We start from the raw sequence: 1,153,433 nt of genomic DNA, 5'->3' as shown, positions 1-1,153,433 counted from the left end.
ATTTTGATACATCCAGTGTCACTCACACGGTAAATACGCATCTAAAGACACCTCTCAAGCCAAAATCCATCAAGCCGTTTAGGCTGTAGAGCGTGCCAAACAATTATACAAACATACATACACACATACTCTCGAAAAAAAAACATAATCCTCCTTCTGGCGCAGTCAGGTAAAAAAAAGTAATTTAAAAAACTAAAAAACCCGACTGCGTTTCTTTATAATATTAAAATGAAAAAACCCGCAAGAAAGTAATCGTAAATTTAAGCAGTCGGGACCCATTCTAAATATAAAGACTACGTGAGAGCACATACGGCTTGCTTTCTAGAATGGGTCCCGACTGCATAAATTTTACGATGACTTTCTTGTTTTAGGGCATTTTAATATTCCTAAAGAAACGCAGTCGGGTTTTTTAGTTTTTTAAATTACTTTTTTTATTTATTTATTTTTAGTTTTATTATTTTTTTATTTATTTATTTTTAGTTTTATTATTTTTTTATTTTGATATATCTAGTGTCACTCTGACAGTAAATACGAATCAAGTACGTTCCCGCTATAAAGCGGTAAATCCATCGAGTCGTTCAGGCTAGAGAATGAGCAATATTCGAATTTGGCGCCAAAAATCCGCGCATTTTGTTTTTTTATTATTTTTATTATCCAGTGTCACTCTCGCAGTAAATACCAATCTAACGGCACAATTCAAGTCAAAATCCGTCAAGCCATTTAGGCACGAGAGTGAGAAATATTCGAATTTGGCGCCAAAAATCCGCCATTTTGTTTTTTTTTTAATTTTCGACGGTCCAGTGTCCTCTCACGGAGTAATTACGAATCTAACGACACCTCTCAAGTAAAATCCATCAAGCCGTTTAGGCTGCAGATTCCCGCGTGCCAAACAATTATACATACATACATACATACATACATACATTCATACATACATACATACATTCGAAAAACATAACCCTCCTTCTGGCGCACGTCGGGTAAAAACACTTGCGTTGTCTTTCAAAAGGTCCTCTAAGTACTACGGGGATAAAATTGACGGCGCTTATGTTCACCCATCTCATGTTTAACTAAAAATCACACAATACATGTAATTTAATGGAGAAAAGCTCTACTAATTTTAAGTCACAGAGTCTACATGACTCGAAACTAGTAGAGATTTTCTTTCCATTAATTTACCTGAGTTTTAGTTAATTTAGTACCTACGTCTCACGATAGTTATCATAAAATAACCCTCCTTCTGGCGCAGTCGTAAATAGTTAAATACATCTCAAGTTTACTTACAAATACAACATCCATATGACCTGTAGCCCTCCCGGCTTTCCATAATTCATTTGTATCTTGTTGGGGTTCACAATGCGATTGTTCTCGTGTAGATTGCCCTGCATTATGCCTTGGCCTTCCAGCTTGAACTTCTCCACCAGTGCTGCTATCTGGTGGTTGGATTCTATAAACCTTTCCCGTGATCTTCGGTCCACCGTTGATAGACATACTGCGGGAAAGAAAAAGTTATTGAACCATTTTAAAATTAGATGATGACATTTAAGGTACGCGTCCACATGCCCGCATCGTACGCATCGCACGCACCGCACGCAACGGATTTTAGTTTGTCTTGTATAGAAACTCATACGACTGCGTCCACTGATCCGCATCGTACGCATCGCGTCATCAATGCCTACATGCGATGCGTACTGATGACGTTATACGGAATGCGTACGATGCGAGCCTATGGACGCCTTTAGACGTCTTTGAATTACTTTTAACCGACGTCAAAAAAGAGGTGGTTTCCATGTCGTTAATCCTTTTCTGCCTAACTATAGCTTCACAAAAACCACAGAAAATATACGAAGGGACAGACAGACATGACGAATCTATAAGGGTTCCGTTTTGTGCCATTTGGCTACGGAACCCTAAAAATACTTACAATAATACATCAATGGGTTCTCCAGCTGCGGGCATGGAAAGCCAATGCTGCCGAAGTAGTCCAGGAGGTTTCTTGTAGGACCAGCGTATACCACGTCTCCGAGACATAGGTACACGACGCGGTCCAGAAATGGGAAGACATCTGCAATATTGAGTTCGGTTAAAAGGTTTATGAATTAACTGCCTTCTTTATCAGGGAGAACTACACACATTTTTTAAGGAGGGAATAATCATCAGTTACTTCTCCCGCCTTGGGCGAGGTGAGAGGGAGTGTCAGACTCTTACTGACTAAAAACCACTCCGATCCTACTCATACCCTTCGAGCCGGAGCCTCGGTAAATCCGTTAAGTAGTCCGCAGCTCCGTATTCTTGTGTACAAATTATGTTGTCAAATAATTAACTTTAATTAATGGCGAGGAGACAGAATGACCGAACCTTCTCCGTGTGAGAACAGGTTTTTGGTCAGCAGTGGCCACATATAAGCTGATGATGTGATGTGAATGGTGAGGAGACCAAACGTAATTGTACCAAGCGTGATCAGAACCCTCAATATCATGTGTAGGTTACAACAACTGTTAACAATACGTATGTTATCTAGTACTAGTACCAAGTAGGTAGGTACAAAAGGTATCAAAGTACAATGACCCGATGGCATAATTATGAAATACGGCAGTGAAATGATATTTCGACATATTGTACCTACAGCTGTTGTAAATGTAAATGTTTTCAGTAAGTGGCATAATGGAAACATATGAATAAAATGAGGCGTATACTATAGTACATAGAGTATACCACATGTTATTAGCATCATAATGAACGAACTGAGTGAAATATATGCGATGTAGAACATGACAGATTTATTTTAAGTAGAAAATATGTTTGTAGGTACCTATGTACGTGAACCATTGGGAATTTTATCGAGTAGCAGTAAGCAATGGATTTTTAACCACTTGTATGTCGGTATATAAGACACAATAGAAAACACATTGTGTCTCGCGTAGATCTGCGTTCCGACAGACAACGGGTTAATTTAACTTATTATGTTGTACTTATTATGGTTGTAAGATATGAACGAGATAATGTTATCTCGGGGAGGGAAAACATAATGTAGAATATTAAAGTTATCACCCATCAATAGGGTAGATGACTAATTTTTAATTTAATGTCCGTCTTGTAGATTATTTTAAAACATTAGACACGTATTTTTTATTTTCTTAGGGAAGCAAATACTTTCGAAGATATATTGATTGGAAATAACGCGTGACGTCGGTTCTAGGTACGTTTTATATGAAGAAATGTTGTATTTGCTTTTATGTCTAGGTAAACTAAAGGCGATACGATACCTAACAACAATGATGAACTAAGTAATGTTGTTTACATAATTACATTTATGTTTACAAATTCGAAGGTAGGGACATAGTAAAAGTTTATTGTTTACATTTGAGTTCCTATTAAATTTTTATTATTTATTGTGGATTTTTTAAAAGTGTTACAAACAATCAATGAGTATGGTTTATAAGTGTTATTTACTTAGGTAATCTTAGAAAATAGTAACTATCAACTGACTGAAGACCGCAGCTAAAGATTGGGCTAAACTTTTCTAATTTGGTAGTGATTAGTTCCTATGCATCGGAGATCACATCCTGCTTCTTATAGTCACATCTATGACGGTTATTTCGACTAGTCATAGATCCAAAAACGGAGGTCAAGGAGGAGGAGCTGCGGACTGCTTAGCGGATTACCAGGACTCCGGCTCCAAAACCAAGAGTAGAAAAGGAGTGATTTTTAGTCAGTCTTGTCTTGCCCAAGGCGTGAGAAGTAATTGGATGATTTTCCCCCCTCAAAAAAAGTACGTAAAATATGTATTTACATTCTGCAAAATCTAGTTTTTACCTGAACCAATTGGAAATACCGGAAACGTATACATGGTGCATTAGTCAATTGCACAGCCCATGCGCCAATATATGTACCGTACCTATATACAATACATGTAATATAAGGTAGGTACTGACCTGATCTAGGCTTCTCCATGGTGAGTATGATGTCGGTACCGTACTTCTTCGCAGCATTAGAGAGTATTGATATCACCAGGTACGTGTTCAGCGGATCCAGGTCCCAGGTCGGTTCGTCAAGCAGTAAAATTACTGGAAAAGAGTTCAGAAACATTTTAAAGTTAGCTAATCTCCCCCTTTTTTTCTCGGGAGCAAAGAGGTCTTATGAATGAGTTTATTTCACTTAATTACAAAGGGACATTTCGGTCTAGATCTGATTAAGATAAAAATAATGCTTGTTATAAAGTAATTACAAAGACAAGGATAGAAGACATCAAGGTGTCACTTACTCGGATCCCTGATTAGTTGAACACCAATAACCAATCTTCTGTATTCACTCTTTGTGAGATTCGTCACGCATTTGTGAGCAACCTGAGAACATCAATGTTTCTTTGTTATAAAGAACCTAAATTGTACCTATCTTTGTTAATCCTATGAATAACTAGGACTTACGTTAGACAGAGCTAGATCAGCCATTACTTGTTTCACTTTCGATGATTTCAAATATCCTGAAACCTGGAACAGAAACATTACTTTACAATTAAGTAATTTTTATTTGACGCACGTTAACCGCGTCGCTAATTTCTGTGGTCGTGTTAATTGATTGCTTTGGAGATTTCTGTTCTCTGTTAGATTCTTCTTCTTCACTTAACTGTCTAATATCCAATTGATAGATACCTACTATTTCTTTAAATAAAAGACTAAGATTTTCTCCTGTGTCGTGGATGCGTTTACAAACATACAATTTCACATGACACTCAGACTTGAAACAACCCGCTCAGCCACGGTACCAACCGTGTAGTCATTATCATCAAGTGGAACTTTTTTAACGCGAACTAATAAGAAAATTATTTTATTGTAACTTTCGTGAGACATACTAAATTAATTATTATGTTATCGGCTTACTCACGTATTTGTTTGACGAGGAACTCGACTAGTTTCAAGCCATGCTAGAGGCTCATATTTATGAGCAGCATTCCGCGACATACGACGCGTCGTGTGTTTTAATAATTAATTTAGAAAATTATTTATTCAAACTTTTGTCACAACTTATTGTACTTTAAAGTTACTTTACCTTAGTGAGTGACAAGCTGAGCGTCTGCTGCACACTCAGCCCTGGCAACAGGCGTGTGTTGTGTCGCACCAGCGCGCAGGTGCTGTTGAAGTGGTCAGCCTCCAGCGGCACTCCCTCCAGCAATATGTGGCCTTAAAGTTACCTTACCTTAGTGAGTGACAAGCTGAGTGTCTGCTGCACACTCAGCCCTGGCAACAGTCGTGTGTTGTGTCGCACCAGCGCGCAGGTGCTGTTGAAGTGGTCAGCCTCCAGCGGCACTCCCTCCAGCAAGATGTGGCCTTTCGAGGGCACGCGGCGAGCTATCACGTCCAGGAGGGCTCGTTTGCCACTGCCTAGAGGTTTATGGTACCATTTTAGTACACCATTTTGGGATAGTAAAGTGGAAATGAGAAATAGGGATATTATACGTAATATCACGTATTTATTGCCCGAAGGAAAACTAGGGACGTAATACTAATTGTAACACCCATTTTTCACAATTAATGTACCTACATATTTGTTCAATTAAATATTTTTCTCTTGGTGTCTTCGTGGTAAATATTGAGAATTATAGAAAGTAGAAAAAGTCTAAGTCAAAGTCAAAACATTTATTTCAATAAATCCTAAATTAGGCATTTTTGAAACGTCAAATTATTTTAAGGCAACGGCATATACATTATAGGTACCTATTATGTTATTCATTATTATATTATTTGTATTTACATATTTATTTGCCCCACTCGACCGTTGGTAGACTAGTAATTATGAATAATGGTTTCGTTATTCTTAAAATTTCTTGCATGTTCTTTTTCGTATTAGAGCGAGTTAAAAAGTAAATAAAACTATTTAATCTTTTACCTTTTGATCCCAATATGGCAGTGACCTCCCCACTGTGTGTCGTGAAGGAGACATCTTTCAGGATGACTCCAGTCTTCACACCACCAGTCAGCCGCTGGAAAAAGCTGCCAGGCTCGACCTAAATGTAAACAAATAAAAACTATAATTTGAATATAAACCAAGAATAAAAAACATTTTTGTTATAATTGTATTTCTTATGTATTTATTAATAAACGATACTAAAGTTTAAATAAAGTTATGGAATATATTATTAGTCCGTAATAATAAAACCATGTCTTTTTATAATTAAATATTTAAAAATGTATTAAACAAGTATGATAAATAAATATATGATAATAATAAACCAACAAAAAATACATCTTAAGTATTAGATTCCCATTTTTCTTACACAAAAATCAAAAAATCATGAAGTATTTATTACTAACATTATAAAAACATAACAATAAACACGACATTATTCATACGGAACCTTCAATTCGTGAGTGTAAGTTACACTTGATCCATTTTAGGTATTCCAAGCCCGTAGTGCAAAAGACTTCAACGCATCTTTACAAGACGTTTTACATTAACCCATAATATTTAAAACGGTATCTTATTTGACAGGCATAAATTGCCCAAATAACAGAAATGTTTCACGTAATTTGCTCAAACAAAAAAAAAGGTAAGTCATTAAAGAAATTATAGTCATCATTAATTAACGATCTTATTTCATTAATTAAAAAAAATAAGTCAAAATTAATTCTCTGTCAAACTTAGAAGGTAACTTCTATATTAAAGTCACTAAACAACTAAGTCACAACTGTTGCGCTTGCGTATGCGACCTAACCATTAAAACAATAGAGAAAACAAAACAAACCTGTCCCGAATGGAAAACATTACACAACTCCAAAGTATAATCACTTCCGATCATTTTTGAACTTTAAAATCTTTAATTTTCAATTAAAAACACAAACAAATGCATCTCAGAGCGACACAGCCTCCTCGTTGGTGAGATGCAGCAAACTAACCAAACTGCAGTTAACTTCAAACTAAACTTAACAGTTAGCGACGTTGCCAGACTTATCTGTTGCTAACTTCACTTCTATGTTTGCACTTGATTTTTAGAACGAGTATTTATTGTTTGTAAATTGAACTTTGTGTTAAAGACGGTATGGTTTACTTTTGATTGGCTGTTTTAAAACATGTCTGTTAAGGCGAAGGCTTCAAAGTATCCCGTTGTACATATCGCTGTGCTTAGGAAGGTGGTAGAAGTATTGTTAAAAAATAAACTGAAAGAAAAAGAACTAAAGTGCTTGCGTTTATTGTCAACTTAACCATGATTAAGTATCTGATGTAAATAGGATTTATCAGTAATCCTGTGACTTCTATAAGAGGTTGGAAATTCGAAATATTCTGAAATTCATATTTGCGTAGGTTTATTTGTAATGTTTCATCAAGTACCAACTCAATTATAGTAGTAGTAGCCCCAGTAAGAGTATCTTTTTTTGGTGACCAAATATCATTCAGGTAGATTCGATTCTTTTCGTCACCTTTTATTGTTCCGAAACACATCGCCTTAACAATGAAAGCCTCATTTTTCCACATAATTTCTACGCATGGTTGCCGCACTTACTCACCGTGAACCTCAGAAAGGCTAAAGACTATTTCCATCCCTCTCGCACTCGCAACAAAACCTGATATGAAGGCGAGACACCCACGCAATACTACCTTCTTTATGTTGATGCATTCCAATGATTAGTTGTCTCGTTCTTTTCACCTGAGTGAGGCGGGGTGTGAGAGAGAGGGGGCGACTTGCGCAGTGTCACTGACTCAGTACGAGTCCGCACGGTCGTATAGTCGCTGGTAACTCGCAGAAATAACAAACTAATAAAGAAACGAGGTCTGTTATCGAAACGAACGAATATAATACGATAAAGCAACTGTAATAACATTTAGAAAAATTAAATGTTTTTTTTTATTGTATCGTGAGTTTAAGTTTAGTGTCAATTTGTTTTGTGCTCAGTGATTCTGTGTTCAGTTTGAAGTGTTGCGCCGGAGTCCCGTTGGCCGTGTTACCGGTAAGCTCAATGAAAATGTTCAAAGTTTTTAACTTTTTATATCTAACTTGTACATCTTAATATGTGCGAGTTAATTGGGAACCTTGTCTCTGTTATGATTCTTAATATGAATAAGGAAATCATGACTTCTCAGTCACGAGAGAACGATTAAGACGATGGTGTTAGTTGAACTATGAACATGTTTGCTCAGCAGAACATTAATACATTTAGCACTGAAGTTATTCGTCATCATTTTTTGTTTTAATAAACTAGTTCTACTGAAACAGTATGAGTTATAACTTATAATATTTTTCTCAATTAACACGTAGCTGCGGTCTTCATAAACATTATTTTACCATACGATTTGGTTTTGTTTTTTAATCGCACGCCCTCAATACAAGCAGTTGTTGATCCAACCATCAATGTTTGCAACAAAAAGTTTCGATCACAGCGATAGTTTAGTTCGGAATGAGGCCATTCTGAGGCCTCAATGAGCCGTTAAAGCCACGGATTATCTTAAATCAATTCTTCACAAACATTAATTGCTGTTGGATACTTGCAAAATTGCAGCTCACAAAGAAATCTCTGTCCTACTATTCTGGATTATTTAGAAACCCATGACGGTACAGTCGGCTATCTGAATTAAATATTCATTATAACTATTGTGCAAAGTTTATTAAAAATTGATTCAAACTACGACAACGTTTTGTTTAGTAAAATTGGTTCTGTCACAATAATTTCTGAGGCACTAGCTTCAAACATTTTATTCTTTGAAACCTTGCCTGGACTACCACAAATAATTCAAGACCAAAATTACGCAAATCGGTCCAGTCGTTCTCCAGTTTTTATACAGAGATTAGTTATCAACAACAATAACTAATCTTGTCACTGCGTAAAACGATACATTTATGAGAGGATCTTAGAAACGTTGACAAAACTCTAAAGCCTAAGAATTTTATTTTTAAACATTTATTCACTATTTACATATCAACCTTTACATCAAAAATCGCCAATCTTTATAACAGTTTGTTGACGATAGAAATAATTTCTACCTCCATCGAATAAAGATGTCACTATAATAGTCCAATTTACTTTAAACAAAAAAAAAATCCGTTCATATTTACTGAACACAAAAAAAAAAATCAACTTGACGTTTCTCATGATTCGATATAGCCGAAATATATTTGAAACAATGGTTAGATGTTAACGAACTGTAATCGCGGGCGCAGGTGAGTCAACGTTCGCCGTGCGGGCAAAGTGTGGCGCTAGTGTCGTATTATGTCTCAGACAGACACTGACCTCATCATTTTGATATTTATCTTAACTTTGTCTATACTATATTATATATCCTTTAAACTTTTTGTACATTAAATAAAGGCTAGTGGACCTAACGTCTCTAACAGTCAATCTTAGGGTGAGTCAGAGAAGCGTAATAGTTTTGAGCAAAGGATCGATTACTGACTCAAAAAATGTTAGGATACGGCAAGAGAAGTTGGTTAAAATATGTAGATTAGAGTCATCAAAGATTTTTTATGATTTAAAGCGGTAAACATGCAGATGGATCACTTGATGGTAGTAATCGCTCCCGATTATAGACACCTGAATCACCAGAGGCGTTACAAGTGCGTTGCTGGTCTTTTGGGGGTTAGGAATTTAAGGGTTGTTGGGAAATCGGGGATTGGGAAGATTGGGAAGGGAGGCAATTGGGCCTCCGGTAACCTCACCCACACAACGAAACACAACGCAAGCGTTGTTTCACGTTAGTTTTCTGTGAGGCCGTGGTATCACTCCAGTCGAGCCGGCCCATTCGTATCGAAGCTTTTCCACACTTGGTCACTAATAATCCAAAGTTTTCTTAAAGGTGAAATAATTCTGAGACAAAATATTAGTGCTAAACTGTCAATTAGTTACGATGATCTTAGCTTACTTCAAATAGAAGATGGGAACTTAAAATCTTGAATGAAACGAGGTTATAGGTTAGTATTACGGATACAAAAGTAATTTGATGCGTCATTCAAACAATTATTCTATGCTATTATACTTTATTTGTAGCGTTTAACGTTTTTTTAAAGTCTTAAGACCTTAATTCGCTCGGTCGGTTTGACGCGGCTAGCGTGCAAAATGATTGTAGATATAAATTACATTTGAAAGAATAAACGTTTAGAAGCAATTAAGCAATGTTAAATTCGCGTGTGTCGCGGAATGCTGCTTATGAATATGAGCCTCTAGCATGGCTTGAAACTAGTCGAGTTCCTAGTCAAACAGTTACGTGAGAAAGACGATAACATACCTAATAATGAATTTTAAAGTTATCATAATATTACAAAGATCAATCAATGGTGCAAATAAACTGTTTTTCTTTCTTAATTTAATAACGATCATTAACATAATTAGGCACTTAATTTTTAAACAATACCGAGTGAACTGTCGAACCAGATACATTTAGACTACGAATAGAATGATATAGATAGTCAACGTACAATTTCCAATAAGGAAAAAGTTATTTCAAATAAATCGAATTGATCGATAAGCCAAACCAATTGCAATCAAACGAAATAAAAGCAAACACATGTTTGCTTTTAAGTCTAAGTCTAAGTAAGTAAGGTTAAGTCAATCTATTTGATACGTTTACATAAACGTACCATTACTTATTCCTACTATTGAACCTACATAATTATAACAATGTAAGTATCTGGGCCGTCTGCGTATTACCAAACTAACACCAGACTGACCTTAAAAAATTAGTTAATTCTTCAAATTAATATTTAGAACTAACTCCTCGGTCTGTTTCGAACATCGTGAGCTAAGATCCAATTAAATGTGGTTGCCCCCGCGACAGACCATGACTGACCATGTTCATAATTCTTATAATTTTTCACTTACAATGTTAGATCTGGTAGGAACATACGTATGTATGTACTTAAGTATGTATTGGCAAACATTTTATTCTGTACTGTACTGTTTCTCTACTACTTTTCTGCTATGCGTCAATTACTTTTTATGGACAGCAACAGTAGACTCGGGAGGGCTAGCCAAAGGCTTCAAACTCTTCAGTCGTATTTAAGTGTGGGAGAGCCATGCTTCGGCATGAATGGGCCAGCTCGATCGGAGCGATACAACCTCACAGAAAACCGATGTGAAACAACGCTTGCACTGTGTTTCGTTATGTGTGTTTTTCGGAGGTCCTATTACCCCCTTCCCAATCACTGATTCCCCAACAACCCTTAAATTCTTAACCCACAAAAGGCCGGCAACGCACTTGTAATGTCTCTAGTGTTTCGGGTGTCCATGGGCAGCGGTGATCACTTACCATCAGGTGATACATCTGCTCGTTTACTGGCTTATACCATAAAGAAAGTCTACGACTTTTTACTAATAAAAATCAAACCAAGGAGGTAAATGAAATGCAACTTGCACTCCTAGCAAAAAGGATTTCAGTCACTGTATTAGTATTCATGGAAAAAGTTAAGTGTAACGATTAGAAGGCCTTAATTGACATTAGTTTCAACGGTAACCTGAACTTGCAAGTATGAAAGACACAACAAAATCGCATAATTCTTAGAGACATTGAACATGAGTAGACACCTACCTACCTACGTACCTACATATATTCAACGAAAACGGTAACGCGAACCGAGTTCACAAACAACCAACACTATTGCATTTGACAACATAATTATGGCAGAACTTCATGCATTTATATGTATGTCTTTTTTTTTGAGGGGCGAAAATCATCGGACTAAAAACCACCCCGTTCCTTCTCCTGCTTTGAGCCGGAGCCCCGGTAACCTTTTACGTTGTCCGGAGCTCCGGATCGGGCATGCATTTATATGTCTAACTTACCGCCGTACTCAGAGTAATTTAATGGTTACTTAATCCAGTCCTTAACGATTGTTTTCGATACAAAATCTTTACTAAGGAATAGTTAAGTAACCATTAAATGTCTCTGAGTGTTTTTTTTTTTTTTTTTTTATTCGACAAAAACTAATGCTTGACTACATCCCACCTGATGGTAAGTAGTGATGTAATCGTTGATGGTGAGGCGCACTAGTTTCTTAAGAGTATAATTTGGCAGTTAGTATAATTTCGCGTTAAGTTATTATGCCGCATTTGAGCAATGAACTCATTCGCTCCACTTGTGTTATCTAATGGGTAACTAGCACAATATGTGCATACAAAATGTACTTCTAAAACCAAAGGTATTGCAGCTGTTATTTAGGTTAACAGATGGATGAAATGTTCTGTTTTGAAAGAATGTGGTTTTTGTGTCGAAAGATTGGATTTTATTTTTCAAAATATTAAAGTTTGCTCTCATGTCGCTTCAGTACTTGTACCAATGTGACTTTTTCCGAATTATACCTATGTACTTTCTAAAATTATTTAGACACCACTGACACACAGTGAAGGAAAACATCGTGAGGAAACCTGGGCTTACAATTTCTAATTATAAGTTTGAAATCGCCAACCCGCATTGAGAAATTGCAAACCTTTTGCATACGAGAAGAGGCATTTAGAGGCCACGTATAGGCTGTTGATGTCATAGATGTGCTCTCAGTTTTCATTCGCTTGTTACTGTCCACCGATAGACATATAATATCTTCCCAATAGATGGAACCAATAAGCTCCATTTTCATTTTTTAGCAGCTATAAATTGACCTATTTAACATTATCAAAAACAGCACAATTCAATACCGATTGTACCAAAATATTCGTACCAATTTATCCAGCCTGCCTACCTATACCATGTTTTAAACAGTAGCCATTTAGAATCGCATATTCAAAACTGTAGTCCGTAACGATAGCACAGTGAGTAAGTAGCGTCTACTTTCTACAGGCTGTCAGTGTGACATGTTATGTATGGAACCTGCAATCATGGCTTCAGTCCCGCTACCCATTACCTGCCATTACCAACCACTATCTTACGTAAAATGCGATACGCTACACCAGAGCTTCCCAACCTTTTCTTTGTCACGGACCGCTATTATATTATGCTAGTAAAGTTAGGGTACAATTTAACGCTTGTTATCCTCGAAGGGATAGGCAGAGTTGTACATAAAGGCGCGTAATGCCGCTATACAATGTACGCCCACTTTTCACCATTTGTGTTATAAGACCCGTGTAGGGTGAGCCCTATACCTTAAAGTTAAGGTATGGACAACTATTACTACTATTACTTTTTTATGTCGTATCACTAACATTTTTGGAGTCGTGGAGTTCATTTTCATAAACATGGAACTTTTGAATTATAGGAATTAGTTGCTCCTCTCAGTTGTCTCCTTTGATAGAAATTTAATTGGAGCTTAACCTTGTACATTGGAAAGAGGTGACAACACATCTTATGTTTGTTTTTTCATTTCCCGGACAATATTTTGCCTTCAGCGGCCCGACAGTTGGGAACCGCTGCCCAACACTTTAAGATTTGTAACTTGTAAGGCATCTTCACTATTGCCATGTTTCCTAATACAACGATTTGTTTTGAAAATTACCAAACATAACATACTGCCGATTGGTATTTCCTTTGTGAGATTGTGTTATTGGAGCTTGTTTGTGGTAATTAGAACGCAGTTTTAGGAGTCAGGATTGTTTAGTTTAATTCATCACATTGATTTGTTTAGTGCCCAAATATTCTGTTATGTCATATCTCATATGATATATTATCATAATATAAATACACAATAGCTTCTATTCTTAATTGTGACCTTTCAAATTTATTGAGTATAATATTGGAGCAAAAATGTGCTTTGTTTTTTTTTATTTGTTTTAGTAATTACCTCATGGCACAATTCAAGGCTCCGTGCTATCACTGATTGTGAGATTGTGGATTTGTCTCCAGTTCAGTAGTAAATGTATTAATGTGTAGAGTTTTATAAATTAATGAGTAGAAAGCTTCTAGTTTCCTAACCCCTGAGAAAGATTTATTTAAAACTAGCTGGCTTGGCAAATATCGTTCTGCCTTCAACATTTAAAAGTAGAAAAAATAAGTCTTTTTACCCGACTGCGCCAGAAGGAGGGTTATGTTTTTCTATATTTTTTTTGTATAAATACTTTAACAAACATCATCTATTTTGGTAAAATCGTTTAGAAGTTATACGCGTACCTACATTTAGCGATTCATTTTTATTTACATTGATACATATTTACTAAACTGTTTCTGTCAAAACATGACTAATACTATAAACTTATATATACGAGAAATCGCATAGATTATGACACTGTTTATCTCATGTTCTTCGTCTAACAACCTCGGACCGGGTCAGATCCGTACATAACAATATAATAAATTTATATTATATACGTAAACTTGACTGCGAGCAACCGGACTAACTAGCTTTCCAAGGTAGAGAAGAAAGCGTCCTTTATAACTGAAGAACTCGCATTAGGAGTTAAATATGCGTAATATTATATTTTCCTTATTAATTTCTAATACTTCATTATTAGATTTTTAAATAACTATAATCTATTATATAAAAATAAGTCGGGTTTTCCTTCCTGACGCTATAACTCCAGAACGCACGAACCACAATTTTGCATTCGTTGGAAACTTCTCGGGCTCCGTGAGGTTTATAGCAAAGAAAACTGGAAAAATTAAAGAGAATGAATACAGGGAAAATCAGTGGTGGCGAAACGGAGTTCGCCGACTTTGCTAGTTAGATTTAAAAATGTCAAAAGATCATTAACCCCGGTCATGACATCTGTCAAAAAAAGAAATGGCAGTGTATAATATAGTGTTAGGTAGATATTTTTTTGGAAACATGGTATCAGGCAACAGTCTCTCATCTATTAAAAATAGTTTAACTTATCTAATTTAATAGTAACAGTTAACTAAGGTACTTATTACGAAATAAGCAGTAATAATACTTAACACAACGAAGACAAATAGCTTTCTTTCAAAGAAGGAAAGTGTTGAAGTGTCGTGAACACGAAGGGTCGGGGTTACAATTGTTGTCGTTATAATTATGCGAATTCGTGATAACTAGTCGTGTCTATTGACTTAGGGACTAAGCACACTTAAAAGAACTGTAACATAAAAGCTAACAAGATAAATTAAAGAGTGTCTTAACGCCAATTTTAATGAATTAATTAATGAGTCTCAATCCAAAATCTTTCTCTCATTGAACATATTTCAAAATTCTAGATCGCTTCAGTGATTTCAGTCTAAGATTGGATAATAATCGTTTCGGTTGTGGGAAAAACCACGTCGTTCAGAATGTTAATTCTTTATTTTTATTAGTAAACTAGCTGACCTGGCAAACGTCATACCTACTGCCCTAATATTTTTATCACCTTTTAAACCTTCTGCGAACTTCCACAAATAATTCAAGACCAATATGAACCAAATCAGTCCAGTCGTTTTCGAGTTTTAGTGAGATTAACGAAGATAAATTATTTTTTATGTAAAAGAAGATTTATTGAAAATTTACCTACTTACTTTGAACTACATCGCGATAAATGGAACATCGGATAAGTAGATTGTATTCCCCTTTCGTTAAGCCCACGCAAGGAAAACGGAATAGTATTTATTTTCCGACAGGTCTAACGGGTTCAGCCAAGAATAGTTTATCTAGCACTTGTATTTGAATTGTGGAGGGAATAGATAGTATTGTAGACTTTATAAAATACTAGTTCGCCCGACAAACTTCGTACTACCTCAACATTTTTTTTTCTTACCTAAGTCCTTCCCTGGACTTTCACAAATAATTCAAGACCAAAATTCAATTTATTTTTATATAACCATATGTAGCATTTGCAGTATCCATATTCCATGCCTTTTTGATCCTCTACGGGGTTGGCTTGGGTGAAACTGGGCATTTAAATAATGTACCAACTCTTACCACCCGTTAGGCCATGAGTGTCATGTGAAGAGTTGAGCTTATTGCCTATCGTGTTCATTATATACTAAAAAAACTGAAAAGACCCATAATATTTTGTAATTATTGCTATCCAAGTATCTGTATCTATAGACAAAGGTGCAATGGTCAGTCTATCTTGATATATTGCCAAGAATGACAATTTTCTTTAAAGACTTTCGTAAAGAAAGTTGGAATTTTCAATGGTTAGAGAAATATAAAGTGACAATTATATGAGCGAGTGTACCTTTACTGGTTGTTCAACAAGAACCTGATGATAAAGCAAGTCATTGACCCGCTTAGCAAAGCATGTTCTATTGTACGGCGATATCTTATGTGTTTGTGTGAGTACTAGGTATACCTAGGTAACCTAGTTTACCTACGTTGTGCATAAAAATACGTGTTGCGGAATATATACTTTGTAGGCTTTTGCTAGTTGATATTGAGTGTGTTTTGTTTATAGTGTATTTGGAAATGAGATTTAAGGGTGAAAATTGCTTGGAAGTCATTTTTGGTCTGGTTTACACTACATGTCTAAGCCGAGTGGACTTCGCACCATAATTTTGTCGTTTAGCAAAATATTAAGGAACAGCTTAGTTAAAGTTTTCTTTGTATAAATATTATAGGTAACCGCGTGAGTTTATTATACAGTATACACAATCAAAAATAACTAAATGTTTTTTAAGATCATATTTCAAGAAAAACCAATGAGTCATCAATACATGTTTTTGATTGTAAGACGCATACCATTCCTATTTTAGGCATACAAGGTTTATAATGTAGCTTACAAATTATGGAAATAGATTATTTAATATTAGGATTTGTATCATTATTTAAACTGGTGGTAAGGTTAATGTAATAGGTAGGTATATCTATCAATGATCTGACAACAATAGGGCTGTATTTGGTCCTTTTTTCGCTTATAAATCGACTGCACTTTTTCCTATTTTAAATAATACATATAAAATACAAAAACCTGAAAACCATTTTCATGTATCTAATTTTGAAGCACTATGAATTATCTCGTAAATATTTTTTGCGAACCTTTTTACCTAATGATGGCGTCACATCACATAGGCACCACCTACTGATAACAATTATTATGAGGTAAGTCCTACAAATTGTGAATAACCGTGAACTCCATACAGCCGCGCAGGCGCTGCCACAAACCAGCCAATGATGCGTACTCTTACGCAACTCCATTGTTTGTTGGCAATTTATTATTTTGCGCATCCGAGGTCGCGCATCTAGGTGACTGCAATCGATGATCGATCGTATCTTGCTGCGAATAAATCACAATTTCTATTAGTTAACACGCCAATATAATATATGACATCGATCCGTTTGTTTTTATTGTTGAAGTTGAAGAAAGGTTACCATTGTGAACTGATGTTGTAAGGCCGCGGTCAATCGATGGATGGATATAAGTTTTTTTTTATTTATTAGAGTCCATTGTTGGGATTGTCTTTTCGAAATTGTGTCATCAGTTGTACATACATAAAGTTGTTTTTTCAATAACAACATCAACATCTCTTGGACTGCTAAGATACAAGCAGTGGACTGCTACTGGTATAGGCTTCTTTATAAAGAGGTTTGCCATGTCTTCATGCTTAGCAAGCGGACTGGAGGTCGCTGTCGCCCAATCTCTGTCAAATGTGCAGTTCCTTTTAGTCTCGTCTTAGAGTAGGGGTGGTGACTGGTGATAAATGTACTCTGACGTTACCACGCTGCTGTCTGACTTCCAAAGATGAATAAACGTCTGGCCTTTTTGTGCTATGTATACTTTTATTTTATTTTATTTTTGATCAATTATCTAATGTTAATTATTTTTGTAACGGTGCAAATAAATTGTTTTTCTTTCTTTCTTTCTATACATAAGTAACCGTCCGACAATCGTCTACATAATATAATGTCATTGAACTTATCTATTAATCTTAAAATAGCCATATCGACATGTGTATAGATAGTCTTCTCTATATCATTCCCTATAATCTTAGAAGTAAGTACGTAGCAAAAGACTTTGATTACAGATGTATCCGAGTATGTAATCATTAAGCTATCATGTGTTCATTAGCGGTGGCATTGACACCGGAGACGTGGGATGATGGCATCATTGCGTCATACACGAGCTACTGAGCTACTGGGACAGTGGCCTTGCTGCTTTTTTATTTGTGGTCTTAAGATGCTATAGTATGTATAAGGATAATATAAGTTTTGTGGTTTCTGCACAATAAATAAATATCAATATATGTAGTAGTATGAGTATAGGCTTCCCGGTGACTCAATCAACTCTGTCTGTCAAATCTTCTTTTCCGCATACTTTGTTCCGACAATAAATAAGGGTTTTTCCAGTCGTTTCATTCAACGTTATAAAGTCCAAATGTTAGTTCTAAAAATGTAGGTATAGTTTTATTTTATTAGTACTTGAAAGTTTATCTTTTACGCTACAAACACTAGTTACAATCACAATACTCGATGACTCAGGATTTTCATCCAATGTCTTCTTTCGAGAAGGAGTGTCAGACTCTCACTGACTAAAAACCACCCTGTTCCTACTCCTGCTTTTCGAGCCGGAGCATCGGTAACCTGCTAGGCAATCCGCAGCTCCGGAATGACTCAGTGGTTAGAATTTCGAATGCAACACGTAAAACTGTATTTAACATATTATTCCTAGCATGCTCAAATCTCGTGACAAAACGATTTATAAAAATTAAAAGCCAATTTTGTATATGACAGACAAACGATATTGATATTCAAATTAAAATGCGTAATGTCCTAAAACGGAAACTGACGCCCATATGAACGCATCCACTAACATCCGCTGCACGAACGGACAGACATACCGACTCTCTAATTTGTTATTACGGACGTTTTGTGAAAACTCAACGATTTTACGGTTCATTTCACTATTATAACAGAAAATAAACAATGAACGTACGGAATATTAATTCGGTTACTCGGGCTTGGTGATAGCAACTAATGTTTGTAATTTTTCTATTTTGTTTGATTTCTTCCTATGATGTTAAAATTAAATAATAGCTAAGTTCTAGCTGCTATCGTTCGGCTTATTTAAGTATTTGAAAGCTTGATCTTGGGACTATTTATGGGATTTTATTTTTAGAATGTCTTTGCTTTAACAAATTCAGAAAGTTGTGTGTATGTATCAGTTACAATATTAGATTATGCAATCGAAAGTAGTTACTATAAAATCTCCACTATATGTATCAGGTACAAATTACAATATAGGATTATGCAATCGAAAGTAGTTACTATAAAATCTCCACAAAGTATCTAACATCTACAAAACAAAATAGCACCTTAATTTATAGCACTTAAGATAGACTTTCAGGAAACCGATAGTCTAAAAGCGATATGGCGAAATTGCTATCGTTTTTCGTCTCCACAATACCGGTGATTTGCATATAAGCGAACGGGATTTATAGCGGGAACTACCAAATGGCGCCTAATAACAAGATGGTTCTCACAATAAATTGTGTACATCACATAGTGATAGCATTTTGTCTCCGAACGCAGTTAGGGAGTTTAACCACTATTTGTACTTGGCTATGCTATATTTTTGCTTAAACACTTAAATTTTTTTGATCAATTATAATGATGTCCGTTTCTATCCTCTACTTAGTAGGGCAGCTGATCTACTAGAGCCTGCTGGACATAGAACGCTCATAGCACGTCAATAAGCTTGATCTTCATTACCAACAACTTTATAGATCGACCCACAGTAATATTACAATTATATCCATGGATCTATCATTCAAACTCAGTAGAGTGTTTTTGTATAGAATACTTATAAATTGACCACACTTGCACTGATAAATCAAATCGCTATTAAGAAAACTGAGGAAATGAAATAAAAAATATATTTTCTCCTAAGCTACGCTTTATTTTAGACTCCACCTTAGCAACGAATTCTCGCACGTTTGTAACATAGTCCCTAGCGAAACAATGGACCATAAAACCGGTTAAGTAATTCGATACAATTTATTAAAAGTTGGGAGTTACTCCATTTTGAAATTTGTACAATGACCGCCAATATTGACGTGAGGTTAGGGACGTGAATTTTGTAATTTTGATTGTGTGTGGAAGGTGAAATAAGAGTACGTTTGATTGCCATTTTGCGGTTAAGTTGTGGATACTGTCGTGCTGTAATATGTCTGTTTAAGCCTCGACCTAGACATGAAATCATTGCCTATATCTCGAAGGAATTGACATATAATTGTACATGTATATTGTACAATATACTACCATACTAAGGACACTAATAACTTTGCTTCTGTAAAAGTTGCGATGCCAAAAACCTTGCACTATTTTGGGGTACGTAAAAAATACGCTCAATAAAAGAGATATTTAATTGGAGTCTTTTAAAAGTGCTGATTATTGAGAAGGCCTCTTGATTATAGGTATGCACAGATTACCTTGTACGACATAAGTTATTTCTAACATTCTCACCTGTGCATCAGACCTGAACACCTAGTCGTAGCATTACGCTAAACGTTTGCTGCATTCTACTTAATTGTTAGTTAACACAATTGCACTTTACGCAACTTCAGAACCAAGGCTTACTGAAGATTAGTATCGCCTATTTTTGTTTTTAAATAGGTACAAATTAATATAATTTACAACGTGTGTTTCACAATGCAGGATAGTTTCCTAGCTTGGTACGTTACATGCGCAAGAGTGCCGGCGAACGGAACGGGCGCCATTGTTTTACATTTTTATCGGAACAGTGATCCGATGTGGATTAGTGTCGATGCCAAACCGATCCACGTTCTATTTTAACTTTTGATCTATGCCAATGATAAGTTGAATTATTGTGGATAGAATTTCTCTAAATGCGTATACAGGAGAAAATTTTCATTAGTCGCTATTTGATAGCACATCTGCCGTTTCCAAGTAAGGAATATTGGACGAAGAATAATGTCGCTGATGTAAGCATGTATCAAATCGCTTAAGAAATGCTTGAGCGTCTATGTGACGAGAGGTGTATTTATTCTTCTTGCGTCTGGCCTTTTCCCAAAATTGAATTATTGGTTACTTACTACACTGTGTTTAAACCATTAGTCAAGTTATTTTGACAAAGTTTTTGTACTTGTATTGCATCAAACAATTTTTGTTTCTCTTTGCGATTGGTATTTAATGTACATATTTTGTCATTGAAGTGTTATAGCTTGACCTTTACTTATACGTCCTATCAGCTGTCAATGTACGTGTCTAGAATATTTATCAAACAGGTGATGATAGCCTATAATTACGTAGTGGACACCACTCTGACATTGAGTAAGGTCGTGTTACCAAATAATTGCGCGCCATAAAAATATTAATATGGCGTCCACTTCCACAGACAAACGTGCGTTTGTTTTTTTTATCCTGTTTGTTTATTGTTGTCTATGGTTTGGTTATTAAGGACCTTTTCCGAAATCGGATTGCGTCCTTGCATTCATTTGGAATGCAAATGCCGTAGCATTAAACAAATTAAATAAATTACCACTTTATAAGGTTAATCTAGATTCCGCCTACAATCAATAAAATGTCGTTAGCCATTTAATATATGATTTATGGGGTCAGATATTTTCAAGAATTCGGCCCTCCACATAATGTCAAGGTTCCAATTCAGCAAAATTCGATCCAAAATTAAATGCAATGTTGATTGACCGCGACGAAAGCAGAGAGCTATAAAATGGCGGCTGTTATTCAATTTTAACTACTTTTGCTCCTTGAGAAATCGTAACTATTATCTAAACGTAATTAATTTGATACCTAATATCTAAGATCTGTCCATTTTCGTAATAAACTAGATAAAATACTAATGAATGAAGATTAAAAGCAATCTTCACAAATGAATGAATTTGTATTTTTTATAAATACGCTTTAGATTCATTACCAATTCAATTTCAAGCGATTCTATTGGCATTGGAATTTCTATTTTTTATTTCAAAATTCGAACTCTAAGCACGTTAGCGTTGTCTACGTTAAAAGAGGTTGCACTCTGTGATTTCACCTTAACGTCTATTCGTATTCCGTTTAATTGGCATCTCGCCGATCGTTCCGGACGCTTTCTTTGGTCGCATCAAGGTTACATTGCTCTCACCCGCGACGAGCTCAGCTGTTCTTGTGTTTTGTATGCCTGATGGAGCGCGTCGCACGTCCCCCTTTTAACTTTCGAACATCACAGCTTAGGGTATACAGCCAATACAGTCGGCTGTATGTTCTAGGATCGTTGCCAGTCTTACGTAGAATAAAAAGTAAAAAATATTCTTCATGGATTTTTGGCGCCAAATTTAAAGAAGTTTGACATTCTCGTTTTGAAAATTTCACTAAAATGTAGAATTTAAACGATAAGATAAAAAAAAAAATGTCATTCGGATGATATCAAGAGAGAGAAAGCCTGCATTCTTCGTTCCAAAAACGCGCAATGAACATAAAATATGAGAAATCCGAGAAATCCTGAACTCTAAAACTGGTTTGGTGTGATTTCGTTGATTACTTACTACCATAATGAAAGACATGGTCAATTTAAATGCCAAATGTAATTATAATTGCCATATTTAATAGGCAGTTATGCAAAAAAAACTTGTGTATAATAAAACTATTCAAACATTAACACCTTAATTTTTATTTTTAAATTGTAGAATTGATTAGCATCAGGTCAAAGACTTGAATGAGTGTTTGTTATTGATATCAACAGAAATAAAAGTAATACGAATAATTTATATACAAAGCAAGATCAAGTTATGTCACCTGCTTTTTTATTATTATGAGCTTATATTTGTAGTTATTTACTGCATACAATGATCTCATCATGCAAGCATTTAATGTGTTAAACCTTTAAATAGATATAATAGACTATATTTTTTCGTGTGTAGAAATTTATTTAATTTATATTATTATGTTGCATTAGACCTACGTTCTTTAATGGCAAATGTAATATGTGAAATAAATAAATAAATGATGTCGAAAACGAACAGCACTTGTTATTACGCAATAATTTACCCTAGGAGGCGCCACTGTCGCAAATGCTCGATTTACCGTGAAATTGTAAACATAACGCAATCTTTGATCCAAGTAATAGTGGCTACATATTAAGCATTGGTTGGTTGTCACATAATATAACTGTGCATTACGGATCACTTACCGTCGCAATCCATATGACGCAAATCTATATATTAATACGTGATGCAAAAACTTTGGACCACTTTTTACGATAATTGCGCGGACGTAGGAGCATAAAATTTAGTACACTAATAGTTTATGTGTAGGAGAAGTGCATAGCGCTAATATTTTTCAAAAATAATGCTTATAAAGTACATTAAATCAATAAATAAAACATTACACACACATGCATAGTATCTGATCGTATTTGACAAAATGTCATAATTGACAGACATTGCGATGATATTCTCACGTCTCATATGAAAAGAGTTTTAATAAAGAGGTTGAATTAAATAAAAATTATCCTTCAACGTACGTTAAGTGGTATTGTAAATTAAATCATATATGGTCGAATTTCGGCCACTAGGCGACCACTAGTTATATGAAATGTGTGTTATTTCTCACTGAACTTTGCAATTATGGTGGTCTGTATTCTGTTTACAGTTCTAATGTCCCGTACAAAACGGAACTTAGGTTTGAAGAAATATGTACTAGGAATTTACAATGTAAGTACCTAGTAGGTATGTAGATTGTAGTTGTATTTTTTTATTATACAGGGTGTAAACGGAACGGTCCGAACGAACGAATCCAATGTTTGTTTTATGTAATAAAAGTTGTAATCAACTGCTTAAGCCTGATGTTGCATGAATAACAGGAAAAAAATAACGATTCAAATTAAAAATACAACCAAAATATTGTTATCTTATATGACAAAATAAAAAAATACGTGTCTAATATTTTTTCATCACCTAACTGACGGACTCCTAAATAAATATTTTTTTAATTTTTATACCCCGTCATCATCCCTATTGTGTCTTTGTGTAAAAGAATAATAAAATGCCATCGTTACCTCCTAGTTCTCGGGTTTGTATTGGTAAGTATTCAATTGCTAGGTAATAGGCTGCATTAGAACCTTTGTGTCTAATCGGTCGTGTAAATAACCTTTACGGTCGATTCAATCGGGGGTCGGTTGGATGACGATGTCCATTGTCCAATTACTTCTTAGTATTATGTGGAAAAAGGAGGAAAACTTGATAGATACCTATTGACTAGAATTTTAACACTATCAGGTAAATTAACGGCACAGGTTTTAACAAACATGACTAACTCGCGAGAGAGTCATTTAATGGTTACTTAACCCAGTCCTTAGCAATTGTTTTCCATACAAAATCGTTACTAAGGAATAGTTTAAGTAAGCATTAAATGAATCTGAGTGTGGCAGTTAAGGTATTTGTAAGGTATGACTAATTTGTTTTGAATGTTGCACTGTCCAATTTTCCTCCAAAAAGTCATTTGGATGAAATACTTGGACCAATAACATCATTGTAAGCGAAAGCTAAACTTGAGGTCTAGGTAGACAATGGATTAAAAATAAGGCATGGTCTGGAGGCCGTCTAAACCTTGCAAGTGTCAGAGGATCTGGTTGATGACAAAGAAATCTTTGGAGATTAATAACAATCAGGTCGAAATACATAATGCAATAAAATAAATGGAAACTATAATTTTCTTTTCTTCTCCTCTAACAATATTTTCTGATTTATTTCGTTGTGGGATCCAAGACAGTCATTCATTTCCCTGAGACGCGCCAAACTTCAGTGTTCCGGTGTTTTCATGGTTGTATCTACTGTAGATCCTGGCTAACAGGAGTTGCAGCGGTATGAGAGGAGCTTGTCCCATAAAAAAATCAATAAATGATTCAGAGTCTGAAACAGTATAAAAGAAACCAAATATTTAAGAGTATGAACTCTATGAAGATAATTTAGTTATAACTATGTATCTACAAAATTATCAATGTTAAAAATGTTGCTGGGGTGAGTGTTCACCGTGTTTTAGTTTACGGCCTGATAATTATGATAATTGTAAATGCAAGGTCCCAGCTTATATTAACATGGCCACAGAATTCCATTTCATTTCATACTAGCTTCTGCTCTGGGCTTCGCCCGCATTCTCGTAGAATCATAATTATATAGTAGACTATGTGTTATTCCACTCCTGTTCCTAATTTCATACCGATCTCTTCAACTATTTTGAGGTGATTGAATAAGAAACATAAACAAAAACACACCAACATTCGCAGAAGGAGAAGTAAAATAAAGTATTGTAATGTATTTGCAGCTATTTAAAGGAAAATTCATAGTATGAAAAGAAATTGGATTTTTTGCCTATAAACTGTTGTATAAAAGATCCAACGTTTGTCCAGAGTCACAAAGTCTATAATAAAACGTATCATAACTAGAAAAATTAGCATCTAAACAACATCACCCGTTGCGTGAACAATAAAAACAAAATTTGACTCACACGAGTAATTACATTTTACAGCTAAGTTGGTTTAGGCTAGAGTACACGAAAACTGGGCTAATCAGAACAATGTGGACAGTAGAATGATGGCGTCGACAAACATTCAACAGTTACCGTAAGATAACGGATGATATCTTAACCTTTTCATTTCCCAACTGCGAAACGAATCTGACTCGGTACAACGTTATAAACTAGAGCATAAACATGTCAATCGACAACTAGTTTTGGGATGAGACAGATTAAACCAGCTTGACATCGGTGATCCAACTTTTTACTGTATACAATTAAAGGTTTTTGCTTTGGAGCAAGAAATTTAATCCCCCAGCTACAAAATTGATATCTAATTCTCAGTTTGTAAATCTATTTTTGGGACGATTTGAGGAAAATCCGATATCTATAAAAGAAGATTGATAACAGTTAAGTGCAACGTTATATGAAGCTCAAAAAATTGGTAGGTATTCTGAAGAGGCAAGAAATTTGAGGAAAAGCTGTTTAGACCGTTAATGCAAACGAAAAAATAGTATTTTGTAATGACTAAAACTTCTCAGAAAAGATTGCATAAAGCGATATTATAAATTGTTATTATGTAATAATTTATAATAATTTATGATGTGATATTATAAATTGTTATTAATTCTAATGCTGATCCCTTATAAATTGGCAAAATGTACTTATATTTTACAAAAAACAAATGCGCCGATTGTAATAAATAACAAAAATGTCAACGTCAACAAGACAATAGTCAATACAAATTAAATTGCAATGTGATTACAACACACAAAACAAATATTACAATGATATAATTATGCCAACAAGAAGAGGGCAATTACTGCGTTTGTTGATGTCAATTAACCTAACGCCTAACACCTTTTAATTTATTGACTTAACAACTTTTTGATTGGACTGTAAAATACTTTAAAAGACTGACTTAAAATATAACTTTATGCCATTTACGCCATGTTAGTTAGACAGAAGTAAACTAGTGAACATACACACTATCTACTCTTCTTCAGTTTTTACCGACTTCACAAAAAGGAGGAGGTACTATGTTCGGCTGTTTGTATGTTTTTTTTTTTTTTGTATGTTTGTTCATCGAATACTCCGTCAATTGTCGACGGATTTTCAAAATTCTTTTTTGTTCGTAAGTAGATAGTTCTGAGGTGGTCCCATTGTCACCAAGTTAGGATCTGATGATGGGATATTAGAGAAATCGAGGGAACTCCTCAAATATTATAGGGAACTATATAGTGATTTTGGTATATTCATCTAGAATTGAAGCATTTACAGTCAAAAAGTCACCTTTGAAGAGGTGGAACTGATGAAGAAGACCAGAAATGGCCAATGGAACTTCATACTCACATAGAAATCACAATAAAGTTATACTCCGTCAATTGTCGACGGATTTTCAAAATTCTTTTTTTGTTCGAAAGTAGATAGTTCTGAGGTGGTCCCATTGTCACCAAGTTAGGATCTGATGATGGGATCTTAGAGAAATCGAGGGAACTCCTCAAATATTATAGGGAACTATATAGTGATTTTGGTATATTCATCTAGAATTGAAGCATTTACAGTCAAAAAGTAACCTTTGAAGAGGAACTGATGAAGAAGACCAGAAATGGCCAATGGAACTTCATACTCACATAGAAATCACAATAAAGTTAATTAAATGACTGTGACAATACTAATAAATAAAGTAGTTATTGAGATAGAGAATTTTAACCGACTTTTTTTAAGTGTGAAATAAAATACTTTTTACAAAAAAATAAACCGACTTCACTAAAAAAGTTAAAAATAACTTTAATTTCGGAAGTCGGTGTAACAAACAAATAATACCGAGAAACACCGACTTCCGAAATTAAAGTTATTTTTAACTTTTTTAGTGAAGTCGGTTTATGTCAGGAACCTATCCTATGTGATACCGGATAAATGAACCGGCCTATAGGCGGGAGCAGTCATTCGATTATTTTCTCCCATTAAAAAAGACGGGTCATTATTCCAGATTTCGTGCTATTAACATGATTTCTTCATGAAAAACTGAATATAAGTCCAGTCGCATTTGCAACCAGTCGACCGATGCGCCACTATCTTTACTTTGACTAGCAATAAATATCTTGGAAAGAAACGGAAAAATATTATCTTTGATTTGCATCTTTAAGAATGGACATGGAATAGTAATTTCTACACACAATGTAGTATGTATGTAGATTATTATTGCTGTTATCCCACGAAGTTTGAACGAAATGTAGTTTTTTGTGCGACAACACTATGTACAGTGGTAGAGCTAATTGCCTTAGTCGATCGGTTTTATGAGCGAACAAGCGGATGTCGACGGAACGAACTATTAATTGCTGTTTTTCTATTAGTTTTCTTATGTTTTGTGTTTTTATTTTAACGTTAGATATTGGTAACATTGCTTGGTACAGTTTTGAGAATGAATACAAGAGTTACGAGACTTAATAACCGACATATAAGCGTTCGTAGACCAGACATCCTTACATTTTTTACAAAGAAACGTGGTTTCTTTAAAATCATAGTTTTTCCACCAGAAGAAAAATAAGGAAATGTGAATAATGTTCTTATATCCGCATAGCATACCTATTTAAAGTACTTTGAAATGTTAAAAAATTCGTTACATTTTAATTGTAACTATTTGATTAAGGAAATGAACTGACATTTTTTGCATTCAAAGTGACTACGGCTTTGTTTTCAAAGAATACTAAACAACTAGGTATTTTAGTAATTTTTGATCTATTAATTAATTTAGACTAAAATATTTCTGCCGGGAAATTCCCTTCCTCTTAATACGTACAATGAACTATATCTATGAATCATCATAAGCAAACCAGCTATCCAACAAAAAAGTCATATTAAAATTGGTTCATCCGTTAAAGAGTTGCTACGTTACCATACATGCAGAGACTTTTAAAGTTATATTTTTTATCGTTTCAGGAGCTTTATATTCCTCATGAAACCTTTAGGTCATATGAACACTGAATAGTTCTTTACATTTAGAGGGGAAAAATCATCAAATGTCTTCTTCTCTCCCACCTTGGGTGAGGCGGAAGGGAGTGTCAGACTCTTACTGACTAAAAACGACCTCATTGTTACTCCTGCTCCTAGCTGGAGCCCCGGTGAACCGCCAGGTTCCAGGCCCAGCCAGTTTTTTGGAATAACATGAACCGTACATTTGGATACTTAAATGTTCTATTTCGACTGCCTCTTTGGTCAAGTGGTCGCAAGTGCGATTATTGTCAAATTATTACTGGGATTTTTTCAGTAGCAGCACGGATGTAGTAGTAGCAGTATATGCCAATAGGATATATTATATGAGACTTATAACACAAATGGTGAAAAATGGGTGAACATTGTACATGGTATAGCGGCATTACGTCTCGTAAAGAGCACATTTGCCTACCCCTTCGGGGATAAAAGAAAAGGCGTAACGTTGCGTTGCTTTGTTGCTATTTACTTAATTGATACACTACGGGTCTAAATGGGAACATAGGAAGTTCACAAGAGACTTTCGTTCAATATGACAGCAGTGTCACGTAGTGCGGTAAACGACCTCGTTTCGTATCCGATCCGATGCGATCGAGTAACATCGCACGTTCGACGTAACATCTTCATTGTGATTTTCTCATGACACTGATCGGCCGCTTGGCGCACGTGTCGTTTTTAGGAGACCTACTTTATTTATTTACGAGTAGTTGTTCAATGAACGTGTATTGAACTTTGGAGCAATTTTTACCTTTTGTGTATCTTTAGGTTGCTTTTAATTCATGTATCGGATGGATACAGGTAAAGTTTAATTTTGATGGAAACTATCATTTTTTTTTATTTACTCTTTTGATTTATTTTATAATATCTTCTGATTTATTTCGTTGCGGGATCCAAGACAGTCTTTCATGTCCTTGGAACGCGCCGGACTTCAGTGTTCCGGTGTTTTCATGGTTGTATCTACTGTACTAGCTTACAGGAGTTGCAGCGATTTTAGGAGGTTGTGGCGGGCTTAAAAAGATTGAATATAATAATTATTTTTGAGTTATGTTAGTGTCTCTACTGTAGTCCATAAGCCACTAGAGTTTTCTTAAAGCTTAAAATTAATATAGAGAAATCGTTTATGTTTTGGTATCCGGGTTTCGTTTTCCGTTTTATTAGTCTCATAGTCGGTGAAAGTATTATTTTGGAATTCGTTTCGTTTTCGAAAATTATTTTTTAATTGCTGCTGTTTTGTATGATGTAGGATTGATACTTGTTCTACTAAAGAAATCTACCTTTTTTCTCACCTTTTAAATCTTCCCTGGACAAAAATAATTCAAGACCTAAATTATCCCAATCGGTCCTGTCGTTCTTGAGTTTTAGCGAGACTAAGGAACGGCATTTAGATATACAAGTGTAATAAGTAAAGTATTGAATAACAGTTAGCTTAAATATAACAAGCACACCAAATGTCATACATACCTACAGTTTTATCAGAGTTCGTTTACCCTTACCAATATACCACACACACCGTTATAAAACATCTTTCTATACAACTTTACTTAAATAACATCTTCTATATGTATATCTAACAAGACAATATAAAAAGTCAATTTGATTTGATGAATCATCACTTTATGGTGTCATGATGGTTGCTAACTTACTATACGAGAGGAGACGTGTGAACGCGATGCATATCGGGTTCGATTCTTATGCTAATAACATTCACACGAGGTTATACACGGTCAAGGTAACTGTGTCACTAATCGACGCACATTTCTAATGGTTCCTTAATATTGTTTTAATTGGTGATTCGATTAAAGAAGTCTTTAAACATGAGATTGGCCTTTACATTGTCTTGTAGAGTTCCTAAGTAAATACACATACACATATCCGGAGCTGCGGACTACCTAGCGGGTTTACCAAGGTTTCGGCTCGACAAGCAGGAGTAGGCGAACGGGGTGGTTTTTAGTCAGTAAGAGTCTGATACTCCCTCTCGCCTTCTCCAGAGCGGGAGAAGTCATTGGATAATTTTCCACGCTGAAAAAAATAAGTTAATATACATCTAAATATCCTTTTGATTTGGTCTTTGTTCAATTATATTGAGTTAGATATTTAACTATCTTAAATTTTCAGGCATGATTGTTACAGTATATTTCTTTCAGACATACATTTGTTATGTCTGATAAAGAATGTTGTGTCTAACAAATGAATCATCATGTTTTCTGGTTTGATTGACCATGTAAAAGGGGTCGACCACTTAAGAAATTGACCGTGTTCAGCGAAAACCAGCTGATCTGAGTCCGTGATATGAAAATGTCAAGTTAAGTAAATAATCAGGTTATTTAAAATAGACAGGTTTATTACGTAATGATGTAATTGGAGGAAAATATATAATTAACTTTTGCAGTCATATAATCTTAAATTCTTGCTTAATTTATGTTTTTTCCTTTAGTATTGCACTCACTTAGTATACTATACACTTGATAAATATTATTGTCATTAACAACCTACTATAATCTCACTCAAACCAGTTTTTTTCGAAACAAAAATACCACTCTTGGACATGGTGAAATTAAAACGTATACATCCATTCTGGAGCTGCGGACTACCTAAGTAGGCTTACCGGGGCTCCGGCTCCAAGGGGGTGGTTTTTAGTCAGTAAGGGTCTGAGACTCCCTTTTGCATTGTCCAAGGTGGGATATTGGAACGCGGGCGAAGCCGTTGGCAGAATCTAGTAAATTAAGAAAAAAAAAACAGTAACCATATTCGTGACCACTACAAAAATCTAATCATTTATTTAAAACTATTCCAACCTCGTACAATTGCTCTCAATCATTGTCATCAACCGAATAAAAGCGCAAGTTGCACATGCATATGTATGCGTGAGTTTATTTACTTTTCAAATCGAAGACATTTTTCTTCTGTTCCACGATTGCTAGCCACTAATACTCCAATTACGTTAAAAGCGGCAATCGTGTTGTTTATTCATCCGGAGCTAATCGGCGCTGTTCGTAAGCGCCGTCGTGCGCTCCTATTTGCAACCCGCTACATGAGTCTAAGATGGTCTTTAGAATTGTATTAATATCTTTTGAGGCATATTTTTGAAGGGAGAAAATTATACAATGTCTTCTTCCGCCTTCTTCCGGTAAGGCGAAATGTATTAATATCTTTTGATGCATATTTTTTGAGGGGGGAATATCATCCAATGGCTTCTCTATGGAGTGTTAGACTCTTATTGACTAAACATCACTTCGCTCCTACTTCTACTCATCGAGCCAGAGCCTTGGTGACCCGCTTGGCAGTCCGCAGCTCCGGTTTATTATCTTTTGAGACCTGTAATTATTTTTTTGTAATTTTTATACTAAAGTAGTTTATTTTAAAAATTTCGAACTAGGTAATAAAAGATCCTGTTCACACAAATCACATAGTGATGTGAACGATGGTTGCACGCTGCAGTCACAATATGATGTTGCACAAACCTCTTTGATTGTAATCTTGACCCACATAATGGAGTATAATTTTAATTATCGCCAATGTGCAAATTTTACTCGACTGAACACCGCGTGCCGTGTCGACGACTCTTGCGCATAACGTAAATAGTTTTATTGTTGCAATTTATTCGCATCATTTTACATTATTTATTAAATTAGTTAAATAAATGTGTTAGTATAGTCTTCATTATTTTTATTTTAAACTTTGTTTAGAGTAGTTGCCACGTTATCGTTTCGTCCTTGGTTTTTTTTAAGAAATATAACTGCCGGTAAATGTGCAGACGGATCACCTAATGGTAAGCAATCGCCGCCGCCCATGTCACTTGAGAGAGGCTTCTTTAACCAGAGGCGTTACAAGTACGTTACCGGTCTTTCAAGGGTTGTTGGGGAGTCGGGAATTGGGAACCTTGGTACAGCAAAGGCAATTTAGGCTTCAAATAGTTCCCGAGGATTCGTTAATCAAGGTGCCTAGACAAAAAAGATTATTAATGTTTGTGTACAGAATCACTTGTGAACATATATTGATTGAAGTATATGTCTACTTAAATATCCTAGTGTTCATATAAGGATCGAAGCACAATAGAATAACTTAAAATAACCATTACGTAGGTGTATTAACGTTTGTAACTACGATGCGGGCGCATAATTGTAGAATAAATGTATTTACTAAGCCAATAGGTAATCACCTACATACCTATATAGCACCTATTAAAAACACAGTATGTCTGAACCAATGTTAACAGTGCCTATTTTGCCTTGTTTCGTGACGGACACTCGTTTAGTCCACTTTCGGACCCTCGGCCGCTAAAAAAGATTTGCTTATTGGTGAGGCCGTGAGCCTATATCAGCCTGTAGCATTGCTAACCACAGATAGAATAACATAGGTTCTATATAAAATACTAACTGATACCCACTGGCGGCCCGCGGCTTCGCTCGCTTGAATTACGGATTTTGTGACTAATAAAAGTCCAGTTGGAATCGGTCCAGCCATTTCATAAATTAGTTGAAACAAATAGACAGACAGACAAACATAGTAAAATAAATATTTTGGTGTATGTATCGCATGTATTATTCAAATGCATGTAAACAGATACTCCAATCTCATTTATTAGTCTAGGTATCAAAATTCTAACTTATAATTGTACAGACAAATAGGTAGGTTGTATGTCAATTGAAACTGACTATAAATCTTTATAAAGATCAAAAAACAGTCTTCGGTTATTTACGAAATAATTGCAAAGACATTAATGATCAGATCGGTAACATACTAACAGTTTTTCAGCTAGTATTCTCGTGCAAGTGAATCAATATGTCGTTCTATATCGTGACTAGTCGCCGTTTGATGCCCGACTGCTCCATTTGAGTGATTTGCTGTACACATTGATGATTTTATGTTCTAATTGTAAACATTACGAGATTAAACGGTGTGATTAAAAGGAGGTTGTGTTTTGAATATAAAATGTAACTTTCTTGGTGATTGAGTGGTTTATTGATGTTTGTTGGAAAGACCATTTAAATAATGGTTAAGCTATTTATTATTAGATATATAACTGCGAAAAGTTAATCCCTATCTACAAGGGTACGTTCTTTGAGATTCATTACAGAATAGGCGAAAATGGGTATTAATAGACGATAAAAAGACTGATGACTGTTTATGTAGCGAAAGAAATATGTAAGATAAGTAGCAATAGGCGTTTCATTGTCTCTGCCAACCCCCATGGGAGAAAGGCGTGAGGTTATGTATGTATGTAATAAACAACCAAGTATTGGAATAATAATGCGTGTTTCATTATCAAATATATGTACATACTAATACGATGCGATTGCAGTTTTGATATCATCTGCACTGTAAGTTCAGTCAAGTCGTATTGGTAAACTAATTTATAGATTTACATTCAGTACCTGCTCAAAGAGATATCGATATCTCGATTGGAAGTAAACCGATTAATTGAATAAATTAATTAAATTACAAGTGAAATTTCACTGATTTTCCATTGCTTCAGTGGTCAAGTAATCGCAAGCGCGACTGATGGGGGAGAATCGGTTTCATTTTCAAAAACTCTTAGTTTGTATTAGTATCTAGCACAGAATTTGTAATAGTGTCCGGCAATAGACATTTTTCTTGAGGAGAGAAAATCATCCTTTACTTCTCTCATCTTGGGCGAGACAAACCACCCCGTGTCAATCTTACTGGCTAAAAACCAAGCCGGAACCCCGGTAACCCGCTAGATAGTCCACAGGCAATAGGCTCATGTCGTATATCTAAATAACGCAGTTGATCAACTTATTTTTCTTCAGCAAGAATCTACAGTGGAGATTTTGATACTAGTATTGGAACTTAAAACGGGATATTTACCATGTTTTTCAATTTCATGTTTCCGATATTTCGGCACTGTTGCAAGCACCATGATCACGGATAAACTCAAAAAGACAGATTTTGATGGTCTACCTACACTTAGATATAATTCTCCGGTACTTTGAATAAGCAATTATAAAGTAAAAGGTTATGTCGTCAGCACATTGAAGATAAAGAAATGTTGTAACAGCCTCCCAATAAATTGGTTCAACGATTATCCAATGACAATCAATCATTCAGTCTATGACAGAAGATTAATCTCATTTTCATAGGCAGACCGGTTGACGTAGGTATGGCACGTTGATTGATAAATCTAATGTCTTCTTGCTCAATCTAAATGCTATTTGCGTATGAATATTCGTATTGTGAAATAATATTTTAGTAATAGTTCACAATAGTGGTGCGTTTTAATTATTCATTTAATGACAGCTATTTCGTGTAGTTAGCATTTATCATCATGTTTTTGCAAGAATAAATTAGCATAGTTGTAAGCTTTAAGTGGTGCTTATCTGATTTGGTGTCGATTACAGAGTAAATAACTGATTGATAATGTCAGTTTGTATGACGATGATGATTGTTTGGTGTTGAACTCAAAAACTGCTGAGTGGATTTAGATTTTTTTATATTTAAGCCTGCAGACGAGCAGACGACTCACCTGATGGTAAGCATTAAGCAATCGCCGCCGCCCATGGACACCCGAAACACCAGAGGCGTTATAAGTGTGTTACCGGCTTTTTTGAGGGTTAGTAATGTAAGGGTTTTGATGAAGTTCGACATAAATATTAGTCAATATTAACTTAAAAATATGATGTGTATTATGATATGTTTGAAAGTATTTATTGTTATGTAGCGCGAGTATATTTATTTATATCTTTTTAATTCCTATAAGAATTTGCATTGTGTTTTAACTATGTAGGTAACTAGTACCTACATAATAATTAATTCCTAGCTTTACATAATAAACTAATGAATGTCAAACAGTAAACATTACAAATTAATAATCAATATAAATACAATAGCGAGATTAGATGTTATACTACATTATAATATTAAAGAGTTACTTATTGAATAAAATATTATTTTACAACAACACTTGGTTTCTGCACGACTGCCTCGTTAGTCGAGTGGTCGTAAGTGCGACGGCCGCACAAGGGGTCTCGGTTTCGATTTCCGGGTCAGGCAAAGTGCTGCTGAGTTTTTCGAAAAAAAAATTTCAGTCGTAGCACGAAGTTTGAAATTGTGCCCAATATATGGCTATAAGCTCACCCTCTATTACATAGAACTTATAACAAAAAGTAGGTGTACATTGTATAGCGGCATTACGTGCTGTAATGTGCACCTCTGATTACCTCTTCGGGTATAAAAGGTGTGACGTTATTTCGATGATTCAGTCAGACTGACTCAGAATCAGAATTTTCAACCATATATATCTTTATCTTTATCTTTACGATCACAATATTTCAGTCCTTTGGTCAATTTACTTTGGAATTTAGCTCAAGAGTCCAAGAGTCCGACATTCTTTAGTAAAGTAGACTAGATCATGTTGTTAGGGCATGAAATCACAAGACACGGTTCCGAGATGGCAATTTGCTTTGGCGAACGCTGAATCAACCTCTTTAATCTTTGTTGAGTAAACACTCTTGTTTATTATTAGGAAAATGACTTTGGTGTGTAGTTTATACTGTGATTGGATTATTTAGAATTGATACTATGAGCTTTAGTGTGCTTTTAAGTCAATTATTGATCGTAGTAAAATGAATTGAGTTACATATCTTTGACACTATATACAACATAAGACTTTTTATAAATTAAAATCAAACTATAAAATTTCGTGTAATGTAAAAAAACGATTTTCTTTAGGTGGAAATAGTACAATATCGTGTATCGTAAAGTAGGTAGGTATAACTTTTGGGCATTAGACGAGTTAAATAAACTTCTAGGTCCAGTAGTTTTGGATGTAAGTTGTCAGTCAGTCAGACAGTCAATCACTCAGTAATGTATGAGTTTTATATACATGTAACTGGAAAATATCAACAACCATAAGTTTATAAATTTCCTAGGGAAATTATACATAGAAAGTTTCAGTTTTGAATGTTTTATAGCGTTCCATGTGTTTATTATGTAGTTAAATACTTTATCTATTTTATTTATATTAAAATTGATTTACAATAGCTTCGCTTTACAAGGAAATTGCGTACACAATTTACATTATACTAGTCCCATTAAGTTCAACACGAATTAGAATTTTACTAAAAGAAATAGAAAATCCAGTTTCCTGTCACTTTCTTAACAAAAAGGAAAGTGGTAAAATATGCATAGTTTTGTGTTTTACGGTAGAAAACTTAGGTGTGTAGTAATAGTAGGCTGTTGACGTAATACATAAGGCTTGTTTGAGGATTAGTTCCACGCTGGGATAAGAACTTCGTAAGTCGTAAGTACAATCGCGTACTCATACGCGTGACCATTACGAATTCATTGATTATATGTAACTCTGACTGCTTTCACGAAATTATCGATTTCCTTTCCCTGTGCCTTGTTTTGTTTTATGCTTTTACCTAACTAAACCTTTCTTTTGTTTTCTTTGCAGATTTTTCGATTTGGATGTTCTCTCTGCTGTTCTGAAATGTGAGTACTTACCTTTTTGATAAGAGATTTCTATTCCTTGACAAAAAAAGGAAATAAATGCGGTTAAAAACATAAGGATTTTGAATTAGATTCTAGATAAAGTAAAATTGGATTTAATAGATCTTTTGCAAAATAGCGCAGAGCCTAGAATTGTACCCGGTCTAAGGCGATATGTTTGTCCCTATTATATTGAAACTCATATCAAGCAATGGTTTATTAACTGCACGTCTCTATCTAAATAAAAAATATGATTAATTATTATGCCAGGATATGGCAATAGGCTCACCCCTATTACATGGGACTTATAACACAAATGGTGAAAAGTAGGTGTACATTGTATAGCGGCATTACGTGCCGTAATGTGCACCTCTGTCTACCATTCGGGGATAAAAAGGCGTGACGTTGTGTGTAGTTGTGTATTAATTATTATGCTATCACGTAACTGTTTAATGATGAACTCGACTGAGACTCATATAACGCAGCGACAGTCGCACTACTGAGTAAGCCGATAACATAATAATTAATTTAGTATGTCTCACGAAAGTTATAATAAATAAAAATAAGATATTTTAAAAGTTTAAAACTAGAAACTAAAGAAGAGAGTTTCCAATAAATCTATTAACTTTTACTTGCAATAAAAGTGATTAAATTATTTACATTCACAAACAAGACGTTTAACAAGATATTAGTTATGTTTAGCTGACTAGGCATGAGAGCTCATTTTATGTGCATTTATGGACGATGAAATGACGTTTAAAAGCAGGTTTATTTTACTGACTATTACTTGCATAGTCATATACGTTTTAAAGCTGATTAGTTGAAATAGAAAACAAGCACTTGGCTGGGCTCATATTATAAGTATATAAGATATTTCTTTATAGCAATTACCATACCTATTGAAAAGATTTGGCTGCTGATATCAATAAACTATGTTTTGACATTAATAAAATTGACATCGCGCAGCGTAGGTACTCTGCTTATGATCAAGAATTCCTCTGGGCCTCGAAACTAGTAGAGCTTTTTCTCCAGATATTTACGGGAGTAAACCTTGATTTTTAGTTAATGTAGTGTGTCTCACAATAGTTATTAGGAAAAAATATGTCTTTAAATTACTAGAAAAGATCCAAGACGCTTACTAATGGATAGTTAATTTAAATAAATACTTAACATTACAAATGCAACATGGACGCTGCAATCCAATCAAGCTTTACAATATAAATTCTTAAGATAAATCCTATACAATAAAACTATGTAGCACTTAACTCATTAATCTAAATAGCCATCAGTACAAAGAAATTTAATTACATATATACTTTCTTATATCCATTAACAGATTGCTATGCGTAAAATAATAATACCCCAGTATTTAATGCCGTAGTAAATCTCACGAGAAGTGAGATAATTGTATCGATTATCGATTTATCGTTCAATCGAGAATCGAGTAGTGCACTCGAGTGTGACGTTACGTTTTGTAGGAAGTGATCAAGTGAGCGAGTTTGCAATGGATCGCTTGTGTTCAGGAAGGAAATTGGTGAACTATGTAATTATGTGTTACGAAGTTCATTCTGTGATTGTGAATGAGATAATAAGTAACGGTTTTTATTTACCCGTAAAAAGATGGTCATTTATCAGAGCATCGTGCTTAGATTTAGTAAGATCAAAAGAGTTTTGTCAAACCATGGGCACATGGGCAGCCATTGCCTGGGACTCTGAGGAAAATGTATTGTGATCGATCCTAATTTGTATAAAAAAATCTAGTTTTCATAGTCTTCATCATCTATGTTTTTTTGGCCTTTACTATAATATACTTTTCACTGCGTTTGAATAAACAAAACAATAGCCACTAAATTCTCCTTTTAGTCAGTTTAGTTTTATTACAACTATCGTGAGACATACTACATATTATTTAAAACACATGTACATGGTTACTCATGTAAATTAATGGAGAAAAGCTCTACTAGTTTCGAGTCATAGAGGGACTCTTCATTATGAGCAGCGTGCGTAGGCTGCGCGATGTCGGCGCGTTTATTAGATTAACTTTTAGATTAGTTATTTTTCTGTTGAAACGGAATAAAATTGCCTGCCTTTTATCTACTGATAAATAAAACATCTGTTTTTAATTGACACATTACGAGACACAGACGGTGTCAGATATTTAGTAATAACGATAGATATCACAACTTTTACTTTCACATGGAATTTGCTTATGTTTGTAACATTCACGAAGAAAGTTCTTGTTTTTAATATGTTTTAGAAATATTTTAACACAGGCCGATTTTCTTAATAGTAGCTATAGATAGAGGAGATATGTAGGTACATAAGCAATCCAGGTCAGAATCGGTTAATCAGAGTAGGTACCGAACGCGTAAAGCAAACTCGTACTAAGGTTGCTGAGGTTCTGGTTTCGTTATATTATATTTCAATTGCATTTATTGAGATTTTTACTATAAATTGTACCACAGAAATTATGGAGTCCGGAAAAATGTTGGAAGAACGTAAGTAATTGGCAAAGAGAGGGTATACATATTAAATTAATAGACATTTGTCCTATGTCCGCCTCATATTATGGGGAACCGTTTTATTCTGTAATTTTCATGTTTACAGTTAAACAGCTTGTAAAAATCTAGAGTATCTAATCTAAGATCTCTTAAAAGATCAACATCAAAATATAAACAGTTACTTCTGAGATAACATTTTACAAACATATTAGTAAAGCTGATAGGCGGACAAAGCGAAAGTTTTCTGAATAAAATATCTGGTTTTATGTGCATATGTAAACTTGTTGGTTAGCCAGGAGGTCAGGGTCGATGACCGTACGAGTTTCCCCGGATTTGTCCTGGATTGTATCGGCAGTAGTTATTGCAGTAGTATATATCTTAACCACTGAGTTCTAATGTATGCAGCTCTCGCTCTCGCATTCTGTAAGCTGTTTTGAATTCTAGAGGAATTGTTATTGGTATGGAGAAATGCATACGATTTTACGTTCAAATATTTTGTTTTTTTTTTGTGACTGGGTTAGTCTACTTTTTTTTATTTATTCAGTTACATCAAATAAAGAAAGCCCATATTAACATACTATACTAAAACATTTAAAATACTAAAAATAAATACATAATTATGCATTTAATTATTTAATCTTCTATCTAATGAAAACAGTGTCTTTGTAAGTAGCTGTAAACTGCTGTTTTTTTTTTAATTTTCGGCTGCAGCGTAGAGTCTGCCAATGTTCCTAGTTTTGAAAATGCATTTACCTCCTATTTGTCCTTAATGGTTCACATAAATATACCTGTCTCTAACTTTTAAAGTTCCTAGATTACTTAATTACTCATAACCCTAACCGAATAGATCCTTTGGACTAGAACCTTACTGAAACCTTAATACAAATATAGTAGCATGTGGCAATTCACCAGTCGCACCACACAAAAACTGGTTGACCCATTCCAATCGCAGAATGGAACTTGAAATTTAGCAAAAACCAAGTGAATGAATCGATTTGGCAATATTTAATTTCAGCCTTATCGATTGTCACTCGATGATCAAGCTTTTTAAATCGAATGAAAGCGAATCAGACAACGATTACTGCTTGTAACGTAATGACTAATGACGATTCTTTACGATTATTTTCTTTCTAATAATTTTACCGATCGATCAGCTCGTTCTGTCGTAAAAGTTAATAAGACAATTTATTTTATTGTGATTGTGACACAGCTCGATATAATCATGTTACAAGATTGTTTTGCAAAATGATTCGACAATGTTTATTGTTTTTTGGTATTACAACGTTATTTAAGTACTGGGATAGTGTTTTATGCTTTCTATCTTTTTAACCCAACTTGAATCTTCATTTCGAATATCTCTCTCTCTCTCTCACACACACTCTCTCACTCACTCACTCTCTCACTCACTCACTCACTCTCGCTCTCTCTCTCTCCTCTCTCTCTCTCTCTCTCTCTCTCTCTCTCTTTTCTTTTGTTTCTCTCTCTCTCTCACACACACACACACCCACACACACTGCTAACCATGAACATAGGACATTAAGTCCAGTAGGACTTGTAGAATGTTACCAGAAGGTTAATAACATTTCACAATAACGATTTTTCGCACAATTCCATCAACTTTATCTAACCGATTTCCTATACATGTATGAGAATTAGCTAGACATTGTGTCGGTGGCAGACTGGTAGACTAATAGGCTTAGAAAGCCCGCGAATCGACCCACTTGTGTAAATACATTCCTTACACTCACGTTGGAACACCGTTAGGTAATCAGTGTAATTTGGTAATTACTAGGGATGTTAAGGAGATCCGTAATTGTAACCAAAAGTATTGGACATTCTGGATAAAAATCGGTATAATCGGTAACCGAATTCTGAATAAATTAAGGTTTTAATTACGGTTGGAGTCTAAACGTAACTTGCAAATATTTGTTTTCGTTTTTTAGTCATTAAATTCTTCAAAACTCCAAAATTTTTAAATAAAATTATTCCACACTAATGTCTTATCCGCAACAATTTCAAATCCATAACCGAAACCCACACAACACTATTCCTATACTCGAAACCAGAACCGAAATGCCATTCACATCCCTAACACGTAATTACAAGGCTCCTTGAAGTTTTTATTAGAATCCGCGGAACTGATAGTTAAGTTTCCTAACCGTTGATTAAGCCGTTACTGGTTCGCGTGACTGCGCCCATAGATAATCGTATAGGATTTAACTTTGTGGGGTCAAAAGTGTCAGATTTCAAAATGGCCATAGGATAACAGTTAGAAATTAGAAGGTTTGTGATTGGTAGCCAGTTAACGTAATTGTTGGACCTTTCTCTCTAATATTTTCTGTATCATTTTGAAATGTTTATTGGTAACTACGCTTGGGAGCAGTATAGTATAGATAGGGTTTATCTTTTCCATTTCTTGATAAATATTTTCTGATACAAGTATACTATTCATTAGTAACGTAATTCATTACGTTTAAAATTAGACTATAGTTATAAATATAATAGGCTTTCTTTTAAAATTATAGGGGTTCTTCAAAATGAAAAGAAAAGCTAGTGGTTGCGTTTCTTTGCCTTCTTAAGTACAGTTTAGGTTTGTATTTTGTTACTGGATAGTTTTACTATGATATAATAGCTTCTGTTTTATTTAAACGCAGAGTGAACATGTCTTAAGAAAGTATTGAAACTAAAGTATCTACCGCGTTTTTTTTATTGAACATAACACTATTTATTACACGAATATATCGGTATTTTGGTCAATGTCTATAGACACCAATAGACCAATTTAAGCATGTCTACGTTAGCAACTACACCTGTAGCTATTTTAGTAAGTATTACCTAAGTCTAAGTAGCCAATTCTAACTAGGGCAAAGCCAATAAAATACTTAAGTACCTACTTAAAGTAAGCACGTATTTGACTTTAAAACGAAGCAAGTTCTCAAGGAAAACGAAGGGAAATCGATAACAGATGGAAATTAGCGTAAATGTTCAACATTTGCCTATATTTTAGGTTACACCCAACAATTAGGCAAAGTTCAGAAGTCTGTCTGAACATAATTCACAGTAATAACAAGTATTAATGGAAGGAAGTGGCAATTTGGTTGTATATTAATTTCTAGATACGTTTCCTTTCATTGATAGTGTCCGGTACGGCAATGGCGACATTCCTTCAAAATGAATAATATTTTCGCTTGTGCAATACTATTGAGAATAAGGTGTTCAAGTTTTAGACGGTAGCGGTTCGACATTATTATATTTTGGTTGGTAATTGAACATGAATTATTGGAAACCGCAAACAGTTCTCTCGTTATGTGTGTAACCTTGACTTAATTTCAGTAAGTGTGGATTAAAGCTTCGCACTGAATAGGTTTTTTACAAGATTATTTTCTAGGTAATAGTATCTAACAAGATTAGTTTCTTCTCTTTGTTGTGTTTTTCTTAATTCCGAGTTCCCTAAAGTCATTATTCTGAACGCTATGCCTTAAATTCTTTGTTTTATTTTTTAAACGGGGTTTTAACCTGTGTCGTGGGTGCGTTTACAAATATACAAATTCACATGCACATGACACCCAGACCCGAAACAACAATTTGTGGATCACACAAAGAGTTGCTCCGTGCGAGAAATGAACTCGCTTCGAATCGAAGTCTGGGCGGTGTAGACGACAGTGGGGCCTTAACTCAAAATGGGTAGGTAAAAGTTAAAAAGAATAAATAAATCAAATATTTAGGTATATCCGCTATCGGTTTATTTATTAAAGCTATGTAATGGAATGAATGGCAGTCAGACATGGTTAGGCGCTCCTTTGCATATGCAAATACTAATATGCCGTGCATATGAAAGTGAAATCATATGCTAATGATCACTTTGCAATCAGGAGAAATTCAATAAATAAAAAAGCCCATATTCTGTATATTTTAACGCAGAAAGAAATTAAAAAAATGTTGAAAGTTGAATGATGTGTTTAAAATTCAATTAACTTTTCAAATAATCTCATTAGTTACATCAGATTTGTTTTTCATTTATTTATTTAAATTCATAATAATATGTATCTAGATAATTTTTTTTAATAACATTAAATTAAACACGAGCATCTATAATTATTGTAGGAGAGCTATGCTTCTTCGGCTCAACCGTAGTGTTACCACGGCCTCACAGAAAACGTATAACGTCCCTATACCCGATTACAACCTTTAAATTCCTAACCCCCAAAAGGCCGGCAACGCACTTGTAACGCATCTGATATTTCGGTTGTCCATGGGTGGCGGTGATTGCTGACCATAATGTGATCCGTCTGCTTAGCCATGATTTTGATTTCAGCCATGATCGTCCCACTGGCCTCCCTACTTTCCTTCCACTCCTCTCTGTTTAAAGCTTTTTTGCGGCCAATCCTTGTCATAGCTGACGACTTCGTCCCGCCGTCACTTTTACCGGCTTAACCATAAAAAATAAAAATAAAGCTCGCCCTCAATTTTCACGACCTTCAATCTTGGAAGTCCACATCAGCACAGCTGGCCGAATTGATGACCATGTCATAATTTTAATATCATTGTTTTTAAATTAGATAGATGGCTAATGTTATTTTAATTCAAGTGTTCCTATCGTGCGAACTGTTGACAATGGTAGTAATACCATGGATTTCTAACGGTCGTGCTTTTGTAAGCAATTTTACATTGCACTGTAGCACTGTAGCCTCCATCTTTTTCGCATTTGTTGATTCATTATGTCGTTACGGGTCTTTCAATATTTCCTTGGTTGTTACTTGTTATTGTAGGGTTGCCATTTTGAGATAGGTACAGTTACTAGTGCTTCTTTTTTTAACGTTGATAAGTCTGCGTTTGGCTTCCAACTTGCTTACTACCAGAACGGCGAACCGAAGATGTGGCCGAAGATGGAGTGCATAGAGCTTCTAGCTTCATTTGTATTTTTTTCTTTTTCTCACTGTGTTAAATACCTATTAATTTTGAGCTGAAACTAGGTGTACTCTCTGGTAAACTAGGCATGTTTCTTAGTCATGAAATGCTATTAGATTTATACCAATCTATGTCAATATTAATATCTATACTCAATTTAAACACAGTTACAGTACTTGTAATAATTTCAGAGATACTTGGGTCAATCATATATATTTTAGATTTTTCGTAAGTCCACTTAGATTGTGTCGAAATTTCGTACTATCGAAATCAGGGGTTCCCAACCATTTTCTGGTCAAGGACCATTTTTTTATAAAGTAATCTGAGGGCTTAGTACGAGTTTGTTTTACGTTAACGAGATCGAAACGAGGGCGTGTTCGTCGCTCTGATTGGTAGGTTCATTTGAGTCGGCAAACGTAAGTAAACTCGTACTAAGGGTACTGTTCATTTTATTATTAGGTAGTACTAAAGTAGAGCTAGGCTCTAGTTTCATAAATCTGTTTTAAGATAAAGTAAGCTAATATTTGTGTCTACATGATGTAAACTGCAAAGCCATATCTCACACGGCGCATGCGACGCTCTGTAAAATGACTTCATAACTGAGTAAGCTAGTATGTGTCATTGCAAATAATGTATGTTTCTTATAATGGGAATACTTACTTACTTATTACAACCATTTATTTTTGTCTCTTAAAATCTAGTACTTATTGACAAAATGTTAGAACATTTCGTTTGAGAAATAGGTACTTAGAAATAGTCGATCTGTCTAGTGTGATGTGCTCATGTAGGTAACTATAAAATTATGCATGTGATTTGCCATAGGCAATAGGCATAAGTACAAAGACCTTAGGACTTTATAGTCTAGGATTTATGAAATAAATGTAATCAAAATGATTTCCACAGTTCCGCTACCGTAGGTACCTATATATTTTTCTACAATGTTGTTGTGGCATACAGGTGTAGTAGAAATACATAATCGACTGTCATTTGTGGTGTCGCTTAAATTTTATATCATGTATAAACCTCGTTCTGTTACCACACAAAAAGCCGATTTAATGGATTTACGAACATTTGAAACAATAAGTGTTAGAAAACTCAATCTAGATGAAATCTCTCAAGCAAACAATCAATCTCACTTCGTTCCACTTATCAGCAATCTTTTCTTTTTAATAAAGACGAAGCGACGTGCCAACACATTGCTTGCTAGAAATGAGTTCAACCTTAACGCTCATTTCGACCGGTGTGAAGAACAAAGTAGATTAAAAAATAACGCACTTAAATATGGCGTTAGTGTGGAAAATAACAACAGAAGATAAACAGTATAAGCACTGGTTAAACAACGATAAGACAAAATAATTCGCAGAAAACCTTAAAGATTTAATGCCTTGCCTTAAGACAGTCGGCTATTCACTGTTATTTTTGTGATGAACATTAAATAAGTAAATAAAATTAAAAAGTTAAAGAAAAAATTACCAAGAATGTGATAGAACCTCAAAATAGGACAAGATAATGATAACTAACGCTAATTTTGTTTAAGATAAAGTTCATAATATCTACTAGAATATACCTTCTACATTAATAACATACCAGTAACAAATGCAATGGGTATTCGGTGAAATAACGGTATAAAGTTTAGCCGGTATATTACATGAGTCAGCTGAGCAGCGTGGCCTGTTATGCGGGCATGCCTTCATATCTCTGCAATTATAACGCAGAGGGCGTTCGTGTCACTTTGAAGCGACCACGTGTGCTGTGATTTTTAAGACAAGTTACAAAATTAATGCTTATGAATTACTATATTGGTGGTATACGCTAATTATTATTGTACTAATAGGTACCTATGCAGAAATTGCAATGTATTATTGTACTAGTAGTATGTACTAATAGGTACCTACCTGTGCAGAAATTGCAATGTACGCGGTTAAAAGTTTAACGCTAATAAGTATGGTTTGATAAAAATATAGTTCAGCTGAGTCCGTTTCCAGCAGTGCTAAGCTATGTACCAATAAATATGATTGGTGGAAGCCAAAAGCATCTACAGCAACAACGTAGCACAGCTCATCTCTGATGGAAAAAAACCCTAAATCTTCCCAACTAGCTAATACCTGGTAAAAAATGTGGTTGTGTCTTACCTAAGCTTTATTTATTTACTCAGGAAATACCAAGAATATCTTTATGCTTAGTTCGAAACGGATGACTCAAAAGGACTTTGAAAATACATAAATTAGGTATTCTGCCCACTTAACAGTCTCGTCATTGGAACAGTGCTACAGTAAGAGTGTTGGCATTGAAAGGATTTCTTCTTTCTAAACGACACAAAATTATAAGTATCGGCTGTGGCGAATAAACATGTTTGAATTTTTAAAGTGAATGCCTAGATGATCAAGTGATTGTCTATTTCAATCTCAATATTATGAATCGGAGCACTCAGTCTATCAATCAGCTCTGCGTGTGGTAGTAGGCGTTCCTACTCCCTATTATTTTTTACTAATGAAAAATACATAGGTTTTTTATATATCATCATTATTTATTTATCATGAAAATATATTTGTGAGCACAAATAGAATAAAATTATGATAAATATAGCGATGATGAACATGATCTCATGTTCCATGATTGATGACACACACACAGACACAAATACTCCTATAAAGTACTTATGCATAAGTGAAGTGAACGGTTTTGAAACATAACCGAATTCTCGAAAAGCATCGCGAGTAACGATCGAAACCTTAGAAGTTAAAAACCGGAACAGTTACGAATTATATCGGATGTTATGTTCTAATTTATTCAATAGTTGCGCGTGCGCAGGTAACGCGTAACGTAATGCGACTTACTCGGTACAATTTGTAACTGTAGTCGATAATTGCGTATTACTATTGTTGTATGATTTTTTTTATTGTTACTTAAGTATATCTTCTTAATCGGAATATGTTTTACCGTTTTTCGTTGTGGTTCTGTACAGTACATTATATAGGTACCGTTTGTATGGATCATCATTTACTTATGGGGCATGGAGATACCGTAGCAGCAATCATTTCTCGGTTATCAGTAATTTTAATCAAAAACCTTTAAATATACCGTAGACAAGGCAAAAGGGAAAAATAACAAATGCCCGAATACTGAAAACACTCAATTTTAAGTTGTACATATTTAAGTATCGTGCTATCTCTAAGAATGTGTTGTGACAGAACTATTCTAGAGAGTATGTTCAAATTGAGTGGTTTTAGAGTATCGGGATATTAGAGTCGCATATTTCTTTTTATAGTATAAGCCGGTATACGAGCAGACTGATGGCCTGATGGTAAACATTCGTCACCGCCTATGAAAATCTGAAACAATACAGTCTTTACAAGCGCGTTGCCGGTCTTTTGGGTGTTAGAAATTTAAGGGTTTTTGGGGAAGCACAGATTGGAAAGAAGGGTAATTGGGCCTCCGCTTACCTCACTCACATATAACCAACAATTCCTATTTAACGAAATTGAAAGAGATCTATTCCACTAACTTTTAAATTAATTAACATAAACTAGATACCACAACGACATATTAAAGTCATTAAAAATAACATTTATATATCTAACGAGCATATAAGTTGAATGCGGTTCCCATGATAAGTTCAAGTTTAACAGTAACGTGCGTAGGCGCATTACAATTCATACAATAATGGAAACATATTGCCATAGCGGTACTAGGTGTCTCGTGACTGAACAGCAAGATATGTCATGACTATTGTCGATAACTCGTGACATTTTACACCTCAAGCTGTATTGCTGGGTAAATAATAATTTAACTTAGGTAAGTACCTACGAGAATGCGGAATCTTAGTGTTCTAGATCCTTATTCTTTGTGATATTTATGGTAGTCTTTGCCCCTGGTTCTGATTAGATCACAGATGTTGTTTTCACGTTCCGTTATTCCATTCAATTCGATAAAAATAAAAATTTTGATACTTCATTCATGTAATGTTTTTTATTAGTATTAGCTAACGTCAAGTAAAATCGTCGACGTTCGTCATAAAGCCGCAAGCTTGAAGTGGAACTGGCCTGGTCACGTCTGCCGCATGTCAAACGAGCGGTGGGCAAAACTCACCACTGAGTAGAGCCCGTTTAACGTCCACGGACGTCGCGGCAGTCCCAAATGGAGATGGCGGGATGAACTCGACTTGTATGACAAAGACTGACCGCTAAAAACTTTAAACAGAGAGGAGCATATGGGATAGCCTTTGCCCTGCAATGGGACGATCATAGCCGAAATCTTAAATCGCGAATAATCTTGAATCTTTGTACCAATAATAATTAAAATCGGTTCACGGTTAATCATTAAAATCATTTACGGTATGTCGGTTAATCATTAAAATCATTCACGATATGTCCCTTACTACGTAGTGTAAAACTAAAAATGTTTCCCCGTTCTGCAAAAAAACAACCGTAATAATGACTACACACGAATAAATATAGCAGACAGTTACACGATAAATCTAGACTTCTCATTTAATACCTAGATTTGTTTCTTGCGAGAATCGAAACGGGCTGACTGGATGGAAACAGGCAATCAATCTTCTAGCCACGAGCCGGCCTCTATCACCATTAACAATGGTATTTTAATGACACAGGCCTAAGTCTAGCTAGTATAGGGTCGTTTTGACATCTCTTGATTAAACCCCACACGTTTATTACTTAGAATGCAGTGCCGTTTTAAATCAATAGAACTTAAAACGGGATATTTACCTACCATGTTTATTAGTTTTTGTGAGTTTCCGATATTTCGGCATTGTTGCAAGCGCCATGATCACGGATGGACTGATAAACATGGTAAATATCCCGTTTTAAGCTTTAATGATATTACTAGTGTTTTAAATCCACCGATCTGCTTTTTAAGTTTTAAAAAATCGAATTGTACCTGTTCTAACTTAATATTAAAAATTATACCCTTCCTAAAATCTAGTCCGGTCAAAAGAGGCAATATTCGATTACTCATCAAATATTGCCTCTTACTCTTTGCATTGAAAACCATTAACTAAACAACTTAAGATTACTTAAAAGGAATCTTATGAAGTACGATGTTGTTTGCAGTTATATTTGTTTACTTGTCTTTAATACAAACCCCAGCTCAAAAAGGCCAGAAGATGGAATCTCTTCAATCTCAACCATAATCAAAGCTCACGAAATCAATTTGTCTCAATTTTCTATCCTTTGTTTGTGCAATTTCTGCGACGAAGAGTGGCTACGTGCAATAGAGTACGGCGCGCGACGGGTCAGCGACCCCATGCGCCCAGTTCGCATGCCATCCCGGGTAAAAATAGCCCCTGTTCCAAGCCTCTATAGCCTTCATACACGCATTGCCCATTTACTTGAGAACAGAGAAATTTGCGTACAACATTGAAGGCGTAATAGAGAATGCGTGCGCAAGAGTCACGCACTGACGTTTTGTGCGCACCGGATTACCTATTTGCTTGACAATGTATGTCAGATGTAGATTATCATGGCGTCAGTCAGCTATTTCTCAATGTCTGCAGTGCACAATTATCGCGCAAACAATAAAACAACAAGAACTATGCTTACGATATGGAATTTAACGATTTCCATAATGTCGATCTTATTATGTTAATTCGTATTACCTATAAGGCGAATGGAATTTGCGTTGTAATGCTACAGAAGATGATTTGCTGGAGAAATAACTTCGCTGGCGTCTGCCTACGCTTTGAATCCTGGCAATATTTCATAGTGCCTAGGCACTCAGACGCAGGCGCCACTCTTTATACAATCAAGTCCTAACAATGCAAAGGTCTAATGCGATTTATTACTCTGCACTTATAGCGCTGACTCAGGAGACCATAGTAATGTTCCAAAGTCTATATGTAGTATTTTTGCAGTACATTCAAATTGTTACATTTCGCAATAAAACGACAAACTAAGTACTAATTGGTCACGCAAATGTTGTAAGTGTTAACTAAAATCTTTAGGAATTTAGAGGACGTAAGTTATGTAATGTGGGTGGCGCCTGCGCATACTGATACTGCTACTTATTAAGTTAACGACTTCTTCGCACAGAATGTTAATTTCACACAACCTTGACTTATTTTATTTGAAAACAATGCTTTATTATTATTTCTAGACAACTTACAATATATACACGACAATACTTAGAATATATGTTATAGACACGACAATATAATGAAAGAAGTTGAGACAAGAGATTTAGGTAAACACAGACGTATTTAAACAGATGTTTTAAATTATGGTGAATTTAGAAAAAGACAATTTGTGAGATTTAAACATGTTGCTAATAATTTCTTCGTCCGTTTTTCTCTTTTTTGTTTTGTAACGCGATGGAAAAACCTCTACCTCGTCGAGGATACGACGGGGACTGTGACTGTGATCCGGTTTACCCTTGCGGATTCACCAGACCCGACAGGCTAGCATTAGCGACCGTGGGAGGCTGCTTCGCTTCCTCGAGTCGCGCGTGTGGAACATTACGCTAACACCTGCTTTCGCCTAGTCCGTTTTTCGCTTAGCTATCTCATCTTTTACTTACTTTTAGCGGCAATCGAGTTAAAGATAAACGCAATAAGCGTTACGGCTTCCAAGTTAATATTTTTATTTTTTATATTTCCAACTTGACTCCAATGTTCTGCCAACCGGCAGTTATAAAAAATAATTGAATGAACGCATACCTACTGCATGAGTTATCGCGTGACATTTCAAAGGTTCCACCAGTAGAACAGAGGATGGAAGGTCGTGTATGTAATACTCAATTACTTGTAATTAACATACAAAGGGATATCTTGATCCACACCCACAACAACCAACCTTCAGGCTTAATCATCCGTTGCCTACCACCTACCACTTACCACAAATTGAGAAGATAGTCGTATCTCCTACAATTAACTATCATAATACTTATTTCGACATGCAAAGACGTCTACATTTTTAATATAAAAGCTTGCAAGAATCAAGGAGCATAAAAGTCCTAAATAAGGCCTTAATAAACTTGTACAAAGTAGGCAGGCTACTTAACATTTACTTGGTAAGATCACCTATTACGCATGCGTCGGTAGCATACACTACAGATAAGATCATGCTACATAATAACTACATACAAAAAGGATATGTGCATGAAGGCTTTAATCTTTGAATTACTCAAGATGGAAACTATGCAGATTGCTTTAGGAAGATAGAATCAAATAAAGGATTAGATGACTAAATCTGAATGTATAATGAAGCTAGTTTTTATTGCAGTCATTGGGCAGTCACTGACGCGAATTGTGAGGTATACCTACACACAGAGTGTAGCAGGAGTAGGTATAATTCCTATAGGTACTTTGCCTAACATTTTATTATTACTTCTAAATTTTTTACCATCATTTATAAAAGAGCGAATCCTTTTTAAAACCAAACTAACCGCCGTACTCAGAGTCATTTAATGGTTACTTAACCAAGTCTTTAGCAATTGTTTTCGATACAAAATCTTTACTAAGAAATAGTTTAAGTAATCATTAAATGACTCTGAGTGCGGCAGTAAACAATTTCTTACAAACCTCACACAAAACATTACCCGGAATCTGAACAAAATAAATGAAGACGAATCGCTGAACTGATGTAGAATTACCGAACAGCTATTAATAAAATATGGCGTTGGTTCCCCTTCGTTATCTCCGTCATTATTTATCCCATACAATATGTGAGAGGCGGCATTACTCAATGCAATGTTCATCAATAAAACCGGCTGCAATTATCATAAAGACACGCAACTTCTTACAGGCAAAGCGTCAAGTAACACGCATCACGCTATCTAACTAGGTGAGGGCCTATCTAGTTACTTCCGAAATGACACTTGAAAGACAATGAGCTATGGTAATGGTAGTCGTGGTACCGGTTCTAATGATATTACCTATGTTACAATAGTAGTAAAGCTGATGATGGTGATTGTGATGAAATCATTGAGGCGGATCAGAGCTAATTAAATTGCAAATATGACGCTAATCTCCGTAACTGGACCTTTGAAGATTATAGTAATATCGTGTCTGATGCTTTCACGCTCGACAACACGTTAAAAAAGAAAAACAACTAGTGTTTTGATTCGAAATGCTATGTTCCAAAGTATTTCCCGACTGCTTCAAGTTTTTGCTCGTCTATGAAGTTGTCATTCCAATTAAAGCTAGAATAGACGAGAATAATAAATCATGTTAGTTAACACTGTTCAATTAACAGAATCTTCGTAATTATGGAACAATGAGCCGTGCTAGGGGTCCCACGGTTTGTTAATGGTTCTATTTACTGCCACATAATCGATGTCTAGTTCAAGGCATGGGGCTTATGTGATATATTATGCATGGCGTTAGTTCCCGTGAGATGCACTTTCTTGGATAAAATATTAAAACTTCTCTTCTTGAGAGATTTTCGGTCTTTCTGCTCTTTGACAATCGAACATTTTCGCTAGACTTGAGCACAAACAATTTAACTAATGACGACGATGTGGGCACCCCATGGTAATGCAGTAACGCGGAAGTGCAAAACTATGCACAATGATTTACCAATGACCTTGCACACCACTATGTCCACGTTAAAATTACATCACACCGTATATTAACAAAATTGAATTAAAAAAAAAAACAAATGCTCGTTGACATGTTCATACATTTCGCAACTTTCGACAATGAGATGGGTAGATTGGTTGTCGCGCGTGCGTCCGGTCGACTAGTCAACTGGTCGGTTGGTGATGCAACGTAGTACGGCCTTTGATTCGCCATGCCACCAGCCAGACAGTTTTGTACGGGATATGGCCAATGTCGATCACTGTTGGGAAATGGCATGTGAACTGAACATGCCAATACTGTTATGTACTGTTGTATTATAGTAGATGTATATAGAGGTCTTTTAGAAAATAGAACGAAATCAGTACAGAAACAAATCGATTGAACAGATTCTTTATGAGTTCAGAATTCAGATGATCCTGTAGAAAATATGGTTTCGTAGGTCTTTATAGAAATAATTAACGGAGTTATATCTTTTGTTTCAGATGCAATCACGTTGAATGATCATGTGTAAACTGGAGAAAGAATACAACATCACACTGGAATGACACAGGTAACTAAACTACGAGTACTTCTAGAGAAAGATTATTTTTGATCCTTCTATGACTCGTAATATCAAATCTTTGGGAATTACTGGTCGCAATTCCAATAACCTATCTATCTATACATTTGCCTACTAGAAATAGAATTTTGACACATTTTGTATGGAGCTTATGTCAAAATACTATCTCTAGTAGGCAAATCTACCGATAGATTCTATGTTTTGCCAGTTAAACTACCAAATTAAGGAATTGGCAGAATAAAAGGGGGTGCCCATGTCTACTGCCCATCCCTTACCTCCCCTACATGACATGGTCTCATTTGTGAACACCCTAATGAAGATTTTTTAACAACCTTTTTTTCGAATCCAGGTACAATAGAGGCAAAAAATGTCACAGTCGGCGCTGGGTCTCGGTGGGGAGCGGAGGTACTCCGTGCCATCCAACCCGCTGATGCACGACCATCGAGGGATGCACTCAGAAGATCTGCACGCGTGGTCGATATACAGGTGAATATTTGCGCTTTATGATACTTGGAGTTCAAGGTTCGCACTTTCTGTTTTAATAAACTTCGACAAAACTGTCGAAGTAGATTTCCTTCAGCACAGCTCAAGTGTCTTCAGCTTCATGTCAGTATTTTCCTCGCCAAACGTAAGGGTTATTTGGACGTTTGACTATATGTATACCTATACTACTATCAGATACTATCAGTAGGAAGTAGGACTTGTGGCTTAGGGCATTAAGGTGGAAGTCATTTCTTTGCCATGCAAAGTATCTTACCTTGTATGGCAAAGAAATACTTATCTCTTATTAGACTATTCACTGATCGTGCGTATGTTACCACCCACGAAGGCAATTTTCGCTATAAAATAAAGCCGTAGGCGATGATTGTAGTATTTGGGTAGTTCTTCAGAGACAAAATTTTCGATGTCTTTGGGAATATTTTTAAAACCAACAAACAAAACGGTATGTAATATTTTTTTTAGTATAGTTTAGCTATATCAGTTACTAGGACAAATAATATTTTTTTAATAATTGCAGTCTAGGTACAAAATATAATTTTTTAAAGCTTGTTCTTCTGATTCATATGGTGTGTCCGTTTGCCATTTTCCGGAACAAAGTAGTCGATTTCGCATTTTCCCTTTGATACTTCAATACAAATTATAATTCCATCGAAAGGAGATGAGTTGTCCTCTTCAAAAAAAAATATGCAGTCGTTATAACTATGTTAGTATGATTATAAATAAATAAATAAGAAGTGTCCGGCGTATAATACTGATTAATATGGCGTAAGCTACGAATGACCATACTTTGTCGGGTATTAATAATGAGAGTCTGGCTTCCTGTGCGGAGGGAAACCAGGCGTACAACGGACAAGCTAGGAGGCGGACGTGCGGCTGGTTGGCTTAGATCCAGGTGTTACTAAGGTAAATATCTGATTCATCTGTGTTTGGTTTACATGGCATCCTGATTACAATGCCTATTTTATAAAATTTACTTTACAGTTTTAAAACTTCAATCTATGTTTCGTGTGAAGCTTTTTGGTTATACATTCGTGTAGAAAAATGATAAGAATGAAGTCTGTATATACGATGAGTTATGCATGATTGTAAGCAAAATCCTGATTCATCTGTGCCTGATTCGTATGGTCAAAACCGCATATGAATCATAAAATAATGCTCTTGTTGCGTTGTCCATTTTTTTACTAGTCTTATTTTTAAATTAACTTAGCTATAAATGTTATAGCTACAATTTAAAAACTTTTTTTTGAGGAATGTAATTAATATGAGTCTGAAATTGCTAATCCGCCCTGAGCAAGCGTGATGATGAATGCTCGTGACTTCTCTGTGCGAAAGTATTCGAAAATGGTATGCTAACAATTAAAATAAATACAGAGCTTATTTACATACAATTTTCAATTGTTCAACAGATTCATCTGTAATAATTTCTGATTCATCTGGGCAGAAAATATTTCAAACGTCGATATCTCGAAAACTATTTTTTTAAAACGAGTCCCTCATTCGAATATACGTTATTTGGTATAACTATTTTCATATGAACACGTGTTACAGATCTTAAAGTGGAATTAAATTTTGGCCATATGAATCAGTCGAAGAATCAAATTTCGAAGAACTACCCATTTATGGTACGGCTCTGAATCACGGAAATCATCTTATTATATAGTATGCAAATAGCATGCACGCAGTTTACACATTTGCCGATGAAAGTGCGAATGGAGAAGGTTCAAGCCGTATGGATCGTACATACCTATTTTAGGAAAATAAATATGGCAGTCATGTAAGATATCCCCAAATTCATGGTGGAAAAGTACGATTTATAATGAATAGTTAATGTTTAATATCATAAATAGCCAAATTCATGCAAAGATGAAGTTCAGGGTCGTTACAGTTGAAAATCCCACTTCAATTCGTACTACGCATAAAATGTTGACCGCGTAAACCAGTAACAAATATAGTATGGCCGTCTGGCGTGAGAACTATGGCACTAACATAGATAATGAGCTCGATAAGCTATTGTTTTTAATAAAAGACCGTAAAACAAAAACATTGTTGTGTTTTAGGCAAAACCTGAATTCGGACTTCACTGACAGTGCGTTGGGCAGCACGGACAAGAGCCCCCTGCCATATGGGAACTTCCAGCTCAGGGATACCACCGTGCAGTCCATACTGTCACACCCTCGATATGGACCCAAGTAAGTACATTTTATACACTGAGTTCATTAGATTTTTACAAGCTGACTTTTGGGCACGAAAATATTTGGAGTTTTGGGATAACCCTCATCACAATTTTGCGTAAAATTGTGTACATAACTTGGCGAATCCAAGTTATGTTAATTTTTTTTATATATATTACCTAGTGTCGATTTATTAGCTGTTGTATTCATTATGAAGACGATATAAATGTCTGTCTACACATGTTGCATAACATAATTTACACGGCAAATATTATTGTGGCATATCGCGTTACTTTTAACTATTGTAGAACATACAACCAGTATTGTTTTGCTATTAAAATTTCCATTAAATCGATGGCTCATAAAAAATGATTGTAACATACAATATAGCAGTTTCATTGCAATATCGGCCTCGCTGTTAATGAAATTTATGTCACGGTGTTTGCCTTACCTTGTCCTATAGAACCTTTGTACTTTGTCACCAGATCGGCACTCGGCTCCAATATGTATACGTACCTGAAGTTCGGGCTTCCTCGGGTATTTCCGCCGAACCACAACGGGTCGCAGCGCTCAGGGACCCCTAAACCGAAGACTTCTATCGGGAGTGGCATGAAACCTGTGCCTAGGTAAGCTATAAAAAAATCTTTAATTTTCATGGATCTTGCAGATTCTATTGCCTGATTCCCGAATGACAAAGCAGTAGTGTTTATGAAGGGCCATATAATATGGTGTAATGCAATAGGAGTAAGACAGGAATCAAGCCCATTTATCTCTATCAAATATCAAAGAAGTTAATAGTAACTTATTAAGTAATATTTCATATAAAGAGAGTGCAATCAATACTTATTTCACAGGATCCAAAGACAGAGTAGAGGAATGCGCGAGACATCGTCAGGTTACGACAGTTCGGACAACGAGACGACCACAAACTACAAATACAGTCGCAAGTACCGGTCGGACCCCGACTTTAGGATGCAGAACGTGCACCCATCTTTACAGGTTCGCACTTTCTCTTTTTATTACAAGTTGATGATTCAAGCATTTCGGTTAAACCCGTAGCCAGGGTGACAAGGTCATTTACCCTGCGTTTATTTACTGATGATTCATTCGACGATTTAATGGTAGCTTCTGTTCGAATTCATTGATACTTTCACCATTTGTGAAATGATCAAAATAGCTGTTAATGTATAGAAACTATACGCCACCACTTTTTGTCCTACAGCAGTAAGTAGAAGATATCACAGAAATCATCTTATTGAACCCATTGGGCGAGTTCTTGTAGCCAACAACCGAATAAAAAACCAAAAGATTTTATTAAGAAACGAAACTCATTTTCCATTTTTATCTCCCTTCCAGCCGAACACAGGAGTTCCAGTAGTAGCTATGCAGCAGGCTGGCATCCGTGGAGACGGTCAATGGACGAACTCCAGACATAAATCAGTCAGTGAAGCCAATCTCCTAGGCATTGATGCCCGACCCCAACATCGGTCCCACTATAGCAATAGAAGAAACAGTGTAGCCGATTATGTTCCTGATGGAGACCACCAAAGGTAAGAAAACTACCTTAACTTCAAGCCCTTATGACACATTTTGGAATGACGCCTTAATATGTAGGTTGAATTTCCATGTGGAAATGTTGTTTACATGACCTGCTTTTAGTCCGAGTTCGTATTTGTACAAGACAAAGTTACAGAAAACTTGTTGTAAAACGTAACCTAAGTTATTGTTTGCCTATTCCGAAACTAAATTTTTAGGCACAATTACCCGACTGATGCTAATATCGAATCTTCTTTATTCCAGCTACCTGATGTCACCTTCCCACTTGGGCGGTCGGATGTCGAAGGCAGGCAGTCATATGTCTATAGCTCAGTCCAGAAAACACTCCACACTGAGACCAGGGGACCATCTAGACGGTTACACGCACTCGGCGTATATTTACCCTAATTATTACGTGAGTATTTTATAAAGTCATCATACTTGTTAAGCCTGAACCATAGTTCAGTTTTGAGTCCAAATCCACTGATTTGGTGATAATTTCCGTAAATGATGAAAGTTTCTTTTAAGACTACCACTTTTACTATTTATGTTCAAGCATGTTATTAACTAGAGAAAAAAATCTGTTTCAGGTAAACAGTTTAGAAATCACAGCACCGGAGAACAAGTCAACTCTACTGGTGTCTGGTCTGAGTTTCGAAGTGAAGTCTGGAGAAATATTAGCGGTTCTAGCAACATCTCACCATGAGGCCACTGGACTACTTGATGTGCTAGCTGGTGTGCGAAAGGTTTGACAATTATTTTTGTATTGTCGCACTTACGGTCTTATTATTACTAATCATAATTTTTACCACATTTTATAAAGCAATGTTGCTTCAACGTTTCGTCTTCTTCTCCAGAAACTAACAGGCGACATAGTCCTCAATGGTCAACCAGTTGCTTCCTCAACTCTTCGAAAGGTCGCGGCATACGTTCGTAAAGACACGTCTCTTTGTGCCTCCATGACAGTTGAACATACTCTGAAGTTCCACGCAGCTTTGAGAAGACCAAGGAATAATGGGCAGGTTAAGATGGATGATAGAGATCGGGTATGTACCCTTTGTTATTTTCGGACTTATCTAGGTAATTGTCATTATACTGTTCCCAGACTGTTCTTGTAAAAAGCTCAAAGGGTGAAACGTGTTCAACTTGTTTCAGCTGTCCTGATACAGTCATCTAAATACTTTGATAACCTTCAAAACATTTTCCAGCTTAATCATTACTCGTAAATGTTTCCAGATTAATCTACTAATAGAAGAACTAGGGCTAGAGCAAGTTCGAGATACGAACGTAGGTCGCCTGACTCGATCAGAAATCCGTCGCCTCAACGTCGCGTGCCAGCTGCTCCTAGACATGGCCATATTAATTTTAGACCAGCCGACCAAGGAGATGGACATATTTGACACTTTCTTCCTGGTAGAATACTTGAGGAACTGGGCCAGTACTGGTAGAGTTGTCATCATGTCACTGCATCCTCCGACTTATGAGATCTTTGCTATGCTCACTAAAGTAAGTGCCTTCCTTTTATGGTTTTATTCTCCTGAATTTAAGCGGTTTCTTACGTGTTATGTTTGTTTCAGGTGGTGTTAATATCAGCCGGTAGAACGATGTTCAGCGGGTACAGAAGGGATATGTTGCCATATTTTGCTTCCATCGATTATCCCTGCCCAGCTTTCAAGAATCCTTCAGATTATTACTGTATGTCATTTCCATTATTCAAAATATTTTATAAGAAATCAGTTTTACGTGATTTCTAAAACTGTTCATCCTTTTTAGTGGATCTGGTGACGCTGGACGACTTGTCAGCCGCGGCCATGTTGGAATCATCGGGTCGTATCTCTGCACTGGCCAATGTATTCGCTGGTGCACAAGCGCCGCCAGACCCGCCGCCGCCTGTGCCTCTACCTGCACCATTAGTTCGGCCTAATGTGCTTGTACAGGCTGGAGCACTTATAGAGTGAGTTCATAGATTTAGAACATTTAAGTGCCATCAGAAAACTGTTGAAGGAAAATCCTCCACTAACGTAGGTCACCAGTGACCTGCGCGGCAGTTAGCGTGTTTATAGAATGGAAATGGTCTGAGAATCTTTTCATTAGCTTTATAAGGCACAATTCTAAATCGACGTTGTTTTCATGTTTCAGAAAAAGTTTACTGTTCACTCAAGCTACAACGTTATCGAATGTGATAACTCGGATACTATTGGCAGCCATTATGTCTTTGATCACCGGTGCTGTGTTCTGGGATCTCCCGGCTACAGATTCTAAGGTATCTTATCCATTTTAAGCCATACCATAACTTTAGGCTTCGGAGAGTTCTGAATCTTTCAATACCAAACCTTAATAATTTTTTGAAGAGGTCGTGCACAGTGGTAGAAAACTAGCTGATAAATCACTAATCTAAGCAAAATCTTCTTATAAACCTGAACCCTAATCTTTCTTTGCAGCTTACACAGAACGACCGAGTAGGCTTCCATTACACAGTAATGTGCATGACCGTGTGGCCGATCCTGTTGTGGCTGAGTGCGAGAGAAGCCAGCTCAATGCGACACCATGTAGAGAGAGACATCGCTGTCGGACTGTACTCCAGAACTGTGTTCATACTTTTTGATGTAAGTTCTTCTTATTGAATAAAGTAGGAAAACAATTTGTCAATTCTTCTAGATTAGCTATCACTGAAGAGAAAGAAACATCTCTTACTAATTGTAGCAGAATTGATATAAACCGAAATTACATGAACAATAAGAAGAGAACTTCTTTTTTAAGCTCTAGTAATGGAAGATTAAGACAAGTTGCATAAATAAAAGCAATCAAAGACGGAGACCTGAGCAGATAATTATAATTTGCAAAGAAATATGTGTAAAGTCATAGAGTTACAAAGTTATAGTAGGTATCGTAGTGTTTATTATGTTCTTTCTTATTTTGCAGCAATTCCTGGAGTTATGGTCGGCGGGTGTGACGTGGCTAGCGTATTTGGTGCCAAGCTACGCCATGAGTGGGCTGTACGCACAATCTCCCGCCTCCTTCGACGGATTTTATTTATACTTAGGCAAGTTTCTTCTTTAGATTTCACAAAATCTAGGTATTCTGAAGACTTCATCTGGAGATACATTTATTTATTTATCTTGGGTAGTTTTCAGAATATGAATAAACCGTAACTTCTCTGCTTTCTTTCTCTATATCCAGAAGGAATACTAAACAATATAATTTATAAAATTCCAGGTTACATGCTGCTTTATCTGATAAGCATACAAATGTTGTGTCGAGCGACAATATTCCTTGTGCCAATGGAGAAGACTGCCGCAGTCATATCAGGGTTCTGCCTCTTGCTCAGCACCCTTGTCAACGGCGTGATGATACATAGTAGAGACCTGCCGGATTACGTCACGTGGCTGCAGATCGTGTCGCCTTCTAGGTGGACCCTGCCAGAACTATTGGGAAGGGAGCTCAATGAAGTGGCGCTGAGGAGCAGTATTAGTAATAGGTGTAATAATAAACAGGTGAGATATTACTGCTTATTTTTTATCTAAGTGTGTGTGTTTCTTTTGTGGCTTTTTATCTTCTGTCATGAGAATCCCCAACTTATTGAGTCACTTTGATAGGTTGCAGCTATTAAAAACTTTCTTCAGAAACGATACAGAATGAATTTATTCCTTGAAGAGGTTCTTGTTCAGCATTATACGTCTACTGACTTATGACTCTTTTAAAACTCTCTGCTTTGTTTCCAGGGACCATACAAGGACATAATAGTACAATCACCGTGCCCTCCTCCGAACGGCACTCAAGTACTCTCCAACTATGAGTATCTCCGTTCCAACCATCTTTGGGAATGGACTGATGACACCTTCCTCATTTCCCTAGCGATATTCTACGGAGTATTTGCCTTCGTAGCTCTAGTAGCTTTTGTTGCTGATTGTACTAAATACACTAAAAGAAAAGATCGAGTTTCCCGAAAAGGGCATAAAGTCAGTGTGAATACTCCTTGATAAACCACTAAATCATCGAGACTTGACAGATTTTGGAGCAACTGTTGTTGGGATGCGAAAAACAGATGGCGCTGTTCATCTTATAAAGCGCCATGTTTTTATTGCATTGTAACACTGGATAAAGATTCCATCTTTAGTTAGGAAATTGGGTAGTATATTCGGATTGTATTGTATCGTTGCATGGGAGGATGAGACAAAAATTATAAGACTATGGTATATAAAAAAATGTATTTTAAAAAACACATTTGTATAAAACTGGTGAATACTACGTTTTCGTTTTGGGGATGTCGTTCTATCTAAGGGCGATTTATTTGGATGGTTTGTATTAAGGAATATAAAAGTCGAACAATGTACAAAAGTATGAATTGTCATAATAAAATTATGTAATTAGGTAAATTCAACTTTAAGGGTTGAAGCAAAAGGCTGACTATAGGTCTTCCGTCCATATAGATGTATGTAATATTTTAAGACATTGATTATCCTTATACATATGATTATAATCTCTAGTACTATTATTTCTAGTGGGGTGAATAGGACCTAAGGGCTAATATTTAGGATTTTTAAACCGAATGTAGGGAAAAATGTGTCCACATACATATATCTGAATGCAATGTATCAGTATGAATGACTAAACTTTGCACTAAATAACTACTTGTACTATTTCTATTCACCCCATTATTTTTGTACTTATATTTCAATACAGAAATGAGGTTATCTACCAAGTAATCCATTTCTACAAAGCTTTCTCTTCTCTACCTCTTATTAGTAGAAAAGTATAATAAGCAGTAACTGGCAACACCTATTTAACTAGTTATTTTTCTAATATGGCAATGTTGCTACATGTTTGGAAGATAATTGCGTGCCTTGTACATAATCATTATGTTAGATTATTAAATGCATAATAAACAAATAATTCAATTCATATTTAGATTATATTTTAAGTTAATATGTTTAAACAATGGTGCAGTTTAGTATGATAATATTGCATAGTCTGATGCGGTAAGTAACCGCCCAAGGATTTTCCAATAAGGTTCAATTTTCCGTGCACAAATTATAACAAAAATGTTTAGTTAAACCAAGTTAAACCCACTGATACATGTTACCCCGGTTCATTGAAAAAACGATTTTGTGTTCATATGGAAATTGATCGAGAAAATGTAGATAAGATTTTATTTGATTAATAATTATTATTTTAAGTGATTATAAACATTTTGTTCACTAAGGTCTTTCCTTAGGCCTTTTGGTCAAATTAGTTTTAAAGTGAAGCCATATCACTTAATTTTAAATATTACTCTTAAGTTACCTTAGCGTCAAACTATACATACTACATATAATATTAAATAATAATAATAAAAGAATAGTAATTTAATGATTTTATTCGTTTTATTTCATGATCCTCTATTTCTTCAACTTGTATAAAAAAAGTATAACAATTGATTTATAGAATAATAAATTTAAATTATAATATTTAAGTATAAAAATAAGATAAATTATTATTTGAACACAATATTTTTTAACAAATCTTACACTATACTAGATTTTGTCTATACAATTTTTGTTAGAGTAACGAATTTTTTTATTAAAAAAAGATAAGAATGCATGATTAGTTATAAAAATTGGTTTCTAAAAACTTATGAAGAAAAATATAACAATGTATAAACATTTGATGATAACATTAAAGCACAATTTCCTTTGTTAATTGGGGACGGTAATTACAAACTGTATTGCTTACCTACATCCAGTCACGCAGTCATTTTCAATGAGGTAGTTATTGCAAATTGGTCCTTATTGACCTGACAAATGATTTATGCTTTGTTCGTATGAAAGAGTTCGTGGTATCGTTTGCAGATTTCACATACACAAGGGGTTATTTTAGTTTTGAAATGGTTTTTTCTTTTGTCCTGTGTACTAGCGTTCGTGTATCTATCATAGTCGATGTATCTGCTTTCTAGGGTAGTCTTCTTCTGTTTTTCTTCCTCATGACGGTTGGAGTACGGCTTCTCTGTGCTGCTCATTGATCTGGAAAATTATATTAATGTGATTGGATTAAAGAAAAAACATAATTAACTTGCTATTTTAGAATATTTAAAGTACTTTTATCTTTACTTTAACTTTATCAATATAGGAACTTGAGTATTACTTCTAGAGTGATTTTTTCTATTTTATTCTACAAGTATGAAACTGTAGGTACTTATGCTTATCTGTAACTAAGTAGGTACCTACCTATTCTACTTTAGGTAATTTAACGATGAAATGCTATTCACTATAGAGTACAATAAGTCAAAAATCAAAATATCAAAGTTATACCTTTAGAAAAATAAGTCTTCAAACTTGTAACTGAGGGCTTAGTACGAGTTTGTTTTACGTTTAACAAGATCTAAGTGTCAACGCGTTCAGCACTCTGATTTGCCAGCTCCATTGAACCAACCAATCAGAGGGCGGAACGCGGTTTGTTAAGCACAATATTTGAGAACGAAGGACTAGACCAAGTCGGCGAATTTCTTTTTCGCTGAGCCAAATCCAGAACATTATCTATCGTTCTAGCTAACTTACTTACAAGTTTCAAACAAATGCACACTACACTACTACGTGTAGATCTACAAGATATACTACTATTAACCAAAATTACTAAATACCTACAGTTACCTAATATATCAAGCCTTCACCTTAACGTATAGTCATCGTAAGACTCGCTATCATTACTACCAGTCTTAGTAAACGGTTTGTTTATCCACGTGTCCGTATTTTGTACATTGTACACACAATACTCGCGGCGAGGCGAGCGGCTGCGACGTTGCGACTTCTGATAAGGGCAGTTCATCATACCAGTTTTCGGTATTGGACTATAAAGTATGAAAGGTTTTTAGTAGGGCGTAGATACTGCTATATGTCATATTAGCTTTATGAAAGACTTATGGGTCCCTAATTAATAGCGGTTAGGACCCCAAGGTCTCCTAGTTATGATATATATAATAACTAAGAAGAATATTTCCTCCATTCTATTTCCCCATTGCTTTGGAAATATATGAAATAACAATTCTAGTATTTCATAACTTATGTCCGAATACTCAAACGATACTCAATTTTAAGACGCTCTCAAAACTAGTTCTGTCCCTATATTTTTTTTATAAAATGACAGAGATAGCACGATATTTAAGTACAACTTAAAATTGAGTAACATTTCAGTATTAGGACGTTAGTCTATTTAAAAAAATCTCCCCTATAAACATTTTTCTTTAACCATTTTTGTTTGTAAGTAAAAACATGCGTTACGTTACGTACACAGGACAGTCACAAGCAGTCATATAGTCCGCATCGTTCTGCATGAGGCTGCAGCATGACTTCGAGCCCGAGGATCCAGACCGTGACCCTGACCGTAAAGGTCCTGATGGCGCCCGCGCGTGTTTGAAACATTTGTTCCTGTAAAGTATTTTCTAGTGAGTTTGTTTACAGAACGAAGAAATAGATAGGTAGCTATGAAAAAAATGGATAGATTATGGTGAAATATCGAATTGATAACAACAAGCTTTATCTTATTGGCAAGACAATAAAAATATTAAGGTAGGTATATAAAATTTCTTTTTATATTTCTTTTAGTAATAACTAACTTTTAATTAATAACTTCTTTTAATATACCTAAACCTTTTTCCTAAGTCTGAAAAATACTAAGCTGGAAACCGCATCAAAATCGGTTCAGCCAAACGCGAAATAATCGAGTACAAACATACATGATACAGTCATATAGGTCAAACTGAGAACATTGTTTCCTTCTTTATTTTTTAAAATGTACCTACTGAAACCAATCCACCTGGATTGGTTGCATTGGTGGTTGGTTGGTTGGATTGGTGGATGTGTTGCAACACATTCAGATAAGTATGGCACCAATGACGTGGCGGAAAAACAGTAAATGATAGGGGCAAATCTAAACCCCAAGTATGTTCTATCGTGTTTGTTAGATTTTGAACTTTATTGTTTCGATAGAAAGTCGAAAATCCAATAAAAATGACAGATTGGAGTACTACTGTAAAAGGACATGATTAATTATTATCGTACGAGCTCACCTATGGTACCGGGCAGAATGGCAGACCTGCCTCTGTCGGGCGGTCTCGTCGCGAGGCGAACAATGACAGGCTACCTTCAGCGAGGAAGGCGCTGTGTGCGACTGGTTCCACACCTCGTCTATACGCACTTTTGTTGCTATCTCGATTTTGGGGGATAGTATACCCTGAAAAATAGGATTAGGTAACATTGATTGCATTTATTGTTCTTTTTATCTTCCTTATTACATGAGTCTTATAACACAAATTATGAAAAGTGGGTGTACATTGTACAGTGGCATTACGTGTCGTAATGTAACTCCTACCTACTCTTTTAGTTATAAAAGGCGTGACGTTACGTGATTTTTTTTATATCTGAGACTTAAATTATTCAGAATATGTTTTACAGGAAACAACAGGCATAATAATTTAAGCACAATATACACAAAAAGAACTTCAAAATTTAATTTTACATTTGGTACTTCTGTGTCTTGAAGGAAAATATTATTATTATAATAAAGCGTTTTATATACACATTATATATAAACCGTTATAGAAATAAAGAAAGGGAACTCACAGGGAAGTCCTTAGCCCTCCTCATGAGCAGATCCACTCCATCGTTGGAGCACATGTTGGGTGGGAAGAGCACATCATTCAAAGCGCCCAGGTACTGAGCCAGGATCACACACTCACTAGAAGCACAGTCATCACACCATTGCACCAGCTCACAGTATATTGTTTCTTCTTCTGAAAATTAAAAAAAAATGTTAATAATATATATCCTCTGGTCTTCTCCTGTTTCTCAGTGCCTAGACTTAAGTCTTGGATCTAGAAGATTCTAAAGCAGGGCAAAACAAAAGTATGTACCATTTGAAATCAAATAAAAAAGAAATTGTTCAAGGGTTTGTCTATAATGTAAGTACCTGCAGATAAGTTTTGCAGGATAGTTACATTCTTTTGACGTGACTGTTTGCATGTTTGTAATGACCCAACAATAATACCTTAGTACTTATGAAGAAATGTTTGCAATATTTTTGTAAAAATATTTAATTTAGTGATAATATAGATTATTTTTGCCATCCAATATTTATATTTATTTTGTTTAAGCAGAACCTATGCAATGTTGAAACTATGATGACTTTTATTGATAAAAAAATATAAATAGAAGCTTAGCAAATATAACTATTTACAACTTACATTCTTATCCGTGTTTAACAGACAGGTAACTAATACAATACTAACTTATATAATACTTACTTAACAAACAGCAAATGTTATTCAATGCGCAAGATTCTTGAAATCTTTTGCGGAAGTAGAAGATGTCTTTGAATAGGAGCGGGAAGATGGGAGGCAGCAGACAGGTCTGGTAGCTGGTGCCCAGCGCAAACACTGTGAGGGACACACGGCCATCTTGGCATAACCACACTCCTGGACATGATACCTGGTTAGAAAGAAATAAAAGTTTGCCATTAGAAAATATGAAAGAAACAAAACTCATTTAATTATCTGGCACTAATATTAAATTATCTCTTAGAATAAGATTTTATCTCTTCTTCTTATAATTTTTTGCTCTTGAAGAACAATGTCTTCTATGTTGAGTTAAATAGAAGTACACTGTCAAACTAAACATGAACTAGCTTTACTAAACAAATACTGTTTACTATTCTTAGAAATAGAATGGTCTAATTGGAAAATTAAGACTTTTCATTACAATATTATAAAACTAATGAAACAAACTTTATGAGGTCAAGGTCATAGTCAAAATTACGTAGGTAGTTACTATAAACTTAAGTGACATAAATAAAAATGCAAGTAGATATTTCAATTAAATTAGAAATTAAGTAAAAGTATGAAAAAGATAACTTTATTAGAAGCTTTTAAATAATTTACCCTCTGTACATCTATTTCCACTGTTAACTCGATAATTTTTGGCATGTTGCAGCATCACATTGCCGATTATCTAGCTTCCACTACACACTCATGATTAAACACTTAATTTTAGACCAAATACTGTCATAATGAACGAATTTCCCAACTGAAACTACTATCCAAACTTAATCTAATGTTTACATTTATGTAAACAAATAGGGCGAAATCAGAGCAATCAAAATGACAGTATATCTTTTTGATAGGTCTAAAACTTCATAAATTATTAGCACAACCAATGAAATCATATCATGTGAAAGCAGCGTACATAAAACACCAATCCCGTTACGCTGAATTTGTTACCATGACAACAGTATATAATGACAGATACTCATATCTGTCATCTCTAATTCATAGTCGTTCAGAAATATTGTATTAAAAAATATATAGCGAGGGATTAATTAAGAATTTGATTGATGTATGTTTAAAATCTTATCTTACTTTAAAGTAGAAATTAAAATGTTATAATTAAAATCTATTATTGAAATCAAATATGGTCAAACTTTGGCGCGCGTAAAATAACAAACCTTCATAATTTTGTCAGTGTCAGACTGTCAGATGTCAAGCCATCATGAAAACTGAACTGAGTCTGACTGAAAGTTTTCAGCGCATTTTTATCAAGTATTCAAAAAAGGTTATCTAAAATGACTAAAGTACCGTCTGTTATTCATTGGTTTAGATTAGATTTACGAATTCATGATAATCTTGCGCTACGTAATGCAATTAATGAAGTAAGTTATTCAAATAATCAGTCACGGTTGGAGCTTTTCGTGTGTGCTTTTTGAATCAACTATTTAGTTTACCTGGTATTTTACTTCAGCTCCTTGTTTTACCATTAACTATTTGCTTTATACGCTTCAAATGATGAATCACTAATACCTTTAAATAATAATTCGCTTCAAGGTCAAATGTGCTCTTTATAATCTAGGTAGGTACCTATCTTTTTAATATTATGTATCAATTTTCTTTTTTTAGGCTGAAAACCGTAAACACCATTTAAGACCAGTATACTTTTTGGATCCTGAAATTAAAAATAAGATAGGAATTAACAGATTAAGATTTTTAGTACAAAGCCTTCAAGATCTTGATAATAACTTGAAGAAATTGAATTCCCGCCTATATGTAATCAGAGGAAATGCTGTGGAAGAGTTAATTAAGCTATTTAAGAAATGGCAAGTTAAATATTTAACCTGCCAAGTTGATATTGATCCAATCTATGTGAAGCAAGATGAGGAAATTGACAAGATTGCTGAAAAGAATGACATATTTGTGGTCCGAAGAGTCCAGCACACTGTCTATGATGTCCACAGTGTATTGAAAAAGAACAATGGAAATGTCCCCATGACATATCAAAAGTTCCTCTCATTAGTACAGGATATGCAAGTAAAAGAATGTATTGAAATAACGAAAACAATATCTGATCACTGCAACCCAAAAGATTCTGACTCCAAAAAATATGATGTTCCAACTTTTGAAGAGCTTGATATTGATGAATCCACTATGGAGCCCTTGAAATATCCAGGTGGTGAAACAGAAGGTTTAAAAAGATTGGACATGTATATGGCTCGAAAGCAGTGGGTGTGCAAGTTTGAAAAGCCAAATTCATCACCAAACAGCTTAGAACCAAGTACCACAGTTTTGAGCCCATACATCAGTCATGGGTGCTTGTCATCCAAACTGTTTTACCACAAACTAAAGGAAGCACTAAGTGGCATGCGTCACACAGAACCCCCTGTGTCTTTGATGGGGCAATTAATGTGGAGAGAATTCTACTACACTGCTGGAGCAGGCACTGAAAACTTTGATAAGATGGTTGGAAATGCAGTATGTACCCAAATCCCTTGGGGTACAAATGAAGAGCACTTGAAAGCATGGGCAGAAGGTAGAACAGGATACCCATTTGTTGATGCCATAATGCGTCAACTTAAACAAGAAGGATGGATACATCATTTGGCACGCCATATGGTTGCTTGCTTCCTTACAAGAGGAGATTTATGGATTTCTTGGGAAGAAGGAGCCAAAGTATTTGAAGACTACCTATTGGACTATGATTGGTCATTGAATGCTGGTAATTGGATGTGGCTCTCAGCTTCTGCCTTCTTTTATAAATTCTTCAGAGTTTACAGTCCAGTAGCATTTGGTAAGAAAACTGACAAAGAAGGTCTGTATATAAAAAAGTATGTACCAGAATTGAAAAAATATCCTACTGCTTTTATATATGAGCCTTGGAAGGCACCTAAAAGTGTTCAAATGGCAGCTGGTTGCATAATTGGGCAGGATTACCCTAAAAGAATAGTTGATCATGACAAAGTGCATAAGGATAACTGCCAAAAGATGTCGGCTGCTTATAAATTAAATAAAGAGAGGAAAGCTTTAAAAAGACCATTGACATAGACTTCACTGAAGTTGTAGGTACTCAGATTTAATCTCAGTTGATAACACACTCATAATTGTTAATCTCAGTACATAGATCTAATGTTTTACTTTTCAAGTTTGTAATTTTAAGTAATATTTAAGTTAAACTGTTTGATATACGTGTTGCCTTAATTGAACTACCTCGAATATTGTTATTTTGAACTGTAATATTGTTGTTAATTAATGTCTTTATACAATATTAATAAATGATTGCATTTTTTTATAATATTTTTATTTTTAAATCATACTTGTGTAGCAGTATCAAAACGTGATGTCATGAATATTGTCATGTCATGCTTAAGTGTCAACGTCAACAATGACATGTCATGTTCCTTTATTGTTAGTTGAATTTTCGCTTTGTTTTTCTAATTTTCGCTGAAAATTAATATAGTTTTTCATGAGAAAATATAGAAGAATGAGATCTGCGAATAAGGGCAATGCCCTGAACATAATGGTTTTAGGCCTCGGGACATAATACTTGGGTAAGTTGGTAAATTCAGCTGATATTTACATTTAAATTTCTTATTCTGTTTATAAACATGAATAATATCATACGTTTATCTTATTAAAATATTTATTTCATTCACTATTTCATGTGATTGTATAAAGTAAACATTTTTACTTACATTTATCTAGCAGGCACCACTTCTTGATACGCCCACTTTCGCACATAAAATCACTCGTCAGTAGATAAGGCCGATACCTTATACCTATTAGTTGATTGTTCTACATAATCTAGTAATATTTTCCCGCCGTAAATGTGCACTTGTACCACTTGTATTTCACAAGGATTAGGTAAAATGAAACTGGATGGTAGCATTTTAGTTAATAAAAAATGTTTTTAAATTATTATAATCTTTTCCCATAATTAATAACAATGGTCACATTCTGTCAGAGAAATTTTGTTTTGAATATTTTACTTCTACTTTGGTTTTATATAAGGTAATTGATTTTTTAAAATTAAAAACATGATTGAGGAATTTATCTGGCACTGGAGGTATGTTCAGTTTTACAAACATCCTTACATCATTAGTTCAAAGGATACCTAATAATTGAGAAGACATTAGGTTTTTATAAATTTATATTCAAAACCAATGTTCAGAGTTCAATGGTTTATAAATCTGTCACCACTACACCACACTGGCAGTGGCAGTATAGTCAACAACACTGTATTTGAGACTCAATTGCCAATAAGAAAAACAACCAATATTTTTTATATATTTCCCACACTTTTTTAAAGCATAATAAATTAGTATATTACATTCACATACTATGCTATCTACCTATGCTTTAAATTAAAAAAAATATGTAGTGGTTTAGTACTGACTAACATTAAATTGACTTTATAAGTATAAAAAAGTCAATAACTATCTGGTGTATTGACACAACATAAAGGGCAATGCCTCAAAATAACTAGAGCAGTATTTAGTTACCTATTTGTTACAAATTGTTACTCCCAGTTCTATAATTAGTCTCATTTGTTGGTATCTCTAAGTCTAAGTATATATTTTGATGTCTGTTTATGTTTTTGACCTATTGGAGAAATGACCAATAAATATCCACAGACGAAAGATGCCACATGTCTTTGGCCCAACACAAACAAAGTATTGTTTTGTCAGGAAAGAGGTGTTGAACTTTTAAAAAAAGTAAATATTGTTTTAGTTTACTTTGTTTATAAATGATAGAGGGGTGTGTTTGTAGGTATATATTGGGATAGATAACATAATCTTTAATTCAGTGAAAGTATTTGTTTTTAATTAAATTCTTATCTATTATTACCCTAGGTCAGAAGAAACTTAATTAGGGATTTTCTTTTTATTATTTGACTTGGAGTTTACCAGTATACATACATACAAACATAGTTACATAACTATATGCCTGTCTCCCATGGGGGTAGGCAGAGACAATTGAATGCCAATTGCTATGAACCTTACATACTTGTCTATTCACTGTTAAATATTGTATAAAATAAATATAAATATTGAAAAACAAAATATTTATTTTAACAAAAATTGTAACTATTGAACAAAATTAAAATTAATAAGCTAAAATTGTAAAGTCATTGTATGCTAAAGGGCATGATAAGAGTTTAGGGGTTATAATTAGAATTAAGATAAGGTACTGGCCTCACATCAAGAACAATTCAAATTGAGTCATCCATAGGTATTTACTCTGCATATCACAGCCCAATCTTAATGAGGTCTATGGAGTCTGAAGTTCAATACTGGTTAAAGCCTCCACAGATTTTTGTATAATTCGAACTATAGTATAGTTTGTAATTTCTGTGTTATCAGCTTGCCAAGTTTATTTGATATTATATAGTTTAGTACTGAAAGATTTATAATCATGTCAACTTCGGTAGGTATACGATTTTAGGCCCTGAGGAATGTAGTTATGGACCTATGTTAAGTTCGATTCTAATAGTTCGCTTCTTCTTTCGCTTTCTTGTCTTGTACAAAAGACTTGATTCATTCGAATACACTCCGAAAACCAAAATGTGGGTTAAAAAATAATTGAATATGAACGTACCTATTTATATTCGCTGATCACTCAAGTAAAAGTATCCAAGCGACCATTAGGTACTCCGTTTTACCGATTCAGAAAGTTTTCCCATTGGCTTTCCTGTAGTTTTCCATAGCTCCAAACTTTCCACTTAGTTTTGAAGATGTTCTGTCGAAAATAAACACGTCCTAGTTTCGCAAGAAACGTTGCAACATGTTGTAATTTTCTATGCGATAGAAATAACTGATGTTGCTTGTCATTCATTCGCGTAAACAAATAGGTACTTACATATCTTTTAGGAAAAATGATAAAATGTCTTCTCCCGCCTTAGGATCCCTCTCCTAGGGACAGATTCTTCCTGACTGGAAACCATTCCGTTCCTAAGCCCAGTTTCCACCGCGAGCGGAACGGACCCATTAATGACTTCGTTAACCTCGCAAGCGCAAACTGCATACTTGTATTTCCACCAACAAATAGTCGGACGGAAAGAGCCGAGCGTGTAGAAAGAGTAGAAATGAGCTCGCTCGAGAAGTTAAATGAGTGACTCTTTCTGGGTGGAAATATAAACCTTATTTTACTACAAAAAGAATGCGTTTCGCTTAAGCATTTCCTGAGCCATGTTCTGAAATGTAATGCGTTCTGAAACATTCTATTCAGGCAATCTGAAAGGTAATGCGTTCATTACCTTTTCACGGTGGAAACAGGGCTCTACTTATGCTTCAAACCGGGGCTCCATTATTCCGCAAGGTCTTCCGCAGCCCCGGGTAAATAAATACCTACGTGGGCAACTAGGCATTTATTATAGTTTTTGAAAACGAAATAGGCGTAAATAGCAGATGTAAAAATTTCTGTGGCGGTTGTCATTGTTTCCCATTCGTTCACGCTACGTTTAATGACTTAAAATCCAAGGTTAATTGCGTCAAGTTATGCTTAATGTAAAAATAGGATGTTGTATAGTATGGGAATCTGTTAGTTATGATAATCCTAAGACTGACGGCAAATGTTAAGGAATATGGGTGCATTTAAGTGTAGTTGTAAGATGTGCTGTCTCTCCCTCCCTTCCTCAGTGAAAAACGTCTGTGAAATTGACAAACACATCGCAAGGAAAACCAATCAAAGCCTGTTTATCATTGAAATAAAAATAAATGATTCATTCAATTATGCTATTAAACAAATGTTTGCTTTGGTTCTGTTCAAATATGTGAATAAAATTCATTACGGATTGGCCTACTAAATCCATATTTGTTTGCCAATAAGATTCATTAAGGATGACGCACACGTTTTCACAGACGTTAATTTAGCATAAAAATGTATAGGGTTTGTTCAAATTAATTTCCACGACACCTTAAACCAGAGGTTTCTAGGGTCCAGGAAAACCTCCAGAGAGTCCCACAGGCGAAAGGAGGGTCTACTTTGACATGTCCAAAAAATGGGTGTTTACAATTCCTAACCGGGGTCCACGAAAATTTATCTGGTTTCAATAATGATCCTTTATTAGATTTCTTACATACAGCCATATTCATACAATAAAAAGTGTTTGACTATGTAAAGTTGTTGATATGTTTATTATGACCTTAAATCTAAATAGATAATTGCCCAAATATTTATCTCCTATTTTCTAAATACCTACCTAACTAAAATTCTCCACCAATACTCCAAAAGTGTGTCTATAAAACACTCCTATACAAAATCCATCCACAAACTAAAACAAATAAGTATTCGAAAGTGCATAGAAGTCAAATGCAATAACCTCACAAGTACCTCATTCCTCTCACTTGACTGGTCGTCTGACCCGGCTATCGGTGACGAATAGGAAGACCACTCCTTAACGATCTGACAATTGTCCAATTGTGCGAACACCCGAACTCTCTAATCTATGCCATAATAGGATAACAGCTTGCAAATTACCTCCTGTAGGAATGCTTAGATTGATAGATGGATAGACAGCGTAACGAGGAGAGATTGTGGCCTGCATTGTCTAATAGACTAATCTGTTCTGTACATGGACACTGGTTTGTTTATGTCTGTCTGGACTTGTGATACTTTTTCCTCTTCTATCTTGGGGTCTTTCCATTGTCAAATGTCCTTATAATATACTATAAGGCCATTTGACAATGGAAAGACCACATAATATACTATGTGGTCATTAATTCAGGCCTCTTAAGAATATTCATCTCAGTAGATAGGTAGCTAAACATCCCGACATACTCGTATGAATTGAATTGATTTAATGGGCATGTAGGTTTTCCTTCCCTATTCTCTATGTATATGAATTAAAGAACAATTCTTTATGAATTAAGTCATCTACATAAAAAAACCCAGAGAAAATAACAATGTTTAACATTAGAGATGACTTGTAGTTTCTCATGTGACTAGGTACCTATGTCCTAAGTATTTTTGCTTGATGACTTAATTTGTACTTACTGTAAACACAAAGGTTATAGACACTTGTGCACTTACGAAATACCTATTGGAAATTGGCACCATAGAGGTCTTAAATCGTTTTGAATTTACTGCCGTTTTCAGTCATTTAATGGTTACTCAAGCACTTCTTTTTTAAGCGGGAAAATCATCCAATGATTTCTCTCGCCAGGGCGAAGCGAGAGGGAGTTTCAGATTCTTACTGACTACCTAAAAGTCCCGATAAACCCGTAGTCCGCAGCTCCGGATTATGGAATGCCTTGGCAATTGTTTTCGGAACAAAATTGTTACTAACTAAAGAATAGTTTAAGAAACCATTAAATGTTTCGGATTATGGCAGTTAGTCTTATTTTGGAAATCAATTAGTCATTTTGGTTTTTTGTTGGGTGTGTCCTAAAATAACTAAGTCTGTTTATACAATTATTGTAGGATTAGAATCAGTGATTTTATAGAAATTGTACCAATGTATCTAGATCTTCGAAGTACCTAGTTAGTGAGACGCCCCTAGACCCATGTAAATCTATTTAATATACCTACTCCACGAATTCCTCAGTTCTATAAATTGTACAAAGAACTGAAAGTTTAGAGAAAATAGTATCAAAGTAAATAGTACAATAGTAAATACTATAAGTAAGTAAGTATACTAGTACTATTACTAATAGTAAGTAATAGTATAATAGTAAATAAATTTAATTTTAAAAGATTTTCCGATACTTTGTTTCAGATGATGTGACTTTCAATACAAATGGAAATAATATCAACCATGCAACCGGCTGTCTTCAAAAACAACTTCTGTATTAAATGGTAAGTGTCTGACGATATACAACTTACTCATTTATTTTGAAAATAAACCCCAGTTTACTCATATCGAGCTAAAAAATTGGTATCTCATGTGTTATATCAAGTATTTTTCATACATGTACTACTGACTAGACTGCCTCGTTGGTCGAGTGGTCGTAAGTGCGACTGTTGGACAAGGGGTCTCGGGCTCGATTCCCGGGTCGGCTTTTTTTTTTTTTTGTTTGGATGTGTTTATAAACATACAACTTCACAGGCACATCACACCCAGACCCGACAATTTGTGGATCAAACAAAGAGTTGCTCCGTGCGGGAATCGAACCCGCTACCCGTTGCGCGGCAGCCAGTTGGCCAGGCCACCGCACCAACCGTGCAGTCAAAATATCTCTGTAGTAGCACGAAGTCTGGAACAGTGCCCAGTATATGGCAATAGACTCACCCCAAGAAATGTGGGTGTACACTGTACATTGTATACCCTTTTTGGGATAAAACGCGAGACGTTGCTTTATTTTTCATGTATCAGCCACGTGCTTGTGCTCGTGAGTCAATGATCATAACCTAACGTAAAGATAATATAGACATGTATACGTTACAAGGCACTTATCTAAGAAGTTATTGCAAGTAATCTTCGTTATTGTAAATAATAACATATCACTTAAAAACTATATCTATTAAACTCATTAACTTGACCATGATTTGCATTTATTGTCTGTCGTATCGGCCGTATACCGAAACGACATTTAATATTTAAGCTGGCTTTAGGACTCATTCTGTCTCTGTTGTTTCAATAAATTTTATAGAAATGGAAATACTTTAATATTGATACTTAGCGGTGTTTGAGTGTTTGGCCGTATTTTTGATAAGTTTGCGTAAATATTGGACGTTTGTATTTTTCATTCAGTAATTGTCATCGATATTAATAGTTTGGATTTTTATGGTCCTTCGAGTCGAATTTTGATATCTACACTAAGTTTAGTCTTCAACATCCCCTTTTTTGCATGTTAAAACTGTCTGATTTTTAGCGAAATTTACTAGGCATTTTCTACAATATGGACAATTTAAATCACCAAGGAAAGTTCTTATTAATGTTGATTTTGTCTTCCTTTTAGGCGATACACGGTTTCTTAATAATGACTTTCGATTGCATGTAGACTGTAGCACTGTAGGAGAACCATCAGATGGTGTGTTTACTTGAGGTATTCAGGAACTAAGTAGGCCCAATTCCCCCATCCCAATCTTCCTAATCCCCGATTCCCCAACAATCCTTAAACTAATCCCCAAAAGGTCGGTAACGCACTTGTAACACCTCTGCTCTGGTGTTTCAAGTGTCCATGGACGACGACCATTGGTTACCATCAGGTGATACGTCTGCTCTATTACCGGCGTGTTCCATAAAAAAAAGTAGTTGAATTACCTTGATAACCACATCAATGGCAATTTCAAGATTAATGACTTTGAATTAATGAATAGAATGACTAAAAGAGTAATAAAAAACAACGTTGATAATATTGTTACAATACGTGCCACAAGCCACAATCTGGCCCGAACGAGATTCGATCCGAATGACTTGACATTTCTTAATCAATATGTACTTGACATCTTGGGGTTATTGTATTCTTTGGGTTAATGAGACAAATACAAAAATAACTATCGAATTGTATTCTTTTATTTTTTTAGAGGAGGTAGCTATGTAGGCTGTATTAGAATTTGTCTAATTATTTGCAAGTTCTATGCCTTGAAGTCATTTTTTATTTCTGAGATTGACAAAGTTTTAGATATTTTAGCTAAAAGCAAACACATTTGTAATTACTGGATCAAAAATCCCAAGTCTATTCAATATGCATATTGCATGCAAACATGATATAACAGGTGGCGTGTAGATTACACAACTATTAAGATTTTCCTCGTAAAATACAGTCTTTCAGTGTTTTGTCTTTCCTCAATCTTTTGAAATGCGTGCAAATATTTTCCTCTGCATATTAAACCACCCTTTCATGCATAATGATGACATTCATTATTCTTTATGATGCAACAGCTAATTTTTTCAATGCGCGTGCGCTTGTCGTCATTTACCATAGCCGATTGGCCGGGCTGATATAGAAGTGCATCGAACGCTCCGTTTCACTTTTAATAAACACGCATTGCACCGTGCTCTGATATGCGTATGGAGAAAGCCGATTTGTTTTACTCGAGACCTTGCTCTTGTTCTGTCACCCTTGCGTTGTTTCTGACTAAGTATTTTAACTTCTTAACGTATTTTGCGGAAAATGATTACAAAGAAAGAAGTGTTATTTTGTTATCTTGGCGAGAAAATAAAATAGCTCTTCTTTCATGCTCATGCTCAGACAATAAAATAATCAGCTAGAAGATGTCCACTGCGACTGAGCAAATATAAAAAAGTTTACTATAATTTCCACTGATAGTCCCTAAATATAATATACAAATATTATATTTAGGAATACAATACTACAACTATCTCTGTCATACAACACATTGATTTTCTTCTTTGCCCTCTCTCGCCTTCCTCCAAAATAATACCCATAAAAAAGTCCAAAGAAGACTTCCTAATTAAGTTAAATGACAATACAAAATAAATATATACAAACCAGTTTGTTACATCAGGGGGTCAAATATTATCGGAATAATGATTTCGCGGGGACCATGCTCGTTAGATAAAAATACCGTGAGAGACATGTAAAAAATTGTGTTAATCACGTATTTGTTCCGTATATTATTTTATCGAAGTAACTACTAATTTATTTTGTAATTAATCAGATTTATTCTTGTGCAAGTCTTATTTTACGATTTTCTCTAATTAAAAAAAATACAATATATTACACAAAAAGTATAGCAAAAAGGAATTTCAGGAAAACCCTATGTTAGTGGTAGTTGAAATCCATTTAATTTTTTTGGGGCAAACCTCATCTTTTTTCGCAAGGAAGTGTCGCACGCTAAAGTTAATGGCCCTTTACTTATTAACTGAATTCTTTACTAGTGATCTCTAAATTAAGACCAAAGCAAACTTCTAATCAAGAGAGTAGGTATTTGTTAAAAAATAATCAAAAAGTCACAATTACTTCAATTCTGCACACGAGCTACTTGATACCCGTGACATAAATGTTATCTTTTTCACACGATTCAATCTATTACTGAGAGCTTATCAAGTAGCGTACACAGTAAACACTAGAAAATAAAATGATGACGAAATTGCAATAAGTGATGAAATCAATAAACGCCATGTCATGGAAACTGACGTCATACCAGTGTTCTATGATGTTACAACTATAACGCCTAATTATGGAGCTGTAAAAATATCCGAGTCATTCTTGCAGTATCTTGCCGTAGATATTTCTATATCATCGTTATCATTAAGATTGTCAGCAGTTTTCTTGTCAGCACATCCTTATTGATTACTAGCTTCTGCCAGCGGCTTCGCCCGCGTTTCCGTGGGTTAAAAAGTATCCTATTTGGTATTCTAGACCATAATTTTAATAAGCCGTTTTCACGAGATTGAGTAACAAACATAAACACATTAACTCACAAACTTTCGCGTTAATAATATTAGTAAGATGGCCTTGTTAATTTTTTTCGAAATCCATGTCGATCGAAAATGATAAACATGTTTTTTTTCAAAAATGATCCTAGTTGTAATATACAATTGTTCTATCATTAATAGCTATTCAGTAACCCATTGATATCAAAGAGCAAACGTTAGCGCTTAAAATACTCAACGAAAATATTCGTTTTTGATAGCATCTAGTTTTTTGACAATGTAGAAAAAAATATATAGCTACTGACGCGTCTTGAAAACTTCTCCAGATATTCATCGTTTCATAAAAACATATGAGTTTTGATCTATTTCTATTAATTTACCTACCCATTGTCTATTTGACTTCCACAAACAAGGATAATTTCTGTACCTACACGTCTCATTTTCCTTTCGTTTTCTTGGTAAGCGTCTAATTTGAAAGCATTTATACTTCAGTTAATTCCATATGTCTTTGTTACATGTCCAATTAATTATGTTAGGTACTATTCTTTCCTTAAGAAGTTTTCCTCACTATTGGGAGGTAAATGTCTATATCTTGGCGCCCCGTTTTTCCAACGGGCTGTGTAGGCAATTATAATTTATGACCTAGTATTACTGGGTTGTTTAGCTCGATCATTTAATAATATATGCAGTATTATTTACATTTCAATTAGATAGGTATTTGTCTTACATTGGTGCGCGCCGATACAGGTGTAAGTTTTTTTCATACTGAAATGCAAGAACCGTTATATTTCTTATTGTGGAGATTAAAAGATAACTGTAAAACTGTAATAGACTTCTTCATGGTCTTTTGATCCTTATATAATTACAGTAAGTGGTTGCAGGTAAAACATACATATTTATTTTGTTTATTTTCACTGGCTGTAGGTATGTGTTAAATGTAATGATCATACAAACTTGCGGTTAAGTGCAAAGAAAAATATTAAATAGGTTTGTGGTTTTGATAGGTGTCTTGAATTTGAAAACTAAACCATATTTTTTCTTATAAGTACTTATAGTGTTTTTATGTGTTTTGCCTATAAAAAGGTAACATAGACACTTTATAAGTTTTCCTTAATTTAAGACGTCATCTCAGCCAGGTTTGTGAATGGCACAAAAAACCAGTGACGGTTTTTTTGACATAAGTTACGAATCCAGATTGGCGGGTTGCCGATATGTTTTCCTTAGTTGGTTGTCGAACTGCAACCGTGAATGACGTAGCAAAATATTGTATGGCATTACTCACTCGGCTATTCAGTAGATAGTGTGACTGACTCCTACACCTGACTTGCACAGAAATGCCCGACTCTCATTGATATAATTACGCTGCCGCCAACACAACCTGTTATCATTCAGCGTTGAATCGCCGCAGCGGACGCGCGCTCCGCCATATTCAATTCTTTTTCCGAATTTCGAATAACTTGTCAATTTTAGCGCCTATTTATTTAAAAAATATATTCTTTCTTTTTTTGCTTTAGTGAAGTGTTGTGTGCCAGTGAGCTCGATCGGTTTTATTGTTTCCTTTTGAACGGTAAGTTTTTATTAATATTTTATTTATTTATTTATGCGAAATTGTTTATTGTTTATTTAAATTAAAATAGGCATCAACTTATTTTAAATAGAAAAAAATCTTGAGTTTTTGCACTCAAGATTTCGAAACTCAAGAAAACGAAAACTTGTCTTATAAAATAAAAAATACCGTTATTTTAAACGTCAATTAATTTGCCTAGAGCCTAATTTTAGTTGTAAAACCCATAGTTAAAATAAAGTAAATGGTAACCGTGACTTAGACACAGCGTAATTATTTATTATTCTGATTAAACTTATGCACATATCATTGAGATACTTGCACATTTTTTTTTTACTTTTACTGCCCAAACTAGGGAAATAGAAACTAATGCAAATAAATATAAAGCTTAATACAATGTACTAAGTTTACTATTTCATTATTGTAGTGTAAATAACACTTATCAAGCAGGTAAATAAATACTGTCGTTTCTAAACGATATTATTTAATTGTACCCGCAAGATAATGCGATTATACTTAGGTATAATAATATTTTTATTATAAGTAATCAAGAGATTTCTTAAATAATAAAATTTTACTGCCTAGACTTTATAAATGCCAAAGTCACGTGTAAGAATTATCTCTTTTTTACCGACTACAGTTTTTTTTAATTAAAGACAGCTATGGATTATGCCCATGATCATAACTTTAGGAAAATGGTTAATATGCGATCTCTTTTTTGCCACCCGTCTCGGCCGTTAACTGTTACAGACATTTGAATTATTTAATATACAACCTTCATGCTTATTATTTTTCTCAGTGGTTAGGCAGGCGTCTAACTTTAAAATTATGTACTTTTTCCATGATCCTGCGTTTTGTTTTGTTTAGTTTTTGTATTAGATGTTTGGGCAGCAATTTTTAGTATACAATTAATTTTTAAATTAAAGAGTCGTAGTGTTATTTCTTGGTGGACTAGCCGTTTTTGTCATACAAACTTGCAAACATAAAGAACGCAACAAAAAAAAAAAGGAATCGTCTCGTTTTCGTGTGGTCATTCGTTTTGACGATTATTTTTTTAATACAGTCACCGAAAATCATGTGTGTACCTAATAATACATGCATAATTGAATGTATTTTTTTTCAGTCGTGACTGACCGAGCTAATGTTACTTGCATTATATACAACTAATAGTACTCATTATACAGAGTGTAACATTTTTATAAAACGTGTTTCAAAAGTGCGCAGTCTAGTGACGTATAAATTAAAATGTAACTAAACAATGTATTAAAGAATTATTAATGAAACATTGTACTCTGATACGATAGATTTGCGTACTTCAGTGATATTTAAATATTAATGATACTAGATTATATGCTTATGTATAATGCTTTTTTTTTGTGTGGCCAAAATCATTCAATGATTTCTTGATTGAAGTCTTGGGCGAAGCGAGAGGTAGTGTTAGATTCTTACTGACTAAAAACCACCCCGTTCCTACTGCTTTTCGAGCCGGAGCACCGGTAACCTGCTAGGCAGTCCGCAGCGGGTCGGCTATGTGCAATGCTTTCGATCTGATTATTTGCACTCTACTGTATTGCAGTGGCTTTGATCTACTTCTATAGGTATTGTATGTATTTACGTGGATTAAAAATAAAATGATATAAATTTCTTGGGTGTGTCGGTGGTTAAGAATTCGATATGTACTTAGTACTTAATAGAATTGAACAGTTCGTTTAAACAACTTTGGAAATTATAACGAATTCACAAAAATCGAATTCTGCATTTGATAACCTAATTCTTAATAATGAAGGTTAGATTATCATAACCTTGTTTAGTAAAAAAGAGATAGTAATTTAAAATAATGTGACGTGTTTTATAATCATTAAATTAAACGCTTTTGGACTGAAGGACCATTTTTTTTAAACACGGACTGTCTCCTTATTTTCTAATATTAATAAAGTTGTTTAAGCTCACACGTATAAGTAATGAGAATTAAAACCTTAGTAACTTAGCCATTAAGTTTTAATTAACTCGTGCGGAAATATATTTATTTATTATGCAAGTTCGTTGATCTAAAAGCCGTAACCGTGACCGTTTAGAAGGAGATTTTACGAATAAAATTATTTTTGAATATTGTACTTAATAATAGGAATTATGATAACTGTAAAACTTCTTTATTGCACCTATAACATATTCTTCTACCAATAAAACTAAAGTTAGTTTTTGTTCTTTGAAAAAAGTTTAATAGTACCTAAGTATATGGTCGACAAAACATTCGAGATGCCTCACTTAAGCTTTGTTGATTATCAAGCACCAATCAAGCGGCCCAAAATCGGCTAGTATAAAATAGTTCAATTCCCTAGAAGAGTCGGAGAATGACACTTCTACGAACACAGGCAAGCTTCTAGTTCTCAATATTAATAATTTATCACCTAAAGCAATATTACCAATACAGTGTAGTGCAATATTAAAGAAAGATTACACTTGGGGACGTTGTGAAATGGTCGCAGTGTATCGATTTCACGCGTATACACTAGCGTGTCACTTCACGTGTAACTAGATAGGGTCAGTCATTATTACAACCGACTTTCTGAGTGTTTCATGTCTTATGTCCGAATACTCAAACGCTACTCAATTTTAAGACGCTCTCAAAACTAGTTCTGTTCCTATCAATTCTTTATAAAATGACAGAGATAGCACGATGTTTAAGTACAACTTAAAATTGAGTAGCATTTCAGTATTTGGGCGTTATTCGTCTAATGGCAGTTCTTTTTGTAGGTTTAGAATAATCCTGTATTGTCTCAGAAAGTAATTTAATCTCAAATCGCTGGATCGATAACTGTTTTTAAAACAAATTTAAAAAAAAATTCTTCATTCAAAGATTTTTCATAGGTTGTGGCAGTTGGCCGGTTGAATATATATTTTTATTTGGAATAAGCGTTGAGAAGACAATCGTTTGATTTCATACGTCGGTAAACAATAGTAGTGTTGTTATTAGATTTGGTTTATCAACGTACACCATAACTGTCTTTTTTCATTCATTCTTCCCAAGATTTACTAAACAAACAAACACCTGTAGATATGCGTAATGCGTATTATGATGATTTTCACACAAAACGCAGTGAGTCTTTTAGTTTAGTTCAGAATGTCCTCAAAAATCCCATGAGTTATGTTGCATGCGCAAAAGACCAGCTCATTCGAAAAGTCATACTACCACGGATTTTTTTGGAAAATACTTTCTTTTTACCCATATTGAATCTTCCTTAACAGTCATAGCTGTCATCAGATGACTGATGACGTTGGTCCTTAGGAAAACCCTTTTATGAATGAAAACTGAGCTAAGCGAAGAAGGAAATATGTGTTTATTTTGTCTATCTTATGCATTGTTATTTCCCAATACGTAATGAATGGAACCTCAATCAATGAAACTATGAATAAGGATCGTGGAGGAAGGAAAATGTTTTATTAGTTATTGTTTTTCGTTCATAACCGCAAGACGAAAGATGAGAGTGATCACGGAAGGTAATATAGTAATTAATTTCTGTTTGCTGATGATTATATCCCTGAATCATTAGGGATGAAGGTAACTGTTCAACATGCGTAGCATTTACGTATCAATTGTCTTGGTTTTGAAGATCTGAATCACAGTTTTTGCTTTTAGATACCTAAGTATATAGCTTCATTTCTTCCTCTTTTCTTTTGTCTATCTATCGTCCCTAATTCGTTCAAGAATCGCATTTGTGACTCCTCTAGTGTTGCGGGTGTCCATGGGCGGCGCTGATCGCTTACCATCAGGTGCCCCTTTGCTCGTTGCCCCACTATTCCACAAAAAAAAAAATATCTTGAAGTGAAACATTCTTTCATTCTTCTATAGTACCAAAGTTCATTGTCCAATTTTCTTTTATTTACAATTGATACCTACATATTACAGTACCTAACAAGGTCAATGTGCCGTAATATTTGAAAACATAGCTTTATCTATAGTATTTGAATGCATGACAGTACGGATTACAACTGATAGTAGACTTGAAGGGCCACTTCAGCTATCATGCTCTTGACTGTAGCAGATTATTATATTAGGACATTGTAAGACTACATTTAGGGTTGGACTGTGACATGATGTGCTTACTTTATCAATACAAATGTAATGAAATATTGTATGTTTATTTATTTATTTATACAGGATAACCAACAGCTGCACATAGTCTTAGGATAGTGTAGATTAGTTGTTGGTTATATCGTTTTCGTTTTGGGTATTGCAAAATGACGTAAGATAATTATGAAGATGATGATTATTTGATCAATAGGATAGGCCTATGACATCAGTAGGTATATGAAGTTTTCTATTGTCTAAATGATCTAATCTTTAGTGTATCGCTAGGAGATTTAAAAAAGAATTTGATCCGTTCTAAAACAAAATTTTAGATTAAACATGCAACTGTTTGGACTATAAATAAGTACCCAAGGTTGTCTAGACCGGTAGCACGATCAGTTATAGCGTTCTTTAGTTAGACTGAGCATTTTGCAAATTCCTAAAGCAATAAAACTTACTGGAAACTCAGAAATCCTTTTCAAAGCTTTTGTCTTAAAAGGTATATGCAATACACGTACGTTTAAGTAAACACTTAAACTTCCCTTTCTAATACTTATTCGGAATAAAACTGCTCTAGAAATCTTTTGAATTGGCAAAGTTGGAAAGTTTGATCGTCATTTTTACTTTGAAATGCTAGACTTATTTGACGACAAAGATGGATTTACTTGAGTTTAAACTTTTTACTTTTCATCGAGAAGTCATAGAATTGTCTTCATCTTTAAGCTATAGGGCACTAAATATTCGCGTTCTCAGTATCCATATAACTGCATAACTGGTGAAAACTAGTTTGACTAAGAATTCCTGTCTAACTCCAGTGAGTTAGGGACGTGATGTTATGTTAACTTTTATAGTTATGTTTTAGAACATAATTCAATAGCAACGTAAACGTCTCAGTTATATTTAGACTGGCCACCGAACTGACCCGGGTCGTAAAACCTCGCTCACACTGAATACCTTTGAGGTAGGCCAAGTCCAGCACATATTCACAAAATATTATAACCCTTATAACTATAATATACTATGTCTCATAAAATATGCTGTTTATAGTCCACTAAAACTAATATGCAATCCAAATTTATGCAGCTGCGTGACTGGACTAACTGTTCTAAGTAACACTGCCAAAACCTTGGTATATTGTGGTATGTATCAATAAAATATATGACCTAGGATGTACGGGAATATTTCCGTGTCGCCATTACATAAATTACTTTGTATTAGTTCCGTTTAGTACACTAATATTGTTGTTACATTGTTAAAGCAAAATATTTTGTTGGTCCTTTTGGTTTGGTTGGTATTTATTTTGGTCCTTTAATACGGTTATGTGAATAATTGCATTAGCATCCTAAAATTATCATTAGAAAAGGCTCCTGGATACGGTGGGCATTTGATAAATGGAGATTTGGAGAAAACGCGATCTTCCTTGTCCAATTCTTCAAAAAAAACAATGTGTAGTGTATTATGTTATATCTACTATACTACTTAAAGCATTCAATGAGCCTATTGGTGAAATATCCAACAAAGACCGGATTCTATGAATTTGTAAATATGTGGAATTCAACCGGTTATCTTATTATGTATTATCATAACATGTCAACAGATACTTTGTTGCAACATCCTATTAATAGATTGTTGCTATTAGCATTCTATCCTTCATCTTCAATATTGTTATTGGTAATAACAATAACAGATTTACTCTGATTATACCAATAAAGTAAATAGCAACAATTCGCCATTGAACACGTCAGTGAAGCAGTGTTTTGCAAAACATTAGGATCCAATTTATATGTAACAATCGTTGCTTGTACAAAAGGACCATTTTCCTAAAGGACTTCTTCTTGTTCTCTATTCATATCCCTAGTATTTCTTACGTGCTAAAACATACCATAATACAATGGTAATTAACGGTATGATCAACCATTCACCAGTTATTTAGGAAACCCCATTTCCTATTGCGATCAGGTCCTTATCTCCTCATTGGGTTGCAAGACCAACAAGGTAGTATTCTACTCCATTATTAATAGTCCACGTGACTTGCATCAGAAAACCTTTTATTTATTGTATAACATTACTAAAGTAATCTTAATCACGTACCAACCTTATTACATGGAAACATACATACATATACTATGTGCAGGTACGTAGTGCAAGAAAGTTTGTATGTCAATAGAAAGTCTACAGTTTTGTGCTTTAGCGACGATGCTAATTTGTCTTATCAATAAGCAGCTGTATGTATGTACGCTTCACTTGTTAAATTATTACTACAGCATGGCACATGGTCCTTGGTTCCATCAAAGATCTACACATCATTCACACATTGTTAGTAAAATTCTCGTTAGTAGCATAATGGGATATAGAATTGCATTTGGTGTACTGCAAAAGGATTGAAACCATTCATAGACTCGGTTATTTTACCAAGGATGTGAAGTTGTACAGTAGGTACAACATTGAGAAATTAAAGATTAGTTACCTAGTTCAAGTTTATAAAAGAAGAATGTGTGAATAGATGATGACGTATGCTAAGTGATACTGACTTAAGATACCCCATTTCGTCTGGCAAATAATAGATTTTTTATCAGTCATCTTGTTAGCAAATATTTTGATAACATTTAAACTTTTCTTACGCACGTATCGGCGTTTATCTAGTATCTTTTTTTTGTGTTATAAAACTTCCGCTAAATCTCAGATAATGGCGACCTATTTGTTAATCAGTGAGTATTATTAGTTTGTTTCCGTACCTACTGCGTCTTTGAAAGTTAGTGGTCCTTTGAGTACTAAATTTGAGTAGGCTTCTGTAGCAGGTTATGGTGCTATAGTTGACTTTTACATGTAAATACTGTAGATATTTATTGTAATGAAAATCAGAGCAGTTTGAGGAGTTTCTTTATTAATTTGTGATACCTACAACCTACATAACATTGATGCTTTGTTAACCAAGTATTAACACAAAAAGGTGCAGTTTCAGTATCCCTTATCTTATCATTTTGCATATTTCAAGTAAGAAAAATCTAATCTTACTAGATATTTTTATAAAACTTGGTTTAAAGGTTAGGTTATCATACAATAGAAAATATTTTGGCTAAGATTATTTAAAAATATTACTAACTGATTAAAAATAGTATACAAATCTTATAGGTCATCAGCATTTAGTTAAAAATATTATTATATTTTTTCAGATAAGTGAATGATTATCTCGGATTGAACACTAACTAGGTCAAAATAGATTACTGCGTATTTTTAAAACCTATATCTTATATACGGAGTTTCAAAACTTACTCAAAATTAATGTGTATATACGGAGTTACAAAATTACTTGACATGAATGTCCCTTAATAAATTGAGTTTGATTTAATTATGCTTATTAGACACGCTTTATTACTCGAATCCCATGAAAAAATTAGGAAATTGTGAAAAGAACTATAACTTCAGTTTTCAGTTTCCGTTCAGCTGTGTGATTGTTTTGTGAATACCGGTTACATGCGAACTTATGTTTGAAAACAACTGAAAAAATTCTAATGTGGCTCATTGTTGCTTAGTTAGTTTTGTGTAATCAGTGTAGTATTGTGTATCGCTTGCTGCGCATGAGTTTACATTTTTTGCTTGAGTTTTTCGGTTTGGAAGTTAGAATTTTTTGTGTCGTATTTTTCGGTAACGGTGAAAAAATATTATTTCTGTAAGTTATATTTATTATTTTTTTATTCACCTTTTTGAATGGTTCCTTGTTGCTGTTGAAGATATTAAAATATTTCTTATATTGTAAACTAAAGATATAATAATTAAATAGATATCATTACGGAAAAAAATAAGTTTAGGTACTCGCAATTTGTGTCAACGACACAATAAACGTTTAAAAAATTATATTATTGCAACTATTTTTTATAACTTCCTTACGCGTAATAAAAATGTCAATAAATATTTAATGCTACTAAATATATTTCAGTTAGAAAGCGTAAATGTAACATGTCCGTGAAAAGTCATCCGTAATAAAATACAGTTAGTTAGTGAAAACTTGCTCGACTAGTATTTAATCTCAGTTAGTATTTAACTCGCCGAGGCGGCGGATAGAACGTAAAATAAATCATTATACTTACTAACATTTAATTAAACCGTTTTTATGTTCATTAACCAACTTTCCTTCATCACTGCTAATTGGTTGTCTAAGGAAAAACTTAACGTGCTCACTGTGTACAGTCAGCTAGAAAAATATCATACTGTATGTGTCTTCCAGGATTTTGGTATAGATTGTCATTTTCAAAATATTCTAATAATTTCATAACATGAATATTTTCTAAGGCATACATAATACATACATAACTTCACACCTGTCTCCCATGGGGGTAGGCAGAAACAATGAAACGCCATTTGCTACGATTCTTGCACACCGCTTTCGCTTCATCAACAGTCATCATTTTCCAATGTTCCACAGAAAATATTATTTTAACATGAAAATACTTTTTTTGTTCAATTGCAAATAAAGAATAGGGTAAATACCAAGCAATACAACTCAATAACAATACTCGTATCATACTAAGCAAACACAGACTTACACAAAAAAGAAAATACTTTAAAAATTGATTATCGTGTATATGTTACGGTAAATCATTAATTGAAAATACACGTTTTGGTAAATGTGAATAATCGATCGAAATTTATCACTTTTAGTAGTGATTATTAATAATTCACGACACATATTGGTGAAAGTAATAAAATAAATATAAACCCTATGTTTTTTGACCAGCATGTATTTATTTATAATATTAAACACCGTCTTACGATTATATTAATTAGGTCACACAAACAAGGTTACTTGTAGCTTTAAACCGAAAGGACAACAAATTCACATATTCTGCGCGTAAGTGCGGCTCTTCGGACGGCAAGTAGGGGTAGCGCCACCCGACCAGAACCAGACCTGTGTGTGCAGCGCGTAGTTCTGAAAGAGCCATTTCCACCACAGATGGGGCCCAGTAGGGCTGATGCCTGATCCGGAGCTGCGGACTTCATAGCGGGTTTACCGGGGCTTCGAAAATCAGGAGTAAGAACGGGGTGGTTTTTAGTTAGTAAAACTCTGACACTTTCTCGCCACGCCAAAAAGGGCACATTTATCACAAAATTAACAATAAAATTTTTTTAAAATCAAATTTCATGAAACTTATGCAATAAGTCTATAGTGGTATAAAATTGTAACAAAAATAAAATTAAACAATTATTGTTTCATTAACAAAATCAACACGAATTCTAAAAGCAATCATCAATAATCACATTTGGTTTGCCTGTAAATCTCCTGTAGCACCTATAAATGCAACAAATTAAAAATTTAAAACTATTATCATAGAATTCAACAAATATTTGTTGTGTAAGTACAATATAATTGCCTTTTAAATTGAAATAAATACCAACCAATACAACTCAATAACAGTATCATACTAAGCAAACACAGACTTAAACAAAAAAAGAAAATACTAAAAATTGATTATCGTGTATATAATAACATATCATTATGTAATTCCACGTACTTGATACATGTCGTTATGGAATATAATGAGCTGTTTCAAGGTTGAACTCGTTTCAGTTCGCCAATTTACTTGGAAACAGTTGGAAAGCTGTCCCGTCTAGCCGGTACACTTGGTATCAGCGTTAAATTGTAAGCAAGAGTAATATTTAATTACTATAGTCATGGCTTAATAATAATGAATTTCTTTGTATTTTGTGTGTTAGAAATCAAAACATAAATTAAAATGTGAGTTAACAAAACGAATGGTTTATAATTACAATGTTTTCAATAGCGTTATACGTTTTTGCGATCATGTGTGTATGTATGTGTGCGCAATAGAACGCAATGCACAGAATAGAACGAATGAATTCACATGTGACCGCCTCGCTTATACTCCATGAACCTTTCACGTGAAAGAAAATAGATTACTAACCTTAATCGAGTCGATCACAATACATTTGTTTTATGTTAATTGGTTGCCGCATATTTTACTATTGTTATACCTAATTTATAATGTACTCCGGTATACTTTGTGTACATATACTAGGTATAATGTACAAAGTTAACTACACTGTCTCATGGGACAGTTATCATTGTTAGTAATTAATACTCGTAGGTTCACATTTAAAAATCAATTTCCTTTAGCTTACTGACTATCTGGTGCTATGATTTACCTTAGCAAATATGCGTAGAACGATCATACATGCTATGAATGACCGTATATTAGTAAATTGGATGATAAGAGCCTATTCGTAGTCAGTGTTACAAAATACGACTGTCTGTTACTTACATTACCTATTAGCCTAGTTGTGTCAGAGTTGAATTTACTTTTAAATGAACATAAAACGATACACTTTACAAACTATAACGTAATTTTGACTGGAGATGTTGTGCGTGACTGTACTTTTTGAGAGTGATAGCAAAAAAATGCAATTTGAGTCCGGACTGCAGCCTGTAATGGCGGCTAATAACGAGGAGTTGATTTAATTTGAAATCCAATGACGTCATCGGAATTTTGGACACTGGACAGCGTGTGACATTTACTTTCTTTGTTGCAAGAGACGCCATAAATGTTATTATGAGCCAATATGCAACGTCTTACGGTGCGTTTCGTTATAGAATATTTGCCAAAAAGGTTCTTATTTATTTGCGATGCACGACTTTGTTAAAGAGCCAAATTTTCAAAGTAAGTGTTTTATGATAATTCGATTAGTTTGACAGAGACGTTTGCCGACAATTTTATCTTGATATTGATTATAGAAAATACAGTATTCAAGGTTATTGGTATCCGTATTAAATATGGTAACGTGAAGTAGATCACAATCATTTGTTATCTGACATCTTCCAATTCAGTATAATAAGATTATTGTCCCAGTGTCCTTGTCTTCTTCCGATGTACCTACTTAAGTCTGACCTTTATCACGTTCCACTGTTAAGAAACCACTTCTGTCCTAACATACTGTACACCAACTGCGAAAAATCTATAAAAACGTATGAATTAGTCAATTCCCTTGAATAATTCTAACTGTTTAACATAAAATTATCATTCATGAATACTTTTTCTATACTATTTTACTTGAGGGAAAGGTGATGAACTTACTGTCTTCGTAATAGTGGGACGGAAATGTATTAATATGTAGATTTAGTATCTTTTACGCCGTAGCTTGTGTTACGTCATTGTTCAGTAAAAGTAACAAAAACTATTGATTTGTTTCGAAGACCGTCCTTTCTCTGCCCAGTTTTAGACGTGAAGAATATTTGCAATCACAGTTTTTTATATGTACTTACATCATGTTCATGACATGTCATAATTGAAAGCACCATTTGGTAACTAACATTTGATGATGACTGTACTTTTCATATTTAATGATTGACGAAGTGTAGACAAGATTATTATAAATGTCGTGTATCTTAAAATAAATGATGTCTTATTTGTTTTGTGTCAAATAAATGATTTAATATACTCACGTGTAACACGTGTGAAAAACTGACATAGTACTATCATAATTTTAGTAAAATATTATGTACTGGCTTCTGCCAGCGGATTCTCCTATTTATTAATTTATGTACACAGCATACAACACAATATTCAAGGTGTCACAATATTCACAATAAATGGACAATAATAAGTATGTATTGAATGGCGGGAGTCACGTAGATAAATAAAATATTGACAATAAATAAAATGGAAGACAATCACTTTACAAATGTTATGATTAATTTTTCTATACAAAAGCAGAATGAAGACATTTCTCATAGAAAACTTGACACCTGTTTACATGTTGTTTATAGTGTATTTTTATTTATTTATGAATCGTAAATTGAACGTTACTCTTGGTAACAACAGTTGCAGTCGTTTTAATGAGTAAGTAGTCAACTCGGACCACATACCTACGGCCCATTTGGGACGAGTTGCAGAAAATAAAATAAAATAATATTTTTAGTGGTCAACTCGTCCCACGTCACTACCACAACGAGATAAGGTACAGTCAGTAGCAAAAGGGTTAGTGTGGAAATAATAAAGTTCTATTACTTTGTTGAAAGCAAGAGATTTTCTAGGAACTTCATTCTATCTATGTTATTATTTACTTCATAAGTGACCGCCATGACCATTGTTTAAGCCACACATGTTTACTATTCTTCGTACGTTTGGATAATACATGAATTTGTGCGATTGCTAAAAAAAATTTAGGTACTTAATCAATTATTTAACCGACACTTAAAAAAGAGATTCTTACTTCGTCAGGATTTTTTAATATGAAATAATCTATGAACAAAACGAAAGTAAAGAAAAAAACTATAAAAAAATATTTTTAATCTTGTGTTGCTAACTGTACCAAACATTGATAAAGTTAAAAAATCCATACAAAAAAAAAGTGGGACGAGTTGACCACTAAAAACTTAATTTATTTTTAATTTCCCCAACTCGTCCCAAATGGGCCGTAGGCATGTGGTCCGAGTTGACTACTTACTCGTTTTAATGAATAACTCAATAACGTGTTGAGTACTAAGTCATTTAATGATTACTTGAACTATTCCTTAGTGACAATTTTGTATGGTAAACAACTGCTAAGGGATGTACCTAAAACAACTCATGCGATTATTCTTTCAAAGATGAAAACAACAAGGTTTTTGACGTAATTGTCATTCCATCTCCATTCAACTGGTAATTTGTTATGTAAATGAGTTTATTATTACACTTAATAACGCGTAAAAATATGGTCAATGTAATACATATGACGTCTTTGTTACGCACTTGAATTAGTAGATTATGCAAATCGTCTAAAAATAATATTTAAGATATTGATAAAAATATTATTTCGAGTTTGTTTTGACACCTGAAACACCAGAGGCGTTACAGGTGCATTGTCGACGTTTTGGGGGTTAGGAATTTAAGGGTTGTTGGGGAATCGGGGATTGCGAAGATTAGGAAGGGTACGAAGGGGGTTAATTGGGCCTCCGGTAACCTCACTCATACAACGCAACCGTTGTTTCACGTTGGTTTTGTATGAGGCCGTGGTTTCACTCCAATCGAGCCGGCCCATTCCTGCCAAACCATGGATCTCCAAAACTTTAAATTGTTCAGATTTTGTATCAAAAGTGAAGTACTGTTGCGTACATTGCAACATGTATCTTAATTTTAGCTTGATCTACATAATTTTGGGTCAAACGTTTTCAGTTACATTGTACCTATTGTGTTTCAAATAAGGGTCAACCACGAACCGTATGTCGTACAATTTTGTCACCCAACATTGTCTATGATTTAAAACCAGTTAGAAGTTCCAGTTGCCACCTTTAATCATTCATTGATCGATTAGGTAGTGTGAACGGATTTCTGTAGTGAAATAAATTAACTATTGAGCAAAAATATTTTGTAATATTAATGAATGGTGAAATGAACGGATATTCATTTGAATATTTTTATTTTTACCAATAAAACGAAATGTTTATTTATTATGTTTTGTAATCTTGATTAATGAATAAAATTTTATGCTTTTTATTATAAAGATTGCCTATGTTTATCGTTTTAAATATGCAACTAACCTTACCTTTAATACTTACCAATCATCAAGTGCAATTTTACATCGGCCGTGGAAGTTATATGTTTAGACGATGACTCATTCAATAGACGCTTTTAGGATTTCAGAACGATTATAGCGATACTAACATATATTTATTTTTAAACATTGATATAAAGCGGTTACTAAACCATTCGTATACCAGAAGAACATACTATCGTAGAACATATAAGTCTAATCAGCGAAATGTTGCGAAAGCAGCTTTCATTCATGACCGTGTCACTCGCTTCCCTACAGTGCATACGACTTCACATCGAACTATACAATCCAGTATATCTTGGTCTCGCTATATAACGATCTTTCCACGCATTCAACGGTCAGTTTGTACTGGTTTTATAAGCTTGATGTGTAGTGTATACAGTCGACAACAGCGTATAGTATAAAATTATATATATATTTTTTTTATTCTTATCATACGATTTGAAATAGTTTATGTGCGTGCTTTAATGGTTTTAGTTCAGATATGTGAAATGCAGTGATTATCGATATACGTCTTATTAACTCTTTATTTTCGGTTCGTTTTTAAAAAAATAGCTCGGTAGTGCTTAGTTTTAATTATGAGTGTTTCTAAATAGCCTTGAGACTATAAAATTTTTAATTATTATTCGACAGAGAGTAATCTTGATCTTTATACGGATTGGTCGCATTACATTACTGAGATCAAGTTAAACAGCATTGCAGTAATTTAATTACCTTACTTAAGAGAGCTCCAAGAGCACATTGCAAAAACCAATTTCCTATCACGTTATATGTCAAAATCTTCGCCAAGACTATAGGTACAGGCAATAGTAGTTAGCCAAATGTTTGTAATAAATAAACTAATCAATGTTAACACTTTTCCTTTCACATGTATAAATTGTTAGCAACTTTTATGTCATAAAACTACGTTAATGCATTTCTATTAACGAAATGAATTAGTGTCTTGAAAATAACATTGGATTTCGAATAATGTTATTCATGAGTAAGATTGTCTTTGAAGTATAGAAATCTAATATGCTTAGGTATTATCGTATTTAAAATCAATGAACTGTAAGATTCAATTTCCTTTGTACGTTTTACGACTATATGGTTGATTATTGCTTATCAAAAGCGAATGTAATTTATTTTTGCATGGTGCATGTGATTTGTAATACTGTAAATCTTAGTAAAATGGTTAATATACTAAGATTAAATTAGGATTCCTCAAAAACATGTAGGAATTAAAGCTGTTTGGTACCACAGTAATTTAAAATTTAAATTAAGTTAATCCTAATGATTTATAGGCTTCCCATTAATATTGTTTTCTTTAAAAATATTTTAATAATAATATGCGAAGCCTTGTTGACTCAAGTGTGAGCTTTATAAAAAGCGTTGAGGTCATTAACACCTATTTATATTATGCCTATACAAAGCTAATATAAAACTGACTCATAATATAACCTGACCTTGTATACTGGTTATTTATTTACTAAAATAACTTAAATACTTGTACAATACTCCTAATATGATTCATTAAAGTATTTGTGAAGATAAATAAATGTTTGTCACTCTTGAACTCGAAAACTGCTGACGAGATTTTGGTGAAATTTCGCAAATAGATAGGCTTGTATTTTTCTCCCAGAATAATTACGTATTGCAACGAAATGTGAATTATTATTTGTATTAGGCATTATTGTTTTCCTCATAAGTATGAAAGCAATTAACGAAATATATGTCAATGAGAATGTATTTTATCTGTACAAATTGTTGTGTGTTGACACATAACATATGTTCATACATACATATACGATTGTATATGTGTAGCAAGTAATAAAACCTGCATTAAGTACTCAGTTATTCCAAAGTCATAAGGTAAGTTATGACTTTTTAATTAAGTAATCGGAACGTAAGAGTTAATTGAAAGAAATGTTTACTTACCTACTACTTTCTTTCTTTTTACTTCTTTCATTCGTTGTTACATCAAATATCTAATTCTATAAGATTTACCAATTAATTTCTATGATTAAATACATCAAAATCGGGTCAGTTGTAGCAACTCACAGTGCAAATCATGATTTATTTAGATAGTTCAACAAATATGATTAAAAGTAATGAAAATTGAATTCTAAACCATAACACATTAAACGCCATGGGGGAACAAAAGTGACCGACACTAGCAGAAGATTTGCTTTGAACAGATCTTTGTTGGTCTTGGCCTTATGTATGTTGTCAAGTACTTCTTTACAAATCACATAATTACGGAAACAGTTTAGTTCAGTAAAAACATAGCATTTTTATATGTTTTTCTGTCGTTTTAAATCATCGTTGTTAAAAGACCATTGACTGTGATTTCCGACTACTTGGGTATGCAAAAACGGTTGAGAGACTTTTATGTACATTTTCTGAGCTGTTATAAAAAGTATAGGTATAAAGAACTTTATTCAAAATGAGGTGCTAAAAATGTTAATGTAAACAGATTCGTTAGTCGACTTAGTCTATCTAATCTATTCTCTTCTAACAATTCCTGGAACCCTGAAGAAACTGCATCTGCCTAGTTCTTTACGGTATTAAATTCTCCATTTGTGTTACATTTATTTCATTACACCAAGGTTTGGGAAACCTTGCTCTACTCTAATCAACTAAGAGTATGCTATTCAAGTATGCAATACTCTTTCGTCTATATGTCACTGTAAACAAGTTTAATACGTAATTACGTACTTTCAATTTTATGTATCGTTTAATGTCGTCACTATACACAGCAAGTCATACTTGTTTTGTGCATTGAAACACTCGAGTTTTGGATAAGGGATCGTAAAATTAAAGGTTGTAATTGATAGAATGACTCAATTCAAACACCACGTTTCTCGTAAATAGTTTAAAAACATCTGTCCATAGAATGAAAATATTATTGAAACAAGTTCGAAGACTTAGACGTAATCGCATGTTTTTAGAAAATAAGATGATATGATATGAATGATCTTGCATCACTGATTTATCTTTATTACGTATGTCAATAAAAATAGAAACTTCATAAGTCAGTGTTGTGTGATAGGATCAGTTCGCTTTGGTCCTTCGGTACAAGTGCATTGCAAATCTGTTGATCACTTAACAATTTTTTTTTAATAAGTTTATTTTTACCTTTAGTTATTTTAGATGGGTATTTCCACTAGTTATAAAATTAACTCTAATTGACTTTCTAGTAATTAGGTAATTAATTATTTTACTATCGATAAAGTGGTATGATAATCTATACGTAAACGTGTGATAAGCAAAAATCTTAGATATGAATGTTATTCTTTTTATCGCTGTTTAAAACTGGACAGTTTACTTTGCGAAGCGGTTGTTAATGTACGAATTGTTGTGAAGTTTTTTTGCTTTGCTTTTTAGTTTAGTGTGTTGTATGTTGAACCGGATTTGTAGTCGGTCGATGTGTACTATTGTGGACTATTGTTTTGTGCTGATTTTACTCGCGTATTCACATCGTGTGGTTGTTTAAAACTTCTGGTAAGGTGTTTTCTTTATTGGTACAAGCAAGCTCTTCCTTGTTTTTAGATATTTGATTTTGGACTGTATTACTGATTAGATAGGTTGAAAATTATCTAAGACATAAGATTTTGGTAGCCAGTTTTGCTTGCATTTGTATATTACGTATATAGAATTCAAATTGAATTTCTTCATTATAATAGAATTCCTTCTTGTGCTTTCTTAAATTCACTTATTCATTTGTTTCTGTGATTTCGTTCTGTGCCTCACGGTTATCAATAAGGATATTATCTTGAATCTCGGAACTGATTTTAATATCGCCTTTATCCTTGTACGCTTTACCGTACCTATTCGTTACTAAGAAATCGTTCTTAACTGACGATATGGAACATTTACTTTTTGATAGCGTGCATTAAAATTAATACTGACGAATGACTGGTGTTATGGAGATTATGTTATGTAAGTCTGCCTTTCATATACTTAGTCACTTTTGTATTATATGCCTGTATATAGTTTCTAGTCATTACTTTTACTTATACTAGACTAGCAGACGACTTGTATTTTGGCGTTAAAATTGTTATACAGGACTATCAACTCTATAGAAATAATTTTCATTTCCCTGTGTTTCTTCCAAATTACTTGGGATCAGCCCTATGTCTTCTTCCATTATTCAACTGTCGTCACCTCCCAATGTCCCTTTTTTGTCTTAATTATCTTTCCTCACACGTCCTCATCTGTTTTTATATGACCTCTTCTGTTTCATCTTCATTTAAATTCGCTTTAACTAATACGTAATATTGGTACGAACTCAGACGGTCACAACTGTGCAAATTCTGATCTTCATTAAAACATAACTGTTCCTCATTGCTCCATTAATATGTGATGTGATCGAGTAATTTAGATAACATGAACGTTCTTACTGTATAGCCATTGGTATGCGGCCATCTACTTGTGATCCTTAGACACAGTAATTCAGCTTTATCAATGCAATCGGTTGCCAAGATAATTTTAACGATGCCATTTATGCTAGTGATTACTTACTGCTTACTACATACGGACTACTGTTTTATTTCGCTTATCTGTAATTGATAGCATTTATGAAGGCTACCTTGGTAGACAAAGTTTGAGTCAAGAAATCAGTGTCTAAAAGAGATCTTTGATTTACAAAGTTTAGGTTATGTATTTGGCAGAAAGTTGACGCAAAAATAAACGTCGCTCAAATACTGTTGTCCACTTGTTAAGTGGTAAACGAAACAAATATTTTAGTATCGTAAATGGGTTACAAAGTAACGGTAGACTGTTTTTATAAGTATGCGTCTCTTTAGCATTCATGAGTTGAACGGCTGCGCTGTCTCGCGATTCTATTAGCCTTGTACATCATGTTTACAACGGTAATTAGTGTCAAATTAAATTGATAAAATTGCATATGTTAGGCTACTGTTAATCATCTAATTTCGTTCGTGAGCTCGTTTCAAAATTATTGGAAAAACGATTGATTGAAGGTTTATGCACTTTTGATACGCAAAAGTTTGTGCTAGATTCATTTTAAAAGAAACAATAACATAAATATTTGATACAAATATTTGTTTTGCTAGACATTATGACCAACATTGGCCTTTCTTTAAATATTCGTAATTGGCTTCAGAGCCCCATATTCCTTTACATACCAGACTATGTACTTAAGAAAGTAAGCTGTAGAGTTTCCAATAAATAAATAAATTACATACGTACTTACTTAATTTCAACCAATGACCAAGTTAGAACAACAGGTTGTGAGGCTACACTTTTTGCTATTTACACATCGACCATACTGTGGTCTGTAAAACGAATAATATCCAAACTGGTTTATTAGTTCGTTAAATGGCTTAGACTGTCTCCAAGGTTGGTATCAATTGTTGGTAATGGATCGCCAATTGTTGCCAACGAAGCGTGCATTTCCTTGCGATTATGTATGTACCTCTTTTTTAGCTAGATTTCAAACGAGAGATTTTGAGCTTGATTCCTCAGATCCGATTCATTTTCGGTTTAAGAAAATTCTTACTAATAGCACGGGCTCTAAAATTGGAGTCTTTGAATAGCTAGAGGTTAGTTTTTATTAGTTATTTGGGATTTAAACCACAACTGGTGAAACATGGCTGTTGCATCTGATGAGAATTTAAAACTAACTTGAGAAAAGGATATTCTTTCTCTTAATACATTGTGATGTTGTGTTAAGATGAGGATAAGACAAGATGATGATGGAAATCAGATTCCGGTTGTCAGTAGACATTGAGGTCAATGTGCTGTTTTCCTTTTATGATATAGGAGCTACCTATGTTCTACATAGTGCGGCGGCCATATTACCGTGCCACAGAGTAAAAACTCATGTGCACTGACCTCCTTACTGATCTGATCTCAATGAAGATAATCTCTTTCCATGAGTGTTTCTAACAATTATGGAATTTTTAAATAATTATACTTAAGTTCTTCTGATGAATGTTGAAAGTAATTTTGTCATAATATTATTTTAATATATTTTTCATGTTATGATTCCAATATGCGTGAAGCATATTCCATATTAAATTACTTGGGAAATGATATCCATATTAAATAGGGCGCATTTTCTGAAAGTTGTTTATAGTTTATCGAGCCAACATTAATTACTAAATATATACTATCATATATTTTGATCGAATCTTATCAGTTTATTTTAATGGCTTCGTATAATAGCTACAGATGTGAATCTAATCTAAATTAAAGCTATTGAATATCCGCACTGATAATGTAATCATATAATCGGTAAATAATTGCAATCGTTTTTGATATATAACCTTGAGAATTTTGTATAAATTAAACCTTATTTTAGTCTAAATATGATAGGTATTGAGTTATTTAGTTTAGTTTGAAAAACATCGGGCATTCATATACCATTTCCCAAGTACAAATAAGTATAAATAGCTACATAACTCAGTGTTGTATAATTAATTATATAGTTACAACTGTTAGAAAGATAATAATAATTCAATATTGAAATACTGTTTGTTTTTTAATTATATTTACTTGTAAACGTAATAAAACTTAATTAACTATTGTCATGTCATTATGGCGAGAAATGTACAAGAGAAAAGTCAATTAATTATACTGATACAGAATATACATACATAGATATATAGAAATAGGTATGTCTCGTCTTGACAGTTGTCCTTACAATGGCCTTAGCACACAAAGACTTTAGAATTTAAAGTAACACACACATGTTTCCTCGACTTGTTTCTTGATAAACATTGACATAGAATTTGGGCTTTTATCTATGTATGTGAGTTAATTGAAATTAATGCTTTGACTTTGACTTTGAATTGGTGAAAAACAGTAGCAGTAGGAACACTATTTTTTTAGGAACTAGCTAGTATCTAGTCCGGAGCTGCGGACTACTTAGCGGGTTTTACAGGCTCCGGCTTGAAAAGTAGGAGTAGAAACGGGGTGGTTTTTAGTCAGTAAGAGTCTGATACTCCCTGTCGCCTCGCTTAAGTCATAGGATGATTCCCCCCCTCCCCCCCCCTAAATGAAAAAAATAAAGCTAGTATGTAGTGAAAAATTTTCCTTGATCCTTATGTGTGTTCAACTGTAATGGAAAATACACAATAATCTCCATGGCGACACACAATGTCACGTATATGTAGCAGTTAATGTGTCATTCTATTGTGCATTACAGTAATAATACGTTTATAATACAACATACAATACAACCTTCATGGTCCGCTTACTATAGGGAAACCCCTGTACCATAATATTATGCTGGCGCCACACACGTGCGCACTTGTTTATTTACATAAGTGTTCATATTGAGTGCCACGGATTTTTGGTACTAAGTTGTCCGTGCTACACAAAGTGAACAATTATGTGAACAAAGTTCGCACATGTGTGGCGCTGGCATTAAATACTCCACTACTTTAATTTGACAGATTTTAAGAATGCTTGTCAAAATAACACCATGCCTATTCTAATGGTGTAAACACTTCCTTATCTCAAATAACATAGTGGAAAGGTTTCAAGGTGATGGACTTTGATATTTATTTATAGTCAAAGTAATCATAAAAAATGCCATTGGAATTTTGAATGAAAAATTAAGGAAAATCGTCGGTATTCTGCTGTAGATAATTACTCATTTTGTTTCTTTCTTCAATGCCTTTTAACTATGCATTAAACTAAAGATTTAGAAGACTGTTTTTAAATTAAATTAAATTAGATTTGGTTTGGTTACGTTTAATAGCCGATGAAAATAACCGTTTGTCATTTTAACATTGCTATTCGTACTATGACTTACAAAGGAGCAAGGCTGTGTTACATTTTTGTTATTGATCGCATACTAAACATTGGCAGTGAAAACGTATGGAGAGGTCGACGGCTTTTTGTGGCCGAGAATTCGTATCACTAGAAATTAAGTAGTGACCTAGTAGAGATAGAATCTAAGACTTTGCATGTGTTAATAGTCACCTACAGGGTTTTAGTGATGTAAAAATCCCACAATCCCTAGCTAGACTTCGTCCCTAAATGCTGGCCGTCTTTTGAAAATCCCGCCATCTAGTCCAATGGTAATCTAGACCTAGTTTTCTCCGGAGCTGCGGACTACCTAACGGATTTAGCTCCTGGTTCTGGCTCGAAAAAAAAGCAATAGGAACGAGCTGGTTTTTAGTCAGTAAGAGTCTGACACTCCCTCTCGCCTTGCCCAAGGCGGGAGAGGTCATTAGATGATTTTCTCCCTAAAAAAGACCTAGTATTCTAGTGATACTTTAGCATGATACAAACTAAGATATTTTTTTAATTTATTAGACAGATAAGTAGAAAACATTTTTATACGTCAAGTCTGCATTTGAGAATCATTTCCGGGTCAAGTTTGTTGTGATTGCGATTTCGAAAATAACTTCGAGAGTGGGGATTTGTGTTTACCCACTATGCAGTAGTAGGTATGCCCCCTATTAGATACTTGGCACTGCTCATTCTTGTGGTGAAATGTAGGTTTGTTGTGCGTCTATACATTTGTCCTTAACCTACAGAGACACTGGCAGTAGGTTACGTGTTGTTTATAAAAATCTAAGCACTTATATCTTAGTTATTGTTTGTAGTTTTATCTGATAATGAAGACCATAACATTTCAAAGCTTCATTAACAAATCCACGCGGTTTTGGCGTAAAAACAAAATCATTTGCCTTTACGGTATTTGTGTGTCTATGTATACTAAATAAATATATTTCACGAATTTCTACACCCAAGACACTATCTTAAAACATAATCCTTGTTAGAATGTAACTAGCCGGAATGCAATCACGTTCACACACATAAAACAACGATTGGTTAAGTTTCAATTTTCTTTGCCTAAGTAAATGCAGTTGTTAACCGTTTTATCGGTAAATCTATTATTTTTATTACATTTATGCTGATTTTATTGCAATACTACATCTCTTGTTGAAACCGCTGTGATTAACGTGGTATGTATGTAGAAGATTATATTTTTTCTATCACATTTAGGTACATACCTAGATAGTTTTTGGGTTTCATTTAAGTTAAAGACATTTTAATAAAGAACATCGGGCATTTTTGTATGGGACACTTACCTACGGCGAACAAAAATAAAATTAGGTACGGTGGATAGGCAATTAAATCTAGTTCACAATGGTATAGTTCCCATTTCTGTGGGTCGTGGCAATAAGGAGAAAATGGACATTTAAAAAATATTTATAAATGTTTTTGGGCAATAATTGAAGAGGAAAAAGGGAATCAAAAATAATTAAAACAACATATTTTTCTCTTAACTTTTGGCGAAGGACTGCGATGATGATGACGAAGGACTGCGATGTAGTAAGATAAGCTAGCTACCTGCGCGAGCGCAACATATGTATACCAGTTTTAGGACTATGGGCGAGAGTGAGAACGAAACATGCACATCAACTTGACGGATTTAGTCTGATTGGGTTTACAAAAATACCACGGAGTGATATTTTAACTTACTGAGCGGTCGTTTAGTAATTAGGAAAAATAGTCAACTTAAAGTATCATTTTAATTTTACTAATTATTTCCATTTTCCCATTTTTGTGAATCAAAATAACTACACAATATTAAATATGATTGCAAACACTATCATTTAAAAATATTTTGGTTTATGTTCGCGACTTTTAAAAAATCGGGTAAAAAACGCCCGATGTCCTTTGACTGTAAAAATGTCACTGAAAAATGCTTACATTGATTATTTCTTTCTGCCTTCAATGAAACGAATGTTAATTAGTTTTTCTTTCAACTTAGCCGGTCTAATAGTGTTTGTAGTTTGTGTTTAGAGTCCTTGTTAGTTTGGAATTATAAATAATCTTATTCTTTTTTATGTACCTAATTGAATAGTATTATGTTTAACAGTGATTGATATATTTTACGATTAATAATTGTGTTTAACATCCGTCCGTTTGAACAATTAATTATAATCACTTAAATTTTTATATTTTTGTTTGATATTTATATTACCTACATGTTAATGATTCTATTGTTTAACTCAAACAATATTAAAATATGATAACTTTCTAATGTTTCTAATGTCATAACTTATATGTTTTATGTTTGGACAACAATATTTATTCTTAGATTGCTTACGCAATTGTTCGGAATTTATATAAGTTAGGTGTCAAATCGTATTTTTTGTTTTTATAGTAGGTACTTTTAGACGAAGTAATTATTAAAAATCTACTCTTAGTATCTATTAATAGAGGGGACTATTATTCTAACATGTTTGCATGCATAATTGGAAATTACTGTTAGAGCTAATAAATCAAGTTATTACATGATTTTTAATTAAGAACAAGGTTTTATCTTGTAATTATGGGCCCTGGGCCTTGTAGAACATGCTTCAGTCACGATCACCATCGAGATACCATGTTTAACCATCAATCTACTTTAATAGTAATTTTAACCTTATCCATTTCGCAATAAGATTGGTTTTTGGTAGTTTAGTGCGTTGCTTTTGCTATCTGCCTTACATGCATACGTAACCTCACGTCTGTCTCCCATGGGGGTAGGTAGAGATAATGGAACACCAATTGCTACGATTCTTACCCACCTCTTTCGCTTTATCAACAGTCATCAGTCTTTTCATGCATGCTCGTCGGTTAAAGGTACTTTTAATTTAGCCCTTCTTTAATATATCACCAATCTGGTTTCGATATGTTCGCTCCATTCATATCCGCCTTGTATATTTCTTTCGTAAATCTCCTTTCTGCTATCTGTCTTACCTTCTTTAATACACTTTTTACCTTATCCATATCCGAATAAAGTTAGTTTTGGGTGCGTAGTTATTTTCAAGTTTAATGAATACAATCAATGCGTTTAGTTATCGTTCGATAACTGTTTTATTGCTAATTGGTAGTTTGTACCAGTATGTACCACGTGTTATATACACTTATATAGGGTGTCCCTGAAGTCGACGTCCAACAGGCACCAGATGATCGGCAAGGTTCCAAATGTTATCAGAAAAATATAAAAAAATCTAAGTCCTATAGTTTTTAAATTACAGTGACTTATGTGCTACCCACGAAAAAGTACACCCTGTGCCAGTCTTTTGACTCTTGTTGCTACAAATCTTTATTTTTTCGTCTGCAGTCTTCCTTACATTACCCTGAATAGTGCTCCAGTAATATGGAATCATAAATTCTTAGCCAACTGCTTTAGATTGGAAAATATTGTTAGTTTTAGAGGAACCAAATACTCTGAATAAAATTTTCACCTTACTTTAAGTGACTGTACTGAATAAATTATGTATGGCGCTAGTAATGGCAAATTTCACCAAAGTTGGCGCATTTAATAAGGATTATAAAATGGTATAGCACTTTGCAAATTATTTCTTAAATTCGACACAAAAAAGATTTTTCAACGAAACTCCGTTTCGATGAATTTATTTGAACTTGCTAAAAATTCTTTTAGTGTACTCAAATCATACGTTACAACCTCGTATGCACTAGACAACACTTTGCACGCGATTTGTTATCATCATGTTGAAAATCAGCGAGGATCTCTTGTCAAACAACATTGTCTGTTTACCCGTGATTTCGCTTGCAGCATTCGTCGGCAATATTACTAGACTTACTAGAGGAACTGATGTTGTGTATCATGTTTCACTAAATAATATTGAATGATTGCAATATGATGTTCATAGTGCATCAAACACATTATCGAATGTGTAGTAAAATCAAAAGGAACGGACGCGGCAGATTCGTGTACACAGCATATCGACGCGGTAGTGGTATGGTGTACATGAGCCCTTACGCACAATTACTCGTCATATCCCTATCAAAAAAAAAAAAAAAAAAATTGGTGTATCCTCCGATTAAAGTGTGTGTTACGTGTTCATGCCTTGTGATCAAATGCGGGATGAAGCATCAAATATTCTTTAGTTTGTCGAGAAAGAGTTATTTGCACCGTTACAAGGAATTGCAGGTAAAGCAAAAAATAATTTAAAAAATAAATAATCAACACGGCGCAAAAAAGCCAGTGCTCAGCTAAAATGCCGAAGCCCGAGTACGATGGCTCGAGATGCACAACACCAGTTCGTCTAGCGATAATATTGCCGACGAATGCTGCAAGCGAAATCACGGGTAAACAGACAATATTGTTTGACAAGAGATCCTCGCTGATTTTCAACATGATGATAACAAATCGCGTGCAAAGTGTTGTCTAGTGCATACGAGGTTGTAACGTATGATTTGAGTACACTAGAAGAATTTTTAGCAAGTTCAAATAAATTCATCGAAACGGAGTTTCGTTGAAAAATCTTTTTTTGTGTCGAATTTAAGAAATAATTTGCAAAGTGCTATACCATTTTATAATCCTTATTAAATGCGCCAACTTTGGTGAAATTTGCCACTACTAGCGCCATACATAATTTATTCAGTACAGTCACTTAAAGTAAGGTGAAAATTTTATTCAGAGTATTTGGTTCCTCTAAAACTAACAATATTTTCCAATCTAAAGCAGTTGGCTAAGAATTTATGATTCCATATTACTGGAGCACTATTCAGGATAATGTAAGGAAGACTGCAGACGAAAAAATAAAGATTTGTAGCAACAAGAGTCAAAAGACTTGCACAGGGTGTACATTTTCGTGGGTAGCACATAAGTTACTGTAATTTAAAAACTATAGGACTTAGATTTTTTTTTATATTTTTCTGATAACATTTGGAACCTTGCCGATCATCTGGTGCCTGTTGGACGTCGACTTCAGGGACACCCTGTATATGTATGTATGTATGAACTTATTTACAGCTATTCGTATAACATCCAGCGTTCATATAATGCTTGTTTAATCTAATACATAGTTAAATAGCAATGGTTTCATTGAGTTTGTTAAAGGCAGTTTCATTGATGATTGTTATTTAATAGCATAGTATAATGTTACGTCTTTTATTCTATGAATGGGTAGGTAGAGGTGCACTTGATATACAACGTAACACTGACTTTTGACCAGATATATCGTGCCTCTAACTAAGGCTTATACTGTACAATGTTAAAATATGTTAAAAACCTATCATTTATTTTGGTGTATGCCTTGTTGGTTCTTAAATAAATAATGACCCAACAAACATTTAAGACGTCGAGTAGACGTTTTGGTAACAACTTAATGTTATTTAGTCTAGTCGTATAAACGTCATAAGGACGTTTACTCGACGGCATTTGGGCCCATTTTATATAACTTAAGGCGCTAAGAGTTTCGTATAACAGTCATATAAACACCTAATTAGTCGCATAGTAGTCATATACGCGTCGGCGATTTGACTACATGTCGTGTAGTGGTAGCTGGTGCGACGTGTATTCGACTTAATGTCACAAATATGATTTTTATATGATGTAATCGGTATGTAATGGTCGATTAAAGATTATATTAAGAACGAATATTATAAAATATTATTTTAATGGAGTAGTGTTTTTGACAGCGGTATTTATTTTGTTTTTTTTTCTTGTTATTTGAGGTGATAAAACCATTCCATCAGTTGTAAACCATTGGGCAATCAAGTTTACTGATTAATGTGAAGTTAGTTTTTAACAAATTTTTAATGCGCCTTCAAAATTTTAATGTTATCACATATTTTTATGAATAATTTACTATGTGACTGCGTTATATGACAACTATATAACTTCCCGACCAATAAGCTGCGAGTTCATTGTAAATAATTTGATTTAAAAATGGTGGAAGTGGTATACAAGGTGATTATAAACCTTTAACATGACTATTAATTATATAGCAGTCGTATTATCATGTTTGTGATACTTTAGGACGTGTAGAGGTCGTTCTTAAGACTAATATTCGACTTATATGTGATGGTTACTAATACTACGTTTAAACAACAATTGTCCGTATAGCAGTCGTGTAAAAGGTAATTATATGACAAAATTGTCAGTATTACGACGTTTATACTTACTACGAAAACGTTTACACGACGAAACAGTTGTGTATGTAAGTTATAAAGATGTCGTCGTAGACACTATTATACGATGATTGTATAAAAAAGTCGTAATAACGTCTATATGACATTATAATACGACCAAAAATGTATATGACTATTCGGTCAGATAAGGTACCAGTACACGACGAAGAGTTATAAAAACTACTGTAAAATAACTTTAATACGACTCAAAGTTATATAAATGTTTGATTATATGACAAAAATGTTTGCTGGGGAGACTCATGTAATATTGAGTGAGTCTAAAGCTATATGTATACTTGGAAAAAACCTCAACAACAGTTTTCCTTACCGAACCAAGGAATCCTGGACCCCTTTGCTCGGTAATCGCACTTGTGACCACCCGAGGCAATTCTTATATTTACTAGTTCTAAAAATATATGTCATTGTTTACCTATCCTTGTTATCGTAACAATGTTTATTTTTAATTCCCTTAATGACAGGTTGCATAGCGACCGAAGTCAAACAAATAGTAATAAATTACCAAATACATAGTTATTTGATATACAAGTAGATATAGTAAGTTATTACTTGGCAGATAACATAGTAAGTTTGTCTAGTTAATGACATAGCACTTGTTCTAGTAAAAAATAAATGTTCTGTTCATAATATAGTGTAGAAAGTAAATCGTCATTAATAGAATAGAATTAGGCGTTACTTTGCGGTAATCCATGCTACACTTTACGTCTATAAAAAGAATTGAATCTAATAATCTAATGTATTGTTAATGTAAATCGTCATTAGTTCAGCTATTTTTGAGATAACCAGTTCTATATTTAGTATAAGTTAAATCTTTTGTGTCTGTATTATGTAGGTATCTATGTGTGATACAAAAACGATATGTGAGTTATTTTTCTTGCCTCTATGTCCGGGTTATTTTTATTTCAATTGAAAATGAAAAGCATTTAATTTTTTATGTTTAAAAATCTAATTATAATATATCTGTAATTATATTATTTGCCTAAGGACTTGTAAACTTGAACACACATAAAGTTTACTTATCGCATATTGGAAATCTGGGTATTGTGTTTATATTGTTGTTGTTTATTTTTCTTTTATCTTATTTATATTTAAAGTACACCTGACAGTATTGCCTGCCTCATTAATACATTTCGTGATACAATTATACTTTGTAAGTAGCAAGTCGAGTAGGGAGGTAATCAAAAAGTACAATCAACGAAATTATCCGTATCCAACGTATGTACACGTACAGGGATAAGCATCCGGCTGCGTGAACATACTGAGCGTGTTTAAAGTACTTTTTGCTTTGTTTGTTGTTGTCCTTCCTTAAATTTTATATATTGCTAGGTTTTACTCGCTTATGGACCACATCAAAATCAGAAATTTCGGTTAAGTGTGCATAACTAACTAAACTGATAAACGGTGAAGGAAAACATCGTGAGGAAATTTCTAATTATAAATTTCATATGGCCAACTCGCATTGAGCAAGCATGGTGATCAAACCTTCTCCGTGTGGGAAGAGGCCTTTGGCCAGCAGTAACTACTTATAGGCTGATAAAGTGATGTGTCTAATAGCATAACTGACAGACAGGCAAAGTCATTTTTGCGTTAATATTAGAATGAAGTATTGAGCATTCAATTTCTATGATGTCTATTTAATGCATGTGTACCTAAACCTTTTGCTACCTGTACTCAACGGTTACTGGTTAGCCTTCAAAATACTTGTACATTTGTCTCGGGAGACTAGTTCGTGTAATAACTCATGTTTAGTAAGACGTGTTGATTACATTCCATTTTAATATACCTAATAAAATCGAGGATAAAATAAGTAATAAATATTCTAGTAAGGAAGTTTATGATACAGCGCTTTACTAACCACCGTACTCAGAGTCATTTAATGGTTACTTAACCCAGTCCTTAGCAATTGTTTTCGATACAAAATCGTTACTAAGGAATAGTTTAAGTAATCATTAAATAACTCTTGAGTACGGCAGTTTATAATATTTAAATTACGAGTTTCTATGAAAGTTTTGGCATTATACGTCAGATGTCAATTTCATTTGACGTTTGTTGTTTTATTGGTGTTTTTAATCTGTGCCAATACGTTTTTAGAAGGTAATAAAGTTATGTAATCGAATGTTTTGTTTTGTTTTTACAGTTTCTTCATAAAATTTTACTGTTTTGATTAGGAAGTTTATTGCATCGAACAGTTTTACATAACACGTTTTCATTGTGTTTGGTATTTCAGTATTTCATATACAAATGTTTGTTTTTATTTGAATAGTGGAATGAAATACTTTTTGTATGGTTTCTTAATATTTTACATAACCAGTTTTTCTACTTCGGCGTTCAGTATTTTAATATTGTTTGTTTAAATTAAAACAAGGAAATAGGCTCATCGTGTTACATGGGACTTACAACACAAGTAGTGAAAAGTGGGTGTACATTGTACAGTAGCATTACGTGCCATAATGTGCCTACCCCTTCGGGGATAAAAGGCGTGACGTTGTTGTTGTAAAACAAGGAAATAATTTACATTGTTCTAAAAAACCGAATCAATTTGTTTTGATAATATTACATATGTGACCTAATGATTACAGATTGTTTATTAACAATGTCTTTCTTTTGTCCACAGATAAACAAACAGACAGAATAAAGATGGCTGGTGTTGCAACAGTATTGAAGCCGCGCGGCGTCGCGTGCGCATCTTCTAGTCATAGATTAAGCCTGTGTTTTGTTTTTGTTTTATTATTAGGTAAGTTGATGTAACTATTGTTTGATTGAGTTATAAAAATAAGTCGGTTAAAATTAATAATATGTAACGTGAATAGTTTTTACGTAGTAGAGAGCTTTCAAAGTAGGTATTATAATTATTGTGTTTAAATCTATTTAACAGGATTAACCGATGCATTTTGAAAATATCGTGTTCCCATATTAATAAATGATTTTGGCTTTCCAGGTATCCCAAGTGCACATTCCCAGTTAGAAAAGCTGTATATAAGTGAAACGGATCTCAACATCCTCGTGGATGACACGCATCTCATGAAACTGATACAAATGTAAGTACATACACATATATTGCTGTTTACTTAATTGTCACATACATAGGAACAATTGTTTACTTGATTGTCACATCCTTAGGTATAAACATTATGATGAGCCTGTATCAGTCTGCCTATACCTCACCTATGGCATGCCACTCATATCGATGCTGCCAGTCATTTTGCGAATGTCCCCCAAAATATTGTACATAGTAAAATTAGCCTCTCTTTGTAGAGGTTTCTGTGGCCAATCCTTTTAATAGGCATCGAGTTCAAGAGTGGAAAGAGGGTAGGGAGGCCTTTGCCCTGCAGTGGGAGGACCATGGCTGAATCTAAATAATAATAAAATTAGTCTTCTGTTTTTATGAATTTTGATAGTACTAACAAAACATACAAAAATCTTTCCAGTGGACAATACAATGAGAGTCTACAAGTGACTGCGAACATCCAACACCCGGACATCGTGCAGTTTGTCCCCCAAACTATAGACATTCCAGGGTCTAAAGAACCGAACACTACAGTGAAGATCACATACGATATCTGCGCATACGCAAAGAGTCCAGGACATTCTGAGGTCACATTCAATGTGACACCAGCTGGTTATGTCAAGTAAGTATTGAAAGTACCAAAAATTGGTGTTTTGTCCCTTTGTGAGTTTTCTTAGTTCGATTGTACTTTAAGTGACACAGAGATTACACATATCACATTATATGCAAACCAACTGCACATTAGTCTGAATCAATACCCTATAAATAATTCACTATAACATGAATTCAATACATAGCTTTAATAGAGTTTTGTCCAAATACTCAAACGCTATTCAATTTTAAAACACTCTCAAAGCTAGTTTTGTCCTTATCAATTCTTTATAAAATTACAGAGATAGCATGATATTTAAGTACAACTTAAAATTGGGTAGCTTTTCAGTATTCGGGCGTTAATGTCATTAAAAAATTCTCCAAAAATGTCTCAAGCACGATGAGTAATATAAGCCCCGCCCTCCCCTGTACAAATGTGGTAACCATGACATTCGCCGATTGTACCTCAAGCCATAACCTCTAACCTCTTCCAGCATGGACACAGTGTTCCTCCGAATCACAGTGATGCACTCCCACGCAATCAACGTAATCTCCTACATCATGGGCTGGATCTACTTCGCGGCCTGGTCGGTTTCGTTCTACCCTCAAATCTACATCAACTTTAAGAGGAAGAGCGTCGTTGGACTAAACTTCGACTTCTTAGCCCTGAACATCATGGGTTTCACTATGTATTCCTTGTTTAACTGCGGTCTTTACTTCTCTAAGGATATTCAGGTATGTTCGTGTTTATTTGTCATTAACATTAGAACTTAAAACGGGATATTTACCATGTTTATTTATGTCTATGAGTTTCCGATATTTCGGCACTGTTGCAAGCGCCATGATCACGGATGAACTGATAAAATATAATATCCCGTCTTAAGTTCTAATGTTAGTGTTAGTGACCATGTCAGTTTAAAAACTTTATTTGTCATTGTTGTTTTTAATCTTAAGTCAAAAAAGAATTTGGTCCTCTAGATTTTGATAGAAGATATTGAAGTTAATTTTTCGCTTTAAATAATATTTAAGCTTTTACCTAAGTTTCCTAGTTTTATTTCTTTCTGGCCTTATTCCATGTTACTCTGGGTATTAATAAGTTTATTTGATCTATAGAAAATGTTCCTAATTGTTGTTCCTATACCCTGTTTCAGAGTGAGTACTTCGCCCGTCACCCTCGCGGCCTGAACCCGGTACAGCTGAACGATGTGTTCTTCTCACTGCACGCCGCATTCGCCACACTCATCACCATCACTCAGTGCTTCATCTATGAGGTGAGTAATAGCGTAATTTTATTATAAATTTCGTAAGACGTACTGAATTAATTATTGTGTTATCGGCTTACTCACGCAACTGTTTGACGAGGAACTCGACTAGTTTCAAGCCATGTTAGAGGCTCATATTCATGAGCAGCATTCTGCGACACACGACTCATGCTGCTGCTTTGAGCCTCTTAACAAAGTGATAATTTATATTTGAATAATTCTTAACACTTGAATAAACCAAACTTTAATAGTAGCCCGACTCTAAGGTAGCTTTCACATCATTTCTAAATAATGGACAGAAAGCAGTGGCTTTATAATAAATGCATAATACTTATTTCTTCCTTATTTCTTATACAAAGAATCTATGGAACATAGATCTACGCGATTTCTACGTCATTTCTATTGTGTCTCATATAGGAACCGATAGCCAAGAGATTAAAGTACATATTATCCTAAAAATATACCAAAATATCAGCCGAGACACGTCCACTGCTGAACAAAAGCCTCCCACTTAGTCCTCCACGTAGAACGACTCTCGGCTGATGATGATGATGATACCAGAATATTGTTTCGGGTCTGGGTGTCATGTGCATGTGAACTTGTATGTTTGTAAAACGCACCCACGACACAGGAGAAAATCCTACAGTAAGGCAACGTTTTTGAAAAAAAAAGCACCGCCTTTGTGCACTTTCATCCTATAAGATGTTAACTTATTCTTAATTTATTTAAAGGTGTACAATAAAGGTTATTTATTATTTATCTCCCTCATTCCAGCGCGAAGACCAGCGAGTCTCGACGACAGGCCGCAGCATTCTCGGCGTGTTCACAGCGGTGGTGATAGTCTCGGCCGGAGTCGGCGCCGCCGGCAAACTCGCGTGGCTCGACTTCCTCTACTACTGCAGCTACATCAAGCTCTCCATCACGCTCATTAAATACGTACCACAGGTTAGTACTTGTTATCATTTCTTACTTCAAATATTCTCTACTTAAAATGTTTCGACTGTTGCTTTTTTTTCCCGAATAAGTCGGTAAACGAACAGACGGATCGCCTGATGGTAAACAATCGCCGCCGCCTATGGACACTTGAAACACCAGAGGCATTACAAGTGCGTTGCCGGCCTTTTGGGGGTAAGGAATTTAAGGGTTGTTGGGGAATCGGGGATTGGGAAGATTGGGAAGGCGGGTAATTGGGCCTCCGGTTTCCTACACTCATACAAGGAAACACAACGTAAGCTTTGTTTCACGTCGCTGTTTTCGACCTTTAATTCCTGAATTATAATGTAATTTCTTAGTAACAGAATTTCGCAGGTAATTTTGTAAAATAGTTTGTGACTTTTGAGCCATGATAGAAAGCAATCTTGCCTGTTTTTGGTCCGCTTCTTATTGGGAAGCCAATTTGTTAATTATACTAGTCACAGAATCGACTGATAAGATTTGGATTTGGACTAAATCACTTTGAGTTAAAATTTCGACAAAGAGAGCTACTAATAATAATTAATACTTACAATTTATTCCTTTATTTCCAGGCTTACATGAACTACAAACGCAAATCAACAGTCGGCTGGAGCATCGGCAACATTTTCCTAGACTTCGTGGGTGGTTCCCTGTCCATATTACAGATGGCGCTGAACGCGTACAACTATAACGACTGGATCTCTTTCTTCGGCGACGCGACCAAATTCGGCCTCGGCTTGTTCAGTCTTGTCTTCGATATATTCTTCATTCTACAACACTACGTGTTCTATAGGTACGTACGTTTTTAAATTGTTTGTTTTTTTTTTTTTTAATTTATAGGAGTTGTCGTGTTTCATTTTTATTTTAATTTTGTTTTTTTTTTGGAGTTTGAGAGTGAGCTTCTTATTTTTTTTAATTTAATGGTTTTTTAAAGTTTGAAGTGTGTTCTATTTACTTTTTCTATCCCTATCTTTTTTAATTTTTCTTTTCTTATTGTTCTTTTCTTATTTTGCTTTATACTTTTGGATTTAGATTTTGAACGAAATACTGATTATTACTGACAAAATGTTTAAGTGTTGTGTTGTTTATGTTGATCAAGTAACTAAAAAAATATTAATTATTTCGTTCAAATTCTTTGTTCATATTGGGAATCTCATCTAAATTGGTGTAATCATTTACTATAATTATTCATTCATGACAAAAAAGAAATACACACGACAACTCCTTTCAATTCTTGTTCTACGGTGCTTACTAACAAGATGTAATGTGGAATGGAACTCTATGACTTTCTTATTCCTCAACATCTTACGCGGTGGTGGTTCGAACTAACATTATTTACTAAGCGTCTTGTTTTCACTAACGCTAAAACATTAACTCACTTCTTGATACGTCTATCTTCCGTTTATAATTAAAAACAAAACTTCAAGAAGGGCGAATATTCAGAAGAAATGTCACTTAAACTGGACCAGAAAGAGATAGAAATACACTTGGCAACTCAATGAAAGAAGCAAGAAAGAGACGCAAAGATAGTTTCAAGAAACATAATGAAGATGGCGCTTTCCTCAAATTGAAGAAATGGTGAAATACAAGAAAAGGCTACAAGAAAAACGTCATATAAAGGAAGACAGACAAGAAGAAGAGACGTACAAAACTGATCATCGAAACAAAATCAGTGTAATAACGAAAAACCAACTCATCCGACAAACATCAACTTCAAATTAAAACTAAAATATTTTTTTGTAATCAAAAAACTCACACAACAAAGCGATTACAAAAACATTTTCATAAAACATCATCGGGAACCATTTCGCTTTACGCTTTCGGCACGACATTATGGGAATCAAAATGGCGGACTTTTGACGCAATGATGAAGGAACGTTTTTTGTGGTATATAATTTCAGAGAGGGCAAAGAGTTTGTGAGGGTTAACAGTAGTGACGAAGGGTCGGAGTTGTCGAGCAGTAGCGAGGGGAGGGAGTATTTTGTTTTGGTCCACGATTGGTATGTATAAGGCTATTTTAACACACGCTGTATATCTTTACTTTCTTGGTACCTTGGTACAATGGCTTGGTGTAGAGTAGATTAGTGAGGTGGCGAACTATTGTCGATACAATTTATTTTAAATATTTTTAAATAAAAATAATTTTATTCCTTGCTGAAAAATAAACTATAATTTTAGTAATCTGACAAATTAGATATCAATAAAACATTGAGTAAAGTCGAAATTAATACTTTGACATTGATTTCGATAGTAATGTTTTTCTGTTGATTTAGTTGAATAACAGATACTTAAAAGACTCGCCACCTTAGCCGTATTTCTAAGCCCCCGGCCAGCTTTTTACCTTTTCTTCCTATATTTTAGGCACGCCGACGAGAAAAAGTATGATCTGGACGTCAAAGCGTGATGAAGACCATCTACCCAGGACCTGTTCCACACACTAATTTAGACCTAATTATAACTCCAGTAAGATTTAATTTTGAACTACAACATTCAGATCGTTGCTGATGTCTGATTCTAGCTTTATTTGAATATTTTCTGTTTTAGTAATTTAAGTTTTAAAGTAATTATGTTAAGTAATGCAATGCTTTAACTTTAACTTCTATCAATTTGACAGATTATATAGTTCGATTCCATGATTAATTTATAAATAACTTGCGATCAGTATTCATCCGGTTATTTAAAATAACAGTTCAATTATTTCCAATATTTTTAAGAAAATTCCAAATTTGTTTTTAAATGTTGCCATTTGTCTACATTTTTGTAATCTGTCACTGCCATAATCTGTATTTTGAACTTGGGATACCATTAAGCAATGCAAAAGTAATTTAGGTTATAGTATATTTATTTAATCGAATCCAAGACATTGAATGTTTGAATAATAATTATTAGTAGTTAAGATACTTTGCCCAACAGAATATTATTACTATTTACTGTTTAAAATGTTATAAACAGACTGATTTTTATTGTATTTAGAGCATTTATGATATTCGCGCGGGACTATTACGTATTGTGTTATTATTTTCGTGATTATATTAATAGTCCTATCCAATCTTATGAAGATTAAAAGATTTAAACAACCAAATTGTAAAAGAAAGCATGTTTAAAAAATATGCGTACACGCACTTTAATTCGATTTTAATTTTTAAACATAAATAACAGTGCTCGACCTTTTAATATTCGTAAGTGATATGAGAAAAATAATGTTGAAAACTAAAAATTTTATTTACTTTTTTTTTTTAATAATGATATTTTATTTTGTTAAATGACAAAGTCATTAATCGTTTCAAGGATCTGTGATGACAACACATTTTATATTAAAATGTGAAATGATAAATATCACTGCTGTTTTTGATTGCCATCCTTAAAATAAGTATCGATATATCCCATCCCTATCCTTTATCGACATGCAAACAACACTATGTAACATGAAAATTTTGTTTATAATCTCAGTTCTATAGTTTATGTACGATTGCAATAAGTTTATAGTATAGAGTATAGTTAATTTAAGGTTTTGTTTATGGTATTTAATAAATTAATCTTGGTTTGGCTGTGTTTCTATTTTTATACCCTGACTTGAACTGAAATTACCAACACAACACAATACAATTGAGACTCATAGCATTACTGTTGAACATTTTAAATCACACTCATAACTCATAACATTGCTCATTGCCAGCATTTGGAAGCTTCCTACTTCTTCAAACTATAGTAAAATGAACTTATTGAATACGATATAGTGAACAGTAAATGAATTTGAGATGAAGGATTGCCGAGAGAGAAAGAGATACCTTATAGAATTTTTGATACATTGCCTGTGGTCACCTACAAAATAGCCTGTGGGTTCAAATCCCACGAATTATTACATGAATAGTGCTTTTATCAAGCTGAGGTAGCACTTATAATGTATGCAGACTGCAGATTATTAGGCAGATACAATGATAGATGACTATAACAACTACGTATAATATAGTTAAAAATATGCAAATAAACAGTCTTACCAAACAAATGACACGGATTCTTATTTAGATTAGAGAATCAATATACACAATATATTATAACAACACGATGCTATATTTAAATAATTTAGACAAATAAATATTAGGATAACGTCACGACTCTCAGTACATTAGAAGGGTGAACGTACGATATTGATATGACATGTCCTAAAGTTAGATAAAAATAAAAATATTAAGATACTGTCAAAGAAAAACGATGATATAAGGAGAAAACTGATGTTATCTACAATCAAGGTTGACATATGTCCTTGGTAGTTAGAATATGCGTGTAGTGATAGCTACTGTTACTAAAATAAGTACAAAAAGAGCTGTTTATGATTATTAAAAGAAAGGTAAATACTAAATAGCTCGTCTGCAATTTGAAGATGTATTATGGTATTTTGATGTGAGTTCGAGAGAGCAGCGTCAATGTCTTATTACCAGTTGATATAGTTCGACTACATTCGAGGTAGCGGTTGCCAGGCATACTCCTGAGCTAGCACGAGCCTCAACAGGACGACTTGTTAGGTCCGACCGTCAACAGGTCCTAAGTCAAAGGTTACTAACTTAAACACGTAACTTACATACTTAAACACTCTTGCCTCAGCGTCGTGTCATCCTTTGCTATCTGAGATCTTCTGGTCCAGCTTGACTCTGCAGGAGTCATTGATACATTTCTCTTACAACTGCCGATGGACGATTCGGTGCCATAAGAGCAAACAGAACTGTTTACAACCTATGTTTACAAAAATGATTTCATTTTCATTTTAAACTAGATTCAATAATATCCGAACGTTACTGCACATATTGACGGGGCGACGGAACGTAATGAAGTAGTGTAATGACACCCTCATTGATGAATATTACTGAATCTGTTACGGCCATAGAATTGAGAATTTTAAGTATAATAATAAGATTTTATAACCAAAAAGGAGGAGGTCCTCACTTGTTTGAATGTTTTTTTTTTTTTGTATCAAATTAATAGAAATGTTATCTGAGGTCAATGTCATTAAACATTCTTATGTAAACTGTCGATACAAACACAAATTAATTAAGTATAGGTTTATTAAATTTCGAATCAAGTAAATAAATTCATGCAGAATTTACCTTAGCGTATAAGATTACAATTAATCTAATTAAAATGACTACTAAAACGCCACAATGGCGAATTTTTTACAAAGAGTATGACGAACACAATTTCTATAATTCCACAGTCAACACACACACGTTTTCTCCATCAAAAGTTATCCTTTAGATTCCCCACAAATTATACTGAAATTGCAATACAAATTACAATACGTGTATGATAATTAACTTAATAAAATAACTATAAACCATAAATTCATATACCCAATTTCCTATCACCAGGGAGGCTCGGTACATTCTACTACCTGGAGCTACCTCAACAGAAGACCTAACTCATGAAGACCAGGAGCAGCCATCAGAGGAACCCTACCAAGGCGCTCCGGCGTAACCTCAGGAGAAAACACTCGGACATACTCCTATCTCTTTCACTATCACCAAGAAGTGCTAAGGTGTGAGAGAGAAAGAAGATGGTGCCTATACGAGGTATGGAGATTTTCCTTAAATGGAGAATTTGATGATGAATGGAGAAGGACGGTGTTCTTATTGGTGGGAAAAGATCACCACCCCCAAGATTTATATTATGCGGGAATGTGGGATATATAACATAGCTCAGAAAAGTGGGTGTTATATCTTAATATACTACATATTTGATGCTAAAAGAGGTAATGTAATGTTATAATGAGAGGGTAGAAACATGATGGGTATTTGAGGATTGTACCCAAATGTCTAGATAATCTAAATAAAGATTGGAAGGCAATAATGAAACGCGGAAACTAGTTGAAATGTAAACTCCGAATTAAATAAACAGTAAATTAAATTAAAATAAACATGAATGCGTGGTTTATAGACACGCGTATCGTCAACGATAAAAGTCAGCAGTTTTTAAATTATAATGTTCGTACATTTTTTCTTTCTTTTAATAAATAAAGTTGTTTCGATAGTAATGTAAGCTAGTAACTGATATGATACGGCTACAAACACCGTTCGTCAACCACTAACTATTAAAAATATATTTCAATTGTTAAGCCTTTCACTGCCAACAAAAAACTGTTAAGGCTATTCCACTAGCGTCGGTCAGCATTATCCGACATGGCCTCTAATGTGTTAAATGTTTAGAATAACAATAATTTCTGCGATGAAAGAAGGAAATGCTCATAAGGTCATGTATCGTAATAAAAGTGATAATCCCAATGTCCTCATCTTCATAACAGACCCACTATTTAAAACTTCATTGCTGATCTAAATAATTTTTCGGAGAAATTACAATTAGGTAATCTATCTTACAAAGAAACACCTCAGTAACAATGCAGTACTTATTCAAATTATCATTATATGGCTTATCTTATAAACTATAATTTCAACTAAAACCTCTTTTAATAAAAACGCCTTCAAAGTGATACAAATAAAACAATACCTTCACACAGAACTTAGTGATAAATGAGTGAAGTGTGAATGAACAATGGAAAATGTGACTTATGCTCCAAGTGATAAGTGTGCAAATGAAGTGGAGACAAGACAATAAAACGTGCGATGTTTTTTTTTATTGAAATAAGGATTTAATTTTAATGTAGGCTTAGTTTAATGTTTATTGTATTTACTCTGGGATCAACATATGTGGCAATTTAATATATGTAGGTAATAATTATGTGTAAGCAATGTATTATGGGCTAACAATTATTTTTAATGTGTTTAATAATAATAATGGATCTTATTACTTTTTGTTTATACTGTATTAATTAATATATTTGACATGTATTTTGTTAAAATGGTGATGATCTGTAGTCTGTATTTAAGTAGCATTTTAATTTTGATTATGGCACAGGTTTCAAATATTTTTCAATATCAACGAAGGAGTTGTTTCTTAACAAAACATACAAAAGCTTTCGCATTTATAATATTAGTAGGATTGAATTTTTAGATTTTGACATTATCAGTAAATGTATTGGTGCTCCAATTAATTGTATAACTGCCACTGCCAACTCAGATACATTTAATGATTACTTAAAATATTGCTTAGTAAAGATTTTGTCCCAGAAACAGTTGCTAAGGACTGGGTTAAGTAACCATTGAACGACTAGGGAAACTAATAAAAAGTGCTCAATAGGTAAATCGACGTCTTCATAAACCTGTGTCTTACTATACTTATAACAAAATATAATCAATTGTATTTATACTCTTTAGTTTAGTATAGATGTAGTCCTAGTGTGTATTTAATTGTAATCGTATTGTTATTTAATGTATTTCTAGTTATAATATTATGTAACATGATCTGTGAGGACTTTGTGGACGATTTATTACTTTCCTTAGAACGATTTTATAAAGGCTGGTAACACACTTGTCACGTGATTTATCTACTGGTTTGCCCCCATCCCGTCTAAAATTTTCTTAATTTTTTCTACTTTTTGATAATTTTCATTTATTATAACATACAAACTTGGGCGAAATCAACAAAATAATTTACATCTGTTAAGTCCCTACGCCTTGTCTATGTCCTAGACATATAAATGATTCACCAAACGACATAACTCGAGATGATACAAAGCCATAATCTTACGCAATACAGATCAGGATCATGTTGCATTCATTTATTAATTGTTATACATATTGTGATTGTAATACATTCCACTGTTTATATCGTCTGTATTATCTACTTTACAAATACAGTTCATTTAAATATTTTCTGAATAAAAACAACAGAAGAAATTACAATCAGTATCAGAAAGGAGAGCAGAAAACGTTTGATTTGGTGGTCTTGGTATTCTTTCATGGATAATGAACCTTATTATAATATGTTAAAGGTTGAAAATCTATTGAAGGCGTCTGACATGACAGAGAATTGTATCAACAGTCCGTAATAGTTCACTTCTGGGCTATGGATCTCCTTTACATAGAAGGGATGTCATAATAACATAATCAACCTTATTGCAAAATGACAAGGTTGAAAATCTATTGAAGGTGGTGTGACAGAGTCTTGTATCAACAGTCCACTTCTGGGCTATGGACCTCCTTTATGTAGAATGCCGTAATCTTCATGCTTAGCAGGTTGGTTGGGAGATCGCAGCTTTAATGGGTTAGGTTTATCTGAGAACCCTCTGTCCAGTACTCTTAGTAGAAGTTAAAGTAATCGAAACGAGAACGCGTTCGGTGCTCTGATTGGTTGGTTTATTTGAGCCGGACAATCAGAGCACCGAACGCGTTCTTGTTTGAATTAACACGGATAGAAAAATCCCAACGAACAACAGTTGGGCAGAAAGCCCGCCAAGCACGATCACCTCGCCTGGTCGGAGGATTCTCCTTTTCTTAGGGAACTTTACTCTCTGTTCCCTAAATTTTAAACGTAAAGCAAACTCGTACTAAGGGTACTGTATAAGTAATGTATTCTACCCTACAAGTAAATGTATTTATAAATATGTAATTTTGGTATTAAATAATCAAATTATAATCCTTGTTTAGATATAAGTAGACAATGTTTGAAGCAATATTTTATCTTATGTCAATGTGCAGTGTAATCACATTTGTTTAACTCATACATTTTTATATTTAAATATTTAACCTGACAATTATGAAAGCAATACTTAATTAAAGATATGTACTTGTGTTATCATTGTATGTTGTATGTCTAGATGTAAGGTGATGGCAGTGTAATTTGTATTTTGTAATAAATTGTAACTTGTAACTGTTTTTTTTTTTATTTGGAAAGTGGCCCTTGTCATAACGTCACGCTTTTAATCCCCAAAGGGGTGGGCAGTGGTGCACATTATGGCACGTAATTCCGCTGTATAATGTACATTTCACAATTTATGTTGTAAGTCCCATGTATATCCCATATGTCCCAATAGGTGGTGAGCCTATTGCCATATATCGGGCACATTTCTAGACTCCGTGCTTACTACTGATGTAATACTTCGCCTGACCCGGGAATCGAATCCGAGACCCCTTGCCCGGTCCTTGCTATAGTTATATTTGTGTACTTTGGTCACATTTGTTAGATGATTAGATGATTTATATAGCCTGTATAAATTCATAGCAAGAAGAAAGCTAGTTTTTAAGGTATGTGTAGGTAGACTTTGGTATTGCAGATAGCCTACGATAATTACCTTCGTTAGATAAACTCTCACGTGTGAAAAAGACTTACCTATTACCTATTACTGACTATAATTATGCTACCGCAGTGTAATAAAAAAAGCAGCTACAAACATGTCAATATCTGATCACTAAGCAAACACTACGTAATTCAACGACCGACACAGTCACGTGGTAGACCCTGTGTTTGCCCACAGATAACAAACTCATTGCTTGGAAGCTCAGTCATGTGACGGACTATCACAGAGGAAATATCGCTAATGTAATTTATTATGCAGTAAAGCTATTTATTAATATTACTAGTACCACGAACTTAAGTGAAATGCACATTAAGTTGGTACCTTTTTAAGTGATTTTAAACTTTGTGTGTTTGTTGTCAAAGTTGATTTTTGGTTGATTAAAACGGTCTATTGTTTTTTGTACTACGAACTTTACACGTAGTGACTACTTTTAAGGGATTTTTAACTTAAATTATCTTGTTTTAAAGTCGGTTTCTGTATGGTTAGGGCTTGTTCATGATGATGAATGCAGATTTTGTACTATTTAATGGTATGCGGGCTAATTATTAAGTTGTAAACGCCAAGGGCTTGTAGTAAAAATAATAATAAACACCGTAGATGTGTGTTATTCTCTGATAAGCACAGATAAGTGTGAAATTATGCTTGATTCTGATGTTATGGAGCGACAAACAAGTAGATTGTCCCACAGACGAAGTAACAGGAAGAGGTGTCACATATGCGTTATCGGTCTAACTCCTGAATACTGAAACGCTACTCAATTATACCGGCAACGCACCTGTGACTCCTCTGGTGTTGCGGGTGTCCACGGGCGGCGCTGATCGCTTACCATCACTTGTTTGCTCGTTTGCCTCCTATTCCATAAAAAAAAAATGTAATAGTTCAAAGCCCGAGTAAATAGGTTGCTTATGGGCAGACGTGCTCTATCGTAGGTCGCATCATCAGGCGAGATAGCGGCCAAACATCGACCCATCAAATGTAAAAAAATGCACATAAATATAGTTCTATCTCTGTCTTTTATACATAATTTGTAGTGACAGAACTATTCTTTAGAGCGTCTTAAAATTTAGTGACGTTTGAGTATTCGACCATAAGCCATCTTATTCCTGCTTCAGTTTATCTTTCATATTTAAAATCAAATATTTTTTACTTAATCTAAATGATAAGAATCACAAGACAGCCTCGAGACATCACAAAATAAATACCCAAATATTGTTTATAACCTCAAACTGTAGATCATGAGGACAAACGTCCTCAAATTGCAATGAGTGCGCAAGGATTATTATACAGCCTGATTTTTTTAACACTTTCCAAAAATTATTTTCAAGTTCAGCATTCCATTTTTGAAGCAAAGAAAACATTTTACAAAAAAAGATGCTGACTTTATAAAAACATTAAAACGATCAAAATGACTTTTTTATTAATATAATAGTTTATTTCTTATTTAACACCAACCTCTGAAATAAAAGTCATTTTGACCGTTTTAGTGTCTTCTGTGAAGCCAGTAATATTTTTATTTAAAAATGCAATGTTTGAACGATACTCCTACTCAAAAAATTTTGGAAAGTGATAAAAAAATCACGCTGTATTTAGTTTGTCTAAATCAGCAGAGTGAGAGTAAATAATGGTGTAACGATATAATAATAACTTCTTTATCATTCAAAGGTTCAACAAGAATATGTTTAAAGGACACTTTTACTCAGGCATTCACCCTTTATTTTTGTAAAGTACTAGCTGACCGACCCAGCTTCGCATGGGTGCTGTTTTGGCGACTTTCCCGATTTATATGCCATTTATTTCATTGTATGTTTCGGACATGTAGGAAGGATGTATGTAAGAAGTATACAGAGCCGATATGAATGGGACCGTCAGTTGAGAACGCCCTTGACCACCGCAGATGGGGCCCAGTAGAGCAGCTGCCTGATCCGGAGCTGCGGACTACCTAGCCGTGTTTACCGGTTCGAAAGCAGGAGTAGGAACGGGGTGGTTTTTAGTCAGTAAGAGTCTGACACTCTCTCTCTCTCGCCTCGCCCAAGGCGGGAGAAGTCATTGGATGATTTTCTACATTAAAAAAAAGACGGACAGCGGACCAGATTAGCGATGTATTAAAAAAGTAAAAAAAGTGCCAAATTAAAAGTACCTTTAACCGACGAGCATGCATGAAAAGACAGATGACTGTTGATGAAGCGAAAGAAGTTTGTTCCACCTGATCTGCAGCTACAGGTCTGCCTAGTGCTTTTCTGTCTAATATAGGTACCTACATAAAAAAACCACAATAGGTTAAAGAATTCACTCTCACTTTAAGAGTGGCATATAATTGCACACAAAATTAAAAATAATGCAACGTAATACTGACTTAAGTACCCATACTTATCCTTAATTATCCATAGTAATGTTAATTACAGGTAATCAGTTCAGAAGGTTAGTATGTTAACGTAACAAATGAACAAACAAACTCTATATTTTATAACTATATAGTTGTGTGTAGTGGGTTGACTGACATTCCAAGAAGACGCATCCAATGATTTCAAGATATCTATATTTAAAATAGTGAAATAAAAATACCGTTGTGTTGCGACTTGCGACCCACTTATTTGCAGTCTGGACAATATTAGAATTTTATTGTCGTCACGATGCATCGACACGTTGCCTGTTATTTTAAGAATGTCATAAATATACCATGTGCTAATGTCAATCTCCAATCCGACTAACCAGTACAGAAATTATGGCAAACGGCTCTTATTTAGAGCAGGGCCCATAGTCCAATATGAGACTGAATTGAGCTGGAGTAGACTTTGACTGACTATGTACTTCTGTAATTATTTCATACATTCCTACATCATACCGACTTGCCACAGTAAATTTTGAGGTACAACTCAATCTTGGTATGTATCTAAGCTATGAATGAAAGTTGTGAAATGTATTACATTCCAAATTTTCATAATAACTATCGTGAGACACACTAAATTAACTAAAAAATCACGTTTGACTCACGTATATTAATGGAGAAAAAGCTCTACTAGTTTCGATTCACAGAGGATTCATTCACTTTTCATCATAAGCGTCGTGCGCTGATGCGGCTTATGGCTGCGCGACGTCGCCGCATCTTTTTTAGTTAAATTCCTAATTTCATTCTATGATACATAGGTACAGGTACAAAAATCCTCCAGTTATCTAACATGAAATATCTTCAAACATCTGTTTAATGAACTAACAGACAGTCGGAACACCAATATCTAGTTGGCGCGTCTCCAAAATAATCAGGAATCAAACACACCTACTCACGTAAAGCTATACAAAACCAGTTTATCTTGACCTCGCTTTGTATGATCTTTCCGCAGAATTAACAGTCAGTTTATACTGGTTATGTATAGCCTGGTGTGTTTAAAATGGAATAAACATCATAAATTCATGGAACAACAAGCAAGCATGGTGTTCATAATGCTATCTATAGACGACCATGGCTTTGGCCTTTCTGTAATCGTAGTACAAATAGCAGCATATCAAAGTACCCTTATATATCCCACCTCTACATTCAATTTCCAACCTTATTGCAAAATTGTAAAGTTGGAATTGCTGTAAAGATAGTGGATAGTTTTGGATAGAATGATGTGCGATTGTTTGTATGTTTTTCTATTAATTGGAAAGTAATTGCTGTTACGGGTAATAGTGGTGGTTTTATTGACGTAATGCTCTTGTTCTAGTGAAGTATTTTATTATCTGTGCAGTTTGTAATGTGTAAGGTTGCTGGGTAAATAATTGGTAGATATGTGATAGGGATAATGGAAGAATAACGTTAAGTAAAGTAAAATAACAATCATAGGTAAGTACGCAAGTATTTTAATATGTATATTCTGACAGTTGGTCCTAATTTTTTTGACCCCAAGGTGGGAAGTCCTCATGGAGTCGGACTGAAACGGACTGTCAGACTCTTACTGACTAAAACCCACACCGGTGTTCCGTCTTACGGGTTCGATGTAAACGAAATTCTTCCGCAGAACAGTTGGTCCCTTAAACCAAAAAATCGCCATCAGTTAACACACTAAATTAATCTTTAAACCTTTAGATTTGCCTTACGTAATTTATTAAGAACAATATAGGACTTAAGTGTAGATGTTAAGTTTGTGATGTATTCCGTTGTTTATTGTATTTTAGGTTTCCAATGAAGATGAAGTTCACTATGTGGTAAAACCCTCTTTAATAAATAAGGTAAGTACCTAATAAAAATAACAACACAGGTAAGTACGTACAGAAAATTCTCACATACTCAATTTGAACAAACATTTCAGTATCTATTTGTTGTCAAGTCGTTTTGAAGCTCCTTTTGACATTCGTAATAACTTCTAGGAACTCAAACATACTCGTAACTATATACCTAATATTAATAACATAATAATATGTTTAAATAACAAGTAATTTTCACTAGTGTCGTCACATGTCAACTAAACAAATATTGTTTGTGTGCGTCCTCGATTTACACCCTCACATGATGATAGTGTCAGTCGCTAACCTTACTAAGGGCTAGGATACACTGCGGTTAAACTGCAACGGTTTTTAACCACATTTTTTTTTGTGGGGGGAAAATCATCCAATGACTTCTCCCGTCTTGAGTGAGGCGGGAGGGAGTGTCAGACTCTTACTGACTAAAAACCACCCCGTTCCTTCTCCTGGTTTGAGCCGGAGCCCCGGTAACCTTTTACGTTGTCCGCAGCTCCGGGTTTTTGACCACCTAGGTTTTTGAAACGAGATTTTTTATTTTCACATTTATACAAATTACAGCTTATTTTTTATGAAGGGGGAAAATCATCCAATTACTTCTCTCGCCTTGAGCGAGACAAGAGGGAGTGTCAGACTCTTACTGACTAAAAACCACCCCGTTCCTACTCCTGCTTTTCGAACCGGAGCCCTGGTAAACCCGCTAGGTAGTCCGCAGCTCCGGATCAAGACAAATTACAGTTAAAATAAAGAATTATCTATGTAACAATGATTAAATGGAGGCCAATTACAAGTTTTCACATATATGTAGATAAGTGGGTATTATGATTGCAGACAGTAAAATCTTTAATATGTTCGACATAACAGTTAGCAATACAAAAAAAAATCAGTAGCAAAAAATTAAATAAATGATTTTCGAGTCATTTTTCAGGCTACGGATTTTTAACCTGTAAAGTGTTACAAAATTTGTAACCTATTCAGAACTTAGTAGTGGGTAGATTTAGAGTCGAAATTTGTGTGAGCTTATAACCATGGTGAGTGCTTTTCAAGCGGTTTTGCGGTTAGAGCGGTTTTCACAATCTCGGGAAAAAACCGCAGTGTGGCTTTAGCCTGACTTAAGTACACGTATGACGGTATGAGGTATCACTTATGTTATACATAGCCATACTAAACCAACCATTGTTGATCACAGACTTGTAAATGAATATTGCAAGTAAATAATTTATGAATTTCACGACACGACTTATATATGTTTGCTTATCACATAATATCGTGTCACGCCTCTTTTACCTCGACAGAGGTTGGTGTTATCGTCATCAGCTTGTTTTCGTCCACCATTGGATATCTGAGTAACATGATAGAAAGCAGGTGACTGTAGTCTTCGGACGTCTAACTGCCAATTTCAATCATCATCGTCATTATATCAGCCATAAGACGTCCACTGCTGAACATAGGCCTCCCCCAATTTCAATAACCAATCTTAATTCAAAATCTTTAGATCAATCTTCATTTTTTGACAGAAACTCTATAGAACTAATGACATAAGGCGATCTTAATCTAAAGATTTTGGGATTGAGATTATTGAAATCGGCACTCATACACCAGATAATATTAGTCAAAATCAAAGCATTTATTTCAATTAGTCAATTTAATTAGGCAATTTTGGTACTACAAAACCATCTTGTGCAGAAAACAAAAAATATAAAAATACAATATTTTCAGTCACTTTTATTAAGAGTTTCCTGTTATAACTAAGAGTTAAGCTATTATGTAATTGTAAAACAAAATTTGGTGAAATAATGCTCACGACGGAAAATAGACATACAAGACTTTAAACCTAATTAAAGTAACGCCTATATACCTAGATACCTAAGTCCTTAGTACATAGTAAACTTTATTACCCAATGGCCATCATTTCGAGGCAAACAAAACTATTACACATTGCACTTAAAATGCCTTGAATGATTAGCAATGACAAATGAAAATACAAATAAATTAGTAGTTCCATTTATTAGTTTTTCATTGATTGGTAAATGGTCTGTTTCTTCATCTTGTACTTATCCCAACTTACTTTGCGATTACAGGCAAACTAAGAAAAAAGGTAGTAAGAAAAAAATTACCGGTATCTATTTATTTGGCACTATGAAGTGAGTTCTCGTTATAGATACATACAATAAGATTATTGTAATACGCTAGACTTATGTAAATGAATTACATGAGGTACAAAATAATTGACTTAGGTAATAAAAACCTCATTACGAATAATATGTAGAACTTTCTTTAATTTCATGAATGGCTACGGACTACGGGCTACGGTCAACAAGTTGTCAATATTCGTAGGTGCTACGGTCAAGGTTCGACCTGCTACGCCGTAGCAACGCGACCACTTGTTGATACAACGTCAGAGCCTCAAGTGACGTAGGACTACGAGATTTTTTTATTTGGAAAATTGGGCAAACATATTGTTTAAAAAGTATGTGAAACGTAAAAAATATTCTACATGTCATATTTATTAGTTCCACCTGCCCTACAAGAGTGAATGACTGAATAATCTAATAATAACTTTGATCTAAAATTACAATCTCATTGGCAACGTTTTGCTAGCTGACACTGACATTAAACTTTATCAAGGTATCCTTCACATTTGTAATGTACCTTTGAAGAAAATCAAGTTTAAAATCATATGTAAATAGGTAAGCAAGATGGCGTACGTAGTATTCTTGTTTAGATAAAATGTCATATGAAATACTATTTGTTGTTTATTTACCGTGTTCTTGAAAGTGCATGACAAAGGTTTCTGTCCGTTTCCAGTCTGGTTAATTAAAGATCTCGACGTCGAGCTTTGTGTCGCGAAGAAAATAGTGATAAATCGCGGGAAAAACTCATTTCTCACCAGTACGCGCGCAAACGCCGGCCAGCGCGCACGCGTCCATAGATAATATAATAAAATGCGCGGCAAAACAGTCGAAACTTAGCTCGAATTAAGTGCCTTTAAGTTTTATAGACAAATAATGTGATAGTAATTAATAAGTGAAATTATTTCCTGTGATACTGTGTACAGATACTTTTATTTAATAGACAAAGTGAAATTATACTACAATGGCGGACGAGAAGTGAGTATTTTTGTGTTATTTTTAATATTATTACGGGATCATTGACCCTATTTCTTTCTAATTTTGAATTTGGGCTGTAAATAAATTTATTTTGGAAAATATTTGGCACGGTTGTATCCAAGGTATTTGCTGTTAATTTTAAAATATTTTCTATAATTATTACGTTTCGAGTTTCTGGTCGTATCGTCGGGTAGAATGCGTAAACTCACGTATCTATTGCAGCGATAATTCCTCGTCGTATAGCTACCTACGTAGGTATACTTACTGGGTTCTGATACGTAAATAAACATGCCAACTCCGGTATTTATTGGTTTATAGTAAATCTATGTATAGTTACATAACTTTGTAGGTATATAAGATAGAAATTAATTATTATGTAAAATTAAAGATAGAAATTGAATTGTGATAAAACTTACTTGATTATACGATATTGTTTTTGCCAATAAAAAAAAATGTTATAGTTTTTTCTTATATGTGTCATATTCTCCATTTAACTAAATAAACTATACTTTTTTTTTACCAATGAATATCAAAAACTATTCAGTTACAGTCAAAAATGTATGATGTAACCAAACACATTATTTGTACATGTGTACATATTATTTGTGGATGTGTGTATAACATATACAAATATAGTCACAGAGACTCAAAAAATATATATTTGTAGGTATAATAAATTATTTTGATAAGAATACCGTTAACCATGAATAGACCACACACATTGTAATTACGTAAATTGTATTTCTTTTTTAAATACAAATTCCATTTTCGTCCTCATTTGAGTATCTACAGTCACTTTTATAGAAAAAATTGATAAAGTGAAATTCTGTAAAATTGATAAATTAATTTAGAGCCAGCTAAGTTGGTACCAATTAGGAATGTAGTTAGATGATAAACTGTATTTATTTCTGCAATAGGGCTACGAATAGCACAATAGCACGCCGAAATAAAAAAAAAACGAAACTATAGTAGGCCGACTATTCCTATTTTATTACTATGAGACGAAACACCGAAATACACTTATAAACTTGGAGGTTATCTAATACATATATAAAATTTCCATGTCACAATGTTAGTTCCCGTACTCCTCCAAAACGGCTTTGCCGATTTTTACCAAATTTTATTTTTATATGCGTATTCAGTAGGTCTGAGAATCAACTCTGAGTTGTTTACCCTTAAAATTAGTTTTTATATTTTATATAATTTATAAGGCAAAACAACGTTTGCCAGGTCATCTAGTAATGGTATAATATTACAATTTATATTCTCTAAGCATAAAATAATTTAGTAGATATCAAAATTTATTTAAATCCTATCTAGGTACTAAAGGTAACCTCCTTATCTAAGTAGGTAAACTAAACACGAGCACTATTAAAATAGACACTCGTGCGCATCCACATTCTTGCATAATTTTAATATTATTTATAAATTAATTCTATCCTAATTTCCTAAGCTTGTTTCTTTCTGATTCTTTTAGAAATTGATATTTGAGGTTTTATAGGATTGTATGGTTTGTTTTTTCTTTTTTAAATGTCATGCAAGAATATAATTTAGGCACTAGGTATCTGCTTTGTGATAGTCACATGATCTTGTGCATAAAATACCTGTCTTTCACAATGTCTGATCAAGTCTCTGTTAGTCTTAATTAATGGATCTCATCACATCAAACGAATGACGAATGGCACGGTTGGCGCGGTGGCTGGCTTAAATCATATTTTTTTTAAATGTCAACAAATAAAGGAGTCTGTCAGTCGGTCTGTCAGTGAAGCTAGATGTTCCTTGTATTTTGACTTTGGAAGTCTACGTACAAATAAGAATGAAGTCGGGTAATTAAAGAAGCAGTCCTTCCCTACCATGTATTTGTGTCCTATATTCATATGCACCGTGCATTAGCATGCAAAACTCGCATGATTGCACTTATCAGCCATTATCACGTATAAATAAAACAGTTCACGCTGTTCTAGTCTGTGTGTAGTGATAATTGTGTTGTATAAATTAATCATAGTATGCTGTTTGTAATGAAGTACCTCATTATTTCCAAACTACATGGTTGTTCGTGAATTTTGTGGTTTTTATCGTGGTTTTTGGTATATATCGTGTATGGTATATTAATATATTTTTATAAACACTATCGTGAGATATACTGAATTAAATAAAACATCACGGTTCACTCACGTACATTAATGGAGAAAAGCTCTGCTTTACCATGAGCAGCTTGCGCAGACGCGGCGACATCGCTCATCCTACTAGTAAAGCTTTTCTCCATTTATTGTACGTGGGTAAACCGTGAATTTTAGTCGAAGTAAAATAATTTTGTGAAACCTTACACCATGCTACAATTATATCCTTTTTACAAGCATAAAATCACAGCCTCGTAATACCAACCTGTAAATGATTTAATCAAATATTTCGGTCGGGAAAGGAACTCGCGAGCGACTCATTGCACAGCAACTTGTTGCCGAGCTACAGTCAAATCCGCTCAACGACTAGCAGCATAGGTGTGACCGTTTTATAAGACTGCCAATAGATCATTTACTATGTAATTTATTAGACAGCTACTATTAATTTTATACATTACCTACACCACAGTGGGCAGATCTTCAAATATTTTAAAAATACATACGACATACTTCGTAAAATGCAATTATCTATGAAATATTGCAATTTGACGTTGAGTAATGTTCTAATTACTTATTAGGTGCTACTAATGAAGTTAATATGATTTGGAGATGTATGATATAACTGTCACCCCATTTCATCTCCATGCGAGAAACGTCGGTGATGATTTTCCACCTTAATTTTATGCTATTATACTATAAACTCTAAGAAGGTTTAAGGTAAGCGTCCACAGACCCGCATCGTACGCATCGCACGCATTTCGTATGACGTCATCAGTACGCATCGCATGGAAGCATTGCCGATGATGCGGTCCGTACGATGCGGATCAGTGGACGAAGTTGTATGAGTTTTTATACAAGACAAACTAAAATCCGAACTTGCGATGCGTACGATACGAGCCTGTGGACGCTTACCTTTAATCAATCTCGTTACAACTTTTTGGAATATTCTATGAAGTTCAACAAGAGTTTGTACGAAAATAAAACATGTTTTTAGTAAAATAGTGCTACATATATTACGGTGTAATAAATTACGTTGCTACTGATAGTAGTAAGAAATTATCCCTACCGACTTGTCCTCGAAAATATACTGGAAGCGTATCTCACCGTGAGTAATGATAATGTGTCGACGACTTTTAACTTACTGATAAGTTACATCGACCCGCCCAAGGCCTGGCTATTTTAAACCCTTTTTCTCGGAGGTTAATTAAGGTTCTACATGTTAGGACATTGAATACATTAGGGATTGTAGTCGTTTTTCATTCTTCATCATAATTGCAAACGTTTAAATTATATTTAATAACATTTCCTTTCATAAACTTGGCGTGATTTTTAAAGCTATATACGAGTATATCTAATTTGTCCATAAAGATTTGAGAGTACACTACGAACTATTCAAATTGGACTACCAGTTACAATTTCAACGTACATTAATGGAGAAAAGCTCTACTAGTTTCGAGTCACAGATTGACTCTTCATCATGAGCAGCGTGCGCACACGCGGCAACGTCGCACAACCTACTGTTTTCTACATTAATGTGTACAGTAAATCGTGGTTTTCAGTCACGATAATTGTTATAAAAATTCCAACATACAATTTAAGAAAACAAACTTTTTTTTTAGTAAACTACTGTGACATAAATTACAGTAGATAAAACAATTAAATTATATAATACACGTGAATTTTTGAACAGTGTAAACAACTAAGAGATTACCTAATAATTTCTGCAAAGTAACATAATATTGTTTTTGAACACACACAGTGTGAACTATGGCCGTCTTATCACTATATGTGTCAAATTGATAACTTGGATAGTGACACAATGTACAATCATCCACTGTTAGTTTGTGTGTCTATCTATTTCTTTGTAACTCCTAAACGGATGTGCCAATTTTGATGCGGTTTACGTTATAGGTAATTTTGTTATCTTGGGTGATTTTATTAATGAGTTCTGGCCTTGGACGATATATTTTGTTTTGATTTACATAGTAACTCGTGTGTTGTGTGAAATTGATGCAATACCAATGTGATTAGAAGTCATTATCTATTCTATCAAAAGAGATAAGGCATTATTACTATACGTAGTAGACTTTCCACACGTGGTTTATGTTTTGTGTTTTGATTTTGTTTCCTCCATGTTCCTGGATTATTGTCCATTAATGGACCGTTTAAAAGTACTTACGTAAATTAATTCTTGAAATGATGATGAATTAGCTAAAGTACCATCCTTTAGGTGAAAAATTCCCGGACTGCGGACTACCTAGCGGGTTTACCGGGGCTCCGTCTCGACAAGCAGGAGTAGGAACAAGGTGGTTTTTAGTCAGTAAGAGTCTGACACTCCCTCTCGCCTCGTCCTGGCGAGAGAAGCCATTGGATCATTTCCCCCCTTAAAAAAGGTGAAAAATTCTCATAAAGCCCCATTCTCTAGAAAACGAAGTACAGGTTCTTTCAGACTCCAACAGACTACCAAATCAACCCTTACTGAATTTAGTTTGTGTCGGAAATATCAGGTTGTCGACCGACTCACGTGCGTCTGCGCCACTGAATGAGACGAGACCTGGCTTCAAGCCATGAGCCTTCACCTTGCTAGCACTCTTGGCACAACCCTGCTATGAGCTATGTACCGGTAATTTTAAACTCACGTGTTTTCATACAAAAAATTAAATGTAGGTGGCGAGAATGCGCAAATAATTTTGAAATGTCGCTACACACAATCTGTTTTAAACTTGAATTTGTCAAATGTCTAGAACAGTGTTCGAAGTTTATTATTAAACTTCTTCTTCGCTCTCACACTCTTGATAAAGTTGTCGTAGGCGTGTCATTGTGGAGTTGAATACTTAGTGGGTTTACCAGGGTTCCAGCTCGAAAAGCAGGAGTAGGAATGAGATGGATTTTAGTCAGTAAGATTGATGACACTCCCTCTTGCCTCGCCCAAAGCGGGAGAAGTCATTGGATGATTTTCCCCCATCAAAAAAAGGCGTGTCATTGGGAGTAGCACTTTCTCTAGCATTAACTGTGTATCCATGGAGCAGGTCCATCGAGGGCAGTTTTGATTTGGTCAGTACAAAGCACTGATGACCTACCGCATTATTTTACCCACTTCCAATGTTATATATGACTAAAAATATAGATTTTAATAGGTTGATCTCGTGTATACTTGATATAAATAAATATTAAGGTACATACATTTCAGCAGCTTCTAAAAAGAAGCAGCTTCTTCAGTAGCAGTTAAAAGCTTTATAATGTGTTAATGTAAAAAGTTTGTTGTTTACTGGCAACCTAAAATAAATCTTAAATATATGTTGCAAAGAATTTCTTTTTCTCAGAGTGACGGCAATTTTTATTTCTTAAAATCATTTGGCTGATATATGTAGGTGTGTAGTTGGATGACGCAGGTCATTGATCGACTGATGTTGCGCACAGTCGAGGACATTTATGATAAGCTGGAATTTATTATTGGCAGTGAAACGTAATATTACGATTATTTTCTTTAGAGCATTTCTAGGTACAATCGACAAAATTGGTGGTCGACCATCATTAGGTGATATTCGCTTGCACTTGACGCGAGCGGTTACAAGGAAAATGCTCGGTAGAGAAAGGGTTTGCCACAAGATTTTGTTCAAAAAGTGTACTACCGTTAATTTTGCCGATGGTAGGTACATGGCAGTAGTTAAACTACTCACTTTAAAGAATTATGTTCTCGATCTTTTTATAGGACAAATTCGGCTCTCTCATACAAAAACAACATTTATTACATTTTTTTTATGGAACGCGCCTTTAATCGATCGGACGTATCACCTGATGGTAAGTAATCGCCGCCGCCCATGGACACTTGAAACACCAGAGGGGTTACAAGTGCGTATTACAACATAATCTATATATTAATACGTGATGCAAAAACTTCATATTCCTTTTTACGAAAATTGCGTGGACGTAGGAGCATAAAATTTGGTACACTTATAGTTTATGTGTAGGAGAAATACAGAACGCTAATATTTTTCAATAATAATACTTATAAAGTACATTAAATCAATAAATAAAACATTACACACACATGCATAGTATCTGATCGTATTTGACAAAACATCAAAATTGACAGCCATTGCGATGATATTCTCACGTCTCATATGAAAAGAGGTTTTTCATTGAAGGAGGTTTGGTTATTCATGATGCGTTATATAAAAGAGTTTGTTTGAGTTTGAGTTAAATAAAAATTATCATTGAACGTATGTTAAGTGGTATTGTAAATTAAATCGTATATGGTCGAATTTCGGCCACTAGGCGACCACTAGTACTAAAAATTATACGTCGCGTTTCCTTTACTACAAATTTCTTGCGAATTATTCATGAATAAAATTACAAGCATACCACTATGAATGAGTATACACATACCAAAAATACTTTAACGGTGGAATACTTCAATCTAATTTTACTTCAAACTGTACTAGACCATCCGTCAACACTATCTTACTTACGCATACTCATATGTAAACAATATTAATCATAGTATATAATATAGAATGGTATATGATATACAAGTGCTCGAGTAACCGCCTTGTTGGTCGAGTGGTCGCAAGTGCGACTACCAGACAAAAATTTTACCCAGTATATGGCAATAGGCTCACCCCCTATTACATGGGACTTATAACAGAAATGGTGAAAAGTGAATGTACATTGTATAGCGGCATTGTGTGGCATTTACGTCTTCACAGATTAGAATGGATACGGGCCTTGTTGATCAAGTGGTTTAAGCACAAGTTTTGAGCGATTGGCCTCAGTTTTAATTCTCTGATTGGGAAAACTATCGCCAAAATGTTTGGTTTAAAAATCTGTTTCTGTGCCAATTTTTACCCAGATCCTTCCAGCCGTTTAGAAAGAATTGACTGACAAAAATCTATAAAAACTTTTGCACTCTTATAGATAGTTACCTATATACAATGTATAATATAATATACAAGTACGTAACGATTACCTAATCGACAGACTTGTTATATTGATTAATGACGAGAGTATTATGAATACTTTCAAGTACTCTTTCTGATAGGGCTTTTTCGGAGTGACGCAGTTTGCGCATCGATTAGGCGGTTAGGATATAAAACTTGTAAGTATCACCGTTCGAGGAACAAGCAATCTTTTAAAAAAGTTGTTTTGTTACGATGGAACTGTTCAATGTTTCCAAAAATTACACTTTATATTATGATAATGACACTTAACTTTTCTTAAACGTTTCAAATTGTATTGTAGTTTTCATCTTTATATACCTCTTAAACTATATGTGTGGAGCCTTTTAATTAGTTATCTGTTATTATTGTATATTAGTATTAATTTGTTTGTTAGTCTGTAAGCCTTTGGTAAAATGACATAAATCAATAAAATTAAGTGGTTTATCAGACAAAAATAACCTTACCCAACTTACACGTTTTTATATAATAACTTACTTTTTATTTGAACAAAAACAATACTTGCCTATACGAGAAATAGAAGGTTTTAATATTGTGTTAAGCTACATCTATAGGTATTGGTATTAATAAAAGTTTTACGGATTTTGAAAACGTTTTCGTAAAATTCTAGACCTACTCCTCTTTTGCACACCATTGAACTTGATCTAGCTTTTCCTATCCAACAGACAATTTTGCCAGATATTTTAAGGATAACATCACTCCACACAGCTGGAAATAAACAAATATATCCATATTTCACTAAAGTCACGCGAGTTAGCGTAAATTCGCGCCAATTCCCTACGTTTGTACTAAGATTGTACGTTCCCAGTAGTGTTGCCAAACGGCAAAATGTGAGGTTTATTTATGTTTTGTTATCATGCGTTAGTGGCGTGTCCAGTGATGTCCTGGCAACGTTGAAATGTGATTAATCAGATTTGAATTTCGAACCGCAGTCATTTATAGATTTTTATGAAGAAACTAGCAAACCCGGCGAAGTTCGTTTCGTCACCAATGATTTTCCCGGTTTTCCTATCTTTCTCTTGATTTTTTCTTGAATTTTCTTTGCTACAATCCTCACGGAGCCCGTGAGCTGCAAAATGGTGGAAATCGGTTCGTGCGTTCAGGAGTTATAGCGTCAGGAAGGACCGACTTATTTTTATATTATAGATTGGTTCTATTCTATTATAATTATTTATTAGGTCTATTTTGAAATTTACAAACGTAATTCGCTTCGAACCTCAAGCATTAATTATTTTATTTAAAGAACTTTCTTTTTACATCTCTGTAATGAAAAATATTATGATGATGAAGGCATCATCTTCATCTTTGTACAATATTTTTAAAGACTATCTTATGTTTATTTTCATCTAATGAGCGATGAACACATAATTCTCAGAAACACTTTTTTAAAAAGCATGTCATTCACGCTGCATTTCTTTCTAGCAGAAAATTGCCAACATTTGCACATGGGCGCCTAAGGTTTTTTAAAAAAACAATATGACATTGAAATTAAAAATAACTCAACAGACGGGAACCGAAGCCAACACCCACACGACAGACACACACCCCTTCATTTGTCCACAGACACAAAAACTCGGAAAAAATTCAATCATTCATCACATGTTGGCACCAACATTTTGTATAGCAAGCGAAATATTCCTGAGCGCCAACATTGGCCCCAACATTTTGGCCAACCAGGGTAACAAGAAACTGGCTTATATAACCAAAGTGGGTGTGGCGTTTATTTCAGTTATACAAACGAAGCCAACCAAAATAATTGTTTTGTATGACGTAGAACCGGTAATGAGAAATGAGATGTAGTGCCAAACGTAATTAGAGCCACGTTAAAATGTTTGACATTGAGAAAAAATCTGTATTCCGATGTTTATGTAACTGAAGTATAAGCCTTTACTTCAGTTGATATTTTTATGTAAAATATTGAGTTTTTGTAGCAACAGTATTGTAAGATTTTGTGCATTGTGTACATTGTAGTCTTTCAACAAGGCTTCTGGGCAATGTTTGCTAGCTGTTTCCTTTGAACATTCTAGCAGACTTTCAATCTGATGAGTTGAGTTGATAAATTGCTACAATCTTGTGGTTTTTTCTACGTCACTAAACCAGGATCTCGATCATTACTAGTTCTTATTCTCTTCACAAAAGTAGCATCAGTATTATAAGTATTTATGTTTTGTAAGTTCCTACTTGTATGTCGTACTTTTATCGTGGCTTGACTTGGCCACTGTGAAGAACGGTATTACAGTATTATGTTACTCGTTCCTTTCCATACCATCTTTAGAAACCTTAATTTTTATTTTCACCAGAGTTCAACAAACAACCTTTTTTAGCGTTGCAAATCATTCAATGACTTCTCCCGCTTTGGGCGATGCGAGAGGGAGTGTCAGACTCTTACTGATTAACCACCTCGTTCCTACTTCTGCTTTTCGAGCCGGAGCCTCGGTAATCCGCTAGGTAGTCTGCAACTCCAACAAACAACCTTAGCCAATAATTCAAAATTTATTTATTACCTCAAACTGAGGTGTACATTGTATTTCACAAATCTATTTGGACGTAAAACAATTTAGTTTTCGTTTGGCTTGACGCCACAGGAAGACATTAATACATGGATAATTTCCAGCTTTGTAAGTCCACCCACGTCACTATTTGTGATGAAAATCAAAATGGCTGACTCCCTTGTTCTTAGAAACTGGCGTTTAATGGACCATTGTCCAGTCGTTTTCTTTTTTAAGTCTTTGACTGCCAATAGAAAACTGTTGAAGGCAAATCCTCCGCTGACGTCGGTCACCGGTGACCACCACGGCCTTCAATGTGTCAAAGAGCTTTGGTTTTACTCACAGAATGTATAAAGAAGGTGTAATAAAGTTCTCTAGTTTATGTATTGACGTAGATAGGAGAGTTATTGGTATATAAATCAAATTGATACCCGAATTTGCGAGTGAAATTGTCAGTTTTGTGTAAAGCCATAGCTTTCATTGATAAAAGTATTAAATAAGCGCTTTGTTAATCTCGATGTTTGTTGTGATATGCACCTGCATTTCATTACTGTTAGAGTTAGTAGAAGTTTTTAATTTTTTTTTAGAGTTTGGTTTTTGTTTTTAAAATAAACGTTGCGACACTAGGATTTTCTCCTGTGTCGTGCGTACAAACATACGAGTTCAAATACGTATAAAACACTCAGACCCGAAGCAATAATTTGTGGATCACACAAAGAGTTGCTCCGTGCGGGAATCGAACCTGATACCCGTTGCACGGCATCCAATATTGTTGCCCAACTGCCCAAATGACTGACTGTATAAAACATGTGTTTAGGTTACCTATAGGACTTTGACGACTGCTTGATTACCTAAGATATATAATTTGTTACTATTGTTGAATAACCTATACAGTGTTTGGCGCGAATTTAAGTAATTCTTACTAGAAATGTCCAATTCATTCTTCAAAACTCTTTTCTTTCTAACGTTTCACCCACCGAACGCTATCTATCTATCACAATAAACAATCGTGCAACCACAGAACAGAATATCATTCTTGCTATCACGATACAATTATCCACCATTCTAGATATGCAATGAGGAGATATCACCATCATTCGGTAAGACCATGTCGTTCACATGAGCAGCGGGTGGTAAATACGCCTGCAATGTCTTAATCTTATGTCAATACCTGACACTATCTTATCAAAAAATTCCTGTTAATATAATGTTTAGAACTGTCAATGTTTAGTTTTTTTTCTCTATACCTATACCTAATGTTGCTAAGTGGTTCAGATAAATGATACGATCTTAAGTGGAGGAATGTTTTCTCTTTACTTCAAAAGACTTTATCGCTATTATATCTTTGTTATGTCATGTCGAGAAATGATGGAGATTCCGTTTCTATTTTTGGTGTTTTATCAGTACATACATTAGATTTAAGATGGTTTTCCACCAGAGATATGCTGTGTAGCTATGCTGCGAACATGTTATAGTTCAACTGTGAAACAATGTGACCGTTTCCACTGATACTAAGCAATGTAGCTGTGCGAGGAAGATGTGCAGCTCGAGTATGCGATGTATCGATAGTAGGGAAGCCACTCACAGCACTTTCCATATAAAAAACATAGCTTAGGTGAGTCCGTTTCCACCAGTGCTATGCTATGTGTACCAATGAATATGATTGGTGAAAGCCAAATGCATCCACAGCAACGTAGCATAGCACATCTCTGATGGAAAAGCACCTTGAGGTGGTTAATGTTGGGTCTTTTTAATTTCACAATTATCCCCTGCCGCTATGAAACTATGTGCCAATTTAAGGATAGTCTGTTTCTCTTTGTAGTGGAAGTATGAATAAAATAATTGTAAACTTTTGCTCACTATGTCGAGAGTAACTAAGCCTACATTTCCGTTGACTGTAAATAAAATTTGACTTGAAATATTGTAAGATAAACATTTCGAAAGATACACATTTATGGTTATTCAGATCAAACGTAACAACTGCACGTGGCTAACGTATTGACTAGCAATACATAATAATCCTTTACTTAAGACGTTGTTTACGTTGGACCGGTTCCCTAGACGCTGTTTACAAACAGATTATTCTAATGCACTTTATAACTAAGTATTCTACATATTTATACAATCAAGTGTAATGAATAGTTTTACATACGATTACTCATCGAGCTATACAAAACCAGTTTATCTTGATCTCGCTTTTAATTTTCTTTCCAAAATCGTGAAAATTCTATAGATATCTTGAGAACATGTTAATAGCTGGGCAAACAGACATTTTACCACAAAATCGCTAGCAATATATTTGTTTCTAATATTTAGGTACAGTACACGAAAACTTTGGCATTCGTCTCCATTTCTCAGTAAATAAATATAGTACCCACTTACTCTGCCCAAAGTAACGAGTACTTCGTTATATTTAGACCGAACTCATATTAAAATGTAAAACCGAAGTGCATAATATTTACCAACGAATATAAATATTTGTAGCACGGAACTAAATGGCAAGAAGTACTTCAGGAAATACCTAAACGTCTAGTAAATAACTAGTGAAGGAAACTTGGGGTGACATTCAATTTATTTAGTTCTGCTTTTATTATTTCAGGAAAGTAATGTTGTGCAACTTTTTTGTTATTAACTAGCTTCCGCCTGCGACTCCGTCCGCGCGGATGTCGGTCTTCGCGTGGATGTTTTATTTCTCCATTTTGTGTAGAGTAACTAAGGATACCTTTTATTTGTTATACTAATTGTTAGTCATAAAGCAAAGCAAGAAGCCGCGTACATCAGTTAGTCCAGTATAAATCTAAACTAGACACAGATATAGTTATATACCTATACTTACCTAGATAATTATGTTTCTATTGAAAAGTGTGCTTTAATTTAGGCTCTTAATGCGGTTCGATGTGTAATAAAAATATGACTAGGATCTAAAAAGATAGTAAACCATATTCAACTTCTCTCCTCAATCACCAACACACATTTTGTCAGTAATCCAACAGTCTTTAACTACATTAAACTTGGCAATTGAATGCGAATTCTTGTTCGGCACGTGAATTCATCAAGTGCTGACGTTTTATTGCTATTTCAAATGCGTCTTACGGTATTAGGTACCTACGTAAAGGCAATCTCTTTGAGCTCTTACCCAAAGTCGACTGGTTATAGGTATATCTGAAACTTTCAGTAAATAGTTCACGGTTTCAGGGTCGCTTCAAAAATACGCTGGGCCGACATCCTAACGTTGTATTGCTTCTAAAATTACACACGACTTCGGATTTATGGATAAGATTCCTTTTCAGTGAGAGCATTTATGTTTATTTAATTTTGATTTCTAGTATGAGCGAATAAGCAATATTAGTATATTAATATTAGTTTTCATTGCTGAATGTACCTAGTAAGAATGACAAGAGGCAAGTGTATTGAGAATTTTATAAACAAATATCACTTTCTTAAAATTTCAGATTGTAGGTATGTATTTGCATTCTCTAAAATGAAAATACTCACGTAACTATTTGATGAGGAACTCGACTAATTTCAAGCCAGGCTAGAGGCTCATATTTGCTTGTCAAACAGTTACGTGAGTAAGCCGATAACATGATAATTTATTTAGTATATCTCACGAAAGTTATAATATAATTAATGAAAATCTTATAAGTATCTAATATTCATTATTTTCTTATTTATTACTAGAATATTTTCCTATCGATATCATAAAATTTAATGTACTAAACAAAAAAGATAGTCGTATTCTAATATTGACAGAATACAACGCGCCCTAAACATTACATTGCCCTGTTTACATTAAACGTATATAATATATTTACTCAATCCAGTGTTCGTAGAAATATGACAATATACTGGCATAGGTGCTATATCATGTCATATGAACAGTTTCTACGTAATCGGTGAGTGTATACGAGTATGTGTAGTGTTAGGTGGCACTTTTATTTTTATACGACAAGTGATAAATTGACTTTTTGACGTTGACACTGAATAAATGGATGAAAAATATTGCAAAACTTTAAAATGTGGACGTGTATATAAATACGTGTTTTACGTTTTAAAGCATTCACTGCCGAAAGAAAACTGTTGAAGTCAAATAGTCTGTTAAGGGTTGGTCACCAGTAACCGACGTGGCAGTTAACGTGTTAAAAGTTTGATTTTGACTTCTCCTAACGAAAATAAATGCTAAAACAAATTCATGATTGGGCCTAAAAAGTTCATAAAAAAGTAAAGCATATAAATAATAAATTTATTTATTGAATTTGTTGAATGGCTATAGAAATTGTATTAGGTAACTATCTCAGAAGAAAAAAAATATACAAAACTGAAATATTTCATTTACCAAAAGCACTACAGAAGTCATAACGTGATTGCTACCAAAGCTTACTGCAAAGGACCTAAAAACTTCGCCAAAACAAAATGAAAATGATACAAAAGTAATTAAAACTAATTAAATAGTTGTAGACGCGTGTTTCCATTTGCCAACACACGATAAGTGCCACATGACAGGAGATAAAGATGACGTATTTCTAACCGCGCATTGTTCGGTAAATAGACGAACATTATCATAAGATGAACCGCCATTTATGTCCTTGTGCAGTGTCTAGAAAAACGGACGGATAACACAAATGAACAGGCTTATTCTGTTATAGATAACACGTGTCATTGTGGTTTGTATTTTCTGCAGGAATGGCAGAAGAATTCACTTATTATTCAGCTTAGAAAACAATTTTTGATGACATATCTTAATTATTGTTTGTCAGATTTAGGTGAAGAACACTTCTTATTCTTCTCGGAGTAGTCCATTAGGAAAAGCCAACCTTTACATTTTATAAAAATAATTTGGACGTGTAAAATTGTTCTTCTATATGTAGCCTACATATAAAAATAAACTCATTATTTAACTTAATTTCATGAGAACACATTTTTTTTTATTTTTAACTACAAAAAGCCGACAATGGACTAGTAGTAGTAACTTCTCTGATGTAGTTACTGTCCATGAGCGAAAAATGAAAGCAAATGTAAAAAATATAACACAAGTTAAGCTTATAATTTCTTTCAACGTACCGTATGTATTTCAACAGAATTCTTTCATTCTATGATGCAATATTTATGATTTCTCCTGTTATCGTGTGTAAATTTATACTCTTACATACATACATCCACGAGTGATGAGTTAGTCATAAAGTACGCACGTGCTAAGTTTGTTACTAATTCGTCATTGGCTGCATTAATGACGTACGATGGTATACGCTGCGTCATTGGTCTAAAAGCTTCACGATTCTAATGTGGATCTTGGATAGTCGCTACGTAAATATACAGATCGGTTTCAGACATCGATAAAATAAATGTTGGTTAACGACTGTTACATAATTTTATGGCTGGCATTGCTTCTTTTATTTCCTGGAAGAAAATGTAACATTTGGCTTTGGCAATTATTATCTCCGACGTTCAAAGCGACTTTCTACAAGATTTGTTACTTTAATATTATTATATAGTAGGTATTAACCTCGTGATATAGCTGAGAAGCTTATAGCTATGTGTGATGATGATATACTAGGCCGATTACAAGTTTAATATCTTCATTAATAAGAACTTAAAAACATATTTTAAAATCGAAAACAGAAAATCGATCTTACCCAGTAATCAGTTTGAGAGTGTCTAAAGCCCTTATGACCAACGGGGATCAATAAATATTTTGAAATATGTTACAAGCATTGCGCAAACATCGTTCCCTAACTTCGCTGAAAGACTTGTGAAATAAACTTGAAATTTTCGTCACACTTAATATTACGAAATTGTAATATGAATTGTACAGAAACTGTACTTTATATTACAATATACAAGTTCTTCAATAGCGATTTGTAAAAATATTAGTGAAATTATTGAATCCTATGGAATAATCACTATTATGAAAATATATTTTGTTTTTTTTTTTTTAATTAGTAAAGTCCTTTTCAGGTATAGTGAGATCAGGAAATTATGGATTCATTTTTATATGGAGGATATTATAGATTCCAGTTCAAATTGAATAGGGACTCATACATAGCTCAGCTATACAAAATAAAGTAGAGCATCATTGCTACGCGAAAGCGGTACAAAGTTTACTGGGTCAGCTAGTTACAATATACATTTTTAAACTGACATGGTCACTAATAAAAATATTAGAACTTGAAACGGGATATTTGCCATGTTTATTTATATGTTTGAGTTTCCGATATTTCAGCACTGTTGCAAGCAATCACTGTCCGGATGTCGGTTCATCCCGTCTTAAGCTCTAATGATAACATACAATACATTTTGCCTATTAGTTTTTAACACATTTTCCTAATATGTCATCATTCAGAAACATGTAAGTAAACATACATATAAATATAATGAACAAAACGAACCTACTTACTAGCAAAATAGAAGGAAATGTTCTATTGCTCTATGCATTAGCTTTGACTTAATTGAACAGATTATTATTGCAATAGTCTAGTGTCTATACAGACAATATCTTATGCAAATAAAGTTGTATCACGTGAGCATTCAATAATAAAGTCGTGTGATTCCATTTCGTGCGACGACGTAACAACTTAACACTTGTAAACAAACACACAAACATTGGACAAGTATGTGTTATTAGAGTAGGGTTGATGTATAATTTTTATTTTAATGGTTGTCTTGTAGATTTTTTAAAATATAAGAAACATATTTTTTATTTTCTTACGCAAACACATACTTTCGAAGACATATATCGGTTTGAAATATCGCGTGACGTTACTTCTAGGTACAGTTTAAACGTAGAAATGACGTATTTGCTCCCACTCCTAAACTTTGATTCGTTTTATTCGAATATTGTAAAGTTATATGACACAATAAAAAAATACGTGTCTAATATTTTTTCATTATCTAACTGACGGATTCAATAGATTTTTTATTTTCATACCCCGTCATCATTCCTGTTGCACAATTTGTAACATTGGCACAAAATTTGCAACCAACGTTTGATCAATGGCATATTTTTTAACTGTGACGTCGTATTACTTTTTACATTTTGACAAATAGAATTTTGCTGTCGTACTTTTTTTTGAGATATTATTTTTAGCTAAGAAATAAATTTGCAATATAACATTGGCACAAGATTGGCAACCAACGTTGGTACAATGGCATTTTTAAACAGTGACGTCGTATTACTTTTTACATTTTGACAAATAGAATTTTTCTGTCGTACTTCTGTTTTTTCTGAGATATTATTTTTAGCTAAGAAATAAATTTGCAATATAACATTGGCACAAGATTGGTACAATGGCACATTTTTAAACGGTGACGTCAAATGACTTTTTTGCAATTTGACAGCTACAGAATATATCTTTCGTTTTTTTTTCAGACTAAAATAATTTGTTTATGTAAGTCGTAGTTAAAATAGTTTTTTTCAGATTTTCAGCTAACCAACTGTTATACTTGTGGTAGGTGCTAGCTTTTCATGACAAGACAAAAGTTATAAAATGATGAATTTGACGTTTTTTCTTACTTGACATTTTTGCATACTTAGTTAAAATTTAGAGTTTACTCGACACCGGAGCTATGGACTACCTAGCGGGTTTACCAGTGCTCCGGCTAGAAAAGCAGGGGTAGGAACGGGGTAGTTTTTAGTCAGTAAGAGTCTGACACTCTCTCTCACCTCGCCCAAGGCGGGAGAAGTCATTGGATGATTTACCCCCTCATAAAAAGGTGCTAGCTTCTATGACAAGACTAAAGTAAATTAAAATGATGAATTTGAGCGTTTCTTCATAGTTTTACTGCGGTATTTAGCTAAAATCTACAATTTTTTCGATACCTAAGCAAAATGTTTACCTATTTATTTTTTATTTAGGAGCAGCTTGACAGGACCTAATCTGACGAATTTCCCTAACGAGATGACAGGCTACGGCACTTTGTAAGTGACTAGTATTAAGCGGGTGTCGTTTCTGTTTACACGGGATTTTTTATCTGTGTTGGCCATAGACGCGTTGTCAAGTCTGTTTTATTTATGTTCATTGGTCTTTGAAAATATGTCTCATACCTATTTATATTTTGAGAACATATTTTTTTTGTTGTTACCATCAAGTATATTTATATATTTTTAAGTGTATAAGCTGTAGAGATGGGGGACGTGCTTTATTTATTTGGTATTCAGTTGTTACATATAATATTACAGGTATCTTATATATGAAAGTAGAAGGTATATGCCTATATGGGTTTGTACCATATTTTGGTTTGGTTTATACTCGTGTTATTTGGTGTTTAGGCAAAACGCCTTTTTGTGAATTGGGATTTATGAAAATGGTGTTGTATTGATGATAAGATATTCATTTGTTTCTGTATGAATTTTGGTCATGCATTTAGGTGGTTGCCGTATTTATTTATATTTTGGCATGATTACATTGGGTTGTGCTTTCTATCGGTGAAGGTCATTGGTGAAATTTTATGTTGATTTTATTGGTTTTCGTCCTAAATAAGATTTTATATAACAACGGTAAGTTCGTTACAATCTGGTTTGAATATGAATGGATCGTTTAAAACTGTCCGTTTGGTTGTAATCGGAAGTTTGAGCCACTCCTTCGATTCCCCGGTCAGTATAATTGCGCAGCTAATTAGGACAATTGGAAGCAGTTTCGACAGTCAGTCGGTTCCGTTCTTTGATGATGGTGATGACAGCGAGGTAGGTACGTATTGTCTTACAACAGTTTTTATTTGGATGCATTTGAACTATGAATATCTAGACGTGTCAAAAAGAAAAGTAATTAACTCTCGTCCGCTGATTATTTCTTTTTTTAAAAAAAAAACGATTGAGTTCCCACTTATATGTTTACAAAAATCTAAAAAAAATATTAAAGTATTTTGATAGTTTAGGATAGTTCAATGTGTTGGTATAGCTGGAGTGTATTCATAATTATAGATAGATTTGTTCTGACATACACATTTTTACATCTCATCTTTACATACAAATAATTTGGAAGGTCAGTCCTAATAAAAAACACAGTAATAAATGTATCTGAAGGAGATAATATTTCTTTACTGTATGAATGTCATTATAAACGTTCTATTTACTTTAACTTTCGAAACTAGAGCGATATGACGAGGTGGTAAATATTGTAAATAAGAAGTGTGTCAGGGACATCAGATATGTATAGGTACGCGGTACGGCATTAGCATGTCTTAAGATTTCTTCAAAAATAATTCCAATGTACTCTCGAAGATTACTCTACCCTTAATATGAATTTGCTTTACGTTTAAAGTAATCGAAACTAGAGCGCGTTCGGCGCTCTTATTGGTTGGTTGATTCATGTCAGCCAATCAGAGTGCCGCAGGCGCTCTCGTTTCGTTTTTTGTTCAACGTAAAGCAAACACGTACTAGGGAGACTGCATTTGGAAACGAACAGGGTACTGTTTCCCACGGTAAAAATCCTCTTGATGTTTTTATCGCCACAAAATCTGGAGAAAACGAATTCATGGTAGATGTCCCACCCACTCGCACGAAGCGTTTCGCTTCAAGCGTCCTTGTGCGAACTGCTAAGGAGTGGAATTCTTTGCCGGAGACTGTGTTTCCTGATGGGTAGATCCTGGGTGTCTTCAAGGCCCGAGTGAATAGCTTGCTCATGGGGAGACGTGTTCTATCGTGGGCCGCATCATCACTTACCACCAGGCGAGATAGCGGCCGAACGTCGACACATCATACATAAAAAAAAGAACAACTTGACCTTGAACATTGAAATTCGAAATTGGACAGTGACTTTTAGCCCTATTTAACCAATGACTCAAACAAGGGTACTTAGCAATCAATTTAACATAATATGACATTTAAATTGACATGCACGTTTACTTAAACACCTCAGGAATTCGTGTGCAGCATCTATTAAGGACGACATTGGTTTTATCGCTCAAAGGGTCTTGCATCGTCCTCACGTTGCACGAATTGATTCAATACCTAGATAAAGGTAACGGTAAAATCTGTACTAATATTATGTATAGTGAGGAAAGATTTGTAAGTAAGTAAGTATGTTTGTAAGGAATTGGTTCAATAAGTGTTGGTTTGATTTTAAGAATTATTTCACGTTTTTAATGCTTCCTACATAATCACTGATTACTTAATATAGCCTATTTTATCTACCCTTGTGAAGGACGATCACGTTTTGTTATTGCCACAGAAGTAAGCTAAAGTAAACTTGATACAAACGCCCATTTTTCATCAGTTATGTTAAGAGTTCTATGACAGGAGTCTTATGTGATAGGGAGAGAGCTTATTGCCATTCACTGGACGCGATCTCAGGCTCCATGCGAAAAACTTTCAAACACCCAAAAGTCTACAATTATAAATTACATTACATTAGAATTGAATCTGGGAGCCCTGCCTCAATACTGTTTGCGACCACCGACCTGTAAGGTAGTATGACCTTAAAATAAATCGACATAAAACTCGTCCTTCCCGAATGTTTCAAAGTCTGAATCTTGGAGCCTATTTTTATTATAAGTAATTGAAATTATTCGCTGTGATCGAAGTCGATCCAGAAACATCCATGACATACAATCGGGTAATAAAATTCGCAAACAAGTATTTATTATTCTCTAAGAATGAAGGAAAATCCTTTATTTAAGTGTAAGTGGCGTCATTGGTAGAAACTGCAAATTACTTCATGTATTCGTGATGGACGCATTTTAATCAAATTCGTACTCATTGAAATGTTTCACTGCCTCGTTATACAATAGTCGCCGGAGAAGAGGTCTGGGGTTCGATTTCCGGGTCGGACAAAGTATTGCAGGACTATTTTCGGTTATACGAAAATTTCTCAGTAGTAGCGCGGAGTTCGGAAATGGTTCCCGGTATATGGCAATAGGTTCAACCCCTATTACATGGGACTCACAGCATAAATTGTAAAAAGTGGATGTGCATTGTACAGTGCCATTATATTATTTGGACGTCTGCCTACCTATTGGGGGATAAAAGGCGAGACGATATGATATAATAATATTTTTACAGTTCAGTTATGATTTCCAAATGTGAAGTAAGTGCGTCGAATTCAAAAAACACCCAAGTTCTTTCACTTAATAATGGTAATGGTACTAACGACCACACACAATAACAAGATGGTTGATCATGGTTGAGATAGCAACCTAACATTTAATGACTTCGATATATTTAGCCTATGACGTCACTGCTAACCCCCACAGGGCTCCGTGGGTGGCCAATAAGACCCTTCAGGAACGTTTATTCGGTAGCCAACACTCAATTTAGTGAGTTTGCTATTTTTTTAACACGCTTTTATTAGCTTGGGTTGTAGTTATACAAGTATATGTTGTCATGTATGTGAGAAATCACGTTTGACGAGATAACTGGACTAGTTTCAAAACATGCTCGGGACTCATAGGCATGCGCGTAAAATAGCTTATTGAGTAAACTTTTTATATGGAAAAGTGCGCTATGGATGCGTGTTATGAATATGTGCTATGGATGGCTATCCTACTATCGGTATATCGCATACTCGAGTTGCGCATTTTCCTCGCACTGCTACTCTGCGGTGGCGCATCTTCATAGTCTATCTTACTCGCACAGCTACATAGCTTAGTACAGTCGCAACGGTCACATAGTTTCATAGCTTAGTTATCACATATTCGTAGCATAGCTACATTCCACATCTTAGGTAGAAAAGCGCCCTATACATGAATTATTCATTACTTCTATCGATATCATATAAAAAGGAATGCTAAATCGATTACAATAAATTAAAAAGTGAACCAACTCGATAACTTAGGTATTACTACCGTTCACACATGTATCTTGATAAACAATTTACCTACTTATACAACAAAAATACATGAAGTGCATAAAATTACCGTTCAATAGCAATTATCTCATAAACAAGTCGTTTGTTGTTAAGTTTACAATATTTACGATAATTGCAGGTCTTGTATAGTGTTGATTAAGTCAACATAACATAGACTAGTGTGAATTGATAGTGTTTACTTAAGACTCAAATAGACTAGCGTGCATTAAACATCTTATGAAAGAAATATAATTGTAAGTTAAGTTATTAAAAAGTATACTTGAGGATATGTCTTGTTCCTTCCTTAATTTATTCAAAATTCTATTTAAAAATTCTTCCTTTTTCTACACGGAATGTATATACATCTATTATACGTTACTTGAGCAAAAACATAACTGACAGATTATAGTTTTCTGGTCGATGATGGGACAAGTGCCTTTAAGTAGGGTTAGGGTCTTGCCTATAAATGTACTTGTGTCTTCTTTTTCCATTCACCCCTATTGTAATAGCTGTACTTATTATCTCAGTTTTGGACGAAATATGAAATCATTTAAAAGCAATCAGTTACAGTACAAAATACAAGCATTGAAACTACTTTTGCTAAGTGTCCAATGGCTCCCACTTTAAGTTAGAAAGTTACAAGGAAAGCATTACCATTGGTATCTGAGGGTTAAAGTAATAAGAAGTAATGAGGTCAAAAAGTCCCCGATATCTGTTAGATAACCCTAAGTACACAAAGGTCTTTAAGCAACAAGTGAATGATATAATATCGACAAGTCATGTGAGAACTTTTCTTAACATAATGTATAGGGAAGTTGTGTTGTGTTTTCAAATTGATAAAGCGCATAGACATGTGATTAATGTTGTCTTGTTCATTTGTTAGCGCATAGCATGTATCTTATCTATTGCATTAATTATCTCTATAATAGTATCGAAACTAAACAGTCTAGGAAGTAAATTCTTGTACTGCGGTATACTTGTAACCAACATATATGGATTATTCTAGCTTTTTAAATAAAATCTGGACACATAATTTCAAAAATCGACCTAATACGACGCCCTTTAGTGGTCATTTCACAAAAAATTGTCATCAATTTACAATCTACTTACTTACGCATATTTTCTTTTCAGACAACCTCACCCAATACAACTTCATACAATATAATATATTTCAATCGAACCTCTCTTTTCCAGGAAAGACTCCGTACCATTCATCAAGAATGGACTACAAGGTACCATCACGAAGACTCCAATACCTGAGAAGCCCGGCAAGCCTGGAAGGGGCAAAGCCCTGAGGCAGGTGGTGGCATCCTTCATCGCCAACCTGGGTACCATCAATACTGGCATGGCGTTTGGATTCTCCGCTACCTCTCTACCGCAGTTGAAAAGCCCGGACTCCTTTATTCATATTAATAACGATCAAGCCAGTTGGATAGGTAAGGATTTTTTTGTGTTTTTGTAAAATAAGATAGATTTTTGTGTACGTATGCAACAGACCCGCATCGTCCGCATCGCATGGATCGCACGCATTCCGTATGACGTCATCAGTACTGCTGATGATGCGGTCCGTCAGATGCGGATCAGTAGACGCAATTGTATGAGTTTTGTTTACAACACAAACTAAAATCGGGCCTATAGACACTTACCTTAACCACAACTGCGCCTTTTGTTTTGGAATTGATAAAAGTCGGTTGTATTGTTCCTTTTTCGAATTCTTAAGGAAACGTTCTTCTTCTCAATTTGATCATGTGTTAATTATTGTTCTATGCCTTAATGAAGACAAGACAGATCACAAGATTTACCACTTCTAAAGTAAATTTTAGCGCAAATCTCCCGAGATATCCATACCTGTCAAACCAAAGATGACTGATCTAAGAAAATTCGCTTAAAATAGTGACGCGGAAGTTATTTTGCGATGTACGTAGGCATAGTTATGTTATATAATTAGTTACATTTACTCTTATCACATTTCCAAGTACCTCTCATCTTCTGTTATCTTGGGATTATACTCTGTAAACATAAAGAGATAAATTACATTAGACAAGTTTGTTGGCATGCTCGTTTTGTATTTTTTATCTTTTACCAAGATTGCTATTTGTAAACTCGGGTTTTTAGAGGTTAAGGGCATTTGCACTTCAGTTTTGTTAGTTATAATGAGTTTGTTAGTTTAATTTTGTTTGATTGTTTGTACGCAAGTTGCTATATGTCTTGTAATCATCATACAATCGTCAATTGAAGGAACTTGTTTCTAAGCAATGTCTTGCATATATTATGTATTGTCTTGTAATCGTCAATTATTGAGGGAACCGTGCCTATGACGTGCGGTTACGTGGACAATAAGCCTTAACGAAACGGTTGGTTATAAAACATTTGTATGAATTGTGTTAATACAATACTTACCATCAAGCGAGATAGCGGCCAAACGTCAAAATAATTGTCGTGGTGACCCACTCTCATGCATGAGAAGCGCCCGCTTCTATGTTCTCTCTCCTATGTTCCGCTTCTCTGTCTAGGTTCGAAACCTACTAACGGCAAGTACTAATGTGACTTTTTCCGAATTATTTATACGTAAGATTATTTAGACACCACTGACAAACGATGAAGGAACATGGTAAGGAAACCTGGGCTTATAATTTATAATTATAAGTTTGAAATCGCCAACCCGATTAACCGACTTGGTATTACATGGATCTCAAACTTTTGACGGTAGAAAGACTGAGCTGCGTTGGGTTTTTTACAGGATGTTTTTGATGGGATCTCAAACCTTTGGTCAGCAGTGGCCACTTATAGGCTGTTCATGAGTGTTAATAAAAAGCTTCTTTACTCTGTTTCTCCTACTAATTTTAGTTTTATTTCTTATTTATTAAAGTTTATTTTTAATTTGTTACAGCCAGTTTAAGTGCAGCCGGTACGCCGATAGGATGTATCGTCAGTGGATACCTCATGGACAACATTGGACGCCGAAGGACTCTCATCATCACGGAAATACCGCTCATATTCGGATGGCTTATGCTTGCTTTTGCGCAGAACGTTCCTATGTTGTATATTGGTAAGTAGGTGTTATTAGTTTTTGACGCTGTATTGTTGTTACATATGTTCCTACATATATGTATATACAATAGGTAAATGAGCAAATAATGTATCAGAGATATTGTTCGTTGCTCGTTCTTCTCCATTCGAAGCAACACTTTGGAACGAACGCCTAGCTTCACTGACGGACAGACTGACTGACAATTCAATTTGACGTCTCAAAAGTGCCTAATTTAGGATTAATTGAAATAAATGCTTTGACTTTGACTTTATGCTGGCCTTTCATCAAGTAAGCCAAATTGATAGAAGTAAAAATATAACAATACATAAAGGCTTTAAAATTGATTTTACCATTGTATACATACACTCTTCACGCCTGTCTTTCATTGGGTAGGCAAAAACAAAACAAACGCCAATTAACCAATTTGGCATGAGTCCATTAACAAAAAGAAAATATACAATAAACATTTTAAAGATTGAAAACCATTGAATTTTCGGTTTGTTTAATTTTCATTATAAAACATACAGTCATTTATTTCAAATGACAGGCTTACTGGCAGGTCGTAAATATGTAGGTAGGTAGCTTCATAGCTATGCTATATATGAATTAAAGGGCAACTTTTAAAGCATCTTTATTTTATTAAAAAATTTGTGATACATACTAAATTAATCATTATGTTGATCGGCTTACTCGCGTAACTGATTGACGAGGTATTCGACTAATTTCAAGCCATGTTAGAGGCTCATATTCATGAGTAACATTCTTCGACACACGACGCAGCAAACTGTCACGATGCTACTCATTGTCTTTATTCATGTATCCTAGGTACGACACCAATTTTCAGTTTATAGAAATCTCTAAGTTTATTTTTTTAGACTTCATAGGATGGTGCTCGGCCATTAATTAATTACTACGAGTATGATGGAAAAGTGTATGTTTGTAAACGCACTGACGACAAATAAGAATATGTTTCGATATTTTAAATGTCTCGTGGAGAAAAATCCATTTCAATTTCTAACCATCATCATTAACATTACAGGCAGGTTGATGATCGGCTTCGGTTCTGGCATGGTGGGCGCTCCAGCTCGAGTCTACACGTGTGAAGTGTCCCAGCCACATCTTAGAGGAATGCTCGGCGCTCTCGCTTCTGTCGGCGTGTCTACCGGAGTTCTGATACAGGTTAGTTGCTTTACTGGTTCCTTCCTTAACCAGTAACATTACATCCTTAACTTATATTGTTGTATGGTGATTTATATAATGAAATAGTGGGATAAACGAGCAGATGGGGCGCTTCCCATTGTCATCACAACAACTGAAGACCAACAACGTATTTTTAATTCTTCTGGGCGTGACTAGAATCCATTTCCGATCCATTGACGTGTAAAAGTGATCGACATTGATATTTTAAAAATTTCTTACTCAAGAGTAAAATCGCAAATGTAACAACTCAAGAGTTGTAAAAGGACATGGCTAAACCAAAGTATGGACGTCGTAACCCGTACAAATAAATATTGAATAAATATGGTACCTAGCAATAAATAAAGCCGCATAATTAAAGATTGATATTTTGTAGTTAAGAAGGTCCAGAAACTTGGCATATCTGCGCAATCCTGAAAATAAAGTAGCGCTCCTACGTCAAACAACGTTACAAAAACTTCAAAATATAACATTGCTCTGAACTTTTCCAAGGCGTTTTGAGGTACCTAAGCCGAAAGTTATTTATATATGAGGTAGATAGGTAAACAGTTCTGCTTATACTAGATAATGAACACAAAGTAACCAAGGACAGACACAAAATATATAGTAAGATTGTGCAATCTTATACAAAATATATATTTTGTGTCGATCAAAACATTTACAATTATTTGGTTTCAGAAAAAAGTCATTATATTACCGTTATTAAAAATTGATGTTCGTTTAATTATTTCGAATTGATTTTCGGGGAAACTAATGTCCTAATAATAGCTTGCAGTACTTACTTCCGTGTTTTCATGTCAAACCACAACAGAAAAAAAACAATTATGAAACTTATTTTTGTTAATTTTTGTTCACCAAGTTATAAGAATTAGTTAAACACAAAATAATTCATAAGTGAATATTTAAATGATACGGGTTAGCGTGAAATTCGTATTCTTGTTATTATGCCTGGGTCAGTCATTTAGCCATCTCCTTTGTACCCATTGTTATTATTCTGTGCCATTGCATCAGTATATTAAATAAACTAAATGATATTGAGTTTGGCTTTATGTTCCGTACTACTACGGTACGTATGCTATTTTAACAGCTAAGATTAGGGTTGTGTATTTTGAAAATTAATGATTATTGAATTAAAATTGATTTCAAGAGTAAACTCCCTGGTGTGTACTTGGGTATTAGGGTCATACTGCGAAACATAGCGTAATCGTTGCTACACTCCAGTTTTCTATGAGACTGTGGTATGCCAGGTCAATCAAATTAGACTGTCACGTGTCTGATTTGTCTGAAGTTAGACTGTACCTAGCTGAAAATAGGACTAGTCCTTCACACATACATACCTAAATGCGTATTCACTAGTCTATAATAATGTTGATTTGCATATAGGAACCGATTCATTTGCGATTCGCGAATCACGCACTCTAATTGCGTCCTAACGATTTCAATCACATGACCATCGGAAGTGCGGCCTTCAGATAATGGATCGTGAGTTCGATGTCCGCATCACGCTAAAAAGTCACATTTTTCCTAGTTACGCAATATATCATAATTAATCTTAATCAAGTGTCAACCGTAGTTTGCTAAATTGCCTAACATTATTATTTTATTATATTTATAGGTACATTACACATAGTGCTTTAATATTTTCCTATTTCCTGATTTGGAATGTGCCTTGACATAGCTGTTTAATTATTTTTTAAGAGAAACTGAAGTTTAATTATCGTTTATTTATATTTATTTGTATACTTTCGGAAAACTCAAGCTAAATCGTATAAATAGAAGGTCAGGCATTATGGATTGTGCATACCCTGGTGGTGGTGGCCTGATCGTATTTACCAAAATGCGTTTCGTGCGGTGGCCATGTTACTTTTGATATAAATTATCATACGTATCTAAACCATTCAACCGGACATTCATTAGCTTTATTTGAAAAATAGGTTTCCTAATGTGTGTGGCACGATTTTCACAAATAGGTTCTGATTTTCATACCTATTTATCTATACTGGTTAAAATTAACAAAGTGTTAAAAGATATTGATAAAATCTAGTTTTCATGTAATGATAATAAAATTAAGATTAGACATAGAATTGCCAAAATTATAAATCCTTCTTTGGTTATTATAATCTTGATACATTTTGTATTGATCTTTAGAAGCCAAATCTGCGAACATAGCACATAGATTATTGAAATTAATTTTTTGTAGTAAATTCTAACGATAGATAGATTATGTTATAATAGATATACATACTGAGTAAGAAGGAAATCATGAAACCATTAGTCGAAACGTGACTGAACGTAATTAGTGGAACGTAGGAGTATAGAAATTGGCTGCTTTCCATTTTCCTCTTGGAATCGATGGTTCCCATTTGTCATTGAAGATGATCTATCATTTTTGACAGATGTTTCGAGTGTTCAATAGCCTGGAAATCTGAAAATTCGTTTAAGAAGATACATTTTTAATTCTTGCGAATGTTTTTGATAGAATTTTGTCACTCCATGTGCCTAATCTTATCCAATATAGAAGTTTAAAAGGTATTCATTACCAAAAATAGAAGGAATTTTTTTTTACCATCAACAAACAAACTCGTAATTTTTTCCAACTTAAGCTAAAATAGGCGTCTTTATGGCATTGCGATTTTTACCAACCTATAACTGGTATCTAACTGTAAAAGTAGGAGTTAGTTACGATGCTCTCTCACACTAAGTAGTTAAGTAAGTCTTACTTAAGAAAATTAGGAAAGAGGTTTAAGGAGGCAAGGCCCTAAGTCACGTGAAAACTCCACACGATATTTTAACGGACAAAAACGACAACAAATGGTATCATTGAAAACATTGACGCTATCAATCATTGGTACCTCACGCCTCCGTGACGGAGGTTGTCATTTGTGGTTAGCGCCATATTGAAATGTTGGTTTTGTAAAATTAGAACTGTCGCTTTATAACAAACATGGCAATAACACCGGTATTAGTTGGGCAAACATTTGACCAACGTTGGCTATAATATTGGTTGATACGTCATAGTTGTGTACTATATTATGTGTTCAAATAAACAAAATCATTATGAACACAGTACATATATTACAAAGACTATTATGCAAAAATAAGCGATCCCTGATATTTACCAGTCTACCACTTACTGCCGTACTCAGAGTCATTTAATGGTTACCTACTTAAACTATACCATCGATACGATTTTATACCGAAAATAATCGGCAACTTTTTTAAGTCAAAATAATTTATGTCGTCTTTTCAATACATTTGATGACCCACTTAATTTTAGAATTTTTCAAGCTAACTTTCCAGAAATAAGTCTGCTATTTGGCGTAAAAATCTGATGACGTCTTAACGCACTATCTCATACAAAATTCATATAAAATATCGTTTTTACGTTTCGAACCGTTACCGTTCTCACAAACACTAGTAGGAAACTAGTAAAAATGCTAAGGACTGAGTTAAGGTCCATTAAATGACTCTGAGTACGGTGAATACAGTTATTCTAATATAAATAATGATTTATCATTTCTCTCTTTCTTCCAGTACGTGATAGGCAGTGTGACGTCATGGAATATTCTAGCAGGAATCAGTGCCACGATACCAATCCTCTCACTCCTGGGAATGCTGCTCCTCCCAGAGACTCCCAACTACCTCCTACAGCAAAACAAGAGGGAGAGGGCCGAAAGTTCCCTCACCAAACTGAGAGGCTCCACCTGCAATCTGGAAGATGAAATCCAAAAGATGATCGCGTTTAAAGAGAAGAACCATGTTGAACCGTAAGTTATTGTTATAATAGGTATATTATTTTAGTTATTATTTAGTAATTATTAGGTAATATTTTCGTTTAAATCCTAGGTTATGGAATTTGTTACATTTCGTAAATTGGATTAATCATAGTTGAATTAGTTAATACAGGCTAGGGTTTTACCCAACTGTCTTTATTCGTGCCGAAGCATGGATCTCCCACACTTAAAATATTATCTCCTTCCCTACATGTGACGTGCATTTCCACCTTGCTTTTCACGATATGAAGTACCACCGTTATAGTACTGCAGTTAAATATTTATAGTATTTTGATAAACAGTTTTCTACTTGTAGGCACATCTTTGTTTTTCCACTTCGAGACTGTAAATAGCAGTATGTAATGATATGAATAAACAAACAGAGTATATTTTTAGTCATGCAAAGAACTGTTTTATATGTTTAGCGATATTATAAATAATATTTTGCTTTTGCTTGAAAACAGAGGACCGTTTGTGGAAGTGCTAAGTTAATTATAACATTACTTTTAGAAAACTGCTGAAGACGTTACATCAGATGAAAATTATCCACAATTCTTTTTAAGCACTTTAGAATTGCACTCGCAGTTAATAGTAATATTTTTCTTGGATCTTAGACTTCTTATAGATATTGGTCAATCATCACACTAAGATTTCAAATGTGAAAGTTTGTTTGGATGTTTGTCCAACAATGACGCTGAAACTACTGAACGGATTTTTTGAAATTTGGTATACAGACAGGGTATGATCTGACTTGGGCGATAGGATTTTTATTCTACAGGAACGTGGACAAAGCCGCTAGCAGAAGCTAGTTTAAAATATCATTTTACTATCGTATTTTCTTAATTGTAACGATCGGAAGCGCTAGATATGTTACATAAATAATACCTTTTCATTGAAGGTAGGAAATACATTATTTTCCCTACGTAAGGGCATTTATATTATTATTTACTGAGCGTAGGTAATTGCCAGTGAGAATATAAATATTGATGAGGTATTTTCTTTGCAGTGTAAGTAAATAGAGTCACGATGCGCATTTGTTTAGATATAACATAAAGTCTTGTAATGTTAAGGTTTTGTAATTCGTAGCTATAGGTAATGTATGAGTTACACACAGTCTTACGAGTTCTTGTATTTATACTTCCTTGACAAATTATAATCACAGATGATGCGCCGCCGCAAAGTAGCTGTATGTGGAATTTGCGCAGCTCGAGTATGCGATGTATCGATAGTAGGGAAGCCATTCATAGAACGCATCTTTCCATATAAAAATATTACTTAGCCGACTCCGTTTCCACCAGTGCTAAGCTATGTGTTGAGATTATTGGAAGCCAAACGCATCTACAGCAACGTAGCAAAGCACATCTCTGGTAGAAAATTGCCCTTATGGCGTGGCGTCTAGAAAATCATTGTTAGAAACTATTAGTTGTATTTGTTTAAAGTTTTCGAATGTACTAATGCGGTGTTAACAATTACAGGTTGAAGGGATTCCGTGAAATAGTCAAAGCCTTGTTGTCTCCGTCCACGCTGAAACCGTTCACGATCCTGGCGATCTACTTCTTCGTGTACCAGTGGTGTGGAGTCAACACCATCACTTTCTACGCCATCGAAGTTTTTGAAGTAAGTCATTATCAATATCAAACATCGTACCAACTAGATGATGTTCAATACGGTACTAGATATAAACCTCCCCAATGCCTTCTTGATTGGCCTTGCTTACTTTTGATTCGCTTAAGATTCAATTTTACAATTTCCAATTAGCTGATAATAGATCAGCTAAATCGCTAACAAAATAGACATATAGCGGACCAGATTGGTGATATATTTAAGAAGAGCTAAATTAAAAGTACCTTCAACAGACGAGCATGCATGAAAAGACTGATGACTGTTGATGAAGTGAAAGAGGTGTGTAAGATTCGTAGCAATTAGCGTTCCATTGTCTCTGTGACGGGTATGAGGTTATGTATGTATGTATCGCTAGCAAAAATAATCGATAATATTGCACTCTTGTAGTTTTATTGCTACAGTGAGTGTTTATCTTGCTTTCAACGTTACCTTCTTAGTTGAACCGAACTCTCTATCTTCCCCATGAGGTCTCCAAAATCTACATTACCAACCAAATATATTTACATCTGCACTCTGCAGTTACTTAAAGTGTATCTATAATTTTGTATAATTTTTCCCAGGCATCAGGTGCGATGGCGAACAAGAACTGGCTGGCTATCTCCATGGGTATTGTGCGTGTCATATTCACTGTCATCGGCTGTATACTCTGCAGGAAATGTGGCAGAAGAGTGCTTACCTTCGTCTCTGGTAAGTTTTAAATAGAATTGTTAGAGTTTGAAGTTATTTCCAAAAGATCCTTTGAACAAAAGATTTCTCGTAACTTTAAGTAGCAATTTTATTATTTTATTGATCTAATTGTCAGGCAATTTGGTAAGTAAAGTAATCTATTATGCCGAAGAGTTGGCCTGGTGATCTGTAATGTAAGATTCACCTACAACAGGCTCTTGACAGTCTATTGTTCAGTCAAGTTTATTGTATCCTAATTGTTTGCTCTACATTGTTAGGTGATAATGAGAGAAATAAATAGGTAAATACGGTATTTGTAGTAAAAATATTTCATGCTTTATTTTTTAACTAGCTACTTCCGCGCGGTTTCACCCGCTCTGCTTGGCTCCTATTGGTCATAGCGTGATGTTTTATAGCCTATAGCCTTCCTCAATTAATGCACTATTCAACACAAAAAGAATTATTCAAATCGGACCAGTAGTTCAGGAGATTAGCGATCAGTTCAAACAAACTCTTCAACTTTATAATATTAGTATATGTAGATAGATACAAGCACAGTATCCGTCACATTTTAAGATAAAATAACATCAACAGCTAAACATATTTATAACTTAATGTTCTCCTTATGTCTTCTTTCGTAGCTCTTATTAATAATCACCTCCCTACATTCCAGCGTTCGGTTGCGGCGTGACGATGATCATCCTGTCGGTGTACATGTACTTCATCAAGTTCTGGAAGGACCACGACATGCCTCCGCAGTACTCCTGGGTGCCGGTCGCCAGCATCTTCCTCTTCGTCATCTTCTGCACGCTCGGATACCTGATCATACCCTGGGTCATGATTGGTGAAGTTTATCCTACGCAGGTGAATATGATCATTAGATATTAGTTTGGTGTTTGCTACCTACTATGCATCAAACTTACATAAGATATTAATTGAAATGTCTGTTTCGTTTTTTGGGAAAATCGGACTCTATTCCAAAGATAGGCAAATATGCATATGCATAGGAAATTGAGTTAACTAATTGATTAATCAATTACCATATCTCTAATTTAGTAATGAAAAGTGATTATTACATTTGATATTATTTGCATAGACTTTTTAACAATTTAGCATTAGTGGAGTGCCTGGAGCATTCAAAACCGTAAAACCTCGGATTAGAGTTACAGTGAATGAATTAATATGATCGATGTGGGATATTGTTTTTTAAACTATAAATTGCAATGTTTACCCAAAAATTTTTTGTGCACTCCATTTTTTTTATTGTTTAAACAAATTATTATAAAAAATTAATGTTTGACCATATATTTTCACTTTAAACAGTATTTTTTTTTATTTATATGTTAACTGCCTCGTTGGTCGAGTGGTCGCAAGTGCGACTGCCGAACAAGGGGTCTCGGGTTCGATTCCCGGGTCGGGCAAAGTATTACTGGGACTTTATTCGGATTTTCGAAAATGTCTAAGTTGTAGCACGGAGTCTGGAATTGTGTCCAGGATATGGCAATAGGCTCACTCCCTATTACATGGGACTTTAACACAAAATGGTGAAAAGTGGGTGTACATTGTATAGCGGCATTACGTGCCGTAATGTGCACCTCTGCCTACCCCTTCGGGGATAAAAGGCGTGACGATGTGTGTGTGTGTGTGTGTGTGTGTTATATGTTAAATCTTACCTGAGTAGACATATAGGAACATTTTTCCAAGATACCTGTGTATAAAAATAGCAGTATCTCGAACAGGTAGAAAAACGTGGAGGGGAGAGCGGAGCGACAGCTGCTATGTACAATGGAACTTCTTGGCCAGTTTAATTATAAATGAAACGCACTCTATTGTGTACATTGAAAAAAATACGGTAATTAATTATGACTAATGAAAAGAAAAAAAATATTTGTACAAAATCTGTTTATTTAAATATATTACATTGTTGTCTACATCAAATATTTTCTTCTACTTCATCTATCTGTATAATAGGTGAAGTATTGGAACAACTATTTCCGCTGCACTGTAAACATGATACACTGCAGTATAAACTACACTCGCGAGCAACCAAATCGACTCAACCTACATGTGCATTGTGCGCATTCGAAGATGTTTTCTTAAAAATATACTGAATTGTTTTTAAAAACCGATATACCATTAGAAAGCTTACATCTTCAGCTTTATATTGGTACCATTATTATAAAAATTGTATCAGTACTTTTTAAAATATTTAACTTAATTCAGCGGACTAGAGTATTTGCTCACTACGACTCCAACAAGTTATAACACAAACTACCCCTATAAAACCTCCACATTAAGGTTAACTTTATCTGTGGCTTATCGAAAGTTAATCGTACACATCTCCGCAAAAACGCTTCATATTATTTCCAAAGATTTTGAATACGACACCAGAAGAAGCCGCTCAAGTCGTTGCTCTACTGGAACAAGGACTAAGTCAGCGAAGAGTTGCTGCTCATCTGAGTTTGAGCCAATCTGCAGTATCAAGAGGGTACAGGTAGTATCAAGATACTAGTGCCTTCAATCGAAGACCAAGAATAAGGCGCCACCGGTCCACCTCGGAGAGCGTTTTATTATTTCAACTTCAATACGAAATCGTCACTTAACCGGTGTCGATGTTCAACAGGAACTCAGAAGAGTTCGAAGAGTGGCTGTCAGCGAGTGGACAGTACGGAGATGGTTGAAGGAAGCCAATCTCACCCCTAAACGGCCTACCACAGGCCCGAAATTGACGACCCGCCATCGGCAAGCGCGCATTCAATTTGCCCGAGAACACCTCGATTGGAGCATGTAGGTTGAGTCGATTTGGTTGCTCGCGAGTGTAGTTTATACTGCAGTGTATCATGTTTACAGTGCAGCGGAAATAGTTGTTCCAATACTTCACCTATTGTACAGATAGATGAAAATATTTGATGTAGACAACAATGTAATATATTTAAATAAACAGATTTTGTACAAATATTTTTTTTTTCTTTTCATTAGTCATAATTAATTACCGTATTTTTTTCAATGTACACAATAGAGTGCGTTTCATTTATAATTAAACTGGCCAAGAAGTTCCATTGTACATAGCAGCTGTCGCTCCGCTCTCCCCTCCACGTTTTTCTACCTGTTCGAGATACTGCTATTTTTATACACAGGTATCTTGGAAAAATGTTCCTATATGTCTACTCAGGTAAGATTTAACATATAAATAAAAAAAAATACTGTTTAAAGTGAAAATATATGGTCAAACATTAATTTTTTATAATAATTTGTTTAAACAATAAAAAAAATGGAGTGCACAAAAAATTTTTGGGTAAACATTGCAATTTATAGTTTAAAAAACAATATCCCACATCGATCATATTAATTCATTCACTGTAACTCTAATCCGAGGTGAAAACCCCCAGGCGCTCCACTACATGTAAAAATCCCGGAGCCGCGGCTCCGACTAGAAAAGCAGGAGAAGGAACGGGATGTTTTTTAGTCAATTAGCCTTACCCAAGGCGGGAGAAGTCATAAGATGAGTTCAAACAAAACGAGTAAAAATATAAATTTAAGGATAGACGTCTATTACAGAAAGACAAAAGACTACGACGATACAACAATTTTACCATTAAATTTTCTTTTAATAATGAACTAAAATATGAACCGTTCATATTATTTCCAGGTCCGTGGTATAGTGGGCGGTATGACGACGTGCGTGGCCCACATGTCTGTGTTCTCCGTGGTGAAGACGTTCCCCTTCCTCAAGAGCCAGCTGAACGACTACGGAGTTTTCGGCCTTTACGGAACCATGTCTCTACTCGGTAAGCCATTGTGTAATATTAATAGGCATATTTGCAAATACCAAAAAGAGCTTGATATGTGAAAAGATTATTTAGTCTTTTACTTTTTATAATTAAGTTATCGGATTGCACGGTTGCCGTGTGGCTGAGCTAGCCGACTACCGCGTAACGTGTAGCGGGTTCGATTCCCGCACAGTGCAACTGTTTGTGTGATCCACAAGTTATTATTTGGACTCTGAGTGTCATGGTGAACTTGATTGTTTGTGTCGTGCCACAACACAGCGTTATTAAAAAAAAACACCCACCAATTGTGCAATCATATACCTAGAAAACTTCCTCAACTTTTGATGCGAATTAAAGTTCTGAAACTCATTTAATATTCTCATTCTAATTTGTCCCTTCTATTACTTTACAGCGATAATATACTTCTACTTCTACCTTCCTGAGACCAAAGGGAGAACTTTACAAGAAATAGAAGACTACTTTAGCGGCAGAACTAAGTCCTTGACGAGACGTAACACGCAGTGCGAAGGAGCGTGATCGAGTGATTGGAATGTGATGTGATGTGATGTGATGAAGAATGAGGTCTGATTGTGATACATGTGGTGTGAATTGAATGAGCTTACAATCTCGATAGTCATTTGTAAAGTTACCACTCTAAGGTTGTATATTGGTTACATCAAGAAGCTGGCTCTTTTTGAGTAAAACTGATATTGCTATAGTTTTTGTGAGCTCGTCAATTCATACGTACTGTGAATAGTGTGCAATTGATGCTATAAAATAATAATTAAATGTACATAAAGAAGCTATTTTGGAGTTACACATTAATAATACTGTGTGCTGCATAACTACATATAAAAATATAAGAAGACATTATAAACCATATCGTTTTATAATAACCGTAGATGGCAGCACTATAGCTTGTCCCAATTTACTACTGTCAAACTAAAAGTCAAATTAACACCTGTCAATGTCAAAAGTTGAAATTAAAAAAAAAAACAGAGGAACAAGCTATTATGACGTCATCGATGAAAACAAGTTATTGTCTCGTACAATAGATCTTACCAATTTTATAAAGAAGAAGACATGTTTTTAAGTACAATTTTTATGACACGGTACGAATATCGCAACAAGCAACTATATTTGGTATGCACTAAACGATAGAGTTGAATATTGTCTGAATCCTAAAGATACTGAGATACAGAGTGCCTTTGATCGAGGCATTTTATTTACTTAACTGTTGTTTGTGTTATTAATTTGTTGACTTATGAGAAGATTTAAGGCCTATTTTCACGTGATTTTATCAAAAAAAAAATAAAGAAAAAGTTAAGTTTTTCACAATATTTCGAAAACACTTAGTAAAAATCCGCGTTGTATTAAGCTTTTTGTTGTTCATTTTCCTGATATAATTTCCAACGGTTTTTTGTTCATAAATGTTCCATTATTTATTACATCAATCAAATGAAAAAAAATATACTGTTATTATTATTACCACTGGAATGAACTAAAATAATAATTATTATTTATGATACGGTCATTACATTTTTCAAGAAATAAAAAAAATAAGATAACATGTAAATAATTACGTGAAAAAAGGTTTTAAATATTGTGATACGAGAGTGAAGTGTTAGTTGTAAGTATGTTGTATATTTTGTGAAAGTATTATACTGTAGTCTGTTTGTATGTAATAAGTATAGAATAAATATTTTTGTAGATATTGTATAAGTACGTATAAATGTGCCATTTTTATTAATGTTTTCATCACAAATATCGAGTCAGAAACTGAAATTGTGATACACAGACAACGATTCACAACGAAAATCTTGAAAAAAGTGTACATAATACATATTAAGAATTTTATATATGTATATTATTATGACATAAATTATTACAAAAATTGTTGTCGTCTTAAAACAATTTCATTTTATTTTTACAAAAAAAAAATAATAATGATTGACGTTACCATTTTTCGTTGTTGCAAACAATAATAATGCATTTTATTTATTAAATAACATAAAAAATACCTAATAATTTATTATTTTTAATGAAATTAATAGTGAAGCATTTTGTGATAGTGATTTAGAATAGTCCTAGAATAAATGTTAAAAAAAATGTTGAACATATCTGATTTAATAAAAATAAATAAAAATATTTCGTGTTTTACTGTTTTCTGTCCTACTAAGAAGTTGTGATTTCTGATTTTTAAACAGTATTGGCAAAAAAGAGAAATTATTATTGTAACCCCCTACTATAGGTTCAAGAATGCCCACTTTCACTGATAGGCAATAATAGGGTGAATAAAAAATATAATTAATAAAGATTAGTGTTGTCCTTGGAAAATTAAAAATCTTGCAATATCTCAAAATCAGGAGGTTTTAGCAAAAACTAAAGAGTAGCAGTGCGACTATCGAGTCTTCGTGTGTCGCGGAATTCTGCTCATGAATGAGTCTCTAGCATGGCTAGAAACTAGTCGAGATCCTCATCAAATTAGGTACTAGGTACGTAAGCTGCAAAACATAATAATTAATTTATTAGGTCTAACGAAAGTTATAATATAAACTCTTAAAGAATAAACTTAAAGATTTTTCTAAAGAGTTCTCATTTCCCTGTATTTCTAGGATAAGAATATTTCTTCTTTGATATTCAATTGCAGCTAATTAACATATAACATTCAGTTAATTCATTTATCGTTAGGCTGTTTCGAGAACTTGTAGTAAGAGTAAAATCATTATCGGAACTGATAACGGTCGTAAAACCTTCACTGACTAATGTTTGTTAGTAGAAGGAAGTCATGAAATTGGTTCTGTTGTTCCACTTACTCCTATTTGTGTGTAGTTCATTACAATCGTGGAAACCAGGTACGTTTAGCAGAATTACATACTTAAATAAACATTAAAAATTAAAAGAAAATTGAATATAAGTAATTTGTTTTTAAAAATATACATTATTTTCAAAATGTCAGTTCAAAAGATATGTTTCAAAATAGATTTTATGTATACAGAAACGTATTGGTACAATTACGATTGGATAGTGAAATTAGTCCTTTTTTAAGGGGGAAAATAATCCAATAACTTCTCCCGAGTTGAGAGGGAGTCTCAGACTCTTACTGACTAAAAGTCACCCTGTTTCTACTCTTACTCTTTGAGTCTGAGCCCCGGTGAACCTGCTGGGTAGTCCGCTATGGGCCAGTTAAGTTAGTCCTTAGTAAATACATTAAAAATCATTTTAATAGGTCATTTAACATTATGGCATTGCCAATCTAACAAACACTATTAAATTAATAACAACTATATAATATACAATTATACATCTTCATGCAAAACAAAGAAGGATGCTAGAGTTTCTATGACGTAAAAATAGCATTTGGCTAATGATAAAACTACCATGTTTAACAAAGAATAACTCTGAACGGACTAAGATTTGGAACTTGGCGCCATAGTAACTTTTATTCAGCTCAAAATTACCTATCCAATGATGTAACACACATAGCTATTGGAAGGTGGGACCAGAATTTGCATCCTCCTTTTACTAACATCTACAAAATATACACAGGTGGGGAGAGACGCCTATTGAGCGATGGCGTTGAGTTCAATCAGATTTCTCGATCAGCACTCCTGAAGATCCTCGGGGACGTCGAAGAGAATATACATCACAAGCTGCAGAAGAAAAATCTGAAGCCAACCTTCACTGCGACCTTCGCCAATAACCCTTACACAAAACCACATATTTATCCCAAGTATAATAAACTAAACTAAACGCTTTTCTAATAGTTTTTAAACTGATCAGAACCGATCTTTGATTTTTATCATAATCATCTGTGAACAATTGGTTTGCTGATGTGTCGTCTCCCGATTCATGATCCTCATTCATAGATATTTTTCGCAGCTAAATTGCTACACACATTATTACCTTAAAGCATTCAGGACAAATTGTATTTAGTGTTAATAAAAGGTAGGTACAGGCCCCTGATTATGAACAATATTTTTTATAAATAAAATATGTTAAACTGAGTAGACTTGTTTTTTTTCCTACAATAGTAAACTTATGACTTTTAGTTCTATATTCCATATATCTACATATGAGTATGTGCTATTTGACGAGACATTCAAAATGGTAAACCGACAATAGTTATTATTAATATTATATAATTCAACCCCTTTTCCCTTCTATCTATCCAACTTTATATACCAACTTCTTCATAGACAATTTTATGTAATGTGATTATTCCGTTTTATACTTCATTGAAATGTCAGAAAGACTTGATGTTAATATATTTTACAAACATTTGTGTTAGAAGATACCTATTACATAAAAACATGATACTGAACTACAACTGGACAAGAAACATATAATTTATAAAGTTACTCGAGACAAACTGAGTTAGTATTGTCTTAAACGACATGGTACATGCGAAAACCCGAGTAAATGTACTCATATGGCATGGTATTTTCCTATAAGTTATTGAATAATATTCAACCGGTTATAATATAATGCTTAAAGAAAATAATAAAGAAGTAAGGACGAGTGTTGCAAACATAAACATAAGATTAGATCCAGGGTTCTGGACGAAGACCTCACAAATTCAGTTGTTCTATGGAGTCTGGGTGAATTTGTGCCACCTTGGTATTGGACTGGCTTACGGATTTCCGTCTGTTCAAGTACCTCAGCTGTTCGCTGCAGATTCCGATATAAAAATCACGAGGAGTGAGGGCTCTTGGATAGGTGAGATGTTATCAAAATGCTTTTTTGTAGTATTTTGAAGATCGATATACAATTTTGTAAAGGTCGCATTAGTTATTTGGTTTCAAATCTTTCTTCTTTAAAGGCCCCTAATTCTTCTTCATCGTCACTTTACTGAAGTCTTAATTAACGCTATGTTTCAGCCAGTGTGTTCACTCTATGCTCCCCTATTGGGTGTTTGATCAGCGGCTATGTAGCCGATTGGCTCGGTCGCCGAGTCATGATCATCGTCTGCCAAGCCCCTATATGTGCGGGATGGTTGTACACTGGCTTTGCTAAAAGTCCGAAGCAAGTTATTATAGGTTAGATTCTTTTAAACTGTTGATCAGAGTTTCGCATCAGCAACGTCACGCCTTCTATCCCCGTAGGGGTAGGCAAAGGTGCTCATTACTACAGGTAATGCCGTTATACAATGTACACCACTTTTCACCATTTGTGTTATAAGTCCCATGTAATAGGGTGTGAGTCTATTGCCATATACTGGACTCAATTCCAGACTCCGTGCCACAACTGAGAAATTTTCGAGAAAAAAGTCCAGTAATACTTTGCCCGACCCGGGAATCGAACCCGAGACCCCTTGTTCGGCAGTCGCACTTGCGTCCTCTCGAGCAACGAGGCAGTCAGTTTCGTATCAGTTGAGTGAAAGGCGTAGAAGGCTATTTTAAGGTACAGTACAGATTCAATTATTGATTCAAATTTAGTTAGTGATATTGCAATAATTATAGGACGGGCATTAACAGGATTTGGATGCGGTCTGGCCATGGGGCCGCCGAGGATATATTGCACAGAAATGTCTTTACCCAACATGCGTGGAGTTATTGGAGCCTTTTCCACAGTGGGCGTATCCATTGGTATTACTCTACAGGTATTCATTTATACTGCATTATATACCTACTTTTCTTCTAACACGTCTCAAATACATGTACCACACCATGTCACATCACAATAATACTATATTTTATTATAAAATGTGAATAATATTAACGATTTGTCTTTCGAAAAATATAAAATCCTATCTTCTATACAATAAAGCTAATATAATAAAGCCGTAGAGTTTGTTTGAACGCACTAATCTCCGGAACGACTGGTCTAAATTGAATAATTATTTCTGTGTTGAATAGTGCATTTATTGAGGAAGGCTTATAAGCTATAAAATATCACGCTATGACCAATAGAAGCCAAGTAGAGCGGGTGAAATCGCGCGGAAGTAGCTAGTGTTTAATATAAGATCCTCTATTTTAGGCTGGACTGGGAAAATATCTGAATTGGCCTGTACTCTGCTACATTTGCTCTGTATACACAGTGATAGTATTCGTGTTATTCTTATTTCTACCTGAGACACCGTATTTTGTGCTGAAAACTAAAACTTTGGCTGACGCTCGAGCCACACTCGCACACTTCAGGGCACGGGACTATGATTTTGATAAAGAAATGGATCAATTAAGAAAATTTAAGGAGGGTAACGACATTCGTAAGTAGGTTGTAAGTTCTTTTTGCTTATTTTTATTACATTATGTGGATCTTAAATATTACTTCGTTCTAGATGTAGTGCGTATGTGAAATACAGTGTTTGTCAACACAATACTGAAAAAAATCCTAGGGTGGTCTGTGAATTCATTATTGAATTAAAATTAAAATAAATAAATCGAAAGGACCATTGATTGATTTTCAATAATCTAGCCACTATGACCACTGAATCATTGGAGTCTTCAATAATCTGTCTTTCACACCTTCTATCACTCTTCCCGATTCAAGGTCTTGTCGACACTTTAGTATACATCTACTACTACTACTATACTCTCTTGTTATACATTTTTCAGAATAAGTGGTCGTGAGCGTCTAGCAATGTTGTTCACACAATCGGCATACAAGCCCTTCAGTGTGATTGTGACGTATATCTTCATCTCCCAGATTACTGGCACATCTGGAGTCATGATATGGGCTGTGGAAATGTTAACGGTAAGGTTACCAAACCAAAGGTATTGAAATTTGACGATTCAGCGGTTGATTGGTAGGTTAACATTAGTTATATCATCCAGAAAACGACCATTGCTGAATATAGTTCCCTTCAGTAACTTTCAGATCGGCCGGTAGTAATCAATCTACATTTAGCGACTTCCTACGTGCAAACTCTTGGCATAGCTCAGCACATTAGCAAGCTGAAGACGCAGTCGGTGAAAAAAATTTTTTTTTTTGAGTGGCCAAAATCCTCCTCCTTGGCCGAGGCGAGAGGAAGTGTCAGACTCTTACTGTCTAAAAACGACCCCATCCTACTCCAGCTTTTCGAGCCGGAGTCCGCAGCACCGGGTCGGGGGTGGAGAACATAGGTTACAAAATAAACACACCTATTATTGAACAATATATGGTCAACACTATTGTAAAGTTTAGTTATAATAAAATTTTGGTTTTAGGTGGCGAAGTCCTCAATCGATGTGAATACTGGTAATTTTCTAATGACCCTCACCAGATTGTTTGTAAACATTCTCACTTCGATTCTCCTTTTCAAAGTCGGGAGAAAGCCCCTGGCGCAGACATCAGGTATTTTTTTATTCTTTTATCGTTTAGTAGGAAACCAAATAACTTGGTAAACCAAATTGTTAAAAAGCAGCTCTCCTCTGGTGTTGCGGGTGTCCATGGGTGACCCTAATTGCTTACCATCAGGTGACACGACAGCTCCTTTACCACCTATTCCATAAAAAAAATGCAAGATTTATTTTAATGTTTTTTACGCTTTTCACTGCCAACAAAAAAACTGTTAAAGGCTTATTCCTCCACTAGTGCCGTACAACGTTGTCGTCTAATGTATTAAGGGGGAAAATGATCAATGACTTCTCCAACCTTGGGCGAAGCGAGATTGTCAGCCATTTACTGACTAAAACCACCCCGTTCCTACTCCTGCTTTTCGACCCGGAGCCCCGATTACCCGCTAAGCTCCGGTTATTTTAAGGTTTAACTTGCAATTTTATGAACTTCCAGCAGTGGGCGTTGCAGTGACCAGTTTGGTTATAGCAATTTATACATCTACTCATACTGAGCCAAGCATGCCTCCCCAAATATTATTCATGAGTTACATGGCTTTTGCTAGCGTCGGATACTACATGTTACCGTTTCTCATGGCTTCTGAAATATACCCTTTACAGGTGAGTTTGTTTCTACATAGGGATGATGACGGTTTAAAAATTAGAAATGTATTTAGTCCGTCAGTTGGGTAATGAACAAATATTAGACACTTATTTTATTTTTATTTTGTCATGTAATATAGCAATACTTAGATAAAATGAATCAAAGTTTAGAAGTAGGGGCAAATACGTCATTTCTACGTAAGTATAATGTTGTTATAAGTTTCTACTATACCCTATGCGCTGTAACAAGGTGCGGCTGACAGATGCCTGTATGACGTTGACGTCTCTCTTTAGGGATGGACATTAGAAAAATCTTTTTTTATCGCTATCGATACTCGCAGCATACATTTAATTCTCTTTCATTTTTTTTATTAAATATGTGTGTTATTTAGTCGTGCAGTGTAACTACGTGTATATATGTTACAGCCAAAGTAATAAATCTTGATATTATATATACTGTCTAGCAATTATATATAACGACTACTCAATTTAGATAAAGTGATAAATGACACAAAATTAATCACATTAACTAGCAATTTTATATACTATCTTCGTAGACTTGGATAATGTAATAAAACGAGCAGCATGCAAGCAAACATGCAGCATGCGAGCAAACATGCAGCATGTATCAGGCAGGGTTTCTGTCATGGCTCCGGCGCTGCGGGCCTCCGGCGGCCCCACGCGTGCTAATCGTCGCAGACGGCTTTCGCTCACCACCGCAGCTTCGGCTTGTTGGCCGGCTTCGCCGGCCAGCCTCAGCCACGGTGGCTCGCTAGCAGCCTCCTGCTCCTCAGCCCGCGGGCCGCCTCGGTCCTACGCGCCTACGCGATTTTAAATTACACTCTAGGGGTAGGACAAACAAGACTACGTGGAGTCGGTTTTGTAGCAATTCGGTTCTGTCACTAACTTTTGTTGCACAGCATATTAAATTTTTAACCGACATTATTATTTAATTGTTACAGGAACTTATAGCAAATTAGTTTGATCGAAATTATGTATAGGGCACTACAAGTTCACTACCACCATTTCCTACATAAGTCATTAGGCCTACTAACGTTATGCGACTCTATTTATGCCAAAACAAATTAGTCTTTGATCTTAAAGACTAATTTTTATCCTTACAAGTTATTCTTACTAGTAAGAGTCTTGTGACATTTTGAGTTACACATGTATTATTACTTTGACTAACTTGGACTTCCTATTATGAATAATGTCCAGATAAAGTGATTAATTTATTACATTGTCTAGTGAATTTGGTAATTATATACAATTATTAATAATGACCAGTCATTATGAATAATTGCTATTTAATCACTCTGACTGTAACATATACTTGTCAAAATAAATATTTTATGACCGAGCCCTGAGGTGTTTCAGAGTTTCAGTTTTACAGATTTTTAGGATTTATTTATTGTTAGGATGGGTGTTCCGCAGGGGTCAATTCTCGGCCCGTTTCTCTTTCTTATCTATATTAATGATTTACCTTACCTTGTGAAGGATAACCATGGGATAGTACTGTTTGCTGATGATACATCTTTATTGTTTAAACTCAAACGTGGACAATTAGTCAGTGATCATGTAAATAGTGCTCTCTCAAAAATAGTACGCTGGTTTGGTGCCAATAATTTGTTACTTAATGAATCAAAAACTAAATGCATTAGATTCACAACACCAAATGTTAGACATGTGAAAACCAGCGTGCTAATCAAGGGCGAGGAGTTGGACCCTGTAGATTCAACTGTCTTTTTAGGTATAACCCTGGACGCTAAGCTACAGTGGGCTCCACACGTAGATAAGTTATCGAAAAGGCTCAGCTCTGCAGCATATGCCGTTAAAAAAATTAGAAATTTGACCGATGTAAATACAGCGCGATTAGTATACTTTAGTTATTTTCATAGTATCATGTCATATGGTATTCTCCTGTGGGGAAATGCTGCTGACATTCAGTCTGTCTTTGTGCTGCAGAAAAGAGCCATTCGATCAATTTATAATCTTAGTCCGAGGCACTCTCTTAGGGAATTTTTTAAAGAAATTAATATATTGACTGTTCCCTCTCAATACATTTATGAAAATGTAGTGTATGCTCACAAAAACATTAATTTATTCAAAAAGTATTGTGATATACATAATATAAACACTAGAAGTAAAAACAAATATATAGTTCCCACTACTAGACTTAAGAAAATAAGTGGTTCGTTCAGATGTCAATGTATACGCTTTTACAATAAAATTCCCAGCGATATTCAAAGTTTGAGCCTGAATAAATTTAAAAATGTTATTAAAGAAAAACTGTATAGTAAAGCTTTTTATAAAATTAAAGACTACTTAGATGATAGTCAGGCTTGGGAGTGAGCCGTTATAATGTCCACACAGGTCATGTTGACATGTTTGTAACACAAGTTACATTTTTATACAATTTGACATGATATACATTAATATCATTCGATATTTTTTATTTTTATTTTTAACATATTATTTTTAAAATTGGTTGTCTGAGGACCGTGTGAGAGTTTGCTTAGTTATTTCACTTTTAGTTAATTATATTCTGACAGTGTGAGCATTTACGAGACCTACCCAAATGTTCTTTTGGTTGGTAATGTTCGTCGGATCATTCAGCAACAGCCGTTAGCTGAGCTGATTGTAAACTGACACATGCGTACGGCCTTCTGAACAGGTCCGCTCATACTGTTGTGGTTCTTTCCTCTAAAGACCACTACAGAACCAACTTGCACGGTTCTCTCACATTATCCTCTATTTCATTGTCTGGACTTTAAAAGAGACTATGACCTCTGAGTTTGTTTCGGCATTTCTTCTCAGAGTAGTCAGATAGGAAATGCCGGCCTCATCTAGCTATTTGAAATATTGACGTGTAAAAGTGTTATTTTATGACCTATTTACAGAAATAAATATCATTTATCATTTATTTATCAGAACCGTGAAGAATATAAGTGTATATTAGTTTGTATATGTTACTAAAGCAACCACGATCTTTCAGATTAAGTACCACCACGCATTAATAAAGGCGCCGGAAATGTCTACTACATATTTGTGCTCAGATAAAGTCACTGTGGTTCGGGCAGAGAGAGCCGCGTCTACAGTAGATTTACCCACATAATTAAAGGTTTTTTAAGAGTGATAATTGAACGACGCACGATTTTCGTTTTTTATTCTAAAAAAACATCGACTACCTATCCATCGTAGCAGTACATCCCATCACTAAACACGACTATGGCTTTACGTTATACGCATAACATTTTACTTTATTTTTCATTTCATTAGATTTTATTTAAAGACTAGAACATTCCGGTTGGATTTAATTTAATTAACTACACTTCCGAATTATTTAACATAATACGAATGTGATACAGTTAAAATACTAAGGCATAATTTTTAAATCGCAGCAACTTTCAAGAGTGATACGAAACGTTACTGAATCTGTCAGCCGCACCTTGTTAGAGCGCATAGGGTATAAGTAAAATGCACCGAGAAGTGACGTCACGCGATATTTCAAATCGACATATCTTCGAAAGTATTTGTTTCCGTAAAAAAATGAAATATTTAGGTACGTGTCTAATGTTTTGAAATAATCTACAAGGCGGACATTAATTAAAATTAATCATCTACACTGTTATTATCTAAAATGTTTGATAGTTCTTGGGTTAATAATTTGTTTAAATAATACAGGTTCGTGGAATACTCGCTGGTTTAACAGTATTTGTTGCCGGTCTCTTGATATCTGGCAGCATCAAACTCACCCCCACCTTGTTGGATAGTATCGGCCTCAGCTATACGATGGTGATCTTTGGGATCTGTTCCTTGATCGGTAAGCAGTACATTGTCATTAGTTCTAGTTCCTATAATTTTATTTGCGTGAGAGTTTATAAAAAGTGTACGTGCATATATGGTAAAATATAAAGTACTATAATTTTTAGTTCAAACCTTATACATATAAAAAGGATATAGTATTAAAATACGGTTAGCGAGCTGATGATGATAAGATACATTTTTATTTTTGTCTATGCACAGTGAATTGGTATACAAATTCAACATCCACTGTTTACTTACAGGTGTCATCTACATATATTTAGTTTTGCCAGAAACAAAAAATTTAACGTTACAAGAAATTGAGGAATATTATAACAAACGCCGTCCGACATTGACTTCTCAGAGAAGATTGGAAACCATAGCGGACCTTGAAGCTCAAAGCAAAACAAATATAAAATTAGTTGAAAGAAAATCAACTTAAACGTACAAACAAGATAAATAGGAAGTCCTAATGAAGACTAGATTAAAACCTAAAGAGATACAAAGTGTATTACTGAACTTAAGCTTGATTCTGATAGTGAAGATGATGATAGACCTTCCAACAGATTACAAAAACAAGCGCAAATTCTGGTCTGAAAAGTGAAAAATTACCCAAAAGCAGTTAAAAGGAGTAGTAGAAAAGTTCAACTATAAAGAGCCAATAAGCAAACAAATAGCGCGAATAATTAATAAAATAAAAGTATTAAGTAATCTCGGTAAGGCAAACCATGTAAATACAAAAATCACAATAGAAGACAACATTACTGAAGTTACTAAAACTTAGGGTGCTCTCTCTCTGGTGGAAAAGCAGCCTAAGAATTGTATGGAATTGCTTTCGCTGTAGTGCCTTCCAACAGGATGAATACAATATGCTATTTTAAGATATTCTTTCTTGTTAGTTCTGTCACAAGAAATAACATCATGAGATTTGTATTAGACATTGTTTATTTTTCATTTATTTCCATCGTAAGTTATTAATAAGTGATAGGTGAGGTTTATCGCTTTCGGGATAACCCAGTACAGACTAATGCCCGGTTTACATTATTCCAGTCCAGCGATCCAGTCCAGTACTGGATTGCTTACTGGACTGGATCTGTTACGTCTACATTATTCCAGTTATTTAGAAGCCGTTGAAGTGTGAACACTACAGTGACAATGATTTCAAGAAGAGATCAGTTTCGAAAATGTTTTAAACGTGCTCAATCACTCTTGCTACAAGAAGTTATTAATGAGGTTGATAAGGAACTAAAAAAAGGAACGGATTTGGGTGAGAAATTGGATCAGCGAAAGAGATAAAAAAGGAGGGTCAGTAATGCTTTTGCAACAACTGAAGGTAGAAAATCCCAATGAATATAGACTGGCACTGAGAATGACAGCAGAAAACTTTGAAGAACTGTTATCATTAGTTTCTATTAATATCCAGCGTAAGAATACGTTGTTCAGAGATGCTATACCCGCAAAAATAAAATTAGAAGTCACTCTTTCTTTTTTAACTACTGGAGATAGTTACAGAAGCCTCAGTCGTATGTTTCGATTGCCAAAACCAACTATTTCAAAAATTATCTCTGTATATAGAGACAAACTTTATAGTTTCGTCTTCAGATAACTTATTCACCATTGTTAAATCCTTTTTCTTCGCAAAAAAAGTCCGCAAAAACAACCAACACGTGTGTACTTCGTCAGCACTGGAATGGCACTGGATTGGCCGTCTACATTATTCCAGTTGCACTGGATTGATCGCACTGGACCGAAAAGTAGACGCTGATTCAGTTCATTCCAGTGCCGGTTTACATTTTTCCAGTAAGCAAACCAGTACTGGACTGGATCGCTGGACTGGAATAATGTAAACCGGGCATAAACCTTACCATATTTTTTATGTAATGGATTATTATATAAATGTCACCGGTTTAATAGACAATTTTGACGTTGCACCTTTTTTAAACGACCTTCTTGGTTATATCTATGCTTCTCCTATACTTATTACTGTTTGATCTATGCTATAAAGAAAAATGTCAGAAAGGTTTGACATTTTGACATTTTTACAAATTAAAGAAATTGTTTGCTTAATGAAAGTTAAACTAAAAAGCCAAACTAAAAGTCGGTTAATTTTTTTTCTGAGAGTTGTGTGTTGTATTGTGCGATAAAAATTATATTTAAAAGTCCCGATATGATCATTATTTAAATTACAATAACAATGAACAATTTAAAATAAATGCTTGAAGAAAATGAAGACAGTTTTAGAGAAAGAGATTAAATTGGATCCTGGATTTTGGACGAAGACGTCACAAATCCAATTGTTCTATGGACTTTGGGTGAATTTGTGCCACCTGGGTGTTGGTCTGGCGTTTGGCTTACCGTCCGTTCAGGTGCCACAGCTGTCGGCAGGAGACTCCTTCATAAAAGTCACGAGAAATGAGGCTTCTTGGATAGGTGAGATATACTCCAGCTTTTTTATTACGTACGTTACATTAGGTATTGTCAACATTAAACTTCGCGTTAGTACTTATTTAGTTTCTTCAACTTTTGGTGCATTTTCTTGGTGAATTATAAATAAGCACTTGTACGAGAACCAGACTTTTCAATATACAAATTATACATCCTCAAAAAACCACACTTACACAGTAAGCCATGTTGATTTTGTAGCAAAATAAGTTAATAAACAAAATGTTAGCTGTATGTTACCTTTCTCATGACTGACAGACTCGCTGTATTTATTTCTAGCTAATTGTTACCGTATAACTGCAAGTTAAATAACTTTAAAACTCCATTATTTCAAATGATCATATTGGCCCTTACCAGGTTTCAAATCCTCCTTTCATATTAATGTTTTAATTAGTCCCAGTCCCTGTATGTACTTGCTATAACATGTTTCAGCCAGTGTGTTCACTCTATTCTCCCCTATTGGCTGTTTGATCAGCGGCTATGTGACCGACTGGCTCGGTCGCCGATTTATGATCATCGTCTGCCAAGCTCCTATATGCGTGGGCTGGTTGTGCACTGGCTTTGCTAATAGTCCCAAACAAGTTATTATTGGTGAGTGTATAGTCATTTATTCGTTTCAGAAAGTAATTTCATAAATTTAAGTCAGGTTTCCAATAACAATAATAATAAGCCTTTTTTTATTCAGATCCCTTGAGTGTAACATTGAATTCTTAAACTACTATTAGCCTAATATCTGTTGATTCGTAACCTTGACTACACCTGTTTGCCAATCGGCAAAAGCCTCCTCCAAGGGCTTCTAATTGAGAAGATTGATAACCAAATATTTTAAAATTATAGGAAGGGCAATAATAGGAATTGGAAGCGGCATGGCTATGACACCGCCGAGAATATTTGCCTCTGAGATATCTTTACCCAATATGCGTGGAGTTATTGGGTGCTTCTCTACATTGGCCATTTCCATCGGTATAACTATACAGGTATATATAACATCTCTTTAAATAGCAATTATTATACTCTGCAAGATGGAAGAGTATGATAGTTCAATTTACTAAATCACTACCCTTATTCTACCTGCGGTCAGGTTATACCCATCAGGGAACACAGACTCCGGCAAGGAGTTCCACTCCCTAGCAGTTCGCACAAGGAAGCTTGAAGCGAAACGCTTCGTGCGAGTGGGTGGGATATCTACCATGAAGCGGTGACGCCTCGCCGATTGTCTTGTGGTTCGATGATGAAAAGGACTAGGGGGAATCAAGTTGTGCAATTCCCCCGCACACTCTCCGAAATGTATCCGGTAAAAAACGGAAAGGCTTGCGACCTTGCGCCTGTGTTCAAGGCTTTGAAGCCGGGCCTCCACAAGCGCATCATCGTTGATGAGCTTCTTGGCACGCCTTTCAATGTGTTCGAGCGCATCTAGCTGGCATTTAGCCGAGCCGTCCCAAAGGTGAGAACAGTACTCCATACATGACCGAACCTGCGCTTGGTACAGGCTCAGCAGTTGTTTCGGTGTGAAGTACCGTCTCACCTTCGAGAGGATACCCAACTTCCTACCAGCCAGATGCGCCTTCGACTCTATATAAGAGCCGAAGTTTAGCGTTGGCGATAGAGTTACGCCCAGAAGCTCTAGATGATCCGATATTGGAACGGATACATTTCGGAAAGTAGGAGCCAGCGGAAATTGACTCCGTTTGGCAGAGAATAGACACGCCTGGGTTTTGGTAGCGTTGAACTTGACCAAGTTGGCGTCACCCCAATCGGAGACCGCCTTCAAGGACGAGTTCAACCGTTCGACCATGGATTCTCTTAGAGACTGGATCTGTGTTCCGCTAGTCCGCGCATCGGACACATACCTTTCAACAACTGTGCTGTCATCTGCATACCCAAAGATACCGGGCTTAAGCAGGTCGTTGATGTGCAGCAAAAAGAGCGTTGCTGAAAGTACTGACCCCTGAGGGACTCCGGCGTTGATACCAAATTGGTCAGACGAGCAGCCATCGATGACTACTCGAATTGACCGATCCCTCAGGAAGTCTGCAATCCATCTGCACAGATCAGCGGGAAGTCCATATGCAGGAAGCTTGCCGATAAGGCTGTCGTGCCAAACCCTGTCAAAGGCCTTCGATATATCGAGTGAGACCGCTATTGCCTCCCCGTGCTTCTCTATGGCCTCGCTCCAAATGTGGGTGGCATACGCAAGAAGGTCCCCAGTGGATCGGTTGTGGCGAAACCCATACTGCTGATCGCTGAGGAGGTCGTTACCTTCAAGGTATGCCAGGAGCCTGTTGTTAAGTACACGTTCCATACTCTTACAGAGTATGGACGTGACTGAGATTGGTCGGTAATTGTTAGGGTCGGCACGACTACCTTTTTGGGCACAGGCTGCACGTTGGCCAGCTTCCATGCAACCGGCACTTGACCAGTCTCCAAGGAAAGTCGAAACAGGCGTGTCAGGATTGGAGACAACTCAGGCGCACAGGTTTTTAAAACCACGGCCGGGATTCCGTCGGGGCCACTGGCCTTGTTCACGTCGAGATTACGCAACGTCTTATACACCTCCTTCTGTCGGATGCGAATTTTCGACATTTTCGTCTCGCATACGTTATTTAGAGAAGGAGGTATAGCGCCACCAGTATCAAGACGTGAAGATTCCGCAAATAGAGAAGCAAACAGGTTTGCCTTCTCTACCGCGGTGTGTGCCAGCGTCCCGTTAGGCCCCAGGAGAGGTGGGAGTGAAGGACGGCAGAAGTTCGATTCAACCGCCTTGGCCAGGGACCAGAATGCTTTACTACCCGCTGGGTAAGAAGCCAGTTTGTTCCCTATTCGGCCAATGTGGTTGAACCGGGCCATCCGTAATGCCTTTTTGCATGACTTGGCAGCCCGGTTATAGGCTCTCTTCCTCTGAAGAGTGTCGTCAGCCCTACGACGCCTGGCATCCGCCCATGCCAAGTATGCCGCATGCTTTCGCGCTTCAGCACGTCTGCAGTCGGCATCGAACCATGGACGAGTCCCACCGAAAGATGTCGCGTCCGAGAATGGAATGTAGTATTCCATGCCCTGACGCAACACCCCTGTTATGGCATCCGCACAAGCTGACGGGTCTTCAGTAGAGAAGCAGACAGGCCGCCAAGGATAGGATGCAAAAAAGGATCGCATCCCATCCCAATCTGCTGACTTGTACCGCCACATCCGCCGAGATCCTCTGGGACAAGGATCCGGTGGGGAGTACGTGGATACGGATTTCACCAGACAGTGGTCAGAGCTACCCAAGGGTGAAGATACTGACACCGAGTAGCTGTCTGGATCAGTTGTCAGCAGAAGGTCTAGGCAGTTGGCAGTGTGCGAGTCGACATCGGGCACCCTTGTGGCCTCCTGGACCAGCTGGGTCAGGCCAAGCGTTAGCGCAAGCTTACGCATTTCCCTCCCAGCATGGTCAGTGCACTGGTATGGGAACAGCCACTCCTGGTGATGGGCGTTAAAGTCCCCCAGTAACACCAACTGGGCCGAAGGGTACCTCTGCCGAGCCGCATCCGCCGTCTCCACAAGGTGCTGCGCTAATCTGGTCGTCTCCAAATCTCCGCTGTGCGACCGGTAGACACAGGCATAGAGGATTTTCTCTATGCCTGTGTCCACCAGTATCCACAAGGTTGAAAAACTGGGGTCCTCAAAGTTTCGGAGACGCCGGTAACAGACGCCGTCTTGGACGTATAGGCATACGCCTGCACGGGGAACGAAATTGTGCTCCAGGGAAAAGCCTGGGTAGTTCAGGTATGATACGTCCGACGGACATCTGATCTGGGTCTCCGAGAGAAACAAGAGCGTTGGGTTCTCGGTCTCCAGATGGTGATGGACCGCATTGAGATTTGAGTGCAAGCCTCGGATGTTGGAGAGGTGCACTTTGAGGGAGAGGAGTGCAGCCGCTGTTGAACCCTTTTCTTAGCTCTCGTTTTCATAATCGTAAATAAGTTGCTGAGAGAATGGTAGTGAAATGTTTCCCCACACAGGCGACCCCCAGACGCGCACCGCAGTTGGCTACACCATTGGGAGGCCAGCCTGGAGACTGCGGGGACGCCCGAGCCCCCCCACGTAAATCCATCGGGCCCTCTCTTCCGGTCGCCAACCGGCACGATGGCGTATACGTGGGATTTTTCGCTAGATGGCGGGGCAGCCTTTCACGTGTGGCTAGCACGCTAATTGGGCCCCCAACTATCTGCGGTCGGCCAGCGGTGCACCGTGCCTCGGATCCCGCTACCCTCCGCGACTGGCCACCCGATGCAGCCACACCAGCGCGCGCCAGATCGGTCTACCCATAGTGGAACAAACACTTCGACCCATCCTCTCGTACGGCGTCACCGAGCATCGTGGCGGAACACGGCTAGGCCGCTTGGCGACACGGTTTTGCTCGGTGGGTGGTTATAATGCCGACGGCCGAAACCTACCACCTGAGTGTCACCTGTTTAGCACCACCCAGAGGCCACGTGTAGGGGTTCAGTTTTTTAAGGGTGCTCTCCTACGGACGAGGGTGACTCAGCCTCCAAAAGAAATGGAACAAATAACAGAATATAAGGAGGATATGGATATTCGTACGTATGTTATACTTTCATCGTAATTTTGTAAATGAAAATAATCATGTCCTTACTTTTGACTTATACTTTTTACTTTGGTAAGAGATTTTTTATGAAATAAGCTGGTAATAAGTAATAAGCTGGACACTTGCAACACCAGAGGCGTTACAAGGACTTTGCCGGCCTTTTGGTGGGTTAGGAATTTAAGGATTGTTGGGGAATCGGGAATTGGAAAGATTGGAAAGGGAATTTGGCCTCCGGTAACTTCACTCACAAAACGAAAGCGTTGTTTCACGTCCGTTTTCTGTGAGTTGTGTTATCATTCCAGATTTGTCGGCCCATTTGTGTTGAAGAATTATAATGGTAACACTGCATCACAGGTTAGATGCATTCGTCAACACACAGTTTTATACATTTTTCAGAATAAGCGCTCGTGATCGTCTTACACTGTTGTTAACACGTTCGTCCTGCATGCCGTTCAGTGTAATTGTGGTGTTTTTATTTTTCACCCAGATCACAGGCACTTCTAGTGTCATGATATGGGCTGTGGAAATGTTGACGGTAATATATTGATGTCTTGTTGGTTAGTTACTCGTAAATGAGAGGAAAATGTTTTGTGAAATTGGGAAATGGCAGCCAAATTAAATAAACGAATAATTAATGCGCTAAAAATTAATGAGACAGCGTACCTTTTAAAATGTGCTAGCTGAAAGGGGAATGATCAAGTCACATAGCTTAAACCTACGTTCATATAGACGTAAGCTAAAGGATGACTCCCAATGATGATGATCCAATAGCAACCACGTACTTAAAGTCGTGCCTTCCGATAGGTGAACCGACAATATCGTCAGAATCCCTTTAAAGGTCAGTTGATTCAAGTAGCGAGTTTTCGTTTGCAATAGAAGACTATTCATAAGTGACCATGGTGCTGGTGATAATGATGATGATACAAAATAGAGACCTACTAAAACTATCGTTAGGTTAATGTTTTTTTCTCAGAAATCGAATTCGTCAATAGACCCGCATACCGGTAACTTTCTAATGAACCTCACTAGATTGGCCGCGATTACTCTCACTTCAATACTACTCTTCAGAGTTGGGCGAAGGCCTTTGGCACTGATATCAGGTAATACATTTTATTTAACATCTGGTAGTATTTATTTTCATTATTTCAATTTTGTAGAAACATTTCCTAAGAAATAATTTGGACGACTTCGTTTTTAATATCTTTGGTTCCATAAGTTTGAGAACATAATTTATTACTTTCCAGCTTTAGGAGTAGCGGCAGTTTGTTTTGCTATAGCAATGTATATATATACTCCTAAAGGTCCTAGCTTGGTTCCACTAATATTGTTCATGTCTTATATGGTTTTTGCTAGTTTCGGATACTTCTCGCTACCTTTTCTAATGGCTGCTGAATTATTTCCTTTACAAGTAAGTTTGCTTCTTCATTTATGCCCCACAATAAACAAAGGTTATTGCCCAAAAAGAGTATATAGAGTCAAAGTAATTTAAGTTTATTTTTGAAATATAATAATTTTTTACAGTAGGTCGGTAGACAAACGTATCAATACCTGGTTTTGGGCCTGGGCGAGCGTTGTTCGCCGCTATAGTGAGATATTTTGGCTTGCTTAAGAAAACTGAAGTATCCAAATTTCTCATCAAAATTGCGTTCTAATTCATAGCCCCGCTTGATTTAACATGTAAGATAATACATACACATATTAATTTTGTTTTTTTTTATTTTAGAATAGGGGTTTACTTGGTGGTATTACAACAACTATTGGTAGTCTCTTTATATTTGTTAGCCTCAAAACAACTCCCTATTTGTTGGATAATATCGGCCTTGCTTATACGATGGTCATTTTTGGCATCTCCTCCTTACTGGGTAAGTAACACGTTATCATTCGAGTGTTTTTGCTATTTATATTTTGTAAGAGAATATTAAATATGTACCTAATATCTTTTTTAACATATTATTATTATTTAGTAATTCGTTGAACGATAATCAAAATCTGTAGATATATATGTAACATCTGATTTTGACTTACAGGTCTCATGTTTCTATACATGTTTTTACCAGAAACAAAGAATTTGACGTTGCAGGAAATCGAAGCGTATTATAGCAGTTTAAGCCCAACCTTGGTTTCTCAGAGAGAAAATATTACCATTCATGAGGCTCAAAGTAATATCAGCAATAAATTACAAGACAATGCAAAGAAAACTAAAACAGCACCTTCTACTGCTGATGTGATCGATTTGGCAAAAACGATTTACAAAATAGATGCAAAAGAGAAACCAGGCAGACCAAGACAACATAAAAAATCCCCTGCAGTACACAAGGACAATGCTGATAATCAAGATGTACCAAGACCCAGTGTAGATAGTGTACTGCTTCAAAAAATTCAAAGCCTCGCAAGAACAGTTAAAGGTCGTAGAAAGAAAGGTTCTAAAGAAAATACCGAAACACTCGATAATAGTAACGGAACACCTACCGAGCCACCACTTGCTATTGGGGAAAGCAAATTGGAAGATATATCAGAAGATCAGAAACCAGGGACGAGCAAAGATTTAGAAAAGACATCAAATAGAAAGAATCAAAGCAATGACAGTAGTGATAGTGAGATAAGTTACCGATATAAAAAGGAAACGAGAGAGAAGAAGACAGACCCGAAATAAGACTATATCGGGCAATATGAACACCGATTTTTCTTTAGACAATTATGACATTAGACAATTATGGAAGGTAGCAAGATTTATGAGCTACACGATTTTATATCCGAGCGAAAAACAGAAATAATCACATAAGCTGCCGTACTCGCAGACATTTAATGATTACTTAAACTATTATTTAGTTACGGTTTTGTTTCGAAAACAATTGCTAAGGACTGGGTTAAGTAACCTTAATGGTTGAAATGACTCTGAGTACGGCCGAAAATCTACCAACAATAATGAGGAAACTAGTAGAATCTATTATAAGCGAGTTTTGATACAAATAGCTTTGAGATTTAAATATTCATTGTTTAAGTTTTTTGGTGTATTTTTGTGTTTGATGTAAATATTTTTTAATCAGATTATTTTTATGATTGCGTTTGGATGTTAAGTTACCAGCAATAGAAATTATACAAAAAATGTTTGAAGGTTAAATAAAAATACGCATTATTTTGTAATATCATATTGTATATTGTACTTTTATTTTCCTCAAACTATACATATAATACATTTTATGGAAGATAATTAGAGATTAAAGTATAGGATAAAAGATTATAATTATAAAATTTTTTTTTATTAAATATTTCATGGGACGTTAGCAATAGCTTCGAGAACCTTCTCGATAATGTCGATTCCCTGTTTGTACATATCTATGTGTATTCTTTCGTTGTGGGCATGCAGTAGCATGGGAGTTTCCAAAATTGGGGAGAAGTTGATGGCTGGAATACCCTGACGGCGCACGTGACGCGCGTCTGTGGCACCCGGGCATATGACACACTTCATCGTGTATCCCCTAAAATTAAGTGACATTGTAACATACCGAACCTTCATAGGTCATCTGTTTAGTGAATATTTCTGCATATTCCTATCAACGGTTTCATAAAAGCAAATTAATATTATTACTCTTATCAAGCATAGCAACACTCAGAATCATTTAATGGTTACTTAAGCCAGTCCTTAATAATTGTTTTCGATACAAAATCGTTGCTAAGGAATAGTTAAAGTAATCATTAAATGTCTCTGATGCGACAATCAAAGATGCTACTTACATGTCAGTAACCACTTTTTTCATGACATCCCAGAAGGGGACGCTGCCATCTATTTTCGTATTTTTGACTTGTGGGTTCTTGACCACGTATTCGAAGGTTACTCCATCTCCTGCTTCTTTGCACCATCTTGATATCTGTACAAATATACATAAAATATGGTTATTATGAGTCAAACCTTTGTCCCCCGCCCCCATTCCCAATCTTCTCAATTCCTGATTCTCCAACAATCCTTAAATTCGTAACACCCAAAAGGACGGCAACGCACTTCTAATGCCTCTGGTGTTTCGGATGTCCATGTGCGGCGGTGATTGCTTACCATCAGGTGATCCGTCTGCTCGTTTACCAGCTTATACAAAAAAACAATATTTCTGATTTAACGCTTCCAATCAACCGATTTTGATGAAAGTTAACGGTGGAAGCCTCCAGTTTAACTGTGGACGAGGTATGGCTGATACGATGAATTTCAGAATCGCTGAGACTTTGCCTGATCTAAAAATAATAATTAAAATGATCATATCAGAACTTCAGAAGCTTCTTACCATATCATCAAATTCATCATGGTCGACGTCAGGAGCTATTCTTATATCAAATGACACTGTTACGTTTTCAGGGAGCACATTTATCTGGACACCACCCTGAAACAAACATTTTAATACAGATGTAAGACTATTAGTAGTAGCACGGAGTCTGGATATGTGCCCAGTATATGGCAATAGACTCACACCCTATTATATGAGACTTATAACACAAATTGTGAAAAGTGGGTGTACATTATATAGCGTCATTACGTGCCTTAATATGCACCTCTGCCTATTCCTTTAGGGATAAAAGGCGTGACGTTGCACCATCCTCCTAAAGAACTTTTTTCGCTGTTCCTATGTAAAAATAAACGAAACTTACCGATAGTTGTGTCAAGTTGATTGTGGTAATGTCTCCGACCCAGGTGCCGTTGTCCATCTTTCTTTTCTCCTCAGCACGAAGCGTCATGAACTTGTCTATAATGTAATGCAACTGCAAAAATAAAACACTACAGCATGCCGAGGAGATAGCAAGAGTAGAGGATTTAAGGGAAAATTTGGTACTTGAATTAAGATGAATTATTAAGTGCACTTATGAATACGCACTTAGAAGTAGCGGAGTGGAGAAATGGATTATTACCAATAGAATTGATCAAAATCTCCGCTTCTTTTTAGTGGACAGATTTTATGCAAGCCTATTGGTTAATATTTTGATCTGAATGATAACATACTTGACTTGCTGGCATCCTAGACTATTTCTCCTAGATTGTTTCTCATAGCACATTTCTAGCCTTATTACTTATTTTCTAGCCTTACATACAGCCACAGGTATTGTCAAAGAATCAGAATACTGCAATCTACTGACCTTTTCACCAGCAGTGTTAGGGATGAGCAGAGATCCATGTCCGGGGTCGCCGCGACACGTCACTACAATCTCTGTAATAAAATATAATGTGGGAACCCACTGTCATCAACTTGCAAAAATTATGTAAGCTTCGATTGCGTTGGATTTACTTCTTTTCCCACGTAAAGACTTTGATCGGGTTTAAGTGTAGGTTTCGGTCTTTTCGTACTATCTTCTATAGATCCTGTCTTACAGGAGTTACAGCGATTTTTAGAGGTAGTGGCGGGTTTATGCCAATTAAAAATTGTTACTGGAAACTTAATCTGAATCTCTAAGCCTTCCAATGGTGAAAGAAAATTTCAAGGTCACGCTTGTCGATTTATTTCTTGATTTTGAAATTACAATAGTCTGGTGTTTTGGTGTCTTGTTCCCCTATAATAACACCTACGAGATGCTGTGTGATTGTGTGTTTATATCTATGGTGGGTACAATGTAAGTGTACCTATAGTTTTAGTTGAGTACCTATTAAGTTACGTAAACTAGATTAGTGTCTTATGTAAAAACTAGTCTTTTAATTGCTTCTTTTCTCACATAAACGCGACAATTAGCTGAGGCGCAGTTACAAAACTTATCATACAAAGAGTGAAGTTTCACAAACAGGAACTCAATCTAGGGTCTATGTGCTTACTACATAGATGTTATCTAAAGTTATTATGTATTTCACACACTCGGGTCAGTATAATATTGTCAGACAGAGCGTAGACACTGATTGGTATCTAGGAAAATAACTAAGGCGACATAACACATGTGTAAAATTCTTCTTTAAGGTGTTGACATTTGTGAAAGATTAGATTTGATCTAGGGTCTGATTTATTATTTCTGAATGAGAGTAGGTCAAAGTTTGGAGTTAGATTAGAACCTAAAATAGAAAAAGAAGCATAATCACATGTTGGTTTTATTTTAGCTGCTTTAAATAACTTCAAAGTTTTATTTTTACTAAATATTAAAAAATGTAAACTTACGTCTTGACGTCCTTTCTCCATAAAATACCAAAATTTCCTTTGGATCCAAATTGGGACCACTCTCGTCTAATTCGAAACCAATGTTGAGTTTTTTAAACTCTGGAGATTCTGAGAAGACCCGCATCCCGTCTACACTACCTGTTTCCTCGTCTGTAGAAAAATAATTCGTTTTATTGAAATTTATTAGTTATGAAATACCTAGGTATTTCGAGTGAGTGAGAGCATGAAAAAGAAGGGTTCTCTAGACAAACATAATGTTGACCAAATAGGTGACTTTTAACCCGTGGTCCGTGGTGTGCTAGAACGTAGATCTACGTACAATGTATTTTCTATTGTGTCTCTCATAAAGCTAAAGCCAAATAAACATACATCAAGGAGTATTCTAGCAATTTTAGAGATTGATAAAGCAAGAATCTAATAGTAGAATCGAACGCTCTAAAATTACATTAGACTCCTTTAGATATAGTTAGAGCAATTATGAGGTACTGAGATTTACGTTGTGTTCATAATAATAGAATAAAACTACAGTTAGTGTTCTGTGCTACAGTTTCCTTTTTGTCAAGAAACAAGAATTAATATTATATCTATAAAATATACATGAAAATTCTACTAACCAGGCACAAAAGATACGTGAACAGTTCTCTTCAGCCTAACTCCAGCAGTTTTGAGTCTCCTGACAGCTTCTAGATGCATCATGCCTATACCCTTCATGTCCAAGGTACCTCTTCCATAAATGAAGCCATCTTCTGTCACAACGGCATCGAATGGAGGGTGGGTCCAATGTTCCTTGAAAAGCATAGTTTTATTTCATTCGAATTTTCTCCAAAGTTTGTTTGTTTAGGGTCAATCTCCAAAACGGTCGTATTTGTGTGATCGCTCTGGTGCTTTCAGATATATATATATTTTATGGTAATTACCATTATTACCATATTATAAGTACCATTATATATCAATAATATTATTAGGTGTACTTATAAGGAGTTGGTTGTGTATGTTAAACATGCATTCATTTCGAGATAAGAACAATCTTTTTTTAATGATTTATTAACAGCGAACGGATTTTATTTATACATATTATTTTCTTCTTAATCGATATATTTAGCATGATCAATGATGAGCGTAATTAAGAACAATAAATTCTCTGAACATTTTAATTGATTCTTTAGCCATTGATTTACAACTAACGTGAGATGGTATTTCATATAAGAAAGGGCGGCAAACGAGCGTATGTACATAGCACTTGATGGTAAGCAATTGTGTAATGTTTGTTTATTTATAGATACTACTGTAATTTATTTTTAGTTCTATGTCTTGGCAATCGTGCCGGTTCTAAATTAATCTTTCTTTCTTTCAATTGGCGCATACCGCAGTAAGAATAGAAATACCAGAAGAATTGCAAGAAAAATTGGAAGTGTGGCTAGTATTTTTGAGGGGTGAGGTAATATTGAGCCTCCATTGTCTCACATACGGAGCTGCGGACTACCTAGCGTGTTTACCGGGGCTTCAGCTCGACAAGCAGGAGTAGGACGGGGTGGTTTTTAGTCAGTAAGAGTCTGACACTCCCTCTACCATGCCCAGGGCGGGAGAAGACATTGGATGATTTCCCCCCTTCAAAAAACAACGTAAGGTTAACTGCTAGATTAATTATTAGTTCCATAGCAACTCCAGAATAAAGAATGTTTTAATGTTATTACGTATTTACGTAAATACACACTTATCTAAATATAATAATAGGTTTATAACCTATTCATTTTAATACATCCTATTGAAGGCCGTGTGTACTCCGTTATCAATGTGGTTTTATGAGGTAGCAATATTAGGATTACTACGTCTAGATAAACGTGTCAATGTTTATCTTAAACAATACGTTATTATGTAAAGATGTTCATAAAATATATCGTTTTAGTGTTATTTTTTTTTAAAGTTACCCCGCACTAGTATTTTCTCCTGTATCGTGGGTGCGTTTACAAACATACGCATGACACCCAGACCAGAAACAACAATTTGTGGATCACACAAAGAATTGCTCCGTAAGGGAATCGAACCCACGACATGTACCACGGCAGCCGGTTGCCAAGCCACCACGCCAACCGTGCAGTACTTACAAGTAATGCAACCATGTAATACCATATTCATAATACGGGTTTGAAGTAACAACATAACTAGGTCGGTACATTAAAATTTTAAACTAAAACATGATTTTTAAGGCATCGTAGTGAATTTTATAGAGAAACTAACGTTTTCTGTACATAGGTCGTTCACTTTAAGTTCGTTAAGCACCACCTACAATGCCTGGTGACCGGATCTGGTACAGCAAACGCGAAGATTTTTTAAAATGTCTTGCTAAAATTAGGCTCATGTCATAGTCATATTATCATAACAATCTTCTTACATCTCCTTTTTGGAAAATAAAATACTTGAGACAATTAAAAATAAAAAACTCACTTCATAAACAGGAACGACATCCATATGTGAGTTCAAAAGGATGGAAGGTAGCTCTGGTTGTTCCCCCTCCCATGTTATCACCACCACCGGCTTTTTCGGTACCAACTCGTACACAACGACGGGCAAATCCAAATCATTCGCTTGTTTCTTCAGGAATTTTACACAATCGTCTATAAATAAAAGAAGACTAGAATAAGATAAAATAAAATACCATAAAAAACTAAAAACCATCAAGCGGTTCTCACTGTAGAAAAAAAAACTTGTAGGTACAGAGGAGGACAGATCCGCCTGATCATTTTAAAATAAAATTTTATTAAAATTTTATTTATTTATTTATGTTACGGCTATTAGCAACGGCTAATAGCCGTAACCCATAAATGTCCCATCAAATAGAAGAGTGATAACGTCGCAGCTTAGTAACACGTGGAATCCCTTTTGTCAGTTTACGATGTTGTTCAGCTACCACCACCCTGCCTCATTCGCCAATTCAAGGTCACTGGTGAGGCATCTCATTAGGTGCAAGCCAACATTAAATCAGTGGTGGTCAGGCGCATGTGACTACCATTGTACCTACTTCGGTAACTATTATTAAAATTAAAATTTCAAACATAGACTTGGGTCAAAATTATGTTTAAGAGGCCTCTTTTCAAACTGTTTTAAATAAATTATGTATATTTATCATTTTTATCGTGTGAATTTAAGAAGCTATTCATAGATAGGCACACGGAGATGGAATTATAATATTATCTAGGTATACTTTAATCCTACAGAACAATAAACTGAAATTATTGATGAAATGTGATCAATAATTTCAGTTGATTTGGATACTTCGCGAATTAAACAAAAAAATATTTTGTGAATTACTAAATCATTATCCAACTTGGATACGATAACAAAAACAAAACAAAAACTTTGGATACCGCACATAATATTACGTAAATAGTTTATAAGTAGATGTTTCTCTCACCATAATCAATATCAGGATGAACGCTTGGAATTCTCAAATATTCCCTGAATCTCTGGATAACCTCATCGTTGTCCCATTTAGAACACATTTCCCGCGGAATTATATTTTTTTCCTTTTTCAAACGTAGAACGCGCGTTTCGTTCTCTATGCCAAACGACACTAAACGAGTTTGTATTATGTTTTATGTTATCTGTGAATAATTTTGTCTCGCGACAAGTTTGATTAGCACTTAGGTATTTTATCTCGACTGTTAGGAGTGAGTTTGAATTCAGATATTATTATCATTAGAGATGAGATTTATCATATTTGTTGTTCAGTTAGATAGTTAATGCTAGGCGCACGCAAGTTTACACAGACAGTTTATATTGTGCAGTGTGCAATATAACTTTGTTGCATTTTTTTATAAATTTTGCTGCAGACTTATCTAGATTGTATGTGAATTATGACATTATTTTAAACAATAAAGGGATATAGCTTATCTACTAACAATAAAAATATTTTTCGAAATGGATCGTTTTATCTGTGGTACTTTAAGCTCTTTTTGACATTTGAATATTTTTCATTACATTCCAATGGTAGGGGTTGCCGAGATTTTTGTGGAAATAGTCTCTGCGTAATTATAGTATCTACATATAACATAAATTAATAGTATTAGTAAAGCCAGTTCATTGATCTTTAGAGCAAGCCTAATGTATCTAGATTCTAGAAATGTAGGTCATCATATCCAGTATTTCACATACTAGTATGGAGGTACTGGGTACCTGTTTTAAGTAGATATGTTCTGTGTGATATTTATTCATGCAATTTGGCCAATCAGTTTTGGAGTTTTGCACATGTCTAACTACATAATATTGCATTAATTAATTGTTATTTGCACTTATTTATAGCATCCATCGCCGATATATGATTGGTGACGTAGCGTAAAGTCATTGGAAGTGCATATTTATTACGATACGATATATTTTTATTATTCTTTATTGAACTGAATTGCTGCAAAATATACACGTCTGTTTGTATCGGGTATCGCGGTGTTTCCATAGTACCTTTCCAGCCAAATGTTGATTTATATTGCACATGGTAAATATAAACTCAGTTATCATATATTATTATCTTTATTGAATACTAGCTGATGCCCGCAGCTTTGCTTGCGTGGATTACGGACTTTGTCGCTGACCTATGAAATGTCAACTCCTATTTTCACACCTTTCTGTTTCATTGATCAAAATAATTGTCTCTGTCTCATGTTATAGTCAAACCCAACAAAACGGTTCAGCTATTCTCGAGATTTGCACTTAGCAACACATTTAGTGATTCATTTTTATATTCAAGATATAATAAGTAGCAATTTAAGGTACTTACCTACCTATTGATACTTTTTGGGAAGTAACTACAATACATCAATTTTATTGTTATTCACAGAACAAGCAGGTAGGTACAAAACTATTTCATTAATAATCACAGAAATACTAAATCCTTATATATCTATAATTTTAATAATATATCTTATATGCGATGTGGTAGAAGCGCCTGAAGTATATCAAATAGTTTAAAGTCACACGACTATCATTTGCTCCTATATTTGATCGTCTTGTTCAAAAGCATTAACTAGTTAGTTTGTTTTTTTTAACTGGCTTTAAGCTAAACTTGTTACCTACTATCTATAATGTTACTATTCTGTTCAGTCCAACTTACTTAATATGCAATTCAACAGTAGTCCTTTAACAGGACGAAACTCGAAACAAAAATAAATACAATAATAGACGTACAGAAAAGTTTTTTTTATCATAACTTGTCGTAACTAATTGTAAAAATAACTTTTGAGGAGAATAAAATTAAATAAATGTACTTAGACATTTATTTATTTTTAGTGAAGTATACTAATTCCAAACAAGTTTTATTCAAGAAGCGGTAAATTATCATGCTTGTTAATATTATCAATATGTTACGCAAGTGGCCATCTTAATCGATTTTCTCACCTTGTTAAGATTACTGTAAATCAGTAACCAGAAATACAATGCTTTAACTATTATGTAAAAGCAGTTAGAATTTATTATTCAATCAATTATGTGTTTAAATAAATATTATAACGGTTTTCACCAAGTTTTCTAGGCGGTTAGCATATAAACTGAATTTGAGCGTTCGAGACATAACTGTCAGTGTTAGGTAAGTAATCAAAATGTATGAAATAAATTCAAAATTAATTACAGTCATTAATTTAGAAACTCAGTAATAACAGAGTCTAGACTAATACGCGATATGTAGCAATTCTAAACTGCAGTTAAAATAGCACTCATAGAGCGCGACTTATGTCAGCTTACAACATAGAATGAATGAAACGGAACGCAGCGCAGAAATCGGCGCGAAACCCTCCTACGCGGGCCTTTCAAAAATCGTCACATTCGCGAGTTACGTTCCATACCGCGACCGGCCGCGCACCTTTCGCCGCACGCCGTTAACACTGGCTAAATAGAAAAAAAAATACATTTCGAATTTCGAACAAAACATAACAAGCTCGGTTTAAAAAAAAATCAAGAGCGATTTTTGATAACCCATTTTATTTAGTTTAAATATTTTTTATTAATTAAAAATAATTTTGTGTTTGTGAAAATGGTTCGCAAAATCAGTGGACTTCTGTGTTGCCTCTGCGTTTTCGGTATTTCGTTAAGTGACAGCGCTATATCAGCTGATTCTGTAAGTATACAATAATTAATTAACATAATGAACGAATAAAAAAAAACTTAGATATTACAATGTTCATAATTCTTTCACTAAACAGTGCAAAAATGCAATCAAATTGATTGACTTGTGAATGTAATTAAATTGCAATAACTTTCATTGTAACATTGATAAATGCAGGAAGTTAATTTAGTACATTAACTTACATAAGATTATATATGTACAGTTAGCTTAATAGGTTAATGTAAAAAAATGCTGTTTCCTAAAAGAAAATTGTATATGATTTTGGATGAATTTTATAATGGCTGATTAAGTTGCTTAGCTTTACTGAAACATTTCGTAAGACGAATTCGTCAAATTAGCATTCAATCAAACTGACAAAATATTAATTAGATTCTATGATAAAATCATTTTACTAACAGAACTATAATATGTAACAAAGAAATCAATTTACTTTTTTGTTGTTCTAAATTCAAATTGAGTTTTTACCGGCCATGATTTGCGATGACATGACAGTTTGTCTAATAAGGTTTTAATCTCCGTATGTGATTTAGATACTTAAGATATTTAAACCTGTAAGACTGACCTTACTTTGGCAAAGCTGCTCTAGTTACTAGCCCGGCCTTGAGTATTGAATGTAACTTGTCATACTGGTGGACACTATGTATTATTATTTATTTAGATTAAGGTCCTATATATTCTTATTAAGTTTTTATTTTCCTTGTGTGTATAGATAATTGGTCTAACTCTAGTCTAGAATGTGATTGTTAGTATTTTTTTATTTATCTTCCTATAGGTACCTATACTACGCCTTACGTAAATAAAATGACATTTTATGCAAGAATAGATTTACAAATCCTTGCTTTATAATGCCTATGTACCTATAATAGCTATTGTATGGACCCAGTGATTCATATGCAATACTCATTCAAAGGTACATAGGTACTATGTATGTAGTTAACACGTACATTACATAAACCTTGACTGGATTAGACCTGATTAGTTTCACAATTAGGCTTTGCAGGATCTAATATGGAGGCCTTAATTATGATCTTGTAATTAATATGTTATTTAGTATCTATACTTAATTCAGAACTTAAAGTAGCTATTAAAAGTTTGAAGTAATGAATGATGATTTGGTAACTTATTTACTAGAAGGGCCTTTTCTCGATAAGGTACTGATTTTACGGGAATGCGTGTACAATTAAACTATTTATTCCAAGAAATCTCAGCTATATTTTTATAATAACTATCGTGAGACATACTAAATTAAGGGGGGCATTAATCACGGAGGTGTAGGCTGCACGACGTCACACACTGCTCACGATGAGCAGTGCCTCTGTGACTCGAAATTAGTAGAGCTTTTCTCCATTAATTTACACGAGCAAACCATTATTTTTACTTAAATCTCAACTAGTTAACCTACAGAAATAAAAGTAAAAACCTACGTATTCATTCACAGCTTACTAGATTCAATCTAGCTACATTCAAATACATTAACTACTAAACACTGAATCATAAATTCAGATACCCGTTTAATTAGCTATAAAATTGAAGGAAACATGTGTAGGTAATGCAACCTGCAGGTAGCAAGGCAAGCGTTGACCAATATGAAGTGGATCAGGTGCCTTCAACAATTAGTGCGTGGAGCAGGGAAAGTGTTCAGTCAACGGTGTACGTTATGGCGTATGCTAATTATGGAGCACTCATTCACCATGAGTCCGAGTCTACTATTTAACATGGCTGCTATTCCGACATAATTCCATAGGTGTTGTGTTGTGACTTGTCATTGTGGATATGGTTGCTTCATAATTCTCATAGTTTTATTGTTACATTTGCGTAAATGAAGGACTTACATAAATATATTAGGTTTTAATTTGAGTAAATCCACTTTGATTTGAAGGACCTATAAACTCAAATTTCGAATGGATTGTTTTTTTTTCTTTATTTAATTCGGAACTTTTATACATATGTAATTGTATATGCCGATTCCAATGAACTACTAATTAATTTAAGAAGCGGTTGCGATGAATTATTTAGAAGAACACCTTAGTTATGTGAGAATAGAATTCTAAATAGAAGAACTTTTTAACATTTTTTAGTGTTTAAGTTTCGATTTTAAAGACTTTTTGGTTTCGATTCCTATTTTAGAGCGATGCTGTTATCTCAGCAAGATCATTTTCATCTTGAAACAGTTTCAAAATTAGAAAGCAATATTTTTAAAGAAACAATAGATGAATGTTACAGATACGATGTTACTATAATAGTAAGAATAATCCATTTTGATATGCTTTCACATTGAAACGGATTAACCAGTTACAATCATAATTGCAGCGTATAATGGTTGTGTCTTTACTTTCTTTGTTACAGACAATTTTGTATAGAGCTTCAGTAATTTAAGAAACTGGATATTTAAATGCGAACTTTTTGAACACAATCACGCAATTATAATTTCTCTTTTGGCAACGTTTTTTGTTTTCAAAGATAAAGATAATTTGATATTTGGTATCAGATCTTTAGTTTCGGTCGATAAAAAATGTTTTTTTTTTCTTGAGCACATTTCGATCTTAGAACCACCTAACACAAAATGTACCTGTTAGAAAAGAATAGTATAACATAGTTTTATAATAGGTAACCGAAATCATACTTAATATACATTTTTCTATTCACCCTTTTAACACCTACAAAACACAATCTGACTACGAATCTAGAACAGTTTATCACGATCATATCAGTTACAGTGACTGGGTTCAAGCGAAACATTATGTTATTAGTGTGTCCACCATTTTGTGTAATATCCTATTTATCATAGTTATTATATTTTATGAAACTATGCGATTAACATTTCTTGGTCATTAGAAACTTTCGTAAGGCTTACAAAGTTAGCTTGTGGTTTAAAAAATAAACTTTAAGTAACAGATGTTTTGGTATAATTTCAAATGCATCTTGAATGTGATGTAGGTGGCAAGACTATTTTAATAAAAGTTAAGTAAGGATGGATTTCGTTACTAATAAAATTCGCTTTGCTTCAGTAATCTATATTACTTAATTATTAATTTACACACGTCATTTTAATGGTTTTACACAACGTTTATAATTATGTTCTGTTACTAACACAGCCATACCTAATAACTTGCAACTGAAAATTAAATATCCCACTATGTTTATATATACTCACAGGTCTCACAGAAAACCGACGTGAAACAACGCTTGCGTTCTGTTTCGTTGTGTAAGTGAGGTTACCGGAGACCCAATTACCGCCCAATACCGACAATCCCCAATACCCCAATAACGCTCAAATTCCTAACCTCCAAAAGGCTGGCATCGCACTTGTAAAGCCTCTGGTGTTTCGGGTGTCCATGGGCGGTGGCGATTGCTTACCATCAGGTGATCCATCTGTTCGTTTACCGGCTTATACCATAAATAAAATATTACTTTCATTAGCTTTGTACTAACACGTTTAGGAACAGATAATAAAAGAGAAATTACAGTTCCAAAAGATTATAAGATAAAAAGAGATTGACACCCTTTAAAAAGTTCGATGTACGATTACATAAACGTAGCTTGAATGCGGCGGTTGCCATAATACCGACTCCATAAAGCAAGTTGTGAATCAATTACTTTCAAACCACAAACTAGATGACTTATGCAGTCAACAAACATTCGTATGAAATAATAATAAAATTACATAATGTACCTTTAGTTAGGTTTTTAATTTCTAGCCCGTTACAACGTACGCGTTCCCATTTGTCCCGTTTTCAAAAAGATTTCGGGAAATTCTTGGATAAAAAGTTGGACCCTATGTTCGTCTCCTGATTCTAGGCTACCTCCTGACCAATTTTCAGCTTAATTAACTCAGCCGTTCTTGAGTTATAAATAGAGTAACTAAGATTTAAAGATACATTTGAATATTATTAGCATTATCTTGCAGTCATTCCATCAGTCAGTCAGTCAGTTTGTCAGCAGAGCTAGATCTGTTTAAACATACTGGATAGTTTGAAGGTTTGTTTGAAGTAACAAATTTCTCACTCTAACCGGAACACAAGTCTTTTAATGCATTTTACAAGGTTCAAATGACATAATTCTATTATAGACGTAATAGCAATGAAAATCATAAGTATTCTGTCAACGGCGAAATGTTTGACATCTCTGTCTTGAAGACAACAGCAATTTTCCGCTCATAATAAGATACAGATTTTATTATTATCGAGAAAAGCTAGTAATAGTACAAGTACCAAGATTAGTACGTGCTTAGTATAATTTTGCATACACAATTAGTATGACTATGTACCTTGTTATTTGTTATGCAGAATAGATTAATTGATTAATGTAATCAAATACAAAGTAGATATAGATAGATCTTCCATATACAGGAAAAACGTACCTAAGTATGTGGCAAAATAATCAGTCCAGTATTGGATCTCTACATAAGAAGGTTTGCCATAATCTCCTGGTGGTTAAATTTTAAATCACCACAATGTCTAAATAACTAATCACGACATGGCTAAATTTCATCTTTGACCACATGGTTCATTTCTGATTAACCACATCATCTATTTTCCGAAGGTGTAGTTACGTTCTGCAGTAATGTTTAATCCAGCTTCTTTTTTTAAGAAGATAAATTATTATACGCCGTTTTGGCTCATATAATACTCGTACGAAGGCTAAAACAAATGTCTTAACATACATATTGACCGACAAACATGCCTCGCTAACATTGAGTCCAGCCATCACTCATAGTAACAAATAAAGACAAATGGGGTGCCTACTGCCCTCGTCACTCTTACCTAGGAACTACACTCGTCAAAGCAAATATCACTGTCACTCCTTACGAAAATGATGATGAAGAGAATCAAGGTATGTGGAACAAAATGTAGGTCAAGTTGTTTGTTTAGACAAATTATAAAACGTCTACAGAATTTGTTGTCAACCTTCTTTTGTAAAGAAGTTCTAAAGATAGTACAATAGTGGCTTGGTTTATACATCTTTTGACCATAATTATCTTACAGTTCTAAAGTATATCTACTTCTGTAATATTTATTTTATCAATGATTTACCATACCAATCGTCACTAGATAAGTTAGAAGATTCATCTTATTGGTCTTTTTTGTCCCAAATAAAGTTTACCAACTTCAAACTTAATGCTTCCCACTTTATAAAAGAGTATACTTAATATGAGTAGCATAAGGTTTAAAAATGTCTTTAAGTCCGTCACTGCGACCCACACAATGCCTTATAAAGTGAACAGATAGACTACTTAGCAAGGCCGCGCCCACTCGACTTGCGGTGACTGATTCACATACATCTTTTGTTAGGGAATTTACACCAAAATGTTATCTTGAGAATTGTGGAGTTTTGAATTTGATGAAATATCTTTTAGGATTGTTTGTTTCATTCCCTTCATGTGTAGGAATGATGTATGAAATGTATTGAACTATGTTTTTAAAAGTTATAATTTTTTGTCAATCCATTATAGCTTAGTTGATAGTCTTGTTCCAAAGTAATCGAAAGCTTCTAAACCTATATTTAAGTAAATGCACCACTCAACTACTCAATAGGGTAGTTTCCCAACTATTGTTTTAATATCCGTCCGGTAGATTAATTTAAAACATTAGACACGTATTTTTTCTTCTATTACAGAATACAATTTTCAGAATAGATTTTAGATAATTCCATTTTACACGCTCTACAATCAAGATAACATTTCGCATTCTTCAATGTTTCGCCTTGAATAAACTTGCAATAACAAATAAAATAGCGTTACTCAAGTAATACTTGTACTGCTCAGTGTTCTATCGGTCGTCACGGAAAATTTTGCAAGAGACAAAGTTACGATCGCATAAGTTGCACATAGTAAGTGCAGCTAGCGATGTGTACAGCATAATTTAACTATTTTTTTTAAATACCCTTCACAGTTTGTGAAACTGAAACAACTTTGAGATGTCAATCTTCTTTTATTTTGCCTTTTTCCAAACATATTGAGGTCAGTATAGCAATTTCCTAAACTACTTCACTAGCTGTTCATTCCTAAGGGATATTAAACTATCGGTATGAAAATCCATGCATCCTAGGTACGGTTTAACTTATCGTTAATCATAATTATCTAATCTAGTAAAGATATTTTGTAAAGGCAGTAAGTAAAGCATCATTATATCAATTTCAAAGTCATTACGTTTAACATGGAATGTTAAGCTTTATTTAATAACTTTCATATTATTACTTATATATTATTTATTCTCTGCCCTATCGTGTTGTTGGAGCGTGATGTCGGTTTACAATAAGGACTCCACAAAAAAGTCCGTATTGCGTGCCTTAGACTATTTGTATTATTAATGATTTGTATCAAATAATAGAACGTCGTCACGTCAAATAATAACGTCACGCCTTTTAATCCCCGAAGGGGTAGGCAGAGGTGCACATTATTGCACATAATGCCAATGTACACTCACATTTCACAATTATTTATGTAGTAAGGTCCCATGTAATTGGTGAAGAGCCCATTGCCATATACCGGGCACATTTCCAGACTCCGTGCTACCACTGAGAAATTTTCGAAAAACCGAAAAAAGCCCAGTAATACTTCGCCCGACCCAGGAATCGAACCCGAAACCCCTTGCCCGGCAATCGCACTTGCAACCACTCGGCCAACGAGGCAGTCAAATAATAGAACCTACCGATAAAAAGTAGACCGTACCTAAGTACTTCATATAATATTGACAACCATGTAAAAAATGGCTGCTATTGCCATTTGCACCGATGTTCCGCCAGTTACATAAGCTGACGCCGGTGTTGCGCGCGCAATTGGACTCAAGTTGAACTTATTGGCTAAGAGCTAGAGTTCACAATCTTGCATCATGAGACTGCATAGTTAAACGGAGTTAGGCAATTAGGACTTAAGACTGGTACTGAACTTTGGATGGTTTCATCTCATGGCTAGATGTTGCTTATAGTTAAAATTTCATGGTGAGATGTATTTTTTCCTCATTGTAATTGTTATTCAGGTTGACTTGGTAAGAGTAGAAACCTTGCGATAACCTAGAGCAAAAATCCTCTATGTCTCGTACACTGGTTATCGCTTGATTTAAAACTTTGAAATCCGACAATTTTGGTTCAATATATCAACCGTGAGTACTGACAATGTGTCCTACTTTAGAAGTTAGATCAAAATAATTAGAATACGTAGATCTATGTTAAGTCAAAGAGATGAATCTTGAAGTGACAACAAAAGCTAAATTAAACAGCTATCAATTAAATATGTCCGAGACGTCAGACGTCTTTGAGTACAGCTGTCTAAATAAATCGATCACCACATCACCAAGTGCATGTTTCTCGGTCGGGCGAAACACATAATTACCTTCAAACGAATCAAGTAATCAAGTTTCCCTCAATTCTAAGATTGCTATTAACTTTCCACCAGCATTTAATAGCAAATTACACTTTTAACTGATCATAAAACAGACTTTCTATCCGACTTATAAGGGCAGGCTCAAACTGGTCAATGTCTTGAGACCTCATATCGTCATCGTTTCGCCTACATACGTTCGTCTAATACCTTGAATATTCATACATGGTCTTAGTGACGTAAATATGAATAGTTATAGCTAGTTGGCAATCGTATGTTTGGCTGCTTTGGTAATTGATAAGATTATGAATAGTGAAGTTAATTTGACGAAATATAGCGTATTCTGTATTCCTATAGCCTCAGTCTAGCCCCTCGATGGTTTCTTTTGTTTTCATATAATCTTTATCTTATTTCGAATTTGATCACGTAGATTTTTATAAAACCTAAGATCTACTATGTTAGCGGCTTGGAATGGTTTTAGCTTGAGTACCTCTCTGATCTCTCTATTTGACGGTAGGTTCTCCTAGTTGCTTTGCCTAATAAATACCCAGTTGATTAGTCCATGTTTAGTTTAAAATGTATGACGAGCTTGACCCAAATAAGACCACATTTCTCACATAATCCATTAATGTTTTGACAAAGATCTGTATCTATTCATAACCGCATTCTCACGCTACATACAATATGCAGTATTCATTAGCAACTCTCATATAATATAGTGTTCCATTATGATATATGATGCAACCTACGAACCAAACGTTTGTCCTCAGAAATCTACACAACCTAGAGATAATTTCGAAAGATCTCATTTGTAAACTAATCATATTATAATTGTATTATTTACTTTATGAAGAAACTCTTAACTTCCAGTTTTTTTGAAGTCGGCTTAGATTGCGAAAAGTTTGTCAATGCGAAATGACATTTGTTTCGAAATTACAGGAGTTATGGATTGCTTTGCTTTGGAAATAGTTGGAGAACTGTTAATGCTTGTCAAGGTCAAATATGTTTGTGATGGTATTATTATGGAGGGCCCGAGTTAGGCCACACATGCTTATGTTTCATGTTTATTTATTTATTGTATGTAATACCCTTTTCTGTGGTAATACATATGTTGCGACAGCTATGTAACCGTCCCATGCAATATGAATATGGGCTTAAGTCTTTATCGGACCCTTGAATTGAATCGAAACTAACTATCATTCGATGAATAGGACAAAAAATCTGTTTGCTAATTATTTTCAGTTACAATCAAATAGTTCACAGTTTTTGTTTCGTGAAGACAAATCCAAGCATAATCTTCAATAACCCAATAAAATTAGTCTCGCCTATATGCACCAGTAGTTTGAACGTGACATTGACGAGTAATGCAGTGTGACGATACCTTAACATTGTATTTCTTATTTGAACGTTATTCAATCTAATAATTTTTTAAAGGTCAACCTGACGTCTTGTATTGTTCTCCATGATATCAATTTATTGTTTTTTATTAATACAAAGTCAAAGTCAAAGTCAAAGTCAAAATTATTTATTTCAATTAGACCAGGAAGGCACTTTTGAACGTCAAAGCAAATATAATAATATTAATAACGTCAGTCTGTCGGTCAGTCCTCTAGTGAAGCTATTTGCTCGTTCCAAAGTGTAGATTCCTATGGAGAAGAACGAGCAAGAAACTCCATAGGTTACTCTTTTCCAATCAGATTCACAATACAATTCATGGTTACATTGTTTCGATTGCTTCAACTATGTGAGAACAATGTAAAACTAATATCTAGTCAAAGTGATAGAAAAGAAAATAACCCTGAGGACAACAATCTTAATGCAGTCTGGAGCTGACCAGTCCCAGTTGACAGCGCCCGTTCACGAACATGACACGTACACCAGCACCGCCCAACTCAACCATGTTGCAGGGAATCGAGCGATCCAATGCCCGTGCCACCGCCAATGAGACCTTTGAGTGAGCATGACAACTCCAAGCTGACACAAGTGCATTCTACTAGTCTAATACAGTTTTAGCTAATTACAGGGCTCTCACATTTACAATGATTGTATCTAATTTAACAGAACAAATTGAAATAACATGGTTTTATTATTACATTATTGGAATTACTTTATTTTTCGTTACTGTGGAGCTGGACCAGCCTGCCTCCAAGCATTTTTATCCTCTATATATCATTCAGGATACGTAATAAGGTCCAAGTGTTTAGCATCTTTCAATCGAGGGTGGAGTGGACAGTGTCATTCATTTATTGCCAAAATCAAGATAATTGTAGAATTATTCCTAATCAATTAAAACGTGGTTTCTTTTATTAAAAAAAGGTTTGCTATACCAAATGCTTTAATGTTGCCCTAATTATATGCTCCACACAAAATATCCTTATTTTATTTTACCTAATCAAAGATCTAAGATGCATCATTTCAAATGTTTTCACGTTTGTTAACCAAATAGGCCAATTACAATAATTCAACGAACATGAGAAGCATCAAAGCCTAAACATTAAGGTTACCTACACTCAAAAACTCCCACGTAAAGAAATCCTTGACACTAACTCCGTGAATAAAACAAATAGTCATTCAATATCCGATTAGTAAGATCTATTGTTTCTGATTGTTAGAACAATAGTTAAAAGTCCAAATAGTTTCGGTACATTACGGCACGAGTTGTCACTGTGGCCAATCTTCCGTCACAATGTTTACAAATGTTGCACCGTGCAAGATTATTGTATAGTCGGATGTGAAATCTATATTGGAGGAAGTCAAGCTGCATTGAACGACAAATAAAAAGCAATAGGCTCACGCATTGTTCTCATAAATATTATGGTAAAAACTGGGTGTACATTGTAGAGCAAGTTTGCATTATTTAGCCGTAATGTGCATGTGCACGTAAAGTACCCCTTAGGGGATGAAAGGCGTGACGTTGTGTGTGTGATAAAAAGCATTGTTCTAAAGAATGCTAATTTGATTAATATAGAGCAAGTTTGATATTCAGGTATTAGTAAAAAGTAAAGTAAAAGAACATTGTATCTGTATTCATTTCCAAAGCAATTCTGTACCACGCTGTAATAACTTAAATAAAACTCTTAAAGAATAAGGATAGAGCAACCATATGCAGGTCACTGCCAACCAGCCGATCTGGAAGTTATTGGGGAGGTCTATGTTCAGCAGTGGATGGCTGATACATATACATACATATCGTCACGCCTTTAATCCCCGAAGGTAGGCAGAGGTGCACATTATGGCACGTAATGTCACTGAACAATGTACACCCACTTTTCACAATTTTTGTTGTATGTCCCATGTAAGCCGTAGGTGGTGAGCCTATTGCCACATGGTTGATATGAAGGAGTTAATTTAGGTTAAATAATGGTTTAGTACCAATCAGAATTTCAGAACATATAATAGCAAGACTTTCTTAACCAAAACAGTTTTTAAACCAAAATCTAGAACGAAATTAGACGAATTACTTTATCGAATTAATGTATGCGTGCTCGTCAAACCATATGCGTCATGCTTTCTACCAAACTAATGGAAATGTGAAAGTAAAACAAAACCATCTGAATAATGTCTTTGTTTCGACTGGCTGTTGATGAAATCTTTACATACTTCTTAATTGATGACTATACTTACATACTTACATGTAAAACTAAAGGTATATTTTTGGGGGTCTACTATCAATAAAACATAATGAATTAAGAATGCTATAGAAAGACACGGGGTCGGCTGTGGCAATAAGGTTTAAAACATTTATGGCCGTTGATTTTGATTGATTTTTAAGATAGCCCTAATTCACGAATTTACATATTTTTAAAATCACTCTGGTCATATTTTCCCATAAAAAGTGCGTAGTCAGGTGTTAGTAACCTATCGTAGGAACAATGGAGGCATGACGCTTTTCCATCACAATTGTGGGTGCTGAGTGAAAGTGTTCCCATGTGTAGCAAGTGTATGTACCTATGAGTATACTCGCAGCAACTACGCATAGATAAGGTGTGTAGTGTCGTCCATTTGATGGCATACGATAAAACCACGTCATTTTACTCAGGAAGTTGTAAACACTGATTTAAAGTTTATTCAAGAGAACATTCGGATCTTTGCATTGGTTTTGTCATGCTTATGCTTTCCTAAGCCTGCTATTATTCGACTGTAGAAATGGTTCTTTTACAATCAACCGTCTCCAAAAAAGGATCTTATTGTTATTATGTGTACTAGGAATTAATGACGTAACAGGCAGTTTATTGACTCATCGCAGTATCCGCATTGTAATGCAAAACATTCATAGTACATGAAATCATGAAGTTTAAGGACGAACGCCGAGAATTTCATATACCTACAGGCATTGCGTGAAGTTATAAAAACACAATGAGGAACTTCATCTACCAATATATTTCTTTGCTAAGTTGTTACCCCTTTTGTTTCCAGGAGTCAAGATGCCGCAACCCGCCTACAGCGCCACAGAAGATAGAGCGGGTGATCACTCTGTGTCAGGATGAAATAAAACTGTCGATACTCAGAGGTAAGGCATTTCATTCATCACTTCAGATTTCACAACTCATCTAATTCATTCAGAAAGTAAACAAGGGTTCGTTTGCTTAAATGATAACCTCTTCAGTGTTAAGGAATATACTAGACTGAATTTTATTATTATATTATTATGTATAGGTAACATCATGGTACTACAAAATGATTGAGTGGACCATAATTCAAGTTCCTAATAGCCAGAAAAAAAGAAAAATGTCGATACCTAACAAAGAAACTATATTGATCAAAATGTCAAAGTTAGACCTTATAGTGCTTACATAGGTATATAACAATGGTAGGAAGCTTTAATAGATACATAACATAACATAGAAGAGACTGTCTAGCCAGGTCAATTGTTTTTGTTAAATGTCACTATGCCAAAAGCCAAAAATGATGCTGCACTAGGTTCTTATATGTAATTTGGGATGACCTAAGAACAATTTTTATTACACCTGAGGCATTGTAAAGATTGCATTGTTTGCACGCATGATAAACAAATTAAACTTAAGAGAGCAATTTAAAATAACAATCAAGTTTACATAGTTGTAACCGAAATATTTCTCACATCTATATATAAATACGTGATGCAAAAACTTTGGACCGCTATTTACGAAAATTGCGCGGACGTAGGAGCATAAAATTTGGTACACTTATAGTTTATGTGTAGGAGAAGTGAAGAACGCTAATATTTTTCAAAAATAATACTTTTAAAGTACATTAAATCAATAAATAAAACATTACACACACATGCTCACTTCTGATCGTATTTGACAAAACGTCAAAATCGATAGACATTGCGATGATATTGACGTCTCATATGAATAGAGTTTTATAAAAGAGTTTGTTTGAGTTTGAGTTTAATAAAAATTATCCTTGAACGTATGTTAAGTGGTATTGTAAATTAAATCGTATATGGTTGAATTTCAACCACTAGGCGACCACTAGTTGTATTAAAACCTTGTGGCTCACAATGCACTCGTAACATTTTTAAAGCTTCCACGTAATGCCGGTGAAGGGAAGATCAAGTAATCGGTACAACAAAGTGTTTATGAGTATGCAGGTTTTACAGTATCCTCAACTTTAACCTATACATGCAAACCTACATGTTTTTTTTTTTACTTTATAAAAAGTATAGGTTGCAATGCAACAGGAAGCATTAATTGAAAAACTTAGGCTTAGGTGTTAGGTAATTATCAAAATGGTAGCAAACTAGGAAACCAACCAAAAAATAAAGGAATGGGTTTTAAGGTGGTAAAATTACTAAAAGGAACAAGCCCTGGTCGGTAACGAAAGCTGAACAGAACTAAGTGCCCAAGTAGAGGTACAAGAGTTGAGAATCTTTAGTGTACAAATATCTTGTTTTTTAAACTCAACAATTAAACTGTCATCGATATCCAAATTAACACTTCCGAATGTCAGAATTATTTAATTTAAGTACGTAATAAAAATTCATGCTTCCTTTACATTTATGATCCGTTGTAAACGCAAGCTACTCGACTATCAAAACTCGATCAGTCGCGGTCACGCGTTGTCAAGGTCGCGAGTAAGTGAAAGTAAACGCTCACTATACGTAACAAGATCAGACGTATATAAACGACATATGGTTCACTTTTATAATATTTTATATTAATAAATAACTCGTTAGGGGATGACGGTAGAGTACAATAGATTTGTAATCTTCCTACGGATGTTATAAGACTAAGGGATCACATATTTGACCAAGACTGGGCACTGGGCAGCAGTGTTCTCTAATAAACCTTGATGATCCCTGTAAGCTCTGATTTTCAACCCAGCTAAGCGTGAATATTATAGAAATCCTTTCTTTTGTATAAAAGGCCTATATTTCAGTAAAGGGCTCTCATTGACTGATTATGTAATAACGTATATTCGTAAGTACGTTACTATAAAAAATATACCTGCAAAAAACTTGCCAATTCGAAAGGGGTGTGGTTGTGGTACATAATTTTGTTCAAGTGACATAATATCTGATTGACATGTACTTTATTATTGGTTAAAGGGCCAGTTCGAAAGTTATCTTTAAATAGAGAGAAAAGAAGAACTCAGGTTTCGTAAAGAATTTTTTAAGCGTTTCTTTTGTAAACGATTAATTATTATGGATTTAATACAGTAATTTAGAGAAAGGACCTATTAGTTTCGATTATGCAAGTGTTTAAGTAGCCTTCTTATCTGAGCCGAAATAAAAAAGTATAACGCTAAGTACCTACCTTAGCAAAAGACAAAGTACTTATATGTATGTAAACTGTTACAGAAATAGTAATCCACAAACACAAATCACATAGTACCTATGTATGTTTAAATGTAAACAAAAAGAAAGAAAAGCACTTTCTACATACATAGCTCTATGCTCCGTTCAATACAACAATTTGAATGCTCTTTTGTGCAAGTAAGCGCGCTAGTCGACTGCTAATGATTTCGTTCAATTTGTTCTCTCTTACTGATACAGCTAGCATTGCATTGTTATGTGACCTCGGTTAATTATTGTAATGTTTCCATTTAGTAAGTCTTTTGTAGTTTTCGCGTAAACATTTAGACGTGTTAAGCTTCGTTGGCTTTATGGTTAATATACGGTGTAATATGGTTTGCTAGACCCGCAAGAATATGAAAAAAAAACCTTAATGATAGTATATTTAAGAAAATTGGTTGGTTACTTCGAACAAATAATAATTTTTAACTTTTGTGATGACGGGGGAAATCTTCAAAAGGCGCCTAGCTTTTTTGGGCAAAAATCGAAAGAATGTGGGATCCTTACCTCACTAAAACTTCCCCGGTGACCTATTGGTGATCACCTATTGGAGGCACTGGGTTCTGTAAAGACTACTCCAGAACACCCACGGTGCATCGCGTTTTACGGAGACGCGTATCTTAATTGCTAATATTTTTTACCTAAGTACAAAAAGTTTATAATAAAATGTTAGTTCGCAGCGGAAACAAAATCAATTCATAAACCAATCTACTCGTGTCACATAGATGAATTATTAATTTATTACGAAAATAATCTACTTTGCATTATACATATAATGAATGAATGCATAAAATTAACGTTAACATTTGAATTAGATCAAATTAAATTAGCTAGTTGGTGACCTCATCTGAAATTAACAGATACATTCTAAAGGTTATGTTTTCAAGACCAAATTAAATGCACATACAAGGAACTGTTCTGAAAACCTTGATATTTATATGTATAATGCCTATGTAGAATCGTGTGCACTTAGGTTTTTTTAAAGTACCTATGAATTCGGATTTAATAAACGCTTATTAGGCAATCTTTGGAAGCTCATTATTATAATAGAATTAAAAAATGAAGCTTGACTTTACTTCCTGAATTTAATTTGGAGATCGTGCAAAATCAGTTATAAGGTTAATAATATAAATGAGGTGTTTGTTAAAGGTGCTTTATACTTCATAAAAAGTAATATTTTACTGGATGACACATTTTTGGACAAAAATAAAAGTGACACCATTTTATGGATTTACTGTAACATTTCCTTATTTTACCATCAAACAACATACGGGAAAAAACTCTACGAAAATCTAGAATTTTAAATAAGCATCATGATATCATCCAAAGAATCCTAAATTACCTGTGTCCAATGTAAAGCATTGTTTGACAAAGTAAAACAGGGCTAATACCCTATAAAATTGAGGTTAAACTTGCTTAACGGTATTAGTTGAAATCTGTAAGCCAACCTACTTAGTTGTAACGTCCTCAATGCATATTGACTAGTATTGCAATAACAAAAGATGAATTTGTTTGCGTAGTAATGTGAAAATCGTTGAAAATTGTTTAGTAGGTAAACATATTACACATTTTCCGAGGTTACGATTATAGAATAACCGTTACATATAAATATCTGTAACTAGCTTTTGCCGACGGGCTCGCTCCCGTTTCTGTGGGAAAATTGATAAAAATCTCATCACCCACGTCAGCCCTTACCCTGTACGTATACCAAATTTCATGAAAATCTTTCAGTAGTTTCAGCGTGCTTGACGGACAGACATCAAAACAAACTTTCATATTTATAATATTAAGTGTGATAATTTTAAGTACTTTTTAAATTCCGCAAGATGTACCGATAATACAGGTACATAGTCGCGTTGCGTAAATACAATGTGATAGGGGTGGGACTTCTAACCCGTTAAGGCTGAGTACTACATCTAATTTTATCGACAAAATACATAAAATGGGTCGTTGAACACCCAATTGAAAATATTGAAAAATAGCGATTTTTTCGGTAAAAATATTACAGAAATGTTTTTTTTCTCACCAAACCATTATGAAACAGATGAAAAAATGTAATGAATTAGTTAGCCAAGGTTATTAGCTACCGTTTGTCGTTTTTTTTTTGTTTCTATGATACATACAACCTTTGATATCGCATATAGTAAAAAAAATATTAAAACAGCTGCTGTTGAGCTCGCGTTCTGTAGTATAAAACATAATTTTTAGCGGGAAGGGGTTCAACTCCCCATTTTATTTTTTTTGTCGATAAAATTAGATGTAGTACTCAGCCTTAACGGGTTAGAAGTCTCACCCCTATCACATTGTATAAGGATGTCTTTGGTTATACTCGGGTATAATTTCATGCTCAACTGGGATATCAAACACAAGGCTTGTCAGTTATTGATTTTGATGTCATAGACCTGCTTTTAAGCTTCTGTTGTCTGCACTTAGATTATGCTGCGTTGGCTCATATTTACTTCAGTATTTTCTTGGCAAAAGACAGAACTTATTAGGAATGATTTACGCATTATATAATTGCAACGGTTATTAAAATGAGTGCTAAAATCTTTGTTGGTAATATTAAAAGAGAACGGACACTATTGCCAAAATACACGAAATTTGACTTCTGCCATTTAGTTTGCAAGACAACATTGTGTGGGCACGTCATCAGCTATATATGGAAGGTTGGAGACCATAACTGTATACCCTGAGATCATGTTCTGACTCATGTCTGTATTCTAAACGAAAAATGGCTATACATTGCAAATAATCGCCAACTTTATGACATATTATCTACCAGACAACAATATCTGCTATGCAAAAAACCACCTTCCTCAGTTTGAAATACAGGCGTTTTTAACAATTGAGTAATATACAAGGTTTTTAAAATCACCTGGACTAATACTTACTTGAAGTGGTTTGAAAGATGAACAATAAGCTCTTCAAGAGCTCTAGGAGTGTAATATTTGGAGTTATAGATAAACAATTTATTTGAGTAAAATTTCTGCCCATTGACCGTATAAGAGTTCTATACGGACCATACGTATTTGTATAGAGAATAATGTAAATAAAATAATGTTGTATTCACCAGTTTCATAAAAAAAACTAAGATTTATTTACACTATTTTTACTTCAATGTTCACGCGGCCTCTTTTTCCACATAGAATCGGGTCCTATATGGAGACCACTACCAAAAATACAAGACGTACAAACCAGACTATAACAGTACCTGAATATTTCCGAAACACCGCAAACCGATTCCTTGTAATCATTAACTCTCCTCATAATTAATTGACCGATCTCATTAGTACGGACATCACACGAAATTTTAATGTCGCAACATTGCGTGAACTGAATCGGAGGTCAACAAATGCGTACACGCATGACTGACCAAAAATGGCGACAGTCGTCCAGTACCGCGACATTTTGGCATTACTTTGCGTTATTAACGTTTAATCGTCTTATGTAATAAACCCATAATTTTATGCTATTAAAATTACCAAAAAACATAATCGAAATTCCCAGAAGAAAAGGAATTTCGTCACAGAATTTTAACGGTTTATTCGGGTTTGCCTGGCGAAAGGTCAATTCTTTTATGATAAAATAAACGTTTAAATATAATTTGTTAAAGACCCAGAAACATTTACGTGTATGTCAAAGAGCTACAAATAAAATTATTTTGCTGAAAAGTGGAGCTTATGCCTTTATGTCTGAGGATATTTTTATTTTGAAAACTAATTATTGACCTTCACATTATTATCATCATTAGTATAATAAAAAATAAATAGACAAATAATAAAATACGTGTAATATACGGAACGATAGTGAGAGTATCATATTCAACTTGTAATTGTAATTTGGCTTACATAACAGTCGGTTGATCAAAGAAAATCTTTTACCAAAACCTGTTTTCTTTTATACATATATCAAGTTTTTAAACAGTTACACATAATTTCACGTAATAAATTCGAATGAGAAGCCACCCTGAACAAAAATTTCCATATTGTTTCGAAATTAGCAAATGGCAAGGAAATGCATTTGCATAAACATATATGTATTACAATAACTTATTAAAATTAATATGTTTATATTATGTCTGACCTTCGTCTACTTACATAAAATTATCTTTTAAGATTTACATTTTTTCAATGCGTATTTTACATACGCTCATACAAAATATCGAATATGAATTTAACATTCAATATTAATAGAAAATAGATTTATGTTAAACCGTGAACACAGACCAATAAACAAACAATAAATAAGTCATTCTACACATAACTGTCTCAATTCCAGAGCAAGGGTCTGTTCTCATGGAATAAGAAAGGGCAATGATCACCACGTATTGTAAAGTCAAAGCTAAATCATTTATTTAAGTACAATTAAGAAGGCAATTTGAAATTAAAACAAGCAAGTTATAAAGAAGAAAGTTTTGGTGTCGGATGGTTCTTTAATCAATCTATTTGCACGTTTCAAAACATACATAGATTTATATGGCGATGTAAATAAATAAACCAATAAAATACAGAAATAACTAAAATAATTCACAGAAACCAAAGGAAGTTTCACCATTATAAACTACAGGAAACTATACTAATTATAAATCTAGAATCTAAATGTACGAATGCACGTAAGATACTATCACATCGAATCTTCATTAACATATTCAATTTCCTAATGTTGAGATCTGTAGATAGTTAATTCCATTGGCCTATAAACGAACAACATTCTAAAGTATCGGTATGTGCAGTTAGGTACTGGCTGACCCATATAAAGTGTTGCGCTTGGGCATTGCGTAAGTCGCAGGCGCAGGTTGCAGCAAGCCGCTAGGACATGCGATGTTCACTCGACTGTACCTGGCCACGGATTTACGAAATTAACTTGCAATTGCAGAGACAGTTGGTTCGTTGCGTGTTATGTACTTAAAGGTATATAAAATACTTGTGTGTGATATTTTATTTAGACATTTTAGTCTACAAGTCGTATGGTGACTTCAAAGTATAATGTAAAGGCGTACGATGACGCTAGTAAAAAAAAGTAGATAAGGTACATTTATCAACATTTATAGTCGCAAGTATCGTAAGAGCCAATAATGGTAATAAAGATTTCAGAGACCCCGCAGCATACTTTGATAAATGAGAATCTTGCCATCACCAGCCTGTCTACCAAGCGTAGCGATCTCGGAGCTGCGGACTACCTAGCGGGTTTACCGGGGCTCCGGCTCGTAGGGCAGGAGTAGGAACGGGGTGGTTTTTAGTCAGTAAGAGTCTGACACTCCCTCTCGTCTCACCCAAGACAGGAGACTGATGATTTTCTACCCTTAAAAAAGCGTAGCGATTGCGTATAGCGTATTGGGCTTACACTCCAATAGTAGACTGTCCCTGACTATTAGTGATTAGTACATTTGAAAATTAGTTGATCCCTCCAATTTTAGTGAACAATCTAGAATGTGTTACGTAGGTAATACTGGTAATAAAACTAGGGAATGCTGCAACACTTTCAAAACTGCAGGCGGTTGACGTTACTAACCGCAAACTGTAATTTATAGTTTGACTTCGTTAACGTTATTATGCTATTATGCTAGCTTTAAAATATATATAAGCATACTATTTTATATTGAAAGCTACTGATTTAAGTTTATCAACTATATGATATACCTACTTATGCATAGAACAGTGTTAGTAACAATCATAAAATAATATCTTCGTGAATTGTTTAACCCGATTTTAACCACGTTGCGATCGTTGAGAGAAGTAATTTTAGTTGATAATAATACTAACATGTAGCAAGCTAAAAATACTTTGTTATTAACTTTAATGTTAGTAGCATCTTAAATAAATCCATTATTTTTCTTAATTTAATTTGCAGTTGACCTCAATTTGATTTGATGATCCACGATAACTGGTTTACTAATATATTGCATAAAACTCACATTCTCTGAGATTTATACTTCACAAATAAATGCCAACCACTATAATAGATGGGTAATAAATACCGAGTGAATACGAATTATGTATCCATTTTGAGTATTTTTTTGAAAAGTCGCCCATCTCTACCAACCACTAATGGAAATATTTTGTACACTATATTTTAAAGTATATAAGTATAAGTAGGTAGGTAAATACAAGAAGTACTAGTATCTAGAAGGAAGCTTGCGGTAATCGAATTTCCTCCAATAAGCAGGATATTGTAACATAGATAATTGCCCGATCGTTATGAGTTTACCAACTCATATTCAGTAGGTACCCACGGCAATTACTATATGATTTGCATTACTCAACGTAATTGCTTAATTGATCCTGTTGTGATTGAAGATCTTTAATTTGATAATTATGTGTATAGACTCAACTGTTTAAATAAGAAACTACCGTGAGATATAATTAAATTAATTAATAATAACACATTGAACGCCGTGGTGGTCACCGGTGACCGACGTTTATAGCGGAGGATTTGCCTTCATCAGTTTTCAGTTGGCAGTTAAAGACTTAATTATTGCCATTTAACGTAGTAATGCTGGCTTTTGGGCACCCTACCTCACGACACTGATGAGTATAATTAGGCAGATTGTACGGGTTACTCACGTAACTAGTTATCCTAATTTAAGTTTTTAGGCATAGAGTTGAAACACATAGAAATTTTGAATTTACTCTGTATCTATTTAGGCCAAAAGTATGTATATTATATACAAACCAACAAGGTAGTCATATGTAGGTGTAGCACTTTTCTAACTTAAGTATCCTACCACTCCTAGACTGAGCTAGAAAAACATGTAATACCAAGTCCCATTTACGAGACCTTAATTAGATAATTGAAATGCTAGTTAAACATTGCAATAGCCACTCAATGTAGAATGCTGTTATGATATTTTTTATTACTTTCACATGATTTATGTGGTACTGGTACCTAATAAATAAATAGATAGAGAATAGAAAATAAATAGATAATAATAAATTTTGGTCTCAATTTCCTGGTTAGTATATTAATTTACCAACTTAGGTAAATAATAAAGCTGAAAAATTTGCATGAACAAAGCAAAGACTATGAATGCATTAACTAAAAATAATATTTACTGACCTTTTCATTTCTAAATCAGATGTACCTGTTAAATAATAAATTATCAAGATCAGACGTGGAGTCATTCGAAGAACAATTTTTAAAAACAATCTGTAAAGAACACTAGATAAAACCTAAAGCAACTCTGTTCACCCAAAAACCTCAAATCTATGTATCCAGATATATCTAAAGTACTTGATACCTATCGAAAGTGAGCGTTGGTTTGGATCGTGACCTGCCTGGCCTACATACAACACGCTTCAATACTAACGCAATTTACCAGTTTCTACGATTATGGACCTTCCTTATGAAGTAAGATGCGTTTAGCGACATTTTAATTAAATGATTTCTAGTTCTCAGACGATAGACACTATATTAAATTGGTTAAAATCTTGGAAAGGTCAGAAAGTAATTCCTAATGAAGTGATTTTGGACCAATCGTCAGCGTTAGTAGGAGCCACGATCAAAAAGAAACTTATATTTTTTAAATGGTATCAAGACAAATTAGATCGCGAAAATCTACTAAGATTGAGATTGAACCAGTTTATCGTCAAACCTGTTGATTTTATAGATATAGAATTAAAAGAACTTTTTTGAAAATCAGCTCGTGCGGACACGAAAAAATTAACAATGAAAATGCATAAACCTGTTCCACTATTGTTAAATGAAACAAAAAACGGGCATAAAATATATTAAAATTTCCAATAGCAGAAAGGACATAAATAAATTACCACTAGATGAACGAGTACTGAAATTTACCCATATTATCAAAGCAAAACTACATGAAAGTTCAATCTGATGATCTTTAAATGCTACTTAGTTGTTAAGTTCATACTAAAGGTTCATAGCAGTTCACATGTAGTACATTAAGTTTATTTTAACTAACCAATCTCTTATTATGCTATTTCAGAGGCGTTGGACGTGATCAAAGAAGAACACACGATGCCTGCACAGAGACGGCGTGACAAGAGAGAGGTGCCTTTCACGCACGATGAGAAGAGAATTGCTGGGGTAAGTTCCTAATATCACATCGACTTTTTTTATGCGAGCGGACGTATCACCTGATGGTAAGCAATCGCCGCCGCCCATGTACACTTGAAACACCAGAGGCGTTACAAGTGCGTTGCCGGCTTTTGGGGTTAGGAATTTAAGTGTTGTTGTTCGGGAATCGGGGATTGGGAAGGGGGGAATTGGGCCTCCGGTAACCTCACTCACACAACGAAACACAACACAAGCGTTGTTTCACGTCGGTTTTCTGTGACGCCGTGGTATTACTCCGGTCGAGCCGGCCCATTCGTGCCGAAGTATGGCTCTCCCACACTTCAAAAAAACGACTTATAGGCACTCTAACAGACCTCTTCTTTTTTATGGGGGAAAATCATCCAATGTCTTCTCTCGCTTTGGGCGAGGCGAGAGAGAGTGTCAGACTCTAACTGACTAAAAACCACCCCGTTCGTACTCCTGCTTTTCGAGCCGGAGCCCCGGTAAACCCGCTAGGTAATCCGCAGCTCTGGAGCATACTACTCCTAAGATCACTCCTTTCTTGAATTTATTAGCCACACTTCATCGACAGTTATTCCGCTGACTTTGTTTCCTTAAAAGAGAGGATTTTGAGGTCCTTAGATTTCCCTTTAAAAGGACCATTAACTTACATCAAACGATACAGCAAACACTGGGCATCCACAAAATACCGCGACGCATCAAAAATGGCTTCTAGTAAAAATGCAGTTTATAAAAACCAATCCTTTAATAAATTTTATTCAACATGCAACAAAACGACTTCCTTCCTTCCAAGATTTGCAATGAACGGACATAAACTTCAGTGAACGGATTTAAATGAGCGTATTTATTTTCTCTTTTCAACCAAAACCTGTTTATGACCAAAACGATGCAGTTTTTGATACTCAACCACTTAAACTGTTTATTTATATAAGTTATGAGTTCATGTAGTCGGTATAAACTCGGAGCATAACAAGCAAATTTTTAATTATACATTTTTATTTTATAGGGATTTAATTTACATGTGTGTATTTAATGTACAGTCGGGAATCGTGAGTCCGAATCCCGCTTATTTCATTTGTGTAAACCTTATTGGCAATTATACATTTTATGCTGCAATCTTTTAATTTATTAGATATAATTTTTAACTTTTCCACCTAGGAGAACCGTGCTCTCCTGCCAGCCTCACAGAAACCTATCATGAAACAATCCTTGTGTTATGTTTCGACGTATGAATAGTTATAGACCAGGTGTCCCATCCGTCTACTCAAAAAAACCTATTACTTTTATTAACCAGTGTAACTAATGGTTTATTTTTCTCAATTCCAGTGTCTGCTGCAGTGTGTGTACCGGAAAGTGAAAGCTGTGAGTATTAACCCACTGTCCTATTGCATTACACTGTTCTATTTATCTAACTGCTAATTCGTTTACAACCAGCCTACTGATTCATTCGTAGGGTTGTGCAAAAATTGTTGGTAATTTACGTATAGTACGTAAAAGTCAAATGTAAATTAGTAGCATTTTCAAAGAATAAAAGAATTGTACATAGCTATTTAGTATTAAGAACCGTAACCATTTTCCCAAAGGGAAAAATAATAAACCAAGTTAGCTAGGGAAAATTAATAAAGCTCGTTTTAGTATCTACGAGTATCTATTTTCTATTCTATCGGTACAGTGAAATACAATGTCTACAATGAAATATGAATAAGAATCTATTCAAACAATAAATCAGTCAATAACAAAAAGGATGTTCTCAAGCATCTCACAATAATTACATAACGAATTCACGCGGTGATAAAATATATAAGAAAATGAATAATTAATTATCCAAGACTAGTCCCAATTTTCACACCTAATTCTCAGCAACTCTGATTAACATAGAGACATCACTTTTTCTAGAACAAGACATGTCGATGTATTGAACTTTCTGTTGCGCCATTATAGTTTTTATTTAGCTTGTCGTCAAGAGAAAACTCATATTGTTCGTCGTGGATTCTAGGTTTAAGGCACACTTCAATTGAAGAGTTGACATGTTCCACTTTTAGTTCTGTGATAGAAAATATGGTGTTATTGAGCAAATCGTGACTTATAGAGTTCGATAATCAAGTTGAATATTTGATCATGTTATTATTGTAAACAATTAATACCGGCCTAAGCTCCTGTTACAAAGTAATTAAAATAATGTACTATTGCGTACATCACAAATTACCCTTAAAAAGATGCGCTTACGTATATTATTATAAGAAAAACTCCAACCCATAATAAATAAAATCTGCAACGCAGCATAAAATTAACCCAACAATGTAAAAAGTATTTAGTGGAATACGTAATAATTAGTAACCATCAAGCCAAGTCATTAAAATCAGAACATTATAAAGCACCCAGTGCTCATACCGAACACATTAAACCACCAGTAAGTCAAACAGAACATTATGAAGGGAAATAAATAAAAACATATAAAATCTGCGGTTAATGTTAAGTTAGGCGGCTATTCCCATTACCTACGAGGTCGACCCTACTCGTAAAGAAAAAATAAAATAATTTTTAAATCGAGTTTTAATGCTTTATAGTTTCTGTCACGAACTGATTGCTCCAATTTGTTAACTATAAAACATGAGGGTAAAGTCGTAAATTTGAAAAAGAAAAATTCGTAGCTTATTTATTATACTTGAAATCCTTTGAACAAGAATATTACGCCCATAAAAGCCTTCGGGACACGTAGTAGTTTGTATTTTATTTGTGTTATGTTCAAAAGTCGGTATTGAATTTAATTGTCGGCTTCGAGCCCATCAGTATCTGCTTGTCATACTTTTTTTCCATATAAATTTCTTTTGTATGAAATATTTTATTACAAGAATTACACTAGTTAGGCGTACACAATAAAATTTCGAACGACTCGCCGTGAATTGGTTTCAATAAATGTTATTTTTATCCTTCCAGTAATAATTGTAATTTTATTGCTTAAGTGGACTAGGCTTTAACTGGGATTTTTTGAATTCGGCTTTATGAGAAGGAAAATGTTGCCAATAAATCTTGCACCCAGCATGCTTACAATTCACAACCCTTATTATATTACTTCATGAACTTTGAATACCAATATAGTACATAAGTAGTAACTAATAACATTTCATAAGACTGAAAATAACCAATAACGATTACTTAATTTTAATTTATTTCTACAGACTATCCAGAATTTTCGCTATGATTCTATTAGGTTGCTATCGAGGAAAGAAAAAGCTATGATTCCAATTATTAACAGGTAAGTTTTGTAGACTTTTAACTATGGTTCTATTAGCTTGCTATTGAGGAAAGAAAAAAGCTATGATTCTATTAATAATAACCGGACAGTTAGATAGTCACTCTTGCAACTACATCTATACATATAATAAAATCGTAGAAAAGTGCTGTCTGTACATTGAAAATAAAAATAAAAAAAATAGCAGGGGTTATTGTTATGTCGATGTCGAACCCAAAAATGTAATTAACTTTTTTTTTGTCTGTTTGTCTGTTTGTCTGTTTGTCTGTTCGTCTGTGCGCGCTAATCTCAGAAACGGCTGATCCGAGTTGGATGCGGTTTTCACGAATATATTGTGGGATGCTTAAATTTACATTTAGTGTTTGTTTCATGTCAATCGGTTCATAAATAAAAAAGTTATGTCAAATTAAAGAATCACGTCGAACATTCTATGCTTATACCATTAATCTCCGCAACTATTTGACGGATTTGGTTGAAATTTGGTACAGATATAGTTTAGAACCTTAGAAAGGACATAGGATAGTTACATTCATTTGGTTGGGTATCGGTCGAGCGCTTCGGTACTATCGTAAAAGAAGTGTATTATCAGTCGTATGATTATTTGTCTGTAGTGGTCCTGCTGTTTCGTATACCTATTCTAAATAAATTGGTTTCGTTGTATTTGTCAATTAATAAGTTTATTTGTTGGGTTTTCCTGGTTTTCTGGTTAAATTATTTAACGTAGGTTTAGTTAGATATCGATTATTAGTAGTTACTGTAGTTAGTTTTTTTAATAAAATTGTAAGTCTAATTTATTAATTAATTAGATAGATTAGATTTAAGTCGTTTCTTTTAAATTATTTAGTTTAAGCTTGGTTATTATAGCATAGAGGATAGGTTGTAATATAATTTCTTTTTTTAGGGTTCCGTAGCCAAATGGCAAAAAACGGAACCCTTATAGATTCGTCATGTCTGTCTGTCTGTCCGTGCGTCCGTATGTCACAGCCATTTATTTCCGAAACTGTTGGGCCTACATAGTTGAAACTTTGTATGATGATGTATATCGTTAACCGCTATTCGAATTTTGAATAAAAATGAATAAATTTAAAAATTAAAGGGGGCACTCCATACATGGAACTGATTAAAAAAAAATTTTTTTCAGCTAACATATCCGTGATGGGTGTCTATGGATAGTTCTTTAAAAAAGACATTAAGGTTCCTAAAACCACTTTTCGTAAAAATCAATCGTTGGAAAGTTAGACGCTTCCAAAGTGGAAAAATGAGTGTCCCCCCCTCTAACTTTTAAAATAAGAGAGTGAGAAAACTAAAAAAATATATATGCTGTAGATTTCAATAGAAACTAACAACGAAAATTGGTTTGAACAAGATATCATTATTAGTTTTTAAGAAATAAAACATTTTCAAAAACCGCAAATATAACTTTGTCGTTCATACAAACACTATGTAAAACCAAGTTATTTTACAACTTTTATATTATGTCATCTACTTGCTGCTACGGAACCCTTCATGGGCGAGTCCGACTCGCACTTGGCAATTCGTAGCTTTCTTTAGTTTTAAGTTAGTTTTCATGTTAAGTTCGGAAAGATTATAATTTTTTTTTAGTTTAAGTCCGTTTTTAAACTATTTTTTTCAATGCCATAAGTGAGTATACATCTATTAAATTCAAACGCAGAGCTCATTATGTTGATTTTGGAAGAGTTCCCTGGAATATCTTCTACATCTCATTTTTGAAGAGATTCCGCGAGATCGGGAACTATGTGGTTAAAACCAAAAATTTGCCGGAAGTCACTATTCCACGCGAACGAAGTCGCGGGCAAAAGCTAGTGACGAATAAAATTCTAATATTAAACAATTTTCTATTGCCATATTTCCAGGTGGACGGCTACGGTTTCCCGACCCTGGAAGGTCTGGTGGGCCTGTACTCGGACGGCGTGAACGAGCGCGGCTACTTCATGGCGGTCCTGGAAGCCTCACGCGAGTGCCTCATGAAGAACCACGACAAATTCTCCAGGACTGTTCCTATGGGTAATGATTTTGGACTAGTTATAATCTATGGGCCTTCTACTTCTTATCTTTTTTATAATATCATAGAAATTGCAGTTCGTAAAGTTCAGGTTTATCATAGAGCACTGCTATCCGGTCCGTAAAGCTAATGCAAAGAGGGGATGCTATAATGTGATGCAAAGAGGAGATACTATAATGTGATATGGAAAATAGAGAAGGAGGTTGTTTGTAATATCCTCCTGCGCTACCCCTAAAGTATCACGCATTTTGTTGAAGAGAAATCCAGTTATGAGATCTCCTTTTTGGATTTACTTCATGATTAGTCTACCATGATAACCTCTGTCAAACATAGTGCATTAGTTAGCTCTTACGTTAGCCACGGGAAGTCAAGGGGCGATGACAAAATGTATTCTATATAACAACCACATGACTGCTTTTTTTATATTTTTGTTTATTTTACATGTTTATTTTTATTTTTACATGTTTATTTTTATTTTTACATATCTATTTTTATTTTTACATGTTTATTTTTGTTTTTACAGACAACGGTCGTAACTGCGATGTCTCCTTCGACATATTCGAGTGTATCTCGGACCGTATCGGCGAATACTGTGGAACCTCCGGCCTCTAACCGAATAACTACTAAATGTCCTAATTAAACTGTCGATGTAGGTTTAGCTAATTAATTAACAGATGCAATAATATTTTTAAATGTTTTTTTTTCGTATTCTTTTTCGTTCATGTCTATTGGACTTGGTCTATCACTGCCATGTTTATTATATTTTTAAATGATTTCGATTTAAACATTATAGCTGTCCAGATTTTTGTAAAATTTAATGTAAATCTTTTTATTTTTTATTTGAATGTATAGTCTAGTTCCTTCTATATTTGCGAAAAAAAATGTCTTCAATATAATATATTATAAATACAATCCTACATAAGTTACCAACCCGAGACAAACCATTAGAATAAGTTTATGTACATAGAGTTATTAACTAAACTAAAATGTGATGCTCAATAATTTTAGCTGTAAGGTAGCTCCATAGATTTTTCAAAGAACACTTTCTATATAGCACAGTGACTACTATTGAGTAGTTATGATTTTTATATTTTTATTGCAAGAATTATCTTTACAATTTTAAAAAATAATTTCAAGAAACTCAAATGTGTATCTACTTTACGTCTTAAATTAGCTGATCCTTAACGAACTGATAGATTTAACATAGCTTTAAGTTTTATATAATAAAGTTCTGTATATATCTATGTGTTGCGAGTTTTATTTCAATATTTTAAAAAATATAAACCATGTTTCACATAGTATCACTTTTTACTTGATGTGTATTAAGGTATTTTATTGGATTATGGTATATTTTATACTGGAGGTAGAACCTTACCACTAATACTATTACTATTTTTCATGAAACTCAGATTTTATTATTTATAAAAATAGTGACTTTCGGATTTAGTTAGTGTTCCTCTCTTTTGTTTCCACTAATATAAGTTTAATTTGAGCTGTAATTTGTTGAAGAAAGGCGCAGTCTTGTGTATTTTTCATTTCGCGGACCATTTTTTGTTTTCTAAGACGGTGGTCTTTGGTTGGGAACCACTGCTTCAAATTTGCCATAATCTAAAATAATTCCACATAAGTGAGATTGTTGTCTTACGAGAGTCAACAACAATTACCTGTGACAGTACACTGCAGGACTATATGGACCTTCACTATATGAGAAAACCGGTACTCAGATTGCAATAAATACAATCTTCATTTTGTTCTTCTAAACTTTTAACAAAGGTAGAACACATTTACTTTTTAGTATTGGTCAACGTTATACATTTTATTCGGGAATTGTAAAATGGCACGTGGCTACGAGACATTGTTAAATAACGCCTGTTGAAATGTTTATAGCAAACTGCAATGGAGTGACACTATTCAATTCATAATATGATAAAAATATTGGTAGGTTGGTACATCATGACTTGATGTTGGCCTTTAATATTTATATAATTACATTAATTTGATCGGATGTTTTAAGTTTGTAAGTTCTAAGTTCTATCTAAAAAACTAGAGAAAACCTACAGTACTTTTGAATCAGCAGTCATGATAACCTTACCTTAAAGATATAACCAAAACCTACACTGAAGTTTGCACTAGCAGTCTGGGAATCGCACAAGGATGCTATTTTTTTATTAAAATATATTTTTTTTATTAATAAATATATTTTTTAATAAAAAAATAGCATCCAATGAGTGATATTATCACTCATTTAGTTCTTAGTAACGAAAGCCATACCAAAACTTTTTGGATAACAGATTCTATAATACCCAATATCAGTTAGATACAATCATAATATGATTTAGCATATAGGTACATAATTTTGATATTGAGTTAACGTTTAATGTTTACAAAAAATCTTTTAGATTGCGAACCCTATTGTAAAATAAGGCAATACAAGCAAACTACATCTTACATTATTTTAGAGGTAAAAGTACATATTTGAGGATATGTAAAAAGATAAAACTTTTAAACAAATTTCAGTGAAATTGGCTATAATTATATAGACACGTCTGAAATAGCACCTAAGCTTGTCCTGCGTAATTGGGATAAAAATGAGACAGGTAATTTTTTCGGCAAAGCTAGAAGCTAGTAAGACAATATAAGTGTATGTGCATCATGGAACATAGTTAACATAAAGTAAACAGGCAACTTTAATTGTAAATAAAGGTAACTTCCACGTATTAAAATAAAATTAAAATATTCCCTCACAATATCTCATTGTTACGATGGTGTTTTAAAAGATCATCAGAAGATACGAATCAGTTAATGTGATGAGGATGTAAGCGGTTACTGAAGGCAAAGAATTATATTTTACGTAACTAGTATATCACCTTTAATTAGAATTAAGATAATATTTCAAAACAAGCCACTAATAACCATAATTTGTATCCCACGAGTTTTTGTTTCCTGATTCAATAAAATTTGACTTTATCAGCTTAGAAATATCTATTGCGTGTAAAAATATAAATTATTGTTAGGCTAGTAATGCTGAGACCGTGAGAGAGCTGCAAGACTGAGCAATTAGCCGGCTGAGCCTTATGGCCAGTTTTAAACAATGACATTTGAATGTTGGACTCCTGAAACCGTAGATTGTGCAATACTGTCTGGTTATTTTTAGACTAAGTGGTTTTAGGTTTTCATATCGATTGTACAGATTTAAGAAATTAAAACATTTTCTTAGAAATGTAATCGGCATAGCGACCGCCACAGCTTTAATGTCCCAATGAAGAGCGTGAATGCCGTAGATATACTCTAAGGGAAGGTTGGGTTAGTTCCTCCTCCTTTTTACTAACATTGCAGTACTCTAATGAAAGTCAATATAGAATTCGAGAATCGAAACGAAAGGCAATTAGGTAGTCTCCAAACAAACAACATGTTAATTAAACTGATGACGTCGATACTGCTCAAAACCTAGACAAAATGCAACTCCTAAACCCGCAACCAGCGCCAACACTTTATACATAGGAAAAACCTACATTTATGATAATTAACAAACGCAAAAGGTGAACCTTATCAAGTTTGTACAATTGAATTTTGTATAAGCAGATTCGGTTGAGGACGTGGGACATACAGACAGACACAATGACTGATAGTGATCATCAATTTTACCCAAGCGTCGTGTTCCATGCATTATTACTAGGAAACGTGTATATTATGTATATATGCTGATTGAGTAACTAACACTTCAAACAAGAATTCGTTTTATTTTTAATGATGAGGGGAAATATTTAATGTAAATGCTTTTGTCGCTGACGTTCCTGGTACGACCTTTTCGGTTTTTAATTAGTACTTATATTTTGTGTGTGTAATGAAAATATTGTAGATGTATTTTTAAGACTAAGCAAGAGACTACAAATCACATCACGTCAGTAGAATATACGTCACCCATCTTATTAGGGATGATTTAGGGACATCCCTCCCCATGTTTTCATTAAATTGGAATTGGAATGGAATCAGAAATTGGATTTTTGTAATTATTTATACCAAAGACTCTATAAAAGACTTTAGATTCAAACAGATTTTTTCTTTAACTAATTAATTACCGGAACTAACATACATCTTAAAGAATAACAGTTAATGAGTCACATGTATGTTTCAGAGAACTCATTACGAAAACACTTAATTTTTTACAGCAAACTCAACAGGATCCTGTAAATCGCTATCAGCGCCATCTTTCAAGGAAGTTATGTAAATAAAAACATATCATGCAACGGAAGTCCTAGGAAATAAACAGTAGTAATATTAGAACAAAACATACTGATCACAAGATAGTTAATCAAAAAAGTTATATGCACGTGTAATGAATTGTTTCATGTCTTGAGCATGGGTGGTATCTCTATTGATTACTTCATAGTGTAAGCTTCAATACCACGTATATCGTTGTACATAGCACCACTTTCGACAAAAAATTAATATATAGGTGATATGAACATTAATTCATGTTATAGATATGTTTTGATTGATTGCCAACTTTCGATTGATCACTGATTAGTTATTCGGTATTCACATCACTGTCATCGCTAGATTTTGTACGATTTTCTCTTATCTTTTTCTTTAATCCGAAATATATCTATTACGTATTGGTTCATGTAACTGTATGTTGTTATAAATAAATAAATTGATGACTAAATCAAACACAATCAAAAGGCCACTATTACCAAAATAATTCCTAGCTTAGAAAATTTACAACTGGACAATAAAAAAGGCAATCTTTGACCTATTTTCAAATTTAATCAACTTTCAATAAAACGAAGGTCTTGTAAAATTTCTCAACATGATTGAATATCGGCTGAGTTGAGGAGGACGGAGGTCGTAGGGCACAATGGCCAGTACCGAAGGGCATCTCCCATCTTCACGGTGGGCGCGCACCGGCGCCCGCGCAACATTACCGTCCACCCGCAGCTGTCAAAACGAATGCTAAAGTTAGGAGGGTACTTATTACTGAGTCTGATTGTTTATGGCAGTATATATAATTTAAAATGGTTAATGCTAAATTGAATGTGTTCAGTAGTGGAAGAATACTAATAGAAGACGATGACAAAAAGCCTAACACTAACAAAAGACAACTTAAAACATCGTTCTTAAAATAATCGCAACCAGAGTTAAACTAATTTTCAAGACACAGCAAAACCATGAAGCATTTTAGTTAGGAGTTCAGATTAAAGTAGAATTACATATAGCTAGAATACAGTAGTATTATATTTAAAAGAATAGATAATATTATAATAGATACAGGAAATACGGTAGCTGAGAAAATAAGATCCAAATATTCCTTATTTCCTTCTAAGCGTCCAAATGTATAATTGCAGGAAATAGTTTAAGGTACTCGTAGGTAGTCGGTGATACTCACTGCAGTCATAAAATGCCGATAGACTTTTGTTAAGCAAATGCCTCTTCTCGCATAGAGAAAAGGTTTGAGCATTAATCACCACGATTTCAAACTTATAAAGGCTTCCTTATATTGTTTTCCTTCACCGTCTCTAAACCATGGTGTCTTAACAATCTTAGAAAGTACATATAACTCGGAAACGGCCATATTGATACTAGCCGTTGGTAGTTTTCGAACCTGGGCCACCACGACACAGTATCAGTAGATTATAGTATCTGACTAATTTCATCCAAAAAAGTGTTAAACACAATAATCATCCTAATTACAGATTCCAGACTATTTATCTGTTTAGTCCATTCTCGGACCCTCGGCCCCCAAAAATGTAAAATTGCATCTTCATTTAAAAAGCTTTTCCTAAACAATCAAAGACAAGAAAAACCAGGTCAAAAAGGTTAAAAGAATTTCAATATCAGATCCACGGTGAGCACCGGAGCGTTCAGCACCTGATTTAACATTGAATGGAGGGTAGCACACAAGGATGTTGCCAAACTGCTCCGAATATGATGGTGTATTAACGATATACTCCACAACTCCTACTCACTACTGCCCATTGTGTGAACACCATACATTGTTTTTGTTAAGTTTATGAAGGAGAATGTTTTAATTGAATGCCTCGTTAGTAAGTACTGATTGAGAGGTCTAATTCCGATATGAGGTTGGTCAGTAAGAGGTGTCAGGTTCAGGGTGTTTTTGGTTTGTGTAGTGTTCTGTAAATAAGAGTAAATACTTTTTTGTGGTGTAAAAATCACCCTTTGGCTTCTTCCGTCTTGGATAAGGCGCGAGAGTGTCAGACTCTTACTGACCAAAATTACCCCGTTCTTACTCCTCTTTGAACCGGAACCCCAGTTAACCCGTTAGAGTTGTCCGCAGCTCCGGATAAAAGCTTGAGACTTGGGATCTGGAATTATTATTACCTATATATATTAAAAGTTTGGCATTTTGGTTAAAAAGCGATATGTTTATATTATCCACAGTCCAGTATTTGAGTTTTACATTTTATCATTTGTCTTATAACAATTGAACTAAACGCACGAGTAATTAGTTTATCTCTACTTTAGATTGTATCCGGTTAAGTGAGAACTAACTATGGTCTTTGATTGTTGGGTTTTCCGAGCAAATCTATTCACGTTTTACATCTGTTTATAAAATCACAAATTTGAAGTAGTTACAATTTAAATATCTACTATTTATTAAAATAATGAAAAAAGGTGAAATTTTTCCTTCAGACCCTATAATATTTTGCGGTTGTAATAGCTTTCCTGATAAGCTTTATACTTTTATATGATGTGATGATAAACGCATTGAACAATTTGTCGTTATACTAAAGTGAGGTTAAATAATGGTTCGTTTTTAAAAATGTGCCTTTATTGTGGACTAACAAGCCAAAGCTTCCACCTTAATTATCGCAACTGACCAGCAAATCGCCATTGTGCTGCTACCTATCATTATAAATCTTCGGGGCAAACCAAACTTATATATCGCACAAAACAATAGTACGGGTGGAAGGACACATGCAAATGCGATGCTAAAAACCAGTGTAACTTGAGCTACGGAGATTAAAAGTAGTTGGAACAATTAGGTGTAGCATGTGAGGTCAAGTTAAATGTTCGCTTCACAAGTCAGCGAGTACAATTCGACACTATAATCCGAGATGATCGCACCGGAACGAGCATCAGAGAGACTGTTCGCATTGTAGCACGAGAATTATGAGAACTCTTGGTGAAATACGAAACTGACTTTTTATTATGAGATTTGAGACTAATTTAATAATAGAATCAAAATTTAAACTCACTTTACAAAATACTGATTTTCAAATTAACGAAACAGTATGATTTCCAAATTCATATACTGAAATCTACTTTAATCATTGACTAGTTAAAACCTGAAACGCAGTAGCGCCAAGAAGCGCAGCATCTTATCCGACATCTCGTGTTACATTGTAACCACAGCTAACAAAGGTCTCTCATCAGAATTAGACATTTATTACAGCATTGTGCTACATCCACAAGGCTCGTCGGACAGGGAAGTGAAACAAACGCCGGACGCTAATATTAATTAAGTCGATAATGAATAGAGACCATTGGCGATGGTCCCAGTATGCGTCCTTGAGGTATGCGCTAAAATTGCCGGTTATAGGGAAAGAAGAATAGAAGGAAATGCATACATTTTACATAATATAACTTCTACTTAATTTTACAATAGAACTTTGACCTTAAACACTTAATTAGGTAGAAGAAACACATATTTCAAAATGGTTGAACAGTTTCAAAAGCCTTACACAATTCGAAAAACATTTCCACAGGGAATGGGATACCAATCTTACAAGTACTGCGGTATCTGATTTAAACGATCACACATATACATACATAGGTAACTGTATAATGTCTGCAAGTGTCACTAATTAACTAAAATGTAAATAATGTTCATTGTTAGCATAGATGGAGTTATTGTCTGAATGAATGCCAGTCTGTAAGAACATTTAAAGCTTGAGAACTTAGGTTATGCCAACAGTTATTCTGGATACACATGCGTTTGTACGTTTAGTATTTAAGTAGTCTCTGTAAGTTAGAAGATTTATAAAGAACAGAGTATTCTAATATTTTTAAACTTTAGTTTCCTGATAATTACAATTATGAGTTTTGATGAAGCAAATTTTAAAAATGTTTACTGAGGTACTTTCTTTTCTAAATCCGTCCATTAGAGTTTAGTTTAGAGTTCCGTCGATATGATTCATGAAAAAAAATATTATGTTTTAATATTCTAAAATCTTTTTAATATCTTAATGTAAAGTAGTACACATTTATTATATTTCTGAGTATCTAAAACTGACCTCAATCTGGTCTGAAAAATCAGTTTTTTGTTTCAGTTATACAGTTGTACTTGTGTTAGTTAAAGAATTTAATGGTCTATTATGAATTTATATTACACTGATAACCAGACCATTAGTGCATTGTCTGGTTCGTAAGTTTAACAGTTTAAATGACTTTGAAATATCATTCTGTGATACCAATCTATGTACATTACACATGTTACCATTTTTAAAAAGTCTAGATTTTGTTTCTAATTAAAGCTTTAAATGGAAGTTGCATACGAACGATGAAAATCTAAAATGTTTTATCTAATTTTTTAAGTATAGTTAATATTTTTTTTAGTCCACAAGCCCCAAATGATTAAACAATAAGTATGTCGTTTAAAGGATGAAAATAAAATTCTCTACGACTTTTATTTTCCCGATTAAAAAACAAGCTGTGAAATGGACCATTTTTATCCAAATTCTTATTGACCATCGCCAACTTACTTAAGACTTAAAATTAATTAAAGAAATATAAAAAGGTATTACATACAATGTAACATACAATATACATGATACATCATACAATTAAACCTCACACTACATAATTATAACGTTTTTATCTGATCTCTTCAGTTTTATAGTTCTAAGTTAATAACTACAATTTGAGCAGATATTATAATGGTCGTAAATGATTTGTTCCTGGTTAGCAGCAGAGGATATGGCTACTGTACCTCTCGTTGTTGCATCTTGTTTAGGATTTAGTACACTGCAAGCTGTGTTTGTGAAAATTATAGCCACTGGTCCTATTGTCCGCGCTTGTGTTCGGCTTTTTTAAGTTGAACCTATAGATATTATGAAGTAAGGTCTTTAATTGGTATGTTAATACTTCATTGTATAGACATTGTATCATTAAAGTAATCATATTTTTTGAAGTCTCAGTGCCAAATTTTATTATGATCAATAAAATGTACATACAAGCAATTTACCAGTTTTATTGAAAAGCATACTCTGGTATTGGTCTTTTGGTTTTATTCAACTGTTTGAAAAGTAGTCCCATGCAAAGAGAAAATCATATTACACAGAAGAAAAATAATAGAAATGTTAGCCGCACCTGGAGGCTATGTATACGTCGCTTCGCCAAGCTACAACTTATAGCCTTCACTACGCCACAAGCCTAATATTAATAACAATGACGTCCGGTCGTTTTCGCGCGGTAAGCCTCCTCGGGACGCTCAATTTTACCGCCATATATAAGTGCTAGCACGTTTTTTACCTCCATAGTTACCCCGAATTTGAACGAATCAACATATAGTGTGTGATGCAATAGTAATATAATAATCAGTGAAAATGTATTGGACCTACAGCTGTGTGTTGTTAGTGTGTTTGTGTGGAGTCAGGACTCAGGTTATACCGGGAAAGGCGCGCGCCAGTGACGGAGATTATAATAGCGTGAATCCCGATGGATCTTTTGATTTTGGGTAATTATTTTTGGACTGATTTATATTTTTTTTATAGATGTGTTTTATTCCAATATTAGATTTTGTTTAATGTTTTAGGTACAACTTAAAACAATTGGTGATTTAAGTGCCAAAATCTTCTTAATCCTTCCTAAATTTTTACTTCTAATAATAATAAAATTATATTCCATGTTTTTATGAAGACATATTTATAATGTAGACTAAGTAAAAATTTTTTTTTTTCATCTTAATAAAACGTTAAGTTTTATGATTGGCACGACAAAATATTTTTAAACTGCGTTTTAAATTTTCGAAATTGGAGTCACATACTTTCTTACGATCATTTAAAAATATAATTCCATTTATACTATAGATAAAACTATTAAACCTCCAATACCAGAATAGTTTACAAACTTTCATCTCATACCTTCTTAAAGACAAAAATCATCACAACAGACTAAAACAAAAAGAAGCAAAATAGGTACAAAACGAAAAATTATCAAACGCATCCAAGGATACCCAAACAGTCTATTGTCAGTTGGTTTAAGTTTTTTAGCCACAAATCGTTGTAGACAAAGAGTTGGAGGTCGCTATGTGAATGATATCTGATTTATCTGATCGTAGGTACGCCAACAAGGACCGAGGAGCTAGCTACCATTTAGCACACGCCAACACTAATGGAGTAGTTGGAGGGAGATTCGGAGCCAAGGACCCTGCCACTGACACTGTCAAGGAGACTGTTTACACTGCTGGTCCTAGGGGGTAAGTTAATTGTGTTGAAGATAAGTCTTTATTGGGTGTATCTCTTAGTATACAAAGTCAGGGTAATGAAGCCAAGTCTTTATTGCGTGTAGCTGAAGAGGTATATTAAGTCAAAATTAATACAGTTATTTCAAGACCCTTTAAAAAATCAAAAAGGTAAAAATATCTGCTGGTTATCGATCTATCTGTTGGTTAGACTCCTAGTGAAACTTCTCAAGTAGGTATTCGTTTTTTAGTATTAAGTGAGCTTTGTAATTATGAATTGACTTCAGTTTCATGACATATTCAACTTTTTTGTAACATATTATTGAATTTAAAAGCATGTAGTGAAAGTAAGAAAACCGTTCGTTTGTCGTGACGGAGCAGAATTAGATCTTACGGTTCTAGCTTCTCTTTAATCATTTTTATTATTTTGCTTAAAATTTATATCTCACAGGACCAATACCGCCAGAAACATTATAGTAGATTTATTAAACCTTTTGGATCGTTCTTCTGTATCATTATTTTACCTAATTATACCATAAACATCAATCGTGGTATTATTGTTTTCTCCGCCATAACACTTTTACTGTACAGATTCCGCGCAAAAGGTCCGAACGTACACAGACAGATGGATCTAGACCAACGACCCCGGGGGAACATCGGAAACAAGGACGACCCCTACTTTGACCCCAACGAAGACCCCAGCTACTCGTTCAAGATCGACACAAGGACTTACACGAAGAATGAGAATGCTGACAGCAGGGGTGATGTTACAGGTTTGTAAAGAATATTATACTACCATTGATTTATTCATCATTCTTTTCCTTTATCGTGATTACAATTTGTGGTAGTGCGATTACAGTTATATTTGCTTTGACGTTATTAAGTGCCCTTCCGGTCTACTTGAAAATAATTTTGACTTTAACAATGCATTATTAATGACTTTGTGATGTTGAAGCTATCAAACGTATTGATACTCCATGACAAACTCGCAATCTGTCCATGTTATTATTATTACGAGGCAAGAAGCCAACAGAATTAAATCTTACATAACTACTCATTTAACTCGTCTTCAGTCTCATCTCATTTCTCACACGATATTTATGTATGACAGCAGCTATCAAACAAAATTTCTATTGTCTAAAAATACAGAAAATCCGTTAACTACACAAATCTCTTTTGACCTTAGTTTCGGAAGTAATTTGCAAATATATGTGTCTATTATCATGTCTAGCTTTTAAACACAAAACATTAGAAAATACCTTGAACAGGATGTTTTAAAGTATACCTAATTAAAAACCATAGCTTGAAAATGTTCAGATGCTTTTGTCTTAAAAAGTTGGTACCTAAGTGCATACAATTTGCATAATTGCCAACTGGAAGTTATTGTCAGTAAATGAGCCGAACTGTTAACTTTAAAGTCTGAAGAGTCAGACTTTGAGTGAGTGTGAGTTACCTATGCATATAACGTATGCTTTGAAAAAAGACAAGCATTAGACAAAGTCGCTTTCCCAGATAATATATTGAGAACCAGACTGTCAATATATAGCCGAACTACTGAACTATAGGCAGTTCAGTAGTTCGGCTAAATTCTAAATTCTACCGCCGCGCAGTCTTATTTAAATCATACAACCAAGAGTTTCGAGAATGAATAATTTCCAAAAGTTGGGATCACTAACGAACTAACCGAATAACTGCTACTTATTTTAAACAGAAATCAAAACAATATTCAAAGGTTAATACGATGGTCAACAAAATTACAGTATTACAAAAGGTTGTCCCATTCTACCATTTTAAAATTAAACAAATTCTACTTACCAGGTCACTATTCCTTCGTCGACGATGTGGGAGAAAGACACGAGGTCTCCTACATAGCAGGAAGAGACACTGGTTTCCACGTATCATCAGCTCACCCCGATAATCCTAGTATTATCGGGTCTCCTTTCCATAGAGTCCCTCTTGTCAGGGGAGAGACTAAGGCCAGGGGAAGGACTGCCGTGCAAAGAGGAAGGGATGGATCTTATAGGTATGTTTTATTTTATTATTATAGTGTAATATAGAGGTATACTTACCTACTACATTTTTCTCAGATAGCTCAATAGAAGAGAGAAAGCAATCTTATGTGGTCTTTACATAGTATTGAAGTCGTCCTTAGTCCATGGGTGGCAACTTTTGACTTTTAATGATTTGTTTCGGGATTGACACTGTTCTTAATTAGGTAGACTATATTTAATCCAATGTTTTATTCTAATGAATTTACGAAAAGCGATAGGTAGAATATGGCAGGGTAAATTAGAGCAGCTGCTACACTTGTCTAGTTTTTTATCATTTCTGGTTGTCACGTTTAGTAGAAATGCTACCTATGTTTAGAATAGTAGGACAAATTAAATACTTTCGAGAATATTTAACACTAGCTACTTCCGCGCGGTATCACCCGCTCTGCTTGGCTCCTATTGGTCATAGATTGATGTTTTATAGCCTGTAGCCTTCCTCGATAAATGCACTATTCAACACAAAAAGAATTATTCAAATCGGACCAGTAGTTCCGGAGATTAGCGCGTTCAAACAAACAAACAATCAATCAAACAAACTCTTCAGCTTTATAATATTAGTATAGATAAAGCGATTAGCCAGAAAAGGGCTTAATTTCGAAATGTGCGTGTTACTGTTCATATCATTATTTCACCAGGTTCATATCAGCGGGTCCCGACCAGAGGAGGACGGAAAGCAGTGATTCTCAGGGCAATGTCAGAGGATCTTACACATTCTTAGACGATAAGGGTGTTCAGAGGTACGTATCTTTAAGCAAATAAGCTTATTCGTCAAATATACCGTTACTGTTTCTAATAACCAATTCTCTCGTCTTAAAATTGACGCTATTTTTCTATCATCTCAACAGGACTGTAAACTACATAGCGGGTCCCGGCATTGGCTACCGTATAGTGAAGAACAGCAACGACCCGTACATTCCTCCCTACTTCCCCACCATCCCCAGTCCCTACGACCCTGAGTTTATCAACGCTGGCTCCAAGTATGGCGCTGGAAGTCCACCTGCTGCTTCTTCGGATGATGTTTTCAAAGGTAAAGTGCTTTTAAAAGAAATTATATTTTATTTCTTTCTTTCTATCTATGTAACAACACAACAGTAAATGATAGCTACGTAGAGTGTTGTAGATGAAGAAAAAGTTGCCAATTTCATCGTCATTATCTTAAAGTCTTAACTACTCTAAAGTAACAATGATAGCGGTTTAATAAAATCATATTTTCAGGTCCTGACGGCACAGCCGCCTCTGGTCACGTAAAACCACCTCCATTCCCAGTCAGTGAGTCAGACAGAAACAGCAACACAGCCCCAGCATCAGGACCAGCTCCTCCCGAGCCTAGTTCTGACGACAATAGCGAACCCCAGTATAACCCACCACCGAACTTCAGCCAAAACGCAGGAGCTGATGATGGAACTTTCGTAGACGAAGACTCATCACCTACAGGACCATTTGGACCTCCGCAGCCGACCAAAGGACCAGGTGATGAATAGCACCGGCAATGATTGATGTTAGTGATCTTGTTTATACATTGTAATATAAATAATCCCACTCGAATTCGCCGCCTCCGTCCGCGGCGCTAAGGACCAACTTTTTCATAGTTGGTCCTTTTGCCAGCGTTAGTAGGATGGCGCATGGTTCGAGTGGTTGCATCGACTTTTTTGATCAAAACTTTTTACGGAATTTTCATTTAGTAGGTTATCTTGTAATTAGAAAATTCTGTCGAAAATTTTGATTCTTGGTTGCCAATAATCTTACTAGTTAAATTAGAAGTTAAGTTTAATTGCATTATTGAAATAATAAAACCAAAATCCAAAAAGTCGATCGTAATCAGGTGACACAAGATCACGAGTTTCAATCCGCTTGCGACGCCTGATGATGCACTCGAATATTATTTATTATATTTGCTTGAACGCAATAAATATTATTCACAACCAATTTGGTTTTTATTACACCAACACCTTACGGCACGCAGCACATACAGCACCGATCGTATACTAAACAAGGAAATTTGAAATTATTGAACAATTGCAGGCAAACCGGGCCGACCGGGCCGCCCGGGCCGACCGACCAGCAAACCTTATAGGCCGACGAAGAAACCGTATGTGCCACTAAAACCTTTCCAGACACCAAATGACATAAGCGACGAACTAGTACACGAGGAACATGATCATAACACACCCGAGTTCGGAGTAGGCTTCAATATAAACCGCCATAAGCCCGGCACTACCATCATTAGGAATTTAGGAAGGGATTACTTCGGTGTCCCTCCTGGGGTCTCGGTCAGGGCTCATGTCCAAAGCATTGACTTGTATCCATTCGGCTCTAAGCCCATATCGCCTGCTGAAGCTTTAGAAAACGACCAGACGTAACACTATCGAACATGACACGGTTTCTCTACATACAAGTATTATTTAAACCTGTAAGGAATGTAATTTAAGTAATAAAGTTATCTATAGACTGTGTAGTGTTTCATTTCACACATATTAACATACTAACACCACCACAAACAATACATTACAATCTAAAAATGAAACGATACTCGAAAGATTTTTTAAAAATTTTATTCGAACAACACGACTGTAATAACAAAATGCAAAATAGTAACTGTTACAAGGAGTCGGGTTGTATGTATGTGTGTGTGCGTGACGTCATCCCATGCCCCACTCCTAGCCACCTCGTACCATAACGATAATATAAGAATTATGCAAATAGGTGTAACAAAGTTAACAAGAATAGGATATAATTGGAAGGGTTAAATTTGGCAATCTCAAGTAGTGAAATATCAACAGGAAAGATAATTGTGGATAAAATAATTTATACTAAATAGATATATTTATTTTTTATATTAAGTACCTAACTACTCGATTGTGAAATTTATCAAACAATGTCTAGATAATATTCATTACGTTTTTCCTTAATAATTTCAAAAATGTATACAATTAAGTATTATTGGTTACAGCTCGCTAGGATATTTAAATAAATTATATATTAACGTGTAAATATGGTAAGATTTCTTTAATAAATAATTTACTATAGTTTAAATACGTATAGAGAATAATTTAAACGAACTAGTCTTAAACAAAGGTAAGGACTAATAACTAAAGTGTGCGAATTCAAAGACTACCAACATCTTCTCAACCCACATATTCCAACTGTGCTTATATGAGAACATAATATAGGGCACCATTTTATTTGTAGGCAAATAAATTCTTTGTTGGATTGTAAATAAATTTTGATAGCCACTGCCAATTTGGGTAAAGTACAGGAAATCATCACGAGTCAGCTCATTTGTTTTAGAGGGCCTCTGTTTACTTATTATTGATTTACCAACCAGCAGCAATAAAATTAACTATACTAACATCGCACCATATACAGAATACCTATAGGTATTATTCTCATACGGTTGCCCATGTAATTTTTATTTACCACTAGTACAGAAATAAAACAGGTCCTTTATCAATTCTCATACAAGCACTTAATATAGATTTGCGAGTCACAAAGCAATGTTCGAGTCCTACCATACTCCAAACTTCGCCATCGAAATTTTATAATAACTAACTATTGGCTACAACAGACGATGTCTAGCTATTATTCTTTAAAAGACCTAGAGAAGACCGTAAGACCATTGTGTAATTACAAACATAATAGAACAGTATCACTTATTGAAACTTAAACAATTAAATATCATAAATAACTACAGTAAATAAACTTTAATAAACAGAAGCTTTGCTCCTGGACCTTAACGCTAGGGATGTATATAAAAATCTATTTATATAGATAGAAAAACATTACATAGAAAAAGATTAAAGGCAAATTAGCAAATCACGAGAAGAAGCCATCATTGAGCGAATAATTTTATGTGCGTGCTTACGATTACAAGGGCTATATACAAAGAATTTTAGACCGAATTTACAAGGCCTTAAAAGTCACAATACCTTCCGACGCTTCACACAAATCCAGTACCTTAGTAGAGACATGTACAGAATGTCTTTTATCAAGTCACCTACCTACATTTTACTCGTAGCAAGATAGGATTCTACAGATGAAACATTAGACCTTAAAGTGCAAAGCTACAGAGTTCAAAAATCTACCTTTACGACGTCAATATAAGATTCATATTAGTCCTTCATACATTGGGCCCAAGGCTTTAAAATGTAATCTAGGCGCTATATTTGGTCGAATATTTTCATCCGTAGAACTACACAACGTTATACTTATAGAACTATTGAACTATATCTATCCTTGTCATCTAACTAATGTCAAGAAGAGATAGATATTAAATTACAGTTTTTTACATAGCTTACATGCGCTTATATTTATGAATCAGATCTGATGATTTTATTTGCATTCTAAATCATAGGACTAACTCGCTATAACTTTTTAGGTGTTAAACAAAGTCACGTTTATCTCAACGTGATTTAACGATGATTCCGTTCTATCGTTATCGTTATATTACATTTGCCACGATACGTTTTCTCAACTCACTTATATTTCTTTGAATGTAACCCCGTCCATATGTCCTTCGATGTAATTCATTACAAAATCATTTACGTATATTAACGATACTAGTATTTATTCGACTAATGTACCTATTTAATATATTATGGTACTAAATGTTACCATGGACTGAAAAATGCTTGTTTCACATTAATTTCACAGCCAATATTTAACCTACCGCTTTATTATTTAATATTCCATTGTTTAGATAAGATTTTTAGCAAATTATCAAGCTGAAGCTACTTAAATATATATATAAAGAATAAGCTAGGGTAAATAAGCTATACGTATTATATAGAATTGTTTTTAATATAGCTTAAATAACTAGATTTTGGGGATTAAACAAACATTTTCTGAAATAATATAAATAATAAATAACACCTAAACTTATCAGATCACCGACCGGTCAATCAATATCATATTAAAAATTAAAATAAATCAGTACTAACGTTCTAATTCCAAAACGCGATATTTTCAAGACAACTTAAACTTACTTAAAACTGAAATAAATAACCAATTATAACTTTAAAAATATTTGGGGAAATTAGTAGGTACTTTATAGACATGTTAGCTACTAAACACACAGCTTATTTAATAAAATTTAATTAAAAACAAACTGGCAACATTATGCAGTCAAACGAACAAGCCTCTGGTCAACTAACTAAACTAGACTATTTGTGCAATTTTTAATTTTCATTAATGCTTAAAATTAAGAGCAATATTTAACAAAAATTGTATTGACATTGGCTTTATATACATCAAAAATAAACACGAAAACGTTTAAAATTCATCCAAAGACAACAATTATAAATTGTACAATTTCTAAAATTAATCCATGGACACTATTTTTTATCTGTATTCCCGCCATTTTGTCTAACTCTAAATGTCAAAATACTGAAAACAAAATTACTGTACAATTTTTATTTTTGTCTGTTTTTAAATTATTTTTCAAACTCAATAATTCGAACTACATTGAATATTAGTTAAAAGACTAGATTTCATAAAACTATGTTAAAAAATAAAACATCCCCTGAATTTTTTGAATATCTAATACATTGGCACCCAAGTATTGTGTTAGTGTATTGCACAATTTCAAACCTAAACCTTCAACTCATTTTTAGTACCTTAAATAATAAATACGAATAAAATTAGGAAACAATTTACTGAGCGAAATTTTAAAATTATACTAGTTATTTTAAAGAAGGAAATTTGCTAACATTGAAAAATCCTACGAAGAACCATTTTTTTCTTTTCGTTTTGTAAATTTTACTAAGTCAAATAGATAAGGCAAGAAGTAATATATTCACTTTGGTTTTTAAGGGACATTGAAACTTGGTCCTTTTGTACGGACACATTAGGCTTTATGAAAACAACAATTTCTGTACCTATTTCTATACAACCAACTTTATAATACAAACAAAAGTGTACAAACTGCTTCAGTGTGGATGTCAACACGTTGATGACATTATTTATTACGTCAAAAAATAAAAATATATGTGTCAAAAGCTCCTTACGTATTCAAATGTCTTACAAATTAAAATAAAACGGCATCATCACATCATAAAAAGAACGCTGTCAAATGGAACGCAAATTTAAATAAATAATTATCAATTTAAATATTCAACGGGCTACATCTCACACGAGTAAGCAATTTGAAATTATTTATCAACAAGCTTATTATTTTTTTATTTATCCCTAATGAACCGAAGGACCGCGCCTTATCGTTTAGGACCAAGACGCGTGACGTTGAGCCAATATTACGTGATTTTCATCTTCTTGCTAGTTTCCTCCAACATGTCCTTTATTTTCGAGAGAGGAGAACGTTTGTCATCAGCTCCACCTCCCTTACCTCCTAGGTTACTCGGCAAATGAATGTGAAGAGGGTCGCGGAGACGATTGAGGTCTTTTTCTAGTTTCGCTATCTGTAATCATTGGATTGTTATGTTAACAGCTTAATTAACAAAGAATTTTATTTTGAGTTAAGAAATCCCTAGTCATCCATTTTATTTTACGTGGGCTAATTAGGCAATTGTTCTTCAAAAGAATGTCAGAACAAAAGGACTTATCGTCCGTAAGATTAAAGACTAATTAGCTAAAGTCGCTCACCTCATCCTTAAGACTGTTGTAATGATTAATGTCGAGTCCAATCTTTTTCGCTTTTTTGTGCAGAGTCAACAGGTGCTGTCTGTCTTTAACATCAGGTAAAACGTATTCCTGAAATTAAAATGATAAAATGTTGTGTCAAATTAAAGCAGAAATTTCATGAAACGAACCAAAAACGACCGCTAGTAGACAGTATATAGATACTCGAAATACGGAGATTCAAAACATATACTGCATACGGTATGCAGCATACCATTATAGTGTGACACGTAATGTTGGAAATAAGAAGCACTTTCAGCTATTTACTTCAGATACGATACCACTTTTGATGAACACGTAATGTCGGAAATAATAATTATTATATTTCTTATTTAAAAGACCTCACCTGTTTAGTCAAAACGAAGTAGGCGTAAGCGGCCATTGCAGTGCCATAGGTGACGAAGTACGTGACAGGCTCCATGATGTCCCAAGAATACTCCCACCAGGTCAGACGAGCTAGCACACCAAACTGCACGCCCATTAATCCAAGACCCACCCACGTGAGGGCTGATGTACGACGTGTAGTTTCCACCTCGAGGCTCATACGTTTCTGGAAATTATGGAGGAAATTGTGATGAGTCTGGTAAAATTGGTGGGTAATGTTTTTGGTAAGAAAATACTAAAAAAGAAGTTTAAATGATTATATTTAAAACTTTGAAAATGAAATGATAAGTTTTAGATTGGATTTAAAAAAGGGAAAATAAAAGAGAATTGAAAAGACTTAGTGGGAAAGGTGAACATAACTAGATTCACACATTAACAAAATATTTATAAATTAAAATAAATATAATATTTTGAATATGGTCTATTTTAGGAATGGGAAACTTTCGTGAAAACCTATTGTTAAAGTGACTTGTGAGGTAAATTGTTTATAACTGATCGAATCATTTCTTAAATGGAACATTAAAAAACATTTTTTTAATGTTAAATGGGCCGACGTTTGGCCGCTATCTCGCCTGATGGTAAGTGATGATGCGGCCTACGATGGAGCACGTCTGCCCATACGACGAAGTTTGATAAAGCATTTTAAAAGGAAATAAATCAAAGAAGGAGGAAGCTCATAGATTCAAGAGAACCATTCATGAAGCTCTGACTAACCAAAGACCTTACCTCCTCCAAGGGCTGCAGCTCAGTGGACAGTTTCTCCAGCTGTGCCTTCAACTCCCGCTCCTTACGTATCTGGTGTTCTCGAACGTTCAGCGCTTCATACAGCTGGTTCACTAAGTTCCGCACGTCGCTTAACCGCGTAACCTCCTCTTGGCTTAGGCGCTCCTGGTAACAAAGAAAATGCCAATGACAAAATGGACTTTACAGTTATAGAATAATATTAAAACTTAAAAGTTTTCCAGCTTACACACGCAACTGTTTGATGAGGAACTCGACTAGTTAATAACTAACAGTCAAAATGTTAATATAATTTACTTAGCATTTTACGATCAAACAACCTTAGGTACTTTATGAATGCACTCTATTTCAAACAACTAAAAGTAGCAACGAAATATGTCCAGCTTGGTATCATCCTCAGATATTCTATTTACAGAAATAGAGACTAACATTTTCGCGTGTCATGTACAATTTTGGGAGAACCGTTAAGCTCTTGTCTCATCTAATTCGGCTTTTCTTAATATTTGAGCTAGAAACACGAGCTAGTCTTGTCCAGTCATATCTTGACTTTTTCAGTTAAATAATTCTAGAAGAACGTGCCTTTGGTAGTATCAAGTTGCAATTTCGGACTTAGTGTGAGCCAAACTTTTTTATACAATTTGTCCTTTAATATAATTTTATTAAGTATAAAAAAAATATTGAGTATTTAGCGAGATTGCTATAAAATCTCGATCGTACACTAAACAAATACTTAAAAATAGTAGACGTACAGTGTAATAAATAAATGTGTTTGCTTTCCAGAGTCGGACGATACTAATTAAATGTAATAAAAAACAAGTAAATAATTGCATCCGACGTTTACGAGCTTTCTAAGGCAAATACATTACAAATTAAAAGCTTGAGATTCCTGTTTGTATAGGAAGAGTATTGTAACGTAAGTTTAAAAGTTAATTACTGGATTTTAAAATAAGAAATAGGATGGAAGTAAGTACCAGTTACTGTATAATAAAAAAAAACAATGTAAAATGAATTGTTTAACAGAAAGTTAGAGTGCGGAACTAAGGACCAATATGTCAATTTTGAAGACATTTAATATTTTATAAATACGTTTGAATTTAACCAGACCAAACAGATCTATGTTTGTTCTCGATTAATACATAATGATCAAATAAATAGAAAATGCGAACAGAAGGACCAGTTTTCAAAATTGTTTTAACTAGAAAGATTATGTTTCACTGCAAAAAAAATTATAAAAACTAATTCTCTAAAACAATTTTCTGTCATCTACATTCATACATACATTTAATTCAATTAGTGGGATTTATAAAATGGACTAGGTTTTCGTGTTTTTTTCCTCGTTTTTTGTGACGCGCAAAAGAGGCTTAACACCAATTTGATATGGATTCAATTCAACAGAACTGGGCATGTTATCGCCGCATGTGATACACAGATTGCATTGAAACGTCGACTAATAAAACAAAAAGGTTTGATTCCAATCAAATCTGAATTCATAGCTGGTATGTTATTGGCACTTTTTTGATATAAAACGTAAACCAATAACATTTTTTTCACAAGGGAATGGCTTGACAGATTTTTCATGATTTTTTAATTCACAAATTACATAATATTGGAAAAAGCAAAAACCTGACACTATACGAAGTTCATTCAGACCTTTTAATATACGATACATTCCGACACTCACAAAAATTAACTACAAACTCCTCAAGATTACCTGTTTAGACTTTAGCTATGCAAATTGAATCAGGTATAATGCATTAAGTGTTCACTAAGTAAGCACTAAATCCTTGAATTTGTTGTTGCTCTAACGTCTTATGTTAGCCCAGGTAAGATATATTTACACATCTGAATTCTGAACATATTATGTAGGGTGAAGATAGTGTTAGTTATTTTGTTATTAAAAGGCTTCAATTTGGTAATACTAAAGTATTATTGTGATTAGAAAATTCTTTCAGAATTTGTTTTCTGTATTCGTTGAAACACATTTTCCAGAACAAAAATAGCCTCACTTTCAATTTAAACGAACGAGCACTTCCCAATCTTTAAAACATGTGATATTTATGACGTTTGAAGGAAAAGAGACGTCCGTTAAATAATCACGCTCCATAAAAGTTTATAGGTTTCGAGAAAACCTGGATCTTCATGGTTTATAGATGTTGGACGCCCCATCAATCCCTTCGAGGCGATAAAATTTAAATATTTATGTACACGTCTAAACATACCTATAAGGTTTTTTATGTACCTTTATATACCTATAGGAAAATTTTATAAAACTTTTTTTTGAAAAATTAGGGAACCGTCTTCAATCTTCTTTGCCGCCTCCATTTTTTAATTCAGGTAATATTCCTAAAACCTTCTCCTAAGTTCAGCCAAGAGATAATCATGCACAAACATACAGGTCAAACTGAGAACCTTCTTTTTTGAAGTCGGTTAAAAAGACAACCTGTTATAAACATTACAATGAATAACTGGTTTTTAAAAGGCAGGTGTGCAGAAGTATAATCAAATGAAACTTCAATACTTTTGGACATCCTAGAAAAATCTAGTTAACTAGTTTTTATTCCGTTCCATATACCTATCTAATCCAGGTTCTTTTCCAAGTATACAGGTTGTCATCAAAAATCACAAGAGCGTAGGATCTAATAACGGCAAAATCCCCAATAGCAATATGCATAACCAAGCCAAAATAAGTCTTAAAGCCATTTCCTTTAAAACCCTGTACCATTTTGGTGGAAAGATCAGGTGACATTGTGTTCTGTCTTAGAACCGCTGTGTTTCTCCGTGTAATTTGTTTCGTAAGCCCAAAAATCGCCTTACATTTTGAGAGCTTATGAGGTTTTCCTTTCCTTGAATTAAATTGAATTTTAAGTAAAGCATTTTTAATAATTGAATTTTAAATAATGGCGATACATGGTTATCATTACCTGCTCTGCATCATTAGAATTTCGAATGATAAATGCTTTAGAGTCAGTTGCATCTTGAGATTGGATCAAAAGGTAACTTCAAAGGTAAAAATACAATTGAACGATATAGACGGTGACAAAATTTATTAAAAAATTACCGTACTTAAAGAAATCTGTTTCATAAACACACTCTCGTATTAACATCCTAAGACATCATTCACATCACATAATCCTTCAACTCACACCAAAATTACACATACATCTAAGATAACACGTGGATAACACGGAGGAAAAATCTCGCCATCAATTTACAAACAGGGGGATTGTTTCATTTTATGAAATACCGTCGCGTCGACGTGTAAACACAATGCCTGAGAATTGTTTACATGTCAACGTTATTAAATCTTGAGTGTTTCTGATTACACGAACGCGACGCTGCCTGTTTGAATTTTACGAACGGCTTTAAAATTGAGGTCCAGGACGTGTTGTTTAGGATTTTGATGAGTATTTTGTTAATTTCCACACGTCAGTAAAAGGGTCTTTTCATAAATTATATCATGCTTCTATTCCCTCAGGGATGAAACAGGGATGAGGCTGTGGGTACGCGTATACCAGTTTTGTTATAATAACGACGTTATGAGAGATACACTTTTTTGCAACTAAATTTAGGAGACTTCAACTAAAAACAATGACTAGATTGACAATTTAGATGCGAACTTTAACAAAAGCCTTCCCTTTCAAGATTATAGCCAAGACGTCATAATAATTAGGAAGCTAGAACTTCTAAACCCTACAAACATTTTGTTTTTGTAAAATAACCTTTTAAAAAGATTTTTAAACAATAACTTTTAATTTTGAACTTGATATTAAACCGACCAACCACTTCCCTTAACTCAGTAAAACTCAATGCATATTCTATGGCTGCTTAAAATGTCCATAATGATCGCAGTCTCTCCGAATTCAACCCTTCTTGTGGGAAATGTTAAGAGGCTATCAAATGCCACCATTATAGAACGATCAAGTATTCATAGTGCTTCCAAAATGAGTGTTTGCGAGTTTTAAGAATACTCTTTATCTTTTAAGAGTGCTGATTTCAAATAGATATTTAGTAAGATTAGGGTTTATGGACATGCCAGTTACCTCTACATCTCAGATTTCTGATCGCTCTGTCATATGTAAAATGAAACCTTACATCCACATATTTCCATCCCAAACTTTTCCCAACTGAAACCAAAATTTTCAAACACCTTAACGAACTTTCCTAAAATAAAATAGATGAAGGAAAATTCCCCGATACAACAAAGTAGGAAGTTGCAAGCCACGAAACCTCGAAATACACAGGTATACGAGTAAAATTTTACTAGTAAGCTTTAAACTAGTACAAATTGAGCATAGTAAAGCAAGTCGTATACTAACTTTCTTTATGTTTTCGCTACTTTGTTGGTTCAAATATTCAGGAAGAAGTACTTTGTTACCGTGATACCACAGCCTAACAGCTCACCCCTCTTCCCAATTCCTGATTCCCCAACAACCTTTAAATTCCTAACCTCCAAAAGGCCGGCAACACAGTTGTAACGCGTCTGGTAATTCGGGTGTCCTCGAACGGCGGCGATTGCTTAACACCAGGTGATCCGTCTGCTCATTTATCGTAAAAAAGTAAGATTGGTGAGTAAGATAATGTACTTTTTCTATAGGTTTAATTTAACCTTTTTTAATAGACGCTCTAATGTTTTAATACAATTTAAACTCTACTCTTTTTGTAACACAGTTCAGAATTTATTGGAGAAACGTGACAGATTTAGTCTGTACCTAGAGTTTATTTTAAAGCAAAACTCGTTAAAAGCAGACTCATTAACGGCAGCAGGTGACAATGAAAGGACTATTAGTCTGCCTTTTGCTGTTGTTTTTTATGAACTCTCGAGTCTGTGAGTTCGTTGCTACGTAATTTTTAATTTATAGGTTTTGCTAGACTGGTTTTGTATGCAAGGGAGGTAAGGACCTAGTTTTACTAAACCTTGTTTATGAAAGTTTAAAAGTGGTTTTGTTTTGTTAGACTATTACTACAATGTACATACGAGCAACAATTCTAAACATGAGCTAAACATTTCGATAAATTAAATTACAACAGATTAATCAGTACTTGACTGATTTATTCGTCGGTTTGTGACCACAAATGAATTTATAATCTATCAACTAATGACCATTAGCCGCTGATTACCTATAAATTTACTACTCGGATTATTTGGTTCTAATATAATTTAGATAGACAATTTGAATAATATTTATTTGTTATTAAAACCTATATTTAATATTTTATCCCGTTGAGCTTCCTAATGTTTTACCTTTTTAAATCTATATGACATTAGGTCTCCATCATTCGAGTAGAAAGAGTAAACATTGTTTTGTCTATCCTTGTCATTTTGTCCGTGACGTCACTGACATGTCATTTGTTTTGTACATTTTCCTTTTATTCCTGTCATTGTGATGTCATTGATGTGTCATTTGATTTCTAATATCGACAATTTTCCAGCAACCAATTTTTATTTGCTATTTTTGTCATTTTGGATCTGACGTCAGTGACGTATCATTTGTTTTTTAACATACGTTTAGACAGTTTACAGTAATTTCAGACAAAGTTACATAAAGTCCCTTATGGTGCCTACACTAGTTAAGTAACAATTAAAATTTCAACTGACTCGGAGCTGTTTACTAATGAGATTACGTAGTTTCCGTGCACTTGTAATTAGCGGGGCTCAGCTTATGTCTGTTATGTAGTAACCAGCTCGGAAACTTTCATGTTTATGGTGTTTTTGGGTCATGAACTTACAGTTAGGTACGACTGGATTTTTGGTTGTGAAATTATGAAGAAGAAATATAATGCCACTATTCTTACTAAAATTGCAATTATTTCACTTTATATTATTACGACTTCAGTAAAATGTAGAATAGTCATAACATTTAACATTTTTGTAACATGACACAGAAAAACAAAATATGCAACTTTTACTCTATTATTTAATTAATCACTTTGGACTAGCTAGCGACTAAAATAATATTAAAATTCTAATAATTTAAAGAACAATTTACACAAAATAGAACCACACATACAAAAACCAACCTTAAACTTTTAACAATAAAGTCTTTATCAAAGTAACACACCACATGCGGTCGTGTTTGCTTTAGATCTAAGGGTAGGTTCAGATGACAAGCGCTCAACGCGCGTTTTGATAACGCGCGTTTACAACTACATACATTTTATTCAGGCCGTACACATGCTAACGCGCGTTTTAGTAACGCGCGCGTTCAACGCTGCGCTAGCGCTCGACTGTTGTCAGCGCGCGTCAACGCCGCTTTGAGATCATTGGTTTTCTATGTTTCCGTTCAGTTGAACGCGCGCTTTCGACGCGGATAGACGTATTTTAGGGTTCGTCAAGTTCGTCCGAAAATCGTCCGAAATGGAAACCGAAGCTTTTAATACGGAATTATACTGCTACGAGTTCATCGTTTATGAGAGTCAGTAAGTCATCAAATGACTTGATGGACATTCTGAAGTAGTTAAAGAATTTGGGCTCAAATTGCCTTAACTTAGGATATAAAATAATGTACTGGCTTTCAGTCAGCCTGGTTGACAAAATTGGGTGAACCCAATATCTCCGTCTTCTGTTGTGTCGTTTCTGCCGTCTGTATAAAATCACCGATAAAACTGTTTCTACGTCCATCTTCGACAAATGTAGAACTCAAACTGGCCGCAACAACGCGCGTTTAACGCCTGACAAGCGTGCACCATGTGAACACTATACAAAAATTCAACGCGCGTTCAACGCGCGCTGAGCGCTTGTCATCTGAACCTACCCTAAGGGGAGTCGTCAAGATGTTCAGCTCAGTATCGAAGCAAGACTTACTTAGTTACATTTACTTTGAGGTCCCTAAGGAGCAATGTTTAGATATTGACTGTCACCTGTAGAGAAGACTAGGGAACGAATATTATGCATTCTATTTTAGTTGAAAACAAATGTTTTTTGTCAAAGAAATGTTACGCAACAAAATAACGACAAGAGATAGTCGACATCGTCGTGGTAAGTTGGCCTATCCGTGACGAAGCATGGTCATGCCACGTGTTACCTATCACTTGAAGTATCTACATAAAAAGGTGCTGATAAACTTAAGCATTCGTTTAGTTGTAGTGGTCAATTCTTGCGAATGTGACAGAAAAATCATGAGGGCGTTTTGACGAGCATTCTATCGAGCGCTCTAGCGAACACTCCAGCATTGTTTAGCTAGGCTCACTATTCAGTTCGATAAATTTAAAAAAAAACGGCGAGTGGTCATGTTCTAAGTCAATGCTCAAGTCCACCAGCATGTTTATAAGCACTGTATTAAATATAAATTGAGTAGGTACACAGGTACACAGTTGAGATACTACACTCTGACATGTAATAACTACCTACAAAGTGACTTAACCACTAATTAAGGCTTCGCGAGAATTGGTTTATTGGCAAATTGGGAAACCATTTCAGTAAGGCCTGTTTGTAATATTAATTTGTGAAGAATGATTTACAGGAAAAGTTTGGTTTTAATATTACCTATATCGAAATTGGTTTTACAGAAACTCTCAATGCTTAATTAAATTAGAATCGTGATGTTTTTAATTAGAATAGGAGAATATTGAAGTATTTTACTAATATTGTGGATTGAATAGCCTCTGTGTTATTCGTTTATAATTACTCGTTAACAAGTAATTATACTGACGATATATGAATAACTACTTCACACTCACACATCAAACATATAACCTAAAACGCTGTAAATTTTATAAAATATAAAACGTCCTAAGGTAAATATTTTGTACATTTATAGATGTCATATCATACTCGTATTTATGGCGACAGAAAATGCAAATTTCAATAGTTTTATGGCATGTAATTTTGTGAAGTAGTCATACATTACGTCTGTAGGAACCGAAGCTCAAGTAGTGCTTTAAAAGTAGTAGTGGGTTATTTACACTAGTAACAACTAGTGTAAGAGCGAAAAGCTTGAAAACTGAAGACCGGATTTTTGCACAATTGTCATCATTTTTAAAGAGGTTTATAGAAAAATTATAATACATAAGACGCAATAAGCACAGCTACGAGTAATTGATAAAACAATAAATTCAGAATGTATCAATAAACTCAGCATTTATAACGATTATTGCCTGACCCAGCCATCGGTACAAAAGAGCCAATAAGTAATTAATAATGTGACACCCAATTACCCAATTAATTAAGGTACCTACACATTCAGCAACATTTTATTGCACGCTATAAATTATCACTTACGAGTTCAATCCAAAAATGATCCATTAAATTAAAAAGAACCTTGAACCAAGCCTTGTTAAGTTTATTTTTCTTTGAAACCAGAATGTGTCTACTTAAAACTGAAACTCTTGGAAATCTCAATCAATATTGAAAGTAAATGTTTTCTTTGAAAGTTTAACTATTTTCTTGGATAATGCAATATATATGTATGTATATGTTTACCAACTTAAATTATGCATTCCAGTTCTAAGGTCGTATAGCAAAACTAGTATTAATTTCCCGGGAGGTTTTACCAGCGTCATAGCACGACGCTAGATTTTCTTTAAGAAGAAAATGAGCTGACATATCATTCATTTATTAAAATTAAACTTGCAGTTTGTAAAATTAGCATGTTAAAATTAAAAAAAGATTACATTATTAAAATAAAAAAATACTTTTGTTTTGTGTATTTATTTTATTTAGAAAACATGTAAACGAGCCTTACTTCGATTTTATATACTTAAAAGACTTTGTATCTCGGGCAAGATTATCACTACATAGTATAAAACAAAGTCGCTATTTTTGTCTGTTTGTTTATCTGTATGCTTAAATCTTTAAAACTACGCAACGGTTTTTGATGCGGTTTTTTGTAATAGGTAGAGTGATTCAAGAGGAAGGGTTATATGTATAATACATGCATATTAATATATCACCAATGCACCCATGCGAAGCTGGGGCGGGGTCGCCAGTAGGTAACATGATGTTAACCTATACCCATGATAATGCGGCTTACGATTCATCACCTTTAAAAATACAAGTTACAATTCAATTACATTATACCTAAATTATACACCAACAGTTTGCTATTAGTAACAACAGTGTGTGTATGCTTCTGGCATTGATTAAACCTTCAATCTCTGTAACTAACACGTATCGTCACAACACGTCTGCTCTCGTCAAGCGCCAATGTAGCAGTGCAGGTGACAGCCGGATTAGCTGACGACTTAACTCGATCATCGAGAGATGTACCGACCGATTACATTTCCCACCATCCGTTAGTTAGATCAGTTTGGGAAGTGTAGTAACTGAATATGGATGTGAGATTTGCGAATAGTGAGTATGAGTGTATCTTTGTCTTAAAGCAATTTGGTTGAGTATTGAATAGATTTTTATTAAGTTATCTCAGTTCTTTGTCCTTCGCGAGTAGTTGATTATCAAATAACTAGAATAGATTTTTTATAGTCACAAAGGTACTACTCCTGTCCTAAAGCAATTGAAATGAACACTGTTTCCACATATCGCAGTCAAACACATAAACAAGGTTAATTAAAAATCCCTGTTCACTGCATATTTGCAAAAAGCAGTTTAAAAATCCCGCCCACTGCTACTTTTGGCTTTTACCTTGGAAACAAAATAGAAAAACTAAAACAAAGGTGACCAGGGACAATTACAGGCAGTACTTAAGCAAACTAATTACACCCATTGGCCCAGTGGGTCGGTAATGTAGTATAAACTAATTGGTGTGCACAGTGGGGGAAATTTGTGTGAGATTGCAAATAACACTATTTATGATAATATTTTATTGTACCTATTATACTTTCTTATTTATGTCACGATCACTATTGCACATCAACAAGGATACCATCAAAGGAAGAAAATCACAAAAATAATCGTACAGATTATTTTTGTGATTTTCTTCCTTTCTTTTTTAAACGATGGTGGTACTGGTTAAGTAATTAGTAACTCAGGTTTTGTTACAGAACACAACAGAAATAAAAAAGTACAATACAATAATATATTATCATTAATAATATCAAGAGTATCAATCAATAATGCTCGATTTTAAAACTAACCCGTGAACAAAACCTAGTTTATAGTAATGCTTTACAAACGTAATAGTTATATGTATATGTATTCCATAAATAAAGAAAATGACTTGTTTTTCGCCCAAAAACCGTACCGTGAACAAAACCTAGTTTATAGTAATGCTTTACAAACGTAATAGTCATATGTATATGTATTCCATAAATAAAGAAAATGACTTGTTTTTCGCCCAAAAACCGTAAAGGGGTGATAATCTGTTTTCACAGTCCCTAACGTTACAGGCCCGGCTGATTTAGAGTCGCAAATAAGCAAATATATTATTACAATATATACGTATATATTATAATATTACTTGACATAGTACGTATGTTTATATTATTATTTAAAATATAGCATTAAGTAGAGGAAAACGTTCAGAGAACAACATTATAGCTGGAAATCTCACACAAAAATGTACAAAATCTTGTTTGATTGGCATTTGATAAAGCTTTTCTATAAAACCCTACTTACACTTCCTATAAAAATAACTTCATTTAAATATAAAATTATGTCCTTCTTACTGTAATAGTATTGATTTACTATGACAATGCAACCATTGAAAAGGCTATAATTTGCCAAATCAGAACACTGCACCAAACTGCTCGGTACCCAAACTTCCATTTCTATAAGGATCTCTTATTTAACACACTTTCCCTTAATATTATACACTATTAATCCTAGTAATGGATTCCTTCCTGTCCACTACATTTTATTAAGAGGAGACATTATACAACCCCGGTATTTATTATCCGGTAGTAAAGGTTTTATGTAGTACTTTGCTAGGTATATACGCAAGATTGTCTTTGTGTTAAAGTAGATTTATAAGGTCCCTTTTTCTATTTGGTTACACTGCGACCGCAGGGAGATATTTCACTTTTTTTTCCACGAAAAGAGACCATTGGCCCATTGGGAACTTTTTCTGGTGTTATTTATTTGGTGTTTAGTACACCAAATTGTTTTAAGACTGACGTATTTTATTTTTGATCTGTTCGACTTTTTCATTTGGTTTTGATTAGATAACGATAGAGTTCAAACTGAGATGAAATGCGAACTGAATGTTTTTAAATTATGTCCAACTTTGATAAGTTCGATTAAAACTTTTCAGTCATTACCCAAAGAAGCATTAACAGAGTTTTTACTACTCGTATACTTTGGTATCAATAAATTATTTATCTTGCCCTGTTCACCATTAGCGTAATAAAGCTGGAAATGGTTCACCATAACTTTCCAGAATTATTTTTTGTGCACATTCCATGCAAAAGTGCCTCCAAACAAAATTGTACTTATTAGAAGAATATTCGCCTATTAACCTTCCATGCTGTGTGTGAGTAAATAAATGAATGTCATAAATATCAGAATTTTGCAAAAGAACATTACCTCATGTAACTTGACAACAACTTATTATCCAAAAGAATGATGACCGACAAAAACAATTAACAAATGGTTTCCTCTACAATTAATCAAGATTGTGTTTCTGTCAGAGATTATATTTGAGGTCCACAAAACAAAACGAGCTCAAAGTATTTCTGTTATTTGCTTATCAAGATGACAGCCCACACTGTATTATGACGTCACTCCATTTTCACCTAGGACTATTTTCGTCCCGTAAATTAGATTTTTGTTTGACTTTTTTCTAAGAGTATTTTCTATCAGGAAGCAATTTTCCTGGTTTATTTGCTCAGATAACATTTTTATAGAGTTTCGCAAGATTTTGTAGGTGTATTAAATTGGATAATGTTTTAATTTAGTTTATGCTAGAGATCGTTTATCAGGATTAACGTTCAACGAGATTAAATAATCAAAGTGTCACTAAACTTGTTTTATGGGACTACGTATATCTTCTATTACGTTAAGAGACTACTAGAAATATATAGCTCAGGCTACATGAATAGATATACTTTTTCTCAAGACACTCAAACACCTTTCAATCTTGACGTTGATTTTTTAATTTAAACTAACACTATATTTACCCACATCACTAAGCGCCTATTTCACATAAGTACCCGATAAACTATTATGTGACAGATATTTCATACAAACTACGTTCTTAATTCAATTTTATCTAGGTCATAGCAGCTATCCAGACATTGTGAAACGGGTCCTAAGACTGGCCGAAGCTAAAGACACAAATACACACCACAAGAAGACTAACCAAAACGTCTCATCTGGTATACTATACTCTAATCACACATACAGTATGTTAACTAACAGAGGGCGTTCCTGTTAACCCGCAATAGTATAGCATCCATACATACTAATAAAAATAAATAAATTAAAAAAATTAAAAAACCCGACTGCATAAAAAACACTTTAAATAAAAACTGAAAAGTAAAAAACAAGCTTAGTCTAAAAGTGTAGACAGCAATGCTATTACCACAAAATTAAATAATTTCATAATCAATACACAAAAAATAATAATCTTATGCGAATCATAATTGAGTGCAACAGTCGGGACCCATATTGAATGATTTTAGTCTAGTTTATTTAATGGGTCCCGACTGTTACACTCAATTTTATTATGTTTCGCATAAGATTATTATTTTTTGTGTATTGATTATGAAATTATTTAATTTTGTGGTAATAGCATTGCTATCTACACTTTACATATTACAAGATACACATATTATAATATTACAAGATACGCGCGAAAAACATAACCCTGCCTTGGCAGTCGGGTAAAAAAAAATATTACCATTCAAAAACAAAACAATTCATTTTTTTTAAATATTAAAATATTCACCAAAAATGTTAAATCGATACGTAAATGTGCACGCGTAGTTGAAGGAAGGCAACGTTGCAATTTATTGCTTATTTTTCTATGCTAATATTTTTATTTTAATCTATTAATGATATAAATTAACGAGTTTAAAGGAACGCCCTCTGTTAGTTAACACACTGTATAATCCGAAACTGGATTACACCAAATCTACGTACTACATTCCATAATCTAAGCACACACGACTGAGTGAGGACTATGGCGGCTAATCGAACTGGTATTGAATGATGGCCTTCCGGCTAAGGAGTGTCCACATGCGAGGAGATGGCTCGATGCCAAGCGTCAATTAGATCACTTGACAAACAATGTGTAGGTACTTAAGCGAATAGTTAATTAAATTGTATTGGATTTTGCTTTGTTTTGTAGGGATTTATACAAATACTTTATTTGATACTTCAGTTTACCGTTCACTTGAAAAGATAAGTTTCGAAAAGAAATACTTTTACCTATCTAAAACACATTGTCATTTTACTTCAGTGCATTTTTGAGAAGAAAAGTTTAATTTGTATTTAAGAGTAATTATTAAAATATACTATCCACGTATAAAACTTTTTCGATTTACATATCGAATACGTTTAGAAGGTTAAATCTAGTATTAGAAGATCAAAATACAAGACCAAAATCACGATCTACATTCTATCAAGCTTCACGAAATCAATTTTCCTACACGTCTGTCTGCTTGTAACGCTCCTTACCTAAGACCTATGGTCAGTAACACAACAACAGTGAAGTTAGGCACGTTCAGTGTACAGGAAGCAAACATTTACTGACCATTAAGGTACACAGTCTCTGACAGACTAAGGTGACTTCCAAAACCACGATCCTACTAAATATCAATTTAGTTACAATGTCCGGGGTACATAAATCAGTCATCTATCTGATGATTAACAGACTTCATGAAACTATAGAGCAAAATCAAATTTTAGATTATAAAAATTCAATGACTTTTCTTTGTTTTCCAAAACTGTCATAAGTGTCATAATCGTGTGCGTTTTATTTATCTGTTCCTTTGGCGTCAAATCAATAGTTTCTTTATTTTAGAAACATGTTTTTTTTTATATAAGTAAGTTTTTTAACTAACCTGTGCCGGCGTCTTGACATAGTACTCTGTATCGTTAATGATGAGTCGGAAGTCGCTCTCCAGCAGAGCCTCGATGGTGTCGCTCGCAGCGATGCGCACGCGCTCGTCCGCCGCCAGCGCAGTCGCGCGCTCCACTCCACGGTCCTCAGCCTTCACCTGGGTTTGAATAATATTGTTAAGGCATTGGTTCGATTTGTGCACGAACTGTGTATGTGATGTAATTATAGTGTGAATAACAAAAATCTCTTCAGAAATAAACTAATGACATTAATACGATAGGTAAAAAATTAAACCATAATTGCACCGCTTCGGGAAATAAAAAGCCTAACAACTGTAATGCACTTACAGTAATCACAACACACTTAACACCCTTACTAGGCGTATAACATAGTAAGTTTATATGCCCAACACAGCGATATGCAAATAGTGCCACGAGTAGGGGAGGAAGCCAATTATGTCGAGAGTGACTGCTAAGGGTCTGTGATGTCAACATCAACTCAGAAGGTATTTGTAGGAATCCCGTTGGCATTAAACGTATTTAATGGGTATTTAGAACTCATATTGATTTTGAGCTAAATAGCATATTTGACTGCATAATTGGCGCAGTAGCTAGGCAACCGGCTGATGCGAAATATGTCGGTTCCATTCTCGCAGGGAACAACTTAACAAAAAAAGCATATTTGCAGTTTTTAGTAGTCATAGTAAGTACCTCCAGGACCAGGCAAGTACGTTACCAGATTTTAAAGGGTTTAGGCCTTGAATCTCATAGTAATGAGACTGGTCTACTTAACGCAAAACATCTTTAAATTGGGCATAATTTCCATGTAGTGAGAATTCACGATTCAAAGAACTAAATACTGTTATCAGCAATCTCGTTAGTCAGTCAGTTAGTCCAATAATCTCAAAAATAATATGATGAATGGGAACTGCATTGTGGTTGGAACATAGCCAACTAACTAAGGCAATCATTTTGCGATATTTCCGTCATAAATTAATCATAGCTGTAAAGGTGGACTAGCCACTGTGGCCGTCCACCTGTTGATGGTTGAGAATAAATTGACTAACAATGGAATGAAGTAGTTTATTAGAAATCAAAATGTAGAATTTAGTACCAAATGTTATCGAATTTTGCTTTATCTTTTGATGTTATACAGTTTTCCAATTAGTCACATTAGTTAGAGCTGTAGACGTCACAGATTTTACATTCTAGATTGGCCAGTTGGATGCGACTAACATCAATGAATTTTATTAATCCTATGTTGATCATTCATATCGATATATCTATAATTTCACATGTCATGTGTGAACGTCATAATGGATAGTCAATGAGACTGCCTTCCGAACAAATAATAAGCTTTGAACAATTTCATAAGATCTTGATCGTTGAAGCTATAAGACAGAAAACCACTCTAAAGTACCAATCTACACCACCTATTCAAAACTGAACTCTATAATTTAACCAAAAGAAAGAAATTTCCAATTAGAAACAAAGTCGCCTCACCTGTTCTAATAGATCGCCGACAGTTTGCGAGACGGGACGGAGTGTGAAGCGGCATCGCTCGCGCCGCGACGGCAGTGGTATGGTGAGTACCGGCAAACCGCGCCGGTACGTTACTGTCACCTCTGTAACAATGGAAGGACGGTCTTAAATAAGCATAGAACGTATTTAAGTGTATGGATTCAAAAATAGGTATTTAGTCTCATAGTATTTTTGTGCAAGTCAGCGTAGTTGATTGCACAATTGACGCAGTAGCTAGGCTGATGCGAAATATGTCGGTTCCATTCTCGCAGGGAACAACTTTACGAAAAAGGCATTTTTGTAATATTTGGTAGACATAGTACCACCAACACCAGGCAAGTACGTTTCTAAAGGGTTTGGCAGCGGTATGGTGAGTACCGGCAAACCGCGTCGGTACGTTACTGTCACCTCTGTAACAATGGAAGGACGGTCTTAAATAAATTATACAGTTAAAATATTGTATACTTAAATACAAGAGGTTTTGGTGCTTAGTTATACGAGTAATAAAAGATTATTTTTAAATAAGGCTTGACTTTAACAGTCTAATTATAATAACTGTTAAAAGACCTTACGATCGTGATATAATCGTTCTTTCTACATTCATAATAATATGAAGTTTAAATATTCTTTAGATAATTATTCTTCAAAATTATCATTAACCAAAACAGAAACCCTATCTATTTCTCTGCTTTGAGGTCTCATTACCTCAGGAGATTATATAATAACCTTATCAGAGGACTCAGTTTAATGAATCAAGACAAAAATAATACAATTTCCAAAATAATTAATTTTAGCTTTCCAACATCTTGATTGAGTTTAGTAACACACATGCAAGCCGCAGGTCCAGCCTGACTATCACAAAACTGGAGCAGTACCTAACATTGAATAGTCTTTCGCATCTTCAATGCTGTTCAAACATCTTCAGGTCAGCCGGAGTATGAAGCACCCTCAGGCTTATTGCTGTCTTTGTCTGCCAGCTCCTACACTTCTCGTAAGTGTGAGGTGAATGGCAACCGAGACGACTCTTTAAATCTACTTCTTAAGTCTAAGGAATGTGGTTGAAGTTCCATTAGCAAGAAGTGCCATCAATTTAAGGATTGAAGAATAAATAAAGTATTTGGATTTTTATGAAGAGTTCTTGAAAAAGGTGATGTAAAAAAAGGTTAAAGTGACTTGGGAACATCTATCAAACGATAAATAAGTAAGTGATATAAGAATCCTACAATTTATTGTAATTAGGTCAATGCTTATTATACCACTTTACTACGAGACAGCGATCAAATGAAAACTAATACAAAAGAGTTTGACAACCCCACTCGTAGCGTCACAGTTCTTTCATTGTCAAAAATATTTTAAATATAAATGTAAATAGGGTCAAACGAAGCCTTTCTATTGTAAGCCCTAAATAGGATGAAAAACTGAATTAAAGAGGTGCCGAACTGAAACTCATTTACACTTGAAACGGCTGAAAAGCGGAACTTTTGCACTTCATTCCTCCTCGGTTCAGTTTTCCACAAAACCTTGATGTTGAATTGTTCAGTACCTACCCACGGGAGTTTACAGGATAAAGCTTTTGGGAAACAAATTGCATTTTCCTTGGTTTACTTGTCTTTAAGCTCTTCTTTTTTGTTCTGTGGCGACACAGACAGAAGTCGCACACAGATATCGACGAGTAAAATCAATGGATGACGTCACAAATATCCTGCATCGCACATACGAAGTTTACATGCGAAATAACACGGATAGAAAATCCCAACGAACAACAGTTGGGCAGAAAGCCCGCCAGGCTGATCACCTCGCCTGGTCGGAGGATCCTCCTTTTCTTAGGGAACTTTACTCTCGGTTCCCTAAAGTGGTGACCCCGACGTGATTGAAAGCAACCTTCACGGAGCAGATCAGCACCGTCATATTTATCGCCATCTCCCTCACCCATCACTTCTCCGCTGAGCGGTAATCAAGTCGCAGCCAACCAGCATCCTCGGCCTCATCAGGGACCACCACACGCTACATCGAAGATATGCAGCCTGGTTCTTCCCTACGGCCTCATCAGCGTCTAGGCACAGCACTCTCTGCACACGGTCTGAGGACGCCTTCCTCCCGTCAACGCAGACGCCAGCCACTACGCACCTACCCTCGCAGCATCTATTCCCCGACTCACCGTGGGACACTGCGAGCTTTCACTACTCCGACTCACTGGAGTATCGCCCTGCACCGCGCACCACCCGACTCATTGGGCATTCAGCGGCACAGTTCCGACTCATTGGAACTAGGGAATTTCTACACTGGCTCTGGCACCGCTCATCTCAAGCATCGACAGCCGTCTCAACAGAATCGACCTCCGGTCTTGGGGGGGAGTGATGTGGCGACACATTGACAAGTAACAAGTGACAGATGACAGAAGTCGCACACAGACTATCGACGAGCAAAATCAATGGATGACGTCACAAATATCCTGCATCGCACATACGAAGTTTACATGCGAAATAACACGGATAGAAAATCCCAACGAACAACAGTTGGGCAGAAAGCCCGCCAGGCTGATCACCTCGCCTGGTCGGAGGATCCTCCTTTTCTTAGGGAACTTTACTCTCGGTTCCCTAAAGTTCTATGCAGGATAGTTCTAGTCTATTCAATTGAGCAAAGGTTGGGAATAATAATATTTAAAACAAAATATTTGAGTAACCAACCATGACACCTAGTCATCTATACTGGTGGATGCACCAATCAATAGTACCGGTTTTTCCACGCAAATATATTAAGGAAAGCAAAAAATTTTGACTCACAGAGGGACTGTATTATACCTATAATCTAAAAAGTACTAGATAGACTAAAACTGTAGGATCACCCATAACTTCGAACGTTTTACTAAAAGAATCTAACTGTATTATTCAAGTAGCAAGATGGACAAGATAAATTTACGACTTCACTAGAGAAATACATAAATTACACTTTTCTTAAGATAAATAGCATAGCAATGTATGTTATTATATCAAAAGGAAAATCAAATTTACGACTTACGAACAATTTTTTTATTAGAACAGTCTTGTCATAACACTACTGATATGGTGCGGAGTGGTCTAAAGTAAAGTAAATTGTTTCATTATACGCAGACGGACGCAACCTGATTGTCTGCACGCTCCACTTATCAAGTACAATCGTCTACAAAAGTGTTTTATTTAGTGTCTTAATTAATTTCTTTATAATTATTGTCTTATTAAACAACCGCATTTTATTTTGTTAGTCAATCTTCATAATTCACAAAAATAAAAATGGATGATTTATTACTAAAGCAATAATTTATTCTAATAAACTTGAAAACAATAGAAGAAGCCCTATGTTGTGACCAGGCCTTTTAAGCAAATAAACGACAGGCACAACAATTAATTATTTCTCCTTTCACCTCACAATGAGAATTGCCATCCCTAAGCCACGAAACCAACTGTTGCGTGACGTCAGAATTTAATATTTATGAAATATTAACATTTTAGTCTGTCTCCGAACTCCGACGACACAACTAAGGAGTATTCATAACCTCACAACGAAAACAAAATCTGTTTTAAAAGTTATGATTTATTAACAAAATAACGTGATAAATTTTCTTAAACACAACTCATAAAACATATGCTGTCTCTTTCTATCAACCTGTCAAAACAATAGGTGAATTTGTATGAACAATTTTGCACGCAACTGTACAAAATACTTTGTTAAACTTTCAAGTAGATTAATCGTTAGAAAGAGACGTACAATACTTGTGGGTTAAGTTGCGAGCGACAGCGGGTTACTTAAGTTTTAAGAAGTAATTATAATATTTCCACTGAGAACATTTTACGTAAGCGCATAATTTGTAAAATTAATTTCTGAAGTAACTCATCTGCTAATGTTTGGAGCGCGGTGTTAAGAACATCTAGAAATAATATTCTGATGTTACATGAAACTTCGGTGTGAAATGTAGTGAATTTGTAATTTAAATGGAGGCTGGATAATATATGACACACATTTTCTTGTGACATTAAACTTCAGTCTTTACGTATTTCACCGAAAAGATATGGTATATTTCTAAATTACCATAAATCAATGACTTTGTATCTACTTAAACTTTGAGTTTTCAAAACAGGACACCATGAAAACTCCACTAAATACAATGTAACCCATAAAGCAGTGACAAGTCCCTTTAATAAGTTATTAACTCGCCACAGGTGGTCGGTATGCCACGCACTCCAGTTTACTTTGCAGGATAACATTTTAATATTTCGCACGACATGGCACATTAACAATGCATTTTACCATAGGGGAGGGAAGATGTATAGGCCTCCTATTTTCTACCAATTTTACGTGATAAAAGCTACTTTAGTTATTTAACAACTGGCAAAACAATAGGCATAGTAATCAAGTACAGGATACAACTAACACTAAACTTATAATTATAGTAAATTGTGGATGGTACCATAATGAAAACGTGCATAATTTTTACCCGACTGCGCCAGAAGGAGGGTTATGTTTCTTAAAAGATAGAAAGTGAATGATCAGAGATATAACCCCGTGGTCAATGCCACCCATAGACATCTACAACGCCAGAGGAGTTACAAGCGTGTTCCTGTTAGCCTTTTAAATTAAGCGCCCAGTAAAATTCAATTAGGTAACAAATAGTATTTACAGTTAAATAAAGCTGGTATTGTATATTAAACCAATATAATGTATGTATGTACAAATTGTACACAGATTGAACCCATTAATTAAATTAAGACATTGCAAATTACGACGGATTTACGCATTACCACACACCGCGGAGATCGTAATTGCAATTAAGATAAGTTAATTACTTTATTATAGACAGCTGCAGATATACCACATACAGGCGTGGATACTTACTTTGTATGTCAGAAAGTAGGTAACCAGTCAGTGAAATTCGAAGACATTTATGGATTCCAATTTTTTACAGACTAACTCACACAACGGCTACTTATTGCTCATTATTTTAATCGTTACAAATTCAACTGATAATAATTTCAGTGTATTGATTACAATTTTTTTTAAGTTTATTGACATATGATGAATCAATACTTTTCTCTATTTTCAAAGTTTTCAAACATATTAAAGGTTTATTCTGCAAAAAAAACTCAAAAGAGTGAGTCAGAAAATAATAATGATTACCTACTATATTTTCTGCGCACATTTTTCTTTCCCGCTGCTTTCCCATAACTTGCGTCCCATTTCATTAGCTATGCGCGTACGCAGCATAAAGCGACGCCCGCGCAGTGGGCAGACGTTGTAATTGCCCTGTCACTTTCCTAATTATCATCACGTTGTCCAGCCGTTTCTCTCCAATGTTTGATTTATAGATATCACTTTTGCATGCGACGCTACTTTTTATAACCTTCGTTTTATTTATCTAATAACATTTTTAATTAATATTGTACTTTTATAAATGTACATTACACATGTATACCATCGAAACAGAGTAGAATAGATTTGACACCACTTCCTAATCTTACCGTGGCTGTCGTAAGCACCGACCAATGGATAACATATTTAACATAGACCGGTCTACTAGTGCTCACGGATAAACCCGTTCTATTTAAACTGCAATCTCCAACCCCTATGCCAAATGTGGAGATTATGACAAACCCTTCCTTTGTAGATGTCAGTTTAGTTTTACTCTTAAACTCTAACGTGTTCTGGATTTACGATTAAGATTGTACTGTTTTTATAATTGAAATGTATTTAAATTACGTGTCACATGCAATGCATTAAATTTGTGTTAATAAATATGTTTGTTTGACAACATAGTTAGCGTTTTGCATACAGAAATTAATCGTGGCGATGAATATTTCAATTATCGCTGTTGTTTGGTTAATCAGACACGCTACTCATGTACGTATGTTCATCGCTGAAATGTTTAAAATTGTGACCGTAATGAGAATATTGTTAAGTGAGGTGACTAACAGTAAAGTAGAATACATTGGACACTTCGCAATAGCCGATTAAGGGACCATATAATTTAACAGAGACACATATTAAACAGAATAACACCCTTTGATAAAATTCAAACCTTCTTTGACAGAGATGGCAAACCATTAAGTAACAACAACAAACATCTTTAAAAAAAATGTTTCTTTTTTGATGAGCTCGTTAAATATTATTTTGATGAAACCAACAAAAATATTCTTTTTTTGTTGACTCAAAATTCTTGCTGAACTGGTATCTGTGTTAAATATTTGTGTAACTCTGAATTTTTAATGTTATTCATATCTGAAAATAACGACAGGCATAAGAAAGATATTGTGATCAATGGCGAAACGTGCCTGAAATATTGTGCTGCGTGCCATCATGACACGCGTGCCAATGGTTATGATTTCCAGCCCACCTACTGGTACCTAAGCATGGTGATTTTTTTTTTTTTGAGGGGGGAGAAAATCATCCTATGATTTCTCCCGCCTTGGGCAAGGCGAGAGGGAGTGTCAGACTCTTACTGACTAAAAAACCACCCCGTTCCTTCTCCTGCTTTTCGAGCCGGAGCCCCGGTAAACCCGCTAGGTAGTCCGCAGCTCTGGATCAGGCATCAGCCCTACTGGGCCCCATCTAAGCATGGTGATACAATGTGATGACCAACCCTCATATGAAGAGGGAGCATATAATCAGTGGACTGTCGCGAACTGTTGATGATGATGCTGAATTAATTAATTTCAGTTCGCTTTGTGTTTCGACAGATACATTAAATTTATCGTTTCAAACTAACCACAGAACCATTTAACAAATCGATTTGCGTTCATACATTTGTGTTGTGACATAATATCCACGAATTTGACACGTTAATCCTTTGTTGTCATGTTGACGTCGTATTTTCATAAAACTCTCTCAAATGAGCAATTTATTCGCTTTTTAGAATCCCTCCTGGAAACAGCTTATGGCAACGTAATCAGCTTTTGTCTTTTCGCGCTTGCGGAAAGCAGGTCAATACTAATCAATTGTTTTAAAGCAAGCCCGAGTAACTCTTGCGATATATAATTAACTAGCTACTTCCGCGCGGTTTCACCCGCTCTGCTCAGTTCCTATTAATCGTAGCGTTATGTTTTATAGCCTATAACCTTCCTCGATAAATGCACTATTCAACACAAAAAGAATTATTCAAATCGGACCAGTAGTTCTGGAGATTAGCGCGTTCAAACAAACAAACAATCAAACAAACAAACTCTTCAGCTTTATAATATTAGTATAGATAATCACCACAAAAAACCAAACTAAACTAGTTCCTCGTCTTTACTTCTTCGTCACCTTTCATCCCATATGACACCCATATCAACTTATACAAATCGATCTTTACTTTAATCTATCTCCATTCTTTACACAAGGTCATTTCAGCAAGAAATCCCTGACTTAGAAAAGGCCTCGAATAGCTTTCCGATCCCCCTCGCCCCCATGCTCATGGTACAAATTGACTTCATTTATCATTATTTGTCAATCCCACCTCGGTTGGAGTACATTGGAATAAATCATTCGGAAAAATATGGGGTTTTATGGGACTTGTTGATGATGCAGAAAAGAGGATTTTGCTACTTCATGATTAATGAGTCCTTACTTTGGTATTATTTTTCATATATCACCATAGCATAATATCATGTCTTTTAATCAATATTGAAGGGTAAGCCTTCACGTATACAATATACTGATGGGTAGTATTTAAGAACAAAAAGTATTTATCTTTACAAATTGAAAACGAGTGGTTAATGACGCTTACAATATATTAGCATTTTATATGAAAACTATAAAATCTGCTATTTACTGGAGCAAATCAATTAGGTTTACGGTTATAAGCTAAATCTAGAACACGGAAGCTATCGACAGAATGAAATTCAGCTACGAAATATACCGTACATAAATCCACGTATGATACAGTAGCTCTGGCGATATTACACTTTGAGACACCACACCACAAAAATAATTAACTTCTTCCGTCATTAAAATAAAGTTTGCACTCGGCATGAACTTTGCTATGTTTTACAATGGACCATGAGTTCGGAACATACCTAGCTCAGACCACCACAGATGGGGCCCAATAGGGCTGATGCCTGATCCGGAGCTGCGGACTACCTTGCGGGTTTACCGGGGCTCCGGCTCGAAAAGCAGGAGAAGGAACGGGGTGGTTTTTAGTCAGTAAGAGTCTGACACTCCCTCTCGCCTCGCCCAAGGCGAGAAAAGTCATTGGATGATTTTCCCCCTCAAAAAAAAAAAAAACATACCTAGCTATCTATCTATCTATCTATCTATCATTAAGAAAAAAGTAATAGTCTTTCTTTGTAATCAACACAAAGAAGATTTAATACAACTGTAGGTATATCTTAAACATGTATTACTAGACCAGGAACCATTAGCACGCGTGCTATTGATGGCAGGCAGCACAATATTTTGGGAACGTCATTAATCACAAATTTCTATCCTATTCCAGTCGCTATTTTCAGATATGATTAACAATAAAGATTCAGAATTACACAAATGACTCAGCACGAGTTTTGCATAACTAACTACCAAAAAAAAGATGATAAATGTCACGTGACAGATGACAGAAGTGGCACATAGACGATCGACGGACAAATCAACGGATGACGTCGTAAATCCTACATCGCATATGTTACAAGAATGATTGGGCAGAAAGCCCGCCAGACACAATCATCCCGCCTGGTCAGAGGATTCTCCTTTTCCTATCTTTGGGCAAGGGAACTTCACTCACTGTTCCTTAAAGTACATAATTATTGTATTTTTAAGTATATTTTATTATGCATCCATATACATAATTGGGAGAATTATTTAAAAACATGGTTTTTGCAGTAACGGTAACTTATATACTTGTCAAACCGTACTAAATCAAAAACGCCAAAAGTGTACTTAAGTAAAAAACTTCAAGCGATACAAATTATGTAAATATTGTAGACGCTTATTTTAAGTCAGATACTTAAACAGTAACCAGTAATTTTAATATTATTTGTTTCTGTAATATAAATTGTCAACTTGACAATACAGTAACTCGACTGAACTACTCGCTTACAATACCGAACTTAAACGAACCTCCCAATTCCAGTGTTCGCAAAATGAATGTATTTTGTATAGTCATTTTTATATATTTATTTATAACACTCTAAAATTATATTTTTAAACATTACTTATAAAAATAAAAAACAAAATAACATTTAAAAATATAAAAATAGGAGCCGACCAGTAGCGGGAGCATGGTCCAAGCTACCGGTGGTTAGGGCTCCAAAGACAGAAACCTCCTCACAATACGTGCCGTTTCGAGGAGTACTGCCTTCTGCATCAGGCCCTTGATCCATCCGCCTAACCCCAGCCTCCTAAGGTGGTTGTCGAGGCTGTTGGGTATTAATCCGTTGGCCGACACGACTATCGGCACAACGATAGCCGAATCCACATTCCACATGTCGACAACCTCGTGAGCCAAGTCAAGATATTTTATTTGTTTATCTTTTTCAGCTTTCACGAGGTTCTCGTCATGAGGGATGGTGATATCGATTATCATCGTGCGGCGCGCTTGTCGGTCTATCACCACTATATCAGGTTTATTGGCTACAATAGTCCTGTCAGTGATGATAGATCGATCCCAGTACAACGTGATATGGCCGTTTTCGAGAACTGGATCGGGCGCATACTTGTAGTATGGAACCTCAAACTCAACAAGTTGGTAGTGCAAAGCAAGTTGCTGGTGGATAATCTTGGCCACCTGATTATGTCTATGCAAATATTCACCATTAGCCAAACGACCACAACCAGAAATTATATGTCTTATGGATTCACCAGGACTATGACATGCCCGACATATGTCATATGTATAGTCATTATTATTTTACTTTGTATTTTAATGAGGTTTGTGTGTAGAGAACATGTTTTACTGAGAAATGTTGAGTACTTGGGTACAAATCGAATAATTGGGAAAACGAATCAATATACCGTTTGGGATTTGTTTTAAAACAAATAAACTCGAAATATGACCGCAAAGGACTGAAATATTACATTTTAATATACTTCGCCCTTTCATTAAAAGGTTAGTAGACGAAATGTACCTTTTACATTCAGTTTAATTATATTTCGTAGTTCGAGCAATTTATATTTACTGATTGCATTGCACGGTTGGCGCGGTGGCTGGGCAGCCGGGTAAAGTGTGCGGGTTCGATATCAGCACGTAGCAACTCTTTGTGTGATCCACGAATTGTTGTTTGGAGTCTGGGTGTCATGTGTATGTGAAATTGTATGTTTGTAAACGCACCCTCGACACAGGAGAAAATCATTGTGTGGGGCAAAGTTTAAAAAAAAAAATATTATGTATCGGTATTTAAGGTATCTATTCCAAAAATACACAATCTATAACACTGATTATATTATTATAGAAAAGCAAAACAAAAGCTATAGTTTATCACAACACCACACAAAAAGCGTTTAATTAAAATCGCTAATGAGAGAGCGTGTTAATAAAATTAATTCCCTAATACAAAATCAATTAGGAACAACAAAGGCTTAGGCTTAATACGTAATCGTTAGGTATTGTGTGTGGATTATTGCCCTAATACTGCCGGTATCCATAATACATGAGAGGGAGCGTGGTAATCCAGATCCGTATTCCATATCCATCCATATTCCATACTAATGTCATAAATGCACATATTGTACCTAAAGGGTCGGGCAAAGTGTCATTAGGATTTTCTTCTGTTTTTCTAATAAATAAAGAATCTGCAATTTTTCCTATTGCACTGGTGAAAAGTGGGTGCTTTGTATATTGTGATTTGTGAATGTGCACCTCAGTTCCTCCTTACGGGGCTGAAAGGGCGTGAATTCATTTATGTATAAAAAAAATACGAAAGTCTGTGTGAATAGATGTGTGTTACTCAATCTCGCTAAGGCATGTAAACGAATTTGGTTTCAATTTACCACAGATACGGATTATAGTGTTAAGCACATGATTTTTACTTATATTACCTACCCGAGGTATAATTTTCAACTTGCGGACAAAGCTGAAAGTAGAAGCAAGTATTATCATAAAATATATGCCACACAGCTACACCAATGGTACATTGCTTGACAGCTCTTATAGCCATAATTGGGTATGGAAATAAGTTCTGATTCCTGGAAATAACTGGTTCTATTTATGCTGTTCGGAATTATCTTATTATTTTTGTTGATATTAAAATATGCGTGGATTTTACTTACAGATTTTTTTCTTCTTTGATGACGGTGTTTCATACCATTCCCCGACACCACACGACAAAAAAAAACATTGTGATCCGCCATTTTTAGAGCGTCACAACAGATAATTAAGTAAATATATTTTACAAAATAAGTAAACCAACCGAAAACATACGTACGTACATAAATAAGCCAAGAACCGCCTAATCCGTGTTTTGTATTAAAACATTCAACTTGACATTACATCTTGGATAAGAATCTAGAATCTGGCTTATGTGAATTTTAAGTAAACGTCTTAAACTAAATCCGTAAAGTTACATTCACAGTACATAAAGCTCAGTAACTTATATTTTAGGGATGGGACAAGTTATCATATTCCCTGGAATTTGACAAGGTACCTTCGTCACTGTCGCCATGTTTATGACGTCAATGGACATTCGTTTAAAGCGAAATATCCGACACTGAGCCTATCTTGTCGATTGTCCGGTTAGTAGTTTAACAAGACAGCTTTTCCGGGGACCTGTTACAAGCAGGGACTATAAGGGTCAGGATAAGGTTACCCAATTTAATTATAAGTGGTTTATTATTTAGAAGGCAGGTTTACAATTTGAATCCTTTACTTATTTTGAATTATGTTGAAACTTGAACTATTTTGCTTAGTGTTCAACATTGTAGGAAAACAGTTTTCATTTACGTAGTAAATACATAAATCATCCCACTTTCCGCACTTTGTCAAAAACTCCCTGTTACACCGACTGACTAATGAATGTTCGTGCATTCAATAACGTTACAACTTCATTCCGAGTCGACCCCGGGACCCCGGGAATTTACTTATCCGCTTCACGGGAATGAAAAATGTCCGGCATTCCGTCACGTGCCGGGAACTCGACCAAACTGAGTTTAAATTAAAAATTGCGATCCGTTTAACAATCTACTTATAGGATATTTCTTGTAGTTTGCGTGTGATGACATGAAAAGTAATTTATTACGCCCAGATTAACAATTATCTTTTTATGATGATTTTCATGTAGAACGTCAACGTTGTTATAAATGGTCCAATGAATATTAAGATGACATTAACATAATTACCATTAATGTCATGCATGAAAATCTTCATAAATACATTGAATTTAAGTATATCTTCGCTAAATCCAAACATGTATGCAAATGTATCACGATAATCGATGAGCTTGTAGCGTCACCGTCTAGCCAGGGTTCTATTTTTAGCATAAGTATAATATTGTTTGGGTTATTTATTTACAGTTTTTCAGTAATAACCCAAAACCTCTAAATCAAACCGAATTATTGATAATGCATAATAAATAACAACTTTATGTATGTAATTCAAATAAACATCACATAGGTACATTATACAGCACCCAACCCTAACACAAGGTGGTTATAATTTACAAAGGTTCGAATGAAATAAAGCCAATCCCGGACTCGCACAATACGCGGGAACATCACTTTCTACCGCACCTTTTATGTGCATTGTTGAACAAACTCGTAAATCTTTTGAAGTTTTATGAAGTATGACTTTAACAGTGAAAGGAAGAAATTTTTCGGTAATTTCGGTTAATCAAAGTCAAGTTTGGAGGTATTTCAGCTGAATAGAATGTTACACAACTTTTATTATCTGAAAATTTACTTAAATTTACTAGTGGGCCACTACTTTGTTGGTGATTGTCATTGCAAACGATGTGACTGATTTATTATCTCTTAAAATGCACAAAATATGATTTTTCTTTTTCACAAATATTCTTCGCTATGTACTACAGTGGTACTAAGGACATCTGTCATAACAATAAAATATTCCCTGATATAATCGTTGCTATTTTTAAAACTTACGATATTATGCACCCTGTTCATATTCTGATTTGAAAGTCAAAACACCACATTAGTAGTGTGACCTAGTGGGGTGCGGTATTCCGTATTATTCGCCATCAACATTTACATATTTTATAGCTTTACGCATTCTCTGTTAGGTAAAATAGAAAATGGTAACATGAAAATCACTAAATACAAAGTTTGAAGAAAAAAAATATATAGACACCCCTGCAAGTGTCACCAAATATAGGGTTCATACAAGGATTATCCGGCTCCATAAATATTATTATTTTAAAAGGCAAAGCTATTCTTAAATGCCAGACACTACTTTAGATTTAAAATTGAAATCCTTAAACCCTATTTGTTCGAACAAAGAATCTAGCTACGTTTGCACACTATAAATGCAACACTTTAAACCAACGTAAATTGAGATTTATTAAGAAAAAAAAAGAATGGAGATTGATTGTCAATCAGATGACATTTTCCATAACCTTTTAATGCATTGAGTCCAACATTTATGATGAGAATATTCTCACACCTATATCTAAATGAACATCTACGTTAATGTGCCTAGAGATTTCCAATCGTGGCAGGCAAGATGCACATAATTTACTGTTCGATAGATCAATCATAGATCATCTTAGTCAGCGGATAATAAAGTCAAGTTTCACTCAGTTCTTTTAACACATTGCTCGTAAATTAAAAAATGTATAAAATATCTTGCGATAAAAAACGAGTACAAGTCTTTGTAACTACATTTTAATCTTGCTTATGCTTTCACTGGACGTAAAGACTATATTGTGTAAACACCCAACATATTTTCTTAAAACAACAAATATCAACTACTGCCAAAAACCATTGTAATTCCAAAAGTTCCTAGAAATCAAAAGAGAATCACCAACACAACAGCGGTTAAAGCATTCCGGAACTGAATGTATAACAAATCCGTTGTAAGTGGTCGTTGGTTACCCATTAAGTATGGGTCTCGCTCTACTGCCTCTTGTTTCACCCATAAGGTTAATCAGTCACCATGGCGGACCATGCGGTCAGTCAGTGGTTCCTTCCGATGCGACGTTTCCATCGGGAAAACAAATGCGCGTGTAATTAGAAGAAACGAGAGCGAAGCGATTTCCGAGGCGGATCGCGCAACAATTAGTAGCCCGTTGAAGACTGAACGTAAGGTAGAAGATAATAGCGGGTTTAGTTTTGGTGAAATTTTGGATTATATGTATTTATTAAGATATCTTCAGTTTTACGTAATTAATAGACCTTAGTAAATTAGAAGCGTAATTGTTTTAAATACACCGAAAACTAAGATATTTTACATTCCACAGTCATCATTAAGTATGATATTCAGGTCTGCTGTAAATTTAAATTTAATAAAATTTACACTAAGTCTCAAAAAGGAAATTCCCACGAAAAATATCAACACATCCCTTATAAACCAAGTCTAAATACTCGCCATAAGCTTCTAACATAAACTAATTAACAATAACGTAGATTGGACGCGTGCGGTGCGCATGCGACGGTACGCTTCACATTCGCGCCGCGAGCCGCCCGGGCAATACGTTGCGGGCTATCGTAAGCACCACGGCACCCTGAACCTTCCACCTTGAACCTCTCCATACCAAACAGTACCACGCGCTTGATAGCCTAATAACAATAAAGTAAGAAGTCTTCAGTAAAAAAGTCATCGTCACTGTTCTAGTGTGGGGTGTCGTTGGTGGCGTGTGTCATCAGTGACGGTGTGTGTTGTGGAATGGGGTAGCGATGGGGGCGGGACATAGCGCTGAGGGCGACGGCGGCGCGTACGCAAGCGACCCGCCCGCCCATGACCGGCGTAAGACACATAGTAGGAGGCGGAGGTGAGTTCACATACTATATCAACCAAAAATATATTTCGTTATGTAAGTACTGTAGATGCTTAATTATAGCATAACATTTCAGACAATTTATTATCTGCAAGATAGGAGACCAGTAATACGCTACTTAGGTAGTTACCGGAACGGTAATGCGATCTAATACGATAGTTTCATTTAACAAAATTGATCTCCATAGATGGCGCTGGGATCGAATTTGATCACCCTAAAGTTACTTTATGCAACAAATACAAGTGTATATTATCTTTAAAATCATGAAGTTTCTTCACAAATATATACCGTAATAGTTACTTTATTTACTCCATAGATATAACGGTCCTAAAGTCGTAAACATAGTTGTTTATAAAAATACCTACATTAAAAGACTTGAAACAAGTGAAAGAATTCAGTTTTAATTGAAGAAGCAATTATACGCGAGACTTTTAACTGGAGAAAAGATAGTTGGCATTACTGTAAAGTTATTTTAGTCGTAGGTACTTTTATAGACAGCGGAGGTGGTTAATTAAAAAGACGATCTTACAAATAACGCAGTTTCTATGACTCTCAAAGTACCTTATATTAGAATAGGTACATAAAATATCACTGATATTTCTGTAACTAATGGCTGGTTAGACCTTGTTTCTGGCTAGCTACGAATTTAAATTTGAAAATGGAATTTAATATCTATGACCTTTTCAGCCAGTTAAAATAATAGGGAGCAATGAAACTGGCCCTTAATGTCCCAAAAGAGAGAGACAACATTTTCTATGTAAGATTGTAAGTAATGTATTACAGAAATGAATTCAGTATGATACATTTGATTCACAATTCAGATAAAAATAATAAGTGATTATTCCACTATACTTACATTGTTAAAGAGATGCACTGTGAAAGTTAACAGTAACGTCTGCACCAACAAGCCTGATAATAAAGATCATCCACTAGATGAATTGGCATTATAATTATTTCAAGTACTTTGTAACTAAGATGATTCTGGAATCTTTAATTAGTTTTAAACCATGACACAGTACCTTTAAAGTTGTTTTTCAAAAATCAACATCTGAATTATTTAAATCTTCTGTCAAAATAAGCACGTCAGATCTGATTGGTTGATTGAATAATTTAACAACCAATCGCAGGCATGTGATTCATTTGACGAGTCGTTTATTTGGTTTACAAAATCTTTTGGCATTTACAACGTGAATGAATAATTAATTTCATGTACACATAATTACATATTGATTGATTGATCTGAAAACTTCTAACTACATATGAATAGTTTATGTTCCTAAGAACAATGCTTTTGCAACATTGATATATTATAGCCTAACATAATGAGAAACGAAACAACTTTAAAGTAAAATTATTTAATACATCATCTTTATAGCGTTCTTACCTAATCCCACGATGGATCAAAGTAGATATCAAAAGCATAAAATATCTTTCAAAATAAGTAGCTAATAATCGTTGATTAACTATGCCTACGACTTTTATTATTGTTGCAATATTTTTTATTATCTATGAAACTTACAACATAGTAATTTCCAAATGTTGTAAAATATCTACCACAAACAAAAGAGCGTGAAACTATTTACGCGTTCTTGACGTCCGTATTAAGATTTAAGATAGAAGACTGGACAATAAATCACAATTAAATACTCTAAATATTAAGCACGAATGTTCAAATTAGCGTGGCAAGTTTCATTACGGTAAATTATTAACAGATTGGTCTTCAATCATGCTTTCGTAAATATAGCTGGTGGAATGTGAAACGGTGCAAATGTGTCCAGTAATAACTCGGTGATGTAAACAAAACAGGACATTATTAGTTAAACATTAAAGTTTTGTTTAGTATGTAGGTGTTGGTGGTGGTTACGTTTGTTGTTTTAAAGCTGGGATCAATATTTTGTCGAGAATGTTCGTTTCTAATGTAGTTTCTATGATGCAGCTTTGATCTCAAAAAAGAGTATTAAGAACCAGAATATATCAAAGAAATCAATCAATACAAGCCAGTTGTAGTTGATACTATATTTTTTTTTAAGTTAACCTTTTTTATACGTACGTACCTGCATTTTTATATTTTTCTACATATTAAATCTTAAATAGCTTACGATTTCCATACAAATGCAGTTTGTAAGAGATCAGTCAAACCAAACAAAAAAAAATATTATTGGGCTAAACAATGAATATTATTTTCCTTTTATGGTTTCTATAAAAGACACAACATTCCATTCATAACTTTAGGTTGACAAACAACACAAAAAGTTTGCCCTAAGCAACAACAATCGTGCAATCCGGCCGCCATCTTGAAAAACATTATGTAAGTCAAGTTTAGCAATAAATCATTAATACACAACTTGACAGGTCAAGGATAGTGTCTGGAGTCGGTCTAGACCTTATTATTAGCACTGGAAACTTGCCAAATCATTATTTAGATATTTTGCTACATCAATGGTAAGGGATAAAGTGATCTAAGGTAGAGGGGTTAAGAATCAAAATTCTTTGTATTAAATTGGGGTTGATGAAGGGTGAAGAATGTGGTTGGTGGTGATAAGTTATTTTATTGTTAGGAAGTACTGTTATCTGTTACATGACTATGTCAAGGAATTGTTATCAATGAAGATGCACAATTGAACACATACGTACCAATTCTTCACCAACTGAAAATAACAAACAACGATACCTTTCTAAAAATACATACATTCAATTGATTCAAAATGCTCTCTCTACAAGCCATAATCTGTTCTCCGTTTCCTCATGTAAACATACATGATCGGCTATCTACCAAACCAATAAATTTTTATCCAACTTGCTTTAGTTAGTCCAATCAATACATTTAAAAGTTTTCATATAAAATAATAACTAATAACACACCTTCAAGCACAATATTTGGCGAGGTTATCAGGGAGTCACCCCCGAGACTCGCCTCGAAGGTACATTACGTATTCACCGAGTTACCAGCGAATTTAATTAAGTAGCCAAAACTGTTCGTAATTTGATATAAATAAAATATCTGAGGTGATGAATTTTAACTAGTTTTCGTTTTTGATAATTGGTATTTTTTTTTAGTTTGTGTATGTTGTACCTATGTATAATACCATTATTGAGAGCGGATCAAATAACTGTTTCAGTATAAATATAAAATGGGACAAGTAAAAGACAATAACAAACTGGAATATGCATTTTCAAAAATAAGTGGTGGTTCAAAATGAATACTTATAAGATATCTATATAAAACCTATAGGTAAGTTGGTTGTTATCCAGTGCATGGATGCGCTGCTAATTTATTTTAGTCAAAATTGGATTAGATGGACTTTTGTCTACCAAAGTTAGACATTTATAAAAAGTTCGAGGGCCAAAACTCTCATAATGACAAGAAAAATACGATAACAATAACCAAATAAAAAGTTACACACAATTTAATGACAAAACTTGTCAAGAACAGGAAAAATAATAAAAGAACGATTATTAAAAAAATAATTAAGGAGTGAAAACTTTGTCGTAATCCGGAACGCTAACTTCCTTACAGTTTCCGCGAAGCTCTTTCATTAATGAGAAAAAAAAAAACGAGAGATTTTGTGAATTTTGCCCCCAGGATGCAAAAAATGGACACAAACTTTATCCTTAATATCAGATGCACGGCCATTATAAAGTTAATTTAGGATCGTAATAGCCCATAAGAACTTCTAAAGTAGTAACATTTCCGCAGATAAAAATAATAAACGAAAGAATATGTAGAGATAAAGGATGTGCTAATGCAAAATATAGGTCATTTTAATTTAATGAGCTTCTAAACAAATAGTCACTTAAATACATATATATCGGTTAATTGAATTTTAACATTACTAACCACTTCCTATAGGTCTATGAGTCTCATCTCCGTATCAATAAGGGTTAGGCCATAATCTTCACGCTTAGCAGGCGACTTAGATCTCGAACTTTAAAAGCACCAGATTCACTAAGAAGCGCTACTATACTCGGTCTCTGTCAAATGTGCAGTCCTTTAATTGGTTATTACTGAACCCGTGGGAAGAGTAGCGCTGGAGACAAATATATACCCTGTGAAGTTTATACATGACACGAATCTTTAACTTAAGACATACCTAATCGAAAATTTTCAAATCCAACCAAAAATCCCACCTATTATTTTTAAGATGACAATAAAAAGAGACATTAGCAACTATGCGGAATGTAATAAGTTCCTAGTAATGTTGTAACTGTAGCAGTTACATGCACATGTTCCGAGCTGGTTACTTCAAGTTTCGTCATTAAGACCTAAATGTCAGGAATTGTTTCTAGATTCTGTGTTTCTGGTGTTTGTGTTATCATATGCATATGTTTCTCTGAAACGTGTTCCAACCAATGTTACTTCCTTGAACAGTACGGTATGTATAATTGTCAGTTTCATTTCAGGTGTAACCATTGTATACTTGAGCAGTATCCTTACATAAAAACTATTGAATGTCATGGAAATACGCATTAAAATAAGTGTACATCAAGCCAATATGAGAATGGACAAGACGTTGCATGTCTCTAAAAAATCAAAAGTCAAGCACACAGTCTTAAGAAAAAATATCTACACTATACCGAAGTAATAAGCTAATGTACCTGTCACATAACTGAACAGACACATTTATGCAACTAAATATTTAAAATACATCAAATGATTGGTTGCATTTACTTGCATACAGTACAGATAAAATCTGTTTATTCATGGAAAATTTGCGTGTTGTCTGGTCGTGAGTATATTTTCACAACAGTGTGTACTTTTTTAAAGTTATTTGCGCATAAACAGTGAATAAATTATCGATGAATTATTTACTTGTTATTTTATTAGATACTTGTCTGTTTGTTACTAAACTGACTGCCTTTTTGCTTTAAGGCGTGGCTTCGATCCTTCTATAAAAACTTATATCCTACAATAATCCTTTGATTGAATGAAAAATAAAAGCAACATACATACACATTTTTAAGGACTACAAGGAGTGCAACTAAAAATAAATGCTTGTGCCAATTTTCATTTGTAAATGGTACTTAACTTTTACGTTTATTTTAGTTTACAAATATCCTCATGATTACTATCGTCTAAAATTCTATACGTAAAATGTGAAACTTGTACGACCTAGTACTCAAAAACAAATAACTTATCCAAAACCGCCATACCTGAAACCAGCCGTCTACTAACCTATTAAATACCATCTATAAGACAAAATAAACATTATAATCATTACTACGGACTGCTCAGCAATTTTGTTCAATAAACGCTTCCTCATAAAAATTATGGTAGAATCATCATCGGAGCGTACAGTCTACACTCAAGAGATCTATGCAATCTTAACGAACGTCCAGCCAGATGTGCACGCGCACCGGTATAGTAACAATTGGAGCATAGCCTAACTGAACGTGTGTTCACACCGTTATCAACGTTTTTTAGCTATCAATATGGAAAATGCTACCGTATATAGTAATTATAGTTGAACTTTCTAGTGTTAATTGTGATTTAATTGGTGTTTTTAAAGTTGTCATGCTTGTAATGGGTTGTTGAAAAAGTAAGTGGTTTTTTTTAGGTTGTCCTCACATTAGGATTGTCTTATGTGTTGTGAGTGCGCTTACAAACATACAAATACATCCCAACCAGACCCAGAACAACGATCACACAAAGAGTTGTTCCGTGCGGGAATCAAATCAGAACGTATCTGAAAACACTCTAACATGGTTCTATTGATTTGTCTAATATCAGTATTAAACTTGAGGTTGTGGTGTACATATGCCAGAAAAACACTTTGAGGTTTCAGAATGCCTTGACTTATTTATAGCCGATTTCACCAATCTGAATTAAATTTAAAAAACCGTACAGCTAAGGTGGGTAACATGTAACGACATTATCATCACTCTATAAGTGACATCAAACAGCACATGTAAGAAGTTAGTTTAGGTGCTACGTCACGCTAAGTAAATTTTAGTTAAGCCACGTTTAAGGGTTTAAGGGTTGGTTGGTAAAAAAGGGCATTAATGTCCCATTCCCATCTAGTTGGCGCAAAGAGTATTTATTCCTCCTTCATCACGACTTATCTAGGACGTTTTAGAAAAGTGTGCTTCAATCATATTTCCTATAAGGCAACATTACTAAGATTTTATCTGGTGAAACATAATGAGTAATTACACCAAATCCACGTGCTATCGACATCTCATGATAACCTCGTAAATTGTGCCTTAGGTAGTACTATTTATGAGCTTCTTTCCAATACTCATAAATGTTACCTATTTATATTTTATCTTCGGAATCGGTGACCAATATATATTTATTAATATCTGTTATGAGAAAAATTATTGCTTTTTCATCATAGGCAGGTCAGGTAATAAAACATTTTGTATAGATAAATGTCTTGTCTCTTCTTTGAGCTGCAATATTGGATGTCATCACAATTTTGTTATAAAACTTAACTACTAAGTTATGAATTTTCTATATAACATAATAACGCATTAAATTCCTAAGGGAATTAATTATCCATGACTTTAATTTCTAAGTATTTTATCATGGAAAATATTCCAACACATCACTTTGATGGTAAATTTGATGTCAGCAAGTAAGTAAACTATTAAGTTTACCATCAAAAACTCATAAGCGTTAGGTGATGACGTCACATTTAATAACGAGAGAGAAAGAGAGCAATAGAAATTTCTGGAAGGACAAACAAGTCAGTTCATAACTTCAGTGTGGCGCGCTGTCATTTCATATTTGAAGGAATGCTCTCACAAGCGTATGTAGGTATTGCGTTCGTTGTTATATCTATTTTGCTGACAAAAATGCGTTAACTTTTAGCGTATGGTGATACTGTGTCTAGTAATCTAGACACACGGCAGTTGTTACCTATTTTGCTGACAAAAATGCCTCAACTTTTAGCGTATGGTGATACTGTTTCTAGTAATTTTATTAAACATCTAGCACTTAGGTGCTAGAAACTAACAACAATAGCCTGTGCCAGTCCACCGCTGGCCTATGAGCCTCCTATACCTAATAGGGTTTACCATAACCTCAACGATTGGAAGGCAGAAGGCAGAATTTAGAAGAGCGCACTTAGTCCTTTTCAATTTAAGTCCCATAATTGGTTTTTACCACAACCGCAAGTCATACATATATTGAAGAAACGTTTCTTGAAAACTGCCTTTCCCAATTAACATCTAATTTCCACCACCCCTCTTAACATCAATAAGTCTTCACTCAAAGAATTAAGTTAGACATAACATGGCGCCAAGTATGAGGTACTGTTTGAAAATGATGGGCAGAGAGTGTGACGGAACCCACATACATAATAAGTGAGTGCGATAGCGCCTCGACAACCACCGAGTAATATTAACAACATCAGAGAAACATCTTAGATAATAAATATTATGTTTCTAAAGAAATGAGGTGTGGATAACAGAAAAGTGATGACTGTTTTTTTTTATGTTTTGCTGTGTTTTGTGATAAGAGAACGATGACTGTTTTGTTTATTTGTCTCCTGTGCTTTAAGTATTTGATTTGGTTTTTGTGCTATTCCTAGACTTTTTTTAGGGGGAGAATCATCCACTAACTTCTCTCGCCTTACGCGAGGCGAGAGGAAGTGTCAGACTCTTACTGACAAAAAACCACCCCATTCCTACTCCTGCTTTTGAAGCCGGAACCCCGATAAACCCGCTAGGTAGTCCGCTATTCCTAGACTTAGACTTGATTCTAATCAATACTGAATTGTTGACAACCTTCTTGCGTGTTTTCCATATTAACTATTAACTCTAGCTCCTTAGTAAAGCGTGAGAATGTCAGTGTTTCCGTTATTTCCTTACAATGCCAGTTTATCTAGTCGATATGTTACTGTCAAAACAAAATATAGAATGTTTGTCACATCCCTACTAAAAGGTGCTCGAAAATCTATTTTAAAAATAGTATGAAAACGTGTACAATGTTATGACCATTCCTTATACAAATTCAAATTAAATTACCATAAAACATATCGTCACAAATAAGTACCGTGTAAAAGAAAATGGAAGAAAAATTACGGCTAGGGAGGAAAACTTCACCATTATTTCACATTACCGCGTTGTAATTTAAAAACCTTGTAATGTAAGACCTCGTCAGCAATTTGCGAGCTATGAAATACTCGTAAAGGAAAAACATAAATTCTTATAAATCCTAGTCATTACAGTAATTGTGACAAATGATCCCATCAGATGTGTATGCGTGGGTATATTTTGTTACCATTACAGTTTTCTTTAAATGAAACGTTGTACATATTTTTGCTACAAATGTAATTCATAAACCCAAGATTTTATAGGCTTTGTTCCAAATAGAATAATCAATGTAAAACAATTATTTCAGCCTTTTATACGCTTTTGGTTTTGTTAGGCGGCTAATACGTTTTGAGCTTAAGTATAATATAAGTTTACTAATGACTCGTACTACTTAAAATCTTTAACCCACTTTGATATCATTAGAATAATTACACTTTGAGTAGGTAATTAAACAGTGAACGTCACCATATCTGAATGCCCTTTCTTATACCCTTCCATAATTATTATAATGACCTATTATTACGCCCTGGAAACCCTGTATAACTGGAAGATAAAGTATTAAGCTTGATAATACTTCATCGCAAATCCCTGGCGTCTTCCAATCCCGGTTGGATAAAGTAGGATCTCACCGTGAAAATACCGACAAAATCCAAGTGTCACTGCATCGTGCACTTTTTGGCATAAAAGTTAAAGACCATTTTTCAAATTATTATTGTTATGCTGCATTTATTTTGTTTCTATTTTGGATATAACGAGGTGAATAGAAGCGTAGATGTATATTGCTGCATTATTTCAGATTTATATTTCTTTTGATAGATTTAAGAAGATGTCATGTATGTATAGTTTCAAACATATGCTAATTAGTCATAAAATCAACTTAACACACAATTTACCTTAAAACGGAACCCAAATCAATGAAGAAGCGATAGCACATCAAAACCAACTTCCTATCTTTCATCACAACAAAACTGACTTTTCACTTCTTGCACAGATAATAATTAAAATGGTGGTCGCGGGCAGGTGCTTAATTAATTGTTTTTGCGTACGGTACGCATCTAAGTCCGCTGACTCGGCTGCTAACTCTACATGGAGCTAGGTCCGTTTGTGAGCGGAGCTTCTAACATAAATGGCTGATCTGGGTATGTGGAGCACATTGTAAATTGCATGCTTGATAACAGCAAAAGTAGATCATTATAAAACATTAAATGGATAACAAAGACAGTTTATTCCGTTAACATACTTGTGATAACAGCACAAAACAAACAAATAAAAAAAAAGAAAGAAAAAGACAAAAGTTTTTAACGCTTTATTAACTGCGAACTTAAACAAAAGCACCTTAAGCAAAGTCACATAATTACGATATACCCAAAAAACACTGTTTACCTCTCAAAGAGTTACATAACAACGAACAAAAACCCGCTACCCGCTATCAACATAACCTTGCCCGCTCAATATTATGAGTAAAAAAGCGTTCAGCGAAGCGTGGTCGCCTCTCTCGCGTTTCTCCACACCACATATTTCTTGATGACATACATGTAATGTTAAATCGCTTCACGCTACGCGGGTAGAGGCAATATCGGATCTTTATCGAAACTAAGATAAGTCAAGTTTTCACTTGCACTCATGTTACAGGGCATATTGCCTGTATATGTCACTCAAACTGGAATTTATTACACTCATGATATTTTTCATGAAAATTCTTTTGGTGAACCGTTGTTGTTGTCTGTCGAAGAATATATTGAATATTTTTACATGGACGTTCCAGTCTTGACGAGAAATTGAGAAGAAAATGCAGAAAAATGGTTCAGTGACCCTCAAAAGATCAACGAAAACAATTTCCACACGAAATCTTTTTAGGTCTACTATAATTTATGTTTCAAAGTACCATTTCTACGACATTCTACGCCGAATTGTACAAAGCAATCGATAGCACCAACCTACAGTCAACAAATACATAAAGAAATGTATATTTCATTAGTATATATCGTGGAGGCACACACATACACACACGTATTCATCACGACACGATATTACAGTTACATTTATGCTAATTCGCCATTCTAATTGTTTCTATAAACAGCCCACTGTTTTCACTTTCAAAACGTAACAACTTCGTACATATAAGATTGATATTGACCCTTATGTAAATATTGTATATACTAGCTTCTTCCAGTAGCTTCTTCCTAGTTCCGGTGGAATAAAAAGTAGGTGATAGGTATCACACAAAGGTAAGTCAAGTGTCTGTATACCAAATTTCATTAAAATCCGTTCAGTAGTTTCAGTGTGATTAACGGACAAACATCCAAACAAACAAACTTTCACATTTATAATATTAGTGTGATGTAGATACTATCTCTTCTTGCAGTATGCCTATCCCTACTCTTGCCACGGGTTTCGTTACATCTAACTAAGAGACTACACATTTGACAGAGACTGACAGCAGCTGATGGGCCAAAGAATTTGTTATCCTTTTTCAGTTTTAGTTCTGTACGCAAACAAAGTTCTTCTTATACTTATACTACAACTAAAAGCAAAAATTTCTTACTTAAGGGAGGTAGGGGAGGAATGGGCACTTTTTCACAATTTAATGCATAAAAAGTCAGATTTTGTAGATAATCTACATTTATTGCCACTTTCTATTGCTCCATACTTTTGGCTAGATATCTTATAAAGAACTTTCTTATAATAATAATCAGTCTCCTAATTAGAAGGTTTTTTTTTTTTTTTTTTTTTTACATTTAATGGGTCGACGTTTGACCGCTATCTCACCTCATGGTAAGTGATGATGCGGTGGAGCACGTCTGCCCATAAGCAACCTATTCACTCGGGCCTTGAAGACACCCAGGTTATACCCATCAGGGAACACAGACTCCGGCAAGGAGTTCCACTCCCTAGCAGTTCGCACAAGGAAGCTTGAAGCGAAACGCTTCGTGCGAGTGGGTGGGATATCTACCATGAAGCGGTGACGCCTCGCCGATTGTCTTGTGGTTCGATGATGAAAAGGACTAGGGGAATCAAGTTGTGCAATTCCCCCGCACACTCTCCGAAATGTATCCGGTAAAAAACGGAAAGGCTTGCGACCTTGCGCCTGTGTTCAAGGCTTTGAAGCCGGGCCTCCACAAGCGCATCATCGTTGATGAGCTTCTTGGCACGCCTTTCAATGTGTTCGAGCGCATCTAGCTGGCATTTAGCCGAGCCGTCCCAAAGGTGAGAACAGTACTCCATACATGACCGAACCTGCGCTTGGTACAGGCTCAGCAGTTGTTTCGGTGTGAAGTACCGTCTCACCTTCGAGAGGATACCCAACTTCCTACCAGCCAGATGCGCCTTCGACTCTATATAAGAGCCGAAGTTTAGCGTTGGCGATAGAGTTACGCCCAGAAGCTCTAGATGATCCGATATTGGAACGGATACATTTCGGAAAGTAGGAGCCAGCGGAAATTGACTCCGTTTGGCAGAGAATAGACACGCCTGGGTTTTGGTAGCGTTGAACTTGACCAAGTTGGCGTCACCCCAATCGGAGACCGCCTTCAAGGACGAGTTCAACCGTTCGACCATGGATTCTCTTAGAGACTGGATCTGTGTTCCGCTAGTCCGCGCATCGGACACATACCTTTCAACAACTGTGCTGTCATCTGCATACCCAAAGATACCGGGCTTAAGCAGGTCGTTGATGTGCAGCAAAAAGAGCGTTGCTGAAAGTACTGACCCCTGAGGGACTCCGGCGTTGATACCAAATTGGTCAGACGAGCAGCCATCGATGACTACTCGAATTGACCGATCCCTCAGGAAGTCTGCAATCCATCTGCACAGATCAGCGGGAAGTCCATATGCAGGAAGCTTGCCGATAAGGCTGTCGTGCCAAACCCTGTCAAAGGCCTTCGATATATCGAGTGAGACCGCTATTGCCTCCCCGTGCTTCTCTATGGCCTCGCTCCAAATGTGGGTGGCATACGCAAGAAGGTCCCCAGTGGATCGGTTGTGGCGAAACCCATACTGCTGATCGCTGAGGAGGTCGTTACCTTCAAGGTTTGCCAGGAGCCTGTTGTTAAGTACACGTTCCATACTCTTACAGAGTATGGACGTGACTGAGATTGGTCGGTAATTGTTAGGGTCGGCACGACTACCTTTTTTGGGCACAGGCTGCACGTTGGCCAGCTTCCATGCAACCGGCACTTGACCAGTCTCCAAGGAAAGTCGAAACAGGCGTGTCAGGATTGGAGACAACTCAGGCGCACAGGTTTTTAAAACCACGGCCGGGATTCCGTCGGGGCCACTGGCCTTGTTCACGTCGAGATTACGCAACGTCTTATACACCTCCTTCTGTCGGATGCGAATTTTCGACATTTTCGTCTCGCATACGTTATTTAGAGAAGGAGGTATAGCGCCACCAGTATCAAGACGTGAAGATTCCGCAAATAGAGAAGCAAACAGGTTTGCCTTCTCTACCGCGGTGTGTGCCAGCGTCCCGTTAGGCCCCAGGAGAGGTGGGAGTGAAGGACGGCAGAAGTTCGATTCAACCGCCTTGGCCAGGGACCAGAATGCTTTACTACCCGCTGGGTAAGAAGCCAGTTTGTTCCCTATTCGGCCAATGTGGTTGAACCGGGCCATCCGTAATGCCTTTTAGCATGACTTGGCAGCCCGGTTATAGGCTCTCTTCCTCTGAAGAGTGTCGTCAGCCCTACGACGCCTGGCATCCGCCCATGCCAAGTATGCCGCATGCTTTCGCGCTTCAGCACGTCTGCAGTCGGCATCGAACCATGGACGAGTCCCACCGAAAGATGTCGCGTCCGAGAATGGAATGTAGTATTCCATGCCCTGACGCAACACCCCTGTTATGGCATCCGCACAAGCTGACGGGTCTTCAGTAGAGAAGCAGACAGGCCGCCAAGGATAGGATGCAAAAAAGGATCGCATCCCATCCCAATCTGCTGACTTGTACCGCCACATCCGCCGAGATCCTCTGGGACAAGGATCCGGTGGGGAGTACGTGGATACGGATTTCACCAGACAGTGGTCAGAGCTACCCAAGGGTGAAGATACTGACACCGAGTAGCTGTCTGGATCAGTTGTCAGCAGAAGGTCTAGGCAGTTGGCAGTGTGCGAGTCGACATCGGGCACCCTTGTGGCCTCCTGGACCAGCTGGGTCAGGCCAAGCGTTAGCGCAAGCTTACGCATTTCCCTCCCAGCATGGTCAGTGCACTGGTATGGGAACAGCCACTCCTGGTGATGGGCGTTAAAGTCCCCCAGTAACACCAACTGGGCCGAAGGGTACCTCTGCCGAGCCGCATCCGCCGTCTCCACAAGGTGCTGCGCTAATCTGGTCGTCTCCAAATCTCCGCTGTGCGACCGGTAGACACAGGCATAGAGGATTTTCTCTATGCCTGTGTCCACCAGTATCCACAAGGTTGAAAAACTGGGGTCCTCAAAGTTTCGGAGACGCCGGTAACAGACGCCGTCTTGGACGTATAGGCATACGCCTGCACGGGGAACGAAATTGTGCTCCAGGGAAAAGCCTGGGTAGTTCAGGTATGATACGTCCGACGGACATCTGATCTGGGTCTCCGAGAGAAACAAGAGCGTTGGGTTCTCGGTCTCCAGATGGTGATGGACCGCATTGAGATTTGAGTGCAAGCCTCGGATGTTGGAGAGGTGCACTTTGAGGGAGAGGAGTGCAGCCGCTGTTGAACCCTTTTCTTAGCTCTCGTTTTCATAATCGTAAATAAGTTGCTGAGAGAATGGTAGTGAAATGTTTCCCCACACAGGCGACCCCCAGACGCGCACCGCAGTTGGCTACACCATTGGGAGGCCAGCCTGGAGACTGCGGGGACGCCCGAGCCCCCACGTAAATCCATCGGGCCCTCTCTTCCGGTCGCCAACCGGCACGATGGCGTATAGGTGGGATTTTTCGCTAGATGGCGGGGCAGCCTTTCACGTGTGGCTAGCACGCTAATTGGGCCCCCAACTATCTGCGGTCGGCCAGCGGTGCACCGTGCCTCGGATCCCGCTACCCTCCGCGACTGGCCACCCGATGCAGCCACACCAGCGCGCGCCAGATCGGTCTACCCATAGTGGAACAAACACTTCGACCCATCCTCTCGTACGGCGTCACCGAGCATCGTGGCGGAACACGGCTAGGCCGCTTGGCGACACGGTTTTGCTCGGTGGGTGGTTATAATGCCGACGGCCGAAACCTACCACCTGAGGAAAATATAAAATTAAGTCAAAAGTGCCCAAGGCTCCCTATGGTAGGGAGCATTGGGCACACCCGGTGGGAGGCTTGGGCATGGCCTGTAAAACACTTAACATCTATAATAGACTCCAAAAATATACGTAATAACAACAAAAAAAAACATCTTAAATATATCACGACTTATCTTAAATTAGTTATAACCCATAAAGGCTTATATTTATATTTATCAGCTGTTGTTTTTATTTTTGATCCTTTTGATACCTCTTCTATGGCTCGTAATATCAAATCTTTGGGAATTTCTCGTCGTAAACCTTTCTTTTGAATCTTTCTGTAATTAAAAATATTTCAAATAGTTTAATTAAAGCAGGTAATTATAATTTTCAAAAGACCTCCTATACGCAATATAAAGAAGAGAGCATTGGACATGCCCAAACACATCCGAATGCCCATTGCTCCCTCTGTACACATTTTCAACACAATTATGGGCATTTTTTTTTTGTTTAGATATTGAAACGTGAATTTTAGTTTAATTTATTAGTTAGTAAATATACAATAAAAATATAATAAAAAATACACATACCTTTCGTTACTTTTCTCTGTATTACGATCCGAATCCACAACAAAATATTTACTTTTACGAGCGCATAATCTTCAAATGTGTTTGTGTTTGACAACTGACGGTAATAACAGATAGTCTATGGATGAATAGTTTTGCCAGACGGTAAAGTAAACTACCAAATTAAGAAAAAAGAAAAACCTATGACAGGATCAGAATAAAAGGGGGGTGCCCATGTCTCCCGACTGCCCATCCCTCCCCTACCTCCCCTACTCTTTTTAAACTAATCGTAAAAATTCTTTACGACACACACACTTGTTTTCTATGTCAACATTATATAAATGTCGGCCCTTAATGCAGCAATAAGGAACAAACCTAACCTTTATATTTAGCCACCATTTTACACACATACATAATACAAATTGTTGTATTTTCACATGGTTTCCTATAAGATAAGATGTGAGATATGTCTCTCACTGCCGTTTCGTAAGACGCGATTAAAAGATAATATCGGTATAAGCGCACATTTGAAGCACATCGAGTGAAAACGAGTGTTTCTCTTGTACTATAGGGATTATATGATTTAATCTTACATGTGTAGCTAAAGTACTTCTTTTACATAACAATGTGTTTCTTTTAAATGCATTCTCGCTACTTCGGTGCAAGTTGTCTCGGGTTTCTAGATAGACTGAAGTAGGTATTTGGCTTTTCGGAAAATTCAGTTATAGTAAGAGATCTAGAAAACTGCTGTTTAAATAATATGGCAAATGACTCACCCTCTATTACAAAAACCTCACAATCTAACTAGGGAAAAGTGATTAAAACTTAACAAATGCGTTAGGTATGGGGACACAAAAAACCGTAATACTTTTCAAAATGTTACAGAACAACCATCTTTAAAAAAAGACAAAAAGACACAAATCTCTGACTTTCATAATACGCTTAACATAGGGGTTATATCCAAACACATCCAAGTCTACCTACAATATAATAACTTGTTGAGTCTGTTGCGAGCCGGATTAAAATGACATTTGAATGTATTCACCAACCCAACCATTTCCGACCCCTTTGAACACGCCAACTTGACCATATTACCTTGACACGAAACCCTTATGTGAATGTGATTCAGCGAATTAATTCCAATTAAATACATGGACGATGATATAGCAAGGTCGTAATTCATAATCGTGAGTATTTTAGGTTTTAAAGGGAATACAATTGTAGCTATACCGAATTTTGTCCAGTCAGGGTTTTTGTTCCATACGAGTATCATCTACATCGTCATCATAATCAGCTGCTTATTATCCACTGAACTGGGTTTCTGTTCCATTATAATATAGAAAAAATATTGCATACAACAAGTGCAACTCTGTTGCCATTAAGAAGTACAAAATCTGGAAGCTACTACTAACCTGATTGTTCACAATGGAAATTTTCAACAAACTTGCTCGTTAATTATTATGTTATCGGCTTACTCACGTAATTATTTGACGAGGAATTCGACTAGTTTCAAGCCATGCTAATTAATAATAATTAATTTAGTATGTCTCACGAAAATTACAATAAAACTTGCTAGTGATTACGATGAATACTAGAATACTAAAATACAGTTTTAGCAGGGCAATAATAACACAAAGGGCAGTAGAAATACCTAAACAATTAGTGCGTAGTCAAAAACACAAAGTCACCAAGAGGTTATCCTGTCTTGTTGAACTTGACATAAAAACAAAAAAGTAATTAAGAAACTGCTGAGCAAAGCGTGCTATTAAATTAGCTTGAGCCCGAGTAACAAGTGGGGTCGCGGGTCGCGGTCATACGATGTCGGCCATTTAATAAAACAATGCGAAAAATATCACAGAAGATTTATATTGTTTTTAAAGCTTTTATTATAATTGGAGTGCAAATTAAAATATGTTTAACATGCGTACGATATAAAGGCTATTTTTATTTAATTTTATGTTGTCTTTTTATTTGCATGCCGTTAAAAAGGGTGTATTTTAAACAGTATTCCTATAGTTACCTCAGTGTTTCCACGATCCGTAATACATTTTGGCCTCCGATCCGATAATTTACAATTATATGAGGCCCTTCGCGGTATGTATGATTAGTTGTCATTTAGTCAATGTCTATTCTTGTTCTAAAAGTTCTATTACACCACCTATTAGAAAAATCTTTGGCAGTTAACCTTCTGTAGTGATTACTATACGTAACCGATTTGAAACATCTCCCGTATCTGACCTTTGCAAATTAACGTTATGTGCGGCTGTGGCGAATCATAAATGTATCCCTGACGTAGTCTTAAGCATTGTGTGTAGGGAGCAACATGTGGCCCAAAAGGGGGATATATTCAGAATAGAGGGAAAGGGATCACATAACGACATACAATATTAACATACATTAATTTTTAAACTGACTATCAGTGTGTATAAGTAAGAATAAAAACTGCTATGGCGATGATGACGATTTTCTTCTTGTCTAAGTTAATACCTACGTTCCTTTTCCTATTTTGTCTAATTATTTCCCTAATGCTAAGCGCTTTCAAGCAGGTTTGCCGATCACTTTTCCGTTTGTATCAGTTATATCACAATTTACCAGTCGCCGCATTTTTCTCGTTACAAACATAGGAAAAGTAACTGCAATGTGGACATGCAGGAAATAATAGACACTAAAGTATTTAGAAACCTTGTTATTCACTTTGGCTAATGACCAAAGAATGTTCTGGAGTTCATAATGGCGTTTGATGAATTGCCGCCAAAAACGTGGAACTATCAATGGCCACTTCATGTTATTTATGGAATCCTTTAGCAGAGCATCCATTATCCGTGCAGGTAGATATGAAAGTAATATATTTCCATATTTCATAGGAATTCATAGGAAGGAATTTCTGGGGTTGATTTAACAGGGTTTCTCAAATGGTACAAATCATGTAAGGATTCATATCGGAGCCTTTGTGTGAGGTAAGTAATAAAGTGTTCGAGATAAGGGTTCGTTTTGAATCATTTACCGCAGATAGGTAGTTAATGGACAGCAATAATAATAGTGTGGGTGTAAATTGTAGTGTTAAAATAAAATCAATAAAATATTTCCTACACATGAGCTATAAAACCCCACGTTGCAAATTCAACTTTATCCCCAGCACTAATTAAATTTAAAATGGAACAACCTGCAATGCCATGTTCGACTCAAATACTGGATAAAATATCTCAAAGAATCCGTTTATTTAGACGTACTAACACGTGTAGAAAGACTTGAGAAACATCTCTTTCTTAGTGGTTTGTTTGAAGAGGATTATCCAACTTAATCACAGCACTGAACTGTGGGATTAACCCTTTGGCACGTACTTTCGAGTTTCAAGGGCCATTAATTAATTGGACTTGGGAACTGATGGAAGCATAGGGTGCTGAAAACTTTAAATGTTCTTCGGTATCTAGTAGTTTGAATGATGTGTTTAGTTAGTAAATTACACATGTCTGTTCGGAAAGTGTTGCAAAAAATCTTTCTTCAAAAGTACTTATGTCACTTAAGTATCTAATTCTTTCGCTGATATCCTTTGTTGTGTTAATTTTTTAAACACAATTCACTGCTTAAAGAGTGACGAACTGGCAGCATGATGTTACGACAACCGTGGTTGGAAGCCAATATTTTAGGTAGAAATGAGCCAACAACCCAAAATTCCACAATGAAACAAATAATAAAGCAAAACATAATAAAGCAAAAATAAAAAATATCACACTTGAAAAATGGGGTATAATTAAAGAATAACAGAGAATAACGATACGTGTAATGGAGGAAGTGGAAAGCAATCAACCGTCACAAACAACAGTAGCTACCCATCATACATTGTTTTGGATACACCACAAAGGGCCACTGATTAGAAGCAGCGAAGATCGTAACGATATATCTATAATACCTACCTGTTTATTTTTATTGCCTACTGATATTGTAGAAATGTTCATAAAACATTCGTTGATAGAAACTTGATTATCATGTATGTCCCATTTTATCACGTCAATACGATTTGTTCCTTTAAACTTTTCGCGACAACGATAAAATAGCAGTACTACTACTTAACCTTAAAGAATCTGTACGTACTCCACTAGCTTCAATGCTAGTATATTATCACCAGATATTCAAATTAAGGGTAGGTAACTATCTACCTTAAACTAGACTTTAAAGTTTGAAAGAGTCTACTAATCAACCGCGTGCCAGTAGCGTAACAATACCATTCGAGACCTATGGCAAATAAGTTCGGATAAGACCCTCTTTCCAATATAAAAAAAAGATTACTTCTTTAGGGAGAACACGAAGTAAAGTTCTCGAAGAAAAAGAGGATCCTTCGACGCGATCGTGCCTGGCAGACTTTCTACTCAACATTTAATTTTGTTCCTTGGAATTTTCTATGAATATTTATTCGCATTCGTATGCAAACTTCACTCATTGTCGACGTCATCCGTTAATTTGTTCGTCGAACGTCTATGTCCGATTTCTGTCATGTCACTTGCCGTGTGTCGCCACGGTTCAGATAAGAATTTCTGACGTACCCTTTCCTCCTTCAGAGCTGCAGTTACGCCACTACACGTGACACACTGCGCATCCATTAGAATGATATCTAGGTACTTTTCTTTACCTATAACCTAAAAACAATAACACAGCCTAATTCCACTTGCTATGTACATAGTCTATTACACACATAGTCACATACCAACCTACTCAGGTCGTTCACACATATCCATTCCTATAATCCAAGTGAGCTGTTATCAAAGGGTCGTGTGGAACCCTGTTATTACGACCATCGTTTGTCATTCGATCGGTACCACAGGCATACTAATTACTACTCAGCTGTAATGTATGGTGCTATTCAACCAGATAACAGATATTATCTTGTTGCTTTAGACGTATGGTAATGGCTACCTATTTATGTTGGTTCAGATAAATGGGGATGTTCTGATAAGTAAGAACCTTATGCTTTTGCTAAATTCCGGAGCTTAAATAGGCTTTAGCTTCTCACACGTTTAATTTGACTTGAATCAACGGTTGGTAGTACATATTTCTTTAATATTATTATCTTTTAAAAAATGTACTAGGTATTTTTTTTTACCCCTTACTCAACCACGGAGATTACTCCATCATCATCATACGTATGTAAAGAACTAAATGAAAAAAAAAACAAAAATAAATATATACATATTTACACATTACATTTACATTAAGGTATACTAACTATATACAAGTTCCTACTACATTCCTAAATATTATAAAAACTAACATTTTTTGCAGAACTTCCAATACCATAGTTTCCAGTTACGAGCCGGCACAGCTTCATTCATTCGATTGTAAAACGAAACACGTAGCCATTTTTTCCGATCAAAAAGAGATATAAAAGGTTGCTTTTATCTTCAAAAAAATACTCAATTCTATGAATTTAGCGTAAAAATATTTATAAACAAAAAAATATTTTTCGTCTCAAATAATTTTGTAAATCTGTATCCACGGGGACTTGGTTTAAGCAAATTCCTTTCATTTTTTGTATGTTCGTTAAAACAGCAAGAAAAATAAACTCGAAAATATTTTTATAAAATATTAAGAACTAATGAGGTCACCGGTGATTATTCTAATTCTCGAAATAGAAGCCTTGGTACTTTGTACCTAGGCTTCAAATTAAAGGAAATGTAAAACAAAATATTTGCTCAAAAGACTTGGGTAGGCGACAAATTGATCATTGAAATATTTCAGGCGCTTCTTTAGAAAATGTTTGCTGAATTTTCGAGGTATTTTAATATTATACGTAATTAAGAACTAAGAAAACCATTTAAATAGGTATATTTAGTAAGAAAATGTTCGTCAAACAAATTTTAATTTTGTTTTTACCTGAAGACCTAACAAGAGTTTACAAGATGTTTTCAGACATTCTATTTATGGAAAAATTGTTCTAAGATATTTTTCTATCACTTCTGTTTAATATTATTATGTTAATGATAGTAAAACGACCATAGTCTGGATAAGGGCGTTATTTTTGGTAACCAGGAAATCTTTACAGTATTAAATTAATGAAAAACAAAAGCAACCCAGAATAAAGTAATGAATGACGTTTAATAATGTTGAAACCAAATGATTTCGTCTATCAAATATTTATTAAAACTTTATAAATTAAAATGTCAGTTTCGAAAAATATTTGCCTAAAAATCAATTACGGCATGTCAACGTTAACAGAAACTGGAAACCACCGAAACTAATTTCACGTGGAAAAAGTTAGTCTAGGTAACTCTAACTTGAAAAAAGACGAAAAAAGATTTTTAAATTGGACTGTTAAAACTAGCGCAATTCGGAACTTCCATTAACTGGTGACCGGCGCCACATATTCGAGTACATAGTACGACTAGATAGACATATTTGTGCATATTCGAAAATGGTGGAAGACCAATCCTCATTTAAATGTTTTTTTTTTTTTAAAACGTTGCCCCACACTAGGATTTTCTCCTGTGTCGTGGGTGCGTTTACAAACATACTAGTTCACATACACATGTATACTGCAAATAGCTTGTTTTCGTCCACTTTTGTCCACTGCTGGACATAGGCCTCTCCAATGGCACGCCACTGAGCTCGATCTTCAGCTCTACGCATCCAACCACTACCAGCCACCTTGCGGATATTGTCACTCCACCTAGCTGGAGGGCGCTCGTGTTTATTCAGTTTGTTGTATTACCTAACTTTACTAAGAGCAGATTGTGGTTATAGTTCCTTACAGTTTTGTAGTTGGTCTTCAAGATGACTTACCTGTAACAAAAGACAGAACACATTATTAAACAAGAAAACAAAAACAAGACAAATAGAAACTACTATATAATCGGTAAACTTTTAAGATAATCGAGTTTAGTCAGAAAAAATAAAAAAAAAATTAATGAAAACATACAATAATAGTCCGACCATATATTAAGGTACATTAAAGTAGCATACACTTAATAAATGAAAAGTCACTTGAATTATATATAAACCGCAAAATCTGGGCAGGGCCTCACATCTATAAATAGACATTTCAATATTCAGGCTAGTCTTTGTATCAAAGAATCCATACTAAAAGGAAATGAAAGATGGACTATTTATCCGAGACTAATTAGTTTAGCCCGATCAACTGTCCCGAACACTCAGCCGCCATGCTTTGTTCATCTCACTGAGCTAACAGTCTATTAATTGCCACTCGCCTTGTTTAGCAAAAGGTTATTGAGTGTGGGAATTTCTTTATCTTTTTGGTTCAATAATTCGATATGTGATATATTTGGTTTTTACTATTACGGAGGCAAATATTGTACTAACTGCTTTAAAAACTTGTCTTAAATAATAAATTTCTTACGACACATATTATTAATAAGGCTTTCATCAAGATTGCGATTTCATTCTATGATCTTGAAGTTCAAAAGAGGGATGACTGTCGATGAAGCAAAAGATCTAAGAGAGTTATGAATGTATGTATGATCTTGAAGCCATAAGCTATGTTAAATAACACGCCAAATATGTACTTTACTCAATTATGTACTCACTTAATAAGTCTAACTTAGTCTAACATTATCATAATCCATAATCCACTTTAATGAATTCGGTAATTAATTTAAATAATCGATAGGTAACGCTGAGGAAACTGACGGAAATTGAGAAGATTACATACATAGCTCAAACCTTGAGCCCGTTGGTCTTAAAGCGAAACGTAACCATAACGTAACAACATAAGTTAACGATAAACAAACAAAAATATTAGAGTTTGAAATGTAAACACAGAACAGACTAGCCCGTAATGGTTTGATCTGCAAACAATTCTACGTAGGAAATTGTGGAATCGAATAAGCAAAGCCTTTGGGAATACTCCATGATTAAAGTCTTATTGAAATTGTCAATTTATTCTCTACTTTTCGAAGATTTGATAAACTTGGATTAACCTGATTCGTTCTTGGAAGGTTTATATATATCAACTTTTCATTCGGAATCTCGAGTAAATTATTCGAATTCCCTGGAAATTTCGGACATCGTAGGATCCGACTTCTAAGGAGTAATCAGTCGCTACAATAATGCAAAACCCGAGCCTTTTCTAATATTTTCTCGAGGATCTGAAAGAGATCGCCTTAGGGAATCATTTGAGGAACATTTATATACAGAAATTGGGTGGAGGCAAATCTAAAAAATATTTCGAAGATTTTCCTTTTTGGTGGGTAAAGCTATAATCAAATTTTAATGTTAGCTCGTGGTCGGGTAGTTAAGATGTGTATCGGTTGTATTAACGATCTCATTATAAAACGAGTGTTTGCATAAAAACACGGTCGCGGTTGTTTATGTGGTTAGCGGTCGACTTTTCTGGAATTCAAATGTTACTGTTATTGTAGATTTTATTTTCTTACGTGCAAGATTCAGGTCTAAAGTACCTTATTTTTCAGATTTTTACTGCCGCACTCAGAGATTTAATGATTACTCAAACTATTCCTTAGTAATGATTTTGTATCGAAAACAATTGCTGATTCTCTGATTAAATGACTGAGTACGGCGGTTACTTTTTATAGTTTCATGTTGCAAAGCGTAAATTTTGCCTCACTTTTCATAAATCTTTGTATAATATATGTGCTCACGTTATATAAAAACTAAAATCAATTCCCGCTTATCTCCTCAAAACGACTGTTAAGTTGATTTTCATCGCACACCACACTAACGACGGGAGCTATAAATCACGTCTTTGCATAGAAATTGAACTAACGCTCAGGCGATAGCTTAATGTTCTCAACCGTTCATAAATTACAACTGAATCTGATGAAAAAAATAATATTTTCACAAAAATATGTCACAAAACTTGAAATATGGAATGGACAGTTTATTTTCAATAAATAACGACTGTGTAATGGCTATAAAAACTACTGAGCTTGCTATCATTTTCCGAACTCAACAAAACTACTAAAATTGTTTAACAACATGAAATTGGCATTTGTAGTCGATATATCATTTACACCATTATTGCATGGAAAGTCTGTATCTATCATTTGCTTTAATAACATTGTATGTCACCTAAATTGGTCATTAGAACGTCTACAACTGCCAATAGATAAGATCAAACGGATGATATCAACACGCCTAATAACCTCACTGCATCTAACAAGCTTTTATAAAATAATTATGTACTAACACTACGTTTTGCAACGATAACAACAATAATAATTGCAGCATGTATGCAACTAACACTGTTGGTAACTAACTTACAATGTCGTATGTTCATACTGTGCCTCTACTATAAGTTTAAAGCAATAGTATTTCTCGATACTCGATAGCGGAGACGTAATTTTTTTCTATGGCAAGCAGCGCCTCTACTGGTAATTTAGCGAACTAGAATTTGCCATACAAAATATTAAACTTATGGTAGAGGTAAAAAAGTTTATATCGTTATCGCATACAGCGCCTCTAGTGGTCACTTACAGAACTAACATTAGCAAAACAAAAAATTACGTCGTCGCTAGCGAGTATCGACAAGCATACGATTACTGCCTTTAAACACGTGGTAGAGGTACTGAAGTTCCGACAAGTTTAACAATAATCTTCTCAGCGTGTTATGAACCCGCCGTACACTGGCGTTCAAAATCCCTACCTGACGTATATCTGTCGACATACTGGGTCGTTAATCTGAACGACAGTGTACCCCGCATGTAAAAGGACAACTCTAGACATATTCCAAATACAACCATTTGTCAAAGTATGAGAGGTGAATTTCGATTGCTGTCGGGTCCTGTATTGTGTGACGAAGGTTGGGATAAAATGAGTAGTGTTACATTTTCTGTATGCATAGCTACATGGTGTTGTTTTTCTTAGTAAGCCACATATGTTTTATTCTAGAAGAATAGTACACAGTTTGGATAAATAGCTTGCAACATTCCTTGCAATATTTTTGCCCCTGCTCTATCATGTACACTATGAAATTGTCCCTAATATGCACAAGCTTACTTAAGCTTCACAAGATGCCAGTAAGACGATCAAACTTTACTTAACACTGACAGCGTACGAGAAACTTCACGAATAACATTATTAAATTGTACGTAACAATATCACGTGCAAAACAAATTTGTGGGAGTATAAATATTACGGCACTATCTTTATAATGTATTAATTCATAATTATAAAAAAGTTATAGACACTTAAATGTTAAAACGTTTTTAAAAACTTGGTGTCAACAAGAAAAAACTTAAAATACTTTTAAAACAGGTGTGCACAAAAGAAGTTACCACATGTACCTACTTACTTTTTGTTTTGGATGTAACATAAACACCCTGCAAAAATCGGGATCCTGTAAAAACTGGACAGCCGTGTGAAAGGGCCGTAAGTGGTGTACGTTACCTCCATGTAACTTGTCATGTAACAGTAAATATTGTCTATTGAAATCTGAACGACCTTCATATTAGACAGATGCTTAACCTTCACCATGAAGTTACCGGCTAATTATATTTTACACTACTAACCGGCGCACTCAGAGTCATTTAATGGTTACTTAACCCTGTCCTTAGCAATCGTTTTCGATACAAAATCGTTACTAAGGAATAGTTTAAGTAATCATTAAATGTCTCTGAGTGCGGCAGTATATCTTATATGAATTTGTGCAAAATAGCACCTGATCCTATTTTACATATATTTCATGATCACTCATTGACCCTAACTGTCACTTACATGAACCGCAAAGCAATAACTAATCAAGAGCTAATTAAATACTCCCTACAAGTTCGAGTTCGCTAATAAAATAATAAAACTTCCTTACAGCAGCTGAATATTCATGAAACGTACCTACTTATAACTCGACAACGTACTCTGAATAATTAAATAAATAATCCACGTATCTTATGAAATTTTATATGTAATTAATTAATTTTAGTATCTAAGGGTAACGTTTATTAAGTACCTTTTGTTATCTATTAAATATATTATGTATCTTTAATGCTTAATATTAAATTAATGGTCTATTAAAGGGTACTAAGATATCATTCGTTATTACTCCTGTTATAAGAGATACCTATTGTAAAATACTGAGCATAATTTCTGACTATTTGTAGCAATTCAATGAAAAAACATGAGAAATTTGTGTTTCCTTTCCCACTTATCGGACGAAAAATGAACGTGACTACAGAGTAATTGTATACACATGTTATGTATAGACTCAAGTGACGCCAATTCAGGTATAAATAAAATGTTTTCCGAAATCCATCTGAAAACACAGCACTACGTAATTAAAATCTTAACCCTCAAAAAGCCACGGGATTATTGGAACAGCAAAAGCCACGCCATGAATTAATTGAAAAGGGTAAAATGTCTTACTGGTTTCCCTCTAATTTGAAATAAGCGAGGTAATTTAAAATTCGAAGGAGAGTTTAAAATTTGAAACTTTTTGATTAATATAACTTGCAAGGTTCTGTTAGTTTTCTGGTTGTATTTTTTTAAAATATTGGTAATATTTCGCTATAACCATTCCTTTCTGATCTTTTAAGGTTGATTAAATAAAGCAGTATTTACATAGAACGACCGAAAATGTAATGAAAAATGAGAGGGCATTATAGAACTTCCAAAGACTTCCAATCTAATTAAGATGAACTTTAACATACAAATATTTCAAAAACCTTTTAACAAAACAACATAGGAGATTCTGTAATAAAAGCAGCAGTCCAAAACCTGTGTTCCTATATTTCTTTAATGTTCTGAATTAAAATACCTTTCGGTTCAGTAAATAGTGATTTTCAAGCGGTTGTCTGGTACCCATAGATTGACTAGAACACCGCTCTGCCCTCAGGGAACCGCGTCGTGTGTAGAATAATAAGTACCTCTAATGTTTTTGCTTTTACTTCCAGATCAGGAAATGAAGTTTTTAGATAAACGTCTATAAAAACACTGCAGTACTTTTAGTCCTGGCAGCACTTTAAGCCTTTATAACGATTATAAAGTGAGGTGCACTCTTTATTAATGAACTTAATCTTAATTTATTGTTACTTTATAACGAACTTAAACTTATGAAAAAACGGGAAATAAACCGATACTAAGCTTATCCCGAAGTTAGTCGATTTCGCATTTGAATTACAATATGTGTGCTCCAGTGTCTTGTGTAGGAACATCAGCAAAGTGGAGACGTTCCTCTAACAAGAACGCCAAAAATGAAGCCCTAAATTAAAACATTACTCATTAGGCATCAGAATAAAATTCAGCTAAACGGCTAAATGGCCGAACCATCCAACAAAAGTCGTGTAAAAACAAAAATTTGGTTCAACGTGGCGGGAGAGAGGTTGAAATACGACACAGGAAGTGCGTACCGAGGCCCCGCCCAATTTCCGCATTGCGTCTCCAGTACCCACAGATGGGTCATAAACAGAACATTAAAATTATGTGTGCGTTGTCTCAAAATTAACTAAAATAATGTAAATCAACTATATTTATACCTACAAATATTTATTATGAGTGTATACTATTGACGTACTCGGTAATTTCTATATTTTAATTATTCGTTTTAATAATATTTAAATATAAACATCTTTTAAGTACCCCTCCGTGGACCGTTTTCAAACGGGGTTTCAAACTTCATGATCAAAATTAAAATATAATGATTTATAAATATTAATACATCACCTCTTTTATACGTTACTCATACAATCAAAAAACATTTTTCCACTGTTATACAATTTTTAAACAAAATTTCTTCAAATTATGATACATAAACAATTTGTTATTAGTACTGCGACCCCTTCCGTGGTCCAAACATATTTAATGTTTGAAGTCTCAATATTTGGAACGCAGCCTAAATTATTTATTTAATCTGGTAACATTCCAATCGCTGTCAGTTTGAGTATAACTTGAATTCGGTGTGCGTCCGCTCCGTCAATAAAAAAACGTAAATCGCTTAAATCAAAGATTATTTCAGTGTAATATAAAAGATCGTTGCGACTTTTCTGTGACTTCGATACTACGGTAAGTGTTTAATCAATTATCATGAAAATGTATTAACAACAATTGTTATGGGCCGCCATTTTTAAGAACATTGCATTTTAAATTCTAACCTAAAATTGTGACGTGTTTTTTCGCATGATTTGATTGGTTTTCCCTTCCGTGGACAAACTTTTCCGTAGACAGTCACTTCCGTGGACGTAGTCTTTTCTGTGGACATTGACACGGAAAAGACTGTGTCCACAGAAGTGACATCTATTAAAACTAAAAATTGATTTTTGCAAACAAATCTTATGTTAAACAGCTAAAGCACGGGTTTTTGTTACTTATCTTTGCATTGTATATTATGCTATGTATATATAATATATGTATATTTATTGTAATGTTTATTATGGGACTTTTTTAGGTACTAATATTGTGTTGCATTAACGTATTGTGCCTTTTTTAATGCTTGGCTTGGTGTGTACATGGCTCATTATCATTGTTTCAGTAAACTAAAATGCCTAGAAACAATAGACTGAAGAATCTTACTGATGAAGAAAAAAAAATAAGACGGCGAAAACAAAAAAAATTAAGTATGCGTCGAGCGCGGGCTAAGTTAACTGAAGCTGCTGTTGAAGAGATACGCAAAAAAGATAGAGAAAGGTACCATAAGAAAAAGGATAGAGGGGATATCAAAACTATTGATCAGTATACACCAAGACAGCAGCGTCAAATTAGAAAAATGTGGCGCGAAAAATCGAAGAAACGGCGAGAATTATTAAAGATGCGAAAAACTTTAAACGCACGCATACAAGAAGATACGCCACCACCTAGTCCATCTTCATCATTCTCGCGAGTTGAATCTGGACGTGCAGTAGCTGCCCGAAACAAAAGAGCAAGAAAAGCTGAAAATGAGGCTTTAAAGAAAAAGGTACTTCAGATGGGGAAAGTAATTAAAAAGTATAGAATGAGAATACGAAGATTAGAAGAAAGAAAAAAGAAAGCGTCGAAGTCGAGTTCTGAAAATAAAGCCTTGAAAACGGATATCAGGAAAGCTGTGCATGATTTTTTAATAGATGATGAATATACTAGATTAACTGCAGGTAAAAATGAAACAATAACTAGGAAAAAAAGCAAACGGCAAATTCGTTTATTAAATGACACACTTTTAAACTTACACATAATATTTAAACGCAAAACTGGATTTAATATTTCTTATCAGACTTTTAGAAGATATCGACCTTTTTGGGTTCTGTTTCCAAAAGCAGTATCACGAAACACCTGTCTGTGTACGTTACACGAAAATAATGATCAAATAATTCGATCACTTCAAAAATCTAAAGTTGTTTCTTACGGATCTGCTTCCGATGCTATTAAGGTATTGTGTTGTAGTAATACTCTGACTCCTAAATGTTTAGAGAGAGGGTGTCAGAGCTGTCTTAATAAGAAACTAGTTTTTAATAATTTTAACGAAAACGATTATATAACTTATGATAGATGGGTTACAAAAGATGTTGATGTAATTATTAAAGGTGCACAGAAAAAATGCAAGAAATGTTTTAAAGAAACTGTTAAAACTACGATAGGTGCTCTCGTAAAGTTACTTCATACAAATTTACCAGTATTCATGCAACATGTGGCTAATATGATTCATCAAATAAGATCAATACAAACATTTAAACAACAATTAACGTCTTCTAAGGGTCTTTTGCATATAGATTTTTCTGAAAATTATACATGTAAATATAGCGCTGAGGTTCAGTCGGCTCATTTTGGTGGCTCTAAGCCTCAATTGTCTCTTCATACTTGCGTTTATTATAGCGTGGCTGAATTTCCGAATGATGGTTTTCAAACTACGTCCATGTGCTCTATTTCAAAAAATTTGCGCCATGATCCTGTTATGATCTGTGCCCACCTTAAACCGATCCTACAGCGAATTAAAGAAATTAATCCAAATTTAACAGAACTACATATTTTGAGTGATGGCCCAACAACCCAATACCGAAACAAAACTATGTTTTTTTTAATTGTTAATTTCATTAGTCGAGAATTAAATGATGTGACCGATATTGTTTGGCACTACAGTGAAAAAGGGCATGGCAAAGGTGCTCCAGACGGAGTAGGTGGCTGTGTCAAAAGGCTGTGTGATAGTTCAGTTGCGATGGGAAGAGATGTCTCTGACTATGACTCACTTCTGGCATGTTTAAAACAGAATTGTAAAGGTATAGAGATTTACGGTATAGGCGATCCAAATGTTCAAGACATTCAAGAAATGGTCGACAAGAATACGATGAAAGCTTATAAAGGGACATTTAAGATTCATCAACTTTCTTGGAATCGAAATGAACCAAATATTTTACATGTAAGGAGGCTTAGTTGTCTGTCTTGTGCAACAAATGCTGTTTGTCCACATTATGAAATTGGCCAGATAAAGGTTCCGTCCGATATTGGACAATCACATAGTCCGTTGAGTATTGCTGACGCAATGGACGTATCTCCGAGAAGTGACGACACAGCCAATGCTTCTACAATAACTTATAGGTCAAATCAGGTTACACCTGAAGAAGGTACTTCTCATAATTACCCATTACGTCCAAAGAAAAGATTTTTCCTGTCAGACTCTGATGATTCCGATGTAAGTTTTACTCTCCCATTACGTGTCAATAAAAGACCTAGGTTTCGATCGAGCTCTGATGACTCTGATGTAATTTTTAGTCCACGCGATCGTCAGCCATTATCCACAGACAACAGTGGTGAAGGCGACTTCATTGTACGACCTCAGCAGTCTCAAAAACCTTTCGTCGATCCCTACTCTGATAGTGACGATGATGAATAAAAAAATCATATTATTCTAACGTGTTACAATTAATGACGCTTGTAACATATTAGAATATAGATTAGTATTTTTTTACGATCCCAATATTTCCCAGTTATGTTTATCCCATTATTTTATGTTTAGTTTGGTTGATATATTATGTTTGATTTAAGTCAACCGAAAATAAAATCCCTTCTGTGGACATAAATTCATTATTTTTTAAAACGACAGGATTGTTTATTTTTATGACATTATTAATGTAGAGATGATTAACACAACCAAATTGTTGTAATTTTAAGAAAACTTGTTTTTTTTAGTTTAGCTTTGTTTAGCCAAAGTACAACTTTTGTCTTTTCTGTTGATTTCGTAGTCTTTGCTGTGGACAGTTATAAATTAAAATATTGAATAATTTAGTCAGATCCAAGTTTTGATCTTTGATAATATTTTTAGTATGATTATTTTATGTTTCTACAAAATAAATGCTGATTAGAACCAAACAAATATGACTTTGTTTTATTTTTATTTTTGAAACCCAAGTTTGTTTATGACCCAGATATCTTATGAGCCTCATCTGATAATTATTGAGATGATAGCAGATAATTATCTTTAAAAAACAAAGCTTAAGTTTCCTTTTAGTTTAATAGCTAAGTCATTATAATATTCTGAAAAGTGTTTTTAATAAATCTTGTTCGGTTTTCAATGTATTTTTCCATACTAGAGTGAGCCAAAGTTTTTAAGATTTTTATTGTATAGTTACTAATTCAATGCAAGAAACAAACTCTTTGCCATCATAAGTCAGGTTACAATTGAGTAGAGTAGCAGTAATTAAAAATCAGTACACCTCTGTCGACCCCTTTGTCGTTAAATACGCCGTGTAATTTACCAGTGTTAGCAGTTTACGAGTATTGAGTAATAATACATACACTATTATGTATTCATCGATTTGTACGTAGATAAAGTATTTATACAGTGGTTCAACGAATGACCAAGCCAAGGACAATCGATCCGAATGAAGGCCAATGGCAATTATTAACATGTGCAAACGCACAATGGGGAATACATTTCCATAATTAGTATCTAATCCATTTTTACAACTAACTTTACGGTCAAATCTACGACTGTTACAATTTCAATATGTTGTTGCGCAAACAACAATTAAAATGTGTCATTGTGCAAATTTTTCGGTTATATAATATAGAACAGAGTCTGAAATTGAGCAATAACTCATTAATAAATTGGCTTGATAACAAATAAAAATTAAGGATGTGCAAACACTTAGAGAATTAGAAGGCGTGATCTTATGTGCAAAAAGCCATGGTATTATGCAAAGTTAAAAATAGAATTCAGAAATAGAAATGTCCCACAAATTGAACAGAACATAGCAACACTAATACAGCTTCGGGTGCCGACTGCCGATGTAACACGAATGCAAAATGCCTGGTATTGGACGATTGCTAAATGGAAACGGGAATGGTTTGATAATCGCACTGATTTGATCCGGATAGCTAGCTTCCATTGCTGATTTAGTAGATAAATAGACAGTACAGGAAAATTTACGTCTGTGTATATTTATAGCATAAATTATCTACATTTTGTGTTTAACTAGTTCCAAATTGTCTAATTTATTCCAACTAGCTTCTGCTAGCAGCTTCGTCTGCGTCCCCATGGCTTGAAAAATAACCTATATGTTATTTCAGACCAAAATCGACTCCTGTTTCAAAATCTCCAATCCATTGAGCAGTTCAGCCGTTGTGACGTAATTAACTAACAAATATACACACAAGCTTCCGCATTTATAATATTAGGTAGATAGAGCTTTAAAAGATGGGCAACATTAGGTACAATTAAAGACTTCACCCTATCCAAATGATTGAAACAATAACATCGTCCGTTACAATAAAATTGTTCGTTTCATAGACATTTACGTGTAGGTGTATTGTACAGCAATATTTTCTTTCCGCATATATTCGCCCTCGGTATTGGGAAGTTAATTGAGAATTCATTAAATTAACCGACTGTGGATTGATGTTCGTTTCGCTAACCATTTATTTTCATAGAACTATTAAGAAATTGTGTGCTTATGGAGACGTTAAATTAAACTTTATTTGTAGTAAATAGAACCGAAATTCCAAAATCACTTTAATACTTTTTATTAGAAGATTAAATGCACTGACCGCTTTCGTGTGTCCGTCAGCTCGTAAATTAAAACATTACACACTAAACTAAACCTAAAATAGTAGTGCACTAAAAATAAATGAGCGACGTTAGTGCAAAGTGTCAGTGCGTGCCATACATATTACTAATCCACCAATGAAATATTTGCACATACAAGTAATCCACCAATGAAATATCTGCACATACTAGTAATCCACCAATGAAATATTTGCACAGACCCGTTAGAGGCCTTTCACAAAAAATGCCTTTTAGGTTCGTTGACGATGTCATTATTTCCCTCTTACACGTCCAGCAGTGGCCTTTATTTTTTTAAACTGAATATATGAGCATTTAAGATATTTCACCATGTAAAGATAAAAAATATGCTTCCAAATTGGTGCTGGTTTTTCTTTCCAACTTTCTGTCTGTATCCAAGTGACTTTTGTATTTCCTCTAACAAGTACTTGCTTGCTTGATTATTATCTATTATATAAAAATAAGTCGAGTTTCTTCCTGACGCTATAACTCGAGAACGCACGAACCGATTTCCACGGTTTTGCATTCTTTGGAAAGGTCTCGGACTCCGTGAGGTTTGTAGTAAAGAAAATTAAAGAGAAATGCAGAAAAACCGGGAAAATCATTGGTAGCGAAACGGAGTATGCCGAGTTTGCTAGTGACTAATAATTTAATCCAAAATATTTGAGTAGAGCCCAAGTGGCTTAAGGTCATCGTAACCATAATCTTGTTCTCAGTAGAACTTAAAACGCGGGTACATCTTTCAGTACAAATTACGGAAAAGAAACAAAAATTAGATTCCCAAAAACATCTGGGCCCTATACATAAAGTTTATATTTGTTGGTCGTGGTGAAGTTTGCTTGTTACTGAAACCTTCAGAGTTTGGGCGACAAGCGTTACAATATTGATGGGGACTTCAATAATGCATGTCTATGGATGGAGTTACTCGTTGTTTGTGTTTGTTCCAACATAGTCTGAGGTTGACAACCTTTTTTAGCCATTTAAAGTGACGTTTTAATGAAGTAATTCACTATTAGGTTAGTAGGGAAATAGGTTTTTCTAAAACATATACTTATACACATGTTTTTACCAAGTAACAAATAGGCTTTTATCCGCCTTTGAATAGGTTGTTGTGCATTCATTGGTTGGCATCACATGGTCTATGGTCTACAAAATAAATTCAAAGCGTTGTACTATTTTTTTATAAACAAAAACCACACGCTTCAGTTTTTTGGGGAAAACCTCTGCAAGTAACACATTGTATACAAAGTATGTATGTGGCATAAAACTCGTCCCATAGTAACATATGATTGATAACATAATGAACAAAAACATGTACCTAGCTGTCTTTTTATCAACCCGCTTTCCACGAAGGTGTGGGCGTATGAACGTAATATAAACAAAAAATATGAGCCAAAAGTAACATACTGGTTTTAAAATACCACGAGACTATCCTCAGAGCCTCTCTGAACATTGTATATAATTATAATAGAATATAACACACAAAGTTATGTAATTTACCTTTGTTAGGGACCCTTTGTTACGTGTTCACTCAGAGGGTTAGCAGTGTGTCGAGTTTAGACGCTAAATGTTAACGCGGTTTAGGGTTTTACTGCTTTATTTTATTAGCAAAAAGCTTTGAACTATCGTTGTTATTAAATTTTGTAAACGGCCTCGAGATCTTGCCTTATAAATTATGAAACATGGTTCGGTTTTTGCGTAACGTAAAAGGGATGAGGATGAGAGTGTTTATAGTATACTAGAAAAAAATAATTTGGAAGATTCTATAATTGTCATTCTACAGACTGGCATAAGCAAATAAATATAACTAAAAATCTCTACTACTAATATCAAGTCTCAAGTACTACTCTAATACTAATCTCTACTACTAATCTCTACTGCTAATCTCTACTGCTAATCTCTACTACTAATCTCTACTACTATTCTCTACTGCTAATCTCTACTACTAATCTCTACTACTATTCTCTACTGCTAATCTCTAATACTAATCTCTACTACTAATATACTACTATTAATATACTCAAAAGCTTTCAACACAAGAAACAACGATACAACTAGCTTATCTTCATACACTTCTCATCTTATTCAACCGCATTATTCTACATTTGTGAGTGAACTAACAGCTGTTGCTAAAGCAAGTCGCAAAGTTGGGTGGAGTGTCAAATAGTTCCAACTCTTGAGCTAACTAAGAATAAGGAAATGCTTGGAGTTGCATTATAATGTGGTATACACAAGATCATGTACGTTTTACATTCAAGTGGTACCGATGTTTAATTCAAATAACTTTTATAATACTCTTACTTAGTTCTTGCTAATAGCAATAGACGGAAAGGACTGACACTAGACAGTGTTGTTTTTAAGTGTTTGACTACCAATAGAAAACTGTTGAAGGCAAATCCTCCGCTAACGTCGGTCACCGGTGACCCTCGTGGCGTTTAAAGTGTTAAGACGATCTATGAGACACTTACTTGAGAAAGTGCATCTCATACAAAAGCTTATCTACAAAATTAAAATACTTTCTACTGCATTTTATTCACCACTTCTTGCATTAAATCTCATATTTAGTTGAAACAGAAAAATTTGCTTAAAAAGAGTGAAGCCGCGGGCAAAAATGAAAGTCTCACTAAGTTATACTAATTTAGGAAGTTCGTAAATTACCATTCATTACAGCGTCTCTTGATTGATTGCCTTTTCTTATGGAACTTTGAAAAAACTTCCACTCGAAATATCTTTATGGAATTAATTCAAGTTGATTGTGATCCCACATTTATTACTGCAGTGATAAAATATTTGCTGCAAATATACATATTATATTATAAAAATAAAATCTGAACCATTTATCTTCGGAGCTACTGGTTAGAGCAGAGCGGGTGAAACCGCACGGGAAAGTGTAAGGTAAAATCACAGGAAAAATGTAGGAGCTGTAATTAACACAACACCCATTTATTGCCAGTTAAAATAGTCCAATGGATCAGGTACGCGCCTTTACTCGTGTACTGTGCGTAATTCGATACTGCACTATTACGTGAATTTACATAAACTGAATAAACTGATGAGGAGGGAGGCCTTTGTTCAGCAGTGGACGTCTCTCGGCTGATGATGATGATGATGAACAAACTGATCGATACTAATTTTAATACATACCTTTAATACATATATTCTTAAATAATTTTTATTATCTTTGTCAAGTCCTAGTTATTCCTGGCAAAGCCTTAATATGGGACGCAGTTTCCAAGGTTTTGGCGAATAGAATGGCGTACGCAATGCAGAGTTCACGACCTCAATGCGTTCGACGCAGCAAAACCTATTTACACAGACATAGATAAATATAGGACTTGTATTGTGATGCCAAAAACCAATATTTTAAGCACTAAACAAATATACGAATTTTTTTTTTACTTTTGATAAGTCGACGTTTGGCTGCTATCTCGCCCGATGGTAAGTGATGATGCGGTTTCCGATAGAACACGAATATGAATATGAGAAGTATCACATCCAAATATTTATTACCAAGCCTCTAAAGATTTAATGATATTGAATAAGCAACTCAACTTAGTATGTCTCACGATAGTTATTATAAAAATAAGAAACTTGTAAACAAAATACTCAATAACATGATCATGGCCATTTATAAATATTGAAGTGTAAGTCATGTTGTAAGTGCCATTTTATTCAATTTCTTGCCATCATCGTACACAAACCCAGATCGGGAGCCATTACTGCGTATTTAGAATACGAGAAACTCGATAATAATAATAATATTTTTCTCAACGACATCGTAAAAGAAAACTGTTTTGATTCCTCACTTATCTTTATTATTTTGTTTTTAGGTGCTTAATCTCCTTCAAAAACTTTCATAAAATGTGATTAATGCAATTTTTCTTTACACAATTCACTAGAGAATGCATATAAATCACTTAGCGACGACATTAAAAAAAAGATTGCATTTGTCTCTTTTTTGTGTAAATTCCTTTCTGTAGACGACCACGGACTTCGAGGAATATCTTTGGCATAATATCAAAGAAATTTTTTCATAGCAATGGACCGTGGAGAATTTTTCTAGTCAATTTGACAAAGTGCATTTTAGCCACGATCTCATTATCAACAGCAAAAATACCATTTTACTATCCAATAAAATTCTTGCGTTTGGGTAGTTTCATAGGTCAATATACATTAATTGTTTTGACTTTTTGATACAAACAAGTCGTACATAACTCTTCATTTCCATCCACATTCATCTACATCTAGGTGTATTCTTTCCGATTTTATCATGTTTATACTTTTCCATTCAGGTAATACATTCTTGATTAGTTCCATAGCCTGATATTCACGTTTCAGTACCAACAACAGCAATAAAAGTTTTTACGACGCTACTCAGAGTTCGAGTTCAGAACTAGAAGACTGTCAAGATGTCAAGAAGAACCCATACATATGTAAATTACGAACCTTTCCTCTTTTCCTGATAATCCACATATAAAGAAGGGATTGGAAGTTAATTTGATGTTATTTATACTCAGTCGAACTTCTTTCTACAAACAAGAAGTATACAAAGCGGGTAAAAACAGACAAAATTGCCAAGTACATGATATACGGGCGAGGCAGCAAATCGAACTGAGCCGAGGCAAATAAAATATTCATCCGAGTTGCGAACGTTCAAGCTTGCGTACTTTTTTAGAACCTACGTACAGACGAACTCAGTTGGCTATAAATTACATAGAATAATTCTAAAACAGACACACACATCGAAACATAACCAAATCTACATGTTGTATTTTTTATATTCGTATAGGATATGACATATTATAGTACATTTAGTGTTGAAAAATGCTATTAAGTGCGCTACAAAGTGTACATTACTTCTATTGATTAGCTGAGAACTCTACATGTAAAAAACTAGCTGTTGACGTCGATGTTGTACACTAAAATATCGACTTTAAATTCGATATTCTTATTCGAAAATATCATCATTGCGCTGCGTAAAATATTAAATAACCAGACACGTGTATGAAACTGTGAAATAAATAATGAAAGTCTATTTTATTCGTGTACAATAATGTCATCGACTGTACTTACATATTTTATTGAGGACCCTGCTCACATACTTACTTAGTTTCACTCACACGACCAAGTTTACTGTTCGAACAATCATTATTATGACAACTTTTTAACTTGACAGTATAAAGTTCGCTACCTGTTTATATTTGTAAGTTATCTCTGAGGTTAAGTGAATTTATTGAAAAGATTTGGCTTAAATGGAAAATCCTAAAATCTATCCCTATTGGTAATTGAATAATTTGATATTTCTTCCATACTTTAGCTAGTAGAAGTGGTATAAGCTATAAATACTTTGTATTAACTTTTCAAAACGGTTCTTAATAATCGTTGTACTGTTAAATAACCTTTTAACGCAGTAATACCCTGAACAATTTTTCACCCGATACAAAATAGACCCATACAATTCTCTTGTCACATATCATAGAGTTGAAAGGGACAATCGTGCGAGTGCGGAGTGCCGTACACAACCCAAACACATAAATCTTCTGCGTTAGTACAGACTTGGCCATAAATCCTCCAGGATTTTCAAACTATCGTCCGTTTGGTCATAAAAACGACGTTTCCTTTAATCAAATAATTCTCTGTGAAATGGAAATTAAAATATATTACCATTCGGGTGGACTTCGTTTTTATGGATGGAGGAATGGTTACTATCTCTGTTTCGGAAGCTTTTCTTGCATTTAGCTGTAAATTATATATGCCATGAATACTGGAAATGTAGTACAATGGATATCCAATATGATTAAAACGGTTTTGTGGGGCTTAGTATATTGTAATGTAATCTATATGGAAATTGAATAAATAAATAATAATTGACGTTGTTTCCGTCATCATATTATTCACGTTATATTATTTGATGTATTCAATGGCAATAATTCATCATCGAATGTTCAGATCATGCATTTATAAAAAAAAAATGGTAATAAAAAAATATAAACTAATAAAATTAACACTGACAGACGGTATAACGGTCGGATCCGCACCTACAATATTTAAACCTGAAAATAGGACATGAATTTTGATTTTATTTCCTAGAATATACAGCATGAAACCATTTGCCAACGGGGAGAAGATATGTATGTACGTACAGTTAGAAATAAAAGTCATTTGCGCTAAAACTTCGGCCATTTTTGTCACAACCACGTGATAAAGTCGGCTAGTGTTGTAACATTGTATTTATGGTATGGCGTCACAAAACGATATTTCAAAAAACTTTTAATTCTTTTACATTTAAAGGAGAAATACTCGTACATGAAAACGTATACCTTATTTTGCGATACATACATATATTTGGCAATATTCGTAGGTATATATGACAATTTTGATGAACGCTTGTTTGTATTTTTTTTCTAAGTAAGACATTTTTATTGTAAATATGATAGATAAATAAATAAATAAATATTAATTATTATCTTTACTATCGAGAAATTAACATAGACAGTACAATTCCGACCCTTTTTTAAGGTGGGAAAATCATTCAAGGAGTTCTCCCGTTATGGGCAAGGTGAGAGGGAGTGTCAGACTCTTACTGACTAAAAACCACCCCGTTCCTACTACTGTTTGTCGAGCCGGAGTAAAGCCGTTAGGTAGTTCGCAGCTCCGGATCAGACAATTCCGACCCTTAGCTTGAATATATGGACTTTTCTGTATACGTGTTTTTCTACTAGGTTTTGTGTATCCAGTGGCCTTCATTAATTTGTGAGCGACACCGACTTTTATCACGGTAATGGTCAATTAATTCTGCTTAGCTGTTGTAATATTAAATGATTGCAGACTGTAGCGTGCAAGAGGCCGTAATAACAAAATATATTGATGCATAAGATTGTAATATAAACTATGTATACACTTCCATTTTAAGCTATACACAAAAAATATTTACTAAAATATCTTATAAAAAGATAGTTATTTTGTCTTAATTTAAATTAAATCATAACACAACTTCTTAATACTCGTCACTTATTGTAATATTACTCAAGTGAACCTCCGCCATGACAGCTGTCAAAAAGCGCGGCAATATATGAAATGTCACTGTCATGTCACTTTAGCGCGCTGATCTAGTGTACGTTACTCTATGGCAGGAGTTTATTGTGTGATTGTATACAAGTTCCTTGGTGAATGTCTGCTCATTTTACGCTTGTCAACATTGACACAATCTAAGTTGTTCGCGACTCGTTACAAGTTTAAAGCCTCTTCTTGTAAGTTATGATATTGAAACTTAGACAACATGTAGGTAGGTACGAACATGGTGACATAAATATTTTATTTTACATGTAAGTAATAAAAGTTTGATTTGAATCATATTTTGTAGATATTGAACTGGATAATGATGTTGTCATTCTATATTTATTTTTTATTTATTTTAGTTTATTTTGTTAATTCTACAATTAGTTGATATGATGATGATTGATGAACAGAAATATTTCAGTAATCTATACATATAATAAAATCGTAGAAAAGTGCTGTCTGTACATTGAAAATAAAAATAAAAAAAATGGCAGGGGTTATTGTTATGTCGATGTCGAACCCAAAAATGTAATTAACTTTTTTTTTGCAACTGTTTGTCTGTTTGTCTGTTTGTCTGTTCGTCTGTGCGCGCTAATCTCAGAAACGGCTGATCCGAGTTGGATGCGGTTTTCACGAATATATTGTGGGATGCTTAAATTTACATTTAGTGTTTGTTTCATGTCAATCGGTTCATAAATAAAAAAGTTATGTCAAATTAAAGAATCACGTCGAACATTCTATGCTTATACCATTAATCTCCGCAACTATTTGACGGATTTGGTTGAAATTTGGTACAGATATAGTTTAGAACCTTAGAAAGGACATAGATATATTTTTATTTCAAAAATCAAAAAATAAAAATAAGAAATAAATTATTTATAAATAATTCTATGTCGATCGTTACACGACTTCGGTTCATGTTATTGTTTTAATTCATCGAAAAAAGTAAATAAATAGTAAAAAGGTATGAAAAAAATAATATCAATATAATAAAACATTTAGTACAAAGAAAATGCTCTAACGGAGTATAGATAATTCTATGTCGATCGTTACACGACTTCGGTTCATGTTATTGTTTTAATTCATCGAAAAAAGTAAATAAATAGTAAAAAGGTATGAAAAAAATATTATCAATATAATTAAACTTTTAGTACAAAGAAAATGCCCGAACGGAGTATAAATAAATAATCCAAGTTGTCTTTATCCTCGATAGATCGAAATAGATCGTGCTATGGTTTCGTTACATTCATTTGGTTGGGTATCGGCCGAGGCTTCGGTACTATCGTAGAAAAAGTGTATTATCAGTCGTATGATTATTTGTCTGTAGTGGTCCTGACTGTTTCATATTCTAAATTGGTTTCGTTGTATTTGTCAATTAATAAGTTTATTTGTTGGGTTTTCCTGGTTTTTTGGTTAAACTATTTAACGTAGGTTTAGTTTGATATCGATTATTAGTAGTTACTGTAGTTAGTTTTTTTAATAAAATTGTAAGTCTAATTTATTTAATTAGATTAGATTTAAGTCGTTTCTGATAAATTATTTAGTTTAAGCTTGGTTATTATAGCCCGAGGATAGGTTGTAATATAGTTTCTTTTTTAATTGTTATAAATTCGTAATTCTCCTTTCTTTAGTTTTAAGTTAGTTTAAGTCCGTTTTTAAACATATTTTTTCAATGCCTAAGTGAGCCCTAAGTGAGTATACATCTATTAAATTCAAACGCAGAGCTCATTATGTTGATTTTTGAAGAGTTCCCTGGAATATCTTCCACATCTCATTTTTGAAGAGATCCCGCGAGATCGGGAACTATGTGGTTAAAACCAAAAATTTGCCGGAAGTCACTATTCCACGCGAACGAAGTCGCGGGCAAAAGCTAGTAAAAAATAAAATAAATATCAACCGTAAAACAGTAATGACCCCGTTCTTGAATATCTCAAATATATATTTTTTTAATTACCTAATTCCATATTCAAAAGAGCAAGATTTTAAAGCATACGTAAAGCAACATTTTAGTAACACTATAAAATTGAATGAATACAAGGCTCAAATATTACACGGTTCATTGACGGGTTGAATATGGTAAGGCCGATGTTCACGCCTTTTCCGCACTTTATAGCGCAGATAATAAAGTTTATTATTGCAGTGTCATCAGGCATCCGTGTTCCTCTCGATCACAACCGCGATGTACGATCGTAAGGGAATTTCGGTGAACGCAGTAAACCTTCATTGTTATTGGAGGAAACCGCTCGTCGTTTTTTGTGAAAGGAGGAAAGAGAAAAATGCGTTTGTTTTTTTTTCGCACAAAAAGAATTCGTATACGTTTGCGTTCGTAGCATTTGATAACAGCTCATAAATAACATCCATTCGTATGATATACCCTTATACAATGATGTAATGAAAACATATCGTTCATAGAAATATTTAATGAGAAACGACGTAGCAGGCTTGCATTGCTACGATTATTACTACGGCGTAGCTGCTACGCGGTAACCTCTACGCGGGCTACGGAGTTGACCTAATAACAATATTTATGATTCAAGTTAAAAACAGGTAATGGTGTTTAAACTGAAACTATATCCGAACAATCTACTCTTTACGCTGTACTGTTTTGCAAATGCCAACGTGGAAGATTTCTTTAGAGAAACAGTAATGTCCCAAAGGCTTTATGCCGAATGGAAGACCTAGATTTCAGTGTTGACTGTTGAGATTTTCAGACGTCTATTCAAGTTACATAAACAGACCGTTTGTGGAACATTTTAAAAATATTTCTCATCGCTCTCATTCACTCTTGCGAAAAGTTTCATCATTACATAATAATAGGTTTGGCAGATAAAATTCAGGATATTTTCTCTTAGTATTTATCCCTCGGAGAACGTAATCAATTTACCTTTAATTTGCTCGCACAACTCAAGCGAAGTGATAGCACTTACCGCAGAATTTTCTCATTTACTGGCCCGAGGAAATGTTCTGATTGAAATGATTAATGGGTCTAATCGTCATTAATAATCTCCTCTCTATAATTCATAAATTATATGACATTGCGATTAACATGAGTAATTGGAGTTATATGACGTTAAAAATTTAGGTAAGTATACTAATTTATTATTAACTATTCTTTCAAACAATGAATATACATTTAGAGAATTAAAATTTTCGTAAAGAAAATTTTAGTACTTTGGTTATTACCGAGCAAATAATAGAAGTTTTTTATAAGGTACAAATATAATTTTCTTAAAAGGAAAGTGCTATTCAAAAGGCGATTCAATATTATTTTTATACTCATAATTTATGAGCAATCGTAGTGGAAAAAGGTTATTTGAAAAGCTATCTTTCTAGGGACCTGCTTTCAATGAAAGGGTTCAGGTAGGTTACCTATTGTTAGTACTCATATCAAACGTCAGGACCTAAGTATACGGCGATAAGTAATAGTGCTGCATAGCATTTGAATAGAAAAACTTTTATTAATCTAAGCCTTTCAATCCTTTCTTACGATACAGCTGAATATTTAGAGTACCCATATCTTACTAATATTATAAATAGTTTGTGTGTAAGTTTGTTACTCAATCACGTCAAAACGACTATTGGGTTTGAGATGAAATTTGGAACAGCGGTGTGTTATGATTTGGAATAACACATAGGCTACTTTTTATTCTAAGAGAACGAGGGCGAAGCCGATGGTAGAAGCTAGTTAAGAATATTACAATCGTTACGACCTTGACAAGAATTGTATATTGTGATATATTTACATTTTCCACAAATACACAGGTACATTGCTTTAACGGGGATGGCACCATTTTTTCAGTATTCCCTTGACAATTGTCTCAAAAACCACACTGCGATCAATAAAAACGAGCCTCGTTTGATTTTATACGCAAGTGTTGTGAATTTAATCGAAATCAAGCGATCAAATCAAATGGTTCGGCTGGTGGTTGAAATATCTGAGAGCTATTGTTTAGCTATCACAGCCATTGAATACTCTTCCACGCTGTGAATTGCCAAAAAATCTCTACGAAGCCCAAAAACCGCCTTTATTGTTTTAGCAATAAAGTTTAATGTACACGGTGATAGATAAACTACAGTTCTTTACACAAAAGAGGTCCCCAGGTCTACATTAAGTAGTCAGTTCTCGATTACTCCCAACGGTATAGAAACTTGTTCTTTTATTCTTTTTAATGGCTCAATAGAAGGTTTTTGTTTGAATTTTGGATACGAATTTTAATCAGGTGAGGACGTAACTCACCTAGTTTATTTTTAAAGTGGTGCTTGGTAGCCTGTTTATTGGGTTAATATTATTTATTAATTGTTTATCGAATCATTACGGTGCTTTATTTCTAAAACTTTTGTATGGAGGCTAAATAATTACAATCAAATAACGTTATATCTTTTAATCGTCAAAACGGTAGACAACAACATTAGACACGATAGCGAAGATTCGATTTATTACCTAAACAAGAATCTGTTCTAACCCTACCCAAAATCGACCTAATTATCAACTAATGAAGGTATAAAATAAAACAAATTAACAAAATCAAAAAGGGCGATAAACACATACCCCACACCCACACTGTCCATATAGAGTTACAAACAAGCTAGAATATAGTTAAACACAAGTCATTAACCTCAATTTGCTCATTAGGCGAGCGTGTACCGAAAATGAAGAAAAGCTTTCAAGTTGAGAGCCATTGAAAACGCGAATGTAGACCCGAACAGAACGCTTCACTTGTGAAAACACTTTCCAACTAGTGTAGTGCTTTGTACACCGCAAAGTGATTAGTTTACTGTTTCTATACTAAGTAAAACTACCAAAACTATTTAGCTTGTTCTATTAAAAAGATTACTTCTTTTTGTTTTCGCCGTAGTTTAGAGTTACAAAAATATTATCTTTACGTCTTTGACCGCCAATAGAAAACTGTTGAAGGTAAATCCTCCGCTAATGTCGGTCACTGGTGACCAACACGACGTTCAATATATTAAACGAATGAAAACCAAAACGAAACCATTAAGAATAAACAAATTAAAACGGACTCATAAAACTTAAAAATCACCTCCACAAACCACGATATCGCACACATTTTGTAGAGTAAACGAAAACTCGACATCTAGACCAAACTAAGCTTTAACACATACACACAACACTACTTAAGACTTCAGATCTCGTGCTAAGTTAATATAAAGTTAAAATGAAACCGCGCACAGGTCTTTCTTAAGGGCTTAATACACGTGTACGTACTTATATTAGTTTGAAGGTGTTGCGTGACTGAGCCGACCGTGACCAAGTTACTAAAGGGTGCTTTATTTAATTGGACTGTATTGAATACAATATAATAATATTTATTATATTCAATAAAAATATGATTTGACTTCATTTGGTTTGTTTTCACATCAGTAAAACTCACAAAGTAATCAGCAAGATGCTGCCAAGTATCGCGAGAAATGGCAAAATCATGTATTGAACGCTAAGATTCACTTTCGTTCGCTGAGTCTAAGTAAATGTGTATGGAGAATAGATAAAAGAGGTTTAGCTTCTCTTCTCTACAGGAACTTCTCTTTAATAAGGCAACTAACAAAACAGGACTTAAATTAACCGCGAGATTTATAAAAAAAACTTAGTTTTGTTTAAAAAATGGTGACGACTTAAATAGCTGCAACAAATCCCTATATTTCTTTATAAAAGACCAAACACCAGTTTCAAGAGAATACAGAGAATAATAGCTCTTAAAACAATAAAAAATGTATGTAACAAAACAGTTGTTTGCTTTGGCAAAGCGATTACAACGAATAATACAGGCTTCAAGAGGAAAGTCCCGGTTAAAAATACAAAATGCTAAGGTGTTGTATTGTGGAAAATGAGACTGAGATTTATTCGTGTACGGGTACCAGGGATGTAAAAGCCTCACGGATTATGTACAGATTTTGTCTTTTCTTAATATAATCCACGTTACGAGTATTACATTACATTTTGAGTAAGTTAATGTCAACTAACTTATTATTGTTATCAATTGAACAGCTACTTGCTTGTTTATATTATAACTCTCGTGAAACATACTAATTTCATTATTATTATTTTTTGCGTTACTCACGTGACAATTAGACGAGTACCTCAACTAGTTTCTAGCCATACTAGAAGCTCATATTCATGAGCAGCATTCCGTGAGACGACGCGGCGACTGTCGCGCTACAATAAGCTTATTATAGTTCTGCAATTACTCCCATATTAACAGAAAATAATATAATAAATAAAACGTAACACACTACGGAGAACATATCTAAAGCAATTGTTACTACCCATTTCTCCCTTTTCTAGTAAAAAGATAAATTTACAATACCAAACCATAACAATATTTCAAACCTGTAAAATTTCAAATTCACAGCACATCTACCAACTTCTATTGACTCTTGAACTTAAGGTTTCAAATGTCCTTCGGTTTTCTTGAATGGACACAATTTATTACAAAAGAAATTTCAAAGTTATGAATGTATGTTTCCAAGACTTTCTATGTAGTCCTGATACATGTTAAGAATTCTGAGTTCTACTCTGTGCACAGTCTTAAAAAGTAATGTTGATATAAGTTTTTAATATAGTCATTAATGCACAAAACCACAAAACTATTATTATTAATACTTAAAACGAAATATTTGTCACTTCTGTTTCACAAATTAATAAACCAAAATTACCATTTTATTTTTATATTATAAACTTCAACCAACTAATACTATAACTTAACTATATTGACTGTGAATTAGGATGGAATCAAAAGATTGACAGATATACAAAATCGTGTGTGATAACATTTACAAAAAGAAAGTACTGCTAACATATAATCAAAATGTTAAAACATATTTCCATTTTAGAATATGTCATTGAAAGTTTTCTCAAACATCAATATCAGCAAGACCTCCTTACGTATATTCCGTATTGCACACACAAACTTCTACCAACCGTGCATCCAGTGCAGATATCGAGTTTGGGCGATATTCGCTTTGAATGCAAATCGGTGTCCACTTTCGTTTTGTATTCGATAGTAATAAATCTGTTCCGGGCCGCCTGCCCTGGCGTCAAATCGTAGTTAATGTCCAATACTGAATGTATATCGAAATAATGAATATATTTGCTGAACATATACTATGAAATTGTATAATCGCGAACCAATCTATTAAAATTGTATTGTTTAATTTGTATTTAATTTATATTATATACCACAACCACAAATGGGATAGTATTTAAATCTAGGAGTTGTAATAATTGATTGAACATTTTATAATTCAGCTTTAGTGCCACATACTAAATTAATTATTACGTTTACCGATTTACCCACGTAGCTGTTTGATAAAAAACTAGACCATTTTCAAGCCACACTTTGGTCTCACGTGCAGCATCGCGCGACACACGATGCGATGAACGTCCACCGCGCAGACAGACTAGTCAAGTTTTTGTCAGAACAATAAAGTGAGCGAGCATAATAATTAATTAATAGAAGAAGAATTTGTTTTATTAATGATGCAACATCTTTAGGCTAAAATTAAAAGGTAGAGAGAAATGAAAAAGAACTTAACAACCAGCTACGATCGTAGTCTAAATAGATATTCTCGTAGCCACCGCTACGAATTCGTAGCAAGTCTCGCAGCACTATAAATCAAAGTTAGCGATTGGAATTCGTTTAGTTCGGTATAAAATATTAACATTTCGAAAATATTTAAAGGTGACATTACATTTTAAAGTGTATTCAACTATGTATAAAGATAAATTATTGTATAAATGTATACGTATGAATTTATTTCTAGAGTTAAAAGTTTTATAAATTGAATTTCATGACATAGAACATTAATTTAATCTCAAAGCGCCATTTATGGAACATTAGTCAACGTAAAGTCAACGCAATAAATCCATACTAAATGCAAAGTCATATATTATATGTATTTTGTGACAGTAAAAAATGTTCAAATAAATAATAATACGTGGTTAAAAAAATGAAAAGTGTAACTACTTAACATTGAATTTATGTGAAAGGACAAAAGTTTACAAAAAGGTTGTCAACTTTATTTTATGTTTACCATAAACTTTGCGACATATAAAAATAAACAGCCTGCAAAATATTTAAGTGAAAAGGTTTTGTCTCCGTTCAGCTCTGCAAAAAGAGGTCTTTATGCCTGACCTAACTTTGTTTTGGTAAATAAACATTTTATAATGAAAACACTTTTCATTGGGAATTTAAATAATTCATTGATATATTCATCCTCACCTATTACAGCTAATATGAAGTATTAACGGCATACATTACCTGAAAAAAGAAACAAAAGAATTGTTAGAATACAATTTAATTTAAATCACACTAATATAATAAATGTGAAAGTTTGTTTGTTTGTCCGTCAATCACGCTGAAAGTACTGAATGTTTAATCCCCAGAGTATCCCCATTACACACAGTACACAGTATCCCCATTAATCCTGTGTATGTAAAACAAACGAACCATTGAAAACATGAAATTGTGTCAAAACTTCATTATTTTAAAAGCCCCACTGTGACAGGGGCGGCCATCTTGTTTTTCAGTACAAAAGAATACTTTAGTTTACATTAAGTAGCACTCTGTAACTGAAACCAACCACTATTCTATGTATAATTTGAATACTCGTAATTTACACTTCATTTATATTTTAACATAGTTTTGTCGTAAAATTTAGTTTTAGGTTGAAAAACCAATTGATATTCGGTTTTTGATCTCAAAGCCAAGCGGAATATCAAGGTTTATGAGATTTTCGAAACGAACGATGACGCCTAGAAATGTGTGATGCCGATAAACTTTCAATGCGTAGTCTTTAAGCTCTAGTCTTTCTTTAGTCAATCATTAGTAAATCGAGTCTGGTTACTATAATACACGATACGATAGCCTCTGCTATAAATTCAATCTATGTAGTTTATCCATACACGGAGCTCAAATTCACTTCGCGTTCGTGGCAAGAATTTACAATTCCATAATTTAGAAATGATCATGCTTCCAAACGTGTTCTAAGTCAAATCTACTGAAATCAGATATAATAATATTTTGGTAAACACATCATACATTAGGTAACCGAATGAAAATAATAAAATTACTAAAAGTAACAACAAATAGACTTCCTAGAAAAGACGATAAGTAACGAAGAAACTTTTGCTCCAATTAGTGAGTAAATGAAATTTAAACAAATTCAATAGCACATCCAAAGTTAAGGTTTGGATAGTAGCTCCGAGTTGAACAAGTCTGTCGGCCCGGGGCTTAAACAAGATGATTCGGATTATATTTCTTCAATAGGAAAGTACTCTTGAGATAGCGACTAGTCGGTTAGCTGGAAATCTATTTATGGAGGCACGGAAGGCCTTGTAAATTGAGTCAGTCTGGATATTTACTCATTTATGCACTTCAATGGAAATGGATTCAAGTACGATTCCCAACTTCGAAAATCCTTTTATTTACTTTTTCCACTATCGAACATTTTCGTTAATAGTACAGATACGTTCATTGCCATTTTTCACGTGAATGAACGCTAACGAAATCTCCCTTTTGTCCGATATTTGGCAATGGCCCAACACGGAAACACGTACTTGCCACTGTTAATCCATCTGGTGGAAACATGGGTGAAACGACTAGCTCTCTATCAAGCCTATCTTCGGTTAGAGATAATTCCATGAACACTATCCGTAAGCAAATACGTACTTCGCACTAAGTGAATTGAAACCGATGACGTCACAGCGTGCGGTCAGATTAGAGCCATGTTTAGTTAAGCGTTACCACGAAGCTTGTTTGTAGATAACAGAACATTATGTAGTATTGTTTCCCTCGAGTGTTAATAAGGAGTAAACAGGGGTGTTTAGTCAACTAAAGTGCATTTGACTTTATCTACGTAGACACGACTATGCTATCAAAAAATAGTGGTATCCATGTGCAAAACGAACAAATGTGCTACTTGTGTGTTCATGTATGGCTTGTATGTGTAAATCTATGGCTACCTATCAGTATAACTACTAGGTCTTAGCGAATAATGAAATACAATAGACACAGCTCTATCTCTCTTTAAAGGAATATTAAGCGTAACTTTATTTCAGTTTCAGTTTGAGCTACATACGAGTTTAGAAAATGAATCAAGGGAATCCAACTGCACGTCGCAATTAAGACATTAAAAAGTAGCGTAGTTTTGAAGTGTCAAAAGCCAATTAAAACTTTGACTGCTCCGTACCATAGGGGTTTGAATGCACCGCTGCACGAATGCTCATAACTAATTACGTGCTGGAAACTCTTTTATCAACAAGGTGACAGGAATTTTTAATACATTAGTAACTACAATCGTGTCTCGAGATCTAAAGTAGATACAAAGACATATTAGGTTTTGCTGTCAAAAATGCTCAATTTATGTCCAAGCGTATATCTTACTATATGAAATAAATAACAGGGATGGCGAAAAGTGAGTAGTCAAGATGTAATAAATGTGTTAATGTTATTATTGTACCTATCGCTGTCACTATGCCACTGAAGTAGTGAGGGAGGCCTATGTTCAGCTGTGGACGTCTTGTGTCTGATATAACCACTGAAGTAAACCAAGAAAAGTTCTAGACTTTTCTTCTCTTGATTTGAGAACTTATGGTAGGGCAGGACTTTGTTACTGCGAAGCTGATATCAACTTCACCGTTGCATCTATTAACTTCTGATAACCACATAATATTCGTTGTGGTTAGAACAAAGGGTTTACGTGTCAAAACCAAACTATAGACCGTGTAATAGCCGATAATTGTGGTATTGCATTGTAGGTGAACTAATATAACATATGATTATAAACTATAATTAGTGGGTGCATTGTATGTTAACGGTTGACTGGACATTCTAATTCACTAATGCAATACATTGTAATACGAGGAGTAACCATCAGTAAACATGGATAAATTTCCTTAAAACCAAGTCTTTTGGCTACAGCATAACGGAATATTTGAGTAAATAATTTTACTTGTAAATCGCAACTGGTTCATTTCTTTCAGTACTGCATTAGATATAAGCTTGGTGACAGTTATAGTTTAACTTGTATCAAACTAAGTAATGTATTTTACGAAAAACATTTCTATAAAAGTAATTTTCCCAAAAACAATCTAATAAATAGAACTTCGTTTGTAAATGATAATCCATTCAATACAGCTTACAAGGCATAATACTCAATCAAGATTAGATTACATATGTTGACCCTACGTCTTAAGTAATTAGTCCGTATTAGGAATTAGGTGGAACTGAGACCAGACCTAATGGATTTATCTAATAGCGGTCAACATACGTTTTGGGAATATGTAATTTGTTTGTGTTAAATAAATAGAAAACAATACCTTTCTATATATTTTGTGTTATAAACAAAATGGTAAATTGGTGCTACATACTATTGTTACCCGAGGTTGGAAAATTCTCAATGTCTAACGAAAGTAAATCAATATAAAGTTTTATATACTTTCATTCAATTCTCTCAAAGGCAAGACCAACTAGATTAATATAATGTATTTTACGTCCAATATATATTAAATATACATAGATTCCGAGTCCCTTGTTCAATTGCTACCGTAAAACATGGCAACTTTACCATATTTTGGAACAAAAATCGAAATATATTTTTAACCATAAGACGCATAGAAACCAAAACTATATATTTAGAATTGTAGTCTATCTGGCTCACTTTACTGTAATCGTCATTATATACAAACGCTTACTTTAGCCGTAGTAAAGAAAAAACAACATGGGTAAAGATACCAAATTTTTGGCAACTTTACCTACGCGCCGTATTCATCGTGTATTGCATATTAAAGAGTTGTTGAGGTACAGAGGGCTTCATCTAGGACCTCTTCGTATTATAATGCAAACAATATGAGGAAATCTATAAAGATAACGGCTACACAGACAGTAGGTATAGTTGCCACGGGTTTCATCGTAATTTACATACAAATAATTTGTTACGCTCGGGGTTGTCAAAAAATGAGAATTTTTTTTATGACATGTATATTTAAAAAAAACTTATAAACCTTAAACCTAAAGTAAAAAAAAAGCATAAATATCTGACAAAAATATTGTTCCCTTTTAAACTAAATTAAGTTCTAAAATTTTAAGTATTTATGTTTAAAATTGTAAAAAAAGGCTACAAAATAATGTTTAATCTTTTGAATTTTGAATTTTTTGACTTCACTATCTCCATAGCTAATTTTAACATTACTTTCGTATACTTTTTATATTGTCTAGCTCCGAGTTTTCTGCGGTTTTGTTTCATGTGAGCCATTTTGGCTCTAAAACAAAAGGTATTATTAAATACATTATAACTTATCACCCAGGATTTTCACTATTATGCCGGGAAATTTAGGTATTCGAAAATGGTTACATACACACAAACAAGGAAAAAAACATTTATTGCCAACCCTAACTGTAGGTAAAGTTGCCACAAAGCAGGCCGTGGCAACTTTACCTAACCTGTGTCAACATTACCGAAGCTAAAGATTATTTATCAATAAATTAAAGAAAAAGCAATTGCTGACATTACAACAGTAATCCCAACTATATTATACATACAAGATCAAAATTTCACTCACCTGTGACAAATAATTTAGGCTCTGTGAGCACAATTTAGGAACTACTAACTTTTAGCACATTTTCACGCACTACACTGTAACGGCCATTACTGGCATGATAGCAGTCTTACGTCTACGCAAAATATAGTAAATATTTCCTTTTAAAGTCTAAAAAATACTACTATTACAAAACAGAATTCTAGTGGATAGATTTTTAGATAAATGAGTTTATACCGAATACCTATAGCATGGTAAAGTTGCCAAGGGTCTGGTAAAGTTGCCATAGTTTACCGGTACATAATGAAAACAAGCACTGGCCTGTTTTGTCGTTCTAACAAAATCGAGTCGACAAAGGCAACATTAAGTTTAAATTGAGTTTTATAAAATAATCCATTTCATCGAGTTTTAATCGACTAAAGGTTTTCTTTGTTCCTTCGATTTCTGCAAAGACGACTGAATTAAAAACTTAATTTTCTTGTGAATGCAATGTTACTTTATTGGTCTTAGAATAGAATGCTGAAGGTTAGGTTAGAGCGGTTTTATCGTAATTGTTCAGGACGGGGACCTTTGTTCGAAAACAAGAATGTACCTAGTTTCTAATACTGATAAGAAGTAAGAAACCGTTTTTAGTAACACAAGATGGAAGGGAATGCGATTCTTATACATTAACCTAAAGTAAGTCGTAGTAAGTACTTGTGATTGGCATTTAAAGTCTCGTCTAATAGACATCTAAAAACACAAGTAAAAAAAGAGTAACTTATTGAGATTCTTGCTTGTTCTTCTCAATAGGAATCTACACTTTGGAACGTGTAAATAGCTTGACTAAAGAACTGACTAACAGAATATCATTTTATAATGTTTTGTTTGTCCCTTCCTGATTTAATTGAAATAAATGATTTTTGACTTTAACTTTGCAAAAAAATACTTTTAAAACAAGACACACATTTTCCTTTAGGGAACAGAGAGTAAAGTTCCCTAAGAAAAGGAGGATCTTCCGACTAGGCGAGGTGATCATGCCTGGCGGGCTTTCTGCCCAACAGTTGTTCGTTGGGATTTTCTATCCGTGTTAATTCGCATGTAAACTTAATATGTGCGATGCAGGATACTTGTGACGTCATCCGTTGATTTGCTCGTCGATAGTCTATGTGCGACTTCTGTCATCTGTCACTTGTCAATGTGTCGCCACATTCCCATTGAAATTTTCTCATGTGGCTTCACCACTCATTGGTTTTTGTTCAGTTGATTCCATCTTTCAATCTTGATACAATCAGACCTTTTAGCTACAAATACAATTGAACAGAGTCTCCATACAATCATCCTTATACATACATACATAGATATAAGGTATACAGAAGCTACGTATGGAGTATAACAGCAATCATCTTACTGTCGGTATTTGCACCCTCTTCCCTTTGACATAGATTCCCGCATGGTGACAAATATTTGTATGGCGTACTAATATTTGTTTGAAGTCTCTGTTTGATACGAAGTAAGGAAGACACATGGAATTGGGGAACCACCTGTATACTGTTTATTACCTACCAGTATTTGCACAACCAAAACGAGTTTTCTTAAAAAAAAACGTTTCCCTGCTTTCAGATTTTTTTATATAAATACCATATTTTGTAAGACCGAATAAATACTACGTCCAGAGTTGTTAAATCAGTCAACGCATAGAATTTTGTTTATCACTTAAATGTGTTCATGACGTGTCTAACAGAGTGTTAACAATAGGAAGAGATTCCTTCATTGTTACGAGAGAAATGATAAAATGTTCCCTTGTTTATCTTCACAATTCAAGAGAATAAAATATCTTGAGTAGAATAATTAAGGTTGTTGGTAGATGAAATGTCTATTTATCAGTTGTAATTTACTATTGTTTTAAATTAGGGTTCAATGGTACTATGGACCAATTAGTGTTTTGAAACGCTATTAGACGATTATAATGTAGGTATAAACAACCTAGTACATTTTCATCAAATTTTTCATGTTTCTATAGGTACAAGTACATATTATTGTCTCAGATAATTTTCAATTTGCCAATCCAAAAAGAGAATTCGCCTGAAACTTTCTTTAGGTAGCTAAAGTTTAATTCATTTTCGTCTGAATTATATTCTTCGATAGAGTTTCCATTCTAATCTATATGAGAAAATGTCCTCAATTTCAACGTAATATAAAAAAATCTAATAAATACAGTTTATTTTCTTTTACATTTGATACTTGTGATCTCCAGTTTTATTGTAGACACGATTTAAATTCCACGAAAATCTACAACAAGCAGTCTCTTTTAAATAACAATCTACTATTTCAGTTTGTTTAAATTCTAAAACCTTGTCATGTTCCAGACATACAACACAACATTTATAAAGCTAACAAGTCTTCTAACCAAATTTATTACCTTTGTGGGCTGCCATGAAAAGGGTTCAAAAATCTAAACATTTCATCCTCATCTAAGTTTAAAACATATCAACCAAATGAGTTACTTTGACATTAATAAAAAAACATCATTTATATATTTTCTCCATTCAATGCAAAGACCCAATCAAACCTCACTCCATGAAATAAGATCGCCATTACGATCAAATCATCTTACGCTCACAAATTTGCATTCAAGATGGCTCCTAGAGTCAACTGTTTTCCGAATAAATCTTTTCAACAGTCGCCCGAAGCGTTGCTCTCAGCTAAGTCAGTAACAAATTGCAACGATAGTTTCCTAAACGACCGCCGACATCTAAGACAAACTGGGTAACAATACCAGTTTCTTTTCAATTCCTTTTATCATTCGAAGGCAGCCATTTTAAAAACTATTCACGAACTTGTTACAAATCTTTGTGACCGTGCTGCTATGCGATTTAAGGCAATGAAAAATTTTATATTTCCACTTCTTGAACCGACATTTAGCGTTTCGTTGGAGAAATTTAATTCCATTTGTTTCATTGCTAAGTCATGCTCAAGTGCTTTTAGTTGGAAATGGAAGGTCTGAAATAGAAACTAGCTGCCTCCTGTGGTACATATCCAATCCTTTAGCGCTTTTTAGATTACTCTATACTATACCTAAATGATTAAATTATATTTAGTGGTGTTGTAGATAGTGTTTTACATACTCTAATAAGTAATTTCAGTATGTAACAAGCTAGCAGTATTCTCTGCCATGCATTGTTATATGTGGACACATGTCTAAGCGGAATACTTTGCAAAAAATTCAGAAGTCCTCATCACGCATTATCACATTTTTGCTGGCACGAAACATGGCGTTGTAGTGTCACGCGACTGGTCGGCAGACGGGCGGAGAGCACGTTGGCACGCTAAGTGAGCGATCCGAAAACATAAACAATACTACTAATGGTCGCATCGACCACGAATTACTACGCGTCAACAACCCCATTCGAGGTCAAAATGTGTAACATTTCAAACACAATTTTGTCGTTTTGTATGTAGGTAATGGGGTGTAAAACAGGATAAACACATTTAAACAGCAAAGTATCTATAAAACAAAATGTTGGATTTAGGATACAAAAAAAGCAGCCCTTTATTTTTTTATGGTTTAAGCCGCAGCCCCAACGAGCAGACAGATCACCTGACGGTAAGCAATCGCCGCCACCCATGGACAGCCCAATACGCCAGAGGCATTACAAGTGCGTTGCCGGCCTTTTGCGGGTTAAGAATTTAAGGGTTGTTGGGGAATCGTGGTATGGGAAGATTGATGAAGGGGGTAATTGGGCCTCCGGTAACCTCAATTACACAACGCAAGCTTTGTTTCACATCGGTTTTCTTTGAAGCTGTGATATCACTCCGGTCGAGCCGACCCATTCGTGTCGAAGGATGGCTCTCCCACACTTGTCAATGTTTAGTAACTTCTATCGCTATAAAACCTTCTTATTTTAATACAAACTTACCAAGTGTATCTTATACACAGCACGTAGAATGAATATTAAACAGAAACTTATAAATGGAACAATAATTTCCCAAAAAAATATGGAGACAAATGTAGTACAAATGATTTAGGTTCCTTGAATAGTTGCCAAGTATTCAGACATTACAACTTAGGTCCTCGTTTGGAACCAAGTAGGTCAATGACCCAGGTCAAATATTTGCCACGACACTTAATGGAAAATTGAAAATCCTTGGAGTTTGACTTTACAGTTGACATCGTTTCTATAACTGATTGCTTCGTCGATTTAGTGAAGTTGGCAATACGTTCGGCATTTTATTTCCGTTTGAAGAACGAATTCTGGCAGACTGCAAAATCCAGAAATTTTATGGTCATCTTTCTAAGTAAATCATGTCTATATCGGAACCAAATATTGTGGTATACTACTGAAATAGATAATCAAAACAAGTATTGGCGAAGAATGTATTTAGATGTTACATACCTTTCATTGCCAACAAAAAACTGTTAAAGGCTAGTCCTCCACTAGTGTCGGAAAACGTTGTCCGACATGGCATCTAATGTTACCTAACCTAACCAGACTTACTAACCCTCGAAAATTCTTCACCTATCTATTACAAATTACAATATCTATTGAACCTACCAAACACTAACAAATTGTACTCAAGATCTCACCTTTACTCCTATTAAGTCAAGCACCACGGATCGCGTGCTACCTCCTCAAGTGTCACGCCCAAAGCCACGAATCCTCCTGTTCATTCATGTTATGTCGTGTCAATGAACTGGTTATACAAGGTGAAGTGGTAACCTTAATGGTATCAGATTATAGGAACTTAGACATGAAGGGCTGTACTTTGGAAGTAATGGTTTTTCAATATTCACAAATAAGCAATATAATTTTTTTGGGATTTAATCTTCCTCAAAACAATCTATCAAGTCTTGCCTATTTGATATCATCATCTACACTAATAAATGAAAATGGAGAGGAAAATGTATTTGAAACATTGAAATAACCGCTTTTTACTACATGCATAATTATGAATATATACTATACATACACCAAAATATTTACTACAATTTTGTCTGTTTGTTTGTTCTGGTTAAGATAAGGAATTCTATTGTTAAAATGGAAGCTGGAAATAGTATGATACTGCAGTAAACCCATCCAAAGAACACAAAATCAGCTGTTACATTATTGCTTTTTACCGAAGCAAAAAATACTTTGATAAACTCCTTCGCCACTAAAATATTATTAAGGATTACTTCGCACCTTTCTCTTTCGTTCTATAAACGAGGTAATTCTCTTAATAGGTCTCAGTGACCCATTTGAAAAGCTTGCGTGCCGCCGTTATACTGCTATTTACAAAAATAACTCCGTTTTTCTTATTTTTTCATAACAGTTTGTTAGGTTTCGAAATTATATTAAAGAACCATAGTATTATTTTAGTCGGGTATCGATTTTGTGATATGTTAACACTGGTCACATGACCATCGGTATTTTCGAAAAATGTCAGTTGGTGATTTTCGACGGTCAACTCGGCCTATTTGCTCGCGGGCAGCATCGAAGACGGACGTGTTGTATATTGTACCAAGGTAAATAATTATAATCTATTCCAATCAATCTGAGTTTTATTACATTTCAGAAGTGGGATCTACCTGCTTACTGTTAATATTTTCTTAATAATAGTCTTATAATATACTAACTGCTTGTTTAGAATTTTGATTAATAAGCTGATAGAAATAACCTCACCGATATAAATTCGGAATACCCACCGCTTATTTTATTACAGTTTATCAGCAAAAGCTAGTTTCTTGTTTTAGTAAAGTCGAATAGTTACATGTCTACGTTTACAAGTTCCAGAACAACGATGCCACGTGCAAGTGAAACCTCTACGCGCCGGTGTTTGAGAACGCCTACCCGCGAAGAAGTAGAACGGAGTGTGGAGTCCAGTAGGAGAAGTCGCAGCCGCACGCGCCGCGACGAAAACGAGCACCGCAGCCGCAGTCACGTGCGCACCCCGGAACACGAGCACAGGCGTGACAGCGCACGACAACTGGAAGCCGAGTTGGATCACCAGCGTGCCAGACTACGTGTGTTGGAAAGCCAACTGAGCCGGGAGCGCAGCATGCGGCAACAGTCTACCCGTCGATCTGATGTCCAGCATCGAGCGACGAGCGGCGAGAGGTCGCGTGTTGGAGATCGAAGTTTACCTCGAGAACGCAGCCCCACACCGCGGAGTAAAAGGTCAGACAGTCCAATTCTTACTTCTAAGGATATTATGAAGTTTATTAACTCAATTAGTAATATGAAATCTCAATCCCAGCCGCAAACAATGGCATCTCCAATGTCAAGTGCCAGTAATATTAATCACAAAAATATCCTACCCGATTTTGACCCTTCTTCCAAGAGTCAGCGCATAGACATTTGGCTCAAAAAGGTCAACGAGTGTGCCACTGTTTACGGGTGGGATGAAAGAACTATCATCCACTTTGCTATGCAAAAACTACAAGGATTGGCCAAAACGTGGTATGAAAGTTTGAACTCCATCCTATTTAGTTGGGATGAGTGGCAAGGCAAGTTGTTGAGTGCTTTTCCGTTTGAACAAAATTATGGCCAATCCTTGGAAGACATGATTAGGAGAAAGAGCAAATTTAGTGAACCCCTTGAAGTGTATTATTATGAAAAACTGGCTCTCCTGAACCGATGCGATATCGAAGGCAAGCGTGCAGTGGAATGCATTATCCATGGTTTGAGCGACAAGACAATGAAGTCTAGCGCCAATGCGTTACGTTGTACTCAACCTGACCAGCTATTACAATTTGTTATGAGCAATAAGGACCCCTCACAATCTTTAGATCGCAGCAATTTTAAAGGTCAATATGCTTCTACGTCAGAGTCTTTAACCAATAAAAGCTCATTCAGTCGAACGTCTAAAGTTAATAACAACAATTCTCACTATGAACTGTTTTGTTTCAACTGCAAGGAGAAAGGACATCCCTATCTGAAGTGCCCTAAACCGTTGATCCAATGTGCGAAATGCCGTAGGGTTGGTCACAAAACCGAAAATTGCGCTATCAACCTTGGAAACAATAACAAGACTGATAACGTTCAGAAAACAATGTGCATTTTAACATCGTCGCCAAATTCAAAGTTCTTGAAAGATTGTATAATAAATGATATACCGGTGAAATCCTTTGTAGACTTGGGTAGCGAAGTCACGCTTCTTACTCACTCTTTAGCTGCCACCTTAAATCTAAAATACAATAGCCCGCCCTTGCCTTTGAGAGGATTTGGTAATGACATAGTGCACTCCTCGGGAGGTGTGGATGTAGAGTTGAGTGTAGATGGTGTGAGAGGACGCGTGAGGTGTCAGGTAGTCGATGATAGTTTTCTTGACTTACCCTTGTTGATAGGACAGTCGTTCACAGAACAACCCCATGTTATTGTTTACAAAAATGCGCTGGAACTGAAGTTCCTTAACGACAATTATGAGTTTGAATTTCCCAGACTTGATTTCGATGACAATAAACCTGTCACTATAATAGTCCCTTTCGATGTTGACATTTACGGCCCCGCCTTAGTTAAGGCTCACGTAGATACCGTCACAAATGGAGATATTTTGGTAAGTGGTAAGGTTATCGGGAAACCGAATCAACAATTTAGTATTAATGGAGGGGTATATCGAGTTACAAACAGTTTATTTTACATATACATAACACCATTATCAGAGTTTTGCCAATTGCGAGGGGGGCTTACCATAGGACGAGCTACCAAGATCCAGATAGTTAGACAAATATTAAGCACATCAATGAATGCGCCTGTGGACGAAACCAGTACTATTGACGAGAGTCAAGTGAAAATAGGCAGTACGGTCAATGAATCACAGCGGCGACAGTTGATGAGCTTACTCTCTAAGTACAAACATTGTTTTGCCTCAAGTCTGAAGGAATTAGGATGCACGACCATAGCTGAGATGAAAATCGAACTAAATAGTAAACGTCCGGTTGTTTACCGCCCCTATAGATTAGCGCATAAGGAACGCGGACAAGTGAGAGAGATGATAGGTGAGATGTTAGAGTCCGGTATAATAAGGGAATCGGTCTCGGATTTTGCGAGCCCTATTATATTAGTACGTAAAAAGGATGGTGGACAGAGATTGTGTGTTGACTATAGGCTTTTAAATTCCATTACGGTCAAAGAGCGATACCCGATGCCGATTATAGAGGATGAGATTGCTCGTCTTTCCGGCCAGGGTTATTTCATAACGTTAGATCTTTTTTCAGGGTACTACCAGGTCCCTATTTCTGAATGTTCCAAATCGTTTACGTCGTTTGTAACCCCGGATGGCCAATATGAATTTAATCGTATGCCATTCGGGTTGGCAAATGCACCAGCTGTTTTTCAGCGCATGATGAATAGAGTTCTAGGGTCTGCTAGGTTTACCGAGGCTATGGTCTACATCGATGATGTCTTAATCTACGGGAAAAGTGTGGAAGAATGTTTGGAACGGTTTGAGAGAGTGATACAGCTAATAGAGAAGGCAAATTTATCCCTTAACTTGGCGAAGTGCGAATTTCTCCAGGACAAAATTATTTATTTAGGATATGAAATAAGCACCGCTGGTGTTCGGCCCGGTGATAAGAAAGTTCAGTCTGTCATAGATTTTCCTTGCCCCACTAATGCACATGCAGTTCGCCAATTTCTCGGATTAGTAGGGTACTTCAGAAAATTCATCAGTAATTTCGCGTCCGTAGCACACCCTTTGAATAAATTACTTAGAAAGGGTGTTGAATGGGTCTGGTCCAAGAATCAGGACGAGGCTTTTAGGGCACTTAAAGGTATCCTAGTCGACAGACCGATTCTGGCGATTTACGATTCAGCTGCAGATACAGAATTACACACCGACGCAAGCAGAATAGGAATAGGTGGGATATTACTTCAGCGTACAGGCGCTTCTGACCCTTTCAGGCCTGTAGCATTTTACAGTAGGCAAACTTCTCCGGAAGAGAAAAATTTCCACGCCTTTGAGCTTGAGACACTGGCAGTGGTATGTTCTCTTAAGAAATTTCGGGTTTACCTATTAGGCCAAAACTTTAAGATAGTTACAGACTGTAGCGCTTTGCGTTCAACGTTCTCAAAACGTGATATGATCCCACGTATAGCTCGTTGGTGGCTACTGTTACAGGAATTTCAATGTACAGTAGAATACCGAGCTGGTACCAAAATGGCACATGTAGATGCCCTGTCGCGGAATCCGGGCAATTTGATTGGTGACACAGACGAGTTTGAGCAATATCCATGTGTTATGCAGATTAGTAGCGATGACTGGCTTCATACATTGCAGATAGGAGATTCGGAACTCCGACGAACACGGGATATACTTACTAGCGATATAGACGCTGACAGTTTAAAACATATAAAAGAAAACTTTTTGATTAAGGACAATAGATTGTATAAATGTTTGAATGGCGATAAAAATAATTTACGCTGGGTAGTACCAAAGGGTGCAAGGTGGCAACTTTGCCGCATGAACCACGATGATATCGGGCATTTTGGTGTAGAAAAGACATTAGAACGCATTAAGAAAACTTATTGGTTCCCCAAGATGTCTCGTTTCATTAAGAAGTATGTTCAGGCATGTCTCGAATGCGCCTACTCAAAGAAAACTACAGTTGCTGAGGGCCATCTGCACCCCATCACAAAAGTAGAAGTGCCTTTCCATACGCTCCATGTTGACCACCTTGGACCCTTTGTTCGTTCGAAATCCGGGAATTCCTACTTATTAGTGATAGTGGACGCCTTTACCAAATTTGTTCTTGTTAAACCGGTGCGAAACACTAAAACACAAACAGCCGTTAAAGTTTTTGAAGATATTTTCTGTACATTTAGAATACCCGATCGTGTGATTAGTGATCGAGGTACCTGCTTTACGTCCCATGCATTTAAGCGTTATTGCATAGATAGAGGCATTAGGCATATTTTGAATGCGGTTGCTAGCCCGAGAGCCAACGGTCAGGTAGAACGGTACAACCGAACAGTACTGAATTCCCTGACCGCCCAAAATCTAAACTTTGATGAGAGGAATTGGGATGATAAGGTAGGCAAGGTACAATGGGGAATGAATAATACTCGCCAAAAGACGACAGGCAGAACGCCGGCAGAAGTCATGTTCGGATTGAAAATGAACTCGGAAATCAGACCTATGCTTAATGAACTAGTCCGAGAAAGTAACGAAGAATTAGACACAGAACTATTGAGAGAATCTGTCAAGGATAGGATTGATACCGAACAAGAAAAACAGAAATCCACTCATGACGAAAACCGGCGCCCTGCGCGTGTTTACGGAGAGGGTGATCTTGTAAAGATTACAAGAACTTCTTTTGCAAATGATGGCAAAAGCAAGAAACTGATTCCCCCTTATGTCGGACCTTACCGCGTAATAGAAGTTCTAGGTAACGACCGCTATAGACTGGCTGCAATACCCGGTCTGAGCAGTACCAAAAATAAACGCAAGACCACTATAGCTGCTGATCGCATGTTGCCATGGGTTCATGTAGCCGCCTTAGATGTCAATAAGGATAGTGATAACGATGATACTAGTAGTTTTGACGACGAGGAAATAGATGAATGAAATATTTGTGATTTATAAACACGGTATTATTAAATGAATTCATATAGTAATTTATACACTTGATTAGTAGGTATTTTTGGATATTTTATTGATTTTGTTTATGTGTCCGTTGAGATATTATATTTATATTTTATTTACAATTGTTAAAATCTATATATACAATGTACATTAAGTATAAAATAATTACGTTATTGTTTGGATAAATACAAAATACTGAAGACTAATTTGTAACTTCAATGATATTTATGTGATACCGTTATGTTATGATTGGAAATGAAATAAATTGTGTTATTTTAAGTTATTCGTTTTGTCGTTTGTGAGAAGGAGGGCTTACTGCTTCCGTGACCTGAGTATGATTTTATATGTATGTATTTATTGTTTGTGAGAAGGAGGGTTCACAAACACAGGCACCTCGGTATGTGAGAAGGAGGGCTCACTGCTTCCGTGACCTGATGATGATTTTATATGTATGTATTTATTGTTTGTGAGAAGGAGGGTTCACAAACACAGGCACCTCGGTATGTGAGAAGGAGGGCTCACTGCTTCCGTGACCTGATGATGATTTTATATGTATGTATTTATTGTTTGTGAGAAGGAGGGTTCACAAACACAGGCACCTCGGTATGTGAGAAGGAGGGCTCACTGCTTCCGTGACCTGAGTATGATTTTATATGTATGTATTTATTGTTTGTGAGAAGGAGGGTTCACAAACACAGGCACCTCGGTATGTGAGAAGGAGGGCTCACTGCTTCCGTGACCTGATGATGATTTTATATGTACATATTTATTTATCGTTTGTGAGAAGGATGGTTCTCAAACACAGGCACCTCGGTATGTGAGAAGGAGGGCTCACTGCTTCCGTGACCTGATGATGATTTTATATGTATGTATTTATTGTTTGTGAGAAGGAGGGTTCACAAACACAGGCACCTCGGTATGTGAGAAGGAGGGCTCACTGCTTCCGTGACCTGAGTATGATTTTATATGTATGTATTTATTGTTTGTGAGAAGGAGGGTTCACAAACACAGGCACCTCGGTATGTGAGAAGGAGGGCTCACTGCTTCCGTGACCTGATGATGATTTTATATGTATGTATTTATTGTTTGTGAGAAGGAGGGTTCACAAACACAGGCACCTCGGTATGTGAGAAGGAGGGCTCACTGCTTCCGTGACCTGAGTATGATTTTATATGTATGTATTTATTGTTTGTGAGAAGGAGGGTTCACAAACACAGGCACCTCGGTATGTGAGAAGGAGGGCTCACTGCTTCCGTGACCTGATGATGATTTTTTATGTATGTATTTATTGTTTGTGAGAAGGATGGTTCACAAACACAGGCACCTCGGTATGTGAGAAGGAGGGCTCACTGCTTCCGTGACCTGATGATGATTGTATATGTATTTATTTATCGTTTATGAGAAGGATGGTTCACAAACACAAGCACCTCGGTATGTGAGAAGGAGGGCTCACTGCTTCCGTGATCTGATGATGATTGTATATGTATTTATTTATCGTTTGTGAGAAGGATGGCTCACTAGTTAAGTTACTTTAATACGATGTTATTTAATGTTCAATGTTTTGAGAAAGAGTTTAAGTGGATTGTAATTTATTCAATTATTTTTTTTTTCCTATTTGTTTGTTTGTAAGAACCTTGAGTTGATGATAATTATATTTTGATGTTAATGTGCAATGAATTGTGAGTCCGAATTCGATGCTAGCCGAGTGTTAGGTTATACAGAGCAGTTACTTCGTCTGCGTGCATGGGGACATGCACGACGTCAGGATGGTCGAGTGTTAGGTTTCGAAATTATATTAAAGAACCATAGTATTATTTTTAGTCGGGTATCGATTTTGTGATATGTCAACACGGGTCACATGACCATCGGTATTTTCGAAAAATGTCAGTTGGGGATTTTCGACGGTCAACTCGGCCTATTTGCTCGCGGGCAGCATCGAAGACGGACGTGTTGCATAGTGTACCAAGGTAAATAATTATAATCTATTCCAATCAATCTGAGTTTTATTACAAGTTAATGTTCGTTCGGTACATATCAGATCTTTTTGTTAAGGGTTCTGATTTGGTTGTATTATAAACACGCACAGATTGTTGGTTCAGATAACATGGGGTTCGATTCGAAAAATACGAAGTCAATTTGTGACAAACTCCATCAATTATGGAATAATTTAAAAGTTACTGGGTTTATTTCTTTTTGTACGCAAACAACTGTGTTGTGTATGAAAATAGCTGTGAAATATTCACACAAATATTATAAATGTGAAAGTTTGTTTGTTTGGATGTTTTTCCCTCTATCACGCTGACACTACTGATCAGATTGTAATAAAATTTGGTATACAGACATATCCCACACAAACGCGGGCGAAGCTGCTAACAGAAGCCAGTAGAAAATAATTATGATTTTATTTGAAACTAAGTAATTTGATTTAGTTAAGCTATTAATTTAATAAGTGTTATGAAGTGCACTTTTGGACATCACTATTCATCATCATTAACATATTCTATTGAATAATCCATCAAAATATGCAATGAAAACTTCCGTTTCCAATATTCGCGTGTCGTATCTCATTTAATAGGAATGTTGTTAATTCCTGTCCATTTAATCCGACTTATAGTTTGCATCACGCAACATTGCTCGCGAAAAGTCGCAGGCGTTTGCCAGACAGTGATTATATTATTTTTATCTCCGTACCTCTTCACGCGTTGTTTCATATTGTTGATGTTAAGATGCTTGATGTTAATTATTGCAGTCTTAATTAACGTCGATGCGTTGAATTTATTATCTGTAGAATTACTGTTATTGTTTTGAAGAACTGACTTGTGAGATGAGTGTTCGTGAGTGCGAATAGTGAGACCGAGTGGGGGAAGTATTATAGTTTTTCCTTTTAAGTGTAGGAGGTTTATTACAAAAGAACAATTGTTTGTTCTTGCTTTACAAAAACACAAAACGTTTTTGGCAAACAGTCCTGACCTGGATTAACACATTCTTTTTAGCCTAGTTAAGCGGGCGAAACCACTGGCGTAGTGCCCGTTAACAAATAAACGCTTTGTCACCAGACTTCGTTTTAGAAAATTTGCGTTCTCGCAGAATTTCCAAAATTCTCTGAATATTCGTAGATTTGCTGTTCTCGCTTTTCGGATAGAATATGACTTCTGGTGTAGAATGAATAATGTTGTTATTGAAGAACTCTTGTTTCTATGCCATGAACCAAGACTATGAGATCTAGACTATCATGAAACACAATTAGATTTTGTAAACGTCTGTCATGAGAGAAGATGTTTTAGAATAGAATAGTTTTATTGTGAAAACCTGAAAGGTCTTAAAATATATATAACGTTAGAGGCAGCAATCTTCTTAATAAAAGTATAATCAATGAAATACTACAATGGGGGATCAGTACAACCACGATCTCAGCTTTATTAAATAAAAGATTAATATAAAATTATTATCACTTAGAGACACCATGATTATAATATCGTCATACTTTCCTAAAAGATGATCATAATATGAAGGATGGAGGTTTGACATAATAATGATATTAACGGTTGAGGAGGAGGTACCATAAAGAGTGTAATCTCACGTAGGGCGATAAAACCTTCCTAGAGGATTCTGACACGTGTAGAATGTAGGACCCTTGTTATTGAGTCATCGGTTCATCTAAGGACAGCGTAGCTATAAATACCTACGTCTTTCTAAAATCATTTTGCTGTAGCCAACTAATAGTTACTTATTATCTCTGAACATACTGAGATATCAGTTCAATCCCAAAGAGGTAATAACTGATAGTTGATTACTATACCGACCAAAAAATGCACAATTTGGCTGTTGTACATATATGTATACTTTAGCAAATTGTTCTTAAGTACTGGTACATTTTTGGTTTTACTTGATACTTATGTATTTTTTCAGTACATATCTCTATAATGTTAAGAGTAAGTAGATTAGGTACCGGAACAGTTGAGACCGTCAGATAATATCAGGTGATATTTACATGTACTAATAAACCAATACCTTGTAACAGATAAGATAAATAATATCAGACACCCAGTGCAGATACTTACATAGTATAAAGTGCCGATTTAAATAAATCAATCTCATTGTCATTCTAATCTGATAACACATATGAAGTATTTATTTCTTCAAACAGATACATCTCATAATGTTAATTCAATTATTAACACGAAAATTACAATAAATGGAATAGAGTTATTGTACCTAGTACATAAGGAGAGACAAAATCAGAACATTTTCATAAAAACTTTAAAAGACGAACTTTACGAAACATGAACCCCTGAATTTGGTTCCTAAATCAGGAACATCGATTTACATTACATAGTATGTATTTTATTGTTTATCGCAGTAATACTACTGCGATAAACAATAAAATAGTATATATATAATGTAATACTACTGCAGAGTGAATTTTAACCAATGACAAATTATTTCTTCAAGTTCATCAACAGAGCAACTCAAACCAACTTCACCCAAGACAGGTGCAAAGTCGGGAAAACAGGTGCAAAGTCAAATTGTACACAAAACTTAAGCAATTCTCATTGAATTTTGAAAGCCCAAAACGGCTGTAACCATATTTCTGGCTACATAATAGAGCTTTCCTGAGGGAATTTTGGCAAACGAAGTAACGACAAGCCGCTCCAACTACATTAACATAACATTACTTCATAACCTACTTTATAAAAACGTAAATAGCTTGGAACACAGCCCGTCGACTACTTAAACAACACTTGAATTTTTATATTTAGTTTTTGCGTGAAATCAGGGATTTTGAGTCATTTGTTTAGTTCGACTCTGCGTAATCTATTAGGTTAATTAGTGCAACGTAACGCCTTTTATCCCTGAAGGGTTAGGCAGAGGTGCACATGTACACCCACTTTTCATCATTTGTATTATAAGTCCCATGTATGGTAAAATTCCAGACGCCGTGCTACTACTGAGAAATTTACGAAAAACCGTAAAAGGCCCTGCAATACAGGTTAATCATAACAACATAACATTACACAACCAAAGAGGAATGTAAACATTCTTCTATCTTTCTCTTGGCCTTTTCCTATTTAGTTTTAAGGTCGGCACTGAGCCTTAAGCAGATTTGGCTGACTCAGTATTTAACATGGAACAACTGCTACCCTACATTACATTTAGAAGGGCGTAGCAAATAAGCAGTGGGGCCCATAATAATAGTCATAGTCACTTTCATTAAGTTCATTCGATTAGAGCTTCGATAGTTCTCTTATCGGGAGCAAGCCTACAAACGATAATATTTCCAGTTCATTTTGAGGTCGTGTTAAATAAAAGCTCTTTAGCACTATTATTTTTAAGGCTTCCTTTAAACGATACTCTAGAGACTGATAGTGAGGGTCTAATGACTAGGTTTTGGTACCAAACCGCTATCAGTACCGACTACCGACTTAACTGCTCATATCAATGTGAACCTATCTTTATTATTACTACTTAATGGTTTTCACATTATTACGTAATTTGGTTGTCTAAGGACACGTACCTACATTTAAATGTGCTATAAATGATCATTTTCCAATGTAACTAATATTTTTTTAAAGCTTCTTTGCAACTTGTAGTCGTATATCATCTTTCAAAGCAACGCGTTACATACATATTCCTTGTGTTTATAAACACACCCACGTATAAGCCAATACTATATACAAATACATAAAAAAAGTATAAAAAAATCATTCACATGCAAGACATAAAAATAAGCAAATACAACAATAGTATCCAGTTTAGACTAGATACTAGTCTTACAGCTGGTCTTCAAAGAACATCTGGCGAAATAGATCGGTCTGGCAATGCGCGCATTGTCACGCACGCGCCAGATCTATGTAGACATCCTGACTAGACATCGAACATCGGTAGTACATTCGAGTGATTAAATCACGTAGGTAGTATATGGGATTCTTTAGTGACTTTCCTAAGAGTATTGGATGAAATGGTGTTGGAAAAACGCAAGAAAGAAGGGTGAACAATTAGATCAACTGGCAGAAACTTCTGCTGAACAGCAGTTTTCCAAAAAGGGATAAGTTGTGTTGTTAGGCTTAGAAGGGCCTCTGCCCATGAAAACATTGATTATTTTCTAATATTTAACTTTCATCTTTGTCCGTTGTTAGAGCCCCACCATGAAAACAAACAAAAACAATTAATTTTACCACTTTTCGTTAACAAAATTAAGAACATAGAGCTTCATAATTCCACCCTATCCCCTATAAACACATCAAAACAAAATAAACCTCAACATGAACTAAATAAAGCCTATTATTGCATTCGTAGCATTCTAATGCAAATGTCCTTTGGTGGTTCGATACGGCGTGAATATTAGAACGGTTGGAGTTTATTATTTTAATTAAGCTCTGTGTCAGCGCAGTACAAAACGTTTGTGGTTCCGTTGCGCGTTGCTCCGGATACAGTAAATAATGTACACACACCAGCTTTATAATTGCAGTAGGAAATGCAAAAATGATTTCTGCAGTGCTTTTTGAATGAAAAAATATTTTCAATTAAATGTCAAGGATAGATAGAGAGTAAGGGTAGTGACAAGAGTATAAACTAAATATAAATACTATAAACAATTTCCTTGGCTAATATAGTACCTATGAATAGTTAATGATTGTTTTGCTACAACCCTCACTTGTGATGTGTGGGGCGTGGTATTCAACGGTATGCAGGCTCACTTTCCCACGGTTGCAAGTTGTTTGATATTTTTATAAGTATTTATAAAACAAAAATAAACCATGAAAATCATTGGAAAAGTACAATTTCAGTGTACAATAATACTTCAAGGTGAAGGAAGTTCTGCTAAAGAAAAATCAACTACATCGGTCAAGAAAAATCGTATGAGTAACCAAGTATGTATGTAAAGTATATAGAAAGATTTTTCTATGAGGGATTTTTTGATATTGGATATCTCATAGACAGCACACGATAATAAGTTTACCTGGTATAATTTAGTAACATGGAAAAAAATTGTGCACTGTAGCTACATTCCACTACAACGTCGAAGCATTTCAGGCGTGATATTTTCAAAGAAAATGAGTTGCCCTAGTAAATAATTTTCGTAAAAGACGTTGTAAATGGTGTTAAGTGTGGTGGTTGGTATAAATATTCATGGAACGTCGCCCGCTATCAGGCGCCTGGTGGCTGCCAGAGAATTACATACTTTGCGCCTGATTGAGATGGAATGGATGCAACGCTGCAAGCATAAAGTTCCGATAGACGATATTATTATACGATGCCAGATGTTTGTGCTTCTGGTTTGGTTATATTAACATTTAATTCATAATATCTAATTGCAACTACATTCTTTTTTCCACTACAGAGATTTCTTTTTACTTCCTACTAACCAAAATGTGTTGTTAACCACAGAAAAAAACAAGCAAAAGTCATTATATTTATAAAGAAAACGATACTCCGTACATAATCCTCTTTGAAAAGCAGATTAAACTGTTTCATAGCGGTTTATAAAGGGGATATATGAAGTATAACATGAAAATGTACTTCAGAAGTCCGTGTGAAGAGGAAATCTTCCCGTATTATGTAAAAGGGTTTGGTCGTAATCAAGCTATTTTATTGTTACTCCACACGACATATTATAATATGGGTTTTATGACGTCGAAATAAAAAGCACGGGTCGTTGGTCTCTTGTTAGTACGGCTACTTAATTTATTTTCGTTTTATACAAAATTATTTAAGGACTGAAACGATTGAAAATGTAGCAGCTCGACAGTCGCCGTGTCATGTGTCGCGGAATGCTGCTCATGAATGCCTTTAGCATGGCTTGAAATTAGTCGGATTCCTCATCAAACAATTGCGTGAGTTAGCCAAAAAACATAATATGTAATGCTAATAATCTCACAAAAGTTAATTAAAAATATGTGTTGTTGTCGAGTTGGATTAAGAACATTTTACTTTTTCTACAAGATGTATTTTGAGACAATGATTATTCTGTATTCTCAAGAGCATAGAATTTAATTGTACATTACAGGAGTGATAAGTATATACGTTATTGTGTAGCATTACACTCTTTAACAAAACTAGAGCACACTCTCAAAAAAATCAGTCAATACCAACAAATAAACTACAAGCAAGTCTTATCAATAACAACACTTATTTAGTATGCTAACCAGGGCCTATTAAACCATAACTACGTTTTTAAAAACGCCACAAGTTCTTAATTTCGTCATAAAAACTGGCAGTAACTGTGTATCGTTAAAACAAACAGGCGGGAACATTAATGCGACGTTAACGGCACCTCTTCCTATACCATTAAAAAGGGATAACATGACGATCGTTACGAGACCCATGTGTCATGTCACAACAAGCTGAAATGTAGAACAGAAGGCCCACAATAGACAAACTGAGTTAAAATGTATGTTTCTGGTACTACTTTGTCTGCAAGATTGTGTAATTTTTTGTGCAAAAGTTGTCATCAGAAGCACGTATGTATAAAAGTAGTTTGTACATTCTTTAAATTATACCAATCGAAATGAGACTTCTATTTTGAAATCGATTAAATTGTCATTTCCTTCTTCCCTGAGCCCATTCCATAACGAGATAATCCACTATGAATATGTCAGAGTATAAAAAATACTGTGAAAAAAATCACATAAGCACTGTATACTTTCTGTGATTATCTACTCCGTGGAACATCTCCCATGAAATGCTGGCTGAAACTCGTGGAATGTTTATGTTTGTAAAAGAACTACTATGAGGGAGTTTATAGCTTAATTATATGCCAAACTAGATGATGTTCTAGTCTTGTGGCGGAGTTCTCGGTAAAATTAATGAAGAGTTCAAATATTTGGTTAATTAAGTGAATTAGACCTATAGCCAACTAAGAATTTATAACAAATCTTCAACTTCCCAACAAGCTTGAGTCTCATCAGAGAACCAATTAAAATTTTAAAACAGATATAGATACAGAATGTACTGCGGACAAAGAGATACTTCAAACCAGTCTCAATAACCCTTTAAAACTCTTCCATTTTAATAAATATAAAATCTACGAAGAGTACTAAAAACCCTTGCTCTGAAGTTAGGCACAGTAAGTACAAGAGATGCAAATAGCACCGAAGATAGAGTGCGATAGAGACAGCAATAGACTTGTAGCGTACTTCAGACCGTACTAGATTACGAGTTATAATAATATCTGGCAAATAAAACGATAAGAAAGTTTTTTCATCAATTGTTTGGTCACAACTTTGTCTTTCTGTAATAACAGCTAATATTTATTTCTAGTTCAGTTATGGACGATTTCTTTGCTAAAGGAAATGGAAGAAATAGGTATATTGCGTTTTCCGTCCAATTCGAGTTTTTCGGACACAGATTTAGGGTTATTATTGCGGTCGTAAATTAAGCTGTACATGTTTTATGGAACAAATAATGTTTATGTGATGCTATACTTGTGGAAAGTGGCTTTAATTTATGACAAAAACAATGTATTATGATTCTAAAGTATGCATAAATACATCAATGAAATTAAAGTAAATAATTAAAGTCGAGTAGCTTCTTCCGTCATAGTTTAGGTAATCCTTTTTAAAGTCCTATTTCAATTAGGCTCCACCCAATTCCAGCTTTACAGTACTTAAAGTAACCCTCCTGAGGTGGGTTAACCAGTTACCGATTCCAACGCCTGTTGCTAACCCTCAAGCAACGTTTCACATAAACGCAAGTGTGGTCTTACGCGTCACGGTACGCTGTTTCAATTGACTAAACCACAACTAAGGGCTCGGTTTACTACACTTATGAAGTCTACATGGTATAGTAATTAATTTTGAACCGTATTTCGTAAGCACTAGGTTGTTATTTTCAGTAATTAATTAGACTAGCAACAGTTCAGTCTGTTATAGGGCGATAAACTTAATTAGATTACAATGGGCCTAATAATAATCTAACTAGCTAAATATAGGTATATTGTAATTACATCTCTTTACAACCTCGAGGATTAACAGTAGAGGCGTGTCTACTTGTTAATCAAAATTATCAATATGAATTCTTTATTTGTTGTGAAAATAAATAAAAATGTATTTGTCCACAATATTTATAACATTAATAAACGATTAAATACTCGATCTTAATTTTCGCACTACGCATTGACCGCGTCTAACATTTGTACACTTGAATTAAGATTAGATCACGGCTTCCCTTAAAAAGTATTTTATGTCTTAAGTTCATAAAAACACAGTTACACCCTAATTAGTTTCCAACAACATATAAACACAGTTTCGTATATTAATTGGATCACGTCTCTCAATTAATAGTTTTGTAACTACATGTAACAACGGTATTTAATAGTAAGGTTCTTAGTACGTGTAGTTAGAAAATCAATCGGTTAATTACCTCAACGTAAATTAAAGACGTAAATTAACTACTTGCTCATCGGCATAGCTCTATAGGAATAATAAACTTAATACACAAAACTAACTATTAAATTCATAAAATACATGAAGAAGAAATTAAGTTTGATTCGTTTCAAATCCGAATAACAGAAAACCATCAAATACGAAACTGCACGGTTGGTACGGAGGCTGGACAACCGGCTGCCGCACAATGTTTTGCGGGTTCGATTCTTGGACGGAACAACTGTATGTGTGATCCACAAATTGTTGCTCCGGGTCTGAGTGTTATGTCTATTTGGACTTGTTTGTTTGTAAACCCACCCACGATACAGGAGAAAGTCTGAGTGTAGGGTAAAGAAAAAAAATCATTTCAAGAAATCTTTTTGCTATTACATAAGATATGTCAGCCATTTGAATCGATATCAATAAAAAAACAAAAACTGTCGTCGTACAGAAAACAAACACGTAACTTTTTAACGTATTTTTTTCCAATTAACACAAACTTAGTTCCAGACTTCGTTCACCTAGCCACTAACTTCCAATCTAACTGCCACTCAACACGGATTAAAAGATTGGCGTCCAACTAAAACTTGAAAAGACAAAAGCAACTTTAAATCACGTAGTTTTAAAGTTGGGTTTCCGTTCCGATATTGAGTTTGAATGGTAACAGAGAATTCTTTTGTAACTATCTTCTGAAGACAAATAGATTAAGGAAATCTATGGACGGTCTGTCTCTCTGAAAATAATAATTTCTACTTATTGATTTAACGTGTATTTGTAAAAGTATTTGTGACTACAAGAGTCGTTCACAATCAATAAATATTTTTTATTAATAAAAATGAGATAGGATTCAAAGCGTAAACTAATAAACTTAGTAAACAACAGAGACGAAATATATTTTGATATTGTTTTTTACCTTTCTATTACCTAAGTACCTTCCTATTACTTCAGTACTACCATTTACATATAAGTCAAAATATGTTCTCTATTGCAAGAACAAGGTTGGTACTTCCATGAATTCTTCTAGAAGTACACACATAAAAGTGCACGTGATGGTCGTAAACCCATCTCAAAGATTTTCCCGATACTTACAGCTGAAACACGTGGAGTGCCACATAACGAAGTGGATTAAAGTTAAAATAGTTTAGACTTTACCGGTACCTGGCTAGTAAATCTCGAGAGAGCATTACTGGAAGCAGTAAAAAGCTGGTGTTTCTTTTGGAGCATAGTGTGCATCCATCGGTATTTGGAATGAAAAAGAAATTATTCGTACTTGAATGCAATTCTGTAAAAAATGCAATCGTACCTTAGATACAGTTTACAAACACATTGCTTATTTGGAATCCCAATTTTCTTTAATTACAGTTGAAAACAGACCTGATTAAATACATTGGAAGCAATCGATTTGAATATAGCTCAATTGTATTTAAGACACAAACTCGAATTCCATTTTACAGATTTCCGCAATATAACATGCTAAGGGCTATTTGACATTATTAATACAGATTTTACTTTAGAACTCCACACGTTTGACATCATATACCCACATAGCACTACATACACCAATAGCGTAAATACATTATTTATGAATTTCACCCTTAAAAGAACAACAAAGCTAAACGAAAGTATCAACATAAGTCATTGACCTGCGTTTGTTTTGCTTATAAATAAAGCAGTCTGAGTAAGCAGATCCGAATAGATACTATTGCTATGTAGGCAATTGGTAAAGGAAACTCGATACTAGTCCATTAAATGGTGGTACCTAGTGGTATCGGAGAAGAATGATAAATATTTTATTTCTTTCCCCTTGTAAGTTATAAGGGGTAAACAGGGTGATCTAGACTTTGAGGTTAGTATTTGAAGTTTTTATGGCCATAGTTAAGCTAAATATGACGTAATATTCCACTTGATGTTTTTTTAAAAGACAAATTAGGTATATTGCAAGTACATATAATAAGTTGGACGAGTAAAGGAATTTGATTCCCGGGGATTAAAAAAGCGTGAACATGATGTTATAGACAAATGTCTATGATACAAACAATGAGTTATATGTTTTTTCTTAATTAAATTAGTTAAGGTTCAGTAACACTTTCCCTGGTATTAAAAAACCACGACCTTGTTTTCGGTCGCTTTTGCGTGACAAGAAAACCCATCTCGGCATTCCAATGACATTTTCTAGGTTACATTAAGATTCCTGTGGAAATTCGGAATTAGTTTTTGTTTATCCTCACTTGAAATTGGGATAATACAATTCTTGGATGACTATTAGGTCTTTGCATTACATTAAGGTTAGATTTTCCGTGACTGCATCAACAATCATAAATATTATATATTTTATAACAACTTAAATATTACCTCATAAATACAAAATCCCACGATCAAACAAAAGAACCTTTCAAGAAAAAGCGTTACTTTTCTCTGAAGCACTCACAAAAAGCGTTTTATGATTTTAATGAAATGGTTTCTTCAAATCGGAATATAAAACAAGAAATAGCTGATAAAACGGCACATGAAAGGAAATGAACCTCTTATAAAATCAGTTCACTTGATCACAGAAACTCCAGAAAATATTTTTAGCATAAATACAAACGAAGTCTTTGAACGAGACACAGCCAAAATCGCAATAGGAGCAGTAATAGTACTGGGGAAGTTGAGCGAATTTAAATTCATGTTTAAGGTAAAACGTTTAACATACAACCTAAAATTCTGTAACACAAGGAACGAGAATAATAGTATAAAAGTTCTTTGGGAAATTTCGTGCGGAATAATATGGAGGAACAGGGGAAAATTCCGTGTTTAAATGTTTGCGTAGTCAAACCGTATCACTGTCTCTGTTAGTAAAACTGAAGTTGGTACAAGTAGTCAAAGTTTTCCAGAATCAAGACATGTTATAAAAGTGCATTTAGCTTGTAACACTCATATTTTAGTAGGTTTTTTTGAGGGGAGAAAATCATCCATTGACTTTTACCACCTAGGGTGAGGCGAGAGGGAGTGTCATACTCTTTGATTAAAAACCACCCCGTTCCTACTGCTGCTCTTCGAGACGGAACCCCAGTAACCCGCTAGGTGGTCCGCAGCTTCGGATAACTTTTAGTAGGTTAAAAACGCAAATCATTTGATCACCTGTATTTGGCTAAATTTATCTGACGAAAGATTAATAATACATTTATTAATCTTTTTCTATCACTATACCTAGTTACCTAGGTAATATAAAGTAGGTATAATACCATAAAAAATGCTTATGTAATCGACAGTTAGCAACAGTACCCTATCGACACCATAGTGATTACTCATAGAACGCAAATTAGTATTGTCAATCCGATAATGTAGCAACAGCTAGCTGCAAATTATCGCTATTTTTTACATCCACGTAAACAAACAAAAAACTGATTACGTTCACTGTAACTAGAAAATAATTGAGCTGCCTACTGTTTTAGATGATTCGACGTTTCCTAAACACCTTGACCTGAGCTATGTCAGCAGTTTACTCTTATGCAAAAACCACCCTTGCTGCTTACGACATAGAATCGGTATAAGGTCACAGTTGCTAGATGACGTTTGTTCCTCCTTTTTCCAAGTGATAACGAAACAAGCACATATAGAATTATGATTATTCGTGCCCCTACTAACAAATAAGGGTCAAAATGCCTTTTGTCGTACGAAAATGGACAGTGGGGCTTGCGTATTTGGTCTTTATGGGCACTGCATATGCTAATAGATAGGCGAATCTTGCCTGCCAAGCGTGTAAATGTCCGAGACTAAAATCTATGATTGCTGTTGTATCCTATATGACTGTACAGTAACGCTGAAGCAGCATTGTAGGTTTTCTCTTTAAAAGTTTAGTTGTCTAAGAATGAAGAATGTTAGTTCATCGTCGTTGGCTGTTGCTTAAGCAAAGTCAGAACTAAATATTCGACATGCAAGTAATTTGATTCGATAACAAAATAACACAATACATTTCCTTGTAACCACGCCAAAAAACCAGCCAACCTAATAATAATAAAAAAGCATCCCCAAATACTAGCACAGAAAGAAATCTGTCGTGAGAAAATGTGTCAATTCAGAATGATATAAAAACGTTGTAACTCCCCTAACTGAGTGATGACATGCGAGGAGATTCCATTCTCCGACACACGAAGGCCTAAATTATGCTCCAACTATGTACCATGATATAACATTACTGTAATACTGGAACTAAGGTGGTTGATACACTCGGTAAAAATATAAATGTGATTTTAATAATGCTAGTATATTGTCAGATGTGCAAATATGTGCTTCATGAATATGTTGTTTTATTTGGAAAGCACAAGTAAAAATTACGTGAATAGGTACTACAAGTTGCCGAAGACGAATTTTTCTTTTATGTTAAATGAGCCGACGTTTGGCCGCTATCTCGCCTGATGGTAAGTGATGATGCAGCCTACGATGAAGCACGTCTGCCCATAAGCAACCTATTCACTCGGGCTTTGAACGTATTGCGAAATAAAAATACTAATATTAGAATATCTAAATAATATGTAAAAGAGTAAAAGTTCCTAATCCACGGCCATGTGCATATCCACTACAATTTAAACGAACTACATTTTAATTGGACTTCTCATTGCAAACGAGATCATGATGCAATAATATCACCTTTCAATTCGTAGGCTTGCACCAAAACTTTCAAAACACCATTACGACGACATTTTGTGACTTTGACACTATTGCACGTAAATCCTTTCATTTGATATTAAAATCTTGCAAAGTTACCATTCTATATAATTAGCATAAATGCTAATCAAATCAAGTGAATAGAAAAGCGGTGAATGTTAGAAACGGGGAGCCACACGATACACGTTGTATTTTCAAGTGGTTAATCCCAAACATTACATAGAAAAGAGAAGCCCTTAAAATCGATTAGTCTTTATCCCATTTGGCTTATAGCTTATTTTACTAAGATATCTAATAGAAATATAGCAGGTCAAACTCCAAATAGATCTGTAATCCTCTTAACACCAACGCCATGTCAAAAAATTGTGGCAAAGTTCGTCTGACGAAGTTCCTAAATGGGCCATTCCGCACACTAGGGACACGCAACAGACTCAAGCAAGCTTAATAAACTAGAACTTTATTCCCAAACCTATAAGTACGTAACTAGATTACCTTGTAGCATTATTACTTGCTGGACTTAGTTGATGTGAGTGAGGAGACTGTTAGGCTTGTTATTTTGGGTTCTGATTTTTCTTCATCAGAACAATCAATCTCTAGATGATTCACGTAGTAGAGCTATGTTTAGGCATGAATGGGCCGGCTCCAGATATAACATAGCCACACAGAAAACTGGCGTCTAAAACGACGCCCAAAGTTTTAAAAGTAGGGGGTACTTTTATTCGTTACTGTTATGTGTGTGTTAAAGAAATTATTGAACAAACAGTGATATCATAAAACTATAGGTAAATCTATAAAGAAAAGATAAGGTTACATAACATTTGTTCTAAAACATGGTTGTCTCCCAAACTTGTTTGACAAACAACTAGAGCTGGTAAACAAGAATATGTGAAGAAATCTGAGGAAAATGTATTGACACGCCCACATTATAACTTTACTGGGTACATATTGACGTGGGTGTTTCTATGTACACGTGTCTCTTGAGATAAAAAGAACTAAAAATAGATCGTCTCGTTAGTCTAATGATCGAGGTTGTTAGCGTTGACAAACTACTTTTTTGAACGTTTTGTATTTGATTTGGTAATAAATTGACATCTAGTACGATCTTCGTTTTACATAATTGACAATGTCACTTTAAACATACTTTTAACACTCATCTAAAATACACACCTACGCATGAGAATACATAACTAAAAAACATTGGGTAATACAATGTAGACTCCTCTCATAGCAATCAATATCTAACTTGCAATTGCACTCTCAAACTGCATTTAATAAACATTATGAACATATCATTGGGATAACTCATTTACCGAAAACCCAAAATAATCATGGTTTTAGACGACACGGTACTACAACTGAATCAAAATTGAAACTCCATTAACACTGTCTGTTTCTACGCGCTCACTCATGACCGACCTCATCCTTCTATTTTACAACTAATGACAATAAATTTACTCAAATACACCCACCCATAAAACAAATCACATTAGTAGGTACAAAATAACAAGCAACTGTAACCACATCTTCACGGATCAAATCTTTCAATGACAATAAGATAATGATCCTTTCCGGTCACGAATGTGAACGACATGAAATGCTGTTAATACATGATGTTTCGCTATAATAGACAGGTATTACCATAGATTTATCTCGGTGTCCTTCAGAAGCTTAGATCACAGTAAGTAGTCATTTACTTTACAATAGAATATTGAGTGTTTTATATTGTTATGAGCACAGAACAGAGAAAAAGAAGTAGAAGTAGTATGTAGGCGGGGCACGCGTAGCCCCTGATAAGTACAGATATGCTTATGTTTATCATTTAGACGTTTGTACGCATATCAGTCTTCGTTGGACTGTAATAACGTCAACTAGACTTGGAAAATAGCGTCAAAAATCGTAAAAAAATATAAAAATGACGAAATGTGCTATTTTATAGTGAAAAGATGAAAGCCATGACAAAAATGTGCCTAGTAGTGGTATATCGTATCATCGGTAAGTGCTATTTTATTTTATTTTAATTTATATTTGGCTTGAAACTAGTGACATATATTTTTTTAAATCTACAAACTAAATATAAGTTTATGTCTAAGATGATAGGGTCTACTTTCTTTTAAACGCAAACCTGCTGTTCTAGAAGATTTCATTCGTGACATCTAAAATTTTGCTACCCGTTTAGGGATTGACATTATCGATAACAAGCTGTCGATATAATTAAAACTTTTTATTACGAATATAGATAAATACAAAAAAAAATGGATAATAAATAAATATAAACATTAATTATGTTGTTTTAGATTTCCGAAGTATCCAGAAATAAACGGAAAATGGATCGAGATGACTGAAAGACAAAATTGGTTTCCTGCCACTAATCAGTTAAATTTCCAGATTGTGCAGGCAGAAATACCTAATCACGTTATGTAATATTGGCCACCAACTGAAGGGAAGTAACTTTGTTTAATGTTCAGTTTTATTTTCTATTTTTTGTAACATACGACCATAATAAAAAATACTTTATATATAAATTGTGATTTTTTTATTTTTGCAATACAAATATTGTTAGAATACTATGAACGGCATGACTCTTTCCGAGTTATATGTACTTAACTAAGATCATTAAGACACCACTGACAAATGGTGAAGGAAAACATCGTGAGGAAACCTGGGCTCATTATTTTCTAATTACCTATTATAAGTTTGAAATCGACAACCCGCATTTGGCAAGCGTGGTGATCAATGCTCAAACTTTCTCCGTGCGTGAAGAGGCCTTTGGTCAGCAGTGGCCACTTATAGGCTATTGATGATGATGATAGATAGATAGATACTACTTCTTTTTCAGTCCAGTTTCAGTTTGCTGCGCCCGATGTGACTTGAAACTAGTACACCTTTTCTACATTAGTTCATCAGAGGACGCTGCTTACTTCAAATACATGTATAATTACTTTATTATTCTGTGTACTGACAAATCTAAATCCTTCAATTATTATCTCTTTAGTATTATAGTTTAGAAAAGAAAATAAAATATATTTACAGTTTTACAAGGAAAGATGTTTATTCCTATAGAAATTTGATAAAATATTATAATGTATTAAAATATGTTGAACATTTTAATTATATCGATAAGTTAGCTTTCGATATCGGAACATCACTAGAGAAAAAACAAGCGATAAAGTAGCTCGTTAAACAAATGTCAACCTTAACATGATAGCAATACAGCGTAATTGAATGCATTTATGATAGTGACATCTAGCGTCGAGTAGCAGAACTTGTTAATGAAATTATGTTGCAGTGAAAAATAAGATTCTTTATTTTAAAATTAGTAGACAAGAGTCAACTCTATTTATATGCAATTAATGTGTTTTTTTCAAAGTGGTGACGGCTGATTTAAAGGCCATTTAACACGGACCAGTCACAGAAAGATTTTGCTAGTGTGACATATTATGATTATCCTGGATATGTGTTAATTTGGGCGTGGCTTCAGAAAAATTGCCACGCTGGTTCTGATACTAAGACAAGCGGTATACTATTTCTATCTCTTCTTCTCTATTCTGTGGTTATGAGTAATGTGTGGACAGACATAAATTGTAAAATAATGTTGCATTCGCCTTTAAAATCACCTTAAATCAGCAACAGTGTACAGGTGACCAATCAATAGCGAACAAACTTTTGAAATGGAAAATCCTGCCGTATTGTTACCTAGACAAAAACCTTGTGATAGAACCTAAAGTCATCATTGAATCCTTTTACAACCCGTTGTTTGAATTCAAATTACGTTTAGGTCAGTAAAACAAGATATACACTTTATCAGAATAGACATTTGTTAACAACCAGACCTACTAATAGAACGATAATAGATGTTGAAGAAGACAATATACAAATAACAATAGGAAAATTTTATGTAAATACATAATGTTAGTATATAAACGAACAAGAAACACGAATAAATTACAATGAATAACGACCGAGTCATTTGTCAAATGAAACTACAACTGAAAATGGTTAAGACACTTAAGACTTCATTTTGTATACAGATGTCGCTAAATGAGACAAATAATTATAAGTCACTTAAAAACCTCGCTAAAACCGACAATCACGTTAAACTTCTTTTAAGATAATTGAACACAAATACATACTTGCTTTTACTGATGCTATTAGTAGTTATTTTAGAAGAAAACGTAGATAAACTTAGATCTTTCCAGACAAACATATCAGAGATAAAACCAACCAAGTTCTAATCCTAGATTAGAACTCCAGTGAAGGTTCTAATCAGTGTTAGGCCCTATAAACGATTAACTAAGGAACCTGCTAAGAAAGGGAATATACTACGAATTAGGGTCAAGCTGATATATGCCTAATACAGATTTTGCCTCTACATATAATAAATCAAACCGAAGTCAAGCCCTCCATGTTAGTCACATTAGGAACCAGTCGACCAAAAATATATTCGAGGAAACAAATAACAAACAAACAAAAGCCCAATATTCATTATAACGAGGTAAGAAAATAACAATCTCCGATTAGGACATCTATTGTAGACAAACAATGGTACGAAACATCTGATATCTTAGATAACCATTGTTCAAGTGACGAAAGCCTTTAAGTCTAATTTGCAATTCACTACGTTAGCTAAATCAGCCAAAAACTTCTCAAGGAATTTTCGACCTTTAATCTATACTATCACATTGCCTGAAGACCCTTAATCCTGTGCACATAAACCGTCTGATTTTTAGGCCTAAGGGCCTAGAACATTCGTCGTTTTTATAGATCTAGGCCATAAAAATAAAGTTAGTACTATGCTTATACCTCCTCCAACCGAGGGTCTACTGAATTTTAATAAAGCTAAGCAGTGGGTTTGATCCTAAATCAATAACTCTTTGGAAATTTCAGTTGGATTTTAAGAGTCATTTTGCTTTGAAAGCCACACTCCATTCATATGGAGATTACCAAAAATCACTGATAGAAGCAAGCGTCTCCATATACCTATATATTCCCTAACATTCCTAATGGGTATCGTTACCAAACGTCACGTATTAGAGAATAAAGACACTCTCTTTTCATGACGCAAATACATCAAAAAATCTTCTTAACATACGAAAATCCTTTTCCCCACATTGTTATTTTCGTTATAAATACTTGAAAGAAATATAATGATCTTATATTGAGTGGGAAGCATAATAAGGCCTCAAGAATATGACGTCTTTATCAAACACGGATAGGTTACCATGGTAACAAGTGACCTATACCTATACATAAATAGGTCGCTTTACCTTCAGGTAACTTGTTATGTCAACCCTTTTGAGAAAAATGAACACAGAAAACCCTCTCGTTATGACCTGAGGATCTAGATCAAAGAAGCATCCTTTCTGTCAAACATATTTTTATATATTAATGTTTCTTTTAAATTACTTATTCATTTTACTGTAAGCTATATACTTCTATTAAAATAGAGGCCATTTTTTAGACAATAATATTAGACATTATTGTTATATTGACATGAATCCACCAGGTAATTATTTTACTAAGCCCAAAACATATGTTATTATAATTTTTCTAAGCAAACATCGTAGAAAACTCAAATTTGATTTCAGCAATCACGCATTTCAAGATGAAATCACCTCAGAATCAAGGCAAAAGCAGTCATAAACCTAGGCTTAAGTCACAAAATCCCTGACAACACTACACTGAGACAATAATAATTAGGTTACCAGTGAGTTGACTCAACTTATACAAAATTCAACAGTTTTACACAAAGCGCTAACAGCTCACGCAAATATTAGAAACGTTTTGTAAACGATCCTTTTACCGGGTTTACGGGAACAAATTTCGGTAATTTTAACGAGGGTTGTGTTTTATGGTGTTTAATTTTAGATTGGTTTTAACTAACCGAATAACTAGGATGGAAATTATAACAAACCGAATATTTTCTCAAGATAAGATAATCTTCCTTAATCAAATATTACTTATTTAAGGCAATAAGTAAACCCGAAGTAAAAGAATATCGAACACGTCCCACGCAACTCCGGACTCGATGATGCCGAAATAGTCAACAAAACCTAAACAAATATGATTGAGGCAATCTAATCAGGGCGATGAGATCCTTCCTCATATGGTAGATCAACAGATACATTCAATCAAAATCATACTTATTGACCTAATATACAGGAAAACCGTTACATTTGTATAGAAAAATCTCTTAACTAATGGTTTATTCGTTTTATTTATGACTAGCAACCCACCCCAACTTCGCATACATATAAACCTTCCTCTTGAATCACTCTATCTATTAAAAAATACCGCATCAAAATCCGTTGCGTAACTTTAAAGATTTAGGCATACAAAGGACGACATAGGGACAGAGAAAGCTTGTTTTATACTATGTAGTGATTTACAAAGTTACTAAAATCCTCGTAGAGACTTTACGAAGAACAAGAAACAATACGCACGAAACCTATTGTTCTCAAGTCAAATAAATTTAAAGAAAGAACTACCTACATTATTCGAAAAAAGCTGCCAGTGTTGCGTGTAAACGAAAAAGGTTGGTTACCTACTTTAATATTAAAATATCAAGTGACGTCTACATCTCTTGTGGTTTCAGTAACAAATAAATCTTCACTCCACTTCCCATGGGTGTCATGAGGACACGGGGAATTATGTTACAGGGACGAAAGGCTTTGCCTTTTTCCTGTAGAATAATATAAATTGCCTGTGTCAACACAATCCTTCTTTCGATTTGACATCCTATTTTTCTGAAAAGTCTAAATGTACAACATTATTTTGTGCATGGAACTTTTTTAATAATAAAATGTTGGACTTTTCATAGCCTTCTCAGGTTACACAAACTACAAAGCATTATTTTCTTATTACAACACTGCCTTCTTGTTAACTTTAAACATTTCTTTATTTAAAATTGGAACAGTACATGATGGTACCGCATTTACCCAAGTCCATGCAAAATGCAACATTAAAATAAATTCTAAATTTGAAAATGCTTCGCCAGCGTTTTCTGTACAAGCAATCAAGTTTGCAAAATTACATTTCAACCAAGAAAAATTCGTTTAAAAAAATGTCGAGTACTTATGCAGTCAGTATGGAGAAGATAAGAGAATGATTTAAGAGGTACAAGGGAACGTCGCTTAATTCTGTCCCTCGGTTAAGCTACTTTAGATAATAAAGTTCGCAGTCTCTTTGGAGACCTAGTAAGTAGATAATAGTTAATTTAGGTCAAAATGTTTTTATACAACTTTGTAGAATTTTGCTAACCATTTCTTAAGATTATATCTTAATTTAGGACATAAAAGAATATTTAAATTATCTGTCCTATACACCAATGCAAACTTGGACTTTTCATAGCCTTCTCAGGTTACACAAACTACAAAGCATTACTTTCTTATTAAAACACTGCCTTCTAGAACTTTAAACATTTCTTTATTTAAAATTGGAACACTACATGATGGTTACCGCATATTAGCCCAAGTCCATGCAAAATGCAACATTAAAATAAATTCTAAATTCGAAAATGCTTCGCCAGCGTTTTCTGTACAAGCAATCATGTTTGCAAAATTACATTTCAACCAAGAAAAAATCGTTTAAAAAAATGTCGAGTACTTATGCAGTCAGTATGGAGACATAAGAGAATGATTTACAGAGGTACAAGGGAACGTTCTTAATTCTGTCCCTCGGTTAAGCTACTTTAGATAATAAAGTTCGCAGTCTCTTTGGAGACCTAGTAAGTAGATAATAGTTAATTTAGGTCAAAATGTTTTTATACAACTTTGTAGAATTTTGCTAACCATTTCTTAAGATTATATCTTATTTTACGACGTAAAAGAATATTTAAATTATCTGTCCTATACACCAACGCAAACCCTCGACCTATTTAACCTTTTTGATATAGATCTAAAAAATAAAAACGAAAACTTTGCAAATCAAGAACCAATTTTGTTTAAAAATTTGATTTAACTAGGCACAGATGTTTTCACAGAAAATTTTCCAATTAATAAGAAAACGTTGGATATTAACTCAAAAACTGTTTCAATAGCAGAATTAAGTTAATATTTGAGCGTTCCGAATAGTAGGAGAGCGCTCACAAAGACCAAAGATCAAAAGGAAATTAAGAGCAAAACCGTTTGTCAAATACTCGCAAAAATATTTCAAGCAAATAAAGTTTTCTTCTTTATTGGTTTAGCAATTAAAAGACATATTGTCAACACTTCATTTCTGTTTGATGTATCAACAGATATTTAATCACGGTCCTTTGAGACATAAAAGGACCAAGTTTGTCACATAATTATCGAAGGACTTTCATTAATAAGAAGTTTGTTTTATTACTTAATTACAAGTTTGATTACAGCCCGTAGTTTCGTTGTCGATACAAGCTTAAATTCAGGTCATTGCTTATCTAATTGACAAGTAACAAGATTTATAATATGTAGATACTTACTGAACTAAAAATAATTTGCATGACGTTGTTTTACAATACCTGATATAAATCTGTATCACTACTAGCAGAAATAGATGAAAAGTGTATTTACCTGAAACAAAATAAAAATACTATTTAAAACACACGACATAATGAAAACTTAAATACAAACTACAAGCGGAATTTCATTTAGTACCGAAACAGTTTTAAAACACGTAAGAAGATTATTTTTCATAACAATAACTTTCAGCATTATGGTTTCAATAAAATATCGGTTCTGGGACACAGACTTCAGTAAGTTCTCTCTCGATATTTCACTTTTTCATACTTTTTACTCGACAAAAAGGTCGACTTTCAGCTTGGGACTTTATTGTGAAATGTCGATAAAATATTATGCAACTCTATCGAACTTTCCAGAAATTACCATTTCTCATTTTACAGCGAAAATTGAAACAGCTTGTCCTATATACAAACAGAGAAAGATGGTTACTTCAGCATATTCAAATGAAGACTTAACAGTATTTCGATAGCCGAAAAGAAACAGAATTAATTATGTATTGAAGCGAATGAAAAAGTATCGGTTGTCGAGATAAATCACTCAATGAATAAAGCAATTAGATCGTCGAAAGGACAAACGATCTAATCCTTGATAAATAGACGTTGTTAACATTTCATTACGACAGAATCCAATATGGGTGAACTCCGCTCACAAGTTTAAGGATAACTTGTCTTAATTAAAAAGAATGGGCAAGTTTTGTTAATATTAATTGTTAGATACCTACATGCATATATTGCGCCAAATGTGTTTATTAAACTAGTTAGTTTCGGCTATGATTATTCAAAATGAAGGTCATGCATGTATGTCACCGACTACATAATTATATCAAAATCATGTGTACCTAACATTGTAGAAAATCATACAAGTTTTTGAAACAAAATTTAAATTTTGAGGTGACAAGAAAGAAAGGCAAAGAACAATTGGTTTTGGGCTAAAATTGGAACAAAATTAAATTAGAAAAAAGCAGATCGCTTTCTGTTCTTTCGTTCATAATATTATTTGAAAAGCCATTAAATTGAAACGATTAATATTTCATACAAAATATCCTTGCAAAATGTCTAGTCATTCGAGTCGTCGAGAAAAACTGGCTGAACAAAGGCAATTTTCATCTAAGTACAAAACTTGGCAAAGGCTTCTTTGAAAACTAGGCTGGAATTAAACTAAAAGGCAATGTTACCAGAGGCATAGAACTGCAATTTGAAGAACCCAAAGACCCAATTATTGGCTGCAAGAGTCCCATTCCATATATTCTGAAGACTTCGACGATAAGAAATTTTATTGAATTAGGCAACTTTTAATCTGATGCCAAGTTCTGAGTAACCTCTTCGATTTTACGGTGATAACCTGGCTATTGTGGCTTTGAAAACTATAAATGCTTTTTCTAGACCGATGAACCTATTTTCACCTTTTGAATCTGATGACTAGTTTAGAATGATATGCGACTTTTGTGACAATGTAGAATCATAGGTGATAATGGGTAATCGCTGTAGTTTAGAGGCTGTCACTCATGAGACGACGAGGTGGACGACTTACCTGGTGAACTTGGATGAAGATGATTATAGTTAGACAATATTGATAAATATTTGGATTAAATTTAAATATGTAATCACCTCTGTTAATAAATCATTGCCCAACATGACCAAAATGGAACCCACAATCGTAACCAATATTTTCATATAAATAATAGCGAAAACCGCGCTTCAAATAAATTGACAGACATAAAGATAAATTCATTCGAAAATAATTCAGAACTCATATTAATTTATCACAATAAGCATAATTAAAGAGATCAAAATAAATTTTGGTTTACGCTTATTGTGGTTATAACTACCAGCAATATTTCAACAATGAATACGTTACTATACAGGAATTAATTCAGGTATTTTTCAACCAGTAATTGAGGAACAGCTTGTGAACATGTCTCAAAGGACATGCCAATTAAAGCGAACTGGTTTAGACTTACGTAACTCAAAAGCTTTGCAATGCAGAAAATTTAAAACCCAGTGAAAGGAAATTGTAAAAGAATTCAGACTTTTCTGTTAGAGATAGATGTTGATTGTTAAAAAAAAGCTTTGTAGTTACCTACACCTAGTAGGTAACTACCTCCCTTAGCCTCCAAAATATACCTACACAGACTTATCAATGATACAATATGTTCTTTTGCGCTTAAATCTATCAACATATTTTCGTCTCCCATCTTCAATTACAATATAAAAATTCTTCAAAAAGTCAAAGTATTTATATTGTATTTTTACTATTGCTAAAACACGTTATCATCTTTATTCAAAATTCTTAGCAACCAGTTAAGTATATTTTTTGCTGCAACAATGTTAAAAATGACCTAAGATTGAATTAAAAAACAATCTGACTGTCATCATACTAATATGTTACAGCAAAGAAACAAACCTTTGTACCTTATGAATGATTGCTATGATTATTGATCACGTTTTACATAAGGCACGTGCCAACAAAATGAAGACAAACAAGCCAGGGATACTATTCACAACTTTTGTCTTTCAAAAAGGTGACTTAAGTCCGACTAATAAAGTCGAAGATCTTTCAACCGCATCAACCCTAAAATAAACATAGAAGCGTAACACATTTTATCTGAAATTATAGATAGTTCAAGATATTTAGTATCTTTACTCCGAAATAAATACTCTTAAAATTCAAACAAAACTGTAAGCAATACTGTTTAACTTAGTGAAGCTATTTCTTTAAAAGCTGCTACAATATTTTGTAGCGAGCATGCTGGTTTAAAATTTATTGGTGCTTTGTATCCCCAAAGGAATACTAACTGAAATAAAGACTATAACTTTTCCAAAGTTGACAGGATTAGAATGAACGTTCAAAGAACCCGGTTGATTCCTTATTGTTAGACCAAGATCTTGAATTGACCTAGATCTCGTTTCTAAAATGTAGGAACGTGATGTCCGGACATGCACTTAGTTTGCATGCAACCCAAGTTTTTTAAATTAAGTTTTTTTTATGGGTGGACATTCCTGAGCACGATCTTACCTACTTACATAGTATTAGTGTTTAGTAGAGCATTGATTTGTAAAGATTTTAGTGAAGCCTTTGCTCTTGCTGAATTGGACAACAACAATAATTATCTGAAAGATGATATTAAAATCGGTGGCCTGATAAAGAAAACAGGAAAATCTTTGGTAGGAACTTATTGATTACAATCTATCACATAACCTACAGCTTGTGTTGTTACAGTACATTTAAAAGATTGATGACACCAATACATTACTATCAATGTTTTGATGTTCGAACGTCAAGGGATCGACTGGCTAATGGTAGGTGGCCTAATTAAGGAACATAACATACAAACGATATGTTCACAACCAGAAGAATCGTTCGTAGATCTGGAAGATTGGTTTTTAAAAAATAATTACAATCAGAAAAAAATAAAATCATATTTAATACTTTTTTGGCTCTTATTTGATCTGTGGCTATGATGTACGAATAAAATTTTGTGGAAGAAAGTCCTAATGTGGTTACGCTTCTTTTTTATCTTTGATCAAATCGAATCACTTCTAACCTTAAATATCGGGGATAAATGTAGAAATGGAGGAAACTTTAACTCTTTAGAAAGATTAATGTAAGAATTTCATGAACTTTGCACATGAAAGTGCATCCCTAACATTTTCATGTGAAACTATCATTACTGGCATAGCTACTGGTATCTCTATCATCTACAGTCAGAAACTTAAGTACCTACTTCTACATTATGGCAACTTACTTGTAGTAAATAGCTATTCAATAGACACGAAAGTTCCCTACAAATACTTTCAACCACGAAACCAAACTTAACATTTTTCACAAGATTCTGAACCAAAATGTTTTAAAACTGAAACCAATATAATAATGTTTTTTGTGAATTACAACAAAATACTTTATTTATCTGATGATTCTACATCTAAAAGTTCTAAAATAAAAAAAATAATTATCCTATAGCTACAAAAATAAAATTTAAGACCTGTAGGTCCCTAATGGTCCCTAAAATTTTAATATCCACGTTCAATTACATTGAGCTTACAACCCCTTCTTATCACAATCAAATCATTATGGAAAGGGCTTAATTACAACGACCCCTAACGGAAATAACTAATGTTTCAAACCCATTTATGCCAAGATAAGGTAGTGGGTTGTAATTTTTATAAGACGTATCGGAATTGTGTACTTGACCTAGGTTTCAATGTCCAAGGTGGTTTTTAGTCAGAGTCCGGGAATTAAACGTTTGGCTACGTTTTGGATAGCCATTAAAATCTGTAACTGCATCATTTCTTAAACATTTAAAGCCGTGACACTCGCCCGCTGGGCAGTCCTGTAAACTCCTGTAGTCAGCACTACATGGGGGTTGACAGTTCAGTCTCCTTTACACAAGTCGGACGGGATAATTTTCACAGTAAAACCGTAGTTGCATGTATTTTGAAAATAAACATAAACTTATAATATTTTAAATTAAACAATAAGACAGAAGCATAAGTCTCAAGACTACTGCATAAAAAAGTAACATTGAGTAAATCAATGCAATTCCGCGAACTATGGCCTTCATTCACGATTGTATGACGCGTCTCACTTTGATTCCAACCGATATCATCTTCCTACTAAAAAACGTTCCCACACTTACTGTCTGATTACTCAATAATTATATCTACTTTACTATTATAAAAGAACTGTAATGTAATGTTTCTTTCTTTTCTTTGATAGGTATTAACTGTATTTGAAATTGCAAGCGAATAATGAGTTATATCAACACAAAGTCCAATAATAATCTACCGAAAAATATGTACGCCGGAGTCATTCTATTATCTAGGTGATCCCATAAACGTTGACCTGATTTTTTTCTATCTAGAAAATGGCGTCTTGGACCATCCGTGTAAATGTGTGAAAAAAGTGAGTTCAGTCAGGTTCAGTAGCTATAATTATGCGCTTAGACTAAAACATTTAGATGCTTGGACATTTTTCTAGAACTAACATTAGAACTTAAGACGAAATATTTACTATTTCGGCACTGTTATCGGAAACTCATAGACATAAATAGACATGGTAAATACCCGGCTTAAGTTCTAATGTTAGTGTTAGTGACCACGTCAGTTTAAAAACTTATTAAATATTTTTCTAGAACTTGACTTGGCAGTACCATATCTTCTGTGAATATAGGTGTATGTTATATCTCAAGCAATCAACATTCAGGTTTAACGACAGAACATCTTAATAAATACGGAAACGTTCAGTTTTACGCTGCACTAAAATCTTGTGTTCTCTGTATCCAATAAGTGTTGTAGAGATAAAAATACTTTTATAAATCTTAAAACTGAAATGCCATTTTATAGAGACGGTAGCGCGTTCATATTCTATTGCATTGACATAACAATATGTAGCTTAGGTAACAAGAAAAACGAAACGAATAAATGAAGCTGAGGGTTCTAAATTGCATTCATTCAGTTTATTAACTTAATAATAATAAAAAATGTGATGGTTTTAATTTAAACTTACGTGATACGTATTTACGTAATGTGATATAAATAAGATGATGTTTTTTGTCAAATTTTATTAAAATCTGATTCCTGACACAATGAAACTCAACACTACCTATAAGCATTATTAGTATATCACTATCCCTTTGAGTCTTTATGATGTATAACTAACAAAACATCATACAAACATTACTAGTACATCATACTTCACACGTAAAAAGGCTGTCAATCATACCACGAATAACATAAACCTGTCATTATTCCCGAATTCATCATCCGTACATGTACTGTTTAAACTAATAACCAGTATTTTTGTTTTTAATACAACAATGAACATCTGCTGTCTATCTTTCTGTCATTTGGTGTCTTGACGTTACTGTGTTTATAAAATTTTAAACAATATCTTTATGAAGGTAACGAATAAAGTCTCGCATTTGTGTTGAATTAAGTATGAATGAATAGTAAAATTAATTTGTTGGGAGCTCAAAACTTGAGAACTGCTGAACCAATCTGATTGTTTTTCTTCTTCGCTCTGAGAAATCTTCAATCAGCTTTTACTAGAAATTAAAAAATAAAAGGTGTGCTGTATCAATTGATTCATACCAGACCTAGTCTATTTAATAAAAACTTATCACTCCCAATACCCCCCACGGCCTTGACCAAATCCATATAAGAAAATAGTCAGAACAAAAAAAAACGAAAGACACTGTTTTTAAACATGAACTATTCTTTTTCAAGATCCAATGTCAACGGCTTGCATAGAATAAAATAAAAACGTATCTCCATTATATGTATGCAAATTTTGAAGGCACAGATAAGAAATATCTCGCGTATATACTCGTGATGCGATGCCGTTTGCGCTGCATAATAATGAGGTAACTGAGAATCCCTCGGTTAACTAAACTAACCAAGCGAAACGACAACGGTGTTCATTTGTTTACATCTTCTTGTAATAACATGAAACTGTACCGTAAAACATGGCAACTTTACCATATTTTGGAACAAAAATCGAAATATGTTTTTAACCATAAGACGCATAGAAACCAAAAACTATATATTTAGAATTGTAGTCTATCTGGCTCACTTTACCGTAATCGTCATTATATACAAACGCTTACTTTAGCCGTAGTAAAGAAAAAACAACATGGGTAAAGATACCAAATTTTTGGCAACTTTACCTACGCGCCGTATTCATCGTGTATTGCATATTAAAGAGTTGTTGAGGTACAGAGGGCTTCATCTAGGACCTCTTCGTATTATAATGCAAACAATATGAGGAAATCTATAAAGATAACGGCTACACAGACAGTCGGGAAAGTTGCCACGGGTTTCATCGTAATTTACATACAAATAATTTGTTACGCTCGGGGTTGTCAAAAAAAGAGATTTTTTTATGACATGTATATTTAAAAAAAAATATAAACCTTAAACCTAAAGTAAAAAAAGCATAAATATCTGACATAAATATTGTTCCCTTTTAAACTAAATTAAGTTCTAAAATTTTAAGTATTTATGTTTAAAATTGTAAAAAAAGGCTACAAAATAATGTTTAATCTTTTGACTTTTTAATTTTTTGACTTCACTATCTCCGTAGCTAATTTTAACATTACTTTCGTATACTTTTTATATTGTCTAACTCCGAGTTATCTGCGGTTTTGTTTCATGTGAGCCATTTTGGCTCTAAAACAAAAGGTATTATTAAATACATTATAACTTATCATCCAGGATATTCACTATTATGCTGGGAAATTTAGGTATTTGAAAATGGTTACATACACACAAACAAGGAAAAAAACATTTATTGCCAACCCTAACTGTAGGTAAAGTTGCCACAAAGCAGGCCGTGGCAACTTTACCTAACCTGTGTCAACATTACCGAAGCGATTATTTATCAATAAATTCAAGAAAAAACAATTGCTGACATTACAACAGTAATCCCAACTATATTATACATTCAAGATCAAAATTTCACTCACCTGTGACATATAATTAAGGCTCTGTGAGCACAATTTAGGAACTACTAACTTTTAGCACATTTTCACGCACTACACTGTGACGGCCATTACTGGCATAATAGCAGTCTTGCGTCTACGCAAAATATAGTAAATATTTCCTTTTAATGTCTAAAAAATACTACTATTACAAAACAGAATTCTAGTGGGTAGATTTTTAGATAAATGAGTTTATACTGAATACCTATAGTATGGTAAAGTTGCCAAGGGTCTGGTAAAGTTGCCATAGTTTACCGGTATATTATTTGTCATGTACACACACATACACATATCTCATTTTTGTTTGTATGAAATTTATGGTACATTTTCGTGGTGTTCTATATAAAAAAGATTATAACATTTCACGAAATCCCTTTAAACTTAACTGGTATTACCGGTGTTGTATACGCAATGCGTAAAAAATGAGTACTATTGTCAATCTAGATTATTGATTGATGTCCCTCTGAAGTCTTGTATGCTAAAAATATTTGATATCTTTTTTCATTTCATTGATACAAAAGAATTACATAAATAATATCTGCACAGGAAAAGCCAATTCGCTACATGCAAAGTCAGCCTTTCCCAGAAATAAACTAATTATGCATCAGTTATTCCAATTACTTCCTTAATAACATCGTAATTGAAACAATCGATAAAGGTGTGTTTCCGTCACACAAATAAATCGAATGATTTGCGATTTGCGAAAAATTCTAAAGAACATCGTTCAACACAATTGTTAAAATTTTCCACAACTGACTGTTCGTAGAAAAACAATATTCGTAGTGAAAACGGACCTTAACAATTATTTTTTCATTGTTTTCATTTGCCGCATCATTAGCGGCCTTGACTTCAAAATAATGGACAATCACTTTGCAGACGTATTCAGCAATACACTGCTGTTTTTTTATGAGCAACGCCATGAGGCAATGTTTGTACATATATGCTTGTTGATTTAACACACAGAGATAAGGTTATATTTGTTATAAGATGTCTGATAAAACTGATGATTCAATGATCTCAGATGCAGATGAATCTCGTACCCGATTTTTATTATTATCATCAGAAAGAAAAAATGCAGTACTTTAATGTTTCGTTCACATTTTTACTGCAAAAGTAAAAGTGATTTTTATAAGGCCAATACAAATGCCAACTTAAAAACCAGCAAAGAACTAAAAATCTTCCAGTACCCTACTAAAGAATAAAAACGCCGTTATAAAATTCCCGCCGTAAAACTTAAAGAACACACAATAAATCGCGTTGAAACACTAAAAGGGTATTTTGAGCTTTATACGGGCAATAAAAATTTAATTCGATAAAATGTCTAGTGAGGATGGAGCTTGCAACGGAACTCAACTGCGACACCTTAACAGGGCACCGGGATTACTTGGCCATCCGACCTTCTGAAGTAAGCCTTTAATAGCCGTAGATAGCCCACAGCTTAGAAAGATGACGTAACGTGTTGATGTAGATTCGTTTTCAAACACATAAAATACCACAAACTGTACCGAAGGTTAAATGCTTGGTTTTTGTGGTAAATAAAAAGTATAAACAATTGCTTTTGAAGAACTAAATGATCATGAAGCAATTTAAAAGTCACATTCTAAAATGGCACTCAAGGTATTTTGTAGAAAAAGTACATGATTAACTTTAGCACATCTAATCAATAGCTAAAGACTACTATGAAGCTCTAATCTCCCAAACAAGATCCCGAAGGAACAAAGGTTAAGGTCCGGTCGATAAAAAAATAATGAAGCCTGTCAATTATTTTCAAGTATCATAGAAAAGGTTACGAGACCTTTCGCTAGAATTCTAGAAGAGATCCAGTTTCTTACCTGGGATTATATCTTCTACTCCATTTCTAACATAGAGAGAAACAACATCAAGAACATACAATGTTACTTTGTTTAAGTGCTCTCAGATTTGTGGAGTAGTTTTGGTTAGTTAGGACAAATTGTGAAGCGGGAGAGCAAATAGCGTTGAGACGTGGCGGCTTTAGATTAGCAAAACAACTACATGCAGTGACCAATGCCTGATTCCATGAATAGGAAATTGGTTTAAGAATTCTAACGAAGATTTAGTCGCTGTTTTGTGAGACATGCATACAAGATTGTGTAGTTCCATGGCTTTTCATACATTTTTATTCCAATTTTGGGGAGGATGGCCTCTCAAGTCTTCTGCCTTGTTAAATAGAGGCTCCAAAAACGTGATGAAAACCATAAAACTGAGTTTTAGTATTTGTACAGGTTTTAGTACATCTATGACACCATTGAATGACCAACCCTCAAGCATCCGCTGTACATGTTTTTCCTTCTTTTCATGTTTTTCATGTTTCGATGAATGATCATGTTCCTTTTTGGCACGCTTTGATGGCTTCGAAGGAGACGCTCGTTCTGGAGAAGCACATTGGTTTATTTTAGTTGCGTAAAGCCCACATTATTAAAAAGAAATCAAGTATTATTTTATCAGTTACTTAGTCACACAAATAATTATTGGAAAAGTAGCCATGTAGGTCATTTGCCAATCATAAAAAATGGGGAAACATCGGTCTACATGGATACAATAACACAGTTATTTCACTCAAACAACACATAGAAACCAAACACCAAAATTAAGAAAAGACAAAACACAATTTCTGATTTGTTATTTATACGGCACGAACTAATCCATGGGGTTTTTCCTAATTGATAAATAATTAAAGTACAACATGAAAATCCTATGTTCATAGTGACATCATCAAGGTCAGTTCAAACAAACATGATTAGGACCTCTTAACGTGAATGAATATCTAAATTAAGTGTAGAACCTAGCCTAAGTCGTTCAAGTTGAGGTTATTTAGCAATGAGCAAGGACGGGTCAAGTACATAAGTGTTTACAAGTAAGTACAAACATTGGGGAAGTTTTATGTCGCAAATTTTGGAGTAAATTGTAGGATACGTGTAAAAACTTTAGTAAGGTAGTAAGTTTCTTGTTCTTAAGTGTCCTGTTCTAAAAATGGCTGCTAACTTTGTTGACTGACTGATTTCTGCTATATGTATAACGAAAAAAGAAAAGTTATTAAGGGAGAATTGCTTAAACTTGACATTGTGTTATGCCTAGGAATTTAACACAACGCTATTATTACAGTACTACATATATACAAAAAATAATAGTTGAGTAAACACTTACAAGATAAAAGCAATTAATGTCGTTAAAACGAAATATTCTTTAAACATAAAACTGCAAGCTCATAGTTGTCCGAAATTAAAAAGTCAAATTGGTTAATAAATTAAAGACAAAATTGCCTATTTACAAGAGATAAAAAATTGCATAGAGTATAGACTATTCAGCATAACGTGTATAATGGTGTATTGTACGTCAGTCAGAGTATAAAAAAGTAAAGCGATTGTCCCTGAATGGAATATTACCTGTGGCCTGTGAGCGCGTGATAAGCCGGACATACATAAACGTGACTCCTTCATAGGCCCTATACTATAATTACTTTTTTTTTTTTGAGGAGGAAAATTATCCAATGACTTCTCCCGACTTGTGTGAGGCGAAAGGGAGTGTCAGACTCTTTTACTGATTAAAACCACCTCGTTTCTTCTCCTGTTTTGACCCAGAGCTTCGGTAACCTGTTAAGTTGTCCGTTGCTCCGGAATACTATACGAGTATTTACTTGGAACATGTTTAACTATGCAATTTTACCATTTTTTAAATCAGGTATCCCTTAAACCTCTTAGTCTGAAAAATACTATGTTGAAAACAGAATAAAAATCGGTAGAGCCAAACGCGAGATAATCGCGCACAAAGATATGTATCCTTACTTACTTCCTACATACATACGTACAGGTCAAACAGAGAACCTCCATCTTTTTATTCGGTTAAATATTCTCTGCAGACGAAAACCAACATTGATAGATATTTCTTAATCTTTGAGTAAAGTGATTAAAGTATAAAAATTTGATGGATGACTTAAAGATGTTTTGCAATAAATATGATGAGCACGTATGGTTACCGATTCTGCAATATCAGAGGTTCTACTTATTGTTAGGCAAATATATTTAAGTTTAAGTAACAGAAAACATGTCTATAGACGAATAAACGAATGAATAAAACTAAGTAAACTTAAGTAATATGGACATACTACAAGCATCATGTCTATCTCCGACTTTAACAACGTAAGACATCAAAATAAATGATTGATCCAAAGCCATTCACGTCAATAATTCGAGTCTATTTTCCGTTTGTACCACTCAAATATTCTAAGAAATCCTAAGCAATTATTCGAAGACATGATTTACATAAGTCTACACATATTTTTTATGGATCAAGAGACAAATCTTTAGCTTCACGACATCGCATGACACCCTCAATAGGGTATATGCATGTATTTTTTAAATGTTTTTAAATGGTAATTTACATCATTATATAAATGTTAAAAAAAACCAGCACCAAAAAAAAAGGAATTCGGGTAAAAAAAGCAGTTTTAAAATAATAGATTCGTAACAGCATTTTAAACGACCGTCATTTTGGCGCGCTCGCGTGACGTCAAAGTCTATAATAACAGTTGAAACTGCAAAGTGTTTTGGGTCATAATTTGTATATATTTCGTGTTTTACGTGAATTCACTTCAATTACATAATGCAACAGGATAGTAAACCGACTTTTAAATATTGTATCGTGCCCAAGTGTAAAAATACAAATAGAAATGCACCAAATAAAGTATTTTTTCTTGTCCCGAGAGGTGAGGACGTAAGGAGAAAGTGGTGCAAAATCATGAAAAGGGACATGATATCTCCATCAACTTGTACAATATAGAAATAGGTACATACAATCGAGTTTTGGTTTTACCGGAAAAGCGTTTTCATCTAATAAGGTATTTTGATACCATAAAGTACTTAATGAAAGTGCAGTGATCGCTAGCAGTTCAAGCAGTCATCATCATCACCATCATCCCGTGTTAGTCCAGTGCTGGACAAAGGCTGAGCCCTATGTCCAACCGTGGACATAAGCCTCAGCCTATGTACTTATGAGAACTTGAGGGAGTGCAAGGCACGCCACTTATACTTTGTCAAGTTAATGATACAAAGCAGCCTCAGCTTCAGATAATATGTTTTTCACACAATACAATAAATAACCTTAAAATGTTCTCCCATTCCATTTTAAGGTTATGTTATTTCCAGGCTATTTCTTTTTACTTATAGGTAAAAATTATCCAAAGAAGGCGTCGAAAACCAAATAAATATAATATTTATTGTGTAATTACCTTGCTGCTTTCACTCCTTTTATTTCAGTAGACGTAAAATCGAATTTGATGTGAAATACGCGGTCATCATAAACACATCAATTTTTGGAAGATTGTCCGATTGTGCCTTGACGTAACCAATATCAGTAATTTCCTGTGACTTTCCTGCCACTCTTTTACGAAACAATATCACTTCAATATCAACTCAAAATCACAAAAAAACTGAATTTCGTTGCAAGCATTCAACAATAGCACTTGTTGATATTTGTTATTATAGACTTTGACGTCACAAACTACTCTGACCAATAGCAATGCGTTTCAACTAATTTGAATTTCCCGCTTATTTTGTGCATTTTGCAATACTTATTCAAAACAAAATTATATTGAAAATTATTGAAGATTTATAAATCTAAAGGAAAAGAGATTATATGAAAAAAAAATTATCTTATTTGAATCATGCGCATATACCCTATTGTTTAACCGCTTACTTTAAATATTCAAGTTTTGGAAAAAGTCAACGAGCCAATTACCTAAACTAAACAAATTACTCGTAACCAGTCTTTTTACGAATGATTCCTATTTTACGGTTTAATACGTCATTTATTTAGTGTCGAGTGAAAGCGATGCGGGTTTAGTACTAATTATTTTGATAGAAAATGCTGAAAACACTTCAATTAGAGTAGCTAATTTCACCATAATACTTGTATCGACATAAATAAAGTAACAAAACAATTACAAAATTGATAAGACTCTTTGGAAATGTTTTTGCGAAAAGTTACGATAATTATATCGATTAACTAAAACAAGAAATGCACACAAATAAAGTACACATTACAAGCACGTACACACATAATATGTAGTAATGTGAAACCAGACAACGTGAACCTGAAAAATGTACTTAGGTAGTAACGAACGAAATAAGAGGGAGGCCTTTGGTCAGCAGTACAGCAGTCTTCCGACTATTAATGGTGATGATGATGATAAACAAACAGAGCCTAGAAAATTCGTACGAACTGACAGTCTAAGATCTCGTTCAAAATAAACAAGCTCTTGTGCTTTCATTATCTACACTAACATAAGTGATTATAGATAGGTAAGTTTTTAGTTAAGTTTTCTTTCGAAATTTTCACTATATCATGTCGTATACTAACATAAATCATGGAATAAAGTTATCTGGTTCCCGCATCCCAACGATACGGCAAACGGAGTCCATCCATATATCCCATATATTTAATTTTACTCTGCGAAAGAGTGTTCGTGCATACATATTTGCACAGCTCTACACTCCCTGCTCCTCTTTGAGTAGCGAATGCACAATAAGATTTCAGTGTGCCCAGTTTGATTCGCATGCTTTGTTTATCACCCAAACACAATGCATTTGTTTCTTTGAATGATTTGTTTCCTAGTCGTTTATATGCTAATTTCGATCATAAAATACATATAAGTACTAAGTATCCTTTATGAATCTTGATGCAACTTTTTGCGTAACATTAGGATATGTAAGTTCAGGATAATTATCCAGAACTTACATAACAAAACAATATTTAGTCGATTTGTAATAGCTACCTTTCTACACTTATCAATAAAACTGCAATACATTTCGTCAGATGCAAACATTCAGTGAATCGTTGGACCGTGGAAAGCCCCGTTAGTTCCATACTTGTCCGCATAGTGGCGGGTCGGGTGGCGCTGGTAGTGAACGCACGTGATGTATGCGCAGGCGCAGCGGTTCAGACGCGCCGGTGCCGCGCGACAGCCTCCCGCGCACAACTGACAACCGCACTTATCACGCGAGTGACATAAAAAGTGACATTTTTATTTAATTCATTTTTGTGTGAAACTGTGCCAAATAAGTGGGATATTAACATGTTTTTAAAGGTAATGTTTAATTAAGTTGTGTTTAAGTTAACCTTGACTTTGAAAGGTCAAGTTATGTTTAATATTAGTAAACATTGTCCACGTAACAATTAAAGGTTGCAATTAGATGTTCACATGCTTAACAACGCTGATTGTTTTCGTCGTACATTGTCAATTTAATTATATAATATTGTCTAATAGAATGATGGGAATTTTAACTTAACATCATTGTATGTATGGTAGCAGCGTATAAAAAATCTTTAGGCATTGTTTTCATACGTGTAGCCAAACCTATTACTTAACCTCGACGAAAATTACATGATAACTTGTACATTTTATTTTACAAATAACATTACTTACTCGTATTTTTGCTGTCAAACGTTAAAAATAAATCAGTCAATGGTCACTTAAGTTACAAGTAAACAAATCGTAACATTTATTGTTTAAGTAAAACTAACATAAAGGAAGTTAAAACATCTGACCCAACAATTCCGCTCAAATAAATTTTCCTCCAATTTTCCGGATCAAAAGCGGTTTGCTAAGATTGTTCGTGAAATGGCAACAATAGTAAAGCGAACCTTTGTTCCAAGCGTTTTGTTTCGACATCGAATACAAAAATCTTCGAATCACACAGAACAAATGCCGGGAAATGTTCCTAATATGTTCTGAAGTAAGAACTCTGTATATTTTTCACATGTTCAATTCGCAAGGTAAATACGAATATATTTCGAACCAAAAAATGGAGCACAGAATCTCAAGTTACGTTAGATTACAAAATATTTGTTATCGACAAACTGACGATGCCGAGTTCCCGTTCACAGAGATATGAAGTCAGATAAAACTGATAAAAGATTCAGCATCGTTCACTCCTACGAGATTATTTAAGCTACGTTAGAGAATTTTAATTTCCTAGTGGTCGCCGTAATAGAAAATTCCTTCGCAGAATACTGGACATTACTTAGTCCCCCAACAAAAGGTAACCTACTCAGAGAAGGCCTAACGAGGTCTTTGAAGATTGCTATAATAAAATTCTCGCTTGCAATTTGTGCCAAGTACTTTCCTTATATTATTTTTAACATCAGAATTATGAATATGAAATAAATTTTCGATCTTAGGTATACTAAAAGGCTTTGATAATGTGCTCTGGAGGTTGAAGCTAGCTTTAGTAAATCACTTAGATTGATGGAGTGATGTAGACGAAGCAGAATCGATAAACCTTTGAGGTAAATATCCTTCGCCACGTACCTAACGTGTAGGAAAATTTCATGGATATTTATCGGAAGTAAAATCGTCTTCCAAACAATTGCCTCGTGTGTACTGTTCTGAGTATTTCTTTGTCTCTTTTTTCGGTTGCGTGGTTTTGTATCCTCCTTTTTTGCACCCACTTCCTTCTCATTCATGCCTCGTCCAAAAAAGCGTTTATGGAAAATTGTTCAATGTACTTTGAAAGTAATAGTGTGCAAACTCGTGACAAAAATATATTAAAATAAATGTTATATGCATTTACATAACAAAACAAATCACTTCACCACGATTTACATGACGTTACCAAACTCCCCGTGTTTAAATTTAATAATAGATTTTATAACATAGTGACGTCATCCTAGGTCCTTATCATAAGAATATTCTTAGAAGACCTTCAAAAACTCATCTGCTACTCACGTTTATTCGGGTCGTGATAATTATTTAACGAAATTATCACGACCGTGCCAACATGGTTACAAAGATGTATTGTATTCAAATTCTCGACGTGACGTCGCTTATCTCCTGAGAAACTGTATCAAGGTTAACGAAGGATCTTACTTGATCTATCTACAATCTTCGTACTTTCTCTGTCAACTTACTGCCCTCCTTAACAAACGTGTGTGTTTTGATAATTCTGGGTAATCGTTGTGATGCCGCGGCCGTAACGCACATAAACTTCGTTTTTCTAGTGCTGCCGTATCTTATGTAATTTTATGGACCCAGAATACTGATGACTCGGTAACTGTAATGTTTACTTAGTACATGAATTTAGTTTAATTAGTTCCTCGTAACTATGCTTTAGTTAATTTAAACGTTTGCTATCGAATCCGCATGTTTACCGGAGAAAGCGATTTGGTGAATGTGCTGGGTTACCACAACAAATTAATGAGGTAAACGGTAAATTTAAATGAGGTAATTTTGTCGTGTTGTGCACTATTTCGATGTTTATTATAGCTCTTTGTGGCTTCTATTGTTTGCGAGTGGCTCAGTACTCTTCATGTATAATTTGTTGCGATTGTTATGGTAAAATGCAGATTGGCTGTAATAAACTCCAATGTAATGTGGCCAGTCTGACTTTTATATTTACTACTTACTTAGTACGAATATGAATATCGAAATCATTTGTGGACCAGTTTTACCGTTTCATTACTTTACTTCAATACGCAAAACTACACTGTTTTTGTTCAGTCAGATGCCCACATTACTGAGGCCTACAAGAACATGTGTACTGTTCTTATTTTGAAAGTCAAAACAGATACTGCATGACTGATAGTTAATGTGTCGTAAAACTGAAGGCAGGTGCTGTTTTAATTAACAATCTTGTGGTGATTCATGTAAACGTTTCAATTTAAATTATGAGTAAAAGTAACAGTACTTTCCAATTTTCCTTTGGTAGAGCGCTATTAAAAAAGAATCGTCGCATATACATAATTGAATATTTACAAACATAGGTATTATAAAAGAGCCGGCTTTGTGTTCAAACATTTTCATGATTAAATGATTATACAAATTAACAAATTGCTACGACAGCCGGAGGCGTGGCATTGCAAACACGAAATAAATATTACACAAAGCATTATTTGTAATTAAATCAGTATTCTGTAATTAAGTAAACTGGTTTTGTCACAGATCAAGCAAGTGAAGGTGGAATTAGGCAACATAATGTTACATATTATGCTGTTTATGCGCAATTATCACGTACAACCTTACGACTTGACCTGTCACCTGTTATACTTGCATGTACAACTTATGAGGACCTTGTTGGGCAATCCCACCATATTGAAGTCACTTGACCCAGTTCAAGTTTCATAAGGAAATAAACTTGCAAAACAGGCAATTTTTGTGTGTCTTCGTGACCGGTTTTACAATCAAAGACCATAAAACAACTTTCATTGTTATGTTCATCAATAAATTTTGAATTTTATTTTTTAAAGTTATAGGTGATGTTCTAATTTCGTTCTAAAATTAAATTTATATTGAGTTAGCGATTTATTTTCATTAGTAAATAGTCCTATTTCAAATAACAAGTTCGGAAACAAACGTCCTCGCCCACAGCAGAAAATTTTAAAGCCGATTAGATACTAGCAAACAACGAACAAACAATTGTTGCCAGAGAAGATAAAATTTTGCGGAAATTAAATCCGTTTAGTGGTTTCGAATGGGTTTCAAAATGAAAATTGCAACAAATAAAAGCTTATTCTTTGAAGTTAATATGGTTATGGGATTTAATTGCTGATAGCAAAAAGCGTCAAAATTAAAATAAACACGTTTAGCTACAAAGAAGGCAAAAATTCAGATCCTAAAATAATGTCAACGAACTCGACATTTATTAAAACTTTAAAAATATAAATGTAAATTAAATCAGCATTAGTCATTTTAACTACCAAAAATTGTGAATTACGACATCAACAGCTGTTATCACGCTACACGATCAAACTCGCGTATTTGTTCAGAGACAATGCGGCAGGAACTATGCTCTGCAGGGTAATAAATTATCCTTAGCAAACTTCACCCTTATAAGGGAGGCAATAAGGTTCAGATTTATAACGCCTAAATGAATTTGCTTTTTACTAATTTGCGGCGAGGAAACTCCCACACGCGTTACTTTATTCTAATTTTAGTGACGTCAACGCCATTTAATTCATCAAAATGGGGTCGTGGAACAGAGCGCTAAGTCTGTGCCGCCATTCCATTTATTTTGAAAAAAGAACATCAGTTTGTTTTCATTTACCTACACATAGAGATAGTTGTATTTTTTCTTTTTTTAAATTATAGCTGTTGATTAAATGTATCAGAAAATATTGACGCTAAAACCTATTATTGCTTGCGAATAATAATTGACAGCTAACTTTCTTAGATCTAGTCTAGAAAATCAGTTCTCATGCCACGTCCTGTATTTAATTAAGTATGATACAACTCACGATTAGGAGCAGTTGGGTCAGGTAGACTCTATTACATGTGAAAGTGATGCCCTACTTCTTGAGGGTTGCCACTAATGCCCACTCTCGTAATAAATCGACATGCCCCTTCCTTGTAAACCAGACTGGCAGGATTTTATCTTATAATCAGTTACGATGTAATTATATGATAAAGGATTTCTTGTTATTGAATTTCTCTCTAAGCCCTAAGGTATTGCAATAAAAAGTACTATAATTTCATAACAAAAACGTCAATAGGCAACAATAAGGTTTTAAAAGTCTCTACAGGAAACAATCGCAATAAAAAATATATGAAGAGACGCTATAAAATCGACTAATCTCTTCATACCCTCTAAAACAGAGCAGTATCCTGTCTTAAGGACATTTCATACAAACTTTACGCCCGTCTTTACTCACTCTAGTCCTCTTAACACCGTGGTTTATTACAGGACTTAACAGTATTAGTAGATGACCCTAAGTAAGGCTTATAAGTAAGAGACAATAAAGTTGCTAAGAGAGACTGCTGTTAAAATAATTTCGTTAGATAGTTAGGTATTAACATCAGATGGACGCAGAAAATTTGCTATGTTATGAAGAGTTTGCTTTATAGGATGATTTATTTATTTAGTTGTGTGCAGGAAGTTTCATTATAAAACTATTCCTATCAAGGATTTCTAAGATATTAATTACTCACATCTCCCATTAAAAGATAATGTTCAATAAAATAACACATATATTTTTTTTATCAATTAACTAAATACCTTCTACTAGTTATGAGGTAAACTATAAGGAAAACAAATAACGCGAGTAATCAAAGATAGCAAATAAAAGAAACGTTTCCATTTTCCTCAAGTCCTTAGTGATCAATAAAAGTATTGATGAAGTTTTCTCAAGTCTCCGGGTTCAGTGTATCTCTGAAGTTAGATTGTTTGTTCTCATAATAATATCAGCTCTCGAACCGTCTCCTCGAGCGTACCCATATAATTTTACTTAAATATTAAGATTAACTTTACTTTGGCATCATAAAAGTCATTACAAATAAATTATTTCAGCCGAAATATACCAAAATTTAGATACTCGGAAAATTCGACAAATATATCCAGAACACGTCTTGTCGTACTCAATTTCCACTCATCCAGAAATATTTCAATAAATTCAACCTCAATACGGGTCGCTTGAGCAAAAATATGATCCCTTTTATGTTTAATGCCTAAAAAAACTGCTAGAGGCGACACGTTTTTCGAATAATCTTGTAGGTTGTCCTAGAATATTCTTAGACGTCTAGGAAAAACTAAGAGCACAGCGCGTGACGCCATAGCCTTGCGTGTTTATGACAAAAGGATTTATCGAGGAAAAGCTGTCAGTCAGGCTTTGCTTCAATAGAAAGGGAGTTCCAATTCACTGAATCGTGAATAAGTGACAAAACGTCACTTACTTATTCTGTTAGAAGATATTTTACCTCATTAATTTAGTTCACTTCATCTCAATCACTATTATAACGATTTTTTATAACAAAGAAATCTTGACTATAAGCTTCAATTTCTGAGATGATAAATTCTGTTATTTTACATTGTGCGATCAGGTCTTTCTTTGATAGGTAGTGGTTATCCGTTTACGAGGTTGTAAAGATGATTTCTACACTATAATTACAAGTGTACTTGATTCACAGACATTTCCAGCTTGTGATGTTTCGATGAACGGTTAAATAGATCAACTGTTGTTTCGATCAACAGATCATTCACGCATCATTAGGTGCGTATGTAGTACTGCACCATATGTTCCATACAACCGACAGATTAGAATTACAAAGCATTTATCGAGAAACCAAGGAAAATATGTACGTTTTTGTAAACTTTACATTGACGGTGTCGTGAACAAACAGCTAAACTTAGAAAGGTTTGGATGTGGAAAGTTAAATTTTGTTGTATCGTTTCTTATCTATGCTCTTTGTCTAGACAGACACTTCAAAAAGATACAAATCTAGAATAATTTTATTCAAAAACTCCAGGAAGATAATTATCTTTTTTATCTATACTTAATTTCACACAATCAACTTTTTCTTTTAACTTAACATTCAATTTATGTCATCGGGAACACAATAAAGTTGAGTGACAGCATCCTTTATATGCTTCTAACAATATACTACGGTCGCTAATCAATTTGAAAAGCATTATTATTAATGGAAAGACAACTTTCAAGTATATTCATCGTCTACAAGAGCCGTCTACGACCAAAGTCGTTGAAGAATATGAATTGCATAAACACTATTAATCTACAGCATAAAAGCTTCAATTTTATAGGTTTTGGGTAGGTATTTACAATGACATATAGAAGACGTTCATTTTTCAAAAATGTACACACCTTTAAAAGAAAATATATTGCAATATTTCCATAAAACTTTGTGATCAAATATTACCTTTGCAAAAATGCACACGAATATACAAAAAGAATAATAAAAATTTTCACTTGCACCTGCTGCAGAATTCAAGATTTCAAGGTAAAAGCACTGCGGTGTTCTTGTCAGAAAATGAGATCTTTGTCTCAAATTGTTTTGGTATAAAAGGAATTCGGGTTTTGAAATAAATAAAATGGCTATAGGTATGTTGGCTGTAGACCACTAAACAAGTCTATTTTATTTGTTAAAGGTACAATCACCAAACTATTACTGTTGGAGTTTATTTTTATGTTACTCATTATTTGTTTCTGAATATTTCTTTACTATAGGAAGCAATATGGCATGAACAAAATGTCACCCTGTTTACCGTAACGTTGTTTTACATATAGATTGCACTAACGCGAATGTTTGCCAAGTAAGCACACCTGTATCGAAAGGAAGGAAAGTGAAAAGGGAAATTCTGCAATAATTAGTAATACGAGGATGTTATGCACGTTATCTACATATAGCTAAAAGTCTAAGAAAAAGCTAAATATAGGTATACTAAACACAACTTTAATGTAAAAACAATTAAGAAATCATGAAGTATCTTTTCCATTGTTATCGCTTCCAATTTGATGTAAGCACACTTGCTTGCATTAAATTGACGGTAGATACTGATACCAATTTTAATAAAGGTGTAAAACCCAATAAAATAATTACAGAATGACCTTGAATTAAAAATGTAATTGTGATTCTGAACGCAATTACAACGAGGGGCAATTTTAATTTGGTGCGAAATTGAAATCTTTTGGGTACTTTACGACGTTGAACTTCGATATTAAAACCATTTTCTAATGAATACAAACAGAACAATGTAATAATTTCTTCTAACCTATGTTCGTTGTCTGTAATAATGTTCAAGAAACTATTGCAACTGCAATGCTATTTGGAAACAATTTCAATAAAATCAAATCTTCTTTATTAACAATGTCTGTTTCGCTTGAACAGTTACATAATAATATATTTTTCGGATTCAATTGCACAATGGCAAATGTGATGCCGTAAAACATTAATTGTTCATTCTACTGGAAATTATAAGTATAACTAATTTGATGTAGACATTTCTTTCATTAAGTACCGAATCTTTATAAGTATACTACATTCGCTATGCTCTTCAGTTCGACGAAGCTCAATTACAAATTTTCTAAGAGAAACACTGAATAACTGAAGACGTTCGACGATAACATGCCTTGATTGGGTAATTAAAATCATGTGCTTTGTAATTAGACTTCGAATAACTCAATAGATTCATGTAATTAAATAGTGGTTAATTAAAGATTATGAAGTGTCATTATATACAGAGACATACCTAATCACGATGCTGATAACAACATTTCATAATGTCTAAATTATGTCACATGAATAACAGAAGTAAGCTTCCTATTCTAATGAAGATTTTCTGGCCTTTAGCCAATGATAAAGATTGCCCGACAGCGAGACATTTTGCGATAGAGTTATTACTCGATTTAAAGCCGTTAGCTAGCTGATTTGGAGTAATCGATAACATCGATGTTAGCGCGATAAGACACGTTGTTGGCTGTCCGCAATCAGCTGTAGCTTTCAAAGACTCTGATAGGTATAACAAGATCTATTATAATATTTATTTTAATTTCATTATTGAAACTAGTTTTCTTCAATGTCATTTACAGTTATGTATATCAATTTAAAAAAAGTTGTAACGTAACTAATATCAAACGTCCAAATCAAATGACAGCTCTGTCTTCAGAACGAATTTATTCCATAGTTTTTGTCCCATATTAACGATTCAGGGGCAAAAGTTTTTATTTAATTTCACAGTCTCCTTGATTGTTTCAATTTTACTTAGTAGAGTCCCAAACTTGACCAAGGAAAAGTTACGAATAGTTACTCTGAGATGAAACTAACTTTAGCGCATTGAGATAGTTTGGGCTTTATTTATAGGGAACTACAGTAGATAAGTAAGTACTTTAATTCGTTATATCTTGCTTGCAAAGCTTATTGCACATTGCTGCACTTATTCTTGCATATTGTAGAGTAGAAACATCTATCTAATGTTCGTGTTGTATGAATAACGCTTGATTTTCTAACGGCTGAGTTTACTCAAAAGTTTAGGAATGAAATTGGACCCGAAATGTCAGCAGTTAGGTTATTTTAAAGTAGGATCACGTTTACGGCTTGGCAGCAGTGCAATCTCCCAGACAAACATTTTACCGATACATTTCTGCATGCTCAGTAACCTGTTATTTCAATTCATACTCCCTCCGATATTGTCACAAACGGGCATTTGATCCGTTTCCTATTGGAAAATCCAATTTCAGCTCCTGAGACCTTCCCGTAACTTGCGTTCAAATGTGTGCTCAGACTATCCTGAATATGATCAAACAACTCCGTCTATAGGGCCATTTCACTCTGAATTGCTAGATTCTTTAACCCTCCGAAGACAATTTTGTAATATAAAAACGGGGAGACCGGTTTTACTGACTAAGATTATGAAAATCACACAAAATTAAAATCTTAATGAAGCTTACTTCGACAAGTAAAACAATCAATGGTAAAAAATAATGAACAAGACAAATAGAACTAACAAAATGTCCAATGCACACGCATTACGAATCAGCTATACAAAACAGTTAAACCCTAGAGCACACTAACTCACACAACACAATTCCGTCAAGAGAGAAAAAGGAAACGATAATTTCCTTTCAGCGCACCACAATCGCATCTCTGTATCTGGAGGCTTGATGGATGCCATGTCCGTGCAGTGAGCTCAGAGCTTTAGAACTGTTTCCACCAATAGAAAAGAGGAATGCATTTATCAAAGTCATTCTTTCAGCTTGATATACATTCTTTAGTGTAATTTAGTGTCTAAAGTATTCGCTTCGGAATGAAAACGAACAAACGTTTGAGATGAAATTTGTAATCAAGAGATTGTAAAGTATTCTAGGTTTGTCTGATATACGAGCTTTCGGAAACAAATTTTCAGACACCTGTGCTTGTTTAATGTTTCAAAAGCTCCTCGTTTCATACTTCAACAAGTACGGAATAGCAAAGCAAACCAAATTGTATGCTTCTGTATTGTTGATTGAATTCAGAATACAATACGTTTCACAATGGAATTAAGATGCTGTAGAGTATTCGAAAAGTTGTTTTGCCCTCAAAGGAACAAGCGAAAAGTAGGTAAATTACACGATCCAAACTGTTGTAATTACCATTAAACTATAATACAGTATTATCGAAACATTTTGCAACAATCGATCAATATATGGTATTCATCGATTGTAAATTAAAGATATTATGTAAAAATTAAAGATGCCGTTGTAACTGGACGTAGAATAATGAAGGCAACATGCAATCTTTGATATTAACCGTAATTTAGAATATAATCCAAAGAATTGATAAAAATTACGTGTTCCACTTCTTTTGTTAATAATTTCAAAACGCATTATTTTTACCTACGCTTATTATAAATATTACATAACGTTTACTCTACATACTTATAAACTTACAAAATATATTTCACCGAAAAATTGATTAGATGTTTATAGAAGCGTGGAAAGAAACGATAAACAGCAATTTTTAAATATCAATTTATTTAACTAAAGAGACTTACATCTCAATATTATCGTGTCTCTAATTCGGATTGGAGGAGACAAAAAGACAATCGGCAATTAAATCTAAACGAACGAATTTAAAAACCTTCTTTTTTGGAAACGAAGCAAGACAATCGGTACAAATTGCTTAACTAAAGTTTTAACAAAAAACCTCGTTTTATGTAAAACAAAGAACCTACTTGACAACTTTGTTGATCACTTAAACGACCACTGATGAATTAGGACTCGTTCAAACAGTTAAATGGAAGTGTCCATTTATATACAGTTTAGTGTTTGCACCGTGTCAAAAGTGTCAACGGAGCAAAGATTTATTTCTGTCATTATTCTGGCAGGTTTGTTAGTATTGATATTGTTGTTACGTTGGAGTTCTGTTACAAATGTATTTAATTATGTTTAAACTGTAATTACGCAATGTAATCTACATATAAACAAACATGTACTATTATTCATTTATCTCAACCGATACAATAAAGATCAAACGCTCCACCCAGAAAATAAAACAAATAAACATCCCTAACGTAAATTATCCGAACATCTAGTTCGTAATCTATCAACCGGTATCAAAACAAAATGTTCATTAATCACAATGTAAAACACTGGAAAACAAATAAATAGAAATTTCGGCGCCAATCTATTTCTAGACTATCGATTTGTCTAGTTTAGCTCTCAGTTAAGCTCTAGGCTAGGCATCTCCTCGGACAGTTAGGAATAACCGAGCGACAACTTCGGGGCTTGAATAATTAATCCTCAAATGGCGGATAGAATTTGATCACATAAACCAAGTTTTTGTATAGTTTCAAGTAACTGTTTTGGAATTAGACATAGTGAATTGTCGTGAAGAAGCGATGAAATCAATTTCAGTTTCACAAAGAACTATACAATGTATACCTAATTGTTTCTATTTTTTTTTTGGAACACAATACAACATAAGTAATGACATGCCTTTTACTCCCGAAAGATACATTCACATTTTTTACTAAGAAGTCTTCTAAAAAGAAGGAAGAAATCACAAATTTTTATACATTATTTTCCTATATACCGTGACTATATTACTAAGTGAGACGGTACGCGTGACTGACTATTGATTAAATAACAACCTTCTACAAAACATGCTTTCGCTAAATGATATGCAAATCAACATAATTATATTGAATACAAGAGTTATTTTCAGTGAATAGGGTAAGAATAAAATCTGTGACGAAGGCTGTAAACAAATAAAGATCGGTCAAGCCATTTCAGACTCTATTGCAAAGGTTACAGTGATGTTTATGATTTGGAAGATCCTTAAGATGATCTAATGGATCGTGCACCAACATTTACGTAAGGACATGGAGATTTTACGAGTTATCACGGTACAAACACAAACAAGCAAACAATTCGTATCTACTATTATAATCAACCAGAAAAGAGTCTGAACTTTTTATGCTTATAATTCTTTTTTCAGATATTAGAAATGAAATCAACCATTTCTTAAGTAAAAAATACTTTAGATATTTTTTTTTACTATACAATTATTCAAATACCATAATTCTAATGATACCTAGTCTAGAGACAAGTTTTATTGATAGCCGAGAAAAGGGTTTTGCTTGAAATCAATATGAATCCGCAGACAATTGAGAACAAAGTTATTTAACTGTATGATTATTAGATTAAACTGCTAGAAGAACGAATTTATGACATTAAAAAATATTACTGCAAGGACAAGCAAATAAATACGAAAATTCGAGGAAAGCCTGTACAAATATTATTATGAACAGATAAAATTAAATTAGTTAGTCGGTATGTTTTATTCTGTATCTTATCAGCTAGCAGTGTATTTATTTAACACATAAATCCAGTCATTGACTCTAACTACTTGGAACTAATTTTCACCCGATAATAACTTCAGTTTTCTTATGTAGGTGCAGCATATAAAATGGAACGCAACAATAAACTGGGTTGTGGAACTTTTAAGTACTCATAAATTTAACAACACCGATATTTAGGTAGACATCACCTAAATAATGTCTCCCATTTCAAGATCAGCGTTGTATCATTAATAGAGAAACACAAAACTTTGGGATACGGTTTTGTTTCGAAGCAAGAGTAGGAACGGGGCAGTTTTTAGTCAGTAAGAGTTTGACACTCCTTCTGGCCTCACTTAAGGCGGGAGAATTGGCGCGGGAATTAGATGATTTTCTCCCCTTAACAAAAATTATAACATTTTGTTTATCCGTAATACTAATTACAGTTACACCCATCAATTACTATAAAGAAATAATGACGACTGTAAGTTTTAAATTCGATTAAAAAATGACATAAACAAACCTTCGCGATTTATTCGGGTGCCCTTGACACAATTGTGAACTCAGCGACAATGACACTACATAGACCAGTGATGCGGGCAATTTAATTGAATACCAGTATTAGTTTATTATTACTTTTAGCCTTTTGAATTCACGATCGAATAGCATCGTGACTAATTTTCTAATGTAAATGCTAAATCTTATCGTTATGGTGTCGTTATTGCATTTTTTGTGTTACTATTTCTTATTGTGCATATCTTTTTCACAAATAACAGATAAGTCACGTCTGTGATAGTACCTTACCAACATCAAATCCACGTTTCATTTATAATGGGCTTATTGCATTACTCTATTTCAAACTCCACATGACAACTGAAAATATTATACCATAGTATCACATGAGACGAGGTGGTTTTTAGTCAATAAGAGTCTGACACTCCCTCTCGCCTGGCCTAAAACGAGAGAAGACATTGGATGATTTTACCGTTTAAAATATTTTTTTATCACATGGTTATCAAACTTTCTGACCTCTTGACCAACAATCCAATCAGATATAATTGATATAAGAGATAAACCTTACATCACATAATAACATACAAGATAATAATTAATATACACATGTACTGAACTCGATAACAGTAATCATACCGATCGATACTATCGCAAGCAAAAGTTATGAATGAAATAATCTACTTCGGTGAAATACCCATTCATAACTGTCTATTAAATAACTGCAGTGCAAATGAGATTAAACTTTATTCATCGGATGTTAAAACTGAAAATTGCGCACGGTTGCATTGATAGAAATCTCTGGTCAACTAATGAAATGATTCAGCATTATGCACCTTAACCTTGTTTTATTAAAGCTTCATTTGTCGTGAAATTCAAGATGAAATAGCAATTTAAGCTACACTGTCTTATTTTAATTAATATTTGAGGTCGCCTTCAGGTCTAGAAGTCATCGGGGACGCATATAATCGGGTAGTCAGCATTAAAATTGGTATTTGATATTTTCAAGTAGACGTTAATACATAATACTCTATCTAATTATATTTGTTTTATAACTCAATTAAACGTAAGTTTCCTTAAGGATGAATCCAAGACCTCGAAATCACCAATATTGTTACGTACAACCGGCCAATCTTTTTGTCCACTTTACGGTCATCGGGCACTAATTGATATAAGATAGAAGTGATTTAACACTTGGCTAGGTATAGAAGGTACATTACTTTGATACTAACTTCACTTTTCAATAAGCATTACTAGTATATCCTACTGGGAGAACTGCATATATAAGCTTCTCAATTAAAAAGCTACGTTCGAAATGCTTAAATCTATGAAACGATAGACAAACCAATAGTACTTCAATAGAAACCGAACATGTTAGGACAAACTATCAAAAGTGAGATATCGAAAAAACGGGAAACACAGCCCATATTTTTTGTAATAAAGGTAGAACAAATAAATATAGAACACTTGGCTAGAACAAGCGAATTCGGCGCCACATATATTTTATTGGAGACTAGGTATCGCAGAAGCACATCAACGTATACTTTTCCAATATACACTGATCTCATAAAACATAGACTTTTGCAAAGAAGGAGAGCTCAGATAAATCTGGAGGGTAGGTATGGTACAAGTAACAATTTTAGGACAATGTCATAATAGTGGAAAGGTCAATGCGATGTCGTGAACTCTAGCTCTCGTGTCGACATTGAATACAAACATTACCTCGATATCATACTGTGTGAACAGCCGTTTATTTCTCATGACACCTCACTTACTATTATAAATGTTGTCATTTTATATAGCACTTGGTACATAAGTACGTACATATATTATGTCACATTTTGTATTCATCGCTGGTTAGACAAAGATGCAATATCAACGGTACCAACTATTCAACCATCTGTATATTAGACATATTTTCAGACGTGATTTTCCATTTTTCGATTACCAAGCCAAACTAGCTAAGTCGCGCTTACGACCTTGCGACGCTTATGACGATCAACGATAGGTAATCAATAGTAATGTACTTACTTATATTACTTAGCTACCTAGTAATAGAAATAGAACTAATTCCAATAAACGTAACTCTCTAATAGTACCGAACTTAGTTTAATACAGCCACCGAAACCTAGCTAACAACTCCCTAAGGCAGTTGTCCCACCGGCAACGATGAACGAGTAACGAGTAGAGCTAGAACTAGAAACGAGTAAAAACGAGTGAAAACAAAAACAAACAAGTGAAGCGAGCACTCGCCGGCAGTGTGAACAGTCAGCGATCAACTATTTGTATATGCATCTCTTTTGTTTACACGGAAAGTATATCTATTGTACGTTTCTTGAGCGAGAAAATAGCCGATAGTTAGTCGTTCACTCGCCGTTGGTGGGACAACTGCCTAAGTCCATTGGACTTAGGCCTAAACTTAGCCATCAAAATATTACTGTTGGGGACAGATCTACAACTTTACTCTCTAATCGTAAACTGTGACATAAATCAAAGAAACATAAAACATCGTTCTTGAAGAAAGTTAATAACAAACGCACTTGGTTTACTTTATGATGATAAAAACTATTATTGCTACATACAAGGAAAATCTGAAAGATGAATACAAGAAGACTGTTTGTAAGGTGAACTGCATAATAAAAAACATCTTCATAAATAACTGGCTACCTTAAACTGTCACGTCTTTAGTCGGTACCAAGATTTTATACTTTATTTCAAAATCATAAGATTGGAAATCCTTTAAACAATTTCCTTGCTATCCTGACTTCTGCACATATAATGTACATGTATTAGGTCCCCCACTCCCACTGCTTCAACTATCTATTGATTTAGATGCGATCTCAGAATGCAAACCAATTGAACTGACGCTTAATAGGGACGACCAATTGATCCAGGCAATTGGTTCTATCAACTCTGAACAGCTCAAATCACCGCAATCCTCTTACCACGTGAATGTTGTTTAACATGAACCCAAATTTGATCGCTTAAATACTAGCGAAGCTAAATCAAAACGTTTTGCGCTTAACTAGTACTCGATCCTATTTTCCAATTGTGATTTTAAGCAAACTTATTGGCATACAGTTCACAATCATCATTTGGTTAATTAGGCTCTAATATTCGGTGATTTCGTATTCCTATTACGTCCAATAAAGTGAAATCAATAAATTATCATACAACACAGCCACATAGATAATTAAGTGTAAATGCAAAAAGGAATTCAAAACCAATTTAATCAGAACACCGCAAATTATGCAGATTTTAATCTCAAAGAAAGCCGGTGTACAAATGTACACATTGGGTAATGTTATTAAGATTAAGAACACTGCACCGGTACATAAAGTAGGTAGGTACCTACCCACCTTGATCTTTATTACTGGTCATTGAGAAAACTTTATGATTTGGCAAATAAACCTGAACGGATTTCGATGTAAGTTACTGCAATTCAATGATTTGCAAACATGTTGTAAATAATTTTAATTATCCGATTGGCGCTCGTTCAATTTCTAATTGCATTCTTGCTATTAAAGTCATCTCAATTACGTTAATCGATGCACTGGTACCTGATAGTATTACGGTGTTGGCATAAAGGCATGCTAATCCCTGAAGTAGTAAATTCTCTGAATTATTTGTTTACAAACCGAGATACACCTGTCAAGTAGCTATCAACACGAAATAGATTTTTCGAAATAACTAGTTACCTATAGAAGTAATCTGAATACATTTAGGACTAATACCTCTTACAAAACTTTAACGACATCGCACTATTACACAAATATCGATCTACATAGAATGTAGAAGACATATCGCAAGCCTATAATTACGTGTCGTTCGTGTTATATGCAACGAGTAGAGATATCAAACTCAGCCACTAGATTAAGAGCCACGCCGCCGCAGATGCTTATTAAGGTGAAATTGCTTATAGTTAGCGTTGTGACGTTGTGACACATCGGTTATGCTCGGTTACTATTAAAACTATCTCGTTAGATTTTGTCGTAAATAAATCAGCTACACTCAAGACACATGTCATAATATAACGCACTTATTTAATTAAAAAGTACGTTAAGTTAAATTCGTTTTTAATTTAATTATAGGTGTGACTGATATGAACAGAAATAGCTGTGAAAAGAATTAGATTTATAGACTAATCTCAATGAAAACAAAACATCTAGTGGGAAAACCAATCCTGTATAGATACGCTCTTACTATCTGAGGGAATGAAGAAACTTTCCGTTTTAATCTCAGGATATAAACCAAAACTTTTCAACATGGCGTCATAGCAAAGACTAAACAACCACCTCTAACCAACCAAGCGTATGTCTAAGCTAAATAAAGTTTTAGTAGCAAAATGCGCTCGCTCCAGCAAACGGGAAACAGCCTCATACCATGCTCGTGACAGATTTAACTGAGAAGTTTTGCAAGGAAATCCTTCGGCCATTTTTAGTTTTAACTGTTTTATAACAGTCACCTGGACGAATTCGCTGGCAAACTTCGTTTCACACCTGACTGGGAATAAATTCGTTGACGGAATAGCGTACCGCTTGGTGTAACCGAAAAGTACTTTGATCCCAAATATCTAAACTGAAATTAAAATTCTGCGCACGATACTCTATTTCGTCGAAAATCGGGCATTAGTCTGTCTTGTAGTTAAAGCAATTCATAACTTGGGAAAACCAAGATGTGTTTTCAGAAAACGCGTAGGTAAACATATAGAGTACCGTACGAACTTCGAATAAATATACTCCATGGAAATCATTGTGTAGTAATGTTTTATTTCATTCTGGAGATAAGTATAGCATACTTAAAGTAGATTAGTTAGCCCTCAACGCCAAACAACTAACTATGTCACATTATCTGTTATTTTTTATAACGTCCCTTAACTCGTGAGTGAGTACTGATTCGATTACATTTTCACAACCATCAAACCCAACTAACCCAGCCGAATAGTCTGACCGATTTAAGTGAAATCATGCATATTTTTCACTTTTTTTCCGTACACAAATACAACGGTACCGATACAATACATTACTATCACTTTACATTGCGCACTACCGTAGCTAACGGACCGTATTATAGCAACTGAATTAATCAATAGTTATATTGGTGCCAAGCTTTTGAAAAAGTACAAAATAATCTATCATTCTGTCATCGCAGGTGGTCTAAGAATGACGTTGGTTTATTTTAGACCTATCGTTCATTCCCCATCATTACAATGTGAGCCAAATGGCAGGCAGACAACCGAAACACTCATTCCGTTTTAAAATTATGCGTTATGTCCGCATTTTTGTGCATTACAATGTAAATAGAAATTGTAATGGGCAAAAAGTACGAAGATTATTGCAAGTTTTTCCTCCATTGCAATTTTGGTTTGCTATTAACACTGAATATACACCGATACCGTTTTTATCATTGATATACTTGATTTATGTATGCTACTTGCTGTACGCCCAACTTTGCGTTTAGTTAGACAGTGCATAAATAAGTGGCCTGTACATTTCTTATGAACGATACAGGATAATAAAATAGCCCTCTTATTTAATTATCCCCCAAAATTAACCAACGCAACGTTAAGGTAAAAGTCGTTCCCTTTTCTATTTATGTTCTCTAGGGTAATGTTTTTTCGCTGAAGACAAAAACAATTCTCCTTCCTCCTTTGTAAGCACTTAGGTAATATATTATTCTAATGGAAGGGATTAATTTACGTTAATAAAAGAGCAATGTGAAAATGAGATCAAGAGATTAGTTATAGAAGATTAAAATATCGAAGCCAGATTGAGTATTTTTAGATTGTTTAAATAGCCATCAATTACTTAACGCGGATCTGCTAAACATTCGTACATTTCTAAACAACATTAACAACAGACTTTTATGCCAAAAATATGTATAGAAGCGAGATAGTTCGAACTTCTCAAAAAGCAATGAATTGAATTCTTTTCGCATAGAGAGAGAATATGATGACAACTATGTCAATGAGGTTGCGAACAGACCCACAAATCAATGAAAACTTATACTGACTAAACTATACTGAATATCTTGATGAAGCAAACGCCTCCAGCTTCATTATTCTCATTGAACTTCAACGAACTAATCCGAACCGAAGTTTGTTTTATGACAACCGCTGACAGCACCACCATTTGGTATCACAACACTATTGATCCAAAACTGTATCAAAGGAAACCGAAATAGATTAGCAGTTGCTATTTCTAGAATTATCAATATTAAATTAATGTTTACCGTATTAGATTAGGTATTGGAGAAACACTGAAACTGATTAATTGTTTCGTCTATTTTGAAATTAATTGAAACTGATTGTAAAAGAGTTTTTTGCTTGTCACCGACAGACAGACAGACATTTTATTTGACTTTGTTGATTTGTTACTTATGATTTGATTGAGACAAACAGAAGGTATGATATACCTATTTATATATCAATGGCAGAAAATATTCTGTAGTAATATTAAACTCTAAATATATCCTACCTCCTGTTTGTCTTCATCAAATCATAAGTAAAAAAACCAACAAGTAAAAAGTCTGTCTGTCTATGACGTTTTTAATTACTTCCTAGCTTGTCAAGTTAATATATCACAGACATCTACTGCAGGTTGTAAACAGCTAAGTGGTACCTAGTAGTTCCTTTTTACTACATTCTAACATTACAAAATGATAGTTTACACATGTTACAAGTCCATATCAATTAAACCAATACCCAGCATTTGCAGTGGTGAGTTAATTGAATAATTATGTGTTGGGCACAGATCGCAACTGGGGTGTCACAGCCGGAAGAAAGCGGATACGACGGATGTGGGCAAAAAATTATTGCATTATGGCCGACCGTGTACCCAGATAGGGTTGCCATGTTTATTATTTTATACGGCAATAAATAACGTCGGTAAATTCCAGAGGTTGGCAAGGATGATGTTATTTCATTATACGTACGCACAATATTTTTTCTTACGCTGTTAATTTAGTTTAGCTGCTAAAATAAGCAAAAGACACATAAATGTGTGTACAATTTGCTATCTGCAATGTGGACTAGATCCAACAATGTGCAGAATAAATTATGTGAAATTACTATTCATGCATAGCAACCCTAATTGCGATAAACGGTTGGAAAACACGCGTGACAAATAGGTAGGTAAGCATATATGACAGTATTTTACATATTAATTAGGGTAAATAATTCGTTAAGTTGACAAATGACAACAGATAAGGATGCCAGAGTATAAACCTTTTTCCGTAATTGTAATTAATTACTACTTTTAAGTACAAAATTCTGTAACAAATTCATTACGAGCTGATTCTTTTAAATAATCTATATCTATACATATAATAAAATCGTAGAAAAGTGCTGTCTGTACATTGAAAATAAAAATAAAAAAAATAGCAGGGGTTATTGTTATGTCGATGTCGAACCCAAAAATGTAATTAACTTTTTTTTTGTCTGTTTGTCTGTTTGTCTGTTTGTCTGTTTGTCTGTTTGTCTGTTTGTCTGTTCGTCTGTGCGCGCTAATCTCAGAAACGGCTGATCCGAGTTGGATGCAGTTTTCACGAATATATTGTGGGATGCTTAAATTTACATTTAGTGTTTGTTTCATGTCAATCGGTTCATAAATAAAAAAGTTATGTCAAATTAAAGAATCACGTCGAACATTCTATGCTTATACCATTAATCTCCGCAACTATTTGACGGATTTGGTTGAAATTTGGTACAGATATAGTTTAGAACCTTAGAAAGGACATAGATATATTTTTATTTCAAAAATCAAAAAATAAAAATGAGAAATAAATTATTTATAAATAATTCTATGTCGATCGTTACACGACTTCGGTTCATGTTATTGTTTTAATTCATCGAAAAAAAGTAAATAAATAGTAAAAAGGTATGAAAAAAATAATATCAATATAATAAAACATTTAGTACAAAGAAAATGCTCTAACGGAGTATAGATATAAGTTTTTAAACTGACATGGTCACTAACACTATAATTAGAACTTATGACGGGATATTTACCATGTTTATTGAATTTGGTGAGTTTCCGATATCAGTTAATCCGTGATCATGGCGCTTGCAACAGTGCCGAAATATCGGAAACTCACCAAATTCAATAAACATGGTAAATATCCCGTCATAAGTTCTAATTATGGAGTATAGATAACTCTATGTCGATCGTTACACGACTTCGGTTCATGTTATTGTTTTAATTCATCGAAAAAAAGTAAATAAATAGTAAAAAGGTATGAAAAAAATAATATCAATATAATTAAACTTTTAGTACAAAGAAAATGCCCGAACGGAGTATAAATAAATAATCCAAGTTTTCTTTATCCCCGATAGATGGCGTTGGGATCGAAATAGATCGCGCTATGGTTTCGTTACATTCATTTGGTTGGGTATCGGCCGAGCGCTTCGGTACTATCGTAGAAAAAGTGTTATCAGTCGTATGATTATTTGTCTGTAGTGGTCCTGCTGTTTCGTATATTCTAAATTGGTTTCGTTGTATTTGTCAATTAATAAGTTTATTTGTTGGGTTTTCCTGGTTTTTTGGTTAAACTATTTAACGTAGGTTTAGTTTGATATCGATTATTAGTAGTTACTGTAGTTAGTTTTTTTAATAAAATTGTAAGTCTAATTTATAAATTAATTAGATTAGATTTAAGTCGTTTCTTTTAAATTATTTAGTTTAAGCTTGGTTATTATAGCATAGAGGATAGGTTGTAATATAGTTTCTTTTTTAATTGTTATAAATTCGTAATTCGTAGCTTTCTTTAGTTTTAAGTTAGTTTAAGTCCGTTTTTAAACTATTTTTTCAATGCCCTAAGTGAGTATACATCTATTAAATTCAAACGCAGAGCTCATTATGTTGATTTTTGAAGAGTTCCCTGGAATATCTTCCACATCTCATTTTTGAAGAGATCCCGCGAGATCGGGAACTATGTGGTTAAAACCAAAAATTTGCCGGAAGTCACTATTCCACGCGAACGAAGTCGCGGGCAAAAGCTAGTGTTATGAATAAAATATTAAATTCGTTGAAATATAAAATATCTTGTATAAAATAGAGGTTAAGATAAAAATACGATAATTTTAGCCTATGAGCACAATCTGTTTCTAAGAAGTTGCTTTTAAAATTTTATACATAAAGTAAACATCTAGAAATTAAAGTTTACCAATTTTATCCATCTTCAAGGGCCTATTTTGAAGAAGAAAAAATTACATGTAAACAATTAAGAAAAGTTTACTTTGATTATACGAGAGTCGATTATGATATAATTAATCATTAATGATGATTAATTATTATATAATTAATCAACTAAATTTTAAGCAACTTACTATGGCAATCAAGTATACTCCAATAATAAAACTTAATGCCAAAATCTACAAAAGAACGAAAATCTAAATTTAAATATCATAATTAAAACAACTGACGCGTCAACATTTAATATCATAAATTAAAACAACTGAAACATCAGTCGGACATTTTGTTTGTTTATTCCAATAATTTAACGGTAACATTCGAACTTCGAACAAGTCCATAGAGAACACTACTGGATCTTAAATCATATTAAAGAATAAAAATCCTCAAGGTCGAGTGAAAAAGAGGTTGATAGACATACCATACACTAAATTCAGTAAGTGGTTACCTACTCTTTACGTTGTTTACCGTACAATCTTAATCTGTTTAGTTTCTCCAAATAATCTCCGACATTGAATCACCTATCTTCTATCTTTACGGTTTTCTAAATATAACACTGGCGGCGCGACGCTTACGCCGAGAAAAAGTATTTTTCCTGCCCTAAAAATGTACGTCACTCGGTCTATTCGAACGGAATGGTGTAATCACAATTTGTGGTTGTTACGACTCATTACGCTCATTTAATAATGTTCAAAATATAACGCAATCGGGAAATTATTTGTTGTTAGATTATTTCAACGCAAAAACTTTAAAAAACAATCTTCAAGCATTAGGGAATTAAAATGGTAAAGTGAGTATTTAGTTTCATAATCCGAAATATTATTAAAACAAAACAATCGTGCCTAAATGCTAAATAACAATCGATTATGTACAGTTAAGTTTGATTTTATAATTCTCGTAAATTAAAAACAGTTATTTTCTGACATCATATAACATCCTTGAACGATCTTGTTTGAAGATAGATCGTCTGATAAAATGCATTAAAGAATCTATGGTAAATTTCATTACTAGACTGCATATTCGCATATAGCTATTAAAACATACTACCTATGATTTTTTTTGTTATTTTGTTTTTTTTTATATAAAACAAAAACTTTACCATTCATATCCAATAACAGTCCGTTTGTCTTAATATCCAGTAAAACTACTAAATATGACTAGTATTTATGAAGAGTTGCTTCGCACATAAACTTAAAACTATAATACATTGATTAATACATAATGACATAACAGTAAAAGATAGTATCCATATACTAAAGGTATATAGATAACTACAATAGATTATTACGGATCAACGTAGTAAGAAATGGCTCCATTAACCGCACTGAAAATGGCATAGAATTTAGATCTACGAGTATGATAACAGAGAATGAGTAACGTAGTAGCATTTTGCATAATCAGACAGCCAGAAGTCGACTTCTTTATGTAAAGTTACGACTTAAGAACCCATTAGACACCTAGGTACAGGTATTAAGTTAGAACGCCTGTTGTGAACATAGAAGCAATAAGTTACTCCACGAGCACTTGGGGCTAAGTTCTAAGGGCTATTAGAACTGCTCCTAATTTCCTACATAGCTGAAGATTTATCTTTTCACCGTTTCGTAGGGATTTCCGTGAGGGTCTATCGTTATATGCGGCTCTTATCCTTAGGGAAGTAACTATCGTAAAAGTTGTATAAACGCGATTAAGCCAATCCCTTCCTGGCGAACATCTCTGTTATGGCCATCTTTTCCCAATAATCGGTAACACTTACCAAGAAGACCGACTAATCTCTCTTTGATCAGGACTTATCTCGAGGGACCGCCTCTTATGTGTAGGCATGTGATTTAATCTCATTCAGAGGGAAAAATCTTTTTAAGTACTTCAGTGATATACATCGTAAATTCTTAACACACGAGAGATTTATGTTTTGAAATGTTAGGAGAAAGTAAAAAAAATAAGTATTACGTAAAATTACAGAGCATTTACGGTAGAGTAATTGAGACTAATTTCTTTATACACTTAAACTAGCAGTGTGATTTATAACAGGAATGTGTGTTAAGCCACTGTAATTACTCACATTTCGATTTAGATGGAAACATAAGATTAACAAAAACAGATCAATGCAATATACTAACTGCAGAAGAAAGCGACTTGTTATTTTTAATATTTCAGTAGGTGCATTTGAAAGTATTTATGGTACGTGCCAGGAATTCAGATCATTACGCACTTAAGACGAGCGAAAAAAAATGAGTGTTCGTGTTAGTGCATGACACATTGGCAACAGAAAAAGAAAAATAAACATTGAAACGTAATACTCTATTTAAAGATCTGAACTCAATGACTTTTTATCAGTCCTACACAGATTACATTGCAAAATAAACGTAACGTAATTGATAGATGCTCAAAATGGCCTTTAAAAATATAATAAAAAAGGAAATTAAACTTGTCTTATAAGAAACGATTATACAAAGCCCTTCGTGCACCTTGTGGGTTTTTAAGATTACCATTTCCTGTGCCTTCTAATTGGAAAACATATGCATTATAACTGGCTTCCCCTAGTTAAGTGTCTATTGTTCTTCTCTACATCTTCAAAATTAAGGTCGTCCTGTGTATATAGTCGAAAACGTCATTTTAGAATGACATCCTAAACACGCTCGTTGGCTGTAAAATTATCTCTTGCAATCTACCACGTCACGTAGAAATGTTCAGGTTGAGATAATTTTTCATCCAACGCTTTATTAAATTCAAACAAGGCATTGCGATGTTTGACACGTTGTCGTTCTTCTTTAAAAATTTAAAGTAAAAATGTTTAGAAAAAACGTAACGATGCAAATACAACATGACATGTTCTTAACGAACGAGCCAGACACCAAAAAAATGCATGATCCGATAAAATTTAGCTTACAAAAATATGGCGTACATTAGAATTCTATCCAATAAATCTTTGGACGATGATAAATAAATTACTGGAAGTCATAACATTTATTGAAAATAGTGAGTGTTATCAAGAGAATTAAACACGGAATACGAATACCAACATTATCTCGTGTTATACGACGTTAACGTGAGCAGAAGACGTAATCAGGAGGCCGACGTAATGCACGAATAAAAATAAAAGTGTAAGCTGTACACAAACCACAATTTTCGTTCATTTCATATGGAACCGCATATGAACGAAAGTAGTTAATACATTTATCCGTGGGATCGAGTTTATAAAGAACAGGACTAAGACTAACGGAGGATTGATAACAATCTCATTTCAATAAACAAATCAAATTCGAATGGTCGCATAAATGCAAAATTATATGAAGTTTTATTTAAAGAAACTGGTGTGAAAATAGCATCACTTCATAAAAGAGAGAACACATATTTTGCAATTTCAAAACAATATTCGCGAGTGTACACTAGATCAAATAACACTGAGTACTGAGTCTAGACGAATGTAGATAGACATGAGAAGAAAAGTTCTCTATCTCCTAAACAACGCAACAGTTGGAAAACTAACGTCGTTTTGAATACGCTACGGAAGCTTCAGTAGCTCAGAGTTTCGAATGACCTGTCAAAAGATAGCAGACTCTCGACCGTTGAGACTATGAATATTTATAGATATACTGCGGGGGATATAGGCATCCCACGAAGTCGCCACAGCCGACATTTTAGTGGAAAACTTCGACAATAATTTGTTCTAAATTATGTAGTACAAGTTTTATATTAAATCAAAGGCTTATAGTTTTGTTAGACACCCTTTAGTAATAAGAACTTTGACCCTATACCTCTACATACACCTACTTACATGTTTTAAGATAACAATGTTTCTAAGAGAATATCATGCATGACATGCCCATTCAAAACCACACTTTATTATGATCCGCTTATATCCGTCATACATGTTAATTCTGAAATTATGTAGCACTAGTATGTAGCTATATGTATGAAAGCCATTAATTTAGCAGTCATCACACGAGTCCACAAGCCAATTACAAGCGGTCCGCACCGTTGGAACTTGACTAATCTAATCTCGATACGTCCATTCATTAATAAATTCATCATGTAAATTATAACAGATGAATATAACATACGGTACTTATTTTTTAGTATGTATTTATATTGGCACGCTCGCAATAGTAATTTATTTAGGGCATCACCAGTTTGTTTGATTGCGTACAGATGGTCTCCTATACGTTATTATCAAAGCAAGAGTTCTTATGCCATTTGTTTCTAATAAATAAAATCTTAAAAATATGATATCTATTCAAAACTTTTCTAAAGTACAAGTACTTCGTACATCCTTGGTTCATCGATGCTGCATTACGAGGTACTTTGAACCTAAAATACTGTGGAAATAAAATTCATGTCTCCATTACAAGCAAGGAGTTGTAAACCGACTCTCGCCATTGCACCATAACCATACTTTACGATCTTACAGGTTACAGGTGCCCACAATTCAGAATATATGGGGCGTCGGTTACATGGTAGAACACTCAAAGTTTCTGAAATTTTAAAATCCTTAAACGTAGTCCTAAAACCATTTCTCGTAGAACACAAGGCGCCGGCTCTTTATTACCGACAGGCCCATTCTGGCATGGTTTCAAATGTTCGTTGCAGATGTCATGCGCTTTAAGACTCGTTAAAATATTATCTTCAAATACTAAAGCACAAAACTAATTTGATAGAACAAGAAAATTGGATAAGATTACGTACAAACATTAGAGCTTTAAATCTGAATCATTTACGTGCTGATGCTGTGAATATATAAATTGAAATAGTTCCAACAATAATATGAGACAAGAAACGGAACACTTATTGTTTTGGCACTTAAATGTAGACGCGTAAAAAGAGTTTTTACGTCTTCATAATATAAAATAATGATAATTAGCAATTTTGACGACCATTAAGGGCAATTTTCAAAAACATCAACGTTTTAAATACAAAATTTCATTACGAGCAACATTTCAGAAACTCAATTTAACTAAACCCATTCATGTACCTACCGAATTACCTGTAAATTATAATAACAGTTCCATAACGTGTTTCATTAAAATAATCGTGTTTTGAAACAGTACAATGCATAATAATTGTGTTTTGAAATAGTAAAATGAATACCAAACATTGTTCCAGCTTCTTAAATTCAATCATCACAAAATGAAATAATTCGCTATGATCATTAAAGAAGACCACTTCGAACATATATTTCTGTTGTCAACGAAATAGCTCAACTGTTGGCAACGTGCCAGTATTGTAAACGTACTCCACACAGCGTGTAGATCACTGCTACCCATATACCAACGCAGGGGTAGTAACAAACAACTACCATCCCATATCTACTTCACAGCCAACATCTTATTGTTCACAATATTATCCTAAATCAATATTTGACCAACATGACGTCATTAAAAACTATGAGTCAACTGAACCACACCAAAAGCTACATATCTTATGCAAACAATATTATCAAGCTCGTAGAATACATCTTAATCTAATCTATGATGTTTTGCGTTTCAGACACTCGGTGGACTCGGTCGCGTCGTATTCTAGCCAGAATCACGTTGACCGTATAAGGGCACAGAATTTCTCAGCGGCTTCTTGTCAAGACGAAGGCGACTTCGGGTCGATCAAGACAAGCCTCTTCAGACGGTCGTCGTCTAATTTGGAGTACCCTAACAAACGACCGGAGAGCGTCACGTCCAACACCAGCTCAACAAGAAGCCGCCTTCGAGAACTTGTCGAAAGGAAATCGAGTCAGGACGAGCACAAGTCCGCGGCAGACACCGTCGGTGATATACAGTACTTTGAAAATCCTGCAGAAACATTAGAGTTTGATAAACCGAGAAATTCACTAGAATCTAAGAAGAGTCAAGAAGAACGTCCCAAAAAAAGGAAACTATCCAAGGGTAAAGATAAAGACAAAGATAAAGATAGGGACTTCTGTGAAAATAAGAATAAAAAACACGAGAAGTACCAGAGTAAGTTAGCAGAATACTACAAATTACCTGTACAACTGCCTCAAGACGAGTTTTATCAACATTTGACAAGGTCTAAAGCTGCAGAGGAACTCATACAAAAACGTTTCTCGAACTCTGATACTGAATTCAGTGGTAGCTACGGGAGATTGTGCAAACATAAAGAACCCGAAGGCGCTAATTTACGACGCAGTCGAAGCTTGGCAGTGATAAGAGAAGAAACATTCACCGATCTTCAGATACAAAACCACGCTAAAAGCAAGCGATCCCAGCTGATACCCCGCGCCCGGTTATTTGACAAGCCTTGCTTCAAAGACAGGTAATAAAAATTATTTCATATTGCTATAATATATCACACATAAGATTTAACTATAACACTGCTTAATTACGACAAAGTTGTATTTTTTCATCTGATTTAGAAGAGGTTTATACCATGTTTTTATATAAAATAAACAATTGGTTCGTGAACAATGTCCCAGTACCCCTGTTATGGTAGTCGTACTTATTATGTATCCTATAGAAAATACATTTATTTACAAATCTAACATAGTTATGTATCTCATTCCAGGTTGCCAGGTCGAGCAAAATATCAAACAAAGGAGGAAGTACTGGAAAGCATATACATTGATAGTACCGCTTCGTGCTTTGGAGATATAAACGCGCAGAAAGAAAACGAAAAACCAGATAATCCTGAGAATAGATCAGAGAAAGAAGAAGTCGTTTCACAAAACGAAAGTCATCATTCAAGATCTGTAAGTGGAAGTTGGCCGAATTTGAATGAAGAAATAAAACAAACCAACTTGTCCGAAGATAGTATTGGCCACTCTCGTAATCCGAGTGAAATTGATAGTTTAGACTCTAATTACGTAAGAAAACATTACAATTTTGAAGCTCATAGAAAAAATTATAAGGAAAGTTCTCCTGAATCAGATCGATCGATTACTTCACCTAATCCCAGCAAAGAACTCTACGTGACAACTGACGAACACGCAACTGATAACGAAGACAAAGAGAGATCTAAAAATACTACACCAAAATCATTCACTAACGACAGTCTTACGCGGAGTGAGAAAGATAAGCCTGACGATCCTGAGCCAATAAGCTACACAGAAACCTATGACAAACTTTCTGTAAAAAGTAAAAAGAGTGAAGGACAAATAAGTCTTGAACCAGCCGAAGTCACACAAATAGATGAATCGAAAAACGATAATGATGTGCAATCTATAGCCTCTGAAAACGACGAAATTGTGTCAAGCCCCCCTGATAGCATAACTTCTTATATTTCAATATCAATTGCTTCGTCTGATAAGTCCCATAAATTAGAGTACTTGGCTAATTCCCTAGCCGAAAAAATTGATGAGTATTGCGACTCACAATTTAAAGAAAACACTTCGATTGCTTCGAATACCCTAAATTCTGAACATAATAATCAAGAAACAGATCCTATATACACACAAGTCAACAAGAAAAAGACCTTTGCAGACATTCGAAGAGACTCATTTTTGAAGAAGAACGGTAATCTTTTCAACGAAATATTAAAAAAACAAAACAACGAAGTCTACGTCAGTAACACATACATTGAAAGTGATACATATTCCACAAAGAGTCACTGTACTTCAAAAAATATAACAACAGAGCCTTTTGTTACTACGCTTATCGAAAATCAGTACTATTCTCTACCTGACATAAATATCAGCAAGTGTTTACGAAAGTCTGAACGTATCGACGCCCAACTAAGAGAAGAAGATCCGGAAGACATTCCTTGTGAAAACACATATGAAATAGCTCAAACTCATTTCAGAGAGATATTGTCTTCAAAGGGTACTGAAAATTACGGTCAACTTAATAAAACCTATACAAAACCTACTCATAACATCAAAATCCAAACTAATAACTGCATTTACCTGCCTGAATATTCTGAACCACAGTTAATACAAAACTTTAACAAACTTGACGACGATTTAAAATCAATTATAACTATCGAGAGTTCTAACGCGGACGAAAAAGAAACAAATTATTTTCGTTCAGATAACCACCAAAACGAAAGGGAAATCAATGAAATAGAAGGAACAATACGAAATAACAAAATCATAACGAAATCTGAAAGCTTAAAAATATCAAATTCTGGTTACCGACCAGAAATTAATATAACAAAATCATTATCAAATGATAACATAAATAAATCAGTGGTTGACAAAAAACCACGACTTGGAATAATTAAAAAACATTATTCTCTTCGTCAACGTGATCCAACAGAGGAAGACGAAATTATTCGGATTCCTAGCCCAGACACTGTAGAAAAAAGTATCAATAAAACGAATTCTGACACCACTACTCAAAAACCACCTACTACAGAAGAAACAAAAACACATTCGCTTTTATCTAGAGTTCAATCTTTCAAGACATCAGCAGAATCTAATATTGCAATAGTCCCATTGAGTGGCCATCAAACCATTGTTATCGATCCACCGTTATCACAAAACCCTAACGAAAATAGCCGAATAGAATCAAATACACAACGAGAAACAGAAACTAAGCCTGTACCACCAACAACAGTAGTAAAACCGGCAACAGAAATACAACCGAAATTTGAACAGGTTGCATTCACAGAGCCCAATAAGGAAATTAAACCAATCAACCAAGAAGTCAAAAAAGTCACAGTAGATAATTGTATTGATACTTCCAGCTACTACACACCTAAAGATCCTTTTATTACCATAAAATTAAACAAGGTAGTTAAAACTACAATACCGAAACTGAAAAAGGAAACAAGTGATAATATTTCGTTTGTTCAGCATAAATTTGAAAAACCACCTCCTAAGTTAATCATAAAAGACAACAAAGGCTGTCCGGAACAATCATTATACACATTCAAGAAAATTAATACGACAATGACTCGACCTCAGGTGCTACAAGTTATTGATTCCAAAAATAAAAAGCAAAATATAGCAACAAAAATGGAAAATAATTATGAAACAAACTCACCAGTCAACAAGAAACTTGATAATCCTATTGAATCTAAGGAAGATGTCAAAGATTTGAAAACAGACAGTAATGTCAAAGAAAAATTAAACAATGCGATAAAAACCGATATCGAATATCAAGAGAAATTAAATTCAGTAAAAAACTATTGGTCGAAACTTATAGATAAGAATCCAGATTTCAATGAAAACATTAATAAACCAGAAATAAAAGTCAATCAAGAAGATTTTAACAACAATAGAGATGGCGACTTAAGTGAAGAAAAAGAAGAAAAGGAACAACAGAAGACCGACGATAGTAAGTTATTGTCAGAAATATCAGTAGGAAATATTATTAAAACTTTAGAAAGCGTTAAAATTGTAGACAGCATACGCAAAGTAAGTCAGCCAAAATTACAGTTATGGAAAGATGAAACTGAAAAAGTTAAAAGTGACTCAGAAATAGAAGAATCAACATTGGATAAAATTGTAAAGGACTGTGACACAAACTTTTATGACAAAAGTGATTTAGCAAAATCTGAAATAGATTTGTGCAGAGACACTCCCGAGATAGAAATCGTGGAGTTGAGCAGTGATGATAATCAAAATCAAAAAACTCAAGCAACACTGATTAAAGCCAAAGGTTATGAAAAAGGATGTGATGATTTCGATCATGTAAGATACAAGGTCATGAAATCGGAACTCTTCAAAAACAGCATGATTGCTAACTATCGTAAAGAAGCACAATTCGATGGATTACTTCAGTATCTACAAGATTATAGCTTTCAAGAATTATTGGTAAATAACAACATTGTAATTATCGAACCAGTACGGACTAAAGTTGAGCCCACGCCCAGAAAAAATACAGATACGTGCAAAATTCCACCTACCTTACTTAAGAAAAACGATAGCAATGCTAACCTAACTGATAAGCCAAAAAATGCAGTTAGACGACATTTCTTTTATCATCCGATAAGAGTTAATAAAGAAATCATAGAAGAAGAACTTCCTAACCCTGATACTGTTAAAAAAGTAAGAAACCTATTCGAAGACACTTTAAAAATGAAAAGTCCGATGACACATGATCCGCCCTTGGTGAATGAAAATCTAGGTTTAACAAGAAGAGCTACATCTTACAGAAGCCTCAATGAAGAAACAAAAGGTACTAAAAATGGTGGACGTAAGAAAATTATACGACAACTAACTATAGATACCAACTTCGGCAACAAGAAATGGGACAATGCTAGTCTGTCAAGTGGCGTGTCGAGCGGAGATCTTAGCTCAAACAACGAATATGAAACTGATGGTCTAAGTCCATACTCACAGAAGAATCTTAAAGATAATGTATACAGTTCAAGTGAAGAATACCTTTGTGATTCAATGAACCAAGACTTTTGCTGTGAAAGTCAATATGTAAGCCCGGATATTTTAAAGAAAATAAGAGAATGCGGTACTTCAATAACATACTATGGAGGTAAAGTACTAACTTCAAAAACTGGTTCAACAGTGAGTCCTATGACAAAAGCCATAATGGAAGAAATAAAGAGTTTACAAAAAAATTGTAGCAGGGATTGCTACTCTTGTCAAACCAAATGTCGAGGTGATAAGTGTTCATGCCTCGTCGCAGATAAACACAAGCAAATGCTTTCTGAAAAACAAAATTCCAACACAAGTTTAAATACAATAAACCAAAATCAAGACAAAAGAACAGAAAGCTTTCCAGGATTTAAATTTAAATTAGTCAAATCTAACAGTTGTAGCAGCCGTCTAGAGCTCACAGGTACTGATGATAGTAAAAATCCCCGAAATAAATTCAAAAAACAACTGTCAAGAGAAGATCCTCCACTAGTACACGATGATGAAAATTCCGTAAAGAACAAAATCTGTCGTCTAGAAAGCTACAGCAAAGGTATTGTAAAAACTCCATTTGATAATAAAGACAGTGGGATTAAAAAGGATTCCGTTAAATCCAAAATTGAAGCACTGAAACAAAACGACGTTGTTGTTAAAAAGAAGGAAATACCTGTTCAGCAGGTAGCACCCGTAATTGAAACTAAGAAAGAAACAATTATCACAGAACAAGAACAAGGAAGTTCAGAGGATGCTAAGTCAAACAATGCACAAGGAGACAAACAAGCGACTAGTGCTCATACCTTTGAGAAGAAATTTTATTACGTAAACGATAATTTAGACCAAAGTAAAGTAACAACGGGAAAATTCGGTGAAATGGTGTTCGAAGAATTCGAAGTCTTAGAGTCGTGTTACGATAGTTTGAATAGCAATAAGTCATTAAAATAATATGTCTACATTATAATATAAGCTTTTGCTTACATAAAATGTGATCTGTATTCAAATAACACTATTAAATTATTGCTAGTAAATAGTATGTACCTAATATAAATATTTAGCTTAAAATCATGTATCTAATATAGTTTTAGGTATATTCTTTTAACATAGATAGTTGTTAATTCGCGATCAAAGTGTACCGTATTATTGGTGATGGTCTCTTTTTCTGTAATAAATATATTTTATGAATGCTGTTGGATTTTATTTTCCTAAATCCTTACCCTCAGATTTTTCATGCTCGACTTTTGTTGGTGTTTTAGATCCATGTGTACATACACTTGTGAAGAATGTACGGCGCGCGGGCCGCCAACGACGACACCATGACTCCTGAAAGCAATAAAAATTCACTGTTAGATAAGTAAAGAAACCTTAATTATACAGGGAAATTACGTTTGCTTTACCATCAATAAACTATGCCACGAATGCAATACAAATGCAATACAGATCTCTTTTATGACCTATTAAAAGGATTTACGACAATCTGAATACCTGAGTATAAGTATGTAGTAGAGGATAAGGTAGTTACAATCTAGACCAACGTTTAAAAAACCAATTTCGTAAGTAAAGTGAAATTACTCAATGATAAACTGTAACAAGTTTAAACACAATACAAAATTACTGTCACACATTTATCAACTAAAAATTGCAGTAGACAGATAAGTGGACTCGGGTACGTTGCCTCCATTAGTAGATTACTATTTGGTAGCATTTAACTAATTAGTCCGATGTTAATGAACGAGGTAGTTCGTATCTGTACAGTGTACAATATGAGAGCACCTAGAATGTTCATTTTATGGACTGCACGAACAGTACCTGCCGATAAATATTGCACATTGACCTTTAAAAAAAGACTTAGGTATACTGCTCATGATTATAAGCCATTAAAACTAGTAGTATCTCCTCGATTCATAAAAAGAAATATTACAGTACATTGTCTGTTTCCAAAAGTTAATCTGCAATATTTATCGCCAGGTACTGTAATGTATCTCAAATATGACAGCGAAGATAGACGAGAAAAGTAACAGACACTAATGTGTTGTTACTCATAGTCTATGAATCTATTAGATATCTTTATTTTTCTCTAACTGCCACACTCAGAGACAATTAATAATTACTAAAACTATTCCATAGTAACGATTTTGTTCCGAAAACAATTGCTAAGAACTAGGTTAAATAACCATTAATGGACTCTGAATATTGCGGTAAGTATTAGCAATTAATCACTAACGAACTAGGTATTATCTGAATACTGGGCGTTTAAGAAGATCTATGTAAGTGTTCTTTGATTCTTAACGTAAGTTAAGAAGCTGTAAACTGTAAAGCTTACAGTACGTCGTATGTCATAACAGAGACACTATGTCTATCTTCTCATGATAAACTCAAAAACTACTAGACTATTTGCATGCTGTTTTATAAAGGGACAGTAGACTGATTCTTAAAAAGGATTGAGTGATAAGTACATAAGTCGTGAAGATTTGAGACCCGTCGAATAAGCTGCATTGTATCCGTCTGTAATCTGTGATAAATATTTATTTTGGCCTTTTCCTAAATAGGTTAGTAACAACATGGAGTCTTAATGGGCTTTGGCAGGCGGCTTTGATTACATAAGTGGAACGATCGTCACCTTCCTGCCATTAAACTAAAATTAATAACGAATGCTCATTTTACTAGACCGAAACTACTCACTAGTAATAATAATAAATTCTTCTTACTGGAACCCTAACGATGCACTCATACTGTTTTAAAGTTTTTATCTGCATTCTGTTCTTTATTTTTAGGACATATTATGTATTAAAAAATCTATTATATAACATTACCCAAAAATTGAAGATAAAAAACCCCACTAACTAAAAGAGCAATGTTTACAATAAATCAATCACTAACTAAAACAGTAAATCGCCTGTAGATTTTTGGTAAGCAACAAAACAAAGTCATGTGATTTGTGTATGTGTGCGCTGGCGCTGGTCAGCGATAAAGAAAATTTTACGCTGTTGAATCACTAAACTAACTTGAGGAAACACAAGTTATATAAGCATTGTGTTATGTTTTATGTATCTTTACATTGTTCACTAAGTATTTTAAGGTTATGAACTGAACGGATTCTTATATTTCACTAAGAAAAGTTCATCGACCATTGATATCATATTTTTATACCTAAACGCTAAGAGCATGATATCAGCGAGCATGTTGTACTCACAATCCGCCTCCTGTCTGTCTTCCTTTATTTTATCGGGCAAAGTTCCAAGAGTTTTGTGACAAAAATACTAATACATTTCTGACCCGTACCGAAGATTTCGAGATTACGCTATACTCTGAAGCACCGTCGGAGATTATACAACCTTTTATTTAGAAGGGCAAGGACCTGTTCGCAATTCAAATGCAAGGTCGACAGGCGTAGGTTTTACCATTTTGAGCCTGAATTCAAGATGTAAACATGAACAAATGTAGAATTATACTATTTTGTCCGAAGTAATCTCTTTAAAAATTCTACAAGGTAGCTAGATGCTTTATTCTTCCCAGACACGAGTCATATTTTGAAGAAAAAATAAACTTTTCGTAGGCATATAAAATTAGCAAAATAACCGTTATATCTAGCTAGACCTACGTAACGACGATGTAAGACTTTATTTTGGCACATTTCTAATGTTTACATTAGGCTGTTTCAACCACGTTTTCAGGCAGTAAAATGCTATAATTAAATTAATAGTACCTAGTCAGGTCGAATTTAGGGTAAAACCGTCAAAAAACTACATAGTTATACACCGTATGAATCAGTAATAATAGGTAGGTTTTGTCTCTTCCCTGGTTTATTTTCGGACAAATAACTTGGTAATGTGTGAAACACGTTCAATACAGACAAGTGCAATGACTGTACAAGTGTGCACATGTGCATATAATTATGCTAATAATTTTTAAAGTGCATACCAAATACTCAACGGTGTTGGCACAGTTGATATGACGCATTGTTATTTAGCGCAAGTGCCTAACTCAAGTGACTATTTTGGCAATTAAAAGTTAAAACTATCTCGAAATGGGTACTTTTAAACACAAAACAATAGATTTTCGACTAGTTATTTACTCAGGTAACTCAGATATGTCGTAATTTTTAACAGTTAAAATTAAAGTTACATAATAAACAGTACCACAAAGATAAGTCAAAATCATGAATAATAGCACTAATCTAATACCTAAATACAAGTGAATTATAAGATGTTAGGTCACTAGAAATCGAAACTTTAGCATGTAACTTCTGTTGGAAGAGAAATGTAGGTCTGTAGATAAGATTGATAGATGCGTTGGCCTTTTTATCGAATGAACCAGTACACGACCAGCAGGTTTCAGGTCAACGACCCATGAATTGATTGTGACTACAACATAACCTTGATGACATGCATTATTTGAATGAATCATGCTCTTCAATTTGTATTCTTAGTAAAATGGCTTCTTTAAACTAGAATTCCCATCACACTACAATAAAAATGCTTTAAATTCACGCTTTTTTTAATGTTCTTCACATAGTTTATTTGTGATGAGCTGAACAATTTATGTTTAATGTATTTTAAATCTTTTCCTTCCACGTTATTATAATAATGTTGTCATAATAACAGTAATGTTAACTTTAATACTAAGTTTTAAAAAAACAGGAGCAATATTAACTTGAGTAGTATTTTTTAAATTCTTATCAAGCTAATGCAGGACAAAGGGAACGCATTGATATGTATGCAGTATGCACGCATCCCACTTGGCAACAAGCCGACACGTCATAAATAAAATCATAAGTTTAGTATTAAAGAACAAACGCCAAAACCACTTTATCGGACCTAATAATTAAACTGCGCAATTATGATCGTCTAGTAATTTAGTCGGTTGCAATAATTTTCCAAGTCCAATTATTGTTTCAACTTTCAGCCTCAACTCAGCTCTACACATATTGCATCTACCTAATATTATGATACAGTAAAATACCTAGAGTAAACTGTTTGTGACGAATTCACTGTTGAATATAAAATATAGTAACATTATAGGAATACAAGGAAAATAATCTAATAACGTTGTACGTACAACTAAATTAGATGTTTGTATTCTGACATCATATTATTTAGGTATTTATATTAACTCAGGGCAGTTCGATAATTGACTTATTTAAAAAAAAATGGTACAGGTCATGGTTTTAATGAAAATGAGCTAATAAGTAACAAATAAACTTTCACATTCGTTATATCGTTATTAGATCCATTCATACAGACCAGCTAGTTGGTCAATGCCCCTTGCAGTGTAGCTCGCATTTTTTACGTACTTCGTCCCGTCCCACTGAATCTCTTGCACTTCATACATTTTAAAAGGACCTTTGTAGTCGGTCAAACCGGTCTAACAAAGTATTCAATGCACATGGGTTTATTGATCCATTTAGTTAGCAGTCCGAACTAAATAGTCTCATGACCATCAGTAAATGAACAAATTCATCCGTAACAGCAGATTGTACACGGAAAATGACTTAGTTAATGATAAACATCCAGTAATTATAGAGTGAAGTTTGCTCGACAATATACAAAATAGAAATAGATTAGATATCTATTTATAGCGTTGCAATTAAACAAACACTTCATTGTCTTTCATTAACGCTTTGCGTTAGTTATACAGCTGTTCACCCACGAACGTATCAGATTAGAATTGTAAGCAGTGATTCAAGAAAAAATACCTACTGAGTAACTAACTGAGAAATTCGTCATCTTTGATCATGACGAATAGGATACGTCATATCCGTGATGCTTTTAAATTGGTTACCAAGTTACTGATCATCAAAGATATTGGAAACTACATAATACAAAAAGTATAACTGACGCATTCCATCAAAAGGAAAAGGAGATTTTTTTATGTTTGTTCATTCATAATAGAACAGAATATCTCTGCCTGTTTTAGAAACTAGTTCTCAACGCCTAATTCAATACATATTCTAACAGACATCTCAAGGAAAGGTTAACAATACTAAAAGTCGTCAGAATAAGTAATAAATTATTTACCAACGTGAGCAACAAATTTGCAAGATTCGTGATACTAATTCGCGAAACCCGGAAAATTTTGAACAGAATTGGAGATCACAACTTTGTATCGTAAGTAAAACTTTACCTGAACGTGGCTTATGTAAAGTTTTGTTTGAGTTTACCTGTCAAGTATCAAGGCCTTTCTACATTTATGCTTTGGTATGGTCATGGACTTCGTAACTAACCGGATGAGAATTATTATTACCTGGGGAGCGACACCCAGACGAACGCTCACCCCTCAATGACCGTGAAGTCTCGTGACTGTTAGTCCTACTAGCAATTTTTACAACAATGATGAGGGAATCTCGAATGAAGGGAAGGAAGACTAATGGTCACTACGAGATCGTATACGGAAAGTTAATAGAAGTATCTAGGTCTCAATGGTTATTTTTATTCAATATTTGACATTTAAGGGGTAAAACTTTAGTTATTTATGACACTGAACGCAAATATTAATCGATTCTGATCCAAAAATAATTATCTCACACGGACTTTGGAAAACAATCACATTTTTAGTATGATATACCGTAGGCATAGTTTTTCAGTTTATCTACCGTGGATTTATTGTTGGATTAAAATAACTGTGTTATCACCGAACTTACATCGAAATCCATCAACGATAAGGTCGAGTATCGATCATAAACTCGACGAGTTAATATATTTTTATTGATTACTATATTTTATAAAGTTTGCTAATCTTATACCTAATCTGTGATAAAAACAGATACGTTCTTGACCGTGACCTTGTAAATTAGGTGGCTCATTGATAAATAACAGTAGGAACTTAATTCAGTAGTTTAGTTCAGTTCAGTAGCTTCTTCACAATGTGACCGTTTTACGGAGCGTGATTCTGTCGAATTTACTGGACACTGGACATAACGGAACTCGCACATGACTGAGTAGAGTTCAAGGGCCCCAATTGAGATGAAGATCATAACAAATAGGGTAACGTTATTTACGCACCACTTTTATTAATAAGCGTATAAATCATTGTGACACGCACAATGGGATAGATATATAAAAAAATCTTTGCCATCATCTATCATCTTCATAACTATGTAGTTCTTTAGTTCAGGAACCTACATAGGTGTTCCTAATTAGACCAACTAAAGATTCTCATAAAGTTCAAGAAAATTAGATAATCTTATGACTCTTATCATCGACCTTTATTGTGCATCTTTACGACCAATAAAAGAGAAATATTTTGTTCTCTTATCTGTGGTTCGCGTATACAAACAAAACAATATCGGAGTTAATAAAGAAAGATGACACTGGTTATAGTCACATTGGAGTCTTGTTGGAACATTTTAAATGGGTACGAAAGAATTTCTAATTAGCGTAGAAACATGAGTACTAGATAAAATACTTGATTAAAAGGTCAATAATACTGATTTTATTATTGTTTCGTCCAGGTTAAAAATATGGTGTGAATTACCTACGTAAATTATTTAAATAACTGTGGGACTTAACACTGTGCGATCATCGAAATTAGTGTATACCTACTAGTTATAATATAATACAAGTTAACTTTACAGATGAATTAATTCGATGATTTATAATTATTTACCGGTTTGCATAACAAATAGGTATAATCTTTTAATACAAACATATTTTTAACTGATACAATTCATTATGTTAATGCTAACAAATAAAAAAAACGCACCTTTGCGGTTATCAATAAAAAAATGATTTACCATAAATTGAAATAAACACAAAATTTTTGACGTTTGACAGCTGCTATCTACATAACTATACAATAGTTATGCACGTGCATACAAAAATCGGTCTCTGAATCGTCAATTTTAAATGAAACACTAACAATGTACGTGATTAAATAAAAGAAAAACATTAAACACTTACCCTGCTATTCGACAAATCCCTAAATATCGGTGATAAACACAAACCACGATTTATTTCTAATTTAGCTAACAGTCGGCATCGAGAAACACACACCGTCGACGCCATCTTTACACTACGTATGTACAATACTGTAGGTATGTATAGTCTATCGTAACACCGACACCGGTACGATCACACTGGCGCCGCTGCCGAGAAAGTAATGATACAAACCGGGCAGCTATTTTGTCAAACGAAAACCTAATATCTTTTTACTTAAACATAAATACAAACATTATTTAGACGAATCTATTTTACAGTACAAAAATAATAAAATTTAGAAACTTGACGACGTTCCGATTTTTTACTATTTACAAGAAAAATATACCTTATATGCCATTTTAATTTATACGTAAAATATTGTGACCTTATGATAGCTTAGAGATCTTCGTTATATCTCTGAAATCTTATCACTATAAATATTTATTACACTTTTTGAAACGTAGATAACGCTTTCAGTCAAAACACCCGCGTTTATAATATTTTTTAATGTTTGTTATGTTGGCACTCTGGTTCTTAAAAGTTTCGTTCAAAAACATTCAAAAGAAAGACAAAATATTTTATTTATTTAGAATAAAAATATACAACATTTTAATAAGTTGTTACACGTTTGAATTATCAAAATTGGTAAGCACTTTTCTGGACTTATCTAAATCAAATTATTTATCTTTAAATACCTTTGCTGCCAATCAATAAAAAAGTCAGTTTCAGACGTTTGTTGACAGCAACGTCAACATGACATGACATGACAACTTTTGTTCGCCGCGATTGTTTCTGATTTTTCTCAGCATTTTGAAAATAAATACGTTTTCCAATGGCTGTTCCTGATTATAAATTAAGTGCTGTTTTATGCGGGCACTCACTGGACGTGCGATGTGTGGCTACGACAAAAGAATTTTGTATATTATCTGCTTCACGCGATAGGACCGCAAAGCTTTGGCATCCGGAAGGGTACGTATTTATTTCAGTGCCGTTACATTGTTAGAACTTTCTTTAGATATGACAAAGGGTTTCTTTTTCAGAGTCAAAGATTTTGTGAACGTGGTGACGTATAAAGGGCACAGGAATTTTGTATCGTGCGTGTGCTGGTTGCCTCCTTGTGAAGCGTATCCTGACGGTTTGGTTGTGACGGGGAGCAATGACAATACAATACTAGGGTATAACCTGCAGGACGGCGTGATCCAGGTGACACTAGAAGGTCACGAGAACGCCGTGTGTAGTGTAACACCTGGCAGAGATTCTGGAATTTTGCTGAGGTTAGTTTTCTTTGTTTTCATAGACAAGTAAATAACCTTTTACCACCCTTCTTCTCCAGTGTTTTGTGTTGCGTGACTTGTGATATTTGCATTTAATTAGTAGATTATACACATCTTTATTGATTATACAACAATATCAGATATTCTGTAATGTTAGAACATTGAACAGTACTATAAATACAACAACAAAGTCAGCTGAAAGCTTATAAGATTTCTTTTTCACTACTTTATTAGATAAAGTTGCATAAGTTTATCTTTGGATTCTTTTTAGATATTTTTGTATTGTATTTCATCATCATCAAATCCTGTTCTCATCCACTGCTGGACATAGGCCTATGTATTCTATTTAATTAAATTCTAATTAGAATAAGAAAAGAATACAAAATATTAATTTAGATGTTCACAAGTTCTTAATTGTACACTAATTAACTACTATAACATAAAAGCTTTGTACAGATTTTTTATCAAGGAATTATCTTAAATCTTATAGAATTCTATCTAGCTGGTACTAGAATGATATTCTAACCAGAAACTACTTTCAATATGTACTTTAGAAATAGGTACATAAAATGTATTTCAATACATTCAATATTTTTAGTATTAGAAATAAAAATAGTGTATCTCATTTATAATATATAGAAAATACAATACATTTATAATATTTAGAAGGACATAGAATCAAAATCACTTCTAAAGTAACACTCCTTTCTTAAACAGTTCAAGTTGGGACAGTACAGCGAAAGTATGGAACATAAATGCGAGCCGCTTGCCTCCACTGTCCCTCAAGGGCCACCAGGCTGCAGTGTGGGCCGCCGTGGAACTGTTCAATAATACATATGCTACAGCATCCGCTGACAAAACCATCAAATTGTGGAAGAAAGATGGAACTGTCATTAGCACTTTGACTGGTAAGAAACTGTTGGTTGCTTTTATGATAATGATTCTGAGAAAAAATTCCAAAATATTTGCATTAAGTATGTGTAAAATCTTTTAAAAACATATTTTATTATTCATTGTGTTTGGTGTTTCTAGTAAGAATATAACATAACATCACACTTTTATTAAACTCCATAGGATAAGCAGAAGTTATGTTATGAATCCTAACTATTTATGTTTGGGCTTATTGTATATACAACCAGACTAATATTAGAGTTGCAGGATATCTCAATAGTTTTGTCCCTACATATCTACAACACTTATTTACAATTTCCCAACTTTCAGGCCACACAGATTGTGTCAGAGCTCTAGCAGTAGCCAACCCTGAAACATTCCTCAGCTGTTCAAATGATGCGTCCATCAAACACTGGACTAACAAGGGGCAGTGCCTTAACACATACTATGGACATTCTAACTATATCTACAGGTAAATAGTTATTTTACATACATACAGGTGAAAGTCATAGTAGTAATGATAAGTAGTATTTCCTCTACATATCCTTACTTCTATATGAATTCCATCCTTGTCAGTTTTGAATGGTCTGTACCCTTAGTATAAATTTCAGTGCTCTAATTGGTTGGTTTATTTGAATCGGCCAATAAGAGCGCTGAACAAGCTTTAGTTTCGATTACTTTAAATGTAAAGCAAACTCGTACTAAGGATTGGCATTGTTTTTACACCTGACTGATATACTACTACCTGAACAGATGCCTTTAGCTTATGATAATCATCACACTTTTTAGCTAATGATTAATAATTTGTCTCCAGTATCAGCATGAACCCAGTAGTGCAGCAAGGTTTCGCGACGTGTGGCGAGGACGGCGCGGTGCGGCTGTGGGCGGGCGGGGACTGCGTCCGGGACATCAGGCTGCCCGTACAGTCCGTCTGGAGCATCACCTGTCTCGACAACGGGGATATTGTTACTGGTATGTGGAAATTATTTTTAATATTACAAATGTGATATTAGTATAGGTTTGTTAATTGCTAAATTAAAACTAGGAACTTTAACTTCATTATCATATCAGTCATAAGAAGTCCACTGCTGAACATAGGCCTCCCCCATTGAACTTAACTTAAATGTTGAAATATAATTGAGCACTTCAAGTGAGATAATTTCAATTGAAAGAAAACGCCAAGGTTTACGAAAAGCCATACATAAAAGTATGAGTGATCTCATACTTTATTCTGTATGAAAAACTTACATTTTACATTATTTTAAATGTATATTATTATTTGTCAGAATGCCAATAATCATCAATTGGTACTCTACTTTACTAGTTGACAAATAAAATATGTTTGTTTTATATCATCAGGTTCGAGTGACGGTATAGTACGAGTATTCACAAAGGACCCGGCGAGGTATGCAGACGAAGCCACGCTGAAACAGTTCGAGGAAGATGTCGCCAAGATGCAGGCTGCCACACAACAGGAGATTGGAGGATTCAAGTTATCTGAGTAAGTGAATTTCTTTTATATTTTGTTTGTAAATATGTATACTACTATGTTATGTTATGGAATCAAAAAGGAAAAATTACTGCACGGTTGGTGCGGTGGCTGCTGCGTAACGTGTAGTGGGTTCAATTCCCGCACGGAGCACTCACGACACAGGAGGAAATCTTAGTGTGGAGCAATGTTTTTTTTTTTTTAAATTAAAGTACTGGACATACGGGTGTTCGAACTGTCTACCTCCTCGCTTTAAAAATAGGAATACTTATGTCCTAATGTGTTTTTGTCGTGAATTCTTTTCTTCATTCATTTAAAACTAAAACAAAATCACTTACTCTCCCAATTTCTCAGATTACCAGGTCCAGAAGTCCTCCTAGAGCCGGGCAAGGCAGACGGACAAACGAAGCTAGTCCGTCGCGGTACCAACGTGAAGTGTTACTCGTGGAGCGCCGCGGAGAGTACGTGGAACGAGATCGGTGACGTCATGGGAACACCACCTTCTAGTGAGGGGAAGACTATGTACCAGGGGAAGGTGATATATTATATACTTTTATATTAGATTCTATTAATTATTTAATGTGTACTTACCGCATGTAGTCCTTAGCCATTGTTTTCGGAACATAACTGTTACTACAGAATACTTTAGGTAAACTTATCTTTGAATATCTCTGAGTGCGACAGTTAGACACAAACATTTAAAATTTTTTCTTCCAGGAATAGACAATGTCTTATCTACATAAATCTTTTATTAGTCGTCCTATGTTATGAGTTCCATGTACAAAGGGTTCGATAGAGCGAAATCGAGATGCGCTCTCGTTATATGTGAACACACAATTGGATTTTGTTAATTGACTAATACGAATATTCCCACTATGTTTCCAATAGTATTTAAACTTCATAAGTAAAGATTATAATATTTATTTCCAGGAATACGACTTTGTATTCAGCGTGGACATCAAGGACGGAGCGCCGCCAATAAAACTCCCATTCAACAAGACTGAAGACCCTTGGGTAGCCGCTCAAGCCTTTATACACAAGTAAATATTGCTTTATCTACTATTAAGATCTTGTTTATTTTGTTATGTTACCACTAACTACCTGACTTAGGTTAAGACGACAATCGAAACATTATACGCTGATCATCTGGCACGAGCTAATCAATCACATTAAAAAATATTGATTTACAACTTAAACTTCGAATTTATAATCGACTTTTGAATTTATAAAACGGTTAAAGTTCCTATTAACCACCTACTTATTTATTTGCACACTCTTTGTGTTTTATCTAAAATTCCGTTTTCTTTTCAGAAACAATTTACCTCAAGTATATTTGGAGCAAGTCGCTAACTTCATTATAACTAATGCTAAATTGGATTCACAACCTGTATCAAGCAATAATGGGTAAGTTTTTAATAACTTGATTAACACATTAGATGCCATAGTAACCAGTGCTAGCAGAGGATTTCCCTTCAACAGATTTATGTTGATAATCAATGTTTTAAGTACTGGATCACCATTCAGATATACCTAAAACAAAAAACTTTAAATACCATTGATCATTCCTATTTAGTATAATTTATTATCTGACTCCTAAACTTTTGGGTATTTTAAATATTACAGTAGCTTACAAGAATTCTTTAAGTGACTCAAATGATTTAAGAAAAAATGTAATCAAATATCCTAATGGAACAGTTAATTGATACTCATCGAAAACACCGATATCGAGTCACAAAAACACACTTATTTTATTTTTAATTACAATTCTTTCTTATTCTTTCCAGCTTCGCGGACCCGTTCACAGGCGAGTCTCGTTACGTGCCGGGTTCTGGTTCAGTCCCGGGCCTACCGCCGCCTTCCCACGCCGATCCCTTCACGGGGTCCGGCGCGTACACTACCGCTAGCACTACAACATCTCGGGAGAAAATGCTCATACCACACGATGCTTATATTAGGTAAGGAAAACAACAGCAATATCTTTATCTTTCTTGTAAACGAAAGTAAGTAAAATATTGTTAACCTATAGCCTTTTTTTTTTGATGAGGATAGGGAAAAAGGAATAGATGTATATTTTATAACATCACACAAATAGACAAGACAGGGGTTTCCTGGAGATTTCCGAGTCTTTCAAAGTATTGTTGACGTTTTGGACTTTGGAGTAGTGTGGCTCGGGTTTATGGCGTAGTGAAAGCTGTTTACCTATGACATGGTAACTACAACACAATTGAGAACTTATCGAAACGAGACCGCCTTCGGCACTCTGATTGGTTGGTTCGTTGAAACAGGCCAATCGGAACATCAAACGCGTTCTCGTTTCAATCTCATTAAACGTAAAAGAAGCTTGCCCTTTGATAATAAATGAGTGTATATATGAATTAAATAGAAAACCTACTACGATTTTAAATGCTGTAAACATTTCAGGTTCGATCAAGCCAACTTGAAAGCAATTCACGACAAACTTAAGGAGTTCAACAGTAAAGTAGGAGACGGACTGAGCGCACTCACTGATGAACAACTGGAAACTGTCGTCAAACTTTGTGAACCGGTAAGGTTATGTATTATATTTGTTTTGATGTTGCTTTCCCTACATTTCCTGTGGCCTGCCAAATGCGTTAGTAACTATTGCTGAACAAAACCCATCTCTCCTTTAGAAGTTGTCTTCAAACTTTAATTAAACTAAACTAATACCCGAATACTCAAACGCTACTCAATTTTAAGACACTCTCAAATGTAGTTCCGTCACTATCAATTCTTTATAAAATGACAGAGATAGCACGATATTTGAGTACAACTAAAAATTGAGTAGCGTTTGAGTATTCGGGCGTAAATTTATTAGTCGAGTGATGGCCAAATTGTACCCAATACCCACTGCTGAGCATGATGTCTCGGGTAAAATTACACTACGAACGAATTAAAAATGCGTCGAGAGGCTCGCCTAGTTGTTCATTATAATAACTTATATAAAACTTAGGTTATCGTAACTTGACTCATTAGGCATCAAAAATATCGAAAACAGTAATATTTTTTCCGACCAGGTTGTTGAAAATGAAATGTCATGTTCGGTAGTCGGTAGCAGCCATTCGATCGAACAGGTAAACAGCTATCAAACCTGCTAATGTAGAAAATAATAGTTCTACTTACAAGACAGGAGGGTTACGTAACATGATGATATTTTTGTTTGATTAGTTTTATCTTTTATCTGTATACATATTATAACAGAGCCAGTATTATCTATCTTTACGTAGGTATGTAATCAGAATAAAGATATGTTTTTCTGTATTTTACATCAGCTCCAAACCCCTAAAGGCAGCCTCTTTAGCACCTTTGTAACTCCTCAGGTTTTGAGGTCATGTACAAAATAACAATTTAAAATCAATCAAGGCCTAATGAAACTTAGATATTAATTAATTTACCTTATATATTGTCTTTGTTACAGAACAATGTGTACAACAATGAAACTATATCGATATTAAAGAGAATGCTGGAATGGCCTAAAGGTAATTAATTAACCTCTCATAGACAACAAAAGACAGCACATTGTATCTGGCATGGATCCCTGTACCAGCGGATCATTGAAAAACAGAGCTTTTTGTGCTGCTAAGCCACTTGTTTAATTTATGGTGTCACTTGAGTGCAATGTAGTCTACAGACTACAACACATGCTATCTGATATATCTTCTACTTTACGAAGTAGCAGATATATCTGGCACCTATTTGGAGTTACTATAATTGTGATAAAAATCCTCTGTCCACATACATGGTACAAGTCACCTAAATAACTCTCTATTCACGCATATATTATTTGGAGATTATCAAAATTCCCTACGCCCTCTCCTTTCAAGCTTCTTCCACCTAAAGAAGATGATGGTCATGAAGTAATCGTAATATTGTTTTGTTTACAGAAATACTATTCCCAGTATTGGACGTGACTAGGTTAGCAGTTAGGAATAAAGAAATAAACGGCCAGATATTCGACAGGTCATACGGGCCAACCTTCATCAAATATCTACTGTCTCTTTTAGGACCAGGTATGTAAAAACCATTACTGCTTATACATATAACACTATTATAACTACTAAAAACTATTACTACTTATAACTATGTTTTTGTTTAACATTGCTTTTTTCCGTGCGTCATACGGGAAGAATACAGCGTCTTCGGAGAAGTCAAAGTTCTTACAGATTTTTAACATTAGTTGCATGGTGCATTTATATTATTTTGTGGAAATGCCACAAACACGAACTTTATCCACTTATGACACCCCTCATGAATAACTAGATTTTAAGGATCACTCACTCTAAATAATACTAGAAACAGTACGTAACTGAATACTACAATTCTCTTTGTTTTGTTAAAACATGTACCTCATACTAATATGTAGTCCCAACAGGAAAACACGAAAAAAGCTTTTTCTAAAAATAGTACGTACCTATCTTACTAACTTGTAACTATTATACCTTTATAGACAATCTCCCAGCCAACCAGATGTTAGCGATGCGAGTGTTAGTGAACGCATTCAGCGACCTTCCCGGAGAGATGCTGGTACTGGCTGCAAGAGAGAGCGTCGTGCACTCACTCATATGTCTCTCGCAACTCAACAATAATGCTCAGGTATGTTATTGTTTATATAAAAATCGATACAAATTAACTACTTTTAAGTGTGGGAAAGCCATGCTTCGGCACGAATGGGCCGGCTCGACCTGAGTAATACCACGGCCTCACAGAAAACCGACCTGAAACAACGCTTGCGTTGTGTGAGTGAGGTTATCTTAGGCCCAATTTCCCCCTTCCCAATCCCCGATTCCCGAACAACAACCCTTAAATTCCTAACCCCAAAAAGCCGGCAACGCACTTGTAACGCCTCTAGTGTTTCAAGTGTCCATGGGCGGCGGCGATTGCTTACCATCAGGTGATACGTCTGCTCGTTTATCGGCGTATTTCATAAAAAAAAAACTACGAAATACGATCCGTGTGAAAACTAAATCTAGGTGCCAAGAGACGGGTAGCAATTTTGTTGATTTTTTTAAAGTTACCTGTGATTCATACTCAGCCTATCAAGTTTGAAGATCATGACAACCCATGAATGGTAATTTATTTTGTAACCATTTAACTTTTTTTACAACAGATTGCAGCCACATCATTGCTATTGAACCTGTCCGTCGCACTGGCTCAACAACCCGACAGTGTGGACCTCGCAGACTGCTTGGTACAACTGCTGCCCAGGATCACAGACAATGAAGCTTATTTCAGGTAATATTTGCTCTCACAATACTAAGTTATAGTACCTATTTTCTGTGAATAACATCAAAATTATTCTTATTCTATCCAGCTTTTTCTTTAGAATAAATACTACATTACAGACATTCTCAGTTTATGCTGATTTGTTGAAACACGTAATACTTTGACTGCCAACAAACATCTGTTGAAGGGAAATCCTCCGTTAGCGCGCGTTAACAGCCCCCATGGCGATTAACCCGTCGCGTCTTATGCTGAAGCACTGATCAGTGCGAGACACAATAATATGTATTCCATTGTTGTCTCATATATCCGCAGACGAAGGGTTAATGTGTTAAAAGAAGTATTTTTTCTGATTACAGAGGTTTAGTAGCACTCGGCACTCTTCTAGCAGAATCTCCAAACAAGCTACAAATTCAAACAAGAGTAGTGTCCAGCCCTCAACTACATAACAGGCTGAAAAAGGACAGTGGCAACACTATGGACCAAAATTGCGCGAAAATAGCAACACTGTCGCAACAAGTAGTCAGTCTCTTATGAACAAAACTTACGCAAGTACTTTATAAGGCTGTTATTTATATTATTAGATTTAAAAGATCATTTTTGTATGTTCATATTGACATTTGTGCTCCGGATTTGAATAGCTGATCTTGTCTGTGTTGGCGCTTTTTTTATTCATTGTTCCTTAATTTAATGCCCAATTGGAAGTGGTAACTTGTCACAAATAAGCAATAATTAGTAATTGCATCGATACTGCCTTCGATTAGGATTATATGGCTATCTTATTCTATGGAAATGTTTATCGTGTTGGTGCGAGGACAAGATTACAGATAAAATATTAGAATAATTAAAAACTCCATTGTTGTTGTATTACTTGTCGTTTTAAATCGTACGACTTCGAAATGTAATATGGATATGAACTATTAACACTGTTAGGACTGGTTAAGTCTATTTTTTATTACATAGTTGAATGAAACATGGTAATAGATGAAATGTATTGTATTTCATAATGTACATTAACTTGCTACCCGTCATCAATGGAAGCTTGGTTTGATACCAGACACTGCAGCAATAATAATAAATTGTATAAAATATTAAAATAAAACTCTTTTATTTCATAACCTATACTTTACACAATACCTAATATTTTACTAGATATTTATCAATTTCTGATGAAAACTAAACATTGTTTAGAAGAATAGAATTGGATAGTTTCTTTAGTAAAAATAAGTTGATTATTTGACTTCCCATGCAATATTTTTTTTTAATCACTCACTACATAATTTTGTAGTCTTAGCTATGTGACTGTTACACGCTGTTAATATGACGTCGATAACTTTCGATATTTCGAAATAATTTGACTATTTTGAAAGTACGTGGGTAATTCCTACACTGCATTCCATTCTTCCAAACACGTTATACAATTACATACCTAATTATTATGTAACAATTAAATTAGAACAACAGTTAAAAGTTACGTTATTTATATCAACATATCAATCACATTATGTTACAGATATAGGCAAATTGCCAGAGTAAATAAAAAAAGGGATAATAAAAAATAGTTACATAATATTTTACATAAGAAATCGCCATTACGACGACCAGTCTTAACATAAAAAAGAAAGTGAAATTAATTTAAAAACACGTGTTTTTATGAGAATGCGTGTGACTATTATTCGATTCGAATTTTGGTAGTGTCACATCGTAAAAATTGCGAAGACATAGCCGAGCGAATGGAAATGGATTGTGAATAACAATTACTTTATGAATGTAGAAAACTAAATATTTTGATCATAAGAGCATCGATTTCTTACATTGTTAAAATTAAATTAAATTACTTCTTTCCTATATATTTTTCGAATTTTGATTAAATTATCACATGCATGGAATATAATTTTTGGTTGAGTGCCAACCAATTAGTCGAATAATAACTTTATTAAATAATTTATAAATACATTCAGTGTCAAAAGTACAAAATAATCGATGCTCAAATACTATCAAAAATTATCAATACTGTAAACAACACTTATATAAATTCAGATTCAAAGTGAGCGTCGGCTAATCTTACATTAGGCCAGTCGTATACTTGCGGGTTTTGTGACTATGCTAATCTCAAAATATTTTTAATAATTAAGACCCAATTCAATACACTCCGATCCATTTACGGCCACTGTCTAACCTATCTATCGGTAGATTTAGCAACTTGATGTATAATAAACATTTCACTACTTACATTGTAGTGATAAATATCGTTACGCCTGCTAATCCAATGAGCACAGCCAGTAAAAATACCAAAAGACACGATTCTACAAACTGCATTCATCAATCTCGTCTTGCAAGTTAGTTAAAATTCTATCTTTATAAGTAGCTAAATCTACCGACAAATAGCTTATAGACAATATCCATTATAATAAGGCAAAAATAGTAACTATCTTTCAAGCAGAAACGTTCAAAATCCCGCATCTTAATTGACTGGTGTGAATTACATAGACCTTACTTTTTCTTCTTCAACTCCTCGAAACGACGGTTCAGATCATCGAAATCAATTTCATCAGGTGCATTGGGAGCGTTAGGTTGGTTGTTTGAAGTATTTGAGTTGTTACTGTGAGGCACTGATGGTAGGATGAGGTCTGATGGTACTGACGGCAGGTCGGGCAGTTCTGGGAAGTGGTTGGGGACGCGAGAGCGGGGCTGCGGCGTCGGCACGTTGGGGGCTGGGGGACTCGGCACGTGTGGCGGCTGGAACATAAGAATGGAGATTATATTTCTAGTCAGGTATCAGGTAATAAGGTAGGTAAGTTCAAGTAAATATGGATGAATAGAAAGAATGATTAAACAATGTAAACGTCATATATAACTAACATTCCAGTTCGTAATTATTGTAGGTAATTGAATATGATTTAAATACTGGTAATAATCATGCACTTGATTGTATTCAATTTTCGTAAGATTTTCTGTGTCATATTATATTGATTTAGTTTAAAGTTTACTTTACTGTGTGTACATCTAAAATGGTGATAGTTGCACTACTAATACTACTATACTACTTCTTAATTCATGCAGTGATTATGATTATAAAGCGAAAAAAATAAAAATAAAATAGGTACCAAATCATGGTGGATGCTGTCATAAGCAGGAGGCAGATTGCTCATTTCATCCTGAAAAAGGAATAAAGTGGTTTCAAGCCAAATTCTCAAACATGCGTTTTATAGCATTAGTTTCACTTTATCGTGTCAAAAGAAAATTAACAAAAAATTAGAAACATAGTAACAAATGATAGCAAAATGCAAAAAAAAAGTTAGGGACATTTTTTATATTTTTAACTTGGCAACATCAAGCAACATAACAATATTTTGTTTATTGGTAACACTTCAGAATTTCAGTATCAAGTTATTTTCCTTTTCAACTTATATTTTTGATTTTAATTATTACCTGCAAGAAGCTATTGCTCAAGGATTTAGAATCGACTCCAGGCGGCAGATTGTATCCCATAGGTGACTGGCTGGGCCCGCCATACGGACCCGGAGGTGTCGCGATAAACCCACCCACTTTACCGCCAGAAGGTTGCTATTGGTGGAAATTAGTCACAAGATTAGCTAACAGAAATATTATTATAAACGTGAGAATATGGATATAAAGCAAAGATCTTTTTAGTAGTAGGTAATTCTACCGTTTTTAGATTTAGAAAGAAGTTATGCTATGGGGTACATTTTAATTCGTACCTTATTATGGATACGATTTTTAATTCAGATACGAGGGTATCACGGTAATCATTATAACATATTTTTGACTCCCGCAACATAAATGTGTATTTCTATCAGTTATGTGTTTATGTAGAAGTGGGGAATAACATATTGATTACAATACTGTGCACTCAACAATGCAGTGGAAGTGTTTAAACTTTAAGTGTTGTGAATCAACAACTCAATACAAAACATTAATCATTGATATCAAATATTTAAATATAACATTGTTAATCATAATGAGTGTTTATAAAGTGAGTATTAATAAGTTTTGTTGAAGCACTACGCATTTGTATAAATGAAAATAATGTAATGATATTTTTATAACTATCAAGAGACATACTAAATTAACTAAAAGTCATGGTTTACTAACCTAAATCAATGGAGAAAAGCTCTACTAGATTCGAGTCACAGAGGGACTCTTCATCATGAGCAGCGTGCGCAGATGCAGCGACGTCGCACAGCCTACTGGCTCTAGTAGAGCTTTTCTCAATTAATTTATGTGAGTAAACCATGATTTTCAGTTAATGTAATGATATGTAAATTTTAATATCAAGCACCAACAGTCTAACGTGTAGTGTTTGAAAGGCTACGCAAATATCAACAAATCTACTGTCTAACGTCTTGTCAAGGAACATTAGCATTACTAAAAGCATTTCACAAATGGGGTGTAATGCTTAAGTTAATTAATGAAATGACAGATAATCTAGTTATTCTAATAAGAAGTAGGTTATTATTGAGCCACTAATAAAATAACTAATTTGCTGAATAACAATAGATTTATACTCACAGAAGGATAAGCAAATGGTGTCACGGTTGGTGGTGGTGGCGGCAGGTTTGGCATGGACACAGCTGGTTGCTGCGGGTAACCAATGAAACCGGGCGGCATCGGAGGGCCATTGATGTCTATTAACATTGCGTCTCGACCTGTGAATTAAAGAGGATGAAGATGGAATAATATTGATAGAATGTTTTTTTTATAATATGATCTACAATTAAAAGGTAATATTGTGGTTTACTGATGATTTTATACTCACAGGATCACTCAAGTTTGTATACCTAAAAGATTTTCTTATATTTGGTGTATGAATCATGAAAAGTTTTTGGTTGAAAAACTCCTTGGTGTTTCATGTTATGTAGCAACTTTAAATTAAGCAAAACTCTGATCTGGCTTGACAATAAAAGTAAATCTTCAAATTCTTTATAAACCAAACAAGATAAGAGTTGTAACAGGTATACAAGGTGTAAACGAAACACTTCCAATGCTAAAGTTTTTTTTTTGATTTTGTAATTTTATTCATGCAACATCAACCTTAGGCAGTTGATTACAACTATTATTACATAAAATAAATGACTAAGAAACTGAAGATTGACTAAGCCGATGAAAACTTTTGTACATTCACTTTTGTACTGATTCTGCTACATAGCACAATAAACCTATTTACAAAAAATATGGTGTTAATGGACATAACATTAAATGTCTTTTTTTTAAATAAAACTTGTTATTCCCGTCACCTGTTTGGGAGTATTCCCTTTATATTATTAAGTAAATAAGAAAAGATTTCACAAAAGCTCTACACACCTTCTTCTTCCCTCATGACTTGTTCATCAGGCACATACTCAACATTATAATTCTTAGCTATCTCTATCAAGTATCTCTCCACAAGTATCTTGGGCGGACTTTGCACTGACATCTTATGTTTCAACTTGTCACTCAGAGTATTCACGTTTTCGTTCCTACAAGCATCCGCGTAGATCTTTCCGTATTTTGCTGTGAGTAGATCTGATATTATTTTCAGTTCCTGTAATGAAATATTCTTTTAGTAAAAGGTTTTTTTGAGTAGGGAATATAATCCAATGATTTCTCTCGCCTTCGGCAAGGCGAGGAATGAACCAGAGGTCTCTCCGAAGAAGCAACAGCTATTTTGATGAAGGAATTGAAAAAAAATTGTATTGTACTGTATTCTTAGGTCATTTATATAAAAAAAGTTAAATCTCATAACATTCAAACAATTTATAACATCCTATAGGATTCTAATTGGTTAAGGACTGATCAAAAGAAGTAGTAAACTTGTTTTTCAATGTCTTACTTTAATAGAAAGTTATATACCAACCTGAACATCAGTATGCATCCTAGGAGCCACCCATATGAGACTGGATATGGCCTCTGCAAGTCCTTCATCAAGTTCTTTCATCTGCGTCACAAGGCCAAACCTTGCCAGTATGAGGTCACAGTACATCTCCACTATTTCCATAGCTTCCACCATGTAGTCCTCCCTGTAATAAGGATCTTTAAGAAGTCTACGCAGTTTAATACCTGATGGGTTGCCAGGGCTCCAGCTCACAAACTAGGAATAGGAATGGTGTGGTTTTTAGTCAGTAAGAGTCTGACTTATTATCTCGCATCACCAAAGGCGGAAAAATGATTTTTTCACCATGAAAGAAATAAACAAAAGAAGCTTGAAGTACATGAGATCTTATGAAGCATAATAACATATACCTACATTGTCTTACTTAGATCTGTATTCTGGCAAATGAGGGATGAAACTTCTTAGAAAGATATAACTAAATTTTACAACAAAATATCTCTTTCAACATTACTTATCTTTCAAATGTATGTTAATAATGTAAAGTTATAAGTGAGTTGCCTTGTCTGTGTATCAACATAAATGTACTACTATTCCTGAATAAATTAAATCACAGACATCAGTCATTATGTCTATTAAACTAGTATTGCCTTGCCTATTACACCATGACGCAATGCGTTATTTTGTACAGAGGTGATCAAAAATCTGTCTCAAGGACAATTTTGTTTGAAGAGTTTTATTCCATTTCCTACACAAATATTCTATGTACTGACCTGATGATATGTTCTACGCGTATCTTGGCTCTCTCGCTTTTACCAGCAGCAATGTATTCAGCGATTTCCTTCCTGGCTTTTTGAGCCAATTCCGTTTTCTTCTTCTCTAACAATTTCAGCCTATTTATAGCAAGCCTCAAGTGAGTTTTGAGCTTAGTGTAGTTGGGATTTGTGGAAAACATTTTGAATGCAATAGATTTTGAACTATAATTTTTAATTTACACGAGATTACGAATGACTAACGCGTAAATTTATTTATTGTTTGCAATCTGTATGAATCACCGCAGGAATCATTAAAACGAGTGTTCCAGGTCATCATACTGTCAATGTCAAATTAGTCAAATCTTTGACATTTGACAGCAGGATAGCTTATTATAATCACGCCATGTGTGACAAGGACAGCATAAAAATATGCTAAAAGATTCGCAATCGGATTTTAACTTTCAAAGCTGTCAAAACGTTTAGTTATTACAATTGATGGAAAAAGGGAAAATTCTATTATTTATTTATTATTAATATGTTATCACGGTTCAACGAACCAATTACACATAAAAATAACATCACAATAAAATTGGTAAAACAAAAACAAAAAATGTCTTTTTTGTTTCTTAACCGACTTCAAAAAAAGGAGGAGGTTCTCAACTCATACAAAATAAAATAAAATTGAAATAAAAGGAAGAAAAACATAAAAAAGACATCACAATAAAATTGGTAAAACAAAAACAAAAAATGTCTTTTTTTTTTTTGTTTTATCAATAATAATAATATATACTATTGCACAGTACATACACGAAAGCAACTAAAATAAAAGAAAGAACATTTCTAGATACTAGAGGCTTTCACAAAAGCTTAGGCAGACCCTTTTAATTGCTTTAAGCTCATCCACGAATAGATCACAGTCAGGGTAGGTTTCCATGAGGCTATTGAGTGCGGACAGGACACGAGGAATAGGGGAGGATGCCCTGGCCACGGTACGACATGCAGGCACAGATAGCAGACGGTGCCTGCGAGCACGTATGTAGTTATCAGGAGCATAGAGTCGAACCAGTTCATTGTGAAGGTCAGGGGCATCAATTAGGTATTATATTATATCTATTGAATTGGATGTGTGTAAAATAATATATTTAAAAAATGCTTACTTCAAGCTTAGCAAAAATAATAATATTTGGAGTAAAGCGGATTCGATTCGGATTCTTGTACAACCAGACAACCATTGGAAATATATGAATGCCATTCTATTTATTCTTGATAGTAAAATTAATTTTCCTCATTCATCCAATTTTTAAATATTTTTCCCGTGGCATTGTCTACGTAAGACGTGGGGTATTTTCCCTATACCTATTTATTATACTCTTTCTTTGGGTGCCCGAAATACTCGATCGACCGGTCGTTATACAACGGCTAAGTAAAAATGTTACTTATGTTTCTTTTTAACATTTTAACAGCAACGTAGGAGCGCTATTATTTTGATTTTGCCTAATTTTAAGGAAAAGTATAAAATAAAACAACCCTCTTACAAAAATTAACATTTTATTTCGTTTCTTACACAATCATAGTACTATTAAGTTATGCTACCTTGTGTAGCTGACCATTTATCTATACCTAGGTACACTAAAGAGTATTAAGTACAGTTAGTCAACATTCGATACATCTGATTAGTAAAAAATCTTACGTCATAGGTATTATACACCGAAATGAATACTTTCTTAGTTCATTATACTAACGAACTTACGTTTTTTTAAATACTGTAAGTATAGTTATTTGATTTGATATTAATAACAGGCATCATAGTTAAATTCTATGACAAATGGTAACAATTCCGTAACAAAAATATTTCATTATTTTGTTTTTTAAACTTTGTGCTATGTATAGGCATTTACTTAAATTAGCCTATTTTGTAAATTGAGTTTACTTAACGATTAACGCTCTAGGCATTGTAAAATAAGTACTTCACGAAATACAACGTAAGTTTTCACACTTACGACATTTAAGTACACACATTGAAGTGATAATTACCAAGGATACGGCCACACATCTATTAGTAGTGGACTAGGCCAATTATTATTAGGCAGAACCAAAAAACAAATGCAGGTACTTACACCTAACAGTTACATCAATTGGCTACATTTGTACTCACTTTTTCACTTCGTAGTTATTGGAATAGAATAATCTTTAATATATTTTTGACAAATAAGGAATAGTATGGCAGTATCCTTATACAAACATGATTCACACGAAGCGGGATGTCATGCGGTGAGAATAAAAAAATAAAAATAAATGCCTAACTCCCAGCTGTGCAATATTTTCCCGCTTCTATGTGACGCTCAATATTATAATAATATATACTTTTTTAGCTAAATTAAGTAGTCGAGATAGAACACAGGGCCATTTCAATATTTTCGCCCTGAGCCCATGTCGTTTAACAGTTGCACATCATACATATTTTTAATATGATAATATACATACAGATTTTTTATTTAAAGTTAATTTTAACAATTTCATCGTGAATGCGAATTGACATTAATACTTATATGCTTAGAACAAGAATACATCAATGAAATAACAGTGCAAAGTAACATTTAAATACTTAAACATGTATAGAATTGTAAAGTCTAACATTAAGTACATCAGATCATGATCCTATGTATAATTAGTAGCAGTACATAGTAAAATTAGTAGTATTCAATTCACACGTGAGATCAGAATAAGTAAACATATTTACGGTACTTAACTCAAAATGCAAGCTAAGCTCGTTAAGATCTTATATTGTCCCATGTGAATATTTATGTGATAATTATTGTCACATCGATCATTCCTATAAATTGATTTAATACAAGTCACGAGTATTTACAAAGACCAAACTACAATAGTAAATAATAGAAAACAGCGTATAACAAAAATAAAAACCGTTAAAAAATAATACTGGTTTGTCACAAAAATACGTCAAAATATGGCTTACTTAGCTAACTATGAATTAGTTCTAACATTCAGTCGTTTTCGGAGAATTTATTATTACTCGTATCACTAGACTTCTTAACAATTTTATTGTGAGAATTATCGTAGTCATCGTGTAAAACAACGGTAGTGGCGCTAGCGTTAGAGGGACTATGGGAGTGCGTGAGATTCGTACGACTGCTGTCTGCCAGGTGCTCCAGCTCGTGGCTTTCTAAATTGGGAACACCTGAGCAAACAGAACTTACTCGCGATACCGATTTTCTCTCCTCTGTAGGAGATTCTTTCACAGAGTTACGACCAACTAATTGGAGAAGAGAACACAAAAAGAATGTTGCATAACTCCAACTGACTACCATTATCAGTGCTAGAAAAGACCCTATCTGCGAATAAGGCAGGAGATTTGAGCGCAATAAAAATATCCCCGCAAAACCAGTCGTCAACGCGGCAGCCGCAGTCGGTCCAGAAGACGACGACAACGCACATTTGACTCTCGCAGACTTTGCTCCATTAGCATTAGCATAGGAAAGGGCATAGTGAAGATTAAAATCCACAGCTAACCCCGCCGAAGTAGATATTGCTACACTTTCTAGAACATTGAGCTTCCAACCATTTAATACTAATATAGCTATAGTTACAGTTGCGGAAAAAATCATGGCTACTAAAGCACATGAGCTAATCACGAGGCTTAATGTTGCCGGTACAAGTACTATAAAACCTAATGTAGCTGACAGTATAAGAGCAATCACAGTTCCGCTAGCTAATGTTTTTTGTAGATCATAAAATTGTAAGTCAGACAAGAACCAACCACTTTGCATTTCCGGTGGTGCGGATTTCAATTCATGTTGCGTCCAATTTTCAACTTGGCTATAAAAATAATCCATTTCCGTGTATGACATAGAGTAGGGTACATTACTCTCAAATTCGACTACAATTGCTGAGACAGTCGGATTGGCATTTCTAAGAAATTTAGGGCCAGCCACACCAGGCATAAACAATTCGCGAGGAGTTTGGTACAAGGACTCCATCGCCTTTATAATACAGAATTCGAATACTTCTTTTTTATAAGGGAACACTGATGTCTCACAGCATGGTGTTCTATTAATTTTGTCAATGTGATCAATGCAGCGTCTACTCATGTACATTTTAAAGCTCTCAATGAAACAATTTGGGAGTAAAGGACCTAAGGTTGGTTGGAAAAATGGCTGGCTTTTAATTCTGTGACAAAATTCTGCCAACCATTTTTGAGAATCAGGATTTGATACTGAAAAGCTATGATCAAACTCTATATGACCCTTAGAAGCAGGGTCCATGTGATTTCCATTATCTATAGCCTTAACTCCCCAAATCCATCTGAGAGGCATCTTACTGCCTGTACCAATATCTTTTCCGAATCTCTCAAATAAGAACTTGCTACTGTACACCATATCATACTGTTCAAAAGGATGGGATGTTTGGAAAAGTTGGAACTGTTTCAGGTCTGGCAATTGAAGGCCAGGGTAATAGAAAACTACGACAAGGCTGCCGATACCAATAGCACCCATTACTATAACAAACATTATGTACAATCTTGTGACACATGTTATAATAAATACATTCAACATCACTCTGATATCCTCCCAAAATTCATTAATATTTTTGTGAATTATATCTAAAAACTTTCTTCGATTTGTACACAATTTAACATCTACAATAAATAGTGATGCTGGCAACATACTTATCATTAAAAAAAAGTTGACTAGAACAGCTGTACCTGCGAAGACACTAAAGCAGTTTATAGCGGGAATGTAGCTGACATAGGAGGCTAGGAAAGCTACTGCTGTTGTCAGTGTGGTGACGGCCATAGTTGTTATGGAGTGCTTCATGGTCTCCACAAGTATTTGTATTAGTATAGTTTCTCCTGCACTGGATACATTCTTTATGTCACTTAAACCATTCTCTTGACTAACAACATTGTCTCGAATGAGTTGTTTGCTTGCCATTTTCCAAACTTTGACATAAAGGAATGCATCATCTGCCCCAATACCTATCACAACAACTATTACTAATAAATTCATAAAGGGAAAAAATTCCAAATTGAACACATAGATATACAAGAAGTATGCTATACCAATTGAATATGTTATAGCTATAAACAACAGCAGAGTAAGAATTATAGATTTTGTATAGACCCACACACACATAAATACAAAGAGACCTCCTAAACCTATCAACCAGGTATCTTGTATTACCCATAAGTCAAAAAGTGCATTTTTCAGTCCAAAGTCCATGGCAGGTATTACGAGTGTCTCATAAGATAGATTTGAACTTTGCAATATTTCATAGTAAGGTAACACGGTGCTGCTGCTTGCCAAGGGTAGGAACAACATGACATTCTTAACAAAACTCTGTGAGAGATCAGACGGAGTGAAAGCTTGCGAATCTATGAGATAAAATAACATGTTATATATGGCATCATACTGAGAACAATACTTGGGAACTTTACACCTATCTAAATCACAAGAGGCCATCAACGAGAAGTTATGGAAGTAGCCAGCGCACTTCTTCAAGAGAGTAACTGCACTACTTACGTCATCTCTACTTAAATTTTCACAGGAAGTCTTGCCTGACATTAAAGCTATGTAGTTTGGCACACTCCACACTGGGCAGCAGATGTCTTCAGAATGTAGATCTCTTTGGCACATTTTGTAATATTCTGCTTCTCCAAGCTCCACCAGCATGGACTGCAGTCTACACATCCTTCCTACATTTTCAAATGTTAATAAAGATGTGTTATCTGTATTAGTTATAACTAAATGAGCATAATCTGATATGGGTGGTCCACAGGTTCCCGATGCATAGTTGTGAGTTATGGGTTTATCGGGTTTACGCTGCATTTCTTTAATAGATACCCATTGTTTTCTTGTGTGATCTTTTAGGAAAATTGCATTATCGTCTTCAAATGTTTTGTTTTTTCCAAATCCCCAATGGACATGGGTACTAGATATGTTAGGTTCTGCCAGTGGCCAGTTCTTTTCAAAATTTGTGTCGTTGTTGTGATGTACCTTTTTCTTTTTGTCGCGTCCTTTTTTCTTAGAACGGCCGCGACCTGACCTCGGTCTGTCCTGCCGCGTCCTGTTGTAGTATGTTTGGTTCATTCGAATCTGATCCTCAATTTCTTTAGGATTCACTGCGAGACTTCGAGAAGGTCTTGTTTCTTCGATTAGGTTCTCCCATGCAATAAACCGATGAGCTAAGGTGGTTCCTCGCGTTTCAAAACCCACTATGGGATCAGAAAATGATGGTACGTCATGGCATACCAGTGGGATCACAGTAAGGATGGATGAGATCACGGCTACAGTGAAGAGAGTAAGGTAGGAGTGGCGGACGATAAACCTGGCGTAAGCTGACAACATCTTTATATAATGATGACTTCATGGGCCACATACTTATTTTAATCCACCATCTTCTCATCTCAACTTGACACATTCCCAACTAAGTAAGCTAATTTAAATGTAAAATAACGGGGATCACATTTTGCAAAACAAAATACACAACACAAGACATTAGAAAAATGGAAGGAATAATAAAGATTAAAGTTTACCCCTACACAAAATACACAACTTTTAACTGTCACAGAATAAAAATAATGTTGCCTATCAAAAAGTGCTACTTGTCACGTTAACCTCAGGTCCATTAAGAGACCCCGCAGATTTACAATTTCAAGTTGGCCGATTAAATCGCAGAGTATACGAATAGGTATAGTGACATATGCTAGCCCGCACATCTTGTCCAACTAAATCGTCCAACTAATTAATTGGACACCGATCGTATCACAATCGATTATTTAATAAATTAATTATTAATTAAGCGATTAGAGCATTTCTTTTCCGCATTTTCACGCACACGCACCACGCTAGCAATACTGTCACTGACTAAATCGAATAAGTCAGCGGCTGGTAACCAATAAAATAAAGTCGGTTGATTTAATCATTTACACAATTTAGTCGTTCGATAGTTGGCCAACTTACAATTGTATGTCTGCGGGGTCTCTAAGTCGGTATTAGAGATGAGCGATATTTAAAAAAATTAAAAGATACTCAGGATTTACTCACTATTTATCAATTTTGGGTATTTATCCGAGAAATCGCCCATCTTTAGTCAAAATACACACAAGTAACAGATACCGCGCCTCAGCGTTCTTGTCTTTCTGTTTCTGGCCTCTAGTAAAACTGATTTCTTTCGCTTGCTAAACATGTAAATTATGAATAACCTAGAGATGGGCGATTTTTCGGATAAATAGGCAAGATTAATCCAGTTTTTTCTATAAGTACTAGAGTAAAAACGTATAAAATACTCAGTATTTTGTATACGGGCCAACTCAACCTTTCTAAAATTGTTTTTTATAGAAGACGCCGAGGACGCCTTTAATCCTGATGATTTCAAATAAGTATACTAAATGCAAATAGCATCCACAAACAATGTCAAAACAAAAAAATACGAAGCCTTTTATACGGTGCATTTATAAGACAATGTCGGTTTTCGTAGATAGGTTTAATTAATCGCAATTACGATTGGGGCGTGTGGGCTGATCAAGTAAAGATTACTTTGCATGAGTCCACAATATCGGTTAATTGAAATAGATGATGGAATGATAACCACGACCACGGCCACTCTTTGATACGGCTAAGAAGTAGAAGGGTAGGTAAGTTTATTTTTTCTATAATCTATAAGTATATTCGTTACTAAATTTTTAGAGTACTTATAAGAATTTGGCCGACTACTATGTGAGTGTGAAGTTTCACAGAAATATTTTTGTTAGTGAATACGTAGACTTCGTACATCTCTTGGGGTCCAATCTGTGGGTCAGGTACTCAGGTCCAACTTCTCGTGCATACGTATAGACAAAAAGTATGATTAATGACGGATTATTTTTACTGGCAATATGTCGCTATAATAATTTTAATCCTTAAAAATCTCCAAGAAAAACCAGTAACCAATATCCGCAACTATTTCATTCTATCTGTTAGTTATAAAGTGCCATCAGCATTTTATAGCGATTTATTTTAGTTTTATCAAAAGGTCACAAGAGTTTTTTTTAGTTATATTTTATAGTTGCAACTCTTTTATTGTCTATGACAACTTGTGATCACAAGACCTCTTCGCTTTTGAGTTTTCTGTCAAGGCAAAAATTGGGCGAAAAAAGGCCGTCCCTTTTGGGAATATCGGGTAAAACAGCACCAATTTGCTAATAAAAATACTTCAAGATGAGGTACTTCCTAACTTACATGTTCGCGCTGTTGCTGGTGACCGTGATTCCAGTAGTGTCTATGTTCTATCTTCTCCAAGGAAAGGGTGAGCAACTCAGTATTGGATGGTTCCTGGAGAACACGTCCCCATACATGTGGGGTACGCTGGGAATCGCGTTCGCCGTGGCTCTATCAGTAGTGGGTGCAGCTATGGGCATCCACACGACGGGAGTGAGCATAGTCGGAGGAGGTGTCAAAGCTCCCAGAATTAAGACTAAGAACTTGATCTCCGTCATCTTCTGCGAAGCCGTCGCCATTTATGGATTGATCACTGCCATCGTGTTGTCTGGAATGCTGGAAAAATACACAGAGCCCCTGATTGACATCTCTATCAAGCAACAGAACTGGATGGCTGGCTATGTGATGTTTGGAGCTGGTCTGGCCGTGGGTACTGTCAACCTGTTCTGTGGTATCGCCGTGGGAATTGTAGGATCTGGTGCTGCCCTGGCTGATGCGGCCAATGCTGCTCTGTTCGTCAAGATCCTAATTGTAGAGATTTTCGGATCAGCCATTGGTCTCTTTGGTCTTATTGTTGGTATCTACATGACATCAAAGTGCAAAATGGGCAACCAGTAATTTAAGAATAAACTTAAAACTTGAATCTAAGTGTAAGTATCCATTCAATATTTGCATTTAAAAAATTGTAACTATGTAGTCCATTGTGAGAAATATGTGACAAACAGATTGTGTCTATGATTCATACAACATTTCATTAAAAAATCAAATTGTTTATAAATCTAGTGTAGGTTTCATAACTAGAGCCAATATTTATCCATTCAAATTTTTAAAAATATATTTATCTCTATAATCTATTTGTAAATTTTGAAGTCCTAATACAATTCTTATAAGAATGACTATGTATGTTAAATGTTCCTTAAGTCTTATTAGAGAATAAATAATAATATAAAAATAGGTTTACAATCTAGGTCACATGATCTTGCAAGAATGGACATCTAAGTGTTACAGCATGTTTCAGTCATTTGACAAATAGTTGTATTATGTAAAGTTTACACATCCTGCCTTGTTTTCCTTAAGCTTACTTACTGTATGATATTAATTTAATATATTCTTAGGAATTATTAATTATAATGTTACCTTTATATGTAATTAAAGTATTTGAGATAGTAATGAGTTTTTTATTGTTTTCAGTGTACACCGGCACTGGAAGTTACCAGCCTTGACCTCCCTCACTAACCGAGTATCCAGTGCTCACATACTTATATACCGAAGAAGCTTCAAGTTATTATAATTGCAGTGTTGAACTTGTGTATCTTTCCTGCCTGCTCTTTGTTGATGTGTTTATAAAATGTAAATTATTTTTTTAATTATAAATCAAAATATCTGATCTTAGCACTCCATAGCAAAGTAGCTTAAAGTAAAATTAACTTTTTGATGTTATTACTGTACTATAAATTAACTATAATTGTTGTTTCATATATTAAGGCATTTGTGCTAAGATTTGAGATATTTGAACAGAGGTTTGGATTGTATTTCATTCAGTATTCTATTGACAACTATTTAGCAAACTGTTGAGATTGTGTTGCATTGAACCGTAACAGTGTCCTAATTTGGAAATGACTAGGCACACACTGTTCTTAGAGTTTCCATGGCCTAATACAAAGCTCTGCCTTGACGTAACTACAGTATTGTGCCTAGTCATTTATAAGGCTTATACATTCCATAAAACCTTGTTTCAAGTTTTGTAAAAGCTTCATTGGTCAGTCTGTAACCCATATTATACATAGTAATAAAATATTAATGTACATACATTTCGTATTTGGTGTGATATGTTATTTTCCATTAGACACAAATTATGAAGAAGGGTGATGTTGGTGGCATTGTATACAGCCGTCAATAGCACTCTATTGTTGACGTATTATAGCAGAGCACAAAGTTTTACAATTATATAGAAAACATCTTTCATGACAGAGTTATTGTACTGATGAACTAAAGCATGTGTCTGCTTGGAAAATATCGAAATTGTTAACGTTTTCTGGTATCGATAAAGCACGGTTTCCCTTATTAAATTATTATATGAGAAAATAAAAATATATCAAATGATTGTAAACTCCCAATTGTAAATATTAGTTTGCTTACCTCTTACTAATTTATTGTACGTACTTGTAAATTCAACTGCATAAACTTAACTATAGGAGTTAATTTGTTGCCACACATTGTTGGTATTTTATATATCAATTGATTAACGACATTGGCTATTAGCGCAGTGTTCAAATTTCGGAACAAAACGAACGAGAGTATTATATCAGTCTTATTCAATTTACTGATGTAATTCTAAGTAAATATATTTTATTTGTGCAAATGTAGATATTATGTATGTTGATGAATAAATAGATAAAAAGTTGTACAATATTTTCATTTTTATCTTTGTTTTTGACTACATGAACCTACGACAGGTTTAGGATAAAATAGAAAAAAAAAATTAAGTGATATTTTTTTGTCCTATTGTTTATTTCGATTTTATCAGTAAAAAATGTAAGTATTCTTTGAGACAACCATAGGTTTCGTCAGGCGTGCCCGGAATTAGGAAGTGACCCTGAAAGTAGTTCACATTGACCCTGAAATATTCAGAAACGAATTATTATCAAGTACTTTTTGACAATAACGGGAGGTAGTTTAGTCAATATTACTAAAAGACTCATAATGGTTTAAAAACAAGTATTTTGCTTTATAATCAACGAATTTCCAAAACCCTCTGAAGATAGGTAGATAGAATGAGACAAAAAATTTAGATGTCGTAATCAATTTGGTGTTGATTCTGTCATTATCACGAATGCGCGTGAGTGGCGCCTACGTTGTTGATTGTGTACGATAAGAGTATGTACGTATGATTACGTCGACATAAGCGTTGGTAGTGATAGGTGTAAAGATTGCGGGGAGATGGAGCCTTGCCCTTTAGGTAGTAAAGGTCCAAGGACAGCTAAGGGATAAGATCTCACTGCCATACTCAGTGACGTTTCCGGAGCTGCGTACTACCTAGCGGCTTTACCGGGGCTCCGGCTCGACAAGCAGGAGTAGGAACGGGGTGGTTTTTAGTCAGTAAGAGTCTGATGTCAAAGGGAAAAAACCTCAGAGACATTTAATGATTACTCAAACTATTCCTTAGTAACAATTTTGTTCCGAAAACAATTGCTAAGCATTGGGTTAAGCAATCATTAAATGACTGAGTACGGAGGTCAATCTCCTATCCATTGGGCTCATCCCGTAGATGAAATCCGAAATCTCATACACGGGATGACGGGGTGCCACGATTTCTTTCAATGAGGTTCACTAATGTCTACAAGAGCCTCCTGTTTCCCTAATCTACGGTAGAAATTAGTATCTCCTATTATATACATATATGTGTTGAATTTCATTGTTTTTTTTTTACTTAGCACCTCTAAATTTCTTTTTTTTTTCAGAAAAAGATTTTTAGAACTAAGGGAGCGTCCAGATAGTAACGTGAGGTGTTTTTTAAATTTTCTGCGACTCAAGCTGTCGCGCTCGGTTCATAGCTTTTTATCTGACCATCGGCTTTTTTAGGTACGCCGTGTTACACTTTTAGTTTTTTGATAAATTTTTCTCTTAAGGATTGTGGCGGGGAAAATAAACTGTTATTCTTTCTTTCAAATAAATTAAAATCTTCACAACTGCCATTAAAATGTCTTACTAGCCCCTAGACATCCTACACCCCCTCTGAAAAACATTTTCTGAAACAGTATGGGACCTTGGGTTGGTACGAGCTATAGGTAAAATCATTACACTATAATAATCGGAGCAGGAGCTGATTAGCGGGTAAAATCGCATGGGTTTTACCCAGCTACTTACGTTTTACTAGCTGAGTCTATTAATAAAATAAAACAAAACAAACAATTTAGCAATAAAATATTTTATTTCATTATAAAACAATTCAAATGTTTTGTACCACTATTTATAAACATTGCCTGTAAAGGTACAATAATAGAAAATGGTGAAAAGATACATAAAATATCACAAAATGGAATGTTAGATACAAAAATGAGCCAAATACTTGTGTAGGTAGGTACCTAATTTGTAAAAGTGGCAAATGCAATTTTTATACAAGGCAATTTCAAATCGCTTACGTAGGTATATAAAATACCTAATTGTAATAATATTATATATATTGAGCAAAATAAATATATTAATTATTTGAGAAGAGGTGGCAAAAAGCTCTTAGTTTTAATTTCTCAGAAATATTGTTCTGGATAAAAATTACATACAAATCATATATAGTATAGAAAGTAAAGCGTAGACAAGTAAATATTACAACTACATGAACACACAATACAGAGTTAAGTTTAAGTCAATAAAATTGCCACTTTTAATATCATTACTATGAGAAGAAACGCCTGGTTTAATTGAACAGCAAACAGTAGCAGATCTGTTGAAAAATATCCATCATCTATGATCGAGGTGCAGCTACGAACTCATTAAATATTAATTATGGCAATCTGACACTACAGAATATCTAAATAAAGCTTTCACATAATATTCCACTATTATCATAGTCCCTAATTATAACTACTAAAAGTGTAAAAATCTATTATTTACAAAATAGGTGGACTCTTCGTTAAAACGCTAGAAATGCACACAACACGCTATTTACATAGTATTTATGAGAACTTCGGAAATAGAAATATAGTATTTTATTATTATTTAAATAATAACAAACATTCAAAACTTGAAATAATAGAAAAGAATTCTTTAAATCCCTTTTTTGTCTACAATGGGATAGAAAAGAGTTAACTAGGTCGAAAGTCAAAAATAACGGTCCCACACACAAGTACATAATGTAAAATGCATTCTCAATTACACAAACATTATCATTCCTACATAATCTTATTCTAACGTTGTTTACAAACGATAGTTTTGGTTTTCTTATATAAAAATAAAAGTAATTCATATTTTGCACTAAATTATATGGAGTGGAGTTTACCGAAGTTTATTCAAGTATTTTTCTCTAGATTTCTTAAAAGTAGTTAGGTTTATGTTTAGCCAATACCTAGACGTCTTTTGGCTGATGATGAAATTCATGAATAATTGTTGTAGGTAATCAGTTAAGTTGTAGTAACGGCTCACTTACGTCACTGTTCGACGTTGACGAGGTCATTCGACTAGTTTCAAGCTACGTTCGGAACCCATAACAATGTGCAGTAAAGTAAGCGCTATAATCGACGCGGTAAACTTTAATATTTGAATAAATATCGGTAAACGCTCACTCCAAAGCTAACTTAAATATTTACATGACTGACTTTGGATGTCATTATTAATTTATTATTTCGATAGGCATGCAATACTTCTATACGAACGCACGCTAAAATAAATTCTTTATAATTTTTCTACTACATTTGAGTGTATCGATAAAGATTTCTAGATATTATTTATTTACACATCTTTATAAGTAGAGGTAAGTATGTGATCGTGATTAGCATTTTGCTAAATCGCTGAGCATTTTTTGTGAGATTGTTAAGGCTTAAGGTATACCTATAGCGCATTCACACAACAATGTGTATTATAACGTATTTTTCAAATGAAATGTCTCATTTAAGGTAATACAAATGTAATCAGATATTGTTAAATGAGGATTAACACTAGGTCCAAGTTCGAAAATACCTGTTTGAAGAGAAAATCGCATCATAATTCCGTATGGTTGTGTGAATACGTTCCCCAAAAATTTAAATATTACGAACCAACTTCCAAACATCATAATCCACAAAAAATGAGTATTCATTGCATTAAATTCTATTTCAGTTCCACTATACTTACTACTTAAAGCATAGACAATAATTTCAAAATAAATACTCGTTACTCTACACTATGGCAGTGGGTACTGATTGAACGACAGTCTTTGCGTAAATTAACACTAATCGTTTATAAAATTACGAAGAAGTTTTAATATTAAAATTATAACTAATTGAGATTCATTGGAAATCTTGTACTATTTCACGTCGTCACACTCTCGTTTCTGCATCGTCTTCAGTAGTAGATTTCCTGTGAAATACCATTATTTATTTTATTTTATTTGGGAAACAAACAGATATTTATTATCTTACAAGTACTTAGAAAAACATAGCCAACACTTAATCTAATTATAATAATCTAAAACTTAATTAATAAGATATTGATCTAACAATTAACAATACTTAGACGAAAAATTAATACATATTTGAGATACCCAATAACCCACATGCATACCTAACATACAGTTTAAAATGAAGATGACATTGACGTAAAAAGTGATTGGTGCTTAATCACATTCTGGTCTATCATTGGTCGAGATTATTCTCACAACCAATGACATGGCGGACCGCGATGGAGCTCAATTCAAATGTTTTGAATTGACAATTACAGAAAAGTCTAGCTGGCCTACATATTATAATATATTATAGCTACAACCAAAACCAATCATCATCCGTATAATATAAGTAGGTACGTATTAATTTAAATAAATACGAAAATGTAAAAGTTTTCTATACAAGTGCCTTTGAAAATTCATGTTCACTTTGATCATGAGTGTTGTCTTTTAGCTGTAAGTCCTCCATGTAACTTAAATAAATGAGTGTGACAACATACTAACATCTACATTCTCATGAATAAAATAATAAAAATTTAGAAAGACACTCGTCTAGAGACCATGATTAAAACTAAATAATTAACATATAAAATTACCTCCTCCCTAAATGGTTGAAGATGATTGCGCGGCAACACCACCGGGTTAGCAAAGCAAAAGATGATTACAATGAGTGTTTCTCATACAACTGCCACCATCTATTGACAATCATATCATTATGGCTGGATTTTATATTTAAATCATAATAAAAAACAACGATATTCAGGAGTCCCATAGAGAATATGAAGTAACTAACAATATCATTGAATAACTTCAAATACAGTTCGCCTTTTGGCCAAAGAAAACGTGCTTATTTTATCAAATCTATGACTATGATGACTCCTGAATTACGTTTCCGACAGGATTCCGTACTAAGCAAAATATCTTATTTGAAAAGGAATTTGGACTTTATACAGGGTTAAATTAGTCACAAGAAGGAAGTTAGGACATACAATAGAAAAGGTATTGAGTTCTTTTAAGTTATAGATATATATCTGTTTACCTTGGGTAGCATCTAATAAGTAAGTATGTACGTACATTAATCAAAGTATTCTTAATTGTCCGGAATCCTGAGTAAACATAAAATATAACATCATGCAATAGTAACATGCAAATAAAACTAAATCGCACTTACTCGCTAGTCTCGCCCATACTCGCTAGTGGCGCCCCCATCTGCTGTTGATTATCAGCTAAGAAATAAAGAAACAGAAGAAAATGAACACAGAGTGATCTAAAATTATGATTTCGATGTAACATGCAATGATAAAAACATTTATTAAGCTAGTAGACATCTAAATCTAAATAAATAAATAACACTGACTATTTAAGGTACGCGTTTACAGACCCGAATCGTATGCATCGCACGCACCCCACGCGATTTTAGTTTGTCTGGTATAGAAACTCATACAACTGCGTCCACTGATCCGCATCGTACGCACCGCATCATCAGCAATGCGATGCGTACTGATGACATCATACGGAATGCGGACGATGCGTACGATGTGGGCCTGTGGTCTACCTTTAATCTCTCTAGAAGCTTTGTGAATTGTCAGCTAAGTTTTTTTATTTTGTCTCTAATTCAAAGTTTAAATTCGTTCGGTTAAATGCAAAGGTTGTATCGTCGTGCAGCCCTGTCATCCTGCCACTGCGCTAACTCTTTCGTCGTATCGCATCAAGTGCAAAAGTCCTATAGTGATGGGAGCAAATTACCTGGATGTGCCATCTCACTACTACGGACTTGCGGTGCCTGGTTGATGCCACGCAAGTGCGCGTGATCTTCCTCAGCTAAAGCAAGCAAAATAATAATGTCAAAAAAGCTGTTCATAACTGTTGCTTGAGTAATAATGGAATAAAATAAAAATAAAACGAAAGCACACACTCCAAATACAACATAGAAAGGATTGGAATCACTCTGAAAGCTTTATACTGATGATTAATTGCTCTTTCAAAATTAAGTCGACATAGGTAGGTAGTTCATAAACTAAATTGGATGGCTCAATGAAGATTCACACAATATCTTAACACACTCTATAAGTACACACCCACACACACAAAACAAACAACTATAGACCCAACATACCTGTATACGGGAACAAATATTTGTCATGGTGCTTATCTGATCCTTCAGACATTCTGTCGGCATAATCCGCACCGTAATGACCCTCCATCTTCCTTTGATAGTCATTCTTTAGCATGGTGGCTATGCCAGAATCCCGAAAATCCCGCGGCGGGTAACCATCGTGTTCTCTGGTGGACACTCCAGAGTCTCTGAAGTCCCTAGACCCATAGACGTTGGGGTCGCCTGTTAGATATTTAGTGGGGCTGAAGCCATAGTCTGATGTTCTTGAAGGGAGGTAGGTTTTGGACCCGTAAGGGTTGCCTGGCAGCCTGTACATGGTCGGTGATATGGGGTAGTTGGGATCGTATTGCATTTGTTTCTCCGTGTCCGTTGGTAGCACCCCGTACATTAGTTCGTCGTCCATTACACCGTATCTGTGAGAGAAAGAGGGGCTTAAGAATTAGTTGTGATTGGTTTCTTATTGCAGTTTTGGAAGAAGTGTGTCATTTCAGTGTTTTAGTTTACTTGAAATATTTCCGAATGGCAAAAAGGCTAGTTAGAAGATATTGGAAGATTAGTTGAGCGAGTGACATAGGTATAAATACGTTTATTCACAAAATAAAAAAAAAATTGACGCCTTTTTTGATGCAAGACTAACAAACATCTTCACACGAACTCAGGATGATAAATGATATTTATTTTTGCAAATAGGTTACAATGTAACTGATGAGGGCGGCAACAGATGGGTTTACTTGTATCTAATAGTAGCATATTTCCACTCACACCAACTGTATTTTTGTATTTATCATATTTAAGGTTTATACTTGTGCTATCACGAATCTTTCTCAAAATCCAAATGATATAAAATGCGTTTTTAAAACATACCTATTATCAAGCGGCAATCTAGACGCGTCGACACTAGCGACGTAGGTATCGTGCACGTTCTCAAGTATGGAAGGCTTCATCCGATGTCTGCTGAGCTGGTACACGTCTGACGTCAGGTCCGGGTTGGGCAGTGGATTGGGAGATGGAGACGCCATGCCCCCATTGTTACCTTCGTTGTCCGACGCTGTCTCTTGTGACCATCTACCCATTTCTGGTCGGTTTGATTCTAGGGCAAATAGAAAATAGTATAAATTATTTATTGCTTCGTAGGAATCGTATAATTCTTAAGATTAAGAGATTGGTGATTAGATCATTATGTAATCGAAACTATTTCATATTCATGCTCTGGGGCCTTAGTACGAGTTTGCTTTACGTTGAACGAGATTTAAACGAAACCGCGTTCGATGCTGTGATTGGCCGGCTCCCACGAATCAACCAGAGCGCTGAACGTGGTCTCGTTAAACAAAAAGAAAACTCATACTAAGCTCTCCGATCCTTAGATTAAAATAAAACTAGACTAATAATAAATAGAATAACCACCGGTAGCTTGGACCATGCTCCCGCTACTGGTCGGCTCCTATTTTTATATTTTTAAGTATTATTTTATTTTGTATGTTGTAGTATTTAAAAATGTAAATATAGAGAATAGAATCAGATTAGGCTTACCTTCTCGTATATGTGACGGCCACCTTGGTTGGATGGCTAGAGGTGCTCCCTCTGTAATATTCGGTAAATAGCTCGCAGCACTACCGCTGGTTGCTCGGTCTCCTAGGAAAATAATTATTATGTATTGTGTGATTATTGCTATCAGTGTGTACATTATAATTTCTTTCTAAAGTTAATTTCCGTTCATTATGACACTATAATTAGCATTAGGCATTTAAAAATGCTGAAAATAATAGTTTTTCCAATAAATGATTTGTAAGTTTTATTTCTTTATCAAAAGAAATCATCATTACAATACAGATAGTCAATCAGATATTTATTTCATTTTTTTTAAGTTTGCCCCACCCTAGAATTTTCTCTTGTGTTGTGGGTGCGTTTACAAACATATAAGTTCACAAACACATAACACCCAGTCCCGAAACAATAACTTGCGAATCACACAAAGAGTTAGTAGCCGGTCACCGCGGCAACCTTGCAGGCACATTAAAAAAATGACAATGATATTAGGCTAGACATGCTTACTGTTAGCTGAAGGTGGGTGACTAGATCTTCGAGTGCTGGTCTCGTCATCATCAGAGGAGTGGCTGGAGGCCAGGTCCAGACTCCTGGCGCTACCATCACTGTCACTGTCAGTAGCCTCTGTGGCTTCCTCGCCGGTCTCTCCTGTCGTTTCACCATCCGTCACCGCTTTGCGACGACGACGACCCTCGTCTGAGTAAAAGGAATTAGAATAGAAGCAAAATAAGTATTTCTAGAGAAATATTATAAAAGCTCAGGTATAAAAAGTAAAATTGTTTGTTTTATATTTTAAATTTGGTTAAAAACGTTCTATTGGTCGGAAAGACATTTTTATTATTAACTACATTGATTAACGAGTTAGTTTTAAAAGAAATGCTAAACATAATATTTGTATGAAGATTTAAATTCATAGAAAATAAACAACAAATTCTTACCATCTTTCCTAGTATGAAGGGAGGAATCGAACCCTCTCAAGTACGCAGGCATGTCACTCGCACTCGTGTTGTAGTTGGATGTTGAAGTACTTGTGTGTCGAAGTTGTCCATCACTGCGACTGTGTCGAATGTAAAAGCATTTTAAATTTCTTTATCCTTACAAAGGCTTTAGACAAGTTTCTACATAGACTTTCTTTAATAAATGGAAGTTTAACCGAAAAATATGGGATTGTACATTAAAAAAGGTGTCAGTACTAGTAGTAAACCATCAAAATATATATATATATATATATATATATATATATATATATTATTATATATATATATAAAATGTATTAAGTAGTTCTTCAAGTGCAATTGCTTCTGGAGTTCCACAGGGTTCTATACTAGGTCCAAATCAATATGATTAGTATATGACTTACCTATAAGGACTGGAACTAGTCTTAGTAGTAGATCTAGAAGTGGTAGATGATGCTGATATTCCTATATTTCTCATTTGACGTCCTGGCTCCGTACTACTATGATATGCCAAGGCGGACCTAAAGATTATAATACAAAAATGAGTTTCAATCAATATAGTGCCTTATTTGTACCATAAATAGGGTTTATAATTGTATGTATCTTACCTGTTAACTTGTGATAAGTTTTGAGCACTGCTGCTGACTATGATTGAAGTGTCGACTAGAGGTACTTTCTTGCCTAAACATCTTAGTACCGTTCTGAAAGAAATATTATCATTACATATTGTTATTTTAGTTAGTGTCTTATGTACTTTAATTACAAGACGTGTTTAGCTTACGAGTTGGTGTTACCTGGACGAAGTAGAAAAAAAGTGCATCCATTACAATCAAGTGCATAAGAAAGCGACTCACAGATCACAAGATTATGACATGTTTTGAAACCAGTTGAGCTTCAGAACATTTTTGAGCTGCTTATTTCAAGTAACTTAAAGGTTCATGTATGGACTTACCTCTTAAGATTATCCCTGACGCGTATATTGAAGGCGATGTACCCGAGCGCGGCCGCGGCAGCGTGTGCGGCGACGGCGGCGGCCAGCGCGGCACTGAGCGCGTCCCGCCGCGCCCCCACCTCGCTGCCCAGCAGTAAGGCACTCGCCCACGACACCACCACCAGGGGCACGCACACTACGCTCACTCCCAGTAGGAGCCTGGGATGTATTTGTAGGTTAGTAACTTGTCAAGCTATCATAGTTGGTATACAATAAGTTCAATATTTTATAAAAATATTTGTAGACGGTGTTATCTCAAATAAAACGAAAGGTTAACCTGATTCTTATTTTTTGCCCCACACTAGGATTTTCTCCTGTGTCGTGGGTGCGTTAACAAACATACAAGTTCACATACACATGACACCCAGACCCGAAACAACAATTTGTGGATCACACAGAGAGTTGCTTCGTGCGAGAATCGAATCCACTACTCGTTGCGCGGCAGCCAGTTGCCCAGCCACCGCACCAACCTCAAATTCTGTTAAAATCACTTTCAGATGATATTGAAAAATGCAGAAGAAAAAGTGTAGCTGTCTTCTTTATACAGGATCTTAATGAAAACCTTTAATATCCCATACTATCATCCAATAAAACAATACAAAACCAACTAAAATAATAATTGTCACCAATTGAATGACTTACCTTAGGTTTCCGAATCCAATGACATGGTCTCGCACAGTGAAGGCGGCGCGCGTGGCCCCGGCGAGGAAGACCAGCGCGGCCCCCGCGTACACCGCGGCCGGTATCACCACCCACCATACCACCGGCTCGTGGCAGCTTACCCAGCAACTGTTGTAATGGAATATTATAGGTTAGCTTAGTTTCCACAGCATTCTTAATTATTATTTAATACCATGTTCACTAATGGCTAAAATGATGATGATAGTAGACGAGTAAAAAAGAAAGAAACAGCAGCCTGCGTGGAATGACAGTAGAGTAAAATACATTTGTAGCCACCTCTGCTCCTCATGCGGGTGTCGTACTACTACGAGTTGACTAAGGAACTTATGAACAGATGCTGCAACCCTTTGATAAAACTGATCCTTTTAAATAGCGCTACCAAGCGTGAAAATACCGCTCCAACCTGCCTGCTAAACGTAAAGACTGGTGATTATAGAAAAGCTCATAGATTCACACAGGCTATTCATACTCGTATACTACAAATATAAATGTAGTACAATACTTACAACAGCGCATTCCCATACTGATGCTGATGATGCGAGGCGGCGAGCGCGAGTATGACGGCGGGCGCGGCGTAGGCGGCGGCGAGGTGCGCGGCCAGCCCGGCGTGGTTGACGTCGCGCAGCTCGCGCACCAGGCGCCGCACCTGCCAGCCCTCGCACGCGCACCACGCCAGCGCGCACACCCACCAGTAGTGCAAGGACATCGCTAGCACCTTGCACACGAACTGCACACCAGATATGTTGTAGTTAGTGATGGTGTGTAGAAAAATAAGTATGTAAGGTAAATGAGAGGAAGAGAAATAGAAATAGAGAAGAAAAAAAAGAGAAAAATAATGAGAGAGATGAACAAAGGGAGGGATAGATAATAGAAACAGAACAAGAAGAAAAAAGGAAAGAGAGATAGACAGACGAAGAACAAGAAAAGAAATAAGTAGAAAGAGACTAGGGTGAAGAGTAAATTTATTTTAATGATATAATGAAAATAAAAGCACTAATTGTTAGGTACGTTGACGAAGGTTACAATTTCTTAAAATCATTTCCACTTACCTCATTCTGCACCAAGGAAGTCCTAGCCTTCAAAGCGATGAGGTACAGCAGTTCCGCCATAAACACGCAGAAGATGAGATGCTTGTGGATGGAGTTGGAGACGGTGGCGGCGCCGCCCCGCATCAAGCAGAGAGCGAGCCAGGTGATGAAGAGTAGAGGCAGGGATATGCTGAACGCTGTGTATGATGTCACTGATTCCAGGAGTGATGGTTCCGGGATAAACTGTTGGGAGAACAGACCAGTGTTATTCATATGTCTTCTATCACATATTATTTAAAAAAGGTAAAAGCTTCCTTCAACAATCAGAACAGAATTAAACATCTGTGTGAGTGTGCATTAAAGTCAAAATAGTAGTAAAGGAATGTATTATTTTTTGTAATTAGTTCCCCATTTACTTCTGTTGTTTGGTACAGTCAAGCTAAAATTATTCTGCATTTTTTTGTATTTTTGAAGTGATTAAGAGCTCAAGATTTCCCTCAGATTTTCTCAATAAAATTGAGCAAACACATTGGAAATAACCCATATCAGTAAAACTATAGGTAATCTACATACGATTTCCAATTCTAAACTTTAAAGACATTTCTACAAAGTCGATAATCGTTTACTTACCTCAATATCCACTTCATCAACGAGTACAGCGAAGGTGGACAGATGGTTGCAGGTGCAGTTGATGAGCAGCGGCTCGTCGGAGTACGGAGACCAGTCGTAGTCGATCTCCGTGTGGCAACCTACTCGAGACCATTCTCCAGATCTGCAGTAGACGAGGATAGATGACATAATAATATAATGGGAGATGTAATTGGCATTTTGATAGACAAAAAAAGAAGGATGTTGATAAAAAAGCTGACTGCTTTTTTAAACGTAGTTTATTTAAATTTTTGCTCATATTGGCTTTGGTGTTAAAAAGACAGAAACACAGTGTGACTGAGGCTTGATAAGGAATGGATCTCAAATAACGGAAGACTTTACTCTAAAGGTTATGAAAGATGGGAGAGGTGTTTTTGAGTAAGTGGATGTGACTATAAAAGTTGTTCAAAATTATTGAAATCTAATTGTGAACTTAAATGGTAATATAGGAATAAACTCACCCTCTCAAGGTAGACCAGTGCACGCATTGAGGATTGGTCCTAGACCCAAACGTCTCCCGATCAATATCCAGCCACATTTGCAGCCTGACAGGTCTCTTCAACCGAATCCCACTCAAGCTTTTGTAGATCAACTTCTTTTTACCACCGTCCTTAGTCGAATTGCCCATTTCCGACACTAGCGCCATCACTTTAGGTCCTTCGTTAGTTTCTATTTTGTCTGCGACGTATGAAGACTCGTTCTCTTGTAGATCTTCGCTTGTGTATGATTTCTCTTGTTTTTTGAACGTTGGTTGTATGACCACTGGACCGTGATTGTCTTGGATTTGGTCATCAAGTGGCCACGTGTTTTTCGACTGGGAGTTTGTGTTGACATGGTTGCTCATTTGATGGTGGTTGCCCTTGTTTGCGTAGACTATGCCTGTGGATAAGTGGAGAATATATTATGAGATTGACGTAGTCAGAAATATGTACTTAAAAAACTTTGCTTTATTGATGGCCCAAAAGCCAGCAATGCTCTTGGAACTCCTTTGGTGTTGCGTGTGTCTATGGACAATACTGATTGCTTACCATCAGGTGATTCGTCTGCTCATTTCCACCCCACCCCATAAAAAGTTTGTCTTGTATAGAAACTCATACAACTGCGTTCACTGATCCGCATCGTACGGACCGCATCATCAGCAATGTCTACATGCGATGCGTACTGATGGCGTCATACGGAATGCGTACGATGCGTGCGATAGGTACGTACGATGCGGGTCTGCGGACGCTTTTCTTTAAACAGATAATTTTTCTTCCAACTTTTATTACTAGGTACTTCAATTCAACATACCTTCGATATCCTCCAAATTGTTTTCAAGCGAATTATCCTCTTCACTAGCCTCCTTAGTCCACACGTACTCCGGTACAAACAACGCTAGCTGTATGATGGGAGAGCCGACGGTAATGTTGACTCCCCACCGCTGACTGACTGACTCGTCCATGCGAAGAGGCATCATTTGTGACGTGTTACGTGAGTACTGGAGGTAGGAGAACACGGCGCGAGACTCGTAGTTTGTTTCGAGGTTTTCTGAAATATTTTTGGTGTTTTAGCGTTGTTTAACACATTGAACGCCGTGGTGGTCACCGCTGACCAACGTTAGCGGAGCATTGGCAGTCAAAGACTTAAAAATACGTTTTCTGGCATTTTGGGAGTTTTTAACCGGCGTGTTTCAGGGTTAATGAATAAAATGTTTAATATCAAACGACTTTGCATTTGTAGTTTCGGGAAATTAATCTAAACTTATTGTGCATCATTCGATTACTTAGTTATTTACTTTAGAAAATGTTAACTAGACAATTTCCAAATGTGAAGAAATAAAAGTAGTAAATTAATATATGTGCACATCCTTTTTGTATTACAATGGTTCCAAAAAAATTGATTGATCATGGCGCTTTTAACAGTGCCGAAACATTGAAACCTAGACCCAAAACAACTGTTAGTGGATCCCACGAAGTGTTGCTTCGTGCGGGAATTGAAACCGCTACATGTTGTGCGACCGTGCAGTCAAAGTCAAATCTACATCACATTTCAAACATAAATAAACTATGTAAATATTAACTCACCTTGAATATTACTATTAGTGATTCCAAGGAGATCTAATGGCAGCAACACCCTTGTATACTTATCAAACTTGTTCTTACTTTTGACATAATTATTATACTTCGGGAATGAAACTGTAGGACTTGAAGGTTTCCTATGTTTATGTATCTTCCCATTAGCATGGTATATGGGAGTTTGTATGGGAGAATGTATGAAGGACGATGTGTCTGGTAGAACCACTCGCTCGGTCGTGTAGGTATCGATGTTGTATCGATTTAGCTGAGTCGGCTCGAAACCGTATATCGATTCTGCTGTCACTATGTCGACGCCGATCACTGGAATGGAAAGATTATTATAGATATACAGGTTTTTAAATTTTAAATATAGCACTTACCTATACCAATATTAAAACAAAAATGAAATGCTAAACATTACATTTAAGGTGCTTTTCTACCAGAGATGTGCTATGCTACGTTACTGTGGATGCGTTTGGTTTCCACCAATCATATTCATTGGTACATATAGCTTAGCACTGGTGGAAACGAACTCACCTAAGCTATGTTTTTTATATGGAATGATGCGTGCTATCGATGTGTGTATCGATAGTAGGGATACTTTCAATACATCGCATACTCGAACTACGCATCAACTACATCTACAGTATTAGTGGGAAACGGTCACATACTTTCACAGCTTAGCTATTACATCTTCTTAGCATAGCTCATAGCACATCTCTAGTGAAAAATCACCCTTATGATGCGATAAAACAATGCGAAGTTGATTAGACTTGGCTGGTCTATATCAACTATGACAGATTATTTAGCTTAGCCCTTAAGTATCAAAAGTACAAAACTGAACTCTAAAACCCTACAAATAAAGCACAAAATCCAATAACTCACCAAGATCACTAGTAACAATTTCGAAGGGACTGGTATAAGTGTCGTGTTGGCTCTCAGCCAGTACTGCGATGTAGTTGTCGAACCTCTGCAGCAGGAGTTCCATGCCGTGGCCCGTCAGCTCGCGGACACGGGACCATTGCCTCGTGTACTGCTCGTTCAGGATCGTGTTCGCTGATTTTATTACGTTCTGCAAGAGGTAGATGTTGTTATTTGGAGGCTAATAAGAATGAACGAGTAAGTAAGAGTGCGTTTATGACGTCATGGTTTTTGATACACGAGAGAGGCTCTAAATTTTTTTTGTTCGCTTTTTTTTTTGTAAATAAAATATTTTTTCATCTGATATTTTTAAGACGTTGCTTCCGTTGCTTTAGGGACTAACAGATACTTTTGTTTTGAAATATTATATTTACGTGTTAAAAGGTTTAAAGGGTAAAAGGTTTAAATTGTTCTTATTGAAATAATTGGATTTCGGCATATTTATTTCTTAAACTTTCCCTTACATTAGGCTTTTCTCCTGTGTGGATGCGTTTACAAACCTATAAGTTCACGTACACACTCACTCAGACCCGAAACAACAATTTGTGGATCACACAATATAGAGTTGCCCCGTGCGGAAATCGAGCCCGCTAAACGTTACACGGTAGCCATTTGCCCAGTTACCGCGCCAACCGTGCAGTCAAGTTACACTAATCCCATGTAATAGGCACAAGCCTATTATTACCTTATGAGAATTTTAACATACCCGAATTGACAACCAGTTCGACAAATAATGAAAGCTACCATCATAACCACACTCACCCTAACATAATCCTTATCCTGACTATGCGTAAGGTTCAATCCAGCTTGCTTCATCTCATACTGTAACAACTCGAGGAGTATTCCCTCGGCGACCAGTACATCAGCGCCGTACAGCTGAGGAGTTTGTTCGCAGGCAGAGGTCAGGTCGGCGGCCAGGCGGACGCCGACGAATGTGTTCACTGATAGCTCGCCGGATTCTATCTTGCTTAGCTGTAGGGAGTTATAAAATGGAAATTATTCGTATGTGATAAATGGTTTTGTAAATTTATTATTGTAACGTAAAGTAACATTAGAACTTAGGCGGGATATTTACCATTTTTTTTATCGTATGTGATGTTTAAATGGTTTTGTAAATTCATTATTGTAAAGTAACATTAGAACTTAGACGGGATTTTTACCATGTTTATATATGTCTATGAGTTTCCGATATTTCGGCACTGTTGCACTGTTGTTAAACTGAGTGTAATGTGGCGAGAGAGAGTTCATCTGTGATCATGCCGCTTGCAACGGTGCCGAACTCATAGACATTAATTAACATGGTAAATATCCCGTCTTAAGTTCTAATGATAGTAACCATGTCAGTTTAAAAACTTATATTGTAAAGTAAAGTTATAGGGCTTAATTTATTTATGTCAAAGATTAGTACCTAATACCAAAATTGGGTCATGGTATGGTATAAATATCTTTTTTAAATATTTAGGAAGCTTCCGTTAGTAATATCAAAATTGAGATATGACGTGGTTTAATTTTTTTTTCAAATACCTATCAAGGAAACTATTTACCGTAAGATTATATCATTATTATATCGATTTGCTTACAACATACCTGTTTCCTCAGCTGGTAGAATGTGGAAGTAGTACAGTTGAACATGTCGGGTTCCTGCCAGGGCACCACTTGCGTTTCGTCGCACATACGAGTCGCTTTGCCACTTGTACCTAAAGAGACAACACATTTTGAAAAGAGGTATAGTAGTCAAGCAGAGGGCGTTACTGTCGATTTAAGTAGATGGACCAGACGTTTTGAGTTTTATATACAAAAATATGGTGTTTGCCTTGAAACCCTGATGGTTTCACTAGAATAGTGAAAGTTTTGGAGTGTCCTTAAAAAATAATATGATGTGATTTTATACATACCAGTTGGACAGTCAGTGACAGCTTCGATTCCGAATTTGGTCCGCGGCCACCATACACCGTGCGAGAAGGAGCGTGGACATCCATCGTACACCACTGTGGACAAAGATAAATTAATCTAAAATGAAATCTGATTTAGGGATAAGTAAGACTTAATATTAGAATCACACAGTCACTATTTCATTAATTAACTAATTTACTTATTACGAGCTCCGGCGTGGCTCGAATCGAGGATCGTGGCACAGTCTTCACGAATAAGCCATACAGTATGTCAAGTACTAAAAAGCATTTAGATTTTTTCAATGAAATATTAGTAGTCGATTGGTTTTTTGCCATTGCTAAATACTACTCCCCAAAAGCCTTACCTTCACAGCCAGTATTAGGTGCAACTTCAGCGTATAGATTGGCGCAGGAGTCGCAGGCGCGGCCAATGACCCCGGCGCGGCAGTAACACTGTCCAGTCAGTACTTCACACGAAGAGTTCACTGACCCCGCCGCGTAGCACTGGCAGGGTAGACAGTCTTCTGAACCTTCGGGTTTGTAGTGGTTTTCCTGTTAAAGAGAAGAAAGAGATTTGTAATATGACGATAACAAAGAACCAGAAAATATAAGGCAATTGTAGGTATATTATTAATGAGGGCATGGACCCGAATCCGTTTAGATTTAACGATTAAAAATATACATAACTACAAATAATGTGAAAAAAAAAAACATTCATGGAAATGACAGAAACAAAAAAACATTTTTTTTTCCTTATTGGCAACCGAGTCTCCAATCCAGTGTAGTCGACTATACTGCCAGTGTCAAGTGGTGACGGCAGATTAATAAACCGTCGAACTTTAACTTTCTGGTAGTTGTTAAAAAAAAATATTTTCAAATTTAACATTGAGAACAATAGATATTTTTTATGTCTGCGTGTCTTAAAAATCTCACTAAACGTCAACCAAAGATATGGTAGTTACCTTGCAGTGACACTCCCCGGTGGTGGCGTGGCAGTGCGGATGGTACCCGCGGCCGGCGCAGGCGCACGGCCCGCACACGCCGGCCACGCCGCCCCACCACCCGCCCGGACATTCTTCCACACCCGCCTCCACGCAGCCAGACGCTAGAAGGCAAACAACTCATTAAAGGTGGTACAGAACAATTAAGTAATATTGTAATATAGCGATACCTTAATTGGCAAACCAGCCAACTCCACATTTCGTTTTTTTTTTTTTTTGTTAATATGATATGGAACAAATATTATGACAGAGTTTTAGGAGTGTCTTGAAAAAATTTGGACATAAGGAGTTAGCTGATTTGTTAAATAAAGTATCCATAGGTATCAAACACAACACAACTAACATACATAACACACAAACAAACATACATAACATACACAACACACAAACAGGCTCTTGTGGAAATAAATAAATATATATAAATAAATAGATTGGAATCACTGACATCCGCCACCTTCTATGGTAACTGACTACTAACTACTGTAATGTAATTGTCTAAGAGCAAACTTAATGTGAGAGCGCTGGTACCCATAACACAAGTTAAATCTTAACATGGGTACCAGAGTTCACATCAACACTGTACTTAATGCAGCGATAAATTCATTACATTTGCATTGTAAAAAAATATGTTATAGTGTATTTCCAAATGTTTGTGAAATAAATAAAAAATAAACAATCTCCCATTTTTTGGAGTACCGGTTAAAGAGGAAATTAGTACCACATCATTATTTTTTTGTCTAGTTTCCATCACTTCACACTGTTTATTCAACAGTAACTTTATCCTATCCTATCTTTACATGTGAAAAGTTGTTGTACCTTTCGTAACTATCACTGAAACATCGCTTTTAAAAATTCAATGCTTAGGGGTGAATGCAAACTTACAGAACCAATTCACGGTAAGCTTAAACTTGCATAGAGCCCTTCGCGGATAAAAGACGTGACGTTGTAATAAAAAAGTTTTTAAAATAAAGATAAAAAAAAAATACTCACAAGTCATCATATACCCGTCCTCGCAGGTACAGGAGTATCCCTTGGCAGTGTCGTCCTGGCTGCAGCTGGCGTGGTCCCCGCAGGGCCGCAGGTCGCAGGCCGCCACGCACTGCGGGCCCACGCGACCCGCCGCGCACACGCACTCCGTACTGTCCCAGGATGATACACAGGTGCTCTGCGGAGGAAGTTGGTAAAGATATTGTGCACGACAACAACGTAAGCAGTTCATTACGTGTTATGACGTACCTAATTAATGTAAAGTCAGTGTATTAAAGTATTGTTTAAAATCAGTGTAAGCGAGCTGCGGACTACCTAGCGGGTTTACCGGGGTTCCGGATCGAAGGGCAGAAGTAGGAACGGGGTGGTTTTTAGTCAGTAAGAGACTCCCTCTCTTCCCTAAGGCGGGAGAATTCATTGGATGATTTTCCCCCTCCAAAAAAAAAGTATTTCATTCCGTCAATCATACAGTCCATTGCTCGGGACCATATAACGGGTGTGTCGAGGCATAGATTCACAGCCTGATCCTTGCGACCTGTACATTATATCATGCAACAAACTATTCTAATTTTTTGTAACTTTTCAGGAGAGACTAATTATGTTTTTTTGCGCAACTTTAACTTTAACTTTAGCGCCATTTTAAGCTTTTTATAGGTCTTCTGATTAGATGAAACATTGTTTCTCTGACGAATGGCCATAAATACTCACGTAGTGAACTTGAAAGACGAAATGGCACTGAAAATATCTTTGAAGAGAATACTTACATAGGGTGGACAGATGGACAGCATACAATCAGCTCGTGATTGACACCCGTCCCTTACGTTTTCTCGCACTGTTGGTCTATTCAGGAGAGACTGCGCTGTTCCCACTCTTACATCCTAGAAGAAAACGCATGCAAGTTACAATTTTAGAAATACCTAGACTTATTTCTACAGAAGTAGGAGTTTAGAAGTTGTAGGTAAATTGAAGTGGTGGTAGTTGAAGCAATCGAAACAATATAACCAAGAATTGTATTGTGAATCTGATTGAAAAAGAGTAACCTATGGAGTTTGCTCGTTCTTCTCCATAGGAATCTACACTTTGGAACGAGCAAATAGCTTCACTAGAGGACTGACCGACAGACAGACATTTTTAATATTATTATATTTGCTTTGACGTTTAAAATTGCCTTCCTGGGCTATTTGAAATAAATAATTTTCAATTTTGACTTTGATTATAAAAACAAACCTGAATACATCCTTCGAAGTATCCAACCTCAGACGCTAACAACCCCGCCGTGCTATCCGGTCCACCAATCAGGATCTTCCCAATATACTGTCCTTGGATCTTATTGGCTAGCATGGGCAGGAGGACAGTTCTGAGTCCGTAGTCGACGGTGACTGAGATATCGGTGCCGAGCCATTTGATCTCGATCCGATGCCAAAGACCGTCCGATAGTGTCGTGGTTGGTAGGAACATTGATTCGCCGTTGTATGAGTAGTGGAGGTTGCCGGATTTTAGCTGTGAATGTGACAGGTCGGTTTATTGGTGAAGAAAATTATAACTATTTTAATAAAAGTTAATGCAAGCTGGGGCTGATCGAGAATTCTAGACTCTATGTAAGAGGGATTGTCATGATCTCCAAGATTGGGAGATAGATTGGAGATCACAGTTCAAAAGATTTATTAGACTGCGTCGAGGCGCGGTCTCTGTTAAATATGTAGTGTGTGTGTTAGACGGTTTTTATGACACCACCAGGAACAGAATGGGTGGTGACATTAATTTATTCCAGCGTTATATCTTATCTTAATATTTAAAAGACACACACGCACACACACACACACAATGTCACGCCTTTTATCCCCGAAGGGGTAGGCAGAGGTGCACAATACGGCACGTAATGCAATACAATGTACACCCACTTTTCACCATTTGTGTTATAAGTCCCATGTAATAGGGGGTGAGCCTATTGCCATACCTAGATTATTTAAAAGATTAGGAAAAAAACTCACAGTAATCAGTATAGTGCTGTTCTGTCCAACTTGTATGGACATGAGGAAGGCGTCCTGTTGCCTGGTGCGGAGAGAGAGCGCGTTGAGCCACGGCAGTTGTATCGGCCGCAGGAGCGGGTTGAACGATAGCATGCCATCTCCACTGAACCGCCACGGAGGAAGAGTTGCTGAGGAGAGTAAGAAAGAGTTAGTGTTGCCAACCAGTCTGTTTTTATTTTACGCCTTAAACCCAAACCCTGCACTGTTAAACTTTTTTTACCAAATTCTCAAAGTTTTTGCTTAGTAATTAAGTTTTTTAAGGGTATAAGCCGATAAACGAGCAGACGGATCCCCTGATGATAAGTAATCACCGTCACTTGTGGACACTCGAAATACCAAAGGCATTACAAATGCGTTGCCGGCCTTTTGGGGGCTGAGCATTTAAGGGTTGTTGGGGAATCACTGACTCAATGCAAGCGTTGTTTCCTGTCGGTTTTCTGTAAGGCCGTGGTATTATCCCACCCATTCGTGCCGAAGTATGGCTCTCCCACACAATTTGAAAATATGTTAAAAATACAACATGAAGAAGTCAACCTAAGTTACGAAACAATTAAAAAATACTCACAATCAGCACAATCCTTGCCAGTATAACCTTCAGTGCATTCACAGAGATAGGTGTCCCAAAGGTCTTTACACTCAGCCCCATTATAGCACGGAGCGGAGCTACACTGCGACCTCTTTTCTGGACATCCAGCTAATGTTCCATTGTCAGCTACGAAACTATTCAAGTCCACGAACTTATGGTCAATGTACAGATCTGATATACAGCCTTGGAAGTCCTTGTTTTTGACTTGAAAGCTGCTGGGGATGTTTGGGAGACCACCGAGCTGGAGAGGGCCTGTTAGGTCTAGGAATCTGGAAAGAAATTATTATGATTTCATTAGACATTTTGAACATTGATTTCCCTAAATATTTAAAAAAAATGTTTTGGTTTATCCAAGGGTCTTTTATGGGCTTACGAGAAGACGAATTACGTGATGGTAAGCAATCATCGCTGTCTATGGACACTCGCAGCAACACCAGAGCTGTTGTATTCTGCGGTTCAGTCAGGAAATCGTAATAAACCGATTTACTTTCACACACTATAGTACATCAGAATGTTCTTAATATATTTACCTGTGACAAGTCTCCGTAGGTATCTCACATCGTGGCGGTAAGACTTTTCTGGTGAAGTTAGCGCATGCGTACTTGATGCCGAAGTCCGCTGCCCCAGCCAATGACAGAGCTTTGTCGCAGTCATCCAGGATTAGAGTAGCAGTCTACAAAATAAATCAATGATTTTATTAAAAAGAAAAACATTTGGATGCGGCTTTCGTTAGTGTCATAGTTGTTTTTACTAATTCACATACACATCACACGCAGAGAATCGGAACCATTAAATAATGATAACCGTTAAATAAAACAAATGTTTTAAGACCTACTCATTAAACAGTTCGACGAAGTGAACTGGACTAGTTTCAAGTCAAATTGGGGCTTACAATCATGAGAAATTATTAAATTATGACTACTGTGGCTTGAAACTAATCGGGCTTCCTTGTCGTCAAACATTTGTGTGTGTCAGCTGTAAAACATAATAAATGAAATTATAAGGTAATCAGTAATACTCACCCTATTATAATAATCAATCTCCACAGTATGCCAGTTGCCATCAGCCACGTTGCCAGCGACAGTGACGTCGACCTTCCCCCCTCCCAGACCGAACGTGAACCGTAACCCGGCCCCGCCCCCTACTCCGGCGCCGGTACTGATGGTCTCTAGCGCGAGGAAGTCGTGGCGCTCGTTGTATCGACCGTTGTATAGGAGGAGACCGTTCGGAGATTGGGTTGCGAATCTAGGTAGGGTTAATAAAGAGGTTTGTTTTATTATGTGTGTAGAAATAAAGTAAAGAAGTAGAAGTAAGTACTACACGTCGCATCGATTGAATAAGAAATAATAGCTCTTATACACGTTGATAATGTCAGATCACCAAATACTTTTAACAACGTTTTATAATAGTCTCACCAGTACCGGCTCGAATAAACCAACCAATCAGAGCACCGAATGTGCTCTCGTTTCGATTACTTTAAACGTAAAGCAAACTCATACTAAGGGTACAGATGATATTATTACAAATTAAGCAGCAATTAGGTACGACACTTTAGGCTAAGCAACAAAATGGCAAAATATTGTCAATAGCCCTGAATAAAAGTTACCAAAAACCACTTACTTCAACTTCAAATGCAGTCTATTCCTCCGTTTCAACCCTGGAAAAGTCAAGAATGATGATGCAGGGAAGCTCCTAGCCCGGAGTTCACAGAGCGGCGTGGTGTGGTCAGCATCGATGGCACAGCCCTGGCAGACGAAGCCACCTTCTCTCACAGAGACACATTGGGAACCACTCCTGCAGACCGCTGATTGAGAAGAACAGGTCGCTGATGTGAGGACCGTTTCGCAGTTTACTCCTGTTGAAGAAAAGAAGACCATTTTTTTTTTGTAACTACTTGCCTGTGTCGGTGTCTCTGTCGCACGGAGAAGTTCTTGATAAGGTCAAAATAGGTTCAGTAGTTTTGGTTTTTTGAATTAAAACTATAAATATAATTTTGTTAAATTGATAGATAACCTCTGACAAGGAGTACTTGGACAGCATATATATACTTTTATTAACTTTTAAGTTGAAGTTCTACTAACCAGTATATCCAGCGGCGCATACGCAAGTATACCCTCCCTCGCGTCGGACGCAGGTTCCGTTGTTAATACAGGGCGAGGAGTAGCACAGGTCCACCTCCGTGTCACACATGTAGTGTTCTCGAGATCCTGGAGACAAAATAGGTTTTAAGCAAATCCTAATTTTTCACGTGTGAGAAACGAGAGATAGAGATCACGAATGATTCTTATGAATCTAACTTAACAGAAAAACGCTCTGAAGTGTAACTCTTCTGTTAGTGCATCAAAAGAATGGCTATTTTACTTTCTCTCACCTTGCTTATTCTCAAAGGACTCTTTCTACCCAAATTACTCAATTTTATTACCCATAAAATTTTACTTCATTTAGAATTTTTTACATCTTCATCCAACACAAGTCTTCTTGCTAGATCTAAACCCTAACTTCTACATGAACTTTTTCAACCAACATAACCAATACAGAATACCACCTACCAGTAAACCCATGAGGACATTGGCAAGAGAAGGTGGTGACAGGATATATCGGTCGGAAGAGCACGGAGTCGCTGTTGATGAAGCCGGTCGCGTTGCCGAACTTCAGCACCGTCAGACACTCCTCGTAGTTCAGGCACGGCTCGTGGACGCAGATGTTGTCGTCGAATGGAAGGACCTGGTGAAGACCATTGTAACAGTGAAAGTCAGTCTTATTGTTTAAAGCGGAAGGTTGATTTTACAGTGAAAGTTGAGCACGGAAGGACCTGGGGGAAGACCATTGTAATAGGTAAGTAGTGATAGTACTGTAAAGTCACTCTTATTGTTAAAAGAGGAAAGTTGATTTTACTGTAAAAGTTTAGCACGGAAGGACCTGGGGGAAGACCATTGTAATAGGTAAGTAGTGATAGAACTGTGAATGTCAGTCTTATTGTTAAAAGAGGAGGGTTGTTTTTACAGTAAAAGTTTAGCACGGAAGGACCTGGGGGAAGATCATTGTAATAGGTAAGCAGTGATAGACATGTAAAAGTCATTCTTATTGTTAAAAGAGTAAAGTTGTTTTTACAGTAAAATTTTAGTACGGAAAGACCTGGGGGAAGACCATGGTAATAGGTAAGTAGTGATAGAACTGTGAAAGTCAGTCTTATTGTTAAAAGAGTAAAGTTGTTTTTACAGTAAAAGTTTAGCACGGAAGGACTTGGGGGAAGACCATTGTAAGAGGTAAGCAGTGATAGTACTGTGAAAGTCAGTCTTATTGTTGAAAGCGGAAGGTTGTTTTTACAGTAAAATTTTAGTACGGAAAGACCTGGGGGAAGACCATGGTAATAGGTAAGTAGTGATAGAACTGTGAAAGTCAGTCTTATTGTTAAAAGAGTAAAGTTGTTTTTACAGTAAAAGCTTAGTACGAAAGGACCTGGAGGAAGGCCATTGTAAGAGGTAAGTTGTGATAGACATGTGAATGTCAGTCTTATTGTTAAAAGAGTAAAGTTGTTTTTACAGTAAAAGTTTAGCACGGAAGGACCTGGGGAAAGACCATGGTAATAGGTAAGTAGTGATAGAACTGTGAATGTCAGTCTTATTGTTAAAAGAGTAAAGTTGTTTTTCCAGTAAAAGCTTAGCACAGGACATTTCTTGTGGTAATGTTTCGGCTTCTTATGGTCGGTTTCGAGATCAAAACTTATTCCTTTTTTTGTCCCAACTTACTCAACACGTTCCGTGTCAAAGTATAATCAACCCTAACATTCGAAACATAAGCTTCAATCTCACCTGCACAGTAGCGAGCCTGGCTAGTGTAGCTCTGTGTAAGTACACTCGTTCCCTTAGATGTGTGGGTGAGTAGTACGGTGACGTATCGCCGGCCACGCCCACTTCTGCGTCCGGTCGCCGCGCGGAGAACGATACGTTTAGTATGTTGCCTGTTACGTCTGTGTCGTCCTGGAGAAATAAAAGAGATGATTATATAAATAAGAATTAAAAGGAATTAGGAAGAATTTTAATGTATACAAACATTAAAATTCGGCATTTATTTATTTACCATAGTACAGATTGCAATACTATTAAGGATACTCTGTATCGAACCGAGAAGTGGTAATCACTTTGTCACTTTTCGCATTATAAATTCTAATTAGCTATCTTTTAAAAAACTTGATCAGAATCTGTTCATTCACTTCACACAGAGAAATAAATACAGTCATTCTGATATTACAGACACGTCAAACTTATAACGGTCTCAATCAATAAAGAAATAGAGTATATTATACTCTGTTTTCCACAAATAAAATTTCTGTGACTAAAGATTTACTTCATACATACCTGAACACTAAAAATATAAATATTTTCCTTGGGACACGGTATGATAGCAGCGAGACCATCGATGAAGAACCCGAGCAGTGGCGACAGGAACTGCTCAGCCGTCATGTCGTTCAGGCGCACGGTGATGGAGTTGAACAGCATCTGCTCCGTAATTAGACGGACCTGCAGCTGCATCATGGCTTTTACTTCGTTTACTCCGTCTGAGGAATAGAATATGAGGATTAGGGGTGTCTTTATCTTACTTAGTAGGGGATCAAGATTATGATGATGATGATGAAGGTGTCTTTATTCTATTTAGTAGGAGATCCGATTACAGTTTGATCTTCAGTGATTTGTTTACCGAATAAAAGAAAGAAGGAAAGAAAGAAAATCAGTTTTTTATAAATGTTCACACATAGGCAAATATTTTTTGCTTGTACTACCTATCAAAATACTGTTTTCATAGCAATGAATATTTAATATTAACCGGTTTTAAAATCAGTCGCGGGAAAAAATCGCAACCGCGGCGGCTCGTATTCGTTTTTTTGTTTCACAAACTTACGCGGTTAAAAACTGTCGCGGATTAAACCTAGTCTGGCAGAGGCATTAGTGCAAAGATTTTAGATGGAGATCGGTAATAACCGATTCTCGATGATCCGAAATGAATACATTTCGACCGTTATTGTTGAAGATCCAAGGTTACAAAGACGTAAGAGAATAAATCTCACCCGTGACAGATATCTCCATGGTGGCCAACTTGGGGACGTTGGTGTTGAGTTGTGGCGACAGTGTCATCTCCCCGGAGGTCTCATTCAGCAGCACCAGGTTCGCATTGTTACCAGACAGTATGCGGTATTGTAGCTGTGGACAAAACCGAAAGTATATTAGAAATGTGGGTATTGGGAGTTAGGATCCCCAAGGCCATACTTATGATATACAAAAAACCTATGCGATAGCCAAAACTCGTCATCAGAGTAGTTTATGTGGGAAAGTAAAGGTGGTAAACGAGCAGACGAATCTCCTGATTGGCGTACGCAATCGGCTTCGCCCAAGGACCCGTTAGCAGGTTTTTCAGCCTTTTGGGGGTTAGGAATTTCAGGATTGTTTGAGAAATCTAAGAATGGGAAGATTGGGGAGAGAGATAATTGGGCCTATGGTAACCTCATTTACACGACGAAATACAACGCGAACATTGTTTCACATAGGTTTTTTGTGGGGTCAGTTTTTTCTTAACATTTATAATTGTAGTGATTAAAATCCAAACCTTATCAGTAACATCAGCATCATACGCCGGGACTCTACCAAAAGGTCCCACAGGGAAGCAATCCTTGTAGTTATTGAAGATGATCTGGAAATCCTTCATCATAGGAGCGTTGTCATTGACATCAGTCACCAGAATCTCCACTCTGACGTCATTCCACAATGGTGGACTGGCTGCTCGGATGATCAGCTCGTACTTCTTCCGTGGGCTTTCATAGTCCAGGTCTACCATGGTCACCAGTTCAGCTTTGTCGGAACCTTGGCGCGTTTCTAAGGAGAAGCTGTTGGAGTCGTCGCCACCTGGTTGGAAAAATGCCATGTTAAAGCGTGTTTTGAATAGTAGTACTAGTACCTACTCGTATTTCTTTTTTGAGCACAAAAGCTATTTTGCTATTTTGATGCTATGACTACCGAATATCACCCTCCATTTTCACCTCTAGTCGTTTTTGGTTATACCTAATTATACCCCAAAACTAATGCAATTGATTGCACTACAAACTTTCAAACCCTATTTCATCCCTTAATAAATTAAACCACAGACATGATCAAGAGACATAACGTAGATATTAGTAGAGCTTACTATAAAGATAGTTCCAAAAATCTCTTGCTAATCAATAATAACTCTTAACACCCTTACCTTTGATAGAATAATGCACTACAGCATTGGGTCCCTCGTCAGGATCGTGTGCGTATATCTCCCCTACGGTGGTGCCTATTGGGCTGTTCTCTGGAATGTAGAAGGTCAGACAGTCGCTCTCGAAGACTGGCGGGGAGTCGTTTATGTCTTCCACTTTTATGTGGACTATCACCTGGAATTATTATAGGATTGTAAAATACAGGAATTGAGTAAAGTATTATGCTCTGGACCAGTAGCTTTATATTAGTCTTTAACCTTCTATTATCAGACAAAAAGGCTACGTCGTTTCGTGAAAAAAGACAAAGAAACACTCTTTCACATCTAAAGGTAAAAAATTTATGAATCCAGTATAGGAATTCACAGCGTTAGTTTACAACCACTAGCTAGACTGATCTCTTTTATGGTAAGCGTCCAAAGGTCCGTATCATACGCATCGCACGCATTCCATATGACGTCATCGGTATGCATCGTATGTAGGCATTTCCGATGAGCAGTCCGTACGATGCGGGCCTGTGGACGCTTACCTTTGAACAGGTTAATTTTGTGTCCAAAATAAGTAATAATGTTAAACTTACAGTAGAACTTAGTGGTGGAGTGCCCCCATCAATAGCCAACGCCTTAAGGTCATACGTCGCCACAGACTCCCTGTCCAACGCCTTATTGGTCCGAATGACTCCAGACGCGGGGTCCACCACAAACGACCCCTCTTCTCTATCTTTTGGCTCCAATTCGTAATGGACTCGCCCGTTCAAACCGACGTCTGCGTCCGTTGCACTTACTTGTGTTACCGATGTACCTAAGAAGAAAATAGGGTGTTATTAATTTTGTTGATAATTTTAACCTGTTATACAAAGATTTTAATGGATATCAAAAAATGTTGAAGAGTCTCAACAAAAAATATGTATTGATACTGAAAATATGATTGCATACAAAAGATATAATCACTTTAGGAACACGAAAAAAACTAGCACTCATCATTTCGAATCTATAATCTGCTAGTCTCCAACTTAGAACTATTAGACTTTTAGTGTCACTAACCGTATGATAGTAAAGTTTCATAAAAACTCCACTTACCAACTAAAGCGTCTTCCATGATGGTAGCAGTATAGAGCTGTTGTTTGAAGACTGGCGCATTGTCATTCACGTCTACTACTGATATTTCCACATCTGTGGTGTCTGATAGGGATGGCACGCCACCGTCTCGAGCCGTCACAGTTAATAGGTATCCTAGAAAGAATAATAAAGTAAGTAATCTAGTCAAATTTAGCGTATCATAGTGTTTAGAAGAACCATTGTTATTGTTATAAGCTTATCTTTTACTTAATATTGACGATCATACTTAGTCAAAGTCAGCTTAAACTGATAGGTCTTTACGCCTCACTAGCGACATCTCATGAGCGCAAAATCCAAAAACTTTCATAAAAAATGGCGTCCAAATCCACAAAAACCCACTCACCACTCATAGTCTCCCTATCCAGCAGTTTATTGGTAGTTATAGCTCCAGTTTGAGGGTTGATGACGAACTCCTGGTCGTGATGAGTGACTGCTTCGTTAGATATCTCAGAGCTCAGGCTGTAGGTGATCTGAGCGTTCACGCCAACGTCACTGTCTGTTGCTGATACTACTAGAACTGTTGTTCCGACGGGAGCGTCTTCGAATACCTGGGAAAGATAATTTTGTTGAGTATTTTTTTTATTGAAAGTTAAAACAACACACAAATGTTGGGCTGATATGGGGTTTGCAACAAAATGGCGCAAAAAATATGCCCATGTTGGGTTGGCCTAATTAATAGCATTAGGCATTCTTACTAGCAAACCTTTAGATACTGCAAAACAGAGTCGGTATGGTTTTCGACGGGTGCGAAGTATTGAGTGTTTTAACACATGTGAATTTTTTTAATTGTTTATTTCTTGACATTTTTACAGGGTTTTCAGTAATCGATTTTTAACTCATGAAATGGATGGATTTCAAAGATTCTTATTGGTGATTTCATGTTAATTTAAAATAAGAGATAAAGAAATATTTCCTTTTTATTCTCAAATAATGAAGTATGACATAATGTAACTTACCGAAGCAGTATAAGGAGCATTCTCAAAGACAGGAGCGTAGTTATTGGCATCAGTGATGTTAATATGGACCATAGCAGTATCACTTCTACCACCACTATCCGTGGCAGTTACTGTAAGGACGTAGCGTCTCTCCTGCTTGAAGTCCAGGGGTTGGGCCACGGTGATAAGTCCGCGACCATTCTGAGATGTAATCGAGAACCGGCCACGAGTATTGCCTCCTGTTATTTCGTAGTGTAACCTGTGTAGAGAATTATGTTGTCAGTCAAAACCTGTCTACTTACTCAGAAGACGAATATATTAATAGAGCGTCATCAGCAAAATGCCAACGCCAACATATTTTTCCTGGTGATCTTTATTCAGAAGTTGGAAAAGTGTTGGCTCTTTGTATTTTTTTATCTCCCCTGTCATTACCAATTGGTTTAACTTAGTCCTAGAAGACCGTAATTGGAATTACCTTCCATGCAGTATAAATACATTTTAAAGCTTAACTGCCGCACTCGAGAGACATTTAATGATTACTTAAACTATTCCATAGTAAAGATTTGTATCGAAAACAATCGCTAAAGACTTGGTTAAGTAACCATTAAATGACTCTGAGTGCGGCTGTAATAGTCCTTCATTCATAACCACTTACCGATTATCTTCATCAGCATCAGTAGCAGTGAGAGTGACAACAGGAGTGCCGGGAGGCTCATCCTCAGCCAGCTCCACTTCGTACTGAGGTGGTGAGAACACTGGGTCGTTGTCATTGACGTCCTGCACTACTACCACTACTGAGGCAGTCGCTGAACGGGATGGGGAGCCTCCGTCGGTTGCTGTTACCTGTGTGAAATTGTGATAGGAATTAAGTATCGAATATAGGTAGAGGAATGATGTAGGTGTTGGGATTGGTAGAAAGGTTCTTTGAACGAAAACTTATCTGTTATTATTAACAATTGTATTTTTCAGGTTTGAATTAACAACTTTTTTAAGTACTTAGTTGTTAGTTTTTTTTAAACATGTCTGTTTAGGGCTTTTTTAGTTCTGTTGGGAATGTAGATTCATTGTAAAGGGATACATTTTTCTAATTTTTAAATACCCTTATAAGCCTTTATAAGGATATATCTATCCTTATAAAGGTTTTTTTTACATTTGATGTGTCGACGTTTGGCTGCTATCTGGCCTGATGGTCGCTATCTGGCCTATGATGGAGCACGTTAATCCATATGCAACCTATTCAATCAGACTTTGAAGACATCCCGGTTATACCCATCAGTTTTTCTTACAGACGTGGCAGTTAAGGTTTTCCACTCCTTAGCAGTTCGCACAAGGAAGATGTAGATCCGATTCGCATTTCAAATTTTTCTAGAAGTAAAACGGCTACAAGAATTGGCAAAATGTATAAGAACTTACCATCAACTGATATTTCGCCTGCACCTCCCTGTCTAGCTGTGATGAAGTGTACACCCAACCGGATCGAGGGTCGATGCTGATTGGAAGGTCGTTATTGTTGTTATACTCCTTGTCCATCAGAGTGTATGTTATCTCCGCGTTCATCCCCTCATCTGCATCATAAGCTTGGACCTGGAATAGAGAGTGTTGTTAAAGACATTTCCTAGCTTTTGTATTTGTTTTATTTATGATTGCATGCTTGTGTTACTGGCGGACTTAATAGTAATTATATTCTAATTTATAGTCTAGTGACGCAGTAGCCTCACTCAGACACATTTAATGATTACTTAAACTGTTCCTTAGTAACGATTTAGTATCAAAAGCTATTGCTGGGTTAAGTAACCTTTAAATGACTGAGTATGGCGGTAGTTATCATAAACCTTAGTTTTAGGTTTGAGAAACAATATTCTCGTTCTTATGTAGTTGTACCTTGTTTTCAAGAAAGTTTTATTCCCCTTTTTTGGTTGTAATGCCATCTGGCGGATTGTAAGTGAACCATAGGTATACCTCGAACGGCGTCACTCAGCGTACTCGCATAATATTTGAATATAGCCCTTACAAAAGTAGTGTATGTAATAATATTTAGTAACATTTCTACATATTTTGTTTATTAGCAAATAATACGTGGCAGGAAATATGTTTACCCAATCTCATTACTTAACACTCAATATTCTTCCACAAGAATAGTTTTGACGCGGCAAGATAGATGGCAGTGCCAGTCGAGTTACTAATGCTTATTAGTTTCAAACTAAGTTTTCTTTTAACTTTCAAACTTTATACAGCTTTGTTATTACCTAATTGATTACTGCATATCTTAAACATAGTATATGGAGCTACATCGCGTATAGAGATGTACCTAGAGTGATTACCTACCCACTATAAGAAGAAAAGAAATAAAACCAAGAATTGTAAGGAATATAAAAAATAGTCAACTTAAAGCATACTGAAATACTTATTTGTGCAAAACGTTTTTTTATACAATTTTTTGACGTAACGTCACGAGAATTGAACATTACGGCACGTAATGCCGCTGTACAGTGTACACCCACATTTCACCATTTGTGTAGTAGGGGGTGAGCCTATTGCCATACACTGGATACAATTCCCAATTCCGTGTTACTACTGAGAAAATTTTTGAAAAGCCGGAAACTTCGAACTATTCTCTCTTTGCCCGATCCGGGAATTGAACTCGAGACCCCTTGTCCGGCAGTCGCACTTGCGACCACTCGACCAACGAGGCAGTCATTATAACTACAATTTGTTATAAAAAAACGAACTAGATAATAAAGCAGGAACATCGACCTAACATTGTATTCTTTATAAAGCAATAAAGATGATTACCAGCCCCTTATAAAAGCATTAATACTTTATGTACTAACATCGTATTATGGACATTCCCTCGAGGTAGTTCACTTTGGTCTATCGGGGCAAACATGTTCCGTCGTACGACGTTTACGACCGACGAATACGTGTCGGATCATAAGACGTACTATCAGACGCAGTTATAGCAATATGAACCTTATTTTCGCGAAATAAAGGCATAATTTGTAAATTTTAGCATGTGAGTACAAGACAATGAACATATATCAGTTGAAGTAATGGGAAAATGAACTTTATCTTCTTGAAATAAAGGCGTGATTTAAGAATCTTTTAAAATTTAGGGCTGTCGTTAAAGGAGTTATCTTGTCTGGAAATGAAATTCTTGTGAGTTTAGTGAAACTTGGTTTATATAGAACTACACAATTATAGAACAAAAATAAAACTACAACGTTGATTGAAAGGCTAATTGATCTAAGCGACATTTTGCGATATTGAGACACATACCTATTTGGAATCGGTGACGTATGTACTAGCAGTTGCGACATTTTTAGAAAGAAAAGAAGACGAGATGTATTTTCACTGAAATCATTTTTAAAATGAAGTATTCTACCTCACCCCTATTTTTTTACTAGGGAAAATCATTCAATGACTTCTCCCGTCTTGGGTGAAGCAAGAGGCAGTATTATCCTCTTACTGACTAAAAACCACCCCGTTCCTACTCCTGCTTTAAACCGGAGCCCGGTTTCAGAAGGAGAAGATAATATGAGACTTTTTTTAATAGGTAAAAAGTTTATACTTGTACTTACCCGAACAATACTGTATCCAACAGGAACATTTTCGCTGACAGACTCTTGGAACAGCGAGGTGTAGAACCTGGGAGCATTGTCATTCACATCCTTCACGTTCACCAGGAGTTGTGTGGTGTTGGATCGAGAGGGACTGCCTCCATCTGTAAGGTAAGGAGTTTGATATAATAGATTTAAACAATCTCCTAACTAAAAAGTACTTAGCCTCATGTAGTACCCAAACTAACTACTGATTTGTACTGTTGGGTGACATTTATAAATTGGTGAAAACCAAAAAGTCGTTAAGGGCCACCTATCTTAGCTTAGGAGTTCCTTCAAATTAAAGGGGAGGTTGGTGAAAATGGGCATAATACTTATTATTTTGTTTAGTTGAGGTAAACCAGCTACACCAACCATAAACGCTGTGATATTAAGAAGAATTTCAGAAAATACCTAAGTCAAATAGACCAATGAAGGTTTGACCCTGTAATTGAATCTGAGAATCTTTTACTCAACAGTCAGTGACACTTATAAACCACTCGATCAAAGACTCAGTAGTAACAAAAATAAAGAAAACATAAAATATAATGGAAACAATTGAAGCAACAATAATTTCGAATGTTAATCTCAACAAAAGAGCTTTGCCGTTTGAATGGAGTTCACAAACGCCTTGACAAAGTTATTTTACAAAATTCTGTTCAATTATTACGAACGGTTTATTTCCTAAATCAATGAAAGATTGTTGAAAGAAAGATGAAATATTTTTTTGAAATACAAACAGATAGTCGTTGCCTGCGACTTTGCTTTTATTTTAAATTTGTTTTATATAATCTGTGGGAAACAATCACATAGAAATCTCGATACTCAATTACATAGATTTATTTTTTAAATAATTAATATGAAAGATAACAAGCAACCTGCTTCCATCCTAGAAGTAACCGAGGCAGGCCTATATTTAGCCATGGATGACTTGTCGTATATTATCGTAATATTATATGATGATGTGCAATTACAATCAAGAAATATGGAGGTTCCTTACAAACCTAAATGCAATATACTCACTAGGATAGCAAGCAACAAAATAAAGGTTAGAATGTTAACAAACCTTGAGCTCTAATAACCAGACGGTAGCTCCTAACTTGTTCGTAATCCAGAGGCTTCACCAGAGACACATCTCCGCTCAAACTGTCAATGGAAAACTGCATTTGTGTGTTCCCTCCAATAATCGCGTAACGTATTGCTGCATTCGCTCCGACGTCTGCATCTGTCGCCCTGTGAAAACGAGCAATGGATTAGGGACACCGACAAAACACTGCTCAAGAAATGAAAAATGGGATCTCTTTGTACTCCAGGAAAGTTTCTCTTAGAAAAAATTGCAATTTTCTTACGGATTTTAAGAGACGGTGATGTGAATAGAAATATCTTTTAGTTATGAAAAAAAAAACTAATGTTTTGAATGAAAAATTGATTTCAGAGCCTCTTTTAACAGTTGATTTTGTCTGCTGCTGGACATTATACATGTTGTATCGTGCATCGGGTCTGGGTGTTATGTACGTACATGTGAAATTGTATGTTTGTAAACGCACCCACGACACCGGAGAAAATACAAGGGTGGTGCAACGATTTTAAATAAAAAAAAATATTATAAAACAAATATCTCTAATAAAAAAATATACCAACAAATCATTTGGAAAACATCATTGATTGAATTTAATAACTAAACAATGCAATATTAAAGTAAATGGTTGTTTTATTTACACATCTATACTAATATTATAAAGCTGAAAAGTTTGTTTGTTTGTTTGAACGCGCTAATTTGAACGCGCTAATCTCAGGAACTACTGGTCCGATTTGAATAATTCTTTTTGTGCTGGATAGCGCATTTATGGAGGAAGGTTATAGGCTATAAATCATCACGCTACGATCAATAGGAACCGAGCAGAACAGAGCGGGTGAAACCGCGCGGAAGTAGCTAGTAAAATATACAGAACGCAAATTCAAATAATGAAACCCAAATTAAAATAAACAGAAAAGAAAAACACGCATTATTAGTTATCAAATTCAATTAATTGTGCTTTCCAAATGGTTTGATGTTATATTTATCGTTTCCACAATGATTAAAATCATAACCTATCCACACGAAAATATTTAATTTCAAACCGTGGAACATTCATCATGAACATTAATAATTTCGGTTGCATTTCGTTTCGTGTACAATAGCTACATTTTCTAAAAGCCACAAAATGGCGGCATGAAATATTGATAGTTGCATTTATTTAAAACAATAAATATGGCACAATAACAAATTTATGGCGATACAAATTGAACAGCAGATGGGGAGGGATCAATGGGGAAGATTGTGAAGCTGAAAATATGGCTCTATCGAACTTCTTGCGACATTGTTCTTATTGGAAAACGTTTAGCGAAGTTTTCATACTTTATGATATATTTACTGCGATTGTAAATATTTGAGCGTTATGTTTTTGTTGTGATGTTATTTATTTTTTCGAGCTCTATGTACTTTACTTTCTAAGATTATTGAGACTCCACTGACAAACGGTGAAGGAAAACATCGTGAGGAAACCTGAGCATATAATTCAAACTCAAACTCAACAATATTTAATTATGCACGTTTCTAAAGCATAGCAGTTTGAAATGTCATGTCAGGACCTGGCCACTTATAGGCTGAAAGTGGTGATGTCGATGCTCAAGGATCGGTGCTTTGTTTTACTAAGCTAGATGATGTGATGATGTTTTTGTTGGGTAAATATGTAGACAAGAATTGGTGGTTGTTTTATTTACTGTAGAGTCTAATTTGATAATAGTAACATGGTAATCATATGAACATTTTTATTTACCGTTAGCACTAAAAATATTCAGAAACACTTGCATTTTTCAAAAGTATTTTGTTCAATAAAAGCAACATGTTTAATTAAAATATCTCGGATATTTCAAGAGCTAAAGTAACTAAGACCCCATCATGGAACATTCGTAACTTCCCAAGGGGACCACAAGCGCCAGAGCCAAGGTTGGAAAACATTACCCTTGATTTATCGACCACCTGGAGACAAGGAGGCGAGATCTTCACCTTACGACATTGTTCTCACATCATCTACTATGTAAATTATGGCGTAGTTACATTTTTAAAAGAAATTTCAAATATAACTTTCTTTCAGATATAACTAGCTTATGAATAAATTTGGTTTGTAGAATATCTCGATTTTCGTAGGTACCTATTGATGTCATTGCAACGTAACGCCTTTTATCCCCGAAGGGGTAGGCAGAGGTGCATATTACGGCACATAATGCCGGCATACAATGTCCAATTTTTTTTCACCATTTGTGTTATAAGTGCCATATAGGCAATAGGGAGTGAGCCTATTTGCTGTATGGCGTCTGGAATCCAGTAAATCCAGTGACTAAGCGCCGTGCTACTACTGAGAAATTTTCAAAAACCGAATAAAGCCAGTAATACTTTGTCCAACCTGCAAATCGAACCTTGTCCGGCAATCGTACTTGCGACTATTTGACCAACGAGGCAGTCAGATTTTGCGTCTAGACTTTAAAATAGAGTGTGACCATCTTGTTTCTTTGTATCTTCTCAGAGTAATCAATCAAGATGATTTTTGCCTAGATTTCGATGAAAAACGATAACATTTATTTTGAGAGATATGATTTAGATTGACTTACTTGATCCTAGCGATGACGGGGTTATCATTGGCGCTGATATCCTCATCAACGGTCACGGTGTATGTCTTCTCACTGAACTGCGGGTAGTTGTCGTTGTCATCCAGGATGTTCACGTGGACTGTTGCACTGTGGATGAAGAGACATAGGTTATTCAGGTTAGGTTATCTTCGCTTCGCCGTTCTGGTAGAAAGCGGGTTGGTGGCCAAACGCAGATTTATTTTACTTTTGTTGAAATCTTGGAAGTTTGTTACTGAATGATCGCGATGAAATTTAGAACAGGACTACATTACGGTGTGATAATAACATTAATGGGTTACTTTTTATCCCACGGGAACGCAGTCGAAGCCGCTGGCAGAAGCTAGTTTATTATAATGTCCTTTTGAATTTGGTGATAAGAGTATTGTTTATTTATGCAATCATTTTTAACCGACTTCTTTAAGAACCAGTTTTTAAACGCACGCGCCTTGGCGTTTAGCTACTTTTAGTTCGCTATTTTTTTTTACTGAACAACTAACATAATCAATTGTAATTTCCTTTTTACTTAAAGAACCGTCGCGTAGGCAAGACTAGGCAGTACATAGTTTGAATATGTAATAATAATATTAACTATTTAAGATATTACGGTCAGTATTAACGCACTGCATCTTCAAAGGGCTTAGCGGTAACTATTAATGGGCTAGGATTTAATTAAGAGCTACTCCTGGAGAACGTTAATTAGTACCTAATAATTAAACATGATTGCGTAGTAAACGCATGAGTGGTTTAATCTAATATGACTAGGTACTGTATGCTAGAACTGGATGGTAATTATGGTGTATGCAATATGCATAATCATTTAGTGCATTCTAAGAAATACCTAGCTGGTAGAGAGTTTGCAAGTACGATTGCTGATCATTTTCTTAAAATTGTGCTCGATGTATGGCAATGGTTTTATCTCCTATTTTATGGTGCAATACACAACTCCCTCTGCCTACCCCTTCGGAAATTAAATAGCGTGAAATTGTGTTAATACGATGTATGATACGTACGTCCAATCAGTTTAGTTTATACATATTGTTATAAAACTTTCAACGATTATAGTAATTTATAATTTTCAAACATCTAAAAACACTAAAATTTACTCAAACCGTCAATTTAAAATACCTTAGTTACTCAACTACAAACTAAAGTTAATTTAAAAAGTAGAGTACTCACGTGCTAGACAGCCGATCAGACACAGGACTGGCTTGATCAGTAGCCTTCACGATCACAGTATACCGAGCCACCTTCTCCCTGTCAAGAGGAGACCTGGTCAGCAAGGCTCCACTCCTTCCATCTATTCGGAAGACATCTTGAGCTTCTATCTGTTCTGAATTATCTATGGACTCGTTTGTATCCTCTGTGCTAAGGGTCTCTGCTGTCACACTTTCTATTGAATATTCCACCTGCAAATTTAATTAAGAATTAGATTTTTTTTTTAATTAAATCATCGTCACATCAGGCAAGTGACTAAACGCCGACCAGTAACAAAAACAAAAAAAAACAATATTTAGTACAACTTTCTCATGTAACTGTTTGACGAGTTAACTTGACTAGTTTCAAGTCTCTTCAGGGAGCAAGTTTCGAGGGTCGAACAATTACGAGAATAAGCCATACAACATAATTGATTTTTGGTAGTCAGTTCTTTCTTTTGATTAAAATTTCTGTAAATCATATTATTTTCTTTGTAGGAAACTTGAAACCATGTCGGTAGTAGCTTTTAGAATAATCGACTCATCTTTTTTTTGTTACGTCTTAAGGTAAGCGTCCACATATATTGAACGCATCGTACGCATCGCACGCATCGTACGCATTCCGTATGACGTCATCAGTACGCATCGCATGTAGGTATTGCTGATGATGCGTGATGACGGTGCGTGCGATGTGTACGATGCGGGCCTGTGGACCCGTATCTTTAATGAGCATTTTGATATAGTAAACTTGGAGGTATACCTCAGCATTCTTCCCAATATCCTGGTCGGTGGCCTTGAGAGTAAGGACAGTGGTTCCTGGGCTGGCTCCCTCTCGTACTGAGGACTCGTACTGTTGCATCTCAAACACCGGCGAGTGGTCGTTACAGTCCAGTACGTTGATCTGCAAATAAGTTTAATGTTAGACGATGAAGTTTAGTTTAATTCGAATAATGATAGAGGAAAACCATTGCTTGTACCTATGTCTAAGAGATAATTACATTATTGGTCGATTCTTTTTGGGTACTGACAGGTACTTTTGGCTCAAAATAATATTATGTTTGTTGGTTTTCTAGGTTTAAAGGTAGGTAAAGTAATAGTCTAATTGAAATAATTAGGTTCTGGCACCATTCGTATTTTTTTAAGCTTTGCCTCATATTAGAATTTTCTCATGTGTGCTGTGTGCGTTTAGAAACACACAAGTTCACATACACATGACACCAAGACCCGTGACCGAACCCGCTACACATTACACGGCAGCCAGTCACCCAGCTACCGCGTCAACCATGCATTAATTAATAGTTAGTTAACTAACAATAACAACAAAATATCTCACCTGCAAAGTCGTAGTCCCACTTCGAGGCGGGAAGGTGTCATCCTGGGCGACTACTCTAAAATAGTGGACGTCCAACCTCTCCCTATCCAGCCTCGCCTGCGTGGTGACCACACCAGTTCTGGAGTCCACAGCAAACATCCCAGCAGACCGAGAATCCAGTAGACTGGACATGGAATACGTGACTGGACTATTTTCTGGGTCCCTGTGTAAAAAGAAATTAATTGTGTTAATATTTTTTTATGGAAAAAGGGTGTAATTAAGGGTTATGATGTAATTTTTTAATTAGAGCTCAGTGTTTGTGTTTCTGTAAAAGGTTTGGTCTACAGTATCCGTAAATTATGGCAGGTGAATAAAATGGAATTAGCCTGCTTTGAAATTAAATAGAGATAAGATATTTAAAATTCTTGTTTATTTTGAAAATTCTGTAAAATATTAGTTCCTAAGTAAAAATTAGTTTTAAGTGTGGGAGAGCCATGCTTTGGCACGAATGGGCGGCTCGACCGGAGTGATACCACGGCCTCATCGAAAACCACCGTGAAACAATGCTTGCGTTGTGTTTCGTTGTGTGAGTGAGGTTACAGGAGGCCCAATTCCCACCTTCCTAATCTTCCCAATCTCCGATTCCCCAACAACCCTTAAATTCCTAACCCCCAAAAGGCAGGCAACGCATTTGTAACGCCTCTGGTGTTTCAAGTGTCCATGGGCGGCGGCGATTGCTTACCATAAGGTAATACGTATGCTCGATTACCGGCTTGTTTCATAAAGAACAAGCTCAATAACTAGTATTAAAACAGGGTACTGATTTAAAAACGTTGAGAGCAAATAACATCTGATTACTTGCTACTGAGTAACTGTTATACGTATGTAGTCCATTTGTACGTGATAAACTTCGGAAAAGCTGGAGCGAAGTAGAAATGTGAATGTTATTAATCTCCCGCGGTTCCTATTTACAGTTTCTCTTATATATGTATGCTATTTATTTTAAATTCTGAAGCTGTTTATGCTCTACCTACTTACATAATATGTACGTTTATAACTGTTGTTTATAAAAAGACAATTCAAAGTCAAAGTCGACTCATTTATTCCAATTAAACCATAAATAGGTACTTTATGAAATGTCAACAAATACAGAAACAAATAATAGTTTGTCACTCTGTCCGCTAGTGAAGCTAGGTGCTCCTTCTGAAGTGTAGCTTTCTGTAGTCCTATTGAATAAATTGATTGAAAACTATTCCACATTAGTTAACACGTTAAACGCCACTGAGGTTACATGTGATTGACGTTTGCCTTACTTAAACAGTTTTCTATAGGCAATTAATTAAATTTTTTTTTTTTTTATGGAATAGGAGGCAAACGAGCAAACCAGTCACCTGATGGTAAGCGATCAGCGCCGCCCATGGACACCCGCAACACCAGAGGAGTCACAGGTGCGTTGCCGGCCTTTGTATTTTAAAAAGGAGTATGCTCTTTTCTTGAAGGTTTGAAGGTCGTATCGGTTCGGAAATACCGCCGACGACAGCTCATTCCACAGTTTTGCTGTGCGAGGCAGAAAGTTGCGCGAGAAGCGCACAGTTGTGGCCTGCCAACCATCTATATGGTGGGGATGGAAATGCTGTCGTGTGGGTCGATGGCGAAAAGAAGCGGCAGGAATAAGACCAAACAATTCCTCAGAGCACTCCCCGTGGTATAAGCGATAGAAAATGCACAATGAAGCTACATCTCTACGCATTGCCAAAGTGTCAAGTCGGTTTGAAACTTCCTGACACTCAACAATCCGAACCGCACGCCGCTGAACGCGGTCCAGAGGATGAAGCTGGTACTGGGGTGCCCCCGCCCAAAGATGAGAGCAGTATTCCATATGGGGCCGAACTTGCGCCTTATATAGAAGCAGGCGATGGGCTGGAGTGAAATACTGCCTCGATCTGTTGAGCACACCAAGCTTTTTCGAGGCTAATTTAGCCTTATCCTCCAGATGACCACGGAACTGGACGTCGCTCGAAATGTTGATGCCAATACCAGCTGAGAGCTGAGGCAGTCAGGGGGGTACTTTGAAACTGAGGTGAGACGACCAACGGTAGTTTCTTAGCGGTAAACACGCAGACCTGTGTCTTAGTAGGGTTAAACTGGACCAGATTAAGTTCACCCCAATCTGAGATTCTCTGCAAAGAAGTCTCGATTTCTGACACAAGTCTGTTTCGGCTTTCGATGACGTTTTCCCGAGAAATGTTAGCGCGGCCGGTATAATAGGCATCACCTGTACTGTCATCCGCATAACAATGAATGCCGCTGATTTGCAACATATCATTGATATGGATGAGGAACAGGGTAGGTGATAGCACGCAGCCTTGAGGGACACCTGCGTTCACAGACAGAGAGTCGGAGCATTCCCCGTCGACAACGACCTTAATGCTTCTGTCTGTAAGGAAGCAGGAGACCCATTCGCACAATTTCTCGGGAAGCCCATAGGAAGGAAGCTTCGAAAGAAGCGCTTTATGCCAGACCCGGTCGAAGGCTTTCGCCACGTCCAAGCTCACTGCCAACGCTTCCCCCTTAGACTCGATCGCCTGTGCCCAACGGTGTGTCAGGTAAACCAAAAGATCCCCAGCCGACCGACCTTTACGAAAACCGTATTGTCGGTCATTGAGTAGTTGGTGATCTTCTAGGTACCGCAAGAGCTGGCAGTTAATAATGGACTCCATTATTTTCGAGAAGAGGAAGTTATGGCTATCGGTCTGTAGTTGGACGGATTTGTTCGATCGCCTTTTTTAGGGATCGGGTGGACCAAGGCCGTCTTCCAGGATTTCGGTACTACGCCTAAAAAGTAAGAGAGCCGAAAAAGACGTGTTAAAACTGGTGCCAACTCCGGAGCGCACATCTTTAACACAAGGGGTGGAATCCCGTCGGGCCCACTCGACTTTTGGACATCAAGGGACAGGAGCGCCAAACGTACCGAACGCTGGTGGAATCGGATATCTGGCATATGCCACCCACACCACGGCACGGCAGGCGGCCCACGCCCCCCGTCATCCAGTGTCGAGTTGGACGCAAAGATTTTACCCAAAAGTTGGGCTTTATCCCTTGCGCCATGAGCCAACGAATCCCCCCCCATGTGCAGAGGTGGAAATGACGGCCTGCAGAAATTGCCTTCGATAGCTTTGGCGAGCGACCAGAACGCACGAGTTCCCGAAGGAAGGCGTTCAAGCTTCTCGCCAATTCTACCGCTGTACTGAGACTTAGCCCCTGCAATAACTCTTTTGAAGGACTTGGAAGCAAAGTTATACTCCTTTTTAAAAGTGCTGGTATTTACATCCCGTGCCACCACCGCATCGGCCCAGGCTCGATAGGCTTCCGCTTCCTGCGTGAGGCCTTTCTGGAAGACGAATCAAACCAGGGCCGATACCTGCCACCGACAGGGACCAGAGAGGATGGGACGAACAGCTCCATCCCCTGTAGCACCACATCGGCGACAGAATCGGCAGCGGCGTTGGGATCATCCTGCAAGAAGCAAACCTGTCTCCAAGGATAGGATGCAAAAAAGGACCGCATCCCATCCCAGTCTGCCGACCTATAGTGCCATACGCGGCGAAGACGTGCATCTTCTAGACGCGGCGAGCGCGTCCAAGATACAGAGCTCCGGACGAGACAATGGTCCGATGAGCCTAGGGGAGCAACAACGGACACACTGTAGCCGTCCGGGTGAGAGGTCAGCAGAAGGTCCAACAGTGAAGGCCTCTGGTCTTCCACATCTGGGATGCGCGTAGGCGCGGTAACCAGCTGTGTCAGGCCAGAAGCAAGGGCTAGGTCGTGGACAGATCTCCCCGCGTGGTCAGTTCTACTAGAACCAAGCCAGTCGGCGTGGTGGGCGTTAAAATCGCCAAGTAGAACGACTTCTGCAGAGGGTATCTGCCCTTGTACAGAGTCTACAGCCGTCTGGATGTGTTCCATGAGTCGGTCAGTCTCGCTATCACCACTATGGGACCTGTATAGGCACGCATAGACACGGGGGTGGTCGTCGTTATCTACACGCAGCCATAAGATGGAGAGGTCCCTACCTTCAAGATTTCTGAGGCGACGAAAGCTGATATCGTCTCTAATGTACACGCATACCCCGGCCCTAGGCAAGAAGGAATGCTCCAGTCCATACCCAGGGTAGGTGAGGTACGATGTGTCCAACGGAGACGATATCTGCGTCTCAGTTAAAAAGAGCAAGGCGGGCTTTGCTGTCTCAAGATGGTAGTGGACAGCGTTAAGGTTGGAATGGATTCCCCTGATGTTGCAGAAGTCCACATTCAGCGTGGCAGGGGGCGCCGAAGTTATTTTGCTCTTGCCTCGAGCTGTAATGCGCGCAGTTTTGCCCCCACCAGAGTACGATGTGGGGCGGCCTAGACGTCCACGCTCAGGGTGGTTGAACTCTGAGTATGGACGTCCAGAGAGGGATTCTCCAGTGTAGTTGGTACCCTCCTGGGGTAATCGAATTGAGTTGAACTGCGCCATTACGTAGGGGGGATGGTGGGCCTCCGGTACCCTCACTCACTCGGTGAAACACAACGTGAACGTTGTTTCACACCGGTTTTCTGTGAGGCCGTGGTATTACTCCGGTCGAGCCGGCCCATTCGTGCCGAAGCATGGCTCTCCCACGGTGAAAAATACCTAATATTCTTTTAGGAACAGAAGCCAATTATATGACTTGCGAATCAGACCCAGGATCTCGCGGCCAAGCGACCATTGAAGCAGCCAATTAAGTTATTAACAAAGCTAAACCAACATCCATATAAAAGCCATGAATAAATGCCTAACTTTTTATTTATTAGCACCAATGAGACTTCACACAGTAAGAATTATAAATCATACAATTGATTACCAACTCTATAAACCTCCCATAACTTATTCAGTCAATTTTAATGTCAGTAAAAGCTATTGAACATCTAATATTGCGAAACGGACAACCAATAACCGTGGAATGTCTAAAATGACACCATCATTGCGTTTAATGACATAGTCATACAAGCCGTCCTGCGAACAGACTTAATAGATTTTGAACCATATTATTATCTGGTAATAAAGTCGACAATCTATTGAGTGGAAGGCCTGTACAGACGAGGGACTATTCATGGAGTACTTTTTACTAGTTCCCTTATAAACTAAGTACATATATCGAGTATCCTTTGTAAGATATATGTAACCGGTTGTAGTAGAGACAAATTCTTTGTTTTTTGCACTTCTAGAAACAAAGCTTATAAGTTTTTAAACTGAGAAGGTCATTAACACTAGTATTAGAACTTGAACCGGGATATTTACCATAGTATTTCTATTTCTATAGGCTTCCGATATATCGGCACTGTTGCTGTTGTTGTTAAGAAATAAAAAAACATGGTAAATATCCCGTTTCAAGTTGTAATACTGAAGCTTATGATAGTTACGGCTTGAATTTTTACTTGATGGTAGGCAGCCACTGCCATGTCCTAAGAATAATAGCAACACCACAAGTACATTAATTGAAGTATATTGTTTAACACATTGAACGCCGTGGTGGTCACCGGTGACCGACGTTAGCGGAGGATTTGCCTTCAACTGTTTTCTATTGGCAGTCAAAGACTTAATGGAGCAATGTATGGCACGGTGGATCTTTTAAACAAAAAGTCTCTAGTCTGTATAGGCCATTAATTCGACATATCGGTGTAAATTCATGTGCTGGTGACTACACAAGCCCTGACCGGGGCGGTGACGAGAACAATAGCGCTCAGTTCCGGACCACATAAAATAGATGAGGGTTTAAAAGACCCAGCTTAAAGTCAATTAAAAGGACAGATGTTATATAACTAGGTGTTATGTCGAGAAGTTGATTAGGATAATGCTCGTATCCTGTTTGTCACAGACATAAGGAACTTCGAATTAAGATATTTAGATGTCATTAGTTATCATTAATTCTTGCTTTGGTTCGCTCTGTTTGTGGGTGAAGTGGAGATTAGCATTCTGTTGTAGTTTCTGAGAATTACGCTATGTAATACGTAGTACGAGTACGTAGTTTAGTTCGTAGAAGCTGTGGTATTGTACTAGAGATAAACTAACAAAAGCTGGGGATTCGCAATTGGAGAATTATTGACTACAATTTAGAACATAATTCTTGGAGTTGCAGTTTTGTCTAGTTACTAGCTACTTCCGCGCGGTTTCACCCGCTCTGCTCGGCTCCTATTGGTCATAGCGTGATGTTTTATAGCCTATAGCCTTCCTCGATAAATGGACTATCCAACACAAAAAGAATTATCCAAATCGGACCAGTAGTTCCGGAGATTAGCGCGTTCAAACAAACAAACAAACAAACTCTTCAGCTTTATAATATTAGTATAGATTTGATTATTTAAGAACTTTATTATAACTTTCGTGAGATACAATAAATTAATTATTATGTTATCGGCTTACGTACGTAACTGTTTGACGAGGAACTCGACTAGTTTCATATCGTATCGTTTTTTCGTAGACGAATATGAGCCTTTAGTATGGCGTGTAACTAGTCGAGTTCCTCGTCAAACAGTTACGTAAGTAAGCCGATAACATAATAATTAATTTAAGAACTTGTTAGACAGGTAAAATGTTTTTTTAATAAGTACACTTACCGAGCTCTGACCGTGGTGACAGTGACTCCCGGCGGTTGTTCCTCAGCCACCGACGCCACGTACAACGCCTGCTCGAAGTAAGGAGACTGGTTCCGAAGCTCCCTCTTCACCCGCCGCGCTATATCAGTATCATTCAGCTCTTGGTGATGATACACTATCTTCAGCCTATGATCCGAATCCACTATATTTATTTTCTCACAGTTAAACGTAAACAGTATCGACACTTTCCACATTGGTTCCTGTATACAAATATCTCCACTCGCGACCAAATCGCCCTGACTCGCTTCGATCATAAACCTCGGATCACTCACATCCAAAAACTGCACTTTACACATCTTTTGAACCGTTCTAGGTAAAAATGCTGTAAGAGAATTCACAAACTGCGATTGCTTCAGACAAATCCCTTGCCATCGATCCGTAGTCGGGATAGCGAAGCTCGCGTATGTTTCCGATATCCATTGCTTCGCTTCAGCTATTTTTACATCTATGGCCATATCGAATGGTATTACGTTTTGAGATCGTTTCCTCCTACTTTTATTTCTCGCTACAAAGTCCTCGAACATTATGTTCGACCACGGGTACGCCGTGGACAGGACATTATATTGACTAGAGACTAATTCTTCTCCTTCTAACAACCTCCAGTCTATACTCTCTTGATATACAGCTTCTCTTTTATCTCTGATTGGTTGGTCTTCGTACTGTAAAGCTGCGTCATTCTGGTCGTAGACACGATCGAAGTCTATGTCGTACAGTTCAGCGTGCCTCCTACTGCAGTCCTCGCCAGTCACCAGGATTCTGATGGGCAGGCTGTAGTAGTCGATGTCGCGGATGCGTTCCGATGTGGAGTCTACGTAGAAGGTGAAGAGGTTTGGGTAGAGCACTCCGTCACATCTTAGCCTCTTCCTCAAAGTGACGAGGCCACTGGTTCTGTTTACTCTGAGTATGTGATGTACGAAGTTGGCAGTTCTGTGGACATCGATGTTGTAGTTTCTTTCGGAGCCCAGTTTGTAGACGGCGGCGTCGATGACCACGTGTCCCGGCGGCGCGGTGTCGGGGACGAGGATGAGGTAGGCGCGAGTGGTCGCCAGGGTTAGGACGGCGACCACCGCGAACACCCACGCTGGCATCATGTTGGCTGCCATTCACCTACAGCGGTGCCGCCGCGACCCCCAACTGCTCCGGCTCTCCATCTATAACAAAAGAAATAATACGTTAACAGAATGTTTCATACATACAAAAGATACATTGTGAAGATACGTTTGTGTAAATATACTTCAAAGATTACATTGTTATCTTCATATTACAAGAGAAAATTACAGTGAAAACTCAGTCGACAGACACATAATCCACTCGTCCTTTTATCGTCACTCAATGTTGTTTATGACAAATAAAACTGCCATCAAAGGAGACACCTTATAGAAACGCTTTTTACCTAAAACTGCGAACCGATTTACTAACGTAAGAAGTGTATTATTTAGTCGTAATGTATACGAGGAAGTTTTATAAAGGTGAGAAGTAAATCGAGTGAAAACGACGCAAGTTCAACATGTTTTGTTTACTGGGAAGGAAATTGAAAGAAAACAGGGACACCTGCGCTCAGGAGCTATTGAGTTGCTCTCCAAGAACTCTTAAATCGATCTCTTAATCGTCGATCGTATAGTTAATTGCCATGAGACTTATACAGGACTACTTAATATGCCATTTAAACAAGCACTCACAAATAAACATATGTAATTAGCCATTAAGAAAGTGCTACCTTTTACTCCGTCCTAATAACGTTATTTAATACTGGTAATTATGCTGTTCGGCCGTTTCCGTGGACGGTCGCGCCGCCGCCGAGGTGTCGGTTACGGTCAAAAGATTAATGGCATCAATTATAATGTAGCTGGTCCCGTTCCCCCAATATCCGCGTTTTCCAATTTTCCACGAGGGGGAAGATCATTTTACACCTGAGCCTCGATGTTTCCAATAATGTTGACATTTTAAATTAATATGTGGGGGTTTGCACGCGACATGATTTATTTTGACGGTAAAAAATAACTACAGAATTCTTTTTTAGGTTGTAAAATCTTTGTTATGGCTAGAAATGAAGATTAATACTTTTAAGTGAATAATTATTTTATCTTTATTAAGACACAAAAGGCTACGAAATGCTTTTAGCGGGTAACCTAAGCTGTAGATCAATTAGTGCACCCTTGAGACGCCTTACCTCCAAACATTATGAAACAATTGACCTTAGAATTCGGAGCCTTATAACTTCAATTAATTTTACCTTTCTATGCATCTCCATTAGGGTCTAAATCTAGACATTCTAGGCCCATTTAGCTAAAAGCCTGATGTTAACAAATGCTCTACAAAGAGACCACAAGATATAAAAATAAAGTGTGTTTTCCTTTCATTCGTGATGGACAAAGTGGTCATTGAGATACAGTTGGGACGGAATGTGTAGGAAATACTTAGTCCTTTTGTTGTGAGATCAAAGTTTGAGCAGGGACTATTAACATCTACCTTTATAGAAAAAATAAAGTTGTCCATACAATAATTAAATGGTTAATTATTTCCACACGTGTTACTCCGACTACGGTCACGCGTGATCTGACGAAAAAGTTAATGAAAGTAATTAAGTAAAATCGAGAATAAGGTCTATTCCATTATTATCAACATAGATAATAATTAAACTATGGTTTGTCACTTTTTGCCATTTATCGTATTTTCTCTTTTAAAAAAAGTTCCATTGTTACAATATAGACATTCTAAAAAATCTTACTATTTAAAAACAAATATTATAAATGCGAAAGTTTGTATGTTTGTTTGTTACTCCTTCACATCAAAACGGCTGAAGGGATCGAGATGAAATTTGGAACAGGGGTAGATTATGGTCTGAAATAACACATAAGCCTTTTTATCCCATGGGAATACGGACAAAGCCGCTGGCAGAAGCAAGTATCAAATAAGTACCACATTCCGGTCGCAATACTCAAAATTACATTGAAAATAGTTTCCAATCAGTTTTCAGTTTTTAACAGTAGTTCTACTTTATTTACTGACACAAAATACTATAGTTTTTAACGACCAGCATCGGGTGTATCGTTGCAAATAAATTGTTGTATGTATTTTATTTCAGTCGGTTACAGTTTTCAGTGTAACAGTATACACATTGTTAAATCGTCATGTCGACCACATGATAACTTTATATCCGTACCACATTTGGGAAATTTTTGAATACATACGATGGGTACTCGTGTTATTTTTGTGTTATAATTATCACACCTCTGTATTACCTACGTCGAGGCCAGAGGCTTCACCTGCGTTCCCGTAAATTAGATATCTATTATCTTCTGCGGCTTCACCCGAGGGATAAGGCCTAGGGTTTATTCCAGACCATAATCTACCCCTGTTCCAAATTACATCTCGATCCCTTCAGCCATTTTGACTTGAAGGAGTAACAAACAAACAAACATAGAAACTTTCGCATTTATAATATTAGTAGATGTAGGCTTTACGTGATTTCGGAGGCACGGTGGTGAAACACACGACGGACTTCCTGATTTCGGGCATTTTCTGACCATTTAATAATGGTCATTTTGTTTTGAAAATTCCATAATCACTTTTTGGCCGGCGCCACGACACGTTAAACAGCTACCTGCAACCCAACCACTGCAACAACCGTGCAGTCAAATTGTTGCAAGATACTTAATATACCAAGCATTTTAATTGAGAATGGTAAGTACCTAATACATAGAAACACCTAACATCATCAGACTTTCCCGACATAAATGCGATATCTCCTCTCAACAGTACTTAAGTGCTGTCTTTTATAGCCGGGAAGCAACAAATTACATTTATTTCTTTCTTTCCTACACGATAGACAGTGCAGTGCTAATGGTGCTATCAATTAAACGTGCCACGAATAGCCGATTCGATTCCCATTGCGTCCCTTTTGCCGGTCATTCGATTTGGCACCCTTTCGCTTTGTATGTGTGTATGTGTTTGGGTTGGATTATGTTGCTCTTGTGTTCACATGTGTAGGTATATAGCACGGATTTAGGTTTTGGTAAAAATATAGTTTGTGTTAGTTTTTCAAAAGAGATGAACTATAGTGTTATTCGGGAGGTGAGCCGATTGTATTGGATGACAATTGAAGAATATTTATGTTCAAGTGTTATTTTCGTACCTATAGTAAACAGAGAAAAATACTCGCACATCACTCATACGTTTTATATTGAATATTTCAAAATTGGACATCTATTTTTGTTCGAAGCTCGTAGACCGCATTCAGATTTATTTATAATCCAAAGAGAAAGTCATTTTAATGATACTTTAATAGCCCTAAACAAAATAAATTAACAGATAGGACATAAAAAGATAGGTTAAACAAATAAAAACGCTATATATCGCACTTTCACTTTGAATCCATTATATTGATTTTAATTAATACCTAAGAGCATCCTTTATTACGTATAGTTTAATTAATAAAATTGTACACAGTGTTATAAAAGAGTCTTGACTAAGGAGTCTCATGTCGTTTTATGTATATTATTTAATACATTCCCTTAGAAAGTTACAGTACCTACGTATTTGCGTTTATAACACTAAATTGACGCTATAAAATTGTATGTGTTGCTGTAAAAGTAAGAACTAAGTTAAACTTTAAGGATTTTTAGTAAAATCTTCAATATTTTACAGTATTTTTATTATCCTTGTCAATGACTAAATTAACTAAAAAACACAGTTTACTTACGTAAATTAATGGACAAACGCTCTACTAGCTTCGAGTCACAGATGGACTTATCATCATAAGTAGCGTGTGCAGATGCGGTGACATCGCACAGCCTATGGAGTCGCACTAGTAGAGCTTTTCTCCATTAATGTACGTGAGGAAACCGTGACTTTTAAGTTAATGTTGACGACTGTTTCATTCATAAGGTAGATAATAATGGCAAGTATTTTTTATATTTATCACCCAATGTGTTATTATTCCATGTTTAATAACGTTTGCGTGAACGAGTGACAAACACACTTTTGCATTTATAATACTATCGGTGTTTTCAAAATTCACCGATGTTCCATTCACCCTCGAACCGCAGAAAGCGTATAAAGCCGTTAGTCCTGTCTACGGTCGTGTTGGATTACCATCCCATCGGATTATGAGAGGGGACATAGAGTGCACCTGTATTTGCACACATACTTATACACTAAAACTACAGCGCAATTAGCTCTTCAAATTGAGATTGGCTGGCGAAATCGACCTTTGGAAAAACTAAATTTAGATTTAGTAAGATATTTTCCATTGATATTAAAATCGAGGAGTGTTAAAGTGAATGTTAGATCGGTTTTGTGAATTTCCAATTGGTTTTTTTACATTGCTAAGTTAATGCTAGTAGACGCAAAGACTCTCTACTAAGACCTAAGAATGTCCGATTTGGAATTTTAACAGTAACATGTAGAATGTCCACGTATCCAGTTTGCGTCCACGGCATATTATCCAGGTTTATGGTTTATGTTATGGCTACTGTTTTTATTTCAATATTTCCGATATAAACGGTTCATGTATCGTAATGGGTTAAATATAAGTGTTAGTAAAACACATGGTAGTTAAATTTAAGTACTTTGTTATCAGCCAGGCTTTATGGAAGCACCTTTCAGATAGTACGCCGACTAACTTTAAAATTTTATGGATTTTCAAATGGTTTTTATTTGTATGTGAAGTCATTTGTGTATCGCCTTAAATGTGCTTTTAATAGGATTTTTGTGGTTCGAGTTTTTTAATTCGGTAGTATAAATGTCACATTATTTACCCACGCGGGTAAATATGTTAGTAGTATGACTTTAAGGACTTTAACTGTTTTATTATTTTTGGTAGAAAGTTAAGTTTTAATCATATTTTCGTGGACGATTAAAATGTTTCTACTATATTACGACAGAGTTTCAACATTCTTTCTAAAACTATTACAATACTAACGAATTCATAATTTCATAGTACAATAAAAGTTACATTGTATTGTCTATTAATATCATAAAACTTGATTAAAAACTTTGCTAAGTTTGAGTAAGATCTAAATAAATGACCTTTATATAAATTTATGTGTCTGTACGTTTATAAAGTTTACTAAGTTAACAGATGACACCAAGTATTATCAAGTCTGGCAAGTTTACAAATAATTTCGCGAAGATTCTGCAAAGTATAATATGGACAACATCTAAAGTTAGCATATGTTCTGAAGTCCTGAACTCTTAGTAAACACATTTATTTATACACAAATAATATGCTCAGTATCAAACTTTTAACCCACAACAATTCAACCAACCCAATGGTTAATAAAAAAAGGAGCCGCCTACATAAGTTAAAATGCGAACCTACATTTATTTTAGGTTGGCTAATATTTCTATCCTGAAAACCACATCAAAATCTGTTCAGCCAAACGCAAGATAATCGCGCACAAACATACATACATACAGGTCCAACTGAAAACTCCCTTTTTATCTCGGTTAAAAGTTAAAGCAAAGAGCGCGAATGTAGATAATAATTACCGTACATTAATAAATTGTTTGTTTAAATGTGTTTATCTTAGGAACTGCTAGTTCAATGAGAAACAGATTTTCGTGTTGGATAGTTAATTTATTAAGAAAGTCTGTTTTTAAATACCTATGAATGTTTGTCATTTGTGGTTTTACAATAAGGAATTTTGAGTGGTGTACAATAAAGAGTTTTCTAATCCAATCTAATCTAATCTATCTATACCATTACGATACGACGATATTTAAAACCAAGTATAAGTTCACACAACCATTTCTATTCAGATTTGGAGTACTACAAAAATCAACCTAATAATAAAAACGTACCTAATAAAACAATTGTTTAGAAACCACTGCAAGATGAGAGTTTTTTTAATTTACTTTTCCTCTAATTGCTGCCCAAGAAATTAATTGGCTAGCGGACAATGGCTAGTAATTTTGACAAATGAATGGATGAATGAATGAATGAATGAATGAAGAGAACAATTAATGAATGTTTCGGTCGTCATCTGGATTCCAAGGGGAGCCCGATGGCTTTTGTTTTATTTGTTGTGCTATTTTTGTTTTATAGCGAAACTTCTTGTAATAGGTTTGTTTAGTAAGATGGAAGTTCAACGACAGGTCATCAAGTTTAATAAGGTAAAACAGACACTCCAATATTAAAATAAGTAATTTTAAAATAACCGCTTTTTAGTTCATGCATATGAATTTACATACAATACACACAACAAAATGTTTTTTTACAATTTTTGTTTGTCTGTCTGTTTGTTCCGGCTAATCTCTGAAATGTCTGAACCGATTTTGACGGGACTTTTACTGACAGGTAGCTGATATACTAAGGAGTAACATATGCTACTTTTACTATAGAAAGTAAATATTTCGTAGTTTAGTCACAAAGCCCTTATTAAATATTTTATCCATGCGAGCGAAGCCACGCTCATCAGGTAGTTGGTAATAATTTTAAACATTTTCTTTTAATAGTTTATGAATTGGTAATTAAGAAATAGATCAAAATATCTTCTAGTTATTCTTTTCAATCTGGAACGAGTATATAGAGAGACGGAAAGAACAAAATCAAACGTCTTCAACATATTTTTAAAAATGTTGCGATCGAAAACAGTTCTTAACATAAGAATAGCAACAACTAATATTGTTCTACATTTGTTCAAAGAAACTTTTACCAAACTTCGTACCAATTCTCTTAGTTTCCAAAGGTTGTTTTAAACTTTGAAGTTAGTAAGGGAATTCCCGGTACTGCTACCTAGTAATTGAGCCTTAACTGCAGTTATTAGTTGTCTGGTATCAAAATCGATATTATAACGTAGGGGTCGAGTTCCGCACGTTTATCCTACAGTGGACAGTTGGATATAACTGTTATAATATATTAGTGTGAAGTTATGTAGACGTTATATTAGTTTAGTAACGTTATAGTTTGTGACTTGCTAGTCTATTAGTTACTAGTGTAACTGCTAAGAATGTCTTGAGTTTGAGATTTTCGGAGCGGTTGACCAAATATCTTGTATCACATCAAACAGTATAGTGTGTTTTATGTGATACCTAAGTGCCCCTTTTCTTAGACCTTTAAGGTATAAATATGAATTAAGTTATTAAGTAATTTTACGTCAGTGCAAACCTACTTTTTATTTATACCACTCTCAAATAAATTAACTACTCATAAAAAGAAACAACAAAAACTCGTCACATCCTTGCCCTCAATTTAACACCCCGTTCTCATTTACAATAAAAAAAGAGAAAAAAAAAGAATAATACCGTAATACGAATTTCACACGTGTTCCAAAGACAGTATAGTCTATGGCAAATAAAAGCCGGGACTCTAATCTACATGCAGCATAGAGATGGGCGTGTGATTCTAGAATCCCGGGATAAACGTTTTCATTCCGATATTAAACTTTTATTCGCGCATTTATTTTTATTTCTATATTTTTTCGCGTTGGTAACGAATGTTTTTAGGCGCGAGGCACGTTTAATGGTGTCTCATGTTTTTGGAGGTAAGAACGGGATTTTTGGGGGGATGCTTTTTATATATGAGTAGTTTATTACTTTTTATATGAAACATTTAATTGATAATAATTTAATTATTGAATTGATGTGGTAAATCAGATTATTTATCTATTACGTGTGTAAGTCGATAACATAATAATTAATTTACTATGTCTCACGAAAGTTATGATAAAATAATTTATTAGCATTTTCAGCAATATTTTTTTGTAAATACAATATTAATAAAACACGTTGTTAATAAAATCTCCACTACAGACAGCTGAAAAACAGTTTAAAAATTAAATACTTTTTATTTTGTCTGTTTTAATTTAATGCTCACTTTACAAGTGAAATAAACTGACCAATCAATAATAATAAGTTATAATACACATAACTGTTGTACAAATAATTTAAAACCTTTGAACAGAATGAAATACAACCATCATTAACTTTGAATGCCTACTATTTACAGGAGCGGTGGGAAAGGACCCACTTGGTCTAACCCCTTTCCTAGTAATAACTAGTACTAAATGAACTAGTATTTTAGTTAGAAATACTTCCTAGGTTTATCCACTTTGTAATTCAAATACTGAATATATTTTTAATGTGTTTAAAGAACGACAACATTAATAGCGGCTACACTTTAATATTTTAACTGTACAGGCTGTATGGACCTACGATTTTACTGTGCAGTTTAAACTGTACAGTTTTGACAGAATCGTATCTAGAATAGATAAAACTGCACGGTTTAATTGTAAGATGTGTAGCGTGCATAAGGAGTTTATCATACAATTCATTCATTTCTTATGCACGTTACACACCGATCGATACATTACTGAATTCGGTGCAGTTTTACCTATACAGTTACATATATTGTAAAGTGTTTAGAGCAAACAGTTGAACTATACAATTTACTACTAAATTGGACTAAATCGGATCAAGAGTAGATAAAACTGTACAGTGAAAACAAATATTATATTATATTAAATTGTAAGCTGAGTAGCGGGTATGAGGAGCGGATCATACAAAAAAATAAATGTGTCCGGTAACAATAACAAAAGATACTAGTTAAATAAGTAGTACAAATTGATTGTTACTCTTTAAATATTCAAATTAAATGTACCTACAAAGCAATTACCCAGGTTTGTTTTAATTAAACATTTAACAACCATATACCACCAGCAACGATTTCAAATAGCTGTTTTAGTGTAATTAATGATTATTGTTATTTTATGACCATTTACAAGATGCAATAAAGGTTTGTTCCTGTAATATATCTTGTTAAATTATGCTCATTTAAATTAAACATAATGATTTGAAACCTGGTAGAGCTTTAATGATTGGCCTGTTATTTTGCTATGCTACCGGTGTGTTAGCCTATTTATTGAAATGTTGGGAAATTGCAATAATGTGTTTAATGAATTCTCTAAAGAAATCTATAATATTTCAAAAAACTCTATATCAACTAAAATATAGTCAGATATTGTGTGTAAACAAACACATTCAATAGAGTGCAGCACTATCGTAACTTATTTTTGATTCAAACACCAAAACTTCAACCTGAAACAACACTAACATTTCAAACCAAATAAAAAAAGAAAAAGTAATAACGGAATCCCGCACGCACATAGTCCAATTCCATCGAATGCTTCCCATCACTAACTCTTTTTCACTTTTAAAAATACAGGGTGATTTGTTAGGCGGCTCACGCACCGAATTCGGTAACGCAGTCGATCGTACGATTACGTACGGACACCGGATTTAACCCTCCTGTAGGTAGATTTGATGAATAGGGACGTTCCTGTGGAAAGCACGATCTTGGGATAAAGTTTCGAGTTCTCGAGCTGATTTACATTCTCATTTCCCTACTTATAATAAGGGCGGGATTGGATAATGGAATTATGACATTGAGATTTTTTTCTCAGATTACGCAGTTTTTTTTTAGCTGAGTTTCTTTTAAAGGTTAGATTAAATGTTTTTTCTTTTACTGTTTGGTATATTTAGTACTAATGCCTACAAAATTGTATAAGATATGCCATACTAATTCAAATAAATTTATTAAGTAAAATATGTACTTATATGAACGTTCTTACTTTTTAGAATAGAATAACAAATTCTGGCTTCGATTGATCTTCAATAAAGTTCATGCGTTTATTTTGTGTATACTTCTCAACTATGTAATATGCCAACTTGAAATCTATGAATAGAATGTAATTGACGAAGAGCTTTTTGCTATATTTAATGCTATTGTATTTTCTTTATATTGTAAACAATTTTACATACACAAGGTACTATTCGCAAAAAAAGTAATCTGATAACATGTCCTTATAAAAATGCATTTAAAATTACCTTGTATGCACAGTGAGCGTTCTCTTGCCTCGATATGAAACACATTGTGCTCGTAACTACACGAAAAACGGCGGCAGTCATTTTTGAAACAACATAAACCTGCTCCACTTGTATTTCTGGGTTCGTTATGAAATCGTAAAAAAGAATATCATAATTATATCAGGATGTTAATTGGGAATTCAGGCAGGTTTGTGCCAAGTGGGTAACAGTATAAAAATGCAATATTTTTGATGACTTTATAAAGTGTTTCACTGTTTTTATTGCGCTCCAATATTTTTATTTTTATACTGGCAGTTAACTACTTACTTGTTTATTATTATCTGTGGCGCGGTAGAATCTTGTTTCACTAGACTGGCAACACCTACAGTCTATATTTAAATTGATCGAATTGATTGCTCACTCTTAGTAATTTGTATCTTAGTACTAGAGTGCTAGGCGTAATAAAAAGAAATAAAGATAAGAGTAAGATATGTTGTAGGATATATTTTTCAATTACTCGATAAGTGTGCTAGATAAAATTTTGTTTCAGATTTTTTTCTTGATTACTGCCCTTAGTAACGGTTTCTGATTAAAATTCTCAGTATTCACATAAGTTACAACCCGTTATAAGCGGAAAACCACGATTTTATGACAACTTTCGTGAGACATACTAAATTAATTATTATGTGTGCTGCTACGAGTAGCAAGCAGCGCGACAGTTACCGTGTCGTGTGCCGCGGAATGCTGCTCATGAATATGAGCCTCTAGCATGGCTTGAAACTAGTCGAGTTCCTCGTCAAACAATTACGAGAGTAAGCCGATAACATAATAATTAAAACCGTGATTGGAAATCCTTCTACAACACAAAAAAATACTAAAATATTGACTACAAATATTAATAGCCCCGTTAATTAAACAGCTTGCTTCATTAAAAATGAGACTTGAGCCATTTTTAAACTAAGCGAAGTCAAGTCGATAGCAAAAAGGTTTTAATTAAACTTCAAGCTAGTGTTTCTACCTAGTCGTTAGCTCTATGGTCATAATAAGCTACAACAGAATTTTTCAGTATTTAAATCCGTTACTTTTAAAATTAGAACGCTTAGTATGTACTTAAAAAGATAATGATTTTTTTTTTAATTTATTGTGCATTTTAACCGTTATTCCATTCCATTTTTAAAAATTTCTAGGGAAATTAGAGTCCTTTCATATCTGGCGTAAAATACGTCGAGCGTATCATTGATCGAACTGACGTATCATCGGTTGAGTGTGAACGGTCAGTTTTTCTATACATTTTTCTGTTCGCGACCGATGATACGCGACGCATGTTCCGTCAGATATGAACCGACCCTTAGTTGGTCATTAATTATTTCTGTTAGGAACATTATCATTATAATGGTGTACTAAAAGCAATGTGCAGCAAGGAGTACTTAGTAGACGCAATCGTTGTTATTATCTAAAGTGCTCAGATTATAAGTATCCTAAATGTCATAAAATTGTATCTAGAGCTACTTTGTTTGTGCGGGTTTGCGGACCGCGAGCAAGGGTAGGTCGCCGCCCGACCAGAACCAGACTCGTGCGTGTGATGGCTCAAGGAGCCATCAGACCACCACAAGTGGGGCCCGTAGAGTTGATGCCTGATCCGGAGCTGCGGACTACCTAGCGGGTTTACCGGGGCTCCGGCTCGAAGGGCAGAAGTAAGAACGGGGTGGTTTTTAGTCAGTAAGAGTCTGACACTCCCTCTCGCCCAAGGCGGTAGAAGTCATTGCATGATTTCCACCCCTTAAAAAAGAGCTACTTTGTTTACGCTGAGATGAAAAATCCATTATTCCTGCAATATTTTCAGAAGTTTAAAGCTGTTTAAGTATAGGAATCGCCTTTAAAACTGAGGATACAAATATAATACCGTAAAACTATGCAGTTATTTAAACCTACACTAAAATATAGGTACAACACTACACTACAATATTTGTAGTATCCAAATACACATTTAATAGCAGTTCAGTTCCTGTTATTTACTTTATGTAGATCAAATACAGGACCCGCTGGGCTTGTAGCACGGATCACCGGCTTTCTGTGCGATGCCAGCCTCCGGCGGACTGTCCATACTTAGAGTTAGAACATATAATAATATATCTATGACCATAGATCGTGTATTATTTGAACTGTTATGATGTTTGGTTACATACAAGTTATAGCTAGAAGTTTATGAAACACAAACAAACTCAAGGCCTCTTACGTAGAGGAGATTCTTCATAGTACATCAGGAGATTGTCTCGGGCTGTGGATGTCATAATACACATTAACACATCATAGAAGTCTCTTTTTTTGAAAAGAAAAGTTAGACAGTATTTTCTATGAGGCCATGGTATCACCCGGGCCCATTCTTGTCGAAGCATTGCTCTTCCACACTGAATTGTGTAATCAGTTGTTTGGTGAGTTCAGATTTAAGGCCATACTGTAAACTTTTATAACGTAAATAAATAAAAAATAAATATCTCATGGTTGTCACTTGTTTTTTTTTTTCGAACGGCAGACCTAGTGAATTGCTCAACCCAGTTCTATATTTTTTACAATTTGGTGACAACGAGGGGTTGACTTAAAAATATGCTTATGTTGATTTAAATTCTACTTCCATAGTCTCCATACAGACAATGCACACTTCGAAATTATTATTATTAACTAATTACATTTTAAATGCCGTGTATTTCTTCTTAATATGTGAACTGACCAACGGTATAATCTCACAAAGATACATAGAGTAAAAAAATACCTCATTACGATTAGATTAAATTAGCCCTTTTCTCATTATAAACGTAATTTATTTGGCACTTTTACACATTTAAAAACACATAACACTACTTTAGTGTAAACTTCGTTAAAGTGAGAAGTGCCAAGTGGGTCATAACTGGTCACCACATAATAATAATAAAGGCAGCTTGTGGCGAGCTGTTGGGCAGTGGCGACCCCACGGACCTGACTCCCGGGAGAGGCCCTACTTTTTAACTCCGGTTGGTACTCGTGACTATCCGGAGTGGCCTCTCCTACCTCACTCTTGCCTTAACCGGCTGGTTTGAGTGGAGATTCGCAAGAGTGGAGTTGCCTTCAGCTCCACTTGGGGGATGACGTATCCCAGTAAGATGCTGGTAGGGGTCTTGACCGTACTTCCGGGATTGCTCTGATAGCCGTGGGATGCCTCCCCTTCCTCAAGCAGCTCAACGGATGTTGCTTCCCTTGTCGCTACATGCTAGCGGCCGTTTCCGGGGCCCACTATTGAGTTTGCGAGTCACCCCCTGCCTGTTTATCCGTATTTTTCCATATTGGTCAGGGGCAGGGGCCATAGTCCCCATAGTTAACCGGTTAACTATTCCACAGCCACCCACACCCATATCCCTATCATTTCCTTTTACCATATCTCACAATAGTCCTGCATCAACCGGGGATTGTCCTTTGGTGTACTTCCATCGTGCATACAGGGATAATCGCCGGCTGATGTCCCATTACATTTAGATTAAAATTGTTCAACGGGCCTCTGCGAGTTGGCTTCGGCCCCTCGTACGCCTTCCAAAGGTCCGGGACCCTGTGGTCCCGTGATTATGTGAGGAACAAACATAATTAACATTTGAATACAACAATATGGTTCTTATTTTTTCAAGTTCAAGTTGGTTTTTCACTAAATTAATTTGTGTAACGAAGTTACTCGACTGATTTCAAGCCATGACAGGGACCTATGGATCTGGCATGATATGATGATAAATGGCATATTTATGATCAAGAGTAGCGTGTGCGATGACTGACATGATATACTGATTTATTTGCTATTGTATAAAACTAGTGTTTCAATTCATTGTTATAACAATAGTCTAAGACTGGTGTGCAAAGGAATGGGAGTGAATTAATTACCAATTTAATATGCGAATAACAGATAGAACTTGCTACTCGAAATTCATCCATGTGACTGTATATCTACGGTAACAAATCTTTTACAAATGTGTGAGAAATAGCCGATGTAATCATCTTCGTGGTGGCCGTTGTCAATTTATACCAGCCGGTATCCAGTATCCAGTATTATCTCGTCGACCACTCTTCAATAGATAACATCCTATAATTTATTTACAACCAGATCCTTTAAATAGATAGTTTCCTTGAGAACGTGATAAAAGTAACGTGATTTCTTTTTTCCTATAATACTGCTCTACTTTTTAGTATTTTGTTTAAAGTAAAAGCAATCAGCACTTATCAAAAAATCTGAAAATGGATCTAATCAAGAACTTGGTATCACCCCTATTTGCCGAGAGCCTTTATTTTATCGTATCTAGTAAAGGCACAGTGTTAAACCAAGTGTAATGTTAAGAAAATATCAGGAAAAAAAGAAAGCCGAAATCTAGCCTAAACTAGTAAAATTAACGTCTTAATTTACAAAGATATATTGCTATATATCTTTGTAAATTAAGACGTTGAGAGAACCTGCTGGTTGAGGGCCCTACTATGACACCAAAACAACAATTTGTGGATCACAAAAAGAGCTGGAATCGATCCCGCTACATGCTGCACGGCAGCCCAGTCACCGCACCAACCGTACAGTCAAATTACTAAGAATTAGTTTACGTAGCTTTTAATTACAATTTAAAACAAAAAAATCAGATTGTTTCCAACCAGTTTCATCTCTACCGAAAAGTGATGACGTATGAAAAACAACAATCGATTTGATTCGCTGTTAATCGATGATTATCACTCGATAGCTAGCCGTTATTCGATCATGGCTTACTAGACAATGGACAGTGATGTAGAAAACGTATAAAAAACGTATTGTAAAGTAGTATCGACCGCAAGGGTCGCCGGCCTATGATTGCTGGGTGCAATGACGCAGTGGCACTTTACTATTTTAAATTCAATGAAAGGAATTTATTTGATCCGCCACCACCTTGGCTTTTGCATAAACAATGTTTTCAAATATGGAAAATGTTAGGTAAACAATGAATGTGTCGTCTGTGGGGTGAATATTTAATATACATATTATACTATGCAGTGGCTTATGGAAAGGGTTTGTTTAAAACTAACAATAGATGTTTGAAAATTAAAAATAATATAAGCCTCTAAATTCAGTCGTCTGGTTACATATTAGATATTAATAACACATAAAAGGTACGTGTGTTAATTGTTTAATAAGTCCCACGTAATAGGGTGTCAGCCTATTGCCATATACCAGGCGCAATTCCAGATTCCGTGCAACTATTGAGAGATTATTGAAAATTCGAAAAAAGCCTAGTAAAATTTTGTCCGACCCGGGAATCGAACCAGAGACTCCTTGCCCACTTGCAACCACTCGACTAACGGTACGATATCATACATAATATTTACATTTTCAGTTTCTTCATTCATTATTATCTACGTATAGTAATTCTTCTATTTTATTATGTATTTATAATTAAAATTACCTGTACACGCTACACGTACGTTTGTAATATATTTTATACAAGACTACATCCTGTATGCAATGTAATTTGCATACATAATTCATTTAGAAGTAACTAATTCACGTAACACTATCACAGATTCTAGATACTCGTGGATGCTGGATGGTATAACATTTATATTTCTGAGGAGATGGCTTTAATTAACATTACGGGAAACAGATGTCCAAGTGTAGATATTAATGGTGAAGCATACCTTTGTAGACGGTTAACTGTGTATATTGATTGGGTAAATTGTGGACGAAGGTTCTTTACCGTCTGTACATATACACATAGGTACGGTTTATACGTTATAAGGGATGTTGCATTTGTATGTGTTCTCCGCCGATGTTAAGATTTGTAAGACAATTCCTGGGACAGAAATAGGTATGCTAGTATTTTCTTGGCATTACGGGTAGTCTGAATAAAGTATTATGTGCTATATCAGTAGGTACATAAAATCGCGATAAAATTACACGTCACCATGTAATAATTTGCTCCATATGTATTCGTAGAAATCCTCTTGAAATTAACTAAAAATCACGGTTTACTCACGTACGTTAAAGGAGAAAAGCTCTACTTACTAGTTTCGAGTCACAGAGGGACTTTAATTTAGTATGACTCACGAATCACGATAATTTTTATAAAAATATATCCTCTAGGAAGTTTAATGAAAACCTTCTTCGAGGTCGTTTACGATTACTATCTAAGGTATATAGCTCGATAGTTAGAAAAAAAATAAAATAAACGAAAGCATTACTGCAGTACACACATACATAGCATTGCTAAGTCTAACACACTGAATGCATAAAATAAAATAGACATAACAGTAATCTTACGAATGATGTAATTGGAATCCCGCAAATTCGGTTACCTTGAACTTACATAACTACGTTACGGTCAATGACCGAATGACGTTTCGTGCATCGAGTGCTTTTATTATCTGTGGGCGCTAATTGAGGTGCTAAGCGGTGAAGTGGAGTTACTGTGTACACGAACGAACTTTTTAACACTCAAACTTTCGGTGGATTCCAGGAAATATTTTTTTCTATTCCTTACCCTATATTGGTTGAGGTTAGAAGCCAGTACACTTACAAACACGTACTAAGGGTCCCATAGTATGAGTTTGCTTTACGTTGAACTAAAACGAAACGAGGATGCGTTCGGCGCTCTGATTGGTTGGTTCATTTACGTCGGCCAATCAGGGCTTCAACGTAAAGCAAACTTGTACTAAGTGTAAAGAAAAAGGTATTTTTAAACAGACCCAATCTTATGTTAAACTGTATAGTAGCTACTAGGAATGCTTTTACGTTCAAGAAGATTGATTGCTACTATAAATTCATTGATTTTGCGGATCCAGTATGCAGTTGATGCATGCTAAATGTACTATGTTCTATGTACTCAAGTCGTTGAGATCAGATGTATCAAAGCCTCCACTAATGTGATGGTATCGGTGTTGCATTCCGTATGCACAATTGTTACCTAACAATCGGATCGGGATGTGGGTCAAGATCGATTTGCTAAGTTGGTATAAAGATTTGTTTTTTTCTGTCATAAGTCGGTTAACGAGCTGACGGATCACCTGATGATAAGCAATCACCGTCGCCCATGGATACCCGAAACACCCTAGGCGTTACAAGTGCGTTGCTGGCCTTTTGGGGGTTAGGAATTTAAGGGTTGTTGGGGAATCGGGTATTGTGATGATTCAGAAGGGGAGTAGTTAATTGGGCTTCCAGTAACTTCATAGTGGTATCACTCCGGTCGAGCCGGCCCATTCGTACCGAAGCATGGCTCTCCCACACTTGTAAGATTATTTCTTTGGTTAAGTGCGAATCAAGAAGTCTTTGGCTGGATTTCTTTGTTGAACAAAGTATTAATAGGTTTTAGTGATTAATAGCACGAAGTCTGAAATCAACACATTCAAATCTCTTCCAATTTTTATACGAAGTTAATGTTCAATCAAAAACAATTTTTATTACTGAGTACGTTAGAAACATTATAGTTAGATAGGTACCTACTTGGCTACAGATACCAATCGCAAACTCCAAGGATCTTAGGTTAGAATATTTCATGAGGCTCACGGCGCTTCACAATGGTCAGTAATTCCTTTGATCCCGACAAAAGGGAAGGCATCTGATGGATTACAAACATGTTGTTTATTCTCTCATTGTTCCTCGGACCGTGGTTTCAATTATTTATCGATTAAGCATCTGTTTCTGAAGTTTGCTCTACATCTGAGGTTATTTTAGTACCTTCATTGTTTTGGGAATGTAGTGATAAAATATTTTGAGTAATTTAGGAGTTTCTAGTATTTGGTTTTGTTGGATTTCTTCATCAGAGTGTGAACATCGAAATTATGTTGTGTGATTCGTATTAATAGAAAGTGAATATGCAATTAAACCCATAAGTTTTTCAAAACGTTAAAAAATAATAACAATGCTGATTCTGGAATTTATCTCTAGCCTTCATGATACATAAGTAACTATGAGTTGTATTCACAAAAAATATTCAGAGCCCTTAGTACGCAACGTAAAGCAAACTTGCTTTACGTTTAAAATAATCTAAACTAAAGCGCGGTCGGCGCTCTGATTGGTTGCATGGTTTATTCGAGCTCGCCAATCTGAACGTTTCGTTTTCGTTCAATGTAAAGCAAACTCGTACTAAGGGTACAGATTTGATCAGTTTTACAGCCTTTTAATACGATTTTCTAAACAATTAATGGATGTAGTTATCTTTGAAGTAGAAACCGACTTATGATTATGTGAAGTAAAGCGAACGGTTTATTAACGAGTAATTATAGTTTAATAGTACCGTACCTAAGTAAAGGAGTCGATTGAGAATATGAGAATATTTTAGTGTTTAATGTGTCTACAATTTATCGCTAATCATAAGGAGTTAAACATGTGATTACTTTAGAGTTATGATCTACTATGTTCAACGATTTAGCTTCGGATGAAAAGTCAGCCCAGGTCAGCTTATATCATGTCTGTAGAACAAATTTCATCAAAATCCGTGACGGACAAACATCCAAACAAACTTTCACATAAAAATGTTTAGGAAAAGTATTAAAATGGTGTTAAAAACAGGGTAGTAATTTTTTTTATACATTTCATCAGTAAGAAAAATCTTAAAGTTTTTGTAAAAAATCCTATCATAATTTACTAATTAGAATTGAAATAATCGACTAAAACATAGTAACAAGTGCATGGTATATAATACCTACGTACTATAAAAGATGTAGGTTAGTAGACCACAACAGTAGCAATTTTACCCAAGTATGTATAAGGGCAGGCAGCTGCCCCAAAACAATCAATTTAAAAAAAAAAACAACACATCAAAAATATAACCACACAAGGATAGCAACACCCATAAATTTGCAGCATGGCAATACTTACTTTATGGCTCCAACAACTGGCAATCCCGTTTCCAAGGCTAGTGCATAACGGTACCACTACCAGTATTCCCATACTGAGAATGGAATCCCGTGCCACTAACTTTTACTAATAAATTGAAGTAAATTAAACCTTAATTGAGTCGCAATAAGTGCTGTGAGAAGTGTAATTGGTTGGTTTGTTGTGGACTTATGAGGTTCGAAGTGGAATGATCTCTTCATACGACTTGTCATAAGGTTTATGTCTTCCTTCGATCGCGGTGTAAGAAAGTGGAAACTACTTATTATTTATGAAAGGTAAGGTAAGGCAGAGTCCATAGACTTGCTTACATAGGTAATGACGAGACTAATGCTATAACTACTCAGATTTTCATATTTCTTTCGTATGAAGTTTCGTATATAGTGCTTTGTGGACCTGATAAGTCCAAGGAATTCGCTTCCAAGAATGTCTGCTTCAGCAAAAAAATGGGGGATTCCATGCTCCTAAGAGATTCCTTGCATAATTCCTCGTACTGTCACGCCTCAATACTCGCCTAAGCGTTGATTCTATCAGTCAGTCATTCCAAATTAAAATAGAGCGCTAAAAAAATTAGATGCGATCGTTCGTTCCATAAAAAACGAAGATTTTTTTACCTATTCCTCAGTTAATTTTCCACAGTTATAGAAATAATTTATAAGTATCTGAAGATGAAAAGGTTGAGAATAAAGCTTTCACTTTTTACTTATGATTAAAAGGAGAGAAACACATTTAATCTTACCGAGAGGCCGCCATGCGAAAAGATAAATGACGGGAACGCCGTTATCTTTTTACAATCATCTTTTTCATACAGATTTCATGAAGGCAACGGAGTAAAGTATTCAACCTCTCATGCTATTTAATCAAGCGAATTCGTTCCGACGCGTACGTGAACCGACCGAATAATTTGATTCATATTTTAATTTAACAAAAACTTTTTATTAAAAGAAAAAATGAAATTGGAGTCGTTGCTAGTTTATGTTGCAATAAAAATGATTGCTTTAAACTTTTCTCTACTACAATTTGCAAGCGCAAAGTGACATTTATGAAATATTTTCCTCTAAGTTTTCAAAATGCACAGTGTAATCAGAATTTTATAACATTCTACGAAGGAAAATGTTTGCCATGATGCTAAACAAAATTCGAAATGACACTCGCACACCTGACAAAAAGCGACAGAATGTTTTAACATATGGCAACTTTAAGTAGAAAAAAGCGGGCGGTAATAACCGAGAGAGGTTCGTTATCTCGCAGACGGCATACGTCTGAATGGGTTCCATTGACGCCGGCGAGAAGCATTCGAGTATTGCCCCCCTTAATTAAGAGGGACGAAGAGTGGTTTGAAAGCGTTGGCGGTGTACAATGCCTAGGCATCCTGGTTGTTTTGAGGGGCCTCATTGTTCCTGGATCGCTCGCGTTTCCACCTGGAGTGAGCCTCTAGTTGACTTCACAAAGAGTTTTGTGAACGTGCTGTATAAAACAGCCGTGTGTGCACCTTTTAAGATGCTCGCAATTATTTTTAATTGCTAAGATTTTTTTTGCTGCTATGCTACGTGCAGTTTTGAGAAGTTTTGCTTTTGATTTCCTTTTGTTTCTTTTTCGGGTACATTTTTAAATAATGGTCTGGTTTTGTACAAGATACACAATTGAAATGTCTATCCTTAATGGTTCGTTGAGAAAAAAGCCATTGTCTCTTAGAGTTATCTACAAACTGGCTCTATAATTAAACCTTTGCTACCAAAATACAAACAGGTAATAATAATTTTCCGCCACACATTAACGTATATTGTCGCTACATCCCAGAGAATGGGAGGCGGAACAAAGTATCATATTCTCGTATCATATAACCCACGACAGGCGTATGTTGACGAGATAAATTCGGCGTATCAACAAAAGCATCCGATTCTCTTTTGTTATAAGCAATTTTCCGTGAAAATCATATCAGGGGGTTCCTTTTGAATCGGCGGCGGCGTAAGAGGGTTTAGTCCTTCCCATTCATGTTCCGACTCGACGTTAAACCAATGCGGTGGGACGGTGAATGGGATAATGTATGATGTCGGGAACGAAGCGGAAAATATTTAGTTGCGCTGATAGTGGGGTGCTTACTGGGTTTTTTAATCGGGTCCTTTATGTTTCTCTTTCATGTTTGATACACTATTTTGTTCGTGTTTCGGTCGCGTCCTTTTCGGTCTATTCAAATATATTGATAGTTGATGAAGGTTATCTTTCAAACTTGGATTCTTTGCAGTAAAACATTTTTGATAAAATGACACTTTCAGCTCAGACCGGTGCGTACGACGCATCGCGGTCTACGCGCGCCACAAAGCGCCATCAGAACACTACAGATGGGGCCCAGTATGGCTGAGGCCTGATCCAGAGTTGCTGTTTTGCCGCTTGCCGGGTTTACCGAGGTTCCACTCGAAACAGCCATTTGATCACATTCCCCCTTAAAAAAGCTCATGTTTGAAAAATTGATATAAAATCTAAAATCAAATCACTATTTTACTAAACTCAAAACCACGCAAACACATACAAAATAACTACACCAATAAACCACTCAATAAACATTGTACCGAAATAACGTAATACCAAAACTATCAAAAACTATCGCATAACGGACAATAGCCGAACATAAAACAGTCTGGCCGTACAGAACGAGCGGCCATAATGTGGACACGTCATAAAATATAATGTACCTGTAAAACGATACTCTAATAACAAAATATAACACGAACAAAGGAACCAGCACGCATATAAATCTTTTGCACCTCAATCTGCAATGATTGGACAAATTACATGGCAATATCACACGACCAGTCTACCAAGACCCCTAATACAGTACCACTTTCCTTCTCTATGTGGGAAAGTGTCGTAGTAAAAGGGGGGCGGGGTAGGTCATTTGTGGTGGTGCCAATAGGAATTGCTCGCATTCAGCTGTGGACAATACGCTCAATGGGACCTCAGACACAATAGGAAGCTTCAAAGTGCTTTTGAAAATATTTTTAGATGATCTCTTGGTAGATTATTATACTATTTCACTGTTTGTAGGTTTTAATTTTAGTTGTAGTGAAAAAATATATTTAAAATAGCAATTTTGCAGGAGTTTTTGATGGGGTCCTGACATCAATCCTGATCTGCGGACTACCTAGCGGGTTACCAGGTCTCCGGCTCGAAAAGCAGGAGTAGGAACGAGATGGTTTTTATTCTGTAAGAGTCTGACACTGCCTCTCTTACGCGCCCAAGACCGGAGATCCTACATCCCTAAAATAGTTTCAGTTTATTAATCAGATATTTCAAAACTAAAGATTATAAAACCTGCTCATTATTGGAACTTAATAATGTTTAATAATAAAAAATTGGATTGACAAATGTTGAGATGAACTGTATAATGTAAATATTTAAACATCATATTAATTTACAGCATTCTGTAAATATTAAAAGTGCAGAAAAGAAACATAACACTAAAAGAATAACCAGAAAGTGAAATAAAGAAACCTAGACATTCTAAAGCCCAATTAATTCAGAACTCTTACCAAGTTCCATATACAGGCACTCAGGTATCTCACTTAATTGGTAGCTCAATGCTTTCACATACCGCGAATTATCATGTTAAACGAATTTGTAATTTAAGCCGTAGTAATATTAATATAAGGTAGTTTCTTATTTGTGCAATGAAGTAAGACGGGTTGGCGCCTAGGTGAAAGAAAACTTGGGAGAAGTGTGCTAGGGTTGAACGAACATAATTGAGTTGATATTCGTTATTGGTTGTTTTATTTGTTATTGCTCTAAGTTTGGGATTTATATTATGACTAGTACCAACTTTTATTTCATCCGTATCTATGTGATCTATTATTGAGGTGATTGCTTTTGCTTGTTTTAAAAAACGTTGTCCCAAACTAGGATTTTGTCCTGTGTCGTGGGTGCGTTTACAAACATACAATTTCACATATACATGACACTCAGGCCCAAAACAACAAGTTAAGGATCACACAAAGAGTTGCTGCGTGCGGGAATCAAACCAGTCATTAGTGTAAGAGAAAGAAGTTTGTATTATTTTGACCTCCTTTTAGAATCAAACTTTGAATGAAATAATAAGTACTGTTGTTAATAAACAGCTTTAATAAATACTGATAAACCAGCATCCATATTTGAGATCGATTCCCGGATTACTGAAAGCGTAGCTATGGAAACAAATGCTATTACATTGTTAAGTATCATCCCCTAATTACCGGGATTAAAACATAAAGTAAATGTTTATATTTTGTTAACAAACAAAAAACAAACAGGAAAACCATACAGCCAAGTCGAATTACTTAGCGATTTGCCGTCGAACTTGAAGTATCAGGAAACTTTTATTTAACAAAGATGTTCGTCGCCATTTTGTTCAATCAATACAAAAGAAAATGTCTTCCACACCCTACGCCATGTTTGGCAATTTTTATCAACAAGACAAAACAACAGATTACTCAATTTAATTCTGTTTATTACTCCACTACCAGATGAACGATTATTAATATTACTGTTTTTATTTTATTAAATAAAGCTTATTGCAAACTTATTACGAATATCTCACAAATTAATTGTTTTATCTCAAATTCTTATGCCCTAATAGTTGAACAGATTTTTTTGATATATAGTATTTTTAAAGCTTAAATCATATGCGCTATTTCATCCATAACGCGAGCTAGACCGTAATGAAATATAGCTCTTTGTTCAAACGGAATCCAATAAATCAAAAGTTTGTAAAATAAAAACATGAATGCCATAAATGGCGCCAAGTCTTCACTGCACTGACATGAAAGAAATTGTGAAAAGACGATAAAAATATCGTAATGGGTTACTCGACTCCTATAGTTTGCAATAAAAAGCTTCAGGATTTAAAAAATATGACTCGAAACCCAGCCAAGGAATCCTCAGGTCACTAGAAAATACAAGACATGTAACTTAATTTCAAAACTGCATTCTACAGCAAGGTAATAAAGTTTCATTTCGTTTGTGGACAATCTGCTGACGTTACAGTTGTTGCAAGCTTGGAGCAAAATGGCAAATATTAAAGGACTGCTGAATTTCCAACAGCCTTCTCTTATTGTACAAATTGAATGGAATTTCTTGATAATATCTCGTCTTTATTAAAACAAAAGAATTGTCAAGTATTAGTCAAAATCATGGACGGAAGGGTTCGTACCAGTAAAATATTATATTTAAACATCGAAAACTCTTGCAACAAGTATATTTCAGTCAAGTAATTCAAGTTTATATCAAACAAGTCAAGTTTCCATTACAAAAAGAGATGCAAATTTTGGTCCCACCTTCCAATAGCTATGTGTGTTACATCATTAGATAGGTACCAAGTTCCAAATCTTAGTCCGTTCAGAGTTATTATTTATTTAAACATAAGTTAAAATGAATTAAGACAGTAGTTCTTGAGTTATCTGGAGTATAAATCACATGCTTATACTTTTTTACTCGAGAACCCTAAAAATGTGCAATGAAACATTTTTCTGTTAAAACGTTTGATGTTTAAGATATTGTTCTTGATTAATAAAAAACTTCTGAATGCGAGGAAAATGTACAATAAAGAATTGTATGAGTTCTCATTGTTTGTAACACATTTAATTTTGTTTGTACGTTCCATGTAACAAAATGTGTATTAATATTTAATAACAACATAGAAAGTTGTTTTTAAATATGTAGATACCTACGTAATTATGTTTTTTTTTTATTTATTTAATCATTTGCACATAGAGCACAAGGCTGACTTAACTTTTTTTATGGAATAGGGGTAAACTGGTAAGTGATCAGCGCCGTCAGAGGAGTCACAGGTGAGGAATACGCTCTTTTCTTAAAAGCTTAATGCCTAGGCCATTTTCACTCAGTCTACATTAGTTTGGTACAAAGACAGAACATGCTAGTATTGATGATGTTTTAATCAGTCATTTTAATCAAGAGTTATAGGTAGTTGTTGCTGAGTACAAAGCGGCTTGGCATCAATTTTCGGGACAAAAGATTAAACCGACCTTCCATCATCAGTCAGCTATATGACGACTGACATTATCAATAGAATAAGAATTTATAATTCCGAAAATAATTTACCTAAAATCTTCCCAGACCTAGTCTTTCAGAATATTTTAACACAAGTACGGACTTACAACACAAGAATTTCAAGCGTAAATCGCTAAATGCAGGTCCGCTTTAAAATTCTTAATTGCTGCAGTAATAAAATTTTACAGCGCTGACGCCGAATATTAGCATGGAAAAACTTTTACGGACTCTTAAAATATTATGGCTTCGTGAATTACTGGGGACGTTGGTTGGATCGAAGGATTTGAAGTATGGAGTGGTTCTCATGATGTCAAGTGTGGGTTCACCGGTTCACGCTTCTCTGAGAGCTGTCCCCTCGTGTCCTGAGGGGTCCCAAGTGTCCATCGAGAAAGTTAACATTTGCGATGTAGCCACTCCACATTTATGATCTGGTTTCGGAGACGCCTTTGTGTTTTGAAAAAGGTTTTCGTTTGATTGTTTTTCGTTTTGCTTTTTTCTTTTATGTTTGCTTTCCGATTTTAGGGTGTGAAGGATTGACGGCTAGTGTTTTTGAGTTGTGAAGTATGTATAAACACAGAATAGACGATTGCCATCTGTAACGTTAAATATAACAAATAGCAACATTATGTATACTCCACTTCATGTGACATAAAATCAGGCGTTTTGTTCTTTTAAGAGACAAAGCAGGTCTTCTTACAGTTGTACTTTTCGTCTTTTCTGTTACAAAATATTCTTTAATTCTATCGTCATAAAGGTCATCTTGGTCACTGGTTATTCTTGATTTTAATCAAACAAAATGTCTTTCAAATTGTCAAATCAAATTATTTAGGTACCCAAATAATTCTGTTAATCAGTATTGTAACGTAACGAGTAAATTTATTTTGATTCCATGAATAACGTTACCTTTCTAGCCAATCAGGAGGACCCAAATTGGAAGCAGGTAAACGTGGTTTAATTTCAGAGGTTAATTTTATTTGGACTTGGCTTTACCAAAAAAAAGCTTTACAGAGAAACGATAAGAATTTGAACAGATGAATAAAGATTCTGATTTTTGCTTGTGTAGTTTTTTTATAGTATAAGCCGTTAAACGAGCAGACGAATCACCTGATGGTAAGCAATCGCCGCTGCACATGGACACCTGAAACCCCAGAGGCGTTACAAGTGCCATTTGGGGGTTAGGAATTTAAGGGTTGTTGGGGAACCGGGAAATGTACATTGGAAAAGGTTCAAAAGGTGGAAATATACCGATATTTGGGCCATTCGTGCCGAATCATGGCTCTCCCACACTTGGTAGGTATACATTATATTGATATTTTATTACCTAAATAAAGCGTAGGTAGAGATACCGTACACGGCAGTACACCCACTTCTATTCAATTAGGATCCCTATGTAGGTACCTAAATATGTTTTTAAATTATTATTCGCATATCAAGACTGTGTACCTACAAGGTACCTACGCTATTTTTTTTTTTTTGAGAAATGAGATACATTGATGTTAGGCACTCGTTGACTTTTTTTATATTTTTTATGGTATTATACGTAGGTGTACATATACTCATACGTGTAATACATAATTATGTATTTTAACCATGTATTTTATTCCAACCAGGGATCGAAACAGTGCTTTTGAATAACGATTAATTTGATAATTAATATTGATATAATGATTACATTATATTAGAAAACTTTTCTTTTTATTAAGACAACAGACATCAACGAATTCCATCCTTATTTAATGTTTACTTAACCCACTCCTTAGCAATCGTTTTCGATACAAAATCGTTACTAAAGAATAGTTTAAGTAATCATTAAATATCTCTGAATACGGCAGTAAGTACTAAATAGGTACAAGTATGTATGTTCATCATATTTCCAGCTACTTATCTGACTCTCTTAACACGTTTGAGTTAGCACTTCACACACAGTCACACAGGTGTATTGATAGAACACAGAACCTGTCCTGTCCAGCCAGTGCAGTCAGACAAGCGTGAAGATATGAACGACTCAACTAGCGAGTAAAATTTATTGAATTCGATAGAAATCAAGTTGTAAACTATCATACATAAATACGTGTACATTAGGTATCTAGTTAATTTATAGAAACTATATTATAATAGTAATTTTTATATCAAAGAATCAGAGTCTAGCATGAACTTTCAATCAAGTAATTTTCAAAATTTCATTTGATATATGTACTGGTAGTTATTTCTTGTATGAGTTATTTGTCTGTTATGATATTAGACACTTGTTGTGATAACTACTAGCATATTGCTAAATAGGAAATTATTCCAAATAAAATCTAGACCAGTAATAACTTTTGTAAGCATGAGAGAGTCTTATGACTGTTGCTGTTGCATTCTAACCGTGATCACTCACATCACAGTAACTTTATACTTAAGTTACTACATAATCAAACGAGTAATACATAAACATTGTTTATGTATATAATTATCAAGAACAACAGTGTGTTCCAAAAAATTAGATTAATCTGTCGTCAGGAAGGGGGAAAATTCCAAGTACTAGACCCAAATAAACAAACAGGTAAAGCTGAATAAAACCGTTTAATTAAAAACCAAAGTACTCCAACTAGAAAACTACAAATCGAATATACTAGTAAAGAAATATTAAACTGCGAAGTAAATAACATTCCTTAGTAATATATATCTGCCTTGACTCAACACACGAACAAGTCAGTAGCACTTATTGCTTCAGATATACACGACCATATAGAACTAAACAAAACCAGTTTATCTTGATCTACGATTGTATAATCTTTCTACACATTCTACGGTCAGTTTATACTGGTTTGTATAGCTTGTTGTGTGTGCCATGTACCGCTAAACCCGTCCCATAAGTCGTTGAGCAAATATTTGTTCCGTTCCCAGAACGCCTTGATGAAGCTCATGTGAGCAATGATTATCAAATTACTGTCTCTGGGACAGAAGTAAAGTATTAAAGAACATGGTTATAGCGTTTTTGTTCTATTTATTTCTGTATGTATTTATTTCTAAATTAATTATTAGGTATATTATCGGCTTACTCACGTAACTGTTTGATGAGGAACTCGACTAGTTTCGACTAGTAAGCCGATAACATAATAATTAATTTAGTATGTCTCACGAAAGTTATAATAAAATTATTTATTTCTGTTTAAAGTTCAGAATAAATGAAATCCTCCTAATATCATAAATCCAAAAGATTATATGTCTATTTATTACTCCTTCACCTCAAAACAGCTGAAGGGATCAAGATGAAAATTGGAACAAATATAGATTATGGTCTGGAATAACACATAGGCTTTTTATCCCACAGGAACGCGGGCGAAGTCGATGGTGGGAGCTAGTCTAATATTGAAAGTTGAAAGATTTTTCCGCAAACTTTCTACGTTTCTCAGTATTTTAGCAGTTTCCCCGTACATAAATAAACAGAGACTTACAAATGCGAGGTTTTATATTTCCAATAAACTAAGTTTGTTTAATTAATACATGTAACATGTAGTAATTTTCTCGTAGTTTCCCTCAGCTACCGATGTATCGTATTCTTAGAAATACTCTTCAGAGAAATACACATTCTCAATGTATTCATGAACATCATTTACTCAAGATCAAAAGAGAAATGAGAGAAATACTTCATGTATGTATAATTGTCACATTTCTGCTTTTGAAGTCCCATTAGACATTCCGACAAGTAACTATTTATATTTCCGTCAAACAATTTAGAATTCTATTATGTTGAGTTAAGATATATTATGTAGTTGCAGAAATATGTTTGTTAGAATATTTTTGCTAGAGCATCATATTTTATACTGAATGCTATTCTTACAGCACGGTTGGTTTTCGAATTGGGTGCTTTTCCATCAGAGACGTGCTATGCTACGTTGCTGTGGATACGTTTGGCTTCCACCAATCATATTCATTGGCTTAGTACTATTGAAACCTGACACAGCTAAGTTACATTTTTTATATGGAAAGATGCGTGCTATGGGTGTGTGCTGCGCATCGCACAGCGTAATGTGAACGTTCATCCATATATATTTATTGATTGATGATCGTCGTTGACGGACCCAGTGTGAGTGAGCCCTTAGTTGTGTTATATCGTTAATTTTAAAGTTTTAGGTGTACAAGTAATCACACGAAATTACTCTAGAAGATAAAACAGAAGTGTTTTTCTTCAAAATTATTGTTGTGTTAAATGGATTTGTTACCAAATTAAGTTTTGTTCTTACGACTTTAAGTTGGAGTCGAAACCGCAGGAAGTTATATGGCCTTAATACGAGGCGTTACTTAATCTAAGGAAGTTTGGTTCGAGTATACTTTTTGTGAAGTTTATACGGCTTCTTATGTTGGTGTTGAGACGTAAAGTCAATTAGGAAATTAGGTTGAGTGGTTTTAAAGCTATAGCGTCCTAGTTAGCTGAGAAGGGGTGTGTCGAGCTTTGTAATTGGGTTTGTTGTGTTGTTATTGTTTTTATGGAAAGTATCTTTAGGTTAGATTAGTGTGGGAGAGCCATGCTTCGACACGAATGGGCTGGCTCGACCAGAATAATACCACTGCTTCGCAGAAAACCGATGTGAAATAACGCTTGGGTGGTGTTTCTTTGTGAGACTGAGGTTATCTGAGGCCCAATTAAAAATAAAATAAACCATTTCATTACAGAAATGAAAACGACTTACCCACGTACCTATAGCATCAAATTAAAATGGTCACACACTAACTTACTACTCATATCAAACACATACCGCTCCCTATATCTAAAACTACCTCCATAGCAGTTACAGAGAAAAATACCTCAGTTCACAACAGAAGATTAATGCCACAATATTATGACAAAGAAAATAACGTCATAAGCAACACACCCACTGCATGAGTGGCCATGGCGGGCAGAGCTTGACAAATTGAAGTCCCGGGATTATCCTTCCAATGTGCTGTACCACGGGACCGAAGAGAATTATATCAGGCCAATCGACTAACAGGCTTTGTTTAATAACATTTTCCCGGGATTTTTAAACGGTCTCACCGATTTTTGAACGGGATTATTCCACGGGATTATTTTCATTGGCCGCTGCGGTTTAATTCGGTACGTTTGTTCGCGTCCCATTTTTGACACGCGGTTTTTGGCGGACGATTTCTGGTTTTATATTATTCTCTTGTGGGTTCCATGTTTTATTACGGTATTTTTGAGGGAAGATTAACTTAATTGGCCCGTAATTTTTTTATATGTATGAGGTTACGTATGGACCATATTGATTGGGATTGGGTAGTTTCTTATTACTTAACTTTGGCAAAGTTTCTTGATTAATCGTACGGTCAATTTGTCCTTCTTCGCGTAACATATTCTCATAGAAGTTCAATGACACCAACCCTCTATATAAAATCAGAAAACTACAAGCAGAAAAGAAAACGTTTAGTAGTTTGGTCAAGAAAAATTACTTCGCTTCGGGAAACTTACCGAAATTAATACGACAAATGTCCATTCCTTGACGAAAAGTAAGCTTGTAATATGTGCCTTGATCGATAATACCCAATAATTCGGGATATATAAATGACAGTCGATTTTTCAACGTTTTATCCAGGAAAAATGGAAAATCCGATATAAATGTGAGGCGCGCAAGAGTATTTTTCCGTGTAATTTATAAGTGAAAAGCGGTGTCAGTAGCTACAAATGCATTTAATAAAAATAATATAATGCATTTATGTTTCCACTATCGTATCAGAATGATTCTATTTCCCCAAGATAGGCCAGATATCGTCTCTCAACAAAAATACTTTCATAATACGAAACCATGATGCATTATTTATTAATTGTTTTATAAACTAAATTAATGATTATGTTTTTCGACTCACGTAATTATTTGAAGAACTCGACTAATTTCAAGCCATGCTAGAGGTTCATGTTCATGAGTCGAAAAACATAATTAATTTAGTATGTCTCACGAAAGTTATAAGTAGTATAAACATGTTTTATACACATTTTGTACAAATTCTTCTCGATTATTTTTATAGCATATAAAACATATAATACTGTCATCAGAACTTGAGCCGGGATATTTACCATGTTTCAAGTTTGAATCATATAATACTGATTATAAATTATATGTAGTTTTGTTCTTTAAAAGGGTACGGAAACATCCATGGTTTACCCGCCTCACCTTACAACTTACACCAACTTAATATTATAGACGACATGTCGTTCGTATAAAAATGGCCGCCGAAACCCGGATAGGGTCTCCCAGGAAATGAACCGTGGACTTGGTACTCCTTAATGTTAGATGTTGGAACACGAAAACCCAACCGATTTAGAATTACAAATATATTTCACACGTCGCTTCTCAGGGAACAAAGGGAAGCTCTTCATGTTTGTCTACCACCATTTGTATTCATCAAGTAGGTATTATTTGACAACCCTATCTTGCTGGCACATTTAAAAATTTCTCAGAACAACCTCTTGTATATATTCTCCAGTTTGAAAATAGAACTCACATTCCTTGCCAGCCAGTATTATGCCACTAAGATGCATGTTTGACTCCATTAAAATTACCATTCGAAAATATGGCGATTGGGGCACGCGAGTCCTGGAGCATTAGTCGATATCATTGGAACTTGGACTTTAGAGAGAAAAGAGGAAGGTTGCATTCACTTTGTAGTGTGAAGGGGGTAATTTGGTAAACTGTTTACGCTAATACAAGGCTCTTGGACCGGTTGCACTCGTATTTACCTGCACGCACACTGTCTTTTTCTTTACTTTTTTTTAGTAAAATCTCGTTGTCTTGATAGTTTATTTTGTTTAGCTTTCGACGTGAGCTAGTTACCGCTTGAATTAGTTTTTTTCTTTGCGGTTTTGAATACGGAGATAGCGTTGATTTACAAAGTCGATTCAGGTTATTTGTTTGATACGTTCGCTGTGCTATTTGCTTTCTGTTTACTTAATGTAGCTTAAGTATTAAGTTGGTTTTTGCTCTTATTTTTGTTGTGTTTGTAATGGGATTTCGACGCTGAATTGAAAGAAATGGCGATGATAACAGTACAAAATCTTATTAACACTGTCTATTATTTTTTAAATGGTAGTTTATAAAAATCTGCTGTATAACATACGAATGCGTTTTCATTGCCATACAATTCATAAGGCATCAATTTATTGTGTAATGAAATCATATTGCTAGGTTTTATAAATAAATTATAGAGGCAATTAAAATAATTAATTACTGGCAGAGCCTAATGAAATAGAATTAAATATAATCTATTGCCATTTTGCCATACGGTACATTATGATGCCAATAAAATTATACATACAACAAACAAGCCTTAGCATTAGGTATTGAGAAACCGACAAATGTTAATATTCAGACAACTCTATAAAGTTCCAACATACTTTAAGTAAGCATTAAGTTCATACAAACACTTTATGCCTACCCTCTTACATAAGTCACTAAGCAAAGTTGGTAACTTAATCAAACTTAGACATTACGACTTAGTAACTTAGTACGAGACAAGATTGACCAAATATAACAATATAACGGAACTGAAGTCAAAGTGATGCTTAACTTGAGGTCAATAGCGAGGTTTCACCCTAAAGTCGACTTTAGACCCGTAGTTATTGAACCCAAATTAAGTTTAAGTTATGCGGATTGGATAAGTTTTGAGAGGAAATCGATAATTTTGGTTGGTTGCTTTGAATTTCGAATTTTCATTTTTTATTTTCAAAATTACTTCGTGGTGCTTTGTTAAATGTAGTGTTACCTAACTAACTGCAGTACTCAGAGACATTTAATGATTAGTTAAACCTTGAGTTAAACTATTCCTTAGTAACGATTTTGTTCTGAAAATTATTTACTAGTGCGTTGTACGGCGGTATAAATCTCTGAGAAATTGTTTTTCACTTTCGTGATGTTTTAAGATGTTCCAATAGTTTTGGGCTTTCTTGGGCAGATTGCGCGGCTTGGAATACAATAAATCATAAATCCTGAACCTCTTTTTTGAAGTCAGCCTTTGAGTTATGAATGGTAGCTAGACCGCACTCTACTTCACTGACAGACAGACTAACGGACAATTCAATTTGACGTTTCAAAAGTGCCTAACTTAGGATTAATTGAAATAAATGCTCTGACTTTGAATTAGCTTTCATATGTTTTAAATACCTATTAATAAGGTACAATATTTTATTTATTTAAACTTTAATCTACCCCAAACGATAAATAATAATAGGACCTACATGGGGCGAACTTTACAAACAACTGTTCTTCTAACAAACAATTTAATTTTAATAGTCTCAGTGTGACGTAAGCACTAGGTTCCAAATTCAAACAAAACCCGAACTATGTCCGAAGATAGCCGAAGTTATAACGAACGGCGACGCGACGTCAAAATGGCCTCTATTATGTTGCACGCACCATAAACTAAACGTGTAATAGACAATAGACATACAGTGTGTGTCGGCCATTGCTGTAGTCTCGTGTTAAAGCGAAAATTACTATGAATTGTCCTTAGGGTGTCTGGGTTAATAATTTTGAACAACTGTTGCCCAAGGCTGTTGAATAGGCAAAGGAATTTCTGACGTATGCTGTTTATCTTTAAGTTTTCTTTTATTTGTCTCTCCGAATATTTTCTTTTTCTGTCTTTTGTTACTCCTGGACTATTTTATGAATATCTACAGTCATATTTTTCGATGTTCATGTGAGCTTTCGACTGTTTTAGAAAATTACAGCGATCTTTAATCTTTATTTATTCATGATATTCTTTATTTATTTTCTCAAGTTACTTTACAATTTCACATGAGACTGGTGTCTGTCAGAGGTTGGACCTGTGTTACAGATCACTAGAAAGATATATGATAAATAACTAATACATACAATCATAGCCTAGTTTAATCAAGTGTACACGTATCACGCATACCTTGAAATCAATGGATAGACTACATATATTAATTATGGCAGGAATAGGAAATGTAATAAGCACTACAACCAATCTCATGAATTTTCTTACGATTATACAATAAAAATTTAAAACAACCCAAATAAACACCTAAAAATATGGCCAAGAGGGAAAATTCTCGAAAAACATGCCGCAAAGCTAAAAGCCAAACTTTTCGCCTACACAACCAGTTTCCAAAGACCTTTACTCACATGAAAATTGGTCTCAAAAGTTTCGCTATTGATGCGGAAATGAGGAGTATGGGAGTTCAGGTAATTTTGGACGTTCGTGGTAGACAGTCATGTTGGAATTAGAGCCTTCATCCTTTAATTGTGTCTATAATTAAGTAGCTTAGCTAACGCCTGCGTTTGATGCCTGGCTTCTATTGTGACGAACGATAATTGGACTGTATTTTGTTTATTAGCTGTGATTAGCTCTTGGGCTTTTTTAAGTCTTATTGTATTTGTGGAGGCGGCCATGTTTTGATATGTTAAAAGTAATTGCTTTCGCTTTTAGTTGGATGTAGTTAAGTCTTTTTGTGTTAATATGGTTTTTATTAAGTGTGTTAGAAGGAGTTTTGGGTGGATGGGTATTGATTTGATTTTCGATTATGTAAAGTTACCTTAATTGATTCATACTCACCTGTATGAATGTAGGCCTTGTCTTAGGCAAAATACAAAACCTCTGATTATGCTTTAATTAAAAATTATGGTTAACTCACTTACGTGACTTATTAACAATCCATAAAATTATGTTAACTCACTTACGTGACTTATTAACCATAATTTTACTAATGAATAAAAAAAGCTTCTAGAGTAGAAAACACACTGTTCATGATGAAGAACCCCTCTGTGACTCGAAACTAGTAGAGCTTTTCTCCATTAATTTACATGAGTAAACTGTGATTTTTAGTTAATTTAGTATGTCTCACAAGTATTATACTAACAATACTAACATTTTAATATCGAAACGTAGATGTACAATCATGTAGTCGGACAATCAGTGTTACATATTGTTACGGAAATAAAACTAAACAAAAAAAACAATACGTTTCCAAATCTTAAGGAAATGGTTCACGTCAATTACAATTTTATGTTCAAGGTCCAAAAGCCTCTATTAAACGCCTCACGCAAAACTTACATAACTTGTGTCGCTTTTAATCGATTATACGGTGAAATTACGATAATTAACTCTATTCCTTGACAATTAAGAGTGATTATAATAAACCGGAACGTGGAAGTTGTATCGTTTTATTATCGGAACGTCTCGATCGTTGGAATTGAATGATGACACGAACATTGTGTGTATTCTTACGTAGTTACGTCTGTTTTGGTTATTGGAGGGGTGAATAAGGGTTGTGGTGTAGTGAAACAGATTGCTGGGCTATGCTTTACTTTTCAATGTTAGTTTGTTGATTTTTGATAGCTGAATACTGGATGAATGTGATAACGTTACTTGTTACGTAAAGGTTAATTGTTTTATCGATAGACTTAACACAAGATGAGTCTTATGTGTATATATACTGAGTTATTACATAAATACTTTAGATTTTCTACAGAAATACTTATGTCTCAATTAAATGCGAAATTATGCAGACGGTTTCCTGTTTAGACGTTTCTGGAACGCGAAATATTTGTTTGGGTTATGAGCCAATCATTCATTGACACGTGTTTTAGTTAGAAAATTTATGTTACTTCCATTTTCGGAGCTTAGATAGTGTGTGATTATAGGTATACTGCAGCGCTTTAATGCGTCAATCTATACATATAATAGCTCGTAGAAAAGTGCGTCTGTACATTGAAAATAAAAATGAAAAAAATAGCAGGGGTTATTGTTATGTCGATGTCGAACCCAAAAATGTAATTAACTTTTTTTTTGTCTGTTTGTCTGTTTGTCTGTTTGTCTGTTTGTCTTTTTGTCTGTTTGTCTGTTTGTCTGTTTGTCTGTTTGTCTGTGTGTCTATGCGCGCTAATCTCAGAAACGGCTGATCCGAGTTGGATGCGGTTTTCACGAATATATTGTGGGATGCTTCAATTTACATTTATGTTTGTTTCATGTCAATCGTTATACCTAAAAAAGTTATGTCAAATTAAAGAATCACGTCGAACACTATTCTATGCTATACCATTAATGCAACTATTTAACGGATTTGGTTGAAATTTGGTACAGATATAGTTTAGAACCTTAGAAAGGACATAGGATAGTTTTTATTTCAAAATCAAAAAATAAAAATCTTCTATCTATACTTATAATAAATCTGTAGAGAGGTCAATTCTGTATGAAATATATTTCCCCAAAATAACTATCAGGGGTGATTAGTGATCGATACTCGCCAAAAATGCAATCAGAAAAATGTTATGTTCTTTATAGAAATAAAAACCAACAGATTTCAACGAAACTTGGTACAATTGTTCTTCATACTCCTGGGCAGGTTAAGTATACTTTTCATCACGTACAATCAATAAGCAGAGCAGTTCAAGGGAAATGTTAAAAACAGGAGAACTTACTCCATTTTTTAAGCTTCCGTCGCGTTTTAATGGAAAGCTACACAGAAATCATGTATGACGGAAATATTCTCCTTAAAATTGTTTATTAAATATTCCACGACAGCAAATGTATCTTTTATGGTTGATCACTATAACACGTATAACTCCCGATAGTTAGCAGTTTGGAGCTGACTGAATATTAGTCTACTCTTACGTGTATAACACTCTCATTCATTATTCATTTATTCATTCATTCATTCATATTATAATAAATCTGTAGAAGGGTCAATGCTTACATTGAAAATATTGAAAGAATAAATAGCAGGGGGTGTTACTGGATGATACCAAACCCAAATATGTGATTAAAAATGTTTTTGTCTGTCTGTCTGTATGTTCAGATCACGTGAAAACTAACGGTTCGATATCGATGAAACTTAGTATAATTATACCTTATTTCCTGCATAAATCAGGATTCCTTTTATCCTGGAAAAATACGAAGAAAAAAAACTTTATTTTTCGGTTTTATTCTACAGAACGCGAGCTCAACACCAATAGCTCAAAATCTCCTTAATTATTATGTCTCGCCATATTTGTGTCCAATAGATATTTAAAAGATGTCATTGTCAGAGTTACTCAAAATGGAGAAATAAAACTTCCACGCGAAGACCGACAACCGCGCGGACGGAGTCGCGGGCGGAAGCTAGTTGTGTCATAAAAATACGTAGGTAAATGCTTTATGATCTGAATAAAATATGTACCGATGTTGAAAATATCGGATATGCTATTTTGTAAATCTCTCGTAAGTACTATATAAAAGAAAATGTCTCTGCTACAGAGCTTTAAAAAAGAATATAAAGATAAACAAATAAAATGTCGTTTTTACACTGCCAGTAAAAAAAACAACATTACCATTTATTCTGCCTCTATAAAAAAAAAAAAACGTCACTGAGTTTTATGTGAAGGCCATAAAATAAAAATAATAAAATTATCGTCAATTTTAAAATAAGAACATCAAACACTAAACATAGAATTTTATAATCCTTGATTGCGACATTGTTTATTAGTGCATTGTATTTAGAGTTCATTTTGCTGTGTAGCTTGTGTCAAGAGAACAAGTGGGTTATTATTGCGATGGTGCCTGCAGGGTGTTGGCCTACTTGCTTTAACAATTGCACTTTAAAATGTGCAGAAATTTTTATTCTATTTACGAGTTTCTTTATTGTTTCTTGTTGCTATTGTTTTAAAAATCGTATTCATAGACATTAGTACAAATAGCAGTTTTGATTTTAAAGCTTCTATCTACGATATTGGATTTGTACCTCTTAAAAGTTTTCTAGAAGATTTTACGCATTTGGGATTTTTACAATTTTTGTTTATTAGTTTATTTCAGCTAATCTCTGAAATGGCTGGACTGATTTTGGTAAGACTTTTATTGGCTGGTAGCTGAGTGTATTGTACTGTACTAAGGAGTAACTAAGGCTACTTTTATTTTTGCAAATTAATTCAAAAAGGCCATATTGAGGAGTAACCACGCAAACAAAGCTGCGAGTGTTTCAATAATAAATTAAGGAAAATATCTTTAATATAGTTTAATATATCTTAGCATTAAGCTGATTGTAACCCTAATCTAACGTAAACTAAACAGGGAGAGCCTTCAGTCGGTATGTAAGAGTGTGGTTTCTGACATTAAATTCGGCAGCTCCCTATTTTGAAGCACTCTTGTCAACCTGAACCTTGGAATATGACTAGTGCTGCCATCTAGCCAGACTGAATATACAGTAATAATTAATAGCTTTGTATGAGTTTCTATCTGCGTTTCGCTTCAAAAGTTTATCGTAATAAGTTCAGCAGTTTACATGTAAATCATGTAGTTAGATACGTTACCATTATAGTAATGTATATAGGAACTTAGTAAGGACTTAGATTATATTTGCAGTATATTATGACATAAACTAGGTACAACTAGGTATTAACAAAAACATTCTAGTCTATCAGTAGGCTGCGCGAAGTTGACACGTCTGCGCACGATGCTCTGCTAATGATGAAAAGTCCCCCTATAACTCGAAACTAGTAGAGCTTTTCTCAATATATTTACGTGAGTAAACCGTTGTTTTTAGTTAATTTAGTTTGTCTCATGATAGTTTTAAGTTAATATATTGGCTCGAGTAGGTACGTCTATAATGTTGCAAAATAATAAAAGTCATTAATATTAATTAATATTTTTATATTAAAAAATGCACTTAAACGCATAACCACCCACGTAACTTTTAAACACCCATCCTCGTTATAATTTTAAAACCAATTAGGAAAATCATATTAAAATTAGTTACAAAGTATTTTAAACCTTAGAGATCAATAAATCAACCTTTATGATCAAATTATCCTGAAACCGTAGATCGTTAGAATGCATGGGAGTTCTATGGGGAAGATTCAATTACTGGTCGTCACGTGCCATGGGGCCCATCAATGGTTTGGAAGCCCATAGACTCTCTCAAATTGCTCCCATGATCCTTTACTTCATGTGATATGTTATAATGGATTGTATGTTTGAACGTGAGGCTTTTGGAGAGTGGTTATTTTCCAAAAATATCTCATTTGTAGCTACTGGATCGAATATCGATTTTTATTTGTATAACATTAAAAATAAAATTTAAGAAATAATTGTTAAATGAGTTATTTAGAGTAAATGACTTTTTTTAGTGGTCAAATTTATTTTGCAACGCTTTTTTAATTATTTATTTTGAGGGGTGCAAAATCATTCAATGATTTCTCCTGCCTTGGACGAGGCGAGAGGAAGTGTCAGACTCTTACTGACTAAAAACCACCCCGTTCCTACTCCTGCTTTTCGAGCTGGAGCCCTGGTAAACTCGCTAGGTAGTCCGCAGCTCCGGTTGCAATGCTAACTAACAATTATTTATGTTCTGATGACGCACCAAGCTCAATGTATAATGGAAAATACCTCCATATAACTTTATAGCCTATACCGCTGGACAATTAATTCGCAAAATGATTATTACTGTCAAAGGAAAATAGCTTGAAGATTAAAGTGTCAAGCCACCGGAGTACCGCAGCTTTAGTACTAGCCGTAAATAAAATAATAATTCACGAACACATCTAACTTTATGTCGTATAATAATCATTTATTCTCCATTTGAAGCCATCTAATTGAATTCACTGTAAACTCCTTTCACAATAATTCATCAATCGTTGGGACCTTTTTATTGAATTTGTATACAAAAGAAACGATAATATTTCAATATTTATCATGGCAACACTGATCGTTGAGCAGATGGTATTTTTAATTTCCGGAAGAGAAGTTTGGCGCTGTCGTCGTTTTAAGGGACGGACGCAATCGTTCGGAAGCGGTCGGCGACTAGGAATAATGGTTTATTTGCATCTTTGCATTGCATCTGAATCGAGTGTTTGTGTTTTGTTTTTGAACTTGTTATTCCTTTAAAATAATTGTATTGTGATCTCCATTGTGGCGATTGGAAATAAATGAGAAGTTTTGAGTTTGTTTGTGTAAATGTGATACACATGTATTGATACAAATCAGTCTCTTCTCTTCTGTTTCTTAAATAATTTAGAAGAAAATATAAATCGTCAATAATTTGGGATTTAAATCAGTAGGCATACGTGAATGCATTGCAGAATATAATTGCACTTCCAAACCAGTATCCGTATTTATTTCATTAAAACTCAAAAATAAACGTATATTTACACTAAAATGAATACAAAATAAGCGTTTAAAACAGGCTCCACGTTTCAGAATTGCATCCAAAGTGCCATAAGATCGAATAGTAACGACTACACAGGGTGTTGCTTGCAACTCCGGCAAGTGCTAGCTGGTGTCATATAGAAGGTGGTAAACTTATGAGTTTATGGCATCGTGCTTATAGGGAATGCCTTGTGTTTACATTTAAGTGTACTAAATTGTATGTATAAGAGGGGAATGAAGTTTGTTTAAGGGTTTTATAAGGGTTTGAGTTTCGTCTAGATCCATTGTATGAGTGAATTATTATTATAACGAATATCAAAATCTACTACCCAATAGTTGTGAACTTAAAGTCTCATCTTCAGATTTTTTTATAGTTAGAGACATTTACTAGACTCGATGTTATTAGGTCCCAAAATATTCTCAGTGATTAATGATCTTTTTTATGGTATAAGTTGGTAAACGAGCGAACCATGGACACCCGAAACACCAGAGGCGTTATAAGTGCGTTGCTGGTATTTCCATGGTTAGGAGTTTAAGGGGTGTTGCGTAATTTGGGATTGGGAAGATCGGAAAGGGGGGATAATTGGACCTCCGATAACCTTAATCATACAACGAAACACAACGCAATGATCTCTATTAAAGGTAGTTTTACTTAAGAGTGAACAAAGACTAATTCGCTCAAAATATTATTAAGACGCAGCGATAATACTTAGTTCAACATATTATGATATCACGTCAAAGCTTAGTCACTCATCATGTAAGCCAGTACATTGCATAGTCTACGAATACATTCCCAGCCAAATCAACTTGAATAAACAAGATAACTATTTTTAAACGGTCAGTCCCTTAGTCAAATGGCAGACATAACAACGAATTCAGCCAATTTTAGAGTCTTTAGCCAATTATTAGCATATCCTGCCTGTTATGTAAGATGATACCAGTATCACTCATGTCTTTTAGGACATGAGATGATGTATAGGACAGCTTTAATTGGGTGTGAGAATGAGAAAGGCAAGATGGTTTTGTTAGGATGAGTTTTAATTTTTTTAATAACTATCGTGAGACATACTATATTAACACTTACAGACTGCACGGTTGGCGTGGTGGCTGGACAACTGGCTGCCGTGCAACGTGTAGCGGATTCGATTCGCCCAAAGCAATTCTTTGTGTGATCCACAAATTGTTGTTTCAGGTCTTGGTGTGATGTATATGCAAAGTTTTAAAAAATAAAAAAAAACAGTAGTTTAATAGTATTTTTCTGTGAAATTAATGATCTTAAATATGAACTTTCATATTCACAACAATAAGTTTAAATTAGTATATTTACAATATTATGTACCTATTAACTATCCACATTTCTGCAATAGTAAGAGAACTGCTCACTTTTGTATTGCAGGTGTCAATGGGTAACGCCGACCGCTCACCCTCAGGTGATCCGTCCAATATTCCAAAAAAAAAAAAAACTATGTCTAAGTGTTACGAGGTTATAATAAACCTTAATAAAGACGAGACCGTTAATGCTAAAGATAAAAGGGACTTATCTTTGGTCCCTTAATATGATGTGCTCATTCACTACGTAGGTATTAATCAAATCTTTTCGGCTGACTTAGTTATTATCACACATGTGTATTGTGAGGTTTTTCTTTTTTCTTATTTACTCTTATTTATTTTATGGCTAGTACTTTTTAGGAACGACAAAGTACTATGCCCTCTGCACTCTTGTATTTAATTAATATCCAAATATAAACTTGAATAGGATTTATGTTTATAAATCCTATTTAGTTTATATATATGAAAACTATACCAAGCAACGTCACGCCTTTTATCCCCGAAAGGATAGGCAGAAGTGCACATTACGGCACGTAATGCCGCTATACAATGTACCTACACCCACTTTTCACCATTTTGTGTTATAAGTCCCATGTAATAGGGGGTGAGCCTATTGCCATATACTGAGCACTATTCCAGACTCCGTGCTACTACTGAGAAATTTTCGAAACACCGAAAAAAGCCCAGTAATACTTTACCCGACCCGAGAATCGAACCCGAGCCTCTTGTCCGGCAGTCGCATTTGCGAGTACTTGACCAACGAGGCAGTCTTGCAGTTCTGAAAAATATACTCCTGTTGATACTCCATAAGCTATACGGTAGGCAAAACGATACAAGTGAAATAAATCCCATGATAAAAGAGGAAATTTTCTCTCCATATAATCTCCATTCACATTATGGAGCCGATTTATAATGCTAATCGCCACAAAACCTGGACTTACGATAACTCTTGTTGATAACATGCAATCTGTAACCCAAAAGGAGGCAAACCATGACTGATTTGAATGTAAGCGAAGCTAACTTACCTATCTCCCAGATAAACCATACTTTATGTATCCGATGTAGCAATTTGCTTCGAATAAACCAATAGAATTTATGGAATAAATTATTCGAAGCTGCGATTAATCTGGTGTTTATAATGGGATGTTGATTTTGTATCGTTATGCCCTTACTTGCAGATGATACGTAGTTCTTATGTTGTGTTGGATGGTTGTTTATTTGCCAATGTTATTTGGTTATTTACATGGGAATATGAAGGAAAGAGGTATGTAACGATCCTAGTAAGTGGCGCCAGTAGTTGAATTTAGAGAAAAATTATTTCTATGAAACCTATATACGAGTACATATGTATAATGTTTCCCTGTATTTTGTCCGCGTGTAACCAAATAAATAAAATACAACTGTCGTAAGTTTTATGGCTATTTTCACCTACTTTTTTACTATGTATTGACATAGTTAGGTTCAAGTATAATCTATATAGTTTAAGCCTTTAACTGCCAACAAAAATCTGTTAAAGGCTATTCCTCCACTAGTGTCGGTCAGCGTTGTCTGACATGGCCTCTAATGTGTTAAAGTTATTGTAAATACGACCTCGCTAAAAAGACATTGAGGTACCTATTCAACCACAATGAGACAATGTAGAACTACTTAGTGAAAAGGAATTACTTACTCTTCCATAAGCACTATCATTATAATTTCTAAGCAAATATGTGCTCTATTATTAAAGCTTTACAATGCAATATTTCTTTGCAACAAAAAAGTGATATCACTTTCGTCTACTCCCACATCAGAAAGTAATCCATTTGCAGACGCCATGTCAAATGGATGACGCAAGGCATTAAGTACTCTTTTGTCACAGCTTAACGTTCTAAATCCTTTGTATTTTTATTAGGTTTTGGATTTTCCTTATAAATATTATTTACTTTTACTTGTTGCTTCTAGATTTTGTATTGTATTTAGATATTTATTCATCTGTTGGATTCTAATACTAATATTATAAATACGAAAACTTGCTTTATTTGCAGTTTTCACAACAAAGTAATTGAATATGATGTACAAGTCTGATAAATGACATTAAATTCTTTATGTTAAACATATTTATCAAACGAGACACATCTGCTTAGTGTTATTAGAAAAAGCTGTGGCTTGAAAGACGATGTAGTGACAAGGATTGAAAAGGGAATGTTATGATGGTTTGGACATGTAGAAAGGATAGATGAAAGCAGATTTACGAAAGAAATATACAAGGCGGATATGAATGGGGCCGTCGGAAGAGGGCGCCCTAGGCGGACATATAGCGGCTAGATTGGCGATATATTAAAGAAGGGCCAAATTAAAAGTACTCTTAACCGACAAGCATGCATGAACATGACTGTTGATGAAGCGAAAGAGGTATGTAAGATTCATAGCAATTGGCATTCCATTGTCTCTGCCTACCCCCATCGGTAACAGACGTGACGTGTATTTATGTATGTACACATAGGCTTACAACACACTTTGGAGTCATTATTATGAACAACGAGGAAAACTCACAAATATCAATTACAAATTACTCTAATACCTAGTAGTATCTATTTTAAAGACTAGGTAGGTATTTATCGAGAATTGTCATGTGTTTGTCCAAAAACAACACTAGAAGAAAAGGCATGAGTTCGAAACTTCAATACGACTTAGAATTATAGATCTGCAGACAAACCCGCATGCGTTGTAGAGTCCTACGCACGTAAAAACCGATGAGTCAGCGGCTTCAGTACAGACTTGCTTTAGTCGCTACTTTCATACATACATAGGTATAGAAATACCGCAACTGTTTGACGCGGTATGTTAGCTTTTAATATATGTACTTATAAGGTGTTCTAAAATTATTTGCCACGGCTTTAATAAGAGTGTTGTGTTTAAAGATTACAATAGAGAAGAAATTTCGTACCCCGGATCTGTTAATTCAATTTGAGAACTAAAGTTAAATAAACATTAACTTTACATAAAGTAGTTCACAGATATGCACATTCAGTTCAGGCATAGCTACAGTAATTACAACACACAAACCTTACTTTTTAACCACAAATAAAATCAGTATTCTTGTTAAGAAGCCCTAAAGCCCCTTTAAGCGGTGTAGCGCCCATAGGATCTTTTAATTTGTTCCTTTCACCATTTATATTGAATGTTTCGTTTTCTGTTTTAATTTAAAAGAGTTGGTTAGTCCGTCTGTGTAGTAAAAGTTAATGAGGCAAGCCCTGGGTTCGCTTTGTTTACCCTGAGAGTCATGGGAAATGAAAGGAGCATTTACCTTAGCAAGGAAGTATCTTGGATAATGCCATGGAGTCTAATTGCTTGTTATTTGAGGATTTTAGATAGTTATGTATTCAACTATAACATTTAGAAGTTAACTGTCTTAATAAGAACAAAGAGTGTTGGTATTAGGATGTTTTCCACCAGAGGCGTGCTATGTAGCTATGCTATGAAATGTAATAGCTAAGCTGTGAAACTATGTGACCGTTTCCACTGATACTAAGCTATGTATCTGTGCGAGGAAGGGAAAGGAAAGCCATCCATAGCACACATCCGTAGCACGCATCCATAACACGCATCTTTCCATATAAAAACTTAGCTTAGTTGAGTTGGTTTCCACCAGTAGTAAGCTATGTGTACCAATGAGTATGATTAGTGAAAGCCAAACGCATCCACAGCAACGTAGCCTAAGCACATCCTTGGTGGCAAGCACCCTTAACATGGAAAAACATTCACTTATAACTTGCAATATTTCAATAATCCCAGAGGACATTGATTAAGTAAATCCTACACCACTGCAACTTAATAATAACAAACACTAAAATAAACTTCCAATTGTTTTCCCCATTACAAACACGATGTTTTTCTTTGACTCAACGACTGGAAGTAGTTACAGCGTAGTGTACATACAATATAGGTAGTTAGGTACCCAACAGCGACCGCCCAGAAGAAGCGGCTATGAATAATGTAAGGTCTCGGCGTATGTTTTTGATAGCGATACCATGTAAGTAAACCCGGTAGATTGTACTAGCACAAACGTATTTTTATTGCATTTTTGTTCTTGCTGTATTTATTTTAGAGTTTACATTGCTGTGTACTGTTTGTTAGATCTGTGTAGTGTGCAGTTGGTTTTGCTTAGTTTTCTTTATTTTAGGCGTTTTTGATATTTAATGCGTATGTTAATTCAGAATAGGCAATTTTCATATTGTAACAATATACTTTCGCAATATAGTATATTTTCTATATGGGGGACAATCATCCAATGACTTCTCTTGCCTTGAGAGAGGCGACAGGGAGTGTCAGTCGCTTATTGATTAAAAATCACCCCAATCCTACTCTTGCTTTTCGAGCTGGAGCCCCGGTAAACTAACTAGGTAGTTCGCAGCTCCGGATCAGGGATCAGCCCTACTAAATTCTACATATACTATAATTCTTCTAAAATACTCCAATCTTTATAACAGGTAAATAACCAACAGAATACCTATTGTATCATCATCATCAAAAGTACCAAGTTGCGTTCCCGGTAAATTGTGATAAACGAAGCTTCCTGTTTTAATGAAAAACCTTTTAAAGATATTATCTTTCTCATACAACCTCCTTTGATATGTTTAATGCACTTAGCTCATATTTATAGCATTTTGGTTATGGCGTCCGAACAGGGAAAGGATAATAAAATATATTGATGCTCAATATGTTACGATGTTATTGATATCGAAATATATCAAATGGTATCTACCTTTAGATTCGCCAAACTCCGTCTTGGTTAATCTGGAAATAAAAATAGGATAACATTATTTGCTGTCTAGTGTTGAAATTGAACATATAGATAATAATCAGGAGATATAATATAACCTTAAGGAATATAAATTTATATAATATGTATGTATTTTTTTGTGTTACAATGTATCTTATTGACTAAAAAGCACCCCGTTCCTACTCCTGCTTTTTGAGCCCCGGTAAACTCGCTCGGCAGTCCGCATCTCCGGAGGTATACGTAATCATTTTTTAAAAGGAATAATAACATCGGGCATGAAAACAAAACATTCCATATAAATCTGCCAAAATCCCAATAAAATAAACACTTGTTTACAAATAACAAAACAAAACAATACAACAACATTATTTCGATCCTAATCATACAAATATGAGAAATCCAAACATCCCATGAAGTTTACAGTTTGAAAATATTAATATGTATGGACAAACGAGGTGGAAATTAAATTTTTGTTGGGCGAGTTATCCCGAACAAACATTTCTGTGATGTTAGCTAATTGTCCAGCCGTGAAATATAATACAGCGCCATCTGTCGGCCCCCCTGTACAGTCGCCGACAGGTGGTCGAAACTTTATAATTACCTACTTTTTTAGTCCCAATTTCGGTTGGTGATATAAATCAAATAAATGTTCTGATGTGATATATTTATTGCTTTGTTGTTAAATGTACAGTTACGTACATTAATTCATCAATGCTTAAATATTTATTTCATTAAAAGATACAATGTATTCTTCTCTACACAACCCAATAATAGACAAGGAAATAATGGCTGCCTCGTTGGTCGAGTGGTCGCAAGTGCGACTACCGAACAAGGGGTCTCGGGTTCGATTCCCGGGTCGGGCAAAGTATTACTGGGTTTTTTTCGGATTTTCGAAAATTTCTCGGTAGTAGCACGGAGTCTGGAATTGTGTCCAGGATATGGCAATAGGCCCTATTACATGGGACTTTAACACAAAAATGGTGAAAAGTGGGTGTACATTGTATAGCGGCATTACGTGCCGTAATGTGCACCTCTGCCTACCCCTTCGGGGATAAAAGGCGTGAAGTTTGTGTGTGTGTGTGTGTAAAATAATGGTTCCAGCCTTAAATATATCGGTTCAATGACATAGAACAATAAATAAATCAGTCAAACAATCAATTCAAAATAGGTCAGTTTCACCAACCACCAAACGCAAACACACACAAAATATAATTATCAATTTAATATTTTTTTTTTCAACCAAGCACTTTTCTTCACGCCAGTACCAACGTGGCTAATACAAAAATATCACAATGGCCCGTCGGCACATTGTTTACAATCGCTCTCAATTAGATTCCGTTCAGATCCAGGTATTAATATCATAGTTCATCTATTACCTAGGTACCTAGGGAACTATTTCCTGGATTGGAAAATTCTAGAATTGCTTTAGTCATTCCAGTTATCGTACTATCTTGATTAAATCTGGTTTATCTGATTTATGATTGCTTTTACGATTTCTAGTGTTAAGTTCAGATGATTTTCATTGGAATTAATGTTTTTGTTTATTGTTGATTGTGAGATTGTTTATGTGATACTAGCGACCCGCCCCAGCTTCGCATGGGTGCAACGGTGATAAATTATGCATTATTAAATACGCCTCTTGAATCACTCCATCTAGTAAAAATACCGCATCAAAATCCGTTGTGTAGTTTTAAAGATTTAAACATACATAGGGACAGAGAAAGCGACTTTGTTTTATACTACGTAGTGAAAATGTAGTGCTAAAATGTGTTTTGTACATGCGGATTTCTCTGACAGATCGTAGTGCCAACATTTTTAATAGTATTTGTTTTCTGCGAGTTAGTACTTGGCAGCACCATAATATGTATGTTGCTAAACTTTAAAAGGGCTGAGCTGTCAATGAGAATTACTGGACCAAAAAATAGCTACAACTTCATCACTCGCTTTTACGATCTCTTCACAAACAAGCCAATTAGCATTTATTTTAAACAGGCACTAAATAATTTACTGCTAAAGCTCACAAAAAGCAATAAATTAAATTACTCTAGTTATAATAACTAGGAACCTTAGTGTCGCAATAATCTCCGTGTTACGACCTGGAGGAAATGAAGAGGTCGGTTTGCAATCAAGACTACATTATTAACACTTAGACACCTTACAACGAACTAGTTTAATAGCTTCACCTTAATCTGAGAACACATCAGCCTGAGCCCAGGGCCTCTAGGTGATTAATTTAATCGTAAGTAGCGTTTCATAGCTCCAAATTAGTACCCCCATAAATTAGGCAGAACATGATCCAAGAAATTTACATAATATGGAGATTCCCATTCCACAAGACCTTACGTTTTAAGCGCTTGCTGCGGCCTATTCTTAATTAGAAAGGTACAATGTTGCCAACCTCGCGAATTTATGTGCCCACACATCTTGGGAATTATCTAGACTTGGGATATTTCTGAAGATGTTCAAATGTAAAGGGAAATTGCCTCGGTTGAGGCACATTTGTTTTAATATTCAGGCTATAGGCTCGAGTATTTATTTCAATGGGTTAATTTAAGTATTATAAATGGCCAAAAGCCCGAGGGAAGAATGAATTGACGATCTTAGAGCCTGTAAGCTGTAGCGTTGCTGGCGATAATGATTTTATTATTGCATAAAATAGAAGTTAATTTTGTGTAGCCTCTGCGGATTATAACAGCACAAGGATAATATGCTTCATAATTATAACAAATGAATGAAGATTTTGTTGATTGTTCCATTAGTTTGGTTGCAGGTAGTATCAGTACATTATAAAGTTGATTTAATGTTTAGCCAAATACTTTTACAAAGTCTTGTTATTGCAAAAAGGAAAATATTTTTAGTTTTTATACGAATGTAAACAAACGACGGATTAAATGTAGTGCAAAAAATTCACTAACTTTGGTGCATTTATAACACACGAGTAAGTAAAACTCGGCCACAAAACAGTGACACGGAATAGAAATAAATGCAGAGTGTCAGGTTAATTTGGGGCTCGCGAGTGGCGAGGGAGGAAGCGCAAATTGACAACTTTATTATATTCTTGGGGAGTGCGGGACAAAATTACCCACTACGGCTTTATACAGCACCACCTCCGCAATCAAAGTCACCCCCAGATTTTTTTAAAGCTACATCCTGAGCGGACTTTTGTTCGTTTTTGTCACTAGCCTGCTTTTTAACGTAAAGCACTGTCGGCGTTTTTCGGTAGATCTATATTAAAAAAGTGTTTGTCAGGAAAATTTAAAGTTTTAGCAATCTTTTTAGATAGCGTTCGTTTTGACATAGTTGCAGTGGAGCCGCGTTTTTGTGATACAGACATGATTGATGTTTACTATAGTTGAAAAAGGAAGAGTAAAAGTTTAATACAAATACCCACACACACACACACACATGTATCTACACATTTAGCTAAAGTTAAGCAGTAGTGCTCTCTGATATCCAGCGCGTCTGTCATCCATGTAGATTATTTATTAAGTGTGCCTTGCCTTGCTTCGGCACGAATGGGCCGGCTCGACCGGAGTGATACCACGGCCTTACAGAAACCCGACGTGAAACAACGCTTGCATTGTGTTTCGTTGCGTGAGTGAGGTTATCGGAGGCCCAAATACCCCCTCCTAAATCTTTCCAATCTCCAATTCCACAACAATCATTAAATTCCTATCCCCCAAAAGGCCCGCAACGCATTTGTAAGTCTCTGGAGTCTCGGATTGCATACAATCAGGTAATCCGTCTGCTCGTTTACCGTCTTATCATCATAAAAAAATATGGCAAAACCTCTTATGAAGAAGCCCATAGTGTCAAAGCTGCTCTGATGAGGACAACAATAAAACATAACTGGCAAAATATGATCTATCATTAGCACACCCCTTACCATTAGGGGAATTGCAGCCGCAGTATGTTAACATTTATTACAGTAAGTTATTAATACTGAAGCACAGTAATAAAGTTCCTTACAAAAGAGGTAGAACTATTGTAAAAATGTACTCTGCACCCTTAGTACGAGTTTGTTTAACGTTGAAACAAAACGAGACCGCGTTCGGCGATCTGATTGGCCGGCGCGAATGAAACAACCAATCAGAGCGCCGAACGCGATCTCGTTTCTATTTCGTTCAACGTAAAACAAACTGGTACTAAGGGTACAGTACTACAGTAAATATTCATACCACAATCTCGGGATTCACTATCGCTAAAACAATTCACTGAATTACTTATACAGTTTAGTGCTGCTACTGATTTAAAATGTTACTTACGAGCTACTCTTTCTGCGACGTATAAAAATAAAACGTTTTGTTTTAGAACAGCTCTTTGATACAAGCGCAACATGTGTATTTTAGAATTCATTTATTATTTAATTTAATTATCCAACTATACTTTAAAAGATACAGATATGTGCGAGGCCTATGTTCAGTAGTAGATGGACACAGACTCATGATAATGATGTATTAATTTAATTACTTAGCTATTGACAGTGGTTTCCCTGCGGTTCTGTGGGGTAAAAGTGTCCTATGAACTCAGGAAACTTTTTCAGATCATAATCTACACTTGTTCAAATTTCATCTCGATCCCTTCAGCCATTTTGACGAGAGTGAATAATAATCACACATAAACTAACAAAGTCAATTTTAAACATTCAGTAAGCTCAGACAAAACTTTATGCCGTTTTAGATCGCAATACAAATAGGTACATACTTATTCAAAGTTGTATCCTAATCTACCCATCTCTATTCAACCAATCATTAACATTAGCATAATTAAGTTGCACAAACAATGAGTTTCTATCTGATTGGAAAAGATCCACACTAATTAGTTTACATAACAAATTGTAATTTATTACAGTGATCGCGCAATTAGTAGGGAACATCTGTGGCCCCAGATGGGATTCGAACTACGAACCCTCCTTTTAAATATTTGATAGAAAACATGTCGTTTGTCAATGTCCGAGTTACAGCGCTCAATTTATAATCATTAGATATGAACTGGCAAAATCGTACGTTTTCATTGATTTTTTTCTTTGGGATTTTTTTTTGGATTACTTAAAATGTGTTGTTTGGACTGCCTCGTTGGTCAGGTGGACGTAAGTGAGACTGCTAAGCAAGGGGTCTCGGGTTCAATTCTTGGATCGGGCAAAGCATTATTGGGCTTTTTTCGGTTTTCTTAATATTTTTCAGTTTTTTTACTACACTTTATTTTCTTTTTGTCAATTAACGTACACAGAACGATGGAACGGTGTGCTGCTTAGAGAATTTCACACTCGATTCAAGATTGTCTAAGAATTTACAGATAGTTCGCGTGTTTGAGAACTCTTCGACCCAGACACCTCGTTCTCAATACTTTTTATCAGAACTATGATATCGGAACTTAATAAATAGTTTCCCGCACGATCTATGATCTATACTTAATAGCTTTTTGTTGTAAAAGCTGAAGAGTTTGTTTGGTTGAACGCGCTAATTTGTAGAACTTCTGGTTCGAACGAAAGTGTGTGAGATAGTCTATAATTATATTGAAGAGTTGTATGATATGAAACATCATAGTACAATTTAAACCGAGAAGCGGGTGAAACCGCGCGCGAATAGCTATGAAAAATAAAATCTTCATAATTGCAAACTGCCTTCATACACATTTATTCCGATTTAAAGAAGATCTTTCTATAAAAGGCCTGACTAGGAAATATGAACCGCCATCGTAAGCTAGCTTAACCCGAACGTTTATTAAATAAAAGCCGTTGTTTACGACATAATTGTCAGGGTCTGCTTTGTGCTGTCTACCACTAATTAGATAGCTGGTTATAAAGAGCTTCTAAGGCGGTTACTTGCATATTTTAATGCCTTTATCAAGTTGTACGGGACGTAATCGCAACGGGACATCGTCTTCGGGATACACGGTCTTGTAGGATGGGGAGTAAACTTTGAAAAGTTACGTTTTATTTTTACGGATACGTTTATCCTGTATTAGCTGTAACTTATAGATTCAAGAGTAAATAAAGGGCAACAATTGGAACAATGCAAGGCAACAATCAAAATTTTGTAAATGTCTATTTGCAACATTCAACGTAAGTTCAATCGCGGAAGATAATCTCGACCAATGATAGGCGAAAATGTGATCTCACGATACGCGAACACTATAGCCTAGCTGCTGATCCTACCGCAACTGACAAAATATTAGTATAAAGAAGAATGAAATAATAATTGTACTTCTTTACCTTCATAAATACTACGTAAATAACACGACAACAAAACCAGCATATTTTTTCACCTGCATCAAAAAGCCATCTTGAAACACACACACATCGAAACCGTTCGCCAACATGTTGCCAAACCTCCACAACACTACGTCCCCGCTTATCGCAGCCTCCAGAAACAGTCTCCAAGTCTCCCCCTTCGCTCAGTAGCCATATTTCATACCGTTCCCCCGCTGGTAGCATAATGAAGGTATTGGGGACGATACTTAAGGAACTTGGAACACGTGTGCCACGATTTGCCTCCCAGCTCTTTACCTACAGTTAAATTTCATTATACATTCGCGATTCCAAGTGCTGAAGTTGCAGCCCTAAGTGATTTTGTTCAAGTTTGGCTTTCTGATTTTAAGTTTCTTAAAGGAATTAAGTGGGGAATTGGGAGGGTAAGTTTTGAAGTGTTTTTTGTGCAATGTAATGTTACCTATATACCTCTTTACTTTAGTTTAGCCAAGGAAATATTGGATAGTGCTCTTTTACAATGCAAAATATCATTTAAAATGTTAAAAGAAATATTTCTGACATATTGTAAAGCAAGCTAAATAAAGAGTTTACCGACAATAACAAAATTCGCAAATTTTATAATTGGCTTTAATTCTTTGGACTTTCCGTTTTTATTAACTTCTAGTTTCTTAGTCTTCATTTATGACAAGTTGAAAGATTACAGAGAAGATTTTCGAATAATTTAAGCTGGCACAAAAATCAAAACCTTTGCCCAATAATTCACTAGTGTCTTAAAATAATTATAACATCAGACAGAACTTAGCAAAACATCCAAGGAGACATTTTCGCTCTAATGTCCCAAGACTTCAAACAAAGTTACAGACGATTTAAATAAATAAACTACGTATTGCAAGTTTACGAGGTGCAGTCCCAACTTGCAAATGAAAACTGACTCGAAACTATTTACAAAATGCATAACAGATATCGTGAAAAGCTTTTCCTTGTTGCTACAAAACTATATCCTGACAGTTTATGAAACAAATTGTGCAACAAACTTATGGTTTGAAGTGATATTTTGTCAGTTGCATTCACGTGTGCAAAGTGACCTGTGGGCGGTAGTTAAAAATGCAACTAACGTTTTGTTCGATATGCTTCATTAGGTTTTAAAGTTTTCTTAGAAGAAATTAAATAAAACACTTCAGTATCAAATTAAATGATTTACTTTAACCAAGCTCTATCTCAATGTCAATCTAATAAAATTTCAATAATTGATTAATATCTAAACTATACAATCCCAATCGTAGCCGTTAAAATAGCATACAGAGTACAGAATATAAAGCCAATCTTCATACAATTTAGTTTATTTAATATCCAAAGGCGCAATACTGTGTTGCAACTGAAGAGTACGAAATGTCACACAATGTCGATCAATCAGAATTGGTTTCAAGAGCAATACCCCGTAACTTGCGTTTTATTCTCAAAATCCTATTCTTGAAAGAAGTAAGTAGATATTAATATCTGTATGAGTACCGATATGACCTGTTGTACATCCACGCTAAACAGCACAGAAGAAAAGAAGATCACGAACTTTCAGATGCCTACAAAACAGCCCTAAAAACACTTCTTTCTAATTTTGAGTGATGAGATTAATAAAAGCTGACATTATAAAATTAATGACCGCCCATTTTGACTTTAATCATGTTTACTTGGCAGCCGGATTATGAATTAATTTTTATGATAAAAGTTCACTGGAGGACGGAGTCATCTTGTTTTAATTTTAACTTCTTTTTATGTAACAAAGGACGATAAAAACCGTTGAAAATGTGCTGAGGCAGTATTATTCATGAATTCAACGTACTTATGCTTAATCAGGTTGAAGTCTATTTAAAGTTTGTAACTAGACAGTCAACAGCGTTCTTTTAAGGTAAGCGTCCACAGCATCGTACCCATCGCACGCATTCCGTATGACGTCATCAGTACGCATCGCATGTAGTCATTGCTAATGATGCGGTCCGTACGATGCGGATCAGTGGACGCATTTGTATGAGTTTCTATACAAGACCAATTAAAATCCGTTGCGTGCGATGCGTACGTTGCGGGCCTGTGGACGCTTACCTTAATATCGCTATGTCATACTTTAACGCCACACCTTTTTTCTGCGTACTACTAGTGTAGTCAGCCATTCCCCTTCTAGGAAAAACTACGTAATTAAGTTGTTTACATACCCCACTCATTCAAGGAACTTACCCCATTTTATTTTTTTGCCTGTAATGCCCCAATGTTCAACACTGCAAAGGTAATGATGAGTAAGTCAAAATTGAGTTGTTACAAAGTTCATAATTATCGTAAAATGCGTGCTTAGCAAACAATAAGAGAACACAAATAAGTAGCTATTGTTATAACGTTCAATTAATTCCAATGTCTAAACTAACGAACATGATTGGCTAGTTAAAAGGTAAACAACCAATCACAGCTCTTGTACAATTTGACAGTTGACAGCCATTTTGTTTTTACGACATTCTAATAGACAATCTAATAGACCCCTTGAGAGACTTTATTTGACCGATAAGTCAAACGAATCCTTTAATCTAAGTGTCACTTGTCTTACGGTAGTCACATTTGACCCCCGTGTAAGACCCCACGTGTCTTGAATACGAATGAGCCAGTCAAGTGCAGTTTTTTTTTCGACTTTACGACTGTAATCTTGAGTTTACCGGCCGTAAAACCCAAGGTAATGGAGAACCGAATTAAATTGGTATCTCGCTTTATTGAGACGCACAATAGTTTCGTTTTTATTGCAGTTCGAGTATATTTTGAGATGTTTTTGATGGCATTTGGTATGTTGTGCTTAGGTTAAACTTCTAAACAGAGTTATTTAGTAGGGTTTGCGAAAGTTGAAAGGAGTTAATTGGATTGACAAGGATAGTCTTCTTCTACAGACGATAATTTCTATTAGCTTGGGCATCATGTCTTCATTAGTGGCTTGTCACACTATTGGGTGATACTACAAACAGATATAATGGTTAATGATATTAAATGAAACATTAGTGTGTCCTAACTACCGTTTTGTGGGTCACACATATTATACTCGTGAACGAGTGTTTGATGCTGGGGCTGGGCGGTTCTCTCAGTGCGTTGGTAGGGTGATTTGGCAAAGCCGTCGGTAAGTAGATAATAAAATTGTGTTAAAGTGTAAGTATTCTTGTAATAATTATAGTTGTGTTTAATTGTAGTGTGTAACAAAGGTACTCTATAAACATTGATAAGACTTGTCTTATAGTAAAAAAAATATGACATTTATGACACGGACCAAGAGTCCGTGGAGAACTAATAAGAATTTAAAAAATATACAACTAAATTAAAATAAACAAACCTAAATACCCTTCCTACAGTCGAGTCGGGTAAAAATACAGTTTGTAGTACAAACATGTATCTCAGTTAAATACGTTTCGCTTAAAAACTTGTGTAAGTAATTACTTCAAAGTAAACTGGTGTAAAGTGATTAAAATTTATTGTTGTTGTTTGTATACTAATCCGCAACGAGCTCGGGTAATATATTTTAAACCGTATTTAAAATTAATTAGAGCTGTTTTCTAATTGTACTTTTAATTAAATCGGTTATAGAACATCGATCTAATGTAGTATATTGACTACAATAGATATTATTTCGAAAAGAGAATACTGTTTATTTGCCATTTATAATACAAAATCTAAGGATTTTTTGAGAAAATCAACTTAACGACGTTTACAGTATCTTAGTGAAATACAAATTTTTCATCAAAATCCTTTCAGTAGTTTCAGCGCTATTAACGGACAAACATCCAAACAAACCAAAATTCAAGTTTATAATATTAGTGTGATGATAGTATTCATTCGCCATTTTGTGAACATTTGTAATAGCGTGCAATGTGCCGACATTAATGGGAGCACACTTTTATGAGACTCCTTTGAAATATGTTGTTTGAGTACGTTCCAGTGTTACACTCAGTGTTATTTCAAGATAATATGATAAAAGGGTTATTATACGGTTGTATCCTTTTAAAGTTACATTTAAATGCCCGTGTTTTACTTTGTAGGACTGTAAAAGGGAGAGATGTTATATGATAGCCATTTACTCTTTTTGAGTAAATATAACTGAAATAAACCTTTATGTCTATTCGCAGTAGTTTAATAAATAAGAAATAGAAAGAAATAAATAATGAATTTCACAATAAGATATAGGATTATCCTAGCTTGGGGGCTAACAATTCACTTTATGTTGACACAAAAAATTTATATAATAACATACAAGTACACTAATGAATTAGAAATTTTGTTATTGTTAGGTATTATTACAAATACCTACTACAATACTGGCTGGTGATATCCCTACGGCCAAAAACAAAACATGATAAAAAAATCAATTAAAACCAATACAAACGATACTAATTGATGTCCCGTAAAGTGAAAAATACCTATTCTATATTTGAATTGAATTGTAACAGAATAAATTCAAAATAAAAAAACTAAGGTAGAAAATAAAATAAAATAAAATTGTATAGAGTTTTACAAATCCCACGGCAATGCTATTGAAAACGTTATCCGTTCGGAAAATATTGGTTTTCACACGCGCCCCGCGAGTGAAACAAGTTATAGAATAGATCTGTTTTAAAGTTTACTTTCCTATTTTTATCTCTATGTAATAAACTTAAAGAACTGTACAGTATTTTTATTTTTATTGTTTTGAGTATATGTTGACACTCCATGAGTTTATAATTCAATGTAAATATTAAATAGTATATACAAATAATTATGTTTTACATAAACAATCGATAAATAAAAGAAAAAAAGACATTTTTAATACTGTGTTGTGTTTTTTTTTCTCTTTTACGCAGAATTAATGAGCATATTTATCAATCTACCTATGTACGTACATGTCTGTAATAGGTGTAAATTTTATTATCCTAAACCGTAACTACAGTAAGTACCGTTAAGGCCGTAGAAAACTGTAGGAAATAAACAATTAAATAATATACTAATCACCGTGAGAAATTTTCGAGATAGTCTTTGATTCAAAAATAATTATTCAGTCGTACGTAGATGTAAGTAATTAAAGTAATCATGTAGTGTAAGTTAATGACAACTCTATATTAGATAAAATTAAAGCTGATTTTGGAAAGATACGTTTTATTATGCTTGTAAAAATGTACATTTTAGTGTAATCTCAGGTTTAATAGGTAAACAATAAAGTTTGGTTTTAAAAATAGACTTGATAGAAGAATAACATGCGTCATCAAAGTCCGAAATTGGACCTTTGGAAAAAGGTGATAAGTACTAATTTTGATAGCACAAATAATAATAATAGTCTGGCCCTAAGTATACAGTCTGTAGAACTCAATCAAAAACAATAATTAAATGATAAATGATAAATGATATTTATTTCTGTAAATAGGTCATAAAATAACACTTTTACACGTTATCTATTCGTAACCTGTTATTTTAACAAGCCATAGTGCAGGTAGATGAGGCCGGCATTTCCTATCTGACTACTCTGAGAAGAAATGCCGAAACAAACTCAGAGGTCACAGTCTCTTTTAAAGTCCAGACAATGAAATAGAGGATAATGTGAATGTAGCTTAATTACACAGAACGTATTTTTGTAGGTCAAACCAAATAGCCACGGTCTGGATTAGCGTGATGAATACTCTTTTATTATTTCTGAAATAAGTAATTTTATCTTTCACTATTATTAATGGCATCTACTCTATATTTTTTCTCAACCAATATTGGTTGGTAAGATTGATTGATTCAAGGGTAAATAATTATTAGTTAAATCGTGACGCCTGAAAACTACGCTATAGTTAGATTTGATAAGTAACTATTTACTAAACTTTCGCCTACTCCTTTGAGGAATTACCAGAAAAAAGTTAAAGGAATATTAAAGGTCTCCGTCCGTATGTCTCTTTGTATGCTTTTAAATCTTTAAAACTACGCAACGAATTTTGTTGCGGTTTATTTTAATAGATAGATAATTTATATATATATATATATTATATATATATATATATATATATTACATGCATAATATATCCCCATTGCACCTATGCGGTTTTTAATAGCTGGGGTGGGTCGCTAGTAGAATAATATAATTATGTAAGTTTGTTCGCCTTCATCTCACTCACACACATTACTAGACTCGATTCAAATATTGTTTTTTTTTTTCCAAAAGCAGACCTAATAACTACTCGATGAACAAGTTACTATACATTACCGCTGAAACTACACAATTAATTAAATCCATTATCTACCCCATTTTTCCTCTGCCTCTCTCTGTTAAAGCAAACTGTTATCACGACTCGATGCTCACTTAGATAAGTCGAGGTAACTTAGCAGCAACTTAGAGATAACTTGATGTCAGCCGCGTTCTAAGGGTTAGCATCTAAAGTCCGGATTTGCTTCCTCGGCGATAAAATTTACTACGTGACTTTATTTTAGGGTTTATTGTGTTGTAGATCTGGATTTAATGTGGTGTTTGATACTGTGTGTCCTCGGTGAAATGGTCGTGAACTGATACGGAGAACGGGATTTTCGATATTTTGGAAAATGTGAGGTGTTATAATGCAACTGTTGTGACATTAACTGCACTGAAAACTACAAAAAAATCTAGCTTTCGGGAACATGGTCCAATCGCACCTTCGGTAAGACAATTTCTGAAAATGGAGTTAAATATGCTAAGTGCCTATAAAAACCTTACAACGTTTCGGGCCACTGAAAATACTATTAATATTATTAGGACTTCGTGCGCTTACGTCTTACTGAAGGTAAACCGCAATGTCTTGGTTAACTTTTACCAGCAATTTCATTAATGCCACTATATTATTATAGCTAGCTTCTAACTATAGAAAAACTATTGCTAACTAAAACCCTATATGTATATACGGAAAACTAAAAAAATCATGCAGGCCTTGCCCAAACTAGAAACCTACATACTACCTATACATATTTACGAATCCAGCCACAAAATTCATTAAGCTATGATACCACATAATAACTCTTCGCTAAAGTCTGTGAAGTTGCAGATATTCTTTAACACAAGTACTAAATATAAGCAGAACAACTTATCTTACGGAGCCACTCGTGAGGAGCAATTAAGGCCACTAGCAACTAATGTCTGAAGGCAACAGGTTACTGGGTTCCCGGCCTGTTTAAGGAACGCTTAATGATAGCTTCCAACTCTACAAGATCGATTTTAAGGGTTTGAGTAGACAATTAGGAACATTGTCTTTTTTTACATGCCATAAAAGTTTATTAAGAAAAAATAGGGTGTGATTTTTGAAGCATGGATTTTGGTTATTATTTTGTAATACCATTTTTTTGTATTTCTTATTATGTAATACGTTTTCGATAGTTATAAGGGTGCTTGACCACAAGATCTAGTCTAGATTATCTATGTATGATAGATCTATATAGAATAAGATAGAAAAATACAGGGATATTTAGGAGTAAATAAAAATAAATGATTCTTTACATATCGCCGTATTAAAATTCTATAAAACCAATTCAATCAGGTTAATCCCAGGATGAAACAATGAAAATTTGATAACATACCCGTATTTTCACGAATTAAAATATGAGATTAAAAAAGCAATAAAATAAAGGTTACATTTCGAATGTTCTTAATGGTCGAGTTCTTCAAATTGGACCATTAAAATTTCAGCGAGCATAATTATATCGTTGATTCAGGATATAGGGGCTTGTGGTAGCCGTAATATTGTGTAATTACTGCTTATTGCAGTTTAAACAGCAGTTACCATCTTTTAGATATGGCCAGTTTCTGATGTAAGATAAGAAAAACATGATGTATGTTTTTTAAGCTGTGCTATGGACATGGGAACTAAGGATCGCAATTTGATTCAACATAAGAATCTAAAAATGTGCCAGAACTTGGTTGAAGATAATATAATATATTAAGCAGTTTTGAAAAGACCTGTGGGAGACCTTTGCTCAGCAGTGAGACAGACAATAAAAGAAATTGGAATTGTACCCCAGATACCTACGTGGCGAACTAGGCAACGAAATTACACTCTATGATGAAGTTTAAAACTATCTACGAACTTTCGCAAAATCTAGTTAGCAATCAAAAAACCCATCACACGCTACACATTTAAAAGCAATTCAAACTTAGAATGACTTTAGAAGTTAATGCTATGAAAATGTAGACAGAACTATGAAAACAGACGAAGACATTTTGGCGGAGAGCCTAATGGCGAGTGGCGTGAATTGTTTAGCTGCATTCTGTTAGTCTGTGGCTCGTACAGACAGGGTTTTGCATATAAACGCTTGCCCGGTCGCGCGCCGTACGCCTCTCGATGTATTTTAGTTTGTACACAGAGTAAGAAAATTTAGATAGATTGCGCCTAATTAATGTGAGCAGTTTATTTCATTAGATATTTTTAAAAGGTAAAAAATGATGACAGGTAGTAAAATAATGAAAAAAAAAACATAAGTAATAATTGTTGGCAAACGATATAAGTAGGAGAAAAGATCAAAGAGCCAATATTTTATTATGAATTCACCATCAAAACAATCTACATACCTAATAAGACGATAATAAAATCGGCGAACACATTAAATTAAAAAACAAATTTAAATTTTCACATAAACGTCAAACGCAAATTAGTTTTTAAATTTAGAGCTAAATATAAATATTAAACACTTTGAAGGCAAACAAGAAAGTGGAAATAAAATAAATAATAAAAGCATGCAAGAACAGGTAGCTGATGTCTCTATTCTACGCATTGATATGTCTGTGGCACGCAAGGAATTTCCGACGTAATATTATACAGTGTCAGTGTGATATTCAACTCCATTACAGTCCACCATACAGATAATTATGAAGATAAGAATCCATTTTGAATGTCTTCATCTTTTGGATATGAAAGCGATGGGAATAAGACCCATAGTGATAAAGAACTGAATATATTTGAAGGATCAATTAAGATAATATTCCCAAAAAGAAAGTCACATGCTCATGTTAAGGAAGGTTCTTAATTAAAAAACTCGTTTGAAGGGGAAATCATAACAGATAAACAACAAATAAAGCCTTGTACCGGTTCGAACAAAATTTCTATTAGAAACGTTATCTTTAAGTAAGAGGCACGATCGGGTGGGTGTTACCCATTTAATACCAAAAATGAAAAAAACAAATCTGAAACCCGACCCGATGAAATGGGAGATAAATAATAAAATAAAAAACGTAAAGATCGAAACATTATTACACAAAAATAGGAACACGAAAAAATATACTCCAATCACTTCGATAAGGATCAAATGGAAAATGTAATCTCGGAAAAACGCGATCCTAAATAAAAAGGACAGCGACTGAGGTAGGCAACGAAACAATCACTATATTTCACAAGTACGAAAAACATTGGACAGAAACGATCAGAAACGTTTCGAAGAGGAAAACCAACGGTGAAAATATTTGTTGTACCTTATCTAAAATGGCTCTTATAAGCTATAGAGAACCTATAGTAATAACGTAATCTTCTGATAATAATATACTTGATATAATAATGGTAAATGTTGAATCAGTGATGGGGTTCGCTTTTGACTTGTGATTGATAATTTTCCACCATTACAACGGTACCTTCCTTGGCTTGTTACTGAGTTCTCGTACAACCGCACGCACCAACCGCTTTTAAATAACTTAAGCTTGCCGTGGTTTTCTGTGGGGAAGGTTACTCTACTTCGATATGTGCTGGCTCTTCAATACCATAAGAGTAATCGGTTTTGGGTATCTTACAAACGTACCTATGCAAATGCAGTCGGTGTAGCTAAGAATCGCACTAATATAAACACGAGTATTATACGAGTAAATGTGGAAGTTTGTTTTTTGGATGTTTGGATGTCTATTCGTCAATCACGCTGAAACTACTAAACGGATTTTGATGTGGTATACAGACTGAGTATGAATTGACTTGGCTGATAAGATACTTTTAATTCTCCAGAAACGAAGTAGCTGACAGAAGCTAGTGGTTGAATAAAAGTATCAAGAAAACTCCGAAGATCCTTTTCAAGACTGGCTGACCTCAAATTAATTTGGAAAACCCTAGAAGAAATGCAAACAACACTTCCTCTGCTATATTGTTAGAAAGGCTTTGTTCCAGTTGCTGTAAAATGAGAAAAACACGTACTATTTTAATATTCACCGCTGAAATTGGGTTAGCGACGAAGTCAAAGGCTAAAAATGTGTTGCTCGCTCTGTTTTTGTTTTTCATTAAGGTCTGACTATTATTTTTGAACCTTATTTGCAGCGGAAAACATTGATTTGAACAAATTTTGCTTTGTAATAAAATTAATTAATTAAAATTCTTCGCTGACTTCGTTAGTATATAGTGGGTTGAAAACTTTTTAGTTATTTTTCTTTTAGGCGAGTTTGTTTTTCTATTACGTGTCATAACGAAGATTGAAATATGGGTATATTTATGTAAACATTTACATGTAAACTTGTAGCGGGACTACGTAGCGGGCTCCGGCTCGAAAAGCAGGAGTAAGAACGGGGTGGTTTTTAGTCAGTAGGAGTCTGACACTCCCTCTAACATTATCATCAAAAAAGTATACATTGTCTAAGCGTTTATACTTTATAACCATAAAAATCTCCGTACAAACTAAATACAGAAACAGTATCGTTTGAAAGGGTATAATTTGTCGACGGCACAGATGGATGGAGTAAGCGCTATGTCCCGTTGACATTAGCGAGAAACAACAATTTAAAAGTCGTCTCTAAAGATAATGTAGGCCTCAGAAGTCCAAACAGGTTTCTTCAGGTACTAGTAAATTACCCCAGTCCACTTTCCTAGCTTGTGTAGTTATTTCATCTCGTATGTATGCGATATTTATATGCCGTGTTCTTACATCTTTAGCTCCTGTTAAGTCATTTATTTTAAGACTGAGCAGTTATTTAGCATACTTATTTGTAACTTGAGTCGTGTTGAGTTCAATTTCTGAATGTAATTTTATAAGTCTCGTTTAGGTAAGGCGAGTTTTGCTGTAGGCTCGTAAATACGAAATGGTACCAGTTTTAAGAAATCGTAAACTTGAATGCTTCAATTTACCTAATCTAAATATTGAAGTTAAACGTGTATCAGTAGATTAGACCGTTACTTTATTAATAACTATTGCAGATATTATTACGGTGCCAAGATATATAATTTAATCGAAGTCAATTTACAATAAATGAAGATTGTGATCACGGAAATTCTAACCTTAATAAACGTAAAGTTAGAATATAAAGTTATAAAATTGAGCAGTGAGCAAATTATAAATCTGATTGCAAATTAAGACCTAGATCAGAGTAAGTGTAAAACTAGTTTATATCAATACTAGATTAGCTTGCTTGCGGCTTCGCTCGTGTGGAATTATGATTTCTCTAACGTAGATCTTGATTCTGTTGAAGTATCGAGATAAAAAGAAACCAATTTTATTCCCTGAAAAGTAGATATTTACAAATTAGTTCCGTGGTTTTCTAGCCTATTTCAATGTAAACAGACAAATTGTAAAATAAATTCTGTTTATCACATTTTATTGGTAGGTATTAGATATTCGTACTTGGATTTACAGTTTTAAGTTACTTGTAACGTGTTAGTAAGTGCTAGTATCTTTCCATAGCATGTTAACACCCATCTTGTTCGCAGAAGACGTCTCATGTACTGGGAGTGGCGAGTCTATCACCATAAACCAGGATTTATACCCCACATTGAGAATTTAATCTGTAAATTCAATTACTTATTCTAAGTACTGCGTTTTAATTTACAATTTCTCAGTAGTATCAAAAGTTGGCAGTATTAGAAAGTACAGGTTCGCAATTCGTGTAGTATATTATTTTTGATTTTTAGTAGAGGCTTAACCAAGCTCTAAACAAGGCAATTCTTAGTAAAAAAAAAAAAATATTTCTCCGCTTAAAGCTTCACGGAAAACAGACGTGATACAATGAAAAGTATCCTTATAAATAAAAAAGTAACTTGTTAAAAAAACTCCCTAAAATTTTTCCCTCCCTCTGTTTTTGTTTCAGAAAATAATATGAGATGTGAGAAAGTGAACATCCGGCTGCGGAACCGGAAGTTTCCTGTTTCATATTGACTGAATGAAAGTCTCTGAGCGTGAAGCCTTGAGGGTATGTTCATTGAGGTGGCGGTGGAGCGGCGAGGTTTTACAAGAAGTGTGTTTTTTCATTCAAGTGGAGAGTTGGTGTGTATTTACTTACTTACTTACATATTTTTACATGATGTACCGTTAGCTATACTTTTACAATTATAAGTTGTTTGAGTAATATAATGGATTTTTTACATAATGAAAATCTTCTGAATCTAATCTAAAATGGATTAAAAAAAGTGGACAAACCTATACAAACCCAACACAAGTTAAACACACTTTAAAAATAATCACAAGAATCACGAAACAATATGACGCCCAAAACAAAACCTCTGAACTTATTACTCTAAAAATCAGAATCGCAAACGAGACCTGCCTTCGTGGAGGCAATAAATCGCAAGCGATTGATAACCGACGCAGTACATATCATTACGTGAGTGAGACGGAGTGAAAGACTAATCGTCCACACGAGGAGGGTTCTGATTAATTAGGTGCCCGATGAGATGACGCCAGACTTCCGCACAACCATTAATATTGGCGTGCTTCCTAGCCAAACCCAGGGCTTAGTGGCAACCCTAAGCACTCACAACGCTACGTCTCCCATCGATTTCCTGTCACAAGCCTAAAATGTACACTTCTTAGGAATTAGCGCTGAATTTCTTACGAGGATTAATTACATTTTAATGATCCAGCGTAAGTAAGTGTTTTAAGTCTTGTACTAGTCGAACTTTATCAATATGGAAGTGTCATTAGTTCTTTAATTAGTAGCAACTAAGGCGACTAATTCAGCGAATCCTGGTGACTCATTAACAAACAGTATGAAAAAGATACCTAAATGAAAACAAACATTATTTAATTCAGCCTAATCGAGTAAAAGCCACTTTGAAAACGGAAAATTTTGAAAAAGCGAAATACAGACGCGACGCAACCACTTGAGTTTGGACATCAGTTTGCATTTCGTTAATTAAAACCGTACCGTCAACGAACCACTCGTGGAATGTGACGAGTGAAAAAAACGTCATAAGGGTTGCGCCCTTGGTGGCGAAATCTGTTGGTATACGTGAACTGGAGCCTTCAATGAATAATTCATAACGTTCATTGTCGCTCAGTACTCGTTCTGTGTCATACAACGAACGTATTAATGATTTGTCATCAGAACGCTGGTAATTGGATGTCGGATCGCTGGAACATGATTGGATACTGAGGATAAGTCTGGCTGGAGATTAATTATACAGAAATGACAATGTAGGAACGGAAAGTGGGATGACGTATGACATGTGTGAGAGAGAAGTTATTATTTTATGAGTGATAGGTATGAAGTTGGATAGTCTATTCAGGCTTATTTATCAGTTGGGTTGATGCAATAGAAGAACTTAAACAAATCCGAAAGACAGAATTGAATATACAAAGAAAAGCATGCTAAAATAAGACCATTGCACTAGATGTCCATCACTTCTCCTACAGAATATTGAAATGGCACAATAAGTGAAGCTGTATACACTGCAGTTGATACAGCTATTAGCACAAATGAAACGCGCATTAAGCAGCAACATTGCAATCGCTCTCTAGCATTTAGCATTGTACGTAAACGGTAGACAGATTTAGATTGAGAGGATAAATAGCGTGTCAATTGCGTCCGTTCTGCAAACGGATTCACTAAGAGGATTTTATACAGCAAAGCTTTCTACAATTTAGTGGACAGTTCTATTTCGAAGTTCCGTACCGTTCCGTGTTCGCGTAAAACTCATCACTTGCATATCTCGAATTCGCAAACGATTCCGATACCGACATTCTGACGTTTGTGACCGATGACTTTTTCATGCTTTGTATCGAGTCGAGAGAATATTTCGTGACGTTGAGAATTGCGTAATCAAATAACAGTTTTACTGTACGATGAAAATAAAAGTGAAGTAGCTAGAGCCTTAATAAATTTTGTAGCTCTAAACATTGTCCAGTTTTTACGATGGAAAGTCTGTACGTGACCCTTCGTGGAACGAAACAATGTCGACAGAGATTAAAGCCGTATTGTGGTGCCCTTATATTTTGCGTTATATCCTGTACAATGTCCAGATACGTATTCAGTATTTATGAGTTTTGGCAGGTCTGTGGAATTATCTCGGCACCTTTGAAATTTATGTTGGGATTAAAATTATATACAGGTGTCTGGCTGGGCTTACTAGAGTACGAATGGGTATTGTGTGAAATAATTATACCTACTATCAACGTGTAATGGTTTTATAGTTGAATAAATGTTTCTATATGCTACGTCACGCCTTTTATCTCCGAAGGAGTAGGTAGAGATGTGTTTTACGGCGCATAATGCTGAAATGTAAACTTTTCGCCATTCGTGTTATAAGTCCCATGTAATAGGAGGTTGGCACAGTTCCAGACTCCGTGCTAATACCTACTGAGAATTTTTCGAAAAACCGAAAAAAAGCCCAATAATACTTTGCCCGACACGGGGATCGAAGCGTATAAATATTTCTATCCTTTATTACCTTCTCATATACGGATAAGTACTGATCCTCAAGTTGATTTCGCTTACTAAGTTATTATAATACAGCATTATCTTAATATAATTAGTTAACTCGTCAGCTGACACGAGTGGACATCGCTGTAACAGCTGGCTGCAAATCCTAATTAAGTCCTTCGTTTAACATCACACCATTTTGCTATCACAACACTGACAGACTTCTATCTTAACCGACGCTAAAAATAGGCTCAGTACTAAATTGTATTGAGACAATAGTACCTATATCGACTGATGCAAGATTCAAGACTAAAAAAAAATCGAATGAGGGTTGGCGCGCTTGGCTGGGCAGCCCTACAACCTGTAACAGGTTCGATTCCCTCTCGGAGCTACAATTTGTTGTATTTGTGGTTTCGGGTCTAGGTGACATGTGTATGTGAACTTGTATGTTTGTAAACGCACCCACGATACAGGAGAAATCAATAGTGTGGAGCAACGTTAAAAAAACCACAAGATTTTTTTAACTAATGTAAAAGTACAATTCTGTGCAGTACATCAAAAGTAAATAGTCCACAATGAAATTCCCAGTTAAATGTTTCCGAATGAACATCACGTAAGCACTTCGGATGAGCAGTGTTAATTAGAAGTATAATTATCTGAGAACTGCATACTCATTAGAGCGGGATTATTTCATTTGCTCGGCACTAGAATCGTATTCCGATCATTACGGGGAATAAGACATGGAATAATGAACCTTATGTTAACTAATGTTTGTTTAAACATTATGCGCTTGTTAAGTTCTATTCTTCATTATCTTCACTCTTTACTCTTTATTGTTGTTAACATCTCTACCACAGCTATACATATTATAAGATACAGATACAGCAATGGTACGCGTCCACAGGTTCGCATCGCACGTATCGCACGCAACTGTTTTCAGTTTGTCTTCTATAGAAACTCATACAACTGCGTCAACTGCTCATCCGTCAGCAATGCCTGCATGCGATGCGTATTGATGACATCATGCGGAATGCGCACGATGTGTGCCTTTACTTTAAAAGTCCATTCTATCTAACTTAGCAGTTCCGGCAGACCAAAGGTTAATATTTTTTATGCTTCTGGCAAACGAGCTTACGGTCGGCTTGATGGAAAGCAGTTACCGTAGCCAGCGTACCCTATGGATGTGAGGACCAGAGGTGTCGTTTTAACCTTGTCCAATATAACCCTGTAAAAACCTTTTTATTTCTCTTTGGGTGGACGACATTGGAGGTCTATTGGGAAAACTTTGTCAGGTATCTTTTTCTGCAGCCTGATTGCGTGGGACCGAGTTTTGTTAGAACCGTACTGTATGTGTTGATAATATATCTTTAATATCAGTAATAAGTGGATAAAGGTGGCCGCTTGTCTTTCTACGTGGAGGACTAAGGGTGAGGCCTTTGTTCAGCAGTGGACGTCTTTCGGCTGATGATGATGATGATCGGTAATAAAGGCGTCTTTTGTACGAAAGCGTTGTAAATGAAAATATCGCTGGACTCACATGGCATTTTAACTATCTTGAGAATCTCGTCATTGACTCAAAAACGTTTAGTGATCAGTGGCCAACCCTAGAGAAAAAAAAAGTTGAATTGGACTCATCCTTTAAAAGTAGAAATAGGAACATAGCTAGCAAAAGTAATGCGAATCTTTTAAATTACGCATATTTTTAAGGCAGAAGTTCCTTAGTTCCACAAAACTAAGTTCATACATACACTAAACACACGTTGATAAGACCTGTACTTAGGTGAATGATGGATGAAGCTATCATACATCTGCGTTAAGCAATAACCACTGATGTGTCTGTGAAATTATAGATGAATGACTTACCGAGATTGTCTTATCCGGAGTACGATGCAGATAGAGAAACGCAATGCGTTTATTGAAAAGTTGATATGTGTGAACTTATACATACATTACTATATTGAAAACATTAAATACCAGAATTACATGAGGAATTAAAGGCAGAATTTAAATTAATTCATCATTAATCAAATCTCGTGAGACATATTAAATAAATTAAAAATCGATGCTGTAGTAGGCTGCGTGACGTCGCCGCGTCTGCATACGCTACTCATGATGAAGAGTCCCTCTGTGGCTCGAAACTATTAGAGTTTTTCTCTATTAATGTACATGTACATGAATAAACCGTGATTTTTAGTTAATCAAATCTTGTTTTTCATTTTGATATGTTTTTATAAAAAATACTAACACATAGAGGATGATTCTAAATATAAATCTGTAACAAAAACAACAAAAATCTCACTTGAGATGACGTCAAAATCAAGTGTCATCCAGACCTTCTCATTATTCAGGACATCAAAATGTTTACCACTTCAGGATCCGACAAGGCAAGAAGCTCAGAGATCTGAAAGATAAATTATACAGGCGTAGAGCCTTCTCCAAACATTTTCAACCCTCCTAGTGCTACCCCGGTTTGTCCGACCCCTTCTGTCATGAGCTTAATTTGAATTATGTCGGGACAGACAGACCCCCGATACGTAGGTATAAAATTCACGTTTATTTCGCCCCCGGGAGCACGACATTGGAAAATTCGGTACTCCCGATGACTTTTAGTAGATAACTGAATTTTTTATAGATTTCCAATCGATGTTTATGTAAATTATACTGGGTTATTGAATATTTATTGCGTTTGCTGCTACTGTTTTAAGTTCCAATGACGGTTTGGTTATTTAACGTAATGTAATGGATTGGAGTTTCTGTTTCCCTAAGGGCTGGGGTAAAAAAGCATTCATTTCCAGCTAAGTTATTAGTCTTGGGAATTGATGTAGGTATCCACCTGATGTACGCGAATAGAGTTTCTACAATTACGACTCCCGAATACAAATAAGGACTCAAACTTTTATCCACGGTAAATCCAATAGAGGTATTCTTATTTTTGCGTGCAACGTTAGATACCTAGAAAAATGATTTCTCTCAATGTATTCAATATATATTAAAATATTTTACTGCTGTTACAAGCGATACCTACCAAAATTTGATCACAGCCGAATTCATTGAATTAAATTAATATAAACAAAAAAAGAATACCAAGAATATTTGAAACACAACAAGGCTTTGGTAAGAAAGAAATTAATTAAATTCATATTGAAACAATAAGCATAACAGACGGAGAAATCCAGCCACTAAAGCTGTCTTCGGGCAAAAACAAGGCGAATAATAAACAAGAACAAATATTAATCCAAAATAATCTTTCTAAACATAATAACAGTGATAACTAATTCAAAAAGAGGGTCATCTAGTAAAATCATATAACATTTTACTCACTTGCGGTACGATCACAAAACTTTTACGATTCCTATCGTAAACTACGAGGTCTTTATTAAATTCTGCAGAAACCGGTCCGGGATCGTATTAGGGGAACGGTTGCATCAGATGCCGTGTGTTACCCGGAGACGGCAGACGACAACTCAATATGAAGTTCGAAATTAGACGCCTTTGACGTACGGTAGGCCAAGTTTCGTCCATTCGAACGTTTGGTACTGAATATTGATTGTTTATCAGGTGTATTTTTGGTGATGTGGAGGTAAGTAATAAATAAGTAAGTAAATGCGTAATGAGACATTTAATGCATGTCATCACATCGCATCACATTTTTTCAAATTTTGTCTGTTTGTTTCGGCTGATCTCTGAACCGATTTTGACGGGACTTTTATTAGCAGATAGCTGATGGACTAAGATACTTATATAAAAAACCAAGACCTATAAAATACGCGGAAGAAGTCGCAGGCAACAGCTGGTAATAAATAAAAATAACAAAGTAAACAAAACAGAACTAATTACTTAACAAAGATCAAATAAAACACACAGTATAAGAAACCCATTGTAGTCTACATTGACTTTAATCTACAAACAAGTGCACGGAATCGCATTAGAGAAATCAAGTAAGCAGTAAACAAAAGAAACTCGATACATATCCGGGAACGCACTTATACCCCCGGGAGGGGTGAGGATAATCTCCTTTACCAGGATATACCCGTCTACCCGGCCGTATACCCGGATAACAGTGGTGTCCGGTTCATTAGACACATATCAGTTAATGGGAATTGGATTTCGTCAACATTATCTGATAAAGAAACGATTAGTTACATGGAATAGAGAAAACAAATAACAAATACAGTGCGGAATATTGGGAAAGTAGACATACCCATTGGATTTAAAATAAGTTAGAAACATGGGTATAAAACATGCTTAATGAGACACGTACCTACAGCACCAGTTGTTAAAATAAATCCCCCTCATTTGTGATACTAATAGCTGTATTAGGGTTATTAAGAGAGTAAGTTCAACTTAGGAATTTTAAGCAGTCCCTTAGGAACAAATAATACAAGTAAAACATAAAATAAAAACAATTCCACAACTCCTTAACAAATAAATCACGAACTATTAACAACAAGGCAAAGCTTTAATGAATTGAAATAAATTGCAGTCTCTAGAGAATGAGGATGAATCTAATAAAATAAACTTTCCTCAAATGAATTATCCACCACTAGGAACAATTGATCATTAAAACTTCTCTTTAGGAAAACGACAATGAATTAAACTTAAATTCAGTTCTACCTGTGTTCCAGTTTACAAAGGCGCCGAGGTACGTGTAATCCCCCGTGCAATTGTACTACATTAAGATCTGACACAACTGTCTTTTGCTAAGTTTGTTAAATTGCTTCTCTGGTAATAAATTGTTAACTGAAATTTCAAAAGTTGTGCCAACAAGCGTACCCGACGCTCTACTTAAACTTGGAGCTACTTCGACAATGTTGCCAAGGTTTCTTACATCTGTTCGGATATTTAACGCGCCCGTATCATTCGTTCAGTTTGCTATCTCATCCATTGTGTTTTCTCAAACTTATTCAGGAGTAAAGTCAAGTTTTTGTGGACCCTTTTGTAGTCAATGTATTTTTGGGTCTCCTATCAACTGCGTTTTATTGACAATAGTAGCACTCAGTCTAAAGTCTAGTCTCCCTCCCTATTACACGGCATTAATAACATTAGTCGCAAATAGGGAATATACACCCTTACCCTCTGCAGAATGTCACTCTTTGCAATTACCCTATCCATTTGTACACAGACATGATCTCATGTCGAGTCAAAGTTTTTATCATCAATCTATCTCCGTGCATAACGAAAGCAGAATTTATATTCACTGCTTTAGGAATACTTAATGTTTCGCAAACAAAATTAAATTACGTGGAATCATTAAATATTAAAACAACATCGTTTTACAGTCTTCGCGTGTTTGAACAGGCGTCACTTAAAAGCGGCGGGAATTTAAGTGATTCACATTTTTACAACCTCTAGGGCTGGTTAGGGACGATAAAAAAATCAATCTTGATGATAGAAGAGTATTTACTGTTGATGCATCGGGAGTCAACACTATAAATCATTGTGTCACGGCTGACACATCGCCGAAGGGTCCTATAGCTAACAATCTTCTATGAAATAGTGTTATTCTCTACCAAATTTCTAGCGATAAGTTTACAATACAAACTTATTACGTCACTATGTAACATTTGAATAGACCGGGAACCGTCTGCGTGTTTGGAGGAAACTTCCTACACTGTCTACAAAGTTTCGTAACTTGGATATATTCTTAGTAGTACGTTATCAGTATCTATGGCTTGGAGCTGGATGTAGTGTAAAACGATAGATAAGCAGTGACAAGTAGATTAAAGCCAAGACAGATACCAAAATGTATCTTATTGTAAACATAATTATCGAAAAGAAACAAATTCACAAAGTTACTGGTAAAATAATTGGTCGGGGAAAACAGGAATTCCTGTGCACAAAATCGTGGCCAAAGCGTTCGATAAGATAAACCGTTGATTTACTTAACTGTATTTAAACTCAATAAACACAGTTCAAAGCGATGGCCAGTAATAACTGGAGCCGAGGAAATAAAACGCAATCAATCAAAGTTAGCTCCTGATTATACACTTCGGTTAAACATTTAACTCATAGCCTTGGGCAATCGTTCGAGTTTCTTGAAGTTAGGTAGCTACGTCAAAAGGAGTTTGATCTTATCTACAAATTAATAATAAATATTATTATACATTATTGTATATGATAATTAAATATGCTTGTATAATAACTAATGTTTCTAGAATGTCTTTTTCAAAGTACCTTATGAAGTTGCTACGGCAAACGATGACAAACACTGAATGCCAAGTCCTGGCACGCTAATAACATGAATAGCAATTGCCACGATAGGATTATTCAAAATTCCTCCGGCAACTTCGTACCGAGAGAAGTCCTGCCTGCAGTATTTCAAACAAACAAGACATACTCCACCTACTGTGCTATCTATAAACAACTTAATAACACGTTTCACTCGACTAACAAGTTGCAAAAACTGATAAAATCTGCTAAACTGTTTTTCTGCCATTCCCACGTCGACGCCGAAACAATTCTTAAAATATTTATCGCGTTTTTCATCCCCTTGCGAATCAGATATGACCTTTATTTAAAATTCTTTCGCACGAACACTGTATCGTATTGCTAGATGCCATTGTAAAATGGCTGTTATACATTTTTGTTGTTTTAAAAATTACCTTTTTAGTGTGATTCATAGGCTTTGTTGTCGCAGAAATTGTGAATAACAATAATGTCTCGTATGGTATTATTTATTTTAATGTTAATGTGTTCAATCATACCTATTTTACAAGACGGTTTCCCTGTTATTTCTTTCTACGTGGGTGTGCAAACGGAGTGTATTCGATTCCCACATTCCGCCATTTATAAACCCTCTTTCTTTTACTTTGATGTCACCTCAATTCTATTATATCATTTTATTTATTTCTATGTATATATTGGTATATTTTTAGCTGGCTAAAGTTACCGGGTACTTTGCAACTTGGGGTGAAGTTAAATGATTTTTGTGAACAAATCTACACAAAAAGCAATTTATGAAGTGCCTCAGGTCACGATGCAAAGCCGCGAGTTTACTTTGATGGTATTCTGTTTTCAGTGAGCTTCCTTACTTTGTTTCAAATGATAAATTGAATAGATTTATTTAATTGGACTTGAAATATGAGTTTGTTTTTTCTTCAAAAGTAAGTTGCATCGAAGTTTTGTTATCAAATGCGTGTCTGTGTTAGATTTGATTGATGATAATTATTATTGTATACTTGTAGGAGGTAACTCTCTTATTTATGTTCAAATGTATCATTACCTGCGCACTGATAGTTTAAAAGTTGGTCTTGATTAAATCATAAACCGATTCTAACTTACATTTTATGTCTATAATTAAGGTATAATGGAATTGTATACTTCTTAAGAGCAAGAAAACCACGTTCAAAAGTGTATCTTTTATTAAATTTGGTTGGTTGGGTGATTATTTTTTAAGTACGGTAACACAATTGATCAATCTAGTAAGTTTTCGGCCGAACAGGAAAACGACACTAAGAAATCTATGAGATTATAAGGGCTATAAGAATGTAAGACTACTTTTTGGCAATAGAACTGTAGCATGGAAAATATGTATGTACAATGTACATATATGAGACATAGGTACTGTTACGGCGCTGATAAATTTTTCGGGAGACTGGCAATGACGTAGCCTTACTTGTGAAGGTCGTGGAAAATGGTTTCGTTCGAAGTAATCCCGATATATCGAGGATTGACATGTCACCTACTTGGGTCTGATTCTGGGTCGACCGTGGCTTAACCCTAAATTCGTCAATCCGCTCCGTTGCCACTTAGCCACGACCGCTTATGTGTTTTGTTAAAGTGGGAACTATAAATAGCATATTGTCTTTTTGGACCAGTGGTTGTGTGATATTAAATTTCAGTTCTTGAGATTCGGTATTTAGTGCTGCTTGGAAAAGACCATTGGAAAAACTAAAGACATTTTAGGTCGTTTAAAATTAAAAACATGTGTTACCAAGTATTTAAATAGTTGGTGTTCCTTGCGACCTCAGGAAACGAAACTAAACTCCCCTAATCAGCAGTTATGCTTGTGGTCAGCGCTAGACCACCAATGGCCATTATAAAAACAAATCAAACCCATAATAACTACGGAAACATTTACAACTCACACTTATAACTCAATGAAGTAATCAGATTCCCGTCTAAGTACAGGCGTGAACCGTATCGTTGTTAAGTAATTACATAATGGACACTTTGTTTAACTAACGTGGTGTATGGTTGGCCGGCGGACCGAGACGTTTCGTTCTCGAGACCAACCGCGGAACGTAGGCGCTAGGGCTGATGACGTCACTACAATGGATTTTGTCTCGACTACCTTGTTTGTTTGTCTAGTGAGTTGTGGTTGTAGATTGTATGACTCAATGTATACGAGGGGTCGATCACTTAGTTTGGAGTATGGACTATTTTTGTTGAAATTAGCAGTTGTAGCTTGGAGTTTTAAATTCGGACTGCTGGTAGGTATACCGTGTTCAAGTCGCCTGGTGGAGTGGGGATGAACCTGACATAGTTAAATATCTAACTAATTGTTAGCACGTAAAGTTTCAGGTTTGTCCCTGACTTCTTTTTGACACAAAAGACTTTTTTAACTTTACCCCACACTAGGATTTTCTCCAGTGTCGTAGGTATGTTTAAAAACATGCAAGTCCACATTCACATGATACCTAGACCCGAAACAACATTTTGTGGATCACACAAAGAGTTGCTCCGTGCGGGAATTAAACCGGCTGATACACGTGGCGCGGCAGCCGAACGCCCAGCTCTCGCACCAACTGTGCAGTCAAATTATGTATGATGTAAAGAATAAGAGAATAAGATAGCAAAAGAATGCATTCATACATAGATTCTTGTCATATCTCCTACGTAGTTAGTTTGGGAGACTGGCCACCGCGATCGAAATTGATCGGGACACATTCACTATTAATGGATTTTGCCATTACCGGAGACGGTTATTGCCGCATCAGATCTTTGATGGGAAGGGTGGTGGAAATGGCTGCCTTCGATAAGGATATTAGCTGCGGTGAGGAGTGACCCTTCAGTGGTATTGGTTATATTAATTGATTGAGTAAAGGCTTTAGAGTCCCTTTATTATTGTTTAGTAAGAGGTTTTGTAGTCAAAGCCAGAATATTTGGAGTCCAAATCATTAATTGTGGTTTGGTATTGTACCCGGTGCTTGGCAATCGGCTTACCTCTTATTAATATGACTAGGAAGGTAATAAAATATCTCACAAATATTTTACCCATTCATCTCCTTCGTGGCAGGAATGAGACGATCATAAGAAATATAAGACAATTGTTTTATTTACTACAATGAACGAGTGCATCTACGTATTTTATTGTCCATATAAAATTATAAATGTATGTGAACTTGTATGTTTGTAAACGCACTCACGATGCAGGAGAAAATCATAGTGTGAGGCAAAGTTTTTTTTTAAATACAATAAAAATATATGGGTCTGATGTGAGTTCATGGGAAGTGCAATTTTCTAAAGACTTGATCAGGACAATGGACCACTTAACTCGTACATTTAGAGCGCATTACAATTGTATTATGTTAACGTAAGTAATGTACTTATTCAAGCAATTGCTTGAAAAAGCAAGATCTACTATTTTCTTGGATCTACCATTTTTAAATCGGCACACATAATGTGATTAAAATCCGCTCTATCGGATGTTAGTCATTTTTATTTTATTTTATGTTCGTCTCGTAGATTATGTTAAAATATTAGACACATATTTTTTATTTTCTTACGGAAACAAATACTTTCTACGATATATTGATTTGAAATATCGCGTGACGTCACTTCTAGGTATGTTTTATACGTAGAAATGACGTATTTGCTCCCACTCCTAACTTTGATTTGACAAAATGAAAATTCTTAGTACCTAACAGACAGACTAAATTGTTTTTTTTTTTTAATTTTCATACCCCGTCATCATCCCTATTAACACAAAAATAATTTTACTTCGCCGCTCATAACAAACAGGAGTCTACCTGCAAATTGCTAACAAATCTTCGTAAGGAGATTTGTACGTACGAGTGAGCAAATTAAACACAACAATATAATCGGAATAGGAAAGTGAACATTACACGCAACACTAACCAACCGCAAGTAACGGGAGTCAAATTACGAGAAGAGAATCATGGACCTATAATAGAGATGGTGAACCTTTACGTAGTAATGTATTATTTCTTTAACTGACTTTCAAAAAAGAAGGTTCTTCTGCGCGATTATTTTGCGTTTAGCTGAATCGATTTAGGTTAGCATAGTATTTTTTAGACCTAAAAGGTTTTACCTAACTTAAAATAAAATGAAGGCGGTAGAGAAAATTGAGAGTGGGTCGCATTTAAAAAAAGTTATTTATAATTTTTTTTTGCAGTTCTACATGCATGTAGCAACACTGCCACCTCATGCTAAACTGAAGTCATATTTCTTATTGATGTTATTCACCTCTGCTCCGAAAATTAAACTCGCAGACGTGGGACAAATTTTGTGATCAGTAACGTGGCCAAAATATTGTGCTGCATGACATCAAAGGAATACTTTTTTTAAGTGGGGAAAATCATCCAATGACTTTTCCCACTTGGGCGAGGGGAGTGGGAGTGTCAGACTGACTAAAAACCACCTCGTTCTTACTCCTGCTTTTCGAGCCAGAGCCCCGGTAAACCCACTAGGTAGTCCGCATATGAATGGTATACATACGTGCCAATAGTTCACTATCCCTGACTTAACTATTTATAATAATTATGTTCTATAGTTATTTATATTTATGTAATAGTTAATAATTACGATGTTATTTATGAGGAGTGTTAAATACGACGATTGAATTTTCATGAGTTATCGGTGTAAACTGCCTTTAAACGGGTAACAGGATTTAAGTATTGGAATATTGAATGCTATCATTTATTTTATTCTCTGTCTGATTGTCAGTTAAAATCCTAGTGGGCAATTGAGTACACAGTATAACAACTGTTGTAGATTTGTTATAGTTTATCTGTAATTTTATATCCATAATAGATCGAGATGTTTGATATTCCTTTAAAAACGCTTAATAGCTTATGATCTATGTAAACATAGGATATATGGTCATATATACATACATACATAACTGAACACCTGTCTCCCATCAGGGTAGGCAGAGACAATGGAACGCCAATTGCTACGAATTTTACACACCTCTTTCGCTTCATCAACAGTCATCAGTCTTTTCATTTGTGCTTGTCGGTTAAGGTTATTTTTAATTTTTCCCTTCTTTAATACATCGCCAATTGGGTCGCTATATTGAGAAATGAACAATGGTTTATTTTTCATCATCTTGATTATGACAATTGACATCACGTACTAGTTAGAAGAACAAAAGAAAATACGCTTTAAATCTATAGTAGGAAAGTATAAATTTAGGTAACACAACTGTCAAAAAAAAATCAGAGAAATCTTTAAGTAGATATTGTGACCAAGCAGAAATCTGGTTACGAGAAAAATATCTAGATAAATGGAGACGGATTGCCGATCAATTTGTTTTCTTATACATGACAGACATTGGGGATGATTGAAGATCGATGATAGCCGTTGAAGAATACCTAAGTAGTTGAGATAGGCATTGGATATTCTAAGAATGTTGATCGTTTCCTCGCCACCGTTTTTTGCGGTGACGAGCTTATAAAGAGGGGTAAAGTAGTTGGATAAGAATACTTGTAAAATGTCTTACATTTTCAACGTAATGTGACAATTTTTATTTTGAAAGTAGTGTAAAATATTTAAAAGGACGATTCTCCAATTTAACGTTACCGTGACCATTTCTATTTTGACTTAAAACATCTTAACATTGATTCTCCAGTTTTTGAAGTTTCTAATTACAGTGACCATTTACTTATATATGTTGACTTAAACATCTTAACATATGGAGGAAATGGAAGATACAGATTCAGTCATCAATGTGAAGTGTAACAACTGTTGGCGGTTTTGTTAATAATATGTAAAACTCACAAAATAAAAATGGCCACGGTACCTAATTAGAAACCAGCGGATGGCAATAGCCTGAATGAAATGTTAAAGTTTTCTGTTACACAACAAGATCTACTTTGTTACAATCAAGATTTATACCATCCCAAACTACAAAAATCACACCACCAAAAACAATAGTACCGTAATTAAACGACAGTCGTAATCATTACACTAACTACGCAGCCCCACTAAAGTTTCATAGCTACGCAATTACTGCCACAATTGACAATCTAGTTTCCACAACCCTATTCATCCCAACTTTAATCAAGTCACAGAGCAATCACGTTATTTAGGCTTCCAACTTACACTTAAACAGCCCAACAACCTGTAATTTGTGCCCGGAGATAGGAACGCTCGTATTACGCAACGGCAACGCTCAACTCCGGCTAACAACCGCTGTATTAAGCTCGCACCTTTTATTTTATGCAGTAAGTGGAAGTCAGGTGACCTCAAATGGTAATCATGGTTTAGTTAGGAAGATTTACGAATATTTTTTTAGTAATGTCACGGCTTCTATCCCTGAAGGGGTAGGCAGAGGTGCACTTGCATATTACGGCAACTAATGACAGTGTACAATGTACACCCACTTTGTGTTATAAGTCCTTTGTAATAGGGAGTGAGCCTGCTACTTCTGAAGAATTTTCAAAAACTGAAAAATGCCAAGTAATACTTTGCCCGACCCGGGAATCAAACCCGAGACTCCTCGTCCGGCAGTCGCACTTGCGACCACTCGACAACGAGCCAGGCATTCAGTCATTAGCATTTATAAAATCTAAAATTGTTGGTAATTTATACAATACCTTTTAGTCTTCAGGGTACGAAGTCCTTATGAAACACCTTTACCTGGGAAAGAAAAAGCGAATTGTGAGAGTCTTGAAATGTCAGGCGTAAAATTATTCGATTAATATCGTAAAACAAATCTTATTAAATTGATTCTGCAGTTTCACCGTGAAAGCGTGATTGTTACATGTATGTATGACTAGCATGTGAGAGCTATTTTCCAACACATAAGGTAGTAAAATTCCTTCAATAGCTTAGTAATTTCTTTAGACCTTAAGTAAATCCTTAACTTCTAATTTTTTTTAGCGCTGATAAACCAGCGTTTGGCCTCCAACTTGCTTACTGCTAGAACGGCAAAGCGAAGATGTGGCCGAAGATGGAGCACACTGACTTAAACTTAACTTAAACCAATAACATTGTGAGATAATATTCCAAATAGACAAACGCTTTAACTTGCACTACCTAAGAACATACGACACGCAACTACTCCCAAAATTACAGAATCTTTAAGGGAATTCCAACCTTATCATTTTGTCGTAGAGTTGAACATCTAACAAAGACTTTAAACAGTTTAGGGTCTACATCTACTCAAGTTAGTGCAGTGACACTCTATACGTCAGCTTGACTAACACAGGCGCTTTCCAGCCGTCGTATTGGTTAGCATGCATCGATGCCCTAATGTGTTAGTTACCTAACTAATGCTGACGATTTGTACGCAATACGAACGTTGCTATAATTGGCAAATGACGGTCGGGATCGAGTTAAATGGCGTGTAATTTGGGAGATGGAGAACTATGTTGCAGAATTGGATGTTGAGAGTCAGGAATTATTCATGGTTGAGTATTATTTATGGGGTTATTCGTTAGTTTATAGACGTAATCGTCTTGGTTAGTTCTTATTTGTATGGTAAGGTAAGGTACAGAAGTAAGTAGTGCTCCAGTTCAAATGCCAAAAAATATACATGGATTTTTCAATCGATGTCCAATAAGTCAATCTCTTGAAAATAACAAAAAAAAAAATCTAGTTCAATATCGTTCTTTTCAATGATATACATAATTACCATTAAATATCTATATCTGAAAAGCGCCAGAATGTTCACTCGGATATGCCCGTTTTGGAGATTGACCCCAACACAACTAAATAGAGACCAAGTGCAACACTACTGTCTAGATACTAGATTTCTGATTTGTTACGATTTAAACTAATTCCATAAGGAAAAACTTTACAAAAATTACCCTAAAACTAATTCAACTAGAAACACTGTAACTAATATGATTCTACAATGTATAAAAAAAGCTCTTTAAGAGAATTTGTCTAGTACACTGTAACAGTGTAACGAGTAGAATGTCCGGCAAAGAGTACAGCTGGTAACAAAAGGAGAGTGCTCGTACAAAAGCAGAGGGGGCCTCACTGGCCGTGAGTCGGGGCTGTGTCCATTGTAATACGAGATTTTAAATAGGTGTTATTATTATTATTTAGGAAAATTGTGTATGAGATGTGTGATGTGTAACAAAGTTTATTTATGATTGTAGGTTTGTTGGATTCGTATCTGTACTGAATAGCAGAATTGTTAATTAGTAAATCGAAAATCTAGAAGTAAATTAATGTCTGTTTGAATTTACCGAAATTCAGTTTTTCGCATTCATATTTGATGGATTAGGGCAAAGTGAATACGTCCAAGCTAAATATTAACAGAATAGATCTAAATAACAAGTCTTGAAAATAACAAATATTTTAATAATAACTACCGTGTCTTATGAATATAGCCGTATAGAATGCCGAGATTATAGTTGTAAAATATTCATATTATGAATATAGAATGTATTTTATTTGCGTACTAAATTATTTGTAAATATCTACCAGTATTCATTTATGTTTTAATCTAGCTTAGCTAAATGTTTGCACAAAATATTCGCATTTCAATATGCAAAATAGAACACACATTTCAATGAATGTTTTTTGATTTATAATACCTTTATTACTAATCAAATATACATTTTAAATACATAGATATTAATGCTATTTTATTCAGAATATCATATTGAACAAAATAAAATAACTTTATTATGCAAATCTATTTAATACCCGTCAGAACATTTCGGATAACGTCATTCAATGGACACGTGCAAAACTGGTTTACTCGCATGCAAATTGACTCCGGCCTTCCCTAATTCAACCCCCAAGGTATTTTATACCGTAATATATTAAATTAGGGTTTAAAATAAAATGTAATTGGGTTTGCAGACTGCTACTGAATACGGTAAAAAAGTGTACAGTATCGGTTAATTAAAGTGAAGCCCTTGACGAAACCTTAGTAGGAAGATGCAATGAGTTTCATTTGAATTGAGGGTGTAATGATACCGTAGTACTTGGAATTGTCCCTTTGTAGTGTAGGCGGGATTGATATTATTATTATTTATTGATTATTGTAAAAGAGTGTAGTATCGAAACATTTGTACTGATTTGGAGTTTCTTTGTTTGATTAAATGTGATGATAATTATAAACAGACCACCACAGATCGGGCCCAGTAAGGCTGATGCCACCTCAGAGCTCCGGACTGCCTAGCGGGTTAGCTGGCTAGCCGGAGCCCCTCCAGCTTGAAAAATAGGTGTAGGAACGGGGTGGTTTTTAGTGAGTAAGAGTCTGACGCTCCCTCTTACCTCGCCCAAGGCGAGAGAAGCCATGTTATGATTTTCCCCTATCAAAAAAAAGTCTGCCCTATAATACTTTACCGATCACGACTTATAGCACTCAACCAACAGCTGAGCCACATTTAAACATTCATCGAAACAAAAAATAAACTCCATTCATTTCATTAAGCAACACTCCAGTTTACTAGTGCATTTTCTAGTGCATATTTTCACTAGCACTAGCTTTAAATACTAAGTACTTGTGCAATGTTTTGTGGTGTGGCGTGTTGTGTATTTTCCTAATGAGCATGACCACGTAGCTTAGTCTAAGCTAGAAGTACACTGCAGGAGACACGCCCCTTTAAATCTAAAGATATTTTAGTGTAAAGCTGTGTTTTCACTTACTGGTCGTGACAAAGTTGTGTTGGACTAAATAAGGACTTTGCTTGATGTGGGTGTGAACAACACATTACAGTGTGCTTATACGTTTGAACTACAAGGTTATGATCGAGAGTTCGATTTGAAAATCTAAACGCAGTAACGATTAAGTGATATGACCCAATATTATTAACTAATTTTATTTGTTTTAAATATTCTAGGTACGACCCATGACGCGTCATGTTCCGCGCACGCCTCAATGAGCCATCGAACCACCACAGATGGGGCCTCGTAAGGTTTATGCCGACCCAGTGCTGCAGATTGCCTAGCGGGTTAAGGGAAAGGCAGGAGTAGGAAAACACTCCCTCTGGACTCGCCCAGATTCGCTAGATTTCGAAGAAGAAGTTGAAGTCTTTGGATGATTTTCCCCTGTCAAAAAAAAGGTATGACACGACGACAATAACGATTTGAGAACAGTGTCCGCACGTGAAATAACGGCAAAGTCGTAGTATAACATAATTATTGTATGATTGGACAAACAGAATACCGAATAGATGCGTCATCAATAGTACAAAATTGACGCGCTCTTTAATTAAAGCATCTGTATAGTTCTGTGGGTTAACGTACCGGTAAACTATGGCAACTTTACCGGACCCTTGGCAACTTTACCATACTATAGGTATTCAGTATAAACTCATTTATTTAAAAATCTACCCACTAGAATTCTGTTTTGTAAGAGTAGTATTTTTTAGACATTAAAAGGAAATATTTACTATATTTTGCGTAGACGCAAGACTGCTATTATGCCAGTAATGGCCGTCACAGTGTAGTGCGTGAAAATGTGCTAAAAGTTAGTAGTTCCTAAATTGTGCTTACAGCGCCTTAATTATATGTCACAGGTGAGTGAAATTTTGATCTTGAATGTATAATATAGTTGGGATTACTGTTGTAATGTCAGCAATTGCTTTTTCTTTAATTTATTGATAAATAATCGCTTCGGTAATGTTGACACAGGTTAGGTAAAGTTGCCACGGCCTGCTTTGTGGCAACTTTACCTCCAGTTAAGGTTGGCAATAAATGTTTTTTTCTTGTTTGTGTATATGTAACCATTTTCGAATACCTAAATTTCCCAGCATAATAGTGAATATCCTGGATGATAAGTTATAATGTATTTAATAATACCTTTTGTTTTAGAGTCAAAATGGCTCACATGAAACAAAACCGCAGATAACTCGGAGTTAGACAATATAAAAAGTATACGAAAGTAATGTTAAAATTAGCTATGGAGATAGTGAAGTCAAAAAATTAAAAAGTCAAAAGATTAAACATTATTTTGTAGCCTTTTTTTACAATTTTAAACATAAATACTTAAAATTTTAGAACTTAATTTAGTTTAAAAGGGAACAATATTTATGTCAGATATTTATGCTTTTTTTTACTTTAGGTTTAAGGTTTATATATATTTTTTTAAATATACATGTCATAAAAATAATTCTCATTTTTTGACAACCCCGAGCGTAACAAATTATTTGTATGTAAATTACGATGAAACCCGTGGCAACTTTCCCGACTGTCTGTGTAGCCGTTATCTTTATAGATTTCCTCATATTGTTTGCATTATAATACGAAGAGGTCCTAGATGAAGCCCTCTGTACCTCAACAACTCTTTAATATGCAATACACGATGAATACGGCGCGTAGGTAAAGTTGCCAAAAATTTGGTATCTTTACCCATGTTGTTTTTTCTTTACTACGGCTAAAGTAAGCGTTTGTATATAATGACGATTACGGTAAAGTGAGCCAGATAGACTACAATTCTAAATATATAGTTTTGGTTTCTATGCGTCTTATGGTTAAAAATATATTTCGATTTTTGTTCCAAAATATGGTAAAGTTGCCATGTTTTACGGTACTTTATAAGTAGGTACAGACAAAGTGTTTAATAACAAATCATTACCATTTGTATCTACCTCCGTTTCGTGGTCAGATTGTTGATCAGGCAAGAAGGAGCAGGAAAAATATTACGATAATTCCTGCGGGATTTACGTGTTAAAACGTCACTACCCGTACAGAGTCGTGGACACAACTAGTTTGGAAATAAGTCCAATATGTTAAGTATAAGTATCATGAATAACTTGAGTAGTTATTTACAAGTTCATCCCAAACAACATACAAGTTGTATCAAGTGACTTCTATAAGTATTATCCCATATACAAGAATTTGGCAGTTCACCCAATCGTGTTTTCATGTTTACTACTTCTAGAATGTAGAAAAGCATATTTCGGAGAAACTTTAGTGCTGTGTAATATTTTATGAGCACTTGTAAATATACTAAGATTCCCGCAAACGTAAATAAAGATTGCTCTACATTTGTAAGACAGCATACTACCTGGGGAAATCAAATCTTAGTAGCAACGAAATCTCGGCGAATTTCTCAATAAAGTGAATAGCAATATTTGAATGTTTGCGTCAAAGAAAAAATATGTAAACTTGATCGGTGGTGGTAATATCAAATGAAACATCCACTTTTAGGTAGTTTTAAGTCCTACATAAATCGGAATTAATCGAAAATAAAGCAGTGAAATACATGAACATAATAAATTACTTTACAAAAACCTAGAGGTTTTATCTTGGTTACCCACCAATAGAAATTGGCTTCGATTAGACCCTAAATCACGGGCACACGTGTAGTATTTTAAAACAGTAGACAAACCACTTCGTACCCAAATACAATACAATTAAATTCACACGGAATCCGACGTGATTGATATACAACCGATCCCGCAGACGTACTAAAACAGTCTGTCTAAACTTACCCTTACCTTACTTTGTTCGATGTAGCTGCAAACGGGTTATATATCACCAGCCAAGTATTCCAGTTACCAAGATTTACCTCACTAAGTACATACGAGTAGACTACATTGCAAAGCGAATGAAATAAAGTCTAAAACCGTATTCCAATTCTCTCACCCAGAAACTAAGGATTCCATTCTGGCAATGGAAAATGATATTCCATTTTCAAAGTGGAGTTTAATTTTTACAAAGGTTAACGATAATTTTATGTTGCTGGACCTTTGTTGGCAATAAATCAACGCGATGTGTTTTTAATTGTTGCCAACCTTTTCCCTTTTTTGGGCAAGTAAAAAAGAGTTCTGGAATTGGTAGCACGTTTTTAAAAATAACTAAAAGTTCTGTTTGTATGTGGGTTGTAATATTTGTATCAAAAATAAAAAAAACATACCGGCCGATTTGAGAGCCACCTCTTTTTTGGGAAATCGGTTAAAAAGTGGAAGTTTTTAGAATAATTTACTACAATAGCATTTTAAGATTCTTGACACAACGACACAGTATACAACAGTAACCTACTTACATAGTGAAAAAACCTAATGTGCATATAACACAAGCATACTTATTTCTGTTTAAACACTTTAATATAATTTGCCCCACATTTTATAACGTATTTCATGAGCAATACCCACGCTATTCTATTTCATCCATGTAATTTGTTTAATACTCGTTTGACGGCAAAGTTTTTTAATTCACTCATATACTCACGCAAACACTACATAACTAGTGTGTAAACAAAAAAATAGCACCGCAATTTCATTCACAAATTCTTCGAAAAGTCAACGGAATTCACGCGAAGTTCTATCAAAACATCTATGTGTATATTTGCTTACAATATAAACTTTAGTGACGCACCACTCGCTAGCAATTTAATCGATAAACTTTTTTTGAAATTACTCGAATAGAAATATCATTCGAGCGGTGTTTTATAAGAACAGACGGAATCGGATTACGCTTGAGTCTTACTCACTCGAGCGACTTAAGCCTAGAACAGGATTACAGCAACTTTCTTTCACTAAATCGATTCAACGTTGAATACTACATGAGCTGTTCTTTTGTTTTAATCGGAATGTATAAAGACATGTAGAAATGTAGATACTGGAGACTTATTTTAATGATCGAGCTGTAGGTATATTAGCAAATCGACCATTCAGCGATAATGTAAAAATAGAAGGAACCAAAAATAAAAGTGATTGCCATCAACTTCAGAGCTATTCAAAAAGTTTCCAGCCTGAATTGTCAGTCGTCAGTCCGTATATTTCTGGCCATTCCAGCCATTCAGCTGCTAATCTTGATTTAAGCGAAACTTTAGCTTAACAAAGCGCATAAATATTGCAGTGTTCTAAATTCGAGCAATTTACGTTTCTAAGACTAGTCGAATAAACATTGTATTGTACGTGTATTCGACTATTCCACTCGATCACGTTAAGCTATTCGAATGTTGCAACGTCGCATCACTAATTCAGATTTATCGCAGAATACAGTTAGGGGACCGGTTTGGAGGTAACTCGTTGTATTGTGATACTTCACGGTTCAAGGTATGGCTGTGAGCTAGGTATTCTATGACTTACTAAGTTTATACAATACCTATATTTACGTACTAAGAATAGAATCGGTTTATGGGTAGTTAAGCTATGATTTGATGCATCGTAGAGATGCTGATTCAATGTAATATCTTGTTAACTAATTCATCGAAGACTAAGGAGTATTCGAAATTTGTACTGAAATTGCTGACATCAAAAAGATACTAGATAATATATCTTCTAGATCTTCTATCTAGAGATAGACTCAAGTCTTTTAATTTAGCTTTATAGTTATGTCTTGTCTAATACTGACGACAAATCACGAACACGAAACCATTTCAAAGTACGTACTTTAAGTTTACGATTGTCATCATTCTCAAAGGATTTTTACTCACATTGGACGAGATTCGGTGGAAAAAATGGCAATTCTAATGGGCTTTGAACTATTCAATGTGCTATTCATCCAATTTCGGAGACAGACTCTGTGAGGCTTTGACTGAGTGATGGATAAGGGGAGCTTGTGGATTTCCATGATAGATGACTTGTCACTCCAAAGAATTGGATGGGTTTTTTAGCGGTCTAATATGCGTAGAAGCCTTTCTAATATCGTCGCTTGATAAAAAGTTACTTTGAATGGGATGTGTTCTTTAAGGAGGAAAGCCTGGAGTCAGTGTCCTATGAGTAAAGTAATATACATTGTGACGATGAATTTTCTTTTAATTTATTACATTGACATCAGCTAATTCATACCGCTTGTTTCATAAGTGTCCTACAATATTGTTAAATAACCTACAAGCTGCGGAATGGATTTTTGCAAAGATTTATTATGTAGGTTTTACATACATTTTAATTCTTATATAACTAAGTTATGTTGGTGACTCCTAGTATAACAGCCAAACTTTGAAAAATAAAGTCGTTGTCGTTAACTCCCGTCCACCAATGCACAATCTATCTCCCATAATGTAGGAATGCAATGCTAAAGTTTAATTAAAAAGATAAAACTTTGCTGAAAGATAGCTCGAGATCAGGAGCAATGAGGTGAGGAAGAATTATTGAATCGGGAAAAAGATTAACAGCTTCATTAGTTAAGGGATCGCACTGACTGGGTGTGTTACAAACTGCTGTTCAATCATTCGGAAGAAACCACATTGTTACATTACGATAGCTATTTTTGAAGCGAATAGACGATTAATTTTAGTGTTACCATGTTCCGCTTATTAGTTGTACCTATATCTAGTGCTCTTTGATTTACTTCTTTGAAATACGAGGTACAAATTAAAAGTAAATAAAACTTCTGTAGATCAATGATATTTTATATAAATCTGAGGCTGTAGATAATGTATCGTTTAGGATGCTTTTTCACCAGAGATGTGCTATGTATCTATGCTACGAAGATGTAATAGCTGAGCTGTGAAACTATATGACCGTTTCCACTGATACTAAGCTATGTAGCTGTGCGAGGAAGATGCTTGATGATACGATGTATCAATAGTAGTGAAACCATCCATAGCACGCATCTTTTAATATAAAAACATAGCTTAGTCCGTTGAATATTCCGTCCGTTCATTGGTGGAAGCCAAACGCATCCACAGCAACGCAGAATAGCACATCTCTGGTGGAAAAGCACCCTTGACTTCGGATCGAACATCTTTGGGTAGAAGCAATGGTAAAAAATAATAAAGTAAATAAAACTTTTGTAAACAATGTAACACTTATTGTCATATCGATCAAATGTGTCAAAAATAATGATACCTAACAATTTTAACTTAACTACTCAGGAAAATAAGTAGGTACCTAAAAGGAAAGTTTTCATCAGCTCATAGAAACTTCTAAACTATATAGTGTTTAGTTTTGAACACTCATACCATACCTACACTACACACGCTTGTCGCTGTAAATGATCCATTAAAAAGTTTCCAGAAACTTCACGCTGTCTTGTGTTCAAGAATAAAATGCATGAAATTCTTAATAGTTAACTGTACTTTTTTTCTTAAAAGACTTCGTTAAAAGAGATGTTAAAACTATAGTCGCATTTTGAGTTAAATCCGATATTAGGAAGAAGTTGTGGTGGATGGTATTTTTAACAGCAGTACCCTTAGTACGAGTTTGCTTTAAACGAAACTAGAGCGCGTTCCCCACTCTGATTGGTTGGTTCATTCGTACTGGCCAATCAGAGCGCCGAACGCGCTCTCATTTCGTTTTCATTGAACGTAAAGTAAACTCGTACTAAGGGTACAGAACTGAGGTTGACCTGCATAATATGCATCTGTAATTGTATTATGCATATTGTATAATGCATATGTAATCCACTATATTATAGTGGATTACACTATAGTATATATCCACTATATTATAGTGGATTACGTTTCCCCATCTTATGAATCATCAAAGCTTTTTCCATTCTTAGAATAGAACCACCTAAAACAACAAGGTAATGAAACTCCTATAATTAATTTCGTCTAGGTAAGTCGTTAATTTTAACCTGAATTTCCATGAACCATTAGTTCGGTTAATTGGCGGTGTCAGGTAATGGCGGGCGAGGAGATCATAAACAATGTCACAAGTGACAAGTCAGGCTGTATATAATGTGACCGTGGCCAAATGCCCTTGAACTCCGAACACAATGCGGAACGCCGAGAGTATTTTTATTATCTGTGCCGTAACACAAAAAGAAGTCCGTTTCGCGGTATTCTTTTTGTTCCTTTTTTGAACGTTATGTTTGGTTTGTATGTACTAGGATTTTCTGAGCGTTTAGTTTGCTGCGTCGAATATATTTTTGAATATTTTATTTGAACTAGGTATAGTTTTATTTTTGTATGACTTTTTGCTATACATTGATATTTGATTCTAAAAATGGACTGAGTGTGTTAAAAAATCTGAATTTACTTCGATCTATTCTCACAAACTTGATCACACTTTATCAAACAGTTTTAGGTACAATCAAGTGGGTAGAGTTTGCATCATAGTTAAATATTTTAAACATAACGGTTTCTACGTTATCATATAAACAATCTATCGTAATCCCAACAAATAATAAATAGTTATTCAAATAGATAAACAGTTATTTTGCCAATAAGTGTCACATGTTATTAACAATCATTAACAATATCATCGATATGCATCGATAAACGATTGATACGAATAAAAAATCGTATGTTTACTTACAAAACAGGTTTTTACATCCGATTCCCGAGTGAAATCGTTTCGTTTGAATAAAATCGTAAGCAATAAACACGAGTCTTTATAGATATAGTAAATCAATGTCACTATATCCGTTTGTTTGTATCATCTATGCGATTGTACATAATTTTTTAATTAGCCTACTTACCTAATTTATAGAGTAATTTTAAAGAGGTGTGCCTTTTAAATTATTATTTTTATTGGTGATGATTTAATTTTAGATGCTGTTAGCGACACGTTGTTTATAATTTATAGGTTGGCGTTAAGTTTGTTAATTTCATATATACTTAATAGAAAGACTTTTGGCCACCATCTCGCCTGGTGGTAAGCGATGGAGCACGCCTACTTATGTGTAACCTGTTCACACGGGACTCGAAGACTCCCAAGTTATACTTTGTAGGAAACACAGACGTCGGCAATTTAAGAGCGACTAAGAGGCTGATGATGGAAGACATCATACAAGCAATCCATTTACTAGTGATTTGAAGCCACTCAGTTGTCATTCATTTTGGAAACAAAGACTTTCACATCAATTGTAATTTATTGTAGTCCTAATAATGCAATTTTAAAATCAAAAGCCTTAGTCCCTATACTAGTGAGTGTAGTATAAAATGGTATAATTCAATTAACATTGGCTACCACTGGCATGCATCAAGCATTCCTTATTCAAAATTGTTATATCGCGAAATCGTATTCCGATACTACACAAGCATTTTAAACAAAGAATTCGTCTTCCATTGAACGGAATCAAGCCATAGATAATTGAAATTAATGAAGCCCCTCAAAAACATCGACAAAAGATCTCGCGAAGCTTTACGTAGAAATTGAAAACAATAGGAGGTTATTGACCTTATTTTTGATGAATGACTATGTTAGTTGCGTCTTTGTTCAATTTGGTTTAAACCAATGTTGATGAGGAGATACTCTGACCAAGTTTAGCACTTAGAAACGTAAACCGAATTTAATTTTACAAAGGCTCTTGTTCAGATCCTACCTGACAAGATGACTTAACCTACTTTAATAACAGAAGGGATCTTAAGGATCTTAGAAACCAACCACGAAACACACAGGATTTAATATGCTTAGAACTTAATAGGGACAGATCTACATGAAACCAACCACAAGTATCAACCCTACTGTAGGTGCCTCTAGAAGTAACCGACTACCGACTAACCGCACATTAGACAAATTGAAACGTATACGTAAAGACATAAGGACCTTCAAAATGTATTCAAAGGCTTCAAAATTAAGGAAACGGTTGCCTCAAGACCAGAATTCGGGGACTTATTCATTAAATTCTCAAGTTTGTGCAAATTTTGCTCAGACATAAGCTGCTTGCCAACTTCGGGTTGCCACATACCGCCCGATATTTTATTAAAATATAGACTGGAAATATTTTCGTGTTCCACGTGAAAAGGATTTAGGTAAAAATGTTTCTATCATAATTTCGTTTTATTTAAATAGGTAATATGTTCACAGACATATCATTAGAACTTAAAACGGGATATTTACCATGCTTATTAATTGACAGTGGTAGCGGTGTCGTTGGCAAAAAATGGACAAGAAAGAGGGTAGACCGATTTGTCTCCTTACAAATATCCACCCGTTTATACTCCAGTTCTTCCGTGATCATGGCGCTTGCAACAGTGCCGAAATATCGGAAACTCAGAGAAATTAACACGTGATAAATATTTCATTTTAAGTTCTAATGATACTACTAGTGACCATGTCAGCTTAAAATAAGGGCAAGAAGAAGATGATACAGAACAGGTGAGGTCTTAAGTTAATCAAGTATTAGTATAAATATTAAACGTACAACAACTACAAATAAAAAAATACCCTTGATGAAATTAAAAAATGCTCAAGAAATATTCTCAGTGAACCGTTAAAAAGTAAGAGAGCAAAAAACATTTGCATTCAGATGCATCAATTAATTTCTGAGCACACTTTACAAACGATAAATGTCCAACAAATTAAATGAAGCGGTTTAAACCGGTTCAATCAGGAAAGTATGTTTGCATAAATAAATATTTTTACTTTTAAATAATGCAATGGGGCGGTAAACTCCCTATTATAGTTCTGACAGGTGTGACAAGGGTAGTTTTTTGTGGCAAGCTCATTGAGGCGTTGCTTGGCACAATGGTGTTGTTGCCTTTGCCCGGTGTTGTTAACACTGGCTGATGAGATTTCGGTTCTTTTTTTAAAGTTTGACGTTAATGTAATTGGTCAATGATCTCTTTGAAAAACGCATTGGCGCGAAATCACGTTAAATCACATTTAGAGAAAAAAATGTTTGGTTTAAAGCGGGATTTTTATGTTGAAATGGAATAGAGTATCTTGAATAATATTATTTTTAATTAGATCGATTGCTGCAGCGTATAATTTGGGTATGTTCCCGGGTCGGGCATTTTTCGGTATTACGATTTTTTTTCAGGAGTAGTAAGGAGTCTAGAATTGTCCCTAGTATATGGTAATAGGCTCACCCTCTATACAAATGGCGAAAAGTGGGTGTATATTGTATAGCGGCATTGCATATCGTAATGTGCACTTCTGCCTACCCCTTTGGGGATAAAAGACGTAACGTGGCACTTAGTTAATCATTATAAATAACAGTACCTAATACATTTCAACAGTTCTATTTGTATCACAAACCGAGTAAGTTGTAGCAAGACTACAGACTGTAGGCAACATTACAACAGATTGACAAACTCGTCGAGACGTTAGCAATGTCGCTTTGTTTCGAGGAACAAGTTTCGCCTGTTCCAAGTATTTCCAGACGAATACAAACAAGTTTAGAGATGTCCATCAACACTTACAGACTTTGTAGTGAAACGGTTTCGAGGTTATTGAAGGAATGGTCTTTTTTGAAATGCTGACGCTTGCGTAGGGTGCTTTAGGTGTTAATTTGTTGTAAGAACAGGTATTCCTCTTAGAAATGAGACGTAAGCAAGAAATGGAACTGAAAGTCTGGAGATAATTTATTATGATTAGAGAAAAACCTGTTGTAAGGATAACTACAAGACTATACAAACTTACAATTTTGTCAATGTATTGTTTTTGCAATACCTAATACTTACTGCTGTATTCAGAGTAATTAAATGGTTATTTAACCCGTTCTTTAGCAATTGTTTTCGGTACAAAATCGTTACCAAGGAAAAGTTTAATTCAATGTCTCTGAGTACGGCAGTTTAAATTTATACTTGTAAATACCAAGTGTTATTCAATGACGACTTACTAATAAATAATTAGGTTTACTAATAAGTCTATCTTAATTTTGCTATAACAATATCAACCAAAATAACAGCAGTATAAAGCTAAATGTACTTCTAATAAATTCCTTACAATTCCAAAACAAATAATCTACGCTCATTTTCGGAACATTTATACATATATTACTATATTCTTGTAATACCACTAAAACTATTCAAGCCATCGTTACTATAAGTATACACAGCTGCAACTACACAACACCAGCAACTTCATCTAAGATCACAAACAGAACAAGTTTGCGAAGCCTTGGACCGGCCTAAGTGAGTTAGGCCGACTTTAGCCCACTTCCACAACTTCAGCCATACTGTCCTTATTAAATTGCATCTTGAACCTTAAGTTGCATTGTTGGGACTTGATTGTGAGACAGCCTATACTTGTCCCCATGTAGTGCAGATGTAAGCCTGCTTATACAACTGTTGTGAAACTTGATCGTTGTGGATGAATGATTTGGCTTCGAGTCTAGTCTACCTATACTTAGATTTATTTCGTTATTGCATGGCCAGGTAATAATTGATCATTGGTACTTGATTTAGTGGTATAAGTTTAAACATGATTGGTTTTAGTAAGTCTTACTGATTATTCCGATCAATGCATGTTAATCAGGTATTAACCGGAATAAGGCTCAGTCTTTACAATATAAAATTGTCTTACTATGTTATTTGTTAATCTAAGTAACTTGTGACCATTGTTAAAGTATTAATCGACGTAATAGTTTTATATTTCTGATGGAACCCAGTAGAGCTGATGCTTTCCGGAGCTGCGGACTACCTATCGGTTTTACCGGGGATCCGGCTCGAAAAGCAGAAGCAGGAAAGGGAGGTTTTAGTCAGTAAGTCTAATCTGACACTCCCTCTCGTCTTGTCAAAGGTGGGACAGGTCATTGGATGTTTTCCCAGCTCAAAAAATACATTTAGTATTAGCATGGGCTAGATTAGCGTAATAATTTCATTACACTTGTAAATAAAGCACAAATCGTAAATTTCCGAGATTCCTAGAGTAGTCTTAAAATGTTCTTTACCTTCATATCTCCACATGTCCAGAAGGTGTTCATTCGATAAATTATGGAAGAGTCGGAAACCATGTACAGTCAGGCCACATTATTGTGTTATGACGGCGGCCGCTCGCTCGTCCTATTATACAGAATCAACACATTTGTATGCTACACGTACACTCGCGCAGACAACGCGTTCCTATCGGGACGGGGGATGGTGACAATTTTGAATTTAAACTTTTGTATAATAAGCCTCATCAGACGGGTGGTAATTTTGTATTGAAGAGGACTGTATTGTGTAGATTTGCGTGATCAGAAACAAAAAAAAGACATAAATTAGGTAATTGCTAGATGGAAAAGTTGTGTGGACATCTTTATGCAAACGTAAAACGCATAAATCTTTATTTTATGCAAGAGAGTATAGAGTGTCATTTAATTCCATTCAGAATAAAAACGTTCAATATTTTGCTCACACAATAATTAAACAGACAACGCAAATATCAACCTAAAATTCGTATTAAATTCGTTGCCAATCCAATCACAGATTTCACATCAAAATATGATTCCCGTGTGGCCATCAGACAGTTGTCATACGTTAATAAACAATGTCCACGATTGTTAATCAATTCTCCATTGGTAGTGCAGTAATATTCTCATGAAATATGCACGCCGGAGCATCCTCGCTAATAGAATGTACTGAATATTTGAACATCGACTGTACTGTACCGCAATTTAAAGGAATACCGATATTACCGATTTCCGAATCAGTATCCGAATAATATCGGTAAGAATGTAAACGTTTATCCGATTACAACTGTTCGGTTTAGATACAATTCTTGTCGGGTTGGGTAATCGTAATATTATGTTTATGTTTGTTACTGAAATCGGTATTTGTTGGGTTTTCTTGCTTTCTTTTATTTTTATCGATGTTTTGCGTAAGCCACGTTTGCGTTGTTTTCCCATAACAATTACGGCAATTTCTTCCGCAGTTACGTAGGTTTGGTTGTAGCGAGAAAAACGTTTTATTTGTATTACATTCCGATTTTAAAATCAATATTTATGTTATCGATTTACTACTCGTATTGTAGTATTTTCTATGCTTCTATAATAAATGTAGTTATTTCTTATTAACTAAACGTAACTTACTACAGGCCTCCTCCTCTTATGAAAGCATTTACACAAACAAATGGGTCTTAAAAACACCCATTATCAGATTTACTTTTTAAACTACTTTAATAAAATGGTGGCCAAAACCGATATTTAAATTGTCTCTCCAGATTACGATCGCCTAGATTTCGGTCGGCCACCCAAAACCGCAAAACGCTTTTGGGCCTGGGAAGTCCATTAAACTTTTTGTGCTATCTAACGTACAGGATAATTACGGGCCATTCAAGGTGGTTCTGTAAACCATTGCACCTTATTGTACCTTTATTCTATGGGAAGTTTGTTTAATTATTCCTAATCCATTAGTCACAGTTGAAGTGTGGAGGTAACAAAAAATATTTCTGATGTAAAAATAGCATTAAATTAATATTTTAAATGTGTTTGTAGTATCATAGGGTTTTGCTAGTTATGTTACTAGTTCTATGATAATACTGATGAGCATTTTCTTTTTCTTATGGTATAAGCCGGTAAACGAGCAGACGGATCACCTGATGGTAAGCAATCGCTGCCGCTTAAGGCCGCCACACCCGAAAGATCCAGAGGCGTTACAAGTGCGTTGCCGGCCATTTGGGTGGCTAACCCCTAAACATTTAAGGGTTGTTGGCGAATCAGGGATTGCGAAGATTGGGAAGAGGAGTAATTGGGTCTCCTGTAACCTCATTTACATTTGTGCTGCAGCATGGCTCTTCCACACTGAGCTGAGATCAATAACTACACATTTCTAATCAAACAAACGTTATACAGGTTATCACCATACACAATAATCATAGCATAAATATAGTACCTGAACCTGAATGGTCAATACATAAATTCTAGGTATAGAACAGATTAGTGCTTGCTGATTGTGAAATACTGAGTCAGCTCAGGTGATACGATAATACTCGGTCGACGGCTGCGATGCGATAATCAGCATTCCGAACGTTCAGAGGCTTTCAATAGCTATTGCCTTCTCATATTGTGATTAAATGAATTTATACCTAGGTAATTTTGATAGAGGCATAAAATAATATGTACAATTAAATCATTAATAAGGAATTATAGCTTGGAATAATAGGTTTTGAATCTTCAATTTTTGGAACTTTTCTTGTCTGCTTTTTGTAAGTTCAATTTTCGGTATACTAATAAATAATATTAGTTTTGAAATGGTAGTATTGCATCAAATTCTCAATGCCTATTAATGTAGTTTAGATATCACCTTTTTCCAGTTTGTGGATTGTACCAACATTCGAACTTGGCAGGTAAATAGTGGTAATTACTTTGGCATATCGCCAGGTGCTCAGTTTCATTGGATTAAGATCTGGGTTAATCTAGGTTACCTTTAAAATGGTTAATGATTTTTATAACGTAATTACTTTTTTATCTAGTCTATTAGGATCGGGATTCGATAGATCATCCGTGATCATGGCGCTTGCAACAGTGCCGAAGTATCGGAAACTCGACATCGACATAAATAAACATGGTAAATATCCCGTATCAAGTTGTAATGATAGTGTTAGTGACCATGCCAGTTTGAAAACTTATATCGATAGAAAAAGTACAGTTGCAACGTGTTAACAAAACAAATCTGACATCTTAACCAAGTAAACTAAATCTCCGAAAGATTGGGGAATGCAAATTTCTTTGTAACTCGTTTATTCAAAGATCAATTCTCTAAAATAATTATCCGTTGGAAATCTTGGGATCTCGTTGTGACAGTCGAGGGTACCAATTAAGTGCCTGACTCGAGTAATTGACTCGATTGAAACACTCGGTCTTCAAGTTGAAAATAAATTTGAATTTTCTCATTAAAAATGGGAGCCCTAAACTGTGCAAATTATATGATATCCTTCCGTCCGTCATTTCATTTTAATTTTATTAATAAGAAGTTCCTAAGTAGCGTCAAGATCAACTTTGTAACGGAGTTTTGATTGTTTTTAAGATTATTTTACTTTAATGAATGGTTTTGGAAGAATGTTTTTCTATCTTACTTGTAGATCTTTAGATATTGTTTTATGGAGATTTGTACCTATTTTCCTTGCTGTTTGTGAACACTTTAACTATTAAAGTTTTATGTAAGTTTTCTTCTTGTTACGTACGACGCGTCGAGTCCCGCGCACAGATGGGGCCCAGTAGAGCTGATAGCTGATTCAGAGCTGCGTACTACCTAGCTGCGGCTCGAAAAGCAGGAGTAGGAATGGGGTGGTTATTATTCAGTAAGAGTATGACACTCCTTCTCATTCGCCAGCACGCACTAATAGCCAGTTCATTATTTTAGTCACACACACACACGCTCACTATAATTTACATGCGAACTCTTCTCATACAGAAACCTCCCTAACCACGACTTCTTAAGTCCTGATGTCTTCCGCATTAAGAACAAGCCCATTCCAATGTCAACCGATGTCTACACAAGTTTCCGGTCACCAACTTTTGCCCACTTTCATACTCCTGTGGACATGATCCTTTGAATTCGCTATAGTAAGCAAGTCTTGTTTATCCATCCCATAGCCCGCTTGTCAACATAGCGGTTGGGTAACCGCCATTTTAAGGTTTCCTCTTTATATAAAGTTTACTTTCGAAGTACTTTTTTATGGTTGTATAGTGTACTCAAACATATATAGAGTCTCCGATATTATTATTATTTACTAATCTAAACAATCTGTTTCATTTAATTATAATTATGGTAATGGTACTCTGTAGAAAAATATTTTTAAACAAAGATGGATTTGCCCGACCCATAATAGATGCCAGTAGTCAAGAAACGGACGCTGTGGCCGAAACCAGTATGGAAGGAGTATTATTATAATTCAAATAGATTCTATTGCTTAATATCTCTGAGACGATTTTTTGGTTTTCATTAATTCTTTACAATACTTATTGAGGAAGTCTCAAATGTGTTAGACTGTCTAAAATTGTTGTACTTAATTACAATATACGAAACAAGAAATTCTTACATTAGAATAATATTATGCTACATGATATTGTGATTGATGATATTATGCTATACATTTAACAGGGATTACTATCCCTGTTAAATGTATAGAACATTCCAATGTCACTGTTACTTACTGTTACTTACTAGTAATATCCACAGATGACTCTAGTATCTCAATTATTTCTACTTTAATTTTATTAAGATAAAGTACAATTTTATTTAACAGTACTAGACCGAAGATGGCGTTGGTTATACTAGAAGCTTAATATTAAAATTGCGTATTAACCAGGAGTAATTTTTCTAGATCCCACGCTCATGAGATCAGCCGTTTACTAAACAGTCAGTAATAATTACATAATCATCTATATGCTTCATAATGACTTATGACTAGATATACTGAAGACAAACTGGTTCCTTAACGTCTGATACGCTGTAAATTATTAGTTTAAGATTTTTTTTATATGTATAGTGTAGTGTCGCGTCTATACTGCCTAGCTACTAATAGTTCAAGTATTCAAGTATTTTCTGCATCCATAATGTACACAGGTGTTGGAAATACAATATTAAGTCACTGCGTATGAACTTGTCGGGCATAACAAATTTTAAAATTAGTAGCAAGGAAAATGATTAGTAGTTATGTCTTGTTCTCCAATATAAACCATTGATTGTTGCAGTTACTTATTATTCTTCTATCTTTAAAGTATTGTGATTTGAATAAAAAGAAATCATCCTATAGGTATTAAAGCCCTGCAGTGGGACGATCATGGCTAAAATCAAATCAAATCAAATCAGTAGGTATTAAAGGCTAGACTCAATTTGTATGAAAAAGATAGAAAGAATCGAAATAAGAAATATAGAAAAAAGTGAACTAGATAGGTATATAAACCAACATAATTTTAAAAGCGTTCACAATAATAATTATTAAAATAAAATATACCTAGAATTAGACACTGCAATAGAGCACGCCATTTTCTAGGAAAAAGAAAATCATACAAAAATATCTGCGTACCGAAATATTTGTACGAAAAACTTTTGTATTTTCCAATACGTTTTAGAATTCTGGTTCTATTTTGAAACGAATGCACTCTGCATATGTTCCAAAATTTATTAATTCCAATACCTACTACAGGGCGATGTACGGAAAAAGGATGACAAAAAATAAATTCATACCGTACCTACCCATATATTTTTCAACCAATATAATTCCAACTGTGAATCAGGATTCACAACCAACCAGAAACGTACCTCGATAATAATATAATAGGCCCATAGTCCTATACAATGAATGGTTAATGCCCAAGTACGACTTACTAAAGACATCTTACACTAACATTATCCAATATAATGAACCTTTTTCAAGGTAACAGGAGATATCCCATTGGTGTGCGTATTGATACAATGGGGGCGCTAGCGTCGCGGTTCGGTGCATGGGAAATACACGACCCCGGTTCAGTCAGTTCACGGGAACATAACATCGCGTTAATTATCTATTACCTCTATCTCTATCAAGTTTGTAAGAAACCATGATGTGTCTTGAGACTGTTACTTTATAATAATGTTGGAAATTTGTCTAGACTAAGAATATTTTTTTTTTGTAATAAATATCGTGAGATATAGGTACTGTATTAATTACAAAATCACGATTTATTCACGTACGTTATTGGAGAAAAGTTCTTAATAGTTTCGAATTACAGCCTAAGTAGGCTGTGCGACGTCACCGCGTCTGCGCATGCTACTCATGATGAAGAGCTTCTCTGTGACTCGAAATGTAGGAGAGCTTTGCGCAACATATTTACATGAGTAAACCATATTTTTTTAGTTAATTAGAATATTTTGTCTATTGAGAATATTCTTTTTAGTTTACCTGCCGCTATTCGCATTCGTATAAAATAAAAAATGTTGAATCAAAGAAAATAATAAACAAAGGTATCTATTTCTTTGTGCTTTGTTAAGATAGTGAATTAAATTAACAAATATCATTAAAGAACTAACTTTCTACAATAATAATTCGTTTAACAAACGAAGCACTTTTATTTAACACAATACAAATAAAACCGCACCTAAACAAAAATCCAAAAATGTACGTTGAAAGTTCACGTCAAATTTTTAACGCGAGTAGTTTAAGTTTCCGTGGCGAATGGTGGCGTAAATCGCGGCTAAGCCGAGGGGTAGTGAAAACACAATACGCCACGAGGGAGATATTTGTCTCAGCAAGTTGCCCGACCATGCTCCCGTGTGTTATTTATCTCCAAAACCGGAGCTGAAAAGAGCCACCGCCACCTTTTTAGTAGACAATTTTTGGAATGGGATAAGAGAATTCTGGAATCATTAGAATTTATGGAAATTGTTAAAGCATATGGCATAAGCTATTATGAGTGAATAAAGTAACGACAAAATAAACCATACGTGAAAATTAGACAAATTACTCACCATACCAAAGTTAAAAACAAATTCTACATAGATAGTATCTTTATAAAAGTCAAAACCAGAAGCTGACATTAACATGAGTAGTATCACTCAACTACTAGAAAGGCTTTCTTTCTAATCTTCTCACTTTGAGTGACACCAAGAAAGCTAAATAAACACGTACTTCTCATTCAAAATACATATAAGTATCATAATAGAACATCAGTGATTGTGGCCAGTGATTCTAATTTGCGTGGGATGAAAATGTGTTTCTTATTCACTTCTATTTAAACATGACGAGATGTAATCTGAGTCTGCACGCTAGCTCAGTTCAGACTAGGAAAAATCAGTCCGTCCGTTCTTGGATACTTACGACAATATAAGTATCAAGGAAGTGCATTAAAAGAGAATTATAATTGAGAAAGACAATACCAATACAATCATTGAAGATATTAAAGTAGTAGATTTTAAAGGTCAGAGAATTGGTTAGATAAGTAAGTTTACAGAACTTGCCTAAAGCATAGACCGTCAGTTTTATTTCATATCATAAAATAAAGCTAATCTTTTTATCATCGCAAGACGCAAACCACAAGACAACACAATAAAACAGATAGAACTAGATGATACAACATCCGTTCCAACCTCAGATATTCTTATGAGCTAACCGAAGAAATTGCTCATAAAAATCCTTTTCCCTAGACGGATCCTATAGATCATTTTCTATGTGTACGGAGGCTGTATTCATCACGCCACAAATCAGCTGACGACCCTCTTCATACACGTTTTGTTGACATAATGCGTCAACGGCTCATTTACTCATTCCAAATTCTTTTGAGGCAGCCATTTTAAACTCTCTTGTATCTAACGTAACGGAACTTGTTATGGAGTTGTAAAGTGCTAGTCTTGGTGTAAGCAGTACTTCGCTTGGCTACTTGAGCTTCTCAGTTCGATTCGAGGGTTTTCAAAGTCGTTCAAAGAAACTTTAGAGTAGTTTCAATTTTGTGCTCCACCGCGTTTCAACAGCTCGTGTTCTTTGTTCTTTAATGTTGTTAATTAACTTATTTACTTGTTTTAAATGCTTGTCATCTCTTCCTTATTTTAATTTGTTTTATCGATTATCAGATTAATTTGCTACTTGTGTTTAAATATAACTTTCTTCTCATTTGTTTCTTGTTTCAGACTAAAACGTATTACAATACCAATAAATCTAGACGTGGGCTTAACGTAAAACAAATTAAATTTGATCAACTAGCCGTTAATAAAATGCTGAGCACGATACGGGAATTCGTTTAACAGGCCATTAATTAAAACCTAGTTTTGCGCTCAACTCTGGCTGCGAAAAACTCGCGCTTCGATTCACATACAGCACCATGATTCCTCTGTTGTGTTTGCAGCTCTGTTTAGTATGGATGGGTTTGCAGTTTCCATTTTTTTTTTGTTTGGAACTCGCTTTGATAAATATTCTAAAACTGATTTTTGAAGCGGTTTTGGTATAGTAAATAGACTGCCAGATAATATCACGAGTTTTGATATAAAGCTACATACGATAGCTACCGTACCGACATGTAATGATTATTTAGCTTTTCCTTAGTAACGATTTTTTTCCGAACAAAATGGCAAATGACTGGGTTAATTGATCATTAAATGCCTCTACAGCTACAGCTGTGGTAAGTTTCAAAAATGCAGTAATCAATAAACTAAATAAATAACTGGTCACTAAAATCATCAATTCAAATCCTTTTTATTTTATTACTCAAACAATAAAATATACCTATAGCGTACTTAGATTGTCAAACAAAACACATTGTGTAAGTAAAAAGCTCGCTACGTGACAGATGTTAGAATGTCATACATTAACATACAACGATTCTAGGAATATTTACAAGCGTGTCACTTTAGACCTCTTCAGTTAATTTACACAGAGTACACAACACGTTTTACAAGTATCGTCGCGTGTCAACACTAGTTTCAAAAGATGAACAGGAGACAAGTTCCCGATGAGTTTTTCGAAAAAAGGTCCACAATATAGCACTAGTTTAGAACATTAAATTGAAGCTACGTCTCAGCCCGAACGTCTAATTAAAGTCTAGAACACACACGCGATAAGTTGTAAAGACCCCCACACTACCCCGTGGGGAGTTTTCTTTTTCCCGCCGGTATAATCCGGATTAGAGCGGGATTTGCTCTCCTATTAAAACTCCTCTTGCCTTCCGACCTTTGAGGCTTTCTGTCGAAAAGTGTTTGGGGTAATTAGTTGAGACTTACAGGAGTGTTGAGGACGGATTCATTTCGTGTGGATTTTAAGATTAAATGCAGGTTATTGGCTGTTAGCGTGGTTTATTAAAATTCTAGTTCGTGTTTGGAGTTTTAGTGGAGTTTTACGATAATTTTTTTCAGCGAATTTTATTACTATTCTGGTATTTTTAGTGTTCCCTACATTAACAGGCTGAATTATGTATAGTTTTAGTCATGATTACGTTTAACTTTTGACTTTAATTGAGCATGAATTTTAATTGTTTCCTGATTTTGATACTCTACGCTAGCAAAGGAATTCACAGAACCCATTATAGTTTTATGCATCGACAAAGACTTCATCTTCACACGTGAATCATAATTCACATCGTGTTAAATCGATATTGTGGTTCGAACATAAGTAACGAACAGATTCCCAAGGCTAGGACAATGGGCGTTTAGCATGCGAAGCACGTTGCACGGGTATGCGGGCATGCGATACGCGGCGGCGACTCCATACACTTCTCTCTTCGATTCGCAACAAAGTTACCGAAAATTTACTAAAGAATTCCAGCAGGTGGTGAAGATGGGTAAAGAAATAAGTTGAGGATGTGACTCTGACTTGGAATTTGTTCCCTTTATTGTGGCTTAGAATGTAACCAGTTATTATCCAAGACGCTACAACTATAAGCCATTGGAAAGTGTAGTTAATCCTAGAATGATAAAAAGCGTTTAATTCCTTTTTACCGACTTCACAAAAAGGGGGAGGTACTCAGTTCGGATGTTTGTTTTTTTAACATAAATATTTTTTTGTTCGAGAGGCTTCCTCCCGAGAGGGTCCCATTTCCATCAAGACAGGATCTGATGATGGAATCTTAGGGAACTATTTGTTTTAGTTTTTGGTTTTTTGAAACCGATTTTTTATTAGTAGTTTATTTACGTATGGAAATAACATATCATTCCAAAAATCCCTTACGTATATCATTTAATTCTACACAATCTACTATTAATTTAACTATTTCCATTAGATTCCTTTCAGAGCTCCATCTATTTCTACAAATAGACAACTAACTTCGTTCTTCCGATGCAGTCTTAGGAAGTGATAGAGAGTGCGCCTAAACGATTTAATCGGAAATACATTAAGCAAGGCGCCGACTGTCTGAAAAGATAAAGCCTTGCATTTAGACCGATGTTGCTTAGTCACTGTTTTAGAATAGCTTTGATTTATTTGGTGGTGAAGATGTCATGAATTGCCGATAATGTTATAAGATAGGATTTGATTTGTTAGTTGAGTGGTCAGAACTACAATGGCTGAGCATCAGGGTCTGGTTTAGGTGATTTAGTTAGCGATGATTGAGTTTTAGATTCGCTCTACTACTTCACAGGATAAAGGAGCTTTTTCAGCAGATGCGTGCTATGGATGTGCGTTATAGATGGTCGCGAGTGGTGTAGCTATGTGCAGAGCAGAGTACCTACAGCAGTTACTTTGCGGCGGCGCATCTTCATAGCACATCTTATTCGCACAGCTAAATAGCACATCTTTGGTGCAAAACCACTCTAACAGACATCATCTGTGTGAATAGGTATGTAATAGGAAACTCTTAAATTATTTTATTTTTTTTATCTTTTGGAAACTCTTAAATAACTAAAGCATACAAAACTTCATAAATTACAATTTCTATTTCGAGCACATTCCGAAAACTAATATTCTAGTGAGTAAGGTTTCTAAGAAAACATGAATAGATCGAACCGTTATTACTGGCCGATAAATGAAAAGCCCACCATTTTATACCAAAGATAATAGCTGTCTTTATAGTTATTTAGCGGGCAGCCCTAAATTATAATAATTTCGGTGAACAATAATGGCTGTTCTATAATATTCTAAAAGCTTAAGCGATTTCCATATCGCTTACGGACAATAATAATCAATCAAGCGTCTCTACGGTTCGGTGGTAGTTGTGAATCGCTGCAATTAGTCGCCATATTGCCCCCCCCCCTCTCCCCTCTACCACGAGCCCCCGCACGCCATGTCGTGTGACTTATGCGTTCGTTGAAACCAGACGATGTTTGATCTAGATTAGTTTTAAATATTTATGTTGAAGTAACCAAAATACTTAGTAGTTAATGATTTGGAACCACGATTTTTGTTAGTTTCTTGGAAATGCTGATGACGTGATGTCTAGACTTGAAATTATAGAACATTTTTGAAGTAAATCAAGCGAATAATTCTTGAAGATTGATTGATACTATTTATAGTTAACCATTCTTAGTCACAGACATCAGAATAAATACGTTAACAGCACAAAAACTCCTTTGTAAGCAAATTCAAACAGCAACGTCCATAGAATGAACGAACAACGTATAAAATAAAAGTGCCAACCACGTGCCTGATTCACGCACGATCAGATAAAAAACGGCACATGTCTGCACAAATCGTTACGACGAATCTTATTACATTTTTTACATTACTAATAAAATCTACATATTCATTATCTATTCAAATTTTAGATCATTTATATCTCGACGTCACGTTTGGAATTTTAATTTGGATTTGGGGGTGGATTCACCCCTGACCCATCGGCCGATAATAATTGTGAATGAGTCACCGTGGGTCGAGCTCGAGTCGCCGAGCCGTAGCTACTGAGAATAAAGTAATAAACATGGTAATTTGTTTAAATATGCACGGAATTACCAATATGTGTTAGATTAGTATCTATGGAAGGTCCTGTCCTAACTAAATAAGGTCCTTTTAGGGTCTCCAAAGTTTTTAATATCTGTCGTTGAACAATATTATGTCCAAGTCTGATCAATAACTGTCCATTAGATAGGTTTGTTAACTAAGGACTAAGGTCCAATTGGGTTTCTATATTATATGGACTGATTTGGAGACATGTAGAGGTAGAGGACAATGGAGGGTCTACTTATACAAAAGTAGGAGGACCCTCCGATCCTCTTAAGAACTTCTAAGTGGCGACTAACGGATTATGTGAGTGGACAGGTAGAGGCTTCTAGTTGAGTGTCGTTTTACCAACAATTGTTATATACTATCTATTGTCTATTTGATTTTTAGATCTATATGTTAATATAACTATTATGTATGTAGGTAGGTATAGATTTTAGCCAAGGTTGTTATTTATCTGTCTGGAATGAAATAAATGAAATATGGCAATTACATCCTATTACATCGGACTTATGACAAAAATGGTGAAAAGTTAGTGTACATTATATGTATAGCGGCATTACGTGCCGTTGTGTGCACCTTTGCCTACTCCTTCGGAAACAAAAGACGTGATATTGTTGTTCTTGTGTTAAAAATAGATGAAAATCTGGCTTTGTGTCTTTAACTAATGTGTTTCTAATGATTATAGTAACAGTAGTATTCATGTCAAAGTTATTATTGTATCACATATCGGGAATTGAAAATCAATATCTTTAAATTACACGCTTCGTCCTACGAATGTTTGTACCGCACAAGTATAACAAACAATTAATTGCTTTGTAAATACAAAATTGTTTGGTATCGCATTCACATTAATTTTAGACTTCGCGAACATTCGATTACGGAGCTATGGGCGCCCAGCGTGGGACTCCCAATTTAATTTATAGTTCCTTTATTGAACGGTATATTCACAACTAGCTGCTTCCGCGCGGTTTTACCCGCTGTGCTCGGTTCCTATTGATCGTAGCGTGATGTTTTATAGCCTATAACCTTCCTCGATAAATGCGCTATCCAACACAAAAAGAATTATTTAAATCGGACCAGTAGTTCCTGAGATTAGCGCGTTCAAACAAACAAACAAACAATCAAACAAACTCTTCAGCTTTATAATATTAGTATAGATGTTTATTGTTTAGACAAACTTACATCTGTTGAAATATAACTCGAACGGGAAAGTAGGAAACCTGTAACAAAATAAATATTTGTATTAAAAAAAAATATCAATCAAAAAATTCAAAATAAAAAGAAATTTGCTTTAAATAACTGATCGTAAATCGGTGATCTGAACTGCCGATCATGAGTTCCTAGATTGCGAAAAACGTTGACAAACTCGTTTAAAATTCAAAAGTAGTCCCAGCCCCTTGCCACTCAATAATCGTATTTACAAGTTTTACGGAGTCCGACAAACTGATGGTTGCAGGAAGTTGTTGCTTTTACAATATAATGAATAGGAACTTAAGTTTACACACACATACATATAAACGTACAATTTGAATCATAGTTGCAACTCCCGACTACCAACTTGGAATTGAGTTCGCAACTTTAGTTTTAACAACAACTTATTTCGGCTTTTCTGCGACTACCCTACAAAATTTAATTTTGGAAGTGTGCGTCAAGTTCCTTTAGATAGTACCTAGAAACGTTATTTTTAAAGTTTTGGGACTTAGGTAATAATATACAAATCGTTTCTGAAAATACGTATCTATTGGAAGTCCTTGTTAACACGGTACATATTACAAAAAATCGATGAAAAGGTCATCAACCCAGACATATTCTAATGATTTTTGTTCAAACAACTTTCCGCAAGCGCGCACTTCGCTTCGAATGAATTAAAACGCATTTCACCCAGTGACTTCCACCCCGTAATCGCATTTAGACAGGTTGAAACCGCCTCACTTGGCTGAGTCGTCAAACTAGATGTTGCGGATGTCTTTTGTCAAAATCGTCAGACGTAGGGGGTCCATTTGAGCGAATGCACCCGCGGGACACTAATGAGATTAGCGCGATGTACAGGGGTGCACTGGGACAAATTAACGCCCCGGGAACTTTTGTACCCGTCCTCTAGCCTATTTTCTTTGGCTTTGTAAGTAGCTGGGAGTCGAGATTTATGTCCCACGGAGTTTTAATTACCGCCACGACTCTTTTAGAACGTTTGCAACTTTTTTGCGAAGGTGTGATAAAAGATGTAGGATGTGATTTATTTTTGTTGTGTGTTTTTAAATTGAAAAAGTTTAATCATGGTGAAATTGTTGTTTATGTGTTTACACAGTGTTTTCCTGTTTACCTATACCTACATAGAGTTGTTAAACGTTAACAGCTTGATGAGATTGTACATAATATTTGGCACTTAGTATAATTATGATAAACAAACTTTGTGTACCCGCCAACCAATGAAAGCGAGAGTCCACACAAGACCGTTAGCCAACAAAGCAGTATAAAACACTACCTACATTCTGAAATCCTATTAAACCCACAAGCTTACAAAAGGAAAACCAAGCTTAACTTTTGCATCCGAAAAGGTTTTATCCCAAATACTTTCTTATTCCGGGAGCCAAACATGTTTGCCGACATGACAAGATCCTACATCATTCAGTGAGTCATGCCCGGTGCCCGGTATCCGGAATCCTGTCGTAAAACGTGAAAAAAAAACTCTTCGGGAACTCCACTGCAAACCTCCAGTTTAACTTGTAAAGAGTTTCCGTTGTACGACAGAATTATGAGCCAAGTTTACGCTTAACTGCTGAAAGTAGTCTGGAGAGAAAACAAAAATATATTACCTTTGGTAGGTACGCAAGTTCAATGGTAGCCATCTTAAATTCGCTGTCATTCTGTGTTCTAGAACTTTCAATGAGACACGGTATTGTATCTGTTCGTTAATTGAAAATGTTGTACAATAGATTTCTGACATAATTATTTTGTTTTCAAATACCGTGTATATTTGTATTGCCTGGATATTTTGGGATATATATTAAATACTGCTTTGAAAATGTTCGTGTAGTAACAATATCACAGTAGGTAGAACCAGGAGTATCGTAATTTTATTCTGTATAATAAATTCATTGTTATTTCACGTAATATTGCATATCATATCATTAACAGAGATATTCGTTAATTCTATTTATTGCGGTCATTATTCTAAAATACAATTACAATGTAAAAACCTAATATGTAAATAATTTTGCAATGCAAGTACAACTTTAGGAACTGTTATCTTATTTCTGTATATTACTCTCCGAGGAAAAGAAAGAAATGTCCTTTTCACCCACACTTAGTAAATATTCTATGGAACTTTATGGAATATTTATTAAATTAAAACCTATAAATAGTTTAATACCCTAACTGCAAAGTACAACAAACTACAAAAAATCATAAATGCCTTTCATCCACCAAAAACAAACACTTATGCTGACAAAAAACACAGAATCATTTTCAAAAAAACTGATACAAAAAGCGCTTTGCATCACAAAAAGCGGTTATAACCACTGTGCTAGGGGTGGCTTGCACTTAGGGGTCTAGGGGTAACATCCCCTTACAAAAGATGGTTGGCAACGCATTTGTATCGATTTACGCGGAACGAACCGTTACTACATGGTAATAAACTGTTGGACGTTGGACGCAGTGTCGGTAGCTTTGGCAAATGAGAATTTCTAAACATAAGTGATGAAATGAATCGTATTATGATTTTGTTTGAAGAGTTAGTAAGAGTTTATTGCGTGGTATTTGGACTATTTAAAATGTTATTAAGATTTTGTTCATAATTTAATACTTCTTTGCAACAATTCATAATTTAATACTTCTTAAAAAGTTTTAATAGCTTTTTCAAAAGGTGCCAAACTTATCAGCGTATTCTATTCCTAAATATCATAGTTTAAGATAGCGAACAATCTCCCTCATTCAAGACGAAACAGATAAGTAGGTAACAAAAATATTTGTTCAAATCGGTCCGAGATCAAACAAATAAATCAAATAAACTCTTCAACCGTATTTCCTTAGTAAAACAGATTAAAGTTTTACACCAAACTTCACCTTGAACTTGAGAATTACAACCTGGCGATGACGCAAACCAAAACAGATTATTCAATGAATAGAATTTATAATGAGGACATTGACACAGTCAAGACATCAATTCGATTAACCTTTTTGGTCGCCACCTCCTAATCTAAGATCTTCAAAACATGATTTATAATGATCTCCTTAAAAGTAAGTTGTAAAGATGTGTGATGAAGATTTTTGTAAGTTGAGAGAAGAGGTGGAATAATTACTCAGTCCGGTAAAGCAAGTAACTTGTCCTTTAAGGTCTTCAGGATTTACATTTTTAAAAACACTAAAGACATTTATATTATGTCACAGGACCTAGTATATCAACATTAACCATTACGAGTCTAGACTTTAGAAATGGAAATCTAACTTAGTTCTTGAACTCGCCAGGCAGTATTTTTCACTTAGAAGTAAGTAAATAAATAACCAGAGGCAACATTATAAAGAAAGTAACCGAAAGGCATGAAAATACAAAAGAAAATAACAAAAACAAAACAATCCCGGCAAATGACCTTGAATTTTATCAAGGAACCAAGGGTGAAACAGCACATAATAAACTAGACAGGAAAACAAAAACAGTAGCTTCCAGGAATGAAGATTATGATCATGATGATTACACATCAGTAGAAACAAAAGATACGCTAGACAAACATGCACTGCCGGTGTAGTACAATGTCAGAGATTTCAATAGGACCATTGATACAATTATTCAATTGCCAAGGCCGTGTCGTATGAAGCTAATGATGGACCGTGGGCGTCCACGGTCACCCCTATATAAACCTGTTTGACTAAATTACTGTAAGTAGTGCAGAAATGGCGTTACAGTCAGTTAGTGTGTTGTTCGTCGGAGTACTGTTGGCATGGAGCGTCGCGGCCCCCAGCGACCGTGAGTGTTTCAATACATATAATGTAGATGGGAATGAGACAAAGGGATCAAGTGCTTTTACTGTCAAGAAAACATTGGATGGAGAAAGGATTTTGTGTGAAAATGGAAAGAGTAAAAATAAATAGACAGGTCGTTACGCCAAACTAAAAAAAATATTGACAATGAAATATTTTACCACGACGCGAGGTCCAAATAGATAGCTCAATGTTAATCAAATATATTAGAAAGTGTGATTTAATAACACATTACCTCCGTAGTACCATAAATTGTGTAGAATATTATTATTCAACGCGGCTGAACAAACTTTTCGCGAAGGTTCATCTCGTTTGAGGTATGCCACCGTTCTGATTGGATAGAGCTCCCGACATGGGGCTGACGTGACCATTCCGACATAAATTTTAAGTGGAAGAACTTCTGCCTACTAGAATATTTAACTCTGACCTTTGCGAAGCCACTGAATTCATTTCGGCAAAGCTAGGCAATTCTAAATTTAGGTTTAGAGAAGTTTAGTACAAACAGTAAAACAAATAAACAGTAATTTAGATTCGAGTAAAACGTTCATGAATTAAGGTACAAAGGTGATTTCAAGTTGCTAAATAACTAAATAGGTAGGACGTAGAATGTAAATGTAAAGTTTATTCTGACAAGTCCACGTGAGGATCCGCCAAGAGGCAGGGATCGATGCTAGAACGCGCAGTCTATAAATAAACTGGGAAATTCTGTCGTGAAACTGAATCGTTTTCCTGAGGACTTTACCTAGAGTACTTTTTGTTAAAACAAAAGAGTTGCGATGTAAATTTGTCTACGGAGAGAGAAATGTGTTGGAAAAGAAAAGATAACTCGAAAAGTTTTTTGAAGCATTCTTTGTTTTGGACAATTTAGTAAGTTAAGTCGCTTTTAAGTGACGACACTGTACTGTGACGACAGTGTAGTCAGCAGGCATAAGCCTACGATGAAATGATGAAAAAACAAATGTAAAATGGCGCACTAAAATGATCGATAATAATTCGTATTCTTATTTAAAACAACAATTGTTTGCAGCGTGGTGAAAGAATTTTATGTAAAAATCGTGGTGAAAAATATCACAAAAAACAAATGACAAAAATTCATCATCATTTGACGACAATTATAAGCAATAACTGTACAGGCAAAAACATGAAAATCACAGGTTAAACTCTAAACAATCACATAAGTAAAAAAGCATGATTTTACCTTCACACGCGAACACATACTACGTAGTCTTCAATTTATAAATAACCTGAATTGCTTAACGGTATTTGTAGGCGATGCGATGGTAGCAATTGGTAATGACGAAATAATGACTTCTGAATTGCTCAGTTAAATCCAATATGTCGCTGACTCGTTGCTAAATTCTTGTTCTCGCAACAATCTCTGTGGATTTTAACGGTGATGGTACGACGTGGTGTAGAGAAACAGACACATATATGAAGCTATAGGTATAATATATGATAATACGCCTTTATTTTCTCTCTCCAAGATTTTAGATAGATTTTATTATAAGGAGTCCTTACAGAGAATACACATATGAATACATACAATCATAAATATAGTCAAGTAGCTTGTGCAGCTAGTATTATCAATATAATGCATTTAAGTAGTGATCAATAAGAGAATAACGAATCAAATCAAGAGAGAAATACACACCAAATTAAAAATAATGTCCAAATTGAAATCATATTCAAATTCCAAATAAAATCAATATATCAATGTCAAAACTAAAATCAAAATTAAAATCAGTGATATAAAGAAGGAAGCGTATTGAATTTTTGCCTATTATAAACAAACCTCTATTCAATGCTAAGAATTTCTAATTAACAATAACTTTTAAATACAACCAAATCATGGGTCTGGCTTGGATAACTTCTTTAGCTGATGTGCTCATGACCCAAAAATGAAATAGATATATTTTTGCAAGTAACGTAGTGATAATATAATAAAATAAACAAAGTATACTATGTTTACTATTGACACAAAACAAGGCTTTTTTTAAACAAGGCTTGACACAGAGTAATTGAAAGGTGACCGTGGATAATTATGTGAACTTGCGTACCGTGAAATTGTATTGGCCATAATAAAAGTACTAATAATATCCGGTTTAAATCAGTGATGGGATTTGATAGTGAAACTGATGTATTAGCTGGAATATTGTTTATGAGTAGCTCCCAAATGAAAACATAGTTTTATTCAGTATAATTTTTCATTATACTTTGGTAAGTGTAAACTGACAGGTTTTCATAGAGTTAAGTACTTAAAAATTGTAGACTTAACAGTATTATTTTTAACTTTGTTTAAACTGAGCTCATTTTCACTTCTTATCAGACAGACTACGGACAATACCATCAATATACACTTTATCGTTCATAAAAACTTCCGAGAGCTAAGTACGAGTTTGTTTTACGTTTAAAGAGACAGAAACGTGAGCTTGCTCGTAGCTCTGATTGGTTGGTTCATTCACACCGGCCAATCAGAGCACCGAACGCGCTCTCATTTCGCTTTCATTCAACGTAAAGCAAACTCGCACTAAGGTTACAGAGAAAAGGACGAGGTAACAGTAAACATTCACTTTTTATTTACAAACAATCGAACACCATAGGCTTTGATAGAGAAATATTTTCCCCCACCCTAATACCAATTCTTCAATGCACAAGTTCGTTACAGTGAAAAGGGTTGTTTTCGCCCCCGGCTCTACGCCATAAAAAGTCTGTAGGTCTAACGCCAAATAAATTTGTTTCACGGCAGACCCACAAGCTTTACGAGTCCCGTTTTAATGCGAAACTTCGTTCAACACCAAAAAGTGTAATTTGCTACCGTACGTAGCGTAGGTACGTAGTTTGAATTGAATTTTACTCATGCTGTAGTTATCAAGTTAGGTTATAAAAAAAACTTTGTATGCAGTATGTTCTTCATATATCTGTAATAGTCTACATTCATCATTCACTGAATTTGTCGTTTATCAAATATATACTTTATTTCATCTTCTACTAGGTACTTATTTCGTTAATTGTACTAAGTACTTCGTTACCTTCAAAGTGACTACAAAAAATAAACAATAATCTAAAAGATCCCTTTTAATCTGTCTCAAGGGAATACAGAAAGTAATTAATGAAAAATATTTCGTTCAAAAAAACTAGTCCAAGAAGCAGCTAGTCCAATCCATCGTCAGGCTCCAGAACCAGTTTATCTGCCTCTCGAAGATGGTCTTATAATTGATTCAACTAATACAATTCATTTTTTACCTTACCACTTTAATTTTACGTTTCTTTTTCATAAAGCAGACGGCGCGTCCGGCCTCACATTCTCTTGTAATTATTGGGTAGAAAATAAAAGATGATTTTTTAGGTGCACACGTAATAATATATTGACTTTGATGCGATGCAGCTGGACTGCATCCGAGGTAGTTCTTTAGAGCACTTGGAAGATGCAATAAAGATATTTGAGATGAGTTTAAATGATACAGATAAGTTATATGAACTTATTATTAGGAGTCAGCTTGTATTACGGCTTCGTGGGAGAAGTTAACATTAATTACATCTTTATTACAGGTGCAATAAGAGCTGTTATCGTAGATTAAGTTCTGAGATCTGGTTTCTATTGCAAGATAATAAAATAAATATGTTTATTTAGCTTTCTTGGACCTATTATACTAAGATTTTATTGCTGCCTTTATTCAATTTCAATTGCGTTCTTAATATTTATATGGAGAATGGTTGCTCTACTTAAAGTACTAAGAATCGTTTATATATCGTTCACCTTTATATCCTGATTTTAAATAGCCTAGTTACCCACAAGTACCTTACTGCTTACCCAAATATTTTTGAGAATATAGAATATAGATTTATTAACTCATTAAAATATATACCTACTTATGAGTACATATACACACACAGACAATATAATCTTAACAACGTTAACAAGCAAAGTATCTTCAGAGTACGAAATCCCTAAAAAAAGAATATTAACCAACATACTCCGTAGATATAACTTCTGGGTAACTTAGTATTAACTTATTTAAGCACAAGTATACTTAACAAGATACTCTACGTGATCAGAATACAGGAATAATCCTCCATTTTGTTTCTCGCCTCTGTTCACAAAAAAATGGCTGCCATTAATCTTAAAAGAGATTCCAGGTAAACATTTTTTGTTTTCATTCGCACCCAAATCAAAGATAATTACAAAACTGGACCGATTTAAAGTGATAGCAGTATCGTTTTGATTATTAAATGGGCTATAGATATTAAAGTGAATTCGTTTAAAATGGTAATTGAGAGAAGTATATATTTTAATTGAACTTGGTTAATTGTGGTTAGACAAGTACGTGGATTTTGGTCTAACTCAAGAGTTTGAGAAAGTATTATTGTCTTTTACGCTTTGATCGATAGAAAAGGTCAATATAATTGTTCATATACTCGTTCTTACTTATACCTGACTTTACTTACTTACACCTGGCTATTCAATTTGATCTGTCGTTATAATACACTTATTACACTGACCTTACCAAAAACTCACATGATATGGAAAGGAAATACTTTATAAAAAGGAAATGTCTTCAACTTGAGACCCATTTTTGACCACAGGTGTGCTTTATAACCGGACTTCAAAAAAATTGTTGACTCATATTTTGGTATCGACAAGTTAAGTGTTGTGTTACGCTTTCTATTTAAACTATTGGACCGGCTTCGAACAGGTGCACTTAGGTAGTCTTCGTAGTTATAAATTAAGTTAAAGCTTCCCCTATTTCATTGGTTTGTGGTACCCAATACGGCTGCTCATTATCTGGGATCGTAGGCACTAATTTGCAACCTGGTAAATCTGGATTTTAGCCTTAGAAATGTTTATGGACTTGTATTAGGTATCCTAGATTAAAGTTAACTTAGGTGATTTGTAGTTAGAGAGGATGGATTAAATTCGTATTAAATGAATATTCGTTCATAGGACACGGTAATCACTACTATCAGGTGGGCTGTGTGCTTTCTTGCCACCATCGAGGTATATATACAAAATTATATTAAAATAATCTTATAGGATCGTTTTTATTTGTGATATTTCGTTCACTAGCCAAAAAAAATACGATGAAAGTAGGGACTATAGGTACTTATTTAGTTCTCCATTACAATACCAGCAAATCTAGATAGCTTTTTAAAAAAATGTTCAAAATATTCGTACTCGTAAAATTCGTACAACTTTTCATACATGTTATAATTACTTTAAGAAGTTTAAGTTTCATTGCAGAATTAATTACAAAACAATTAAAATTAGTTAGAAAACTATGTTTTAACAAGTTCATGTCAGTGTTGTGTAGAATTCATAAACGAATTAGTTTGGTGCAACTAAACTAATTACGCAGTCCAGACGTCTTTTAGGCAAGGAACCCCTCAAAGGGCCCACGTTCGAGTCTTCGCAAATTAACCAGACACTCGTTCAAAGCACTACACTAAAATAGGTATCTCACTATAGTAGGTATTATAAATGTGAAAGTTTGTTTTGGATGTTTGTCCGTCAATAACGCCGAAACTACTGAACGGATTTTGATGAAATTTGATATACAGACAGGGTATGAGCTAATTTGGATGATAGGATATCTTTTTATCGTATAGGAACACGGGCGAAGTCGCTGGCAGAAGCTAGATTAAAAAATAAAATAGTTTATTAAGTTAAGAAATTGTTATTCAATGAAGCATATGGAACGGCACTTCTATCGAGGTATTTGAGTTTTGCTAAGTTACTGACATTCTAGAAAAGGTTTCAGACTTGGTAAAATTACTAAGAAATTCAAGAAAAACTCGTTTTTTGATAGACCTTATAAATAAATCGAAATCAAATATTAAATTTCGTCTCCAAAGATTCAATTTCAATCATATAAAACTACAAAATAGTAGAAGACACACCTACACTTCATTACATTTTTACTAGACCCCACATTGTAGACACTAGACAGTGGGTATAGAGACAGAACCCATCTCAAGGGGTCATCAAATAATAACGAAATGTGAGGTCATCTAAAGACCCAACATTAAATTTAAATTATTCCACGTTTTGGTCTAACTTCGTTTTACAGAACGTGACCCCTTTCCGGCCTTTAGGGATTGTTACAAAATACATTAGAGCAATGTCTAGATTTCTAGGTTTAGGCTGAATTAAGTATTATTGCGAACTACGGGCTTAGACTAATGTATGTAAGTCTATTAAACTTTATGAAATTACTTTGGGCTTTGAATTTAAAACAGTATATGTATGTTTTGTAGTTATTTGATTATTTTATGTTAATGTGTTTAGTGTCTCGTTTTGATTTACTGTACAGTACATAAAGGTACCTATATAGTTTGTCTATATTTATCTTATTAGCCAGTTAGTAAAAATTCAGAGTAACTGTAGCGAGATGAATATTAAATTCAAATCTGTTCTATGCTAAACAAATTGAAATATTTAGCATGTTAAAGCCTGCCTTGTCCACCTTTGCACGAACCTCTAGGTTCAATACAATTAAGTACCAATCTAACTTAACTTAATTAAATTCCTTTCAAATTTTAATTCAATTACGATGCCATAGTTTCTGAACCAAATCCATTTCTAATGCGAACACGATCAACCCTTCACACGTGGGTAATCCCTGGCCATAAATTTTATAAATTTTAATCCCTTTATCGTGCTCACCCATACAACTCATTGTTGGACAATCGCGTCCAAACGGGAATGGCTGCGATTAGGAGAGAACCTAATGTTCTAGGGATTTATCCGTCTCGCTGACTGGGGTCAAAGTAGCCTGATATAATCGCAATATTGTGCCGAATCATTCGATAAACTTTTGAACCCTCCATTTTAATTTAGAGCGAGGTATATAAAATGAACATAGTTGGTTGATTATATTAATTTATCGTTAATTTGACTGTTGGGCACGAAGTTATAAATCCAACTCTCAGACGTTGTGATAGAGTGTATTATTGATAATTCTTAACATACAAACTCTTGAGTCGTGCCCATAATTAGTTTACCTTTTATTATATTATGGGACTGATAACAAATCTATAGGTTTACCTTTAGACAGTAAAAGACCTGATTGATATTTGTTACATTCAACAATTAAATTAATCAAAATTTTCATTATAGTAATGCATTCAATGATGGATGAGTACAACCCATCACGCAATGACGTCATCACCGTAAAGTTCCTAGAATCATAACTGAGTACAATATATTGAAGTCAACTATTACGACAAAATAGTAAATGTGCAATTAAATCATCAAAAACAGCAGTAAAGCTGTATGGAGCGTGGTTTATTCAAATCGTCACGCACGCGGTACAGGCGCCCTATAAACAATGTATTTTACGATTATGGCTATACAAACGTTGATGTATGACTTACATGCAACACATTTAGATATTAAATAACATTTATTGAAATGTATTATAACTGCAGAGTATAGTTAGTAAGGTAACTACGTAGGATCAGATGCCCAGACTAGATACAATTACCATTAATTGTTTTAACAAACCGGAATATAAATAAAATTAGAGACAAACGAAATTATCTTGGACAAATAATAAAGTTTAGTAAACAGACTTAAATATAAGTATGGAAAATGCGTGTTTTGGATGCGTGCTATGTGTGCGTGAAACGGTTAGCGGAAACGGTTTACATCTTCGTAGCGTAGCTACATAGCACATCTCTGGTGGAAAAGCACCCTTTTTAGGCATTTTACTAGGTAATAAACATTTAGGTAGGTAGCCTTTCTTCAACTATTTATATGCTTTAATAGTTTACATGTTAAAGCGTTTTTTTTTCGTCGTCTCTATTCTGTGCTTACCTGTACTCCCGTATCAATTTACCTTAAGTACCTACATCTATAGAAAAACATTTAAATTAATCAAAATGTGCAGACGGTCCCTAAGGTGATCGTTTTAATTTTGAAATCAATTTACAAATGGAATATCCCTGCTTCAGGGGTCTCACACCCCTTAAACTATAAAATATCGAGATGAATATTTTATTCGGAGTGTTTCGCTATTTGTGTGTTGTAGGGGGATTTTATTGCCTGTCTTAGTACGTGGTATTACAAAATAGGTGTTTAGTAAGATGAAGATCTAATTGGAGATGAGATAGTAAAGATATCAGATAATAAATAATGCTAATGGAATAGGTAAGCATTTTAACTAAATTTATAAGGGCAGATTCGACTTAGTTGTTTTTATTCTTAGTTAGTTCCCTCAATGATTATTTAAGGATTATTTTAGGACTGCCTAGGAACGGAGTGGTTGTTAAGTAAGAGTCTGATAATCCCTCTCGTTTTGCCCAAGGCGGGATAAGCCAATGGATAATTTCCCCCCCCCCCCAAAAACCTGTTTATTTTTATACTTATTTGCTACCTATACCTATGTTAATTACATTATGTAAGTATACCTGGATCAGCAACTTACCGGGTATTTGTCCACCTCTACGCCTAATCGACGCTTGTTTGGTTGAAAAACTTACTCCTAATTTGTTTAGCAACTCAAACAACTGCTTTCAAGAAGGTTAAATCGGGACTAACTTGTATTTATGTGTCTACCTAGAGCTATTAATTAAAATTACTTCGACGAATCACGTCATTTGAACTAGACGTTAAATCTAATTAAGAATTTTAAAATATCTTCTAATTTAATCAAAGTTTAATCATTTGTTTTAATTTTTTTAATTCAACTAATTATATTAATTTATATTTTTATTATTACTTGAATTTGTTAGTGTGAATCGCACATCAGACGTTACAAAAAATAGGTGATTTGAACGTACGCAATAATTTGATCCAGTGGCTGGGCAACCAGATGTGGTTCAGAGTTTTGCGTGTTCGATTCCTCCGCAGAAGCAAATCTGTGTGGGAACACAATTAAAAAAAGAAGATTCAGGCAACACAATAATAACCGAAAACAAAATGTCTCAACCAGATTATCCAACCCAAGATAATATACCCTTACCTTTAGCAATTACATAGTCATTATGAGTCTGACACTCCTCGCCTTACCCAAGGCAGGAGAAGATACTGAATCATTTACCACCCCACAAAGAAGTCGAATAACAAAGTACTCACTATAAAAAAATATCTGCACAATATTTTGTTACGACCTTCATTGATGTACAATTCAATCGATTATTGGACCCAGAACGTGACCCCAATAAGAACTAATTACATTTTCAGTGCTTTCACACGACACCTAGGCTGGAGCACGTATGAAAAAGATAATAATATTGATAAATTAATCTTTATTGTACACCATTAATAAAAAAGAAAGAAAAAGAATACAAAAAAGAATAATTTGAGTAGTTACAATGGGCGGCATCTTATCACACACGGTGATTTCTTCCAGATTACCTTCTGATGGATTTTTTTAAATGATCTGGCAACTATGATCAAATTCATCATTTTGTTATTATGTAATTTAATTTTAGACGGGATATTTACCATGTTTATTTATGTCTATGAGTTTCTGATATTTCGGCGCTGTTGCAAGCGCCATCATCATCATGATTTCATAGACATAAATAAACATGGTAAATATCCCGTCTCAAGTTCTAATGATAGTGTTAGTGACCATGTCAGTTTAAAAACTTCTAACTTAACTTTTCTACAAATAAGTACACAATTAATTCCACAACGCTACACTCGTATGAAAAAGCATCATAATCCAACGTACATGGAATGGTCGGCTATGCGAGGAATATCATAAAATATGGAAGAAGTGGGGAGGGACCATATGTGTGTGACAGGGCGTCGCCATCGCCAGTATTGTTGATTTTTCAATTTTGATAAATTGTACCCTAAGGGCCTGTTACGTACTGGTAGATATTTTTATAGCGATCTATTCTGAAGGTGCAGCGTGCATAAAGTGTTATTGGCTGTGTGTTTAGTTTAGTTATTGATTACAGAGTTGCATTGCTGACTAAGCTAGGAAAATAAGGTTTAAATGCAGCTATGCATAAGATTTTTATAATAACTATCGTGAGACATACTAAATTAACTAAAAATACCGCGTCTGCGTACGCTGCTCGTGATGTAGAGTCCCTCTGTCACTCGAAACTAGTAGAGCTTTTCTACATTAACGTAGGTGAGTAAACCGCGATATTTTTGTTAATAACTATGCATATATACAAATAAAGCAGGATATTTATTAGACTACTTTTTTAACAACAAGAATTAAGGCCGTAGACAACTGAGCCTAGTAAATTAGTGAACTTATAGCAATAACTTCTGTAATCAAAGTCACAGATCAGCGGCAGCGCCTAAATAATCCAGATAGCTTGGGCCTACATTGTTTAAATGAAATTACAAGAACATTATTTGCTAGAAAATGCTATTTGTCTGACCACCGCGTTAATTTACGGCGACTTTTATTTGCTCCAACCCCCTCGTTGGTCGAGTGGTCGTAAGAAATAGCAAGTAAGTAAGTAAGTAAGGGGGTTTCGAGTCCGATTACCGAGTTTGACAAAGTATTATTGGGGCTTTCAAGTTTAGAAATTCTCTATCATGATACGGTGGTTGGAATTGTGTCCAGTGTACGATAATTACATCATAATTTGTATAGTTTTTTTATTTAATTTCTTCTTTTTGTTTAACAAGATTGGTTGTATAACGTAATGGCGTAAGCGGTAATGTATAACATATATTAATATTTGTGAATTTGTAAATAAATAAATAATTCACTTCTAGCCCAAAGAAGGAACAAGCATTCATTACTAAGATTACCTTCTGGTAAAAGAGAACTAAATAACATAACTAGTGAATAGTTCGCACTTCACTTCTTAAGTGCACTTTTTACCCTACAGGGAATAAAAACTCCCATATTATGAAGATAATTTTACACAGATAGCTGATCATAAAAGAAAATGTCGGTGACATTTTAGCTTTCCATCCACGTCATGCTTGAGTTGGTAATATCCTGAACATAATGCAGAGATCGGTCACTTGGCACCTGGTTCCTATATCAAGATAGATTTCCCGAGGGAAATGAGGGATAAGGAAGGAGAATTAGGATGTAACTTTAGTACATTTTCAAGGGATGAAGGTGAAGGTATGACTAAGTGTATTGAGTTGAATTTGTAATAATTTTCAGTAAACTACGTTTAAAAAAGCCGACGCTAACCTCCCCTTTTGGAAGTCGGTTAATATATGAGAAACTCTGTTACTAAGTTTAACAAACACCTCTATGAACACCACATAAAATCACTTTGTCCGTGAAACAGATTCAAACGGAAAACCTCCTTCTTTTTTGAAGTCGGTTATTAATATAAATTAAAGTAGAATTTATTTAATGTTACCACCACTTTTCTTGCTGCTGCTGGCTGCTGTCAGCGCTCTCTGATGAACTTGAATCTCTTGCGTTCTCGAACACGCCTGATGAGCGTGAGGATGTCAAGCCTTCTCATATAAAAGAGGTCTATAGTACAGTAGTGGATTGTCATAAGCTGATGACGTAATATTATAGGTATATTGATTGTAAAAGAAGAGAATGTTGTAATATTTACTATTAATTTAAAGAAGCGCCTTCATCCTCTCTCCTAATAAAATGTAATTAAATAAATTGTAAAAATCCACTTTGCTGTGCCCGACAGGGTCCATAATTGATTCTATGTTTAACATACCAACTGTTTTTATGTACACATTATGGCATGCAATAAAGTATTGAGTATTGAGTATTGAGTATCAAATGACCATTTGTATGTATAGCCACATGTAAGGCAATAGTCTTGCTCTTTAAACTCATGCGTAGTAGTGCCATATCCAGTGAAATATATTGATATAGCCTACTGCTACCTACGCATTCAACCATAAAACTCAGTTTGGAGTGTGTTGAATAATAAACGCAAACTGATTATGTATTAAATGTTTATTTGTATTGTATCTATTTAGTGTAAGTTTCAAACCAGTTCTTTATTTATTCATCGATGGGTTATCATCAATTTTGCTGTATAAGAAAAACAAGCACCGGGTGCTTTTCTACTAGAGATGTTCCAATTATATTCATTTGTACCTACTCAGTTAACTATGTAGCTTAGCAATGTAGCTAAGCTATGTTTTTATATGGAAAGATGCATGCTATGGCGATGGCGATGGCTTCCCTAAAATCAATAGATCGCATACTCGAGCTGCGTATCTTCCTAGAACAGCTACATACCTATCTTAGTATCAGTGGAAATGGTAACTAAATTTCACAGCTTAACAGTTAGGTATATATCTTCGTAGCATAGCACATCTCTGTTAGAAAAGTAAGAAAATAGATATGTAAAATAAAATATAAAAAGAAATCTTCCACAACCACAATACATTGACCGCACTAGTTAATTATTTGGCAAACATTGGCCATGCCATCCATAATACGAGCCGGTACTTGCAAGAGTAATAAAATCGGACAGCCACTGACAAATGTGTTTATCCGCTATGCTTGCAATTAATTCGTTTCGTGTGTGGTTGAAAAACATAGCCTAACATTTTAATCCACAGTTTTATATTCAATCCTCGTGTTTGTTCCCTCTGGCGTTTTGATTTTCTGTGTAAGTAAGTACTATGTAACAAGACATGATTATACCTACCATACACCTTACACTTTAGGCACAATACAACATTCCATGTTAGTCAGGTAGGTAGTAACTATTCAAAATTTCGAAATGCTCTAAAAATATGTAATTGCTTACTTTTTATAGGACATGTGATACAAAACGTTTGCTGTTTCTACATAACTGTATTTCTAATTACACAAAGAAGTTGAAGCAAGTAGTAACTCTTCTTATTTTGTTTCTAGCGACGAGTGGTAAAATAGTCATAAAAATGAGATAAACCCGACACATTAACCTTTTAAAAATGTGGTGAAACTTGTCCACAATCCATCAAAGTGATTAATAGAAGATAAGAGTGTCTAATTAATCCCCGTGTCACTAAGAGAAAGGACTGTTAAAAAGGTGATAATGTTTTATTTTTATAACTGTAAATATCTACAGATGAAGAAATTGTTTGTTTTTTGGAACGCGTTAATCTTCAAAATTGCTGGTTCGAATTAGATACCTAGTTTTGTGCTGGATAGTTTATTTATCAAGGAAGGCTATATACAGCTAAAGAGTTTGTTTAAACGCGTTAATCTTCCAAACTGCTGGTTCGAATTGAATAATAATTTTTGTGTTGGATGGTCCACTTATCAAGGAAGACTATAGACTATAAAACCTCACAATACGATTAATAGAAACCTAGCAGCAGATGAAATCACGCAGGAGAAACTAGTTAGTATTTTTTTCTACTAAAACGCTTATATCTTGTACCACAAAACGAAAGTTGGCAAGAGGGAGCTCAGTGAATGAATCATACAATCGATCTGTTTCGCCGACGATAACTTGTTAACACAACTTTATGAGTCAACCTAATCTTTTCGTTGGCTGCAGTCGGTAGTCTGGTGGAAAAACATGTATTAATAGGGAATTTCTTGGTAGTTTTTACCCGACTGCGCCAGAAGGAGGGTTATGTTTTTCGAGAGTATGTATATATATGTATGTATGTATGTATGTATGTATAATTGTTTGGCACGCTCTGCAGCCTAAACGGCTTGATGGATTTTGGCTTGAGAGGTGTCGTTAGATTCGTATTTACTGTGAGAGTGACACTGGATATATTAAAATAATAAAAAAACAAAATGGCGGATTTTTGGCGCCAAATTCGAATATTGTTCACTCTCTAGCCTGAACGACTCGATGGATTTCAGCTTGATAGGGGTCGTTAGATTCGTATTTACTGCGAGAATAACACTAGATATATCAAAATAATAAAAAAAAAACAAAATGGCGGATTTTTGGCGCCAAATTCGAATATTGCTCACTTTCTAGCCTGAATGACTCGATGGATTTCAGCTTAATAGGGGTCGTTTGCTTCGTATTCATTGTAAGAGTGACACTAGATATATCAAAATATTAAAATAATAAAACTAAAAGAAAATAAAATAAAAAAGGTAATTTAAAAAACTAAAAAACCCGACTGCGTTACTTTATAATATGAAAATGAAAAAACCCTAAAACAAGAAAGTCATCGTAAAATTGAAGCAGTCGGGACCCATTCTAAATATGAAGACTTAGTGAGGGCACATACGGCTGGCTTTCTAGAATGGGTCCCGACTGCTTCAATTTTACGATGACTTTCTTGTTTTAGGGTTTTTTCATTTTCATATTATAAAGAAACGCAGTCGGGTTTTTTAGTTTTTTAAATTACCTTTTTTTTGAAGGGTATATTGGAGCAGAATTTTGTGTTTGGGTAGGTTATGCATTGGATATTAATCTGTTGTATACGGGAACGCAGATCTACGCGAGACAGAATGTGTTTTCTATTGTGTTTCATATATCAACAGACAAGAGGTTAAAGTCAAAATCAAAGCATTTATTTCAATTAATCCTAAATTAACCCTTTTGAAACCTCAAATTCAATCGTCCGTCAGTCTGTCTATCAGTGAAGTTAGGTGCAGGTTAAACGTGATATACCTAAAAAATAGATGATACTTTTTACAAAATATAATGTCTTTTGCTCTTAGAAACCTAAAGAAAAGTGCATTAAACGTAGATTTAATATAAATTATTATTAGGGGAAATTTTATCTCTGGAAAGTGTGGAAAAGTAATAAAGCTAAAGTTTAATATCTAATTATAAATTACTATAAAATATCCATTACTGCAAGAGATATAGCAAACAGAATTATAATTATTTATGATATTAAAACACATGGACAGGTTACAGACACACGGGACATAAAGTCACGTACAGACTGACTGGTTCAGCATAATGATGAAGGCATCCTCAGCGTTATATTTATTGGGTGTTTCAAACTGCCTAGGGTTTACTGTGTTGAATAGAATATATTATTATTCTTCTAGATTCTAGAACATGAGGGAAATAGTTTCCAAACATAAATTGTATCATAAATTATATTAATCTCAAGAAAATATACGGAAAGTTACTAATTATGTTATGAGCTTACTGACTTAATTATTTGATGAGGAACTCGACTAGACAATCACCACGTCGTGTGTTGCGAATGCTGCTCAAGAATATGAGCCTCTAGTATGGCTTGAAACTAGTCGAGTTCCTCGTCAAACGGTTAGGTACGTGAGTAAGCCGATAACATAATAATTAATTTAGTATATCTCATGAAAGTTATAATAAAATACGGAAAGTTAGTGACACGATTTTTAAAACCATTACAACAAAGAGACATATATTACATCCACACAATACGTCACGCAACCCAACAAAAACAAGCTAAGTAAAATAAAACATGTGTGATATACGCCTTTTCGGTTGTAATAACATTATTATTATCCTATGTGAGCTAACACGGGCGGTATAAAAGTTTAACGTATGTATACGACTATAATTTCCACGGAAGTCGTAAAGAGACCCGTTCGCTCGGTCCGCCATATTGGAAACATGGCGTGTTGTTGTGTTTTGGCGGGAAAACCTGACAGCTTAACAATGACAATGTCGTGTTTTCTTTCTTTGATAAAAAATGAAAAGTTACGGTATCGTGTTCAGTTAAATTAAATGTAGTGTCTAAAATTAGAGAAATTATTTAGATTTACATTCAAGATTATTTAATTTTAACATTAGAACTTAAGACGGGATATTTACCATGTTTATTAACACAGTTCATTTGTGATCATGGCGCTTGCAACAGTGACGAAATATCGGAAACTCATAGACATTAATAAACACGGTAAATATCCCGTCTTAAGTTCTAATGTTAGTGTTAATGACCAGTTTAAAAACTTATTTAATTTTGTCTTCAATTGCAATTTTTTAGCAGTGACAATCGTATGGAGATTTTAATGGTCATATGAAACAAAATGGCCTCTAAACAATACGCATCATCAAGTAACAAACATTAAACTTGGTATATTTTCCCCCTAACATTATAATAGCAAAGTTTCGTACCATAAATGTTGAGTTTCACGTTACAATAACAGACCCCAAAATGCAATTATAAGTTCAAATGTGTCAGTATCATAATCAAACGACTGTCCTTGTAATTAATTTCAGATAAGCGTACTTACACCGCCAACTTTCATTGTAAAATTAAATAGAACATCAGAGAAACTGAAACACAAAACCGTACAAAAAGCATATGCGCTGGCAATAATATAGAGACAAATAATAACTTACTTTATACAATTAAACAAAACAGGAATTATGAAAGCGTACAATAGTTATTTGCATACAATTTTACACTAAAAGGAACAAACAGAAAACTAGCGCTTTGAAACTTTAATTTCGTATGAAAAGGTAAATAAAACAGCGTTATGTAAATTCATATTTGTTTTAAGCATATATTTACAGTTCTCGGCACACAACCCCACAATAGTTATTTAAATGAGATGTTGAAATGGCTGAATAAAGAGGGTTGACGTAGTGTATCCATATTAATAGATGGGATGCAGTGGAGCGTGATATTTTATATTATCATTGCTCCTGCACGCATTATTATTCATAATGTGAATGCTAAAGGCAACGTCAATCAACAATTAAAATATTGCACGTGCTGCACATGAACAATAGGTTTGGTTATAAATTCGATCGTAATTGGTAAAACAAACTAAATAAAAACTTTCGTTTGCTGCACAATTTATGGATGTTTAGGGGGATAGAGGTAAATATTCTACTCCAATATGTAGAAGCAAAAATATTAGATATCCAAAATTGTAATGACATCAATCAATTTTGGACACCCATATACTTTTTACCCAGAAGTAGGTTTCTAATCCAACAATCGAAGCAACAAGTCCAAGAGACAACAAAACAAAGAAAAACCGCAATACTATGACAATGACATACTGAATCTAATTTCGGTGATAACAATAAAAGAATACGATATCTTCTAGTCTCACGAGTGAAATATTGTAAAGTGCAATGCAATTCAGTTCCCCTAAAGTTTGCACGAGACATTTCCTCAAAGCACGCGAGAAAACTTTTTTTTTTATTACGAATATTGTTCGAGGGGCTGTCTTTTAGCCGACATTGAATAGGGAAGGAGCTTGATTTGGCGGTTTTTTAAACTTTGACGTCTGTAGTCGTATCCAGTTACGAGGGGCGTATACAATTTCATTATACAGTATTATGTTTGACGAATGAGCTACGATTTGTGTGATTTTGTTGGATTACAAATTGCACCGATGCTCTAGTATGATTCAATTAGGTTTTCTTTTGTCTTCAATGAAATATTTATAAGTTAAAATATGTATTTCTTTCATATCTGTATTATTAATCGAAATCATTTCCAAAAGCACTTTATTTGAAACCGCTACTAAAAATCTTGAATCCAAAAAACCAGTTCGCTCAAATGAAGTCCTTAAAACGGTCACAATAATAATATTTTATCAATACAATCTAATGAGCGGCCGACCAATCCGGTTCTCTACACGCCGCTTAAGGCATTAAGCTTGGTAAGTAGTACATTGATATAGATTTATTTTAAAGGATTAAAGCATTAATACAGTATTTTATATGTATAAAGATAACTTAATAAGTTGGACACCAATCCGCTCACTTTAACCAGTTTTTTGCTAGTGTTATTTGTTCACTCTATTTTAAAAACCCATTTTAGATCTTACTAAAGCATTTTCTTGAGTACTATAAATACTGTTACGTGTCTACTGTCTAGTATTAACCAATTTCGATGTTCGTTTACCCCGGTGTGACAGCTGTGACGGTACAACGTAGAAATATGCTAATGAACAAATCGACAAATACATTGCCGCGGTCCATTCCGACAAAATCCAATGGATTGCGCATGGTACGCTTTTAGGACCGATGTTATTCACACATAGTTTTGAATATAAAACAGTTTGTTTAAAAAATTTAAAGGTGGATAAAATAATTAAAGTTATTTTAAATTACTTGTTGTTTTAGAAAATTATAATCAAGTACCTATCCTTTGTGTATCACATTCGTAAGTAATAAAGTCGGCAAAGAAAAAATGTACTCTGCACATACAAACTTCATAATATTTTATTAAAACACAAACTTATTAGCAGATCAACCAAAAGCTCAGATCGATAGATATGAGCGTGGGCCGTGGAGTGCATGAGTCGTACTGTACTAAGGGTAGGTACCGCAATATCTACGTGCAAGGGTCCTCCCCTCTGACTCATAAAGAGGGTGGCTCTCCCTCTCACTTTTGAGGGTTTGGTCGATATTGCTCTCTTTTGTTTTCGCACTTTGAACGCACTGTGTTCCGTTGAAACCCGATTTCGTGATGTGTTAACTATTTAAAAGGTCGGGTTGTAAACTCGATAACAGTTAGAAAGATTATTTAAAAAAGAGATGCTAGATATTTTGTCTGTAAAGTTTGGTAAGGAAAATAAAAATGTTATTTGTTTTATAAATATCGTCTTAAGCAATTGTAGTAAAATATTTACTTTTCAAAAATGAAAGTTTAAAATAATCTATGAATCACAATTTTAATAGTAAACAATGTATGGGATGAGTCACCACACCGGAGCAATGTACGAGATGACCAAACTTTCGCATGTTTGTCAACATTGTAGATGTCTATAAAGTTTTCCCTACAATTCGAATCTCGGTGTAGAGACCGTTAAGTTGTGTAACTTTTTGGTTAAGAGAAAAATAGTATACAATAGACAAATACTTAAATAGCTATCATAGATAATTTGAAATGAATTAAAAGACATGTGCAGTTTTTTGTTGTATAAAAAACGTACACAAATATTATTGAAGTGCATTTTTTATTAATAGGTTGTGCAGTTAAGCCGAACCACCCTAAAACTTTTGGGGCTTTGTGGTCATTGAACTTTGGGGTGCAATCATCGATGCGTAGACGGACAGGGTACAGGACATTACACTTATAGATCACTTGTAGTGATTTTGTATGCAGTAACGAGCTTTATTTTGTTCAAATTAAAGTTAAACAATTATCAGAATATTTACGGATCTAAACACTGTCTGTGAAATAATTAAAATACAGATAGATGATATAAAATTTATTTTGAACAACAACATAGACACAAAAAAAAACCATCACATTGAGCTCTACATAGCTCCGAACACAATACACAAGACCACACGGCAACTACTAGTAACAGTACAGTACGACATTCATAGACTTCTTACATCCAAGGACAAGACTAGAAGACACTCTTAGAATGAGACATAATGTGGGTAGAACCTAGGACTATGTAAGGCTAAAATTGCAAATATGGCGTTGATTTCCATCTTGCTTTATCTTGCTTTGATATTTCAAATTTCAACTTGACTTTGAGTCGTGACTATTACTATATCAACCTTGACCGGACTAAAAATGAATTTGACTGCATGTAACCTCAATTTGAATCGCTTAAGTATTGCAGCCACGGGGCCGTCCTTAGTTCGTTTAATCAAATTCTTCGATACTCGAACTGGGCCTCGCAAATATGGTTGAAAGTTATGGTAAATGTATCGGGGAATAAATACTACCCTGTGCAAAGGTAGAACAGCTTTAACATTAGGAACTCCTAATTTATGAAGTCCTAAAATTGGTTTAGTTACAAGTAACGAGCCGAATGTATCTTTACACTTTTTCATTCTATTTGTCACGTGCTTTTTGTTCGCCTTACACAACTTTTTAATTTTTTTTCCTTTATGTATTTTGTCGCAAATTTTTGGTTCGGTTAACTGTTTATTTTTATTATTTTTTCTTTGAGGTCGAATGTATATGTATTCTAATGCTGGTGCTTTCTTTTTTGTTTTAACTGGACAAATTGTAGTTTCATAATTATATTTATTTTTATTGGCTTCCAAATGAATCATTGCGAATCGTGTTTCAGCTTCTTTATTACATATGGGGTGTCCAAACACGCTTGAACCATCTTTTTTACCATAAACCCTAAGCATAGATCTATCCATAACCGATTTATGTTTCCGACAAAAGCAACGAGGACAAGGTAGTTTATGTCTTTTTCTAATTTCTTGAAGTGCCATGGTTTGTTTAACAGGTTTACTAATTTTAGATGTTAATACAACTGAGTTATTGAAAGTTACAGCTTTTCTTGTTTTTCTTTTAACACGTCCACAGCAAGAACACAATTTACCATTATTCTTTTTAAAATGTTTATTTTCGAACAGGAAGATTACGGGATTTGATTCCTTTTTTTGATTCCTTGGTATGAGACAGTTTGTAATATTACTGCACACTGAGGCAAAGCGAACCTTTTTCTTAACGGCAACAGTGTTCACTAACGGAACTTGATAATTTGGACAAACCTGTCTGCTATCTATTATTATGCGCGAATCTTTTTCAAATTTACCAGCGGCATCTCCAGATTGAAATCGAGAATATTTCTTTATGATATTGATCTTTCCATCCATTTTGGCTACTTTAAGACTTTTCGATTTTTTAATACATTCTTTAGTTGCTTTATTAGATTGGCGTTCGCTTTTCGAAGATTTCAAAATGTCAACCAACGGCAGCTCATCATTTGGTTTAACTAAATAATTGTCCTTTTGGTGATTGAGATTATCAATATATTTTTCATTTGATTGCTTATTGAATAAATTATTGCAACGATGGAACATTTTTTAAAAGTTAATTTGTGTTTTTCTTCATCTGCAGGATAGCACAAATTATTATTTTTGCCATGTTTACTATTTTTACCCGACATAATGGTTTTTGATTGTGGTGGGGTCATTTTAACAGATTTTTTAGTAGGCTGATTTATTTGGTACTGAACTTGGTATTCCCGCGGTCCAAATAATATTTTAGGCCTTATTTCTTCTACTCTATGAACAGTTATTGGTTGAGGTCGAGTTGACTGGGACACATGTGGTCTCTGGAATTTAGCTGTGCAAAAGCACCGTTTAAATATTGAAACGGTGAATGATTTGTCTTTTGTAGCAGGGGTTTGTGATTGACATTCGCGATCACGACAATATTTTCTTGTACACGAGTAGCTATTTCTAGACAGCTTATTCGGATTTTTGCATTCTATGCAAGCGTCTTTATAACAAATTGGTTTTTCTTTCACCGCCTCTTCTTTAATCGTGTAAGGTAAGGTTTCTTTGTAAAATTCAATATTGAATCTGAAGTTGGAAGAAATTTTAACGCCTTGTCTCATAGGATGTCGTAAATTGTTATGAAAGAACGGGAATCGTGGCTCTTCTACAATCGTGTCTATTTTGTATGGCACACAGTATTGTTCATGTTGTGTTTTTACGCATTTATAGCGCGGGACGAACTGTGCATTCTTACTTGATACGGATACTTGGGAAGCTCGTCTCCTACGAGATATTCGTCGGATCCCTCCTCTTTTATTTCTCTCTAGACACTGAGATGGGTCACATTGTCCTGGCACGCACACTCCAGGTTGACATTCTATGGGCTCATAATTGTCTATCCGCTTTATTTTATGGTTAGGTGGTTGTGGTGGAAGAGGAACTGCTTTACTACTATGTCTTTTTTTAGTAGATGTTCTTTGGTCAGTGGTTTGAACTTTTCCTTCATCTTTGCTAGTTTTATGAACTTTTCCTTCATCTTTGCTAGTTTTATGAACTTTTCCTTCATCTTTGCTAGTTTTATGAACTTTTCCTTCGTCTTTGCTAGTTTTATGAACTTTTCCTTCTTCTTTGTTATTTTTCTGAACTTTTCCTTCATCTTTGCTAGTTTTAGGAACTTTTCTGTCGTCTTTGTTCGTTTTAAGAACTTTTTCTTCATCTTTATTAGTTTTAGCTAATCGAAGTCTATGTTTAAATTCAAGTCTTTGAAGTGTTGTTAAAGTACAAAAACACCGTTTTAGTATAGGTATCATGGTGGATCCTCTAGATTCCTTTTTCACGCTTGCTTGTGACCATACGTCTTGTAAAAAATCTTGAGCTTCTGATCCTTTTGATATGATTTTATCTGGATTTTGAATGCCTTTTGATTTATATTTAACGTGGCTGATTGGTTTCTCTGATTTATAAGTTTTCCCAAACCTTGGATCTTTCATAACGTCCATGTTCATTCTACATCTAGATTTCCAACTTCCCAACTGGCAACGGTGATTATTTACATGAAAAATTTGTTGTGGTTGCTTATTTCGATAAATGGTTTCCGTGGAAGCAGTTCGTCGTTTATCGTGCTTTTGTTTATACAAATAAGTATTCATTGCTTTTGTGTCTACATCTTTTGATGTTACACTTGACATGGACTTTGTGATGCGGGGAGATCCGACTCCTGGGTGTCTCATATTTTTTAGTTTTTTTCTTTTTCGACAATCATAAGGGTCGCAATTTCCAGGGACACAAACGCCTAATCCACATTCGTAAGGCTCGAGAATATCTTGAGGATATTTCTGTTTTGTTTTGGTGCGTATGCGAGTTCCTGATACAATTATTTGTTTTTTAGGATCAGTTCCCAAAGAATTTGTAGGAGGCGTAATTGCGGTTTTGGCATGTTGCTGTTTTCCTTTTCTTTTCAATGTAGAAAAACATCTTTGTAACAATGATGCACGAGATGCTATACCTTCTGTTTTTACGTAGTCCGATTGGGGTTTGCAATCCCGAACATAACTTGTTTTACTACTGCTGGAAATACTTCTGGGTTCAGTTGATGTTGTTCCGGTACCTTTCATTTCTCTTTTGATATTTTTATTAATATCGCAGGCTGATGAAATCTGTGGTGATCCGTTTTTATTAAACTCAATATTAGAATTAAAACTTGATCTTACTTGTACGGCTTGTTGATAGGCTTCTGAACCATATAGAAATGGCTCTTCTCGCAAATATTCATTTTTGTATCGTGAATGACCGTCACCTCTATGATAAGTACGAACATTTCTTTGAGTTGGGCTGCGAAAGCCAGATTGAGTTCTTTTACATTTTGTTTTGACTTGTATAGAACTAGATTTTGATCGCATTCTTAACGGATCAGTGTTCGAGTATTTAGATACCATTTTTCGTTTTTTACATCTATAAGAGTCACACAGGCCTGGCACACAGTCACCAGGCTCACATTCGTAAGGTCCAAGTTGCCTACTATGAAATTGATACGGCCTTCTAGTATATGTCGCACTTTCTGTACTAAAGGCTTCCAATTTTGGTTTTGTTACAGTTTGTGGTGCATTCATAGCAAAAGAAAATTTATTGGGTGATTTATGCAATTGCAAAGTACAAAAACATTTTTTTAAGAAAGGTCCCACTCCAGTCATTTTTGAATGTATTTTTCGAGGCAGAACTTGAGAATCTTGGTCATGCAGTGTTCGTTTATGATGTTCTTCACTGTTTTTGTAAGAAACTGGGTTATTTGTTAACTTATTAGGCACCCTTCTCGACTTCTTGTGCGCAATTGGTTGTTTTATTGCCCTGGAATTTATAACACCACCGTCAGGTGGTTTATCTTTTAAAAAATCTATACGAAAAATATGACTCGTCCGTTTTAAAGGTGTTTGAACCATATTAGTTATATATTGTGTCCTTCTTACTTCATATTGATATTTTCTTGTTTTTCTTGGTTTTGATTGCATAACAGATTGTGCTTCACTGCGCCTTAAGCTGTGCTCGGTTATTGACTTTGATTTCGAGGAGTATCCCTCAGTTAATGTTACTGAAGAACTCATATCTGGTCCTTTGATACGACTTTCGCATTTATAAGGACCACTTTTGCCTGGCACACAAACTACAGGTTTGCGTTCATAATGTTCCGATTCGGATGACAATGCCCAAAGATTGCTTGGGGCTATGTTACTTCGATTATTGTTCAAAGTAGTGACTTCTTCGTAAGGAAACATTGTGCATTTGTCCGACATTGGTTTTTGTCTGCGAAATTTTAATTTACAGAAGCATCGTCTTAACTTAGGCCATAATACTTTATTTCTGATTTTAGGTACATCTATTTGAGATTCGCGATTTCTAAATGATACTGTTTGTCTTGATCTTCTATCTCTATGTTTTTTTTTACAATGACCATGACCCTTATACCTTCTAGGACGTGAATGTTGAATTGCAGCTATTTGGACATGGGGATGATGAGATAATTCATCTATAATTATTTCATTAGAAAAATCTTCTCGCCTTCTATACCTTTTTGGTCTCCTAGTAGATTTATATTGATGCATGTTTGATTTTGACGTTTTAATTAAAGTGAAACTTGATGCTGGTTTTGTTCTTGCTCGTGTAGGGCCACGCATTGTATCTTTTGCTCTTCTTGTATGTATTAATTTACCACCTTTATAAGTATTGCCATAACTTGGTACATATACATCAGGTTCACAATTATATGCTACTACTGGTGGGACTAACGTAGGCAAAGTTCTCTCGCGGCCCACATTATTAGGTTTACGACGATATTTTCTAGAGGTAGTTAAAGACTTAAGAGCACCAAAGCATCGTTTCAGAAACGTCCTAGACTGACCATGTTTACTTAAAACAATCTGTGAATCTGAATCACGCCTTTGTCTCCCGTCACGTGACCATTTCTTTCTCATTTTTCCATGTGTATAAGCATACTTTCGAAAATTTCTAGGTTCTGTTTCATTGAAATAATGAGCTTTTTCTTTATCGAAACTGTATCTGGATTGTATTCTATATGGTTGTCTTGGTAGCTGAAAAGCTGAATCTTCGATAATTATATCTGAAGGATAAATGTCTCTGGATCTGTCTGGTATTGGTTGGCCATCATATTTATGAAATTGCATTTGTTTCTCTCTTATTTCAGAACTTGGCATATTTGAAGAAAATGAATAATGCGATGTGATTGAATCTGACTCAAAGTTTTTAGTTTGTTTATACCTTCTCTCTCTTAATTCTAGCTTTTTCTTGTTCTCTGACCAGGTAGGGTCGGGTTCGTCTGGACCTTGAATAATAGATTCGTATTGTACTAAGTCAGGATAATGGTGTTTTTTCATATTCTGCTTATTTTTGGGGACTGGTTTATCTGCAATATCTTCAGTATATTTCGCTTTGTCCTCGTTCATGGATTCCATTTCACGTGCTTTTTGTAGTCTTCCTTTTTTATGTAATTTCAATGACCAAAAACATTGTCGTAACATTGGTCTAACAGTCGAAGCTGTATGAAACATTTGTGACATCATTGACCGTGACTGCCTGTGGCCTCTACCGACGTCATAATCCCCTCTAGCACTGCTTCGAACATATCTATCGTAGGTTTTTGAAGATCTACTAGTACTTTGGCGCTTAGGGACTGTAAAAACTTCTGAAGAATGTGGTGTTTCTGATTCACGTTCAGAAAAATCATTATTTATGCCAATTGTAAAACCAACCGGCACTTCTTGTATGTATCGTGGTATTGATTGATATTTGAAACCTACCATGGGTCTCATATATGCAGCATGCTGTTGAACTATATGATTTACTCTTAAAAAATGACTTCTTGTTCTTGAACCTGAACTCACTGACGGTGTTGAATTGGGACTAGTTTTTAATCTTCTCTCAGTGCCCGACATTGTAGGTGTCCTCACAAAACGATCCATAATACATTTTTGGTATTGATACGGTATTGAATCAAGCCTCTGTGAATAGTAATGGTGTTTTCTTCTTACATTTCGACCTGATACCTGTACATTCATTGCACAGTAACATCTTCTCAGACGTGGTACAACACCAGTCAGTTGAGCAGGATTTATGAACTCCTTTCGAGTGATCCATGATACTTGATTTTTCATAGTACTCTCACTTTGATTGGGAAAATTACCTGGTAACTCTGACATAGTACAATTTCTTGACAACCTTTTATTCATACGGTTGATCTTACGGTTGAATTTAGATTTAAATCGTAGCGTTTCTTTTGTTGCATCACAGTATGTATTTTTTAATAACATATCGGGTGTTTTTAATCTGGTTTGGCCAAAGGTGACAGTATTCGTTGTATAGACCTGAGTGGGAATCTTTTGAGATAACAATTTACTACAACATTGTTCATCGTTTTTCATTATTTTATATGTACAAACATGTTTGTTTGATGAACTCGTCATATGACTACACATAGAAATATCTTTATTATAACTGTAACTATCTGACATTGTTTGACGTCCTTGTTTGTTTTTGACAAAATTTAAATTATTTTTGTTTATCCTTGGTTCTCGATTACTATTATTTTCAGATAATATCATGTATTTATGAGAATTAACACTTGGCATAAAAGACTTTTTAGAAAATCGTGTTAATTCTGCTTGTTTTCTTGAATACCTTATTCTTTTGCATAACGCCTTATTAGCATATAAAAGTTTAGTCGACCTATTATCTACTCTCAGTTTACGGGTACCAATAGAATTTGATAACGTTTTAGTATTTGAACTATGAAATCTAGAACTTTTTGAACTGTTGTACTTGCTTTCGGTACAGCGATTGCATTTGCGAGGCATACATAACAATATTAATGGCTTTGAATGATTAGATAGATAAGACCTTGCTTTTGAATATTTCGATTTAGTGCTCACATTACGTTCTAGAAAATCCGGCAAAATGTCATCTGACATAATTACGGATTGTGTTTCTGTGTTAACTTCACAAGATTTCTTATTATATTTTCCTTTCTTGTGTAACTTAAGCGTGTTTAAACAACGTTTGATTTTGGGATAGAAGGATTTACTTCGGCCTTGCTTTTTGCTACTCAATCGTGTTAGTGTGTCTAAGCTTTTGTTGTAGCTCTCAGTACTTACATTTTTTGGAATATTTACGTCTGATGTTTCGTTTCTTATATCTTGTTTCTTAAAATGTTTGTCATGTGTAAAATGTAAACTATTAAAGAATTTTCTAGCCGAGCTGGCGTGTTTATTTATTGGAATATGTAATTCACTTTTATTAGAAAGATTAGAAGTTATGTTTCTTGTTCTTGCTGATGGTGAAGTTAAACTAGTGTTAGCTCTTGATTTACAGACTATATTACTAATTATTTTCTGCAATTTCTTTTCTTTTTTATTAATTCTGAAATCACGTTTCACGGGCTTGCAAAAGTCAGAATTATATTTTTTGGGGCTAATTGCTGGTCTGATTACATCGTGAACTGTATTTATTATAGTTTGAGGAGTTTCGACTTCGACATAATTTTGAATCGTAGTGTTTTTAGATAGCTTTACTTGGACTTTTTCTACTTCTTTACGTTTGTCTTTTACTTTACCGAATTTCAAGATATTAAATAACCTGCGTACTTTTGGAGTACCCTTAGTTTTATCTGTATGGCTACTTATGGCTTGTTGTGGTTTCTTAAGTTTTTTTGGTATGACTCTGTCGCTTATATTGTAGAAAGGTTTGACATAACTTTGGGTAATTGTAATACCGTATTTACCACGACCTTTATTAAAGAAAATCATATTAAATATAGGTTTATTAGTATTTGATTTGCTTTTTCCCTGTTTAGATTGCATTGTACCAACTTCTATAGGGCCATGATCACTAGTAGATCTGTCTTCACAAAGTACTTTCGTCTGTTCTGGTAGAAATGGGAGCACTCCACAATTTTGTATGGCATTGACTGTCTGAACAGACTGATTTTGAGGTATTTCTACCTCATCTCTTCCAATAGACGCATCCTTTAAAGTAGATATTGTCTTCAGACGTGTACTAGAGTCACGACACATATTCGCGTTTTTCGTTTTATCGCTATCACATAAATCTAAATTGGATTTACATTCACTTTGGATTTCAATTTTTTCTTTGTTTATATCTGATTCGACAAGTTCTTTATCTTCTTCAGTTTTCTCGTTAGGATTACAGCTTACAGGTACCAAGTCCTGTGTCAGTACAGGCTTCAAGGTTATATGGGGAATACTTTGAACTAACACTTCTTGTTCAGTCTGCTTTTTACATGTTAGATCGTATTTCAGTTTGAAATCCGACCATTTTCTAAAATGGTGACGATAAGGCAGATTTCTTTTTCGTCGTCTTTTCCTTCTAATGTTTAAACTTTTGAAACTATTAGAATGCACACTTTTTGGCGCATGTTTTTTAATTTGTTTTGTGTAACGTATATTCAAACCTGACATTTTCATCCACTCTTTTAGAGGATTTGGAACTTTCGATTTGGAACTTTTTTTAACTTTGGCTTTGTTTTGTTTTGCACTACTTTTACTTATCTTAGATTTAGTATCTATTACCTTTATCCTTAAATTGCAAACGCATTTCTTAAGAGCGTGGCTACTTGATTTATTGTGTTTTTTATTATATTTTATCTCAGATTGCTGCTGTGAATTGGTTTTTAATTTAGGTGAGATCGGAGTTTTTTTTAAACTGGCTGTTTCTGGACAATTTTCTTTTTTGTAATTACGTAGAGCTTGTAGCGTATTAGATTCTGCAATAATTTGAGATGGAGGTATTATTTGTTGATCAATGAGTTCTTCATTTAAACGTTGTTTGTCAAGTTTTGGAAAGTCTAGAGTTGTTTTCGCAACATTGGGAGACAAATTCTTTTGTACAACTAGCCTTGTGGTATTTGATTGCATTGGCGTTGATAGCCCTATGATCATTTTGTGAAGGGAAGTCAAAGGATTTATTTTCACAGTAACCTTATTTACGTTGTATGATGAAGTTGGCGGAGACTTGTTAGTTGAATTCATGTTACCAAGCCACGAATTCTTCTCAATGGAGCTTGTAGAAACCGATTTTAATATTTTAAGTAGTATTCCAGAGGTATGTGATTTAATTAGAGTAGATGATCCCTTTCCTTCATTTTTTATGAATGGAAAATAGTCGTCTTTTATTGGAGTTGAATTTGTCGATAATATTGATGGCAGCGACTTGGAATATCGACTTATTCCAAAAAGTGAGATATTGTTTTCGTTTGGTTTTGGTAATTGATTTGATATTTGCAACATATTTACCAGTGGTTGATTATTTTTAACGCGTTTTGATGTGGGATATTTTTGTTGTTTCCTAGCAGATCTTAAAAGGTCAGTTACATTTTTCGTTTTCTTAATACTTGTAGTTGCCGTGTTAGGAGTGTGAATATTGTCATTTCGTTTATATCTTCTTGGTTTAAGCTCACATTTTTGAACTGTTTCTAATTTCTGTGTGTGACCAAAGTAAGATTTATCTAAGAATTGTGTGATAACACTATCTATGAATGCGTTTTTATTGCTTTCATTTAGAGTATTTTGGAAAATTCTGCGTTTTTCGGGTGATAATTTCGGTAAAGCATCAAGTTCTGACAGAAAGCTATCTTTTATTTTTTTCTGTAGTAACTTTAACTTTTCCTTTGATTCTAAATCCTTAGTCGGTAGTTTGTCAGCATTATTTCGTGAAAGTTTGGTAAATTTTTGCGCCTTTCTGATTCCTCCTTCGCCAATATTTTCCATGTAAGGGGTAAAATAACATCGCTTTAGTTTATGATAAGAAATTTTGTGTTTGCTATTAGGTGATAACGGTTTACTTTTGTTAGGTAATAAAAATCGGTCTCGCTGTCCAATATCGGGTTGCTTGATATGAAAATTTCGACGGTTTTCTCTTTGACATTCCTTGTTATTTTTGTGTTTACAAGCACATGTACAAGGGTCTGATTTAATATTTTTAGTTTCGGCATTGGTTTGTTTAGAGGCAAGATTGGATCTGACTGCAATTTTCTCATTAATGTGGGCTTGTCTATTTCGTCGTCCTTTTTGAACACATTCCTGAAGTCGGGTTTTTAAACAGCATAAGCAACAACTACAGGACTCATTTAATTCTTTCGTCCCTGAAACAGCTCTTTTATCGTCCACTGTACATAGGTTATTCTTCTCAGCTTTCTGGGCGGCTTTCGGATGACGCACAGGAGCTGGTCTTAACTTCTTATCAGTTACTTTTTTGCTACTATCGCTAGTACTACTTGAGAGTAAATTACTTTTGAGAACATCATACAAAGGTCTTGTTTTGAAAAACTTTTCCAATAATTGTTCTTCTTTTAAAGGTAATGAATATTTTGCACTTAGTGCGTTGTACAATCGAGATTGTTCTGCTAGTAATTCTGTAATTACTCGGTCATCTATATCACTACTGGAGAATGAAGTGCATGAACATGGGTCGTTATTGAGTGTATCTGTCTGTGATGACTCTATTATTATTGTATTACTTTTCGTGAGGGCTTTTGCTAACCACATTTTTGTAATAGAGACTACGCTTGTTTACACGAACACAATTTTACATAGAGAATCGAAGAAAGCTTCATATACTGTTTAGACTGCGTTACAACATAATTTCACCTGAAAAGAGAAAGGAAAAATAACGAAAGCCATTTGTTTGTGGTTTATCTGTTCATGATATGATGATTTTAATTAAGGACATATTTTCTACGATAAATGCGAACAGTTTCGACTGCCAAGGTTAAGAAGTTGTGATTTTGGGACCATTGTTTTCACATAGGTAGATAAGTTTCACAGTAATAACGTGCAAGTAACTTAAGTAAAAGTAATATGAAACAATCAGATCTAGTTATCTACTTACGAATATAGAACATTAGGTAAACCGAACTAATTCGGTAAAGGCAGTCCTTCAAAAACTGTTTCAGAACATTTTACTTGAATTTACTCCACAATACTTAAACGAATATCGGTTCTTCGGACAAATAACATCAAAATTTCGCAAAAAATCACATCGAATAGTTAATTTTGCTTTCCATTTCAAACTTCCCCAAAAATTATAGAAATGCCAAAGAAGTCAAATTGACAGGACATTTGAGAAAAATAAGATATTTGTGTTTGTGATCATGATCGTTCTGCCAGTTTTGGAATTCGATTTGTAGTTTTTACATCTATTTGTGATATTTACGGACCCACAGAAAATAGGAATGAAGGAAGGCAGAAAAGGCTCACTAGCTGGTCAACCGCTTCCTGTTCAACGTGTCGCAGGTTCGATCCTCGCATGAAACAATTCCTTCATTGATTCACAAATTATTGTAATGGTTATGATGATATATATGATTATACTTAACTAACTAAATCAAATTCTATGTTTGCTAGCGCATCCATGTCACAGGAGTAATTCTTAGTAAGGGGACATATCTAAAAAAGTGAACAAAATTAACTAAACTAAAGTTAAATGCAGTTTATAGTCATAGACAACACTAAAGCTCTGTTTCATCATTTCTGGTTAAGTTTGGGTTACTCTACCTGGCGGTTAACTAATTTAATGTTAACAGAAACTTAATTGAAAGTTAAAGCACGCCACAGATTCCAATAAGTGGACAAGGCCACTGTGAAGTCTAATTCTTAAAACACGAAAATATTTCATATAAGAAAAAATACTACAAACATGATAAATGTATGAAATAAAAATATATAACAGTCAGATCCTGCAACAGATTAAAATTCAGGTAACGGAAACATACCGACGACATTTTTACCTTTGCTATCATTTAATTAAGCCTGTCGGTCTCTACAAAACAAGGTAACTATAAAAACATGCCTCAATAATTTATTCCACGCCGCTCCAAACGTTTCGCTAGCATACAAAACTTCAGATCAATTCAAATGCCCCAAAACTTAGCACTAACTGACCGGTTGCAACAGAACTTAGGGCAGCACAACTTCGTAGGGATGTACTTAACCAGTCGGTAAACGATAACTAGAATCAAGTTCAAACGGACGCATCTCAAGAAAACTTTTAGGTATTCATCAGAGGTTAGTGACTTGCGACTTGCGAGACACCTGCGTGACAGGTTGCATAAAGTCAACGGACAAACTTACCCAAGTTCCTGAAGTAAAAGCCTCCAAAAGTTCCAAGTTCCAAAATAATTTACACACACACCAATCACTTCACAATTACATTCACAAATATAACACACATAAAAGTAAGTGAGAAATAAGTTATCCGCGAGTTTATAACACCCACTACGCGAACAATAACACGACCCTCACTGATGGAAAGCAAAAGCAAACTAGCGGCTAACCGGACGCAAACTTGGAACCCCACAACAAAAAACTTTATTGCCGATACCGGTAGCGCCCTCTAGGTTACGTAAGCGTGAACTTTATGATAGTACATATTTTGCAAAACAGATGGCGTTCTACTAAACAGGTTGTCTACCGAATACAGAAAGGATTGTTAGTTTCGTTTAGCTTTCCCACTGACCTGACAGAGGGCGCGCTTCATATTTTTTTAAAAGAATACAAAACATAAATAAGTAGATTGGTAATGCTGGTACATAATATTAATATTTTATAATGTTTAGGAAATTTGTAGTTATTAAATTCATACTGAGAATAACATTTTATTGTATTAACTAAATACTTAATAAATATTAATTATTTTATATACATAGGTATAATGCCTACCTGTATAGTTATCTGGAAGAGTAACAATGTCTGGTTATTTGATTATTTAATGAAATACGAGTTTTAAGGTTTTTACAATAATCACGGAGAAAGTCCATATACTGCTACCATAAATTCAATCAACATTTTAGAATCAGTAAATACAATATTAGGTACATAAATGTTTTTCTAAATTAAGAATATTATAATATTACGTCCTATAATAAATTATTCTTATAAATAACTATGATTTCTCATCTTCAGATTCAGTTTCCGATTCAGACTCAGTTGGTGGCCACATTTCCCGGTCATCTTTTTCATTTTTAACATTCTCCAAATATGTATTTTGTGCTTCTAACACACTTTTACTATCAGTACATGCTGCATACAACTCTAAAGCTTCTGCATTAAGTTCTAAAAACGAATGGCCCCATGAAAACTTGGATAAATAGAACTGTGCTTCCTTCTTGTGTCCTGTGATGACCATAGCTGCTGCTAAAGCTTCTACACAACTCAGTTGATACGGTTTTCCATAGTTTATAGGGTTAGCAGCTACTAAAAACGGTAACAGTCTCGGATTTGGTGACTTCATTCTATCAAACGGAGTTTCATCAATTTTAGCCCACGAGCAGTCTATAACAGCCAGTCCGAATTTCTCAATAATGTCCTTGTCATTTGGGCTAACACATTGTTTGCCGACCGGCGACAACACAAGTCCTCTGAACTGTTGACCAAGTTTCAAGTTTTTGATGAGGTTATGTCGAGCGAGTTTTCTGCCGGAACATTTCTTAGGGTCGCAATGATTCAAGTCCCACATGCTGACTGGAAATGTCGGAGGCACTCCTTCGCCATCAGAATCACTATTACTGCCGTCACCACTGCTATCTTCTGAGGATTCCAGCCGCAAATCGTTCAATCTCTCCGCATACTCCCGTTTTACGTGTTGGTTGGACCGTTTGCCGTGTACCTTCTTTTTTCCCGGTGCCATTTTGTTAGTAGAGAATAATATTATCGTTGTTTATCACAATTAAACTTAATTATTATTGTTTTTTTATCGAAATAGAGACACAAACATAACCTTAACGTAAATATTTTGTCACATTGGCATTGACAACTGACAACTACTAGCTGACAGTTAGTAGCTGTCAGCTGTGACAATGACAAAGAATATACTTATTACACGCTTCGTCATGCCATACCAAACGTTTTGTGGCTAGTTTTTGTTGTTACAATAATGATAGTAAAAAATAATTTAGACGTATATTTTAGGTTTTCTTGATAATATATTTTGATTAGATTTTTTCTAAAGCAATGATTTAATTTCCTGTAACTGATTCATCGGAATATTACTAAAATAAAAACAACATGATTCCTTTGGCGTAACGTGTTTCAATATATTTGAGTGTATCTAATTTAGTTGTTTTAATTTACTTACTAATGATTATAATTATTCTTTTTCTTATAACTGAACTTTTACGAAATCTACGTTATGTTAGTTTTTGAAAATAGTGTACTTATTATTTAAAAATAGTAAACTTTCAACACTAACTAAAACTATTGGCAGCGTAATTGAATTATGAAGCCCGTCATTAGTTTTATAAAAAGGGTTGGTTGTCAATTATCTGTCGTTTGCTTATCAAAATACAAATAATAGGTTATACCTAGATTTATTGAGATTCAGTTTAATTAATTTGGTCAAGATTGATTTTACGCGCGGAAGGATGAGCAGTGCCTCAATGGCGGGTAAGTTTAAAAATAATTTGTTGATCTACTCAAACATTTCGGTCGAGTTTAAATAAATGGTTTTACTATAAAACTGTACCTATGAATCTGGAACTTTGATAAGTCCCAATAATTTATTAATTAATTAAATAGAGCAAATTACTAAATTAAATGATTATTTTATAGGATTATTTTTAGTAGATTTTTAATGTAAACGTCTTTTTCATTACATAAAAAATGTCTCGTGTATTCTTGAGCCTTGACATGACTACAAATTAATAAATAAATTGGCTAAAAGCATCTAGCTAGCCAATTGGTTACGTTCCTACGCAGTTGGGTACCAATTTCATTGGATTGTAGATTGCATCTAATAGGTGCAAACGTCGTTTTTACCGTAGAAGTAGCCAGTAGGTGCTCCATCCTATCCCATAAATGTTCAATTGGATAATTGCTTGATACAATCTTGTGTTCATCTATTTTATAAAAAGAAGATCTGATTTTAGCCTTGTAGCGTCCTTTTCGTAATTTACAGAAATGGGAATTATTTAACTAGGGTGTTTGAACTTTTTGCTATTTAGTATCTTTCTCCGTGGTCAAGTGCGACAAGGCTGAGCAAGAGGTTTCGAATTCAACTCAAGTTTTAGGCAAAAAATGATTGTTTTTTTTTATCTCTAGATAGGTAAGTATAATAGCACGGAATCTGAAATTGTATTAAAATGTAAATTGTTGCACAAAACTAGGACTTTCGTCTGTGTCGTAGGTGCGTTTACAAAACATACACATGATACCCAGACCCGACACAACAATTTATAGATCACACAAAGAGTTGTTCCGCGAGAATCGAACCCGCTACACGTTGCACGGTAGCCAGTAGTTGCCAAGCCACCGTGTTAGCTATGCAGTCTCCATATGGCACTAGGCTCAAATCCATTTTACATGTTACTCAGAATATAGGTACCTTTTTTTTTTTTTTTTTGAGGGGGGAAAATCATCCAATGACTTTTCTCGCCTTGGGCGAGGCGAGAGGGAGTGTCAGACTCTTACTGACTAAAAACCACCCCGTTCCTTCTCCTGCTTTTCGAGCCGGAGCCCCGGTAAACCCGCTAGGTAGTCCGCAGCTCCGGATCAGGCATCAGCCCTGCTGGGCCCCATCTGTGGTGGTCTGATGGCTCTTTGAGGCGCGCGCGGAACGCGACGCGCCGCACGCACGGTTCTGGTTCTGTTCGGGCGGTGAGCTACCCTTGCTCGCCGTCCGCAGGCCCGCACTTACGGTGGCCGGAGATCGTCTCGCGAGAATATAGGTACCTAGGAACCTAACCGCTGAAACGTCGGCAGATAGGTAACCACATAATAGGGCTCTCGTGTAGTGCTCGCCTTTCCGTCCACTGAGTCTATAAAACATGCAAATAGCGGAACAGCCTCAAGTACGCACTATCTCTTTACTTTACTTTCCTGTAAATTTACCTAGATAATGGAGCTACAACAGAAGGTTTATTTGCATTTTCCTTCCGAGGAAACGGAGTACGACGTTGCAGATGTCTTCTAGGTCACTCAGGTCGCACCCTAGATATGCCTGTCATACGTAAATTATGCATGAAGAGAATGTCCTTGAAAACGTATGTTTGTCTACAATGGTACCACGGATCGATATCGCCTGCCATGATACCCGTGGCAGGCGATAATTATAACAGCACCATAGACCGTTCAATCTCTTCGTTGAAAATTGTAATGACTAGATATTTCAATAGTCTATTTGGCTTGAAATCAAACTCTAGAACGATGACTTGATGGTCTTCGAGCGTAATTTGCCCAAGCTAATGTTGGTATCAAAGGAATTCGACAGTTTCAAATTATAGAACATGAAACTATGGGAGGTTTGAAAGTCTAAAGAACCTTCTAACATTAAATTCCTAACCCCCAAAAGGCCAGTAACGCACTAGTAATGCCTCTGGTGTTTCGGGTGTCCATGGGCGGCAGCGATTGCTTACTATCAGGTGATCCGTCGGTTCGTTTACCGGCTATAAAAAGGCCTTCACTATTTTCGATTTTGTCCACAACGATAAATAAATTAGTAATGTTTTAGATTAGATAATAATTACAAGTTACCGACGTATGTTATAATAACCATGAAGCTACAAATTGTCTTTTTTTAGATAAGGTAAATGATGGATCGTTCTGCGAAATTTTGTTTGCACGATAAAAAAATACTTGACATAATTATGTCATTATATCCATATTAGATACCTACTCCACTATTTTCAATATTAGTTATGAAAGGGTATTAGTACTATTAAGTAATTGTGTTTTTCTTTGAAGTTGAAGTTCCAACGGATGGGGAATAATATCATTAGGGAAATTATATTATTAGAGAAAGCAGTTGGTCTAGCCTTGCTTAGTGGTACAGCGTGTTCGATTTTAAAATAATTAAAATTATTTTGGTTACTTAATAAAAAATATCTTCAATAAAAGTGGATACGTATCTTACCTAAGTATGTCTAAGATTAATCAGAGATAAATTAGGTAAACGTGGAGTTTCTGTTGGCAGTATCTTTTTTCGTTTTTTCCTAGTATTTTTTTTTATGCTGCGGTCTATCTAGCGTGTTATCGGAGCTCCGGCTCGAAAGGCGTGGTGGTTTTTGGTCAGTAAGAGTCTGACACTCCCTCTCGTCTCGCTTAAGGCGGGAGTAGTCACTGGATAATGTGCCCACCTCAAAAAAAAAGTATTTTTATATGGAATAAGGGGCAAACGAGTCTTCGGATTCGGATCAGCATAGCAGAGTAGAATACATTGCATAACATTACAACATTTATTTTATTTTACCTTAACTTTTGAGGAAAATGGAGTTAAATATGTGATAAATAAAATCATCGGTATGTTTATTTTTATACTGAATATGGATAATATAATAATATTATGGACCTATTTAATCTGACCATCACAATTGACATAATTATTTAACTTATTATGAGTGACTGTAATAAGGAAATTTAAAGGAAAAACAGTAAAATTAACAAAATTCATAATGTGTTTTCCGTCCGTAAAACAATACCTACGCTAAAAAAAAATATGCAGCACATATGCATATCTTTATACTCCAAATAAGGAGCAAGGACATCGTCTGCGTTCAACGCCTTTGAGTCATTTTATCTTTTCATCTCGACTCATTCACATGTTTAGTCTGTTAACGTAGGTTATAAAATAAAATAAAAAAATACACCGTGTCGTTGGACATACATAATTAACGTCAATTTGATTGGTGATCGATTTTCGCGTCAATGCCTAGTGTGACAAGGATTGTTGGACCATAAGCATTATAGAGTCACTGGTGGACGGTAGTTGTTGGCTGTTTACGTATCGTGTCTTTGCCTTGTTGACATTCGATAGAAAACTCGAGCGTTGATCGGTAAGTTGAGCTAGGTGTTTATTTTATTTTTTTACATATAAAAATAAGTCAGGTTTCCTTTCTGACGCTATAATGACTGACTGACCTTCCTGATTTCCACAGTTTTGCATTCGTTGGAAAGGTCTCGGGCTCTGTGAGGTTTATAAAAAAATCAGGAAAAATTTAAAAGAAAAGCAGGAAAGCAGGGAGTATCATTGGTGGCAAAACGGAGATCGCCGGTTTTGCTAGTTTTAGATGTTTACTAATATTTTGTTTTGGTGTTAATTGAATTGAAGTCTAAAAATAATTGTGTTATTTATTTCCTACTTCGTAATAACTTTGTTCTTAGTTTCTTAGTTCTTTATTGTATTAGTCAGCGTACCTAATTGACGGTTTATGAATTGGCGGGAAGTGGGTTTTTTACGCGCCATGTTAACGCGTAACGTTTTAATTGGTGCTTATTATTGATATCTATTAAATATTCAGAATTATTGAGTTTTATAGAAAGTTGATTATTTTCAGTTAACAGAAAAATTACTAGAATTGTTTTTAGTAAGTACTCAATTTTCGGCAACAATTTGTTTTATTAACGAAGTTCAACTGTACAAATTATGCAGGTATGTATGTATGTTATTGTATGTATATTGCTATACGAGTACATACTTAGATAATTATAGGTATGATAGAATGATTTTGTTATTGTCTTCTGTTGTCTAGAATAGTTCGTTTGAAAGTAAATGAAATGATTTGGGGACTTAATCAACGCCATGCTATCGCCTATTTCGTTCAATTCCTGTGTGGGACGAAAATGTATTGCATTTTTAAAAAAATAAATAAATAGAGATTTAGATTGGATTAATTGTTGTCTGCAATAACACATAGTTTACGTTTTCTCCCGAGAATGCGGGCGAAGCCACTAGTAGAAGCTAATCTGAAATAAATGAAGGTTTCTTTTTTTGCGGGGGGAAAATTATCTGAGGCGAGATGAGAAGGAGTGTCAGATTCTTACTGACTAAAAACTACTCCGTTCCTACTCCTCCGAGTCGGAGCCTCGGTAACCCGCTAGGCAGTCCGCAGCAAATAAATGTAGGTTGCGGTTATCCAATGGACCGTATAGTTAATTTAGATAATTTTCTAAGAGTTCAGTATTCTAGATTATTCGTGGGCGAACACAATAAACCTAATAGGTATTAGTCAGAGTAGTTTCAGTGTAGGCTCATTGGTGAGTCATCGTTCTAGGTATCTTATAGGTAAATATTTTGGTACACCGTAGTCACTACATAAGTCAATATATACTGGTAGTGAATTATTTATGATGATGGACATAAAATATATAGGTACTGTAAGTAGTACGGACGCCATTAGCTGATGAGTAATGTCAAAATGTTTGTGTGATACGCGATAATATCTTTTTATTATATTTATGGGGTATTATCGGTAATATTGTGGAGTAGCTACTTAGTATGGGAAATGTCAAGGTTTTATAAAAGGCCTTTTAGTCTAAATAGGTCATTTTAAATGGTGTTAGAGATGCAAGCGTATATCATTTGTACCTATCTTAAATTACATACTTACAACAACTGTCTACTTACAACTTAGCTGGCTGTAGTAAGCAAATTATTCCGTAAGCTTTTCTACCAGAGATGTGCTATGTAGCTATGCTACGAAGATGTAATAGCTAGGCTGTGAAACTATGTGACCAGTTCCACTGATACTAAGCTATGTAGCTGTGCTAGGAAGATGGGCCGCCGATTTGTATTTGCCTTTTTCAAATTAGCTGTAATAATATCATTGAAATTTGGCAATGTAGTATTCGACTGCGGAAAGAATATAATTGAAAAATGATTTCAAGAAAATCAAGAAGCTATCATATGTATGTGACATGTTAATTAAACGTAGAAGAAGCTAGAAAGGAAAGAAGGAAGGAAACATAACAATGCAACGCATCTACGCTAAGAATAGACGTTGTAATTTTATCCAGTTGTCCTCGGTACACATAGGAACTGTTGTCCACAGGCTGACATACTCACGACGAATGTGTCCGGCCTAGCCCCGTTTATGCATGGCAGCTTTCTAGGTGACATAGTCGGTAGTAGTAATAGTACCATGTAGCCATGCTTATAATGCCAACTTCCACAAAATATCTTACCATTTTGCTTTAGTGAGCTGACGTTCTACCAATTAATATCGTTCAATACGATTATTTATTTTGGAGATTTGATGCTCCAACTTCTATAGTTCATTCACTACTGATCTTTTTCATTCATGAGAATTACTTTGAGGACATTCTATTATCAGAACCTTTCTGTTAATAAGTCTATCACAACTTACAATTTACCGTATCATGGTGAATGCAAATCAGTAGATGTGATTTGGCCATGCCAGTTTAAAAGTTTCCCTTTCTATTTCATTCAGAGACCAATTTGTATTTGGGTCTAATTATGTATTTAAAATTTAGCTATTTATGCTCATAACTACCAGGAACGGTAGTTTTAAATATCCTCTGAGGACCTATTAATTACTTTAGTATATTAACTAGATAAGCACACCTTCCATTCTTCATTTACATTCGTTACTAGCATTGGGTGTGTCTGTTTACTACACATGTCACTTGTTTATATAGCAACGTCACGCCTTTTATCCCCAAAGGAGTAGGCAGAGGTGCACATTACGGCACGTAATGCTGCTATACAATAAACACCCACTTTTCACCATTTGTGTCATAAGTCTTGCACTTGTTTATTTAGCGTGTGGAATCCGGAGCTGCGGACTACCTAGCGGGGTTTACCGGGGCTCCGGCTCGAAAAGCAGGAGCAGGAACGCGGTGGTTTTTAGTCATTAAGAGTCTGACACTCACCTCTCGCCGATTTTCCCCCTCAAAAAAAGCGTATGGAATGAATACTTTTTCTTTATGTACTTAGGTCTGTCTAGTTCATTATATCAGGTCAGTTTATGATGTAGTATATCATATGTCATATTGATATTTATGTTGCCTCATCATTTATGTCAGGTTTACTAAGCTACCTTACAGAAAAAGCTACTCTAATGACATAAAACTTATGGCCTTTTTGTGTTAGACAGTCATTACATATTGTAATTTGATTCTTTTGTGTCTCGTGTCTATTCTAAAGGGATAATTGTTCACAACAATGATATGCCTGGTAGCTAATCACCACGTATCAATAAGTCCATAAAATCGATTTGGAACTTTGGCTATTAATGCTACATCTATTATTTAGATCAATATCCGAAGGTTGTTGGTATTAAAATAATTACGTGGAAAGATTATCTACTGACTAATTAAATAGGTTTACTGGGTTATTATCCTTTCGTGTGTGGAAATGATACATGTATTAGGTATATTGGATTGTCTAGTCTAGTTGTCTAACTACCTAACTTAATAAATAATTTATGATATCAGATTTTAAAGAAAATAGAGACGAAATAGATAATTATAAACTTCGATAACCTGGTACCACGAGTTATATTTTATTCATACTGCCACTAGTGTTCATGAGACTGGCTACGCTACTTAGATCGTATTACCATCCGGTGCCATCTGTCTGGTCATGTACGTAGTAAACTACATTGATAAGTTTTTTTTTGATACGGTGATATGTCGAACGTCCAACTGCACATTTATAATCAACTAACTCGTACTAATATCATGCCGACTAATACCTAAATGTGAAAGTATGTATGTATGTTTAATTGGTTGTTGCTGAAAAACTGCTGAAGGGATCGGGTTGAAATTTGAAACAAGGATAGATTATGGTCTGGAATAAAACAGGCTACTATTTATCTCACGGGAACGCGGACGAAACCACTGGTATTTTTATAAGCGTATACTTAAATATAAGTTCTACTGCTGAGTTCTAGAAAAAATATATTTTATTCTACAAAAGTATTTATTATGAGAAAAGAAAATACTGTATCGTTTACTTTCTATAAAATCGATAGTTTTCAAGGTTAACGAAGGTTAGACGGGTACAATTAAAAAAAAAAACGTTCACCTCATGCAGGTGCTTGGCACAAAGGAATTGTCTTGTCACCGTAGCTAGAAAATCGAAGGTCACATCGTACCATAAAGGAGACGATGTCTATGCCTTTTACTGTTTGTCCTCTACAAAAAAGACATAGTTTGTCCTTTAAAAAAAATTGGCATTTTCTTTTTAATTGTGTATGTGGATTCCGAATGTTTTCAGTCTTGGGCTAGTCAAAAAAATAAGGAATGTAAGCTTAGTAAGCAAATGAGACATATTTTCAACAGTAGGTACATATGCTCCAGCTGATGACTGATGCAGTTAATCCGGTTATTATTTCCCAACTTCGTGCTATGAGAATACAGATATCGCAAAACCTAAAATCATTCTACTGGTCACCGAAAATGTGATTTGTGGTTTCCCACTTCCTGACACCCAAGCGGTCATCGGTGACCGCTCACGCCTTCATTGTAGTCTTTATTGTGTAGGTACCTAATATTAATTTCGTATAAATTGAAATCAAAATACGTATAAAAATATCGTGTATCGTAAAATAATGTTTTTCTCTAAGAGAAAATACTAATTTTGTATATTTTAAACAAACGTCGTGTAAGTAGTAACTTGATGATGAGATAGACTATAGGAACTAAATATTAATTAAAATTATTTTGTTCGCAGCCTGCTTCAACTACGACAACGTCTCTAAGGGAAAAGGAGACAAAAACGACGTCATGGAGAGTGGTAAGTAATAATTACATACATACATACTTAGTACATACTTGGTACATACTTAGAAAATAATAAAATTGAACAACCACCTCATATATTTGTAGGCACTCATAGTCTGTTTGACTATTCGACAAATAGAAACAGATAAACTCACATAGTAAAGTAACCGAAGTTTCACAGGTTAAAAATTCTAACTTTGGGCTAACTAACCTTCTAACGATAATTTTGATTAGAAAAGTCTACCACATTTTGCCCGTCCAGGGAATCGGAGCTCTGACTCGTTGTATAGCATTCGATTTAGTAGCTGCAAGGAATACTGCAGAAGGATTTTTCCGCAATGCAGAAACAAGCGCACTAGTTACTTACCTGTTTTAAGATGAGTAGGTATTGCTGTAGCAGTAGTACTGCTAGATGAAATGTAAATATAATAATGTTGTGCCCAAAAATGTATCATTTTTTTACATGGCTGGGGGTTTAGTCTTAAATCCAATTCCGATCTATCGACATAATTATTGTGAAAAGAGCATGGATGAAAGAATGTAATAATAACGACTTGGATAATATTAACCTTTATCATCGAAAATTATTTTACATTAGCTTTTTTCTGTGACTTGTCCTACACTTATTACTACAGATTGTAAGTATACATTACAATTTAGTAATAAATTTTATATTTGCTATAGGAAAATTTATACAATACTTCTTGGAAATGTAGTGTTAAATAAACCAATAAGTCACTAGTTTCATTATTCCAAATTGTGGCGCATGAAGATCACAAGAAACCTTACCTACTATTAAAATAACACTTAAATTAATGAAAAAATACAACATAGGTAATTTATCAGAGGCTTTAGTAAGTACTAATAGGTAGTAAGTAGAACGGAATTAATGGAAGTACCTTGTAGTAATTGTTAGTTTGATTACGTGTTGAAGTTAGGATCACGCGACCCATACGGGCCAAACACCGTTACAGTACCTGCCGATAAATATGGCACATCAACCTTTGGACATTTCCCGAAGTATTTCATTCGTTGACGTTATTAAATTAGACTTAACTGTATACAAAAAAATCGCACGTGACTTTGAATAAATCCATGTTACCTTAACAAAACACCCTTTTTCACAGTGTATATGTAATGTTTTAATATTTCTAGCTGTTCCAACACATATAAGAACTACAGTGGATTAACAATTAAAAATATATATATATTTTTAGTAAAGAATTACCTATATCGTGCTTTTCCATTAAAAGTTTTAAATTAACTCCTATTTTTGTGGATCCAAATGTCATTTTAGGACCGCCCGGAGGACACGGTTAGTTTTTATGGGAAAGGGCAGCAAACGAGAAGACGGTGAAGACAGATCCTATGATGGTAAGCAACCAGTGCCGCACTTGAGCTGCGGACTACCTAGCCGGCTACCGGGCACCGGCTCAAAGAGCAGGAGTATTAACGGGGTGTTTTTAAGTCAGTAAAAGTCTGACTCGTTCTTGCGTCACCCGAGGCAGGAAAAGTCTCATTTTATTTAGTTTTTATGGGACGACGGATCCTCTGACGGTAAGTAATCGGTACCGCAGTTGAGCTACGGATTCCTAGTAGGCACTCGATGAGCAGGAGTAGATGCGGGGTGGTTTTTAGTCCTGCCTCTCGCTTCACCCAAGGCGGGAGAATCCATTGGATTATTTTGACCCCCAAAAAAAGCAATCACCGCCCATGGTCACCCACAGCACTAGAGGAGTACCTTATGTATCTTTCTTCTTTGTCTTTGGCATGGAAATGAATTGTGCCGATGTGCAATATTTATCGCCGGGTACTGTAGTTGGGTACTTCCATAATTACAAGAAGGCAATAACCTTACCTACAGTTACAGTTTATTCGGATTTATAGGCCCATTTGTGTTGTGACAGTTTTTGGAAGATACGCCTACCTATACTTATTACTTATGCATGTAGGTAGCCTGTTTCTGACAGCCAAGGTTTTGTTAAAGGGTCAACGTATCATGTTTCAAATATCTTTGTCTCTTTCTATGGGGGCCAGCAAATACTAAATTTTCAGTGACCATTAATGTTAAACTTCTAATTCAAGGTGCTTTTGTACCAAAAATTTAATGTGCTATGCTGCGTTGCTGTGGCTTCCACCAATCATATTCATTGGTACACATAGCTTAGCACTAGTGGAAATGGACTCAGCTAAACTATGTTTTTTAATTGGAATGATGTGTGCTGTGGAAGCGTGCTATAGATGTGTGCTATGGATAGCTTCCCTATTCGACTAATTATCCTCGCACACTTACTTTGCGGCGGCACCGCTTCGTAGCACAATTACAATAGCTTAGTATCAGTGGAAACGGTCACATAGTTTCACAGCTTAGTTATAACATCTTCGTAGCACAGCTACACAGCACACTGGTGGAAAATAACCCGTACTGTTGGTTAGACCTGTAGCAAAATCCCCTCCTCTTGAAAAATCGATTGTGGACAGTTTTATAATATTGTGAAATCTTTATAGGTTCTGCTTGCTAGGCACTTAGTCAGAACCTTAAATTACCATTGACATTGACTACATTGTTACTTTTCAGTGTTAGCAAACAGTCGTTAAGTATGATTCACATTCCCATCATAAAATAAATAAATAGTTAGTATAAAAAATGTTGTTGACAGTTTTATTCAAACACAATAATAAAACTAATTTATTCACATAAAAAGGAAAACGGGCTTTTTGTTAGAAAATACAACAAGATTTTTTTTCATAACATAATATTTTCACGGTTTTCATGGTAGCAATGTTGATACCATCAATCAAGTTTTTATAAGAATTCTAAGTTGATTAATCCACATTGTAATGAAATAGGGTTGTGCGTAATGGGGGCAAGCACAGGAAGTTTTGGTATCGGTTAAAGTATTATTAAGTTACTTAGGTTTGTCGTGGTGGCCCGGCGGATTTAGCCGCGCCCGCTTCTCATGCATAAGAGTGCGGGTTCGAAACCTACCAACGACAAGTACCAATGTGACATTTTCCGAGTTATACGTAATTTCTAAGATTATTTAGACACCACTGCCAAACTGTGAAGGAAAATATTGCGAAGAAAACTGAGCTTATAATTCCTAATTATAAATCGCCAACACGCATTGAACAAGCATGGTGATTAATGTTCAAATATTTTCCATGTGAGAAGAGGCCTTAGGTCAGCAGTGGTCACTTGGAGGCTGATGATGAAGTTACTTAGGTTTATTTAGTAATAGCTTTTGCCCGCGACTTCGTTCGCGTGGAATAGTGACTTCCGGCAAATTTTTGGTTTTAACCACATAGTTCCCATCTCGCGGAATCTCTTCAAAAATGAGACGTAGAAGATATTCCAGGAACTCTTCAAAAATCAACATAATGAGCTCTGCGTTTGAATTTAATAGATGTATACTCACTTAGGGCATTGAAAAAATTATTTAAAAACGGACTTAAACTAAAGAAATATTATAATCTTTCCGAACTTAAGATGAAAACTAACTTAAAACTAAAGAAAGCTACGAATTACGAATTTATAACATTTAAAAAAGAAATTATATTACAACCTATCCTCTATGCTATAATAACCAAGCTTAAACTAAATAATTTAAAAGAAACGACTTAAATCTAATCTATCTAATTAATTAATAAATTAGACTTACAATTTTATTAAAAAACTAACTACAGTAACTACTAATAATCGATATCAAACTAAACCTACGTTAAATAATTTAACCAGAAAACCAGAAAAACCCAACAAATAAACTTATTAATTGACAAATACAACGAAACCAATTTATTTAGAATATACGAAACAGCAGGACCACTACAGACAAATAGTCATACGACTGATAATACACTTTTTCTACGATAGTACCGAAGCGCTCGAATGAATGTAACGAAACCATAGCGCGATCTATTTCTATTTTTATTTTTTGATTTTTGAAATAAAACTATCCTATGTCCTTTCTAAGGTTCTAAACTATATCTGTACCAAATTTCAACCAAATCCGTCAAATAGTGGCGGAGATTAATGGTATAAGCATAGAATAGTGTTCAACGTGATTCTTTAATTTGACATAACTTTTTTATTTATGAACCGATTAACATGAAACAAACACTAAATGTAAATTGAAGCATACCACAATATATTCGTGAAAACCGCATCCAACTCGGATCAGCCGGTTCTGAGATTAGCGCGCATAGACACACAGACAAACAGATAAACAGACAAACAGACAAACAGACAAAAAAAAAGTTAATTACATTTTTGGGTTCGACATCGACATAACAATAACCCCTGCTATTTTTTTTATTTTTATTTTCAATGTACAGACAGCACTTTTCTACGATTTTATTATATGTATAGATTGATAGACGCCAAAAGCTCGCTGTTTTTTGGGACTTGTAAGATAATAGGAAAAAAGTGGGATCTTGCTTAACATACTCTTGTTTATTCCACACTGTTCATATTCACATCATTATACAGGAATCTTACGCCCGAATACTCAAACGCTACTCAATTTTAAGTTGTACTTAAATATCGTGCTATCTCTGTCATTTTATAAAGAATTGATAGGGACAGAACTAGTTTAGAATGAGAGCGTCTTAATATTGAGTAGTGTTTGAGTATTCGGACATTAGTCTGCTATAACAATAGTTACAAAATTGTATAACATCTAGCTTAATACAAATACATAATTATGTCAACGCAGTAGTAAGTAGTAACCCTATACGCGTTTCCCTTGAGCTGTTCCAACAGCAACAATAAATTAATTTAAGTTTAAACGTTGTTTGGCTAACTACTTAACAATTGTTTATTTTTCTTTGTTAAATGGTAATACGTTGAGATTTGAGTCTTCAATGTGCGGCTATAGGGTCTATCGCCATTTATCATGTAAATAGGGATGATGATGGGGTATGAAAATTAAAAATCTATTTTATTTTATTTTTATTTATTATTATAAGGCAAGTCAACAGAATAAACACCAACATTAAAGTAAGACAAGATGAAGACACAAGATCATGTTTATGCCAATTATAGACTACACCACATTCACAGTATTAACACAGTTAGATGTCATAAAATTAAATAATAATATACATACAAGAATTAACAATATTTTGATAAGTCTAATAGGAACTATAAAATTTATAATCCGTTTGGGTAATAAAAAGGATTAGATACATATCCCTTTTATTTTGTCATATAAAATAGACATTACAATAAAAAGAAAAATAATGTGTTAAAATATTGAAATAAAATTATACTATAAGAGGAGAAAAAAAAAAGATAAAAGGAATCAAAGTTTAGTTTCGTAAGAAAATAAAAAAATATGTCTAATGTTTTAAAATAATTTACAAGACGACCATTAAAATAAAACTTAGTCATCTTTCTCAAATTCTGGAATAGATTCTTCTAAAATATGTAACAGTTGCTCTGGTGCACACAAGGAGCACAGTTTATTGCAGAGGTAAGCTAAAGTTATATAAGACTACAGATGTGAAATTTTAAATCAATACTCTGGACCGGGACGGTGGTACATGCAGGAACTAATTCGGTTCCCAATACAATACATACTCGTACTGCGGAGATAGTGCAGGTTTGTTAAGTATATTGCAATGTTGCGAAACCTTTTACTCAACATTTGCTACCACTTGACCAGTTGTCAAATATACTAATTGATACTTAGTAAATAGTTAGTATAAAAAATGTTGTTGTTAGTATAAAAAACTAATTGATACTTAGTCTTTTACTGACTCCATATGTACATTCATTTAAATTATTTAAACAAATCGTATCATGGCAGACGGTAATGGAAAGGATTGTGAGTAAACTTAGGTTAATATTATAAATGTAAAAGTTAGTTGGCGATATATTAAAGAAGGACCAAATTAAAAGCACCTACCCTTAACTGACGAGCATGCATGAAAAGACGGATGACTGTTGATGGAGCGATGGAGGATTGTAAGAATCGTAGCAATTGGCGTTCTATTTTCTCTGTCTGCTTCCATGGGAGACAGGCGTGAGGTTATGTACACCTATAAGTTGATGATGATGATCGTGATACAAATTATGATTTGTATCTTATCTATACCTTCTTCGGTGATACAAATTATGATTTGTATCACCGAAGAAGGTATATATGCCTTCTCAATATGTCTTGGTAATGAATATCTACATATTATTACACATAATATTGACTATCTTAGTAGCCACAGTCTGTTCTACTTGGTACATTTGCTTACCACGGTCCATTAACTCATGTCGATGTTCCGGTATGATTCCATCCTATTGTTTTGATTCATGTCGTTCAGTTCAACTCATTTTGATGTCTTCTTTAATGATCCTATTTCCTTTAGGTACTTGTAAACGAATACTTTGTATGTAGTAGGAATAGATTCTTTTTTTCATTTATTAAGGAACTTTGTCTCTCAAGACGTCGCCCAGTGCCGTTAAAATCATGATTACCGACTTAAAAAAACAACATAAATAGCTACAAATGGTCTAAACAGTGTAGTCTGCAATATTATGGTAGACATCAATTTGTATAACATTTTTGCCCTATAACAAATTTGGAAAGCAAAGGAATAGGTTTCTTTAAGATTATATTGTTAAGTGACCTAATTTATTGGAAAGTCAGTCTGAATCTTTGAAGACACTTTCATAATCTGTAATATAAGAAAAATACAATTGGTTCCAACAGGATATTGATAACAATGAGTCGCATTAATTTTATGTTTAAGGGCCTCCACGCCCTTTTAGATCTTGGACAATACCTATACCCTGTCCTTATTGTAATTAATCCCAGAGCCGTAAAACACAACTTATTTTGCGCGGTACACATGCGCAGGTACCATGTGACAAACTTATGTTCTACACATCAATTTGTAACATTTTTGTCACCCTATCACAAAATATAGGTATATAGGTACCTAATGAGGTATAGGTAGTGTACCCTCAGTATAACCCATGGGGAAACTTTAATAAGATGTTATCATCAAACAAGATTGGTATCAAATTAAAACCCTATATTTTTCGGGCAACTTTTTATACTTATTCATGCTCAAAGGGTTGTAACTTCTCAGCCCCTAGCATGGTAACAATGACAATAATAAACTTTAATAAGTAAGTGCCGCATATTCTTTCGTTTGTAACTTTGCGTCTTGTAAATATTCTGTCTCACTTCGCTGCCCTGCTCTAGCGGTCTTGGGTCGCCAGTCGACGGTTACAAGCGAAGCATTGAAGACGTATACCTTAGTTTGGAAACATGCTCGCAAGGTTTTGATCACGTGTCTTTGTGTACAGTTTAGTGTTATACAAAATGTATCTTGGAAAGATTAAAACTAAGTCAAACAGTAAGTTTTAGTTTGTGTTATTTATCGTGTGTATGTATTGAAGGAATTGTGTTAGTAGTGTGGCTAATACTTTATGTGTGAAAGAGGTTGTATGGTTTTATATAATATTAAATCGTACGAATTTATAAATGTTTACGCCATTTTTAGGGATGTATGGAGTTACGGATTTTGTATGAAGCTTATGTTACAATTGTATCTCTAGTAAGCAAATCTACAGATAGATCTAGGTTATTGAAATTGACCATTAGAGTATTTATTGTTAACTTGGTGTTTTAATAATAACCTTATAAAGAAGTACAATTTTCAAGTTAAATCAAAATAGACATAGTGCACCAAAATGTTAAAATACTTGGAAATAAAATATGTATTTGCGTATAGGGGACCAGGTTTATAGTACCTATTTATGATTAACACGTAAATACACCGTAAAACTTGATGACTTTATACGTAGGTTACCCTGTCTTACTACCGTACTCAGAGATATTTAAGCTGTTCCTTAGTAACGAATTATTATTGTTCCGAAGGACTAGGTTAAGTAAACATTAATTGACTCTGAATGCGGCGGTAAATGATCTAGTTTTGTAAGTAATCAAGAGCCCTAACATAGCCTAGGACTTAGGACAACATCGATGTCATAAAATAACCTAGTTTAAGCCGTTGCAACTAGCTCCCTGTTAACCGAATGTTCGTACATTAGTACACACAAAAAATTGAGGTTAAAACGACCCCGTGTTTCGGAAAATGAATTACAAATAATATTAACACACTGACATCATAATCAATCATAATTGGGACACTTAAATAATTAATTTGGGTATTGACAGCTGCTACTAACTAGTGTAACATTCGAATTGAATATTCCAAGCGAGTGTTATGACTCGTATCGATTTGACCAGGCTTGACTCGGTTACCAACCCCTATGTAACTTGGTATTGACAAAAACGCCATGCGGGGACTACATAAATAATGACTATCACATGTAGTATAATGGAAAGTTCTAGGTTTTTTACGTCAATTGGACACTTATATTACCGTAGTAGTAATATTCTATAGGTATATACTATACAATCTAAGCTTTATACATAGTACAAAGTTTTATAAAGCTGATGATATTTTATGTTTCATTGAACGCGCCAATCTTCTGAATGAATGGTTCTAATTTAATCATTCTTCTTGTGTTGGATAGTCGATTTATCGAATCAGGCAATATACTATAAAACATTACGCTATCAATTCATAGGAGCCGGGCAGCGAGTTAAACCGCGGGAACAGCTAGTTATGCTATAAAGAGGAAATATTTTATAGTTTTTTTTTTGTTGACTTTGCTGGATAGACTCAGAAATTACTAAATCGGTTTGAGCCATAAAAATGTTTGAAAAAGTTAAAACAAAATCCATTTCATGCGAGTAAAAGTTTACAATAAACTGTACTTGACCTCGTATTACTTAGGTACGTACCTATACAAAGTTGAATAAACTACCTTGAATCCATAGGGCTTCGATTCGTATTGAAATAAAACGATCAATCGTTTCTTCACAGATATACCTATCTACATCTTCTATATATTATGTTTGTAATATCGAAATAACCGCTTTTTAACCGACTTCCCAAAAAGGAGGAGGTACGAAATTCGGCCGGTTTGTTTTTTTACTACATGGATATGAACATGGATAAAAGAAAGAGACTGGATTGGCCTTGTGGGCGGGCCACGCGTGCCGAGGGTGCGAGCCGGCGTACTGCGCGCTGTCATAACGCTCAAATGTCCATACTTACCGGCTAGCAATCGCTGTCATGTTTTGACAGCGTACGTATCTCCGCAAAAATATTATATTATGCCGTCTTGCGCTATTATAACGTGTCGGAAAAGAAACCAGGTGTGTAGCATAGCACGAGAAGGAATTTCTTTTCACCGGTAAGTCCAAAAACATAAAAATACGTGTGATATTTGTAATTATAACATTAGTATTATGAAATTTATAGACAAAAACGATATAATCGCAAGCAGACTAATAGTAATACATTGCTTGCGATAGATGAGTACAATCTTGCACTACGTGAGCAATCGCGCAATGTATGACGTCCATTGCGAGAGTCCCGAGTACCGAAACAAAAGCTCATTTCCACAAAATCTATGACATCGATAGTGTTGGGCAAATTTGTAATCAATGTCGATTGTTACTATGATACAGTCTATTATAATCAATAGCACACTTTATAATTTAAATAATAAGTATTATTTATTACGACTAATTAGTAATATAGATTTTGAGTGAGTTTTATGTTTTTATTTTTTTATAGAATGTGACATATGATTTATTTTAATATTATGTTTTAGGTTTCCAACAGATCCAGGTGTAACAAAATTGTGGATTGACACAACTGGTAGAATTATTTTTTTTTTCAAGTTCCACCACACAGGTTATAAACTGCGTATATTTTTATCTCCACCATATTTATACAGACATTGGTCTTAAAAACTAAGCTTATATAATAATTAATAGTATAATAAATTATGTAGCAAGTTACACGACCAGGTTTAAAACAATTGAAAAGACAAGTGGTGGGATTCAGGAACCCAAACTAGGAAAACCTGTACTATGGGCTCCTGGATTCCTATTAAATGTAGCATATTTCGTTCGCAACATTTCGATGTTGATAATTACATAATAACAAAGTCAGGGAAAAGAAACTTAAAATTAGGCGTTTATCCGCACAATATCGCAATGTATAATTCAGTAAGTAAACTGATTTTATTTTAGAAAATTTTAAATTAGTCTCTTTAAATCAGTTTTTTTGTCTAAAAATGGCGATATTTAAAATATCATCTTTCGTAAATTTAAAAAATGAAATAATATAACCATGTTATTTCAATGTGTTCTGTACTTTATACAGATTATTGTAAATGTGAGAGCCCTGTAATTAGCTAAATTAGACTAGTAGAATGCATTTGTGTCAGCTTAGAGTTGTCATGCTCACTCAAAGGTCTCACTGGCGGTGGCACGGGCATTGGATCGTTCGATTCCCTGCAACATGGTTGAGTTGGACGGTGCTGGTGTACGTGTCATGTTGGTGAACGAGCGCTGTCAACTGGGACTGGTCAGCTCCAGACTGTATTAATTTTGTTGTTCTTAAGGTTTTTTTTCTATCGCTTTGACTGAATATTAGTTTTACATTGTTCTCACATAGTTCAAGCAATCGATGCAAAGAAAAGCAATGTTATCAAGAATTGTATTGTGAATCTAATTGAAAAAGATCGAACGAACAGATCTTCGATCTTCTCCATAGGAATCTACACTTTGGAACGAGCAAATAGCTTCACTAGAGGGCTGACCGACAGACAGACGTTATTAATATTATTATATTTGCTTTGACGTTCAAAAGTGCCTATGATTTATTTATTTTTTACTGATTTTTAACTTATTGAGTAATAAAATTGGTTTTAAAATTCAGTTATGTATTTTTTATTTATTTTACTTTTATTACTTGGTTTCTATTTCGCATGAATACAATTTCACAATATTCAACAATACTTGTAAAACAAAAACAAGATTACTTAAATTTTATCGATATCAACAATCGACCTTTGTCTCGCCCTAGCATACATGAGTTTTTATGCGTGTTAGAGTGTACGTCAAATGCAGTCATTGCGTTTGTGTGACAACCAATAGCAAATTCGAGATTTAAATGTGTGTTATTTATTTGTGGGGGTAATCCGCTCAGACATTGGTCTCTTGCTTGTAGTGAAATTAAAGGGTGGGAGAAACGGCGACACGCGTTCTGATACAAATCAGGAACTATTTCATTTCTACTCTCTTTATATGTTCTGTGGATATGAATATACATACGATACATACACCAAAATAACATTTTTTTTCAGTCAGTTTGTTCTAACTTTTATTGTTAATCTCTGAACTTTTATTAGTAGGTAACTGATGTACTAAGGATTAAATCTTGGGTTTGGTAACGTTTGACCTATTTTACATTGTTACCGTACATTTTTACTGCATTGTCGTTTGATAACAAAGTAATTTGTTGCTAGGCAACCGTATTTTGGACTATACGTAATAGTGTGAATCCATTTAAGGTGGCTTTTCTACTAAAGACGTGATATGCTACGTTCTTGTGAATGCGTTTGGCTTCCACCAATCATATTCATTGGTACATATAGCTTAGCACTGGTGGAAACAAACTCAGCTAAGCTATATTTTTATGTGGTGAGACGTGTGCTATGGATGCGTGTTATGGATGCATACTACGGATGCGTGCTATGGATGGCTTCCCTACTATAGGTACATCGCATACTCGATCGCATCTTGCTCGCACAGCTACTTTGCGGTGGCGCATCTCACGTACAGCACGCACGACCAGCTACATATCTTACTATCTGGTGGTCACATAGTTTTCTTAGCTACGACTTAGCTCGGCTTAGCTACGAGTAAACGAGTATTACATCTTCGTAGTATAACTACATAGTACATCTCTGGTGGAAAAACACCCTAAGTTATTATCTTGTATATCAAATACGGATTGATTTTAGAACACGAAAATAATTTGGCAATACTTATTTAGCATTGAGCACAAAACTCCTTCTTTCTAATATAAAAATGTCTCAATGTACCGATGTAATGTAGGCCAAGGGCTCAAGGCAAAATACTTAAGTTCCTGTCAATGTTGAAGATCGCGTGCCTTGTTTTGTTTATCCTATATTTTTGTTAGTAATGTACCGTAGATCGACTGAGATTAACCTAGTACGTAAAGCGGCATATTTATGTATACCAATCTACATACTTTGTTTAAAAGATTTTCAATCTAATACCTTTGTAATAAAGTTGAAAATTCTGTAAAGGACTTTGGTTAGGTTGATGTGCTTGTGTGCTGGGTATTTATGTTTTCTTTTTCATTCATGAATCAAGATTGAGTAGGTTCTAGCTATTGCGTGTTGGTTCTTATTTACTAGGTACTAAAGTTGATATTGATTTTTATTGGTACCATGAAGCTTTTTATTTTCTTATTCTTTGTTTCGGTTTCGCCAATTAGATATTAGAATTGGATCCATTCTTACCATCGTTGAATAAGCAGAAGAAATTGTTTGTTTGAACGCGCTAATCTCCGGAACTACTGGTCCGATTTGAATAACTCTTTTTGTGTTGGATAGTGCATTTATTGAGGAAGGCTATACAATGGATAGTGCATTTATTGAGGAAGGCTATACAACATCACGCTACTTTCAATAGGAGCCGAGCAAACCGCGCGGAAGTAACTAGTACCTTATAAACCAAATGGACCTTCATTTGGTTTATAAGGTATAAGTAAGAAAAAGTATAGGACAATTTGATAGTAATTTTTTATACTTAATAGGATGGCGCTTGGCCACCATCTCGCCATTATTTAAGGATTGTTGTTCTAAGTCTAACGTTACAAAAAAGCAAGTAAATTGTGGAGTGAATGAACTGAATGCAAATTAAAAAGTAATTTGCAATATGTTGTAGTAATGCAGATGTGATATACTCATTTCTTACACCTGCAATGCAGTTAGGATTGTTCAAGTATTGTATAGAGAAAATTATGTGATAAATTGTATTCAAAAGTTAATTTATTGTTTATTTTTCATAATATTTAAGCGGTTTTATTTAACTTGAACCTGTTTGTTTGTTTGGGCCAAATTTAGTATATACTCTTAATCGTGATGACCATATAACTTATATGGTATTAAATATTTATTTATGTTAAACGCCTTATATTAATCTGACATTTTTAAGTATATGTACTTTCTAATACTATTTAGACATCACTGACAAACGGTGAAGGAAAACATCGTGAGGAAACCTAAGCTTTTAGTTAATTACTAATTATAAGTCTGAAATCGCTAACTCGCATTGAGGTCAAACCTTCTCCGTGTGGGACGTCGCCTTTGGTCAGCAGTGGCACCACGTTTCTGTCTACTGTTGGACTGAGGTCTCCCCACTGAGCCATACTTTAATAATAATTTATTTGTATGAAAATTTGCAGTAGCATGGCACAGACCGCTGTCGGCGACGTCGCGGCAGGAGGAGGAGTTAATGCAGAAGTCTGCGCGCGCGCTGGCCGCCGCCACCGACCCGCTGGAGAAACTGCGCCTGCTCTGCTTGTCGCGCGGCGCGTCTGGCATACTGGGGCTTGGAAGGTAAGCTATAATTATAATATATTGTTGTATATTACTACTGTTATATCATAATAGTCCTGATATTATTAAAATTGTTTTGTGCTTTGTATTTGTACCCTTATTATAAGATTTCTTTACGTTGAATGAAAATGAGAGCACGTTCAGCGGTCTGATTGGCCGGTGCGAATAAACCAACCAATTAGATCGCTGAGCGCGATTTCGTTTAACGTCAAGCAAACTGGTACTAAGGCTACTGATTTCATTTAGGTACATTACAATATTATTGCAGGATCTTCCGACGAATGGATGACGATGGCAGCAAGCAGTTGAACCAGGAAGAGTTTATCAATGGGATCAAGGAAACTGGACTAGAACTTAACCATGCGGTAATAATCAGCCTTATTACTTCATACTTAGTGCATTAATATCTTTTATTGAAGTCATTAAACATAGTAGACACAGAAATTTGTAACTCGCTCTTCTCCATTAGAAGCTACACTTTGGAACCAGGATGAGAACTAGCTTCACTAATGGACAGACTGACAGACTATTTCTTTATTTGTTGATATTTCAAAAGTACCTATTTATGGTTTAATTGGAATGACGGATTTGACTTAGGGATAGTGATAACAATCTTGCTAATTGCAATGCTTTTAAAAAATGAAATACTTTTAAAATATAGTTTTCTACTGTTACTTATAATATTTTATTATGTTCTAGGATGCAGTGGAGCTGTTCAACAGGTTCGATACAGACAAGAGTGGTTCCATCAGCCTTGATGAGTTCTTAATACAGATTCGTGTGAGTATTGGCTCTCCCATAGTATTACTTTACTGATTATTCTATGGTATTACCTCTTTAATCCTGCCAAACGAAGAGATTATAACTGTGGCAAATAAACTTACCGATGTGTAGGAGACCTACAGTCTACCGTAGACTGTCGATTCGATGATGATGATTTTTATGAAATGTAGTACTTCATTGTGTTTTATTACTAGTGTATAAGCATGGATTATTATGGTAGATCAGGCTTATTCTTTTTGTGATAAGTACTTGGATTTTTTTATGAAACACGCCGATTATCGGGCAGACGTATTATCTGATGGTAAGCAATCGCCGCCGCCCATGGACACTTGAAACACCAGAGGCGTTACAAGTGCTGATTGCTATGGGGTTATGAATTTAAGAGTTGTTGTTGTTCGGGAATAGGGATTGGGAAGATTGGGAAGGAGGGATTGGGCCTCCGGTAACCTCACTCACACAACGAAACACAACGCAAGCGTTGTTTCACGTCGGTTTTCTGTAAGGCCGTGGTATTACTCCGGTCGAGCCGGCCCATTCGTGCCGAAGCATGGCTCTCGCACACTTAATGGGATCACGGAATTATAACATATGTATTAAATATACATAATACTGTCACAAAACATTCGCTGATCGCTATGTTAAATGTGTGAAATAAAACATACAAAGACATTAGAATCTGAAAGTTATAATAAAAACAAATGTTAATTTCAGCCTCCCATGTCGGAGTCTCGCAGGGCTATCGTGGAGCAGGCGTTCAAGAAGCTGGACAAGACAGGAGACGGAGTCATCACCGTCGATGATATCCGAGGAGTCTACTCTGTTACTGCACATCCCAGGTTCATAAAGTCAAAATTATTTATTTCAATTAGGAAGACACTTTTGAACGTCAAAGCAAATATAATAATATTAATAACGTCAGTCCTCTAGTGAAGCTATTTGCTCGTTCCAAAGTGTAGATTCCTATGGAGAAAAACGAGCAAGAAACTCCATAGGTTACTCTTTTCCAATCAGATTCACAATACAATTCTTAGTTACATAGTTTCGTTGCTTCAACTATGTGAGAATAATGTAAAACTAATATTTAGTCAAAGTTATAGAAAAAGAAAATAACCCTGAGGACGACAATTACTTTTATTTATGACTAGCTGACCCAGCAAACTTCGTACTGCCATTTCTTTCTCACCTTTTAAACCGTCCCTGGACCAAACAATTCAAGACCAAAGCTAGCCAAATCGGTCCAGCCGTAACGAACAGCAACAATTTTTTATAAATCGAGATATTATAGGAGCCCAAACCTGATGGTTTTCCATTTGTAAGAACCTTTAATTGACCATATTTTTCCCATTCTATTTACTAAGCTGTTAATATGATAAGCACCACCCATGGACATCAAAAGGGTTCAACACAATGCATCCATTGTTTTGTGTGAAACCATAATGCCGAAGCATGACTATTCCATGTTTTTAGTTACACAAAATACTCGGGAACGATTCAACTGATTTGACGCATTTTTGCTTTTAAATGCCGGCCTCATCTAGTTATTTAAGAGATCGACGTGTAAAAGAGTTATATTGTAACCTATTTGCAAAATAAATATCGTTTAAATATTTCCTATTTCTAAATGAGATTGTAATTTCTTGTTTTCCAAATTTCAGATACATGAGCGGTGAAGAGACAGCAGACTTGATCCTGAACAAGTTCCTGGCAAACTTCGAGTCTGAAGGATCAGTCGACGGCAAAGTAAGCAGTATTCTTTTATTGTTAAAACTTTAATACTTGCGGTGCTTCTCAGCATCTCATCTCTGGACGAAGATGCAATAGCTAAGCGGTGAAACTATGTGCCCGTTTCCACTGATACTAAGCTATGTAGATGTGCGAGGCAGATGGGCAGCTCGAGTATGCGATGTATCTATAGTACATAGCACGCTTTTTTTTTCATATAAAAAACATAACTTTACTGACTCTGTTTCCACTATTGCTAAGCTATGTGTTCTAATAAATACGAAAGGTGGAAGCCAAACGCATCCACAGCAACATAGTAAAGCACATCTCTAGTGCAAAGCACCCTTATGCATAACGTACAAACATCGATTTCGTCAGCTTAACTAGTAAGTAGGTTTTGATTATTTGTCATTATATGTGAATATTTTCCCGCAGGTTACTCTGGAGGAGTTCATGAACTATTACAGTGGGATCAGCGTTTCAATCGACAATGATTGTTACTTCGACCTGATGATGCGGCAGGCTTACAAGCTGTAAGGGAATTAACAGACGCCTCGACTAAAGTACGGACACCACAACCCTGTACCCTTAATACCAGTTTGCTTTACGTTTAATGTAATCGAAAGGATACGGCGCTATGATTGGCCGGCTCGAATAAAGCAACCAATCAGAGTGTCGAACGCGCTCTCGTTTCGATTACTTTAAACGTAAAACAAACTTGTACTAAGGTTACTGATGTAAACGAAAACGGTATCGACAAATTACACCCAAATACTAAAATGCTACTTACTTTTGAGTATTTGCCCATGAGATAGTTAGAGAAAATAAATTAACTAAGTAACAGCAAGGCTAATAGATAGGTATTCGTAATCTACACGAGTTGGTTGTGTCATTGGAGCCGGCCAATCACAGCTCAAGAGTCAAACTCGTACTAAGCTCTCAGGGGCCTTAGTCTGCTATTACAATTGTGTCAGAATGGTCGATCACTGAGCAGTGCGAGAGAGACGGAGCTATACAACCTTCATAGCTCCGTCCCTCTCGCACTGCTCAATGATCGACCATTCTGACACAATTGTAATAGCAGACTAAGGCCCCTGGTATGGTGTAGTAATTTGGTGTTCTGTACTTCGTAGGCTCACATTTATCTTTAATTTTGCACCAACTTCTTTCGGTGACCGTTTAGACGTTCCTGTGTGCACTTATATTTCTAATATAATTTAATACAGTTTGTTTTATTTAATAAATTATTATCGTGTGGTATGATATTTATGTTGGTTTCAATAAATTATATTCCTTTAAAATTGATGTTTTCTTTATTACATTCTATAGAGCGAACAGTTCAACTGAGTCTAATCAAAATACGCAACGGCCCGCAATGCCGCTATACAATGTATACCCACTTTCCACTATTTGTGTTATAAGTCCCGTCTAATAAGGGGGTGAGCCTATTGCCATATACTGGGCACAATTTCAGACTCCGTGCTACTACTGAGAATTCTTCGAAAAACCGAAAAAAGCCCAGTAATACTTTGCCCGATCAGGGAACCGAACCCGAGATCCCTTGTCCGGCAGTTGCAATTGCGACCACTCGATCAACGAGGCAGTCAAAATTTGAATAGACAAATATGTATAGATATAACTGTACAGTTTAAATTAAGAGTGTGTTGTGGAAACTGTGTAGTTTCGTTAGGTTTTTCAAAGCGAGCATGAATTGGAAAAGCGTTGTTTATGGAGGCTATGATCATCTGGAAAACTGAAAGATTGCACAATTTTACTTAAACGTGTGTAGGCTATATGGACCTACGATTTAACAGTACAGATAAACCGTACAGTTAAAACTGCAGGTGTAGCCTGCATTACTGCGACACCGGTAAAATAAAACATACATACATACCGTCACGCCTTTAATCCCCGAAGGGGTAGGCAGAGGTGCACAAAATGGCACGTATTGCCACTGTGTACACCCACTTTTCACAATTAATGTTGTAAGTCCCATGTAATAGGTATTGCCATATACCGGGCACATTTCCAGACTCCGTGCTACTACTGAGAAATTTTCGAAAAACCGAAAAAAGCCCAGTAATACTTTGCCCGACCCGGGAATCGAATCACTCGGCCAGCAGGGCAGTTAATAAATAAAACTTTGCATGAATTAAAGTTTGAGGTAAGTATAACGTACTTTTTGCTTTAATTTTATTATAACTTTCATTGAGACATACTGAATTAATTATAATGATATCGATACACGACACGGCGATAGTAGCGCGACAATCGCCGCGTCATATGTCGCGGAATACTCATGAATATAAGCCTCTAGCATGGCTTGAAACTAGTCGAGTTCCTCGTCAAACAGTTGCGTGAGTAAGCCGGTAACATAATAATTACTTTTTGCTTGTTTCATAGATCCCTTTGTAGATCCCCTAGACGTAAGTGTAAGTTTATGGGAACGGTAATAAGAATATAGTCTGTTTGTATTTGTTTTGACGTCTCTTGTCATATTTGAATGCAAGAACTAAGAGGAATTTACCTAATTTTATAAGGAATATTTTAATAATATTGTTATTGATACAAGTAATTGAAACACTTCCTTCTCTAATACGGTACTAGTTACTAAGTGTGTCTGGGAAGCAAGAGATGAACTGAATGATTCAGGTGTGGAAAGTGTAATGCAGCTTGCGAGCGACTAAGTGAATGGTGAATCGTAAAGGCTTGACTGGCTCTATTCATAATCTGGTATATTTTAGTGGCCACTCTTGTATGTGGAAGTGAATTCCGAGTTTGGTAAACGAAGAATGAAGGTAGAAATGTGTTCCCTTATACGTTTATGTTGTTTTGATTCGTGTGGTGAGCATTAAGTTTATTAATAAACTGTTGTGGTATACAAAATTATGTACCAAAATCGAGAAAGGTAGGTAGGTAAGGATGGTGTCGACGGTTGGACACGATGAAAAGAACGGACGAAAGCAGTAATATGGAAGGTGTTTATAAAAGTGACTGGAAAAAGCTTAACTCCAAAATCTATCTAGTTTCATGTAGTGTACATGACCAGATGTATACGAATTTGATGAAAGTAAAAAAAAATAGGTTGGAAGTAAGTAGCCGGTAGTTTCTGCCTATGCTGATAAAGTGTGATTGTATGTGTATGTGTGTAGGTATGTATGCACGTACGAAATAATTAAGGTATATTTTAGAATTAAAAAAATCATTGTACAAAATATAAAAACAAATAAAACATTTCTTTTTAGATAATCCGCAATCATGTGTCGCACAGCAAATGCAATGATACAGAGCTTAATATGCGCCTGTCAAATGTTAGTGAGAGTGTTCATGGTCTCTATAATGATGCTGGAGAATTTACTCAAACTTATCTTAAATTCATTCTACAACTTCGTGTCTATAATACTACAGATGATATCCTTGTTGCCAATTTGCTTTGTGTTCGTTGTAACTGCAAAGGTGAAGTCCATGGTATGTGGCGGCGGGGGTGGGGGTGGCACGGCACAAAGCGCCGGTTGTGATGCAGTGATGGCTATAATAAGCATGTTAGTGATATACTCTCTTTTGAAATCCACTGGAATGCTTGATAAAATTTTAGAAAACATGGGATACACTAGGAGAAGCTAGGTATGTATTGTGTTATTCCAGACCATAATCTAACACTGTGCTAATTTTCTACTCGATCCCTTCAGTCGTTTTCATGTGAAGGACTCACAAACAATCATGCACCAATACCTATAAGTATTGGTATTACTTGTGAGAATAGATAAAAAGGTGTACTATTTACTGGACACCCTGTAGATATAAGTAAAATGTACTTAACACTCACTTTTTTACTGAAAAACCGATAATAAACCCACAAGATTTTCCCGGTGCGGGAATCTAGAACAAAATTTAACTTTACAACAACCACTATAGTTATATTAATTATTATGTTATCGGCTTACTCACGTAACTGTTTGACGAGGAACTCGACTAGTTTCTAGCCATGCTTGAGGTAGAGGCTTCATGGCCAACATTCCGCTACCGAATGCTACTCATGAATATGAGCCTTTAGCATGGCTTGAAACCAGTCGAGTTCCTTGTCAAACAGTTACGTGAGTAAGCCAATAACATAATAATTAATTTAGTTTGTCTCACGAAAGTTGTAATAAAACTATAGTTATACTTTGGAAATGAGTAAATGATTTAGTAATATTATATTTTTTACAGATATCCTGCTTATGAAGATTTTCACATGCAGATACTCAAATAATTCTTATTTGAGCAGGATTAACAGAACATACGATTATCGTTTAACATTTTATGAGCAATTTTAAGGAATATTTCTAGTTAATTTTAGCTTACCTATTGTATAATGTTTATTTTGTAGGTGCATATTACATAAATGGTATTAGAATATGACGATAGTGTTTATTTATTTACGTAAGGAAATACCGTAAAACGAGGTGAATAGATACAGAATAGATATGAATAAATGTTAGGAAAATATTCTAACATCTATTCAGCCCAATTTTGTGTCAATTCACCCTTTGAATTCTATTCACCCCATTTTACCGTAGCCCTTTCACATGACACATGATAATATAGCATAAATATATTATCGTTACGCAATGGAACGTAACGTAACGTGATATTTTGTAACATCACACTTTTTAATCCTAGTAAAGGTATCTAGAAAATGTACTCCTAAACTGTCACCTAACTAAAAGTTGCTCAGCATGACGTATCACCTAAACTAGCCCCTTATTTGATCTATTAGGTCATAGGTAGGTGTGAACTAAAATGTGGGTGCTAACGCAGCAATACCTCGCTTACAGATTGTACTGTTGCAAGCGCCATGATCACGGATAAACAGTGCCGAAATATCGGAAACTCATAAATATTGAAAAACATGGTAAATATCCCGTATCATGTTCCAATTCTAGTGTTACTAACACTAACACATGTCAGTTTAAAAACTTAAATAGAATTGTAGTATGCAATCTGCGAAGTTTCGAACGAAACTTCGTTTTTCGTTGAATTAGAGTAGGCCCCCAGCTGTTTTCTTAACATCGATACTGAGCCGACACATGTTGGGGGTAATTCAGGGCAGTTCCTGTCTTGGGGTGTGTATAGAGTGGACACTCGGTACTACCAAAACCTCGGTTCTACCTCCTAGGAATGTGCCGTTACACAATGGGGACTCCGGAGCAAATGTCTTATAAGACCGGGGGTCTTATAAGACATTTGCCCCCCGAAGACACCCCAAGGGGCAGAGGCTGAACACCAGGGTGGTTTTAGTGAGGTAAAGTGTGGGATAGGGACTGACCACAAAAACTAGGCGCCTTTGAAATACACAAAACGGACAGTTCCTGTAAGTAGGTCTGCTGTCCCGTATTTTATATAAGTAAAACCTTGAAAGAGATTTGTATACTCGTAGAAGAAAAACAAAAATCCATCAAAACATGACTTCTGTCACTTTTACAAATTTTTTGACAAATATGTATTTTTTATAATCCCTTTTACATGTTTTGATATTTTTTTTTATTTTTACACATTTTATATGTATTTTTACATTTTTTCAAACAAAATATTGTTGAACCGATGAAACTAAGTGGATACAATACCATTCTACCAACACCAGTCACCAGGTAATATGTTACATACAATAACTGTATATTTGGGGTCTTGCTTACATTGCGAACATACACAGAGAAAATATCATAGCATAGCTCTTGGAGTAGCAGTAAATTATGCAAAACTACCTCTATTTATCAACAACCTATTTTAGATTGTTAGATTTGGTAACAATATCACACTCTATGCATATTTTTAACGTAGTCATGACCCTAGTTTAGCTACCAGTCCCCCCATAATATTATTTATGTGTATACAAGTAGATAAAACCATTGAACTGAGGCCAGAAATCAACTGTCTGATATTAACATGTTACAGATACGTAAGGAGCCATGTGTCGCACAGTGCATGCGGTGCTGTCAACTGTAATATGCGGCATACAAATGTTAGTCAGGGTCTTCATGACCCTGATTCTTATGATAGAAAACGTCATAAGAATGCTTCTACAAACATTGTATAATTTTATATCATTCGTGTTACAAATGATATCATTGATACCAATCTGTCTAGTGTTCCTGCTGACGTCTAGACTTAAATGTCTATTTTGTGGCGGCGGCGGGGGCTGTCCCGGCAACAGAGGCGGCGCTGCCGACTGCCTTATGTCATTTTTGGCTATTCTTATCATATTCTTTATATTCAGAGCTACTGGGGTTCTTGATAAGTTATTCTACACTCTAGGCTATACGAAATATGGAGCTTCACTTACATCTTTAACAATGAGGACAGTAGCAGCCGATGCTAGATTTGTACCAACACCAGGAGAATCCGCTTTCTGCTCTAGAAACGACTCTGGTGGGCCGCCAAAAGAGCTACGAGAATTCATTGATAAGTTTGGAGCTAGCCCAAGAATGAACCTCGTATCTGCACCGGAGACAACGACTTGGACAGACACTGACACGGGTACAACATATACCGTAGCGGAGACTCGAAACAATAATTATACTACAGTGATGTATTACTTGGTGTGACAATACAATTGGTACAACTTATTTGTGTTTTTTTAATTATTATACTACTACTATACAATGTGATAGGGGTGAGACTTCTAACCCTTTAAGGCTGAGTACTACATCTAATTTTATCGACAAAAAAAATAATATGGGGGGTTGAACCCCTAATTGAAAATATTGAAAAATAGTGATTTTTTCGGTAAAAATAATTCACAAATGATTTTTTTCTCACCAAAACATTATCAAACATATGAAAAATGTAATGAATTAGTTAGCCAAGGTTATTAGCTACCGTTTGTCGTTTTTTTTTGTTTCTACGACGCATACAACCTTTGATATCAAAAAAAGTAAAAAAAAATATTAAAATAGCCATAATAATTTTTAGGGGGAGGGGATTCGACCCCTTCGACCCCCGACTTTTGTCGATAAAATTAGATGTAGTACTCAGCCTTAACGGGTTAGAAGTCTCACCCCTATCACATTGTATAATAACGCACACTACACTACTATTCACTTTCCCTGGTCACACTGACTACTGTTCACTAGAAGTTGGTTCAGAGGTAAGTACTTACCTCTGAAAAAACATTTTATTATGCAATATCACGAATTTTATCAGTAGTAGGCACAGGTACACCTGCACATTACGTCACGTAATGCCACTATACAATGCAAATTGATGGTGACCTGTCTATTACAAACCACCAACAAAATCTGGATAAGAGTGACTAATCCCGCCCTTACCTAGAAAGAAGCCGTTGTTAAGCAATGGACGCCTTGAGTGGACACCAATAATATTATGATGGGAACATCAGAGAGTGTGAGAGTATGCAGAAAATTCAGAGCCTTTAAAATAACTGCCTTGTTAGTCTTATGTTCGCAAGTCCGACTGCCGAGGAAGGTGTATCGGGCTCGAATCCTGGGCCATACAGGTTATGATGTGGTCGCGGGTATATAAGAATCTTGCCCTTATCTTATAATAAAACCAGTGTCCTTTACGTAGCCACAAGAACGTGGAAAAAAACTTTATCCAAATGTGGTGATGGTGACCTTGAAGGTCACCTTTAAGAAAAGAGCGTATATCTTCTTGAAAGGCTGGCAACGCAGCTGTAACTCCTCTGGTGTCCATGGGCAGCGCTAATCGCTTACCATCGGGTTTGACCTCGTTTGCTCGTTTGCCCCCTACTCCATAAAAAAACATCTAGAGAAACATGGAATAACTATTCTTTGTGCTTAATGTTAATTAAATAAACTTTAAATAATAAAAAGTATCTAATCATAGGAATAGGAATTAGACATTCATAATATTATTCTGTATTGCCCGCGACTTCGTTCGCGTGGAATAGTGACTTCCGGCAAATTTTTGGTTTTAACCACATAGTTCCCGATCTCGCGGGATCTCTTCAAAAATGAGATGTGGAAGATATTCCAGGGAACTCTTCAAAAATCAACATAATGAGCTCTGCGTTTGAATTTAATAGATGTATACTCACTTAGGGCATTGAAAAAATAGTTTAAAAACGGACTTAAACTAACTTAAAACTAAAGAAAGCTACGAATTACGAATTTATAACAATTAAAAAAGAAACTATATTACAACCTATCCTCTATGCTATAATAACCAAGCTTAAACTAAATAATTTAAAAGAAACGACTTAAATCTAATCTAATTAAAAAAAAAATAGACTTACAATTTTATTAAAAAAACTAACTACAGTAACTACTAATAATCGATATCAAACTAAACCTACGTTAAATAGTTTAACCAAAAAACCAGGAAAACCCAACAAATAAACTTATTAATTGACAAATACAACGAAACCAATTTAGAATATACGAAACAGCAGGACCACTACAGACAAATAATCATACGACTGATAATACACTTTTTCTACGATAGTACCGAAGCGCTCGGCCGATACCCAACCAAATGAATGTAACGAAACCATAGCGCGATCTATTTCGATCCCAACGCCATCTATCGAGGATAAAGACAACTTGGATTATTTATTTATACTCCGTTCGGGCATTTTCTTTGTACTAAAAGTTTAATTATATTGATATTATTTTTTTCATACCTTTTTACTATTTATTTACTTTTTTCGATGAATTAAAACAATAACATGAACCGAAGTCGTGTAACGATCGACATAGAATTATCTATACTCCGTTAGAGCATTTTCTTTGTACTAAATGTTTTATTATATTGATATTATTTTTTTCATACCTTTTTACTATTTATTTACTTTTTTTCGATGAATTAAAACAATAACATGAACCGAAGTCGTGTAACGATCGACATAGAATTATTTATAAATAATTTATTTCTTATTTTTATTTTTTGATTTTTGAAATAAAAATATATCTATGTCCTTTCTAAGGTTCTAAACTATATCTGTACCAAATTTCAACCAAATCCGTCAAATAGTTGCGGAGATTAATGGTATAAGCATAGAATGTTCGACGTGATTCTTTAATTTGACATAACTTTTTTATTTATGAACCGATTGACATGAAACAAACACTAAATGTAAATTTAAGCATCCCACAATATATTCGTGAAAACCGCATCCAACTCGGATCAGCCGTTTCTGAGATTAGCGCGCACAGACAAACAGACAAACAGACAAAAAAAAAGTTAATTACATTTTTGGGTTCGACATCGACATAACAATAACCCCTGCTATTTTTTTTATTTTTATTTTCAATGTACAGACAGCACTTTTCTACGATTTTATTATATGTATAGATAAAATTGTTATCTGTGGTAATCTCGAATTGCCAAAATAATACTATTTTTGTAGCTGATGAGTTAAATGAAATATGAAATAAAAATCTTGAAAAGTGATGTAAAAACATAAAATAATTTCAAATGTGATATAATATGAAGTTAGTTAATACAGTTTCAACATAGTAAATTGTTAACGGATATAGTACAGGCAGTAGATACAATGTCAATCTGCAAATCGTTGATCGTGGCGCCAATATATTGTACCTTGCGGTCAGTAGTACGAATTTTCCTGCTGATATTGTTTGGGATAGAAGACTTCGTGCGGTTGATAATAAACTCTGTCCACACTATTGTAACAACTATTTTGCAAATAATCAAATTGCTGCCGTGGTGTTTGGTCACCATGTTTACTAGAACCTGCTGTTGTCACTCAAAACGAAGTACCGGTTTTAGCTTGATGTCCGTTATAATGATCGTAGTTCTTGTACTCATACTTTATAACGCGACTTGCTTGCAAGATCTTTTCGAAAGTTTAATAATATATTTGAAACAGATATTTTCCGACGATAATCGTTTGTCACATCTCGAACGGGTTGAAATTGATGAATATTTAGAAGATAATAACGATCATGAAGAAATTAATGTTGTAACAACTGAAGTCTCGGAAACTACAAACGATGAACCAGAGGCAAAGTCAGAGCCAGAGTCAAAGGCAAAATCGAAGATTCAAAATGGATTAAATAATTCGTATATCGATAAAGCAAAAGAAAAGGTACATGAGGTATCAACAGATGATAATAATCATGAATTTGCTACAACGTTATTAAACGGATATTTCAAAGAATTCGTTAAGAACAGTATAGTACAGAATATTGAAAACGATACAAAACTTTTTAATAAGCTGCCTGCAGTGTTTTTGAGTCGGTAGACAATGTGGTTAAATATTAGGTATGTGAAAATTTTGTTTATACTTTGTTGTAATGTTGACATTGTTCCCTAAATAAACTAAAAGATTTGTAATAAATAATGTGGTTTTTTTTTATCACAACTTAGGGAGTTTGAGTGCTATTTTAAGAAGTATGTCTGTACCGTCTGTATGTATGTAGGTAACAATAGTCTTATATCATGAAATGCGAATAATAAAAAAAAAAGTTGAAGTGGCTTCAAGTTTTCTTTAAGTGCTATCATGCTCAATCCAAACTCCCAAGCTCATAATAACAGAACAAGTATGCATAGATTCCAAAGTCTGGATAAAAGACTATTTGGATAATGCTGGCTTTAGACAAATCTTTATGATCAGAAAAAATATTATTTCTTTAGACATTATTGACACAAGAACGTAGCAATAATTTTAATATTTTTTTCAGAATGAGATGACACAAGTGGAAATGAATTTATATTTGTTCTAAATCGTGTTGTAATGTGATTATTTCCGAGTTGATGTATTTTCTTGCTTAGAAAACAATTCGAGGATGGTGTTACAAATTTCATTATGCGTGGTAGAAAAATAAGAAGTATTGGAATGCACACTCCATTTTTGGAGTCATTGTTATTTTATAAGAGTGAGTTATTTTACAGAAAGTAAATCTATAGGTACTTAGCAATAACCTACAACGTACCTAACGCTTAAAATGAAATCTCTTTCTGCATCTATTCGAAGTTGTTTATCAGAAATCTACAGTTCATGACGGTCCATTGCTGGACTATGGGCCTCCTCAGCATAAAAGTGGTTTGCCAAAATATTCTCTACTCTAGTTAGATGGGTATAGTCTATTCTAGTCGCGGCAGGCCCAGAAGGAGATGGCGGGACAAACTTGACACCTACGATAAGGATTAGCTGGAGAAATCTCTGCATAGAGAGGAGAGGGAGGCTTTTGTCCTGCAGTGGGACGACCAAAGCTAAAAACAAATAAATAAAAATAAATAGTTAGATGGGTCGGAGATCGAAGTTTAAAAGGTGCAGGTTTATCAAGCTGTGCTGCTGCATGGTCTTTGTAAATGAAGTCGACTCTAAGACATCCGTGGGGGAAAGTGGAAGTGGTTACAAACGATTAATGTATTCCACGTTGTCGTCTCGTACGACCTCCTAGTGAGGCAGGGCTCTTATTCAAATATTTTTTGTTCTTTTTTATTTTTATTCACACAACCCTATAACGTGCTAGTTCTTTTTCGGCGAAATTTCTCAAATCATAATTATGAACATTTGTACTCAACCCAGGTGAGAACAATGTGTGGACATTGTAAAATTATTAAATTAAATTACATCCGCCCCTAAGGCTACCCACTGACCGGTTAATAAATTTTTACCTCTTGTGGTACGTAACAGGGTAACTCCTTAGTTGCAGAGTATATTTAATTTTGATGTACAATAAAATCTTCTAATAAATCGTTTGCAATAGTTAACGCGGTTGATATTTCTCTATTCAGGGCTGAAAGTGTCTTGCTTTAATAATTAGATTCCTTTTATTTTTCAGGTTAAGCACGTTGAAAAATTCATGACGACTCCGGCAAATTACTTTTTTAATGTAACGTATTGTGACATTGTTATTAATATTTTTAAATCATTTTATTCTTAAATGTTTGTTAATTGTATTGCGAATGTGTAAAGATTTGCTGTAAAGTTACTAAGTACACAATGAAGCGACACAGCATACGATCTGCAAGGAGTCGATCTAAGCACGCTTCTATTAATAAACTTATACAGGGTAGAACCAAGATTGACGAATTATATTATGGTAAATACTTACCATTACGAGAAACAAAGTTGCTCGAGCAAATTATAAGAACACGCGTAGTGGAGCGCCTGGGGGTTTTCACCTCGGATTAGAGTTACAGTGAATGAATTAATATGATCGATGTGGGATATTGTTTTTTAAACTATAAATTGCAATGTTTACCCAAAATTTTTTGTGCACTCCATTTTTTTATTGTTTAAACAAATTATTATAAAAAATTAATGTTTGACCATATATTTTCACTTTAAACAGTATTTTTTTTTATTTATATGTTAAATCTTACCTGAGTAGACATATAGGAACATTTTTTAAAAGATACCTGTGTATAAAAATAGCAGTATCTCGAACAGGTAGAAAAACGTGGAGGGGAGAGCGGAGCGACAGCTGCTATGTACAATGGAACTTCTTGGCCAGTTTAATTATAAATGAAACGCACTCTATTGTGTACATTGAAAAAAATACGGTAATTAATTATGACTAATGAAAAGAAAAAAAAAAATATTTGTACAAAATCTGTTTATTTAAATATATTACATTGTTGTCTACATCAAATATTTTCTTCTACTTCATCTATCTGTATAATAGGTGAAGTATTGGAACAACTATTTCCGCTACACTGTAAACATGATACACTGCAGTATAAACTACACTCGCGAGCAACCAAATCGACTCAACCTACATGTGCGCATTCGAAGATGTTTTCTTAAAAATATACTGAATTGTTTTTAAAAACCGATATACCATTAGAAAGCTTACAACTTCAGCTTTATATTGGTACCATTATTATAAAAATTGTATCAGTACTTTTTACAATATTTAACTTCATTCAGCGGACTAGAGTATTTGCTCACTACGACTCCAACAAGTTATAACACAAACTACCCCTATAAAACCTCCACATTAAGGTTAACTGTATCTGTGGCTTATCGAAAGTTGATCGTACACATCTCCGCAAAAACGCTTCATTTTATTTCCAAAAATTCCAAACCATCTCCGTACTGTCCACTCCTGACAGCCACTCTTCGAACTCTTCTGAGTTCCTGTTGAACATCGACACCGGTTAAGTGACGATTTCGTAGTGAAGTTGAAATAATAAAACGGTCGTCTCTCTCCGAGGTGGACCGGTGGCGGCTTATTCTTGGTCTTCGATTGAAGGCACTAGTATCTTGATACTACCTGTACCCTCTTGATACTGCAGATTGGCTCAAACTCAGATGAGCAGCAACTCTTCGCTAACTTAGAAGAAAATATTTGATGTAGACAACAATGTAATATATTTAAATAAACAGATTTTGTACAAATATTTTTTTTTCTTTTCATTAGTTATAATTAATTACCGTATTTTTTTCAATGTACACAATAGAGTGCGTTTCATTTATAATTAAACTGGCCAAGAAGTTCCATTGTACATAGCAGCTGTCGCTCCGCTCTCCCCTCCACGTTTTTCTACCTGTTCGAGATACTGCTATTTTTATACACAGGTATCTTTTAAAAAATGTTCCTATATGTCTACTCAGGTAAGATTTAACATATAAATAAAAAAATACTGTTTAAAGTGAAAATATATGGTCAAACATTAATTTTTTATAATAATTTGTTTAAACAATAAAAAAATGGAGTGCACAAAAAAATTTTGGGTAAACATTGCAATTTATAGTTTAAAAAACAATATCCCACATCGATCATATTAATTCATTCACTGTAACTCTAATCCGAGGTTTTACGGTTTTGAATGCTCCAGGCACTCCACTAGCGCTGCTTATGGCAATGTGCAAAGTGAGCAGACGTCAGACAGCAAGATTAGCGAGCAAACCCAATCAGGAAATGAATTGAGATTACGAGGTGAACACGACACTAAAAACAATAGTGCGGCCGTAAAAACTATTGGTCTTGTAGATAGATTTAACTTTGGTTCATCATCTGCATGTAAATCAAGCTGTTGCAGCACTTGCTCTTGTTCTAGTACCACTTTAAAAACAGTTGTGAATCACGTGGAACGGCGCCGACCGCCTTATGGACATCATGTACCGTCAGAGAATATAACCAAACATACTGTAGAATCTGAAAAAAAGGATAGAAGACGAAGAAGGAGACTAAGTACAAAAATAAGTTCAAAATTTCGGAATGTCAACTACAAAGTGAAAAGGATTCAATCAGAACCTTTAAGTAGTATAGCAACACGTCCATCTAAAGTGTATATAAATAGAAGCCGAACAAAAGTGACAACCACTGAAAATGGTAAAATTGAGAAAGACGATAAGAAGTATCCCCAAGGAACGAAAATTTACTCCAGTAAAATAGCTAAGAAAACCAAAAATACACGTCATAGCGCTACTAAAGATATAGAAAAACAAAAACTTTTTGAAATTAAAAAAGATTCATTATCGTTGTTTAGAGAAAAGTTAAAAAATGAACACCCTTCTCATCAATGTGAAACAGGATCCTGTCTTGAAGATAATTGTTTACCAGAAAAGTGCTTCTACAAGAGTAATCGTAGGAACTCAATGGATACAAAAGGAAATAAATATTATAGCCACCATTATGGCCCAAGAAGATCTCATATTTCAGTGACCAAGAGACTCAGAAATCCAAATACAAGAAAATCACATGACCAAGTCACAAATACTTGTATTCCGAGACAAAAGTCATTTTCTTCAATGACTACACTTTCAGTACGAAATTCCTACACGAGTACAGATCATGTTAGAATAGAACCAAAGAAGGTTGGGCCTAAATATCCAAAACATAAACCTCTTACTCAAATCGAATCGGAAAAGACACTAACGTCAGAGTACATACCGCGCAAGCGAACTGCATCTGTCATATATTACAATAGAGGACATGAATATAAAACAACTAGAAACAACCCCTCTCGCTCTTTGATGAAAATTCGGGATAGCCATACTTTGCAGGCCATCCCAAAGATGGAAATACCAAAGGTAAAGAGACGTGTCACGCGGAGATCACGAGCACAACTTGCCGTTATAAAAAGTGAAGAAAAAGCATGTGAAACCGATCATCCCGATAAAAAGCGAATGCAAAGTCAAACTGAAAATAAATCTGAGTCAACTTCGTCTAGTGCAGGTATAAATGACCAAATTGCAAAATATAGACAAAAATCTAAAGCTTCACCTGCACGAGGATCCCTTACTAGAGAACTGGAAAAAGAAAAAAGAATTTATACAATTGATCAACAGAAACCGATGATTAATTTCAAAAGTCGAAAAGTAGAAACATTTAAAGTTCCAAGAAAATCTACTTCTTCAATGACTAAAGCTAAGCCCATGAAACCATTAAAACAGGACAAAAGATATAAAATATTATATCACACAGTAAGAACAGAACCGGAAGAGAAATTAAGTTCAAAACATAAATATACGTCGGGTAGAGAAAAAATAGCCAAGAATAACCAAACTATTAGAACACAAGTAAAGTCAAAGACTAGCCAAGCTCCTCTTTTACCAATCACCAATCAATCTCGCCACAAGAAAAATGGATATGATTTTGCAAATTATGCTGAAATATTATCCAAATCTAAGCAAGAATCACCTATAAATGTAGGAACTTATTTAAATGTAGAAAATGTTCACCCACATCGACGACCTGTCAGGAATGTATCCAATTCTGGATTCTATAAAAATAAATCAAGTATGGAAGGTGGTGATCAAGTACATTCCAAACATAGAATGAAACAGAAAGGTGTACAACTTGAGCGTAAACATCATGACCATGGAATGCAATATATAAGTCTATCTATTCGTAACACAGCTTCACAATCAAGATCACCCAAATTTAAAAACAAACAAGTTGGTAACAGCAGGTTAAAACAGTATTTATGTTCTTTAAAGCTTTTTCAACAAAAAAGACAAAAGAAAATACAAGTTGCATCCAAAAAAACTATTGCGTCGATTAATACCGAAGAATTAAAAAAAGGTGGTCATATAAAACAAACACAAACTAAACAATTAGGGATTGCCTTAGTGTCACCACCTCTTACATCGATCCGAGGTCCACAAGAACCATGCGAGCCATTTTTTTGTACTCCTGGAGAGTGTAATCCACATGATTGCGCAGAAAGAAGAAAATTGAGAAACCAGGCTAGACGCTCTAAAGTCACAAATACTATTCCTATATCAAAAAGGTCATCAGCGGTAACAACTCGGCCACTTTCTAAATCGATTACAAGAAAAATACAGTCCGACGAAAATCGACACAGAAAAGAAAAAGGGAACAACTTCAATCCATCGAAAATAAAACCCCGAGCATTAACCTCTAAATCAGTAAGGCCAGCTGTACGAATAGGTTCAAGTTTTATGTCTAACATTAACTTATTTAAAAGAAATAGAAATCAAAAGAAAGAGAAGCCATATAAGCTAAAATCAGATAACACTACAAAAAGAGAAAATAAACAATATCAGCAGCCAGGAATAAAAGTTTACAAATCACATGTTCATAATAAGATTTTAGAAACTAAAGCTGGTGGATCAAATCACACAACTGCGGAGCCATTTTTGAAAAAATGGTTATGTACATTAGGAGTACGGAAAAATGATAAGGATTGTGTAGAAACATCACGTCCTTTCCGCAGTAAAAATGCACCTTATGTTATGCAATTACAAAATAAACTATTTACTGCTAACAGAGCAGATGTTCTTTATAATTATGCACGACCTAAGGGTTCTCTTGAATATAGATCCGAAACATGTGCATCTAGCGTAAATGAAAATCTTAAAACAAATAGTCAGACAACGCACGAAAATAGTAATACAGTAGACCGTAAAGCTATTAGTGACAAACCAAACACTTCATCAAAACAATATAATCAGAACAAAGATATAAAAGGACACTCTGATCGCAAGACTAATTTTTTAAATCAATGTTATTTACCAGTACAAACAGGATCAAAATTGAACTTTAATAATGATTTACCTAAACATCATTCATTAGCTTCAAAAGCTAAAAAGGTTGTTCATCAAAAACCAATAGACGTGACACCAATACAACAAAATAAAGGCACCACCAGCTATGTTGGCTCAGTAGTAAAACGTTTCTTTTCATTTAATCTAAAAAAGAAACATCAACAGCTGGAATACCAAAATAATATTATCCAGAAAAATACACAAGTCTCGTATCTGAGTTCACATAAACATGTTAATCAAAATGCGACAAAAAAGTTAAATAAAACAAAAGTATATAACAAACATCACGTCGGTGACTATAAAAACTGTATTCCTGAGGCTGAAATGTGTAATCCATGTGGGTATTATGATGGAATTCAACAACAACAGATGACGGGAGCGTTTGACAACTATGTAAGGACGGACAGACCTAAGAAAAAATCAGTATCTAACAATTTAAAATCAAAAAGTACACAATCCAAGATCTTTAAAAAATATGCTAAAATTATACCACATAGAAATGGTAGGAGTGCAAATCCTCGTTCAAGTTTATACCTAGCAGTTCCAATTAGATCAAATTTTAACGTAGATCATTCGAAAAACCGTACTGCACGTGTAATTCAAGATCCAAAATCCAAAGATACTTTAAATGAACAAACATTAAAGCACCAATGGTCTCAAAAAATTAAAAGGGAAGATGATGTATCTACTGGAGGTTCTTTACTAAAGAGATGTAAACCAATATTTGAACAAAAGAACACAGATTCAAAACTAAACAATATGGCTACTAAATTGATCTCAAAGGAATTACATTCGAGCTGGAAAAAACCTCAAAATAGTTCCAAATCAGATTATAATAGTATATGTGGGCAAAATTGTGTCAAAAATGCAAATTATGATGCCAAAAGGATCCAAAATAATTACAATTTAGCTAAAAGTAGGCAGTTCAGATCTCGAACAGATTTTAACGTCAGAGAATATCAAATTGGATATTGTTTCAATACTCAGAAAAACAATCCGTTTAACCCGGCGTCATGGGGGTTGGGTCTGTGCGACCCACCACATTTTATTTCGCTTGTAGTTCGGTTACTATGCGTGCGACGTTGCTGCTCTTCTCAATAGCTGGAGCTGTTGAGTTGTCCTAAGCTTCAAAAGCTACATGTTAGTCGTGCCACGGCCACAGTGGGAGATACAGGTTCACAAAGTTAAAAAAGGTATGTGAGACCCATCCCCGCAGTCGGTGTAACAATTTCGCGCCATTATGTATACATATTGTTTAACTTATTATCTGTGTTTTTATCATTTTTATCTTTGATTTTTTATTGTTATTTACAATTGTAGCTGGTTATATATAGTTCAATGTATTTTATTTGTATTTTTTGTAGGTACTTAGTAAAAAATGGACCGTGAAGAGGCTGAACGACAGCGTATTCTGGCAATTTTACAAGAGTCTGACTCTGATACTGAGTTGTCAGACCAGGATGTGTGTGACGAAGAAGATCACTAGAGTGAGCGTAGTATTTCAATTGACACAGAACAGGATATCTCAGAGTCTGATAATGATGATATTCCACTGTCTATTCGATTGCATAGAAATCGTTCGCGAGAAGAGCAATTTACATCCGAATCGTCTAGTTCTTCAAACGTAAACCGTGAGAATTCTTCGGACTTTTATCATGGCAAAGACTGAACAAAGTGAAATAAGAGGCCTTTTCGAGAAAATGTCAGAACCAGAACATTTAAGTAGAAGAGAAAATGTTTGTTGATAATTTTAGTTCTTTTTAAAAAAATATATTATATATAATTAAAACATAATATAACATAATATTTTTTGTTTTATTTAATCACAAAATACCCAAAAATATAAACACGCATAAAAATAGTATATGTTATTTATAAATTTATTGAAATAATTTCGACATTTTGAAAGGGTCGGTGAGACCCACCCCAACGTCCGTGTAACACTTTTCCACCCCCATGACGCCGGGTTAATCCGTCGTATACACCAAATGTTAGACGTTCCAATTTAAAAAATGTTCCACTTCAGGTACCTAATAATTATCTGCTTCAGGTTAATGAATGTGAGCCTGGTGTTTGTACAAAATATAAATGTGATATAAATAATCGTTTTCAGAGGCCAAAATTTTACTATGCTGACACTTTGGAATCAAATTTAGCGGGACACTATAAGCTTAAATCCGACGAAATGGGAGACGTATTATACACAAAAACACAAAACAACCATGTTGGTAAAGGTAAAAATCGACCTATACGTATAAAACCTCATGTTAATACAAGAATGGGAGTTAACAATGACGTGGACCGACATAGAAATCATGAGATACATAATCAAACATTTTTATCGAAATATTTTCGGTCATTGTTCAAGAAAGAGAAATATAACGTAAACGAATCGGTTCTGAAAAAAAACCATCCAGCTAATCCTTCACGAAAAGCTCACTTCGGATCTGATTTACTTATTGACGCAAAATTTTTAAAACAAGCAAACCATGGTGATTATTTTGCTAGGAACGATAAACCACAGAGATTGATAAACAACCGTCATATTCGGAATACACGCTCACAAGTGCATTATAAAACTCAAAGTAGAGCTACGGGTTTAACAAAATTATTAAGACGGTGTTTTCGTACAGCAAACATGCAATATGAAGTTCAAAAACAAATTGAATCTCAAAAAGTGATAAATAATTTGAATCACAATCGCCTGATAGTTAAAAATGCTAAAACGATAAGGCAATTGAAACAACGTGACAGTGCTACGAGAAGGAATATATATAATATTATTACCAAGGACGAATACAGCAAAGACAATTTCAAAGAAAGAAAGTGTCAAAGTACAAGAACTTACAGGCAAATATATCGAAACAGTCAAACTATTGGTATAAATTATCCAAAATATAATGCTACATCAAATCTATCGGAAAGAAGTCGTACTTTCCAACCAAATATAAAATATAAATCAAGAGAATGGCTACCTTACACCAACTATTGCGTTTTACGATGTGAAAATACACAGAACACTAGATTTTTTAAATTTGGTACTAAGTTCGGGATGAGCATAGATTATCCCAGAAATAATTATAATAGCACTAGTCCTGGTACGACAGTGGACAAATGTAATCAATTACAAATAGGTGATGGATATGGTGATTATTTACTTTCTTATAAAATATGCTTCATGTATAAAATCAATTAATTCTTACAACCTCATTTATTTGAAATAATTATATTATAGGTTCAGCGGTAAGAGACCGCTCGTGTAAAGATGAAGCTGAAATGAGTTGTCCAGGAAGAGCTTCAAAAAAAAGTCAAATAGAAGTTGATTGTATAGATAAGAGCATTGGTGAACATCAAGTAGACTCTAAAAACACTCAATTTAAAAGAAAGAGGAATACTAGATCAAAATCAATAACTACAAGCCATGGCACTTGTACTCAACAACAAAATATAAACAGAACTAGCCCAAAAATTATATTAGAAGACAAGGGGGGTGGTATTATAAAAGTCACTCAAACAGATAAAGAAGTGGAGACTATAATGCCCTACTCAAAGAAAAAATTTAATAAACAAGAGAGTAAAACTAAATTGTCACATCACTCAACTAACACAGCAAGATTAAAAGAGCAAAAAAGATACGAAAACTTCATGATCAATAAAAATGGTGAATATCTCGTATATCATCAACAAAATGTTACTTGCAATAGAGTTTGCAAATATAGTAAAAAACCCAAAGGTTCTGAAAAAAAGTCACCTGAAGATAATATTGTTGCAGATCGCAACGCAACGCGGGATAATACTGTTGCTAATCGCAACGCCACGCAAGATGATAATGATGAAACTCCTAAACGAGGCTGGAGAACCTCTAAACGGAAACCGAAAGAACAAAATGAGACCAATGAGCCGCTTTCAGAAAATGTGAACCAAAAGGATAATATTATTGTTATTATTGGCAAAGATAATGAGCGAGAGCCTCGAGAACGTTCTGAATCGGCAGGAAAATGGACATTACAAAAAGGTATTTTTTTTCTTTAAATTATAATAATACTTAATATAAATATGTTAATGTTAAAGGTGATTGTACATTTATATAGATACATATACAATTAAACAGTTTTTTCTGAATACTTCTGGTCAGCTGAATAAAATCTTATTTATCTAACTTCTGTACTTTTCAACTCACCATTAGTTTGTTAGCAAAGGAGAGACATTTCAAAAATTGGATAGCTCTTTAGTACGTAATGATTTTTACCGTTAGCGCTGCCAGCGAATGTTTGGACAGTACCTCTTCAGTTTTATATCTTTAAAAATTATTCATTTACCAAAGAAGAACACTATATAAATCCAAATATGTAATAACGAGGCCAAAAATGAAACGATTCTGAACTCAAAGTCATCAGATAATATTGTTGCAGACCGACCAAAACAAAGTGATGCTGAAGCAAGGCGTAAGGCAAAGCAGCAGCGAAAAGAAAATATGGCAAAACGCATTCCAGATGATGATGATGATGATGACGATAGCGAAGAAAGATCTCGTTTTGAACGAATCAAGAGAGCCTTTAAACGAAAACTGAGAGATAAAGATGATACCGACAAGTCCCTTTCTGAAAATGTGCCTCCAAAAGGTAATATTACTGTTGCGGACAAAGAGGAAAAGCGTCCACGCTCCGATCGCTATACTCCACTAGGAATTTGGAAACGTAGAAATGGTATGGTATTTCTTTTTTTCATAGATTTTTTAGGTATAACAAAAGTATGTTATACATTGTTAAAGCTATCTGAAAGACTAATTGTAATGTTTTACATTTTGTTACTTGCTTTAATTTTGTACTTTCCTACTTCATTACTTCATTTGTAAAAGAGAAATATTCTAAAATTGAATAATTATTTTTACCGTTAACGCTACCTAAAATACGAGTAGATTTTGATTTATACATAACATATAAGTCAGATACTGTGGGAGGTCCACATAATTGTATTTTAAGAAGAATAAAAAATCCGAATTTGTATTTACGACTTATCGTAATCAAGAACAAGGTTCAGACATGCTCTCTTCCAATATAAATAGAAGTAACAAGACCAAACCTGCAAGACTTACAATTATATTGGAAGGGAAGGAGAATGGTATTATACAAGTCACGTAAGCAGAAAGAGAAGTGACAATTATAATGCCCCATTCAAATAAAAAAAATATAAGCCAGACAGTAAACCTAAATTATCACATCAATCAACTAATACGATATAGATTTCTTAAACATTATAAAATTTATAGTAAAAAAAACTAATCAGTTTTGATAATAAAAATAAACATACTAAGGTAGAGGTACCATGCAAACTAAACGTCTATATTTCAAAATGTAGTTGCAAGATTCCACTTTACACATATACATTCAGTCATTTACACATACATAAATATATTTCAAGTTAAATAAGGGCTTGTAAAAGTAGTTATCTCGTATATCATTAATTAACAAAGTTTTTCATTGAACAGACTGGGTTACTTTGACTATCATAATATTTTTGCAGAAAAAAAAGAGGTGCAAGAACAACCTAGAGAACGAGATAAGATTGTTATTATACATCCTCACGCAACGCAGGATGATGTTGCTAAATATCGCGAATCAACAAAAGATAATATTGATGAATCTCGTATTGAACTGATCAGGAGAGCCTTGAGACGTAGAACGAGAGAACACGCTCAGCCACAGGCTGCGCCAGAGCCTGAGCCAGCGAAGCCGCTTTTTGAACTGATGATCCAAAAAAATAATATGAGTATATTGAACCCACAAGAAGTACTGCCCATGTTGAATAAGGGTCCCGTTCAACGCGGTACTGCTTCCGCACCACCGAGTCGCACACAAGGTACTCCAAGAGGTATTGTCTAAAATTTCTAAAAAACACGTAACTATACATCTGAGACCTACTTAAAGAATTACTTATTTGTATGGATGGACACAGGGTGCGTCGTATATGACAGATATTCGTCTATAACATGTCCAATACTTCATTCGATTAGAGTTAAATATCCCAGAGACAAAATATTTTAGTGTTTTCATTAAACTGCCATTTATTTCAAATCTTCAGGCTTCAGATTTCACAATAGTCATAACAACGAATTGCCGTTATTAATTGCCGATCTCATCCAAAATCTTTCGTATAAGATTGATTTTCTTTTGATATGCGTAATAAGTTGCACGGAGTTGCTGTAAAAACTTAGATCGATCCAGAGATTTTTAATTTAGATTGGTAATTATAATTTCGACCATAAGAGGTTCTAAGAACAAGTCAACTGAAAACAATACTTCTTGTTGCAGCGCCCGCAACGCAGCCTGAACAAGGTTATGATTATCGTATTGAACTGATCAAGAAAATTTTGGGAATTCAATCAAAAATAACTGATAAACAAAAGCCGGCTTTCGAAATGGTGGTTAATAAAAATAAAATGGTAGTAATGAACAAAGATGAAGTGTTTCCCGTTTTGGATTCACCAGAAAAACGTTCCAAACGTCAAAAAGGTATTGTTTACTATAAATTAAAACAAAAATACTTTTTATACTCTCGGAACTATCTATTTTCTTTATTAAGTGGCGCCAGCGTATTTTCTTGTCAAAGCGTAGAGACTACATTTTAAGAAATTGACATTGTGAGAAGTTATCTGTTAACGTTATGAGAGTTTGTCCTTTCGAGAGATCAGTCAGTCAGTGAGTCAGAGAATCAGTATGCTAATTTACTCCACCGTGTCCTCCGGGCGGTCCTTGCAATGATGACACCCGGGCGTTTCCTCCCGCCTTTCAGAAACAGATACCTCTCGAAACTCCTAGATCCGGTAAGCACCTGTGACAGGCGCTAGTGGATACACAACCTAGTCATTAATACATTAGTAAAGTAATTGTACCTAATGTACTTTTTTATGTTTTTACTTTAGAGGATCCGTCTAATCCACCGGCTATGGAATTACACGTTGACAGAACTACCGCCAGTATAGTCAATGCCGATGAAATTATTAATAAGTTGAAGGTGGAAAGACAACGACAAATGATGATAAAACACAAAGGCGGTCCAGTATCTTATAGTGAAGGCGAAGCTTTATTAAAACTGCATGGTAAGTCATGCAACTGTTGCTTTTGTCGCAAATATAAAGAACAAAATAAAACAAGAAAAAAGAAAAAAGTTGTTAAGCCTCGGCGACTTAAGCCTTGCGTATGTGGTAGCGACGTATGTTTAAAAGACTGGTCTAGATTGAAGGAAGAACAATCTGATTTGGATAAAGTGCAAGATATACCACCCTGTGTATGTGGGACCGAGGTTTGTAAAAGAGAATTTGAAAACTTGCCTAAAAAACGATTGCAAGCTTTGCGAAGGCAACGACAAAAAGAAATTGATGAAAAGAAACAAAAAATATACCATCAAGCTAGAAGACGGCGTAGAAGAAAATATAGAGCGGCAGATTTAAAACGAATAAAAAAAAGAGAGGATATGGACAAACGTGAAATGTCGAAAATAAAAAACATTAAAGCTGCTTCGCCTGTGGTAATGGCTGTAGAATCCGCAAGAGATATAGGAGCTTTTGGCTTTCGATGTTTAGGTAGCACATTAAGAAGCTTTTCTAGGACTATCTGTCATCCGAAAGATGCTGTTTATAATGCATACGATACCGCACGTGCCATCAAACGTAAACCAGCAACAGTAATAAAAAAGAAAATTCAGCAAGATTACAAGGAATCAGGCCTTAAGTCAACCGTGGCAAGAGTTAAGCAAAGAGCTGTACAGACGACACTTGGAAGAACTATAAAGACTAGGATGCAAGCCAATCCTATAACGAACTATTTGGTTCACATTACTAATCCAGACCCTAAGGTACGAATGGATACGATTAAACGGAAAAAGCGCCGTAAGCGTAAACGTGATCAAGAACCTGTTGACTTCGAATGTAGCCTTTATATGAACACTTTGAGGAGGAGGCCCTTCTTGCGGATTTATTACATGTGTCCATGGTTTTATCCTCACTGCGTGAATTTGTTTGGACTATGGAAACAGTTGGCTAATGTCCTTATGTTCCTTTTAGCTGTGTGTGTATGGAGCCCATGTATACTTTGTTTTGAGGCTTGTAGAGCTATGGCGTGTTGCTGCATGTGTACTGGATACGATATGTAAAGAACAAGTAGTAATTAGTATTATATTATTATGTGATTGCTTATTGTATTTTCTTTCTTACCATTATGTCACATCTTCTGTTCACCTCCCCAGGTTCACGCTATGTTTGAACCTAAAGTTTACTTTTAAGAATCAGGATAAATTTATAATCGTTACCCATTAGTTGTTTGTTCTATGCTGCTTCTTCACCTGCTTTAACGGTAACTGTAATGGTAACCTACGCGTAAATGGTAAAATGCACGATAAGAATTAATTCATCACGAATTAACGAAATGTATAGTACGTTTCGCACAATACACACAGTACACACAGGTCCGCTCAAACTGCTGTGGTTCTTTCCTCAAAAGACCACTACAGAATCAACTTGCACAATTCTCCGACATCTTTAATTGACTTTGTCTGGACTTTAAAAGAGACTATGACCTCTGAGTTTGTTTCGGCATTTCTTCTCAGAGTAATGGATAGGAAATGCCGGCCTCATCTAGTTATTTAAGAGATTGACGTGTAAAAGTGTTATTTTATAACCTATTTGCAAAATAAATATCATTTATCATTTACACACAATGGAGTTTAAAGCTGTTACACTGAATGCAGCAGTAACTGCAATAAATATTGCTTGAGTCGATGCCCTTTTAACATTTGGAAGTCTTTAGAGAGGTCTATGTTAAGTGTAACATAATAACATAACATAATATGTGGCGCGACTTATGTGTCTTATGGCTGATGTTGAGGCAAGACCCCTTCAGCGGTGCATGAACTCTAACAAAATACTAAATTATCCATAACTCATCCAACCAATAAAATATTAGAGAAGTAATTCACAATGGACACTCATAAGTCTCACATTTCACGAAGCTAACTACCTATATTCTTCAATATATTTTTGCAAACTGTCGAATATGGAACTTACATAGCTAGTTAGTGATGCATGTTAACCAGATGTCGACAGATGTTAATCTCTGAACTTATCCTGTGGAAGAAAGACGGGAGCTAAGCAGATCGCATCATTCTTCAGAGCGCCTTCAAATTGAGCGTTTGTGTACCGTAGGTGTTCAATAACAAATGCACAGTGCAAACATTAAATATTTTTGGTGGGTCAAGCAATTCTTCAATCTAAAATGATCAGGCAGATAATATTTCGGTAAAATTAAAATTGCTAATTGCTAGAACAATAATTTAGCATCATCAAACCGCTTGAACCCAATCTCTCTATCAACTTGACTCCGTATTCCGTACTCACATCCAGTATTACTCGATCGATCAAAACTGTCGAGTAACACCAATTGGATGGGCTTTCGTCCATACATTCAGCATTGGTCTATCGAATGAGGCGGGCCGTTCAGTATTCACCGAACAGTGTGAGCCAAAGATTGTCGATTCAACAAAGGAAACGGTGAATGATCGAAGACTCGCTTCGAGTAGGTTTGAAGGAAATTACTTTCATTTAGTGCCATCGAGCTGGTTTAGTGCGAGCCTTCGAGTTGTGAGTTTTGTGGTCCACACGTTAGTATTTAAGGTACAATTCCGAGACGGGCCGCAGACTGCAAACTGCAACCGCAAACTGCAAGCGACAACACTTGTTTCTATGAACATCTATGAAATTGATTCCAAGCGAGGCAACACTGCTGCCTGCAGACGCAACGCGCAGCGCCAGTCTGTCAGTCATTCTGCCTCGCATGAAGCTACTGGAATAACTGAGGCACGGTTCTGTGCATTGTGCAGCCACGGCATGCAGCCGCAGTTGGAATAGCGACCGCAGGCAGCATTGCGGTAACCGCAGCCGGTAGCCACAGTGTCGCGTGCGGTTGCAGTCTGCGGCCCGTCTCGGAATTGTACCTTTACTCGACGTTGAGTAAAACTGTCGATTAATACAGTATGTGAGTATAGACCTTATGAGTACCGGTGCGAGCAGTCCGTGTATGGCAGGCTCATAAATTTATAATACTTCATAGACACAGATTCATAGACAGACCTACGAGTATTTGTATTGTCAAAATGATGAGTTGAATACATTTGACATTGATATTATGTATGGCATTTGCGCTAAGCATACTTATATTATTTATAAATTATATAGATTCGTCGTTCTTAATAATTATTATGCTTGATGGCATATGTATCTTGCTTTCATTTAGCGGAACACTTCGACGAGTCCTAATTTCGAATCGAATGTTAGCCATGCGACATAATTTAAAGACGTTTTATTAATTTTATTTTGGTAAGTACAATTAGTAACTTCGTAGTTTTAAAGGGACGAAACTAACTTCTACGAAACGAAAGACCTCATAAATTACGCATTAGTCCATGTGCACAATCAGTTACCTACCGCTGACCGCTTTTTAACTTGTTTTCCAGATTTAATTACACTATTGATAGCAATGTTTGGACATAGATGATAAAACACCATTAATTTAGTATATTAAAATTCGTGGTAAGTCCAAAACACTAATGCCTTCATTATACTGGTATGTAATTAATTTATATAAAAATAGATACATTGATTTCCTTTGATCCTATAAATATTACATAAGCGAATTGTTTTTTTTTTGTAAATATATTTGTATAAAAATTAAGTCAACACACAACTATTTCTGTTTCAGGTGGCTAGAGCCCTAGAAATAAAACTGGGCTCCCCATAAAGTGATAATGATCATACTAAAATTAAAGTCTAAAATAAATTATTAGTTAATGTAAAACATCATCATGAATAATTCGAATGAATATGAGGGAAATGTTCAAAAACGTAATAAAAGACTTAGATCTAAAGGTCCCATGTTTGGAACAAGTAAATCATTAGTTATGCATGTTACTACTACAAGGAGACCATTAAAAGAAACTTACTCAAGTGAATGCTTAACAGATAAATATGTTAGTGGTAATGAAAATCCATACTGTAGTAGTAAACTGGTCAAAAAACGACGACGCACGTTTAAACTTAGTAAATTCAATGGAAATGGAAATATCAACAAAAAAGATAAAAACATTCACCCAGATGATTTCAATAATTTAAAATCAAGAGATGTTAAAGTAAAAAAACGTAGCTGTGGTATGAATGCTAAAATTAAAATGAAAAATCTATCAACATCCACATTGCAAAAAGCTATCAAATCAAAATCAGCGAGCACAACTAAATTCAAACCTAAAACATTTAAATACTCATGTGATAGGAGTTTACACCATACAAAATCAGTTGGAACGTACGACAATAACCATGGAAAGCCTATACAAGTTGGCACTAGTAAAAAGTCTCTTGTTACATTTGAAGGAAATCAACGATGTTACATCAACAAATTATTACTTGCTGCGATGGAAATTCTAAATAGGGATTTACAACAACAATCATGTAGCGATGAGCATAGTTCTCCAAAAGATGCATCAACTCCTAAGACGACAGTCAGCTATGAAATACAAAAGAAAATAAACCAGAGCAAGTCCCAATTAAGCAGCATGATTAAAAAATATTGTAAACGTACAAATGTGAAGTGGAGTCTAAACAGTAGTTATAGTCCGGTAAATACTACAACCACAACTACTACTACGTCTTCTAATACTTTTGTACTTAGAAGTGGTATAAATTCTACACTTAAATTCCATAGAAAAGGATTAAAAACTGGTAACTTTGGTGCCTTACAATTGGAATCGAAAAAACTAAATGAAAATAAATTGAAAATCAGAAGACCTAATGAAGCAAATATTAAACCAGAAAAAAGTAATAAATGTTATTTAGACACTAAAGATGGTACTTCTCAAGTGAGTAAAAATAGTGATTCTGAGAGTCCTGACAAGAACTCAACTAACTCTACGTCTGTTAGTACATATGGATCTGCAACTGAAAATAACAGCACTAATTATTCACATGCTAATGATGTGAAATCAGACATACAAAATTCTTATATAGCCAATACTGAAGTGGAAAAACCTAAAATATTGCATGGTGATTTAAAAAAAGATTTAAATTTAAAACCAGATATGATAAAAGGCACTTCGTACAAACAAAAATATGAAGAAGCAAATGCTATTTGTTCAGACGAAGAAGGAAAAGAAAAAGAAATGCTAACTCTAACACTTTATTCGAAAGATGACCTAGTAAAGCCACAGTCCGAGAAAAAAGTAACTCAAAAATGTAATTATATGGAATCTGAAATATCTATTAACTACGCGAGAAAGAAAGAAAATAAAAAATCCTTATTGCGTTCGCGATTCTCAAAGAGGTCCTCAAAGAGAAATACGAGTGCAAAGGTGCGGTGGCTAAGTGAAAAGAAATCCCCAGTACGTTGTGAGATCAAAAAAAGGAAGGAATCACCTGAAGCAAAGAATTTGATAAAGGATTATGTGAAAACCGATTATTGTGATCAACGTGATAAACATTCTTCAAAAGACAGCAAAATGGGACTATCTACTACTAGTTTTAGTAGCATCAAAACAAATTATAGGTTTAATGAACTGGGCAGTAAAATGAGCCAAATACTGAAAAAAATTGGATTTAAATCTTGGTATAACTTATGGCAACATAATGAGAAGATTCAATGTGATATATATAATATAGGAAAAAAACAAAGTTCTCATCACAATGACGTTATTACCGACCCTGAAACCTTCAGAAAAGAACTACTAAGCGAAGTTAAGAAGACGCTTAAAGGTCAGTCTAATTAAATGAAACCAAAGGAAATATTGTGTTGTCAGTGCTCTGGATTTTAAAATGATTGGTGGCCTAAGTGTCATCCTCATTTACACAAGAGGCACTTTTAATCACGACATCGTCGAAATGCAAGCAATATTTTTTAGATCAGAAACTTCAATATTTTTGTAAGGACAAACGATAATAATGAATGTCATTTTGTTATTTCAGCTATTGCAGATGGTAATATAACAAGATCAATAATAGATTTGATGGTTGATAAAGATACTGGCAGAAAGTTGAAGACGGAAGATATAATTCCTAGACTCGTTTCATCAAAATCACAAGCTTTAGCAAAAAAAGTCAGAATACAACCACGTGAACCTAAGCAACCTTTTGAACCTAAGCAACCTTTTGAACCTAAGCAACCTATTAAACCTGTGCAACCTGATATACAACCAAAAAAGAAAATAAACACTGGAGGTATTTTTTTTAAAGCCGGTAAACGAGCAGACGGATCACCTGATGGTAAGTAATTGCCGCCGCCCATGGACGCCTGCAACTCCAGAGGCGTTACAAGTGCGTCATGGCCTTTCGGGGTTTAGAAATTTAAGGGTTGTTGGGGAATTGGGGATGGGGAAGATTGGGAAGGGGGTAATTGGGCCTCCAGTCACCTCACTCACACAACGCAGGCGTTGTTTCACGCCGGTTTTCTGCAAGGCCGTGGTATCACTCTGGTCGAGCCGGGCCATTTGTGCCGAAGCATGGCTCTCCCACACTAACATATTTTTAACGCCGATGTTTTTTTTCAGCACCAGCAGCATCGAGATCTAAATTCATACTGACACCCAAGTCAAATAGTAGTTTTGCTTCTTCCCGATTCCTCTTCAGGCTCCGAAAAGGTACGAATAAAAGTTTAAGGCAAAATAATGCAAACAAAAATAAACTATAATTTCACAAGTTTTAATTAACCCATGTTAAACAAGCAGTATGAAATAAACACTGTGTGTATTAATTTTTTTATAGTGTTTGCAATCAGGAAGCATAGCCAAGACGATCCATTTTATTTAAAAATGTTGAAAATTATCAATGAAGACAAGAGTAAATTGTCAGCTGAAAGCTGTGACAATCACTGGACCAAGAAAGACATTAAGGCCAAACTTGGTACTAAAGACGGTAACGTTGAAATCATGAAGGAAATCTGTAAAGGTAAGTACTTAATTAACTAACAAATCGATATAGGAATAAATAATGAATTAACCTTTTTCAAAATTAAAACTGCCTACGGTTTTAAAACCTACCTACCTATTCTACTAAGATCATGATTATAATGGCATACAACAGCTATACACACGTCTTGTTATAAGAGTACGGAGTACGAGTAAGGAGAAAAATCATCAATTGTCCATTTCTCCTGCCCTGCTGTGATGTATCGAGTATCCGCGTCTTAAAACTTCTTGTTAGAAAATTATTAGCAAACTCCGTGAAGCAGATTTGAAAAAGTATTCTGTGGTAATTGTTTTTCTTACAGCTATCAAAAGCGGCAGAGTATCGGCATCACTTATAGAACTAGCTCTTAATAAGAAACGAAAAGAAGATCGGAATAATGCACAATCAATACAACTTGAAAGTAAAAAGTTTTATAAAAAACCAATGAGCCGAAATCGAATAATTATCAAATTAGGCAGTAACGCTGGCCAGCAGAAAATATTAAGAAAAGTTGGTAAAGGTAATTATTTAGAATTGTTATTATACGTTAATTTTAAAACAATAATCAAGCTTGCAGTAGGCTATAGGTTTTTCGTTGAAAAGTATAGATTAATAGTTATGTTATCGGCTACTTACGTAACAATTATAGTTCGGCCGTTCAGAGAATGCGTTCCTTACACGTCGCGATTGAACTGCCGACGTAACTTTGTAATGGCGTTGCAGTTACGATAAAAATAATTTTGCTGGTTGTTTACCGTTTTAACCATTGATGAGCATTAAAACAACATTATTATAACATTAATGGATTATTGATAATCAAAAAAAAAAAAATTTTGTGCCAAACTGAGTGTCAAATAACTTGGTAAACAATATTTTTCTAAATCTATACTGCGCTATTACAAGGTTATGTCAGCGCTTTATATTTTGTAGTGCTGTGCTAAAAAAACAGGCAAGTATCGTAATCTGTTCTTATAGAGGAATCGGATCGGATCGGATCGGAGTCTGATTAATATTCTGTACGCACTTTCAATTCAATGTACTTACTTTATTGCATAGAAATACAGATTGTAACTTTGCAACAAAGAATAATTATATTATATGTATATATATTTATAACACACAATAACAATTTTATTATATATTTTTGATCTCCACTTAAATAACTAAAATATAAATTTTAAATGATTCCGCCGAATTTAAAACGAAAATAATCTTAAAATAATGCGGCGGTTCATTTTGGAGGAACGGTAACGAACTCAGTGTTATGTTGTGCCCATCACTAGTCGTGACTAACTGATAGGTGTCAGGAACGCATTCTCTGAACGGCCGAAGTATAGACGAGGAAAACACGCGACTATCACCGCTTCCCGTGTCGCGGAATGCTGCTCATGAATATGCGCCTCTAGCATGGCTTGAAAACCATTAATAAAGTCCGGTATGTCATTGGATCATTTTTTGACACGTGGCAGCTGTAATACAGGATAATTTTCAATTAATTAACTGACCCTATATTATAAAGCTTGACAGGACTGCATATTAATTTGTCACAATTAAATCAATGATATCTGGCTATTTTAGTCTATAAGATTAATTAAAAGGCTAATCTTATGCCTCGTTGGTCGAGAGGTCGCTAATTGCGATTGCCGATATAATTAGACCATTTTCGATTTTTCAGCTCATGACAAAAGGTCATTACTAGAACTTTTTTCGGATTATTCGAACGAATGGTTCTCAGATAGCACGGAGTCTGGAACTGTGCCCGGTATGGAAATAGGCTCACTACCTATTGACATGGGACTTATAACACAAATGGTGAAAAGTGGATGTACATTGTATAGTGGCACTACGTGCCTTACTGTACACCTCTGCCTCTACCTATCCCGGGATAAAAGGCGTGACGTTGTGTGTGTCTAAAAATTGGCTAATATTGTGATTTTTATCAAACAATTATAATAAAAGCTATTATTATTTAATTTTAAAAATAAAAAAAGTATAACATAACATTCCAATCTATTTACATCATGCGACCATTATGCATCACGCGTTTTTAACACGTTCCCTGCGACACTGTTTTTCCTTGCCGCACTACAAGCGCGACATAGACGAGGTGTTATAGGCCCTGTTCCGCACTTAACGTGTTAATGAAGTCAGCATGTCTACGATGCAGCCACTTCATGAACTTATATAATGTAATATTTTTAATTAAATGCAATAATATAAACATGAACATGTTTAACATCTCAATTTCTCTCTTTTATTTATTCCAGCGATGAGCAAAGCGAAGAGAGTTCTGGAGAAAAAAAAGGAAGGTGTAGATAAAGCAACAAATAAATCAGTTTCGAAGAAATCTGAAAGTTCACAGCTTCGGGAGTCAATTGCAGAAATAAAACATAAAGTGCATACCTCGGATGTTGATTCGGATTCATCTTATTCAACCTCCGGTCGGAGAAGGACATTAAAACGGATGAGAGCAAATTCTTCGCTATTTACGGCCAGTAGTCAAGGGTCCGGCATCCCATATACTAAAAAAGGTAAAGTCATATACGGGAAAGAAATTATTGTAATGGATTTATCTCAATTTTTTTAATAACTATCGTGAGACATACTAAATTAACTAAAAATCACGGTTTACTCACGTCCAGAAATGCAGAAAAGCTCTTCTAGTTTCGAGTCCCAGAGGGACTCTTTATAGCGTCGCGTCACGCGCGCCTCAAAGAGCCAGACCACCACAGAAGTCATTGGATGATTTTCCCCCTCAAAAAACAAAAAGAAGGATTTTTTGTCATGAGCAGCATGCGCAGACGCGGCGACGTTGCACAGCCCCGAGTAAACCGTAATATTTAGTGGATTTATCTCTGATTTGACACTTGACATTATTCCAGGAAACAACAAAGAAAAAGAACCATGTCCTTGTTTGAAAACAAGCAAACGTGAATCCGTATTAGAATTTAAGGATATATTGTTGCCTTCTTGCAGCAGTAGTAGCTGCAGTGCGGTTATAAAAGGTAAACCGATATATGCAAGGTGTTCTTAATACATTGACTGCCAACAAAAATCAGTTGAAGGCAAATCCTCCGCTAGCGCCGGTCACTTCTGCCCCCATGGCGTTTAATGTGTTAAAATATCTGCTAGAGCTTTAATGGGAGGTAGTGTTGTGTTAGAAGATTACAACAGTGAAGAAATTTACTACCCCGGACCAGTTAATTCAATTTGAGAACATAAAGAAGTTAAATGCACCACTTTAGGCAGAAGGTTCCCAAATGCGCACGATGCGTCGCTTCTTAAATGAAAACGATTGATAACAATAATTTTATCTCATTGAAGAAACGACAGAGATAGTAAAAGAGATAGGTCTTTCATAACAACGCACTCGTAAACGTTTCTGTATATAAAAAAACCCATAATCAATCAATCAAAACACAACATCACCTTCCATTAAAGCCGTGACAGATACCTTTAGAACACCATATATAAAAGGTAAGAAACAGATAATGCTAGTGATGCTCTGATGTTAAAGTAAAATGACCTTTATCTCTTTTAGTGAAAGAAAACGAACGCGGGCACCAAACATCGGACTCAATATTGAAAAAAGTTAAAGGTGCTGATCGTACAAAATATCAACCAGTATTAAAGAATTTAAAAAGTTTGACGTCTATAGAGTCTGAAGAAGAATTACTCGATATAAGTAAGCAACGTTTAGAGAAGACATCAATTGTAATGTTTATGTTTTAATGTCTGTCTTTAATATTTCAGCCGGTGGAAAAGGCAAGACACGACAAGCATCCACAAGTTTAAAAGTTAAAAAAGCTAAACACATAGACCCAGCTGAACTTGGACCAATTTCAAAGAAATTAAAAAGTATGACCTACCATATCTTAAGTAGGAGATAGAATTAAAGAATATTTTACCTCTAGGGGGCAGACACAGTATTTTTTAAACATAGCCCCATATTAGGAATTTTTCTGTTTGTGTGAATTTGTAAATGTACCCAAAAAATTAAAATTTGTCTACATAGGACTTATATACACTCAGAATTTATATAATTAGATAAATGTTTATATATAGTAGTTGATAGTTCAGATAAATGAGGTAGTTGATAATTGAGATAAATCACACAAAGAGGCCTTCGTTCAGCAGTGGACGATCATGATGATGACTCATAGAGTTTTTTGAGCGAAAATCGAAACTGCAACATGTTACATAAAGGCTATTTGTCCAGCCATAGTAACCGTCGTTAAAAGTAAAAGGTTCTATAAAAAATTACTGATTGGATTTTATCGACTGATTTTATAATTTTAGCCGGAACAAAAGCTGCTCAGGAACCGCCAGCACTCCCAGCTTCGAAGAAAGTTAAACATTTACCACGTCCTCAAATGTCGGATGGAAAATTAAAGAATACTTCACCTACACAGAGTAGTCGCCACATGGACAAAAAAGGTAAGATAACTTTTAGAAAAGTTAAAAAAAATCAATGTACACAAATGCGCAAATGGAGACTGTCTGCACGGTTGGCGCGGTAACTGGCTACCATGCAACGTGACTCCGTCCATTCCCGCACGAAGCAACTCTTTGAGTGATCCACAAAATGTTGTTTCGAATTCGAATGTTTAAAACGCGCCCACGACACGAGAAAATCCTAGTGTGGGGCAAGGTAAAAATGGTTTTAATGCATGACTTTAAAATTTCAGACGACAAACGGTTATCAGAAACAAAATTAGATAAAGGCAAGAGTATGGACCCTACGGATCTCGTGAAATGTAAACGGTGTCGAAAAGCAGAATTGGAAATGGCGGATATTTTACCTATAACGAGTTATAGTAGCAATTCTATTACAAAAGGTGAACTTAAATATATTTGATAATATGAAATAGTTGATAATATTGCCTGAGCAGTTTTTTAAGTTATTTGAAAATTCTTGAACTTTGCCACTCTATTCGGACACTTATATTAGTAAAATTAGATTAGATAATGTAATTTCTAATATCACTCTCATGAGACTCATTTCATTAACAATACAATACATTTTTAGTTTTAATTCCGCTTATAGATGTATTTTTAACATGCGGTGTGCAGCACCGCCCTGCCGCCTGCAATTAAATGCTCATGCAGCAGAGGTGCAACATATAACACACACATAACATGCAATATAGCACTCGACATTATGTTCACGGAGCATCCTCAGGAGGTGTTGACTGTTGACTCAACAAATATTATTATGTCTGGTAGTTTAATTCTGATAGTAAATTCGATTTCAATGCGGGTCACAGATCCAATTTAACTTAATATTAAAATTGTATCAACCAAGCAATTGATATAAATTTTATTTCAGGTAATAAAAACAAAAAGAAAGGGCAACAATACATAATTTTGAAGAGAATCAAAAGTACAGAGCGTGGTGGACAAGAGACCTGTGTACAGAAAGTGAGATGTATACCGTTTCGGGGATCAGAAGTAGAATTGAAAACTATTCTACCTCGAAGGAGTATCAACCGTAGTATGGTTACAATAAGTAAGTAAATTCAAATGTTAGAAAATAACAAGCATATATCATATTTAATATTATAAATAGGAAAGTTTGAATCTTTTGTTTGTTTGTTACTCCTTCACGTCAAAACGGCTGAAGGGATCGAAATGAAATTTGGAACTGGAGTAGATTATGGTCTGAAATAGCACATAGGCACATTAGCCAGCGGGTGAAACTGCTGGCAGAAACTAATATAATACGTATATTAGCTTAATATCGTTGGCATTAAATTACTCTTTTTCCAGGGATAAAAGGAAAGAATTCGTTACCACGCACACCGAAAAAAGTGAACGGATCCATTTTAAACAAATTAAGAAGTTTATCGTTTCTAAAGTCACAAACAGAATCAAACGTCGTTTTACCCCAACGGAGTCATGGTCTACATATCATTAAAGAACGTAAGCCAATCCTTAGACAATAGAACAAATTATATGATTGTACCTTGGACAATTTTCACTTTTAAATTAAATATATTTCAGGGAAGCAAGTCGGTCACTTGAGCAATAGGTGGGGGCCTTCATCACATACAGCTTTAAAGAAAATTAAAAGTGTTCATCAAGCTAAACAAGGATCCTTTTTAAAGAGATTCATTTGTATGCCATTTGTAAAGCCAGAAGAATCAAACAGTATTTCACCAAAAAGAAGTGACAAGACCTGTAGAATTAACAGACGCAGAATAATTAAAACAAGTAATGCATCAGTGCCTTTTATTGTCAGAACTGACTAAAAACCACCCCGTTCCTTCTCCTGTAGCCGGAGCCCCGGTAACCTGTTACGTTGTCCGCAGCTCCGGAGTAAGCCAAAGCTTAAAAAAAATGAGTAACTAAAATGGACAAAAACTTTTATATCTTTGACAAAAATTTCAGCAAAGAGGAAGCGTAATCGATGGAAAAGATCATCGCCAACAGTTTTAAAAAAAGTCAAAAGCATAGATCATTCTAGACATAAATCCATTCTAAGAAGATTAACAAGTGTACCGTTTCTAAAGTCAGAAGTTGAATTAAAGAGTATTTTTCCTACAAAAAGTAGCAGTCGCGGTTCGATTAAATCTAGTAAAGTGATGATTGGGAAAGGTATGATTTTAATACATTACAATATTTAAAAACACCTCCACTTTTAGTCTCAAGAAAGCTGATGTGGCGCCTCACGAAAGCCTCGTTACTCATATACCAAACCTGAGCCTGTAGCCAAATAGCTTGTAGCGCTTGTCTATTCGTAGCGTAGAAAACTAAATTGTATGAGATTGAAGGAAATTTTCCATCAACATCGTCATCCCCATACATCGAGTTTTTTACTCTCTCTAAAGTGGCTTTTGGCTAGAGGCTCAGATTATAATCTAGAGTCTTTCTAGTTTTTTTTCTATTACCAGTCTCCTGTGCCCGACATGGACATTGCACATGACACATTATGTCTTAATTATCCTTACCTTACATGTGGAAAACAATAAAGAATTGAGTATTGAGTAGATGCTGATCATAATTGTACAACGTACGTTAAAATATCTTCCAGCGAAGAGACAATGCCTGCGATCCCAACGACCCTCACGTACAGCTTTAAAAAAAACTAAAAGTTTTCATGATATTAAACAACAATCAATTCTACAAAAATTAAAAAGTATACCTTTCCTAAAGTCAGAAGTGGAACTAAAAAATATTTTACCGGCAAGAAGCAAAGACCGACGTGTAACAAGTAAGGAAATAAAAAGTAAGAAAATTGTCTTCATTTTTATAATAACTATTGTGAGACATACTAAATTTACTAAAAACATCGGTTTACTCACAATAATATATTGAAAATAGCTCTACTAGTTTCACGACGTCGTCACTGCGTCCGCGCATGCTACGCATAAGGAAGAGTCTCCCTGTGACTCGAAACTAATAGAGGTTTTTACAGTATATTAACGTGAATAGTAATTTAACTAAAAGTATCGGTTGATACCTTTAGTTAAATTGCCTTCAGTATTGAAATATGTATTTCAATACTGAAGAACACATTGTTTGAAAAATCTAATCAATAATTTGAATGTAAAATTTAAACTTAATACCAATCATCTTAGTTTCAGTAAAGAAAAAAAGCAGGCCACATCCATCACGGACTGTTTTGAAAAAAGTTAAAAGTATAGATGGAGCAAAACATGACTCCATTTTGAAAAAGTTAAGAAGCATACCGTTTCTTAAATCGGAGGTAGAATTAAAGAATATTTTGCCTACAGGAAGTACTTATAGTGCAAAAGGTAATAATACAAAGATACATTTTGTAAGATGTTTTTAGCAAGGTGCAGACTAAGAGCTAAGCTAAGCTAAGTCATGTTCGTTTTCCATGCTCACATACCTTTTTTTAAGGGGGGGAATTATAATCATCTTATCACTTTTCTTGCCTTGGGCGAGGCGAGAAAAAGTGCCAGACTCTTATTGACTATAACACACCCGTTCTTACTTCTGCCCTTCGAGCCGGAGTCCCGGTAAACCCGTCAGGTAGTCCGCAGCTCCTGCATACAAGTATGGAAACTTGTGTCGGTTATGCAAGTTAGCTTTGGTCGGCAACCGGCTTATTACTACAAACACAATATAAAAAGTATTAACCATATTTTTAGGTAAACAAAAGCAAAAACGAAGTTCAATATTCGCACCTCGTGTTGTAACAAAAGTTAAGAGTCACCATACATTATACAAACCACTGCTAGATAAATTTAAAAGTGTACCACACTTGAAATCTGAGAAAGAATTGAAGAATATTTGGCCTACTTGGAGCCAGAGTAAAATGTGTAAAAGGAAAATTCGGTTTGGACATTGTGAGTAATGTTTTATATGTATACATCTGATTGGATTATATTACGTATAGGATCATTTTTATTAGAACATAACCATGTAAGAGACTAAAGTACAGGGTAGTGTGATGTATAATAGGTGTAGTAGTTGTGTTGATATAAAATCAAGCGTGTAATAAAAAGAGGTAATAAGGGGGAGGCCTTCGTTCAACAGTGGACATCTTCCGGCTGATGATGATGATGTGTAATAAAAAAATACGGTCGAATTGAGAACCTCCTCGTTTTTTGAAGTCGGTTAAAAATAAAATCCTTGTAGACTAACTGAAATAGTAGGCTAGTACATAAATGCGTTGGCTAAAGTTCAATCTTAATCCAAAATCTATGGGTTAGTATCGATGATAGTATTATGGAGTTTCTATTAAAAACAAAGATAATTTCGGTCGTTTATAGCTAATCTTATGACTTTTATTTATATAAGTGAAATAAATGAATACATACAATAATCATTCAAACATGTTTTCAGGTAAAAGGAGATCGAAACGACGGGATATTAAACTATTGAAAAATAGAAAGCCTGTCGATAGGGTAAAATTAAAAATGAAGCCATTGTTGACGTCAGATTATGAAATGCTAAGTCCAGCTCGTTTGCACAGTGGAAAGGATGAAGCTGCATCTATAATACGCGAAGGTAGTTAATTAACTTCTAAAACGTCCCATATGGACGCCATGGCGAAATCTCCAGCTATGTAACCATATTATATGCATAATATAATATTTAAATGTATAGAGCCTAACTCACCTGGTGACGCTTTGGTAACGTTGGCAATAGTATAGTACTCTTAGTAGTAATAGACTCTTTTGTCTTTGTCAATCAGCATTTTTATGACTTTATCGATTAGTTGAGGTGCCATTTGACTTGGTAACCATTGGATGTCAGAAATATTAAGGCCTGTGCCGCTGATGACGACGTCATAATGGCGTCTTCGTGGGGCAGACTTCTAAATAAAGTATATAACATAAATATTATGTTGGTACAATATCGTAAACAGAACCATTTTCATTCTAAGCATGTAATTGAGTTTCTGATTTAAGCTATGAAAAAATATCACATGTCTGAAGCTGATTGGGATAATATGGATGATACATATGCATTTAAAAAACCATATAAAAGTAAATCAAATATTGTGCATTTAAATAAAAGTGAAATAATTAACAAACTATGCAGTAAGGAAGGCGAAGCTGAAATCGTGTATGCTATTCGTAAAGGTAAGAAAGACATCACTAGAAGTTATAATGTAACTTAAATTAAGTTTGCATCATAATACAATACTAAATAAACTAAAAATCACGGTTTACTCACGTATATACCTATAAATGGAGAAAAGCTCTACTATTTTCGAGTCACAGAAGGGACTCTTCACCATGAGCAGCGTGCGCAGACGCGGCGACGTTGCTGACGACAGTGCGATCAGTAGGTTATGCGTAGTCGCCGGGTCTGCGCAGCCTACCGTGATTTTTAGTTAATTTAGTTTGTCTTACTACTGTTATTATAAAAATAAAATACTTGTTTTCATTAATACAGCTATAAGAAGAGGAGATGTTTCACCGTCGCTTCTAGATATGGTGATAAATAATGAGATACATCTTGGACTCAAGGAACATAGTCTTTTAAATTATTTAGGAAGTAAAAATCACGTTAAACCTATGTGCAAAAGGGAAATATTCTTTAAACTGAGGACTGATGAAGGTGTTGATCAAATTACTAAACGGGTTGCCGATGGTAAGAACTTATTTAACGTTATATCATTACAGTAGCTACTTCCGCGCCGTTTCACTCAGCTCGACTCCTGTTGGACATAGCGTGATGTTTTATAGCCTTTAGGATAAACAACATCACGTACGAGACATACATATAGCGCGTTCAAACAAACACATTCTTCAGCTTTATTAGTATATAGGTATGAAAGATATGAGATACTGACAATTCGATATTATTTTAGCAATAAAAATGGGTAAAATCTCACCATATCTCATTGAAATGATGATAAATAAAGATAAAGAGATCAAGTTTTTGAAAAAGCAGAAAGCTAACCAAGGATCGGAGCTAGTTACTAAAGAACAAATCATCAGAAACTTATGTTCAAGTGATGGAGAACTTTGTATTATTAAACAAGTTAGAAATGGTAAGTTCTACATAATATTGATTTATAAAATGATATAACAGAACAAAAAAGCAATGTCACGCCTTTTATCCCCGAAGGGGTAGGCAGAGGTGCTCATTACGACAGATAATGCCGCTATATAATGTACACCCACTTTTTACCATTTGTGTTATAATTCCCATGTAATAGGGGGTGAGCCTATTGCCATATACTGGACACAATTCCAGACTCCGTGCTACTACTGAGAAATTTTCGAAAAACAGAAAAAAGTCCAGTAATTCTTTTGCCCGACCCGGGAATCGAACCCGAGACCCCTTATCCGGCAGTCCCACTCGACCAACGAGGCAGCCAAATGGTATAGCTAACATTATAATTAATATGTTTTATTATTGTAGCCATAAGAAAAGGCCAAGTGCCACCTTCGGTTATACCAACTAATATCATCGACAAAGACCCTTCTAAACCACTTTTTGGACGGTCATCAAGTAAAAAGTGTGAAAAATATGAAGTACTTAGCAGAATTGGAACTAAAGAAGGCGAAGCTATGTTTTTGAGACAAATTGATAGAGGTAAATATATTGTACACAAAATGAATTAAACAATATTTACTTAATGTAATTTATTCGAGTAGTGTACTCGACTAGTTTCAAGACACAAGCGGGGTTTATAATTACGAGCATCATGCATCACGCTCAACTCTTCTCCGAATTTTTACGAATTTAACAAATTGCGAAACTTGAATCCATAGTATAAGCAACTTATAATTAATTTGTTTTTTTAGCCATCACAACAGGTCAAATATCACCATCAGCATTAGAGTTGATGATAAATGGAGATGTAGACAGACATTGTGAAATGATAAAATTAAAAAACAAACAAGTTACAGCTGATCTTGATCCTGACGTCGCAAAAGAACTGGAAATAGGTAATCGACATTTTATTCTATTGTAGTTTCTGAGTGATATTTTTAGGTATGTAGAAACATTTTGTCACTACCCCTACTCCGTCCATGGGTTTTGTAAGAGCTGCCCATGGAACTACACTAGCAAGAGACCGGACCGCTGTTTGACAGACCTAAACTTTTTAAATTGCGATCTTTATCTCGCCTGCCAAGAACGGAGAAAATGGCAAACCCTCTTATGTAGAGGAGGCTTAAAGTCCAGCATCCACCAGTCAAGGCTGTTGATGTTGATGAAGTTAATACATACATAGTTTGACGCCTGTCTCCCACGGGGGTAGGCAATTAGGCAGAGACAACAGAACGCCAATTACAACGAATCTTACATACATCGTTCGCTTCATCAAGAGTCATCAGTCTTTTCATACATACTCTTCGGTTAAGGGTACTTTTCACTTAGCCCTTCTTAAATATATCGCCAATCTGGTCGCTATTTGTCCGTCTTTGGTGCCATCTACCGAGAGCCCCATTCATATCCTTGTATATTACTTTCGTATATCTGCTTCCATCCATCCTTTTTACATGTCCAAATGAAGTTAAAGACTGGTATTTAAGGATTTTTAGTAATAATACGTTTATTGCAGCTATAAGGAACGGGGATATACCACCGTCACTAGCAATTATGATTGAAAATCAGTCGAAAACATGTCGACAAGTAGATAAAAGTCAGGAACTTGTCGTTGACAGACGTGATAGGAAGTCGGATACCATTCAGGAACTTTGTAAAGGTAATTTTTTTTAATATTTACGAAAGTACGAGTACTTTGTCTGAGTTTAGTTTGAAAATTTTGTTTACAGTACATTAATTATATTGTCAAAAATAATTATTTAAAATTTTATAAAATATTTAATAATGGTCGCTAATCGCAATTTCATTAAAGGGTTTTTTATTCATTTTTATTTTATAGATAGTTTTTCGAAATAAGTATACTGTATATATTAGACTCAAAAATATGATGATATCACAAGCCATTACATCTTAATAAAATCCATAGAAAAACGTTTAGATAAAACTATTCAATATGTTTTTTTTTTGTTAAATATATTATTGTTTTTGTGATAAATATAATTTAATGCGTATGTAAACTAAAATAGGTCTTGGTTAACCACAATATTTAATTTGATTTCAGTGAAGACCCAAAGCACTCCGGCAAGAAAATTAAAATTAAAAACTAAACAACTTGACACAAAATCTCTTTTGCCAACATTTATACCGAAAATAATTTGCATGTGCAAAAAAATACAGACACGTAATAAAAAAGGTAATATTTCTATGTATTTTAATAACAGCGAGTCTAAATAACCTATTATTTTAATAATTTTACAACAAGATTATACGTACTTTTAATCAACCTTACCATCATAACAGGTAATGCATTTTCACAAGCAAGAGATAAACGTAAACTGAAGAATAAAACATCATTAGTTGATTTATCTGCGCAACGTAAAAAAAGTAAGTAAATAGGTAAAACAAATTTAACTGTCTACATAGAGGTTTCATTTCATTTTGTAAGTAGTTCTTTATTTTTCATATTTTAGTATTACTTCACTCGTCTCAATTCAAAAAATAACATTTACAATTTAAAAATAAAATTGCACGAAATAAAACATTAGGTATTCTGCTTATAGCTTTGATAAAAAAAATATCGCTCGAAAAAGTTTTAATACCTGGCCACTTGGCCAGTCCATTTTGAAATACTGGCTGGAAAGAAAGAATGCGCGGGAAAATGTAAAAGTGAAAACATAACAAAAAACTATCGAAGTTTTTATTAATTTCATAAAGTTAATAAATTATGTTGAGAAAATACTCAGATTAAAACATAATAATATAGTTAAAATTTAGTTAATTAACGCACACACGGTACAAGAGATAACACAAGTGGGAGGTAACGTTTTTGTTTTTAAGCACAAGTTTATTAAGCCTGAATTTTAAAACAAAAAATATGCTACTCAATATAGGTAGCGACAATGTGTATTTGAATTGAAAAATTAACAAACATATTACGTTTGATGGATAACTATTGTTCAGTTATATTATAATATGTATTATGTGATTCGATTAATGTTATGTCATGTTACAGAGAAACTTAAAAAAAAATTACGGTCAACATTGACAAAGTTGCTAAATGAAAACAAACATAACAGGGCAGCAAGCTGTCTATGTCAGACAACTATGGCGACCGGAACGTCAACGAAACCTATTAAATGTAAGTTAAATTCATATCATATGTCTTTGATTATGTACGGCACGTAATGCCGCTATACATGTGCACCTACTTTTCACCATTTGTGTTATAAGTCCCATGTAATAGGTAGTGAGCCTATAGCTATATACTGGGCACAATTCCAGACTCAGACCGACCCAGAAATTGTACCCGAGATCCCTTGGCTCGAAAATGCTCCCATCAACTAAATCTCCCATAAGTAGCGTACATGTCATGTTACAGACAAACGTAAGACAGAAGAATTACGGTCAACATTGACGAAATTGCTAGATGAAAACAAACATGGAATGGAAGGAAGCTGTCCCAGTATAACAACTAAGTCTACTACAATGTCAACGCAACCTATTAGATGTAAGTTAAATTCATATCTAAGTATACATACGCCTTTTTATTTCCTAGAGTAGAGTTGACGTGGTATCTAATCAGAGGACTCGATGCCCCTTTATAGGTGCTGAGTAGTGGTTTTAGTGAGGTCTAAAAATCCCAAACTCCCTAGTCTCTCTCCTCAAAAAGTTAGGCACCTTTTGAACATTTCCACCTGTAGGGCAGAGGTAGTGAACCTTTATGCAGGTCGCTTACAACTGGCCTATCTGGAAGTCATTGGGGGAAACCTGTATTTAGTAGTGGTTGTCTTTTTTGAGGCAATAAATCATCAGTTAGCTTCTCCCGACTTGGCTGAGGTGAGAAAGAGAGTCAAAATTTTACTGACTAAAAATCAACCCCGTCCTAATGCTACTTCAGGACCATGTAACTTGCCAGGTCATTCGCATCTTCGGTCGACATCAGCGAACGTCTTGTGGCTGAGATGATAATATTTTTCAGTTACACGTAGAAGAAGAGTCACGCGCGCATCTTTTGAAAGCATGCCAAAAGAGCAGTACTTGGTAAGCGAACGTGAAAGCATGACCACTATTCGATCAGCAATGAAGAAATTCCGTTTATGTAAGTAATTTACTGGAAATATATCTACGTTACATATTAATAAAACATAAATTTCTATTTACTATTTAATATTTGTAATCGACTTAATTTATAAATTGTTTTAGTATTCAATTGTGTTATTGTTTTTTTTAGTTGTAATTGCTATTGTATCTATTGTTTGAAGTGACATGTATAATGTTTTTTTAAGTAGATTATGTAATCCGTGGTCACCTACAATTGAAGATGCGTTGTATTCAATGAATATTTGTTGGTGACGCCAAAAAAACATACCTACCTAATATCAGGCGCTATGTTTCCCGATGACAAAGGATAACATTTATTGCTATATTTGTAATCCGGACTTTCCACCAGTTACATACTACAGTTGGTATATAAAATATATAGGTAAATAATGTGTCACATGAGTTGTGTATTTATAAACGTTACTTACATTTTAGCTATAAGAAAGCGGCTATCATCACCGTCAATGTTGTTGATGGATATAGTTCCAAGCGGAAAACAAAGTGCTGGAAAACCTTGTAAGTGATACAAGCTATGTTTTTTATATGGAAAGACACGTGCTATGGATGCCTGCTATGGATGAGTGCTATGGATGGCTTCCCCACTATCGGTAGATCGCATATTCGATCTGCGAATCTTCCTCGCAAAGTAACATAACTTAGTATCAGTGGAAACGGTCACATAGTTTTACAGCTTAGCTATTACACCTGCGTAGCATAGCTACATAGCACATCTCTGGTGGAAAAAAACACTCTTACTTCTTATCGAGCTATAAGGGGCAGATAGCAGTCTCTTATGTTAAAGAATCACGAATGTTTTATCATTATTTTCTTATATGTAACTGGGTTGTAGTTAAGAGGACTACTTACCTATGCAATAAATAAGAATACTTATTTATTGTACTAATTTCAGGCATGTCAACCGGGCAGCTAATGCAACCCAAAAGTGAGAGAAAAATGAATGAAAGCTTGCAACTCAGAGACATGGAAGCTGTAAGAAGGAAGATTTGCAAAAGTACGTTAATGAGTCACTGGATTATTTAGAAAACAAAATAAAAGATCAACAAATACATTTGTTCCACAATGGAAATTCAGTACAGTATAGCTAGGAATTTTATTGTAGTTTATTTAATTGAATTGTGTGCAATAAAGAGTTTGTACATAATTTACATATAATATATCTTTATCTAAAAATGGAAATTCACACGCTTCGAAGAATTTTAAATTCAGTATTTTTTCAGTGGTAAAATCTGGAAAGGCGTCACCGTCACTTATAACAATGATCAGTAGGAAGGATATGGGCGACGTTGTACATCCTAGTAACTATAAGACACAAGTTATAAGCAATATTTTAAAAGGTGAGATGATTAAGCAGTACGTCTAATGTTAACAAACAACGAGCCGCATGCCAAATTAGCATGATTTCTGTACCAGCAGATCTTAAAGTTCATCAACAATTTTAAGTAATACTAACTCGTTAGTTATTAACAGATCTCATCTACATACTGAGTAGATTTTTTCACAAATAGTAATAATACACAAATAAAATTAATGAGTTTCAAATTGATAAACCTGAACAGATACTGGATGAATATTATAAGTTCTGTGTACTAATCAATTTTAACTCTTTAATAATCTCAAATAAATAGCATTATATTATACATCTCGCTACAAAGTTATGATTAAATAAATCGACTCTGTATATACTAAGTGAATTTTTTAACTTACAGCCATTAAAAGAGGAACTTTATCGCCAGCTGTTTTATACGATGTTCTTTACAATATTAAACCAATGGACACTAAACATCAAGTTATTCAAAAGGTTCTTAATGGTAAGGAACAACTAAAGCATAAATGCTTCTTTAATTATCTAAAATTGCAATATATTTAAGTTTTCCTATGTTCAGTAGAGTACAGTTCAGTTTGACAGCACGGTTAGTGTTACACTACTGTGTAACATGTAGCGGGTTCGATTTCCGCACGGAGCATCCCTTTGTGTGATCCACAAATTAAACTTGTACATTTGTAAACGCACCCACGACACAGGAGAAAATCCTAGTGTGGGACAATGTTAAAAAATAAGTATAAGTAGTTTACGTCTAATGGATACTTTTAAACCACTAGCCTAAAAGTTCCTTGCTGGCTTAAATACATACAAAACAATGTACTATACCACATTAACTATGTCTTTATTTTTAATAAAATAATATTGGATTTTGGGCTTCGACTAAACAGAATGTTCATGCAGTTGAGATATTCTTTATATGTACTTTCAGCGATTGCCAAAAGGCATGTAACACCGACCAACATGGAATCTGTAATGGCAGAAGTATATGGATGTGATAGTGCAACTCCTATATTAAATCCAGTGCGAAATGGTATATATTTTAAGTGTTTTATATAATTCATTGTATGTATTCAAGTATTGACTATCTTAAAATAACGTATTGTTCTCACTACAGCTGTGAAAAAGGAAAAAATACCAGTTGATGTATTGCGTCACGTATTAGATAATGTAGAACCAAATGAGGATAGATGTAAAATTGTCTTGAACATCCATAAAGGTAAGTTAAAGTTACATTTGACCGACTTCAAATAAATGGAGGTTCTAAGTTTTTTTAACTGTATATATGTATGTGTGCTTGTCCACGGCTATCCCGCAGTGTAAGTACCGATTTTGATGTGGTTTTCAAAAAGGGTTTGTGACATATAGGAGCAGGTTTTAGTTGATTAAAGAAATAACTAAAATAATTATTAATTCGCTGCATCACATAACTGAAAGAGCTAAGAGTATATTTATTTTTATTACAGCGTTAGAGAAATCATTGTTACCACAAAGCGTAATCGATGAACTGCTTTTCGAAAAGCCTGATGTAGAATTTATTGCAAAAAAACCTGAAAAAATTAGGAGTATTCTTAAAGGTAAGTAGGTAGGTACCTAATTAAGTAAATCACATTAGGATTCCAACCTAAATTAACCAACAGTCAAGGAAAAGAGACAGATTACATTATTTTGATGAGGGATAAAATCATCTGACTCTTACTGATTAAAAACCACCCCGTTCCTACTCCTGCTTTTCTGGTCGGAGCCCCGGTAGTCCGCAGCTCCGGAGATTAATAATAAGTAAATAAAAATATTATGGTTTGCTTATATGACATTTTTGAGAACAGTTAAATTCGTTACGAGCTGCAACGGGACTCATATTCATGAGCTAAGTACGCGGCATACACAGTACGACGTCACATGGCCATCGGTCCTTTTTATGTATTATAAATCTAGTATATTAGTTAATAAGACTGTACCTACCTAGATAAATAAAATTCTGAGATACTTGGTCACTAAATAAGTAATTGATAATTGAATAAATTTCAGTATCATCAAAATCTATAGCGCCATCACGTAGAATTCCCGTTCTTGAAACGCCAATAACTGTAGATTCTACTGAAGAAATTATGAAGAAAGTTAGCAAAGGTATTCAGTTCTGTCTGTTATATAAATCAAAACTATACACTACAAGGCGGTCCAATAATATTAAATACTAGCGACCACAGGTATAATAGATAAGAATATTTCTGAGGATGGCTTGCTTTTCCATCAGAGATGCCAATCATATTCATTGGTACAAATAGCTTAGCACTGGTGGAAACGGATTTAGCTAAGCTATGTTTTTATATGAAAAAATGCGTGCTATGGATAGCTTCCCTACTATCAATACATCACATACTCGAGCTGCGCGTCTTCGTCGCACAGCTACATAGCTTAGTAGTAGTTTCACAGCTTAGCTATTACATCTTCGTAGCATAGCTACATAACACACTTCTGGTGGAGAAGCACTCTTACAGCGGCTTTTTTCGGCTTCGTTATATTCCCTTGTATTATGTTCCCTTGAATATGTTAACCTTCATTTCGAATTCTTTAATTTATTCCAAATTTATCTTTATTTTAGCCGTAGCAGAAAGAAGTTTATCTTCAGGAGTTTTAGATGATCTTACAAATATATGCCCTAAAGATAACAGGACACAATTTTTGAACAAAGTTCGGAAAGGTAAGCTATTGACTACCTATAAATTAAAGTGTGGGAGAGCCATGCTTCGACACGCATGGGCCGGCTCGACTGGAGTGATACCACGACCTCACAGAAAACGGACGTGAAATAACTTGCGTTATGTTTCGGTGTGTGAGTGAGGTTACAGGAGACCCATACTTCCGAATCCCCGATTCCCCAACAACCCTTAAATTCGTTACCCCAAAGGCCGGCAACGCACTTATGACGCCTCTGGTGTATCAAGTACCCATGGGCGGCGGCGATTGCTTACCATCAGGAGATCCGTCAGCTAGTTTTCCATAAAAAAAATCTATTAAAGAAATATTTTTGTAACTATTTAAATATTAGCTTTTATAGTACGGTAATTAATTTCAGCCATAGCAAAGCACCACGTAATGCCAGCTGCAAGAGATCAAATATTAAGTAGCATACAGGAAAATGATGATAAAGCTAAAATACTGAAGAAAGTTCGCAAAGGTATATTCATTTGTAAAATATGCACTTCATTTATTTAGGAGAAAAGTCTCCTAATATGTGATTTATTTAAAGTGTTCTTGATATTTTAGCTGCTGAAAAATGCGAAATACCCATATATTGTCTAAGTGAAATATTAGACAGTTTACGACCGGACGATAGCAAATGTGAAGTTATAGAGAAGATTAAAAAAGGTAAGTCTTTTCTTAGACTGATTATATTCTACGACCTATTCTGTCGTGTTTTTACATGCCAGATCTGAATATTGTGAACCGTGCCAAGGAAGAAAACAGGCATTTTATTTAAGTCCCAAAAATTACAGAAAACCAACGTAAAAAAAGAACGCTTACGTTATGTAGGTAAGGCCCAATTATCCTCCTTCCCAATCCCTGATTTCCCAACAACCCTTAAATCCCTAACCCCCAAAAGGCCGGTAACGCACTTGTCCTTTGGTGTTTCGGATGTCCATAGGCCGGCGGCGATTGCTGATTTGATTGATAAGGTGATTTTTCTCCACGTTTACCGGTTTATACCGACTTAGGAATCAAGTTCTCGACAGCTGCGCTTATTGTCATATCATACGTCTTTGTATATCTGCTTCTCTTCTAATTATAGCAATAGAAAAAAAGATGGTGCCGTCACATGTTATGGAGGACATCTTCGGCAAAGAACCACAGCCTGGTGATAATATTTTAATTATGATGAATAATGTTCGGGAAGGTATGTTACTAAAATTCATTTACCTATTGAATAAATTTTAAAAACAGGAAGGTACGATGCATTATTTAGTCTTAAAAGAAAATCTGAAAGGAAATTTTTAAGAAACATGAGATAACCTCAAAATTTCAGTCCAAACAAATCGTGCAGACTATAATCTATCAACTATAGCTAAATAAACTTATACCCTGTAGAGATTTTAAACAAATATAATTTCAGCCATGAAATGCGGAGTATTACCGCTAGCTGTCATGAACGAGATTTTCTCCAAAGTTAGTCCGAACGACAATGAAACTCAAGTGATTAAGAAAATTCGTAAAGGTGAGTATAAGTAATACAAACAGAGGGCTTAGTACGAGTTTGCTTTACGTTTAACGAGATCGAAACGAGAGCGCGATTGGCGTTCTGTATCCGTTTTCGTTTCCCCGTTCGGAGTTCTGATTGGCCGGCACGAATGAATCAACTAATCAATTCGAACGCGCTCTCGTTTCGTTAAACGTTCAACGTATAATTAATTTCCCTAAGAGGATTATGTAGCTACAGATATTTTTATTTTGTCATGCTTTTAAAATACCTTTTTTATAGCGGGTGCAAAACATTGCGTTAAAAAGCAAGTTATAGATGACATCCTGAAAGTAGAAAAGATAAAAGATAGCAAATCAAATCTTTTATTGAACGTCCGAACAGGTAAAAATTGATGCATATTCCTATATCTATAATTTTACATTACTTACCCGACACTAGAATTTTCTCTTGTTTCGTAAGAGCTTTTGCAAACAATAAGCAATATGGATAATTAAAGATCAGTCTATTTCAGCGATTACTAATTGTTTTATGATGTTTATTTTATAGCAATAAGTAGGGGAGAGCTGTCCCCAGCTGTAATGGACGATATTCTCGCCAATGTGAAGCCTAAAGATAATAAAGATGAAGTTAAGATGAAAATTTGGAAAGGTAATTTGATAATCTTAACATAATTTGTTACTAATGTAGTTGAAAATGTGATTGGAATAATATAAAATATTAATGCTAATAGCAAATGGATGGTAATGCCAAGTATAAGCCTGACTTAGAAAATGGTGAGGCCAGAGAGTGACAGAGTTGCCACAAAACCAATTTCGAACGTGTTATGGGTCAATCTCGCTTTTCAGATAATTATAGATATTTAAAGGTAATTGTGTAACTCATTGAAATTAACAAAAAAAAAACTATTTGTATCAATATTTTCATCATTTATACCTGAAAAGCGCCAGAGTGATCACACCAATACGCCTATTTAGGACATTAATTTATACAATTACCTTATACAAAAGACCTTATAATATGCTGATTCCAGCAATAGCAAAGGAACACATCACTTCAACGGTTCTGCTTGAAGTTCTTGCTAAAGTCCAAGATAGTAAGGATAAATTTGAAATCATACAGAACATCAATAATGGTAAATATTGTATTATACTCGTACATATCATTGTTTATTTTTTATTTATGAACATCATTTGGATGCTTCGACTAAAATAAAGACGTCTCCTATCTCTCCCAAAGCCTAAATCCCCAATTCTCAAATCCTTAAACTCCGTAACAACAACGTATTTGCAACTTCTCTAGTCGTGTCTATAGCATATTGCATTTCCCATAAAAAAGGACTACCATAGCTAGTTTATAGAAAAAAATGGTTATTATTTTGGAGTTTTTTAGTTAGATCAACCTATGTAAAAGCACCTGTAACCGTTATGCAATTAATTACATGATACCTAACTTATCTATGTATGTAACAGCGATACACAACGAACAGCTACCACCAGCTCTTATGAATGAACTTCTTGCGCATATTAGTACGTGTGATAAGCACTCTCAGGTCGCCGATAAAGTTAAACAAGGTAAGAGAATATTTATGAAACAATACACAGTCGCCATTGTATTATTAGCCATATTATCAACAGCCTATTAATTACCCATTACAAAGGCCTCTTCTAGGATGGAAGTTTGAGCATTAATTTATTAAGCACGCTTGCCTAAGGCGGGTTGATTTCAAAATTAGGTTTTACAAATTATAAGCCCATGTGTCTTCACGATGTTGTCCTTCACCGTATACAGAGTGTCCCTGAAGTCGACGTCCAACAGGCACCAGATGATCGGGAAGGTTCCAAATGTCATCAGAAAAATATAAAAAAAAATTCTAAGTCCTACAGTTTTTTAATTACAGTGACTTATGTGTTATCCACGAAAAAGTACACCCTGTGCCAGTCTTTTGACTATTGTTGCTACAAATCTTTATTTTTTCGTCTGCAGTCTTCCTTACATTATCCTGAATAGTGCTCCAGTAATATGGAATCATAAATTCTTAGCCAACTGCTTTAGATTGGAAAACATTGTTAGTTTTAGAGGAACCAAATACTCTGAATAAAATTTTCACCTTACTTTGAGTGACTGTACTGAATAAATTATGTATGGCGCTAGTAGTGGCAAATTTCACCAAAGTTGGCGCATTTAATAAGGATTATAAAATGGTATAGCACTTGGCAAATTATTTCTTAAATTCGACACAAAAAAAGATTTTTCAACGAAACTCCGTTTCGATGAATTTATTTGAACTTACTAAAAATTCTTCTAGTGTACTCAAATCATACGTTATAACCTCGTATGCACTAGACAGCACTTTGCACGCTATTTGTTATCATCATGTTGAAAATCAGCGAGGATCTCTTGTCAAACAACATAGTCTGTTTACCCGTGATTTCGCTTGCAACATTCAAAATATGATTAAGATTGGACAAATTCGTTGTGTAACCTACCGTAATAATTGTTTACTTTTTACGAATAATTGTAGAAGCGAATTGGACGATATCTAAATTTCGCGCAATGTTCTTTTGGTATTGTTTTTAGTTTCTTAATAAAGAAGGTTTAGGGTGCCTAAAACAATGATTCTTTTGAAACGAATCATTGTTTTAGGCACCGTTGTTTTATTCGTAAAAAGTAAACAATTATTACGGTAGGTTACACAACGAATTTGTCCAATCTTAATCATATTTTTATTAGTACTGCCCTTGATCTCCACTTGCCATTTTATAGTTTTGTGTTAACTTTAATAGGGCAGTAGCAACAATCACTTAAATTCCGTATTCAACATTTTTAAACGCAGCAACAATGCAAAAACAATGAACTTTACAGCAGTATGTAAGCAAACAGATAACCTTTGTGTTGATAATATCGTCCTTAACTGATGTGAAATTTATCAAACAATAATAATACGTCAAGTTTTTTTCCTATTACCCACATTTTGAAAATGTGATTTTGGGCATTGCTTCCTTATAGCAAACCCCAGTGTGCGTCGATTTCAGGGACACCCTGTATGTCTGGTGTCTAAATGATATTAGAAAGTATATGAAGTATAACTCAGAAAAAGTCAAATTGGTACTTGCCAGATTTCAAACACATAGCTTCATGCATGAGAAGCGCGTGCCACTCTTACAATATCTACCATCGCCAAAAACAATATATCTATTAATATTAAAATAATCAAATTGCAGTTCTGAAGAAGAGATACGTACCACCACGTGTAATCAATAATATCTTCGGTAATCTTAAGCGTGGTCGCAGTAAATCAGAGTTTGTCATCGAGAAAATATTTCAGCAAACAAAAAATAATGAAAGTCAGACAGATCTTATTAAAAAAGGTAAATATATTTATGTACATTTTTTATCTATTAATGAACTATGATAGTAGTGATGGACCAGAAAATTATTAGTGTAATTTATGGTGCGGACTGCCTAGCAGGTTACCGGAGCTCTGGCTCGAAGAACAGGAGTAGGAACGGGGTGGATTTTGTTGAGGATAATCCATTTGTTAAGAAAGGGTTTTGAGATACATATAACACATCACGCTACGCCCAATAGGAACCTCTAAACATTAAAATATTAACCTAGTATTTTGGAATTTACTGCTGAATTTAATGGAATTTAGAATGCATGTTATAAAGAACCTCATCTCAATTTAGACTAAAATATGTAGTAGATTCCATGTACTGTTCTTATGTAAATAATTATATTTTTATGTATCGTTTTACAGCAAAAAATAAGGGTTTAATTACTGCGATTGACAAGGATAAATTACTCGCCAATGTAACCTCTTGCGCTACTGGGTCTCAAACTTTTATGAATTATCGGAAAGGTAAAGTAATAATCATCTTCAAACTATAAAATAATAATTTTATATTATGAAGTGTGGAGAAAATAATTTCTTTTTAGTACAGAACATGCCATTTAGTACCTATGTCTTGTTGAAATTTGGCGTAAGTATGCTTCAAAAACAATTTTAAACCTCGCCTCTATCCTAGGCACCCTTGTCTACCTAGGAAGGGAGGCAAAGGCTGCTTTACCAGTATATAGTCATGTTAAAATAAATGAAAATCATATAAATTATGATTTTAATGATTAATTATCGAATATTTGATCTATAATAAATATTCCAGCGCCAGAAATGCAACACGTGGCTCCCTCGGTCAAAAGTGTCGTTCTTACAAAAATATTTGCGCAAAATAAAAAATCCGAAGTTTTAACAAGAGTTGGTAAAGGTATGATTTTAATATGATTACAGTATTTTTGTACATTAGACTTAATTTATCCTATTAAAATTATTAATGCACATTTATGAGGATATGTGGAAGTATATTTGACAGATTTTTACATAAAAACTGTAGAACAAAAAATAAAACGTGGCACAGAAAGATATAGTTTGAAAAACTCATGTAGCTATGTAGATAGGTACTATGTATCCCAGTAGAAACGAAGCATCTGATATAAGCTGGTAGCAAAAAGCAAAATTCAAAGGGTGAATAGATACAGGAATGGGGTTCATTTTCCCAATATTTATTCACCCTTCTTCAGTATCTATTCACCCTGTTTTACTGTTGTTTCTTTTAATTATCTAGCTGTAGAAAGAGGACAAGTTCCATCCGAAGTACTGATGGAGGTACTAAACAAAATAAATGTAAATGACGATAAGCTCGCTGTTACGGATAAGGTTCAAAAAGGTAACATATATTTACTTTTGTTATATTTTGCTCGATTACTTACCTATAATTAAATTTACTGATACGTATCCTGAGCACAAGTTGAACGTTTTCTTGTTATAAAAAAGAGTTACTTTTAAGTAATAATATGTTAATGTTAACAGTTTTAGAAAAGAGGCATCTGCCAGACAAAGTTATTCATAACATCATGGCCAGTAAGAGACCTAGCGATACCAAAACACAAATTTTAAGAAACGTGCAAAAAGGTAATGATGCTTAATCAATAATATTCTGTATATCAAATATAATGTAACTATGTTCGATAATATCCCCGATTCCCCAACAACCCTTAAGGCGCGGTGAATAGACGACTTTTATGTATTTGAGGGGGTGAAGCAGGTGAAGTGGGTCTCGTGTACTGAGGGGTGCACCGCGCAAATGTCATTGATACGCGTATTCCATTTTATTTAGGAGCGTAATTTCGCTTCCATAGTTTCATGGACGATTGGCCCAATGCGTTGCTGTCTAGAATCGCGTTCCGTGATCCTTAAGATCGAATCTCATTACTCGTATTAGTTTTTGTTTTCTTATTTTTTCAAAATTATGTTGTATACATTTTTATTTTATTTTTATTTATTTTTTTATTTTGTTTTTTTTATGACTAAAACCGAAATCGAACAATAATTTACATAAACTTACTACTACTATAGTTTTTGCGCTAGTGACAGTTGCCTGTATGACGTTGACGTCTCTCAGTACCACATGATTAGGGATGGACATTAGAAAGATCTTTTTTATCGCTATCGATACTCGTAGCGTACATTGAATTCTCATTAATTTCTTATCTACATTTATTTAAAATTATCTAAATTTACATTTTTAAATACTACAACATACAAAATAAAATAATATTTAAAAATATAAAAATAGGAGCCGACCAGTAGCGGGAGCATGGTCCAAGCTACCGGTGGTTAGGGCTCCAGAGACAGAAACCTTCTCACAATACGTGCCGTTTCGAGAAGTACTGCCTTCTGCATCAGGCCCTTGATCCATCCGCCCAACGCCAGCCTCCTAAGGTGTTGTTGAGGCTGTTGGGTATTAATCCGTTGGCCGACACGACTATCGGCACAATGATAGCCGAATCCACACTCCACATGTCGACAACCTCGTGAGCCAAGTCAAGATATTTTATTTGTTTATCTTTTTCAGCTTTCACGAGGTTCTCGTCATGAGGAATGGTGATATCGATTATCATCGTGTGGCGCGCTTGCCGATCTATCACCACTATATCAGGTTTATTGGCTACAATAGTCCTGTCAGTGATGATAGATAGAAAGATAGATAGAAACAACTGCTGAGCCTGTACCAAGCGCAGGTTCGGTCATGTATGGAGTACTGTTCTCACTTTTGGGACGACTCGGCTAAATGCCAGCTAGATGCGCTCGAACACATTGAAAGGCGTGCCAAGAAGCTCATCAATGATGATGCGCTTGTGGAGGCCCGGCTTCAAAGCCTTGAACACAGGCGCAAGGTCGCAAGCCTTTCCGTTTTTTACCGGATACATTTCGGAGAGTGTGCGGGGGAATTGCACAACTTGATTCCCCCTAGTCCTTTTCCCATTTTCATTATTCACATCCTCTGTGTGGCTAACAGGCACCGACCAGATGTTGCGCCAATATGTGTTAGTTGAATCAAGTTATATGTACCTAATGTAGTAAAAGTGAGGTTATATTATATCATTGCAGTTTTTTGTGTTTTTTACGAAATACTTTTGAATAATTTTGGTTGTGTTATGGTTGTAAGCAAGGAGCGTGTGTGACGTGTCGAAGATCTGACATGTTTGGCTCTTCAGCGCCCCGAACAGTCGCTACAGTCGAAGACAAGTTTTTACATTCAATATTCTGCACTTAGGGCTTATGCACAACACGTTTATTAAACGCGCCGTCGACGCGCGTTTTGGAAACGCGCGTCGCCGGCCGTTCTCTTCTCCTGCAGTGCAGTTTGTTGTCGTTTGTATCGATACAAACACGCGGCACTAGCGCGTGTGGATCGATAACACGCGCGTTTGCATTGCTACACACGCGCGTTTGCATTGCTACACACGCGTGTCTGTATCGCTACACACGCGCGTTTGCATCGCGACTGTATCGCTACAAACACGCGTCGACGGTGCGTTTTTCTCCTACAGAGCAGTTTGTTGTCGTTTGTATCGATACAAATGCGCGGCCCCGGCGCGTTTAAAAAACGTGGTGTGCATAGGCCCTTAGAAGCAGTAGGTAGGCACTAACCTTTTAAAAACTAAAAAAGGGACAGGAGGATATATAAATAAAACACCAATATTAGTATAAAATATGTATTAATCTTCTTGAATAATTAGGAGAATGTCATCTTAGAATTGTGTAGAGGTTCGGGGTACGTATATTTTCTTGGTATCTTTCCCAACTGAGATACCATATTATACAGGCTGAGATGCACGCCACTGACGAATAACTGATAAAGTCGCCTCATCTTCCAAGACTCTTCTGCCAATAGAGTTACAGCGACCAGTCGCAATCGTACAATTTACACAGCGATCTATGTCGTCAATATTCGATTGATAGGCTTGTTGCAGTTGTCCAAAATAGAGAGTCAGGTAATTTATAGATTCAAGATCCGTCAAAAGTCCTTTATAAAGCCGAGGTCGTGGGATTAAACAATAAAACATGGAAAATACGTGCGCACTTAGAACGAAACACAACGAACGAGTGTCATCCAAAGAGTATAATAAGTATAGGGAAAGTGTCATCTGTCAATCGGTGACTGACTGAAGTCAGACAGAAGTGTTTTAAGAAGTTTAAATCAAAGAGTACGTTATACATACATTATTTTACATACATTATTACACAACTTAATTTAAGTTTTCTCGCTTCCTAGATAGAAACAAGGTACCATATTTTGTGATTTCCCTTAGAAAAATATGACGGTTTTTTTAATATACATTTCAACTAGTTAACTGCTGGGCCCAAAAGTCCCCTTCTCCTTTTAAGAATGATACGGAACGTTACTGAATGTGTCATCTGCACCATGCTACGCGGTAATAGTATAAGAAAAAATTAATTGTATTTACACAACTTATAATTCAAATCGATTTCGTACAAAAAAATATACTGACAACCCAACTTAGAAAATGCTAATTACAAAATAAAATATTACAAACAGCAAAAATATATGTTAGTGAATGATTATTTTCTGAGCGGCGATTGACACAAACTGACATAGGTCCACCAAGCAGCGCGCCTCAGCGGTCACTGCCGGTCCGCGTAGGAATGAAAGAGAAACGAATAGATGTCATGATCGGACGACATTTTGTTCGATTCGTTCTGAGTTATTTATCATGAATTATATTAATCCTTACAAATATCTCATTTCAATCGATAAATAAATGCGGCAGATCCTTTTATTATTTTAAATTACGTCACTGTTATTAATTTTATTAAGATATGTTCATAAATAATATAGTTACAATGGCTAGAATTTCAATTTAAATGGTTAGTTTATGATTTTTTTTATCGAGAAAATTTATAGAAAACGTGTTTTGAAGAAGGTGGTCCATTTATAAAAATGATCAAGATTAACATATATTTTTTTTGTTGCTCTAACATGTAAACATTGGGCAAAAACACTGTTAAATCAATCCTATTTTGACTATGCACAGCGCCTTAAATTCCTAACCCCCAAAAGGCCGGCAACTGTAACGCCTCTGGTGTTTCGGGTGTCCATGGGCGTCGGCGATTGCTTACCATCAGGTGATCCGTATGCTCGTTTACCGGCTTATACTATAAAAAAAGAAATGCTGGAATTATTGTTTACTATCTGTTGAAATTGATAAGTAATTCTACAAATAATAATTTTCTAAATTATTATTAGCTTTCCGTACTATGAATGTAAGCAATGTTACTCTACTTATAAGCAAAAATATATAATTTTGACACTTATTACAGCGGTAAGCAGGGGATGTTTATCTCCCGTGGTGATGGATGATGTGCTTGCTCGTATGAGAGACAAGGATACAGTAATTGGAGTCTTGATAAAGGTTCGAAAAGGTAAAATTACTTTTAAGCTTTTTGTAATTTCATCATGTTCTTATATAGTTGCTTTATATTCATGATATCCAAATATATTAAATAGCATACGGAGAAAACTTATATGACTTAATTTAAACCACATATTTATTGACATCTTGGCTGAATGAATAAAAATAATATGAGCGAAGTTCGATTTATTTTGTTTGAATTTACTTTTTAAATTTTCGTTGAAACATTTAGTTGTATTATTCTTCTGTGGACAAGTACTACTTGTAGTTTATTTAAGTCATATGAGTGATCTTCACACTGTATAAAACACCTGTGTTAACAAATAAAACTGATTTTGATTTTAACGTGTCCTTATTACAGCGTTGGAAAAACAGCATCTACCGGCTCATGTTCTAAATAACATTATGTTCAGTAAACCCAGTGACTCAAAAACAGATTTCTTAAAGAACGTGCGGAATGGTAAGATCTTTTAAAATACTTAAATATTCAATTTCCTTTTTGATTACCTACGTAATGTTTTAAACAGTAGTCTTAATGTAATATGATGACAGATTTTCGAGTTAAAAAATCCTTATGTTATAGCTATTAGCAAGAAACAAATATCACCAGCTTTTATGGATGATATTCAAGAAAGTGTCAGCTTACGTGACAGTAAATCTAAAGTCTTTGAGAAAATCCGAAAAGGTAACCGGCATTTATTTTTATAAAATCACTTCTGTTTATTGTTATTAAGATGGCGTTTAGCCAACTGCACGCCTATCAATGAGCAACGTATTTGGTAAGACAAGGGAATTAAGTTACATAACCATCTGCTTTACTACGAATGTTTCAGCTGTAAGAAAAAGGCATGTCACTCCATCTACAATGAACCAAGTAATGGCTAAGGTGCAAGCAAGTCGTAATAAATCTGATATTTTAAACAACGTTCGTAAAGGTATGACAGTGTCTAATCAGCATAATACATAAAATATACTCCGCTATTAATTATTATTATTTTTATTCATGCTTTAGCTGTAGAGAAGGGACAAATACCACCCGACATTTTTTGTGAAATACTAGCCACTGTGCAAAAGTGTGACGATAAATCTAAAGTTACGGAAAAAGTTCGTCAAGGTTAGTAAATAATTTTCATAGATATTATAATGATCACGTCTCTTACTTTATGCTTCTTCTTATGGTGCCTCTTCAGTCCTGAAGGTTGCACGTCAACATCCGAAATTGGTCCTTGTCATTGTCCACGCGGAAAAGTTGTTCGACAGTGTTGATACTGAAAGTTGAGACTTCTTTATTCACTAAGCGCTTCTCTTCCCTTCCATCTTTCCCATCATTATAAGATGAAACAGCATGTATCTATCATGCCTCATTACGTGACCATTATGTTACTTTATAAGCGTTTAAAAAACCAAAGAATTATGAAGAGTACCGAAATTCCCTTTTCCCAATAAAACAATAATCTTTAAAATCTGGGCTTGCATTCATTCTGTAAATTATTATAGTTGTAGCAAAGAGACGAGTGTCACATGGTGTCTTAGAAGAAATTTTGGGGAAGCAACAAGTGCAACAACCGTGTTACAATAAATCGGAAATTGTGAAGAATATTAGCACAGGTAAGTGATAATGTCAGTTGTCAAATTTAGTCCAGCTCAACCTGCCACACAGAAACCAACGTAAAATAACGCTTGCGTAGTTTCGTTGTGTGAGTGGAGGCCCTATTAGCCCCTTACCAATCTTCCCAATCTTCGATTCTCCAACAACCCTTAAATTCCTAACCCCTAAACGGTCGGCAACGCACTTGTAACGTCTCTGGTGTTTCGAGTGTCCATGGGTGATGGCGATTGCTTACCATCAGGTGATCCGTCTGCTCGTTTAAATCAATATGGTGCCAAAGAAGAAATATCGAAATTATTTCAATTTATGACATCTATTTTAATTTTGTTACAGCGGTAAAAATGGGACAACTGTCACCATCTGTAGTTGATGATATAGTTACTAATGTACATCCTGCTGACAGCAAGACCCAAGCTTTGAAGAAAATCAATAAAGGTTAAATATAAAGTTATCTAGTCCGAATGATTAGTGCCAATTTTCACCAGCCTCTCTTAACCCATTACAGCTTAGTTTATTTTAGCACTTATTATGATTTTAAATAGTTTTAAGCCATGCTAGAGGCTCATATCCACGAGCAACATTCCGTGACACAGCGCAGTAGCAGCGCGACAGTCGCCGCATCGTGTGCCACAAGGCTTGAAACTAGTCGAGTTCCGTTTTCCATTCCTTTCCTTTGTTTAGTATGTTTTACGAAAGCTTCAATATAAATCCTAGATATTTTTTATAAGTAGGTTTCAGTAAGCTTAAGGCTCTTCACAAAAATATTATTTTTCCAGCTATAACAAGAAAACATGTTACTCCTTTTATTATGAATGAAGTACTTACAAATATAAAAGACTGTGACGATATTCCCGAAATCATGGCCAATATTCATGAAGGTAATACAAAACATTTGTATTTCACTATTCTATATGGGTTCCTTGACTGCACGGACGATGTAGTGGCTGGGCAACTGGCTACCGTGCAACCTGTCGAGGGTTCGATTCTCGCATGTAGCAACTCTTTATGTGATCCACACATTGTTGTTTCGGATCTTTTTTTTGTGGGGGGAAAATCATGCAATGACTTCCCCCGCTTTCAGCGAAGCGAAGGGTAGTGTCAGACTCTTACTGACTAAAAACCAAGACGTTCCTACTCCTGCTTTTCGATCCGGAGCCCCGGTAAACCCGCTACGCAGTCCGCAGCTCCGGATTAATTTCAGGTCTAGAGTCATATCGACGCTGGAAAGGCAAAATGTATTAAGCGCCACTTTGGTCGAAAATGAGTTATATATACCGTTGGAATCGCCTGATTTTTCTCTTTCGAATGGTCTATGTCTCGCCTTAATTTGAGCACTTTGATGGCGGTTAATACACCGGTGATTTTAGACTTTTTCGTATATTTTTTTGTTTTAAATCCATTCATTTTTTTACTTTGGCTCATAAAGCGTACATGATAGTAACAAACTATTGATAAGTCATTTATACCTGCTTAAGTTTACAACTAGATTGGTTTTAAATCTCTTTACCTTTCCATTTTTCTAAAAAGTAACGCAATAAAACATTTTACAGATTGGCAATTATTATAAAATCTAAACATAAGTCAATTTTCTTGTAAATAAAATATATGTTTTTTGCGTTTAAAACATTTTACTTTTCTGCATGTTACAATTATTTGGACGTTAAAACAATTTTATCCAAAACATTTTATTACTAAAATGGTTGATAATACAATTTTACCTGAAGCTATTCTAATGTGTTTGTAGCACTTAAATTAATTTACCTAATGTAAAATTAATTGCATTTGTGAGTTAACCCTCCCAAAAAAGATTGATAAATACCAAACTATGGTGGTTAGACGGTAGTTCAAGACTGTCATTCACCGAGACCGCGGCTGTTAATCAGGGCCGAGAGCGTTGCGCGGGCGCTTCAGTCACCCATGCGCTGTCGACGAGGGAGTTCTCGCTTGCTGTCGCAATACACTATTCGTAAATATGAGGAGTACCTTAGTTTGCAAACGTGTAATGCCAAAAAGAATTTACCAGATACTGATATAGAAGATGTTGATATAGAAGAAGATTTTTAATTTTCCAAAATGTGATTATTTTTTATTATTATATCGTCACGCTCTTTATCCCCGAAGGGATAGGCAGCGGTGCACATTATGCCACGTAACGCCACTGTATAATGTACACCCACTTTTTACAATTTATGTTGTAAGTCCCATGTAATAGGTGAGCCTATTGCCATACATCGGACACATTTCTAGATTCCATGCTATTACTGAGAAATTTTCGAAAAACCGAAAAAAGCCCAGCAATAATTCGCCCAACCCGGGTATTGCCCTTGCCCAGTAATCGCACTTGCAACCACTCGGCCAAGGAGGCAGTCATTATTTCAATATAAGATTAAGTGAGATTATATTTTACACTTATAAGATTAATACTGATACAAAAGATGTTGATGAAGTTTCATGTTATCTATGTCTTGAATATGTTTCCAAAGTCTGATTGTTTTTCATTTTGTATTTGATTAGTATAAGTCTAAGTACAAGTGTACCTATTAACTTGTGATATCTGATCTCTACTAGGTATACTTAAAAGTATTGCCTTTCCATGTTCCGTACCAAAATGGCAAAACTGTTGGGCCTACATAGTTGAAACTTTGTAGGTTGATGTATTCTGGTAACCGCTATTTGGATTTCGAATAACAATTAATAAATTAAAAGGGGCACCCCATACATGGAACTGATTCAAAAAGTTTTAACCTATTCGTGATGGGTGTCTATCGATAATACTTTAAAAAAGACATTAAGGTTCCTAAAACCATTTTTCGTTAAAATCAATTGTTTGAAAGATAGACGTTTCCAAAGTAGAAAAATGAGTGTCCCCCTCTCTAACATTTAAAATATGGGAGGGACAAAACTAAAAAAAAAAATATATGCTGTAAATTTCATTTCAAACTTTCAAAGAAAATTGGTTTGAACGAGATATCATTATTACTTTTTCAGAAATAATACTAATAGAACTCGTCTGTGAACGGTGGCGGTGTGTCCTGTATGGGCTGAGCACCGCCAAGTCCTCAGGGATGTGGTCGGCGACGGTGACCTCTCGCGCCCGTCACTGGTTCAGGCCATGGTGCGGAGCGAGGGGGACTGGGATGCCGTCTCCACCTTTTGCGAAGCAGTCATGCTAGCTACGGAGAAGGCGAGGCGCGTGAGAGAACAAACCTCCTCCCGTCCAGCCCGGAGTGTCTGTGCGTGAGACACTCCGGGCGTCGGGGATCGCGGGACGATCTCCGGCCACCGTAAGTGCGGGTCTGCGGACGGCGAGCAAGGGTAGCTCGCCGCCCGACCAGAACCAGACCCGTGCGTGCGGATCGGATCATCTTGAACTTCTGGGCGTAACTTTATCGCTTACACTAAACTTCGGCTCTTATATAGAGTCGAAGGCGCATCTGGCTGGTAGAAAGTTGGGTATCCTCTGGTGGGTGAGACGGTACTTCACACCGAAACAACTGCTGAGCCTGTACCAAGCGCAGGTTCGGTCATGTATGGATTACTGTTCTCACCTTTGGGATGGCTCGGCTAAATGCCAGATCAAAGCGTTAGAACTCCAAGCTTCCATGTGCGAACTGTTAGAGAGTGGGATTCTTTGCCGGAGTCTGTGTTTCCTGATGGGTATAACCTGGGTGTTTTCAAGGCCCGAGTGAATAGGTTGGTTATGGGCAGACGTGCTCCATCGTAGGCCGCGTCATCACTTACCACCAGGCAAGATAGCGGCTAAACGTCGACCCATCAAACGTAATAAAAAAGTGCATTTTCAAAAAACGCAAATATAACTTTGTCGTTCATACAAACACTATGTATAACGAAGTTATTTTATAACTTTTATATTATGCCATCTACTTGCTGCTACGGAACCCCTCATGGGCGAGTCTGACTCGTAGTTGGCCGGTTTTTTTAAGACTGATTGATCTCAGAAGTATGTGGTTTATAATTTTTCTTTATTTTACGATGAAAAGTCCTTTTAAATAATATTTTTGCGTTATTTAGTTTTACCCGTAACTTCCATTATTCATTAATATTGTGAGATAATACTTAAAGCCCAGCGAAAACTTTAGCTTAATGCAAGATAAGACATTTTAGTTTTCATGGTCTGACTTGACCGGGCCTGATAAAACATTTTACTTAGACGTGTTAGTATGCTGTACAGAATATAAAACATTTTTCTAGCTCAATTTTTGCAGCTTTTTGTTCGTTAAAACATGTTTTACCTGGACACGGTGAGTACGGTTAACTGACTTAAGTCAATTTTACCTAACCAAGATTATGGCCTGCATTGTATTAACTCCAAAATCTTGGACACCAAGATACCTAGATTATTTTCTATTATTACATTTCATAGTAAACGTTATTCGTAATAACTATTTTGAGTTTCAATGAAAAAGCTCCAGTAATTAATTAGTTATGATTTTTTTTGCAAAATTTGAAACTTCAAATCGCTCTACTGAACAATTCACTTAATGGCGGTTAATACATTTTGCCTTTCCAGCGTCGATATGTATGTATGTGAAACTATATGTTTGTAAACGCACCGACGACGACACAGAAGAAAATCTTATTTGGAAAAAAATCTTGAGATGATGGATCTTTCTGTTACAGCGATAGAAAAAGGACAACTGCCGCCGGAAATTCTCGGCGACATAATCAACAAAGTTCGTCCTAAAGACAAGAAGAAACAAGTTATAGGAAAAGTCCGTAAAGGTAAAAAACTATGCAAATAAAAATAAACAGAATATCCTATTAATATTATAAGGGTTGGTTTATATTATTGGACGTAAAATACGTCGAGTCTATCATCGGTTATATTGACGTATCATTGGTTGCGTGTGAACGGTCAATTGTTTTTCTATACATTTGTCTAATCTGACGTTACGCGACCGATGATACGCGACGCATTTTCTGTCATATATGAACAGACCCTTATTACGAAAGTTTGTGAGTTTGTGTCTATTTTGTTAGTCAATCACGTCAAAACCGCGAAAGGGTTCGAAATGAAATTTGGAACAGAGGCGGATTATAGTCTGGAACAACACATAGGGTAATTTATATCCCAAGAACGCGGGTGAAGCCGCCGACAGAAGCTATGAACTTTAATTTTTAAACTTAATATGAATATATTTAATTATTTATTAATTCACTAAATATATTTTTAATAGCTTTAAAAAAGAGACAAGTCCCACCTCACGTATTGGATGGTATTTTCGCCACGAAACCACCTTCTTGTGTTAGAATAGACATCATGGATAAAGTCCGTAAAGGTAAGAATTCATTTTAATACATACATACATAGGTACATAACCTCACGCTTATCTCCCATTGGTGTAGGCAAAGACAATGGAACGACAATAGCTAGGTACGATTCTTACTCTTTCGCTTCATCAACAGTCTCACAATTGTCTTTTCATGCAAGCTCGTCTGTTAATGGTTTTTTTTAATTTTAATATTTAGTTTAAGTGTACCTACTTCTGGTTAAGAAAGGAACTTTCAGTTTTGATTATTAAGTAACTTTGAGTATAATTTAATGTTTTTATCTAGATTCAAGAGTAAAGTTCATAATTACTATTTCTAGTTATTAAGATGAATTTTAACTATTACAGCTTCAAAAATTGAACTAATACCGCTCGGAGATTTAGGTGAAACAAAAGCTGTGCGCCCTAAGGATATCATGAAATGTAAATGTAATGTAGATGTGGTAAATGAAAAGGTCCAGCACGGTAAGTAAACATTAAATAATTATTAGAAATAAAACGAAAAAGACAAATTTCCTTGACAATTTTACGCAATACAACCATCATCATCATCATAATCAACCATTTGATGTCCACTGCGAGACAGATGCCAATAGAATAGTAATTTAAAATATATACTACAAACAGGGAGTACGTCTAAGAGTGTTTTTCCACCAGAGATGTGCTATGCTACGTTGCTGTTTGGCTTCCACCAAACATATTCATTGGTAATTTGGTACACATAACTTAGAATTGGCGAAAACGGACTCAGCCAAACTATGTTTTATATGGAAAAAGATGCGTGTTATGGATGGCTTCCCTACTATGAATACACTCGCATACTCGAGCTTCGTATCTTCCCCAGCTATATAGCTTAATATTCGTTGAAACGAACACATAGTTTCACAGCTTAGCTATTACATCTTCGTAGCATAGCTACAGAGCACATTTCTGGTAGAAAAGCACCCTTTGTTTCTATACCAAATGTTATAATTTTGGTAAGTAATTGGATAAATAACCAATGTTTTGTTTCAGCTTTACAAAAGAAACCTGTGCCTTCTTGTGTTACAAATGACAGCGTCGCTAGCAAGCAGCTTAGTGTTAGCAAATCAGAAATTGCAAAGCATTTGCAAAAAGGTACTCAAATCCTTCCTATCAACTACTCAAATCGATCCATTTAAGTTGATTATTACCCAATAAGTTGGTTACAGGAAAAAATCCTTGTGATTTTGTTTGTTTTGAAACGAAACAATTACGTATATAACGCTATTTAATCGTTTATTGCTTTACATAAGACAAAACTACAATTTGTAATTTAAGAAATGATGATTCCAAAATCGCCTACTTACATACAACTAATTATTACAGCTCTAGGACATCGAAAGCTATCAACTTCAATGTTAGAAGAAATAGTTTCAAACATACACCCTGATGACAATAAGTCACAAGTGTCAAAGAAGATTTGTAAAGGTAAAATACTTTTCAGAATTAGACTTTCCAATGAACAGGACTGGCAAAAAGATATGGGCTTTCTCTCTCTTTTGAAAATTCTCTGTAGTAGTGCGTTGTTTAGACTTATAGATAGGGCGTTTGAAAAGTCCGTGCAAAGTCAGAGAGATAGCACTATTGGCGCGTATCGAGGTTATGCCTAGTTAGTAGCGTCTTTTGGAAGACCACACACCAAGTTTCAGCCAGATCGGTCTATTTCTTTGTGTTTGGCATTCGTTTGAATCGAAGAAGTCGAGTGATTTTCAAAAAATGGACGAAAACGAATTTCGTGTGTTGACTAAACACTATTTTTTGAAAGACAAAACGCCTCAGGAGGCTAAAGAAAAGCTTGATAAACATTATGGTGAATTGGTGACTCTGCACCTTCGATTAGAACAGTTTATAAGTGGTTTCAAAATTTTCGGAGTGGCCATATGGGCACAAATGACGCTGAACGTCCCTGACGCCCTGTTGAGGTTACCGCTTCAGAAATCATTGATAAAATCCATGATATGGTGATGGATGACAGAAGAGTGAAGGTGCGTGAGATTGCTAGTGCTGTGGGCATCTCGAATGAACGGGTACATAATATTTGGCATCAACATTTGGATAAGAAAAAGCTATCCGCAAGATGGGTGCCGCGATTGCTCACGCTTAACCAAAAACGAAATCGTGTGAAGTGTTGCATGGACGGTTTGCAGCTGTTCTAGAAGAAACCGCAGGTCGTTTCGTCACTGTAGATGTAACATGGATACATCACTACACTCCTGTGACCAAAGAACAATCTAAACGATGGGTTACCAAGGGGGAATCTGCGCCAAAAGAGGTGAAGACCGGTCCTTCGGCCGAAAAGATTATGGCGACTGTGTTTTGGGATTCGCAAGGCATAATCCTCATCGACTATCTGAAAAAGGGTAAAACTATTTCAGGTGCATATTATTCATCGTTATTGGACCTTTTGGAAACCGAGCTGCAAGAAAAACGCACACGATTGGCCCACAAAAAGTCCTTTTCCATCACGACAACGCACCAACTCACACCTCAGCAGTTGTGGTCGCAAAATTAATGGAAATAGGGTTCCAACTCGTTTCTTATTCTCCTTATTTTCTAGACTTGGCTCCCTCGGACTACTATTTGTTCCCCAATATGAAGAAATGGCTGGCGGGTAAAAGATTTTATCCAAACTAGTGGTCGCCTAGTGGCCGAAATTCGACCATATACGATTTAATTTACAATACCACTTAACATACGTTCAAGGATAATTTTTATTTAACTCAAACTCAAACAAACTCTTTTATAAAACTCTATTCATATAAGACGTGAGAATATCATCGCAATGTCTGTCAATTTTAGCGTTTTGTCAAATACGATCAGATACTATGCATGTGTGTGTAATGTTTTATTTATTGATTTAATGTACTTTATAAGCATTATTATTGAACAATATTAGTGTTCTGCACTTCTCCTACACATAAACTATAAGTGTACCAAATTTTATGCTCCTACGTCCGCGCAATTTTCGTAAAAATGAATATAAAGTTTTTGCATCACGTATTAATATATAGATGAGGAGGTGATTGCAGAAATAAACGGCTATTTTTCAGACTTGTACAAATTCTATTATTCGGAAGAGATCAACAAACTAGAGCAGCGTTGGACGAAGTGTATAAGCCTAAAAGGAGACTGTCTTAAAAACTAAAAACGGTTTACCCCAAAAAATTAAGTAGTTTTAATTTTTGCACGGACTTTTCAAACGACCCTCGTAAGAGATAAAAATGGTATTACACATTCTGATATGCATTTCTTCCATTACGGTTATTAGCGGTTACTGTTGTAAAATCTGTGATAGAAAAGAATAAGTAGTTCCTTTTATGACAGATTTTACAACGCTACACGACATGTATTTTAAGAAAATTCTTACGAGTTTTCTTAGCATTGTATGATAATAACTTTATGTTTTAGCTGTTGGTAAGAAGCGTATGACACCATCTATGTGGAATTTAATTCCCCCTGATATAAATGAGAGTGATGGCTCGACTGGAGATACGAAGAAGGTCTGCAAAGGTACCTAAGCTATATAAGATATTATATTTGTTTCTTATATTTTTTTACATGAGCAGAAGAAGAACCACTTATTCATATACGTACAAAATAATGATGTCCTTCTAAAGAGCTGCTTATATAGGTACCTAATGATAGGTTTTACTTTTTTAGGCGCAGACAAAGGCCATAAACCGTCCGTTGTAATGGATGATAAACTTGCTCGTGTTCTACCTGACGACCACAAGACAGATGTCCCGAAGAAAGTTTCTAGAGGTATACAGGGGCCTTAGTACGAGTTTGATTTACGTTCAACGAGATCGAAATAAGAACGCGTTCGGCGCTCTGATTGGTTGGTTCATTCGAGCCGGCTAATCAGAGCGCCGACCGCGCACTCGTTTCTTTTTCGTTCAACGTAAAGCAAACTCGTACGAAGCCCTCAAACTATAGTTGTGGTACTAGACTGCATTTTAAAAGTCAAATTGTCTAATTATCATACATTATATTGCAGCGGCACAAATGAGAAAAGTTTCCAGAGGAGTAATACTTGATATAACGAAATATTTGCGGCCTCGACATGAAAATCCAATTGTGGAGAAAGGAGGTAGATAAGTTATACAGATAAAATTAAACTTTAAAAACAATAGTATAAGTACACACACACAACGTCACGCCTTTTATCCCCGAAGGGGTAGGCAGAGGTAATGCAGCTATACAATGTACACCCACTTTTCACCATTTGTGTTATAAGTCCCATGTAATAAGGAGTGATCCTATTGCCATATACTGGGCACAATTCCAGACTCCGTGCTACTACTGAGAAATTTTTCGAAAATCCGAAAAAAGCTCAGTAATACTTTGCCCAACCCTTGTTCGGCAGTCGCACATGCGACCACTCGACCAACGAGGCAGTCTAAGTAGCATAAGTACTAGAATAGAAGTAACAGAAATATTAAAAACACGTAAAGTTTCTAATAAAGAACTTGATATTTTTGTGTATTGATTACAGCAATTGTAATGGGAGAAATGTCACCGTCCCTGGAAACAAAGCTAAATGGATTAGCAGGAAACGACAGAGCAAGTTGTAGAAGATCTATTTTTATTAAACATTATCGTAAAGGTATCGTAAACTATCTTCCCAATCTTCCCAATCCCTGATTTCCCAACAAATTTTAAATTCCTAACCCCCAAAAGGTAGAGATAAATATCTTAATCAAAATAAAGTATTAGTTACTCGTTTTATTATATTTGGTATGCAGGGATACTCACAATGCTATTATTGACTTAGTTTATTTTTTCAGGAAAAAACAAGATACGTGTCCCTCCTCCTGTTAGGGAAGACATGTATGCGGAATTACTAGCTAGTGAAAATAAGGCCCAAATTGTGAAAAATGTTCGCAAAGGTACTATACTACTATATATTTAATAATGTATTAAAAAAATTGTCTTAAAACTCTTACTTTTTTCTTTCAGCCGCAGAAAGAGGTCTTTTGTCGCGGGAAGTAATGAACGAGATATTGCTTAGTGTTCAGTCGTCTGACACCAAATCTGTCATATCGGATAAAGTTCGTTGTGGCAAGTACCTACTATTTACTTGAATCAAATCATCATCACACATCAACAGCATATAAAGGGGCTACTGCTGTCCAAAGGCGTGTGGCAGGCTGCGTGTAAGAAGAATCACATGGAGAAGGATTGAGTAGTAATTGCCACGCTTGCTCAATGCGATTTTAAACTTGTAATTCAAAATTATAAGCCCATTATGTTCATTACGATATTTTCTTTCATCGTCTGTCAGTGGTGTCAGAAACAGTGGTGTGTACAAAATATCTCAGAAAAAGACACATTGGTACTTCCTGTTTGTAGATTTGGAACCAGCATCCCCATAGATGCGAAACGGCCGTCTGAAACCTCTGAACTACCACAACATTTACTTGAATATTATGTTTAAAAACACTCCTCTATTCGAATCACTCTATCTATTAAAAAAACCGCATCAATATCTGTTCCATAGTTTTAAAGATCTAAGCATACGTAGGGTAGGACATACATCGTACAGCAACTTTGTTTTATACTATGTAGTGATATTGATATGTACTTATGATTAGTTTATTTGTTTTAGTTATTGATAAGAAGATAGTGTTGGATAACAAAGTCTCCAAATTGCAACCACTAGGTGATAATAAAGCTAAAGTGGTGGAGAATTTACGTCAAGGTATGGTGAAACACGGATCATTAAAAGCCTCTGCTATCTATTGCACGCCCTAAACGATACAAATCAAATCAAATATGTTTAATGCATTAACTAAAAAATCACATATCATAAAAAACATTACCTCAAAAATACGGTTTCTACTCGTACATTAATGAAGAAAAGCTTTACTGTAACTCAAAACTAGTAGACCTTTTCTCCGTTAATGAATGTGTGGAAACCGTGATTTTTTTATTTAATTTAGTATGTCTCACGTAAGTTATTATACAAATATTTAATGCATTTTGTAGTGTATACAGAAGTGGTCTAAAATTGTAACGTTTATACTTTTTTTTTTATTAAAACAACTGTAAAAAATACTCACCTTTTTCAAACAATAATAAAATGAAACATTACAGCTGTTAAAAATGGTCAAATCTCGCCCGATGTCCTGGATGAAGTACTCCTTAATGTCCACAACAATGACACCAGATCTCTAGTCATGAGGAAAGTCCATAAAGGTAAATTTTAATAGGCATAGTTCGTTTTATTCTAAGTTTTACACAAACAGATATACTAAATTAATTATTATGTTATCGACTTACTCACGTAAATGTTTGACGAGGAACTCGACTAGTTTCAAGCCATGCTAGAGGCTCATATTCATGAGCAGCATTCCGCGTCACACGGCGCGGCGATTGTCGCGCTGCTACAGCTTGCACTACTTCTTTTTGGAAGGTATCACAGTAATGGTTTGCTATGCCAAAGCGCAAATTATATTTTAAGTTGTCTATGTAACTTGCGTAACTTAACTATAGGTTGCTATGCCCATAATATGAATGGTTGTTATATGGTTTATAAGCCTAACAAGATATACAAATATTATTAATTGGTGTAAAAAGTAAATATTATTCATTAAACAAAATATTATGTATTGCGTTCCTTTTTATATCAATAGACTGATTAATTCAAAGAAACCTACAAAACGCAATGGATTGCTACGCTGCTACGTACTTCGCTAGATGTCAGAACGTAGCGCGTAGCACCTTAAGATTTCGTAGCTCATTGCTACGGTTACTTCGTAGCCGTACGCATTATTATTTTCTATCAGTTTTCTAAGAAAGTTTAATATAGAGTTTTGTATACAATTTCAGCTATTGCAAAAAACCATGTATCGCCTCATGTTATGGCTGATGTACTAGCAAATGTAAATAAAAGTAAAAATAATATAGAAATCATCAAACACGTTCGCAAAGGTATGTTTCTTACACGTTTAATATTCATTCAATTATTTATAAGATTATTATTTAAGAAAATTAATGTGAAACGAATTTTGATCTCATTAGCAACAGTTACGGTATATTTTAGTTTTATTCTATTAAAATAGTTGATTAATTTATATTTTATACATTTTAGCTGTGGTAAACGAACAAATACCGGCAGCTGTATTAAATGAAGTACTCGCCGAAATACAGCCCAGGGATAAGAAGGCCCAAGCCGCTAACAAAGTCCAAATAGGTAAAATTCAAAGTACTTAAACATTACACTACTGGTCGTTAAACTTTAAAGGAAAAGAACTTTTGGTTTTGTTTTTAATTATTTAATTCTGCGGCCATAGGTCAGGTAGGTAGGCATTGGATTCCAACAATCATACTCATTGGTACACATAGCATAGCACTGGTAGAAACGGACTCAACTAAGCTGTTTTTTATATGGAAAGATGCGTGTTATGGATGGCTTCCCTACTATCGATACATCGTATACTCGAGCTGCGCATCTTCCTCGCACAGCTACATACTTAGTAACAGTGTAGACGTTCATATAGTTTCTTAACTTAGTTATTAAATTTTCGTAGCATTGCTGCATAGCACATCTCTGGTAGAGTTTCGATACTTTGGTGCTATTAATTAATTTGTTACAGCATTAATGAAAAGACAGGTGCCAGACCACGTCATGAATAATATAAACGAAATTTTAAAACCAAAAGACCTTTCATCAGACCATGGTAAGAGAACATATAAATATCATACTAATAATTCGATTCGATTTTAAAAGAAATATTTTCAATGTTTTCCATTAAAATTACATCATATTATAAGTAAGTGAATCGACTTCAAAATTTTTATTATGTACATTATTTAGTCAGAATCATGACTTATTTTCAACTTAATTTCGCATTCCAATTTACTAAATATGTACATGAAACTGTCTTTATTTCCCTTTGTTTAAAACTAACGTCATCGGTTTAATCATGTTTATTAAATTACTCATATTTTTTTCCATTGGATTATCCATTTGTAATATAATTGCTATAAAATAATTGTTTTTTCCTTTTATGGTCATGTAATGTAACAGTCAAATTGTATTGTGACGTCAGTCGTATTCGTGATCCATTGGAATTCACGATAATTTAATACTTTTATTACCTATATTTAAATAATTACTTAAGTACCTACAACATTATTGAAAAACAACACAATTTACAGCTAATTATGTATTTATTAAATCTAAATATAATATAATATATATTAGTTAATGATGCTCCCACCCTGCTGCTAAAGATGTTTACTGACATTAGAAATAAATAAATATTTTTAAACTGACATCGTCCCTAATAATATCATTAGAACCTAAAACGGGATATTTACCATGTTTTTTGTTAGTTTCCGATATTTTGGCACTTTCGGCACTTCATTCGTGATCATGGCGCTTGCATAAGGGCCGAAATATCGGAAACTCGTAGAAATTAATAAACATGGTAAATATCCCGTTTTACCTAAGTTCTAATGATATTAGTAGATAAATATTGCCTCAAATATTAATGCAAAGAAAATAAGATATGAAATATGAACTACTTAATTTGCAAATATTTGTAATAGCAGTGGAGTACCATCATATTACTACTCATCGCTTATTGTGTATATTATGTTAAATTTTAGGGAAAGCTAGAAAACACGTGACGCCGGTAGCACCCGCTAGTTGTGGTACGGGTGCAATGGAACAAGTAATGGCCGATGTCAAAACTGGTAAAAATAGATGTGAAGTCCTTTGTAAACTTCGTAAAGGTAAATCCTAGTAACTTAAATAACTAAAACAGGATCGATACTTAAAGTACAAGTAGTAACAATCTTTCGTATTAATTATAATATTAGTAACATTTCTTTGCTTGAAGTTTATTGTTATTATATTAATTGGCTTACCTAATTAATTAAACATTAATATTTTAGCGGTTAACAAAGGAAAGTTACCTCGAGCTGTCATGGAAGATATTATTGCTGATATTCGCCCGGTCGATAAAAAATCTGATATAGTCAACAAAGTTCAAAAAGGTATAGATATTAACTAACTCGATCATTCTATGCATAACTGACATACATTATATCTTTATACAAAATGTATGTTTCAGTATTGACAAAACCGCGACCTCCTACAGAAGTAAACAAAAAGGATGTTTGCAATCAGAAATCTGACCAAAAAACCAAAGTTTTACAAAAAGTCGGTGAAGGTAAATCTTATAAGAAATTAATACACGAACACACTTTTTATTTTAACATGTAATAGTTGTTAATAGTTGGTAACTATTATAGATTGTATTTAATAAAAACATATTGATATTTTAGCGGTAAATAAGGGTCAGTTATCTCGCTGCGTGTTAGATGAACTGACGGAAGCCATACATCCAGAGGACAAAAAGTGTGAGATAAAGAAGAAAGTTTGTAAAGGTCAGTGACCGATCCCAGAAATCTTTCACGTTTCAATATTAATTCATTTCGAACTAAATAATTTCTCTGTTTCAGCAATTGCAAAGAGACACGTAACGAATGCTGTTGCTGAGAATGTATTAGCCGATGTTTACAAAAGTCACAACAAATGTGATGTCTTCAAGAGAGTTGAAAAAGGTATACATTATGAACAAATAAGTAACAAAAATAGTTTGACACAATCGTTGATGCGGTGGCTGGACAACCGGCTGCCGCGCAACGTGCAGCAACTCTTTGTGTGATCCACAAATTGTTGTTTCGGGTCTGAATGTCATGTGCTTTTGAAATTGTATGTTTGTACGCACCCAAGACATAGGAAATCTTGTGTTTAAAAATATAAAAAAATGTTTATAACAAAATTAATTGTTCTAGCCGTTCACAAAGGACAATTGCCGCAATCGATCTTAGATGATATCGTTGTTAATTTAAAACTGAGTGATAACAAGTCTACAGTAATCAAGAAAGTTTGTAAAGGTAACATCAATTTCCAATTAATTACATGAAACTAAAACAACCTTATAATCGAATCACTATATCATTATTTTCCTTGCAACTAAATACAGCTATAGAAAAGAAAACGGTACCACCAACGCTCATGGATGATTTATTTAGCGATGAGCCGACTAGTGGCGATAAATCTGATGTTATGAAGAGTATCCGCGCAGGTCAGACAGAACAAATAGTTAATTAACTTACATAGCAGTACACAGAGCTAAAACGATGGTGGTTTAATAAAAAAATAATAATTTTGCAGCGGTTGAAGACGGCATTCTAGCTCCCGCTGTAATGGACGAAGTAATGGCTAATGTAAAACCTGAAGATACCAAGTCACAAATTATGAAGAAAGTTCGAAAAGGTACTTAATTCAATGTCAATTCTAGTAATAACAGTTATACTAAAGAAATATTAGTAACAGTACACATTTTTATAATCGATCAGACGGATCACCTAATGGTAAGCGATCAGCTTCACCCATGAACACCCATTAATATTATATACTAGCTTTTGCCCGCGACTTCGTTCGCGTGGAATAGTGACTTCCGGCAAATTTTTGGTTTTAACCACATAGTTCCCGATCTCGCGGGATCTCTTCAAAAATGAGATGTGGAAGATATTCCAGGGAACTCTTCAAAAATCAACATAATGAGCTCTGCGTTTGAATTTAATAGATGTATACTCACTTAGGGCATTGAAAAAATAGTTTAAAAACGGACTTAAACTAACTTAAAACTAAAGAAAGCTACGAATTTATAACAATTAAAAAAGAAACTATATTACAACCTATCCTCTATGCTATAATAACCAAGCTTAAACTAAATAATTTAAAAGAAACGACTTAAATCTAATCTAATTAATTTATAAATTAGACTTACAATTTTATTAAAAAAACTAACTACAGTAACTACTAATAATCGATATCAAACTAAACCTACGTTAAATAGTTTAACCAAAAAACCAGGAAAACCCAACAAATAAACTTTTTAATTGACAAATACAACGAAACCAATTTAGAATATACGAAACAGCAGGACCACTACAGACAAATAATCATACGACTGATAATACACTTTTTCTACGATAGTACCGAAGCGCTCGGCCGATACCCAACCAAATGAATGTAACGAAACCATAGCGCGATCTATTTCGATCCCAACGCCATCTATCGAGGATAAAGACAACTTGGATTATTTATTTATACTCCGTTCGGGCATTTTCTTTGTACTAAAAGTTTAATTATATTGATATTATTTTTTTCATACCTTTTTACTATTTATTTACTTTTTTCGATGAATTAAAACAATAACATGAACCGAAGTCGTGTAACGATCGACATAGAATTATCTATACTCCGTTAGAGCATTTTCTTTGTACTAAATGTTTTATTATATTGATATTATTTTTTTCATACCTTTTTACTATTTATTTACTTTTTTTCGATGAATTAAAACAATAACATGAACCGAAGTCGTGTAACGATCGACATAGAATTATTTATAAATAATTTATTTCTTATTTTTATTTTTTGATTTTTGAAATAAAAATATATCTATGTCCTTTCTAAGGTTCTAAACTATATCTGTACCAAATTTCAACCAAATCCGTCAAATAGTTGCGGAGATTAATGGTATAAGCATAGAATGTTCGACGTGATTCTTTAATTTGACATAACTTTTTTATTTATGAACCGATTGACATGAAACAAACACTAAATGTAAATTTAAGCATCCCACAATATATTCGTGAAAACCGCATCCAACTCGGATCAGCCGTTTCTGAGATTAGCGCGCACAGACGAACAGACAAACAGACAAACAGACAAACAGACAAACAGACAAAAAAAAGTTAATTACATTTTTGGGTTCGACATCGACATAACAATAACCCCTGCTATTTTTTTTATTTTTATTTTCAATGTACAGACAGCACTTTTCTACGATTTTATTATATGTATAGATGTGAAATCTTTTTTGGCTGGATACTTGAATGTATGTCCGTCAATCACGCTGAAACTACTGAACGGATTTTGATAAAATTTGGCATATAGACAGAATATGAGCTGACTTGTGTGGTAGAATACTTTTTATCTCACGGAAATGCGAGTGAATCCGCTGTTAGAAGCTAGTGTATAAGCATGGCAATATTTTTCATGATTTCAGCTATAGAAAAAAGATATGTAACACCCTGCGTTATGGAGCAAGTCATGTCTACTATAAAACCAGATGACAATAAACAAGGAATTTTAAAAAAGATCAGAAGAGGTAAGTATAAATTGTACAGAATGAATAATACAATTATTTTACATACATTGTCAGTACTGATTGTTTTTGGATTAATGTCAATTTCGAATAACTACTTTTAGCGGTAGCTAAAGGGCAACTACCCCAGTCTGTCATGGATGAAATCTGCGAAGATATGCGGTCATGTGACACTAAAGAAGATGTAATGAGAATCGTCTATAAAGGTAAAATCACAACCAATCCCTTTTTCTTAATCCTTCTTATCCACAATCCTCAAATCACTAACCCCCAAAAAGGTGAACAACGCTCTTGTAACTCCTATGGGATTGCGAATGTACATAGATGGCGGCGATTGCTTACCATCGGGTGATCCGTCCGCCGATTTGCCGTAAAAAGGAAAACATTTTATATTTATTCATCATTTCCGTCTATTAAAGTGTGTGCCTATTATGGAAAAACCCCTAGAAAATTAGATAACTTATTTTTCACAAAGATATTATAATATATTAACTTATACATTTGTAATTATACAGCCATTGAAAAGAAATTGGTACCACAACCAGTCATGTATAAGATATTGCACCCCAATGAAGATGGATTTGCGATCATGGACAAAGTTTGCCAAGGTAAGTTAATAAACTAATGCATTGATGTACGTACAGTTTTACACAACAACAAGGAAAAAAACTTGCATCAATTAATTGCAATGCATATGAAATTCAATGAACGAATAAAATATTTTCCCAAGAGGAGACGTCAAATATTGTTTACATAAACAAACATCGAAGAAGAATAAAATATCTGATATTCATTTTGATACTTTGTAAAACGCAACATCACGCCTTTTAGCCCCGAAGGGGTAGACGGAGGTGCACATTACGGCACGTAATGCCGCTATACAAAATACATTTTGTAATAAGTCACATGCATTAATTATTGATCTTATTTACAGCTATGAAGAAAAAGAAAATGTCGCCATCTGTCATGGATGATATAGTCGCACACGTACATCCTGGTGAGAAAAAAACTGAAGTTATGAAGAAAATTCGTCAAGGTATATCATATAACTATAACAGTGTATTGATAATAATATACAAAGGACTACACGTCAAGCTATGCAAATCCAGTATAAGCTGACCGTCAAATGTGTGGAAAGATCATAGGAAGTGTGGCCATGATAAACTAGTTATCGTTATCAGGTTTTCCTTCACATGCTTACGTAGCGTAGCAACCAGGCTGTCAATCCCTAGAATTACTGCCCTAAAATCAAATAATTTTAACCACATCATTATAAAAGTCTTATAACATCCATAATAATTGTCTTTTGTCAATTTTAAAGTACATTGGAGTTAGTAAGCCCCCTACGAACTAGGTTTTGACCGCGTACACGGTTCGTATTGCCCGATGCTAATGCGTACGTGGACTAAGTGGGTGAATAGCCGTTAACGTTAGACAGGTTTGAATTTCGACAGGAATGAATAGGGTCAGCTCTTTGTGTGATCCACAACTAATCATTCAAGGTCTGAATTTAATTGCATCCTATGTTTGTCTGTTCTGGTGTTGCAACTTGATATACGCACTTTGTCGTCAAATGAGAACCGACTATCGTTTATAGATTAGGAAGATGTTATCTTCTACGGTCGATGTGTTATAAATATTATTAGATACTCAGCTATACCTTTAACACTTCCTGTTGTTAAGTGGCATGTGTTGCGGTTGATTTAATAGTTATGTAGTTACCTATTGCAATCGGGGAAGGAAATATATTTTTATGTTTAATTATATAAACATACCATCATATCATTTGTGATAATGTAAAGCAAATACAACATTTATTATTATAATAGTTAGTAGCTATGTAGGTACTCTAATAGCGGTGACTGCATGCAATGGCCTACTGTGCAACGTAGCGCAGTTTCGATTCTGGTGCCAGCCAAAATGTGATAATGGCATTTCTTTTAAAGACAACCTGGCTACCGTGATCGAAATCGATCGGGAGATTTATACTCTAATAGCTACTAATGAGCTTTATGAGTTTACAACAACTTAATGAACTTTATGAGTAACTTTAACTATTTTATGACGGTCACAATAAAGTTATTTATTTTTTCAGCGGTGGAAAAAGGGCACCTATCGCCCTCTACCTTAGAAGTTATAAGAGATATAGATGAAGCAAAGCAAGCCAGAGACATGAATACCGTACTTGACAACTTAGACAAATGTAGAGACAAAAATGCTATTATGATCAGTCTTCGCTGTGGTATGTAATATATATAATAACCATGGCTATGTTAGTCAGTTATCCGTATCTATCGTAATTAAATGTTATATACTTGTATTATAAAAATATAAAATTGAATCATATATTTTTTTGGTTTATTTTAATATATGATCGATCTTTAATATATTGTGTTTTGCGCTATTTCGAAAGGTCTTGAAATATTGTTATATTTTCTAATTCAGTGATAACAACCTCTAATTATTTTTACTCGATATGACTTAGGAATCGGTCATAAACAGCAACCGATCTTATTTACCCAGAGTTGACTTCTTAGATTGTGCACAATTCTTGGTAACCCTAATAAAATTATCAATATCAACAAAAAATGAAAAATAAAATCCTAAATATTTATTTTTTCAGCGGTGAATAAAGGTCAAATGCCACAAACTGTAATGAATGACGTCATTAAAAGTGTACGCTCTAAAGACTGCAAAGATGAAACTATAAAGAAAGTCCAAAGAGGTTAGTTTTTACAAAAACAACCTTATTAATTCAGTCTTCTAGCCTAAAATCAATACATTTTGTAACATCTTCAACATGTTACAACATTTTTACTAACACGCGCGCCTCAAAGGGCCATCAGACCTCCACAGATGCTAAGGTTAAAGCACGATAGGGAGCTGAAGAGGACATGACGGGTTGGCGGGATCCCAACTCGAAGAGCAGGTGTAGGAACAAGTGGTGTTTTTAGTCAATAAGAGTCTGGCACACCTGTTACTTTACCCAAAGCGAGAGAAGTCATTGGATGATTTCCACTCCGTCAAAAAAAGGATGTATGTAATGGATCGGACATGAAGCATCTCACTAAATTATAATATCTAGCACGTCAAGAAGGGTGTCCTACCCTATCTGCAACAAATACATTGTTTAAAATATTGTCTCTGTTGATACCAAGCTAATAAATAGGCACGTTTAAATATCTAACCGCCATACACAGACCCGTTTGATGGTTACATAACCCAGTCCTTAGCAATTGTTTTCGGAACAAAATCCTTACTAAGGAATACTTTAAGTAATTATTGAATGTCTCTAAATGCGGCAGTAAGTGTACCATACAACGTATTACTATTATTTTCAGCCGTTAGGAAACGCCAGTTACTGCCGAAGATAACAAAAGTAATTAAATCTAAAAATGCTGTCAACCAGAGTGCCCTAATTTGTTTGACAGTCAGTGATATGAAAATAATAAATGAAGGTACCTTCAATACCAGTAATTTTTTAACAAAGCTACGTTTGTTTTAATTATCTTTCTTCTTACCTCTCGATTTCATTTTCAGCTGTTAAGGCACATGAAATTTCACCATCTGTTATTAATATAATAAAAAATGAAGACAATCAAATTTACTTCGATACTAAAAAAGAATTCCCGTTGAAAAAAATAATGAAAAAGGATAAGAATATTATCATTTGCAAAGATGATATAGCGTCATACATAAACGTTACTTCCACTGAGGACGAAGTAATAAGAAGAGTTAGAACAGGTAATACTAAGGCCTCAGATTATTCAGTTCATGTCTTTTAACCTAAAATCACCAGAAGTCCTGGTCCTCTGCTATTTCATTGCCATGATACCAATCTTACAATCGATCAAACTTGAACCCATTCGTACTAAAAGTATATTTTTAAGAGCCTTCTTATACAGAATTATCATTATTTATCGTCTTCGTCATTTGGTATTTTATCAGGTTTCCCAAGACAATTGAAATAGGTAAACTAATTGTGACTATTGTATTTATTACAGCAATCAAACAAGGAGAAATATCACCATCTGTCATAAAAATGCTATTAAACAAAGACAACGCTGGTCTTATATTTTCTGATGAAATTCTTTGTGCTATTTATCCACATGGAAAAAACAAAACTTCAGTTATGAGGTCTAAAAGTTTGAAAACGACAAAAGTATCCGCAACATCAATAGTCAAGTGTAAACACAGTCAAAGTGAGCGTCGTACAGACTATTCGTCTCGCAAGAAAAGAATAAGAAAACGGTGCTCGCAAACTGCACCTGACATCGGTAAACCAAATATTATGTTTGATGGAATGCCAAAATACACGAAGCAACCACGTGTTTTCACTATCCATAAACAAGGTACAACAAAAAAGCATTTAAACCCTACTAATGAAGGATTTCATATAGTGAAAGATAGCTCACCTATTGAACCAGATATACCTATCAAACCCTGCGCTTCTAATAGCGAAAGCATCACTTGTAAATGTAGTATGGAACGTAAAAAGAAAACAGTAAAAACGAAGTCATCACAACCAACAATAGGTAAAGCCAAAACAATAGATTGTATGTGCAAGATGTGTCAAGAAGAATCCAAGAGATTTCTTAGTGCTAAAGAAAAAACTAATAAAATTAATTTGCTAAAGAAACAACTAAAACTACTTGAACAGCAGAAAGACAAAACATGCAAACCGCAAAAGAAAATTAAGAATAAAAAATCGGTCACCGAAAAATGTCAAACAGACCGATTTAAAACCAAACAGAAACAAGTAAAAACAGTTACAAAACCGAAAAAAATATGTCCTGATAATAAAAAGTTACGAAAAATACCAACATGTCAAAAACCTGGTTCTATTAAAGAAACCGCTACCAAGATTTGTACAAATGCCATTACAAAGTTATTAAAATACACATTTAATACACTAAGGGATCCAGATGACTTCTGTGAAATGATCCAAGATCCCTGCCATTCCCTGACTACATTTCTTAGTGATAGAAAGGCTGAAAGAAGAAAATGCAAAAAACGATGGTATAATCGTAATAAAAAATCTAAAAAACGAAAGAAAACAATCAAGAAGAAGCATCTCAGGACGGCTCTTTATTTTGAATGCAATCCCTATCTACACGTGGAATCTCTACAGAAAAAACCTAAACCGCCAGGATTAGCTAGTTGTCTGTTTTGCCCCTGTATATTCTTGCTAAGACATCGGAAACAAATTCGTAGAATACTTCTTTATATATTCGCTTTTATTGTATGGTGTCCATGTCTATTTTGCTTTGAAATTTTCCAATTTATGTTTTATTATCATTTTGGCACACAGATAAGTGGTAATCGGTTGAATAAAATTAACTGTGATTAAAAAATAAAATCCCAATTATTTTTCTACTTGGCGTTTTATTTTTGAGAAGAAAATTCATTTAGGTAGTACGTGAGGTAATAATTGGGGGACACGATGCATATCTGGAAGTTAAAGTACGTGTATTGGGTGAATTGGTTTTCATTCTCCAATCTTTTAACACAGCTGAAACGATATTTAGGACCTTTTACATATCCAGGATTGCGGATAACCTAACAGATTATCCAGATTCAAAGCAGGAGCCCTGCTTTGAATCCGGGTAATCCGTTTAGGGTTTGATAAACACACTAGAGTTTCTCTTCGAGAGTTATCGTACCGAGAATTCATGAAGAGAAACTTTGTCGAGAAATCGAGAGGTCAAAGTTTTATACACTTAAAAACGAGCATGAAATTATACGTCAGTGGGTATAACTCAATGGCAAAGTCATACAACATTAACTATTATAATAAACAAATCGCAATAAGGAAAATTAGATTTGGCCCGACGTGGCAAGCTGCTCCATCGAGGATTGGCTATACATGTTTTTGGTGGGACTACACTTATTTTTTTAGAAAAGTAGCTTGTGTGTTTGTTACAAAAAAATACAATAGGAACTGTTTCTTCGTAGAAAACAGACAATGAAAATATTGTTGTCCACTTGACACCTGACCAAAGAATATAATAAGTATAGGGGAATCACCTGATGTCCTAAAAATAATAAAACAACAAAATATGGCGGACGGCCGGCGAGCTAGATGTCAAGCAATTAATATGTAGTATTATAGAAATTTTGAGCCTGTCCATAGATAAAAGAGAACTGTACTTGAACCTGTATAAAGCCTTATACATTATGAAACTGCATACGAAATATGTAAATTTATGGAACTGTATAAATGTGACATTAATTTGACATTTTATTCTTAGACATTTTGCTGTAATGTGCTAAGTATTATTAAGGAAAATTGCATTTTTAGAGATTATGTATCTTGATGTAATTTGGAGAAATTACTTCGATATATAAGTAACTGTGGACTGTGCGGTCGTATTACTTATGGTACAGCGGTGCCATCATGCATCAGCCACTGATACATTATACACAATTTATGATTTAAGATTTTTTTTTATGGTACGTTATATCACATCTAACTTCATCTTCTTACTTTCAAAATGTAATTACTTGCTACCGACAAAGAAACTAAAATGCTATTTCTTTTCAGAGTATACATGTTGGAAGTGGTCAATCTTAAGATTTTACACACATCGTATGAAAAATTAATGACAACAAAACAAAATTTGTTTGTCAATGTAAGCTACCGGTTATGATCAAGAAATGTACATCATAATATAGACATAAGTAAAAGCCATTTTGGGCTTTAAGGGAAATTAATAGTGAGCATTTGAAAGAAATATGCCCAAACGTCAAAGATTATCTACAGCACGCGGTCAAACTTTGCTATGCAATAGATTGTGTGGCAAATCACAAGCCCACGAAAATGTTATACCACTACAAAGAAAATCCACAAGTGTATTGAGTGTTAAAGCATCAACACAACAGCTTCCCAGGGCACTACGGCGCAAGGATTTAAAGTCCTTGACTTATTTGACAAGTGCTAACAATGAACCAAATAAAGCCGTTACTTTAAAGTCATGTATTTCGTCCCAAAAACAAAATGACAAGATCAAAATGAAAGTTAAATTTTATATTAAAAAGACCGATAATAATCAGTCTTACAGCGCCAGTGCAACAAAATCTGACCATGACTTTGATAAGAGTATTACGAAAAGACAAAAAGAAACGCCAAAACTGCACTCAGCATACGCAACGCTGCATAGCAATAAAATAGACTTTAATAGAGCCAGAGACATGGCAGGTGATAACAACCGCCTAAAAATAAATATAAAGCCAAAAAAGTCTTTTGAAACAACTGGAAAGAAATCAATAATGAATACTTTATTTTTGAAAAAAACCATTGCCAGTAAAATAAAAAATATTATTATTGATAAATCTAAGCAATTTTCTGATACCAGCTTAAAACACAGGAGGAATTCTTTAAAGTTAAGATTTTGCAATAGCTACTCATCGATCGTAGATTATGATAAATTTGAACAAAATGTAAAAACAAATATCAAAAAGCAGATCGTTAGTCCAAATTCAAAAACTATTACTAAACAAAATAAAGTTTCAAGTGATAGAAGTAAGCCCTTGTCAAGAAGTGAAACAACTCGTAAAACAAATGCTAAATCAAAAGGAACAATTTCAACCATTTTTAAGAACATTAACCAGACTAGCCAACTGCATTTAAGAAAATCACTACCCACACCAAAGCCTGAACACAGGAATTCTGGAATCACGAAAAGTGCTCTATCAGCAGTACTTTATCACGATATTTGTGGAACTGGAAAAAGACGAGAAGAACGGAAATATCACGAAAATTATAAAAAGCGTCGTTCTTTATCAATTAGATTTGGTAAGCAAACTTCTAAACAGGGTCTCAAATATTTTACTGAATTACAAAACGCAAACACAGCAATTAATACGCCTGAAACGACTCAGGAATCAGAAGATCTCAATATAAATAAAATTTTATCTAATAAGAAACTAAAACGAGATCGTGGACTGAAACGTTTATTTGAAAGGACGAGATCCTATAAAACAAATAATCGTGTAAAAACTGAAAAAATAAAACGAGTCGCAAATAATGCAACTCTATCATCATTTGAATTAAGTAACAATGGCATGAATTTTATGGAGAGTCAAAATAGCGTACTTGGTGTTAGCTCCGGAAAAATAACAAACTGTCAACCCAATAATTCATTAAGTACATTGAAAAAATCAGCTTCTAAAGACAATACTTGTAACAAAGAGTTATCAAGTGAAGACTTAAATGAACTTTCAAAGAATGTTAAGCAAAATAAACTTCTTACGAATAAAACAATTGAGAAAGAGTTTTCAAATTCGTCGAACTTGCGTGTTGCTAATAAAACAAGTAAGTTATCTACAAGAATGTCAACGTTAAATAAGTGTTATGACAAATGTAAGAGTATTAATTTGTTATTCAGGCGCCACCCAGAATATACTTTGCAAAAAAAAAATAAACAAACACAGATTAAGAAATCTTCATCAAGGACAAAAGATAATCCATTCTTAAACAACTTCTTTAAACCACTTCACACATTGAAATCAAGACCCAGTGACATAACAGTAGAAGAATCAATAAAACCTGCGAATGACACAATAAAACTTAGACATGAAAAGTCACAAAATTCTCCTTTACCAATAATAAAAGAAACACAATCTATAATTTCACGTAAAATTAGTCAAAATGACGCAATATGTGATGGTACTTGTAAATGCCCTTTAATGAAAAATTCGCAAAATGAAATTTTAAAGAGACCTGGAAACTGTTGTATGGTTGAGCTTTATAAAATAAACAGTAATAATCAGCTTAATGCTAAACATTCTATGAATGTGTCTGATAGAAACATATATAATTTAAAGGATATGACTAATTATAAAGAAACATATCTTAAATTAAACCGAAGAGAGAAAAAGCTGTTAAAAGAACGAGTGTCGTTTAACACAAACCTACCCAAAGATTTAAAAGAAAATGTAAAAACAACAGAGCAAATCAATACAAGCCAAGAAAAGATTGATCAAAATTGTAAAAGTGAAACAGTAAAAACAACGAGTATTAATAAAGCAATCGAAGAGCTATCGAATAAAAACAACACTTCTTTAACAAACAAAGAATCACGTAATTTTTTTCAACATCATATATACCAAGGTCTCCTTATATCTCGAAAGTGTAGACAGTGGTATCTGGCAAAAATGAGAGCCGTCAATGAGGTAGAGAATATACGTAGAGGTAGAAAATCTGAAATTGTAAATCAATTTGAATTTGATACAACAGACGAGCCAAGACCTGGCCTATCACTGAAAGTAAATCCTCAACCAATGCATAAGGAGTGTGTTCCATCGTTTATAGAAAAGTCCAAACAACTTCCTACTATTAAGCCGAGTCCGTTTCCCTCTCGTTGCAAACTTGATGTAGATCTTGACTATTCAGATTATAAACCTGGTGTGTCATTATATAATAAAAAACAACGTAAGCCGTCTTCAGGTTGTGACAAAAGGCGGGATATTTGCCAAGGCTGTAAAAGGCCCCTTTCAGAATGTGTGTGCGAAAAAGATAAATCGCAGACCGACAATAAAATAAACTCACCCTCAAACAATAAACTCAAAAAAGACGCAGAACGTAAAGTTTCTCCAGACATTAAAATAGACACAAAACGCAAAGTTGGTCCAGACATTAAAAAAGACCGAAAACGTAAAGTTTATTCAGACATTAAAATAGACCCAAAACGTAAAGTTAGTTCAGACACTATAGACCCAAAACGCAAAGTTAGTTCAGACATTATAGACCCAAAACGTAAAGTTGGTCCAGACATTAAAAAAGACCGAAAACGTAAAGATGGTCGAGACATTAAAATGGACCCAAAAAGCAAAGTTAGTTCAGACACTATAGACCCAAAGCGCAAAGTTAGTTCAAACACTATAGACCCAAAACGCAAAGTTAGTTCTGTCATTAAAAAAGACCCAAAACATAAAGCTGGTCTAGATATTAAACGCAGATTATTAGATCCTTGTTTTGATAAACGACCTGAAGATAAACAGAAACAAGAAAAAAAGAAAACTACTAAAGCTCAAAAGCCGAAAGCAAGTGAAAAAATAAAAAAGAAAGAAAAAAAAGTTGCTACAAAAAATAAGGACGAATGCAAGGATAAGAAACAGGACACTAATCCCAAACCTAAAAAAAAATTCTGTTTGAAAAAAATTTTTGAGAAAAAGAAACCTACTTGTGATCCAGATTGTAAGCACCTTTCAAAATTAGACTCTAAACCTAAACCATCAAAACATAGTCTTTTAAAAAATGATGTTAACAAACAACAGAAAATGGACAAAGACAAAGACCCCAAACAAAATTTTTCAAAAAATGACGTTAACAAACAACAGAGTATGGACAAAGACAAAGACCCAAAACAAAATTTTTCAAAAAATGACGTTAACAAACAACAGAAAAGAGACAAAGGTAAAGATTCTAAACTTAGTTTTCCAAAAAATGATCTTAACAAACAACAGATAAAAGACAAAGGTAAAGATCCTAAACAAAATTTTTCAAAAAATGATGTCAACAAACAACAGATAAGGGACAAACGTAATTTTTCAAAAAATGATTTTAACAAACAATACATAAGGGACATATGTAAAGATCCGACATCAATTAGTGGAATTCTCCAACGAGGGGGAATACTTAATATTGATTTAGATTCAGATTCAAATTCAGGTACAGATTCAGGCTCAAATTATAATTCTAATACTAGTTCAAGTTCAGGTTCAAGCTCCAATTCATTTGGTAAGCGACCCAATAAACGTAGACTATCAAATCCAAATTTTAGAGACAGAGATAAAAACTACGTTCAACCTAAACCTATAAACCTACAACCTAATAAGGATCGTTATCAAACATCCAATAAAAATAAATCACCAAATTATAGTCCTGCAAGTAAACGTAACAAACGCTTTTCTAAATCGAGTAAGTCATTTTCTTCAGTTGAAACATTTCACAAAAGACCAAAAGACTGTGATCCAAATGATATATATAACTTGTCTACTACACGTAAAACATCAAATAATAGTCTAGCAAGTGGAGATAAAACCCAAGTTATTTATCCTAAACCAAAAAAAACACTTCCTATGTATGTACATCATCTTAAAAAGGAATCCAATAATGTTACTGATCGCAAGAGTAGTTCTAGCGTACAAAATAAACTGAAATCACCCAATAAAAAAGATAGGAAATCTATTTCTCCCGAATCTATAAAACTAACACCTAGACGTAGACACTCAATAAAACACGTAGCTTCTAACACAAAACAAAATATTTCGTCAAAAAGCAATCAAACATTTTCTGACAAAAGTAAGAACCCTCCCAGTGGCGTAAATTTTTTTACAAATACAGTAAAGTCCTGCAAGTGTTACCTAAAACGTAAATTTATTAGACAGAGGAATTCAAAAAGTAATTATCGATGCCTTTGCTGCATATGTAATAAAAAGTTTTCCAAATGTGACTGTCTAAAAAAATTACAAAAATTTCAAGATCTGAATGAGAGCGATACAGTGCATGTAGCAAATAAAATTCAGAGTATTTATAAAAATACACCATTTCAAAATAAATCCCAAAATTCTTTGGAATCGATTTCAAATCCAAGTAAAAGTTATGGCATTAAATTAGATAAAAAAGAACATAACGAAGAAAATGTTAAATGTTTAATTTGTAAAGGGTTCCTTCGTAAATGTGATTGTTTGCTCAAAAAACAAGATAAAGCTAAATCATTAACTTCCGACCAATTTATAGATAAAAACAAAAAGGAATCTAAAGAATGTAATAAGGCTTATTCCGAAGGTTTATTTATCTCAAACAAAAACAAAAAGGGTAGTTATTTTCAACGTTTTCGGCGCAAACCATCGGAAAATATTAAACATATTCTGACACAAGAATTTGAACGCAGAATGCAAAAAAACAATCAAATTCAACAACTAAACAGTGAGATTACAAATAAAAAATCTGGTTCGAAACGTTTTTTTGATATTGGCCACCGTAAGAAATATGATGTATTAAATACAGATATACGTAACTACATAGAGCTTCTAGCTCATAGAATTGAAAGTGATTTGTTGTCTAGCATTAGACAAAAAAACAATCGACAAAATCTCAAAAGCAGAAAATCGCTACACACTCAATATTCAAATGAGAGTAAACAAACCATACCTGGAGAATCTGACACATCAATTTCTAAACATACATACTCTACTTTACAAAAAGCTAGACGAGGAAATATCTACAAAATAATAAACGACCATTTATGTTTTCTTGTCCAAACAATTGAAACAAGTTGTTTAGATCGTCTTCAAAATAACGAAAAAAAAAACATTAGGAATGAAAATACACATCTAAGTGGTCCAAACCGTAACTTAAATGCCAACAAATTACAATGCGGTGTCGCTAATGAAGCTTTGAAAGCTAAAAGTCCACCAAAAACTGAAAGTTGTTGTTGTAAAACAAATATAAATAACCAAAAAAAGACACTTGACCAACCTAAAAATATAACTTCACAAGGAATGAAAACAAAACCTGGTTTTAGTAATGAAGCTGTTTCTGGGAAAAAAGACGAATGTGAAACTTTTTTAGAAAATTTAATGAAACGTGGCCTTAGTATTTGTAAGGCAAAAAAAAATAATGGATCAACTATAAAATTACATGTTAGACGGAAATCTCTTAGTTACCGCCGCTTAAGTAAATTACATCTACCGACAACTAAACAATTGCCTCAGAGTAATTATAAAATAAAGGATGTGGCTACAAGTTGCAGTCGTACACGAGTAAAAACAGATAAAACATCAACACATGACGATCCTTGTTTCCCCCGTCCTTTCTGTAGCAGTAAAAGCAAAGCTTCAGATATTTCACAAACAAAGTGTATTTCACCAAAAAAGTGTCAAGAAGATGCAAAACAACTTAAAAACGAAGGCCATCAAGTTTCACCTAATGAATTCAAAAAAAAAAGTAGAGGTATACGTTTCACTTTTCGGCCACGGCCATGTGGAAAACACAAAACTGCAGTCCCATGTGATTTAAGTTGTGATAAAATTAGTTTACGAGTAGATTCAAAACACTGGTGGCTAGACAAATCTCGCAAAAAACATAAAGGAATTCATCTCCAGAGTCGTAGAAAGAAAAAGAAAAAGACAACGAAAAAGATGAAGAGAAAAAAACTTAAACGTAAAAAACCATCAAAATTTAAGAAATTTATGAAGAAACAGGCTAACAAACAATCAAAGAGACTACAGAAGAGACTTGAAAAAAGACTAAAGAGGGAAATGAAAAAAAAAACAAAAAAAATAAACTGCAAAGGTATTTCAAAAAAGTTGAGAAAATTTATTCTAAAACTAGACGTGCCATGTGACCTAACCAAATATGCATTAAGGGAGAGGCCGTTTCCTTTAGAACGCAAACCTACTCTTTTTGCTGCTTTGAAACAGGCTATAGGCTTTGTACTTGTTGGCCTCGCCGCAGCAACCTGGCTCCCAATCTTTATATTATTTACTATTTTGAGATGTTTATTCTGTTGGTAATGGTAATATAAAATAATTTAAAAAAAAAATGGTTTTATTTGTGAAATTAATACCTCACTGGAAAACATCCGACAAAATATAGGCATATCGCTATGCTATGAATAAAAAAATCCATTGACCCATCATTATCATTATCATCATCATCCCTACTTCCCCCTTCGTAAGTAACTTCCGGATCGTAGTTAGGGTACTGATGCAGCTTCCCACAATATCCATTTCCAAAATGTTTTATTTTTATGGAACAGGATAGGCTTGCAAACGAGCAGACCGATCACCTGATGGTAAGCACTCGGCGCTGCCAATAGAAACTCGAAATAGAGGCCGGCAGGCCTTTTGACGTTTAGACATTTAAGGATAGACGGGATCGGAGAGGGTAGAATTGAGTCTCCTATAACATCACTTTCACGGTCAAAAACAACAAAAGTGTTGTTCACGCCGTTTTTCTGTGAATGAAGCCGTGGTATTACTCCAATCGAGCCGGCCTAAGCATGGCTTTAGCTCTCGGAATAACAATGTTTCTAGTCTAATATTCACTCATTCTATGTCAAAGACCTACATCGATGCCCTTTGGGGTGGGGGCGGGGAAATCATCTAATAACTTCTCCCACCCAGGGTGTGGCGGTCTGATGGCTATTTGAGGCAGGGGCTGAACGCGACGCGCCACACGAACAGGTCTGGTTCTGGTTGGACGGCGATTTATCCTTGCGAACTTTATGCAAAAGTAGAAAAGGTAAGGTTTAAGGTGTTTAAATAAAAAAAATAAGGTAAGGTTTAAGGTCAGTTTGGTCATCATGCCACCTGGTGGATGGTGGTAAGCGACGATGTGGCTGACGATGGAGCACGCGTACCTATTAACACCCACTCGGTACACCCAAATTGTATACAGAAGATGTGGAGTTTAAATTAAATTAATTTAAATAGAATTTATATAATAGTTAAAGGCGTCAAAGCATACGCAATGTAACTACTCGTAATACCGGAAAATGGAACTAAATAAATTATGATTAATAATGGGATTTGTAGCGAATAGGTAGCAACGATTTGAGGAAGATTTAGTACAGAATACAATGTTCATATAAATATACTAATTAAGTCGGCATACCACATCGGGAACAGTCATTGTGCGAGGAGCTTCAGTACCGCTACCATGTGGGGAACTACGATAACTATTGTTTTGCTTTCATTTGCTCCTTTTGGTAAGTTTTATTATTTTAATTAATTAATTATCTCATGCGTTTGTTGTGTTTTTTTTATTCGATAAAAACTAATGCTTGACTACAATCCCACCTGATGGTAAGTAGTGATGTAATCGTTGATGGTGAGGCGCACTAGTTTCTTAAGAGCCTATTCACTCTAGACTTGAAGACAACCACATTGTAATCCGATGGAAAAATGCTTGTAAAAATGTGCTTATATTTTTTTTTAAGTGAATGTCATAATTATTTATTTCAAATAGTTTGACTTGCAATGTAGTAAGATCGATTTAATCCAGTAATGTAAGTATATCACTAAACTTTTACATTACCTTTGCGCACTAGTAATTAGAAAATATACACTGAAACTTTACAAAGTGACTAAGTCACTATCACACACATGTAGGTAGAACGAATAAAGTACTTTAAGTTAGTTAAAAAAAGGTACATTATTCTTATACCCACCATGCTACTAGTTCATTAGGCTTCTCCTTTATAAATACTTTCAAATTAATTTAAAACGTTCTACTACTAAACATCTGGTCTGAAGCATCATATATTTTGTAACAGGTAAATAGATCAGTGTAAAACCAACTGATACAATATGACATCAGTATATAGATAGGTATAATCTTTAGTTAAAAATGGCATCATACTCAGCTAAGCATGTATGATTATACCGACATTCTTTTGTATACAATTCAGCACAATTAGTATTTACTTAATTTAGTTGCAAAATTCTGGTTCACTAACATATGAAACATACATACATGACATAATATATATGTCGCAGTATGATAGATATCCGTAGGGATATAACCATATACACACACACACAACGTCACGCCTTTTATCCTCGAAGGGGTAGGCAGAGGTGCACATTACGGCACGAGAAATTTTCGAAAATTCGAAAAAAGCCAAGTAATACTTTGCCCAACCCGGGAATCGAACCCGAGACTCCTTGTTAGTCGCACTTGCGACCACTCGACCAACGAGGCAGTCTACACCGTATACAGTAACTTAGTTATAACACGGTAGGTAACTATATAGTATACAGTAGTAGCACGAATTCTGGAAATGTACCCGCTATATGGCAATAGGCTCACCACCTATTACATGGGACTTACAATATTAATATTGTGAAAAGTGGGTATGCTTTGTACAGTGGCCTTACGTACCATAATGTTCACCGCTGCCTCCTCGAGGATAAAAGGCGTGATATAAAAAAGACATAATAATATACGAAAGCGATTCTTTAATATAGTTTTTATGGGGTCCACAGCAGCACCACAGTGTATATGTAGGTAATGTAAAACTTAACTGAAATGAAAACTAGATAAAATGAGAAGAAATATTGTATAAGCGCCGTTTTTTCCTTTAAAAACGCGGGTGATTTAACCGGCGAAACCGGTGTCAAAATGAACCTAGTTACCTGGCTTCTGACTTTTAGATTTGCTATTGGATTTATTACATAGATTTTGTACAGTATTTATTATTACTAATTTACTCTCAAAGTAAAAACCCGAGTTATGGTTTATTGTGATGATGATGACGTCAAAATACATTGCATGTACTCATTAATTGTTCATAATATTTTCCTTTTAAAAGTAGATAGGTATAATTATCTAATACAATATTCCGAGTATATTATTAGGTACATATAGTGGTAAACTTGTATTGTGTTTGCACGTACTTAAACCACGTTATTAATTTTATTAGTAATCCTACCCAACCAACAAAAGTTAGTTTTATAGAAGGCCATAGAACGTTTTGTAAAAACTAAACGGTGGTCAAATAAAAGGCCAAAGAAGGTGCATCTACAAAGAAAGTGGCGCAATTATATCTCCATTCAGTGTTAAAGTAGAACTATAAGGGTATCAGGCATGACAATTTTGTGATATATAAGCCACCGCAGCACTACTAAAGTGTTTTTGGGTACTGTAAAAGAGTTCATGATTCCATTACATCACTAAAATTCATCATTCATTCATTTTACATTCGTTCACGTCGCTGCAGTGTCTCAGTGTTTTAGAAGAGAAATAAAAAAATAAGAAAAGTGACAGGGTATCGTGGTGTCTAAGATATTATTTTGTACTTAATCGAATTATTCGTCTCTAACGAGGAAAATGTTGTGCGACTGTAATTTTACTGATAAACTATGTATGGATTTACGACATATTTGAATGCCCCCTTCGAATTAATGAGCTTTTACTAAAATAATTTTTTATTTTAAGTTATAAACATAGTTCCAGCTTCCTTAACTCTACTATAGTACTCATTATGATAGATTACATCCACCATTACATGAAATTAGGGTTCCTTTTGAGCTTGTTTGTTATTTTTGTTTTATTTTTGTCCTTATTCCTTAAATATGATGAATACTTTTGTTAATGAATAAATGTTATGGTTTATAAATCTGTGTAGGTACTACGTATGACGTCAGAGAAGTATAACTACATACATACATATCGTCACACCTTTAATCCCCGAAGGGGTAGGCAGAGGTGCACATTATGGCACGTAATGCCACTGTGTACACCCACATTTCACAATTATTTATATTGTAAGTCCCATGTAATAGGTGGTGAGCCTATTGCCATATACCGGGCACATTTCCAGACTCCGTGCTACTACTGAGAAATTTTTGAAAAACCGAAAAAAGCTCAGCAATACTTCGCCCGACCCGGGAATCGAACCCGAGACCCCTTGCCCGGCAGTTGCACTTGCAACCACTCGACCAACGAGGCAGACTTTTTATTGCTTCGTGTGAAATATTATAATTAATAGCCCAATGCTTCAAACCATCTCGTAGTTGCTGGTTTTTTTTTCAGTTGAATCAATCAAACAATCTGAAAAACTGTCACACCTGAAATCGCTGTCCACAAATGAATTATTCTCCATTTCATCACTGACGTGAACTGTATTCTGTACGGAACCATTTTCTATAATTGGGTCTTCAAAAAGAATTATTCAAATCGGACCAGTAGTTCCAGAGATTAGCGCGTTCAAACAAACAAACAAACAAACTCTTCAGCTTTATAATATTAGTATAGATAAAAATATTGTCGCATTAATTACACTGAATCAAAATGTCAATATTGTTGTAGAAGAGCGATAGAAGTGCTTTTACAAAACGGAATTATCATTTAAAAGCATTGCTAGCCTAACTTTATACACAATAATAATGTTTTAAAACACATAAGATCTCCGTTATAGTACTGTTGCGTAATAGAGGAACTATAATAGTTATAAAAAAACAATCTGCTTCTAAAAAGTGTATTTGTGATATAAGTTTATCACTACAGCTATAATGGGCATTAACAACCCTTTATAAGACAATTAAGCTATATAAATATAATTTGAAACTCAGCTGTATCACCAAATCACTCCGATGTAGACTTTTTGTGCCCACTATATTACTGTGTACTGTAACGATGATCTTAAAACCCTCAATATCGTAATATCGTCCTATTCCTGAGTTGTCATCTCTACTTTAACAAACGACACATAGGAGTTCGTTTCGAACCTTTATTGCGCAAATTAGGCGCATTAGGGTGACAGTCAAAACTGTTATGAAGTTCAATCGTGGTATACTAGTAACAATGGAGGTTGCTATAACGCCTGACTATAACAGCTATATAAAGTCGTGAAGTAAACCTTTACATCAACTATTAATAGGTCGTTTTTGCTATATAAACTTATAGAGCCAAACTGTGTTGTCAAACGCTTTTACACAACAATCAGTCACCACCAAAACCTTTATACATCATTTACCCAGCTTTTTTGAGATATAAGGTTTGGTTATAGGGCAAAATTGTTAGTTGGGTAATTAGGTACTTACTACAACAATTTCACTTTTACGGTTTAATAATCACTACAAACGTAGTATAAAATAAAATGGCTGACTTTTCTTATGTACCTATGATTAAATCTTGATAACTAGGTACGCGACGGATTTGGATGCATTTTTACCCGACTGCGCCAGAAGGAGGGTTATGTTTTTCGAGAGTATGTATGTATGTATGTATAATTGTTTGGCACGCTCTGCAGCCTAAACGGCTTGATGGATTTTGGCTTGAGAGGTGTCGTTAGATTCGTATTTACTGTGAGAGTGACACTGGGTACATCAAAATAATAAAAAAACAAAATGGCGGATTTTTGGCGCCAAATTCGAATATTGCTCACTCTCTAGCCTGAACAACTCGATGGATTTCAGCTTGATAGGGGTCGTTTGATTCGTATTTACTGTGAGAGAGGCTAAAAAATAATAAAACTAAAAGAAAATGCAATAAAAAAGGTAATTTAAAAAACTAAAAAACCCGACTGCTGCCCGGACCCATTCTAAACATTTAGTGATTAGCATATACTGCTGTCTTTCTAGACTGGGTCCCGACTGCTTCAATTTTACAATGACTTTCTTGTTTTAGGGTTTTTTGATTTTCATGTTATAAAGAAACGCAGTCGGGTTTTTTTATTTTTTAAATTACCTTTTTTTTAAATACAGTAGAGAGAGAATTGTTTATTAACTAAATATCACGGTTTACTCTTTTACATTAATGGAGAACAGCTCTACTAGTTTCGAGTCACAGAGGGACTCTTCATCATTAGCAGCGTGGAACGTCACACAGCCTACTTTTCTCTATTAAAGTACTTGAGTAAATCGTGATTTTTAGTTAATTTAGTATGTCTCATGATAGTTATTATAGGAATGTTTATTTTTTAATCACATTGTTTTACTCAGACTTGCGTGCGAAACCGCGAGCAAAAGCTGTTTACATTTTTGTCGTAGTATTCGTGAAGTCTTCATAAAAAACAGAGAAGTTCAAAACAAGGTAATTTAAAAAACTAAAAAACCCGACTGCGTTTCTTTATAATATAAAAATGAAGTCAGTCAGGTTTTTTAGTTTTTTAAATTACCTTTTTTATTTTATTTTCTTTTAGTTTTATTATTTATTATATTTTGATATATCTAGTGTCACTCTCACAGTAAATACGAATCAAACGACACCTCTCAAGCCAAAATCCATCGAGTCGTTTAGGCTAGAGAGTGAGCAATATTTAAATTTGGCGCCAAAAATCCGCCATTTTGTTTTTTTAAACATTTTGTTATATCCAGTGTCACTCTCACAGTAAATACGAATCTAACGACACCTCTCAAGTCAAAATCCATCAAGCCGTTTAGGCTGCAGAGCGTGCCAAACAATTATACATACATACATACATACATACATGCATACTCTCGAAAAACATAACTCTCCTTCTGGCGCAGTCGGGTAAAAACACGTGTTCTCCAAAGCGATTGTCAGTACAGCGGATTCGTTTTCTATGTTGGGTATAAATAATGTATTCCAAAATATTATGTTTGACAATTATTTTTTTTTACTTTTTCAGTTCTGACGCAAAATGCGACGACACCACCAAATAACTATACGGCGTGTTCTAATTCTACTGAAATCAAAGTAAGTGTACTAAGATATTAAATATTATACACCCTCAGCATAATTATTAGTTTTTATTAAAAACCAAATAACAACAAAGGATCTATCTCGATAATCTCTTAAAGGGTTATCACGGCCCGAGAGGAACGAATCGTTGTGTTAGCTAATTTAAAACAGCTTACTCACATGAGAAAACCTCTACCCAAGTCACTGCGGGACTCTTATTCATGAGCAGTGTAACCAATTTTCAAAATGGTTTTCAATTGTCAGTAGCTGTATTTCAGCAACCTACTTATCGAATTTCTTACACCTGGATAAGATAATACACCTGGGTGACCTATAAGCAGGCTGCAGATCAAACCCTAAATCTAAATAGTTCAGCTTAGCTCACGTAGCTCACACATCCTTAGCTGTGTGCAGACTGCCAACTATGCAAACTTAAGCTATGTAAGCTAACTAAAATATGTGAGGCTGAGTTAGCTATGTGCGCAGTTGTGCATTGCGAATTAATATCAGACGAAACGAGGAAACTGCACACGGAAAACGAATAACAACAGTCTAACATATTATGTAAATAAGTTATTGTCACTAGATTCGACTGTAACTAATTAGTTGTTTAAATATAGTCTGCTGTTTTCATATCCTCGATTAATAAGAACGAAAATAAATAGCCCCAAAGCCAGTTAACCTTTTAAAGTACGGTACAGTAGAAGCTCCTTATTCGCGGGGTATGCGTTCCGTAAATATGCCGCGAATACAGAAACCGTGAATATGGAATGGTAATTTGTATGGGGTTATAGGGGATACGTTCCTAGATGACGAAATTAAGAAGCAAATAGTAGATAAAAAAAATGTTTAATTGAACTTTCTGATCATACAGATTGCTTACTACATCATACATACTAGATCATACAGTTTAGGTCACACTAGGTTTAGGCAGAAGTCACAATCTAGACGTAGCTGTAATAAGGTCTATTTTATTTTTTATCCTTCTACTGACGCGTTGACAAAGGATAGCGAATGTATTTTTTTAGGTTATGCACCGATATTTCGATTCGATCCGCGAATAAAGAAATTTTAGACCGCGAATATGGGAATTGGGTCGCAATTTTTCAATCCGCGAATAGTGAAACCGCGAATGAAGAAAGCGCGAATAAGGAGCTTCTACTGTATATTAAAATCTTTAAATAATATACTTACATGTATTTGTTTTTTTTTTATTTCAGGAAAAGAATAATGAAATAAAGACCTGTTTCAAAAACATCGTGAACAAACATTTAGACAGTGCCTACCATGAGTAAGTTAACATTAGCTAAATTCTTAAATAAACATCACTAACATGATTTTAAAATAAATAGCAATAACCAGTTCACTATAATAGATAAGCAATTTCGTAATTGTCAATTCGGTCCGCCATGTCATTAGTTGTGAGAATAATGTCTCAGGCGAGAATGCGATCGAACTCACTATGAGTGTTTCGAATTGACAATTACGAAAGAGCCTAACAGTTCACCTATACGACATCCACTTTTCACCAGAAAAACTTTCTTTCACACATATGTATTAATAAAATGTCAGAAATGCACATAATATTATAACGTGCATATAATAAGACACCCACTATTCACCAATTACAAGTTCTTTATAATACAGCAAGAGCTTGACACAATTTCAGACTCGGTGCCAATTTATAAAAAATCATAAAAAAATAAGACTTTTCCGATTAGTGACATCGACCCTAGACCATAATATGCTCAGTAGTAGTGAATGTGACTACTCGACATAATAATCCTAGTGTGTTGTTAACTAAACCTAAAATTACCTGTAATAATAAAGAAGTCACAGTAAAGCTCTATAGACTTAGCTTAAGTTTGTCTAGAGATTACATTACTTTTAAGAAACTTGCCTAGTCTTTTACAGAATGTTAATGGTGGGAGACTTATTTCTCACAATTATTAATCAATTTCAGAGATTGTACCATTCCCAAATTGGAACAGAACATAAAAGCGCATTGGACTGCATTGAATGCAACATGTGGACAAAATTTTCTATACATAAATACAACGACTTTCATGAAGTATATTGAGTTCAGTTTGAGCAACCAGACTTTTAAAGGTAAGCTAAAACAACTTTGTTTTTATTGTAATTTAATAGACTAGCATAAGTTAGTGGCTTAGTGGTTGAGCAAACCATAGCAACAGACGGAAATAAAATACTCGAGCATTTCATTTTATTACATGAGTAAATCTACGATGTGGTCACACCATCTAGTTCCGCTGTAAGTATAGGTATGTACCTAGAGTATGTGAATTTGTATGTGTATACCTCTTGGGAGGTCTGCCTACGCGACGTCTTTCGGTCCACGGTTGCCACTCGAGTATCTAGGTGGACCGATGACATCGCCAGAGTCGCAGGGAGCCAATGGATGCAAGTGGCGAGCTGTCGTTCGATTCGACAACGAGAACTAAGGAGGCTTTTGTTTAGCAGTGAACTGACAGTCTTCCAGTTGATAATGATGATTGATGATGTAGGTACCGATATAAACATGCTCCCAAGTCAACGTAAGATAATCTTAGCTTAAAACTAACTACTTATATCTATTTATACTTACCTACTTAAATATGTTTTACAGAATTTTACGGCGACTTGAACTGTGTAAAAACGTTAGAAAAAAATATAACCGCATGCGTGGTACATAATGTTAGACATATCAACATAAATGAGAGGAGGAAACACTCTTATTGGTTCCAAAAAATGGACTTGGCATATGCTGTAAGTTTACCTTTTATTTTATTTTTTAATAACGTAAAGCCTTTTTTCCTTGAAGTCGTGGACAGAGGTGCCCACAATGGCACATGAATGCACATGTAGGTGTACACCTCCTTTTCATCAGTTCCGTTCTGAGAGTCAAGTAACAAGAGATGAACCTTTTACCATATGTCTTATATGGCGATAGGTCCGTGCTTTTGAAAAGTGGTCCGAAAAAGCAAAAAATTTAATACTGTACATATTCCGTAATATGAATCGAGAATTGAACCCAACGAAACCCCTTGCTCGGCATTGGTTACAAATAAATAAATACTATTAAGTACCTATGCCTACAGGTTTTAGAAATGCATTGTGACTTTGTGTACAATGTTATTATTTTTGTTACAGAAAAGGAACTGCGATAAAAATACTATGATTAAAGAATGCGTATTGAAAGTTTTGAGCACATGTAAACCAAGTACAAGCAAATATGTATCTTCATTGTTTGACTTAGCGCACAGTCAATGTTCCAACTTCAAGAATTTGGGGTCTAATGCCGTAAGTAAAATAACAATAATTTTGTAGCTGTAGGTGAATAAATGTAACTCTCAAATTGTTGTAGTGGCCTGAAGGTTTAAGACACCCGTTCCTCATGTATGAGGATGCGGTTTCGAAACCTACCAACGGCATTTACCAACGTTTTCCGAGTTATCGTAAGTGACCCGGTTGTGGCCACTTTAAGAATTTTTAAGAGTTTTTGTTATCACGAACATATTTCTTGTAAAAAGTCATATAACATGTATTAACCTTGCCTAAGAAACCTCTTTTTTTAAAGAACGTCCAATAGAAAAATAACTGTATAAGAAAGAAAAAAAAAGGGAGTTTGCCATTTTTGGCCAGATTCGTTTTGTGGCCACGAGTTCTGGCCATCAAAAAATACTAAAAGTAATCAAAATTTATTATTAAATTGGACATTTTACAAACAAAGGTATTTAGTAAAATATGAAATATTAGAATTTAACTTACAAATAAAGAGATCAACATTTATATGACGTTGGTAAAAGCTGCAAAGTAAACTGAAAGGCAATTTATTGCATCTCTGAAAATGAAGAATATGTATTTGTTGATATGTAAAGCCAAGGAAAACAAGCCACGATAAAATAAAGGGGAAGAAGTAGGGTGTCTATGTACATTAGTTTTGGCCAGCCATGTGGCCAAAGATGGAGAAATTCATAATTTTGTCTCCATTAGTGGCCACCTTCTAATAAGCACTTCAGAAACATATGGCGACAAAATAACTTTAGCACTTAGACAATATATCTTCATGTAGTAATAACATAAACATCCACAATAAGCAAAGTTCCAAATCCTCACCCGCTCGCCTTAGCCTTTTTGTTAAGATCTTAACAATTTCACCCTCAACTAAAAAGAATGACTTGTTGCATCGAAGTGAAGTTTGACACATCAAAGCTGCCAACGGTATCAGTGTCTCCAATATTCAATATTTTAAATACTGTACATCAAGAGTAATTTATTTGTCCATGCCTGAGTTATAAATATTTGAAGGTCCAAATGGCCACAAAGGGGTTGGTGGCCACAACCGGGTCACTTGCCCTATATAATCTTTCTAATATTATTTAAACACCACTAACAATCGGTGAAGGCAAACAGAGAGTGCAACTGTGCTTGGGCACACACTTCTGCACACATTTGACTGCACAGTTCGCACGGTGGCTGGGCAACTGGCTACCATGCAACGTGTAGCGGGTTCGATTCCCGCACGGAGCAACTCTTTGTGTGTGTGTGTGTGTCATGCGCATGTAAAATTGTATGTTTGTAAACGAACCCACGACACAGGAGAAATCCTAGTGTGGAACAACGTTTATAAAATAAAGAAATATCTCCTGCGTAGTGGGCTGGTCTAGTTAGACAGACTGGCCACCGTGATTGGCATCAATCGGGAGATTTATTTATTATTTATATCTATCTACTACTTTATTGTAGTTATGTAAAATATAAGAACATAACACAAGACGTTTATTTCCAGGCTGCCGCCACTCCACCGTCATCACACACAACATTGATTATTATTTCAAGTTTAGTCGGAGTCGTTCTTTTGATAATCGCCGGTGTTCTAATCTGGATAAAGATTAAAAAATAATGCTCTTGCTTAGATTTAAGTAATAAGTATATTACTATAAGTTTACTTAAGTATAATTATTATTGTTTTAATCTAACTTATTAGGCTCTACGCACCTTACCATTTAACTGTGCAGTTTTGGGTACCTTTCTTTATAAGGGAGGGAAATCATCCAATGATTTCTCACGCCTTGTTTTAAGTAGGTACCTAGCTGTATAATAAAGTTAAAACTGACTGTTGAAGTCGGACTGTACCTACTGTGTTAAAACTACCTGGCGAAGTCGGACTGTAGGTACTGTGTACCAAATGTACAGTCCAACTGTACAGTTAAACTACATAAGCCTTGTGTGTACCGTGCTTAAACTTACTTAGTAGATTTTGTAGCCAATATTTTGGTTAAACATGTTCCACTGATGTTGATAGCTGATGAATAAAAACTTTAATGAATAAAATTAAAGTTTGCACTGTTACTAATAAAATTATATTGATACTTGCAAGATTTCGAACCCATTCACGCATTCTCATAATAATTAAAAATCTTTACCCACCAAGCACCGGGCAATCATGACGTTTGAAAAACAAAAAAAAAAAACAATATTTTTATAAAAGTATATTAAGTAAGTCATAGTAATATTATAATAAAAAGGTATTAATAATCTTCATCGATCTATTTGAATTAACTGTCACAATACAGTTTGAGTGTGTGATTTTACCCAAATAAGAAAATCTAGATTCCCTACCTACTCCCTATCAAAATCGTTTCCATTTCAATAGTTTCAAGATGACTTAAATAAAATAAAAAATCATTCATATTCATTCATTATAAAATATTCTATTACAATTTTAATACTTAAGTTAAAACCTATCAAACTTGCTACACACTAGAATGCCATAATAATTATTACTTATATAATAATTTTGTAAAATACGTGACTGTGTTTTTTATCTAATAAACAAAGATGCAATTCAAAAGTTTATTTAAGTCCTTGACCTTTAGCCAGATAATATTTTAAAAAAATGCGACATTTCACTGTTATCAGTGACAATGACATTCACGCTAAACATTCAGGTGACCCATAGACAATGAAGTTATCCAAAGACTTAACAATATAAAAATACAGAAACAGTCAGTGACTTTTGATGTGATTGTTATTTCTTGGACTAAGGACAAGTGGTTACTATCATTTAATTTCAATGTCGATTTAAGCCGCTTATCCATTCCCAGTCCAATTTATTTATGAATGCTTAACTCTATGGTTATACATCTATAGTCTATGGCTTCTTCCTGAATATAAAAAAATATATAATCTATGGTACTTGTCGAAGGAAAGTCGTTGTGAATAGACGTGTGTGGTGTTACAAAAGTAATTTTATAATTTAGTGTGTTCTTTTTAACTATCAAAAAGTGTTCTCTCAAGATAATTATTAACCTGTTCTAAAATGGCTTGGATTTACCTCATCCTCAGTGTTTTCATAAGTAAGTACACCATTCTATTGAATTCGTTTATTTCATCCGGTTTCAAGTTATCTAATTACCTAGTTAGATTATAAAAAAACAATTATTCGCCCTTTATTTTTTTAATATTCAGTAAAGCGTTTGTTTTATTCAGGTTGCCAGGGACTCCACCCGTATTAGAAGTATCTATTCAAATTAAGAATGTAAATTAAAACAAAAGAATCGATTGATTTTTATCACAAATTCCCTTGTCATAGATTCTCGGAATACAGTCAATACTTTGATTGATTCTAATTACTATTCATTTGATAAAAGTTAATGAGATTTTATGTAGAAATAGAAACTCATTTGTTCTATCGTAATTTGTAATGATTAATATCATTAAATGTTATTTAAAGATGATGTTAAGTACATTTTCCCGCGTGATTTGGTTGCAATCGTCACAATAGAATTTAAATTTAAATTATGAATGAAACATGTTAAGTACATAAAGTGTTTAATCGTACATCATAATATGGATAAATAACAAAGAACTAATGAGAATGGAAGGTATATTATAGTTTAGGCACTGCCTACCTACCTATGGTTTTTTTATAACAAAAAATATTTTTTACTATTCGAGGAAGAGGAAAAAACTTAGATACTGATGATTAGACTTAGATACTACTAATTTTAAGTGCGACAAAATTTTATAGTTTATCAAAACATGAATGCACACAATACATATAAATCCATTCTTAAAATTGTAATAAGTTTAAAACAATATTTAAAAAAGTAAATTTAATGTAAGGAAACCTGGCAGAAATTATATTGATGGAATTTACAGGTACCGCTGTAGCCCAGACAGAGCCTGGAGAGCCTTTCGGAAGCCCCATCACATTACCACCAGAACTTCAAGCCAAAATCAATGAAACTGATGTAGAAAAATACAAGACCGAGTACTTAGAACAGTTTAAGAAGAAATGTGAACAAAATGGTCATCCTGAGTTATTTGAGCAGGCACAGGTAAGTTATTTTCTTCATTTCTGCAACTACTTTCTTTTGTTACCGTCAATAGCTACGAGTAATTACACTGCAATGACCATTATTGTCTCCACTATATAGGCTATGGTACAGTCCTATAAACACATACACTTAGAAAAAAATCTTAATGTTTACGATTGCTGGTTAATTTTTGAACTGCACATTAAGTATTCATGTAGTTTCTTTTTCTTTTCAACTAGTCAACTATACAGCCAGTGTCGAAATAACTATATGTAGTTAATAGTTTACCAGACCAGTAACCAATGCAAAATATACCGTAAAGCAATACAAGTGATAACACAGATTGAGACCGACCTAGGAGATCATGATGCATAGAATGGTGCCCTATGTCTGATATTAATTTTTATTAATAAACTTATGTGAGGAGTGCATAGTTAGGACATTGATTTATTTATACTATAAACATACTTCATGTTACATGTTACTATTACATATAAATACCTATAGCTTATGTATACTTCTAAACTCCAATAAAGAAATCTTTGAGTATGTTAGGGATCAAATAATACAAACCGTAAACTGGTTAGCATTAGAAAAATGATATCTTGCATAATGCTTATTATTTACTCATGATTTGCCTTAGAAGACCCCTTAAATACAGGAATTTCTAATTATTAATTATTGTTCTCATAGATAAAAGAAGATTTTATAATTTTGCCTAAATGAAAACTTTATCAAGTATAGAACTCTACTTGTCTATTTAAGTATGTATTTTGCCAGCCACTAATTGTATATTTTATATAGTTAATAATAAATTAATAATCGATAATAATGTCACTAGTACATTATCTGGTGGCCGAGTTAGCGTTATCTTATTATCATATCATGGGATAATGAGTTATAAATATTTTTAATTGATTTCGACACACACTTTACTAAAGGATTAAAGACAAATTCAAGCACTTTCTTACGAAATGGTTGTCAAATTAATTAGGTTGTATGACTTACGCACGTAACTGTTACGAGTATACTCGAATAGTTTCAAGGTATGCGGGGCCCTATGAAAATGGTCTCTCACCTGATTTGAATGTGGTGATTCCAACTTAATTAATTTTATATATCCCACGATGGTTATAACACAAAAATGCTAATATTTTCATTTACGTTTAAGAGAAGAAAAAGTATTTTAGATTCATCAAACCATGTACTATAATATTGTAGTTATCTTTGAAAACTAAATCGTGACACATCAGTGGAACGCGTGTTATTCATGTAGTTATTGTACTCTGAACTTCGGACTTCATATTAATCCTTGGTATTATAACTTACCTAAACGTTATTAGAATCTAAATTAAATATGTAATTTTTTATGGAACTAAATGGCAACTATTCCACTGTAGAACAAAAAATATAGTCACGCACATCGGATCATAAGTGAACCGCCTTATTTTTGAAATTGGTAAATTTTTTTGCGAGTCCAATACCTAAATCGTCGAATTAAGATTTAAAGTACCTAACTACTTTATTTAGGTTGTTAATGGAAGATTTTAGCTCAGATGGCGTGTGTAACATAATACTACAAGTGATAAATTAATGAATGTTTATGTGAGAAGATAATTACAAGCAACCGGTTGAACCTATACTATACATGTGTATTATAAATGACAACCTTCGTTTGCTCACAAGGTCGAAGTTCCAAAGATCAACGTCAGATAATCCTATAGAAAATTAAAACAAATATTGTTACAAAATATTTTAAAATATTCATAGTCAAAAACTTAACATCGATATAAAAATGATAACTTAGCTATATATATATATACAGTACTGTAATTAAATTGTATTTTTTTACGATTTCTGCCTGTTTGTTCCGGCTAATCTCTGAAACGGCTGGACCGAATTTGACGGTATTTTTATTGGTAGGCAGCTGATGTACCAAGAAGCAACTAAGTTTACTTTTATTTTAGAAAATACACTAATTTCATTTTAATAATCAAATGAAAAAAACCCTAGCTCTATCAGAAGCCAGCCTACGCGGGCGAAGTCGTGGGCAACGGCTAGTTGAAAGTATACCCTTCATAGAGTACTATACCTGTTACCTAGATAATTATCCGTAATAACAGTTTTTTGTACTCTTAAGAATGCCAGGAAATGAATTAATAAACGAGGACGAAAAGTTGCAATGATTGTAGGATTTTTTCCTCAAAAGCAGAACTAAAAGAGGAAATGTATTGTTTGTATCGTTCTAAGGTCTTAATGAAGAAAGCATACTGATATTGTACAGAAGCCTTCATTTTGTCAAGTTATAGTTATGATAGTCGTGCCATTTTTAAGGAGGGGAAAATCATCCAATTATTTCTTCCGCCTTGTTCGACGCGAGAAGGAGTGGCAGACTTTTACTGACTAAAAACTACCACGTTTCTGCTCCTGCCTTTCGAGCCGGAGCCCCGGTAAACCCGCTTGGTAGTCCGCAGCTCAGGATCAGGTATCAGCCCTACTGGGCCTCATCTGTGGTGGTCTGAGGCCCTTTGAGGCGCCGAAACTCGCTAATTAATGCTAAAATCATGGTGGTTATTGAAATCGGTTGTACGCAAGTACCAAGTACCAACAACAGTTTGTGGTTCGGTCGTCCAGATATTTGGAGGCTTCAATTTAGTACCTACTTCAACAGACAGGCAGTGTTTAAACAATATAATTTTACCCATTTTACCTTGACACGTACAAATTGGTTTGAACTTTTACCTAAAAGGTTCGTTGTGTAAACACGTTAAACGTCACTGAAGTTTATTATTGACATTAAATGAAGACTAAAACTCCAAAAGGTCATTGCACTGGTATTTATAAATTCGCTTGTAAATTTTGCAGTTTTATAAGTTTGTACCTAATGGTGTGATATGCCATAAATTGCTCCAAATCCTAAATAAACGACGAGACACAAAAATCAGGTTGTTTTGTGTCTTTTGTTTTGATCGAGTAAGTTACCTATAACACGCATGATATTTTTGTACGAACACAGAAAACAACCTCACTGGTACTGGTAATAGGCATATCTTCAAAAATATCAGGATTAACGTCATAATACCAACAATATAGGCTGTGTCTAAAAAATCCTTTAAAATACGAATACACTATAAATTCACTTGCGATAGATAGATGTATTTTTATAATAACTATCGTGAGGAATATCTTGGAGGGCGCAGCCTACTGGGCGACGTACATCGCTGCGTCTGCGCACGCTACTCATGATGAAGAGTCCCTTTGTGATTTAAAACTAGTAGAGCTTTTCTCCTTTAAAGGACGTGAATAAACCGTGATTTTTTTAGATAAGACAATAAATACTTAAGGTAAATATTAATGTAAACTGTTATTCACAAATATTAGTGTTATTTCTCAGTATCTAATACAATATTGACACATTTACAATGTAAGGACAGCTGTGTTAACACCTAATCCTTGCTTTGCGAAACGATTTTAATCAATAATGACCTTTAATTATCAGAACAGTACTATGATTGTACCAGATAACTGTTGCTCTTGACAAGGAGATAGCATGGTGATATTAATACCCTGTTTTAATCACATATTGTGCTATCAGACCTGTTTTAATCCGGAGCTGTGGACTAACTAGCGGGTTTATCAGGTTTTCGGCTCGAAAAGCAGAAGAAACGGGGTGGTTTTTAGTCAATAAGAGTCTGACACTCTCTCGCCTCGCCCAAGGCGGAAGAAGACATTGGATGATATTCTCCCCTCAAAAAAACCTGTTTTAATCGAAGGATTAAACAAAGATCGCCGTTCTAATCTATTATTCTAAAATCATTTACCAAGTTCCTATTTCCGTACACCAGACATAAATTCTAGACGAAAAAATAGCAAATACAGCAGTTTCGCAGTAACTCTTAACTCGACCTAAGAATTGAACAAGAGAGCCTCTGATCAGCAACCGCATTTATAAACTCCTCCCCTGAAGAGGCTGTCAATACCTATCTATAGATATAAAATATATAAATTAAGTACGTTTTATTTTTTATTTCAATTGAGAAATTCAGATGACTCACAATAATTTCTTAATGATTCACACTCTTGTATCGTTATCAGTCTATATCATTCTGTTAGTATAAGTAAATATCTATAGCAAATATTTGACCATTTGTGTAAACTGCAATTTCTTCTGCATTACCTATAAAATACCTACATCTTAAGGTAGGTATAATATTATTTTTTTAACAAAACCTTATTAGGTTTCCAGTTTGTTTGGTACACTTGGTGCAAAAGTACCTAACTCCTAAACTGCTGAACCAATTGTAAATTTTAATGCATCGATCGATGACCTTGATACGAACCTTGAAGACGGTATTGTCTACTTTTTTGCTTCAAATAAACTACTACTTAGCATAGATTGGCATTCAAGTACCAGGAGGATTTCATTACCAGTACGGGTAGGTATTTACTTAGATATTATAAACTAAATGGCTTTATGTAACAAATAATAACGTAGGTACCTAGTAGTGAGCCAATTGGTGGAAATACCTATACAAAACAACCTATACAATACTTACCTATATTCATAAAACCCAAAATAGTAGGTACCTACTTTAATATAATACTCTACCATTTTGGGTTTTGGGTTACTCACAATTGGTGGTCGACTGTAAAGGGCGGCTTACACTTGAAACCAATCTCAATGTCAATGCAATTTCAACCCTGTAGCTGTTACAATAGCATTCAGAGTAGGTACGGAATATCCAAACTCAATACCATTTCGTTCATTCAATATCCTCACAATACGGATGCGATGGGCGGTAGTCTTGCAGCTCAAGAGTACGAAACAATATCAATGTCGATCGATCGGATTTGAATTCAAGAGTAGGCCCCACCAATTTTCCTCAATTAAGTGTCAAATAAATTATCACGAGAAGGAGAAGTTTGTTGTCAGTCGTGGTATTACAGCGAGCCTTTAGTCATACTTATTTTAGCAGTTACCTACTGGTACTACTTGTCCCTAAACCTGTACCCTAAATACGAGTTTCCTTTATGTTGAACGAAAACGAAACGAGAACGCATTTGGCGCTCTGATTGGCCGGAACGAATGAACCAACCAATAAGAGCGCCGAACTCCGTTTCGATCTCGTTGAACGTAAAATAATCTCGTACTAGGGCTACTGTTCATTTTGAACCTGCAGTTGAACATAGAGAGCCTTCTCTTCATACGATTACGATAGCCTGTAGGCTGTAAAATTAACTGTAAATAGTCAAAACTAGGAAGTCGTAAAGACAACAAACAACAAGAAAGAAATTGGCAGATGTTATTTTTAATAGTTAGTGATAAGACAGACTCCCTACTCTATTCTTGTGTTGAATTATTATTTATTAGTACTTTAAATGAGCTTTTTGATAAACATAATATCGAACACAACATGTGTTTTGATTTTGTTTCTACTGAGAATGTGTAAAACTGAAAACTCATGGTATTAAACATAGTAACATTTATTTTATTCCCTTTAAATCTGTTGGTATTTCAGACACCATAAAACGATGTACCTAGAGAAAATTAGTCTTTAAAATTTAAAGCGGGAAATAACAGTTTCGTACAAAATGTCAGCGTAAAGTTATTGTTTTCGAAATTACCGAAAGAACACTTTGTAACCGTACGAAAGGTCACACGGGTCATCAAACCCTAGGGCATTCAACTTCAGATCACCTTATGACTGAAGTAGGTATTTTTGTTTGCCAACACTTAGGAAGGAACCGTCTCTCAGAATTTATAGCTTTTTGAAGTTGTTTTTTTGCAATGAGTATATTATACGACCCTTATAACAATAAAACTCATATAAAATGGTATGTATCTGTGATAGACAGCGTTTGTATTACTTGTTAATTTTGTCAATTTACACACAAAAACATTAATGAATTAGGTATCCTATTAAATTATACTATTACGCGTCAAAAACTTTTCTAATTATTGGATCTACCCAGCCCTAGCATCTAGCCCGATTGGCAAAAAATATTTAAAAATAATCAGCTATTTTAGAGTTTAACACATACACATAGATTCCGATGTTAGGTAAAATCGTAATAGGTAAATGGGTAATGGTATTGAGTAACTAAAACTGTATATGGGTATACTGTATATGTATAAACCGGGTATAACTGTTTTCAGTATAAATATTTATATTTATTTAATTTCATAAAACCAACAGGTCTAACAAACGTTATCCAGTGTCCTTTTCTTGTCATTTGTAGAAGTTGTTACATAAGTACCTGTCTACGTATAAAATGTATAGGCACACAGATATTTTTAGAGTAGTCCTGTCAGACACATCCTTGACGCTAACGGGCACGGAAATATGTAGTTAGACCTTAACCATGCAGATTTTATTTAATATAGCTTTACGTCTAATGCATGTGATGGTATATTCCTAAAATATCTTGGTTTATGTAACGAAACACCCCGTATTTAGTCGTTTATGTAATGAGACCCATGTATATACCATACAATACAACAGCCACGATTCTAATCTCCGTGCTTTATTAATGAAAATTAAAAACCATCAGTATTTTTTCCGATCCGGAAATGTAACCCGAGATAGGCGTAACTATACCTATACCACATATACTTTGTCATGTACACATAGGTTTCATTCCTACTAGCAAAAAGTATTGTTCGTATAGAAAAAGAAAGAAAGAAAAACAGTTTATTTGCACCGTTATATGCCGCAGGCAATAAGTAAATAATTTAAAAGTAGACAAATAAGCAACATGGCGCAATATAGGTAGAGTTAGGTAGTAGGTACCGTTAGTTCCTGACATTCGTTTCAAAATTCTAAGTAGGTATTTACATAGACAGAGAACCCTTCTCTGGCAAGACAGAAATTCATACAATATTCATTACCTACAGTAGGCATCAATATTATGCCCATTTTTCTAAGCAATATTTTTATTCACATATAGCAAAATCCAAACGCCTTGCTACTGCTCGCCAAATCCTGGGAATTCTTGCTTAAAGTGAGCTCGAGCTTCGTTCCATTAGACTAACGAGGCAGTTAAGAGTATTTATGTGATGTTATACTTATACAGTCGTTTTATTACCTCTTACAGTACTATTTTACATGTGCTTAGGTACATTTTGATAGCCAAGTATAGACCGTTAAAATTATACTTAGGGCTCTTCGTGTCGACATTAGAATTGGGTAGATGACTTATTTTTATTTTTAACATTATTTTAAAATATTACAAATACTTTCGAAGATATATAGATTTTTGAAATATCGTGACGTCACTTCTAGGTATTCGTCAACTCGGCCGCAATAAACTCGACTGCGCGGTCGAGTTGGGAAGATTTAAATCTACCTATTATTTCATTGTGCATCTCGACCGTAGGAACATTCACTATGCGGTCGAATCGACCCGGCTAAGTTTTGTGATTTTTTTTTATTCGTCCTCTCGACCGAGTACAAAATGTACATTTGAGTAAAAATGTTTAAGGCATATCATGGAAATATTTATTTTGTTAGGCCGCTTAAAATGCGTGCTGTGCTAACACAAACATCGTAGATGTTACATTAGAATCACCCTTTAGTTTGGTAAAATGTAGCATTTTAATCATGACCTTACATATGTATATCCTGACTTAGTTAAAAGAGTTTTGCTCTCTCTCGTTGGAAATTTTATCGAAAGAAATGAACCTAATACTCAACTGAGCAATGCCTAATTAAAAAACGTTTTTATCTGTACTTAATTCTAATTTTAAGTTATTTTATATTATATAATATACCCAGAAGAACAAAAATTTAATTAGAAACGAAACACTTTTGTATATCACTGTACAATAATGCTTCATATTTTCAATGTCGGTGCGAGTTGACGAATAAAAGATACGAATAAATAGTTTCATCAACTCGACCACGTGAGTTCGGCCGATGATGCATAATAAAAAAATAATTAATATTTGAATTTCCCGTACGTCGACCGCGCGGTCGAGTTTATTGCGTAAGTTGACGAATAAGTCGTCACTTCTAGGTACATTTTATTCGTAGAAATAACGTATTTTCTCCCACTCCTACACTTTGATTCTACATAATTATTTCTAATTATCTAATTACTTGAATTTGATTATTTTATGACAAGAGAAAAAAAAACTCCTTTTAAAAACTGTAATAGTATTATTTATCTCTAGGTAATATGTATGCACATTTATTATGATTATATTACGGTAATAACTCAACGATAGTTCGACGACCGATTGTCTGAATTGGTTAACGAACGACAAACTATTTTGAACTTTAACCCCTGTACATTAGTTCTTAATCGCTTCATTGTTATTTACTCGCTATGATAAAAGTTTTATTAGATTACTGTTATTTCTCTACATTGGCGTGACACACCCGTTCTTATGATAATATGTATGAGTACTACGAATGATTTGTTTAGTGACTCTTTGTTAATTTATACGTTGGTAAACTATAGACTTAGTATACAATGGACTATAGAATGTACGACAATTTAGTGTTCTTATCTTTTGTGGTATAATTACATGGACTAATAATCTTTAGATCACTTAAAAGGCTTTCTTTTAAGGGGGGAGAATCAACCAATAACTTCTCTCGCCTTGGGTGAGGGGAGAGGTAGTGTCAGACTTTCCTTCCTGTTCCTGCCTTTCGAGCCGGAGCCCCGGTAATCCGCTAGGCAGTCCGCAGCTCCGGGTTTACTTAAAAGGCTGGCAAATCCATACATCGAGTTTAAGCCAATTATTAATTATTTTTTTACCACAAACAAATACTAACAATATCTATTGCACATATCTATTAGCTAAGTGTCCAGCGGAACTAACGCAATTCCGCTTGATTCACATTCGAAAACAATCAATGAATCAGCCAGGCGTTGCATTGGACTATCATCAGCAAAAAATAATAATATATATCCGTTGATATTGTAAAACTATTTCCTTTGACTAAAGTTATGTAACAAAAGATAGGTATATAAACACTGCAACGATATATAAACATCGTCTAGCTTGATGAATATATAGTGTTTACCGTACACGAGCACTCTTGACTTTTGACCCACATTTTCTAATCACGAGGCACTTATTATAAATCATTGATTGATCGAAATTATAAACAGGGTGTAACTATTACGGTACGGTACTACACTAGATAATAAAACGAAGTACGGACTAAACGGCACGTTTGGAATGAAATTGTGCATTTTTTTCAAGTCAGCCAAGCATTTTTGGAATAAAATGTTGTCTGTCAGTGAAGCCATTACTGAATAATAGACGCTCGTATGCTAGAAAAACGTCTTTTAAACATGTCAAAAACACTGCACTAACGTCCAACCTGCTGCAATTTTTAATTTCTATACAAACCGATACAAATATGTGATATCCAAGCATTTCTGATGTTCTGCATTGGGATATTTTGTTTATGAGATTTGTTTATAAATAAAAAATAGGACTTTTCAGAATACCAGAAAATGAACGTTTTTAAGTCTAACTAAAGTATAGTTAAAAACGAATATCTTGAAGAGACTTTTTAACATAAAACCTCTTAAAACATGATTATTTTATAAATCGTCTAACATCATATTATAAATCACCCTATATTTAAATATGACACGCAATAGACCCATATAACCACGAGTCCTATTAATAGTTACATCCTACTCTGATTAGGTATCGCGCGATGGGCATGAACTTTGACTCTACAAATTCTTAATATCATTTACTATATTAACGGACAATGCAGAGGTCCTGCCAAATTGTTTGACCCCGCCCTATTTTAAGTGATTCAAGGTGACCGAAATATCAAAGGGACATTCCTGTGATGTCTCATTTGTTCCAATTAGGTAGTTTTGTTGCTAGGTAGTCAATATTCTTAATTATGTAGTTCTGAACTGTACTGATTGAGATATCAGTTAACTAAATATATTACGATAACCTAGGTGATCATCTTATAATAAAATAGCTGGTCCTGCAAACTTCGTGCCGCTTTAAACATTTTTTTCTCACTTTTTATATTAACCTTTCCTGGACTTTCACAAATAATTCAACACCCAAATTTGTCCAGCCATTGTCGAGTATTGGCGAGACTAAAGAACATCAATCGAATTTTATATACAGAGATAACCTTAAGTATAAATTACCTACGCATAAAATATTAATATTTTCCTAAGTACATTGTAATCGCATAGTTGCAAAAAATATACAACAATGTATAGAGTCTTACGTAGGTCAGTAAAAAATTACTTTTTTTCATAATTATGACTAGTAAATGCAACAAAGTTTATAATTTTACTACAAAACCCTCAACATTGTTCAAAGTACAAAACAATGTCCAAACCGCAATGTTGGTGATTGCTTTAAAATTTCAATAACATGACTTTTCCCCTGTCTGCCAAATGTAGAGTACCCTATATCACAAACAACAGCCGTTCGTTACCTATGAACCTGGTATTATGTAGGAGATGTCGTTTCACAATAGTTTTTCAATACATATGTATTAATTTTTTGTTCTAGTCGGCAGCTACCGACCTCATGTCTTGCTTCAATTCTTTGGTGGACATGGAGGTTCTACAGCAGGAAATTGAAAATGCTAAGCCTACTGGTGAGGTAGACGAAGTTTTCAAAAAGTAAGTATATAAGTAATAGAATTTCTGTTAATCGGATAGTACATACTACTATTTAACCAGAATAAAGTTATAAACTGATCTTTGAATGTAGATCGGTAGATCATGCAAAGCAAGACCATAATAAACTTATTATATCTAATAATATTTATGTACCACGCATATATAAATTTAGAAGAAGATAGAATTAAGTTCACATTTGTTTGATTAGTTTAACTTTAAACTGACTACATTACTTAACTTTCTCACTGTAGATACGAAAGATAACGCAATATTTGTTTGGCCTAAAATGTTTTTCCGGGTCGCACGAGAGATCTGTTGGTAAACAAACAAATGTTATCCAAACTATGAGAGTTTGTGATCTCTAGAAACGGTTAGTAGGTCATAAAATTATGAAAGACAATGAAGTAGTATTGCAGAAGCCTGCAACTAGATACAGTAGTAGAAAATTATAGGAAAACGTGTATTAAATCACGTCATTATTGTTAAATTACAAATTAATGGGTCTATTAATGTAACGAACCTTGGAAGATAATTTATTGGAAGACTTATTGACACTTTCCTTGTGATGCCTTCCTCTTTCCTAATAACTGGTTTAATGATATCGCGTGGTAATGACACGATGCATAATGACATTATTCATTATGCCCTTTTAAATTGAGAGACTGATGAGTCTCACCGTAGCCTGAAGATAACGACGATGCTGCTTACCTACCAATTGGCGACTCCGTAAAAATAGTCAGATATCACACGATATCGATACACTCAATGATACTTTACCATAATCACACTAATAATATATATGTGAAAGATGTTCTCCCTCTGATTGGTTGGTTTATTCGATCCTGCCAATCAGATCGCCGATGTCGCTCACTCTAGATTACTTTAAATGTAAAGCAAACTAATACTAAGGGTTACTGCACAGAATAACCGAGAGCTCTTCTTTCGCACTAATCCAACGAAATATTTTAATCATTTTCCAGATACTGTGCGAAGACACCTCAGTTCAAGAACTGCTTCCGAAACATGACCGAGATGGTGAAGCCTTGCTTCTCAGCTGCTGAGCAGAAAAACTTCAACGTAATGTACAACGTAACGGAACAATTAGCCGACTTCGTATGCTTCAAAGAGGGTGACAGAATTGCACGTAAGTTTAAAAATTTTTTAAATGTGGTCCCACACTAGAATTTTCTGCTGTATCAATTACAAATTCACATATACATCACGCCCAGACTCAGAATAACAATTTGTGAACCACACGAAGAGTTGCTCCGGGCGGGAATATAAGTCTAATTTCTGTATACTCAAACGCTACTCAATTTGAAGACGCTCTCAAGACTAGTTCTGTCACTATCAATTCTTTATAAAATGACAGAGATAGCACGATATTTAAGTACAACTTAAAATTGAGTAGCATTTCAGTATTCAGGCGTAACCCTTGTACACTGCGCCAACCGTGCAATCAGATTAAAATTTTATTCAATCTACATCAGAGAATAAAAGGCGTGATTAACTCGAAAGTCGTCATCTAACAGTTGAATTGTAACATTTCAGTGTTCATAGCAGAAGGCGGTAAGGAATGTTTCCAAGACCAGCAGGACGGCATACAGGAGTGCTTGAGCACAGTGTTCGACAACAAGACGCAGGCGAACATTCAGAACATCTCTATGAGCGGTATCATGGAGCTTGAGTTTAAGGTAATAATTTATATATTTATTCTATAGGGCATTTTTTTACATAAAAACAAAATCAGATTTTTATATCTTACTAGCTGACCCGGCGAACTCCGTTTTACCACCAACGATTTTACCTGTTTTCCTGAATTTTCTTTGTTATAAACCTCATGAAGCCCAAGACCTTTCCAACAACGACCTTGCAAAACTGTGGAAATCGGTTTGTGCGTTCTGGAGTTATAGCGTCAGGAAGGAAAACCCGACTTATTTTTATACTATAGACTAGCTGACCCGGCAAACCTACCTTTTAAACATTCCCTGGACAAATAATTCAAGATCAAAATTAATTTCAAAAAGTATTCATCGTCTCATTCATACATTCATCACACAATTCACAAAATCCACGGGAGCGAAGCAGCAAGGATCAGCTAGTTTTACATCTAAAATCTATATTAAAATATGTATCTCGTATTCTTTACAGGAGAAACAGTGTGACCAGATGACTAGTTTACAGAAGTGTGTAGTCAGCACATTGGAGAAGTGCCCCAAGCCCACCTCAGCCAACATCTTGGACTCGCTCTTCAACTTCATTAGAAAAGCTACGCCTTGCAAACAGTTTATGAAGGTAAACCCTCCTTTATAATATAAATAATATCTACTAATTATATCTGTATTAAAATACTAATAATACAATATAATATAATTTTATAAATATTATAATTACTAATTTTAATATAAGTCTGTCTAATAATAATAACAATGCACAATGGGTTGCTTAAAGTCACACGCAAAAACGTTTGTTTCATTGCAAATTACGATTCAGTGTTATTAGAAATTCAAACTCCTCTGTGTAAAACTTGAAGACTGGCAACATACTTTCTGTAGTTGCCATAGCGTTGATCTCATAGATACCATTAGATGATCCGTCTGGTTACTTAATAAATAAAGTAAATATATAAAACTGTGTATAATCTTATATTCTTCGCAATGTTTTTGTCTGTGACTATAGTCTATACCAAATATACATACCGTATGGAGCAAACACATATGACTTAATTTAAACCATATATTTGTTATAATTTTGGCTAAATAGGAGCGAAATAGGCCCATTAGTTAAACCAAAACGTGTATTATAGCTAATTTGAACACTCTTTACAAATACGGCATATCCGTAACATTCCTAGACTACCTACAGCATTACATCTCTTCTGTGTCAAGGTACGATGTAATTTTCATTTAAGTCATATGAGTGATCTCCATACTGTATATTTTACATAATATAATTACTAATCCATGTATATATGAACCTTAAGTTCTGTCTGCACTTCCACGCACACACAGTAACTGTCTAACCTATTAACCACTAATATACTGCATGTTCCAATAGGCTCCTGAAAAGGCCCCGGCCAGAGGTCGAAACACTGTAAGTTAATATCAGCACCATCATTATACTCATTGTAAATGTCTGTAACAACCGTTTTCTTATAACCATTCTACATTAAACCTTAATACTGAGTGATAAAGTTCATTCTGCAGTAGCATGGAAATCTGGGACGTTTTGGCAGTTAAAAATGGGCTTTATGGCAACGAGATACAATTTTGTTTTGTCTAATAAATGTCTACCTTAGACGATATTTACTAAAATTTTATTGGTCAGACTCCTTCTTTGGTAAATCGGTAAAAATGGTTTCTAGTTTAGTGTAATCTAAAGACTGGTTATTGAAAAAGGTTGCTTATCATTGTATACCTAGCCGAGCGTTAATAGAAAACCGTCTTTATTGAAAGGAAATAAAGTCGGTATTTCTTAGTACGCTGGATTGAATGTATAGTGAATAAATTATTGTTATTATGGTGTGGTTATTATTTTTATTTGCACCATGCACTAATATATTTTATTAAGACCAGTAAGTGTTAAAAAAAATTTGATGAAACTTCATTAAAAGGTAATTTATGAAATGGTTTTTGGTTTAATTTTAAAATCATTGTGAAGTGATATCATGTCTGCTTTTTACTTGTATTCATCTATTTAATTTGAAATTAATAATTCTAATGTATTTTATATTTATTATTTCAGGAAGAGAAGAAAGACGCGCCGGGCGCTGCCTCTGGCCTAGCTGTCACGTTCACAACACTTGTAACGGCTCTAGCTGTATCATTACTCGTCTAAGCATAATACCTATTAATTTATAAACGCTCCTATATTTAACTTTAATTATAAATACGCTATAAACGATTATACCTAAACCAAAGGTACAAATCTTCAGGTCACAAGCGATCAAAACCGCTAGTGCTGCCATCTGCGTAAAAGAACAATGCAAAAGAATTTAAAAGTCCAAATTACCATTACAATGAGAAATATTTTAGATGCCTTTTTTATATACATTTTTTATGACAAGGTCGCATATTTGTTTTTTTTTTCATTTTGATATGTATTTTATTTTTGGGGTAGGCGTGGATTGAACAAAGTAATATATGTAAGGTGTATACGAATGTTGTGAAACAACATTATGCCTAGGGTTTGAGAGACGAAGTAGTAAGTAGAGAACAATATCAATTATTAAGTTGTAATAACTATTTGAAACTAGCTGGCCCGGCAAACTTCTACCGCCTCAAACATTTTTGTCTCACCTATTAAACCTTCCCTGGACTCCACTACAACTACTTCCACACAAATAATTCAAGACCAAAATTTGCCAAACCGGTCCATTTGTTCTCGAGTTTTAGCGAGACTAACTAGATAGATAAGCTCGACTAGTTTCAAGCCGCATCGGGATTCATAGCCACGAATTACGTACAACCGTACGTTATCAATTCGAAATCTATCTTTTTTGGAACAGTTTGTACAATGACGATGACGTCACATCACCTTATGAGCCACAGACCACAAAAACAGTTTCTTTGTTGTCTGATCTGAAGACATTTTGTGGTTGTATAATGATTCACTTTCTTATGATTCTTGAGACAGCAATGCGTTTGTCTGTTATTATATGAAACATGTCGCAGGTTCGACATATTATGAAAAAATACTTTTTGTTGGCTTTTTATTAACTAAAAATCACGGTTTACTCACGTAAATTAATGGAGAAAAGCTGCAGCTGCTCTTAGCATTGGTTTAACTAAACCCGTTTCCACCAGCTATGTTTTGTATGAATGAAAAGATGCGTGCAGGGACTCTTCACCATAAGCAGCATGCGCAAACGTCGCACTTACCGTGATTTTTAATTAATTTTGTATGTCTCACAATAGTTATTATAAAAATATGATTTTGTGATTCGTTAATACTTATTACTTCGTCTCTATTAGGAGTGATAAAGGACAAAAAGGGCTCGAGTTGTTATTAAATATATTTTCAATATAAGACAATCTGCTATTACGTGTAGCTATTTTTTATATTCATTATATTATTATGTATTTTGTCATCATTGGCGTTTCATTTGGCCTGCAAATCATCATGTTAAGAGATATGAACAGCTTTTGATATGTTCCTTTAGTAATAAATTGTTATAATTTTCTATATGTTTTTTAAAGTTATATACTTCATGACTGCAACTATAGTTTATTGTTTAATAATAAGCTGGGTACTCATTTAGCCGTGTAACACATAACGTATCAGATACAGTGCCGGCGTAAGGGCCACTGATACCCCGGGCGAAAATATTGTGGCGCCCACGTGAGAGAAGCAATATCAAGTGTTTATTTTTTGCGGATCCCATCGGCGGCGGTATCGGCGCCCCCCAGAATTTGTCGCCCTGGGCCATAGCCCCATTACGTACGTGCCGGCACGGCACGGCATCCCGCGGCGTGCTGCGGCATCGTGGTATCAAAATAAAGTAACATAAATTCTAAATTCATTGAAATAAGGTTCAAAATAACTTAATTTGTATTACACGGCATGGCACGGTACGGCATCCCGTGCCGACAGTGCGCGCCGGCCTTAAGTGAGTACCCAGCTTTATAGAGCTCGATGGTTTTACAAATACATATAATGTGATCGCCAAGTACATATCGTTCGTTATATTTTCATAGTATATTTGCCAAAAAACGTGGCCAACGAAATCGTGACGCTTAGCTTTAAGTCATAAGTACAGAAGTCTTGCTTTCATAATATTTTTTACCAAAATGTTTCACAGAGTTTAATAAAATTAGAAGAAAAAGGGAATGTTTGGTCCATTTTAAAATATGACCGTCCGAAGAGATGTATCGAGACGTTTATAAACGAGTCCACTGGATAAAGAACTTTAATCTGTAAGGGATAGAGTCGAAAATAGCGTGTAAAGAGAAATCAGCCGCTTATTGGTTAATGCTTCTGTCCATTGATTTTAGGCGTAAGTGACTGTCGGTGTTAGGGTTGGTGTCGTAGTCTTACTGCCGTACTCAGAGACATTTAATAATTAATTAAACTATTCCTTAGTAACGACGTTCCTAAGAACTGGGTTAGGTAACCATTAAATAACTCCGAGTACGGACTGCCGTACTAACTGTAGTAATAGTACTATAATAGGATGTCATAATACAAGAAATACCATTCCTACAATTATTTTTAGCTTTTTAAGAACGTGGTTTGTGATTATATAATGCCTAACTTTATTCAAAGGGCTTAGTACGAGTTGTACGTACGGCGCTCTGATTGGCCCGCTCCAATGAACAGACCAATCACGAGGGCTAAACGTTAAACGTAAAACAAACGTGTACTAAGTCCTCTGACTTGCTATTTTTATATTAGGTTACGCCAATATGTGATGCCAACTATATATTCCGTTTTATATGTAAGTTTTTAATATGACTGGTTCGTATCATCCTGTTTGTTAAGAAGAACTAGCTGTAAGGGAACGGTCTTGTTTACTGTGACCGTTGAATCAAGGTATATTATATTTTTTGCATTAATTTATACATTCCATTATTGTACATTTCCTTTAAAATATTTTTTTTACTAGTAGTTGTGTGAAGGTAGGTCTTTTTATAACTCTATTTCAAATAATTTTGGGTATTTAAACTGATCCGTTTCGTGTTTCATTCAATCAATTTTGATTTCTATGGCATTGGTTTTAAGTAACATTTTAGTGATTCGTAATACCAACTGTTTTCTGCAATATAAGTGTTCCTTTATTACTAAGGCAATAGAAATCAAAATCGATTGAATGAATTCTAAAAATATTTAAATAAATGTCTTTAATTATTTTTGAAATGAAGGAATCAATAATGTTGTGAGGTTTTATATTATTTTATACGTAATCATATTAGTTTATATACTTTATTTAATACAAATTGTAACTAGATCAAAATACAAACTATTGCTTTGTCGACTATTCAATAGAAGCCATATTGTCTATGTCAGGAGTACGTAGATTCGATGTCCGGTAGATAAATAGATATTTGTATATGTTGCTACGTGGTGTATAACCATTTTACAATATTTGCAAATAAATGATGGAAAGTATAATGATAATTTGCTTTATTTCTGTTAGATACTACCTATTTTTTTGCTAAACTTGTTTACATATAGGTTTCGTGGTAGTTTACCATGATTTACAAAAAACTCAACCCAATCTTATAATTTCCAATTCTTACCTTAAATTCCTAACGCCCATAAGGCCGGCAAAGCACTTGTAACGGGTCTGGTGTTTCGGGTGTCCATAGGGGACAGCAATTGCTTACCATCAGGTGATCCGTCGGGTCGTTTACCGGATTATACCGTAAAAAAACAGCTTTGGAATCTTTACAAGCTGATGATTATCCTGTACCTATTCGCACAGGTCTAGAGCAAGAACGAGCTCAAAGCACAGCGTTTGTACTATTTAATCTGTGGCAGTGGGCCCCTATCGGACCTATTCCCTATCCCCTTTAGTTGCCCAAGCGCTAGTAGTCTGCGCCCGTGCACGCTCGTTGCAGTAACTGAGCAACCAACTGCAGCAACGTGTAGCGGCTTCGATTCCCGCACAAAGTAACTCTGTGTGATCCACAAATTATTGGGTACTAGGTTATGGTTAAAAAATTATACTACAAAAATTGGGCTTACATTATTAATGTATTAAAAGTTACATTATTGACAATGTTCTCTAACATTTATTACATAATATTGGCACTTGTTTGATCACCCAACTCGACAGCTAAATCAGTTCTTCTGTAAAAAAATGAAAAGAAAACGTTAGTATTTTCTTTGATAATAAAATACAATTCTATTAAAAATATCTACTACTTATGTCAAATTCAATTAATATTTATTCATATAATGGGTCATTTTTGCATAGGCATAACTAATAAGTGTCCAAATCCTGAATTTTGAATAAGAACATGTTTTGAATCTTTGATTTTTTTACTGTTGTTTATCGTTATTGGTAACAATATACAGTGAAACCTCGTTAAGTGAGACCTCAAGGGACCTTTAAATTGGTATCACTTATAGAGGTATTCCACTAACCCAGTGTCTCAGATAACCAGGTATAAATAAACATTTGTCTCATTTACAGAGGGTTCCATTAATGGAGGTGAACATACGGGTTATTTCACATAAAAAGGTGTGATTCTTAAATAAAACAATGTGTTATGTGCACATTATAAATGAATAAAAATAAGTAAATCAACAAACAAAACGATGTTGTCTCAGTTACTGAAGATTATGCATTAAAATTCACTTGCTGTCTCAGTTAAAGAGGTAACTAAGATGATAAATCGAAAGAACGAATCCCAGATAAAGAGGTTTGTTTGTCCCACTAATAGAGGTAATTCAGTGCCAATGGGTAGGGACCTCAGTATGAGTTCCATTTGTGGAGGTTTCTCACTTATCCAGGTCCCACTTAACCAAGTTTCACTGTAATAACTTACTTTCTCGACAGTGTTACAAGGTGTTGCTCTGCGTACGAAGTTGAAGAGAGATTCCGCCATGTTTCCAGGGGTGGGGGTCTCACAGGTTTCCAGTTTGTTCACGACACAAGACGTCACCTCGTCCCATTTACCGCACGTACCCTGTTTAGGAGAGTAATTTAATTAATTAAGTTCATAACCTATATAAAAATCGCTTGCCTGACTCATAAGACTGGAAAAGGTATATGAAAATGTCCAGTTTGTCACATGCTTGTCTTGACAGGCATCACTAATTCCTGCGTATACTCATTAATTTTATATTCACATTCACATTAAATAGAAACTATAAAATGAAGACAATTTTTGAAAAAAATGAAGACTTTTCAATTTCGTGATTCTAAGGTATATAGGATCAGTAGGTACTTAATCCTCTACTTACAGTAGATACGAGACTGTTTGTGTGTTGGTGAAAAGGCAGTATAAGTAGGTATACTTAGGCAAAACTACCCGTCTCCCTATCACTTCGTAGAGGAAGATACCTAATGGTAATAAAGGTATCACTGAATTGAACATACCGCAAGACCTAAGCTCTTGGCGGCTTCGATTGTGGGGAAGCTCTCCCTGACTTTGGATGCACATTCCCTGATGTCGTTGGCCTTGCTCTGGAAGCACTGAGGTCCACCTTCAGCGATGAACACTGTCAAAGGAAACAAATAGAAATAACATTAAACTCACAAGTTATTTAGCGTACGATTTGTAACCGTAAGTAAATTGGGTACGACTTATAAAAAAAGGTAGGGTCCTATTTACAAATTCAATTTGTAAAAAAGTATTTTTTTTTAATAAGCGTATACACTAGGGTTTTCCAAGAATCAAAACAACAATTTGTGGATCACACAAAGGGTTGTTTCGTGGATCAAAACCATAATACGTTGGACACACGGCTGGCGTGGTGGCTGGTCAACTGGCTGCCGGCCGTGCAACGTGTAACGGGATTCCCGCACGGAGCAATTCTTTGTGTGATCCCCAAATTGTTGTTTCGGGTTTGGGTGTCAGGTGTGTGTGAATTTGTATGTTTGTAAAAAAAATACACAGCCTGTTGCGCTGCTACTGCAGCTACTTTGCAGTCTAAACTACTACTACTTTGAAATATTGTTAATATAAGCGTATTTTTTTAAAAGAAGACTAGATTGCATTTTTTTTACTATAGGATTAAAGATACTCACGGGCAATCCTGTCACCATCCTTGTAGCAGATGAAGTCAATCAGCTGGGTGGTGCCATTCATGGCGACGGGCAGTTTCTCGCGCGCTTCGTTGCTCAGGCAGGGAGACATACCGTCGAACAAGGTCTGGATGCAAGTCTTCAGCTGAGGGGTCTTAGCGCAGTACCTTGAAACGTGAACAGCTAATGAGTACTACGTAGTAGGTAGATTTATATAGCGATGGTAGATTTTAACTACTTTTAAATTTTTTTTACAGGGGGGAAAATCATCAAATGGCTCCCCTTGCTGGGGCGAGGCTAGAGGGAGTGTCAGATTCTTACTAACTAAAAACCACCCCGTTCCTACTCCTGCTTTTCGAGCCGGAGCTGGGCCCCATCTGTGCTGGTCTGATGGCTGTTTGAGGCGCACACGCGCCACATGCACGGAAAGTACTTCTCAATTTGATGTTACGTTTTAATTGGTCCTATATCACATCATTTCTCTTATTCATTTCTCACATTTTCCTTTCTCCAATAGATTTTCGACTTTATAACAAAACAATACAATTTAAATTAGCTTGATGCACTTGCATCTATACTTACTTCTTGAAGACCTCATCGAGAGCACCGTTGGGTTTGGCCTCCTCGATCTCATTCTGGAGTGTTTGTACGTCGACCAATCCCTTCACACAGTCGATGAAAGCTTTGCCTGCGTTCTGTAAAACAAGAAAAACAATTCAAGAATGGTTAACAATATTACACTGCACTTCCTCTCTCTCTCTAATAACTTATGAATGAAATAGCAGATCTCGTTACAGCTCATGTTCAGAGGGTTTAGTACGAGTTTGTTTTACGTTTAATGAGATCGAAACGAGAGCGTGGTCGACACTCTGATTGGTTTGTGCATTCGCACGAGCCAATCAGACCAAATCCGCTCTCGTTTAGTTTTCGTTCAACGACAAGCTAATTCGTACTAGGGGTATCTACAGAAGTTCAAAATAGCAGTCTGTATTGTTACTCCACTTTCAAATATGTATTATGCATTAAACCCTTTTAAGTAGATACGGTTAGTTGCCAGATATATGTTTCTTCTTACTATTGTTCTTAAGTATAATAGTCTCCATTTATTTTTATCTATTGACTTCCAATAAGGTTTGTAGGCGACATTAGCTAGTGTAGCTACACATAGAGCAGGAGTTGGAACGGGTGATCTTTTCTTAGTATTAAGAGTACTTATTACATTCGCTCCCACCTTACCCCACCCTGGGAGGAATCGTTTAATGATTCCCTTTTCTTACAAAAAAGGGTGTTTGAAATTAGCTATTTACCTGTACTTCTTCGAATTTGTCTTCAGCGTTGTTCTTCTTGCAGTACTCTCTGAGGATTTCCCGCATCTGCACCCTTTTGTCTTCACCTAATGAGAAGTCATCTCCGAGGACAACTGAAACAACAGATCGCATGTTTAAATATTTATCGTTGATTTACGCTTCTTATTCTTATCTTTAGGTTTAGGTTTAGAATATCTTTATTTCTTATAAGATTTATTTTTATGCTTCTTATTCCCCAATGGTGCAGGTAGAGGACACGTGTCTATCAGTTAAGGCTTTCGTTATTTAGTTATATATGCGTCTCATCTCATACGGGGCGAGTCTATTACCTAAACCTACGTGGTATTTCAAAACCATCCGACCCAATTTTATCTAATTCGGGAAACAGATCTGACGTCCCTAGATCAGAAGTAAGTTGAGAACCTTTCGATTAACAAAGCGTTCCGTCTAGTAAATTACCTACGTCCAGTAAAACTATTGACTAAGTAGTAGTTAAGTTTCATGTTAGTGTCTTACTTATCTCCTCTGTATAAAGTAATTTTACTTGATAACTATAGCTAACCTAAAGAGAGCATACTGATTAAATAATACAACAGTAGGTAGGTACATGTAATAACATTCTTAAATGATAATCATTTGTCAATTAACAATAACAACTGTTATTTAGAGCATTATCACGTGACACTTACACATGTAACCTCTTTGTTGATAGGTGTCCGTATTATTTATTAAATGTCCGAATAAATACACAATTTGTGTTATGTAATTGACAAATAACTTGTTATTGTTTGATAAACATATCCAAATTACACAGGATACTCTAGATACATAGTTGTTTATGAATTATAATTAGTACCAATATCTGGGTATCCATGGATGGTGCTGATCGCTTACCATCAGGTGACTCGTGTGCTCGATTGCCACCTATTCCATAAAAAAACACCTAAATAGGTATCTTAATAATTATTATCCATACCGGAGCTGCAGACTACCTAACGAGTTACCGGAGTTCCAGACTACCTAACGAGTTACCGGAGTTCCGGTTCGAAAATCAAGAGTAGGAACGGGATGGTTTTTAGTCAGTAATAGTTTGACACTCCCTCTCGCCTACGCGGGAGAAGTGAATAAATGATTTTATCCCTCAAAAAAAGATACCTAAATAGCATTACATCAAATGTTTCCAAAATGTGCAATGTGATAGCAAATTATCTAATCTGGAAGTAAAACAGAAAATCGATATTTATTGTTTAGTATTTTAATGCTTCGTAACACACATGTTATATCACATACACCTACAACATATAATAATCCTTCTATGGCACTCTACATAACAGGGTTTCGCTTTTAAGGGGGAAATCATAAAATGACTTCTCTCGCCTTGGGCGAGGCCACAGGGAATTTCAGATTCTTACTGACTAAAAACCACCCCGTTCCTACTCCTGCTTTTCGAGCCGGAGCCCCGGTAAACCCACTAGTTAGTCCACAGGTCCGGATTATTTAATCAGGAGCTGCGAACTATCCCGGAGTTGCGTGGAGATCCACGCTCGGATCTGGTTATCTTAGTTATTTGGAGATCGCGGTTTTTCCAAGAGCGCTGCTGCTTACTGCAAACGTGTACCTAGTCCCTTAACAACACTCTCGAAAATAGTATGGAGTCCTGATTAGCAAGTGACAATATATTCTACCTATCTGCCTACTCGTGTCGTTACCACACACAACACGCACTTCGCAACAATCACCTCCATCAATCAACAAATTCACACAGCCGCAACCGGAGTTACAGCTAAGTGGTTTTTCCTAAATCAATTTGCTTGCCTTGACCAGTGCATCGGTGCAGCGTCACCGTAGTCTCGAATACGCAGCGGTCACACTGTGCCAGAGTTCAAAGGATAGTCTTGATCGAGTAAATTGGTAAATGGGTTTGATGTAGCTCGCAGGAAGTAGGGGACAAGTGGAGCGGCCGACTGTGAACATAACTACGCTACTTTATACACGCGAACTGGCAATGTACTCGAACATGAAGAAAGTTTTATGTCTGTCTGTGGCTGGAGTACATGTGACCTCATGCTCCTTTTATTGGTGCACAATAGGTACCTCCTTACTCATGTACGTTGCTCGTAAACTTGTCTTTTCTTCGCGATTGGTCTCGAAGACCGATTTATGCTGTCCAGTTTTTGCTTGGTAACTTTTTGTCTACTTTCGATTCCGAGTACTTATTCATGTTTCTGATAAATATCACTGTTACTAATAAGTTTGTTGGATAGTTAAATGGGAACAGAGTTTAAGATTCTCTATGATCCTGATAACTTTTGAAATAATAAAGCGAAAGAAGTATGTAAGATTCGTAGCAATTGGCGTTCCATTGTCTTTGGCTACCCCCATGAGAAACAGGCGTGAGGCTATGTATGTTTGTCTATAAAAAGCCGTCTGTAGATATAATTTGTTTTTAATTTATTTTCTAATATATGGACTCTGTTTACCTATGAGACGTAATGTACTTGTACCTATTTATAAATAAAAATGTTTTATCACATTACCATTGTTACATAACACAATTTCTGGATTATAGGGAGGTAACAATTGCTTGAGGTCAGAACCGGAATCGCAGTCGCATTTATTATCAGCCGGTGACTACAACATCCCGATACCGGACAGTAAATTGCATAATGTTAATTAACAATAATTAAACAAAAACAATCACTTTGTTTTCATAATAAAAATCCGTAATATTTCTTAATAAATGTTTTCTTTCATTAATTAAGCTAAGTGGTAGCAAACATTAAATAAATTAATCAGTAGCTAAGCAACTAGATAGTTATTTTTATTTTACGGATCATACGGTTGTTTACAAAATGATAAAAATGGTACGATTCGATTTTTATTTACATTTTCTCGAAGCTGATCAGATCTTCAATTAAACCAAACTCTGAACGTGTACATATTCCCCATCCCATGAAATCACTTTAATGCATCCATAGTGTACAGTGTGGTCTAAAATTTTATACAGTAATATGTTCCAATTACTATTATTTATTAAACTTAAATCAATCAATACTGCTTTCAATTGAGCTTTTTTCTTTGAAAAAGGACTTTCTCAGACATTCGAAACATTTACCAGTGTTTTCTTGGAACTTGTTATCAGTGGGTATTTTTGAGGTCATATAACGAACAAACAAATTCAATACACAACACTAACCGCCGTAATCAGAGTCATTTAATCTTTACTCAACCCAAATCCTTAGCAATTGTTTTCCATACAAAATCGTTACTAAGGAATAGTTTAATACAATATTTTAACAAAAGCTCATACTTTTACACCTTTTTTTAAAGGGGAAAAATCATCTAATGACTTCTCTCGCCTTGGGCAAGGCGAGAGGGAGTGTCAAACTCTTACTGACTAAAAACCACCCCGTTCATACTCCTGCTTTTCGAGCTGGAAACCCGGTGACCCGCTAGGTAGTCCGCAAAATTTTACACCTACTGTTGTCTCTGTGCATCACCCTAAGGTAGACTGTTAGAGAATGCTAAATTGGCATTAAGTCCACCATTGTATCAATGCACATAAAGTGTAAAATAAATATCTCTGAGTACGGCAGTTTGTACTTTAATAATACGAGAAATGTTGTTATTGACATTATTTACAAAATTCATTAACTAATGTTCGATAGTTAAGTATTGACAAAGCCACAAAGGTCAAAGGCCTTTTGACAGATAAGATGGCGGAAGCCGGCAATCGATTAAAGTAGTAAAAGAGCCATTGTACAATTTATTGTTTCCCGGGAATTGCACATTGACGACACTTGAGTGAGTTAATTTTTTAACGACCGACGTCAACTAGCTGTCTAGGCATCTATTAACCTACCTTTATGTAGGTATATGTAGCAATTCTTACTCGCCTTTCCTTTTGTGTGACTTTCGCGATTTTAGTAAGCATTAAGTTAGGTGTTTTCTTTTTTAAATTTATTGTTAAAGCAAATGTAAAGCGATATTACAAGCATTTCCTACGAATGCTTTTCCCCTAGAGATGTGTGTAGTTATGCTACTAAGATGTTATAGCTAAGCTATATGTGTGTGTTTAACCAAATTACGTCTAGATACATTCAAATTCAAAGCTAACTAGTAGGTAATAACTACCTAATTGAGATCAGCAAACGGATAAAAACAATTACATCACCAAAACAATGTGCAGTAATAATAAAATTAACTTATCAACATAATCTGGGAAGCGATGCTGCAACTGAAGGGAAGCTAATTACTTTTATCTTAGTTCTATCAAGTGCCTAGTTAGTGGATAATAAGCGAAAATGTGCGTGGAGGTCGATGGGCCTCAAACAGCTGCAAACAGTGCAATCTTCCAATTGTCCTGGCTTACATCTTGTATAGACATTCACAGGATTACTTCCTAGTACTTAGTGTGAGTTGAGAACATTGGGAATTCCAACTCAGATACCCAGACTAGTGCGTGCTTTCCGCGTTTCTGTACTTACTTAATTAGATATTTTTATTTCTTAATCGTGACTATTAAAATTTTAACTAAGCTAGAACGAATTACTATATAGGTACGTAATATTTTATTAGCTATTTGAAAAAATCCATTGTAGTAGCCATTTTGGTATCTATACCTATTATTCTTGAGGCCAGGGAACCTTGAGCAAAACGAGAGGGAGTGCCAGACTCTTACTGACTAAAAACCACCCTGATCCTACTCCTACTTTTCGACCCGGAGCCCCGGTAGTGCACTAGGCATTCTACAGTTAAAAAAGTCTACTGTGAGGACTTCATTGATAGCGTGGTGAAGTATCATGTCTAGCCTGATAAAAGAGATCTGTCTCATATCTTTGTAAGGGGCTTTAGAGCATAGCATTTGTATATCAGCCCCATCGTATCTTAAACTGTTGCATGTACATTAGGTTCAAGATGATTATGAGTCATAGAACAATTTGGTCGGTATAAAATATTTAATAGTGGAACACATCTCATGTCTTAAAACATTAAAATTAAAACCAACGTGCTGTGATTGCTGCTTGACATTATTTTATTATTTCCTTGCAATTACAAATGTTGCCAAAAGCATATCCGGCAAACATTCAGTGTAAACACAAACAGATTACCTTTTGTATGTAAACATTCGCAATGTATTACGTCACATACATCATCTAATTGGTCGTTACATAAACATTGAGACACTGTCATCTTTCAATAATGCATCAGTATGTTGAATGTTGAAGAACTTTTTTGGTAAAACTATGATAAGACTAAGGGGTGCTTTGTATGATGTTACGAAGTTATAATAGCTAAGCTGTGACTATGTGACCGCTTCCACTAATACTAAGCTATGTAGCTGTGCGAGGAAGATGCACAGGTCGAGTATGCGATGTATCGATAGTAGGGAAGCCATCCATAACACGCATCTTTCTACATAAAAAAAAACATAGCTCAGCAGAATCCGTTTCCACCAGTGCTAAGCTATGTGTACTAATGAATATGATTGGCCAAATACATCTACAGCAATGTAGCATAGTTAGTATTCTGGTGGAAAAGCACCCTTAGTTTAGCTAAACAACGTAAAAAATTTAGCTTGTGAAAAAATAAGAGTTTCTCAATAAATAAAATTGATTTAACTTTAAAATAATCTAAAATAATCTTAAAATAGTTCATGTGTTTTTTAGGTTGGGTTATAGCATCTACCAGCGACTTCGCCTGATCAAAAGTGCTCCTCCATTTGTTACTCCAGCCATAACCAACTCCAGTTCCCAATTTCATCCCGATCCCTTCAGCCGTTTTGACGTAATTGAGTTACAAACTTACGCACAATCACACAAACTCACAAACAAATTTTCTTTTTTCCTTGATAAGTTAAAAGAAATTTTAAATTAAAGTTATACTATTGAATTGTTTCAACTAATCTATAAACAAGTGCTTACTTTCCGTCTGATTCTAAATTTTCAATTAATTTGATAGAACCCGTGCACCTCTCAATAATAAGAAGTCGGTTAATAAAATTGAAGTAGGCAGTAACAATATGACTAGAACCTAGTAATAGATTAGACCACGAGATGTAGATGTCAATGATGAATGTGAAAACTAAAACTCTTCGTATGTAGGTACGTAACAAATATTTTCAATATTTTACATATCTAAACTAATTTTACACGTACGGTACTTATACAACATTTTGGACTCTGGTTGGCCGGTCACCAATATTAAATTAAATAAGTAAATAAGAGAAAGGAACGGACTAAATATTTTTAATAATAGCTTCTTATTATATGGAGTTACGTTATACAATTTAATTGATATTATTTTTAAACTAATTTCACCTTGAATATCGGTTTGTGCTCACTGTGAATAGGATTGTAAATATCTGTCAAGTAAAATTAATTTTATTCATCAATTTTTATTTATTTAAAAAGAAAACTAAAATTAAAATGAATGTTCCTACTTTAAGCTAAAATCTTTTCATTTTGTGGAGTTATAAAAAAAACGGACACAGTTTAACCCACTCACTTATATCAAATGAATCACAATCAAGTTTAAAATAACGAAAAAAAAAACAGTTAATAGCAACAACCCATTTGTGCACCTCTATCAGCTTATTTTTTAAACGTCGCCATTAATGGGGAATAAAAGCCAAATATATAAAAATACACCTATTCATAATATATATATTATCATAATACACCTATTTAGAAGCCCACATCTCCACGACCTACAGAAATATTTAATACAAATAATGTTCCTTTGTCATTTTCATGATTTTAATTCTTTTTTTAAAATTAAATGTCACAGTAAAAGGGAAGGCGCACTCACCCACAGCCAGTGTGGCGAAAACAATAGCTTTCAGCATCATTTTGTAGCACTCTGTGTAATACTAGCGGCGGCGACCGTTGACGACCAGACACTGAAGCTCCCGCGCCACTTACCACTGTTATATACGCGCGGTCTTAGGATCATCACTCACTGATGTTACGCCCACAAAATGTTTTTTAAATAAATAAATAATTTATTAAAAAAAAAGTGTTATAAAAAATGACATCTAAATAAAGTGCAAATGAAGTAAACTAGTGGTCGCCTAGTGGTTGAAATTCAACCATATACGATTTAATTTACAATACCACTTAACATACGTTCAAGGATAATTTTTATTTAACTCAAACTCAAACAAACTCTTTTATAAAACTTTATTCATATGAGACGTCAATATCATCGCAATGTCTATCGATTTTGACGTTTTGTCAAATACGATCAGATACTATGCATGTGTGTGTAATGTTTTATTTATTGATTTAATGTACTTTATAAGCATTATTTTTGAAAAATATTAGCGTTCTCCACTTCTCCTACACATAAACTATAAGTGTACCAAATTTTATGCTCCTACGTCCGCGCAATTTTCGTAAATAGCGGTCCAAAGTTTTTGCATCACGTATTAATATATAGATGATGGTAGTAAATAATTGTACATTGTTATGTATAGTACTCTAGAATTTAAAGTTCCTCAATGTTTTATAATACAATTGTGGTACATTCCTATTTAGAAAATGTGTTTGCTTTCATACCCTGTTAATCCTGGTATATGACTATTACGAGAAATGATTGGGAATAAAACAAATTAATCTTATATTCCAATTAATTATGTTTTTCGGCTTACTCACGTAATTATTTGACGAGGAACTCGACTAGTTTCAAGCCATGGTAGAGGCTCATATTCATGGGCAGCAGCGCAACAGTCGCGTCGTGTGTAGTCGAGTTCCTTGTTAAATAATTACATGAGTAAGCCGAAAAACATAATAACTTATATTCCAATCGTCATCATTATCATGAAACTCGTTTATGTGCATTAATGTACGTAGGCCTCTTTAGCTCTTGGATCAAATCTAAACGTATATCCATATCCATATATTTTGTGCTATATTATCTTTACAGTTCGGGCTGCGTTACACCACAGTGTGCTGATACGTTTAAGTCGACAATAAATGTTTTCATATTAACCGAGATATCAAAATGCCGCCAACTGTGACTATCTGGATATTCACAAAATAAATAAAGGGTAAAAACTTTACTAACTAGTGTAAATAGATTATGAGTACTTACACAAGAACTTGCTTTGGTTTGTTTGAGGGATATGGGACCAAACGAGCCGACGGATCACCTGTTAGTAAGTGATAGTCTGATACCAACGCTCTTCGATGCCTAACTGAGATGGATCATAAGTGCGTTGCCAGTCTTTAGATGCGATGGGGCTGTAGAATACCTGATGTGTTGCTGGGGCTCCGGCTCGAAGACCTGTAGTGCGAACGGGGTGTAAGTAAGTCTGACGCTCACTCTCGCGTCACCAAAGGTGGTCATTGGATGTTTTTATTCCCCCTTAAAAGGTATCTAGGGGTTAGGTCTCCGTTCGGTTTTTATTCATTATAGGAACTAAGCTAAGAACTTGACTTTTATAGTCGGTGGAATGTTGTAAGTAAGTCAGTAAATCACTTTAAGTGACAATTAGTTAATAATTTATCCGACTCCGATGAGGACAATTTCATCGACGCTTTAACTTTTTATTATTTTCCTTTACATTCCAAGTTTTTATTTATTTTCCTATTGTGTTTATGTTCCTTATACATATATAATTTATTAATTGTTAAGGCGGAACAAAGTACTTATACATTTTCCGAATTTCATGTAATCAGGTACATTATGACATAACATAACACCTTTTATTTGACGAAAGGATAAGCAGAAATGCACATTAACATTTTGTTGTATAATAATTAATGTAAAAAAATATAAAAACCTTTGTTCGATAAATTATTATTAACATTGCATTAATTTAATGTGTGTTTATATAAAATCATACGAAGTTAGAATATAACTAAATAAAAGATCCCGTTCTTTGTACTGCATTTTTTCCCTTAACAAGACATTACGATCAACACCTGTTTTGTTTATAAGTACCTAAGTAACCACCTGATTCATTTGATTACTTGGTATTTTATTAATTTGCAGTATTACCCATGCATTAAAGGCGTATTAGAATACTGTGCTACCTATCTTTAGAGTTCACTGTGGCTTTACTAAAGTAGCACCTGTATGTATTACAATGTATTTTTCCACGACTGAGCGCTTTTCCCAAAAATACAAGCATACACTAGTCATTGTATTATTATCCCCCCTTACAAAAAGGTATTTACTTAAAAACTCACATTTGTACGTTACAATAAGTTTAAGTGAACTATGTGTTTAAAAAAGTTGCATAATTTATGGATGAATATTCCATAACTATGATATAATTTCAAGAATGACTATAAAATACTATTTAGATATTCGTGTTTTATAGCAAATTAATCTTTAAAAGTATGCACATAAGGTGTACCTACGGCCGAGGACATATGTACATACCAACCAATGATTCAAAGACCGTCTATGTAAAATAAAAATAAATAACTCCTCGAACGAGTTCTACATACATAGACAAATCATCCTTATCGGTATAAATAGTTGTAGTGTTAATGTAACGATTACTTTGTTATATATTCTAACCTACTACAAACCGACGCATACTTAGTTGGTCATCTGTGATATATCGTAGTAGGTACTAGTAGTTTTTAGTAAGACATACTCGGCAGCACATTGGCCATTCAATTCGGTTTTAAGTATTAGTGAATTCCGTTATATACTACTCAGCTTATATTTTAAATACGTGCTGATAATCTGCATTGTTGTGTCTCCATTTGATCAACAAATCAAGAATTATTACTATATTGCACTTATTTTGAAAGTGAGATTGTTTTGAATTGCTGTTGGCCTTAGTTGCTAGTAATAATTACCGTAAATCAAGTAACGGAATTAAATACTATGAGGGCGCTTTTCTACCAGAGATGTGCTATGTATTCTACGAAGATATAATAAAATTGATCGAAGATTAAAATAAAACAACAAAAGAGATATCTTGCCATTTAACCCGCAGCTGGTTTAACCATGAACCTCTTATCTTCCTGGTGTTAAGAAAAAGCGATTATACTTTATTATGTATTGCTTGCTGAAACTACGCTTTTACAGACACATTTTACTTACGAAAGGTTGATTTGAACTCTGACATTTTGTTTCTTTATTGTTGTTGTGCTACTCATCTCAGAATTTTGATAAACAATGTTTTTTCCCTCTCTTATCTTTTTTTATCAGTTCGTAGAATAATACGCGCCCTGGAAGCAAGAAATTCCAAAAAATCAATAAGAAAAATAAATTAATCAGTTACTGGAATGCGATTTTATAAACACAAAAATGTGCAACTAGCCAGTGTCTAAAGATATTAGTACTGTAACTTAAAGCCGGCTAAGACTGACTGACTTTTAACCATACTTATCTTATGACATAATACACTTTCTTTAGGAAATCTAGTAGATGCTTGGTATTATAAAATAATGTAAAATAAATATATACTACTCGTAGATATTTAGACGTTACCGGGGCTTCAGCTTAAAGTAGTAGTAGAAACGGGGTGAGTTTTAGTCAGTAAGAGTCTGACGCTCCCTCTCGCCTCACCCAAGGCGGGAGAAGTCAGTGGATGATTTTTCCCCTCAAAAAAGGTATCACATGTGTCGTGGTAGTGTCTGTATGTGCTGTTAATAACTTCCAAATTATTGTTGCATGTTACATAACCGATAAAATTAAAGATTTATTACTTTTCATTGTTAATTTAAACACTCGTTCAAATGATAAGAAACGTTGACGAACTTCTGATTAAGTTTAGATACCTATAGAGGTCAATGACCGGAACGACTCGAGATATTTTATAAGTAGTAATGAGAGCTATCAAATCAATTACTTCATTAAGTTAATTACGTGTAAGACGGATTTCACCTAATCAATGCTTATATTTAACCAACGTTTATCATAAAGAGATTTTGACCTCTTATATTTTAGTTTTTAAAAAACCTAATGATAAAAATGTTAACAAAACTTCCCATAAATTACTCATATGTTTTGCTAAGAGGACGAATTTTTAGGTAGTCAAAGAAACCTGTAAGGCTCGTAGCAGACACTTCGGTTAACTTAACCACATCGGTTATTTCTAGGATGAAGAAGGTATAGGAATGCTACAGGGTAGTATATTGGGACCTACTTTAAATTCTTGCAAAAGCAAGGAAAGTCTTTTATAAAGCAAGGAGAGGGCATTGCAATTAAAAGTTACATATTATAAATTTTTGGTTTACCGGGGCTCCGGCTCGAATAGCAGGAGTCGGAACGGGGTGGTTTTTAGTCAGTAAGCGTCTAATACTCGCCTCGCCCAAGGCGGGAGAAGTCATTAGATGTTTTGCCCCCTTTAAAAAAACGATATTTTTACATATCGTTATCTGTTGCTAATAAAACATTATGAGAAGTTAAAGTAATAACTAATATTTATTGAGTTCAGTACTTGTAAACACTTGAATAAAAAATATAGCAACTAATAAATACGTAAACTTCTTAATAAGTACTTCAATATTGTTTACTTGTATACTTAACTAGCTTTTGCCCGCGACTTCGTTCGCGTGGAATAGTGACTTCCGGCAAATTTTTGGTTTTAACCACATAGTTCCCATAGCTATAGGCTGATGATGATGATGATGAGTTCCCGATCTCGCGGGATCTCTTCAAAAATGAGATGTGGAAGATATTCCAGGGAACTCTTCAAAAATCAACATAATGAGCTCTGCGTTTGATTTTAATAGATGTATACTCACTTAGGGCATTGAAAAAATAGTTTAAAAACGGACTTTAACTAAAGAAATATTATAATCTTTCCGAACTTAAGATGAAAACTAACTTAAAACTAAAGAAAGCTACGAATTACGAATTTCTTCTTCTTCTTCTTTCTACAGCCCATTACATCCACTGCAGGATATAGGCCTCCTCCAATGCACTCCATACACTTCGGTCTTTTGCCTTCCTTCTCCACATCGGACCTGCGGCTTTCGCGATATCATCGCTCCAGCGAGCCAGCGGTTTCCCTCGGTTCCTGTGGCCCGATCTTGGTCTCCAGTCAAGCACCTTTTGGCTCCATCTTCCGTCCTCCCTACGGCTTATGTGCCCGGCCCATTTCCACTTAAGCGAGGCTACTCTTTGAGCTATGTCGGTGAGTTTTGTTCTCCTTCTGATCTCGGTGTTCCTGATCCTGTCTCTCAGTGATACACCTAACATAGCTCGTTCCATAGCTCGCTGTGCCACCTTAAGTTTTTCCATGGCTTCCACTGTGAGGGTCCAGGTTTCACAACCGTACGTCATCACGGGGAGGACGCATTGGTCGTACACTCTCCGCTTTAGGCTCATAGGCAGTTTCCCTTTCAGGACATCCTCCAGTTTATTGAAGGCTGCCCATCCTAGCCTGATCCGCCGCTTTATCTCTTCCTTTTGAGCATTTTTATCGAGGGAGAGCATTTGACCTAGGTAAATGTAGTGTGGAACTCGCTGTATTTTTTGCCCATTTACCTCAATATGATCCACACCGTCCTGGGTCATAAATTGGGTTTTATTGATATTCATTTTTAGGCCGATTTTACACGAGGCTTGCTGCAAGTCCTCGAGCATACTTTGAAGATCTTCTACAGAGGTGGCTATAATAGCAATATCGTCAGCAAACCTTAAATGTGTTAATTTCCCTCCGTTTATATTTATGCCTTTGTTGGACCAATCTATTGTGCGAAACATATCCTCCAGTGCCGATGTGAACAATTTTGGCGAGATGGTGTCACCCTGTCTTACACCACGAGACATTTTAATTGGGTCTGTCAACTCATGCAGGCTTATTTGTAGGGTAGCCTTGCTGTATATGTCTTTGATGACTTGAACATATCGATCGTCCACGTTGGATCGCTTGAGTGCATGAAATACAGCCCAATGTTCCACTGAATCGAATGCCTTCTCATAATCAACAAACCCTACGTGCACCGATAAGTTGTACTCCCTACATTTCTCGAACAGCTGCCTCATGGTGAAGATGTGATCAATTGTTGAAAATTTGGACCGGAACCCAGCCTGTTCTACTGGCTGCGCAGCATCTAGGCGATTGGCAAGTCTTGCACAAACTACTTTGGTGAAAAGTTTATATATGTGGCCTAAGATACATATGGGCCTGTAGTTTGCGATTTTAGCCTTATCTCCTTTTTTATGAATTAAGGTCCCTATGGCGTTTTTCCATTCATCCGGAGTAACTCCCTCGTGGATAACTTTGTTAAATAGGACCTGTAATTGTTTGAGTATAGCCTTGCCACCGTACTTTAAAAGCTCACTTGTAATTCCATCTTCCCCTGGGGTCTTTCCTGACTTCATTTTCTTCAGAGCATTTTTTATCTCATATATGCTTATGTCTGGCAAGTCCTCAGTGAGATGACGAATAAGCTTGGCTCTTGGATCAGAGTTCGATGGTATCAGTTCCTCGGTCTGACTGGAGTACAGTTTGTGATAAAATTCCTCCACAGCTCTGAGTATAGCTGGTCTTTCGGTTACTATGGTTCCGTCCTCCTTTGTTATTTTATGTATCTGGGCATTTCCTTTTTGCAACTTTCTTCTGAACACTTTTGGGCCGCGATATTTCTCTATAGTGTCTTTAATGATGTTATAGTTGTTCTTCCTAACGTCATGCCTGATAGAAGTTCTAATTAATTTATTAAGATGGTTAATTTCTTGTAACGATTGTTGAGGAGTAAGGTTTCTTCTTTCAATAAGTTCCTTTGTAGAATCGAAAGCTACGAATTACGAATTTATAACAATTAAAAAAGAAATTATATTAGAACCTATCCTTTATGCTATAATAACCAAGCTTAAACTAAATAATTTAAAAGAAACGACTTAAATCTAATCTAATTAATTTATAAATTAGACTTACAATTTTATTAAAAAAACTAACTACAGTAACTACTAATAATCGATATCAAACTAAACCTACGTTAAAAAGTTAAACCAGAAAACCAGGAAAACCCAATAAATAAACTTATTAATTGACAAATACAACGAAACCAATTTAGAATATACGAAACAGCAGGACCACTACAGACAAATAATCATACGACTGATAATACACATTTTCTACAATAGTACCGAAGCGCTCGGCCGATACCCAACCAAATAATTGTAACAAAACCATAGCGCAATCTATTTCGATCCCAACGCCATCTATCGAGGATAAAGACAACTTGGATTATTTATTTATACTCCGTTCGGGCATTTTCTTTGTACTAAAAGTTTAATTATATTGATATAATTTTTTTCATACCTTTTTACTATTTGTTAACTTTTTTCGATGAATTAAAACAATAATATGAACCGAAGTCGTGTAACGATCGACATAGAATTATCTATACTCCGTTAGAGCGTTTTCTTTGTACTAAAAGTTGTATTATGTTATATTTTTCATTGCTTCTTACTATTTTGTAAAAACAAATTTCCAATGAATTAAAACAATAACATGAACTGAACAATTGTAATTACACCATTGCGCGATCAACGCCATCTATCTACGGAGTATAGGAACAGCCCGACATTGTTCAATTCCGTACTATAAGTACGAAATTGAACAATAGATGGCGCTGTATGTCCGGAATAAATTTACTTTTTATTTTATTTTTTTTTATTTTTATTTTTTTTTATTTATTTATTTTTATTTTTAGGCATTTTTATTTTTATTTTATTTTATTTTATTTTCCATTTTATTTTATTTTATTTTATTTTATTTTAATTTTTATTTTATTTTTATTTTATTTTTATTTTATTTTTATTTTTATTTTATTTTTATTTTTATTTTTATTTTATTTTTATTTTATTTTTATTTTATTTTTATTTTATTTTTATTTTATTTTTATTTTATTTTTATTTTATTTTTATTTTATTTTTATTTTATTTTTATTTTATTTTTATTTTTATTTTTATTTTATTTTTATTTTTATTTTTATTTTTATTTTATTTTTATTTTTATTTTTATTTTTATTTTTATTTTATTTTTATTTTTATTTTTATTTTTATTTTTATTTTTATTTTTATTTTTATTTTTATTTTATTTTTATTTTTATTTTATTTTTATTTTATTTTATTTTTATTTTATTTTTATTTTATTTTTTGATTTTTGAAATAAAAATATATCTATGTCCTTTCTAAGGTTCTAAACTATATCTGTACCAAATTTCAACCAAATCCGTCAAATAGTTGCGGAGATTATTAATGGTATAAGCATAGAATGTTCGACGTGATTCTTTAATTTGACATAACTTTTTTATTTATGAACCGATTGACATGAAACAAACACTAAATGTAAATTTAAGCATCCCACAATATATTCGTGAAAACCGCATCCAACTCGGATCAGCCGTTTCTGAGATTAGCGCGCACAGACGAACAGACAAACAGACAAACAGACAAACAGACAAAAAAAAGTTAATTACATTTTTGGGTTCGACATCGACATAACAATAACCCCTGCTATTTTTTTTATTTTTAATTTCAATGTACAGACAGCACTTTTCTACGATTTTATTATATGTATAGATATAGATAGGTGTGTATGTGTATACAAATAGAAGTCCTGTCTGGTTGGATACGTCAAGACCAGTATTCAGCAAAATTGGTTGGTGTCGGATTTTGAAATTCTCAGTATATAATAAAGTGTATGGCTGCATGGATGGCGCGGTGGCTGGGCAACTGGTTGCCATGTTACGTGGAGCGGGTTTGATACTCACACGGAGCAACTCTTTATGTGATCCACAAATTGTTGTTTCGGGTCTGGGTGTTATGTGTGATACGTCACAAGATAAAATAATAGTGCGGGGCAATATTTTATTTTTAAAAAAATCCACCTTTCCTTCTTTCGGTAAACTTTAATTAACCATCTAGATATTAGGTATATCACGATAATAATATTTTCATTTAGTTACATTAAATGTATTAAGACATTTCAAGTTTGTAGACTGAATAGTTTTTGTCACAAATGATGGAGGACAGTGTTTCGTAGGTGGAGGAGGAAACCAACGATTGTCATATAGTTAAGTCATTTGATTATCATGATTATCAAGTTCCCTGTAATTACGGTGACCTTTTACCTACTGCGACTTCTACTTCTAGTAGTGATAGATTAGGTAGTTGCTCGTATTTTCCATACGAAACATGTCAGTAAAGTTCACAGTAACTTGTTTTTTAGTGTGGAATATTGTCCTGTGTATGCCTCCTCCCGCCTTGGGCGATGCGAGAAGGATTGTGAGACTCTTACAGCCTAAAAACCACCCCGTTCCTACTCCTGCTTTTCAAGCCGGAGCCCCGGTAAATCCGTTACGTAGCCCGCAGCTTCAATAACTTAATAATACATTGTGAAATAGGGATACCTACCTTATTTTTTTATAATATTGAGTAATTCGGTAGTAATTCGTGACGGATGCTTCACATCACCCAGAGCATGAGCTACGTTTCTCACACTTGACCTTAGCTCATACTCGCTGATAAACTAGCGTGAGGTTATCAAAACATCTGACTCAGTCGCCGATAACTTGTGTCGAAGCTAGGAAAATTTTATAACACCACTCTTTTGTATGTTATAAATTATTGCATTATCAATTATTCTAATAGTGATGATTAGATATAAAATATAATAGTGTTTGTTTATTAATTTAATTATTTACTACAATATGTTTTAGTGTTGTAAGTACTTTATGGTATCTATTTATTGATAGTCTACTATTTACTATTCATCATCTGCCTGCTAAGTGTGACGCCGAGTTTCTACCGCGAAAGGATATCTAATGAGTGGGATAGGCTTAAACGGAATGCATTCATTTTATAGTACCTAAATAGATTTGTATTCCTACAAATAAATACTTTTTTAAAGAAACGTTTTTACGCCATAGTAATAGAATTTTCGTGTGTCGTGTGTGTTTACAAACACACAAGTTCACATACACTTTGACACCAAGACCCCAAACAACAATTTGTGGATCAAACAAAGAGTTGATCCGTGATCCCCGTCCGCTACACTTTGCGCTGCCAATTCCCTAGCCACCGCATCAACGGTGCAGTCGAAGTTGGTAAATTGATTTCTGAAGTGAGGTCATATCTACTCTTTCTTTCTATCTGTTGGTAGAAATAGGTGTATGCAATGCAGTCAAAATTAATGGGTCCATTCCGCTCGCGATGGAAACTAGACTTACACAAAAGTGTAGCAAACTCTCTTATGTAGACAAAGCCCATGCATGATCCAGTCTCGCGTGCAAAGTGCTTGGATTGGCACGGGCTGTTGATTATGAATACAATTTACATAATATATGAAAGCAACATTTAATTTAAAGTACAAGCAAGAGAGCTCTCCTCGTATCGCTACATCTTGCTATTTATTTCCTGAAGGGGTGCTAACTCTTTAGTTATATAAGTAAGTATAGTTACTAGCTTCCCTTGTGCCCAGTAAATTTAGTAAAAGAATATGGACAGTCGTATTAATATTATGTTTACTTTGTATTAAATAGTATTCCTAAAAGGGAAAATGAATTAAAACAAAAACATATTGTTCTATTTTTTTATTTTAAATATTATATGAATATTAGTGGCAAGTTGCGGAACTCTACTGACTGAATATGATTACAATATCATGCATTCTGTGTCCGAATTGCACAGACAAACATTTAATTATATGTATATGTATTATTTGCATACTTATATCCATTCAAACGGCATCGTGCTCGACTAATATTGGCGAGGGACTCGGGACAATAACTTAGAAAATACTAATTTACACATTCTCGGTACTAAGAGATAACTGTTGTGAAACATTGATATGATATCCATTTTGATTTGTCATATATTTGTATATGTATACGCAGAGCTTATATTATATTGCAAAGCAATCATTATAATTAGGTATTAAAACTGCTCGCCGTCTTGACAAGCGACAAACAAGACGTTGATTAAAGCATTGTAACATTGAAAGAGATATTTTTCAAATACTATTATTCTGCTTTTAATAAGTTCTTAAGGAGAACAAATGTACAATGCTTATAATCAACATCTTGCATCTAAACATCATAATTATCTCGTATTCATTAATATAATGTTACATAGATATTACTTTAGGTTTACAATAAACCATTTATCAAGTCTCATCCATTTATATAGTAGATATTGTTCAAAACAATGCGAAAATACAAATTAATTTTGTTCAACGTAAAATCGTCACCTAACATCTACCACAACGTTTAGTAAACCATCCAAGTTCTTGTCACACAAGATTTTGATTGTTACAATAAAATCACAGGTAAGTACTTTATCACTAAATACATAAATATATATATATATTAACTGCTATTGTCCTCTTTCAGAGAACGAAGGTTTCAGCTCTTCTAAGAGCTTCAATTCTAACACACAATATGAGATCCGATACAATACAATACAAAAAACATATAAAGGAAGAAAATTAATACAAAAATACAAAGCAACGTAAAGTTCACGACATTAATAAAGTCTTAGGCGGTAAAGTTATATATATAAACTCGATATTTTTGTAATTCAATTTCTTCGTCATCGTCAATCCAAATTTCCAAAGCGTGAAGCTTCGTTCACATCTTGATTTCACTCTACTATCTCAGGTCTCGTAGTTATACACGTATAGTAGTAATATAACTATTTTTATTAGTAGCATTAACATTTATAAGTATTAATATATAGGGGTATATGATCGAAAACTCTTATAGCTCCCCTATTTTATTCTGTCATAGTTTGTTATATACATTAAAATTCCTTACATAGCAGGATTTTCACCATTCGTCTAGCCAAGTTTCATATACAGAATCCGTATAGTCGAACCAGTAAAATGAATAAACCTTCAAAGTAACCAATCGAGTCCATTTTCTCCACAAAAGTGTGGTATTTACCATCCCTATTTATACAAGAGTACAGTCGGTTGCAAAAGTACTAAAATCTTAACCATCTAATAAATAAGAACAGCAAGTTCAGCTACAATATCGAAGTCTATCACTTTTGCAACCAACTGTACGAAACAGCAATATTGTTATAATCATAATTATGTATAAATTATATTAAAACATTTAACGTGTTTATATGAATTTATAATATTTGTATCATTATATAACATAGTTTCTTATATAGGTAGACTGCTTGTACTTTGCTTAAGAACCCGTACTTATTTTATGGTCAAATTTATTGAAAATCAGTGTATTTACTTTGTAACAGTTACGAGTCAAAAGTCAAGTGTAGGGCAGTGAAAAGTCAAGAGTTACAATGTTTCCATTTTTTGTATCTTTGTAATATTTCTACTCGTATCAGCACTACAGCGATTTCTATCAAATACTATGTACATTTGGGTATTCAGGTATCTGCAATAATAACCCAAGGTATAAGACCATCAACACTTATATATTGATGTATATTTTTCCATGAATATTTTGAACGAGGCTTAACACATATAGATCTGCTAATTTAATACTATTTACAACCACAAAATTGTATAGAATGACAATATTTGGCACTATACAATCTGATAAATAGAAAACTAAACGAATTGGGCTGCAATTTGCAATAGAAAGTTTTGTATTTTTCCCAAAGGATATTGGGGCATGATTGATTACATAAATATATTATGATAGGTACACAAATTATTATATTTCGGAAGCACTAGATTTTATGATGCCATATTTAATTATACAATAACGGTTTAACATTCGAATCTTTGAGTATTTAAAATTATAACGTAAAGCAGTAACATGTCTAATCTTGTTTAATCTGTACACTATATTTTATGTATGTATGTGAGAAATGAACACCAATAACATCAAGACATCTGCAAAATACTTACATCAATAATCATCATCATATTTATAAAACATGAAACAGTCTAAAAGTGACAACCATATACGACTTAGGGCTGTCGCGTGTGCTTTATACATCGAAGCGGGAAGATCGAGGCCTTTGAATACAATATTGAGCCTTAATAACTACTAAATATGGTTTAGTTTGGAGTTTTGTTGTTGGAATGTGTTTTCTGTTTGTTTATGAGTGCGTTGATGAGTTTTATCCTGGCCTTCACGGACCTGTACTTGCAGTATTCATCCTCGTGACCTTTCTTGTCGTCTCGCTGCACCTTCCTGCTGTTCTGGAGTTCGAAGCTCACCTCGTAGTCTTTAATAGTGCGGCGTAAGATCTATAATTGTAAAACAGGGTAATTACAGATCAGAACGTAAGAAATGATGCTTAAGTAGGTTTAGGGTATGGTGAGGGCTATGGGCCTTTGACTGAAGGTGTTAATCTCTCCAAATACACAATTTCAGACATATATCAAGTCACTTCCACGCTCTGTTTAACTTTAAATATTTATGACTTTTACTTTATTACAAAACTTTAAATATTTATGACTTTTACTTTATTTATCACGTAATGTTATAAAGAAATGGAAAATTAAACTTACAGATTTCTGCATCTTAGCTTCAGTGAGAGCTTTGTTGAGTTCATCAATGCTGAGACAGTGAAGTCCCTCGTTGGAAGGTGTAGCTTCCTCGCTGGTGGCAGACTGAGCTGATGATGTGGACGATGGGACCTCTTCGCCCGGTGCAGCACTATCACGATTCGGAGGTGACTGGAGAGGAGTCTCTGTAGTCTCCTGGAATAATAGAGTAAAAAGATTTAAAGTATAAAGTGCAGTTGTGTTTGTGTAATAAAATATGAATTGAAAACGAAAAACTATCAGGTTATTTATTTAATACTATTTTGGGTTTCCTGCCCATTTTTATTCTCTTTACTGTATCCTAACTTGTAAGACGAAAGCAAGTTTTGTTATCGGCGCCTATAGCACTTAGCGCACGATTTCTAAAAGTGGCCCTGACTAAAATTTTATATAATTACCTGTGAGGAGTCCGATGGCTTCTCTTGAGAGTCGCTGGAACTATCGACGCTGGAGTTGAACAGCATGGTCTCATGCTCGTGAATAGTTGCCAATTCGCCGTTAATGCAGCCTATGATCTGAATTAAGTAATAACATTACAAAAACCATAGGAAAATATACTCGAAATCTAGTTTACGAGTACTACACATTTAAAGCAAGTATGAAATGAATTTTGAAACCTTTTGTTCTCACTAACATAGTCATCGTAAGGACTTCTCTCTTCGAGTTACAAACTCTCTAAGAAATCTCTGAATGTAAAAGTATTACGCAGCTTTGTCAGAATTTTAACAGCTGGGCATACAAAACTCATAACCAGTCAGCAAGTCATAGAAGTACTTACTTACATTTTACTCTAGTACATGCCGATAAAAGATAGAAGCGACTATAAATCTTACAGCATCAGGCCTAGAGGACGCGAGCACTCTTTTGACGGTTCTGTAGCGCTCGTAGAGGTGTCGGGCTGCGCCGCGCTCGGCGGAGTGCGCAGGGGGCCGACCTCGGGCCGCCTCGAGCCGCAGCAGCACGCGCTGCACGCACAGCTTCTCCGCCGCCAGCTGCGCCGCCGTCCAGCTCCCCTCGCCCACCGAAGACCGGCCTGCCGCCTGGCGACAGCCCTCTAACCACTGGAGAAAGGCCCACAATAAATCCGAGCAAACACCTACCTGACCGTCCGATCCAATGTCATCCAGTTACGCAAATAATTTGGAAAAATCGATTATTAAATGCCAATCATATTTATTAATTCATCGTGACTATGAAATGATTACAAAAATATGTAAAAATTATGGACGTCGATCAATAGCAAATCTTTAGCAATACAAACTATAAATGAGTCCTATACTTTACCCTGAATCGCTAGATGAGTTACTATCAGCGATAAGCAATTAATGGATTTAAGAAATTTACCTCTTCGATATCTTTTACGATATCAGCCATAGGTTTATCACTCTTGAGCGACTCTTCAAGCTTGTCGTCTCTTTCTTTCTGCTGTTTAGCTGCTTGTACCTTCAGAGCATACTCCACGGGATCAGTCTTGATGAGTCGTTTCTCGGCCTGGAGTCTGCGCAACGTCTCGTTCATGCGCGTCAGCGCCACGTCTGTTATTCTGTCACTCTGAGTCAAGGGATGGCCATTCTTGGATTCAAAATCATTTTCATACTTGGTGATGTTCTTCTTGAGTACAGAGATCTGTAAATTTTTAAGTCAGGTTTTACTATAGATATTTTACGCAATCAATTTTGTTTTTATTGAATAGTTCACAAATAGTTTTCTTTGATGTATAATACCAATCGTACCTTCTTATTGATCTTTTCAAGTTGTCGGTCAGGCACAGGCTGCTCACGTCGTGCGACGTTGAGTGGGGCTGCGCTCCTCTCATCGCTGCGGGCTCGTTCGGCCTCCGCGCATAGAGCTGCGCCCTCCTCAACGGCATTTTCTGTGCGACCTGCCACTCGATGCAATGCTACAGCGTCCAGGGTCTCCGGTTCCTCGCATACTGCAACAATCTTCTACGTGAACTCACTGCTTGTCGCGTACAAAGACTGTTGGCATATAAGTTACCGGGGCTATAGAAGCAAGAGTTGCTTCTTTGACCTTCATTACAACCGATTTTACCTGGTTCGCTGTTGTGATATGACACCAAAAAGTTGAAATTACCAATGTAAGCTGCACTTACAGAAGTAGTGCCACAGACGCTATTACCTTATGGTAATACTTATACCTTATGGTAATATGGTAAGACTTCACACTTCACTTCAACATAGACATGGCAGCACTTTTGGATACTCACGTTGTGGTTTCTGCACAATAACATAATCGAAGTGAGGCGGTGTGCTACATCGGATCTCTTCGGATGTAGTGAAGCACTCGTTCTCCTTGGGATGTTTGGAGACCCTGGTGGGTGGACGACGTCGCTTGCCACCGAACTGTGGGCGACGGGCGCGGGACAGCCGCTCAGCACGACGTTCCGACTGCAAGGCAATCAGGATTATACTTTTTTATATTTGGGAAGATCATCTTTCAATTGTATTTCTGTAATAGTAATATCCTCCAGCCAATCTGTCCCAAAAAGACATGTGTACTTAAGAGGATTTGTTCCAGAAGGTTTATATTACAGTACTATAATGTGCACCTCTGCCAACCCTTTCGGGGGATAAAAGGTGTGAACGATGTTACGACGTGTGAATATTTTAAGATACAAGTTCTGAATTCCTCACCTCGATTCGGTTATGGTCGTGGAGCGGCGGCGGCGGCGGGGGCGGGGGCGTGCGCTCCTCGCTGTGCGGGCGGCGCTCCTTGCGCTCGTGCGCGCACCCCGAGTCGCGGCGCTCGCGTCTCTTCCTGGCCTCTCGCTCGCACTCGGGCGCCGCCATGTCTTCAGTCCTCTCGCGCTCTCGTTCCGAGCACTGCGCACGCCAGCCGAGCCCAGATATTACTACCCGATGCTCGCTCGAGCGCTCACTTTCCTGTCCGTACCCCTAACGTATATGGATGAGTTAATGTCAGTGTAATGTGCGAATAAATGTCAATTCTTAGTGTCAAGAAACAAGGTTGATTCTGGAGTGGTGGGTTAAGCTGATGTTTGCGATTCATATCGAATAGTGAGGAGAATGATTTGTGTTGATCATGTATGATACAGAAAATTGTATAGATATATACGTAGGTACATATTAAGTAAGGATATCTTTGCTTAAAGCTATGTATATCTAAAACTATCAAGGGACACGGGTTATTGAAAGCTTTGGTCATCTACTACTCGGCTGTCACCTACACAATGTACACGGGTTAGTTGGGCAAGCAACTCAAATACTTGTAGGCAACTACTACTTAGTTGTTAGTTAACTAACCGTTAATATTGGCATATAATATACATATTAGTATTCCCAGAGTACCCATGTAATTACGTATATATTGCAAAGCGTATATGTATAGGTATAAGCTAAAATTTTATATTTATAAAACGAGAAACTATTATATTGTTAAAATCACTAAATGATATGTGAAGCCCCAGTATCTAATTTTTCAGAAATACCTGTAGAATTTCCAATTGTACCATTTTCGCTAACTCGGAAAATAATTCCCAATTTCCAAAAGTTTTCAGCCGTTAATGGGACGATTCTGAAATTAAACCATGTTTTGCACTAACGCAACTGAACGCATCTAAAAAAAAGCTTCATCGTCTATGGCTCAAACAAAAACCTTCATAGATGCGACCTAACGAAGTTCCCTTGTAACAATTTATATTTAGATTAACATAATTTGTATTAATAATTGACATTATTACATTAACATACTCACAATGCAGTATCTGGCAGCACCAACTATGGAATCCAAGATTCTGGATATGTTTTCTCTGGTACGGCTGGCCAGGGTCGCACTGAGGCCCGCTCTTGGGCAATACCCCAACCAATGATCCACAACCAAACACTAAACCACCGGGCTATTGCTTATCCTTTGATGTAAAACAAATTGAAAGAAACAAAACGAAACGGCAGAGCGAAAACGCGCGCCGTTTTGACGGGAAACTTGACACTTGACTATAGACACGTTAGTCTGTGGCGAACTTGGTAAACTTATTTGATGATGTCACTTCTCTGCTCAGACATGTCCCGATCACGACACATATTGGCACGGCACACACAGTCAATAGAAGGGGCGGCGGTAACAATTTACGGCTGCTTCAAAAAATGCGTTGACACCAGTCTGTAATTTAGCATTGATGGTCCGAATGTGTATGGGAGAGCTGTTTAGCCCTAAATCGCTGTTAGTGCGACGTATTCATATCAGTAACGTCCGAAGTGAATATCGAGATTGTGGTTGGCTCACTCTACCGGAGGAGAGCGAATTGTCAATTGTCTTCTATCATTTTGCAGTTCATATTCAAACACTTCACAAAATTATTGAAATGAGTTGGCAGGTTCGTTGACGGCGGTTTGAATCTGTAACGGAAAAGAGCAAATTTTTAATGAGATGGCAGTGAGCCAAGAAATGAATACCACGGGGTTATGAGTAGGAGTATTATAATACAAAACCAGTGGTTAGAATCTGATTATGTGTTTCAAATTCAACGCTTGTTACGTAGTGAATTTGTAAGCGAGTCGAAAGCCCTTAGATCCGCGCCTGAACTTTAATAAATATTTAATGAACGCAGTAATTTGACTCCGCGACGTATAAATGGCTAAGCCTGTGTAATTACTTTGGTGATTAATATTGACATTTACGTGTTCAGTTTCACATAACAATGACTATTAAACTAATACATTTCACATACTTTAAATAAAACAGTAATGCGAGACAAGTATAGCTTGATTGTAGACTTTTGTGAAAGATGATGGAAGCACATGACACAATACCTATATAATTTTAAAAATTAGAGTTTTATCAGATTTCCATAATAACTAGCATACTTACAACAAATTATAAACCTAGATTTATAGTTCTTTGAAGAAACGAGGAAAATTATCTTACTCCTCCCCTACACTTCCTGACGAGCTTTTATGAGTTTAGACTATGTGTTATCGGTCAGTCACACAACTACCAATAAATAACAAATTATCTAGTTACATAAACTGTAAAACCTACATAAAGAAAAACAAAACAACCACATAAATGCATCGACCTTTCTTTTGAGAGGGAAAAACATCCAATGATTTTTCCCGCCGAGTGAGACGAGAGGGAGTATCAGACTCTTACTGACTAAAAACCAACCCGTTCCTGCTCCTGCTTTTTGAGCCGGAGCCCCGCAGCTCCGTATCAGAGGAACATCAACCTTCAGACAACAAGTGACAAAACTATTCTTAGTTACTACTAAGCTAATGACAACCACACTATACATACATTACACGATAGGTAACTAATATAGGCGGCAAAGAGAAGTGTGACGTCACAATGCCACAGGATAGATAAATGTATACCGGTACTGTATGTAAACCGTCACTTTCACAGTAATTGACTAACAAATTATGTTTGTTGTGGGAGTGGTGAATATATTACAGTCTGATAGCAGACTGATGGAGAGAGGTCGATGGAAAAGTCTCGCGTCAATTTTTGTTTTGGGACTTTGAGCCGTTTAGTATGGTAATTGGGTTTTGTTTTAAAAGTTAATTTCGATTGATGGTGAATAAAAAGTTCAAAGTTTCTGGAAAAACAAACTTGTTGTCAAAAAGGTACATACTTTACAACCATATTGATTTGTACCTTAAACAAAACTAAGTATTAAGAGCTAATTCTAATTAATAACTTCTAACTGAAAAATATTTGATTAGACGTTTTAAGACGTATTACGTACATAACGATGTACATTTTACGATCACTGTACATTTTAAACCATTTCCATAAAGTCCTTAATAAAATCTATTTGTTACAAACAAACAAAGATAATAAAGAACTCAAAATCAATTTACAAATTCAACTTAAAACATTTAAACCAATATACTACACGATTACATAACCAGCTAAATTGGCTATCTAGGAATTGGTTCCAAAATTAATTATTACGACTCCAGCCGTCACAGTCGACGTGTTATTTCAGTTCCGACTCTAGTTCCCTTATTGATTATTCAGGTGGCCAATCATATAGCCGACTGGAATCGCCCACGTGGCAATTTACTGCCTAATATTAAATACAGCTGTACCACTTGACAAAGAAAACTGTGAAGTCAGTCGAATTGAAGATTTACTGCCATTGTCTTAAGTGTCGTTAAGTTCCCCAAGAAAATTCTTTAGGCTTCAATTTTGAGGATGAAAATAGAAATTTGAACAGATCTTTTTCAGTAAAATTGAATTCGGTTTTAAAAGTAAATAGTAAAATATTGTCAATAAATTGCCCTATAGTGGCAGAGTGGAGAATATGTATCACCACATCTTCTATTGTGGTGTGTGTGGGTGTCCTAAGAATTGACATATACTGGCCGTAGCAACACTTTTTGATAAACCGGAATTCTTGTAACTAGAATCTTTAACCCAAAACTGGAGTTTATGCCAAACCTCCTTATGTAAAGGAAAGCCATAGTCCAATAGTGGACAGTATCACAGATTGCTACGATGATTAGGGATGTTGATTATGATTAAGGAACTGAGAGAAAATTCCCTAAGGAAAGAAAGATTCTCCGACCAGGCGAGGGGATCATGTCTGCCAACTTTCTGCCCAACGGTTGTTCATTAACATTTTTATTCGCATTTAAACTTCACATGTACGATATACACGTACGTGACGTCATCCGTTGATTTGCTCACCGTTCGTCTATGTGCGATTTCTGTCATCTATCACTTGTCACAAATGAAATATTGTTCAAATGAAAGTAAAGAATTCCGAGTAACATAACACAGTAAAAAGATAGACAAAACACGTACACCCACATCGAAAAACTAACAATAACATGGTATCAGCTTTTTGTTTAGAAACAGTTAATTAACGATATAGAGTTACTGAAATGACGAATATATTGATACTTGATATAGGTAGGTAATAGTATTTTTTTTTATGGAATAGGAGTCAAACGAGCATAGGGATGCGATCAACGCCACCCATAGACACCCACAATACCATAAAGTCACAGGAACATTGCCGGCCTTTTAAAAAGGAATATGCTCTTTATTTCATTATTTTATCATTATTTATTTTATAATATCCAAAATATGTCCAGTGGATGCAGGTGGCGGCTTGTCGTTCTACGTGGAGGACAAAGGGGAGGCCTTTGTTCAGCAGTGGACGTCTCTCGGCTGATGATGATGATGATGATCTAAAATATGTTTGTTTCTCTTACAGTCACGTAGTTAGAACTTTTTTATGATAAGGTTTTGCCTAGATACATTAATATTTTTAAGAGACTGAAGAGTAATATAGTACTTCCATGAACCCAAGCTCATCATCAAAATAATTATAAAGAAACCCATTTTACATGTAAGATAACAATCGTATACACCATATATTATTCATTCATTCATATCATCACGCCTTTAATCCCCGAAAGGGTAGGCAGAGGTGTACATTATGACACGTAATACCACTGTGTACACCCACTTTTCACAATATATTACTTAAGGTTCAATGTTAATTATTATGTTTTTTTTTCTTTCAAATGAAATTGAAAGCAGATAACATCACCCTGTGTAACCGGTCACCGCGGGGAGCATTGTGTGTGACGTCAATTGCTTTGGTACAGTGACATTGACACAATATGTTACTGGCGTTGCTTTAAATTCAACCCTAAGCTGAAATGGACATTCTGTAGCTTTTTTACACTAATTTGCGTTGCGTTTTATTGTGTAACCCTTGAATTCCTAACCCGCAAAAGACCGGCAGCGATTGCTTGCCATCAAGAGATCTGTCTGCTCGTTTACCAGCTTATACCATTAGTAAAAATAATCAAAATTGTAATCCCCATTATCACCAACCACTACTAAAGATAAATTACACTATATCTATGATAATAAAACTGTCACTATACCCACTGCCAAGTACTAAATATTGTCCCTAAACTACAGAAAGCACATATTGTACCAAATTCTATATTCAATACTAGTACCGAGTATGAATAAAAACGACTTATTCTCTTTCATTTATCTTTTCAGTCACGCAAAGCATTCGAACTGAGATAAACGAAACATTTACAAAATGTTATATAAAATGTCGTAGAGGGTGAACTACGGCGTAGCTCGTAGTACCACCGCGTAGCGGTTACCGGCTACGAAGTGAAAATATGTGAGCCAGCGCCAAAAATATGCTTATGTAGCGTTGTCTGGGGTTATATTAAACCTACCTAAGGGCTGTAGAGACAAGGAATTTTATGTTACAGGACTAGGAACTTTAGTGCCATGTAACAAAGTTTATTATGCATTGGTTTTAAACTGAGTACGCTTTTGCCTTTGGCGAGAAAGGTCCCTTTAGTTCACTTCAGACTGTCGTTGCCAAAAGATAATTTGCTAACAGATGGATGTTATTCCATAGGCTATTATTGGAAAATAGGAAAAATCCCACTCCCTTGAATATTAAATTATTCGTTACAAGAGTAACAGTGCCACAGTATAAATATCTAGGGCGTAGCGGCTACGTATCATAAAACTAAAAAAGGACTATGTGGTTATTTTTCGGTTTAAAGAAATTTATTTCTCATAAGAACATACAGTCCGCTTATAATGAGATACAAAGTAACAAAACATAAATACAGTAACAATACAAATTTCCTCCAGAGTATCAGCAGTTATAATGTACTTAAATGTTTCTTTAGCTTATTTTTAAACATATTTACGTTATCACACTCTTTAATGTCGTCCGGCAATGCGTTGAACAGTTGTACTCCTTCAAATAATATAGTCTTTCTACCGTAATTAGTGCGTACGCTGATGACTTCAAGCTTGTTTTTATGTCTATTTCTCAGGTTATGTGACATTGTTTTTTTCTTTAGTTGTATGTTAGTTTGTATTGAGTTAGAAGTTATGTTTTTAATAAGAATGCAGGTGTAATAAATGTATAGCTGTCTAATATTTAATAATTTAGTTTTTTCGTATACGGTCTTTGTTGGAGTAAGGTAATTATAATGGAACAAGGTTTTAATTATTTTATTCTGTACTCTTTGTAGTGAATTTAGATTACTAACTGCTGCGGAACCCCATATCTCGACTAAATATTCTAAATGCGATTTGACTAACGAGTTATAAATTAAAGTGCGTACTTTACTTGGTATACAGTTTGCTACTTTCCGTAAGGCTCCCAATAATGATGTTAACTTACTCCTGAGATGGTCAATGTGTAGTTTCCAAGTTAGTTTCTCGTCTACCCTCAATCCAAGATATTTTTCGTTAGTTGATCGTTTTATAATTTCATTGTTTATTTTAAGAGGCGAGAAGTCGGGTATACGTTTATTTTTAGTGGTAAAAATCATGAATGAGGTTTTTGATGTGTTAATTGTAAGGAGATTGTACTTTAACCACTCGTTTAACAAATCAAGGTCATATTGAGCGTTTATAATAATGTTATGAATTGATTTGTCAAAGTAAAACAAACAGGTGTCGTCTGCATATAGTGTTAGGTGTCCTATTAACCCTATTTTATTAATATTGTTTATATAGATTAGAAAAAGTAATGGACTGATTATTGAACCTTGAGGACAGCCGTACGACATAGTTTGGACCGAGCTAGTGTGGGCATTTCCTATTTTGACAACTTGACGTCTGTTTTCTAAGTACGACTTTAACATTTTATGAGCTGTACCTGTAACACCTATGTTATCTAGCTTCTGAAGTAGTTTTTGATGACTCACAGTATCGAACGCTTTTTTTAAATCAATGAATATTCCTAAGGCATAGCTTTTTTTATCAATATGAGTTTTAATTTTGGTAACTAGATCCGTTGCAGCCGACAGAGTACTTGATTTTGAGCGAAAGCCATACTGTTCGTTTATTAGAAATTTTTTGTTTGTCAAATAGTTATTTAGGCGACTATATAATACGCGTTCGAATATTTTGGACATAACAGGTAAGACCGACACCGGTCTGTAGTTACTTGGGTCAGTCCTCTTCCCAGATTTGTAAATAGGACTGACCCTAGCCACCTTCAAAGTGTCGGGAAAAGTTCCTTGTCGCAAACAGGTATTTATACAGTTGGTCAGCTGTTCAACGATTATATTTTTCAAACATTTTATTGCCTTAGTACTAATACCGTCCAGACCAGTGCTAGTGTTACTATCGAGTTTTACTGCGTATACATATATGTTTAACTTTTTAATTAGAAATTCTATTTTTTCAAGCGATAAATGAGAGATGGACGTCCTTGAAATATGGAGCAATTTTTAGAAGTTAAAAATAACGACTAATTATAGCTTTTAGAGTTTAGAGGAATAATGACTATCTAACCGCAACAAGCGGTTTGCCACACGTGCGATTAGCCCAATCCAGAAAAAAACTATATAAGCTTAATATATATAAGCACCACAATCATTAATTAATAATTAATAGTAATTTTTATTTTAATGTCCGCCTTGGAGATTATTTTTTAATATGAGACAAGTATTTTTTAATTTCTTATTCTTATTTCGTTTTATACTAAAATTATTTCGATTATTGATACATTAAAACGTAAAAATGGCGTATTTGCTCCTAGGTATTCCTAAAAGTATATTTTTATTCGTTTTGTCTAAGTATTTAAGTTATCTTATATGAGACAAAATAAAAAAATACGTGTCTAATATTTTTTCATTACATAACTGACGGACTAAATAGATTTTTAATTTTTATACCCCGTCATCATCCCTATTCCCAAGACCAAGAAAATGTACGAAATAAGAAGTAATTTAATTGTTCGGCTTCCAAACAATTTGCTTCGATAATTACAGTGTACTTCAATTACAGTTTATTGTTTTAGCAACAAATACAAAAACTGACCCAGTTTCCATTGTTTGCGACTGTGGGCGAGATATTTTGTTACAGCAATAACTTTCGATCGATTTATCTTAAAATAAAGTTACCAAGTTGACTGTATTACGGTGTTCCAATAAATTATATAACATTCGAACTTGGAGATAATGTGATTGACTTGGAGATCGCTTTGTTATGTTGTGTAATATGGAATCTAAAAGTAAACAACCAAAATTAGTACCTATTGGTTGTGTTTTTAGTAGAAGTAAAATACATGTCTTTACTCTTCTCGCAGGTTTCTTGCAAAGTCAAAGTCAAAGTCAAAGGCATTTATTTCAATTAATCCTAAATAAGGCACTTTTGAAACGTCAAATTGAATTGTCCGTCAGTCTGTCTGTCAGTGAAGCTAGGCGCTCGTTCCAAAGTGTAGCTTCGAATGGAGAAGAACGAGCAAGAAACTCCATCGTTACTCTTTTAAAAAAGAAGTTTTTTACAATTTCTCTGATACACTATTTATCTATTGTATATATATGTAGGAACAATGTAACTACCATACGTCAAAACTAACGGGACAATAAAACCAATTTGTAAAATAAAATAGCGGGTTATTTCAAACATAGTGCCCACATATGTACACTTACAATTTTGAAATAATGCTTCTATACAAATAAAAATAATATATAATTTAATCTTTCAAATCAAAAAACAACTGCTTGATGCCACAGGATCCCTAGACTGCATTGGAATAAATTAGTACTTTAAGTTAACGTGTAACTAGTGATCGTATTTGAGCATTGTCTAGTGTGAGCGAGTGTCCAGTGGAGCCGGACCAACATGCTGCCAGGCATTTTTATCCTCAATATAATCTGACAGTTTATAATATGCCTGTTTACACAGTTCACGCTTTATACAAGATTTAATTTTTTTCTCGTTCAGATTCAGTATGGTAGTTGGTAGTTTATTATAACATTTAACACAAAAACCCATGAAGGATTTCTGCACTTTGGACAATCGGAATTGCGGTATAGCCAACTTATTTTTACCTCTCGTATTAAAATTGTGTCTGTCGCTTCTTTTTTCAAACAATTGTTGATTTTTTCTTACGTACATAATATTTTCGTAAATGAATTGAGAAGGCACTGTAAGAATATTTATAGTTTTAAAAAGTTCTCTCAAAGATTCACGACGGGGCAAGTTATATATTGCTCGAATAGCTCGCTTTTGCAAAATAAAAATTGATTCTACATCCGCGGCTCGACCCCACAGCAAAATGCCGTAAGACATTATGCTGTGAAAATAGCTAAAATAAACAAGCCTTGCTGTATTTACATCCGTTAGCTGCCTAATTTGTCTGACTGCATAAGCAGCGGAACTTAGTCTCCCCGACAGTGCTTTTATGTGGGGCCCCCATTGTAATCTGTCATCTAGTGTGATACCCAAAAATATAGTCTCCTTAATAAATTCCAGCTTTTGTCCGTTCAAAGCAACATAACATTCGTTATTTTGTACGTTTGGCAAGCAAAATTTAATACATTTGGTTTTTTTCTCATTAAGCGCCAAGTTATTAATAGTAAACCAATTATAGACTTGAAGAATGGAGCTGTTTACGTCGTCAAAATTATTCATACGTCGACCTATCTTAAAAATCAATGATGTATCATCTGCAAACAGCACCATTTTTGGTTCATTTTCGAATATGAGTGGCAAATCGTTAATGTAGACTAAAAAAAGAAAAGGACCCAATATTGAACCCTGAGGAACGCCCATTTTTATCTCAGACCCTTGTGAATTAACCCCGTTTATATGAACTTTCAGCTGCCTATCCTCTAAATATGATTTCAATAGACGGAGCGCAGTGTTTCTAATCCCGTAATGATTTAATTTCAGCAAAAGTGTCTCATGATCAACGCAATCAAATGCTTTTGAGAGGTCGCAAAAAACACCTATGGCATCCTGCGCTTCCTCCCAGGCACCAAATATTTCTTTCATTAAAGTAACACCGGCGTCAGTTGTACAACGACCTTTAGTGAAACCATATTGCTGATGGTGGAAGATAGAGTTTTTATTAAAATGATGAAGCATCTGAGACAGTATCAACTTTTCAAACACCTTGCTGAGGACTGGCAGAATAGATACAGGCCTATAATTATTAGGTTCTGTGGTTTCACTGCTTTTAAATAGTGGGATAACTTTGCTATATTTCATAAGGTCAGGGAAAACCCCGTCATCTATACTTTTATTAAAAATCATAGCCAGATAGGGCGCTATAGTATGAATAATTGTTTTACAGACTTTCACCGATAGTCCCCAAAGATCCTCAGTTGATTTTATCTTAATTTCTTTAAAAACTTTAACGATCTCTAGAGGATTCGTATATTGAAAACTGAAATCATCTTGACATGTTTTTACATTTTTTTTAAGCAAACTAGTTGAGAGTGTGGCTGAAGAATTTAAATCTCTAGTTATTTTAATAGGAATATTAGTAAAAAACTTTTCAAATTCCTGCGCTACATCATAATTTGAGGAAATTTGTCCATTTTCAGATATTAACTTAATTTCCGAATTATGTATTTTTTTCCTACCAGTTTCATTTTGTATTATTTTCCAAGTTGTCTTTATTTTGTCATCAGCTGATTTTATTTTATTGCTGATATAAAGACGTTTTGCGGCTTTGCACACTAATCTAAAAGTCTTTGAGTACGATGTTACATATTGTTGAAAAAGGGGGTCGTTATTATATGGTTTCATGCCATAAAGGTCAAAAAGTTTATCTCTACTCTTCCTAATACCTACAGTAGCCCAATCGCTAAATACAAATTTGGTATGAATATCTTTATTTTTGACTGGCAAAATATTGTTAAATTCCTTGTTTAATAATTCAAAGAAATCATTGTACAACTTATTCACATTACTAATATCAAATGTTTTTATACTTAATTTAGTAGCTAAAGAATTATTTAATTTCTCCAAATTTTTAAATGTAGTTTGTCTAAATCTTATTTGAGTTTTTAGCAAAGGTAAATAAGAGCTATACGCAACCATTAGTCCACAGTGGTCAGATGGCAAGCTATTTATAATATGTTTTTCTTTGTAATCACAATTACAGAAAACATTATCAATGCAGGTGGCGGTAGTGGATGTTATTCTAGTTGGTTCTAAAAAAATATTTTTTAAATCAAATGATCCAAATAAATTTAACAATTCCATACTGTTTGTACTATTTTCTAATATATTAATATTGAAATCTCCACATACAATTACTGATTTGTGACTAATAGAAACCTTTCTTAAAACATCCTCCATGACAGAATCAAATAAAGCAAGATTCTGATAATTAGGTGGTCTATATACACAAACTACAACATGTCTATCCAGCTCAACACAGGACAACTCAATGGTGTGTTCAACTGAAAGTGCTACAATATCTTTCCTTTCTTTAGATTTAATACTATTTTTAACTAATATTAGGGACCCACCATGTAATATTTGCTTTCTACTGAAGTTACTAATTACCTTGTAATTTTCTAAATTTAAAGATGTTAGTTGGTCCTCCTTTAACCAATGCTCGGATAGACAAATTACATCAAACTTAGTTTTTTCTAAAAACAGCTCTAATTCTAAAATTTTTGAGGAACAGCCTTGAATGTTAATATAAAATAATTTTAAGTTGTGCTGCTCCTGTGTATAATTATTCTGAGATAGTTTTGTATTGCTAGAATTTACCTTGTCATTCATATGATTTATAAAGGTACCTTCTGTTGTCTTATAATCTAGTTTAAACCTAGTGTCTCTGTGCTGTTAGACACTCTAGACAGCACAGATTTGTCACTAAAACTACTATCTGTTATATTAGTTATAACAGTGTTAATATTATTTGCTATAAGTATAGCAATTTTCTGTCTACATTTTTTTGAAAGGTGTATACCTTTCTTGGTAAATATAAGATTACTAATAAATTTATTAGTGTCAAAAAATAAAAGTCTGTCATTTTGACATGTCAATTTATGTAATATGCCATTTAGTACACCTATGTACTTATTTTTTGAATAAGAAAGTGTATTTGAATATGGGAAAGCACACACAATTATTTTCCCACTATTTGATTTTAATAAGGTGTCCACACCATTCACAACATCCCCCCTTGTTAATCCTAAACTGTTACCTACCATTAAGACCAAAACTGATTCTTCATCCAAATCTGTATGAGTTATTTGTTCTATAATTTTGTTATAACTCATATTGTGGTAACTATTGTTTATGTAGCTATGATCAAGATGATCATACATCATTTGGCCAAATCCGGAACCTAGTTCATCACTATATACACATGCTTTATAGTTAATTTTACTATTTGACTGAGTTTTAATTAATTTTATTTGAGTTGGTACCGGTGTTATTGAAGTCTCAGGAGGCTGAGGTTGGTTCACACAACTGCATTGTAGGTCATTTGCCAATGACTCATACCTCTCTGCGTTGTACTTCACCATATCCATCAGCTCCGAGGCCTCCAGCAGGCGTTCACTCAACTGTTGTTGGGATTGCTTATATTTTCAAACCAGTTTAGGGACACATTGACAGAGGCCGAACTTGTCAATGTGTCCTGATAAAGGTTTAGACCTTTTATATTGCGATCTCCATTATGTCTGCTAAGCGTCATGGAGATCGCAATATAAAAGGTCCATTCCCCGGCCATTAAAAAAACCAACCAAAGATTCTTCTTCTTCGGGAAGAAATCGCCGTGTATACTATCCATTCCCCGGCCATTAAAAAAAAACCAACCAAAGATTCTTCTTCTTCGGGAACAAATCGCCGTGTGTGATAAGACCGCCCATTGTACTCTAATTACTATTAAAATGTAATGTGTTTTATGTATGTGTGCAATAAAGTATAAATAAATAAATACTACAAGTGGTCCAATGGACTGTTACGAGCTATTGACGATGAAGATGATAAATATCAAAAATGAAGTAAATCGCACAATAAAACAACACTCTCAACGTCAGCAATAAACCTATTAAAACAACACAGAGTACACAGATTCATTGTCCATTCCGTTCAATTCGCGCAGCGGCAGCAGGGTAAATTAAGTGCTATTTATAGACCAGAACAACTGCAACTGAATGCACAAACGTAAACACAGTTGCTCGAATAATTTATTTATACTGCAACCTGCTACCGATTCCACTGAACACATGTTTGTGGCACAATTTAGGTCACAACTTGTGTCCTATTGTGACAGGCTTAGGTACTAAATGAGTTAGTAGTTTCTAATTCCACTAATGATATTATTTTAGTTGCGGTACTTTTGTTTAGTGTTTTATAGGATGTTTACTGAGAGCAAAGTTTTTGGAAAACTGTCTATTTATTTATGGCATAAGCCGGTAAACGAGCTGACCGATAACCTGATGGTTAGCAATCACCGCCACCCATGGTTACCCGAAACGACAGACACGTTATAAGTACGTTCCTGGCCTTTTGGGGATTAGGAATTTGAAGGTTATTGATGAATCGGGGATTAGGAAGATTGGTGAGGGGGTAATTGGGCCTTCGGCAACGAAACCATGCAAACGTTGTTTCACGTTGGTTTTCTGAGGCCGTGGTATCACTCCGGTTAGACAGGCCGTATCAGTGTCGAAGCATGGCTCTCCCTCACCTAAATTGTTAAATTCCGCCACCCGTTGCATCAGTTATCCCGCCTACTCTTCATAATAATAGATCCTGTCGTAGCTTGAAATCAGTCTAATAACATTGCATAGGTAGGCCATCCAATAAAATTAATGTAATATGCTTGATAATATTCTAATATGAATATGCTAATCATATACTTTATTTAAATGGTACTATATTTGGTTAGCAACAAACAACACTCGATACAATTAATTATGTCACTGATAGAAACAACGGTCGATCAACAAATTATTATTATTGAGAAAAACAAATGACTTCCCCGAACTGTCCGGCGTTGTTTGTCATAATAGTGATGTGTAGGGATCGGCTAATTGCCAATATAGATAATATTGTTTGCTAACATATCATATTTATACAGAAAAATAATTAATTAACCAAATTGATACCGAACACACCTTTATAAATTATGTTCATGTTCATAAATACATTTGAACATAGGTAGCTTAGAGAACTTTACTCTCTGTTCCCTAAAATAAGGGAGGATCTTCTGACCAGACGAGGTGATCGTGAATGGCGGGCGTTCTGCCCAACTGATTTTCGTTGAAATTTTCTATCCATGTTTATTCAGCCTACTATTTTTCGTTAGGATTTTCTATCCATTCTATCCATTCACATGTAAACTTTATATGTGCGATGTAAGATTTTGAAGGGGGCGTACAAGAGCCCATTGTTTGTACCGGTTGCTAAGCTGAGATGTCACGGGCATGGTGTGTTTGCCGACGGCACGAAATCGTGCATTGATTCTAATTCATAATTGAAACAAAATTCACGCCGCGACATGTATATGGAATTGACATCATTTATTTATCTTAATAAATACCATTTATCTTGAAGGCAAGTTTCCTTTTCCCGAACTCTACCCATAAACTTTTAACACCCATCAGAAACTTCTAGAAAACCAGTCTAAAACAAGCACATACAAATACACTGCTGGAACAAACACGCTCCAGTTCGACCACAACATCTGCAATTTGGTAAATAAGGTTGTTGTAATGTGTTTGGCTCTGTTGTAGGAAAACATTGCCAGGCGGGCACGGTTCCAATAGTTCCACTTGTAGTAGCCTTGAGAAGTACTTAGTCATACTACTTACAAACAACTGAGTTTAGGAGTTCATAAAAAATGGAATATTATCTTCTATTTGGCAAAAGATTGAAGAAAATACATACATTCATACATAACCTGTCTGTGTCTCCAATAGGGGTAGGCTGAGACAATGGAACGCCAATTGCTACGAATCTTACATACCTCTTTCGCTTCATTAATAGTCATTAGTCTTTTCATGCATACTCGTCGGTTAAGGGTAATTTAAATAAAGATTTTTTTTTTTTTGTAGAAAGTTTATGTGAGTGTAATGTCACAAATATAATGTAAAACAAGCCAATGGGATGTTTGTTACTTATTACGTTATTATTTCATGTTTATATCGATTATGTTGTCTATTACCTTGATGCTATGTTAGTTTAATTTATTGATGTTCTTATGTAATTTAATATAATAACTAATATATTTTAAAAGTAAGTGTATGAGCTTAAATTACTAATTGGATTAATTAAATTACCTTGATTTATTAAATATTTTTTTAAGCTTTTCTCGGTATTTGTACTTATTCAATGTAAAATGCATAGAAGTAACTCAGACACACCTCTATTTCCACAGGTTTTATAAATAACTGGCCAAAAATGGCTTAGACATTCGCCCTTGTGACCCTTGTTCCATGACAGCGCTCAGGAAAATACAGGCATTACTATCTCTTTCTAACAGTATGAGCAAGACAGAGATAGCAAAAAAATATTCCTGTAGTACTGTAGTACCCATATTTGTAGTCGTGTTGAGTAGAAACATAAAAGAGCTCTTTGTTTTAGTCTGCACATTATGTAATTACGAACTCATGACGAAAACTTAATTCTGACAAATGTGGCAGTTAGATAATATACGTAGTTGTTTGTTTATCTCCGTTCGCAACTTACTTAGGTACTTACTTAGGTGCCTACTTCTAAGTGTTATAAATGTGAAATTACAATTTGACTAATGGTAGGTAATGGTCTGTTTTTTCGGATGATTAATTTGTTTTACTGAATTAGTGCCTAATGTTTGTTTCTTTCTCTCTTTATTTTGTTTAAGGGTGTCACCACACCAATCGATCGATAGTCCATCAATGGCATCGATCGACATCAGTCGACACTAATCGATTGGTGTGGTAGCTTTAATTGATCGACGGATACTGGACTACCTACCGATCGATCGATTGCTTGGCGATTGTATCGGCTATCGATCGATTAGTGATGATTATATTCCAGCTGGAAACTATCGATGGACGTCGACCAATCCGTTCTATTCGATGGGCTATACCCCATCGATGCACATCAACTCAACATACTCACATAGGGTGTGGTAACACCCTAACAATTTCACCAACTTATCGTATTCTTGAATATAAGAATGGGAGATGTCAAGATTGTAACTTTTTCTACACGAGATTATGAAATATTTTTACAGTTGAGTGGTTGTTTCGGAGAATAATATACATATATAAAATCATCACGCAATCATTAGAGAAAGATAACAATAAAGTGCTTCATCTAATAAAACTCTAAAAACTAACCGTTTTTAATCAGTTAAAAGCCACCGATAGAATCAGACAATAAATTCATAAATCCTCGTTAATTTACGAAGCGTTTTACAGCCATGCTATTCATATTCATCAAAAAAGTTTTCCTTTCCAAATCGACTATTTCCATTAACAGTGTAACGATTTTGACGTCAGATAAAGTGACTTATGACTTGAGCGATCGACAGTAAAATTACTTGTCAAAGGTTCAAACTTTAATGTATGTTCAAAGTTGATTAACATAGTAATTGATGACTTATGTGTAATGGTAAGTAAAACAATTTGTCACTATACTCTTCCCGTGGGTGTCGGAATGTAAGAGCCTTTTTCTAGAAGCCACGTTCTATAATAAATTTGAACTTTTCAAACTGCGATCTGGAACACGGATATCAAATGTATGCCACATTTTTATGGAATAAGTCGGTAAACGAGCGAGGATCACCTCATGGTAAGCAACTGCCGTCGCTCATGGCCACTTGAAACACCAGCTTTACAAGTGCGTTAGTTTCGGTAGGTTCCTGTTTCGGATTCGGCGGGAGGAAACGCCCGGGTGTCGGCATTGCGTGGATCACCCGGAGGACACGGTGGAGCTTACAGTAGCATGGGCTGAGCACCGCCGTGTCTTTAGGGATATGATCGGCGACGGTGACCTCTCGCGTCCGGCTTTGGTTCAGGCCATGATGCGGAGCGAGAGGGAATGGAACGCCGTCTCCTCCTTCTGCGAAGCAGTCATGCTAGCTAAGGAGGAGGCGGAGCGCGTGAGGGAACGATCCTCTTCACGCCCCAGCCGCCGCAGAAGACACTCCGGGCGTCGGGGATCGCGTGGCGATCTCCGGCCACCGTAAGTGCGGGTCTGCGGACGGCGAGCAAGGGTAGCTCACCGCTCGAACAGAACCAGACCCGTGCGTACGGCGCGTCGCGTTCCGCGCGCGCCTCAAAGAGCCAGACCACCACAGATGGGGCCCAGTAGGGCTGATGCCTGATCCGGAGCTGCGGACAACGTAAAAGGTTACCGGGGCTCCGGCTCAAAGCAGGAGAAGGAACGGGGTGGTTTTTAGTCAGTAAGAGTCTGACACTCCCTCCCGCCTCACCCAAGGCGGGAGAAGTCATTGGATGATTTTCCCCCCTCTAAAAAAAAAAAAAAAAGAGCTTTACAAGTGCGTTGCCGGCCTTTGGGGTAATAGTTGTTAGGAAATAGGGGATTAGGAAGATTGGGAAGGGGAGTAATTGGGCCTCCAGTAACCTCACTCACACAACGAAATACAACGCAAGCGTTATTTCACGTCGGTTTTTTGTGAAGCTGTGGTATCACTCCGGTCGAGCCCGCCCATTCGTGCCGAAGCATGGCTCTTCCACACTTACGTCAAGCCATGTTATGAAAGAAGGCCCATAGTCCAGTAGTGGACTGTTACGTGCTATGAATGATGCTAAGTACCTATCATGTCTGTTAAATAAAATGGATCTTATACGATGCATTTTAACATTTGAAATCAATTCTCTACATCCAAAAAAGACAAAGTTAATTAATTAATTTCTACATAAGAGTAAAACCATTTATTTTATTTTCATTATGCTGCGATGTTTTACATCCTTCTAATTTATCTGCGACCCACATACGAATACTTGGAATACTATTTCATTACAGCTTTATTTCTTTACGAGGTATAGCGAGTGGAATTCCATAATTTTCTCTTTGAAGAAATATTCTGCACGCAGTAATGATAGGAATTTCTCCTTTATTGCACTTCTACATAACTCTTTCAAACCACTGGTTATAAAAGATATTGCATCTTTAGAATATTTCGAACAGATTTTACTTCTTGTTTGTTAAAGATTGAAAAAAAGAAGAGATAATTTGACTGCACAGTAGACACAGACTGGGCAACAGGCTACGGAGCGATGTGCGAATGCACAAATTGTTGTATTAGGTCTGGGTGTCATGTGCATGTGAAATTGTATGTTTGTAAACGCAACCTCGATTCAGGATAAAATTCTAGTGTAGGGCAAAGAAACTGATATATTTTTATACAATGTGATAGGGGCGAGACTTCTAACCCGTTAAGGCTGAGTTCTACATCTAATTTTATCGACAAAAGTCGGGGGTCGAAGGGGTCGTATTCCCTCCCCCTAAAAATTATGGCTATTTTAATATTTTTTTTACTTTTTTTGAAATCAAAGGTTGTATGCGTCGTAGAAACAAAAAAAAACGACAAACGGTACCTAATAACCTTGGCTAACTAATTCATTACTTTTTTCATATGTTTGATAATGTTTTGGTGAGAAAAAAAATCATTTGTGAATTATTTTTACCGAAAATATCACTATTTTTCAATATTTTCAATTAGGGGTTCAACCCCCCATATTATTTTTTTGTCGATAAAATTAGATGTAGTACTCAGCCTTAACGGGTTAGAAGTCCCACCCCTATCACATTGTATATATCACCTATTTATAACCGAAATCTTTTAAGTATTCTGAGACCTAGTTTAATATGTATTTGGAGAATTTAATATACATAATAAAGTCTCGTAACAAAACATAAAATCAGTCGTCGAGTACAGCTCGCGGCAGTTTATAAGCATTAAAAATCACATTTACAAAAGCAATTTAAACGGCACGCCAGCAAATTATGGTTACCTTACATCGAATCGTATCGTATTAGTACCTATAGGTACTAATGTTATGTACAATTATGTAAACTTGTAGGCGTATACTAACGTTATTGGTACTAATATGTTAATTTTATGTACTTATTGGATTTAATTATATTATGTTACCCAATTATAATATAACTTTATCATTATAATAGAATAGTGTATACATTTCAGTCAGCTAAGTTGATTAGGTATGTTATTAAAAAACCCGAAATATATAATTTCATCTAGATTATTCAGGAATGAAGCTACAAGATAGTAGCACTAGGTATATTAGGTAGTTAACTAATTATTCTCCATTGGTTAATGTTTCATTTTATTTATTTATTTATTTTACACTTGTTTTACACATGTTAACAATGGTACGTAGGTATACAATGGTGGACTTAATACCTAGTGGCATTCTCTAACAGTCAACCTTAGTGGGATGTAGAGACACAATAGTAGGATTAATTGTACTGAGCTGCGGACTACCTAGCGGGTTTACCGGGGCTCCGGCTCGAAAAGCAGGAGTAGGAACGGGCTGATTTTTAGTCAGTAAGAGTGTGACCCCTCTCGCTTCACCTAAGGCGGGAGAAGTCATTGGATGTAGGTTCATTAGACTACCGACCATAATGTTTTAAAAACAATACTATTTGGAAAATATGATCATTTGCTGTGTGATTAAAATCTTTACGAATAATTATAGTACAAAACATATTATTAAAAAGTACTCAAAGTCATTAATAATAACGACGCATACTTTCAACATTATTGAAAATTCTTACTCATGTACTAACATAAAATATTCAGTGAGTTTGTCGTTCTAACGTAAATAAATAATAGTAAACTTTTCAAAACAGTACAATACTGAGTTTGTTCAATGTTCTATTGTGTAAGAATGTTATTGTTTAGTGTAGTCACATCGTGGTTAAAGAATGGGGCATTGAAAATATGTCATTACCATTCGACTTTTTATGTCTGAAACCAAAGTCTGAAACGGTTAGCACAGATAAGCAGGTGATGGTAGAAGACGTCAGTTTCTTGTTCGTTCTTCTCCATTGGGCACCTAGCTTCACTGACGGATAGACTATTATTTATTTCTTAAGTTGTTGACATTTGTTCTTGTAATTGAGTTTATTGCTACCACGAAATTGAAATGCAATCATATTTCCTTACTCAACGAAAAACTAAACATTTAAAAAAATAGTAAAGTGCCAATAGAAAACTAAAAACTACCTCGATAGTCACATCAATCACTTAACTGGTTAGCAAATATATAATAAAAATACCTAATGCCAATATTTAATTATTCCCCCCCTAAAAACAAGAACTAAACAAACTCCATTACCCTAGAACTGACGTTACAAGCACTTAATAATATAAGTTCAGCTATCAACAGAAGTTAAGTGAAAAACTCCGCTCAATTTTACATTGAGAGCAATTAAGGCCCGAGGTGTACCGGGCACTTCACTCTACAGTGACCTTATTTCCTGAGGTCAATGCACTCGCTGGACTAGCAGCATAATTAATATAGACAGGTGAAAAAAAACTCGGGTATAGAGGGTATAAACAGAAAACATGGGTGATAATGGACGCTCAGCGGCAGATACCAAAGAGTTTTTAATCAACGCTAGAGTAGAAAATACTGTTGTGGGTAACTATGGGTTCAATTTACGAAATACGACAAGTTTGTCTATTTGTTGAGTTTTCGTTTATTTGGTTTTTACATTTGTTTGTAAAGGGGTAGATGTAGATAGGTACTATTGTTAGGTTTATTTAAAATGTCCTGCAATAAATATTAATGTGATAAACTGCATGCATTATGTAGTTTTGGACACAAGAAAATACTTATTTTCAGTTTGTTTGCTTTGGTTTTAGACCCTAAAGAAATATCATTCCATAACTAAATATCTTTTACTTAATAGAATTATGAAACATAATAATAAAAACGTTAATTAATTAATAGACAATCGAATTTCGACCACAAGGCTCAGACAATACGTATTATATTTGTTAGCTACACGTGTTTCGTAGGATCGATGGACCGTATTATAAAATTAGGCCAAGGCAAAATACAGACAATTTTTTTGGCCCACACTTAATAAGATGCTGCTAAAGGAAAAACGCTCATAAATCATTCAGGATAAAGTCTTTAGTCGGCTAACTCTGTGTATTAAATAATTACAAGGCTGAGACGGTAAATTGTTAACCATTATGTATTGTTATGTAATATCTAGAAAAAGAAAAATAATTACGTTAATACTGCGCACTTACGAAACTCTTTGACGAGGTAACACGATTAGTTTCAAACCACAACGCGGGCCCATAATCATGTGCACAGAGCGACATTTTTAACGACAACCGACGCGGTAAGCGTCGCATACGAAACTGATAAATATTTCGTAAAAGTAAAACTAAATTACAATATAAAATTAATTGATCCAACAAAAAACAATGGGTTTTTTACAAGTACCTACTTCATTGTACAAGTATCTTCGTTTATCATAACAAAAATGAAAAACAAAATACTTGAAACAATAAATTAGTTGATCAGAAAAATATACTTCAGACATATAAGCGGGTGTAAGAGAAAATCAATAAATACTTGTATTAGGATGATTTTCCGCCAGATATGTGCTGTGTAGCTATGCTACGAATATATAATAGCTAAGCTGTAAAACTATGTGACCGTTTCCACTGATACTAAGCTATGTAGTTGTGCGAGGAATATGTATCAAGAGAATAGTACGCTTCCATAGCACGCATCCAGAGCACCTATCTTTCCATATAAAAAAAATAGCTTAGCTGAGTCCGTTTCCACCAGCGCAGTCACAGTGAAATTGAATGACTATGTGTACTAATGATTATAATTGGTGGAAGTCAAACGCATCCACAGCAACGTAGCATAGCCCATCTTTAGTGGAAAAGTACTCTTTGAACGATAAATACGAACGATGTTATAGGTGTTTTTATTTCAGAATGTTTATCTACAAATCTTTTAGGATTATGATTGCCCTTGTTATTTTCAAAACTTAGATGCTATAACAGCAGTATTGATTCACTACCAAAACTTCAATCTTTTTTGATTCACTTCTGAGACCAAACCAAGCGCGAATTGAGTGAAAGCAAAACAATATTTACTTAAATATGGCCAGACAAATGTGGTATTTCTTTAACATGAGCATCTAAAACGGTGACTAATGACGTTAGTAACATGCTGAAACGAAGCCTCTGCCTGAACAAACGAGGGACAGTAGCAGCATAAGGTCAGACCATTTGTCCGGCTTCTGACTGTTTGTAGCAACTTCTAAAAACGTAACAAACAACGGGTATACTTCGCCCTTTTTATAAACACAAGTGAAGCCCAAAAACTTCGCGAAACTCCTCACAAAAGTAATTCAAAACATTTTTTTACAATAACATTTTAAGAGTTGTAAAAGTATTTTTATGGTATTCCTACTCGTGAGTCGTCGACTCGTGCGAAGTTGGAAGTAGAAAAAAGAATTTCTTTAACTGTTCGCTTTGGTGAAAAGTTTAGGGTCTAATGAACTCTAATGGGTTCGGGTTTACTGATAGAAATAGATTAAAATTGTATGGACTCACTGACTCAGCTGGTCCCGCTTTTTGTTTAAACGAAGTTTTGCTTTTGTTGTACATTTTCATGATGAACAACTTTATATTACTAAAGTTAAAGTCAATAGTCAAAATTATTTATTTCAAATAGACCAGGAAGGCAATATTGAACGACAAATCACATATAATAATATTAACAATGTCTCTCTGTCGTTCAGTCTAATGGAAAGTGTAGATTCCTATGGCGAAGGACGAGCAAGAAACTCCAAATCTAACAAATTTTTCAATCAGGCTCACAATACAATTCTTGGTTACATTGTTTCGATTGCTTCAACTATGTAAGAACAATGTAACACTAATATTCAGTCAAAGGGATAGAAACAAAAGACAATCCAAGTACGAACGTTTCGACCGACATCAGTAGCAAGATTTTTCTAATTCTTACATTCCATCTTTCAAATAAATGCATTAACAATTGACTATCAGAAATTGCATCTAAAACCATAAAGATCATGGAGGTTGAGAGCCCTGAATTTATTTAGTAAATTAATTCAAAAGTGATGAGTCCTTACGATTTTCCCTCTTTGTGTATTTCCTTCAATTCTTATTCAGGAAAGAATAAATAATCATATTAATTTGCGTTACTTCTTGTATATTACATTGATGTTGTAATAAAAAATATTTGCATAGAAAATTTATTTTACTTCGTTGCCCTAATTTTATTTATTTCGTAAATTGTCGAGCCAACTCCTATTTCAAAATGGTACCCATAAAGATTCGAGTTTCAGGGTTAACGAAACGCGGATTTTCTTTTTACAAGTTTACTACTTTTCAAAGAAAAATCATTTGTATCTAGAAGGTAATAAAGACTAATTTTAATATTTTATAAAGACAGTAAAAGTAAAGGGTTGTTAATTTTTACTGTGTACTTAAAAACTCCCGTCGATTATGATTACAATTATTTATTTAAACAACCTAAAACGATGTTTACTGTGATTCCTTTCAACATAAATATTTTAAAGACCAATATTTAAAAGGAAAGTTATGTCACTCTTCTTTATGGTATAAGCCGGTGACCGAGCAGTCGGATCACCTGATGGTAAGCAATCGCTGCCACCCATGGACACCAGAAACACCAGATGCTTTACAAGTGCGTTTCTGGCCTTTTGAGGTTTAGGAACTTAAGTGTTGTTGGGGAATCGGGAATTGGGAAGAGAGGTAATTGGGCCACTGGTAACCTCACTCACACAACGCAAGCGTTGTTTCACGTCGGTTTTCTAGTTTTCCGCGAGGCCGTGGTATCACTCCGGTCGACCCGGCCCATTCGTGCCAAAGCATGACTCTTCCACACTTAATATATCTTTTTCGTTTAACTTCTTTGTCTTGCACAATAATTTTAAAGATAAATTATTTTCATCGTATAGCGTCATTACAAAATCATTAATTATTAATCATCAACAGGTAATTAATATTAACCGAACCGTATTAAGTTCTTTATAATGATCAGAAAATAGTATATTATATTTCCATTGTTGGACTGTTTTTAGGATTTTCTTCCATCTGTAAACTACACTTGGGAGCAAAGAAACGGAGCCAACAACAAAATTAAAAAAGATATTAAATTAATTATTATGTTATCGGTTTACACATGTAACGTTTTGACAAGGAACTCGACTACGACTTAGACTTAGACTGCGGAATGCTGCTCATGAATATGAGCCTCTAGTAGGGCTTGAAACTAGTCGAGTTCCTCGTCAAAACGTTACGTGAGTAAGTCGATAACATAATAATTAATTTAGTATGTCTCACGAAAATTATAATAATAAAAATATTAGTTTTACAAAAAATTACTCTCATTTTAAAGGTAATTAAATTGCCTTTCATACGACATACGTTACCAATTAATAAAATACTCGCATCAGAAAATATTTATCAAGAAATAAAAAAAGAAAAAACACCAGTAGCTCCGTTTCTTTGCTCCCAACTGTATTAACTAACGTCACTATATAACAGTATGACGCACGTAACATTATGTAGGACCACTCGATTACAAGGTAAACCTTTAGAAAGTCGGTGAACAACGGAGTAATGGTCAATAACTTAGCCCTTAAACTATAAAGGCCGGTACTGTATAATGGTAACTAAACATTGCATCATTTTTCACACGTGTTTGGAGACCATGTCAGAAATGTTCTTTGAAGAGCAATAGGAATGTTTAGTGTGTCACTTAGGTTAACCTTTCAATAGTAATAAGTTCATTCTTTTCGTTTTAAATTTTTTAGTTGGTCGTTTTCAGATATATCGCCATGAGGTCGCCCAACAAAAGGATAGGATAGGATTTGACGTAAACAGATATTTGTACGCAATTAAAAAAATGTGGCACAAACCAAAACGCTTTACAGTCAACACTCGTTAATTCGAAATATAAAGGATCCTTAAAATATTTGGAATTATCAAATGCACAAAAATGTCTTGATTTAGTTTAAAATACAAAAATATTGACTAGAGGCCTCGTGATATATTCGAATTACCGAGAGGTTTGAATCATCATTGAGGTAATTCAAACTTAAAATATTGACCTATAGAGGATAAATTTTACTTTTTACATGAACAAATGTAACTAATACGCTCCAGGCTTTATTTCCATCATAGGATTTATCAGGATAGGTACTGTTGGCCTTTTCAGTAAGTACAAAAATATACGTCAGTACCTAGCAACACAAAGCTGAAGTAAAAGTGTGTAGGAGTGGACTTGCTCTTATTATAAGGGTAGACATATTATAATTGGCAAAAACGAGACGGATCCCCGGAAAACCTGCTAAGTAGTCCGCAGCTCCGGATCAGGCATCAGCCCTACAACCCATTAACTTATATGCCAGTGCCGATGAATGATTGATCACAGATCTATACTTCTACTTACGGGATTTGGCAATGTGCAAGATTATAAAGAATAGGTATATATAAATGCATAATGTGATCAGCTTATGGTTAAGCTACGGTAGGAACATGAGATAATGTTTCGTGATGAAATAAAATATTTTGTATATCATAAAATAAAATCATAAAATAATAATAATTAATAAAAGGTCCGCAAGGCAGCTTGTGGCGAGCTGTTGGGCAGTGGCGACCCCATGGACCTGACTCCCGGGAGAGGCCCTACTTTTTAACTCCGGTTAGTACTCGTGACTATCCTGGAGTGGCCTCTCCTACCTCACTCTTGCCCTCATCGGCTGGTTTGAGTGGAGATTCGCAAGAGTGGAGTTGCCTTCAGCTCCACTTGGGGGAAGGACGTATCCCAGTAAGATGCTGGTAGGGGTCTTGACCGTACTTCCGGGATTGCTCTGATAGCCGTGGGATGCCTCCCCTTCCTCAAGCAGCTCAACGGATGTTGCTTCCCTTGTCGCTACATGCTAGCGGCCGTTTCCGGGGCCCACTATTGAGTTTGCGAGTCACCCCCTGCCTGTTTATCCGTATTTTTCAATATTGGTCAGGGGCAGGGGCCATAGTCCCCATAGTTAACCGGTTAACTATTCCACAGCCACCCACACCCATATCCCTATCATTTCCTTTTACCATATCTCACAATAGTCCTGCATCAACCGGGGATTGTCCTTTGGTGTACTTCCATAGTGCATACAGGGATAATCGCTGGCTGATGTCCCATTACATTTAGATTAAAATTGTTCAACGGGCCTCTGCGAGTTGGCTTCGGCCCCTCGTACGCCTTCCAAAGGTCCGGGACCCTGTGGTCCCGTGATTATGTAAGGAACAAAATTAATAAAAGTGTAATGATCATTTTTCATTGTACATACATATCACCACGCCTTTAAACCCCGAAGGGGTAGGCAAAAGTGCATATTATGGCACGTAATGCCATTGTGTACACCCACTTTTCACAATTTATGTTGTAAGTCCCATGTAATAGGGGGAGCCTATTGCCATATACCAGACTCCATTTCCAGACTCCGTGCTACTACTGAGAAATTTTCGAAAAACCAAAAAAAAGCCCAGTAGCCCCTTCACCCGACTCGGGAATCGAACCCAAGACCCCTTGCCTTGCAGTCGCACTTACAGACACTCAGCCAACAAGGCAGTCAAATTATTTATGAATGTATACGAGTAATAACTGAACTACCCAATCAATAGCCAAGAAGACAATCTTTCGAGAAACATTTAATGATGTTTAACATTATAGCAACTAATAGATGACAATCAACGTTTTAGTATAATGTCCGTTTATCGTCCAGAGTCGTCATTAGACGCTGTCAACAAGACAATAACATGGCCACGGCTTGATAAATTACTTGATAACAACACTCAGACCCTTGTAATTATGAACTACGTCAAAAAGGCATATAATTATACGGGACTAAAGGTAATTTACGTGGGTGATGGAGTAAAATTGATTTACCTACGTAAAAAATATGACAGTTCGTCTAGTTTTATTAAAAAGGGGTATTACTTTTTTTATATTACCAGGTTTTGGTAGTAACAAAACTTACAGGCTTTTTTTTGAGAGGGGAAAATCATCCAATGGCTTCTCCCGCCTTGGGCGAGCCGGCAGGAAGTGCCAGACTCTTACTGACTAAAAACCACCCCGTTCCTACTCCTGCTTGTCGAGCCGGAGCCCGGTAAACCCGCTAGGTAGTCCGCACCTCCGGATAAAGCTTACAGCCTAGCTTATGATGAGCAGTCATCATAGGTCCGCAAGTGCGTTGGGAATCATATAAGAAACTGTTTAATTGTAACGTGAATTGTGTCCGACCCGAAGCTGCAGACTCTCTTGCGGATTACCGGGGCTCTCCGGCTCGAAAAGCAGGAGTAGGGGTACGGGGTAGTCTTTAGTCAGTAAGAGTCTGACACTTCCTTTTCCTCTCGCCCAAGGCGAGAGAAGTCATTGGATGACAAATGTTAAACCAAAAAATAGTTACATAGATATGAAGATTTGATGATAGTCTTCTTTACAAATTAAGATTCATTCTTTTAGTTGGTATATTTCAAACCCATCGCACAAGTTCATACAACCGCTGTAGAAAATATTCAGAATAATTAACCCAAAAATACTTTATATACCAACCCTCATGCATATGTAGATTTCATTAAGTGTGGGAGAGCCATGCTTCGGCACGAATGGACCGGCTTGACCGGAGTGATACCACGGCCTCACAGAAAATCGAAACGTGAAACAACGCTGGTGTTGTGTTTCATTGTGTGAGTGAAGTTACTGAAGACCCAATTACCCCCCTCCTAATCTACCCAATCCCGGATTCCCCAACAACCCTTCAATTCCTAACCCCCGATAGGCTTCTTTTATTCTTTTTTAATGGGTGGTGGCGATTAATTACCGTCAGGTGATCGGTCAGCTCGTTTTCCGGCTTATATCATAAAAAAAATTAGTTTCTCAAATGTGAAAATGTAAATGAGCAAATCAAACAATGTACCAAGTACTACCTTCAAAAAACAACTATGCAATACATACATACATTGACAATTAAAATAAATTAAAAAAACGTAAACAAACCGTTCAAATCTTAAATATCCTTTAAAAATCAAATAAATAAAAAAAAAAAAAAAACGGAATTAAAAAAAAGAACATAAAATAAATTAAAAAATCGAAGATTCAATTAAAGGGGTGCTTACATAAGAAAGTGACATCGGAACTGTAGTTTGACCCGATTACCGCGAGTTCGTTGATCGCGAGTGGGCGTGTCGCTTCGTTCATATTGACTAACATAGTGAGGTACACAGTACAGGTCTCTTGTAGTGATGTAACGGGCCTAGGACCCGACCGGGTGAAGGTTTGTGTACCTTGTTTTGTAGGTCGACACGGATAAGAGAGTGCGGAAAATTTTGCGGAAATAAGAGGTACTAGTAGAGGATAATATTGTGTAAAATGTGATATAAGCTTGAGTAAGAAGTATAAAAAAATTAAAAATTAAAATATTTTTTTTGTGATTAAAAAAATAATGTTATACAATAATATGTCAGTTTTAGAAATTAAGCTATAACCCTATCGATAGTAAAAATCCGTAGTAAGTAGTAAAAATTTATAAAATTAATACCATTTAAAAAATCCTTTATCAACACAAAATAATACACGAAAGAAAAATCTCCGTCTAGTATTAAAATCAAAACACGTTACAATCTGGAATTCTATTTCCTAAACGCCACCTACGCAGTATCTATATAAAGGCCGGCGGACCGTATGCACCGCAACGTACGTACCTTCCCTGCTTCGCGTAGGTCAGGTATCAAACGTAACAACCTAATGTCATCACTTGCCATTCACCTTTATTTACATCCAAAAATACACCTCAAAAATATATACAAAAAATATTCAATAGGTAATATCTATATAAAACTGCACGTACCTATATGCAGTATAGTACATCTCTAAACAAAAACGTCCTTGTCACTGAGACCATCCCAACATAGCCGTCTTTAAATAAACAACTTCGGTCAAAAATCCACAAAATTAAAAAATAAACTTACCAATGAAGTACTGCGTGTGATCACGACACTTCCTTGTTTAAATGTAAAATGGTGAATGAGTAGGAAGTGATAGAAATGCACGGAATGGCGACGCGGGGCGGAGGTATGGGAGACGTGCGCTCGCCACCGGGCTGCGATCTCGACTGAAGCCTGAAGGGAGGTTGGGCGGAGCCACGCGCCACGGCCTGATCAAGCGAATATTTTATCGATACTTTTGCTTAAGATAGGAAATGAGACAATTACGGTAACTTCGAACCTCGTGAGACTAAGTTCAACTATGCTATTAGAGTTCAGGGAAATGCAACGGTTTTATTGCATTGCATCATGCCATTTCGTGACTGATGTCATACTGCGTAATAGATTCGGTGCTTGTACTAGAATAACCGGATTTCGCTTAACACTTACTTTTTGTGTTTAAGTTGAGAAGATGGTTTTTATTGTCCTTATTTCTATAGGTATATTTAATGCACTGGTCTGTATTATAGCAAATCTTTGTATGCTACTTTTAATATACTCTCAGATGCACATATGCCATTTGTATATGAAGAATATTCAACGTGTTAAATATTTTTATATTACATATTTTTTAGCCCGAAACATGCATCTTATCAAAACAATGTAAACATGTCGAGGCACGCTCGCCGGCCGGCGAGGTACCGCGTCATAGAATCTGTAAAATTCACCCTTTTCTCATCAAAACGAGACCTTACGTAATTTTCTACGAAACAATGTACATTGCTGCATTCGTATTACCACGCAACCGACAGCGCGAAGAAAACAAAGCAATGAAAAACTCAAAACGAAAGTCTCGTAGCCGATGCTACGCCGTAGCACTTTCTACGCCGTAGAGGACTCCAAAGTACGAAGCGAACACGCCCGCCGTATTTCATGATTATATAGATATCTACATAATACTTTCTAAGTTCGATAAAAGGGAACATTGAAATTCCTTGCGAGATTGAACTTGTTTTAATCTTCAGGGATTCAACTGAGTTTGTTTTAAAAATATCTCTGTAGTGTAAAAATTAAGGAAAATTTCTTCTGAGGAGTTTGTTAATTAGTCGTGTTTCTTAATTAGGTTGGCGTACCGCGAATTGTGTGACGTGAAAGGGTTGGGTAGTACGTCGTGGTGATAATTGGATGCTTAGATACTATGTACCTACTGTCACGAACCGTGTCATGTGGTACACAAGACACATTACATTGTAATGTGTCTAAACTTATCTCACTTACTTGATATTACACATATTATATTATGTTTTAACCCAGAATTATGACTTGAGCGTATGTTTTTCTTGTATAAAATGATGTTATAATTCGTACTAATTAATTTATAATTATTTTACTAAAACTAATCTTAAATGTAACGCAATGCATTCAGTACAAACCCTTTGTTCAAATAACGAAACGCTACTTGATCCAAAATAACATAAATATAAACAAAATCACATACCTACTAATAAAAATAATAATTTAAAGCTCACCTGCTCCTGCATACTGCAACAAGGTCGCCTCACGAACAACGAAGGCCACTTCAATATATTACATCAAATGTCAAATGTGAACACACATACAATCGTCACACTGCATCATTGCACGGACGCAAACTGAAACGAGGAACGCAGCGCAGATAGCAGCTATCAAAACCTCTCTTTTTCTTTGTTTATCAACAGTCTGCCCACAGATATCCACGGACATTTTCCCCCTAGAAAGAGACAAAATATACCCCAAATAGTTCTGTCACTCTCTCCCGATGCGACGATCGATGTGACCTTGGCACTGGGGATATTTAAACCCTAATAGATGATATCCCGCGGGGAATATTAAGGGGCATTATGGAAATATGGTAATACCTTCTGTAATGTCGATAACACTAGATTATTCTGAGATATAAGTATTGTAAATAGATATTTTTGGTAAACACGCAAACCTAGTTTCGTTAGTCAGTATAGGATTATCGTTTCTGTCTCGACTCTTGCACTGCATTCGCTTTTACGTGGCCATAAAATTAAGGCGTGTCGTTTACTACCAAAGCAAGGTAAAATAGGGTCATTTCTATAATGAAACTGTACAACGGTTATGCAATTTTCCATAATAAAATCTACATAATAATGCGTGCATATAAACTAGCGTATGACTCGTATGAGCAATCAATGGCGCTGAATATTTATTAATTGTCTGTATCATAAAACGCTAGGTATCAAACCTGACCATGATATTGTGCATTTCATTGTCACGGGGAACTCTTAATGGACGAGTGACCGGATCGATGTTCATAGTATGTAGTAGAATATAAGTATATTTTTTTGCATTCGTTTCAAATGCTTAATGATCCTTGTAGATTCATGCATGATCGTCCTTAACACATTAAACGCCATGGGGGGGGGGGTAAAGTGACCGGCGCTAGCGGAGGATTTGCCTTCAACTGTTTTCTGTTGGCAGTCAAAGTCTTAATAAAAAGAAAAGATCAAATTGAAAGTGTAACCATGTAACTTCCGAAGAATTAAACGGCTAGCTCAGCTATAAGAACCGACACTGTCTTGAAAAAGATGTTTTAAAACTCAAAATCAATTAACTTCTACACTTTTATCTTTGCCTAGTCCTATTTATATTTGAACTGAAAACAATACGTGAAAATAGTTCTTCTTAATTAACGATGTGAACGTGACCACGTTCACGTTATTCTCACGAGTTCCCAACTGAGACTCGGTTAAAAGCATGATCTCTTCAACGGTATTACACGTACATAGTAACATAACAATAGTCGAAGTTCCAAGCAGTTGGCAACTAATAAAATCAACACGAGCACAGACTGTGCGTATTGAGTAAACACAATCGATCAGGAAAACGAACCCAATAGACATAACTATACTCGTATACTTAACATACTTTTTGCCATACAGACAGACAGTAGAACAACGCAATTTATTTCTTCACTAACAGTACAAAAGATTTTGAAACTTAGCACGTGTTATTAGAGTTAGTTTTTCCCCAAAATGTGTTTTTATCTGATCTTATCTGCTATCACCTGATAAAGCTGACAAATTGCTACGTACCCTAAAATCGAGAGTGCTAAACGAATGGAAAAAAATGGCAATGGGATAAGAGACATCTTTATTTTATTATTTAGAATAGGCTGCTATGTTGAATTGATTAGGTATTTGCTTCACAATCAGGTCCCTATGTCTATGTAAATAGAAATGCCAATGGTTTGGTCACGCTTACAGTATAGCTGCATATATGGCAATACGGTTTTAAATTTTCCGCTTCGTTACGGTACCAGAGGGGTTAGTACGATTTTTTTTACGTTTATCGAGAACGAAACGAGAACGCGTTCGGCGCTCTGATTAGTTGTTTCATTCGCACCGGCCAATCAGAGAACCGAACGCGCTCTCGTTTCATTTACTTCAAACATAAAGCAAACTCATACTAATTGTACAGATTGGTTGTTTCATTCGCACCTGCCAATCAGAGCGCCGAACGCCCTCTCGTTTCATTTTCATTCAACATAAAGCACACTGGTACTAAGGGTACAGTACAACATACGTCACCACTGGTCTACCTATAGCCACTTACTACATAGTATGGTCCTTCTGGCTTACTCTACCCAGTGAGCACACTTAGCTCCGTGTCTCCGTGAACTTGGTGGAAATAGAAACGTTCGTGTGTCTGTATGTACTTACCCGCTACCCACTACCCACAGTTGTGTGGATTTACGGTTTGTTGTGAATTTGTTCGCGTTTGTGTAGCCGTGACGCACGGAAGCAGTCACAATGTAGTTATTTATTTGTAAACACTGACTGCTACGCTGGTGGCTCGTTCGAGGTAATAGGTACGGGTAGCCGACTTGTGGTCGGTGATTGATAGATACATTAGTGGGCTTGTCTGATGGTCGGAAAGTTACTGTGTTAGGTTCAGATTAGTAGGTCTGAACTGTTATCATTATGTAGGTCTAGATAAGTAGGTCTGAACTATTATTGGTTGCGACGTTTAATATTGGTATCATCTACCAATACCATTGAATATAAGTGATTTTATTGCAGCGAAAATATTTTCTATAGTAATATGATTAATTTGTTTTTCGTGTCGAATGAACATTAATTCCATAAAATATAGATTTGGAATAGTTTAATTTACAGATGATGAATCATCTTAGAAGACAAACTCACCAAAAAACCGTGTCAGTTTCACATTTTTTTTATGTTAAATGGGCCGACGTTTGGCCGCTATCTCGCCTGATGGTAAGTGATGATGCGGCCTACGGTGGAGCACGTCTGCCCATAAGCAACCTATCCACTCGGGCTTTGAAGACACCCAGGTTATACCTATCATATCCAAAATCCTAACAATAAATACTGAAGACCAATTTGGAAATCCAATTAATTACTCCCGAAGCAACGGAGCACAATATTTTATTAACCAGTCTACCGCGAACCAGTAAATTAATGTTACAAGTCTCTCACAAACTCAATACTGTATTGATGAAAACCGATGCTGAAGCCAGGCGAATCACTTGAAAACACAAGGGATTTTAAACACGTTGCCTGTTATAGATTTTGTATCAAGACTAATAAAGTACCTATACCGTAAAGTTTGATGAAAAACTTTTAACTTATCAAACTCTAGTATAGTACTAATGTAGAAGGTACCTAACTAACTGTAGTACCTACCTACTTAGTTATTTTATTTCACTAAAACATTTCAATGAAAACTACTGAGGAGTAGAATTCCTTGTGACAGTCTATGTTTCCAGATGGGTACAACAGATAGGGTCAATAGGGCTGATGCCTGAACCGGAGCTGCGGACTACCTAGCTGGATTACCGATGCTCCGGCTCGAAGGGCAAAAGTATGAACGGGGTGGTTTTTAGTCAGTAAGAGTCTGACACTCCCTCCCGCCTCACACAAGGCGGGAGAAGTCATTAAAGATCTTTTGCCTCCTAATGAGATACATAAACAGATTTTTTTACACATTCCGGCACTGTTTTAAAATTAATCCAGTATGTTTCCAACCTTCTCTTGTATTGAGAGTACCAGCTATGGAAATAAAATCCGCTGCTAGTGCAATATTGTCGTCAGAATATATTCTTTGTATAGCTGTATACCGTAACGGGATTGAATTCCTCGCTCTTTGAAATATGATCGGTAATAGGTATTGCTTGTGCAGCGGACGTGAAAGATAAATTCTGCCATGAAAGGAAAATTGCGAGGGAAAATGCAATTTAGAACGGAAAATGTCATAGGAGATAAGGAAGACGTTTATTAATAAAATAACATTAAGAAAACATACTTATAAAATATAAAAAGTATTTCCAGACCGATTTTGATCACGGTGACTAGTCTGTTAACTAGACGCAGGAGATATTATAGTGTACCAGTGTGTGTGCAAACATAGGTTCACTCTCTGTTCCTTTACTCTCTAAACCCTATGGGACGGCAGACCGATACGACTAGAAAGAGTTCAGGCGCAGGATCCATAGCTATATGTACTTTTCGAGACACGGGGGAGAAACACCGCTGAACTTGCGGGACTCGGTATGAGTACGTACCACTTACCTAGTGGTGGTGACATAAATGCTTCTCCAAAAACCTCTGCCATCACCCAATAAATCATCATGACCATATTACAATAAAGTTTAATATTTTCCTGTCGTAATATGCACCTCTACCTACCCCTTCGAGGATAAAAGGCGTGACGTTGCTACATTAATATTTTCCTACAAAAAACTTTCAATATTTTTATACACACAAGAAATGGTCCTAGTGAAGTTTGGGTATACACATGTGACAACTCAAGGCTCAACCATAATTGACATGATGATACTTGAATGAAAGTTTATTTTCGGAATACGGAAACGTAGGGCGCCTACTGCAACCTTGTAAGTTACGAAGTTGGAACGAATCGAGTTATAATGATTAAATAAAAAATTGTTGATACATAACGAAGGTAACATAAGGCTTTGAATTCCCCGAAAGGAGACACCCTTAGGCCCTTATACAATGTAACACCCACTTTTTACCAGTATATTTTTTGTTAAACTCTAGGGTATTTTCCTGTATCGTGGGTGCGTTTACAAACATACAATTTCACATACACACGACGCCCAGACCCGTAGCAACAATTTGTGGATCATACACTACCTAAGACACCCAAGTGACAGAATAAATAATATTTTTTTTCTTCTCCTCTAAAAATAATTTCTGATTAATTTCGTTGCGGGATCCAAGACAGTCATTCATGTCCCTGGGACGCGCCGGACTTCAATGTTCCGGTGTTTTCATGAATGTATCTACTGTAGATCCTGGCTTACAGGAGTTGCACCAGTGTGAGAGGTTGTGGCGGGCTTGCCCCATAAAAGAGACTAATTAGATTTTCATTTTTATACCCCGTGATCATTCCTATTCTGTGACCATTATCTGTACACTTAGTTGCAATAAACGCTTTGACTTTGACACTAATCATCATTCATAAGCAACATGTCGTCCAATTTGCTGGAAACGAATTAAACGTTTACCACACACAATGGAACCATTCACTCCAATTGAAATCGTTCCAACAAAGATACGATTTAACTTCGATTACCAAAGAACGTATTACGAGGCGAACGTCTTTACTCCACAAAGGGAAATGGGTTATTATGTTCGTAGACTTATTTATACTCTCGTCTCGTGATTGTTGAGATTTTTTAACATCTCCGTTAGTTGCGAATATGTTTCATTTTAATTTTATTATAACTTTTGTGAGACATACTAAATTAATTATTATGTTTTAGGCTTTATGTATGTTGTGTTACACGACGCGTCGTGTAAGTATGTCGCGGAATGCTTCTCATGAATATAAGCCTCTAGCATGGCTTGAAACTAGTCGAGTTCCTCGTAAAACAGTTACGTGAGTAAGTCGATATCATAATAATAAAATAATGTTTGATTTTCTATTTGGTACCTCTATGATCTGATGAAAACCAAGTAAATAGGTACTTACCCACCTAAATCTCAAGCGCAAAACATATTATTATAACTCATCAGAAGCATAGCGGTATATATATTTGTAAAATAAACCTTATATGTAGTAGTAAACTAGACCAACAAAATGTAACCGTCTGGTGGAAAGTAGTCTTATTTCCACTTGGGAGGAAAATAAATGTTTACACTACAGTTCTACGAATAACAAAAGTTTACTCGAGTGTGTGAAGGAAGACACGAACAACGCTCTGTAAAATGAGCTCCGGGAAGCATCGCGACTCGTATTAACACCCATCAGACTAACAATAAACAAAATTAACATACATTTTCCAAAAGAAAAAAAGCAACTACCCTAATTTGAATAAGAGAAAACGCTGACTAACCCTACAACCAAGGCCAAATGTAAATTACTACCGTGATAACAAAAGTGCGGTTTCGCAATTTTAAAGTTATGTCATTTATCAAAGCGCGGTTCCGAGGTGCCATCAAATCATATCCATCCTTTGTTTGGGTCCTGTGAGCACTACATTCAGCTTTTAGAGAAGGGAGAAGGGGGGACAGTCAATAGCTTCACGCCTGCGCACTGCATCTTCCTAATTCGATTTCAGCGCGAAATTGAACCGTATGTCCACAGCATAAGGTGATAAAACGTATCCTTATCAATTGGAGGACAAAGGTGTCTGGATGCTAGATTCCAGGATAACAAAGAGATGGGTAAAAGAGGCTTCTTATTTCAAAGTAATTTCGCTATTAACTGATGTACCTAGTTACTCTGTTACATTTTGTAAATAATCATTAGATACCACCTACGTCATTGTTCTCTTTTTTGTGAAACTTTCATAATTCAATCGGTGTATAAAATTAACCATGTCTACAGGGAAGGAAACAACACAACTTACTGTAGAGAACTAGAAACCACGTGCTGTTTATGATCCTAATGAAAGACAAAATTAAATTAACTATCCACCCTACTCGGTCATTTAATAGTTAGTTGACCCAGTCCTTAGCAATAGTGTTCGATACAAAATCGCTATTAAGGAACAGTTTAAATACCTAATCATTAAATGTTTCTGAGTGCGGTAACTGTTAATTAAGTAAATAACAACAGTTCATAAGTAAATAAAATTATTCACAAATTTCGTTTAAGTTATTTACCGTCCGCGAAGCCTAACATAACTTGATTTCTTCCTAGCGATCTTCAAAATAATGAAGTCACAATTCCGAACAAGTAATACAGGCGACACATGTATGAAAGCCGGTTCAGAATATAATGAAATAACAGTAATATAATAAAACAGATTCCAAGGAGTCCCACAGCGAGATCGTATGAATAAGAAAATACACGAGTGAATTTATTACGAAAGAAAATATCGTATAAAAAGGAGCTATGAATCTTGTTTAGTCACAGAAAGTAGGTAATTGGAATGTTTCTTCAGTCATACAAAAAATTGTTTAGATTATTTAATTTGTTTCTGAATTAGTATAGTCTTTTTAAAACTTTCATTCGTTGATTTGGTTAAATATTTATTTACCATCCTTTATACCTACCTAATTCTTATTTAAGTAGGTATGTAAGTAGGTTTAAACTAAGCTAACTAAGGTAACTACCTACCTCGTAAAAAGTTTCTAAGTAGGTAAATTCATACAAAAACAGCTTTTTATGAGACCTAAGGGCAAACAAGCAGACGGTTCATTTGACGTTAAATTACACCCACAACATTAGGACAATTACAAGAAGCTACATTCTCGATCTTCATAATATTGTTTGGTAAAGTCCCAATAACCTATTTAATTACTTTTGTATATTTTCAAGAAAAACAAGAGAGGTAATAGGCGTTGGCGTTAATGGGTATATGCCGTAACAGGCGTTGCAATGTGGGGTCTTCGGAGCAAGTCTACTTAGAAGACTCGGTGCCCCTTACAGGGCTGGGTGGCCACCGTGGTGGTTTTAGTGAGGTAAAAATCGCACACTCCCTAGTCTTTTATTCCCAAAAACCTAAGCGCATTATAAAGGGGGACCTTCATAATGCGCCTAGGTTTTAGTAACAAAAAAAAACGGTTTTCCAACCCCATGTTACAAAAACTGATGAAAGTTAAATGGGAAGGAAGATCCGATACCTAATTAATTTTACAAGTAGGTACGAGTAGGTAATTAATATCGTTTCAATTTGTATCAACAAAACTTTGTACGTACCCGCTGTAAACATTTTCCACAATAATTTTCCGCAAGAACTTTCAGAGTTGAAGCTTTGTTTCTCAAGTATGCAGGAACAATATACAATGTAAATTCTATAGTAAGTTACTTAGGTAGTAGTAAGTAGTTGAGAAATTTGTGAGGAGTATCTAGGATACGTGTTATGGACATAGCCATCAGTTTAGGATAGGTACCTTATATACCTACTAATTAGTATGTAAGATAGATAGGTTGTGTCTACTAAACATCTAATATTACAAGTAGGTAACATAGTATAAGCTGGTAAACGAGCAGACGGATCATTTGATGGTAAGCAATCGCCGCCGTCCATGGACACCCGAAACAACAGAGACGTTACGCAAGTGCGTTGCCGGCCTTTTGAGGCAGAGGAATTTAAGGGTTGTTGTATCACTCCGGTCGAACCGGCCCATTCATGCTGAAGCATGGCTTTCCACACCTAAATGGCCTTTACCAATTATAATAATTACCCATCTTCAAAATGAATGATTTGAAATCCGACATTAACTATTGAATTTAATCCTTCCGACGCAGGTGTGCAGGTGAAACCCTGGCGGTATTAGCGCAGTGTCTGTAGACTCTAATGTCGTTATGAGTTGCAAATTGTTAATCCTATTTGACATGCTAAGCCTCACGTAGACACCCGTGCTAGATCGAGTAAGCGGATCATTCGTTTCAAGGGAAATCGGTTCAGTTATTTGCTCATGTTAGGTACCTAGAGTTGGTTAGGGCCAGTTTCATGAAAGTTAGATAAATCTTATTCTGGGAAAAACGTTATTTACTCTTGGACAGCTAAATTAATGTTTCATCATTTCACCGACGTTAGATAGGTACCTAAGTCTTATTCTAAGAATAACGCTGTTATTTAGCCAAAAGCATATTTCACCAACTAATTTTGAATTTTTAAAGTTTAATAAAAATAAAAAGTTTTATAAAAACATAAGTATTTAATTTCTGGCAGAACGTCGAAAATTCTATGTTCAACTACCTATCCCGGAGTCATTAATTTAAATAACCCTAAGTATTGGCAAAGTGATTATCTATACTTATAGTTATTTATTTACCTACATAAATGGACATTTAGGTGAATTCAATATGCAACAAATTAGGCATTTTATGTTATACAGACTTATAGTAGCAACAGCGACAGCTACCTAGTTACCTACTTAAATGCTACTTAGGGATTGATATAATTTCATATTATATACGCTCACCACAACACAACATTCATCACGTTTTATATGTCCTATTTATATTTACTATTGCGTTGATCAGGATGCCGTTTTCCCGGGGGCCGACCGGTACGAATAAGATGCAGCCAGTGCATCGATCGCGCACGACCTACTTGCAGGTCAAACAGAGGGGTCTGCCTGACCCTACCTCACTCCCACCGCCCATTCAGTTTAATCTGTATGCACTAGCAATCATGCGGGGAAATATATTTGCGTTTGTCCCCCTTTCTGCATGTTTGAAGGTCAGTGAGGGATCCGATTGCTAGTTAAAAAGTCAGATATCTATATTAAAACTGTTTATACCTATAGGTTCTACATTATGTACCTAATGAAAGATGTAACTCACCCAGTTATTTATAAATATTTCTTTCCTCTTGAGTTTGAAATGTTGAGTCTGAGATTTATGTTTTAATTATTTACATGTTTGATGTAACTGACACAATTATTAATGCCATTGTTATAAACCATAAATATACTTTGCTCTTAGAAGGTCTTAAGATACAATTGAATATTTTATGGTATAAATATCAAGACGGTGCAGTTACCTGAAGCCTTTTAAACCAGAAAATAACATTTGCTTTGCATTTCAAAATATGAAAATTTTCAGAGGTGTAAGAGGTAAAAGGGATAAAATTAAAACAAAATGTACATGTACTCATTTTATATTTCTTCAACCAGTACAAGCAGCATTGTTTTTATAATACATTAACATTTTCCCGTCATTTCAATACTGTTGTCTGAGAACTAAGCTTTTAGCGACATCTGCAGTCCATCAAGGTATACCAAGTCAGTGATTATATCTAAGGGCCAGCGAGTACGATGATTTTAGTCGCGCGTTAAACTTTTTGCAATACATTAATAGGTTTATAGAACATAAATGCGATATAATAAGGATTCTTTCATCGCAGTGCGCGCTAAATCTTAGATATGAGCGAAAAGACGTTTAATTTTTCTTTTATACAGATTTCAGAATGCAAGCGGATCTGATCCTTATAGGATTTAATACAAGTTTTCCTCTTACAAGGATCATACTAAACGGCTGGAGGAATTCTATTGCACGCATAAGGACTAGATCCGCGTGAGCTGAATTCTACATGAAAGTAAACGTTATTCCTTAGTATACCCAACACTATACAAACAAACATTATGGTGTTATTTATTTCACACAGGCGCCATCTCTGTACAGTTCAACTGTGACATTCAAGAGAATATTTAACAAAAACAGCTCTTCTTGCTACGAAATAAAGATAAATTTAAAATAGTCATGGATATTGGTTATTAGGTACTTACTGTTTTACAGCTCATGCCTCATGGCTGGCTTTGTTGTTTTGTCTCTCCATAGGTACATTAATTGATGAATTTATTAATGTTTTTATAATAAAAATATATCAAACAATATTTTTGTTTTATCGCACTTAAATAGAAAATCATTACAAGACCCTAGAGTATTAACATAAAAATAAAACATAGGTATTTTTAATTATGGAATTAAAAATACCTATGTTTTATTTTTATGTTTGATTGATTAACACTGATTTGTTAGAAAGATGATGGCATCTTTCTAACAAATCAGTGTTAATCAATCATTGTATTTTTATGATGAGGCAAGGACATTTAAAAGATAAATAATAAAATTAATTCTCCATCTAATAATCCATCTTAATATATTTTCAGGATCTTCTTTCAAACTCGGTTGCGCTAAAGTACAACACACTTGCGCAAACCTACATCATATTTGCGCAACGTACGACCTTTTTGCGCAAAGTATTTAGCACCAATACTTTTGATTGAGTAACACTGTTTTGAAATTGTATCTAAACTGTGTCATATAATTAATAAACCAAAGTCTTATTAGCCTTGAATCTATCATTGACTTCACATACCTACTGAAGCTAGGATATTTGTATACTTATTAATTCTATTCTTATTTCAAACCGTATATTCACAATAACATAACATTTCATATTTTTACACATCACTCTGTTAGTTTTATTCATACAATTGATTGATACAAAATCTATTTCAATTCTGCTATTTTATTTCATATTATTATAATAGTCTTTTTGTTATACCATATGCCTTGTACAACTTAAAATATAAAAATTGGGCGTTTTATTGGCAACAAAGTGTGATTATCTTACTAAAATGAGTGGTCCAGGTTTCCATAGTATATTGCACTTTTCAATGACATACACTTTAGTTTAAACCATTATCATTGGGTATTTATTCTAGGAAGATTTTTATGTAGCATAAGAAGACATTTTTATCACCAAGGTAGTTCGCTTAAGACCTCGGCAGTATTTCTTAATATTACGTTTAATTATATGCGTATTTCATAAGAGAATAAGGAAAAAAACATCATTAATAATACTTTAATCCTAGTTTTAATTGACTTCATATATTTATAGGATATACACTGCTATTATATCCACACAAAGTCTATTTTCGTTTGGAGCAGAGATTATGGACCTATGTATTAGATAGCACCTATATTATTGGCGGTATGTTACACTGAGTTGCCAATAAAAGAGCCCATTATAGTCACTGCGCACTGGGTTTCACTAAAGAGTTCATACACTGCATAACTTAAACCTTTTTGCTGTCACTGTGTAGTCTGAATGTACATTAGATGTTGAAAAAGAGTCTCGGTAATGTTTTTGAACACTTTTTATATGTTCTTCCCGGCATGAATCAAGGCCAAGATTTTGGTGGAGAGGGGGTAAGTTTGCGCATTGTGTATTATCACATTATTTTAAGAATATTGCTGTTATATAAGTACCCTATAAACTTATGTGACAGATAGTTTATATTAATTAAGTTCTTAATTATTTTTTATGGTACATAGCGGCTGTCCATTTAATGTGAAACAGGCCCCTTATCTTGTCTATAAGGATAAGAATTTGTGTTGAAAGTGGCATAACTTCCTTCATGAAATAGAACCCTTATACATATAACACTGTAAAGTGAAAAATTATTGTGAAAATACACAATGCGCTAACCTAATCCCGTCCTCAAATAAAAGTTATTTAGACAGGCCTCCCAAAATCGACGACCTCGCCAGGATCATCTCAGTCGTAGGTTGGTAGTGGTGGATTGTCCTTCGAAGTGGTCATCTAAGGCGGAGTACATTTTTCTATTGTGCTCTGTCTGTGAATAGAAGCTCTATGAGCCACATTTGCTTCACCATACCAACCAAAAATAGATTTTATTGCAGTATAAATAAATTTTATTATTGATAAGTACATGTAGTTTACAAAAAGGCTAACTGCGATAAAATGTTTATTTAATAGCATATCTAGAATATGTCAAATTGTGCGTAGTTTAATTCAGAGGCGCATCACACGTGTAACCTATATAAGACATATCAATAAATAATAAATATATCTGATAAATAAACTCGTATTAGTACATAAAACATAAACAAACATAACATAAGTTGCATCAAACTTTCTTTAATGGTAGTAGACACTACACAGGTTACATTGTGTGATACACCTAAATGAAATTAATATAACCCACTATTAATTTAAGCCACACAACTGAATTCATTAAAATGGATGTCAATTAGTACTAACAAGTGAGGTTGTCACAGTGATATTGGGTCAGCCAAAATATTTATTAAATTGAGATTCTTATTATTACCATCACTGAAATTATGATTGAAGTGCTTTGTTGATATGATTACATTAAAAGGTTTTCTTTACATTTCATTCGATAAAAACAATTGTAAGTAACTTTTTGTAAACAAAATATCGCAGTAGCGGGATTATAAAATATACAGTATTGTATGAGAGTTTACTTCAACAGCTGATGTACGAGCGCCCGCAGGAGTATGTTCTTGGGGTGCGGCACGCGGCCCGCGGCTAGTAGCGGTGTCTGCTCGGATACATGCTGGGGTTCTGCACGCTGCTCGACTGCTGCACCGGGTAGCCTTGCGTTATGCTGCCCGGCTTCGCCGTCTACACAAACCACACGATTAACCCAACGCCCCTAACAACCCTTTTGACCACCATTCTTTAAGGCCAATCGTTTCCATATCGCTTCAAAATTTGAAATCGAAAATAAACAAGCTCGTCAAGAAGATGCTTTGAAAGATACAAAATTATGAGAATAGCATGCAAACAAAAGCGTTAATTTTGTGTACAATTTCGAATAATTTTGAATAATCGGCGACGTCATCTCGTGCCGAGGGCAGTCAAAAGGCTGGAATAAAAACACACACACATTTATGTCTGAATTAATTTCTGGGGCATAATTACAGTTTTTTTTAATTTTTATTTGAATGTATTTATGCTTTATCAGACTTTTCAAAGAGTTTTGTGTTAAAACTGTAGCTTCACGCTCTTTAAGTTTTTGAGGAGAGCAGTTGAACACCCATTGGGTTTAAAAATCACAATTATGCCCTAGTACTGTAAGGGCATCTTGAAAAGGACAACACAACAGCTCGTTGTCCTAAGTGATATTGCTTCTGAGGTGAGCGACTAGCACTAAATTATAACAACAAAACTAAATCAATTATTTTACAGAAACATTGTGATGATAAACCCAGTAAATATAATGTATTTTTAACAAAGTCACTATATGCCTAATCTGTTCACCTCATAAGGACAACGAGCGTAAAGATAAATAAAAAATTCTTACAAAGTTTGCGAGTAGGAAAGCCGCTACGGTCTATTTGGCTCTGATATATCCAGTAGCATTAAAATTATATTCAACTTGTAACAAAATGTTAAGGTATGCACACATTGAGCTGGGTCGCAGTGGGGGACTTCTTTTCAAGGGCAAAAAACGTCCAAATTACAGGGTTTTTAACGATTATTTCCAGCCATTATTGTATGTTGGTGATGCATGACTCCAGCTAAGCAATTCTGTAACTGTCAATTCCAACTTTCGAAGTGAACTTGATCGCATTCTCGCCCGTCATTGGTGTAGATCATTACGGACCGCGATCGAGTTTATGTCGATTATTCGTAGTGAAAGTTACAGAGTAGTCTAGCAGATAGAAGAGATTTCGGCAATGAAAACTTCAGTAATCAGGGTATTCTCCCATTATCGCCATTGGCGCCATTTGACGCAGAATCTTGTCATACAGACATTGGTGACTCTTTATACCCTTTAAAGGCCCCCATTGCGGCCCAGCGTAAATAATAAAATCCTATTCATTAGCTAGTGGCAATCTAGTTAGTTATCAAGCTGTTCGTTTAACGTTATTTAGTGATTGAAATGTTTTGTAGTTCAGAACAATTTCAGATGTTGGAAACACTTGGGATGTTTATTCATTGATCAAATATTTTAATGGCAAAGCTCACATGACAATAAGCAATGGTTAAATATAATACATATTAACATAGGATGAGGTATTTCCCGGCTGTAGGATGAATGATTGAGCCAAATTCTTCCCGTTGTGGAGTTTTTGGTACCTAGGGATCGAACCTCGGCTATCACAAGTCCAGCAGCTGTAACTTAGCTAAACATTACATTAGTAACATTTGGAAAAACATGTATAAGGTTGCACAGTTCTTATATTCAAGGGGTTTGGATTGAACAAACCACTAACTCAATTACTCAAACCAACGTTGAAATCATGCATGAAATTCTGAAATGGTTTGCAGTAAGACAATTTCAACTTTGGCATTTAAATATCACAGTTTCATAATGAAAAGAAGCAAAAAATAAATGGACAGTTGACAATCTACTAACTAAAAACCATATCGAAAACTATAACTAGCAAGATGCAAATAAAACGTAGCAAACGTAGGTAGTTAGTGGAATAATAAGCTTAGTACATACAGTTATGACAATGACATAGAATTATAAAATAGTTTTACTAAAGAGAACTGTAAGCTTAGTACAAGTTTGTTTTACGTATAACTAGATAGAAACGAGACAGCGTTCGGCGCTCTGATTGGTTTGCACCGGCCAATCAAAGCGACGAACGCGCTCTTGTTTCGTTTTCGTTCAAAATAAAACAAATTCATACTAAGGGTACTGTCCTCTACTATAATAAATAAATATAACCAAGCTCTACGTTAGACAGAGAATAGGAAAGGAAGTATAAAACAAATAAAATAAGAAAAAAAAACACAATACCTGCGCAAAATAATTAATTAATTGGTTTTAAACGCAATAAAAGGCGGGTTTAAATACATCCTTTTATAGGATACGGGTCTATTTATACGTAAATTGTTGATATTTGTACCTGCATGTTATTGTGTTGCGGCGGTGGGTGTATGGAGAGGTGACGTGACACTGGTGGCTGGGCATACGCCACCCCACTACTCACGGACGGATGGTGCGCCTCGCTCAGACCAATCAGCACTTGTGGCTGACGACAATGGAACGGGTTTTATCAAACAATGCTTTTGAAACTAATCTTTTGTTAATTGTAATAATAATTAGTTCCTAATTTTAGCTAAAGAGTAACACATAACAAACATGAATGTAAGATGAATGGCAGATTTTACTCTTTGGAAGACATTTCTTTAGACCTCATTTTGATTGTAGTGTAAGAAATAGTAATGATGACTGGACTGATGTCATCCTCATAACTAATTAGCTGGAAGACGTCCACTGCTGAACAATGGTCTCGCTACCTGAATCTACTGGCTCCCTGCAGCTCTAGTGATATCATTGCTCCATCTAGTGGGAGACTGACAGAGTGAACAGGGCTGTTTTAGTCTACTGAGTAGAATTACTATCAATGTCCCCTCATTAACATATATTTCTAACCGAACCTAACACTCGTATACATAAGACTTCCACGCCATGTATCTCCCACGTACCTGAGCCTCTTTCTTCTGCTCCTGATGCTGTTGTCCGTCTCTATTCTTCAGCATATCCAGGTACAGTTGTGGGGGCTGCGGCGCCGGCGGGTACATCAGGGTGTGGTGGGGCGTGTGCGGCGTGTGGGGGGTGTGGGGGGTGTGAGCGTGGTGCGCGTACAGTAACGGAGGGGGACGCTCCCCCACTACGCCCACTACGCCAGACGTCGGCATCGCGTAGTACGCGTTCGACGATACGGATGAACCACCCACGTTTGATGCGTACTGAGATGGTTCTGTAAAAATTTCGTCATCAATAAATGTTGTATAGGTAACACTTCTGGTTTATCGCTGTGGTGTCTTCTGAAAATACAACTTGTTTATCAATATAGGATATTAAATATAAAGAAATAATAAATTTCCAGTTAACAAGGAATTAACACACAGATGACAAACACAACACAAGTAAAAGTTAGCAAACGACTCACAAAATAAATTACATGCAAATGTTAGTCAAACTCAGGGAATGAATTAGGGGGAGGAAAGAAAACAAACTGCAAGTTAAGATTTATATACCTGATAACCCAATAATGAGTTTGACTTTAAAGTTTGTTTGTTAGTTTGTTAGTAAAATGGTTATGGGAAATGAAGTCGGTTAAAAAAGAGCAAATTAAAAGTAGGTACGCTTAGAGAGTACGGAAGAATAGCGTGTGAATGAGAAGCGACAGACATACAGTGACACCTAGTAAATTAACTCACTGTTCCATAGTACGGCTCGAGCCATCTGACGGCCCATGCGGCCATCTTCTACCTCTGTAAAAGATTTACTCATATAAACACATATTTAGGCAGTGACTAGCAGGTTAACGCCCGAATACTGAAATGCTACTCAATTTAAACTTGTACTTAAATATCGTGCTATCTCTGTCATTTTATAAAGAATTGATAGCGACAGAACTAGTCTTGAGAGTGTCTTAAAATTGAGTACCATTTGAGTATTTGGACATAACCTATCTGTTATTAAATTTTCAACTTAAACGCTTTGGAATAAAGTCGGAAATCCAATAAATTTACAGATTGGAGTAGGTTGACCTGTTGGCTACTGTACAATATAATTTGATGACAACTTGATGAAACTTTATCAATGGTTTTAAGTTCAATTTATCACCATAATATTATACGAATTTGTTGTTAAGATAAATTAAACCTTTTTAACTGTGGATATAAACAATTTAAATAAGTTTCAACTTTGTACTTAGGGTGCAAATTCGCTTGGCATTTTACGTTAAGAAATATTTTAATGTCTTACTATGATCGGAGTACACTTGTTGGTGCTTCATATGGGGCTGATGCAGACGATGCGTGTAGAGCGCGTACGTCGGCGAGGGGCTACGAGGTCTCTTCACGCCTGACTGTATGGGGCCTCGCACAATAGTCTGCTGTTGTGGGAACAACATGTGGTTTGAATGCTTATGCTTGAACAAAGGAGAATAAACACGATAATACAAACAAGTGCAACTAGTGAGTTGGTTACGTGAAGATGATCTGATGAGCTAGCTGTGATGATATGGAATGTTATTAAACTATGTAATAGTGGTTCACTAAAAACATTAGTAGAAATTTTACAAAAAACATGCCATTGCATTAAAAGTGCCAACAACCTTGTTGCTATTAATATTTATTTACACTTTAGTGCTTGTTTTCTTTAAGTGTTCTTTTCAAAAAGTCAGTTAAATTACCCGTCTAGCATTACCATCATACAATTAGTAAAAAAAAATGTGCAAAACCAAATCAATGTTGTACATACAAAAGTGATTGTTATTCCAAGATAGTAAAAGCAAAGTCTGTGATGGTGATGTAGAAATGCTTTTAAATAAATTACTTATACCTTGGTCATCATATGGGAGGTTAGAGGAGGTGGTCTGCCTTGTGGCGGTGGCTCCGCCTGCCCAGTAGAAGTAGACAGCGGGAACATTGGTATCTGAATGTTGCCCATCGGCTGCATCTTCATGGATTGCATCTCGCTGGAAAAGTCACTGTTTTGTTTTTTTCGCCTATCATTAGTTTGTCTACAGAGTGGCAGTGGTTAGTAAATTTTTGTTAGTAAGTTGTTAGTTGATCCTTGGGACCTGTTGTTAGGTACAGGCTCCATTCTGACTAATGAATATTTCCCTTTAAAATTGATTACTCAATGTTTGAACATAACAAGAAATTTATAGACAATTATTATATTTTATTCATTGTTCAACTTTAAAATGCCAATTGTCCACCTCTTTCCACTCACTACACACTACAAATACTGGCTACTAACAAAAACGAAATAAAAAATAATATAGAATTTGTAATTAGAACAAAACATTTCCCATACTCACTTAGTTTCCTTCTGTTGTTGTCTCTTTCTAATTTCATCTTCATTCAATACTTTCTTGAGTTGCATGAACAACTGTTGTTTCTCTTTCTCAAGCTGTTTGAGTTTCTGTTCCAACTGTTCAATTTGTTCTTTTGTTTCCTCTGAAAACAAAAAAAAAAACAAATGTGGTAAATTTTATTTGAAAAACAAAAATTATATTTAATTCAGTAAATAGGTTTCAAAACAGGATTTTTATATATATAAATATTTAAAAAGTTATATAGTGATTAGGTTACTTTTCCCGTTTAACTGTACTCTAAGAAGAAACAAACCATGTTCTTATATTGTTATTATGAGGTCAAATATGATTCATTTGAGTTTTGGTCTCAGGATTGTAGTTATTTATGTGCTTACTGAGTATTACATGAATGTTGGTAAATAAGTGTTGAGGGTAAATCTTTCATTAACTCTGCACATAATAATTTGTCATGCATACAACACTTAAAGGGTTAATGGAATTATATGTTTGCTCGTTTGCTACCTATTCCATAAAAAATAAAAATGGTTAAGGTTTAAATTACCAATAATACAGACAGATTTAGGATATTTTTAACCAACTTCAAAAAAGGAGGAATTAGGAAGTTGGTGCCTCAAGTCTTAAACAAAACAATTTATCATGCATGGTCTTGGTCCCAGTCCCAGACGTAACGAGTGGCGGGGATATGGAAATATGTGTCACAAATACGTGACTCAGGAGGTTATGTGGGTTAAACTTGTTTTATTTTTATTATATAGAGTTGTTTTACCAAGTGTCATGACATCTTGTCTCTCTCTTGCTTCTCTTTCCTTCCGAAGTCTCTCCTCTTCTACTTCTGCTTCATATTCTGAAAACATTTAAGTGTCTGTATTAGATTGTAGATCTGTGAAACAACTAAAAAGTAATTGTTTACAATTGTGATAAGATTTAAAATGTAAACATGTAATTACAATAAATTTGTTATTTCCTATAGGATTCAACTAGGTATCTTATGAATGCAAGTGTGTAATGAATAACTTCAATAAGTTTTTAAATATGTTTAAATGTATGTTATAAGTAAGTTTCAAAGTGTAATATTTTGTAGACTTTTACATAGAAGTCATAAATAATGTAAAAATACATCAATAACATGATATTCTCATAGGACAAAACAGTTTATTGATTGCTGATAATGTGTCATCAAAATTATCACCTTCCTTTTTCCTTTGTCTTTCTCGTATTATATAGCGCTTTAATGCGCTCCACATCTTTTGATCGGCTTCATTTTGCTCCTCCACCGAAGGTGTAGTTACAGCAGGCATTTTGATTGAATTCAACACCAATGCGAAACAAACATGGAATAGCACTACGTGTTACAACGTTTCTCTCCTATTTATTACTTTTAGGTAGCATATTATTGCGAGAAATAATCTAAGCACAGTATTTCTAAGCTTTAATATATTAAAATTAGTATTTTCCTAAAATATTGATGGATTTTACGTATGTAAAGACAACCTCAGACAGCAGAGCAGACATTTACAAATATTTACATTGTCTGTGGTCCTTTTTTAAAATTATATCGTCTATGGTAATTTTATACGATTTTATTGATCTAACATAGATCATAATATTTTCATGTTTAATGAATCTATTAGTTGACAGCTTAAATATGTTACCAAGCGTTTGCTAAATAATTATAGTATCGTATTTGTTCTATGTCTTGTCAAATTTCTTGAAAATTAATCTGAAAATATTTATGAACGAATTATTTAGTGTCAATGCCTTGGGTGTCAAGAGATGTTTTGTCATGTCACTGTCAGTGATAAAGTCAAAAATTTTTATTGCTTGTCTACCGCTCGCCCCCCCTCTGTATTAGTTACCCCCCTCGTTTTACTTCTACTGATAATATTGGAAATCGCTGATACTATAAGCACATTACCTATTGTGTGAAAAAATATGCGGCATTTTTAAATAAAAAAATCAAAGCTTCTTTTTTTAACATAAAACCTCTTTGAAAACGTTCAGTGGTCTTCGGGAATCGAATAAAATGGACGGACCATCAGGACCCAAGAAGAAACTTAAAACTGTGAGTAATATTTAATGTTTTACGGCCGCCGATTTGTGTGTTGCAGTTCGCACCAGTTTTTGTTAAAATCGATTTTCATTATCAGTGTTATACGTATTCACACGTATTCATAATCTTGTTGATAGTAAGTAGGTATGAACAGACGTGGAAGATTTTTAACTGTTTAAATATCCGTATGATTTATCTACCTGCTGTACGTAGGCCTCATTAATGTTATGATGAGATCATGAGTGTTAAACAAAACAGAAACACTAGTTTGAATTTTATTTAAAGCAGTTCTGGTTAGTCTGTGGTGTAATAAAAAATTGTTATCAACTAATCTCGTTGCTATAGGCTGTATAGGTTTTTCGTTAATGTAATATTTTAAGTTATTATCCTACTACTAAAGTAGTAGAATGTTTGTTATTATTTACTTCCTAATTAATCTGACAGATATGTAAGAAAGGTCATCTAAAAACACCATCCATAATAAAAGGCCAAAATTAAAATATCCTTATAAAAAAGTCGGGGTAAAGTTCAAGGTGGTGATTATGTAATACAATCAGAATAACATAATATGTAATTAAAAAGCACCTAACATTATAAGATATGCCTATTTTGTATTTTTTTTCTTTGACTTCTGACCTCCTTAGTGAGATATGTAGCCAGTATGATCCAGCCTATTTCGTTTTCATACAGCAGAATAATGTTTTTTAAAGCTTTATTTATTTGCATCATATACATAAGAATAATATTAAAACCTGTTCTTAATGTTGTTACTTTGCTTTTATTCTTAAACAAGTTTATAATCATATTGATGTAAAAAAAATACAAGTTTTTATTGCTTTTATGTTCTCTGAATACATTAATTACAAACATTGACAAAAGCTCTACTAGTTTCGAGTTACAGAGGGACTCTTCATCATGCAGCATGCACAGATAGGTTGACATCACATAGCCTAGTTTCTGAATAGCTACTATGCACTAAAAATACAACATGTTAATCTGTATAAAACATTATACAAATAAAAGAAGTTCTTATTGTAGGGAACTCTTTGAGGCCCTGTTAAACCGTCTTTAAACATTTCAAGAGTTAGCTTAAAAGAAATATTAATATTCCAACTCCTATAAAAGAACAATACTAATTTGTGTACCTAATCAATGTTGCTACACATAACGTAACAGATTACTAGTTATCAAATAAAGTTACTACGAAAACATGTTTTCTTTTTATGTGCTTTTATCTCTAGGACAGATCTATCGTTAATTCACCTGTATCTACTCTCTATCATCTATTGATAAGGTGTAGATAAATAAAAAATAGTTACCAAATAGATAAGATTTTTATTTAGAAGGTATGTCATTGGAACACACACACACAGTTATACAATATAGGAGATCTTGTTTATCTTATTTTGATACCGCAAATCTACCCTATTGTAACTAGGGTAAGATTCAATTTCGAGAAAAGGTGTTGTAGGCTGATGTTATGTTTTGTTTTTTCATTGCGGAGCAGACTGGAGAAAACTCGCTTATACCCAATCAATCTCCATATTTTGTTTCAGATTAGGTTTTTTGGGATTTTCTGTTTAGCTAAAAAAAATGCAGATATAACAAGTTCCTTATCTGGTTTTGGATGTCATTTACTGTTGAAACATTTGATTGAGTCGACATTAACATAAGGTTTTGAGGAAGAAACCATTAGTGATTTAGGTTACCGGAGGCCCAATTCTCCACCCTTCTTCGAACCTCAAATCTCTAAGTTCCCATTCCCTGGCTGGCATAAAAGGCTGGCAACACACTTGTACCTTTGTAGCTCCTCGAGTGTTGCGAGTGTCCATGATTTATTACTTACCATCTTACCACTAGGTGATACAATTGCTTGTTGGCCCCTCTATACTATACTCGTAAAAAAAATATTCCCAAGATAATGTGTTTGTTATTTGTATCTTAATTAATATTGATCTACATGTCCTATTATATAGACAGTGTCTCTCATACCCATGTGAATGAATAGAATAGAACGATTGATTAATCACACGTAAATTTCGGCATCTCCGTACCTAACTATACCTTATCATAATCAACATTTATGGACTATCGAATACTAAAGGTGTTAGGTATGCAAAAAGAATGTTTCACATCCGATCTACTGTCGGAATAGATATCTTGTTCCAAAAATTATCGCTTTCATACGCTAATAAACTGGCCATCGTTATTTTATCGATAAGTACGTGGTGTAAAAGGAATTTACGAGAATTAGACTACCTAATTATATTTATTGCATTGATGCTTCCTAAAAAACTTATATTGATATATCTATGCGAAATAGATAAATAATTGCGTCAGCAGTCTTTTTTTTAAGGGTTGATAATTATCCTATGACTGCGCCCGCCTTGGGTGAGGCGAGAGCGAGTATCAGACTCTTACTTACTAAAACCCGTCCCGTTCCTACTCCTGCTTTTCGAGCCGGAGCCTATGGATTTCTAAGTATCTAGCTACTTAACTATAATTCATTTTCGCTTTCGCCTTCACCACAAATTACAAACTGCATAAGCACGAATCACGAAACCTTGTATGGTTCCTTGAGACTAAAGCACTAAAGACTTTCCTAGACGTGAATTTAGACTGGCTATTCTTTTGTAATAAATATGTAATTTAAAATATTTTAGACCTTATTACCTATGTAGTTACCGGTACTTCCTGTATGACTGACTGATAACTTAAGTTAGAGAGACTGGGAAGCAAGTCTTACCCATAACTAGTTCAGACTTATTAATATTATAAATATTGAATAACTACATTTCATATTTGCTACTCTGATATCATTTGACCTTCACTAAAACCTGGTTTTTGGTTTCACTATCTGGCCAAAAACTCCCAATGCTTATCTGAGTCCACTCATCGATATCAATCATGAGGTAAAGCAATGACTAACATTACACTCAGTTAGGGATAATTTTATCCTCTCTAACTACTATGCTAGTGGTTTCAAACTAGACCAATATCGCATGCGGACAACGTAAAAGGTTACCGGGGCTCTGGCTCAAAGCAGGAGAAGGAACGGGGTAATTTTTAGGCAGTAAGAGTCTGACACTCCCTCCCTCCTCGCCGAAGGCGGGAGAAGTCATTGGATGATTTTCCCTCCTCAAAAAAAGACCAATTTCGGACTGCTCATAATAAAATCAATGCATCAAAACAAGGTATTTACTTTTGGACGTTAATCTGATATCGATAACTAATGGAATTTTAGCCTGCCTTAAATTCCCTGCGGTATATTACCGTAATTGGGAAAATGCATAGCAGGAATGACTAATGACTATTATTTTAAGTTTATTGACGTAGGTCAATGAAAATATTACGAGCCTGAGAAATGACAAAGCATAATGTAGTTAATCTATCGTATCATCGAAATATTCCAATGCCATAATCGTCTGTTGCTGCAGGCGTGGCAAACCGCTAATTAACATGTCACAGAGCCTATAGGACACGTTCATAAAATGTCCATTCGATGGCTAAACAAGGTAGCAATTCGTGGAGCTGCGGTTAATTAGACCAGAATGTCATGTCTGTATCCCTAAATAAAAGATGACAAAAAATATGGCAGGATGCCGTCGACAAAAAATTGGCTTCAAAAAATTCGTGCAAGTTTAATTTGATGATGCGTGCTCAATTTTTACTACTAGGAGGGAGTAACTGACCGCAACAAATTTCTAATTTCTTGTTGGTGTCTTCAATGAAAACTTTGTATCTGGGATCTTGAAATCCTCTGAACTATCAGAACTTTTGTCAGCCAAAACTCCCTAATTATTATTAAAGTAATATTTCAATTATTTTACAGCCTACAAACTTCACCGTAGGCCAGTAAAGCTAAAAGTCGAATAAGAAAATAATAAATAAAAAGCCTATATAAATACTCCCGTCCAGTGACAGGCACGATCCATGATGCAAAAAGAAAAAAAAAATGCTAGGAAATACAACAAAGAAAAAAATATTTATTTTCCGGACACACACAACAATCGTTTTCTAACAAGGCTAAAATGCACTGTATCTGTATTTATCGTCCAATAAACTACTGCCATTATTTACTAGCAATTTAAAATACAGTATCATTCAGTGAGCGCGCCAGTGTCGTGGTATACGGCGAGAGCGACGTGCGTGTTGCATTCATTGTCTCACCGGATTTTTTCGAACGTATTCGTTCAATATTGGCGCGAAAGTTTTTTTTTTAATAAATTCGTTTTTAATTAAATAAAAATGAGTTTGGAACAAAGGAATAAAAAGGTTACGGACGTGTACGAAAAGTATAAAATTGCAGAATGGGGTAATGGACCTAGAAGAACGGTTAGTGGTTTTTTAATAAATAATAGCTTTTGTAACATTAATATTTGGTATGTCTCACATGAATATAAAACAAGACAAAATAAATCAAATGTTTTTTAAATAATTCGATGACCGACAGACCATACTAAAATTATTATTATTAGATATTCACTAAAGTACTAAATTCAAGTTTTATTTTTTGATAAATAATTATTTAACTTTGATATAAAGACTTTCCGGGAATTGTTGTGAACTATAATTTTCCCCGATCCTCAAGTTCATTTACTTTCACTTTTACAATTTGCGATAGGTACCTATAGTTCTTGTATATCAAGATAAATATGTACATTATGACAGCTGGTATTCAATTTATTTAGTTACTGGGCCTGTATTCATTCAATGGCAATTTTCTGAATAAATTAAATTTTAGAGCAATTATTTTCTATACGGATACGATTTTATTTAGAGATTTTTAAATAGAAAAAGTCGTTAGCCTCGTTTAATGTGCCTATATTTAATTTTACTAATCTAAAGTGCCTATAAACTAATAATTCGTTAGAAATTATCATTATTTGTTTATTATTACTTAATGAGTTGTGATAAACTGGTTTACCATTAAAAATGTATGAAATATTCATTTAAAGTACTAGAATTTAAGTATTTCTTACCTAGTATTACCTATCAAAGAAATAAGCGGTTGCCTTGATAACTTATCTACGTTATATTTTGTTTTTTTTTTCTACTACGTCTACGTCTTGTTTGGAAAATTCTCCAGGTTTATTTAAACCTAAAGTTTATTGAATTATTTCAAAATTTTTCTTGTTTTTACTCTGAACCTAGTTTTATCCTTACAAACTTTTTATTTGGGCGACAAAACTAATTATGTTCTGCTGTTCATAGCATTTCAAAGTCAAAATAAAATATTTTAAATAGACCGGGAAGGCACTTTTGAAAGTCAAAGCAAATATTAAATAAAATGTCAGTCTGTCGGTCAGTCCTCTAGTGAAGCATTAGCATAAATAAACAACATATTTTTTTAAGAGAAACAAACTTTCAAACTCTGATGTTGTAAAAATATCAACAAATGAAACTGGAATTGTGTTATGAATGTTGTATCGGTGGATTATCATCGATTATGTTATCTCCAATATTTGGCTACTAAGTACCCGTAAAGTAAATTACCTGTATGAATAATAAAAAAGTAGTGAGTCAGCAAGACTTATATATTGTTGCTGTCCAAAACCTGTCACCACTTTTTAATCAACTTGGCGTAGGCCTCCTTCATTTATTTCCATTTTGGACTGCTAGCATTTGATTTTATCCGGAGGTGCAGACTATCAGTAACGATTATTTATATAGAGATGAAATTAATTAACTAATCTACGTCTTTAAAATTTTCTGCTTTAAATTTTTGTCATGAAAACTATTTTAGTCACATCATTGCTTTATTGTTTAACATTATGATGTTCTGATATATTGATTCATTCTCATAGATATAATAAGTGATCATTCCGCATTAATGGTGTAAAATATATCGTTCAGGACTAAATTTTCATGGAATATTTGATTTTAAAATCTTTTACTAGTTGGCGCTGCTGTCGCTTTTGGCCTAATGCTCAAGATCAGTGCCAATGAAACTAGAATCGTTAAAAATCACTTAAACGTTTTCCTATGCTTTATCTAGATGTTTACAAATATTCCATTAATTCCCGGGTTCTTTATATTTATTACTTTAAGGTCTATTATTGAAGTGTTCTTTCTTATTTACTCGATCATTATTTTAGCTACCGGGCTATTCGGATGGCTGGCATTAAATCCTATCGCGGAAGCATCCAACAAGACGCATCCGCTCTCTATGACTAGTTTCTTAGATAACATACTCAAGCCATCTGTAGGTACTCGAATACGAATATGGTATAGACATAATTCAATTAACTTACTCATATTGTCTTAGTATTGGCTCAATAACTATTATCATCCGTAGTACTTCTTATTTAGTAAAATCATTATATTGCTCTTATCCTCTCTGCACGCACCTATGCATATTGAGTATAGTACATTGTATCAAAGCAATAATTATTACCCATAATAAACATGCACTCCTTTTAAATGATGTTTATCTGGTTGATTTATGTACGTAAAGGTAACATGCATGAATCTTGCATCAGAAATGTATATAAGTAGACCTATGTAAAGAAGTTTATGGGGTTTTCTTCTGAGAAATATCGTTAGTAGACCGGAATTTAGAACTTCTACGTGATTGTATTTCGCTAGGACATCCCTAATTTTTTCCCTTTTCTATTCTGAGTATCTTGCCAAATACCACTTTAGCGCTTGTCTACAGAGAGAATAGAAAACCCAATGTATAGGGATGACACTAACCACTATCAAAATTTACGTCAATTCCATACAATTTAGTTTTCTATTTTACAAGTAGACTAGACACGCGCTAAATGGCATTGGTCTACGGGCTCAGCTTATACAGAACCAAGAAGAACATAGCTGCCTATGGCCCTGTGCCCAGCAGTGGACGGAAGCAGTCATCTGGTGATGATTGCAGTTCCTAGTCTTTTGTCTTGTTTTTTTAGTTGAAATCGATACTTTATAAAGATGAACATAAAGGTCATGCTTTTTGACATGTTTTATTCATTATACATAGAAGATGTAGGTAGACTATGTAGACTACATTTTGTAGTTTGCGGTACACCGCACGTATTAGGTTTCATTCCAGGATACGATAGTCTAAACTTCGCCTGTTTAAGGAATTCTAAACAGACGTTTAGTTAACGCTTGTTCATTCTCCATGCTATTTACCTACTTGATTGTTTGACTTGCTTCGATATTTTTAGGCGACAATAGTGAAGCAAAAAAGTACTTTCAATAAATAGTTTTATCTTTTGGTGCATTCTAAATGCGGTATTTCGGTAATTACGGATAACAATTGAATCTATTTTCGTCATTAAAAAAATGAGACAGATAAAGAAAACCTGTAAATTACCTATCTTTATTCAGAATTTATATTTTAGACTTTAAAAGTACTTATTCAGGAATGTACCTGGTGTAATAAAATTATAGAATCATGTCGACTGAGACCCTTTGTGAACTAATGTTAATTGTACATAGGCTGTACTGTATATTTCAATCAGATAAATCCTGTATATTGTGGTAACATCAATGACATATTTGTGTGTATGGTGGTACAATTTTCAGTTAATCTTGTCGTGTCTCGAACAGATTACTATCGTATCATTTTAGATTTTCCTGTATATTCGTTTCAGAGTACTGATCTTTTTACTAAATAGTTACTAGAACTCTATATCACAATTTTCCTTATTGATTTCTTTTTTCTTTGTTCTCGTCATCTCCTGCTATACGGGGCCTGTGACGAGAATTCATTCATCCCATTTCTCCACTTAACTTATATCAAACAGAGAAGAAAAATTTCTCATATCTTACTTTGCTTTAAAGAAGGTCCTCGATAATAGACTGGTAGTCGAAGTAAGCAACTACGAAAGTTAATGTATGGCATTGACATAAGTTTTGACATGTTTTGTCGAATGCCAGTATTAACCCTACATTTTCCTATACACTCGATTAGAACGATTAGAATAATGTCATTGCCATTCTGCTCATAGTTGCTTAGTATATCAATGGGAGTATAATACTAGATGTAGTACAGAAGTAGGTGTGGTAACACCACTGAATAGCAATAGATCATGTATTATAATTTGCCCTCATTCCTTTTAATACATATACAATACTACTGTATAAGTAAGTGCATAGTATAGATATATATGTTGTGCATTATGTCAAAGTTACGCTACAAGCATTGGATTTACGTAAACATTCACTTTCACTACATTTCTCGCGCCAATTGATACTGGTCGGGGAACCAGGTGCTTCTTGCACGTTGTAAAATACTGGTTTCTATGTAAAAACATGTTGGTAATGATACAGTTCTTGTTTTCCTTTTTAATTTGTTCTCTAAAGTAAGGATATATTTATGTTATATGTTTTATTAGAAATAAAAAAAATAAACCATTTTTTTACAATTTTTGTCTGTCTACTTGTTGCGGCTAATCTCGACGACATTTTTACTGGCACTATTAAGGAATAACTTAGGCTACTTTCATTTTAGAAAAAAATCAAAACCCCAAATTCTGTCAGAAGTTATTTTTTACGCAGACGAAGTCGCGGGCAACAGCTTGTTAGTTCTTAATAAAACATATAACAAAACATAGAATGATGTAGTGTAGGCAAACAGTATGGCTATGTTCCATAAAAATAATAAAAGATACAATACAATAAATGTATTGTAATTATTAATAGATTACTTGAATGTTTGTTTTAACTGTGTAAACTAATTACAGTAAACATTAATGAATTATCGTCGCTTACACATGTACCTACTTACCTATTTGCAGATGATCTACATTTTCTTATTTGAGTTTAAATAATGCAAATAACACATGTTCACAATGCCTATGTAATAATTTTTGTTTTTTTTTGCGAGTTTAATTATAATTTTACTACTTTTTTGATGTACATAATAGTAAGCATTTACCTATATAGGCAAATAGGTGATAAAAAATCGTGTATACTAGTATGATTAGGTACATAATATTGTCAAAATCAAGTGCAAACAAACTCATATCAAAGCGATTGAAAACGTAAGGGAATATTACAATACTTATGTAATATGATAAAGATACCTACTAAATTTTAATCAAATACTTACTTAGACAAAGCTGTTTTTATCATCACATCAATTCCTGATACGATCATATCGTATCAAGAGCAAATTGTACGTCAATTTATTTCAGCAATAATTCTGATCATGCGACTGTATGATGCCATTATAGTATCTCATGAATATGACATCTATTATAATCAAGTTTGAGGACCAACGATATTGACAAAGCCAGCTGATTTCAGACATAGGATTTAAAAAAAGTTACTAGCTTCTGCCAGCGGTTTCTCCTACAGTCCCGTGGGATAAAAAATATCCTATGTGTTATTCCAGACCATAATCTACCCCTGTTCCAAATTTCATCCCGATGCCTTCAGCCATTTTGACATGATTGAGTAACTAACATACACAAAGCACAAACTCACAAACATTACCTTTATAATATTAAGTTAGACTCGGAGTTGACACAAATAATAAAAATCAACATTTTATTTCATTAACTTCTGCGACCAGTTGTAAATATGTAAAATAAAAGAATCTGTAGCGAATAACGAACTTACTGTCTTTTTCTTCTTTTAAAATATTTGCGATAAAACTGCACGGTTATTCCATTGACATTCAATTTCGAATGCAAAACCTAGGCATTGAACATAATAAGTTCCTCGAGGCCGAACTAAAGTGCCCTTCACCGTTCAAATAATTTTAACCAGGTAGTTACAATAATGAATTCAATCAAATATAGGTATTTAAGAGTTTCTGACGAATTCTACTAGCCCCAATTAATGTAGTAATTACAGGTCCAGTTGTATGACGGATAGAATCGATTAGAAGGCCCTAGCATTTGACCAGGTGGCAGTTGAAAAATTGGTTTCTAGTTTTAACCGACTTCAATAAAGCAGGATGTTTTATTAAAAAATGGTTTTTTCCCACACGAGACGGAGTTTTTTCCCTGACTAAAAACACTAGGCGCCATTTACTGAAGGTTTCCCCCGTCAACAAAAAAGGTAGTCCGCAGCTCCGGAAAAATGATCTTTGACTCAGTTAGAAAAATCATATCAAAATCTTTGATAGAGTTTTCTTTTCTTTGAGTTTTATAAGGGCAATTCGGACAATCGCTCTCGGTTACTGGAGTTACTCAGAATCACTTAAAATTATATTGGAACACTAATATTTAGTCCTAATTGATGATTTAATAAATAAAATCTAATCGGTACATGATGATTACCTACCTACCGTACTGATTATGATTCATGTGGGTGATTTCGATAATGGTTGCACGAAGGTTGCGGGTCATTGATTTAGTTAATCATTACACTAGTACCAGTGGTATTAAATTATGAAACACACACGAAGTAGCTTGTGCATGATATCGCTGAATAAGAACCGCTGTTGGTGCCTACCCTCGAGGAGTAATCCTATCATGTCCAATTAAACTTACACGTTAGATTTCGCCTTTCTGCTACTACTTTGTTATTTTGTCTGCGTTATCTGCAGCCAAATAGTAAACAGCCTTAGCATACGGAACCAAAACCACATTTGCCAAAAAAAGTGCGTGACTTATGCCAAAAAAGTGATATTTGCAAAAAAATAAAATTGTAGAATCTCTAAGTCATAAGAGCTGATGATGACCCTCATTTTTTTTTTTTTTTTTTTGAGGGGGGAAATCATCCAATGACTTCTCCCGCCTAGGGTGAGGCGGGAGGGAGTGTCAGACTCTTACTGACTAAAAACCACCCCGTTCTTTCTCCTGCTTTGAGCCGGAGCCCCGGTAACCTTTTACGTTGTCCGCAGCTCCGGAAAACACCCTACTCTCTATAGTTTTTATACAAAAGTAAATTAATTAACATAAAATATATCAAAATAAATGATCGAAAAAATTGTACGCGTGCAAGGTGCACACGCCTGACCTCTGGTGGGTATCAAGGTCAAACATTTTATTATGTTCATAGTTTCCAATCAAACTTCTCAATGGCTAACTGATATTACATGGTATATTATTTCCTGGTTACTGTTATGGCTAATTATTAATTAAAATAGAATTAGACAGGGCAGGAACAGGAAAGAAAATATCATTTGGTAATAAAAATGGCAGTTGTTTTTTTTTTTGGTAGAGACATTAAATTCGTGTTTATGGAAAATTGGAAATAATCTTAATTGATTACATAATAATTACGTTACCAGTTTATGGAAAATTAGGCACTCATTAATGCTCAGAACTTTCTTTTTTATCTTCTATAAACTATCTGGTGGTGGTGGTGGTGGTGGTGCTGGTGCTGTATTTTTACGTTTAGTGACAAAACTACGGACTACCTAGCCGGTCACCGGGATTTCCGGCTCGAAAAACAGGAGTAGGAACAGGGTTGTTTTTAGTCAGTGAGAGTCTGACACTTACTCTCGCCTCGTCCGATGTGGGATATGCCATAGGATGATTTCTCATCTCAAAAACCTAGAAATAAACATAAAACAAGTGCCTTGAAATATAAATCACAAAGCTTACAGTACTTCAACGGATCTTGGCAGGTCTGAACTACGTGCAGAAGGCTGCGCAATAAGTGTAAAGGGTCTATTGTATTTAGACATGGTTAATCTCTAGCCTAGATCGCCGCGCCCCGCACGTCGCGTCGCCTCATGCCACCATTTGGTTCTAAAAATCGCAGCCTTCTGCACGTAGTTCAGACCTGCCAAGATCCGTTGACTGTAATGAAGAAAACCAGAAAAGCAATCGAAGATCTTTAAATATTCAATCTTGCATGATCTCCAAAGGCTATATTTAATATTTTCTTTTATCTTTTGTTCCAGTGTGCACAAGTAGCGACAAATGTCGTTGAACAGAAGCACCAGGTGTCCAGAGCGAAGAGGAGTCGAGCCCTTGGAAGCAGGGCTTTCAGAGGCAGTACAGTATGGTTCACAGGACTCAGTGGTGCTGGGAAGACCAGCATAGCCTTCGCTCTTGAAGCTTACCTGGTGTCTAAAGGTTGGTTTATACTTTAATATGAAACTGAATAGATTTTTTTTTTTTGTTTGAACGCCCTTATCTAGGAAGTCTGTAGATAGATACTTCTCTTCTAGCTATAAAACATCATTACGATCAACATGACCTGAGAAGCGTGTAGAACTCCACGGGAATAGTTTTTTACTAGTCTGAAGTCTAAGCATCTTTATCTTCCATGAGCAAAGGCTGAAGCCTAATAAGAATTTTAGGTCAACCCACTACTTGTTATATTATTATTGTATGCTAATTACCTTCTGAATATGCAGGTACATTTGGTATACCTATCAGTTCTTGAGATAGAATGTAGAATATGCTGCGTTACTTTAGGCTGCTTCAACGGATCATACCATGCGGATAAAAACGTGAGAAAGTATACCTGTAAAATGCAAGGAGTCGATAGACTGATACTCTTGTTTAAAACTGAGTCTTATTTCTTGCTCTTTAATAGCGATAATTGCTTACTTTAACTGCTTTAGTGTGTAAAAAGATTCACCTTTTCAGCAAAATATTTACATAATATAAATTCAGATGATCGTGGGATACGCATTGTATTTTTATTATTTACTTGTAAACAGACGTCATGATTATAATTTTATATAACGTAGTTTTGATTTTAATCCGAAAATAATTACAAAATGTTGAAAAAGGTATAATTTAATTTACGTATGTTGTCTTTATTATGTTTCTCGGACAATGGGTTATTGGGTTATTAGACACGTTCTTTTATTTCTTATTTTGGCGATTTAGTCAAGTACTTTATCTCGAACTAGCTACTCCATTGCGGTTTCACCGCTGATCGGCTCCTATTTGTCATAGCCTGATGTTTTATAGCCTTCCTACTTCCTATGCACTATCGAACACAAAAATAATTATTCAAATCGGACAAGTAGTTCCGGATATTAGTGCGAACAAATAAATTCTTCAGCTTTAAATATTAGTGTAGCTTCTTCCAGCGGCTTCGCCCGAGGGATAAAGAATCCTATCCTATCACCCAAATCAGCTCAATCCCTATCTGTATACCAAGTTTCATCAAAATCCGTTCAGTAGTTACAGAGTGATTGATAAACAAAGATTAGTGTGATAAGTAGAACTATTTTAAAAAGGTAAGTTAACTTCATTAAACTAAATTCGATGAGGTAACTCATTAACTAAGTCGTAGTACTATGAATGGAACGTGTGACCTACTATGACGGTAATTTAACACTGTAATTTGAGACCGAACAACAGGTTCATACCTACATTGTTATGTTTGTTACGTAATGTACACGACGACGAACTAAATATCGGTAATTAGTGCAACATGGCATTTAGAACTTTAAGACGCAGTTAATACTATTGTATTTTTATTTTTATTTTCGAGTATTTTTTCAAGATGTAGCTTTATTCTTGTGGTGCGGGGTGAAGATTCGAAACCTACCAACGGCAAACCAATGTGACTTTTTCCGAGTCAAGTATATGTACTTTCTAAAGATTATTTAGACACCACGGCAAACGGTGAAGGAAAACATTGTGAGGAAACCTGGGATTATAATTTCTAATTATAAGTTTGAAATCGCTAACCAGCATTGAGCAAGTGTGGTGATTAATGCTCAAACCTTCTCCGTGTGAGAAGAGGCTTTGGTCAGTAGTGGCCACTTATAGGCTGGTGATGAATGTACCTCTATTCTCTCTCTTGTTTTCTAATTTCTAATGTGTAAATGATCTTTCCAATACTATCAAAATCTTCAAACTTATACTTTGGCCGAAATGAATCCCCTTTCATTCTATTTTAACTCTCTTTACAAACTTAATCATACTTCTAAAGCTTAGTCATTATTTTATGTCTTACATAGTACTATTGTGGAGGGTCCTGTTTATAACAATCGTACGATTTGTTAGATATAGATAGTTATCTGACCTTTATTGTCCGAATCAAAATAACTTCATAACAAAAACCAATAATGTAACCTTGATTTAAGGCCATACCGTGCCTACAATACTACACATGATAATAGTAAATACTTTTTATAATATTGTCATTTATAACAGAAGATGAGATAAAAAGATCGCCCTTGTGCTTATGCAATTAGGACTCTATGTAAACATGTATGCGGGTTATATTCCCCTATTCCGCAACTTGTCTGAGCTAAAAACTAGACTGACGATCAATTAATACATTAATCACTTTATATGGGAATCTAAGGATTTCATTGTCAACAGCCCATGAGTCCAAGATAAGTAAGGAAATTTGTTTAATCTGCACGTTCTCGCACGGAGAAGGTTTGAGCGGGATGACGATTTCAAACTTATAATCAGAAATTATATGCCCAGGTTTCCACACGATGTTTTCCTTCACTGTTAGTCAGTGGAGGCTAAATAATCTTAGAAAGAACAAATAACTTGGAAAAAGTCACATTGGTACTTGGTTAGTTGCCATTGGTCGTCTTAAACAGGCCACTAGGAGAACGATTATAACGATAGATAAAATAAAAATAAATAAATGATGTTTTAACGTTAAATAATAATAGGCAATAAAGTTGCTTGCTTATTTAAAGCAAGACTTTATAGTTCTATTTTGAGGTTTATATAATCGTTTCTAATTGTTATTTTTTATTGATTTATGAAGCCCGTCAAGATGATTTCTTTAATATTTTAATTTAATTTATAATTGGTAATGAATATACATGATTGTTATTAAAATGATATTATCATCTGGGTCGAGCAATAAATTGGTACTTAAATAAAAATTATAATTTAGTCCTTAATTAATTCTCCCTTGGCATAGCTTTATTCTTATTATAGTGTCATAGTTATTCTTATAATTAAATTTATGAATGTGAAATAGGTTCATTCATTATTATAGTAATAAAGTTAGTATAAATTAGTACCAATTTAGTACTTAATAAATATTAAATCAACTGAAGAATAGAAGTAAAATCACAACTTTGACACTCAGGTTGTTTTTCCACCAGAGATGTGCCATGTAGGTATGCTATGCAGATAATGCAGATGATTCTAAGCTATGTAGCTGTGCGAGTAAGATGTGTATGAAATACCAGCTACACTGGCGCCGTTTCACCCTCTACTAGGCTCTTATCGGTCGTAACGTGATGTTTTATATCGTATAGCCTGCCTCGAAAAATGCACTATCCAATACAAAAATAGGTAATTATTATACAAATTGGACTACTTAGTAGTTCCGGAAATTAGCGCGTACAAACAGACAATAAGTATAAATAGATTTATATATTAATATATTACCCTTACCTTTGTCCCCAGGTATTCCGGCGTACGGTTTGGATGGAGATAATATCAGGACAGGTTTGAACAAGAACCTCGGCTTCACCAAGGAGGATCGTGAAGAAAACATCAGACGAGTGGCTGAAGTCGCCAAACTCTTTGCTGACAGTGGAGTCGTTTGTTTGTGCAGTTTTGTCTCACCTTTCGCTGAGGTAAATATCTTGTGTCTGTACATACAGCATAGAGATCACTCATATGATTTAAATGAAAGTAAAGTAGTCCTCGTCTACAGGAGCAAAATTTCTCAGTAGTAGCACGGAGTCTGGAATTTGTGCCCAGTATATGGCAATAGGCTCACCTCCTATTACATGGGACTTATAACACAAATGGTGAAAAGGGTGTGTACAATGTACTGTACATTGTATTTCGTGCCGTAAAATTATATCTTTATATTGATTTATCTCATATACATACATTCTATTACCTATATTTGTATTTTGATATAATATTGGAATAGACAGACAATAATATCTCATAGTTCAATGACACTACGGTCCATTTAGGCGCTTTCGTGGCAGAGTTCATATGATAAGGTAATAGTGATGATATGGGTTTTTGCTGATTCATTTTCGACCATTTCTGTCTTTGTGATTGATAATCATTTCTTGTAATAATACTGATTTCAACGGTAACTCATCAGTGTCAAATCTTAAACAATATCCATTTTAAGGAGAGTCAGTGTAGGTAAATCATGAAGCAAATATAAAGAGATGTCATAGCTGGATTTCCCTTTAACATAATGCGTGACACTTTACGGGCAGCGTGTAACGTTACAAACCATCCCCATTCTCAATATCTATTCTCCATTTAGCGATCCCATACTACAAAATTGTTGCCAATTGTCCATATTTTAATATTCCACTTTCTGAGCGCTTATAATATATCTACACCTTTTTACTGATTATCATTCGGCAGGACCGATTTTTATGTCACAGTGCATGATCACATTCCGGCGTCTCCTCTTTGTACTTGCTTCATGGTTTAAATAGTCCAGTTTCAATGACTCCATTAATATAATTTCTCTAGTTTGGGGTTAAAATTGTTGTTCTTAATAAAAGGTAATAAGTATCTTTAAAAATATGAAAATTAAAATTAATTGGCTACTTGGGTGGCTACTTAATTACTTAATGCAAATTCCATCGTTTTTTATAGGCTTTTAAATGTTTATCTTTTATGAATTTGAATGTGTTTGCATATCATAATGTTTTAGTAAATTATAAAGTACCCAATTGTACTAGATACTTAGAAAGAGGCCCAAAATTTGCCCCCAGGTTTATTCGTAAGTATTTTGATTTCTTTAACTTTCAAGCAATCGAATTTCAATTTCAAGTAAATCGAGTTTTATATCCACCTATAAAACTTAATCGAATTTGGTTCAGTCGTTTCGAAGATGTGCGCTAATGAAGATTCAGACATTAATGTGTATAAGCGATACATACTCAAATTCATAATTTGTATTTGCCTTAGGTACCTAATAGAGTACACTGGCTTATACCTTTTGGAACAAAAACTTGTTATTTTTAGCTATATGATTAAAAATAAGTAATTAAAAATATACACGTTTTAATTAAAACGTTAATAGTCTATGTATAAACGGTTAAAGTTTTAGATAAAACGTTTGCGTAGCACATTCTAATTTATTATGGTCATTATTTTAATAACAATTCAACTTTTTAATGATAAACATGTGAAGTTTTCGAGTATTTAGATGTTGTATGACGTAAAATCAATTGTTGTATGTGGGTAAAGTAATGATTTTTGTAGTTTTTATTAAATATTGGTGGGTTATTTCCACGGCGAATTCGAGTGCACTGTAATTATAGTCCAAAACTGTACCTATAATAGTAGACCATAAATAGACTATTCGGTTATTTTATCTAAGTATGTATAGCAAAATCGAAAGTGCTTGTTCTCTGAGCTGAGAATTTAATCTTGATCTAATTGCTTTAAAATCAGGTTTACAGGCATTCTATATTAGCTAGACATCATAAACTATTAAATGACTATCGGATAGTAGGAAACCTCAAGCCATTTTTTTAGGTGGAAAATGATCCTATGTCTTCTCTCGTCTTGGGTTAGGTGAGAGGGAGTGTCAAACCCTTACTGACTAAAAACCACCCCGTTCCTACTCCTGCTTTTCGAGTTGAAGCCTCGGTAACCCTAGGCAGTCCGCAGAACTCAAACCATAGTGTTAATTTTCGTATTTTTATTACCCTTAGATACATAGGTACAGTGAAATTATTCGCGCCTGTTTTATATAGGTAGATAGGTTGTTGAAGATTTCAATACTAGTATTTTATTTAGCCCGTGAAGGTGAGGTAGGGTCAATGTCTGGTGATTTTAAAGTTATTACATATTTTATTGGTCTATATCCTGCTATAACCTGATCAATTCATTACATACATACATGGGTTATAACTATTATTTTTATGCTAGTTTTTCTATCAATCCTATCAAAGGCGAAGGCATGCTTTTACCATACATTGGATACAGGCTCCGTGTTGTAAACTGTGTCGTTAACCAATTTCAATCCAAATCGATTTTACGAGCTCAATATTTTCATTATTTAAGAAACACCAAACCGATTCGACAATTTTGGACTAAAATTTGTTGTAAATTTCAAATGGAAGACTTGTCTATGTCTAGCCTAGAAAATATATTTAACGTATTTAAGCGAATGCATAGTAGTAGTATTTTAAAATTTTATAAGTAGCACACATTCTCTGTTTATAGATCAAATGTCAGTATACCACAAGACTCCAAGGGTCAATCAATTTGCCCAAGTTTTGTTTAACGTTTAACAGTACATTGACATTACGATTATATCCTAATTCGTAGGCACATGTAATCAATTTGTTTTAATGATGTAAACAATAATACACATACTGATGATACATGACTGACTGACTTCATTCAATAAGTTACTAATATTTTTCGTCGAAACTTGTTCTATATCAAAATTACTTCTCAAATCGAATAGTCTGAAACTATCAAAATCGCGCACGCAGCTACCGAACGACCCACAGATGGGGCCCAGTAAGGCTGATGCCTGATCCGGAGCTGCGGACCACCTAGCGGGGTTCCGGTTCGAAAAGCAGGAGTAGGAACGGGGTGGTTTTTAGTCAGTAAGAGACTGACACTCCCTCTCGCCTCGCCCAAGGCGAGAGAAGGCTTTGGAGGTTTTCCCCCTTAAAAAAAAAAGCTACCGAACAACTGCATCATATTAGATGAGTTTCAATCAAATTAGTTAGATCAATTAGAGTAAACTGTTGCGGAATGCACCGGGAATGGCGGTGAATATAAATATCACAAAGCATTCAGCGAATATTTATATTATTATTACAATAAAAAAACCCTTTTGACAGTGCTATTTTTAAGCAATAAAAAGGTCAATGTCCTGAGTGATCCCAGTCCAATTATTGGTATTCACGTTTTGCGTAAACCGGTTTAATTAGTAAGGACCGGTTATCGGTTAGACTTGACGATAACCTTGGTATTGATTTGTTCCACAAAAGCTTTGCGGAAATATTTGGGAAAGTTATGCCAAAGGCATATTGCTTTGTTCACTATACCCCAGTAAACGCCTAGTGTAGGATAAACGAAATCGAAACGAAGGCGCGTTCGGCGCTCTGATTGGATGTTTGATACGCGCGGGCCAATCAGAGCGCTGAACACGTTTTCGTATCGTTTTCGTTCAACGGAAAGCAAACTGGTACTAGAATACAGATTGGTTGGTTCATTGGAGCCGGCCAATCAGACCGCCGAACGCATTCTGGTATCAATTTTGTTAAACGTAAAAAACAAACTCGTACTAAGCCCTATATTTGCACTAACACGTTTCTGAAAACTCCCGAAATGAATGACGCAGGTTATGACAATTAAATCTTGATAGGTACTTTGCTGTAAATATTCTGAAATTAGCTGAGATAATTTTAATCAAGAAGAAGCTGCATTATAATGTATTTACATTATTTACTCAGGATCGTTGGATTTTTGTAAAATGCTCTCATAATAATCCCAAGACCCTTAATTGCCAACTGGTAACCGACTAACAACCTTCCTTATCATCCCTGTGACTAACAAACAAACTAATAGACAATGCTCAAAATACTGGTAGTTTCAGTCACCTCAGTCACCTATAATCGAAGAGTCTCTTCGAATCGAATCGAAGAATTTAATAATAATTATTGATGTAGAAATAATTTTTCTCTTGTCACCAGGATCGTGAAGTAGCCCGTCGCATCCACGTGGACTCCGACCTGCCGTTCTTTGAGGTCTTCATCGACACTCCCTTGGAAGTGTGCGAACAGAGAGACACCAAGGGTCTCTACAAGAAGGCTCGAGAAGGATCTATTAAGGTTTGTGGCTTAAGCATTACTGTAAAAGACCAGTGTAACTTGGTTAGTGGTAAGTGTTTAGTTATTCGCGAGCAAGATGTAGGATTAGAATGCATAGAGTGGGGACTCCAGGTGCTTATCCAGCGGCCTTATTGTCAAATACTCAAACGTCACTCAATTTGAAGACGCCATCAAGTATAGTTCTGTCACTACGCCTTATTTATAAAGGACAGAGATAGAACGATATTTAAGTACAGCTTAAAATTGTGTAGCGTTTCAGTATTCAGGCGTTTGGACTAAAAGAGTATGTCAATGCAGGTTTCGCAGCCTTATACTCAATACTCAATTCTTTATTGCATTCTACAATATAGGCTTAGGTGGTAAACATTTGGTAGGTAACAATAGTGGACCCTGTCGGCTGTCGGGCACAGCAAAAGATAATATAAACATATTACATTATGTGGAGAGGACTTTACATTTAAATTACTTATAACAATTCAACTTAAACTAAAAACATAGACATTATACTAACTTAAGAAATAAAATTAAATTGTAGATTATGCATGAAAAACTGAGAAACAGTTCTTGTAATAGAATAACGTTAATTATTATAATTATGTGATTTAAAGGATTATCGCATTGTCTTCCATATTGTAAATCCTAACGTTTTGTAAATAAATACATTTACATCTACTTCAACAATAATTAAAACAAACACACACGTTGTATATTATTTACAAAGCAATCACACTTGCATTATGTAGTGAAAGTCACTGCAAATATTATGTACTAACTTGTAATATTAGTTTATAATGTGTCATATAATTTATTACTTACCTCTCATAATCTGTATTGCATTACCATTCTGTTTATGTAACACACTTTATGTACTAAGGTTTCTTATGAGTTGATGTTCATCCGGGAATGATAAGGCGTGATCTCGCTTTACAACTAATCTTCTGACAAGCAGACTGATGTTGATATTTAAGAACTGGGATAGAATAGGAGTTCCGTGTTAGAGAAGTTCCTGGTTTATTAGACCCAAAGAAACATGTCCTAACTGGTCTTTCACAAAAATTAGTTACAATAGATTTCTTATAAACAACCTTTGGAGCATTATATTTAAATACATTTCTTATACTTACATACTAACAACATAGCAAAATAACATCTTCTTTCCAAAGAAATAGCATAGATAACGGTATATTTATTTCTTTACACGTGCTCTTTACGCTTGAAACTACACTTTGTTTTCATTAAATAATTATGTTAAATAGTATTTTTTGTGTACATTTCATCATAGGCTAACATACCATCGGGTTTGGGTCTGTTTAAACGAACCTACCTTTAGCTGAAGTTATGTATAATGTTACTAAAGCACTATTCTTCTCCCACAGGGCTTCACCGGTATCACGCAAGAGTATGAACGTCCCGAAGCCCCTGAACTCATCGTCCAAACAGTTGGGAACTCCATCGAGGAGTCTACTATGCATGTCATTCGCCTGCTTGAATCACAGGTGAGATCTTCTTTATTGTTAAGTACGTATTTCATCAACATATCAACCGCAAGACTAATTAAATACTAATCTACAATAATCTACATTTAAGTAGGTTGGCGTCTATAATGATTTACAGATTACATAATATTTATATTAACTTTTGGCCGTAGTATTTTTGATAGAATTCATCAAAATCCTTTCTTAGAGGAGGCTTACGTCTTAGTAGCTTTATGCATGCAAAGTCCGAAGTCGTAGCCCGATCAGTTTAAAATTGACAAAGTTTTATACAAACCATCATCCATTATTTTATCCCCTTGAGGATGGTATCTATTACAATCCTTTCTTAGCGGATGCCTACGTCATAATATCTACCTGCAAGCAAAATTTCAGCTCGATCCATCTAGAATAATCGGCGTTTTTTGTCTGCTGGGTTGAGACCTTTCAAACAGCACCCATATAGTCGGCTCTACAGCTCTCAAAAAGTGTATATCAGCATACTACTTAGCTAAATGGTAGAAAAAGGGTGAAGGCGTACGCCTTCACCCTTTCGTCCTAAGTAAAATCGTCTTAAGAAATTAAGTACTTAATTTCTTAAGACGATTTTATCTTCCAAACTATCTGTTAAAAGACGATATCACGTTATTCGCAATGTGCCATGTTTGTTTCCATTGAATCAGGAAACGATCTGCAGCGTTCAGTCTGAAAAAACAAAAAATAAACTCGCAGATATGAGGACAAGTGTTGACATTTACAACAGTGGGATATTTTGTAACTGGAATGTAGAAGCGCTTGGGTTTTGTAATTTTTGTTTTTGTTTTTGTATTTGCGTTAATGCAATTGAACAGCAATCTATAGTAATAACTGCCTCGTTGGTCGAGTGGTCGCAAGTGCGACTGTCGGACAAGAGGTCTCAGGTTCGATTCCCGGGTCGGCTAAAGTATTATGTACTGACTGGTTTTTCGAAAATTTCTCAGTAGTACGCACGAGTCTGTAATTGTGTCCAGTTTAAGGCATTAGGCTCACCCCCTATTACATAGGACTTAGGACGAAAATGGTGAAAAGTGGGTGTACATTGTATAGCGGCATTACTCGCCGTTATGTGCACCTCTGCCTACCCCTTCGGCTAATATAAAAGGCGAGAAGTTGCATTCTATAGTAATATTATAAAGAGGAAAATTTGCTCGAGAGAAATATTAATTCCACATAGGTAGGCGAAATTGCAGTAGGTAGAAAAATATTGTTTAATAATTAAGTGATTCGTTTGATATGCCATAAGTAATGCGTCGCTATTAAACTGGATCAAAGTGGATTTAATACCTCAGTGCTAGAGTAAAGTCCATATCTTGATATACCAGGTACAAATAACAAGATTTTATCATAATTCCATTATCATTGTGCTCTCTTGCGTCATATCATTATTTGTTTATAACATATTTTTTGTATCTCTATTTAATTTTAGGGGCTTTTAACTAATATGCTGCGACATCCCCATCGTACACGAAACTTATATATCTAAAAACATTTTAAATTAACTAATATTTAATACCTGCGAGTCATCACTATTGCAGCATCATAAAAATAGAATCGTGTTGCATTGCTTAAAGGCTGGCAAAATACTAGACTCATCTGCCCAAGTCTAAGTCCTGATAAAGATGGTTGCCAATTCGATCAGAAGTACAGTTACTGATATGACCATTCATCATCATCATCATTAACCTGTTCTCGTCCACTGCTGGACATAGGCCTCTCCAATGGCACGCCACTGAGCCCGATCTTCAGCAGATATGCCAAGACAATGACCGCAAACTTACCGACGTAGCTCAAAGAATTATCAAGCTTAAGTGGCAGTGGGCCGGCCACATCTGACCATTCCAAGCTATAATTTGATTGCAGCAATTCCAGAATTTATTTCTACCACTTAAACATGAAGACAATCTCTTTACCGTAATACTTTTAATAGTTGACCTTGAAATGAATACCTACTTCCTCCATTTCCAGGCCTTGGGATATATACAATTTATTTGCTTTATTATCCAAAGATTTTGAATTTATTGTTGGTATTCCCTTCCCTTTTTCAAGGCTATCAATCATAAAATGCATTGACACCACTATGCAATTGTATATTTTAATGTAGTAAAAATAAGAACTAAAATAAGTTACGACTTCCTGCAGCCATTTAAAAATGAATTGCAATTTATTGAAGTTTTATTGTTCGCGGTAAATTAGTTATCTTTGTGAACGTAAAGTTTTAATTGGAATATACTATTGTTAGGTACAATAAGATATAGTTATGCCTATTTTTAACTTAATTAAATTGTTCTGTTTACGGTACCTAGGTAACTACGTACTGGTGTTTTATTTTTACTTCTGGTTTTATGAATACAAGCAAATAACTGAGAACCGTAACCAGAACAATTTAATTTAATTAAAAACTATTACATATATTTATGGCAACACGGCAAATAATTGCTATTGATCCAATTGCTACTAAAATAAACTTATAGGATTCCTCTTTGACTTACTTTAAAGAACATACATATTTAACTACAGAAACGTTTCAGTACAAGAAATCAACTCATAACACCGATATTCATTAATTATTTTTGGCTTACTCGCTTAATTATTTGACGAGGAACTCGACTAATTTCAAGCCATGCTAGAAGCTCATATTCATGAGCAGTATTCCAGAAAACACAACGCGGTGACTGTCGCGCTGCTACTGTAGTAGCGATTAATCTAGTATGTCTCATGAAACTTAGAATATAAACCTATATTCATAAAATTTTAATTGTCTTTTTCCTCAGGGCATCATCCCCTGTTTCGAAGACAGTCGCAAGGGTGTAGAGGAGCTGTTCATCTACGGCAACAGACTAACTAGTGCTATCGAAGAAGCTGCTAGACTGCCAAACATCGAACTTAACACACTCGACCTGCAATGGGTACAGGTAAGGAACAAACCAATGTGAATTCTAAGTTTAGAGTAATAAGGTCGTAGTTTTATTGTTTGTTCAGACGCTCAACATGTGGAAAGTGCTATATTTGATAAAAACTGAAATAAAACAGGAAAAGATTTATGTTTATTGAGCAAAAAGTGTAATTTCAGTTTTTTAAACAGGAAAATGTGTGTTTATGAGTATTGGTTATGAAAACAACAAATCATGTTGATAAATATATTTTAAATTCAACATTATCATGACATGATGTTACCTACTTATCATAAGAAAAACAACCTACTGTTAACTTAGCATTATAGGGCATGAAAACAAGCAATTGTCTACAGAGTAATTTAGTTTTCTACCCTATCTGTAGCTAAGCAAGCAAATAGCATCTAGCTAATAGCACAGGACAGCAAAGGGTAGTGTGTGATCAGATTTGATTTTTATATCCTTAAATGTTAAAAATAAGTGGGGACATTTGAATTTCTCCTGTGTCGTAGATGCATTTACAAACATACAATTTCACGGACACATGACACCCAGACCCGAAATAACAATTTGTGGATCACACAAAGAGTTGTACCGTGCGGGAATCGATTGCAGCAACCGTGCAGTCAACATAAGAATAATTTTACTACTATTATAGTCAGTTAAACGACTAACACAACGCTAATTTACCTGCATGAGTTAAGGATCACTATAAAACCAAATATTTGACTTTGTAATCATATCCTGTCGGAATATTAATCGACGATTAACCTCTTGACTTATTATATGAGACAATAGTCACATTGTGTCTAGCTTAGATCTATGATTCGATAAACCATAGGTTAATTCGTCTTTTATTTATTTTTTCATACTGCTGCCCTGCTACTTATAATACAATTATAATATATTAGCGTTTTGAATTATCGCAAGGGTTTATCCAAACCTCAACTTAAAATATGTTCAGTACCTTTTGAGGCAGTTCAAGGATAATTTAAGAGGCTCTGTTGTATGGTATTTAAGTACCTATTCATTCCTAGGGTGGTATAGCACATTTGATAAGATTTCAATGAGTAAATTATGAGATTTTTAAGCTTAGTTATGTAAACGTATGTAATACAACAATATTATTCCAGAAGTAAATTTTGACGTAATATAAAGTGTTCTTGATTAAGGAAAAGATAAAACGATCACGTAATGGCGAGATAACTGATATAAAGATATAATAATTTCCTCAGTAACAAAGTTTTTTGTATTTATTCATGATGACTTTGCTTTTTTCAGGTGCTATCTGAAGGATGGGCGTACCCACTCAAAGGGTTCATGAGGGAACATGAATATTTACAAGTAAGTACATATTATTATCTTATCTAGAGATTTTGGGTTGATTGAGGTGTCTTAGAGTCATTGCACACATAAACAGCACGGCTATGGCACGGCGTTTTTTGTTTTGGAAACAATACGAAAATGCTGTAAGCGCGCTGTCAGCGCGTCGATCAAGCACTTTCACAAATATATCGTATGACATAAGATTTAATGTTTAAAATTAAATGACAAGTTTTGAACTGGGTTAGAGCGGTGCCGTTATAGTGTGGTATGTCCTTAAGTTTCAGTATAATAGAAGCAAGGCTATTTATTGCCCTTTTTCAGTAACAATTTTCGGTTCTGACCTGATATTTTTGAGAATTTAAATTGTATTTAAACACAACTTAAACAAACCTTATTACTTCCAGGCTTTACATTCCAACTGCCTAACTCTCGCTGACGGCTCAGTAGTCAACCAATCAGTGCCAGTAGTTCTACCAGTGGACACTGAAGCCAAGGACCGTCTTACCGGTGCCAATGCCATCGCCCTCACTTACAATGGCAAGGCCGTGGCCGTACTCCGGTCTCCTGAGTTCTACCCACATAGGAAAGAGGAGAGGTGCTGCCGACAGTTCGGTATTTACCATACTGAACACCCTTATATCAAGGTATGTACGATTTAGTTTTGAATGAGTCACCTTTCTGTTTTAATTTAGTATTTTAGTGAAATATTATTTGAGTACACTATTGGCTTTAAAGAAGCCTATGACTAACTTTACAGTTGGTCGTAGGCTATAGTATGGATAGAGGTATATTTTTAGTAAAATATTGTTTTTTTTTTGCATTTTCTGTCAATCGATATCAAAATTCGAAATAGAGTACGTTACAATAATTAAAAGAAGAAACTATTTCATTACATACATAAGAGCAACTTGCGCAAAAACAAAAATGGTTTGCGCAAAATGCGCAATCTTTCAATATGCAAACAAATCTATCTAACTATTTATTTTATTAAATTCTTCTATTGTCAGATGATCAAAGAGGCCGGAGATTGGTTGGTGGGCGGTAACTTGGAAGTGTTTGAGCGTATCCGCTGGAACGATGGTCTGGACTCCTACCGGCTAACTCCTAACGAACTGAGACAGAAGTTCAAGGAACTTGAAGCTGACGCTGTATTCGCTTTCCAGGTGTGTACTGTATTTTTTTTAACTTATTACCAATCTGGCAACCACATACGCAGACAAATCCGACGATAAAATTAACTTATGATCTCACAATTTAAATTTTAAACGTATACTGTAATTTTTTACCTATCCTAATCGGTAACTATATCCGAATCGAGCGAAATGACCAAAATCTTTATTAGTTTTCTCATATCATTGACTTACATTGACCTACTAGGGGTTTTTCAATGATTTATATTTGTTGACTAGCTTCTGCCCGCGACTCCGTCCGCGCGGATGTCGGTCTTCGCGTGGAAGTTTTATTTCTCCATTTTGAGTAACTGTGAAAATGACATCTTATAAATATCTATTGGACCCAAATACGGCAAGGCCCATAATAATTAAGGAGATCCCTCTATTGAGCTACTGCTGTTGAGCAGAATAAAACTGAAAAATAAAGATTTTTTCTACGTATTTTTCCAGGATAAAAAGTAACCTATTTTATGTCCAGGATAATAAGTTAATTATACCAAGTTTCATCAAAATCAAACCGTTAGTTTTCACGTGATGCCTGAACATATATAGACAGACAGACAAAAAATTATAATCACATATTTGGGTTTGGTATCGATCCAGTAACACCCTGCTATTTATTTTTTCTATATTTTCAATGAACAGAATTGACCCTTCTACAGGGGCCTTAGTCTGCTATTACAATTGTGTCAGAATGGTCGATCACTGAGCAGTGCGAGAGGGACGGAGCTATGAAGGTTGTATACCTCCGTCCCTCTCGCACTGCTCAGTGATCGACCATTCTGACACAATTGTAATAGCAGACTAAGGCCCCTGATTTATTATAGCCCACGACTTCGTTCGTGTGGAATAGTGACTTCCGGCAATTTTTTGGTTTTAACCACATAGTTCCCGATTTCACGGGATCTCTTCAAAAATGAGATGTGGAAGATATTCTAGGGAACTCCTCAAAAATCAACATAATGAGCTCTGCGTTTGAATTTAATAGATGTATACTCACTTAGGGCATTGAAAAAATAGTTTAAAAACGGACTTAAACTAAAGAAATATTATAATCTTTCCGAACTTAAGATGAAAACTAACTTAAAACTAAAGAATTCAAGAAAGCTACGAATTACGAATTTATAACAATTAAAAAAGAAATTATATTACAACCTATCCTCAATGCTATAATACCAAGCCAAACCAAGCTTAAACTAAATAATTTAAAAGAAACGACTTAAATCTAATTAACTTATAAATTATAGACTTACAATTTTATTAAACAAACTAACTACAGTAACTACTAATAATCGATATCAAACTAAACCTACGTTAAATAATTTAACCAGGAAAACCCAACAAATAAACTTTTTAATAGACAAATACAACGAAACCAATTTAGAATATACGAAACAGCAGGACCACTGCAGACAAATAATCATACGACTTATAGTACACTATTTCCACAACAGTACCGAAGCGCTCGGCCGATACCCAACAAATACTAATAATAAAAACGATAGAAAACAAATAAAAACTATCTTATGTCCTTTCTAAGGTTCTAAACTATATCTGTACCAAATTTCAACCAAATCCGTCAAATAGTTGCGGAGATTAATGGTATAAGCATAGAATGTTCGACGTGATTCTTTAATTTGACATAACTTTTTTATTTATGAACCGATTGACATGAAACAAACACTAAATGTAAATTTAAGCATCCCACAATATATTCGTGAAAACCGCATCCAACTCGGATCAGCCGTTTCTGAGATTAGCGCGCACAGACGAACAGACAAACAGACAAACAGACAAACAGACAAACAGACAAACAGACAAAAAAAAAGTTAATTACATTTTTGGGTTCGACATCGACATAACAATAACCCCTGCTATTTTTTTTATTTTTATTTTCAATGTACAGACAGCACTTTTCTACGATTTTATTATATGTATAGATGTTTTAATAATCATTTAACGAAACTTATTTCTTTCATTCCAGCTACGTAACCCCATCCACAATGGCCACGCGCTATTGATGCAAGACACGCAGCGTCAGCTCGTGGAGCGCGGCTTCCAGAAACCTGTGCTGCTATTGCATCCTCTTGGTAAGTTGATTTAGAGTTCATTATTGCTTGATAGATCGAAGTTTTATTCTTTACTTGGGTGGTTGGTGATCTAGTAGTGTTTTAAAGTCAGTTAAAAGTAGCAATACAATGTAAATCAACCCCGTGGTTTGTCTATTTAAATGTATAACATTATAAAACTATCGAACAGGACTCTTAGTATAATTTTGCTTCACGTTTAAAGTAATAGAAACGAGAGCTCGAAACAAAAGCGCGGTCGGAGCTCTGATTGGTCGACTCGAATAAACCAACCAGTCAGAGCACCAAACGCGCTTTCATTTCGATTACTTTAAACGTAAAACAAACTCGCTCAAATACTACAGATGAGTCCTCGTTGTCGTCAACGTTAAACGACAAATTGCAAATCTCATTATTAAAAAAGTGTCGTAATTTATCAAAATCAAAGTCAACATTTTTTATTTCAAAAAGACCAGAAAAGCACTTTTGAACGTCAAACATCCCGCCTTTTGTATTCTTCGCTAATCATTTGATTTGATAAAACTATACATATTTGTTTCCAGGTGGTTGGACAAAGGACGACGATGTTCCCCTAGACGTGAGGATCAACCAGCACAAGGCCGTGCTCAACGAGGGAGTACTGGACCCACAGTCCACCGTACTCGCCATCTTCCCCTCACCCATGATGTATGCTGGACCTACTGAGGTAAACATATTTACAATTCAGTTTTTGCTCTCATAGAAAAGTATACTGGAAGTTGTGAAAAAATAAATTGATTGGTAGTGGCTATAGAATGAAAAATAAAAACATTAACCATAAAAGTTACAAGTATTAGTAGCTTGTTCTTTTTTCGGCGTTAAAGAGCAGTTCCCTCAATAGATTTTAACAAATATTGATAAAATAAGTTTCATTATCATAGCAAATTTATTCTCGGACCTTTTCCATACCTTTTGTCACGTATTGTGAGTACAAATAACACCCAATTTTACCATAATAACTATAACAAACTTAATTCCGCAGGTCCAATGGCACGCCAAATGCCGTATGAACGCGGGCGCCAACCACTACATAGTGGGGCGCGACCCGGCCGGCCTGCCGCACCCGGCCGGCGGCGGCGACCTCTACGACCCGCGACACGGAGCCATGGTACTCAAGATGGCGCCCGGGCTTAATGAACTTGAGGTATGGGGTTTCTTTCATTATAATATTATGTTCTAGTGATTAGATCAGGGATGTACACAAGAAGTATGGCAAAAATAGGGTATAGGCCTGACACTTATCCGGAGCTGCGGACTACTTAGCCGGAGCCCCAGGCTCGAAAACCAGGAGTAGCAACGGGGTGGTTTCTAGTCAGTAAGACTCAGTCAGTGAAACTGCCTTTCGCCTTGCGCAAGGCGAGATAAGTTATTGGATGATTTTCCCCCTTAAAAAAAGGCATAACAATTTTTGTGCTAAAAAGACTTCACCCTTATCAGCTAATGAGGAGACCTATGGGTAGCAATGGAGGAACTTGCACTAAGTTGATGATGCTCTAATGTAATTTTAAAATATTTATTAAAAAATTTGATAAGATGTAATTTAGTTGGTAATAATTTTTACATAAGAGGTATCAAGAATATAGTTAATGGGGAGAAAAAATAGAAGCCTAAAATGCACCGTCCGACTCTAACAATGTGATAGAGGCCAGGTAAGAATTATTTTATTAATTTGCTGAATGTTAATTCTTGTTCTGTAGATCATTCCGTTCCGCGTGGCTGCGTACGACACGTCTGTCGGCAAGATGGCGTTCTTCGACCCCACTCGCAAGGAAGATTTTGACTTCATCTCTGGAACTAGGATGCGAGGTAATTTATTATATTCATATCATTTTTATTATTACATTGAAAATTGAACTTTGTTGTCTGCCTGTGTTAGTTCAAAGTTGAAAATCTTGTATTAGTATTAACAGTATACAAAGTATAAAGAATATTTGAAACATAGATTTGTCATCAAACGACTAAAAAGTTATTACCAAAAAGTATGTCATTCTCAAAAAATGGTTTTGTTACGTTAGCTAATCACTGATCGTCATTTAAAAATTTAACACATACAAAAATCTTGTATGGCGAATATCTTCTAACCAACTATTTTCTAGGTCTTGCCAAAACCGGCAAGGAGCCGCCAAAGGGTTTCATGGCACCGGCAGCATGGAAGGTGCTCTCCGAATACTACCAGTCACTGAAATCCAAAATGGACACCAACTAAATCCACAACGAGCAGCTAATAAGTAAAGTTAATATAAGTATTATTTTACTGTCACAATTATAAAGGCCTCAAACGTAACGCTAGATTTTATAGACAAGTAAGATATTCTGCTTTTATTTTTAAAATGAGTTATATATGTAAAAATTAATAATAATTATGGTCATTTGTATTTAGGTCTTTGGTCCTTATAACTGGCGAAAACTAAGTGTATGTTAGTACACGTCTGTTTGCCTTGTCATAGATTTACTATTTAATTGTCACAGAATACAACAATAATTTTGGAAATGTGAAATAGCGTCAATAACTAGTTTCCGTCCACTACTGGACGTATATTCGTTTATACGCCGCCAGAACTAGACCAGAATACATATCTATTTCACTGAAATGTAGCAAAATTGTTATCTTGGTTTTTTGTTTTCATTATCGAGACCTAAAGTATTTTAAACTGGAGGAGTCATACTCAGAGACATTTAATGATTACTTAAACTATTACTTAGTAACAATTTTGTTCTGAAAACAATTACTAAGGACTGGGTTAAGTTATCATTATACGACTCTGAGTATGGCAGTTAGGTTCGATCCTAAGTTCAGCCAAAACACTACTGATAAATTCGTTTTTCTGCTGACAATGTCTGATATATGTGTTCTTTGACCATAATAGTCTACTCCTAATATTAAAATCCTTTCTACTACTGATGAAATCAATATAGTACGAGTATTTTATAAGTTAGAATATAATTCTTTATTATAAAAGTGAGATTTATGATTAAAACTAAAATTAACCCGTCGCAGATCCGCGGGAGACACAATGTATTTTCTATTGTTGTCTTATATACGGCATACAAAAGGTTAATGATTCTTTGGGGCAAAACGTACATTTTATTTAAAATCTACTTTGACATAGAGTTGTATTTATTTCTCTATTTTTTACCCACCCGTATGGAGATAACACTCTTTCTTTCATACGTAATAACAGTCTTTATTTACCATGCAATAAAGGCGAATTTCATACGTACGATTTACGGGTGGAATGTACTTAAAAAATGTTTTAGACTTGTGCAACGAAATCGACATAATATTATGTGCAATATATATATTTTTTTTATTTAAATTATGTATACTTTTTTTATTTATTCCTCATTTGTACATTCCTTGAACTTACTCTACTATAGTAGGTAAACGCATTTCTTTTATTTATATTTAATTATTTACACAAGTATATTAATTCAATAGTACGTAATATTACTATACAAGACAATAATAATTACCTGACATTATAATTGTTTATTATTAATTTTAAAGAAAAGTTATTCAAAAATTATTACTTATTGTTAAAATAAATCAATTTTTATTAAAATCAGTATAGCCGTTTAGGAGTTATAAATGACGTAACTTGTTTTATATTTAGATATTTAATATTATTATTGTTTTAATTATATTTTGAAGATTAATTACTTATATACATAAAAGTTGTAAAAGATCAATCAATGTCCATGTATTATGTATTGCTTTTTTTTTAATTACGTAATCATTACATGATCATGTGGAGGGACGTATTGTTAATTTATAAGAATTTTAAATATAATAAATTGTTGTAATTTTAGTAAATAAAGGTGCTTTTAAAGTTAATGTAAAATAAATATAAAAGTGATATTGAGTTCATGTTTTATTCCTCTTTGTAATTATAATGTTATTTAATAGGTCAGTTTGTTGCGATTAATCTCGAAAACTGCTGTGTGATTATAGATATGCGGCAATTTTTAGATAACGAGCTAATGTACAGTGATTGCTTTTTCTATCACTGCTGATAAGGTTATCTTCTAACACACAGTTTGACTTTGGATTTAAAAAATATAATTAAATGTTTTAACGTTATTTTTTTTATAAAATATTAATTAACTTTCTCATGGGTACTCCCACTTAAAATAGAGAGCAATTATTTTGCCATTAATATAATAATTTTCAATAGCATATTTTGGAATAACCAAAACGTAAAAGGAATTTTTCCACAAAGTAACGTCTGATTATTCTACATATCGAATAATAAATAGGCTTGGTAGTCAATATTGAGTAAACATTTGTTATTGATGATTACATTTTTAAATCATTCAGTTGTATTATACTCTTAATGATAATTTTAATAATGCAAGCCAAAAACATTACGTTTGTAACTTATCATTGAATTAATAAAGGCCTTGGCAACGAACTACTATTATATAGTTCTCAATATTACCTTTTATTATCAAAAAACACATTTTTATCAAAAACCAACAACAAAATGAGTAATTATCGTAATCCTTGACGTTATCTTGTTTGTCAAAGGAATTGCGTCTTTATTATCGGAGTGGAGAGTATAATTTTAATGATATATTTCTACTGATAATGGGCCGGTCTGATTCAGTCAGTCAGTCAGCTACTCGGTTTGTTGTTTCCGTGCAGTGTCGAGTTAGCTTTATACACGGGAGGTCGTCACGATGGCTGTCCGACTGGGCGTGAATATTTTACGTAAATGTACAGGTAAAACCGGTACTCGATGCATGTCGCACTACCCAATCGACGAATACGTGTTTGGACTTACCGCTGAACAACAACAAGTAAGTTTATTACTTTAAAGTTAATTATGATTGAAGAGTAAAGTTGAATAACATGATAATGTAATATGTCGTAATCGTAATACTTCTTTGTTGATATAAAGAGTTTCTTGTGTATTGGAATGTAGGCATTGGTTCCATTTATTTTAAAACGTTTGACCCCGTATCGCTCATGAATTTTGTATGATTATTGTATTGTGCGTGCGTTGCGAAATTCATTCATGTTAGCGGTAGAGCTGCTAAGTATCTGGAGTTGTGGGTTACCTGGCGGGTTTATCGGGGCTCCGGCTAAAAAAGCAGGAGTAGGGATAGGGGTGTGTAAGTCAGTAAGAGTCCAACACTCCCTCTCGCCTCGCCAAGGCAAGAGAAAAGCTATTGCATGATTTTCCCCCTTAAAAAAAGAGCTGCTAAGTAATGATAGCTACTGTGGAATTTCGTTTATGTACATAGTATGCAGATAAGTATGTGACTTAAAATGTCCCTGGTAGTAATGTGCACAAATCTGCTTATTTATTTTATAATATTTATAAAATATAGACATAAAGCCTATATTATTATTCTCTGTAAGTTTACAAAAAATACCTACTGAACCTACTTACCAAAAATATTTTCTACTAGCTTCTGCCAGCGGCTTCACCCACGTTCCCGTGGGATAAAAAGTATCCTATCACCCAAGTCAGCACATACCCTGTCTGTATATCAAACATCACCAAAATCTGTTCAGTAGTTTCAGCGTGGTTGACGGACAAACAGCAAAACATACAAGTGTAATTGCTTTAGACACGGCTCTATTATAGAGAAATTACTTAGGTAGGTATTGCTTACTTTTGGAAAATATGGCTAGGAAGGGAATCCAGTGCAAGAGCCATCTCTCTATCTCTTTGCCTGAATAACAAATGATGTAATAAATTATTATTTCAATAATAAATAATGCAACGACTGGGTCACGGCTGCTGCGCAACAGGTCGCGGATTAGATTCCCTCTCAATTCTTTATGTGATTTATAATAAATTTTCTAAGTACCTATGAGTGTCATGCAGGTGTATGAACTTATTGTACCTATGTTTGTTAATAGTTTAGTAAACTCACCTGTGACCCAGAAGAAAATAAAAGAGTGGGTGCGACGTTCTTCTTTTAAAATGTTGTTATAAAACATTTCTCACTGTACCTAACTATGTATGTTTTAAATTAAAATACATCTTCTGTTATCTTGAAAAATAAACAACATGGCACCTTATCTTTCAGCTTCGGCAATCGGTGTTTGACTTCGCACAAAAAGAGTTGGCGCCAAAAGCAGCGGACATAGACAAGAACAACAATTTTCCAGAATTAAGAGATTTTTGGAAAAAATGTGGAGAACTGGGGTTGTTGGGTGAGTTTGATATTCTTTCTGTTCTTAATATATCTGAATTAGAATAGATTCGTTGTCTGTATAATAGGTAAGTTGTTATAAATACCTACTGGTGCTACTGGTGCTTAAATTTTGGTAGGTACTGACTTGCGAACATTGGCCCAAAAAAGCTATTCAATATAGATACTTATACAGATGTCCCAAAACTCAACGATATAAGTAACGAGTCGCCTACGTTGAGTTTTGAGACACCCTGTATATGTACATACCGCTTAAACCTGTTGTCGAGGTATGAAGTGCCTACAACTGTGTATATGCAACGGTTTAGTTACTTAAAAATTTTGTTTTGACAGGTATTACCGCAGACCCGAAGTTTGGCGGCACAGGAGGGAAGTACTCAGACCACTGCGTCATCATGGAAGAACTTTCAAGGTATGAGAAGTGCATAGGACATATAACGACCAGATTGGCGACATATTAAAAAGGCTCAAATTAAAAGTACCTTTAACCGACGAGCATGCATGAAAAGACTGATTGACTGTTGATGAAGCGAAAGAAGTGTGTAAGAACCGTGGCAATTGGCGTTCCATTGTCTCTGCCTACCCCCAAGGGAGACAGGCGTGAGGTTATGTATGTATGTATGAGAAGTGCAAGGATGCGTGAATGTAGGTATAAAATTTTCACCCGAGTTGTACTTGACTACCTGCTCAGGTAGAGGTTTTGATGGAACCTCACATTTTAATACAATGGGTAGGTATTAAGTAATTATGGGATAGCAGGAAGTAGGGCAAGTGACCCGGTTGTGGCCATCGACCCCTTTGTGGCCATTTGGGCCTTCAAATATTTATAACTAAGGCATGGACAAATAAATTACTCTGTGATGTACAGTATTTAAAATATTGAATATTGGAGACACTGATACCGTTGGCAGCTTTGATGTGTCAAACTTCACTTCGATGCAACAAGTCATTATTTTTAGTTGAGGGTGAAATCGTTAAGATCTTAACAAAAAGGCTAAGGCGAGCGGGTGAGGATTTGGTTTATATTTTTTAAATCTTTGCTAATTGTTTGGATGTTTATGTTAATAATACATGAAGAATATATTGTCTGAGTGAAACTAAAGTTATTTTGTCGCCATATGTTTCTGAAGTGAGGTTTTTAGAAGGTGGCCACTAATGGAGACAAAATTATGAATTTCTCCATACTTTGGCCACATGACTGGCCAAAACTAGTGTACATAGACACCCCACTTTTTCCCCTTTATTTTATCGTGGCTTTTTTTCCTTGGCTTTATATATCAACAAATACATATTTTTCATTTTCGGAGATGCAATAAATTGCCTTCACACAAAGGGGAGGTCAGTTTACTTTGCAGCTTTTACCAACGTCATCATAAATGTTGATCCCTTTATTTGTAAGTTAAATTCAAGTGAAGTAATAATATTTCATATTTTCCAAGCTAAATAAAGAACCATTGTTTGTAAAATGTCCAATTTAATTAATATTTTTTTATTACTTTTATTGTATTTTTTGATGGCCAGAACTGGCACACGACCGTGGCCAGAAATGGCACGAATCTGGCCAAAAATGGCACAAACTCCCTTTTTTTTTCTTTTTTATACAGTTATTTTTCTATTGGACGTTCTTTAAAAAAAGGAGTTTTCTTAGGCAAGGTTAATAAATGTTAAATGACTTTTTACAAGAAATATGTTCGTGATAACAAAAACTATTATTTAAGAAAGCCTCAAAGTCGACAAAATTCTTAAAGTGGCCACAACCGGGTCACTTACGCTACCTACCTAAGTGTCTACCTGCGCAGATAGTTATCTACCTGTAATCATTTGTAAAGACACAAGGACATACCTAAATATGTTTTACCTACCTATACTTATATTTACTTAGGTACTTATTTTTAGCTTTTGTGTGTTGCATTAAACAATGGATAATGTTCTTGTAATTTCAGAGCGGCTGGCGGGGTAGCACTGTCATACGGAGCACATTCCAATTTATGCGTCAACCAAATCAATAGAAACGGGTCTGATGAACAGAAGAGCAAGTATTTACCAAAGGTAGGTCACCTACACTGGTGTTATGTAATAATCCATTTTAGTTACTTACTACCATACTTAAGCATGATTATCTTTAGGCACAGATTACCTATAGAGAGAAAATATTGGGTGTATTTATTTCAAGTAGGGAATCTATCTGCCTTTTCTTCAGCAATTATTTTTAAAACCAAGGAGGATCAGATCTAGGGCGCTTTGCTTCGCTCTTGATCATGCTGTGCACGGCATTATTTGACTATTCCATCACATCGTCACTGCAACTTTGAGTGCAGTTAGTAGTCGCTAGTTTAAGCACCCGTAGTCTTAGATATCTGAGAGCTGATAACTAAGGGGAGACCAGAACCCGGAACCCGGAGCAGGGGACTACTTAGCGGGTTCCGTGGCTCCGGCTTGAAAATCAGGAGTCGGAACGGGGTAGTTTTAAGTCAGTAAGAGTTTTCGTTGACACTCCCTCACATTTTGAACCTTATTACAAAACAATAAAGTCCTAATTATTTCTTGAAATCCACAGTTATGTTCAGGAGAGCACGTAGGGGCTCTAGCTATGTCGGAACCCGGCTCAGGAAGCGACGTTGTATCAATGAAGTTGCGCGCTGAGAAGAAAGGAGATTACTACGTGCTCAATGGAAACAAGTTCTGGATCACCAATGGACCTGACGCTGATGTTTTAGTGGTAATTATTTCGTTGTAAAGAAGTTCGTAAAAGGCCCTCTGTACCTAAAGCCACGAAAATACTTATCTTAATGCATTATTTCATGTTAATTGATCATTGTGGTCATATATCATGCCAGCAATTGGTTAATCCATGTATCTATGTATTCAATGTTAAAGCTGCCCTTAAACATATTCCGGTATTAAATAGCATTAGAATATGGAATATAAAGCCAAACTGAATACCATTTATTTTATTAAATATCCAATTTCGAGCACAGCGGTGTCGAGTATGGGCGCTAGTGTTGCAACTCAAGAGTACCTATGAAATTTCACAATATCAGTGTCGATCGATCGGAATTGGATTCTTGAGTAAGCCCCTAGACATCATATCATACACTACTATACTGTCTACATTTAATTCATTGCTCCATTACAGGTATATGCCAGAACAGATCCCTCTACAAAACCACAGCACGGTATTTCAGCGTTCCTTATAGAGAAGGGTTTCCCAGGGTTCAGCACAGCACAGAAGTTGGACAAACTCGGAATGAGAGGATCTAACACTTGCGAGTTGGTGTTTGAAGACTGCAAGGTACCTATACATTATGTATTGTATATTTTTATAGGTTTAGGGGCAGACGAGTACACGAATCATCCTTAGTACGAGTTTGCTTTACGTTAACGAAATGAAAACGAGAGCGCGGTCGGCGCTCTGATTGGCCAGCGCGAATAAACCAACCAATAAGAGCGTCGAACGCTCTCGTTGCACGGAAAACGAACTCGTACTAAGCCCGCAGATGGTAATTGTAGGTAAGTGATCATCGCTGCCCACGGACACTCGTAATTGCAACACAAGTTCGTTGACGGCTTTTTGAAAATAAATACACTCTTTTCTTGAAGATCCCTGTTCGAAAATATCCTTGTAATGGCTAAAAATTGTATAATACAATAAGTACCTAACTTTATGAAAATGTACATATAAATGAATTTTTATTCTCACTTAAGTGCACAAGTGATTGCATATGTTATAAAGATTATTAAATGTTTTTATGTTTTTAACGTTATCTCATATTTATACGACATTCTTCTTCGACAAGCTTCTAGTTCTTTATTAGGTATATCTACTAGCTTCTGACTGCAGCTTCACCCGTAGTATAAAAAGTAGTATACCAGAAAGTAATCTGTCTCTGTTCCAAATTTCATCGCAATTCCTTCAGCCGTTTTGAAGTGATTGAGTAACAAACATATACAAAAACACAAACTTTCGCAATTAAAGGAAGATGAGTATGATAAATATAAATAAATTACAAGCGGATAAATGACTTTTTGTTGCAGTCACTGTAATATGCGATAACATAACAATAGCAAAATAACATTATCCATGATATCTATGCATTAATGCAAAGTCCTGAATGTCATTGTAAATACTATGCAGATAAATTAAATTAAATGGTTTAAAACTAAAGAATTAAACTCTTTATAACGTGTACAATAAAGTTCATATTTCTATGTAATCTATTATTAATTACATAGTCAAGCGCTTTTAGTAACGTATCAGATGCTTGAGTGTGATACTAAAAAGTACCTTAATAGTAACTAGGTAGTATTAAGTAGCTATGGTATAAGCTTTGTAGTACTACTAATATAGTAGGGATGTTACATGAAATAATTTAAGTAAGCTACGCGGCGTTTACCACGTCGTGTGTCGCGTAATGCTGCTTATGAATATGAGCCCCTAGCATGGTTTGAAACTAGTCGAGTTATCCCAAATACTACGGATCCGGAGCTGCGGATTACCTAGCGGGTTTACCGGGGCTCCGGCTCGAAAAGCAGAAGTAGGAACAGGGTGGTTTTTAGTCAGTAAGAGTCTGACACTCTCTTGCCTCGCCCAAGGCGGGAGAAGTCATTGGATGATATTTCCCTCTTAAAAAATCCAAACTGCGTGAGTAAAACGTTAAATAAAATTAATTGAGCTATGCTTATTTTTTTTTATACAGGTGCCCGCAGCCAATCTCCTTGGTGAAGAAAACAAAGGAGTTTATGTCCTAATGTCAGGTTTAGACCTGGAGCGACTAGTACTTGCAGCCGGTCCTGTCGGGCTGATGCAGGCTGCAGTCGACACCGCTTTCGCATATGCACACACTAGGAAACAGTTCGGAAAGCCTATCGGAGAGTTCCAGTTGTTACAGGTAAGAAAATATTCATGTAATAGGTAATTAGGTATGCAATGTAGGTAATTCTACAGGTCTATCTTGAAAGCAATTTCTAAGACAGAAGTGGGCCAACTTATGGAATTATTCCAGATTGCTTATTTATTCTTGCGAACTTATTGCCTATGTATGAGTTTATATCACGTTTAACGAGATCGCGTTTTGGCGTTTGGATTATCCGGCTTCAATGAACCAACCAATCATAGTGCCGAACGAGCTCTCTTTTCGATTTCGTTAATCGTAAAACCTGTGCGTAAAACAAACTCTTACTACTTACGTGTACGAGTATTCTTGGGTAGTAGTTAGGCATGTTGTTTTTTTAGGCACAAACTTTGCCTTTTCATGAAAAAGTATTACCTAACGAAACCTACTTAAAGATTTTTTATGCCAAAAAAGTATTTAAGAGAATATTTTGCATATTTTAATTTCAGGGTAAAATGGCGGATATGTACACTACTCTGAGTGCTTGCCGCAGCTATCTGTACAGTGTCGCCAAAGCTTGTGACGAAGGACACGTCAACAGTAAGGACTGCGCCGGAGTCATCCTCTATTGCGCTGAGAAAGCTACTAAAGTCGCTTTAGATGCCATACAGATACTTGGTAAGTGATTGTATAGGCTTTTATCTCGACTTACATAAAATTACGTATCATGACGCTGCAATGTGTGGCATATGACAATGACATAATGCAATAGGGTATGGGCCGTAAATTAGGCGCTGATAATTTTATATTGTGCTGATACTTGCAGCAACACTGCAAAAGTGTTGCTGCAAGCAGTCTCAATTGTGGCCACTCGACGAATGGCGTAGTCATCTCTAATTCTAATATAGCTGAATTTACAAAAAAATATCAAAATACTCTAAATACTCTGATGATGTGAGTTTGTAAGATGAGGTTTGTCATCAGATAATAACATCTAGTATAGTCCAATACCAGCACATGTCCCTACTGTAATTTAAAACTCAGAACACATCAAAATGTACAATAGATAATTAGTTCTGATGTCACAATCAGCCTTGAATATTTAATTACAATTATTTGCTTCCTAGTGTCAAAAATATCAGTAGATTCAATGAAGGTGAACCGATTTCAAACATTATTTGGTTACAGGTGGCAATGGATACATCAACGACTACCCAACAGGCAGGATACTACGAGACGCTAAACTTTATGAAATTGGTGCTGGAACCTCAGAAGTGAGAAGGATGCTGATCGGCCGGGCACTCAACAACGAATACAAATGAAATAAAATAGTCACTATGTGATACACTTTGTAATTATTTATTAAAGTTTTTAAAAAACTTCTCATTTTATTCTGTTATTGCTAAGTACCTATGTAAACTAGACTATTTTTGTTAGCTGCTCACTAGAAAAATGCACGAGTTTTTTACTAAACACTAATCATATTCTAAGGTGACTAAAAATAAAACAAAATGACTAAATATTGGCAGGTAAGAAATGCTAATAGAGGTCAACAATCTTTTAGCATATTTCTTGTGTGATTGTATTCAAAGTATTCTGGCATTGACGCCAAATTAGCACCACATATAAATAATACATTGACACTTATTCCCACCAAAAGCTTACCGAGAAGCTAATGGATAATGACTCAACAAAATGCCACCATTTTGGAGGAATATAGAGCATTTGACCAGGTTTTAGTCTGCAGTAGTAAGGCTTGCTACTTTTATACTTAGGATATTTATCTAAGTCTGGCTGCCTGGGATCCACTTGTGCTGTATTATTCAGCAGCTCATGTTCATGTGGGTAAAGGTACTCTGAATCTGAAGGTGCAAATAAGAACAACTGCTTTTCCCCCACAACTTGTGTAAGTAAGTTTTTCTTTGGATCATGATGAAGTGGGGAAACCGTTCCTTTGGGCCCATACCATGCCATAACATCTACAGGCTCATTAGTGTCAGAGAAACAGCAATATTCAGGCTCAGTTATATCATTTTTCAGTTCTGGGATTTGGTCAAATAATTGGTACTGGGCGAGGTAACCAGTGGGCCCTTCAGTCTGGTAAATGTATTGTTTGACAAACTCCTCTATTGTAATCAGTCTTTGTGTCCAATCATTGTCTGTGTACTTGCTTCCAATTTCTATAGACACTGTTCTAGGACCAGCAAGCTTAATAAAATAGTTCTGGTCTTTCCATTTTTCTAATGCTGGCCAGTGATTTATACAGTTCTCTAATATAACAGGTTTTTCTTCTAAAATGTAGTTTTTGTAGAAGTGTTCCATACTTGGACAGTCAATAGTCTCTATTTGAATAGCATTGAATGCACCAGCTTCTTTTGATGTATCACTAGTTGCATTTTGTTTTTCTTTGCTTGTTGTGTCCTTCAAAATAATATTCTTTTGAATATTTACAGTATTTAAAATGGTTGCACAGTTTTGTAAAAGTCGAGGTTCTTTGTCTAAAGGACAACCAAACAGGATTCCAAAGTCTATAATTTTATACGCCTGCTTTATCATTGTGTCGGTATCTTCATCGGAAAATCTTACATGAGCTAATAATTTTAAATATGTGGCAATAGTTATTGCTTTCCTGATAAACAATTTCACTTCTTTCCAGTTGCCGATGTTAATTTTTTCGTACATATAATCTAGGATAGCTTGGATTCTTATCGTAGAAGACGGATCTGTTGACTCAGTACTGTTGATATACCTGTGCAATAATGATTTAGTAGCTGGATCTAAGTCTTCAATTTCAGGCAACGCTGTAGCCACACTAGTCTTGTATTCTTCTAATTTATAACAAATGTCACGTAATGCTAACATCTTCACAGTTTAAATTGAGTTTAGAGTACATAAATCCGCTTTTTGTTCAATGTTTACAACTTCCTAACCTACAAATCAGAGAATCAGTGAAATGACATCAATGATCAATGACATGACATCATTCATCTTTGTAGTTTCATTTCACGCAACTATGGTGACTGTCAAAAGGATGCGAAGCAACAAGAACGAGTGAAGGTTTTTTGAAAGTTCTTTTATGTGTGTAAAGAAACGACATCAAATTGTCTCTGGTTGTAAATTACTTTTGTGTTGTGTCATTATAAAATAACAGAGTATTTGTGAAGTAATAGCTACGATAGGAAGTATATAATGAAGTGGAGTTTTCTTGTTTATCAGCCAAAACATTACCATAAAGTAGATAATCAATAAGATTTCTCTAACCTTGACCTTTCACGAAAAGTAAAAACTTATTGTCTATGCCTAATCATATGACTTTTGCACGTGATCTGACATATTATTTACATTATTAACAAAGTGTTTTTAAAAGTTTTTTATAACAATTATTTTCTCTATATACATTTCATAAAAGATGTTACAAAGTACCGCCATGAAAATATCGTGAAATGTTACGTGTGACGCAATGGCCTTGTTCGACAAATTGTTTTCTCTCAAGAGAAAACTTGATGATCGCGAACCAAGAAACCGCGACAGGTACGTCATGATGAAACGCTTTTCATTCATTTTATTCTATTTTTGTGAGAATGCGGTATGCGGTGTGGTGTGGTGGGGTTGACGCACGATCTGTTCACCCGTGCCGGGAGACAGGTCTTCTTGAGGGCACTATGTGAACCTTCGCGTAGAAGTGGTGACGCACTCTAGTCTCGGTCTGGCAGTGCAGTGCGACGAGCATGTGATAAGTGCGCGGGGCGCGGGCCGCGGGCTGCGGGCGTAGGCGAGCAGTGAGCGCGATCACGTCACTCGCGAGAGGGGCGGGTCGCGCCGCGCGCTCTATGTTTACTTATTTACATGAGATGTAAGCTAGTACACCAGCACATTCCACACCAAACGGACGCTCGTCCGCTGATACTCGCCTATCGATGTGCATTTAGTGTTAATCATTAACAGTGGTTGCATTTCTTGATCAGTGAGTGCATATGACACAGTTTGGTCTTTGCAAACTTTGCAACTTTGGTATTCTGGTGAGCAGCTGTAGGGACAGCTGATGTGACTATGAAATAAAATGAAATTTAGGTAACAACTGTTTACTATGTGCTTTCATTAGATATAGAAGAATATTGGTAGAATCTAGAATGTAATCATGGAAGCAGGCGATCCAGTCTGTCCGTCTATTAAAGTATGTATTTTATTTAGTTTGAAGCAGTGTAGACTTGTTACAGTCAAGTAATCAAAATCACATTTAAGTGGAGCATACTTTGAATGATAATGGACATGATGAGTTTGTTGATTTAGTGTCTGGTGGTGCTCCGACAACTGTTCATCAAAACATTGTTGGTAGATACATATTATTTGCATATATACTTGGAATGATAAGCACTCTACAATATTGTAATGCTTGCAACATAAAAGAAGAGAAAGTTGGCTCATTGTTGACTTAGTGCTGATACATTCTGCACACTCATGACCAGCCTGCTTAGAATAACATTACAAAAGAAGTTACAAATAAATCCGTCCATTAATTCAATCAAATATCTGTTTGTTTACATTTTTTACATTTTTATTTATTAATAATAATTTACTTACATGTGGCCTGTCTAGTCCATGAATCCGGATTCTAATTCGACAAACATATCATATCATCATATATCATGTTCATTGATTAGGCCTGTGTTATCTCAAGCACTTGTCACTTTATCTAAACAAAACTTGTTTTACAATCATTTTGTCTGATTAGTTCAAAGTGAGCATAATGACAATGTTCTAGTTGCTTATTGGAATATATTTTGCTGCAATAATATACCTATTACAATGTAAGTTGTCTCTTTAAACAAATAATTGCACAAATGGTGATCAATTACATATTTTCTTTAACTTTTATCGTAATTAGTTATGTGCAAGTAGTTAAATATAGTGTGGAATTTCCTAGTAATGAAAATATCAGAAATTGTAAGGATAATTTCTATGAAGAATTAGTGAAATGAAACAGACTATAAACCATGGTTTATTAATAACATCTTATACTTTTATTTTGTTTGTATGAGAATGTACGTAGGTTTGATAACTGGTGATATTTTTAGCTTCGGTAGGTGTGTCCGTTTGTCTGCTCATGTGATGCCCTCACATGCCAGTTTTTCACTAACTACTTGTTGATAATTAAACTTTTGTTGCTAATGCCAAATGTTTCTGCCAATTAGATTGTTTAAAGTATCTCGGCAACTGATAGATAACAATTGTAAACTATTGTTTTTAAAATGAATTATTTTTAATTTTACCAAATTTATTTCATTAAAGTCAAATTCAGGATATAATAGTGAAAGTGTTAATCATTTTAAAGTATATCTGTTTAATCTTACACTAATTTTATTTCACGAAAACGCTATTTAATGATTTTTCATACTTTTTCTTTTGTTGCCAGGTCCTGTCAGATAAATCCGGAGCAAGTGCGGTTGCTTCTGTTCAAAGAGTGTGATTGGAGGGGCAGGAAGCTATTGTTTGACTCTGCTGCTATACAGAAGGTCCCAGCCAATAAAAATGATAAGCCAAATGTCAGACAGTCTGAAGAAGTGCCATGCATATTGGAGGTGTCAGAGGGATTCACATACCTGGTAAATATTCATATTCATTTTTAGTTTATAGATATTTCGATTTATACTCGTAACTTTTCAGAATTAGAGTTTAATTGATATTAAGAGTTCCCTGGGTTAATTTCCAGACTTTCTATATGATAATTGATTGTTGAATTATTTTGTAAAACTGCATCTGCATAATTTTGGAACATTCATCATTAATTTTTATATAGGTATTCTTATTGTTTGAAAACTCCGTTTACATTATAAACAAATACGTATTCGGTACAAGACTATAAATAACAAAATCCTCATTTCCGTGAAAATATAAATATTCTTATCACACAACAAGTCTCGCATTCGTACCGAATTTAAATCACATACGGATTCAGACTTTCCTGTTATCTCAATAGATCATTATTTTGTACTTCCTTTATATTTACTTCCAACGAATTTTACCGTATAAATGCTACGTAATTTTCTCATACGTAGCGGGAAGCCCGGACTGGAAAAAACGTGATGAAAATTTAAAAGAGGATACGAAGTTTGCTTTTTGATAAAATTTATAGCTTTACGTATCTAGTGCATGAATGAGTAGGTTAATAAGAATATAGCTGACATAGTAATGCGTTGAGATAAAGTAACTATGCACTATGTAGTGTTTCGTACTCCGTAAATACTAATCTTTGGTTTAAGAATACGGCGGAGTAGCAATTACGTTTAAGAACTGAGACTACATAACTATCGATCGATTTGTTTGCTTCTATTAATAGTTCCAAAGCAAATTATAACGGAAATTCATTATGAAACTAAACCATTCTTGTTAATCCATCCGTCCGTAATGAAATAATTTTCAAAGATGATATGGATATAGTATAAATCAACAAGAAAGTCATTTGTGTATCTTACTTTCTAAAAAAAACCACGATGAACGTGAAACACGTACGTAATTTAATCATGTGATAAGTAATTCAATAACAATATTTTGTTTTGTTTTTATCTAGTTAATCTGTCTCGCATTTATTATAAATTATGATCTTTTCATCGTTTTTATATTTCGGACACTCTCCAATACGCGTATGTAGGCCGTTTACCTTAGCGTGTGATAATAATAATACGGCCACGAACACTCGAAGCACGTGACTAGCCAGCTGCTTACAATCATACCGGCAACACGATGACGCGTCCGAACCGTGCAATACCAATCAAAGAATAACAGTATCAACATAAATTTAAAAAATACTACGTCATATTTTTTTAGCATTGGTCCAAATATAGCTCCTTGGGGAATCCAATGGTAATCCTTTTTGTGTTGTGGTATGATATGTTTTTTGTCGATAAGATAAGTTGTAGATAGCATGTCTATGTACTTCATATTGTTTCAATGACGTCACCAACAGGATTATCTTACGCCGTTGTGTTACTATGGGTAGAAAGCAACATTTAAAAGATGGTAAACTAAATAAAAAGCTTTACCAAAATCCTTTTCTTTGTTGTTTGGGTTTTGCTAACTGTGAACATTGTCTTGTCATTTAAATGTTTTGGTCGACAGTCTTGGCATTAGTTTTAACAACTCAACAATTTACTCAAATGGTATATCCTTGAAACTCAGCATCTAGCGCTGGCCTAGTTAAGAATCCCTCTTATTTATAAAACTTGTCATGTCAGAGATGGTCTATAAATCTTGTGTAGCATTATCATGTTCTTGGCAATGCAGAGCGGTTAGTCCTAAATGAAGTGGGTTTGGAATTAGTATGATGGACACGTAACGAATATCATACTTTCTATAGATACAGAGTGCAAGAATAACCTGTGAATTTTGGAATGTTTTTACTTAAAAATCTTTGACGTCGTTGTAGAGTTCGACAGTACTTTTTTCGCGCAATAACTTTCATCGATATGGATGACGTTTTGTATCGAACGATGAGTGTGAGCGATCAGCGAACTTCTCTCTCTTTATGATAAATGTTTAAAAATAACGCAACAATCGACATACGGAGCGGTCACATGACCGACAATTTGCTCTAACATTATCACTGGAGCATTCTATATTTAGACCACTTAAGATGTTAGCCTTTTCGATTATAAAGCGTGCCGTAAGTGGGACTTATGTGCGCGGACGGACCGTAATTTTAGCTGGATCCTAATTAATGGTCATCACATGTCCCATTATAGTTGTGTCAATTGTCTCCCATCTATATTTACTTTGGAAATCCATGGCACGTGATAATTCATTGCCTCTTTAGACTTCAAGCCGTTGTTAGTTATAACCGGTCTAACTTGATAGTTATTTATATACGTTATTATCTTTAATATGGAATCTAAATTGTTTATGTTCCGTGCAGTAACATTGTGAAAGGGTTGCCAAAATTAGTTGCTTTAAGACTGACTAATGATTTGTTTTAACGCCTTTGTTATAATCAAATGCAAAACAAGTTTATTTGCGCTACGTATAGTGTAAAAATAAACGATGTTTAATGGCTTTGTTTTCTCACCTTTATCATAATTGTCCGCTCTAAATGTATCATGCCCTTTACCGAACAAGGATTTGTCACGTATCGCAAAAGGCGCGGTTCGGTATGAATTTATAAAATCAACAAACGCTTGCCTAAAAACTAAGCAAAAATATTATTTTTGGAAAATTATTCTTTAAAAAATATTTATCACATTTCTGTGTTACGTTAGCGTGGGCGTAACTGTGAATAAAGATATTATTTTTGGCCACCATTGACGTATTTGGGCGTACGACTTTTGTAGCCACCTGTCATGTAAATCATCGTCTTGATGAATGAGTGGGCTTTGTTCCGAACCATCACGGAAGGTCAAACAATACACGATGCCCTTTCCAGTCGTTGCTACTGCAGATTTAAAGATTGTAGAAAGATTTTTGATTCAGATAGACAAATTTCACCTACTTAGTTGAATCAAAGTATTAGGACAGACTTCTGTTAAATTCAAAATAAGAATACGAAGTACATATCTACATATTTGAAACTGCAGTTTAAGGTACTTCAAAATACCATCATTCCTATGTGTGCTAATGATAAAACGTTCATGATGGAAGTGAACAAAAACTGGGGATTTTTTACTTAATCGCGGAAAATCACCTAATGATTTGACTTGAGAGGGAGTGTCAGAACAAAAATTAAGGTAGATGAACAAGAAAGTCAATGGTTCTCTACTATTCTCTATATTGAACGTTATGTCTCTTTGTCCAGTACAAGGGACCGGCGGCGGACGCGAACGTTCTCGGTGAGATGATATTCGGTGCAGTCGCCATGAACTACAAGAGCGTATCATTGAAAATCCACATCATGGATGAGCCAAGGAGGTAAGGTCGAATTCATTACCGCCATAATGCAACTTTTATTGTGTTTATTAATACTGGCTGCATAGGATTTGCCGGCTCATTATTTTAGTTTGTGTTCTTTTTTAAAATGCTCATTGTTTTAGATTATGTTCTTTTTTTAAAATGCTCAGTAAAACGCGCTTTACTTATTTGCTTTGCTAACAACGTGTTGTAAACTTGACTGATGCCATTTATTTAACTAACAAATCCTTTAATCAAGTCATTTTAAAATGTTGTTTTCTTGAATCTTGGATAAATAATGTAATATTGTTACTTATCTATCAAGTACTTACCTACCTAGCTACTTAAACATCTTCGTGACCGATCGATCACAGAGCCTTGGTATCAAAATATTTAGATAATGCATGTACTTTATAATGCAGTTATCTAATCATAAGAATTGCGCTCAATTTCAATCTCTTAAGTGATTCGTTTTAATCTAGATCATTCGCGTTATCATGCTTCCTTTAAAAATCATGTTTTTCTACTGTTTATCTAAGCCCCCAACGACCATTTTGACCGTGAATTTGCTACACGATCACAAGGTTCAATGTCGTTCGACGGATCTATTTTTGCAATCTTTATTTTACTTGCGATGTTAATGTGTTTGCCATTATAATTTTCAACCTTATTGATAGTTTAATTGATAAAAACCTCAACTTTTTTAAATCACTCCCTTGTTGGTACTGATTTTCAAACTTATGTGATATTTCGTAGGTTGATGTGCTCAAAAGTATTCTGCGTACCGACTCGCCGGATCAGCCGGATAGGGAATCCGGAGAGGAGGGAAGCAAGTGCTTGTGAGAATGGAGACCGATCCAAACCTCTCAGTGTCCCTCTTGTGAGGGAAGAGGGAGTTTCGCTCAGTTTTTCGCTAGATAGAGGAGATTCGGGTAAGTTTGAAGACATAAGTTTTTTTTAAAATTTGATAGTTTTCCAGATGGTCCGTATAGGCTCACGGTTTTTTACATGGTATCCGTGACATACCTAGTGCAAAGTGGATGTTACATTAATGTCCGGAGCTGCGGACTGCCACTCCCTGTGTCCCACTCCAAGGCGGAAGAAGTTAGGAGGATTTTCCCCCGTAAAAAAATATTGAAAACGTACATAAAGAAGTTGTTCTATTTGACAGTTACGTGTATAAGCCTATAGATAGAAACCTATTATAGGTTTATACCTACTTTTATTCACAAATGCAGTATATTTCAGGTTACTACGGAGACCACTCGCCGTACAGCAGTGTCGGGTCCACGCACGATTACTTCTCAATGTGCGATATCTGGGATAGCAACAACCAGGACGATTTCGCCTCTTTTCACTGTGAGTACCTACTCATTATTAGTTATGTTACAATTTAGTAGATGAAATACTGAAATGATGACACTTTCTTGTATTTGGGAACCTTTTCCTGAAAATGTACGAATGTTAATTGAAAATTATTTGGGTTTTGCAATTTGCAAAGATCAAATATCTAAAAGTTACTATCATATCTTCAACATGTCGTTTTACTCTTTCTTTGGTTATAATAAACCGCACGTAGTGCATACCTAGTTAATAAAAATATGCTTTGCCTGCGTCATTTGAAGGATGCATGCATTCGTCAAAATGACGCTACGTGGACAGTAGACCTAAGGGTAATAGTGACCATCTATATCTGTCGTCACCACGCGGCTATCGATCGTAGTTCCTTAATATCTTAGCCTGATGACTCTATCCTAAATCGATCGAACTTAAAACAATGTATCCGAACTGCGCAATTTCTAAGACTAGCGCGTTCAGCTTTCACCTTTACATAGTAACATATAGAGTTTAATTTTGAATAACTGGGTTGATGAGACTAATGTTCTTAGTACAAGAGAGTTTAAAAGTACTTTATTCTTTATCAGTACCAGCTGGCAGAAGACTTAGTACATCAAGCAACGGTAGTTGGCAAAGGAGAACGTTCCAGAACATGGCGACGAGGTTCGATGTCGGACATCAGAGTGCCAACCTGCTCAGAGTACCAACTGCTACTAGCAACACCGCCAGTTCTGATTCGCAGGTTAGTGTTCGATATTCAAATGTTTGTTTGTTTTTTTTTTCTTTTGACATTTAGGTAGATGAATGAAAGAGGAGATGTCATAACTGGATTTCCCTTTAACATAATGCGTGATGCTTTACGGGAAGCGCAGGACGTTACAAACTACACCCCTCTATTTCCTATCTAGTGGTCCCGTACTACAAAAATGTTGCCAATTGTCCACATTTTAATGTGTCACTTTCTTAGCGCTTGTAACCAATCTACACCTTTTTATTACTTATAATATGATTGGATAGGGCTGTTTTTTGTGTATCAGTGAATAATCACGTTATGGCATTCCCTCTTTGTACTTGTTTCATGTGTTTTATTCATTTAAGAAGCGATATATTGTGTTACTAATAAAACGTAAAGAAAAAAAGAACTGCGTAAAAAGTTTTAATCACTCAATCGAAATGATACAAGACATAACTTATCAAGTAAGAAAAAACCTTTGACGTCATATAACTTTTTGCACTTAAACAAAAAATTATACATCGCGTTTAAAACGTAACGTATTATAATAAGTTTTATGATTCTCGGAAGTGTGTAGCCTAAAGCAAATAAAAGCAATTTGTTTCTTCTTACCAATTTAAGCCCTCTTAATCTTTTCTACTTAACGAGTTACTCTCACGCGATGACCTAAGCACAATTATTATTGTGTTGTATGTTTGAAGACTTTGTAGGTACGGCTATTATAACCATGTTGTTTAGTTATGCTTCAGGTCTTAGATTACTTTGGTTTTTCCAAGTTACAAAGTAGCAACAAAGATTACAATCCGTCTCTGATGGTAGGCGGTTACTATAGACTATGGTGACCGCCTATAGTGACCGATTATAGACCTATAGACTCTATAAACACTACGTATAGTCATTGGCGACGGCAGAAGTATCACAAGTGCGTTGTAGATCATTTAGAAAACAGTTTAATTTCGCCATTGTTTCACGACCGGGCTTCCCGAAAATGTTGGCACAATCAAACATCGAGTTGGTGACAGTGTTATCCCTTTGTTTTTATGTAGAAAGGGTCTTCCAAGGTTCTCTGTTCGTTCGCGATTAAAATCAATAAAAACAACTCATATTCAGCCTATCTCTGAAAGTCATCATGTTATTATTTTATGCAATTTCACACAATATAAAATGCATCTGCATTTGAATAACTAAAAGAAATCTGCATTTGTTTCCTCATATTCATTTGTTGCTATACACGTGTTTTCTACTCTACGGAAAGTTCTAGAATCATTAGCAACACTTGAAATACATGTATCATGTCTACTTCACGTCACGGTAAATATTGAAACGATGCTACTATATAACTGTCTGTCAGTCCGTGATGACATCACGGTTATCGTGAGAACTCGCTTCCCCTCAGATTATATTGTAGATAGTACATGATAGAAACTTGTATACATGATACATTGCCTGATAATGTCTATTATTATGCTCTTATAAGTGGTTTGGATATAGGGAAGATACCTAGAAAGTTTAGCTACTTACTATTGTTTTTCATTTGCGAATAGATACGTCTACGTGATGTGTTTATGTCTGAAAATTAATATGCTATTAAAATGGTTGTTTCTTTATCATATACTAGCTGTTGTTTGTAGGTACATACTCCGTGTGTCTTGACACTTAGACTCTTTTTTTTATCCAATGACTTCTCCCGAATTGGGCGAGGTGAGAGGGAGTGTCACCTCTTACTGACTAAAAGCCACCCCGTTCCTACTCCTGCTTTTCGTGCCGGAGCCCCGGTAAACCCGCTAGGCAGTCCGCAGCTCCGGATGACTCTAGACCTAAAGTCTATCTGCGTGTCTGCGGGCAAGACACATTTCAAATTGATATTAACCATGTTCTTGGCAACATTCATTCATATCTGAATTCTGTCTTGCATTTCCATAATTGCATGTCAGTCAATTGACTCATATAAGATTATATGCAGATATCTGCCAAAGTTTGAATGGTAACGTTAGATTTTCAAGTTTATGGTCAAAAGGATTAAAAAAACCATACTACTTAACGTCAAATTAACCAAAATTGAGATAATGATAGATCGAAACTTTCTGCCTAGTACAGCAAAACTGTGGAACGAGCTGTCGTTCGGCGGTACTTCCGAACCGATACGACCTCCAAACTTTCAAGAAAAGCGCTTATTCTGTTTAAAAGATTGGCAACGTACCTACTTACGTTCCGGGTGTTCATGGGCGGCGCTGATCGCTTACCATCAGGCCCCATAAAAAAATCTGCGGCACCTATTTAGACATCGGTTACTTTATAAGCGCTAAAGTAACAACTTATTTGCTTATACAGTCCAACCAATGTCTAAAAAAAGCGACAAATACAATAACAACAGAAGACGTTTCGAGAAAGCCAAACAGCGTCATATCCGTGGAACACCCAACAAATTGATTAATTTATTAAGAAACAATGACACAAAAACAAAACGCTATCAGGAATCCCGAAGTAGGATAGTGTCACCAAGGGCCACTCCAATGGTGATTGTTGAATTGTTTACAAACAGCATTATCGCATTATCTACCGCGTGATGGTCGTCACATGATTGTCCAAGCTATCGTTCAGTCATGTGAGCTGTTATCAGGACAATGACAGGCCGAAGGTACTTAGTTAATGGCTGCATTTGTTATGTTTGATTGTAGTGGTGATGCAATTAATGGAATGTTTTATTGTAGGAATGTTTCGAGTGGCATGTGACTACCTCAAGTTATCTCGCGTTGGGTGAGGCTTTGAGTCTGTACTATGATGGATGATATGATTGTCTGGTCTTGTGATTGATTGGGCATAAGTATGATTGCTAAGTTACGAGATTTTTATCCCTGGCTAACACATCTTTCAAGTTCAAATCCTTTTATTTACAAACTCATGTACCTACATAGAAGATGTTATTATAGCTTACAAAATTCTACACATATTGCCTTCACATAGGCAGGTAAATCGTCCGATCCGTGCCTGGTATAAAATAGCTGAAAAATTGGAAAGCTTTGGCAATAAATATTACAAGTACCTATGTGCGGGTTCTTCTATATATCTTTGTAACGTATGGTCTTGTAGCTAATTTTACTATGTTACCGTCATTTGAACTCGAATAGTTATTTGTAAACTATTTGAGGAAAATGATAAAAAATAGAATATGTTTAATTTGATAATAAGAATGTGATGTCCACTGCATAATATCGGTCGAAAACTACGTAAGCATTTCGATAACAAAATTTACTAACAAATAAAATTCAATTAATCTGTCTAACTTAACGTGGCCTTACATTCGTACATCAGTACTCACATTTAACGCTTTTTGATTGAACTTTCTGATATCTGCGATCTTAAAAAAAAAAACAGGCTGTGTTGGCTCATCATAGGAAAAAAAAACATACATATTGTATCGAACAGAATGCTTATGTGAATGTTGCTATTATTCTCTGCCTACACCCATGGGGATAAAGACGCAAGTCACTTCTAATAATCTTGTCAACTGAGACAGGAATATAAATTTTCTTTTTTTTATTGAACCACACTTGTCGACGTCCATCACACAGCGGCAGCGTTTTGTTTTTTATACAAGTTCCGTCACGTAAAACTATGTAACAATGAAATGGTGGTCAATGAATGCCGTCAAAACATTACTATTAATCTCCGTGAGTCACCAATCACGTGAAGGTGCTTATGTAATTATGTATTGGTACGGTTTTTTCTAATGAACTGATATTATGTTAATTATAGAACTTGTTAGGTTGCCTGGATGGTTCAGTAGTTGCTTAAACTCTTAGATTCAGATTTCTGGTTCGGTCTAAGTACTATTTGAATTATTCTATCCGGTGGTCACTTTGTGACTATTGGTGTCTCTCCATTTTCCTTGATTATGTGTGTCTTCTATTAACGCTTATGAACAATGGCCTTTTTAAATATTGCTTGTTTTTTTTGCTTCCCTGTAAAAACTGTCCTGTGCTAATTATACATATAGAGTGAATTATGTTGCGGCGTAACTACAATGCGCCGAGAACAATGTTTAAACAGGGATGCAAAATAAACAATATTTAAGTATCAAAATATAACAGTTAAAGTTGTAATACTGATATTGTCATTTTTTATTATTTACCTACATAACATTAAAAAAAACTTTCTGAGCCAAAGATATCCGAATTCCGATTTAGCGATACGGGTGTTTATTGTAGGTGTACTAAAATTAATTTGATACAAGTCCGGAGCTAACTGAAACCGGTCGCGACACACGAACACAAACATCGCGTTTGGGTCACCGACTTGACTCACGTGATTGCAGGACAAAGACATTGCACCCACGATTTTCACCTCGCCAAAGGTCAAATGTATTTTTAAAGGACCCGGTCTAAATACTGGTATGGAAATTTCCATGGTTGGAAGGCAGGAAAGAAAGAAAGAAAGAGGTTTTATGCGAGATTAGGAATGTGACGCGTCGTGGTCTCTACTTGGAATAGGTACTCTAGTAATGGAGTTCTATAAAGTTCTATTCAGTCAAATACTGTTTTACTGAGAAATTACATCCTCTGAAGCAAATGTTTCTTGATTCACTTTTCTTAGAATTCTACTATAGGTATTGAATATGGGAATTCCCTGTAAAGAGATTTCATTAGAGGAAATAAAAATATTTTTGGTTTTTTCTGTCATTAAGTTGATTGTGTTTATGAGTGAGGTCTGTCGAAAGGTTCAAGGAACATAAGACCTTTTAACTTTCTCTTTAATCATGTTCTTGCTAATTAATTATGTGTAATGACTAATGAGTTATAACATGGTCAGAACAAAAATACTTAAATAGGTAATTTGGTATTAGCTACCATTTATTATAAGAAACTAGGTGTCAACTTGAACTTGGAAAAATAACAAACAAATACAAAATATCCATTAAAGCTCTTAAAATATTTGTTCTAGAGATATGAAGGTGATTTCGAATGCAGTTGTATTTGCAATTCTGTGATTGTAAACACCTACCGTTAGCATTTTATGGTTTGTTTGTGAAATCCTATTGTTTACCATTTTAACAGTAATTTGCATAAGTCTCGTGACACATTATCTATATGTATAAATAGGCTAACAATAAAATATGTATTGTTCAAGTACTTTTCGAATGTGTTATCGATATGATGTACATCGTACATCAACAAAATATTGTGATAATATTTATTTTCATTCTGTACCCTTAGTACAAGATTGCTTTACGTTTGGACGAAAACGAAATGAGAGCACTTTCGGCGCTCAGATTGGTTGGTTTATTCACGTCAGCCAATCAGAGTGCGCTCCAAATGCGGTCTCATTTCGATTTCATTAAACGTGAAACAAACTTGTACTAAACTTTCTGCAGTAGCCGACTTGACAGACGTCTTAATATATTTTTTTTTCTCCAGTTGAATAACTAATAAATATTTAAAAAATAATGCAAATTTGGTCCAGTTATTTTATGCTTAGCAACATTTAAACTAATTAACCTATGTTATGACGTATAGGAACACGTAGAGTTATTGCATTTGTTTGAAAACAATCAAATTCGAATTAAAACCTCATTCAAAATAAATCACACTTAGGTAAAGGTAAATCGTAACACGCGGAATATTTACAACCAGCCTGTTTCTTGTATTAATTAGAACAAGGATTACCAAAAACGGACTTTAGAGTTATAGCATTAGGTTCTAAATTAAATCAATCAAATGGAACGGGGGCGACTTATTTGCCTAGTAGATAAACCTCCTTAGTCCCCATATTTGTAGAACAATTAGAACGGTAACAATCGAGCCGTTAATTGTTTGAACGGAAACAATTACGGTGCATCACGTGCTTGTTGCGTTTACATACGTACTTACGGAATTAATATTCAAATACGGAATACCGACTATGTTTGACTTTCCTTTTTCTTTCTAATTCTATTTGTTGTCGACATGTGTGTTGATTTATAGTGGCTTAATTCGTCTAATAGCCCTAAAATTATACCTACTTTACGATACACGATATTTATATTTCCACCTAAAGAAAAACTATTTTTTACGATACACGAAATTTTATAGTTTGATTTCAATTTATAATATCTAATATTATTTTTTAATTAATTTTAAAATGTATCTATTATTATCCTTTTTACTTGAGTTTTTTAGTCGCATCCATCTACAACTTGATATACATATACCTAACCGACGTTAGGTACTCCTCGCTATTTATCTCCAAACTAGCTACTAATGTTAAAGATTAAGTTTAAACAAACTTACTACCTATCAATCTAGGTTAAAATGAAACAATACCTTCCTGTGCTAATACTAAATTAACGGTAAGATCTTTACAAACTTGTAACTGCTTAACAAAACACGGAAGGCTTCACAATCAGTTCCTTAACCCTCGCATTTCCATAATCTTTGTTAGTTTTATATTGTTTTCGACCGCCGTGCGTAATCTCGATGCCTTGACCTAATTCTAGAACCCATAAAACAAAGATAATCTACGGTTGTACGGTTTTCTTTTGTTACCTATGTAGAGGTTTAACGCGGATTAGTTCTTTCAATATATACCGTATACGTCATTGCGTTGTGTTAGTTACGCTTAAATTCAAATGCTGGCTGAATGTATCGAATTTGTTGTTTTGAATTTCGAACAGTGAGCGTCTTTTATTTAAGTTTTTTTTATACTAAACTAGCGACACGATGGTGATATATTATGCATCTATTATATGATATACATAAACCTTCCTCTTGAATTACTCTATCTATTAAAAAAACCTCATCAACATCCGTTGTGTAGTTTTAAACATTTAAGGATCCAAAGGGGATAAGGGACAGATAAAGTGACTTTGTTTTATACTATGTAGTGATGTAGTTCTTTTTATCCTTAATTTGTTTCTTTATGGTCTTATTTAAACTTAAGATTAGGTTGGTAATCTTCTATTTCTACATTTGATTACCGATATTTTCCTTGTCAACAGATCTACAGCAATAGTACAACGAGTGGTACTTGTGAGAGCATAGCAAGCACAGGATCAGCGATGCTACATAGGAAGAACAAGCTCGGACTAGCGCTGTTAATCACTGTCAACGACTCCACGCAAATGTAAGTGAACTTACTTTTATATCTTAACTTCTTATTTACATACATATGTATGTAATAATTAAGTACAAGATACAAATAGGTAATTTTATATAGAAAATGGTGTTAGTATCTGATTTAATCGTGCATGATTTGCTAGAGCGTAGATCTCAGGCGTGTCATTTAGCTTTTGACGTTCAAATCTCGATAATAATACACACTCTGTAGTTGATGATTAGAACAATTAGGCATCCATGCTATTCATACATTCATCATTCATCAGAAATATTGCAAAACTGCAAATTCCTTTTTTTGGCAAATAAATAAACTAATAGGTAGGTGCAAATTAGTAAGCTTAAAAAGCCTTCATTATTCTTCAGTATCCAACACTAAATAAAAAAAAAACATAATTGATTTTGAACTTTATGTCTAACGCATTTAGAGAGATATTACATAAGCAGCATCGTCTAATTTTTAGCATATTTTCGTTACGAGTATTGTAAAGAGTTATTGTATGAGAATGGACCAGCCTTGGTGTGTGGCCTAAATAAATGATTGCGTATCGATGCAACACCATTATTAGGAATATTCTAGGCCACAATATACCGAACTATTAGTATATCTGTCCATATCATACAATTCATACATGTATGGCATGTATAACGATATGTTTATTTGTAAAACATGACTTATTACTGCCGTACTCAGAGTAATTTAATGGTTACTTAATCTAGACACACGGCAGTGTGTCCGCCAAGTTCGAGCAAAAAACCGACACACCGGCCGTGGGTTATATTACACGAACCATTCGGGCCAAGTTCGACCCACCTATAACTCAAAATCTATTTTATCTACGCATATGAAATTTCTAGTATCTGTCGAGATCTTTATTACTTATCTAAAATACAAAATTTCATAAATGAAGCAGTCGTACCTATTGTAGGTCTTGAGATATGTGACGTCAGAAAATCGCTATTTTTACTATACACTCACTGACTGACTCACTCATCAAAAACCTAGACCACTTCCAATGGTCGTATTGACTTGAAATTTGGCATGGAGGTAGGTCTTTAGGTCAAGGTAAAGGAAAAAATCTGAAAATGGCCAAGTGTGAGTCGTTTTTAAAAATAATGAAGGTGTAAATTCATACCCCTAAGGAACTAAAACAAAAAAATTATCTATATCTTCCAATGGTCGTACCGACCTAAAATTCGTACGAAGGTGGTATTTAGTCATAGTAAAGTAAAATAAGAAAAAAAGAAAATAAACCTTACAAAAATAACTTATGAAATCCCACCCAAAACATAAATGTTTTAAAAATGGTGCCAAGTTCGATAATATTGGAATGCTTCGCCTATAAAAGAAGTGAGATCTAAATAAGTACCAAGTTCCATACACAGACTTCAGTTAAAAATGATATAACTTGGCAAGTTTTAATAGAAAATTATATACTTGACTCATTGCGTTTAGTAGGTTTATAACAAAGTGTTGAAAACATGTCAACTTGTTATATCATTTTTAACTGAAGTCTGTGTATGGAACTTGGTACTTATTTAGATCTCACTTCTTTTATAGGCGAAGCATTCCAATATTATCGAACTTGGCACCCTTTAACATTTATGTTTTGGGTGGGTTCAATCTTCAGCAATTGTTTTCCTTACAAAATCGTTACTAAGACATAGTTTAAGTAAATATTAAATGACCCTGAGTACGGCTGTTGGAACTATTGATAGCAAAAATAAGGGCTTTAATAAGATATTTACTGTAGGTATGTTTGATTTTGTGTCCTTTATACTCTGCAATTTGTTATGTTAACTTAGGTCCAATCTTTTCTTAACAACATATTAGATTATAGCTATACGGTCAAAGCCCTAAACTAAAATTAATCCATCACAAAAACTAGATACGTTATAATAATAATTATGGTTAGGTTCCTAAAACGAATTCTACAAGGCATAAGTTAGTGTATTATAACCAGATTTTAACCTTGCCATGGGAAAGGATTAGCATTTACATTTATGAGCTCCAACTTGACGTATGATGAGTCAGAAGGTCACATGAGTGTAAGAACGGTTTTGTCTACATTACTCGTGTCTGTACTGTCATCATTATGTACTCTCAAAACAATACACCAGAGACCAGACTAATTTATTTGTTTAGAAATGTACGTTTCGGCCAATATTGGACATTGGACAAAAGATGACGGCCAATGTTTGACCAACTTTTGTCTGACAATATTTGTAAAAAAAGTATTAATTTACATAAGTAAAGTGTTTGTTATATGTACTTCATATAGTTACGTAAATTGTCTCGTGTTTGACTTTCTGAATTAGCGTTAAACAGCTAACGATTTTAGCATAGTCTACAAGTTTGTTTGTTATCTCAATCTTGGATATTTACTAACATTTTGCTTAAGTACCTAGGAGTGCAATGTGTTTATTTGTTTAGTTTCTTAACATACAGTTGTAGGAAATGAAACGTTGTTGCGTTAGGAAATACTTTATTAGGTACGAAATTCACACGAGGCTTACTAGACTTACTAGCAATACACGGTAGTGGGCCAATGACAGTTTGATCTTCACCTCTTTGTATGCAACACGCAATTGGAAGGTTACTTGACGTTGACCATGCGGTCGAATTCAAACATCGTTAATACAAGTCAAAATATTATCATCTAATGACTTTTCTCTGGCTTTTTCTTATGAACACCGAAGAGATGTGACGATCACCCTAATGGCATACAATCGGAGTGATACATTTACTTATTTATTATAACATCAGTATGGCAACTTCCAAAGCGATGTCCAGTTGTACAGACGCCTTACTGAGTTTGTTTTACGTTTAACGAAATCAAAACAATAGCGCGTTTGACACTCTGATTGGTTGGTTAATTCGCGCCAGCCAATCAGAGCGCCTAACACGCTCTCGTTTGTAGTCGTTCAACGTAAAGCAAACTCATACTAAAGGTACAGATGTCTTTACCCGTGTACGTTATTCTGTAGAGACTTGGTGAGACGATGCCTGGAGCACTCCCCGCAGCTGCAAGCGCTAGTGTGTCGGCTGCGACTGGCTACACTAGCTGCCGGGGCCACCGGCGGCAGGGTGTCCACCTTGTACCGGGCTGCGGAACACGCTGCGAGCTGGTCAGTGGAACATTTTATTAGCAACTTATTGATAGAAACTTAAGTCTTTGACTGTCAATAGAAAACTGTTGAAAACAAATCCTCCGTTAACGTCGGTCACCGGTGTCCCCCGTGGCGTTTAAAGTGTTAATGCTGGTGAGGGGTATCTGAAAAAGAAGTTACGTGTTTAGTTAGTTATTGGTGCGGCAACTTTTCATCAATAGGAGTCTAATGGGATTCATATCAAGTACAGAGGTTTGCCAACAAATGGTGCTAATAATTTACTAAATAATTTATTTGGAATTTAAAAAATATCTTTAAGCTTGTTTCGAGGCTCCGAAAAGTGTTCGCAGTGCCCAATAACGGTCTTTATTCAGTTCAAAGTACCAGAAATGTTAACTGTGCTATGTTATACGTAGGTTATCGGATCTGGTGTACGGGCCTCGCCTACAGCCGATGTGGTTGAATCTAGTCACTGGCGACGCACGGACGTCCAACAAACTGGCTGAGAATCTTCTGTCCGATCTCTGTGCCGTACTGTCTACGGGAGACACGAAGACCACCAATTTGTAAGTATTATTTACATTTTAATGTGTCATTGGTCTTGTCTTTAGTCTTTGTATATGTAGGTATGGTTATAAAATTCATTTTTGCGTTGGAAGTTTTTTAGTATCTTAAAGGTTACTTATCTACTTACCCCTTACCAATCCCCCATATCCCAACTACCCTTGAATTCCCAACCCTAAAAGGCCGACAACGCACATGTAACGCCTCTGGTGTTTCGGGTGTTCATGGGCGACGGCGATTGCTTACCATCAGTTGATCCGTCAGCTCGATTACCGGCTTATACCATAAGAAATTCAGGAACTTATTTTTCTTTCTTTTTAGTTTTTGACAAGTATACTTAGGTATGTAAACGCTAATTAAGACACAGTTTGCATGAACATAACACGTTTATGATGTACATAGACGTCAATAGCACTTCATCAACGTCCAGACATAAAACGTCAGTCTAGAAAAACTAGGTTTTGCTCGACCATGATTCAGAAGCTATCAATTATTTAGTCACTGATATAAACGCGGGTTATAAAAAAATAGTGATTCGTACACTATTTTAGCGTAGGTTATTAGCCCCATTCTCTACTAGACGAAATATATTTCCACTATAAGATCTCTATACAAATAAATTGTAGTATTCTTAAACCCACGCGAAATTGAAATGAATGAAAATTCTCTATTGATGTTTCTGATACTGAAGCGTAAATTCTAACGATATATTTAAGGATTTATGTTTTATGTAATGTACACCCGTATTACTATAGAATTAAGGTCTATTTGTGTAAAGCAATATTTACGATGTATTTTGTACATAATATGCATAATGTATGAGATGGATTTAAGCTTAATTTATTGTTAGTTCGTGAATTTACGTTATAAAATCTTCTAAGAAGCAACCTGGTGGAAAAGGATTATTATCAACCAATAAGTATTCAACATGCATAGTATTAGTTTTATCGTAATAGTTTAGTAGCAAATTAAATTAATCTTTTACCACCTAAAGCATGATCCTACTAATATTATAAATGATTGTTTGTTACTCCGTAACGACAAAACTGCTGAAGTGATCTAGGTGAATTTGGAACACGATTAGATTATGGTCTGGTATAACACATAGGCTACTTTTTATCCTACGGCGACGCGTGCGAAGCCGCTGACGGAAAGAAGTTAATTATACTCACACTAATATATCTATTTCCTAATAAGTATTCAAATTTATCTATTGATCCAACAGAATTTTATTATAGTGATAGAATTAGTATTCTAGTTTTACAACACTTTCTACGCCCGGTGACTGGCTGGCAATTATTTTTATCTTCATTTACTCCAATCACATGATGTTTAGGATACGCACAATAGAACACATTAGTACGACAATAGAAAAAACATGTACCGTCGTAAATCAGCTACAGTACAGTAATAAAATTTCTAAAGGGTTAGGTATGTTCTCTAATGCGCAAATAAAAATGTCAATTTAATTGGCAGCCATCTTTATTTGTTCCATTTAATTTTTTATTATTTCAAATATTTGTAATTGAGAACGAATTTATTAGGTTGTTCCATTTTTTGAATTATAAAAAAGTATAATCTGGTTTATGCTAGATCACAAAATTCGGATTCCAATTTTTTATCCAATGTGAATAAATAGGAAAATGGTTTGGATCATTTATAAGATTAATTCCTCACTAAATGCGATTACACGACTAGACGCGTCGCTAAACGATGACTCATAGTCGTAAGAAATGAGAAAAGTGATTAGCACATCTTCACCCTTCTTCACTTCAATTTATTACATGTCTTCGAGAATTGGAAGCAAATAGGCAACTGTAATATTTTAAATACACATTGAATAATAAATCAATAAACATGAAATATCTATTTGTTGACAGATTTATTTCTTGGGTAAATATTTTAAGATCTAGCGAATTCTACGAGCCTTATTAGGAATGATATCACCGTTGCCTTTGACAAGTTAGTTTTAAAAATTATAATAGCATCGCACCTTTTTTATGGATTTTTTCTTGGAACACCAGAGGCGTTACAAGTGCGTTGCCGGCCTTTTGGGGTTTAGGAATTTAAGGGTTGTTGGGAATCGGGGATTGGGAAAATTGGTTACCTCACTCACACAACGCAAGCGTTGTTTCACGTCGATTTTCTGTGAGGCCGTGGTATCACTCCGGTCGAGTCATGTTTCAGCCCGAAACATCGCTCTCCCACACTTAAATTTTATTTGGATGGGGTATTAAGCATCCGGTTTTCTGTGGTTACATTTTTTTTTCTTTGTGATGACAATCGAGTCTCTAATATGGTAACAAATTATATTTTTACTGAAAATATGATTAGTCTATTGTTATCATAATTTTGTCCGATTCAGTAATAGGAAAAGATGCTTAGCAATCCCGTATGAATAAGTTACACAACGTAAATTTTCTCTATTAGGCAGACCTCAGTTAGACTGTGCATTGGCACTGTGATCAGTATCTACACGTGTAGACACTGATCTTAATAGAACTCTTGAAAAAAAAACTATACGTAGGTGTGAACAAACAAACTAATCAAACATGATGTGGGGAAAACATTGAAAATGTTGATGGCAACACCGTAAATTGTAATGATGCCACCCACAAACATTCCTGAAGTGAATTTCATACGTGTAACCTTTCAGTACACTGTGATTCTTATTTTTTTATTACATTTTTTAAACATCGACACGATTTTTTTGGTACTTACATTTCTGGATTATTCTTGTACCTAAATTAATGATCCGATGTTTTTTAATTGGACTGTAAGTACCTATGTTTAGTTTCTCAGTTCATGTTGGCAGTGTATTGTTGACTTGTACTAAATTGCCTGTTTCCGTTCACGATCATTTGACGCCACTCGTGTTTTCAACATGTTGAAAAGTAATATGTAGCAAGAAATTTTTTGGCAGTTACTCTAGCTTCCACAACATAGAAATGCTAAAGCTATACATTTAGTAAGTTCCTTTACCTTCAGGGAATTTAAAGGATTGATGTGTACGAGTCTCTATCTATATATCTGGTTTATGGTGTATCATAATTAAATGTGAAAACTGACCATCTTCCAAATACTATTGCCAATAATTAACGTTAAAAAAATGATTCTCGTCACATGCCACATAAATTTCCGTATAAAACTGCCAAATATTCACTACACAGATACTTAAAACTGTGAAATTGTTCGTGTTCGAGTTTTATTATTTCCTATAAACTTCACGTGATGTGTAGGCGATAGATATATTTTACAAGTCTACGTATGAGATAGATGTCCGTACCTACTCGGTGGTGTGATCAGATAACTGGGAATAAACATTATCACGTGATTTTTTTAAAGCTTTCTTCTCACCTGAGTTTTTTGTATTATGTAATGTTTTTCAAAGATAATTATTAAGATATTTTGGCATGTGCTGTTTAGTCTATAGACTATACTTATGTTAGCACACAGTTATTGTTTAAATAACTAAGTTCACAGTCTAGAACTTTCGATCTTTTACATCTCCGTATAAATAAAAAACAGAACTTTATTATATTAAACATAATCTGATATTTACGGTTAACTGCCGCAAAAATACTTAAGCTCATTACATCTAGAAATACGATGACATATCTATAAAAACCGTGAAACAAATTTAAATGTGCTGGCCATTATTTTTCTTAATCAAAACATTGGTTCCATTAGTCATATTTTATATCACGGCTCACCCACGCGACAATTATATAAGATTTGATAATCAATCTCGGATCCAGACTCTGCTATCGTTTCGGAACGTCTGGAACGTGTCCAATGCCTCGGATTAATGACAGATAAATAAAAAAAAACGCGACAACACTATGCACACAATTTGGCGCGTTTTCTCGCCATCATTTATTTGAACGGAAACAAAGTGTGAATGGAGATCTGTCTTGTTTCATTAGTTTGTTTTTTGGAAGTTAGTCAGGTACGTTACTTAGTTATTTCCGTCGTAATGTTTACGTGTTGTACTCACGTGATGCTGAATGTTTTTTTAATAGATTGACGTCTGCTGTAGAAATTGCCCAACATTGTTGTGCAACATAGGTCGGCGGAAGAGTTCACACAGCTAGAAATATACGTACATGCTTTGGTTATGGTTAGAACACTAATGATTAATTTACAGACAATTATTCTCAGCTCAATGTTCGAAACTCTATCTACGATAACTTGTTTTTAATGAAAATAATGCTAGCTTAGTATTCTACTTGATTGATTAGGTAATTGATTAAATTCATCCAATTAGAATGAAACTTAAACATTGGCTTAGCTTCGCGTGTAACAATTTCAACGATATCGTTTTATGAATGTTTAATGTTCTTTCGAAGGTCACTTCACGTAAATATGTCTATATTTTCTATTAGCTGGTGTTAAATATTAGTTTATTATGCGTCATAATCCTATTATCTAATTGTTTGGATTTGCTAATCGTGATCTGTTAAAGACCAACTCAAATATTGATTATGATTAGCGTACTTAGTCGTGACTGCACGCGATCTCCTAATAAGGACTTTTTTGTCGTTACAGTTTCATCAGCACGCTTCTGACGCACGTGCTTACTTACCACCTCGGCTGGGTGGCCACTGTCAGCCCGTACGATACCATCGACCATCAGGCGAGGCCACAGGATGCAACCGAGGCCAAACCCTACAACGCTCTGTGGGCTCAGCTCGGCGACCTCTGCGGGAGTATCGGCTTCCCTCCCCGCACCGCCCGCACCATCATCAGCGGCTCCAACAACACGCAGTTCCTCAACAAGCTCCTCGCCGTGCTCACCTACTTCGTGCGCTGCGGTGACGTCAGACGTAACGACTTCGTATTCCAAGACTGCACACTTAAAGAAACCAAAGTCGTCAACGTCACTCCCGAGCCCACCGGCCTGAAGAGGGTCGCCACTCGCGTCAACAAGCTGGAGCAGTGCGAAATAAACAGTTTAACAGTGCCGTCAGTGAATACTCAGAACAGTGATAGTAGTGTCAGTACGTTAGCGGCCAGCGAGGTCAGCATCAAGCGATCGTCCACGCTCGCCAACTTAGGTCAAAAGCTCTCTAATAGCTCCGAGTTCGCAGGAGTAGACTGTAGTTCAACGAGTGACGTGCCAGTTACCAGCCTCCTCAAGAGGAACCCAACCATGATGCTGTCGTTGAAAGCTTCTTCGGATTCTAGTCTAAATTCGTCGCTTTCGGAGAACGAGACGGAGGAAAAGAAAGTTGTGTTTGTGTTAGGTGACAACGACAAATTGGTTGGGCTGAAGAACAAGTCTGCTGACGGAAAATCAGTGAAGAAGTCTTCCAAAATCCACAATGAACCCTTGACTCTTGAAGTACCAGAGAAGATGACTGAACCGTGCACGAAAAATGGCTGTGAGCAGGACAAACGGGCCGACAGTCCGTCGAAATGCTGCGGGCAAACGCTTCAACATTCCAAACCAATCAAACATTCCGGTTTTAAGTTCGAGTTCGATAAGTACCCTCAGATAGTCACTAATTATATGAAGAGCAAAAACTTAGAGATATTAGATAGGCACTATATCGGTAAACCGGGGAATTTGAAGCTGGACAACTTCCAGTTTGACCCGACGGTCGTGCCGCCGATACAGGAGGAGCGGTGCGAGACGTGCGTCAAGTGTCAGATGTTGGAGTCCATGCTGCAGACTCCCACCAACGCCTCGGAGATGGAGTACATGAACGACATGCCGCGGCAGATAGAGCCGCAGTACGCCAGGGAGACCATTGTGGAGCCTTCTCCGGAGAGAGAGGCGCCGAAAACCTTTGTGAGGCAGCGGAAGGAGAATACAGTCGTAGTTAATGTGAAGCCTAAGGAGGAAGTGTGTGAACCAAAAAAGGCTGAGAGGAGGTTGCGTGGGAGGGAGAAGGCGAGTGAGAAGTTGGTGGACGTGAAGCAAGTGTTGGAGTTCCCGGTGCGCGCGCTGTGCGGGGGCTGCGGGCCGCGCGCCGGGTACCACGCCTCGCTGCTGGGCGGGCTCACCGACCATTATGTACCTGATCTAGTTTTACAAGGTAAGACATCATGATAAATATGTTATTAGTATGAGCCTTATTATACATTGGCCCTTAAATATAAGCTCTCGAGAGTAAGATATGACTGCACGGTTAGCGCGGTGGCTGGGCAACCGGCTGCCGCGTAATGTGTAGCGGGTTCGATTCCCGCACGGAGCAACTTTGTGTAATCCGCAAATTGTTGTTTCGGGTCTGGGTGTCATGTGTATGTGAACTTGTATGTATGTAAACGCACACACAACACAGGAGAAAATCCTAGTGTGTGGCAATGTTTTATTTAAAAAAAAAAGAGTTTTTAAAAGCAAAAGGTAAACGTTATAGTTTTTCTGTAATTAAATGAACAACAAATAGTAACATTATTATTTTCTTGTTTTACGTATATTAAGGCAATTTTAACTAATCAACAATCGAATTATTTCAGGAACAATTTCCAAACCGGCTGCTTGGGAGCCCGACTTACGTCGCGACTTGGACCTGACGTCGTACATCAACAAGACTGCCGAGTCTCCGGTACAGGCAGTCGCCATCGTCGGGGATATTAGTACTTGGTAAGTTCTATATTTATTTTGTTATAAAACGTATTAGCGTAATTTTTATTCCTCAACATTGAATAATTATGAATACATAAATAACCTAATATGCGAGATGTTTTATCTATTATATCTTTTGACCTCCTAAAGGGGTACGTAGAAGGGCACATCATTATACATTTTTTCCTTATCCCTTTTTAAGGGTCAAATTTTTCACCAGTGTTATGGGTCCCATGTAATAAGGGATGAGCAGATACAATTTCAGAGTCAGTGCTTCTAAAAATTTTATAAATTATAATATTTAATTTTGTTCCTCTACCATCTCAATGTTTTAGTGACCAATATTGTCTTGTTTACAGGGAAGTACGAGTGATAGGCAGAGATTGCGGTTCAGGCGGCATGTCATCCCTAGTGGGCGCCATGTTGGATACGTTACCCGCTATGTGGAAGGCGAAGGTCCCGGCGCAACAGGTATATATCTAATTTTTGTATTTACCGTAAATATCTTATTGTAGCTTCGTTTCTGAACTGCTTTTGATGACGTAGAATTAATTACCTGAAAATGTAAAGTAAAAAATGATAGAATATCTATGTTATTCCATGGTTTTATCGTGTAGTCGTGACTGCTATATAAGAGGCATCGCGTCCAGAGGGGATAGTGTTATTTAGTTTTTTGTTTTTCAAAAAATAGTAGTAGCAGCGTATGCAGTAGAATCTGTAACCATTATTTTAATAATCCTAATAAACTCCGTGCCTTAATACTTAAAACTAATAGTTAATTTTTCCATTCCAGTGCATATCATTCTTGGAGAGCAAGCTCCGTGAATTCTGCGTGCTATCGAAGACACTAGCGGACATGTTGATGTCAACGGACTTCTGTGACATCGCGACGTTGACCAAGTCGCTGAACATCGATGTCAATGACGTCCCACTGTTACTGGCCGTGGCCAGTACCCACACTCCACAAGTGGCCGCCAGATACGGCCTCAGCTATGGATAACATACCCATAGCCCGTGGGACCCCACGCACTGGTTAACTTGAGACAACAAATTGAAGGTATTCTACACCTATCAGCTACTTATGGCAAGACAGGTGACCAAAACCTTGGCTATGAATGAAATTTCAACTCTATTTGTAGCCGTTACAAGGTAAATTCCTGCTTGTCAAAAGAAATGTCTTAGCTATCAAAAGTGGTAGCTTTATTCGTGGTAGAAAATTATTTGTGTATCTTCTCCCAACTTATGCTAAATGTTACGATTGTAATCACGATTTTTAATACGCACTTTTAATATGACGTGTTTAGTCTACGACGTTGGTATTTAAATGGTGTTTGTACGCATACGTAGTACGAATCCGTAGGTCCTAAGTGCAATGTGCTTGCGTCATTGAGTAGTAGATGAATGGAATGCCAATGTGCGGAAGCCATGCGTACTACGTTGCCACCATCTTCGTCATTTCAACTCGTGTTTGACATGACACGTTAAGTCTCTGTCAAATTGCGTCATCTGTTCTTTAAATATAGTGCTAACAATTGCATCGTGATGATTTCTCTAAGCATGCAGTTCTGTAGTCTCAAAGTACATACAAATTGTAATACTACCAAAGTATGGTTACGTAAATATCAGTCGAGATCGGCTATATTCCGTATTTATATGACCAAATTGTATTAGGTATGAATGGAAAGAAATATGTTGAAAAAGAAATGTTTGGATGAAAGAATCTAAATTGCAGCTCTTGTACGCTTATAGGTAGCTATGTGGCACGAAAATTCTTACATACAGTTAAAATATAAATGGTATTTGTATTTTTATCTTTGAAGGTTAAAGAATGAATTGTCAGAAAGCGGTGATTTAGTGAGCTGCGCAGTATTGGCTAATGATTAACATAATCCCGATGGAAGAATACGGGAACTAATTTATTTCGATCGTATCTTATAATAATCGTAGGGAATATCGCTGAAATGCATAATAATTATCGATGTTAGTAAATTATTGAAACTTGCCATAAAGTTACAGCATTATATTGTAGATTGTAACGTATATAGAACAATATTTTTAATGTTTCGAAAGTGTAACTTTGAAATACAAATTCTTGCAGTAGCGTTGCGCGGGAATCTGTGATTTTATTATTATTATTTTTGTAATATTTTATTTGTATTTTTGTATATGTCGCGGGTGAAGTCTGTTGAAAGTGGGCGTCTTTTGGGCGTTGCCAACATTGTCGAAGTTAGTACAATAAATAATTCGATATACACGCGTCGCCCGGTCGATGTAAACATTACATAAATACCGGACTTTGCCTGCTAAATATCTATTTTGATTGTGATATACGAAACAATATTCGAGTGTCACCATGTGATTTGAAATCAGTTGAGGTTTTTTAAAGGCCTAAGTATAATTGTGATAGTCAATTAAATTTTATATATTTATTTATACATCGAGCTCAAAAGCTGTCAAGATATTTTATGATATACATATTTTGTTTATAATGGCTGCGTTGTCGATGCACTATTTTTCAATGTAATCGCATAGTTGTAGAAATTTGGCAGCATTCGGCAGTAGGCAGTTGCATAGCAGTTTTATGAAATATCTTTACTGCCACTGCATGTATGAAATACAATATCAAATTTTAAATGTACAAGTCCTAATAGGATGAAAGTTACCTTTTTAAATCAATTAACTGAACAAAATCAAATGCTAATATAAATCAAAACTTTATAATGAACTAAATAAGGTTGCATTTGCTCTATGTTGTAAACTGATTGCTATCTCTTTCTAACTTCTTATGCGAATGAAGGACAGCAATACTATCAGTATAAGCGAATTGCACCTATTTTTCACAAATACCCAACAATTTTTGTAATAGGAAGATGTCAAACACGAAATTATACATTTGTGAACATTCCATTGCGTGTATAATCTGTTAGAATTAGCGTAGTGGAGTGCATAGATTTCGTGCTTGAGATTTTCGATACGCCTATCGCACACATGCTTAATCCACGGCACATATGCAGTTACATAATGTTATAGACCAAAATATAATATTTAATCCATACAAGATCCATTTTTGAAATAGTGCGTAACTAATCTTGGCAATATATACGCTTTCTATTTCGTAGGATTTGTGATAAATGTTGAAATTGAGTATTGCATAAATGCTATACTTCTATACTATGCTTTTCTCTACTAGGAATAAAAAAGGTATAATATTATGCGTATTATATGACCCATTGAAGTCTAGAAGCTTATTCCAAAATATGTATATTGAACATAATAATCATTTTTGATAGAGGCTACATAATCCAGTATTTGATAATCAAATTACCTAATTCAGTATTAAAAAATTGTTTCAATAAAACGCAAATACTAGACGCCTTTATTAAAAATCTGCTTAATATTTGTAACTGCATATGTTTCGTAGGTTTTACAGTTTTAATAAATGTTTCTAGTAACTTTATGTATGTGATAGGGAACGTAGGAAAGTTCAACTTTGACGTATAACGTTGTTCCTTTAACGTTAATAAATAAATTATTTGTATTCAATGAAATTTTCTTTAGCTACATCTGTCGGCCGATTTGAGTAAACTAATTCTTAATACCTATTTCTATCCATCTTTCTCACTCGTATTTTATGTACTTTTCTAAAAACCTATGTAATACTTGTCACCAACTATATATAATGTAAAGAAAATTAAAATTTGCAACGAAAAGTTCCAAAACCGGCCGATAGAGGCGCTGCTATCACTTTAAAGCATCACATTTGTGCAAAATTGTGTGTGGACGGCAATTTTTGTGTAAAAACATGAATTTGTTGTATACATATCGGTTTGTACCTATACCTGCACCTACCTGACTATCTCTGTACCTAAGTACCTTGTATATTTTCGTGAGGGTGATATGTATAGTTATTTTATAAATAAGTTCTCATTTTTTTTTAAATAATGAGTAATAATTTTTTATACTTTAATCTGATAATAAATTATTTTTTTCATATTGAATTTTTGTGTTTTGTTTTACCTTAATCCCATGGGTTTATGTAAACAGTTTAGAAGGATGGACTTATCGCTGATTTCAATAACCGATCTCAATCTAAAATCTTTAGACTAAGATCAATTTTTGGCTTTAGTTCTATATAGAGTTTCTGTCAAAAACGCAATGTTTTGGATCAAGATCGGTTGTTGAAATTGGCAGTTAAAGCAGTGTCAACTTGAAGTTTACCTTGACCGTAAAATAGGTCGATAACATTTCCGAAAAATATGCCTTGTTGATCGAATGGTCCAAGTGCGAATGCCGGAGAAGGGGTCTCGGGTTCAATCCCCGTATCGGCCAAAATATTACTGGTTTTTTTTAAGGATATTCGAAAATTTCGCAGTAGTATGTAGCACGGAGTCTGGAATTGTGCCCGGGATATTACAATAGGCTCACCTCCTATTACATGGGAATTATAAACTTATAACACACATGGTGAAAAAAGTGTGTGTACATTTTATAGCGACAATACGTGCCGTAATGTGCATCTCTGCTTACTCCTTCGGAGATAAAAGGCGTGACGTTGCAAACTGAAAATATCTTTCACTTGTCTCTTACACAGCACATTGCCTTAAGGATCTTAAACCCAGTAAAATAAAGCCAGCTTAATCGAATCAGTGCCGCTAAACTTCAGTCCAGCACTGTACAAAGCAAATACCTTTTGTACACAATAATTAAATTTAGGCAATTTTCGAACTACAGCTAAGTTGTTCAAGTTTACCGGTTTTGTAGACTCACTTCGGCCGAATTTGGCTTACATTGGCCCAAACTTGTCTTACCAAGTTTCGGTGAAGGAACTTCTGTATATAATTACAAAGGCTCTGTCTAAAAGTTGCCGTCCATTTTATCCAAAGAAGATTAACGAGTATTGCAACTTTTTTCATGTATTTTTTTTTTCTATTTGAGTTTAACTGAGGGCAGTATTAAATATCTTATGTTTTATGCCGACGTAATGGAAACTCATTTGAAATGCCTTTAGGCTGTTTTGTGGGGGCCGTAATTTTCTTTCGTAATTTTTGGAATATTATGTGTACGTATATTTGTATGAATTACACAGGTAAGCATCAGGAAAACGTTGTACCTACTTATTCATCAAAAATAATAAAAAAAGGTATTATACCAGATAATATTAAGCTTTATTGGACTCTCCCTCAATAAAAACCTATAATTCCAGGGTTTGATCGATACCTCAATTTGTAGTTTACATTGCTTCATCCATCATACCGTTGATTATAATCACAAGCACACTTTAATTTACAATCCAATTGCCGAGCGAATGAATGGCTGAACGTAATCAGTAGGAGAACAGCTAACATTTTTCATCAATAAAAAAATATTTTTAGTGCTTTGTGATAAATGGAAATCATGCAAAACACATTGTGTTAGCTTAAGACCTCCGAACACCTCCAAATAAAAACTCACGGTTGATGCAACAAGTCAGGAAAACAATGTACAAAAGTAATAAAACGTAAGTAATATATAAAAACGTATAACGTCAGTGAGTAATAAAATAAGCAGCATAATAAATATAACAGGCAACATTGCGTTTCATAACAACCCTACGAGGCCATAAAGAAACATAATTTAATCACACTCCGTACATACATAAACAGTAATTGTGAATTGTAATTTTCAGCGATGCTCACGTAGTCACAGTGAAGCTAATAAGTCGAGCGTAGGCCATTTTAGTAATTAGCCTCCCGCGTCCCAACCAGGGCCCATTAGTGGGATTACCTTAGCACAAAGCTAATATTTTATGAAAGGATCACTTCACTCCGTTACGACTGCGTTTCATATCTCCGCTACTTTGGATTGCACTTTAATATTTAAAATGGTTCCCTTTTGTGGGAATTCTTCTATAGATATTCTTTTAATAAACGAGGTATTGTGCTGGCGTTTGCTACGAGTGCTACGGCGTAGCTGTTTCGTAGCTGCATAGTGTAGTATACACCTAGCTTCACTAATAGACAGACTGACGGACAATTCAATTTGACGTTTCAAAAGTGCTTAATTAAGGATTAATTGAAATAAATGCTTTGACTTTGACTTTACAAAGGTATAATAGCAGCACTCATTAATTAGGTATCTTCTGCAGTTGTCATTGAATGACGATGATTAACACGGTCGATGATTAACTTCGCAAGAGATCAGGATGCAAGAAGGTGTGCTTGCACTCCCTGACAAGAAAGAAAATAATATATTTTTTTCAAGTCATAAATAGAGACATCTCTTAAATCACCTCACATGTTCAGATATTGAATGCCCTCTATGCCACTCTAAGCCTGGCTGTGGACACTTGGACTGTACCTCATCACAATAACGACCGGTCGACCAATGAATCCGTCAAAAACAAAAAGCAATTTTCATCATAAACAAAGACTAATATAGAAAAAGGCCCTACAAAAACCTAATACATTCTAAAACCAACCAGTCGTTGAAACAACTAAGCAATAAAATATTCCATTAGGGTTATTTAAAAATTTTATTGCTAGCCACAGGGCTTTCTAGCTAACTGACAGAAACACTATGTGCGGGAAATTTACGGGCCTTTTATAGCCTCGCTTACATCCCTGCTGAGGTAATCTTGTATGATTATGTAGAAATATAGCCCTTATTGTAAGTGTAGCTACCGTCGCGTATGTATTTCTTTATGGCTCCTTGAGTGACTTGTTGAATGTCGATAAAATGGATTAATGAGTAAGCATTAAGTGTATTTTCGTTCGTGTTGATTGTGTGTAAATGGCATATTATTCTATAATTGTATAGGAGTAATTTTAGATCATGGTGTAGTCGGTGAACAGTTTCAATGGACAGAGTAAACTACATTTGTTACCATCCTACTTCTCTCTACGAAACTTGTAAGCCGATCGCGCGGGCTAAGCCACGTTTCTAGTTGAAAAAGTTCTTTAGCGCTATCCTACATATTAATAAAAATTATATAGTTTTTAAAACTGTCATAACTACTTCCATATACAGTTACATATTACATATTTACCATGTCCTTCTAACGTAACAATCCAATTAGCGAAGTACTCAGCCGTAACTTTTTCGCCACTCTACCCTCTGTGGCGACGGCGGGTCGTAACCGCGGCCTACCTGCCGAGTCGAAAATATAACCCCGTTTACTCTGCCCCAGTATTGTAATGAAATATTATTTAATTTCTTTCTGTATGATCCTAAACTTAATGTTATAGAATTTTGTTATTTTGATAAAATTTTATGTCACATATAAAAATAAATATTACATAATCATGGTAGCATGACAAAATGATGAATAACACGCATGCGTGCGAGAAGAGGCCTTTGGTCAGCAGTGGCCAATGGTCAGTTGATGTATGTGATGTGATAGCATGATAACTGAATGTTATCACACATACAGGGTACAGCCGAAAACATAATTAGTAAGAAAAGTAAAATTATATAACTTCTTGTATGACAAAGTGCATGAATGTGATAGAACATTCATGGCTGGTGGTTTCTGCCAACCGACCTGATGTGATAAAGATATTGTCTAGTTTATGATGCGGATGAATGGAAGGAGATTTTGTCGGAATGCCTGAAGTACTGCGAGGGGAACTTATGAATGCTGTTAATTCCTGTTTAGCCACGTTTTACTTATGTGTAACGTTAGTTACTTTCGTTGTAACTGTTGAATTAAATAAATGTAGGTATGTACCTATATGAATTTTATAAGCAACAAGATATAAGGATCCTCTAGACCTACGTTATACGTAAAATTAAGTAGGTAGTCGACTGTCGACAGCCTTTCCGAATTGAAGTTTAATTTATCCCCGTGAAGTAATGAGGGGTATCTGTTGTGTTCACTGCCTGACATCCTACGGAGCCTACAAATTGTCTATTTCGCTTAATTTGTTTTCTAAGTGATGGGAGTCGTTTTGTTGGGAAAAGTCTTACTTTAAGGATATCTTACGAACTAAGGAGCACTTCCTCGTTAGTTTAGTAGCTATTATTTTATTATGTAGCAATTACTGAAGCTATATATAATACAATAGGTACTGTACATAATAAATTGCTACATTATGAATGTCTTAGGACACACTTAAGAGACACAGGTATAAGAAAAAGGCTTTGCCCTTACAAAGGCGGCAGCCTTTCTAGCAGCGGACGTCTATCGGCTGTTGATGATGATGATGAGTTTTAAGTCCTGGGTTTAATCATAGCTTAAACCATAACTATCTATTATTAAAAAAACTAGGTAAGTTATCAGTAATTATACGAATATGAAATTTTCAATACTGTACTTTGGTTACTTTCCTGTGCTCAAATTCTGTGAAATTTTATAAAAACTGTGATGAATCTATTGGACTACAAATAAATGACGCTTGAAACATTATTTAACTAAAATATTAATTAGTACTTGTGAACTTACCTACCTAAATATTTACAAAATCTTTGCTATTCAGACGATAACAGCATTCCACGAAACATTGTAATTAAAAAAAGAAAGGAATTTCTCAAAAATCCTCAACAGTCTATACTAAATTTTATAAGCCTTCATTAAGTAGGGTTTTTAATTTTATATCTTACCCCTGCTCGTATATTTCCGAGAAAAAATTACGGCAAACTTCAATTAATTGGAAGAAGTTAATTGGCGTGATGCTCTCCGATCGATGTGGAAAACTAGACGCTGAGATTACGATGTAGATGTATGTATATGTACTTCTTATACATAGGTACTTCTGTGTAATGAGGTGTTTGATTATAAATATAATAATGATACTGCCTCATTAATTTACTATAGTCGTTGTGCGAGGTAAGAACGATGTGGTTTATTTGTGTGGTTTGGATAAGAGCTTAGGGTGCGATGAAATGTTTTAGTAAGTACCTATTTATGTCTTGAAAACCAAAATGACGTAACATGAAGTTTGAAAATATGCACCATTTTAGCAATAGAACAAACTAAGTCTCGTCTAAAGAAAATTGAGTTTATCTTCCTTTACGAAGAATTTGTTATCAGAATCCTTTACAAAAAATGTATAAATTTTAAATACTGTACATCACAGAGTAATTTATTTGTCCATGCCTTAGTTATAAATATTTGAAGGCCCAAATGGCCACAAAGGGGTCGATGGCCACAACCGGGTCACTTGCCCTAATTACAAAAAAATCTTGCTTTTCGAGCCGGACCCCCGGACCCTAGGTAGTCCCCAGCTCCTGCAAATCACAAACGCACACGTTAACGTAACATCATTCCATAAATCGTCATACCGTATCGTCCGAAACGATAACGTAACGTAAACGACATAAATTTAACTTTACGATTAGGTACCTAAGGCAAGGGTTCGATCCTTAACAAGAAGGATACCAGACATCGATCTTAATTAAAAGAGTGATTAGACACGGGCCCAGTCGAGTTGTTCCCCGATAATGCATTAATGTATCTTGTACAAGTAATTACGGTTGAACTGTTAACAATTTATCTTACATACGAGTAAAGGACATATCACACTTTAACGGCACCGACCCAGCTATAAACTTGTCATTTAAATTTGAACATTAAATCTTATGTCCTATGATATATTTCATAACGTCAATACAAAAAGGCTGCAAGCGAGCGGTCCTCGCGGGGACAGCATTTTTGCGATGTGCGATGACTTTTAGGTTTTGTTCATGACGGAAAATCAGGATAATAAGTAACCTATGTTACTTGTTACTAAGTATACGTTACATGGGTATCCACAGGTGATGGCGAACGAATTTTTCAAACCAGTCCCGTAGTTTAACAGTCAATTAATTTGTTTCTTTACAATATTATATACAAGTAGGCCTATTTTTTCAAAAGAACAAACATAGAACTTAATTACGTCAATAAATAAAGTAATAAAAAATCATATTAAAGTTATAACATTAATAAAGTAAGTATGATTAGGATATAATCATAAAATGTACCGGCGTTGGTAAATAAAGTATTAAGGTACTTACTTGTTTATTAACCAAAAAGTTATTAAGTTTCTATTTTGGAAAAATCATACTTAAGGATTTAATAAAGTCGTTCCAGATTTATAAATTAAATCTATTTTAGTTTATTTAAAAAATGTTATAAGTATTGCTGTTTTCTTGCCTAGAGCCATTTTTTTAATATTACTTTTTCTCCCCAATGACTAGTAGCTATAGAGCCTTGATAAAATCTATTTTAAAAGGACACACAAACTAATATAAAAACGAGAAAAATTGTTATCCAATAACTTAGTACCTCCTATATTTTTACTTCCCAAGCCATATTAAAGCTTGGCACTAACCGGACCGGACGCCGGACGCCCGGTGCCGGGGACCGGATTATTGCAAGATGCGCTATTGTAATCCGATTTTATGCGGCCGGCCGGCGGCCGTGCAGCCGTGCAATTGATATTGTACTCGATAAGCGGCTTATGTCACAATTACGTGCTTGTATTTACGTCTAAACTGATAAACGTGATAATTTTGAATATTGGAGAGAGATTGACAGATCTGATATATTCTACAAAATTACGCAACAATTTTATGTTTGTGGCACGAATGGGCCGGCTCGACCGGAGTGATACCACGGTTTCACAGAAAACCGACGTAGGACAACGATTGTATTGAGTTTCGTTGTGTGAGTGAGCAATTACCTTCCTTTCTCAAAATATTTCCAATACACAATTCCCCATGAACCTTTAGATTCCTAACCCCCAAAAGGTCGGCAACGCACTTGTAACGCCTCTGGTCTTTCGGGTGAAAAAAACAGCTTAGTTCCTTTTCTGGAAGCGGTGCAAAATAAAAAAATACGATTTTTTTTACATCCTTAGGTAAACATTTTCTACATAAGACTGCTCGCGTTGCTGCACGCTGTCTCGGGAGAGTATCGTGTGTCAAGTATTATGTTATCATTACATTCCGTTGTTTCTCCCAGGAGAACGGAACACTTGCATTATCTTCGTTTAACAACACGAGCTACCAAGATCTTTACTTCAAAGTTTAAACCTAAGTATAACTTGTATAATGTTCAAAGTATCGAATTAAAATGCAAAAAAATGTTATATTAGCTTAGCTAAACATTTATGTATGTTAAAGGTAAGCGTCCACAGGCCCGCATCGTACGCATCGCACGCATCGTACGCTTTCCATATGACGTCTTTAGTACGCATTGCTGATGATGCGGTCGTTACGATGCGGATCAGTGGACGCAGTTGTATGAGTTTCTATAGAAGACAAACTAAAATCCGTTGCGTGCGGTACGTGCGATGCGTACGATGCGGGCTTCTGGACGTATACCTTAAAGGATAATGATAGTATAAAAACAAAAAATATTAAATACCTACATTGTTACCAGAAAATACTTACAAGCCTACATAAATAAATTGTTTACTGCTATTTTCTGTTGAAATCTGTAAGTAGGCAAATTGTTAAAGAAACTTTCTATAACATAACTTTGATTTAACGTAAATAAGTGAAGAAAAACAAAGAAGAATCAAAGGAAGGAAAACGTTCATTCCTCGAAATCTTGATAGCTTCCACCAGCCAACGCGTCAATCCATCAATAGTTACAAAACAAAAAAAAAAACAAGTCGGGAAACAAAATTCTCGTTCAATTCCACGCAAAAGTTTCGTTCAAGGCAGAAAATAAAAAAGTCTGCTCCACTAAACAGGCGCTAAATAAAAAAAGAAAAAAGCGGCAAGTTCCAATGACACGGTTAAATATGAAAACTTCAGAAAGGTTGAGTCAGTCGACCGGAGTTTGCTTTACAGGGGCGTCCTATATTCTTGGAGATTTACGCCCGTATTCACAAACTACACAAAATAAATATTATCACACAAAAAATAGATTTTGTTTTTAGTTTCTTTGTTACTTTGGTCAATAGGGTAGATGACTAATTTTTATTTAATTGATTAAAAATATTAGACTCGAATTTTTATTTTCTAAAATAAACTAGTTTTTTCGAAGATTTTTGAAATATCACTTGACGTCACTTCTGGACACATTTTATACGTAGAAATGTCGTATTTGCTCCTACTTTTAAACTTAGGTGCGTTTTATCTAAGTATTATTTTCTTATTAAATTTATAGATATCCCTATTACTCTGATTGAAGTAATTTCTAAGACATCTTAACCACAGTTCTTAACAATATACATAAGGTTATGTATTGCAAGTTTAAAGTCAGTTTATCAGTATTCAACATTTTACAAAGTTATAACTGTGATTGCTAGCTTTTCTCAAGGGCCCAATAGCCGTCACGATAAGAGGTTCTTGGTTAAACCCGCTGTCAGTTAAACTCTTAACTATGTATTTACTTGAACTGTCATAGATATTCAAATGAAGTACATTTAAGATTTAAACGTTTGTAGATTATTTCAAAATGTGGTTCATACCTATTCATAATTATAAACGAGGTTAGTTTTATTGCCATAATTATGTATTTTTTTTATTTATTTATACTTCAGCTTAAAACATTAGTCAACTAGGGTGATGCATACACTTACAGTTATACCTAATAGCCTATACTTTACCTAAAAATCAAGGTTTACTCTCGTACATTAATTTAGAAAAGCCCGATTTGTTTCGGGTTACAGAGAGTCTCTTCATCATGAGCTACGTAAACGCAGTGAAGGCGACGTCCCGCATCCTACTGGTAGCTTTCCTTCATTTAGTATGTCTCACGATAGTAATTATAACCCTACATTTTAAGAATTTAGTGACAGTGTTATAGATATTTGATTATAAGTATATTATGTCTTATTTATGCTTCATAATAGCAGTTATAATGAAGAGTAAAAGTTCTTTAACAGCCATATAGTGTTTAAGTGTCCGGCCGTAAGTTTCTTGCGTGAATTTGTTAGATGTTGTAAAGAGTCTTTTATTTTTAAGTTTCTTAGAACGATGTAGATGAGTTTTCATTTTTCATGTTTCACGGAGTCACGTACGAAAATACAAAGATATGTCTTGCTCGAATGCTTGTTAAAAGATAGCAATGAATTCAAAAACGTATTTCTTATAAAATTAGGTACAATGTATTTTTTCAACTATCGGACTGATATTCAAATAGGTCATCCCTATTGTAATATCAATCCCTATTGTAATGTGAATCTCGGGGTATGAACAGTATGAACACTAAAAATATATTAATCCGTCAGTTAGGTCATAAAAAATATTTTTTACGTCATTACCTAACTAACTAGACGCGTATTTTTTAATTTTGTCCTATAAGATAAAACGAATCAGAGAGTTTAGGAGTGGAAGCAAATGCGTCATTTCTACGTTTAAAACGTAACTAGAGGTGACATCACGCGATATTGCAAATCCATATGTGTCATAAATCTACCTGTATTTGAATATATTTTTTGTAACGTCACGCCTTTAATCCCCTTAGGGGTAGGCAGAGGTGTACATTATTACACCCACATTACACAATTTTATGTTGTAAGTCCCATGTAATAGGTGGTGAGCCTATTGCCATACACCGGGCACATTTCCAGACTCTTTCTAAAAAAGCCCAGTGTTACTTTGCCCGACCCGGGAATCGAACCCGAAACCTCTTGCCCGGCAGTCGCACTTGCAACCACTCAGCCAACGAGGCAGTCCTCACGTTTAAAGATATGTATAGAATGTAAAACAGTACATTCTTCATAAGAAACCATATCAGCCTAATGTCAGCGAATTTTAATCATTAGGTGCTATTAAAACCAACAACATCAAAATCTACCTTAAACAAAATCTCATTTCATTTTTAAAACGCAATAAATTTGCACGGACAAGGGGACAAGGAAAAGTTTAACAAAGACGGAACACTCTAAGACTTTTATTAAATGTTTAAAGTATAAGAATAAAATGTCGGCCAAAGTGATTTATACCTACTGCAGTTGGATGCAAGGAATAAATTATCTCTCGGCTTACTCGAGCCGGTGTTGAGAGCTCGGCTGCAAACTAATTACTTATGTAATCTGAATGTCATGCGAGATTAGCTCTGGAAGCTAGTTGCTCGAGTTCCGAATTTTGAATAGTAGACGCCTGGTGTGCTGTGTGAAGCAGAGGCAGTGTCAAAAGTTTGTTGTGTTCTATCAAAAGGTTCTCTTTAGATGAAGGTGATTTCGATGTTTTTAAAATGAAATTAAAATAAAGCCGCGTCTCACTGTAGATTAGTAAGTATCTAGGGATTTTATTGTCTAGAAGCATAAATATTGCTTTACATAGCAGTTAATGAAATGTGAAAAGTTAATCTTTTGGTCAGAGGTACCCATGGTGCACCTTCGTCCACCACGCCAAGCATGCGCTTGATGACGCATGAATGGCGTGGTGGCTGGGGCAACCAACTGCCGCGCAACGAATGTAGCGGGTTCTGATTCCCACACGGAGCAACACTATGTGTGATCTACAAATTGTTGTTTTGGTCTGGTGAGACGTGTATGTGAACTTGTAGGTATATATGTTTGTAAACGCACCGACGACATAGGAGAAACTCCTAGTGTGGGATAAAGTTTGTTTTTTAAATGAGGATTAATTTCATAAGAATAATTATTTATATTAAGACTTCTAAAATATGGTTTAGGTACGCCTAATTAATCGCTTTCTTCACAATAACATGTGAAATCTAAAAATTCTATTAGAGATACAAAATTTTATGTGTTCGGTTTACGGTGTTCGTCGCAAAATGTATTGATTTTTATTTATTTTTTCAATTTACGCCTGGCAATGTCGGCACTAACTACTAACATTTCAATAAATGCAGTTTTTACAGAACTCGTTAAAAGTTTAGCCTGTTTGATTCCGTTCAAAACTTGTTCAATAAGCAGTCGTTTGCAAGCATCGATACTATGCAATAAAAAGTACTTCGGTTTTTATTATTTTCATTTAGGTACAAACTTAAGTTGGACAGAGATGAATTGCTACAGCTTTGAAGTTATTTCAATTAAAAAGATGTTTGATTGTAATTTTTAACTTGAATATTAGATAGGTATCGGATTGAAGTGAAGATTTTATCTGTTAGGACGTATTTATTCTACGTGCTAAGTTCAACTTAAAATATAAAGTGACAGCTAGAGTATTTGCGTCAAAACAGACACCTACAATATCAAACCCTAAGAACGCTATTGTATCTTGTATCAAAGTATGGCTATTATATGACACTGGTATGGTAGGAAAGGAATATAATGGTGAACACATTCTGAACCTCGGTCAGCAACAATTTACATGGCCTAAAGAGCAGTCTGTCACAATTCTCACATGCCCAAGAGCCCGGGCAGTTGATCGTGTCGTACCTACATCTAATTTACTTGTAGATACCTAGTTACTCCACCAATAAGATAAAGAAGTTACCAGAAAACAGCCAAACTCTGCCTTAGTTCCGCATCCGCTAACTCGACTAAGCTGCTTAGTCATACTATAAAACGTCTTCCCCGGTTGAGCAAAATGATGGTCTTATTATTCCAAGGATTAGCCAGTCGCGGCACGTTCGACGTCTAGTTAGCTACCGTAATGAGCTTCTCTGAGTTTGTGGCCGTTTAAAAGGTTAAACGTCAGGTTAAATTATACTTATTTAACTTTATTCGGATGATACGTCTGTTGGTTTGTGTAGTATTTTGTTATTGTGGTGAATGTTTTCATGTTTTTAATTGGTTTTCCTACGTAATAGTTCGATGATGTTACTTGACTAGTTTCAGACCACATTGGGGTCCCATAGTCATGAAATAAACGTGGTAACCATCGCCGTGAGTGTATCTGATTTTAATCATCATCATCATTATGATAAAAATCTAGTTTACAAGACTTCAGCACCTAAATTGACCTCCTCTAAAGATTTCCAGATTGTCCGAATACTAAAAAGCCTTAATAAACGAAAATTATACCGAATAAATAAAAATTTCATTCATCTAATACTAAATGAGAAATGTCTTAGAAAGAACTCTTAAGGACATAACACATTTAACAACAACCGATCCAACCCAGCAATTAAATTATTATTTAAATTTGAACTTTAAATCGTATGTCGTATGATATATTTTACAACGTCAGCGTCAACGGCAGCAAGCACGCTGGCAGCGCGCTTACCACCTTTTTGTATTGTTTCCAGAACAAGAAACGCCGTACCAGAGCCGAGACGGAGCCGTGCGTTATAAGTGAGTTATAACCTTTAGAAATCCACCCTGTATACCTCTCAGAAATATAATAAACAAGGCAATATTTACGAGGCGATATTTCATCAGACACGAATACTTAGAACAGTCATTTCTCAAAAATGAGCTCTGTCATCAAAGTATTTAATTTCAAGCCTTGAATATTTCTCAGCGTTAAAATGAAACATCGTTGTTGTATGGAAAGAATTCATTAGGGCACGGCTAGAGATGAGCTTAGTTTCTTTTGATACATTTAGTTAACTGGAAGTACTTACTATTCACTCCGGCCTCATCTAGTTATTTAAGAGATTGACGTGTAAAAGTGTTTATAACCTATTTGCAAAATAAATATCATTTATCATTCAGTAAAATTATAAGACAGCATTTATAATTTTTAATCGACTTCATTACAACATTTGGGTTTGTATAAATTAGAATATTCTTCAACGAATCATGTCTCACGTCCGGATCACCTGATGGTAAGCAATTGCCGCCGCCCATGGACATTCAAAAGAGGCGTTACAAGTGCGTTGCTGGCGTGCGTGCCCGGTAAGGGTTGTTGGGGAAATTAACGGGGAATCTCGGATTTTGAAGATTGAGGAGGTTGATAATGGGGTATTTCATAACCTCACCTACCCATCCTTATTCTCATTTAGCTCCTAACACCCTCGCTCCGTTCCGCTCCGCTCCTACCTCGCTTCTTTCACTCGTGAAATAAAGCCTCTGCAACAGGTTGTGCTGTAAAGATTTTCTTTTAACATGAATTCTAGCTTAACGTTTAACGTTTTCGAGAAAATGTATTACATAGGTATTTGTATGTGTTGTGTCATAGTCGTGTTTTGTTTAGGAGTAGGATATTATTATGATATTTTGTTTTGTTGGTGAAAAGAGATGATGTGACGTTGGAGGCTGTGGAGTAAGTTTCGTGTATAGAGGGCTTAGTACGAGTTTGTATTACTTTTTGAAATCGAAACGAAATCACGATCGGTGCTCTGATTGGTCAGTGCGAATGAACCAACAAATCAGAGCGCCGAACGCGCTCTCGTTTCGATCTTTTATACCTAAAACCTTTTTCTAAGTACGAAAGATACTATGCTGAAAATCGCATCTGAATCGGTTTAGCCAAACCTGAGATGATCGCGCACAAACATACATACACGGCAAACTCAGCACCTCCTTTTTTCAAGTCAGTTAAAAACAAACCACAATGTTTAGTAGTTTAAAAAATATCTTCGTTTCAAATTACTAGATACCTATCTCATGTACCTAATAAAAGTTTTCAAACTTTTTCAAGCAAAAATATATTGGACAGAAAATGGGTCAAGTTCCTTTTATGCGGAGTGTTGTTATGTCACAAAGAAATGCTCTGAGGGCCACAAGGGTCCCCGGAGGGAGTTCTGAGGTAACCCTACCTCTTGTGTAGAGGGTAGGTATTGTGTACCTATACCTAGGTATGAATCTAGGTCTGTAGATCTAGGCTATTGTTTCAAGTTCTAATATTGTTTATAGAAATTGATATGAACGGGAATATTGATGTAAATATTGAAAATAGGATTACTTATAATTATTTAATGAAAGCTACCGTTTTCTTGCTCATCGATTAGAAGAAATGTAGGAAGGCATTTTTGTCCAATCACAGCAGCTGTCAAATATGTAACGTCCAATGGTGTAATACTAGGTAATTTATTATCGGACGAAGAATAACAAGTTCACACTAGCGTCATGTCGTCGTTAGGTAAAATATGTGTTAATAATGTTTTAACTTAACGCCACAGCATTGCCTTTGCTGCTATCAGAAAACTGTTGGCAAACCCTCCGCTAACTCCAGTCACTGGTTAGGCGGTAACCGGCCATCTACGCAGCAGCTAAAGTGTTAATACAAAGATTTAAGTTTAAGTAATATTGACTAACTTCCTTTTATACATATATTTTTGTGATATGGTGACTTTAAAGTATTGAACGTCGTGGTGGTCAACGGTGACCGACGTTAGCGGAGGATTTGCCTTTAACAGTTTTCTATTGGCAGTCAAAGACTAAATCGTCAAAATTATTTACGACATAGCTACGACTAATCTACGACAGAGATTTATTTCTGATTTCTCTTGTAGAGTATATCAAACGTGAAATTACTACTAGTATTTACGATTTACTACGAGGCTATTACTATCATAGCGATGTCCACATATTGTTTCCCGACTCAAGAAGCTCTCTCCCAAAGACAGTATTATTAAAACTTAAATCGTTTTTCAATTGTAACAGATTGTTCGTTTAGGAAAGGAAGCGGGTGCTATCTAGTTTTTCCAAAGCAATTTCCTTTGTCGTCTAAGCGGGAAATAATCACATTAGTTGTACCTACAACAACTAGAAAAATATTATATTTTACTTCAGAGTACTTATGTTGTTTTGAAAAATATTTTTTTGTTTCAGATGTAAGATGTATGTAAGTTTCGTAGCAATTGGCGTTCCATTGTCTCTACCTACGCCAATAGGAGACAGGCGTAAGGTTATGTATGTATGGATGTGTGTAGGAACAATTTTAAAATCATAAAACACAGTACATAATGCTTTGTTTTACTAGGAAAAACCAATTATTCCGATAGTAACAAGATAACTTAAAGGGTACGAACATTAAAACACATGATTGCTACACACATAATCCACGTCATAATCTAACTAAAGCCGAACCGAAATTACATCAAATCCAGTCAGCTATCGCGAACACAAAGGAACAACAACACTACAGCAAACTTTTGCATTAATAATAAAATGGAATTACGTAACTCCTTTACGGGAAGCACAATAACGATGGAAACACTAAAATATTTAACTAAACCTCAAAACTGTTGTTTGCGAATATAATAAAAACACCCTTATGTCATCCACATAAAGGCTATATAGCACGTAGGGTCTGTAATTAAATTAATTAAAATTCCCTCGGGGAACACTTTGGTCCCGGCCACGAAACTTAACTTGCCCAGAGGGCCTTTAACTTTATAATGTTCGCAGTTAAAAATGTAAGATATCGAAAGGATGAAACAGGAGTAAAAGTACCCTTTTTTAATTACATTGTTTGGTATGAAATTCTAAAGAGCTTTTTTTTTAATTAGAAACTACGTAGATTCTCACAAGATGATAGACGAGCATGCATGAAGAAACTGATGACTGTTGATGAAGCGAAAGAAGTATGTAAGGTTCGTAGCAATTTTTGTGCCATTGTATTGTTGCATACCTCTATGTAGACTATGTATGTATATCTCAAAAGAAGTATTATTAACTACTTACAAGGTTTCTTCTTTAACACATTGAACGCCGTGGTGGTCCCCGCTAAACGACGTTAACGGAGGTTTTGCCTTCAATAGTTTTCTATTGGCAGTCAAAGACTTAAAGACTTAGAAAATTCCCTGTAAAAATATGGAGTCTATACCTATTTTTTTTATGGAATTAGCCAGTAAACGAGCAGACGATTGAGATAAATGGGCCTCTGGTAACCGCACTCACATAACGATACATAAAGCAAGCGTTGTTTCATGTCAGTTTTCTATAAGCAGGGCTCTCCCAAAGACTTCATGAAATCCTAGTAACATTGTTTGGTGATAGCTGAGTTCACTAACCCTTACCTCGATAGTAAATTAACTGCCAAAAATCAAAATTTAGACGGCTACAGAGGAAATGAAGTCATGATAACAAGGCCCCTTGAACAGGAAATACCTCTATTTAAATCCAATTAAGTGAAAATTTAAGGCCAGATGTCGCAATTTGTCAAAATATAACATTTTTCCTTAAGGTAAAGGAAAAGGAAAAGTGTAACCCGGTTTTTTCTTGTTTTCAATTTCGGTGCTTATTATTGAGATTGACGTTCATTGTTTGTGTTGTCTGTTTTCGTCTTACATTTTAAAATTTTAAGGTACATCTGAACGTGAAAAACTTCTTGATCATCATCTTAATCAAAAGCAAATAACAGTCTTTTGAGGGAACAAAAATCCAGTGACTTCGTCCGCCTTGGGTGAGGCGAAAGAGAGTGTCATACTCTTACTGACTAAAAACCACAACGTTCCTACTCCTGCTGCTTCGAGCCGGAGCCCCGGTAACCCGTTAGCTAATCCGCACTTCCGAAGCTACGTTAAGATTAGACAGTAAAAGGATTTGAATTGTATACAAACCTCTACAATTTAATATACCTAAAATTACCTGCTGTTTCTCAGTACTCCATTAACTTTTATTACTCCTACCTAGACACTAAATAACTAGACTGACAGCACATAGTTTTCTAAAGAAGAGTATCTGTTCAAGTAGAATTATAAACAGGCTAACGAGCAATTAGGGGTCCGTTTCCTTGTTACCCATAGCACTGGAAACATGAACTGATAAAGTTTCGTAAAATGTAAGAGTATAATATTCGTATTATGAATAATACGAATATTATGCTCTTACATTTTTGAAGAGATGTTGCAGGAAAATGGTTCAATAATTTCTGTGTATTTTCAGTCAATTAGGAAGCTTAATAATTTTGATGAACGTATATCATAAGACTTGTTACAATCGAATGAAATAGCCGGTAAACGAGCTTACGGATCAACTGATGCAATAACAATCGCCGCCGCCCATGTTCACTCGACCCACCAGAAGCGTTACAAGTGCGTTGCCGGCCTTTTGGGGGTTAGGAATAAGGGTTGTTGGGGAATCGCGAATCAGGAAGATTGGGAAGGGGGGTAATTGGGCACAACGCAAGCGTTGTTTCATGACGGTTTTCTGTGAGGCTGTGGTAGTATTGTCGAAGCATGGCTTTCCCACACTTAAGATTGAAACCTAGGTTCTTTAGTCATGAGTGTAATGCTGATATAAAAAGTATCCCAGTATCATAGTAGCTTAACGTAGCGTAAAAATATCTTCTTTCTACGTTTTACCTAAGGGGAGTTTTGATAACAAAGAGTAATTCTAAAAGACGAGGTGGTATGGTAGCGTGTCCCCGACGGGTGGGAAGCTGCGTCTTTGCGTTTTAATAAAATAAAGGTGACTCGACATTACCCTGCTTTTATGTTCATATAAGTTGGGTAAGGAATTAGAATGTAGGTGTATTTTTTTATTAAGTTTGTTAATGTTAATGTCGTGGTGGCCCGGAGGTTTCAGACGCTCGTTTCTTATACATGAAGTTGTGGGTTCAAAACCCACAAACCGATGTGATTTTTCCAAGTACATGTACTTTCTAAAATTATTTAGACGCCACTGTCCAACTGTCAAAGGAAATGTAGTGAGGAAACCTGAGCTTATAATTTCTAATTATAAGTTTGAAATCGCCAATCTACATTAAGCAAGCGTGGTGATAAATGCTCAAACCTTCTCCGTGCGAGAAGAGGTCGGTAAACCGACCTATAAGTGCTATAAGTCCTATAAGTGTAGTATAGGCTGTTGATGTGATGTGATAAAATAACATAACTTGTATTCCCAAAATAGAAAGACAATGTCTACCCAAACATACATATATACGACCTATATATTAAACATTTTATACAAATAGTAGACACCCATCACAAGGCCCGGGTATGCCACAGGCTTTGTTATTGTAATGACAGCACATAATTCCTCTATGTGCCTGCTCGCGACAGAACAACGGACGGCTTGTACATTATATATGTATACAATTGCGGAGATTTACAGCCTGAACACGTGATGCCAAACAAATGTTCTACGTAATAATCTAGATTATGAATTTGTTGGGTTTGTCACTTTTTAAAAGATTGTTTTTGAAAGGGTTTTTGTAGGGTATCTTAGGATTCGTGATTTTGTAATTAGTTAGCTTAGAATCATTTTTGGTACAAGTAGAGTAAAGCAAGTTATTTCGTAATGTATTTATCATGTGTTTGCAATTGAGAGCCGACCATTAATTTAATCAATAATTTCTGTCTCTTTACATAATCTATCCTTATTTTACATAACTACATGATGATAACTCAAAATAACTATTCCAAACGAATCCTAAAGAAAAATCTAACATCGATCAACAGATGAAACTAGAACATTCATACATTCTGGCTTCAAAAACTGGCATCTACATAACCCGATTGTGTATAACTACAAAAGGGAGTATTGGGAATTTGGGGCTAACTTTCAAAAGCGAATGGAAACGCTAGGTCAACAAGCGAAGCCTTTCAGAATACCTAGCCGAATATCTAGCCTGGATTCCAGTCTACCTGCATTTTTTATAAGCAATCGATCTAACATCTTTTGTTTGATTTGGAGGTAGAAACTAACCTGGTTTCGATGCGATTCAAAATTCATTTTTTGTAAGTGTTTTCGTTAATACCTAAACGTCATAAACGGTTGTCACACGGCACGGCTCTAGCACTGCGTATTTTCGCTTTAGAAATAATGTAAAAAGGCTGCAAGCGCGCTGTCAGCGCGCGGGCCACGTGTTTATAGCCTTAATAACGAAGTTCTTAAAAAATATTCTGTTAAACATTGTTTTTTTAAATATTGACTGAAATGTTTTTTGACACTTTTGGTATGAGTTCTATAAGTGCATACCGATTACAATGAATGAATTTGTTTCTTAGTTATCGACGTTCCATACTTCGTCTATTTCTTAACATTTAAATAACTTTACCAAGAAGTTATATCAAAATTATTTCCCCGTTTCCTATAACAATTTTCACTTTGAAGATAACAATCTATATTAGATTAAGGGTACTACGAATTTCTAGTACATTTGTGAACGTTTCTATGTACGATGTTTGGTACAAATAACTGTTAAATTCATGCCTGGATAAATTAAGATTGAAATGTTTGATTAGCTTCATTATTAAATGTATACAACGAAAATTAATTTAGTATTGGAAATGTTTAATATATTGTGTTCTAATTTATTTTGTTTTGTGTTAGCCTTCTAGGGGCGTATATCAGAGGCAATCTGATCTATCGCGTTAATGTAGTTGAAGTCGACTGAATTGATGTTTGGTATATTAAGTATGTATTATTAAAGAAGAAGACTACAATGTTATGATATTATACCAAGCAATTATTATGGTAGGGTTTAAAAAATTACGCAATTTTCCATATTTAAAAGAACTTCGATTTTTATGGTTAAAATTTGAAAATCTCATGGAAACTTTCACAAAAGTCGCGTATTCCTTTTTAAAAGGCCGACAACGCACCTATGACTCCTCTGGTGTTGCCATCAGGTCATTTGTCTGCCCGTTTACCCCTCGATTCCGTAAAAAAATCAATCGAGCCGCTACTCAAAACAGACACCGAAATAACGACAAAATAAATTATTTCCATGTAAGTCCTTATTGAAACAATTAACAAAACAATTACTCACATAAGCCCCTTGTGAAATACTACATACGTAGCGTGCTTAACTAATTAAATACATACAATATTTAAAGGAGGACGAGGATTTACGAAAACGTATGTAACTTGGCGTGAAATTTTACAAAAGATGGCAACCGAGCGTGAACCTCATCACCCGAGCGCTTGATACGAACGCCGCATGAAATATTAAACTCATCCTTCAGTAATTTCAAAGACAAATGCTGAAAATATACCGAATTTCGGATTACGTGGAAACAGGGGCGACGGCGTAAATATATTTTCTGTTGTACGGCAAGTAGGTATTTACAGTCAGCCAAACTTTTTTGTATGCATGTTAGAAAATAGAGATAGATCAAGGAAATTTAGATACAGTATTGATAGTCTAAATATGCTACATTTTATGATAACTATCATGAGACATTTATGATTTATTTTTAGCCGTGGTCGTCCCATTACAGGGCAAAGGCTTTCCTACCCTCCTTCCACATATTGTAAGACATACAAAATTAACTAAAAAAATCACGGTTTACTTACGTAGGGTACGTTGTAGAGTCGCGAATAGGTTGCCGTCGCCACGTCTGCGTATGCTGTTAATGATGAAGAGTCCTTCTGATTCGAAACCAGTAGAGCTTTTCTTTATTAATGTATGTGAGTAAACCACGATTTTTTGTTAATTTGTATACTTTTGAACGAAGCCTTGTAAGTATTGGTCGGTTCAGTAGCCAACCAATGGTAACTGTCTATGTTTTGAAGCAATCTTTTTTTACTTACTTGCATACTAAATAAACATGCTGACTGTACGTAGTTTTAAGGCGATATTGTTGGATTGGATTAGAGAATATGTCAGCTAGTTTTAGGTTTGTAGGGTATACGGATTAATTTTATGATTTTAGGCTTTGAGCACTGAATATTTCGTTTTGTTTTGGAGTTATCGTTGGTATATTTCTAACGTTGATTGTTTTAGTATAGAAGTAATATCACAGCTGCATTTTGTGAATAACTCTTTTTTCTATGGTGAACCTATGTGAAACGTAATATCTAACATGCCACCCTTTCTAATATGGAAAGTTGGAAACCATCACACCGCATAACTGATGAAAAGATGGATATTACATTGTCCTACCTATTCCTTCGGAGAATAAGAGCCGTAATGTTATGTTATCATACCATACAATACGTTTTCTATCAAATATTCTTCAAGTATCACTCATAACTTGACCGTAGCAATTCTTGGTCCGAGTTTAATAGCATTACTCGTGTAATAGCCTCTACGTATGTAATTATAGACCTCACGAGCACTTCTACCTCCTATGTATATGGTTGTTAGCTATAATTAACTACTACCTAGTTCTGAGTACTAAGTTGACTGTAGGAAAGTTTATGTGAATATGCCGAGGTAAACGGAACGCTTCCGCAAGCAGGTGATAGTAAAAAACGTATATGCAATATAGAATATATAACATATTTTCAAAAAATTAAGGAATTCAATTTTTATTTTTGTAATAACAGTTGTAATCTTTTTAAAGGTACGCGTCAATAGGCCCGCTTCGCATGCACCGCACGCTACGGATTTTATTTTGTCTTGTATAGAAACTCATACAACTGCGTCCACTGATCCGCATCGTACATACTGCATCATCTATCAGCAATGCCTACATGCGATGGGTACTGATGACGTCATACGGAAGACTATGGGCCTCCCACAGAAAGAACCCTCTCCCCCAGTAGGAGTGATAAACACATTTTATTGTAAGTGCTGGCTAAACATTTTACAAGGAGCTGTCAGCAGCGCTCTTTAGTCTGATTTATCTGAACCCTTTAAACGGTGATCCAACTTGCTGCGGACTGAGCTGCGGACTACCTAGCAGGTTACCGGGGTTTCAGCTCGAAAAGCAAGAGTAGAAACGGGGTGGTTTTTAGTCAGTAAGAGTCTGACACTCTCTCTCGCCTCGCCCTAGGTGGGAGTAGTCATTGCGGGAGGAGTAAAAAAAACGCCAAATGCCAACATTCAAGTCAGAATAACTTCTCTCTCAATTACACCACGCTAACCAAAGTCAATTAAGTTTGTACCTAATGGATTATACTAAAACAAGTAACATGTTTCCGTTCATTATTTTATCTAGAACCTAGATCTAGGTCGACACTCAGATTGATTAGAACATAGAACTAATCCTACTCTGATTGTTCATTAATGTTTTAGTGGGATAGACAATAAACTGTTTTATTATTGTAGTAACATTTCGTTCGCGAATTTAATCGTAGATTTCTATCTTTAGAATTAAGACGTTTATAAGTTGTTGGAAAATGTGTTTTTGTTATATGGAATTAAAGTTCTTTTTAGCATTTGCAATTAAGGGGGAATTTTTATTTAGGTACTTGCTTCTGCCTGCGTTTCCGTGGGATATATGATACGCTATGTGATATTACAGACCATTATCCCCTGTTCCAAATTTCGTCCCGATCCCTCCAGTCGTTTTGACATGATATCTACACACAAACACACAAACTTTGGTATTTATAATATTAGTAAGATATCATAGGTAGATGTTATCATGTAATTTTAAGACAAGGACATAATACAAGTACCAAGTACACACCTAGGTACTAGTTATTCGAAACTAGTTTGTGATGCAAATTGAATGCGCATGTAACTCGGACGTGGTATGACAGCGTGATTTCAATTTGATTAGCTAAAGTTAATCATAAATGAAACCCGTTACCAACTACCAAGTAAAATTATCTAGAGTTTGACTATTGAGTGAGTTAAATTTATTATTGGAATTCTTAGTTTACAAAGTTTTAAGTATTTCAAAATTCAAAAGAGTGCTTTTCTATTGCTACGAAGATGTAATAGCTAAGTTGTGAAACTATGTGACCGTTTCCACTGATACTAAGCTATGTAGCTATGAGAGGAAGATGTGCAGCTCAAATAAGCAATGTATCGATAGTAGGGAAGCCATTCATAGCTCACATCCATAGCACGCATTCATTTCACGCATCCATAGCATTACTGAGTCTGTTTCCACCAGTGCTAAGCTATGTGTACCAATGAATACAATTGGTGGAGCCAAACGCATCCACACCAACGTAGCATAGCATATCTCTGGAAAAGTACCCTAACCATTGGGCGAATGAAAAGTGTGATTATTCCGGGATAATCCTGCATCATACAGATTTGGATTCGACAGCTACAAACCCGTATAATTCCGGATTATGTTTGCCGTCGATACAATATTTACACGTCCAAAGCGTATAACAGATATATTATATGTATATATATTTGCTATAAAAATGTTTGCCATATAAAAAATATAGCTTAGCTGAGTCCGTTTTCACCAGTGCTATGCTATGTGTACCAATGAATATGATTGGCCACAGCAACGTAGCAAAACACATCTCTGGTGGAAAAGTAACCTAACTCCCTTGCGAAAGAATTACAATACAATACCATCTAAAAAAAAACTCTTTAGCCACACAAAGCTACAGGGAACAACCTAATATAAATTGAGAAAGTGTGATTACTTTTAGATTCTTTTAGCAGAGAGCCCAGAGCTGCGTGGTAAAAGTCAGGGAAACTTTTACCCACTTTTACCCCGCTTTTACCAAGTTAACCGTTAATCGTTGTACCGAAGAAATTAGTACCACTTGTCCTTTAGTTTTATCTCGGGAACTAAGAAATTACTTGTGATGTGCTTAGAGAGACATAAAGTTGTTATTCCCTTGTGTAATAATGAGTCGTTTCGTATCAAATTTTATTTAGTTCGTTTTGTGTTGTAGGATGTGTCGCTTTTACTGTAGGATATAGGACATGAATTGATTTACAGGCGATATATTAAAATGTTTAACGTGCGAACAAAGTTTTCGACGTCACTTCTATGTAGATACATTTTATATGTAGAAATGACGCATTTGCTTCCACTCTTAAACTCTGATTCTTTCTATCTAAGTATTGTTATCGTATATGACAAAATAAAAAATACCTGTATAATATTTTTTCAATACCTAACTGATACACTAAATAGATTTTTAATTTAATACACCGTCAGCATCCCTATTGTCACTAAAAACTTTAAGATAATATATGATATGGATATTGTTGATTAATTTCTGTGAATACTTAACACTTTAAACGCCACGGGGGTCACCGGTGACCGACGTTAGCGGAGGATTTGCCTTCAACAGTTTTCTATTAGCAGTCAAAGACTTAATTTCTATAAAATACATAATTAAATTGTAACAGCAAAAGCAAACATATTTGAATTCCTAAAACCTAATAATATAGTATGAGATAATCAAGCTCTTCTCGTCGATGTCTTGGAACGACAATTTGAAATATTCACATGAAATACTTGAATCATATCTGTACGTTACATTTTCCAAACTGTGTACGTACTTAAGATTTTCTGAAGCGTCTCTTGATTAGAGCTAAAGTGGCTGCTCGCGACTCTGTGACGAATTACTTATGTATATATACACATGTATATATAATATATACAAATTACAGAAACATGTATAAACTAATTTTAAAAAGTATGTACTTAGAAAAGTGAAGATACATCTTTATAAACCTCTACTGTACGGTAAGATTGTAAGGTTTAGGATAAGTTATTTTTTATGCTGGTATTTGTGTGTTGTACTATATTTCATTACTTAAATAAAATGGGTTTCCATATCTTATTTATTAAATATGTATTAACATATTGTCATATTTTTTGTCATATAATCATGACACACAGAAATATGACAGTAAATGATATATTAGCAAATTATCATGAATATGTATAATGTATTTAATATACTTTTCTTTCAAATTCTAATCCAAAAATGCGAATCGTACAAATTTATTTGACCCTTAACTGTTTAATCGAGAGTTGGCGCCATTATTTCGACAGATATATAGACGCAGGTGGGATTCTCAAGCGGTTTCTTCTAATAAATTGTTTTAATTAGAGGCCATTAAAGAAATGGGCATTTTAAAAGGTAATTCCGTTTGAATTGGACCTCCCATCCAATATATTGTGCCATAGAAACGAGGATTGCTGAGGTAACTTTATGTACTTATTTTCTTTTACGGTGTTTTAAATGTCTCTTTATATTTCTTTGTTTTTTGGAAATAGGGAAGATGAAGTTGACAGATTTTTATTTTAATGTCCGTCTTGTAGATTATTTCAAAATATTAGACATGTAATTTTTATTTTCTTATTGAAACAAATACTTGCGAAGATAAATTGATTTGAAATGTCATAAAAACCTTAAATTCCTAACCAAACCAAAAGGCTGGTAACGCACTTGTAACGCTTCTGGTGTTTATGGTCAGCGGTGATTGCTTACCATCAGCTGATCCGTCTGCTCGCAAACCGGCTTATTCCTTATAAAATTGAAATGGGGCTTAAGCCTTACACACTCATAATTTTTTTTTTTTACAAAACTGTATATTCGTTTCAGTTCATTCGAATGCTTTTGCTTTTATGTTTCATGAATATTTACGATTCTTTGGTTCTAAAAAACTTGTCAAAATGTCCTTGTAACTTTTATATTTACGAACCTATCTGCGGACTCTATATTTACCAGTCATTTTGCCCGATGAACAAGAAACTTTGAAATTATTCCGTTTTTTTTCTATTTATAAACATGCTGTAATGTAATGTAATAAACTTTTTTACGTTCAGACTTGAAAACTTGAGTACAACGTTACGTGATCAAAATGAGTGACACAAATATTTGAGGAGCGTTTTTTAGTTTATTTCTGTGTAGAAAGTATATTTTTGAGTGGTCCTCTTTTAAAAATTGTCTAATTAGATTTCTAAGATTTTTTTCGGTAAATGAACGCTGAATATCTGAATAAGTGGGTACAAATTGCCACTTATCCATTTTGTTAAGAGATTTTTCAGTACAAAAAAAAAAATTATACGTATCTAAATCCTAAAATAATATAGAAAATATCAACATAGCCTATATAAACAGTTACATGAGATCCAATATGGGATACCCGTTGGCGCCGTCTCCTCGGCGAAGAAAGTCAATGAGGATTTCCCTCGCAATATAAAAAAAATATTATCCAATGAAAATAAATAAGTGGACGACTAAAAATTTTCGGCTACTTAAATAAATTAGGAAAAGTCAGCATTTACCAAAGCAGACCTAAATTAAGCTGACTTAAAATTAGTAAAATAGATAGCTACGTCCAGAATTAGCTAGAACTGAACACTAACTGAAAAGACTATTTAGCAGTTTTGCATAATTAATCATTACTTTGTGTTTTTAGACTGCCTCGTTAGTCAAACAGTGAGGCAGAACCACAGTTCTTGAGGCGGATTAAGCTAAGTATTATTGACTTTTTTAAGCTGAAGGTCTCAGTCACGGAATTTAGGATTGTGTTCGATTTATGGCTCGTACCTTGTCTGTATACCAAATTTCATTTAAATTTATTCAGTAGTTTTAGTGTTATTAACGGACTAACATCCAAAAATTCTAACAAACACTATTCACTCTATTATTATACTAGTGTGATTACGTAGAACTTGTAACATAAATGGTGAAAAATTTGTTTTATTTGACGTGCGTCCCTGTCCACACTTTCTGGGATTAAAATCTTGTGATGTTTATGTATTATTACTGGGTGCTTAAAATCCAGACTACGGAAGTAAAATGGTCGTAAAGCAAAATGTAGTAAACCACTTTATAGAATTTAGTTATTTCAAGGAGAGAAAGTGAATTAAAATTTTAATCTCCTTTCGGTGCGGTCTCCTTATTTCAATTATTCATGGAGTGTTCCTCATTTATTTGTTAAAGGAAATTGTACTTTAAATTAAGGCACGAAGGTATTAGATTAATATTGAAGAGTTTGTTGTTTTGAATTTATGAAAATTGTTTGTATATTTTTGTTTGTAATGCTTCTGGTTTTCTTTTGTGATTTGCCTGTTTGAGTTAAATATTTATCGATGGATTTCCTGGGCTTTGTAATGAATTAAATAAATATTATTACAACAGAAAGGCAAAGCATTTCTTCCAACAAATTCAAGAAAAATACTTTTGAAATACCAAAAAGAATTGTCCATCAATGAAACAATAGGTTAGGAAGAAAGTAAAAAAGACGTTGTTTATGATAACTATCGTGAGATATACAAATTTAACTAAACATACCGGTTTACTCAACGCGCGGACACGACTGCTCAACGTGCAGAAGCTGCTCACGATGAAGAGTCCTTCTGAAACTCGAAACTAGTAGAGCTTTTCTTGGTATATGCACGTAAGTATACAGTTATTTATAAAAGACTTGATTTATGTTAAACTCAAGCAGAATACCTCCAAAGTTAAGACTGAACCTCAGATCTTAGGTAAGATCTACAGATTTATACGAAACCACTAACCCAACAAGGTCATAAGGTTTCAACTACAAGTCTAAAACTGAAGCTTTTCAGATATTTATAGTTACAGGAGAAGTTTATGAAGAAACCTCATGTAAGTTAGCCTGCTTTAGTGAACTGTTTGCGGTTATAACCCCACTGAACTATCTTAGGGGAGCAGACTGGGGTTTTTGAACTTATGAGGGGTGGTCGATATGATTGCTGAGGTACTGTTAGAGGAGAATAGTATTTGTGTTTGTAGGGTTTCGTTGGAATGAAATGTTTCGTAAGCTACAGTGTTTGCTTGCTAGCTTAATATTAAAAAAGCCAATAACATAATACATAATTAAGCTTAAATTTGTTTCCAATCACGGGATTGTAGACATTTTGATTTGAATTATTAATAAATAGATAGGTTCGTCCGTAGTAATTGTAACACTGTTATACATGAGATGAAATTCAGTTACTCGAGGCAATGCCTTGAATTCTTTGAAATTTTAGATATATCTGTTACGTTTCATGATATTTCAGAGGTATGCATATTAGAATTTAGGACTCTCTAGTTACCTATCATCCATACGAGAATTTATAAGTAAAATGCAATGTGGTTCGTGTGTTAAGACCACACGTCGTTTATCAAATCTAACAAAGTTACTTATTAAATTACAAAGTTACTAATTAAATAAGTAAGTCATTTATGGGATTCTGTGTTAAATGTTATAATAAAGTTCCAATGGAAATACAGAATCTGAATGAATCAAAATTTAAACTTTGTATTAAAAAAACGTTATGTAGACAAGCATACTACAAAGTAAATGATTACATAGAAGATAAAAATGCTTGGAGGCAAGCTGGTCCGGCTCCACAGGATAACGAAAAATTTCTGTAATATAACCATGTTATTTCGATGTGTTCTCTACTTTATACAATCATTGTAAATGTGAGAGCCCTGTAATTAACTAAAATCAAATTAGACTAGTAGAATGCATTTATGTCAGCTTGGAGTTGTCATGCTCACTCAAAGGTCTCATTGGCGGTGGCACGGGCATTGGATCGCTCGATTCCCTGCAACATGGTTGAGTTGGGCGGTGCTGGTGTACGTGTCATGTTCGTGAACGGGCGCTGTCAACTGGGACTGGTCAGCTCCGGACTGCATTAATTTTTATTGTCCTCTAGGTTATTTTCTTTTTCTATCGCTTTGACTGAATATTAGTTTTACATTGTTCTCACATAGTTGAAGTAATCGAAACAATGTAACCAAGAATTGTATTGTAAATCTGATTGAAAAAGAGTAACCTATGGAGTTTCTTGCTCGTTCTTCTCCATAGGAATCTACACTTTGGAACGAGCAAATAGCTTCACTAGAGGACTGACCGACAGACAGACGTTATTAATATTATTATATTTGCTTTGACGTTCAAAAGTGCCTTCCTGGTCTATTTGAAATAAATGATTTTGACTTTTGACTTTTATTAAAAACAAAAAGTACAATTATCCAAATAAAATGTGTACAATGTGCGGTTTTATCGTAGAATGCAATTTCTTACAGACACCCTATGGATCCAGTCATCACTTTTTTTTTGGTACGTACCAGGGACATGAATGACTGTATTGGATCTCGCAACGAAATAATTCAGAAGATATTAGAGGAGACGAAAAATAGTTCTCACTTCCCTCGGTGAATTGAATGCAGGCGACAGAATGACTTAGGTAAGCCCAAAGGCGCATATAAAATACTGCACAACTGGGAGAAACCCAATCGACGAGCATCACGAAAATTTAACCTAAAACTAAGTGGGTCCTAAGTGTGAGCTGTTATACTTGCCAGTCATCACTTAGTTAAATCAAAGTAGAATGTACACAATATAAAACATACAAACTACAACATAGACCATCAGATTGTTCTGTAATATAACTTATGACCCTCTCAACCTAAGCTGTAGTGGAGTAAGCAGCAATATACCGGAGATGTAGTTTATAGCTTGTCATTTCACGCTGCGACGCGGAACTACGTTCCACGAGCACTTTACCGTTAAAACTTACGATACGATTAATAAAACTACTACTGCTATTAAGTTTCGAGATAGGTACCGTCTATATAAAATTAACTGTGTCATTTGGATCAGTAGTGTGTTCTGATTCAGGAACTACTCTTTCGTTATTATCATTAGAAGACGGATTTTTTTATGGTATAAGCCGGTAAACTAGCAGACGGATCATCTGATGGTAAGCAATCGCCGTCGCCCATGGACACCCGAAACACCAGAGGCGTTGCAGGCCTTTTGGGGGTTAGGAATGTAATGGGTTATTGTAGTTTTACGCAACGTCACGCATTTTATCCCCGAAGGGGTGCACATTATGGCACGTAATGCCGCTATACAATGTACCCACTTTTCACCATTTATGTTTTAAGAACACAATTCCAGGCTCCGTGCTACCTACTACTAAGAAATTTTCGAAAAGCCGAAAAAATCATAGTTATACTGCCTAACCCGGGAATCAAACCCGAGACCCCTTTGTCCAGCAGTCGCACTTGCGACCACTTAGCCAACGAGGCAGACGTTGTTGTTTTAGTATTTTGAAAACTCTCAGCTCTGGTTCAGTAGGAGAGACATAAATGTCTGAACATGGTATTAAAATACAAATGTTGGATACTCTTGCCTAACCCTTCGGAGTTAGCATGATATTATGTTTATTATTCTTGACACCATAATCCAATTCAAATTACCATTTTCCGTGTGTTAAACCCAAGCAAAGTTTATTTCGTATATCTATAGCACGCGTCGACACAATCATTAAACTAAGCCAAGTCCACCGCTACTTTGAACTTAACTTTAACTTGAACACGTTAAGGCATTAACCAAGTATACAAGAAACTTATACTGTAATAACAAGTTGTGTTAAGTTACACCACGTAGCTTAAGTACAGATTGCTATTTTGGCTTTAATGTTTTTGGTATTTTGTATTGCGCGGTTGAAGAGTATGGATTTATGTGTTGGTACTATTTTGATGTTATAGTGTTATATATTGTTTGGTTTATCGTCATCATCATCGGCCAGAAGATATCCATTGCTGGATAAAGGTCGGATAGGAAGGTTCTCAAAAGGAAGTTTTGTTAAAAATCCTTACTTGGTTAGGACTTAGGGATTGCCACAAAATCGCAATTTTACGACATATATTTGAATCAAATAGCTTGACTTGCTGTTAAGAAATGGACATATTACTTTAAATTGTATTTAGCGCTAAAATTCAATTCACACGCGTATTTTTTGCTTCCAGTTTCCTTTTGCGTAAGAATGGAATTCCTTGCCGTAGTCTGTGTATGTCTTGTGTCCAGCAAAATACAACTTCAAGTCCGGAGTAAACCGCTTGCTCATAAGCAGGTGTGCTTCATCGTCAGCCACATCATCGCTTAACACCACGCGAGATGTTAGCGAAACGCCATCCTGTTAAGTATAAAAGTATCCTATATTACATTTCCGACCAATATATTATCCTATTAAATACAAAGTTACCTAAAGTTATACCGACCCCGGCAACCGGTTAGTTTTCAATAACTGCAGTTAAAAGTAAAGTCGTTAACCCAAACCTACTACCATCCATCTTAAACCTTTACCTGAACTGTGTCAAATCAGTCAACAGTTTACCACAGCTTGAGTGCCCGTATAATTGTGGGCCACAATCAATTAAAACTTTTTATACAGCGAACCACCATGCAGGTTGTATGCCATCGGAAACTTTTCTCATTTCCTCTTCACAAGGTAGCTGTAGGTGCCAGGATTGTGTTGTGACATGCTCTAATGGATTGAAAAATGTATGAAGAGATTTCTATGTTAAAAGGAGTGTTCATTTTCTAATTCATTTTCGTCATTGTCTCATCATTATCAGCAGGAAGACGTCGAAAGAAAGACGGTGCAAAATCATCCAATGGCTTCTTCCGCCTCCGGCGAGGCGAGACGGAGTGTCAGAGACTTATATTGACCAAAAATCACCCCGTTTCTACTACTGCTTTACGAACTGGGGCCCCGGTAAACTCGCTAGACAGTCTGTAGCTCCGGATCAGGCATCAGCCCTGCTGGGCCCCATCTGTGGTGGTCTGATGGCTCTTTGAGACGCGCGCAGAACGCGACGCGCCGCACGCACGTGTCTGGTTCTGGTCGGGCGGCGAGCTACCCTTGCTCGATGTTATATTGTTAGTTCTATTTTTTTTCAAATATCCTACTACGATACTTTCTTCGACGCATTCTTTCAAGCAAGGAGGTGTAACCGCAGTCAAGAGTTAGTCTTATAGACAGTTTAATAAAATGCCCCAACATTGTAGTAAAAGTACCTATATTGATTGGTTCCTAGTCACAGTTTACGAGGTAATCATAAGCGTATTGATATCGTAAAATGTGTTACTATGTATGTTTCTGTGATTGGCAATATAGCACCTAAGGAGCTTATATTCGTAAAGTTTAAAGTTGATTGGTCGTTCACTGCAAGTTTAATACTACTTCTTTTATAAAATATTATGATAACATTGTTTAAATTATTTATTTATTTATTATACTTTTTATGCACATGAATGTGTACATAAGTTGGCTTAATGCGGTAGGCAGATAAATTATGTATAAATATGAAAAGATAGAAATGTACTCCATTTTTTTGTTAATAATAATTAATCTTATTTCAATTAGGATTAGGTCAAAATTCAGGTTTCATATGAACGTACTATGTAGTTCTAAATATTAACATTGCTTTTTAGTTATTTTAATAGAGACAAAAGAAATATAGATAATGCAATCTTACTTCGTACCAACATGTATTATAATAGATATCTTCAGTTTAAACTTTAAATCCTAGTCGTAAGATACAAAATACATTAAAATACATGTTCTTACTACAATATTTTGTTTTAGGTCACGCCAAGACCTAAAAGTGGAGCGTAAGTGATGTCAATTTGATAGTCTATCACCACCGAGTGAGTGAGTAATCAATTTCCATCAAGTCACTTTAAGTGTAGGCACGAGTTAGTTCATAATGTATGTAGTGGTCTTATGCTATGTACCTATAAAAAGTTAAGGCATTAGATAAATTATAAGAGATGACAGTTACCATCTCTGTGTTGCTGGATGAACTACGGCAATTCTTTCAGATTATCGAGTAGCGCTCGATTGCTTTCGGGTAAAGCTCAATTGTTTTCAAGGAAGTCTCGATCCATTTCGAGTATCGCGTTTTTGTTTTCGAGGAAGACTCCATCGTTTTTTTTAAAGTAAAATGTCTCTGCCTTGGGAGAGGTGAGAGTGAGTGTCGGACAGTTTTGAGCTGGGAACTGATAAGTCTTGCGGGTCCCCGTTTTCGAAAGTCCGTTCCGTTTTTAAAAGCATAAGGTATATTATGAGATCCGGAGCTGCGGACTACCTAGCGGGTTTACCGGGGCTCCGGTTCGAAAAGCAGGAGTAGGAACGGGATGGTTTTTAGTCAGTAAGAGTCTGACACTCCCTCCCGCCTCGCCCAAGGTGGGAGAAGACATTGGATGATTTTCCCCCCTCAAAAAAAATAAGGTATATTATGAGATCAAGCAACACTACCAAGAGCGACAAATTTGATCGGTCACTCGAGTCTCCACATAAAATATTAATTAACTTTTTGTTTGAAATATCTTTCGCCCAAACATTATAGGTTACAGTTTAATTGTTTTTGTAATGAGAAACGTGACAACGCAAATTAATTTTAGATACAATTTTGTTTGCCATGGTAATTAACGTGTTTTAGGTGGGTATTGTTTGATAATGTAATTGTTTGGTGACAAATACGAAAATATTAAGTACAGCTATGCTAAGATAATGATTGCTCTTTTGATCTCATTCTAATCTGTAGCCTTAGTACGAGTTTGTTTTACGTTTAAAATGACTTATCAAAACGAGAACGCGTTCGTGGTTCTGATTGGTTGGTTTATTCAAGCAGGCCAATCAGAGTGCCGAACGCACTCTTATTTCGGTTAGTTGAAAAACGTAAAGCAAACTCATATATTCTAAGGGTTACTGTATGTATATGTTGCATTAAATATTTCTTGTTGATATTTGAGACAGATTAATTACCTGTATACCTAATTATAAACATCTTGTTTGCCGTACAAAAATGTAATTCGAGTAGACCTGACGCAAAACGACATAAAATCTTGGTTATTACTCAGTTCCCACCATTACCATAACATGACTCTTATTATCCTTAGAAAGAGAGGTGTATATGCAAATTTAAGTTAACATTAATTACATGTATATTTATTCTATGACTAAATTTGCGAAGGTGCCGTAAGATATGAGTCGACTAATAAAGGGCTACATATTTGACAGAGGCTGACTGACAGATGCAGACTGTATAAATAACTCTCTGATCTACTTGCTCAAGTATGCACAATCCACTCGCTAGGTATGGGGGAATCATGCTTCCGCACGAATGGGCAGGCTCCACCGGAGTAATACCACGGCCTCACAGAAATCTGACGTGAAACAACGCTTGCGTTGTGTTTCGTTTTGTGAGTGAGGTTACCGGAGGTCCCATTACCCCGCTCCCCAATCTTCCCAATCCCCGATTTCCCAACAACCCTAAAATTCCTAACCCCCCAAAGACCAGCAACGCACTTGTAACGCCCCTGGTGTTTCGGGTTTCTATGGGCGGTGGCGATTGCTTACCATCAGGTGATCCGTTTGCTCGTTTACCGGATTCTATCATAAAAAAAGAAGATTACGGTAAAACCTCTTATGATTTTATTGTAACTTTCGTGAGACATACTAAATTAATTATTATACCGCATAAGTAAGTAAGCCGATAACATAATAATTAAAACCTCTTAGTGTAGAAAAGGCTCTTATTTCATGGACTGCCATGGGCTGTTAATGATAAATCAAGGAAGATGATTTGCCCGATCCAACCTAAGACCATGTGTTCAAAAGCCAAACTTGTCAAGTTTTAAATATGAATAATATCGTGTTATATGTTTAACGCGGCTTTGTTTTACATAATTTATGCGGGGCTACGGCTCGTGGTCAGGCGGGTGGTCAAACACAGATGCGCTCGGCTTCCACCAAATACTGTTGTTCCCTAAAATTTTGCGAACAAACAGAATTCTTGATGTGTATTGTCAATAATTGATTCTGTTTTATGTAACTGCGAGAGTGTAGCGTGTATGCAAATATAAATGTGAAATGAAATAATGAATTATTTATTTATGTTCGTACATAGGTTACAAAATAATATTATGTTAATATTTTAAAGTTAAACTATATGACGCTGGTATTTCCTATTAAATTCAGAGTTAATAGTCTCGTTTAAAGTCGAAAAACGTCGAAGAACTTTGTTTATTCCTGGTGGTGTTTTATGCAAAGTAGGTAAATGAGATATTCCATTGTAACTAAGTATTTTAAAAACAGCTAAAACTTGCCGATTCCTAAATACAGGATTGTGGTAATTATTCTTTTCTCAAAAAAAAACATGTGTTAAAGTACGAACCTCCACTTTTCAAGTCGAGTAATTCATAGGCGTAGCCAGGTTTTAGTTTCGGGAGGGGTTCATTAAATGTGTGACCAAAAAAAAAAGACCTTTGCCAAACATGTACTATGCTAACTACAAAAATAACGCTCTGTCATCTAGGTACGCATTTTTCGATTTTTCGGGGGCGGGGGGATAATATACCCAAAACTTTTTCCTCAGTCTGAAAAATACGATGCTGAAAACTGCATCAAAATCGCTTCAACCAAAAGCGAGATAATCACGCACAAACACACATACAAACAGGTCAATATAAGAACCTCCTATTTTTAAAGTCGCTTAAAAAGAACAAGAAAAATATATCAACAAAGCATTCCACAATCGCAAATAACATAAAAATGTATCAAGAGAACATTTTCCCCTGTATTCTATTCTACTGTAAGTACTAACACAGAACATAACGACGGCAAAGCTTTGGTTACAGTTTATGAAGCCTGAACGTACTGTACGTTGAATGCGCTTGTAATTATAAAACCCTTTCATATGCGGAGATACGGTAGTCCCACGTTTTGTAGTATGTTATGGTACTATGGCCAGAAGTGGATTGTATTATCTTTATTGCTAAGGGACGTGTTTGTAGGGGTTTTCTAGTGTAGTGAGGGTTTTGGGTTGCGTTTTATTATTGGAGTAATTGAATAACTTCCTTGTAATATAGGTATTATGACTGCATGGTTGGCGCGGTGGCTAGGCAACCGGCTGCCACGCAACATATAGCGCGTTCGATTCCCGCACTTAGCAACTCTTTTTGTGTGATCCGCTAAATTGTTTCGGGTCTGGGTATGATGTATAATGTGAATCCACCCACGACAAAGGAGAAAATCCTAATCCATGGCAAAAAATAGCAACGGTTAAAAAATACATGATGTTTATTAAGTAATAAGTGTTTGAGCGGTTTCGTGTTTGAGATCTAGTATGTCTGTTTATCAAAACAATATCTACTCGTATTAATTAAAGAATTGGGAGATTGAAGAATGAGACGACATTGGTCGACTGGCCACAAGAGTAACTAACGAACAAAGCCACCGGCTTTTCCATGTCTGCCTAGCTACCCATTTGAGGATAAAAACGTGACGTCATGTTATTTAAAATCTAACTGATTTGTAAATCATTCAGTAACATATCCAGTCCATCCATAGTACGTAATACTCACACACAAATAACTACTTAAGGATTTACTAAAAAAAGTTTCCAGGAAAAAAATAAAGTATGAAAATATAGTATTTACGCAGTTCATCCAACATGAAATGAGGACACTTCGGGTCTCCCGTCCTTAGCTTCTAAGCTAGCGAGAGAAAAAAAGGTAATATGCCGTGGAGAATACACATAATATTTTTTGATTACCCTACCTATACGCATGACGTTTACCTTCGTGTAGTGTCGCCATTAGTCTTGATTTCATCGGATTTGTCCTCGTTTCCTTTCCTTTGTTTAAATAAGGGATCGAAATGAAAGACGAAAAAAGCGAGACGTTCTTTTTATTTGTTTTTTTTTTATTGAGGTAGCTTAGGTAGCTAGTTTTCTTTGGATGTTCTGATCTGTTTTTTTGTATTTGATGCTAGGATTATTTCAAAGGTGAAGAGTTATTGGTATTTTTTTATTAAACTAGGTGATTTTAAATATTAGGTCGGTCTCCATTTCTAGTTAGGCATTTAAAGTTAGACAAAGCTAATTAAATTTAGACAATTAATAATTATATTTTACAATTAAATTTTTGGCTTTTTATTTTCACGATAAGTTTGTAACGGGAAGAGGTCCTCATCATATTTTCCCCATTCTTGCCAATTTAACGCAATGCAAGGTCACGCCTTTTATCCCCAAAGGTGTAGGTCGCCGCTATACAATGTACGTCCACTTTTCACCATTCTTGCAAGTTTAACTAATGTTAAAAGTCGACGCTTAAGAATTACTTTTACTCCATCGTATTTATATATGGCGACCCTACAACGCAAGTACACTAGCTAAATACGCACACACACATAGGTAGTACATGCCTATATGAATAGCTCCCTGCCATCCTATCTGGGCTTGCGATTTTTCCCTGTCGTCTCCGTAATAAGCGACGACTTTTCCGCTCCTCTCATTAACTGGCAGATCGATCTCTCTCACAGTAATCCCACTTGAAACCTTATGAGGATCTGCAGTATTTACCTTCCTACAATTTTTAGGTATATTTTTTATTATCATTGAAAGGTATGACTTATCAGGGACAGGAAAAGGACAGGTACTGACTTGGACGCTTACTCTTAAAACCAATCTCAATGTCAAAACTATACAACCTCAATCTTAGCTGTTAAACTTGCATACAAAGTACGGAATATAAAGCCAAACTCAATACCAGTTAGTTCATTCAATATCCATTAGTGCTAGTGTTGCAACTCAAGAGTACGTTTCAAGTTATCAATGTCGATCGATCGGAATTGGATTCAAGAGTAAGTGGTGGTGATATTATCTAAATTGAAAGGAACTAAACAATGTCGCATACCTACGTAAGCGTAGTAATCTTACTATGCTATTTGGATAATAAATGATTATCTAAAGGTTAAGTGATAAAATTGAATTCATAATCAATTTAAAAGTGATTATGAATTAAATATATTATCAGTCTGCCTTTCAACTTACGTCATAAAAACGTAATTACCATTGATAAACAATTAAATAAAAACACTAATCTAATAACATTTACATTGCACTACATCAAAACCGACTTCCATTTTAATTCACAAACTATCCGAAATCTCACAAACAAACAAACTAACTCCAAAGATGCATCTCCTTGCAAAACCCTTTCGAAACTCGTAATTACAAGTTGCAAGTTAAAGTTTTGATGCACAAGACATTAACAAGTTCGAATGCCTGTCGAGGCTTGCCTGGCAAGTTAACTGAAGACTACAACTTCAGTATTTCAGTAGTAATGATACTTGTCGTTAAAACGGCTTGATGTCACTGAGCTGATGGTGAAGGAGACAGGAATATTGTGCATTTTGGTACGTTCCAAACTTAGTGAGGTGACTTTTAGTATTCAAGTTTGTGGTTTGAAAATTGTGAGAGACTGGTGTCTTTGACTGGAAGAATTTGTGTATTGCTTAAAGTTGGTGCAATGATTTACAATATGCTACAACGTTTTGTACTTTTAGGAACTTAATGATTAGGAATCTGATACTGTGACAGATTTCCAGACAAAATGTCACGGTAAAGACTGGAGACAGTGGCTTGAAGTTTGAAGTGTACCAAAATAAATAGTAATAGTCGCCATACGATTTCTTAATCCTAAAAATCCAATAGTATATTATGTATAACGCCTATTGTTAAACTTAAATGCATCGAAACCACTGTTTTTAAATAAAGTCAAATAAAATATAAAGTGAAATTGGTTTAACAAAAAAAATAAATGTAAATAAAAATGTGGATAAGCATGCGGGCTGGTTGGTCGCCCAAGGCCCGTCCGCGCTGTCAAGTCGCGTGACACCGAGCTGAGCGCTGGCCAAACCTGTCAGGTCCATACTACGCTGTACCTATGTACCCTGTACACACCAATTTGTGGACTGTGGTTTAAATTACAAGACTTTGCGATTGTGACATTAATAAAGTTTGATGGCGAACTTAGTTATCTTACTTACTAATATTATAAATGCGAATGTTTGTGAGTTTGTGTCCTAGTATGTATGTTTATTACTCAATAATGTCAAAATGGCTGAAGGGATCGGAATAAAATTTGGAACAGGTAGATAATGGTTTGGAATAATACATAGGACACATGCGAGGATGATGCGAGGTCGAGTAGGTATGTGATGTATCGATAGTAGGAAAACCGTTCATAGCACTCATCTATAGCACGCATCCACAGTCCGCATCTTTGTATATAAAGAACATAGCTTAGCTGAGTCCGTTTCCGCCAGTGCTATACTATGTGTACCAATGAATATGATTAGTGGAAGCCAAACGCATCCACAGCAACGTAGCATAGCACATCTCTGGTGGAAAAGAAACCTTAATCTTAATAGTGTCGTTCTTAAAATTGATATCTATAAGGCTAACAATAGGCGACACGATACGTATTTTACTTTCAAGAAAAAATATAGCGTTTAGTTACCCATACTATAATGTCTTATACTTATTATCCTAGGCATCAAATGTCTTACTGCGTGTACCAAGCTACGGGATACTATTTCACCTGAGAGCTTTATATACAGAGAAGTCGGGTCAAATATCGCTTTCTCTCGTTCGGGTTTCCTGGAGGACTTGTTCTTGTTTCTTTTACAAGCATTCATGTATTTTGACTTACATTTCCTACCTTGGTCTATGAAAGTAATAAAAAAACTGGTGAAAAGAAAAAATGACATATAAAAGGTGGCATTCACATCAAATTAGTTTACACCGGAATGGAAAAAATGGTAATAAACAAATTAATAATTCAGATAAATAGCATGTTTTATACTTAGTTTATAGTATGTTTAATAGCTGTCGTGAGACATACTAAATTAACTAAAAATCACGGTTTACTTACGTAAATTAATGGAGAAAAGCTCTACTAGTTTCGAGTCACAAGGGACTCTTCATCATGAGCAGCGGGTGCAGACGTGGCAAATAGTAATAGTACTGTGGTACCAGTAGGCTACGCGATGTCGAAGTATGAGTAAACCGTGATTTTTAGTTAATTTAAATAGTCTTCTAGATAATGAGACATATAAAGTTGAACTTCATAACATTCATTGATCCCTAATCCTAGTGCTCAACATTTGTTGTCTATCAATACCTATATACCTACATATTTTCTGTCTTTCTTTGTACTCTATTACAAGATATATTTAAACTTGTAAGCTCGGCACTTGGCAAACCAAGTTGACAGTTGAAGTGCTCACTGGATCCGACCACCCTTAATCTTTGATCAAACGTAACAGCCTGTCGGCCCTTCGCCATCCTTTGAAGAGAACCTTCTAAATATAGAACCACTCCACTGAACTCCAGTAACCTCGATGCAAAACTCAAAATTTAATACTCTTGAAAAACTCTTCAATGATAATAATAAGTATTCCATAGTTAACCTGTTAACTATGCCATAGCCACCCACACCCATAACCCTATCAGTTCTCTTTCTTTTTAACATATCTCAGAATAGTCTTGCTTCAACTGGGGATTGTCCTTGGGTGTACTTCCATAGTGCATACAGGAATAGTTGCCGGATGACCCATTTTACTTAGATCCAACGGGCCTTTGCAAGTTGGCTTCGGCTTCTCGTACGCCTTCCAAAGGTTCGGCACCCTGTGGTCCCATGAAAGGAAAAGAACAAACATAACAGGATTCCTGTCCTATTTAATATTATAAATGTGAAATTTTACAATGATGTACCTATATAATGTATGTTTGTTAATGTTCCACGAAAATGCTACTTGACTAATTTGGATCTTAGTACAGAGATATATTACAGTTCTGAAGTACACATGAAGATTTTTTTTAATTATCTCTCTCGTAGGAGGTATGTACTATTATGGATGTCAGTTTGACTTACCTTTCAATATATCCGGCTGCAAATATTGTTCTCTGTCGGACCTGTATTGTATATGCGATTGAAATGACATTTTCTCATATTTCGATTGTCATATACCAAGTATTGGAGAGTATGGGGAGCGCATTGTATTTCTGGCTTCAATTTTTGATGGCTGGGCTGTTCTTCGAAACCATATTTTTTAACTAACATAATTATGTTTAAAAATATTCTAAACGTGAGTTAGGATTCGAATTTTGTTTGTGAAATATGGTGTGCAATAAAACTAATTACATTGTATAGATTTTTACGATTTCAAGTTCAAACGTTAAAATAATAATACTTACAGCATCACATAATTACATCGCAACTGTAAAATATATGCTTTCAATCAGTATAAATCAATTTAATCACTGATTAAACGTAAACCCGACTTCATTGGCCACGAAACAACAATGTACTCGTATCTCAAATTAAAACAAAACTTCCATCGCAAAAATGTACGAAATGATTAAATAAAATTGCCGTGTATTTTTGAGGGTGCTCCAGCCGTCAGGGTTGGCACCCAATCAGTGTAGGTTGGAGTGGCCGTACGATCCAGCCGCACTTAATCTCGATCAAACGTAAACAAGCCCACATCCCTACATGTTTCGCACAACACACGACAGAATTCAATTAAGCTGAAAATATTTTTCACGTAAAGAGTAAAACTGTTTACGTTTTTTTATAGAAGTAATGTACACGATATAAATACATAGTATATTTATCCTGTAAATATTTATATACATTGGTATGTATTTAGAAAAGAGAAAACGTTTCTGAAGCAGTATTTTATGGTGGACGGTAAGCAATCGCCGCCGTCCATGAACACTCGAAACATTAGAGGCGTTGCAAGTGCGTTACTGGCCTTTTGGGGGTTAGAAATTTAAGGCTTGGCGAGTTGGAGATTGGGAAGATTCGGAAGGGAAGGGTTTGGGCCTTACCTAGTAAATAATCAGTAACGCCTATGGAAATAACCCATAACGCCAGAGATATTATTTACGAGTGCATTGCCGCCTTTTCTTAAATTTGCATAAAATAGTAACAAACATACATTCGTACTTTTGACTTTCAAAAGTGTCATCGACGAGTACTTATTTGTCTAAACCAATTGAAATAAATCATTTTGACCTTACATCCTCCTTCTTTAATCCTTTGCTCGTGTAATTTTTAGTATCTAGATTGAATTAGCTGCAGTTTTTTTGCGCTGTAGTAAGTTTCCATATATTATCATCATGTCATTTACACTTATCAGTGAATGTGTTATCATTAGTTGCATGTAATAAGACCGAATTTAGGTGGTCAAGTGGTCGCAATTAGGACTATCGAGCACAAGGTTACTAGTTCGATTCTCGAGTTCCAGGTAAACTATATTTTGTTTTTTTAGAACGAGGTCTCGGGATTAATACCTATTATTGTAGGGCGTTATTAGGTTCGATTTGTATATTTGCTATAATAACATGGAAATAATCTGACAAAGTATGTATATATAGAAAATAATGACAAGAAAGGAATAAAAAGTAGGTACAAAATATGAGTAGGTGCCAAATTTTACTTATTTACTAACTAATGGGTTTTCTTATATTACCAACCTTATATTACTATCAAGTCGGGTCATCATATAGGCTACATATTATTACGCTCCTCATTACATGAGGTCACAGCTAATCATCACATGAGAGCCGAGAATCTTTATTATACTTGCGCATTCTGTAACAACTTTCATATTCCTAAGTGACTATTCCACGCGGACGAAGTCGCAGGCACAGCAAGTATATATAGGTAATATCAGGTTATATTATCAGTACTTTACATAAAGAAACTTTCCTATAAACCACTGCAGTATCTATCTAGAACCCAACCATAAAACCGAAGTGTCACAAAAAATAAATCTGTTCGTCGTGTTTGTCAGAACAGTCTTCGATTTTATGAATCATCATTATTTTATGTGCCATAAGCCCTCCTGAAGTTTCATTAAGAAAACTTGCCCCATAAAATGGTATATAGTCTAATGTGACATTGGTTTCAACTTTATCTCTATAGTTATAAGGATTAGTTTGCTCTATCTATGATTCGTATTGCTTGGACGAATATGGGTTAATTATAATCGGAATATCGTTTATGGGATTTTATTGGTATTTGTTTACTTTATTTGGATTTGTAAATGGTGCGTTTATTTGTTTGTGATGACATCTTTTCAGCTATTGCACAGAACTCAGCAAGTTTTATTGTTGCTGAAATGAGAGTCGCATGGGATTCACTTATATTTACGTACTACCAAGGTACACGTTCTATTGCAATGAGATGCAATGTGTCATAGATATATTATACGCAACTCGGACGAGAATGTGTGAGTGTACGTAGATCAGGGCATGAAATTGAAAAATTTTTGTTTTGGCTTTTTTGCAATTGTAAAAAGAATACCTATTTACATCATATTGTACCTACTCGTACGAGTTAAGAGTATGTAGTATCAAGAACTCTTTACACAGTAAAAACAATTTAAACAAGCGTTTTTGCAATTTTGTACAATTTTCAGACATTTTTTATTCAAAATTTCAATTACTCCAAAAACCGATAATCGTGGCGACTTTATTAAATAAAATTCAGTAAAAGGATAAGCGCTTGGGCCATAAAAGCTGATAATACGTTAAATTAAGTGGTAATCCATTAGGGATCGGTAATCTGGATGTAATGCGATTATGTACACCAATGTATTATATTATAGGTATGTGTATGTTCCCTTATCTCCTGAGCGATGTCCAAATTATTTCGTAGAAGTCACATTATTAATACTAAAAGTGACTGCCTCGTTGGTTGAGTGGTCGCAAGTGCGACTGTCGGACAATGGGTCTCGCGTTCGATTCCCAGGTCGGGCAAAGTATTACTGGGTTTTTTTCGGTTTTTCAAAATTTTCTCCTGGAGTCTGGAATTGGGCCCAGTATTGCCAATAGACCCCCCATTCACCCCCTATTGTATGTGACTTATATAACATAAATGGTTAAAAGTGGGTGTACATTGTTTAGCGACATTACGTGCCGTAATGTGCACCTCTGCCTGCCCCTTCGGAGTTAAAAGGTGTGACGTTGTAAGTCACATTATGTACTGATACTGTTGCAGTTGTTATAAGCCAGGATCTACCGTAGATACATCCGTCTTGGATTCCGCAACGAAATAAACCAGAAGATTTTCATAGTGTTAGTATATCATAGCTTATTTCAAATCACCGAACACTACCGAAAAACAAATAGGTAAACATCCTCCTAAGGAATCTACACACAAAAAAACTGTAAGTACACATACACCGGGTCATATCACCCTAATAATAGTACATATATGTATATACAACAGCATATTAAGATATAATCAATATACCGATAGATAATGAAGTAGTAATATCGTTGATTTTCCCAAGTGAAAGTACTTATAGTGTGTGTATATTATATCTAATCGTGGTGGTTTTCCCTACTTCATAGATTGATAAATTCATAGTAAAGTCTTGAAATGTATGACACTGCATTATTTGATCATAATTATCTGTTATCATTAAGATGAAGGGTTGAGATCAAGAAAGATATTTTTTTTATGAAATGGTGGCAACCGAGCTGACGAATCACCTGATGGTAAGCGATCTGCGGCGCCCATGGACACCCGAAACACTCGAGAAGCCACATGTGCATTGCTGGCCTTTTAAAAAGGAGTAGGTATGCTCTTTTCTTGAAGGTTTGAAGGTCGTATCGGAAAATATGATATGTATTAGTATCATCATCAGCCTGTTCTTGTCCACTGCTGGACATAGGCTTCTCTTATTATTGCGCAGATTTGGGTAAAGATGTTTTGAATTGTTATGCAAAAAAACTAACAGACTTACAGATATCACATTTTTAATATTTAATTTGGTTTAAATAAACTTACAATGAAACATTTTACATTACTAGTAATTCAGGAACTTATGCTTAATCGTAACTTGACACGCAATCCTTTGCCGTGGAACCTCCATAACTTTCTAGTGTTTGCGTTCCCTAGCACCCAGAACAATATGGAGCATGCGCAATGGTACATCGACAAAAGATTACCAATCTTTAACATGTTATTTATAGAATGTTTCGAGTCTCCAAGCTCCATATAAATCATCTTGAACACGTCAACCACCATTTGTTGAAAGCAAAATATAAATATCAGCATAATCATGACTACAATGATTCGTACATTTTTCTCAGTTTTCATATTATTCCTAATAACAGATCTCAGAGCTAAGATGAGGTACACAGCATTTGCAATCAGTGTAGGCCACTTAATCGTAAGTATATAAAAGAAAAAATACTTGTCCATGTTCGATCGGTCCCTGTAAAACATTCCAAATAAGAATGTAGTTAGAACCGCAGGTCCCAACCATGCAATGATTGACACTTTTATGATGCTAGATTTCTCCGTGACGAACACTCTGACTAGACTGATGTATATCTGGCGGCTGAATATAAACATCCAGGTGACTAGAGCCATTTCCGTGTACATTAAACTTATAACGTCTACGAAAGCGAACTGGTTGGAAAAAGGGCACACCTTGAACACTTTCTGGACATCGCTGAAGAATCTCACGCAGGCGTACAAGAACCGTGCGAGCATGAACTGGATGAGGAGCTGGTTCTTGTAGCTCTGCCTCCATTCTGCGAACAGCGCCGCCGTCAGTATCAGTAGTCCCAGTGCAGCCGCCGATAACGAAATCCCCACAGTACTGCAAGCCAAAGTAAACGCCGTCCAAAACGTGGTTTCATTCTTCGAGTATATCACACTACCTTGTTCCACATCCAACACATTCACATGTAGAGTAAAGAACCGTTCCTGATACAATTCATGTATTTGACATGGAGTTAAGCTAGTATTGTCCATATTTCGGATTATTTAGTCACTTAGCACATCACACTGTAATTTATCTGCCGATAAAACTTTATCTCCTGCCTGTTTTTATTGATCATTATGTTCGTAACACAATTGCAGAGTTTACTTAGTTCATTACTTTGCATTTTCACTTGCAAAGTCTTAGTTATCACACCCGTTCTAAGATGATCCTTGATTAAAAACAAAATTTGTTTGCAAAAATAATTTACCGCCAAACGCGTCCGCTGTTTAACAACTATTTATGGATTATGTACAAGCATTTACACGATAACAGTCTTTATCTACCATGGATTAGATTGGATATTTTAGTATCAAACAAAGTACTTATAGATACGCAATTAACATATCAATAACTGAACCTGAGGGATCATAATATTTACTTGTCAATTACCGATGTCATTGACATAAAATCTAAACTTCGGTTAAAGTGAATCATGTACGATAACGTGGTTCAATGTGTCAGACGGGATTAGGTAATGATTGCATTAAATCTTAATTGCAAATGCATGCAGTTGTTTTTTTTTTCAGCATATTCTGTGTATAAGAGAGTTATTATAGTGGATGGATGGATGGATGGGCAATCAAGCAGACGCATCGCTATCGATGGTAAACGATCAGCGCAACCCATAAACCCCGCAAGTTGATTAGGATATTAAAATAAACACACACATAAGAAACACAGAGGATATATTTTCAGATATAATGCCACGATAGGTCAAAAATAAAACTCACATCAGTGAGGAATAAGAAACGATAAATATATAAAACTCTATACAAATAGTTAACAAGGTGACAGTGTTTAACGATTATACTATTCAAACTTATTGTGAACCGGTACACTCGAGGACATATAAATGCTCTCACATCGATTTACAAACAAACGCTTTCAACTTGGGTGTTGGCTTCTACAGTACGTCAGAGTATGAATTCAACAAAGTGATTCACTCTCAAGTTATCCCGTCCTCAAGTGTAAACATCTATCGAGTTTCCCTTCAAAACACTTTTAGCTTTGTGACAGATTGACTTAAGAAGCGTAGAGTGCAGAGCTCTGTTTCCATTCAAATGCTATTCAGAAGAGTCCTTTTGCCTATACTACAAGTAAGTGCATCTACTTATGAAATATTATTGCATTGTCTAATTTATACATATGTAAGTAACGTCTAGTAGCAACATTAAAATTTTAGAAATACTACTTAACTAAAATTCTACCAATAGCATTTAATCACTGCTTCAATCAAATTTTTAATTACATCTATGACCAACGTAGTAGTTACTTTATATTTATTGATAGAATAAAAGATTTAAACAATTTAACTGAAGAAGATCGTTTCTCAATAAATAAAACAATAGTAAAGATAGTTCTTAACACTCGGTACAGTCACAGGATAAAATGTTATCGCAAGGTGCAAAAGCTTATTATAAGGGTATTTTTGCCGTGCTCAGAGACATGTAATGATTACTTAAACTATTCCTTAGTAACGATTTTGTATCGATAACATTTACTAAGGACTGGGTTAAGTAACCATTAAATGACTCTGAGTACGATGGTTTACAAAACACCGTTTAAATATTTAGGAATAAGTGTAAAAAATCACTATTGCTAAAGTTTAAAATACACAATAAATTGTAGATAAACAACAAGAATACAAACCCTTGTTATTATTATTTCTATCATTTGTGATATTGCAAAACAATTTTTGGGATTATTTTGGTCGAAAAAAGATAAAAAAGTGTTGAATATAACCACTTAGTAAAACATTTCAATAGGTAGATCGTGTCTAACAGACGATTATATTACTCTAACTATTCATAAGGACTTTGTAGCTTTGATTACTATGTGTACTTAAATAGAAGTCTTTATGAGGGATCACAGTTGGAAAACACTAGTTCGATACACAAATCGGGGAAATTACAATCTAATATCTACTTAAACTACTCTATATCTATAGTACTTATTTAACTATTAAATATATAATTGATATCATTAACAGAACATTCAACAATGAATAAAAATAACTTAATTTGAAACTTGTAACAGTTGGTAGTATTCAACTTTTTAATAATAAATGGAAACGAACTAACTATTAAATTCTAGAATAATATTGAACAAATATAACTTTATCACACAAAAGCCCTTTTATATTAAAAAGAAATAACTTTGGTAAGATAACTAATTATATAGAAAATAAATAGTAATTAAAAAAATAATGCCCAATTTTTTATTCTCAAACGCAGTTTTAAAACTACAGCGAATTCGTTTTTAACATCAAATATGTAAGTAATTAATAAATAGAAGCTAGGTCATAATAAATAGCCGTTTATAAGCATAATTAAACTTCAAACAATCTATCTATCTCTATCTCTTGTATGAAGACATCAGTTGTGCGAAAGGGACATAATTACTAGTCTGTTGTTTTAAGTACAGTGCACTGCAAAAACGTCTATTCATTTCGACCTCAGAATATTAAAGCTCAAAAAATTATTCGTAAAATTTTCTAACAGCATAAAAACAGGCATCAAGAAGTAATTTTAATTAAAATACTTATTGCTAATTAGTCTAACTGTACCTACGAAATACTTATTCAACAGTGTGCTGACACAGTTTCATAGCGTGAATCAAAGTTATAGTATAACCAACTACATAGAGACCAGTTTCTAATAGATTTTAATAAAATTATTTCTCAGTTTTTGGACATAGTTTTAGGTTATGTATAAAGTGGACATGTTTAGTCGTTGAAGTTGTAAAAGTCGTTTTGTTTTGTATAAGAAACTGGCCCCAAAAGGAAGCTAGTAAAGTCTAGAAGATCACAATGCGTATATATTTATTTTATTAATAATTTACTTAGTTATATACTCCAACAACAGTTTCAGCGATTTAGCAATAAATATTTACTTAATTCGTAGTTCTTTAGAGTCTACTTTAATTTAACATACTTCGTATTTGCTTTTAACTTGCATACGTTTTCAATAAAATTGTAACAGATTTTATATCTTTAAAATAAAGAAAATATATACCAATACACATCTAGATATTACAGAAAATCATTGCTGAAATGTACATAAATACTTAGCATATCCACGATTGAAAACATATGGCACAAAATATATTAATTACTTCTCCTAGTAAATTATCTTTGATAAACAATCGTAGTGAACAATAATTTGAAATAATACTCAGTAAAGAAATGAGACCAGCTCATATGAGACAAACAATATCTACGATACTAATTAGAACTAAATTAATAAACCTTTTCCCATATTACTTTTACTCCACCATGTGTTCTGTGAAAGAAAAAAGAAATAGTAGACACATTATCAAAATAAAAAACGTATACATATTAATATATCAGAATCAGGCAGTGTATATATAGTAGTAACAAATATTTATACGAGTATCGTGTGGTGACAATCGAATTACATTAGTTTTCAAGCACTTAAAGTATAGACTTAGACTTTATGATATTCGAAACTCTCAGTAAGTAGGAAGATCAATCATCAACCAAACTTTTTGGTATGCAAATAAAAAAATAAATATTGATTCGTCGTACTGATGTTTTAGCAAACAGTCAGTGTAGTTGCCTAAGAAACGCGTCTTTCGACCACGCGAAGTGATTGTGCCTCGCGAACTATCTGCCCAAATGTTCTTTGTTGGGATTTTCTATCCATATTTATTCGCATGTAAAATTCATATATGTGCGATGTAGGATTTATGCCGACATCCGTTGATTTGCTTGTCGATCGTCAATGTGCGACTTCTGTTATCTGTCACTTGTTATGTGTCGCCACAATGTGCAATGGTAAAAAGGCATATTACTAAAGGCCTTTTTCATTATACATGAAGGTGGTGAAACAGGCACTAAGTATCACAATAGTACTCAGTATTGAATCAATATTTATTTTCTTACCTTGCATACCAAATAAGTTAGCTGACTGTACCTGATACCTGACATATACAATATATGCACTTCTGTATATCCCTTCGGTAAATAAAAGCCGATTTGTTAAACGTTTTGAAAAGAAAATTACTCAAAGAAAGAAAATGGAAAAGTTTATACGAATTAGGAGATAAAATTAATATCGCTATGAAAGATGAAACGAGACTCATTGATTGATTGAAATTACGAAGTTTAAGGCGTTCGTTGTACGAGTATGCTTATATTACCAAAGTTAAAATGGAAATTAATGTTCAACAGTTTTCTTGGTAAGAACATTTTATTCAATAGGTAGTATTCCAAGAAATCTGATACATTAGCTGTTCTCTAAGACTTTTTTATTACAACTAGGAAAAATGTTGGTTAATGTATTAAAGTAGTGGTTTTCATATAGAAAACACCAATTTCTTACTGGATACGCTCAAGACGAATGAATTGACAAATTAAACATTGATTTTAAGAGTATTTTTGACTGAACTGAAACTCACATGAACTGTTATGTCAGGTCCTAGTGTATGTATGTCGAATTATTTGTAGTGTCGTCGGGGCAAGGTTATGAAAATATCCTTTTTAAAGATTTCAAAATTAGAAATTTAAGAAAATAAATAATTTGCAGGATACATAAGAGTATATGTGAACTTATATGTCTGTAAACAGACCGGACCGAACAGACGGATGGATAGTATTTTTAAACGAAAAAAGCTCTATCTTTAGAACTTGAGACAGAATATTTATGTTTATGAGTTTTCGATATTTCAATACTATTGAAAGCTATAGAAATACTATTGATCACGGATGAACTGGAGTATTTGCGGGTGGATATTTAGGAGCAAATGGTAAAAAAAGAAATGTTATTTATAAAAAATGTACCTTGTTCCTCAACGGGTGTGTGTTCTTCATCAGATGAGTCGAATCGGCTCTCGATTAACGAGCTCTGTTTCGTTAGTGACTGTAACAAGGAACACAATTAAAATTGTGTTTTAATAATTCACTTTAGGGTAGGTTTTTGACTAATTACCTTACATGAACTATTTTACTTTTTTTTCGTGTTCCTGATAGATACAATTAATAGAGATCATACAACATCGCGTAAATACACATGTAATAAACTAAACTATTCAAACTGCAATTTCCAACATTGAATATGTTTTTATGATCTGTTGTTTTTAGGGACTTTTCGTTCAGGAACACATGTCAGTATCTAACACATTTAACTTTAATTCATGTATACTAGTCCGGTCAAATTAGACCAAAAAAATAGGGTGAAATTACATAAATTCGCAACAAGCTGAATTTTGGTACAATTGTTCAAAACACGATTATAAACAATAACTGAAAGTTCCCCATCATTCCCGTGTGTGGAAAAAAGTTGTTCAAGGTCAAATGTCAAAAAAATGAGTTTTTCGCGATTTTCAGCAAAACGGTAAGTTTTATCATAAAAATACCTCAGACTAAAATTGTAGATCATTAAATTATCTACACTCACAGGCACATTTAACCGCCCACCTTGATTTTCTCATACACTACCTAAATTTGGGAAAGTTTGATTTTTCTTTTTAAAACTAGTCATATTTTGTTATTTAAACACTATATTATAATGTTAATAACTGCATTTATTCATCACTTAAATAAAAAAAGCATTTTTAGAAGTTTTTGTAGTAAACTATGGTTTTACAATATTTGGTATTTTTCAGTTTCTGGGCCCATTTGTTGCTTTTTAATACTGTGTATTTCCCCCTCGGGCTCTAATGACTTCTTGCAGTCGGTTTGGAACGCCATCCATGACATCTTGGATGTCAGATTGAGGGATGTTGTGCCACTCTTCTTCTGCAGCAATCTTGAGCTCCCCAATCGTCGTTGGTGCGGGAACCCTTGCTCGAACTCGTCTTTTAAGGTTGTCCCAGATGTGTTCAATTGGATTAAGGTCGGGACTGCGCGCTGGCCACGGTAATGTTCGTATACCGACCTCGTCCAGGTACTGGGGTCACTATTCTAGCGACATGACATCGTGCATTGTCGTGCATTAATTGAAATTTTTCACCAATAAATGGTGCAAATGTCACGATATGGTCTTGAAGAATATCCTCCAGATACCTTTGTGTAGTAACACTACCCCTATCAAACACTACGAGATCGGTACGAGCCTTATAACTGATACCACCCCAAATCATCACTGAACCTCCTTGATAACCCACAGTTTCCAGTAACGTATACGGGGCAAACCTCTCATTTGGTCGTCTGTACACTCGCTGACGCCCATCTGGACCTCTTAGGGCTATTCTGCTTTCGTCTGAAAACAGAACGTCCTTCCATTAGTCTGTAGACCAGTTAGCGTATTCTCGCGCAAATTGAAGTCGCGCTATACGGTGCTCTGTGAGCAATATAGGGGCGCGAGCTGGACAAAAAGCAGTTAGGTTCCTCTCTGCCAACCTTCTTCTCACCGTCCGTTCACTTACACTGACATTTCTTACTTCAAATAGGCGAGTTCTAACCTCGGAAGCACTGGTAAAGCGATTTCTCAATGCATTGTTCACAATGAAAAGATCGTCCCGAGCCGATGTGCACCGATGGCGGCCTTGTCCCGGTCTCCGCGTGTAGGAACCCGTCTCCCGAAAGCGTCTGATAGCATCCCGTACAGTGGTTCGAGGTACACCAAGCATCCGAGCAATGCGACGTTGGCTGTACCCAGCTTCGGCAAAAGCTACGGCTCTTGCAGCTCCAGTTGCATCCAGTAGCATTTTTATTCGATTACAATAATCAAATGGATGTAGAAATTTTACAAAATGGCAATCACACCAAAAAGCGCAGGATAACCAGGATAAAACTCACACTAATCCGATCGCTGAGAATGTCAAATTTCGACTAAATTACAAAAATGCATCTGAATGCACGAACTTCTAAAAATAATAAGGGTGTGTTTAATTTATTGCCAAAGTACCCACTTGAAACATAACAGCCATCGGGATAAACATTCCTTATCGCAAACTAACGCGGTGACGTATTTCTAAGGTGGGCGGTTAAATGTGCCTGTGAGTGTATAACAAATATATCAATACTTTTTTCTTCATTGTTCCAGAGTGGAAAAATGAGTGTCCCCCCGGCACTCATTTTTCCACTTTGGAAGCGTCTAACTTTCAAACGGTTGATTTCGACGAAAAATGGTTTTAGGAACCTCAATGTCTTTTTTAAAGACCTATCCATAAACACCCATAAGGGATATGTAAGCTGAAAAAAAAATTTTTTTGAATCAGTTCCATGTAAGGAGTGCCCCTTTAATTTTTAAATTTATGAATTTTTATTCAAAATTCGATCAGCGGTTATCGAAATACACACAGAGTTTCAACTATGTAGACCCAACAGTTTCGGAAATAAATGGCTGTGACATACGGACGGACGGACAGACAGACAGACAGACATGATGAATCTATAAGGGTTCCGTTTTTTGCCATTTGGCTACGGAACCCTAAAAAACGCGCTAAGTACACTACCTCATAGGTGGCGTGGAAACGTGTGCATTTTAGGACAATTGCAACTGTTACAACTTTTTACACTGCGATATCTCCGAAACGGTGTCTCGTGAGAAAAAAAAGTATTGATATATTTTTATAGATAATTTAATGATCTACAATTTTTTTAGTCTGAGGTATTTTTCTGATAAAACTTACCGTTTTGCTGAAAATTGCGAAAAACTCATTTTTTTGACATTTGACTTTGAATATTTTTTTTTCCACACACGGGAATGATGGGGAACTTTCAGATATTGTTTATAATCGTGTTTTGAACAATTGTACCGAAATTCAGCTTGTTGCGAATTTATGTAGCACCGAATGTCTAATTTGACCGGACTATACAGTGATTCTCTATCGCTAATTTATTTTCTACAATCAACTACCAGATGTTGGACATCACTAACACTACCACATAATTATTTTCATTATCACATTCATTGTCAACGCAGTCAATGTTGACCGAGACTAGCGGAGGATTTTTCCTTTCTAGTCAGCAGTTAAAGATTTAAAAAGGATTTTATAGAAGTATAATGTCCTGACTACATTTAAATAGTATTACATTTATAAACTGTCAAACATTTTAACTTGGAAACGTAAGTAATGAAAGTGTCTACCGTACCTTATTGGACCGTCGGCGCGGCGGCGATATCTTGTTCCATAAAGCTTCCAGCTGATCGAAGTGCTGAGATTGGGCTATCGCTGCCTCCTCCGGACCTAAGCTCACCTGTATATTTTATGTTAGTGTTAAACATTTTTTATTTTGGTTATAAACTTTATACCTACGTTAAATTTAATGCAAGTCTGTATACAGGATTCTTTTTAATTTTAACCAACATTACTTATCGTGAGACCATTTTACTGAAGTCATAATTAAATCTAATGCGTACAAATCTGTATACACAGTTCTTTTTAATGTAAACTTATTAATTTTAACCAAAATTATCGCGAGACCTTCTTACTAACATCATAAATAACATTTTTTATTCTACAATAGTTCAAAATTCTCGAGATGTTTAGTCTTCTAAATTCTTAAAAAGTTAGCACGATAATGAAAATTACTTGTTGGTGATTTAATCAAAATACGGCAAAATGTACTTTGTTCACATGAGATTATAATAATACTTAAATATAAATATTACCTGTGAACCTAAATCCTTATTCTTCGCTTCTTGTATCTTTGAGATCTCTTCCATTGATGCGGATACGGAGAATCTAAAAGAAAATAACATTTATAACAAAATTCTACGTCAAAAATATACAGGCTATATTTTTATTTTTTGAATAATGCCTAATTCTCAGAAAAAAAATTGGCTGATGATAAAAAAATCAGACTCATCAGCTTTTATTTAGATTTTTATTGTTACTTTGTGTTTAATGAAGCTTTATTTTTGCTCGACGGGGGCACTGCCGAGCCCCCAAATACAAAATCGAAATTGTATTAACTTTACCTCCTCTTCAATCGTTCATCAACCTGCGCCATCATAGCCGCAGAAGTAAGGTGGCCATATTTCTTCTGCCAAGTATAAGTATCCAGCGAAACTTCTTTCTTCAACAATCTTCTCATAGGACGCTTCGGCGCTAACGGCCGCAACTCTGAGCAAACAAAATTATACCTTATACTCTTGGACTAAAGCTGAAAATCCATTGAAGAATGATAGCAGATAGGGTAGCATCATGTGCTGCCGTTTGTATGTTCAAATTCGATATTGAATTACTATTTCCTTTTAGCTTTAGCCATTAAGTAATGAATGTTTTTTTAGGTAAAGCAAATATGGGGTACGTCAAGAGATTCCGTTTCGATATTTTTGTGTTGAGGTTTTGTGTTGTTAGAATGTCGTCTGACGATACTAAAAGTATTTGATACGTTTATGATTTAGTATTTCCTTCGTAGAAAAGTTGAGGTATTTGTTAAGTAAGACAAAAATATCAGTCATTTCGTCCGTGAAGTTAGCTTGTTTTAAAATGTAGTTGTAAGTTTTTTCTCTTTATTATAATCTAATAATATTGTAAAGATCAATGTGGGGCTCATTATTGACTTACCATCAACATCTTTGGTCGGTGCAGCATAAGTTGGTATCTTGACATACGTAGCCGGAGTATTGTGTAGGCAGATCATTGGAAGACAACCTGGTGAAAAGGTTATATTCTTAATAAAACTTCCAAATTAAGTAAAGTAACAACTGGTCGTACACGAAGAAAAAATCTAAATTACTAAATAATAATAATACTTGTACACAACTGTGCTATATGTAGTGTCATCTAGACTTACAAGACATTTAGACAATAGACAGCAATAGAACGCCATCCACTTTATTACACCTTTACCCTTACTACAAGTTTGTTTTACGTTTAACGAAATCGACACAAGACCAAGTTCGGTGCTCTGATTGGTTGGTTCATTCGTACCGGCCAATCAGAGCTCCGAACTCGCTTTTGTTTTTCGTTCAACGTAAAGCAAACTCGTACTACGATACTGTTTACATTACGCAACCACAACAAAAAAGACCCACAATAACAAAAGCACCCACCTCTATCCAAAAGATGTACAGCGATACGTGCGCAATCGCTTGTAATCTGAAAGCCGAGCAATGGCACGTGCAGGGCCAGCGATGTCAGAGCCAGGCCTCGCTTCGTTTCCCAGATAATAAGTGTTTTATCTTCCGCACCTATTCAGTAAATACACAGATTTGTAAGCAATTGTTGTATTAACAGTGATATTGTTAAAGGAGATGGTTGTTCTGGATAGTGGGTTGTTGGGATTGTTTCTGAAATAGCTAGTTGGGTTTAGAATAAGTTAGGTAACAATAGAAATAAAAAGTGAGTGTCTATAACAGAGGGCGTTTATATTCGTCACATAGGTATTCAAAGCATCATTTTCTTTTTCTTTTAGCAAAACCTTGCCCCATACTAAGGATTTTGACTGTGTCGTGGGGGCGTTTACAAACATATAAGTTCACATACATAACATACTAAGACCCGAAACAACAATATGTTGCTAAGACGATCATACAAAGTGTTGCTCTGTGCGGGAATCGAACCGCTACACGTTGTGCGGCAGCTGCTTGCCCAACTACCACACCAACAGTGTAATAATATGATCAGGCGATTGTAAAGACCGAATTTCTTTAAATAAACTTTATAACAGAAACTTTTGCGAATGAAAGATTATGGATGGTTAAAGGAGACTCAAAACATCAAAACGACATTAATGCTTTCATAAACCTGAAACGAAACGATTTTAAAGTCCTAAGAAATACATCTTGACTTACTTGACACAGCAATAGTTCCATCCCCCGTGACCTTCACACAGGTGACTTTTCCAAGATGTCCAGACAACAAATGCAGGTCCGATCCAGTGTTGATGTCCCAAACGATGAGGTTACAGTCCCATGAGCCGGAGACTATCTGAGTCTTATTTGTTATGGAGACGGCCACACAGGTTACTATGTCCGAATGGCCTACTAGTACCTGTTGAAGATATTATGTTGCTTAGAAGGAGAAAATTTGGGTAACATTTGGCGCAGATAACAAGAAGAAGTTGACGAAGATGCATATTTAATACAAGTAACAAAAAAAAAACTAATCATCCGAATTGAGTACCTCCTCCTTTTTTAAGTTGGCAAAAATAGAGCCAAATATCCAGAAGTAAGGTAAAAAACCTCTGTGTCACAAGAGTCAACTTCATAGACCACTGATGTAATTCTTACCCACACAACTAAATTTGGTTGTTTTGAGATTAGAACTTTAAAAAGTACTTAAGAATACTAGAAATTTAAACAATAGAAAAACAACTAAAAAAGAACATTAAGTGGTATAATATCAATGATAGTACTAACCTGAGACAACTTCCCTCCATCTAACTTCCAAACTTTGAGCGACATGTCCATAGATCCAGTGACGACATGTTGAGAATCTGCTGTCAAAGCAAAGCATGTAATCCTTTCTGCGTGAGACACATTCCTCTTTTCTTCTCCACTGTCACCACCAGCCAGGGTCCAGATACGTACAGAGTTGTCGCCATCCGATAAAACCTGTATGGGAAACATTTTATTCAACAACGCCATTATTCTTTATACTTATCCTTTGACAATAGGGTAGATGACTCATTTTTATTTTAATGTCCGTCTTGTAGATTATTTAAAAAAATTAGACATGTGTTTTTTATAATATCTTCTTACGGAAACAAATACTTTCGAAAATATATCAGTTTGAAATATCGCGGATAACGTCACTTCTAGGTAAGCTTTATACTTAAAAATAACGTATTTGCTCACATACGTGTCTATTTTATTTTGTCACTAGCTTCCGCCCGCGACTCCGTCCGCGCGGATGTCGGTCTTCGCGTGGAAGTTTTATTTCTCCATTTTGAGTAACTCTGACAATGACAACTTATAAATATCTATTGATTGGACCCAAATACGGCGAGGCCCAAAATAATTAAAGAGATCCCTCTATTGAGCTAGTGCTGTTGAGCTCGCGTTCTGTAGAATAAAACTGTTTTTTTTACGTATTTTTTCAAGATAAAAAGTATCCTTTTTTATGCCCAGGATAATAAGGTATAATTATACCAAGTTTCATCGAAATCGAACCGTTAGTTTTCACGTGATGCCTGAACATACATACAGACAGACAGACAAAAAAAAATTATTACATATTTGGGTTTGGTATCGATCCAGTAACACCCCCTGCTATTTATTCTTTCAATATTTTCAATGTACAGAATTGACCCTTCTACAGATTTATTATAATATGAATGAATGAATGAATGAATGATTGAATGAGAGTGTTATAAACGTAAGAGTAGACAAATATAATCAGAAAGATCCGAACTGCTAAGCTTTAGGGAGTTACACGTGTTATTGTGAGGCAACCATAAAAGATAGACGATAGATATATGCTGTTATGGAATATTTTTTATATAATTTTAAGGAAAACATTTATGTCATAGATGATTTCTGTGTAGCTTTAACTACTAAGGATGCACATGCGACGGAAGCTTAAAAATGGAGTAACTTCTCCAGTTTTCCCAACATTTCTCTTCACTGTTCTGCTCGTATATATCGTAGCGTGATGAAAAGTATACTATAACCTGTCCAGGAGTATGAAGAATAATTGTACCAAGTTTCGTTAAAATCCATCGAGTAGTTTTTGTTTCTATAAAGAACATACATACAGACAGACAGACAGACAGACAGACAGACAGACAAAAAAATTTCTGATTGCATTTTTGGCGTCAGTATCGATCACTAATCACCCGCTGATAGTTATTTTGGAAATATATTTCATGTACAGAATTGACCTCTCTACAGATTTATTATAAGTATATAGCTTTTGCCCGCGACTTCGTTCGCGTGGAATAGTGACTTCCGGCAAATTTTTGGTTTTAACCACAAAGTTCCCGATCTCGCGGGATCTCTTCAAAAATGAGATGTGGAAGATATTCCAGGGAACTCTTCAAAAATCAACATAATGAGCTCTGCGTTTGAATTTAATAGATGTATACTCACTTAGGGCATTAAAAAAATAGTTTAAAAACGGACTTAAACTAACTTAAAACTAAAGAAAGCTACGAATTACGAATTTATAACAATTAAAAAAGAAACTATATTACAACCTATCCTCTATGCTATAATAACCAAGCTTAAACTAAATAATTTAAAAGAAACGACTTAAATCTAATCTAATTAAAAAAAAATTAGACTTACAATTTTATTAAAAAAACTAACTACAGTAACTACTAATAATCGATATCAAACTAAACCTACGTTAAATAGTTTAACCAAAAAACCAGGAAAACCCAACAAATAAACTTATTAATTGACAAATTAATTGACAAATACAACGAAACCAATTTAGAATATACGAAACAGCAGGACCACTACAGACAAATAATCATACGACTGATAATACACTTTTTCTACGATAGTACCGAAGCGCTCGGCCGATACCCAACCAAATGAATGTAACGAAACCATAGCGCGATCTATTTCGATCCCAACGCCATCTATCGAGGATAAAGACAACTTGGATTATTTATTTATACTCCGTTCGGGCATTTTCTTTGTACTAAAAGTTTAATTATATTGATATTATTTTTTTCATACCTTTTTACTATTTATTTACTTTTTTCGATGAATTAAAACAATAACATGAACCGAAGTCGTGTAACGATCGACATAGAATTATCTATACTCCGTTAGAGCATTTTCTTTGTACTAAATGTTTTATTATATTGATATTATTTTTTTCATACCTTTTTACTATTTATTTACTTTTTTTCGATAAATTAAAACAATAACATGAACCGAAGTCGTGTAACGATCGACATAGAATTATTTATAAATAATTTATTTCTTATTTTTATTTTTTGATTTTTGAAATAAAAATATATCTATGTCCTTTCTAAGGTTCTAAACTATATCTGTACCAAATTTCAACCAAATCCGTCAAATAGTTGCGGAGATTAATGGTATAAGCATAGAATGTTCGACGTGATTCTTTAATTTGACATAACTTTTTTATTTATGAACCGATTGACATGAAACAAACACTAAATGTAAATTTAAGCATCCCACAATATATTCGTGAAAACCGCATCCAACTCGGATCAGCCGTTTCTGAGATTAGCGCGCACAGACGAACAGACAAACAGACAAACAGACAAACAGACAAAAAAAAGTTAATTACATTTTTGGGTTCGACATCGACATAACAATAACCCCTGCTATTTTTTTTATTTTTATTTTCAATGTACAGACAGCACTTTTCTACGATTTTATTATATGTATAGATTACCTAACTGACGGACTATGTAGATCACAAAATTTTCATACCCTGGCATCATCCCTGTTAAAAAATGTAAATCAAACATTATTTTGTAAAAGAAAATTGGCATCCAAAATGGTCTGAATGTAAAACTATTCTAGCAGCAGAACCTGGAATGCATTCACTTAATCCACTCTGAGTAACTTCGGAGAAACTTAGTTTGAAACTTACGGCGAACTTCATGTTGAGGGTAACATCGAGGCTGGCTGTAGGCGCTGAGGTGGAGTGCAAGACTATGCCGGAGTCTACAAGCCACACGTGAACATTACGAGCGCGGTCACCCGACATCGCTCGCCTCCCATCCGACATCATCAGCAAAGTTTGCAACGCTGCTGAATGCCCCTGCAAGTTATTCTTTCTTAATACCATGTACAGCTCAATTAATACCTTTCAAACTGTTCGGAAGAATGTTTGTAAGCGAAATTTAATTAAAAGTCCTATTTTGTATCTGAAACTTGTGTTAACGACCTTTGTTTATGAAGTATCTGATTTTGAAACAAAATATCGAGTTTGTTTCTTCCTTACCTTGTACGTCAGCGATGGAGAATTGTCAGCTAGTTGCCAGACCACGATGGTTCTGTCTTCAGATCCACTGAGGACCAGGAGATTATTTGGAGAGAAGGTGACACATGTGACGTGACCAAGATGACCATTTAGTGTAGTTTGAAGACGGTGAGTGGACAGGTGCCATACTCTGACCAAGCCTCGGGCACAGCCACTGGCAGCTAGTTGGCCATCCCGGGAGATCTCTAGACAGCTGATTGGGATGAGCTCACTTTGTTCTGCCTGTTAAGAAAAGGTCAGTACGTGTGTAATTAGCTTAAAGGTTAAGTAGGTGTTGTGAGAAATAATAAGGAGACTCAAAGGGATTTATATGTAATTTTAGATTATTATATTCTATTTTTAGTAAGTTTATACGAGAGATAATATAGTACTTTAGAAAGTAGATCTAAATATAGACAGCTGTATCATTACCTGTAACATTGTCACATTTGTCATGGACTTCGTTTGGCGTCTCTTTGTCTGCTTAGTTGGTCGGAAATTAGTCAAGTTGTCTTCTGTGTGGAACGAATAAATCGTCACTCTGTTGCCACCTGGAACAATATGTTTTGTGAAGTGCTTCTTAGAAATCTAAAGGATTTTTTTTTCAAGGTCAAATCAAGATTATTATTGAACTCACCAGCAGCCAGCAAGAAGTGGTCTTTATCAGCGACGGCCAGCGCCGCTAGATCATGTGCAACTGCTAACGTGCGCAAGAGGGTCGCACTGTGAAGACTATACAGGTAGATCCTCTGATCAGCACAGCCTACTGCCGCGCGCGACGAATCATGGGCCACGCAGAAACATTTCACCTAAAATATTAATTAATTATTATTTGTAGATTAGATTTTTTAATTAAGTTTATGGGTCGTAATACAGGAATTTATAACGTTTCTTCGTTTGATATTATTTTTCACAAGAATATACCTAATTGATTAGCTATAGGTTCGTCTGTAGAATAAGCAACTTAAATCATTCTTCATTTTGCTGATAGCAGTTCTTTCAAGAATTCTGTAGCAGATGTTTCTAAATTAATTAAAGTATCAATTATTACTTGTTCGCTTCCAAGTTTTCAATTCGATTTGATACTAATTGAAAGCTCGTTATCAATATCGGGATCGGGAAGCAAACACTTGAATTAATTTGATTTTGTCCTTGAAATTGTTTTCTAGTACTTATGGATAGTTGGACCAAATTAGAAAGTAATTGAAGATAGTGAAGTTGAGTAGTTGATAGTGATTGATTTATAAGAAATGGATGATGAAATTAATGTTCTTTCAATAGCTATTATTCTTAACCTCGTTTTACAGAAGAAAATGTCGTAAACCCAATAAACAAAAAGTTTCCCAATCCACGATATCGATGGTAACCTAATAGGACCGCTTAGCGCGGCGTTTCCACCAAATGTAATAAGAAACGGGTCCAACAGCACTTAAAAGAAATCGGTGGTAATCTATTTTCTCTAACGAATAAAGAGCTTAACCAATTTAGTGATCCCAATTTCGTAGGTTGAGTGTGCGGTGTAGATGTCAAGGTTGGACTGGTTGAATATTTTGGGGACAACAATTTGGTCACGGGTTTCGGGAAGTTTCGGATTTATTGGGAATTAGTTGCGGGGATCCCAAGTTATTGGGGTGGCATTATTGGTTTAGTTTATATCATTGGTTTTGGATTTTGATGTTTATCGTCGAATAGCTTTAGTTTAGCGAACAAGCCCCTTTTAGTCTTACCGACAGGCGATTAGTTTACATAATCTTTTGCTCGCGAAGTCATAAAACGTTGCCACTGAAATGTTGTCGAAAATTTTAATTAAATTTCACATTGTCTCCGCAGGCAGTTAGCAGTTCTCGTCAACTTTAAAAACTTAGTAGGCTGCGTCTATTTCATTTAACTAAATCCTCTTACCGTAGCGTCAAATTAACGTTGCTCCCAGATAATAGGAAGGTATTGCTGAAGTTTTAAGATAAATTTATGTCGGTATAAAGGTCCCATCGGAATAAAGTTGTTCTTTTTGCTTTGGCTGTGCAAAATGAAACGCTGAATAGGAGTGAAAGTAGCTTCATGACGGAAGATTGAATTTATGGTGGAAATAGGATTAATTTGCAGGCACTGGAGCGCAGCTGAAGAATCAAACCAGGCAAGTCTCAACGTTATAATAACAGGGATGATTATGAGATATGAAGCTTATTTTATTTATTGCTTCATTTTATATGCCTTTGCGCTATTAGATTATCAAGAGTACAAATGCGAGTCTTGTAAGCCGGGCTTCTATTATACCAACGGGATCTACACAGGGATTGTAAAACAAAAGCTTCCCTGTCTTTAAAGTAAAACAATAGGTCCGTTGTTTCTATTCAAAGTTAATTAGACTTGTATTTGTTTTATTTTTCCAAAATAGCAACGACCTTCTGTTGTGATTACTTTAATAAGATTCTGTGTTGTTGAAGAAAGTTTGTGTCCAATGTTTGGGTGTCTAAAAATAGAGGTATTGTGGATTATGCTGGTTCAGTTCAGTTATGTAGTATTGTTTTGTATTGGAAACCCAAAACAATGTTTGAAGGGATATAATAATATAATTAATGACTTTGTTCCTCGTGTAGTCGTATTCTTGGTTTAAACGATTCCCTGTTTTGTTATTCATCCTTTTTCTCTGTTTTTTTTTCGAATATTTGGCATATGTTGTTATTTACGAAAATTTGTCTAATTATTAGACCTGATTTGTGGTTATTCTTCTTTTGGTATAGGATTTGGATAGTTTTTAAATATCTTTTTGGTCATTCTGCTTATGGTATAGGTACGTGGATTTCAGTAGTTTTTAAATATGTCTATGCAGCGGTAGTTATATAATACTTTTGTTAGGTAGTTAGCAGTGAATTCATCACTTACCTTAGCCTTATGACGCTTCAATATATGAAGATGAGTCCCAGTTATAAAGGTCCGGACATGCAATTCATTTTCTCCTTGCAAAGTTATGAGAAAAACGTTGTCATCTGTGATTTCCATGGTGTTTATAGGAACTCCAGCATTGACGGTGCTTAGTAGAGTGAAGTTATCCACGTTCCAAGTACATACTGTCCCATCTTGGGAACATGTGACGAGGATTTCTCCATCTTGAATCACTTTTACTGCTGTTACTGGGCCTCGGTGGTGATCTAGTTTGGTTACCTGGTGATTATTAATTAGGGTTCGTAATTTTGATAAAGATACGTAAAGGTTAGGATAGAATTTAATGTTGGTTACATTTTAGTAAAACGACCTTGTATGTGTCTACTGAGTGGAGTCACAAGTCGATGAGTTACTTTAAAGATTAAAATTTTTAAAGTAAGTTTTGTAAACATTATTCTTTCAAGACCAACATTCCTTTACTTATGTGATTCTAATCTCGTCAACTACTCTATGCTTAATATACTAACAAATATTTAACAACTACAAATCTGTACAATATACTACGAATGAACAGATGAAAGTCTTACCAGAGCTCCATCGACGAGGGAAGTGACAATGACCGCAGAATCCTCTCCTCCACTGATTACGAGGGACCTGTTCACTATGGCCGCTACACACAGCACTGGAGCTATGTGTTCCCTGTCATAAATGTGTATAAATCAGTATAGAAAATCAGAATTGGTTGATAAATTTATAAATATTTGAATTTATAGCGTCATGTGACCCTGTATATCAAAATAAGTTTAACTGTATTGTAGCATTCAGTCAGATAGACACATACCTATATTGCATAGCTAGACGAGTATGAATATCTAATAATGCCTATGTGTAAGTAAATCTAGGCAAAAGCTTTTTTTCATACCGAGCACGCTTACGTATTTGTAAAAGTGGCACCGTGCAGTGGCAGCAAATGGTGCTAGTGTACACCTCTCGTCCTTCATCCAATAAGGAATTAGCTAGTGTCACACAATAAGACATTCGATATTTGATAGCTGCTGTGATTGGACAAAAAACCTCTTCCTACATTTGCGATATCTGGTGAGCAAATAACAGTAGTAGACGAAAGTAAATATTTCCGAAAATCACTACAATTTTTCGTTCAGTTCTTTTTATTTTCTCTTTGATACAGACTAACTAGCAAATAATTCAGATGTTCACAATGTAGGTTTTGTTTTACAAGAACATTTCTTCTCATCTCGATAAGATTATCGAACATCGAAACAGACAAGCCAAAATTACCCTTGTTACTGCTAACAATAAATTCGGTTTTTGTCCAAGATAGAAAGATTGTAATAAACTTAATGTGTTTTATGTTACAAGACATCAATTAGGTAATTGATCAGTAGTGGACCGTAGGACGTGTAATTAATTTTGTGTCTATAGTTCGTAACTATATATTTAAGCTTATCGCATACAAACATCAACAATCTGTGACCACTGCTGACCAAAGGCTTCTTACACAGAGAAGGATTAAAAGTAATCACCACGCTTGCTCAATGCGGGTTGGCGATTTGAAACTTATAATCAGAAATTATAAGCCCAGTCTTCCTCACGATGTTTTTCTTCATCGTTTATCAGAGGCATCTTATTTTAGAAATTACATATAACTTGAAAAAGTCACATTTGTACTTGCAGTTGGTAGGATTAGAAATTGCACCGCCATGCGTGAGAAGCGGCGGTATTCAACTTTTGACGGTATATGAGACACAATAGAAAATGCATAGTGTCCTGCATATATCTGCCTTTTAACATACAACGGTTTAAATCTTTGGACAACTACGACACTACACAAATTATATAGCTATAAGGTATAATTATATGGTTCGATGATTCTGTTATACTCGTTTAATTGACATCGTTCATTATTCCGTGGCCGATTTGTCGTAATATTAATTGAATGTGTCTATAACAAAAGGTTTGTAGTTGAAACAGAAAACATTAATAGACTGTGTTTTTGTAAATGAGCGGTTGAGTATTGATTTCTTTGCCCCATAATTTTTTGTCAATGTGATTTTTCACTTTAATCCTAAAATATTGATCTATTGAGTAAATGATTTATTGGTTTGTAACTGTAGCTAAATTATTACTAAGCAAATAAATTTCCTTATATGGAGAAGCAATGAGAATGACTGACTATCAAAACTTATCACAATGGCTTTCTTCCCTGATTTAGGAAAACAAAACACAAATAATATATCTATGTATTTTACACAATTCTAAGTACTTACAGTATTTTAGTCTTGACTGCCAAGGTGTGGAGGTCCCAAACGATGACGCTGGTGTCTTCGGATCCAGTCAGCAAGTATTGTGACTCGCGAGTCACGCACATACAGAGAATTCGCCCTGAATGGCCTGGTGACAAGAGAAAATTGTTGATGAAGACAAGAATATGATATAGTCATTTTATTTGGAATATAGGTCTTAACATAGATGCAGAACCTCACGCCTGTCTCCCATGGGAGTAGGCAGAGACAATGGAACACTTTTCCTTTTTACATGTCCTAACCATAGGTAAGTAAAAGCTGATGGTCGTCACCGTGTCTTCTACGATGTTTTCGCTAACAAAGTACCTATGCTTTATGTTCATATTGCAAAATGTACATTGGATTAATTAATAATCTAAGACTCGTAAAACATAACTCTTGTAAATGTTTTACACAGTTTGCGAGTACGAGTAAATAAACAAATTCAAGCATAATTTTACTCTCTCCTAGTAAGATTATACCCAAAAGTGCAGAGTAAGACTTGTCTTCAAACAAGATCTACAAATAAATTATTACGTATAATACCCGCCCATCGCTAACCAGAACGTGTGGGTTTACCAAAGCAAACTCGGACGAAACTGCACCGTAACCATTTCCTATATATTGCCCAAACCGGGAACGCTGAGCGCAGCAGGCAGGAAATACTGACGTGGACATGGGCTAACTTAGAACGTGGTTGCTTATATGAATTTGTTTATGGACACAGTTATTTTGATTTAATATTTTGGAACAAAAATTATATTTTTAACCATAAGACGCATAGAAACCAAAACTTATATTTAGAATTGTAGTCTATCTGGCTCACTTTACCGTAATCGTCATTATATACAAACGCTTACTTTAGCCGTAGTAAAGAAAAAACAACATGGGTACAATACCAAATTTTTGGCAACTTTACCTACGCGCCGTATTCATACGTTCTTGCATATTAAAGAGTTGTTGAGGTACAGAGGGCTTCATCTAGGACCTCTTCGTATTATAATGCAAACAATATGAGGAAATCTATAAAGATAACGGCTACACAGACAGTCGGGAAAGTTGCCACGGGTTTCATCGTAATTTACAACAAATAATTTATTACGCTCGGGGTTGTCAAAAAATGAAATTATTTTTATGTTGTATATTTAAAAAAAAATTATAAACCTAATCCTAAAGTAAAAAAAAAGCATAAATATCTGACATAATATTGTTCCCTTTTAAACTAAATTAAGTTCTAAAATTTTAAGTATTTATGTTTAAAATTGTAAAAAAAGGCTACAAAATAATGTTTAATCTTTTGACTTTTTAATTTTTTGACTTCACTATCTCCATAGCTAATTTTAACATTACTTTCGTATACTTTTTATATTGTCTAGCTCCGAGTTTTCTGCGGTTTTGTTTCAAGTGAACCATTTTGGCTCTAAAACAAAAGGTATTATTAAATACATTACAACTTATCATCCAGGATATTCACTATTATGCTGGGAACTTAGGTATTCGAAAATGGTTACATACACACAAACAAGAAAAAAACATTTATTGCCAACCCTAATCTGTCTAAAGTTGCCACAAAGCATCCGTGGCAACTTTACCTAACCTGTGTCAACATCGTCCCAATAAATTAAAGAAAAAGCAATTGCTGACATTACAACAGTAATCCCAACTATATTATACATTCAAGATCAAAATTTCACTCACCTGTGACATATAATTAAGGCTCTGTGAGCACAATTTAGGAACTACTAACTTTTAGCACATTATTCACGCATACATTGTGACGGCCATTACTGGCATAATAGCAGTCTTGCGTCTACGCAAAATATAGTAAATATTTCCTTTTAATGTCTAAAAAATGTACTATGTGTAGTGGGTAGATTTTTAGATAAATGAGTTTTACTGAATACCTATAGTATGGTAAAGTTGCCAAGGGTCCGGTAAAGTTGCCATAGTTTACCGACGTATTTTGATTTATACATTTTCATTGCGTCATTGCGCTATATGATTGTCGATCAGATTGGCGATATATTATATAAAGGAGCATGCATGAAAAAACCGATGACCCGAAAAAGGTACGTAAGAATAGTAGCAATTAGCGTTCCGTTGTCTCTGCCTACCCCCATAGGACAGATACAAGATGCATGGAACAATCATTATTTGTATTACTCCCATTTTATCTATGCTTTGTCCTTTGAAAATTGCCTTAAATATGAGCCATAACATAACACCTAAAACTTCAAAATACTTTTATTAAAGTGTAAATACCACTAAGACCCCCTCCTACTTCATATAAGGTATAAAACTAGTTTCGTGGATACGAAATCTAATCTCTTAGATCGATCTTGGACATCGTCCCAGCGACGGAAAAATCGAGAGAACGAACTAGATTATTGAAATGAAATTGGTTGGAATTGAATTTTTATTATGTATGTGTGTGGAGAGAGGTTTTAATACGTAATCTTTGATGATATATGACGTATTTATTATAGCTAAGGGCCTGTGTCACCACCTCTATATAAGTCCCCGGTAATAGATATTTCATACAAATTTTATTCTAAATTCAAAATTATTTGATACATAGTGGAACACGGGTAAGAGCAGGTGTATCACTTGATGGAAAGCAATGGCCGCCTACGGACATCCAAAACACCAGAGGCATTACAAGTGCGTTGCTGACTTTTGGCAGTTAGGAATTTAAAGGTTGTTGGGGAATCAGGGAAAGATTGAAACAACTAAACACAACGCAAGCGTTGTTTCACGTCGGTTTTCTGTGAGGCCGTGGTATCACTCCGGTCGAGCCGGCCCATTCATGCATGGCTCTCCCACACTTAATTAGGTAGACAAATGTTTTAATGGATAAAAAGTTTGTTACTACCACAATCCTGTCTAAATTCACAAACGATGCGGTTTCCCAGTTCCACGGTCGCACGTCGCCTAGCCATTAAAAGTTTATGTTTTGTGTAAGATAAACAAAACTAATGAACAAGTGACACTTGATTTATTATTTAAGTTAGTTTAAAGTTGAGAACTGACCGGTTTAATTGCTGCAAAGTTTTTAATTAAACACTATCTAGAGTGGTATAAAAGTATCGTCACTGGGATCCTTAAGAATTCGTTATTTGTCACTCGTCTACGTAAAACAAGATGGCAGCTGTATATTTTTCCTTTTATCTCTGTTTTCGTCGTATTAAAATGTTAATGCAAAACGTAATGGTACGTTTGGGAATGGCGGTTTCTCATTTTTAATTTGCGTATTTTAATATTATAATGCTTTAATGGGACAGTTTTTGAATTATGTTTTCTAAATTTAAGATATATTTTATTTATACAGCTCATTCTTACGATAGTGTCGGTAAACGATAGTCAATTAAGAAGTTCTTATACATCAATCTACTGCGTTGTGAAATTAAAAGCTTACCTTTAAAAGTATGGACTCTAGAGTTGGACATGACATGCCATAGCTGAGGGTCTCCAGCTGATGGAGCGAGCACCAGATGCTGGCCTGATGGTGCCAGTTGTAGCAACCTGGCTCCTGCACCAGGCGTTGATCCACCCACTGAGAGGACGCGCACCGTTGATGCTATCGGTGGTTGCAACCTATGATGAAAAAAAAACATACCTTTAAGTTTCTCCTTAATTAATATGGTTTTAGGGCCATAATTATTTTAACATGACGGCACAAACAGTGCGCCACCGTGGTGTCCGTAAACTACCAAACTAGATACTATATAGACACCAGAGTTACCATACCACACTGTGGCAATATTAAAATAGACCTCGAAGAGATAAGTAGCATTGGCGGCTGAGTGAGTGACAGAGACCAAACAACGCTATAATAGTAATTAGTAGTGACACGAACAGCCTGGATACGCCAGACCAGTACATTTTACAGTTTCATTTTTGCGTAACCAAGCCGGACACTAGTGAGTAAGAGTTCTATAGAGCTGTATACATTTTGTTAGTATGGTGTCCCAGTGAAATATAACCCTTAAGGTATGAGAGTAACATTGTCTTTATTGCAAGAAACAACCATAATAAATTGACTTGAATATACTGTAACTAAAGTAAAACTGAAATTTTAAGAAAATGATGCGGAGCGCACTTGTTTTATCTCTGTAGAGTACTTTAACCCACTTTACCAAGCTTATTTTTCTTACAAAGTTATACTAAATAACTTGTTGCAACATAATTTAAAAATCTTATTATAAAACTCAACTTTTCTTAGTAAAATGTTTCTTTGTCTCGGAGTAAAAGACTACAGAATCTAGTGCTGCTTCAGTGGTAGAATATTTTATGTAAACTTTACACTGTACGCTACTTACACATAGAAAATAACAGGTGTAGATACACATTATATTTATTTACTCTAGTATACTACCTGCTATATAGAACTATTGTATTCCTAAATTATTATTGATATAAGTAATGTAAAATTGTTACTATGGGAATTGAATAAAATGCTTAGTTTTAATTTTAATATATGTATACTACTAATATTATGGACGAGAGAGTGATTTTATCGTAGTTTTTATATCTATTTTTTGCGTATATAAAACTTGAAGATGCCTCCGTGTGTCCGGTTATAAATGTGAAAGATTTTTTGTTAGGTTGTTTGTCCGTAAATCACGTTGAAACTACCAAAAGGATTTTTATGAAATTTGTTATAGGGACCATACTCTGGTATGGTACTTTTTATACCATGGGCATGCGAGCAAAGCCGTTGGTAGAAGCTAGTCTTAAATAATTGCCAACAATAAAACACATTACATCTAGAACAAAAAAAGAAACGTCGTATATTTTTCTTTTATAAGCATTCCAATTATTTTCCCTAGATTTCTCATTAAGGATAATCGTCTGCTGTTGTCCCTTGGAGCATTAATTACGAAAAACTAAATGAGAAAGATAATGAGAGCGATTATCAAGTTAATTAACAATAAACGTTTGCTGCTTTAACTACGTATCAAGGTATGAGATGGACATGCATTTATAAAAATATATGTTTGTACGTATTTTTAACCGACTTCAAAAGAAGGAGGTTCTCAGTTTGACCTGTATGTATGTATGTATGTATATTTTAGAAATATTTTGGGCTAACCGAATTTGAGGCGAATAAAAACGATATTCGAATAAGAATGCGAATATTATTTGAAGCGCGAGTTGCAGTCATATTTCTTTAATTGTTTGCATCAACTTCTCAGTCAGGTTAACAGTAGTCAAAAATAATAAGGGAAGAGCCAAATTTTGATAAATTTACTATAAGGAATTAGAAAAAGTAGATACTTATCTTCATTTCATGTATCATCATGCATTTAATCCCCGAAAGAATCCACCTCTGCCCCTAATAAAGGCTAAAAGGCGTAACGTTGTGTGTGTGTGCGTCAAATCAAATTCTAACTTTTATACAGTCTTAATTAAACGGTATGTACGTGAACAATAAAATTACGGGCAAAACAAAGAAAGATAAATATGTCAAAATAACATTATTATGACAAATATATGCATTAAATTAACGTTATCTCTGGCAATTATCGCAAATTGATCGAAAACTGTCCAACCGTTAAATAGGTACAGCTATTAATATTTCGATGTTTAAATTATTCGAATATTTCAGTAAGAGCCAATGTTAAATGTAGGTAATACTGGCTATCTAATAGAAACAGTTGATTTTATTTCTACGAATGAATTAATTAAAAATTATAATATAGTATGAATATCTAGATAAAGAATTTGCTTGATGAACTATTATTTTTTATCAAAGTAATTTCTCTTGTGAGTGTATTTCGAGGAATGAATACTAATTAATTTACTTTTAACGTAGAAATGTAAAAAATATTAATAAGATGTAGTCATTATTGAACGCTTAGAATAGCTTTTTTAAAAGAAAAGAGTTTACAAGGTCGATAAAAATTTCTCAGTAGTAGCACGGAGTCTGGAATTGTGCCTGGTATATGAATAATAGGCTCAAGCCCTATTACATGGGACTTATAACACAAATGGTGAAAAGTGGGTGTATAATGTATATTATACAGTGGCAATGCCGTAATGTGCACCTTTGCCTACCCCTACGGGAATAAGGGGGCGTGACACATTACAAAAATATCATAAAAAAACACCACAATATGAAATCTTCTCTAAAGAGATTATAATAAATATCAAAGAACGCAGCGGCTATGCAGGTGGATTTTCATTTAACGTACATAACTCGTTCCGGGAGCAAAGCTGCTCTTTTATAAGTAACATTCTTTGGGCCCCATGCGAGCTATTTTTCCGGGGATCGCACCTTTATGGAATAATTCGCGTCGTGAATCCTTAACTGAGTAAGATACAAAACGTGATTTGAATTCTTTATGGGATGTAGATAGGTTGGAGGCGTATTTTAAGAAGATTAATGGCACGCTAAAAGGATTTTGATCAATTGAAATTGTTGTGTCATTTGTGTGATGAGATTCTCAGTCTGATTATAGGGTTGAACGGGTTATTGAGATGAAAGGATTTACTTTTAAAATAGATTGCATGATTGATGCGGCGGCTGGGCTATTGGCTGCCGTGCAACGGGTAGCGGGTTCGATCCCCACACGGAGTAACTCATGGTGTAATCCACACAATTGTTGCTTTGGGTCTGGGAGTTATATCAATGTGAAATGATATGTTTGTAAACGCACCCACGACGCAGGGGAAAATCCTAGTGTGGAGCAACGTTAAAAAATGCAAATTTTGAGATAGGAACTGGGTTATTGCTGAAATATAAATAATATAATAATAATAATAACGAGGTTGTCGACATGTGGAGTGTGGATTCGGCTATCGTTGTGCCGATAGTCGTGTCGGCCAACGGATTAATACCCAACAGCCTTGACAACCACCTTAGGAGGCTGGGGTTGGGCGGATGGATCAAGGGCCTGATGCAGAAGGCAGTTCTCCTAGAAACGGCAGGCATTGTGAGGAGGTTTCTGTTTCTGGAGCCCTAACCACCGGTGGCTTGGACTATGCTCCTACTATTGGTCGGCTCCTAATTTTATAATTTTAAATAATATTTTATTTTGTATGTATACTATTTAAAAATGTAAATTTAGAGAATTTTCAATAATAATCTATACATATAATAAAATCGTAGAAAAGTGCTGTCTGTACATTGAAAATAAAAATAAAAAAAATAGCAGGGGTTATTGTTATGTCGATGTCGAACCCAAAAATGTAATTAACTTTTTTTTTGTCTGTTTGTCTGTTTGTCTGTGCGCGCTAATCTCAGAAACGGCTGATCCGAGTTGGATGCGGTTTTCACGAATATATTGTGGGATGCTTAAATTTACATTTAGTGTTTGTTTCATGTCAATCGGTTCATAAATAAAAAAGTTATGTCAAATTAAAGAATCACGTCGAACATTCTATGCTTATACTATTAATCTCCGCAACTATTTTTTTTTTTTTTTTTTTTTTTTTCATGGAACAAGCCGGCAATCGAGCAGACGTATTACCTGATGGTAAGCAATCGCCGTTATGCCCATGGACACTTGAAACACCAAAGGCGTTACAAGTGCGTTGCCGGCTTTTTGGGAGTTAGGAATTTATGTTCGGGAATCGGGGATTTGTTTCACGTCGGTTTTCTGTGAGGCCGTGGTATCACTCCGGTCGAGCCGGCCCATTCGTGCCGAAGCATGGCTCTCCCACACTTAAACTTTGACGGATTTGGTTGAAATTTGGTACAGATATAGTTTAGAACCTTAGAAAGGACATAGATATATTTTTATTTCAAAAATCAAAAAATAAAAATAAGAAATAAATTATTTATAAATAATTCTATGTCGATCGTTACACGACTTCGGTTCATGTTATTGTTTTAATTCATCGAAAAAAAGTAAATAAATAGTAAAAAGGTATGAAAAAAATAATATCAATATAATAAAACATTTAGTACAAAGAAAATGCTCTAACGGAGTATAGATAATTCTATGTCGATCGTTACACGACTTCGGTTCATGTTATTGTTTTAATTCATCGAAAAAAAGTAAATAAATAGTAAAAAGGTATGAAAAAAATAATATCAATATAATTAAACTTTTAGTACAAAGAAAATGCCCGAACGGAGTATAAATAAATAATCCAAGTTGTCTTTATCCTCGATAGATGGCGTTGGGATCGAAATAGATCGCGCTATGGTTTCGTTACATTCATTTGGTTGGGTATCGGCCGAGCGCTTCGGTACTATCGTAGAAAAAGTGTATTATCAGTCGTATGATTATTTGTCTGTAGTGGTCCTGCTGTTTCGTATATTCTAAATTGGTTTCGTTGTATTTGTCAATTAATAAGTTTATTTGTTGGGTTTTCCTGGTTTTTTGGTTAAACTATTTAACGTAGGTTTAGTTTGATATCAATTATTAGTAGTTAGTTTTTTTAATAAAATTGTAAGTCTAATTTATAAATTAATTAGATTAGATTTAAGTCGTTTCTTTCAAACTATTTAGTTTAAGCTTGGTTATTATAGCATAGAGGATAGGTTGTAATATAGTTTCTTTTTTACATACATACATATCGTCACGCCTTTAATCCCCGAAGGGGTAGGCAGAGGTGCAAATTATGGCACGTAATGCCACTGTGTACACCCACTTTTCACAATTTACCTATGTTTTAAGTCCCATGTAATAGGTGGTGAGCCTATTGCCATATACCGGGCACATTTCCAGACTCCGTGCTACCACTGAGAAATTTTCGAAAAACCGAAAAAAGCCCAGTAATACTTCGCCCGACCCGGGATTTGAACCCGAGACCCCTTGCCCGGCAGTCGCACTTGCAGCCACTCGCCCAACGCGGCAGTCAGTTTCTTTTTTAATTGTTATAAATTCGTAATTCGTAGCTTTCTTTAGTTTTAAGTTAGTTTAAGTCCGTTTTTAAACTATTTTTTCAATGCCCTAAGTGAGTATACATCTATTAAATTCAAACGCAGAGCTCATTATGTTGATTTTTGAAGAGTTCCCTGGAATATCTTCCACATCTCATTTTTGAAGAGATCCCGCGAGATCGGGAACTATGTGGTTAAAACCAAAAATTTGCCGGAAGTCACTATTCCACGCGAACGAAGTCGCGGGCAAAAGCTAGTAAATAATAAATTTATTTCGTTAACATCTTAAACTTACACAAAATATAAGCATTACATAGAGGCCTCCTTTTAAGTAAAATAAATACCTGTACTAGGAGGCCCCGCCCTTCTAGAATTACAAACAATTTTAGTGTTGAACTAACAATTGTAAAATTATACAATTTTCAAAATCTTTTTTACTGAAAACCTTTAACAAAGTAATCGTCACTATACATGTATGTAAACAATAAAAACAGCAATCATCCTGAAAGCGTAGACAGAGCCCTAAAGACAAATATGAAAAACGAAACACTAATAACTTCAGTGTACGGTGGCCAATGCGACCAGGTGCGGTTACCCCGTGTTCAATTCCGTTGAGTGGGCCCATAGTGGGCCAGTTTACAGTAACTATGTAATTTGACAGAACATTGATCCTCTATCAATTTACCTGTTCTCGATTTCAGTGTAATTGTTTGTTATAGACCACTGTTGTTAGGTTTGCCTAATTAATTAGTTTTTATTCCACGATGATTGCTAGGCACATCACTACGTAGTATAAAATAAAGTCGCTTTCTCTGTCCCTATGTCCCTTTGTATTTAAGGTAAATCTTTCAAACTACGCAACGGATTTTGATGTGGTTCTTTTTTAATAGATATAATGACTCAAGAGGAGGGTTTATATGTATAATATATGCATAATATTTTCCATTGGGGGTCGCTAGAAATTAATAATATAATTTGTTCATTCACAAAGTTTGATTTGAGGATTTATGGACTTTGTCATCTTCTATTGTTGAATCACACTATTTTATTAGGTAGGTATTACACATTTTAAGGTAAGTAAAATAATACGTAGTTTACTCACTGTCTGTCATTCACTGTTTTTGTGTAAATAAGTTAAAACAATATTTATCTTTAATCAGTACGAAGTAATCGGCAGTACGTGGAAGTATTTACCCGCACATCAGTCACGTAATTGCAGTAATTTAATAATTAAAGTGCAATTTTATTAATTTTAATGAAACGAATCTCGAAGAATCGGTGAAATTGGTCTCCGTGGCTCAGATTTTGTGGGAAAGTAATTATGGGGACTCTCAGGTATTTGTTATTTTGTAGGTCAACTTGCAAAATGGATGTGATTATGAAAATAATCTCACATTTTAATCCTGTCTAACATGGGCCAAAACAACCTAATATTTTGTTAGTGTTTTACTATCTGAAGACAAGTACTCATGAAAGGAAAATTCTAATAGTTACCGGTAAAATTGATAAGGAATACTGGGTATTGTAACCGACACACAATTAGGTTTCAAGCAACAGTAACCTCAGTGAGAGTTTGTTTTTGTTTAACGAAATCGAAAAACAAACTCGTAGATACTCATGAACTATTATGAGTATTTCGAGTTTAACCATTAATAAAGTAGTAGTTTAAAGTAAGTGAGTAGCTTATACATTGGTATCTTTTAGGTACATAACTACAACCAAGCGTCATTTGTATTTTGAGACATTCACAGAATATTAAGACGGTGTGTCAATAGTAATATTGCGAGTCGAATATTGAAAAAAGGGAAAGGTGCGGCCATTTCAGTTATGATATAGAAATCCTCCCTCCTAGGACGGGCAGCCTTATAGCCGCCGTAAAACTTAACTATAGCTGTTATTCTACTATTCATATCATGTCCTGTTTCTATGGTTCTCTGAATAGTCTTTTGTGAATTTTAGTATGTTTTTGTATAATAAGAATGAAATAAAATATACCTTAAGTGTGTCACCAAAAGTGTATCAAGGTTTTCATTGTCTGTCTGTAATAAACTGTATATCTAAATATTAAAATCACATTTTTTTGTAAAAAGTCTCGATAAAATTGGATAAACTTTTTTTTAGGTGATTTTTGCAAGACAGGTCTGTACCATTAGTACGAGTATGCTTTACGTTGAACGAAAACGAAGCAAGAAGGCGTTCGGCACTCTGATTGGCAGGCACGGATGAATCAACCAACCTAACAGAGCACCTAACGCGGTCTCGTTTCGATTTCTATAAACGTAAAACAAAATCGTATTAAGGGTACTTTTTCAAATGGGAAAGTTACAGCAGAATGTAAAGAAAGAAAATAGGACAATGAATCACAAAGCTGGTATTGTCACGTATTGTTACCTATACATTGAAAGAAAACAAAACACATAGGTAGAGTTACTAGAAAAGTTAGCTAATTAATTAAGTAAGTTGAAATATCAGCCACTTACCATCCATTCAGGGGTACAAGCAGAGGTTTGTCGTAACCATCGCACCAGGCCATTGCTGCAGTCACCAGCGTGGCCAGTACACCGCGTCGCGCCACTGCTGGGCGAAGCCACGCGATTATCTAATACAATACAAATATATAATTACATAAATGTTGTTAGTAATCTTTTAAAAGAAAGGAACATTTTTTACTGTAATTATTAATTCAATCTGTTTCTACAAAGTATTATTGTTATGAAGAGAAGAAAATAAATCTTTGTATATGCGAAAATCAATCAAAAAACGAAACAAAAAACATTTAGTTCCACACGTTAAATAAACAAGTAACATGTATAGTTTACACACACATCACGCGTCTATTAGACCCTCAGTACAAAATTTCAAAACCTTTATCATGTAACATCCTAAAACTTAAAAAAATCTTTATTCAATAAATTATAGGGTTTAATCACATAATGATTATGACACCCACATAGGAACATTAACATAACACACACATTAACATATATCCTAAAAGTTATATAAGTTCGGTATGATCGAAATAATACTGTATATGTAAACAAATAATAAGGCTGTATACACTGAACCTAGAAACATAAAACACCTATCAAACTCGACAAAGAACATCCGAATCTACATTGAATCAAAATCTCAACTATACCAGTAGTATTCCCTGCTACATTGCACTCAGCCCCTCACAATTTACCTCTCTAACTCTGCGTTAGGATGAAGTTTATCACTGGTTCAACAGATAAGTTAACCGCATCGCCCAACTTCACCTGACTTCACGATTTGTAACCATTAATGCTAGCCGACCATTGAATTTAGTTAAAGTTTAGTTCGTGGCAAACTTTTATTATTTACATTTTGGTCATTGTGAGTATAAAAAAGTTAAACTACGACTTGTTCATGTTGGTATTGGCTTAAAGAGATGTGTATTAAATAGAATACGTACAATAGGAGAATGAGGTGATCGTTAGCAAAACTGTAGTATCAAAAACATACTGTATGTTACACAGATAATTGGTAAAAAGACCATTTTGTAACGAGCGAAACGATGGATTGAGAAACCTCGTTTTTTGTAGTCAATTAATTATTAAAATAGATGTATTCTGTGAAGGTCGGTAATTTAGATTTTATTCCTTCAAATAATAGCCCAATAACAATTATCTAAATTAAGGTGCTTTTCCATCAGAGATATGCTATGTAGCTATGCTACAAAGATGTAATAGCTAAGCTGTGCAATTATATGACCGTTTCTAACCATAGTTGTTATGTAGTTGTGTGAGGAAGGAGGCGCAGCTTGAGTATGCGATGTATCGATGCATAGCACGCATCTTTCCATATAAAACATAGCTTAGCTGAGTCTGTTACCACCAGTACTAAGCTGTGTCCTGATGAACATGATCGGTGGAAGCAGTATATCACATCTCTGATGGAAAGCACCAAGCACTCTCAATCTAGTATTTTCAGCTCAAAGTACACAGTCATAAAAATATCCAGACCCTTCATATAAATCGCGTACATAAACCTTTTATATACATAGTACATACATACTATGAATGTATCTATCTATTGAATTTGTGATTGTACGTAAACCAATTTCCAAAGTTGGAGAACAAAAGCTTATTGAAACTGGTTAAGGGCTTTGTGGCCCCGCTGACATCGAGGGCACTTATTGATTGATACTTGATCACTGATCAGATTTTATATACATGCTATGTATTTGTGTGTAGGTTATGTATACATTTTGTGGGAAGGTTTTTTGTTAGTGATTAGTAGATTACTTGGGGTTGTTGGTTACAAGTATGTATGTTGTAAGAAAATGGATTTACGTTATAAGATGAACTAGAAAATTGTTTTTGATGACAATAAAGGAAATTTGTCAGTAAAATAAGTAGCAGTTTGAAATGCAGTGTTTCTTCTACTAATGTTTGAATCGTTTTATTAACGTATTTTTAATTTATATGACCAAATAAAAAAAATACGTGTCTAATATTTTCAAACTGTCGGACTAAGTCGATTTTTTTAATTTTTATACATCGTCAGAATAAACAGACAATATCACTTTCATTCGTTGTCGTTCTACGTGGAGGACTAAGGGGAGGCCTTTTTCAGCAGTGGATGTCTCTCGGCTGATGATGATGATCACTTAAATAACTCGCCTACACAGCATCTTACACAAGACGTAACATACAAAATTTCTCATTTACCTGTGCTCCCAGCTGCATAGGATCCCTGGTGAGGATATCACTGGACTTCCTGACTGCTCCGTACACCAGCTCCACGTCTCTATCCAGGATGTAGCAGCGCACGTGCTCCAGTATACAACGGAGGTACGATATCGTTACTGTTTGCACCTGTTTGGGACAAAAGTTTGTTTGGATTATTTGGTTTATTTGAAGCTTGAGGTAGTTTTGTGTGGAAGAATAGTAGTTAGCGGCAATATCAAAATTATTTACTATATAGTTTCTTTAAATCAATCAAATAAATGGCTTTCTAACTCGCGGCTTTCGGAGATATTAATCACATAATTTAAAAGGAAATGTAATATGCTATAAGTACTATAACTAGTAAAATTCGCAACAAAACAATATCCTTTATGGATAGAGGAAATTAATAAATATTTCGAAATAAATCATAAAGGCGATACATCAAACAAAATACATATTTATTTATGTAGGTAATAATTTTCTCTAATCAACAAGAAAAAGCAATTTAGTATCTAAGAATAGAATGATTTATAGCGTGGAATTGTAATAAAATTACGTCCTGATTCTAAGGCACTTTGTCCATTAAAAGGCGTGCCTAGCTCCAAGAGACATCAAAGACAGTCCCCTTTATACAGACACGAAGAAAACGAAAATAACCATTCATTTCATAGACCAAATTTCACGTTTTTTGTTTTATTTTCATTCAATTATGTATTTTGTTTTTCTTTGATGGTGGTTCGAAATTTTTGTGGGAGTATTTTCAAGTTTTCTTTTTTCCTGTTGATAGGAGCTCATAAAGGGTTTTAATGAAAATTAATCAATTATAGATGGTATCAAATGACAGTATTTTCCTAGGAACTTCCTACTTAACATTACTGAAGTGGATTAGTAGAGAAATAATAATAGTATTTTAACATGATAATCAAGTTAATTATAAGACAACATGTACTTATCCAATGATCACAGATTATCTACACTACTGGTGGGTAAAACATCAAAATACAATAGGTAAGTAAAGTATAGATAACGTACCGATGCAAGTAAGAAGTCAAAATTGCAGACGGTGAGATCTTTGAGCTTGGAGAAGTCTCCAGCTAATAGCAGATGAAGCCAGGACTCTTCCACGTGCCGCTGGGTGAAGGCAGCCGCTGTTCTGGTGGCTGAGTGGAATGGAGTCGAGTCCAGGAGAGCATCGTCGTCGTTATCCACGCATCCTATGAGCATACGAACTATAGTAGAATGAGTATTTGAGTTGTTAGTACATAGTAAAGTGTTTTGGTGTTAGTAAGAATTTACAGATACAAGGCAACGTGGGATAGGATTCATAAAATCTAGTATTAAATAAGTTAAGAACTATTTGTCCCATTTATCATTCCAAATGCGCTACTTAACGTGTTGTGTCAGAATACAAAGCCTTAGTCGTAGCATTACGAAGCCTTAAAAAATCACACTTTAATAAACGCCAGACATAATAGCATCTATAATAAAATATATTATATGTACCCATTTCGAATACAATTCCACGTCAAATATATTTTGAATGGAAAGGTTTGGTTTCATCATCTCGAATATCTAAAGACATTTTCTTTGTGAGAGTCGCAATGCTAGATGTACGGAATTCAATCAAAGGGAATTGAATGCCAGTTTCACGTTTTGGTGTATTTGGCGACACGTTTCCGTTCAAACTGATACCAGTATTGTGCACCTTGCCTTTGTCAAAATTCCCATACAAAGGTGCTTTCGTAGAATAATGAACGACATCTCGCTACGACAATTTAACGCGAAATAGCATTCAAAAGTTTCCAGAAACAAGAAATGGGAATTTAATATAAAATTATTGGCGTATTTAGCGTGCGTCGTCGACGAAGTCAACGAGATTATTAAAACGAGCTTACGTGGTTCATTTGCTAAGGATCAGCGGCTTGATGGAATTTTGTACGCATTATTGAAAGAGACACGCGAAGGGTAGATAAGTTACGGACTAAAAGGTATTTTAATGTCAGCATTTATTAAAAACTCCATTACGTGGTGACAAAGTAACCTTCATAATTACGGCGCTGGGAGTTTAAAAGTAGAAGTTTGTCAGCGAACTTTTATTAGATGGCAAAAATGAATAATGTTTTTGTTTTGGTCCCAGTGTACCTCCTAGTGGGACTCCTAAGCTTAAATAATGGGAGTGTGTAATGAAAATTCAACATTAATAATTTTGCTTTTGGTAAGTAAGTATTATGATTCAATTAACCACATCTGTTGGTACTAACTTAATATATTTAATTATAATCCACCTTTAAGCACGGCTTAGTACCTGATATAACATTTTTAACTTAGCTGATAATGGACATTACACAAAAATCCAAGAACACAAATAACACAACACAAACTTACCAGGCTCTTGTGCTTCAGAAGTATCTGTGTCATCGGCATCGTGGAGGAAGTTAGCAAAATGTAATGCGGCAAGGTCGGAGTGAGCGTCTCTAAGTGCGGCCTGAGATCGCACGTAGCGACGCCTCGCACGCGCCCCGGCCGCAGCTGCCCGCCATCGCCAAGTACACCGACCCGACACTACGTTTTCCGATATTAAGTTTTCTGTTGGAAGTAATAAGGACTGTTATTATGTGGATAGTGTTTCTGTTATTGATATGTTTGGTGATAGAGATAGAATTAATAAATAATAGGGAAATGTGCTAATAATGGGCAAAAAGGTCTAGAATGTTTAGCTTAGAATTCTCAGTATTGACATGAGTCAGATATAAGTAAAAATTAAAATATGATCCACTTTACATGAAGCTAGTTTGCTGCGAAAAGATATATCTAATTTGTATCATGTACATTTTGATATCTAAGTCTATGAAATAAAGGTACATTTTTATATGACCATCATGTCCACATAAATAAACTAGAGAACTCGAATAAGTAGTAATACAAATACAATAAAAGTAACAAGCTATAAATATTATGTTTTTCGTATCAACGTTGTTCCATAATCCGGCGGCAGTTTTGCAGACAACGTGTAATAATATCGAAAGGGAATTATTGGAAGGAATGTTATTGGTCATATAAAATTTATTTGCCTGGCTCTTGCAATTATTTTTGGGTCGGCACCTCACTCTTGAATTCTGCTAGTATAGCATACATAAAAATGTCTGAAATTGACTGTAGGATCTGATGTTTACATTTTAAAATACTATAGATCTACTACAATCCTGTCCGATACAGTCTGATTAAAAAAAATATACCAAACAAAATACTTTGTGCATAACTTTGCTGAGTATTTTTTTCATAATATTGAACGTATGAATAAAATGAGCAACTTTTAGAAGCGCCTTTCACACCTTTCACGGAAATTATTGCTAATTAAATTGTGGTCGTATATTATCAGTATTCCACATGAAACCACAGCTATCTGTCCCCACTTCACACGCAATATAATAAGCTCAATAACTAGCACAGGTACACAACAGTAGCAGGAATTGCGATAAGCTTAAATTTTGTTCACGATATTAAAATGAAATTGGTCCAATCAGAGGATTAACCGTCAGTCGTGTTGACGCGATAAAATATTTTATTATTGTATTGGAAAAATATTGAAGCTATCACTGATATTGGACAATTGTTTTGGTTCAATCGAAAATATTAGTTAACAGATAACGGCTCAATTAGAATCACTATCACTCTTTTGAATTGTGATTTAGTATTTACTAGCGACACACCCCAGCTTCACGTAGTTGCAATGGTGATATTATGCATGTACTATACATATGAACAGTCCTCTTGAAACACTCTATCTATTAAAACAACCGCTTAAAAATCCGTTGCGTAGTATTAAAGATTTATGCATACAAAAGAACATAGGGACAGAGAAAGTGACTTTGTTTTATACTATGTAATGATAATGAATGCCTGCAAGTGACTACACGAAACGCTGATTGGTCGAAATAAAGAAAAATATGACTTCAGAATCGTTAAATATTCCTATATTAGCCCAGAAAAATATTAGTTTTCTACACACCATATCTACCAACCTTTATGCATTTAAAATGTGTGCAGCTCTTTGAAGAGCATTTCATGCATGTAACAGTTTATTTCCGTATTTCCATAAGCGAAATGGTCTGCGAAAGTAAATGGAAAATTCTAGGTTTTATTCGCTTTCAATATTTTTATTTACATACAATTCAAATTACTTGAAATAAAAAGATGGTTTGTATTCATAGGATGCACTTCTGTATTCATTGCGCGAAGACGTTCGAGTAAAACTTCTTCATTGCTTTAAACGTTATGGGAAATTGAAAACACGTTTCCAAAGACTTTGCATAATTTGTTTGTTCTTCGAAAGGTAGAGATGGTTAAATATATTTTATTAAATCAATTTTTTCACTGTTTTATGAAGTGTTTGTAAGAAAGAAATATAGTAAAACAAAAAAGGGATTATGAAAATGCTAATATTCATGTTAGCCTATCTTACGCTATTGATGAGTTTAATATTTTAAGAATCCAATATAATTTATGTAGATACACCGTTACTTACTTTCCCAGGAAATAAAAGGTGGTTAAATAACAAGGGCCGATGTTAACTTTACATAAAACACAAATGATTAGAAAATTATTGACATTTCATTTGAACATCGGCCTTTGGTATTTAACCACTCTTTATAATCCTCGTTTCTTAGTAAGAAAACGTTCGTTCACGAATACAATATACAATACAAGTCAGCAACAAAATATACCTAACAAAAGTAGTGTTCATAAAAGCAAAGATAAACTTTTAGTGACAGTAACGAAACTACAGTAATATAATACTTACTCATCATATATTTAGCGACACATATGGTAGAGAAGTTAAAGTTTGCGTCCTTCAGTGTAATAACCGCGTCGCTGTTGCTGGTCGGCATTAGTAGCTCCAAGAGTTCTAGTTCAGTCAGCCCGAACTCCGAACAAGTTATGTAACCTACGAATGATGCAAGAATTGTTTCAAAACTATTTCTGAAATTGTACATGTGTGTGAAAATGCTAGAAAACGCTCTCATACTCACTTGCTAATTTACTAAACGCTTTAGAACCAAAGAGGACTTCTAAGTTATCGAAGGCACCATCAATATAGTCTCCATAGCTATTATTCTCCGGAGTCTCCTCTATCGCGTCCAACAAATAGTAACAGTTCTGAACTTTAAACTTTTCCTTCTGAGCCGGCGTCAGCTGCAGCTGTTCTAAAGATACGGCACTAGTACACACGAGAAACACATTCCTTGGCAACGACATCGGCAGCCAAGATAAACCTGTCACTATATCACATTCCAAAGGATTCACTCTATGCACATTATCGATAAATATCAACAAAATCTCGTTTTCCATCTCCTCACATTTTCTAAGCAGACTTTGGAACCAATTATTTATATAGAGAGGATCAAAACTCGCGTCTTTTGGCAAATAACCTTCGGGAATGTTTAAAATTATCGATATTTGTTGACACATCACTCGAAGCAGTTCCAAATTGTAGGCCGATCTCGGTGTTGAAGCAGAAAATCGTACTATCCTCAAAACTGGCTTCGGGAAAATTTCTTCGCACTTGAAGTAAAGGTGTGTCAATAAAGTGCTTTTTCCTGAAGCGTCTGGTCCATATATTAAAGCTGGTGGATGCCGCGTTCGATTTTCGTAATTTTCCTTAGCGTTATTTAAAATACTTTTGGCTGCTTCTTCAATTTGCTTAACGTTAACCTTATACAAACGATTATGTTCTATACATATCCTAAGATGAGTGATGTGTTCCAGAAATACTTCCTGAAAGTTAAAACGAAAGCCAATAAATTATTCATGCGAGCAAAGTTGTCACGTGAGGGAAGTTAAGTTCGACATTGGAGACTTTAAACTCGTACGTGAGTTATTTAATGTCTTCTTGTGGAACGTATAAGAGAATTTGTTCGAGGAGAATTTCAAAGACTTGTGGATGTCAAAATTTCATAAAATTGTGAAGCGGAGTACCTATCTTCTTAAACTTTTTCTTAAGTATTAAGTGCCAAAACGGAGTAACTAACCTGTACAGTCTTTTTTCTTCCCTTTCCCTGATCGGGTTCGGTGCTAAGGCTCTCGTCGACTAGCGAACTGACCACTACTTGCACCTTCTCTCTTAAAGGAGATAATTTTTCTTCGTTGTCAGATGCTCCGTCTGTCCTCGACGAATCCGCTGAAGATGTCCTAGGATTAATTGAAAAAGAATCTTTATAATCATTCAAAAAATAATCAAATCTTAACCTTGTTTATTTAGGAATAAGAAATACATAATAATTACATCATGTAAGTATCTTATCATCTATCATTATGCACGTATGAGGTCATATTTTCTTTATTTTAATTACTGTGTCCAATACTTTAATAGATCTGGAATTTGAATAAAAAGACTGAATACTTCTTCAGTAATAGTACTTGTGACCACTTCATCAATGAGGTAATTCCAATAGATTTAAAATCTATCCAAACTTAAGAAATACTACTTCAATGACAGTTCATTTCGAGTATTGGATGGAGAAAAATACTCTAGTTTCTTCGCTTGGTCAAGATAAAATAAATCTAAAAACTTCACTGGACATTTTGTAAATGGCATTCACTGCTCGGAAGCTGTCTAAGGAATTGCCAGTAGTTGCCAAAAGTTCTTATCAGGAACTGCATTTGGAAATGCAGATAGAAATGTTTTTATGGAACCAATCTGTCTTTTTTAATACTTTTTATTTTTCGAAATTTTATCTTAATTAACGTTTTATTAATTGGTATTATTATTGTTATTGTTCTTTATGATAGCGTATTCAGTTTTAAAACCTTTTTAACAATGTAAGCACTAAACATTGATCTTAATAAATTCATAATTTAAAAGCCCCGAACTTCATTATTTCATTAACTTTTACATTAATGAGAAAGGTTGAAAGTTCAGTACTGAGTCACGGGCTATTAAATATAATCATTTTATACTTAACTATGATGTATGATAATGGACTTTTGAATAAAATATTGGATGAGATCAAATTTTAATGAATTTGGAATTCCATTTAGGTGATTGATAATGGTTCCATAATATCATTAATGCGAAAATAAATTGTAACCACAATGATAAAAGGATTATATTTTATGAAATGCGTAGCTAATGATTTTCGACGCAAAGTGTGCTTAATCTCATTCAAGTGAAGGTCCTATTTTCTTTCTATGTGGTTTGCGAGAAAGGAAAAATAATGCTATGAGCAGAAAATAGTAATCTTTTACCTCCTGTGAGGGATTCATTCTATTTAATGCATATTATATTTACAGTACCCTAAAGCGCTATTCATTTTGCACTACTCAGAAATGCCTTGAGGGAGAAGGAAAAATCTCGAAAAGCCATCTCATTCACAAACATTTATAAAGAAAATAAAACTATTAATATACGAAGGTTTTCTTTCTTAAGGAAAATATTATTTCTTTTCCTTTTATCCTCTTTGACGTAACTTGACTTGGAATATGTACCCCGAATATGACGTTAAATGCGACAAAAGATTGACAATAGAAAAAGTCAAAACACCTTTTGTTAGGGAACCTTTTGTTGTTTTAATCTGAAGCCAGAATCGTGCTGTCAGGGTCGAAGTTGTTATGGAATTTGTCAAGAGTGAAAAGGAAAATAGATATTGTATTTTTGATGATTTTGTTTCGTTCATATGTTAAAAACAAGGTGAATCGGCAGGAATACCGATGTTTGATTTCGTGTGACGTTTTGATTGTTAAACGTTTTGCAATACTAAAGCGTGCAAAACGGGATTTTGCAAAGTTAGTGTTCCTTTTAGAACGCAAACATTCATTAAAACAATAAAAAATGTTTTTTGCTGTATTTAACCCTTTAAGCGCCCAGTTTAATATCAATTATCACGCCACTAGCTACAAATCCAAAAATGTAACTACACTAAATAAGTCTCTAACTCTGTCGCAGAAATACACGACGAGCGGCAGGGACACGAAAACATGTGTCACATATATGCGACACAGGCAGTTAATGGGCTAAGTTACCTATTCTGTTTGCAAGTCACTAGCGATATGTTATCGGATAGTCTTTAAGTAATGGGTCATTTATCAAATTCAACAGTTTTAAATTAGTATAAAGTGTATATGACATGTTTTCTAAAATACTTACTCTAGCGTGATGACATGTGTATCAGGTAAAGCATCTTCCAGCTTTTTTCTTAATTCTTTTAACCTAGTGTGGGCCAACGCTGCTATCTTAGAGTCGTCAGGTTCCAAATCTGGCACGTCTCTGAACACCGCTATCATGCCCTTTGGATGATTGCCATTGGAGAGGAGATCTGGAAACATACATTGTGTTAGTTTGTAATTTACGGTGGTTTACCTGTTTGAAGACGTTGTGAGATGTAATGGCATTAATTATTGTAATTGAGTTTCGCTATTCATACTCTTGCTTTTCGAGTCGAAGCCCCGGTAACCCGCTAGGTATTTCGTAGCTCCAAGTCGGCATCAGCCCTATTGGGCTCCATTTGTTGTCTGATGGCTCTTCGACGGTTATTGGGTGTACGATAGTAGTATTTATATTACTATACATGTAGCCATATGGAAAGTATATTATTCCATTATTTCGATTATCTGCATAGTTGTTCACAGAGAATAATAATTTATTACAACAAAAATGAATAACATTTCAAAATTAAGAAGAAATAGAACATTTGGTTTGAAAAGCGGCCTGCAATGTAAATAACAAACATACCTATGTAAATAATGTACAACTCTGGCTGCGCAGTACATTGTTTTGCACAATACATGCAAACTAAAAGTTGGACAAAAACATTCCCTGTACTGGGAAACGCAATCCCCTATGTAATGTATATTGGAATGGAATGAAATATGATAGTTTGTAGAGGTATGTTTTGTGCGTATTTTTTTATATTTTTCCGTATTAGAATTGGGTCATCGCAATCAATGTGATAGTCCGTTGCAGGGTAATGACCTCCCACTATATGTATAGAGGGTCTATTATAATCTTCAAGATTGGAAAGCAAATTGCAGACCGTAGTTTAAAAAGTTCAGTAAACGTATTTCTAAATTTCTAGAAAATAATTATCCTTTCTGATATTATGAACAATAAATAATTGATTGATGTCAGAATTTGTGTGTAATCCTAATAAAGCTATTAGGATTAGGCTCCTGTTCTTTGCTCGCAAATGTAGAACACATGTTTAGAGAAATGGCTACCTTTTTACCCCTTTGTCATATTCTAGGTAAATTAATTTAGATATTCATCAAAGCGTCGTAATTGGTTATAGTAGCCTCTAATATTGAGTTCTGAAAATTAATTTGAGAAGCATTCATTGTTCTTGTTTATTGTTGACAAATCTGTCTTTGTTTTGTTTGTGTTGAATTATGACTGTAATTAGATGTAGTATTGGAAATAGTTTGCAAAGGTTATTGAGGTAAGGTAAGGTGAGTACGCAAACTTTGAAACTGTCGGCTATCTGTCTGTTGTCATACTTTTCTTTTAACTTCTTCACTGTCGGTATATGAGACACAATAGAAAACACATTGTGTCTCGCGTAGATCTGCCTTCTGACATTATTTATTTTCAGCCATGGTCGACTCACTGCGGGGCAAAGGCCTCTGATATACAATGGGTTAATACAGGCTGAGAGCTATCGCTTTTACTAGTCAATATTTAAGTTGGACCACATTGTTATAAATACATAATTTTCTTAAATTAATTAGAAAAAAGCTGAAGGTACTAGCCAAGCTAAAATGTATCTTATAATAATACTCACTTAAAGCTAATTCGCATTGTAGTTCGACGGGGCTTCGGAGCAGGTTGGTCACATCAGCACCATTGGCTAAAGCCTCCAGAGCTATGGCGTTGAATGCTTTCTGGACCTCGAAGAGACGGTTCCGCTGTTCTTCACGATCCATCAAATCGCTGAACCTATGATAAATATATTAATATTAGTTAAATATGATACTCCTTTTTAAAAATAAATAGTTCAATCATGTATTGGATAATGATAAAACTAAACATTATATAGTGTTTGAGTCATTTAGAAGTCCTCTATAAAAACACAAAAAGTAGGTAAAAACTGCTAAAATATTAACTGGCTTAATCTTCTGGCTTATGAAATTCAACTTAAAGACTCTTGATGATTCTGGTTCGTTTAACAATACTAATTTTAGTCCTGAACCCTTATCTACACTACTTTTCACAAATAAAACTAATAAATATAATGCAATGGTACGTTAAACTCTGCAATAGATTTAATGGCAATACTTTCCTCTAGCTTTATGAATCATAAACGTAAAATATTACAAAAACTTTTGGTTTGCGAGACATTATTTTCCAAGTTCGTGACAAGCCTCCAGGGAGGGCGTTGTTACATACAAGTTACACGCAAACTTGTCGCTATCATGCGAAATACATGTTGAAGACAGAAACAAAAGGGCATAGTGACATACTATCATCGATGTTATGTATATGACATTTCCTTAACATAGCATTGATGGTACTATGACATAATATCTATCTATTCCGACTATCCCCGAAGGTATAGGTAGAAGTGTACATTCCGCAGCTGCGGACTATCAATCGCGGTTGCGGGTTTACCGGAGCTTAGGTTTGAAAAGTAGGTACGAACGGGGTCGTTTTAAGTCAGTAAGAGTCAGGCATTGGATGATTTTTCCCCCTCAAAAAACGGCACGGTAACACTATTCAGTATTTGTGTTATATGTCCCATGTAATAGGAGGTGAGCCTGTTGCCACATATACAAGTAAAGTATACCCGTAATACCCAGTTTTAACCAGATTTGTTATGAATTCTATAAAAGAGAAGTGAACCGATTGTCATACGGTGCTGTACTGTGCGTTTTTTTAAATACCGAAAAACGTCTACAAATTCTTACAAGTGGCAGTGAGACAATCAGTCCTTTAGATATACCATGGATATATTTATCATACAACAAGCTCTTGTTTAGGAGAACTATAGTCTATAACGACATGTTATAGGAAGTTTCATTCACATTGCGAAAACCGTATAATTCTGCCACTCCTCCGCTTCTAGTACGATGAATGATCGACGATCCATTGATATCGAGTTTTGAAGACTTCCCGAGTTCGCTCGTGATCGTGAATGATCGGGGCATTCCGTTGATTGCTCCGATACTCTTGTAATGGTATCGAACTTCCGAAACTGTTACCAATCACGTTACGTGTCTCTTTGGGTTTTGATAGAAACCAAAATAGGTTGTTAAACATGTGTACTTTAAATATAGTGTAACGTTTTTATGAAAAATATTATTATTCCTTTAATTAGGTAACAATTTAAGAGGAAATTGAATTTCAATTAAATAATGTTTTTATTTAGTACAACAAGTTAAAAATAAGAGTTTTAAGTGCTTAAGTCAGTACCCAGCTTTAGAGTGTAGCCATTAGTTGGTGTGGCTACACTGAGCTGACTAATGGCTATAAAATAGGTATAGAGCTTAGTTGAAAAGTATACATTTGAATATAGCAAGGCAGATCTTCTTAACCCATAATTTGGCTGATTATACTAAACTACGCAATACTTATTATTAGTCTTACATAGGTCAATGTTGTTATAAAATATACAAAGGAAAATTCTTACATTAATCTCTTCATAATACAAAATACTATAAGGTTAATTATCTATCTATTTCTACACTGGTAATATTGCAGAATACTAACTAAGCTTTATTAAGAAGACAAAGGAAAAATAAAAGAGAATCCTTTGTGGAGAAAATTCTTTATTAAGGCGATTATTTTCATCTTTTATTACGTAAATAGCATAATATAATGGCGCCTTAATATTCCTGAAGGGGTAGACAGAGTTGCATTTTGCTCAATAATGTAGCACGCGTTTTTCACCAGTGATTATGCATTGCATGTAAACTTAGCTGGTGAGTCAATTGTCATATTTCCAGAACCTGTCTGAATATTGAGAATTTTTCGGAAATCCGAAAAGCTAATACTAGTAACTACTTTTCTAGCCAGACATTAATCTATTCCAATATATTCAAAGATTTACAAAAGCCTTCACATTCGAGTTTCCTGATTTGATTTTAATTTATCGTTACGCTTTTATCCTTAAAGGGGAATGCAGAAGTGCACATTTCGGCACGTAATGTCACTATATCATGTGTTCCCATTTTTCACCATTTGTGTTATAAGTCCCATGTAATTGTAGGCCTATTTTCATATACCGGACACAATTCTAGACTCCGCGTTACTACTGAGAATTTTTTGAAAAACTGAAATATACAATAATCCTTTGCCCGACCACTCAACCAACAAAGCATACACAGTTCCCTTGTATGTATATAAGGGTTTATATGTAAGTGGGGCTTCATTGTCTCATAAAAAAGTAACTTGCAGTAACATCAGTTTGAGGTGTAACAATATTTATGTAAGAAACCTCTCCCAGCTAAACGATAAATTATTTATTTTACGATCGTACTGAGTAATCGTAGCCCCGTGCTAAGGCAAGCCTCATAAATTGTAACGACCTAAATAGATGACAGCGATAAGGGATGATTCAAACTTATAATAGTTTGGAAATTATCGCACTAATATTGATATTAAAGGAGCGAAGAGTTATTGTATTGGTAGTAGGTTTTATAATTGGGTTTAAAGGAGATATAGGTGGTTACTATAATTGTGCATTTCACATTGCATGAGAAGAGTAAAAGAACCTTTGAAAGAGATATGATACTTTCGCAATTTTTCACGGTTGATCGATGAACCCTAGTCTACCAATCTCTTGTGTAATAAACGTATACGGTGTATACGTTAAAATAGGTAGTAAATCAGTTCAAAACTTGTCATAATAGTAAGTGGCACTAGGTACCGTCAATTTGATTAAACAAGGTTAAGAAATAGTGTGAAAATAAATTTCCAAAAAAATTGTATGCGATTTCGTCTCTTTCAAAAATCTTATCCTCACTTACCTATTAAAATATTAGTCTTATGTTTTTAAAATACTTTTCTAACTTACCACTTATCCTCCCCTTCGAGGTGGTAGCTGCCATCTCCGTTCAACCGGTAACAAGCTCGCACGAGGTCTGCTTGTGCCGACTCAGACTTGACCAGTTCGTCAAATATGGCTTCAGGGATATGGTAGGGCAGTACTGGCTGGTATGATGACGCGTCGCCGCCGATGAGGCACTGGTTGTAAAAAAGACAACAATTTTAAATATAGAATGTTGTGTTTTTTTAACAATAACTGTTTGCATCCATAGAAATGTGGTAGGTACCTAGTTACTAGATTTTTTTTTGTAAATTCAAATATGCAAATAGCCTTTAGAAACTTTTTGTAACATAAATAATTATAATTATTCTGTTGCTTTTAAAGTTATCAAAAGTCTACTTATGCTTTTTAGATTAACAAACAAAGAAGTTCATTAGCAGTTTTCGATTATCTTATAGCAAGCATTTAATGATTATTTCAGAAGACCACTCCATTAAAAATCTTTTACATTTTCATTTCAAAAGTTTGTTAACATTCAAAGCAAATCCATTAACTTAAAGTAATATAGTACTATTAAACATTCTTGAAACGATGCTCATTTTTATTTTCATTATTACAAGTTTATAATTATTGCCTGAGCCATTTTATAATTTAAAAGGTAGATAAAAAGAATTCTTGGTAAAAATGGCTGTAGCTATTAAGTTTCAAATTACTCATTGCAATTAAAATTAATATTGGTAAGTTCTAAGGATAAATATGTTTTTTTTTTGCGTAGCCGTAGGTTGATTAACAATTTTTCGGTTGATTTTATGAAATATTAGGTACGAAATAGTTGACTATTATTTTGATCTAAAAACTCTTTCTAATTTAATTTTACCTCAAAGATAATAATATTCATATATTTGCTTATTAGTAGAAAAAAACACAACAACTTAAGCCAATACATTATACAGCTAAAGTGATATAAAATACCTACTTCACATTACGTAAAATTACCAATTTGAAAAAAGGTAGATATTACAATATTTTAATTACTTAAAACTAATTCATCAACCATCCATCTTCTCACAAAATCTTAAATATTCACGACATACATCCTTCCATCTCGCTGCGAACAAATCACACTCTGGTACGGACGTCAAGAGAGCATTGATCATCGTCAATGCTCGAACAAGACGAAAATATTAAAGGTATTGATTTTTTCCTATCCACAGTGAACTTGACTATTTACGGTATGTAAAGTAAAAAAGAATATTTTGGGAACGCGAATTGCGAATCCCTCAGCAAAATTATTGTCTTTCAATAAATGTAAATATTTACTTTATGCTAATAGGATTTAGTTCGAAGTTACGCTAATACTTTGTTTGTAGTTTCGTATTCCACATGTTTCACTACTTTATCCTTTAAGTCCTTAAATATAATTTAAATTGAATACCGAAACTGTTTAGTGTTTTAGTTTTAAGCGCACCACTTTGTTATGTATGAAATTGTTATTTAATTTCACGTTAAAATATTATTAAATACAAATAAAACACACGTTAGCAATAGACACAAATCATGTGGTTTAATATACTGCCCAAAATAAAGCAAAGGTAATATACTCATTCAGCCTTTATACATAATTCCAAAAAATAATTCTTCAATGCTTTGGAGAAAAAGTAATTCAAACTTCATATTAAAGCAAAATAATTATTCTATTCAACAAAAATATTTTAATTAATTAGTATTATTTGCCATTTTATTTGTAAACGTATAAACAAATTTTGACAGGCTGAATGAGAAAGTGCAGCCGTATAAAAATTAAGAACAATAAATAAAAAATAAAAAATTAATGGCTTTTTATATTTTTTTGCAAAAAGTGGCCAGTATTAATTTTATGTAAGTATAAAAAGGTAGCGAATAAAAAAGTTTACCTTAATAATTCTTTTTTAAAATAAAGGAATAAAATGAACCAAAAACAATTAAAAGCTAAAGTAAACTTTATGCCAGCTTCATAAGGTTGTAATTTACTTACCAGAAAGTAGCCGGCTTTCGATGTTTGGTTGCAGCATTTGATTTCATCGAGGTAGTGGTGTAGTAACGCCGGATTGGTTTCGTCTCCACCGTCGGTACCATAGTGCATGTCCACGAACTCGATCTAAGGGGAAAAAAACAATTTTGTAGTAAGTAACGATAAAAAAGTAATGGTAGAAGACACACCTTCATAGCATAGCACATCTCTGGTGAAAAAGCAACCTTATTGTCATGGCTTTACGCTAGTTATTCAAAGGTTTTTTTCAGTCATACAGCAATTTAGTCTTTACATAACTGGGACAAAAGGCAGAGAGACTGACATCAATGTATTTGTATTTGCACAAAATGGTGGATTGCAAATAGTTGTTTTTGTGCATTCAATTCGTTTCACATTCCCCTGACGTGCGTCCAAATATTTTGATAGACACAAAAGTATTCATATTTACCAACGTTTTCAATAAAAAGTATAAAATATTTTGGTCAATAAAAACGAAAGGCTTTTTGAGCTTTTTCATTTGAAAAGAAGTCCGCAAGCGCGTAATATTTTAAAACAAACGATATTTTTTTAAACAATTTTATGTTCACTTTTTTAAAAAATACTTATGCTGTCTAAACTTAGTGACGTGTTGTTGATGCGGTCGTAAGTTCGACTACCAAACTGAAATTTGCAGGCACACTCTTTTAAACCAACAAAACTGGTGAAAAGTATGTGTTCCATTGTAAATGTACAACTTTACTATATGTATACTGAAAATGCAATATAGATATAAATATATATAAATACATAAAACTTTTATATTAAAAGGGAATCGTCTTCAGAACTTGAATATGCGAACCTCAATTTTTTAAGTTGAGGATTATATACCTAAAACTTTCTCCTAAATCTGAAAAACACTATGCTGAAAACCGCATTGTATGGTTCAGCCAAACGCGAGATAATCGCACACAAACATACAAACAAACAGGTTAAACTAAGAACCTCATTTTTTAAGTCGATTAAAAATAAAATAATGGTCTCAGAAACCGCGCTTTGTCATTAATAAATATCTTTCCGTAATGTAAAAGCAACTTAATTTGATCTTCATTTAAGTCTAAAATGTTGCACATTTCAAGAAAGCCTTTGAATCGAAGCGAAGAGTTTCTACATTAGGAGTATAAAACCACATCGCTCCTACATAAGTTTCTACTTAACTTACTTTATTGAGTGGTTAAGCGGCATTTAAGTTATATTGCTTTACTTTGATCGTGTTTCAGATAGTTTTATTTCTGTTCAGCGTTTTAATTTTGTGACTTTTAATTATTGTAATCCTAGAATTATTTTTTTCAATTAAAAACAAATCAATTTGATGTTTCTATGTAGGTAATTCAGAAAAGTAAATAGCTTTACTAAAGTACTGACCGACAGACTGACAGTTTTAATACTTAAATTATATTTGCTTTGACGTTCAAATGTGCCTTTTTGATGTAATAGTATTTTTGAATTGGAAGTATAAAATCATTTTGGAATTAAACGTATGTTTTTGCTGTGGTGTGACAAGAACAATTTGTTTGTTAAAACTAGTCACGAAGTTTTGAAACATTAAATTCAGTATTTACGAAAAAGATTTTACGTTCAAACCAGTACGGTAAATTGTGAACCTCAAATCCTAAATACGAATGGTAACCAAACCAATAACGAAATCAATTTCAATCCCTTGAATCCACTTACAATTAATACGATCACACGTAATCCACGTGTATCACTCAATGAAATTACATTTCAAAATATCTGAGTTTAATCTCGGCAGAATCAATTCTGTCCGTTGCTTCCATTTGTAACGGTCCCTGTCAAAGTTCCAGATGCATTTGAATTTGAATTTGGAATGTAGAATGATGGCGCCCGCGGCGTACTCCATTTTGATTCAGGTACGGAGTTGTTTGGAATTTCTGTGTGATGTCGCTCATTCGTTTGGCGCTGTTGCTTTATTTTATGTGTTCTCTGTTGTATTCTGTGTTCTATTTCAGTTATATTTGTATGAGTCACTGACCTATTCGGTAAAATTAACAAAATATATAATTGACACTTCAATCTAAATTGAAGGATTGAATTGCGATGATACCTTTTTAAACTGAATTGTTTTGTGTGTACAAAGACTTAAAGTTGTCTATAATATATGAAGTAACTGAAAAAAAAAAAAACCTCTAACATCAGAACGAAATCTTTTAATTAAATTATTTCAATTGTCATTATACCTAAGTGGCAAGAAATACCATAATAAAATTATCTTAATTATTTATTTATTTTTAGCCATGATCGTCCCACTGCAGAGCAAAGGCCTTATCTTAAATTACAAAATATCTTAAACATGATTAAAACATTAGTCGATTTTCGGTAAACCTAACCTGAAATTGGGGTCCAAAGGTTAATTCGGGACCTCTAATTTGACCAGGTTAATTAATTCAGATCGCATTATAATAGGACCGCATGCCTGCCGTGAAATACACCTGTGCGGCCATATTATCTTATTTTTTGCTCTCAACATAAAATTTGTAGCTCACTGCACCAACTATTATGAAAAGCTGTTGCCTGATTTACGGTAATTTTTATGTGTAAACCTACTTTTACAGGTGTATATATAATATTTTTAGTACTATTTTTCATAACTTAGACGCGCTTGATGGTAGTCATGATATTTTTTTAAGTGGCACGTAAAGTGTATTGGAAAATTTGGAGGAGATTTTTGACTATAGTAGTATAACGTAAAATCTTTTTGAAAGCCATTCTAAAACTACGTTTAAAAAACTGACTTGAAAAAGAAACCTAATCACACAAAATAGGAAAACACGTGTTAAAGTTCAGACCTCAACTTTTTTAAGTCGAGTACCTAAAACAAAGTCTGAAAAATGCTAGGCAGAAGTCCGCATCAAAATCTGTTCAGCTAAACGCAAAATAATCGCGTACAAACATACAGATCAAACGGAGAACTTTCTGTTTTCTAATTAGGTCAGATAATACTATTTCTTATTAAAAAAAAAACTAATAAGCCCAATAACACTTTACCTGACATAGTTATCAAGTTCTTAACCTTAACTAATATAATTTAAATTCTTTGACTGACGCCGTCAGCAATAGAGGCAGACTTTAGGTAATCTAAAATTGTATGTTAGACTAAGAGTGCTTTTCCACCAAAGACGTGCAATGCTACGTTGCTGTGGAGGCGTTTGACTTCCACCTATCATATTCATTGGCACACATAGCTTAGCACTGATGGAACCGAAGTCAGCGTAGCTATGTATTTTTTTATGGAAAGATGCGTGCTATGGACGCGTGCTACGAATGTGTGTTATGGATGGCTTCTCTACTACTGATACATCGCATACTCGAGCTAAGCATCTTCCTCGCACAACCACATAGCTTAGTATTAGTATCAGTGGAAACGGTCACATAGTTTCACAGCTTGACTATTACATCTTTGTAGCATAGCTACATAGCACATCTCTGGTGGAAAAACACCCTGAGTATCGGATCGAAACTTTTACGAAGTGAAAGTACGAGTGACATTGAATATTTTATGATACCTAACCCTCGTTTTCAGGTCTCTTTTCATATTTAATTCTCAGACCGAAAGGTTTTCGAAGGTGTAATTAGGGATCAAGTCGAGGGTAATTGTAACTTGAGAAGTTATTATTTATTTTTTTCATAATATACCTATTTGTTAAGGTTTAAAGAATGTTTTTAAATTCAATTTAGGTATAGTGATATTAAAATTCCATTTAGTATGAACGAATGTGTAGTTTTCAGGTACCGTATATTGTCAAATAGATAACTATAGGGTAAGCGTTACTTCTACTTGTTTCATTTCAAATTTAAGTAGAATTGGTAAACTATTGCCTTGCTATTCACAAACTAACTACGACAACCTTTCTTGCCATTACGCCACCGTTTCAATTTGCACTCTATTCCTTTCTTATTTCAGTAGGTTTTTTATGGTATAAGCATGTAAACGGGCAGACGTATCATCTACGTATCATCATCAGATGGTAAGCAATCGCTGCCGCTCATGGACATCTGAAAAACCAAAGGTACAGAACATACAGGAACTTAAGGGTTGTTGGGAAATCGGGGATTGGAAAGATTGGTAACCTCACTTATGCAGCGAAACACCACGCAAGCGTTGTTTCACGTCGATTTTTTTGTGAGGCCGCTTTGGCACGAATGGGTCGTGCCGACATGGATCTCCTACACTTAAAGTTATTTGCCTACCTGGCTTATCAGCAAGAAGAAATATTTGGCAGCAAGTTTTCTTGTTAACGCGCAAAGCGTAAATAATAACAAAGCAACAAAAGCCGTGGTCTTGTCAGAGGGTCTTACGGATAATCCAAAATGAAATTTTCTTTCATCGCCTAAATTTTATTTGACTTTCATATTATTCTGTGGGCCTCGTGTTTTGTTTGAATTAAATTAAATGGAGACGACAACAGACGCATTTTACTTCAATTTACTCGTTTTCAATTCTATATTTAGTATATTTTATGTATAAGAGGATTATTATTCTGCGGACAGCGTAGTGGGTTACTGGGGCTCCGGCTCGAAAGGCAGGAGTAGAAACGGGGTGGTATTTAGTCAGTAAGAGGCTAACACTCACTCTCACCTCGCCCAAGGCAGAGAAGTCACTGGATGAATTTCCCCCCTCAAAAAGGGTGGTTAGTATTGCCGCATATTGTACGCAAGTACAGAGTTTTGAAAAGGAAGCCGTCATTAAACCTTTGATTTTGTACTAGATAACCATTTAATTACTTAGATAAAAGAAGAGAACAAACAAAACAAAGGTAATTCTTCTCCGCTTCATGACAATCGATATACAAATATATTCGGTATGCGCGAATAGTGTAGGCATTATGCGACTACTAAACTAACGAGGCAGTCAAACGTACGGGAGGATTTTAAATAAATGTTTTCCTAATTACACAGTAAAAGGTTAACCGACTATACTCGATGCTCACAAATCTGCTCACAAGTTCCCAAACAATAAGTTCATTTACATTTAGCCGGTTAATATGTTCAGACTGTCTCTGCATCCCAAACTTCATCGTTCTCTACCGAAGTTTCGACTCCGGTCAACCGCATGTCATTGCACTACGAAACTCGCTCTTATTGCTTACGAAATAAGGCTCTCAAGGTCAAACAGTGTTGATGTTCGTAGATTTTGTGGGAATGTAGTTTAATGGAAAGTTTGTGTAGTAGTAGTAATGCGATATACAGGTACTTAGTTGTGGACTGTAGGTACGTCTGTGTCGTGGTTGTGTGGAAGTTTCGAGAACAGGTGTAGGGGTTCTCATAATATTGTTGTTACAAAATTAGAGACTAAATTTGTCGTCGCGTCTATTGGGCCGCTGTGTAAATTGGTATAAGGTGTTATTTTATTAACGACGACGGGTGTTTTGGTTAGTGAAATTGGGAAGTGAATATTTTTATGTTAGATTCAAAAATATACCGTTTTGGATAAAATTGTACGAAAAAAGTGATAAAAATACTTCTTTCTCCTTATTCTTGATGATAATTTGGATCGCCTAGAAAGAAGAAAGGCTATTTCTAATCTGATATTGTCTCCGGATCCTCGAGAATCTGTATTGTTCCACATCAGTTCATATAACCTACCTCAATATATCGATCGTCGTACGTGGACTGCAACTCTGGACCGACCATCTCCAGGATTTGTCTTCTTTCTTCACGGAATTCTGTGGAATAATTAACTTATTTAGGACCTTGTATTTAAAATAAACAATACCCTTAGTATGAGTTTGCTTTACGTTGAATGTAATCGAAACGAGGGCGCGTTCGGCGCTCTGATTGGCCAGCTCGAATAAACCAACCAATCAGAGCACCGAACGTGCTCTCGTACTAATGGTACAGAAGAAAATGCATTTCCTTGGTGTTATTTTTCAATAATTGAAATATTTACTTTGTCTTTAGCAAGTGTAGTTATTGATGATAACAAAGTTTGACTTTTGACGAAGTAACATAATTAGGTTTAGTAAAACTTAACAATTACGACAAATCCTATTCAAAGTTTAGACTATTAATAAGATTTTATATAAAAAATAAACCTATCATAACTTTCCCTCTTTCCCATTCAAAATAAAGCAAAGAATATTTATTGTATTCCACAGTAACAATGCTCTGAGATTCTTCGCCTGTGGAAACCAAGTACTTCAATATCTCAAGTACTTGTTGGTACATTGATACAAGTTTGAAGTATTGCCTCGTATTTGCGAAGGAAAATATAAAATACAGGAATATTCATACAACATGAGGCAAGAACAAGCACTTGTTCTGAAGTAAGTGACCCTTGAAGAGAACACTGACTTTCTTTACATTTCTGTGGCAGGAAGACTGTTTTGTTGTTGATGTCAAACAATTTATTTTGATGTGAAACTTTATTATAAGTAGTTATAAGTAGTATTGTCACTGTTAGGTGACTTGTTTTCTTGATCACCATAAATAAGCTGTAATAACTATGGAAGGATGAAATGTTTTGTATTTTTTGGGTGGCCGACCTTTCTATGTAGCAATAAAATTTTTGATAATTTGATTGTTCTTTGTTTAAGTTGAATGGTCTCATAGTTTATTAATTAATATAATAAATAAAACTCATTCTAGAGGTCATTTCGCCATAAGTCCTATTTTAACGACTAAGTCGTATTTTTGTTTGTTCTGGCTCTTAAAACGGCTGGACCGATTTTGACAGGTCTTTAATCAAGCTGATATACTAAAGAGTAACTTAGGCTTGTTTTATTAGTCACAAATTCCGTGAACCACGCGAACGAAGCCGCTGGCATCATTTGAATAAACTAATTCCAATGGAAAGACTTAACGACATAGCAAGCGCCATCTATGCACTTGTGCATAGATATATATAGATCTTGATCTATAAGATCAGAAACTAAAACCGTCATTACGACATTACCAAACAATTATCCAGACGCCAACTGACCTACTCCTCCCAATCTGCACTTCATAAACCATTGCAACAATGTACCAAAATATCTTCAAAGAACTCACCATTGTAAACAGAAGCCACGAAGATCTTGACAGCACGCGGGCCTGGCCACTTGTCGCTGGATTCCGTGAAGCCCTTCAGTGCGTTGAGCACCGCCGGCTCGGGAGCGCTCATGGCGCCCCGTCCACTGCCTCACCCCGCACCACTTGCGTCACACCGCCGCATTCTGGTGACAAAAGGAATATAATTTTAGTGTCAATTTACTGTAGTAGATGTGCTAGTTAATTGTTAAAAGGATGTTTAAGTGGCTACGTGTAAGTAGCTTAAAGTTATATTTTTAACAAAACTTGTCATTATCAGTTTTCGCCATACAAAATTCAAGGCCATAAGTTAACCTATTTGACAAATTACGAAGAAATGATCAAATTAAGATCCAAAACCTTATACTGTACTGGAAAAAAGCTAATAGGGCTTCCCGGCTCGATCTGAGTGTCACCATGGTCTCACAGAAAACGTTGTGTTTCGTTGTATGTGTGACGTTACCGGAGGCCTAATTATCCCCTACTTCTTTTACCGATTCCCCAACAACCCTTAAATTCCTGACCCTCAAAAAGCCGACAGCACAATTGTAACGCCTCTGCTGTTTTGGGTATCCATGAGGCCGGCGATTGCTTACCACCAGATGATTCGTCTGTTCGTTTACCGGATTATAAACAAAAAAGAGTTAAAATATTCCGAGCACAATAATAAAACAACAAAAATATTCGTACATTTCAGTTCCCTTGTAAAAAAATAACAACCATCAATATGATTTCGGTATCGCGAGCGGCTCCGATCGTAAATCATAAACTCGATGTCAAAAACAAGCCTTGCCTATACAGAAAACTTATTTTTTTATCAAACAAAATACATAATAACAAATTGTAGCCATTTACTGATATTTTGTCTTCAAACGAGTTTCGGATATTTTCGTATAAATAGCAATCAGTTACGATCAAATTAACTGTTATTAATTTGACATAATGATGCTTTTATAGATAGAAACAAGTTTTTTAGATTATCGAAAAGGAAGACAAATAACCCAAAATTGATTTATTATTCTGACTGAAATGGGATACGATATTTTTATAATAACTATCGTGAGACATTAAATTAACTGGTACGATACTGATCGTACCAGATAATTTGCTTACGTCGGTTGCGCGACGCCGTCGCGACGTCTGCGCACTCTGTTCATGATGAGGTGACTCTTCCCCTCTGTGACAGGAAACGAGCTTTTGTCAATGTATTTACGTGAGTAAACCGTTATTTTAAGTTACTTTAGGGTACAATATTTGTCAATGCTGTTAGCTGCTGCATTGCTGAGTATATAAGAATTCGAACATCCTACTTTGCCAACCTGAGAATCAATACACTACCTGTCTCACTATAGTCAATACCATTTGTTTGATAAGTAAAGTCAATTTCAGTAAGATCTTAGAAGACCTTATCGAAATTTCAAGATAGTAACAAGTTCAATAACTTTAAAATCCCATAACTTTTCAATCATCTTAGTTAAAGTATTCTCTACAGAATTCTTTTAATATAAAGAGTGAAAGAAATTTATTATACTTATGTATAATATAAGAACGGGATAGTTCTCTCAGATTGAGTGGAACACAAAAGGCACTAATCAAAAGCTTCTCGTCTGAAACCTTTTGTAGCTTCACTCTGTAGCTGGGAGACTTCTGAAGTGCGAATAGTAGCTGCAAGCTGTAGCTCCCTGTATATAATATAGTACTTGAATAATATTCTTTTGGAATGGTTATTTTATGTGTGAGTTTACTTTGTGTGTGTGTTCCACTTATTAAGTGGCTGATTTACATGTGGGTATTGCTACGTGTGTATGTGTATGTACAATTTACTTTCATAATAATTATTTGTCATTGTCATTGATTGAAATTACATGGGGAATTTTATTGTAACTTTCGTGAGACATACTAAATTAATTATTATGTTATCGGCTTACTCACGTAATTGTTTGACGAGGAACTCGACTAGTTTCAAGCCATGCTAGTGGCTCATTTTCATGAGCAGCATTCCGCGACATACGACGCGGCGATTGTCGCGCTGCTACTAGAGTAGTTACTAGAAGAATATGAGCCTCTAGCATGGCTTGAAACTAGTCGAGTTCCTCGTCAAACGATTACGTGAGTAAGCCGATAACATAATACATGGGGAATGAAATTATTATATAACTCCAGTCAATATTGACTTCTGAAGTATTAATTAATTACACACGACTTCACAAAGCATATACCGAAAATTGAATTATCAACGCACACAATTCATTTTCTTCACACATCATAAACCTACTTACTACAATAAAGAACCGTAACACCTCATAAACAAGATCCACAATCATTCTCCCACTTTTAGTATGATAACACGAAAGCTATAAAGTATATATAAATAAAAATTGCTCGTACGTACTACAATCAAGCTATACAAACCAGTATAAACTGACATTTGAATGTGCGGAGAGGTCTTATAAAGCGGGACCATGACAAACTGGTGTTGTATAGGTTGATGTGTGCATGTCTCCCAATAAGTAGGTTACGTAGCAATGGCAGCCATCCGGTGTTACGCGCGCCCCAATTAGGCAAAATGTGTCGGACTGAAGAGTGCAAATGTCGTTAGTTCGAATTCCAGATCGAATGGAAAGCGGAAATGTCATTAGGGCGAATTACTGATGTATGGGAACCCAATCAGTGATGGTAGATGTAATTTATTCTATGTATAGACATGTGTTTTTAAAGAGAGATGGGTTTATTTCTGTTAGCTTTTATTTTGGAGACGTTCTAACTTGGTTATGGTACTAATATAGGAGGTGATATTTTGAATAGCGTCATCATTTACAGTATAATGACATTTTACCTTTTCTGGTCAAATATCAGTGTAACTGGGAAAAGGTCAGGATTCTTTGAAAATATCCGTCAATAAGACTTCTAAAGGAAGAACTTATTGGCTAGGATATTCGTGTCTACTGGCAGAACTTATGTAATAATTAAGGAATTTCTAAATAACAAGGGCGAGTAAACCTAATTAGTGCACCTAAGAGTAATTACTGTAGGTGAGAGATGCAAAAATACAATTTAACAAACACAATTTTAACAGGACTATTTCGAGTCCCATGTAATTGGGATGGTCAATCTATTCACGATTCAGTAATCACATTCACAATCAAATCAACTAATCAGTGCGCATACAAATATTCCCTATGCAAATACTCGTACAACTAACATTTACCAATTGAATAGAATCCAGATTTCATAGAAACTAGAATTTACCACAACAATACTACACAAACAGATTGTATTACCAAAACAAACTGATTTGCATTTCGTTAAATAATTAATGCTCATACCCACGCCAGCCGCTGTAAAGCGAGATTGTTCTGAATTCAGCGCTGTAATTGCAATTTGCGTGTATAGTTAAACTTACCTACTAGCATTTAGTAGGTACTTAGTTATATTTCTGTTTACTAAACAATGTGCAATGTGGAATAATCTAAGTATTATGTTGATAGTTCTGCTAAATTTTATTTAGATTTAACTAAGACTTAGATGAGCTGCTTAAGATGAAACTTAAACAAACTTATTTTTTTATTTTGGTTAGATTATGTACGTATTTTTGTAGTACCGAGACATCAAATCATTTCTGCGATAATATCTATAATATACTTGGTGACCCGTTTGTTTTTGGGAGCATTGTTATATGGTTCTTATGTAAAAAACAATACAAATTTGCGCAGAAAAAAACCTTAGACACAAAGTTCGCGGGGTTCACTAATCGTGTACTTAATACTGAGATGACTGTGTCAGGCTTAGAAGCCTAGCCATAGAAAAGTAGTTCCTAGACATCTCCTCTAAACAGATTTTTACCTAACTCTGCATGGTTTTGTGAAAATAGCTAGGTAGCTATTTTCAGCTAGGTAGCTACATACACCATATTTGGGTATCATAAAAACACTCATTCAGAATACAACATCTAGTATGGATTGAATTTAATACGACTATCTGGAATAATATCTAGAACTTACACGTAGGTATCATATTGCTAGCAGTAATATAATATTCACATTTACATATATTTATTTTATAGTTCACTCAACAAGCGAGGACGTGACGACAGCTACATAAGAATAAGGATCATTGAACACTGTTATTATTTCCTTCGAAATAATTCTGATATTTTTGTAAGATAGAATTTGTCGAGCATGCAGTTTGGGGGTTTGATCGCAAGTTCTGGAAAAAATCGGGTTACCAGGGTTCCTGCTCGAAAAGCAGGAGTAGGAACGGAGTGGTTTTTAGTCAGTAAGAGTCTGACACTCCCACAAAAGTCATTGGATGATTTTCCCACTGAAAAAAGTACTGGAAATCTTTGAAACGGAGTGATACCGTGGCCTCATTGAAAACCGACGTTAAACACCACTTGCGTTGTGTTTCGTTGTGTGAGTGAGGTTACAGCAGGCCCGATTAATCCCCTCCCACTTCATCCCAATCTTATCCCGATTTTCCAAAAACTCTTAAATTTCTAACCCCCAAAACGCGGGTAACGCACTTGTAACGCATCTAGTGTTTCAAGTGCGTTGGTTTCTATGGGTGGCAATTTCTTACCATCAGGTGATGCGTCTTACCCACTTATACCATAAAAAACAGCAAAACAGTCCAAATACGTAATTTAAACAGATACAACAAAATTGAGTATTGTACCCAATCTTTTATCGATTCATTCTACTCAACGAATGTACTGAATTTCGTTCCACTTGAATTGAATTAATATTCAAAGGGAACTCTTCTTCTTCGAGTGAAACTGTCAGTTGGTCCGTGCTCCAGTAATAATTGATACGGTTCTACATTTAATTTTCTATGATAAACAGGAGTTTTGCATTAAATGATTTACGGTACTTCTGAATTAATGAGACGTTTTGTTATATGTATTGTTATTTATTGAATGGATTTGGTGCAATTTTTGTTTGGGATATTTTGTGCTTTTTAATTTGAAAATATTGTATTTATGCTTAAGGTAGCCGCTTCTCAAATAATTATGAGGCTTGGTGATTATAATGTTAATTACTAAACCGTGTGAAGATTTTACCTAGTAATGAGACACGCCACAATCTCACAAAACCGCCGGAACACTAAAGACCGGCGCGTTCTTAAGACATTAATAACTGTTTTGGATCCCGCATCGAAGAAAAATCAATGAGACAGTTATAGGCTGATGGTGTGATCTGATGTGATCATAATCATCGAAAAACTGTATTTAATTTTAGACGCTAAGGCACATTCTGCCTTACAATATTTCAAAATGTACTCGACCTTATTTATGAACCTGATTAATTGAGTAAGATAAGTTTACACCCCAGCGACAAACTACTACACAAAGAACTTTGCATAAGAAGCGAAAATAAATCTTAAAGATAAATACATAAGACATAGTATCCCATAAAATTAGCTGAGTTTACTATTACTTCAGCAGTGTAATTACCGCACTTCATTTACTTAGGTACGCTAGACCTTAATGTATGTACTTACACATTCTTAGGCTATATTACTGTTAAGTGCGCCGCTACTTAGTGCTGAGAGCAAATACTAACCTGTTGGCTTAAATATCTTTGTAGCTATTTTTGAAGTCATATTCATTTAAAGAGGCATGTGGTAAAATGTTAGTAGTCGTTAATTTTATGGATTGTAGAAAAAGTAGAGATACAAACTTAAAGAGATTAAAACTTATTATACTACACATATTATACTACATATTATATATATATTTACTATACATTATACTACTGTGTAAACATATATTACTAATACATAATATTTATATTTATCTAAGATATACCTCTTGGATCCGACAGACAAACTACATATATAGTTTTGTCGGACTATGTACTAGTTTATAAGTTCATAACATGTACCTTTTAATAAAATAAATAAATAATAACATAAAACTTAAGTTTTATAGTACTCATAAAGATGTTTTTCTGAGGCAGAGTTAACATGCAATTTTCGAATCTCTTGTTCTGGTATTAGCGTTCCTAGTGGTATTTTGGTGTACCTACAATAAACGAATTCCACAAAAGTACCAGGCCTAAAATGCACTAACATTTCCATAACAATTTTTACCCTTCTTATATTCCGTTGGCCCAAATTCATAACAACCATTTACCAAAAGCAAATACTCCATCAAATGTCCCACTTTACTCTAATTCGCGCGCATCTATCATCACACGAGTGTGACGGAATACAATTTCCTCTTTATAACACTTACAGAAAGATAATCCAGCTATTTTTCTTTCATTTCGAGATCAAGAACTTAGTGCTCATAAAATATTGTGCGCCAAAATAATCCAAAGAGGATACAACGAACAGAATTGAATATAATGCGTATCATTCGGAGTGAATTATTCATTGGAGCTGTATGGCTTATGTTGGTATTCATAGTCTTTTATGGTGCTCTGAAATGGGAGTGGTGTTGTATTTTGTCATGGAGGAGATAGTAAATGAAATGTTAACGAAAATATTTGTGATTTTCTGTCGACTTTTCTTGAATTGATGACTGGATTAACTGGTTTACTAAAACAAATAATTTCGTGTGCTTCCTTTTTGGACCACACGTTTTCGTTATTCCGAAAGATTCGATTAAGAAAACGTTCGCGGATATACATATACTTAAGAATTGGAACTTGCAACGGGATATTTACCATGTTTTTCTATTTCTATGAGTTTCCGATATTTAGGCACTGTTGCAAGCGCCATGATCACGGATGAACTGATGCATGAAAAACATGGTAAATATCCCGTTTTAAGTTCCAATTTTAGTGTTAGTGACCATGTCAATTTAAAAACTTATTTTCATATACTCTAAATGAATACAAGTGACACGCGATCTCTAGCAGCACATTAGGCCTTTATTTTATATATAATCCGTGCCATTTCGAACCATACGATACGACATAATAACGTGTCGGTGTTTATGTCCTCATTATGTATATCTTTTTTTATCCAGACTTGGGGTAGAGTTTTTTATTCCCTTTCATATTGTACTGGTATGTCGTTCTGGTAAACACGGTCGTTGTTATTCGCAAATGTTTTATTTGCAACGTTTTTTTCCTTTGTCGATATAATAATGTAAAGCACCCACTGGCGTTGAGAATGGCTGAAAATGTTATTTTATTTCGACGTAGTAGAGAGATACAATATGGTGAACATGAAAATTAATAAAATCGTCTCAAAAATAATGTGCATGCATTACATAATGTGACAATAATAAGATGGACCTAATATACTTCCCTGTGGAACACCTATTTAATTATTAGTTGCTGAGCGAAGATCGTTTATTCTAAATTCTTTTTTACACCGAAGGTTACGATGTTCATCTATTTTTGCAGGAGACGTTGACCTCAATAAACCATTATGTACCTAAGCCTATGTATAGCTGCTGACTTGTATAAAAATATTATTACTTTCTCGTAGGTATAATGTAGTATGCCCTTTCGCATTAACCCTTTCAGTGTTTATTGAAGCAACTTTATTTTATTTGCAAAAGTTTATTTCTATGAATGGATCGCTATGAAATATTTAGTTCCAATTCCATTATTTGTTCATTATAGTCCACCAGATTCTGCCAGGCTTCGCCTGCTTTTCGGTGGAAATTCTTGACTACAATCTACATTCACTACCTTCAGAGATTTTGACGTGAAAGAGTAACAAATAAACAAACAAACCTATCCTTTCGCATTTATAATATTAGTAGGATTATTTTTGGGGACTGATTGAAATCTTACTTAGATAGGCAATTTCTAGAGGTACAGCCTTTTCTATTCAGCAGTTAGTTTTTTTTTTAGTTTTTTTCTTAATTTGTAAAACATTTCATATTCCCCCTAACTTAAAACAAATTTTCGTACACGCGACCCCATTCATCAATTAGAGTTCCCATAGCTTTTGAGGCCAAACCCAAAACGAGCCCTCATGACGTGTCTGTGTGCTGGTAAACGCACCTGTGGCTTTGAACGCATATCGATCTCAATATTGTGTTAGTCAGTGACTGCACGCCATTTACGAGGCTAACGTTATTTTGCTACAATTTCGGTGCAATCTTGTTAACTTGGATATTGTTAGGTGAAACACAAAGTGCTGTGTTGTGGCGTACCGCGGTGTAATTTAATAAAACATTTTTCAGTTATTTCGTTTTGTTTTTTTTCGCTGACGAGCAAATCTGTTTGCAGATTGGATTACAAAACCGTTTTGGATGGTGCGTTCATGTTGATGATTCTCTTAGTTTGTTTAGCCCTACTAAAGTAAAAATTAACGTTTTTTTTTCTTCTACTGATTATTATTATTAGACATTATTTTGAATGGTATATCACTTACTATAGAACTCGCTGAAGTGCATCTTGTAGCGTTTAATTAATTTCACGAAATCAAAAATTGTTTCCCATCTCATTTACTACACATTTGTAAAGTCCTTTTATTGCTTGATTCTATATTCTGAATGAACGTTAATTTATTTTAATGGATACTGTTTTAGGGCCACCAATGTGTCGGCTGAGGACATTTAGGCGTGTTAGCGCCTTGTCAACTTGGTGAAATGGCCCATTAAAGTTGTTTATGAAGACAACAATTCGGCTGTTGATAGATTACACTGTTTTCCTTAAGATTGCCGAAAGCGATAATGTCATTAATTAATTGCTGTTTTGATTGATCGGCGCTTTTTTGGCTTTATTTTTCTTTTAAGTAACAAAATAAAGTATGAAAAGGAAATTTTGTTTTGCCTTCATAATAGTACTAATTGGTAGTAGGTACTGGCGGTTTCAACATAATTTTGAAACTATTCTGTTTTGTTTAAAAGGAAATTTAGATATGTACTTGGGTGATTTTTCAGACGTAATTACTCCTGTAAAACAGCTAACAAAAATGGTCAAGATTCACCACACAAAGAAAACAAAAGAATAGAAGCCACCTAGTTGTCGTACATGTCTCCAAAACACACGCGACCGCAAAAACGTAATGTTTTATAAAAGAAATGTCCCAGCATCAATTTGGCTAGACAGGTAGATCTTAATATGTGTCTGAACGAATGTAGGGCTTATATACCTTCCTACGTTGACCTAATAAATTGGAGAACGTGTGGTATTACCTAATGTTGCCAGGGGAACAAAACAATGTTGATTTGTTTTGTGGAACAAGGCTACGGATATAATATGGTTTTTATTATCAGAATGTATGTGTTGTTTACGTTTTTGTATGGATCTGTAGCAAATAGATCGTAGATAAAAGGATTGTGTTGTAAATACATTAAAAATTCATTACAATGAAGACACTTAGGCCATTCAAGAGCTCTGAATGTAAAGGAGTGAAATTACTGACAAAATAAAATGCGTTACTAATTTTAAGGAGATGCAAGTGTTACAAGGGTACATAAAATAGAGGTACCTATATAATATACGAGTATGTAGGTATACGATATGAAGATAAATGTATTTGTTATATGAATTTGTACAGACCCGCATGAATTTACATATCAGGTAAAATACCTATCTGAAATACACAATATTTTAAAATGAAATTCAATCGAATACCTACAATGCGGTTATGAGGGTATTTGTCGAATTTCATTTAAATTGTTTTACCCTGATTGCGTCTCATTGAACTATGTATAGGTTGACTAAATGTATCAGTGATTCATTCATCTTACTAGTATTATAAATACGAAAGTTGTGAGTTAATGTGCTTGTGTGTATGTTTGTTACACAATCACGTCAAAGGTTCGTTGTGTGGATTCGTCAAAGAAATGTCGGGACGAAATTTGGAACAGGGGGATATTATTATTATGGCTGGGAATAAAACATAAGTTATTTTTTAACCCACGGGAACACGAGCGAAATCAATGGCAGAAGCTAATTTTATTTATAGTTTTTTAACGTTTTTTAATCTTTTAAAATTAGAATTCAATTGATTACCTCCTATGCGGTTATGAGGGTATTTGTCGAATTTCATTTAAATTGTTTTACCCTCATTGCTGTCATTGAACTTTCTATAGGTAAGACAAAATGTATCAATGTTTCATTTTACTAATATTTTAAATGCGAAAGTTGCGAGTTAATGTGTATTTTTTGCTTCTCAATCACGTCAAAATTTGGAATAAGGGTAGATTATGGTCTGGAATTGAAACACATGGGCTACTTTTTAACCCAAGGGACCACGAGCGAAGATGCTGCAGAAGCTAATTTTATCTATAGTTTTTATTCCTGTAAGAACTCTATTCTGTTTGATTTAAACGTTTTTCTTAAAAACACAGAATATTTTCTAAAACATTTTAGTATGTAAATATTATGAAATCCAGATAATAATACGTACAAAATTAAAACGCTTACTACATGCTTCTCGGCAGTTTAGATTCGGTCCAAACAGAGCTAATTCGTGCCTTTACATTTAAGCCGGGGTCTGCACTCGTACGGACCGCAACCTACCTAATTACTGCGGTAATGTCCGTTTTACTGCGAAATTCTGCAGATTACAACCGTACCATCGTCATGTTATCTACTCCTGTAGATTATCTATTTGCTTTTTGTCAGAGGTCACAGGTTTTTTGTTGTGCTGTTGAGTTTGAAAAGCGTTTTTGTTGTTTGGTTGGTGGAAAATTTGTTAAGTGGGTGGGTATTTTTGTACACGTTATCTTGTTGTTAATGAGGGTTAAAATTACAATATCCAAACTTGAAATCATTTGTAATCTTTACTGAAAAAGGTAGAATGAGGTGTATTTAAACTTATACTACAACTAGTTTCTGCCAACGGCTTTGCCCGTGTTCTTGTGGGATAAAAAGTATCTTATCACCCAGTCACACCTAAGTCAGCTCATGTTTTATCAGTGTACCGTGTAGTGTGTGTATATCAAAATCAGTAGTTTCAGCGTGATTGACGGACAAACCTCCAAACACCCAAACAAGCAAACTTTCTCTTTCTTAGTGTAATGTGATACATGTACTTCGCAATACGAAGTCCTATTTAAAATTCTACCTATGCTAACGAAAATCCTGAAACACAAAATATTACAGGATTTTCCGACCTAGTAATTATTCCAATAAGTATTTCCATCGATTGTTCAGACTACAATACGAATTCAGTGAAACTTTATTCAAACAAGCTAGGTTTATAGACAATCGTAGCCTGTTGCACGTCTAGCGACATGGCAATGGCGATTTATACCCACAACTACGTAGATTGAAATAACCCCAGTGAGCCTACGTTGCGGTTGTAAGGTCTTCTATCCATTTCAAATACGCGCTTTAGATTGGCTGATTTTCATTGTGACATTTATTTTATTTTAAATAGTGATTTAGTATTGGCTTCTGGTAATTCTTTTTTTTTCATTGCACACCAGGATTATCTCCTGTGACGTGGTGGCTTTTACAAACCTACAAGTTGACATACATATAACACTCAGTACCTGAAACAACAATTTGTGGATTACACAAAGAGTTGTTCCGTGCGGGAATCGAACCCGCTGCGTATTTCGTGGCAGCCGGTTGCCAGGCCACCGTGCCACTCAATTATTTCATTTGCACGTGTAATATAAATGGGATTGAATCATGATTTTAAAAGCATTTGTATTGTTTGACCCAGAATATCCCAGAAATTTCAGAAAGTCAAGAAACAAGGGAAATTAAATAAAATGAAAAAAAAGAAACAAATTAAATGGAACTTTCATTTTATTTATTACCACTTCCACAGAACTTGCCTTTGTTAAATAACAAAGTTAAATATAAAATGAAACAACGAAATGAAAATATCCTATTATTTAATCTGTCTGTTAGCTTTCCAGTTTCATTATTTGTTTTGTTCGTTCGCTGTAGTGTAACACAACTTTATATGAATGTAGTAAGCAATTATTTGAACTGCAGGTGCAGTTGTCAACATGGGAAAATTGTACATGTAGAATTGTTGAGCGAAAGAGTGCGGTATGTACCTACTGGTCCGAGATCCCAGAGCTGTCAGACATATCTTATTTTTACAAGCATTTAACCTTCGGCTTACAGTAGTCTTGTATATACTTTTTAATGCCTTAATGTTTGTAAAGCTTGCCGAGTGACACCTGCGCAGGTACCAGGTGAGAAAGGTAACTAAAAATTAGACTCACTTTACTTAATTTTTTATGTCTGATTTTTATATATGTTTTGTAGATTATTACTCTGAAATCATATTAAAAAAATCAGACTTTTTCCATGGACCAAAACTTTTAACAGACGCTTTAAAGCTCTAAAAAAGTAGTGCGCCTTACAAAATTGTAATAGCAATATATGTGAGGTTGGAGAGAAATATCTTTTCGGCAAAGCAGTAGCACATTTGTAACATTCACGATGGTAATCACGTTCGTGCAAATTATCTGGTAAAACTATGATGATTTGTACTACTGTTTTGCATTACAGGGGCACCATATATTGCTATTACAATTTTGTAAGGCGCACTATTTTTTAGAGCTTTAAGCCGTCTGATAAAAGTTTTGGTCCATGGAAAGTGTCTGATTTTTTTAATATGATTTCAAATTAATATTCTACAAAACATATATAAAAATCAGACATAAAAATTTACGTTAAGTGAGTCTAATTTTTAGTTACCTTTCTCACCTGGTACCTGCGCAGGTGTCACTCGGCAAGCTTTACAAACATTAAGGCATTAAAAAGTATATACAAGACTACTGTAAGCCGAAGGTTAAATGCTTGTAAAAATAAGATATGTCTGACAGCTCTGGGATCTCGCTCTATACCGTGCAGGAACACTTTTAAATTAAATGAGCTACAACATTTTCATACTGGTTATGATTCTCCTCTACATAGACTACATAAGAGGCTTTGCCATAATCTTCACGCATGGCTGGCTGGTTTTCAGCCACGTTAGAAATTGCAGATATTTATTTTTTAATTAAGTGCCATTATTTTGCATATTTGAAGGTTTGAAATTTACCAACCATCAAGGCAAGTACCATTGTGACTTTTTCCGCGTTATATGTAAGTAACTACATAGTTAGCTACTAAGATTTATTTAGCACCACTGATGAAGGGTGAAGGTAAACATTGTGTGGAAACCTCGGTTTATAATTTTGAAATTGCCAACCCGCTTTGAGCAAGCTTGCTCCAACCTTCTCCGTACAAGTCAATGCCTTTCGTCAGCAGTGACCACATATAGGCTGTTGATGTTGATGATACTGAACATTTAAATTGATGACCTTTCAAAATTTCCCAAACTGTCTAACTCTCCTGAAATCTCAAACTTGTAGTCGCCCGTAGTTTCCATCAATGACCCAGCTGGGCTATTTATCTAACTATTAAACTAGATCCAATTTATAGCCCAGTGCTGTGAAATACGCAGCTGCTGCCTTCGAGCCAACGAACGACTTAAGACGTGCAGCTGCTAATGCTAAACTTGGAAAATACTTATTGAAAGAGATTGTTCTTACATACCAGATGAGGTTTTTACCACAATTCAGTTAGTTACAGTGTGTTATTAATACCATAATGGTAGGATTAGGTATTATGTAAAATATTGTATGCAGAAAACTGTCTTTGATTGAGACAGGGTTATGATAATAATAGGCAACCTCCTTATTACAAATACATGAGAACTATAAAATAACTGGAAAAATATATTCAGTATCACATTTAATATCTGTTGATTTTATGTGGGATAGTCTAATCTTGGCACGAATGGGCGAGACCGGAGTGATACCAAGGCCTCACAGAAAACTGACGTGAACAATCCTCGAATCCCCAACAGTCCTCAAATTCCTAACCCCCAAAAGGCCGGCAACGCACTAGTAACGCTTCTGGTGTTTCGGGCGGCGGCGATTGCTTACCATCAGGTGATCCGTCTGACCGTTTACCGACTGGGTTACATAAAGAAATTGTGCGTATAAGTATATACTTTCGATTCAATATGCATGATATGAAAACTATGTTATTTATTTACCACCATAACCCGATAATCTGTGGTTTCCCAACAAATATGGGTTAGGGAAGTACCTACCTACATATGTATGTGTTCATACATAGGTTGGTTTAATTAAATTTCGTACACATTCGTGACGTAACTATGTGGCTTGACGTCATTTGACTAACAAAACCCTTTTTCAGTATCACAGCCGTAATCCTACGTGACTTAATACTTAGGTACGTATATACCTAGCTAATATCTACGTATCTACGTATATCGTACGTATGTAGGGGCGTGTGTACGAACTTTTGTCTCAGAAACATTTGAATTTATGTTTATGTTATAACTTTCGTGAGACTTACTAAATTAACATAAGTACCCAATTACTGACATACTGAATTTAATAATTATTGTAACAATGCCATGTTTTTTTCTGCAGAAGTGCACAAGGTAAATTGACCTGAAGTGACCTAAAATTAGGTCACTTGAATAGACAGCAATAGAGATTTTTTTTAAGCTTTAGGGCTCAAAGGCATATATTTGTTTTCAGTTTAGATTTCACTTTTTATTACTTCGTCTCGTTTTATAAGGGAAGACTTAAAAAAATTATCATGTATCAATTAATTAACCTAATCAATTAAAAAAAATGCTGTCTACTAATAAAAATAAAACGTGCATGTGTGAAAAGCTCTACTGGTTTCGAGTCATATCTAGGCACTCTTCCTCATGAACAGTTTGCGCGGCCGTTGCGACACAGCCTACTGATAACATCTGTTATTTAGTATGTCTCACAATAGTTACTATAAATAATAAGAAATTTTATTGCCGATTTATATAGTACTGTAACGCATTAATTTGATAACAAGCGCTAACTTAGTCTACATACCACTACGATCGAATATATCGACGGCCTCAAGTCATCGTTAAAAGCCTATACATTATTGATATCGAAACTGTTTTAACAAAACAACACCAATTCATAGCCATTATGTATTTTCTTTTCACGAGGTCATTCACCTCGATTAAGTAAATTGCTTGGCCCTTTTAATTCTACATGTCGTTCATGTTAGTGTATGTTTCAATGTTTATTTGGTAGAATCGATGATCGATGTTTTTTTTTACTGAAAGATTGAAATGTATTTGTAGGAAAAGCTGTTAGAGAAAGGAAACTCGGAGAAAGATATACATGTTTGTTTTAATTTAATTACATTTATTTACATTATAACACGCAACTGGTACAAAAAATGAATGTTTAATGTATAAAAGCTGATACCATAAAACTATCTTTTTTTATGTGTGTCGTTTAAAGAAGTTTTTTTACATATATTAACATCTTAATAAGATATCAAGATTAATGTTCAAACCTTATCTGTAAGAGGCTCTTATACAGAGAAGATTTGAACATTAATCACCACGCTCGCTTGCTCACTGGGGGTTGGCGATTTAAAATTATAACCCCTGGTTTCCTCATGATATGTTTCTTTACCGTTTGTCGGTGGTGTCTAAGTTATTTAAGAAAGTGCATGTAGCTTGGAAAATGTCACTTTGGTACCTGCCGTTGATAGGTTTCGAATCCACCTTCATATTATGAGAAACGGGTGTCTTAAATTTTTGGGCCACTACGAAACAAGTTCTTTCACTTTATGCGTTTTACTGCCTAAAGTTTTAATTAAACTCATCATAAAGTATACGACAGAATTATCCTTAACTAGATAACTAGTCTGCGGTCAGTTGAACATTTCTCCATTAAAACCCAAAGACTTCATCCCCTCGGGTGCATTTACACTAAAAACAATTTTGAATTGCCACTAAAACTTTCCCATTTAGGACCTTAGTCTCCCGAGTAAAATAAATACACCCTGTGTGCCGGCAATAAATACAAGTATCAAGGAAATGGCTGAAACATTTCCGAACATAAAGTTTTAGTTCAGTCTAACGTAAAATCGCGATAAAATACAAGAAATAAGTACCAACTTATACACATTTGTGTCTCTTTTTCAATTAAACCTTATATCATTCACTTTCACAATTATTTTGTTACACAAAAATCTTATTGTAAGGTTTGTAGAGAAAGATATAATAGGAGACATGCTTCTAGTAATACATATATTATTACATAGGTTTTAACTTGACCTAATATTGAGCTATTCCAAGGGTCCACTGTCATTAATGACTGACATTACTTCGCACAATATGACATTATAGAACCACTGTTCTCATGATGATGATTTGGACTAGAAAACTGTCATAAAATAGAAGGATATTTCAATTCATTTTTTTTTTTTTGAGTGGGGAAAATCATCTAATGACTTCTCCCGACTTGGGTGAAGCGAGAAGGAGTGTCAGACTCTTACTGACTAAAAACCACCCTGCTCCTACTCCTGCTGCTATGGTAGTCCGACTGTTCTGATGGCATCATGGCACATATTGTACTAAAATCACCTCAACAACATAAACCCTTCATGCTCAGTACTTAGACACCATTAGACGAAACGACTGAACCATTAAACATATTTTCGCAAAATAATACTTTCAGCAAGCGTTATTGTCCGATCGCGTGTCCAAAGGTACTGACTCACGGCGTAATAACCGTACCGAGGTAGAACCGTGACGGCTCAAAACCGTACAGCAGTTTAATCACAGTCCTGCCCTAAATACTGGGTATTAAAACGGTATGAATGTATCGCCCGCTTTATAATACCACCAAACAATAGCCCGCGGTATTAATCCTTGTGTATTGTTAAATGGTGGACAAAAAATAAGGCTGTGTTTATTCTACGGACGTTGATAGAGTAAAAATGTTGTTTCTTTCTATATTGTGGTGTGTATGTCTGGTTTGTGTCTATCGTCAAGGTATATGTCGGCTTTGTATTAGTAGGTAGGTATCTACCTATCTTCGTTAGTTTGTTATAGGGTTAGTGATATAACACTAGATTTCGGTCGCTCTACTGTAGTCGGTCGCAATTACTGTCTGCAATATCTGTAATGACTGCACGGTTGGCGCGGTGGCTGGGCAACGTGTAGTGGGTTCGATTCCCGCACGGAGCAACTCTTTGTGATCTACAAATTGTTGTTTCGTATCTGGGTGTCATCTGTATGTGAAATTGTATGTTTTTAGACGCACCCACGAAACAGGAAAAATCCTAGTGCGGATTGTGTGCATTATTTTGGATTGTCCTAGTGTCCATTTATAAAAAGGTAAGTGCTTCCAGAAATATCATCGACACTATACCTGACTCGAACATTAAGTTCAAGACTCCCCAACTACTATAATATTAGATGCTTCCAATACTTTCTGAAAACTTCCTTCACAATTTTAACCCAAATATGCAATGACAATAGCCTCATCTTTTATTAGGCACATTACTGGCGAAAAAGGGACTGGAATTACGGGAAAAGATGCGTACAATTCAAATGGAAGAGAATGATAGTCAAAACACGTAGGGCACTGGATGACCATTGTCCGAATGTCCATATCACATCCGCGGCACGTACACACTTCATTCACTCGATTCAATGATCTGAACCAGCCCTTTTATTACCACAGTTATTTATGTGTGAATGCAGGATTATGTAAGAAAATATTTCTTAGTTAAAAATTTTTTACGACCTGGATATTTGTAATTCAGGATTTTTATGCCTAAAATAGACTACTTCCTTGCATTGCTAATCAAAATAATATTATGAATATAATGTAAAACCAATAGAATAAGTGTCATTGTGAGGAGAAAATAAAGAAATTTAGTATTATTTCTATATCTTTGTACATATTCATCACACCTTCATTAACAGATCCAAAAAGAGATTCTCAGTTTGACCAGATTCTCAGTTTGTACAATTGTACATACCTATATATTGTCTGTCATTATCTCGCAATTAACTGAACCGAATATGATGTGGTTTTCAGTGGCGTTTGTTACACTTAGTATATTAACCAAACCAACCTCTTTAAAAAAGAGGTTCACGTAGGTTTTTTTAAACGTAGTTTATGAAAAATATTTTTCTTGTGTACTCATCAAATTCAAAACTTCGTTCGATAGTCACACATGTGATCACTCAATCAACAATGCTTTTAGTTGTTTTTGTTTTCATATAGTGTAGCATCAGCTGGTGATCCAGTTAGCGGTATTGTATATGCAAACTGCACTGCCCTGCCGTGGACGCAACATATTGGAGTCTGAAAAAACAATAGATTGTTTCATTTAGGTTACGCTGTTTATTTACTTTTAAACTTCATTTTTAACTTTTAAAATTCATATACCGAAGGAAATATTAGTTCAAACATTCTAAGGTGCAACTGAAAGGCTCGACTTGAGTTTGTTTCGTTTGTCGTTGTAAGGTTGCCGGTTGGTACTGTCATCAGTATTGTACAGGATCTGCTACATCTGTTGCCTATAATCGGTTTGTGTCCTTTCGTGAAACATACTAAATTAATTATTATGGTTTTCGGCTTACTTGCGTAATTATTTGACGAGGAACTCGACTAGTTTAAAGCCATGCTAAAGGCTTATATTCGTGAGCAGCAGAGTAGCAGTGCGACAGTCGCCGCGTCGTGTGTCGCGGAAAGCTGTAATGCTTTTGAGTAAGCCGAAAAACACAATAATCTACGAAAAATTATAACGAATGACTTTTTCGATGCCAAAATCCCATAAAAATAAATGTGTCACTGGTTGTATGTATTAATATAAATAAAAAAAGAAGAACGAGCAATATTAATACCTAAGGGTAGGGATGGATGGGTGCGCAAACGTGTTAAGATTTCAGCTGGCCAATGAGCCGAGATGATTGATTCAGCTTACTGGAAGATATTACGAGTACGTTCTTAAACATATACATATGTATTACCAACGGTGATATAACTCGATAATTTTTTCCAGTCGATGATATTGAACTGTGATCATTTTTGACTGCGACTTTTAAAATGTTTTTACAATTTACGTAATACTTGTATGATATTGTTCGAGATTTGCTCGATTAGTTTCCAGCTTTACCGAGGCTCTTAACTACGACTGGCCTTATCTTTACCTAATATTGGTTGATCATAAAAGGGTCTCATAATTTAATTTTTGTTAATGGCTGACTTTAAATGGAGCTAGCAAAATGTAAACAAATTACATGAAATATCGTTTGTCTCACAAAATAGTATCAATGCATTGCCGATACATACATGGGTACAAAAATATCAGCTGGCCGTCGTGGGCAAATTATTACTGGGTTTTTTTCGGGTTTCGAAAATTTCTCTGTAATAGCACGGAGTCTGGAATAGGGAATATGCAGACAATTTTTTTATTTTTTTTATTCAATTTTCACTTCATTTTGATGTAGAAAAAAAATAAACCATAGCTGTAAGAGTAGTAATTACTTTTTTATAAAATTTTAAAAATAGTGGTTTAATTTGACGAGTTCAAACGCTCCTATTTCTCGCGCGCTTGATGCGTGACGTCATAGGGCACACCTGTCATTGTATTGTTTGTTTACATTGAGAGTTTGATAGATAACAACACGCGTAATAATCATGGAAGAAGAAAAAAAGCCATTTTATAGATATTGCATGGTACCAATGTGTCCTAACAATATAAAAAGTACACCAGATAAAGTGTTTTTTGCTGTTCCGAGAGATCCGAACATACGTAAACAATGGTGTGAGGTTATGCGAAGAGAATATAATGTATCTTCAATATCGCGTTTACATTGTTGTGAAGATCATTTTAATGTAAGTATTATATTTGGACAAATAACATCTTGTAGTGTTCTAGAAATTTCTAGGTTACAGAACTTTATTTAAGTTCGTAACCTTATTTACGAATGTCATAACATGTTAGAAGATTCTTCATCTGAGCTATTTCTACTTATCCTAAGATGCTTCACCAAGTGTTGTGTTTATTTCAGATCAAAGAAGATACAGTAAATTATATTAAATACAAGCTCATGAAGGAACAAGGCGAAAAAGTTAAATTATTCTTAAATAAAGGAGTTATGCCTCATAAATTTCAATGCCAAAAACGAAATGCACCAGGACCACAGGAGAGAATGTATGATTCTAAGAAGAAAAGATTATCACTTATAAATGAATCTTTCTCCGAACCTGAAGTCAACAGTGAAAATGTTTTAGAACGTGAAACTTCACAAACAAGTTATTGTGATGCCGGACCAAGTACTTCCTATATTCAAGGCTGTGAAAATGATCCAGTGAGGCCTAGTACCTCTGTTATGGATTTGTCTGTAATAGAGCCCAGTACATCCCATGTTGAAGTCTCTACTAATACAGAAAACTTCCTTAGTGACAAGTGTGTGCAAATAAATATGAGACCAAACTTCAGAAGTAAAAGTGTTCAAGTTAATTTAACAACAAAGAAGACTAATGTAGCTTTATCTCCTGTTCCCCTTCCATCACAAAATATTGGAACTTCACCAATAAAACCTGCAACAGCTGCGGTAAAAAGAAATTTATTTCCTACTAAGTCGGATACAACATCTATTTCTTCCATTTCTTCACAGATATCTCATGATTATGAACCCTGTAGCTCATCTGACTTAAGTTATTGTGTGCAAGATGAATCAGCAGATTCAGATGATGAAAAACATTTTAAAAATGTAATGCGCAGTAGTATGTTAAGTGCCATAGATAGAGAACCCAAAATGTTACTAGGATTACATAAACAGTCATATCATTTAATAAAACTATTAAGTGAAAACATTCCACTTCCAACTGTAGACATATTAATAACACTTAAGAAATTGAAGTTAAATGAATCTTTTGGCATACTTGCTTTACATTTTGGCTACTCACAGAGCACTATCAGTAGAATATTTAATAAAAGTTTACCTTTAATCGCATCAAAAATGAAAGACTTGATTGTGTGGCCAACACCAACTGAGGTATATAAAAATTTACCTATATCATTTAGAGCTAGGTATTCAAATGTTATTTCTATTATTGATTGCTTTGAAATCCAGATTGAAAAACCTTCCGATCCAGTCCACCAATCACTTACTTGGTCACAGTACAAAAAATGTAATACATTGAAGTATTTAATTTCATGTACACCAGATGGGTTGATTAATTTTATATCCGATGGATATGGTGGAAGAGCTACAGATGTCATGATAGTGCAAGACTGTGGTTACTTAGACTGCTTACCTCCAAAAAAAGCAGTTATGGCGGACAGAGGGTTTAAAGACTTATCACATTTACTGGGAGCCAGAGACTGTACTCTCGTCCGGCCACCTTCTGTTTCACAGTCCAACCCAAGCACCAAAGATGAAGTAAAGCAGTCAAAACGAATAGCAGCTTTGAGAATTCATGTTGAACGTGTAATAAATAGATTAAGAGAGTTTCATATGTTACTGCCTCATGCTTGTGTAGACTATAATTTAATACCTGTCATTGATGATGCAATAACATTGGCATGTGGTTTGGTAAATATTCAGGATGTTTTAATAAAAAAATGAATTAAGAATGCATTTGTTTTATTTCAGATAAAGTAAAAGTACAAGTTTTTACAATTTACCTATTTTTGGGAAAATGGCTTGATGCCAAAACAGTGTGCATTTTTCTATTATTGTTTCACACAGTTGTTTTTTATATTCCACCTCTATAATATTTACTTTCTTAGAGGTTTCAAAATTATTGTCAGCAACACAAAAAAGACCCTTACTTTTATTTCCAAAATGCATCTGAAGTTGTAGTTGTGCCATATATTTTGGAGCCACTTCACTATTGCTGTCAATATAACGGCTCAACGCTTTTTCTGATGATGGGCATTTAATTTCTATGCTGTACACAGTACTTTCCCCATCTGGAGAAGCCCCCATTATAGGATGAGCCGCATTTAATTTTAAGCCACACTTATTTATTTTTATTTGTTTAATTTTCTCTACTTCTTTTAATACCTGACTTTCTAAAAATCGCCCCCTTTTCATAGCTTCTGTGTCCTTTAGTTTGGTTGCTCCCAATATGTTCTCCGTTAAGGAACCATCCAGAACTTTACAATGTGCAGCCTCATATGCCTTAGAAGCTGTGATTCTTCCATATCTTAGCTCATGCCATAATGGACAGTCATTTTGGTCTTTAGTTATCAATTCAGCTTGTTCGCATGCTTCTGTACTCATTACCAGTTTGCAATATTCAACAAACTCAACAGGGTTTGTAGCCTTGCTTGCAAGAATCAAATGATGGATCGACAGTCTCTCTGCATTGTTTGGAGATTGATAAAATTTCATCAGATGATTATTTGTATCACCAACACTCACACAATTATTTTTTACTACTGTTAAAAAATTGCCAGTGCTTGAGGAATTTGATGCGGGATTCACTTTAGGTGCTTTGCAAATATCTTTTGCTTTAATAAACTTCAAGCTAGTACCAACTGAAGAAAGCTTGGATTTTTTCCAATAACACTCAATGCTTGTACTTGGAGGATCTTCACTACGTCGGTGAAGCCATGCTAAAAATGCAATAGCATGTTTACATCCTCCTAAAACAAAAGAATAAAATTATGTTTTTTACACAATATATCATTCTGGTAGTAATGGTTAACCTAATGGTGCTATAAGTTCTTGACTTCATAATAATTTGACAATCTTTATGGTTACACATGACTTATGACTGTCAAGAGTTTTACTTAGATAACAAGTATATCATCAGCCACAAACACAAAGTAAGTAAAAGAGATCGTACCTAAGTGTGCTGCGCAATCCAGACATTCCACAGAAATTACAGTTTCTTCAGCTTCATCACATACAGCTTGTACTGCATATGACTTCTGACGAACATTGTGCTCTGGTGTGATGCGAGCTTTCACTACACATAAGTTCCCTTCTCGTTTAATTTGTACATATCCTACAGCTGAATCGCCGTATGATTCTCGTTGAGACCTGTAATAAACAATAATCTAGGTTTACTTACTTACCTACTCTCATAAAAACATGCGATTGATTGTATAATCTAATTCATACGTGTTTTAATAAAGTATAATGAATGTAAACAACATTTGAGGTTATATTTAGGGAAATAATTAAATAAGTGCACGTATGCATAAAAACAGGTTTACTAGTTTAAAAATACCATGTTTGACAATAATTACCTTGCAGCTTTTACTCCTTTAACCTCAGCAGATGTAAAATCTGGGTTTGACGCAAAATATGTGGTCATCATAAATGCATCTATTTTTGGAAGATTATCCGACTGTGCTTTCACAAAACCGTTGTCCGTCATTGCTATTGATGATGCTTGATATTTCTATTTTAGAAAACTAAGCTAGTATAGAAATACAACCAATTTTTCTCTCAAAGTTCTCAAACACAAGCTGTACCTCTACCATGAGTTGACACTTTGACAGACAGTTGAGTTGGTACACGTGACTGACTGACAGGACGATAATGTGCCCTATGACGTCACGAGGCGTTTTACAAATTTGAATTACGCGCGTAAATTTTTCACTTTTTGATTTAAGTTTTAAATAATTAAATGCATATTAAATTAGGAAATAACGAATTGAGTGTAATACTGCGACCTTAAAAGCTTAGGGAAAAAAAAATCAGGCCATTTTATTTTTTATGCATATTCCCTATTGTGACCATTATATGGCAATAGACTCACCCCTTATTACATGGAATTTATAACAAAAATAGTGAAGCGTGGGTGTACATTTTACAGAGACATTACAAGCCATAATGTTACCCCTTCGAGGATAAAAGGCGTCGCAATACAGCGATATTTACAGTCTAGAAAACAGTTTTCAAAGTACATACTATCCAACCTGTAGTACATTCCACCCAATTCACCTTTGTCTTTGTTCTCGAAATTTCTGATTGCAAAAGTTGGATTGCAATTAAGTTCAAAGAATGGGGTACAAAGGATTTAAAGGTAACGAGCAAAAGGCTATTGGATTTTTCCATACATCGTTAGCTTTATTAAGAATCTACTATGGAATCTTTGTTACTATGAAACTACGGTTTTTGTTAATCAATGATGTATGGTAAACAATACATGTATCTTACATTCTTTAGGAACATGTTTTATATTAAATTAATCCGCCATCAATTCTCAACACTGGCCGTACAGTCGATAACCTTGTAGTGGAGACTCGGCTGCCATCAAATAGTAACTATTTTTTTTTTTATTATAAAACAATTTTATAACTCTTTCAAGGGTTTCTCGTCAGTTTAAATAAAGAAATAAAAATACCCATACCTATATTTTTAAAGGAAATTGGATAGACTCATGGAAACTAATACATAAAAAGTGTTTATTGTAACAAAACATTTTGATACACAGTTTATGAATACTAACATTTAGACTAGGCCGAGCTAAGATCTAAAGTACAGAACTTAGATCTTAGTTCCTTGAGCCTGTAGTGTACATGCCTTCGATCCTGATGGTAATTCCTTCCATTGAGACAGACTATTACAGTTAGTAGAACAAAGACTACACAGTTAGTAAAACTATATTTTTTATTAAAAGAAGTTGACTATTTCTAGTATTTTTCCACTAAACAACTTACCAAAAAAATGCCTTCAAAAATGAGGAACCATTTGATGCCAGCGATCTCATAATCCAATGTGTATTACACGGTGGAATCCGGCACGCAGCTCAACCATTAAGCCTACGCCAAGATAATGAGATTTAAAACTTTTTTGACGAGTTACGAATTAATATTGTATGGCGCAATCAGAGTTTTATGAGTTTCTTTTTTTTTGTTTTAATTTTACTATGGCTTGCGTAAAATGAATAATGAATTTGTTAATACCGTAAGAAATTTAATAATGTCATACTGTAATAAATGAACTGTCTAAGGATTGATTACTAGGTAAGATATCTAAACGGCCTTTTTTAAGGCGGGAAAAATCATCCAATGACTTATCCTATCTTGGGTAAGGCGAGAGGGAGTGTCAGATTCTTACTGATTAAAAACCACCCTGTTCATTACTCCTGCTTTTCGAACCGAGACCCCGGTAAACACGCTAGGTCCTAGGCTAGTCCGCAGCTCCGGATACCTAAATGGCCTAGACCGTCAACTGATATTTATCTTTTTTACAAGAACCATTATTATTTTTATCCTTTAAACAGGAAACTAATACTTCCAACCCTTTACAAATTTGTAAACAAAAAGATAATCACAATTTTGTCGAAAATTACTAAAAGCTAAAAACCAAAACCCCGCATCTAAGTGAACAATAAAGACATCTAAAGTGGTAATCAGAGCGTTATCAGAAAATAGCCTGAGGTGTCCAAGGTAAGGGGAAATTACGAATTATTAATGTTACCTCCTAATTTGTGGGAGGTAATCGCGTGACTCCGTGCACAGTTTACCGTGAAATATATCCGTTAATAGCCTGCTTTAGTATTTTGTGACTTAATGGATGTTTACGATTCGTTTATGGGTCCTAGTTACATTTTGGATAGACTTGTTTCGCTTTTTGAGTCGATTTTATGATGTTTTATAATTTACACGTCTATTTTATTACATAGAAAACTTATTTAATCAACTGATTTGGACATGTTTGTCAAATATATATATATATATATATATAATAATAATATTTGTGGTATTGTGTAGTCACAATAGTATAGTAGTCTATACATTATTTTATGTATAGAAAGTATTATTAGATTATCTGTATTGTTATCTCCAGTTCTATCAACTCATTATTGGGGAAGTAAACAGTATCTTCCAGATGGTAGTCATTAGGTATTTAATCTTAAATTTCGGGAAACGAAAAATTGATATGAAACTACAGACATCTATAAATCCTGAAACTGATCTTCAATTCCTCTGAGACATTCAGATTCATTCTGAAGAATATAAATGTAAACCTAAAACCAATACAATATATGTATATCATCATACATTCAAGCATTTCAATATCCTTCATCTAACCCTACCCTACCCCAGCTATTGTATTCGTAGGTAATATAAAAATACTTTCATTATAGGAGTGCGTACACGGATCCATTAGGCCAGATATACCGAGCACCTGTTGCGGCGCGCATAAATATCGATCCAACCTTCTAGCCGCAATATAACGTTTTTAATAATAACGGAATATGGTGCAATATTAGTAAGGATTTTTTGTGTTATGCTTATTAAATTATTATTAAGTTTTGGTGGTAAAACCTCTGTCTTGACTCAAAAAGGTAACAATGAAACAATGAATATAGTTTTGAAAATAGGTTACAAAATAACACTTTTACACGTCAAAATTATTATAAAAACATCTAGATGAGGTCGGACATATCCTAATTACTGGACTACTCTGAGAAGAAATGCTGAAACAATCTCAGAGGTGATTGTCTCTTTTAAAGTCCAGGTAATATTTGAAAAAAGAGTGATGTGTGAGAACCATAAAAGTTCGTTTTGTAATGGTCTTTTGAGGAATGAGCCACAACCAATCAGCAAAGTACGGTAGATAAAAACTACAAACGCCATTTTTATAGGGATGTAAAATCTTCAAATAATCTTGGGCAAATGTCGGATCTGACTGACAAAAAAACTATCTTATTGACTCCTGCCCTATGCTGCGCGGTATACGCCCGGTACGGTAACCACAGCAATCAGAACGCCATCTAATATTACTTTTACATACTTTTTTATTTTCAAACATAGTTATTTATTTATGCACCAGACAAACAAACAAGAACATAATAATATGTATTACATTTTGGGAAGAAATATTATGCTTTCCATTCTTATGATATTTGTCGGAATGTGAGGTAAAGTATGCACAGTCAGCAATGTGGCTTGGGGGAATGACACAAGTATTCGTTGATAAGGAAGTATGATACGGCAGTATCATAATATGACAGGCGTAGCATTACATTATAATATGTCATGTATTTTATTCCCCCATTGGAACTCCCTTTGACTGCTTCATTGGTAGAGTAGCTGCAAGAACGACTGTCTAAGAAACAGTATCGGGTTCAATTTACTTGAAAAGTATTACTGGAGTTAATTAGATTTTTTTAATAACTACTCATTATCATCGATTTGGAATTGTAACGTCTTTGAACTAGAAAAAATCTATCTAGATTGTGTAGATCTAAATTAATAAACGGCGAGTCGACTAGGTGCATTTCCAGACTCCCCATGATATCACAGTCAATTTCATTAAAGTAATCGAACCCAGTGACCAGCTGACCTGTATATCTATGACAAGAATATTACGTAATACAGTGTTTACTAAAGTGCGTGTACGAAGTACGAGTCGGTTGTACGGCGCACCTGTTGCGGCCCATTTGTATCGATCTAGCGAATCCTACGTCTGCGGTGACTAGGAACGGTACTCTTTCCCTATTCTCAGTAATATATAATTTTTGTCCCTTATTTATACTTTAGCTTACCTATCAAGCTATTTTTAACTGTATTGCAAATTGACAGGGTTGAAAATCATTTTATTCGATGGGGAAAAGCCCTATTATATTAATTTTACCACTAACAACTAAGCGTAAATAGGACAGGACAGGACCTATTTAGTGAACAAGACAAACCATAGTGCCTCATGTGGCAATCGAAACCGACCAACCTACTCCAATTGTACAGTAAAATGTAACTTGATAAACATATTAAAAAGAAAGATAGGGGTAACTTGATTAGTTAACTCCAGAATCAGATACGTGCGTACGGCGCGTCACGTTCCAAGTGCGCCTCAAAGAGCCATCAGGAATAGGAAGTGGGTCACCCTTTAAAAAATGGTGTAGCTTGATGTGCTGCGACTCCTTACTTCTTTGTGAATATTCACAAAATGTTGAGATAACTGTGTAGCTTGATATGCTGCCATCCCATCCTTCTTTGTGAATATTCACAAAATGTTGAGATAACTGTGTAACTTGACGTGATGCCGTCCCTTTTCCCCCATTCGGGAATAATGTTCACGGATTGTTGAACGTTTTTTATTGCTCGCATTGGTTATAACTTTCCTTCTGTTAGGGCTCGTACTGTGTCGTAAAATATTGTGAACATTCAGATCATACTTTTATACGAATACGATAATAGAAGCATTATTTCAAAATTGTAAGTGTAGGTACATGTGTGGGCACTATGTTTGAAACAACCCGCTTTTTTAATTTATATTCTTTACAAATTGGTTTTATTGTCCCATAGTTTTGACGTCGTATTGTCGTTACATTGTTCCTACATATATATACAATAGGTAAATGATCAAATAATGTATCAGAGATATTGTAAAAAACATTTTTTGAAAAGAGTAACGATGGAGTTTCTTGCTCGTTCTTCTCCATTCGAAGCAACACTTTGGAACGAGCGCCTAGCTTCACTGACAGACAGACTGACGGACAATTCAATTTGACGTTTCAAAAGTGCCTAATTTAGGATTAATTGAAATAAATGCTTTGACTTTGACTTTGACTTTGAATATTGATTGTCAATGCTTAACGTTTTGTGTTCTAAGAGAAGATTTTTAAGAGTTGTTTTCTTTTGTTCTATTTTGTTTTGTAAAACAGTCTCTTTAATCATGAAAATAATGTTTTGATTGTTAATGAGGAACTAACAACAACAGTAGTTATAATTCCATATTATGTAGCTAACTGCGGTCATTTAATGATTAAAATTATTCCTTAGTAACAATTTGTGCCCCTCTGTGACTCGAAATGTACGTTAGTAAACCGTGATTTTTAGATAATTTAGTATGAAGTAGTTATGAGAACTGAAACACACTTTATAATTACTTTTTACTTACAATTTTATTTACTAAATTCATGATTACTTATAACAAAACAACATGGCGTCTAATAAAATATTTACGTTTATTTTACGAAATTATTTTGTTAATTTTGTAAGACTTTTCCTTGTTCTTATTATAACTACAAACTAAATAACCTTTTTAATGGTATTTGAACAAAAGTTTTTTGTTTTAGAAATCCAAGATTACAAAATTATATTATTATGAATTTGAGTTTAATCTAGGTTAATTAACAATCTTTTATATACTAAAAATAAACTTCGTTTACCATTTAGTAAGGAGATTTTTTATTTATTTACAGACAAAGTAATTAAATCTTGACTTATAAAATATAAAATTCAAGTATCTGTTTGTAATAATGAAATAAACGCTTTTTACTTTAGTACGTGCCTATGAATATACAATACATACACGCCAACAATTTTACAATTTTTGTCTGTCTATCTGTTTGTTCCGGCTAATCTCTGAAATGGCTGGACCGATTTTGACGGGACTTTTACTGGCAGGTAGCTGATGTACTAAGGAGTAACATAGGCTACTTTTATTTTAGAAAATAAGAAAAAAACACATTATCTCATAAGTTATTATTCTACGCGGACGAAGTCACGGGCAACAGCTAGTAAATAATATATTAGGAGACTACAAACGTGAAGAGTTAGTAGATACAAAGAGATATAAAGAAAGTACAATATCGCTCGTATACAAACACATCAAGTATCACAAACAGGAAACAAATTATTTTCGGACCATTTTAATACGCCATTGATATATTTGTGAGACGTAACATAATATTTATATAGAAGTATGGGTATTTGTACACACAGTAAACACAATATATTATTATTTAGAACAAATATAATAACTTTTATTTGATTAAAAACATGTTTGCCTTGCAACGGTAAAGTAATCGGGACTCTATACCACTTGTATTGGGTTTTTATTTAAAACGAGCGGACACCGCGAACTTTGTTTCGCCATAGAAAAAGGCACCACAAAATAGCTGAAACGTTTTGTCGTAGTTTTACATTTCTGACTCCACGCAATAAATGTAAATTTTCAAAAAACCGTAACTGTAAAACCCAAAAATATTTTGCATCTATCTAATGCAATAAATTAATTTGTATGTAAACACGTTTCAGTAGTGGTATATCATCTTTTTATCCGTGTAAAGAATATTCGATTAAAGCTGGTTAGGGAAAAACAGTTCGCGCGAACCTTTGAACAGGTATTTCTTAATAATTTCAGGTTGAACGGTCAGCTAATTGAATTAGTAGGGTCAGAACTAGTTTTCAATAATTAAATTAGGAAAAAGGTTGAAGGTTTTTTGGTAAAAAGTGTTTGGGGAGGTTGGGTTAGGTACCTGTGTTTGGTACCTAAGTTAGGTCCCTATATATCTTTATTTAACATAGTACCTAAATAGTCAGTTTGAAGAAAACGAGTGTAAACGAAACGCTACCGAAAAACGCTACATTTTTTTTAATTATTATGATCGGCTTACTCACGTAAATGTTTGACGAGGACCTCGACTAGTTTCAAGCCATGCAAGAGGCTCATATTCATGAGCAGCATTCCGCAACACACGACGTGGCGATTGATTACAACTATTATTACATAAAATAGATATTTAATTCCTCAATTTTAGCACCTGTTTTCGGAAACGTGAAATTATTCAAATCAGTTTAGCCTCTTATGATTAAAAAAAAAGCAAAGCCTCAACCAAATTCAATTTGACAATATAATTTCATATAAGTTTGCAAGTGGAAATAACGCGAAATATAGTTGACACAAAGTTATTGTAATTAATATAATTTAATATAATGATCGGTAGCCATTTTAACGAACATCTACCTAAGTTAAGACAGTTACAAATGGAAGCACAAAACTCAATTTATCTGGTCGCGGTTTTCGCTAAATTAGACAGAATTTGCTTTTGGTATAATAAAGTTTTAGTAGCTCAAAATTATTTTAAGTGATAAATGTTTGGTTTGTTATCCATTTGTTTCGTGAGCTTTTAGTTTAATGTATTGTACGTAATAATATAATTGTATTATGTGCATTCTAATGTTAAGTAACAAATTGAAATATCACTCTCGCTCTATTTCGCTTATTTTTTGTGTATTGTCAGCCAAGATGATTATAAATATGTGGTGTAAATAAAGCCGTAACAGATTTCCTCATACGGTATATTTGTTACTAGATGATTGATAGTAATGAGGTGGAGGCTTGATTTCAATCTTTACAGGTTTTTAGATATCTTTCCATGTGATACTAATAATATCTGACATAGAAGATCCTCTATCCATCCTTTTCACAAATAAAAAAAAGAACGTAGAAATGACGTAAATATTTCTACCTAAAAACACAACACATTTCGTGATGTTAGCAATGTTTTCACACGTCCAACCACTCAGTACTAAACGGCAACCCTTGCAAAACCAGACTTTATCTACACATACACATAAATTCAACGCGAAACTTTTACACGATAGCTAAAAAGGCCGGTACTACCCCGACTGCGGCCACATTCGCAAAACTAAAACAAGAACAGTTCTACATACGTATAAATATTTATTACACTGACGTATGAACACATGAACCGCCAGGGTTTTTGAATCCATTCTATTTAATTTACAAACAGACGAGAGGTGCGTTAATGTGGCCCCAAAGACCGGAGCTCAGTCATGCGACGGGTTGTCTCTAGGGAAACCTTTTGCGAAATGCGTTAAAAGACTTTTGCGTTTTCGCACAATAGGTTTTGTTGGTACTGCGTTAAGTTTTCATGAATTGTCGTGTTCTGTAATTAGTTCGTTAACACGTGGGAGAGCTATACTTTGACACAAATAGGCTGGCTTAACCGGAGTGATATCACGACTTCGTAAAGCATGTATAACTCGTCTAGAGTCCACGGGCGGCTCCAATTCCTTACCATCAGGTGATCCGTCTGCGCATTTACCGCGAATAAAAATGTTGATTATATCATAAAAATTTATGTTAAATCAAGGAAAAAGAAAATAGAAGGCGTGAAGTGAAAAGCCAAGGAAAATAACACACTGAATGAAATTAGTTAAATATACTCAACTCTATGTAAATATGTCGACCTCGATTCACATTTTCCTGTTACATTAATAACGCGGTTTCAAGCGAAATCTATGAAATAAACTTTAATACCCATCACTGTTTACCCTTTTACCGAAAAACGTGACAAAACATGTTTTAGAGGAAGCCGAATAAGCAGTGGGATTAATGGAAATTACCGACTTCCCCCTTTTTAGGGTATTTTTAAACGTTGCCCCACACTAAGTTTTTCTCCTGTGTCGTGGTTGCGTTTACAGGCATACACGTGACATCCAGACCTGATACAACAATTTGCAGATCACATAAAATGTTGCACCGGGCGGGAATCGAACCCGTTATAAGTTGTGCGGCAGCCAGTTGTTCAGCCACCGTGCTGATGTGCATGTAGTCAAACTCATGGCTGAATATCGAAGCCAACCATCTCAGCCATTGTTTAAGTAACAAACATACACACAAACTCACAAGCATTCGCATTTATATTAGTAAGAAGTACGAATTTTTCTATCAAACAATCTTTCAGACAAAAAGTGTACTCCAGCATTACTTAAACAATTTATCAGAGAAATAAACACATAAGTCACTACAACAAGCAAACGAAATTATTCACGAAATAAATCGTATCTTATAAGATCTTACCAACAAAACTGGCTAAAAAGGCAACTATCGTTCATGGTAAATAATGAAATAATTAACGTTCTCCTTAAAGTCTGTGAACGTCCCTTAATATTTATGGGGCGTCAGCTGTCCGCGCCCTCAAGCAATAAATATCTGAGGGTGATACCGCCTCTAAATAAATCATTATAAAAAATGAACCCTTAAATATACTAGCGGTATCTGCTTAAAGCACGATGTAATATATTTTTCAACAACTTTAAAAAATGAAAGCTTTAGAGATAGTGTGTATTTTTTTAATGCTGAAGATATCGTTGAAGTTGAGATATATGAGTAGTTACATAGGTAATTCTAATATTTTTTTATTCTTTTTAAAAACGTTAGGATTTACATTAGGATTATACGTTATATTTTACGTTACATTAGGATTTTCTCCTGTGTCGTGGGTGCGTTTACAAACATACAACTTCGCATACACATGACACGCAGACACGGAACAACAATTTGTGGATCACACAAAGAGTTGTTCCTTGCGGGAATCGAACCTGCGACACGTTGCACGGCAGCCAATTTTGAACCAAGGATAGGTGTTTCATATTATTAATTTTAATTTGGGCAGAATGTACCGGCTTCACAGAAAACCGACGTGAAACAACGCTTGCGTTGTGTTTCGTTGTGAAAGTGAGGTTTGATTTGAATGTAATTACATGTCTGTCTATTACACTCTACATCTGAACGTTGTATTTGATGATAATTTGCGATGTATGTTTGTTTGTGTGAAGTACATTAGTCTAGTAATGAAGATCAATCAATTAGAATTCGATGATTAGTTATACAAATTGATAGGTACCTATTGTATTTGCTCATTAGCAGGTAATACCGTACTATGTGTACGGGATGTACCGAGTTCATATTATAGAAAATTATATAGGTACATAATCTTACGATTTAATTTTGATCGTCTACATGGCGGTCTTAAGCATGACGGCCAAGCGGTGTTCGATATCTAAATTCTTAGGATTATGATGAAACAATTGTGGCAAAATAATTTAGGTAGGTACTTGACCTGGATATATTATGATTCCTCTAACTTTGAAGTTAAATAGGCACTGTTAGGGTCAACAAACTTTAAATTCTTCTGCATATCAGCCACTGCTGAACATAGGCCTCGTGCAGTCCGACCTAAATTTAGGACAATATTAATTATGGCCAAACATCATAAGCACATTCAAATAGAGACGATTAATTATTTAAAACAAAAATGACGTTGAAGTCTTTGACTGCAAATAGGAAACTGTTGAAGGCAAATCCTCCGCTAATGCGAGTCACCGGTGACCACTACGACGTTCAATGTGTTAAATATTATGTCAGTCACAATTTTAGTCGAATTTAGAAATTGATTGCCAAAATATTTCTGTCTTTTAATTAGTTCATTGTGCCTTATGAGGCTCTAACTTTCAGGTCTGGTTAGACGCGAACCTGCATGATGCATCCAGAAACTCCTTGCCACTTTTACTTAAAAATACGCTAAGTTTAAAAACCATAATGTACTTTTACACACCCTATATAAATAGATTTTCATACATTAATATGCAGAGACAATAATAACAGCCTTAATAATGAGAAATTCAATGGACACGATGAGTCTGCCGCGTAATTTATAGATCTAGCCGGCAAAATGAATGAGAATAATGGCGGACTGGAAAATGTATGAATACTGATTAATTTATGAGCTCCTACGGACTGATAATGTCCTAACGACTGTGTTTGATAAACGTTCGTGGAGCATTGTGAAGTAATCTGGAATTTAGATGATAGTACAGAAGTAAATAATGGCCTAGAAGGAAAATTCAGAAGATTTTCTTACGTTCTTTTACGCTTTTCCAACAACTTCGGTTATTAATTATTATTATATTATATCGGCTTACTCACATAACTATTTGACGAGGAACTCGACTAGTTACAATTAGCATGAGTAGCAGCGCGACAATAGCCGCGTCGTGTGTAGCGGAATGCTGCAAGAGAATGAGCCTCTAGCATGGCTTGAAATTAGTTGAGTTCGTATAAACACAAGTAATTAAAAAAACACTAATGTTCGCATGCAATTTACTTGCAAAAAATATTCAATCAGTTCACAATCAAGCACTCTTGAATCTGTCCATTTAAGAATTTAATATCACAATAAAATTATAATATAAAACTTGATTACTGAAGTTTAACGAAAATAAACTAAAATCCTACTACTTGTATACTTTATAGTATACAAATAGATAAATTTGTGGTACATAGAAGATAAACATGAATACCGCAGCATGTGCCTCTATACTAACATTGAACGAAACGTGTCGACCATATTTAGATTACATGATACATAGCTGCTTGTGTTACACACGCATTCCTCAATTAATATTATATTTCATTACTATATTGAGAGCTTAGAAACAAGCAGGCGGTGTAGATGAAAAAAAAATCTGCATTTACACATCTTGAGATATACTAAATTAATTAAAACTCAAGGTTTACTTACGTACATTAATGGAGAATGTACGTAATTAAACTATGATCTATGTTCGGTGTTCTATTTAACACCAAACACAATTTTGATTACGCAGCATGTCGCGTGCGCTTTAATATTAATTTTACTTATTAATTTTATTTAGTGCATATTTCGGAAGCACCGCAACCGGTTGTGCATTCATAACATATAACATATAATTTTAACAATTCTCTAACCTTTATTAATCATTGTATCGTGTGTACGTGATATTATTAAACTATTTCAATAAACATTAAAAACTTTATCTTTCTTCTTCTCCACCAACAATCACTCGCAATTCGACCACTATACATTTTGGTCCTTCGAGCCGGATCTCGCGGATTGTTGATTGGACTCAGTGTCAGTTAGCGATAAGTGAGGTGAACATTACGAACTAGTGCAACAAACGTTGAGAACATTGGTGGAAGAGTGCAGTGATATAACTAGAAACATCCAGGAGAGCGGGTGTCAGTCACAGTCACACCATATTCAGCTTTCGGAGAACGTCGCGACGACGCCGGCGACCCGTAAGCGAACAAAAACGTCAACATTTAAGATCTACAGAGACTCAAGTAAGATCTTTCCATTTTTTCATTAACATTCACCACATTTTGCAAACAATATGTCTCTTCTCGAAAAACAGTACCAGCTACTGCAGGAGTTGGAAAGATTGTGGGAAAACTTTAACAAGGATGGTAGGGAGAGGAAAAGCAAGCCGGAGTATTTTAAGAAAGCTTGGGCAAAACTCGACGAGTTATGGAAAGCATTTCAAGGCACGCATGAACAGATTTGTATGGAAATAAGTCAAACAGATGTCTACTTTACCGAAAATTATTATGAACAGGCTAAAGAAATTTATAATAAATATTTGAAAGCTATCAACGCGGGTTATAGTCGGGTGAGTAATCCGGCGGCGCCGGGAACTTCAAGCGAAGACAAGCCCGAACCTTTTATAAGTAACAGGCAGGAAGGGTCTGCGACGCCACAGCCACAGCGTCCAGAAAGGGGTAGTTACAGTAGATTAGATGAATCTTTGCGCAAACAAGAAGCTAATTTCAGAGCCTTTGTTAGAACAATTGCTAACATTAACATTGAGAATATGTCGGAAAAATGGGAGTTTCAAGATGCCCTTAAAACTCTTGAAAGTCGTTGGACTGCCATTGACAATTTACATTTGGAAATTGATCTATATATTAATACGTGATGCAAAAACTTTGGACCGCTTTTTACGAAAATTGCGCGGACGTAGGAGCATAAAATTTGGTACACTTATAGTTTATGTGTAGGAGAAGTGCAGGACGCTAATATTTTTCAAAAATAATGCTTATAAAGTACATTAAATCAATAAATAAAACATTACACACACATGCATAGTATCTGATCGTATTTGACAAAACGTCAAAATCTATAGACATTGCGATGATATTCTCACGTCTCATATGAAAAGAGTTTTATAAAAGAGTTTGTTTGAGTTTGAGTTAAATAAAAATTATCCTTGAACGTATGTTAAGTGGTATTGTAAATTAAATCGTATATGGTTGAATTTCGACCACTAGGCGACCACTAGTTCAAAATTAATGGGAAGTAATCTGCAGTATGAAGCATCCTTTTGTCAACATGAAGAACAATTTAACAACTTAAAAAAGGAAATAAATAAAAAGTTGTGGTCTGCTTCGTATAGGGAAAAATCGACCCCAAGTTAGACATACCTGTGTTTAATGGAAATTACAACAATTGGGTGTCTTTTAAAGATTTATTTACCGATGCGATACACAACAATTCTTCAATGCCGAACTCACAGAAAATGCAGATTTTGAAGACAAAAGTAAAAGGGGAAGCGGAAAGACTAATCCAACATTTATACATCAGTTCCGAAAATTATGCATCCTGTTGGGAAATCTTAAACCATCGCTATAACAATAAAAAGTTAATCTTTACATCGCATATGAACATCTTGTTTAGTCTAACTAACATTCAGCATAACTCTGTATCTCAAATTAAGAGGATGCACGACGTGGCGCTCGAAACATTGAATGCAGTGAAAAATCTCGGAGTCGACATAACAACTTGGGACCCCATATTGGTCCATTTACTCTCACAAAAATTGGACAGTGAGACCTACAACGACTATCTCGAGAGCCTGAAGCAACCACGGGAGCTACCGGTCCTACAAGAATTATTAGAGTTTTTGGAGAGTCGGTTCACTAACTTGGAAACATCATCACGCAGAAAACAGGATGCTGCCCCACAAAAGATAAATTACCAACATTCATTCAACAATCAAAAGGCTACATTTCAGAAATCGAACCTAAATAATTCATTACCTTATAATAACAATCGGCCAAAAACCACGGGACATTGGTCGATTGCAAAATCTTGCAACGTGACGAATTTCACGTGCCCGATGTGCAAACATGAACATGGCATTTATAAATGTAAATCATTTTTACAATTAGCTGACGACAAAAAATTAAACACAGTAAATAAATTAGGACTTTGTATAAATTGCCTATTCTCGCATAATGGCAAAGAATGCAATTCTAAACACGTATGTCGCAAGTGCTCGCAACCTCATAATACCATTTTGCATGATGCATTGGAAAAATCGAGGCCATCTACCAGCGTCGCTATTGCAACACCGACGCGTGACAGCATGACCAGCACATCACACGTGTCGCAAGGTGAATGCTCCGAGGTACTCCTGGCCACCGCCCAGCTGAAAGTATTAAGAGCAGATGGACAATATCACACCTTCCGAGCTTTGGTCGATCAAGGCTCCCAAATATCCCTGATAACCGAACATGCGGCCCAAATTTTAGGTTTGAAGAGAGAGAAATGCAGAGGAGTTATCTATGGCGTAGGACAAAGAGAAAACAATTGTAAGGGTAAAATTAACATAACATGTGCGTCCATGTACAATGACTACACATTTAACGCAGAAGTCGTCATAATGAGTCATCTCATTAAAAGCCTACCAAACAATACATTTAGTAAACCATCTTGGACCAACATTCAGAACATTAACCTAGCCGATCCTGAATTTTATGTCAGTCGCCCGGTGGACTTACTACTTGGTGCTGATATTTACAGTAACATTATTTTAAGTGGCATTATAAAGGGTGATGACGCTTCACAACCAATAGCACAACAAACACAGCTAGGTTGGCTTCTTTGTGGAAGCGCACAATTATACCACTGTAACGTAATTATAAACAACATCCAAGATATCCAACAATTTTGGGAAATAGAAGACATCGCAGAAGAAGGCGAAATGTCTTCTGAAGAAATACACTGTGTTAAATATTTCCAAGACACAACTATAAGGAAACCGGATGGTCGATACGAAGTCCGCCTTCCAATGAAACCCAACTTTGAAAAACATTTAGGAATGTCAAAACAGAAAGCATTGGCTCAGTTTCGTAATTTAGAGAGAAAATTCGAACAACAGGGAAATTTAGCAACAGCCTATAAGTCATTTATGCGCGAATATTTAGATTTAAAACATATGCATGTAGCAAATAGTAATACGACACTCGAATGCTACCTACCTCACCACGGAGTCGAGCGCGCTGAATCATCAACAACCAAATACCGGGTGGTGTTTAATGCGTCATCCAAAACAACTACAGGATATTCTCTCAATGACCTAATGTACAAGGGTCCAAACTTGCAACAAGACCTGCAATCTTTGTTGATGAAATGGCGTCAATACAAGTACGGTTTCACCGCAGACATCGAGAAGATGTACAGAAAAATCTTGGTTAACCCGGAGGACTCACCTCTACAAAGGATCATCTGGAGAGAATCAACTCAACAACCTATACAGAAATTTGAGCTGTCAACAGTAACATATGGCACAAAAGCAGCCCCATTTTTAGCGATGATGACTCTAAAGAAACTCGCAGCTGATGAACGTGAATCTTTTCCCGATGCTGCGAAAGTATTGGAGGAATCATTTTATATGGACGACCTAGTACACGGTGCACACACCCTGGAACAAGGACAACAATTAATCCATGACTTAAACTTACTACTAAGGTCTGGAGGATTTATTTTAAGGAAGTGGTCTTCTAATAATCAACAGATGCTGAAAAACATTGAAAATCAAAATGACACGCAAAATCTAATTTTTAACTTCAAAACGGAAACAACTTCTAAATTACTTGGCTTGTGTTGGAACCCCGTAGAGGATAAATTCACATTTCAATGTCAAATAACAAATCCTAAAAAATTAACAAAAAGAAGCCTGTTATCAGAAATTTCTAAAATATTTGACCCCTTAGGATGGTTATCTCCAATTGTGACTAAACTAAAATTATTATTTCAAAAAGTCTGGAAAGCTAACATTCAATGGGACGACGAAGTGTCAAGTGATATCTATGCCGAGTGGTCTAAGTTACAAGAGGATTTACACAATATCAACAAGTGCGAGATTCCGCGATGGATTCTTAGCCAAAAACATGACGTTATAGAACTGCATGGGTTCTGTGACGCATCGATGCAGGCGTATGGTTGTGTAGTATACGCTCGGATGCAATATCAAACAAACGTAGTATTAGTCGCGGGGAAGACTAGACTCGTACCCCTTAATAAAACATTAACATTGCCACGCTTAGAACTAAGTGGAGCACATTTATTGTCGAAACTTATCAGCAAAATTAAGCTGGCATTACAGGATCATACCATTATAACTTATGGATGGACGGACTCTAAAGTAGTTTTGGGGTGGTTACAAGGAGAACCCTCTAAATGGAAGCCGTTCGTCTCAAACAGAGTTCAACAAATAACAAAAGTAATGACCGAGTCTCAGTGGCGTTACGTTAAAACGGATGAGAATCCTGCGGATGCCGCGAGTCGCGGGTTATACCCGTCTCAATTCCTAGACAACCAGTGTCTTTGGAAAACCGGGCCACACTGGTTATCAACATTTCAACCCGAAAGAACATTAAAGCAAACATTTCAAACTGATCAAGAGAAAAAACCTCGACAAACAAATGTTACAACTTATAATTTAAATGAAAACATAATTACTCAACTTTTAATAAAACATAGCTCATTTAGCAAAATTGTCCGCATTTTAGCATGGATACACCGTGCATTGACCCCCCGTCGCCAACGTCGTCCGAACCATCTTACTTTGCAAGAATTACGCAAGGCAAAAAATGCAATTGTAAGGCATGTGCAACATAATGAATATCCAACAGAAATTAAACATTTACGTAAATATAAAACATTAAATTCGAACAGTAAATTATTACACTTACATCCGTACATCGATTCGGACGAACTATTACGCGTGGGTGGCAGGCTGGAAAAAGCAACAATAAGCAGCGAAATGAAACACCCGAAGATTATACCTGGTGGCACCCGGCTGGGTACACTGCTGATTGACCAAGCCCACAAGTTAACATTCCACGGCGGTCCTCGTCTTACCTCAGCAGCTTTGCGGCAAGAGTACTGGATCACCGGGGGCAACAACATTGTGAAGAAGGAGTTACGAAAATGTGTCACGTGTAGAAAACATGAAGGAAGAACCCAAGAACAGCTAATGGGGGACTTACCTGCTTCTCGAACCAATACTGCGAATCCATTCTGTCATACTGGCGTGGACTATACAGGATTTGTAGATGTGAAGGCCAACAAAGGGAGAGGAGTGAAAACATTAAAGGGTTATGTGGCTATTTTTGTATGTATGGTGACCAAAGCCGTGCATTTGGAATTAGTCTCCGACCTTACCAGCTCCGCATTCCTAGCAGCTCTGAGACGTATGTCAGCGCGACGTGGAGCACCTCAACATCTATACAGCGACAACGGTACCAACTTTGTCGGAGCCAACAATATCTTGCAGAAAGAATGGGAACAATTAAAAAACATTTTCTGTAACGATTTCTTGAGCGAAGTTACGGAGATGAAAATTGAGTGGCACTTTAACGCGCCTGCTTGGCCCAGTGCGGGAGGACTCTGGGAACGAGCCGTTAGAAGCCTGAAACATCATTTAAAACGCGTAGTGGGAGAACAAAAATTGACATTTGAAGAGTACAGCACTATACTAACTCAAATAGAAGCCTGTCTCAATTCTCGTCCATTGTGCGCTTTAACTGAAAACATCGAGGATCTAGACTTTCTCACTCCTGCTCATTTTTTGACTGGTAGAGCAGGATTAACAACAATTGACACGCCTGAAGATGCACGCACACGTTGGCATCTGACGCAAAAGATAACCAACGATATTTGGAAGAGATGGAAGTCCGAATACTTAACCCAATTATCCGCAAGAAGAAAGTGGCAACATCCTCAGCAAAACATAACATCCGGGGACATGGTAGTAATCCATGAAGATAACCTTCCTTCTGGAAAGTGGGCCCTAGGAAGAGTCGTCGAAACACATCCCGGCAATGACGGTTACGTAAGAGTCGTAACTCTGAAAACAAAAAACGGAACAATTAAAAGACCGGTAACAAAATTATCAATATTACCTCTAGAAAAACCTAATGAAACACAACCTACAACTACAATAACAACAAACCAAACCGAGTCGGCAACATATGTTAGAAAGAAACAGAAACAAAACAAGGGATTGAATTACATTTCGTCCGTCATCGGGTTTCTTCTATGCCTCATGACTGTGATGTCATCGGGACATTGTTTTAATTCAACACCTTTGAACGAACATAAAGCGATTTATTTCGATAAATTAGCAAATATGCAACTAGTAAGAGATCAGTGGAAAATAATTGCTTACTACAATCTTGAACCTTACTGGGAAGGAATAACAGCTTATGAAAAATATTATAAACATTTAGAAACAATATGTCATACCCTCCAGCAGGTGACGCATTGTGACATTATCATGTTGCAACTACGTCATGCCTACACCGAGCTGAAACATAATAACAAAGTATTACTTAACGATCAGCTGAGCGCGCGCACGAGGACTAAGCGCGGCCTAATCAATGGTGTCGGATATCTGGCGAATACGTTATTCGGAGTACTAGATGATCGTTTCTCAGAACAGTATGAAAAAGACATTACTCAAGTACGGAAGAATCAAAAACATCTTACACAGTTATGGAAGAACCAGACATCAGTCATGGAAGCGGAATATAACCTATTGAAACGAACTGAAGAAGCAGTTAAAATTCAACACAAAACTATTAACAAACACTTATTGAGTCTAGAGCAGACTAGTAATGTCCTTGCACAACAAATAAGCACTACTGAAGCTATGACCGAGTTTACTTTATCTGCAATGGCAGCGAACAACTTACTAAACCATCTAAGGAACATTCAAGAAACCTTACTAGATACGATAACAAGTATACACCATGGTCGACTAAATATACATCTGATCGACCCCATACAGTTCCAGAATGAACTTAGTGTAATTTCAGGACAACTTTCCCAAGACCTTACACTCCCCATCGATAACATTCAAACCAACATGCAAAGTATTTATAATCTACTGAGAGTCCGAGCAAAGATGACGAAGAACTACCTTATTTTTGAGATTATAGTACCATTAATAAGCACAGAAAATTATGATCTTTACCACATCATTCCTGTACCCCATCGATCTGATGAAAGTCTGCTTACTGTAATACCCATAGAAAGTTACGTGGCCGTCAATTTACAGAAAGATGCATACTTACCTGTCCCAGAAAATGAACTGGAACATTGCATCATTCGCGACCCTTCAACTTACCTGTGTGAATCTAAAAACCCCGTTTATAAAATGAAAACCGATACGGATCTTTGTATCAAAGACAACATACACCAAGAGCATTGCAAAACAGTTGTATCGGCTTGTCAAAGTAAATGGACCCAGCTAAGAGCAGTAAATCAATACCTACACTTCTGTTGTGATCATTGTAATATAAGGATCCTGTGTAAAGACCAAGTGATGGCACATCAGCTTACGGGAACAAACATTATAAATTTAAAAGAACAATGTGTGGTAAAAACTGAGAACTTTACCATATACTCCCATAAACATCAAGAAAGCACGATGTCGCTGCAGAGTAAAATCGAAACATTACAGATAGCGCCGATTAATCATGTAATTAACATATCGATCCCAAGATATAATCTAACGGATGAGAATATTACATATCCTGACCATGAACTACTTCTGCAGGATATAAAACAGAGAATAGAAGTAATGAAAAACAGTAGCGCACTCTCAGCAGACATATCTACTCATGATATCCATCACTATACCCTGATATATTTGACATTAGGCATAGTGGCCATAACAGCAGCAGTCGTCGTGGTCCGGCAAGCCCGGGGTAGAAGGCAGCTAGCAGCAGAGACGGCGCCCAGTTGGGCCGTCGCCCCAGTCAACGCTACGAGCAGCAACGCCGAACAATTTAGTGAGAAAGTACAAGTGAATGAGTGTTGTGCAAAGGTGGTACAAAACGACTTTAAAGAAAGGGGAACATCCCCAGTGCTAAATAAAATAACATTCAGTGACTCCATGTGAACTCCTGTGTCACTATTGTTTAATTTAATTTTCTTTTTGTCTTTGTATTCTTATGTTAGTTGTTTATCTTCGCCCTCCGCAAGATGTTCGGTGTTCTATTTAACACCAAACACAATTTTGATTACGCAGCATGTCGCGTGCGCTTTAATATTAATTTTACTTATTAATTTTATTTAGTGCATATTTCGGAAGCACCGCAACCGGTTGTGCATTCATAACATATAACATATAATTTTAACAATTCTCTAACCTTTATTAATCATTGTATCGTGTGTACGTGATATTATTAAACTATTTCAATAAACATTAAAAACTTTATCTTTCTTCTTCTCCACCAACAATCACTCGCAATTCGACCACTATACAATCTAAGCTAATCGACACTAATATTATAAAGCTAAAGTGTTTGTTTGTTTAAACGAGCTAATATCCGAAACTATTGGTTCAAATTTGAAGATTCTTTTTGTATTAGACAGACCATTTATTGAGAAAAGTTAGATCAAACATCATGTTAAGATTAATAGGAGCGGTGCAGTGGATGAAACCTTAGGAGTAGCTAGTAAGTAATATTACTGTTTTTTATTCTCGTCAGTTTAGTGCATAAAACACCGTCTCGTAATCATTAAGGAATTTTATTAAGCGATATTTACAACTACACTTACCTAATATTTACAAGTGTAACCTTACAATGCCAATAACAAACTCATTACAGTTTCCCCCAATTGTGTAAATATGGGGTGAAAAGTACCCCTAACACGAATTTGATTGTACGTCTTTCCGTGAACACCAAGCAATGCCATGAAAACTCGTGTCGTAGACGAAAGTTTCCAAATAAAATTTTACTGGTCCAACGTACCACGGTCTAACGGACCCACCTAATGGTGTTCTTATAGCATAGCCATGTTTTCACAGGTTTTAAGCGATGTAATTTATGTTCCAAGTCGGGGTAACTTTTATTGCGCTCTGTGTTTTATTTTGTGGAATAGTGGTTTCGTGGAAGGCGTACGTGTGTAGGTACTAAACTCGGGACCACGGTTAAATGCATTTTTGTAATTTCTGAACTAGGATTTTGTTTTATTTCTGACATTCTTTAATAAATACCTGTAATACTACTTTAGAACAACCAAATAGCTTAACTACAGTACTTTAAATATATTTATATTTTCTGACGTTCAAAAGTGTCTTCCTGGTCTATTTAAAATAAATAATTTTGACTTTCATACACATTATACGCAGTACGCACACTAGGTAAAAATTTTTTTTTTTTTTTATTCGAAATAAGTTCTTTTACTCATCATTTGGTTATTATTATTATATTATATTTCCTGTACCTATCTCGATTTACTCATAAGAATCACTTTATATACCTTAAGAAAGTCACATCACATCAACAGCCTATAATGAAATAAAGTACATATGACTCGGAAAAGTAAGATTGGTTTTAATGTTGGCACTCTCTTGCATTCTCATGCAATGGGCGTCTTAAATCTCTAACCTAAGAAAGAATAAGCGTAATATTAAATAACGAAAGTTACTTTAAATGAAATATTTTTACGTTAATTCTAATTGAATTCCGACAAAACAAAATTAGATACCAGGCTCACATAAGCCCTGAAGCAATGAAATTAATATCTAACGCAGATACGGCACGAACTGAATTTAATTTTGTCGATAATTTTGATTACGTGCGCTCAACGTTTCGAGTGCAGTACTACGCTGTACAAGTCACTCGATAATTGAATTAGTGTGTTGTGCTGTGAATTGATATAATTGTTATGGGAAAACCGTATAGTTACAGTTAAGCCTTTATAGGCTAACAGTTTAACAGAAATTGTATTGAAATGGCATGGTCTTCTGAGACCAATTGTAACTGTGGGAGATCCATTCTTCGGCACGAATGGGCTGGCTCGACCGGAGTAATAACGGCCTCACTGAAAACCGACGTGACGTTTGCGTTGTGTTTCGTTGTGTCAGTGATTAGTGGTTGCCCAATTACCCACTCCCCTTCCCGATCTTCCCAATCCCTAATTCCCCACAACCCTTAAATTCCTAATCCCCAAAAGGCCGGCAACGTACTTGTAACGCCCCTGATGTTTCGGTTGTTCTTGGGCGGCGACAATTGCTTACCATCAGTCAGCAGACGGAGCAGCTTTACGTATGCTGCTTGTTTAAAAAAATAGAAGCTTATCTTTTTACTCAGTCTGTCTATAAAAAATATTTCAGGATCACCATTAAACCACCACTGCAACATTTTATATTACAAATTTTCTACATTATCAACTTCTGCAGCTCGTGTTAGCCTCTGTTACAAAGTTTAGTGCATATTTATTACCTAAATCTGCATTTAAATTACTAGTTATTCACACAATGTAGAATACACGTGGTTCCTCACTGCATTACAATGTGTTATCAACGTGTCTCACACTTTGTATATCAATCTTACTACTTCCCTTTAAGACACGTGCACAGAAACCAGGAAAGATAAAGATACTGCATTCACTTTTTTGCACGTTTCACATAATTGAATCACACCATCTCATTAACAGCCTCTAAGTGGCTAGTGTTGACAAAAGGCATCCTTTTGCACGGATAATGTGAAACATTAATCACCATGCTTGCTCAATGCGCATTGGCGATTTCAAGCTTATAGTTAAGAAATATAAGCTCGCCCAGATTTCCTCACTATGCTTTCCTTCACCGTTGGACAGTGGTGACTAAATAATCTTAGAAAGTCCAAACATATAACTCGGAAAAAGTCACATTGCTACTTTGCTGTTTAAAGGGTTAGTCTTATACCTTTCCGGCCACCATGCCATAACCGAATACTACCATTGTATTAAGGGCCAATTGTATTTGTTAGTTAACGCTATATCTAACTCTTTGCAAGGGCTATACAAAGATTATAAATGTACTTATCTAAGAATTTCTAAACATAACGAGACGAAATAACACTGATGTTACAATATTTTAATCTGAAAATATTCTTTTTTAAGATAGATTTTTAGTTCTAAGTGAAAATATACAATGGGGCTAGTATATAACTAATCTATACCAACATAAAGCAGCTTGCCAACCACAGATTTGACGGATGCAGATAACAATGAATATTAATTCCCTTATCTAACACATTTGTCTGCTTATTCGCGCATTAGACGATAATCCACATGACCTAATTTTGAAATAATTACACCACAGAGCGATCGTGACGAGGAATACACACGTGGATAAAGTAGACGATACTCGATATAGGCTGTGTACATAAAGAACGTGGATTAAACTTGACGGATAAAATGGTAGAAGAATGTGCCACATTTCTAAGCATTAATTTGTCCGAAAGTCTGTCTGAAACTTTTAGTTTTAAATCATTCTTAAAAATTGTTCATTCATTCTTTCTTTGTTTTTTATTATAACATACCTATCTGGTATTTGTAATGTGCATCCACGTCAATATTTTTTTATTAGATTTTCATATGTCATTAGTTTTATTTTATATACACGTCATGCTTTTATCCCCGTAGGTGTAGGCAGAGATGCACATTACGGCACGTAATGCCGCTATACGATGTATACCCACTTTTCACCATCTGTGTTATAATTCCCATGTAAAAGGGCGTGAGCCTATTGTCATTAGTTTTATTACTTCGATAGACTTTGTTTTTACTACCTTTTACGCGCTTAAAGGCCAGTTCATTCGGAAATGGTACCTAATATAAATATATTTGCAAGAAGGCATACAAAGTCACAAATCTAAATACTTCCACGATGAACACTGCTTTACTTGTGAACATATGTTCACTTGCTTATAAGAACATATTCCGCTGTTGTTATAGTAACAAGATGTCAGATTGTACTCATATATCAATATTAGATACGTATTAGTTACGTAAACGGGAGTTATATACCGATTCAGTGAACGTATTAATGATATGCCTCTACTATTGTTGATAAAAACTCGACAACACGTACGTAATGTATTTTTAGTCATTATTTTGAGGGGTTAAAATCATCTAATAACTTCTTCCACATTGGGCGAGACGAGAGAGAGTTTCAGACTCTTAGGGGCTAAAAACCAACCCGTTCCTGCTCCTGTTTTTTGAGCCGGAGTCTCAGTAAACTGATATGTTGTCCGCAGCTCTGAATCGGACGTGGTGGTCTGGCTCTTTGAGGCGCGCACAGAACGCGACGCGCCGAATTCCACAATACCTACATAATGTATTTCATTGTGTACAAGGTCTGTGTGTGATCATGTTCCGTAGCGTACCGAGTACAATTTTAGACCCCGTGCTAATACTTAAAATTTCCATAAAACCGACAAATCACAATATTTTGACCAGGGAATTGAAACCGAAAGTTCTCGCTTGACAATTGTTAATTGTGTAGTTAGATGCTCATAATATCAACTGAAAAAGTTTATGAAGTATAGGGGAACATTTATCTAATTATCTAAGTAACGTAATGGTTGTACCTAATGGTAATATTAATACAACCACATCACCTAATGCAGCTTCCCATCCGCTAATGAAAACGAATTAATTTGTTTGAATCGACCACTCGACCAATCGGTTAATGATATCGGTTCGCGTTCACTAATGCAGTAAGTAATTAAAATCACTTTGCTTCTCTCTGCTAACGAGGTTTTTAGTAATATTAGTACTGCGGTTAACCGAACCATATAATTGTTCTGTTTGCTTTTAATGTACTCTTAGATAATTATGTAGGTACGTTAGAGTAAGCCAGACTTTAGCCTTATGGGTTTATTCTAAATTCTGACTGATTTTAATACAGCACCCTATTCAAATAATGGATTATAGCTAAAGGTAAGCGTCCACATGTCGTACGCAATCCGTATGACGTCATCAGCAATACCTACATGCGATGCGTACTGATGACGTCACATGCGGACATGTGGACGCTTACCTTTATTACCGTGATCCCGCTATAAAAAATAAGTAACAATGTCGAATCTAATCTGTGAAACGAAGCGAGAGCGGGTTCGGTGTTCTGATTAGTTGGTTCTTTTGGGCCGGCCAATCAGAATGCCAAACGCACTCTTGTTTCGATCTCCTTAAAACGCAAACCCATACTAAACTCTCTGGTAAAACACCATATATTATTAATTTTCTTTTGTAATTTAACTATCAAATGCAATCAAATAAAATAAAATCTTTTCAATCATTTCCATATACAACCGTTATTAAAAACTCATATAAATTAAATGAGAATTGCTTTTAATTAAGAGAAGAGCTGTTATAGCAACTAAAAAGAACAACGAAATCAGAATAGTTATATAGAAAGCTGGAAATACCTAAAAAAATAAGAAAAAGAACCATATCAGCATGGTAAACAATAATACAATCTGGTTTTACCCGACTATACAGCCTTGGCTAACAAATCTTAACTATGTACAGACAAAGGCATGCAAATATGGACTTAGTACACTTAAAATAAACACTCTGATTACATGTAACATACATAAGTGCATATGTATTATATGCAAACATCTCTGGTTACATCTAATGAGCGAACAGATAAGATACTCTAAGCAAACTTTGTTTGTACACAACATTCAATACCTGAGTAAAGACCTTTGCTTGCATTTGCTTATTTATTCTAAACCTGGATTATACAAAGAAGTTTATATAATTGTCCGTACATATACACTTATAGTAATAGCGTATACTGTACATACATACATACGCTATTGCTTGATTGTTTTACTCGAAGTCAAGTAAAAATCAACGTGTGAAATGTAAAACTCACAGCTTGAAGGCTCTCACTGAGCCAGCTCGATGGAATTAAATGAAAGTTATTTCCTTCTGAAACCCATATAATTCTTTATTTTAATAACATATACAACTTTTCTAGATTCAAGGCTTCCATTACATTGGCATGATTTGGATTGATCCCAATGCTTAGCAGGCTGCGTACTGCAAGCATACACTTCTTTTTAAGGCGGAAATTCATCATTGACTTTTCCTCAAGTGAGGCGAGAGGGACTGTGTAAGACTGATTAAAAACTACCCCGTTCCTTCTCCTACTTTGAACCGAAGCCCCGGTAACGATACGTTGTCCGCAGTTTCGGAACTGCAGGCATACTTAAAAAAAAATTTTTTCTCTATTGTCAATCACTTGCTTGGTGATAATGACGTCGTATTAATTACGTCACAGCTACCCTTGTCAATAGCGTTTCAATAGCATGTTCTGTGTGTAAAGGGGCGTGACAATGCGTCAGCATATATTTATCCTCTCGATGCCATCCACGCTAAGTGGGCAACGATTAGATAATTTGACACTTTAACAACACAATTTTGATATAAAATTAAAAGATTTATCGTATGTTGATTGCATTATTTTTGCGTGAAAAGCTAAAGGGAAATTGTGAAGCATTAGTTAATTCAGTCATTCATTTGGCTGTAAATAGAAGCCCATTCATTGTGGATTCCTGTTGATATATTTTATGTAGTGAAATGCAAACTCTATTTTGTATAGTTGCCTTTTGAAATTATTATCGTCACCTATAATTCTGATAATAGTTACTAAAAGGGAGCACAGGATATTATTACACATATACATAAAAACTATACCTGCATAGCTCTAAATGTGTAGTCTACATGTATGTACTACTACACGTAAGTATATTAGGTTCACTTCATTAAGTAAGTATCTAGGTGTGGGAACTATATAGTTCAGAATCTTATCATCAATCTACCCACTCACCTGCACACTATATTACATAAAAATAATACGTAACTTGCAAAACATAATCTGTTAACAATTTATTACCACGAAAACCGTGAAATATAAATCAATGGTTACTCCATAACCGACCACATCAAGAAAACATTAAGTATTTTTAATCCTAGCTCGCTGTCCGCAATGAATCATACAGGCCGAATTAAACTAACAGTTTGTAAAAAAACAGAAATAGAACGCGCACGTTTACGTTACATCTGGTTTATGATGAGCATTGTTTTACGTTCTGTAACGTTTACTCGTAAAATTTTGAATTGTGACTTCGTGTTTCGGGAGTAAATTTACATACGTAAGTAGAAGCGACGAAGAGATTTCATTTACTTGGTGATTTCTTTCTGTTTTTTATGGTATAAGCCGGTAAATGGGCACACGGATCACCTGATGGTAAGTAATCGCCACCGCCCATGGACAACCGAAACACCAGAGGCGTTACAAGTGCATTGCCGGCCTTTTGGGGGGTTAGAAATTTAAGGGTTGTTGGGGAATCAGTGATCGGGAAGATTGGGGTAATTAGGCCTCCAGTAAACTTACTCATACAACGAAACACGACGCAAGTGTTGTTTCACGTCGACGAATGGGCTGGCTCGGCATGGCTCTCCCACTTCTAAAGATCGGTACTCTGATGCTTAACTGTGGGAATTTTATACGGTACTTACTAATAGATTCCCTCTTAAACTAAATAATGTCTATGAATCGTTTTCATCTAATCTGCCTTAAAAGACGAAGGTAATGAAACAATTTCATACAGATTATAATTAACAGATTTAGTACATAAGCCTCTAAAACTCGTTTTACAGTAACTTCAATTAAATGTTTGTGTGTTTTGTTCGAGTCTTAGGATGTGAGGATAATTACAAACGTGTTGTACAAGTATAAAGTGTCATAACTTCAAGTTGTGTTATCGTAACCGACTTTGAGAATAGGGTTCCAAACTTGGTCTCACTTTAAACTTTCATTCGAGCGGTTTTAAGACTTATAAGTAATGACGTGTCTTCACTTCTTTAACTAATTTCGTTTCGTAAAGTACCAACTTGTTGCTGAACTAAGCCTTTGTAGAACATTTTCCCTTTTTGCCTTAGAAAGATTAACGATATTGTTGTATAATCTTCTTTCATGCCCAAATTGATTACACAAAAGAAAACTTTAAGGACGTTGGAAATCAATAGCTTTTGGTGTTTTTTCTGTTTGTAATCGATTCAATAGAGTTCAAAATTGTATACCTGAATTGGATGAAAGTTTGATTTTAATCTATGTTGATTGAAATGTCTGGAATCTTGATTTAGGTTTGAGGTAAATCTAAATGTAGAACACTGAAAGGGTACATAATAAGTAAAATGAAAAGTAATTTATTTCTTTTTCCTAATATTGATTTACTTATTATGTTATCGGCTTGCTAACTCACGTAACTGTTTAATGAGGAACTCGACTAGTTTCAAGCCATGTTAGAGGCTCGTATTCATGACTAGCAGACTAGTCGAGTTCCTCGTCAAATAATTTCGTGAGTAAGCCGATAACATAATAATTAATTTAGTACCTATGTCTCACGAAAGTTATAAAAAATAATATTAACTTAGCAAAAAATTGGAGATAAATCGCACTTTTTTCGTTCTTCGCAAAGACGATGATAGACATCGATCTTACATCATCGTTTAAAAAACGTTTGAATGAAATTGATTGATAAATTGTGAGGTTAAAAAACTGTGGCTATCAATCATGTACCGGTTGCCTAACTAGCGTGTACATTATCACCGATTAGGCTCGTGACGCCCCCAATCCATGTTTGTCAACGCCTCCAGCCATGAATAGTTGGGAAAAAATTAATAATGACTTGTTAAATTGTTTTATCGCAATTTTTTGTCGTGTTTAATAATCTGTATTTAGTTTTTATTATGGTCTGTAGGTTAGGTCGTTTTGGGTTTGTAATTTACTTGGCGTTGTTGTCATCAATTTTGTAACTAGTCAATGCAATGTCAACGTCATACCTTTTATCACTAAAGTGGTCGGCAGAGGTATATTACGGCACTTAATGCTATGTACACCCACTTTTCACCATTTGTGTTATGAGTCCTATGTAATAGGGAATGAGCCTATGACCATATACTAGGCACAATTCCAGACTTCTTGCTATTAATGAGAAATGTTCTAAGCTACTATTATTTTCACTAGATCTTTCATAACTAAAGCTGGATAAACTGGTGAATTTATGATTTCTTCTCATTTGGTTTGGCGACAATCTCACTAAGAGTGGTAAACGATGATGAGGCTAACGATAGGAAACGCTTGAAAACATCCAGTAGAACATTTTTTTTAAATTTCTATGATCAACCTATTCACTCGGGCTTGAGAACATCCACTAGAACATTCTTTAATTAATTCCTAAAAACCCCTAACTAAGCACTGCCGTATTTCCTCAACGAACTTTGACTATATTTCGATACAAATATCTCACACATTACATAAATCACAACATTTAGTTTCAAAATTAATTTCCCAGAAGAGAATAATAATTTAGTAGATACAATTATGAGGCCGTCATAACCGTGAATTATACCGATTACACGGAATAGTGGGTGTAATGGATTTCAATTTAATGTCGATAGATTAACCAAATGCTATTACGTTCACAATAATTATAGGTACTGGTAATTGTATGACATGTTGAAGTGTTATCATCGGTGGGTGGATTTCCAGTCCAGAAGTGTTTGTTTTTATTATGTAACTAGTTCCTGTGGCTTTTGGCTTTGGCGTTCTCGTGGGACAAAAAGTATCCTATCACCGAAGTCAGCTGTCTGTATACTATATTTCATCAAATCCGTTTAGTAGTTTCAGCGTAATTGACGGACAAACTTTGACATTTATAATACGAGTACGTATTAGTGTAATATTCCATAATCTGAAATCAATTAAATTTGTCAAATAAATGTATTATTATAAATAAAAATAAACCTATCAAAGAGGACGAACCGCCGTATTTATTTTAACCCAATCTGTAGCAATCGTTTTTGGAACAAAGTCATCAGTTAGAACTAGTTTAAGTTATCTTTAAATGTTTCTGAGTGTAGCAGTAAGTCCAGTAGTAAACGAAAACCAGAGAGGTGAAGATGAAAAAATAAAGTACCTACCTACGCTAGCAAGATTCCTAGTGTGGGGAAAAATACTTTCAACATTTCTAAACCTTAAAAAACAAACAAAAATAAATGAACAACATTTATTAACACGACAACTGTCTAAATAGCAGAACCTTGTCACCATCATAAAAAGGTCGTCCACGGAAAAATACTTTTTTTTTCATGGTAGGTACACAAAAGTCGAAACTGGTGAAAGCTACTTTTTTATTTTTATTTTTCCCCGTACCTACTCCGTTTATTAAACTCGTAGCTTGTGTAACATAATGCCGGTAGTTACCGCAAGAGACGGAATTTTGTTTACATTACAAAAATAGATAGATGTTTTTTTTTGTCCAAAAATAACGTCTCGCGAAGGAATTCAGACGTATACTGGCCTTGAGACGTCAAAAAATAAGTTGTGATTTATTGGAAACGATAATTATTCAATTAGATCTGATGGTGCGGAAGTTATTTCTATGAATCATTGATTGCTTAAGATATCATTTGGATTGGAGGTATATTTTCTTTTCTGTTTCCTTATATTTAGTAGATTCCAGGGGTGTGCGTGCGGGAGGTGAGTAACCCGCGGCTCAACATAGAAGGACTACTTTTTATTGAGAGTGGGTAAATAGGGGATAAATGGTCGTCCTACTGAGATTTTCCTATTCCGTAATTGATTATATATAAGTACCTATTCTGTAATTGATTTTCAATTTCGTATAAAGATTTCTGATTCACACGTACATAGTTATTCCCTAACTGACTGATTAAATTAAATCGTTAATTATTAAACGGTTGATTAGAGTTGAATTTGCAAGCCCTTGGTACAGTACGCCTTTTTTAAGGGGGGGATCATTTATTTTCTGGGCGAGGCGAGAGGAAGTATCAGACACTTATTGACTAAAACCTGCCCAGTTAAGGTTGCTATTCGAGCCGGAGCCCCGGCAACCAACTAGGCAGTTCGCAGCTCCGGGACCGAGTACGCCTATACTTCATTTTTACAAATCTAAAATCAAAGCAACATTATTATAAGCATACTCCACAAGAAGAGTTATTTCATGACAAAATCCAATACTTCAAAGCACGCAAAATATGATATACGATCACAAAAATATCAACAAAACACTTTGAATAAAGATAAAAACTTTATCTTGAAGCATAATAATTCAAGACAAGAATCTCATTCAGTATTATTTAACCCTGTACTTATTTAGAATAACGCGGAAACTAGATAACATCAAAGATCTTTGAAAGATCTCTTTAAAATGTTCACTTCCTCTCCTTTTCAAACTAATCAACAATTCAACTAAAAATACGAAATGAAGGTCATATGTTTTCAACAAATACGCAGTTGCACATCAAGCTATACATATCCAGTATAAACTAACCTCCGAATGTGCGGAAAACTCATGCAGAGCGAGACCACGCTAAACTGGTTTGTATAGCTCGGTGAATCGCCGTGTGTATATACGTATGTAGGCTAAAAAAAAAGAAATAAATCTCCAATGTTGTAAAAAGAACATTTCATGAACTCCGTTGCGTGGAAAATAAATGTAATTTCAGGAACTATTCGCTAAAATAAACAGTGAATTGTGGAACAGACGCAGTCATTGATGCTCGTAGAAACGTTTGGTAACACAGCTGTTCAATTAATTAAAAAGATTAGATACTGGATTGATGCTTTTTTTATTTATTTGCGGTTTTGATATTAAGGATTTCCTTATTGAGATCTATTAAAGGAAATTGTACGTTCTTCATATTTATTTTAATATAATAAGGGACACTGTTTAGTGGCGTCATTTGACGAATGCATCCTTCACAAACCATACGCAGCCTACAAAAACAAATGCTTGCATCTTGCTTAGAAACACTGAATGCTTCCTTAATAGTAAACACTGTGACGACACCTGACAAGTAACGGATGACAGAAGTCGCACATAGACTATCGACGAGCAAATCAACGGATAACGATATAAATATCCTGCATCGCACATGTAAACTTCACATGTGCGATGCAGGATATTTATGACGTCATGTCAGGTGTTGCCACTGCCTATTATTTGTGAAGGATGCATGCATTCGTCAACTGACGCATAGCTGACTGCATAGCTATATATAAAATGTAGCCTAGCTATATAGCACATCTCTGGTGGAAAATCACCCTAGTACAGACAAACAGTGGCAGGATTAAACAGATTGCGGTAACTAACAATGTATGAATAACTAAAATACAATTTGGGAGCACACTCGTAGTCAAATGTTTGCCGTGACAATATGGACACGCTGTCACGCACAGGATTTGTGTGAACCAAATATGTTCCATACAATTATTAACATGTCAATCTATTTCCCACTCTATTACTAAATGCAACGGTTTATTTTGCACTGGGACATTGATTATATTATTATCGTCATGATTAATTCCAATGATATCGAATGCGTAGTTTAATTATATTAACTTTGATCGATTAGAGGTTGATATTCGAAGGTTCATTAGTTAATTATATCAAGGTATTTGTGCTCTGAATGTAATTAATTATAATAATATTATTTCAATGAAATATTGAGTGATTTTCCCTAAAGGGATAGGCTAGCAACTACTATATGTCGTTTACCTATTAGGTATAAAATATTTATAATTCATTGTGACTTTGGCTACGTGTTTGGTGCGGTGTTTGGGCAACTGTTCGGTTCGATGGCCGTACGGAGCAATTTTATGTGATCCGAAAATTGTTGATTCGGATCTAGGTGACCCACTACACACGAGAAAGTCCTAATGTAACCTTCATAGCATTAGTGACTAAACATAAGATTTTTTGCGATACTACAGAACAAAAATAGTCATTCCCTAATCCAATTACAGTAAGATAAGTCAAGAACAAAGCATCACATCCCTTAAAATATCTATCTAATATTATTATAATACATATTAAAACATTTTCTATTAATAGCCACAATAAAATATCCAACAAGAGACTAAAGCATCGCCCTTTCAGCGAAAATCCTTTGGCAACGCGTACAAATACACACTGATATATAAGTATAGAACAAAACAGCGCAGGTGATATCTAACGAAGATAAATTACAAGTAAATATTGTTTCACACTTACGTACGTCACGCGTAACGGGTATGACGTGTGGGGGTGACGTAACGGGTCTACACAATGAAGTATTGACCTAGCGTAATGGAGACAGTGTCAGCAAAAACTCTGTTTTGGTGATGACGTCTCATATTGGGGTAACAAGAAGATGTTTTATTTTGCTGAGGTAACTAGGAATTAGTTTTCTGGGGCTCCAATACCTAATTTGGTATTTAGGATACTCATTGTGAGATATGAGTTCAAAGGATCAGCATTAGGGATGATGTTAGAATCAGATCACCTAAGAAGCGTTCAGATTACGCGCGGCTTGCACACGCTGAGGAAGACTTTAGTTAGTTTTATAGTGCAATGTAAAGTTTTCAGTTTCGACAGGAAAAGACCTTTCTGTATTCACTGTTAAAATAATACGTTAAAATAATACGTAACAAACAGTATTAGCAAAATTTCCGCGAACTTAGAGGATTATGTAACATTTGCCTCTCATACAGCGTTATTATTTATATCCTGACTCGAATAACGTCAATCCATCCAAATCCGCGAGTGTTGAAATATCCTACCGAAAACAAAAACCAATTTTCGCAAAAAAATATGAAAGTAGCGCGTACCAAATTCGGTTTAGAAACAGATGCAATTTTCCCCTTGTCACGTCCTGACATTGACAAACTGTGAGTGAACGGCCGATGAAAGCCGTCAAAATATCTGCCCAAAGATTTTGTACACTACAACGGACTATGGATTTAATCAACACACAAAGCTCCCGTGTGTTGCCCCCTTTAGACACTCATGCTCAACTGAGTGGATCGACAAAAGCGTCTCTCGTCTAAACAAGCGTTAGTAACTCGATTGAACACAACCAAAAAGGCGTAAGGCGTTTACTGTATTAGCTTATCTATGCTCCAGAATGCTCTATTCTATTTCGTTTGTATTCAGAACTGGCGACTTTTCGATTTGCCTTTTCAAAGCTCGTCTTTGAACAGACATTTATTTTCCCTAAATACCTTGGAATAGAGAAAAGCCAATCACTTTTGATAGACGAGTTGTATACCTCTCAGAATTGATTGCGGTCTACAATAGGTATTTGAAATCTAAATAATTCAGGTATCCATGATGAAAATACCTTGTGGGTAAGGTATTATTCAACCAATGTAGAAAGGTAGGTTTCTGAAAATGAACCCGAAATACGTACCATTGTGTACGGGCCTTCGTCAAAATAAACGGTACGAAGGGTAAAGAAATCTAATAGAAATGTTCATGTAAAAGGTACCTACCAACTGTAGAGAAGGTATATAGGTATTCGAGTTTTCAATTACGATGTATAAATTGGGCAGGGAACGAAATTGATGATGATGACGATATCTACAATACAAAAATTATAGGAATGGTTTTTGTCACCACAAGACGAAAAAGTTATTAAAAAACTAATTTAAACAGTACTGCATTGATTGGTCCTTTCCGTAAGATATTCCATAAATATTCTTTGGTAAACACCAACCAAGCAATAAAAAATCTCTAAAAAGATCAACTTACGTAACTTACAAATAATCATCTTAGCGTAATATTTATTACAGTAATTTCCGTATAGGTACTATTATAGTAAATTCCAGCTCAAAATGTGTTTAACACTGATGATTCTGATGTTTCTAATAATTAGCAGTTACTTAGTACTGGATTTGCGTAAGCGATGTACACAATTACACATGGATACATACAAAATTAACCAACCAATGTAAGCTGGCCTTCGAATGTGCGGTAAGGTCTTATGAAGCGAGACCATGACAAACTGGTTGTTATACCTTCATGTGCTGCGTGTGTATAACATACGTCCATTCGAATGTTTATTTATGGTTTGGCCAATGTACTCTACAATGGGTTCGCAGTATATGGCACTGAATCTTGCAATTGTAGTAAAACTTTATGCATTCTGAACTGACAGTGTTATAAACACATGATCCAACTGTATCATGGCGGTTTTATTTCGTTTTTCGAACTTTATAATACTGGGCGGTTGACAATTTGTTTTTAAAAGGAACATTATGAGCTTCGATTATTTGAATTTAAATTTTATGTTCCATGTATTTTTTGCGTTTGGGAAAGTTATTTGTTAAGCAAACTGTTTGTCGTGAAACAATGAAACAATGTACTTATAAAGTTATAACTTTAACTGATAAATGTGAAACTATACCTTCATTTAAATGTTGTCCTTGATGCTAACCTGTAACAAAACAAAATTACATTATTAGTTTTCATTTTGAGGAGACTAAATAAAATTGTTCTATGAGCTTACTTTTGATTGTTTAAGTTAACATGATTAAGTTAAGATGTCTATCTTCGCTTTATATCAATTTCTCCAAAATTATTACAAATGGCAACGATATCGAAAATAAAGAAGCCAATAATTCCAAACATTTCAGCCGAGAATTGTCGTAAGACTTCGATACTAAATTAACAAATAATTAGGCAGCGCGACGTCGCCGCGTCTACGCACGCTGCTCATGATGAAGAGTCCCTCTGCAACTCGAAACTAGTAGAGCTTTTCTCCATTAATGTACGTGAGTAAACCGTGATTTTTATAGTTGATTTCACATATGGTTTCAAAACAAAATACTCGTACAAATAAAGAAAGATATAGCTCAATAAATAATATAAAATGACTAGTTTACTAGCATAGTACTTGTCTACTATGTAGTGATGTTACTCACGGTCGAGTTAAGTTTCGCAAGTTGTAGACAGAACATTGAACGTAAGTTATGCCGTAACTTATATTCTATACTTAGATGTTTATATGGAGTTTATGTTGTAACCTTTGAAATTTTGAGTGATGGTATTATGCCTTTTATCATACATATACAATTATACAACCCGTTTTTTATAATACATTCCAATTGGATAGTTTCCTCAGTCCAAAATTAATTATTTCTAAATTAAGGATCACATTTACAATCTTGAATTGGTTTGACTTTTCAATACCTAACATTTACAATTCACATTTCCAGAGTACATTTACAGGATTATAATAACCACAAAAATTATCTCGAATAAGATCGAAATAAAACAAAATACACTTAACTAAAACATATGATTTTCTCAAAAAAAAAAAAAAAAAAACGTAAATCTGATGAGGTCATATCGTACTATTTTATACAAAATTCATAGAAAATATTGTTTTTGATGTTTCGAAGAGACTAGAAGGAAACAAACCTATTGTTGCGCTATCACTATCTTATTTGGGCTAAATCAAGAATGTCATTTAAAATCTATTAGTAACTAATACATTTGCATTCACATTCAGAGTGCTATGTCATGCTAGACTAACAATACATTTTTTTAATTTTCATTCCGTTTGAAGATGTATTTTCCAAAAAGCCCTTCATTTCTCCATTCTCTAGAAAATACTAACAACAAATTCGAGGTAGCACTAAATCTGTAGAAAATAATCTATCTAGAAACAGATTAGATGCTGTAAAGCCAGTGGTGGAGGGATTTTTTCTAAAACGGAGATTGCAGTCGGGCCCTGGAATAAGTCCGGATATTGCCAGGAAGGAAATATGATGAAACCATATTTTAGAGGGCAACACCGATGTCCACCGCTATGTTATTTTCATGAAAGATATTTTATCTTTGAACTAAGAGCTAGTTTTGAGGTTTAAATAAATAAATACAAATCTTATATAGTTTTAGTTAGTTTTATATTTTCTATTATTTATTTCTACAGGTAAACCATTATTAATGACACGTATGTACACGTACATTTTTAAAATTGTTTGTAGTAAATTTTAAGTAAAAAAAATATTGTGGCCATTATTGATGGGCAATTTTTTTTAAAAATAAAAAAAATAGAGGGATCATCCAATGACTTCTCCCGCCATAGGCAAGGCGAGAGTTGTCTCTTACTGACTAAAAACCATCCTATTACTACTCCTGCTTTTTAAGCCGGAGCCCCTGTAAACTCGCTAGGCAGTCCGCAACGCTGGTTGCATTACAGGTGCAGCTGCTTTCTGTCAAATGTACCTATAGTAATCTCTTAATATGTGAACGAACATCGTCCAAAGTGTAGTTATTAGTAGGCAAGTGCCCAGGTACCCTCCCCCCCCTAAACCTACTTAGGTAAGTTTTATTTGCGTTACTTACGTTCACCTTTCGTAAGAGGATTTCGTACAATTAAAGGCCATTAGACAGAATTAGCAGGATTAAGGGGAAAAAGACGTTTCCCTAAAATAAGATGAATATTTTTTTGACGTAGGTAATTTATTAATAGGTATGATGTGTGCCTATAGAGAGTAGCTTTGAATATATTATGTATTTTTAGAAAAAAATTTGCAGGCCATTTTAGGGATCGCTCCAGTATGCCAATTCAAGAAATCTTCATCTACATTAAAAGTATGATAATTATCTAAGTTTACTTACGTCTATTATATGTTTGACATTAGACCTATAAAAATATTGACCTCAAATTCTATACTGCTTGCTCTCTTATGAACTCGCGAACTCTTTTCATTTAAAAAATGGAGGTGGAGGTGTAACGAAAGCACGATACAATGTCACGGATCGTGGCTTTAAAGGATATTACTAAGATTGCAAGAATAAGTAGCATCAACACAGGGATGCACAGAAAATAGTAAAGTATGATTCGAGTTTAAGTTAAAAAAGGTTTTAATTCAAGTTTGGTTCAGTAATCGAACCAAATTCTTCATGTTCTAACTATAAACTTTATAAAAAAAAAAATCATTTCACCCTAATTAACCAACCAGCCTTTCAAACATTTCATAAAACATTTTTCATTTTAATCTATAGGGCGGAAAAAGTGTGGACTGTGCGCGAAATTTGTTGAAAAACATAGGAGAGAGGACCACTCACAAATTGATTGGTCCCCCACTAATTACGAGAAGTTTTCGGTTCAAACCGGTTTGACCCAGTAAGGGGCGGAATTCTGTGTGGGGGTGAGGAAATTAATTTCTTTGTTTACAAGGAATAATGTTGAAGGAAACTTGAGTAAGATACCTTTGTATGGATCTCCTTTTGTTCTGAAAATAGCTGTTTTTTTCTGTTAAGGAACTATTCTCTCACCGTATAAATGTGCTTAATAAGAAAAGCGTTTTCTTTTTGGTTGCTTCAAAAGTCACTCTTAACTACATATACAGCGTAAATGATAAATGAAGGATATTCGACGAAGCCTATAATGTGAAATTTTAACTATGAAGACTGTATTTGATTATTGAAATAAATGAGAGATAATTTTATACTACATTACTATGCCTAAAGACCTATGCCATTTAACCGGAGCTGCGGACTACCTAGCGGCTTTAGCTCAAAGCAGGAGTAGGAACAGGGTGGTTTTTTGTCAGTAAGAGTCTGACACTACCTTTCGTCTCACCTAAAGCGTGTGAAGTAAGTGAATGACACCCAGACCACTCTACAGTCTAATTATTGCCAACATGATAATACACACCTTTTTTAAGGATTAATGCGTCATATCAGTGAATCCTAAAAACAAATACAGCAAAATAAGTCTTGTAACCTCAAAAATAAGATATAAAATGACTCAAAAACTCGGCTAACACAATAAAACAGGAGCACTTGTACCATCGTTCTAGTTTCTCGACTTCAATAATAAAAGTCTTTTTTTTATTAAGCAGTTTTATTATTAAGTTCTAAGACTTAACTGGGTCGCACGTTGACTAGTTAATATATTACTCATGAAAAGTGAACATTTATGTATTCCTGACGTTAATTTCCTTTGTGAAGGTACTTTTGTGTGTTTTATCGTTTTTCACACCTTACCCGACTTATGTGTGTGTGTGTGTGTTGGCAGTTAATAATAGCATTCTTCTGTAAACTTATCCTAGTGTGTTATGTATTATTATTACAGCTTTTGTTAATAAAATATGGAGCTAGAAGCAGTAACTGGATTAAGTATGTCACAGACCTGGTTATAATATAATTTGGCACTGGCTGGGCAACCCTGGAACAACTCTTTGTGTAATTCACAAATTCTTGTTTCAGGATTGAGTGTCATGGGTAGGTGAACTTGTAAGTTGTAAACGCACAAGAGAAAATCTTATTCTGGGGCAACGTTTAAAAAAATAAAACAAACTCTTCAACGTTATATTATAATTGATAGTATAAGATTGTGGTAACTTTATATACCAGCAGTATCTACCCCATGATTAGTAATAGAAGCCAGTTCATATTTCGTTTCCAACCCTACGCAGAAAATGTTCATTCATTTTCATCTAAAACCAAAATCAAAGGTCTAAAAATAACATAATAATAAACATTGCCAAACTCAACAAAATGCCTTAATCATTATAATAACCTTAATTCTGCTACCCAAGTAATTATAATTCAAAGTGAAATTGTTTAATATTAAATTTTAAATGTAAATAAACAGTAGGTAAGTAATGCTTATCAAAAGTGTTCTCAAAGCGGCTTCATAATCGTTGTTTCGGAAGGAATCCACTGAAATTGTTTCAGTAATAGTCTTGAAAAGTCGCCCCTTTCATACAATCTAATTCGTAATGCTTTCGTTTCACTTTTTGTGACAGTTTAGTTACGAGGAAATGATATAAAAACTGACTTTTTGCTGTTGGATATTTATAGAACACAATTCTTATACAATTAGTAGATATATCATGAGTCTATGTGAATGCTAGACTGCACTGAAATGCCCAATAACCAATCCTCTTTTTTTGGGGAAGGGGGAAAATCATCCAATGACTTTTCCCGCCTTGGGGGAGGCGAGAGGGAATATCAGACTCTTATTGACTAAAAACCACCCCGTTCCTACTCCTGTTTTTCGATCCGATGCCCTAATAACCCACTAGGCAGTCCATTGCTCATAACCAATAAAGAAGATTAACCAATTCTAAGACAGAAGATAAAAAAATGTGAAGGAATTGTATTTAAAAAAAAAATTGACTAGACTTGACTGTGATAAGAGTTGAATAACGACACTGGATCATACATTTTTTAGATATTTTCTCTTCTAGGAAACCTAGATGGAAACTGAGCTGTTATGAAATTTAACACCCTATGTATATTACCCCATAATCTAAATTCGAATATTCAGTACCCAAAGGTTAAAAGACCTTAAATGTAATAGGAGAATAAAACGAAGACCTCCCGGGGGTCATATTTTAAAAGCGGAATTAACGGTACTGTTCCCAGTAAGGAATGGGTCTTTAAAACTAAGTGGTTCTTTGTTCCAAAAAAAACGGTTTTCTTGAACTGTTAGCTGTAATGACTTTGATTAATGTAACAATGTTGGGATCACGTAATACGAAACGTTTCTTTAATTTGGTTGAGGTAATGCTATTATTTTTATTCATATTTTATTTCTAGGATTTTTTGTAGAATGGAAGGCATAATAGTGGCTGTTTTGGAAACTATCCTCTTTTAATTCTTATTCTTCAATCTACAAATATTACAGAAGAATTATATATGGAGATGTTTTCAACAAAGTCCAATCTACATGTACACGTTTAGTGCGATGTCCACGCTTCTTTCTTCCTATACTACTATAGGTATTTTCATTTAACATTTTGATTGTGTTATTTACTTACATACGGTAACATTATAGTAACGAAAGGCCAAATTAAAAGTACCTTCAATAGACGAGCACGCATGAAAAGACCGATGATGAAGCGAAAGAGTAAGAATCGTAGCAATTGTCAATGTATATCTGTATGTCATAAACTAAATAAAATCTTCCTACCACGGCTCAAGGTAACAATTCCTACAAACGTTACGAAGAGAAATAAAACCACAGCTTCATAACAAAGCCTTTTTTAATTAATTCTACATGTTACCTGTCCCCATTGAATTTTAATAACTTTTGTATTTGTTCATACAATCATAACGGCAATTTAATTAAATTTATATTTACTTAGGATCGTTCCAGATTCGATATTTGCGATAAACAATAATTTGATTTTGTATCTTAGATTTTTTTTATAATATACAAACACATTTTTTCCGTTTATAAAATTATCAAAATTTGATCAATATACATACCCCTTTCATCCATCATCCTATTTAAGTAAATACCTATGTAAGTATGAATTTTGTCATAAATATTTACTTAAAAAAGATGCCCAAATAAATATTTTGTAAAACACATACAAAAATGTATCTCCTACTCATGATTATATTCACGAGTCATGTTATAAAAGGCTAAATATATTACTTATTTCGAGAGAAGTGGAAATATAAACGAAACGAAAACGTGAAGAGTCAAAAATAGCGAGAAAAACTACTGACATATTTGTCTGCCTGGCGTGGCATTAAATTTTAACCTGGCATTCGGAGCGCAAGCTATTCCAATAAATTATTGGAATAGCCAATAATTTATTAAAGCTAGCCTATTTTATGAAACCATCTCGAAATTTTAACAGTTCATTCACAGCTCAATATAGACAAATTGCATAAATTTATGGAATCTGGTATTTAAGTCTTTGAGAGCAACCAGTCTCAGAAGACACTTACTATTGTGTTAGTCTTAAAAAATATGTTGCATCGAGTTATTACGTTCAATGTATTTTGAGAGTAGTTCAGAAGTCAACGAGCAGACGGATAACCTGAGCAATCAGCGCTGCCCATGGATACCCACAACACCAGCTAGGAGTGTGTGGGATAATTAAATTAACACAAAAACATTAATTAACTACCTACATATGTATCTACTCAACTCAAATATCACCAGTTCTTACATCTGTTACTTTTCAAGCGACTCTCCTTAAAAAGGTCACAAAACTCATTTCTAAACTCAGTAACACTCACTACGAGAATATAATTGGATGTAACTGAGGTCGAGCACTCAGTAGAAGTATGCCTCTGCACTTGTGGCCCTACAACGGTCCTCCAGGCGAATAACTTCTCTGAAAACTAGGTTGCGGGAAGCGAAATATGTATGTCTCTAGGAATGAACTAAATAAATAAAACTTGCTTTGACATTTTGCATATAGTGGGAATTTATTAAATGGACGTAAACTGTGTAAATACAACTTAAATGAGTCTTGTTTTTCTCGGAAATGGTAGGGATGCGATGTATTATAATATTGTAATCAATTTTAAAAGTTTTAACACTGACATCATCTTAAGACCCCTGGAAAATAACGAAGTACATATTATGTAACATGAAAATCATGAATTATAATTTTTTTACTACCAAACAATTCCAGTATGTAAACTGCATATATATGTACGTAAAATTACACTATCGGTCAGCATTTGAGCAAGCAAAGAAAGGCGCTTGGTTGAACAAAGCCACCATTTCCACACACCAACTGAACTTTAATAATTCAAATAGCCCCAAGTTTGGGCGCGGTCAATTTCTGCACCATTCACACAATAACTTCTACCTTACCATCAAAATGCACTGCAACGATCTTTGATCATAGGTAACGCAGCAGTCGTATTTGTGACCAGCAAACCAAAACAAACTAGAAACTTTTACATCCCACAAACTAAACTAAAAGTTCCCTAACTAAATAAACCACAAAACTAAATGTTTTAAATCACACACACAAACAACATATTCAAATATAGTTTTGCAATTTTAGCAAACCACCAAATTAAATTATCTTGTTCACAATATCCCGAGTAGAGTTGGGTTGTAACAGGTTATACGATACCTGTTATTCCTGTTACTGTTACATAAAAATCACTATCTGTTATTAACACATTAGAAGCCATGTTGGACAAAGCTGACCGATGCTAGTGGAGGAGTAGCCTTTAACAGTTTTTCGTTGGCAGTGCTTAAATAACAAGTATTGTGAACAGCCTCTGGATGCAGATCGCTTCTAATTATCCTATCAGGAAGTAATTAGGGGGAGACCTACGTTCGGCCATGGACGTATTGTGGCTAATTGATGATTGATTGAAAACAGATCACAATGTACTCTTTGGTATGTTAATTTCATCCCAATAACTGGTAATTATACAACAGACTCTGCTTTTTATGAATTTTGTTATGAAAACAATGTATGAGATTTAAATATTTCATTTTATTTTCAGCCGTGATCGTCCCACTGCTGGGCAAAGGCGTCCCTATCCTCATTCGATTCTTCTTTGTGTACAGATTAAAATAAAGAAATATTTTTTCAACCGACTGTTATTTGGATCTATGAATGTTATTCGAGCTATTACTACAGTAAAGTACTCTTGCATAATGAGTACTTTACTGCTACTATTACCTAAGAACAACTGTTATCTAGCATCCATGTGATACCTGTTATTAATACCAGTGCCAATATATTCGCCACACGCCTAATCCCGAGTTTCAATGTAGGATCGCCACACATTCATATGCAAATTCCCGACTTCGTTGTGATCTGAACGCATTCACCGTGTAAACTTTACCTGATGAACTCCAACTTAAGATAAGATCCGTTAAACAGTTGTATAGTCCTACTAATAACTTAAGTTCCTTATCGTGTTTGGGAATTGGTTTCGAGAAGTTTTGATTATCGGTATAGGTTAGGTTGAACAAATGACTTGTGCGTAGTTCATCTGTTGTAATTTTAGAAAGTACTTAGTATGTTATCTTCTTGGAATTCGAAGTAATTTTGTGAGTACTACTTACATGATTATATCTATCGATGTCGATATTTGTGTAAACACAGTAATACTTATAGTTTGTGGAAGACATCATTAAGAATGTGAATAACATTTTAATAAAAAAATAACTAAAGCTTGTATAATATAAAGTCAAAAGTATGATTGTTGAGGCAACCTACCTGTAAACAACCATCCTCCCTTTAAATCGTATCCCTTAAGAGATGTTTAAAATATTCGAATAATTAAGGAACTCTAAACTATCGTCACTTCTTCTTCTTAGTCAAAACCCTTTGTCAGGAAACATACATTCCACCATAACTTTCCTTCACTTGTAGGTATGACCTGTATTTGTAGACAGTGGAAGTCAAATAACCCACATTTCTATTCTTCGAATATGACGGCAAATTCCTTATTTCCGTGCGTCAGTAACTCATTGTTTCCTTCCAATTTGCTTAGTAAATATGCTGTTGACACGCTATCCATGTAAGTGACCGAGTACAGGGAATTTTAATGTCTGATTAAGAGTATAGTACGTGTTAATTTGGATTTAAAATAGTGTCTCAGTGGGTCTTTAGGCAAGAAATGTTATATTTTTCTTTACAATTTTGCAGTTGCCCCAAGGATGGCACGCGGCTGCTGAACTGGAACTGCTATTCCGACGAATTATCTAATGAATAATGAAGTCTCCCTGTTATATAGATACAAAATTATTCAAAACTAACTTTGTATTGCCTTCAAGATTTTATTTCTCCTTTTATATTCCTTATACAAATAGGTCAAAAAGGTATTTCATATAAATGACGCTTTATAATTGATTAACTTCTTCCTCAGAGTAATGAAAAATGAACGTAAACTAAGTTGCGGTATTTAGCTAAGTTTACTTGTAGATTTACTACCTATCATAATAAACTTTTTATACGGTACTAGGAATGCTTGTAAGCAACATCTAAGAAGCGTTTGTTTGTTATTATTAGGAATATTAATAAATAGTTCGCCTCGCCACGATGCAGTGTGTAAAACGTGCACGTGTTACTGAAATAGATGCCGATAGAAAAATGTGATGAAACTGAATAGCTTTAGTAAATAAATATAATTTGAAGAATGTATCGTATATAAAATGATTTGTTTTGCTACTACAATATAAGTTGTATTTGTGTACTTAGTAGTAAATAATGAAAGAATAAAATCGAACTTGTAATTATAAAATTATAAATTTCAAATCGCTAATCGTTTGAAGAGACCCAGAGCGGCAAACTGCCTAGCGGATTACCGTTATCTAAGACAATTTGAGCTGATGATGGATCTAACTTACATGCTACTAAAGTTGATCATGATAATAAAATTATTAATAGGTACTCCTAGCAAAATCATTTTTTTACCTGACAATTTATGTACCTATGTATACATATAAGTTTTAATTTATATTCCGTAGTCCGCAATTAACCATTATTAGTTACTAAAATCGTAGGTTCGGTAATCATAATTACACGTACGATCATAATTATCAGGGCTTCCAAAAAAATTATCGATAAATTGTAATATGTAATTAATAATGCTACTCTATGTTTTAATAGCTTTGATGTAATAGAAACGAATACCTATTAGTTAGCTATTTTACAACGTATAACGAAAGTTAAATTAAAAGAAACAAATATAATTGAATTTAACTTGTTCAGTTGAACATGTTCGTGCGAGTTTCATACAATAATTGTTTGTATTTCATTCAATAGATGGGCGAGTTCAATTTTCCACATTTGTTTGGCTTTTTCATTCCTATGTGAAATGTACATTGCTAATGTAATGAAATATCGATATTATGGTAGTTTTTGGACTTTCAATTATTTTGCTCGTAGTTATTTTAAATTAATAGTCCGAAATGAGAGTTCTTCTAAATTGATAAGCTAGTTAAGCTGTTATAACTTCAAATACTAATATTGACAATGGAACGCCAAATGCTACGAATTGAACAATACTTTGTACTTATTTAATTGAGTGCAAAACTTATTTACTTATTTATTAAAAAACACACTTAACATAACCAATTACCATAACCAACAAAATAATGGCATTTCAGTAACCATGTAAATAACAGGTATGCATAACATTTAACACATGGAAGTCAAAGACTAAATACTATGTATTATGTAAAACTTCTCGTATTAAAAATATAAACGGAGTCTGTAACTCCTGATGGGTACATCCTGAGTGTCTTCAAAGCCACGAGTGAATACTTTGTACTTATTTGCAGACGTGCTCCACCGTAGGCCGCAAAATGTACTGTACCATCAGGCGTATGATAGCGGCCAAACGTCGGCCCATTCAATATAAAACAAATACAATTAATCGCATCAAATGTTCCGTAATAACACTTACGAATCGCAACAAAGTCTCTCGACAACAATTTAAACGTATAATTTAAAAATAACTGCACACTCTCTAGGATTTATGGTTTACGGAGCCTCAGTCACGTAGCTACCATGTTTCAAGCTCGCAGATTTCTTACAAAAACATTTCACAAAGAATCTTCTTCGTTTTGTTTTCCGAATTATTTAGGTACACTTGGCTATACTAAACCAGTTTATCTTGGTCTTGCTTTATAAGACCTTTCTTTACATTCAAAGGTTAGTTTGTATTGGTTCTGCATAGGTTGTTGTTTAACCGTGTGTACAACATTTGTTTAGGATAGAGAAATCGAGAGATCGTGAGATCCGGCCCTTGATGTCAATCGACAGGTCAATGATAGAATCCTCTGTATGCTTCTGGATAATGTTACAAATGGTCTCTACTGGTATTTTTATAGATCAGTCGATTGGATACGATAGTTAAAATAGTATTTCACACGTGAAAGAGCCAGACTTTGGCAGGAACGGGCCAGATGGACTGGAGTTGATATTATGATTTTGTAAAAAACAGCGTAAATCAAAGATTGGTTGGATTTTCTGATTTTAAATTACGTCAATTCAATTTCTATCTTCCTTTGCCTTGGTGTAATTTATTAAAATAATATTATTTATTTTGGTAATAGAATATTTATCTCATTGATGCCAAAACTAGCTATAGCTAAGAAAACTGCGTATGTAAATAACAAAACTGAATTTATTGAAAAACCCAAACCATCACAACCAGACGTTCTTTTTCGTCTAAATACATTTAAATGGAGTCTTTTAATCAATAGGTACTTCAAATAAACCACACCAGCCCTTTGGAATTAAAGCCTAAATCGGAAAATCCCTTCGAATTATTTCAAAACATTGTTTGTTACCATTAAAAGAGAATCAGATAACTTTACAAAGCAAAAATGTTGATCAAATCAATGATAGAAGAGAATTTCCACTTTGTCAATTTGACTTCATTATATTTTAGTAAATTGAGTTTTATTTTTATAATATTACGGACCATTTTCCTTATTTTCGCTCGTTAAAGCAATCATATGACCGTGGCTTTGATCATTAGTGAGGTTATGGTCGAGGCCATTATCGTTGATTAGATCAGATTTTAGATTTCTAAGTACTTATCTATTGTGACCGTCGGTTGACGGTCCCTATCTAGGGTTCATGGCATCGTAAATTGTAAACTTTAATATAGAAACATTTGTCTCATATTTCACGACGATAATATCTTGATGAGATACATCTCTGTCGTAGTAGTAGTACGGCTAAGTAGAATACCGATTTGACAGTTAATCTTTTCGGGAGTATCGGAAGAGCTGACTCAAGGACTACAAATATGATTCAAAGTCAAAGTCAAAATTATTTATTTCAAATAGACCAGGAAGGTACTTTTGAACGTCAAATCAAATATAATAATATTAAAAATGTCTGTCTGTCGGTCAGTCCTCTGGTGAAGCTATTTCTTTCTAAAGTGTAGATTAAAAAAATGAGCAAGAAATTCCGTAGGTTACTTTTTTTCAATCAGATTTACAATACAATTCTTGGTTACATTCAGGGATCTAACACAAAACTTCATACTTAGTAGTAAATAATATAAAAGCAATCATAAAACAAATTAATCGCCAAATATTCAATTCAATATTTGTAATGGAATTAAAACCTCATAGGTACTTAGCGAACTCATGACCACTCATAAGCCAATGAATAAAGCACATCTATTATCTAAGATAAACTCAAAGGTCAGAAATCAATGGACCGCAGAATTATTAATATTCCAAGAGCTTTCAAACAAGAAAAGGCCCTACGGTAACAAGTACCTACCTACAAATGGGAAAATTTCCCTTACATTGAAAATACTTGAACAAAAACCGTTTGAACTCCAAGTTTCAATTAGAAAATGGAAGTACCTAAGCACTGGAAGATAATGAGAAAGTTGGAGTTCTGATCGTGTTTTAATTTTCATTTTCAAGCAATATTTTGTAATCAACGAATATTATACATCAGTCTACTGCTTTCTTGACTAGTTATAACTAAACAACCTCTTTATCACGCATACTGCTCATAGTCATAGGTTTTTTATGGTATAAGCCGGTAACCGAGCAGACGGATGACCTGATGGTAAGCAACCGACGTCACTCATAGATACCTGAAACACCAGAGGCGTTACAAGTGCGTTGTCGGCCTTTTAGGGGTTAGAAATTTAAGGGTTGTTGGGTAATTGGGAATTGGGAAGATTGAGGGGGGGGTGCTGGGCCTGGGTCTTCGTTAACCTCACTTACACAACGAAACACAAAGCATTGTTTAACGTCGGTTTTCTATGAGGTCGTGATATCACTCCGGTCGGCCCATTTGTGCCGTAGCATGGCTCTCCCACACTTGAAATTGATCAAGTAACCTTGAATAATTAAATAAAATCAAACTGAAGTGTAATTAATGTTTCACTTGGTATGTGCAGTACCTGCGCAACTGTTTACCTTTCAAAGAAATTGAATGACGTTACGTTTAGCCTAGCTATTACAATGCAGGAGGCTGATCCGAAATTCATCAAGACAGCACATTACCGTAATAAAACCTACTATCAAAACAGGTGTACGTATATAACACGTTTCGGTATTCGTAAACAATATCATAATATTTGCGTCCATCTTTCTTTGTCGGATCGAAGGACCATCGCGCTGATTCATCGCCCCAGTCAAAAGACGAATGTTTACAAAGAGCCAGCATTGAATGATGGCGGAAAATAGATAAATGAATTACGGGTAGAATGGAAAAGATCGAAAAATATTTTTTTCGTGTTCGCGCGCCTCGACACTGAGGCGTTGTGAGGCGTCAGTTTGTCTCGCGTGACGTTTCTCTTTTGGATGTGTAGGCATTTTTGAACTTACTGGAATATAACTTATTCAGGTCAAACTTAGACAGAATTAAGACACATTTTTCTAAAACTGTACATGATTTGCATACCCATATCGGATACATGTGGAGAACCTTATTACTTATTGGAAAGGAAACCACTTCTATGTATTACATATTTACCATTATTTACAAAGAAATAAATGATTATGATTACAGAAACAAATTCTGTGCGAGAGTGGACCTCATAACACTACAAAGAACTAGCTGTTACTGAATTAATTTATTATGTTAGAGGCTTTCTTACACGACGCCTCATGTGTGTGTGAATGCTGTTCATGGATATGAGCCTCTAGCATGACTTGAAACTCTTCGAGTTCGGCGTCAAACAGTTACGTAAGTAAGCCGACAACATTATAATTAATTTAGTATGTCTTACGAAAGTTTAGTAAAATTATAGCTGCTACTACTCCAAAATAAAAAATATACACATTATACGCACATTAATTTGAAATCTGAACACTGTAGTACATACATATATGTATATATAACCTGACTATTCAGGTTCGTCTATTCATAATGTACCCACAAATCTATTTCCAAGTACATGCGCCTCATAAACACAATATTATTTCCTAAACATTGAAAATGTAAATTTTGCGGCGCGTCCAGCTTGCATCGGAAATTAACAAACAAACGTACGTACATATATATTTGTTGATAAGCCTCAAACTCTGTTATCTGTGATAATAATAAATGAACTGTTTTGGTGTAGTAGCAATGCCATTGCAAATAAACACTGCGTTGGTTTGCCTGTTTGTATGTTGCATAATTTATTATGTATGTAGTTGTTATTGTGAGTACAAAGTAACTGTAACGTTATGTATCAAATGAAAGAGACTGAAACCACTATTCAGTAGTTAACGTTACTCAGTTTTCCTGCTATGACGATGATTTATAAAATAAACAGAATAGGATAGATGATACATTTTTATGTTTAATGTCCGTCTTGTACATTATTAAAAAATATTAGACACGTATTTTCATTTTTTGAAATGACTAAAAAATATTTGTTCCCACTCCTAAACATTGATTCGTTTTATCCAAGTATTCGTTTTATCTTATAGAAAAAAATAAAAAAAAGTACGTTTTTTTTTATAAGTCAGTCTGTCGGACTAAACAGATTTGTATATTTCTTACCCCGTCATAATCTCTATTGATAATCGTAATAATATTCATCATATTCATAATCTCTATCTCTACTGCGATGAGGATATTTTTTATGTCTTAGTTTTATGTTTTTTTTTAATTTTAAGTTCATTTTCACATTCAGTCATAGTTAGTTCTTATTATCATTAAGGAAATAAGCGTATTTCCTTCTATTATATTAATAACTTGAAACTCTTTCATAATAACTACTAGTCCTATAGTCCAGTTAATACAAGATCTTTAAAGACACATTCAATTTTAATACGGTACGTAACGAGTGGCTTGGCATTCTACCAGTGGCCAACGTAAACAAAGACGAATCGTTTTCACATGTGCTCGCATTCTGCATCACAGCTTCATAATAAAGCGGTTTATGTGGTCGATTTAATTATTGCAATACTGTATGTATATTGGGAAACTGGTCGGGCGTAAACTGTGATGTAGGTGAAGTGAGATATTTGATTATAGATATTGGATTAGGTATTTTTGGTCTAATGCTCGAGTGAAGATTATGGGGATGCTATTTTATGGAAATCAAAAAAAAACTAAGGCACCATTTTCAGTTTGTCAATGAATTTGTTTGAACTTGTGTTTCTGTATAAAACTCTAAACTGATTTGAACATAATAAAAATATATTACGTATCAACCTGCAGTTGTTGAGAAGCATGCGTGTACCATTTCCTTTTAGATGTAAATCTGTTATTTCTTCTAGGTATAATAATATAATATTTATCGATTAAAACGGTCACATAGTTTCACAGCTTAGCTATTACATCTTCGTTGCATAACTACATAGCACATCTTAGGTGGAAAAACACTTTAGTGATCATATAATTTAGAATGTCTCGATCGACCAAAGTTTTTGACAACTTCTTTGGTCAATACATTTCAGATTCCTGTACGACATATAATGAAAAAGTCGCAGTGAACGGTTTTTAATGATTTCTTACTAATTTCATAAATTACGACGTCACACACAACGTGATATACCAAACGAAGCCCTCGTAAAAATTTTACTGCTCCATAACCAATTCTAAAGGACAGTTTCAAGTGATCTTTAATCGCAGACCATCGACATGAGTGTGTATATTCAATCTGTTCCACAGTTTGGCAGCTGGTAGCGATAAGAACGAGAAATATGAATCACGGCTGATAAATTTAAACAGTTTCAAGTGTACCAGATATAACTACAGTTGAAGTATCAGGCAATCAAATGAGGAGTAGTTGTGTAGTAGGCGGAATTATTATTAGTAGGAAGAAAGAAAAGTTGGCCTTTGTTCACCAGCACTCACACCCGCACTCGTACTCGCAACGGGATAAAAAGTACCCATTGTTATGCTAAGAATATTAAAGTACAATTATACCAAATTTCATGGTAATAGGACTGGTAGTTTTTGCGTCATGCGTGAACATACAGACAGACAAACATGATTTTAATCATATTTTTTGGTTCGGTATCTATTTAGTAACGCCCCCTATTAGGTATTGTTTTAATATGTTCAATGTACAGAATTAACACTTACACAGTTTTATTATACGAGTATTCATTAGGATAAGATAAGATAACAAAAACAATTAACACTAACCATCACTTCAAATAACTTGCCAACTTAAAACTATGGCTTCCCCTTCAAACTTCAAACATTTATTCATCATCGTCAATTAATAATTTAATCAACGTCTTAGCAACAGCAACGACCCGTTCCAATCCGATCTAAATTAAATAAATAGAAGACTGTACAAAAAACAAAGCAAGACTCCCGGAGGCCAAACAAAAACGCTTTGAGAAATCTACGAATACACTTTGATTGATAATTCTTTAAATAGTAACAGCAAAAAGGTTTAACAAAAACCGCTCAAAGACTAATAAATCAATCCGTTTTTAAAATTCTATTTAAGTTGTTCATTCACGAGGGTCCACATTGTGTCATATTTAAGTTTACCACCTAAGTCTTACATGTGGAAAGCAATAAAGTATTGAGTTTGAGTTTGAGTTTGAGTTCATTTGAATCCGAGTTTCGAATCTAAATTGCCTATTAATAATATTTGTAGATACTACAATACAATATAAATAGTACAGAAGTATATTTTTGCTATGATTTATCAAGATTGATACCAAGCTTTAACTAGATTTGGCTACATGTCACAGCATAATTATAATGTAATTATGAACTACCTATATATCTACGTCAGACAGTCATTGAGGCCTATGTTTAGCAGTGAACGTATTGTGTAAGTAAGTATACATTATGTATTTAAAATAATGTGCCTGATTCTGATGATGTAGATCTATGTCTGGCCAACGGAAATAGCATTTATAAGCTAGACATAAAGTTGCTTTTGAAATATAAGATTAGAGAGTAGTATTATTTGCTTTATAGTAAGTCAGTTTTTTGTCACATTATTTTTAGAGTTATAAATCTTAAATACCAAGTCTAACATATAAATAGGTATATACAAATAGCTATGGACCTTCTGCTAATTACTTTATAATGTCAGCTAGGCACATGCGCCAGAGCATCTGGTCCCAATGACGTCACGTTATAGTATTAGTTTACTTTTCTTTGTTTAGATATAGAGACGATGATTAACACTGGGAACATTTCCAATAAATTATTGTCATCTGTTAAAACATGCGTTTAGAATAATAGCATCACGGTTTTTATATACTTATATATGTATTTATGTAGGCATACTATTTATTAATCAAAGTTTTCATCATAATACATTTATAAATCATGTTTTTTTTTACACAGATTATTCCGGACTCCGAGGCTTACCAGGGCTCTGGCTCAAAGATTAGGAGTAGGAACGGGGTGCTTTTTAGTCAGTAAGAGTCTGACACTCCCTCTCGCGTCGCCCAAGGCGAGAGAAGTCATTGGATGATTTTCGTCCTTAAAAAAATTTATTAGGAACTATTTTTATTTTTTTTTTTTTTTTTTTTTGAGGGGGAAAATCATCCAATGACTTTTCTCGCCTTGGGCGAGGCGAGAGGGAGTGTCAGACTCTTACTGACTAAAAACCACCCCGTTCCTTCACCTGCCTTTCGAGCCGGAGTCCCGGTAAACCCGCTAGGTAGTCCGCAGCTTCGGATCAGGCATCAGCCCTACTGGGCCCCATCTGTGGTGGTCTGATGGCTCTTTGAGGCGCGCGCGACGCGCCGCACGGTCTGGTTCTGGTCGGGCGGCGAACTACCCTTGCTCGCCGTCCGCAGGCCCGCACTTACGGTGGCCGGAGATCGTCGCGCGATCCCCGACGCCCGGAGTGTCTCTCGCGATGGCTGGGGCGTGAGGATGTTCGTTCTCTCACGTGCCCCGCCTCCTCCTTAGCTAGCATGACTGCTTCGCAGAAGGAGGAGACGGCATCCCAGTCCCCCTCGCTCCGCACCATGGCTTGTACCAAAGCCGGACGCGAGAGGTCGCCGTCGCCGACTACATCCCTGAGGACACGGCGGTGCTCAGCCTATGCAGGGCACAGCGCCACCGTATGTTCCACTGTGTCCTCCGGACGGTTCTCGCAGTGATGACACCCGGGCGTTTCCTCCCGCCCAATCAGAAACAGGAACCTACCGAAACTTCCATGTCCGGTAAGCACCTGCGTCAGGCGGTAGGTGAGGACGCCGTGGCGTCTCTCAAGCCACTCCTCAAAGAGGGGACTTATCGCTGCAATGACAGCGAGCCCAGCCCTCGGTTGCGACAGTCGTTGCTGCCATTCCGCCATGAATTAGGAACTATTACGAGTACCTTCTATAAAAACTTCAAACTCTACATTTTGTGAATATTTTTACTAATATAAAGGCTTGAGAACTACATAACACTTTCTAGCTATGACTACATACAGGAACAGCGATTAGTCATAAAATAACTAAACGATCCCTCAAAATAAACTCACCTATCTTTAACTATCGTAGTGACGTCACAAATAGTTTCTATTGCTAAACACACAATGAGTTTATCAATACCTAAGTACCTACATTATTATGTATATATGTGTATTGGTTAGTACAAGGAAGATATAATGTCCAAACTACTCAATTATTAAGTACCAATTTGTTTCCAATCTTTCGTTGATCGAATGTTTATTTTCGTTGTGACTGTTGTCGACCAATAAGTTATTCTGATCACATCTTTATCGATATAATTATTTTAATATATATACGTTACACATACATCTATGTGTCTGTAAGTGCCCACTGCTGATTAAAGGCCTCTTCTTACAGAGAGTGTTCGCGATTTTAAACTTATAATTAGAAATATTATTATAAGCACAGGTTTCCTCACGATGTTTACCTTCACCGTTTGTCAGTATTGTCTAAGTAATCTTAGAAAGTACATGTACATAACTTGGAAAAAGTCATATTGATACATGCCGTTTTCTCCCCAAAAAGCAAGGTGCCTTTTAAAGGTTTCCTCGTTACCAAAAAAAGGACCCGCACCCTCATGCATAAGAAGCGGGCTTAAACTTTGTGCCACTAGGAACTTATTGATATAGAGCTTTCTATTTTCAAAAATTTTAATATGTAGCAGCATGTCCGATACAAACATACTAATATGGCACTCAACATAGAAAAGACTTGGTCCTTTATACATAGGTATCTGCATACAAAACGATCACAAAGAAAGATGTTACATTTTATATTATTAATTATTATGTTATCGGCTAACTCACATAACTGTTTCACGATTGAATGAAAGCAAGAGGAATACTGCTAATGAATATGAGCCTGTACGTGGCTTGAAACTAGTCGAGTTCTTCGTCAAACAGTTGCGTGAATAAGCCGATAACATAATAATAAATTTAGTATGTCTCACGAAAGTTATAATACAATTTTATATCATAAATATCTGCGTCTCTGCTTTCTCTATCAGGGTATAAAGGCGTAATATTATTACTCAATAGCCAAACAACGGGATGTTGGTACAGCTGCCAAAACCTTGCAACGATTCACGTAACCACTCATGTAGAGGTCATTCACCTATATACATAATTGTATTTCCAATTCTAATACTTGTCTTAATGTCGAAGTAATATAAAATACCTAATATTTTATTACCTACTCTTTTTTATCTAAGGCAGGAACTCATGTTGAAAGTAATTTGTTCATGTAATGGGGTGAATTGTATCTATACTTATATTTTTTTTGATGGGGTCAATCATTCAACTACTTTTTCCACCTAGGGTAAGACGAGAGTGATTGTCAGACTCTTACTAACTAAAAACCACGCCGCTCCTACTCCTGCTCTTCGAGCCGGAGCCCCGCTAACCCGCTAGGTAGTCTGCAGATCCGGGTCGGGATATCTATATAGTTACTAAAACAAATTCTGTAACATTACGTGCCACTACTCCGAAATTTTCGAAAAGCCGAAAAACGCCCAGTTTCACTTTGCATGACCCGAGAATCGAACACGAGACCTCTTGCTCGGCAGTCGCACTTGCCATCACTCGACCAACGCCGCAGCCTTAATCACCGTCATAAAATAATTAAAGCTATCCATTAAGTTAGTACTAAATACGCTTTTTGCTATTACAACTTGAATAACTGGTTTTGACTCATTTGTATGTGCCACACCTTATTATTTTTGCCAGATGTGTAGTGTTGATCTATTTGTCTACTGACCCTGGCTTCAATATTTGGGTTAAGTAAAATGTTATTGAGATTTGATTGTACAAATCTTAGTAATATCCAAACTTTGTATAAGGTAAGTTTATGTCCAGTAGAACCTTTATGCGAAGACTTGGCGAAATTTAAACATGGATGACATTACTCTAACTATTCTTTTAGAGGTGCATCGTAAGAAAACCTAGACTTAAAATTTCAAATTAAAAGTTTAACCGCCGTACTTAGAGTCATTTAATGACTACTCGTACTTAACTGATTCCTTAGCAATTGTTTTCCAAATAAAATCGTTACTAAGGACTATTTTTTGTAATCATTAACTTATTATAACTCTAAGTACGGCAGTAAATCGCCTTGAGTAAGAGTGTTAATGCTCTTTCGGTCTTCGTGTGAGAAGAGGCTGTACCAAGGAGGCACCCAATAGTGAACAATTACAAGCTGAATATGATGGCAATTCTTTCAGGAAAATAATAAATATGACGTCATGTTATAACACATAGATGAATTCACACCTTTACTTCTAACTGAATATTCTAACTAGATAATAAGCATATACCTGAAGATATATACATAGTACTTATTTAGAGCTAGAATACGTAAGTGTCAATATTGACATTGATATGTAACAAGATAGATAATAATAAGATATACATAAAGTATCAGTTACATACAAACTCGTGCGTAATAAATTACCTACTTCTTATTCAAATTGTATCTACATAGTATGTACTAGCTTCTGCCAGCGGCTTCGCCCGCGTTTTCGTGGGATAAAAGTCCTATCACCCAAGTCAACTCATACCCTGTCTGTATACCTCATCAAAATCCGTTCAGTAATTTCTGCGACAGACTGACAAGTATTCAAAAATCCTAACGAACAAACTTTCACATTGATAATATCTATAAGTGTGATAATGATAGAAACATATTGTTTATACATTACCGTACTTAAGTTCGGATGCACTTATATTTTTTAATAATAGACAAATTATCCCGACTCTGAACGGTCTTTACATGTCTTATTATCTTTACGTTTAGCCGAAGATATAATCATAACAAGAAACTACTTTTGATATTAGACTGTCCTGAGCTTAGTTATCGATTGGCCACAGGTGCAACTGTCGAGTAGGGTATCGATACTAGGTAGGAGCAAATATTTTAGGTGCTTCTGTCTTCGTATTTACAGAAAGAAAAAAACATATTTTGAGTAGATCTGAATATCAAGCTCAGTGGTGTGCTATTGTAGAGGACTATGTCCAGCAGTGGATGAAGACGGGCTGATGATTTCTTTTTAAACGTTTCCCTACCCTAGTATTTTCTCTTGTGCCCTTGCTGCGTTTACAAACATACAATTTTACATGCCACACAGACCCGAAACAACAATTTGTGGTTCACACATAGAGTTGCTCTGTGCAGGAATCGACCTGCCACTCGTTACACGGCAGCCAGTTAACTACCCGGCCACACATCACAAATTATGATGATGATACTTACAGATATAATATGATCAGCTTAGTGATTTATATCATCAAAAGATATGAACATATCCGTCAACACTTACCGTTCTAAATTATTTTAAACTACCTATATACTTTGTCACACACACACACACAAAACAATAGACATGTACTTTTAACAATTACATAATTACACCTTTTATAGCATGATACATGATAGCTTAATGTGTTAGGGGTGCTCCCTAGATAAGACGTCCACTGCTGAACATAAGCCTCCCCAATGAACTCCAGATAGGCCGGTAAGAAGCGACCTGTATCCACTTCTGAATCAAAGAAGAATAGGCGAGTTTACTAATTACAACACAGTGTATTGTTATGTTATGTACATATTTATATGCGTATAACTATGATTAAGGTTTGACTTGGTTTGATTTAACGTTTCAAAAGTGCCTAATTTAGGAATTATTTAAATAAATGCTTTGACTTTGAATTTAAGGACGAGCATATATCATATCAGCCGAAAAATATTCCGGAGATGAGGACTGCCTAGCGGGTTTACCGGGCTCCTGCTAGAAAAGTAGGAGTAGGAACGGAGTAGTTTTAGTCAGTAAGAGTCTGATACTCCCTCTCGCCTCGCCCAAGGCGGGAGAAGCCATTGGATGATTTTCTTCCTTCAAAAAAAAGTTTACATTTTGGTGTCAGTACTTCCAAAGATTTGGTCTTCTAGGTTAAGAGTTATTCTAGGTACCTACGTACAGTACAAGGCTGTACAATTTCAATATTTAGAATCGGTTGTGTATTTAGGATTAGGCTGGTGACCTCTATGTGTTGGGAAAATATTGGCTAAGTGAACGGCTATCTATTTGCCGAGGGTGTCGTGTTAAAGATATGAACATATCCGTCAACACTTACCGTTCTAAATTATTTTAAACTACCTATATACTTTGTCACACACACACATACAGAACAATAGAAATGTACTTTTAACAATTACATAATTACACCTTTTATTATTAAGAACAACACGACACCCTCGGCAAATAGATAGCCGTTCACTTAGCCAATATTTTCCCAACACATAGAGGTCACCAGCCTAATCCTAAATACACAACCGATTCTAAATATTGAAATTGTACAGCCTTGTACTGTACGTAGGTACCTAGAATAACTCTTAACCTAGAAGACCAAATCTTTGGAAGTACTGACACCAAAATGTAAACTTTCTTTTTGAAGGAAGAAAATCATCCATTGGCTTCTCCCGCCGTGGGTGAAGCGAGAGCGAGTGTCAAACTCTTACTGACTAAAAACCACTGCGCTCCTACTCCTGTTATTTTAGGAGCCGCTAGGCAGTCCTCATCTCCGGAATATTTTTCGGCTGATATGATATATGCTCGTCCCTAAAGTCAAAGTCAAAGCATTTATTTAAATAATTCCTAAATTAGGCACTTTTGAAACGTTAAATCAAACCAAGTCAAACCTTAATCATAGTTATACGCATATAAATATGTACATAACATAACAATACACTGTGTTGTAATTAGTAAACTCGCCTATTCTTCTTTGATTCAGAAGTGGATACAGGTCGCTTCTTACCGGCCTATCTGGAGTTCATTGGGGAGGCTTATGTTCAGCAGTGGACGTCTTATCTAGGGAGCACCTAACACATTAAGCTATCATGTTAAAACTGAAAACTAAAAATCAGGTACTTAACTCGAAATAAAAATTGAAGTTCAGACCAACACACACGCTTTCAAGACCGATTCAACCAACGATCCGCTCCTCCTATTATTCAACGAACAATGACAGTTACACATGCAGTAGTTAGTTATCTTATCTCCTTATCTCTTAAACAGCACTGGATTAACATTACCATGACCGCCGTACGCAATGCGTTTAACTATTTATAGTTTAAACTCATGTATTGTCAATGTTACTATGGATTTTATCGCGATTATCATATACGAAGAGATATTTCAAAAGAGTGTTGATTATTATGTGATATGTATATTAATACATAAAAGGACTTGTATGTAGGAAAAATCTTTATATTTGTAGATATGTAAAAACTAAAATTTGGAGTCCTTTTCAGTAATGGAGAAGTCGATTAATTTAAGATTTGATATAGTTTTAGTTTATTTTTAAATGGAAGGTCTAATTGATGTCTAAAAAGTAGGACCATGCTCTAACTACTACTTAAATTAGTTATAATATTGAATTTTGGACTTAATTCTACGATAGTGATATTTATTATAATGACCTTATGATAATATTAGCTGTCTTATTTTAATAATGTATAACTTATTCACAGAACAATCATTATTTATTATAAAACAATGAGACCAGTTTCGTATTATAACATTTCATTTAAAAATTAAATGACAATCTAAAGAATAATTTCTGGAAATACTAAGAAAATATTAATCTAAAACCTGTAAAAAAAGAAAGGAGCAACGTAAAAATATCTTCTATTATTCTGTAAAAAACCGCTTACCTTAATTCAACAAAGCTCAATTATAAACCGCTGTGTTTTGTTCGACAGCGATCACAGTAAAATAAAATTCACTTGGAGATGAAACTGTAACACAGGCACTTGTAACACACTATAATAAGGTGAAATAGTTGTAATACATTCACAGAAGTTTAGGTTTTAATTCACGAATTGTGGGTTATCGTTTCCGAGGGAGTGCGGGAGTTCGGCCGCGGAGAGACGGGCGTCGGGCACGGCGGTCGGTCGGAGACTGCGGCGCGGGAGGAAGGCGCGGCTCAGCCACCAGCTCCCGAGCCCCCAAACTCCCAAGTCTCTCTACCCGCCCTCCGGACTCCGCCACGGATACGATACCTCTTACTCCGCTAATTTCCTGCCTTCACAGTCTCCGTACATTGAGATTTTATGACGCCTTGTAAAATTTAAATATGAATTGGAATAGATTGCGCTGGTTGTACTCATGATTGTATTGTTGATTGTGGTACTAAATTATAATTTTAGCTTGTTCATTGTTGCGGAACAATACTTATTAGAATTATGTGCCTTTTGTTCTTAATGGATGATTTTGTGGATCACCAGAGGGATTATTGTTGACTTGGTTTTTGGTACAATTTCCGGGTGAATACCGCTCAATTTAATCCATAGAAAGATACTGTTTTTAATGCGGAAATATATCCTAACACTTTAAATAATTGTCTCTATCTTACAACATGATTAGCGAAAATTAGCTGTTCTACAAACCATGACGCTTAAGTTCCAAAAATAGAAAGACGTGTCTTAAAATTTTGAGACAGCAAGCTCTTAAATATTACAAAAGGCTAAAAGAGTGCCTAACTGGCGGGTGAGGGAGCTCGATAGTCACGGTATACGTAACTCGAGCGAAGTTAGGCCTAGTTTCAGTAATGGACCGTGGTACACTGGAGTTCGTATTGAATAAAATATTTCATCGTAAACTCACAGTTTATGATATTCTGGCTCAGTTCAGTTTCTCAGTCGCTAATATTTTTTTGATAAATAATAATTATTATTGAAGAAGTAATATCATACATAGACATTATAGGCAGTGTGTAATGTGAAAATACTAATGTGATGATGAGAACCGATTTAATAAAAAATAACAATTCCGACGAACGGAGATAATCTTTACCTGTTTTAAAGTCGATTAAAATGTACATTTATATTAATCGACTGCTATTTCCTACGTGCTTAATAATTCTCTCTTCCTGCTCTGTTGCAATCCCCAAAGATTTACATGTGCCGTAGAGTTACAAATGTTTCACCTTTGTGACTGACAGTCAGTCTATCCAGTCAGGGTGACTGACTGACAGTCACACGCCCAATCTTAATTCACGTAATTTCCAATTTTATAGAGTCATCTTGTTCAAGCTAAGAATTAGCTATGTAAGTAAAAGATAACCTAAATATAATAAAGATATATGTTAAGAAAAACAGTAATATAATTACATATGTTATAATATTAAGCTTATTAATTAAAAGGGATTAGTACTAGAAGGTATTGAGGTTATTGTGTTGAGATAGTATTCTTTGCTAGGCTTTGATAATGATAACAAGCAGTCGCTTCAAGTCGGTCTTAACGACGCGCGACGTTTTAATTTTTACAGACAATTTATACATATTAGAGGAAGAAAGTTTTATTATATATACCTACATATTATAATATTACATAGTACTTTTACAAAGCTTACGTAATGTGTCAGTTAGCCATTTAGCTGGTTTCTTCGGAGCCAAAACCGAAGAACCAAAAATAAGATAGGTACAACCACCAACCTGTTACGTTTCAGGCGTTTTTTCTTACATCTTATTACTTTACCGAACACTTTAAAAAGTTAACTGATACCATTCATCTTAACTCACGTATAATAAAACATTTTGTCCGTAATTATATTTTTGAAAAACTTTTTCTATTATAAAACTCATCATTCCTTTACTTCATATTTTATGTGTGTTTTCAAGTTTTTAGGGTACTGAGGTCCAAGAGTTCAATTTAATTTTACAGTCTGTTCTTTAAAAATGTTCATCTAATAATCAATCTATAGACAGTCTTCTTAAGTCATTACAGCAGCACAGTCCGTGGGAGAGCCATGCTTCGGCCCGGCTCGAGTGATACCACGGCCTCACAGAAAACCGATGTAAAATAACGCTTGTGTGGTGTTGCATTGTGTGAGTGGTGTCACCGGAGACCCAATTTCCCCGTTTCCCAATCTACCTAATCCCCGATTCTCTATCAACCCTTAAATTTCTAACCCCCAAAAGGCCGGCAACGCACTTGTAACACTGGTGTTTCGGATGTCCATGGGCGGCGGCGATTGCTTACCATCAGGTGATTCGTCTGTTCGTTTACCCGACTTATAGGTACCAAAAAATAGGTTTATCGCTGATATTTGGAGATACTAAATGTGGCCTGCGCAAAGAATCAAAGTGTTAGTGGTGTTTAAAGTTCATTATAAAGCAAGTAACTCAACAAATCGCCATAACTTTATTTTTTTATACCTTTTTGATACGGAACCTTACGACTCTTTAACAAAATACTTCCATTCTGCTTGAAAGATCTGGTGCCGACGATTTTCCGGTGAAAGGCTTAGTATGATGTGATTGATTGAACATTAAATGTATGTTTCTTTCTTTAGGAAATCTGTACAGCGACGTTTGAAATGCACAGTTGACTGGAGTTCTGTGTTGAATGAGCTCAAATGTACTTGAAGTATTTTATGATTTGCTTTTTTTTTGACTTGTTTAAATAAAGTAAAGCATGTGTAATATAAGAAATTAGTAGGTAGATTTTTATACCTAGATATTTTTGATACATTTATTAATTTATTAGTTTGGTTCTTTGTTTACGTAATATAATGGTAAAATTAAAGTAATGTACTATAGTTTGATTGTAATGTAAAATTATCTTGCAATGTAAAACTGCCAATAGTTCTAGCAGAAACGAAACGTTTAAGAAAATTACACGCATTACAAATGACAGCCATTAGTTTGAAACCATCCTTTACAAAATCCTTCCTTTGACGTTCTTAAAAATTCTTAAGAATAAAATTCAAAACAGTTGTACAATATAAAGAGGTCTGAAGAAATGTCAAGGGTTCGGGTCCCATCGGAAGCCCTTTGATTTCAAAAGCAATCGTTTTGTCACGAATCTTTAAAAAACGTTTTTGACCTACGAAACGACATCGATCTCAAAAATATTTAAACAAAATCTTGACTATACAAATGGGTGACCAATTTAATTTGATACATTAGAAGTATCAATTGTATTAATAATTACTTAGGATCGTAAGCCGATAGGGCTCTACGTCAGCTGGCTGTTAATCCCTATTTCCTTTACAATAAAAATAAAAATGCTATTCGGGATAAAAAAGTTTGACTTATTCTCGACGCCTCTTGAATTATTTATTCAGTAAAACTCTTAAGTTTATTGGTTGAGGGAAGAATATAAATACTTGAATATTTAAATTCTTGGGTTGGCTTTTTTCTTTGGTAAATATTATATGTATAACGTATATACATGATTTTTTCTGAAGGAAATCACGTGAACACTTGATAGAAGTTTTATTCATTGATTTCTCAATTATACAATTGAAGACAAATCATAATTTATGAAAACAGAGAGCTAGAACGATAAACGTATAATTATTTATATAATTATTTTATCGTATCGTCTCACCATTTATCCCCGGAGAGGTAGGCAGAGGTGCACATTAGGGCACGTAATGCCACTGTACAATATACACCCATTTTTCACCATTGGTGTTAAATGTTCCATGTGGTGATGGCTCTATTGCCTTATACTGGGCACAATACCAAACTCCGTGCTGATATATTGTCGGAAAATCGACAAAAGCCCACTAATACTTTGTCTCGATCCGAGAATCGAACCCGAGACCCCTATGTCTGGCAGTCACACTTGCGACTATTCGGCATTCTTGCATCCAATAAGCAACCTGAAACCAAAAGCTTTAGTACGTAACAAATTCTTTTACCTCTTGTAATTTTAGCTAGCTATGTTAATTTAATTCTTTCGATCCAATCTAAAATGTATTTAGTATTCCGATAATTAACATCCCAAAAGAATTGATGGAAAAACTTTCTGATAAAGAGTATCGTGACTATAGCATTACAACTTCAAATACAACCCTTTTGTACTGGGTTTTACTATTCAAGCGATTCTCGGAAACCACAAATGAAAAGCAATTTTATATGGCAACCGAGCGTGAAGTAGTCATCGTAATCTACTTAAATAAAATAACGAAAATATATTATGTCGAATTGGGAAACCTTTGTATACATGTGTATTTTAATTTAAACGTCTATCATTATTTTATTTTACCAGCCTTTTATAGCATTGGAGAATGGGGATATTAAAATTTCTTTGGGTCGAGATTTTTAAATAAATACGGAACGTCACGCTTTTTTATCCACGAAGGGCAAGCAGAGGTGCACAGATCACATTGTACCCTTCTGGAAATATAGACATTGATCTTTTTTTTTTAACCTTGCCCCACACTAGTATTTTCTCCTGTGTCGTGGGTGCATTTACATACTTACAATTTCACTTACACGTGACACCCAGACCCGGAACAACAAATTGTGGATGACACAAAGATTTGCTCCGTGCGACAATCGAGCTTGCTACACGTTGCACGGCAGCCGTGCAGTCATCTTCTCAATCCCCAATTCCTAAGTACTGTAACTTATGTTGCAACCTATTTGTTTTATTTTCTGTGACATAGATTCGAAGTGTCGGATTTACAGTTGTCGGCCTATACATTTCCGAGTGTGACTAAACAAAGTTATCTCGCACTTTCCCGGAGCGACGTTCGTTAAGATTAACAAGGGCTGGGTAACGAATCAACTCCAATCAGTGTTGTGTTCTCCATTGCTCGCCGAGATGTGACTAGTAGTACCACATCTAGTTTGTACATGTACATTGTACACACAATATTCATGAGCAGAATTCGTTTACAAGTATGGTAAAGTACTCAAAATTTGTGTTTTGAGATGTTTCTACACTATTTTTGTTCATTATAGATTCTTTTTTTTTCGTTTAAACTTTACTAACTACGTTAATACTTTACTAACTACTAAAAACTAACGTTAACTAAAAGTAAAAAATTAACTAAAAGTAAATAGTAATACATGTTCAGTTTTTAGGAAACGGTATTTGTAATTTACATTAACGTAATTTAGTGAGCCATAATGCCTCAAACATTAATGCATTCTTCTCGCAAATTGAATAAGCTTTATGACAAAACACGTAAAATAATACAAATCTGTAATAAAATCTGACACACCTTCAAGCAAAAAAAAAAGGAAACAATAAAATCAAAAACCGAAATCCCTTCCACCCGTACTAAATCTTTTATGGACAAGATACATGAATTTATTTTTTATAAATTCCTCAACACCGGAGGAGCGGAGTGCCTGGGGTCGGAGGCAACACTTTGAACGATGTAATTTGCATGTTATTATGAAACAAGTGAGGGAAGCATTTCAATTTTGCCAGCTCATAAGGCTCAGCAATCGACTGTGCTCATACCCTCATTAAAGTTTGGGTTGACTTTCTGGGTGACAGGGCCGCACCCATGTTGTTGTATGACAATACGAAATATAAATTGGATCGTCAGCATTTTTTATCGTTCAGATTCATTTATTATGAAACATACTTATGCGTGTGGAAAAAATAAATTGATCGAATTTGTGCGGCTATAAGAGTGACTACTAAATTAACTAAAACTGATTTCGAGTCACAGAGGGACTCTTCAGTTAATTTAGTAAGTCTCACATAGTTATTATAAAAATATAAGAGTGACTACTGATTAATCTTTGGAACAAAGTTGATTGAGTTTGATTGAGTTCCCAAATTATAGGTAGAGAAAAACAGATAATAATAACAAACATAATTTTTCTTGGAAATCGAAGTAAGATCAAAGAATATAAGCAGTATGACAGTTTAACCAGATGCAAAGTCATAGATTAATATTTACCATTAAACAAATGCATGTCCCATGTATGATTATTTGCTGTTAAGTAAGTTACTTAGTTAATTTATTTAAAAGTTAGCTAATACATTATGACTGCAGAGTGTGTTGCAACATTACAGTAAAAAGCACTGAAGGGCAACGTGCTTTTAAGAGCTGATAAGACAAGGTTGAAAACCTGTGTTGTAATAAAAAATAATGGATTGGAAAATCCATTTGTTATTGCACAATTGTCAGCGGCGAAATGATGTTTTAATTATATTATTTATTTATATCCGTATAAGGTGTTTGAGAATTATCTCCCACGCCCTTAATGGGACCAAGACGGGAGAAGTCATTGGATGATTTTCCCCCTCAAAAAAACGCCCTTAATGGGAGGAAGTGCTGTTTTAAGATTACAAAAGTGAAAAAAATTCGTACCCTTTTGTATGAAAAGAAAAAAAAATACTCATAATCAGTAATTTAAATTTACTATTGTAATCTTCAAACACAACACTGCCTCCCATTAAAGCCGTGGCAAACAATTTTAAAGCTCCCTATATAATCTGTGAGACCACCCTCTCTACGGACTGATGCAGATATTTATAGTTATCTAAATTCGTCTCTGGCTGTCGAGTGGTCTCGTTAAGTCCCGGTCTTGTCAGGAAACTCACTTTTACAGACATTGTTATTCTTGTCTTGTGACTGGCAAGGCCCAAAATTGACTTCGCGTCGTCGCCTCACTCGTGTGAATTTTTGGCCCCAAAAATCACACGCCCATTGTGGTTGGACCGTCATCATCTAGTTCTTTTATATATCTTATTTTAGAAAGAACTATTCTATGTTCAGAGAATATGTGTAAAGGCAAAGGTTTTTGTATAAAAAATATTTCTACGAAGGTTTCCCAAAGTTTTCTTTTTTTGGGATTCATTGTTAGTTTTTTTGTGAATGAACTTGCTTGAGTGTGTTACCTTAGTACTTTTTTTGTTATATAGGTAGAATGATGTGTTATTGTTACGCAAGTCTGCTACTAAAAATACTCATTTTAATACACATTTGTAAAGGTTACATTTCTTCAGAATATGCTGAAGCTTGGAAATTAACATATTATGTATATTATTATATATATATATTTGCAAATATATAGGAAAATTTTGTACATGTATATAAATCTGAAACTAATCACTGATCCATTAAAACACCGTTATATTAAATTTGAGAAACACACCTAACACATAACTTCACAACCAGAGTTACAACCGCAAAGGACTAACGAAGCGAACTGAAAACCGTAGTATTTTACCGAAGCAAAGGTACAAAATAAATAAAAGTAAAACATGTTCTTTTTCCTTCTCGCTTCGGAAAGGACTGTTCACTACGCCATTTTGTACTTTTTCTTCACACACACTCTTTCCGTAGCATGAAATTTAAACCTATAGTCCTAACCATTACTAGAGAAACCATACTTGGCTTATTATCGAGGAAAATTGATGTAAAATATTAATTTAGTAGTTATTTATAATCAACAGAGCTACACGTGAATTTTGTTAAGAATGTTAACTTTTGGACGTATTTATGATGTGCTAATTTGCTTTCGTAAGTTTTCTTTGGAAATTCGAAAATTTTCCAAAATTTTCCCTTATTTAGCATGCAGATACTCAATTAGGGACGTGAAGTGACTGTCAAACTGACCTCCCCAATCCAAAAAAATCTTAAATTCGTTTAAGAGTCTAGTGCGAGTTTATTTCACGTTAACTCGTTCGACACATTTGAAACGATCGGCGCTCTGATTGGCCAACTTCAAATAATCAACCAATCATAGGGCGATAAGGAAACATGCCCATCGCTTTAATGTAAAAAAACTCACACTAGACATTCAGACTATTCTACCATTAGACTTCCTATCAAGATTGTCATTTGTATTCGTTTAACAACCTGCGCCAACGGCTTTACTTATGCATGTTCTTATATGTAAAAGGGATTGAAACATCGCCACTTTTGAGAATCCCTTCTTTAATAATGTAATTTGTCGCCAGAATAACCAAGAAGGCCTTATCTGCCTCCAGTAATCGAATTTCAAACCTCAGGATTGAAGGTTTTATACATATGTATGTAGTCAGATGTAAAATACTCACAGATTGTGTCGTCGAAAATCTGTCGTCAAAAGTTTTCAATGGAAAAAGTAATGAGACGAAAAGTCTAAGACGTGTTTCATTATCATACTGAACTTTGTACAAGTTATGAATTAATTTTCTTTTGACTTTGACTTTAAGAAGGTTGTATGAAATGTGGTATACTTCAAGTATATGGTGTAACACTGTCGTTTTCTTTAGTGAGGTGACGAAAAATTTGTAAAACAATTTTGGCAGTACCCTTAGTACGAGTTTGCTTTGCGTTGAACGAGATTGAAACAAGAACGCGTTCTGCGCTCTGATTGGTTGGTTCATTCGTACCGGCCAATCAAAGCGCCGGGGTACGAGCACAAGTGAATGTATTTTATAATTTGACAGTGCACTGCATTTACTTGAATTCTATTACAAAGGTAAGAAGAAAATTCTATTAAACTTGATCATGGACATTTTGTCATTTTCGTCAAATCGAAAGTAAATAATTACTTTAGTTTTATTTGTTATTTTAATGCTTTGTAATTTGTATAGAAAACAATAAAGTATGAAGACACAGCTTTTTTAATGCAGCATCTAAATTTAAAACCAAAAGGTTACACATTATAAAAATGCAACAAGGAAATTGGTATTTAATGAAACACACACGAACCTTGACACGATAAGCGTATCAACGAAACTTTGTCAAGTTCACGACTTTTTTTTTCATTTTCCTTATATACAGGGTGTCCTACGTTTTAATAAATCGCAGTCAACGTAGTGTCGAGTTTACTGCTGTTCCTTTTGTTACTCCGAAATGCCTTAAAAGCCTTTGTGGGTAAGCGTTTCCGTGAATGGCCGACCCGACGACAACCTCAACTCACGCGTGATATGTACTCCAGATACTATGGTTTGAAAAAATATACACGTTATATTTGGTGTAAGTTGAGGTATGTATGGGACTAGGAGTGTATTTTTTGTTAAAAATCAATCAATATTTATTTTAATTTAAATTGTACCAGGTATCTAGGTTATGTTATTGAATACTTAATTACGGTACTTACATTATTGCATTAGGTATTATCCTGTGATTTTATGAAGCGGTCTTTATAATCATTTAATTCGAAATCAAAATCACATTAAATATTCATGCAGGTAAATTATTTAGTACTATTTTAATCAAAGGAGTATTACAATTAAAATATAATTTTAATGCCTGTTTTATCTTATACTATTCAATAATACCAATAAAATATCGATAGCTTGTCAAATTTATACTCAGCGCCAGTTATAATTATCATGACACCGGAATACGATAACAGAATAAAATTACATTTTTACAGCATATATTTTTTTATCAATTTTAAAAAGCCACCATGTGTCAATTTTGTTGAAATTGAATAGAACACATTTATAGTGTGCTGTGATATTTCGATAACATTGGCAGGTAGACTATTATGTTCAATGTTGATATGTATAAATATATTTGTTTGATTGCTTTTCTGTTAATATTGTCTTTAATTACGTACATATGTACATACATAATCTCACACCTTTTTCCCAATGTAAAGACAATGGAACGCCAATTGCTACGATTCAAACACACCTCTTTCGCTTAAATCGCTCACTCTTTAATTATTTCCTTTTTATGAAAGTTACAAGCTGACGAATCATCTGATGGGAAGTGATTAGGGACGCCCATGGACAACCCGTAACACCAAGAGGAGTGAATTGCCAACTTTTTGGAGGACTTTTATTGACTTTTAAGTCCCTGTTTTCCCGTTCCTACCCCTGCTACGTTTCATTCTTAGGTAATCATTTCATTTAATAGGTATGTAAAGGGCTACTACGTAGGTACAACATAGCATCGTAAAAAAATGAGAAAATTGTATTTACTTGTTAAAAATATTTTTATAAATAGATATTAAGTTCTTTTATGTTTATATTTATATTTGGTTAAGGTTCCTATGAGGGTGACATGACCCTCCAATATATTTATTAAAGATTTTTTTTTTTTTTTTTTTTTTTTTTTTTTACATTTAATGGGTCGACGTTTGGCCGCTATCTCACCTGATGGTAAGTGATGATACGGCCTACGGTGGAGCACGTCTGCCCATAAGCAACCTATTCACTCGGGCCTTGAAGACACCCAAGTTATACCCATCAGGAAACACAGACTCCGGCAAGGAGTTCCACTCCCTAGCAGTTCGCACAAGGAAGCTTGAAGCGAAGCGCTTCGTGCGAGTGGGTGGGATATCTACCATGAAGCGGTTACGCCTCGCCGATTGTCTTGTGGTTCGATGATGAAAAGGACTAGGGGGAATCAAGTTGTGCAATTCCCCCGCACACTCTCCGAAATGTATCCGGTAAAAAACGGAAAGGCTTGCGACCTTGCGCCTGTGTTCAAGGCTTTGAAGCCGGGCCTCCACAAGCGCATCGTCATTGATGAGCCTCTTGGCACGCCTTTCAATGTGTTCGAGCGCATCCAGCTGGTATTTGGCCGAGCCGTCCCAAAGGTGAGAACAGTACTCCATACATGACCGAACCTGCGCTTGGTACAGGCTCAGCAGTTGTTTCGGTGTGAAGTACCGTCTCACCTTCGAGAGAATACCCAACTTCCTACCAGCCAGATGCGCCTTCGACTCTATATAAGAGCCGAAGTTAAGCGTTGGCGATAGAGTTACGCCCAGAAGCTCAAGACGATCCGCTACCGGAACGGACACATTTCGGAAAGTCGGAGCCAGCGGGAATTGACTCCGTTTGGCAGAGAATAGACACGCCTGGGTTTTGGTAGCGTTGAACTTGACCAAGTTGGCGTCACCCCAATCGGAAACCGCCTTCAAGGACGAGTTCAACCGTTCGACCATGGATTCTCTTTGAGACCGGATCTGTGTTCCGCTACTCCGCGCATCGGACACATACCTTTCAACAACTGTGCTGTCATCTGCATACCCAAAGATACCGGGCTTAAGCAGGTCGTTGATGTGCAGCAAAAAGAGCGTTGCTGAAAGTACTGACCCCTGAGGGACTCCGGCGTTGATGCCAAATTGGTCAGACGAGCAGCCATCAATGACTACTCGAATTGACCGATCCCTCAGGAAGTCTGCAATCCATCTGCACAGATCAGCGGGAAGTCCATATGCAGGAAGCTTGCCGATAAGGCTGTCGTGCCAAACCCTGTCAAAGGCCTTCGATATATCGAGTGAGACCGCTATTGCCTCCCCGTGCTTCTCGATGGCCTCGCTCCAAATGTGGGTGGCATACGCAAGAAGGTCCCCAGTGGATCGGTTGCGGCGAAACCCATACTGCTGATCACTGAGGAGGTCGTTACCTTCAAGGTATGCCAGGAGCCTGTTGTTAAGTACACGTTCCATACTCTTGCAGAGTATGGACGTGACCGAGATGGGCCGGTAATTATTAGGGTCGGCACGACTACCTTTTTGGGCACAGGCTGCACGTTGGCTAGCTTCCATGCAACCGGCACTTGACCAGTCTCCAAAGAAAGTCGAAACAGGCGTGTCAGGATTGGAGACAACTCAGGCGCACAGATTTTTAAAACCACGGCTGGGATTCCGTCGGGGCCACTGGCCTTGTTCACGTCAAGATTACGCAACGTCTTATATACCTCCTTCTGTCGTATGCGAATTTTTGACATATTCGTCTCGCAAACTCTATGGAGAGAAGGAGGCAAAGCGCCACCAGTATCAAGACGTGAAGATTCCGCAAATAGAGAAGCAAACAGGTTCGCTTTCTCTACCGCGGTGTGTGCCAGCGTCCCGTTAGGCCCCAGGAGAGGTGGGAGTGAAGGGCGGCAGAAGTTCGATTCAACCGCCTTGGCCAGGGACCAAAACGCTTTACTACCCGCTGGGTAAGAAGCCAGTTTGTTCCCTATTCGGCCAATGTGGTTGAACCGAGCCATCCGTAATGCCTTTTTGCATGACTTGGCAGCCCGGTTATAGGCTCTCTTCCTCTGAAGAATATCGTCAGCCCTACGACGCCTGGCATCCGCCCATGCCAAGTATGCCGCATGCTTTCGCGCTTCAGCACGTCTGCAGTCGGCATCGAACCATGGACGAGTCCCACCGAAAGATGTCGCATCCGAGAATGGAATGTAGTATTCCATGCCCTGACGCAACACCCCCGTTATGGCATCCGCACAAGCTGACGGGTCCTCAGTAGAGAAGCAGACAGGCCGCCAAGGATAGGATGCAAAAAAAGATCGCATCCCATCCCAATCTGCTGACTTGTACCGCCACATCCGCCGAGATCCTCTGGGACAAGGATCCGGTGGGGAGTACGTGGATACGGATTTCACCAGACAGTGGTCAGAGCTACCCAAGGGTGAAGAAACTGACACCGAGTAGCTGTCTGGATCAGTTGTCAGCAGAAGGTCTAAGCAGTTGGCAGTGTGCGAGTCGACATCGGGCACCCTTGTGGCCTCCTGGACCAGCTGGGTCAGGCCAAGCGTTAGCGCAAGCTTACGCATTTCCCTCCCAGCATGGTCAGTGCACTGGTATGGGAACAGCCACTCCTGGTGATGGGCGTTAAAGTCCCCCAGTAACACCAACTGGGCCGAAGGGTACCTCTGCCGAGCCGCATCCGCCGTCTCCACAAGGTGTTGAGCTAATCTGGTCGTCTCCAAATCTCCGCTGTGCGACCGGTAGACACAGGCATAGAGAATTTTCTCCATCCCTGTGTCCACCAGTATCCACAAGGTTGAAAAACTGGGGTCTTCAAAGTTTCGGAGACGCCGGTAACAGATGCCGTCTTGGACGTATAGGCATACGCCTGCGCGGGGAACGAAATTGTGCTCCAGGGAAAAGCCTGGGTAGTTCAGGTATGATACGTCCGACGGACATCTGATCTGGGTCTCCGAGAGAAACAAGAGCGTGGGGTTCTCGGTCTCTAGGTGGTGATGGACCGCATTGATATTTGAGTGCAAGCCTCGAATATTTGAGAGGTGCACTTTGAGGGAGAGGAGTGCAGCCGCTGTTGAACCCTTTTCTTTGCTCTTGTTTTCATTTTATGAGTATGAGGTTGCTGAGAGGATGGCAGTGAAATGTTCCTCCACACAGGCGACCCCAGACGCGCGCCGCAGTTAGCCACATCATTGGGAGGCCAGCCTGGAGACTGCGGGGACGCCCGAGCCCCCCCATGGATATCCATCGGGCCCTCTCGTCCGGTCGCCAACCGGCACGATGGCGTATCCATGGGATTTTTCGCTAGATGGCGGGGCAGCCTTTCACGTGTGGCTAGCACGCTAATTGGGCCCCCAACTATCTGCGGTCGGCCAGCGGTGCACCGTGCCTCGGATCCCGCTACCCTCCGCGACTGGCCACCCGATGAAGCTACACCAGCGCGCGCCAGATCGGTCTACTCATAGTGGAGCAAACATCTCGACCCATCCTCTCATACGGCTTCACCGAGCATCGTGGCGGAACACGGCTAGGCCGCTTGGCGACACGGTTTTGCTCGGTGGGTGGTTATAATGCCGTCGGCCGAAGCCTACCACCAGAGTGTCACCTGATTAGCACCACCCAGAGGCCACGTGTAGGGTTTCGGTTTTTTTGGGTGCTCTCCTACGGACGAGGGTGACTCAGCCTCCAAATAAAAAAAGTCAGTGTCAGAATGTGTACGTGTTTCTAGAGCTGTAGAACAATATGTCACTGTCCACTGCAGCATTCGCATGTAAGACGTCCAATAAATTGATTACTAATCCGTCAATGGTCATTGAATTGTGCTCTATCCTAATGCCCATGTCTTATAGGACATACCTATACGTATGTATATGGTATAACTAGTTTAGCTTTGTCTCACTTTGTATGATTCTTCCGTACATTCAACAGTCAGTTTATACTAGTATTACATAGCTCGATGTGTTCGATCTGATACTAACAATAAAAACAATGGTGGAACGTGCTAAATCAACTAAAATTTACCTACATCGGTTTACTCACGTGAACATACTGAGAAAAGTTATGCATACCTGTTTCGGTAATCATTTCATTAAAAAGATATAGCGTTTAATTATATTCAATAGGTAAATTATATACCTATACCTATAACAATCATTACCTATATTACTATGTTTACATGCACATCAATTATACATGTATATATTGTTCTGTATCAATTATACTGCAAAATATAGTGTTTCAGAGATAAAATTTTCATTGAAAAGCAGCATTACGAATACATTCAGAAATACACTGAAAAACGTTAAAATACTGAAACGTATGTAAGTAGTTATTTCCACTTCAGTTCCGAAACTGAAATATGAAACAAATCGGATTACCACGATACGTTCCGGCCACCCGAATATTTCAGAGTAATCAAATATTTATGCTGTTCAGAGGATTTATTTATCTTCTATGCATATTATAGTAATGTGCTGAAATTATTCAAAGTTTTTTCAATCGTTGAATAATACTATAATTGTTAATTTCTGAGGTGATCTTTCTATTATCATCAGCCAGAATGTCTACTATTGAATAAAAAATCCCTTTTAAGAGGAGTTCACTATAATATAATAATATTTACAGAATGCTATTAAACGATGAAATTTTAGTTACAATGTAGGCATATATACTTATTTCCCATTATTCATGTTTATATAACTTTTAGTAATAAAGGTTATGTATTTCATTCTGTATTTTGTTATGCATTGGAGTTAAAATGGCTTGCTGGATGCACTTAAAGTGACCATCAATCACAGTCCGGTCCCGATCAAAGCCCTCTCTTTGTGTTTCCCATTTACTTTACATTAAGACCACTACTATATAATATTGTATGGTGAATTATCACTTTTTTTATTAAAAAAGTCATTTAAGAGTTTTTGCAGCATTGTTTTAATTTATAAATAAATAAAAATTCTTTTATACTGTTTATTTTAATGCCAAATGTTAGTGAAATCGAAAACACCATTTTATTGTTATTTATTTAATATTTTTAGTTGAAAAACAGAGATTTTTTTGTGAAAAATTAGCTTCATAACTATATTTACATAGGCACGTTTATTTACACACTAGACTAACAAAATTCCTACATACATACGTATATTACAAAATCATAACACCAATTTCAATATGAAAACTGAACATATTCAATCCAGAAGGACCAAAATCCGGGTCACAAACAAGCCCACGAGCCGTTTTTAAAAATAATCGTTTTCTGTGCAAACAAAAGCTTGGGTTGGTGCGGCGCTCCCTTCAACTTTTGACATCCATAAACGATGGATTGGCAAACAATATGATGATGGAATGTCCCTGAGCACACCGCTCGCTCCCTCTTTGATACATCACACGCAGCTATGGATTAATTCAAAATAGATTTTGTGTTTTGAATAGGTATGTTGAATATTTATAAGTAATAATTAAATATATTTGGCTTGTTATTTTTCACGATCGTTTCGACTAATCGTTTATCACATTTTATTTTAAACCTTTCATAATTATATGATTTCAATCACATTCACGGGCTACTGCTAACCACAGGATACGGAGAACATCAAAAGGCATTAATCACCACGCATGCTCAATGCGGGTTAGCTTACACATTTAGTTTGAATATGACTACAAATACCAACCTATTTTAAAACGCATATAAGCTTACTTTTAAAAAGATTTTATTATTTAAATTTATTTCAATTCCAATAACAAATGAGGATACATTTCTACCGTGTACCTTTCAATACATCATCTTCAGTGTCATTGCGAGTAACGACAGCTCCAGTATTGTTGGTCGTTGGTCCTTCGGTCCAAATTTCCCTAAGGTCTCATAACCAGAAGGCATGACGTAATAAGCAAGCAAGCTTTTAGAATTCATTCCCTGTTTTGATGTGTTTATTTACGTGAGTTTATTTTAATTGTTATGGTGTGATGGTATTAAAATTTTAAAATTAGAAGAGGTTTTGTGAGTTTGGTCCTATTAGGGATGATGTCACTTAGGTAATGAAAATTTTTGTGTTTTTAGTAACACTGGTTTGCAAGATAGTAGAGCTAAAATTGTGACTTCTATTTTAATCATTAAAAAACTTAAATAACACGATTAAATAATAAGCCTCGCTTTTAATGCAATGTGAACTGACTGATATGTGCAATACTCCGTTGAAATCAGTGCTCGGAACAGGATAGCTGTTAGGAACTTCATATTTGTTTGGAAACTGTTAAGTCTATAAATTAACTATTATGTTAAAAGTCCTATAAAAGTTAAAAGAAATAAAATCATAGAAAACAAATATTTTATTGAACACCAACGTCCTAAGCACCCAATTTATAATCTAAAGACCAGTAACCAATCACATCGAACCCCAAAAGCTTGGTACCCACATAAGAATGACGTCACACACATCCACCATATTTCATACGTCATGTAGGGGTCCGTTTTCCACTTCACTTGAGTAATTACCCAACTTTACAACGTACAGTCAAAGTATGAAACTGTTTGATTAATTAGACCTGGATTTTGTTTCAGCTTTGACGAAACTCCCTCGACCTGTGGGTTAGCGATCCGAAGTTTCGAAAGATTAATATTCCTATACACATGTACGTATTTGTCGATTCTGTTCCGTCGGTATGAGAATGGATGACAGTGTATTTAAGTTTTGGAGTGTAATTTATGTTTGATATTGTATTTGTTACTTAGAGTCTTAGAATATGTATTGATTAATCACTTATACACTATTTGTTGAAGTAAGTTTTGGTAATAGATCTAAATACGATTATCTTTATATTCTATGTTAAATAATGTTTAATTTGTATAAATTCCTATAGATGACATGGATATGTAAGTGGTATGGTAATATGGTCACCAATCAATATCATAGTGTAACCAATTGAAAGTACATATACTTTTGAGCCGCGAGTATACATCAACATCATATAAGTGGCACTGCTGACCAAAGGCCTCTTCTCACTCGGAGAAGGTTTGAGCATTAATCACCACACTTGCTCAATGCGGGTTGGCGATTTCAATGCTCATGATTTTTAAAAATTCTAGATTTTTAAGGAATTAGAAATTATAGGTTTCCTCGCGATAATGTGTACCACTAACCAATGCTTAGAATGTTCAAATACCTTTACTTAAACCAGGCAATTAAGTCTAACCTAACCCTCTCACCTCCTAAGCTCGTCCCTAATCACTTTATTGAAACAATGGCCTAACGTACCCAATTATATCCCTCTGCATTCAATATGCAGAGGCTAGGTCTCGTCCTAGGCCGACAATAGGTCGAATACCGATGCATTGATCGGCGCGATGGTTCTTGGACAATACGTTTGGAATGAATGACCGGAGAATAAATTAATGTACTGCAGATAACTGAGGTGGTTTTGGAGATCGATAGAGTATATTTAGAGTGAGAGGTTTCTGGTTAGTCGTTTATTTTATGGATTGTTTGGATTGTTTTTACAAACATACAAAAAAGCAAGTTTAATTAAAATTATCATAAAGTGGTTCTGAATCATGTCTTTAGTGACATATGATTACAATTCTAGCAATGTCTTACCAAACACACGACTTATAAAAAGTAGTAAAGTTACAAATTGAATACCATTACTTAAGAATTTCGAAATAATCCATCCCATTACATACGATAAAACAATTTTGTAATGGAAAACCTTTTTATATAAGAATCAAAGCTGACCTAAAAACCATCCCTCAGGAGTAAAAAAATGCCCCTTTTCTTAAAACCCACAAGTCACGTAACGGTTTTTTGAGTAGTCGCTTTGTGACCCAAACGCTACTGGGCAAGACAAAAGTGACCCTTTTAGCCCCCGGCCACGACTTCACTTTCATAATAGACTTTCACATTTGCCTTTCAAACGACAGCCATTTGATTTTTGTAGGGGACTTTGATTTTTGTATTTTATGAAGAAATCGTTGCGTAAAGCAGTTGACAATTGAGTGAGTTGTACGCATTGTGTAATAGTCACGTGGATAACTATTTATTTGAAGAAAATTACTGGGTTCTATGGTTTTCAGATATTGATAAGTCAACCAAATGTTGCAGACCCTATGTATATTTATTTTGTGGTAGTTTAATTGTCAATGGAGAAAAAATTGAAACATACCATTTCGTCTACTTTTACTGCTGAAATTGCATTATATTTTATATTTTTCATACGCAATATTTCAATTATTGTTCAACAGATACCAAATTTTTCGATAAACGAGTGATAATTACATTTCGTGTCACAAAAACACGTAGCAATTTAAAAGCTTCTGTTAGGTTGCCACGTTCATTCCAATTTATTTTTTCCAAGTCATCACGAAGGAGATGATACGAAAACAATAATATTATCGAGAAAATTGTTTTTCATCGTTTGTGAGCAGAATTTGTTTATAAATAATTATATTCTTAGAATTTATATTTAGTAAGAAAAACAAACATCATATAATATTAACTTAGACATACGTAATGAAGAAATTTGAAAGGGGTAAGCAAAGACGAATATTTTCCGTTTGCCGAAATACGTCCTTGTATCAATTCACATGACACATATCAACAGCCTATAATTCGCCACTGCAGACTAAAGGCCTCTTCTTGCACGGAGGAGTTTGAGAATTAATCACCACGCTTGCTCGATGCGGGCTGGTGATTTCAAACTTAAAAACACAATGTTACTTTGTAAATATACACCTCTGCCTACCTCTTCGGCTGAGAGGTTATGTTATATTCAATCACTTTATATATAAAAAAAAACATATCTCTTAAAAATATACATATAATTGAAGTATCCCACTAGAAAAAGTAAATAATCGTCATTTTTCCATCCAATCCAACATGAGATGTAGGTAGCAATAAATTTCCCTATTTATGTCCCAACAAACAGTCGTTGCAGTGAGATTTATTGAACTACAAACACTTTATTGATATTTGTGTAGTGTATGTATCCTTTGGAACAGGGAATATATTCCTGAGATATATGATTTGTTTGCATATCTGCACAGTTGTTATACCTGGAAGGTATAGCAAGATTATTCATTGCAGTTTTTGGACTAGACTACTTGAACAATAATAATTAATTAGAATTTCCAACACGTAGTTACTTTATTTTTATACTAACTTTCGTAAGACGTACTAGAAATAGACCTAGAAACAAAGAGAAAAGCACTATTAGTAGTCGCACGTCTGCGCATGCTGCTCATTATGAAGAGTCCTTCTGTGAATCGAAACTAGTAGAGCTTTTCTCAAAATGCTTACTTGTGTCAACCGTTGTTTCTACTTAACGTAGTTATTAAAGATAATATCTACATAACAGTAGCCTACTGAATTGATTCACTGAATAAAAAAGCAAAATTAAAGACCAGATTGGCGATATATTAAAGAAGGGCCAAATCAAAAGTACCTTTAACCAACGAGTATGCATGAAAAGACTGATGACTGTTGATGAAGCGAAAGAGGTATGTAAGATTCATAGCAATTGGCGTTCCGTTTTGAAGACAGGTGTGAAGTAATGTATGTATGTACGTAGGTAAATGTAACATACATTGACAATTATATATCATCCACTTTCTGAAATAACATACACAATACATAAAAACACAACAAAACATACAAACTTTTAAATTAAACTTTTATTTCCCATGTCCTAGTTCACAATATTGGATTTTAAAACTAATATTAGTAGTCGATACATGAAGCATGCATTTGCCTGCTCGCTTCGTGAATGTCGTACCATAACTCATTTCCGTTAGTTGACTTTTACAGCGCACCGTAATAAATGGCTCACTCGTTTTTTACTTCATTTCCACGTGGAAATACCATCGCCTCGCTCATCGATAGACTTGGGAAGTGTATTAAGGTGTTTTTGTCCTGTTATGTTCTTACAAATTACTAATTGCCCTGTTATGCTCTTAGAAATTGCTATTTGGAATTTCATTTCATAGGCTTTATTTATTTTATTTTATTTGGTGTTATTTATTTTTGTTAAATGATATAGGTAATAAATTATCTCATTAATATCTCAATCTCGAGATTTTAAGAGAGAGGAGAATTTCGGTTGTATGAATTATCATATTGCGAGATGTTTGTTTGTTACAAAAAAAAAAAACTAATTCAGAGCGTGCATCAGCGCATTGATTTTGTGCTAAATAAAATTTTTACAATACAAGTATCCTACAACAGAATGCACATAAATCACAACATAGGTATCATTTAACATATCAAAACGTCACATTATTTTGTGTTACACAATTTAATTTCCGTTCCACCGATGTCCAGCGTCCCTGTTGTGCATAAATTCGATTTTACATAAAAAAATAACGCTTTCCCTCGAGACTGTAGAAAGGGTGGCCATTTTTGTTGAAATTAGGGCAGATTTGTTTATCTTTAATGTTTTTATATTGAGGATAAATAAGGTTGTAAATAACCATTAGTCTTGTTATTTGAAGGGAGTAAACAGATAATAATAGATTTTTTATGTATTGTTGCGAATTGATTTTAAATATCGATGTGTAAAGGGAAAAAAACAGAAGATTGCAGGAATTTAAGAATTTTAATAAGGAAATAAACCTGGTACGCAAATATGATCAGTAAATAAATTATGATTTCAATTACAAAATAAATAGTGAAATTCAGAAATGTGCTCGATATTCCCCATTAGTTCACACACTTTATTAAATGGGATTCATATCTGAATTCACTAAATTAATACGCTTTATATTATTTCCACCTCTATCAAACTCTTCAGGGAATAATGAAATGTAACACCACATACCTACATACATACTATTAATATAGGTGTATATAATATATATGTGTACTACATTTCCACATAATTCTGATTACGAATTCCTAGAAAAGACTGAGCTAAAGCTCGTCCATTTTCACTAGTTGTGTAATTACTCAAGCATTAATATTTCTGTTCAATATAACACATATCTGTGGTTCGTGCCGTTTCATAGAATTCCTGTGTTTAATTTACGTACTAAAGGAACCTGGATTTATTTGTATACTATTGAAATGTAATTTTAATCAAAATATATTCAATATAGTAATTCTACTTAAATTTTGCTAATAGTAACTTATACCCATATTTCATATCACATCAACGCCATTTTCAATCAATTTCTGTACCTATCTATAAAAGATTAAATTCAGCAAAGTACGGACAATTTAAATTTCAGCTAGAAACGTCTTGAATTCGAAACTTGTAGACAAGAATTTGCAAAAGAAAAACATTACAACTAAAACGTGTTTCTGTAATACCGAAAAACCTGATTCGAATACTTTTTTCATCGATTCCAAACATCGCAATCGGCTCTCGAACGATAGTTCCATTTCCAGAATGGAATTGTAAAATTCTTCACCGAAAAATCCAATTACACTCCGCTTAACTTTGAACTGGAAAAGTACTTAAGCAACTATATTACGGGGATAAAAAATGTGATCTAAAGATGAAAATTATGTTTTATAGACCTATGTTACGACAAAGAATAAAAAAAAGTTAAGAAGTTTGTCAAAAAGACCGTTGCCGTTTTTTATAAGTATTCAGAGCCTTTGTCTAAAGAAGGAGTTAGGTCGCAACTACTTTCAAAGAAATTATTTGTTCGTATTTATTTAGAACATTAAATAAACACTGTAATCATTTTGACTGCAACTTCACATAGTAGTTTTTGGACCTATAATTATAATATAACATGTTCTAAAACTGCCAAAAACCAACAGTTAGACTTGGCGATTACGAGAAAAACTTTTAAAAGTGAACGTATTTTTAATTACTTGACAAATTGTTGACTTTTACAATCACTCACCAAATCCTTTACAAAATTTAGGACGTAAAGGGTATAAGTAGAGTATACTAAGCTCAGATTTCTATCCAATATCTTTAATACTAAAGAAACTTTCAAGCTAAGTAGAAACACGTCCAATATAATTATAGTATTGCCTGGAAAACTAGAACGCGTCGGTACGATTGCTAAGGAGGTACCTAGAGGTCGTTATGTGCACTAATGAGTTCATCGCTATGGGAGGTTATCTTATGCTCGCTCGAGTGTTAAGGTTTTATGCTCGTAGATAAGAGGTGGGTAGGTAACTATTTATAATATGTAATTACATTTATGTTTAGTGCTTTTTGGTAGTATATTTTTATGTAAACATTAGTAGCATGAACATACTTATTATGTCTATTTTTGTTTCTTACACAGAAATATATTTCTTAATATGGATAAAGAATAACCGGCATAAAACAATGTGTCCCAATTTCATTGTATATTTTCGGACGATCACCAAGTCACCTGCAAATATAGGTTATTGAAATTTTACATAATGCTAATGTCCATTCCTTTATGATAAGTATATAACATTCTTCATCCATGTCCCAAATTCAATTCATATTTACTTAGAATCACATTACAAATCACGTCTAAAGCCCCAACTCGCAAAATACAAAACTATTTTCGTTCACAAAACATCGAGAAGGTTCTCAAGTATCAAAATATCGTAAAGTACACTCGTTCTAGTTTAAAACAGAGCAAATAACTGCTGTAAACTAACCCGAGACGTTTTACTGAAGGAATTTCTTGAGCAAACCGTCTTGGCACCATCGCAGTGTACATTAGATGCACCAGTTCTATATAAACGTACGTAGTCTGTTAGCTTTGTCGGTCCATTTGTTTAGATTGAGGTGAAATCACGGTAGATTTAATTCCCATACGGAGTTCGTATTACATTATAAGACTCAGTTTTAGTGTGATGACTTTTTGAGTAGAATATAAGTACTCTTCTTTTACTGGGATGGGGAAATCATACAATGACTTCTTCCGCCTTGAGCGAGGCGAGAGGGAGTGTCAGACTTTTACTGAGTAAAAACCACCCCGTTCCTACTCCTGCTTTTCGAGCCGGACCCCGGTAAACCCGCTAAGTGTCCCCAGCATCTGTCGTGGTCTGATAGCTCTTTGAGGCGCACGCAGAAGGCGATGCGCAGTACGCACGGGCCTGGTTCTGGTCAGGCGGCGATCTACTGTTGCTAGCCATTCCGCCGACAATATAAGTACTCTACATTCTTTAATAGTATGTAAAACAAAGGACCTCTTACTCAGAAAATGTCCAACAAGGCAGCCGACTGATTACTGTATTGTAAAAAAGTTAATAAAGCAAGAATCACAACAAAGATGAAATGATAAAACCACGCTTTTGTGGTCTGTTCTTTCTGCATTTGGCCATACAATAGTTTCCTGCATCACTGCGTTTGAATAGTGGTACAAAGCTGAAAATCTGTAAGATAAAATGACGTTAAAAAATTGCATATTTAGTAGGAAAAGCTAAGGTTTTGCCTCAATGCTCTTTTATGTTTCTCATTCTACTAAAATTCATTTAATCCTGTACCAAATATTTAAAGTACCTACTGTATTCGCTCATCTAATTATCATTAATTGGATTTTGAAATCAATTTTGTAGCATTATTTAGTTAGTATTTCATAGTGATTGATTGGTTATACACACATTGTCCTATTTCAAAATTAGTAGGAACTAAGTGCGATGCGGGAGTATATAATATACAACTTCACTTCTAATACTTTTGTTTAGAGTTCAATCTGTATACTAGTCTCATTTACTATTTTATAATATTAATTTTTACTTCAAAAGTAGCCCTAAACTTTATAACATAATATCAAATATTACATCCAATTAAACAGTAGGTGTGTTCATGTGTGTAAAGCCTTATGATATTTTTCACATTTGACCGATTTTCCGTTGGATCGCGTTTATTGAAAAGGTAGTAGAAAGATTAGAAATTTATTGGAAAAGGTCTAAGCCGTAGATGAGATCGGTCACCTAAAAACGTCCACCTTTTCATAAGGTTGTGCGTAGGTTATACGTTTATTTTAAACTAAATTACCTGTGTTTATGTGCGTGGAAAATTCTCAGTAAATTAAGGTAGGTGTTACAATCTCAACTTAATCCTTGTGATAATAAAAACTGTTTATGTTCATATAAGTGTGGGAGAGCCATGCTTCGGCACGAATGGGCCGGCTCGACCGGAGTAATACCACGGCCTCACAGAAAACCGACGTGAAACAACGCTTGCGTTGTGTTTCGTTGTGTGAGTGAGGTTACCGGAGGCCCAATTCCCCCCTTCCCAATCTTCCCCATCCCTATTCCCGAACAACAACCCTTAAATTCCTAACTCCCAAAAAGCCGGTAACGCACTTGTAAAGCCTCTGGTGTTTCAAGTGTCCATGGGCGGCGGCGATTGCTTACCATCAGGTAATACGTCTGCTCGATTACCGGCAAGTCCCATAAAAAAAATATATATATAAATATCTGTTTATGAAATAATAAACTGGTAAATAACTGGTGACTGCCTCGTTGGCCGGGCAAGAGATCTCGGGTTAGATTCCCGGGTCGAGCAAAGTTTTGCTTTTTTCGGTTTTTCGAAAAATCTTCATTAGGACCAAGGTCAAATTACATTTTATTTTAACTTTACTTTACTTTTTGGTGATACGTAATTGCCTTACGACACTATACGACATACAATATGAGTTAATGATAACTGAAGAAATGTATTTTTACAAACCGAAAAAAAAGAAAAAAAAAATACTAAGAAATATTTTTTTTAATTTCAATAAAAGCTGTTGTTGTTTGTTGAAAGCGTCTCTTGTACAAACCGCTGTCGTCTGAGGTCTGAGGTCTGAGGGCTGCTTATTAACTTCGTAATATCATAACAACAACAAGTTTTCCACGAAAATGTTTTTCTAATCCTCTTAGGAACATACACAAAAGGCTTGGTACTGCAAATTGTCTAGACATATTTTGTACAAATGCTTATGTTTGCTCATTATTAGAAAAATCTGAAGCATTTTTAAAAAGTATTATATTACATATTTTAAAATGTATCCGCGAAACTAATCTAACCCAGCCTAGTGGGTTACTGGAGCTCCAGCTCGAAAAGCAGAAGAAGGAACGGGGTGACACTCCCTCACGCCTCGCCCAAGGCGGGAGAAGCAATTGGATGATTTATCCCTCTCAAAAATAAACCAACACTCTTGTTATTCCACCTGTAATCTGATACAAGTGAATAGGTATATTAATATTTATAAAGTAGATACATAGATTTATACATCCTTACTTTAAAAAACCAAACACGAATTTATGAAACCTTCCACTATACTCATCCGTAAAATTGTTAGTAACTTTTGCGCTACGACGCGTACTACGGCGTAGAAATAATAAGATTGTTTATGCTACGAAACCGTCGGATCTCGTAGTAGGCGTAGCAATGTCGTAGTAGCCTTGAAGTTATTTATCTCTATGTTATTAATAAATTGTCTTACATTTACGCCATTACGTAACGTTACAACTACTTTTCAATAGAACTTAATATGTTTTAGTTTTTTATACTATTTAATGAGTAACTTAACTTTATTCACTTGACTGTTGCTATATGAGAGAAAATTATGTTCAGCGTAAATATTAACTCATTTTTTGAAGCATCTGATATCAGTGAGTTTTTTTATGATATAAGCCGATAAACAAGCAAATATATCGCAAGCGTTGTTTCACGTCGGTTTTCTGTGAGGCCGTGGTATCACTCCGGTCGAACCGGCCCATTCGTGCCGAAGTGTGACTCTCCCACATTTATAGCACGGATCTACATTCCTATGCATTGTACCATATCACATATAATCTGCACCTCATTATCCATTTTACTCGGTAGTGTGAGGCATCAATTAATTCATGGCTCACTGCCTCCTCTTTGACTTTGCGATTAGCAACACAAAAGCGCGATCTCCTATTATTCCTCCCCGATAGTTTCACTCACATGTGTAATCATTCTGGATTAGCACATAGTAATTAGTGAACGGGGAAAGTAACTACGTCACGCCTTTTGATCACTGAAGGGGTAGGCAGAGGTGCTCATTACGGCACGTAATGCCACTGTACAATGTACACCCACTTTTCACCATTTGCGTTATAAGTCTCATGTAATAGGGGGTGGGGTGAGCCTATTGCCATTTACTGTAATAGAGGTATACAGACATTCCATGCTCCGTGCTACTACTGACACATTTTGCGAAAAATCGCAAAACGCTCAGCAGCACTTTGCCCGACTGGGGACGATTCTTGAGTCGGGTTGTTGCCTGGCAGTCGCACTTACGTCCTCTCGACCAATGAAGCAGTCTATTATTATTCCTCGCCGATAGTTTCACTCACATGTGTAATCATTTTGGATTAGCACATAGTAATTAGTGAACGGGGAAAGTAATTACATATTGTAATAATCATTATGTATGTATTGAGTAATAATTGTGTATGTAATGAGTGTTCGTACGTTATCGGGTAATACGTTTGCTTTGACGTTCAAAAGCGCCTTCCTGGTCTATCTGAAATAAATGTTACTTTGACTATTAAACTCTTTTATGTAAAGGGAGCTCATAGTCCAGCAGCATAAAACAGTGAACTTTAACTGGCTCTTGATGTATACTATGTAGTATAATTTAAATAACAACTGTATTCAGATCACGTTTTTAATTTCTCTGGCCATTTCTATTCACTTTATCAAAATGCTTTGAAACAACTTAATGTATTTGTATACACTCTTTGACGTTGATATATTATGACGAAGATCAAAAACCCTGCTATCGTTTGTCATATTTCAAATATTTTACATAAAAAATATTACTTTTATAAACGTTAAGATTAAGTCATATTTTTTATTGTCTGCCTCCAAAGTTCGATTTTCGGATAATATCTTTTAAATACTTATTTGTTAGTGTTAATTTTACTTTTTTGATACAATATTTTATAGAATTGACTGACTTTATATGTTAATATTTTCTTCTAATCAGCTAAGGGAAATAAAACTTCAGTAAAAATACGGATTAAAACTATAAAAAATTAAGGGATTGTCATTTATAAAAACAAAAATCAAACATATTTTTCTTTCAATATTTAAAGACTTATACCATATCTTCGTCTCACATATCCGCTGAATTTACAAGGAAACCCGTGAAAATGTTACATGTTCCAGACTCCGTAGGTATTCAAGTGAAGCCCTCGGCTTACCAACAAACTTACGTTCTAGGAACTAATGAACCGCAACTTTGTGTTTCAAGAAACTCTGTTCCATGTAAGGAACCAGAATTACTACATATGTGTTTAAGAGTAAATATTATAGACATATATTACTCGAAGATTATAAAATTAAGGGTGGTTTTCCACCTGAGAAGTGTTATGTAACTATGCTACGAAGATGTAATAGCTAAGCTGTGAAAGTATGTGACCGTTTCCACTGATATTAGACTATGTAGTTGTACTAAGTTGATGCGCCACGGTAAAGTAGATGTGCAAGCAAGATGCACAGCTCGAATATGTGATGTGTAGATAGTAGAGAAGCTAAACATAGCTTAGCTGAGTCCGTTTATTACAAGTGCTAAGGTATACCAATGAATATGATACAGCTACAGCTACAAGTACAGCGACAATTACAGCATCAGCAACAGCAACAGCTACAGCAACAGCTACAGCTACAGCTACAGCAACAGATAAAGCTACAGCTACAGCAACAGTTACAGCTACAGTTACAGCAACTGCTACAGCATCTGTTACAGCTACAGCTACAGCAACTGCTGCAGCATCTGTTACAGCTACAGCTACAGCAACTGCTGCAGCATCTGTTACAGCTACAGCTACAGCATCTGTTACAGCTACAGTTACAGCTACAGTAACCGCTACAGTTACAGAAACAACTACAGCAACAGTTACAGCTACAGCAACAGTTACAGCTACAGCAACAGTTACAGCAACAGCTACAGCAACAGCTACAGAAACAGTAACAGCAACAGCTACATAAACAATTACAGCAACAGTTACAGCTACAGTAACAGCTACAGCAACAGCTACAGCTACAGCAACAGTTACAGCAACAGCTACATAAACAGTAACAGCAACAGCTACATAAACAATTACAGCAACAGTTACAGCTACAGTAACAGCTACAGCAACAGCTACAGCAACAGCTACAGCTACAGAAACAGTTACAGCAACAGCTACAGTAACAGCAACAGCTACGGATACAGCAACAGCTACAAATACAGCAACAGCTACAGCAACAGTTACAGCAACAGTTACAGCAACAGCTACAGCAACAGCTACAGAAACAGTAACAGCAACAGCTACATAAACAATTACAGCAACAGTTACAGCTACAGTAACAGCTACAGCAACAGCTACAGCAACAGGTACAGCAACAGCTACAGCAACAGCTACAGCAACAGCTACAGCAACAGCTACAGTAACAGCTACAGCTACAGCTACATAAACAATTACAGCAACAGTTACAGCTACAGTAACAGCTACAGCAACAGCGACAGCAACAGCTACAGCAACAGCTACAGCTACAGAAACAGTTACAGCAACAGCTACAGCTACAGAAACAGTTACAGCAACAGCTACAGTAACAGCAACAGCTACGGATACAGCAACAGCTACAAATACAGCAACAGCTACAGCAACAGTTACAGCAACAGTTACAGCAACAGCTACAGCAACAGCTACAGAAACAGTAACAGCAACAGCTACATAAACAATTACAGCAACAGTTACAGCTACAGTAACAGCTACAGCAACAGCTACAGCAACAGCTACAGCAACAGCTACAGCTACAGCAACAGTTACAGCAACAGCTACAGCAACAGCTACAGAAACAGTACAGCAACAGCTACATAAACAATTACAGCAACAGTTACAGCTACAGTAACAGCTACAGCAACAGCTACAGCAACAGCTACAGCTACAGAAACAGTTACAGCAACAGCTACAGCTACAGCAACAGTTACAGCAACAGCTACATAAACAGTAACAGCAACAGCTACATAAACAATTACAGCAACAGTTACAGCTACAGTAACAGCTACAGCAACAGCTACAGCAACAGCTACAGCTACAGAAACAGTTACAGCAACAGCTACAGTAACAGCAACAGCTACGGATACAGCAACAGCTACAAATACAGCAACAGCTACAGCAACAGTTATAGCAACAGTTATAGCAACAGCTAGAGCAACTGTTACAGCTACAGTTACAGCAACAGCTACATAAACAATTACAGCAACAGTTACAGCTACAGTAACGGCTACAGCAACAGCTACAGCAACAGGTACAGCAACAGCTACAGCTACAGGTACAGCTTCAGTAACAGGTACAGCAACGGCTACAGAAACAGTTACAGCAACAGCTACATAAACAATTACAGCAACAGTTACAGCTACAGTAACAGCTACAGCAACAGCTACAGCAACAGCTACAGCTACAGAAACAGTTACAGCAACAGCTACAGCTACAGAAACAGTTACAGCAACAGCTACAGTAACAGCAACAGCTACAGATACAGCAACAGCTACAGATACAGCAACAGCTACAAATACAGCAACAGCTACAGCAACAGTTACAGCAACAGCTACGGATACAGCAACAGCTACAAATACAGCAACAGCTACAGCAACAGTTATAGCAACAGTTATAGCAACAGCTAGAGCAACTGTTACAGCTACAGTTACAGCAACAGCTACATAAACAATTACAGCAACAGTTACAGCTACAGTAACAGCTACAGCAACAGCTACAGCAACAGCTACAGCAACAGCTACAGCTACAGCAACAGTTACAGTAACAGCTACAGCAACAGCTACAGAAACAGTTACAGCAACAGCTACATAAACAATTACAGCAACAGTTACAGCTACAGTAACAGCTACAGCAACAGCTACAGCAACAGCTACAGCTACAGAAACAGTTACAGCAACAGCTACAGCTACAGAAACAGTTACAGCAACAGCTACAGTAACAGCAATAGCTACAGATACAGCAACAGCTACAGATACAGCAACAGCTACAAATACAGCAACAGCTACAGCTTTTTTTTTTTTTTTTTTTTTGAGGGGGAAAATCATCCAATGACTTCTCCCGCCTTGGGTGAGGCGGGAGGGAGTGTCAGACTCTTACTGACTAAAAACCACCCCGTTCCTTCTCCTGCTTTGAGCCGGAGCCCCGGTAACCTTTTACGTTGTCCGCAGCTCCGGATCAGGCATCAGCCCAACTAGGCCCCATCTGTGGTGGTCTGGCTCTTTGAGGCGCGCGCGGAACGCGACGCGCCGTACGCACGGGTCTGGTTGTGGTCGGGCGGCGAGCTACCCTTACTCGCCGTCCGCAGACCCGCACTTACGGTGGCCGGAGATCGTCACGCGATCCCCGACGCCCGGAGTGTCTTCTGCGGCGGCTGGGGCGTGAGGAGGATCGTTCCCTCACGCGCTCCGCCTCCTCCTTAGCTAGCATGACTGCTTCGCAGAAGGAGGAGACGGCGTCCCATTCCCCCTCGCTCCGCACCATGGCCTGAACCAAAGCCGGACGCGAGAGGTCACCGTCGCTAATCACATCCCTGAGGACACGGCGGTGCTCAGCCCATGCAGGGCACACCGCTACTGTATGCTCCACCGTGTCCTCCGGGTGATCCACGCAATGCCGACACCCGGGCGTTTCCTCCCGCCGAATCCGAAACAGGTACCTACCGAAACTTCCGTGTCCGGTAAGCACCTGCGTCAGGCGGTAGGTGAGGACGCCGTGACGCCTCTCTAGCCACTCCTCAAAGAGGGGACTTACCGCTGCTATAACAGCGAGCCCAGCCCTCGGTTGCGACAGTCGTTGCTTCCATTCCGCCATGAGATCCCGCCGGAGCTCATCCCGCCACGCACTGATCTGACGTGGCAGCGGAGTTTCGCCCCGGCGATGCGCCTCCGCACGTAACCTATATACGTCCGCGAGCACTTTCGCCTCCAGATCCCACGGCGGTAATCCGGCAAGGAGGTTAGCCGCCTCCCCGGAGATTGTGCGGTACCCACGGATCATCCGAATGGCCATGACCCTCTGGGATGAAACCAGCGCGCGAGCTGGTCGTCGCCTTAAATTTGGTGCCCACACCGGGGCCCCATAGAGGGCCATGGACCGCACAATCCCCGCGTACAACCTCCGGCAGGAGGCGTTTGGTCCCCCGAGGTTGGGTAGGAGCCGCTTTAGAGCAGCCCCCGTTCGTTCCAACTTGGGAGCCAAACGTCGGAAATGTTCCTCGAATTTCCACCGACTGTCGAGGACGAGTCCCAGGTACTTCATCGTCACCTCGATGCCGATGGAAACCCCTCCTGCCATGATCTGGAACCCACCCGGAGGTGGCGCATTCCCGCGGCCATAAAAACACATGGCCTCGGACTTATGAAGTGCCACCTCGAGTCCCAGCTGCCGGATCCTTGCAACGACTATCGCAACCGCTCTCGTCATCAAGTCGGCCGCCACCTGGTGCGACCTCCCGTGTGCTAGTACTAGCGTATCGTCAGCGTAGCAAACCACGCTGACGCCGCTCGGGAGGTCGGTGCGCAGCACCCAGTCGTAGCCTATGTTCCACAGGAGCGGTCCCAGGACCGATCCCTGTGGAACACCGCGCGACATCTCTCGCCGGTTCCACTCACCTCGGTGACCGGGGTAGATGACGGATCTGTCCGTCAGATAAGCCTCGACTATACGACGGAGATAGGTAGGCACCCGATGATACCGTAGTGCCTCCAAAATGCAGCTCCAGGGCAGAGAGTTGAAGGCGTTGGCGATGTCCAAAGACACCGCCACGACGACCTTACCCCTGGACACTGCAGACCCCGTCGTAAGGTCCCTCACGCGCATGATGGCGTCCACCGTGGAGCGCCCTCTGCGGAAGCCGAACTGGCCGTCCGCGAGGTCCGGCCCTGTTCCCGTCAGGTGCGCGACGAGGCGGTTTGAAATTATTCTTTCAAACAGTTTTCCCATCTCGTCGAGTAGCACGATGGGCCGGTACGCGGACGGAGAGTCCGCAGGGCGCCCCGGCTTCTTCACAAGGACCAGTTTACCCACCTTCCATGATAGCGGGAACTGGCCCCTCTCCAAACATGCGCTGAAGAGACCAATTAGTCGAGGCCTGAGAGTCTCCGAAGCCAGGACCCACGCCTTGCCAGGCAATCCGTCGGGTCCCGGGGCGGTGTTCTTGGCGCCCATCCGGCGCACCGCCACTCTCAGCTCTGCCTCGGTCACTTCTGGTGCTGTGTCATCGTCGTCGTCGCTGTGGCCCGCATCGGGCACCGCAGGGAGCGGAGTCATGCACGGAGGGATGTAGCCCCTCTGTGATTGGGGGAACAAGGTGGTGACCACCTCCTCTACTACCTCTGGCCGGAGACTCTGTGTCAGCGGGGGAGCCTGTGTGCGGAGCTTGTCACGCACCATTAGGTAAGGGCGTCCCCACGGGTCTCTGTCCACAGTCTCCAGCATCTCCTGGCGGGCCTGGTTTTTGGCCCGCCGGATTTCCGTTTTTAGGGCGTCTTTCGCCGCCTTGTACCCCTCATATAACTCCGCCTCTCTAGCTTCCGCGTCCGGTGGACGGATACGAAGCCTGCGGTGCCTAGTGTACTGGCGTCGCGCAGCAACACACGCACTGCGCAGAGCAGCCAGCTCTTGCGACCACCAGTACATCTGGCGCTTCCGCTGTCCTGGACGGACCCGGGGCATCGCCACGTCACAAATCCTGTACATGGCGTCCTGGAGCCACCGTGCCTCCTCGTTAATGTCGGCAGGCCTGTCCGGTGGTATCACCCAGGCCTGCACGATGGCGGCTTCCAGGAATAGCTCCCGGTCCAGTTGCCTCAGCGCCCAACGCGGGCCACATGGGGCCTGTCTGACCGGTGGGTCCGCGGACTCAGCGGAAACATCGAACCGGATGTACCGGTGATCGGAATATGTCTCCACCTCCTCCATGACACACCAGTCGACGATACGCGGTGACAGAGCGGGGCTCGCGAACGAAATATCCACAACCGATTCACCCTGCATCCGCACACACGTGGGGACAGAACCCCGGTTCAGGACGACTAGGCCTGTCTCCAGAGCCCAGTCTTCCACCATCCTACCCCGCGTGTCAGTGATCCGGGAACCCCAAGCCGAGCCGAGGACGATCACGGGGAGGGAACGGAACCCGACGACGACGTCAACCAACTCCCTGAGGGAGTTGTGGAACTCGGCGAGAGTTCGGTTCGGAGAGAAATACACGCCCACCACAGCGATCTCTCCGAACCGTGCTGCGACACAACCCCGGCCTCTTTGAGCACCCTCAAGAGTCGGGGTACCGGCGGCGGCCGACGAGATGATGGTCACCGAGCCATCCAAGTCCGCCACCCAGTGATCCCTGGGCGGGACGAAATAGGGCTCGGAGACCACGGCGATATTAATCGACCACTGCGCCATGCTCTGGAGTAGTAGGTCCTGAGCGGCAGCGCAGTGGTTGATGTTCGCCTGGAGGAGGCGTAATGGAGTCACTATTGACAATCCATCACGACCTCCTCGGCGGCATTACAGCCGGCAGCGGCCGCGGCGACAGCAGCAGTAGGGGAATCAGTTGCTACTGCAGTGGCGGCGGCGGGAACGACGGCGGTGGCGGAGGGCCTAGCCTTGCCCCTGGTTTTGGCAGGAGGGGAGCAGATTCTGCTCCCGGCCCGGTGATTGGCCGGCTTACCAACTGTCGCGCATGCTTGACAGTGTAGCGGGGCGGAGCACGAGCCGGCCCTGTGACCGGGCTGACCGCAGCGGAAGCAGCAGTCACTGCGGTCCACCTCTGAGGTGCACTTAACGCTCACGTGGTGACCCACGTGGCAACGGTAACACCTCATAGGCCGAGGCTCGAGCAGTTTGACCTGCGCCGAGACCCAGCCCACCAGGAGCCTTCGACTCTCCTTTATTTTCTTAGCCGCTGAGACGGGGCAGCTCACAACAACCGTTCGTAGCCCCGAATTGTCTGCACGGATGGTGCCTGCCTTCACCTGGTCTGCAGGGCACCCTCCCGTTCTGGCTACAGCAGCCACTATCTCCTCCGCCGTTACGGAGTCGTCCAGGCCCAATATGCGCAAGTCTAGGCACTTGGTGGGCCTGGACACGCGAGCCTCGTCGGTCCCGAGACACGCCCTGAGCCTTTCGGCAAGAGCGTCAGCGGATAGACCGCTGTCCGCACCGGGGACCTCCAGTAGGCGGGCTCCAGTCGCCGTGACTTTCATCGAAAACCCGTCTGGGGCCCCGTACTCCGCAGGATTTACCGCCGCCTTCAGCTTGGCGAGTACGTCGCCGTACGTAACGCCCCTTTTAACCGCGTCCGGCTGTAGCGTTATCACTACCGCCGCGGTTTTAGGGGCGACAAGCATTGCCGCAGCGCGCTTCTCCTTGCGCCGCTGCTGCCGCCGCTGCCGCTGTTCCTTTTTGCGGCGCTTTCGTCCCTCCTTGGCGGCCCTCCTAGCCTCTCCAACCACGTGCCATTGGCCGCCATCAACAGGAGAATCTGAAACTGGGGTAGGCTCTACTCCGGTTGGGGCAACAGCCGGCTGATTCACTGTGCCCCTGCGCCTACGACCTATCGGCGCCTTGGCAGCCGGTGCAGCCGGAGCCTGCGCTGGCGAGGCTACCAGCTCTCTCGCCGGCGGTTGGCCTTGAGCAGAGCGGCTTGACTGACCAGAATTGGTCGCCGCTGCAGCTGCAAAGGTTTTTGGTGCTCTTTGACTCGCTGCTAGTGGGGGGCGGAGGATCCTGCCCTCCAGCACGTCAAAACGTTGCTGGAACGCAGCCATTTCCCGCCGCACTAGGCCGATCATGTCAGCCTCCGTTGACTGTGAAGGCTGGCCTCGACCTCCGCGAGCAGCGGCGAGCTCGGCCTTAGCCGACCGAAGCTCGGCCTCCATAGCCGCATTGGAGGCTGTCAACCGGGCCATTTCCCGCCGCATCTCCCCCAGCTCTTTTTGCAAGGCGGTCATCTGCCGCCCTGCTGCTAAAGGCGCCCCGTTTTGCCGAGCGGCCTTCATAATAGTCGCCTTCGCGTGTCTCAGCACTCCGTTTCGGGCGTTCTGGGACTTCTGTCCAGCCACCATACGGAGTGCCTCCATAACCGCCTTGCGAAGGCTAACCTCGCCAGTTACACCAACATTCTGGCCTGCTGAGTCCTCGCCACCAGACACCTCCATTTCAGAGGAGTCGGCTTCCGTTGGTTCGGCCTGAGTAGTGGGTACCAGCCTTTCACTGCCCTTTCTTTTACCCCTTCCCCGCGAAGCCGTAGGGATCTTAGGGGCTGGGGCCTCCTGCTCGTTGGAGGACGGCCCTCGACCCTCCTCCAACCTGGGACGTTTAAACGTCCCCTTTTCGGGCGCTGCGAGCTCACGCTGCGCAGTGAGCAAGCGCCAGATGCGGATGAGGTATCGGACTCAGAGCCCGACACCCTCCGACTTGGGGCCCGTACGGGCCCAAGGGAAACAGAGCCACTCCGGCTCTCTCCAGCAACAGCAAGCGAGCTGACCTCACTTGCCCTCTCCTCCTCATTCGATGGTGGTTTTAAAAAGGTTTTATTTTTTGACTTCTCCATATAAGTCCCACGAGTATGGGGGAAATAAACGGTCCGCCCAGGCAGTGCCCCCTGTACCTGGGTAAGTGTACATTTAGTACTCAACTAGAGGGTCCACCGGTCCCCTAGCTGGGGGTGCGCTCGCGACTGACTCTACTCCTCAGCCATGCATACCCTCGCCGCGCACCAGAACTTGGTATTGGAGGAATTTTTTATAGAGGTTATCTTCCTCGCGGTCCGGGCGACCAAGCCAAGACCGTCGTCCCGTTCCAAGTCATGCAACCATGAACTCTTCCCGGATTACGACTTCGACGGCTGCAGTCGAGGCACTACTTGTGTCCCGATGCTACTCGTTGGCAGGGTGAGTGCACAACGAGCACCGCCCTTGTTTCTCCGCCACGTTCTCTGCTAAACTCAGAGAGACGCGCGGAAAAACGTCCCCACGGAAGCACAGGCCTCGTGCCAACACAAAGCCCGCCGCCTCCAGAACCCATCCTGGGTTCGCCCGCCCCGTCCAGAAGTTAGCTACGGGCAATAGCCACTCCAACCCTATCACCCCCGTTAGGGAGACTATCACCCGTACCCAGGGTGCACCACGGGGAGGTCTTCTGGCACCGCACCCCAGCAACAGCTACAGATACACAACTAAGTATTATATAATTCCTGTACTCATAACAAAAGGACATAAACGATCTAAGTGCTTAAATATCGCATACTTATCATTCCTTAAACATATTCAATGATAGTCCGAGAAATATATCGCAATAGAATAAGAAATGTCGCATTTAAAATGAGATCAAATTACTTTTGGCCGAAACTTGATGTTCACGAAACTTTTCTATTACGTCTTGGAGTACGTTCACGTGGCAACCAGCCAACGTGGCAAACTGGACGTGCATTACTTGTGAAATGTATTTATTTTATGTGTATGTAATAGTAATTGTTGTCGTTGTAATAATAATTCTATTTGTATGTCATTACAGTATCATTTTGAATGTGAAGGACTGTATCGGTTCTTAGTGAAGAATTAGTTTCTAATGGGTATGAAGACGTGCTCCATCGTTTGCCACATTACCGCTTACCACAAGGCGAGTTAGTGACAAAACGTCGACCCATCAAATATTAAAAAAAATACTGATGTAAAGTTAAAAATATTTCCGTAACTAATTGCACACATTACTTGCTACTCTTAAGATAATAAACACGTGTTTGAGGCTTTCGTCGCTAGGTTACAAAGATATTTACTAGCATCTAGAAAAAAAAAATAAAGTAATATTATTATGAACGAAAACATATTGCCATCAGTAAATAACACTCTTTTAAACTGGCTCTTTGAAATAAAATTCTCCATTTTATAGTTCACTAGAAACTCGATACGCGACTTTAGCACCGTGCAAGTCTAAAAGCTCTTACTGCACAAAAGACCTCATGATTACCAGCTCTCGATAGTTGCACACAACTACAGCTAACAGCACTAAATGCTGGAATAGTGTTGTGCTACAGTGCAACTTAAATCCCGGTCCCGGGATTAAAAAGTCGAGTTAGTTGGGATTAAAAATAAAGCTTGAATAACAAAGCGGTTTGTTTACGTTGGTTTGTGAAATAGTTTGTTAAATTTTGTATAATAATGTTATTTTATTCATTGGTTAGTTTGGTTTTGTAATTGGTTTTAGGTTTAATTTTGTGGTTTAGTAAATTGCTGTGCGACTGGCATAGTATGTACGTTTATAAATTGTTAAAGATTTATTAATTTGAGTTCGCAAAACTAACAAAATGTAAATACAACTAACGAAATAATTTAAAGTAAAAGATTTCTTTGCATTACAAAAAATAGACTACCATTTATCCCACTGGCATTTAATACGAACACATAACAAAGGCTTTTATAAAAAAAAAAAACAGTCAGGGCGATAATATTTCGTGCATATTAAAGCACCGAGAGATGAAACAAGTCTCTAATGTCACCTAAATGAAACCGTCCCGTGAAAACATAGTGTCCTATTTCCGAAGTCCCGGGAAAACGGGACGGAGCAAGGCGCAGCACTTTCTCATTGAAATATGACACTACCTGCGACACGAATACGCCATTTAAAGTTTTCCACATTGAATAAATTGACTTTTAAAGTTCAATTAGCTTCGGAACCTTCTAGCTATTTAAGTAAAATAAGTATTTAATTTTATCGAGTCTATAACATGATTTTAATATCAAAATGTTTCAAGAAAAATCTTAGTTATCTCAACTATCAACGAAAGTAATTAAAATAAGGTTTTCGCAGACATTCATTACAGATTAATCTGTTAAAATTATAACGTAGATATTTTTAATTAATTATTAGTCTATTAAAATAATAATGTTTCAATTAACGTTTAAACGAATACATTTATCTTAACATACGCTGCCTTGCGATTTCACCTGTATCTATAGAATTAAATAATCATTTCGGTATCATACAGATTTTTCCAGAACCTTATGACTGAAGTACTTGATATTTAACATACTTTTGTTTGCTACTTGTTTTATCAAACTCTTAAGGATGCCACTATTTAAGATACACGCTATAATATTAGATCCATAAATTGTTGTTTCGAGTCTGGGTGTCATGTGCATGTGAACTTGTATGTTTGTAAACGCACCCACGGCGCAGGAGATAATAATATAGTGGAGCAACGTTAAAAAGATATTATTACGTCAGCCACAAGACGTTGAATACTCGTTATTCATGTATGCACTGTTGAATTTCCACCTTATTTTTTGTCCACAACCCAAAACAAAAAACGGGACTACATAGAATAATCCCATCACCATTTGTTTTCCCATTTTGTGTTCCAGTGACAACAACATGTAGGTAACAGTACGGAATCCCTTAGCCTGCATATTGCCAACCAAATCCCTTATTACCGTGACCCACAGCGTATGTAGTAACATACAAATATATAGGTATATGTATATGTACCGTAGGGCAGTGTGCTAGTGTCAATAAAGAAACAAGAATATACGAGTATATAAGAAATCTTTTTTACATAATTTGTTGCATAAATAAACGTAACAAATGATCATAAAACAAATTTTATCAACTTGGTTAAATCCAAATAACGCAGTAACTACATAACATCTATGTTAGTTACTGTTAAAGTGAAATTAGATAAAGAGCTAATTATCACATTAATATTATAAACATGAAAGTTTGTTTGTTTGGATGTTTGTCCGTCAATCACGCTGAAATTATTGAACGGATTTTGATGAAATTTGGTATACAGACTAGGTATGAGCTGATTTGGGTGATAGGATACTTTTTATCCCACAGGAACGCGGACGAAGCCGCTGGCAGAAGCTAGTAGTTCTATACCGAAATCGAGAATCTAACTAGGTTTATTGCATGTTTTTGTAAACAGAACAATGAACAATATCGTAAACTAAATACCTACCGTGAAAAATATTCAATATTTATTTTCAGAGTACCTATTTTTGGAAATCAGTTCAGGCATTTTATATCGGGATACCAAACAACATCACTGAAATTAATACCTATGAAAAACTGAAAGCTCTGAAATTATTATTACAGGATGTGATAAAATAATTCTCATTCAGTTTTTGTTTGTCGAAACTTGTTTTTGAAGGTAGTCCGTAGCTTGGAATTTATATCTCGCATTTCATAAACATACAATTCAATATTTAGGTATATAAATTTAAGTTGTTGATGATAATTAATAATATATTATAACGAATGAAATTTAGAAAAAAAAATGCTTTTTATACTTGATGGGTCAACGTTTGGTTACTATCTTACCTGGTAGTAAACGATGATGCGGCTACGATACATATGAACGACTGCCTATAAGCAACCGATTCACTCGGGCTCTGAAGACACTTCAGAAAACACAGACTCTGGCAAATAATTCCACTCTAGCAGTTCACACAAGGAAGCTTGAAGCAAACCGCATTGTGG

At 35.2% G+C, this 1,153,433-nt stretch overlaps 42 protein-coding genes and 3 long non-coding RNA genes across 84 annotated transcripts in view; 26 read left to right on the top strand and 19 right to left on the bottom strand.

The window, feature by feature from the left end:
• The window catches only part of LOC118280837 (maltase A1), a 63,486-nt gene extending 61,313 nt beyond the window's left edge, over positions 1–2,173 (bottom strand). The window contains exon 1 of the mRNA XM_050701323.1: positions 2,157–2,173. The gene's annotated coding sequence lies outside the window, so the exon portion shown is untranslated. The remainder of the gene's footprint in view (positions 1–2,156) is intronic.
• Positions 1–6,908, bottom strand: part of LOC118282367 (ATP-binding cassette sub-family G member 5) — a 12,083-nt gene extending 5,175 nt beyond the window's left edge. The window contains 8 exon segments of the mRNA XM_050701325.1: positions 1,285–1,492; positions 1,925–2,065; positions 3,936–4,067; positions 4,265–4,346; positions 4,428–4,490; positions 5,197–5,381; positions 5,887–6,004; positions 6,743–6,908. Coding sequence (XP_050557282.1) covers positions 1,285–1,492; positions 1,925–2,065; positions 3,936–4,067; positions 4,265–4,346; positions 4,428–4,490; positions 5,197–5,381; positions 5,887–6,004; positions 6,743–6,796 — 983 coding nt within the window. The 5' untranslated portion in view covers positions 6,797–6,908.
• Positions 6,909–7,684: 776 nt separating this feature from the next.
• On the top strand, positions 7,685–62,749 carry LOC118280468 (ATP-binding cassette sub-family G member 8). The gene is made up of 19 exons (XM_035600517.2): positions 7,685–7,943; positions 36,651–36,688; positions 53,113–53,180; positions 53,539–53,675; positions 55,748–55,879; positions 56,347–56,487; positions 56,716–56,860; positions 57,218–57,411; positions 57,662–57,812; positions 57,988–58,143; positions 58,255–58,443; positions 58,634–58,903; positions 58,975–59,092; positions 59,171–59,351; positions 59,537–59,660; positions 59,839–60,003; positions 60,320–60,440; positions 60,614–60,891; positions 61,120–62,749. The coding sequence occupies exons 4-19, from the start codon at positions 53,557–53,559 to the stop codon at positions 61,375–61,377; spliced, it is 2,742 nt and encodes a 913-aa protein (XP_035456410.2). The 5' UTR covers positions 7,685–7,943; positions 36,651–36,688; positions 53,113–53,180; positions 53,539–53,556; the 3' UTR covers positions 61,378–62,749.
• Positions 62,736–67,596, bottom strand: LOC118280452 (spermatogenesis-associated protein 6). 2 transcript variants are annotated; one of them, XM_035600496.2, is made up of 7 exons: positions 67,305–67,596; positions 66,672–66,855; positions 65,992–66,161; positions 65,439–65,602; positions 64,660–64,797; positions 64,044–64,220; positions 62,736–63,396 (listed from the first exon to the last, which is right to left on the bottom strand). In XM_035600496.2, exons 1-7 carry the CDS (start codon positions 67,347–67,349, stop codon positions 63,183–63,185), a joined length of 1,092 nt encoding a protein of 363 aa, XP_035456389.2. In that variant the 5' UTR covers positions 67,350–67,596; the 3' UTR covers positions 62,736–63,182. The 2 variants fall into 2 exon arrangements, with proteins under 2 accessions (XP_035456389.2, XP_035456397.2); XM_035600504.2 differs by lacking the exon at positions 64,044–64,220 and having other exon boundaries at positions 67,305–67,591.
• A 309-nt stretch (positions 67,597–67,905) lies between these two features.
• On the top strand, positions 67,906–69,983 carry LOC118280382 (cryptochrome-1). Its single transcript, XM_035600383.2, has 2 exons — positions 67,906–68,071; positions 68,316–69,983. Exons 1-2 carry the CDS (start codon positions 67,985–67,987, stop codon positions 69,732–69,734), a joined length of 1,506 nt encoding a protein of 501 aa, XP_035456276.2. The 5' UTR covers positions 67,906–67,984; the 3' UTR covers positions 69,735–69,983.
• A 91-nt stretch (positions 69,984–70,074) lies between these two features.
• LOC118280392 (cystinosin homolog) lies at positions 70,075–122,636 on the top strand. Of its 9 annotated transcripts, XM_035600446.2 has the most exons (11): positions 70,075–70,237; positions 75,403–75,482; positions 110,680–110,799; positions 111,004–111,103; positions 111,494–111,694; positions 112,158–112,398; positions 112,815–112,934; positions 113,700–113,870; positions 114,452–114,672; positions 115,781–115,879; positions 116,241–117,423. In XM_035600446.2, the coding sequence occupies exons 3-11, from the start codon at positions 110,703–110,705 to the stop codon at positions 116,281–116,283; spliced, it is 1,293 nt and encodes a 430-aa protein (XP_035456339.2). In that variant the 5' UTR covers positions 70,075–70,237; positions 75,403–75,482; positions 110,680–110,702; the 3' UTR covers positions 116,284–117,423. The 9 variants fall into 9 exon arrangements, with proteins under 9 accessions (XP_035456339.2, XP_035456317.2, XP_035456331.2 ...); XM_035600424.2 differs by lacking the exons at positions 70,075–70,237; positions 75,403–75,482 and adding an exon at positions 80,223–80,536; XM_035600438.2 differs by lacking the exons at positions 70,075–70,237; positions 75,403–75,482 and adding an exon at positions 97,435–97,631.
• Positions 122,637–130,124: 7,488 nt separating this feature from the next.
• On the top strand, positions 130,125–167,943 carry LOC118282361 (facilitated trehalose transporter Tret1). 2 transcript variants are annotated; one of them, XM_035603408.2, is made up of 11 exons: positions 130,155–130,388; positions 147,808–147,870; positions 152,930–153,171; positions 154,626–154,784; positions 155,806–155,945; positions 159,498–159,730; positions 161,212–161,353; positions 161,920–162,046; positions 162,699–162,889; positions 165,675–165,813; positions 166,208–167,943. In XM_035603408.2, exons 1-11 carry the CDS (start codon positions 130,375–130,377, stop codon positions 166,330–166,332), a joined length of 1,575 nt encoding a protein of 524 aa, XP_035459301.2. In that variant the 5' UTR covers positions 130,155–130,374; the 3' UTR covers positions 166,333–167,943. The 2 variants fall into 2 exon arrangements, with proteins under 2 accessions (XP_035459302.1, XP_035459301.2); XM_035603409.2 differs by lacking the exon at positions 147,808–147,870 and having other exon boundaries at positions 130,125–130,388.
• Positions 167,944–170,051: 2,108 nt separating this feature from the next.
• Positions 170,052–178,938, top strand: LOC118261806 (facilitated trehalose transporter Tret1-like). 3 transcript variants are annotated; one of them, XM_035572767.2, is made up of 9 exons: positions 170,052–170,514; positions 170,676–170,834; positions 171,273–171,397; positions 171,775–172,007; positions 172,353–172,491; positions 172,944–173,070; positions 173,509–173,672; positions 177,339–177,477; positions 177,722–178,938. In XM_035572767.2, exons 1-9 carry the CDS (start codon positions 170,283–170,285, stop codon positions 177,898–177,900), a joined length of 1,497 nt encoding a protein of 498 aa, XP_035428660.2. In that variant the 5' UTR covers positions 170,052–170,282; the 3' UTR covers positions 177,901–178,938. The 3 variants fall into 3 exon arrangements, with proteins under 3 accessions (XP_035428660.2, XP_035428659.2, XP_035428661.2); XM_035572766.2 differs by having other exon boundaries at positions 171,258–171,397; XM_035572768.2 differs by having other exon boundaries at positions 170,368–170,514; positions 170,680–170,834; positions 171,258–171,397.
• Positions 178,939–179,324: 386 nt separating this feature from the next.
• On the top strand, positions 179,325–180,964 carry LOC126911915 (facilitated trehalose transporter Tret1-like). Its single transcript, XM_050701111.1, has 3 exons — positions 179,325–179,888; positions 180,333–180,491; positions 180,738–180,964. Exons 1-3 carry the CDS (start codon positions 179,684–179,686, stop codon positions 180,896–180,898), a joined length of 525 nt encoding a protein of 174 aa, XP_050557068.1. The 5' UTR covers positions 179,325–179,683; the 3' UTR covers positions 180,899–180,964.
• A 3,476-nt stretch (positions 180,965–184,440) lies between these two features.
• On the top strand, positions 184,441–187,566 carry LOC118261805 (facilitated trehalose transporter Tret1-like). Its single transcript, XM_035572765.2, has 6 exons — positions 184,441–184,484; positions 184,885–185,023; positions 185,462–185,588; positions 185,733–185,896; positions 186,212–186,350; positions 186,516–187,566. The coding sequence occupies exons 1-6, from the start codon at positions 184,441–184,443 to the stop codon at positions 187,139–187,141; spliced, it is 1,239 nt and encodes a 412-aa protein (XP_035428658.2). The 3' UTR covers positions 187,142–187,566.
• Positions 187,567–187,621: 55 nt separating this feature from the next.
• On the bottom strand, positions 187,622–194,226 carry LOC118261808 (aminoacylase-1-like). Its single transcript, XM_035572769.2, has 9 exons — positions 194,020–194,226; positions 193,053–193,222; positions 191,222–191,393; positions 190,608–190,757; positions 189,607–189,677; positions 189,124–189,234; positions 188,763–188,858; positions 188,224–188,357; positions 187,622–187,967 (listed from the first exon to the last, which is right to left on the bottom strand). The coding sequence occupies exons 1-9, from the start codon at positions 194,105–194,107 to the stop codon at positions 187,760–187,762; spliced, it is 1,200 nt and encodes a 399-aa protein (XP_035428662.2). The 5' UTR covers positions 194,108–194,226; the 3' UTR covers positions 187,622–187,759.
• A 2,185-nt stretch (positions 194,227–196,411) lies between these two features.
• On the top strand, positions 196,412–225,372 carry LOC118261908 (general odorant-binding protein 70). The gene is made up of 6 exons (XM_035572942.2): positions 196,412–196,710; positions 208,454–208,547; positions 218,761–218,861; positions 220,179–220,214; positions 223,980–224,130; positions 224,652–225,372. Exons 1-6 carry the CDS (start codon positions 196,627–196,629, stop codon positions 224,738–224,740), a joined length of 555 nt encoding a protein of 184 aa, XP_035428835.1. The 5' UTR covers positions 196,412–196,626; the 3' UTR covers positions 224,741–225,372.
• An 8,243-nt stretch (positions 225,373–233,615) lies between these two features.
• Positions 233,616–239,051, top strand: LOC118280910 (uncharacterized). The gene is made up of 8 exons (XM_035601302.2): positions 233,616–233,825; positions 234,429–234,566; positions 235,143–235,324; positions 236,370–236,574; positions 237,238–237,339; positions 237,448–237,629; positions 237,818–238,072; positions 238,625–239,051. The coding sequence occupies exons 1-8, from the start codon at positions 233,695–233,697 to the stop codon at positions 238,960–238,962; spliced, it is 1,533 nt and encodes a 510-aa protein (XP_035457195.1). The 5' UTR covers positions 233,616–233,694; the 3' UTR covers positions 238,963–239,051.
• Positions 239,052–241,677: 2,626 nt separating this feature from the next.
• LOC118280916 (calcium uniporter protein, mitochondrial) lies at positions 241,678–415,894 on the bottom strand. 2 transcript variants are annotated; one of them, XM_050701103.1, is made up of 9 exons: positions 415,386–415,606; positions 408,705–408,810; positions 370,762–370,872; positions 259,755–259,876; positions 258,254–258,409; positions 244,343–244,504; positions 243,579–243,782; positions 243,197–243,304; positions 241,678–243,012 (listed from the first exon to the last, which is right to left on the bottom strand). In XM_050701103.1, exons 1-9 carry the CDS (start codon positions 415,488–415,490, stop codon positions 242,848–242,850), a joined length of 1,239 nt encoding a protein of 412 aa, XP_050557060.1. In that variant the 5' UTR covers positions 415,491–415,606; the 3' UTR covers positions 241,678–242,847. The 2 variants fall into 2 exon arrangements, with proteins under 2 accessions (XP_050557060.1, XP_050557061.1); XM_050701104.1 differs by lacking the exon at positions 370,762–370,872 and having other exon boundaries at positions 415,386–415,894.
• On the top strand, positions 274,320–408,673 carry LOC118280936 (protein javelin). The gene is made up of 3 exons (XM_050701096.1): positions 274,320–274,648; positions 402,720–403,496; positions 403,746–408,673. Exons 1-3 carry the CDS (start codon positions 274,554–274,556, stop codon positions 408,433–408,435), a joined length of 5,562 nt encoding a protein of 1,853 aa, XP_050557053.1. The 5' UTR covers positions 274,320–274,553; the 3' UTR covers positions 408,436–408,673.
• Positions 289,054–289,715, bottom strand: LOC126911916 (uncharacterized). Its single transcript, XR_007706425.1, has 2 exons — positions 289,465–289,715; positions 289,054–289,212 (listed from the first exon to the last, which is right to left on the bottom strand). It is a non-coding gene; the product is annotated as an uncharacterized LOC126911916 (long non-coding RNA).
• On the bottom strand, positions 338,035–339,380 carry LOC126911917 (uncharacterized). 2 transcript variants are annotated; one of them, XR_007706427.1, is made up of 4 exons: positions 338,945–339,380; positions 338,674–338,738; positions 338,468–338,570; positions 338,035–338,257 (listed from the first exon to the last, which is right to left on the bottom strand). It is a non-coding gene; the product is annotated as an uncharacterized LOC126911917 (long non-coding RNA). The 2 variants fall into 2 exon arrangements; XR_007706426.1 differs by lacking the exon at positions 338,035–338,257 and having other exon boundaries at positions 338,357–338,570.
• A 246-nt stretch (positions 415,895–416,140) lies between the features above and the next one.
• On the top strand, positions 416,141–425,397 carry LOC118261831 (phospholipase A-2-activating protein). Its single transcript, XM_050701099.1, has 16 exons — positions 416,141–416,372; positions 416,444–416,677; positions 417,395–417,585; positions 417,899–418,040; positions 418,383–418,540; positions 418,928–419,069; positions 419,412–419,592; positions 419,988–420,097; positions 420,369–420,461; positions 420,842–421,012; positions 421,479–421,602; positions 422,494–422,554; positions 422,960–423,085; positions 423,523–423,668; positions 424,183–424,307; positions 424,655–425,397. Exons 1-16 carry the CDS (start codon positions 416,236–416,238, stop codon positions 424,830–424,832), a joined length of 2,319 nt encoding a protein of 772 aa, XP_050557056.1. The 5' UTR covers positions 416,141–416,235; the 3' UTR covers positions 424,833–425,397.
• LOC118280929 (IST1 homolog) lies at positions 425,277–431,203 on the bottom strand. Of its 3 annotated transcripts, XM_035601337.2 has the most exons (7): positions 430,899–431,202; positions 430,153–430,315; positions 429,621–429,840; positions 428,829–428,965; positions 427,728–427,862; positions 427,403–427,453; positions 425,277–427,034 (listed from the first exon to the last, which is right to left on the bottom strand). In XM_035601337.2, exons 1-7 carry the CDS (start codon positions 431,078–431,080, stop codon positions 426,789–426,791), a joined length of 1,134 nt encoding a protein of 377 aa, XP_035457230.1. In that variant the 5' UTR covers positions 431,081–431,202; the 3' UTR covers positions 425,277–426,788. The 3 variants fall into 3 exon arrangements, with proteins under 3 accessions (XP_035457230.1, XP_050557062.1, XP_050557063.1); XM_050701105.1 differs by lacking the exon at positions 427,403–427,453 and having other exon boundaries at positions 430,899–431,203; XM_050701106.1 differs by lacking the exon at positions 427,728–427,862 and having other exon boundaries at positions 430,899–431,203.
• Positions 431,204–432,411: 1,208 nt separating this feature from the next.
• On the bottom strand, positions 432,412–437,499 carry LOC118280900 (protein dispatched). Its single transcript, XM_035601294.2, has one exon. The coding sequence runs from the start codon at positions 437,243–437,245 to the stop codon at positions 433,886–433,888; it is 3,360 nt and encodes a 1,119-aa protein (XP_035457187.1). The 5' UTR covers positions 437,246–437,499; the 3' UTR covers positions 432,412–433,885.
• Positions 437,500–438,784: 1,285 nt separating this feature from the next.
• On the top strand, positions 438,785–441,500 carry LOC118280889 (V-type proton ATPase 21 kDa proteolipid subunit c''). The gene is made up of 2 exons (XM_035601283.2): positions 438,785–439,746; positions 440,288–441,500. Exon 1 carries the CDS (start codon positions 439,097–439,099, stop codon positions 439,712–439,714), a length of 618 nt encoding a protein of 205 aa, XP_035457176.1. The 5' UTR covers positions 438,785–439,096; the 3' UTR covers positions 439,715–439,746; positions 440,288–441,500.
• Positions 441,501–443,005: 1,505 nt separating this feature from the next.
• On the bottom strand, positions 443,006–631,024 carry LOC118262105 (protocadherin-like wing polarity protein stan). Of its 4 annotated transcripts, XR_007706423.1 has the most exons (57): positions 630,686–631,023; positions 595,254–595,291; positions 567,873–567,915; positions 534,281–534,312; positions 487,353–488,542; positions 480,739–480,940; positions 480,166–480,306; positions 479,389–479,618; positions 478,195–478,320; positions 475,610–475,776; positions 474,526–474,668; positions 472,361–472,531; positions 471,603–471,790; positions 470,969–471,206; positions 470,356–470,560; positions 469,974–470,126; positions 469,475–469,695; positions 468,900–469,071; positions 468,267–468,562; positions 467,731–467,863; positions 467,024–467,223; positions 466,478–466,645; positions 465,215–465,389; positions 464,747–464,872; positions 464,286–464,520; positions 463,688–463,910; positions 463,196–463,338; positions 462,645–462,934; positions 462,041–462,207; positions 461,277–461,549; positions 460,814–460,927; positions 460,053–460,227; positions 459,024–459,166; positions 458,427–458,613; positions 458,065–458,157; positions 457,757–457,866; positions 456,932–457,141; positions 456,134–456,320; positions 455,258–455,569; positions 454,485–454,721; positions 453,656–454,073; positions 453,177–453,318; positions 452,568–452,789; positions 452,025–452,245; positions 451,480–451,626; positions 450,799–450,996; positions 450,455–450,547; positions 450,251–450,367; positions 449,829–449,947; positions 449,398–449,586; positions 448,876–448,977; positions 448,210–448,435; positions 447,346–447,758; positions 446,976–447,050; positions 446,401–446,455; positions 445,826–445,924; positions 443,006–445,147 (listed from the first exon to the last, which is right to left on the bottom strand). XR_007706423.1 is itself a non-coding variant. In XM_050701094.1 (56 exons), the coding sequence occupies exons 5-56, from the start codon at positions 488,492–488,494 to the stop codon at positions 445,108–445,110; spliced, it is 10,473 nt and encodes a 3,490-aa protein (XP_050557051.1). In that variant the 5' UTR covers positions 488,495–488,542; positions 534,281–534,312; positions 567,873–567,915; positions 595,254–595,291; positions 630,686–631,023; the 3' UTR covers positions 443,006–445,107. The 4 variants fall into 4 exon arrangements, 2 of the variants coding, with proteins under 2 accessions (XP_050557051.1, XP_050557052.1); XR_007706424.1 differs by lacking the exon at positions 446,976–447,050 and having other exon boundaries at positions 630,686–631,024; XM_050701094.1 differs by lacking the exon at positions 445,826–445,924.
• LOC118262106 (calcyphosin-like protein) lies at positions 598,893–658,396 on the top strand. 4 transcript variants are annotated; one of them, XM_035573228.2, is made up of 8 exons: positions 598,893–599,031; positions 641,019–641,081; positions 654,437–654,590; positions 654,859–654,955; positions 655,290–655,370; positions 656,085–656,209; positions 657,029–657,113; positions 657,531–658,396. In XM_035573228.2, exons 1-8 carry the CDS (start codon positions 598,959–598,961, stop codon positions 657,630–657,632), a joined length of 780 nt encoding a protein of 259 aa, XP_035429121.1. In that variant the 5' UTR covers positions 598,893–598,958; the 3' UTR covers positions 657,633–658,396. The 4 variants fall into 4 exon arrangements, with proteins under 4 accessions (XP_035429121.1, XP_035429122.1, XP_035429124.1 ...); XM_035573229.2 differs by lacking the exon at positions 598,893–599,031 and adding an exon at positions 632,848–632,995; XM_035573231.2 differs by lacking the exon at positions 598,893–599,031 and adding an exon at positions 636,159–636,378.
• Positions 618,034–619,754, bottom strand: LOC118262104 (uncharacterized). Its single transcript, XM_035573222.2, has one exon. The coding sequence runs from the start codon at positions 619,614–619,616 to the stop codon at positions 618,303–618,305; it is 1,314 nt and encodes a 437-aa protein (XP_035429115.2). The 5' UTR covers positions 619,617–619,754; the 3' UTR covers positions 618,034–618,302.
• LOC118262108 (18S rRNA aminocarboxypropyltransferase) lies at positions 631,194–632,372 on the bottom strand. Its single transcript, XM_035573232.2, has one exon. It carries the CDS (start codon positions 632,238–632,240, stop codon positions 631,497–631,499), a length of 744 nt encoding a protein of 247 aa, XP_035429125.2. The 5' UTR covers positions 632,241–632,372; the 3' UTR covers positions 631,194–631,496.
• A 1,176-nt stretch (positions 658,397–659,572) lies between the features above and the next one.
• LOC118261972 (uncharacterized) lies at positions 659,573–661,496 on the top strand. Its single transcript, XR_004782453.2, has 3 exons — positions 659,573–659,666; positions 660,341–660,719; positions 661,305–661,496. It is a non-coding gene; the product is annotated as an uncharacterized LOC118261972 (long non-coding RNA).
• Positions 661,497–662,544: 1,048 nt separating this feature from the next.
• On the top strand, positions 662,545–663,700 carry LOC118282386 (uncharacterized). Its single transcript, XM_035603445.2, has 2 exons — positions 662,545–662,725; positions 663,030–663,700. Exon 2 carries the CDS (start codon positions 663,044–663,046, stop codon positions 663,677–663,679), a length of 636 nt encoding a protein of 211 aa, XP_035459338.1. The 5' UTR covers positions 662,545–662,725; positions 663,030–663,043; the 3' UTR covers positions 663,680–663,700.
• A 5,324-nt stretch (positions 663,701–669,024) lies between these two features.
• On the top strand, positions 669,025–682,234 carry LOC118261813 (uncharacterized). The gene is made up of 9 exons (XM_050701447.1): positions 669,025–669,065; positions 670,866–673,404; positions 676,157–677,189; positions 677,279–677,704; positions 677,816–678,058; positions 678,456–678,749; positions 679,567–679,914; positions 680,355–680,555; positions 680,966–682,234. Exons 1-9 carry the CDS (start codon positions 669,025–669,027, stop codon positions 682,192–682,194), a joined length of 6,354 nt encoding a protein of 2,117 aa, XP_050557404.1. The 3' UTR covers positions 682,195–682,234.
• Positions 682,235–684,247: 2,013 nt separating this feature from the next.
• LOC126911953 (uncharacterized) lies at positions 684,248–688,753 on the top strand. Its single transcript, XM_050701446.1, has 8 exons — positions 684,248–684,412; positions 684,550–684,625; positions 684,795–686,833; positions 687,044–687,340; positions 687,625–687,714; positions 687,839–688,021; positions 688,344–688,541; positions 688,671–688,753. Exons 3-8 carry the CDS (start codon positions 684,898–684,900, stop codon positions 688,751–688,753), a joined length of 2,787 nt encoding a protein of 928 aa, XP_050557403.1. The 5' UTR covers positions 684,248–684,412; positions 684,550–684,625; positions 684,795–684,897.
• Positions 688,754–690,286: 1,533 nt separating this feature from the next.
• On the top strand, positions 690,287–733,778 carry LOC118261828 (uncharacterized). Its single transcript, XM_050701445.1, has 77 exons — positions 690,287–690,552; positions 690,904–691,026; positions 691,563–691,706; positions 691,775–691,879; positions 692,321–692,458; positions 692,710–692,859; positions 693,351–693,530; positions 693,791–693,943; positions 694,025–694,234; positions 694,412–694,618; positions 695,055–695,249; positions 695,602–695,778; positions 696,139–696,336; positions 696,836–697,000; positions 697,405–697,578; positions 697,895–698,092; positions 698,313–698,495; positions 698,870–699,043; positions 699,256–699,399; positions 700,017–700,160; positions 700,563–700,694; positions 700,802–700,885; positions 701,514–701,639; positions 701,880–702,008; positions 702,480–702,599; positions 703,037–703,117; positions 703,512–703,613; positions 703,840–703,956; positions 704,329–704,430; positions 704,875–704,976; positions 705,061–705,162; positions 705,410–705,520; positions 705,972–706,070; positions 706,546–706,644; positions 707,020–707,121; positions 707,211–707,312; positions 707,734–707,838; positions 708,055–708,156; positions 708,421–708,522; positions 708,688–708,789; positions 709,172–709,273; positions 709,611–709,712; positions 711,363–711,509; positions 711,902–712,003; positions 712,305–712,406; positions 712,764–712,865; positions 713,009–713,110; positions 716,825–716,926; positions 717,278–717,376; positions 717,500–717,601; positions 717,750–717,851; positions 717,929–718,030; positions 718,414–718,524; positions 718,859–718,960; positions 719,302–719,403; positions 723,167–723,268; positions 723,724–723,825; positions 724,165–724,281; positions 724,831–724,932; positions 725,164–725,265; positions 727,246–727,347; positions 727,498–727,599; positions 727,835–727,927; positions 728,333–728,443; positions 728,625–728,726; positions 728,797–728,898; positions 729,446–729,538; positions 729,934–730,035; positions 730,669–730,770; positions 730,931–731,032; positions 731,436–731,519; positions 732,454–732,579; positions 732,742–732,843; positions 732,921–733,019; positions 733,135–733,236; positions 733,312–733,413; positions 733,648–733,778. Exons 1-77 carry the CDS (start codon positions 690,291–690,293, stop codon positions 733,776–733,778), a joined length of 9,408 nt encoding a protein of 3,135 aa, XP_050557402.1. The 5' UTR covers positions 690,287–690,290.
• LOC118282282 (uncharacterized) lies at positions 732,925–741,407 on the top strand. The gene is made up of 15 exons (XM_050701098.1): positions 732,925–733,019; positions 733,135–733,236; positions 733,312–733,413; positions 733,648–733,749; positions 733,839–733,940; positions 734,030–734,131; positions 735,933–736,034; positions 736,136–736,237; positions 736,547–736,639; positions 736,966–737,067; positions 738,127–738,273; positions 738,655–738,756; positions 739,373–739,489; positions 739,572–739,775; positions 740,036–741,407. The coding sequence occupies exons 5-15, from the start codon at positions 733,871–733,873 to the stop codon at positions 741,379–741,381; spliced, it is 2,487 nt and encodes an 828-aa protein (XP_050557055.1). The 5' UTR covers positions 732,925–733,019; positions 733,135–733,236; positions 733,312–733,413; positions 733,648–733,749; positions 733,839–733,870; the 3' UTR covers positions 741,382–741,407.
• Positions 741,408–742,275: 868 nt separating this feature from the next.
• LOC118261901 (uncharacterized) lies at positions 742,276–749,573 on the top strand. The gene is made up of 2 exons (XM_035572930.2): positions 742,276–742,484; positions 742,576–749,573. The coding sequence occupies exon 2, from the start codon at positions 742,767–742,769 to the stop codon at positions 749,550–749,552; it is 6,786 nt and encodes a 2,261-aa protein (XP_035428823.2). The 5' UTR covers positions 742,276–742,484; positions 742,576–742,766; the 3' UTR covers positions 749,553–749,573.
• Positions 749,574–750,587: 1,014 nt separating this feature from the next.
• On the top strand, positions 750,588–761,733 carry LOC118282303 (uncharacterized). Its single transcript, XM_050701108.1, has 7 exons — positions 750,588–750,748; positions 756,137–756,204; positions 757,410–757,480; positions 758,153–758,298; positions 758,816–758,955; positions 759,340–759,489; positions 760,979–761,733. Exons 1-7 carry the CDS (start codon positions 750,700–750,702, stop codon positions 761,090–761,092), a joined length of 738 nt encoding a protein of 245 aa, XP_050557065.1. The 5' UTR covers positions 750,588–750,699; the 3' UTR covers positions 761,093–761,733.
• Positions 761,734–762,377: 644 nt separating this feature from the next.
• Positions 762,378–781,247, top strand: LOC118281180 (27 kDa hemolymph protein). 2 transcript variants are annotated; one of them, XM_035601738.2, is made up of 8 exons: positions 762,378–762,548; positions 763,354–763,532; positions 774,025–774,137; positions 775,118–775,281; positions 775,689–775,831; positions 776,289–776,432; positions 777,195–777,230; positions 777,882–781,247. In XM_035601738.2, exons 1-8 carry the CDS (start codon positions 762,512–762,514, stop codon positions 777,972–777,974), a joined length of 909 nt encoding a protein of 302 aa, XP_035457631.2. In that variant the 5' UTR covers positions 762,378–762,511; the 3' UTR covers positions 777,975–781,247. The 2 variants fall into 2 exon arrangements, with proteins under 2 accessions (XP_035457631.2, XP_035457639.2); XM_035601746.2 differs by lacking the exon at positions 777,195–777,230 and having other exon boundaries at positions 762,379–762,548.
• Positions 781,248–781,813: 566 nt separating this feature from the next.
• On the bottom strand, positions 781,814–792,118 carry LOC118281178 (27 kDa hemolymph protein). The gene is made up of 7 exons (XM_050701109.1): positions 791,949–792,118; positions 785,139–785,251; positions 784,414–784,526; positions 783,835–783,998; positions 783,184–783,305; positions 782,630–782,770; positions 781,814–781,928 (listed from the first exon to the last, which is right to left on the bottom strand). Exons 1-7 carry the CDS (start codon positions 791,986–791,988, stop codon positions 781,920–781,922), a joined length of 702 nt encoding a protein of 233 aa, XP_050557066.1. The 5' UTR covers positions 791,989–792,118; the 3' UTR covers positions 781,814–781,919.
• Positions 792,119–802,642: 10,524 nt separating this feature from the next.
• LOC118282189 (protein FAM13A) lies at positions 802,643–839,031 on the bottom strand. 7 transcript variants are annotated; one of them, XM_035603134.2, is made up of 11 exons: positions 838,867–839,031; positions 809,329–809,969; positions 809,063–809,148; positions 808,248–808,508; positions 807,821–808,001; positions 807,327–807,526; positions 806,938–807,219; positions 806,427–806,654; positions 805,992–806,108; positions 805,558–805,749; positions 802,643–805,293 (listed from the first exon to the last, which is right to left on the bottom strand). In XM_035603134.2, the coding sequence occupies exons 3-11, from the start codon at positions 809,084–809,086 to the stop codon at positions 805,102–805,104; spliced, it is 1,677 nt and encodes a 558-aa protein (XP_035459027.2). In that variant the 5' UTR covers positions 809,087–809,148; positions 809,329–809,969; positions 838,867–839,031; the 3' UTR covers positions 802,643–805,101. The 7 variants fall into 7 exon arrangements, with proteins under 7 accessions (XP_035459027.2, XP_050557057.1, XP_035459028.2 ...); XM_050701100.1 differs by having other exon boundaries at positions 808,248–808,436; positions 838,867–839,030; XM_035603135.2 differs by lacking the exon at positions 838,867–839,031 and adding an exon at positions 837,383–837,551 and having other exon boundaries at positions 806,427–806,633.
• A 9,405-nt stretch (positions 839,032–848,436) lies between these two features.
• On the bottom strand, positions 848,437–858,469 carry LOC118282266 (putative uncharacterized protein DDB_G0291608). 6 transcript variants are annotated; one of them, XM_050701145.1, is made up of 11 exons: positions 858,129–858,469; positions 857,706–857,783; positions 856,922–857,060; positions 856,438–856,585; positions 855,859–856,024; positions 855,309–855,362; positions 854,571–854,845; positions 853,988–854,113; positions 852,430–852,469; positions 851,588–851,747; positions 848,437–850,935 (listed from the first exon to the last, which is right to left on the bottom strand). In XM_050701145.1, the coding sequence occupies exons 1-11, from the start codon at positions 858,235–858,237 to the stop codon at positions 850,902–850,904; spliced, it is 1,329 nt and encodes a 442-aa protein (XP_050557102.1). In that variant the 5' UTR covers positions 858,238–858,469; the 3' UTR covers positions 848,437–850,901. The 6 variants fall into 6 exon arrangements, 3 of the variants coding, with proteins under 3 accessions (XP_050557102.1, XP_035459148.1, XP_050557101.1); XR_004784280.2 differs by lacking the exon at positions 852,430–852,469 and having other exon boundaries at positions 855,859–855,988; positions 856,438–856,573; XR_004784277.2 differs by lacking the exon at positions 852,430–852,469 and having other exon boundaries at positions 858,129–858,468.
• A 289-nt stretch (positions 858,470–858,758) lies between these two features.
• Positions 858,759–891,490, top strand: LOC118282358 (bifunctional 3'-phosphoadenosine 5'-phosphosulfate synthase). 2 transcript variants are annotated; one of them, XM_035603403.2, is made up of 14 exons: positions 858,759–859,001; positions 870,793–870,967; positions 874,244–874,416; positions 878,485–878,622; positions 879,999–880,118; positions 882,905–883,045; positions 884,306–884,368; positions 884,755–884,994; positions 885,358–885,513; positions 887,507–887,612; positions 888,152–888,294; positions 888,610–888,771; positions 889,325–889,433; positions 889,724–891,490. In XM_035603403.2, the coding sequence occupies exons 1-14, from the start codon at positions 858,963–858,965 to the stop codon at positions 889,831–889,833; spliced, it is 1,875 nt and encodes a 624-aa protein (XP_035459296.1). In that variant the 5' UTR covers positions 858,759–858,962; the 3' UTR covers positions 889,834–891,490. The 2 variants fall into 2 exon arrangements, with proteins under 2 accessions (XP_035459296.1, XP_035459295.1); XM_035603402.2 differs by lacking the exon at positions 858,759–859,001 and adding an exon at positions 863,091–863,324.
• A 755-nt stretch (positions 891,491–892,245) lies between these two features.
• LOC118280483 (isovaleryl-CoA dehydrogenase, mitochondrial) lies at positions 892,246–900,013 on the top strand. The gene is made up of 9 exons (XM_035600554.2): positions 892,246–892,427; positions 893,670–893,796; positions 894,129–894,207; positions 895,739–895,844; positions 896,353–896,514; positions 896,932–897,087; positions 898,493–898,684; positions 899,137–899,305; positions 899,816–900,013. The coding sequence occupies exons 1-9, from the start codon at positions 892,308–892,310 to the stop codon at positions 899,947–899,949; spliced, it is 1,245 nt and encodes a 414-aa protein (XP_035456447.2). The 5' UTR covers positions 892,246–892,307; the 3' UTR covers positions 899,950–900,013.
• LOC118280490 (bifunctional peptidase and arginyl-hydroxylase JMJD5) lies at positions 899,971–901,620 on the bottom strand. The gene has a single exon (XM_035600566.2). It carries the CDS (start codon positions 901,487–901,489, stop codon positions 900,272–900,274), a length of 1,218 nt encoding a protein of 405 aa, XP_035456459.2. The 5' UTR covers positions 901,490–901,620; the 3' UTR covers positions 899,971–900,271.
• Positions 901,621–901,786: 166 nt separating this feature from the next.
• Positions 901,787–930,904, top strand: LOC118280474 (folliculin-interacting protein 2). Of its 3 annotated transcripts, none has more exons than XM_035600530.2 (13): positions 901,787–902,158; positions 904,041–904,230; positions 907,410–907,522; positions 908,258–908,433; positions 908,750–908,860; positions 909,427–909,581; positions 916,546–916,670; positions 919,649–919,789; positions 920,188–920,337; positions 924,884–926,376; positions 926,798–926,924; positions 927,266–927,377; positions 927,700–930,904. In XM_035600530.2, exons 1-13 carry the CDS (start codon positions 902,088–902,090, stop codon positions 927,904–927,906), a joined length of 3,171 nt encoding a protein of 1,056 aa, XP_035456423.2. In that variant the 5' UTR covers positions 901,787–902,087; the 3' UTR covers positions 927,907–930,904. The 3 variants fall into 3 exon arrangements, with proteins under 3 accessions (XP_035456423.2, XP_035456433.2, XP_050557400.1); XM_035600540.2 differs by lacking the exon at positions 901,787–902,158 and adding an exon at positions 902,296–902,698; XM_050701443.1 differs by lacking the exon at positions 901,787–902,158 and adding an exon at positions 903,303–903,435.
• A 45,398-nt stretch (positions 930,905–976,302) lies between these two features.
• Positions 976,303–1,114,324, bottom strand: LOC118282191 (protein qui-1). Of its 3 annotated transcripts, none has more exons than XM_050701440.1 (32): positions 1,114,024–1,114,324; positions 1,089,640–1,089,669; positions 1,031,184–1,031,347; positions 1,029,780–1,029,859; positions 1,024,143–1,024,265; positions 1,022,156–1,022,325; positions 1,018,925–1,019,079; positions 1,017,295–1,017,463; positions 1,015,181–1,015,340; positions 1,014,182–1,014,926; positions 1,013,953–1,014,096; positions 1,011,537–1,011,737; positions 1,010,184–1,010,380; positions 1,009,152–1,009,298; positions 1,006,941–1,007,059; positions 999,043–999,221; positions 995,613–995,736; positions 993,912–994,023; positions 993,325–993,603; positions 991,079–991,250; positions 990,874–990,992; positions 990,424–990,684; positions 990,070–990,240; positions 986,910–987,104; positions 986,343–986,541; positions 985,602–985,739; positions 985,114–985,200; positions 984,522–984,666; positions 984,213–984,285; positions 983,693–983,797; positions 980,435–980,513; positions 976,303–978,914 (listed from the first exon to the last, which is right to left on the bottom strand). In XM_050701440.1, exons 3-32 carry the CDS (start codon positions 1,031,293–1,031,295, stop codon positions 978,898–978,900), a joined length of 4,977 nt encoding a protein of 1,658 aa, XP_050557397.1. In that variant the 5' UTR covers positions 1,031,296–1,031,347; positions 1,089,640–1,089,669; positions 1,114,024–1,114,324; the 3' UTR covers positions 976,303–978,897. The 3 variants fall into 3 exon arrangements, with proteins under 3 accessions (XP_050557397.1, XP_050557399.1, XP_050557398.1); XM_050701442.1 differs by having other exon boundaries at positions 1,010,184–1,010,365; XM_050701441.1 differs by lacking the exon at positions 1,089,640–1,089,669 and having other exon boundaries at positions 1,114,024–1,114,286.
• LOC118266480 (uncharacterized) lies at positions 1,050,353–1,052,558 on the top strand. The gene is made up of 2 exons (XM_035579957.2): positions 1,050,353–1,050,807; positions 1,050,984–1,052,558. Exons 1-2 carry the CDS (start codon positions 1,050,610–1,050,612, stop codon positions 1,052,544–1,052,546), a joined length of 1,761 nt encoding a protein of 586 aa, XP_035435850.2. The 5' UTR covers positions 1,050,353–1,050,609; the 3' UTR covers positions 1,052,547–1,052,558.
• Positions 1,052,867–1,054,673, bottom strand: LOC118281928 (uncharacterized). Its single transcript, XM_050701444.1, has 4 exons — positions 1,054,181–1,054,673; positions 1,053,775–1,053,971; positions 1,052,988–1,053,571; positions 1,052,867–1,052,893 (listed from the first exon to the last, which is right to left on the bottom strand). The coding sequence occupies exons 1-4, from the start codon at positions 1,054,309–1,054,311 to the stop codon at positions 1,052,867–1,052,869; spliced, it is 939 nt and encodes a 312-aa protein (XP_050557401.1). The 5' UTR covers positions 1,054,312–1,054,673.
• LOC126911952 (uncharacterized) lies at positions 1,089,646–1,149,112 on the bottom strand. The gene is made up of 3 exons (XM_050701427.1): positions 1,148,362–1,149,112; positions 1,141,629–1,141,828; positions 1,089,646–1,089,669 (listed from the first exon to the last, which is right to left on the bottom strand). Exons 1-3 carry the CDS (start codon positions 1,149,110–1,149,112, stop codon positions 1,089,646–1,089,648), a joined length of 975 nt encoding a protein of 324 aa, XP_050557384.1.
• Positions 1,149,113–1,153,433: the final 4,321 nt, after the last annotated feature.

The sequence above is a fragment of the Spodoptera frugiperda genome, chromosome 20 (assembly GCF_023101765.2).
Source record: "Spodoptera frugiperda isolate SF20-4 chromosome 20, AGI-APGP_CSIRO_Sfru_2.0, whole genome shotgun sequence".
Lineage (NCBI taxonomy): Eukaryota > Metazoa > Arthropoda > Insecta > Lepidoptera > Noctuidae > Spodoptera > Spodoptera frugiperda.
Note: the sequence above shows the minus strand (reverse complement) of the source record. Positions and strands in the feature narration are given on the sequence as shown.

Excerpts from the sequence above, each read along its gene's own strand:
- LOC118282303 (XM_050701108.1), top strand. The coding sequence starts at position 750,700 with ATGTGGGGAACTACGATAACTATTGTTTTGCTTTCATTTGCTCCTTTT. Across the intron at positions 750,749-756,136 it reads GCTTTCATTTGCTCCTTTTG|TTCTGACGCAAAATGCGACG; the intron begins GTAAGTTTTATT and ends TTACTTTTTCAG. Across the intron at positions 758,299-758,815 it reads GAGCAACCAGACTTTTAAAG|AATTTTACGGCGACTTGAAC; the intron begins GTAAGCTAAAAC and ends TATGTTTTACAG.
- LOC118280382 (XM_035600383.2), top strand. The coding sequence starts at position 67,985 with ATGACTAAAGTACCGTCTGTTATTCATTGGTTTAGATTAGATTTACGA. Across the intron at positions 68,072-68,315 it reads TACGTAATGCAATTAATGAA|GCTGAAAACCGTAAACACCA; the intron begins GTAAGTTATTCA and ends TTCTTTTTTTAG.
- LOC126911915 (XM_050701111.1), top strand. The coding sequence starts at position 179,684 with ATGAAGACAGTTTTAGAGAAAGAGATTAAATTGGATCCTGGATTTTGG. Across the intron at positions 179,889-180,332 it reads AAATGAGGCTTCTTGGATAG|CCAGTGTGTTCACTCTATTC; the intron begins GTGAGATATACT and ends AACATGTTTCAG. Across the intron at positions 180,492-180,737 it reads TCCCAAACAAGTTATTATTG|GAAGGGCAATAATAGGAATT; the intron begins GTGAGTGTATAG and ends TTAAAATTATAG.
- LOC118280936 (XM_050701096.1), top strand. The coding sequence starts at position 274,554 with ATGGGGGCGGGACATAGCGCTGAGGGCGACGGCGGCGCGTACGCAAGC. Across the intron at positions 274,649-402,719 it reads ACACATAGTAGGAGGCGGAG|ACACTCGGTGGACTCGGTCG; the intron begins GTGAGTTCACAT and ends TTTGCGTTTCAG. Across the intron at positions 403,497-403,745 it reads AAGCCTTGCTTCAAAGACAG|GTTGCCAGGTCGAGCAAAAT; the intron begins GTAATAAAAATT and ends ATCTCATTCCAG.
- LOC118281928 (XM_050701444.1), bottom strand. The coding sequence starts at position 1,054,311 with ATGACGGACAACGGTTTTGTGAAAGCACAGTCGGATAATCTTCCAAAA. Across the intron at positions 1,053,972-1,054,180 it reads AAAGGAGTAAAAGCTGCAAG|GTCTCAACGAGAATCATACG; the intron begins GTAATTATTGTC and ends TGTTTATTACAG. Across the intron at positions 1,053,572-1,053,774 it reads GGATTGCGCAGCACACTTAG|GAGGATGTAAACATGCTATT; the intron begins GTACGATCTCTT and ends CTTTTGTTTTAG.
- LOC118280490 (XM_035600566.2), bottom strand. The coding sequence starts at position 901,489 with ATGTTAGCATTACGTGACATTTGTTATAAATTAGAAGAATACAAGACT.
- LOC118280916 (XM_050701103.1), bottom strand. The coding sequence starts at position 415,490 with ATGGCGTCGACGGTGTGTGTTTCTCGATGCCGACTGTTAGCTAAATTA. Across the intron at positions 259,877-370,761 it reads TGTACAGCGGATGCTTGAGG|AGGTGACAGTAACGTACCGG; the intron begins GTTGGTCATTCA and ends CCATTGTTACAG. Across the intron at positions 243,783-244,342 it reads AGCTGCAGCCCTTGGAGGAG|AAACGTATGAGCCTCGAGGT; the intron begins GTAAGGTCTTTG and ends CATAATTTCCAG.
- LOC118261806 (XM_035572766.2), top strand. The coding sequence starts at position 170,283 with ATGCTTAAAGAAAATAATAAAGAAGTAAGGACGAGTGTTGCAAACATA. Across the intron at positions 170,835-171,257 it reads TCCGAAGCAAGTTATTATAG|GACGGGCATTAACAGGATTT; the intron begins GTTAGATTCTTT and ends CAATAATTATAG. Across the intron at positions 171,398-171,774 it reads CCATTGGTATTACTCTACAG|GCTGGACTGGGAAAATATCT; the intron begins GTATTCATTTAT and ends CCTCTATTTTAG.
- LOC118282361 (XM_035603408.2), top strand. Across the intron at positions 154,785-155,805 it reads CGTTCCTATGTTGTATATTG|GCAGGTTGATGATCGGCTTC; the intron begins GTAAGTAGGTGT and ends TTAACATTACAG. Across the intron at positions 155,946-159,497 it reads CTACCGGAGTTCTGATACAG|TACGTGATAGGCAGTGTGAC; the intron begins GTTAGTTGCTTT and ends TCTTTCTTCCAG.
- LOC118262104 (XM_035573222.2), bottom strand. The coding sequence starts at position 619,616 with ATGTTCCATCGTTGCAATAATTTATTCAATAAGCAATCAAATGAAAAA.
- LOC118280468 (XM_035600517.2), top strand. The coding sequence starts at position 53,557 with ATGTCACAGTCGGCGCTGGGTCTCGGTGGGGAGCGGAGGTACTCCGTG. Across the intron at positions 56,488-56,715 it reads GGCATGAAACCTGTGCCTAG|GATCCAAAGACAGAGTAGAG; the intron begins GTAAGCTATAAA and ends CTTATTTCACAG. Across the intron at positions 57,813-57,987 it reads ATATTTACCCTAATTATTAC|GTAAACAGTTTAGAAATCAC; the intron begins GTGAGTATTTTA and ends AATCTGTTTCAG.
- LOC118280452 (XM_035600496.2), bottom strand. The coding sequence starts at position 67,349 with ATGCCAAAAATTATCGAGTTAACAGTGGAAATAGATGTACAGAGG. Across the intron at positions 66,856-67,304 it reads TGGAAATAGATGTACAGAGG|GTATCATGTCCAGGAGTGTG; the intron begins GTAAATTATTTA and ends CTTTCTAACCAG. Across the intron at positions 66,162-66,671 it reads TAACATTTGCTGTTTGTTAA|AAGAAGAAACAATATACTGT; the intron begins GTAAGTATTATA and ends TTTAATTTTCAG.
- LOC126911952 (XM_050701427.1), bottom strand. The coding sequence starts at position 1,149,112 with ATGGAGGTGTCTGGTGGCGAGGACTCAGCAGGCCAGAATGTTGGTGTA. Across the intron at positions 1,141,829-1,148,361 it reads CAAGGAGGGACGAAAGCGCC|CTGTAACTGTTGCTGTAGCT; the intron begins GCAAAAAGGAAC and ends CTGTTGCTGTAG. Across the intron at positions 1,089,670-1,141,628 it reads CAGATGCTGTAGCAGTTGCT|GTTAGCATCAAGGACAACAT; the intron begins GTAACTGTAGCT and ends GTTTTGTTACAG.
- LOC118282191 (XM_050701440.1), bottom strand. The coding sequence starts at position 1,031,295 with ATGAGCGCTCCCGAGCCGGCGGTGCTCAACGCACTGAAGGGCTTCACG. Across the intron at positions 1,015,341-1,017,294 it reads ACACATGTCATCACGCTAGA|GACATCTTCAGCGGATTCGT; the intron begins GTAAGTATTTTA and ends AATTAATCCTAG. Across the intron at positions 1,010,381-1,011,536 it reads TTCTGAAGCACAAGAGCCTG|TTCGTATGCTCATAGGATGC; the intron begins GTAAGTTTGTGT and ends ATTCTACTATAG.
- LOC126911953 (XM_050701446.1), top strand. The coding sequence starts at position 684,898 with ATGAATAATTCGAATGAATATGAGGGAAATGTTCAAAAACGTAATAAA. Across the intron at positions 686,834-687,043 it reads AGTTAAGAAGACGCTTAAAG|CTATTGCAGATGGTAATATA; the intron begins GTCAGTCTAATT and ends TTGTTATTTCAG. Across the intron at positions 688,022-688,343 it reads CATGAAGGAAATCTGTAAAG|CTATCAAAAGCGGCAGAGTA; the intron begins GTAAGTACTTAA and ends TTTTTCTTACAG.
- LOC118281180 (XM_035601738.2), top strand. The coding sequence starts at position 762,512 with ATGGCTTGGATTTACCTCATCCTCAGTGTTTTCATAA. Across the intron at positions 763,533-774,024 it reads AGTTATTTGAGCAGGCACAG|TCGGCAGCTACCGACCTCAT; the intron begins GTAAGTTATTTT and ends TTTTTGTTCTAG. Across the intron at positions 777,231-777,881 it reads CGGCCAGAGGTCGAAACACT|GAAGAGAAGAAAGACGCGCC; the intron begins GTAAGTTAATAT and ends TTATTATTTCAG.
- LOC118280483 (XM_035600554.2), top strand. The coding sequence starts at position 892,308 with ATGGCTGTCCGACTGGGCGTGAATATTTTACGTAAATGTACAGGTAAA. Across the intron at positions 894,208-895,738 it reads ATCATGGAAGAACTTTCAAG|AGCGGCTGGCGGGGTAGCAC; the intron begins GTATGAGAAGTG and ends TTGTAATTTCAG. Across the intron at positions 895,845-896,352 it reads AGAGCAAGTATTTACCAAAG|TTATGTTCAGGAGAGCACGT; the intron begins GTAGGTCACCTA and ends TGAAATCCACAG.
- LOC118282266 (XM_050701145.1), bottom strand. The coding sequence starts at position 858,237 with ATGCCTGCTGTAACTACACCTTCGGTGGAGGAGCAAAATGAAGCCGAT. Across the intron at positions 857,061-857,705 it reads ACAAGATGTCATGACACTTG|AGGAAACAAAAGAACAAATT; the intron begins GTAAAACAACTC and ends TTTTGTTTTCAG. Across the intron at positions 856,025-856,437 it reads CCTCCCATATGATGACCAAG|CATAAGCATTCAAACCACAT; the intron begins GTATAAGTAATT and ends CCTTTGTTCAAG.
- LOC118261828 (XM_050701445.1), top strand. The coding sequence starts at position 690,291 with ATGAGCAAAGCGAAGAGAGTTCTGGAGAAAAAAAAGGAAGGTGTAGAT. Across the intron at positions 691,027-691,562 it reads CTGCAGTGCGGTTATAAAAG|TGAAAGAAAACGAACGCGGG; the intron begins GTAAACCGATAT and ends TATCTCTTTTAG. Across the intron at positions 733,237-733,311 it reads AAAGAAGAAAGTTTGTAAAG|CAATTGCAAAGAGACACGTA; the intron begins GTCAGTGACCGA and ends TCTCTGTTTCAG.
- LOC118280929 (XM_035601337.2), bottom strand. The coding sequence starts at position 431,080 with ATGTTTTCCACAAATCCCAACTACACTAAGCTCAAAACTCACTTGAGG. Across the intron at positions 429,841-430,152 it reads GGATGCATACTGATGTTCAG|GAACTGAAAATAATATCAGA; the intron begins GTTGGTATATAA and ends ATTTCATTACAG. Across the intron at positions 427,035-427,402 it reads ACAGCATCCACCATGATTTG|CCGCCACACGTGCCGAGTCC; the intron begins GTACCTATTTTA and ends CTTATGTTCCAG.
- LOC118280910 (XM_035601302.2), top strand. The coding sequence starts at position 233,695 with ATGTATTGGACCTACAGCTGTGTGTTGTTAGTGTGTTTGTGTGGAGTC. Across the intron at positions 233,826-234,428 it reads GATGGATCTTTTGATTTTGG|GTACGCCAACAAGGACCGAG; the intron begins GTAATTATTTTT and ends ATCTGATCGTAG. Across the intron at positions 237,340-237,447 it reads GACGATAAGGGTGTTCAGAG|GACTGTAAACTACATAGCGG; the intron begins GTACGTATCTTT and ends TCATCTCAACAG.
- LOC118280889 (XM_035601283.2), top strand. The coding sequence starts at position 439,097 with ATGAGGTACTTCCTAACTTACATGTTCGCGCTGTTGCTGGTGACCGTG.
- LOC118261901 (XM_035572930.2), top strand. The coding sequence starts at position 742,767 with ATGCCCAAACGTCAAAGATTATCTACAGCACGCGGTCAAACTTTGCTA.
- LOC118280900 (XM_035601294.2), bottom strand. The coding sequence starts at position 437,245 with ATGTTGTCAGCTTACGCCAGGTTTATCGTCCGCCACTCCTACCTTACT.
- LOC118262106 (XM_035573228.2), top strand. The coding sequence starts at position 598,959 with ATGGCGTTACAGTCAGTTAGTGTGTTGTTCGTCGGAGTACTGTTGGCA. Across the intron at positions 599,032-641,018 it reads CGTCGCGGCCCCCAGCGACC|CCTGCTTCAACTACGACAAC; the intron begins GTGAGTGTTTCA and ends TTTTGTTCGCAG. Across the intron at positions 641,082-654,436 it reads AAACGACGTCATGGAGAGTG|TAGCATGGCACAGACCGCTG; the intron begins GTAAGTAATAAT and ends GAAAATTTGCAG.
- LOC118261808 (XM_035572769.2), bottom strand. The coding sequence starts at position 194,107 with ATGTGTTCTAAATGGGACAACGATGAGGTTATCCAGAGATTCAGGGAA. Across the intron at positions 191,394-193,052 it reads ATGTCGTTCCTGTTTATGAA|GAACATTGGACCCACCCTCC; the intron begins GTGAGTTTTTTA and ends ATGCTTTTCAAG. Across the intron at positions 188,859-189,123 it reads TCAACTTGACACAACTATCG|GGTGGTGTCCAGATAAATGT; the intron begins GTAAGTTTCGTT and ends TGTTTGTTTCAG.
- LOC118282386 (XM_035603445.2), top strand. The coding sequence starts at position 663,044 with ATGTGTCGCACAGTGCATGCGGTGCTGTCAACTGTAATATGCGGCATA.
- LOC118282358 (XM_035603402.2), top strand. The coding sequence starts at position 863,238 with ATGAGTTTGGAACAAAGGAATAAAAAGGTTACGGACGTGTACGAAAAG. Across the intron at positions 870,968-874,243 it reads AGCTTACCTGGTGTCTAAAG|GTATTCCGGCGTACGGTTTG; the intron begins GTTGGTTTATAC and ends CTTTGTCCCCAG. Across the intron at positions 885,514-887,506 it reads ACGCTGTATTCGCTTTCCAG|CTACGTAACCCCATCCACAA; the intron begins GTGTGTACTGTA and ends CTTTCATTCCAG.
- LOC118280392 (XM_035600391.2), top strand. The coding sequence starts at position 110,066 with ATGAAAGTTTTGGCATTATACGTCAGATGTCAATTTCATTTGACGTTT. Across the intron at positions 111,695-112,157 it reads ACACCAGCTGGTTATGTCAA|CATGGACACAGTGTTCCTCC; the intron begins GTAAGTATTGAA and ends AACCTCTTCCAG. Across the intron at positions 112,935-113,699 it reads CTCAGTGCTTCATCTATGAG|CGCGAAGACCAGCGAGTCTC; the intron begins GTGAGTAATAGC and ends CCCTCATTCCAG.
- LOC118266480 (XM_035579957.2), top strand. The coding sequence starts at position 1,050,610 with ATGGAAGAAGAAAAAAAGCCATTTTATAGATATTGCATGGTACCAATG. Across the intron at positions 1,050,808-1,050,983 it reads GTTGTGAAGATCATTTTAAT|ATCAAAGAAGATACAGTAAA; the intron begins GTAAGTATTATA and ends TGTTTATTTCAG.
- LOC118282282 (XM_050701098.1), top strand. The coding sequence starts at position 733,871 with ATGGATGATTTATTTAGCGATGAGCCGACTAGTGGCGATAAATCTGAT. Across the intron at positions 737,068-738,126 it reads TATGAAGAAAATTCGTCAAG|CGGTGGAAAAAGGGCACCTA; the intron begins GTATATCATATA and ends TTATTTTTTCAG. Across the intron at positions 739,776-740,035 it reads AATAAGAAGAGTTAGAACAG|CAATCAAACAAGGAGAAATA; the intron begins GTAATACTAAGG and ends TATTTATTACAG.
- LOC118262105 (XM_050701094.1), bottom strand. The coding sequence starts at position 488,494 with ATGGCAGCCAACATGATGCCAGCGTGGGTGTTCGCGGTGGTCGCCGTC. Across the intron at positions 471,207-471,602 it reads GATGCTGATGAAGATAATCG|GTTACACTACGAAATAACAG; the intron begins GTAAGTGGTTAT and ends TTCTCTACACAG. Across the intron at positions 460,928-461,276 it reads ACTTCGAAGGATGTATTCAG|GATGTAAGAGTGGGAACAGC; the intron begins GTTTGTTTTTAT and ends GTTTTCTTCTAG.
- LOC118282189 (XM_035603134.2), bottom strand. The coding sequence starts at position 809,086 with ATGGTACAATTGGAAATTCTACAG. Across the intron at positions 808,509-809,062 it reads TACAATTGGAAATTCTACAG|GGGTACGGACAGGAAAGTGA; the intron begins GTATTTCTGAAA and ends CATATACGTTAG. Across the intron at positions 807,220-807,326 it reads TTGAAAAGATCAATAAGAAG|ATCTCTGTACTCAAGAAGAA; the intron begins GTACGATTGGTA and ends AAAAATTTACAG.
- LOC118281178 (XM_050701109.1), bottom strand. The coding sequence starts at position 791,988 with ATGATGCTGAAAGCTATTGTTTTCGCCACACTGGCTGTGG. Across the intron at positions 784,527-785,138 it reads ACAAATTCGAAGAAGTACAG|AACGCAGGCAAAGCTTTCAT; the intron begins GTAAATAGCTAA and ends CTTGTTTTACAG. Across the intron at positions 783,306-783,834 it reads GGATGGTGACAGGATTGCCC|TGTTCATCGCTGAAGGTGGA; the intron begins GTGAGTATCTTT and ends TTCCTTTGACAG.
- LOC118261805 (XM_035572765.2), top strand. The coding sequence starts at position 184,441 with ATGGAACAAATAACAGAATATAAGGAGGATATGGATATTCGTAC. Across the intron at positions 185,897-186,211 it reads CTGAATTATTTCCTTTACAA|AATAGGGGTTTACTTGGTGG; the intron begins GTAAGTTTGCTT and ends TTTTTATTTTAG. Across the intron at positions 186,351-186,515 it reads TGGCATCTCCTCCTTACTGG|GTCTCATGTTTCTATACATG; the intron begins GTAAGTAACACG and ends TTTGACTTACAG.
- LOC118261908 (XM_035572942.2), top strand. The coding sequence starts at position 196,627 with ATGGTTCGCAAAATCAGTGGACTTCTGTGTTGCCTCTGCGTTTTCGGT. Across the intron at positions 220,215-223,979 it reads TGTACCGGAAAGTGAAAGCT|GTGGACGGCTACGGTTTCCC; the intron begins GTGAGTATTAAC and ends CCATATTTCCAG. Across the intron at positions 224,131-224,651 it reads CTCCAGGACTGTTCCTATGG|ACAACGGTCGTAACTGCGAT; the intron begins GTAATGATTTTG and ends TTGTTTTTACAG.
- LOC118261831 (XM_050701099.1), top strand. The coding sequence starts at position 416,236 with ATGGCTGTTCCTGATTATAAATTAAGTGCTGTTTTATGCGGGCACTCA. Across the intron at positions 420,462-420,841 it reads CCTGTATCAAGCAATAATGG|CTTCGCGGACCCGTTCACAG; the intron begins GTAAGTTTTTAA and ends TATTCTTTCCAG. Across the intron at positions 422,555-422,959 it reads AATGCTGGAATGGCCTAAAG|AAATACTATTCCCAGTATTG; the intron begins GTAATTAATTAA and ends TTTTGTTTACAG.
- LOC118261813 (XM_050701447.1), top strand. The coding sequence starts at position 669,025 with ATGAAGCGACACAGCATACGATCTGCAAGGAGTCGATCTAA. Across the intron at positions 678,750-679,566 it reads AATTTGGAAACGTAGAAATG|AAAAAAAAGAGGTGCAAGAA; the intron begins GTATGGTATTTC and ends ATATTTTTGCAG. Across the intron at positions 680,556-680,965 it reads ACGTTCCAAACGTCAAAAAG|AGGATCCGTCTAATCCACCG; the intron begins GTATTGTTTACT and ends TTTTTACTTTAG.
- LOC118262108 (XM_035573232.2), bottom strand. The coding sequence starts at position 632,240 with ATGGCACCGGGAAAAAAGAAGGTACACGGCAAACGGTCCAACCAACAC.
- LOC118280474 (XM_035600530.2), top strand. The coding sequence starts at position 902,088 with ATGGCCTTGTTCGACAAATTGTTTTCTCTCAAGAGAAAACTTGATGAT. Across the intron at positions 907,523-908,257 it reads ATCATGGATGAGCCAAGGAG|GTTGATGTGCTCAAAAGTAT; the intron begins GTAAGGTCGAAT and ends GATATTTCGTAG. Across the intron at positions 908,861-909,426 it reads CGATTTCGCCTCTTTTCACT|TACCAGCTGGCAGAAGACTT; the intron begins GTGAGTACCTAC and ends ATTCTTTATCAG.